The sequence below is a fragment of the Mesoplodon densirostris genome, chromosome 5, assembly GCF_025265405.1.
Source record: "Mesoplodon densirostris isolate mMesDen1 chromosome 5, mMesDen1 primary haplotype, whole genome shotgun sequence".
NCBI classification, from domain to species: Eukaryota; Metazoa; Chordata; class Mammalia; order Artiodactyla; family Ziphiidae; genus Mesoplodon; species Mesoplodon densirostris.
Genome location: NC_082665.1, coordinates 131,159,768 through 132,313,200, shown reverse-complemented (window position 1 = coordinate 132,313,200; position 1,153,433 = coordinate 131,159,768). Strand labels below are relative to the sequence as shown.

Here is a 1,153,433-nt window from a genome sequence, read left to right as displayed (position 1 = left end):
GAGCTACTGTATAGCACAGGGAACTCTACTCAATATTCTGTAATAACCTAAATGGGAAAAAAATCTGAAAAAGAATGGATATATGTATATGTATGGCTGAATCCCTTTGCTGTACACCTGAAACTAACACAACACTGTAAATCAACTATACTCCAATATAAAAGAATTAAATTAAAAATTAAAATAAACAAAAATTTTAAAAAAATATTAAGAAGAAGCCCTAACCCCTAGTACCTCAGAATATGACTATTTGGAATACAGCCTTTAAAAATGTGATTAGACTTCCGGGTAAGATGGCGGAAGAGTAAGACGCGGAGATCACCTTCCTCCCCACAGATACACCAGAAATACAGCTACACGTGGAACAACTCCTACAGAACACCTACTGAACGCTGGCAGAAGACCCCAGACCTCCCAAAAGGCAAGAAACTCCCCACATACCTGGGTAGAGCAAAGCGGAGAGATTCCCGCACAGAGGAGCGGTGCCGAGCGGCACTCACCAGCCCGAGAGGCTTGTCTGCTCCCCCGCCGGGGCGGGCGGCGCTGGAGCTGAGGCTCGGGCTTCGGTCAGAGCGCAGCGAGAGGACTGGGGCTGGCGGCGAGAACTCAGCCTGAAGGGGGCTAATGTGCCACAGCTAGCCGGGAGGGATTCCGGGAAAACTCTGGAGCTGCCGAAGAGGCAGGAGACTTTTTCTTCCCTCTTGGTTTCCTGGTGCGTGAGGAGAGGGGATTAAGAGCGCCGCGTAAAGGAGCTCCAGAGACGGGCGCGAGTCGCGGCTGAAAGCGCGGAGCCCAGAGACGGGTGTGGGACGCTGGGGCTGCTGCTGCCGCCGCCAAGAAGCCTGTGTGCGAGCGCAGGTCACTGTCCACACCGCCCTTCCGGGAGCCTGGGCAGCCCGCCACTGCCGGGGTCCCGGGATCCAGGGGCGGCTTCCCTGAGAGAACGCACGGCGCGCCTCGGGCTGGTGCAACGTCACGCCGACCTCTGCCGCGGCAGGCTCGCCCCGAACTCCGTGCCCCTCCCTCCCGCCGGGCCTGAGTGAGCCAGAGCCCCCGAAGAGGCTGCTCCTTTAACCCTGTCCTGTCTGAGAGAAGAACAGACGCCCTCCGGCGACCTACACACAGAGGCGGGGCCAAATCCAAAGCTGAGACCCAGGAGCTGTGAGAACAAAGAAGAGAAAGGGAAACCTCTCCCAGCAGCCTCAGAAGCAGCGGATTAAAGCTCCACAATCAAGTTGATGTACCCTGCATCTGTGGAATACATGAATAGACAACAAATCATCCCAAATTGAGGAGCCAGGAGTCAGTGCTGTGCCTCTGAGGTGGGAGAGCCAACTTCAGGACACTGGTCCACAAGAGACCTCCCAGCTCCACATAATATCAAACGGCGAAAATCTTCCAGAGATCTCCATCTCAACACCAGCACCCAGCTTCACTCAACGACCAGCAAGCTACAGTGCTGGACACCCTTTGCCAAACAACTAGCAAGACAGGAACACAACGCCACCCATTAGCAGAGAGACTGCCTCAAATCATAAAAAGTCCGCAAACACCCCAAAACACACCACCAGACGTGGACCTGCCCACCAGAAAGACAAGATCCAGCCTCATCCACCAGAACACAGGCAGTAGTCCCCTCCACCAAGAAGCCTACACAACCCACTAAACCAACCTTAGCCACTGGGGACAGACACCAAAAACAACGGGAACTACGAACCTGCAGCCTGCAAAAAGGAGACCCCAAACACAGTAACATAAGCAAAATGAGAAGACAGAAAAACACACAGCAGGAGAAGGAGCAAGATAAAAACCCACCAGACCTAAAAAATGAAGAGGTAATAGGCAGTCTACCTGAAAAAGAATTCAGAATAATGATGGTAAAGATGATCCAAAATCTTAGAAATAGAATAGACAAAATGCAAGAAACAGTTAACAAGGACCTAGAAGAACTAAAGATGAATCAAGCATCGATTAAAAACACAATAAATGAAATAAAAAATACTCTAGATGGGATCAATAGCAGAATAACTGAGGCAGAAGAACGGATAAGTGAGGTGGAAGATAAAATAGTGGAAATAACTGCTGCAGAGCAAAATAAAGAAAAAAGAATGAAAAGAACAGAGGACAGTCTCAGAGACCTCTGGGACAACATTAAACGCACCAACATTCGAATTATAGGGGTTCCAGAAGAAGAAGAGAAAAAGAAAGGGACTGAGAAAATATTTGAAGAGATTATAGTTGAAAACTTCCCTAATATGGGAAAGGAAATAGTTAATCAAGTCCAGGAGGCACAGAGAGTCCCATACAGAATAAATCCAAGGAGAAATACACCAAGACACATATTAATCAAACTGTCAAAAATTAAACACAAAGAAATCATATTAAAAGCAGCAAGGCAAAAACAACAAATAACACACAAGGGAATCCCCATCAGGATAACAGCTGATCTCTCAGCAGAAACTCTACAAGCCAGAAGGGAGTGGCAGGACATAATTAAAGTGATGAAGGAGAAAAACCTGCAACCAAGATTACTCTACCCAGCAAGGATCTCATTCAGATTTGATGGAGAAATTAAAACGTTTACAGACAAGCAAAAGCTGAGAGAGTTCAGCACCACCAAACCAGCTTTACAACAAATGCTAAAGGAACTTCTCTAGGCAAGAAACACAACAGAAGGAAAAGAACTACAATAACGAACCCAAAACAATTAAGAAAATGGGAATAGGAACATACATATCAATAATTACCTTAAATGTAAATGGACTCAATGCTCCCACCAAAAGACACAGACTGGCTGAATGGATACAAAAACAAGACCCATACATATGCTGTCTACAAGAGACCCACTTCAGACCTAGAGACACATACAGACTGAAAGTAAGGGGATGGAAAAAGATATTCCATGCAAATGGAAACCAAAAGAAAGCTGGAGTAGCAATTCTCATATCAGACAAAATAGACTTTAAAATAAAGACTACTAGAAGAGACAAAGAAGGACACTACATAATGATCAAGGGATCGATCCAAGAAGAAGATATAACAATTGTAAATATTTATGCACCAAACATAGGAGCACCCCAATACATAAGGGAAATATTAAGAGCCATAAAAGGAGAAATCGACAGTAACGCAATCATAGTAGGGGACTTTAACACCCCACTTTCACCAATGGACAGATCATCCAAAATGAAAATAAATAAGGAAACACAAGCTTTAAATGATACATTAAACAAGATGGACTTAATTGATATTTATAGGCAATTCCATCCAAAAACAACAGAATACACATTTTTCTCAAGTGCTCATGGAACATTCTCCAGGATAGGTCATATCTTGGGTCACAAATCAAGCCTTGGTAAATTTAAGAAAATTGAAAGTGTATCAAGTATCTTTTCCGACAACAATGCTATGAGACTAGATATCAATTACAGGAAAAGAGCTATAAAACATACAAACACATAGAGGCTAAACAATACACTACTTAATAACGAAGTGATCACTGAAGAAATCAAAGAGGAAATTAAAAAATACCTAGAAACAAATGACAATGGAGACACGACGACCCAAAACCTATGGGATGCAGCAAAAGCAGTTCTAAGAGGGAAGTTTATGGCAATACAATCCCACCTTAAGAAACAGGAAACATCTCGAATAAACAACCTAATCTTGCACCTAAAGCAATTAGAGAAAGAAGAACAAAAACATCCCAAAGTTAGCAGAAGGAAAGAAATCATAAAAATCATATCAGAAATAAATGAAAAAGAAATGAAGGAAACGATAGCAAAGATCAATAAAAGTAAAAGCTGGTTCTTTGAGAAGATAAACAAAATTGATAAACCATTAGCCAGACTCATCAAGAAAAAAAGGGAGAAGACTCAAATCAATAGAATTAGAAATGAAAAAGGAGAAGTAACAACTGACACTGCAGAAATACAAAAGATCATGAGAGATTACTACAAGGAACTCTATGCCAATAAAATGGACAACCTGGAAGAAATGGACAAATTCTTAGAAATGCACAACCTGCCAAGACTGAATCAGGAAGAAATAGAAAATATGAACAGACCAGTCACAAGCACTGAAATTGAAACTGTGATAAAAAATCTTCCAACAAACAAAAGCCCAGGACCAGATGGCTTCACAGGCGAATTCTATCAAGCATTTAGAGAAGAGCTAACACCTATCCTTCTGAAATTCTTCCAAAATATAGCAGAGGGAGGAACACTCCCAAACTCATTCTATGAGGCCACCATCACCTTGATACCAAAACCAGACAAGGATGTCACAAAGAAAGAAAACTACAGGCCAATATCACTGATGAACATAGATGCAAAAATCCTCAACAAAATACTAGCAAACAGAATCCAACAGCACATTAAAAGGATCATACACCATGATCAAGTGGGGTTTATTCCAGGAATGCAAGGATTCTTCAATATATGCAAATCAATCAACGTGATACACCATATTAACAAACTGAAGGAGAAAAACCATATGATCATCTCAATAGATGCAGAGAAAGCTTTTGACAAAATTCAACACCCATTTATGATAAAAACCCTGCAGAAAGTAGGCATAGAGGGAACTTTCCTCAACATAATAAAGGCCATATATGACAAACCCACAGCCAGCATCGTCCTCAATGGTGAAAAACTGAAACCATTTCCACTAAGATCTGGAACAAGACAAGGTTGCCCACTCTCACCACTCTTATTCAACATAGTTTTGGAAGTTTTAGCCACAGCAATCAGAGAAGAAAAGGAAATAAAAGGAATCCAAATGGGAAAAGAAGAAGTAAAGCTGTCACTGTTTGCAGATGACATGATACTATACATAGAGAATCCTAAAGATGCTACCAGAAAACTACTAGAGCTAATCAATGAATTTGGTAAAGTTGCAGGATACAAAATTAATGCACAGAAATCTCTGGCATTCCTATATACTAATGATGAAAAATCTGAAAGTGAAATCAAGGAAACACTCCCATTTACCATTGCAACAAAAAGAATAAAATATCTAGGAATAAACCTACCTAAGGAGACAAAAGACCTGTATGCAGAAAATTATAAGACACTGATGAAAGAAATTAAAGATGATACAAATAGATGGAGAGATGTACCATGTTCTTGGATTGGAAGAATCAATATTGTGAAAATGACTCTACTACCCAAAGCAATCTACAGATTCAATGCAATCCCTATCAAACTACCACTGGCATTTTTCACAGAACTAGAACAAAAAATTTCACAATTTGTATGGAAACACAAAAGACCCCGAATAGCCAAAGCAATCTTGAGAACGAAAAATGGAGCTGGAGGAATCAGGCTCCCTGACTTCAGACTATACTACAAAGCTACAGTAATCAAGACAGTATGGTACTGGCACAAAAACAGAAAGATAGATCAATGGAACAGGATAGAAAGCCCAGAGATAAACCCACGGACATATGGTCACCTTATCTTTGATAAAGGAGGCAGGAATGTACAGTGGAGAAAGGACAGTCTCTTCAATAAGTGGTGCTGGGAAAACTGGACAGGGACATGTAAAAGTATGAGATTAGATCACTCCCTAACACCATACACAAAAATAAGCTCAAAATGGATTTAAGACCTAAATGTAAGGCCAGACACTATCAAACTCCTAGAGGAAAACATAGGCAGAACACTCTATGACATAAATCACAGCAAGATCTTTTTTGACCCATTTCCTAGAGAAATGGAAATAAAGACAAAAATAAACACATGGGACCTAATGAAACTTCAAAGCTTTTGCACAGCAAAGGAAACCATAAACAAGACGAAAAGACAACCCTCAGAATGGGAGAAAATATTTGCAAATGAAGCAACTGACAAAGGATTAATCTCCAAAATTTATAAGCAGCTCATGCAGCTCAATAGCAAAAAAACAAACAACCCAATCCAAAAATGGGCAGAAGACCTAAATAGACATTTCTCCACAGAAGATATACAGACTGCCAACAAACACATGAAAGGATGCTCAACATCTTTACTCATTAGAGAAATGCAAATCAAAACTACAATGAGATATCATCTCACACCAGTCAGAATGGCCATCATCAAAAAATGTAGAAACAATAAATGCTGGAGAGGGTGTGGAAAAAAGGGAACACTCTTGCACTGCTGGTGGGAATGTGAATTGGTACAGCCACTATGGAGAACGGTATGGAGGTTCCTTAAAAAACTACAAATAGAACTACCATGTGACCCAGCAATCCCACTACTGGGCATATACCCTGAGAAAACCATAATTCAAAAAGAGACATGTACCAAAATGTTCATAGCAGCCCTATTTACAATAGCCCGGAGATGGAAACAACCTAAGTGTCCATCATCGGATGAATGGGTAAAGAAGATGTGGCACATATATACAATGGAATATTATTCAGCCATAAAAAGAAATGAAATTGAGCTATTTGTAATGAGGTGGATGGACCTAGAGTCTGTCATACAGAGTGAAGTAAGTCAGAAAGAGAAAGACAAATACTGTATGCTGACACATATATATGGAATTTAAGAAAAAAAAATGTCATGAAGAACATAGGGGTAAGACAGGAATAAAGACACAGACCTACGAGAGCATGGACTTGAGGATATGGGGAGGGGGAAGGGTAAGCTGTGACAAAGTGAAAGAGCGGCATGGACATATATACACTACCAAACGTAAGGTAGATAGCTAGTGGGAAGCAGCCGCATAGCACAGGGAGATCAGCTCGGTTCTTTGTGACCGCCTGGAGGGGTGGGATAGGGAGGGTGGGAAGGAGATGCAAAAGGGAGGGGATATGGGAACATATGTATATGTATAACTGATTAAATTTGTAAAATAAAATAAAATAAAAATCTAAAAAAATAAAAAATAAATAAATAAATAAATAAATAAAAAATAAAAATGTGATTAATGAAAATGAGGCTGTTAGGGTAGGCCCTAACCCACACCGCCTAGTGTCTTTACAAGCAGAGGATACTAGCATACACAGACACCAGGGATAAGTGCACACAGTGTGGGACCCTGTGAGCTCACAGGAGGAAGGCAGCCATCTGAAAGCCAAGGAGAGAGGCCTCAGGAGAAAGCAAATCTTGACCTTGGACTTCAATCCTCCAGAACTGTGAGAAAATAAATCTCTGTTGTTTAAGCCACCCAGTCTGCAGTGTTTTGTTATGGCAGCCCTAACAAACTAAGACAGCATGTTATTAGGTTAAAGAAAAAAACAGTAAAATGCAGAATGATATTATTCATTATTTATGGGTAATATGCTGAGGTATAAAAATGTATAGACAAAGATCTGGAAATATACACCAAAATAAAAAAAAAAAGATAACCACTGTTAAAACCGGAGAGTTGGTGGGGTACTGGGGATGGAGGTTAATGGGGAATTTCAGCTCATCTATAGGGAAAATGTATTCAAGATTCAATGTGAAATTAATATTTTTAAAAATCTATTTACTTCTTCTCTGGTATCGGCAGGACTTTGATTCTGCTGAGTTCTTATATTTGAAATCCAAGGCCTCTGCCCATGGTGTTGGCATGCAGTATAAAGAGAATCTCCCAGAGCTGAGTAACGTGTTTGGTTCTGGTCATGTTTTCTAGAAGTGAACCATGGTAGCCCAGGCTACCATGTACTTGGGGTACATGATCTGCAAAGCTGTGGGAGAGCCATTAGGGGCTGATGCCCATAGGGCTGTGGAATCCTGTTTATACAGATTACATGCTGAGTTGTCTGGGATCAAACCAGGAAATATAGGGAAGTGGTACCATAATGGAAAACAATATAAAAAAGAACATACATGTGTGGTGGCTGAGTCACTTTGCTGTACAGCAGAAATTAGCACAACACTGTAAATCAACTATACTACAGTTTTTAAAAAAAGAAATATAGAGAAGTGGCAAAGGGTTCAATGATCAGGAACGTGTTGTAATGCAGCTTACATTAGAGAGGGGAAAAGGGGGACTGCCCTGGTGGTCCAGTGGTTAGGACCTGGTGCTTTCACTGCCAGGGCCCTGGGTTCAATCCGTGGTTGGGGAACTAAGATCCCACAAGCTGCACAGAGCAGCCAAAAAAGTAAATGGGAGAGAGAGGGAAAGAAAGACCTTCAGCTGGAAATTAGAGTAATGATTTTGATATTAGGTCTTGGATTGCCCCAGGAGGGACACATTTTAAAACTGCACATGGAATTATTTCAGTCAAGACAGGGATGTAGAGAACAAGCCTTCTTGGGATGGGTTGTTCCCACAGAAGAGAAGTGGTCCCTGAAGGAAGAGATGTCCAGGATGTGGCATACGGAGATGTACCCTGAGATTTGGTGTCTATTACAGGAATAGCACAGATTTATAATTAGAGCAGCCAATGAATCACAAAGGACGTGGTAACATGGCAACCCTTAGAACAATGGGATGAGGAAATAGGTCACAGCTCTACCTGGCAGCGGGAAAATGTTATTTCTGAATCCAGCACCTGGGCCTGGTTAAGAGACGGTTACCCTGGAAAGAAAGGATTAGAGGTTGCAGGTTTACATCGTTTAGTGAGAGGAGTTTTAATAATAGAGGATATAGCTATTCCTGCGATAGTTGTGTATTAAGGCAGCAAAATAACATGAAAGAAAAATGAAGCAAGAAAAACAGACGGGGAAAAAATCACAAATTGGATCCTTTTCATAAGATAAAAATTTCAAAGAACACTTGTAAAAGGTGGGTTGATGTTATAAGGGTGAAATGTTGACCAGAAAGAGAATCTGGAATAGGGCATAAGCCTAGCTAAAACAAATGAGTTAAATGACTAAATTTGAAAGAAATTGTTGCTAAAGTGAGTCAGACCTGGTGGTAGAAGAGAGACAAAACAGGGGAAGAAAAAGAACATCATTTTCACCGTAAAACAATAACCCAATAAAGTTTAAGTGCTCCAGGTAGATTCCATTTCTAGCTGTCATTACGATAAGGATCCTCACCTTACGGAAACGGCATTATAATATATATATAAATATATATATATATAAAAAAAACAGAGTTTTTAGGTGCTGGACCACACAGTTCGCTTCCCTTTGGAGGAAGGTCTGGGAGGAGTTTACGCTACAAGGCAGAGAATGATGTTAAAATGGGAAGAGAGCCTGACCTGAGTGCAAAAATGTCCCCTTGCAGTGGGGCTGAGAAGATCTCCCAGTTTCTGCATACACTTTTCTTCTGCTGACTCTGGCTGTGAGACAGGCTGGGACCTGGGACCCTTTGCTGCAGGGCTTGTACCTGGACAAGCGTCTCCTCCAGCAACAAAACACAAAGAAACTATAAGGGACTAAAAATAACTGCGTGCACGCACAGTTGGGGCAAAATTATGGACAAGATACAAAAAACCCAACTGCCACTTCTGAAGAGCCGGGAGCAAAAGCAGGGAGTCAGGAGCAAAAGCAGGGCACTGCGCATGACCCCTGCATTCAGCACCACCAAAGGGCTGGGCAGACCATCTAAGGCACACCTCTGGCTCCACCCCCTGGACCCGCCCCTACCCTCACCTCATATAAGGAACCAGCTCGCCCCTCCTCCAGCAAGTGAGCAAGGGAAACTGTTACTTGTTCTCGCTCCCCTCTGCTGCAGCAGGGGCCCTCACCGGGGCCTTGCTTGAATTTCTTGTCTGGCCTCCTATCAATTTCTATTGACTGGGGAAGGCCAAGAACCCTGACCAGTAGAAGTTGGTGTCACAGTCAAGCCATGCGTCCTATGGTGATATACTCACACCGTATATGAGTTCTGTTCCAGGCTCAGTGCTTAGAAGAAAATCCTCAAAATGAAGAGCAAGGTCTGGAAAAGTCAGGTGTTCTTCAGTTGGTACCTGTAGCCTGGCTGGGATTACTCATTTCTGTCACCCGAGAGGTCTAGGGTGCCCAGAGTGGGGAGTGGATGGGAAAGTCAACAACCCTGCCCACACTTGTCCAGAGGGTGACTCCACCCATGTCTGCTCCTGGGAATGAGGGATCAAGAGTGTCCATCACAGCCCAACAAATATCACGTTCAAGTCTCTTCCATCTTAACCAAGCAAAATAAATCACTGCTGGCCTGGCAAGTACATCTGGTTGTACATTCCCAAAGGACAATGCCCAAATGCTGCAGGCACTCCAAGGGACCCTATTAGGGATCTAGCAACCATGGCTACAGAGATCACATCCAAGAGGGGCATTCATGCTGCTGCCTGGGCTGGAGCTGTTTCCGGTAGCTTAAGAGGGCAAACGCACAGCTTTCCAACTCAAACCATCACTCCATTGTCTCCACTTGGATCTTTCACTCTTCCCTGCTGTACCTTGCCTACTTACCAAAAGCCTCCACCCCTCACACCAGCATCTGGCACTGCCCATGTTAGATGATCCCTGTGAGAAAGCTTTGGAAGAAAATACTAGAGCCTTACAAACATCATGACTAGTTCCAGAAAGGATGTCAGCTGGAAGGTCTAGAGAGGAAAGCTGCCTTCTGCTTCCAGAATATGCTACAATGGTCTAATCCTTCAAGTCCTGTAACAAAGCAATCTTAAGAAAATTTCAACCCAGCTCCCACCTCACAGAATAGAAGGCCAGAACAGGAGAAGAGGTATTCATTCCACTCCAGATCCTGTAACTGTATCCAGTTCCTTGCACCATGCCACGAAGTACAGGCAGAGCAGAAACCCAGTATTATGTGAGGTTTCCATCCCAAACTCTCACCTCCACGTGCTGCTTCTTGCTCCTGGTGAATTTCTATGGCTCCCTAAACCCATCTCAGGCTTTCCTTGTTGGTTGGTGTGAAATAGGTTTGGATATTCTCTTCCAACTTTGACACTACACCACTCTCATAGACATGCTACACTGCACAGTTGCACAGACTGTGCACTGCCCAATGCCATAATGCCATTCATATTCACATGGTGCTCTTTCAATTGATACAGATTCTCTGGCTTCACGCACTCACAACTACCAATAAGAGGCACTCATACATTTTGCCTTGGTCCCATGAGAACTGTACGAACTGGGCTAGCCCCTACAAGGAGAAGGGGACCTAGTTCACAGACCTAGTTCACACAGGTACAGATCTGAGCCAATGAGAAAAAAGCAACCTATGGCTTGCAGGTTACAGTCAGTCTGGCTAGTTTTGAGATGTAGCTCGAGACCTAACTTCAGAACCAAAGATTTGAAAGCTGTGTTTGGATGGTTACTTCTCAAATATGGCCACATATTAACATTTTATTAACTCAGAAGCAGTACCAGTTTTTAATTTTGATTTTTTTTTGCTTCAGATCTTCTATCTTTTCAGGATTAAAATTTATGAATTCTGTTGAATTATGCCTTGTGACTCTACCTAGGTTTTTTTCTCTCTTTCCTTTCCTCCAAAACATTGCTCTTCTGAAGTAGGTGAGTAGCCATTAAGTCCATGTGTTTATGCTTTTAATTCACATGTGAATCATGTGAACAATATACAGGTTTGGGGGATGATTTTAATTTTATATACAGGTACCCCCCACTTTCTGAAACTTCCTGTTAAGCCACTTCTTTTACAAAAGACCTACATCAGTACAATAATGGCTTTTTGTCATAAAAACAAAAATTCTCTTCAGGTTTCTTTCAGGTACTGAAAACAGGTACTATATGCCATTTCAGCCTATGGTTTACAGAAGGTTTCACAGGAATGCTCTACTTTCGGATAGCGGGAGAAACCTGTAATTGACATCAAGAATAAACGAAAAGAGCGAGGTACAGAATGACACCTTATAAATTGACATTATAAAGTATCATTCTATACCTCGCTCTTTTCATTCAAAACCAAGTTTTTGAAATTTATAAGACTCATATCCTTCCCCAACTTTTTTTCCTCTTAATTATTTACACATTCTGGGTGTATATAGATATACATACTATATATTTTTTTCAGGCATATATATATCCTCTTCTCTTGGTCTAGTGTTTGTTTTTAAATTGTATATGGTATCCTTTGTTATACATGTTTTTAAAGTTTTAATCTAGTCAAATGGGTCAATATTTTCCTTCTGATTTTTTCATCTTAAGTCTGGTGAAAATATTATTCCCAACCCTGCACTCATAACCACATTCTCCTTTTTACCTCAAAAGTTTTACTTTTCGTATTTAGGAACCTTTGCCTTCATACAATTTATAGTATGTTCTGTTTTTTGCCAGGGGTGTGCAATGGCTTCTCTCTCACTGAAAAGTTCCCATTTATGCATGGATGTGTTTCTGGCTTCTGTGCTGTTTCTTTGATCTATTTCAGTGACACTTGACGAATATCACATTGTTTTAATTGCAAAATCTCTTTAAAAACCTTGATATTTGGCACATCAAAATGCCTATCAGTTTTTTCTTTAAAATTATGTAGGTTATTCTTGTCCTTTTATCCATCCATATGAATGACAAGAATTACTTGTCAAGTTCCATACACAAATATACACACACATACAATCTATTATAATTTTTACTGGAATTACTTTGAACTAACAGATAAACATAGACCCTTCCCCTCTATGAATATGTTGTTTTTCCATATATTTAGGACTTGTTTATGCCCTTGAATAAATTTCATAATTTTCTCCACGAAGATCTTGCCTGGTGTTGCTAAAAATATTCCTAGTTTTCTTGCTATTATGATTAGGGTCATTTAAAAATTCCACTATATTTCTAATTGATTATTCTTGGAATATTGGAAACTGTTGATTTTAAAATATTGATTTGGATCCAGAAAATTTGCTGAACTTTCTTAATAGCTTTAATACATTGTCAATACATCCTGCTAGATTTTCTAACTAAACAATTTTACCATCTGCACATCTGGCAATTTTCTCTCTTCCTTTCCAAACCTTACATTTCCAATTTCTTTTTCTTACTCTAATGCATTGTGTAGGACCACCAGGACACTAATTAATAATAGTAATGATAGAGGCATCTTTATTTTATTCCTAATTTAATGGAAATTAACCTAAATTTTCTGCATTAATTATGATGTTTTCATGTTTGAATTCTTGATAATCTTTTTTCAAGTAAAGGAAGTACTTTCTAGCTGCTAAGAAATTTTAATCATGAATATTTGTGAATTTTAGAAGCATCTTTGAAGATGATCTTTTTCTTTTTCCTCCTTCAGTGTATTATTGATGTGTGTAACATTAATGGAATTTCTACAGTTAAGCTATCGTCCATTCTTGGGATAAAATGTATTTGGTCAGGATGTCTTATATACTACTAGATTTAATTTACTGATATCTTATTTAGAATTTTTCATCTCTGAGTAAATCAGTGTATCTTTTTTTGTACACAGTCTGTCCAATTTTGGTATCAAGTTTATATGAGCTTAAAATTAGTTGGAAAGTTTTCTCTCTGGAACAATTTATATAAAAGGGGATTATTCTTGAAAGCTTGATGAAATAAAAACGTCTATGATTGGTACCATTAGGCAAAAGTGGAAGAAGGAGAGGATTTAGAGTCCAATTCAGTCTCCTTAACGGTTATTTGATTAATCTTTATTTCCTTTTGAGTCAATCTTGGCAATCTGTTTTTCTAAAAATTTACCTATTGCCTCAAAGTTATCAGAAATTTTGGCACAAAATGATTCAATATTACATATTTTCAAAATACAATTATCAGGACTTCCCTGGTGGTCCAGTGGTAAAGAATCCACCTTCCAATGCAGGGGACAAGGGTTCGTTCCCTGGTCAGGGAACTAAGATCCCACATGCCGCAGAGCAAATAAGCCTGCGCGCAACTACTGAGCTCGTGCACCTCAACTAGAAAGCCTACGTGCCACAAACTACAGAGCCCACGCACCCTGGAATCTGCATGCCACAACTCGAGAGAAGCCCAAGTGCTGCAACCATGAGCCCGCACACCACAACAAAAGATCCTGCATGCCTCAACGAAGATCCTGGGTGCTGCAACTAAGACCCAACACAGCCAAAAATAAACTTAAATAAATAAATTAAATTAATAATTTTTTAAAAAATTAAAAGAAATAAAATACAACTATCTTCTCTGTAGCTATGCTCCCTTTTTATTTCTGAAGTTATTTATTTACACTTTATCTCTTTCTATCAATTGCATGAATATTTCAAATATTCTGCTTTGAGTTTCTGTTAATCATCTCAATCATTTCTTTACCTATTTCCCACAAGTTTTGATATGTAATACTTTATTTGTATTTTATTCTAAACAGTTCAAATTTTCCATTGTAATTTTCTAAACACATAATTATTTACAAGTACAGTTTAGTGCTCAAAAACATGAATTTCTATTGTCTTTTTACTATTCATTTCTAATCTTATTACTTTGTGTTCAGAGAGCATGGTGTATATGATACAGATTCCTAGAGTGTCATAGAGACTTCCATTGTAGCCAATTTTTATAAATGTACCCTGTATATTTAAAAAGCATATATGTGCTGGGGATAGAAATCATATAACTCTATTAGCAGTTTGTTAAATCTGTTACTAAAAACCTTAAATATCCATCATAATTTTTTGCATCCATGACTCGTAAGTTTTAGAAATGGATGTGTTACAAACTTCCTCTGGGTAACAGATTTTAAACTTTCTCCTTGTAATTCCGTCAGTTGTTGCTTTATATATTTGGAGTTTATGTTGTTTAATGAATACAAATTCATAATGGCTTCTTCAGCTAATTGTGATCATTAGGTTATATCTCTATCATTATTAACAATTTTTGTGTTAAATTCTAACTTATATAGTATAAAAAATTGTTAAACTATTTCTAAGTAGTATTTGCCTACTATATAATTTTCCATCCATTTATTTTCAAACTTCGTGAATTAAGATATTACCTTAAGTATTTATGATAAAACTGGTCACATACACAAAAGTATAGAGCCTGAGATAACTAACCCCATTATGTCCATCACCCAGATTCTACTATTAATTAGCAAGATTTGCCACACTTGCTTCATCTATTCCTTTTTCTTTTTTGCTACAGTATTTTATAACAAATCCCACAACTCAGGTCATTTTACCCTTGCTTACTTCCAAGCCATCTCCAAAAATACAAACATTTTTTTACATACTTACCAGGCAGTTTGCACTTCTAATAAAACTAACACGAATTCCTTGGTATTATCTGATTCCAGTTTATATTCAATTTTCCCAATTAAACTTAAGATGACTTTTTATAATTGATTTCTTCAAATGAGGCTCTTAACAAGGTTTACGGAGTACATTTTGTTGTGCCTCTTTAATCTAGAGTAAACTTCCTTGTTTTTTCCATGCCTATCTTTCCCCAAGGCCTAAGGTCAGTTTTCCCATAGAGTGCCCCTCTATACTGTTTAACTAGTTTCTCTATCCCTATGTTTCCAATAAACTGCAAATGATTTTTAAGGCAACACTGCACTCAGGTTGAGCACTTTGGGGCAACATTTCTTCCTACATGAACATGACTTCATTAATTCACATAAGTATACTTTCATGTACCACTTTACCTCTAGAGCATATGTCTGCTCATCCCATTATAAATGATTTTGTTTCTGTCCTACCAACTTATTTCCTTTTGATTCTTCTACTAGTTAAGAGTTTATATATTCTATTTCTATCTTTTCAGGGACAACCCTTAATTTTTCAATATGCTCCTCTACATAAGCTTTAAATTAATCAATGTCTCTATTCTCTTTCCAAACAAGAGAATTAGAAAGCCGTAACCATCCATATTGCAGCCTAGAAGTTGAGTCTACTTTTTTTTCCAAATGTTTCTCCCAAATTAATGCTATTGTTTGTATAGCAATATTTATTTCATGTTACCAACCTGTTTACTGTCTTGTTCACCCTTGCTTTTTGCATCATATACCTTCTTCAGGGTTTAATTTCCTTCTTAGGAAAATACTTCCATTATTAGTTTTTGTCATTTTGTTTGCCTTATTTTGTTTTGATTCAGGAATGGTCTGTAAATTGTAATCTTGTCAATCTTTATATCTTTTTTTTTAACGTCTTTATTGGAGTAAAATTGCTCTACAATGGTGTGTTAGTTTCTGCTTTATAACAAAGTGAATCAACCACACATATACACATATCTCCATATCTCCTCCCTCTTGAATCCCCCTCCCACCCTCCCTATCCCACCCCTCTAAGGGGTCACAAAGCACCGAGCTAATCTCCCTGTGCTATGCAGCTGCTTCCCACTAGCTATCTATTTTATGTTTGGTAGTGTATATATGTCAATGCTGCTCTCTCACTTCATCCCAGCTTACACTTCCCCATCTCCATGTCGTCAAGTCCATTCTCTACATCTGCATCTTTTTCCTGTCCTGCCCCTAGGTTCTTCAGAACTTTTTTTTTCTTAGATTCCATATATGTGTTAGCATACAGTATCTGTCTTTCTCCTTTTGACTTACTTCACTCTGTATGACAGTCTCTAGGTCCATCCACCTCACTACAAATAACTCAATTTCATTTCTCTTTATGGCTGAGGAATATTCCATTGTATATATGTGCCACATCTTCTTTATCCATTCATCTGTCTGTGGACACTTAGGTTGCTTCCATGTCCTGGCTATTGTAAATAGAGCTGCAATGAACATTGTGGTACATGACTCTTTTTGAATTATGGTTTTTTCAGGGTGTATGCCCAGTAGTGGGATTGCTGGGTCATATGGTAGGTCTATTTTTAGTTTTTTAAGGAACCTCCATACTCTTCTCCATAGTGGCTGTATCAAGCTGCATTCCCACCAACAGTGCAAGAGGGTTCCCTTTTCTCCACACCCTCTCCGGCATTTATTGTTTGTAGATTTTTTGATGATGGTCATTCTGACTGACCAGTGTGAGGTGATACCTCATTGTAGCTTGGATTTGCATTTCTCTAATGATTAGCGATGTTGAGCATCCTTTCATGTGTTTGTTGACAATCTGTATATCTTCTTTGGAGAAATGTCTATTTAGGTCTTCTGCTCATTTTTGGATTGGGTTGTTTGGTTTCTTGATATTGAGCTGCATGAGCTGCTTGTAAATTTTGGAGATTAATCCTTTGTCAGTTGCTTCATTTGCAAATATTTTCGCCCATTCTGAGGGTTGTCTTTCGTTTTATTTATGGTTTCCTTTGCTGTGCAAAAGCTATTAAGTTTCATTAGGTCCCATTTGTTTATTTTTGTTTTTATTTCCATTTCTCTAGGAGGTGGGTCAAAAAGGATCTTGCTGGGTTTCCCTGGTGGTGCAGTGGTTGGGAGTCTGCCTGCCGATGCAGGAGACACAGGTTCGTGCCCTGGTCTGGGAGTATCCCACGTGCTGCGGAGTGGCTGGGCCTGTGAGCCATGGCCGCTGGGCCTGCGCATCCGGAGCCTGTGTTCCACAAAGGGAGAGGCCGCAGCAGTGAGAGGCCCATGTACCGCAAAAAAAAAAAAAAAAAAAAAAAAAAAAAAGGATCTTGCTGTGATTTATTTTTTATTTTTATTTTTTTTTTCCTTTTTGCGGTATGCGGGCCTCTCACTGCTGTGGCCTCTCCCGCTGCGGAGCACAGGCCCCGGACGCACAGGCCCAGCGGCCATGGCTCACGGGCCCAGCCGCTCCGCGGCATATGGGATCCTCCCAGACCGGGGCACGAACCCGTATCCCCTGCATCGGCAGGCGGACTCCCAACCACTGCGCCACCAGGGAGGCCCTCTTGCTGTGATTTATGTCATAGAGTGTTCTCCCTATGTTTTCCTCTAAGAGTTTGATACTGTCTGGCCTTACATTTAGGTCTTTAATCCATTTTGAGTTCATTTTTGTGTATGGTGTTAGGGAGTGTTCTAATTTCATTCTTATACTTGTAGCTTTCGAGTTTTCCCAGCACCACTTATTGATGAGGCTGTCTTTTCTCCATTGTGTATTCTTGCCTCCTTTATCAAAGATAAGGTGACCATATGTGCATGGGTTTATCTCTGGGCTTTATCCTGTTCCACTGATCTATATTTCTGTTTTTGTGCCAGTACCATATTGTCTTGATTACTGTAGCTTTGTAGTATAGTCTGAAGTCCAGGAGCCTGATTCCTCCAGCTCCATTTTTCTTTCTCAAGATTGCTTTGGCTATTTGGGGTCTTTTGTGTTTCAATACAAGTTAGTCTTTATAGTTTTAATGATAGTTTAGCTTAGTGTAGAGTTCTAGACACACATTATTCTCCTTTATAACTCAGAAGTTATTTTATGGTCTTACAGGTACATTTCTGATGATGAGTGGTTTGTTTTCAGGCTGATTATTGAGATTTCATAGGCAATCTGGCATCATGAAAGTTTTGTTCAATATTTCTCTCTTTGAAGTTTTCCTTTTTCATTATGATATATCTGGGTGTGAATTTTTTGTTTGTTTTTCCTATTCAAGAATTGTTATGATACTTTATTTTTTTAATTTTTATTTACATTATAGTTGATTTAGTGTTGTGTTCGTTTCAAGTGTACAGCAAAGTGATTCAGTTATACATATACATATATCCACTCTTTTTCAGATTCTTTTTCCATATAGGTTATTAAAGAATATTGAGCAGAGTTCCCTGTGCTATACAGTAGGTCCTTGTTGATCATCTATTTTACATAGATTAGTGTGTATATGTTAATCCCAAACTCCTAATTTATCCCTCCCCTCACTTTTCCCCTTTGGTAACCATGTTTGTTTTCTATATCTGTGAGTCTGTTTCTGTTTTGCAAATAAGTTCACTTGTATCATTTTTATTTTTTAGATTCTTTAATCTCAAGATTAAATTGAATCTTTCTCAGGTCTGAAAAGTTATCTCCATTAAGACTTCAAGTCTGGCCTCTCTAATATCCTTTCTGTTCTGTCCCGTGTGATTGTCCTGCTGGAGAGTCTCATGTTACTTCACTATCTCTATGCTCTCCTTCGTGTTTTCATTCCCTTCTTTCTCTGTGCTGTCTTCTGAGTGATTTCCAAGATACATCTTCTAATCCTATTTCATTTCTATATACCCTTCTACGTAAAATATACATGAAAGCTACTTCAAGGTGTATATTTAGCATGTCTAAAATGTTCTCTTTGTTCTTTCCCAAATTTTCTTTTTTGTTTTTTCATAATAGTCATTCTTTCTTTGGAATGCCTTCTTTATTGTTCTATAATTTACAATTATTGAGGTTTGAGTTTTGTGATCTAATTTTCTGATTCTCATAACTTTTAACTTTCAAACATGGAAGTAGAAGTTGATATCCAAGGGGTTCTCACATAACCTGGGTTGAGGAGTTTCCTTGTGTGTCAGCTTCATGTTTGTCTTTACCATTGCCTAAGGGTCTCCCCAATGTTTGATTATTTTATAAGTAAATCATTCAGCTAGGAGTTCTCATGCCACACAGAAAAAGCAAATAGGGATCCCTCATCCATCAATGGTGAAGGTTTCATGTCCCATGTCCCAGGCATTGGTTGGCATCCTAATTACTTCCTCAAGCTGGTAGCTGTACACCCCATTGGTCCCCATTTCACAGATGGAGCACTCTTGAGCAACTCCCAACTCAAATGCCCAATTCTAGTCCTTCACTTTGCTACGGGCCTTATCAAACTTCAGTGAGATCTTGGTATTTTTAAAGCATCCTTTCATCATTATTTACATCAAAACAAAAAAATACCATATTTAGCAACTGAGAATATAGGAAAAGGGAAAATTAAAGAATACAAGTAATATTGATGGGGAAAGCACAAGTTTTGACTTCATACTTTTCAAGGGTGAGCTGTATTCTTAGGAGTGGTTGCAGAAAACAGGGAGCTGCTGCCTCATGAAAGGCAAGGAGGGTGGGTAGACTGAGGAGCCAGGAGACCAATCTTTGGTTTGAGACTCTTTGGACCATGAGGTTTTACAAACTTGTTGGCTTCTCAGGGTTTCAGCTTTCTACCTGCCATTTCAGAAAGGTTCCCCCACAGCAACAACAAAACAGTAGAACAAAAAAACAGACATCCAGCTTCAGAGTCTACCATGAAGAAAGGTAAATTCCTACAGGAAAATGTGTAACATTAACACTACAATCTTTTTAAGTAATACGTCTTAGTACAACAAGAGAAGGTTTTTGGAAAATAAGACTATAAATAAAGCCATTAAAAAAATGGGATTGCTTTAGGCCCAGTCAGTCTGACCCTCGACTTTTGCTCCTGAAGTGTCACTTACCCAACTGAAACCAGTCTGAGAGGAAAACATCATTTTCTAGGCTTTGGGGGCTGGAGCATTCTGTAAATTAAGACTTTTCCAAGAGATATTACAATAGCACCATTTTTAAGCTGTGGTCTTTCTTGACCTGGTCATAGAGTAAAATATGGTCTAAGCCAGTTCTTGTTAGTCAGCCTCAAAGGATCATCTTCCCTTATACCTTCCTCTTGATATAAGACCACTCTCTCATGGGACAAGAGTAGATTTGAGATTTCAGAAGATACTTATTATTTGCAAGAAACAGCAGGTAAATTGTAAGCCTGTTTTATCTGAGCAAAAAAACACTAATCAGCTTCTAGACACCACAGAAGTGTCCACAGCCCAGGAATGTGTGAAGGCCAAAATACAATAAATGGTATGTCTTCTGCTGGGAAGCAACTAAGACTCATCTAAACCTATGAGATGATCTATATTAAGAACTGAATTTGGGATCACCTTCCTTTCCATAATTCAGCAAATGTACTAGTTAGCAAGGCAAAGCCTTCTAAGGTGAAACGTTTCATGTTTCTCACCACTCTGCCTCACTTCCAGCATATTAACAGGACATTTGAAGACGATTTTAAAGATAATAAGATACAATCTCTTTGGAAGAAAAGCAGGTTAGGGCTTCCAGCAAATACATGCTAAAGTTACTCACTGAAACCTGCATCTTGAAAGTATTTTCCTTCCTAAGGTATGCTGATCTTAAAAAGACTTTTCAGGAAAAGCTTCCTATTTTGGACAGGATCTAGCACTGAGGCTAGCTCTCATTTCTAATGGAAAAAAGGGATCCACCCTCTATATGCACACAGGGGAAAGTCATTCGTCTGCCAACTGAAGTATAAATTTGGCAAGGATGAATATAAATGCTGTGAAATTAACAACTTGGGTAGTCTTTAAATATTTTGACAATTACCCCTGTTGCCAGCTGGATTTTCACCTCCAGATGTTGTTACTTGACACTACCATCTGCCTTAAGTAATTTATTATTTTTCTGTGGCCAGGACAATTTTCCAGACGTTTCCTCCTCCTTAAAAGTTAGCAAGGGGGAGAGACTGTCAAGATGGCAGAGGAGTGAGACGTGAAGATCACCCTCCTCCCCACAAATACATCAAAAATACATCTACATGTGGAACAACTCCTACAGAACACCTACTGAAAGCTGGCAGAAGAACTCAGACCTCCCAAAAGGCAAGAAACTCCCCATGTACCTGGCTAGGGCAAAAAAAAAAAAAAAAAAAAGAAAAAACAGAGACAAAGGAATAGGGATAGGACCTGCCCCTCTGGGAGGAAGCTGTGAAGGAGGAAAGGTTTCCACACACTAGGAAGCCCCTTCGCGGGCGGAGACTGCAGGTGGCGGATGGGGGAAGCTTTGGAGCCACGGAGGAGAGGGCAGCAACCAGGGTCAAAGGGCAAAGCAAAGAGATTCGTGCAAAGAGGACCTGTGCCAACCAGCGCTCACCAGCCCGAGAGGCTTGTCTGCTCACCGCCAGGGTGGGTGGGGGCTGGGAGTTGAGGCTCAGGCTTCAGAGGTCAGATCTGAGGGAGAAAACAGGGGTGGGCTGCGTGAACATAGCCTGAAGGGGGCTAGTGTGCCACGGTTAGCAGGGAGGGAGTCCGGGATAAAGTCTGGACCTGCCTAAGAGGCAAGCGACCATTGTTTCAGAGTGTGCAAGGAGAGGAGATTCAGAGCACGCCTAAATGAGCTCCAGAGACAGGCACGAGCCGCGGCTATCAGCTCGGACCCCAGAGATGGGCATGAGACGCTAAGGCTGCTGCTGCCACCACCAAGAAGCCTGTGTGCAAGCACAGGTCACTATCCACACCTTCTCTCCCGGGAGCCCGTGCAGTCCACCACTGCCAGTGTCCAGTGATCCAGGGACAACTTCCCCAGGAGAACACATGGCACGCCTCAGGCTGGTGCAATGTCCTGCTGGCCTCTGCCACCACAGGCTTGCCCCGCATCTGTACCCCTCCCTCCCCCCGGCCTGAGTGAGCCAGAGTCCCCGAATCAGCAGCTCCTTTAACCCTGTCCTGTCTGGGCAGGGAACAGATGCCCTCAGGCGACCTACACGCAGAGGCAGGGCCAAATCCAAAGCTGAACACTGGGAGCTGTGCGAACAAAGAAGAGAAAGGGAAATCTCTCCCAGCAGCCTCAGGAGCAGCGGATTATATCTCCACAATGAACTTGATGTACACTGCATCTATGGAATACCGGAATAAACAACATATCATCCCAAAATTGAGGCGGTAGACTTTGGGAGCAACTGTAGACTTGGGGTTTGCTTTCTGCATCTAATGTTTTTGGTTTTATGTTTATCTTAGTCTAGTATTTGGAATTTATTATCAGTGGTATATTTGTTTATTGATTCAGTTGTTCTCTTCCTTTTATATATATTTTTTCTATTTTTGTCAGTGTATATTTGTATGCTTCTTTGTGTGATTTTGTCTGTATAGCTTTGCTTTTACCATTTGTCCTTCAGTTTTGTCTGTCCGTGTGCTTTTTTGTTTGTTTTTATTTGTTTTGTTTTCTTTTTTTGTTTTTTAGTACAGTTTGTAGCACTGGTTATCATTGGTGGATTTGTTTTTTGGTGTGGTTGCTCTCTTCTTTCCTTTTTTTCTTTTTTTTTCTTTTTTTAATTACTTTTTAATTTTTAATTTTTAATAATTTTTAATTTTCATTATTTTATTTTCTTCCTTCCTTCCTTCTCTCTCTCTCTCTCTCTCTCCCTCTCCCTCTCTCTCTCTCTCTCTTCTCTCTCTCTTCTCTCTCTCTCTTCTCTTCTCTCTCTCTCTCTCTTTCATTCCTTCTCCCTTTTCTTCTGAGCTGTGTGGCTGACAGGGTCTTGGTGCTCCGGCTGGGTGCCAGGCCTGTGCCTCTGAGGTGGGAGAACCGAGTTCAGGACACTGGACCACCAGAGAACTCCCGGCTCCACATAATATCAAACGGCGAAAGCTCTCCCAGAGATCTCCATCTCAGTGCTAAGACCCAGCTCCGCTCAACGGCCAGCAAGCTACAGTGCTGGACACCCCATGCCAAACAACTAGCAAGACAGGAACACAACCCCACCCATTAGCACAGAGGCTGCCTAAAATCATACTAAGTTCACAGACACTCCAAAACACACCACTGGATGTGGTCCTGCCCACCAGAAAGACAAGATCCAGTCTCATCCACCAGAACACAGGCACCAGTCCCCTGCACCAGGAAGCCTACACAACCCACTGAACTGAGCTTAGCGACAGGGGGCAGACACCAAAAACAATGGAACTACAAAACCCGCAGCCAGCGAAAAGGAGATCCCAAACACAGTAAGATAAGCAAAATGACAAGACAGAGAAACACAGAAGAGATGAAGGAGCAAGGTAAAAAACCCACCAGACCAAACAAATGAAGAGGAAATAGGCAGTCTACCTGAAAAAGAATTCAGAGTAATGATGGTACAGATGATCCAAAATCTGGGAAACAGAAGGGAGAAAATACAAGAAATGTTTAACCAGGACCTACAAGAACTAAAGAGCAAACAAACAATGATGAACAACACAATAAATGAAATTAAAAATTCTCTAGAAGGAATCAATAGCAGAATAACTGAGGCAGAAGAACGGATAAGTGACCTGGAAGATACAATAGTGGAAATAACTACCGCAGAGCAGAATAAAGAAAAAAGAATGAAAAGAATTGAGGACAGTCTCAGAGACATCTGGGACAACATTAAACAAACCAACATTCGAATTATAGGGGTTCCAAAAGAAGAAGAGAAAAAGAAAGGGACTGAGAAAATATCTGAACAGATTATAGTTACAAATTTCCCTAACTGGAAAAGGAAATAGTCAGTCAAGACCAAGGAGTGCAGAGAGTCCCATACAGGATAAATCCAAGGAGGAACACACCAAGACACATATTAATCAAACTATCAAAAATTAAATACAAAGAAAAAATATTAAAAGCAGCAAGGGAAAAACAACAAATAACACACAAGGGAATCACCATAAGGTTAACAGCTGCTCTTTCAGCAGAAACTCTGCAGCCAGAAGGGAGTAGCAGGACGTATTTAAAGTGATGAGAGGGAAAAACCAACAAGCAAGATTACTCTACCTGGCAAAGATCTCATTCAGATTCAATGGAGAAATTAAAACCTTTACAGACAAGCAAAAGATAAGAGAAATCAGCACCACCAAACCACCTTTACAACAAATGCTAAAGGAACTTCTCCAGGCAGGAAACACAAGAGAAGGAAAAGACCTACAATAACAAACCCAAAACAATTAAGAAAATGGGAATAGGAACATACATATTGATGACTACCTTAAATGTAAATGGACTAAATGCTCCCACCAAAAGAGATAGACTGGCTAAATGGATACAAAAACAAGACCTGTATATATGCAGTCTACAAGAGACCCACTTCAGACCTAGGGACACATACACACTGAAAGTGAGGGGATGGAAAAAGATATTCCATGCAAATGGAAATCAAAAGAAAGCTGGAGTAGCAATTCTTATATCAGACAAAATAGACTTTAAAATAAAGACTATTAAAAGACACAAAGAATGACAGTATGTAATGATCAAGGGATCAATCCAAGAAGAAGATATAAAAATTGCAAATATTTATGCACCCGACATAGGAGCACCTCAATACATAAGGCAAATGCTAACAGCCATAAAAGGGGAAATCGACAGCAACACAATCATAGCAGGGGACTTTAACACCCCACTTTCACCAATGGACAGATCATCCAAAATGAAAATAAATATGGAAACACAAGCTCTAAATGATAGATTAAATAAGATGGACTTAATTGATATTTTTAGGACATTCCATCCCAAAACAACAGAATACACTTTCTTCTCAAGTTCTCATGGAATATTCTCCAGGATAGATCATATATTGGGTCACTAATCAAGCCTTGGTAAATTTAAGAAGATTGAAATCGTATCAAATATCTTTTCTGACCACAACATAATGAGACTAATTATGAGATATCAATTACAGGAAAATAGCTGAAAAAATACAAACACATGTAGGCTAAACAATACACTACTAAATAACCAATAGATCACTGAAGAAATCAAAGAGAAAACAAAAACATAACTAGAAGCAAATGACAATGAAAACATGATGCCCCAAAACCTATAGGATGCACCAAAAGCATTTCTAAGAGGGAAGTTTATAGCAATACAATCCTACCTCAAGAAACGAGAAATATCTCAAATAAACAACTTAACCTTATACCTAAAGCAATTAGAGAAAGAAGAACCAAAAATTCCCAAAGTTAGCAGAAGGAAAGAAATCATAAAGATCAGATCAAAAATAAATGAAAAACAAATGAAGGAAACAACAGCAAAGATCAATAAAACTAAAAGTGGGTTCTTTGAGAAGATAAACCATTAGCCAGACTCTTCAAGAACAAAAGGGAGAAGACTCAAATCAACAAACTTAGAAATGAACAAGGAGAAGTAACACTGACACTGCAGAAATACAGAGGATCCTGAGAGATTACTACAAGCAACTCTATGCCAATAAAGTGGACAACCTGGAAGAAATGGACAAATGCTTAGAAAAGCACAACCTTCTGATCCTGAAACAGGAAGAAATAGAAAATACGAACAGACCAATCACAAGCACTGAAATTGAGACTGTGATTAAAAATCTTCCAACAAACAAATGTCCAGGACCAGATGGCTTCACAGGTGAATTCTATCAAACATTTAGAGAAGAACTAACACCTCTCCTTCTCAAACTCTTCCAATATATAGCAGAGGGAGGAACACTCCCAAACTCATTCTATGAGGCCACCATCACCCTGATACCAAAACCAGACAAAGATGTCACAAAGAAAGAAAACTACAGGCCAATATCACTGATGAACACAGATGCAAAAATCCTCAACAAAATACTAGCAAACAAAATCCAACAGCACATTAAAAGGATCATACACAATGATCAAGTGGGGTTTATCCCTGGAATGCAAGGATTCCTCAATACACACAAATCAGTCAATGTGATACACCATATTAACAAACTGAAGGAGAAAAACCATATGATCATCTCAAAAGATGCAGAAAAAGCTCTGACAAAATTCAACACTCATTTATGATAAAAACACTCCAGTAAGTAGGCATAGAGGGAACTTACCTCAACATAATAAAGGTCATATATGACAAACCCACAGGGAACATTTTTCTCAATGGTGAAAATCTGAAACTGTTTTCTCTAAGATCAGGAGCAAGACAAGGTTGTCCACTCTCACCATTATTATTCAACACAATTGTGTAAGTTTTAGCTACAGTAATAAGAGAAGTAAAAGAAATAAAAGGAATCCAAAGCAGAAAAGAAGAAGTAAAGTTGTCACTGTTCACAGATGACATGATACTATACACAGAGAATCCTAAAGATGCTACCAGAAAACTAGTAGAGCTAATCCATGAATTTGGTAAAGTAGCAGGATACAAAATTAATGCATAGAAATCTCTTGGATTCCTATACACTAAAGATGAAAAATATGAAAGAGAAATTAAGGAAAATATCCCATTTACCATTGCAACAAAAAGAATAAAATATCTAGGAATAAACCTACCTGAGGAGACAAAAGACCTGTATGCAGAAAACTATAAGACACTGATGAAAGAAATTAAAGATGATACAAACAGATGGAGAGATATACCATGTTCTTGCACTGGAAGAATCAACATTGTGAAAATGACTATACTACCCAAAGCAATCAGATTCAAGGCAATCCCTATCAAACTACCACTGGCATTTTTCACAGAACTAGAACCAAAAATTTCACAATTTGTATGGAAACACAAAAGACCCCGAAGAGCCAAGCAGTCTTGAGAAGGAAAAACAGAGCTGGAGGAATTAGGCTCCTGGACTTCAGACTATACTACAAAGCTACAGTAATCAAGACAGCATGGTACTGGCACAAAAACAGAAATACAGATCAATGGAACAGGATAGAAAGCCCAGAGATAAACCCATGCACATATGGTCACCTTATTTTCAATAAAGGAGGCAGGAATATACAATGGAGAAAAGACAGCCTCATCAATAAGTGGTGCTGGGAAAACTGGACAGCTACATGTAAAAGAATGAAATTAGAACACTCCCTAACACCATACACAAAAATAAACTCAAAATAGATTAAAGACCTAAATGTAAGGCCAGACACTATCAAACTCTTAGAGGAAAACATGGTCAGAACACTCTATAACATAAATCACAGCAAGATCCTTTTTAACCTTCCTCCAACAGAAATGGAAATAAAAACAAAAAAAACCAAATGGGACCTAATGAAACTTAAAAGCTTTTGCACAGCAAAGGATACCATAAACAAGACCAAAAGACAACCCTCAGAATGGGAGAAAATATTTGCAAATGAAGCAACTGACAAAGGATTAATCTCCAAAATTTACAAGCAACTCATGCAGCTCAATATCAAAAAACCAAACAACCCAATCCAAAAATGGGCAGAAGACCTAAATAGACATTTCTCCAAAGAAGATATACAGGTTGTCAACAAACACATGAAAGGATGCTCAACGTCACTAATCATTAGAGAAATACAAATCCAAACTATAATGAGGTATCACCTCACACCGGTCAGTCCTAATGGCCACCATCAAAAAAATCTACAAACAATAAATGCCGGAGAGGGTGTGGAGAAAAGGGAACCCTCTTGCACTGTTGGTGGGAATGCAGCTTGATACAGCCACTATGGAGAAGAGTATGGAGGTTCCTTAAAAAACTAAAAATAGACCTACCATATGACCCAGCAATCCCACTACTGGGCATATACCCTAAAAAAACCCCATAATTCAAAAAGAGTCATGTACAATGACTCTTTTTGAATTATGTTCATTGCAGCTCTAGTTACAATAGCCAGGACATGGAAGCAACCTAAGTGTCCATCGATAGATGAATGGATAAAGAAGGTGTGGCACATATATACAATGGAATATTACTCAGCCATAAAAATAAACAAAATTGAGTTACTTGTAGTGAGGTGGATGGGCATAGAGTCTGTCATACAGAGTGAGGTAAGTCAGAAAGAGAAAGTCAAATACTATATGTTAACACGTATATATGGAATCTAAAAGAAAAAAAGAATGGTTCTGAAAAACCTAGGGGCAGCACAAGAATAAAGATGCAGACGTAGAGAATGGACTTGAGGACATGGGGAAGGGCAAGGGTAACCTGGGATGAAGTGAGAGAGTGACATGGACATATATACACTACCAAATGTAGAATAGGTAGCTAGTGGGAAGCAGCCACATAGCACAGGGAGATTATCTCGGTGCTTTGTGACCACATAGAGGGGTGGGATAGGGAGGGTGAGAGGGAGACGCAAGAAGAAGGAGATATGGGGATATATGTATACGTAGAGTTGATTCACTTTGTTATAAAGCAGAAACTAACACACCATTGTAAAGCAATTATACTCCAATAAAGATGTTCAAAAAAAATGTTAGGGGGAAAAAAATGAATACAGCCAGGCCCCAAGAAGACTGCTGGCCCAAGCAGAAGTCTGACCTTTGAGAACACTGCTGCTTTATTTTCTTCCTTGTCTAATAAAAGAAGGGGCAGCCTGTCAATCGAAGATGCCATTCTGAGTTCCAAAGAGACAGAGGGAGGGTGTCTCTCACAGAACTCACAGTTTAGTGGGAGAAAGATGGACAACTAGCAAGCAAACAAATCATATTTGACAGTAAAAAGTGTTATGAAGGAAAGAACATAGAGCAATGAGACATGGTTATTAAGGGATGGAGGTGGATGGTTATTTTGGATATTTTAGATCAAGAAAATCCTCTGTTTTTTTATTGAAATGTAGTTGATTTACAATGTTGTGCTCATTACTACTGTACAGCAAAGTGATTCAGTTATACATATACATATTCTTTTTTTATATTCTTTTCCATTATGGTTCATCACAGGATATTGACTATAGTTCCCTGTGCTATGCAGTAGGACCTTGATGTTCATCTGTTCTATATATAAAAGCTTCCATCTGCTAACCTCAACCTCCCAGTCCATCCCTCCCAGGCCCCTCCACCTTGGCAACCACCAGTCTGTTCTCCATGTCTGTGAGTCTGTTTCTGTTTTGTAGATAGGTTCATGTCCTATTTTAGATTCCACATATAAACAATATCATATGGTATTTGTCTTTCTCTGACTTACTTCACTTAGTATGATCATCTCTAGTTGCATCCATGTTGCTGCTAGATCAAGAAAATCCTGTTATGGAAGGTGACATTTCAGATGAAAACTGAAAGATAAGTAGTAGCCAAACTACTTTGAACACTTAAGAATGTTTTTTACCTATTTCTTAATGGGCTTATATATTTGATAACACTAAGAATTTAAATATCACCCGTATCCCATGACCTACACACAAGGACATAATGAAGTTCAAGTTCTCCATTTTTCTGCTTCCATCTTTCTGGTCTCTCTGTTCCTGTGGCTAATTCCCGCTGCTGCACCAGAGAGAATCACTAGTAACAATCTGATTGATGATTTCATTACTGACCCTTTATCAGTATTCTTATATTCTTAATTCAAGTATGTGGATAATTTGCAAAGCCTCTGGAGTTCTCTCATTGCTCTTTTGCCCAGACATCATTTTACCTTGCCTGTGGAAAAACCAGTATGAGTCCCATTGGCTGTAAAACCCCTCAGTTCCCCTTTAACTGTGTGAGCGAACTACAAACACCGCATCACGACTCTTAGAACCACAGTAGAGGTGACAAATGATTGACCATGAGATACATGTCCAGCAGCCAACTAAAGATTTTACATACGTTATTTTTTTTAACTGAAGTATAGATGATTCACAATGTTGTGTTAATTTCTGCTGTACAGAAAAGTGATTCAGTTATACATACATACACTGTTTTTTATATTCTGTTCCATGATGGTTTATCACAGGATACTGAATGTAGTTCTCTGTGCTATACAGCAGGACTTTGTTGTTTATCCATCCTGTATATAACAGCTTCCATCTGCTAACCCCACCCTCCCATCCACTATCTTATCTCATCTTCACAACAACCCCACTCTAACATGTTCATGTAAATGTCCCCATTTTAGAAGTGAGGCCCAGAGATTAAATATATTCCCCAACACCACATAGGAAGTGGCGAGCAAAGGTTTATGTGCAGATCTGGCTGACTCCATCCCCTCCTCCAGATCAGTGGGTGGCAAATTACAGCCCAAACCAGCTCTCCACTTGTTTTTATATAGCCTACAAATTAAGAATGGATTTTATGTTTTTAAATAGTAGCAGAAGAAGAAAAAGAATAGTCTTTTAGGACACATAAAAATCACATACATTTCAAATTTCAGTGCCAATAAAGTTTTATTGGACCACAGACACACTTATTCATCATGTATTTTCTGGCTGTTTTCATACTACAACAGCAGATTGAGTAGCTGAAGTGGAGGCCAAATGGCCCACAAAAGCTAAAGTATTTACTATTGTCATTTAAGATAAAGTTTCCCAACCCCTCTCTGGGTAATCAAGCAACACACAGACAATAAATGAGTAACAGGCTGTATCATTCTATGTCTGATAAGCAAAACGGAGCTACTGCCATACTATGATAATAGAGGGTTTGATACATGAATCAAGGCTTACGAGAATGAGAAAGGAGACGGATAAGGGAAGATCTGGAGGGTATAGCCAGAGGATTAAGAAAACAGCCACTATGGGCTTCAATTTGAAGAACTGGAGGCGGTGGAGAGAATGGAGTTCATGGGGGTCTCTAAGGTACCACTACATCTGGATGCATGACCTCAGGCAGGAAGCAGGTGGAAAGGTCTGAAAAGCCGCCACATCCTTCAAGACAGTATCTCCTCAGAACCAAGGGTGAGAGCTTCTCCCTTATTCTTCTTTCCAAATCTCTGCAAGTTCCTCTCAGTGGTAAACTCTAATCCAGAACTCTAAAGAAAGAAGGATTTGGGGAAACATAGACCCAAGACATAGAAGGGTGTGGTGATTGTGTAGAGTTGAAAACAACCCAGCTCGTGAACCAAGCACTGCTTGACAATACCAGAGGTGATATTTCTCCAGTGGTGGCCAGTACCTACACAAAGCCTGCCACCTTGCTTATGCTGATGGAGATGGAGATGGAGTTGGGGGTCCTGGGATGCCTATGGGAGGTCAGGGTGCAACCCTCAGAAACCCATGTCCACTAGGTTTGCCTGCCTGGCCTTTCGCCATACCCCTTAACAATACCTATACTGCTTCTACTTTGAGATTGAGATCCAGGCTTGAAACTCAAACCAGTCAACTGGGGATTCAGTATTTTATCATCTTCATCATCATCTTCATTGCTGTTAAGTCACTTTCAACTGAAAAGTGCCTACTTCCTGCTTCGGATTGTGCTGGATACTTTATATACTTCACCTCCTTTAGTCCACACAATAACCCTTTCAGGCAGGGAGATTTAACGTCTTTTTACAGATGAGGAAACTAAAGTTTGAAATAGTGAAGGAACTTGCTCAACTTCACAGTGTAAATGGCTGAGCCAGGACATAGATCTCTGTTCTGTGTGACTCCCAACCCCAGCACACTGACCACGGTGCTGTCTACCAAAGCCAAGTCCTCTCAGACCCCTGCTTCTCGTACTATTACTTTTCTTCTGGGAGAACTTTGTTTGCTGGTAACCTAATTACCATCCTTGCATTCTCCCTCCCTCAAATGAGACCCTTGGAAAGTTCCAAATTTAACTAGATTTCACTAAACTTTCTTGATCATAATATTAACTGCTAATTTCATCCTAGACGGGGGTAGGATATATTGTCCTGGTTCTTTTCTGCAACCCTGCAGAGCATAATATCATTCAATCCATTTGCCCCACTAGAAGTTCTCAATGTACAGCTTGGTCCAAGGTGTTCCTAACTATGACAATAAAAAGCATTCTTAACAAGTAGCTTCCTCTCCTAACACAGTATAGGGTGAGTGTTCAAGTGTGCGCTCTGGCGTGTGATTACCTGTTTTAATCTAGGCTCTACCTCTTACCACCTATGCAGGACCTGACCTCTTGAGTCTCAGTTTTCTCATCTATAAACTAGAGATAGTAACCGTATCTACTCATAGCATGGTTGTGAGGATTAAATAAATTAAGACATACAAATAACTTGCTGCAATGCAGTACTTACTATAAGCACACACAGTTGGCTATGGTTATTGTGATTATTTTCATAAATCAAAGACATCAGAAAATCCTTGCTTTACAAAATGATACACAGTGAATTTTCTATCCAAGCAAGTCAACTTGAATGACTGTTTCTGGCATGATGAAACAGTTTCTCAGTATTATGAGGATAAAAATAATTAATAGTGGTTAGCCAATATGGCACCTTGTGATTCTGAAACAGCTTTCTCATTAATCATAAGCATGCAGAATCATTTTTTGTTCATGGACTAAATCTTCAGTTAATGGATTCTGAACAGGGGCTGTGTGAGAGCAGCCAGAAGGTATGTGAATTTGTGAAGAAGCAGGGAAGGGCTTGGAAAGCTGGTGTTCAATTGCCAAGGCCTGCAGGACCCCATGCAGCTGATCTGCATGCTAACTGCCTTGCCAGAAACTAGACTCTGCAGGGCAGACACAGCGTTAGTGATGGTATCCCTTTCCCCCTCGTCTGTCTTCATCTTATTTCCGTCATCAGATCTCTCTGTCACCAAAAAAGAAAACCACTCCACCCTGTATCCAAAATGAGCAAGAAATCTGGAAAGAGTGGGTCTTTTATGGAGTCTCCACAGCTGGAAAGCCATTGTCAAAATGACCCTTGGGATCCAGGCACATTAAATGGCTTTAAGCAAGACAGTGACATGCTCAGATTTGAACTATAGAAACATCCATCTGGAAGCATGGAAAAAGGGGATTGAAGAAAGACTAGCTTGAAAGCAGAGCATCTGTTACAATAATCCAGGGCACTGTTATGTTCAGGGGGCAGTGTTGTAAAATGGAGATAAATGGATAGATGTGAGAGACAGGAATTAGAACTAAAGACTGATTGGATAAGGGGCTGAGAGAAAAGGAGGATTCAAGGTTCACCCCCCAAGTTCCTGTCATAGTCTATTGGATCCTCTGGGCCTAGAGATAATTAGTAATTCAAATGATCATTTGATTAAATAGCCTCACACATCCAATTTATTAACACAATAGGTCAATATATTAACATTGAGACTATATTCCACCAGACACTGAAATCAATGAATCATTGACAGGGGGATTTGGGAAACAATCACTTAGTATCTACATGTGCTATGCCAGATAACAACAAGGATATAGAGATCAATAAGACATGTAACACAACATTTGCAAAGCAAAATTGGTAAGTATTACAATAAGGTAAAAAAATGACTATCAAAAGATAAGGGAACAGGAGATAAATTCCAACCTATCAGAATAAATAGTGACTTCAGAAAAAGTTGTGACCTTGAATGGTCCTTGAAGAATGAGCAGAATTTCAACAGGCACATATGTAGAAGAGACATTCCAGGTTGATGAAGTGGCTTCCCAAAACCTCACAGGTATGTGGATGTACTTGCCATATACAAGGAAGGCTGAGTATTTATTACATTTCTTCTCGCCTTTAACATTAGATTCACGATCAACAAAACAGGAGCTGGAAGTTAACACATTAAATGTATAGATCAAAGTGAGTTGAAATGCAACTCACTTTTACTAGATGAAGTAAAAAAAGAAAGGTGTATCATGATATCAAGGAAAGCCAAGTATGACAGAGGAAGCATATTGTGCAGGGGAGTGAAAGCAAGAGATACGTCTGGGAGCAAGAGTTTATACTCGATTTGGGGGACAATGGTGGGACATTCAAAAGTTTTTGAGAAAAAAATGATGCTATCAACTCTGCGTTTTAACATGAGATCTTCAGTGCAAAAAGTCCAGAAAAAGAAATAAAAGGCATAAGGATCAGAAAGGAAGAGGTAAAATTGTCTCTATTTGCAGATGGCATGCATTTTTATATAGCAATTCCTAAAGAATCAATAAAATTACTAGTAAAACTAATACCTGAATTGATCAATGCCACGACATACAAGGTTAACATTCAAATTATATATAGCATCGAAAATGGGAAAATGAAATTTCAAAAATTTTTTCTCTGCAATACCATCAAAAAACATAATATATTTAGGAATAAAGTTAACCAAAGACATGTAAGACCTCTATGCTGAAACTATGCAACATTGTAAACAGTGAGCTACATAACATGTTGATGGAATGGAAAAGTCAGTTGCCTCTGCCTTACAAGTAATCAATCTATGCATCCAATACAGCCCAAATCACAAGGCAGCAGCTTTTCTGTTGAAATTGACAAGTTGATTCTAAAATTTAGGTAGAACTGCAAATGACCTAGAATATCTAAAAACAATTTGAAAAGGAAAAACACTTATACTTACACTACCTGCCTTCCAGATTTATTCTGAAATTACAGTTTTCAAACTGTGTGGAACTGGCATCAAGATAGACAAATAGATTAATAAAACAGAATTGAAGGGCTGCCCCAGTGGGGCAGTGGTTGAGAGTCCGCCTGCCGATACAGGGGACACAGGTTCGTGCCCTGGTCTGGGAAGATCCTACATGCCACGGAGTGGCTGGGCCCGTGAGCCATGGCCGCTGAGCCTGCGTGTCCAGAGCCTGTGCTCCACAACGGGAGAGGCCACAACAGTGAGAGGTCCGCGTACCGCATTAAAAAAAAAAAAAAAACAGAATTGAGAGCCTAGACAAACCTCACAAGTATAGTCATTTAATTTTTGACAAGTGCACCTAATCAATCTAATGAAGGTAGGAAAATTTTCCCACAGCTAGATATCCATATGGAAAAAATAAACCTTAATCTCTACCTCACCCTATACTAAAAATTGACTCAGAATTGATCGTAAGTCTAAATGTAAAAGCTAAAACTATGAAAATTCTAGATTACATGGGAGAATATTTGCCTGGGGTAGATTAAGTTTTTTTAAGTAGGACACAGAAAACCAATAATGATCAACACCCCTTGCTATTTACCCAAAGAAATTAAAAACATATGTCCACACAAAAACCTGCACACAGTTGTTTAGAGCAGCTTTATTCAAAATTGCCAAAACTTGGAAGCAACAAAAATGCCCTTCCATAGGTGAATCACCTTCTCATTCAGTGAGTGGATAAATAAACAGTAGTACATCCATACAGTACTATTCAGAGCAAAAACAGAAATGAAGTATCAGGCCACAAAAAGACACAGGAAACTTAAATGCATATTAAATGTATATTACTAAGTGAAAGAAGTCAGTCTGTAAAAGCTACATACTGTATGATTCCAACTATATAACACTGTGGAGAAAGCAAAATTATGGAGAGAGTAGAAAGACGAGTGGTTGTCATGTTTGGGAGGGATGAAAAGGCAGAACTCGGGGGCCTTTTAGGGCAGTGGAACTATTCTGCATGATACTATAACGGTGAATACATGTTATTGTACGTTTATCAAAACCAACCAATGACACTAAAAGTAAACCCTAATGTAAACTATGGGCTTTAAGTGATAATGACATGTCAGTGTAGGTTCAGCGATTATAACAGATGTGCCAGCTGCTGATGGTCGGTGAGGCTCTGCCTGTGTGGGGAAAGGGATAGACAGAAACTCTACTTTCCCCTCAGTTTTGCTATGAATCTAAAACCTCTCTTAAAAAATGTAGCATGTAGCACAGTCCCTGCAAAATAAAAGCTCAGTAAATATATGGTTTATTTCATAAGATCATTAACAAAAAAGTCTTAGGTCAACGCCATGCAGTGTGCCCTTTTCTAAGCTTTTCATTAGAGATACCAAATATATTCTAGACTGTAAGGGGACGTGGGTAGGTTACCATATAAAGCATCATTATATTAATTTAAAGGCTGATAACTATGACAGTCAATATAATTTGGGAACTCTGGGATAAATTAACAGTGGGCAGGGTGTGGAGAGGGTCTTGAGGTGATACCCAGCTAGACCCGTCCTAGAGCAAGATCAGCTCTGACTCCTGAAAGAACCTGGTTAGCAATGAATGCCAGTTCCTTCTTTATCTTCAGGGACTAAGCCCTACGGCCTTCCCAGAATTTACAGACCTGGGACTATCTCAGTAGTTATTTCTTTGCCCAACCACCTAATAAAATATGTATATGTAAATATATACATAAGGTTTATTTTCAAGGTCAAGAGAGTAGGTCTGGTATGATTTCAAACTGCCCATTAATAAGTTAATTTCTATTTCTCCATCTTCTTCTGAATGCCTAGAAATCCCTTTACCTGACTGTGGGGGGAAAATGGGACTTTAACCCATTGAGTCAAAAGATATAAGATGCAAATACCTGTGTGAGGTCACTTTTTAGACAGAATATGTTTCACAGGGGGAAAAAATCCAAGAAACTTATCAACCAAAAGATTAGTTCTCAGATAATTTCCTGTTCTTGGGAAGAAACAAAAAATGAGCAGGAAGGTATCATAGTGGGTTCATTGGCACTTGACCTTCAGTGAAATTATATTGCATATCATGTTCAGAAATGATGCTGGTTATGTCTGGTTGTACCAGGAGTTGGGCGTCTGTATGCTTGACAACCTCCCCAAGGGATTCTGATGTTCACCAAAGTTACACAGTCACTACTCAGAGGGCTTTACCCTCCTAATAATTACCTCCAAGGAAACCTGGTTGTTTGGGTGAAATCTGGAAAACCATGTCTTATCTTAACAGTTGATACAAAAACTTCCTTCAAGAAGGAAAGTGTCTTTGTTTGCAACATGCCACTTGGAGAAGTAGGTGACACCTAAAGCTATGAATGTTTAAAAACAGGAAAAAACTGGTTTTGCTCCTGCCTGGAGGGGACAGAAGGGAGAGGGAGGGAGGGGGGAGGAGGAGGGGGAAAGCCAGCAGGTAACATTCTACTGGTAGCTGTGTTGCTGAGACATGTATCCCAATTCCAAATCCCCACGACCATTCCCACTCCCCAAGCCTCACTTAAGTCTACTGGGCACAGAAATTGCTTTGTGGAAAGAAGCTTTTGTGGAAATCAAGACAAGCACAGAGATCCGCGCCTGGGTCCACATGCAGAAAACAGGGAGGCACCTGTGGGATAGCACGCTGTCCAGAGAGAGGGTCACAGACGTTCAAAGTCAGGATTTTTACAGAGTGAAAGACCTGGAGATCTGCAGGAACCTTGTAGACTGCCATAGGATAAGCTATTTAAGAGCTGGACCAATCTCTCCTAGATCTGAAGGAGGAGGAACACTCTAGTTGATATCTAACAGCTACACATGTAAGCATCCTTGTCAACAGAAGCTAAGGAGCACTTTGAGAAATGCCTCAGCTTGAAGGATATGTGTTGAAGCTGGGTTTTGCCTGTGTACATTATTGATTTGGGGCCATAGGAAGGACAAACTACAAAAACATCCGTAATAACCATGCTGATTACTCCTCTGTGCAAAAATCTACTGCTTGTCTTTTTTACAAATGACATGAAGGAGATAAAGGCAGCTGCAAGGTATCAATTTATAGAATGAGATTCTAAAAAAAAAAAATGCTACAGTGGTGAAGATTGGCAGAATAACAAAGAAAGGGGGAGGGGAAAAAGCGCTTACTATTCCTTTAAGTTGAGCCCTTAGTCCCCCATTTGGACAGCCTTTAGGGAGAACTATTCTAAACTGATATGATGGGATTTCCCTGGTGGCACAGTGGATAAGACTCCAAGCTCCTGATGAGGGGGGGCCCTGCGTTTGATCCCTCATTGGGGAACTAGATCCCACATGCATGCCACAACTAAGGAGACCTCGAGCTGCAACTAAGGAGCCCACCTGCTGCAATGAAGACCCAGTGCAACCAAATAAATAAATGAATATTAAATAGATAAAATAAACTGACATGTTTTGTGACAGGCTGGGTCCACCAATCCCGATATAGGGCAAAGCCCCACTCCAAGTTCCTACCATGGGACATGACATCAGAGAATTCAGCTACTGCAGCTTTCCACAAAGGAAAACATGCAACAGTTATTGCAAAAGTTATAGATATTAAAATCAGTTGAATAATGGTTAGAAAATCCACTGATCAATCCACTTTAGTCAGCCTGTTTCAAGCTCTCCCAGTGTTTAATTATGTAAAAAACTTTGCTGTAGATCAATATTCCTTCTGATACTATACTAGATTTGGGAAAGAGCCAGGGTAAGTCAGTATTGAAAATGGACTAAAAAAAAATTAGTTATAAGTATGTGAGAAGATCTCTGCAAAAATTTCACCACCTACTTACAAGCCTATGTGAAAATCACTGTGTCCTTAAAATGTCCTATAATCCTCGGGTAGCATTTGCCATAAATTCTCCTCCCAGAAAATCTCTAGAAACAACAAAGGAACAAAAGACCTTATCACTGGCCTTTAGAAAAGATAAAATTGCAGCCTTGATTTTTACCACACAATCAGAGGTCTTTGTTCAAGGTCAGGCATTTCCTTCTGCACTTGATGTGTCTGCTGCAGATGAAACTGGCACCACAAAAGCAGGTGCCCCCAGAGCTCTGAGGTTTGTCTGCCAGGAAAAGAGGAAAAGGTGCTGAAGCTGCTGGGTTGTGTGACAGTCTCTGATTTCAAAACTGTCTGCAGTTTCTCAAAAGGAAGGACATAGGTAGAAAAAGAAAAGAATACTCTCCCAAACTATTAATGCCATCTGATTCATCATACCTTTGCCAGCGGAAGTGGTTTCTATGTATGTTTACACGTGCACTCAAATGGTATATCTGGCTCTGACATTATGAAAAATAAAGGCAACAGTCTGGTACCAGACTGACAGTCAGCGAACTACATGGGTGTTAGACCAGAAATGACGCCCTCACCAGCTTCTGTACCAAAATCCTCTATCTCCACTTTAACTAGTTTGAATAAATCATCACAACAAAGAAACTGATTTACATGAAAATAGAGTATTAGGCCATTTAACACCATGTATCTTGTGCCATTTGGTACTACCATGTATCTTGTGCATCTTTGTTGCAGTTTTCTGAGCAGAAGATTTATTAATGTTCTACCACCATCTTTTAATGTTCCAATTCTACTCCCTGCAATCACCTTGACCCTATTCATCAACTTGGAGTACAATTAGGACATCTTGGGTTCCTTCAAATGATCAGTCAAACCCTCACCTGCTTTATCAGGAAGTATACATTCCTTTCTTAGGTCCCCCATCACCATCCAGAATTGTCTTAGTACCCAAAGGGGAATGGTCCTCCTTACAGTGTCATGAACAAAAAAACAAAAAAAGAAAGAAAGGAAGGAAAAGAAATTCTATCAATCCACTAACCCCGGCACCAATGGTGGCTTCACATCCTCACCAACACTTGCTATTGTTCCATCTTTTTAAATTATAGCCATCTGAGTAGATGTGAAGCAGCATCTCATTTTTGTTTTCATTTGCATTTCTTTAATGATAAATGATGCTGAGCTCCTTTCATTGTGCTTAATGGCCTCTTCTAAATCTTCTTTACATAAATATCTATTTAAATCATTTGCCCAGATTTTAACTGGATTTTTTTGTCCTTTTATTTTTGAGTTGCAAGAGTTATTTATATATTTTGAAAGTTAGTCCCTCATAGATACATAATTTGCAGGTATTTTCTCCCATTCTGTGGATTATCTTTCCACTTTCTTGGTATTGTCCTTTGAAGCATAAATGTTTTTAATTATGGTGAAGTCAAACTTACAGATTTTTTGTTCTTTAGCTGCATGTATTTTTGATATCATATCTAAGAAACCATGGCCTAATCCAAGGATGCAAAGATTTTTACCTATGTTTTCTTCCACAATTTTTATAGTTTTACCTTTTACATTTAGGTCTTTGGTCCACTTTGAGCTAATTTTTGTGTATGATGTTTGCTAAGTGTCCAACTTCACTATTTTGCATGTCAATATTCAGTTATCATCATTTATTGCAAAGACTATTCTTTCCCCCACTGAATTGTCTTGGCACCACTGTCAAAAACCAAACAGTCATAAAATGTAAGGGTTTGCTTATGCACTCATAATTCTACTCAATTGATCTATACGTCTATCTTTATGCCAATACCACACAATCTTGATATTGTAGCTTTGCAGTAAGTTTTGAAAGTGGGAAGTGGGTGTCCTCCAACTTTATTGTTGTTCAAGAGTGTTTTGTCTAATCTGGGTCCCATGCATTTCCAGATGAATTTTATGGCCAGCTTACCCATTTCTGGAAAACAAAAAAAACGCAGCTATGATTTTAAAAGGGATTGCAATGGATGCATATTGAATCCATAGACCAATTCGGGGATTGTTCCATTTTAACCATATTAAATCTTTCAAACCATGAAATCGGGATGTATATTATTTCCATTTATTTAGGTTTATTTATTTATTCATGGCTGCGTTGGGTCTTCGTTGCTGTGCGCAGGCTTTCTCTAGTTGTGGCGAGCGGGGGCCACTCTTCGATGCGGTGCATGGGCTTGTCATTGCTGTCGCTCCTCTTCTTTTGGAGCACTGGCTCTAGGCACGTGGGCTTCGGTAGTTGTGGCATGTGGACTTGGTAGTTGTGGCTTGTGGGCTGTAGAGCACAGGCTCAGTAGTTGTGGTGCATGGGCTTAGTTGCTCCACGGCATGTGAGATCTTCCTGGACCAGGGATCAAATCGGTGTCCCCTGCATTGGCAGGTGGATTCTTCTTTTTTTGTTTTACAGAGATTTTATTTACTTATTTATTTTTAATTTTTGGCTGCATTGGGTCTTTGTTGCTGTGCATGGGTTTTCTCTAGTTGCAGCGAGCAGGGGCTACTCTTCATTGCAGTGCATGGACTTCTCATTGTGGTGGCTTCTCTTGTTGCGGAGCATGGGCTCTAGGCACACAGGCTTCAGTAGTTGTGGCACGTGGGCTTCAGTAGTTGTGGCTCACAGGCTCTAGAGCACAGGCTCAGTAGTTGTGGTGCACGGGCTTAGTTGCTCCATAGCATGTGGGATCTTCACAGACTAGGGCTCAAACCCATGTCCTCTGTATTGGCAGGCGGATTCTTAACCACTGCGCCATCAGGGAAGTCCCAACAGGCGGATTCTTAACCACTGCACCACCAGGGAAGTTCCGATTTAGGTAGTTTTAAATTTCTTTCAAAGATGTGTTGTTGTTTTTGGTGCACATGTCTTACAGTTATTTTATTAAATTTATTCCTAACTGGGTTTTTTTATATAAGGAATTATTTTTGTAATTATTGTTTGGGGTTGTTCGTTGCTATTGTATAGAAATATAACTGATTTTTGTATACTGATCATGTATTCTGCAACTTTGCTGTACTGTTTATTAGCTATAACAGTTTTTTTGTCTGTGAATTCCTAAGGATTTTCTATATGCAAAATCATGTCATCTGTGAATAGAGATAGTTTTAATTCTTCTTCTCTGATATGAATGGTTTTATTTCTTTTTCTTGCCCAACTGCCCCGGCCAGAACCTCCAGTACAATATTGAATAAAAGTGGTGAGAGTAGACATCCTTGCCTTCTTCCTAATCTTAGCAGAAAAGCTTTCAATCTTTCACGTTTAAGTATGATGTTAGCAGTGCGTTTTTCATAGGTGCACTTTATCAGTTGAGGATATTTCCTTCTACTAGTTGGTTGAATGTGTTTATCATAACATGGTGTTGGATTTTGTTAAATATTAATACTTTTTCTGTATCAATTGAGCAGCTCATTTTTTTTTTTTTTTTTTTTTTTTTTTGTGGTACGTGGGCCTCTCACTGTTGTGGCCTCTCCCACTGCGGAGCACAGGCTCCAGACGTGCAGGCTCAGCAGCCATGGCTCACGGGCCTAGCCGCTCCGCAGCATGTGGGATCTTCCCGGACCGGGGCACGAACCCGTGTTCCCTGCATCGGCAGGCGGACTCTCAACCGCTGCGCCACCAGGGAAGCCCAGCTCATATTATTTTTATCTTTATTAATTGGTGTGTTACATTGATTGATTTTTTATATCTTGAAACAAGCTTGCATTCCTGGAATAACCCACTTTGTCATGATGAATGATTCTTTTTATATCTTGTTGGATTTGGTTTTCTGGTACTTTGTTGAGGATTTTTGCTTCTAAATTTGTAATTTATATTCTTTCTATATTCATAATATAGTTTTTTTTTTTTGCTTGTGATGTCTTGGTCTGGTTTTGGTATAAAAGTAATAGTGACCTTGTGGAGATGATTTGGGAAATGTTCCCTCCCCTTCTATTTTTTGGAAGAGTCTGTGAAAGACAGGTGTTAATTCTTCTTTAAACATTTGGTAGAATTCTCTAGCAAATTCACCATGTAATCCTGACCTTTTCTTTGTGTGCAGTTTTTTGATTACTAATTCAATTTCTTTACTCATTATAGGCGCAAACAGTTTTTCTGCATAGTTTTTCTGTCTTCTTAAGTCAGTTTTGATAGATATGACTTTCCAGGAATTTGTCCATTTTATCTAGATTATCTAATTTTTTGGCATACAATTGTTCATAGTATTTACTTTTAGGCCTTTTTATTTCTGGGATGTTGCCTCTTTTACTCCTGACTTTACTAATTTGAATCTTCTCTCTTTTTTCTTTGTCAGTCTAGCTAAAGTTTTGACAATTGTGTTGATCTTTTCAAAGGATCAACTTTTGGTTTTCTCCATTGTATTTCTATTACCTATTTCATTTATTTTTTCTCTAATCTGTATTATTTCCTTTCTACTGCTTACTTTGGGTTTACTTTGCTCTTCTTTTTCTAGTTTCCTAAGGTAAAAGATCAGATTACTGATTTGAGATCTTTCTTCTTTATTTAATATAAACATTTACAGCTATAAATTTCTCTCTAAGCACCATTGTTAAGCTCTATCCCAAAACTTTTGGTATTTTGTGTTTTCATTTGCACTCATCTTATTTTCTAATTTCCTTTTGATTTCTTCTTTGATCCATTGGTTGTTTAGGAGTGTGTGTTTGACTTCCACATATTTGTGAATTTCCCAAATTTCCTTCTGCTACTGAGTTCGAATTTTATTCCACTGTGTTCAAAGGACATACACTGCATGACTTCAACCTCTTTAGATTTACTGAGTCATTATTTTTTATGATCCAACATACGGTCTATCCTAGAGAATGTTCCATATGCACTTGAGAAGGATGTGTATACTGCTATTGTTGAGTGCAGTGGTCTATTCATTTCTATTAGGACTAGTTGGTTTATTGTATTGTTCAAGCCTTCTATTTCCTTGTTAATCTTATGTCTAGTTGTTCTATCCATTATTGAAAATGGGATCTTGAATTTTCCAACTATTACTTTTAAATTGTCTATTTCTTCCTACAATTCTGTCAGTTTTTGTTTCATGTATTTTGGGGCTTTGTTGTTATGTGAATAATTGTTATCTTCTCTTGATGGATAGATCTTGTATCTTTTAAAATATGCTTCTTTTTCTCTAGTAACAATTTTTGTCTTAAAGTCTATTTTTTTCTAATAATAGCATGACTACCCTAGCTCTATTTTGCATATTGTTTGCATGATATACCTTTATCTATCCTTCTACTTTCAACCTATTTGTTTCTTTGAATATGAAGCATGTCTCTTGTAGACAGAATATAACGGATCATTTTTTTATCCATTCTGTCACACTCTGCCTTTTGATTGGAGTGTTTAATCCATTTATATTTAATGAAATTATTAATAAGGTGGAATTCATACCTGCTGTTTTGTTATTAGTTTTCTGTATGTATTATGACTGTTTTGTTCCTCTGTTCCTCTATTACTGTCTCATTTAGTGTTAAATAGATATTTTCTAGTGTACCATTTTAATACCCTTGATGTTTATTTTACAATATTTTTTTTAATATTTATTTATTTATTTGGTTGCGCTGGTCTTAGTTGCGGCACATGGGCTCCTTAGTTGTGGCATGCAAACTCTCAGTTGTAGCATACATGTGGGATCTAGTTCCCTGACTGGGAATTGAACCCTGGCCCCCTGCATTGGGAGCGTGGAGCCTTAACCACTGTGTCACCAGGGAAGTCCCTACAATATATTTTTAAAGTTATTTTCTTAGTGGTTGCTCCAGGGATTACAATTAATATTTTAAATAATAACAACCTAGTTCAGATCTCTCCTCACTACTAGTTTATTTAAAAAATATTCTACCTTTTCATCAAATTAAAGCATGCACAAAGTTAAATACCCCAAATATTAATGACCAAAAAAGCAGTAGTCTACTGCCCCACTTGACAGAGTGAACTACTTTCAACAGTTTATGTTTTGAGTTCTTCTAAAGATTGTCTCCACATTTTAAATAATACATTGATATCACTAAATCTTCATTTATCAAATCTAGATATCATTTCCTTACTGCAATGATAGATAAGGAGTTATTTTATTATTTGACCCCAAACCTCAAAAATGTTCATGCTTATGTCATTATTTTTTGTTTTTGTACTGGGTTACCTTTATAAGTTTAGCTCATTAATACAATATAGTTCTTTTTCCACCAACTAGAGCTAGAATCTCTTTACCCCCAACATTTGTAAGATATGGATCTTAGCAACCCTATCTTCCTTCCACATTTTCTCCCTCTTTCTTTTTCTCAACTACAATTAGGAATATTTTGACTTTTCCATTGTCAAGGTTGACAATATTTATATTCTTTCCTCAAAATTTATATTTTTGCACTTAGTCTATAGGTTAACTCTCAGTGTTGAAAACCAACAGACAATATTTCCATTACTATTACTCAATTGTTCATAGCATAGCTAGGTAGCAAACTAAGGTAAAATTTTCTTTCCTGAGATTGCAACATAATTATCTCTGTGCCACTTCAAGAGCAAAGCTCCTAGTGACAAGGTCAACCAAGTTTTCTGTCCTTCCTTCTCCCTCCCTCATGCCCTAATTGCTCAAACCCTGATACATTTCACTTTGCTGCTTATGTGACCACAACTTCCTTGTGCTGTTGAAAAGTCAATTTTGCCTTTCATCAAGATTCTGATGGACTTACCTGAACCATAAACCTCATAATAAGTTTTCAGTCAGTATTTATTGAAATTAAATTATTTGAATAACCAGCCTATCCCCACTAATAAATGAAATGCTAAAATATTGCTATTTTCCAGGGATTTTATATGTGACTACTGGCAAAAGAGAAAAATTATTCATTTTGTCCCTTTAGGATGAATTCCAACCCAGTTTTAGCCATACCAAATTTTCTCAAAATTTTTGTGAGCAATATTGGTATCATACCACCCAGCTTGGCTTCCAGAAATCACAATGACTTTGTGTACTCAATATTAACTAGCCAAAAGGGAAATAAATATTTTATTTTTCCATAATTGAACTAAAGTTTTCTATCTGTCAGGTTCTAAATAAAAAGTATCTGGCTTCATTTAAAGAATTAACCTGAGGTATTTGGTTCCCAAAGAGTGTGTACATAATGAAGAATTACAATAATCAAATTTAAGGGAAGAAAGAAGAACCCATGAGCAAAATGTTGACAGTGATAAAAAGTAATACCACTGAGAGAAATAAGCAGCCTTAATCATCAAGAGAATGAATGATTTCTAGCCTCCTAAGCCAAGCTTTATAAAGCCACTCACAGCCTTTCCCATTCAAATAGGTACCTCTGTCAGCCTCATGGAACATGGATTCTAATTTGGATCCTAATTTGGATCCTCAGACCTCTATGAAGACCTTCAGCAAATTGATTAAATTCTTATATTTGTTTAAAGAGTTTTAAGTTTGTAAAATTTCTGGGTAGAGGGTTTACAGATTTAATTAGACTTGTATAGGGTTCCAAGACCCACCCCCCCAAAATTGAGATCACAGTCACAGATTAAATAGTCTACTTGGATTTTGTGTGTTGACAGCCCAAGCCATAAGCACATATACCCAAGACTGCTTCCTTAGAAAACCTACTAATCCTGTCACAGCCACACATAACTTACCTGTCTTCTTCCTGACTTCTTAGTCAAGCTGCACACTGAACATCTCTCTTTCATTTTTCTTATTTCATGCCTACAAGAAATCATACAAGGCTTAAAGAAAATTACAAATGAAGCCTACACCTCCTAAACAGTGTTTTATAACCATCAGAGCCATTGGATAATAGCAAAACATCTGCCAAAAATTTCATTGAAAATTATTTTAAAAACATGGTAAGCCTCTGGTTCACTCTATGGGGGCCTGGAGAATGGAAAGTAGTAAGGGTCCTAGATTCCTTAGACACACGCATTCGAGACTGAGGACAGGAAAGTTCATGGACAGGCAGGGGCTGGCTCTCCAGGGAAGGTTCTGGGAACTAGTCTCTGGGGCAAAACGAGACATTCCCTCCGAGTGGCAGAAACTTGCTGCCGCCTGAAGAAAAAGTCACAATGTTTAGTGGCCCTCTTGGGATTTTAGAGGCACATCCACCACATTTTCGTGCACTTACCGAACCCATTTCCTGTTGACTCCAATGGCTGTCAACTTAAGTGAGGCTAAGGGCAAGTGGAGGTTCTCCAGCTGGTCCAGGCCATGTTGCAGGCAGCCCTAAACCTTGACTCATGATCTAGCAGATGCAATGGGACTTGATGGGCCTGTGACAGAGTATTACTCTGTGGGGACTTCTGTAACATTCGAGTGGCAACCTCTAGGGCTGGGGGACAAACATGCCCTTTTCAAGCTATTGTCCTTTTGAAAAACATCTCTTGGTTTGCTCTTGGGCCCAGTGAAGATTCAGTACCTCACCATGGGACACCCACTGATCATGTAACTTCTCCCTGTAACATTACACATTAAGTGTTGTCTAATCAGTGGCATTGCCATAAACTCAGGCATATTCAAACCGTAATCAAATGATTGATATACACTGATATACTGATAGAAATCAAATCTAGACACATTTATCTTTATAAATATTGAGAGAGAGAGAGAGAGAGAGAGAGAGGACCAACTGAGACAGATCTTACAGGCACTGACCTGACTGCGGGAGCAGTCTGCACTCGCTGAGGACTCACTCGGGCCTCCTCCTGCCACTTCTTCCTCAACCCTCGCTGACGGCCTCTGGGGAGTTTCCTCTAAGGAGGGAAAGACGTAAGCTTGATTACAGACAGTTCTTCACCACAGTGATGTTGGCAGCTAGAAGCGGACTGTGGAGAAACTCATCACCCTCCTTGTGGGTGACCATGAAAGGTGGTGGAGGGAGGTCCTCCCCATGGGTAGAAGACTGAACAGGGTAGTTTTCTTCCTCTCAGTAAGTTGTGGTAACAACCGCTAAACATGAGTCCTTTAAAGATTGTTTCTCACTCTCTGGAATGTTGGCTCTGGCTGAACAGAGCATGTAGCTTTGCTCTGCATGTTTCCTCAGTCTTATAACCAAAATGAAAGCACAGCCCCCATCTATGGCTTTGCATTCTTGTGTCAGAGGAAAAGAGACCATGGCAAAGCTCACAACGGCATCCTGATGGCTTATCTGAACATACTAGGTGTTGTGTCTGGTCACATTCCATTGGTCAAAATATGTCATATGGCAAAGCTTAACCTATCTTTACAGGAGTAACTTAGTCACTGACAATGAGTAGGCTATATAATCCTTTAATAGGAAGATGGTGTGAATAGCTATGGAAAATAGTATAATCTACCACAAGCAGTACATATCATTGTTCACTTTTACTGGAAAGACTGTTTAAGATATGGTTCAAAACCAATGATGGGGGAATCTAACCAAAAAAATGACACAAATGAACTTTTTTACAAAACAGAAACAGACTCACAGATCTCGAAATCAAACTTGGTTTTACCAAAGCGGAAATGTGGGGGGAAGTGATAAACTGGGAGATTGTGATTGATATACACACACTACTATATATAAAACAGATAACCAACAAGGACCTACTGTATAGCACAGGTAACTCTAGTCAATATTGTGTATTTGCTATATGGAAAAGAATCTGAAAAAGAATGGATATATATATATGTATAACTGATTCACTTCGCTATACAGCAGAAACTCACACAACATTGTAAATCAACTATACTCCAATAAAAATTATTTTTAAAAAAAAGACCAACTGATGGGGAGTGGCTGACAGTTTAGCTGCATCATGGATAGAAACATGGTACAAGAAGGCTTGAAGAGGAAGTATGTGTAGAGACTTCTTAAAGTGGGCCCAGGATAGGAAGATATTTATGTCCCATGTGACTCCTCACCAGAGAGTCCCACCATGGAGGAAACTCTTAATAATCAGATCTAGATATATGTCATACATCTAGTGTATGTCAATCAGCCTCTATCTTCAGCCAGTGAACTCATGAACTAAGCAACTCTGACAACAGGGACAGAGAAATAACCTCATGAAGACCAACTGGTCACTTTCTCTGATGAGTGCTCCAACTGCCAGCAGCAGCAGGAACCAACCCTAAGCTCAGGGATATAAAACCATTGCCTTGGATGGGGGCAAAGCAACCAGCTGGCTAGCTTGTAATAGGCTGATTGCTTTAGGTCCCTTCTATCAGGGTGAGGACTTTGATTTTTCCTCACTGGAATAATCGCTCTTTCTGGATCTGGATTTGCAGCAGCACACGGTGACAAGGCATCCTTACAAACTGTTCCCCCAGTCTCCCAGTCATCCTGGAACCTCATTCTACAGCCTTCCCACTGATTCTGTGGGCTGCAGAGTTTCCTTCCAATAAATCCTTTTCAGCTCACAGGCAGTTTCTTCTACTTGAAACGAATGATCGAGATGGAAAAAACAAAGTCCTTGGGATTTCTGCTCAGTCACTTTCCTTATGAAACAAAGCCCTAAATTCCCAACTTCTCAAAATCCTGCAGTTCCGACAACATGGATGAGACTGGAGGGCGTTATGCTAAGACAGAGAAAGACAAGTACTGTGTGACCTCACTTATATGTGGAATCTAAAAAAATCAGACTCATAGCAACAGAGAACACACTGGTGGTTGTCAGGGGCTGGTGGTGGGGAGCAGGGAAAATAGGTGAAGGTGGTCAAAGGGTACAAACTTCCAGTTATAAGATGAATGAGTTTTGGGGATGTAATATACAGCATGGTGGCTACAGTTAGCAATACTACATTGTATATTTGAAATCTGCTAAGAGAGTAGATTCTAAAAGTTCTCACCACAAAAAATACTTTGTAACTACGTGAAGTGATAGATATTTTAACTGACCTTTCTGTGATAATCATTTTGCAATATATACAGATGGCAAATCATTACATTGTACACCTTAAATTTATACAATGTTATAAGTCAATCATATCTCAGTAAAGCTGGATAAAAGTTCCCAACTTCTCCATAAATGAAGCAAGAAGTTTCCTCCTTTTTAGAATTATAGGCTTGGCACCCAAGCTATAATCAAATCAATCCAAGAGGAATTTCTTAGAGATTCAAGTTTAGGCTGTCTAGGCAAAACACAGCTAAGCTGAGTAACTCACCACTGAATTTGTTCAGTACAAGCAGCAAGGCTCTCATTCACTACATCAGATACTTCTTTTTCATAAAACCACTGTATATTTCTTGGATATTCTGTCATCTTTTCCATACTTCATTTTTTTCTGCATAAAAGAACTCAAATTAGGCAGTTCTATTTAAAATCTAGTAGTAATGGCTAGCATGTCTGTAAGTTTTCGCTGGCATCTTTACTAAAAAGATGCATCCAGCAGCTTCTCAGTGACCAAAATTAGGCAGAATTCAGGCAACTCCAAAGCAACCTCTTAGCACTTATCTGGGTCTCTTGAAAGTTTTTGGGTTTTTTTTAAGTCTTCATGTTACACACTCCTGCCTGCATCAAACTTCTACTAGCCTTGGTGTAATACCTTAGTCAAGATAGGCTAAACTCTGAAATCTTAGTGACTGACTTAATGCAACAAAGGCTCCTTTCATGTCTATTTCATTCATCTAATGTTTATATAAGGCAGCTCTATTCCATGCAGTGACATAGGAACCCAGTACGCTCACAATGGTGGTTCCATGATCTCAACCTATAACCTCCATAGCCCTTTGGCCTGAACAATTCACGTGTCCTCAGCCTAACTGCTAGCAAGCCTGGGGATGCAGAAGGAACACCAACTGCAGGTAGAAAAGAACCAGGTATTATTCATTTGTTCTAGCGTTCAAAAGCATTGTTTTCTTTACTAGCTAGTTCATGTTTGATACTTTGTATGCACCAGGGCTCTGAACTTGAGCTAGCCATAGGCCTTTCCTCAAGGAGATTACAATTCAGGAAAATGCAGATGGTAAGAAAAGAATCAAACAATTAAGAGCACTGTATATATGCCCATGTAGTGGGAAGCAGCCACATAGCACAGGGAGATCAGCTTGGTGCTTTGTGACCACCTGGAGGGGTGGGATGGGGAGGGTAGGAGGGAGGGAGACGCAGGAGGGAAGGGATGTGGGAACAGATGTATATGTATGACTGATTCACTTTGTTATAAAGCAGAAACTAATAAAAAACAATTAAGAGCATCATATAATAAGCATAGGACAGGGGTTACTGTTAAAGCACAGGGAAGGGGAAATCAGGATAAGATTTTTGGAAGAGGTGATTTTTGAGCTGAGTTTTTAAGGTTCTAGTTCAAACCAAGCAGATGATGGGAGGGAAAAGAACGTTCTAGGCAAAGAGATCAGAATGTCAGGACACCTGGAAAAACAGTAACAGCATGGCGATTTCAGAGAAGGTGGATCAGAGGATAGAAGAGGCAAAGTCACAGAAGTTGAATTGAAAGTACTTTCCCAAAGGATATTCATCAGAATCAAGTCCCCTGATTTGCTCCATGGCAAAAGGATTCGATGGTTAAGTGTGTAATATGTTGGGGGAAGTTAGCAGATTACATTCACATTTTAGCATATTGAAAGTTCTAAGAAACTCTATGGTATTGAGTTTGACTAGACTCTGAATAGATTTACCAAACTTAATATGAAATCCTATTAACAGCTCATAGCATAGGTAAGCTAGGGAACAGAGATGGAAAAAATCTGGAACTAAATGCTAGATAAATAGATAAGTTATAGATAAATGCTAAAGAACTTGAATTTTATCCAGAATGTTGTAAGGACAATGAAGGATTCTAAATAGAATAAAAATTTGAAAATGCTACTATGGCATGGTAATTCTGGCATGAAGTATTAGGGCCTGAACAGATTTTTTTAGAATTATGTCACTAGGACTGAATCTACTAGGACTGTTTGTTCAAAGTCAGGGTTTGCAATTTCTTTATCTCTGAAATACACACATTCCAAGCCCAAGATTCTGCACATAGCAGAGGCTCCATAAAATGAAGAATGATTCAATGAATTAAGTGGCTTTTGAAATGGTTCCCAATGATCTCTGCCCTCTTGGTCTTCATGCCTTTTGTATAATCCCCTCCCCTTAAGCATGGGCTAGACCTAATGACTTACTCCTAACAAATGGAATACAGTGTAGACTGCCATTCCATGGTTAGGCTACAGAAGACTGTGACTTCCACATTACTTTTCTTACTCTCTTGCTGGAATTCACTCTTGCCTTCTTGCTTGCTTGCTACCATTCTGTAAGATGTTCTGTGGATAGAGCCACATGGCAAGGAACTGCAAGAGACCAACAGCCAACAACTCATGAGGAACTAAAGCCTCAGTTTAATGAACCCCAGGAATGAAGTCCTACCAACAACCATGTGAGTGAGCTTGGAATTAGATTCTCCCCAGTCCAGCCTTGTGTGACTGTAGCCTTGGAAGACAGTCAGAGCCAAGGGTCTCAGCAAAATGTGATTCCTGACCTGTAGAAACTGGGAGATTATAAATGTGTACTTTTTAAGCTGCTAAGTTTTGGGGTAAGTTGTTATGAAGCAATAACTAGCAGAGTAAGTGAATAGATAAATCAATCAATAAATATATTTTTCTCCATTTTATGTCCTTGATATTTATCGTCTCCTTCCTGCCTCTTTGGTACTTGAATGACACAACAGCTGTGTGTTTGATGGTGCAATGCACCCCATCATTTTCACCTTTTCCTGTATTCTTGCCTCTTCCCATGTGACGTAGTCATTTTTCACATTAAAGAAGTAAAATACATTTTCCTATCTCTTGACATTGGGTTTAGCTACGTAATACTTTGGCTAACAGAATAAGGCAGAGTGCCAGTTACAAGCCTAGGTTTAAGAGGCCTTCAGTGTTTTCACTCACATTGTCTTGCAATTAGGCCACTGCTATGAGAAGAATTCGATCAAACTAGTCTGCTCATCCCCAGAAGAGGAGGAGAGATGTTGGGCTCAACACATGGTCAAGCCCAGTCTTGATCAGCCGACCCCCAGACTATCCATCGAATCATGAGCCAAATAGATGCTTAGTCATGTGTGCCTCTGACACCTTGTGATTTTGTTGTTGTTGTTGTTACATACTATGCTGACAGTTGACTGACAGAGCTGTGTTCAGGAAAGAGGGATGGGAAGCTTCCTGCTGAAGAACAGTCTGGTTAAGTAAACCCCAAGTCTAAACATTAGCTCAAGTAAAGAAAAAAGTACACAGATACATTTTTTCAGGCAATATGAAATAATTTGATCAATTTTCCTAAACTCTGAAATTTTTAGATGCTGTTATTAGTGCCTTGCTAACACCCTCAACAAGTTACGGTAGAGAAAGTGGATTCCAGTTTATCGCTTACCTTAATAAGTTATAGAAATATATGAAGCTATTTAAAAGAAAATCCTCTTCCTTCTCTCATACAAAATTACTTTTACTAGGGTTTCTATTGGTCTGGTTAGTATAAAATCAATAGGGAAAAAAAAAACTTTGCTTACTTCTCCCTTTCCCATTACCATGGCTTGTAACTTTGATGCTTTTGAGGAACTCATTGGCTCTTTGGGACCATAATTAGCTGGAGGCCATCAGTACAGGGTGACTCATCCTGTTAGCTAAGTTTTTTTTTTTTTCCATTAAATTTGTGATCACGGGGAGGAGAAAGGAGTCAGTTGATGGGAAATGTAGTCCATGAATGTTTTACATGTAATCTAAAAAAATTCAACCTCTGGTGGACTGAATTATGTCAGAACGAAAGACTCCTATTTGATCTTGATTGCCTTTAAGTCATTTGAAAGAAATTACCATGGTTTGCCTGTTACTATTTTTCTTTCCAATTTTTATCCCATTATGTTTGTTTTTTTTAACAGACCTGATGAAAGAGTATTTCTTATTCCTCAGCTCAAATTACCAAATCCTCTTCCTAAGACAGCTGAATCATTCTATAATATTTATACAGTAAACCAGAACTTTTCTGGGTGTTTGTACCCTGGCCAAATACATTATACATTTTTCAGATTTCTGTAGCACTGATAGAATGTTTTGAAATTCACAATATTGGGAAAAGTGTTTACCACTTAAACCATATGGCAAATTGAACCCGTTTTAACAAGGATGTTGGAATACTGCTCCTTTGAAATACCAGTCTAGGCTTTCATTGCTGTAATTATCCCTCAGCAGGAGGATGGTACAGATTTCCCAGCTGCACCAGCTGCATGGCTGTTGGGACGAAGAGCAGGGACAAACAGGAGCTCACGGGGTTTCTGGAATAAACAAAAGTGCAGCTCCAAGAAGGAGATGATCCAAAACCAGTGCAAATTTGAACAGAGACATAGCAAAATCAAACTAGACTAGATTTATCACTGAGAATAGGTAGAAATGGAATATGCTATTTGGGAGGGCAAATGCTGGTTGCCAGGATGGGACTTTACAAGAGTTACATCAAAGCAGGACACAGAAAAGCAAGAGTGTGAGCCAGACTCCAAGTGTGACAGAATAATATTGTGAAGAATTAGCTCCTGCATCTTGTATTCTTTATTCCCTTTAGGAGTGATCTTACCACCTCTTTCTTATTTCCCCCAGGAATAAAAGGTTCTCAAATTAGACAAGATAACAATACACCCAACGCTTTATCTTTAAATATTTAAAAACCAGTGCAAGTGCAAGACTAAAATGAATGTCATAGATGTGTTATCAGACAAAATGGGTCTGTGCCCCCAACTATTTGAGCTGAGGACTATAACAAGAGAGGAGAAAGTTAGATGTTGGTCCATCTTTCCCCAAGTCCTAGAGGTGGTAGAAGGGAAAGGTGATGAAGCCTTCTAGATGGATTTGAGGGATACCAGACCGAGAGACCTGTGCCTCACCTGTCCTTTCTGAAACATGGTGACTGGGCTGCCTTGATGATGTCCTTCATAAAACCACTGCATGGGATCAACACAGCAGGGATGGCTAGGAGGGGTGTCTGTGGGCAAGGTGGGTGCTAGGTGACAACCTTGACTTTTTCATGGTTGCCCACACAGGAGAACTTCTGGAATTTCCTTACGTCCTTGGAAATAGGAAATTAGAGCTAAGCAGGGGCTAGCAGAACACTCCCTCGTCCACCCCCTCAAAAAAAAAAAAAAACACAATATTCTAGGGTTTGGAATAAGAAAGAATCCAGGTGAGCTGTGCTGACCTGATAGCTAGAGGCCATGGAAGACTAGATACTTAAGTCCTCTACAGGATGATTGTTATTTCTTGGTGAGCACTTCATGGAAGCGGGTCAAGCCTGAGGACCAGACTGGCTCAGTTCTTAGTGGAGCAGGACACCAGCAGAAGAATGAGAGAGTTGTAGACTGAGGGAGAGAGATCTACTTCTACCAATGGCTCAGTGGCCTTAAACCTCATGGAGATACCGGCAAAGGCCAGCTCATTAAGGTCTAGTTAATGAGTTATAAATTTACTTATAAGCAGTAAAAAGCATTTGAAGGTATAACAATTTTTCCTTCTACAAATGATAGAAATCCAACTAATATTGACATAAACAGAAGTTTCTTATCCTCAAGATACAGAAGTCTAGAGGAAGACAATTCTGGACTGCGGTAACTCAAAGATGTCACCAAGCACCCAGTGTCCTTCTATCTTCCTGCTACTTTGTCCATGGCATGTGGCTTTTATTCCCATGAATGCAAAATAGGTGCAACACCTCCAGGCATCAAGCCTGCATCAATTCCAAGAAGGAAGGAGTGGAAGGCCAAAAAGACAAAAGAGTTTTCTCCTGGTAAGATGTTTCATTTTGTTTTATTTTTACAAACTGTCATTAATGGTGTATTTCCTTATATTTTTCTATTAAAAAACTGGAGAGGGCCTCCCTGGTGGCGCAAGTGGTTGAGAGTCCACCTGCCGATGCAGGGGATACGGGTTCGTGCCCCGGTCTGGGAGGATCCCATATGCCGCGGAGCGGCTGGGCCCGTGAGCCATGGCCGCTGAGCCTGCGCGTCCGGAGCCTGCGCGTCCGGAGCCTGTGCTCCGCAACGGGGGAGGCCACAACAGTGAGAGGCCCGCATACCGCAAAAAAAAAAAAAAAAAAAAAACTGGAGAAATGTTTTAATTTCTCTATTTTTCTTCTTATTTTTGACAGCTTTACTGAGGTATAACTTATAGACATTGAATTCACCCTTTTTGGCATACAATTCAATGAGGGTTAGAAAATTTACAGAATTGTGCACAATCCAATTTTAGAGCATTTCCATCACCCCAAAAGACTCCTCATGCCCATCTGCAATCACTCTCAATTCCCACCTCCAGCCCCAGGCAACCACTATCCATCTGTATAGATTTTCATTTTCTGGACATTTCATATAAATAAAGCCATATAATATGTGGTATTTTGTGCCTGGATTCTTTCTCTTGACAAAATATTTTGAGGTTCATTTATGTTGTAGCATGTATCACTAACCCATTCCTTTTTGATTGGTGAATAGCACTCCATTCTTTACAAATATCACATTTTATTTATCCATTCACCATTTGGTAGACTTTTGGATTATTCAGTATTGGGTTATTGTGAATAATGGTGTTATAAACATTCATGAACAAGTCTGTATATAGACATATTTTCATTTCTTTTTGTTTTGTTTTTGTTTGTTTGTTTGTTTGGGGGGGGGTTGTGGGCCTCTCACTGTTGTGGCCTCTCCCGCTGCGGAGCACAGGCTCCGGACACGCAGGCTCAGCGGCAATGGCTCACGGGCCCAGCCGCTCCGCGGCATGTGGGATCCTCCCGGACTGGGGCACGAACCCGCGTCCCCTGCATCGGCAGGCGGACTCTCAACCACTGCGCCACCAGGGAAGCCCACATTTTCATTTCTTTTATGTAGATTCCTAGGAGTGGAATAGTTGAGCATATGATAAATTTATGATAAACTGATTAAAGAAATTGCCTTAATATAGGTTAAAGAATAAAAGTGTTTAAAAAAACTATTGCTGGGCTTCCCTGGTGGCGCAGTGGTTGAGAGTCCGCCTGCCGATGCAGGGGACACGGGTTCGTGCCCCGGTCCGGGAAGATCCCACATGCAGCAGAGCGGCTGGGCCCGTGAGCCATGGCCGCTGAGCCTGCGTGTCCAGAGCCTGTGCTCCGCAACGGGAGAGGCCACAACAGTGAGAGGCCCACATACCGCAAAAAAAAAAAAACTATTGCTGCAGTAATTTGTTAATGAATACAGAATATAAAAAGAGCTAAATTGTGACATCAAAAACATAAAAGAGGGGGTAAGAGTAGAGGTACTGTATGCAATCAAAGTTAAGTTTACTAGCATATAACATAGTTATATCTATAAGATGTTTTATATAGGCTTCAGGATAACTACAAAGCAAAAACCTAGAGTAAACACACAAAACATAAAGAGAAGGGAATCAAAGGGCACCGCTATGGAAAATCATCAATTCACAAAGGAAGACAGAATGAGAAAAAAAAGGAAATATGGGAACCACAAGAGACCCAGAAAACAATTAATAAGATGCCATTAGTAATTCCTTACTTATCAATAATTACTTTAAATATAAATTAAATCCTCTAATCAAAAGGCAAAGAATGGATTTTTTTTAAAGACCTAGCTATATCCTGCCTACAAGAGACTCATTTCAGCTCCATGGAGGCACACAGGCTCAAAATGAAGAAACGGAAAAAAGATATTCTATGCAAGTGGAAACCAAAAGAAAGCAGAAGTAGCTATACTTATTATCAGACAAAACAGACTTTAACTCAAAAACTGTAACAAGAAATAAAATGTGCCATTATATGATGATAAAGGAGTCAATTCATCAAGAAAATATAACAATCACAAATTTATATGCACCCAACATATGAGCACCCAAATATTTTAAACAATTATTAAAAGATCTGCAGGAGAAAACAGATAATTCAATAATGAACAATTATATACCAATAAATTGGATAACCTAGAAGAAATGGATAAATGCCTAGAAACATCTAACCTACCAAGACTGAATCATGAATAAATAGAAAATCTGAAAAAAATCCCATGATTAAGGAGATTGAATTAGTAATCAAAAGTCTCCCCCCCCCAAAAAAAAAAGAGCCCAGGACCAAATAGCTTCACTGGTGAATTCTACCTAACATAGAAAGAAGAATGAATGCCTATCCTTCTTAAACTCTTCCCAAAAAAATTGAAGAGGAAGGAACACTTCCAAACTTACATTACAAGGTCAGCATTAATTACCCAGGTGAGAAAATGGTAGCCTGAACCCAGTAGATCCTGTGAGGATGGGGAGACGTCTAGGTGCCAGGGAAGACGACTTGGGCTTAATTAAGTCATACCGAGTGGAGAACGGGGGCGGGGGAGAAGCAGTCAAGTACTTAGTGTAATATTTCCTCTTCTGCTTTTCAGTGGGGCCCTAAATCAAAGAAAGAAATGTTTGTTATCAAACAGAATGACTAGAGAGAGAAAACATCATCTAAGGAACAGCATGCCGGGACTTCCCTGGTGGTGCAATGGTTAAGAATCCACCTGCCAATGCAGGGGACACAGGTTCGATCCCTGGTCCGAGAAGATCCCACATGCCGTGGAGTAACTAAGCCCACGTACCACAACTACTGAGCCCACGTGCCACAACTACTGAAGTCTTCATGCCTAGAGCCCATGCTCTGCAACAAGACAAGCCACTGCAATGAGAAGCCTGAGCACCGCAACGAAGAGTAGCCCCCTGCTGGCCGCAACTAGAGAAAGCCCGCGCACAGCAAAGAAGACCCAACACAACTAAAAATAAGTAAAATAAATAAAATTTTTTTAAAAAGGAACAGCATGCTATACATTTGAATTTTATTTATTGCCAAAACTGACCCATTTTTATTTTAGCTTCAGTCTGATTTTACACTGCTCTCTTGAGAGCACTGCAAGATGGAATAACTTGTGACATGAGTCTAACACCAATATCCAGTTTAATGAAGCGTTTTACTCTAAACGATACGCTGCGGGTGATATACTGAGGAGAGATGTTTTTCCAGAGCCATACAAACATGGCTTTTGGTTGATTAGCCCTGAAAGCTGTTCAAAATAAATTAATACCTAATAAAAGACAAAAAGCCAGATGCCAAGTTTAATAGGGAGTCACAAAGTGGCGTGACAACAGTGATACAAAGGAGCTGAGGGGCCTGTGAATTAAATGTTGCATTTGCTGACACAAGTTTTGTGCATTGTCAGGGCTGCAGACGCCTTCTTTATTGAGAGTAAGAATTTCCAAGGCTTATAATCACGAAACATGGTATTCCACAGAACTTCATGGAGTTCCAGCTTGAAAACCAAAGCTGGAAGCACAGTTTGCTGGATCTTTATAACTGCTTTCTCCAGTGGAAGTTTCAAATTCGTTCTGTAAGAAAAGAACGTCAGTTTCCCAAGCCCCTACTGAAACCTCATTCATTTCCAGAACAGAATAGTAACAGGACAGCATGACCTGGTGAATCTGTGTGTGGGGAAGCAGAATCAGCACATTGGAGGATGTGCAATTTGAGGGCACCTGGAAGGAAATGGGGGGAGGAGGACAAGATTCCCTCTCCAAGGAGACCCCACACCATGTGCCATTTGTCCCCAGAAAACAAAGAAGCAGAAGTGGGAGTGTGGCTAGTATACCAACCCCCATGATCAGGTGTGAGCAGACACTGCTCTTTGCTCACTTGCTTACTCTTCTATACAGTGACTTCTCAAACACTTAACTAATATCATTGACCTCATGAGCAGTGAGTTCTGCTGAGGGATGCAAGGACACCAAGAGTAATAATAAGGACCCCTTTCCTGAATCCAGGTGAGAATGACAGCAGTCTCCATTGAGAGCTCTCTCTGTAGGCATTTGGGGTATTTAGCTTATTTATTCCTCTCAACAACCCCTAAGTGTAGGTATTGCTATCATTATTAAAATGGCAGAGAAAATGAGGTTCAGAAAGGTCAAGGGATTGTATCCAAGTTCATGCATCTGAAAAAGTTGTTCAACCAGAATTTTATTTTCTTCTATTCTGACCCCAAATCCCTTGCTCTTAATGGTATAAAACATGGATAAAAGCAAGTATAATCAGGGTAGGCATGAGGATACTTATAATGATTTCTCTATACCCAACGTGGTTCTAAACGCTTTACTTGTTTTAATTTATTTAATCCCCACAGCCATGCCATAATATAGGTCTTAGTATTATCTTCATTTTAGGGTGGAGAAACTGAGCCACAGACCTTTACCAAAAGCCATACAGCCAATAAATGACAATGCTGGGACTTGAACCCAGGGAGACTGACTCCAAGGATCCGTGCTGTCTACACATCCTATCCTGGCACCCTCGAAGGGGAGCACAGATTCAAGGCTAGAAGAGGAGGGGATTTCTTGAGGCTGTAAAGCAGAATAATTTGTGGAAGAAATAAGTATTTGAGGGAAGATGACATTTTTGAACTGGATTTCAGAAAAGAGATAGACATGTAGAAGGAGAGTGAAGTCAGCTGGAAGAAATTCTACCTACATAGATTTCTCTCCACCACTGGGCCTTTATTCTTTATTCTCTATTTGCTGCATTGTTTCTTCATAGCATTTTGTGGGTTGTAATCACCTACTTATGTATTTCCTTTCTTCCTTACAGAAAGACCACGAGGGCGGGAGCTAGACACTCCGCATCACTGCATGCCCAGTGCCAGGCACACAGGAGACACCAAATCATCATCCATGAAAAGGAGGAAGAGGGAAGCAAATTAGAAAAGTTAGGAAATGGGTAAAGAGCCAATAATAAGTTCTGCAGGAATTCAGGAAATATGTCCAAAATTAGCAAGGATTGCTTCAGGTAGTAGGTGGAATTTGAGCCAAGCAAGAGTTTTTAAATGTATCTTATTGCATTGATCCTAAGACTTACATATCTTCAGATTTTAACATCTCTAAAATTGGAACCCACTTTTAATCAATGATGCATTTTAGCTTAATTGGCATCATTTCTTCTACCTTAGGAAATAAAATGGCAGGCCACTTGACACTTGATGGCACCTTAGATTTGATGAAATAAAGTACCAATGTAGAAATGACTTGTCTGACTCCCATAAACATCTGTTAGGAAATAAACGGTGAGACCAAGACTGACTATGGAGGGTCCTGGAAGCTGTCATATTCTAGACTTGATATGAGAAACTACAGGGAGCCATGGTGACTTTCTGAGAAAAGGAGTAACCTGAAACAATGCGTCACACATGCTCTGACCTTTGATGCATATTTTGCCCTTCTGGGTCTTGGTTTCTTCTTTAAGAAGATGAAAGGGGGGCTTCCCTGGTGGCGCAGTGGTTGAGAGTCTGCCTGCCGATGCAGGGGACACAGGTTCGTGCCCCGGTCTGGGAAGATCCCACATGCCGCGGAGCGGCTGGGCCCGTGAGCCACAACTACTGAGCCTGCGCGTCTGGAGCCTGTGCTCTGCAACAAGAGAGGCCACAACAGTGAGAGGCCTGCGCACTGCGATGAAGAGTGGCCCCAGCTCGCCGCAACTGGAGAAAGCCCTCGCATAGAAACGAAGACCCAACACAGCCAAAAATAAATAAATAAATAAATTTATTTTTTTAAAAAACAAAAAGAAGATGAAAGGGTAGATCAGGGTAGCTCTCAGGCCTCTGCGAGTTCTAAAACTTGGTGGTTACTCCAGGTATGAAGCAGCAGGGGCCCGTTGTGGGTGGCAGACAGGGATACAAACCCTGAAAGATGGGCACAAAAAGTATTTTGAAGGAAGAGCAATGTGTGCAAAGATGTGGAGGTTGGAGAAAGCATGGGACTGAGGCTAGAGCAGTGTGGCGGAAGATGAGGGCAACAGTGGAGAGGGGCAGAAGTGCCCGGGTGCCATAGTGACAAGTTTGGGCCTTATTCAAGGAACAATGGAGAATTAGGGAAGATTTCATAAGCAAGCAGAACTATTAGAATCAAATATACACTTAAGCAAAATGGTAGTTTTGTCTGATGTCGGAAGGATAAGCCCCAAATGAGACCCACCTACTATGGGGATCCAGAAAGGAAAATGAAAGAGGTCTAAATCAGAGTGATAACTATAGGGACAGAGAGAGCTGAACAGGTTTCAGGGCACTCAGAAGACAGAATTACCAAGATTTGCTTAGTGATTTAATAGTGAGAGAGAGAAAAATCACGTTAATCGTAGTTGTGTTAGTTTGGTAGGACTATGATAACCAAATACCACCAGCTGGGTGGCTTGAACAATAGAAACGTGTTTCCTCATAGTTCTGGAGGCTAGAAGTTCAAGATCCAGGTGTGAGCAGGTTTGGTTTCTTCTCTCTTTGGCTTGCAGCTGGCTGTATTCTCGCTGTGTCCTCACATGGTCTTTCCTCTGTGCCCACCATTCCTAGTGTTCCTGTGTGCCCTAATCTCCTCTTTTTATAAGGACACCAGGCAGACTGGATTAGGACACACCCTAACTACCACATTTTACCTTAATTACTTCTTTAAGGGTCCTATCTCCAAATACAGTCACAGTCTGAGGTTCTAGGGATCAGGGCTTCAATATGTTAATTTGGGGGACATGCAATTCAGCCCATCATAGTAGTAATAATAATAGTAATAGCTAATACATAGAGGGGCTGCTAATTCACTGTCTCACTTTCCACTAGGATGGACTTTCTCCATTTCTTTTTCCACCTCCCCTCTGCACTCCTAGCCCTCCTGCCCTTTCACTCATACACTGGGGCTCTGAATCCACCACCATCCTACTGGACACAAAATCATATGTCATGGCTCCCCTTCCTAGTTCTCCAGTCATTCATTACACCCGTGGCTCCCATTGCCCTCACGTGACCTCACCTTCCTTGATCAATGGAAATAAAGAAAACCTTCATCCTACCACCCTTCTAGCAGACATGGCATGCCCTGCCCTCAGCTCATGCCCATAGCCTCCTAGTGAAATCAAAACACCAGGGAAGTAATGCCCATCCCTAGGTGGGTTCTGCAGGTAGCAGACTCTGACTCTGGAGTTTAGTGTGCAGGATGTTTGTTAAGGAGTTCCCTTGGGATGAACACCGTGGAGAGAGGGAAAGAATTGGGAATGGGAAGAGGAAGGAGTCATTTACGATGCCAATGACAGCCTCAGCCAACCTATGGGGAGCCCTGGAGCTAAGTTAGAATTGTCCCAAGTTGAGCTTAAATGGCCAGTCCTGTATATGCCCACTGCAACCAGGCATTGGCTGTGGGCCACCACAGAAGGGCGTGACCTTGGCAAAGTGGCTCTCTGCAGCTGAGGCAAGTACTGAATGGGCTGGCGGTGGACGGGTGCCCACGGACAAACACCCAGAAGCTGGGCAGCAAGTCTTTCCCTAATGGGGACTCTGGGTCACACCTCGTGATGACCCCAGCAAGTAGCCTCAGCTGATGACTGAGCAGGGATGGAGAATAAATAATCCAGCTTCCTCACCTCACGAGATTGGGGCTGGCAGGGAGACAACCCCACAACAGGTTCTGCCCTGTCTCCCATGATCTCCCGAACTCAACAGCTGCCCAACACCACACCGTTTACTTGATCTCTTCCCTTCCCCTTCCAACTTCCCCCAGGCCCCACCTGTGCTTCTGAACTTGATCTCTTCCCTTCCCCTTCCCACTTCCCCCAGGCCCCACCTGTGCTTCTGAAATAAGCCATGTGCATTCACATCCTCATCACAGGATTGCTCCTGGGAGAACCAACCAAAAATATCCCCCAAAGCCTCTTTACTCATTTTCTCTACATGATAAAAATAGACCTTTTTTTTTAAGGAATGACCTATATCTCCAGGCCTCCCTTTTATTGCAATTTCCACTATTTTTCCCCACCAAGAAGTTATCTGAAGTAGTCGTGCATGACCTCGACACATGCTGATGCCTCAAGGTGCAGACTGTTCACAGAATGTGCTGATTCCTCCACCACAATGCTTACTGCTTATCAGAAGGACTCACCCGGTTAACAAGAAAACATCCTTAGCTCTTCTCTTTGACTTCATCAAAAGCAGGTTGGTGAAGCACATTCCTCTGTCATAAACCCAGAAGACAATAAAATCAATCTTCCCTGAATGGTTGTGTCTGGCACCTGCTGACAGCAACTCTCGGGCTGCTCGAGTGCCCACAGCTGTCCTCAGCAGCGTCCAGGGAGATGGTCCCCATACACCTTGGAGACACCTACTGTTGGCCAATTTGCATGTGCAGATGTGACTGGAGAATAACTCCTCATGGTAAGGGGTGACAGATGGGCTAGAGACCTCCAGAGGGCTTGGTTCTACACCAGGAGTGGTGGTTCCAGGTTGGGGAGGACAACACAAACACATTTAACCAAGAACAGCTAGCATTTCTTTACCTAAGAAAATTGTCCTAGTTGACAGATGTATGTAGTATAGGGAATGTTTGGTTTGGGTCTTCCGTACTTCCATTTAACCTGTGGTTCTTGACCATTTGGATCCATGTGAGTTGTTAAAAAAGAATGGAGAAACTTATGGTCACCTAAGGGGAAACATGGGGGGAAGTGATAAATTAAGAGTCTGGGATTAACGTACACACACTACTATACACAAAACAGATAACCAAGAAGGACCTACTGTAGAGCACAGGGAACTTAGTCAATATTCTATAATAACCTATATGGGAAAAGAACCTGAAAAAGAATGGATAGATGTATATGTATAACTGATTCACTTTGCTGTACACGTGAAACTAACACAACATTGTAAATCAACTATACTCCAATATAAAATAAAAATTAAATTAAAAAAGAGAAAGAAAGAACAGAGAAGAAAAAGGGAGAATCCCTAGATTTTAGACTCAAAAGCCATAGTCTACCTATTATAGGAAGGCTTCAAAGGACATAAGTTATTGTCCCGAGACAATGACTTGGGTGTAGGTTGTTTACTTAGGAGGTGATTCCAGGAAGCATAGCGGGAAGTGAAACCAAAAATGAGGGAAAGCCAGTAAACAGTGTGTCGATGAGCTGGTTACCACTGTGGGCAACCAGGGCTAAGACTTACGGGGGATCCTCTGAGAAACAGTGTGAAGCACCCCTCAGAACCTTCCCGCTGAGAGACAAGGAGGTTGCTGGCCAACAGCTGCCCACTAGGATGTTGATACTGTGTAATTCTTGTCTGCACCTGCACGGCCAAGCAAGCTCCCACGATACCAGACAAAGCCCTCAAGCAGAGAAACAACAAGAGACAAGCATCGGCACTTTAGGTGGGAACCCGCAGAGTGTGGGAAGGATCAATAGCTGCAGCTCAGGTGGGTGAGGGGATGAGAGAATACAGGGCAGGGTGCCAACAGTGCCTGCTGTAATATGCTCAAGGGGTGAAGAGAAGGCAACAAAGACAGAGGCAGAAGGCAAGTCAGGTCATGAGACACTATGTGACTTTTTGAGAACAGGCTCTGCCCTTTCTGCTCATTGTCCTCCACTGTTCACATCCAGCATGGGGAAGAATGTTTGAAACCCCCCATATACATTTTGAGATCTAAAGGCAGAAAGGACCCATGTTCAAATTTCTAGCAGGGCACTTGAAAGCAAGTGGAGGACTTCCCTGGTGGCCCAGGGGTTAGGACTCTACACTTTCACTGAGCAGGGCTGGGTTTGATCTCTGTTTGGGGAACTAAGATCCCACAAGCTGTGCAGCACAGCAAAAAAAAAAAAAAAAAAAGCAAGCAGGATCCATGAGTTCCCCCACAGCTTGCTAGCTTGGACCACTAACGCAAATATAAAGATGATGTCAGGGAGGGTGATCTCAGGAAACATAAAAATACAAGAAGGCTAGAGGAATGGATAAGAAGAGGCTCAAGGTCATGATGAGAAAGAAGCAGAGTTCGAGAACTGACAAAGTTAGTGGGAGTGTGAACATTTCAGCAGAACTCAGGGTGGAAGGACAGTGATTGTGGAGAAGAGTGCAGCTGAGACCAGGGCAGCAGATGCAACAAAACACAAGTTACCAAGAAAGTTCCAGATTCCCCCTTGAGAGCCACAACACATGTCAATCCCTGACATCCTAGATGCTTCTTCAGGGAGGGAAAACGTCCATAAGTTTGTTCTCTAAGTCTGTTGAGTCTGTCTCTGTTGTGTAAATAAGTTCATTTGTATCACTTTTTGTTTAGATTCCACATATAACTGAATTACTTTGCTGTATGCCTGAAACTAACACAACATAATTAATCAACTATGCTTCAATATAAAATAAAAAATTTTTAAATATATGGAAAAAATGTCCAAATTGTCTGAGGTTAAATCTAACATTTCTGTGTGATTTAGATTGGGTTTCCTCAAAATGAGAGCCTGGGACAAGTATTTGAGTGTAGGTGTCTGGAAGGTGATTCCAGAGAGCAGGAGGGGGAACTGGAAGAGGGAAACAGGGACGAAGGCAAAGCCAGGATACGGGGTGTTATAGAGGGATCCACCTGGCGGTAGGAACTCAGTTCCGTTGGAACATTTTGAGCGTCGTAGAGAATCACCCACCTGAAGGATGGAAGGCTGAGGCGTTTACCCAGTGGCTCCTGTTTCCCAGTGGTCAAGGGATGCTCTCTGTATTAGTCAGGCTCCCCCAGAAAAGCAGAACCAATAGGATGTGTGTGTGTGTGTGTGTGTGTGTGTGTGTGTGTGTGTGTGTGTGTACAGATTAATTATAAGGAATTGGCTCCCATGATTATAGAAGCTGACAAGTCCCGAGGTCTGCAGGGAAAGTCTGGAAGCTGGAGAACCAGGAGAGCTGATGGGGCTGGTCCAGCTCAAAGGAGGGCAGGCTCAAGGCCCAGGAAGAGCCATGTTTCAGTTCGAGTCTAAAGGCAGGAAAAAGACAATGTACCAGTTCATAGGCCATCAGGCAGGAAGAGTTCTCTCCTCCTCAGGGAGAGTCAGCCTTTTAGTTCTATTCAGACCTTCAACTGATTGGATAGGGCCCACCTACTTTATCCAGGGCAATCTACTTTGCTTAGTCTACCAACTTAAACATAAATCTCACCCCAAAACTCCCTCACAACCCGCCCCCTGAATAATGCAGAATATCTGGGCACCCTGCAGCCCAGTCAGGTTGACACATAAAATCAACCATCCCACCGAGGTGTTCATTCTTCTGCTCTTCCAAGTGAGTATCTGCCAACATTCGTGAGTTTAGAGGAACCCCTGGGCAAAAAAGCAAAGACTCAGCCCGTAGACCTCACCCAGAGGCTGACACAGAATGTGCACAGAGCCAAGGCTGAAACTGGAAGTGAGGCAAAGAGGTGCAATTGGGGCATAAGAGTATCTTATACATTAGGTTTTTCACAATGTGTTAAGACTGTTATTTTTACGCCATTGACAGAATAGAGATTTGAAAAAGAGATTCAGCTGAGGTATAAAAACATGGAGAAAGCTACATTTCCTGCACACCTGGTTTCTGTGGCGCAGGCTATTCCTACCCACTCATCACATATAAAAAATCCTAACAAGCTAAATTTAGTTAATCGAATCTTGGCAATCAATGGGTATTGCCCAATCACCTCATATCTCATGTGCCTTTAATTTATTTTTCCACATTAATTCATCCATTGAGCATTACTGAGCATATAAGTCGTTATGACAGTTGGGAGCACAAAAGGTGGAAAAGGTGAATTTTCTGCTAGTAGCTTCCCAATTACTTGCCTTCAGGGACAGAGGCTGATGTTGTGAATGCTGGCCGATGTGTGGGCTTATGACTTCAGACGTTATTTGGACTCTGTCTCTAGATGGAGATTGGGAAGGAAAACAGATAGGTTCCCCAAAGTTGGAAGTCACAGAAGCTCACATTTGAGTCATTTCCACTCAAAGGCAAACTGTCTGACCTCAAACTGTGACAGGCTGGACCTGGGCCCCTTTGCTGCAGGACTTGCACCTGGACAAGCATCTCCTCCAGCTATAGAATACAAAGAAACCATGAGGGACTAAAAATAGCTGCGTGCATGCACAGTTGGGGCAAATTATGGACAAGAAGATACAAAAAGACCAAAAACCCAACTGCCACTTCTGAAGAGCCAGGAGCAAAAGGAGGGTACTGCACATGCCCCCTGCACACGACACCACCAAAGGGGCGGGCAGACCACCTAAGGCACCCCTCCGACCTGACCCCTGGTCAAACCCCTACCCTCATCCCCATGTAAGGAACAAGCTCACCGCCCCCACCCCCATCCCGGGTAAGCGAGCAAGGGAACCTGTTGCTTGTTCTTACTCCCTTTGGCAGCCACTGGAGCCCCAATAAAGCCTTGCCTGGATTTCTTGTCTGGCCTGTGATCAACTTCTGTTGATTAAGGAGGCCAAGAACCCTGGTCCGTATCAGATTGTCTAAGCATCCCTACATCTAAATTTATAAAGATCAAAATATTTCTTTTCAATCCATAGCACTGACATTCTGTTTCTTTTTACTGTTTGGCAATAAAGGAGTCAAACTAAAAATCTGATTTCCTTTTTTTCTCCCCATTCACAAATAAATCAAAGTGAATGTCTCCAAAATGTTCTTCCTGCATTTCCTTCCTACTTGTTCCTTCTTATTCATGAACTTTCTTTTTCTCTCTAGTTTTTGCTCCTCTTGTTCTTTCCCAAAAGCCCAGAGTATAGGAGTGGAAAGCTTTGTGTGGAATGAGAGAGCAGGAAACATGCTCAATTTTTTTAAAAATGATTTCAGGAATTTCTCTTCCCCTTTCAAACCCTAAACCCCAAACAAGAGTGAACTCTGACAGCACCCCCAATTCACTCACTTGATCTAAGGAAATTCACAGTATGGTCCACACATCAGCAGTGGACTACAGGGGTTCTTCTCAGAGGTCACCCAATGATCAAAGCTGAAAGTTCTGGGGTTCTTACAGGTGAGTGATGCCCCATAGTGTAGTCCACAGACTTCATTATTTTTTCTAGCAACATGTTAATAATAGAAGTAATAATGGCCAGCATTTGTTGAGTATTTATTGTTGAATACGTGCTAGATACTCTAATAACTACTTCACATTAATTAGCTCATTCTTTTTAAAATTTTTATTCACATTTCCTCCTGTTGATTATTCTTTGAGGGGGTGGGACATGGAATTTTTACCGCATAGTTATGAATGAATTGTCTATTTTTTAATTAATTAATTTTTTATTGGAGTATAGTTGATTTACAATGTTGTGTTGGTTTCAGGAGTACAGCAAAGTGATTCAGTTATACATATACATATAATTATATGTATATGTTATATATATTTAACATATATATTATATATTTATATATATATATTCTTTTTCAGATTCTTTTCCCATAGAAGTTATTACAAAATACTGAGAATAGTTCCCTGTGCTATACAGTAGTTAACTCATTCTTCACACCCAACCTAGGGAATAGGTACTTTGTTCTCCCTACTTACAGGTGGGGAAGGAAGGGCACACAGAGGTACGGTATACTGCCCAAGGTCACCTATTCAGTAACCAACGGAACTAGTCGGAACCCAGGCCTTCAGGCTAGAATTCTGTGCCACCTGCCTCTTTGTGAGCTGAGGAGCAGGGTTGAACTTGGGCATTTACAAACAAAAATTAGCACTTGACTGAAGTTTACTAAGGACTCTCATTCACTGTTCTCATAGGCTGCTGTCTACCACGTGACATCACAAACCTCCTACTGAACAGAGCACAGGCAGTACCTGAGTTTCCTAAATTAGCTAAACCCAGTGCTCACTTCTCAGTGTCATGGTCTTGACCCATCAGTAGTATTTGACCAAGGCTTCCTCTTCAGTATACATTCTCTTCTTGGCTTCCAGAATACCAGGCTCTCTGAAAAGAGTATTGTCAGCCATTGCTTCATGGTCTCCTTGGCTGGTTCCCCCTTTTATAGGCCTAATAATTCTAGAAGGTACCAGGGTGCAGCATTTCTCCCTCCTTTCTTACCTATAACCACACAACCTCTTGGTTAGACAAGCCATTCTCACAACTTTAAATACTATCCATTTCCATGCCAATAACTCCCAAATGTAGAACTCTAGCCCAGCCTTCTCTCTCCTGAACTCCAAACTCTTATACCAACTGTCTAGTTTAATGTCTTCACTTATATACCTAACAGACACCAGAACCTTTTTTTTATTGAGGTGTAGTTGATTTTAAATGTTGTGTTACAGCAATATCTTTTTTGATCCACCTCCTAGAGTAATGGAAATAAAACCAAAAATAAACAAATGGGACCTAATGAAACTTAAAAGCTTTTGCACAGAAAAGGAAACCATAAACAAGACAAAAAGACAACACTCAGAATAGGAGAAAATATTTGCAAATGAATCAACGGACAAAGGATTAATCTCCAAAATATATAAACAGTTCATGCAGCTCAATATTAAAAAAACAAACAACCCAATACAAAAATGGGTAGAAGATCTAAATAGACATTCCTTCTAAGAAGACATAGAGATGGCCAAGACACACATGAAAAGCTGCTCAACATCACTAATTATTAGAGAAATGCAAATCAAAACTACAATGAGGTATCATCTCACACCAGTCAGAATGGGCATCATCAGAAAATCTACAAACAACAAATGCTGGAGAGGGTGTGGAGAAAAGGAACCCTCTTCCACTATTGGTGGGAATGTAAATTGATACAGTCACTATGGAGAACAGTATGGAGGTTCCTTAAAAAACTAAAAACAGAAGTACCATACAACCCAGAAATCCAACTACTGGGCATATACCCTGAGAAAACCATAATTCAAAAAGAGTCATGCACCACAATGTTCATTGCAGCTCTATTTACAATAGCCAGGTCATGGAAGCAACCTAAATGCCCATCAACAGACGAATGGATAAAGAAGATGTGGTACATATATACAATGGAATATTACTCAGCCATAAAAAGGAACGAAATTGAGTCATTTGTTGAGACGTGGATGGATCTAAAGACTGTCATACAGAGTGAAGTAAGTCAGAAAGAGGAAAACAAATATCGTATATTAATGCATGTATGTGGAACCTAGAAAAATGGTACAGATGAACCAGTTTGCAGGGCAGAAGTTGAGACACAGATGTAGAGAACAAACGTACGGACACCAAGCAGGGGAAAGCAGCGGGGAGGTGGAGATGGTGGTGTGCTGAATTGAGCGATTGGGATTGACATGTATACACTGATGTGTATAAAATTGATGACTAATAAGAACCTGCTGTATAAAAAAATAAATTAAATTAAATTAAAAATTTTTTTTAAATGTTGTGTTAGTTTCAGGTATACAGCAAAGTGATTCAGTTATACTTTTTTTTCAGATTCTTTTCCCTTATAGGTTATCACAAAATATTGAGTAGAGTTCCCTGTGCTATACAGTAGGTCCTTGTTGGTTATCTATTTTATACAGTATAGAGTAGTGTGTTTATATTAATCCCAAACTCTTAATTTATCCCTCCCCTGCTTTCCCCCTTTGGTAACCATAAGTTTGTTTTCTATGTCTGTGAGTCTGTTTCTGTTTTGTAAATAAGTTCATGTGTGTCATATTTTAGATTCCACATAGAAGTGACATCATATGGTATTTGTCTTTGTCTGACTTACTTCACTGAGTATGATAATCTCTAGGTCCATCCATGTTGCTGCAAATGGCATTATTTCGTTCTTTTTTATGGCTGAGTAATATTCCATTGTATATATATACCACACCTTCTTTATCCATTCATCTGTCCATTATTGATGGACATTTAGGTTGCTTCCATGTCTTGGCTATTGTGAATAGTGCTGCTGTGAACATTGGGGTGCATGTATCTTTTCAAATTATGGTTTTCTCCAGTTATATGCCCAGGAATGGGATTGCTGGATCATATGGTAGCTCCATTTTTAGTTTTTTAAGGAACCTCCATACTATTCTCTATGGGAGACACCTGAAACTTAACATGAACCAAACAGAACTCCTGATCTTTCCCCAAAACTCTGATCCTCATATCTTCAGATGATGAGAACTTCATCCTTCTACTTGTTCGGGCCAAAACCCTTGGTGTCACCCTGACTTTTCCCTTGCTTTCACCTGCTACATAAAGTCCATTAGGAAATCCTTTAGGCTCTACTTCAAAGCACACCCACTGTGTGACCGCTCCTTAACACTTCCACTGCTGGCACCCTAGCACGAGCCACCATCAGCCCTTGCCAGCATCACTGCAACAGACTCCTAACTGGATCCTTGCTTGCATTCCTGCCTTCCTACTATCTGTTCTCAACATAGTAGCCTGATTGTAAGTCACATCACAACACCTGCTCAAAACCCTTTGACAGCTTCCCAGCTCGCTCACCCCACCCTTCTGACATCATGTGTACCCTTTGCTCACTCTGCTCTGACCACACTGGCTGCCTTGCTTTCCCTCCACCGGGCACTCTCCTGCCTTCGAGATTTGCACTGGCTGATCCCCCTCCATAGATGGCTCTTCTGTTAGAAATCTTCTTGGCTAACTCACCTGCTTGAAGTCTATTCCTAAATGTCTCCTTGTCAATGAGGCTGGCTCTTATCTCCCTATGTTCAAAATTGTAACTGATCCCCTACACCTAACACTCCCAATCCTCTTTATTTGGATTTCCAGTTTTCTTCTTACATAGCAACTGTCACCTACAACTATGTAATAGAATTTACTTATTTATTGTTTATTATCTGAATCTCCCACTAAAATGTAAGCACCAAAAGGGCAAGAAATTTTTTTTATTCATAGGTATATTTCAAGAACTTTTTCTAGAAAAACTGAAGAATTTTTTCCTTAATTAATCCTCCAATGTTCAGAAAGTCCTCTTTCTTAAAATATGTGGGTTACCTTGGTCATGGTTTTCATTTATTACACTTCTTGCTTTGTATTTATCAGTTGCAGTTAGTTTAGCTACATCATTATGATTTAAATCATTTTTATTTGATTAACCTTACATGCCTCACAAAAAAATATATTCAGCAACAGCATATTTTGACCCATGGTCTACCAACAAAGACACTTTAAGAGCTTTGTATTGAGGCACAAATATGAATTGGCTAAACTTTGTGGCTAAAGCAGGTATGCACAAAATCCTCACAATTTTGCTTTTGTAGTGGGAGATATTTTATTAGTGATACACTGCCTATGAATTTGGGTTATTTAAATAATATATTACCAGGGTAAACATGGTAAAATTACTGTTATATTTCAGTTACAGGATACTAGTATGTAATAAAAAAATTATATGTATGTAGGTTTAAATTCCTCCCCTAAATTAAACATATTACTGTAATAGAAAGTAAATCACTACTTTTACTTTTGTTTCTCTCCAATTCTTTATTAGAAAGTCTTTTTCAAAAGAAGAGTGAGTCTACTAAATGGGCCTCTACAGTTTTTCCCCAGTCTACATTAGACACAGTCAAAAATGGGTAAGATTAACTGATCTTGGGGTGACTGAATGTCTTTAGAGGGTGTGTGATCAGGTGATTAAGAACTCAGTCTCCATAATCAGACACACTCATGTATGAATTCCCAGACCACCACCTGCTAGTTATGTGAACTGAGGCAAATGATGTAACATCTCAGCACCTCCATTTCCTCATCTGGAAAACGAGGATAATATTAGTACTTACCTCATAGAGTTACTGAAACTATTAGTTGAGATGGTAGAAGATAAGCACTTAGCACAGTACCTGGCACATAGTTTGTGCTCAACAAGTATTAGTTATTATTAAATTATTATTATTATTACTAACAGGATATTCGCAATGGAACCACAGCATTGACAATGAATCATACGACCAGAAGAGCTGGGATTCTGTACAGCTACAGAATCCAAGTTATACCTACAGGGGAAACCTACACGAAATATTAGTTTCTTGGGTTTTAAATGGGAAGATTTAAAAAAGCACAAGTTCATTTCAACATTTTTTCCCCAAAGTCAAAATTAATTTTGCTTTGAGCTTTGAAAATTCCTCCTTTAATTGTTTAAACATCTGTAATTGAGAGAGGAATGAGCCATATATGTAAGTTTATTTCCTCTAAAGACAAATAAAACATTGAGGGCACCAAAATCATTTGCTTGTACATAATATAAAGATCTAAATGGGGAAAATAAATCTTCAAAGGCATTACATGCATTCACTTCACCAGCCATCATGGCCTTAAAACACATATTAATTTCCTAAACTAACAGAAAGAAAAACTAGACCTCATCTATTCTGCCTTTAATTTTTTTTCTTACTTTTGAATAGGCTACAAGAATCAATGAACACTATAAAAATAATATAGACAGGTATTTCAAATTGAATATTTTTTATCAGTAAATAATGTAAAACTAATCTTGTGCTAACACCTCCCGTTTATTCTATTATAACCAAACGATGCCTGTGAGAACGACTTTCAGGTGAGGAGGCATTAGCACATGTCACAGGTAAAGGTAAGCCACTTTGACATTCTTCCCATCAAGAGGTGGAGCCTATGTCCTCTCCTTTTGAAAATGGATGGGGTCTAGGACAGTTTTCTCACAGGGAATACAGTAGAAACACTGCTCCCTTGTCTGAGCCCAGGTTGTATGTAAGATGCTGGCAGCCTCCACCTCCTTTCTCTTGGAACACTTTTGCAAAACCTGTTGGCTTTCAAACTCAGGTGCTCCCCGGATGAAATCTGAGACTGGACCCATACACGGAGGGCAAGGAGGGACCAAAGAAAGAGGCAGACCCTCCAGACTGGTAGGTGGCAGGTTTAATAAGCAGGGGAACTTACAAGGCTTGTCTTGGGTGGCCACAAGGTGAAAAGATCTCCTCACCGACCTGCCAAATCTTAAAAGTTTACACAGAGCCCTTAACTGTTTCAATCACGTATTCAGTCCAGATGGTCCCAACACCGCCTTACTCTCTCAAGGCTGTGTCCTTGAAACACCTTCCGCTGTAGGAATGGTGGGGTGGAGTGCATATTCCAAGGACAGGATGGGGGTGAGGAGCCTCCAATTGCCCAGGGTCAGCTGAAGCATCAACCAGTGGTCATGGCCTCTTGATGACCTCCCCCAACAGAAGCCAGGAACCATACAAGAGGTCCAGCACCCCTGAGACCACCATGCAGTGAGGAAGCTCGAGATAGGCTGATGGATAGTCCAGCAGGACAGAGAGACACACAGAAACCCACCTGCCTACAGCTACTCCAGCCACCCCAATGCAGGCACCAGATATATGCAAAGAAGCCTTCAGATGACTCCATCCTCAGCCAGCACTTGACTGCAGCCGTATGAGATACTAAGCAAGAACCACCATCTGAGCCCTTCAACCTCCAGATCCTGAGAACCTCAACAGCATGGCCTTCCATTTATTGATAGGTGTGCTTAACTGTAAACCGGGAAACAGGCTTTCTTTCTACTCCTGCTTTATGTGTTATTAGAGAGATGAACTTAAAATGGAGGTTCCAATTCTACAAGCTTTATTTCAGATTCTCAATCCAATGTGTTCTAGTTAGAAATTGATTCTATTACTTTCTTTAAAAATAATAATTGCCGGGGGACCTTCAAGATGGCAGAGGAGTAAGACATGGAGATCACCTTCCTCCCCACAAATACATCAGAAATACATCTACATATGGAACAACTCCTACAGAACACCTACTGAACGCTGGTAGAAGACCTCAGACCTCCCAAAAGGCAAGAAACTCCCCACGTACCTGGGTAGGGCAAAAAAAAAAAGAATAAACAGAGACAAAAGAATAGGGATGGGACCTGCACCAGTGGGAGGGAGCCGTGAAGGGGGAAATGTTTCCACACACTAGAAGCTCCTTCGCGGGCGGAGACTGCGGGTGGAGGAGGGGGGAAGCTTCGGAGCCGCAGAGGAGAGCGCAGCAACAGGGGTGTGGAGGGCAAAGCGGAGAGATTCCCGCACAAAAGATCGGTGCGGACCAGCACTCACCAGCCCAAGAGGCTTGTCTGCTCACCCGCTGGGGCGGGCGGGGGCTGGGAGCTGAGGCTCGGGCTTCGGAGGTCAGATTCCAGGGAGAGGACTGGGGTTGGCTGTGAGAACACAGCCTGAAGGGGGCTAGTGTGCCACAGCTAGCCGGGACGGAGTCCGGGAAAAAATGTGGACCTGCCTAAGAGGCAAGAGACCATTGTTTCGGGGTTTTCAAGGAGAGGGGATTCCTTCCCTCTCTGCCCACAGAAGGCAGAGCACCGCCTAAATGAGCTCCAGAGATGGGCACGAGCCACGGCTATCCCCTCGGACCCCAGAGATGGGAATGAAACACTAATGTGGCTGCTGCAGCCACCAAGAATCCTGTGTGCAAACACAGGTCACTGTGCACACCTCCCCTTCTGGAAGCCTGTGCAGTCCACCACTGCCAGGGTCCCGAGATCCAGGGACAACTTAGCTGGGAGAACACATGGCGTGCTTCAGGCTGGTGCAACGTCACATCGGCCTCTGCCGCCACAGGCTCGCCCCGCATTCCAAACCCCTCCCTCCCACTGGCCTGAGTGAGCCAGAGCCCCCTAATCAGCCGCTCTTTTAACCCCATCCTGTCTGGGCAGGAACAGATGCCCGAGGGCAACCTACCCACAGAGGCGGGGACAAAACCAAAGCTGAACCCCAGGAGCTGTGCAAACAAAGAGAAAGGGAAATTTCTCCGTGCAGCCTCAGGAGCACCGGATTAAATCCCCATGATAAACTTGATGTACACTGCATCTGTGGAATACCGAAATAGACAATGAATTATCCCAAAACTGAGGCCGTGGACTTTGGGAGCAACTGTCAAATTGGGGTCGGCTGTCTGCGACTGATTTGTTTCTGACTTTTATGTTTATCTCAGTATAGTTTTTAGCGCTGGTTATCACTGGTGGATTTGTTTATTGGTTTCATTGCTCTATTCTTTTTATTACTTTTTTTTCACTTTAATAATTAAAAAAAATTTTTCCTTCATTTTCTCTCCCTTTTCTTTTGAACCATGTGGCTGACAGCATCTTGGGGCTCCAACCTGGTGGCAGGCATGAGCCTCTGAGGTGGGAGAGCCGAGTTTAGGACGTTGGACCACCAGAGACCTCCCAACTCCATGTAATATCAATCAGTGAGAGCTCTCCCAGAGATCTCTGTCTCAATGCTAAGACACAGCTCCACCCAAAAGCCAGCAAGCTCCAGTGCTGGATGCCCCATGACAAACAACTAGCAAGACAGGAACACAACCACACCCATTAGCAGAGAGGCTGCCTAAAATCATACTAACTTCAAAGACACCTCAAAACACACGACCAGATGCTGCCCTGCCCACCAGAAAGACAAGACCCATCCCCACCCATCAGAACAGGCACCAGTCACCTCCACCAGGAAGCCTACACAAACCACTGAACCAAGCTCACCCACTGGGAGTAGACACCAAAAACAATGTGAACTATGAAACTTCAGCCAGCGAAAAGGAGACCACAAACACAGTAAGTTAAACAAAATAAGAAGACAGAGAAACACACAGCAGATAAAGGAACAAGGTAAAAACCAACCAGAGCAAACAAATGAAGAGGAAATAGGCAGTCTACCTGAAAAACAATTCAGAGTAATGATAGTAAACATGATCCAAAACCTTGGAAATAGAATGGAGAAAATACAAGAAATGTTTAACGGGGACCTACAAAAACTAAAGAGCAAACAAACAATGATGAACAACACAATAAATGAAATTAAAAATTCTCTAGAAGGAATCAATAGCAGAATAACTGTGCAGAAGAATAGATAAGTAACATGGAAGATAAAATAGTGGAAATAACTACCACAGAGCAGAATAAAGAAGAAAGAACGAAAAGAATTGAGGACAGTCTCAGAGACCTCAGGGACAGCATTAAATGCACTGACATTCGAATTATAGGGGTCCCAGAAGAAGAGGAGAAAAAGAAACGGTCTGAGAAAATGTTTGAAGAGACTATAGTTGAAAACTTCCCTAACATGGGAAAGGAAATAGTCAATCAAGTCCAGGAAGCACAGAAAGTCCCATACAGGATAAATCCAAGGAGAAACATGCCAAGACACGTATTAATCAAACTGTGAAAAATTAAATACAAAGAAAAAATATTAAAAGCAGCAAGGGAAAAGCAACAAAAAAATACAAGGGAATCCCCACAAGGTTAACAGCTGATCTGTCAGCAGAAACTCTGCAAGCCAGAAAGGAGTGGCAGGACATATTTAAAGCGATGAAAGGGAAAAAACTACAACCAAGATTACTCTACCCATCAAGGATCTCATTCAGATTCGATGGAGAAATTAAAACCTTTACAGAAAAGCAAAGTTAAGAGAATTCAGCACCACCAACCCAGCTTTACAACAAATGCTAATGGAACTTCTCTAGGCAGGAAACACAAGAGAAGGAGAACACCTGCAAGAACAAACACAAAACAATTAAGAAAATGGTAACAGGAACAGACAAATGGATAATTACCTTAAATGTAAATGGACTAAATGCTCCAACCAAAAGACACACTGGCTGAATGGATATGAAAACAAGACCCATACATATGCTGTCTACAAGAGACCCACTTCAGACCTAGGGACACATACAGACTGAAAGTGAGGGGATGGAAAAAGATATTCCATGCAAATGGAAACCAAAAGAAAGGTGGAGTACCAATTCTCGTATCAGACAAAATAGACTTCAAAATAAAGACTATTATAAGAGACAAAGAAGGACACTACATAATGATCAAGGGATCAATCCAAGAATATATAAAAATTGTAAATATTTGTGCACCCAGCATAGAAGCACCTTAATACATAAGGCAACGGCTAACAGCCATAAAAGGGGAAATCAACAGTAACACAACCATAGTAGGGGTCTTTAACACCCCACTTTCACCAACGGACAGAGAGGTCATACAATTGAAAATAAATAAGGAAACACAAGCTTTAAATGACACATTAAACAAGATGGACTTAATTGATATTCATAGGACATTCCATCCAAAAACAACAGAATACACTTTCTTCTCAAGTGCTTATCGAACATTCTCTAGGATAGACCATATCTTGGTTCACAAATCAAGCCTTGGTAAATTTAAGAAAATTGAAATCGTATCAAGTATCTCTTCTGACCACAATGCTATGAGACTAGATATCAAGTACAGGAAAAAAAACTGTAAAAAATACAAACACATGGAGGCTAAACAATACACTACTAAATAACCAAGAGTTCACTAAAGAAATCAAAGAGGAAGTCAAAAAACATCTAGAAAAAAATGACAATAAAAACATGAGAACCAGAAACCTATGGGATGCAGCAAAAGCAGTTCTAAGAGGGAATTTTATAGCAATACAATCCTATCTCAAGAAACTTAAGAAAAATCTCAAATAAACAACCTAACCTTATACCTAAAGCAATTACAGAAAGAAGAACAACAACAAAAAAAAAACCAAAGCTAGCCAAAGGAAAGAAATCATAAAGATCAGATCAGAAATAAATGAAAAAGAAATGAAGGAAACAATTGCAAAGATCAATAAAACTAAAAGCTGATTCTTTGAGAAGTTAAACAAAATTGATAAACCATTAGCCAGACTCATCAAGAAAAAAAGGGAGAAGACTCAAATCAACAGAATCAGAAATGAAAAAGGAGAAGTAACAACTGACACTGCAGAAATACAAAGGATCATGAGAGATTACTACAAGCAACTCTATGCCAATAAAATGGACAACCTGGAAGAAATGGACAAATTCTTAGAGAAGCACAACCTTCCAAGACTGAACCAGAAAGAAATAGAAAATATAAACAGACCAATCACAAGCACTGAAATTGAGACTGTGATTTAAAATCTTCCAACAAACAAAAGCCCAGGACCAGATGGCTTCACAGGCAACCTCTATCAAACATTTAGAGAAGAGCTAACACCTATCCTCAAACTCTTCCAGAATATAGCAGAGGGAGGAACTTTCCCAAACTCATTCTATGAGACCACCATCACCCTGACACCAAAATCAGACAAAGATGTCACAGAAAAAGAAAACTACAGGCCAGTATCACTGATGAACATAAATGCAAAGATCCTCTACAAAATACTAGCAAACAGAATCCAACAACACATTAAAAGGATCATACACCATGATCAAGTGGGGTTTATCCCAGGAAAGCAAGGATTCTTCAATATATGCAAATCAATCAACATGATACATGATATTAACAAACTGAAGGAGAAAAACCATATGATCATCAATAGATGCAGAAAAGGCTTCTGACAAAATTCAACACCTATATATGATAAAAACTCTCCAAAAAGTGGGAATAGAGGGAAGCTACTTCAACATTAAAAAGGCCATATATGACAAACCCACAGTCAACATCATTCTCAATGGTGAAAAACTGAAACCATTTCCTCTAAGACCAGGAATAAGACAAGGATGTCCACTCTCACCACTATTATTCAACATAGTTTTGGAAGCTTTAGCCACAGCAATCAGAGAAGAAAAAGAAATAAAAGGAACGCAAACTGGAAAAGAAGAAGTAAAACTGTCACTGTTTTCAGATTGGAAGAATCAACATTGTGAAAAGAACTATACTACCTAAATCAACCTACAGATTCAATGCAACCCCTATCAAACTACCAATGGCATTTTTCACAGAACTAGAACAAAAAATTTCACAATTTGTATGGAGACACAAAAGACCCCGAACAGTCAAAGCAATCTTGAGAAGAAAAACGGAACTGGAGGAATCAGGCTCCCTGACTTCAGACTATACTACAAAGCTACAGTAATCAAGGCAGTATGGTACTGGCACAAAAACAGAAACATAGACCGATGGAACAGGATAGAAAGCCCAGAGATAAACCCACACACATATGGTCACCTTATCTTTTACAAAGGAGGCAAGAATACACAATGGAGAAAAGACAGCCTCTTCAATAACTGGTGCTGGGAAAACTGGACAGCTACACGGAAAAGAATGAAATTAGAACACTCCCTAACACCATACACAAAAATAAACTCAAAATGGATTAAAGACCTGAATCTAAGGCCAGAAACTATCAAATTCTTAGAGGAAAACATAGGCAGAACACTCTATGACATACATCACAGCAAGATCCTTTTTGACCCACCTCCTAGAGCAATGGAAATAAAATCCAAAATAAACAAATGGGACCTAATGAAACTTAAAAGCTTCTGCACAGCAACGGAAACATAAACAAGACAAAAAGACAACTCTCAGAATAGGAGAAAATATTTGCAAACGAAGCAACTGACAAAGGATTAATCTCCAAAATACACAAGCAGCTCATGCAGCTCAATATCAAAAAAACAAACCCAATCCAAAAATGGGCAGAAGACCTAAATAGACATTTCTCCAAAGAAGATATACAGATTGCCAACAAATACATGAAAGGATGCTCAACACCACTAATCATTAGAGAAATGCAAATCAAAACGACAATGAGGTATCACCTCACACTGGTCAGTCCTAATGGCCACCATCAAAAAATCTACAAACAATAAATGCTGGAGAGGGTGTGAAGAAAAGGGAACTCTCTTGCACTGTTGGTGGGGATGTAAATTGATATAGCCACTATGGAGAACAGTATGGAGGTTCTTTAAAAAACTACAAATAGAACTACCTTAGGACCCAGCAATCCCACTACTGGACGCATACCCTGAGAAAACCATAATTCAAAAAGAGTCATGTACCACAATGTTCATTGCAGCACTGTTTACAATAGCCAGGACATGGAAGCAACCTAGGTGTCCACAGACAGATGAATGGATAAAGAAGATGTGGCACATATATACAATGGAATATTCCTCAGCCATAAAAAGAACTGAAACTGAGTTATTTGTAGTGAGTGGATGGACCTAGAGACTGTCATACAGAGTGAAGTAAGTCAGAACGAGAAAAACAAATACCAAATACCATCTGCTAACACATAAAAATGGAATCTAAAAACAAAAAAAGGTTCTGATGAACCTAGGGGCAGGACAGGAATAAAGACGCAGATGTAGAGAATGGATTTGAGGACATGGGGAGGGGGGAAGGGTAAGGTGGGACGAAGTGAGAGAGTGGCATGGACATATATACACTACCAAATGTAAAACAGATAGCTAGTAAAATAGATAGCTAGTGGGAAGCAGCCGCATAGCACAGAGAGATAAGCTCGGTGCTTTGTGACCACCTTGAGGGCTGTGATACGGAGGGTGGGAGGGAGACACAAGAGGGAGGGTAATGGGGATATATGTATACGTAAGGCTGATTCACTTTGTTATACAGCAGAAGCTAACACAGCATTGTAGAACAATTATACTCCACTAAAGACGTTAAAAATAATGTTTGCAATGATCTATTTTTTTTCACTACCCCCTAATTTTCTTTATGAAGAAATAGCTAAATCTTCCTAGAGCAGTTATATCTACCTATTTGTTCTTTAAAATATTTTAAAATGTGCTTTAATGTTATTATTAATGAGCAATGGATGACATCAAGCATTTTCTGAATGATGGACTCTCATCTGTGTATTTTCATATGCAAAATTCTGGAGGATGAAAATGAATATTGTCTGGAAGGCTGAGCGGATAATATACAGGAATGAGGGCTGTACCTCAGTAAAATGCTGATTTTTATTTAAAAAATGAAGTCTTCCAGGTTAAACACAGTTTCCTAGCTCAGTTCAAGTATTACTCATGGAGGAAGGTACTCATTTTCATAGCTTTAATTTAACTTTTTCAACACTGAAGTATGGAAGGACAATAGCCCCTACAGTCTATTTGTACTTTTTGCGTGGAGTGTTTTTAATTCACAGTCCATTTTCTTCATTCACTACATAAAGTAGGAACTTAATCTTTTCTCAAGCAGTAGCTCATTCAATCCTTCATTCAACAAACTGGGTACTACTTTGTCAGGCACCATGTTAGGTCCTAGTGACACCAACACTTGGTCACTACCTGGAGTTCATATTCTAGCAAAGAAGCAGGAATTACACCAATAGTAAGTGTATTAAGAGCTATAAAAGGGGAAACACAAGGTGCTATGCAAGCACATAGGAGAGGCATCTAACCAAGGGTAGAAGGTCTGAGACAGCTACCTGGGCATCCTACAATTTGATCCCAAGAAACAGCACCATCATGCCCCAGTTTTTGTACAATTTAAGGTATAAATCAGTGAAGTGGGAGAGGAGACAAAATCTCATATTTTATTGACAGAGCCTTAATTAGAGGATATAAGTTAGCATGAAAGCCAAAAGGACCTGAATTAAATACACAGCCAGGCCAGGTGGTATTGGAACAGGTTAAGCAAGAAGGACAGAGCTGAGCTAGACATGCCCGGTTATTATTTCCAATTTTACCAACCAGGCAAATCAGTCATAACAAAACAAACAATAACAACAACAAAAACAGCAGAGCAAAGGGTCAGAAGTGTCTCACCAGACCACTTGGAAGAAACCATCGTGAGTGTGTAAGAAGTAGGAGCCCATATTCACAAGAGAAAGCCATTACCTCTTTCTCTAACTGGTTTCTTCTTGACCTTCTGTTCTCTTTAACAACAAAAGAAAAATCACTACAACTCCTGACGGTTTCCACTAACAGCATAAATCCATCGCACAAACAGTTCTACATTTAATAAATACCTTTGATGTATAAAATGATCTTTTTGCTCATTTATCATATTGGACATTTTCCTTTATCACCATATGTTTCCCAAGTGCAAGGCTGAGTGTCTAAGCCATTCCACTTAAAATGCAACAGATTTATGTCATAAATTGAAAAGCTGCCAGCGAAAATTATGCTAATTTTTCTCTGTTCTACCTTCTGAAGAATATAAGAATATTTCCTTTTCTAAAAACTCAGGGAAAGAAAGATTAATGAAAATTAAGTATGAATATTCCCAGATATTTCACATTTTTATTTTCTGCCCTTACTCCAAACTCAATATTTCATTTTATCCATCTTCTAGATAAGTAAACTTTTAGTGCCAAAAATATGCCAGAAACTAAGGTGGTACTTGGTAGAGTGTATAATGAAATCATGCATGTGAAAGTATGTTATAAACTACAAAGATTCAAAAGGGTTACCATCTTGTAAAAGTGATAGAATCCCTTTCATAAATTCATGAGTGCATTCATATTTCAAAGAATTCACAAAATGGAAAATGCGGATGATTTTAATATTATTGTTCATGTCCAGAAACTTCCTGGATGTCAGCAGTAATTATTTTTTTAAATAAATGGGTAATGGTGGTGGGCTAAGTGAAGTGGAGATCAAAAGTTCCTTACACTCCAAGTAATACTGTCTCTTCCCAGCCTCTACCCTCCATCAGCTTGAGTGAAGATGTGGAGCTGAGCTTGTGTCCTTGGCAACACCTCTATCCTACCCTCGGCACCATCACCCCAACACTCACAGCCTCGCCACCACTATCTACCTTGGAGACTGTGAGCACCAATTCCATATGCCTCCAAATCAGGAAGGCCCATAGCCCTTTGTATCCCTCATCCCCATACAGTTCTGCACAATCCTTAATCTAACCTGTCTACCCCCGCCAACCCTTTTGTGGAACTCCTGATGCAGCATCAGCAAAATCCCCTTCTCCAGGTGTGTGCTGCTGGTGGGGAGAGCACAGTGCTGTGCACACTCAGGTCACAGGTGGGCCACCTGAGCTCCAGTCCCAGCTCCGCAACTTACAACCCCTGATCCTGAGCAAGACACCCTACCTGTCTATGCTCTAATTTCTCCATCTGTGAAATCAGGCTAAAGAGAGATTTTGTTCTGAGGACTAACTTAATATATAAAGCATCATGGAAGAGCTCCTGGCACACAGTAAGTGCTTTGTAAGTTCCAACCCCTCCCCCATCTTTCCTGCTCCCAGTGAGCCCTGGCTCTCCCTGAGACCCTGCTTTCCTTAAAGCTCTACCAAAGGTATCTTTCTCTCCATCCCCCTCATGCTAATGTGACCAAAGGTTGAATGAAGGTGCTTCTTGCTCCATGTTACCCCTTCTGAGCCATCAACCTTCCCGCCTCCCAACTACCCACTCCAACTCTGAGGTCCATGCATCAAACCACACTACCATCACCAGACACCAGATCACCTTGCTCACTCCTCTGAGGACTTCAACTCCTGCATCATTATTACTGTAGCTCTGCTGTTATCATACCTTTTGGTGATTTCAATGTCTTTGGGGATTACCCTTTCAACTCCCTTGCTTCTTACTTTCCTGCTCACTTCACCTTCAGTTTCTCCTTAGCTTTAACTCAACAACTTACTGCCTTGGTTATACCGTACACAGACCTTGCCATTGCCAATAAATCCATCCCCTTCCCATGGTCTCATCCTCTGACAATTGCCTCCTATCCCTCAGCTCACTCCCTTTGTTAGATAATTAGTCAGACATGAGTGGGTCCTGCCCCATCCTGGACGGGGTCACCTTTCCCTCCCCCACCTGGACACCGGTGACTGGAACACATCCAGAGAGCCTCCTTTTGTGGTTAAGGACCGCTAAGTTTTCAGCCCTATCAGGACCAAGCAAGATAAAACCACCAGCACAGGTTGGCACAGACATATGGAGACCTAAGAGATGACCCCAAATAACCCGGGGTTCATTATGCCCTATTTATAATAAATTAGCATCAGGGTTTTGCCTCCCCACCCCCGTGGGTTTCACTTGGGTGCTTATGGGTAAGCACCTGCACACTAGGAGAAAAGTGATATAACCTAAAGCTGTCAATCAACGGTCAAATGACACAGGACATGGGGAGCGAACACCACTCTAAAAAACCCAACCTGGCCCCATAGCGAGGCTGCTTCTGGTTCCCAGACATCCCACTCTCCTCCCTTCTCAAGAGTGTACTTTTGCTTTGCTTAATAAAACTCCTGCTGCTGGAAACTGCTCTATGTCTCTCGATTGAATTCTTTCCCTCGAGGGGACAAGAACCGAGGAATTGCCATTCCACCGGTGACACCTTCACTGCTCCTGACACCAACAGATTTGCCTTGAAAGTTCTCTCAGTGCATTGATCCTACGACCCATCCATTCACTAGCCTCACATCCAGACTTCCCTGCACAGTATTAACCTAAACACTACAGTCTGTTATTCCGTCTTTTCCTTCCATACAACTTCAACTCCTTTGTGCCTTTCCCCTTAATTTTACTCGCCTGGCAAAACCCAACCCTGGTGAAATCCAACTCTGCCCATTCTGTACATTCCTCCACACAGCTGAATATAGCTGGAGAAAACTTCAAAATCAGGCTGACATACCTCACTTTACATTCATAACCACTAACCTACGAAAGCACAAGTGGACCCAATAACCATATTCTCTTTCCCAACTCCTTTAACTCTCCTCCTCTATTCAATAACTATTTTATACCTTTCCTTACCTCAAACTTCCAACACCTCCTCTGTAATACTTATTCTCTGCTGGGAATGACCCTTCCTATTTCATAGGAAAACGGAAGTGATCAGAAGACATTTCCACCATCGATACCCTGGCCTTTTCAGTTTCCCCTTCAGATCCACCCTCCACCCTTCCCTCCTTTTCTGGGCCCAGGAGTCAGACCTCTCTGGACTGCACCAGCTTTACTGTCCTTGAGCACTGGTTGAGTCAGCCAATGAGAGAACCAGAGAATGGAGGTCAGGAAGGGGGGGCTGGACTTTATCCCCTGGACTCCCTCCCTTCTGGTCTATAGATTGGCAGTGACTGCATTTCTTTTGTAAGGTCCCAGCCCCCATCACATGGCTCTCCTCAAGTTACACACAGCGGGAGCTCCACTGGGTTCCAATAGCAGCCCTGCCCCTGGACTCTTCAAGCCTAGGGTGGTGACAGCTCCCGGCCATGACTCACATGAGGTGCTTCACCCATTAGCTCCCATTAGTTGCCCCAAAGTGTCCACTCCTCTGTAAGTAATGACTTTATTAACCTCTCCTAGGTGACCCCACCCAAGCATGCTGCCAGGTCCTCCTAATATACCCTCACCCTCCTCCATTTGTGCCCTTACTCTGTGCCAGCACTCCCACCCCCACCCCATAACCATGATGCACCATCTGGCTCTTTTCTAAGGCAAATCCCATCACTTGTCCCCAGATCCCCTCACCTATGAAAGAATATTCCTCCAACGATTAATCACTTTCACTTCTGTGCTATCATTTTTTTCTCTCTCTACTGGATCATATCTGTTAGCTTGCAAACATGCTAGAAGAGCTCCAATCAAAAATCTTCTATTTCTTCACATCATCCTCCAGCAGCTGCCCCATTTCTCTGTTCCACTTTAAAGCGAAAGCCCTCCAAACTGTGGTCTATTCTGTCTCCCATGCTTTTCTAACATTTCCTAAAATCCTCTCCAGATAACACTCCACTTAAAGTGCCTTCTCTAATACTTAACCAAAAAAGCCATTACTGAGGTTACTAATGACCTCCCCATAGGTAGTCCAATGGTCACTTCTCAGTCATCTCCTACATGACTCATCAGTAGCAACACACATGTGATGACTCCATTCTTCTTGGACCACTTTCTTCCCTTGTCTCCAGGGCAACACTTTCTCTTGGTTATTTGCTACCTCACTGACTACTCTTCTCCAATAGACTTTGCTGGCCGCCTGTCTAATGTTGGAATGCCTTAAGACTTAGTTCTCACAGGACTTCCCTGGTGGTAGGGTGGTTAAGATTCCTCAATTCCACAGCAGGGGGCCCAGGTTGAATTCCTGGTTAGGGAACTAAGATCCCACATGCTGTGTGGTGAAAGAAAGAGAAAGAGAGAGAGAGAGAAAGAAAGAGAGATAGAGGGGGGGGAGGAAGGGAGGGAGGGAGGGAGGGGGGAAAATAGATATAGTTCTCAGACCTCTACCTTTGTCTACTTCAGTGACTTCATCCCACCTCATGTCTTTAAATTTTATTTTTCTCTAGCCCAACCTCTCCTGCAAACTACAGGGTGCCTAATATACCTGTCTAGTCAATGAATTTGGAGGTATACTAGGCTCCTCAAATCTAGCTCATGCAAAATGAAATCACTAAATCCTCCCCACCCACCTTTCAAGCTCTTCCTCCTAGACTTCCCCATCTCAGTAAATGCAACTCCATTCTTCCATCTGTTCAGGCATCAGAGCCACCTTTGACTCCTCTCCTTTGGCACATCCTATACCTTATTCAAATCCCATGAACTACACCTTCAGAATGTATCCAAACTCTTGGCCTTTCTCACCATCTCTACATTTCTCCCCTCATCTAAGCCAACAGCATCTCGTCTGAAAACTGTTTTATACCCTCCTAACTGTTCCCCCTGCTCCACTGAGACTTCCCCTGGCACCCAATATAATAGACCAATTTCCCTGTTTCCCTTACTCAGCTGTATTTTCTCACAAGGTAGTTATCAACATCTAACATAATCTATATTCACACATTTATTTTCTATCACCTCTTAAACTCTAGGAGAGTAAGGATCTCTGTTTTCATTTATTGCTGTATTCCATTGCCTGAAAGAACATGTAATAGCCAATAGTCACTCAATGTATATTTGTCTAATGAATAGTTGAATAAGCATTGAAATAAGCCACAAATGATTTCATGATCTAAATGCATCATGTGACTATAATGGGAGACCCATGTGACTAGGATACCATAGCACGTGGGGCCATTGTTAATACTCATGTACTCCATGGGCAGACCTAAACCTTTGTAAAGTATCAACCAGTAAAGTCTTGTCTCTTTTCTTCATAGCTTAGTACTTGTTATTCCACAGTGAGCTTGGAAAACTAGTTCTTAAAGAAACTATACAATGTTTCTTAAGGAAAGAAAAAGAAAATCTGTTCCAGCTAGGATGAAGAGTGAGAACAGAGGCTAAAGCAGAAGGTGGAGGCCTGTTGGGAAAACAGGGCCATGCTGGAAAAACTGAAAGATAAACTTGGGTACAGGGAGACTGATTGTGAAATGATATTCATCAAGCGTTTATTAAATGCCTATTCCTTGCAAGACACTGGGCTGGATGCCAGCACTGAGGCACATATAAGCATGAATAAGGCAGGTTTCTGTCTCCAGGTATTTATAATCAAATATAGCAAATAAAACATATGCTTGAACAACTCTAATACAGGTAGAATATGAGGTGTCAGAAAGGAAGAGAAGGTGAGAAGAAAGAGGCTCCTGGGTGGTAGAGTGACTGATGGAAATAAAGCAGCAGGTGGAACCAAACACTACTCTAAAACTTTAAGCCTAAAGTTCCAGAAGAATTGTAATTACACAAACAGAAGTGAGGAAAATCCATCTGTCAAAGTTACAGGATTAGTTTGAAATGGCAGTGGGCCATTGGATAAGTCATCAGATAAGCCATCATCCAGGGGGTCCCAAACCTGGTTGTTCTTGGAACAGGATTGCCTAAGGAACTTCCAAAAAATACTAACTTCTAAGTCCTAGCCCATAACCACTGAATCAGAATCTCTAGAAGTGGAGCATATTAGTATGTGTGTATTTTGTGTCTATGTATGTGGATGTTTATGTGATAGGTGTGTGTGTGTGTGCACATGTGGATTTCTTAGGTCGTGATACAGATAGTCTGTAGACCATTATTTAGAACCACTGCTATTGACAGCTAAAAATATGAGTGAAAAGAAGATGTGGAATCATTGGAGAAGTTATAATTCTTTCACCAATGATGACCTAATTCATATACTGAGGACTGGCAGCTCTGAGAATGGAAGAAAATCTGGATTCACTGCTTCACAAGAGTAGAATTAGACTGACATTCAGGGGACAAAAGGAAGACACAATTAAGAATTCTGAAAACAGACTAAAAATACTTCTTAGGAGAAATTATGAGCTGTACCAATTCAATAAGCAAGAAAGTACTTCTTATGCATAATAAAATATGGAGTCAATTCCCAGGTATATCCAAGCCCACATGCATATTTTCCACTTTTTTGTGTTTTGAAACTCAGAGATGTAGTGTAGCAATTATTCATTTCCCTCTCCAAATATTTTTGAAAAAGAGAATTGCTATCTTAAAATAATGAACACTGAACGGTGCAGAACAGATGCAATGCCCAAAAAGACAGGTCTTGTTAATTAACTCAGTACTCATTAAAGATGAACAGCTCATGAAGCTAAAACATAATTGTGCTCTGGTTTAAAATGTATAATTAATATGGAAGAGAATATATTATTAAAATAAAATAATATGTTCATGCAATGTTTAGTCTGTGGCCTACTTGGGAAAATATAGTCTTAACTTTTACCATGATCAACCTCATTTTTTTATTCAAGCGTTTAACCAATATTTACATGGCAATTGTTATATAATAATAATTTATATATTCTTCTGAGCACATTACAAACTTTAATTTATTTCATGCTCTAAGCAAACACTGAGGTATAGACTGTCTACCTCAGAGAGGAGTCGGGGGCATTGTGAGCCTAAGAGGCTCGCCCAAGGACTACAACTAGAAAAGATTCAAACCCAGACCACCAATCTCCAGAATCCATGTTAAGACAAAGCAGTTGCCATAATATTAATTTTATTCATTTTGAAGAAATTTAATTTTTATCTGAAAATAGATATCAGAAGTTAGTTTGTAGTATTTCACCACTCTAGCTAATGAATATATTAAAATAAACAGATTTGGAAGATGAGCTGACTGAAATAGACAGAGTTATCCACAAATCTGATTTTCGAGTGTCTCTTATCTTGGGATGGGTTTCCCCAGAAGCAGATGCTAGGATGAGGCTGTGAGAGGGAGCAGCCTGTTTGGGAAGTGATCTCAGGAAGTGCTGGAAGGGAAGTGAGCCCATGAGGCAAGAAAGGGGAAGAAGGTAACACAGTGCATTTCTGAGCAGGTGACCTCCATGGATAACACTGACTCAGTGCCACTGGGATTCTGGGGAGCACTGTGGAACACACACTTCCAAGGCACCAGGGAGCTACCAGACATCAGAGCTCTTTTGAAAATATATTTGTATAGTCAAGTACAAAGTATCCCAGACATTATATAACATTAGTAAAATTTTATCAAGGTTGTAGCAAAGATAGATAGTGGTAAGGTGAATCCCCATAAAATTTTTCTGTGCACAGTTTTACATAGAGGAAAAACTGTGAGTAACATTTACAGTAAACCCCCTATGTATGAACCGTCAAGTTGCGAACTTTCAAAGATGCAATGTGCGTTCAACTGTCCAATCACGTAAGTTAGTTCACATGTCTGGTGTATACTGTCACGTGCATGCATCCTCTACAAGTGGTTGTGCTTTAGTGTACTTTACTGTACAGTACTGTATACAGTAGTACAGTATCTTTTTTTTCAAGCCCAGGATGTCTGGAAGCAAGCATAAAAGCAGCTGACACAGCTGGTACTGCTAAGAAGCACCAAGGAATAATGATTATGTTATTCATAGTACCTAGACTAACTCTGTTGGACTTATGAACAAATTGGACTTACGAACACGCTCTCACAACGGAACTCGTTTGCATGTCGGGGACTTACTATAAAACCCAGTTCTCTTGAGCTATGTGATCTAGGATAAGTGGCTTAACCTTTTTCAACCTATGCTATTACGTGGAAAATAGAAATAATAATATTTGCCTCACAAAGGTGTCAATAGATGCGTATTCTTTTTCTTTGAATTACTTATTTCTTTGAAAAATTCACCCTCCATTATTCCATGTGTCCATGAAGGAGCTGTCTACCATGATGACTGGTCACCCTCCAACAAAGACCAGCAGGTGACTCAAGCAGGGCCATCCAGAGTTTTTACTGAAGTTAAAATAATAATGACTCTGAAAAAGGAAATTCCTCATCCACTGCTTTTCTGAAATGACAGGATGAAGTTACAGACACGAGCGGCCTTCTTAGAAGACACATGGAGAGACCCTGCCTGCAAAGAAATCAAGAAACACCCCCAAAGAGGAGTATCAGCCTTTCTGAAGCATTCAGGGTTGTGTTTTCTAAGTGGTTCAAATGGGGATACAGGTGCTAAGAGGACCATGATCCTTCTCTTTCTTCTTCCTCTTCTTAGTCTTGCACCCGTTCAGCTGAAGCAGTCAGCAAACTCGGGCTCCCTTGGAACTGGCCACACCAGGGTCTGGAACTGAGTTAGAAGCAGATACACTCTCTCTTGCAATGCCTTCCTTATTCCATTTTCTCTACTATTGACCATCATGGCTTTTGTCCTATAGATTTGGTGTTAGGTCCCACAGCACTACTGGGATCTCAGGAAACAAAGTTAGTAAAGGGCAGATCCTGGATCCAAACTCACAACTTCTTAACCTAAGAGTCCTATTATTCCCATTATGCCCCAAGAATAGCAAAAATAATACAGAGAAAATAGTATGCAAACTTGAGGGTCTTCTTATAATTAAATGAATTGAGGACAGTCCCAGGGACTGTACTACACTTTGTATATGTAACACAATATTCTTAAGGAATTTAATAATAAATGCAATGTCTCAGTTGGAAACAGCAGCAATAATCTTTCAATAATTCATTGAGAAAAAAGTAGGTGGGAAGAAAATAAATTTGGTGTTAACACATTTAATGATGGCTCAAAATGGTAAAATTATGAAAGAAGCAGAAAAGTAGATACGTTGTTGTTCAAATGACTAATTTTTTGAGAGTGAAAGTCTTTATATGAGAATAAAGGGATTTTTGTTTGTTTTAGGATGGAATTTTTATTTTTGCCAAATAACTTCTAATGCAATTAGTAGTAAAATATGATAAAGACATATATGTACACCACATGTAATATTTTATACAGCACCAGTGAGTACCACAGAAATAAGTGTTGATATGAATAATTCATAAGAAGGAAATTACATATTACTTCAGTAACACTTATCTACAATTACTTTCAACCTCATTAAGGTGCCAAAACTCTTCAAAATGAACACAGAATAACAGTATAGCAGTGGCTGTATGACCAATGATAAAGGGATCAAAGAGAAAATAAGGAATCTGTGTCTTGGTCTAAGAAACACAAAACTCTTTAAGGGAGACATATGGCTTTGTTAACATTATTCAAGGCTGCCTCAGCTACATTCGAGTAACTATCATTTAAATGGGTGGTGATCACTGTGATCACAGTCCAGTCCACCTACTAAATAGCAGGCAGTGAGAATTCAGCCACAGAAAAAATTGGTCTGTCAAGTCAAAAACAAAGCCCAAGAAAGTCAGAGAATTTAGGTGCCATTAGCATCACCCATGCTGCATGAAGAAGACTGGACAATTACTAACTGAGATGTTGTATCACTGTTCAAATTTTATCCCATCAAACTCAGGATATGTAGTAACCAAGACCAGAGCTTTTAATCTCCCTTTAAAAATAAAAATAAGTAAGTAGCCCTGAAGCTATTTAATGCATGGAGTCACTTTCATAACAAGCAGCCAACAACCCATCCCACCAAAGATAAAGTAGGAAGAGCTGAGCACAAACAGCAGCATAGTTTGTGCATCCTAAAAGGTCATGCCCTTACGTGACATAGTGATGAAGGTATACCTAGATTTTATACCTATGGGCACATGGCATGAGTTGGATTGAGGGAAAAGAGCAAACCAGAGTTTCCTTTTCACCTGCCTTAGGTGGGTCTTTAGGATCATAGATTGGTGATGCGCTCCAAGTTGAATGCCTGACTTGGTACAGCATCATTCATTCCATGATTAATTAATTTCTGACAGAATGTTTATAAATGCTTGCCACACTTACCTAATTCTCCCTTAATCTGTAAGTTAGAAGATGTGAGAGAATGATTTCCTATATCATGGCATTACTCAGAGATTGCCAAGATGTCACCATACCATTGGTGCAAATGTAGTCGCAGTAATAATAATAAAATTCATTTTATTGGAACTTTCTACCACCCACATAACTCAGTATCCCACACCCCTGCAGAATTTCCTCTCAAGAGTGTCTCGTGGTTTCCAGGAGGCATCTTCACAGAAAGTTACCACTCATCTTCTTATGGAGCCCTTTATTAATGGAAACTGTCCATAAAGCCATCACACAGTGTTACTGTACCACATTATCCATGTTCTGAGTGGTCCTTCTATTAATACTCCCAGTGATGAAAAGCCATATAGCCCTGAACCAACTGGCAGAGAAGGGGTCAGTCTACAGGCTGAGGTGGTTGGTTCCAACTCCTAAGGTGAAATTGGTGCCACTACAAAACAGGAGCAAAGAGGACTATGTTTGGAACCCAGGTGATTCCCTAGGGTGGCCTTAGTATTCCCTTGACTAATGCTACTTCTCCTTCAGCAAGCAAATACAAACAGAACCACCAAGGGCTCAAATCCCTTGGATGGCCCACTAGGAAAGAACAGAGGCTAGCCAAGGTACTGGCAGAAGATTAGGAGAACAGGAATGGAGTACGGAGGATGGGAGCTATGATTATCAAATTAGATACCATGGTCAGATCCAGAAGATGTGGCGGCTATGTGTATATTAAGTACTTTCCCTGCTACCTTATATGAAAGTCATGGTTAATATTTTAGATTTTAGGTGGAAGGGCAGTTGAATTGACATTATCCTATGATAATATGTATCTGATAGGACTTTCTTTCCCCCCTGCATAGGAAACACATATTTTTTTTACTCAAAGAATAGTGATAGATGTTAGGGGCAAGAGCCAGAGTATTTATTTCCCTCTTGAATCTGCTCTTTACTCTTCTCCACCTTATCCTGTGCTGGATCAGGGGCAACTGTCATTAAAGCATTAATGGTATCTCTTGCCCTCGGGCTTCTCATTAAGTTTGACCAAGAGGAGTCAGTGACAGAAAATCAGAATGGAAGGGGAAGAGTAAGGTCAGGGTGTTTAATCTTCCAGCACTTATTCTGCTGGGTTGCTGTCACTTAGCTGCATTTTTTTCATCAAAATCAAAGCTCCTGGAGGCAGCCCCTTCCCACAGCATAGCTTTCACTCCAGGTCCAGCAACTGCTTCCACTCCTCACCCCCTTCAAGTGTAAGATTCAGCATTTTAACTACTGCTGGTCCTAGGATGCTGTGCCATCTTTTATTGGTTTCTATTTACCTTGTCCACTTCTTCGTAAACTTTCCCTTTATCTGATCATTACCCATTTGAGGAATGTACTTTTTTATTGTCAGGACTGAAACTGGTACAAAACCCAGTAACAAAAAAGAGCAAAACCCCTGAACAAGCAGACATGAAATATTCTCCAGGGGATACCATATGCTGTGCCATGAAACAAGTCGCAGTAAATTTCGAAGGATTGAAATTATATTAGGGTGTTCCCTCTCCATAACAGAATTAACTTAAAGGTCCACAATGGAAAGAAATCTCAGAAAACCCGTAACAGTTGAAAATTAAACAAAACGCTTCCAAATAATCCATGAGTCAAAGGAAAGTTTTGAGAATACCTTAAGCTGAATGAAAACAAAAACACAACATATCAAAATTTGTGGGAGTTAATATAGTGCTTTGAGGGGGAATTTATAACTTAAAGTACTTATCAAATAAAAATATCTCAATTAGTAACCTAATAGTCCACCTTAAACTAGAAATAGAAGAACAAACTAAACTAATGCAAGTAAAGAAAGGAAATAGTAATGATCAGTGGAAATCAATGAACTAGAAAACAAAACAACAGAGAAAATCAATGAGATTAAAAATGTGTTCTTTGAAAAGATCAAAAAGATTGGCAAACCCTTCTCAAAACTAACCATAGAGGATCTTAGTAGACTTATAAGTTAAAAATTGAATTAATAATTAAAACTATTCCCACAAAAAAAGCCCAGGGCCAGAAGTCTTTACTTGTGAATTCTATCAAATATGTAATGAAGAAATAATACCAATATTTCATAAACTCTTTCAGGAATTAAAGGAGGAGGAATCACTTCCAGCTCATCCTATGAAACCAACACCAGAGAAGATCTGGTGAGGGAATGTAAATTGGTACAACTGATATGGAGAACAGTATGGAGGTTCCTTAAAAAACTAAAAATAGAACTACAATATCATCTAGCAATCCTACTCCTGGGCATACATCTGGAGGAAAACATACTTAAAAAAGATATGCACCCCAATGTTTGTAAGAGCATTATTTACAATAGCTAAGACATGGAAACAACCTAAATGTCCACTGATAGATGAATGGATAAAGAAGATGTGGTATAATATACAATGGAATACTACTTGGCCATAAAAAAGAATGAAATAATGCCATTTGTGGCAACATGGATGGACCTAGAGATTATCATACTGAGTGAAGTAAATCAGACAGATAAAGACATATATCATATGATATCACTCATATATGGAATCTAATTAAAAATGATTTAAATGAACTTAGAAAACAGAAACAGACTCATAGATTTTGAAAACAATCTTATGGTTACCATAGGGGAAAGGTGAGAGGGAGGGATAAATTAGGAGGTTGGGATTAACATATACACACTACCGTATATAAAATAGATAACCAACAAGGTCCTACTGTATAGCACAGGGAACTCTGCTCAGTATTCTGTAATGACCTATAAGGGAAAAGGATCTGAAAAAGAATGAATATATGTATATGTATAACTGAATCACCTTGCTGGACACCTGAAACTCACACAACATTGTAAATCAACTACACTCCAATAAATTTTTTTAATATGCTAAGTAAAAGAAACCAGATGTGAAAATTACATATTGCATATGATTCCATTTTTATGAAATGTTCAGGAAATACCAATTTATAGGGACAGGAAGCAGATTAGTGGTTGCCTAGAGCTGGGAGTGGTCCCAAAGCTTGACTGCCAATGAACCCAGCAGAGTGTTTTCCAGTGATGGAAATGTCCCAAAGCTGTACTATAAGGATGATGTATTTACCAAAAATCATTGTACTGTACACTTATAATGGGTAATCTTTATTGTATGTCAATATGTCCCATGAAAAATGGGGGTAAATTCATGTGACAAGGTTTCAGTCTCTTTCTCATAGGTGGGTTGTGGAGATTCAGAATTTGCTTACACTCCAACTACAAAATTAATTTAAATGGTCAGGAGCATACCTTCAACATAATGGAGAAACAATTGGCAATTGCAATTAGGCAGCATGCTGATAAGACTTTATTCAACATGCTGATATTGGCATGTAAACTAGGTTGCCTACACCTAGGCAATGTCCTAGGTGTCCAATGTCCAAGGACACCTAATGTCCTTGGATGAACCAGGTATAACTGACAGCCTATTCGAAGCACTGCCTAGTTTTCTTCTTACCTGTAGAACAAGACAACCTAGAATAGCTTCCTTCCTTCCTGAAGTTGCCCTACTGAAAAGGTCACATTAGTTGGCATCTCCCTAATATATCTTACACAGTAACTTGCTGAAAATTACCCAGTTTTCTAAGTAATTTTCAGGCTTGTATGGAAGACTAAGATAAATGTGCATTTCCTTTCCTTTGAAACCCCAAGCAATTTGTCATGCACTTCTGCTTCAGAGTTATAAGAACATCTTCTTTTTGATGTATTCAGAGGTGCTCTTTCTTCATCAAATATACTACAGGTTACCTTGAAATGCATGCTCTTCTGTCCCTCCTCCCTGCTCCTATGGAACAAGGTGAGACCTGCCAGGACTATTCTTTCTCCTTGAAATCTTCAATCCACTTTTTTAAGCAATCCCCAAAGAATTTTATTTCCTGTTCTAGTTTTCTTTTCAGGATCCATGTATCAAGAGCTTAATAATGATGTGTGCCCTTTCTGTAAGTCTGCCCCACGTCACACATCGCACACAGTTAGAGGTAGGTCTGTGGGTTCTGCAACATGCAAGGCTCTGCAGGTTAACTCTGAGGGGTTATGAGGCCCAGCTCCGGCCCTGACAGTCATCATGACCTGATGGGGAAGACAAAATGCACATACAGAAAACCACAGAGAATCAAGTTTTTCAGCTGAGTGCCAGCAGTGGGAAGATGATCAGTGTCTTAAATGATTTCTTGAAAAGGATAACCAAAGACAAAGTTTTGAGTGGAAGTAATTTATTTGGGCAGCAACCCAGGAAGCATACCAGGTCAATAGGGAAGTGTGAGAAAAGGAAAGCATGATAAAAGCTTACCATCATGGGCAAGTGACTTGCTCCTTCCTGGTTGGGAACTCTGGGAGACATCACAAGTACCACCTCACATTGGTCACAATGGCCATCATCACAAAGTCTACAGACAATAAATGCTGGAGAGGGTGTGGAGAAAAGAAACCCTCCTACACTGTTGGTGAGAATGTAAATTGGTGCAGTCACTATGGAGAACAGTATGGAAGGTCCTTAAACCAAAAATAGAGCTACCGTATCATCCAGCAATCCCACTCCTGGGCATATATCCAGAGAAAACCATAATTTGAAAAGATACCTGCACCCCAATGTTTATTGCAGCACTGTATACAATAGCCAGGACATGGAAATAACCTAAATGTCCATCGATGGATGAATGGATAAAGAAGATGTGGTACATATATACACATACACACAATGGAATATTACTCAGCCATAAAATGAATGAAATAATGCCATTTGCAGCAACATGGATGGACCTAGAGATTGTCATACTGAGTGAAGTACGTCAGACACAGAAAGACAAATATCATATGATATCACTCATATGTGGAATCTAAAAAAAATGACACAAATAAACTTATTTACAAAACAGAAACAGATTTACAGACTTAGAAAACAAACTTATGGTTACCAAAGAGGAAAGGTGTCAGGGAGGGATAAATTAGGAATTTGGGATTAACATACACACACTACTATATATAAGATAGGTAACCAAGGAGGACCTACGGTATAGCACAAGGAACTCTACTCAATGCTCTGTAATAACCAGAATCTGAAAAAGAGTGGATATATGTATATGTATAACTGAAATCACTTAGCTGTACACCTAAAACTAACACAACCTTGTAAATCAACTATACCCCACTATAAAATAAAAATTAAATTTAAAAAAAAAGAACCAAGAAAAACAAAAACAAACTACGCAGGCAAAGTTGCCTCACTCATGCCCATCTGTCTTTGGCTGAGGAAGGCAGAAGGTGTTAATCCCACAGCACTTCCAGCCTTCCTTGCACGGGGGCAAGAGGAAGCCCTCGGTAGAGAGTCGAAGGTGCTGGCGGTAGGACGTCATCTGCAGGAACTGGGAAGGTGAATGCCAGGGGGTTACAGGCAGAGCAACCCTGAAGCAACCAGCAGAGACTTTGTGGGGAGTGGCTTTTCAAACCTTCTTAAAGAAGATACTGTGACTTGGTAGGGAAGAACAGAGTTCCCAAGAACATGCAAAGAAAAGGGCATGAGTGTGAACACGCCGAGAAGAGGGAAATGGGAGATGGTGACAGCATGGGTCCCGGGAAATGGCCTGTTCCATGGAGCTGTTATTTAAGGGGGAAGGCATCACTTTTATCCCAGGATCTTTGTATCTGCAGGTATTAATCATCTCATTGTACACAGATCTGATTAAACTCTCACTGGAAAATGAACAGCAGACAATGTGAGAAGTTAGAGGGAAATCCTAAATGAAACTCATGTGCTAGAAAGTAAAAACTTGAGCAAGGCTAACATTTAAAATTTTTCATTATACAGCAAAGGAATGAGCAACAATGGCCCTTAAGTCAAGTCAAATGTCTACAAAGTACAGGTACATAAAGCTTAATCCAAGGGTATATTTGCAGGGTGTCTCAGTGACTTCAGATTCTTCAAAGAATCACCTACGACATTTCTTTAAAAACACATATGTCTAAGCTAAATACCTGGATGTTTGGATTTAGAATCTCCTAAGTGTAGATCCTAAGTACCTGTATTTTAAGATCCACAGGTCATCCTAATACGCACCTTGGGTCATGAGCTGCTGGTGAACAGTCCTGTGTTTATGTAGTTGGACTGTGGAGAAAGGCTGGGGAAAGAGGGAGAAGACGGGAGTGCAAATAGAAATGACCTCTGGCCAGTAAATAAAACACTATAGAGGGAGAAAGAAAAGAGTGTGGCAACACTAAGAGAAAAGAAGTCCCCCAACCCACTCCCATGGTGCAACAAGGGAGCTTCGCACGTGACCTGCTGGCTCTCCAGAGCAGGCACGGCTTCCCAAAGACTAAGTAAACAGTCAAGTTAGAAATGCCCCATAGAGGGCTTCCCTGGTGGCCCAGTGGTTGAGAGTCCGCCTGCCAATGCAGGGAACATGGGTTCATGCCCCCGTCCGGGAAGATCCCACATGCCGCAGAGCGGCTAGGCCCATGAGCCGTGGCCATTGAGCCTGCGCGTCCGGAGCCTATGCTCCGCAACGGGAGAGGCCACAACAGTGAGAGGCCCACATACTGGAAAAAAAAAAAAATGCCCCATAGACATTTCCTCCCTAGGAAGTGGGCCCAACTACAGCCTGAGTGTTAACCACTCAGGCCACAGAGTAAGGAAGACTTAGTGGGAGCACATCCCATTTTTCCCTAAGTAAAGCAAACATGACCAGAAAGCAGCAACTTGGGAGCACACAGGATAGAGGATTAATCAGCTTTGTGTACCAGCCACTGATTGAATGTTGGGTACTGAGAGCTTTGTTGATTAACAGCTATCATTTATTTCATCCACTAATGTGCAAGTTGGGCACAACCCAGCAAGGACAACATGTCTCTGCTCAACATGGAATCATCTGAGACAGAGAATCTACTTCCCAGTTGCTTCACTCACAAGTGGCAAGTTGGTCTTGGCCATCAGCTGGGAGTTCAGCCAGAGCTACTGGCCTGGGGACCCAGTTCCTCTCCCTGTAGGCGTCTCCTGGGGGCTGCATGAGCTTCATTACAGCATGACAGCTGGGTTTCAAGAGTGAGTTTTCTAAGAGATTGGGAGCTGTAGTTGACAATCTTTAAGGCATGGGCCTGGAAGCTGCTCACTTCCACCATGTTCTATTGGTCAAGCAATTGGACTCTGGGTGATCAAATTAACTACTCCCAATTTGGGGCTAGTTCTCTAAAAGGGGGTGGTAGAATGTGACCTACCAAGGAAGAGGACAGGAGTGTCCTTTTTCTATCTTCCAAGGAATAGGAAGGATAATAGGAATGGAGTAGTAGCAAGAGAATCTGGAAGGTGGTTCCAGCAGAGGACTATCACATATTAAGTGACTGACAGCTGGGTGTAGGGTGAGAGAGAAGAAAGGACAGGCAGCCCAGCATAATTCGTTATGGGTAAGTTAGTCCCCCACTAGATGTGTGTCCAAGAGATGTGACTCCCAGGTACTGTACCACAGGGAGGGCTGAAAACTGGGGAAAGACAAAGATGATTGCTTGCCCATAAATTACCTCATATCCAAAAAGAGGGCCCAGACAGAGGAACTATAGGAAGAACAGAAGGAAGGAAGGAAGGGAGGGAGGGAGGGAGGGAGGAAGGAAGGGGAAAGAAAGAGAGAAAGAGAGAAAGAAAGAAAGAAAGAAGGAAGCGAGGGAGGGATGAAGAAAGAAAGAAGGGAGGGAGAGGGGGAGAGAGGGAAGAGAGAGACAGAGATAAATTTAAAATAAATTAAAAGTTCTAGGGAGTTCCATGGCAGTCCAGCAGTTAGGATTCAGGATTTTCACTGCCACGTCCTGGGTTCAATCCCTATCAGGGAACTAAGATCTCACAAGCTACACAGTGCAACCAAAAAAAAAAAAAAAAAAAAAAAAATTCTAAATTAAGATAAGATTAAGACAAATTCAGTCATAAAGTTTAAGAATAACCAGAAACATTTAACAAATTTAAAACTTCATGATTCTTAAGTCAAATTCAAAAAGAATACAGCACACTGTTCTGTAATTCACAGAATAACGTGTCAGTGGCCAATGTATCATTAAATTATTGACTAATTACTCTGTGCTTACAGCTCCCACTGTGATACAAAAGTGCCATTTATTTCACTTATTTCACATGAAATATAACTGACCTCAGTGAATTCCCATCACTCACACCTTTTTTTTGGAGGAACTACGTTTTTATTGATTCTGATTTTGTAGTGCTTTGAAGATGATAAATTGTTTGTAGAGCTAAAACATTTCCTACAGGCCTTATTATTTTTGTAATAACCAAATTACTCCCTATTTCACAGGCTTATTTGTATTCCTGCCTTTTCCCCTTTTTTCTGATTTATTAGCACAGATTGTACATATTTTCCCCTCCAAATACCATAACTCAGCACAATCAAGCTGAAAGAACTATGTTATCATCACTACCATCAGTCATACTCTCAGAACAAAACAAATTAAAATTGTTCCTGTTATAGATGCCATACAAGGAAGGGTAGCAAAGTACAGCAGTGTAACGCATGGAGACAGCCATTGAAGTCCTGTATGAGTCTGCCACCTGCTAGAGGGGCCTTGAGAAGTTACCTATCCCCTTGGAGCTTTATTCTCTTTATTGAACATTGGGGATTAATAATTCCTGTCTTACCTAGTCCACCATCTTGTCAGTAAAAAAATCACATAATTTTTACGAAGCATATTACTAAAGTTGTAACATCCCACAGGAAATTGTTGACATACATTTTAGAGTCTAACATGAAAAGAAAGGTGGTGTCTCTGGAGTTGGCTTTGTTGCTGAAACTCCTACAGTGGGGATAATGCTTGAGATTAAGAGTTGGACTCTGGAATCAGATAATCTGGGTTCAGATTTGAGCCCCTCCACTCACTAACATGGTATCTTATGGTAAATTTATTAATAAATGTTTTAAGTGTTTTGATAAATGTTTGATAAAAAGATTCTCTGAGACTCTGTGTCTTACCTGTGAAATTGAAACAATAATATCATATGGTCATGATGACTGAATAATAAAATATATGTAGTATTTTTCTATTTTCCCAAAGGTAAGAATAATGACAAGGGCAAATGGGTAATGTCAAGAGAATCTTGAAGATGCCTAGCACATAATAATTCTTCAATAATTGGTAGCAAATATTACTGCTGATAATTCATGTTATAACAAAAAATCTGTTCTTCTCCCTTCATTTCAGCCATGATCAAGTAAGACTTATTCCTGGGATGCAAGGATACTTCAACATATGTAAATCAATCAAAGTAATACATCACATTGAAAAAATGAAGGGTAGGAGTCCAGAGAACCAGTCAAGCAGCCACTGGTCCTCTCAATCTAGCACCACCTCCCTGAGGGACTCCTGGTGATGAAAATGCCAGGAAAGATTTAAAGACATTACCAGCCTTTTCAACCAAAACTCTACAGCAGCACCCCTACGTTGCCTACTGTGAGGACAGGGTAATTGAGCATTATTTGAAAATCAAAGGTCTGACTCAGGGTCAAACTGTGGTTCAGTATATGAAAACAGTAGAAGCTCTACCAACCTATGGAGTCCATTATTATGCAGTAAAGGATAAACAAGGACTTCCTTGGTGGCTTGGAATCAGCTATAAAGGAATTGGCCAGTATGATTTGCAAGATAAGGTGAAACCTCAGAAAGAGGCAAAACAGATCCGTGAAACTTGCACAAGCCTCTTAGATAGCCTCATCCACCAGAGGGCAGACAGCAGAAGCAAGAAGAACTACAATCCTGCAGCCTGTGGAACAAAAACCACATTCACAGAAAGACAAACAAGATGAAAAAGCAGAGGGCTATGTACCAGATGAAGGAACAAGAAAAAAAACCAGAAAAACAACTAACTGAAGTGGGGATACGCAACCTTCCAGAAAAAGAATTCAGAATAATGACAGTGAAGATGATCCAGGACCTCGGAAAAAGAATGGAGGCAAAGATTGAGAAGATGCAAGAAATGTTTAACAAAGATATAGAAGAATTAAAGAACAAACAAACAGAGATGAACAACACAATAACTGAAATGAAAACTACACTAGAAGGAGTCAATAGCAGAATAACTGAGGCAGAAGAACGGATAAGTGACCTGAAAGACTGAACGGTGGAACTCACTGCTGTGGAACAGAATAAAGAAAAAAGAATGAAAAGAAATGAAGACAGCCTAAGAGACCTCTGGGACAACATTAAACACAACAACATTCGCATTATAGGGGTCACAGGAGGAGAAGAGAGAGAGGAAGGACCAGAGAAAATATTTGAAGAGATTATAGTTGAAAACATGGGAAAGGAAATACCCACCCAAGTCCAGGAAGCACAGTGAGTCCCATACAGGATAAACCCAAGGAGAAACACACCAAGACACAGAGTAATCAAATTGGCAAAAATTAAAGACAAAGAAAAATTATTGACAGCAGCAAGGGAAAAACGACAAATAACATACAAGGGAACTCCCATAAGGTTAACAGCTGATTTCTCAGCAGAAACTCTACAAGGCCAGAAGGGAGTGGCATGATATACTTAAAGTGATGAAAGGGAAGAACCTACAACCAAGATTACTCTACCCGGCAAGGATCTCATTCAGATTCAATGGAGAAATCAAAAGCTTTAGAGACAAGCAAAAGCTAAGAGAATTCAGCACCACCAAACCAGCTCTACAGTAAGTGCTAAAGGAACTTCTCTAAGTAGAAAACACAAGAGAAGAAAAGAACCTACAAAAACAAACCCAAAACAATTAAGAAAATGGTCAAAGGAACATACATATCGATAATTACCTTAAATATGAATGGATTAAATGCTCCAACCAAAAGACACAGGCTTGCTGAATGGATACAGAAACAAGACCCATATATATGCTGTCTGCAAGAGACCCATTTCAGACCTAGGGACACATACAGATTGAAAGTGAGGGGATGGAAAAAGATATTCCATGCAAATGGAAATCAAAAGAAAGCTGGAGTAGCAATACTCATATCAGATAAAATAGACTTTAAAATGAAGAATGTTATAAGAAACAAGGGAGGACACTATATAAGGATCAATGGATCAATCCAAGAAGAAGATACAACAATTATAAATATATATGCACCCAACATAGGAGCACCTCAATACATAAGGCAACTGCTAACAGCTATAAAAGAGGAAACTGACAGTAACACAATAATAGTGGGGAACTTTAACACCTCACTTACACCAATGGACAGATCATCCAAAATGAAAATAAAGAAACAGAAGCTTTAAATGACACAATAGACCAGATAGATTTAATTGACGTTTATAGGACATTCCATCGAAAAACAGCAGATTACACTTTCTTCTCAAGTGTGTACGCAACATTCTCCAGGATAAATCACATCTTGGGTCACAAATCAAGCCTCAGTAAATTTAAGAAAATTGAAATCATATCGAGCATCTTTTCTGACCACAACGCTATGAGATTACAAATGAATTACAGGGGAAAAAACGTAAAAAAGACAAACACATGGAGGCTAAACAATACATTACTAAACAACCAAGAGATCACTGAAGAAACCAAAGAGGAAATGAAAAAATACCTAGAGATAAATGACAATGAAAACATGACAATCCAAAACCTATGGGATGCAGCAAAAGCCGTTCTAAGAGGGAAGTTTATAGCTATACAAGCCTACCTCAAGGAACAAGAAAATCTCAAATAAACAATCTAACCTTACACCTAAAGGAACTAGAGAAAGAAGAACAAACAAAACCCAAAGTTAGCAGAAGAAAAGAAATCATCAAGATCAGAGCAGACTTTGTGACCGCCTGGAGGGGTGGGATGGGGAGGGTGGGAGGGAGGGAGATGCATGAGGGAAGGGATGTGGGAACAGATGCATATGTATGACTGATTCACTTTGTTATAAAGCAGAAACTAAAAAAAAAAAAAAAAAAAAAAAAAAAAAAAAAAAGATCAGAGCAGAAATAAATGAAATAGAAACAAAGAAAACAATAGCAAAGATCAATAAAACTAAAAGCTGATTCTTTGAGAAGATAAACAAAATTGATAAACCATTAGCCAGACTAATCAAGAAAAAGAGGGAGAGGACTCAAATCAATAAAATTAGAAATGAAAAAGAAGTTACAGCAGACACCACAGAAATATAAAACATCCTAAGAGACTACTACAAGCAACTCTATGCCAATAAAATGGACAACCTGGAAGAAATGGACAAATTCTTAGCAAGGTATAACCTTCCAAGACTGAAACAGGAAGAATAGAAAATATGAACAGACCAATCACAAGGAATGAAATTGAAACTGTGTTTAAAAATCTTCCAACAGGGACTTCCGGGTAAGATGGCGGAAGAGTAAGACGCGGAGATCACCTTCCTCCCCACAGATACACCAGAAATACAGCTACACGTGGAACAACTCCTACAGAACACCTACTGAACGCTGGCAGAAGACCCCGGACCTCCCAAAAGGCAAGAAACTCCCCACATACCTGGGTAGGGCAAAGCAGAGAGATTCCTGCACAGAGGAGCGGTGCCGAGCGGCACTCACCAGCCCGAGAGGCTTGTCTGCTCCCCCGCCGGGGCGGGCGGCGCTGGAGCTGAGGCTCGGGCTTCGGTCAGAGCGCAGGGAGAGGACTGGGGCTGGTGGCGAGAACTCAGCCTGAAGGGGGCTAATGTGCCACAGCTAGCCGGGAGGGAGTCCGGGAAAACTCTGGAGCTGCCGAAGAGGCAGGAGACTTTTTCTTCCCTCTTGGTTTCCTGGTGCGCGAGGAGAGGGGATTAAGAGCGCCGAGTAAAGGAGCTCCAGAGACGGGCGCGAGTCGCGGCTGAAGCGCGGAGCCCAGAGACGGGCGTGGGACGCTGGGGCTGCTGCTGCCGCCGCCAAGAAGCCTGTGTGCGAGCGCAGGTCACTGTCCACACCGCCCTTCCGGGAGCCTGTGCAGCCTGCCACTGCCGGGGTCCCGGGATCCAGGGGCGGCTTCCCTGGGAGAACGCACGGCTCGCCTCGGGCTGGTGCAACGTCACGCCGAACTCTGCCGCTGCAGGCTCGCCCCGCACTCCGTGCCCCTCCCTCCCGCCCGGCCTGAGTGAGCCAGAGTCCCCGAAGAGGCTGCTCCTTTAACCCTGTCCTGTCTGAGCGAAGAACAGACGCCCTCCGGCGACCTACACGCAGAGGCGGGGCCAAATCCAAAGCTGAGACCCAGGAGCTGTGAGAACAAAGAAGAGAAAGGGAAACCTCTCCCAGCAGCCTCAGAAGCAGCGGATTAAAGCTCCACAATCAACTTCATGTACCCTGCATCTGTGGAATACATGAATAGACAACAAATCATCCCAAATTGAGGAGCCAGGAGTCAGTGCTGTGTCTCTGAGGTGGGAGAGCGAACTTCAGGACACTGGTCCACAAGAGACCTCCCAGCTCCACATAATATCAAACGGCGAAAATCTTCCAGAGATCTCCATCTCAACACCAGCACCCAGCTTCACTCAACGACCAGCAAGCTACAGTGCTGGACACCCTTTGCCAAACAACTAGCAAGACAGGAACACAACGCCACCCATTAGCAGAGAGACTGCCTCAAATCATAAAAAGTCCGCAAACACCCCAAAACACACCACCAGACGTGGACCTGCCCACCAGAAAGACAAGATCCAGCCTCATCCACCAGAACACAGGCAGTAGTCCCCTCCACCAGGAAGCCTACACAACCCACTAAACCAACCTTAGCCACTGGGGACAGACACCAAAAACAACGGGAACTACGAACCTGCAGCCTGCAAAAAGGAGACCCCAAACACAGTAACATAAGCAAAATGAGAAGACAGAAAAACACACAGCAGGAGAAGGAGCAAGATAAAAACCCACCAGACCTAACAAATGAAGAGGTAATAGGCAGTCTATCTGAAAAAGAATTCAGAATAATGATGGTAAAGATGATCCAAAATCTTGGAAATAGAATAGACAAAATGCAAGAAACAGTAAACAAGGACCTAGAAGAACTAAAGACGAATCAAGCATCGATTAAAAACACAATAAATGAAATAAAAAATACTCTAGATGGGATCAATAGCAGAATAACTGAGGCAGAAGAACGGATAAGTGAGGTGGAAGATAAAATAGTGGAAATAACTGCTGCACAGCAAAATAAAGAAAAAAGAATGAAAAGAACAGAGGACAGTCTCAGAGACCTCTGGGACAACATTAAACGCACCAACATTCGAATTATAGGGGTTCCAGAAGAAGAAGAGAAAAAGAAAGGGACTGAGAAAATATTTGAAGATATTATAGTTGAAAACTTCCCTAATATGGGAAAGGAAATAGTTAATCAAGTCCAGGAGGCACAGAGAGTCCCATACAGAATAAATCCAAGGAGAAATACACCAAGACACATATTAATCAAACTGTCAAAAATTAAACACAAAGAAATCATATTAAAAGCAGCAAGGCAAAAACAACAAATAACACACAAGGGAATCCCCATCAGGATAACAGCTGATCTCTCAGCAGAAACTCTACAAGCCAGAAGGGAGTGGCAGGACATACTTAAAGTGATGAAGGAGAAAAACCTGCAACCAAGATTACTCTACCCAGCAAGGATCTCATTCAGATTTGATGGAGAAATTAAAACCTTTACAGACAAGCAAAAGCTGAGAGAGTTCAGCACCACCAAACCAGCTTTACAACAAATGCTAAAGGAACTTCTCTAGGCAAGAAACACAACAGAAGGAAAAGAACTACAATAACGAAACCAAAACAATTGAGAAAATGGGAATAGGAACATACATATCAATAATTACCTTAAATGTAAATGGACTAAATGCTCCCACCAAAAGACACAGAGTGGCTGAATGGATACAAAAACAAGACCCATATATATGCTGTCTACAAGAGACCCACTTCAGACCTAGAGACACATACAGACTGAAAGTAAGGGGATGGAAAAAGATATTCCATGCAAATGGAAACCAAAAGAAAGCTGGAGTAGCAATTCTCATATCAGACAAAATAGACTTTAAAATAAAGACTACTAGAAGAGACAAAGAAGGACACTACATAATGATCAAGGGATCAATCCAAGAAGAAGATATAACAATTGTAAATATTTATGCACCCAACATAGGAGCACCTCAATACATAAGGGAAATATTAACAGCCATAAAAGGAGAAATCGACAGTAACACAATCATAGTAGGGGACTTTAACACCCCACTTTCACCAATGGACAGGTCATCCAAAATGAAAATAAATAAGGAAACACAAGCTTTAAATGATACATTAAACAAGATGGACTTAATTGATATTTATAGGACATTCCATCCAAAAACAACAGAATACACATTTTTCTCAAGTGCTCATGGAACATTCTCCAGGATAGATCATATCTTGGGTCACAAATCAAGCCTTGGTAAATTTAAGAAAATTGAAATTGTATCAAGTATCTTTTCCGACCACAATGCTATGAGACTAGACATCAATTACAGGAAAAGAGCTGTAAAACATACAAACACATGGAGGCTAAACAATACACTACTTAATAACGAAGTGATCACTGAAGAAATCAAAGAGGAAATTAAAAAATACCTAGAAACAAATGACAATGGAGACACGACGACCCAAAACCTATGGGATGCAGCAAAAGCAGTTCTAAGAGGGAAGTTTATGGCAATACAATCCCACCTTAAGAAACAGGAAACATCTCGAATAAACAACCTAACCTTGCACCTAAAGCAATTAGAGAAAGAAGAACAAAAACATCCCAAAGTTAGCAGAAGGAAAGAAATCATAAAAATCAGATCAGAAATAAATGAAAAAGAAATGAAGGAAACGATAGCAAAGATCAATAAAACTAAAAGCTGGTTCTTTGAGAAGATAAACAAAATTGATAAACCATTAGCCAGACTCATCAAGAAAAAAAGGGAGAAGACTCAAATCAATAGAATTAGAAATGAAAAAGGAGAAGTAACAACTGACACTGCAGAAATACAAAAGATCATGAGAGATTACTATAAGCAACTCTATGCCAATAAAATGGACAACCTGGAAGAAATGGACAAATTCTTAGAAATGCACAACCTGCCAAGACTGAATCAGGAAGAAATAGAAAATATGAACAGACCAATCACAAGCACTGAAATTGAAACTGTGATTAAAAATCTTCCAACAAACAAAAGCCCAGGACCAGATGGCTTCACAGGCGAATTCTATCAAGCATTTAGAGAAGAGCTAACACCTATCCTTCTCAAACTCTTCCAAAATATAGCAGAGGGAGGAACACTCCCAAACTCATTCTACGAGGCCACCATCACCTTGATACCAAAACCAGACAAGGATGTCACAAAGAAAGAAAACTACAGGCCAATATCACTGATGAACATAGATGCAAAAATCCTCAACAAAATACTAGCAACCAGAATCCAACAGCACATTAAAAGGATCATACACCATGATCAAGTGGGGTTTATTCCAGGAATGCAAGGATTCTTCAATATACGCAAATCAATCAATGTGATACACCATATTAACAAACTGAAGGAGAAAAACCATATGATCATCTCAATAGATGCAGAGAAAGCTTTTGACAAAATTCAACACCCATTTATGATAAAAACCCTGCAGAAAGTAGGCATAGAGGGAACTTTCCTCAACATAATAAAGGCCATATATGACAAACCCACAGCCAGCATCGTCCTCAATGGTGAAAAACTGAAACCATTTCCACTAAGATCAGGAACAAGACAAGGTTGCCCACTCTCACCACTCTTATTCAACATAGTTTTGGAAGTTTTAGCCACAGCAATCAGAGAAGAAAAGGAAATAAAAGGAATCCAAATGGGAAAAGAAGAAGTAAAGCTGTCACTGTTTGCAGATGACATGATACTATACATAGAGAATCCTAAAGATGCTACCAGAAAACTACTAGAGCTAATCAATGAATTTGGTAAAGTTGCAGGATACAAAATTAATGCACAGAAATCTCTGGCATTCCTATATACTAATGATGAAAAATCTGAAAGTGAAATCAAGGAAATACTCCCATTTACCATTGCAACAAAAAGAATAAAATATCTAGGAATAAACCTACCTAAGGAGACAAAAGACCTGTATGCAGAAAATTATAAGACACTGATGAAAGAAATTAAAGATGATACAAATAGATGGAGAGATGTACCATGTTCTTGGATTGGAAGAATCAACATTGTGAAAATGACTCTACTACCCAAGGCAATCTACAGATTCAATGCAATTCCTATCAAACTACCAATGGCATTTTTCACAGAATTAGAACAAAAAATTTCACAATTTGTATGGAAACACAAAAGACCCCGAATAGCCAAAGCAATCTTGAGAACGAAAAACGGAGCTGGAGGAATCAGGCTCCCTGACTTCAGACTATACTACAAAGCTACAGTAATCAAGACAGTATGGTACTGGCACAAAAACAGAAAGATAGATCAATGGAACAGGATAGAAAGCCCAGAGATAAACCCACGGACATATGGTCACCTTATCTTTGATAAAGGAGGCAGGAATGTACAGTGGAGAAAGGACAGTCTCTTCAATAAGTGGTGCTAGGAAAACTGGACAGGGACATGTAAAAGTATGAGATTAGATCACTCCCTAACACCATACACAAAAATTAGCTCAAAATGGATTAAAGACCTAAATGTAAGGCCAGACACTATCAAACTCCTAGAGGAAAACATAGGCAGAACACTCTATGACATAAATCACAGCAAGATCCTTTTTGACCCACCTCCTAGAGAAATGGAAATAAAGACAAAAATAAACACATGGGACCTAATGAAACTTAAAAGCTTTTGCACAGCAAAGGAAACCATAAACAAGACGAAAAGACAACCCTCAGAATGGGAAAAAATATTTGCAAATGAAGCAACTGACAAAGGATTAATCTCCAAAATTTATAAGCAGCTCATGCAGTTCAATAGCAAAAAAACAAACAACCCAATCCAAAAATGGGCAGAAGACCTAAATAGACATTTCTCCACAGAAGATATACAGACAGCCAACAAACACATGAAAGGATGCTCAACATCTTTACTCATTAGAGAAATGCAAATCAAAACTACAATGAGATATCATCTCACACCAGTCAGAATGGCCATCATCAAAAAATCTGGAAACAATAAATGCTGGAGAGGGTGTGGAAAAAAGGGAACACTCTTGCACTGCTGGTGGGAATGTGAATTGGTACAGCCACTATGGAGAACGGTATGGAGGTTCCTTAAAAAACTACAAATAGAACTACCATATGACCCAGCAATCCCACTACTGGGCATATACCCTGAGAAAACCATAATTCAAAAAGAGACATGTACCAAAATGTTCATAGCAGCCCTATTTACAATAGCCCGGAGATGGAAACAACCTAAGTGTCCATCATCGGATGAATGGATAAAGAAGATGTGGCACATATATACAATGGAATATTACTCAGCCATAAAAAGAAACGAAATTGAGCTATTTGTAATGAGGTGGATGGACCTAGAGTCTGTCATACAGAGTGAAGTAAGTCAGAAAGAGAAAGACAAATACTGTATGCTGACACATATATATGGAATTTAAGAAAAAAATGTCATGAAGAACATAGGGGTAAGACAGGAATAAAGACACAGACCTACTAGAGCATGGACTTGAGGATATGGGGAGGGGGAAGGGTAAGCTGTGACAAAGTGAAAGAGCGGCATGGACATATATACACTACCAAACGTAAGGTAGATAGCTAGTGGGAAGCAGCCGCATAGCACAGGGAGATCAGCTCGGTTCTTTGTGACCGCCTGGAGGGGTGGGATAGGGAGGGTGGGAGGGAGACGCAAAAGGGAGGGGATATGGGAACATATGTATATGTATAACTGATTAAATTTGTAAAATAAAAAAAAAAATAAATAAAAATAAAATAAAATAAAAAAATAAAAATCTTCCAACAAACAAAAGTCCAGGACCGGATGGTTTCACAGGTGAATTCTATCAAACATTTAGAGAAGAGCTAACACCCATCCTTCTCAAAGTCTTCCAAAAAATTGCAGAGGAAGGAACACTCCCAAACTCATTCTATGAGGCCACCATCACCCTGATACCAAAACCAGACAAGGATACTACAAAAAAAGAAAATTGCAGACCAATATCAATCATGAATATAGATGCAAAACTCCTCAACAAAATACTAGAAAACAGAATCCAACAACACATTAAAAGGATCATTGGGCCTCCCTGGTGGCGCAGTGGTTGAGAGTCCGCCTGCCGATGCAGGGGACGCGGGTTCGTGCCCCGATCCCGGAGGATCCCACGTGCCGCGGAGCGGCTGGGCCCGCGAGCCATGGCCGCGGGGCCTGTGTGTCCGGAGCCTGTGCTCCGCAACGGGAGAGGCCACAGCAGTGAGAGGCCCGCGTACAGCAAAAAAAAAAAAAAAAAAAAAAAAAAAAAAAAAAAAAAAAGGATCATACACCATGATCAAGTGGGATTTATACCAGGGATGCAAGGATTCTTCAATATATGCAAATCAATCAACGTGATACACCATATTAACAAATTGAAGAATAAAAACCATATGATCATCTCAATAGATGCAGAAAACGCTTTTGACAAAATTCAACACCCATTTATGATAAAAACTCTCCAGAAAGTGGGCATAGAGGGAACTTACCTCAACATAATAAAGGCCATATACGACAAATGCACAGCAAACATCATTCTCAATGGTGAAAAACTGAAAGCGTTTCCTCTAAGATCAGCAATAAGACAAGGATGTCCACTCTCGCCACTATCATTCAACATAGTTTTGGAAGTCCTAGCCACGGCAATCAGAGAAAAAAAAGAAATAAAACGAATACAAATTGGAAAAGAAGAAGTAAAACTGTCACTGTTTGCAGATGACATAATACTATACATAGAGAATCCTAAAGATGCCACCAGAAAACTACTTCAGCTAATCAATGAATTTGGTAAAGTTGCAGGATACAAAAGTAATGCACAGAAATCTCTTGCATTCCTATACACTAATGATGAAAAATCTGAAAGAGAAATTAAGGAAGCACTCCCATTTACCACTACAACAAAAAGAATAAAATACCCAGGAATAAACCTACCTAGGGAGACAGAAGACCTGTATTCAGAAAACTATAAGACACTGATGAAAGAAATTAAAGGTGATACCAACAGATGGAGAGATATGCCATGTTCTTGGATTGGAAGAATCAATATTGTGAAAATGTCTATACTACCCAAAGCAATCTACAGATTCAATGCAATCCCTATCGAATTACCAATGGTATTTTTTACAGAACTAGAACAAAAAAGTCTTAAAATTTGTTTGGAGACATAAAAGACACCGAATAGCCAAAGCAGTCTTGAGGGAAAAAAACGGAGCTGGAGGAATCAGACTCCCTGACTTCAGACTATACTACAAAACTACAGTAATCAAGACAATCTGGTACTGGCACCAAAACAGAAACACAGATCAATGGAACAAGATAGAAAGCCCAGAGGTAAATCCACGCACCTATGGTCAACTAATCTATGACAAAGGAGGCAAGGATATGCAATGGAGAAAAGACAGTCTCTTCAATAAGTGGTGCTGGGAAAATTGGACAGCTACATGTAAAAGAATGAAATCAGAACACTCCCTAACACCATACACAAAAATAAACTCAAAATGGATTAGAGACCTAAATGTAATACTGGACACTATAAAACTCTTAGAGGAAAACGTAGGGAGAACACTCTTTGACGTAAATCACAGCAAGATCTTTTTTGATCCACCTCCTAGAGTAATGGAAGTAAAAACAAAAATAAACAAATGGGACCTAATGAAACTTCAAAGCTTTTGCATAGCAAAGGAAACCATAAACAAGACAAAAAGACAACACTCAGAATGGGAGAAAATATTTGCAAACGAATCAACAGACAACAGATTAATCTCCAAAATATATAAACAGCTCATGCAGCTCAATATTAAAAAAAAAACCCAATCCAAAAATGGGCAGAAGACCTAAATAGACATTTCTCCAAAGAAGACATACAGATGGCCAAGAAGCACATGAAAAGCTGCTCAACATCACTAATTATTAGAGAAATGCAAATCAAAACTACAATGAGGTATCATCTCACACCAGTTAGAATGGGCATCATCAGAAAATCTACAAACAACAAATGCTGGAGAGGGTGTGGAGAAAAGGGGACCCTCTTGCACTGTTGGTGGGAATATAAATTGATACAGCCACTATGGAGAACAGTATGGAGGTTCCTTAAAAAATTAAAAATTGAATTACCATATGACCCAGCAATCCCACTACTGGGCATATACCTAGAGAAAACCATAATTCAAAAAGACACATGCACCTCAATGTTCATTGCAGCACTATTTACAATAGCCAGGTCATGGAAGCAACCTAAATGCCCATTGACAGACGAATGGATAAAGATGTGGTATATATACACAATGGAATATTACTCAGCCATAAAAAGGAACAAAATTGGGTCATTTGTTGAGACGTGGATGGATCTAGAGACTGTCATACAGAGTGAAGTTAAGTCAGAAAGAGAAAAACAAATATCGCATATTAACGCATGTATGTGGAACCTAGAAAAATGGTACAGATGAACCTGTTTGCAGGGCAGAAGTTGAGACACAGATGTAGAGAACAAACGTATGGACACCAAGCGGGGAAAGCTGCAGGGGGGTGGGCATGGTGGTGTGCTGAATTGGGCAATTGGGATTGACATGTATACACTGATGTGTATAAAATTGATTGACTAATAAGAACCTGCTGTATAAAAAATTTAAATTAAATTTAAAAAAAATAAAACCATATCCTCTATCTGGCTTGTGAGTACTAACACTATATTCATCAAGTGTAACTTTTTTTAAACGAAAAAATAAATTAAAAAAAAAATTAAATTAAAAAATGAAGGGTAAAAATCATACAATCATCTCAATGGATGCAGAAAAAAACATTTGACAAAATTCAATGTTCTTATATGTTAAAAAACTATCAACAAATTGGGTATAGAAGGAATATACTTCGACATAATAAAGACCATGTATGAGAAGCCCACAACTAACATTGTCCTCAATGGTGAAAAGCTGAAAGGTTTTCCTCTAAGATCATGCACACTCTTGCTACTTTAATTCAACATAGTATTGGAAGTCCTAGGCAGCACAATTAAGCAAGAAAAAGAAATAAAACACATCCAAACTGGAAAGAAGTTAAATTGTCTCTGTTTGCAGATGACATGATATTAAAACATGATATAGACATGATATAGAAACTCTAAAGGCTCCACAAAAAACTGTCACAACTACAAAATGAATTCAGTAAAATGGCAGGACACAAAACTAATACGTAAAAATCAGTTGCATTTATATAAACTAATAACAAACTATCAAAAAGAGAAATTAAGAAAATAATCCAATTTACAATAGCATCAAAAAAAAGTACTTAAGAATAAATTTAACCAAGGAGGTAAAAGATCTATACACTGAAAACTATAAAACACTGATGAAAGAAATTAAAGAAGACAAAAATAAATGGAAAGATATCAATGTTCATGGATTGAAAGAATTAATGTTGTTAAAACACCCATACTATTCAAAGCAATCTACACACTCAGTGCAATCCCTACCAAAATTCCAATGGCATTTTTCAAATAAATAGAAAAAAATCTTAAAATTCATATGGAACCACAAAACACCCTGAAGAGCCAAAGTAATCTTGAAAAAGAAGAACAAACCTGGAAGCATCATACTTCCTGATTACAAAGCTATATAGGCATACCTTGTTTTTTTGTGCTTTGCTTTATTGTGTTTCACAGATTGATTGTGTTTTTCACAAACTGAAAGTTTGGTGGCAACCCTGAACTGAGCGTATCTATTCAAGCGATTTTTCCAACAATATTTGCTCCCTTCATGTCTCTGTCACATTTTGGTAATTCTTGCAATATTTCAAACTTTTTCATTAATAATATATTTGTCATGGTGGTCTGTGATCAGTGACCTTTGACTTTACTACTGTAATTGTTTTGCCATGCCATGAACTGCACCCACATAAGACGGCAAACTTAATGGATAAACGTTATATGTGTTCTGACTACTCCACCCACCAGCCATTCCCTCATCTCTCTCTGTCTCCTCAGGCATCCCTATTCCCTGGGACACAACAATATTGAAATTAGGCCAGTTAATAATCCTACAATGGCTTTTAAGTGTTCAAATGAAAGGAAGAGTCACATATCTCTCACTTTAAATCAAAAGCTAGAAATAATTAAGTTTAGTGAGGAGATAGTCTGAAAGATAGGTCTCTTGTACCAAACAGCCAAATTGTAAATGCAAAGTAAAAGTGTTTGAAGGAAATTAAAAGTGCTACTCCAGTGAACATGAATAAGAAAGTGAAATAGCCTTATTGCTGAGGTGGAGTACATTTTAGTGGTCTGGATAGAAGATCAAACCAGCCACAACATTCCCTTAAACCAAAGCCTAATCCAGAGCAAGGACCTAACTCACTTCAACTCTTTGAAGACAAGGAAAGGTGTGGAAACTGTAGAAGAAAAGTTTGAAAGTAGCAGAGGTTGGTTCATGAGGTTTAGAGAAAGAAGCCATCTCTATAATATAAAAGTGCAAGGTGAAGCAGCAAGTGCTGATGTAGAATCTGCAGCAAGTTATCCAGAAGATCTAGCCAAGATAATTCATGAAGGTGGCTACACTAAAGAACAGATTGTTAATGTAGATATCATAGCCTTCTACTGGAAGCAGATGTCATCTAGGACTTTCATAGCTAGAGAGGAGAAATCAATGCCTGGCTTCAAAGTATCAAAGGAGAGGCTGACTCTCTTGTTAGGGGCTAATGCAGCTAGTGACTTTAAGTTGAAGCCAATGCTCATTTACCATCTGCAAGTCCAAGGGCCCTTAAGAGTGATGCTAAATCTACTCTGTGTTCTACAGATGCAACAACAAAGCCTGGATGACAGCACATCTGTTTACAACATGGTTTACTAAATATTTTAAGCCCATTACTGAGGCTACTGCTCAGAAAAAAAGATTCCTTTCAAAACTTGACTGCTCACTGACAATGCTGGTCTCGTAAGAGCTCTGAGGGAGATGTACAATGAAATTCATGTGGTTTTCATGCCTGCTAACACAACATCCATTCTGCAACCCATGATCAAGGAGTAATTTTGACTTTAAAGTCTTATTTAAGAAATACATTTCATAAGGCTATAGCTGCCATAGATAGTGATTCCTCTGGTAGATATGGACTAAGTCAATTGAAAACCTTCTGGAAAGATTCACTATTCTAGATGCTGTTAAGAACATTCATAATTCACAGGAAGAGGTCAGAATATCAACATTAACAGGAGTTTTGAAGAAGTTGATTCCAACCCTCATGGATGACTTTGAGGGGTTCAAAACTTCAGTGAAGGAAGTAATTGTAGATGTGGTGAAAACAGCAATCAAATTGGAATTAGAAGTGGGGCCCGAAGATGTGCCTGAATTGCTGCAATCTCATGATAAAATGTTAACAGATGAAGATTTACTTCTTACGGATGAGCAAAGGAAGTGGTTTCATGAGATGGAATCTACTCCTGGTGAAGATGCTGTGAAGATTGTTGAAATGACAACAAAGAATTTAGAATACTACATAAACTTAGTTGATAAAGCAGGGGCAAGATTTGAGAAGATTGACTCCAATTTTTAAACAAATTCTACTGTGGATAAAATGCTATCAAACAGCATTGCAGGCTACAGAGAAATTCCTGAAAGGAAGAGTCAATCAATGCAGCAAACTTCACTGCTGTCTTATTTTAAGAACTTGCCACGCCCACCCCCAACCTTCAGCAACCACGACCCTGGTCAGTCAGCAGCCATCAACAGGGAGGCGAGACCCTCCACCAGTAAAGAGGTTAGGACTCACTGAAGGCTCGGGTGATGGTTAGCATTTTTTAGCAATAAAGAATTTTTAATTAGGGTATATACATTTTTTGGACATAATGCTACGGCACACTTAATAGACCACAGTACAGTGTAAACATAGCTTTAATATGCACTAGAAAACCAAAAAACTCCTGTGAATTGCAATATTGTGATACTTGCTTTATTGTGTTGGTCTGGATCGGAACCCATAATACCTCCAAAGTATGACTTTAGTAATCAAAACAGTATGGAATTGGCACAAAAACAGACATAGATCAATGCAACAGAGTCAAGAGCCCAGAAATAAATCCATGCGTATGCGATCAATTAATTTTTTATAGAGGAGCCAAGAATACACAATGGGAAAAGAATAGTCTCTTCAATAAATGATGTTGGAGAAAACCGATTTCCAATGCAAAAGAATAAAATTGGACCTCTATGTTACACCATACACAAAAATCAACTCAAAATGCATTAAAGGCTTGAACATAAGATCTGAAACCATAAAATTCCTAGAAGAAAACATAGGGAAAAAAACTGCTTGACATTGGACTTGGCAATATTTTTTTTATTTGACACTAAAAGTGAAGGAATAAAAACAAAACTAAACCAGTAGGACTACATTAAACTTAAAAGCTTCTGCAAAGCAAACAGTAGCAAAATGAAAAGGTAATCTGTGGAACGGGAGAAAATATCTGCAAACCACATATCTGATAAGGAGTTAATATCTGAAATATTTAAGGAACTAGTATAATGCAATAGCAAAAAAACAAATAATTCAATTAAAAAATGGGCAAAAAATCTGAACAGACATTTTTCTGAAGAAGACATACAAAGGGCCAACAGGTACATAAAAAGATGCTCAACATCCTTATCATCAGGGAAATGCAAATCAAAACCACAGTGAGATTCACCTCACACCTGTCAGAATGGCTCTCATCAAAATGACAAGAAATAACAAGTGCTTGTGAGATGTGGAGAAAAGGGAACCCTTGTGCACTGTTGGTGGGAATGTAAATTGGTGCAGCCACTATGGAAAGCTGCACGGAGGATCCTCAAAAAATTAAAACTAGAACTACCGTATGATCCAGTAATCCCACTTCTGAGTTTATATCCAAAGGAAATAAAATCACTATCTTAAAAAAAATCTGCACTCCCCTGTTCATTGTGGTATTACTCACAATAACCAAGGTAGGCAAACAACCTAAGTGTCTGCTGATGGACGAATGAATAAAGAAAATGTAGTGTGTGTGTGTTTGTGGATGGATAGATAGATGATAGGTAAATAGATAGATAGATGATTGTATACTATATATATAATATGGAATATTATATATAATAGAATAATAAAGGATAGTAAATGCAATATATCTGTAGTGATAATCTCTAACGGATAAAATATATATATATGCGGAATATTATTCAGTCTTTAAGATGAAGGGAAACCTGCCATTTGTGATATGAATGAACTTGGAAGGTATTATGGTACGTGGAATAAACCAGACAGAGAAAAGCAAATACTACATGATGTCACTTACATTGTTATTGAACGCAAGTCCGTGTGCCCCACGCACAGTGAGGCCAAACAATACCAAAACGTCCGCGTTTGGAGCAGAGAAAGGTTTATTACAGGGCCATGCAAGGAGACGGCTGGCTCATGCCTTAAAAAACCCTGAACTCCCTGAAAGCTTTCAGCAAAGCCCTTTTACAGGAAAGGTGAGGGAGGGGCATGGTTAGTTGTTGCAAACTTCTTGGCGTCAGATCTTTTGTTCTTGAGGTCAGGTCACGGTCAGGTCACAACGTTCCTGCAAATCTCCACCAAAACAATGATTATTCTCTGCTCTGACGGAAAAGGCACCTTCACCCTCCGAGGCCCAGACCCTGGCTAAGAGGAGGGGGTCCCAGTCTGGCCAGTTACCCTGCCCGGGAGCATCTGTCCAGCAGCCAGTCTGGGTCCTCCCGCCAGTGCCCAGGCCGGGCTAAAGAGGCAGATCTCAGCTGGTGGCGCCCTCAGGGCCAGGTCCCCAGGGCCTGCCCAGCCGTCCTCACTGAGGGAGCTAGGCGCCCAGGACCCCGCCGGCCCTCAGGCCTTGCCTTTAAACTGGAGAGAATCATTTGTATCGGATTAACAGGAGTATCTGCTGTAGCAAACACCCATCAGGTGAATTCCCAGCTCACGACAACTGCCCTCCTGTGAGGACAGCCCCATCACAGAGGAGGACCTGAAGATGTGCAGTGTCCTGGCAACTTAACCCTGACCTCCGGCCACCTCCTAGTGGGGGAGACAACTGACCTAAACTGGACCCAGTTTTGAAACGAACGGAAAGACTGAAGCTGGTGGAAGCTGATACCTGAATGGCCGTGTCCGTACACGCCAGGTGCTGAGGCCTCCGTGGACCGAGGAACCCGCGGAGACCGCCGCCATCAGGTCACGGAGCGGGAGAGGTTCGCGCTGCTTCCAGGCCTGGGTCTGGCCAGCATGCGGCCGCAGCGAGGGCTCTGGGGCTCCGCGGGACACAGCCCACAGCCTGTCCCCGGGCCCCCAGCTCACCAGAAGGCCCGGAGAGAGGCTGCAGACGCCTCTCCGCACGTTCTCTGCCGCGAGACCCCCTGGGAGCCTGACTGTGACTGAAGCCCGGCCCCTAACCGCGCTCAGGGTCTCGCGATAACGGCTTTGGGCCCACCCAGCCACTAAAACAATACGTGGAATCTAAAAAAAAAAAAAAAAAGTTGAACTCATAGGAACAGGAAACAGAATGGTGATTGCCACGGGCTGGGGATTGGGAGAAAGAGGGAGAGATTGGTAAAATGGAACAAACGTTCAGTTACAAGATGAGTAAGGTCTGAGGATCTAATATAGAACATGGTGACCGTAGCCGATCATACTGAATTCCATCATTTAAATTTGCTGAGAACAGAACTTGTGTTCTCCCCAAAGAAATAAAGGAAATAGGTGAGGCAACGGATGTGTTAATTAATTAACTCAATGACGGGACTCCTTTCACAATGTATGCATGTATCAAATCGCCATTTTGTACACTTTAAATAGCTTACCATTTTTCTGTCAATTATACCTCAATAAACCTGAAAAAAAAGGAAGATGAAAAGAGCCACTTCACCGCGGGGGGGATATAACAATGATCAGCTTCACTAGTCATCAGGGTGAGTCATCTCACCACAATGGCATCCCAAAACATAACCATTATAATGGCTACAGTGAGAAAGCTAAACAATACCAAACGTTGACAAGAATATGGGACAATCAGGATTTTCATCCTCCGCTGGTGAGAGATAAATGGGTAGAACCACTTTCGGAAACCTGAAGTACTCGCTGCCTCCAAACCTGTGAGTACTCTATCACCGGGGACCATTACTCCCAAAAGATACCTGTATATATAGTTACCAAAAGATAGGTACAAAAATGTTCATAGCAGCACAATTTAAAGTGGGCAAAAACTGCAAAGTTCACAAATGCCGGTAAACAGTAAAATGGATACAGAAAACGTGGCATATTCCCCAAACTGGTTACTGTAGAGCAAGGAGACTGAACTAACTGCCACTGCATACGACAGCACGAATGAATTTCACAACTTAATGTTGAGGGAAATTCCAGAAACAAAAGGAAATACACAGTATAATTCCAATCCTATAAAGTTCAAAACTAGGCTCAAGTAGTCTACGGTGTTATAAACCAGTTAACTTGAAAGTGGATGGTGGCGAGAGCTGCCATGACATGGGCTTGGGGAGTGCTCCAGGGTTCAATTTCTCTATAATGAGTGGGTTCATATTCAGAAAAATCATCAAGCTGTACACATGGCTTGTGCACTTTTCTAAAAGTATGTTCCATTTCAATTACATTTGAAATAACAAATGAGGACATTTTAAGAGTTGGCTTTTTCAGGAAAGGTGATGAAATGAAGCTCTATCACAGAGGCGCCCATCTCTAATACCAACAAATTTAACAACAGGCAATAGAACCCAGACTCCTCCAAAAAATTCACCAGCAGAAATCCAAAAAAAAGGGGGGGGGGGTCACAATTTAATGTCACAAAATTCTAAAGGGGAAATAGCTGTGAGCTGAATTTGGAGAATAATCTGAATATACATCCTCAAGAGGTGGTGTGGTTGTCTAATAAAATTATCAGGAGACCAGAACTTGTTCCTATGTATGGTTCTTCCCATCTCCCAACCTGCAAACCCACAGAAAAGTGGTGGAGACACAGTTCCAAGCTCCAAAAATAAGTAAGTAGATGTGTGGTTTAAAAAAATAAAGTCAAAGACTCACAGACTTCAAAAACAAACTTATGGTTACCAAAGGGGAAAGGTGGGGGGAGGGATAAATTAGGAGTTTGGGATTAGCAGATACACACTACTATATATAAAATAAATAATCAACAAGGACCTACTGGGAAAAGAATCTGAAAAAGAATGGATATATGTATATGTATGACTGAATCCCTTTGCTGTACATCTGAAACCAAAACAACATTGTAAATCAACTATACTCTAATATAAAATAAAAATTAAATTAAAAAATAAAGTCAAGGGCTTCTCTGGTGGCGCAGTGGTTGAGAGTCTGCCTGCCGAGGCAGGGGACGCGGGTTCGTGCCCCGGTCCAGGAAGACCCCACATGCCGCGGAGCGGCTGGGCCTGTGAGCCATGGCCGCTGAGCCTGCACATCCGGAGCCTGTGCTCTGCAACGGGAGAGGCCACAACAGTGAGAGGCCTGCGTACCGCAAAATGAATAAATAAATAAATAAATAAATAAATAAATAAATAAATACAGTCAAGAAGAATTCATTAGTACTATATCTGAGTAAAGAGAAACTCTGGTCAGGGTTGCACACACTAAATAGGAGGTTGACAAATCATCAGAATCTTATCAACAACTAGAAACAGAAAAAAAGTAAAAGAGGAAAGAAGGAATGAAGATATGGAAAGAATGAAAAAGGGGGAGAGAGAGAGAGTGGAAGGAAGGAAAGGAGGGAGGGAGGAAAGAAAGGTATGGAGTTCCAAGTCCAGAACCCCTAGCTGATGCACAGTGCCTTTACCTGATATCCAGATGTGACACCTCTTGATCCAGAGACCCAGGTACTAAAAGGACAAATTTCTGTCCCTCCTCACACCCAACATACAGCAGTTGAACAAGAGCGAGACAATCATAATAAATATTTCATTCAGAAATAAACCCTTCTTTCTTTTAGAAAGGGGAAAAATGGGAGCACATGGCATTCTCCAGTCCATTGCAATCCAGAAATCCAACTGGGAAGGTGTGAGGGGTCAAGACCCTAGGGTGGGGAATATTCCTTCATCTGCCTCTGATTCCGTAACCTCTGGGTTGCTCACCTGTCCACCATTCTCCATGGAGCTTGGCTCAACCCTCTAGAAGGGCCATGCTTTTCAATTAAACTTCTTTATTATATCTGAAGAGGGCTTTGAAACAACAATTGAGGCCAAAGGATCTAGAGATTTGGGCAGTGAGCCAAATGGGTTATTAAACCTCTACCAAGTAGACATAAACACAGTTTAGTCAAATACCTTTGAGTGGATCCATTTGGCCAGAGTAAAAGTTTGTGCAGGGTAATGGTAGCAAAAGAAGGTTGTATGGAATCCTTCAATATGTCTCCCAACATCTAGAGAATAAAGTCCTCTGAGCCTAATAGCCAAGACCCTTCATAGTCCAGCACCAACCTGACTCTCCAGTCTTATTTCCCTTAATTTATTTTCATAGATTCTAGAGATGAGTCAAAATAAATAACCTGGTAAATTATTCAGAATCAATATGCTATTAAGAATGTCATCTCCAAGTTATGTGTGTATATTTCTTATTGAGACCTTAGTAACAATGCTAAATAATGAAGTGTCTTTAGAACATTTCTGTATTCTGAGCATTTCTGCATGTAAATGACACGAGGGTCTGAAGAAAGGATGTGGAGGGTTTTCTGCTCCAGATTAAGCAGGTAAAGTTCCATGGTCAGAGTATTTGGGAAGGATGCACTGTTTCTTTAGCAATGGTTCTCAAAAGATGGTGATTTGCGCCCTTGGAGATGTTTATTAATTCCTTGAGACATTTTTTGTTATCACCAATCAGGGGCTTGGGCCAAAACGTGGAAACAATCTAAATGTCCATCAACAGAGGAGTGGATACAGAAGATGTGGTGCATTATATACAATGGAATATTACTCAGACATAAAAAAGAATGAAATAATGCCATTTGCAGCAACATGGATGGACCTGGAGATTATCATACTAAGTGAAGTAAGTCAGAGAGAGAAAGACAAATACCATATGTTATCACTTTAATGTGGAATCTAAAATATGACACAAATGAACTTATCTACAAAACAGAAACAGACTCACAGGCATGGAGAACAGACTTGTGGTTGCCAAGAGGGGTGGGAGAGGGATGGAGTGGGAGCTTGGGGCTGGTATATGCAAACTATTACACTTAGAATGGATAAACAACAAGATCCTACTGTATAGCACAGGGAACTATATCCAATCTCCTGGGATAAACCATAATGGAAAAGAATATTAAAAAAAAAAAGTCTCTGTGTGTAAAACTGAGCCACTTTGCTATACAGCAGAGATTGGCACAACATTGAAAATCAACTAAACTTCAATTAAAAGAAAAATCAGTGGCTTGGTGGGGGAGTATGGAACAGGGGCTATTCATCTAATGGGTAGAGGCCAGAGATGCTGCTAAACCCACCACGTTCCAGTAAAGAATTTTCTGGCCCCAAACGTCAATAGTGCCACCGGTGATAAATCTTGCACTACAGTTTGATCTACAAGCCCAAGAACTGGTCCAAAAGAAAGATGGAGGGACTTCCCTGGTGGCACAGTGGTTAAGAATCCACCTGCCAATTCAGGGGACACGGGTTCGAACCCTGGTCCGGGAAGATCCCACATGCTGCGGAGCAACTAAGCCTGTGAGCCACAACTACTCAGCTTGTGCTCTAGAGCCCGCAAGCCACAACTACTGAGCCCGCGTGCCACAACTACTGAAGCTTGCGCACCTAGAGCCCGTGCACTGCAACAAAGAGTAGCCCCCGCTCGCTGCAACTAGAGAAAGCCCGCACGCAGCAATGAAGACCCAACGCAGCCAAAATAAATAAATAAATAAATTTTTAAAAAGGAAAGATGGAGAGAGAGAGTTAGGAGAAAACCCAGCTCTCATCACCAGAGTGGAGGAGGTGTGCTATTGGCAGACAGTCCAAAATATACCAAGGCAGGGTTGCACCTGCCTCTGTTTCTTCAGCCCCCCACACTCTACACACACTCCTCCCCATGTTTCCTCATAGGCTCTCCAGATCCTGAAGGGAGTGGTGCATGGCAGCCAGATGGCCTTGCCTCTCACCCTCTGCTTGTCCACTCGCTCTGTACTCACCAACTCAACGCAAATCAGCTGAATTACCATTGCTGTTTTCAGCAGCTTGAGGGCAGATAATCCTTGATGGAGCAGGGCATCCTTACTACAAAAAGAAAAAAAAAAAGAAAGAAGGAAAGAAAACACTTGAAAAATCTCCAAACTTGAAGTCCTTGGCGGTGGGTGTTTCCGTTTCCCGTCAGGGAGCCTGGACTTGGCCCGCAGGTGAAATGCAGCCGAGTGTGCCATCAAAATTACTAGGTCAGTTTTCAGCTTCTTCTTGCAAGGCTTTCTCCTCCTCCTCTCCCCTCCCTGCTGCGCCCTCAGCTGGTCTGGGCCAGCCACCTTCATTTCCAAGAATTGGCTTTCTCAGCCTAGGTCTCACAGACCAAAGCCCCTGGGATTGAACAAATTGCCCACCCACTTTGAAACAAAAATGCAGTCCTGCTCCTTTGATTTGGGCATCTGGAATTGGTGACACCTACAGTGTACAAGCACTGGACCACCTGGCGGAGAATGAAATTTTACCTGATGCCTGCTGGCATTCTGGGCTTCGTCCACTGACCCCATCAGGACGTGTCATTGGACCCCGGGAAGTGCTAAGTTTCATGCTGTACCCAGGGACATGGTTTTAGGCCTATGTCAGTGGAAAAGACATGATTTATCAGGTTTGGAAAAAAATCAAACAATAAAACTAAAAGTATACCCAAAGTATCAGGTTTAAGGAATCCAAAAGCCCTAGGGAAAAAACAGATGTTAGGAAAGATTCTTTTCAATAAAATCATCTCAGAACATGGCAGCTTTTAGATAAGAACATGGTATGAATAAAGACATCTACTATAGAAATTCTCATGGTTCTTCAACTACTTGTTTACATTTATCTTTCTTCCTTTAAACACCAATCTGTCCAAGAGATGGAGCTTATTTCATTCATCTTACATACTCACAATGCAGCAAAATGCATCACACCTGTTAGGTGCTTAATATATTGATTGATTCCTCAACCTTTTCTTACACACTTTTTTCCAAGATGACCCTCAAACATTCGCCCAAAGACACACGCCTCCCATTCCCTGACTGACCCCATGACCTTAGCTACTACTTACATCCAGTGCATATTACTAGTTAGCTCTTCCCCACCTGGATACTATCTCTTCATATCAGCTGACTACCACTCAGACAATCAGTTGGCTAGTATTACAAACTATGAGGGATTTGTGTCCTAATGAATGAAAAAAAAAAAAAGCCATTACTTTTTGAAGCCAGTATCTATGGTTATGGTCTCACTTATTGGTTGACATTGCAAGTTGCTGAATTCAACTCTTTCTACCATCATGTTCTACATATTACAGATACTTATAAATACTTGTTGGACAAATCCTGGCTTCACCCGCCCCATCATCACAGAAGGGAGTAGTTAATTAAGTGTATATTCATGTTCTATTTACACATCAAACTAGCACATGATGATTCCCATGCAAATTCTTCCCAAGGAGAAAAATAAGGAAAAATGGGGATAAATCATATTTTAAAAAATCATAACTGCACCATCCACAACAACCTCCCAAAAAATGGATGTTTCTGGACTATAGTAAAATAAATATTTGCTCCTAATTGAAGGGCTTAGGTGTAAATTTCTTACATTAAGAAAAAAAGAAAAAAAATCCTAACTTGACATGCAATCTGTCAGGGATGTGTTCTTGGGTAAATAAGGCTTCAGAGATTTTTGTTAGAAAAGAAAGATTGGCAAAGACTTATGGAGGTTATTTCAAAGACCTAGAAGCTGAAAGGATGGCATCGAATCAAGACAGGAAGGCACCCCAGGGGCTGAACCATTCAGGAAAGTGATGGAGCCTGGACAGAGCTGAGTAGGGAGAGAGAACAAAGGCAGATTCAGAGACAAGCAAGCCAGGGCACCATGTGTGACATCTACCAAGTGGGAACATTGGTGTGTGGTCCCCATAGTCATTCCACAAACACGGGGGCATTGTCACCAGGTTCTGCTTTCCACTCTTATATTAATTAGGACATGCATCTCCCTTTGTTTACTCCAAAAACATCTGGCACAAAGTCAAGCTTTAATAGAGTAGAATGTGATCATGACTTAGAAAACAAACCTTTTGGTGTAAACCTAAAGTTCTCAGAATGTAAGCAATTAGAAAATTGCTATTAGTAACCCACAGTGAAAGTTTTCAGACCTAAGTTTTAAAAGATATGTGATTGTAGTGAGAAAAATTATAGAAATGATAACATCATTTTCTTCACTTTATCTAATGGACATTTTTAAATGACTATATGGTGCTAAGTAACAAAGGGAAATGGAACCAGTGATCAATCAACTTATTGATTGTATCTTACACAATCAATGTCCAAATGATTACTGTCTTCAATTTTGCCCTTTGTAGCAGGTATCTCTGGAGGAAACTATGTGCCAACCATGTCTGGATGCTTTATGAGAGTAATTGATCTTCCTGGGAGAAATATTACCTTCTCTACTTTACAGCTGAAGAAAGGAAGATTCCGAGAAATTAAGAAGTTTCTCAAAATATGTGGCAGCACCAGGATTTGAACTCTGATTCTTCTAATTCCAATCTTCCGTGTCTAATACCAAGTCACTAGGTCCCAGACTTTGAAATTCCACAGAGCAATAAATTTTCAAAAATATTTTGAAGGTCAACATAAGATTGCCAACTCTTTATTTTTCTAAGTGAGGACATTAAACACACACACACACACCTGTCACCATCATTTCATAAAAGAACATTTTAACACCAAAAGAGTGAATAAACTCAGCTTTATAAATAACACATTATATTTCCTTACTATTATTACATTGCTTCAAGTGGGTAAATTTTAATCAGATGGTGAAAACTTCAGCTCAGCTCCGAACTTCCAAGGACCTGCATTTGGGAACTACTGCAGAAAATTAGGGAACCTCTTCAGGCAACAAAGTCCATCTGCCTGGAGTTGGATTGGATGCTAAAACCAATTGGGGCCCACTTTGTTTGACTTCCAGCCACCTACATGGATCAAGGTATTCAGGAGAATGTGGAAAAATGTAAATGTATGGAGGAGACTACATAGATAACTTCAACATGTATAGGGTACTTAGAGCCACTTTCAAGAGCAGATAATGCATTTGTTTGCCACTGTTCTCTAAAGACTGTTACTCTTCTGAAAGATATTTCTGTATTGTAAGTAAACATTCCTGAAGCTAGGGGTGAATTAAGACGCTCTTATGCCTTGCTTGGATTTAGGTATATACATTAAACTATGTAAATTTTGCACAAATTTTGCACTAGTTGAAAAGGCACATAATTTAGTAGACAACCCATATGGACAGATCTGAGTTCTCTGCCTGGTTCTTTCACTCACTCACCATGACTTCCAGCAAACCACTAAATGTTTCTTGGCCTCACTTTCTCACCAGGAAAAGGAGGGACTAAGAACATTGTTCCCCAAGCTTTCTTTCAGCTCCATGAAACTCCACTTGCCAACATCTGAGATAAGGGCTTGTTTATGAAGGACTATTTTATTCCTATTGCTTTTACTTTTCACTTTCCAATTATATTATCATTTTCCGAGTACCATACAAAAGTTGGAAAAATAGACACAAAGTATGAAGAAGAAAAAACAAATAATAATCCTACCACTCAGAAACAACAATGCTAACATATGGTTAATATTTTCCGAGTAAATTTTTACAAATTTATAAAATTTTGCATATAAAATTTTGTATCTGTTTTCTCTTGATATTATATAAAGAACTTTCCCAATTTAATTGAACAGTTGATTATAAGCAAACATTTAAAATCACTTAAACATTATTTTCCCAATGTAATCAAACATTTAGTGTTCTATACACTAATAATGAACTGTCAGAAAAGAAAGTAAAAATACAATCCTGTTTAAAATTGCATCAAAAAGAATAAAATAGCTAAGAATAAACTTAACCAAGAAGGTGAAAGATTTATCTCTGAAAAGTATTGATATAAAACATTGATGAAGGAAATTGGAGATGATACCAAAAAATGGAAAGATATCTCATGCTCTTCGATTGGAAGAATTAATATTTTTTAAATGGTCGTAAGTACCCAAAGCAATCTACAGATTTAATGCAATCCTTATCAAAACACACATGACATTTTTCACAGAACTAGAACAAATAATCCTAAAATCCATATGGAACCACAAAGACCCCAAATTGCCTCAGCAATCTTGAGGAGAAAAAAAAAAAACAAGCTGGAAGTATCACCAGACTTCAGACTCTACTACAAAGCTACAGTAACGAAAATAGCATGGTATTCACACACACACACACACACACACACACACACACACACACACACACAAGACATAGATCAATGGAACAGAATACAGAGGCCAGAAATAAGCCCATGTACTATGGTCAAGTAATGTATGACAAAGGAGGCAAGAATATACAATGGAGAAAAGACAGTCTCTTCAGTAAGTCGTGCTGGGAAAACTGGGCAGCTACATGTAAAAGAATGAAATTAGAACATTTCCTCACACCTTGTATGAAAATAAACTCAAAAGGGATTAAAGTCCTAAATGAAAGACCTGAAACCATAAAACTGCTAGAAGAGAAACACTCTTTGACAGAAGTCACAGCAATTTTTTTTGGATCTGTCTCCTAAGGCAAGAGAAATAAAAGCAAAAATAAACAAATGTGACCTATTTAAACTTAAAAGCTTTTTTACAGCAAAGGAAACCATCAGCAAAACAAAAAGACAACCTATGGAATGGTAGAAAATATTTGCAAATGATGCAATTGACGAAGGGTTAATATCCAAAATATACAAACAACTTATACAACTCAATATCAAAAAAAAAATCAAAAAGAAATGGGCAGAAGACCTGAATAGACATTTTTTCAAAGAAGATATAAAGATGACTAACAGGTGTATGAAAAGATGCTCATCACCTCTACTTATTAGATAATTGCAAATCAAAACAATGAGTGAGATATCACCTCACACCTGTAGAACGCTGTCATGAAAAAGTCTACAAAAAACAAATGTTGGGGCTTCCCTGGTGGCGCAGTGGTTGGGAGTCCGCCTGCCAATGCAGGGCATGCGGGTTCATGCCCCGGTCTGGGAGGATCCCAGGTGCTGTGGAGCGGCTAGGCCCATGAGCCATGGCTGCTGGGCCTGCGCGTCCGGAGCCTGTGTTCCACAGCAGGAGAGGCCACAGCAGTGAGAGGCCCGTGTACTGCAAAAAAAAAAAAAAAAGGAATCATGCACCCCAATGTTCATAGCAGCACTATCTACAATAGCCAGGACATGGAAGCAACTTAAATGTCCATCAACAGATGAATGGATAAAGAAGATGTGGTATATATATATATACAATGAAGTATTACTCATCCACAAAAAAAGAATGAAATAATGCCATTTGCAGCAACATGGATGGACCTAGAGATGATCAGACTAAACGAAGTAAGTCAGACAGAGAAAGACAAATATCATATGATATCACTTATATGTAGAATCTAAAATATGACACAAATGAACTTATTTACAAAACAGAAACAGAATCACAGACACAGAAAACAAACTTATGGTTACCAAAGGAGAAAGATAGTGGGGAGGAATAAATTAGGAGTTTGGACAGAAACAGACTCACAGGCTTAGAGAACAAACTTATGGCACCAGGGGGGAAGGGTAGAGGGAGGGAAAGAGTGAGAGTTTGGGATTGACATGTACACCTGCTATATTTAAAATAGGTAACCAACAAGGACCTACTGTAGAGCACAGGGAACTCTGCTCAATATTCTGTAATAACCTAAATGGGAAAAGAATTTGAAAAAGAATAGATGTATGTATATGTATAACTGAATCAATTTTGCTGTACACCTGCAACTAACACAGCATTGTAAATCAAGTATACACCAATATAAAATAAAAATTAAATTTTCAAAAGAAAAAGAAAAGTAAAGAAAAGAAATGGCACTCTGGCCATTTGAGATGAACACCATCAGGGGCAGCTCAGGGTCTGGAAGCAACAGATCTTTCCTGAGGAGGTGTTATCTGTCTCTGGATACAAATACAGCCTCCAAAAGGCAAACCTTACATTGCTTCACCCTCTCCACCTAGATGATAAGCATAATTTAGCACACCTCAACAGAAATAAGCCCACTGGAGATGGCATTCAGCAAGAAGGTGGGGGAGAGGGCTCCTGGTTCTACCCAGTCGGGGCACCAGACTTTTGATGTAATAATCACTGGGCAATGCGTCCATATGCCCCTATCTGGAAAGAGTCTTCAACATGGACTTCTGAGTAAAGTTTTAGTGTTAGCAATTTGTCAGGACTGATTTTTTTTTTTGATTCTCTAGGCCTAAAATGTGCACCTCTCTGTTGATTTATGTCATAAATGAATAGCAAGAATTTTATTGCAGCATTGGTACAAGCCAGACTCTGCTCATTGAAGCCAAGGAATCTGATGGGCAAAGTCCCCAAACTTATCTCGGCACAGCTGACCAGCCAAACAGTATGCAACTCTGTGGTAATCTGAACATTTTTGTTTTTGAAAGTGTATTATTCACAACAGTGTTTATCTAGCTTTTAATCTCTTGAATCTCAGATATCTTTTTTTAAGTAAGGAATATTTAGCAGTCCTGTTAAAAAATGGGAATGCTAGTCACTTTAGATCAAAAAAATATTAATTTTCATTAGTCATACTTTTCTGAAGGAAAAACATATAAATGCTGAAATGTCTTTAAATATCTGGAGACCACTTCTGCTTGAGTTTATCAAATTTTATGCTGAGTATTTTGAGTTTGGCTAGTGATGAGAAAGTGCCTCTTTCAGATAAAGCCAATAAAATCTGGGTGCTGGCACCCAATAAAGGAAAACACTTCCTCCAAACTTTTCAAATAAGAGAGGGCCTTGGTTATAGCTTTCACTTTCTGTGGTGAGAAAATAATTTTCTAAATAAGAGAAGAAATTTCAGGAAAGAAATTACTACATGAAATGTGTTTAGGGAGGTCCCTGGTGGTCAGTGGTTAGAATTCGGTGCTTTCACTGTCGTGGCCCGGGTTCAATCCCTGGTTGGTGAACTAAGATCCTGCCAGCCATCCTGCAGGCCAAAAAAAAAAAAAAAGGTTTAAACTGTTTTTTGAGTCAGTGTTAAAGACATTTTGGTGTCACGTATGGGCCAATGAGCACAACATTAAACGCTGAGTGAACAAGATCAAACGAAGCATTTCCATCTCTTACGTATGCCTTTCAGTTGTGTGGAAGCAAAGAAGACTTTGTGAAAAGTAATTCATTAAAGCCACACCATTTAAAATGATACATAAGATATAGCCTGTTTCCAATAAACTTTTCATAGACCTTGGCCATCCAACAACTGTGCCCCAAGACTAGCTCGGTCTTCCTCTGACCTGTCCTGTGTGCCCATCTTTCACAATATCCCAGGACACACAGAAGTCCTAGAAAAAGAGAGTGGAAGCCTAGATTTTGACCTCCTCAGCTGGATTAGTAGTTGATGACATTCCAAGAGCTTTGTACTATGAAAGCCACTAAATAATGTGAGTCCTGAAACATGTGCCTGTCATTGGGATCAGGTAACAACATTGAAAAAACATCCTTGCAGGGCTTCCCTGGTGGCACAGTGGCTAAGAATCTGCCTGCCAATGCAGGGGACACAGGTGCAAGCCCTGGTCTGGGAAGATCCCACATGCCATGGAGCAACTAAGCCTGTGCGTCACAAGTACTGAGCCTGCGCTCAAGAGCCCGCGAGCCACAACTGCTGAAGCCTGTGCACCTAGAGCCCGTGCTCCGTAGCAAGAGAAGCCACCATAATGAGAAGCCCACACACCACAACAAAGAGTAGCCCCCGCTCGCCGCAACTAGAGAAAGCCCTCGCACAGCAATGAAGACCCAACGCAGCCAAACAAAACAAAACAAAGCAAAACATCCTTGCACGCTGGAATCTTGCTCGCTGTTCTCATCTCTGCTCTGCTAATCATTATTATCCACGCTTGTCATTGTTTCCTAGACTCTAAATGATCAATACGACATCATGTGTATTGATGGGTTTATGAAACCCAAAATCAGTTAGCTTTTGCTGCATAACAAAGTATCCCAAAATTTAGTATTTTAAAATAACTCTTGGGAGTTCCCTGGTGGTCTAGTGGTTAGAATTCCGGGCTTTCACTGCCATGGACCGGGTTCAGTCCCTGGTCAGGGAACTGAGGTCCCACAAACTGTGCCGTGCAGCCAATGTATTATATTACCCTTTATTATGACTCATGAGTCTACAGTCATCTAGGTGATTCTACTGGCCTGGGCCAAGCCTGACTGGTCTTGGCTAACACATGTCTGAGACATTGCTTGGGAAACTGGGATGGCTCTGCTCTTGCCCACACAGCATCTATCCTCCACCTGGCTGTTCAGGCCTGCTCCCACAATGGCTGGCAGTGCCCCAAGAGAAAGAGGGAAGGCACACAGGGTCTCCTGGGGTCAGGCTCTTAACTCACACACAGTTACTTTGTTGCATTCTATTTGCCAAGGAAAGTCACAAGCACAGCCCAGGTTCAAGGTTTGGTAAAATGGATTTTGCCTATTTATGGGAGAAGCTGCCAAGTCTCCCATTGCAAAGGGAGAGGTCAGGAGTGCTGGCTATATTCGCAGTCTGCCACAGAAACCAGTAACTCTTCTAAGCAAAAAATGTTTCTCTGTGGGGAGTTTAATTTGGGGTGAGGGGAAGAATTCTTTCCAACACTAAAAGGTTGGTACAAATCTAAGCATATTCACCAGGTAAAGCAGCACGCAGTTGACCCAAATCACCAGTTTTCCCCTCTGAGCTCTGCTGCTAGACACTCCCACTCCATGAAACCATCTTTCAGTTCACACCCAGGAAGGAGAGTGTGGAGGACAGTGTTTACTGAAAAGTAATTTAGGCACAGCCTCTGGCCTGGAAGGCATCCACTGAACTGGAAGGTTCAGCAACTACAAAAATAAAATGCTTGATGGACAAATGAATGCTTGGCTCCTTCTCACAGAGGCAACTGGAGAGCAGAGGAACTGGCAGAAAAGGTCAGAAGAAGAACAAACTCACCAGAATCCTCGCCAAGTTTCCGCCAACTCCCAGGGAGACCAAAGGAGGAGGAAAGGGAAGACCCCTCGCAGAGGGAAGTAGCAGAGCCGTGAAAACCAAAGCAGAGAAGATGAGAAAACAAAGAGGCAACAGGAATCTGGAGGACCAAAAATAAAATGCCTCGAGTTTTAACAAGGTTCAAAAATACTAGTCTTTCTGGAAAATGAATCACTAGCAGGCGTGCCAGTTTCCCTGACGGCATGTCTGTGATGTTTGGAAAGACAGCAACAAACATAAACAGCCCCTTGATATTTAAAGGGTTTACTCCCAAGCTGTGGGTTATCCAGTTCCCTTGTTTTCCCTCTTTCCCATTTCCTTCAGCCTAGGGTACTTTGTCAGGTAAATGCAGATGTACAAAAACACCAATGGAAGAAGATAACAGGGAATAATAAAAATTATTGGCTACTGTAGAAGAGAAACTTTATAAATGTTAGCATCCTAACAACCCAGAGAGGAAGGCGTCATTATAACCCTTAGACAATTATTTTTTCACATCTTTATTGGAGTATAATTGATTTACAATGGTGTGTTCGTTTCTGCTATAACAAAGTGAATCAGCTGTACATGTGCATATATCCCCATATCCCCTCCCTCTTGCGTCTCCCTCCCACCCTCCCTATCCCACCCCTCTAGGTGGTCACAAAGCACCGAGCTGATCTCCCCGTGCTATGCAGCTGCTTCCCACTAGCTATCAGTTTTACATTTGGTAGTGTATATATGTCCATGCCACTCTCTCACTTCGTCCCAGCTTACCCTTCCCCCTCCCCGTGTCCTCAAGTCCATTCTCTACACCATTAGACAAATTTAAAACTGTAGGATTAGAACAGTAAACATGTCTTCAATGTGCCAGGTTCCCATCCACCTCAGCCTGACTCCAAAGCCCAGGCCCTTAACATGGTCCTTACAACACTGAGACCAAGTAAAGGCCTTGGTTTGTGTCAGGCAGCCAGGACCAGCGTGCTCAGCTGAGCTGCCAAGATGAAACCGTGTCCCGGGTTAATGACAGATTTCGGCTTGAATCAGTTCTGCCACCTTCTGGTCCAGGGCTCTCCCTCTCAACACACTCCTAAGGAGAGAAGTTCAATCAGTGAGTTTATTCATTTTTTCCAAAACTTGGTATGGAGTAGCTGCTATGTTCCAGATGTTGTGTGGAGAGTTCCTGGCCCTGGCGGAACTTACCACTCAGCTGTTGCAAGATAAATGCTCAGTTAGGAGGAAGCCTCAGCATAGGGCAAAGGAAAGTTTGAGGAGTCGATGATGCATGGTATTCCTCCTTTCTCCTCCTCTCTCGTTCTGTTCTTCCTTCCCTAGTCACCATTCGCAGGGCTTTAGAGCAGCAGTACTTCACCTGCATTCTTCAATGACTCATAAAGGACCGACTGAGCTCCCATTCCCCATGTGCGGGACTTTTTTCTATAATTAAAGGATTGGAAAAAACACTGAAAACAACAGCTCTGAAGCTTTGAAGTTCTGAGTACATTGACTATCATCATGGCAGCCTCTTCATCCCTCCAGCATGGTAAAACTGCCAGCAATTCTCTCCATAGGGTGCTTGCTGAAATATCCATTTTTTTTTAAGAACAAGTATTTAATAAAGGTGAAAACAGATATGAAGAAGTTAGAAAATGAAAAGTCAAGAGAAGCAGAAAAACACCAAAAGAGGAAACCATTAACAAAACTAAACAAAAATAAAAAGAAGAAAAACCAAATACACAAAATTAGCAATCACATGGGAGACATAATCATCAAAAGAAAGTGAATTTAAACAAATCCTAAGAGACTACATTGTACAACTCAATGCGAAATCTAGATAAATTAACATCTATCAATAGGTGAATGAACACATAAAATTATATATATTGCTTTCTTTTATATACATATTGCTTTCTTCATATATGGAGATGATCATATTATTAATTACATTAATGGACAGAAATATTTCCTTTTGCAGTAGTTTGGTGTCTTTTTTCCTTTAGCGTGACACTAAAATGTCTTAGAGGAAGTTAGGTTATGGTGATATCTCCAGAGAGCAAGGGCTGGGGTGCAGATGATTCTATGGGAAAAGAAAGCAGAATTGAGGGAGTGGGAAATGCAAGACAGGAGAGTGAGAAAAGACAGTAAGATGATGTGCTGGTTCCCCCTGTGGGCAGCCAGAGCTCATGACTGCTGAGGAGTCTGTGCGGAAATGTGTGGCCCACACGTCAGCCTTGTCTCACCAGAGGACAAACAGCCCAGGACCTTTGTACACTGACTCCCATCAGCCATGGGGCACTAATTCCCGCCCCCACTCCTGGACCATGTCTGTATGTGGCTGATCAGCGTTCTGTGGCTTCAAAGTAGAGACACAGATTCCGCCCCCTCCCTTGAGAAGGGATGCTGGTAACTCTGGAAATTCCTCCTGCAGCTGCATTTAAATCAGGTGAGCTAGCAGTATGTGGCACAGTGCATCCTAAGTATCTGCTAGAAGTAATGGTCCTGGTTTTGAAATAGAAATACTTGTAGATACTATTTGGTCCCTTGTAATTTACAAAGGGCTCTTCACATACACAACTTCATTTAGGTCTCACAGTAGCCATCCTATGAAATTGATGCTGTTATTATCACATTTTCCTCATGAAGTTCTGAGGATCAGAGACGTTGGCACCAGTAAGAATATCCCCTCTTACTGAGAGTTCTAGTAGGCTGCTTCCAGTTAGTATTGACTTGATCAGAACATCTTCACTTGAATAATCAATACACCCTATACCTTCTGACTTGGAAAGGCTAAATAAGATTGTTATTTTCAAATCAGTTCAAAACCACAAATGCCTGGCCTAATAATACTCCAGAGAACACCTGTCAACAACTTATATTTTTCTAATCCTCCAATACGTAAATCAAAACTACAGAGTCCAAGAAATAACAGGTTCCAGTTTATCTTAAAATAGTCCCTCACAATTTTTTTTTTCTGGATTAAACTAGCAACAATTTCCCTGGGACTAGAATTATAATGTTTAAAGGATTCTTGAGCTTAAATTACACATTTGAACCGTCTGACAACATTACATTATATGAGCCAGTGAAGTTCAAACACAGAGATAGAAAGGAATAAGGAGATATAAGACAAGTCAACCCCTTAATCACCACTAAAAGACAAACAAGAGAGAAAAGTTGAAAATCTGCTATTCGAAATAAGTGTGAGTTAACCTTAAACAGTTTTAGAAGGATTTTAGTTTTTAAAATTAGTTTGTTCTCCTTATGTTTATGTTTTGAGGACTTTTTGGTTTTAGACATATAATGACCATAAGCAAAATATTTTAAAAGAGCACTTAAAAATATGACATATTCAAAACTGAGACAAACCACTCCAAGGAGCAAATAGAAACTTACCATAATGTGCAGGACATCTGAGCACCTGTGGTTCTCTGCATACACACGCAGGCAGAGGATTCTGGGAATCTGGGTCCTGATGGAGAACAGGTTGGTGTGGGATCACTGCACTCTGGAAAGGAGGGGGAATAGATGCTGTCGCCCATCACCTGTGGCTGCTACTTATATGAGCCTCATGCCTAGAGAGGCAGATGAACACTCACGTCACCTGGCAACAAGATGCTGAGCCAAGCCAGCCCCATCATCCCTGAGGGACAAGAGCTGGGAACCACCAATAGGAGACATGGTTCTGGATCAGAGCCCCAGGGTGGTCAGGTGGATGAAACTTCAAAATGATTAAACAGGGAGAAGGAAGTCAGAGAAAAAGATAACAACCTTTAACACGAGATGAGCCTGCAAAATACCAAAATATATAAATAAAACTATGGCTAAGAGAGATAACGCATAAATCAGAATGTGAGTTGGTGCCAATCAAATTGTTTGGTAAGCTCAAAGAGATAAATAAGGGAATAATACTCATAGAAATAAACAAAAAATCCAAAACAGTTAACAGTAAAATAAGAATAGTTGATAGCACATAAAAATTAGTAGAATTAAACCTATAAGCATTGAAATTAAAACTCAATGAATAGACAAGATAAAGGTCTGTTTGGACCCAAAGAGAGAAAGGAATTAGTACCTTGGAAAGCAATCTAAAGAATTCACTCAGAATGCAGCACAGAGAGACAAAGAGATTTTAAAGATATCTACATCTATATGGATAGGGAGAGAGAAAAAGAGAAAGAAACAGAGAGAAGCTCAAGAAACATCTCATATTAGCGCCGTAAGAATAGAATAAAGGAGAAGGATGGCAGGGAAGTAATATTTTCAAAGATAACTGCTCAAATTTTCCAGAATTGACAAGAATAGAAACAATAATATGCCAATGGATTTTTTAAAGTTAGATAAAATGGATGATTTTTTAGAGCAGTGTAAAAATATCAAATTTGAATTAAGAAAAAAATGGAATTCTTGAATAAACAGCCATTAACAAAAGTGAATTAATCTTTTAAAATCTTTACCAAAATAGGACCCTGATTCCCCACAATTTTACAGGTACATTTACCTCATGTTCAAGGAATAAATTCTCTTATATAAAGTGATAAGTTAATGTAGAAACTATTATTAAGCTTTAGTAATTAAAACGGTGTGGTGTTCATGCAGGAATGGAAAAATGTATGAAACAGACACATCAATATATTGAAACAGAGATGTTCCTATAAATCAATAAAGGGCAGGCTAATTAATAAACGTTCTGGGACAATAACCATGGAAACAAATAGTTAACCATATGGGAAAAAATGCGACTCTTACCTTATGTCATACACAAAATACATTTCAGTTGCATTAAACATCAAAAAAGGGAAATGATTTTAACATTAAAACTTTCAGAAGGATATTTTTATAATTTCAGATAGAATATAAATCCCTGGGGATAAAATTAATTTAAAAATTCCAAGTTAAAACTTAAAGTGTCTATGTCTCAAGCAGCATCCTTTTAAAAAGTTAAAATTTGAGACACAGACTGGGAGAAGATAACATGGAACCAATAAAAGCTCAATATCCAGAATATCAAAGGAAGTCCTCCAAATCAATAAGAAAGAGACAAACCACCCAGGGGCAAAGAATATAAACAGACAATTTACAAAGAACCACATATTTGAAAGGATGCTCAGGCTCATGGATAGTGAAGGTAATACAAAGCAAAACATCGAGACCATCTCACACACATCAAACTAGCAGAAAGTGACATGTCTAGAAATACCAGGTGTTGGAGATCAAGAGGAAGACCAGGAATTCTCAAGCACACAGCTGGTAGAGGGGAAAATAGTGCAATGACTTGAAAAGTAATTTGGTAACATCTAGTAATACTGAAGATGTGATCACCCTTATCAAGCATCCCTACATAGAGGCATTGAAAATTTTGTACATATGTACAAGAAGAGAGAGAAGGATAGGAGTGTGTGTGTGTGTGTGCATGTGTACACATGTGTACATAGCCATTCATTGCATTACAACTTGAAATAGAAAAAAAATTTAAGACAGAAACAATCTAAATATTCATAATTGAAAAATGGACAAATAAGGCATTGTTTGGTAATAATATGGAACAGTGTAGAACAATCTAAGTGGATAAACAAGAGCTAAGAGTATTGTAATGTATAAATCTGGAAAACAAAGTTGAGAGAAAGAAATCTAGTTGTAGAATTACACATACAGTTCAACCTCATATATTTAAAAACAAATGAAATAGTGGTATTTGTAAGGAGACATATTTGTTTTGGGGATTTTGCTTGTTTGTTTGCTTGTTTTTGGCCACACTGCACAGTATGTGGGATCTTAGTTCCCTGATCAGGGATGAAATCTGTGCCCCCTGAAGTGGAGGTATGGAGTCCTAACCACCGGACCACCAGGGAATTCCCAGGAGACGTATATTTTTAATGAAGGTTGCACAAAAGCTAATGATGAACGTAAGAGTAGAGTGTATCTCTGGGGAGGGGAAGAGAGTGACAGGATTAAGGAGGGGTGCAACATGTATTAAAGAAAAAGAACTAAAGTAAATGTGGAAGATATTTACTAGAACTGAGTTGTTGATGCAAACCTCTTTGTTACGTAATTGTAAATATATTTGAATATTTTCTAATAAAAATATTTTTTCAATAATTCTTATCAGAAAACGCCAAAGGAAAGCTAATTGACTAAAAAGTCAGTTGGTTTGAAGAAAGCAGAACTCTTAAATTCACAAATAATAGCAATAAAAATGGCTAGGACTTTCGGGCCACGTGTCATTTTTTAAATAAAATTTGGTAATAAATTAATAGAGTCTGTCTTCAGTGAAAAATGCCTATGGATGACTCTCTGAGCATCAACTAGAAAATGCTGAGACAAGGCACAAAATGAGGTACTATTTTCTTAGAAATGTACTCAGTAAATTCGTGCAGCCAGCTATAAACACTGACAAGTATCATTACATAATTTCAAGGTTTTATTTTATATCTCTTTTATAGAAATCACTCTTTGTCCTTGAAAATGTGTTCCAACATCTGTGGAGCTACAGAAAGAACACCTAAGTGGCTGCTCAAAGCCTGAGCCTGGGATCTGCTGGGTGCCGGTCCGTGCCTTACCTGGTCCCATACAGGTACTGGGGCTCTTCAAACCCTGCCCAGCCCTGAGTCAATTGTAACCAAGTTTCCAGTGTATGACTAGTCTAAGAATCATCACCCCATGGACTCTAAGTTTCATCTTACGGCCCTAAACAACCTGGCTTTCCGGTCCAGTCCATGCTGTGTCCCTAAAGTTCAGCTGTTCCCTATACTGACCGTATATGGAAACCCCACCGGTGCCATGAACAAGAACATCACATGCGTGCTGCATCATTGGCTGTTTTCTAGCTTTACCCTCCTAACCATGGAGGGTCCCAGCCTTGCTCCAACTGTGACATTTCTGAGTCTTCACCCAACATTGACACTTCACAGGGAGGCTCCTCTAGGACTGGTTACTCCTCCCTGCATTCTGGTCCTTTCTGCCTTTGCCTGGTCCTCTGTTTCAGACACTTCCAATTGTCTTCAGTAAACTTTCCCTCCACGCTTTGGACACCCGACTCCAGTTCTTCCCATGCTCTAGCCTCTCACCAAGCAGTCCAGACTGTGGTGAGTTTGTAGGGTGCTGAGCAGAGGTGAACACCGAGGACCTTCCTGTCCACCAAAAATTAGGCCCGTGACCCGAGCCTCTGACCTATGACCAAGCTTCCATTCAGGTTTACTAATTTGCTCTCCAATTTCTCCTTCTGGAGTAAAAGCCCTGCCTTACAAAATGAATAATAATAACAATAGTTACTTATACCTGCCAAGGTTGAGTCAGGAAAACAGAAGCTACTCTGTGTATCCAGGAAGAAGTATTTTAATACAAGGATTTAGAGGTTTCCGTACCTGTTGGAAGAGCCCGGGGAGAGAGGGTTGGGAAGTCCCCACCAGCCGTCTTGGCCTGAGGCACTGATGTGGTTGATTCTTGGGGGCTCCCTGGGAAGCTCTGGGAAGCTCTCTGTCCATGTGTCCCACTGCAACTGCCTCTAAAGAATAGGGCCTCCTTCTCTTAGCTTCCAAATCTCACCCAGATCTGGACAGAGAAGGTGAGGGAAGGAAGTGCAGCCCAGCCTCTCCTCTGGCAGGCAGAGACCTCAAGGCGGGGAGTACTGATGTTTCTTTGACAGCAGACAAGCCAGCACACTAACCATTTACTGAAAGCTTGGAATGTACCAGGCAACTCGCTAAATTATATCATTTAATCCTCACAATAATTCTATGACATGGGCACTTTTTCCATGAGCAGAAAGAGAAACAAAACTCAGAACAGTGAAGGAATACATTCAAGGTTACATAGCTAAAAACACGGCTCAATTAAGATTTGAACCTAGGTCACCTGACTGCAAAATCCCATCACTTAACCACCATGCTATGTGGTCCCTGAACTCTTATCCTTTTGATTAGAACCCTTCAATGAACTAATCCTTGCTAGAACCCTCCACCCCTGCTTGAAGACAGATCCTGCACGTTCAGCCTCAGGCTGGGGTCTTATTTCCAGTTGGATAACCTTCCAGAAACAAGGTAGTTCCTCCCAGTTGATCCAGTTTTCCTGCTGCCTGAAGTTTTCTAGAACTAAGGCTCTCGAGGACCAAGACATGCATTGGCCACTTCCCTTTGACGGCTGAGATTCTCTCAAGGGCAACTTTATGTCAACACTAGTTCACTTAGACCTAGGCTGTCTCCTTCTGCCACTTCTTACCCTTTCCTACTGACCCAGCATCCTTCAAGCTCAAACCATACATGTGAAAATAGCAAGGCAATTCTGCACTATTCTTGTCTCTAACTGGAACTCCTGAACCCCCCACCACGTGTACTGAGAACACCCTTCCCAATTCGAGTTAACTAGACAACAGGCCTGCCATGGCACAAAATTTTCAGTAGCCATTATGGCCTACAGAATAACATAGACACTCCCAAAGCATGTAAGCCATTCCCAAAAGGCTCAAACCTACCTCTCTAGTCTCACAGACCATTATTTCCCTAAATATACCTTTCATCTTGTCAAAACTCCTCTAACTACCATTTCTCTAAAAGACCCTGCATGAACCTTTATTCCAGGTGTTCTTTCCACTTAGAATGTCCCGCGGCTGCTCTTTGCAGGGCCTGGCCTTCTCTCTCTCTCATGAGCATTCCCATTTTACTGTTTCTCCAGCCACACAGTTGTGCATAATGGCCACTTCACCTGAGTTTACTCTCCCTCCATCTGAAAGGCCAGACTAGAGGAAGCTAGAATCCTTTAGTTTCCAGTTTTTAGCTCAAGGAGACATTGCCTGGTTGACCCACTCTGTGGCAATCAGCAATGGTCCAGCAGGCAGGGATCCTATAGTGCAAACATGGTGCCAACGTTAGTAGAAAACTGGGTTCACCTCTTGGTGGGTGTTGAGCCAATAGACACAACCAAACCAAAGATCAGGAGAAGGAAGGATTTATTACTTGCAGCAAGTAAGGAGAATACTGGGGATCTCTCCCAAAGCAGTGTCTCCCCAGACAGCAAAATTGGGGAAGTTTTAAGCTATGGGAACATGCATATTCATGAAGGGGCTTGAGCAGAGGAGAATCTAGCATAGAGTTTAGTTGATTGAAGTCAGGAGGGTCAACATCATCACTCCATCCTTCAACTGGGTGGGGGCCTTAGTTCCTGCAGGACTCAAAGATATATAGATATAGATATAGATATAGATATATAGATATATAGATATATAGATATACTTTTTTTAACAAGAATGTTCACTTTTATATATATGTATATACACATTTATTTATTTAGGCTGCACCAGGTCTTAGTTGCGGCACGAGGGATCTTTTTAGATGCAGCATGCAGACCTCTTAGTTGCAGCATGTGGACTCTTAGTTGCAGCATGCAGGCTTCTTAGTGGCGGTATGTGAACTCTTAGTTGTGGCATGCATGTGGGATCTAGTTCCCTGACCAGGGATCTATCCCAGGCCCCCTGCATTGGGAGCATGGAGTCTTACCCACTGGACCACCAGGGAAGTCCCAAGACTCAAAGATATATTATTATGGATATCCCTTGAGGAGGAACTAGGACTCTGCTTTTATGCACTATTGTCTGACTGCCTTTTCTCTGTTCCTGCATTCTTTTGTTCCCTTAAGATTATTAATTACTGAGACTTGTTCAAGGGCAAGCATCACAAAATGGCTTAGGCCAAAATGGCTTCTCTTATGTCAAGAAAGCCATGCCTCATTCTCTCTTTCTCTGGAGACCCCCTTCCCTATCTGCTTACACCAGAACCTTGTGAGTTGAGAAGATGCCCCAGGAAGTGACTCTGATACTACTCCATTTATTTAGTTTAGAGAAAACAATAGCTGCCCTGGCTAAATACCTAAACACATCTCTCCAGTCTGCATGGTAGTTTCTGAATTTAACATTTTAATAAATTATGTAAAGAGTGAATGTTCAAAAAAAAAACCTAAACCTCACATTTGCAGATAAACACAGATCTTTGGAGTATAAGTAAGCCTAGGTGATAGGGATAAAATGCCAACAGATGGACTTCAATGAGTGTAAGTGAAACTGAACAGGATCTTGTGGGGCTCTCCTGGGTACAAAATCTTTCCTTGTCCCCCTTTTCCTGTTTCCAAGAAAAAGGCTTCAACCTCCTAGACATTCCCTGAGTTCCAAAAGGCAGATTCAAGCAGTTACAACTAATCAGGGAAGTGAGGGAATGCAGAAAGAAACAATAGTGCAGCCATGGGGCAGGGTCCTGGTTCCTCCTCAAGGAATGTACATAACAATGTCTTTGAGTTCTTCTACAGGAACTAAGGCCCCCACCCAGGATGGTAACTTCAGGCTGAGCACAAGATTCTTGCTGTCTCACTGAGAATGCATCAGAAGAATATCATGAACCCCATAACCCTCACCCCAAATTTTGCCTATAAAAATTTTCCCCTGAAAACCGTCAGGAAGTTTGGGTCTTCTGAGCATGATCCACCTGTTCTCCTTGCTTGGCCCTTCAATAAACCTTTCTCTGCTCCAAACTCTGACATTTCAGTTTGCTTGCCCTCAATGTGCATCAGGCACAGGGACTTGTGTTCAACAACATAAGGGGAAGGTAATAAACTCAGACAAAGTAAATCCAAAGTATCTAAATCCATTGATTCTAAGAAATCAAAGGAACATAATCTTGGATGCACTGAACAGAGTTTCCACTAGATAAAGACCCAAGATATTCCTATGACCTAAAAAATTATGGGAACTATTATTTATTGAATAATTTCTAAGTCTCAAGTATTATTTACTCATTTACTAATGCAACTGAAATAGAGAGAGAGAGAGGAGGAGGGGGAAATGTGAGAGGGAAGGAGGGGAGGAAGAGAAGCAATGGAAAGAGAAGGAAGGTAGGAAAGGAAGAAGGAAAAACACACTTGATCCATCACGAGTACCTCAGGAGGCAAATGTTATCAACATCAGGGAGCATTAAAACAGCTTAATGAAAAAACAGGGGGTAATAAATTGTTTAATACTACATAAAAGGGACTTCCCTGGTGGTCCAGTAGTTAAAACTCTGCTCTCCCAATGCAGGGGGCCCAGGTTCAATCCCTGATCCGGGAACTAGATCCTGCATGCTGCAACTAAGAGTCCGCATGCCACAATGAAGATCCTGAATGTGGCAGCAAAGATCCCATGTGCCACAACTAAGACCAGGCAGAAAGAAAGAAAGAAAGAAAGAAAGAAAAAGAATTTTTTAAAAAGTACTACTTAAAAGAATGAAGATGAAACAATAACCCATTTGGAACCAGAGTATGATACCAAAAAAAGGTAAACAAGTTTCTCTACCCACCTACATTTGTACCCAAAAAATGCTGCCCTGTTTACTGGCTAGGCCCTAAAATTTTCAACAGGAAAATTTTGGTCTCAGGTAAAATGAAAATCTTCAAACCCCAAAACAAAGAAATTGTTGAAGAAAAAAATTGATACATAATATTACAGAAAAATTAAAAGTGACTTGTAGGCAAATAATACCAAAAATACGGCTAAACTGGAAATCATACTTGTAAAATATATGACAATTACTAATTTTTTTTTTTTGGCCACACTGTGCAGCATGTGGGATCTTAGTTCCCTGACCAGGAATCAGACATGTGCCCCCAGCACTGGAAGCATGGAGTCTTAACCACTGGACCACAAGGGAAGTCCCAACAGTTACTATTCTTAATACCTCATACAATAAGAAGAGTAAAAGCCTCAACAGGAAAAGGGCACAACCAAAAGGGCACAACCAAAATTGGTACATATATATGAAACATAGCAGGACCCTATGGTTCTTCCCCTCCATGTCCTCAGCCTTTCTTTTGTCTGTGGAAAAACTTTAGCCCAGGAATAACTTTAATCAAAGAAGTGAGAAAATGCAGAAACAAAGGAAAACAGTCAAAGGAGACCAAATAATAATAGTTTAGTCATTAAGCAAAGTCAAGGACATTTAGTTCCTCCTCAAGGGCTATAGGTAATATTCTGAGCCCTCTCCTGTGAGCTGTCCTGTAGATACTAAAACCCCCATCAGGTGGAAGAAGTTAACGACATGATGACCAGGCTGTAGCCATGACATAAACCACAATTCTGAGAGCTGGCCACAAGGAAATGGGAACAAACTGACCCTGGAACTGAAGACTAACTGTACTTAAAACAATCAAGATGACACTGATCAGACCACCGCATGACTAATTTCAAGGTGACCGTCAGAGCTGTCTGCACTGTTTCTGCATGTAGCCCCCACCTCCGTCTATAAAAGTTCTTGCCCCCTGATTTTCAGTGGGGGGAGTAGGCCTTTGGACAGGAGTCTGCCCTCCTCCCCAGTTGCTGGTCTCCAGAATGAGGCAAACTTTCCTCTCCACCAACCTTGGCTCTTCATTGGCTTTTGAGTGGTGAGCTGCTGGACCCCACTTTTGGTAACATATACAATGGAATATTACCCAGCCATCAAAAAGAATGAAATAATGCCATGTGCAGCAACATGCATGGACCTAGAGATTACCATACCAAGTGAAGTAAGTCAGACAGAGAAAGACAAATACCATATGATAGCACTTATATGTGGAATCTAAAATATGATACAAATGAAATTATTTACAAAACAGAAAGAGACCCACAGGCATAGAAAACAAACTTATGGTTACAAAGGGGAAAAGTTGGAGAAGGGATAAATTAGGAGGTTGAGATTTTATATATCGTAGATACAAACTACGATATATAAAACAGATAAACAACAAGGTCCTACTGTATAGCACAGGGAACTATATTCAATATTTTGTAATAAACCATAATGAAAAAAAGAAAAAGGGCAAACGAGAAGAGAAGTGCATTGGACAAATAAACTTATGAAAAAATGTCAGTCTTTACTAGTAGCCCTGCTATTTGTCTATCCAATTGCAGCTTTTCTCTTTCTCTCTTTTTAATGACAATATCCAGGGTTGTGTATGTTATTGTGAAGTGTGCTTTCTTAAATATTGCAAATGAGTGTTTAGAATGTTACACATTTTCTATAACATAATTGGTCAATCATATCAAAAATTCAGACATCTGACTACCTTTGACCCAACACTTGCACTTCTAGGAATGTATTCTAAGACAAAAACTAGACCTCAAAGATTAAATGGCAATATGTTTATACAAAAGTATCTATAAAAACTGGAAATGACTAAATTTCCAAGGATAGCAACTGCTTAAAGAATGTTGATCCATCCACAGGTTAAAATTCTTTGCAACCACTAAAATGTATGCTAGAACAGAATAGTAATGTTCTGAATAATTAAGTGAAAAAGGCAAATTATGAGGTTGTCTAGACTTATTTATACAATATTAGATACAGAAACATTACATATATAACGTATATTATCTATAAATTATAGATATATAGATAATTTTTAAATATTCATCAGATATACACCAAAATATTTACAGTGGCTCTTTCTGGGTAGTAGGGCTACAGGAGATTTTTACTTTGTATATGTATGTTGTTCTCTATTTTTCACAGTTTCCATAATAAAGTTGCATTATTTTTATAGTCAAAACAATCATTTTTCAATCAAAGTGCAAATTCTTCAAAGAGGGAGGCACCAGTTCTGTCCATCTCATCTGTGTGAAGGATGGATTCAAACAGCTTTCAGTCCTGTCCGAGGAGGTCACAAAAATGGCAGCACATCTTGGATGGCTGCGAGTAAACTCTGTCTTCTCTACAAATTTGCGGAGCCTTTAAATATTCCTTCACAAAGCAAAACACAACAGTACATTTCTAATAAGAGTAATTTGCTTTTGATGATGATTTCCTACCAAAATAATCAAGATGTTATTCAGAATCTTCAAAAACAATAAAACAGACAATAACAACAGCATAAAACATACAATAAAAAGCATAAAACACAAAATCAAAACAAGATCATCTCATTAAGAACAAGGGATTCCTCTTACAAATGTCTAGGCTCTGGTGGTCCAGGGGTTAAGACTCCACGCTTCCACTGCAGGGGGCAGGGGTTGATCCCTGGTCGGGGAACTAAGATCCCATAAGCCACATGGCATGGCCAAGAAAAAAAAATGTCTAGGCTCTCATTGGAAGGAGCTTTCTTTAATAACAGTTTTGATTTGGGAGTGCCGACACCAAAGTGACCTTATTTTCCTCCCTTCGTCGTGCCTTCATGGTCATGTTTGGGTCCCTCTGACAGTGCTCAAGTTCTGTCTGCTGAGAAGAGTGTGATTGGTGGGTGAGGAAATGTCCTATCTGCACTGTTCAAAAGCAAGACAAAACAGACTATATGCTTATAATGTTTTAACTTATTTTTTTATTTTCTATAAACATAGCATAAATTGAGTTTAAGCAAGGCTGGCCTCTCTCTCTCTGCTTCTCTCTCCTTCCCAAATATTTCTCTCACTTCATGCCAAAGTGGCCAATGTACACCACTATCAAGTCATCCCGAGTCCTGAAAGCATTTGCCTTACCAAGAATCTTTCATTATTTACAAGCAAATACTCCCTAAGCCAAATTCAGCTCAGCTCTTGATTCAGTGCGGTCACCTGAGGGTAAGAAAGTGACCAGAAAGAATGAACCAAGTAGGGAACTGTGTACAAGGACATACATGCAGGAAAGAATATGGGAAGCAAAAGGCAAAGTGAAAGGATCATAAGTGCAAGCACTGCTAGTTATCCGTACATAGATGACAGATACAATCATTAAATCCCAGGGGGAAAAAATGATGTACTTTTTAAACCAAGGCAGCGTCCACTTTCTTCCATCCTTTAAGGAATAGAAAGCAAACTTCTCAGTCCTGAAATGAGCTACTTCCTCTTCTCACCACAAGATGGCGCTCTCTTTGGGCTCTCCAAGCTCAGTTTCCAAACTCAGAGCTGAAACAGTGGGGACCTTGCATTAGAAATCCCATCTATAAACCATGCTCTTCCGGTTCAATTCAGCTTTAAATAGAACTTGCAGCTAATAAAACATTAGACTTCTGTCCATTGAGAATCCTTCATTACTGATGCTGCACGTATCTGGGCAAAGTCACCTCTGAATTTCAGCATCCATTTGCAGCAACATGGATGCACCTAGAGATTATCATACTAAGTGATGTAAGTCAGAGAAAGACAAATACCATATGATATCACTTACATGTGGAATCTAAAATATGACACAAATGAACCTATCTATGAAACAGAACCAGAATCATGGACATAGAGAACAGACTGGTGGCTATCAAGGCGGAGGGAGTTGGGAGAGGGACGGAGTGGGAGTTTGGGTTTAGCAGATGCAAACTAGTATATATAAAATGGATACACAACAAGGTCCTACAGAGAACTATATTCAACATCCTGTGATAAACCATAATGGAAAAGAATATTTTTAAACAAGAATGTATATATAGGTATAAATGAATCACTTTGCTGTATGCAGAAATTAACACAACATTGTAAATCAACTCTACTTGAATTTTAAGAGCTATTGATAAATTTCAGCATCAACAGCCATCACTTTCTTTCCTCAAGCCAAGCTTTCTGCTGTCGGTATCCCTTTCCCTCTTTCTTGTTGTTTCTTGGATCTTGTTGTTTTCTTTTTACTTTATGACGAGAAAAGTGAGATGTCATGCTGTAGCAGATATGGAACTAGGGCACCAGAGCCATTCTTCAAGAACGGGCTGGGGCTTCCCTGGTGGCGCAGTGGTTGAGAGTCCGCCTGCCGATGCAGGGGACACGGGTTCGTGCCCCGGTCCGGGAAGATCCCACATGCCGCGGAGCGGCTGGGCTCGTGAGCCATGGCCGCTGAGCCTGCGCGTCCGGAGCCTGTGCTCCTCAACGGGAGAGGCCACAACAGTGAGAGGCCCGCGTACCGCAAAAAAAAAAAAAAAAAGAAGAAAGGGCTGGACGCCAGCTGTGGAGAATGCACTCCCCCGGTCAGGTGCAGCTGGCAGCCGCTCCACAGTCTTGGCTACAGAGAGCACCTCACTCAAGTCCATGCCTTCCCACAGCCCTACATCAGGTGACTGCGGGGGGGTGGGGGGCGGGAGCGGGTGGGATATGGAGACCCAGCCATTTCAACCCAGTGTAAGACAACAGGCAAGGCTTGTTCTACAGCCTCGCTGGCCTCCACTGCCTGGCAGCGCTTTCCTCTGGTTAACTCTGTTTCCTACCCCTTGCCTTAAACATGTACTGAACCCGATTAAGTAGCTTGTTTCGCAAACGACATCTCTGTGTCTACTTCCAGAGAACGCAACCGGCAGCAATGCAAAAATAAATTGCTCAGATCATCTGACAATGGTCGGCCATTAAATCATTTGGAATACTTAGCATTTGCTTTTGTACCCATCTGTACTTCAGATGCTTTCACTGAATTGCCATGTACTCACTTATTCAATAAATATTTGAATGGCTTCCACGAGCTGGGCACTGTGCTTAGCAGAGGATACATGAAAAATGTCTGGAATGTAGACCCAGTACTGGAGGTGAAGCAGCCCTCTTGGCAACCATGAAAATGAAAGCGACAGTCAAAGGGGGGCAGAAGAGAGAGGCAGAAATAGCCTCCATGGAGCAGCAACTACTGCCTGGGATTGCCTATCACTGGCCTTCTCACTGTGTGAGAAAAGTAACCTCTACTTGGGTTTTCTATTATCCCCTCAGTTGGCACTTACTGGTGCCTGATGAAAATACCAAGTCTCGGCCATTGTTTGTTAATTTATTGATTGACTAAACCAGCAAATGAATGGTAGGGTTTTTTTCTCTATTTTTTTATTGGAGTATAGTTGATTTACAGTGTTGTGTTAATTTCTGCTGTACAGCAAAGTGACTCAGTCATACACATATATACAGTCTTTTTTTATATTCTTTTCCTTTACGGTTTATCACAGGATACTGAATACAGTTCCCTGTGCTACATGGTAGGACCTTGTTGTTTATCCATTCTATATATAATAGTTTGCATCTACCAACCCCAAACTCCCAGTCCACCCCTTTTTCTCCCCCCTCCCACTTGGCAACCACAAGTCTGTTCTGTATGTCTGCGAGTCTGTTTCTGTTTCATAGATAGGTTCATTAGTGCCATATTTTAGATTCCACATATAAGTGACGTCATGTGGTATTTGTCTTTCTCTTTCTGACTTACTTCACTTAGTATGAGCATCTCTAATTGCATCCATGTGGCTGCAAATGGCATTATTTCATTTTTTACAGCTGAGTAATATTCCATTGTATACATGTACCACATCTTCTTTGTCTGAATGGTAGTTCTTCCTATTATTCTACCTCACGTTCCCTGGTCAGACCCAGAGAGCTAGCCAGCAGTAAGGAGTAAAGCCGTAAGAGGGGCCTGGCCCCTGCCTGCCCACCCCTTGACTCAAATCTGCTCACCTTATTCTTCCCTTTTTCATTTCAAAAGCATACTCATGTCATTCCTTTCTTGGTATTACAACATGAAAATTAACAACAAGCAAAGCATTTCTCCAGTAAGATCATCTTTGACACTTTTTCATTCTATATCTTATATTCGAAGGAGAGGAAAACTTGACACATAGGATGTGGGGCTGTATAAACATATAGCATACTTTTTAAATGCTTTGGTTTCAGAGGATCTGAGACAATAGTATGTCTATAATTATACCTCCACCATCAGTAAGCTTCAAATTACTATCTGTTCTCAAAGGTAGAGAAAATTTTTAAGTATTTTTTATGAAATTTCAGAAGTTGCTTATTCAGTAATTTGCTGTTTCATGGAGTCATACAGAATCTTGAGATTCTGTTTAACTGAAGGGAGGTTTTCAATCAACCTATTTGATTGGGATATAAGAAGACCACCAAGAAAAGCCTGACCACCAAGTAAATGGAGTGTCTTAGAGGTCCACAAACGCATTCCACCAAAATCACAAACCACTGATGGTAGGACACTCAATTCAGCTTATTTCCTATCAATTTCCTTCTTCCCAACAGTATTTCCTCTTAGTTCATATATGTGTGTGTGTGTGTGTGTGTGTGTGTGTGTGTGTTCGACAGACAGTCATTAAACATCAATTATGTACAAGCATCGTGCCAGGCACTAGATAGAAATACAGTAAGTCCGGGCCTCCCTGGTGGTGCAGTGGTTGAGAGTCCGCCTGCCGATGCAGGGGATACGGGTTCGTGCCCCGATCTGGGAGGATCCCATATGCCGCAGAGCGGCTGGGCCCGTGAGCCATGGCCGCTGGGCCTGTGCGTCTGGAGCCTGTGTTCCGCAACGGGAGAGGCCACAACAGTGAGAGGCCTGCATACCGCAAAAAAAAGAAAAAAAAAAAAAAGAAAGAAATACAGTAAGTCCCCTACATGCGAACCTTCAAGTTGCGAGCTTTCAAAGATGCGAACATGGAACATGGGTTCGCATATCCAACCACGTAAGTTAGTTCACTGTCTGGCGTACATTGTCATGTACATGCATACCCTACAAGTGGTTGTGCTTTTGTGTACTTTACTGTACAGCACTGTACAGAGTTCAGTAGTACAGTATCTTATTTCAAGCCCAGAATGTCCAGAAGCAAGCGCAAAAGCAGTGGTGATGTAGCTGGTACAGTACTACCCAGACATCACTGGATCGTTTTTTCAAGAGGGTGGATAGAATTGAATCTAGCAAGGAAGCAGATCCTGTGCCATCAGCGTCAGGCGTGAGTGACATTGCAGCTTGCCCTCCGTCCCCTATTGCTGACCATCCTTCAGCTCTGCCATCTCCCACCTCCCCTCTCTCCTCCAGTCAGTAACTCTTCCTGCTGTTCCCTCAATGACAGCCCCTGGATGCCAGCTGCTGTACTGCACTACTGTTCTCTGCAAGGTATTGCACTGTAAGATTAAAAATGTTTCCTTGGGCCTCCCTGGTGGCGCAAGTGGTTAAGAGTCCGCCTGCCGATGCAGGGGATACGGGTTCGTGCCCCGGTCTGGGAGGATCCCATATGCCGCGGAGCGGCTGGGCCCGTGAGCCATGGCCGCTGGGCCTGCGCATCCGGAGCCTGTGCTCCGCAACGAGAGAGGCCACAACAGTGAGAGGCCCACATACCGCAAAAAGAAAAAAAAATAAAAATAAAAAAATAAAAATAAAAATGTTTCCTTTATTTTTTGTGTTTGTTTTTTATGTATTATTGTGTGAAAAGTATTATAAACCTATTATGGTACAGTACAATATAGCCGATTGTGTTATTTGGGTACCTAGGCTAACTTTGTTGGACTTACGAACAAATTGGACTTACAAACACGCTCTTGGAACAGAACTCATTCATATGTAGGGGACTTACTCTAAGGCATGGTCTTGGAGCTCGAAAAAAGGATTCACAGGCAGACAGACATAGACACATAATAAAGCATATTAATAAACTATCAAGTGTCTAAAAGAGGTAAACATGGCAGCATGGGGAAATCACAGAAGAAGGAAACCCTACCTAGCGTGGAAGAACAGCTCAAGAAATATTTCTCAGAGAAAATGGCCTCTGAATCATCTCACGCAATGAGCAGAAGTTGTCTCTAACTACTGTAAAGATATTCAAATCCAACTGAAACCACTAGGTGGCGTCTCAGAGGGCTCTGAGGAGCTCCAGTTCTTTATGTCTCAGCACTGAAAGAATTCAGTGAGAGGCAAAGTGATAGATAAGAAGTGATTTATTAGGATAGGACGCTTGTGAGGCTTACAAGCATGTGGGCAAGAGGATGCTGCCCCAAGAACTTAGTGGGCTACACTTTTATAATCAAAGGAAAAGTGGGGAGTGGGAGGAGACCACCTGCTTCCTCATTCTTTTTTTTTTTTTTTATCTATTATTTTTTTTTTGGCTGTGTTGAGTCTTCGTTGCTGCATGCAGGCTTTCTCTAGTTGCAGTGAGCAGGGGCTACTCTTTTTTTTTTTTTTTTTAGGGGCTACTCTTTGTCGCGGTGCGTGGGCTTCTCATTGTGGTGGCTTCTCTTGTTGCGGAGCACGGGCTCTAGGTGCACGGGCTTCAGTAGTTGTGGCAGGCAGGCTCAGTAGTTGTGGCACATGGGCCTAGTTGCTCTGCGGCATGTGGGATCTTCCCGGACCAGGGCTCGAACCCGCGTCCCCTGCATCGGCAGGCGGGCTCTCAACCACTGCGCCACCAGGGAAGACCCCTGCTTCCTCATTCTTGAGTAGACGTCAGGCTTCCATCATGAGCTCCTCCTCCACGTCAGGCGGAAGTTTTCTTGTCCCTACACGATCAAGCTGGGACTGTCATGGCACAATGGAAATGAGCAAAATGCGGTAACACATGCTAAAAATGGTAAATCATCTCAGGTTTCAGTATAAAGTCACCTTTTCCTTATATTTGTGTTTTGAGCGTGTGCAGAGGAGCATGTCCTAGGAACCATTAAATTACTGAGCTCACTGGGCACGATGTGGGTCTCATGACACCATTGTTTTATTGTTTGGGGGCATGTCTTGTGCTTCTGTTGCGTGGTTTTGCTGTTAAGCAAGCCTGCTTGGTTTTGTGGTTAAGCAAACCTGCTGTCTTGAGTGATCATTAACTTACAGGGTCTCCCATACTTTTTCCTTTACTTACGATCCCTTAGTGGGATTAACTATTTAATCACCTACTTTGTCCCTTTACTCTGTTCCTATCACAACTTCTTCTCCGCACACCCACTTCTACCAGCCCAGGCCATCATTCATGTACCTGGATCATGGCAATAGCCTCCCAACAGTCTCCCTGCTGCAAACTACTGCTCTGATAGCAACCAGAGTGAGCCTCTTAAAAGGTAAATCAAAAGATGTCACCCGGGACTTCCCTGGTGGTGCAGTGGTTAAGAATCCACATGCCAATGCAGGGGACACGGGTTCATTCTCTGGTCCAGGAAGATACCACTTGCCACAGAGCAACTAAGCCCATGTGCCACAATTACTGAAGCCCATGCACCTAGAGCCCATGCTGTGCAACAAGAGAAGCCACCGCAATGAGGAGCCCACGCACCGCAATGAAGAGTAGCCCCCACTCACTGCAACTAGAGAAAGCCCATGTGCAGCAACGAAGACCCAACACAGACAATAATTAATTAATTAATTAATTAATTATTTTAAATGGATAAAAACCAAAAGATGTCACCCCTCTCATGGCTGTCCTACATTTTTAAAATAAGAGTCTTCATTACGTCTGTAAGAACCCATATGATCTGGTATCTGGGTCCTGCTGGATTTCACTTCTTCTTCTACTCTTCCCCTGGCTGACTGCTCTGCGTCTAGACTTGCACCCTTGACATTCCTCAAGCACAACAAGAAATCTACCGCAGGGCCTTTGTACTTGCTGTTCTCTCTGCCTAGAAGTGTTCTAATGGCTACTCACTTAATTTGGGTCTCTGCTCAAATGTCACCTCTTCCGAGGGGCTCTCCACAACAATACCATTGAAAATAGTACTCTCCCCTTATTTGGCTTCGTTTTCTTCCCCTAGCACTTGTCACTATCTGACATTACATGTATTTACCCACTTTCTAGCTCCCACCCTAGAACCTAAGTCCTATGAGAGTGAAATTTTATTTAAGTCACTGCTGTGTCTCCAGCACCTGCAGCAATTCCTACAAATAACAGGCACTCAGTAGACATCTGTTCCATAAATAAATCCATGCCATGTCCCCATGACCCAGAAGAAAGAAGAAATAAAAGCTTAGTGTGTGCAGAAGTTGTTTACATGGCAGGCCCTTGCTCTTCATTCCCCTTCTAATCGAGCTAAATAGGCTGTTCAAGTAACATCATAAAACCAAACAAAGAAAAGATCAGTTCCAAAGGGAGTACAAAGGGTGGGCAGGATTCCTTGTCTGAAAGCTTTGGAAATAGTATTGTTGAGAATCAGAGCCATGATACTAAAAGCCTTTTTAAATCCTTCAAGTTCTAAGTGACCGTAAGGCCCAAGTCCACTTGGAGACACATGTTCAGCCACCTCGGCATGATGCCATACTCTAAAGAAAGGATTTTTCCAATAGACAGATGTCCCTGGAGAAACTGCTCCACATCCTCGTAGGGAGAAGACCTGGCAATGCTTAAAATGACAACCCAGAGGCCCATCCTGTATTTAGGGGTTGGGGCCGGGGATGGGTTACATTTTATTTTTACATTTTTAAATTAGTTTCCTGCATTCAAACATTAGAATCCATACTTTCTATGATCTGTTGAAAATGTGAAAGATCTAGCAATACCTAATAGTCAGTGTGAGGCTAGTGACAGCTGCTCCTTCCAGACTGGGAAGCACTCAGACTGCCGCCCCGCTTCACATGACCCATGTATGAACTCAGGTGGGTTCTCTCATTTAGTTGACCTGTCTGGGCCACGTACTCATTTAAGTTCTGATTCCTGGCCTTAAATCTGATGGGTTACTTTCCCCAGAGTCAGGAAGACCATAAAAGGAACAGAAACACTGATAATGCCATGAAGAACCACCAACTTTTTAAATGAGGCGTCACTGTCGAAATGTAGAGCTGGAAGGGGCCTCAGGAATCCAACAGTGGCTTCCTTATTATAGGTGAGGGGCAGGTGGTCACACTTTGAACAGATCAAAGATTGCACCTCCCAATACCCAATATGGGTCTTATATGCCATCTACGGAGTGGCCATCAGAACATGTGTTCGCAGGTTAACAAACACTGCCATTGGTCAATGTCATGGCCATTCAGTGGCCCCCATCCCTAATGTTTTGAAAACATTTTAAAAATCTAAATATTAAGAAAAGGCAGCCTTTCTAACCATTTAAGGGCAATTGAGAAATATCTATTAAATAATATTCTCATGAGGCCAGGACAAGATTCGGAGAACTGAGTTGGCCTAAACCAAAGGTGAGGAAATTCTTTTGGTAAAAGAACAGAGAGTAAATATTTTAAGCTTTGTGAGCCATCAGGTCTCTACGGCAGCAACTCACCTCTGCTATTGTCTCAGGAAAGCAGCCCTAGGGGATATGTAAATAAATAGGCATTACTCTGTGCCAATAATACAGGCAGTACTGTGGACACTGAAAGTCAAATTTCACAACATTTTCATGTGTCATGAAATAATAACTTTCTTTGATTTTTTTTTTGGAACCACTTAAAATTGTAAAACACATTCTTAGCACACAAGACATAAATATGACAGGCAGACACAACATCATAAATCAAATCTGCGCCAATAAAATTTTTTTTAATTTTAATGTTTAATTAATTAATTAATTAAAATGATAGGTAGGATTTGGCCCTTGGGCCATGGTTTGCAGATCTCTGGCCTTGATGGTGAGGGGGGATAAAAAGAGCAGCCAACCTGCCTGTCCTGGTATCCCAAGGTTGCTTTCAGTTTGAATACAAGATCTCTGTCCCTAACTAGACCAGCCTGACTTTTTTGTTTTTAATTTCTCTTTTATTTTATATTGGAGTATAGTTGATTTACAATGTTGTGTGAGTTTCAGGTGTACAGCAAAGTGATTCAGTTATACATATACTTACATCCATTTTTTTTTAGATTCTTTCCCCATATAGGTTATTACAGAATATTGAGTAGAGTTCCCTGTGTTATACAGTAGGTCCCTGTTGATTATCTATTTTATATATAGTAGCATGTGTGTGTTAATCCCAAACTCCTAATTTATCCCTCCCTCCCCCCACCTTTCCCTTTTGGTAACCATAAGCTTGTTTTCAAAGTCTGTGAGTCTGTTTCTGCTTTGTAAATAAGTTCATTTGCATCATTTTTTTAGATTCCACATATAAATGATATTAGATGGCATTTGTCTTTCTCTGTCTGACTTACTTCATTTAGTATGATAATTTCTAGGTCCATCCATGTTGCTGCAAGTGTTATTATTTCATTCTTTTTCATGGCTGAGTACTATTCCACTGTATATATGTACCACATCTTCTTTATCCCTTCCTCTGTCGATGGACATTTAGGTTGCTTCCATGTCTTGGCTATTGTAAATAGTGCTGCTATGAACATAGGGGTGCATGTATCTTTTTGAATTAGTTTTGCCTGGATATATGCCCAGGAGTGGGATTGTTGGATCATATGGTAGTTCTGTTTTTAGTTTTTAAGGAACCTCCATACTGTTCTCCATAGTAGCTGCATCAATTTACATTCCCACCAACAGTATAGGAGGGTTCCCTTTTCTCCACATTAATTATTTGTAGACTTTTTGATGATGACCATTCTGACCAGTGTGAGGTCCTACAGCATTGTAGTTTTGATTTGCATTTCTCTAATAAGTTGCAATGTTGAGCATCTTATCATGTGCTTTTTCCAGCCCAATGTTCTTCTTTAATTTATTTATTTATTTATTTATTTTTGCCACACTGCACGGCTTGTGGGATCTTAGTTCCCTGATCAGAGATTGAACCCAGGCCCCAGCAGTGAAAAGAGTCCTGACCACTGGACCACCAGGGAATTCCCCAGCCTGACTTTTTAATGGCAGTATTTGAATTGTCCTACAGTTTATCTAGTTTATCTAGTTTACTCATATTCTCTTGTTTGATCTTTATCATGTTCTATGAGTTACACAGGGCAGGTATATACATATATATATGGCATTTCAAATGTGTTCATTTTCATACAGATTATAATCACAATAAAAGATGAAAAATTCACCCAAAAAATCAGAAACTCAGGAAAAAATATTTGATGTTTTTCTTTATATTGCTCTACTCTTTTTTCACATGCAAAATTTCACTGAATTGGCACCATATATTGATAAAACGGTAAATTCCAGTTTTTCACATAATGAGTCTACACATTATACTCCATTACTAAATAGGCCTCATGGTGAATGTTTAAGATTCTTTTGTACTTTATCGTTATTTACTTAACCTTTTCTCACTTGTTGGACATTTAGGAAGTTTCCAATGATTTACTATGATAAATAATGCTGTAATGAATGTCTTTTTCCACTTTACTTTTATAGGAGTATTTTCTTATGATATCCCCAGAAGTGAGATTACCAGATAAAAGGATAGTAACACTCTTTAATTATTCATAAACTTTGGAAATTTCTTTCAAAAAACTTTTACCGAAGCAGAACTTTTATTAGCATAGGGTTAAAACAGTGGGCCATGGAGAAGCCCAGTTCTGTCACTGACTCCTGTGTGACCTTGGGGAAAGTCTCTTATACTTTAAGCTTCAATTTCCCCATCTGTCAAAAGAGGGAAATAATCTATGCTCTCAGTGAGGATTAAAAGAGATAATCTATGTAAAGGTGACTCATAATAAGTAACTTCCCAATACTAGTGAAGATGGTGTAATGATGGTGACAGTGATGATAATGGTGATAATGAAGGTGATGATGATGGTGATGGTGATGATGATGATGATGATAATTCTGATGATAATGGTGATGATGATGGTGATAATGAAGGTGCTGATGATGCTGATGAGCTTCAGTTTATTTATGAAGAACTGAAGTTCAGACTTAAGTGTCTCACCCAATGCCACACAATTGGGGAATAGCACTTCAGACTCTAGCTCATGCCTTTTGCTGGTTCTTTTGGATGGCACCCAAGGATCTCCCACGATTTTGAATATATAAGTAGTTTTGATTTCTTGTTCACTCTCGGGGGCGTTTCATTTGCAGACTGACTTCTAAGTCCCAGATATCAGCCAATCTGTTCCTTCCGGAACTGAGGACCCTACTGGTCCATCTCTAATCTGCTACACAAATCCAGAGGTGAGGCTTTTTTTCCTTTTTATTTTTTAAATTAAACAAGTAACAAATGAGCATTATGTGGCATAACATTTGTGCCTTTACATCAGCCTAGTCACCAAACTTGCTGCAACAGTCCCTTCCCTTCTGACAGTATTTATTTGCTATTTAAAGTAGATGTCAACAATCCTAACTATGAGTTCATTTATATTCCTAACGCTTTATCGACATTTTGATATTTCAAGACATTTGACATTTGTACTCCTGAAACTGAGAATTAATATCCAAGAAGAGTTCATATGTGAAAAAAAATTATTACTTCCCCCTTTATTTATTCTTTTACAAAAATATCCCTAAGAAACTTCAAAATTGTAGAGTTAATAACAACATGAGAATGGTGACAAAAACTGTAATCTTTGTCTATATAGTATTCTGAATGAGATTCAAAGATGGAGTCTAGGAACTTCCTTGGCCGCTTCTGTCAGTGCTTAATCACTCATCCCAGGATGTTTTCTGTAAGTTTACTCATTGACACAGTTATGTTTCTCACTGTTGGTTGCACTTGATAACAACTTTGATTTAAAGTATTTGAGGGGGACTCCCCTGGTGGCGCAGTGGTTAAGAATCCTCCTGCCAATGCAAAGGACACGGGTTTAAGCCCTGGTCCCGGAAGATGCCACATGCCGCGGAGCAACTAAGCCTGTGCTTCACAACTACTGAGCCTGCGCTCTAGACCCCACGAGCCACAACTACTGAAGCCCGCGTGCCACGACTACTGGAGCCCGCATGCCTAGAGCCCTTGCTCTACTACAAGAGAAGCCACCGCAATGGGAAGCCCACACACTGCAACAAGGAGTAGCCCCCACTCGCCGCAACTAGAGAAAGCCCACACGCAGCAACAAAGACGCAACACAACCAAAAATAAATAAATAAATAAATAATAAAGTATTTGAGGGACTTCCCTCATGGCACAGTGGTTAAGACTCCATGCTCCCAATCCAGAGGGCCTGGGTTTGATCCCTGATCAGGGAACTAGATCCCACATGCATGTCACAACTAAGAGTTCACATGCCACAATTAATGAGCCCACATGCTGCAACCAAGGAGCCTTCAAGCTGCAACTAAGGAGCCCGCCTGCTGCAACTAAGACCCAGCACCACAAAATTAAAAAATAAATAAATATTTTTTAAAAAAATAAAGTATTTGAGGCAAATCTGGTTCTAGGAATTAATGACACTTGTAGTTATAGGTTGGGGGAAATTGGGAGTTTTAGAACAGATGTCAGCAAACTTTTTCTTTAAATAATCAGATGGGAAAGATTTTAGGTTTTGTAGGTCTCTGTCATAACTGGTCAACTCTTTTGTGATAGCACACAAGCAGCCATAGACAGTGTGTAAATGAATAGGTGTGGTTATGTTCTAACAAAATTTTATTTACCAAACCAGGTAGCAGGCCTGCAGGCCATAGTTCTCTGACTTCTGGTCTAGAAGTTGAGAGAACTTGCACTTCTAGATATCAGTGACACTAGAAGTATCTTGGCACTTTGTGGCACTTCTTCACACTTTAATGGCACATACTATTCTAGGTTTTGGTGTTTTCTGGCACTTTGTGGAGCCAACACTTGGTGAAGGCCTCTTGGGACTTGGTGGAACTTATGATTCTAGATCTTGATAGCACTTGAGGTTTCATGCTTGGTAATTCTTGTGGCTGTGAATATTGCTGGCATTTACATTTCTAGAAGGTGGTTATTTAATGGCATCAGTGGTCATTTGCCAATCCTAAACTCATAGCCTTGATAGTAAACTCTCAGAGAGTGTTCAGTGAATACATGACTCCTTCCTGGGTCTCCAAGGTGTGCTAAAAATATATCTCTATTATCATGCTAAGTGAAGTAAGTCAGACAGAGAAAGACAAATACCATATGATATCATTTACATGTGGAATCTAAAAAAATAATACAAATGAACTTATTTACAAAACAGAATAGACTCACAGACATAGAAAACAAACTTGTGGTTACCAAAGGGGAAAGGTCGGGGTGGGGGATAAATTAGGAGTTTGGGGTTAAGATATACACATTACTATATATAGAATAGATAATCAGCAAAGGACAGGGAACTCTACTCAATATTCTGTAATAACCTATATTGGAAAAGAATCTGAAAAAAATGGATACAGGTATATGTATAACTGAATCACTTTGCTGTACACCTGAAACTAACACAACATTGTAAATCAACTATACTCCAATATAAAATAAAAATTAAATTTAAAAAAATGTTAAGAGCCATCATAGCAAAATAAAATAAAAATTATGTCCCTAATATTTACAAATTTCTACACTCTATGCTTTTTATTCAATAAAAACTGGCTATTAAATTTGGAAAAAGTGACAGACTTTGGCCAACAGGTGGTTCTGGTTTTCATTAATTCATATTTGCAGTCATTGTGTCAGCAAATATTAATTTAGAATCTACCATGTATAGGGCACAGAACCTCCCCTAACTAATCTTTTTTTTTTTTGTGGTATGTGGGCCTCTCACTGCTGTGGCCTCTCCCGTTGCAGAGCACAGGCTCCGGACATGCAGGCTCAGCAGCCATGGCTCACGGGCCTAGCCGCTCCGCGGCATGTGGGATCTTCCCGGACCGGGGCACGAACCCGTGTCCCCTGCATCGGCAGGCCGACTCTCAACCACTGCGCCACCAGGGAAGCCCTAACTAATCATTTTGAATGTTGCATTCAGGTATCTGGGTTCATCAGCTTTATAAATACCTTTTACTGAAGCTTAGCATATCTCCCAAAGTACTATGGAGAAATTTCTGCATTCCCTAAGAAATGGGAATACTATTAGATACAGATCCTACTGGTCTCATTCTTAAACTTAAAAAATATATAATTGTTTCCCTCTTCAGCACAACTCTGAGAATGTGCTCCTCTGGGTTAGAAAACTCCAGTTTTACAAATAAAACATAATGAGAACCAAGTCAGGTCTACCTGTTGACTTAAGAAACTGATTAGAAATAAAACAAAAATATTATTTATGTTCCATGACTTTGTTTTTTAAAATAAAATAACTGAAGCCAAGGAGGCCACATTTCTATACAAGAAGGAATTTGCAAGCTAGTCTGAAAAGCCATATTAACTACCAATGCTTTGGCACCATCATGTGGCCGTTTAGATTTATCCACTAAAATCTAAAGTAAGTGCTGCCATAACCAATATGGCAACTCCACGCAGATCATAACCAATATCTGGAAATAGAGAAGAAACTCTTCAAAACAGTGTTTCAGTCCAACATGTTCTCTGGTTCTCTGACAGGGGACAAAAGATTATTATAATCAAATTATTATCTGAGGTATAATGGTAGCTTACCTGTTTTGAATCCAATTGTTGTCAAGCCTTGTGGAATTTACTGGCTAGATATCCCCTGCATCTTCTCTCTCCTGTCTTTTCCCACTGCCACCACCCGAGTCCAGGCCCTTCCATCTGTCCTCAGCAAATCTGTTTCCTAGGCTCCTGAAGCAATTTCCCACTCGAGTCCCTTCCTCTGTTCTCCACTTTGCTGCCACAGTGAAAACAAGACCGATCCTATCACTCCTAAACTCTACCTAAAACTCTTCAATAATGTCCCACTTCTCCCAAGAAAAATGTCCCAATTCTAACTCAGCCTTGCAGGGCACCCAGCTCTGTCCAACAGAGGAGCCTCCAGCCACTTGAAAGCTAGTTTGTGGAGATGAAATGTGCTGTGAGTGTAAAATACACCCCAGAATATGAAGACTTCAAACATAAAAAAGTATGTAAATTATCTCATTAATAATTTCAGAGTAAAATGATAATACTTTGGATATAATGGGTTAAATGCAGGATTTTTAATTTTTTTATTATTTTATGCAATTTTTTAAATTAATTAATTTATTTATTTTTGGCTGTGTTGGGTCTTCTTTCCTGCGTGCAGGCTTTCTCTAGTTGCGGCGAGCGGGGGCTACTCTTCATTGCGGTGCGCAGGCTTCTCATTGCAGTGGCTTCTCTTGTTGCGGAGCATGGGCTCTAGGCACGCGGGCTTCAGTAGTTCTGGCACACCAGCTCAATACTTGTGGCTCGTGGGCTCTAGAGCGCAGGCTCAGTAGTTGTGGCGCACGGGCTTAGTTGCTCCGTGGCATGTGGGACCTTACCGGTCCAGGGCCCGAACCCCTGTCCCCTGCATTGGCAGGCGGATTCCTAACCACTGCACCACCAGGGAAGTCCCTATTTTATACAGTTTTTAAAGGTTACTTTCCCTTTACAGTTATGACAAAATACTGGCTATGTTCCCCATGTTGTATAATACATCCTTGAGCTTACCTTACACCCAACAGTTTGTACCTCCCCCTAACCCCACTGGTAACCACTAGTTTGTTCTCTATATCTGTGAGTCTTCTTATGTTATCATACAGTATGTTATTAAACTTACTGTCACCTGTTTCTTTTTACTTTTATAAGGTGGACCTAGAACCTGGGAATATAGTGAAGCAAGCAAGAAAAGTGCCTTTCCCTGTGGCGTTTCTCCCAATCTCATAGGAGAAGTGGGAGGTAGACAACACAGAATATGAGACAGAACAGGTAAGGGGGTGACACGTGCTGAGGAGGGGGGTGGATAGGAAGAACCAGGACAGGTGGGTGAATTGGAGATAAGCAATTCTAGGCAAGGCCTCATTGAGTAGGTGATTTTTTTTTTTTCGGCACGCGGGCCTCTCACTGCTGTGGCCTCTCCTGTTGCGGAGCACAGGCTCCGGACGCGCAGGCTCAGCGGCCATGGCTCACGGGCCCAGCCGCTCCGCGGCATGTGGGATCTTCCCAGACCGGGGCACGAACCCGTGTCCCCTGCATCGGCAGGCGGACTCTCAACCACTGAGCCACCAGGGAAACCCGAGTAGGTGATTTTTGAGTCCTAAAGAAAGTGAGGGAAGCCACCCAGAAAAACCATTTGAGGCAGAGGAAATAGCAAGGGCGAAGGCTGTAAGGCGGCAGCAGCTCTCACTTATTTAAGAAGTCTCCAGAGGTCAGAGTGACTTAGCCCCAGTCAGCAAGAAGAGACAGGGGAAGTGAAGGTCAGGGAAATAACAAGACATCGCTGAGAGTCTTACAGGAGGTAGGAAAGACTTCAGCTGAGGAAGACAGGAAATTACCAGAGACCTTAAATAACAGACCAGCCCCAATGCTTTTCCTGACTCAAACTATGCATCCAACACTGCACACTTTCCCTTCGTTGTCTAAAAGCTCTTTCAGAAGTGACTGATTCCTGACATGTCGCCCCCAAGACCAGCTCCTCACCCAGGAGTCCTCATCTTACTAAATTACATCTACATACACCTATGTAGCACCTAAATAAAAGGAATTTACAGTAGAAGTCTTCTGGTGTTAGCCCCAATATGTAAAAAGATTGGAAGGCATCACTCCCTTCTTACAAAAAGAAAAAGCTGAACAAACTGAAAATCAGAAACTTTTCTTGGACCTGTCAGAGAACTGAGGTGGCAGGACAAGTAGCACCCTGAGATCCTGAGAGACAGGTGCATCCAGAGGGTCACAGCCAAGGTCAGCAGAAGCCACTGGAGTCATAAATTGGCAGCCACAGGTTCCACATGGTGGCTACAATTAGATTGAGAATTTGACTCCTAGGCACCTGTCAGGTGTCAATGGCTTTTATGAGTAAGAAATGGAAACCAAAAGTAAAACATTTACCCAAGCCATGAAACCTAAAAACAGGTTTTGTGTTTTTTTTAATTTTTTTTTTATTTTACAAATTTAATCAGTTATACATATACATATGTTCCCATATCCCCTCCCTTTTGCGTCTCCCTCCCACCCTCCCTATCCCACCCCTCCAGGCAGTCACAAAGAACCGAGCTGATCTCTCTGTGCTATGCGGCTGCTTCCCACTAGCTATCTACCTTACGTTTGGTAGTGTATATATGTCCATGCCGCTCTTTCACTTTGTCACAGCTTACCCTTCCCCCTCCCCATATCCTCAAGTCCATGCTCTAGTAGGTCTGTGTCTTTATTCCTGTCTTACTCCTAGGTTCTTGATGACATAAAAACAGGTTTTGATTATGCACATAAAAATGAAGAACTTCTGTACAATGAAAGGGAAGAAAAGCTTAAAAATAACTAGGAAACTGGAGGGAGTTATTTGCAGCATAGGTAACAAAAGGTCAATGTCCATAATAGATAAACAGCACCTACAAATCATTTTTTAAGTATGAGCAAGTTCTTGAAACATTGTTTCCAATGCAGGAAAACTGGACTACATTCACCATAGGCAGGGTATAGCCATTCCATAAGGTTCTATGCAACTGATAAAAAAGGACTGTTGTAACTCATCTTCTGTCTTAGAAAAAGCTCCATGATTTGTATTTAATTGACAAAAGCATGATAAATATTGAGAGTCTCATCTCAAGAAAAAGTATGTAATTTATTTATGTCTTCAAGACTTCTTTATGCCCAGAGAAAAACATAATTCAAAAAGACACATGCACCCCAATGTTCATAACAGCACTATTTACAATAGCTAGGACATGGAAGCAACTGAAATGTCCATCAACCGAAATGTCCATCAAATGTCCATCAAATATCCATCAATGGATAAAGAAGATGTGGTACATATATACAATGGAATAGTACTCAGCCATAAAAAAGAATGAAATTGGGTCACTTGTAGAGATGTGGATGGACCTAGAGAGTGTCATACAGAGTGAAGTAAGTCAGAAAGAGAAAAACAAATATCATATATTAACACATATATGTGGAATCTATAGATGATCTTATTTGCAAAGCAGAAATAGAGACACAGACATAGAGAACAAATGTATGGATACCAAGGGGTAAAGGTGGGGAGGTGGGAGGAATTGGGAGATTGGGATTGACATATATACACTATTGATACTATGTATAAAATAGATAACTAATGAGAATATACTGTATAGCACAGGGAACTGTACTCAATGCACTGTGGTGACCTAAATGGGAAGGAAATCCAAAAGAGAGGGAATGCATGTATATGTATAGCTGATTCACTTTGCTGTACAGTAGAAACTAACACAACATTGTAAAGCAACTATACTCCAATAAAAATTAATTAAAAAAAAAACTTTAGGGGCTTCCCTGGTGGTACAGTGGTTGAGAGTCCGCCTGCCGATGCAGGGGACACGAGTTCGTGCCCCGGTCCGGGAAGATCCCATATGCTGCAGAGCGGCTAGGCCCGTGAGCCATGGCCGCTGAGCCTGCACGTCCGGAGCCTGTGCTCCGCAATGGGAGAGGCCACAACAGTGAGAGGCCAGCGTACCGCAAAAAAAAAAAAAGAAAAAAAAAACTTTAAAAGAGAGAGGAAAAAGAAAAAAAAAGATTTCCTTATGGCTCCACAATGGAGTTTTACAGTTTTCTTCCAAAAGATTCTTTACATTTTTCATTAGATTTATTTCTGGATATTTTCTGTTTCATGATGCCAATATGAATGGAATATATTCTTCCATTATATTTCCTATATAAATTTCTATACAGCTCATATAAAACTTGTTCATGTTTTTACATAAGAAATCTGCTGATTTTCAGATATTAATTTATAATTGGACTCTGAATTATCTTATTGTTTCTAGTAGTTTAATAACTGTGCTTACCCATTCTATTCCTTATGTTTCCTCCTCTATACCCCAAGAGGAGCTGTTAAACATGACTGCAGTTCAGGGGAATTTTACTGCTAAACAGCTGGGAAAAGAGAATAGGGAACCATAAAATTACTCATATTTGAAAACAAAACGGATTTGCAAAATCAAGTTAAGTCAGTATGTGGTCCCTGAACGACGGTTCCTAAGTCTTTCTCAGTCTGGGCAGTGGTGATCACACACGCTTTAGGCAAGCAGCTCTTTCTCCAAATGAAACCTTGAGCAGGAAAAAGCCCAGTATCTAAAACTGAGCTTGTGTGATTGACACTGCGGCGGGAGGGGGAGGGCAGAGGCGGGGAGGGGCTGCAGCATCCTGGGTAAGAGAGGAAGCCTCCTCTGAACTCTGGCGACTTCGCAGAATAATACACTAAGCACTGACAGCCCCTACTACTCTCACTTCCCCTTCATCCCTGACGACTGCGCTCAAAATTCTTTTCTTCATTTGTCCCCTTCTCTCAAATTTATATGCCTCTTCTGCCATAAAAAAATTACTCTTTTTCAATGCATGGGGGCCCCAAGATAACTTCTGGACACAAATAAAGGGCATTTTCTCACAGTGTCAATGAAATGTTCCATGATCACCTGGAACATTCTGGGATTTGACTTGACTTCAAGGAACCAGAAAACAAAAAACTGTGTATGATGACTCTTTGCTTTAAAACTCATTTAACCGATTCTTGAGAATTCCCGCCTGTTGCCCTTAAAAACATAGCAAGTGAGTGATTAAGATTCCAGTGCTTCTGTTGATTTTCTGTCCTTATGACGGTTATCAGTTTAACAAAGTTCTGCATGCCCACAGCTGCTTGAGAGAACTTCTCCACAATCAGAAAAATCAAATCAAAACAAAACTGGAAAGGAAGCAAAAAACTTTTAAAATATTCTAGACCCAGGATAGGGCTTTAAACAGCAGGGCTTTCACCCAACACTGTGCCTGATGCTAATCATTCTTCACGTTCCATTTACCTGATGGGCAAACTGAGAGGTCTGCTGTCTGGCAAGTACTCACAAGCACCCACTGGGGGACTTGGTTCTTCCAGTCCCCTGCTCCACAGAGCTGGCAGCTGTGCTTTGAAGCTCCTCTCACCATCCTGGAACGCATCTGTGTGTGCTTGCATAAAATTCCATCTGGTGCTGTAAGCGTGATTTTAATTACAAGACTGAATTAGGCAAGTAGCTGAGAGAATGCATCAAAAGTTCTCCACATGATGAAACTGCACCTCCTGGCATTTTACTTTTTGATGAACCGATGAGGCTAAACTACACTGTTTGTGAGCAAAAGCCTTTCCACTGAAATCATGTCTTATGGTAGGAGGAGCTGTCATTAGCTGAGCCATCACACTGACCAGAAGGCTCTCCCCAAAGAAAACGCTGTTGTCTGCTAGAGGCTCTATAGAAAGTACAGTGTGGCACAGGGATTAAATGATTAACTTTGATAACTACTCTGCATAGGTGATATAAAGAGAATAAATACACAGTTGAGGAAAATCATAGGTGTCCAGATTTGATTCATAGTATTTAATTAGCTTAGCCAAGACTGAATTCACTATTTCCACTTCCATTTCTTACATGTTTACTGTGCTCCCATCTCCAGGCTTAGGTTGAATGCTTAGTTTTCTGTTTCAGTTAAAGTCTAGACGTATAAGCTTCAGGAGGCAATACCTCTCCTAATAGCCAAATGGTGCATGTAAGTTCTATTGGTGTCCATTTCTTTCTGTCCACAGAGCTCTCCCATTGATTCTGAACCTACTGCACATGGGTTTTACACATCAAGTACTGCTGATGAAAAGTCTGATATCATTCTGATTTTCTTTCCTCTGTAGGTAATTTGGTTTTTATCCTTCAGGATTTTCTTTTTATCTCGAGTGTGTCAAAGTTTCACTCCAAGGTGTTAATTTTTGTGACAGGTGTAAAGTCTGTGTCTAGGTTCACTCTTTTTTTTAATTTTAAAAGAAAAAGATTTTAATTGAATAAATTTGACATGTAACATTGTAAAAATTTAAGGTGTACAGTGTATTACTTTGATACATTTCAATATTGTAATATGACTGTTGTAGTGATGTTTATCAGTATTATATAGTTATAGTACAATATTATTGTCTACTTTCATTATATTGTATATTAGACCTTTATGGCTTATTTACTACTCGCTACAAGTTCATACCCTTAAACACCATCAGTCTTATCTCCCCAGCCCTCATCTCCTGAGAACCACAATTTTACACTCTGTTTTTTACTACTTTGACTTTTTTAGCCTCCACATATAAGTGATAGGTTTGTACAATAGGTTCATTTTTTGCTTCTGGCCTTCCAATTGCTCCAGCACCATCTGTTGAAAAGATTATCCTTTCTCTATTGAATTTCCTTTGATCCTTTGTCAAAAACCTGTGAGGGTCTATTTCTGAGCTCCTTAATTTGTGTCACTGATCTAAATCAACCTATGTATCTGTCACCAGTACCATGCTATCAGCATGTCCTGCAAGAAAGGTTTCCCAATATGCACTCCCAATAACACCGTTTTACCTTTTCTCCATATCCCCATCAATAATGAATGTTACGTCTTTAAAATTTTTTTCCAATCTACCAGACTCTTCTCCCATCCAAATCTTTACTTTTTCAAAATGCCTAGTATATTGTGTCATTTGTTTTATTTTTTTAATTTATTTTATTTTTTAATTTTATTTATTTTTGGCTGTGTCAGGCTTTAGCTGCAGCACGTGGGATCTTCACTGAGGCATGCAGGATATTTTATTGCAGCGTGCAGGATCTTTGTTGTGGCATGCGCGCTTCTCTCTAGTTGTGGTGTGCAGGTTTTCTCTTTCTAGTTGTGGTGCACAGGCTCCAGGGCATGTGGGCTCTGTAATTTGCAGCACATGGGCTCTCTAGTTGAGGCGCAAGAGCTCAGTAGTTGTGGCACATGGGCTTAGTTGTCCCACGGCATGTGGGAATCTTAGTTCCCTGACCAGGGATTGAACACACGTCCCCTGCATTGGAAGGCAGATTCTTTACCACTGGACCACCAGGGAAGTCCCTGTCATTTGTTTTAATGATTTGTCAATACTGTTTATATATTACAGATATTGACCTTTTGTTACCAATATTAGAAATAGTTCCCTTCAATTTCCTAGTTATCTTTTAACTTTGTTTCCCTTTTATTACATGAAAGTTCTTCATTTCAAACCAGTCTTTTAAGTTTCATGGCTTATGTGAATGTTTTACTTCTGGGTTTCATTTCTTACTTAGAAAACCATTTGACACCTGCCAGGTCCCTAGGAGTCAAATTCTCAGTCTAACTGTAGCAACCATGTGCAACCTGTGGTTCACATATTTTCATTTGAAATTTTTGCTCTCTCATATCATCATTCTAAACTTCTTAATGTTATCTAATATCCAACTGAGCTAATATATCAAATACCACCTCAAAAAATGTTTGTGTCTTACATGAAATATAAATAAAGTGGATAAAAATAAATGTACATTTCACTCAGGTATATACCCAGAAGGATTGAACCCAGGTCTTCAAATAGAAACTTGTATACAAATGTTCATACAGCCCTATTCACAAGAGCCAAAAGGAGGAAACAAGTCAAATGTCCATCAAATGATGAATGTATACTAGAGATGATCATACTAAGTGAAGTAACCCAGACAGAGAAAGACAAATATCATATGATATCACTTACATGTGGAATCTAAAAAAATGATACAAATGAACTTATTTACAAAACAGAAACAGACACAGAAAAAAAACTTATGGTTACCAAAGGGGAAAGGTGGGGTGGGGAGGGATGAATTATGAATTGAGGATTAACATACGCACACCACTATGTATAAAATAGGTAATCAACAAGGACCTACTGTATAGCACAGGGAACTCTACTCAATATTCTGTTATAACTTAAATGCGAAAAGAAGCTAGAAAAGAATGGATCTATGTATATGTATAACTGAACCACTTTGCTGTACACCTGAAACACACACAACATTGTAAATCAATTATACTCCAATATAAAATAAAAAATTAAATTAAAAAAATGACAAGATGTGGCATACCATACATTGGAGTAGTACTAGGAGTGAAATAGTGATACATAATGAACCTGGAAAATATTATACTATGTAAAAAGAAGCCAAACACAAAAGTTCTCATATCGTGTGACTCCATTTATATGAAATATCAAGAATAAGTAAATCCATAGAGACAGAAGCAAATTTGTGGTTGCCAGGGGCAGGGGGACGGGGGTGATAGAAATCAACTGTGTAATGAGTATGGGGTTTCCTTATGGGATGATGAAAATCTTTTGGAACTAGATAGAAGCAATGGCTGTACAACATTTGTGAAATACTAAATGAGTTGTACACTTTAAATAGTTAAGTTTACATTATGTAAATTTTACCTCAGTGTTTTTTTAAAAGTACAAATATATCAATAAATGTTTCTGTCTAAGGTGGGGATTTTCATCTCTACCCACTGCAAATGATTGTTATAATGCTGAGATGACACACTGTAAGTTAAAACATCGTATAACTACGTCAAGACCAAGTATATCACAATCATGATTATTTTCCTTTCTGGGACAGATTTTGCCTTCCTTTCAAAGCCTCTCAGCTGTGGCTCATCGTTTGTAAATCTGTTAAGATGACAAATTACTTGGTTTTGAGCACTGCTCTGCTTGAATTTTAATATTAGGAAGGTCAAGGTTGAAATTGTAGCCCATCTCTACCCCTTCTCCAGTGAGAAGCGGGCAGCTGATTTTCCTACCGACTGGATTACAAACTGTAGGGGCCACAGATACACAGGAAGGGAGAGCTGTGAGCCCTTCCCAAAGGTCAGAGTTCACTTCAGAGTTCCCACTGGAGAGTGTTGCTGTTTTATTTTCTCATTCAAAAATTAAACACTTTCTGGACTTTCCTCATGGCACAGTGGTTAGGAATCCACCCGCCAATGCAGGGGACATGGGTTTGAGCCCTGGTCTGGGAAGATCCCATATGCTGTGGAGCAACTAAGCCCGTGCGTCACAACTACTGACCCTATGTGCCACAACTACTGAAGCCCACATGCCTAGAGCCCATGCTCTGCAACAAGAGAAGCCACCACAATGAGAAGCTTGTGCACCGCAACGAAGAGTAGCCCCCTCTTGCCACAACTAGAGAAAGCCCACACACAGCAACGAAGACCCAACACAGCCAAAATAAATAAATAAAATAAATAAATTTATTTTAAAAGTTAAACATTTTCTGAGCACCTATTACGTGCCAGTCACTGTTTTAGGCACTTGGAATACTGTCACCAACAAACCAATCAAAGATACCAGCCCTTGTGGAGCTTGCCTTCTGTAGAGGGAGAGAGAAAAATAAATGGTAAACTTAACAAGGAAGGAAGTCTTTTACAGTGTGTCAGAAGGTGATGAAGTGCTATGGGGAAAAGGAAAGGAAAGGAGCATTAGGAGTGTAAGAGGGTGACATTTCTAACAGGTGATCAGGCTAAGTCTCTCTGGGAGAGTGACTTGTGAATAAAGACGTCAAGGAAGAGTAGACCTGTAGGCATGTAACACTCATCGTGGAAGAGTGCTTCCAGCAGAGCCCAAGTAAATGTCCTCAGACAACTACATTAAAACCTCAGCTAGGACCCTTCCCTGAGTTCCAAAGGGCAGGTTCAAACAGTTGCTGATCAGGGAAGGGAAGGGATGCAGAGACAAGGGTGGAGCAGCCAAGAAACAACAGTGCAGCCTTGGGGCAGGGTCCTGGTTCCCCCTCAAGGAATACACGTCATGATATCTTTGAGCTGTTTTGCAGATACTGGAATCCCCACCAAATGGGAGATGTTCCAGAGAGAAGGTTCAATAACCTCAAGAACCACAGATCACAAGACCACCTGACACCGGAAAATCTCTGCATTGAAGGAATCAATTGAAGGAATGTGGGTCCTGCACACACCCTGATCCTTATCAGCAACCCCACCCCTTGACTCTTGACTGTAAAACTCCTCACAAACTGCCCCTTCCCCAGGTAGGGACACACAGTTTTGAGGGCTTTAGCCCACTGTGGCCCCCTTTACCAGGCAAAGCAATAAATCTCTTTTCTACTTCATCACCCACCCTCAAAAAAAACCCTCAGCTAGGAGACCAGTGTGGTGGGAAAGGAGTGAGTGATGGGAGAGAAGACGTAAGTGAGATCAGAGAGGTAAAGGGGACACAGATCACATCAGGTCCCTGTAGGCAGTGGTGAAGACCTTGGTTCTTACACATGAGTGTGACAGGGGCCGTGGCAAGGCTCTGAGCAGGAGTCCTGACTGTGCCAAGCCTGATTTCTCACTGTCTCAGGTGGGTTTCCCTCAGTGACCCTGGCTCAGCATGTCACCTGAATAAGATGCTTCTAGTGCACATTGCAGAAACTTCTTAACCACATGTCTTCCTTTAGTCATTGCTGCAGTTACTAGTTCTATGCAGGCTTTGACCTCCTTTGTCCCTGGGAGGCTGGGTTGTACCCTGCCTTTAGCTGCACTGAGAACCTCTTGCTTTGTGCCCAGGGATTCCTTTGAGGCGAACCCAAGATGTCTTCCAAATCACCTGGAATTCATGCATTCTCGATCCAGATTACAGGGAAGCTAACATCAGTGAGACCACCCTTGACCATGGGGGACAGATGTTGATTAGTAAATGCTCTCCCCTTGCAATCTCCACCCCCTGCCCAAGAAAACAATTCCTGGATGCATTTCCTAAGGCTCCTCATGAAGTCTCACTGGATCCAACACAAGATGCCTCTAGCACTGGTCCAGCTCAACAATGCATCCTTGTACTGACTTACCTCCTTTCCTGCTTCATTCCTGCATCCTGCACCCTTGCTCCATGGGATCATATTTTTTAATAAACTGACTCTGCACAAACTGATATCTCAAGTTCCACTTTAGGAGAATCCAGCCTAAGACATCTCCCTCCACTTTCAAATCTTACTCCTCCAGCGTGGAGCCCCCTAGAACGTGATGCCTGCCTGGAATCTCGCTAACTGTCACACTCACCTGGTCTTGACTGACAGCCAGTTTTACCCTGGTTGCCTCTCAGGCCCTTTTAGCTCCCAGTCACCTTCCCCTCCCTCTTCATCTCCTCTGTTTCCCAGAGCTAGAGGCAGAAAATGAACCTGGAAAATAGGTGGCCAAGAGATTGTGAAAGTCCTTGGATGCCATGCCAAAAGTTGTAGGCAGAAGAGATCCACTGGGTGTTTTTAATCAGGGGAACAATGTGTTCATATTTGAGAAAAACAATTAAGGGCAGAGTATAGAAGGTAGATGAGAAGAAAAAAGTCTAGAGCCATGGCGATTAGGAACAAAGAAAGTGGAGGAATGCCCACTCTGATTATGGCCATTTTCTCCCCTAAACTGGTCGTATGCCAACAATGCTGGGCATAGCAGTAGAGCCAGGGCCCATGGGGAATGGTGGATGTGCTTCCTTGAGGTGCTCAGGGCTGGGTTGCTCTGAGTGGGGTTGGCATGGTAGGTGCAGTGGGAACATAAACAGATGGGGGCCCTGGTGATGTGAGGGTTGTGGTGGAAGGGATGCATCATGGGACTCATACTGGATGGGAAGGTAAAGAAATCAAGAGGCAGGACCCACACTCTGAAAGAATCAAGACAGTCAAAAAGGGACTTCCCTGGTGGCACAGTGGTTAAGAATCCTCCTGCCAATGCAGGGGACATGGGTTCGAGCCCTGGTCCAGGAAGATCCCACATGCCGCGGAGCAACTAAGTCCGTGCGCCACAACTACTGAGCCTGCAGTCTAGAGCCCACGAGCCACAACTACTGAGCCCATGCACCACAACTACTGAAGCCCATGTGCCTAGAGCCCATGCTCCACAACAAGAGAAGCCACCGCAGTGAGAAGCCCGTGCAGTGCAACAAAGAGTAGCCCTTGCTCATCGCAACTAGAGAAAGCTGGTGCACAGCAACAAGGACCCAGTGCAGCCAAAAAAAAGACAGTCAAAAAGAGATGCTTGTGAGAAGGAGCAAGGAGGTGGAACCCTAAAATGTCCATCTTGGGACTTCCCTGTTGGTCCAGTGGTTAGGACTCTGTGCTTCCCTGCAGGGGGCACGGGCTTGATCCCTGGTGGAGGAACTAAGATCCCACGTGTCACACAGTGCGGCCAAAAATGTAAAAATAAAATAAAATGTCCATCTCGCTCCTTCATTACATTTCTGAGTGGAAGGCTTGTTATGGAATCCATGGATGCTAAACATTCAAATGAGGTTTGGAGATTATCTGTGGATTTTAAAGATAATAGGCAAAGAAATTCAATCCTGCTTAACTTACAGGAACTAATGATCTCATTTCAAAGTCTAAAGCGAGACAGGACGAAAACTTTCTATTAGTTCAGCATAAATATTGCACAGGGCTAGAGAAAGAAAGCCAGATTCATGGCCCTAAATTTACTTAGGATAATGCTTACTGTGGTCAGAAACTAATCACACAGCATTGTAAGGGGTGACAAGACTCATAAAAATATAAGTAAATTAGCAATCTTTTTTTTTTTCTTTTTGCGGTATGCGGGCCTCTCACTGTTGTGGCCTCTCCCGTTGTGGAGCACAGGCTCCGGATGCGCAGGCCCAGCGGCCATGGCTCACGGGCCCAGCCGCTCCGCGGCACATGGGATCCTCCCAGACCGGGGCACGAACCCGTATCCCCTGCATCGGCAGGCGGACTCTCAACCACTGCGCCACCAGGGAGGCCCAATTAGCAATCTTTTAAGCCAACTTTAAAAGTAAATTCGATTCACAAATACGGCCATTTTTCCTTGTTCTTAGTAATTTAACTTTCCCATTTTCTTTCTGTAACTGAACAACCAATTAGTCATTATTCTTTTTACTATTGAAAATATTTTCATATATATGAAATTAGATAAATGCAAAAGGCCAAGATAGGAATGCAGTCTAGAAACTACCAAGGAGGTTTTTGCTTGTTTCTTTGTTTTGTTCTTTCACTTGCATCTAATTATAATGGATGGACATTATCACTTCAGCTGAACTGCATTTATTACCTTGAAAAAATTCCAGGAAAATATGTTAAGGCTTAAAAAACTACCAATTAATATATGTACTAATAAAAAATAAACAGCCAAATCCCACTGTATCAGTTGTTTGTTGCCACATTCATGCTGAGTACCAAACAACCACAATCCTCACTGGCATACAAAACCCAGCATTTAGTGTTCACATAGCTGTGGGCTTGCTGTGTGGTTCTGCTGATCTTGCTGGGTTCACTCAAGTTTCTGTGGGTTGGGTGGGTGGCTCTGATTTACTCAGAACTTTATTGAGTCAGCCTAACTGGGCCTGTTCTGCTTTCACTGTCCTTCTGGAACCAGCAGGCTAGCTAGGAATGTCCTATGGCAGTGGCCCAAGTTCAATTGCAAAATCACTTTTCAAGACTCTCCTTGCATCCCATTTCTAACACCTCATTGGCCAAAGCCAGCCATCTGAGCCCAGGGGTGATATTACACCCTGACCACAGTGGGAGAGAGCTGAAATGTTACATGGCAAAGGGCACAAATACGAGGAGGGGGAAATGCAGCCTGTGGCACAATCCACCATGCTCACTTCTAAGAATTTATCCAAGGAAAGGTTTTAAAAAGATAAAAACAAAATTATGTACAAGAATGTTTGCAACATACTGATTACTATATGGAAAAACTAGAAACATAAATACCCATGAATAGGGGCCTTTTTAAGCACATCATGATACAAGAAAATGAAAACTTATCAGCTATAAAAATTGAAGTAGACCCTTTTCTTCTTTAAATGGGAAGATGCCCACTACATATTATAGAGTAGGAAGGATAAAAACAACTTAGAGAATAGAATGACTGATATGAACCCATTCATGTAAAATGTGTACATATTTCCACGTTACACGCATGAGAAATATCTGAAACAATGTCATCTGTGGTTTTCTTGCAATTGTCGAGTTCTAGGTGCTTGTTTCTCTCTGTATCATTTGACTTTAAAAGTGTACAGGTATTATTTTCACAGAAGCAGTAACATGCTCAAAAGATAAGTAAATTACTCATCTTTAAAATTAAATATAGGGGAACAGAGGAATGGATAAAGAAGATGTGGTACATATATACAATGGAACACTACTCAGCCATAAAAAGAATGAATGTTTTCCATTTGGAACAACATGGATGGACCCGGAGGGTATTATGTTAAGTGAAATAAATCAGGCTGAGAAAGACAAATACTGTATGATATCACTTACATGTGGAATCTAAAAAATACAGCAAGCTAGTGAATATAACAAAAAAAGCCGACTCACAGATATAGAGAACAAACTAGTGGTTACCAACAGGGAGAGGGAAGCAGGAGGGGCAACATAGGGATAGAACAGTAAGAGGTACAAACTAGTATGTATAAAATAAGCTACAAGGATATATTGTACAACACAGGGAATGTAGTCAATAATTTATAATAACTATAAATGTAGTATAACCTTTAAAAATTGTGAATTACTATGTTGTATGCCTAAAACTTACATTATATTGTACATCAACTATACCTTGATTTTATTAAAAATTAAACATAGGAGAAAATAGACCTTTGCTCTTAATTTAATTCCTGACTCATTGTCAAGATTTATACTGGAAGTCCCAGTTTTTCTGCACAAGAAAAGAGTAACTACTCATTTTAAAACGTTTCATTTTTTTATTAAACTTAGGTGGGAAGTACAAAGGTGTTTGTTATGTTATGCTTTATACTTTTGTGTGTTTTATTTATTTCATAATAACTATTTTCAAAAATTTTTTAAACCAAACCTGTTTCACTACTCAGTGTACTTTGTTACAAATGCAATTTTTTTAACATTTTTATTGGAGTATAATTGCTTTACAATGTTGTTAGTTTCTGCTTTATAACAAAGTGAATCAGCTATATGTATACATATATCCTCATATCCCCTCCCTCTTGCATCTACAAATGCAATTTTATTAGTTCTGAGTCTCTTAATGTCCTATAAGGAAAATTTTCAAAGTTGAGACTATTTTTAATAATTTGCTCAAAGCCTCTAAGAAGTAATCATCATTTACTAAAGCTATCATTTATGGAACTCCTACTATATACAATGGACTCTATCAAGGGCCACTGAGGGTTTTTTTTAAGTACATGACAAAGAGTCTACTTTTAAAGAGCCAAAAGCTTCATATTTTGAAGAACAGTCCCTAAGTAGGATATGATACAAAGAATTTCTGCCTCTAAAATGATCTAGGGATGACTTTCCTGGCGGTCCAGTAGTTAACACTCTGCTTCCACTGCAGCGGGCATGGGTTCAGTTCCTGGTCAGGGAACTAAGATCCCACGTGCCATGCAGCATAGGCAAAAAAAAAAAAAAAAAAAAAAATTATCTAGGGAATTCCCTAGCAGTCCACTGGTTAGGACTCTGCACTCTCACTGACAAGGGCCTGGGTTCAGTCCTGGTCAGGGAACTAAAATCCCACAAGCCACGTGGCACGGCCAAAATAAATAAATAAAAATAAATAAAATAATCTAAATGTCAAAGCTAGATTTCATGGAGAAGATTTATCTCATCTATGAGACACTCATATTAATATAGGTGTTCTACGCCCATGCTTCTATTGGCTTGAAACTTTGCTCCAAAAACTATAGACAGTCAACAGCCAACTTTAAGCCCCAATTACAAGCATCTTGGCCACAGGATACCAAATGGAATATGTCTTAGAGAAAAAGAACAAAAACAGTGATATTGCTTAGCACAGCAATCCAAAGTTGGCCAGTGTCCCAAGGTGACTGTTCTCCAAGGCTACTTAAAGTAGTTTGTTGTCAAAAGAGAATGGTTTGCTATCAGAAGAGTCTAATGTACACACTTCGGTCTTGGCTTAGTATGACTGGGCACACAGATTCAGCTCTGACATTGTCAAATCACTGTCCTCTACTTTCTATCAAAAATGGGGATTCAGCTATCTCTATGTTAACATACACTGCAAGAGCTTTGCATCATTGCCAAGCGATATACTGCAGCCAGACTTCCCAGTGGAGGACTGAAATGGTGATACGTTCATTTTAGTTCTTCAATACCAACTACCTGCTAGAGGTAATATTTGTTTCTTTAAACTCTTGTAGTTTATTTTTCCTGTACAATTGCACTTATGTGTTGATTTACATTTAAAGCATTTTCATCTAGGCCCTGCCTTCCTTCACTGACTGTTTATCCCTTAAGGCAAGAACAGCACCTATTCATCACTGAAGCCCCAGAACACCTACTACACTGTTTGGTAAAGAGCAGACTCTCAATAAATGGATTTTTTAAAAATGAATAAATTCTAATTCTGTTGCTAATTCTGAGCTATAAAAATAAATCTGATGAGATAAGAGAACTGGACTTTCAGTACAGAGATATAGTAAACACTGCTGGCTATCAACTCCACATTCACTTTGCAATACTGTCCTCCGTTACAGCAAAACCTGCCTCCAGTGATGGAGACTAAAAATGCCATATACTCACTTTTCCTGACCTCCTTGCAATTAGGAATAAAAATGTAACCAACTTCTAGCCACACTGACACCTGGAGAAATCTTCGGAGAATTAATTCTTGGAAAGATGTACCCCCTAATTAAAGAGGGGGAGAAGGAAAGAATGTGAGAGAAAGAAGAGATAAGAGATGGAGAGGGAGGGAGGGAGAGAGAAGTAGACAAAGTCAAGGAAGAAAGAGGGAGGGGGAAAGAGAGAAACAGAGTGGAAGAGGTGGGCAGGAAACGAGGAAGGAAAAAGGAAGAGGGAGGAGGAGAGGGAGAAGGAGAGAGAGCTATCCTATCTCTCTCTTCCTGCTTTGGGTTGATTCTGTAATGGGAAGATGTGATGGTTGGAGCTGTTGCAATCATCTTGTGGCCTTGAGTGGAAGGTCAAGAGAATCAAAGAGACACAAGCCTAGCTCCTTGAACTAACCTGGAACCACTTGCTTCCAGTCTTCTGTTCATGTGAGATTGTTAATGGTCTTTTGTGTTTAAGCCTATATTAGCCAGGTACCCTGCCATATGTAGCCAAAAGCATCCTATCTGATATAGGAGACATAGGTTTAAGCCCCAGCTCTGCCACTTACTATCCGTATGACCTTAGAAAAACTTCTTAATATCTCTGATTCTCCATTTCTCTATCACTGCCTTCCTCACAGGAATGGTATAATGAGTGGCTATGAAAATTAATTTAATTACAGGTTGAAGCTATAGATACCCTCACACTTTGTCAATGATTGTTGACAGATCATGTCCTCAAATCCCAAAATCAACAGGTAAAGAAAAGCATACCAAAGAAACAAAATCACAATCTGCTGACGAACAGCAGCAATTAAATTTCTCATATCTCCACATTATATTCCTTCCAAAGAGAATTCCCAAAGACTCATTTTACCAACTCCAAGAATTAGGTTTTTTCATGCAACACAATACCATGATTTTAAATAATACGGATTTTAGTTTTCTTAAAATATATTGAAAGTGGGCCAAGGAACATTTTTATGGAATGTAGTTATCGCAAATATGGACTAATTACAGGACAAACCCAAGGGCTGTTTTTCTGTGCAGGTTACACACTAACTCACTGTGGGTAATGGTCCAGTCACTTAGAGCAGCACATAATTACTCAGCAGTTAGGACTTCCCTGGTGGTCCAGTGGTAAAGAATCACCTTCCAATGCAGGGGACACGGGTTCGATCCCTGGTCAGGGAACTAAGATCCTACATGCCACAGGGCAACTAAGCCCACTGCCACAACTACTGAGCTCATGTGCCTCAGCTAGAGCCCACGTGCTGCAAACTACAGAGTCCACACGCTCTGGAACCCGCACGCCACAACTACAGAGCCCACGTGCCCTGGAGCCTGCACACCACAACTAGAGAAGAGGAAACCTGCACACCACAACTAGAGAGAAGCCCACGCACCACAACGAAGAGCCCGCACACCACAGTGAAAGATCCCACAAGCTTCAACAAAGATCCCGAGTGCCACCACGAAGACCCTACACAGCCAAAAATAAATAAAATAAAAAAATAAATAATAAATAAATCTTTTTAAAAAATACACTCAAAAAAAATTGCTCAGCATTTACAGCTAAGTCTTTTCTATGCTTTTGCCAAATAAAACCATGAAAATACTATTAGACTGTAAGGCAAGCAAATGATTCAGAGAAAGCATAAGTGTTGTATGTACAGGTCACTTAGTGTCTGATTCAGAATGATTTTTGCTTTTAGTTGCACACATTTGTGTGGGAAAACTCCAGCCTGCTTAAGCTCTAGCAAGCAGAAGCACTGCTCAACCTGCCCTTCACGTAAGAGGCCTGAGCTTGAAGACGTCTTGCTAATGATAGTAGTCTGTAGGAACTACTATTTTGTCTGCTCCACATACACAATTTCCTCTCTCCTTTCTTCTAGTAACAAACTCTCCCCACCAGTCACAGGCTTGGGCATGTGACCCAAACAGGGTCGGTCAAGGGCAACACCCTCCAGACCCCAGTGATTGGTTCAGGGATGTGCACATACGGCCAATCAGAATCCTTCCCTGGGTTTACTGTATGAATGTTAGTAAAAGTCCATCTCCAATAAGAGAGAGTCAGCTGGCACATAGGAAGAACTAGTTTCATCGTTTGGGTGAGGCCTTTATCTTCTGCATATGGGCAGGTTGCCAATGGAAATGACTTCTGACGAAAATTCTCTGGTTAATTCAGACATGTGACTTAATTGCTCCTCCAAATAGTAGTCAGCAAAAAGTGGGTGGCAAAGTCAGCCGCCATGTGAACTCAGAAAACACTTGGCTTAGCTATACCACTGGACACAGTGATTAACACGAGAAGCAGAAACAGAGAGTAACTAAGAGTAAAGATTAACTGATCCAGAGAAGAGAAGAATCTAGAGCAGGACTATCCAACAGAAACTTCATGTAAGCCATGCATATAATTTTAAATCCTCTAGTAGCTATGTTTCCGAAAGTAAAAGGTAAAAATAATTTAAACAATTTCTTTTATTTTATATAGCCAAATCTTATTATTTCGACTTGCAATCGATATTTTTAAATTATTAGTGAGACATTTTGCTTTCTTTTTTTAGTAGTAAGTTTTGAAATCCTGTGTGTATTTTATACTTACAGCTCATCTCAATTCAGCCTAGCAGTATACTATGCGCTCAATAAACACATGTGACTGGTGGCTACCATATTGGATAGTGAAGCTCTAGAGAATAAGATATCCTAGTTTTTAACTTTTGCTGGCAGCTCCCTAATATCTCTTTGAGCTGGGAATCAGTGATTCCCCTAGATCCAAAGCTTCATTTACCAGCACAATATGTAGAAATTCCATCCTGGGTAATTTTTTTTGGTTTTTTGTGGATTTTTTGTTGGTTTGTTGGTTGGTTGGGTTGTTTTGTTTGTTTGTTTGTTTTTGGCTGCACTGTACAGCATGCAGGATCTTAGTTCCCCACCCAGGGGTCAAACCCGTGGCCCCTGCAGTGGAAGTGCAGATTTTTAAACACTGGACCACCAGGGAAGTCCCCATCCTGGGTATTTTCAATGGCAAATTCAAGATTCCATGTGGGTGTGGATACACCCAAGTATGTGAGCCGAGAATCTGAAACACCTCATGTGGACTACAACACCAGCTCAATGAAAATATGACCATGGATCACTTATCCTGTACTTGCACCCAGGTTGTTGAGCAACTCTCTTGGAGAAAAATTACATAACTCGGAGCATTGGTACCATTACGAATTCAAGGCTTTAAACCTCAGATAGAAACTCAGTTCTACCAAGAAATTCTGTCCCTGGTCAATCCCCTTTCCCACTGTCCTCCACAGCTATTTCACACCTTCACCATTTTCCTTAAGCCCCTTACCTCGGCATAGCCCCTTCTTCTGTCAATTTTCCATGCACAACTCTAACCTTCCTTCATAGAGAAATGAAGCCTCATGTAAGAATTCCATTTCCCTACACCTGTTTCCTCCTTCAAACTTCAGACTTCAGCCTTTATCCATCCTTTTCTGCCTCTTGTCTAACTCCTGTCACCTCCCACCTTCTTCCGGGCTCACTTCATCTAGTATACCACTTCTTGCACATTCAGCCTTTCTTCTCTACTTTCTCCTCTCTTCAGCATATAAACCTGTTCAAATTTCTACTGTACTGAAAATTATATACATCCAATTATTGCTATTGCTTGCTTTCTCTGCATCCTTTCAAAGCAATCTATCCTCCTTACTCCATGAAAACTGCCCTAAGATCATCAGATGCCTCTTCCTGGAAAACCCGAAAGAGTCTGTTCTGTCTTTGCTATTGTTTCTCAGCAGCATTTGACCGACTTGAACATGCTCTCTGTCTTGAAAATCTTTCCACCATTCACTCCATGACACAATCACTCTCCTGATTTCTTCCATTTCCGGCTACTCTCCACAATCTCTTTGCCGCTTTTATTCCCCCTTTGCCTATTATTTAAATATTGTTGTTCCTTAAGTTCCCATCGTCTACCTCCTTGGTTTTTCAAGTGTGGTCTGTGAAACAGTAGCATCGTCATTATCTGGAGCTTGATGAAAATTCAGAATCTTGGGCCTTGCCCCAGGGCTTCTGAATCAGAATCTGCATTTTAACAAGATTCCCAGGTGATTTATGTGATTTATGTGCACATTCAAGTTTGAGAAGTGCTGCTTTCCCCTGGTCTCTTTTTATTCTACACATTTCTCCATGAGTGATCTCATCCGCTCTTATGACTTTCATCACTACCCATATACCAATGACTCAAACGTGCATCTCCAGCCCGGCTCTCTTGTCTGAGCTCCTTGCATATCTATAAAATTGCCGACAGGAGACTTCCCTGGTGGTGCAGTGGTTAAGACTCCATGCTCCCAATGCAGGGGGCCCAGGTTCGATCCCTGGCCAGGGAACTAGATCCCACATGCATGCCGCAAGTAGGAGTTCACATGCCACAACTAAGGAGCCCACCTGCTGCAACTAAGGAGCCTGCGTGCTGCAACTAAGGAGCCCTAGAGCTGCAACTAAAAGAGCCTGCCTGCCACAACTAAGTAGCCGGCGAGCTGCAACTAAGGAGCCCTCGAGCTGCTACTAAAGGAGCCCACCTGCTACAACTTAGACCTGGTGCAACCAAATAAATAAATAAATAAATAAATATTTTTTAAAATTTAGTATGATCCCACAGACGAATCTGATCCCACGTGTTCAGATAAGGGGGAGATCATGAGAGAGGAGTAACCATAAAAGACCTCACCTTGGAGCTGGGGTTGAACTTGACCTGAGCCTATGAAAATGAGGAGGGCAGGGATTCAGATAAAGGAAAAGGGAAAGGACGTGTACAGCACATTTATCTTTTTTTTAATTTTTAAAAACATTTTTATTGGAGTATAGTTGCTTTACAACGTTGTGTTAGTTTCTACTGTACAGCAAAGTGAATTAGCTATATGTGTACATATATATCCCCTCTTTTTTGGATTTCCTTCCCATTTAGGTCACCACAGAGCATTGAGTAGAGTTCCCTGTGCTATACAGTAGGTTCTCATTAGTTATCTATTTTATACATAGTAGTGCGTATATGTCAATCCCAATCTCCCAATTCATCCCATCCCCCACTTTCCCCCTTGGTATCCATACATTTGTTCTCTACGTCTGTGTCTCTATTTCTGCTTTGCAAATAAGATCATCTATACAAATTTTTTCAGATTCCACATATATGCGTTAATATACGATATGTATCTTTATAATTGATATGTAAAGCTTTCTCCCAAGGCAGCCGTCTCCTGCCAGGGAATCTAAGGAAGAAGTAGTGGTTCGGTGTTTCTTCAGCTGGTGTGAGAATTCCCCCAGATCTCTTAGTCTCTATCCTCTTCAAATTTCTTTTCATTAATTGAACAGATGTTTACTGAGATCCTGCTATGTGTCAGGTACTGTTCTACATGCTGGAGATAAAGTAATGAAGAAAACGCAAAAATTGCTGCACTCACATTCTTGGTAGAAATCTTTTTTAAAATTCACTTTTTATTTATTTTTTTGGCTGCATTGGGGTCTTCATTTCTGTGCACGGGCTTTCTCTAGTTGCAGCAAGTGTGGGCTACTCTTCACGTGCTTCTCATGGTGGTGGCTTCTCTTGTTGCAGAGAACGGGCTCTAGGTGCGCAGGCTTCAGTAGTTGTGGCATGCGGGCTCAGTAGTTGCGGCTCGCAGGCTCTAGAGTGTAGGCTCAGTAGTTGTGGCACACGGGCTTGGTTGCTCCATGGTATGTGGGATCTTCCTGGACCAGGGCTTCAACCCGTGTCCCCTGCATTGGCAGGAGGATTCTTAACCACTGCACCACCAGGGAAATTCCTTGGTAGAAATATTTATTTTCTCCTCTTAATGAGTCATTTAAAAAGAGACTATCATGCAAATCGAGTCCTTTAGTGATGAAGCTCCAGGGCTCAGGAAGAATCCCAAGACATCACATGAAATACTTTAAGGCAAAGGCCTTCTGTTGGTGAAACTTATGAGTAAGTGTCAATAGGCAAAGAAGGCCTGGATCCTTTATGTTCCCACTGGCCCTACGGAGAGGCTTGCTGGGATGACCCCCTGGCAACCCGAAATGACTTATGCAGGTATTCAGTACTTATATATGCTAGACCCTGATATTACAAAGAGGAATAACATCTCTGTCCTCCAGTAGGGAGAGGAGGTGAAGTGTGAATGGAACAGTGCAAATCCACCACCACATCTGAGAAAATTTTCCCAAGTAGATTACTAGGTTACCATCAATGTAAATAAAAACAGTGTGAAACATCCTGTTGTATCTCTTATTTTGTATAGACTTCACTTGTGATACATTCCCCATTGCTAGGATAGACTGATTAAAACCAGCATTAGAGCCCAAAGACCAAAAAAATTAACTAGTGACACACGCCCACAAAAGTGAAGGTTAGTCTAAGTAGAGTTCAGTTATGAGCAGAAAAATACTGATAACAAAACACTAAACCACAGAAAATATACCGTGGAATTATCAATTAACTGCAAAAATGGAGTGTTTCTTTGACACTTTCATAAAGTGATATTTTCCTCAAATTCCAAAGATAATTGTAAAAGTTTGAACTGTAAGTCACCACATGTATCTTCACATTTCTCTTTTTATATTGTATTTTAGTGCCGATAAAATAAAATAGGGGAGAAAAAAGTAGAGCTTTGATATCAGGCCTCTTACCTTTTCATTTGATTTCAATCTCATATTTCTAGAAATACACAATAGTGCCAAATAGCTTTCTTTATCTTGGGTTGGTTTTTCTGTATATTAGCGGTCATTGTAAAATTATTGCACTCCTACATGGAGACTAAAATTCCAGACAACAGTTACTGACAAATTTCTCTACAGTTCACTGATTCCTCAAACAAAATGGGTTTTCTACACAGCTAAAATTAATTATCATTGTAACAGAAATCAGAATGCATCTGACAGCTGGAACAGAAAAGACAGTGTGCTTTGCTTTCCTTTTTTATCATATCAGTAATAACATTCTCCAAAACCAATTTGTATACTATAATCTTCCTAAAGAAATACCTACCCATGACACATACTTACTGTGCAAAAGTCAGTCACAAAAATCTCCTGAACGGGAGGGATGCAGGTTTGGGCAGTGACAGAAGGTATCAGGGAATGTTTTATCACCTCTTGCTTGCCCCAGGAATATGTAGGATCTGGGAAAGTGATGCTATGGTACCAGGCAGCCCAAGATGGGAAGTTTCAGGGTGTTTAAGTTAGTACTTCTGCCTAACAAGCCACCCAAAACTTGATGCCTCAAAACAGCAGCCATAACAGCAAGGTCCTATCGTAGAGAACAGGGAACTATATTCAGTATCTTATGATAAACCATAATGGAAAAGAATATTTAAAAAAGAATATATATATTATATATATGTATATATATATAAAATATATATATAACTGAATCACTTTGTTGTACAGCAGAAAGTAACACAACATTGTAAATCAACTATACTTCAATTAAAAAAAAACAGCATCCATGTATTATTGCCCACACATGTATGGGTCAGCCAGGCAGTGTTTTGATGTGAGCACACTCCAGTCTGCACGCAGCAGGCTGGTCAGCTGTGCACTGGGCTATCAGCAGTGGCTCCAGCAGAGACGCTCCTCCACATGGTCTTATCTTTCAGCCAGCTAGCCTGAGCTTGTTCTCATGCTGGTGGCAAGGAGAGAACAGAAGTGTGCAAAGCCCTTGATGACTGGGATTGGCCAAAGCAAGTCACCAGCCAGCCCAGAGCCAAGGGACAGGGAAATGGACTCAACCTCTTGATGAGAAGGTCTTCAACGTCACGTGGCAAAGGGCTAAAATACAAGGACAGAGAACTATTCAAGTGTCTTAGCAATAAGTCTAACATCCCTAGGAAACCCCTGGCTAGTCTCCTTAGGTGTTACATTTCTACCTGGAGAACTGTTCTTGCTGAGACTTTATCTTACTGTGACCCTGTCTTGCAGTCGCCATTACTCTCTAAGGGGCAAGTTGGAGGAGACAGGGTCAAAGGGGGAGAGGAAGACACTACCTGTGTCCACAGGGCTTTACTGTCTCTCGACTCCCACCAATAATACACCCAAACCCTTGCTCTGGCCTCTCAGTGGGAGCAGTAAGCTTCCCTGCCCCTCACCTGTGGGACAGCCACGTGCCTTGCTTTGGCTGATGACACGTGCCACCAGCAAAGATTTAAAATATGCTTATGCATTAAGCTTATGTTATTGCACTTGGGCCATTGCCATGAGAAAAACATACCCTGGGAAGACACTGCCCCTTCAGTACAGAGCAAACCAGCCCGGATACCCCAGAGTACATGAGCCAAAAATAAATGCTTGTAGTTGTATGCAACTGAAATTGACTGAATTCTTGATAAACTGAATTAAGAGTAGATGAAGTTGATTTACAATGTTGTGGCAGTCTCTGCTGTACAGCAAAGTGACTCAGTTATCCACATATACACATTCTTTTTTTTTATATTCTTTTCCATCATGGTTTATTCGAGGAAACTGGATTTAGTTCCCTGTGCTCTACAGTAGGACCTTGTTGTTTATCCATTTCTAAATGTAATAGTTTGCATCTACCACCTTCATGAAAAGATTAAACATTATTTAGTTAGTTAGTTAGTTAGTTACTTACTTACTTATTTATTTTTGGCTGCATTGGGTCTTCATTGCTGCGTGCAGGGGCTACTCTTCATTGCAGTGTGTGGGCTTATTGCAGTGGCTTCTCTTGTCGTGAAGCACGAGCTCTAAGCGCACAGGCTTCAGTAGTTGTGGCACGTGGGCTTCAGTAGTTGTGGCTGGCGGACTCCAGACTGCAGGCTCAGTAGCTGTGGCACACGGGCTTAGTTGCTCCGCCGCATGTGGGATCTTCCTGGACCAGGGCTTGAACCCGTGTCCCCTGCATTGGCAGGTGGATTCTTAACCACTGCGCCACCAGGGAAGTCCCAAGACTCACCATTATTAAATTTGCCTTTTTTGATTAAAAAAAAAGGAGTGGATGAAGAGGCAAGGAGGAGAACAGGAATTCTGAAGGCAGGAAACCAGCAAAGAGGTGATGGAATCATCATCTTTAATACAGATTTATTCAACACATGAATTTTCTGAGAGAAATCATGCAGAGTCGTTTTTACTCACTGAATGTTACAAGCATTAATCCAAGAGCATCTTTTCTATCTCTGTGTGTGTGTGTGTGTGTATGTGTACTTCTTGTTTAATGATAGGCACTGGTTGTAGCTAATCATTAAGACAAAACTTTGTATTATTTTTGTAAGCATAACAGGATACATTGGTGTTTGCTAAAGAAATGTCCCATATTCCCCGATCTGTGAAATGGAGATTAGCATGCTAAGATGCCTCAAAGGGTTTTGTTTTCTGGGATATTTTTTCCCCGAAGAATAATGGAAAAGATAACTGAAAAAATGTATGGAAATACAAAGCGGTATAAACACTAAATAAGAATTACTTGTGAGAATTGAAAAGAGAATTGCTTTGCCAAGAATCTTGAGCTAGATTATCGCTCCACTATTTGCGAGGAACAGCTAATGAGAATCCTCATTAAAATTTCTCGTTTTCTACCGACTGACTCTTTACCAGGTCGAAATTATTAGCTAATCCCTATCAAGCACTGTGAAACAGAAAGATATTCAAGGCAAGCAGCATCATTTCCTTTTGGGACACGGCTGACTAGGGTTGTCAGAAGTCACCTAGCCATGGCAGAAAGACATGGCACTTCCAGTTAGGGAGGAAAACAATCATCCCCCAGCAGATAAAGCTTCACAAGGGCACTAGAGCCTCTAGTTAGTTAGCTGGACGGCTAACTGATGTGCTGCTTGTGCTACTACCATTCCAGAAGACTTACTGCTGGTTTACACCCGCACACCAGTAATAATAACAATAATAACAGCCACTACTTATTGAGCAACAAGTATGTGTCAGGAACTTTATATAAATTAGCTTATCCTGACATCGATCATGTCCAGTTCTTTATATGTAATAGATCCAACACACATGTGCTTAATAAATGAATGAATGTTTATAAGTACTATTAGCTCCTTAACTCCTTCTTACAGATAGGAAACTTAAGTAACTTGGATGGTAAATGACAGAGCCACAATGTAAAAAAAAAAACCTTTTCTGAACCCAAAGCCTAGTCTCTTTCTATTACATCTCCAGTGTAGACACAAAGAACAGAATGGAAACGAACAGAATCCCTGCTCTTTAGACATTTCTGGTCTCAACCCGGTAGAGACGTTACCTGCCGCATCCCGAGTCGGGCTGACCGTCCTGCGAGGTGAGGTGGAGAGGTGTGGCCTAGATCACGTGACTTTCTCTACCCCTCTCTCCCATGCCTCTGAGGCTATGTTCTCCGGTTATCAGAGAAAGGTATCCTGGTGCTTCCAAGCAGAGTCCCCCGAGTAGGGCTCCCAGCTTCACCCCTGCCCGAGTTCTCCTCATTGTTCTACCGCCCCGCGAAAGTAATGACCTGCCCTTGTACCCCCTGTTCTATGAAGATGCCCTGTTCCTTGCTGCAGGAAAACACACGGGTAAGTCTGGGCTTCCAGGATCCCTTAATTTTCTTGTCCAATTTTCCTCTTATCTACCAAACAGAACACCACCACCCCTGACCCCCACCAGGTCCCACTCAGATCACCACGTGCCTCTCTGGTGTTTACTAGGGTATCCTGAGCATAAAGTTTGAAGCCACAAATCCCAGCTCTGCCATTTACTCACTGACTTTGAGACTGTCTCAGGATTATCTAAGCCTTCGTTTTCTCATCTATAAAGTGAGGACAAATCTAAACAGAAAAAAAAAAAAAGCACTTTAGAGCAGGTCTTTTATAGCTCACCAAAATTATCATTAATCCAGGTATTTCAGATAGAATATCATAACAAGTTGGGGTGAAGAAGAGTGAGTTTTTAAATTTTTATTGAGGTATAGTTGATTTACAATGTGTTAATTTCTTCTGTACAGCAAAGTGATTCAGTTATACATACACATATTCTTTTCCATTATGGTTTGTCACAGGATGTTGAACATAGTTCCCTGTGCTGTACAGTAGGACCTTGTTGTTTATCCATTCTCTATATAACAGTTTGCATCTGCTAATCCCAAACTCCCAATCCTTCCCTCCCCCAACCCTTCCCCTTTGGCAACCACAAGTCTGTTCCCTATCTATATCTGTGAGACTATATTTGTTTTGTAGATATGTTGATTTGTATCATATTTCAGATTTCACATATAAGTGATATCATATGATATTTGTCTTTCTCTTTCTGACTTACTTTGCTTAGTATGATAATCTCTAGGTCCATCCATGTTGCTGCAAATGGCATTATTTCATTCTTTTTGATGGCTGAGTAGTATTCCATTGTATATATGTACCACATAAGAAGAGTGATTTTATGTGAGGGATGTTCTCTATGACCAAAGACCGTAGCCCCTAGGGCCCTGCCTGATCCCCCTTCAACATTAGCCTTGAATCACAGCTCTGAAAAGAGGTAGACATAATGAAAGGTCAGAGGGCAAGGATTCTTGTTTGGTTCACTGGTATGTCCCAAGGACCTGGCACATAGTCAGTGCTCAGTAAATATCTGTTGAATGAATGAATGGAGAAATTGCCATAAATGACTAAACTTAGAGCAATTCCACCCACTGAGGAAGTAATCGACTTAGTGGTTTCAAGCAGTGATTTAGGTATCTGATGGATTTGAGTTCTAGTTCTTGATCTGCATCTTATTATGTGAGCTTGGCCAGGAGTTAAGTTTTCCCAGGCCTGAGTTTCATTATATGAAAATGGATATAATAATAACACCTATTTTCTTAAAGGTCGTTTGAAGGATTAAATGAGATAATACTGGAAAACATTTAACACAGTGTCTGGCACACAGACTAATTGCCAAGAGGAAGAAAAACAAAAAATTGGGTGAGGGGGTAGTCACGTGAGCCAGAGGCCTTTTGGCTCATGGGATGCATTTGTGTTCTGTTTACAGGGATAAGTGACAGAAATTCAGTCATTCATTCAGCAAGTATCAATATGTTTTAGGCACTTTCTCTGAGCCAGACACTGATGCAAGCACATGGGATGCTTCAGTGAACAAAACAAAGCACCCTACAGCTTCCCTGGTGGCGCAGTGGTTAAGAATCCGCCTGCCAATGCAGGGGGAATGGGTTTGAGTCCTGGTCTGGGAAGATCCCACATGCTGCAGAGCAACTAAGCCCATGAGCCACAACTACTGAGCCTGTGTGCCACAACTACTGAGCCTGTGCTCTAGAGCCCACGAGCCACAACAACTGAGCCTGTGTGCCACAGCTACTGAAGCCCACGTGCCTAGAGCCCGTGCTCCGCAACAAGAGAAACCATCGCAATGAGAAGCCCCTGCACTGCAATGAAGAGAAGCCCCCACTCGCCACAACTAGAGAAAGCCCGCACACAGCAACAAAGACCCAATACAGCCAAAAATAAATATAAATAAATAAATAAAATAAATCTGGGCTTCCCTGGTGGCGCAGTGGTTGAGAGTCTGCCTGCCGATGCAGGGGACACGGGTTCGTGCCCCGGTCCGGGAAGATCCACATGCCGCGGAGCGGATGGGCCCGTGAGCCATGGCCGCTGGGCCTGCGCGTCCGGAGCCTGTGCTCCGCAACGGGAGAGGCCACAGCAGTGAGAGGCCCGCGTACCGCAAAAAAATAAAAATAAAAATAAAAATAAATAAATAAATCTATAAGAAAAAAAAACCAAAGCACCCTACCATCAGGAAACTTCCCTTCTTGCAGGAAATAATATGTAAGTACCAGACAACTAAGTAAATTATCTGGTATGTTAGGCGGTGACTAATACGTTGGAAAATTAAGAAGTTGAGCAGGGTGAGTAGCAGTGTGGATCAGTAGTGTGGAAGTAGGAGGCAGAATGCATTTTTTTTTTAATGTTCTACTGGAGTATAGTATATGAATATTGAGCGAGGCAAGTCAGACAGATAAAGATCACATGACATCGCCTACGTGTGGAAGCTAAATCAGTGATACAAATGAACTTATCTACAAAACAGAAACAGACTCACAGACTTGGAGAACGAACTAGGGTTTCCAGGGGGGGAGCAGGGGGACGGGGGATACATTGGGAGATTGGGATCGACATGTATACACCACTATATTTAAAATGGATAAGCAACAAGGACCTATGGTATAGCACAGGGAACACTGTTCAATACTCAGAATGCAATATTTAAAAAGAGGGAGTAGGCTGGTGATTCTTGAGAAGGTGACATTTGAGCAAAGGCTTGAAGAAGGTGAGAGAATTGGTCGCGCATCTGGGAGAAGAGCGCTAACGGTAAAAAGAACAGCCAGTGCAGAGGCCCTATGAAGGGATATGACAGGTGCACGTAAAGAACTGCAAAGAGATAAGCAAGGCTGGAGCAGAGTTAGCAGAAGTGGTGTAGATTCTTTAGAAGCTTGTGAACCATTGCTTCTCACTGTGGAGAGGGGGAAGGGTAAGCTGGGACGAAGTGAGAGAGTGGCATGGACATATATACACTACCAAATGTAAAACAGATAGCTAGTGGGAAGCAGCCGCATAGCACAGGGAGATCAGCTCGGTGCTTTGTGACCACCTAGAGGGGAGGGATAGGGAGGGTGGGAGGGAGGGAGAGAGACACAAGAGGGAGGAGATATGGGGATATATGTATATGTATAACTGATTCACTTTGTTATAAAGCAGAAACTAACACACCATTGTAAAGCAATTATACTCCGATAAAGATGTTAAAAAAAAATTCAGCCTATCTGCTAACATCACAAAATGATAGTCATTGTGTACTGTGTCATGAAGGCACATACTACCCTTGAACAGTGCATGTTCTTGTAAACTTGGGTCAAGTCTCCAGTTCTAACCACCAACTGCTAGGCAATACAGAGGACAGAGGAGTATGTTAAATGATACCATAGACTTCAACCAGCAAAATACAGATGTGTGAAATGCTATAGGACAAATGATCTGTTTCTTTAACAGCTAAATTGCAAGGGGAAAAAAGAGAAAAGAGGACTGCCTCATTTAGATTAAAAACGACAATGTGTTTACCTCATTTGGTTCCTCATTTTTAATATATCCATATTTTTTAAATTTTATGAGATATCTGGGGAAATCTGAATACCAATTGGATATTTGATAATATTAATGCATTATTGTTAATGCATTAGGTGTGAAATTAGGTGTGAAAATTATTAGGTGTGAAAATGAATTCTGGTTATGTTTTTTAAAAAAGAAAGAGAGTCTGCTTGTCTTTCAGAGCAGGAATTGGTGAACATTTTCTGTAAAGGACCAGATAGTAAACATTTTAAGCTTGTGGACCATAAGTCTGTCACAACTACTCAACTCCACCATCGTAGCACAAAAGCGGTCACACACAATAAGTACATGAATGGGCATCGCTGGTGTTGAGAAAGAAAACTTTTCCTCTACTCTCTTAGGTTCAGATATTGGGGTCTGTGAATTAAACTGATTAAAAAACAGATTAGGAATACATGCACCCCTATGTTCATAGCAGCACTATTCACAGTAGCCAAGACATGGAAACAACCTAAAAGTCCATTGACAGATGAATGGTTAAAGAAGATGTAGTACATATACACAATGGAATACTACTCAGCCATAAAACAGAATGAAATAATGCCATCTGCAGCAACATGGATGGACTGAGAGATGATCTTACTAAGTGAAGTAAGTCAGACTGAGAAAGACAAATATCATATGATATCACTCATATGTGGAATCTAATGTTTTAAAAAATGAAACAAATGAAATTATTTCCAAAACAGAAACAGATTTACAGATATTGAAAACAAACTTATGGTTATCAAAGGGGAAAGGGGGAGGGATAAATCAGGACCTTGGGATGAACATACACACACTACTGTATATAAGGTAGATAACCAACAGTGACCCACTGTATAGCACAGGGAACTCTACTCAGTATTCTGTGATAACCTATATGAGAAAAGAAACTGAAAAAGAATGAATATATGTATATGTATAACTGATTCACTTTGCTGTACACCTGAAACTAACACAACATTGTAAGTCAACTATACTCCAATAAAATTAAAATTTAGAAATAAAAAAACAGATTAGGAAGAGAAAAGACAGATTTTTATTCATGCACATACACAAGAGTTCACAGAAAAACATGACTCCAAAAGGTGTCTTATCTTTATAATTTGGGACCTACAAATTATCTTAATAGGGGAAGTGGAGGGGAAGAAAGGACACTTATGGAAAAACAAATGCCTTTTAGGAAAGATAAGTGGGCCCTCAGGAGAATAGATGACAGGTATAGTTTTGTGACAATGTCTGGTTAGATGTGGTTCCAACTTCTCATATCTGTGATAAGAGTCAATCTTCCCTGGTTGAGCATTCCTGGGGAGTTTCATCACAACTGAGTTCTTCTAGGAGGATTTGCTCTTAGGCAGATAAAAGAGTTCAGGAAAAAAAGCCTATCCTCAAATGACTTCAGTTCAAAATAATTTTTATGCATCAATGGCATATTGTGGACCCCTTCACTGTGTTCCAATAAAACTTTATTCATAAAACAGTGTTTGGGACATAATTTGCTACCTTTATTTTAGAGATACATACTGGAAGATTTAAAAATGAAATAGAGTATGGATGAGATCTGTTTCAAAATAATCAAGTAAAAGTAGGGGAAGTGAATGGGCACTTAGGTAAAACAAGATTGCCCATTAATGGATAACTGCTAACGAATACATGGGGGGTTATTATGCCTCTCTCTATTATTAAAAGTTAAAAATTTTTCCATCAGAAAAAGTAAAAAAGTGAAAACAAAAAGGAAACAAAATAAAACACAATAATACTTAAGATTTTGAATTAACTGCTATTATTGAACACATTGTATTCCAGGCACCATGCTAACCACTTTACATTTATTAACTCACTTAATCTTCCCAGCAACCCTAAGAAGTAGGTAACCTTTATTATCCCCACTTTACAGATGAGAACCATGAGGCACAAGCAGGTTAAATGCATTGCTATGATCACAGAGCCCAGAAAAGCTCAGAACCAGTATCCAAACCCTCATAGGCTGGCTCCAGAGCCCATTCTCCCACAGTACTACACAAGTTACTTATTAGATGCTTGGTGATTTACAGATCTGGGAACTCTCAGTTCTCTGCTACAAAGACTCTTTCCTAGTTAATATGCTGCTCCAGTGATAGCTTTCTGGGGGAGTCACCTCCTGGGTCTTTGTATTCTACATTATTATTCATTTATCTTTCTCATCCACAATATAAAAACTAAGCTTAGTTATTAAAATAATCTAAATCCTTCTGTACTTAAATGCATTTTTTATCAACCTTCTCCCTCTTGCTTTAGTCCAAAATACAATAACAAGAAATCTCTTTGAGGAGAAAAAAGAGACCCAATGGCTTATATAAGACATGAGCATTTGAATCCTGTTAATCTCAAGTATACAATTTTAACCAGGCAGGCATAGATTCAGGTCAGGAGCCAGGATTTTTAACCATCACTGTGTACAAAGAATTTTACATCAGCAGTATTAGCATAATCTTTAAACAGACATCAAAAAACAAAACCAGCAGCGACAAGGAACCTTGAGAGGTCATCTGATCCCCCGCTGCTGCTAGGAAGGGGTGGGCCTGAGCCAGCCAAGAGCAGCAGCTTTCTCATCTTTCATCTCTTCAGAAGGAATGTCATAAGCTTCTTTGTTAATGTTTCTGTGCTTCACACTGCTTATTTTAGGGGAAAATCCTGAAGTCTGGATATGGTGCTTTTTACCTTGACAAAGCTTTTCTCCTATGTAATAATAGGTCACATGGATGATGCTATAATAATAATAAATCTACATAGATATAGAAATATGAAAATAATAATAAAATCCAAGCCAATTGAATTTTCTGGACTTAGCAACGAAGGTCCTAGAGAATCCATACATATGGAAAAGCCCGCACTCAGCTCTTAACAAAATAGCCGCTCTCTGTACAGAGGATACACTTAGTATTCTCTGTACAGTATTGATAACCTCATTTGAGGCTCAAAACCATTGCTGCATGGATAACATTATTGACTCTGAAACCGAGCAGTACACTGTGGGGTCCACCCGAGGACAAAGCCCCTGTGTATCACCTGTAAGGTCGGATCTTAACAAACGGCATCGCGAAACAGAGGAAAGCTTCAAGTGAGCTTTATTAGGGGGCGCTCCCGGGCGAGGTTCACTGGTCCAAGAGAAAGGGGCCAGAGAAGTCGCACCCGGGCGAGGGTTGGGGAAGATTTTATAGGGGAAGAAGGGAAAGGGGTGTGGTGAATCTGGGAGGGCGCAGGGTATTCCTTATTTGGTGGTCTCTTCGGGTATCGTGGCAATATCTGGTGCCGGTTCCATCAGTCTTGGGACCGCTAGTCCCGCCCCTCGAAAGGCGGGAAGGCTGGGCCGGGTGGAAGGTCCCCAGGTCAGTTCCTGGAACTGGGTGGTCTGGAAAGTCTCCAGGTCAGTTTCTGGAACTGGGTGGTCCAGACTGGTGGTCTGATGCAACCTGTGAATCTGATTGCGTTCCCCTGCCCCGGGCCAGTTGGCCTTACATCCCCATTTCTTGTTTGTGGAAAAAGGCTTTATTCTCCTAGGCCTTCCCTGAGTTCCGAAGAGAAGGCACATGCCCTCACTAATTAGGGAAGAGAGGGAATGAAGATACAAAGGAAAAGCAGTTGAATAAGAAAAGTAATGACAAGAGTACAGGGATGAAACAGTCCTAGTTCCTCCTCAAGAAATATACATAACAACCTGATGCATAGGTTGTTGAGTTGTTCTGCAGAAACTAAGACCCTCCTGCCACCCAGGTGGAGGATGGTAACTATAGGCTGAGCACAAGCACTAGACCCCAGGCTGGTTGGAATCAGAGGCTGATGACTGAGATTCCTGAAACGCCACCCTATTACCTCACCTCCAACCAATCAGAAGAAAGCCATGCACCCTGCAGCCTCCCCCTCAAAATGTTGCCTTTGAAAACTCTTCCCTGAAGACCATCAGGGAGCTTGGGTCTTCTGAGCACAGGAGTCACCCGTTCTCCTTGCTGGGTGCCCTGCAATAAATGTTGTACTTTCCTTCACCACAACCTGGTGTCAGTAAATTGGCTTTGCTGCAAGGTGGGCAAGTGGACCCAGGTTTGGTCCAGTAACAAGTCCATTTACAGATGAGAAAAAGGAGGCCCAGTGATAGTGATTTAAACCTAGGTCTACTGAGTCTACAGCTCCCACTCTTACCCCAACATCACTCTGGAAAGCAAGGAAATCTCAGGTGGCTTATTCACCACCAGCCCATCTTTAACAGAGCTTGGCTAGGGCGGAATTAAGCAGTGAAAGTGAAACCAAGTCCTCCTAAAGCCGAGTGCCCCTGCTGAGTTTACGATTAACCTCTCTTTGCAAAACTTTATTCCCTTTCTTGTCCCACCCTGGTCCCCTCAAGATTGAGGGAGATCAAAGAAAAGAGAAGATTGAAACTGAGGCCCCTGCAGGGCCCTCCCAGACACAGAAGCCTTCCCATACCCGCCATTTCTCATTTGTAGGAAAAAGGCTTCCATCTCCTGGGCCTTCCCTGAGTTCCAAAGAGCAGACTCAAGCAGTTAATAATCAGGACAGTAGAGTCACAGGACTCCTAGTTCCTCCTGAAGGGACATAGATAACAATATGGTGCATATCTGTGAGCTGTCCTGCAGAACTGTGACCCCGTCAGCCGCCCGAGGGGAGGATGGTGACTACAGGCTGACCACAAGCACATAGACCCCAGACTGGTTGGAACCAGAATGTTGAGATTCCAGAAATTTCACCTGTTACCTCACCACCAACCAATCAGAAGAAGGTTCATGAGCTGATCGTGCAACCTAGGACCCTCTCCCCTCACACTGTCTTTAAAAACCCTTGCCTGAAAGCCATCAGGGAGTTCGGGGTCTTTTGAGCATTAGCTGCCCGGTCCCCCTGTGTGGTGCCTGCAAATAAACCATTACTTTACTGCAAACACCCACTGTCAGAGTTTGGCTTTCTGCACCAGGGCATAAGAGCCCTTGCTTGGTAACAAAAGGATAAAGGAAATCCTCATGTGCTGTTTGCTAAAGTTAGGCCAGATCAAAATGGCAATACATGTGTCAGTTACTTTGAGGTTATAAAATGTTATTAGCCAGTGGTGAGGGGGTGTGGCAATGGGCTGACATATATTCTTCTGCTCTAATTTTTTTTTAATGAGCATATATCACATACTGATGGTATATGAAAAATATACCATCAGTATTTTTAACCAATAAATTAATAGGTCCTTCCCTTAAGATGATACTATGATGAATTTTTTTAATTATAAAGATACACTAATATTAAACCTGGAAAGAGTAGAATATATATACTTAGGGAAGGATCATTTTGATTTTCAAGTTGGGGTTTGGTTACCCATCTTTATATATTCTAATTTAATGTGTCAGTACCTGCAAAAACAAAACAGGTCCCATCTTTCCAAAGAAACAAAAGGAGATGTTCAGGAAACTGCATTATTCCTCCTCCCAATTCAGAACAAGGTCCAAAAGAGCTGGCTCTGCGCCTGCCTATAAGATTTCCCTTGGTAGAGCCTCAATCCTTGCTCTTTGGGCAGGTGGTATATTCATGAGGGTAAAAGTCCGCTCTTTAGAGTCAGAAGACACTCTTGAGTCCCCGCTGTGCCATTTTTTGACTGTGTGACTTCGGACCAGCTTTTTAACTTCACTAAATTTCAAATTCCTTATCCATAAAATGGGGACAATGATGTTACCTAAATTACATAGTTGTAACCGAGCAGGATCCAATGGGGCCTTCCCGGGACAGACCCTTCCCCCGTATCCTCTGCCTTAGCCCCTCTCTGAAGTACCTGGATAATAGTATGTGATGCACACTTCCTGAGTTGTTTCACAGATGTCAAAATCCCCCACCAAATGGAAGATGCCACCTACTTGACGACCTTGAGCCCACAGCCCCCAGGCCTACTGGAGCCTAAGGACTGATAATATTAACCCCTGTGATCCTGCCCTGTGACCTCACCATCAGCCAATCAGAGAATTGTGCACGAGCTGATCACATACCCTGCAACCTGCACCCCCCTCACCTGGTCTTTAAAAATACTTTGCTGAAACCCATCAGGGAGTTCAGGTGTTTTGAGCACTAGCTGCCCTGGACTCCTTGCTTGGTGTCCCTGCAATAAAAACTGCACTTTCTTTCACCACAACTAGGTGTCAGTAGATTGGCTTTACTGTGCACGGGCTAGTGGACCCAAGTTTGGTTCAGTAACATCGTGAGGATTAAATGCAAAAACGTTAAGAAAGGTAGTTGAAATATTGCCTGACATACTACATAAGCATTAGCTATTGCTATGATAATTATTGTTATTATTCCAGGACGGAAATCCAGCTTTCTAATTTTACACTGCAAAATTTCTAGACACCCCACGGGCACAGAAAGGCTAACTGGCTAAACACTTCAGAGAATGAGCTTCCTTGAAGACTTAAAGCAGGAGTCGCAAAACTACAGCCCATTGGCCAAATCTGTCTCCCACCTCCAGCGGCCCCTCCAGGTGGAATCCTGCGCGCTTGTCACTTGCCTAAGTATTGCTCATGGCTACCTTGCACTACTAGCTGCACGACTGAGAAGCCGCAACTGAGACCATGTGGCCCGTAAAGCCAAAAATATTAACTCTCCAGCCCTTTACAGAAAAAAAATGGCTGAACCCTGAGCTAAAGGCATTTTTGTTCAAAACAACATAAGTAGGCTTTTATAACTCACGGTACACTGCTTTTAAGCAATTCGAAAGAAACTACCAAGATAACCATGACCCTTCCTCCTTGGTTTCAAAGACCAAAGCTGAGCCTCTAGTAACTAGACAGAGAAAAGCACTGCAGCCCTCACTCATCACAGCCGTGAGGGCCATCCCCTGAACTTCCTCGAGACGGTAACGACAACCCTCTCGGTTTTCTATGACCATGAACGAGCTGGTCTTCCTCACCGTCTTCCTGAAACAGAGATATTTTCAGTCACTATTAGGACTAACATTCTGCTCTTTGTGTTGGTGTGTGTGCACACGTGTGCATGCCACACGCTTTGCTGGATTCTGGGAAGATGATTTTTGTTCCCAAGATCAATAAGATTTCTCTTCTCATAAAGTGTACATTCTAACAGAGGAATAAAAAGCCCGGAAAAAAAATATTTTTAAAATGACATCATTGGGTCTTCCCTGGTGGTCCAGTGGTTAAGATTCTGCATTCCCAATGCAGGGGGCCCGGGGTTCGATCCCTGGTCGGGGAGCTAAGACCCCCCCCCATACCGCAACTAGAGAAGCCCACGTGCCACAACGAAGAACCTGAGAGCCACAGTGAAGACCCAGCGCAGCCAACATAAATAAATAATTTTAAAAAGGACATCATTTCTGATAGTGATAGATGTAAAGAAACAAAACGGGGCTCTGGGATGGAGAGAGATTAGGAAGGAGAGAGGGGGCTCCTTTAGATTGAAGGCTCCCCCAAGAAGAGGCAGTTGTGCTGAGACCTGAATAACAGGAGCGAGCCAATTTGCACATAAATGAAAACGGACAAGAGAAGAGCAAAGACAGAGGCAGAAAGGAGCTTGGTATGTCTGAGGAAGAAAAAGAGCACAGTATGGCTTGAATGCAAGCACTCTGAGGTGGGACTGGAGGGGGGTCAGGGCCAGATCACATGCCCTGGTAAGGAGTTTGCCTTTCATCTACTGTGAAACGGGCAGCCATTGGAAGCTTTCCGGCAGAGAAGAGGCACGATCTCATTTACATCATAAAAAGATCAACTTGACAGCTACGACTAAAACTGTTGCAGGAAGGGGAACCCCTTCCAGGGCTCGAGAGCCGGCTCTTGTCTAACCCTCGGAAATGAATTGTCCGAGGAGACACACGTGCCGACAAAGCAAGAGGCTTGATTGAGAAGCGGCACCTGGGCGGAGAGCAGCGGGGTGAGGGAACCCAGGAGGACGGCTCTGCCGTGTGGCTCACAGTCCCGGGTTTTACGGTGATGGGTTAGTTTCCGGGTTGCCTCTGGCCAGTCATCTTGCTTGTGCCCATATATGGTATCACTCAGGGTCCTCCTGGGTGGTGCACGCATCTCTCAGCCAAGATGGATTCCAACGTGAGGGTTTCTGGGAGGTTGGCCAGACATATTATGGGCTGGCATCTCCTCCCTCCTGCCTTCAGCCCCCCATGAATTCTCCCAGTTGGTTTTCAGTGGCAGCACCACGTTCCTTATCGGGACCTCCTGTTGTGACACAACTCACGCAAGTGGTCATCATCATGCCCGGCCCAGGCGGGTGGTTTCAGTCAGCGGTTCCCTGACAAAATGAATGGTGCTCGGGAGGAAATGGGAAGTGGGCAGAGGAAGAGCAAAGAGTTGGCTCTCGCGGGAACTCGGGGAGATGGACAGCAGCAGTGAAGGTGGAGGGCAGCGCTGTGCAGGGGATATTTTGGGGATACAATCTGGTGGATTTTTGGAAGAAGGAGATGGGGGAAAGTGGGGAGGGCAGGAATCAAGTTGCCTCCCACTAGCCTTGTGGTCGGTGGAGCAATATTCTGAGATTCGCTCATTTGTTCATCCAACAAATGTTTATTGGGGACACACTTTGTGCAGGTACTGTTCTAGGTGCCAGGAACTATAGCAGAGAAATAAGCAACAGAAATCTCTACTCTGGGAACTTTCTGGTGGTCCAGTGGTTAGGACTCAGTGTTTTCACAGCTGGGGCCTCGGTTCAACACCTGGTTGGGGAACTAAGATCCCACAAGCCATGCCACATGGCCAAAAAAAAAAAAAAAATCCATACTCTGGTGGAATTTATATTCTAGCAAGAGATAGAAAATACAGAGGATTATGACAGAAGCAAAGAATTTGGGAAGGAAGACAAGGGGAATCATTTACCAAATCCTCTGATTCTGTCTCCTAAATATCCCTTGCAGTAGTTCAAGTTGAAAACAGGTGGCAGCCGCATGAAAGTCATATTCAGGGTGTTAAATTAATCAAACAGGAGGCTGTTAGACTGAGGTGGCCCCCACGTCCTGGCAGCCTAAGTCACCAAACCAACATCTAAGCCCGAAATGCCTCAAGGTTATTAAATTGAAACTAAGGACAACAAATCACAAACAGCCAACTAGGCTTTAAGCTGTAGCCAATCAATATGTCCTTGCTTTGCTTTGCTTCCTTTTCTCTACAAGTCGGTCCCTGAGCTCCTGCTGGTGAAGCCACCTAAACACTCACGGTTTGGCCCATTCGAATCAAAAAACGTTCAAATAAACTCTTAAAATGTTTACTATGCCTCAGTTTATCTTTCAACAAGTTCACTTGAAAGACAGTGGTGAGGGCAAATCTTCCCAATGGGCAGAGCTGCAGCAATGCATCTGGTCATCCACTTTGTACAGGAGAAATTGCCCAAGAAGTGAGAATACATCAATATTTCTGGACAGTGGCTAAAGATCTGGCCTTTAGTCAGGGGTCTGGAGAGAAAACAACTGGAAGACCAGAGATGAGACGGTCTGGAGTCGAGGCCTGCAGGCGAACACCCAGACACTCCATGGAGAGTACAGATTCTCGTATCACACATTCACAGCCACCAGAAAACACTCACATGGTAGAGGCACTGAACGACCACACAGACAAAACGACTCTGTCAGCTGACACTATCAGCCTTTGTCATTGGCCACCCAGAATGTACACAGAAGGCTTGTGAAAGAAGTCACAGTGGCAGAGACGAAGGCCACATATGGGCCCAACACTGCAGACCCCCACTTACCCAGATGGATCTAGCTACCGCTGCCTCTACACGTCCAACCACGCTCCAAAAGGAGGACCTGTGGTTCATCCTCGCAGGTGTAGATTCCAATTTCAGGTGTGGGTTTGCCCTTTCTGCCATCGAGCCTCAGCCGGCACCACTGTCTGCAGGTCCACAGGCATGGATTCCCTTCAACACAACTTCTGAGTGTTGGCTCAAAAACTCAGGAGCTTCCCGGGAGAAATCTGAACCTGGCCCCCACAAACGGAGGACAAGGAGGGACCAAAGAAAGAGGCAGGTAGGTGGCAGGTGTAATAAGCAAGGGAACTTACACAGGAGGCTTGTCTTGGGTGCCAGAAGAGGAGGAGACCTCTCCACCCACCAAATCTTAAAGTTTATACAGAGAACTTCACTGGGTTCAGTCATGTGTTCAGTCCAGATGGTCTCAACACCACACTGCTCTCTCAAGGCTGCGTCCTTGCAAACAACTCCCACCGCGGGAATGGTGGACGGAAGGTACATTTCAAGGACAGGCCAGGGGTTGTGGAGCCTCCGATTGCCCGGGGCCACTCCAGGGTCAACCAGTGGCCGCATCCTCTCAGTGACCTCCCCAGACACTCCAGTCCTCCCGGTTCCTTGGCTCCTACAGTCTCTCACGCCCCCCCAGCCCCTCCACAATGGCTCTGAGAGGTCCGCAAGCGGTTTCACTAGCATCGAGATGGCCTGTTTGGCAGCCGTCTTGGCTACACTGTAGCAACACCGGCACAGGCAAGAGAAAACACAGATCAACATAATGACTCCCAAAATAAGTAACAACTTTTCCCACCAAGAGCCCCATGATCCAAACCACTGATTCACTAAATGTCCCAGGCTGGGGACAGTGGATCACTCAGGGCGCTCGCTTGAGTCCCCATGTGCTTTAATAAAGAAGACACATTAACAGACCATCAGGTGTGAACACACAGCATTCTGTCTGGATCACACACGGGGGCCTCCTTGTGAGGCAGTGGTGATGTCCGAGGCCATTTTATTTTGGAGGACGGCTTTTCTCAAGAGACAGTTCAGGGTCCGGTAGGCGCAGGCTTTGCCAGCTATCATTTAAGGCTTGCTGGGTGAATGTGGTGAGGGCTTGTGTATGTGCTAGAATAACCTCCAGGCCAACGGAGGAACGAAGATGGCAGCCACATGACGGTACCAGTGGAAAAAGAGAACGGGCCCGCCTGGCCTCCAGGAGAGGGAGGTGGGCAGCTTTAGGACCGTGACCCAGCTGTGCTGGTCATACATGTTGGCCGGGCAGGCAGCAGTGTCAGGAGTGAGGGATGGACCGGGGGTGGGCTATGTCAAAGCAGCACCCCACCCTGCTCCCCTCTCTCAATGGTGCATGCTCCAATCCGGGCACAGCTGGCCGCAGGACAACGGGGTCCTGGTGGAGACCCCCTCCCACAGGGGCAGGGAGCAACTCTCCTCTCCTGGTGGGACGTCCCACTGCAAATTCCAGCACACGACGCCCGTCCCGGGCTTGAGGGGGCCGGGTGTTCTCAGCAGCACACCACGTTGATCCATGGTGTCAGGGCACTGCTACCCCCTGACACTTCCACACTTTATGGTGTTGAGGGTCTCGGCAGGGGGCCCCGGACTGGCACATGGGGCCACAGTCCCTACTGGTTGATCACTCAACTGTATAAAGTCTGGGACAGTGGCTTAGTCCACCCAGCCAAGGTGGTTTGACCTGTTTGTTAGTAATTTAATCTGCTGCTTGCAGGTTATAGGGGAGATGAACCCTCTATTCAACGTCATGTTCCTCCGCCTAGTCTTGCACAGCATGGCCCTTGAAAGGGGATCTCTGATCACTATTTGACGAGGGTATCAGTACAGGGCACTCAGCTTCTCTAATCACCTAAGGGTGGCAGCCCCTGGTTCGTGCAGCCACAGGGGAAAGCTTGGGTTAGGCCAGATGCAGTGTCCACAGGAACCAAGGCATATTTAGAACCCTCACTCGGAGGGAAGGGGCCAATACGATCAATTTGCCAACCCCTCGCTGGCAGGGAACTCCAGGGGGTGGCCCCAGACTACTCTGGTAGCTGCCCTGGGCACCGTTTAAAACACACAGGACACACTGTTGCTGCATGAACCAACTCACTGTATTTCAAGGGCAATCCAGGGTCTTGGCAATACGCCATCCCACCCTGGTGCTACGGTGGCTGCGCTTCCTATGCACCCCATCTACTGATGAATCTACTGAAGGGTCAGTTACCAGGGCTGGTACCTAAGCTAGGGCATCAGCCTCATGACCGCCAGGGCGTATCAGCGCCTCATGAGCCGGGAGGTGGAAGCCAGTGAGGACGGCCTCAGCCTCTTGCAGGTGAACTGAAATGTCTCTCCACACATCCTGCCCCAGCGAGGGTTTATTCATGAACATCCACCTCCCAACTCCCTGCTGTTCAAACCACAGGGTTAATCCCTTTAGATCAGCCCAACTGTCATGGCAAAGGGTTAACAGCCGAGGCTCAGGAGTGGTCACCAGCCAAATGCTGAGTTCAAACCCTTGGCTGCTGCAATTCATTCCTGTTACAAGATGAACAGATTCTTGTTGAACTTATGCAAATAACTATATTGCCATGAAAATAAGAATGCTCATTCTAAGACTTTCTGAATTCTGGAGGGGTCGGGTAGGGAGGAAAAGATGAACGTTTCCTCTTTGTTCACAATGGTATATGTTAGCAAATTGCTGATAGCTTAAGAGAAAATTGTTTTTCTTAAACCTGGAAAAACAAAACATAAAAGGATCAACAATGTTCCCAATAAAAAATCATAAAAATTATAGTCATCCTCATCAGTTTTTCCATTAGAGTTCTGCAAATTCTTACTCAGTTTAGTAGTATGATCTTAGTTATCAGAAAGCTATACTCTTCCACAAATCTTAAAGATGAAGCACTCTTACAGGAACACTTTTGCAAAAGCATCAGAGCATGACAAAAGTCTGTAAACGACAGAAGACTTTAAAATGGCCAAGGTTAAAGATCTGATGAGAGCTCATTATAATGCAATTGGCAAGGAAACTTGGTTGTTGCTGTGATATACATCCTTCTGATGACCTCCTCCGACACTGAGCAGGGACCTACTTCACAGCAAAGATGGGCTGTGGGCATAGGCCAATGACACGGGATCCCGGGGTTGTATGACACATCATACCATGCAGAAGCAGCCGGCCTCCTAGAAGGATGAACTGCCTTCCAAAGGCACCCGTGAATGACCAGCTGAGAGGCAGCCTCCTGAATGGGTGCGGTGCCATCCTCGGGATTGCAGTATGTGCTTAAATCAAAGACTACTGTACGGGGCTAAGTCCCCAGTAAGAACAACACACGGGTCCAGAAACAAAGCGGGGTGGGGAACAGGCGTGGCCCCACTTACCGTCACTCCCGGTGATCCAATCACAGTGAGGAAGTTCATGCTTCCCATCCTTGCCACTCTGGGCTCTGCAGCGTTAAAAGTTCTGATCTCCAGAGGGTATGCACACTCTTGCCAGGGGCCACAGCAAGTGTCTCTTCACAGTCAGGACACTTTGGCCTCCCTGTGCCCAGGGACCAGAAAGTCAGCATGCTGGCTGTGGAATCTGACCCTGACCAGCCAGGGGAGGTAGCATGTGTATGGAATCCCGGTGGTCCGCTTGGGTGCCTCCTGGTATCCGCTGGCTTCCTGATCCCAGTGCCTAGGACACAGCTCCAACTGCTGTCCGAAAAGAGTGTGGTATGATTGCCAAGGGCTCAGGCTTTCAGGACTAAAGGTTTCGAGCCACACCACCAGGGAAGCTGCCAAAGCCTGCCAAGATAATCACTGAGGGTGAGGGGAGTTTGGAAAGAACAGTGGCTTAGGGAGAGGAGGGGTACCAACCAGTATGCACCTGAAACCCATGCAGGATCAGGGGCTACTGCTTGTCCCACTAACTTCCCTCTTCTAAATTCTCCCTCAGAAAGAGAGGCCCACAGAACTCACGGAGGACCTGCCCCCTAAACTTGCTTGCAGCAGTAGATCACTGTGGTACAAGGGGTGCAGCACACTGGCCACGAAAAACGCACAGCTCAGGTCTCTGGCCGTGCCCTGGTAGCACTGCCGCCGACCACAGTGGGGGCACTAATGCAGGTCCACTCCTGAGGGTCCTGGAACTCCTTCAACATGAGAGTCTCGATCGATTTGGCCCGTCGGCCTGGCCAAAACTCTCTTAGAATGGGACTTCCATCTGAAACCTTTCTACCCCACCCCCTTTCGTCCCTGTCCCTGCTCCTGACGGGTGTCAGGCTCTCATCACGGTCGGAGGGGCTCCCTGCCTCCTCTCGCTCCCTCTCCCCTCATGCTTCACAGGCCTTCCCGCACCCCCCCCCCCCCGAAGACCTTCCTGCACAGGAAATCCTCTCCTGGTGTCTGCTTCTCAGGGGACCTGAGTTAAAACTAAAGCTAACTGTTATGACTTTTATTACCCTAAGTTGTCTACTTTTTTCCTTAAACGTAAAGACCCAGGGGGAGAGGAGGGTCTTTGGGTCCAAAAATAGTCATATCCTCTTGGCACTAGACCACAGAAAAACAGTCAAATTTCTACCAGTTCAATATTCTCAGTAACGTGTGTATATATAGATGTACACACGTCTATCTGTATACACCACATACACATATATACCCAGTTGAGCATAGAACAACGTGGGTATGGGGGGTGCTGACACCCCTTCCCTAGTGTGCAGTCAAAAACCTGTGTATAACTTTACAGTTGGCCCTCCGCATTGCTCGTTCTGCATCTGTGGATTCCACCAACCTGCGGATGGTGTAGTACTGTAGTATTTACTATCGAAAAAAATCCTTGCATAAGTGTACCCGTAATCCAGGTATCAGTTCAAACCCATGTTGTTCAAGGGTCAACCGTATATCCTTTATACAACTGTATCCTTGTATATTTGTGATTTTCAAAGGAAGGATTCTTCACTTCAGAAGCTATCAGTTTTAGAAAAAATTTTAAATCCTTGTCTTCCGTGCAAAAGGCAATACATATCCATCTAAAAAATAACAGTGAGATTAAGTAAAATGTTATAAAATAAGCCGAGTAGGGATTAGGGAAAGATTAAAAGCCAAGAGTATATCTATTAAAGAATTTTTAAAAATCAGTAATAAAAGAGGAAAGAATTACTGATACACTCAATAAGACGGATAAATCTCAAAAAAATTGAGAGAAAGAAGCCAGGAACCAAGGGGTATCCTGTATGACTCCACTTATATAAAACACTAGAAAAGGCAAATCTTATCTATAGTGGCAGAAAGCTCTTCTGCAGCTGGGGAGATTGACTGCAAAGGGGCACAAGGAAATTTCTGCAGCGATGGAAACGCTCTATGTTCTGATTGAGGTAGTACTTCCTCGAGTGTGTGTAACACCTTTATTAAAACTCAGTTAACCATACACTTGAAATGGGTGCAATTTACTGCATGTAAATTATGCCTCAGTAAAACTGACTAAAAAAAACAAACGTGATTTTCAACTTTAAAATAACCTTGGGTCAAAATATCCTTCTTCAGGGCCTCCCTGGTGGCGCAGTGGTTGAGAGTCCGCCTGCCGATGCAGGGGATACGGGTTCGTGCCCCGGTCTGGGAGGATCCCATATGCCGCGGAGCGGCTGGGCCTGTGAGCCGTGGCCGCTGGGCCTGAGCGTCCGGAGCCTGTGCTCCGCAGCGGGAGAGGCCACAACAGTGAGAGGCCCACATACCGCAAAAAAGAAAAAAAAAAAAAAAAAAATATCCTTCTTCATCCAGGCTACCACCTTTTCTTACCTGGATTTTGCTCTCCCCTTCTGATTGGATTCCCTTATAGGAATCCAGCTTTCCTCCAATCTGTTCTTTGCTCTACAGCCGGAGTCATGTTTCTAAAAGGAAATGTGATTATGTTACTCCCAACAACTCCCATTCTTCTTCACATGTATCAGTCAGGGTTCAATCAGAGATAGAGAACCGCTAAGAGAGATACAGATGTAGATACTTATTACAGGGGTCCGACCTACACAGTTACAAGAACCGGCTAAACAGTCTCTGTAGGGCTGTTAGGTCCACCTATTCTCTTCCGCGGCTGGAGACTCAAGTCCGCCGGGCAGGCGACTGGGAAGGGAAGATGGATGTAAAGTTCCAACAACCAGCTGGAACGCACAGCCACAAGAATGAACCTCACCCTGTCAGTTCTTGCTTCCTCTGACCTTGGCGTCACGGGGTGGAAGCTGGGCCGTTCGTGAAGCTAAACACATGTGGCCCAGGAGTCAGGGAGATTGAGGGAGGATCCAGGGGCGGGTGGAGCAGTTACAGGCTCATCCACCGCCTCACCTCAAGAAGTGAGCCAGCAAAGCCACAACACACATGAGCTACAAAAGGGTTGCTGCTTGAGGTCACCCTGCGTATCTCCTCCAAGACTCTCTCGTGGCCAGCCCTAACCAAAAAACATACGGTACAGCGGATTCTGGGAAATGCGGCTCAGCCTAGCCAACTTGACACATTACCAAACCATCGTTAACACACCAAACCTTAGGTGGCTTCCATTACCCTCACTGCCTTAACAGAACTTGTAAGGTTCTTTGTGACCTGATTTCCACCAGGTCTTCTGGCTTTATCTCCTACTCCCATCTCAGGCTATAAGTATTGAAATATTTACATTTGGTCCTGAGGTTTTCTCTAAATTTCCTAGCCGTTCCACACTATGCCTCCTGGCTGGAATACTCTTCCTTCCTTCCCCTGTAACCTGGCTGAGACCTTTTCACCCTTAGGAAGCCTTTCCTGACATATCACTTTACTGCTGGTGGCCAGCACAAAACCAGGTTCATAGCTGGCACCCAATAAATTTCAATTGAACAAACCATACGCCAATGAGAATTAAGACCGATTACCACTGAATGAACATGACTGGAGACTTACGCATATAGGGGATAAAGTGCTGCAGCAAAGGTAATACGAGCAGCCCATTAACACATGGGGAAGGCTGTTCCCTTCTCACTTTTGTCCCCCCCTCCCCAGGAAACAGGGGGAAATGTCTAGAGACATTTTTAGTTGTCACCACTGGGGAAGGAGGTGCTACCAGAATCTAGCGGGTAGAGACTAGGATGCTGTAAAGCATCCCACATTGTATAGGACAGCTTCCCTCTCCCCAACGAAGAATTACCCTGCACAAAACGTTAGCAGTGCCAAGGCTGAGAAACCCTGACAAAGGTAAAGCGTATCTGGATATTGATATATAAAAATATGCATTTACATAAACATATTATTTCTCAACTTAATGCAGTTTATAACAGGTAAAAAAATCAATATTTAATAACAAATGATTTGTCCTACATGCCAGCAATACAAAGTGTTGCATTTGTACCACCAAAACCAAAGGAATTGGTGAGTCCAATACATCTTTTCTCAGTTTTCCATTCCTGTGCCTTGAGTGGAACATAATTGAGATCAAATTCTGGTTCTGTACAGTCCAGGTTTAAAGTAGGTGGCAGTTTTCGATGATAACAAGCCAGGGAGGTAAAAGCTGCCTCAGCGGCCCCAGCAGCCCCCAGCAGGTGTCCCGTGGCTCCCTTGGTGGAGGAAACGGCAAGGGCGTGGGCGTGCTCTTTGAAAAGATGTTTGATGGCTTTGTTTTCAGCAGCGTCTCCCAACGGTGTAGAAGTAGCATGTGCGTTGATATAGGATATCTCCTCAGGCTGTACACCTGCATCTTTTATGGCAGCAGCCATACATCTAATAAAATGAGAAAAGCAACTGAACTTATAGGAACGACATCTAATTGTAGCAAGGTATTCATTGTCTGTATGGCTTACGAAAAAGAAATATCCAAGTACACTGGATGAAAAGAACCCTTTATGCTCTAATGACAGAACAGCATCTTGGATTACCGTGTGAGTTGGAATGCTGTCTGAATGGGAATAACAAGGCACCCCCAGTACCCTGGACTGACTCATCACCATGACATAAACATACAAACCTATGGATTTTACAATCTCTAATAAAATGTATTTCCATTTTATTTGAATTGTCCTTTCTTCCTTGAGGAAAAAGCCACATAGACTCAGGCCTAGAATAATTTCTCTTCTAGGAATTTCTTATCAGTGGGGTGTGTTATAGAGTTAAAACGTGGAGAAAAAAAATTATAACTATGCTTTAATGTTTTCTTTCATATTTAAATGTAAAACTTGGAATATGTCCCAATAATCTAAAAAATGTCTGTCCTATTACTTTAAGGCTCAAACACCCTTTCAAAAATTGTCTATTCAGGCTATGAGAATTCTAAATAAATGAAGAAATACAAAGCCAAACCCCAAGAGAAACAAATCCAAAAATAAAACACTTCTCTGGGAAAACCTCTGAAAATCTCATGGATGTTAACACCCTTTTTTTTAGTTGTTGACCTCTGGGCTGCATACATTTCCTTAAGAGGCAGCTCAGAGTATAATCTGAAGCGTGCTGGAAGGTTTCACCTAAACATAACTATTTCCTCATCTAGCTGACTACTAGGCTTGACATTTCCAGCACCAGCAACTACTCACTAAAACTCAGAAATATAATTCAGGGGTCGGTGAACTATGACCCTGGCCAGATGCTGTTTTTGTAAACACAGTTGGCCCCTGAACAAACTGGGGGTTAGGGGTGCTGACCCGTCGTCACACAGTGGAAAATGCCCCTATAACTTTACCGTTGGCCATCCATACCCCCAATTCCACATCCGCAGATTCAACCGACTGCAATTCCTGTAGCACTGTAGTATGTACTTAGCAAAAAAGATCCGTGTGTAAGTGGAACTGTGTAGTTCAAACCCGTGTTGCTCAAGGGTCAACTGTAGTTTCATCGGAACACACCCATGCATTTTCGTACTGTCCATGGCTACTCTCAGTTACAAAGCAGAGTCTGAGTAGCTGTGATAGAGACCCTCGTAGCTGGGATAATATTTTTGGCCCACAAAGCCAAAAATATTATTTGTTCCTTTACAGAAAAGGCTTGCCAACCCCTGGCTAATTTAACTGGTTAAAACATAATATGATCTAAGCAGGCTAACCTATGAACAAACATATTGACACATAATGTTAGTGTCAGAGGGGTCTTTTGTTTTGTGGGGTTTTTAACTTAACTCACTACCTCTTCCACAATAAAAGCAACTTGCTTTTCCAAGTGCGGTCCTCAGACCAGCAGCATCAGCACCACCTAGGAACTGGTCAGAAACGCAGCATCTCGAGCACCACCCTAGACTTACGGAGTCACAATCTGCGTTTTAATAAGGTCCCTGGGTGATTAGAAGTCGCAGCAGACCCCTACTGAAATGGAGCAGAGACCAGGTACACGTAGGACAAAGTGCTAACTGTACTGTCCAGGTCTGACGGAGGGCTGCAGAAGGGAGCTTCCTGACCCTGATGGCTGTTAAGCACAACTGAAGGGATGAAAATGTGGCAAAGTCACACACGGCCTTCTTCTCAACGTTACTGGCCTTCGCTAAAAATCCAGATTTTGTAAGGATATTCACATCTTTTCAAATATTTCAAACGTGGTAAAGCAAAGAATTCAAAAACACTAGTTAGTCTAAAATGGGAACACAACAGAGATACAGTACACCAAGGCCAGATACTACAGTTTCCCCTAAGTTGAGACTCCAATAAAGAGTCTTACCTGAAGAAATGTGAACAAACAACCAGTCTTTACCTTAAGGCACCTTCTCCTCCAGGATCAGGGGCGGTTATGTGACTGGCATCACCTGAGAGTCCGTAGCCCAAAATCTCCGCATAGATCCGAGCCCCTCTGTGAACAGCATGCTCGTGTTCTTCTAGCACCAGCACAGCTGCACCTTCTCCCATCACAAAACCATCTCTCTTGGGATGGAATGGCCGACATGCCGACTTCGGATCAGAGTTTGTGCTCAGAGCCCGGGCTCTGGAAAACGCAGCAAGCGACAAAGGGCTGATGCAGGAGTCGGCACCTCCAGTCACCATCACATCAGCATCGCCGTGGGCTATGAACCTCAGAGAGTCTCCCACAGCATGAGCTCCCGTGGTACAGGCTGTGGACACTGCATGATTGGGGCCCTTGAGTTTATAGCGAATGCTGACCTGGCCTGCGGCCATACTGACCAGAATCTTAGGGACAAAGAATGGGCTGACTTTACTGTAACCTTTCGTCTGAAACATCAAAGCGGTTTCAGAAATCACTTCAAGGGGAACCATTCCCATGCCAATTGCAACACCAGTAGCCGCTTGGTCAGCTTCTGACTGAGGATGCCAGCCGGAATCTTTCAAGGCTAACTCAGCAGCCCCAATGGCCATAACGGTGGGAGAAGACATGGACTTGATATCTGATTTGGGCACAAAGTTTTGTGCGTTGAATTGACCTTCATCACAACCTCTTGGCACATAAGCAGCAACACTGCAAGGGACACTCTTATACTCTTCACCGACCAGTGAAACGATTCCACTCTCTCCCTGGATAAGACGATCCCACACCAGCTGAGTGCCAACACCCAGAGGAGTCACTAAGCCAATGCCTGTAACGACAACCCGCCTACGCAATCTGGGTGTTGGCACAGTTCCGAAAAACCTTTCTCTTATCAATCGCTGGCACAACCTTGTGTGTATCAGATGAGGGCTTGTAACTTTTAGGAAACTTTGCAAGCCGTTTGACAGCATGGTTGAGACTCAGAAGGTCAGAGACGTTCCCGCAGCAGACCACGACACGCCCAGCAGGTATTGACTGTTGCTGAAATACCTTAAAGGCCTAAGAAACAACATCCAAGGTGGTTTTTCTTAGGTGCTTGGTATGAGCTGTTAAGGAGCGCAGGGAAAATAATGTTACATCACTTTTACTTATCAAACCACCTGTCTGGACTCAACCCTTTTTAGACTCTCAGTACCCTCAGACATTCCAAGACAAAGAGCCGAAAAGACGACTCATTCGATTCACAACAGAACTTCACAATGAAAAATATACAGGCACTCCTGGCCGGATATAGGCTACGGAAAGCATCCTTTTTTTTCAGGATTACCGAGGCCTTATTACAAAAAACAGCTCACATGTCGGTGGCACAAAACACACTTCAGGGCCTATTCTTTGGGGTGGCGGTGAGAGAACTTTTTCGATCAGGGTTTCGGGGACCGCGAAGGTCAAGGGCCGGGTAGGGGGCAAGGAAAGGGGGTGTGGCCAACTCCCCGCACCGCCCCAGACACCCGAGGAAAGCGTGGCGAGAGGAAAGGACACCTGACCCGGGTCCACCACACCCCTCTCCCCACGCAGCGCCGACCCGACCGGAGCTGGAGGGCGGAAGAAGAGGAGCGAGCAACCACTACCTGCACCCGGCCTCCGGCGGCCAGCGCACCGCAGTCCCACGCACGACGCGGGCGTGCGCAGGCGCACAGCACGTCCGCGCACGTCCGCGCACACCCACGTCCACACAGGCGCGCACGCGCCCAGCTGTCCGCGCACGTCCGCGCACACCCACGTCCTCACAGGCGCGCACGCGCTCCCGCGCACGCGCACGCCCGGCGTGCGCGCCCTCTGGGCCGGGCGCCCTTCCCCCGCGTCACCTTGGCGGAGGTCAGACGGTGAGGGGAGGGTGTGGGCGCCACCTCACCGACTCCAGCGTAACTTGGGAACGAGCACGTAACGAGGGGAGATAGCATTTTTGCGTATCAAAAAGGAATCTCTTTTTTTTTCTTTTGCTAATAATCCCAAATATTCCCCTGTTGTGGGAAGAGGGACTCCGTCATATTCGCCCGGAATGCTAGGGAAGAATTAAAGAAGTTACCGTATCCTTACAGTGATCTCTGTATCGCCCAGAGCTGTTTATAATAGCAAAGTAGGACTCACCGAAATGCCCAACAGCAGGAAATCAGTTGTCTATTTTGTGGTACATCTAACTAATGTGCAGCCATTTAAAATAATTTTATAAGTGAATATTTATTAATGTGGAAAGATGTTGATAATTTCTTAGAAGATCCAAGTTGTAACTGGTATTTTTCCTTTTTTTTTAAAGGGTTTTCTTGGGGGCGGGGTCTGGTCTGCAAGCAAGTATAATGATTGCGGTGTTTTTCCCTTATTTTATTTTTTAATTTTTAAAATTTTTTGGCCACTCCTTGTGGTGTGCAGGATCTTAGTTCCCCGACTAGGGATGGAACCCAGGCCCCATGCAGTGGAAGCCTGGAGTCCTAAACACTGGACCGCCAGGGGATTCCCTTTCCCCCTTATTTTTGCTTAGCTTTGTTTATCATCTCTATAGTATACAAACGATGCTTTTGTAATAATAAGGTTACTTTTACTTTTTAAAACTTATTTTCAGCTCTTGGGCGTTGCTCAAAATATCACAGCCAATGTCTAAGAATGGAGACAAGAATAGAATAGAGAAGAATGTAGACATTTATTTCTAAGTGTTTGAAAACTTCAATAACTTTTATTTGCTCAGAGCTCACTGTGAATCTATCAAGGGAAAAATAACATGAAAATATAAAAAAGCAAGAAATCAGCAAGGTAGTATTTGTTTAGATGACCATCTGTTGCTCACATGCTGACCCAGGTGTGTTTTGTGTCCTTCTTTCTTCTGTAGATAAAGGATTGACCATGTAACCTGCATCTGAACCTCTCAGCATATTTTTTTCTTTCTGGACAGTGTGCCTCTTGATGGCTTCCAAGTAGAGTGCTTTGTCTTCTTTCCCAGCTCTAGGGAAGAATTTGGGAGAAGCTTAGCTTTTCCTGGTTAGTACTGGATTTAAATGTGTCTGGAAATAGACTTTTTCTCAAGTAGTTCCCTAGTGCGACCTTGAGTCATCCTTGATCCAAGGCCTATTCAGTCACTTCTTAGGATGACCTTTCAGTGACGATAGAGTTACTTTAAGAGAAATTAGGGCTTCCCTGTTGGCGCAGTGGTTGAGAGTCCGCCTGCCGATGCAGGGGACACGGGTTCGTGCCCCGGTCCGGGAAGATCCCACATGCCGCAGAGCGGCTGGGCCCGTGAGCCATGGCCGCTGAGCCTGTATGTCCCTGTGCTCTGCAATGGGAGAGGCCACAACAGTGAGAGGCCCGCGTACCGCAAAAAAAAAAAAAAAGAGAGAGAAATTAAAACAAACGTGGTTATAAAATACAACTAAAAGTTAAGGAGTGAGAGGTACCCAAACTTGCTCTCTCCTCTCTTCATGGCTGTATAATATTTTAAAATCATAGTGTGAAAAGTCCTAAAATATTTTCTGAAGCCAAACTCATATGAAACACAGTTTTAACATGCTGTCCTTTTTTCTTTTGTAACATCACAAAATTATCTTGGATAAGAAGTGACAAGTCAATTAAAGTATTGTAGAGGGAATTGGCTGGCGGACCAGTGGTTAGGACTTCCCGCTTCCGCTGGTTGGGGAACTAAGATCCTGCGAGCTGTGCAGTGTGGCCAAAAAACAGAAAGAAATATTGTAGGAAAGTAAAGCCACCAAAAGTCTTTTCATTTTTATTTCTACCTCTGATCTTTCCTTTGGTCTGGAAAGGGGTGAGAGATTTTATGATATTCTAATAGCTATACTGTATGATTTAGTACCATATTCCTTGTTAAAATACCATGGTGTTTTAGCTAACGTACCAAAATCTTCAAAAAGGCTCCACTTGCCATAGCCTCTTGTTCAGACGTATGTTTACTTAAATTTTTTGTAATGTGATTCAAAACTATCTTTCCAGATATAGTTCGCATTCTCTATTAAAATAGATTTCCACCCACGATGGCTGTTCTCTTGCTCTCTGTACATACCCTGCCTGACCAGTGCCTGCTTCACCTACACCCTACTCACGTGACTGACCTTCCTACAGACTTGCCCCCAGCCCCAGCTGGTGACTGTTCTAATCTTTAGATCAGAACCTCTGTAACATGAGAGTTCATCAAAGAAGCAGTGAGGGGGGTGCCTCACTGCTGGTAACCGATGAGCCAACCTGACATCAATTCCCCTATAACTGGTAACCTCCCCCTCCCCCTGGAGCAAAGACTGTCGCTATGTCCTGCCCACTGTCTGCTGCAGACGGTGGGGTGTCACTCCACAACCTTGCTTCAGACATGTAAGATCCCCCATCCACTAAACCACTGGTATCTCTGTCACTGACTCTGGGCTCTTTCTTTTGTCTTGAAGCTGGGTAAGCCCAGGGCTTGCAGGCCTGCAGGGTGCAGCCCAACACCCAGCAAAAGTGATCTTATCACCTCTAGATTGACTTCAGCTTTTCTTTTTTCATCTCTGTATCTTTGCTTTGCTTTTCTTCAACATTCATTTTCTTCCTAAGCTGTGCTAGAAGCTGGTATATGAAAATGAATAGGGTATGGTTCTTGCTTTCAGGAAGTTCATAGTCTAAGGAAACAGCCATGGAGACAAATATGTGCAAACCACTGAAACAAGTGCTGTAATAGAAGAATATGACAGAATTATAATAATACAAAGGAGACAACTGGGTCAACACTACCTTCCAAAGTCAGGAAAGCCTTCAAAAAAGTTGACCTTTGAACTGCATCTTGAAAATGAGTACATGTTTGTCTAGTAACTTTGGTGGGAAAGGGCATCCTGACAGAGTAGAACAAAGGCCTGGATACCTGATATCTTCCACAAACTGCTAGTGGTAGCAATGTGGCCAGTGCTGGATGTGAGGTGTGGGACAAAGCAACAGTGAAAGCATGAGAGTGAAGCAGGGGCTAATCTGAAAAAGTCTTGGATGTTGTGCAGAAGACTTTGGATTTGATTCTGTAGGTCAGAAATGATATGCAGGCAGCCCAGGTCTAACATGGACTGCGACATTCTTTCATTGAATCTAAATTCCTCTAGGAAGGAAATGGTAAGCTCTCTCATTCCCTTCACTTGACTCTCTGCTACTTCTTTTGTCTTGAACAAAGCCACTTAGTACATTCAAGTTTCTTGCCTGACTCCTGACATCATTTGACAGTAGAGTGTGTTTTGCTGAAATCTGGCCTCTACACTGGTGCCAGATTAAATCTTGGAGACAGAGTTTTGGGTGAAGTAGAAAAAAATGGCTTTATTGCTTTGCCAGGCAAAGGGGGCCACAGTGGGCTCGTGCCCTCAAGACTGTGTGCCCCGCCCTGGAGGGGGTTGTGAGGAGTCTTACGGTGTTCAAGGAGCAGGGCGTGGTCAGCTCGTGGACATTCTTCTGATTGGTTGGTGGTGAGGTAATGGGGAGTCGGCATCGTCAACCTTCTGGTTCCAGCCGGTCTGAAGTCTACATGACTGTGGGCAGCAGACAGTTAACTTCCTCCACCTGGTGGGGTTTTCAGTATCTGCAAAACGGCTCAAAGGATGTGGCTCAGAATATTCTCTATAGTCCTGGAGGAACAGGTCCTTGACCTGTTAAACAGGTCATTAAACAGGTCCTTGACTCTGTTTAATGGCTAAAGTATTATTATTTTGTCTTGCTTGATTGTCTTCCTTTCTTTCTGCATTTTCTCACTTCTCTGATTATTCTTCAATTAAAGTTTTTCTACAGACAAAAGGCAGGTGTAGGATGTGGGTGGAGGTCTATTCTGGGCAGGCCTCCTAGGGTCCTGCTCAGTTACATGTGGGCAAGGGGTAGCCATAGAAGACGTTTCAGCAGAAGAATAACATGATCAGATGGGTGGTTTAGAAAGATCATCGTTGCAGCATGTGCAGGGGGATTGGGGAATGTGGGAGTGGACATGGGGAAGAGAGTTAAGACTGGTGAGGCTCTGCCGGGGGGATGAATTGGGGGCTTGGGATTGACATATGTACACTACTATGTATAAAATAGATAATAATAAGAACCTACTGTATAGCACAGGGGACTCAATGCTCTGTGGTGACCTAAACGGGAAGGAAATCCAAAAAAGAGGATATATGTATACATATGGCTGATTCACTTTGCTGTACAGCAGAAACTAACACAACATTGTAAAGCAACCATGTTGTAATAAATATTAAAAAAAAAAAAAAAAAAAGACTGGTGAAGCCCTGAACTAAGGCAGTGGCACGGAGGAGAGAGTGCTAGGATGCTGTCCTTAATTAAGTGTGTGTTGGGGGCATTTCCTCCCACAGCTGGGAAGTCCTCCCCTTCCTCATCTCATTAACCTCCCAATTTAAGGGTTTTCTTCAAATTCTTCTTCCATGAAACTGCAACCACAGTGGAATTTTCCTTCTTCTAAACTAATAGATCTCCAAATTTACCGTGCACCAAAATCACCTGAAGGGCTTACCACACACATTGCTGGGCCTCATCTTTAATGGTGGGGCTTGAGAATATCCTGACAGTTCCCTGGTGATGCTGATACTGCTGGTCTCACCAGTGCTCGAACTCAATGACTTACGAAGGCGGGGCCTGTGCTCATCTTCTCCCTTGCTTCACAGTGTGTGGCGCACGGTCCTTGGCTTCATAACTATTTGGTGAATGAATGAATTACGGAATGAATTAACAAACACATACCCTTATGCATATACCACTTTGTGCATTTCTTACCAAATGATTTTTTCACAGTAACTCTGTTTCATCAACTCAAGGGCTATCTGTATGTAAGGTATTATTATTCATTTTGTCCTTCCTACTTACTAGATTAAAAGTTTCTTATGTCATCCATCCCAGACTGCTTTGCATACAGCATGTGCTCAATAAATAGTAGTTGCTTAATTACTTAATACAGTCACACAGTAGTGAGCTACCACATCAATTCCTGAGAGGCTTCAACCCCTCTCCTTGCCAATAACCTTTATTGAGGTCAACATTTTCTTTCTTTCTTTTTTTTTTTTAAATTTATTTATTTATTTTTGGCTGAGTTGGGTCTTTGTTGCTGCGCGCAGGCTTTCTCTAGTGGCGGCGAGCGGGGGCTACTCTTCGTTGAGGTGTGCAGGCTTCTCATTGCGGTGGCTTCTCTTGTTGTGGAGCACGGGCTCTAGGCATGCTGACTTCAGTAGTTGTGGCTCACGGGCTCAGTAGTTGTGGCTTGCAGGCTCTAGAGTGCAGGCTCAGTTGTCGTGGCACACGGGCTTATTTGCTCCTCGGCATGTGGGATCTTCCCGGACCAGGGCTTGAACCCGTGTCTCCTGCATTGGCAGGTGGATTCTTAACCACTGAGCCACCAGGGAAGTCCCAACATTTTCTTTTTTATGACAAAACCTATCCTGGGGAAATTTCAGTGAGTTATAACTTTATTTCATTTAAGAATAGGGCCACCTTATGTCAACTCTAAAGATGATGTTCTTAACAAAGCTGGAATCCTAAAAAGAAATTCATTATCTTGAAGCAAAAAAAAAAAAATCAAGTGAATGAACAGGAAGTTCAAAGCTGATTTAATACTAGAACATCCTTTTATGTGTTTGGAGCAATGGTGGGTATAAAGATTGACTAGCATAAAACCTTTAACTTTTCTAAAGGAAACTGAAGAATCAAAATATTTTCAACTTAAGTGGAAGAAGCAGACAAGGAAAAGAATGAGTCAAGTCCCTTGTTATAATAAATTCCCTTAATAGCTTCATAGATGATGGTATCCGAGAGAGAGTAGTTACTCAGAGTAAAGAGTCATTGGGGGACTTCCCTGGTGGCGCAGTGCTTAAGAATCCACCTGCCGATGCAGGGGATACGGGTTTGAGCCCTGGTCAGGGAAGATCCCACGTGCCGCGGAGCAACAAAGCCTGTGCGCCACAACTACTGAGCCTGCGCTCTAGAGCCCGCGAGCCACGACTACTGAGCCCGCATGCCACAGCTACTGAAGCCCGCGCACCTAGAGCCCGTGCTCTGGAACAAGAGAAGCCACTGCAATGAGAAGCCGGTGCACCTCAATGAAGAGTAGCCCCCTCTCGCTGCAACTAAAAAGAAAGCCCACGCGCAGCAATGAAGTTCCAACGCACCCAAAATAAATAAATTAAAAAAAAAAAGTAATTGGGAAGGATTTAAATTTCAGGTGAATTAAAATAAACAATAATTTAGTGAATTACCATTGAAATGAGGATTTCTATGATTTTATGGACTGTACATTATTTTAACAGCATTAATTTTATGGCATTGGTTTTCACACTGTGGTTGCATGTCCCTCACAAAAGTACCTTAAAGCCATTATCTCCTCAAGGGGAAAGCTAAGTTGATAACATTCTATTCCTCCCCCACCACACAAGCACTCCTGCTTCAGTTCTAGAGCGCCTCCACTTTGGTGTTTTGTATATACTAGGTTTCCTCCTAAGGGTTTATTTAGAAAAAAAAAAGAAAAAAAAGTGTTCTGTAGCCTTAAAAAAAGTCATAAATACTAGATAGGATATGATAACCTTATACAATTATTATAAGAATAAATGAGTGTGCTGATGGAAAGAAGAAACTCAAGGGGAATACTGTTTGTGATAGAGACAGCTATTTACATCCCAGGCCTCCCACCTCCCATCCCACAATTCCCAGAGTTGTGGGTGGTGCCTGTCCAGCTAAGGACTACATTTCCCAGTCTCCCCCCCTTTTCATCTAGATGGGGCTTCATTTTCACTAATGATATAGTAGAGAAAACGCTGTTTGTCATTTCTGGGCCCATGTGGTTAAGAAGCAGGTATGCAGTCTTTTTGCCCAACCACTAACTAAATTCAGAAGTCTCTGTGGCCATATAGCAGTAGTTAGCAAACCACACGCTAAATCCAGAAGACTGCTTGTTTTTGTAAATAGTTTCATTGGACATACCCATACACATTCATTTTAAAGTACAGTTGACCCTTGAACAACACGGGTTTGAACCGCATGGGTCCACTTATATGCGGATTTTTTTTCAACAGTAAATGCTACAGTGCTATACGGTCCACTGTGAGTTGCAACCTCAGATTCAGAACCACAAATACAGTGGAACCTCAGATATACAGAGGAAGTTATACACAGAATTTGAATGCTTGGAGGGTTGGTGCCCACGTTGTTCAAGGACAAACTGTATTGCCTATGGAACTACAACTGCAAAGGCAAAGTTAAATAGTTGAACCAGAGACCCTATGGCCACAAACCCTTAAACATTTAATATTTGGCCCTTATAGAAAATGTTTGTTGACCTCTATTCTATGGGATGAAAGGAGCCTGGGGCCCTGAATCATTATCTGGAGGAAAGCTGCTCACTGACAAATGATACCTCTTGTATGAACAAGAAAGAAATTTCTCATGTTAAGTTACTGAAAATTTCAGTTACAGCAGCTAGCAACACACTATCAGTTAAACACACTATTCTTGGAAGCTGGTCCAAAAACCTACATATTTATTAAAAACTTCTCACATATATCTGGCAAGTGAATGGTAACTGGAGTGGGTGGTTATTGCTCAGGGTCTTGCTCAGAGACACTGGAAGAAAATTTCAAATTTAAAAAGCGAACTGAAGATAAAGCATCAAGAACATTCAAAGAAGCTACTTAGGCAAACAACTTTTAAAAATATATAGTGTCAAGAAAAACATTTGTTGAGGTTTGGAAAAGAAAGAAGGCATTGGTAAAGTACACTTTCAAGGTCATGGAGAGGTAGATGATGGATTAAAGAGGTTAGGATTCTTCTTTTTAAAGAGGTTAGGATTCTTCTTTTAAGAGGAATAAAGGACACTGATCACAGGATCTACCTGCAAAACAAAGTCACAAATTAATACATACACTTACTATATGGGATGCATAATTTTGCTGTCTTTCCTTTCCCCTCCATTCCATTCTACTTTGTCGTTATTGGATATGTGTTTTACTTTGGTCAGTAGAGTCCACATCCCACTATGTTGCAAACTGCAGTTTTGAAAAAAAGTTTACAGAGGCATCATATTCTTTGAGCTGGGACTTATGCAAGAGATTTTCAATCATTTATCTAATTCCAAAAAAAATCCATATAGGAGAAACCCAGCAGAGTTTATGTGTTTGGTTTTGAACGTGTTTTTCTGCTTCCCTCTGGGGTCTTTCATCCACATTTACTTAGGAAGGCCTGACCATCTGCGAGGAGGAAGCTGTAGAATAGTTTCATCTGGGGGCAAATGGGTGGTTGGAATATAGGGGGTTTCCCCACCGTCTGGCTGGAGCTATTGAGGCCGGCCCCGGGGCGCCGAGGAACCTGGGTTCCTGCGATGCACCAGCCAGCACCCCCAACCCCGGCGCGAAACCCCCGCCCCTCCACCCCACCCCGCGGCCCCGACCACCAGACACACATGGGCAAAGCCCCTCGGTCCGGACGACCAAGACCTACACCCCCGCCTGGTCGAGGGCCCCAGGCCCTGACAACCAGGCCCCTGTCGGCCCAAGCCCCCAACGGCCCCAAACAACCCGCAGCTCCTCCCAGACGAACCCCACCGGTCCCGGATACTAGTCCCCGCCCCCTGGAGACCAGCCCCCGCCCTCCCCTCCCGCCGAGTCCCCAGCCCAGGATATCAGACCCCGCCCCCTGGAAAACACCCCGTCTCCTGGAGACCAGCCCCCCCCGCCACGAGACCATCCCCCCACACCGCCCTGGAGACTAGCCCCCCCCCGGAGACCAGCCCCTTCCCCCTCGGCTGAGCCCCGCCCCTGGAGACCAGTCCCCACCCTCTCGGCCGGGCCCCGCCCCTGGAGACCAGCTCCCGCCCCCCGGCCGGCCGCAGAGCGCGGCGAGCTCACGCGCCTGCTCGGAGCGCACGCGGTGCGGGGGGAGCACGGCGGCGCGCTGGAGTATGGCGGCTGCGGCGCTGGGCAGTTCCTGTGGGTCCGCGTCCCCGGCAGTGGCCGAGCTCTGTCAGAACACCCCGGAGACCTTCCTGGAGGCCTCCAAGCTGCTGCTCACCTACGCGGACAACATCCTCAGGTGAGGGGACGCGGGCGGGACGCGTGCCAGCGGGCAGGGCGCGGCGCCCGCGCGGCCGGGTTTGGGGGCGCCTGGCCGGCCCCAGGGGCGCGGAGGCCGGGAGGGCCCCGGGCCTGGCTCCCGCTCGGTGGGGCGGCGTCGGGGAGCTGGGGCCGCCCGCCAGGGGCCTGGAGACCCGCCCGGCCCAGCCCCGCCGGAGCCGAGGGAGTCTCTGCACCTGTGACCTGACACCTGCTGTCGCGGAGCCCGGGGCGAGCCGGGTCCCGGGACGCACGGGGCGGAGGAGGGGAAGGCGCGCCCCCGACTCTGGCCTCGGTCGGGCGGTTGAACTGTCTTAAGTGTCAGGACAGGAGCGGCGACAGTGTTTCATCCCCACTGCGTGCGTTTTACCCACCAGGTGCATTCAGTTGCCATAGGGCTTCTCAGAAGTTTGCCACGGACAAGATGTTTTCTTCCCAGCGTTTTGTGAATATCCTAATACTAGAGCCTAACACTACCGTGGTGTTCGTGAGGATAACCTTGGCTAAGAGTACTTTGTTTCCTTTTCCTCTGAGCACACTTCTAGACCTCTAAGGAACCTTGCAGATTTGGGGAATTGGGAAGTAAGTTTGATTAGTCATTTTGAAGCATTACGTCCCTCCACTCTTAGATCAAATGATGTGGTGTCCTGAGGGACGGGATGTGTGGGGGAGGGAAAAGGAACCCCACGTGCCGCCGCCTTAGTGCTGTTAGCTCGTTTATCAGGGCGCCGTGATCATATAGGCTCTGCCCCCCGCTCCCCAGCCCCTGGTGCGCTTGCTTTTCTAAGGGGTGGATGTATTGGCCTGAAGTCTAAAAGGAGATCCTTCACAGTGTCAAGGTTATAGATTTCACGTGACCCAGTTTTGGAGACATTAGTTACAAGTGCGGTGTCTTAACCCATGGCAGTTTTAATATGGCTCATATAGGCAACATTAATGATTTAAAAAGTGAATTGAAAGAAGAACATATTGAGCCCTTGTTGTGCGCCAGATGCAGAGAGGGATGCAGCATGTGCACTGTGCACAGCTGCACAGTTGAGACCTATATGGGGGCCGCCTTCCTCCTCTGTGACACCCTCTCAGCTCACCTTCTCAGCCCTGGGAGGTCTGACAGCTCTTCAGAGCGCAAGGATGCCAGAGGATTCTGCACAGTGAACTCCGAGGCAGAGTTCTCCAGAGGCCGTCAGCTAGCACCTCCCATCTGGAAAGCCACCAAACTATTTAAACCCCATTCTTCCGAAAAGGGAGTTGCCTTTGTAATGAGGATTCACTTCTGTTTTCAATCTAGGGAAACCACAAATGCTGAGATCAAGGTGTTTTGAAGAAGGAAGTCCTTTGCATCATAATCATCATTTTGAGTGTTTACCAAACTCATAGAAGAAACCTGGCATGCTGTCAGTGTATCTTATAGTCTCTACTATGGCTTATGTTTCTTTTCTTAAAAAGTTTTTTTTTAATCCAAAAAGGGAATTAGGAGTCTGGAACTCATATAAGTGGAGATGGTATGAAAAGCTACCCATTTTAGTTTGTCTTAAGTAATAGTATTAGTTCCTGCCCTCATCCTTACAGTTCAAACTCGTTTGGTCTTCAGAGGGGGGAAAAAAACCCTCACCTTTTCTTCCTCTTCCAGGTCCAGTGATTTGCTTGCCTCTTAACAGAAAAGCCCCAGGCCTCTTCTTGATCCCTTAGCTACACTGCATTACAGACAGGCTAATCTAAGTTACTTGAGAATAGAGGAAACCATCGTTTCTTTTGCTGTTTTAGGAACTCCTTTAGCATGAGAGATAAGGGATGTTGTCTTGATATCCTTTGCTCCTACCTCAGGATCTGACATAGTATTTTATAGGGTGAGTGCTGAAATGAGAATTTCATTTGCAGTTTTTTTTATTGTTGTTGTTAAAAGCGGTATTTGTCACTATACACTGGTGAAAATAATACTTTGGGTTAAGTTTGAAATTTCTGCCTCAGATGATGTTTATCCTATTCTCCAACTAAGGCTTGTAAAGCTTATAATGAAATTATAGAATGAAGTATATACTAATTTGCATGCACAGTATACCATGGGTTTGAACCGTTTTTTTCAGTTCACTGACTTCTAGGTAAAAATCAGCTGTCCTCAGTATCTACCTTTCAAAAGTCTGCAGTAGTTTTCCTGGCATTCCATGTGGGTTCCCTAGAAAACTTGCTTCATTCATTCTTTAAAAAACAATATTTGATTTTACACTAATTTCCTTTGCAAACTGCACACAGTTACTGGTTGTGAACTGCACTGGGTGTGATTGGGAAGGGCCAAGAATGGAAAGTGGTTTCTTCCTTCAAAGAAAATAAATACGTCTGGGAGAAAGACAGAGGTATGGAAAATAGCCACAGCATAAAATCTAGAGAACAATTAATTCCAAGACAATGTTTAAGCACTTACGTGTTTATGTGAGGAGATAGCTGGATGACCTAGTGTGGAACAGTTCTGAGAACAAAGGTTTGGTAAGAGAACATATATTTGACCTGATAGGCAACAGAAAGTGATTGTAGTTTCTAGACTCAAAAGAGAAGCATAATGAGAGATTCACGTGGAATAATGATGCGAGAAGACACAAGGCATGGGTTTCATTTCTGAAGCTACTGCAGAGCATAAGCATAACTGTGGATGGAACAGAGAGAAGAATTGTAGTCAGAGACTGGCAGTCCTTGATGACTGAGTGCCAGGGGTAGAGCTGGTAACGGGAGGAGACAAAATACTGTACCTGAAATCACTTGAGATTTCTCATCTGGGTTATTACTGACACCTGGAGAAACTGAGCAAGGTTGTCAACTGAGGATGGGCAAGTTTATTGGCAGCTTGTATGGTGGAGAGTATTTGTAATCGAACCAGTGGGTTTAAGTCCCAGTCAACCATTTCCTAAGAATGTATGTAAACTGGGCTTCAGTCTCCTCATTTTTAAAAGGAACGAACAATACCTACATTATAAGATTGTTGCAAAAGATAGAAAGAAATAAAGAACATGGCACATGTGTTGTTTGTTAGTCTCATTCAGTTTTTCATGTTAAGCTAGGTTACGTGCAGGTTTCCATTCTTGTCAGCTGCAGAGAATGGTGGAATTAGAGCCAGAGATGCTTCCCAGATGTTCTAAAGGCAGAGAGATGTTTCTGAAATTTTTGCATGTAAGTCACACTAACAGATTTTCAGAAGGACTAGGAATAGTTTTTCAGATGACCTACAAACCAACTTTTGTCATCAGTAATAAAAATGCAAGATTATAGGATGCACTCATGTACTAAATTTCCATTTGTGAGAACTCTTTCTGGGATTATGCATTCTAAAGAGGAAGAGAGCTAGTGAATGCTCAGATACGTTTAATTCCTAGCATTTCTGAAATAGAAACATTTAAGCTTTCCTTTTCTGAGAAAAGGAATGCTGTGACTCAGTGGGAGGCTTATTATTAACATGTAAAATCTTAGAAATATGGTAGATGATGACTTTTGAGGTGCAAAGCGGGAGTTTTTCCTACTATTCAGTTGTAAATACACAGGTTATTTTTCTGTAAATGAAACAGTTTGTCCACCTGTGGGTAAGACAGCTAGGAAGGCACCAAAATGTGTTCAAGGTGATGGTTGAGTGAGGTTTAGGAAGTTTTGCTGCCCTTTCAAACCTCATTCATTCAACATCATCATCCAACAACCAGAAAAAGAAATCTCAAGCTAAGGTGCAAGATAATTGCTAACAAGCAAGATAAATAATAAAGTCGTAGAAATAGTTAATTGTCACCAGAGATAGGAAAAAAAAAATTGAAGAGTTGCAAGATAATTGCTAACAAGCAAGATAAATAATAAAGTCTTAGAAATAGTTGTTACCAGAGATAGGGGGAAAAAAATCGAAGTTATAGCAAAAAATATTTGAGAAAAGTCTGCAGAGAAAATTAAATTAGTGGAAGAAGAAGGTCAAAACTAAAGGTCCGTAGGGGTACTTCAGACGCTGCAGGATACTGAGAGTAGTAATGGGCTCGAGGAAAGTGGCCACTCCAGGCTGATGCTGTGAAGCGAGAGGTTCAGGAGTGTTTGTATGGCACTTCTCCAAGGGCAGAAAGTGGGAGCTGATGGATCCGAGGTCTGATGGCCCTGGGGCCAACTTCTGTAAGTCTTTGAGGGCTTCAGGGGCTGACTTTCACATCAGTCTGTGCTCAAGACTATGGCTGGTCTGCTCAACACATTCATTCATTCATTCATTCATTTATGGCTGCGTTGGGTCTTTGTTGCTGCGCGCGGGCTTTCTCTAGCTGCGGCGGGCAGGGGCTGCTCTTCATTGCGGTGCGCAGGCTTCTCATTGTGGTGGCTTCTCTTGTTGCGGAGCACGGGCTCTAGGCACGCGGGCTTCAGTAGTTGTGGCACATGGGCTTAGTAGTTGTGGCTCGTGGGCTCTGGAGCGCAGGCTCAGTAGTTGTGGTGCACGGGCTTAGTTGCTCTGCGACATGTGGGATCTTCCTGGACCAGGGCTCAAACCCGTGTCCCCTGCATTGGCAGGCGGATTCTTAACCACTGTGCCACCAAGGAAGTCCTGCTCAGCACATTTAAAAAGAAGAAGCTAGGATTTGGGTACCTGGATGTTATTGCCATTTTTCAAATTTTTTAAAATTAATTAATTTATTTTTGTCTGTGTTGGGTCTTCGTTTCTGTGCGAGGGCTTTCTCTAGCTGCGGCAAGCGGGGGCCACTCTTCATCGCGGTGCGCGGGCCTCTCACTGTCGCAGCCTCTTGTTGCAGAGCACAGGCTCCAGACGCGCAGGCTCAGTAGTTGTGGCTCATGGGCCCAGTTGCTCCGCGGCATGTGGGATCTTCCTGGACCAAGGCTCGAACCCTTGTCACCTGCATTGGCAGGTGGATTCTTAACCACTGTGCCACCAGGGAAGTCCTGCTCAGCACCTTTAAAAAGAGGAAGCTGGGATTTGGGTACCTGGATGTTATTGCCATTTTTCAAATTTTTATTTGCAATATACGTTGAGTGAGAAAAACACATAAATGATATGTGAGGTCCATAGAAGTTGTACAAAGATAGAACATTGTTTGTTAGAAACCAGAGAGGAAAATCTAAGCTATACAAAGCCTGTAGCAGAGAAGCTGCTTCGACCCTTTGAAACATGTCTCAAAATAATAAGCTATATCAGAACAGCTCATGTAAGTTTTATAAGAATTTTTTAGTGTGAAAAAGGGAAGAAAAATTAGAAAATTAAGCCCAGTGAAAGACTTTGATTATGTAGAAATCTGGAAACTCCTGGGAAAAAATAGACTAAGATAGCTCAAGCAGTTCTGCACCAGTGGGATATACCATCCTGGTGGTACTGATGTTTTTATTACCCTGTGGAACGTGTTGAGTGTGGTGAAAAGACGCCTCATTTACCTGTAACTAGCTTTGGTAAAGGTAGGATTGTTCACTGTTTAATGTTTAAGTGGTAAGAAAGAGCAGCACACTTATGATATAGTGTGGTATAGAAGCCAGGGATGTAAACATTTCACTGTGCCCAGGGCAGCCCTCACAGCAAAGGCCAAAGGTCAGTATTGCCAAGGTTTAGAAACCCTGATCTGATACACAGAATAAAAGAGTAAGGCATCTGTTTCTCTTTGTGTTTCTCAGTTACCTGTGATTTTCAATTACCTGCAGTAAAGAACAGTATTTTTAATTTCCAACCCTTTGTGTACCTATAACTTTTGTAAAATGCAATGAAAATTTCATGGCAGTGTCAAATTGCTGTAATAATTACTGAATACTTTCAATTTCTGTACTCCTCATGGATGAAAAGCAGTGTTTACAGATCAGCACCAATCTGGACATTTTAAGTAACACTGTTTTGGAGCTTTTGTCTCTGAATATTCTGTAATAAATTTGTGTAATTTTTGAAATTAAAAGAGATTTTAAAAAGTTTTGTGTAGTATTTATGACAGTTTGGCAACAGGAACTGCTTGATAGAAAACAAATGTGAAATTTGTTGAAACTTCCACAGTTAACAATCCCTGTTTTGGTTTTTATATCACCATATCTAGAGAACATGTGTAAGTTTAGGACAAAGGTGTTTGGTCATTTGCCAGCACTTGGCCACCCCATCATCCCAGACCTCAGGCTGATAGCCTCAGCACTGCTTCTGTGGACCCCTGAGACAGCCTCAGTCTTTCTTAATGCCATACTGATGGAAGCCACTACCATTTCAAGGGCGTCAGTATCAGATATGAAACCTACTTATCATCCTGAATTAAGTTCAGAAGGCCTTTTGAGTATAATACCTTGATTGTCTTTAACCTTTTATTTTCTTTCTCATTTTTTTTTTACAGCCTTTCTGATTTATCAACGTTATTACAAATCTCAAATAAAAGATTTTTCATGTGCTGGTCTCATCTCATGTGTACTATTCAAAATCTTAATCATGGTAAAAGAAATTCATATCTTCATTGTATTTTATTACCGTAGTTGCTGTGACAAAAATATATCTTTAGCTGAAACAGAAATTACAGTAAAAACAACCATTGGTCTAGGGAAGAAAGAAAAATCAAGTGACCGTAAAGGTATACCTAGGTTCATGTTTGTCAGAAGTAAAGTCTTTGAGGACCTGTGATTCATTTGTATATAGCTTCTTAGTTTCTTTTATTCATTCGTTTCACAAATATTTATTAACCACCATCTACATGTCCATCAGGCGCTATTCTCGATGGCTGAGATCCATCAGAAGAAAACAGGCAAAACTTTCTGCCCCTGTCTGGAACTTGCATGGAATTTCTTCTTAGCAACCTAAAAACTCATAAAGGTCTCTAGTTTTAACAGCACAGAAATAGAATGTCGCATGGGTTTCCCTTATGGCAGCATTGGTATTATCAGCTGTGAAGTTAAACAATAATGTTGCAGTAAGTGTGTACAAGATAAGAATCACAAAATCAGTGTCTTTCTAGACTGTGCATCCTCTTTCTTTAAAGCTGGGATCTCTACTACTTCGTAGGCATATAGCCAGTATAAAATGTGAAAAAGAATGCAAAAACATGGTGGAAAATGTAAATTGTTCTATATAATCAGACTTTTTTTTTTTTTAATCAGAAACCCTAATGATGAAAAATATAGATCTATCCGGATTGGAAACACAACTTTTTCTACTAGACTCTTGCCTGTCAGAGGAGCTGTTGAATGTTTATTTGAAATGGGCTTTGAAGAGGTAAGTATGTTCACGGTTTCTTCGCAGTTCATGTACAGAGCATTCATTAAGGTGTTGATAGATAATTTCTAATAAGAATATTTTTATTGATTGATTCATTTTGGAAAACTGTGGAACTAGTTATTTCTTCACTTACTCTACATTGAAAAGTCACAGTCCGTATGCTTTAAATTCACAGTAAAATATAACAGCTCTCCCACAGGGGGAATTCTTACAATCTCAGTCCTTTAGAATAGGGAGGTCAGACATGCAACCCAAGGACTAAATTGTGGTTCTCTTTAGACTTTTAGCAAAAACCTATGTGAGCAAGCATGAATTGCTGATGGGGGTCCAACCATCTGTGTCCAGTAAGAAATGAGAAGAGTAAAAACAGAAAAGTTGAGTTTAGTTGCCACACATAAGGGTTCCCTTCTGTGACAGGAGAAAAGAATCTCAGTGGGTTTTTTTGTTTTTAGGTCAAAAGAAAAGCTTGGTGTTTCCATGTTTTGGAATCTTGTGGCATAGTTTAATTTTATGACACAATGAAAGTAGCTTTCAAGATGATGAGTTTTCTTTATGCATATATGCTTAACCATTTCTAGTTTATGGAATACTGAGAGAAGTCCAGCCAGGTTCTAGAGGCCAAGCAGTCAGTAGCAGTCAACTGGCAAGACCGCAGCAGCTGTTAAGGAGATAGGCTGAGTTGCTCTGGGATGTGCTTCCCTCCCTGCCTCTCTGCTTCCCTCCCCTGATTCTGTTTCAGGCCTTGGGAATGTAGTGGTGAACTAGTTAGATAAGAGATCCCAGCTCACATGGAGCTTGCATTCCTGTAGGTTAGACAGACAGTGGATGTGAAAACAAAGATGAGCACAAAGAAGAAAATAAGGCATGGAAAGAACGTCATAAGCCCCTGTAGTGATGGGCAGCTGTGTAAGGACGGGCGCTCAGGGGAGGCCCCGAGGAGATCATGTTTGAGCTGGGGCCTGAGTGATGAGAAGCAGTTCAAGTACGTGAGGCGCTCAGGTGAGGGTTTTTCAGGCACAGAGATCCACACGTGAGGAGGATTTCTAGCAGGAGTAGCCTTGGCACAGAAGGTGGCCACAGAGGCAGGCCTGGGGTTTTGGGAACTGTGGTAAAGACTGGACTTTATGACGAGTGGGATGGGAAGCCACTGAAAGGTTTTAAGCAGGGAAGAGTATTTTTGAAGATTGCTCTAGCTGTTGTAAAGAGAATATTCTGGATGTTCTGGGTGGGGGCAAGGGGTGAAGCAGGGAGGCCAGTTATAAAGCTGATCACGTTAGTCTCAATGAGAAATGGTAGTGGTTTGTCTAGATTCTGAGAGGACAGGCCTCGTGTCTGTGTTGCTCCCTGTGTGCTGGCTGCTGGGAAAGGCGCAGAGCAGGTGGGCACCCAGTAGATATTTGTGGAATTAAAGACCGACAGCAGTGGAGATGGGGGAGTAGTGGGATCCAGGATTTCTTTTTGAAGCAGTCTGTGGAACTTGCCGATGAACTAGATGTGGAATGAAGGAAGGAATCAGGGTGACGTCTGGGTTTTGGTTTGAGCAACTGAGTGGATGGGAGTACCATTCATCGAGGTTGAAAAATCTTGGAGAGTAGCAGGTATCAGGGGAGAAAAAATGACCCGTCTTTTGGATAATTATAACTGATATACTGTTAAATATTCAAGCAGAGGTGTCAAACAAAGAGTTGGATATATGAGTCTTTGATGATTCAAAAGGAGAGGCCAGGGTGGAGGTATAAATGATGGTGTCATCTGCTTGTAGTTGCTCACAGACATCTGAACCTAAAGAATTAAAAACTATAGATGGGGAAAATTGAGAACATTGATGAATTTGTTCAAGGAAATGCAGATTTTTGAGAGTCAAATGACAGGAAAATTAAGTAAATGACAACTGGAGACTGTTGAAGTGTTTCAGTTTCTCATTGTTTCTCATTGTTGAAGTGGCACAGATTCAGTGGAATCGTATTTATCTTTCATTCAGCAAATACTTGAGTGCCAGGAGGGATGACCAACCTCTCTAGTTTGCCGGGGACTGTCCTGGTTTTAGCAGTGAAAGTCCAGCCCCGCAGAAAACCCCTCAGTCCCAGGCAAACTTGTAAGTTGGTCACGCCAGTGCCAGGTAACAAGCCAGATTGAGACTTGCAATCCCCTGAGCGCCCGTCCTTACACAGCTGCCCATCACTACAGGGGCTTATGACGTTCTTTCCATGCCTCATTTTCTTCTTTGTGCTCATCTTTGTTTTCACATCCACTGTCTGTCTAACCTACAGGAATGCAAGCTCCATGTGAGCTGGGATCTCTTATCTAACTAGTTCACCACTACATTCCCAAGGCCTGAAACAGAATCAGGGGAGGGAAGCAGAGAGGCAGGGAGGGAAGCACATCCCAGAGCAACTCAGCCTATCTCCTTAACAGCTGCTGCGGTCTTGCCAGTTGACTGCTACTGACTGCTTGGCCTCTAGAACCTGGCTGGACTTCTCTCAGTATTCCATAAACTAGAAATGGTATTTGATGCAAGTAGAGTCACAATTTCAGAAAAGATGATCATGCTTTAAGACTAATTTATACTTAGAGTTTCTGGCTGGCTTTGGACTTCACGCTGTAGGAAGTAAATGTTTTCTCAGTGTTAGCCAGCGGAGCTGAGACTGAACTCTACCACCAGAAAGAAACTTGGTGGGCTTTGAGATGAAGTAGGAAACCAAGACCTATCCTGAAATTTTCAGTTGTACATTAAAATCCTGGACACCTGTGTGCCCACTTGTCCCTGAAGCTGCATTCTTGTTTATGAAAATTCTGAGGAGGAGGTTGAGAAAGACTGGGATTCAGATGGTCGTGTGACCCATCAGGCTGGCTTAGTGGAGTAGTTCTTGCTGGGAGCTGCACCCACCCTCTGGGAGGATGGGGCATCGAGGGCCGTAGTTTTGGTTGTCTTGGTGACTGGAAGATGTCACCAGCATTTAGCGAGCAGGGACGGGGTTGACTCACATCTGGCAGTGAGAATTGTCTCAGCAAGAATGCGTTGAGAAACATAGATTTTGTTAAATACTAGAATCCTCGTTGGTTTCTTAAAATGTTATTGGGTCTAGTGCATTAAGCCTGTAGTTTTGTCCTTTTATGAAAATACAGTGCTGTCGATTAAACTTTTTCGTACACACACTTCAATCATAATCATACATTCTTTTAGGACTGGTCCTGAAAAGATGGAAGGAAGGGAGCAGCCTCTGTCTCACCGGGGCCCTCTCTGAGGTGTGGACCAAACAGATCCACGTGGCTGTCAGGCTCTCCCATCTCTGGCCACGGTGTCGTGTACTTTCCTCAGTGCTGCTCCACTCACAGTGTGAGATCAGAGGCCTCCATGCTTGGTTAGGAGTCTGGTTTCTCTTCCCAGAGCTCATCATAGATAGGAGGTGGTTCCTTTCTCCTGTTGGAAAATTCACTGTGTTCCAATTTGTGCCAATCATCGTGTATGTAATCATCACAACTGTAGAAATGCTCTTTGCTCAGCCCTTCAAGCTGTTTGTACAGGCTTGATCTCTGTTCAGTCTCAGGTGGAATCAGTTATAGCATAGCAATTAAGGTCATGCAGTTTGAACCCTTGCTCTGATGGTTGGTAGCGTCAGGCAGGTTATTTAACTTCTCTGAGCCTTCATATTTCCATATGAAAAGTGGAGATAAACCCAATACCTACCTTTCAAGGTGGTTGTAAGAATTCTTCAGATAATGTGGGTAAAGTGCTTTTTAGCACAGTACCTAGAAACACATAAATGCAGTAAATGGTAGTAGTCTTTTCTACAACTGTTTTGGGTAATACGTGGAGATTGCTGGCCTCTTCCAGCTTTTTCAAAAGGATTCACGTGGAATTGATTTTCACGTCGTGGTGGAGTAATGTCTTGGTCAGTTGATTCCTGTAGATCTGCCGTCACCAGGGAAATAAGGTCATTCTCAGTTGTGGAGTTGAATTTAAATGCTCACAATCTACAGGTTGGTCCACTGCATATTGTAACAACTGTGTTATCTCATTTGCAGTTGGTGGAATTACTGTTTTAACATTGTTGCTTCTCAACACCCTAAACCTTAATGGAATATATTTTCATTTCACTTTTTTGTTTGTTTTGTAATTTACTATTTTACATTGTGAGCTTTGTTGTAATGTTTATTGTACCTCAGAGCACTCTGATTATATTATGTGAATTCATTAAATCACTTCTTAAAGAATCAGATTTTTATTGTTTGATGGTTTGTTTTTGTTTGGACCACCTTTGTATTACTAAATAGCAATCCATAGTTTTGAATTGACCCTCAGGATGTAACTTTGGTTATCTTGGAAGAATTAGTGAACTCCATACACAGACTTCTAATCATGTAGCTATTCTTAAAGACTTGAGTTTAGAAGATTCAAAGGTTGTTATATAACTTCTTACTGGTTTTATGTGACCAGTGATCATTTTGAATGGCTGTATCTATAGTATGATTATTTCATAGGGAATTTCATGGAGAATAGTTGTATCATATACTATTGCAGAGCAGATAGGAATGTGCATTTTTGCATCTCTTAGGAGGTTTTCTGACTCATTACAGTATTTCTAAAAGATACAGTATTTTTCTGAAGGTCTTTTGAAACAATAAAACAGGCTAAACATTTTATGCTAACAAGGAGACATTTTCTTAATTTTCTGGTATACCTTTGCCTGTATTTTTTTTAAAAGTGCCAAAATGGTAAGAAAAGAGAAAGATTGTTAAAATATGATGTATTCTGTAGTATTGGCTCCATTTTATATATACTGTGTAAGAATGACTGGCAGTATAAAGCAAAGGTTAAAATTTTCTCTAATTTTATAAATTCCAGGGAGAAACCCATCTTATCTTTCCTAAAAAAGCTTCAGTGGAGCAGCTGCAAAAAATTCGTGACCTGATTGCCATAGAGAGAAGTAGCAGATTGGATGGATCAGATAAGAGCCACAAAGCAGAATTATCTCAGCAACTTGCAGCCAGCACCCAGCTTCCTACAGCACAGCCTTCCAGTCCTAATGGGTTAACCCAGCATCCAGGGAACAGTGAAGGACGGTCATCAAATCCACCGTCCGCTCCAATGGTAATGTTAGAATTAAACCTTCCTCGACTGCTCCTTTCGAAGTGTTGATATAGCAAAAGCTTGAAAATAGGACTTATTCCAGAATTTATGTTTCAGGCATTCTTGGTTCTTCTAGTTCTAATACGCTCAAATTTCCTGAGCTCTTTTAAAAAATTGTCACATCTGTAACAAAAGTGGGGAAATGGCAGTCTTTTATTTGGACTTTTAAATCGTAACTTGTGGCTTATTGTTTCTGAGGCAGCCAGGGTTTTATTTAATTTATCATTTGTAAATGTACCTGTTGCCGTGGCACTTAAATCAGTTGCACAGATTAGCGTATGTCTTTAACCTAGAAAAAGTAAAGGACTTGCTAGACAGATGTGTGGCCATCAAGTAAGATTTCCTCTATTGCTTTGACACTTCTGATGTAATACCTGCTGCTGTCTACCATGGAATTATTAATTCCAACAGCCTACCATTATCAGCACCTCAGTTCAATAAAAAATCGGCTTCTTTAGGCTTAAGGTAAATAATCATTAATTTACTGATAGTGGTGCTAGCATATACATATATACTTCTGAAGAACTTAAGTCAAATTACTGATGTCTTACAGGCATTCTTGGTATACTTAAATGACCTTATTTTATAGGAAATTATCCTGTTTACAAAAAAATCCCTTGTAATAAAGGTCCTTAAGCATTTTACTCCTAAATTTTCACTGTCAGAAAAATTTTCATGGCTTTTCTATAGTAATTTTATCAGTAGGCAGCTTAAACTCATGTCCTCTTTTAATTTTGGTGAAACACCTGGTTGCTCTCCTCCATACACTGGAACTCTACATCTAGAGTCAGTTGTTAAATCTACCCTTAATTTTCTCCAGCTGAATAATTGGAGAGCCTTTAACCTAACCTCCCTGGTAGTCAGATGATGGGCAGTCATTGCTTAGTGTAGGCTGGGAATACCCTAAGCTTGTCTTTAAAAAATAAAGAATTGAAGGTGGTAGGGGCTGGCAGAGGAAGAGAGAGTTACTGTCCTTTTGAATAATAATTCTTATTTATTTATTCATTCATTCATTCATTTGTTTATTGGCTGTGTTGGGTCTTCATTGCTGCACGTGGGCTTTCTCTAGTTGTGGAGAACGAGGGCTACTCTTTCTTGCAGTGCAGAGGCTTCTCATTGTGTTGGCTTCTCTTGTTGCGGAGCACAGGCTGTAGGTGCACGGGCTTCAGTAGTTGTGGCACGTGGGCTTAAGTAGTTGTGGCACGTGGGCTTAGTTGCTTTGCGGCATGTGGGATCTTCCCGGCCAGGGCTTGAACCCGTGTCCCCTGCATTGGCAGGCGGATTCTTAACCACTGTGCCACCAGGGAAGCCCCTGAATAATAATTCTTGATGAGTGGTTTCCCAGCTTTTTTTGTGGAGGGTTAACTCTTCTAAAACATATTCTTTTGTGCCTCAGTTGACTTAGGTTAACGTTTAAGTCTTTAAAATATTTCTCCTCTCATTAGCTTCAGAGCTAATGTTTGTTTATACCAATAATAAACACAGCTATTGTTTATGAATGCTTCCAAGAAACTGTTACTGGATACTATTGGATCAACTAGTAATGATATTAAGTGGCCGTGGGCATCAGATGAGAGTGTATGTGAAAGCTTAATAAACTGTAAAGGACTTAAAGGTTTGCTCTTGGTAACAGTAATTCTTTCTGTAAAGTATCTCAACTGCTTCATTCAGAACAAAGTTACCACAGAGTAACAGAAAAGTGGGACTACTTAACTCTATTGGGACAGAATAGTAACCCTAGCCAGTCCAGTCCTTAGGACACTGGTTTCCACTCTTTTTTGATTGTACATCTTACCAGTGGTAAAATGTTGAATGCATAACCCAGTAAGTGTCTATTTACTTACGAGTTACATACTTCTATGGGTATGTGTTAATGTACCTTATACAAGACTCATGTACAGGATTAAAGCATGTCATTACACCTCTGGGTAACAGGTCTTCATCAGTTTTGCAGTTAAGGCTGATACAGGGGCTTCCCTGATGGCACAGGGGTTAAGAATCGCCTGCCAGTGCAGGGGACACGGGTTCGAGCCCTGGTCCGGGAAGGTCCCACATGCCGCAGAGCAGCTAAGCCCGTGCGCCACAACTACTGAGCCTGCGCTATGGAGCCCATGAGCCACAACTACCGAGCCCGCGGTCCACAACTGCAGAAGCCCGCATGCCACAGCTACTGAAGCCCGTGCGCCTAGAGCCCGTGCTCCGCAACAAGAGAAGCCACCACAATGAGAAGCCTACACGCCACAACGAAGAGTAGTCCCCGCTCACCCCAACTAGAGAAAGCCCGCGTGCAGCAACGAAGACCCAACGCAGCCAAAAATAAATAAAATTTAAAAATAAAAAATAAATAAATTTATTTTAAAAAAGGCTGATACAGATAGAGAAGCATATTTAACCTTTCTTGGTTTTTAGCACCTTTTCTTATGAGTCTTCTAATTAAAGTGTTAGAATATACCTTTTAAGATTCCTTGCTTTATATTTTGTTGAATCTCAGTATTGCAGTTTAAAATGCACAGTACTAACCAGTCTTACAGAAAAGCATAATGCAGGAAACCATTTTATTTTACAAAATAGCTCTTTGCTGGACTAAGTAGAATTTTTTTTAGTGTTCTGGCTCAGAAAATCCACTCAGATTTTCTGAATTTTCTTTAACCTCTTTCCTCTTTAAAAAAAACTTTTTTTATTCCTAGCCTTGCAATTCAGTTATAGATTTTGTTTTAATTTTTTTTTAATTTATTTAATTTATTTATTTTTGGCTGCATTGGGTCTTCGTTGCTGCGCATGGGCTTTCTCTAGTTGTGGTGAGCGGGGCATGCTCTTCGTTGCAGTGCACGGGCTTCTAATTGTGGTGTCTTCTCATTGTGGAGCAGGGGCTCTAGGTGTGCGGGCCTCAGTAGTTGTGGCACGCAGGCTCAGTAGTTGTGGCTCGTGGGCTCTAGAGCACGGACTCAGTAGTTGTGGCGCACGGGCTTAGTTGATCCGCGGCATGTGGGATCTTCCCGGACCGGGGCACGAACCTGTGTCTCCTGCATTGGCAGGCGGATTCTTAACCACTACACCACCAGGGAAGCCCCTCAGTTATAGTTTGAGGTCTTTAATTACTTACCAGAAAGGGCCTGGATACTACACTAAAAACAAATTGTCATTGTCAAAATGAATTTAGAGTTTAGAAGAAAACAAACTTTCGCAAACACATATGCTCTTAGAAAGCTACTGTATATTAACTCTTACTTCTTGAGTCCCTGGGACAAAGTATCTTTTTCTGTGTTCCTTAAGGGAGTTGGGAGAAATTAGAATGAATCTTGTTTTTTATAGCCAACTCCTGGTTCCGTGGATCACTGAAGTACACATGTTTAAAAAGTATTTTGTTATTTAAGCTTTTATCACCATTAGTTGCTGTATTACAGAGTTTGACAATTATGTTCTCCTACCTTTCTCATTTTGAGTGGGGATACTAACTGAGAATTAAAAGGGACCAAGTAAAGCAGCAGGAGAGAGATTAACAAAGCATGTAACTGCATATAAACTAGACAAATCCTGAGCACTGTTGAGTGTCACAACTAATATATTTCTTTGGTTGAAACTGTATCAAGTAAAATTTGGAAATATAAGACAAGGTGATAGTCATTGATGTTGAAGTTGCCAGTAAGTTTTTCCCTTAAGATATGAAGTACTGGAATATACCGGTGTTCAATAAATGGTGATGTAGCCAGAAATTTATTTTGCTGCTTTTTCTGGATATTTTATGTAAATGAATGATACACTACATAGTCTTTTGCTTCTGGCTTCTTTTACTTTGTATGTTTTTGAGGTTTATCCATATTGCAGGATGTATTAGTATTTTTTCCTTTTTATTGCTGAATAGCATTCCATGGCGGACATTTGGGTTTGCCATGTTTGCCTGTTATGGACAATGCTGCTATGAATGTCCACATACCAGGCTTTGTGTGGGCAGATGTTTTTGTTTCTCTTGGGTAGGTTCCTAGAAGTGGAACCACTGGGTTGTATGACAAGTTTATGTTTATTGCTTTAAGAAATTGCAAGCTGTTTTCCAGAGCTGTTGCACCTCTTTACATTCTAACCAGCAGAGTGTGAAGGTTCCAATTTCTCAATATTCTCATTGATAATTGTTAATGTCTTTTTTATTATAGCCATTTTAGTCGATGTTATCTCATTGTGGCTTTAATTTGTATTTTCCTAATGACCAAACTGATTTCTTAAATTTGCTGGTTATACATGCTGAGTATTTAGTGTTCTTATATGAAATAACTTCCTGATAACCTTTTATATATTTTTATGCCCTTTGCCTTCCAAAAGCAGGTTCAAAACAGCAAAGACAGTTTTTCAAAGACTGAGCCTCAATGTTAGAAGCATTGTTTCCAATTTTGCAACTTTATCTAGGTTGAAAGCATGTGACTCTGATTTGCTTAAAATAAGTCTTTGGCAGTTATTGCACAGATAGTCTAAATGTATGCTTTTATTTGATATGTGACTGCTTTTAGAATGTGTATGAAGTTGTTGAGGACTTTGCATCAACACTTTTATCACTCTAGAAATTATTGCCCATTGTGTATATGACTATATATGTATCTGTTTAAAAGAATTATCATTTGAGATTATATTATTGAAATTATAAAAATAATATTAGATAATGATAAGTAACAAAATTAGTTGATTTTTTTTAAATGAAGATATGTTTTTTTAATTTTTTTAATTTAACTTTTATTTTATATAGGAGTATAGTTGATTTACAGTGTTGTGTTAGTTTCAGGTGTGTAGTGAAGTGGTTCAGTTATACGTATACATGTATCAATTCTTTTTTAGGTTCTTTTCCCATTTGGTTATTACAGAACATTGAGTAGAGTTCCCTGTGCTATACAGTAGGTCCTTGTTGATTACCTGTTTTATATATAGTAGTGTGTATATGTTAATCCCAAACTCCTAATTTATCCCTCTCCTAGACCTTTCCCCTTTGGTAACCATGTTTGTTTTTGAAGTCTGTGAGTCTTTCTGTTTTGTAAATAAGTTCATTTGTATCATCTTTTTAGATTCCACATAGAAGTGATATCATATGATATTTGTCTTTCTCTGTCTGACTTACTTGATCATCTCTAGGTCCATCCATGTTGCTGCAAATGGCATTATTTAATTCTTTATTGTGGCTGAGTGGTATTCCTGTGTGTGTGTGTGTGTGTGTGTGTGTGTTTGTGTATACATACACATCACATCTTTATTCATTCATCTGTCAGTGGATATATTGGTTGTTTCCATGTCCTGGGAATTGTAAACAGTGCTGCAATGAACATTGGGGTGCATTTATCTTTCGAGTTATGGTTCTCTCTGGATATATGTCCAGGATGTGGGATTGCTGGGTCATATGTTAGTTCTATTTTTAGTTTTTTAAGGAACCTCCATACTCTTCTCCATAGTAATTGTACCAATTTACATTCCCACCAACAGTGTAGAAGGGTTCTCTTTTCTCCACACCCTCTCCAGCATTTATTATTTGTATACTTTTTGATGATGGCCGTTCTGACCGGTGTGAGATGATACCTCGTTGTAGTTTTGATTTGCATTCCTCTAATAATCAGCGATGTTGGGCATCTTTCCATGTGCTTTTTGGCCATCCGTATGTCTTCTTTAGAGAACTGTCTATTTAGGGCTTCTGCACATTTTTTGATTGTGGTGTGGTTTTTTTGGTTTTTTCTTTTTGATATTGAGCTGCATGAGCTATTTGTGTATTTTGGAGACTAATCCCTTGTCAGCTGCTTCATTTGCAAATATTTTCTCCCATTCTGTGGGTTGTCTTTTAATTTTGATTATGGTTTTCTTTGCTGTGCAAAAGCTTTTAAGTTTAATTAGGTCTCATTTGGTTATTTTCTTTTTATTTTCATTACTCTAGGAGACAGATCCAAAAAGATATTTCTGCAATTTATATCAGACAATGTTCTGCCTATGTTTTCCTCTATGAGTTTTATAGTATCCGGTCTTACATTTAGGCCTTCAATCCATTTTAACATTACTTTTGTGTATGATGTTAAAGAATGTTGTAATTTCATTCTTTTACATGTAGCTGTCCAGTTTTCCCAGCACAACTTGTTGAAGAGGCTATCTTTCCTCCATTGTATATTCTTGCCTCCATTGTCATAGATTAATTGACCATAGGTGCATGGGTTTATTTCTGGGCTTTCTATCCTGTTGCATTGATCTATATTGTTTTTGTGCCAGTACTATACTGTTTTGATGACTGGAGCTTTGTAGTATAGTCTGAATTTAGGGAGCCTGATTCCTCCAGCTCTGTTTTTCTTTCTCAGTATTGCTTTGGCTATTCGGGGTCTTTGTGTCTCCATACAAATTTTAAGATTTTTTTTGTTCTAGTTCTATGAAAAATGCCATTGATAGTTTGATAGGGATTACATTGAATCTATAGATTGCCTTGGTTAGTATAGTCACTTTGACAATATTGACTTTCCAATCCAAGAACATAGTATATCTTTCCATCTGTTTGTGTCATCTTCAACTTCTTTCATCAGTATCTTATAGTTTTCTGAGTACAGGTCTTTTGCCTCCTTAGGTAAGTTTATTCCTAGGTATTTTATTCTTTTTGATGTGATGGTAAATGGGATTGTTTGTTTAATTGCTCTTTCTGATCTTTCACTGTTAGTGTATAGAAACAACAGATTTCTGTGTATTAACTTTGTATCGTGCAACTTTACTGAATTAATTGATGAGCTCTAGTAGTTTTCTGGTGGCATCTTTAGGATTTTCTATGTATACTATCTTGTCATCTTCAAACAGTGACAGCTTTACTTCTTCTTTTCCAATTTGGATTCCTTTTATTTCTTTTTTTTCTCTGACTGCTGTGGCTAGGACTTCCAAAACTATGTTAAATAATAGTGGCAAGAGTGGACATCCTTGTCTCGTTCCTGATCTTAGAGTAAATGCTTTCAGCCTTTCACTGTTAAGTATGATGTTAGTTGTAGCTTTGTCATATATGGCCTTTATTATGTTGAGGTAGTTTCCCTCTGTGCCCACTTTCTGGAGAGTTTTTATCATAAATGGGTGTTTAATTTTGTCAAAAGCTTTTTCTGCATCTATTGAGATGATCATATGGATCTTATTCTTCAATTTGTTGATATGGTATATCACACTGATTGGTTTGCAGATATTGAAGAATCCTTGCATTCCTGGGATAAATCACACTTGATCATGGTGTATGCTTCTTTTAATGTATTGTTGGATTTGGTTTGCTAGCATTTTGTTGAGAATTTTTGCATCTATGTTCATCAGAGATGCTGGCCTGTAATTTTAATTTTTCTGGTGGTGTCTTTGTCTGGTTTGGGTATCAGGGTGATTGTGGCCTCATAGAATGAGTTTGGCAGTGTTCCTTTGTCTGCAATTTTTTGGAATAGTTTCAGAAGGACAGGTGTTAACTCGTCTCTAAATGTTTGATAGAGTTCGCCTGTGAAGCCATCTGGTACTGGACTTTTGTTTGTTGGAAGATTTTTAATCACAGCTTCAATTTCAGTGCTTGTGATTGGTCTGTTCATATTTTCTATTTCTTCCTGGTTCAGTCTTGGAAGATTGTTCCTGTCTAAGAATTTGTCCATTTCTTCTAGGTTGTTCATTTTATTGGCATAGAGTTGCTTATAGTAGTCTCTTATGATCCTTTGTATTTCTGTGGTGTCAGTTGTAACTTCTTTTTCATTTCTAATTTTGTTGATTGAGCCCTTTCCCTTTTTTTCCTTCACCAGTCTGGCTAAAGGTTTATCGATTCTGTTTATCTTTTCAAAGAACCAGCTCTTACTTTCATTGACATTTTATGTTGTTTTCTTCATCTCTATTTCATTAATTTCTTCTCTGAACTTTATGATTTCTTTTCTTCTACTAACTTTGGGTTTTGTTCCTCTTTCTCTAGTTGCTTTAGGTGTAAGGTTCTTCTTTCTCTAGTTGCTTTAGGTGTAAGGTTAGGTTGTTTCTTTGAGATTTTTCTTGTTTCCTGAGGTAAGATTGTATTACTGTAAACTTCTCTCTTAGGACTGCTTTAGCCGAGTCCCATAGGTTTTGTATCGTCGTGTTTCATTTTCATTTGTCTCTAGTTATTTTTCAGTTTCCTCTTTGATTTCTTCATTGATCCATTGGTTGTTTAGTAACATTGTTTAGCTTCCATGTGTATGTGTTTTTTTAGTTTTTTTTCTTGTAGTTGATTTGTAATCTCATAGTGTTGTGGTCGGAAGAGATGCTTGATATGATTTCAGTTTTCTTAAATTTGCCGGGGTATGCTTTGTGACCCAGCGTGTGATCTATCCTGGAGAATGTTCCATGTGCATTTGAGAAGAATGTGTATTCTGCTGCTTTTGAATGGAATGCTCTATAAGTATCAATTAAGTCAGTTGGTCTAGTGTGTCACTTAAGGCCTGTGTTTCCTTATTTTTTGTCTGGATGGTCTGTCCATTGCTGTAAGAGGGGTGTTAAAGTCCCCCACTATTATTGTGTTACTGTTGATTTCTCCTTTTATGGCTGTTAGCATTTGCCTTATGTATTGAGGTGCTCTTCTGTTGGGTGCATATATATTTACTCGATTATTATGTAGTGTCCTTCCTTATCTCTTGCAACAGTCTTTATTTTAAAGTCTATTTTGTCTGATATGAGTATTGCTACTCCAGCTTTCTTTTGATTTCCATTTGCATGGAATATCTTTTTCCATCCCCTAACTTTCAGTCTGTATGTGTTCCTAGATCTGAAGTTGGGTCTCTTGTAGGCAGCATATATATGGGTTTTGGTTTTGTATGCATTCAACCAGTCTGTTTTTTGGTTGGAGCATTTAATGCATTTACATTTAAGGTAATTATCAATATGTATGTTCTTATTTCCATCTTGTCAATTGTTTTAGATTTGTTTTTGTAGGTTTTTTTTCTTCCCTTCCTCTTTTGTTCGCTTCTCTTGTGATTTGATGCCTGTCATTAGTGTTGTTTGGATTGCTTTTTCTTTTTTGTGTGTGTATCTTGTAGATTTTTAGTTTGCTGTTACCATGAGATTTTGATATAGCAGTCTATATACAAACAAGATTGTTTTAAGTCACTGGTCTTTTAATTTCCAATGCATTTCCAATATCCTACATGTGTACTCTCCTCTTCTCACATTTGCTGGTTTTGATATCATATTTGTGTGTGGATGATTTCCTACGTTTACTCTATGTTTGCCTTTAATGGTGAGCTTTCCCATATGTAATTTTCTTGATTCTAGTTGTGGTCTTTTCTTTTCTGCCTAGAGTAGTTTTTTAAAGATTTTTTGTAAAGCTGTTTTGGTGGTGCTGAATTCTCTTAGCTTTTGCTTATCTGTAAAGCTTTTGCTTTCTTCATCAAATCTAAATGAGAGGCTTGATGGGTAGGGTATTCTTGGTTGTAGGTTTTTCCCTTTCCTCACTTTAAATATATCATGCCATTTCCTTCTGGCCTGCAGAGTTTCTGCTGAAAAAAATCAGCTGATAACTTTATGGGGATTCCCTTGTATGTTATTTGTTGCTTTTTCCTTGTTGCTTGTAATATTTTTTCTTTGTCTTTATGAGTTTATCCTGTATGGAACTCTCTGCACTTCCTGGACTTGAGTGAGTGTTTCCTTTCTCATGTTAGGGAAGTTTTCAGCTATAATCTTTACAAATATTTTCTCAGGCTCTTTCTCTCTCTCTTCTCCTTCTGGGACCCCTATAATGTGAATGTAGCTGTGTTTAATGTTGTCCCAGAGGTCTCCAAGACTGTCTTCATTTCTTTTCATTCTTTTTTCTTTATTCTGTTCCACAGCAGTGATTTCCACCAATTTGTCTTCCATCTAACTTATTCGTTCTTTTGCCTCATTTATTCTGCTATTGATTCCTTTTAGTGTATTTTTCACTTCAATTATTGTATTATTCATCTCTGTTCTTTAAATCTTCTAGCTCTTTGTTAAATATTTCTTGTATCGTCTCAGTCTGTGCCTCCATTCTTTTTCCAAGATCTTGGGTCATCTTTACCATTACTCTGAATTCTTTTTCAGGCAGATTGTGTATTTGCACCTCACTTAGTTGTTCTTCTGGTGTTTTATCTTGTTCCTTCATCTAAAACATATTTCTCTGCCATTTCATTTTGTCTAACTTGCTGTGTTGGTGGTCTCTGTTTCTCAGGCTGCAGGACTGTAATTCTTCTTGGTTGTGGTGTCTGCCACCTGGTGGGTAAGGTTGGTCCAGGGGCTTGTGCAGGCTTCCTGGTGGGAGGGACTGGTGCCTGGCCACTGGTGGGTGGAGCTGGGTCTTGTCCCTCTGATGGGCAGGGCCGTGTCAAGGAGTGTGTTTAGAGGTGTCTGTGTGCTCAGGACGTCTTTAGGCAGCCTGTCTGCTCATGGGTGGGGCTGTATTCCCACCCTGCTGGTTGCTTGGACTGAGGTGTCCCAGCACTGGAGCCTACATGAGCCACAGCTGACCCCCGCCTCCCCAGGAGACCCTCCTAGACCCACAGGTAGGTCTGGCCCAGGCTGATATGATGTCACTGCTTTGCCCTGGGTCCCAGTGCACGTGAAGCCTTGTGTGTCCCCTCCAAGAGTAGAGCCTCTGTTTCCCCCAGTCCTGTGGAGCTCTTACTCAAACCCTGCTGGCCTTCAAAGCCAAATGCTCTGGGGGCTCCTCCTCCTGATGTGAGACCCCCAGGCTGGAGAGCCTGACATGGGGCTCAGAAGTCTCACTCCTGTGGGAGAACCTCTGCGAAATAATTATTTTCCAGTTTGTGGGTTGCCTACCTGGTGGGTGTGGGATTCAATTACACAGCAAAAGCGCCCCTCCTACCACCTCACTGTGGCTTCTTCTTTGTCTTTGGATGTAGAATATCTTTTTTGGTAGGTTCCAGTCTTTTTCGTCCATGGTTGTTCAGCAGTTAGTTGTGATTTTGGTGTTTTCCTGAGAGGAGATGATCTCAGGTCCTTCTGCTCCACCATCTTGTCTCCTCTCTGTTCTGTTTATAATTTTAAATTGACACCAATTCTGCTTGTTATATGCAAAGCTCTTCTCTAGTCTCCACATCAAAGTCAAATTTGTTCCATCTTGAAGATGTTAAAGAGTTAAGTCAGAATTACAGAAACGTCAAATGCAGACTTAAAACGGTAGGAGCCCACCATGAAGAGGACTCAGGTTCAGCCTCCTGGCCGCCCTGGCGTCTTCTTCCCCTGGCTGTGCACCTCTGAGTTAGTCGATTTTTAAACTATTTAAATCTCATAAGACAACTTCTTAGTCTGGATCTATATGCAGACTTTGTAAGAGAAGAAATTTCCTCCTTGTCTCCTTTGGACACAAGATTTAAATGTTCAATTTCTTGTTCGTGAACCATTCTTAAAAGTAACATATATTTACATACTTTCAACGGGCAATTATGACACATTTAAATTGGCATTCTTAATATCCTTTAGAAATGATGATGTGGTATATTTTGACATGAAGACAATTATTATGTGGTGAAAAAAGGTAAACTAAGAATTCCAAAATTAAACAACATATGTTGTGTGTATGTGTGTATTTCCATTTTGCTTATTAAAAACACACATGCATAAACATGTTAAATTTTAAAAGGTCTGGAAAGCTGTACACAGATATTTTAGCTATAATTTTCTCTGAGTGGTGAAATTATAGTGATTTCATATTATTTACACCATTCAGTATTTCCTGAAAACTTTCTGCAACATTTATTACTGTTACAAATAGAACAAAGCGGTTTTTATAAGAAATGTTTATTGAAGTCACAAGTTGATTAAAACTATTGTTAAAATTTATTAAACATAACGTTTATGTTAAGAAAACAGGTTCTAAATTTAAAAGCCATTGAAGCAAAGGGTTGTAAAAAGGTAGAAAGAGGGCTGGTGGGCTTGAGAAGCCTTGTCCTTTACTAAAGAAGTAAATTTGCTGATCCAGATTCCACTGCTTCTATCACTGCTTCTATTTTGTGTGATTTGACAAAAATACACATTGTACTTGTTTTCTTATAAAGAGTCTTAAATGTCTCACATTAGAAACCAAATAATTGGAATCCAGGTATGATCAATGAAGAAAAAAATCTTTTTTGCTCTAAAACAGATTTCACATTTTAAACTCCCATTTGTATTCCAAATAACTTTTAACTCTTAAGCAATTAACTGTTGCCTCATCTACATGGTTACCCAGCTGCTATAATGGCCATGCAATCAGCAAACTTTTATTTTTATGCATTAGTTTTTTTGACACTGTGCCAATGAGTATTTAAAGAAATAAGGCAAAGAAAATAAACTTTATTCTTCAAGATCGTTTGAGTGCCATTAAAAACCACAGTGAAGGAGGTAATTTCCAGAGTGAAAAATGAAAATAAAAATTCTTTGGATGAGTTCTTACCCTCTCAGTAAATGAAAATCTGTGTGTAAAAATAAATAAATAAATAAAAAACAACTGTAAGGGTCTCCTCTTTATAGGAATTCTTTCAAGTAAAAATGGAGACATCCTGTTTGCTCGTTTGTTTGTTTCTGTATCAATTCCGGTAAAAAGCACACTCCTTCCTGCTGTGGATGCCCTGGGTTTCCCACCTTCAGGTCTGCCCCATCTCTTCTGTCATCTGTTAGTAGAGTAAATGTGTCTGCACCTACTAAAGGCCAGCCCGTCCTCTGTACCTGTGTTCCTCTCCTCTGTTCACCGTGGGATCGCAGGTGGACTGTGCAGTCTTGACCTGTCCCTTTTCTTGGAGATTCTTCTCAGTGGCATTGAAACCTTGCTTTAGGCCAGTTTTCGTCTAAGGTTGGACCATTGGCATCAGAATAACCTGGACACACAGATTCCTGGGCAAACCCCAGACAGGCTGAGCCAGAAAGAGAGGGGGGAGCTTGGAAACATGCATTCTTCGCCAGCAGATGAATGTTTATGAACCTCTCATGTAACTCTTAGAAACAAGCCATCACACAAGTATCCCTGGATCGTGCATTCATGTATTTCTCACTTCCTCTTCACAGCAAGTTTCAGGGAGAATCCCAAGTACGCATCCCTGCATCTGTACTCCTCATGTACTTGTATTGCAGGTCTCCTCATTCTAACATGTGCCCCATCAGTAAAACATTTCTGAGCATGTCCTCTCAATGTGTATTTATTTGTTTATAAATTATATACATATACTAGTATGCTAGTGTACTCGATACATTATAAAACAATGTAAAGAGGAGCTAGAAAATAAATAACATTTTTAATTTAAAAAACGTATTAACACTATATCATTTCAAGAACATAGACATGTCTTATTTTAAATACTTTTGATCATTTTGTTTGTCAGATCTCAGTAGATTGTGATTTTGGTGGGGGGGACATTAAAATATGGCTGTTGAAGGGGCTCATACTAAAAAAATAGATGGGTTAGCCCTGCCATTTTCTTCTTGTAACACTCCACATGTGCTTACATTGTAAGTATTAGCCTCAGTGCCTAGAGGTCTTTGAAATCTTTTTTAAGCCAGGTTGAGGGTTAAATTAGTTAAAACCGCATAGTATAATCTGTAAGTCCGCTGAACCAAGCACATTTGAACTGCAGAAGTTTGTAGCATCGTGGGAGCAGAAGTAGGAGTGAGCGTGCCACTGTGAACCCCTCCATTTTGTGGGAGCTTCTTCCCTCAGGATGGCTTCTGTAGCCTGGGAGGGAGCCACCATTGATCCAAATATTAAATATTATAATAACTTAATTGCTTTACTTTTTGGACAAAAATAATAATATAAATAGAAGTTGTAATATTTTCTGTCCCTATCCCGGTGGACCACTTTGTACAGCTCCAGGTGCCTTTGGGGCACCTGGCCCACTTCGGGACACCACTTATACCACTGAGTCTCTTAAAACTTGTTTTCCTTATTAACACTTACAAATCTTATTACTAAGATCATCAGTGATCTCCATGCTGCTAAATTTAATGGACTTTTTTCAGTTCATTTTTATTTGACCATTCGTAGTTTTCAGCTCAGTTGACCAATTTCCTGGTTTTTCTCCTATTATAAGTAGTTCAACCATTGACCCAGTTGCTCATATGTGGGTCATTCCCACATATTTTTCTACTTTCCTAACTGCCCCCTGACCCCACGGTTCAGTCACTAGGATTTGTTGATTCTACTTCCTACGTGTGTTTCGTATTCATTCACCATTCTACCACCTCTGTCCCCACCCTGGTTTAAGCCTCCGCTCCCTCAGAGTTCGGCAGTGGTCCCCCAGTGAGTCTCCTGAGGCCTGCTTTCTCCCGCCTACAGCTGGCGTCAGACTCAGAGAACACAAATCTGATCATTTTACTCCCTTGCTTAGGTCTCTTTAATAGCTCCCCATTACAGTGGAAAGAGACAGGGAAGATCTAGATGCTTCCCCAGCCCAACTTCTTGCTCAGCTGTCTCGCTCCATCATTTCCCTTGGGTGTTCTGTGCTCCAGACATACTGACTTTCTCTCTGATCCTTCACAGCATGTTAAGTGTATCCCCCTGTGCAGACTCCCCAGCTACCTACACATTGCTCCCTGTGACAGGAATGCTCTTCTCCCTTGCCTGGTTACCAGCTGCTTCTCATCCTTCATGTTTTACTGCAAATATCATTTCTCCAGGGAATTCTAGTTGTACAGTTACACTGTCCTTTGTGTTTGCTTTATAACTCTTACCATACATATGAATAAACTGTCTAACCGTTATATCCCCCGTACCTAACAGGTAATAAAGGCTCCTTAAATATTTGACTAAATTAGCATCATTGTAGCAATATTTGTTTCTGTGTCCACAGACTCCCTACTCTGGGAGGATAATGTCCTTGTCTGGTTTGGTCTCCATTATTTTTCCATCATCTAACACATATGCACACACACATTTACACACAAACATTTGTCGACTTCATGTGAAGATTCTGTCGTTTCTTGTTTAATGCCTTCCCCTTCAGACTGTAAAGTTATGATGTCTGTTTTGTGCACCCATGCCCAGAGCTTGATACAGTGCCTGACATTACAGTAAGTATTTGGTAATGGTCTTTATTTTTAAAATTAATCTGTCTCTGCCTTTTAATAAACAGGTTAATCCATTCCTATTTACTGTAATTCTAATATGTTTGAACTTCTGACATCTTATTTTGTGTTGTCTGTGTCCTTCTTGTTTTTTTTTTCTTTTTCTATTTTTGTTTAGATTGATCAAGTTTTCTTCCATTATTTTCCCTCTAAAAATTAGGAAGTTAAGTATCCTCCTTTTAGTCTTCTAATTATTCTCTTTAAATTTCTTTTTTTTTTTTTTTTTTTTTTTTTGGCGTTACGCGGGCCTCTCACTGTTGTGGCCTCTCCCGTTGCGGAGCACAGGCTCCGGACGCGCAGACCCAGCGGCCATGGCTCACGGGCCCAGCCGCTCCGCGGCATGTGGGATCCTCCCGGACCGGGGCACGAACCCGTGTTCCCCGCATCGGCAGGTGGACTCTCAACCACTGCGCCACCAGGGAAGCCCTCTCTTTAAATTTCTAATGCAGGTTTTTACTTTATATTTTTCTGCCAACATCTTACAACAAGACAGGAACCTCAGAAAGGATTTACTCTTCTCCCTTCCCTGCCACCTTTCTTAGGAGATTTTGCTTTTCAATTATTATTATTTATTTATAACAATCGGAACTTAAGTTTAACTAGTTTGTTTGGTTTTTATTTAACTCGCTCCTGCTCTTTTATCCCAGGTTCTACTCCTTGGTGTTCTGTTTATTAACTTTGGCTATATTATATTTGGGGGGCAACAATAACTTTTCTAATAATTTTTTAAAATAGGATTTGGGAGTGATATATTTTCTGCATTGTTACATATCAGAAAATGTGTTTATTTTGCCCTTCTATGTAACTGGTTTGCCTGGGTATGCGTCGTATGTTCTCATTTTCCCTCAGTATTTCAGAGATTTTGCTCCGTTGTTTCCAGTGAGATGTCTGATGTCATTGAAGGCTTTAGTATTTTGTTTTTAATCCTTACTGTCATGAAATGTCACTGTTACATACCTGGTACAGTTTTTGTTTTTGTTTTCCCATTCACACTGGCTCCTTCTTCAACTCTCAGAAATTTTCCGTTATTTCTTGGAGAAGTTTTTTCTTCCATTTTTTTCTGCTCTACTTTCTAGACTTCCTGTTAGCTGGATTTGGGAAGTTTGGGGGTTTACCCTCAGTGTCTGTTTGTTCTTTTGTAGTGCAGCCGCAGAAACTGTCTCAATCTTCTCATTGATTGATCACTTAGCTGTGTTTGTTCTGCTGTTTGACCCACCATCTGTGCTTCATTTCAGTGTTTACATTTTTAATTTCCAAGATCCATAGTTTTCTTTCTCTGACTCCAGTATACTCTTGCATTTCTAAAGATAGACTTTTTTTTAGTCTTTTTCTGTATTTGCTGCCATTGCCACAGGGTTCCTTCTTCTGCTGTTGATTCTAGTGCATCTTCTCAACAGTACGGGTTGTTGTAGATTCACAGGGGTCTGAGAGTCCCTGCTAGCCTACCTGTGAATACCGCATGTGGTTTCAGCCACTGTGGGGAGGGGCAGGACATGCCGCCAGGTGGGCTTTGCCTGAGCAGCGCCTCTTCTGAGCCGGGGCACTCCTCCTTCCTTTTAGAAGTCTAAGCATCCGCCCTCACTGCTCAGAGACACACTTTTTTGTTGACAGTGGTGACCAAAATGTCTAGCTGTTCCTCCCGTGGAGCCCAGCAGCCTTCCTCACACTCCCTCCAAGGCCCCTTCCTGCTCTGCGGGCCCTCAGACTCCTCTCTCCTTGGGATGATTTTGAGAACTTTTTCTTCGTTTTTATAACCACTTTCTCTAGAGGGCATATTGCCACTGTTTCTTCCTTTAGTCCATTTGCATCTGCCTTTCCTCTCAGGAATTTCTCAAAATTCCTGATCCCTTGAGAGTAGTCCTCGTTAGCTAATGTGGTATAAAGTTTTTAAAAAGATGTCATTTACAGGGATTTGAAGTGGAAACGGCTGTCAGATGCATTGCTTAGAGTGCTGTCTTGTTCCAGGTGTGTGGTCAAGAGTTCAGCATATCCCTGCCTAAAGATTTACATCCTCAATGACATACTTTCAGATGAAAATACAGACATGTCTTAGCCTGTGATACAGCCATGGCTATCTCCTAATACTCATTTTGTAAAGGTTTTGGGTGTAACTATTATATTTCAATGAATCCATGCATTCTTTATCTATGAAATCATAGAACCCGTGTTTTTTTATTATGTTTAACATAGAACCAGTGTTATTATTTTTATAGCATATGGAGAAAAGCTAATTTCATTATTTTCTTTCTGTTAGGTTACTGGTGATTCAATCATTCTAAAAGCTCTTCAGTCCAACATTCAGCATGTACTGGTCTATGAGAACCTTGCTGTCCAGGAGAAAGTGCTGGCTTGCATTCCAGTCCAAGAACTAAAAAGGAGATCACAAGAAAAGTTATCTAGAGCTAGAAAATTGGATAAAGGTAGTGGCTTTACATAACCATTCATTGCTCAATATGCATCATGGCTAGATAAATGGGAACACTGAAATGGTGCCTTTTGCTGTTTATGTTGTAAATACGTAACCCAGTTCTATTTGGATTTTTAAGAAGTACAACAATAGTATAATTTTTTATTGCATACACCTCATGCACACTGGAATGTGTATTTGCAGTTTAATCATTTATATGTGATTTTTTTTTCAGATATAGTAGAACTTTAGTCCATGGAATGTATGATGGCATTATTAGAAGATTTTAATGTGAATCAGAGAAAAACCTTACTGAAAATTAATTCATGTGATTAGACCACTGACTCCCTTTAATAGACAGTTACTGATAAAGAGCGTGGATATAGAAGCCAGCTACCTGGGTATAAATTCAGCTCTGACTCTTACTGTGCATCACTGAGCAAGTAATTTAATCTCCATACCTCAGTTTCTTCATTTGAAAATAGGAATGATAATTTTAAGAGATAACTGAGATAGTACATGTAAATGGCTCAGAACAGGGCCTGCCACATTCATCAAGCAATAATTATTTGTTGTTTTCATTAATGGTCTTAGGATTTTAGTTGTTAAATTTTTCCAACTTCAGCATTTTTACTTTGATTTTTATGTAATTGGTTTTTATCTGTTAAGTCATTTCTTAATACTGTCCTTTCTAGGGGGTTCTGTAGTATTTTTTTTGGTGGTTGCCCTAGTTTACAATAAACATTTTTTTTCCAATTAAAAAAAATTTTATCTTATGTTGGAGTATAGTTGATTGATAATGTTGTGTTAGTTTCAGGTGTACAGCAAATTGATTTAGTTATACAGATACATATATCTATTCTTTTTCAGATTCTTTTCCCATGCAGCTTATTGTAGAGTATTGAGTAGAGTTCCCTGTGCTATACAGCAGGGCCTTGTTGTTTATCTATTTTATGTATAGTGGTGTGTGTACGTTAATCCCAGACTCCCCATTTACCCCTCCCCCTCCTTCAGAAGCATTATGCTGCTTCGTGCGTAGTGCGGATACGTTTCAACAGAAGTCTCAATTCTTCCTTCCCATCCCTTGAGACTCTGCTGTCATTCATTTCACTTACCCAGACACTGTAATCACTCAGTACATTGCTATTGTTATTATTTAAGCCGTTACTTTTTAGACTAAGTAAGAATGAGAAAAATAACAGATTTTATGTTACCTTCATTCTTCCCCTGATGCTCTTCCTGGATGCAGGCCGGAGTTTATGACCATCACTTTCTTCTTCCCAAATAACTTCTTTCACTGTTTCTTTCAGGGCAGGTATACTAGAGGTGAAGTCCCTCAGTTTTTCTCTGCCTCGGAAAGTCTTTATTTCTCCTTCACTGTTGAAGGATAATATCACTGGGATGTAGAATTCTAGGTTGGTGTGGGGGGGTTTTCTGTCAGTGACACTTTAAATTTCTGTTCACTTTGTTGCCTGCTTGTTTATGGGGAGAAGTCTACCATAATTTCTATCTTTATTCTTCTTTAGGTTTCTCCCACCTATGCCCCTCACCTCCCCCTCCATCCCCAGCTTCACTCAGGATTTTCTCTATGTTTTTAGTTCTCTTCAGTTTGCATATGATGTGCATATGTGTAGTTTTTTGGTACTTACCCTGGTTGGTGTTTTCTGAGCGTCCCAGATCTGTGGTTTGGTGCCTCATTAATTTTGGAACATTCTCGGCCATCATTACTTCAGATATCTCTTCTGCTCTTTTCTCTCTTTCTTTTCCTTCTGATATTCCAAAATAGGGTATCCTATTCTACCTTTATTTATCAACTGTTTCCCACCATTGTTAGATGTTCTGGTCCATTTTTTAAATTCTCCCACCATAATTGGATGTTCCAGGTGTTTTGTTCCTTTGTTTGTTTTTATTCTCGTTTTTCCTCTTTGATTTTCAGTTTGGGATGTTTCTATTGACCTGTCTTCAGGCTCAGTGATTGTTTCCTTGGCTGTGTCCAGTCTACTGATGAGCCCATGAAAGGCATTCTTTATCTCTGTTAGAGCATTTTTGGTTTCTAGCATTTTTTTTTTTTTTTTTTTTTTTTTTTGCGGTACGCGGGCCTCTCACCGCTGTGGCCTCTCCCATTGCGGAGCACAGGCTCCGGACGCGCAGGCCCAGCGGCCATGGCTCACCGGCCCAGCCGCTCCGCGGCACGCGGGATCCTCCCGGACCGGGGCACGAACCCGCGTCCCCCGCATCGGCAGGCGGACTCCCAACCACCGCGCCACCAGAGAAGCCCTCTAGCATTTTTTTAGAGTTTCCATCCTTCTGCTTACATTGTTCCTACATGTTGTCTACCTTTCTCATTAGCGCCCCAAACATGTTAATCATAGTAATTTTAACTTCCCTAATTCCAAATTTTTTGCCATATGTGAGTGGTTCTGATGCTTGCTTTATCTCTTCAGACTTTTTTCTTGCCTTCAGGTTTTTCCTTGCCTTTTAGCATACCTCATGATTTTTTGTTAAATGTTGGATACGATGTATTACATAATAGGAACTGAGGTGAACAGGCCTTTTGTGAAAGGTGTAAATGTCCATTTTACTAGGAATTGGACACCATTAACAACATTGTGTTTAATGTTTGCTGTAAGTGTCAGGGGCTTTGGGTTCCTCTGGTGTTCTTGGGGTCCCTCTGTTGTCTGTGGGTTTCCCTAAGGACCCCTCCTTAGCTCGAGTCTGCATCCTGCAGATGGTTTAGTTGTAATCATCCCCTATTGTTGTACCGGAGTCCTGTTGGTGTGGTGGTGAGGTGTGGGAGAGGAGCATTCTGTCATTTTAGGATTAAATCTCAGTGTTTTAGGTGGCCTTATGCTCGGGCCTGTGACCCACCCCCCATAGGTGAGACAGGAAGGCCAGAGGGGCCTAGAGTCAGGGAAGTGCCCTTTCCCCAAACTTATTTAAGCTACAGGTTTGTTGTGAGACCTTGAAACAGTTCTTCCTCTTCTTGAATTAACAGTTTTTTGTTTTTTTTCTATTTATAAAACAAGGATGCTTATCAGTATGTGGTCACGGAGGCTCTGTCCATTTCAAAGTACTGTGGTCCTGTACGTGATGCCTGACATACATGCCTATTTAGCAGGTACTTACTGTCATGTTGTGTGTGTGCTGAGCCCTGCAGAGGAGACGTAGTTAGCAATGTCCCTGCTGACGTTTGCCCTGGCATTTTTTTCCCTCTAATTATAAAAGTAATACCTGTTTTATGTAGAAAATTCAGAAAATAGGGGGAAGATAAGCCATCCATAATTTCATCACATCAGAATGCAGCTTCTAAGATTGTGTATACAGTTGACCCTTGAACAACACAGTTTGAACTGTGCGGGCCCACTTACACGCAGATTTTTTTTCTCTAAATACCTACTACAGTAGTACATGGTCCAAGGTTGGTTGAATCCGTGGATGTGGAACCGCAGAGGGCTGACTGTAAAGTTATACATGGATTTTCCACTGCGTGGGGGGGATCAGCACCCGTAACCCCTGCATTGATCAAGGGTCAACTATATCCTTTCACACTTGAAAATATAAGGGCAGTATAATGGCGTTTTAATGTACGTAGGAAAGAAGGAACACATCTTTTCTGGTAGAGGCATTGGCAACTGCAAAGCCTCCGTGGGTGGGAGTGAGCTTGGCATGTTTAAGGGATGGAAGGAGGGCGCATGGCGTAGCAGAAGGAGCAAGACAGAAAGCTGAGAGAGGCAAAGGGGGTACATGAGTTTCCTGTGCTGCTGTAGCAAATTACCACAAACTTGGCTCCTTGAAACAGCAGGAAGGTGCTGTCTCACAGCTCCGGAAGCCAGAAGTCCATAATCAGTATCCCTGGGCCGAAATCAGGGTGTGGGCAGCGCTGGAGGGGAGAAGCTCTCCCTGCCCCTGTCCGCTTCTGGGGGCTGCCTGCAGTCTGGTTTGTGGCCGCACCACTGCAATCCTGAAGACCAGCATCTTCACATCCAGCTCCTCCGCCGCTGCGTCACCTCCCCCTCTGTAAAGTGTCCCACTGCTTCCCTCTTGAAAGGACACATGTGATTGCATTTAGGGCCTCCATTTAGTACGTAGGATAATCCCCCTGTCTCAAAATCCTTAACTGCATCCTATCTGCAGGGACTTTTTTTTTTTTTTTTGCCTTCTTTGGTAGGATTCACGGGCTCCAGGGGTTAGAGTGTGGATATCTTTTGGGGAGCCATTTTTCGGCCTACCTCAGGGGCCAGCTGAAAGAACGAGAGTGGCAACTTTGGGTTGTATTCTGAATGAGATGGAAACCCATCGGAGGGTTTCAGTCGACTCAAGCTACCTTGCATTCTTAAAAAGATCACTGCTGTAGGGACTTGTTGGAGAAAGCAGGATGAGAGTGCTGTTTTTCTTAAAGTTCATCTTTAGTCCAGCATTCATGAATATCTCCTTGTTGAGAAACTTTCATGTTGTACGGGAAAAGCTGAACTCTCCCTGCCAGTCCGTCCTCCACCTCCTCTTCTGCAGGTAACAGCTATTATCCCATGATGTGTTCCTTTTCATATATTTTCCTGTGTATTTACACCCGTAAATAGTTATCTATAAAAATAAATAAAGTTGCATGGGTTTAATAAAGTGTATCATCTCTCATATATTCAGCTCCTTGGTGATTTTCATTTACTGACGTGTCTTGGAAGTCATTTTCCCTCAGAGTGCATGCTCTGTAGTGTGCATGCACTGTTATTTATCCAGTTGCCCACTGATGGACACCAAGATTTCCCTGTTCTGAAGGCTGCTGCAGTGAAGATCCTTGTAAAGCATGCCTGCCTACATGAAGGAATGTCTCACTGGGTTAGATATAAAAGTATCAAGGGTGTGTGATACTTTTATACTACAGTGGATCCCTGCCAAACAAATTGCCTTCCAATTTGTACCAGAAGTGTCTGGGAGTATTTGTTTCAACTTAATGAAATTATTGAACTTCTTTTATGGACTTTACTAATTTTTCTAATGGGTTCTGTTAATATTCTTACTGATTTATAGACATTCTTAATATATTCTGGATACTTTTCTTTGTTAGACTCATTACATTTTTCTCTCAGTATTCTTTAATTCAGTATACCTTGAAATTCAAAAGTTATAAATTTTAATATGAGAAAATTATTTTTTCCATTTTTGATTTTACAGTTGTGTTTTGTTTTCTACACCAAAGTCATAAACGTAAACTTCTACTGTTACTTTTATAATATTCCCTCTCTGTGTATAGTGTTTATATATATGTAGTAGAATGAATGTAGTAGGGATCTGATATTTGGATAGCTACTCATCCCAATACCATTTGTTGAACAACCCATCCTCTTAGAACGACTTTAAAGGCTAACTTTATTAAATACCGTGTATCACTTAGAAATCTGTCTTTCAGGACTCTTTGCTTTGTTTCATTCATCTCTTTGTCTATTCTTTATCAGTATCACAATATTTTAATTATTAGAATTTTGTAATGTGTTTTGATGTGCTGTAGACAAATTTATCTCATTTGTAGTCAAAATTGTGTTGACTATTTTGTGCCTTTCCCCTTTCACATGAATTTTGCAGTTAGCTTGTCAAAGTTTATGAAAAATTATTTTGTAATTTCAGTTGAGATTGCATTAAAGTACAGGTTAATTTGCGGAGAGTTAACAACTTTGAGTTTTCCCTTTCAAGAACATAATGTATTTTGGCCTTTTAATATTCTCTGTAGTTTTTTTTTTCTTCTATAGTTTTTTATTTTGAAACGTATCAAACATAAATACAAGAATAGCGTATAACAGATCAAAAACCTGTGCCCAGCATCAGACTTTATTAGATCTTAACATTATGCCATATATCTCCTTCATATATGTTTTATTATTTTTAATAATAAAATATTAAAGATAGGAATGAGAATCCCCATATATGTCCCCGAGATTGTTTTCTCCTCTCCTTCTTCCCAGAGATACCACTGTCTTGAATATGGTCGAGAGAGAGATCTTTTTATTTGATAAAGTGGATATAATAATATATGTCATGCTTACTTGCTAGGGTTGTTTTAGATAGATAGATAGATAGATAGAACACATGGTTGTGCTTTTATGTGTTTTGTGAATTATATTGAATGATGGTGAATTATATTGTACAGTTGAAGCACTAATAGAAAAGCTAATAGGATGATTTTTAAGGTGTCCAGAATTCTGTGATTTCTGCCTGTAATACTGTGATTGTTTCATATTTACTTGTGAATATATCTGATAACAAATATAATGCAGTCATTTAAAAATGTTTTTCAAGGGCTTCCCTGGTGGCACAGTGGTTGAGAGTCCACCTGCTGATGCAGGGGACGCGAGTTCGTGCCCCGGTCCGCGAGGATCCCACATGCCGCGGAGCGGCTGGGCCCGTGAGCCATGGCCGCTGAGCCTGCGCGTCCGGAGCCTGTGCTCCACAACAGGAGAGGCCGCAACAGTGAGAGGCCCACATATCGCAAAAAAAAAAAAAAAAAAAAAAATGTTTTTCAAAATCAGACTTACTTTGTTACCTTACAGGTGCTTCAGGATCAACTCCAAACTGTCAGTAGTTCCCTGAGAGGTGGTTGTATTCAGCATGGTGTCGGTCAGAGGATGCAGTAAAGTCCCACTGCTTTGAATGTGCAGTGGATTATGTCATTGTATTTCAGCCTGCTTCACAATACACTGACAATTCTATCCGCATCCTATTTGTGAAGACCTTTTAGGTCATCTTCTGTTTTCATATATTTCAGCTTCATATTTGAGGATAAAATGCACGTGGATGTTTTTAGTTTTTTCTGCTTTAAATCTTACTTGGTTCTGTTATAACTTCTCAGGTACTAATGTAAGCGAAGAGGACTTTCTTTTGCTGGAGCTTTTACACTGGTTTAAGGAAGAATTTTTTCACTGGGTGGATGACATTTTGTGCAGCAAATGTGGTGGCCAGACTAAGTCTAGAGGCGAATCATTGTTCCCCAGTGATGATGAGCGGAAGTGGGGTGCAAACAGAGTGGAAGATCATTACTGTGACGCCTGCCAGTTCAGCAATCGATTTCCAAGGTGAGCATCCCCTGGACAGTGAAGTCAGAATAATCTCTTATTGGGATGGTTAGAAGAGAATTTTATTAAATCAACTTTTAATCTTCATTTTAATTATTAGAAGTATATTCCTCTAGGACAGGGGTCAGCAAGCTATGGCTGACAGGCTCAATCCAGCCCACATCCTATTTTTGTAAATAAAGTTTTATTGGGACACATCCATGCTGCTTCAATAGCTTATGGTCTGTAACTGTTTTCATATTACAATGTCAAGAGTTGAATACTGGCAAGAGACCATATGGTCTGCACAGTCTAAAACATCTACTGTCTGGCTTTATATAGGAAATGTTTGTTGACTCTTGAATATAAAGTGAGTGCAGTCCTAGCAACTTAATGCTGTAAATCTTGTATTCTTATTCTTTTAATACATAAATTTTAACTTTCTGATAACTTTAATAATAAAACTGATAACACATAAAATACTGCTAAAACATTAGAATAATAGTGATCATTGTGATAGTAAATACAATGCTGTACTCAAAATCATCAGATGGAAATATGGAAGGTTGAAGTATAGTATAGGACTATCTTTTTTTTTTTTTTTTTTTTGGCTGTTCTGTGTGGCACATGGGATTTAGTTCCCCGACCAGGGATCGAACCTGCGCCCCCTGCAGTGGAAGCGCCGAGTCCTAACCACTGGACTGCCAGGGAAGTCCCCTCATCATATTTTATCTTGAATGACAGAAGTTTAATTAGGGGCCTCTGCTACCAACCTAACCTACCCTCATATCGCTAAATTTAAACTAAGGGAACTGGAACTTTTCTGTTCACTTTTTCCATCCTTTAATTTATAAGTCTCTTATCAGATGTTCTTAATTGACAATACTTGTAAAGTTTGGTTGTGTCATCAGGCAAGAAAAGATACCAAGTTTTTGAAATACCTGATTTTGGGGGCTTAGGGACTCAGTTCTGTCCTAATGAGGAATCAGTCCTGTGATATACAGAGTCTAAGATAAACAGAGTCCACTGTCCAATAATTATCTAAAATAAGCGCAGGTTATTTTTTCATTCAGCATATGTGTGCACAGGTACTTTGCAAAGATTTGAAGATAAAAGATGTCTGTGATTAAATCCTGTCCTCATAAAGTCTAAGCAGTTGGGTGTAGACTGATAGTGAGTGCACAGGGAGACAGAGGCTAACAAAGGTGTCTGTACCGAGCGTTGTCCTTTTCCCTCCTAACCATGTGCTTGTCTCTGGGTAGGGCTGGGAGGATGAACACTATTAGTTAGAGACCAAGCAGCCTTTCAAGTTGGCACAAGTGTGTTTAGAAGATGGAGGCGTAGGATGCTCTAATCCTGCTGGTGTTACTTCTTCACATTAACACGCAACTTCTTCCAGTAATTACATTACCTAAACCATAAATTCATTTAACTTAGCTCAAGCAAGAGCATCTGCTTGATTGAAGACAGACAGCTTGTCATTGCAGATACAGTTCATTCACAGCTGACATCGCTGCTCAGCTGGGCACTTTTCCTGAGTAGCTTTATTAGCTCAAAATCCTCAACACAATACGCAAATTTTGATGTTCTTCAGCTTTATGGTAATTTTATAACTGGAGTAACTTTTTAAAAGAATGTTGCCAACACATTTCAAAAAACAACTTGCAAATTAGCAAGCACCTCTAAGTAGTTAAGCAGAATTAAATTTCAATCCAAATGATTGTTAGAAAGAAGAATAGTATTTTAAGCAAAACTGAGTTCAACTAAGCTTTAAGATCTTTCTTGAGTTGTTTGTTAAAGTTGTTTACCTTTGAAGTACAATGAGCTAATTATACCACTTGTTAGAGTAACACTAATGCTTAATGCAGATTTCCTAGAGAATCTGCCTGTCCGGATCCTGCCTGTCCTTCAAGGCCCAGTTCAGGATCAAGCCCTCCTCCCCGACCCCTCCCCCATGACACTAATTCTGACCTGTTGTAGGGTTGGTATCACATTCTGCTGTGTATTTAAATGATTTGTGTTCTCTCCTTTCCTCTCTCAGGACTATAAGCTCCTTGAAGGCTGTACCACTGTTTAATCATTTTCCCCCCAGGATTCTAGCACAATGCCTCACATATTCTAGGCTCTTTAATTGTTATTTAAGAATATGAAGTTAAGGGCTTCCGTGGTGGCACAGTGGTTGAGAGTCCACCTGCTGATGCAGGGGACACGGGTTTGTGCCCCGGTCCGGGAAGATCCCACATGCCGCGGGGCGGCTGGGCCCGTGAGCCATGGCTGCTGAGCCTGCGCGTCCGGAGCCTGTGCTCCGCAACAGGAGAGGCCACAACAGTAAGAGGTCTGCGTATCGCCAAAAAAAAAAAAAAAAAAAAAATAGAATATGAAGTTAAGAAATATTACTGTTTAGCACAGAGGTAATGTAAATTCTTTAGAATGCTTGATTTCTATAATGAATCGAAGCTTTTTGTTGTTGTTATTTTAAACCAGGTATAATAATCCCGAGAAACTTCTGGAAACAAGATGTGGACGGTGCGGGGAGTGGGCCAATTGTTTCACACTGTGCTGCAGAGCCCTGGGCTTTGAAGCCCGCTACGTCTGGGATTACACAGGTGCGGACGCCGTGTGGGCAGAGGCCAGGGTGGTCTTGCTGACTTCAGGATGGGGTGTACAGTCCCGCCTTGTCAGTCTGTGTTTCCATTTGCCTTCTGTAAATAGCAGTAATCCCAGCCTCATGGGTTTTTTTTTTTTTTTTAATGGGGATCACAGGATTTTTTTTAGTACCCCTAGCATTTTGCCTAGTACTTTACACTCTAAACATTTTTTATTAACAATTTATCATGACATTTTAGTAGCGCTGTTTCTCTATGGATAAGAACATGTGTAATAATGTTCTGTAGAAATCTTCATTTTTGTAGAGATTAGTGTAAAAGATTTAGTAATCTTAATATACAATAAAATATAATAAAAGCCATGTGAGATTTATATTGTCCTTATTTAGTTATAACTTGTGTCACATGTTAAAAAGTTTTTCTTCTTAGATTTTTTTCACTTGTGTTTCTGTTATTTTCTTTTTCTTAGGATAAAATGAAACCTTCACTTAATAGTTATTGTTCTCTTACAGTCAAATAGAGACCATCAGTAACCAGACATCCTCTGTTAGACCTCTGCTGGCCTACAGTTCCCAAGTGGAATTAACTCCTTCACATTAGCAAACTGTGTGCATTAGTCCTGTGGTTTATGTGCTGTTGTTCAATGTGTTTGCCCTTTTCAGAGTTATAGCTCACATTATTTTTAATTAAGCCTAAAACTGACTGTATTAAAGGAGGTTTTCCAGAACAATTGCAAGAATTTCAGAGAGAGAGCGAGGGACTTCCTTGGCGGTCCAGTGGTTAAGACTCCATGCTTCCACTGCAGGGGGCACGGGTTCGGTCCCTGGTTGGGGAGCTAGGATCTCACATGCTGCATGGCACAGCCAGAAAATAAAAATAAAAAGTAAAAAAAAAAGTCATCAAGAATTGCCCCTATTAAAAAGAAGAGAAAGAGAAATTAAAGCAGGTGTTCTAGAGTCTTGTGTGCCACAAAATGCTCACTTGTTAATTAAAATTTAGAATCTTGCATATTATCATGTGGTTCTCATCTTATGCGTTTGTATATAGTTATTGGAAGTCTTGGTTTTATAAACTTAGCTTTTGTTTTTCTCCTGTCGCGTCTTCGTCTGTCACTTGCGTAGACCACGTCTGGACAGAAGTGTACTCCCCTTCTCAGCAGCGGTGGCTGCACTGTGACGCATGTGAAGACATCTGTGACAAGCCCCTCCTCTATGAGATCGGCTGGGGCAAGAAGCTGTCCTACATCATCGCATTTTCTAAAGATGAGGTAGGACGGAAGAGAAAAAAATGCGTTCTAAGAATAAAATTTTTTTTTCTTTTTTGACAGCCTTTGAAGGTATAATTGACATAAAATAAGCAGCACATGTTTAAAGTGTACAATTTAATAAGTGTTGTCATTTGTATATGCCTGAGAGATGACCTTTGCAGTCAAGGTGGTGAACACATCCATTATCCCGTGAGTTTCCGTTCTCGCTCCTTCTTGCCCCTCTCCAGGCAACCACAGATCTACTCTCTGAGACTATACACTAATGTGCATTTCCAGAGTTGTATGTAAACGGAATCATATATACTCTTTTTGATGGGGGGGTTTATTTTACTCATCGTAATTATTTTGAGGTTCCTCCATGTGTTTGCAAGTATCAATAATTTATTCTTTTTATTGCTGAGCAGTATTCCATCGTACGAATGTACCACGGTTTGTTTATCCATTTGCCTGTTGATGGACATTTGGGTACTTTGCAGTTTTTTACTATTTCAAATACAGCTGCACAAGTCTTTATATGGGCATATGCTTTCTTTTTTCTCTTTGGTAAATGCCTGCTAGTGGAATGACCGAATCGTATGGTAGGTGATTGTTTAACTTTTTAAAAAACTGGCTCAACTGTTTTCCAAAGCGATGATGCTGTTTTGCATTCTCATCAGCAATATGTGTGAATTCCCAGGTTCTCCATATTCTTGCTAACAGTATGGTCTGACTTTTCCATTTTAGCCCTTTTTAGTAGACCGAGCGGTGGTGTCGCATTGTGGTTTCATTTGCATTTCCCTGAGGACCAACACTGAGCATCTTTTTTATGGGCTTGTTTGTCATCCATTTCTCTTCTTTGCCCTTTCTTTTTTTAGTTGGGTTGTTCATTTTCTTATTCTTGAGTTTTGAGAGTTCTTCATATATTCTGAATACAAGTCCTTTTTCAGGTATGTGCTTTGCAAGGATTTTCTCCCTATCTGGCTTGTCTTTTTATTCTCTCAGTGACTTTTGAAGAGAAGAAATTGATGAAGTCCAGTTTATCAATTTGTTCTTTTGTGGACCTTGCTTTTTGATGTTATGTCTAAGAGATGTTTGCCTAGCCTGAGCCACAAGGATTTTCTCCTACATTTTCTTTTAGAAGTTTTATACTTTTAGTTTTACACTTGTGTCTGTGATCCATTTTGGGCTAATTTTTGTAGATAGTCCAAGGTGTGAATTGAAATTCATTATTTTGCATATGGATAATGAATTGTTCTAGCACCGTTTGTTGAAAAAGTTATCCTTTTCCACTGAATTGGCCTTGTACCTTTGTCAAAAATCAGTTCTATAATATATTTATATATAATTTATGTATTCAGTACAATAAAATGGAGTGTTTATTTGTTGAATTTTGTGAAATCGGCTTTGTAGATAAGTTATAAACAGCTAAATGTTCTGAAAATTTTATCTCCTAATCACAGTCTTTCTTGGAAGTGTACTGGTTAGAAAATGAACAAAAAGCATTTTCTCTTCGATTTTTTTTCCACAGGTTTTAAAATGTTAAACAAAGGACAGCATTTTAAAAATTCTATTTAAGAATTACATGCATTTTAGGTATTTAGCAAATTAATGTTGATGGTTGTAATCTTGTTGAATATTTGTGTCCTATAATTCGAGGTGGTTGATGTCACTTGGCGCTATTCTTGTAAACATGAAGAGGTAATCTCCAGAAGAACTGAAATTAAAGAAGAGTTACTTCGAGAAACTATTAATACACTTAATAAGCAGGTATGTGATGGGCATTTGTCATTTTTCAAAGGACATTTGAAATATTATATAATCAAGAATAGCCAATTTTTAACCCAGTGAAGTTCTTCTTCAAGTAGTAGCATTATTTTACAATGAAAAATATTTAAATTAAAATTTTTGAGGACTTGTTTTAAGTATTGTGAGGTGGGGTTTTTTTTGCCTTAAATTGTCACATCTCAAAGTTCAGTGAAACAAAGTTTCTATGTATATACTAGTTGACATAAAAAATATGTTGCCTTATTTTTTGAAGTCATTGTGTCTTGAATATAATTACCCACACACTTGTCCACATAGGGAAATTTCTGGAACAAGGCATGGGAAGTTGTTAACATAACAATGAGTATTTCTGGGAAGAGGACTTGGGGGTCCAAGAGGGAAATTTCAGCTTTGATTTTATACCCCTTTGGTAGTACTGAAATTTTTTTTTACTATATATATATGCATATTATTTTTCATGATTTAAAAAACAACGAATTTTGCTGTTGGCAGGCAATTAGAATAAGGCAGATCACCTTACAGTGGTTGAGATTCAGTGTTTCAACATGTTCACCTGTTTTGAGCTCGGCTCCTTGGGCCATTTGATGATTGGCAAATGCCTGGAAGGGAGAAGAGGCACAGTTCAGTTCACCTCAGTTTGTTTCTTCCCTTGAGGTCGGGCTACCTTGGTAGCTTTGTGTTGCATTCAGACAGGTGGGGGGGGAGGGGTGTGTGTGTGTGTTGTGTGTGTGTTGTGTGTTGTGCCCTGCTGTCCACACCTTTCTCAGCAGGGCACTTCGTCTGACTCAGGCTGTCACAGCCGGAAACAGAAGCTGCTGCCTCTGTTTTAAACTTAAGCCAGTAAAGGGCATGGGAAGTTGGATATGGGTGTTCAGTGATTTCTTAACATAAAATTTGTAAAAGTATTTTGTTTCCACAGTGTCCTTTCTATTTTCCAAAATTACATGTATGAAAACAAAGTTGGTTACTTCTTTCCAAGACCCTGTTAAAATACAAATGTCTTAATTATATTCATACTTAGAGATGGACCTCTGCATTCCCCTAATCGTTAATGATGTTTTTTTTAAACGTGCATTACAGAGGCAGATCTCTTTGTCAGAAAACAGAAGAAAAGAACTTCTCCAGAGGATCATTGTGGAGCTTGTTGAATTTATATCTCCCAAAAGCCCTAAGCCTGGAGAACTTGGAGGAAGGATATCTGGGTCATTGGCGTGGAGAGTAGCCCGAGGTGAAACGGGTCCAGAGGTATTTGCTTCATTACAGCCTGATAACCTTCTCACTTTACCACTTCCTGTCCTGTGCCCTTTACGTACAGAAAAACACGTTGGCCCCGACCTTTCAGTGAACTTTGCAGAGTAATTATTAAAAAATGTAAACATTTGAAGAGAACCAATAATTGATTGACGTAGTATAATTACATACAAGAGGTAGCAAAGCAATTAAAATGGGATTTTTCTGTTGTTACCTTATGTAAATTTCTAGGGCAGTTATGACTAAAGTACATAAAAACACATTAATTATAAGTGTACAGCTTAACAGATTTTCACAAATTGTGGTTCCCCATGTAACCACTAACCAGAATAAGAAGTTAGACTAGCAGGTGTCTGAACGACCTGAGTTCCCTTCCAGCCACTGCCTTTCACCCCTAAGAGTGACCTTTTTCCTGGTTTCTAATATCATGGACTAGTTTTGCCTGTTATTGTGCTTTATGTAAATGGAATCATACAGGATGTACTCTTTAGTGGACGATTTCTATCTCAACATTAGTGAGATTCATACTTGTTGCTGCGTGTTTATAGTACATTTATTTTCTCATTGTGGTATAATATTCCACTGTGTGAATATAGTATAATTTATCCACATCACTATTGGGTATTTGGGTTGTTTCTCGATTTTGGCTTAAAATTGTGCTGCTGTGCTATTTACAATAGCCAAGACATGGAGACAACCTAAGTGTCCATCAACAGATGAATGTATAAAGAAGATGTGGTACATACATACAATGGAATACTATTCAGCCATAAGAAAGAATGAAGTAATGCCATTTGCAGCAACATGGATGGACCTAGAAATTATCATACTAAGTGAAGTAAGTCAGACAAAGACAAATATTACATGATATCACTTGTATGTGGAATCTAAAACAAAATACAAATGAATCTATTTACAAAACAGAAGCAGACTCCACAGACATAGAAAACAGACTTATGGTTGCCCAAAGGGGAGAGGGGTGGGTTATAAATTAGGAGTATGGGATTAAGAGATGCACACTACCGTGTATAAAAGATATAAACAACAAGGGTTCACTGTAGAGCACAGAAAACTATATCCAGTATCTTGTAATAACCTGTAATGGAAAATAACCTGAAAAAAAAAATATAGAAATAACAGAACCACTTTGCTCTACAGTTGAAATTAACGCAATATTGTATATCAACTATACTTCAGGTTTTTAAAACTTATGCTGCTGTGAACATACACAGACATGTTTTCAGTGAATGTGTATGCGTTTCAGATGGGTGCCTACCCGGGAGCAGAATAGCTGGATCGCAGCGGTAGTGTGAGGATGTTCGGCTTTAGCGGATGCCGCTGAGCAGTTTCCCAGAGCATGTGTGCTGGTTTACACCCTCCCCAGCAGTAAATGAGGCTTTTCTATGGCTCTGCCTATAGTTGCCTGTCTGTCTTTTTCATGTTAGCATTTCTGGTGGTATATAGTAGTGATAGTATTATATTGTGATTTTATTATTTTTTTAATAAGAAATTACTTTTTTTTCCCTGGAAAACATAGTTTTTTTTAAATTTATTTATTTTTTATTGAAGTATAATTGATTTACAATGTTGTGTTTCAGGTGTACAGCAAAATGATTCAGTTATACGTACATATATATCCTTTTTTTTTTCCGATTTTAAATTTGCACTTTGGTGCTGAATGATGAATTTGAATGTCTGTTCTTTAAACTTTCGTTTATTCATTTATTTTTATTTCTGGCTGCGTCAGGTCTTCGGTTGCCGCATGCGGGATCTTTCTGTTGTGGTGCATGGGCTCTTCGTTGCAGCACATGGGCTTCTCTGGTTGTGGCGTGTGGTTTTTTTCTCTCTAGTTGCGGCGCGTGGGCTCCAGAGCACGTGGGCTCTGTAGTTTGCGGCACGCAGGCTCTCGTTGAAGTGTGCAGGCTCAGTAGTTGCGCGGCGCACGGGCTTAGTTGCCCCCGCGGCATGTGGGATCTTAGTTCCCCGACCAGGGACCAGACCCACATCCCCTGTGTTGGAAGGTAGATTCTTAACCACTGGGCCACCAGGGAAGTCCCATTCTTTAAACTTTTGGATATCCTCTTTTGTGAAGTCGCGTTCAGTGCTATGAAAACTTTATAAAGTGGGAAAAATAATAGAATCTGGGTAATTCAGCGGATGAAAGTGTTTATTTCTTATTACATACTTGCTTGCATCTGGTTTTGGCTAGAAAGTGTTGTTGCTCTGAGTACTGTTATATAGTCAAACTTATTTGAAGATATTATCACTTGATTAATCTCCCAAAATTAAATAAAGAACAATGGAAATGTAATTTCTAGAGTTAGGGGCTAGCATTAAAGCAGTGTGCTCTGTAATGGACATTAAGTACAGTAGACTGTCCTTTGCTCTTAGGGAGCTTAAAGTTGACTCACTAAAAGTATTTAATATAAACGTCTAAGAAGATAAGCAATGAAAAATGCTTAAAAGGAAAATAATCCATCACAGTAGCAGTATCAAACAGTCCCACACAAAGTTTTATATCTACTTTTTCTAAATTTGCCATTGTTACACCTCATTTCTCTAATAAAGGAATATGTCCCGAAGGGGAGAATTATCTGTAGTAAACTTTGTTTACTTTTAAATTTATCCCATCATCTTTGGCTGGCAGTTAGAAGTGTTGGTTCAGCCATAGAATTACAAGATCTAATTTCAACAAATAATTCAGATCACTGCTGATGCAGTGCAAGTTACAAGTCTAAATCTAAATGAAGCCAACTGAAAAGAGCTAATGTAATTCACAGCTGTGTTCAGTTTAAAATGGGGGTATTTAGGTCTTCGCTTCTTTTTCTTTTTGTGGATAAGTGTGCTTCCTCTTGCATGACATATACATTGATTAAACTTTAAAAATGTGAATTGGGTCCTATGCCCAGATTGTTTTCCCTGATGAACATTTTTTTGATTTCTCAGTTATTGGAGACCATATTAGGGCCGTGGATTTAAAAAATCATTTTCCTCTTTACAAATAGATGTTTGTTTTAAAAGTCAGTCCTAAAAAATTAGGGAACTGTATCTTGAAATCGGTTGGAAAAAGAAGGAAACATTGGTGATATTTTCATAAAGAGAAGTTTTGTCTTAATCTTATATTTTAAAGAATTATGAAATATGATATATTTAGTAACATATATTTTTCTTTTCCCTTTGGTAATTAGTTATCCTTGGTAAAATAGTAGACAATGGTACTTTAATATTTTAATTACATCTGCTTTATGTCAGCACTCTGAAATATCTTTGATAGAGAAGACTTGAGAAGTATTGTTACATGCTTGTTTTAAAGTGTAGTGTACTAATTCATAGTTAGAAAATCACCTTCTAAAAATAATAAACTACTTTTTTTTTTTTTTTACCTTATCCAGGTTCTGCTAGGGAATTATCTTCTTGTTTATACATTTATATAAATATTTTTCTCTTTCCTTCTCTAAGATGTTTTGTATTCTACTTATTGATCCTTGTACATTTGAAGTTTTTACATTGTGTACTACCTAGTTCCCAATGTTTAACAGGAAAGCATCACCTACTATCTTGATTGATTAGTAAATTGATTAGTTAGAAGCAAGACGTTGATACAGACTAGAGCAGTGGTTCTCAACAGTGGATGACTGCCTTCGAGGAGACATGTGTAATGTCCGGGGACATTTTGGGGGTTTCAGCTGTGAGGGGCAGTACCACTGGCATCTGGTGGGTGAGGGGCCAGGGATGCTGCCGAGCAACCTGCAGTGCACAGGGCAGCCCAGCCCCACACACCACACGCTGCTATGCTCACATCTGAGTGGGAGGGGACGTTGTGTCGGTGCCACAGACAGGCGCGGGACAAATACATCATCTTCCTCAAACCTGAGATTCAACCGGTGATTTCAGGCGACTGTTTTACATTAAAATAAACATTTATTTTGCAATAGAATGCAAAATTTGCCCGGAATTTTAAGGTGAAACGAGTTTTTGTAGCAATTTCACATGTGCGAAAGATTGTTTCCAGCTATACCTCCCAGGCACTGTCCTCTCTTCGGGCATCAGGAAAGGACCCTGGTGAAACGGCTTTAGGCTGAGGCCTGAAGGGTGAGAAAGAATCACGTAGCTGGAGAGTAGAAGGAACAGCATTCCAGACGGAGGGAACAGCATGTGTCATGGCCCTGTGGCAGGAAGCAGCTGGGCCTTTGTGAGGAACTAAAGAAGAAGTAACACGGTGGGGGTGAAGAGACCGCAGAGAAGGGTGCCGTGGGATCTGGTTGGAGAAGAAGCAGAGGACAAGCCATGTGGGCCCTGGTAGCCTTGGTAGAGGTGTGGCGTTCCTGTGCAGTGAGAGGTCAGTGGAGCCAGTTAAGCAGGAAGGTGAGGGACTTCCCTGGGGGCGTCCAGTGGTTGAGACTCTGCACTTCCACTGCAGGGGCCGTGTGTTCGATCCCTGCTGGGGGAACTAAGGTCCCCCATGCCACGTGGTGCAGCCAAAAAAAAAAGAAAGTGATGTGTCCCAATTTACATTTTTAACAATCACGTTGATGACTGTGTGGAGAAGTTAAGAGTTGAAAGCTGGGAAATCAGCTGTAGGAGAGGATTGCAGCATCCAATTAAGACATGGTGGTGGTGGAAATGAAGTCATGTTGACACAAAATCCGAAAAGTGTAAGTTAGCTACGGCTTATATTTCTTGTTTTCTGTCTAGTAATGTTTGGTGCTACGTCAGCATCATACTGTTCATATTTAATCTGTAAAATATTTTCCAGATTTTCCAGTGGCACCAGTTTTTCATTTTCAAGTTGAAGGAATCTCTTAACCACTATCCATAGCAGTACCTCTCTATGGATCTGTTTTCTATTATGTTGAAAAACTAATTCTGCTTTCTTTTTAAGAGTAAAGAAACCCTGTTCATCCCCTCTGAAAACGAGAAGATTTCTAAACAGCTCCACCTTTGCTATAATATAGTAAAAAATCATTATGTCCGCATTTCAAGTAATAACCAAACCATTTCTGGATGGGAGAATGGTGTGTGGAGAATGGAATCCATATTCAGAAAAGTTGAAACAGACTGGAACATGGTAACGTAATGCATGAAGCTGTTTAAAACTTCAGTCGTTGTTTAAACAAATATAGATTGGCTTCATTTTTCAGCTGTGCATAATGTGAAAACGGATATCAAAATTACTTTTAGTAATCCTTTAAGTTGTAAAAGAAGATCCTGCTCTCTGTTTAATGAAATGTCCATTTGAAATCTGTGTGTTTATATCAAGAAAGTATCCATTTTCATCAAAGAGGCCGAATTTAATTCTTTCATGGGGAAAAATAATCAAGTGTATGGCCAACTCATGTGACTAGTTTTTGCATGGATATGTAGAGTATACTGTTATCCACTTCCTTCATAGATGTGTACTGATTGCCTGCTACGGGCAAACTCTTAGGGACTGTAACCCATTTAGTCCAAAGTCCCAAGAGCTAACCATCTAACACACTTCTGTTTCATAAGAATGTGGATGATTGAGCAGCGATATTGGTTATTCTTCTCTGTTTCCTAAAAATAAAGGGAGAAATGGATGGTGGGAGTGTAGTAGTCTATTATACCAACTTGTACATTGTTGTTACTTGTTGTCTGGAATAAGAGGCTTTGCTTTTAGACTGCCCTCCCCCTTAGGCACACACCAAAAATAAGCTCAGAGCAACTCACATGACCTAAGTAGGTCTGACCATATTATTGATAGGTTTCACTGGAGTGAATGAGCTTATAGGCAGCTTTAACTTGCCACCTGAAGAGTGAGAAGCTGTTCACTTGTAAGACATAGTGAATAGATTTAGCAGGTGAGTCACAGATGAATAGCTGCTGGTGTTTATGAGCATCTACTACATGCTTATCACTGTACCAGCCATTAATCAGAGTACAGAGGACATACAAAGATAAGGTCCCTGCTTTCTTCCACCACCACCCCCCCCCTACCCCATAGGTTTTTGTTCTAAACTTACCTTGGTGCTTATTTTGACTATCTGTTTGTATTAAGCCAAGAATGATTTGTAGGCTCATTGAGATTGTAGATGGAGGAATTCTCTTCTTTAGTTAAGGAAGGGCATAAAATATAATACAAGATAAAATTTAAAACTTCAAGATATGTGTATCTGTAATTGACTCTTCTCGCTGATGAGAGAGGATGAGCTTCTTCTGGAAAACCATCCTTACCTGAAGAATTGCTCTGAACAGAAAGCAGGAGAGGACAGACATGGCGTTTACCCAAGGACTAGTGTGTGCTGAACTGGAGACAAGGCATGCCTCGCGCCCTGACCGCCGGCCTGGTGGAGAAGGCAGCACTGTGCCCAGGAGCAGGGTCAGTGTGTGCATGCTCCCGTCCTGTTCCCGCGTTTGCTCTTCGGCACACGCACCGAGCGCCTGCTGTACCCGGCACGGTTCTCACCGTGAGGACGCGCAGGTGAAGGTGCCACCGTGTCGGCCCTCACAGTCCAGGAAGAGTGAGCAGCCACGACGCAGGGCGCTGTAACAAGGACGCCAGCGCGTTGCCGTGGGGACTGCGGGAGGCTGGCAGAGCGCTATAGCGCGGGTGCCGCTGGGCCTGCGCGCGGAGAGCGGAGTAGATGCTCGCGAGACAGGGCCGGAGCGTGCAGGGCAGGGCTCGCTTCCAGACCTCTGAGTGGACGGTCGTGGCCGGAGCCGGGGTGTTGTGTGAGAAGGCTTTACATAAGGCAAGTGAGGTGTGAGGGCCATTAAGTATGAAACAGGAGCCTACTGAAGCAAAGTTTGTGCCTTCGTGTGCTTTTACTAGGGGCGCCATTTTTCAAAAAGCTGAACGAATCCATTTCCAGTTAAAATACTACTAAATGAAGAAGAATGCTGGAATTGTAACTGCGCTTGTAGAGACTAATCACTCCGAAGTCATATGTTGCCATTAAAACATGAATTTTTCGCCTAAATCAACCTCTGTCGTTCTGTTCGAGGACGCCCCCTGCTAAGGATTCTCTAACTCAGCTAAAACTAGAGGCTCATTCCACTCAGTAATCCCCACGCTGGAGTTACGGCAGGTCCCGTGCAGCCCGTCTGTGGGTGATTAGAACAGAGCCGTAAGCTCTCACAGTGGCAGCCTCCCGGGAGCACAGAGACTCTCTGAATTTTACTCCTTAGCAAAGACACTGTTCAGTGGTGTCTGGATTTGAAGGGAGCATAAAAAGCTCAATCAACAGTCTCCTTTTTGGGCCTCCCAGGTGGTGCAGTGGTTGAGAGTCCTCCTGCCGATGCAGGGGACACAGGTTCGTGCCCCGGTCCGGGAGGATCCCACATGCCGCGGAGCGGCTGGGCCCGTGAGCCATGGCCGCTGAGCCCGCACGTCCGGAGCCTGTGCTCCACAAAGGGAGAGGCCACAACAGTGAGAGGCCCGCGTACCGCAGAAAAAAAAAAAGTCTTCTTTTTAGGAGGCAAGTAATAACACCCTGATAAAAGTGATGTTAGTGGCTTCCTGACTAGTCTCCCAGCATTGCCCTGGTCCCTTCAAAGATGTTTTTCTGGCTACAGCATGGAGAACGTTTTCAGAACCCCGTTCGTTACTGAGTGCTCTCAGGGTGAGAAGCAGCTCCGGTCTCTTGAGTCTGGCCCTCGCCCTGCACCCCCAGGCTGCCCCCTGGCTCTCTGCATGCGCTGCCCTGCCCTGCCCCCCTCCTCGTGGAGCCTCGTTTCTTTCTTTTCTGTGGGACTAACTTATTCTTACCCTTAGGACCTGCGTAAGCCTCATTCCGTCCAGTCCTGGCCAGCTGGTTCCTTTTACCCTGTATTGACTCGTGGCATCATGCCGCTCCCCTTCCTGAAGTTTATTCTACGCACGTGGGTGAGAACAGATTGTCTCTCTCCTACCGGACTGTAAACATGGCCCGGGCAGAGACCTCGTCTTTTCCTACTCACTTCTGTGCTCTCAGTATTCACATGTCTAGCATAGTGCCTGATACGTAGCAAATGTTTAATAATAAAGACGGGTGGATGTGAGAACGAGCGCTTGAGTGTGTACGGCATAAATTCTGCGGCGCCGGAGGGCCACGTCGAGCACCGCAGGAGCTCTGTTCATTCAGACTGTGCCCCTTGGATGTTCCTCAGTACTTTGCAGTTTTGAGCAGTTTTGTCATTCTCAATGCCACTGGAGTCACGTTAGCCCTTTCGGGTGCACGGCGTAATGTCAGGAATTGACCCCCTCAGCCGTTCGGCAGCCATGCGCCCTGTCATACTCTGTGCTTGGCACTTAGGGCCTAGTGGTGAGTTACGAGGCGCACCCAAGGTGAGCTAGGCCTGTGTAGGAGGAAGACACGTGGGCCCGTGTATGACACACGAGGAAGAGCCGCTGCACCTCACGCCGGAGCCTTGCAGAAGAAGTGATATCCGAGGGGGCGGCAGAGGGGAGTTTCTCAGAGAGGGGCATGAGAAACAGTGTACACACGCACAGAAGCAAGAAACACCCGCACCTTCAGAGAAGAGGAAGCAGTCGGGAACACGGGGAGAACAGCGGGGAAGAAGGCCGGAGGGGTGAACGGTGGTCAGGCCCCAGGGACTTTGATGACCTTGCACTTATGCAATAGGAAACCTTGCAGGAGTTCAGGCAAAGGAGGACCATCATCACACTGGCCATCCAGAGGCTGCAGATGGAATAAGTAGGAAGCATAGTCTGGAAAGATGTAAATACAGTGGGAAGTGACAGTGTTCACGCTGGACCTCAGTTGAAGAATTGGAATAACCAAAAATAAGATTCATGAGCAAGAGCAGCTTACTAGCATTCAATTAGCATTTCTTGAAATACAGCTGCTCTGCTGGGGATCTGTAGGAATGACTGACTGCACCGTGAACTCAGAGTTCATCTCAGCAGCCGCAGCAGAATGAGAATTTTAAGTGTGTACTAAAGAGCAGCTTCAAACAGTGCAGTGCAAACTGAACCTCCAGGAAACCGTAACAGCCGGCTAACCAGCCTGGCATGTTTCTCATGTAATGAGAAAATCTTTAAGTGCAGATCTTCCCAAGAATGTGAAATACAGAAAGAAGCTGATGTGCAGGTTGTTCACAGTCTTGAGAGTAGTGGTCGCAGCCACAACCCTCAGGACCAGTCTCAGCAGGGTGCATGGCACGCAGTATAACTTAGATCTGAAGCCACAGATGCACTGGTCTCATTCCTCCCCACAGGTTGTATGTGATGTGCTTTCGTTGTCTACGGATGCCAGAGAGGGGCCAGGGTGGATCACATACAAATTTAAAAAGCCAACAGGCAAAACATTTGTTGAAGGTAAATCAAGAAGCTCGGAACGATCAACAGTTACAAAAATGCTTTTTTTCCCCTTTAGAGCAAACAGTTGCCTGTTGGAGAGGTTATAAAGTATTTTTTTTCTCCTAAATAAATTATAATTACTGGTTCTATTGGTTTTACACCTAGACAGGACCACAGTTGGAGGTTTATGTAAATCCTGATGTTTTGGTACATTTCAAAGTGCCAAACTGCGTATACATAGTATACTATGGAACTGGGTATACATAGTGTACTCAGTACCATAGTGACATCCTACAGTCTCTAAAAATGCTGAGTTAAATAAGTTGGTTAAAGTGCTACAGACAGAATATGTTGTGTCCAAAAGATGACATGGATTTTCAATATAAATAGGGTCTGCTTTATCTCCATATGCTGTTTCTTTAGCCTAAGAGGACTTTTATTTGCTCACAGTATGTTTAAAGGTTTATTTAAGCATCTAAGAATTCAATGATGAAGTCCACCGTATCCTTTAAAGTTTTAGAGTTGTAAAAACTGATGCCTTCAGGACTGAAAAATGTAAGTCTTAGAAAAAGCAATTTTCAGACATGTTCAACAGCCATTATAAGCCTTCTGTGACAGTTAAAAACAGTTCTAATTAGATTGTCTTCACTTTCTACTGTGATCAGGTATTACTTTTCCATGTGTACCTGTAAGACTTTTCTGTCATGTCTCAAAATTAGAAGCTTTAAGAAAGAAGAAGAAAAAAAAATTTTTGGCCCAGACTCACGTGATACAATTAAGGCAGTTCTTGGGGGTAAACTAGAACTTTGAAGTTAGCTTGACTTCAGCCTATCGTATTTTATATGCCCACACTTTTAGCGGGGGCATTTGAAGCCACTGAGCTCTGAAAACACACAAGACACACAAGACATGTATTGAGACATAAATATATTTGCCCCCTGTCTTTCAGTTTCTTCCCACCACCTTTCTTCCAGTGACCCCTCTGTCTGGCTCTTCTTTTCCAGGTAGCCCCACTTCCTAGCCTCTCCTTTGGAGGAGTAATTACATTATGGATAATCCCTAGGTGCCCAGGAGTTTAGTGTTGGTGAGACTAACAGCTCCCTGGCAGCTTTGCTGCAGCCCTGAGCCCAGGCTCTCCATGCACACAGCTCTCAGGGGAGCAAGCAGGAGGCACACACGCATCCGACGTGCTAGAGTGAGGTACCCGGAACCCGAGTGGGGCAGGCAACAGTGCAGACAGCTGGGATGGTTGTGCAGAACAGCAGCAGGTGCTTTGTGTGTTTCTGGTCTAAGGAGTTTTAAGTCATCTTCCTTGGAGAGTGAGTGTTTAACAGTTTCATTGTCTCCAGCTCACTGATTCTAAAAACTCAAATTAGCCAGCATATTTAACCTGGAAGAAAACTAGCTAGAGGTTGCCGAGTAGAATAGCATATCAATAGCATGCTAGCAGTGACTGACGTTTTACTTGATGGCTGAGAACTAGAATAGTAAGGAATTGGACATTTCCATGGCAGGTGTGTTTCATGTGGTGCTGCCAGCTGTTTGCCCCTGAGAAGTAGATTAGCTGTTTCTGAAAGAATGTATGTGTGCGCGCACAAGTTTCTAGTACTTAAATACTGTTTATTAAACCCCATAAATCCAGAGCCTGTGCCCCCAGAGCATTTATGATTTGGTTAAGTTAGATAATACAAGTATACCTGAAATAAAACAGTTACATTTGTGTCACGGAGTATTGGCAGTTCAAGGCGGGATGCACTTGTGGAGGACCATGAAAACTGCAAGTTTGGATGTCATGCAAGAGGCAGGTACTTGCTGTATGTTCTAGATCAGCAAAGGACAGGAGGCAGTGGGATGTTAAAAACGTTAATTAGGCAATTGCAGAAAGATGAGTGTAACGTCATGACCGAAGTGTAAGTGCAGTATCCATGAGGAAAGGGTTTTTTTTTTTTTTCCCAAGACTTATTTCGAAGAAATGCATGGATTATTGTGGGAGTTTGGACATTAGGGATAAATGAGTAAAGAGTCAGATTCTCAGGGGTTAAAGCCTGGGTGAGTGGGCCAGGGCTGTGGATGTTCAGTTTTCATGTCAGCACATTTGAAGAGTGTGGATGAAACTGTGAAGGGAGCTGGACTGGAGGCAGCGGTCGGTCTGGACGTCTTAGAGAGGACATTGACGGTGGTCACAGCATTGATGGTGAAGGCCTGGGGAGCATCTTGTTTAGAGAGGCTTCCGGGGAGCATGGACTTTTAGCCTTGTAAACCATTCCCATTGCTTAGCAATGACTGAGGTATTTGCTTGATTTAGAGGATATGGCCCATCTCATTCTAGGAAAGCTTATCTGAAAATCCAGGCTTAGAAAAGAAGATACATTAAGGAATAATTGCATTTAAAAAGACTCTTCATTTTCAGCAGGATTCATCATAAAGTTCATTTTAAATAGTTGGACTGGGGGCTTCCCTGGTGGTGAAGTGGTTAAGAATCCGCCTGCCAATGCAGGGGACACGGGTTCGAGCCCTGGTCCGGGAAGATCCCACATGCCGCAGAACAGCTAGGCCCGTGAGCCACAACTACTGAGCCTGTGCTTTAGAGCCTGCGAGCCACAACTACTGAGCCCATGTGCTGAAACTACTGAAGCCCGCGCGCCTAGAGCCCATGTTCCACAACAAGAAGCCACCACAGTGAGAAGCCCGCGCACCGCAACAAAGAGTGGCCCCTACTGGACGCAGCCACAGAAAACCCAGGAACAGCAACAAAGACCCAACGCAGCCAAAAATAAATAAACAAATAAATAAATGTAAAAATAAATAAATAAAAAATAAATAAATAGCTGGAGTTGGTAATTTAAAAGAGAATATGATTTACCAAAATTTTGGTTAGCATGCAGCCTTAGGGCTGTACTTATTGAGGCACCTGTATTCAAATAATACCTTTCATCCATAGCAAAAGATGCTATCGCAAAGATTGCTAATAAAATGAAAAATTGTTAGCAGTAAAACTCTTTTCAGTGGAGAAAAGTTATGTTTTAAATAACCATTTGTGCATAGTTCCTGTGGCAATAAGACTGTGACTATATGTGTTTTTCTACACTGTTTGATGATCTCTGACAGTTCCTTTTCTCCCACCTACTTTATAGGTGTATTTAACCCGAAAGGAAGGATCGTCTTATGCTTACATTTCCTGGAAGTTTGAATGTGGGTCAGTTGGCCTCAACGTAGATAGCATTTCCATTAGGACAAGTAGCCAGACCTTTGAGACAGGAGCAGTACAGTGGAAATTGAGATCTGATGCAGCACAAGTAGAGCTGGCGGGCGGTAAGCATTTGATGGGAGAAGTAATCGTGAAGTGTGTGTTCAGCACTCTGAAGAGTGATTGTGCTTATCTGAGACGTAGTTAAGAGTTTTCCTTAGCCTAGAGTTATTCATACTGTTGCAGTAAAAAAAAAAAAAAAAAAAAAAAATTTAAGTTAAAACCTGTAGTTTAACCTCATTATTAATAGTAGGGCTGATGTTTTTTATGGTGAAACACAAATGGAAGGAGAAAACATCGTTCCTTTTTTCAGAGGACACATTTCCTCCATAAAGAATAATTTGTATTTATTTTTTAAGGGTTGATTTTTATCTATAAGGCAGGTATGTCAAATGCATTCCAAAACTATCTCTTTATGTTCTTACCAAAAGCAAAGTGTTAATTTTTTTTTTTCCTCCAACAGATAAAATTCTTCGCTCCTATCATGATTTTTCTGGTGCCACTGAAGTTATTTTGGAAGCAGAATTAAGCAGAGGAGATGGTGTTGTTGCTTGGCAACACACCCAGCTGTTTAGACAAAGCTTAAATGACCCTGAAGAAAATTGTTTGGAGATAATTATAAAATTCAGTGACCTTTGAGAACCTGAACATTATAGAAAAGCTGGCAATAATCAAGGACATAGCATGTTCTGAAGTAGTCTATTGGTTCCATGCATGCTTAGATGGCAGTGGTCTACCCCCTGCTAGCATATTTCCTTGTTGGCTATCCATCGTGTTAACCCTCATGAAAATGTATCTTTTTACTGTGGACCCTAATGAAACCTTGAATTAAAAGCTTCCTTCCATATGTGACTGGTTTGGAGTGAAGTCTTATTACTGCCCCACTATGAGATTTTAACCTAAAAGCTGTAAGTATGGTTTTAAAAGTAAAATGAAGGTATTCGTGATTAAATGCTATTCGTGATTATGATGAAATCTTAAGCTAATAATAGTAATTTGACAGTTTCTGATCATTCTGGCATTAATTTCTCCATAAGTAATTGAAATAGATTTCCTAAGATTTTTTAATTTTTAATAAACGTGAAAGTGTAGTATTTCATAAGTTATAGAGCATGAAAATTTTTATGGTTGTAAATACATAGGCATTTAAGAAATAAAATGAATTATTTTGCGTTATATCTTTTTAGTGATTACTTTGGCTAAATAAAAATCATAAGTATGCTAAACATTGAAAACCGCTCGAATAGACAAGAATTATGAAAACGGTTAACACTGCATAAATTCAAAGATACACTATAAATCCATAATATGTGGGCACTTCTGAAAATGCTTTACTTTTGAGTTTACTTTTGAGTATTTTTATCTACCTCATTGAATAAAATGTTTATTCTTAACTTTGAAACTATGTAACTGGGATTATTCAGGGTGTATATACTGTATCAAGAGTTGTGTGTGTGTGTGTGTGTGTGTGTGTGTGTGTGTTCGTGTGTTCCATGTAACCTCTCCAGTTAAACTTAGTGAACATTTATGAAGTGTTTTGTGTGCACCGCAAGGGATGCAGTGACGAAGACGACCACGGCCCCGCTCCCTACATGCCTTTTGTCACTTTCTGCAGAGGGATTTCTCATCTCTCCCGGCCAGACATGCGTTGTGAAATATGTACTGGAATTCTGAAACAAAGGTCTCATGTTTTCTTTTTTATCGTAGTCCAACTCTGCTGAGGATCACCTTCTTGCTAAAAAGTTACACTTAAAGGTAGCTTGTGTGTCTAAATTTATTAATACGTCTCGAATATTAGAAAATTTTCTGGAATTCTGAAACTCTTAAGTTAATCATAGCATCGTAGAGTGGCCAAATACGTGAAATTGGACAGCCTTGTCTCCTACCTGTCTTGAAGTGTCTGGTTTTGTCACGGTGAGTATTTGGATGATAAGTGGGACAACACTCTTCATGAGAAAAACTGGAGCTTGACGAGCAGTCTTGTTAAAGATGGCAATAGAGATAAACTGAATGTACTTTATCTGTGAAAAGGAAACATTCTAATCTTTACTGTGGCTTTAAGCAGAAAGTTCAAATGTCCTGTATTTTTACAGAATTGAACTACTGAAGAGAAAAGCAGTTGCACACTTTTCTTAAATGTGTTCCTTGAGAGTTTCAACCTCAGGGTACCTGACACACGTTAATAGATATTTTATGATACAGACAAGTTTGGCAATAGTACAGAAGGTATGAGACAAAGCAGTTCTCAGTAATGTGTACGGCATAGTGAGTAAACCAGTAAGGCAAAAGTAACTGAGGCAGAGACGGGCTGATAGTACAAACCCCCTGAATAAACTGGCCCTCATATTAGCTGCCCTTTATAAAGCAGTCACCGGAGATCTTTTTTTGTTTTCTTTCCAGCTGAAAAATTGTAATTAATTTGCAGGGGTTTTCATTTATCTCGATCAAAACAAATTTCAGAATCCAAATATATGATACCAAAACTAGACCATTTATATTTTGTAAAAATTAATAATAAGCCTCTCTTAAAACCTTTACAAGATACAAATCTAAAATACAAATGCTTAGGGCAGTGGTTTCAAAAGTGTTCGTTATCTGTGAACCAGTGGCATCAGTATCACCTAGAAACTGTTAGAAATTTAAATTCTCAGTCCCCAGCTCAGACTTACTGGGTCAGAAACAAACCTCCGAGTGATCCTGGGGTCTTACTGTAAGAGCCCTCAGTCTGCAGTGACCCCAGGGTGAGCGCAAAGCGCTCAGGGGATACCTGCACCACGCTGCAGAACCACCGGCTGGTCGGTGAGCCTCTGCTGCCCTTGCTCACCGTCTAACAGGCTTTATACCTTGGCGTCCTGAGGAACTTTACAGACCGTCTGCTTTCTGTTGCAGTGTTGGTTTTTGTTTGTTTGTTTGTTTTGTGTTTGCGGTACACGGGCCTCTCACTGTTGTGGCTTCTCCCGTTGCGGAGCACAGGCTCCGGACGCACAGGCTCAGCGGCCATGGCTCACGGGCCCAGCCGCTCCACGGCATGTGGGATCCTCCTGGACCGGGGCACGAACCCGTGTCCCCTGCATCAGCAGGCGGACTCTCAACCACTGCCACCAGGGAAGCCTGCAGTGTTGTTTTTTTAAAGTAGGTCCTTTGCTGGAAATCACATTCTCAAGATGAACAAGAAGTTATGTTTTGATCACTTTAGAAGGAAAAGAAGTGCCTCGGATTAAGGGAGGGCTAGAGAACACGATGTCATGAATTTAGGGGTGGGGGGTTGTTAGAGATCATTTAATCCAGACTCCTCACTTTTCCTTGAGGAAGCTCTAGCCCGGAGAAGGGCCTGTCTAAACAATGTAGTGGATTAGTAACACAGGCAAGATTGACTTGTACACTCAGTGTTCCCTTCTACCGAGTTGCAGGGTTGTAACACAGGGTTGTAATTCTATAGAATTCTAGTCCTGTGTGTGGACTGCTGTTGTATTACATGTTTCATGAATACAGATACTTTGGTAGGAATGTTCAAGTTGAGGAGATACTAAAACTGATGTTAGAGCCAGTTATTTTTCTAACTATAGTTAAGCTTTCCTGGAGAGAAAATGTATTATAATTTGATAATAGATAACTATAGATATATATGCTTTGGTATTTTTTTTTCCTACAACACAATAAATTGTGTTTTGATTTTATAGTTCAAATACACTTTTAAAATTTATTGAAGGGGCTTCCCTGGTGGCGCAGTGGTTGAGAGTCCGCCTGCCGATGCAAGGGACACGGGTTCGTGCCCCGGTCCGGGAAGATCCCACATGCCGTGGTGTGGCTGGGCCCGTGAGCCATGGCCACTGAGCCTGCACGTCCGGAGCCTGTGCTCCGCAACGGGAGAGGCCACAACAGTGAGAGGTCCGCGTAACGCAAAAAAAAAAAAAAAAAAAAAAAATTATTGAAGTATAGTTGAGTTGCAATGTTGTGTTAATTACTGCTGTACAACAGTGACTCAGTTTTATATATTTATTTTTATATATATGTGTGTGTGTGTGCATATATATATATGCACACACATACACACACCTTCTTTTTCATATTCTTTTCCATTATGGTTTGTCACAGGATATTGAATATAGTTCCCTGTGCTGTACAGTAGGACTTTGTTGTTTATCCATCCTATATAGAATAGTTTGCATCTGCTAAACCCCAACTCCCAATCCATCCCTCTCCCACCCCCCCCTCCCCCTTGGCAACCACCAGTCTGTTCTCTATGTCTGTGAGTCTGTATTTGTTTCATAGATAGGTTCATTTCTGTCATATTTTAGATTCCACATATAAGTGGTATCATATGGTAAAGCAAATACCCTTTTTTTAAACATCTTTATTGGAGTATAATTGCATTACAATGGTGTGTTAGTTTCTGCTGTATAACAAAGTGAATCAGCTCTATGTATACATATATCCCCATATCTCCTCCCTCTTGCATCTCCCTCCCTCCCACCCTCCCTGTCCCCACCCCTCTAGGTGGTCACAAAGCACCAAGCTGATCTCCCTGTGCTATGCGGCTGCTTCCCACTAGCTGTCTATTTTACATTTGGGAGTGTATATATGGTCTGTCATACAGAGTGAAGTAAGCAAATACGCTTTTATAAGCTGCGATCAAGGTGGTATTCCTTCCTAAAGTACTCATGGGAAGAATAAGGGAAAACCACACAAGTCATGATTGGTTTTATTCCCCTTAGGATGTATTCAGTTACATCCTTTATATTGACCAAGCCAGTGCTTTATTTCTGATCAGAGATTTAGAATGGACCTACACTGTTAGTGGCCACCTTTTGAGTGTCTACTAGGTACCAGTGACTTCGGTGTCTCATTGGATCGAGGTGGCACTGTACAGTAGGTAGTATATCTTGTCCCCATTTTATAGCTGATGAAACAGAGCCTGAGAGTCAGGTACTTTAACACCGGACTGTCTAACAGCCGTTTCCCATTCATTACACCCCGACAAGTGAAAGCAGACTCAGAAGTTGAGACCTTGCTCTATTTCCTTAATTTTCTAAAGACTTGATCTGAGATCGACAAAATTGTAGCAGCAACTAGAAATCCATAAGTGAGCCATAAAGGGTCTCCAAAGAGCTAAAATAAACTCTAGCCACAAAAGCCCAAATTCTTTATTGTAAGAGGGCACTTTGGGTTGTCACTCAAAGTCTGTTATTTTCCAGTTTTAAATGTTTAGATTATTTTTGTTCAAAATTCAAACAAGACAGTATTACGAATTAAAAGTGCTGCCTTCACACCCCACTCCTCTTGTACCATTTTCAGAAGTAACCACCAAAAATTTTACATGTGTCTTTCCAGAGCTTTTCTGTAGATTTTGACATTCAGAGATATCTATGCACACACACAAAATCAGTATTCATGTATTGATATTTGGTTTTCTTTTTATGTAAATGGAAGAGTATTTTCTTCTTGTATTCTTAACAATGTGCCTTAGAAATCGTTCCATGGCCAGTCATAGATCTGCCACATTCTTTTTAACTGCTCCATAGTATTCCTTAATTTATGCATTCCCTAATTTACAGATATGTAGGTTTTCCCCCTTTTTCTTGTTATTGCAAATACTGCACTGAACTTCCTTGCACATATGTCCTTCACATAGAATACCTGCAAAGATATGTTGCATTTTAAACCTTACCACCCACCCACTGTCAAACTGCCCTCTAAATGAGGTACACCAGTTACACACCCCGCGGTGGTCTATCAGGGCACCCATTCCCTCCCATTCTCCCCCAAACTGAATGTGGCATTTGTGGTAACCAGCCTCCAATGAGCCTCACCTCCTGACTTCCACGTCTTTGTGTTGTCCCTTCCACACTAAATTAGAGCTGGCCTGTGCCCAGTAGAATATAAGTGACCGTGTGTGTGGTATGTCATGAAAAGCCTTGCTTTCCTGGACCGCTTGTTCCGGAGGAGGCCAGTGGCTGCGCCAGGAGGCCTCGAGCAGGTCTGGAGAGGAACCGACAGCAATAGAAGCCTGTCCTCCAGCCCCATCAAGCCTTCAATGACTGCACCCTCGTGAGACGGAGTCACGCAAGTTGGACCTGCCCAGCCAAACCACTACTGAATTCCTAGTGCACAGAAACCAGGAGAGCTAGTGAGTGGTTTGTTGATACAGCATGAGATTACTGTTTGGGACTGAATGTTGGTGTACCCTCCTCCCACTCCAATTCATATGCTGAAATTCTAACCTCCTCACCCATCCCTGCAGTGTGATCTGTGTGAGGGTGTTAGGAGGTAGGGCCTTTGGGAGATAATTAGGTCATGAGGGTGGAGCCTTCATGAATGGGATTTGTGCCTTTGGGTGGAGAGAAGAGAGCTTGCTTCCTCTCCGCTCTCCAGCTCTGAGAACCCAGGAAGAGGCCATCCTTAAGCCAGGAAGAGGGGAGGGCCTTCGCGGGGAGCCCAGCCTGATCTCGGGCTTAGAGCTTCCACAGCTGTGAGAAATATTTGTGGTTTAAGCCCCCTAGTCTATGTAATTTGTTACTGCAGCCCAAACTAGTACAGTTAATTAAAACAGCGTTGCTCTTTTTGCCGATCCGATGGATGAAAAATACCTAGTTTTAACTTCCATTTCCTTGATTAGTGTGAGATTAAAATTTATCATGTTCATTAGCCAGTTTGTTTCTTATCTGAATGTTCTATATATACAGTCATCCCTTGGTATCCACAGGTACCAAAATCCAAGGATGCTTAAGTCCCTTTTATAAAATGCCATGGTGGGCTTCCCTGGTGGCGCAGTGGTTGAGAGTCTGCCTGCCGATGCAGGGGACACGGGTTCGTGCCCCAGTGCGGGAAGATCCCACATGCCGTGGAGCGGCTGGGCCCGTGAGCCATGTCCGCTGAGCCTGCGCGTCCAGAGCCTGTGCTCCGCAACGGGAGAGGCCACAACAGTGAGAGGCCCGCGTACCGCAAAAAAAAAAAAAAAAGCCATGGTATTTGCACATAACCTGTGCATATCCTGTGTACTTTAAATCATCTCTAGACTGTTTATAATGACTAATACAATGTAAAAATGCTATGTAAACAGTTGCCAGTGTGAGGCAAATTCCAGCTTTGTTTTTGGTGGGGTTTTTTTTTGCTGTACGCGGGCCGCTCACTGTTGTGGCCTCTCCCGTTGCGGAGCACAGGCTCCGGACGCGCAGGCTCAGCGGCCATGGCTCACGTGCCCAGCCGCTCCGCGGCACGCGGGATCCTCCCGGACCGGGGCACAAACCCGTGTCCCTTGCATCGGCAGGCGGAATCTCAACCACTGCGCCACCAGGGAGGCCCCCAGCTTTGTTTTTTGGGACTTCCTGGGATTTTTTTTTTGAAGAAATGATTTTTATTTTTTTAATTTACTGCTTTTATTGAATGAAGGAGTCTTTAAATTCTGTAGTACTTTACAATTCTCAAAAGTCTCACATGGGGCTTCCCTGGTGGCGCAGTGGTTGAGAGTCCGCCTGCCGATGCAGGGGATACGGGTTCGTGCCCCGGTCTGGGAAGATCCCACATGCCGCGGAGAGGCTGGGCCCGTGAGCCATGGCCGCTGAGCCTGTGCGTCCGGAAAAAAAAAAAAAGTCTCACATGATTTCATACAATCCCATAATAACCCTTTTTTTAATCCCCTACCCCTTTATTGCCCCTCCCCCCTTCCCTCTCCCCACTGGTAACCAGTAGCTTTTCTCTGTATCTCTGTGAGCCTGCTTCTTTTTTTTGTTTTATACACTAGTTTGCTGTATTTTTTAGTTTCCACATATAAGTGATATCACACAGTATTTGTCTTTCTCTATTTCACTTAACATAATGCACTCCAATTCCATCCATGATACTGCAAATGGCATTATTTCACTCCTTTTTCTGGCGGAGTAATATTCCATTGTATATATGTGCCACATCTTTATCCATTCATCTGTCTATGGACACTTTGGTTGCTTCCATGTCTTGGCTATTGTAAATAGAGCTGCAATGAACACTGGAGTGCATGTCTCTTTTCAAGACAGTGTTGTTGTTTTCTTCACATACATACCCCGGAGTGGGATTGCTGGCTCATAGGGCACCTCTGTTTTTAGTTTTCTGAGGACCCTCCCTCCACACTTCCCCACAGTGGCTGCACCCGTTTACATTCCCACCTACAGTGAGGAGGGTTTTTCTGAATATTTTTGTTTCAGTTGTTTGTCACAGTTGTTTCAGTCCACAGCTGCGGAACCAGAGGGTACGAAGAGTGACTGTGTTTGCCTGTTGGGTGGGCTTTTTGTTTGATAATCACCTTTAATCCCTGACTGTTCCTGATCTCTTTCCTCCATATCGGTTTGTGCTTGTTTAATGCCTGGGACATTCTCTCTATCAAGATGCCTAATCATAACTTTCCCAGAGGTCTGTTCTGTTAAAGAATTATCTCCACTTTCTTCTGGATCATATCACATTGTTCATCTTGTTTTCTGTTCCATGTGGTTGGCTTTTTGTAAATGTTTGATGGACTGTATTTATGACTAAGGACTAAGCTGATAACTACCAGGTGGCAGGCCTAAGTTTCCTCACTCAGGGAGGCTGCTGATTGGCAGGCCTCTCCCTTGGTTGGGAGGCTGACTGCACAGCAGACCGTGTAAGTGGCGGGCATGGCCAGTCCCCAGCGAGCCTCACCCCATCCCTCCCTGCTCAGTATTCATTTGTTTCAGGGATTTTCTTTTCCCTTTATGATCTCATGGTTTATTCTATTTTTTTCTTTTTGAAAATATAAGCAGGAAAAACATTTCCCCCCCTTTCCATCACTTCAGACACTGTACCATGCTACAGATTCTGTTTTGCACCTCACCTTTTTCACTTGATATATTGTGGCACTCACTCTGTATTTTTTTTTATATTGGAGTATAGTTGATTTACAACGCTGTGTTAGTTGCAGGTGTACAGCAAAGTGATTTAGTTAGATATAGACATACATCTATTTTTCAGATTCTTTTCCCATATAGGTTATCACAGAATATTGAGTTCCCCGTGCTACACAGTAGGTCCTTGTTGATTACCTGTTTTATATATTGAGGCGTGTGTATGTTAATCCCATCTATGTGAGTATTTTAAAAGCTTCCTTATCCTTTCTACAAGTGCATAATATTTCTTTCAGTGCACGATAGCTCACGTTTTGGGCTGTCCCCAGTCTTATTCAACCAACAATTTAAATTATGTTACGTTTACCATAAAATCTGGATTTCAGCTTACATCGGAAAGTTAGGTGCTGTGACCACACTGCATGCACAATGGCAGCAGCTGCGCTTTCTTTAAGGCAGGACCTGTATCCCCATGATAAGGGCCGTAGGGACCATAAGCCCGCACCCCTGCCCAGCTCTGATGCTGAAGCCTAGGGTCAGTCAGTCACCTTTTGCTGTAATACTTGCACTACATTTTTTCTTAGAGAAATAATCCCCTGTTCCCATCTACCAAGACTGTAAAATCAAAGATAGACTACATGGATTGCATATGGTTTTATTTATTCATTAATTCACTTTTACCTATGGTCAGTTTACTCATAGAAGTTATCTGCCCGTGTGCGTGTTGAAGTTCGTGCCGGCCCTAAAAGAATGTACTATTTTATTTGTGCACATTTTACTCAAGTTTAAGGTAATTGCTTAATAGTACAAGTTGCTTAAAGCAAAGTAATTTGACACGTTGAAGTTTGTTGTCTTTGAATTTTCAGGAACTTAGGATCCATCAGGAAGTCAGCTAAGATGGTAGGAGTCATTTCTGATGTCAGATACAAAATGTAGGTGACTTACTTTTTATATCTTTTTTTAAAAATAAATTTATTTATTTTTGGCTGTGTTGGGTCTTTGTTGCTGTGCGCGGGCTTTCTCTAGTTGCAGTGAGCGGGGCTACTCTTCGTTGCGGTACGTGAGCTTCTCATTGGGGTGGCTTCTCGTTGCAGAGCACGGGCTCCAGGCGCGCGGGCTTCAGTAGTTGTGGCGCACGGGCTTAGTTGCTCCGAGGCATGTGGGATCTTCCTGGACCAGGGCTCGAACCCGTGTCCCCTGCATCGGCAGGCGGATTCTTAACCACTGCGCTACCAGGGAAGCCCAATTTTTATATCTTTATTTCTATAATCCCTCACTTCAGTCAGTGTTCTGTGAGACAAAGCTCAGTTCTCACGACTGTCTTTGACAAGAACCCTTGTACTGAATAATTTTCAGAATGCTTTATAAGTATCATCACGGCATTTGGAGGAACTAGCGCCACAGTGGCTGCCCCACTGTAGCACCCTCACCGTGTAAAGGATCATCGTGAGCATCCAGAGATATTTTCCAGGTATCCCACACTGTTACTTGTTAATACGTCAGTTTAAAAATATTTTTAAATACAGGGAAGTAGAAAGAATGATATAACAAAACCCAGTGTCCTCTCCACTCGAAAGTGAAATACATTAGCATTTGGTTTTTCTTGTTTTTTTTTAACATCTTTATTGGAGTATAATTGCTTCACAATGGTGTGCTAGTTTCTGCTGTATAACAAAGTGAATCAGGTATACGTATACATATAATCCTCATATCCCCTCCCTCTTGCGTCTCCCTCCCACCCTCCCTATCCCACCCCTCTAGGTGGTCACAAAGCACCGGGCTGATCTCCCTGTGCTATTAGCACTTGGTTTTATTTGCTTCATCGTCTAATGAACATCTGAACAGCACTTAATCAGTTGAAGGCCTTGTGGGTCCCCGCTACTCCCTTTCTCCCTTCCCCACAGGCGACTGGAATCAGGAATTTAGAGTTTATTTATTGCATGATTTTTAAACTTTTACTATATGCATATATTTGATAATATAAAATATTAATTGTAGAGTTTTAAATCTACATAAGTAGTATTGTAAATAGTACATAATGTTCACTAATTCGCTCTTTCAGTCATTTTCCACATCCATGTTGAAACATATAGATCTTAACTATCTTAAGTGCTGAATCCATTCCATCGTTTAATGGTATCACAATTTATTTCTCCCTTACTAACCTGATGGTTGTTTGTCTTGTTCTCCGTGTTTATTAGAAGCAGTACTTATAACCAGTTCTACCTGTTTCTCCTTGTGGGTAAGTGCAGTTTCTCTAGGATATATTCCTAGATATAGAGTTGCTGACTCACAGTCTATGTATATTTTCACATTTATTGCCAGTTTTTCTCCAAGATGTTTATGCCACCTTACAGTACTGTTGGCAGTTTATCCCAGTTCCTGCTTGTCTACATCCTGGCCTATACACAATATTGTTAAACTTTATAACAATATTCTTTTTTCTGAAGTATAGTTGATATACAATGTTGTGATAGTTTCGGGTGTACAGCAAAGTGATTCAGATATGTGTGTGTGTATACATTTATATATTCTTTTTCAGATTCTTTTCCATTATAGGTTATTAGAAGATATTGAATATAGTTCCTTGTGCTATACAGTAGGTTGTTGTTGTTTATTTTATATTATATATAGTAGTGTGTATCTGTTAATCCCAAACTCCTAATTTATCCCTCCCCCCTTTTCCCCTTTAGTAACAATGAGTTTGTTTTCTCTGTCTGTGAGTCTGTTTCTATTTTATAAATAAGTTCATTTGTATCATTTTTTTAGATTCCACATGTAAGTAATATCATATCATGTTTGTCTTTATCTTACTTAACTTCACTAGTATGATAATCTCTAGGTCCATCCATGTTGCTGCAAATGACATTATTTCATTCTTTTTTATGGCTGAGTAATATTCCATTGTGTATATGTACCACATATTCTTTATCTATTTCATCTGTTAATGGAAATTTAGGTTGATTCCATGTCTTGGCTATTGTAAATAGTGCTGCTATGAACACTGGGGTGCATGTATCATTTCAAATTAGAGTTTTTGTCTTTTTCAGATATATGCCCAGGAGTGGGATTGCTGGATAATATGGTAGCTCCATTTTTAGTTTTTTAAGGAACCTCCATATTGTTCTCCATAGTGACTTACATTCCCACCAGTTATAAACTTTAAAGTTATAAACTTTAAAAATACTTAAAAATACTTAAAAAGCATTCTGAAAATTATTCAGTTATAAACTTTATAACTTTTGCCATTATGATCTGTGTGAAATAGTATTTTGTTGCTTTACTTTGTATTTTTCTGATTACTGGTGAGTTGGAGTATCCTTTTACATTTATTGATCATTTGAGTTCCCTGCTCTGCAATTGCCTGTTTGGATATTTTGCCTCCTTTTCTATTGGATTCTTTTGTCCTTTTCTTACTGATTTTTAGTTCTTTATATACTGGGACAGTAATCTTTTGCCTGTTTTATATTTTTCTCCATATGTGTTCCATCTTTTAAGTATGTCAATGATCCTTTGCCAGACGGAAACAACACAACAAAGAACCATCTTCTCTAAGATCTGTTTAGGAAGATAACAACCTTTGACTTATACCATTTTATAAGCCCTAAAGCCAGTCTTACTAGGAAAAGAGCTTTGTGGGAAGAACAGGGACAAAGTTGTATCTGGTGGCAATTAAGAATGGTGTGTTAGATCCCTGGTGTTCTTGAAACATAACACTGAATGAAATTCCATGTGTGATGGCAGCATGCTTATAATTTGGAGAACGTTTAGGCTTAGAGAAAAATAAATGCTTGAAAATGAAGGCATTCTCATGCTAAATTCTTTGGTGGAAAGAAAACCTGTCATCTGAAATGTTAGTTATCCCTTGCAGATGTAAAAGACGAAAAAAAGCAAAGAAGGCCTTTGATCTTCACTGAATAAATATGGAGCCATCAAAGCTCTTGTACTTCTTGTAAACTTAAATTTGAAACAGATTAAATGCTAAGGCAGAATCATGGCAGGAAAACTTTGTTAAAGTGGATCATGAAGTAGTTGAATTTCAAAAAAAATTCATGGCTGAAGAAATGAGTGCTGTAATTTTAGTTGGATTCAAATCATCTCACAGGATAAGGAGTGTCAGGACCAAATGGTCATGCAATCAAGTCATGTACCTTTGCCACTAGGGAAAATTAAGGTATTTTCATTAATCAAATACTATATCCTGAAAATGCCAGGTGGCAGAGGAGCTGTCCAAAAGGCACAGTGCAAACCTAAGTACCACTTTTTCCTGTCCACATGAATGGGAATGGGCGTCTACACTGAAGTGTTGCCAGGTTGCAGTGCTGCCTGAGTTCCCAACGAGGGGCAGGTGCTGTCCCTCCTGCCCTCCTCCCACTGCTGTGTAGGGTGCTAATATCCAGTCCCACATCACCAGGAGCTACAGGGATGCCTTGCTAACAAGTAGGCCTGCGTATTAAACAATGACTACTTTTAAAATGTTTTCAGTAGGAGAATGGAAACAGTCTGCATTTGATTTCTCAGACTCTTCACAGCATAATTCATAAATCATGGTATTTTGGGGAAACTTTTCATTTTGATTTGTGAATACAAGTTGATTATTTTTCTTAGTTTGAATGCAGTGTTGTGTTTAAGCCTCATTTTCTGAAAAAAAAAGTATAATTTTGATTTCACTGAAGAAGGAATTGAATACAGATTAAATTATACTGTTTATGAAATAATTCCTACTTTAAACTATTTGTGATGTATTACAATGGGAATATATAAATGGAAACAGGAAGAAAAGAAGTGGCAATTTGCGTGTTTAATGTTTCTGCTATTTCCCTTTTGTAAGGGTGATGCCTCGCACAGAACATAGGATCTTTCAGGCAGTGTCCCCAGAGTGAGGGTTGTATCACACATCTGGGGGTGGTGTGTGGGGGGGGGCGTGTCACTTAAATACAGATTCCTGGGCCTCATGCAGGCGATATTCAGTCAAAATCCTGGGGTTAAGGCTAGAGAATTTGGTTTATTCACAAGTCCCTGACTCTTAAATGGACAAACATTTGAGATCTGCTGTTCTAACATAATGCTCTCATTTTTATGATGAGGAAATTGAAGGCCAGGGAGCTTAAGACATTGGTCCAAGGCCACACAGCAAGTTAGGAATTCTTTACCCACTGCCTAGTATTCGGAAGCCTCTAACTATTGCTAACCTGTCTCATTCTCATTTTTACCAAGATTTTACTAACGTGGAGTTATTTCATTTTGTTCTTTCCCTTGCATCATTATGTGCTAGCTGCTTTTTTTTTTAAATTTAATAGAAAAAAATTTTTCTTCTGGTTCTCTTCTCTCAATTCTTAGAGCAGACCAAGGTTACCTCCAAAGGGGGGGGGGGGAGAAAAGAGAGAGAAAGAAAAAAAAAATGGTGCTCTAGATTAACTGAGCCTACCTCTTTGCATCCTCTTTCACTTTGAACCCACTGCAGTTTCTTTTACCCCTCACCTTTGGTGAAAACACAAGATGGCAAGCCCCTTAATTCCAGGAACCATGTGCCATTTTATTCTGTCACCCTTACTATACATAGCACAGCACCCAGAAGGGGTATATTGTAAGAGGCAGCAAAGGATAAGCAGATAAACTCCAGAGTAGAAGAACCCCGAGTGGACTCCCTGCCTCTTTGGGAATTGCTACTCTACAGTTATAGTTATATATAGAAATATATAAATTTATAAATATATAAATGTGTCCTGGTGGTCTTGCCCCAGGACACATTGTCAACATTTTGCACCCCCTGTGCTGTGGATTCATGGAAGATCTGCTTCTCGGCTTTTCTTTCCCTGTGGGTAGTGGTCTCCATACATTCTCCCTTAGCCACCAGGACTCGCTCGCTCTCAAGCCACATTCTCGTTCCTTTTCTGATTGGATCTATCAGCATAATCCTAATTGGCTTCCTGTTACCCTAATCAGTCCAACAAGTGCTCATCTATCCAAATGGGTATTATTATTATTTAAATTAAAATCTGTGGTTGAAATAATCACTGGGACAGTCTGACAGCTAGTGGCACATACCATATCCTACAAATTTTTTTTTTTTTTTTGTCGTGGTCAATTCTTACCCATCTTTCAGTTCTCTTTTACCAAAGAGATCCTTTATCCAAGTTCCATTTTAAGTCTTCTTTCTAATTTCACTATTTCTCTTATAGAATTGAGCAGATCTCATAGTTTCCCTGACCAACCGAGACATAGCTGACTCCCAGAGCTGGACCTTATGCTGACACCTCAGAGATGCCCGAGTTCCTTTCCATGCAGCCATCCCACTGCCATCCTCAAACACAGCCGTCTCTACAGTGAGAACCTTCTTAGCCGCTGGGTATGAGCCATGTTGATGTTCGTGACATAGTTGATTCAGGCCTTCGATAAATATTACTGACAGCCTACTCTGTATTAGGAATTATTTGAGGTATGGGGACTACAGCAAAAAATAACACAGACAAAACTCTCTGGCTTCATGGCGTTTGTATTAGAGAGAGGGAGGTGATTTTTAAGCAAGATACACACACATATTTAGATAGCGATATGCAGAGAAATAGATACTTACTAAATTCCAAAGAAAAAGAATATTATTTTACCAGTCCACAATATTAGGCTGGTGAACCAAGAGTGACTTGCTTATAATGAACCTAACTGAGTGCCCAGCCTCCGAGCAGAATGACTGGCATGGCTTTACTGACTATCCGCACCTCTATCTGACAGATGGCGGTTACAGAGAGGACACGCTACCATCTCTCACTGTAAGGGTTGAATAACTTAGATTTTGCACAATTCCTTGAGCTGGCTGCAAACATCCCCCCACATCTGTGTGTCCTCAGGATAAGCCTGATGCACCTTTTCTCTGTACGGAAGACCTCACTCTCCCATCTGCTGTGTGAGTGATGTGAACTGCGGCTCCACATGTTGAAGGACCAGCCGTTGGCTGAGCGGTACAGGACCGAACATTGATTAGGAGAAACAGGGCAGCAACACAGTGCTTATCAGCACCTCTCCATCTTTTCTTGGACCAAATTTGCTTCTGTGCTTTGGCCTCACCAAGATCTTGTCAGCTCTAGTGCACCCACTTTATCACATAGTCGTATAGCTTTAACTAAGTTCCTCCTGAGTGTGTTATTGTGTGATACATAGAATTCCAACATTTCAAGAACGTGAGAATTGGAGATGTTTCCTATAAAGCAATGGCATTGACACTTGGATATAATAGGACTTGATGCATGCTAGTGGTCATTGTAATTGATCTCCCCTCTCCCTACAGGGCCAGGCCTGGCCAAACTGTGTCTTCTTCCAGAATTTTGGCCTTGGCCACTCCTGTTTAGATACCTTTCTCCTCATTCATGATTTTGCTTCATGTTTATCATCTTTTGTAAACTTGCAGTTATTTTCAAAAATGTAGCAAGAAAATCAGAGATGTTGAAGAAATTTAATAGAATGAAATTATATTTAATTAGCTAGAAAGCAATTAAAATTTGGAATTCTTTTCCCTATAACTTTTTCTTATTATACGTTCAAATGGAAAAAAATTAAAATACAGATAAGCAAAAACCAAAATTCGCCTGTAACCCCATTGCTCAGAGATAACCACTTTTTAGATTTTGGTATTTGTCTTTATATAAATAAGGATACATATTTTAAAGTTCATGTATCTGTTTTTTTTCAAAAACAGAATTTCACTATACATCATGTTTTATATTTTAAATGTTTGTGAATCATAATGTGCTTTTCTTTATTTTTTATAATTGCATAGTAATCAACTGTACAAAGGCTTTGTCATTTGAAGCACATCAATCTCTTGTTGGATTTTTAATGGTGTGATTAGTTTGTTGTTTGGTTTTGATTCTTGTCAGCTTTTTTAAGAGAAAGAGGTACATGAAAAGAAAAGGCAGCTCGTAGCAAAGATTTTCCCCCCAAAATCAAAATACCTACAACATGTCCCAAGATGATACAGATCAATCTAGTTTCCCAGACTTTTAGTAACATCTTAGTGATGTAACCAATTCATGGTGACCATTACAAGGCACTGAATCCCTCCCTTCCACCCTACATACCAAGTGCTAGAGTGGGACCTGAGGTGCCAGCACAGCCTTCAAGCAGCTGCTGAGCTCCTCAGCACAGGACTAATAGTTTTGGGGACACAATGTTTAAGCATGGGTTTTAAAAAGACATTTTTTATTTAGTCCTGTATAAATTAAATCAGCCAGGTTTTGTGACACATATGTCACTGGTACAGAGATGTTCTTTAAATTCGAATCTCAGATTTATTAACTATCTAAATATAGAACATCAAACATACCATTTCCTAGTCTTCTTGTTTCCCACTTACTTATCATGTACTTAAAAGACAAGATGCAATTTTATTGTTGATTCTCATGTAACATAAAGATGAACTGAACATCATAAGAATTATAAAGGACTTCCGTGATCTGTGGCAGATATATTTGGCATTGCTGGATGACAGTCATTTTGAAGAGGAAGTGAGATTAAAATAGAGACTGGGGAATTCCCTGGTGGTCCAGTGGTTAGGACTTGGCACATTTTCACTGCCGGCCCGGGTTCAATCCCTGGTCGGGGAACTAAGATCCTTCAAGCCATGGATTAATTAACTTAAAACATTTTTTTTTAAGACCATAAAAAATAAAATAAAATAAAAAAGAGGCTGATGGCTGAGTACAGGCCTGGTGGTCCTGGAGCTGTGGCCTGTCTACAGCAAAGCATAGACGTGGATACTCCCGTTCTTAGAGTTCTGAGGTCCACATTGAGCTGAATACACTGGCCTCTGTGAGCTGTTTTAAAGAGAACGGCAGGCTACGATTAATTCAGGTGTGGCCCCCAATCTCCTGACAAGCTGCCCACATGGGCCAAGTTTGAACCTATTGACTGTAAATTGATAAGATGTAGACAAGTTCTTTGTAGAAGAAAGTAAGATTTCAAAGATACAGCTCTTGTTCTCTCTGACCAGTATTCATTAACAGAAGGTAAATGTGGAAAAATGTAACTCACACATTACTTCTTTCAAAACTAATCACTGCATAAATTATGGTAGGCACCGCTGGGAAGAAAGTACACATACTTCGGATTCTTATAGTTAATCACATCCATGCAGCAGTCATTTAGATGAGCCACCATCATCTTAAACTGAAGGTATTCTGTCTCGACCCCAAATCCAACTCCTCATCTCCAGGTGATTCCCTTTCCCATCTTTCCTATTTCTGTCAATAATGCCACTTTATCACAAAACTTTATCAAGTCCTTCTTGTTGATCATTTTTAAGATGTTTAAAATATTTCTCTCTTCCACTCATTTGTTTCTAATCCCACAACAGGACTCAGGCCCTCATCCCTTCCTAATTGGTTTCTGTGCCTCTGGTCTCTCCCTTTTCTCTCCCTTTATCTTTCTAAAACATATCATCAGATCAATCCCCAGTTCAAAGTTGCCCTTGATTCCCCACAGATTTAATTCCTGACACATAGTAAGTTTTTAAGAAGTGTTGAAAGGGGACTTCCCTGGTGGTCCAGTGGTTAAGAATCCACCTTCCAATGCAGGCGTCGCAGGTTCAATCCCTGGTTGGGCAACTAAGATCCCACATGCCATGGGGCAACTAAGCCCACGCACCACAGTTACTGAGCCCACACACCACATGCCGTAACTGAGACCCCACGCAACCAAATAAAGAAATTCAAATAAATAAATAAATAATATTTAAAAAGCAAATAAATATAAATAAATAAAATTATATATATATTAAAAAAAAGAACTGTTGAAGGAACTCAATGATTGGTTTCCAAAATGTGAGGTTTCAGTTTTGTTTTAGCTTAAACATGTGATTCACTAAGCTTGAACTCGTAACTACGGAACTATACTTCTTTTAGGTTATTTTCACTCACAAATATTAAATGAGGCACTGTAAAACAATTGTTGACAGTGAAATAAACTAAGGCGATTAAAGCTTTAAGGACACTTCTATCTTGTGAAATAATTTGGAGTCACAATCTAACTTGCACTTCACTAAAACTTGGATCATTCACAATGTGTGTCTTAAGGTGAAGATACTGATTTTCATAATCCTCACTTGCAAATCATCCTCATTATTTTCTCCATCGCTGTGTATGCTCAACCCTTCTTCCCATTCTTTTATTTTTAGACCCGGCCAAACTGCCAATCATCTGTGAGCCGCTCATAAGCAAGACCATCACTAAACAGGACTGTAGGGTTAGGGGTTTTGGCTTCGGCATAAATGTTTGTAAATCAGCTGAATTCACTGAGCATGTGGAGTTGAATGATTTCACATGGAAGAGAAGTTTCATGTGAAATGCCCAGTGTTTGCATTTGGAGTGGAAGTGCTTCCTCGTCTTCCCCCCCCCCCATCTAGGATTTGCAAAAGTTGTGACGATTTAACTTTAAGCAAGGTTTAATAAGAACTTCAGATGAATCATAGAGCCCACCTCAAAATGATACATATAATCCAAGTTCACGGATTGAACAAAACCAATGAGTTGGTTGAAACAGTTCCTAGGGTGATTCTGGTGTATCGTCTCCCCTCAGTTACCCCAGTTCTTTAGCAGAGCTGGGTTTTAGAGCCCAAAATAACAACTGATAGGAGAGTGTGCTTTTTTCTCTCAGCTTAATTTTTATAAGTCCTCCTGAAAGATGCACAACTTGCTGATAAGTGCAGGTTATCATTTTCAGTCACTGCAATGAAATGAAATGAAAGTGAGTGATACAAGGTAGATAGATTAGCTAGGTCTACTCTGGCTGATACTGGATGAATCTGAATAATTAACTCCCGAATAATTGACTGTAATCTGCATATTTCTTTTGGTCATCGTGGGAAGGTCTTTTAGCTCCTTCGATTGCACACTGTACACCTTCTAATTGTAGGCTGAGTGTCAAGTTGCCGGTGTTCCAAGCAGACTGGGAAGAATGTGGGCAGTTCTCTCATGTTTCAGTTATTTAAAACCTGTATGACTCTTTTAAGCTGCGGTAGACTGTTCTTGCCAATAAGCTAAATTTAACTTTTCTCTCAATGTGCTGGAATGATGTTGCTACTATAAATTGCTATTGTGTAGATTGGAACTTCAGAGAGTCATTATATGTGCAAAGGGCTTCAAGCCAACTTCTACTGCATGTTTCTTGACATCTTGCCTGCAGCCAGTGTGGTAATACTAGAAGTTACTTATTCTTTAGTACAAGACAACACCTGTAGCAGAATCTGCAAAGACCCAACAGCTACCACAAAACAAGGTAGTCCCTGCTGAGGTGGAAATCAGCAAGAATACATGACATGAAACGTGAAAAATGCAGGGACTTTCTTTGTATGCCTGATGGTGGCCATTATTTTTTAAATCTTTTAAGGGTTATTTTAACATGGGGAGCATTGTTTCCTTCAGAGGGCTTTTTTAACGTTCATTTTAGTATTATCAAGGCTGTTTTCTTATTTGAATTAGAAAATGTCAAAAGAGTATATATTGTTGATTTGATTCAGTTTATACCAAACAATGAAGAGCCTTAAGTGTGGTAATTTGAGGCATATTTTGAAGACATTTTTGGAAAAAATACATATTACAAGGGTTTTTTTTCTTTTTTTGAAAAATGAATCAATGTTTCTGATATTCATAAATACAGATATTAGTTTACTGTTGACTTGGGTTCCATAAGTCTGTTTTGAACAGTTACTTGTCATAGTGGAAAGACCAAGGACTTTTAAATAAGCCAGACCTGGTTAAAACTTGGTTCTATTATTTCTTAGCTGGATAAAGTCCCTTAACCTTTCAGAGCCTCTTTTTATATGTGTGGTAAAGGAATAATATCTTCCCTACTGAGTTGTTATAAAGCTTAAAGGGAATATATATAAAATGCAAAGCATAGTACTTGAGACATAGTAAGTATTCAATTAATTACAGTAATAAACTAGCAGTAGTAGATGTATCTGCAGTTGTTGTCAGAACTTAGAATTAATAGCAGGAATGTAGGTTACTACTCACTTTAGGCATTAAAATGAGATTTTGTGGCACAGCCTAGAAATCCCATCTTATTTAAAAAGAAAGTGAATAAGATTTTCTTCTTAAAATAAGGTTCAATTCCCAAACACAAAGACATTCCAGACCAACGTTTAAAAATCTTATAATGAAATCAGCCTTTGGGGGAAGAACACATAGTTTTAACAAGCTAAAAAGCTTGTTGATTAGAAGAAAGCTTAGAAGAAAGCCACTGAAAATACTGGCAGTGTTTTCTGACCTGAAAATTTGATATCTGCCAGTATTTGAGAAGAAGCAAAACAGAGACAACTCTTTTTTTTTTTTTTTTTTTTGCCACACTGCAAGGCACGTGGGATCTTAGTTCCCAACCAGGGATGGAACCCATGCCCCCTGCAGTGGAAGCGTGGAGTCTTAACCACTGGACCACCAGGGAAGTCCCAGAACAGAGACAACTCTTACTCTTCAACTTTTCATGTGCCCAGAGCTTCAGAGTTCATAGATGAGATCATGGGGGTCACCTCAGAGGTCGGCCCAACTTGACAGATGAAGAAACTGAGGGTCAAGCACAATCACTTGCCTGAAGTCACACAACAAGTTAACAGCAAAATGGGAACTAGAATTAGTTCATTCCGTTTATGGAAACATTTGCGGAGTGTGTGCCAATAGTGGGCAGACAGCGATACATGCACCTTCCCCTGCCCCCTCCTCCCAACATCCCCACACAATGTAAGCCTTCCTCTCCAGGCTTTCAACTGTTCTCTCTGTTTGGACCAAGTAAGGCTCCCTCCCTATCTTCATCCATTTGCTGCTGTAACAAAATACCATAAACCAGGTGGCTTATAAACAACAGACAATTATTCCTCACCATCCTGGAGGCTGGAAGTCAGTGCAGCTGGGCCAGGTGAGGCGCCCTCTGGGCTGCAGGCATCTGGTGGTCCTCACGTGGGAGAGGGGCCACCGAGCTCTCTGGAGCCTCTTGTATAAGTGCACTAAGCCCATCCATGAGGGCTCCATCCTCGTGATTGAAGCACTTCCCAAAGGCCCCACCTACCAAAACCTTCACATCAGACATTAAGATTTCAACAAATTAATTGGGGAGGGGGGCACAAACAGACCATAGCACTCCCTCTACCAGTGCTCACATATCCCGGAAGGTCTTAGAACCAGAGAGATTTCTTGTTACAACAAGACAGAGAGGTGGTGTAAATTCCAGAGAGTCTGCATCACTCAAATTTGGGTATTGGTGTTATCAACTACATAATAGTTGACAACTGACCAACTGTCGGTTGGGTACCTCTTGAAGCACCAGAAGTTAATGTGTCTTATCTTCTACAATTCGGTAACATTCTATGATTATTGTTCTCTTTAAAAAGGCTTTCTTTGGGGGCTTCCCTGGCAGTCCAGTGGTTAGGACTTCGCCTTCCAATGCAGGGATTGTGGGTTCAATCCCTGGTCAGGGAGCTAGGATCCCCCATGCCTCATGGCCAAAAAACCCAAAACATAAAAAACAGAAGCAATATTGTAACAAATTCAATCAAGACTTTAAAAATGGTCCACATCAAAAAAAAAAAAAAAAACCTTTAAAAACAGTAAAAAGGCTTCTTAAGTGTTGTTGTTTTTTTTTTACTTTTTTACATTTTTTTTGAAGTGTAGTTGATTTACGAGTGTTTCAAACTTAAAACAAAACAAAAAACACACACAGGAAAAACCCTCATCCCAGTTTTGGAGAACTGCAGCACAAGGATGAAACAAACACAGACAAATATTCGGATAGATGTTTAGATTTCAAGAGCAGAACTATGGCTTTACTTTTTTGCCCCTTTTGTGGTGTTCCCAACATTTTAAAAATAGAATCCCTGATGAAATAAATTGAGGTGTTGAGGTTTTCAAGATTCAGATCACGAGTGAGTTTTATTACTTTTCTCCAAAGCATAATATATTACTGGGTTTCTCTTCCAATATCTAAACAGCTAATAGCTTTGTTGACCAGTGTTCTCTTGCCCAAAAAGGAAATTCTCATTAACTCAAGCACTTTGATTCAACCTCTACGCCATTTAAAGACTGGGGGTTGTGCTACAGTTAGTCTTATCCTAATGTCCTTTGTTAGCTTCATCAAACTTCTATGGATATGAATCTTAATAGATTTCAGTCCTGTTCTATTTTCCCATTCCTGCCTGTCCTGAGGGAGTCGTACAGTTGCTTAGTGTTGGTCTGGCATGCAGCTGGAAGAAGAATGTCAAGCTTATGGGAGTGTGGGAAGGGGCTCTCTGTTTGCTTCTGCCGCCAGAAACGTGTATCTTGCAACTCCTAGGTTTTGTGCAGGACATGATAGAAAAGGAACCACGCACCTTGGTGGATATACGGATCTGAAATAGCAGCGCCTAGAGTGTTGGCATTGCTGCACAGGAAATGGACAAGTTTTTTGGAAGGATGTCAATTGACAGGATCGAGGCTCCACAGCTAGTAAGTTCTTTGACTTCCTGTTCTCCAAGCCACTCACCCTGCTCATGGCTTTGCTTCCCTTCCCACCCAGCCTAGCCTCTGGGCTGACGCATTTCAGCTTCTGTCTCACGCACGCCACCAACCCTCATCCCTCGATGGTTCATTCCCCCAGCATCACCCGCGTGCGATTTGTCAGGTGGACCATCCTGCTCTACGGCCTCTTCCCACTTTGCACGCTCTTCCTGGGCCCATGCTCCGCGGCTTCACCTAGCCGCGTTTCGCAAACCTGTGCTGGTGTTTTGCAACCTTTTTTCTGCAGCCCAGATCTCCATCCCGAGTTCCAGGCCCATCTCCTCCCACTTAGTGGAGACACTCACTTAGATGTCCCAGGTGGAATTCACCTACTTCCCTCTCAAATCGGCATCCCCTTCGATGATTGTCAAGACCCTAGGATCCTTGGAGGGGGAAAAAGAAAGCGAAGAAACCAAAAGCCAGGAACCTGGAGTCCTTTGCTTCCTCCTCTCATCCAAAGCTAATGAGAGCCTAGTGCCTCGAAAGTCAGGCTGGCCTTGTTTCCTGCTCCTCAGGAGACTGAGGATCTAAGGCATTGTGTTGCAGAAGGTCAAGGCTTCAGGATGGGACATGTTGCTTTGTTTATGGCATCAGCAATGATGCCAGATATGGGCCTGGAATAAGAAGAGTTCTTTAGATAAATTATGACTGGGTGTGCTGTTGGCTTTATATGCACCGCAATATTGTAAACATTTCTGGAATAACCAGTTTCCCTGGGATATGCGCGCTCCTTCTAAATGTCTATGCACTGCCCACCCATCCTTCCGTGGGAGGAATTGCATTTAGAGCATTACCTCCATGTATGCCTTTTGAAAGAGGCCACAGAGAAGGCCGTGGATTTCCTCTGGGATTGATATAAAACCAACGGCTCATAGAATAGGAAAAAATCGTATGCCTCGGCCAGGAAAGGACTATAGGACTAGGAGTGATTAAACCTTACCTGCAGGGCTGAGCTGTTTGGGAAGGTTTGAGTTGAGGGGCAGGTGCCAGGGGCCATCTGGCCTCTCAAAAGAACATGATGCGTTGGTTTTTACTTGTTCAACCAAACAAAGATGGTCAAAAACTAAAGGTGTAGCTGTTGAGGTTTGGCTTTTCTGCAGGGATATGTTCAAGTAGAAAAAGCGAAGAGCCAGGAGAGAGCTCGTGTTCCTCTGAGCTGTGTCATCTGAACCAGGTCACTCTTGTCCAGGCTTCGGCTTCCTCTCCTGTTAAACAATGCTTTTTGTACTTCGTGTAAAGTCATCTTGGATCTCTAACAGAGCACTTAGGAAAGTCACGCTCTGTGGTAAATACGTTCCTACAACACAGGAAGACCGAATATCTTACTTTAAGACCTCTGTTATTTTGATTCTAAGACAATTCCTGTATTTCTTTTTTTAAAAAGCGATCCTTGGATTTGAAGGACTTTTATTACTTGTTGGATTTGAACAGTTAATTTTATTTTTCTAATTTTTAAATTTTCATTTATTTTTTTTAGAAAATGAGCAAAGACATATTATTGAAGATGATATACAGATGGCAAGCAAGCACCTGGATATTTGTTTGCCATTATTGAAAAGTTAATTTTAAAACTATGGTTACAGCATTATAGATTGTGAGCTCTTAGTCACCAGGACCCTTGATACAGAATAATGGTGTATTTGAAACTGGAGTGTTGTATTGGGGCGTGGGGGGTCTTTGAACCTCAAGAAGAGAAGGGGTTTTCAAGAGTCAGGATGGGGAAGGGTCTTTCACTGAGATGGAGAACAGGGAGGGTGGAGTCTGGGTGGCTGCAAATGAAGTCAGAACAAGCCACTCTTTGGCTTAAAACTCAAGTGGCTCCCGCTTCACTGGGTATAAATGTGGAGCCCTTCCCATTGCCTGCTGGGCCCTGCCCCCTCTGACCCTGCTGCTTCTCCAGACTCACCTCCTCCCTCCCTCCCTCCCTCTCACCCTGGCCTCCGCCTGCCCAGCTCTGGGACCCACCAGCACACTTCAGCCTCCAGGCCTGTGCACTTGCTTCCCCTCAGCCTGGAATTGTCCCTCCCCCCCCACCACCACCCCGGCTCATGGCCTCACTTTCTTCAGGTTTCTGCTCAACTGCCAGTTTATAAGAGGGACCTTTCCTGACCAAGACAAATTCAAGAACATACCTTGTCCCCCTCCCTTGGCTCCAGCCCCCTTTCTTTCCCTTACCTGCCTTTCTTTTTCTCATGCCCTTACCAATACCTGATGTCTGTTTGTTTGTTTATTGTCTGTCTGCCCTCCTCATGTGAACTTCAGATGCAGGGGAGAGGGTATGCTTAATTATCACGGTATCACCAGCACCTAGAATTGGCCCATGGTAGATGCTCAATGAACTGTTTTGGGGGTTTTTTTTGCATTTTATTTTATTTTATTTTTTAAATTAATTTTTATTGGAGTATAGTTGATTTACAATGTGTTAGTTTCAGGTGTACAGCAAAGTGAATCACTTATACATATACACAGATCCATTCTTTTTTAGATTCTATTCCCATATAGGGCGTTACAGAGTACTGAGTAGAGTTCCCTGTGCTATACAGTAGGTCCTTATTAGTTCTCTATTCTACATATAGTAGTGTGTATACATCAATCCCAATCTCCCAATTTACCCCTCCCCCCCTTTCCCCCAATAAACCATTATTGAATGAACAAAAGAAATGCGTCTGAGACTTGCAGAATTAGAGGTGTCTCGATTCCATCGAAGTGGAGCCACACACAAGCAGTTGAATACTGCAGGTTCAACAGAGAGGCCTGGCTGACAGACTGGGCATCATTGGCATCTGGCACAGCAGGTGGGGCTGCATTAAGGCAGTGAGGGATGAGACGACCGGAGAGCCGGGCCTGCATCCTGGGGACACCAGCCTTGAGGTGTGGATGGCGGGGAACAGACCTACGAAGGAGACTCAGAAGGAGTAGTGAGAGGGTAGAAAACAACCAGGGGGGAGTATCCCGGGGGCAAAGCACCGGGGGGCCCCTGAGACAAGGACATACTGTCAAATGCTGCAGAGTGAGCCCAGGTCCTTTAGGGCAGGGTCTCCGGCAGGGTGAAGGGAGAAGCCAGGTGGCAAAGAGCTGAGGACTGCATCAAGAATGAGAAGGTGAGGGTAGAAGCTGGCGGTGGAAGAACAGAGTTCGTTGTGGAGTACCAGAGGCCTCTGTAAAGGAAGACGGTGAGGGAGCGGACAGACCTGAGGCCACGGATGAGGACCTGTGGGGAAGCCACCTCGCCTGTGGTTGAGGAGAGAGCGACAGCCGAGGTGCAGAGGGGAGCCGAACGAAGCCCGATGGGATTTAGGGAGGGGGCGGGGGGAGCAGTGGAGGACTTCGTGCCTGAGGCCTGCTATCCCCCCGCCCACCAAATAATGAGGGGGAAGAGGTAATGCTATTGGCTGACAAGAGGGGAAAAGCAACGGATGGATTTCCAAAGACAATATCCAGTTTGGGAATGGCATGACATGGGTGCCCAGAGGCGGCCGAGGCCAATTGTGACGGGAGACCACGGCTCCTGAAGCAACCCAGGTGTTTTGCGTTTAGCTCGCCCATTTTCAGGTGCATGGGGAACACCTGGGGATCTTGCTAAGCCATGAATTCGGGCTCAGTGGGCAGAGGTCGGCAGCCCCACAAAGTCCCGGTGATACCGATGCTGCGGGTCTCTGTGTGGAAGGTGTTTGGGGATTTTCTAGGGCAGCACCCACTTGGCCCTGCGGGTAGAGCGAAGCCGCGGGAGCGCGGGGGGCAGGGCTCGGGTGTTGCCAGGTGGGCTCAATAGAAGGAAAAGGGGGAAGGGAAGATGAGTAGGTTGAAAAGCTTGGCTGACGCAGAGGGCTTCGGTCAGATGGCGCTGGAGGAGGATGCGAGCAAGATGGAAGGAGGCGTCTGAAGGGCAGGAGCGGCGGACTCAGAACGGAAGGTAAGTGCGCGCGGTCAGATGCGGGCAGCGGGCCCGGGGCAGACACGAACGCGGGCTCTGCGGGCTGGGATGTACTTGCAGCTCCCCAGCACTGGCATAACGTGAAATGTGGAAGGAAAAACACTACCCACGGCCAGTGTATAGTACTTTCTAAACACACTCAAGTTAAGCCCAGTGCCTTAAAATTCTTACCCTCTTTCTTTTAAATTAAACGTCTCCTTTTTTTCCTGTTATCTATGTTCTGGATTTTAAATTTCCACTGGGCAGAGATTTTACTTTGGGGTTAACATGTATACAGCCGTACATTACACAGGGAGCTTGGCTGGCCAACATATTGAGGGAATTTCCTGGCGGTCCAGTAGTTAGGACTCCATGCTTTCACTGTGGTGGCCGGGTTCAGTCCCTGGTGGGGGGACTAAGATCCCACAAGCCCCTGGGCATGGCCAAAAAATAAATAAATACATAAAGTTAAAAAAAAAAGTATTGAAACTTTTCTTGTGGGCAAGTACATGGACTTAAGTGATCCATGACTCTAGTCATTGTTTATCAGGAAAACCTGTTACCATCATCCTTCCATTATTTGTTATTTTTCTTTGGAGTGGGGCATCACCCACATTCTTAGAAACACAACCCTGTTCAGTAAAAGACTGAATTATGTGGTAAGCCCATATTCTAATAATTACACGGTCCAATCACACTGTTTTTTTAAAAAAAATTTTTGTTGAAGTATAGGTGATTTACAATGTTGAGTTAATTTCTGCTGTACAGCAAAGTGATTCAGTTACACACATATACACATTCTTTTTTTATATTCTTTTCCATTATGGTTTATCCCAGGAGATTGAATATAGTTCCCTGTGCTCTACAGTAGGACCTTGTTGTTTATCCATTCTATATATAATAGTTTACATCTGCTAATCCCAAACTCCCGCTTCACCCCTCCCCCAATCCCCTCCCCCTCCCCCTTGGCAACCACCAGTCTGTTCTCTATGTCTGAGTCTGCTTCTGTTTTGTAGATAAATTCACTTGTGTCATATTTTAGCTTCCACATATAAGTGATATCATATGGTATTTGTCTTTCTCTTTCTGACTTCACTTAATATGATCTCTGTCCATCCATGTTGCTACAAATGGCATTATTTCATTCTTTTTTATGGCTGAGTAACATTCCTTTTTTTTTTTTTTTTTTTTTTTTTTTTTTTTTTTTGCGGTATGCGGGCCTCTCATTGTTGTGGCCTCCCCCGTTGCGGAGCACAGGCTCCGGACGCGCAGGCTCCGGACGCGCAGGCTCAGCGGCCATGGCTCACGGGCCCAGCCGCTCCGCGGCATATGGGATCCTCCCAGACCGGGGCACGAACCCGTATCCCCTGCATCGGCAGGCGGACTCTCAACCACTTGCGCCACCAGGGAGGCCCCATTCCATTTTATATATGTACCACATTTCCTTTATCCATTCATCTGTTGATGGACATTTAGGTTGTTTCCATGTCTTGGCTATTGTGAATAGTGCTGCTGTGAACATAAGAGTGCGTGTATCTTTTTGAATTATAGTTTTGTCTGGATATATGTCCAGTAGTGGGATTGCTGGGTCATACGGTAGTTCTATTTTTAGTTTTCTGAGGAACCTCCGTACTGTTTTCCATAGCGGCTGCACCAACTTACATTCCCAATAATAATGTTTATATAACAATCATCTTTTATATTTGAAAGAATCATTATTAACAATCTTTAGGACATGGTGCTGCATGATGGGAATACAAAGAGGCCTGAGATAGGTCCCCTCCCCTTGGTTCTATTCAGAGACTAAGATACACGTGTGTAAAAGTCTTACAAACAACACCAGGCAGTATGTTTATTATGTACCAAAATGAAAAACATGAATTCGTACTAAAGGCACCTTGAAAGGAAAGGTAAGTCCAAGTAATTCAAAACAAAAAGCAGTTACAAGATGTTTCTGGCTTTAAGGTCAATTTGAAGGTATAATTTCCAATTAGCATTAATTCTCATTCTGCCTTGATTGCTAGATCTCTTTTTCAAAACCTGAAATCAATATTATTAGCAGTTGTTAGTTACCAACCAGCACTAAAACTGAACGATTTAATTACCGCTTTAAAATCATGTATCATGGGCTTCCCTGGTGATGCAGTTGTTGAGAGTCCGCCTGCCGATGCAGGGGACACGGGTTCGTGCCCCAGTCCAGGAAGATCCCACATACCACGGAGCGGCTAGGCCCGTGAGCCATGGCCGCTGAGCCTGTGCGTCTGGAGCCTGTGCTCCGCAACAGGAGAGGCCACAACAGCGAGAGGCCCGTGTACCGCAAAAAAAAAAAAAAAAAAAAAAAAGATGCTTACTGATCTACCAAACTGATTTTCTAATCTGAAACTTAACCAGTTTACTTACAGACCCATATCTCCTTGCTTAGATCACCAACTCTATCTATAGTACCTGCCACTATCCTTTCTAAAAAAAAAAAAAAAAATCATGTATCATAAACTATTTCAGGCATACAGAAAGGCACAGAGAATAATGTACAAAATAAATTCTCGCAAGTATGAAAGAATAGTTATCCCAGTAGGTACTCAGTAAATGTTTGCTGAATGAATAAATGACTCTCATTTATTGTGAAATGCCTTGTCTTCACATTTATAGTATACTTGGAGCCAAGGACAATGTTTTAAATTTGTCGTCTTTTCCATGGTGCCCATATAATGATGGTTATGTGGTTGGTGTTCACTGCTTGTAGATTGGTTGACTTTTTAGGCCTAGGCTTCCTTTGTTTGTAGCTGTCTTTAACCTTGAGCCCTAACTGGTAGCTTTTTTAACTCTAACCCAATATTTAGCTTAATTGAAATTAAGCTAAGTTGTAACACATTATTGATGAAGTACACCTGGAAAACTTTAAATTGAGAGAAGCTGAAAATCATTTAAGCTATAGCTTTTACTTAATTTTATTATTACATCCTAACATCTTTTATTACTACCTGCTATTTTTAATGTTCGAATTAAAAATAGGAACTTGTTTAACGCCCTGATTTTTAATTAGAGTAAGAATCACTCAAAAGCTGATATTGCAGAACGTTTAAGCACAGATTTCTCTTGTAAGGAAAAAAAAAAAGGACTCTGCTTCAATTTTCAGAGTACTCTTGTAACTACTACAGATTCCATAAAATCCCGGAAATTGTTCCTCTACTGCCATGTGCATTTATTTTCTGCTTCTTCCTCTGGTTCGCTGTTACAGCGTGGTTGGAAATGTCTGGGGTGCTTGTTGTATAGATTCCTGACTTTCATCTCAGTCCTTCTGTATTCCATCCAGGGCAGGGGGCAGCACGTTGACACCAGCATCTTTAAGGTTTCCATATGCTTCGTAAAGAAGCTAAACTTGGATAAATTGTTATTGCTGTTGTCTTAACTCTGGTTTTCTTGTTCAACTTTCCCTCTCACAATATCTTTAAATTTCTGTTCCTATTCTTCCCTTTTTGCTGATCCCTTCCATACCCTACCCCTGCTCCCACTCTGGCACCTCCCTCAAGGGTCTCTTCTGTCCTTCATGGCCCCCATAATCCGTCTGCCAGTACGGAAACTTTGGAGTAGCCCCTCTTACAGAATCACTAGCCCTCCTCATTTCAGTCTCAGGGGATGTAGTCACCAAAGGCAAATGGAAATCATTCTGTTTCAGGTGTGAGGTGCTGTAGATCAGTTCTACTCAAAAGAGCTTATTTATGAGATAAGAAACTTAGGCTTGTATAATCAATGCACAATTTCCTTTTGGGGAAAGTCTTGCTACAGTTTCATATTTTGGTGCAAGCTCCTCAACTGTTCATAGACTAACAACAAACAGTTCACAGAAGGCACAATCCCACTAACCACATTTTGAGTATCTGTGCTATAGATTATGTTGCGGGAAAAGCTTTATTGAGATATAATCATACATCATAAAATTCATTTAAGTACACAGAAAGTATACTTGGAGTTTGCAGCCTTTACCATAATCGATTTTTAGGACATTTTCATCACCTCAAAAAGAAACTCAATACTCTTTTAGTTATCGCCCACCAGCCCTTCCATCTCTCCTCCTCCCAGCTGATCACTAATCGAGTTTCTGTCACTATATATCAATACTTTCCTGTTCTGGATATTTCGTATAAGTGGAATCACGTAATATGTGATCTTTTGTGACTGGCTTCTTTCACTTAGGACAATATTTTTAAAGTTTATCCATGCTGTAGCATGTATTAGTACTTCATTCCTTTCATGATCGAATAACATTCCATTGCATAGATTTTTTTTGCTTTTTCATTTATCAATTGATGGACATATGGATAGTTTCTACCTTTTGGATGTTATAAATAATGCTGCTGTGAACATTCATATGCAAGCTTTTGTGTGAATATGTTTTCAGTTCTCTTGGGTATATAATTAGGGGTGGAATTGCTGAGTCAAATGGCAATGTTTAAATGTTGAGAAACTGTCAGATTGTTTTCCAAAAAGTGGCTCCCCTATTTTATGTTCCTATAGCTGAGTATGAGGATTCTGATTTCTCCACATTCTGCCAGCACTTATTATTATTTGACTTTTCTATTATAGCCATCCTACTGGGTGTGAAGTGGTATTGTGATTTTCGTTTGCATTTCCCTAATGACCAATGATGTTGAGTATCTTTACATGGTGCTCATTGGCTATTGTTTATGTTCTTTGGGAAAATGTCAATTCAGATTTTTTTTGCCCTTTCTAAAATTGGATTATCTTTTTTATTGGAATTATAAAAGTTCTTCATATATTCTGACAAGTTCCATATTAGATATGATTTGCAAATATTTTTTCCTATTCTGTGGCTTGTCTTTTCACTGTCTTATAGCACAAAAGTTGTTAATTTTGATGAAGCCTAATTTGTCTACGTTTTGTTGATGCTCATGCTTTTGGTGTTATATTTAAGAATTCATTCCAAATCCAAGGTCATGAAGATTTACCCCTATGTTTTTCTCTAATAATTTTATAGTTTTTACCCTTCCATGTAGGTCTTTGATCCATTTTTTAAAGTTAATTTTTCTACGTGGTGTAAAGTAAGGGTCCAACTTCAGTCTTGTGCATGTGGCTATCCAGTGTTCCAGTACCATTTGTTGACAAGACTATTCTTTCCCTACTAAATGATCTCGGTACCCTTGTTGAAAATCAATCAATTATAGATACAAGGATTTATTTCTGGACTGTCAACTCTATTCCACTGACCAATATGTTTAACTTTATGCCAGTTCCTCATTGTCTTCATTAGTGTCGCTTTGTAGTAAGTTTTGAAATTGGGATTCGGGGGCCTTCCAATTTTGTTCTTCTGTTTCAAGACCATTTTAGCTGTTCTAAGTCCCTTGAGTTTCATATGAATTTTAGGATCAGCTTGTCAGTTTCTACAAAGAAGCCAGCTGGGATTCTGCTAAGGATTGCATTGACTCTATAGATCAATTTGTAGATTATTGCTGTTTTAACAATATTGTCTTCTAATCCATGAACATGAGATGCCTTTCTGTTTATTTAGATCTTATTTGATTTCTTTCAGTAATGATTTGTAGTTTTCAGAGTCTAAGTTGGTACTTCTTTGGTTAAATTTATTCCAAAGTATTTTATGGAATTGTTGATTTCATTTTGGATCATTCATTTATAGTTCTTACTCATTAGGGACACATAGAGGAAAATTCAACTGTTGCAGTTGCAGGGAAAACTTGGCTGGTCTCCTGTGAGCCAGAATTTCCTAAAATGGATTCCTTGAGATTCTATGTGGGGGAAAAAAGTATTCTGTGTCAAATAATTTTGGAAGATGTTTCCTGTCTTAAAACTTCCTGATCTTTGTAAACATACAAAAGAATCTGGGAAGTCAGGCAGCACCTTAAATCTCACAGAAAGCAAAGCCTTTCATCTATTTTGAAGTACTTAATCCTGAATGATTTTCATGTCCTTCTTAAGATGTGATAAGGCACAGAATTTATGTGGCCAATGTCTTGAAAAACAAAGTTAAGTTATTTCATAATTTTGCCTAGAGTAGACATTATAATGGTTGGTCATAATATTATAAAATGCATTCTAAGTGCCAGTGAAAATATTTCTTTTTGAAAGCAACACTTAAATTCAGCCTGTAAAATACTGCCTTTTGTTGATTTTTTTCCTTGGATTAAGTATCCTAAATGTGTATATCAATACTGTATAATGGTAAGAGCAGTGTATTCAAGACTGGAGAAAGGGGCCTTGGGGAACTATTAGATGAATAAGCATACACAGTTTTAAGGTTAGGAAGGTAAGGTATAAAAAGACAATGTGGCCTTGGAAGTTGGACATGCTCATATTTGAATCTTAGCTCTGTGTGTGTTTTACTTGAGTGATAGTGAACATGTGTAATGGCCTCCCTGAATCTCAGTTTTATCACTTAAAAATGGTCTTGATAGCTATAACACTTTATAAATTGCATAGCATGGTACATACATAACTCAAATGTAAAATGGCTTTGTTCCCTAAAGTAGGAATATATAATATATATAAAATTCCATTTTACATATGTTTTACCTGTATCCTTCAGATTTGTGTCTGATTTGAAGGAACACTGGGGATTGAATTCTTGGACAAGTTTAGAGCCTTTCTTCAAGAGTGGACTCAAGAGCTTCCCTGGTGGCGCAGTGGTTGAGAGTCCGCCTGCTGATGCAGGGGACGGTCTGGGAGGATCCCACATGCCGCGGAGCGGCTGGGCCCATGAGCCATGGTGGCTGAGCCTGCGCGTCCGGAGCCTGTGCTCTGCAACGGGAGAGGCCACAACAGTGAGAGGCCCGCGTACCGAAAAAAAAAAAAAAAAAAAAAAAAAAGAGTGGACTCAAGCTGCAGACCAGCTTCGAATCAGGCAATTTATTTCCAGCGTTCCCCCCAACTCTTTTTTTCCATCTTCTTTCCCTATAACTCATTCCCTCCTTCTCTCTGGAATACTAGTCTGTCCTGACAAAACCAACTTTCTAGAAAAGTAATGTGTTAGGCTGTCTGAGCTCCTGTAACAAAATGCCAGAGACTGGGTGACTTATAAACAAGAAACATCTGTTTCTTACAGTTCTGGAAGCTGGTAAATCCAGGATAACGGCACTGCCAGATTTGGTGTTTAGTCAAGGCCCTCTTCTGGGTTGCTATGTCGTCACGTGGTCTAAGGGGCCAGGGAGCTCTGTGTCAGGCCTCCCCCCACCCCTTGTTAATTTCCTTTAACATCTAGTTTATTTCTGAGCAGCATCAATACACCTTGGCAATAACCACCCAATCTCATTGGGTTTGTACTTAGTCTTCCATAGTTTCAAATGCCTGATATACTGTACCAATGGAAGGTACAAGGAAATTTGTATATTTTCTTTTTATTAATAAACATATATTAATATTATGATTAGCTTTGTAGATTGTTCTCCCTGGTTTGTAATTTCCTCAAGGGCAAGGCCATGTCATATTCAGTTTGTCAGGCCTTTTTTGTTGTTGTTGTTGTAGTACGCAGGCCTCTCACTGTTGTGGCCTCTCCCGTTGCGGAGCACAGGCTCCAGACACGCAGGCTCAGTGGCCATGGCTCACGGGCCCAGCTGCTCCGCGGCATGTGGGATCTTCCCGGACCAGGGCACGAACCCGTGTCCCCTGCATCGGCAGGCGGACCCCCAACCACTGCGCCACCAGGGAAGCCTTGTCAGGCCTTTTTTAAAATAAGGGCATTAATCTCATTCCTGAGGGTGGGCCCTCAGGACTTAAAATCTCCCAAAGGCTCCACCTCCTAATACCATCACATTGGGCATTAGGATTTCAGTATTATATTCGGGGGGAGATATAAACATTCGAACAGCAGTATAATGTAAAGTAAAACTGAGTCAACAAGTTACCTGTAGCAGTGATATTTTGCCATTTTCCTGTCTTTAAATAGGGACTGAAAGGCATTGTTTCTAAGTAAATTTTGAAACTTTGTCATGAAGGGCAGTGAGAAGGTATGGAATTCTATTTTGAATAGATGATCCTTTCCTAATTCTTCTGGTTTTATTATGCCTGCTTGAGGATCAGTTCCATTACACCTCTTCTACTGGGTTCTATAATAAATCACCAACTTTCTGGGGAAGGAAAGCATCAACTTTGGGGTTCTGGTGCCTTTTTGGCTTTAGATCTGGTCCTAGGAAGTTGGTGTGGAGGAGGAAAGAGAATAGCTAGTTACAAGGAGACTGAATAGACAGATGGAAAATATCAACAGAATTCAGGCCCAACGATAAAGCATAACAGTGTGGGTGCTAGTCTTGGTTATTACAATCTCCAAAAGGATTTTTTGTACTGGAGATAACAATTCTCCAAACATAACTGTTGGCATGAAAATAGAATGACAGCAAGTTACTGGGGACTATGGCATTGTTTTCTGTTTTTTTAATTCTTGACTTTGCTACGATTTAAGTTTGTTAGCAAACGATTGTGTGACTTGTTTTAAGCTGATTAAAATTTAATGTAAAAAGTCACTCAAGGGGCGGAACAGGGGAACTTCAGAAATGAAAATAAATCAATTCAATAAAAATTCACCCAGTCCACGTAGAGGCCTTTAAGGGATAAGGGAAAGTCTAGATGGCTCTTCCTCGGTGGAAGTGGAATGAATGGTGAGTTCATTGAGGACCTCAACAGCCCTGAGCTCAGGTATCTCTCTGGTTGGGACTCACGGTTCAGCTCTGTTCAGTGGAAGAGGCTGGATCATGAGATTAAGTGAATCTATAGTTTTCCCAGGAGCATGACTTTTTCCCCCTATGGCCTTTGAAGAAGACATTCTAATAAGAGGAAAAGATAGCAAAATAATATTTTAACAGCAAAAGTCATTTTTAAAAAATTTTATTGGAGATAGTTGATTTACAATGTTTTGTTAGTTTTAGGTGTACAGCAAAGTGATTCAGTTTTACATATACATATATTCATTCTTTCCCAGATTCTTTTCTCATATGGGTTATCCCAGAATATTGAGTAGAGTTCCCTGTGCTATACAGTAGGTCGTTGTTGGTTATCTATCTTACATATAATAGTGTGTGTATGTTAATCCCAAGCTCCTGATTTATCCCTCCCCTCCATGCCACGTTTCCCCGTTGGTAACCATAAGTTTGCTTTTGATATCTGTAAGTCTGTTTCTGTTTTGTAAATAAGTTCATTTGTATCATTTTAAAAAATTAGATTCCACATATAAGTGATTTCATGATATTTGTCTCTGTCTTACTTAGTATGATAATCTCTAGGTCCATCCATGTTGCTGAAAATGGCATTATTTCATTCTTTTTATGGCTGAGTAATATTCCATTGTATATACATACCACATCTTTATCCATTCATCCATTGATGGACATTTAGGTTGCTTCCATGTCTTGGCTATTGTGAACAGTGCTGCAATGAACATCGGGGTGCATGTCTCTTTTCAAATTATGGTTTTCTCTGGATATATATCCAGGAGTGGGATTGCTGGATCATATGGTAGCTCTATTTTTAGTTTTTAAGGAACCTCCATACTGTTCTCCATAGTGGCTATATCCATTTACATTCCCACCAACAGTGCAAGAGGGTTCCCTTTCCTCCACACCCTCTCCAGCAGTTATTGGCAAAATGCACTTTTGACATTACCAAAACCAAGCACAAAATGGACTTAGTCACATGTCCCTCTCCTGTTAAACTAGATTATTTGATTTTTGAGCCCCACTGGTAAACAATGGATGTTCTCCTTCAGTGCTGCTGAAAGAAGCCTGGCTGTATTCATTCTTTCAAAAGCCAACAGTGTGGGCAAAGTATGTAATGTTTGGTATCGTTACAGAAAAAAAAAAAAAAAAAGCGTTCTCTAAAGCTGTGAAGGGGTAAATGCAACTCATTGGTCATATTTCTCAAATTACTCTTACGTTTGAATAATGGGAAGACTAAAAGAAATCATAGAAATATTTGGTTAGAAGGGAGTATCAAATCCAAATTCTTTATATTTTACAGATGAAGAAACTAGAAACCCAGAGAAATTATACTTTGAAACAAATGATTTAACCAACAAAACCTGTAAAGTTGAGGCCAGGGAATTAAAAACAGCTGTGAAAAACATCATTCGCAGTTAGCTCCTGGAGACCATTGAAGAAACAAGAAATGTAACATGAACGGGTGAAGATGGGTGATAGCCTAATTAAAAAGAAAGAATTGTGCAGCATGATCAGTTTCTGAGAGAAATTTATGACCAAGGTAATGGCAAAACATTTCAGACTTTTACTGTTCTGTATCTTCAGGTGCCCACAATCAGGTGAAGCAATCATTCGGTTGTTGTCCCAGACCCTCCGGAAAGGGTCAGCTCAGATGCTGTGGAAACTACTTCAGCAGCAGTAAAATAAGAAAGCAGTGAATTTATGGATGATGTTTAGGGAGGCAGATTTTAAAATAACAGCCCATAAGTGGTGGTTGCCTGGACTTAACTTAGAATCACTGAGAATTTTTTGTTCTTAGAACTATATTAACAGTCAGTCTTTATTCATCATAGTATTCTCCATCAGATGACTCATCAGGAGGAATATTCTCATTTTACAGGTATGAAAACTAAAGAGCAAAATAGAAGCAGAGAATCAGTAGCAACATATCCTCCGTTAAGCTTTCGAAGCCTTGGTTCATTGTTTAACCAGAGGTCCCAAAATCCCCAGTGAGGGGAAAATTTTAAGGCCAATACTGGGAAGGAGCCAATACTTGTTAATAAAGGGGCTCAGGGTTGTTGTTCCCCTCTTATTTTTCTAGCAGGGAAAGAATATGTTGTAGGCAAGTTAGTCTAATCTCTAAGACTTGGTGTCTGATTCTCTTTTCTGTTAAGATAACAGTAATAATACTAGAGCAAAGAGACTAGGAAACTCCAAATGGAATCAGGAGACTCCACTGCTTACAAAACCTCCATTGGTTTTTCCTTGGACTTTTTAGGAGCAAAGATAAAAATCCGTAACCTGACCCCACATGCTCTGCTTGATCTAACCTGGCCCTGGTTGTCTTCTCTCACGTCCTCAGCTACACTGCCTGAGGGTTCAACCCGTGTTGTTGAATGTTAATTCATACTCCGTCCTCAGAGCTCAATGTAGTTTTTAAGAAAGCCTCTTCCATCCCCTACCTTGTTATTATACATTCCCCCACCCACCCACGGATCACGGTTATTTAAGCAACTAGTTACTGAATGTCTTTCACTTGCCTTTCTAGAGGTGTGCTTTGTGCCTCTGGTTTACTCTTATATCTGTAGCACCTGGTGGCCCATCTGGCGCATAGGAGGTGCTTAAATATTTGTGGAAGGAATGAGATAACAGCTGATTGAAATACGTGGTACAGAGTTAGCACTCAATCAATATTAACAGCTAGATTAATTCTGAATTTGTTTTACTCTCCCTCTGTTGTTTGATCTGCCTTGTTTTTGATTGCTCAGGGTTACAAGACCCTGCCCAGCTCTGGGGCCGATCAGTGTGCTGCTGTATGCAGTAGGAGCTTCATACATGTCTATGCTCACTGCTGCTAATGAGAGGTCTAGGACCCTGCCCTTGAACCTGCTGCCAGTATAAACTAGGTTAGCTTTCAGGGCGCTTCATCATAGTTGGGTATGTTAACTGTGGTGATACTACATTAGCTATATGTTCTAAAAATTCATCAAGTCTTCTGTTTAAATGTTTATTACAGATGACTTGTTCTGCTAAGGACACCTTTAGAAAGCTGAAAAATTCTACCTCCTGATTCTGTCAGAAGAAGCTGAGATAGCTTTAATATTTATTTACTGTCAATAGGTAGTGATAGTCACTGTTCAGACAGTCTCTTTTTAGAGTGGCTTCTCAAACAACCTCTGGATAGTCAAATTACAGTGGTTAAAATCATGAACTCTGGAGACAAGAATAGAACTGGGTTCCTATCTCCCCTTTACTATTTATAACAGTGGGACCTCGGGCAGATCAACCTTCCTAGCCTAGGTCTTCTCAACCATAAAAAAGTGGTTTGTGATAAATAATACCAAGATGTTCAGCGAATCCCTTTCACGTTGTTGAAAATAACAACATAAATATCCTTCTCTACCAGTGATTCTCATTGGTGGTGTGAGGGAAGGAGTTTTGTCTCTCAGGAGACAATGTATCTGGAGATGATTTTTGTTGGTCACGCTGGGGGTGGGTTGGTGGAGGAGAGGCGGTTTGCTACTGGCCTCCAGTAGGCGGAGGGCAGGAATGCTGGTAATATCCCACAATGCATAGGATAGGTCTTTATTATTTTATTATTATTATTGTGTGTGTGTGTGTGTGTGTGTGTGTGTGTGGTGAAGGAAAGTGCAGCATTTATTGTAAGGCCATACAAGTAGTCCAGGACAGCTAGTGGTCAAAAAGCCCAAACTCTCTGATGAGTTTCAGCAAAGCATTTTTAAAGGCCAGGTGAGGGAGTGGTAATTGCAGAATATGTTATCAGCCTGTGTGCAGTTCTCTGATTGGCTGATGCTGAGGTCTCAGGGCAGTGTCCCCGGGGATAACATTATCAATCCTCAGCCTCCCATAGGCCTGGGGGCTACGTGCTCCTGGTCATCAAGTATCAATAGTTACCTTCTTCCATTTGCTGGGGGATTTTCACATTTGAAACAATTCAGGAAAAGTGCATCAGATGCGGTTATCCGGATACTTCAGAGAGGGGCTAAAGCAGAGGATACAGGGGAGGGGTCTGTCCCGGGAAGGCCCCAGCGGGTCCTGCTGGGTTACAGAAGGACTGTTGAAATCCGTGTCCCCCTGCCCACTCCAAAGTGAGGACAGCGCTGGAAGGGAGCTCATTATTAAAACCAGCATCAGGCTCCGTTTCTAGGGTGGAGTTGAAGCCGCACAACTCAGATGGGACTGGGAGTTCAACCCATTGTCTTTTAAAATCACACACCTGGTCTCAGGACTTAATGAAGCTCAGGTTCTTTGTGTCTCGTCACAGAAATAATTCAGTGGGACTAAGTAATAGGTAAGAAGTGGATTGATTGATTTATTGATGGCTGCGTTGAGTCTTCGTTGCTGCACACGGGCTTTCTCTAGTTGTGGCGAGCGGGGGCTGCTCTTCGTTGTGGTGCGCAGGCTTCCCATTGCAGTGGCTTCTCTTGTTCCAGAGCATGGGCTCTAGGCATGCGGCCTTCAGTAGTTGTGGCATGCGGGCTTCAATAGCTGTGGCTCACGGGCTCTAGAGCACAGGCTTAGTAGCTGTGGCTCATGGGCTTAGTTGCTCCGTGGCATGTGGGATCTTCCCGACCCAGGGCTCGAACCCGTGTCCCTTGCATTGGCAGGCAGATTCTTAACCACTGCGCCACCAGGGAAGTCCCCAGAAGTGGATTTATTTAGAGCGATACACACTCCATAGACAGAATGTGGCCCAGCTCAGAGAGTGAGAGCAGCCCCAGGGCATGGGGGCATCTGGGAAAGTGAGAGGGGCCCAAGGAGATATACACTCCACAGATGGAGTGTGGGCCATCTTGGAAGGCGAGAGGCGAGATAGGTCTTTAAAGAATCCTCCAGTCCAAAAAGTCCAGAGTGCCTGCTTATGGTGAAATGGTTGAATAATCACTGCTGTCGTTCAAAGAACGAGAGAGGTCTATGCACAGACGTAGAAGGATTTCCAGGAGACACTGAGTAAAGCAGCTCACAGGGATATATTTATAATATCTCATTTATTACCACCTCTCTGCTGTGTGCATGTGTGTGTTTCCACATACATACGAAAGATCTGGAAGAACACATACCAACGTGTTAATCACTGATATCTATGGGGAAAAGGCATGCTAAGGAGTGTCTGCATTTCTTACTGGACATACTTTTTACTGGTTTTTACAACCCAGAAGCTATTACCTTTATAATTCTGAAAATTCCTAACTCATACTGTTCCTGTAAGAATTAAAGTAAAATGTTAGTACAGTGCCAATATATAGTAAGTGCCAATAAATAATAGTTATAATTATTGTTATTAGGACAATGTTATATTTCTTTATTGAAAATCGAGGGACTTTAGGAAGTGAAGGTATGCAAGTAAATATGGTAATTAAAAGATTTCATTAATGATTTGCGGAGTTTCAGATGTGGCAGCATTCTTTATTTAATCACATAAGTTTCCTTTTGTGCTTATTGAAAGAACTGTTCAATCTTACATCATTTTTGGGGGGGACGGCACACATAAAAAGGGAAACACATATGAAATAAATTGGTAAGGGTATTCCTACCACTTCACATTCAGGATACAAATCTTCTAAATCAGTGATCAACTCAGGCATCAGTGAGCCTGTCTTTCCACACACCCTCACCCTTATTTCTATCAAGTGTTGGTGATACAACATTTTTAAAGTAAATTGTTTTTTTTTTCCTCATGGCGCAGCTTGTGGGATCTTAGTTCCCTGACCAAGGCACCCTCACCCTTGGCAGTGAAAACGTGGAGTCCTAACCACTGGACTGTCAGGGAATTCCCCAAAGTAAACTGTTCTATTAATGTAATTTAAATTTTTTTTTATTTATTTAATTTATTTTTGGCTGCGTTGGGTCTTCACTGCTGCACACAGGCTTTCTCTAGTTGCGGCGAGTGGGGGCTACTCTTCATTGCGGTGCACAGGCCTCATTGCGGTGGCTTCTCTTGTGGAGCACGGGCTCTAGGCACGTGGGCTTCAGTAGTTGTGGCACGCGGGTTCAGTAGTTGTGGCTCGTGGGCTGTAGAGTGCAGGTTCAGTTGTTGTGGCGCACGGGCTTAGTTGCTCCGCAGCATGTGGGATCTTCCCGGACCAGGGCTCGAACCCGTGTCCCCTGCATTGGCAGGTGGATTCTTAACCACTGCGCCACCAGGGAAGCCTAAAGTAAACTTTTTAATTAAAGCATAACGTTCATTTAGAAAAGTAATTCGACATGTACAGCTGATGAAGTTTCAACATGAACAGAATCATATATTCACCATCTAGTTCAAAAAATAGAAATTACCAGCACCCAGAATCCTCCCACAGGTAACCACATTCTGACTTCTACCATCATAGATTAGTGTTGCCTCTTGCTAAATTTTATATAAACGGAGTCATACAGTATATATTCTTTGCTGCTTGACTTCTTTAGCTTAACATTACATTTGTGAAACTCATTCCTGGTAGGTGGAGCAGTGATCACTCACTGTCATTGCTGGACGGTTTTCCATGGCGTGCAAATGTTACATCCGTCCCACCACTGATTGACTTGGGGATTGCTTCTGATTTGGGGCTACTATGAATAGTGTTGCTATGTACATTTTTGTGTGTGTCTTTTGGTTCATATAAGTATGCATTTCTCTTTGTATATACCCAGGAGTAGAATTTTTGTCTGAGTGATGGAATTATGGGGTCATTTTATTGTTTGCTTTGTATTTACACTTTCTAAACTTGTAAAACAAACATGTTATAATAACAGAACTAATATAAAAAGTAGCTGCATTTCCCAAAGTCTTTTCATTGAAACAAAAATTCAACAATGTTAATAGATATTCCTGCAAGTAGTTTCAAGGCTAAGTAAGTTTAACTTATTCACGGCAGCTTGCTCTGAGACAAAAAATGTTAATGTTATCTGATGAATCTCTTATGCTTGGGTACTACACAATAGTGTGCATGGTTTCAGGGATTTATAATTTCCAAAATCTCTGTTTATGCCTCAAGGAGCTAGTATACTGAGAAACATTATTTGCAAAATGCTGGAATGGGAGATGAAAAAAATGTAATATATAAAAATAGGTTACAAAAAGGCAAATAATTCTTAACATAGGTGGAGTGTCCAGAAACAAGTCTTCCCTGTATGACTGCACACTCAGAATTTTTAATGCTGCTTTAAGTATCTTTTACTATGAATTTGAAGCTCTCCAAAATGTGAATCCAAGAGTCCAATCCCTTGGTACTTCTGCATTCTCCCTGCTACTTTCTTAGCTATTGGAGTGTCTTCTATGATCATAACACTGGAATTATATTATATGGTTTAAAATCATGCACATGGAGAGATGTCCCTGGACCCACAGGGTCTTGGACCTCAGGTAGTCTTTGATCCTTTGGACTGACTCCAAAAAGCAACTTATTTTGTAACAAGGCAGGATAAAGCAGATTCAGGCTAGTGTCCAAGAGAAGTGTTAGTCAGTCCTACAAATTGTGGATGTTTGTCACCGTAGTTCAATGATAAAATGTAACAACCGAAGGGTTTTACCAAGGGCCAGATTTATTCACTAGTATTGCCAGCTTCCTAGCACATTGCGGAAGATGCTCCCCTGCCAAGTATGGCAGCCAACCTGGCACTCTGACAGAAGGGTGTGGTTTGGACAAAGAGAGGCTTGGGCTTGAATTTCAGTTCCACCACTTGTTCAGCTCTGTGGCTTTCTATGACAATTAATTTCCTTGGCTGTGAAATAGGAATGATAATACTTCCCTCTTAGGGTTGTTGAAAGTTAATTAAGCTGATATGTGTGCAAGTGCCTGCCCGGTACTGTACTAAACGGATAGCAGGGTTCTCGATAAATGGGGTTATTCCTTCTTCATAAAGTGAAGCATAAGCATTGGCTGGGCTACAGCTCATCGACTTCCATAGACAGAACGTGTTCACTTTCTCTGCTCAGTTTCACTCAGTTGGATGCCTTTGTTATCCCTCTTCTGGTCCCACCCCCAGTTCTTTTCCCTGGAACCATAATCTCTCCTCTTTCCCTCCTCATATCATCCTGCGTTTCATTCCTAAAGAAGAACAATGCTTTAGCTAATTCTTCATAATCTGTTAACGGATAAAGTTTAAGGTACTTTACCCTCTTTGGTATTCAACCAAAAACACTTGAAAAAATAAGACTTGAGGATCCTGGTCAAGTTTCAGCACCATCACGGTGATGGGGTGAGATGTTTTTCTTCGAGGAACTTTTTGATATGCCTCAAATTCATTCTTTGAGAACATATTTACTGAATACCTACTATGTGCCAGGCTTTTTAGGACTGTGTAGCACTAGGTAGTGTACCATTTACTGAACAGACCGGTCTTGTTCTTTTACTTTTCCCAAACAATGTTTAAATCAGAAATACATTCCTTAAAGAGTCAGCATCTTAGGCCTGCTTCTGGATATTTCCACATTCAAACAGCACTCTCGAAGTAAAGAAGAAAGCTATTAGACAAAGATATCAGTTACATAAGATATCTGGGCTAATCTGTGCTTAGCTGTTTTTAAGTAGGGAACGGTTTGCTTTTTGTTAATTGGCACACTAAAAGATGGAATATTTTCGAAGTTCTGATTTTGAATTATCACCTTGGGTAACCTACAGATATCTTTTTTGAAACCCCCGTAACTTGAAGGCTTTCCATCTCAGATTTTTCTGGTGTAGGTATTTCTCGTACTTCCAGCCCCATACCATCTGAGTTCCAAGCTCTTCTGAAATGCAAACAGGGGAGTTAGGAAAGCCACTTCTATCTTATTTCTTTAGGTCTGAATCTTATAAACTCACTGAGTCACTCGATCCAATGACTCTAAAGAGACGTCTAATACAACGTAGCCATATGCGTGCTAGGATCACATCACATTCTGTGGGTGAAGGTCAGGAGAATGACGGCATCTAATGCTCCCCCAAGATGGGGTTTGCTTAGAACAAAATGCTTCTTTGAAAGCCCAGACCTAGTGGTACACCCTTTCAAAGCCCAAGTACAGCATTGTTAACTATATGCCAATCATATGCTAATTATGCTTTCCATATTACATAATTTAGTAGAGTAATTGAGAGGCCTGGTCTATATCACCTAAAATAAGGGAAAATGTCCCTTCTATCTGTACAAGTAATTAGGGACATCACCAAGGATCAGCATAGCTTGCTTCGCCAAAACCAATCAAAATAAACTCCTCCAAATCAAAAAGGCAAACAAGATGAACTTGCTATAATTTATTATAGGTAGAAATTGAAGACCTTTAGCCTTTATCTGTCTTCTCAGTGGTGATAATACTCAGCAATGTGGTGGTCATTAATGTCTTCTGCCATCAATAAACACCTGTTACTTTTGGTGCTTAGGTATATATATATATATATATATATATATATATATATTTTTTTTTTTTTTTTTTTTTTTTTTTTTTTTTGCGGTACGCGGGCCTCTCACTGTTGTGGCCTCTCCCGTTGCGGAGCACAGGCTCTGGACGTGCAGGCTCAGCGGCCATGGCTGATGGGCCCAGCCGCTCCGCAGCATGTGGGATCTTCCTGGACCAGGGCATGAACCCGTGTCCCTTGCATCCGCAGGCGGACTCTCAACCACTGCGCCACCAGGGAAGCCCCTAGGTATATATATATATTTTAAATTTATTTATTTATTTATGGCTGCGTTGGGTCTTCGTTGCTGCACGGGCTTTCTCTAGTTGCGGTGAGCGGGGGCTGCTCTTCGCCGTGGTGCGCGGGCTTCTCATTGCGGTGGCTTCTCTTGTTGCGGAGCACCGGCTCTAGGTGCGCACACAGGCTCAGTAGTTGTGGTACATGGGCCTAGTCGCTCCGCGGCATGTGGGATCTTCCCGGAGCAGGGCTCGAGCCCGTGTCCCCTGCATTGACAGGCGGATTCTCAACCACTGCGCCACCAGGGAAGCTGGCCCCTAGGTATATTTTTAAAAGTAAAAATATACTTAGAAAATATTTGGAGCAATTAGTCTCAAAAAGCAGAGTTAATAATCTTATTATGATATTTACTATAGAAATGCTGAAACCCAAAAGGCTACGTTGATGGTAGCTTTCTTCCTTAACTTGAGCATATACTTCTAAAGAAATATTGATATAACAAAGTAAATTACATTGAAAACATTTAATAGTCATTATCTGGAAAACCATTTTTTGAGTTTACTGAATTTTTCTTCTTATTCTTTGCCTAGCAACCTTGTATATATTTATGATCCATAAAAGCTAACACAATAAGAGGAAGGGAGAGGTAAAATTGCAGACACTGAATCTTGAATTCAAATATTAACTTCATTAAATGCTCACTGGGTTAAAGATTAGCACCTCTCCCCTCACCTCCCAGCTGAACCTCAGTGTTGGAACAAGACATGATTTAAGTGGAAACTCTATTGAAACTTTGCCAGGTATCTAGAAGTATAGTTTTGAGTTTCTATCTTCTTAGTTAAATCAATCATTTATTGATTAAAATACCTGCTGTGGGCTTCCCTTGTGGCGCAGTGGTTGAGAGTCTGCCTGCCAATGCAGGGGACACGGGTTCGTGCCCCTGTCCGGGAAGATCCCACATGCCGCGGAGCGGCTGGGCCCGTGAGCCATGGCCGCTGAGCCTGCGCGTCCAGAGCCTGTGCTCCGCAACGGGTAGAGGCCACAACAGTGAGAGGTCCGCGTACCACACACACAAATAAACAAACCCTCCTGTGTTTAAGCACAATGAAAGGTGTGACACATCAGGTAAACTGTTTATTAAATAGCAAAGGGATGCATATAAATGGCTTTTTTACTGAAAAGCTTAGCTCAAAACTATACTGCACAAGGTGTAAACTCAAGGCAGAGACTACATCCTCATAACCTTCTTGAATTCTTAGGTCCTGAGTACCTAACACATAGCAGGCATTTAATATTTTTTTTGATTGCTGTAATAGGGAGACATAAGATCTAAGAATAAAAATTCTAAAGTAGTTAGGATAAATTCCCATGGAAGCTACTCAGAAAGCTTGATTAAATAAAGGCCTTTATTTTGACAGTTAATGGAACTGACTTTGATTTCTACAATTTTTCATTTTGGCTGGTGCCGGCCATGGGGTGGAAATTAAGTCTTTAAATGTAATAAATGCATGAATAAAGTAATATTACAAACGAGACAAACCTTGACATAGAAGCTTTTTTAAAATTGAAGTATAGTTGATTTCCAATGTTGTGTTAATTACTGCTGTACAGTGAAGTGGTTGTTATATATACATGCTTTTTTTCATATTCTTTCCCATTATGATTTATCACAGGATACTGAATACAGTTCTCTGTGCTATACAGTAGGACCTTGTTGTCTATCCATTCTATATATACAAGCTTACATCTGCTAACCCCAACCTCCTAATCCATCCCTTCCCCAACCTCCTCCCCCTTGGCAACCATCAGTCTGTTCTCTATGTCCATGAGTCCGCTTCCGTTTTGTAGACAGGTTCATTTGTATCATATTTTAGCTTCCACATATAAGTGATATTATATGGTATTTGTCTTTCTGACTTACTTCACTTAGTATGATAATCTCTAATTGCATCCATGTTGCTGCAAATGTCATTATTCCATTCTTTTTTTAATAGCTGAGTAATATTCCATTGTATATATGTAGCACATCGTTTTTTTTTTAATTTATTCATTTTTGGCTGCGTTGGGCCTTTTGTTGCTGCACGTGGGCTTTCTCTAGTTGCTGCGAGTGTAGGCTACTCTTTGTTGTGGTGCGCGGGCTTCTCATTGCAGTGACTTCTCTTGTGGAGCACGGGCTCTAGGCACGTGGGCTTCAGCAGTTGTGGCACGTGGGCTCTAGAGCGCAGGCCCAGTAGTTGTGGCACGCAGGCTTAGTTGCTCCGCTGCATGTGGGATCTTCTTGGACCAGGGATCGAACCTGTGTCCCCTGCATTGGCAGGCGGATTCTCAACCACTGTGCCACCAGGGAAGTCCCTGTACCACATCTTTATCTATTCATCTGTTGATGGACATCTAGGTTGTTTCCATGTTTTGGCTCTTGTAAATGGTGCTGCTCTGAACACAGGGGTACATTTATCTTTTTGAATTATAGTTTTGTCTGGCTACATGCTCAGGAGTGGGATTGCTGGATCATATGGTAATTGTATTTTTAGTTTTCTGAGGAACCTCCATACTGTTTTCCATAGTGGCTGTACCAACTTACATTCCCACCAACAGTGTAGAACGGCTCCCTTTTTTCCACATCTTCTCCAGCATTTATCTGTACAGTTTTTAATGATGGCCATTCTAACCGGTGTGAGGTGGTACCTCATTGTAGTTCTGATTTGCATTTCTCTAATAATTAGCAGTGTTGAGCATCTTTTCATGTGCTTATTGGCCATTTGTATTTCTTCTTTGGAGAAGTGTCTATTTAGGTCTTCTGCCCATTTTTCGATTGGGTTGTTTATTTATTTTTGTCGTTGTTGAGTTATATGAGCTGTTTGTGTATTTTGGAAATTAAGCCCTTGTTGGTCACATCTTTTGCAAATATTTTCTTCCATTCTGTAGGTTGTCTTTTCATTTTTGTTTGTTTGTTTTTGCTGTGCAAAAGTTTGTAAGTTTGATTAGGCCTCATTTGTTTATTTTCATTGGTATTTCTATTGCCTTGGGAGACTGACCTAAGAAAACATTGGTACGATTTATGTCAGAGAATGTTTTGCCTATGATCTCTCATAGAAGCTTTTTAATATGGCAATTATTGCATTTACTCTGTAAATGGAAGTTATTTGACAAAACCCCAGAAGGGAAAGCTGCACTGAAGTTCAACACAATCACTTTTATCATAAATATATGCTGCAGGAGGTGAAACAGGTCAACGTGTCTTCAGGAGCTGAGATGCTTGTGATCTATGTACATTTTCCCCTTCATGGCGAACCTCTGCTTTAAACTGTTGATCTGCATTTATATTCAACAGCTCCTTTATTTGTGATTCTTTTAGGTAAGTCAGTATTTTCATAAGAATAAATCAAGTTACGTTTACTAGAGGGTCTTCATGCTTAGAAGGCTAAAGACCTCAGTGCCTCATGTACAAGGCAAGTGAAAAGATGAACGTGAATTTCCATTAGTTAACCCATCTGACTTTTGAATATATGGTTTTATTCATTTGAAAATTTGAGACTGAAGAGCTTTGAAAACTGAAGTTTAAAAAAAAGAGATGGCTATATATTTTATAGCTTGGCTTCTATTTAACACATATATCTTTATTTTTTAAAAAAACCCTCAGAGCCCTTAAAATTATTTACCCCTTTTCAAACTTGTAGAATATATGTGTACTTTGAAGATGTAAAGACACAGTAAGTACAAGAGCAAAAATCCTCAATTTAAGGAGGAGCAAACAGAGGTCCGTGAAGTTAAATAACAAGGCAGGAATACTTAGCTGATCAGGTTCAGAGCCCAGATTAGACCGTAGTCTGTCTGATTTACAAGCTGGCACCTCAAGTTCAAGGTAAAGAAAGGCTTCACTGTTCTGAACTAAAGTCCCAAATATGCCAAAATTATATGGCCGCTAGAGAGCTAATTAAGAAAAACTATGTCTAAATTATTTCCATGTTTCAGAGTTCTCCTCCTCTTTGGATTCAGAAGTCAGTTGAAAGCTGTGACCCGAGACATTTTTGTTTTCCCTTGAGAGGAAATGCACAGTTGGAAGTTCACAAAAACACCTTTCTAAGAGGCAGCAATAAGGTTTTCATCTTTTTAAAAAGCTCTCTTGTCCCAACGATTTGGTGGCACTTCATGCCCTCAAGTACGCATGTTGGTGATAGTTGACTCCCTTTTAGCCTGTCTCACAAGCCAGGCTATCAGTGACTTGAAATCAGGGGCCCCGGCTTTATTTTGAGCCCACGGCAGAGCCTGGTACAGGGTGGCGGAGTGTGGCATGGATTTCCATCCAAAAGCAGGACAAAGTCAAGCCATCTTCCTCTGCCAGACCGTGCTGCGGCTGTGTGGGTAATTTTCTTCCTTAGAAAGCTTTGATGTGAATGACATGATTCCTTGGTGCGTGCACTGGGACATTAAAGAATTAAACGTACTCTTAGAGACAGAAGGCACAGTTCTGGACAGAAGAGAATGAAACGTGACAGTGACATGTCCTCATTGTTCAGAAAAGAGAGGTCAACAAAGAGTAGACTCGGAACCCTCGGCCCACCGGGCATTCTTTCCCGGGAACGTTCTCTGTGCGTCCCGTATCATTTAAGTTCTTTAAAAGCAGTTTTCTTGAAACACACCGGGTCTCTTTCGCGGTGAGGGGAGGAGATGGAGGAGGGGAGGCCTGAGCAGAGGATTCTTCCACAGCAGCGTCCATTCGCGGCCTCGGGAGGCCGGGGTCACGGGGCCCTCCTTGCACCAGTGATCTGCAACGTCCCGCCTGCGGTTTACAACCGCTCTTTAAAAATACTTTCCCTTTGGGACGGCGGCTCCCGGCTGCTTCCTGCCCCCTCCCCGCCCCCTCCCACGGCCCCGGGCGAGGAAGGGCCTGGGCTTCGCCCTCATGGCTAGAGTAAACGGCACGCTCGGGGGATTAAAATCGACCGAAGGCCAAGTCGACCTTTTCCCTTTGCCGCCGTCAAACGACCCTTGACTGCAGCCCCTGCTCTGCCCTCAAACGGAGAACCCTGAGACACACACGCAAACAAAAAACCCCCAAGTCTTCCCTTCGGTTGCTACCCGCAATGACGTTTCCCGCTCGGGTCCCGCCCCTCCGGGGGCTTGGGAATTTGGGATTGGCCGAGAGCTTGGCCGACGGGGCGCCGATTGGGCGCCACGGCGTGAGTGACAGCGGGGCGGCTGCCGCTCCCGCCCGCCCTTCCCCCGGCCTCCCCAGCCCTCCCCGGGGTGCGAGTGTGTGCGGTGTTATGCCGGACAGGAGGGAGGCGACCGCGGCCGCGGCGGCTCCGCTTATTGTCCCTCTCGGCGAGTGCATGTGAGGAAGTCGAGCTGCGGCGCGGCCGACACAAGCGGCTTAGGCGCTGGCGGCGGAAGCTCCCCGAGGGCGGCTTCCGCGGAGCCTGAGGAAGGACAGGGAGCCGCTGCGTCCCCGCCGCGTCCGGACGCCCGCGCTCGGGGCCTCGGCCGGCCCGGCGGGGAGGAAGCAGCGCCGCCGCCCACCGCCGGCCTCCGCGCTTCCTGCTCCGGCGCCGCCTCCTCAGCGGCCGCGCAGGCCCGGGCGCTGCGGCCGCGCGCCTCGAGTTTGAGGGCGGCGGGCGGCGAGGCCTCCTCGGCGGGCTCGGCCGGGCGTCCGCCCCAGGGTCGGCGATGGGGCACGGGGGGCGGCGCCGCTAGGAGCGCGGCGGGCGCGCGGTCGGTGCGGAGCGGCGGGGCCGGGCGGCCCGCGGGAGGCGGAGCGGCGGCCTCGGGCCGCGAGCGGAGAAGCGCGCCATGGCCAAGGCGGGCGGCGGTGGCGGCGGCAGCGGCGCGGGAGCCGGCGGCCTCGGGGCGCTGACCTGGGTGGTGAGTGGGGGCGGCGGGGCGGGGGTCCGGGCCGGGGCATTGTTCCCGGGCGGCGGTGGGGGCTCCGCCCGGCGCATCCTGTTGGGGGGTGGGAGAGGACGGGGAAATCCGGGCCCCCAGAGGCGCGCCCCGTCGGGGCGCCTGCCGGCGGAACCCCGAGCCCGCCCCTTTTCTTTCTTCTCCGCCTCGGCGGGGGCTCGGGCTGCGGGCGCGCAACGTGCACTTGAAACTTTGGGGGACAGACTGTGAGCAGGATGGGGGGCTCCCCCGCTTCATCTTTGCTGTTGCGCAGGCTTTGCAGGGCGGTGGGGCAGGAGATGGTGGGGATGGCAGTGGTGCGTGTGTGTCCGTGTGGGTCAGCGGTTGCTCCAAACGTGTCTTAAGAGAAGCCGGGAGAGAGGTGCGGGCCCGTGTGCGTGTGCTGTAAGTGCCCCCATGTGTGACGCTCTCACGTCTCAGGGAAGAATGGATTTGGTGAGGGATGCGGCTGCGGCCGTGTGCACTTCAGTGCCGAGGGTCTCGTTTGGTTGGAAGCGCGCTCGGGATGGCTCTTTCACAGCAGTGAATACCCTGTAGCTCGTACGTCTGTCACGGGGATTATTAAAAGCGCTTACCTGCGTCAGCTTCGCAGGCGAAATGGGCGGGGGGCTGCGTGGACATTGTCGCCGAGGTGACCCAAGTGATTTGTCCTGGAGTCAGAGCATTTCGGCGCTCGGTTCCTGCTGCTGGCAAGTAGTAGAGGGAAGACCTAGAGAGATCCGATTCCCACGGCGGATCGATAATTCACCCGCATTTCACTGGCTCAGCAGAGAGTTCAGACCAGGGTCACTTCCTACACACACACACACACACACACACACGCGCGCGCGCTTGCGCGCTTAGGGGACTTTGGATGCACCCTCTCTTTTCCAAAACACCCAAGGAGACTTTCATATGGGCAGTTTTATTAAGTTCTTCATTTTCTCTTTGTTTGGGTGAGGTTTAGGTGAGTTGTACCGCTAACAGGAAAATATTTTAACCATTTATGTTTGCATGCCGAGATGCTTTGCAGACTAACTTGCCAGACTGTCATTGTTGGATCTGTCCGAATTTTGTGTATTACTTCAATAATGTAGGAAGTATGAACAGATTAGAGCCAGGAGAGAGATAAACGTCAGATAGTAAGTTAGCCGTCCATGTGAACATGGGGTGGGGCGGGTGGGGGGGAGAAGGGGGAGGTTTGCATAAATGCAAAAGAAGGCCTTTACCCTCCTTACTAAAATCAAACAACTTCGGAAAATGGGAGTTAGCCAGATGGTTCTCATTCACGGTTTGGAAGTGTTGAGGCCTCATTTGTGTTTCCTCTAAGGACCTCTGATTCTCCGTAACGGTAAACATTTTGCTCCAAGATTGAATTGGTTAGCTTTAACATTTCAAAGCAATATTTCTGTTTACTGTTCCTTAACTTTGTAGGTAATGAAATGACCACTTTTTCTTTCAATCTCAATAGGAAAATTTCCTTTCATTTACAGAAGAAATTTCGTGAAACTTAGAGGGTGTCATTCAATATCAGAAAAATTCATTTGTAACTAAAATTGACTTACTGATTAAGTATTTTCTCACTGTAAACCTATATGGGAAATATAGTAAAATAAGAAATAAAAATCACTTAATCTTTTTTTTTTTTTTTTGCGGTACGCGGGCCTCTCACTGTTGTGGCCTCTCCCGTTGCGGAGTACAGGCTCCGGACATGCAGGCTCAGCGGCCATGGCTCACGGGCCCAGCCGCCCCGCGGCATGTGGGATCTTCCCGGACCGGGGCACAAACCCGTGTCCCCTGCATCGGCAGGCGGACTCTCAACCACTGCGCCACCAGGGAAGCCCACTTAATCTTTTATTTATAAATTATATCCTCTTGTTGAATTAGAAATTTATTAATAAGATAACCACTCCCTAAGTCCACTTTAAGATTTGATGCTTGCTTTAAATTTGTCAGGTTATATGAGCATCTTTATGTCCATATTTTACACCATTGACCATAGACCATAGTTTAATTTTATGGGGGGGCCAATATAGGGAGGTGGTTATGAGCATGGGCTTTGGTATCATATAGACGTAGATTCTGATCCTGCCTGACAGGTAATCACTGGGACTTTGCACAAAGGGACCTAATCTTTCTAAGCCTGTTTCTTCATCTGTAAGATAAGGTTGCATTGATAATTAAATGAGTAATATACATAGCACATTGCTGGGCTTAATAAATGTTTGTCTTTATCGGTGAAATTCAAGAAATACACACTGAGAAGAGTAAAGTTGCTTTTACATAAAATATCTTTGAGCCAGAGTGAAAGCAGATTATTCCTTTGCAAGAGTTCAGGAGTTTGTTTTGGAGGTCATCTATTTCTGAAGAGGGTTAATTTTGCCTGCTTTATTGAAACATGTTATATTGCTACTTGTTTGTGGGTAACAGGAAGAAGTAAAAATTGAATCAGTCCCTGCTATCTTTCTTCTTTTTAGGGGGTGGGGGTGGGTAATGCCATGTGTTGCTGGTAGTAACTTGTGTTGGGATGTGTGCTACAGGGTAGTGTTAACATTGTCACTGCACAGAAGTTTACATTTCTGAAACCACAAAGTGGTTTAAGATTATTAACTTCTCCTTATAATAGTGCATTGGGTTTGTGTTTGATTCGCAATATCTTAACAAGATACTTTAAAAAATTAAAAAGTGAGGGCTTCCCTGGTGGCGCAGTGGTTGGGGGTCCGCCTGCCGATGCAGGGGACACGGGTTGGTGCCCCGGTCCGGGAAGATCCCACATGCCGCGGAGCGGCTGGGCCCGTGAGCCATGGCCGCTGAGCCTGCGCGTCCGGAGCCTGTGCTCCGCAACGGGAGAGGCCACAACAGTGAGAGGCCCGCGTACCGCAAAAAAAAAAAAAAAAAAAAAAAGTGAAAAATATAAGTACTGTAGTAAAACTATTTTGAGTTAAAATTGACAACAGCTATGAAAGCTTCTCTGAAGCAAGCAGAATTTCTTGAATTAACTTTTAGTTTGTAAAGCTTTTTTAAAAAAATGTTTATTTATATATATTTATTATTTATTTATTTTGGCCGAGCCGGGTCTTCGTTGCGGCGCGTGGGATCTAGTTCCCTGACCAGTGATCTTTCCCAGCATCCCCCGCTGCACTGGGAACGCGGAGTCTTACCCACTGGACCACCGGGGAAGTCCCTGGTTTGTAAAGCTTTGATTTGTAGACCCTAATTATCTATTTCATTCAGTCAGTATTTTATCATGTTTAAGTGGTTGCAAAAAACAAATTTTGTTTTATTAGAATACAGTTAATCACTATGTGAATATTGACCTTTTCCTAGTACTACTCTAATTTAGTAGATTAAGGAAAAAAAAGAACTGTAATGGAAAATATTAAGTCTATAAAATTATGGTGGCCAGAATGGTATAAGGACACTCCTTCTATCATCAAGCTTCAGCAGTTACAGCTCACGGTCACCCACCTTTCCCCTCTCATTATCTTGAAGCAAAGCAAATCCAGTTTATCTGTAGATATTTCAGTATTCACCTCTAAAATGTAAGTTTCTTAAATATAAAACTACTATTGACATTGGAGTTTTTTAAAAGTAAAATTCAATGAAATATAAAACATACTTTGTTTTGACTGTGAATATTTCTAATTTAGGAAACGTGACTATATTTAAATATTATTTAAAGATTTGTATTAAAAACTTTGTTATAGTGGCTTATTGCAAGTCTAAACTGCTCAACCAGACTTTCAAGCCACTTCTTTTATAAACTATGTGCCAATTGAAATTTATTCCATATCGTCCTCATATTTAGATTTACCTGTTCACCTGTCCCCTGGGCATCATGTTTGTTTTTGTCACTTTGCATGCTTATCTTTCAACAGAAATGCCTCTTTCTCTTTACCAGTCTAAATCTTAATTACTCTTCAAGGCTAGCTCAGGGTCTCACCAAACGTTTATCCTCCAGTTTATACTCATCTTTTTCTGTCACCCTTATGGATCATAAAACATAAATATCTTTCCTTTTAATATAACTTTCATGTGTGATACTTTTGTTTTAACAATTAGATTATCAACTCCTGGAGTCAGAGACCATGTATCCTTTATAGTTTTTAACAAAGAGCTGGATACATAATCTAGCTTCAGTTATTGTTAACCAGTTAGATAATTGACATACTAACTTCCTCAAAATTCTTCTGTCATTCTTAGGACAAGTGGTTACATAACAATGTACTTTAGATACATTCTCAAGTAACTAATTGCAGTTACAATGAGAACAATTTTTAGAAACTGCTAACTTTTCTGAATAGAAGTGGGTGTGTCCATCAGTAGTTTCAGATATGTTTAATACTTGGGTGGTAGCAACAGTTGCATTTTACTAAGTACGTTAAAAAATAATAAACCTTTTGTGTTTTTAATAATCTTAATACAAATAGGACTCAGTTTTAAAGAAGAGGTGAGATCGGTTTAATTATTCCCATTTGCAGAGAAGGAAACAGGGGCTTACGGATTAGGTAACAAACTGTTAATCATGTGACTAAGGCAAAGGTGGGATTTAAACCAGGCCTATGTTCCTAACCATCGTTTACACATTCTCCTGGCTTAAAGACAGTAACAACCAAAACAATTTGTCTTTTATACCGTGATATCTTTCCACTAACCTTTCTTTTACTTTCACACAAAAAGCTACGGAGTACACTTCCCTTTAAGGGTGTATGTATTTTGAATAATGTTGTGTGATGCCTTTTAAGAGTATGGGCTACAAAATCACATCACCTGGTTTTGTAACTCAGCTTCTTCAATACTAGCTTTGTTAGCTTACATTCTTCAGACCTCAGTTTCCTTGCTGTAAAAAGAGAGTCATGGGGCTTCCCTGGTGGCGCAGTGGTTGGGAGTCCCCCTGCCGTTGCGGGGGACATGGGTTCGTGCCCCGGTCCGGGAAGATCCCACGTGCCGCGGAGCGGCTGGGCCCGTGAGCCATGGCCGCTGAGCCTGCGCGTCCGGAGCCTGTACTCCGCAACGGGAGAGGCCACAACAGTGAGAGGCCCGCGTACCGCAAAAAAAAAAAAAAAAAAAAAAAGAGAGTCATTAGTAATGGTGTCTACTTCATGGAGCTTTTATGAGGAATGAGAGTACTCATATAATTCCCACAGTGCTTTGCACATGGTATGGTAATCTCTTAGATGAGTGTACACACACACACTTGTCTTACCCATCTTCGTTTTTAAAAAATCAAGGAATCAGTATTTTCACTTCTTTTTAAAATTTTATTTATTTAATTAATTTATTTATGGCTGTGTTCGGTCTTTGTTTCTGCGCGAGGGCTTTCTGTAGTTGCGGCGAGCGGGGGCCACTCTTCATCGCGGTGCGCGGGCCTCTCACTGTCACGGCCTCTCCCGTTGTGGAGCACAGGCTCCGGACGCTCAGGCTCAGCGGCCATGGCTCACGGGCCCAGTTGCTCCGCGGCATGTGGGATCCTCCCAGACCAGGGCTCGAACCCGTGTCCCCTGCATTGATTGGCAGGCAGACTCTCAACCACTGCGCCACCAGGGAAGCCCCGCTCACTTCTTTTGTCTGAGAAAATTTTCTTATATTGCAAAATGATCACCACAATAGGTCTAGTTAACATTCATCACCATACATAGTTTCAAATATTTTTTCCTTGTGACAAAAACTTTAAAAATCAACTCTTAACAACTTTCAGATAGACAACATGGTATTATTAACTATAGTCACCTTATTGTACGTTACATCCCCAGGACTTACTTATTTTATAACTGGAAGTTTGTACCTTTGACCACCTTCACCTATCTCCCCGCTCCCCCCAACTTTGGCAACCACTGATTTGTTCTCTGTATCTATGAGTTTGGTTTTTTTGTTTTGTTTTGTTTTAGATTCCACATATAAGTAAGATCATACAGTATTTTTGTCTTTCTCTCTCTGACTTATTTCACTAAAATTATGCCCTTTAGATCTACCCATGTTGTCCCAAATGTCAAGATTTCATTCTTTTTTTATGGGTGAATAATATTCCATTGTATATAAACACCATATTTTCTTTATCCGTTCATCCATTGATGGACATTTATGTTACTTCCTTGTCTCAGCTGTTGTAAACAATGCTGCAGTGAACATGGGGATACACATATCTTTTCAAATTACTGTTTTCATTTTCTTCGTATAAATACCCAGGAATGGAGTTGCTGGATCACATGGTAGTTCTATTTTAAATTTTTTGTGGGACTTTCATACTATTTTAAATAGTGACTGCAGCAATTTATTTATTTATTTTAAGGAAAAAATTTTTAACCAGCTTTATTGAGATACAATTTATATACCATAAAATTCTCCTGTTTATAACATACATACAAGTCAGTAGTTTCTTTTTTTTTGATTTTTAAATTAAATTTTATTTTTTTATACAGCAGGTTCTTATTAGTCATCAGTTTTATACACATCAGTGTATACATGTCAATCCCAATCGCTCAGTTCATCACACCCCCACCTCCCCGTGGCTTTCCCCTCTCGTGTCCATATGTTTGTTCTCTACATCTGGATTGCACCAATTTACAGTCCCACCAATGTATACAAGGGTTCCTTTTCTCCACATTCTGCCAATACTTGTTATTTCGATAATGACCATTCTGACAGGTGTGAGGTGATATCTCATTTTGGTTTTGATTTGCATTTCCCTGAGATTAGTGATGGTGAGCACCTTTTCATATAGCTGTTGGCCATCTGTATGTCTTCTTTGGAAAAATGTCAATTTACATCCTCTGCCCATTTTTTAAATGAATTGGTGTTTTTTGGTGTGTGTGTGTGTGTGTGTGTGTGTTTTGCTATTGACTTGTATGAGTTCTTTATATATTTTGGGTATTACCCCTTATTAGGTATATGATTTACAAATATTTTCTCCCATTTGCTAGGTTACCTTTTGATTTTGTTGATGGTTTCCTTTGCTGTGCAGAGCTTTTTAGTTTGTTGTAGTCCCACTTGTTTGTTTTTGCTTTTGGGATCAAGTTAAAAAAAAATCGCAAAGACTGATGTCAAGGCATGTACTGCTTATGTTTTCTTCTAGGAGTTTTACAGTTTCAGGTCTTACATTCAAGTCTTTAATCATTTTGAGTTAATTTTTGTGTATGGTGTAAGATAGGGGTCCAGTTTCATTCTGTTGCATGTGGCTATCTAGTTTTCTCAACACCACTTATTGAAGAGATTGTCGTTTTCCCCTTGTATATTCTTGCATCCTTTGTCATAAAGTAATTGACCATATACGCATGGGTTTATTTCTGTGCTCTCTGTTCTGTTCCGTTGATCCATGTGTCTTCTTTAAATGATGTCGCCGCTCTGATTACTGTATTACTTTGTAATATAGTTTTTTTGTTGGTTTGTTTTGGCCATGCCATGCGGCATGTGGGATCTTAGTTCCCCTGTGTTGGGAGAATGGAGTATTAACCACTGGACCATCAGGGAAGTCCCTGTAATATAGTTTTAAATTATGCCTCCTGCTTTGTTCTTCTTTCTCAAGACTGCTTTGGCAATTCAGGGTCTTTTGTGGTTCCATATAAATTTTAACATTGTTCTATTTCTGTGAAAAATGTTGTTGGAATTTTGATAGGGATTGCATTGAATCTGCAGATTGCTTTGGGAAGTATGGACATTTTAGCAATATTCTTTTAATTCATGCATATAGAATTTTTTTCCATTTATTTTTGTCTTCGATTTCTTTAATCAATGTCTTATAGTTTTCAGTATACAGTTCTTTTACCTCCTTGGTTAAATTTATTCCTAGGTAGGGACTTCCCTTGTGGTCCAGTGGTTAAGACTCTATGCTCCTACTGCAGGGGGCACGGGTTCCATCCCTGTTCGGGGAGCTACCATGCTGCACCGTGTGGCCAAAAAAAAAAAAAAAAAAAAAAAAATTGTATTCCTAGGTATTTTAATTTTTATTGTTTTTGTTGCAATTGTAAGTAGGATTTTCTTAGTTTCTCTTTCTTATAGTTCATTGTTAGTTTACAGAAACACGACGGGTTTTCGTATATTGATTTTGTATTCTGCAACTTTACTAAATTTGTTTATTCTAATAGTTTTATGGTGGAGTCTTTAGGGTTTTCTCTACATAATATCATTTCCTCTGCAATTAGTGACAATTATACTTCTTTCTTTCTGATTTGGATGGTTTTTAGAGAAAGTATATTTTTTATTTTCACTATGGACATTTAAGCATTTCTTATGATATTAAGTATCCCTCATCTTCTACCTTTCTCCTTGTCCCTTGGTTTGGGAGGGCATTTCTGGAGGTACATTAATGGTGGGTAGATAACATGGCCCTCTCCGTGGTTATATGGGTGAAATGTGGCTGAAATGAATATCAAAGCATGGCAGCCTTGAGGGAGAAAAGAAGAGGAGATATTATAAAAGGGTAATGTGGAGTCTGAGACAGTCTTTACAGAAGATAGGAAAAGAGGCTTGTTGCTAAGCTTTTGCTGGTCACACTTTTGTTGGCTTGGTGATGGTGAGATTTCTGTGCCTGTTGTGTGGATGAGTGGCTCAGTTCCTTTTTTGCACCAACTGGCAAACCATCTCCTTTCCCCTCTTTGGCAGCAATTCATTCTACCACAGAAAAACAAACTATGGGCGATTGTCTCAAATTGCTGTATATCAGGTGACCACTCTGTGAATGGAAGAATCTTTTTACAGAATGATCTTGGTACATACTCTTTGTGAAATTAGGAGTTTGTTTTATTGGAATGTTTTTTTTCCTTTTCTGGTAGTTGAAGTATTCTTGATAAAGGTTGAGTCTTTGATAAATATTAAATCTATATTCTTTTATTAGAAGTTAGCAATATTGCAAAAAGTGCTATAAAATAGATTAATATTTTAAAATAGATTTAATGTATTATTTTGACATTTTTGTTATAATTTAAGAATTCTCAATAATGCATTGTTTAACATGGCAGCCAGCTTTTGAACTTTAGAAAAAGTCAGTTATGGCATCATCATATGTATAAATCACAAATGATAGAATTAAAATTTTTTTAGATATGTGGAGGATATTTATCTTAATATGGGTTTATTTTGCATTTTCATTGTCTTTAGTTTTATGTGGGGATGAAAATGTGCCCTGAGTGCTTAGATTCCGGTATAATTGGGTGCTGGCGTTATTTATTACTGTAAATAGTTTGGTGCTTTGTCTGCACAAAGACAATAAAATAAATTACAAATAAACTTAACTCATAAGATTTCAATTCTATCAGACCTTAATGGAAATTTATTCAGAATGCTCTTTGTAGTTGATTATTTTCAACGGCATACTGTTAATTTTTATTCAATGTGGAATACTTAGTGCAATTACTGTAGTACAAGATGCCGTATTACTATGAAGATACAAGATAAGAAAAGGTTAAATCTTTTTTTTTTTAATCAGAAGACCCCTTGTTTTCATCGTTGAAAATGAGCATAATTCTGTTAGCCTATAGGTATCAAATGTATATCACTCTCCTTTTCATCTGTGGTCTTGAGAGTACTTTTATAAATGTGTAGATATGAGTTTGCTGGACTGTTTTTATAGAAGCTGATTTCTTGATCTCTTTTGTGGATATTATCAGCAACACTGAACTGAATTTCTACTCAGAGTGACTTTCTTTTCAAGAGCTAGAGATAGTGGTAATAATAGCTGTGGTGAAGGTGATCAGTGAACTTTTCTCATTTAGTTTCTCTGTTCTCAGGCCAAGGATGTTTGTATTCACACCTGTTTGATCTAGGGATGGGGCCATCCCATTGAAGCAGGGGGAGTTGCCCTCTCTCCCCTTACCTTCATATTTTGAGTTTTAGTGGCCTGGACAATATTCAGGGGGACACTTTCTGCTAATAAACAGGAGCTGCAAGACCATTAATCCAGGCTTCTGTCAGAAAAGCTGACAGACCTCTCAGGGGAGACCCTTCTGTGTTTGCTGCCTTGAGTCAGTGCGCGGTGCAGGCTGCCCCTAGTTGAGAGTAGGAGCGTGCAGCACTCCCTGCCTTCTACGCTGCCAGGACTGCCGGCTTGTTTTGGTTTCACTGAACCTTTTTGCCTAGATTCTAGTGAGAAAGTTGGGACTGCAGAAGTAATAAGTGGGTACAAACAGTGTCTCTAAAAAAAGAAACCTTCAGTTTTATTCTAGCTTATGTTCTCATATACATGGATTAATAAGCTTTTAAAATAGTTTAATATATGTTCATTGTAGAAAGTTAGAAAATGTCTATCAGAAAAGAACATGAAAAATATTTCTACTTCTCACAATTTTTATTTATATTCTGTTGGGTAAACAGCATTTCATATTTTTTCCTATGTGTGTATGTATTGTGTGTAATTTTTTTCTGATGAAAATGGGCTCATATTTTTTATATCCTTTTGTAACTTTGTTCACTAAACAGTATAATTTTAATAACCTACTAATTTAAAAATACTTGATTATATATAATATATAAAAGTTATAGTAAGAGAAGTTTCTAATTAACACACCTATTTTTTGGTATAGCTAATTAAAAATATTTACTCAATTAAATATCCAGGTTTAAAGGTTTATATGAGGTTTTGGAAATTATTTAATATCATCATGGAGAGTTGATTTGAAATATCTACAGATCATCTATTTTATTATGGTGTTCTATAAACAGTGCATAGTCCTTAAGCTTTTCATTACTTTAAATAGAATGGTACCTTTTTTTCTTTCCTCAACACCTGTCATATGACATGTAGGAAGAAATCTTTTGGCATAAAATGTTTTAAGTATATTGTCACACTTATTTTTTAAGTATTTATGTATTATTATATTCCTGGAAAAGATTACAAATAGTAATCTGACAAAGCCGACTACATATTACATAGTCTTTGATTTTTGAGACATTATTCTAGCAAGAATGACAACTTTTTGAACTGGATAAGGATCTGGCAGGTGCAAACCAAACATTCCCTATTCTCATGTACCGATTTGGGCGGAAGAGATGGCGACTGGTTTTAAGAGGGTGTGGAAAAAGTTATAAATCCTCGAAAAAGGAGTGAGGTGGGGCTCTACCCTGTTTTCCATACCAGTGTGCCAATTTAGCTCAGTGTTAACTCGTCAGGGCTAAATGCAGAAGTCTCTGTTGGAGTCTAATCTTAAAAATGTTTTCTTTGTGGTGGGCTTTGTTTTGGAGGAGTAGCCTGGGATAGGAAAGCCTTTATTCGCATGGTTATTATAAGTTCCTGAGCTTTATGCCAAAATTGCAAAGTTCTAAGTTAATGGTGAGAGGTTACTGTTATCCACCTTTGAATGTATAGCATTTATCATCCTTAAGAACTTTCTTAAAGAATGAGATCTTGGTCATTATGATCGTTGTTCTAACTATTCTGAGGACCCATTTAAAAAAATCAGTTATGTTTTTATTATTAGATTTGTTTCTATAAATTATCTCATCTCAAAAAGCAAGGGACATGATTAGAAATTTGGAGACTATCTGGCATTTTAAAAATACAGTTCATTTTTCTGGCCAGCAGTTTCGTCATGTAATTAGCTTGACAGAAATAGAATGTGAAGACTTTATGAAACAGAATTTTCTTATGTCCAAAGCTATTTTTAATTGACTGAGCAGTGTTAATGGGTAACCTTATAAATGAAAGAATGTATAAGAAAATCTCTTTAATTTTATGTAAGATTTATGGCATTGTAAGATTGTAATTGATGTTTGAATTTCCATAGGTTTTATCTGTTAAAATTCTTGTCTTGCTTTAGACTACTCAGAAGTTATGTATTTTGATTTTTTTTTTTTGCGGTACGCGGGCCTCTCACAGTTGTGGCCTCTCCCGTTGCGGAGCACAGGCTCCGGACGCGCAGGCTCAGCGGCCATGGCTCACGGGCTCAGCGCTCCGCGGCATGTGGGATCTTCCCAGACCGGGGCACGGACCCGCGTTCCCTGCATCGGCAGGCGGACTCTCAACCACTGCGCCACCAGGGAAGACCTATTTTGATTTTTTAAACATGCATTTGACATGTTTTTGAAAATAATAACTTTAAAGATGATGGTATGGCTATGCCTAGGTCTTGAAGTGGTATGTTGCTTGTTCAAATGCACAAAATCTCTCTACCCCCCATTGTTTGTCTGCTGATTGTTTCATTTCTCCTAAAATTCAAATACCTATGAAAATATCTTGCTGTGTCTTATATTTGAGTTATTTTTGGGCTCTGAAAAAACGGCCATCATAATAACTTTGTCTTAGTGGGATGTCTTAGTTGTCAGCATTAGGGAATCCCAGAAGGAGAGAGATGTGTTCTCTCTGTTGCTATTAAGAAGACAGGGAAGTCTGCAGACCCTGGGAATTTTTGTTTGGGATCCTTATCTCTGTAGGAGTTAGAATTAGGATCACAACTTCTGCCTCCTTGGAATTAGCAGAGAAACTGGAATTATAGGGTGCCTCAGAAATGGGGCATTAGTGCTGGTATGTAAGGAATTATTGGCATGGCCTACAAAAGTGTGAAGTTTGAGATGTCATAAAACCATGCTTGGTTTTCTCAGCCCTGTCAGTATATGCTAACTACATAGGTTACTATTTTTGCCCACTCTTTACTATAGTCTTCAGTAGCTTAATGGCAAAGGCTTACATTTGGAAGTTTTGGGGAGCCCTGCAGCCAGCCAGGTTCAGTCGTCAACCTATAACCTGATGAGAATTCACATTCCTTGGAAAGTTTTGAAGACTACAAAAATTAACCTGATACCTTACAGAATTGCCAAATATTTCTTTCTTTTTCTTTTTTTTCACTGCAAATATTTATTTCCATTATGAGATCTATAGAGGCATAATACTGTTAAAATGAGAAGAGTTTCTGAACCATATACACTTTTTTTAAGCATCTTTATTGGAGTATAACTGCTTTACAATGGTGTGTTAGTTTCTGCTTTATAGCCAAGTGAATCAGCTATACATAAATGTATATCGCCATATCTCTTCCCTCTTGCGTCTCCCTCCCTCCCACCCTCCCTGTCCCACCCCTCCAGGTGGTCACAAAGCACCAAGCTGATCTCCCTGGGCTATGCAGCTGCTTCCTGCTAGCTGTTTTTCATTTGATAGTGTATATATGTACATGCCACTCTCTTACTTTGTCACAGCTTACCCTTCCCCCTCCCTGTGTCCTCAAGTCCATTCTCTAGTAGGTCTGCATCTTTATTCCTGTTCTGCCCCTAGGTTCTTCATGACCTTTTTTTTTTTTTAAGATTCCATATATATGTGTTAGCATATGGTATTTATTTTTCTCTTTCTGACTTACTTCACCCTGTATGACAGACTCTAGGTCCATCCACCTCACTACAAAGAACTCAGTTTCGTTTCTTTTTATGGCTGAGTAATATTCCATTGTATATATGTGCCACAGCTTCTTTATCCATTCATCTGTCGATGGACACTTAGGTTGCTTCCATGTCCTGGCTATTGTAAATAGAGCAGCAATGAACATTGTGGTGTATGACTGTTTTTGAATTATGGTTTTCTCAGGGTATATGCCCAGTAGTGGGATTGCTGGGTTGTATGGTAGCTCTATTTTTAGTTTTTTAAGGAATATCCATACTGTTCTCCATAGTGGCTGTATCCATCTACATTCCCACCAACAGTGCAAGAGGGTTCCTTTCCTCCACACCCTCTCCAGCATTTATTGTTTGTAGATTTTTTTTTTTTTTTTTTTTTTTTGCGGTACAAGGACCTCTTACTGTTGGGGCCTCTCCCGTTGCGGAGCACAGGCTCTGGACGTGCAGGCTCAGCGGCCATGGCTCATGGGCCTAGCTGCTCCACGGCATGTGGAACCTTTCCGGACCGGGGCACGAACCCATGTCCCCTGCGTTGGTATCAGGGTGATGGTGGCCTCGTAGAATGAGTTTGGGAGTGTACTTCCCTCTGCTATATTTTGGAAGAGTTTGAGAAGGATAGGTGTTAACTCTTCTCTAAATGTTTGATAGAATTTGCCTGTGAAGCCATCTGGTCCTGGGCTTTTGTTTGTTGGAAGATCTTTAATCACAGTTTCGATTTCATTGCTTGTGCTTGGTCTGTTTATGTTTTCTATTTCTTCCTGGTTCAGTCTCAGAAGGTTGTGCTTTTCTAAGAATTTGTCCATTTCTTCCACATTGTCCATTTTATTGGCATACAGTTGCTTGTAATCTCTCACGATCTTTTGTAGTTCTGCAGTGTCAGTTGTTACTTCTCCTTTTTCATTTCTAATTCTGTTGATTTGAGTCTTCTCCCTTTTTTTCTTGATGAGTCTGGCTAATGGTTTATCAATTTTATTTATCTTCTCAAAGAACCAGCTTTTAGTTTTATTGATCTTTGCTATCGTTTCCTTCATTTCTTTTTCATTTATTTCTGATCTGATCTTTATGATTTCTTTCCTTCTGCTAACTTTGGGGGTTTTTTGCTCTTCTTTTTCTAATTGCTTTAGGTGCAGGGTCAGGTTGTTTACTCGAGATATTTCTTGTTTCTTAAGGTGGGATTGTATTGCTATAAACTTCCCCCTTAGAACTGCTTTTGCTGCATCCCATAGGTTTTGGGTCATCGTGTGTTCATTGTCATTTGTTTCTAGGTATTTTTTTATTTCCCCTTTGATTTCTTCAGTGATCTCTTGGTTATTAAGTAGTGTATTGTTTAGCCTCCATTTGTTTCTATTTTTTACAAATTTTTTCCTGTAATTGATATCTAGTCTCATAGCATTGTGGTCGGAAAAGATACTTGATACGATTTCAATTTTCTTAAATTTACCAAGGCTTGATTTGTGACCCAAGATATGATCTATTCTGGAGAATTTTCCATGAGCACTTGAGAAGAAAGTGTATTCTGTTGTTTTTGGATGGAAAGTCCTATAAATATCATTTAACTCCATCTTGTTTAATGTATCATTTAAAGCTTCTGTTCCCTTATTTATTTTCATTTTGGATGATCTGATCTGTCCATTGGTGAAAGTGAGGTTAAAGTCCCCTACTATGATTGTATTACGGTCAATTTCCCCTTCTATGGCTGTTAGCATTTGCCTTATGTATTGAGGTGCTTCTATGTTGGGTGCATAAATATCTACAATTGTTATATTTTCTTGGATTGATCCATTGATCATTATGTAGTGTTCTTCTTTGTCTCTTGTAATAGTGTTTGTTTTAAAGACTATTTTGTCTGATATGACAATTGCTACTCCAGCTCTCTTTTGATTTCCATTTGCATGGAATATCTTTTTCCATCCCCTCACTTTCAGTCTGTGTGTGTCCCTAGGTCTGAAGTGGGTCTCTTGAAGACAGCATGTATATGGGTCTTGTTTTTGTATCCATTCAGCAGTCTATGTCTTTTGGTTGGAGCATTTAATCCATTTACTTTTAAGGTATTTTTCGATATGTATGTTCCTCTTACGATTTTCTTAATTGTTTTGGGTTTGTTATTGTAGGTCTTTTCCTTCTCTTGTGTTTCCTGCCTAGAGAAGTTCCTTTAGTATTTGTTGTAGAGTTGGTTTGGTGGTGCTGAATTCTCTTAGCTTTTGCTTGTCTGTAAAGCTTTTCATTTCTCCGTCGAACCTGAATGAGATCCTTGCTGGGTAGAGTGATCTTGGTTGAAGGTTTTTCCTTTTCATCACTTTAAATATGTCCTGCCACTCCCTTCAGGCTTGCAGTTTCTGCTGAAAGATCAGCTGTTAACCTTATGGGGATTCCCTTGTATGTTATTTGTTTTTTTCTTCCCTCGCTGCTTTTAATGTTTTTTCTTTGTATTTAATTTCTGGTAGTTTGATTAATATATGTCATGGCGTGTTTCTCCTTGGATTTATCCTGTATGGGACTCTCTGCATTTCTGGGAATTGAGTAACTATTTCTTTTCCCATATTAGGGTAGTTTTCAACTATAACCTCTTCAAATACTTTCTGTCCCTTTCTTTTTCTCTTCTTCTGGGATCCCTATAATTCGAATGTTGGTGCGTTGATTGTTGTCCCAGAGGTCTCCGAGACTGTCCTTAATTCTTTTCATTCTTTTTTCTTTATTCTGCTCTGCAGTAGTTATTTCCACTATTTTATCTTCCAGGTCACTTATCCGTTCTTCTGCCTCAGTTATTCTGCTGTTGGTTCCTTCTAGTGTAGTTTTCATTTCAGTTATTGTATTGTTCATCATTGTTTGTTTGCTCTTTTGTTCTTCTAGGTCCTTGTTAAATGTTTCTTGTATTTTCTCCCTTCTATTTCCAAGATTTTGGATCATCTTTACTATTATTATTCTGAATTCTTTTTCAGGTAGACTGCCTATTTCCTCTTCATTTGTTTGGTCTGGTGGGTTTTTATCTTGCTGCTTCATCTGCTGTGTGTTTCTCTGTCTTCTCACTTTGCTTAACATACTGTGTTTGGGATCTCCTCTTCGCAGGCTACAGGTTAGTAGTTTCCATTGTTTTTTGTGTCTGCCCCTAGTGTTTAAGGTTGGTTCAGTGGGTTGTGTAGGCTTCCTGGTGGAGAGGACTAGTACCTGTGTTCTGGTGGATGAGGGTGGATCTTGTCTTTCTGGTGGGCGGGTCCGCATCCGGTGGTGTGTTTGCGATGTCTGTGACCTTATTATGATTTTAGACAGCCTCTCTGCTAATGGGTGGTGTTGTTTTCCTGTCTTGCTAGTTGTTTGGCATAGGGTGTCCAGCATCGTAGCTTGCTGGTCATTGAGTAGAGCTGGGTCTTGGCATTGATATGGAGATCTCTGGGAGATTTTTGCCGTTTGATATTATGTGGAGCTGGGAGGTCTCTGGTGGACCAATGTCCTGAACTCGGCTCTCCCACCTCAGAGACAGAGGCCTGACACCTGGCCGGAGCACCAAGACCCTGTCATCCACACAGCTCAGAATAAAAGGGAGAAAAAAAGAAAGAAAAAAATAAAGTTATTAAAATAAAAAATAATTATTAAAAATAAAAAAATTTTAAAACTAATTAAAAAAAGAAAGAGAGCAACCAAACCAAAAAACAAATTCACCAATGATAACAAGCACTTAAAACTATACTAAAGGGCTTCCCTGGTGGCGCAGTGGTTGAGAGTCCGCCTGCCGATGCAGGGGACACGAGTTCGTGCCCCGGTCCGGGAAGATCCCACATGCCGTGGAGTGGCTAGGCCCGTGAGCCATGGCCGCTGAGTCTGCGTGTCCGGAGCCTGTGCCCCGCAATGGGAGAGGCCACAACAATGAGAGGCCCGTGTACCACAAAAAAAAAAAAAAAAAAAAAAAAAAAAACTATACTAAAAAAAACAGAAACAAAAAAACCAACAGACAGAACCCTAGGAAAAATGGTAAAAGCAGAGCTTATACAGACAAAATAACACACAGAAGCAGACACATACACACTCACAAGAAGAGAAAAAGAAAAAAAATATATTGTTGCTCCCAAAGTCCACCACCTCAATTTGGGATGATTCGTTGTCTATTCAGGTATTCCACAGATGCAGGGTAGATCAAGTTGATCGTGGAGATTTAATCTGCTGCTTCTGGGGCTGCTGGGAGAAATTTCCCTTTCTCTTCTTTTTTTGCACAGCTCCCGGGGTTCAGCTTTGGATTTGGCCCTGCCTCTGCGTGCAGGTCGCCTGAGGGCGGTCTCTTCTTCACCCAGACAGGACGGGGTTAAAGGAGCAGCTGATTCGAGGGCTCTGGCTCACTCTGGCCGGGGGGAGGGAGGGGTGCGGATGCGGGGCAAGCCTGTGGCCTCAGAGGCCGGCGTGACGTTGCACCAGCCTGAGGTGCACCATGCGTTCTCCCAGGGAAGTTGTCCCTGGATCACGGGACCCTGGCAGTGGCGGGTTGCACAGGCTCCCGGGAGGGGAGGTGTGGATAGTGACCTGTGCTTGCACACAGGCTTCTTGGTGGCGGTAGCAGCAGCCTTAGCATCCCATGCCCGTCTCTGGGGTCCGCGCTTATAGCCGTGGCTTGCGCCCGTCTCTGGAGCTTGTTTAGGCAGTGCTCGGAATCCCCTCTCCTCGCGCACCCCAGAACAATGGTCTCTTGCCTCTTGGGCAGGTCCAGACTTTTTCCCGGACTCCCTTCCGGCTAGCCATGGTGCACTAGCCCCCTTCAGGCTGTGTTCACGCCACCAACCCTATTCCTCTCCCTGCTATCCGACTGAAGCCCGAGCCTCAGCTCCCAGCCTCCGCCCACCCCAGCGGGTGAGCAGACGAGCCTCTTGGGCTGGTGAGTGCTGGTCGGCACCGATGCTCTGTGCGGGAATCTCTCAGCTTTGCCCTCCTCACCCCTGTTGCTGCGCTCTCCTCCACGGCTCCGAAGCTTACCCCTCCGCCACCCGCAGTCTCCGCCTGCGAAGGGGCTTCTAGTGTGTGGAAACCTTTCCTTCTTCACGGCTCCCTCCCACTGGTGTAGGTCCCATCCCTATCCTTTAGTCTGTGTTTATTCTTTTTTCTTTTGCCCTACCCAGGTACGTGGGGAGTTTCTCGCATTTTGGGAGGTCTGAGGTCTTCTGCCAGCGTTCAGTAGGTGTTCTGTAGGAGTTGTTCCACATGTAGATGTATTTCTGATGTATTTGTGGGGAGGAAGGTGATCTGCACGTCTTACTCTTCCGCCATCTTGAAGCTCTTCCAATATTTATTTTTTGATTGAATGGTTTTAGGCTGTTCTAGCTATTCTGGTGACTATGTATACCTACTTTTTTGGGCTCAGTCAAAACTGCAGTTTCACACTATATTATAAAAGGTACTAGATTTTCAGTAAATAGACCTGTGTTCTCTTTAGAACTTAAAAATCAGAGCCTGAAAGATAATTTTGTTGTTAAAGAGAAAACCTATGTTATGTGTCCATATACATTTTAGTTTACCCCTTGGTAGGTTATTTAAATTTGATTTTTTGGTTAATTTTAGACTCTTTTTGATCAGAACAATGCTGCAAAAAAAGAAGAGTCAGAAACTGCAAACAGAAACGATTCTTCAAAGAAGTTGTCTGTCGAGAGAGTGTATCAAAAAAAGACACAACTTGAACATATTCTCCTTCGTCCTGATACATACATTGGGTCGGTGGAGCCACTGACACAGGTAATTATTAAATTTTACTGAAATTAGATGTGTATCTACTTTCTAATAAAATTTTGTAAGTATATGCTCTGTGAGTACACAATTTCATGTCTCTGGTAATAATAGAAAGTAGGGAGAGAGATCTAAGAGGTAGAAATGTCTTAATTTTTCACTAGAAATTAAAAAAACTGGGAGCTAAAAACTATCTGAGAAGTATAGGGAAGTATAAAGTAAAAGGGTGCTATGTGAACTTTTTAAAAGTTCTGAAGTTCATGCTATGGTTTATTTTAAATTCTAGAATTTATATATATACATTGAATATTGTTTAATGCTTACTATGGACTTGGCTTACACATAGCAATTTTTTTCTAGCAGTTTTGTGAAGTAGGTACTATTATCTCCATTTTATAAATGAGGACACTGAAGTTTAAATAAATTTAAGTAACTTGCTCAGACCTCAACTAGTGAGAGCTGGGATTCAAAGCTAGGTGTCTTTGACTCCAAAATCATGCTGCATTCATACTGTTTACTCTGTGCTACTTATACTACAGAAAAATATCATGTGTGAAGTAAAAGTGTAAAGTAAACATAATTTTTTCCTATTTTATTTAAATACTGTTTCTAACAATTTTTGGTGCCTTATATTAAAGCTGACTTTATGTATGAGTAAGAATACAGACTTGATACAAAATGAACAATTTCTCAATTTTGAGGCTATTTAAATTGAAGATGAATACAGCGAGGTTGACTGCAGCTGAAACAGTATGTTTTTCTACTTTGAAGATCTAAGTATTTACAGACTAAATGACAAATATGGGTTTATGCTTTGTAGAATTGATGTTAAATATTTTTTATTCCATAAGTTCTTTGGAACTTTTCTCTCAATGCAGCTCATGTGGGTGTATGATGAAGATGTAGGAATGAATTGCAGAGAGGTTACCTTTGTGCCGGGTTTATACAAGATCTTTGATGAAATTTTGGGTGAGTACTTGCTTAAGATTTAATGCATCTGTTTCTATTGATATCATTATAATGTCCCTATATATGTAAAGCCAGACTTATAAATTTTAAAGGCGTATCTCTGGTTTTTATGCTGAGTATAAATGTTCTTCAGAAAATCTGTATTACCTGCTCTAATATGTTCTTATCTCTGGACATCAAGTCTTTGTGTTTCGGTTTGTTCATCTGTAAAATGCATGTGCTGTATTTGATCAGTAATCCCAGGGTTATTTTATGGTCCTGTATGTGCAGTCGTCTCGGGGCTGCTCACATCCCAGTCAACAGGGCAGGGCATGTTAAAAATATAGATTCCAGGGCCTGATTCTTGCAGATTCAGTCGAGACACATAAAAATGGGTTTTTCACCAACACATTAGGTGTTTCTATTGGACAACCAGGTTTAACAACCATTGTTCCAAATACCTCTGTCCTTTCCAAATCACATGATTAGTTAAATCACAGCGAAGTGTGGATACCTAATTGACTCCTAGGGTAGGCTTGCACTTTGGAAACGTTTTTAGCCAAGGATTCTCTATAGAGACTCGTCAGTGCCACTTGAGGTTTCCTACCAGGGTTGTTTGGGTCTCTTGAAGCTTCTTTTGGTCTTTGGGAAAAGGATAGGAGAGTAAAACTGGTTACTTACGTTTTGTACTTTTCACTCTTGTCTGCCAACTATCTGCCAGTTTTACTTTTTGGTTACACAGTGTTTATCAGGAACATATTCCTTCTGTGATTGAAGTTCAATTTGACAGCTAGCTAACCACTGAAGCTGTGGTTAATGTATGCAAGTATTATCAGTTATAGTTCATAGGATTTAAAATTTTGATTTCTGAGGATGCTAAAGAGTGCTTTTCTAACTCAAAAATAACTGGTTTCAGCTCAATCTGTCTATAAAATCACTAGTTTATTGAATGAAGGAGAGCAAGAGAAAGTAGTTATGTGTTGCTAAGATAAAATATAATTAAACCCGATATTTTACTTTTAGACCTGGATAGGGGTTTGTAAACTGCAGATGTTTGTTTCTACTTGTTTTTATATATCATAGAATCATCCCCCCCTTGTTTTGTGGTAGAAGACATAACCGTAATTTGGTGTGATATAAAATTTAAGAATATTATTTGGAAAATAAGATTTTGTATTAGAAGTTAGCAGTATTATTTTCATTAACTATTATCTCATGTAAATGTTTATATTAAGTAGTGATGCACATGTAGCTGTTTATGTATGTCCTTATATGTTTATTTATTATAACTTTTTATATATTTTATTACTTATCAAAATATTTAATTTTGTAGTTAATGCAGCTGACAATAAACAGAGGGATAAGAACATGACCTGTATTAAAGTTTCTATTGATCCGTAAGTATATTTCAAGCTTAATTTTTTATGCTAAAGTTGTTTTATTCAGATGTTCAACTTCGAACATTCCTCAAAGGAATAATGCATACAGTTAGTACTCTTGAGTTTCTTGTTGCTTGAGACCTTGTTATTTTTGCCTCTTTTGGCCAGAATGCTACCCTCTTATAGTTTCCTCTGTCATTCATGATCTTTTTCTCCAAAGTATTCAGTACTTCCTTATGGGAGCGCTTGGAGACCATTTTTCTCCCTCTTTGATGCTGTGGATACTGTTTTAGCTGCTAGAATAATCAATCTTTTCTTATTTTTGCTTTGGTACTCAAGGCTACAGGCTATTGTTAGTACTATTCCAGTTATATTATGGGTTAAATTTACCTTTTCATAACCAACATTGGACTTTTCCATTTATATCATTTGTAAATTGGGAACTGCTGGTATTATAGAATATATATACCAGGTGTTCAGCTGATAACTACAGTGATTTTTTTTTTTTGGAGGACTGAGGGGGGAGTGAAAATAATAAAGTATTTCTAACTTAAAACTTTATCCTGTTTTCACCAGTATGCTTTTGTGAGATATTACGTTACATTTATCCTTTATAATTAGTAATTTAGCATGATTTTACCATGAAAATTTTCTTTAACATGAAAATTTAATAACTCAGTTATAGCCTTACTGTCAGTAATCTAATTTTAAGGACATGGTTAAGATAAATGATATAATAAAAATATAATTTATATTTGGTTATACCGTGAAGTTGACTGTATCTTATATGAAAATATTACCACATAACTATACTGTTGAAGTTCTTGATTTTTCTTTTTCTTCCTTTCTTTTTTTATTTGTTTTTCATTTGCATCATTTCTATAACAAATAAATTCTTGAGAATCTGTATGATAAGATGCACAGCACACTTACAAGTTGCAACTTAGGCAGACATTTAAAAGGAAATTTTGGTTGCCAGGATTTCTTTTCTTCCATATTTAGGAAATTATCAGTTAAAAATGGTATCATTTATTATGTTTTAGGAGAGCTAGTAAGGAGTAGTAGATGTTGAATTTTTGATATCTTTAAGCTTTTTAAAAAATCGGAACTGAAAACTAAGGAAGAAGGCCTTTTCTTAAATACATTCGTGGTGAACATGGTTACGATATTTGGTTCTTTTATCTTAATTGTTTTGACCACATTGATCCAACAATGTGGACTTTAAAAAAAAAGATTAGATAGAACCTCATCATAACAAAGTGATGAAGAAGTGAGCTATAAAACAGCTCTGTAGACCAAATAATGACTCTTGGTGGCAGGCTTTACTTTAAGTTTATTACAGATTTGGGACAAAGTAATTCTATGTAACTAGTGCCTTTATTGCTCTCTTTCTAACTCCCTTTTCATTCAGCAGACATTTTTGTGTGACTATAAGAGTGTCATAGAATTATAACTAAATTTATTTGGTTCTTAATGGCAATCAGATAACAGTTTCTTTTTTCTTATTTATCTCTAAGTCATTTTAACTGCTTCTGCTGGAAAGTTCTTTTATTTCATATAAAATATGTATATAAAACAAAAATTCATAGTCGACTATTCCAAGGAAAAAAGGGTGAAGGTAGTATATTTTTCACCTCTCCTTTCCTATTTTACTTTGTTTATAAATTATTGATGAGACTCTTGAATCTTTCTCCTGCTTTTAATTAAAATATATATTTTATACACACACATATTTAAAATTGGCAACAGACAACCATTTTGGGACATGTTGCTGATCCTTATATTTTACTATTTATTTATATTTGTTAATTTTAACAATAACATTTTGACTTTTGTGAATATTCTCCCATAAAATCATTCCTTATGTTTTTCCTTTACTACATATATTACAGAATTCATGCTACTTTTATTAAAATAAATTTTATTTCAGAGATGCAATTTTTGCTTAAGTTAGATTTCTAAATTAAGAAGTCATTTAAAAGCAGAATTCAGATGGGGAAAAGTGCTATGAGGCTGTTTATTTTATTGACCCATTTTTCTCTGCTGTCCATTTTTTATATTCTTTGGGTTTCATTCTTTTTAACATTTTTGTATAGCAGATTTTATTTTTCTTTGTGCATGTGTGTACATGAACTCTTTGTGTAAAAGAGAGGTTAAATTTTGATAGCTAATAGGTTAAGTGTAGAGGATACACAGCACAGTTTAGCTCTTATTCCTCTTTTGATAATACTCTGTGACGTGGGAATAAAATTTAAGTAAACAGCCATGGTTGTAAAAAAACAAAAACAAAACAAAACAAAAAGTAGGAATAGATTAGCAAGGGGTGCCATGCAGAATTTGGACAGCAATTCTAGAAAGAGAATTTGAAGCAACTTCTTACAGGGGAGCTTCAAGCCCATTAAATAGTATAACATAATGGTTAGTTGTTATTGAAACAACTTATTTGTTGGCATCTATTTGATTAAAATCAAATAAACATGGAAAGCACATTAACCAGAGTTCTGTTTCTCTAGCTTACATATTCTTATTTATTCAGGGTTGAAACTTAAAGCTGTAGCTTTCAAAAAATAATACACACTCATACTGAAATATATGTACATATGTGTATACATTTTTTAAAAATCGCCTTCTGTATACTGTTTTGTATCTTTCAATTTTTATTTGACATACTGTGGGCAGCCTTCTTTATTAACCTATGTAGATCTACTTAATTCTTTTTAATGTTCCTAAGTATTTTATTATGTCAGTATGTCGTCATTGTTTAACTTCTTTCCAGCTAATGAATATGGGATGTTTTAGATTGTTTTCCAGGTTTCTCGTTAGCTTTAATTATTTCAAAACTTTATTTATAGCTTATTCAAGAACATCATTCTTTTTCTTAATACTTCTGTGAAGATTATTGATGGAGCAAAGGATATATAGAATTCTGAATCATTGTTTAGAGATTATGGAAATAAGTACCAGATCTAGGAAGTGAAATAGATTGAAATTTTGTAATAGGTGGCTTTGATAGAAAATTTCAGTTTCATACTCATACAGGCTTATAGAATGTACTTGATATCAAGCCTCATTTTTTTTTTTTTTTTTTTTTTGCTGTACGCGGGCCTCTCACTGCTGTGGCCTCTCCCGTTGCGGAGCACAGGCTCCGGACACACAGGCTCCGCGGCCATGGCTCGCGGGCCCAGCCGCTCCGCGGCATGTGGGATCCTCCGGGATCGGGGCACGAACCCTTGTCCCCTGCATCGGCAGGCGGACTCTCAACCACTGCGCCACCAGGGAAGCCCTCAAGCCTCATTTTTTGAAACTGTGATGAAGATAACGCATTTACAAAGTGCCTTATTTTAATTATAGTACTACATATACTAAGTAGGATGAAGAAATTTTAAGGGTTTTCTCATGAGTCTGTTGACTTTTTGTGTCATTCTGAGATGTTTAATATATGTAATTTTCTATTCGTTGTCTTTCTTCATTTCCTTCAGAATTCTTCTCTATAGTTTTAAACTCCATGAAGTGTCTTGTAAAAAAAAAAAAAAAAAAAAAAGGTGCTTAATAAGTTACAGGTTTTAAGCCCAAACTAGGAACTATTTGGGAGTCTAAAAAAGTAATGCAATACACGGCCCTTGTTTCTAAGGCCCACTATTTTGACATCTGCATTTAGGACACACAAGGTAAAGTACAGTAGCTAATTTGAAACCATTACATACTTAAATATTCAGCTGTGTATTCTGTAGAGAGTGTTTACCCACAAGTGAGCTAACCTAATTATGTCTTGAGATCTCCCGTAAATACTTTAGATTTTTTTGCAAGTTTCAATATAAGGAGGGTTGGGAAACATTGTTTTAGGCTGGGTAAAAGGCTTGTGGGAGAACTGAAGTCGTAAATTGATCCTTGAAGTTAAGGTAAAATTTGGCTAGACAAAGAGGGAAAAGGTAGTATAGGCAAGGGAAAGACCAATAAACAAAGAAATGGAAGAATTGGGAATGAACATGGACAAGTAATAAAACTGACCTGCAGGAAAATAGGATGCATGTTGCAGAATAGTGGTAGTTCAGTTTGACTCTAAGTAATGATATGGATAATGGGCCTGGGACATGCAATAGAAGACACTTAAACTACTGATGTGTCCTGGAGCAAACAGTAGTGTGAGAGCTGTGGTATCAGAATATAGTTAAGGGGAGTGGCTAGCTCTGTTTTTTAGCAGTGTTGCAGTAACAGTGTTTAAGGTGATGCTAATTTAGATTCCTATACTGGCACTTGGAATGAAGGAAGGTCAGATACTGCTGAAACGAATCTAATAGGACAAATTAATGTCTTGATGACTAAACGACTTTAGAGAATGATCAGGAGATATGAATAAAAATGATATCAAGGGGCTTCCCTGGTGGCGCAGTGGTTGAGAGTCCACCTGCCAATGTAGGGGACACGGGTTCGTGCCCCGGTCTGGGAGGATCCCACGTGCCGTGGAGCTGCTGGGCCTGTGAGCCATGGCCGCTGAGCCTGCGCGTCCGGAGCCTGTGCTCTGCGGCGGGAGAGGCCACAGCAGTGAGAGGCCCGTGCACCGCAAAAAAAAAAAAAAAAAAAAAAAAATGATATCAAAATTTGAGTCTCCGTGATTCGGAGAGTTGAACCTATATTGTAGAGCGAGGGAAAGAAGATGATGTGTTAAGTTATTTTTTAGTTTCTTTTTCTTAAACTTTTAAAAATTTAATTTCCTACAGGATCTTTGATTTTCATTTTGGCTTTTATAACAATTTTTTTTAGTTGTAATAACTACTTCTAGTAACTCTAGAGAGATTAAGCTATGTATATGTGAGTGAAACAGTGTGTCTAAGAATAATTGTGAATCATATTGGCAAATGGTAGCTTTTTAAGGTAATTCTCAGTGAAGCTGTGTTTCTTTGCACATTTGGCTAAATGGGTAAAGGCATCGTAATATATACTACCCTGAAGCAATAGGGTAGGCAAAATTTTCCATCAGGACTATGGCCTACGTCAAGTTGCTGTTAACTGTAGGCACCTCTACTCCATACCATTTAGGACTAAAATGGATGGTTTTGTGATTGAAAAACCTAAAATACCTAAAATAGGTAATACTTAACATATTTTAAAGCCATTAAAGTTAGTTTATAATAATGACTGCCACAATACAAACAACCCTCTAACATTTAGGGGGAGAATGGAGTACATTTCAGGCTGTTTTTCCTTTTCTCTCTGCCCTGCTTAGCAGTCAGGTAGGAAGTAAAAATGGCCATGTCCACTGGCCCTGCAGAGCCCGGGTTCACAAGTGGTTGACTGGCAGGGTGAAGCAGGAAGATCATGGCTAATATGTATGAAAAGAAAATGAAATTGATAGCTGGCTTCTTATAAAAGCTTCACTGCTTTTACTACTGAGAAGAGTTTCTTTTCCTGAGAAATTTTGCAATATTACCTGCAGATCTTAGTGATCCTAATTTGAGTTATGACTCAGGGATAAAAATGTGTGTCCTCAGCAAGTATTTTCTTGGAAGACGAGTGAGTGTCTCCCAATTGGTAATGGCTGGCAAACTCAGGTTTATTCTGGGTTACATTACTTTTGATGTAAAGTAATTGATATAGCTTATAATTATTTTAAGCTCTAAACTCTGCTTGTTTATTTACAGTGAATCTAACATTATAAGCATCTGGAATAATGGGAAAGGCATTCCGGTAGTAGAACACAAAGTAGAGAAAGTTTATGTTCCTGCATTAATTTTTGGACAGCTTTTAACATCCAGTAACTATGACGATGATGAGAAAAAAGTAACAGGTAAAGTCTGATTTAGGCTGATCAGAATTTTTATTGAAAAATACTGCCCTCTCTTACTATTTCTATATAAAATATTACAGAAAAGGAAATCTGTATAGTTTTATTATGAGAAAATCCTTTTCAGAATTAATATATAAAACACTATCATGTTTAATTGTTTTCTTGGTTATAGTCTGATAGAGACTTAACTCTCGTAGTATGCTGACTTCTGCTAGAACTCCTGGAGCTCCTAACCTGGCTAATGGTTTGGGTTTTGAATTAGAGTCCTGATGAAAATAAGATGTGTATGATTCCTGTTTATGTGAATTTGTTTTTACATAAGCACCATGTCTTTTGGTATCAATTAAATTGCTTTTAAACTGATTTCTTTAAGAGGGTCAAGACTGAAAGTCTAGACTCTATGAATAGAGTTGAAAGTGCTTTGACCAAAACCAGATGTTTTTCTACTTATTTACATTTCCTAAGTAGATTGATAATTTTTTTTCCAAAACCAAGGCTCTAGGAAGTTATATAGATTAAAATTTTGTAATACAGAAGTAACTTTGATAGAAAGCTCAGATTTCATACATAGACTTACTGAATTGTAGGAGATACAAAGCTTAATGTTTTTGAAGTTGTGATGAAGATAATCTACAAAATGCATATTTTAATTTTACTATATGTGCTAAATCTTAATTGTATTTTTCTTTAAATGAAAAATCTAAATATACTTTGCATTATCATCAATTGATTATTTAAGTAAGTGGAAACTGTTTTGCAACAGACCTTCTGTATGGTAGGTGAGTTAACAAAGTTTCTTTAAAATCATTTTCATTAAACCTTTCACATTTAATTGTTTTTACAGGTGGTCGCAATGGTTATGGTGCAAAACTTTGTAATATTTTCAGTACAAAGTTTACAGTAGAAACTGCTTGCAAAGAATACAAACATAGTTTTAAGCAGGTATGATAGAAATGTGCCTAATTCTTTTTTTTTTTTAAATAATCATGTTTGTTGCTTTGCCAAGATAATAGACCTTAGGTAAATTGCAATGATACCTATATAACTTTTTAAAAAGCATTAAGCAAGTAATCAGTAAAAAGACTTCAGAATGCCTGGGATATTTTACATAAAACTATCTTTCTCCTATTCCTTTAAAACAAATGCTTTACTTAATAGACTTTTCCTTTAACCTATTTAAGCAATAGGGAAAATGTCCTGACCCTCATAGGCAGATTGAAATACATCCGCTTAGCATGTTTGAAAAATTCCTTGTTGATTCATCAAATTTAAATTTCAAAATTTTATATTTCACTTTTGTAGACCTTTGAAAATAGTTTGAAATTTTACATAGGCTAAAATAATTTTGTCAGGAAAAGCATCATACCTTTTTATTTTTGTAAAATTCTGTATGGTCACGTTGAAGAATTTGAAAGATGTTTAACAATGTATAAAGTTGTGCAGTTTATTTTGTTTATTTTCAGCATGAGGTTATAATAGTAGTATTTAAAATTTTTTCATTTATAATAGAAGTTTTAAGAATTTGGTTTGTTGTGAAGCTGGAAAACATAGTTGTGGTAAATGAGTGTTATCTCATTAGTTGAGTCTTTATGTATTATCAAATATAGAAGCATTATAGAAACATTTGAATATTTTTTCTTTTAAAGACATGGATGAATAATATGATGAAGACTTCTGAAGCCAAAATTAAACATTTTGATGGTGAAGATTACACATGCATAACATTCCAACCAGATCTGTCCAAGTTTAAGATGGAGAAACTTGACAAGGACATTGTGGCTCTCATGACCAGAAGAGCTTACGATTTGGCTGGTTCATGCAAAGGAGTCAAGGTTATGTTTAATGGAAAGAAATTGCCTGTAAGTGTCTTCTAAAATAGTTAATGCTTTGTTAATTCGTAGACAGCTTATAGTTAGATCTTGCTTTTCAAATCTAATCTGTTAATCTCTTAACCAGTGTGTTTAGATGATTCACATTTAAAGTGATTATTGATACATTTGGATTAAAATTTACCATCTTGCTATTTATTCATTGTATTTGTTGTTTGTTTCTTATTTCCCTGTATCCTGCCTTCTCTGGTTTTAATTGAGCTTTTTTTTATGATTCCATTTTATCTCCTCTATTTACTTGTTATTATACCTGTTTTTAAAACATTTTTAATGGTTGCCCTAGGGTTTATAATACACATTTGTAAATGATTTGAGTCCACCTTCAAATAATTTATCACTTCATGTGTAGTGAAAGGACTTTACTTTTTCATGGAAAGGCATTTTATTTTAAATATAGAAGTGTGTACACGTCAATCTCAAACTCCCTAACTATCCCTCCCTCCACCTTTCCCCTGCCATTAGCCACAAGTTCGTTCTCTGTGAGTCTGTTTCTTTTTGTAAATATGTTCGTTTGTATCATTTTTTTAGATTCCACATATAAGTGATATCATATGATATTTGTCTTTCTCTGTCTGACTTCACTTTTATGATAATCTCTAGGGCCATCCACTTTGCTGCAAATGGCATTATTTCATTATTTCTTATGGCTGAGTAGTATTCTATTGTATACATGTACCACATCTTCTTTATCCATTCACCTGTCGATGGACTTGATTCCACGTCTTGCTGTTGTGAATAGTTCTGCTGTGAACATAGGGGTGTGTGTATCCCATGTGTAATGGAAGGACTTTATAACAGTACATCATACATTTCACTTTTACATGTGCTGTAAACAACAGAAGAAGAAAGAGAATGAGATGGAAGAAATATTTGAAAAAATGATGGCAGAAATGTTTCCACAACTAGTGATGTTGTTGTTAATGCTTTAAGCAGTCAGTTATCTTTTAGAGCAATTAAAAATACAATAAAGAATTATATTTTACCTTCATTTATTCCATTTCCAATGCTGTTAATTTCTTGGTATGGATCTAAGTTTTTGATCTTAATCATATTCCTTCTGCCTGGAGATTTTCCTTTAATATTTATTTTCTGTAGAATAGGTCTGCTGGCAATAGATTCCCTCAGTTTATGTTTGTCTGAGAGAGTCCTTCTTTTCCTTCACTCCAAAGGATACAGTTTCACTGAATGTAGAATTATGGGTTGATAGTTTAATTTTTTCAATACTTTAAAAATGTCACTCTGTTGTCTTCTTGCTTGCATGGTTTCTCCTGTAGTTCATATCCTTCTTCCTCTGTTGGTAAAGTGTTTGTTTTTCCTCCGGCTGCCTTGAAGATTTTCTGTTTGTCTTTGGTTTTTGAGTATGCTATGCTTAGGTATATATACGGTTTTCTTTGTTGTTGGTTGGTTGGTTTTTTTGGTGGTGTTTTTTGGTTTTCTTGGTACTTACTCTGTTTGGTGTTTTCTGAGCTTCTTGGATCTATTGTTTGGTGTCTGTCACTAATTTTGGAAAATTTTTGGCTGTTACTTCTTCAAATATTTCTTACATGCTTTTCTTTCTTTTCCTTTTGGTGTTTCAATTATGCATATATTGTAGGGTCCCAAGATCTTGGACGTTTTGCTCTGCTTTATTCACTCTGTTTTCTCTTTGTGTTTTAGTTTGTTTAATTTCTATTGCTGTATTTTCAAGTTCATTGATCTCTTTCCCCTACTGTTTCAACTCTTTTGCTGAGCCTGCCAAAGGCATTCTTCTTGTCTTCTACTGTGTTTGATTTCTAGGATTTCCAATTGATTCATTCTTAAAGCTTCTGTCTCCCTGCTGAAGTTGAATATTGTCTGCCTTTTCCACTAGAGATTAACAGATTAGCCATAGTTATTTTAAATGTCTTATCTGATAGTTAAAACATCCGTGACACGCCTAAGTCTGGTTCTGATGATTGCTTTGTGTTTTCAGACTGTTTTTTCTTGCCTTTTGGCATGCCTTGTAAGATTCTGCTGAAAGTCAGCTATGTTGTATAGGGTAGTAGATATGGAGTACCTAGGCTTTAGTGTGAGGGTTTATGTTAATCTGGACAGGGACTGGGCCGAGTTTGCAGTCTGTTGTTGCTATGGGCACCAGATACTTCAGATTGTTTTTTGTCCCTTCTTTTTGCTTTGGACCTTCCCTTGGAGCTGCCCCTCAAGGAGGGTCTGTCTCGTGTAGCTCTCCCAGCTGAGAACCACTGCCCGGTTGTAGGTTGTGGAGACGCCCATGTCTGACCAAGGCTCCGGCTTCAGAGCACACAGTGAGCCCGTGTCTCAGGGGTCTGGCATTCACAAGAGTGTCTGCCCCTCCGCTGGAGGTGGGGATTGTCCCTTCGTCCTCTGTTCTCTTGCCCTAGTTGCAGCAGGTAACCGCCAGTGTTCTCATTCAGTATCCTTTAGACTCCCTGCCCTGCAGAATAAGCCTTTTAAAAATGTAAACTTAAATGAGATGGGGGTGAGGTGGGGTAGCCTGGGGCAGAATTACTTCATCCCAGCTGCAGTGATACTTCACCACGGCTTTCCTGGCAGTGCCCTTCCCCCTGTGGATTAAGGTTTTTTTTTTTTGCTGTTGTTGTTTGTTTTTCTTTTGGATAAGGGAGATGGGTCTGGGGGTCTGGGTGGGATTCCCAGTGGCTGCTCTTCTCCCCCAGCTGGCCCCATGGGGGAACTTGTTCTAGATTCTCTCTGATCTGCCCTGTGAAAACCTGCTCTACGGTTCCTGGAAAAGAGTAGGAACCCTTTGACCACAGCCCTCAAGTTCTTCACACACTCACGCCAGTCCGCAGGTGTCCTGTAGCAGTTCGTCAGAAGCTCTGGCTTAAGGCTCCTATGGGCTTATGTAACCAAGTAGCTTCTGTCCCAGTTAAGCAAAAGGCTTAGGTTCTGTGTCTCCCTACAGACACCGGTCTCTCTTCAGACTTAGGATGGCCGCTGTCCTGTGATCTCAAGCTTTTGAAGATACATAAAAAATTTGTCACCTGACCAGCTGTTTTCTTGAAAGGGAGAAGAAAACTTCTCCTTCTTTGTCCTCTACATGTCAACTCAAACTGGAGGTCTACTTGGTCATTTTAAAAATTTAAACTTTTGGAAGATTTTATAATAATTTACCTGTCCAGCTGTCTCTTCATAACCTCTCTTTGTCAGGTACATACGGAAATGAATTCCTTTTTAAAGGGCAGAAATCAAGGAGTAGAATAAGGTTGGGATCTGCAGATTGAGAGGTGTTGTGGTGAGGGGAAATGAGAGTGTGAGTACCTGCTGGCATTCACCTAGTTCAGCTGCCAGTGGGAGAGAAAGTGTTTCTTGTCTTTGTTTTCTAAATTATTAGGTAAATGGATTTCGCAGTTATGTAGATCTTTATGTGAAAGACAAGTTGGATGAAACTGGAGTGGCCCTAAAAGTTATTCATGAACTTGCAAATGAAAGATGGGATGTTTGTCTCACACTGAGTGAAAAAGGATTCCAGCAAATCAGCTTTGTAAATAGCATTGCAACAACAAAAGTAAGTACACTAATTCTTTGTTTCCAAGTCAGTGGTAGAACAGTGCTTCATTAAAGACAATAAAATAAACAACAAAAACAAAAACCCAGATCTCCTTTTGTGAAATCAAAATTGACTTATGAAAAGAAAAGCTTATTTTCTATGAAATAGCTGTCTTACAGTTTAAACACCCATTGAGAAATAAGTTTATATGATTAGTGTTCATAATTGAATACATTTATATTTTATGACATTTAGAATGGTAACAAATTCCTTATTTTGTGTTCTCTGCGTTTTGAGTGTAAAAGAACAAATAATAGGGGATGAGTCTGTTTTGGTGTCAGATTGTGAAATGCGTTATCTGCCATTCTGAGGAGTTTGAACCCTTTTTCTGTAGGCTTTTAAATTTCCAAATCAAATGAAATTCTTCTCATCTATAAGCACTTATCCATTGACCATAGAAAAATATTAGGCACTACAAGTGTGTATTTTAGAATAAGCTAAAGCAGTGATCTGTCACTTTGTCACTCTTGTTCAAGTTTGAACTTACTTTTTTATTGTTTTCTATTTTTTTTATAATCTAGCATCACTTTCTCTAGTCAACAGAAATCTGTATCATATATGATTGCATTTTGTTATGTGTAACAGAAGCCTAGTATACAGTGGTTTGTAAACATGTAAAGGTCTTTTTCTTCCTTGTATGACTGGGGACTGGTGGTAGGCAGTGTTAGTCTGGTTCTGTGACTCCAGAGTGTCATCAGGGACCTATGCTCTTCCTGGCTTTCTCTTCTGCCACTCTTAGCATTTGGCTTTCGTTCTCATGCTGCACCCTTCCAAGTTATAGGGAGAGAGAATGAGTTTGGGCAAATGCATATGCCAACTAGAGCCTCTCCCCTTTGATCAAGAATGCAATAGTTTTGGGGCTTCCCTGGTGGCGCAGTGGTTGAGAGTCCGCCTGCCGACGCAGGGGACACGGGTTCGTGCCCCGGTCTGGGAGGATCTCACATGCCGCAGAGCGGCTGGGCCCGTGAGCCATGGCCGCTGAGCCTGCACGTCCGGAGCCTGTGCTCCTCAATGGGAGAGGCCACAACAGTGAGAAGCCTGCGTACTGCCAAAAAAAAAAAAAAAAAAGAATGCAATAGTTTTTCTGGAAGCCCCATCCAGTAGACCTCTGCTAGCATCTCTGGCTAGAACTGGGTCAAGTGGCTACCTCTAGCTGCAAGGGAGTCTAGATTGGTGAATATTTTTAATTGGGTATGTTGCCAGTTAAAAACAAACAAATTTGGGTTTGTCAGTAAGATAAAAGGGGAGAATGGATATTCATTGGACAGCTGTCAGTGGCTGCCACGGTCCCTAAGTGTCAGTCTTGTGAGTGCCACTGCCACCACTAGGCCAGTGTTCGTTCTCACTTTCATGTTTCTTTTTTTTTTTTTTTTTTTCGGTACGCGGGCCTCTCACTGTTGTGGCCTCTCCCGTTGCGGAGCACAGGCTCCGGACGCACAGTCTCAGCGTCCATGGCTCACGGGCCCGGCCGCTCCGCGGCATGTGGGATCTTCCTGGACCCGGGAACGAACCCATGTCCCCTGCATCGGCAGGCGGACTCTCAACCACTGCGCCACCAGGGAAGCCCTCCATGTTTCCTTTTATTCGATTGCTTTCACTTTGTATGGAGTCTTATGGAGTTGCTAATTGGCTCCATGGCCAAATAAGACTTTATTTTTTAAATCCCAACTCTGGCATTCTGAGACTCATCTTAACTCTTTGGAAAATAGGGTTAATAATATAGTCATGCTGAATTCACAAAGTTGTGGTGAAGATTAAACGCTCATTCTAGAAAAAAATGAATATGTAACTATTTTGCTACCTTAACTATAGAAGATTTTGGATTCTATTTTTTTTCCGTCTTTAGGGTGGACGGCATGTGGATTATGTAGTAGACCAAGTTGTTGGTAAACTGATTGAAGTAGTTAAGAAAAAGAACAAAGCTGGTGTGTCAGTGAAACCATTTCAAGTAAGTGATGTTTTATATATTCTGTTGAATTATTAAATAATATTAGTTCTGATATTGACCTTTTTTGATATGTTTTCAACAGGTAAAAAACCATATATGGGTTTTTATTAACTGCCTTATTGAAAATCCAAGTTTTGATTCTCAGACTAAGGAAAACATGACTTTGCAGCCCAAAAGTTTTGGATCCAAATGCCAACTGTCAGAAAAGTTTTTTAAAGCAGTGAGTAAAATCTGTATTATTTTTCAGTGTTTTTTGTTTTGTTTTGTTTTTTGCTTTTTTATTGAGAGTTGATTAAGTAGATTTCTTGATTTATTTATTCTAATTATTCTAAATCATTCTAATTATTTGGATTAGTTTCTTTTTTATATTAATTGTGGGTACAGGCATCCTTATACTAAAAACTAATATGCTTTGATTCTGAAAACTTCAAAGGGTAGATAGACACTGTTTCATAAAGCGATCGATTATTTTGCCAAGCATTAAAGTGGGGACTCATGTAACTAATTGTGTTTTTAGCTTCGCATTGTCCTTTATAAAGACAGATTTGCCTCTAAAAAGTGTACTGGTCCTTATAGGACTCCTGATTTCATCCTTTCTACTTATTTCAAATTCATATACTGATTTTTACGTTTATGTAGTTTTAAAAAAAAATTTTGGTAACATATGCATAACATAAAATTTACCATATTCTACATATTTTAAATTTTCATTTTACTTTGTGCATATTTATTTAGGCTGCCTTAACTTTCCTGAAACAAGGTGAGAGTATAAATAAATAATAAATCTTCTATTTATAACTGAGCCTTGTGGCTACTAATAATTTCTCATAGTCTCTTATGTATCAGCAAGATTTGCCTCAGTTCTCTTGTTCACCAGGACCATCAAACATATATTAAATGATCATATCTAAAGCGCCTTTAAATATGTTTGCCCTGGGAATGTAAAGATGAATAAATTACAGTCCCTCCTCTTTGTAAGTTTATAGTTTTTTGGAGTAGTATCATGTAATTGCAGTAGAAATAATATTTTTATCAAATTCTGGTATTGGAATTTCAAAGGTAGGGGTCTCACAAACATGTTTTTTAGGTTTTAGTTAAAGGCCTATAGAATAGTACTGTTGGGTCTAATCATAATGAATTCTGAATACAGATGACCTAGTGTTAATGATAGCCCAAATTTCTGCCCTCATTAACAGTTGTAATTTGATTTTAGATTTTACACATTTTCATTTTTGGCAGAGAAAGTTTAGATTTGACAACATAGTTCACTTCTTTTTATATCTGAAACATTCCAGAAAACTATTTCATACACCTAAAATCAAACTACCCAGGTTGATGAAAAATAAATAACTCCAACTTTTGTTTGGAGACGCTTTACTTTTTCTTGCGGGGAGGTTCGGGGGAGGTTTGACATCTTGTCACACGTTAATTCACTGCAGAATGACACATATGTAATGTTGAAATCCTCAGTACCAAATTTTTAAAAAATAAGGACTATTCATAAGGTTTGTTTTGTTTTGTTTTTGTTTTTTTGGCCACTTCATGAGGCACGTGGGATCTTAGTTCCCCAACCAGGGATTGAACCCATGCCCCCCTGCAGTGGAAGCACAGAGTCCCAACCACTGGACCACCAGGGAATTTCCCATAAGATCTTGAGTTTATCCTAATGTTTCCTTCATGGTAATATTTCTTTGTCATAGGGAATTCAAGATTCACATTTTTGTGTTGAGGGACATCAAAAATGTCAGTGTCTAAAATTTCCCAGGTAGTAAATTCATAGGTGGATCAGCTTTTACTGTGTTAATTTTCACAAAACTAACTTGTAACAAAAGCTATGTATATTTCTTATGTAGTTTATTGTAATAGAACTTTTTTCATATGTAGTAAAGTTGGCCTTTTTTTCATGTGTTTACATTTCAGTACAATAGGTCATTGTGAATAGCTGCCTGAGTGAGTTTTACTGTAGTTAGAATAATATTTACCAGCATATATCACAATTACTATCATCACTACTATTGTTTTGCCTTATAACTGCACAGATTCCAAGTATTACACTAGTTTTAGCTAAGTGTATAAACTTCTTGCTTGCTTGTATATTATTACTCTTTGATTTTTAGGCCTCTAACTGTGGCATTGTGGAAAGTATCCTGAACTGGGTGAAATTTAAGGCTCAGACACAGCTGAACAAGAAGTGTTCATCAGTAAAGTACAGTAAAATCAAAGGTATTCCCAAACTGGACGATGCTAACGATGCTGGTAAGGTTCAGATTTTTTTTTAGATTTTAAGTTTGTGTTTATTCAGTTAGAGACTGTTTTAACTTTCTACGTATAGAGCATAGGGTTCTAAGTTCAGAGTATGGTTTTACTTCACTAAAATTGCCATATGTACCACAGATTACTAATTTTGGGGGGCAGGAGTTCCATAAAATGCACTTAATTTTTAAGTTACCCTGAGCATGGTGTAAGATGCTCTTACAGCGCTCCGTGGTCACTGCGATCATCAGTCTCTCGGCTCCGCGCTCTCATGGGCGGACTCGAGAACTTTGGAATGTGTGTCCTCTGCCCCCAGGTGGCAGGCACTCCCTGGAGTGCACGCTGATACTGACGGAAGGGGACTCTGCTAAGTCGCTGGCCGTGTCCGGACTGGGCGTGATTGGGAGGGACAGGTACGGGGTCTTCCCCCTCAGGGGCAAGATCCTCAACGTGCGGGAGGCCTCTCACAAGCAGGTGCGTATCTGCGCCCGTGCCCGTGGCACGTGAGTGCCTTGCTAGCACTGTGAGCTTTATGCGTCCCTGCGACTCACCTTTGGTCTCTGGAGACACTCTAAAACACTTTCCATCCTTTTCATGTTTGCACAGATCATGGAGAATGCAGAAATAAACAATATCATTAAGATAGTTGGTCTACAATACAAGAAAAGTTATGATGATGCAGAATCGCTGAAAACCTTACGCTATGGGAAGATTATGATTATGACTGATCAGGTTGGTTTAAAAGTTGCCACATATTAGAATATATCTTTTTCAGAATGTCCTTTTGATATTTGTTTCATGAGATTTGTCCCAAGATAGTAGACGCGGAAGTGATTGTATTTACATCCAGGGGGAAGCTATTGTTTAATGGCACAGTTTGTGTGAAGCACATTCTACATTATCTAATTTATGGTAACCACCTCTTTGGTTAGGTATTTTAAAAATATTTTTAAATGCAACAAGTATGGGAAGAGTAGAACACACTGTAGTATTATGGGGTTGAAACCCACCTATCTATAAGCAGGAAGGAAATGGTGAAATTTACAAGAAAGATTAATCAATAGGATAATGGCTAATATTTGTATATGATGGCATATTTTGGGATGCACACAAAAAATTGGAGGACCTGAATGGTGAAATGGCAGTAATTAGGAAAGAAGTAGAAAATTGAAAAGGAAGAATTCCACATGCATCCAACTGCTTGTCTCTTACATCCTCTAATTGAAAGGATTTCTAGAGAAAATATTCAATGAGAAGCTGCTGTATAGTTTTAAGCAGAAATTTATCAGTTTTTATGTTAAGAGAAGACTTGTGAATACCTGTACTCCATGGATTTCTCCTTCCAGTGAAGTAGCATTATAACCCTGTTTCATTAATTTCCATCTTTAAATCATTCTTTTAGTGAAATCTGGGCAAACTATAAAAAAGATAATGGTAGCATATTTAATGACAGAAAGATTTAGTCTGTCACTTAGCTATATTCTTTATTTGAATTTTAAGAAAAAAATTCTTTACTGTGATCATCCAAAGAATGTTTTGTAAAGCACAGTTGTAAAATTTGAATGGAATTTTGCCTCATTGCTGCATTCATACATCTAAAAATTTGGTTTTGTAAGTAATTATATTTCATAAATTATTATAGCACTCTTTACTAACATTTATTTAGGATCAAGATGGTTCTCACATAAAAGGCCTGCTTATTAATTTCATCCATCACAATTGGCCATCACTTTTGAAGCACGGTTTTCTTGAAGAGTTCATTACTCCTATTGTAAAGGTACTATTTACATTAATATATTTTTATACTGTTGTCTTAAACAGTGGCAGAAAAACTAATTTTTTTATTATTATTATTCATTTAAGGCTAGCAAAAATAAGCAGGAACTTTCCTTCTATAGTATTCCTGAATTTGATGAGTGGAAGAAACATATAGAAAACCAGAAAGCCTGGAAAATAAAATATTACAAAGGTTTGTATTCTAAAACACTTAAATTTTGTGAAGTTACTAGTGACGTAAATTTATTTTTATGAGAGCATTGTAAAATATTTTGAAAGTTTGTCTCTTTTAGCTTTCAGAAACAGCTATGGCTGATTTTTAAAGAATTGTTAGGGAAAATTTTATGTAAGTAGAGAGAGTAGTATAATGGGCTTCCCATGTTCTTAAACAGTCACCGTTTTGCAGCCAGTCTTGTTTCATCTGAACTTCTGTCATTGCCACCCCATTAGTTTGAAATAACTTCCAGGCATTAATTACTTCTATACTACTTTAGTATGTATCTCTAAGAGAATTTTTTTTATTGTCCATAATACCATTATCATACCTTTCTTTAATAACCTTAAATATTCAATCCAGGTTAAAATTCTCCTGATTGTATTAAAAATGTTCATTTTTATAGTTTTTATTTTTTTTTTGAATCAGGATCCAAATAAGGCCCACACATTGCATTTGGTTGATAAGTCTATTTAATTTTAATATATTACTTCTCTTTTCATATTTTTTCTTGTAATTTATTTGTTCAAAAAGTTGGATTGGGGGGCTTCCCTGGTGGCGCAGTGGTTGGGAGTCCGCCTGCCGATGCAGGGGACGCGGGTTCGTGCCCCGGTCTGGGAGGATCCCACATGCCGCGGAGAGGCTGGGCCCGTGAGCCATGGCCGCTGGGCCTGCGCGTCCGGAGCCTGCGCTCCGCGGCGGGAGAGGCCACAGCGGTGAGAGGCCCGCGTACTGCAAAAAAAAAAAAAAAAAGTTGGATTGTTTGTCCTGTGTAATTTCCCATATTCTGGATATTGCTCATTATCCCTATATATATATATTTTCTTGTGGAGAGAACATTTTACGATCTTCTCTCTTAGCAATTTTCTTTAATTAATTAATTAATTAATTTGGTTGCCCCAGGTCTTAGTTGTGGCAGGTGGGCTACTTAGTTGTGACTTGCGGGCTCCTTGGTTGCGACTCCTGGGCTCCTTAGTTGTGGCTTGCTGGCTTCTTAGTTGTGGCTTGCCGGCTCCTTAGTTGTGGCATGTGGGCTCCTTAGTTGCAGCAGGTGGGCTCCTTAGTTGTGGCTCATGGGCTTCTTAGTTGCGGCATGTGAACTCTTAGTTGCAGCATGCATGTGGGATCTAGCTCCCTGACCAGGGATGGAATCTGGGCCCACTGCAATGGGAGCATGGAGTCTTATCCACTGTGCCACCAGGGAAGTCCCTCTCTCAGCAATTTTCAAGTATACAATATAGTGTTATTGACTATAGGCATTATGCTGTACATTAGATTCCCCAGAACTTACTCATCTTAAACCGAAAGTCTATACCCTTTGACTGACATCCCCCCATTTCTCTCTCCCCCCAGCCCCTGGCAACCACCGTTTTATGCTGTTACTATGAGTTTGACATAGATTTTTTTTTTTTTTAGATTCCACATATAAGTGAGGTCATACAGTATTTGTCTGTCTCTGTCTGGCTTGTTTCCACTTTTATTTTTAAAATTGTGCAGGGTTGGGTACCAGTACAGCTAAGGAAGCCAAGGAATATTTTGCTGATATGGAAAGGCACCGCATCTTATTTAGATATGCTGGTCCTGAAGATGATGCTGCCATTACCTTGGTAACAAAGTTCATTTAAAAAAATCTCTCCTAATATCCATTCCCTCTTTCTGCCATACTTTTCTTCCAATCCTGGTTTTCTGTGATAAGTCTCTTTAGAATTCTAAGCCCAGCCTAGTTAATCTTGGTGTCATTCCCCATCACCGCAGATTATGCCCTTTCATAATTCTTTAATTCAAACACCACTGTTCAAGTGTATTTTTGATAAAAGCATATTGGAAAAAAGTTAATTTCCCAGAAATTAATAATCAGTTATTTGCCTTTATAAATTTTAATTTTGTAATGAAATTATTTTTATTTTTAATGTATGAAATTGTTACCTGGAATCTTTCAGGCATTCAGTAAGAAGAAGATCGATGACAGAAAAGAATGGTTAACAAATTTTATGGAAGATCGGAGACAGCGTAGGTTACATGGCTTACCAGAGGTTAGTCATAAAGAGTGGTGATCTGGGGGAAGAAAGAGAAAAAGGCTAAAATTCATGCAGTAATGATGACATAATTGCTGTATAACTTTTCTCTTAGCAATTTTTATATGGTACAGCAACAAAGCATTTGACTTACAATGATTTCATCAACAAGGAATTGATTCTCTTCTCAAACTCAGACAATGAAAGATCTATACCATCTCTTGTTGATGGTAAGTAGCTTTTGTTTAACAATCTTTCATTTTTGTATGTCATTGAGTATATTTTAATTTCATGTACTTTAACCCATCCTTATAATGAACTTAAAAACTCTGAAGTTGCTCTCGAGATGTTTAGTAGTTCTGAAATTTTATATTCTTTATTTGAATCTTTCAAACCCTTTTTGAACTTTTAAAGAAAATTAACTTGCAAAATTTTAAAGCTTTTGCCCCAAGTTGTTGGAGACTTTTTAAAATAAAAAGTAAAAGGTGATTTTGATAAGTTCTAAAGTATTTATTGGAGACTGAATTTTAAAAACACCTTTATTCCTCAATACCCAAAACCTAATGCTTTTAACTTATTTAACTTGACAGAAAAGTTAAACTGTTACCCAGTACTTAGAGCAGATTTTAGTCTTCTATCTAGAGCATTTTGATTTTTATAACTTTCAGCAAATTAGTTGATCTTCATGTTCCTTGGTATTTCAGCTAATAGCAGATGGTTCTACTAATCCATGTAGTTCTAGCTTTAAGTTACATCCATTCTCTGATGTCTTCCCTAATAATTGCCGTCTAAATTGGTCTCAGATGCCTATAAACTTTTATGCCAATAATTGTATGCCTCTTATTTTACTTGTGTTAATTTTCCTCCTCAATTAGATTGTAAAATTCTCAAGGAAAGTGGCCATATTTTATCATCCTTTTGCTTCTGCCATGCTCTGGGCCCACGATGATGATGATGATAGCTAGCATATACTGAAAAGTTTATTACTGTGCTCATTGGCCTAGAGCAAGAAGAGTGCTCAGGAGGCAGAGTGCTTTGCTTGCATTGTCTCATGTAATCCTTATGATCAGCCTATTAGGAAGGTAATTATTTCTGTTACACTGGTGAGGACACTGAGACTTAATGGTTTAATAGGTTGTGGAAAGTCACGTGGCCAAGTTGAGAAGCGTATCCAGATTAGTGAGATTCTAAAGCCTGCATTCTTAACTACCAGAACACATCTCTTCTTTGTAAGAGCTTTCCTGATTTAGGATATTCTAATAAGTTTTCAGGCTCATTGATGGCTTGCTGGTACTTTAATCACAACTGGCATTTTGGGCACATGAGTGTTTGGGACTTCCTATGAAAGGAATTTGGTGCCACTGAGCAGTTCTTTAAGACCAGAGGGTGTCTTTCTATTGGTTCTTCACTTTGGAATAGATTGAGATGGTATAAAATATGTTAGTATGTACTCATTTTGTTACAGAATCTCAAGTAAACAATTCTACTTATTTTTCGGAAGCAAACTATATCTTTGCTTTTTTCTCTTGAATATATAAACATTGTTGTCACTAAAAGAAACATTACAACTATATCCCGAGCAATATTTTTAAAAGAGTGTTGTTGTTTTTAATAGGCTTTAAACCAGGCCAACGAAAAGTTTTATTTACCTGTTTCAAGAGGAATGATAAACGCGAAGTAAAAGTTGCACAGTTGGCTGGATCTGTTGCCGAAATGTCTGCTTATCATCATGGAGAAGTAAGCATGGAGATTGGAATTAATTGAGAACTATACTTATGGTCATGAAGGAGGATAGTAGAAGGATAATTCAGCATAATAAAGTGTTTTTTATAAGTTCTTTGGAAATGTAAAAGAGTTGAGAGTTTGGGTTTTAATAAAAATTAGGAAATCCATTTAGAAAATTTGGAATGTGAATGTTGTATTCTGTCTGTTTCTGTTCTGCAGCAAGCACTGATGATGACTATCGTGAACTTGGCTCAGAACTTTGTGGGGAGTAACAACATTAACTTGCTTCAGCCCATCGGTCAGTTTGGAACTCGGCTTCACGGGGGCAAAGATGCTGCAAGTCCTCGTTACATTTTCACAATGTTAAGGTAATCATTTGCTGATTTAATGGTATAAAGCTCTATTTGAAGTTTATTGGAACTAACTAAATGTGTAATAGAATTGTAACTACGGAGAGAGGGGATTGGGTATTATGTTGAGGGTGAATGTTCCAAATTATTTGATCACATATAGAATGAAATTTGTTGATCTCAGTTTTTATGAATTATTGGTGGAACCAGTCCTAATGAACGTAAGGATTTTTTCTGATCCAACTTTACTTTTTAGGCTGAAGATGGGTTTTGTGGTTTAGTCAGAATAAGAGGAAATCCTTAAGAGGTTACTTATCAATACTAAGAATTTAGGAAGGTAAATCAGTAAATAACTTAAGTAAAACAAGACTGTCTTATTCTGTCTTTGTGCCTGAGAGAAATATATTTGGTAATAAGGTTAGGTAAATTTTATTGTTAAATTTAAATTAAGCACATGTAACCAAAATTCTTAACAAATGCATTCTTTTTAAAAGATTTTTCGAAATGTAAAGTCTTTAATTATGTATGAAGTTTTATTTTCTAAAACCATGATATTGCTCCATGTCTTTCTTTTTCCTTTTATTAGCTCTTTAGCAAGACTGCTTTTCCCTGCTGTGGACGACAACCTGCTTAAATTCCTTTATGATGATAATCAACGCGTAGAGCCTGAGTGGTATATTCCCATAATCCCCATGGTTTTAATAAATGGTGCTGAGGGCATCGGCACAGGATGGGCTTGTAAACTACCCAACTATGATGCTAGGGAGATTGTGAACAACGTCAGACGGATGCTGGAAGGCTTGGATCCTCATCCCATGGTGATTACCTAGAACTTATTGCTTGTGTCATTTTAACAAATGATAATGTGTAAACTACAAAGGCCAATCATTTTAGGAAAGTAATGGAATCATTTTCATTTTAGAACGTATTGTAGACAGTAAGGACCCTATTAGTGTGTAACTTGTTGTGTGCTCACTGTAAAAGGTATAGAGTTTGGGGGACTTCCCTGGTGGCACAGTGGTTAAGAATCCTCCTGCCAATGCAGGGGACACGGGTTCGAGCCCTGGTCCGGGAAGATCCCACATGCCATGGAGCAGCTAAGCCTGTACACCACAACTACTGAGCCTGAGCTCTAGAGCCCACGAGCCACAGCTACTGAAGCCTGTGCACCTACAGCCCATGCTCCGCAACAAGAGAAGCCACCGCAATAAGACCACGCACCGCAACGAAGAGTAGCCCCCGCTCGCTGCAACTAGAGAAAGCCCGTACGCAGCAACAAAGACCCAACGCAGCAAGCAAGCAATAAATAAATAAATAAATAAATAAATAAATAAATAAGAAAGAAAAAGAAAGAAAGAAAGAAAAAAGATATAGAATTTGGAAAAAGCCTGGATATAAGGTTTATGGGAGAAACTGTTTATTAAAATTTTAAAGTACCCTGTAGTTCAGGCTTTCAAATGTCTTATATAGAGAATAACGTTTTTATGACACAGTTATATGCAACTTTATGTCATTGTTTTTAAACTACTAAGTCATATTAGAGTCATTAAGAAATGCTTAAAGACACCTTGTATATATTTTAATAATCCCCATATTTTTCATTTTTGCCCTTACCTTACATCATTCATCATGTTCAGTTCTTCCCCTAAACTCCCTCCAAGAAAAACCCTCAAAAAATTGTCTTACGCTCTTCTACATGATTTAAAATCATCTAGAAATTTCCCTTTATCATGATACAATTAAATACAAGAATATTTTTATTACAAAAATGATAGTGCTCATTGTAGAAAATATAAATAAGCAAAGAGGAAAAAATACTCCATTATATAGAAACAAACTTAATATTTTTAAGTATTTCTCTCCAAGTTTGATTTCATGTTTGTATTTTAAAAGAAAATTAGATTATGGGGATGATTTAACATCTTTTTTCTCCTAAATACTTTAAAGTACTTTAAAATATTTCTAACAAGTATCAAATTAATTTTAATGATTATAGCATTTTATTTCAGATACATTTAGAGAATTTATTGTCTCAGTGTATTTGATCAATACTTGTTTCATATATATATATATATCTTCTATATATGATACTGTGCTAGGTGGTAAGATAAAGAACCATGATCTCTGTCTTCAAAAAGTTAATCTGTTGTCAAGGCGAGACCTCTGGGCATGAAGTTTACAGTGACAAAAGATATTAATAGTTGCTCAGTGAGCAGAAGTGTCCTATGCTATATGCCTGATTTCTTAGTGATGATAACAAATAGGAATTTTAGAAGAGGGAGAGATCACTTGTAATTAGGCTGAGAAGGTTAAGTAAGATTTATATAGATGGATGGGGTGTGGAGAGCTGAATAACCTTCAGGCCTGGTGGATAGAGTGAGTGAAAGTGAGAATATTCAAGAGAAATGTGGAAGAAGAGTAGTGATCTGGAAGGCAAATCACCGGAGAAAAGTTAGAAGGTTAGCTTGGCTTGTAACGTAATGTCTGAGGAGTTTGGATTTGAAGGATTTTTAATCTAGGGGAGAAGGAAGGATGGAGGGGTAATAAGCTGGAAAAAAAAAGGCGATATTCTTGGAAGACCAGGAGAGGTGGTGCTGAGGTTTTGAGATTTTGGGGGCTGTTGAGAGTATATTAACAGAAGCCGTGAATTCAAAATTGAGTGATTATTTGGAGAGGGCCTATTGCCGAGGAGAGGAATTTAGTTTCCGTTGTGTGAACCTGTCGGTAGCAATAGGTCATTGACTAAGGGGCATTCAGAGGTGGCACTGTCACTCAAGTGAGAATTCGGGGCCTTTAGGTATTTTTATTTTTCTCTACAGCTTCCAAACTACAAAAACTTTAAAGGAACAATCCAAGAACTTGGTCAAAACCAATATGCAGTCAGTGGTGAAATATTTGTGGTGGATAGAAACACAGTGGAGATTACAGAGCTTCCCGTTAGAACTTGGACACAGGTTGGTATAAGACGTGAGCTGCCTGTGAGCTGCTTGTGGCAGTGGTGTTAGTCAACCCTTTCTGGTGAGAATATGATTGTTTGCCCTGTGTCTGTAGAATGTTTAAACATTCATGTATACACTTTTGACACATTCATTGGAATATTCCAATGGTAATTTAAAAGTTATCTAAATGTAGAATGACTTAGCTAGCTTTTAAAAAGACTTATCTTTGTTTACGTTGCAATGACTAGAATAGTATGTAACAAACAGTGTTTTGAACCCTTATAAATATGGTCAATAAACTCATGTCATTCAGTATTGGATCTAAAAGTACACGCGTCACCTCGTCAGTGCTAGTTGATGCCATACGCTTTGTACTCTCAGCCTCTTGTTGCCTTTTGAGTATGAGCAGATCAGAACGAGTACCTTGTATATCGTCTTTCTCCATTGAGATGCCTATGTATTGTCAACTATAGTGACTGGGCAGGAGATGATATAGATGAGGTTTCCCCACTGGAATCGAGAAGTTTTAAAGATTGCATGACTTGTAGAATAAGAACATGAATGTGTGTCATGAAAGAATTACTTATTTTTGAATCTTTTATAGGTATACAAAGAACAGGTTTTAGAACCTATGCTAAATGGAACAGATAAAACACCAGCATTAATTTCTGATTATAAAGAATACCATACTGATACAACTGTGAAATTTGTGGTGAAAATGACTGAAGAGAAACTAGCACAAGCAGAAGCTGCTGGATTGCACAAAGTTTTTAAACTTCAAACTACTCTTACTTGTAATTCCATGGTAATTGACTAGATTTACTATGAATGTAACCTTGCATTCTGTGACTTGGATTTTTGTAATTGGCTTCATGATGGGGAGTAGCTATAGTAAGTCTGAATGCGTTTCCCCCTGTATGTTTGCTAAAGAATCTAGAGGTACATTCCCTTTCCTCTAATGTTATCCTCTGCTCTTAACCCCAACCCTGCATCTGTGCATCTGGGCTTGAACACACAGAATACACATACCCTCACACACACTGGCTGGAAGTTCTGAGAGTGATTGTCACAGGGTCTCCTTCTGCCTCATGCCTGTCTCTATTAGCATTCTCGTTGTGGAGTTCTTATCTCCTCACGACTCTAATCTGCTTTATTAAACTTTAGATAATTGGGGAGGAAGATAAAAAGTGAACATGTATGATTACCCTGTTCCATTCCAAATTAGCTTTTTAGACTTGAGAAAGAATAAAAGAAAAAAATCCAGCAATAGCACAGTGACTGAGAAAAAGTGCCATAATCTGCCAAGCAAGGCTGATAGAAAAAGGAGAAAAAGATAGAGAAGAAGTAAAATTTCCCTCTAAATTGAAGTTTGAGTGAATTATAGCCCATTCATAAAAAACAACAGAGAGGCAAATGCATGTCCATTGAGTAATGAGAGAGAGAGAACTTTAATATTTAAAACTTACAGATAGAATATGCTTGTTTTTAGTTTGAAAAAAAATTTATTAGGTGGCTTTATAGCCATAGTTCATATAGTTTTAAGTAACCTGTTTTTTAAGGACCTATTTTTATCTTTCAAAATTATTCCAATTTTAAATATTTTCATAGTTTTGAGAATAGAATTTTATCAGTTTCTTGGAGCCACCAAAGGAATATTTACTTAATAATTTTGTTCTGGATTTTAGGGGTGGTGTGTATTCATATACGTGTATTATGGTTATTTTAAATACTGTAGCATACAAGTTAAAAATACCAACACAAATTTATATAATCTTCAAAAACTTTGTGTTTTGTTTAGGTACTCTTTGATCATATGGGATGTCTGAAGAAGTATGAAACTGTGCAAGACATTTTGAAAGAATTCTTTGATTTACGATTAAGCTATTATGGTTTACGTAAGGAGTGGCTTGTAGGAATGCTGGGAGCAGAATCTACAAAGCTTAATAATCAAGCCCGTTTCATTTTAGAGAAGATACAAGGGAAGATTACTATAGGTAAGATGCAACCTTTAAAAATTTGAACATTAGTTAAAATGGAAAAAAAAACTTTATTAATAGAAGACGTTTTTATCAGTAGAATATAAACAAATACAAATTGACTCTTTTCTTGATCCTAACTTTATTTTTCCCTCACATAGAGAATAGGTCAAAGAAAGATTTGATTCAAATGTTAGTCCAGAGAGGTTATGAATCTGACCCAGTGAAAGCCTGGAAAGAAGCACAAGAAAAGGTAATCATTTGCAGAACGAGACATTCAGAGAAGCTTTTGAAAGCAACTTCCAAAGCAAACAAAAACCCCAACCCCTAAATTTTGAATTTAGTACTGCTAAAGGTGCTGAGTAGTCTGTTTGGAGACTGAAGTCTTCTGTGTATCCACAAAACAGATAGGGTGCAGGAACTTGCAGTGCACACCCACTGCCAAGCACTTTGCCAGTGTGGCTCAGCCAGGGCCTGGAGAAATGATTCTGGTTGGAGAAGGTTGCTTAGTCTCCTCAGCCTTCTTTCTGAGCCTGCCGTTAAAGGACGGTGGTGGTGGTGGTTTTGTGAGGTTCATATCACTATCTGGGAACTACACTGGTAACACAGAAATAATTTCCCCCTGGGCAATTTGTGGCCACAATATGGAATCCACTCACCACTCACTTGATCTGGTTTTGGTGTACGCTGGGGAGACTAGAGACAGAGAATGGTCAATATTTATCAGTATTTATCGAGCACCAAGTATGTGCTCTGACCTATGCTTAGGTCTTTAGCTGGAGATCTTAAACCCTGGAACTTCAGATTAAGAGTCTGATGTTTTATTAAATTGTCCATTTTAGATCATAGAGTACTAATATTAATTCAGTAAATGGGATATTGAAACGTTGAGATTCTTCTCAAGAATAGCTTCTTGCTGTTGTGGACAATTTAAAAAAAATTGAAAAGGCAGTACAGCATTGTGATTGAGAACACATGTACAAAAGGAAGAAAGTTGGAAATGATTAATTTTCAGATACTTAATTAGAATATTTTATATATATGTAATACTGATAAAGTTCACATCTTTAAAAAATAGTTATGATTATGTGATGTAATTTGAACTGAAACTTTAAACTTCCCAACATTCATGAGTTCTCAACCATAATGTTTTTCATATTTTTCATCAAACTCCATTGAAATAGTGTTTTCATTTACATTAAGTTTTTTTTTTAAATTTTGAACTGTCAATAGATTGCCATATGTTAGAGTGAGTAAAATTAGAATAAATTACATATTTAGCAATTACATGTTAAGAGAATAGGTTTATTCATTGTTTGAGGAAAATTGGGTAGGACAAGTTGGGGGAGTATTCAAAATTAAGATGACTCAAGCATGTTGCGTTCCTTTCAATGTGTTTTGTTGCATTCTTAAACCCCAAATTATGGTTTATACACTACTTGCCCTTCTGTATCATTGTTGGTTTAAATTATATCTTAAAAAAAAAGAAAAGCTAGTAAGCTAATGAATTTAATGTTTAGTTTAAAAAAATAAAGGTGTTTAGGGTTTGAGAATGCCCTTCTGGCGGAAGTAGACTTCATGGGTAAAAGCTAGTGCTTGGCTTCAGTAATTTCATTGTTACCCTCAAAATGTTCCCAGCATCTTGGCCATGTGTTCACTTTGGGGGTTCAAGAAACAAAAGGAACTACTCTTAAAAGAGTGTCCTGTTGTGTAGAGTTGGAGAAGAGATAATTATAAAGCCGATAATTAGAAGATCAAAAACATGGTAGAATTGTCATTGGAACTTGAAAAGTTTCTTGGTTTTTGTTTTTTTTCCCTGAAAGTATCCTTAGTCATCTTCATAACAATGATAGATACACATATTCATGGAGCACTCATTAACAATACTTGGTGTGTCATCAAAACCTAGAGCAAATAGACTTCTGAAGTGTGGGTCTAAATAGGATTTTATGACACCCTAATAATATTTTAATAGTAGTGTAGCAACCTAAAATTCCATAGCAACACACTATTTCATGAAGAAATTTTAAAAACTGTAGACTGTATTAATTTGTCATAAATTATCTAGGTACTTAATAATCTATTATCAACCCAACAACAGCATTCTTTATTTGGCTAATGTTACTTAATTGAGTTTATACTTTTGTTTATGTAATGAAGCATCTTGCTTTGCAATTTTTATTTTTATTCCTTTACTTCTAAAATACACCTAACGTTTACTTTGTATATACACATTATTTTACTGAAAATTTTAAATTAAATTGTAAAGCTTTTTTTTTTTCTCTTTTGATTGCTAGAAGTGAACTTTTGTTTTATGGAGTATCATGGCTAACTCAGTCATTTTTAATTATCTGAGTGCCTTCAAAAATTGAGATGCAATTTTATTTAACAGCTGTTGTTATTTAAAAAATTTTAAAGATGTCACCTATAATAACTTCTATTAAATTAATTGGACTTTGAAATTTAATATTAGCATAAGATTTTTTATTGCAACTGCTCCTATGAAAGAAGGCCTTATAGATAAACTTTGAGAATAGCCCTTGTGACTGACTTACCAGCTGTTAAATGCTGGAGTGAGCTTCAGCTTAGTCCTTGAATGAATGTTCTTGCTTGAGGGAATCTTTATCAAGAATTCATCCATAGTGACTGTCTACCTTAGCATATTTATTATAACTGTAAAACATTCTTCATAAGTGATATTTATTTTAGGTTTCAGATTGTTCACTCACCAATATAAAGATCTGACAAGATGCATGATAAAACATTAGTTCTGCTCTATTAATTTTAAGATGTGACGTCTTCTCAAGCAGTTAATTTTTCACCAGATTCCTGGATAGAGGCTGAATATACCATTCCTTTTGATGATTTTATTGTGCATTTTTAGAAAATTTAAACTTTTTATAGGAAATATATTTTCATAGATAATCTCGCAGATAATCTAAAATAAACCCACCACCCTGAAGGTGTAGCTTTAAGAGTATAGCATTATGGAATTTTAAACTCAGTATTCAATAAAATTCAACATTGATTTGATATTATATAGGACTTTAATATAAAGTTTATTATTTTTTACAGGCAGCAGAAGAGGAAGAAACACAAAACCAGCATGATGATAGTTCCTCTGATTCAGGAACTCCTTCAGGCCCTGATTTTAATTATATTTTAAATATGTCTCTATGGTCTCTTACTAAAGAAAAAGTTGAAGAACTGATTAAACAGAGAGATGGAAAAGTATGAACTTCTGTGGGTTAAATAATTTGAAACTTTTAAGTGCTATCCATATCTTTATTTTTCTTTTCCAGAAATAAAGTTTTATTTAGCCTTTATGTATACATTTGAAAATTATACATTTAAAATTGAATGTTTGAATTCTACTACTTTTTTATTATAGGGGCGAGAGGTCAGTGATCTTAAAAGAAAATCTCCTTCAGATCTTTGGAAAGAAGATTTAGCAGCTTTTGTTGAAGAACTGGATGTAGGTTAAGTCTCCATTAAAATATATTTGGAAAAGTAATGTTTACGAAACAAGAATGAAAAGTTTTTAAATTAAATTATCTCAGGGTTTCCTTTAACTGTACAAAAGTTAATATGTTTATAAGCTGTAGAGGATTAAGCTTCTAGCTCTGTGAAACCATAAAGAAAAGTTATATCTGATGCAGATGAATAAAAGCTATGGAGTTGAAATTTAGAATAAATTAAATTCTAATACTCTCTGCTAGTTAAAATTTCTTAACTGACTTCAAATTAGCTTATTGATTCAATTTTAATGTTTTCCCCCAAAGAGGTAAGAGCAATATATATGATTAAATATAGGTACTTTGATTTTTAAAAAGTAGAATGATAGTCTCCTTAGACTTTTTTTTTTTTTTTTTTTTTTTTTGTGGTATGTGGGCCTCTCACTGTTGTGGCCTCTCCCGTTGCGGAGCACAGGCTCCGGATGTGCAGACTCAGCGGCCATGGCTCACGGGCCTAGCCGCTCCGCGGCATGTGGGATCTTCCCGGACCGGGGCACGAACCCGTGTCCCCTGCATCGGCAGGCAGACGCTCAACCACTGAGCCACCAGGGAAGCCCTCTCCTGAGACTTTTAATCAAGAAATTTTAATATTTTTTGTTATAGCTTAGTTTTCTCCAGGTAGAATTCCAATTTTAAAAATAAAAAAAATGTAGAGAAAGATGTAAATAAACTATAAACTTTTTCTAAAATTGCCTAATTTGTTTTTAAGCAATTAACTCACTTAAAATCTTAGAATTAAATTCACAGTAGCAGTATGATCATCTGATTTTGAGTAGCACAAGGTAAATTACTATTTATTATTACTCATATGATATTACTTATATTCATTACTTTTTAGTTGTTTCATTGATTTACTGTCCACATGTTCTAATTTTATTTTTATGGCCCAAGTCAGAATTCGAACTCTTAAGAATGAGTGTGGTGTATTAGTTGCCTAATAAAATTTCTGGAATTGTTTAGGTCCTATTGTTCTGGGTTCCCTTAATGATCTTTCAAGTGCCACAATATAATTATGCCTTGATTTATACTTTTCTGATATTGTTATGAGTTAGATTTTTAAAAAATTGCAGACCCTTTTTTTTTACTGCTGACTTACACATTTAAAAATTAATATCCATTAAAAATGAAGCAAACTAAAACAATAGTAAAGGATAGCTTCATATTTGTTAACAGAACTGCCTTTTTGTGTGATTTGCTGGGATTCTGATGATACCAGGTCATCAAAAGTCTTGATCCCATAATACATTGTAGGATCCTAGAATTGGAAGGGACCATATAGGTCATTTAGTTACTACCCCCTTGTATTGCAAATGAGAAGCTAGTTAGATAGAACTGGGACTATAGCCCAGGTCGTCTTTTTTTTTTTTTTTTAATATTTAATTATTTTATTTATTTATTTGGCTGTGTCGGGCCTTAGGTGTGGCACGCGGGCTTCTCTCTAGTTGTGGTGCATGGGCTCCAGAGCACACGGGCTCAGTAGTTGAGCGCGTGGGCTTAGTTTCCCCATGGCGTGTGGGATCTTAGTTTCCTGACCAGGGATCACACCCTTGTCCCCTGCATTGGAAGGTGGATTCTTAACCACTGGACCACCAGGGAAGTCCCCAGCCCAGGTCTTCTGACTTAGAATTATTTGGTTTTTCCTTAGATTATATCACCTGAAAGGAAACCTTTGTTCCTTACTGAATGAATAAAGTTAGATTTGACTTCTTATGCAGTAGTAACTCTCTTTTCTAATGAGTTGTTTATGCCCCCACCCTGTTCCCCATCATTAATCATTACACTCCAGAAAGTGGAAGTGCAAGAACGAGAAGATGTTATGGCTGGGATGGCTGGAAAAGCAATAAAAGGGAAAGTTGGCAAACCTAAGGTGAAGAAGCTTCAACTGGAAGAGACAATGCCCTCGCCTTTCGGGAGAAGAATAGTTCCTGAAATTACTGCCATGAAGGCAGATGCCAGTAAGAAGTTGCTGAAGAAGAAAAAGGTACATGTCTCTTGTTTTAGCTTGTTGGTGGACTCCACCTCCATAATGATGTATGTAGGTATTTTAATTTTACTGTGTACTTCAGTCATGCTTTATTTTTTGTTTCTAATATGTTTCACTGTGATTGGAAGTCACTTGTTCTGAGAGCAGTTGATCCATACATAGAATGAAGACATATTAGTCAAGGACCCACATATGTGTAAAGACCTACTCACTTGATTCCATTTCTAAAACGAGAGAGAGGAATACTCTACTCAGCATTCTAAACTAAAATCATGGAACAACACAACAAGAAGTTTATCAACTTTAAAATATAAACTTTAGTTCTATATCATGAGCAGTTAAGGAAGTCTTATGAAAAGAGTCTGTTTGGCTTTCAAAGTAAGCTGTCAACTTTTACTATTTATTTGTTTTTACCTTTAGTTAAAAAGTCATCAAACACCGCATGTATCATTGTCATTGATGAGAGTTAGAGGGGATTTAAAAGTGTGAGATCTGCCTACCCTCCAGCAGGATGGGAACAGTTAGCCAGAGGAAGGCAGTGTCGAGAAGGCTGCTCAGAGCCGAGCAGCAGGGGCCTGACGGTCTCAGGGAGAGTCTGATTTTTCTAGGCAGGTTGATTTAGAGCCCAGGGGATATATAGGTAGATGCATCCCACAGTCTAAGTAGAGCTTGGAAGGTGAGCCTGAGAGCGGTGGTCCATACAGAAGAGCTAAGAGTTGAAGCCTGGGGGCACTGTGCTACCAGGGAGATCCCTCTCTTCCACGGTTCTGATAAACGGAGGTCTCACAGGTTCCCCTGCACATAGAACTTGCTCTCTCTTTAGGAAAATGTTTCTCTCCTTTTCTGAGGGTTTTAGCCAGGATCCGTTTTCAGCACACTTCTCTTCACCTTTCATGGTCTCTCCAAGTGACCTTGTTTGTGCCCAGAGCTTTTATCACTTACACTGGTGACTCTTTAATCGATGTCCTGAAGCTGTAATGTTTCCAGGAGGGCCAGGCTAATACAGCCACCAGAACGCCCAACGCCCCGCAGACTCAGCATGCCTGCAGGGACCCATTATCTGGGTTTCAAAACTGCCCTCCCACCTCTGCGCCTGATCTCAGTTCCTGGCACTACCAGCTGTCACTAACATAGGCCGAAAACCTGGGAGTGTTCTCATTTAGTCTCTAACTCAGTCCTACTGACTGTCTATGAAAGTTCCAGATACCACCCTCTTATCTTGGTCCACACCGACACTGTCTTAGAATTTGGTATTTTCCCTGAGCTAATTTAAGGTGAGCCGTGTGGCTCCAGTGATCCTGTCTCTAGTCATCCAGTCACGACTTCTGCCTTCTTCACTTCAGTCCTCTCAGTCTTGTCTCTCACCACCAGAGTGATGTTTCCAAACAACGAGCCTGTTGTTATAGGTGATTCCTGGTGCACAGTGATTTAGCACCCGCACGCCTGCCTGCTTCCATCTGGCTGCCCATTCCCCTCACCTTTCATTGAGTCCTAGCAGACAGGAGTCTTTATCTTGTGCCTGGGGCACGCTTCCCTCCTTCCTTCTCCTCACCAGGCGAATCTACCTGATTCTTTAAAGCCCAGTCGGAAAGGCTCCCTTCTCCGTGGTGTCTGCTCTGACCCTGCCGTAGGCCTCCCTCCCTCTGTCTCAGGGTCAGGGGACTTCATTATGTACTGCCAGGCATTATAGGACATGGATTGCTTATTTTCATTCAGTAATCTGAAGATTTTTTTCTAGTATATAGAGACATGAGCTATGGGAATGTATTTTTTTCAGGTACCTTTTGGTATACTTAGCTATGAGTCTGAAAGTCCCTTTGATAATCAAAAGCTGCCTTCTTATTTTTCATAGTTGGTTTTAAGTAGCTGTCATCTCATAGAAGGTACTACAAGATTAGAGTGATAAGCAGTGTCATCTTCTACAGCTGCATGAGATAAAGTAAAGCAGGGTCTGATCAAAGTCATTTCTTAGGACCTCAGTAGAATCACACTTTATATTGTTTTTTTACTCATAAGAAAAAACGATCTCTTGGCTGGAAGTGTATCTCTAAAGTATATGGTGTTAATTTAACTTCTATTTTTACTTAATGGTTTGGTTTTCTTTTCAATGTGTAGGGTGATCTCGATACCACAGCAGTGAAAGTGGAATTTGATGAAGAATTCAGTGGAGCACAAGTAGAAGGTGCAGGAGAAGAGGCATTGATCCCGTCAGCTCCTATAAGTAAAGGTCCCAAACCCAAACGGGAGAAGAAGGAGCCTGGTGAGGAATTGTTAAGAGTTTTATTGTGTCAGAAAATCTGTATGTTCAGGATATTACTAGATTCTTTTGATTGTACTTTTTTTCTAGTAGTTGAAGTAATGTCTTCAGCTTTCACAAACATTTGTTATTTTATCATGAAGTTTTCATTACAATAGTTTTATTTTTACTAATGACGTTTGGATAAGTATGGATACATATCTTATTGTTGCTCATTTGTTTTTAGGTACCAGAGTGAGAAAAGCACCTACATCATCTGGTAAACCCAGCGCAAAGAAAGTGAAGAAACGGAATCCTTGGTCAGACGATGAATCCAAGTCAGAAAGTGACTTGGAAGAAACAGAACCTGTGGTTATTCCACGAGATTCTTTACTTAGGAGAGCGGCTGGTATTCTGAAATATTTTATATTTTATTATATATTATGGTTTGACAAAGTTAGTATTACTCATAAGTTGGTATTATTAGTATCATCAGTGTTTCTGAAGTACTAAACCATTAGTATTTCAGAAGTTATAGTTCATGAAGACAAAAAAACCTTTACAAAATGCTATTTTCTAGCAAAGTTGGACTGAATTTCTCTAAAGTGAATCATGTTTTCTTATTGATTTTTGTTACAAAGTTTGGGTTGTATTCCCTCCATAGTTGGAAGATGTTTGGTAAAAAAAAAAACATACCTTGGTGTAGTATACCAGCAGTGATGGATCCATAGAACTGCTATGTAGTGTTCTTTTCGTTTTCTACCCCTTGTATCATGAAGAATTTCCCCTACATTAGGAGTCTGGTTCCATATGCACACAGCATAATTTAGATAATTACAGTGTTAGAGTTAGGCTTGCAGAATCCCATTTTGCTAATATATATTGCTGTTAAGCATGTGATTTGATCCTTTCTGATTCATTAATTTGAAGTCTTCAAATAATTAAAAACTGATGTGTCCTATTTTATAGATTCTTCTCAAATTGTGTTAAGTCCTAATTTACATAAAATGAATAATAAAATATTATGATTGTTTTATCTCTGGGAGATACTTTTAAAATTATATCTCAGGCCTTCAGTCACTAAGTGATTGAATTTCTTTTCCTAATGTGCATAGGTTTTATAATAGAGGTGAATTAAAAAAAATTTTTTTTATTATAGTTGATTTACAATGTTGCAGTAGTTTAGAGGTGAATTTTTAACACAGTAACAAGTTACCTGAAAATTAATTTATTAAATGCTTTCAAATTGTATTTAGGCTTTTTCCATACATTAAAATGAAGTGTAAAATTGCATAGCATCCAAATGACTTTAAAACTTTATTCCATAGTATATGCTAGAAATTATAGTAAAACTTAACTTGCATTATACCAGTGTGCCTTTCTCCATAGTTGGTACCTTTTTATGCATTATATTATTTTGCTAATATATTGAGGTCTTATCTCTATTTATACTATTCATTTGAAAAATGACTGTTTCTGTTATTTCATAGTAAAACTACTGTGAAGAGAAGATAGGAGTTTTTATGGAAGTGGTTAAGAGAAAGTGCAGCACTTTCTAAAGACCTGTAAGAGTTGTCTTTCGTAATTGCAGAAATGGGAAATCTCATATTAGCAGTCACTTTCACAGTGGCCATAATGACTGCTTTCCTCACTGTTTTGAGTAAGATTTAAGCATGACAAGCAGCATCCTAGTGGCCTCATCAGCTTACCCTCTCCCGAGACATGCAGCATTGCCCCAGGGCCTCCAGGGAGTACAGGACAGATGTCAGCACCATCAGCGTAACTGAGGCAGAGTGGTCGACTTTTGTTCTCTAACGCTTGTCTTTTTCTTTTTTTTCTTGTATATTTTAAGAGACAGCTGGAATATATTTCAAGTGCATTGTTTGGAATAGTATTTCATGTTGATAAAGCTGGGTTTGAGTTTAACACTCACTCTTATTTTTGTCCTAGCTGAAAGGCCTAAGTACACATTTGATTTCTCAGAAGAGGAGGATGATGATGCCGATGATGACGATGACAATAATGATTTAGAGGAACTGAAGGTTAAAGCATCTCCCATAACAAATGATGGAGATGATGAATTTGTCCCTTCAGATGGCCTAGATAAAGATGAATACACGTTTTCACCAGGCAAATCCAAAGCTAGTCCAGAGTAAGTAACACAGCAACTGCTGTTCAGCTATATGGTGCAGCTAGGTGTCTGGGCAGCTGCAGCAATCTTATAGTAAGCTCCATCCTAGGTCAGGTCCTTCTCATGAAGTAATATATCTGCTTAATATTGCAGCTGTTTACATAACCGTTGCTATAGTTTAGAGCACGGATTGGCAGATTTTTTCCATAAAGGGCTGGATAGTAAATATTTTAGGCTTTGCAGGCCATATGGTCTCTGTTGCAACTACTCAGTGCTGCCCTTGTAGCAGGAAAGCAGCCATAAATGATATGTAAATGAACGAGCGTAGCTGTGTTCCAGTAAAATGTTGTTTACAAGATTAGGCAGCAGGCATACAGGACATAGCTTGACAACCCCTGGTTCAGAGAAGTTATTAAATCTTTAGAATTGAGAAGGTTTAATTTTCCTCCCTAGCTTTGGCCTTGATTTTTTTCTTGCCTCTGGTGAGTGTGAACACGTAATATGTAGGATGTGAAGTCTGTGAACTATTTCAGATTTTTAAGGAAGTATTTTAACCACAAGCAGTCAAGTATTAGAAGTCAGGTTATTGCCTCTTCTGATGGAGATTCTTTCTTCTTGGATTTTTGCCAATAATTTACTGATGTTAAATTCTGAAGAGGTTCTGTCAACCATAAAATTCAGTGATATTTTGAGTAACTTTAAAGTTTTGCTTTTCTGTTAAATCATTGGTTTGTCTGGTGTCTCTGTGTGTATGCATGCACACTTACGCTTATGAGAGAAGAAAGGAGTTTGGTTGCCCTGTCTTTAGCAAAGAGAAACAAATGAAAGAACTAAAATTTTGTTCTGTAATTATAATCCTGCAGTACATATTATATATGAATTGTCAAAGTTGAAACCAGATATTTACATTATATTGTTGTGTTTAATTTTTCTTTCTATTAGAAAGTCTTCCCATGACAAAGGTCAGGATTACGGGAATCTCTTCTCATTTCCTTCATACTCTCAGAAGTCAGAAGATGGTATGCTCATTTAGTCTTTTTGTTGGTTACTTACGTATTATTGCTATGGATTTTTTTTATGAGTAAAAAACCTACCTCCTTTTTACATTTTCCCCAATGTAATAAGGTTTATTTAGTTTTCCTGAGGTGATTCCCAACTGGTCAAAATCAGCATTATGGAAGCATTCAGGTGGAGAAGCAGATGCAAACGTGTGTGTGTGTGTGTAGTGGGGGGGAGTGTGTGTGTGTGTGTGTGTAGTGGGGGGGGGAGTGTGAGTGTTTTAAGGAGAGAAAAAAGTATAGACAGAGAAATTCTGGAAGGTCAAAATTTAATTTTCATGGCAATGTGAATGGATATATGACAGCTTTTTTTAAAGCTACAAATGTACCAATATGCAGATCTGTTTTACTGAACCCTAGACGCTGAAAGACTAGAACCTGCATAGAAGCACATTTAATCAATGTGCATACTTTTTTATTGCCTACATTTCTGTGTGGAATTTCTAAGGTCAGAACAACCTAGTTACATTTGAATTACTGTTTTCCATTTTTTAAATAGACACATACATGTAGATAGACAGATCTGGTACAGGTTCTATATGTATTGATAGATGTGCATTTTTGAAAGCATGGCAAAACAGCTATATAAAACTTTCACATCCAAGTTGCCATTTTAAGAGTCCCTGTTTTGGTTTGAGCGGGGGAAGGATGGAGGGAGGAATTGATTAATTGAGTGTAAAAGTAAACTGAAGGTAAGCCTACATGCCTTTTCAATTAACCTTTAATGACGTAAAGTTGATGAACATTATTACTGATATTCCTGAAATGGTTAATTAGATGTGTAGATGCTAAAATAATCACAGTGAGAACTTTTTAATGTCTCATTTTAAAAAGTCAGTATTTTTGAATTGGTCAGTTATGTTTTAAATGATTAGCCTTTGGGACTATTAGGAATTTTTATTACTGTATGCATTTCTATGTTGTTCTACAACAGAGTTAACTTTTTTGAAATATAACATTGTTATATTTTTTATTTTCTGCTGTTTGTATACTGTGGATTATATGACCACAAAATAGAAACTTACAAGATCTATTATCTAGCTAAAGAGATGTCATCAGTAAAAAGAATCAGTCTAACTACTAAGTGGTCCTTATAGAATCTCTTTACTGAAAAAAACCTGTAATTTTTAGATTCAGCTAAATTTGACAGTAATGAAGAAGATTCTGCTTCTGTCTTTTCACCATCATTTGGTCTGAAACAAACAGAAAAAGTTCCAAGTAAAACAGTAGCTGCTAAAAAGGGTATGTACTTATATTTGATTTTGTTAAGCAGCACATAAAACGTATAGAGATGGTTAAAGGAAATTTAATGTTATTTGAAACTATTTGCACTAGGACTTCAATAGAAAATAGGTATAAAGTATAAATGTGTGTATGAGGAAAATCCCTCTTGTTTTCTAACCATGTGAGGTAATTATTCAGATGTCTGTAAGACTTCATTTTAAAGCTGCTGCAATTATAAAATAATCCCATGCATTGATATGGAAAGACAGCTTTCTGGTAAAGCTGTGCTGGTTAGTTGTTGGGTTGTGAAGTAGGCTGAGAGTTTGTGCTGATAGCAGTTGGCCGCCTCAGCTGTGCAGGCCATGCCTTAACTCCTCCTGGGAGCCATTGCTCAGCTCAGCCTGGGCCTCTTGTTGTTTGTGAGTCATGCAGCTTTCTTTTCCGTAACCTTAGATTGTTTATGAATAAGTTGATTGGAGTTGATTCATGAATGTTACTGGTACTGAGGCACATACCTTGAAGGAGGTCAGTGTTAGTGCTTTGGGTTTAAAAGATAATCACCACTTACCCAGCAAGTAAATAAACAGTATGGAATGTCCCTTCAGGATCTTAGAAGCGCACAACAGACACCCACCATTGTAGACACGTGTCTACAACAGTAAAAGCCCCTGCTATTCTGAACACACTGGGGCGGTGGTGAGAAATTGGTTGGCCCTCCAGCCTCTAGCCCCGCCCTGGCCATGGTCTGTCTTTCTTTACTGAGGACTTTCTCTGATGCTGTGCCCGCCACCCTTTACCCGTGACTGAGGAAAGCTGGTCTGCACGTCTCTCAGGGTTCGTGCCCCTCAGGTTAGCTCGCTCGGGTTTCATGCCAGCTCTCCGCTTCCTCACGTGCTGAAGCTTCCAGAGTGACGACAGCTCAACACCCTCCCATTACCCGGCCCTCTCTTCACTGTCTCATTCTGCACTGTCTTCCTGTACCTCCCAAGCGGGCACTCCTAACTCGAGTCTTTGCGTTAGGATCAGGTGGGGTCTGCTTCTGGAGAACGCAAACTGAGACGGGCCCTGTAATTTCCCTTTAAGCATCTTTTTATCATCTTGATATGAGCATCTTACAACCCACCCTGAAAACTGGGGAGCCCTTTTCCTCTCTGAACATGTCAGCCCGTTTCCTTCATCAGGCTGTTCACCCCCATTGGACCTAACGAGTTAGCTTAGCATTAACTGAAAGGCCAGCATGCGCAGCCACTCCCGTCCTGTGGCTCCAGTCCCTTCACAGCAGACTGGCTCAGAGGACTCACCCGACCTACACCCGCCCAGTAGCGTTGCCAGTGCCACCTAACACTGCAGGCCTGGAAACGTCCCAGGAGAAAGGGTCGTCACTGCACCACCCCGCATGTGGAGCCCGCACTCCTGCTGGGGGCTGCCCCGTGGCTCTAGCGGTAGGAAAGCCCACAGAGCCTGCGGGCCTCTCCTGCTGTTCCAACAAGGGGCCTTACCTCGAGCGCCGTGTATTGGATCACGATCACGTTTTCCATAGAAGGAGCATGGGTGTTTTTCTTTAATAGAAAAGTGTGTGGTTAATTCAGTACATTTTTTTTCAAATTAGGTTTTACTAATCACACAAGGCTGATTTATCAATTTCCATAGACTGAAAATGAAGCAAGGTCTTTAAAAACAAAATTCATCAAAATAAAGGCCTTTGGATCTATTATCCACTTACCTAGAATTTTCATATTTCTTTTCACATAAAAGTACCAAGTCTGGATTTCAACCTCTGAATGAAGTGAAGTTTCTATTCATGGTATTTGAGGGTCCCATAATTTTTTTTTCTCTAAAACATTTTAAAAGCTAGAACTTAACGTGGTTATACTTGCATTATCATTAATATGTCTTTTTACTACTGCTTTTTAAAAGTTATTGCTTAATTCATTTTAATGGCCCTTGTTAATTTAAAATACCTCAGTTGAATTAACAAAAGGCAAATTATGCTAAAAAGCATTTTGTTGGGCTTCCCTGGTGGCTCAGTGGTTAAGAGTCCGCCTGCCGATGCAGGGGACACGGGTTTGTGCCCCGGTCTGGGAAGATCCCACATGCCGCGGAGCTGCTGGGCCCGTGAGCCATGGCCGCTGAGCCTGCACGTCCGGAGCCTGTGCTCCGCAGCGGGAGAAGCCACAGCAGTGAGAGGCCTGCGTACCGCAAAAAAAAAAAAAAAAAAAAAAAAAAAAAGCATTTTGTCACCTATGAGCAGTTGTTTGCCTTTACACTGGCACCAAATGGAAAGAAATCATTTTATTATTTAAAGCTACTCAATTTCATATCAGCAGTAAGAAATTCCATCGTTATAGGACTCACTCCAGCTTGAATCGTTGGTAAGAATATTACATTGATCTATGAAATGGAAATTTGCTTAATAGGAAAACCATCTTTAGATACAGCCCCTAAGCCCAAGAGAACTCCCAAACAGAAGAAAGTAGAGACTGTAAACTCTGACTCGGATTCCGAATTTGGCGTTCCAAAGAAGACAACAGCACCCAAAGGTGAGGATTATCTTTGTATAACCCTCTAGCATATTCCATGTGCCAAGTGTTTAGTCTCTTCTACTCACTGAATTTAGAGAGACTGGGTACCTATTTTATTTTAACTTCCTTCACTCCTCAGTAAGCAGTGTTCTAAGAATCAGTGCTGAATTAGAGTCCAAAGGAAATACAGCAATTTAGTCCACTTTGTTTATAAATCAAGAAACAGACTCAAAGAGGTCAAGTAAGTCAGCAACTTGCGTACCAAAGAATGGTTCAGAGACCCCCTGCAGCGGACTCCCTGGAAGTGGTTATAAAAGGCAGTGGGGGGGGGGGGTCCTCATTAAAGTGTGAGACTCCTTGGCTGAGGCCGGAGTGGGAACTCTTAGACCAGAGCCTTGTCCTCATCTGGGAGCTGAAACAGCTGTCCTCAGGGCCCCCGCAAGGGCACAGCACCAGTTCCTCTCCCTGCTGTCTTCTCTTTGCCTCCGGAATCTACGAAGTCCTTAAAGATGCTTAAAAAAATATGTAAGACATGATTTCTCTAAGGGTAGCTGTTCAGTCTCTCGTTCAACTGATAGATACTATCATCAACGTGTTTATTTCTTAAAGCGGTGGTTGGGATAAGGAGATACAGACCTACAGGGAACCGAAGGGGCAGAAAAGAAACATAGTGACTAGGGAGGTGGGTACTTAGGCTGTGCGTGGTTTGAAACCTTTGTAAATTCACTAGTACCATCTCATTGATTGATTCCATCAAGTATGATATTCCAAGACCATTTAGGCTATCTTTTCTTACTAGTACAATCCGTTAGTCATAGCTCTTTTAACTTTGAATTGCCGTTTACTTCCTTTTTCTCTTTCTCTGGCATCATTGTAGGATGGAGGATGTTTGGTGACCACTTACATGTTAACTTCTCCCCTGCTCCTCCGATGCTGAGCATGCGAGATTAGGTGGTTGAAAAAAAAATAGGCTGCATGGGGTGATTCTAGTCTGAGAAGGAATATGGATTTGACGGATGATCTCATGATTAATACTGGGGAATTTAGTTTAGGGCTGTTGTGCTACTTAAAGTGGGACATGCGGCTGGCTGTTGCTTCTGTGTGGCAGGAGAGTTACAGGAAGCATCCAGACCTCTACAATCTGTGCTAATAAGGAAGTATGTCTTGCTTTTCTAGTAATTCATGCTATATTTTTAGAAGTATTGGTCTGTGACAAATTAGAAACTTAATTTTTTTCATCGCATACAATTTAACAAATTCTCTTCTAAGACTTTTTTCAGGCCAAGTACCACCTGTGCAAAATGCCAAGGTTCCTTTTATGCATTAGGGGTTTGGTCATTAAAGTTTGTCACCAGCACTTTCCGACTAATTTAAATGTATTGGTGAAATACTCCTTAGTCCTGTCAACCCCAGAACTGAAATGGTGCTGACACGCTGTTTCTATATTAATTATAGTAAGAGATCAGGATTGCAGTACTAACTGGGCATGCCAAAGAAGTAAAAGTATAATGCTTTGACACTTTTTATATTGCACTTATTAACCTTGGGAGAAAAACCCCTTTGTATCATTTTAAGGTAAAGGCCGAGGGGCAAAGAAGAGGAAAGCATCTGGCTCTGAAAACGAAGGTGATTATAACCCTGGCAGGAAAACCTCTAGAACAACAAGCAAGGTAATTAGGAGCATCTTTTTAATAATGCACAGTTTTAAGAATGTTATGTAACTGGCTTAGTTCTCTTGTTACTGTAATGTAACAGATTTAAACCTAGCATCTCTTATCCACAGGGGGCTTGTATATGGTTAAAAAATTATCCACGTGTAAAATTTATATAAGCAGGACCACCTCTTGGATAAAGGGCGGCATAAATTAGCCTGCTTGAGTCTTCCACGGCCTGCAGTGGCAGAAGTTACATGCTACCCTAAAATATTACTTTCCAGGCCAAATAAAGGCTATTTCTTTTGAACTCAAATTTATTTGACCAGGACTGATTTGATTTTTAACTTGAATTCATTTGACTGTGGCTAATTTTCCCAATTCGTCTGACCCTTCTCCAGCAGTACAGTATCTCTTTAAGGTAAACTAATAACATCAAATACCACCCTTTTCTCTCTCTCCCCCTTCCTTTTAAAACTTAAAAAACACGAACAGATGACTTTAGCTCCGTGGTGCTCTCCACACCGAGGTTTTCCATCCAGTCATCTGCTGTGACTGTGGCCCATCCTGGCGACTCTCCTCTGCCTTTTATAGACGCTTACTGCCTGTACTACCTAGTGTCCATAAGTCTTATTTTCCTCTTATGAATTGATAGGTACTTACCAATAAGACAGCTTGAATTTTAACTCATCTGTTTGCATTGTGCAGATCTGCTGGATAACATAAGTTCAGACAGAAATAAGTAATGGTGGTATTATGAGATCACCAAGGTGGCAAATTATACTTAATCCTCCTCTTCCCTTCATGAAAATGATTAGGTAACTGGCTTCACACTTAAGTTAGCATTACAGTTCTGCTTTTAAAAGAACCACTGTTGCTAGTATTTCCCAAATATAAGTGAAGTGTAAGGAATAATAATTCTTTTTAACACTAGTCCTTTTTTCCCCTTAACTTTGGGGTTTTAAATCTCTTTTTTAAAAAAATGTCTAGAAACCGAAGAAAACATCTTTCGATCAGGATTCAGATGTGGACATCTTCCCATCAGACTTCACTTCTGAACCACCTTCTCTGCCACGGACTGGTCGGGCTAGGAAAGAAGTAAAATATTTTGCAGAGTCTGATGAAGAAGAAGATGTCGATTTTGCGATGTTTAATTAGGTGCCCACAGAGCACAGAAAACAATTTTCAGCAGATAACTTGTGTTGTCCCTTTTGTCTTTTCTGTCTCAGACTTTTGTACATCTGGCTTATTTTAATGTGATGATGTAATTGATGGTTTTTTATTATTGTGGTAGGCCTTTTAACATTTTGTTCTTACACATACAGTTTTATGCTCTTTTTTACTCATTGAAATGTCATGTACTTACTGTCTGATTGGCTTGTAGAATTGTTATAGACTGTTGTGCATTAGCACAGATTTTAACTGTCATGATTGATTGCAGACTACAGACCTGCTTTTTGAAATGAAATTTAAACATTAAAAATGGAACTGTGTTCTCCGTCTCTTTACTGAAGATGAACGTGCAGTAAAAGCTCTCATACACCTTTAAAATAAATATATTTTATTCTTTGCCAGGAGACTCCATGGAAAAAGGTAAACAGTATATGAACATAGAAAGAAGCATTGTTAAACAATTTCAATGTACAAACAGCCAGTGAAAGTACATCACAGACTTGCTAATATATCAAAAAAAAAATTCCACTAGTGCTTAAATGAGAACTAAGAAACTGACAGACACTTGGGTCTGTTAACCACTCCACCCCCAGCCTCCACTCTGTTCGTAGTGACTGAACCAGGCCAGAGGATGCAGATTCTCTGCCGGTGACTTTGGGAGGCAACGCAAATCCCCCCAGTATCAAGCAGGAATCAGGAAGGATACAGAGTTAGTTACACGGTGCAGGTGAGAGACCAGCCCGTCATTATCCCATGAAACCTCCCTAATGGCTTGTGAATAGGTAAACAAAAACTTTTATTAACACTGAAAAGTGTTTCTGCCTTGGAGGCTATCATTACTGTAAAAATGTATCTTTTTAAAAAAATTGTGTAGTTATGTCATTAAACAAGTAATAAACCACTTTTAATTTAAAGTGACATCCACAATTGAACAAATGACATTTGATACCTGAACTGGCAGTTTACACTGACACAGAATTCTCTTCTGCTAGTGCAGTGAATTTGTAGTATACTTCATTGGGCAACATGAAAGAAAAGATGCGGTCTGAGAGCATCCAGAGAGCAAGGACAAGCTTCTACACTAACCGAAGTAGGACACCTTTAGCCTTACCTTGCCACACTGTACGACAGTCCCGTTTCCTTACCTCCATGTCTTGATCTGCGAAGGCAAGACAGTTATCTTTTTGACCCTTTCTTAACTGGACACGTACAGTAGTAATCTGTTCCATAACCTTGGTGTCTTGGTTATTTGGAGTATACAAGACAAAAGGAAAGCACCAAACGTATAGGAGAGAAAGAACAGAGCCATACTTCTGTATGTACAGAGTCTTCAGAAACTTAACCAGGGGTAAATCATTCTGACTGGGTCTTTGCCATGCAATCTTGAGTGTTCACAGAGGAGACTAGCTTTTAACTGGTTTTCGGTTGCATGAAATGGCTGATTGATTTTTAGAATTTAAAAAGTTTGTACTTCTAGGTAAGTTAGACAGTGAGGGGTATATATTGATACATATGAAAACGTCTTGGTCCTTCTTGAGTTTGAATATATTTTCAGTCCAAAAACTAAGCAGCAGTAAAAATGTTTTTTCCTTGCATTTTAAATCCCAGGAGTGAAGGTACTGGGGAATGTTGGAAGTGGCTAGAAAGTGTCTTATTGCAGCAGTGGTGACTGACCAACACCGCTGTTCTCCACGGAGCTGGGCGAGGTGCTGGGACTGTGCTCTGCTGTGTTCCCACTCGAGCTTGGGGTCAAGGGTTCATGTCCTTCAGAATTCTCCAGCATTTCCTGAATGAGAGGGGGCATCGAGCCGGGAATTTCCATTTTCAAGGTAATTACACGTTCTGCACCTTTTCGAAAGAGATCAGAGAAATCTGGTAGAGATACGGAGTCAAGGTGATAACCAGAGATCAACTTTCATCTACTTTAACAAGGGTGGGTGAAAACCGTTACCAGGGCCTCCCAGAGGCTCTCCTAATTTGACACCATTAAAACATTTCCACTTCATCTGTAGACGAGCAGCAGAGATAGGACGACATACATAAATGTGACAACTCCACACCTCTGTCAGTTGTAGGAAACAGTATCAGTGTATATTTACTCGACAGATTTGCAAAGAGAAGCTCCTGGTAATCTTGAAGAGAGACAGTGAACGGAGAGAAGTTCCCCACAAGTGCAGGCAGGGATTTAAGAAACACACGTGTGGCGAACGGGATCACCCACTCGATGTAGCACTGCGCTGCCCAGAAGGGTGGCCGCTATGTACACGCAGTGTTTACACCTGCTAGGTTAACTCCTGAAGGAAAGGCGTGCCTCGGCCGCATCAGCCCCATCTCAAGGGCCTAAGAGCCACGTGTGGCTGGTGGCCACTGGACGATGCGGGTTACAGAACGTGTCCGCTCTGTTAGCACTGTCCAGCTAGGTACAGGGAGGGGCGGTATGAAGTTCCACAGCCTCGCGCATTTAAAATCAGAGACGGAGGGGATATGGAGATATTTGTATACGTAGAGCTGATTCACTTTGTTATACAGCAGCAACTAACACACCACTGTAAAGCAATTATACTCCAATAAAGATGTTAAAAAATAAAATCTGAGACGTCACAGTGACTGACAGTGGTCAAGACTGGTGACTTCTACACTTAATCCCAGGCTAGGCATGAACTCAGGGTCTCACTGACTCTTAGAAGGAGCTCAGGAATTGAAACTCCTTGTCAAACACGTTCGCTGTGCTTCTAGGCACTTCCTGACATGTCCAGTTTGTTCCCTGGCTCGCCAGGCCTTCAGGGAAGGACAGTGACAACAGCACGTCTGTTCCAGGGACGCTGCTGAGCCTTCTCGGTAGGAAAGCCCTGCTCTCACACTCAGCTGCCATGTGGCTCCAGGCACTTCTGTAATTGCTCCAGTTGCCATATTAACTGGAAATCACTAGGCAAAAAATAGTTACACCTCTCCGGAAGGCAAGAATCCCTTTGCTTAGAGGTGCAGAAGTTAAACCTGCCTACACACCGAGAGAACAACGGCTAGACTGGTGGAGAGAGATGCGTAACCAGTCACGGTCACCCTAAGCACTACTCATTTTTTCTTGAGGTTTGGGTGCTCAGGAAAAACTGGAATCAAGTTTACACAGACCAGAGCACGTATGGAAAGCTGGAACGAAATGTACAAAACGAGAAAATAAAATGCCGGTCATATAGTATGCTCTCTTGGAAACGGTTTTTCTAATCACTCACTTAGTCGTCTGAATTTTAAAGCTCTCCTAATCTACTGAGGTCACTCAGTAGGGTAAGACTTGAGGTTTTACTGTTTTTAAGGGCAGGTACTACTTAATTCCTTTTGATTCCAATGAGAAATGAATTCCAGAATAATAGCAAAAAGGCAGCTACTATCAAACACCCTCAATTAAAACACAGGGTTTTAAAAAGCAATACAATGTGGTCAGGACTGCAAGTCCACCTGGTGGGTGAGCGCAGCGTGGCGGACATACCTTTAGCACTGATGCTGCGGAGATCTGTGATTTTCATGAGGATCTTTGGAAACATGTGAGGCTTGCTGGGTCGTCTCTTTCTGATATAAATTTTTAGTGCTTCCAGCAATGGTTCTTGTAGCTTATCTACTTTTGTTGGTTCCTCAAGGTCCTGACGGTCTAGATTCCAGGAGTAAGGTATTAAACAATCAGCATCAGGACAGAAAGAGTTACGCATTTGCAGGCTGGAGTTTCTGCCCAGTTCCCCTCCCTCCTTGGTTCCACTATATCGTAACCTTATTAATTTGATGATTCAATCACATAAACATATCTGAAGATGTGTGCAACTGCCTTAAGTAGTGATACTTGAAAATGATTGTCCACATTTTGAAGGCTGGTTGCCTTTGTCCCCAGCAGAGAATTACTTCTCATGGCCAGGAGGTGTCACTACTGAACTGGATTAAAGGAAACCTTGAGCAGGATGGTTAAAAAGGCAAAAGGTCCATCAGCCCCCTACGTGATGCCAGTTAACCCGTTAACCACGCCTGATTCGGCCTCCCGTGAGCCAGGAGGGGTCACTACAAAGAAGAACCGTATTTCACCCCCGACCTCCCAAGGATGGTAGGGGGCCAACACGATGACTTGTCATCTCAGCCCCTGAAGAGCAAAGAGCACATGCAAGTTCCGTGGCTCATCCTAACAGTGTCCTGGGGCAACGTATGTGACGACAGTGTGATCCTACCTTTAAAAAAGCACCTGTGGTAACGGGAGAAATAGTATTTTGGGATTTCAGAGCTATTTTGGGATTTCAGAGCAGGAAAACCCCAAATGCCTTTATTTAACTTACATAAATATGGAAAAATGCAACAAACTCTAAGCATGCATGCCTGGCTTTATCCGCATGTCCTTTTCCATGCAAAATAACTCCAAAGTGGAGATGAGGAATTTCCCATAAATTACAAGTGTGAGTTGCTCTTCACGGACTCTCACGAGGGTTTTCTAGGTGGTGGTACCTCCACAGATCAAGCAGATGGCGCTGAGAAGGCCTGTCTCCGTGTCGTCCATCTCCAGAGGCAGAAGCTGGCTGGCGAAGGTGAACACGAGGTCGGTCAGGGGGCCGAACCCGGCGTTGTGCATCTGGGTTCGATTCAGGGTCAGGCCGTCCGAAAACGTCATGGTGTCTTGCTCTGGGGTATACCTGGTGCAGATTCTCAGAATCTGGAAGAAAACAACCACGTTTGCATCATCAAAGCGAGCCTGGCCCGGCGGCCTCCATCGGATCAGGGCAGGAAATCACAGGAAGATTTCCGAGGAGCTCTGGCTGCACATGAGTCTCTGCCCACCCCCCCCTTCAGGGGTGAACGTGTGTTCCAGCTCTTCCCTCAAAAGACCACAGAAGTCAAAACATGGCTAAAGTTCTTTAGGGGATAATAAATAGGACACAGAATTTGAGAATATCTGTTTATGCTAAAAGTAATTCATCTGACTCAAATAAACATTTACTGAGTACCTACTTATGTCCCAGGCACTGTGCCAGGTACTTATAAAAAGAGAAGATTCTTTTTTTTTTTTAAAGAGCTTACAGTCTACCAAAAAAGAAGGCCACTATTTACCACTTATTAAATGCCTGGTGTACATCAAGCATTACACGTGCTCTCCATTCAATCTTGTGAAGAACTCGGTGAGGTGAGTATGTTTCTTATTTTATAGATGAGGGGCCGGAGGCTCAGAAAGGCTAAGCCGGGTGCCCAGCGCCACACAGCTAAGACGTGGCTGACTGATGTATTCCAAGTGGGATTCCCACTGGGATGACCCGATCACGCAGCCCCAGACGACCGTGACCCACGGAGCAGGAGCGGAGCAAGCAAGGTGCCAGGGTGCCAGCAGAGGCGGAGCTTGGGCACAGCCGGCAGGAGGCCACGGGCAGGCCCATGGACAGGAGGTGGCCATCAGCTCAGCGCGGACGTCTGGTGGGCTTCTCTGGAAAAGCGGCCTGGGCCTCCTGCCACATCTGCCAGCCCCGCCCGACACGCCCTCGGTCTGTAACCCTGCGGCCCGTGGTCACCGCACCGCCTGCTCAACCCCCAGTGCCCGTCAGGGCTCTGCGCACCCGCGGCACTGTTCCGCCCATAGCCGCAGCGCTGCACCAGCCGGGCCTCCACACTGGACCCTCCCTCGGAGGAGGCCTCAGAGCTGCTGGACAAGTTCACCCCGCCTGGACCCAGCAGGCTGGGGGAGCTGAGAATTTCTCCCAGATGCTCATGTGACTGGGTGTGGTCCCCACGGCCGCCAGCCTAGAGGACACTGCCACCAGGGGGTCCGGGGACCTTCCTGTCCCATGGCGTGGCAGAGGGCCGGCCGGCCCCCTGAGAAAGCCCCGCCCGCTCTCCGTGATCCCACCAGGGCTCCCGAAAGAAGAACTTCTGCCGAATCTTGCATCGTCTCAGGGAAGTGCTGGGGGTTTGGGGCAAGGACGCTTCCAGCGGGGAAGCCCTTCCAATCTGATGGGCATTGTAGGTGCAGGAGCCTCACAGCCACTGGACCACAGCAACCAGGGAGGGGCCGGGCCGCTGCAGGCAAGGGCCTGATGCTCCGCACCATGGCTGTGTCCCCCCAGTCCCCAGGAAGACGCAGACAGGCAGGACTCCAGCGTGGACGCCCTGTGGAGGGAGGCCGTGGCGGCCCAGCTGATGAGAAGGTCTGCTGCTGCGCCTTCCCGGTCCGAAGACGTCTGAGAGCAGCAGACGGCTGTGAGCACGCCCCACCTAGTGCAGCAGCAGCTGATGCAGGGCGGATCGCCGACCACACGGGGCCCCCGCCTGGTGCTTCTAACCGCGACTTAACTTCTGTATCAACCCACGAGGCAGACGCTACTGTCACCCCATCCTACAGGCAGGGCACAGACCCCAGCAGCTTGTCCTGGGTCACGTGAGTCCCAGGAGGCATGGCTTGCTTCGGGCCTGTGCTCTCCACCTCTGCTCCCGGCAGCCAGCCTCGGGGCTCCTCAGGCCACCACCCAAGCCCAGGTGTCCCTCTCGGGGAGGTGACCGCTGGCCCTGCCGAGGGCCTTCTGCAGCTCCCAGCCTGGGCGGCTCTTCACAGGACCTACCTAGCTCGCAGTGGCGCGCGTCCAGTGGCCTGGAGAGAGAACATCGCACAGCCTTCACGTTCCACGGGAGGGGCTTGGGCGGACCCAGGGGCTGCGCTCAGGAGTTGCGTGCCCGGCGCGGAGCCCGTGGCAGCCCAGGCGTGAATGCGCGTGGTTATCAAAGCACCACAGAGACTCCTTCCCTGGAGGGGACCACCTGCACCTCTCGGACACTTGTCCAGGGACGCCCCCCGCCCCCGGGCTTAGCCGTTCCCTCTGGGTCCCTCTGGCCGACCTGTGGCCCTTCACCTTGGTGGCCAACATGGCCTGAAGCCACGCCAGCGTCAGAACAGCAGAGGGACCTGGACGTCGTCGGGCACAAGCCTTCACTCCCTCGGAGGCCCCGGAGCACACGTGTGACCACATGCGTGACGGTGCCGGCAGAGACTCCCAACCCCCAGCCCAAGATCCCTCAGCGCGTGGAGAGGCGCCAGGAGCATGGCCTTGGCGGGAGTCACCGCGTGCTCGGTGTTGGGGAGCTTGGAACCTCTACACACGCTTCCAGGTTGGATCAAACAGGCAGCAAGCCTCTGCAGTTCCGTGCACGAGTGCCGCGCCCGCCGGGGTGGAAGAGCTGGGTCTGGGGGCCGCCCATGGCTCCCCCGAAACCCAAGCCCAGATGGGAGCGCACGTGGCGCCCATTCCACGTGGTAGGGCTTTCCTCCTCACAAGCTGCAAAATACGTGGACTCTGATGAAGCAGTGAAACCCCGTCCTGTTGCCGTACAAAGTTCAAAGCCGAAAGTCCTTGCCCCTAGCCCTACAAAGTTCAAAGTCGAAACCAGGCATAAACGGGCGTACAGCGGGGAGGGCCTGGGGCTGGGCCAAGCCGCCCCGGGGACAAACCCCGGAGCTCCGGCTTGTCACACTAAAGGCAAACGCCAGCAGCCGCCGCCAAGCGCTGCTCCAGGAAAAATCGCCCTTCGTTTGAAAGGACCGGGGGTTTGGTCTGGGAGGTGGAGCACGTGGGCCCCACGAGATGCGTAAAAACAGGCCCAGCCAGGTCGACCCTCCAAAGGAGGGGCGTGGCAGACACACAGAGCCCGCTGATGGGCAAGGCTGACCCTCCTCAGGGCACGACGCCCCTCCCCCCCCCCCCCAGGGACGCCGAGGGTCGCCCACTGCCTGCCGGGGCCGCGGAGCATGGGGTGCAGCAGCCCCGTCCGCTTCTGTCCTTCCGCCTCTGCAGCCGGAGCCACTGCTCAGCACGGTCATCAGGGCGCCAGGGCCTCGCAGCCATCCCCCGGGCGTGTGGTCCTCTCCAGGCCCCGCACCGCCCCTTCTCCCCGCGGCCCCGCCCCCGCCCGCACCAAAGCCTGTGCGCGGGCTGCTCCCTCGCCTTTCACGCTTCTCCGCTGGCCTGCACGCAGGGGACTCTTCTATTCAGGGCTCAGCTCAACGTCACCTCGTCAGGGAGCAGGGAACACGTGTCCTAAAAACCATTACTTTGTATCAATCACTCCACCCCATTTTCTTCGCAATAGGAAACACACTGGCTTAAAAGTTGAGGCACAACACGCGTGGTGGTTTTAAAACACTCTCTGCTCCTACCCCCTCTGCGGAGCAAAGCTTCAGTCCCCTCCCCTGGAGACTGGAGAGGGGGCTGGACCAGCACCTGACCCGCAGGCAGGATGCAGGGCACTGAGGGCGCGGCACAAGGCCACCGGAGGCATGGCCTCCCGTGCCTGCTCTCCCCAACCTCCTGTCCTGGGGAGGCTGGCAGACGTGTCACCGGGACGTGCACGTAGGCCCCGGGGAAGTCCATGCGGCCAGGAGCCTGGCCCTCCGGTCAACAGTGGCACCAGCCTGCCGGGCAGGTGTGCTGAGCCCGCCCAGAAGCGGCCCATCTAGCCCCAGTCAGGCCTTCAGATGAGGCAGCCTGCCATGTCGTCACGGCAACCTCAGAAAGCCCCTGGCAGACCCACCCGGCTCGTGGCCAGCAGGGACTGTGTAACACTTATTGTTTTAAGCAGCTCAGTTTGGGGCAGCCTGCTACGTGGCAATAGGTCACTAACAATAACACAACATACTTGCTGTGGGGTCGTGTGCACAGCCTGGCGCACACACAGCTGGATGCATTCCCCAAGTGGGCGCGCCTGTGTGAGCACCACCAGATCACGGCTCCCACGGTTCTGGCGTCCACAGGCACCCTTGGCCTTTCCCGATGAACCCCCCTCCCCAAGAGGCACCATTATCTTGACTTCTGTTCCTATCAGTTAGTTCCGCCTGAATTTGAACTTTGGGTGAATGGACTCGCAGTCTAGTCTGGCTTCTGTTCCCTCCACGTGGCGGCTGGGAGATTCCCCGTGCTGGCTTGTGGGGCAGGCACCTTTTTCATTGCTGTGTGATATTCCACAACCGACCCCTTGCCCTGCTTTACCTTCTTCATAGCAGCTTTGCTCTCTGAGCTTACCCCCCAGGAGATGAGCTTCTAGGAGGACACTGCTCTTTATCTGTCCTGCCCCTTGCTGTTTCCTTGGCACCTAAGGCAGGGTGGTCCACACAGCAGGTGATGAATGAATACTTATCCAGTTATTAAGGAAATCCCCTGAAACGGGTTTACAAAATCCAGGGACTTCTAAATACTTCAGCAAAGGAGAAAACTCCAATTGCTCACCGATCTTGTTCTCTTTACTAATTGTGTTTGGCAATTTGGGGGCAGGTCCTCATCTAATTTGACTGTTTATCCTCCAGTGCTTGTGGGAATGTTGATGCGCCATAATGATAACAAATACACACACAGAGCTGTGCCTGGTCGTCTTCCCTGGCAGTATGTGAACGTGCAGTGATGACCACATGGGAACAAAGTGTCTCCCCAGGGGACGTGCCACCAGCCTGCCATTCCTGAGAAGGAAACCCACGTGCTGGGAGCACACGTCTCCACACTGTGCGGCTTCTGAGGTCACTGCTCAGGGAGCCACTGCTTAAATGTTACAGGAAGTATGCTGACTTAAATTTAATAATAAATACACTGCTAGAGCCCGGGTTCCTGGCCACTGGCTTGGCCCTGCAGCTCCCCGCCTGCCCACCGTGCCTGAGTAGTTACTTAAGAGTTGGCTGGAGATCCGGAGGAAGATGGCGGAAGAGTAAGACGCAGAGATCACCTTCCTCCCCACAGATACATCAGAAATTCATCTACACGTGGAACAACTCCTACAGAACACCTACTGAACGCTGACAGAAGACCTCAGACCCCCCAAAAGGCAAGAAACTCCCCACATACCTGGGTAGGGCAAAAGAAAAAAGAATAAACAGAGACAAAAGGATAGGGACGGGACCTGCACCAGTGGGAGGGAGCCGTGAAGGAGGAAAGGTTTCCACACACTACAAGCCCCTTCGCGAGCGGAGACTGCGGGTGACGGAGGGGGAAAGCTTCGGAGTAGCGGAGGAGAGCACAGCAACAGGGGTGTGGAGGGCAAAGCGGAGAGATTCCAGCACAGAGGATCGGTGCCCTCAGGCACACACCAGCCCGAGAGGCCAGTCTGCTCGGCCGCTGGGGCGGGCGGGGCTGGGAGCTGAGGCTCCGGTATCCGCTTTCAGTCGGAGCGCAGGGAGAGGACTGGGGCTGGCAGCAGGAAGAGAGCCTGAAGGGGTTAGTGCACCACGGCTAGCCCGGAGGGAGTCCGGGGAAAGGGCCTGGAGCTGCCGAAGAGGCAAGAGACTTTTGCTTCCCTTTTGTTTCCTGGTGCGCGAGGAGAGGGCATTAAGAGGGCTGCTTTGGGAAGCGCCGGAGACGGGTGCGAGCCGCGGCTGAAGGCGCGAACGCCGGAGACGGGCGTGGGACGCTGGGGCTGCTGCTGCCGCCTCCACAAGACCTGTGTGCGAGCGCGGGTCACTGTCCGCCCCGCCTTCCGGGGGGCCTGTGCACCCCACCACTGCCGGGGTCCCGAGACCCGGGGACGGCTTTCCCGGGAAAGCGCACGGAGCACCACGGGCTGCTGCAACGTCACGCCGGCCTCTGCCGCCGCAGGCCCGCCCCACACTGCGCGCCCCTCCCTCCCCTCTGCCTGAGTGAATCAGAGCCCCCGAATCAGCGGCTCCTTTAAACCCGTCCTGTCTGAGCGAAGAACGGACGCCCTCCGGCGACCTACGCGCAGAGGCGGGGCCAGGTCCAAGGCTGAGACCCGGGAGCTGTGAGAGCAGAGAAGAGACAGGGAAATCTCTCTGTGCAGCCTCGGAGGCAGCGGATTAAAGCTCCACGGTCCACTTGATGTGCCCTGCGTCTGTGGAGTGCATGAATGGACAGCGAATCATCCCAAATTGAGGAAGTGGACTTTGAGGACAAGATTTAAGACTTTCCCCACTTTTCCTCTTTTTACAACGAATTATCCCAAATTAAGGAGGTGGACTTTGAGAGCAAGATTTCAGACTTTTCCCCCTTTTCCTCTTTTTACAACGAATTATCCCAAATTGAGGAGGTGGACTTTGAGAGCAAGATTTTCGAATTTTTCCCCGTTCTCTTTTTGTGAATGTGTATGTGTATCCTTCTCTGTGAGATTTTCTCTGTATAGCTTTGCTTCCACCATAGGTCCCAGGGTGCTACCCGTCCATTTTTTTCTTCAATAATTACTTTTTTATTTTTAATAACGCTACTATATTTTATACTTTATTCTATTTTACTTCATCTTCTCTCTTTCTTTTTTTCCTACCTTTCCTTCCTCCCTCCCTCCCTCCTGTCTTTCCTTCCTCCCTCCCTCCCTCCTTTCTTTCTTTCCGTCCTTCCTCCCTCCCTCCCTCCCTCCTTTCTTTCTTCCTTCCTTCCTTTCTTTCCTTCTTCCTTTCTTTCTCTCTTTCTTTCTTCTACTAATTCTTGCTTTCTACTTTTTCTCCCTTTTATTCTGAGCTGGGTAGATGAAAGGCTCTTGGTGCTGCAGCCAGGAGTCAGTGCTGTGCCTCTGAGGTGGGAGAGCGAACTTCAGGACATGGGTCCACAAGAGACCTCCCAGCTCCACATAATATCAAATGGCAAAAATCTCGCAGAGATCATCTCAACACCAGCACCCAGCTTCAGTCAATGACCAGCAAACTACAGTGCTGGTCACCCTATGCCAAGCAACTAGCAACACAGGAACACAACCCCCCCCCCCATTAACAGAGAGGCTGCCTAAAAACATAATAAGGCCACAGGCACCCCAAAACACACCACCAGACGTGGACCTGTCCACCAGGAAGACAAGATCGAGCCTCAACCACCAGAACACAGGCTCTAGTCCCCCCCACCAGGAAGCTTACATAACCTACTGAAACAACCTTAGCCGCTGGGGACAGACACCAAAAACAACGGGAACTACGAATCTGCAGCCTGCAAAAAGGAGACCCCAAACACAGGAAGATAAGCAAAATGAGAAGACAGAAAAACACAGAGCAGGTGAAGGAGCAAGATAAAAACCTACCAGACCTAACAAATGAAGAGGTAATAGGCAGTCTACCTGAAAAAGAATTCAGAATAATGATAGTAAAGATGATCCAAGATTCAATTTCCATGATCCAAAATCTTGGAAATAAAATAGACAAAATGCAAGAAACAGTTAACAAGGACCTAGAAGAACTAAAGATGAATCAAGCATCAATTAAAAACACAATAAATGAAATGAAAAATACTCTAGATGGGATCAATAGCAGAATAACTGAGGCAGAAGAACGGATAAGTGAGGTGGAAGATAAAATAGTGGAAATAACTGCTGCAGAGCAGAATAAAGAAAAAAGAATGAAAAGAACTGAGGACAGTCTCAGAGACCTCTGGGACAACAATTAAACGCACCAACATTTGAATTATAGGGGTTCCAGAAGAAGAAAAGAAAAAGAAAGGGACTGAGAAAATATTTGAAGAGATTATAGTTGAAAACTTCTCTAATACGGGAAAGGAAATAGTTAATCAAGTCCAGGAGGCACAGAGAGTCCCATACAGAATAAATCCAAGGAGAAATACGTCAAGACACATTAATCAAACTGTCAAAAATTAAACACAAAGAAATCATATTAAAAGCAGCAAGGCAAAAACAACAAATAACACACAAGGGAATCCCCATCAGGTTAACAGCTGAGCTCTCAGCAGAAACTCTACAAGCCAGAAGGGAGTGGCAGGACATAGTTTAAGTGATGAAGGAGAAAAACCTGCAACCAAGATTACTCTACCCAGCAAGGATCTCATTCAGATTTGATGGAGAAATTAAAACCTTTACAGACAAGCAAAAGCTGAGAGAGTTCAGCACCACCAAACCAGCTTTACAACAAATGCTAAAGGAACTTCTCTAGGCAAGAAACACAACAGAAGGAAAAGACCTACAATAACGAACCCAAAACAATTAAGAAAATGGGAACAGGAACACACATATCAATAATTACCTTAAATGTAAATGGACTAAATGCTCCCAACAAAAGACACAGATTGGCTGAATGGATACAAAAACAAGACCCATATATATGCTGTCTACAAGAGACCCACTTCAGACCTAGAGACACATACAGATTGAAAGTAAGGGGACAGAAAAAGATATTCCATGCAAATGGAAATCAAAAGAAAGCTGGAGTAGCAATTCTTATATCAGACAAAATAGACTTTAAAATAAAGACTATTAGAAGAGACAAAGAAGGACACTACATAATGATCAAGGGATCGATCCAAGAAGAAGATATAACAATTGTAAATATTTATGCACCCAACATAGGAGCACCTCAATACATAAGGCAAATACTAACAGCCATAAAAGGAGAAATCGACAGTAACACACTCATAGTAGGGGACTTTAACACCCCACTTTCACCAATGGACAGATCATCCAAAATGAAAATAAATAAGGAAGCACAAGCTTTAAATGATACATTAAACAAGATGGACTTAATTGATATTTATAGGACATTCCATCCAAAAACAACAGAATACACATTTTTCTCAAGTGCTCATGGAATGTTCTCCAGGATACATCATATCTTGGGTCACAAATCAAGCCTTGGTAAATTTAAGAAAATTGAAATTGTATCAAGTATCTTTTCCGACCACAATGCTATGAGACTAGATATCAATTACAGGAAAAGATGTGTAAAAAATACAAACACATGAAGGCAAAACAATACACTACTTAATAATGAAGTGATCACTGAAGAAATCAAAGAGAAAATTTAAAAATACCTAGAAACAAATGACAACGGAGACACGACGACCCAAAACCTATGGGATGCAGCAAAAGCAGTTCTAAGGGGGAAGTTTATAGCAATACAATCCCACCTTAAGAAACAGGAAATATCTCGAGTAAACAACCTGACCCTGAACCTAAAGCAATTAGAGAAAGAGCAAAAAACCCCGAAAGTTAGCAGAAGGAAAGAAATCATAAAGATCAGATCAGAAATAAATGAAAAAGAAAAGAAGGAAATGATAGCAAAGATCAATAAAACTAAAAGCTGGTTCTTTGAGAAGATAAACAAAATTGATAAACCATTAGCCAGACTCATCAAGAAAAAAGGGAGAAGACTCAAATCAATAGAATTAGAAATGAAAAAGGAGAAGTAACAACTGACACTGCAGAAATACAAAAGATCATGAGAGATTACTACAAGCAACTCTATGCCAATAAAATGGACAACCTGGAAGAAATGGACAAATTCCTAGAAATGCACCCTGCCAAGACTGAATCAGGAAGAATTGGAAAATATGAATAGACCAATCACAAGCACTGAAATTGAAACTGTGATTAAAAATCTTTCAACAAAAGCCCAGGACCACATGGCTTCACAGGCCAATTCTATCAAACATTTAGAGAAGAGCTAACACCTATCCTTCTGAAACTCTTCCAAAATATAGCAGAGGGAGGAACACTCCCAAACTCATTCTACAAGGCCACCATCACCCTGATACCACAACCAGACAAAGATGTCACAAAAAAAGAAAACTACAGGCCAATATCACTGATGAACATAGATGCAAAAATCCTCAACAAAATACTAGCAAACAGAATCCAACAACACATTAAAAGGATCATACACCATGATCAAGTGGGGTTTATTCCAGGAATGCAAGGATTCTTCAGTATACGCAAATCAATCAACGTGATACACCATATTAACAAATTGAAGGAGAAAAACCATATGATCATCTCAATAGATGCAGAGAAAGCTTTTGACAAAATTCAACACCCATTTATGATAAAAACCCTGCAGAAAGTAGGCATAGAGGGAACTTTCCTCAACATAATAAAGGCCATATATGACAAAGCCACAGCCAGCATTGTCCTCAATAGTGAAAAACTGAAACCATTTCCACTAAGATCAGGAACAAGACAAGGTTGCCCACTCTCACCACTCTTATTCAACATAGTTTTGGAAGTTTTAGCCACAGCCATCAGAGAAGAAAAGGAAATAAAAGGAATCCAAATTGGAAAAGAAGAAGTAAAGCTGTCACTGTTTGCAGATGACATGATACTATACATAGAGAATCCTAAAGATGCTAGCAGAAAACTATTAGAGCTAATCAATGAATTTGGTAAAGTAGCAGGATACAAAATTAATGCACAGAAATCTCTGGCACTCCTATATACTAATGATGAGAAATCTGAAAGTGAAATCAAGAAAACACTCCCATTTACCACTGCAACAAAAAGAATAAAATATCTAGGGATAAACCTACTTAAGGAGACAAAAGACCTGTATTTAGAAAATTATAAGACACCGATGAAAGAAATTAAAGATGATACAAATAGATGGAGAGATATACCATGTTCTTTGATTGGAAGAATCAACATTGTGAAAATGACTCTACTACCCAAAGCAATCTACAGATTCAATGCAATCCCTATCAAACTACCACTGGCATTTTTCACAGAACCAGAACAAAAAATTTCACAATTTGTATGGAAACACAAAAGACCCCGAATAGCCAAAGCACTCTTGAGAACGGAAAATGGAGCTGGAGGAATCAGGCTCCCTGACTTCAGACTATACTACAAAGCTATAGTAATCAAGACAGTATGGTTCTGGCACAAAAACAGAAAGATAGATCAATGGAACAGGATAGAAAGCCCAGAGATAAACCCACGCACATATGGTCACCTTATCTTTGATAAAGGAGGCAGGAATGTACAGTGGAGAAAGGACAGCCTCTTCAATAAGTGGTGCTGGGAAAACTGGACAGGGACATGTAAAAGTATGAGATTAGATCACTCCCTAACACCATACACAAAAATAAGCTCAAAATGGATTAAAGACCCAAATGTAAGGCCAGAAACTATCAAACTCTTAGAGGAAAACATAGGCAGAACACTCTATGACATAAATCACAGCAAGATCCTTTTGGACCCACCTCCTAGAGAAATGGAAATAAAACCAAAAATAAACAAATGGGACCTAATGAAACTTCAAAGCTTTTGCACAGCAAAGGAAACCATAAACAAGACCAATAGACAACCCTCAGAATGGGAGAAAATATTTGCAAATGAAGCAACTGACAAAGGATTAATCTCCAAAATTTATAAGCAGCTCATGCAGCTCAATAGCAAAAAAACAAACAACCCAATCCAAAAATGGGCAGAAGACCTAAATAGGCATTTCTCCAAAGAAGATATACAGACTGCCAACAAACACATGAAAGAATGCTCAACATCATTAATCATTAGAGAAATGCAAATCAAAACTACAATGAGATATCATCTCACACCAGTCAGAATGGCCATCATCAAAAAATCTAGAAACAATAAATGCTGGAGAGGGTGTGGAGAAAAGGGAACACTCTTGCAGTGCTGGTGGGAATGTGAATTGGTACAGCCACTATGGAGAACAGTATGGAGGTTCCTTAAAAAACTACAAATAAACTTCCATATGACCCAGCAATCCCACTACTAGGCATATACTCTGAGAAAACCATAATTCAAAAAGAGACATGTACCAAAATGTTCATTGCAGCTCTATTCACAATAGCCCGGAGATGGAAACAAGTGAAGTGTCCATCATCGGATGAATGGATAAAGAAGATGTGGCACATATATACAATGGAATATTACTCAGCCATAAAAAGAAATGAAATTGAGCTATTTGTAATGAGGTGGATAGACCCAGAGTCTGTCATACAGAGTGAAGTAAGTCAGAAAGAGAAAGACAAATACCGTATGCTAACACATATATATGGAATTTAAGAAAAAAAAAGTCATGAAGATCCTAGGGGTAAAACAGGAATAAAGACACAGACCTACTTGAGAATGGACTTGAGGATATGGGGAGGGGGAAGGGTAAGCTGTGATAAAGTGAGAGAGTGGCATGGACATATATACACTACCAAATGTAAAATAGATAGCTAGTGGGAAGCAGCCGCATAGCACAGGGAGATCAGCTTGGTGCTTTGTGACCACCTGGAGGGGTGGGATAGGGAGGTTGGGAGGGAGACGCAAGAGGGAAGGGATATGGGAACAGATGTATATGTATAACTGATTCACTTTGTTATAAAGCAGAAACTAATAAAAAAATAAATAAACAAATAGAACCTAACTAAATTTAAAAGCTTTTGCACAGCAAAGGAAACCATAAACAAAACAAAAAAAACTCATTTTCTCCCACAGAATGGGAGAAAATATTTGCAATCAAAGTGACCAACAAGGGGTTAATCTGCAAAATATACAAACAGTGCATGCAGCTCAATATCAAAAAAACAACAACAGAATAAAAAAATGAGAAAACCTAAATAGATATTTCTTCAAAAAGACATACAGGTGGCCAAAAAGCACATGAAAAGATGCTCAACATCGCTAAGTATTAGAGAAATGCACATCAAATTACAATGAGGTATCACCTCACACCGGTAAGAATGGCCATCATCAAAAAGTCTACAAACTATAAATGCTGGAGAGGGTGTGGAGAAAAGGGAACCCTCCTACACTGTTGGTGGGAATGGAAACTGATACAGCCACTATGGAGAACAGTATGGAGGTTCCTTAAAAAACTACAAATAGAGCTGCCATATGATCCAGCAACCCCACTCCGAGGTATATATCCTCGGAAAACTATCGTTCTAAAAGATGCATGTGCCCCCGTGTTCACAGCAGCACCATTTACAATAGCCAACACATGCAAACAACCTAAATGTCCATCGACAGAGGAACAGATAAAGAAGATGTGGTATATACATACAACGGAATACTACTCAGCAGAAAAAGGAATGAAATAATGCCATTTGCAGCAACATGATGCACCTAGAGATTATAGACTATATTTACTAAATGAAGCAAGTCACACAGAGAAAGACAAATATCATATGATATCACTTATATATGGAATCTAAAAAAAATGATACAAATGAACCTATTTACAAAACAGAAACAAGACTCACAGACTTCAAAAACAAACTTATGGTTACCAAAGGGGAAAGGTGGGGGAAAGGATAAATTAGTAGGAGTTTGGGATTAACATATACACACTACTATATATAAAATAGATAATCAACAAGGACCTACTGTATAGCACAGGGAATTCTACTCAATATTCTGTAATGACCTATATGGGAAAAGAATCTGAGAAAGAGTGGATAGATGTATATGTATAACTGACTCACTTTGCTGGACACCTGAAACTAACACACAGTAAATCATCTGTACTCCAATATAAAATAAAAAATCAAAAAATAATTTAAGGGCTTCCCTGGTGGCACAGTGGTTGGGAGTCCGCCTGCCGATGCAGGGGACACGGGTTCCTGCCCCGTCCGGGAAGATCCCACATGCCGCGGGGCGGTGGGCCCATGAGCCATGGCCGCTGAGCCTGCACGTCCGGAGCCTGAGCTCCGCAACGGGAGAGGCCACAGCAGTGAGTGGCTCGCGTACCACACACACAAAAAATAATAAATAAATTTTAAAAAAATTTAATAATATATTTTAATTAACCTAACAGATCCAACCTACTGTTTTAAGAACATAAAGAATCATCAAGGAGATATTTCGTATTATTAAACACGAAGTCTGAAACCATGTACTTCCTTTAACACCACAGCACTCAGACCGGCTGCACTCCAGCACAGCTCCAGACAGCGGTGTGTGGGCGTCTGTGTACACACTTACACGTGCAGACACGCGTGTCCATGAACGTGCACAGAGACGCTCTGGGCTTAGCGGCGATGGCGGTGGTGGTGAGGAGGATGACGGCTACGGCACAGGAGCTCTTCCTGAGTGCCAGATACTGAGCCAAGTGCTTCCCGTGCACTAACCCCATCCACTGTCCCTTACTGGGGAGAAGCTACCGTCACACCCACCTCAGCGGGGCTGCTCGGAGGGGCAGAGCCGGGGTGTGAGCCCGCGAGTCCGGTCCCAGCACGCCCACCTCGCAGGGACGGCTCAGTGCCCCGAGGCTGGCAGGCTGTGGCTTTTCTCACAGGGGCCCTGGATCCTGCAACAGCACAGGCGGCTGGGCCTCCGAGAGCAGAGCTGGCCCCTCTCAGGCCGGGGTCCTGTCTCCACCCAGTCCCTGGGGGGACAGGTTCACGCAGGAACAGCCCTCCCTAGCGGGGCCCCAGAGCCACAGATGGTGCTGGAAGCCAGGCAGGGCAGTCACCGCCGCGGGGCCAGGAGCGAGGCGCGGGTGGATGGCGGAGGGGAAGGCGGGTGGACCCCTCGGGACTGTCAAGCAGACCCGCCCCCGCCCAGGCCTCCTCGGCCTGTCCTGCAGGAGACACAGCACAGGCGCTGGTGGCCACAGGGGCAGCACGTGGCCAGGCCTGGTGCCCCGGGACTCTCCTTCCTAGGGGCTGAGAACAGCTGCAGCCCATGTGTGCCCACCCTCGCGCCTCGCGGGCCCACTCCCGCCACACGCCAGTGGCTTCGCTGAGAAGCCGCCTCTACCGTCAGCCGGTTGATATCCACACTCAAGAGATGCTCTCTGACGTTGTGCCTTTTTCAGGATCTTGTGCCTTTGCTAGAAATTTTTGGACATGAACTTGTCTGGGGCCAAATAAGTATTCCTCCTGCCTGTCTCATCTGACTGGAGATCCTACCCTGCCCCCACTAGGGCTTCTCCCCTCTGCACGCCAACCCCACACTGCACCCCGAGAGGCCAGTGGGAGCAGTGGAAAGGTCTCCCGGCCCAGAGTCTGGACTCCACCCTGCGTGCCCTGCCGACCCCGTCCCTGCTTTCACTGCCGAGCCCCCCACCTGATCCATGCTCCACCAGGGCCACGTGAGCCTGCAAAAAAGGGCCTCCCCTGGTTGACTCGCATTCCTATCTTACACACGGGTACACTGAGGCCAGGAGGGGTCACAGAAAGCGGCTCCTGTCCTTCCCAAGTCCCCCGAGGGCAAAGGGAGGAGAGCTGCCAGGTTCCGAGTCAGCGTGAGACGCGGGGAGACGGCTGCTGGGCCCGGGTGGGGCCCTGACACCTGAGCACCTGCCGCTGTGGCAACAAGGCCCTCCCCACCCCAAGGACCTCAGAGCATCCTCTCACCCGTCCTTTCCCGATGGGCGGCAGGGGAGGGAATCACAAACGGCCGCCACCTGGCAACCAGACAAAAGGAGGACCAAGAAGCAGGCACAGGCCAAAGCCAGAGCGTCGGGAGGTCCCAGGCCCCGCAGTGGCCACGCGGCACAGGGTCAGGACCCCATGGTCGCGGTGCTGCCGCGTGGCAGCGTCCAGCGGCTCAGGTGAAACTGAGCTGAGCGCCTCGCGTTCGGCACTCGTGAGGACACACCGGCGCCCCGTTGTTCACTGCTCCCAGAACTCATCCCTACATCGTGACCCACAGGCAAGCTGCCCCTCACCCTGGGGGCCGGGCGGGCTCTTCCCCAGGCCCAGCCCCCGCTTGTGCTTCTAGGGCCTCAGAGCTGCAATGCCTCTCACGCCACTGGCGTGCGACCCAGCACTCAGGTGACTCACCTGGTCTGCAGCTCCTCCTGTAAAATGGGCTGGGTCTCCACCCACGGCCCACTCTGTCACGTGCAGCTCAGATGAGCTGAGGTTTGCAAACTTGACAGCGCGTGGGTATGTGACAGATTCTGTTTTTTTTGGCTTTTTTTGGCCGTGTGGCTTGCAGGATGTTAGCTCCCCGAGCAGGGATGGAACCCCGTGCCCCCTGCAGTGGAAGCGCAGAGTCCTAACCACTGGACCACCAGGGAAGTCCCGGTATGTGACAGATAAATGCTGCTCTGATGTTCCATTTTTTCTGAATGTTCCTAGGTCCATCCAAGACCCTCTGATTTCATGAGAAGAAAAGTATCATAGATACCCTTGTGACCCCCGGCCCCTGTAGGTCACAGAGTAACCGTTACCACTCCTCCTAAGATCCGGCTCCCGGTGAAAAGACACACAAACATTCACGCTTCCTGCACAACTGCCCCATCCTGAGCCCCCTCTCCTCCCGAGACGGACTGTGGGAGGCGTGTGTGCGTGTCTCTAACTACAGTTACTGTATTTGCTTTGCAGAACTGTTTACACCCAAAGCCATGAAAGACGTAATAAAAAGAAAAACCTATGCTTTTAAAGCACCTCAGAAGCTCATCTTACCTTCCCTACGTTCTGACGCATCCCTGGGGGCTGCCCCCCACCTCCTCCAGAGGCCCAGCACACACTTCCCCAGGCGGGACACACCCCTGCCACCTCTAGTGCTTCCCTGCCCGACGACACTGGCACGGGGGCCGAGGCCTGCAGAGGCCGGGCTGGGCCGGGCCTCACCCCTCCAGGGCCCTGGAGCCACAGTGTGGCACTGAAGGGCTTTGGGGCCCTTTCCCAGGCCACGCAGAGGGGCACCCACAGTGGGGAGAGAATACAAAGCTTCTGTCCAGCTCCGGGGACGCCTCTGGCCATCGGGCAGCAGAAGGAGAGGCTAGGGATCCAGAGCGCCTCAACCCCTCCCCACCGCCCACCCCGATGGCGGGCTCAGGCCACATACCAGGATGTCCAAACAGGCCGCCTTCAGCAGGGTGATTTGGTCTGCGATGGTCAAGCCGGTGAAACCTGGCAGACGTTTAGCAAACTCCACGATCTTAATAATGCACTTGGTAGCCAGTTCACTGAATTTGTCCCAGAGGCCCAGATCCAGTCGGACTCGATGGTCGGCACTGGAATTCTACGAAGGAGAGAAAACACCGTCAGGAGTAGTTGTGGGAAGCCAAGTGGAAGGCAGGGGACCGAACACGCTTCCCATCGACCCGTGCTGACAATTCACTCACCACAGGGAGGCCCCGGAAGGTGGGGGAGGGTTGACCTTGTAGGTTAGCGTCATTTTAAAAAAATGCTCAAAATCTTATCCCTGTGCCGCTGGATAATCAACTAACAGATGTGGGAACCTCTGTTCGGCGATCACTGCAGCTAGTAAATGAAGTGAACGGGAGGAGGAGCCACCACCTGTGACCTGGACGGACTAGCGGCTCCGCCGCCTCAGGAGAGCCGAGGCGAACCGTGGGGAGAGAGGCCCTTCCCGAGACGCAGCATCCAACCACGCCGGACCCACACCAGGAGTTTAGTGTTTAGTCTAAGTCGGTTTGAGTCTGGTTTCTATCACCTGCAACAGGAAGAATTCTAACTAACGTTCAGTCACAGCTTGAGATGGTTTAGGTGGGAGAGCTCCGCGTTCTCCACCCGTCACGACGTAGAGAAGGGGGCCCGCCTCCACGGCCACCAACGCCTCCCGCCCGGATTACTGCCACAGCTCCTCACGGGTCGCCCTCACTCTACACCCTGACCTTCGCACGGTCCGTTCTTTCACCAGAGGAAGAAAGGGATCCTTCAAAAACACAAGTCAGAGCAAGTCACTGCGCTGCTCAAAATCTGCAGTGATCTCTCACCTCACTCAGACGGAAAGGCCAAGTCCTCTCCACGGCCTGCAAGGCGGGTCCGCTCTCTCACGTCTCCCCCGGCTCCACAGGGCCCTGCTGTCCCCGGACCGGCGGGCACGCCCCTCCCCCCGGCCTGCTCTGCCCGCAGACACACCCCTCATTCCTTCCCGGCTGGGCAAACTTGAGCCCCCGCCCGACTACTCTGTGGCCTCCATACCTGCTCTGCGGTCCCAACCCTCAGCCCCCGACGCACACTCTCGTTTACTTCTTGCCTCACTGTCACTGCCGCGTCCTCAGCGTCCAGAACAGCGCCCCGTACACGGCAGGGGCTCAAAACGTTTGTTGAGTGAATGAGTGAGTGAATGAGGCCTCCATGAATCCACGCTCGTGTAGGATGTCTCAGGGCAACCACCACGCGAGGACGAGGCTGGTGCTTGGGCCCCTGACACCCGGGGACACATCCACGGAGTCTATAAAATGAGCTGTGTTTTTAAGGTTGGCGGGGAACCTGGAAAGGGAAGTTTGCATACGGGGTGGCACAGAGGCCCTAAAACAAGTGGAGGCTGGCCGCCCCACGGCGCTCCTGTGGGAAGGGCCAGCGTCCTGCCCGTGACTTCACCCCATCCGTCCCCAAGGACCTGAGGACACGGCGCACCTGGAGGAGCTTGAGCCCAAGCGTGTGGCCACTGGGTCCGTCGGCTCGCCTGGTTTGTGGGAAGATGACGCGGGAGGGGAGGGGCACAGAGGTGAGCGGACAGCAGGAAGTCATGTCACCGCAGCGCCCATCCACTGCCCGGCCCAGCACGTGTGAACGGGGCCTCCATCAGCCTCGTACGAGGAGGCTTCATGACACACCGGGCCTGCCACCCTTCTGTTAAAAGTAACGCACAGCCGTCTTAACGGCATGTGAATCTAACTCAGCACCATGCAAACCGAAGGGAAGAGGCAGTTGAGAAAACACAGAATAACCTGGCGTCTTATCGTTCCGGTTGCTGGACTCACACGGCATGAGCTTTAAAATGGCTTATACGCTATCCTCCAGCGCAGAAGGGCAGAGCTCGGCCCGTCCGGGGGGAGTGAAGGTGGTTAGGGGGGCCCTGGGCGGGGGCCGATCCCGAAACCAGGGGAGGGGGAGAAAGGGAAAGGCCCGGGCTGGGAGGGGCCTTGCCGACAGCTCAGGGGAGCGGAACCACAGCAGAGGGGCAGAGGCAGCCGCTGCCCCCCGGCCCCCCTGAGCAGCGGTGAAGCCCAACCCCACCATGAGATCCGGTTAAAGGGCCATTTTGGTCAAGCAAATGGACCCCTTCCCGCTGCCGTGTGCTTCTCTGCTGCTTCTCTGACTGGCGGTACTTTCAGAACGAGGCCCATGAATGGAGGTGGAATCACGGTGTCTTTAAGCCCATCTGGGGCAGCTGCAGGCACTACAGTGCTTCAGCCAGGGCTGCTTGTCCTCCTCCTCAGCCAAGGAGGAAACACAGAAAGTCTTAAAAGGAACGAGGAGCTAAGGTTCCCAGGGGTGGCTGGAATACCCGGGGGCCCGGGTCCAGAGTCTCTGCCCCACGACCGTCCTGAGAAGCTGATGTCCTTTCAAGCTCCACCTGTAGGATGCTCCCGGGGTCCACGGCCCACTTGTCCACTGGACATGCTTCTCGTGGAACAAGCCCTCCCCCGGGGCTCACTGGGAGCCAGGCCCTGTTCTAAGCGCTTTATGATGAACTTCCTCTAGTTCTCAGGACACCCTCACCTGGCAGCTGCGTCAGTACCCACCAGCCAGCGCAGAGGCAGCTCGTGCTGCGGCCCTGGGCCCACCCTCTCGGGGCACCACACGGCCTGAATGAACTTTGTCTCCGGAAGCCTGTCCCCTGGTGAGAAACCCCAGAGGCTGAAAGACGCTCGGCATTGCCAGGACGAGGACGTGATGCGTGGCCGGCGTCCACGGTCCACAGACACACACCAACTGCCAGCTGGGCATGTCCATCCGCAGGAGGACAACACACAGAGGCCCCAACACACACGCCACGTGGTACTGAGACCCGGACGCTTCTAACCATGTGGCAACCGCCCTGCCACTGAGCGGGAGACACAGGGACGGGGCAGGGGCGGGGCTCTGAGGGCCCCCAAGTGTTTCCTGGACGTCTGGCTAGAAGCGAGGGAGACGGTGCAGGACTTCCCTGAAGCTAATGTTTCAGGGGTGCTCCTGGACCCCTCCCCCCGCAAGATGCCTGGGCCAGGACAGGAGGCTGGAGGGGCCCCTCTGGACAGCCAGGTGGTCTCAGAATGCAGGGGCCTTGGTGGAGGGCAGGGTGTGGCCTGAGGGAACCAGCTGCAAGATGGAGGGTGTCCAGCGTTCCACATGCTAGATTCGGGGTGGCTTCGTGATCCTGTGGGTGGATTAAGGGCTCCTCACGTCTCCACAGCCCCACCTCCCGAGCCCTCGGAGGGCAGCCCGTGTCCCTCAGGGCCCGTGAGGGGGTGCACAGCTGCACACGGCGGGAAGCAGGAGCAGACAGCCCAGGCTGGGCCGCGCCCCCGGGAGACTGCCTTGCTGTCCCAGCCACACTTACGCTGCCAGGACTGGGCATGTGGCTCCAAAAAGTGACAAAGCATTCATACAGAGTCAGGAGGAGGAGACCTGTCCGTTCTGTATGTCTCTGGGCCAGAAACGGTACAGGGTGCACCGGTATGCTTCCCTCATCTACCCTCCCCAGCAGCCCCACGAGCGAGTCACAGCTCTGACTCCCGTTACACGGATGAGGAGTGGGGCTCCAACGACGACTCCAAGGTCACGGAACTCCCAAGCAGCACAGGCAAGACGTGAACCTGGGCCTAGGAAGCCCTAAAGCCTGGATGCTAGCGTCACGGTCGCCGAGGAAGCAGAGCATACACCCCCAGAGCTGGGCTGTGTACTCTCTGGAGAGTGCATCGTCCACAGCCCCACCCTGGTCCCCAGAGTCCCCCCTTGCCCCCTTGCTTTTCAGGAAGGTCAGTGGTCAGAAGCCTCGCCAAGGAGCCTGGCACTGAGCCTGCAGGTGAGCACCCTGTCCAGGCCCAGGCGTGGAGGGTGGGCGCTAGCTTCCTGCCCTCCCCTCCCGTTGCTGGGTCCTGACCAGGGTCCCAAATCAACCCTAATCAGGAAGAAAAAGGAGCTACTCTTTCAATGATCTGTAGGCTGGCAGCTAGCTGCCTTTCTAATTCTTCCCTGCCCACTTATTCCAAGGCCACCTGACAGGGAAGCCAGCTGGGCAAAGGCACCAAAGTCCCCTCGCAGTGGAAGCAGCTGCCCGTCGACAAGCTCCTTATGGAAAGCGCTCGCCCCGTGGCCAAAGTGCCTGCAAAGGACGCGTCATGGCGGCTGCTCTTCATTTACACCTGCGCCTACTTCCCGAAAGGACTGCGAGTTGCTTACAATAAAAACAGAGCTAGATCTGTGCACAGAGACAAGGGTTGGAGGAAGCAGCAGCGCCTGCAGGGCGTCAGGCCGCCCCGCGGTTAGGGATCGTCCCCTGGAGACGGGACGGGTACGGCCACTTTCCCTGCTGGATCCAAAGAGGCGCAGAAAGCCCCTGCAAAGCGCTTAGGACTAAGGGCCCTCACTGGGGACCGAGGGGGCAGGGAAGGGGCGCTGGTGGCTCTGGGGGAAGCCCCAGCCTGGGGCTGGGAGCAGACCCTGAGACTAGGATTCCAACGCGAGCAGCTTATGTGGGCAGAGGTCCTGGGAAGCACTGGGAGAGGAGTGGAAGGGCCGTGGGCACTGGGCTCCACCTTGTTGGAGAGCTTTGGAAGCCCTCGGGCCGGGGCTGCTCCCAGGAGTGTCGACCCCGCCCCCCTCTGCCCCCTGTGTGAAGCACGCTGCCCCACAGGCACAAAAAGCCTCGAGGCAGCATCGTGGGGCTGCAGAATGAGCCACGGGGATGCGGGATGCCGGATGCTGGCAGCGGCCCGACTGGCCTGGAAGCAGGTGAAATCAGACCTCGGGCACAAAGAGAATCCAGAAGGAGAGGCTCTCGGATTCCGCCAGGAGGCCTGGGGGAGAGTCCCTGGCTGTGCTGACCCGCAGAGGGACGACGGTCCCGAGGGGGCGCTTTGGTCCTAGGCCGCACCAGGGCGTGTGTACTTGTGTTTGCCCTGCCCTCCTCCAGACCAGAGTGGCGGCCACTTCACCTGGTGACCAGGTGAGGCAGAGTCTGGGGCACGGACGAGGCCACCCTGACACCCCAACCCGGGGAAGAGGGCCGGGGCCCCAGGGGGGCAGCAAATGACCCCACGGGTTGTCTCTCACCGCGGGACCTGGCTTACAAGTTTCCACCTCCAGGAAGCCCTCCCTGCTGGGACTGTTCTCTTTTACTCTGTCTTCTGGAGGGAAAGTTGATTTATCCCTGGGTAACAGCCCCGTCCTCCTAGCTAGACGCCTGGTGTCCCCCATCTCCACCTTGCCTTGTCACCCACCCTCCTGAGACACGGTGTGTCGTGTGGGGTTAGAAGAGCTGCCCCGGAGTCAGACTGCCCACGTCCAAGGACATCCGCTGGCTACGGGGCGTGGGGAAAGTGACTTATCCCTCTGTCATACGGGGTGCTGCACCCGCCTCGCGCTGGCTCCGTAAGGAGTAAAACAATTCACACAGCGAGAGAGAGAGTACGTAGCGCGGCCCCTGGTACGGAGGAAACGCTCAGCGAGTACTGGCTGTAATGATGACTATAACAACAATAAAGACTCCTGATCAAAAGTGTTGACTTCTCTCCACCACTTCGGACTGAAATTCAATAAGAGGCCGAGGGAAGTGAAGTAACGTGCACACGGTCGCACGGCTGGTTGGCGGCAGAGCAGGATTTAAACCACATTCATTTCTAGCACCCCTGCTCCTGACTCATGGCGTCACCCGCCACCCAGGTCTCCAGGCCTGCCTTCCCTCGCAGGCCGACCTCAAGGCTCCCAATGCGGCCCCGTCCTGCGTCTGCTCTGGGCTGGATGGCGCCCCTGCGCGCAAAGGGGACTCGTCCGCTGAGTCAACAGCAGGCCAGGTCAGCAGCTTCACAGACTGGCCAGCGTCTCTCCTTGTCCCTGACACCAGGGCCTGGGGGCCCAGAAAATCGCCCTGGGCCTCGCTACTAGAAGTACGCTCGTGGCCTTTGCTACTCAGAGTGTGGTTTGCAGACCAGCAGCACCTGGGAGCCTGTGAGCAATGGCCGCCCACACCTGCTGAACCAGAACCTGCATTTTAATAGCTGCCAGGTGCTTTGTAAGCTGGCGGAGGACTGGGGAGCAAGCTTTAGGTTCTTCTTCTCTGGGCAGCTCAGCCAGGGGACTTGCGGCTAAGTCCAGCGCCAGCTCTTTAGAAGCTGGTGCCACCCACTGTGCAGCCTCGGTGCCCCACTTGCTGTTCTTCGCCCCTGCCTGCATCATCATTTCACCTTTTTATCCCCATGACCTTAGCTACTATTCTTTTTCTAGCACGTCTCAATCAATCAAACCAGCAAACACTGCAATACTTGGATTTTTAAAAAGCGCGTCTACCAGCATCTTGGGCGGGCAACGTGAGCCACTGAAGAGGCCAGAACAACATTCTAGTTGCACTCACTCATTCAGTCGACAAATATTATTGAGCGCCACATGCTGGGAATACACGTCAGCACACAAAAACACTTGGAAAAGCCACTAAAAAAATTCAAGTACCGAAAGACATCTCCACCAGCACATCCAGACCAGCCGACAAGGCCTCCTGCCTTGTGACCTCACCTGTCCCCCACCCCCTTCTCTTCACTTCTCCCTCAGCGAGGCCATTCCCAGGGGAGCACAGGGAGCAGAGGGGGACCTCCCAGCTCGGTCCCCCTTCGCTTTCCCAGCCCCCCCTCCCCCAGACCTTCTGTGGAGCCAGACCCTGGGCGGGTGAGGCCCAGTCCCCCAGGCGGGCTCTTCCAGCTGGAGCGGGGCCCGTGAAAGGCTCAGCCCGGCTCTCCGTCCCCGCTGGGCTCTGCACTGGCGTCCGCCGCCGGGACTCCCGGCCGCCTCCCTAGCCCTCCTCGGCCCCTTCACGCGGCTGTGGGTCCCCGCGAGCAGCAGCGTCTCACTCACCCTGGCCCGGAGCCTCGCATGTGCCCAACCTGTGCGTCCTGACCGAGCAGGAGGAAATGCCCACCCTACTCAGCGGCTGCTGCAACCCCGGCCCGGAGGGCCGGCCGCGGCGTCTCCTTACTCTGCCCGGGCCTGCCAAGCTCGGGGCGGGGAGCGTGCGCACGTGCGTCTGCGTGCGCGTCTGCGTGCGAGTGCGCGCGAGTGCGCGGCGGGGCGGGGTGGGCGGGGCTTCTCACCGTGGTGTACTTGCCCAGCTGGCAGAGCGAGGGGAAGGTTTCCTGGTGGGCTTTCCTGATCTTCTCCGTGAGATCGTCCAGCTCGGCCGTCATTTCGTAGCTTTCCGTGCATTCCTGCTTCGAAGGCTCCTTCTTTTTCTTGTTTCTGTCATTCCTGACCGCTGCAGACAAGAGAGCAGACACACCAGGGTCACTCGTGGCGAGGGCTGCGCTACCCGATGCTGCCTGGGAAGGGATGGGGGTCGGCGGGAGGAGATCCGACCAGCACATCTCCCGAGGCGAGGGGGTGGCTGCCGGGGGACTTGTCTGTCTGCGCTGCAGCCGCCAGCCGGTTCCTAAGGAGAGCTCAGCTCACCCAGAGGGCCTAGAGCCTGTTTGTTCGGAGGGAACTTCCTATCTGGACTTGTTCCTGGAAGAATTTTTCCGGGCAGGTTCCCCGCAGTTCCAGAGGGGATGGCCTGAAAGGCGCTCCAGGGAAACCCCTTTTTCCTGGGAGACACGTCCCAGAATGGAGCCAGGGATTCCTAGCTGGGCCTTTTGGTTCATTTTTTTGCTTTTCAGTTTTCGGAATTAACTGGCACCTTTTTATTTTTATTTTTTGGGCCCAGCTTGTGGGATCTTAGTTCCCCCACCAGGGATCGAACCTGGGCCCTCAGCAGTGAGAGCACAGAGTCCTAATCACTGGACCGCCAGGGAATTCCCTTAACTGACACTTTCGAAGAAACTCATCTCCAAGGGGACAGGGTTTGGGGTGCTGTCCCTTCATGTTTTTCTGCTTTTTAAACTTTCTGTATTAGTCATACAGTCTTTTATTACTTACAGTTTTAAAAAGTAATAATCTATGCATCATGAGCCCTCAGCCTGGAAAGCTGTTCATTCATTCATCCTTTATCTGCCTGCAGCCCTCATCCCCACACTTTGTCTGGCCCTGGACCTCATGGGCATGGTATTGGCCTCCATGCTGGGTGGTCATCCCACAGCACAGCCTCTCAGATGACCCAGATTTGAGGGGCACTCAGAGCTCTGGCTCTGGCAAGGGTCTCCTGGGGAAGGAACCTGGGACCCAGGGAGGCTGACAGATAAAACTAGGTCATGCAATCCACACTGCCCGGGGACCCAGAGTTGCCAGGATGGACACTGCCTGCTGTGTCTGCCACCACCCTGACCTGGGAGTCTGTGCTGCAAACGACCCAGGGCATGATCTGATCCGCTCTAAGAGGATTCGGCCTGGTCCTTCCTGAGAGCCCCGGGCGATCTGAGAGCTGGCAGATTCCTGGGTCTGGGTCCACACCGTGAGGACCACAAGGCCGCCTGGGGCAGGAGCTGAGGGCAGAGTAAAAGCAAGGCACAGGCTCAGGGAGAGGAGAAAAGGTGAAAAGAAAGAGGTAGGGAGGGAGGGAAAAGGGAGTGGGGTGAGTGGTACTGAAAAACCCCATGGTCCGTATAAGCGCCTCACACCTGCAGTGGGGAGGGTATTTCTGAGTATCTTCAGCATCGTACTGGGAGCCGTGTCTACAGTGCCTCACTTCATCCCCTTCCCAGGTAGGCAATTTTAAACCCATTTTACAGACAAAGAAACAAAGCCTCAGAGAGGCTAAGGGATGTGCCCATGACTACACAGCTTACACGACCCTTCCTTGTGTCCACTTGCTTGTTTGTAACCAAGTGGACGCATTTGAGAAGAAAACCTGTGCAGGTGATTTTCTTCTCCAGGACTCTGAAATGACACTGTTCTTTGGCTCAGAACATTTCCAGGACTAGGACAAGTGCATAAAGACAGTTTGAGGTATCTCAGCCTCACAGGAAGGCTAGCTGTGTGCCCAAACCACTCCCGCAGATGCAGGACACAGGTGAGGGCAGCATGGTTTAAAGCAGGAAGAATGCAAAAGTAAGAAAAAAAAATCCCTTTTGAAATCACATCAAAAAAATTTAAAAAAAATGCTTAGGAATAAACCTGACCAAGGTGGTGAAAGACTTATATACTGAGAACTATAAACCATTAATAAAGGAAATTGAAGATGATTCAAAGAAATGGAAATATATCCCATGCTCTTGGATTGGAAGAATTAATATTGTTAAAATGGCCATACCACCCAAAGCAATCTACAGATTTAATGTGATCCCTATCAAATTACCCATGACCTTTTTCACAGAACTAGAATAATCCTAAAATTTATATGGAGCCACAGAAGACCCAGAATCGCCAATGCAGTCCTGAGGAAAAAGAACACAGCAGGAGGCATAACCCTCCCAGACTTCAGACAATACTACAAAGTTACATTAATCAAAACAGTGTGGTATTGGCACCAAAACAGATATATGGATCAATGGAACAGAATAGACAGCCTAGAAATAAACCCACACACCTATGGACAATTAATCTTCAACAAAGGAGGCACTTTGTTGTACAGTGTACAGTGGAGAAAAGACAGTCTCTTCAGCAAGTGGTGCTGGGAAAGTTGGACAGCCGCATGTAAATCAATGAAGTTGGAAGACACCCTCACACCATACACGAAAATAAATTCAAAATAGCTTAAAGGGGACTTCCTTGGTGGCACAGTGGTTAAGAATCCGTGTACCAATGCAGGGGACATGGATTCGAGCCCCGGTCCAGGAAGATCCCACAGGCCGCAGAGCAACTAAGCCCATGCACCACAACTACTGAAGCCTGTGTGCCTAGAGCCCGTGTTCCATAACAAGAGAAGCCACCGCAATGAGAAGCCTGCACACTGCAATGAAGAGTAGACCCCGCTCACTGTGACTAGAGAAAGCCTGCACACAGCAACGAAGATCCAATGCAGCCAAAAATAAATAAATAAAACATATATTGCAAAAAATAAAAAATGGCTTAAAGACTTAAACATAAGACAGGACATCATAAAACTCCTAGAAGAAAACATAGGCAAAATATTCTCTGACATAAACTAAACCAATGTTTTCTTAGTTCAGTCTTCCAAGGCAATAGAAATAAAAGCAAAAATAAACAAATGGGACCTAATCAGACTTATACATCATCAAAAAGTCTACAAATTACAAATGCTGGAGAGGGTGTGCAGAAAAGGGAACCCTCTAACGCTGTTGGCGGGAATGTAAAGTCGTACAGCCACCATGGAAAACAGGATGGAGGTTTCTCAAAAAACTAAAAATAGTGTTGCCATATGATCCAGCAATCCTACTCCTGGGAATATATTCGGAGAAAGCTAGTTCAAAAAGATACATGCACCCCTTTGTTCACAGACGCACTATTTACAATAGCCAAGACATGGAAGCAACCTAAATGTCCATCGACAGAGGAACGGATAAAGAAGATGTGGCACATATATACAATGGAATATTACTCAGCCATAAAAAGAATGAAATAATGCCATTTGCAGCAACATGGATGGACTTAGAGATTATCATACTGAGTGAAGTAAGTCAGAGAAAGACAAATACCATATGATATCACATATATGTGGAATCTAAAATATACCACAAATGAGCCTATCTACAAAACACAAGTGGACTCATGGACATAGAGAACAGACTGGTGGTTGCCAAGGGGAAGGAGGGGTGGGGGAGGGATGGATTGGGAGGTTGGGATTAGCAGATGCAAAGTATTATATACAGAATGGAAAAACAACAAGGTCCTACTGTATAGCACAGGGAACTATATTCAATATCCTGTGATAAAACATAATGGAAAAGAATATAAAAAAGAATATATATATATGAATCACTTTGCTGTACAGCAGAAAGTAACAACAGTGTAAATCAACTATACTTCAATAAGATAAATAAAAAAAAATAAAGTGGGGAGAATGCAGAGAACACGGTCAGCACAGGGGAGACAAGCCCAAGGCAGTGGGCATCTGCGTTCGACGGGGAGGCCACGGCCCGAGGCCTTGTGAGCACCGTGGCTCTGAGGGCAGGTTGCCAGCCCCCCTGCCCCCTCCTGGCCCTGCTGAGAACCCTCTCCTTCAGCTAACACTAAAGTCCTGTCTGAGCAAGATGGTCCTTCTGAAACAGAGTCCCGAGGAGAACAGTTTGGCAGGTCCTCACAAACTTAAGCATACGATCCATGCAAACCTGCACACAAAACGTTCAGAGCAGCGTGATTCCCAACAGCCCAGAAGTGGAAACAGTCCACGTGCCCATCCACTGATGAACAGAGGAACAAAACTGGTCTATCCAGACAGTGGAATATTATTGGCCACAAAAAGGAATGAAATTCAGATACATGTTACAACATGGATGAACCTTGAAAACATGTCAGTGAAAAAAGCAAGTCACAAAAGGCCACATATTGTATGGTTCTATTCTTATGAGATGTTCACGACAAGCTAATTCATAGATGGAAAGCAGGTCGGTGGTTGCCAAAGGCTGGGGTGGGAGTGAGGGGATGGAAAGTGACTCCGGTTGGGCCCAGGGTTCCTTCTGAGGAGATGAAAATATTCCAGAATTAGACAGTGGTAATGGCCGTACAACCGTGTGAATATATTACAAACCACTGGACTGTATACTTTAAAGGGATTAGTATTATGCTATGTGAATTGTATCTTAAAACAACAAGAACAACCACAAAAACTCAAAGCCCCAGTGGGAAGCCACACCAACACTTGGACCTGCTTTGACCACCATGGCACCTGGACCGCTTGACTCACCCGCGGCAGCAATGCTGCTCACCGATCTCTCAGCGAGGGCCAGCCCCTCCTTCGTGTAACTGAAGAATTCTTGCTCACTAAATTCCACAGTGAACCAGGAGTGGTGGGCATTATAATTCCATGTCTACACTCTAGAAACCCGAGGCCCAAGATCACTCTGTTTGAAACTCGTCAAGATTTCAGTGGAAGACATACAAAAGCAAAGACAGGGGGCACATACAGTACCTGCAGTCCGTCCCCAGCACGCCTAAGCATCATCCACTGCCACCCGGCCCACCCATGGCCCCCTGGAAAATTAAACTCAGAGGAGCAACCACAGCTCTAGAGGGTTATGCTCTGGGAGCTGCCACGACTGAGCATCTGCACCCAGGCAGAAAGCAGAGGTGAGGTGGGAAGGGGACCTCGGAGAGTGCCGCAGGGCACCGGGTCGGGGGCACTCCTCATTTGCAAAGCCAGAGCTCCATCTGTTGTGCTCTGGGGCCCAAGCTTGGGGCACTCTCAGCGGCTGACTGGTTGCCAGAGGCCTAGTGCATAACCTCAGGCTGCCTTCCAGACGGCTCCTGCCCTCCCAAAGCAAAATCCCCAGCCCCCAACTGTGTCCATCACCAAAGGATTCCTGGGACTATCGCAGACTCCTCAGCAACTGCAAATTGCAGCCACCCCGTGGGCGATAACACCCCAATTATGTAGAGGCTCCTAAGTTGATGGATGGATTCTCTAAACACTGGCTTCAGCATTTCGCTTTGCTCAATGGTTTTGAACTGCTGTGGAGCACAGATGTGGTATCTGGGCCAGGCGGGCGGACGGCTGCCAGAATGTCCAGAATAAGGGATGCCTTCTATATCCAGTCACTATTCTAAATGCTTTTTTATAAATAAACTCATTTAACCCTCATGAAGAACCTATGGGGTAGGTACCATTATCCCCATTGTACAGATGAGAACACTGAGTCACAAAATGGTTAAGAACCTGCCCAAGGTCACACAAACAGAAAGGATGGAGCCGGGATGGGACCCTGGCACATGGAGGCTTGATCACTGTACTACTCAGCATGGCAAAGGAAAGGCAGGGGTGAGCCTGGAGCTGAGACGGTGGGGCCAGGCCAAGCTCCTGGGTAGTGGCTCTGCTGCCTGCCTGCTGCGCTGCGGCATCCAGGTCAGAGAGGAGACCATCACAGGGCCCTCCCTGTGCCAGGGATGAAGCGGTGCAGGGCTGGGGAGGCGTCTCCGTCCTGTCTCGGGGGACTCATGTCAGCAGCTGCCAGGGCGGGGCAGGAGCTCGCCCCTGTGCGGGGCTCTAGTGCGGGGCAGGGGGGCCACTCACAGTTGCTGCAGGGTCCGGGGATCTGACCACTCCCCACCCCGGAGTTGCCGGCCCCTCTCACAGCCTCTCTCCTCGATGCATGGTGGGCTGGGTGGGAAGGGTGAGTCTCCTGTGAAGCTTCTGTGTGCTAGTCACACAGGAAGGAGGATGGAAGCCCTCCCACGTGGACGTGGGTGGACCTGTGGGCAGCACTGTGGGCCCGTGGCTGTAAGTGGCAATGATGCTTTCAGAGAAGGCGGCTGGTAGCGGCGGCACGTGAGCAGGTGCACCGCTTTGTCCGTTCAGTCACCAAATGCTTTGTGAGCCTCCACTCCGTGCCATCTGCCGTGGGGACGGAGTGGAGACCACACAGCTGGCTCCTGCTGCCTCGGGGCTCACTCAGGGTGGGAGACAGTCATGAATCATGTGATAGCAGTGACACTGAGAGGACTGTTGGCCTCACTCTCACTACAGATACGGAGACTCTAGTACTAGAGTGCTTTTCTGTTTTTTGTGGGTTCTTTGTTTTGTTTTGTTTTGGCTATGCCGCACGGCCTGCTGGATCTTACTTTCCCAACCAGGGATTGAACCCGTGCCATGGCTTTCACTCAGAGTGAAAGCTCTGAGTCCTAACCACTGGACCTCCAGGGAATTCCCTAAAGTGTTAATTATGATAAGACTGAAAAGGTTAATACAGCTTCCCAGCAGCTCTGGGCGCTCGGTGAAGCCATTTATTCATATTAGGTCATTCAGCGTTCACAGCCGCCTGACAAGGAAGTATCATTATTATGCCCATTTTGCACAAGAGAAAACGGAGGCACAGAAAAGTAAGTAACCTGCCCCCTCCTGTTAAGTGATGTGGCGTGAACTCTGAACTCAGAAAACCTGGCTCCGGGGCCCTCAGCCGTATCTGTCGCACTCATATGTGACGCCACGATGCGGTGAGTGTCGTGGAGGAGGCTGCAGGAGCACTGCGTGTGTGCATGTGTGTGTGCGTGTGTGTGCACGTGTGCGTGTGTGTGTGTGTTGTGTGTGTAGGGGGCAGCGGGTGGTCCAGGATCGGGAACTGATGCTGGAGAAAGGGGAGGGGGGATGGGGGAGGGATGGAGGGATGGGCTGGTAGGTGGGGAGCCCACGATGCTCTTCTCTGAAAGTCTGGGGTGGGCGGTGCTCAGCCCTGAAGGCCGCCTGCGATGTGTGAGGGGTGGTCTCTTCTCTCAGCCCGACTGCAACTGACTGGCACGTGTCCAGTCCTGCGACGTGCCTGGGGGTTTGACAACTGCTTTCAGGCACGGTGCATCCCTGGGAGGGCCGGTGGCGGGGGGGGGCAGGAGGAGGGCACCTACTGTCACCTCTGCATCAGCGCCCCATCACGGTGTAGGTGGGCAGTTACTCTTCCACATGGCCCTCCCCTCCTAGTCTGTGAGCATCAGGAAGGCAAGGGCCATATTTTACTTATGTCTGCGTCCCCAGGGCTTGATACATCGTCTGGCCCATGGTGAAGGGTGAGTATGTGGCAGATGCGGAGCTCTGTCGGCCATCAGGGCCTGGGTGCAGCAACGCAGAGCTCACCTGAGCCTCTTTCTTCCAGAAATTAAAGGTCTCATCATCAGCTCCAGGCCTGCAAGGGACTCATGGCCACTCTCGGCCCCAACAGTGCAGCCGATAAAGCGGGAGGCGTGCAAAGGCTCACGAGTGTAATTGACACACCTGGTAGAGCCCGGCCCCATATCTGCAAAGTGCTTCTTGGATGAAAGGTGCTTCAGAAGATATCAAGTATTCTCCTTGTGAGGGCTAAGTGCCACAAATCAGATATGGTGGCATAAAAGTCACATATTTATGATCCACTATCATATTGCAAATGAAATGAACGTAATAAAAGTGCCACTTATACAAATACCTCTGATGTACAGATCTCGACCTATGAATAAGAAAGCAGACACCCAAGCACTTTTTTTTGAATGTCTAATCATGAAAATAAATGAAGTCATGTTCATTTCAATGTGTGCGCTTGTGCACGTATCTGGAATACTGATTCCTATGCACACAATAAAAACGTAATGCAGGAAACATGCGGAATTCAGAAACTTCACTTGGATTCAGGAAGAGATGAAACAACGCTTCACGAGAAATTCTTTCACATCAAAAAAAAAAAAAAGGAAAGGAAAATACAATCAACAGTGATTTTGTCCATTAAAATTCTCTATAGTCAGTCTAGCAAAGGAAGCATAATGGTCTATTTATTCTCGTTTGAATATTAAAGTCTGGAATTCCTTCAACTTGACTTTTCACCTCCTTACTAACTGTAAGAATAATGGACCACAGTCGGTGATGAGAGCTATCGGCTTGCCGTGAGTAGGGGAGGGTCTCTAACTAACATACAGATGTAGTTTCATCTTAGTTTAAACATCATTTTCTGAACTAATTATACACGCGAACTTGAAGGCAGGTGGATCTGTAACTAGTAGAGAAATACTTTCCCATAATTTCAGGATTTGCGGTTGGGACTCAAGCAATTAACAGAGCAGGTCCCACTGTGACCTTGCGTGGGTTGGGGTGAGTGAAACAGTCCTAATGTCAGAATCCCCTGCGCGGTGGAGACTGCGTCTTTCTCCCCATTCAGCAATAGCCACGGAGGCGCTCGTAGAAATTTGAACAAATACAGAGGAAGGAGGTTAGTGAGTGAGGTTGCAGCTAAGTTTTCTCCACTGCTACCAAGACACATGCCTTCTGGACCAGGCTGAGGGCAGGGCACCCATGAGAGTCTGTTAAATGAATTCAGCCCCTGTGCTTGGACCTTGATTTTGGGGTTTTGAAATGGAGGTCAAAATAGCATCCTCCAGGGACTGCTCTAGTCTGCCACATGGCAGCCTATGTGCAGGGATTTCAGAGGGTGATGTGGGCCCAGCACAAACGCAAAGCGTAAGGAATGGCATGGCGCTCGTGGTGACGGAGCAAGGGAGCATACTTAGAATTCTTAGAGAATATTAAATATGCAAGTCTTGGGGGGAATAGTCTGGACACAGCATGCTGAGAGTTTAACCAGAATCGACCAGCCTAGCTCAGCCCTTACAGAAAATCCCCAAATATCAGAATGTACAAAGGCCAAATACTTCTTTTAGTTAAAGTGGTATATTCTACTAACAAAACTTTCCAAATGATTTTAAATACACTTTCCTCTCACTGGTTGCTTTTACTTATGGAGATGTGATCTCCTCTCGAGGGAACTGCGTTCCTTCTGTCGCATAATCCCAAACACTCTCCTCCTCTGTCGGGGCTGGCGGGGGCAGCCTGGTGCGGCCGCATTTATCTTCAGCAGGCCCAGGGTGGTGGGCATTCTTGCAGGGAGACTTGGAGTTTAGAGGCTCTGCTATAAGGAGCAAATCCTTTCCTTTGGAGAAGAGTCTTGGATGAACTATAGGAAATATCCTAAGTTTAACTCTGGAGACAAACACTCCTGCCTTATGCATAAAAGTAAGCACTTGGTCATGAGCAGTCAAGAAAGTGCAGGCGGCCTCTGGATGCCTTCCTCCACCCCCCCGTGGTCCTTCTCTGCTCATTGCCTCTGGCAGCAAGGGGCCCTGGCAAAGGATGGCTCTCACGAAATCTGTCCACTGGTGGTGGTGTTTCCCTGGCTCTGTCTGTGGCAGAGTCATCCAGCATGATCAGGGCTGAGATGAAGGACTTTACTGATGCTATAAAACTAGATGCTAAAAAATGGAAACTGAAGACACCGAGGCTGTGGTCCTTTGCCTTTCTGCTTTAATATTTATTTTATTTATTTATTTTATTTATTTGGTTGCAGCAGGTGTGCTTCTTAGTTGCGGCCGGCAGGCTCCTTAGTTGTGGCTCCCCGGCTCCTTAGTTGCGGCATGCATGTAGGATCTAGTTCCCTGACCAGGGATCGAACCCAGGCCCCCTGCATCGGGAGTGCAGAGCCTTAACCACTGTGCCACCAGGGAAGTCCCCCATTTGCTTTTTAATCAGGAGTAAACTCACACCCACTGCATGATCAACTCACCTCGTCTGTAAAAACCGCCGGCTTAGAAAAGGACAGTTCAGTCCCCACTGCCATAAACCATTTTCATGGGCAGGACATGCTTTATTATATAAGCTGAAGTTCGCTCTGCAGAGCTCAACCTGCCCTCGTGTGTAGGAGAGGCTGTTTAGCGGGTTTTTTTGACTCAGTAAAACTGCAGGCAGTCTGAGAGTCAGGAATCTAGAGTCTTAAAATAAGGGCCATGTATCCAGAGTGACATGACTGAGCAGAGGTGTTGGTATAACCCTTTAGATTCTTTTCATGAAGACAAAGACTTCATTCAAAGCAGTATCTGATGGTGAGGTGGGGCGGGGGGCTCCACATAACAAAAAGAAATTTCCCAGCAGACTGTTTCAGATGAGCCTGTATCCTGCTCTGTGTCACATACATTCTTCATAGTAAGTTACAGGCTGTCATATCTTAAACAACAATCTCCATCAAGATTTGTATGGAAACACAAAAGACTCCGAACAGTCAAAGCAATCTTGAGAAAGAAAAACGGAGCTGGTAGAATCAGACTCTGGGACTTCAGACTATACTACAAAGCTACAGTAATCAAGACAGTATGGTACTGGCACAAAAACAGAAATGTAGAACAATGGGACAGGATAGAAAGCCCAAAGATAAACCCAAGCACCTATGGTCACCTTATCTTTGATAAAGGAGGCAAGAGTATACAATAGAGAAAAGACAGCCCCTTCAATAAGTGGTGCTGGGAAAATTGGACAGCTACATGTAAAAGAATGAAATTAGAACACTCCTTAACACCATACACAAAAACAAACTCAAAATGGATTAAAGACCTAAATGAAAGGCTGGATACTATAAAATTCTAAGAGAAAAACATAGGCAGAACACTCTTTGACATAAATTGCAGCAAGATCTTTTTTGACCCATCTCCTAGAGTAATGAAAATAAAAACAAAAATAAACAAATGGGATCTATCTAATTAAACTTAAAAGCTTTTGCATAGCAAAGGAAATCATAAACAAAATAAAAAGACAACCCTCAGAATGGGAGAAAATATTTGCAAATGAAGCAACCAACAAGGGATTAATCTCCAACATATAAAAAATACTAACAGCTCATGCAGCTCAATATCAAAAACAAAACAAATAACCCAATCAAAAATGGGTGGAAGATCTGAATAGACATTTCTCCAAAGAAGACATACAAATGGCCAAAAAGCACACAAAAAGATGCTCAACATCACTAATTATTACAGAAATGCAAATCAAAACTACAATGAGGTATCACCTCACTTGGATCAGAATGGCCATCATCAAAAAAACTACAAACAGGGCTTCCCTGGTGGCGCAGTGGTTGAGAGTCTGCCTGCCGATGCAGGGGACACGGGTTCGTGCCCCGGTCCGGGAAGATACCACATGCCGCGGAGTGGCTGGGCCTGTGAGCCACGGCTGCTGAGCCTGCGTGTCCGGAGCCTGTGCTCCGCAACGGGAGAGGCCACAACAGTGAGAGGCCCATGTACCGAAACAAACAAACAAACAAACAAACAAACAAAACTACAAACAATAAATGCTGCAGAGGGTGTGGAGAAAAGGGAACCCTCCTACACTATTGGTGGGAATGTAAATTGGTGCAGCCACTATGGAGAACAGTATGGAGGTTCCTTTGAAAACTAAAAATAGAACTACCATATGATCCAGCAATCCTACTCAGGGGCATATACCCAGAGAAAACCATAACTGAAAAAAATACACGCACCCAATGTTCACTGCAGCACTATTTACAACAGCCAGGACACGGAAGCAACCTAAATGTCCACCCACAGAGGAATGGATAAAGAAGATGTGGTACATATATACAATGGAATAATACTCAGCCATAAAAAAGAATGAAATAATGCCACTTGCAGCAACATGGATGGACCTAGAGATTGAAATACTAAGTGAAGTAAGTCAGACACAGAAAGAAGAATATCATGATATCGCTTATATGTGCAATCTAAAAAAAGGGTACAGGGCCTCCCTGGTGGCGCAGTGGTTAAGAGTCCGCCTGCCGATGCAGGGGATACGGGTTCGTGCCCCGGTCTGGGAGGATCCCATATGCCGCGGAGCGGCTGGGCCCGTGAGCCATGGCCGCTGGGCCTGCGCATCCGGAGCCTGTGCTCCGCAACGGGAGAGGCCACAACAGTGAGAGGCCCACATACCGCAAAAAAAAAAAAAAAAAAAAAAAGAAAAAGGGTACAAATGAACTTATTTATAAAACAGAAACAGAGTCACAGATGTAGAAAACAAACTATGGTTACCAGGGGATAAGGGAGGGGGAGGGATAAATTGGGAGACTGGGATTGACATATACACATTACTATATATAAAATAGATAACTAATAAGGACCTACTGTACAGCACAGGGAACTCTACTCAATACTATGTAATGACCTATATGGGAATAGAATTTAAAAAGAGTGGATATATGTATATGTATAATGGATTCACTTTGCTGTAGAGCAGAAACTAACACAACACTGTAAATCAACTATACTCCAATAAAAAAAAAAAGATCAATTCTAGCAGCCAAAGTTTTCACTCCTATGGTCCTCTAAACCCAATTAATTTTCAGAAAATGAATTTCAGTTCTGGTTGGCATTCTCCTATTTTCCCTTTTAAAACATTTCTTAAAATAGAAATGAGGGGACTTCCCTGGTGGCGCAGTGGTTAAGAATCTGCCTGCCAATGCAGGGGAGACAGGTTCGAGCCCTGGTCTGGTAAGATCCCACATGCTGTTGAGCAACTAAGCCGGTGTGCCACAACTACTAAGCCTGCGCTCTAGAGCCTGAGAGCTACAACTACTGAGCCCACATGCCACAACTCCTGAAGCCCACACGCCTAGAGCCCGTGCTCTGCAACAAGAGAAGCCACCACAATGAGAAGCCCGTGCACTGCAATGAAGAGTAGCCCCCGCTCGCCACAACTAGAGAAAGCCCGCACACAGCAAAGAAGACCTAACGTGGCCAAAAATAAATAAATAAAACTAATTAATTAATTAATTTTAAAAAATAGAAATGAGGCACTTCGCTTGGAGAAAGTTCTGAGACACGGCCTCAGTGATTCCCCTGGGGACACAGGACCCCTTGACAAGCCCTCAGAACTGGGCAGCAGGAGTGCAGTGCCAGGAAGGGCTGCTCACCTAAAGATGCCCCAGTGTGGAGAGAGTGTGGAGAAAAGGGAACACTCTTGCACTGCTGGTGGGAATGTAAATTGGTGCAGCCACTATGGAGAACAGTATGGAGGTTCCTTAAAAAACTAAAAATAGAACTACCATATAACCCAGTAATCCTACTACTGGGCATATACCCTGAGAAAACCATAAATCAAAAACAGTCATGCACCACCATGTTCATTGCAGCTCTATTTACAATAGCCAGGACATGGAAGCAACCTAAGTGTCCACTGACAGATGAATGGATAAAGAAGATGTGGCACATATATACAATGGAATAGTACTCAGCCTGAAAAAGAACCGAAATTGAGTTCTTTGTAGTGAGGTGGATGGACCTAGAGTCTGTCATACAGAGTGAAGTAAGTCAGAAAGAGAAAAACAAATACCATATGCTAACACATATATATGGAATCCAAAAAAAAAAAAAAAAAGGTTCTGAAGAACCTAGGGGCAGGACAGGAATAAAGACGCAGATGTAGAGAATGGACTTGAGGACACGGGGAGGGGGAAGGGTAAGCTGGGACGAAGTGAGAGAGTGGCATGGACATATATACACTACCAGATGTAAAATAGATAGCCAGTGGGAAGCAGCTGCATAGCACAGGGAGATCAGCTCGGTGCTTTGTGACCACCCAGAGGGGTGGGATAGGGAGGGTGCGAGGGAGACGCAAGAGGGAGGGAATATGGGGATATATGTATGTGTATAGTTGATTCACTTTGTTGTACAGCAGAAACTAACACACCATTGTAAAGCAATTATACTCCGATAAAGATGTTAAAAAGAAATGATGCCCCAGTGCTCCACCTGTGGACGCCCTCTGCACTGTGATGCCCCAGCTCCTCCGTCCAAAGGTGGAGACTGCTCCTCAACCCCTGTATCTGGGCTGGCCTGTGATGCACTCTCACCCACAGAAACCAGTGGTAGTCATGTTGTGCCAGCCTAGGCCCAGAGAGGTCCTGTGCTGGTCCCTCTTAGAGCATCACCCCTGTGTGGGAACAAGCCCGGGCTAGCCTGCTGGAGGAGGAGAGACCAGCAGCCCAGCCAAGATGTTCCTAAATCAACCTAGAGCCAGCCTAGCCCTGAACCTGGGAGAGCACTCAGGCAAGATGGGCAGTGCTGCCACCCATGCTGCAGCTGACCACAGACTTGTGAGAGGGCCCAGTGAGCCCACAAGTTCCACCCTGCTGATCCATGGCTTTGTGAGCAATAATAAATGCTTACTGTTTCAAGCCACTGAGCTTTGGGGTGGTTTGTTACACAGCGATAGCTAACAGATACAGTCTGTGTAAAGGATGGGTTACACAGCAGTAGCACACGCCCACATGCTCTTTCACACATGATATATCCGAATCAGTGGTTGTGTTTATTCAGCAATTAAGGCAGAAAAGAAAACAATTTGTCATTCCTTCAAGGTTCAAAATCCTGCCCACATCTGTTACAACACACATAATTTTTTTTTCTCCCTAATTTCTAGTTTACTAGAAGTCAGCTAGGTTTTCGTATCTGCCTCTGCATTTAGTCTCTTGTAATATGTTCTTTTCATGGAATATATGAAAGAAAAGGGAGGTGTATTTTAATAGACTTAGCAAATAATTGTGGATATTCTTGATACTGCACTAAAACTTTACAAGATTGTAATTTCTTTTTTAAACAAATCATTTTTTATATTTTTAATTGAAGTATAGTTGATTTACAATGTTGTGTTAATTACTGCTATACAGCAAAGTGATTCAGTTATATATATATATTTTTTTCTTTTTTCTTTTTTTTTTTTCTTTTTGCGGTATGTGGGCCTCTCACTGTTGTGGCCTCTCCCGTTGCGGAGCACAGGCTCCGGATGCGCAGGCCCAGCGGCCATGGCTCACGGGCCCAGCCGCTCCGCGGCACATGGGATCCTCCCAGACCGGGGCACAAACCCGTATCCCCTGCATCGGCAGGCGGACTCTTAACCACTGCGCCACCAGGGAGGCCCTCTTTTTTCTTTTTTTAAATATTGTTTTCCATTATGGTTTATCCCAGGATACTGAATATAGTTCCCTGTGCTATACAGTAGGACCTTGTTGTTTATCCATCCTATATATAATAGTTTGCATCTGCTAATCCCAAGCTCCCAATCTATCCCTCCCCCACACCCCCTCCGCCCTGGCAGCCACAGGTCTGTTCTTCATGTCCATGATTCTGTTTCCATTTCATAGATAGGTTCATTTGTATCACATTTTAGATTCCACATATGTCATATGGTATTTGTCTTTCTCTTTCTGACTTACTTCACTTAGTATGATAATCTCTAGGTCCATCCATGTTGCTGCACATGGCATTATTTCATTCTTTTTTATGGCTGAGTAATATTCCATTATATATATGTACCACATCTTCTATATCCATTCCTCTGTTGATGGACACTTAGGTTGTTTCCATGGCTTGGCTATTGACAATGCACATAAAGTATGGAATTAATGAAGACCTATGTTCCCCACGGGTCTTAAATAACATGAAAGGTACCCTGGAAAAGTGGGATGACATTGGGGTAAAATTCCAAAGGCCCAAATTTCAGCCTATCATTTACTAACTGTGCAAACTCAAGGTGGTCTCTTAATGTTCCTGAGCCTCAGTTTCCCATCTGAAAAATGGAGAAATGAATTTTTCCATCATACACAGGATTTGTAATATATATTTAGACATGTAAATAAGTGCAACACAGTGTAATGGTACGAAACCAGTGGGAGTCCTATACCGATTTGCTTATTCACCAAACATTTATTGAGTCCTGTAGCTACTGAAGATTCTGAGTCAAATAAAGCATGGTTTCTCCCTCAATAAATAAAATGTACATGATAGGTAATGTAGATTCTAAGGGTTTGCTGTACATGGACTGCTTTGAAATGTGAAATGCTAAGACAGCAGTATAAGTAGACAGGAATAAAGTAAAGAAGGGAAAAAAGTAGAGGAAGGAGGGAGAAAATGGGGAGAAGAAAGAATTTTTATCCACGGCAAGATCAGTGCTCCACCTGGGGCTACATCACTAGTGATTAGGGGAAAATGGAGAGAGGTAAACCGGACAGCTGTTAAACGTTCAGTGGTTTCATTTCTTATGGCAGGACTTTCCACGTGAAGTTGGCTTAGCAAACAGACGTGAGCATGTTCACTTCCTTGGGATCCAGCTTTTTAGATACTGCTTGCCACACTTGATGAATCTTGTCTGAGAGACAGACAAATGGTCTGCGAGTCTGCCTGATGTTGGCCAAATACCATATTTAGGCTATTAATGTAGAGAAGCTCCTGCATATCGTCAAATACATTTTAGAAATCCACATCATTACAGAAATGGTCCACATGTGAATGTGTGGGTGCTGATTTTACATATTAGTTTAAATGAAAAACTCAGACTTTAAGGCCTTTAAACGGTTTATGTCAGCCTGCACTCCCCTCAGTGACTCTCACTGGGGTCCTGCAAACACTAAGGTTTCTAAGGGTTTTCAGAATCACAAAGGAAGTGCAGTGTTCAGTACTTTTGTTCTAAATGCATTTTGTTCTAAATGCTTTTGTTCTAAATGCATTCTATTAATTTTAACTTTTAGAGAATCAGCGGTCCGTATATAAGATATATGCTAGCCCACTATTGGGTATGATTAGTCAATTAACCATAACCTCCTTTCCTAATAATTACAGATAAATTTAAACTCACTGTTAGTGTTTTAAAGGCTGGCTTAGCCCTCAAGGTTATTTTTAAAGGAATTGTTATACTGGGTGTGAGGCTAACCATTTCAGTCTTCACGGCAGGCTGTTTTCTACATCCATCCATCTGTCCACCCTTCTGTCCATCCATCCATATGTCCCATCTTCCTCCACTGATCTGTCCATTGGCCTATCCATCCATTTGTCCATCTGTCTATTATTTCATCAATTTATCTGTCCATTCATCCATCCATTCATTTATTTCTCTATCTGTTCAAATAGTTATTGAGTACTTACACTGTACCTGACACTGTGATAGATGTTCAAGAAACAAGAGTGAAAGGGTATCATTTCAAAAGACTCACATTCTAGTAAAAGATACAGTCACCCAAACAAAAGTTATCATTCAGTGAGCTAGATGCCAGAAGAGAGACGTTTAAACAACAGGAATACAAAATCTAAGGAGTAGGTTTTAAGACGGTACTTAGTCCCACAGATGCAGGAGCTGACGACTCAGCGTGTGGGCGTCATGACAACCCCTCCAGGGAGGGTTCTGGAGCTGCGCGCCCCCCAGGAGTGTGAGTGAGGCTCAGTCACCTGGGTGTCCGGTGCACAGAGCCTCCAGAAGGGATGCTCAACAAATAGTCCACATGGACAGGACTTGGAGGGTTAGGGAGACAATCCAGATGAAGAGAACGGTGTGGACCAAGGCCTCGGGGTTGGACCCGACACAGCCGCGCGAGGAAGTTAGCTCTGCGACGGCCTTTAAAGGGTGGGAAGAACCTTCTTCATGTGGGGGACATGAGGACATCCTTCCAGGAATGACCACCTCATGTCTGTAGGAGAGCAGGACGGCTGGTGTGACCAGAGGGAAAACTGGAGACTGGGGACAGGTGGGGAGTGAAGACTGGTTAATACATGGAAAGAGAAAGAAGGTGGGATATGCAGGGGGGTGCTGGGAGGGAAATCGCAGGACCTGGTCATGGCTGGAGAAAGGGGAGAAGGGGACTCCTAGAGGTCACAGGGAGATTTGCACTGTGGCTCCGGGATGACGACGGTATGGCAGAGAGGAGAGAAGTAAGGTAGCTTGGATGGAATAGGGAATCGAGCACTGGGCAGGAAAACGATGAGCTTGGCTTAAGGGCAGGTGAGTGAGGAATCAGGCAGCCATCCCAGAGGCTGCAGAGGCTCAGGAATCAGAACCTCCCAGATGCCTGTCGGGGGGGTCAGGAGCCCGGACGAGCAGGGGAGGCTGAGAGAGGAGAGTAAGGCGGAGCCGGCACTGCTCTCTGGGTGTGGGCTGTCGCTGGCGGGAAGGGGGGCGGGAGGCTGTGACGGAGCAGAGGGACAGAGGGCAGGAAAGCTGGGGTGACACAGTCACAGTGACCAACGGAGACAAGGATTCGGAGAAGCAGCAGAAGCCTGGCCGAGTGTCCAATGGCGCCGAGAGTCAGAGAGAACGGACAGGGAGCAAAGTTCACGGTCTGGCGACTGAGGAAGTGGTGACTTTCAAGAGAACGTTTATAGCAGAGCAATATAGGATGGAAGCCCCGCCAGAGGGCGGGGAGGGTTAAGAGGCGGTCAGGGAAAGCCCTTCAAAACCCAACCCAGGGGGCTTCCCTGGTGGTGCCGTGGTTGAGAGTCCGCCTGCCGATGCAGGGGACACGGGTTCGTGCCCCGGTCCGGGAAGATCCCACATGCCGCGGAGCAGCTGGGCCCGTGAGCCATGGCCGCTGAGCCTGCGCGTCCGGAGCCTGTGCTCCGCAACGGGAGAGGCCGTCATAGTGAGAGGCCCGCGTACCGCAAAAACAAAAAACAAACAAACAAAAAAACCCAACCCAGGAAATAAACTTGGGTCCAGGCACTGGAAAACTTGTCTTTCTAGAATCAAACCTGTTAGAGACATCCGGGAAACCACCCCTGCCTACAAACAGAAAAAGGCTGCGTGGATTTCCCAGAGAGTCTGCAACTGTCCCTTGTCCCTTGTCCCTTGTCGAGGGCTCCCCGGAAGGCTAACACACTCACGCAGGAACTGTCTACGTGTAGACCCACGCAGGCGCAGGAGGAGGCTTCAGGTGGCCACAGGTGGGAAGCGGGGAGGGCTTTCCCGGCAGAAGACAGGGCAGGTGTGAAACCCTGCATGGAAGCAACAGGGCAGCTTTGAAGTTCCGCAGAGAATAGGGCCGGGGCTGAGTTCCAGGCTCAGGCTGGACCGCGGCTCCTGCGGCCGACGAACCTTGCCAAGGAGACTTGGGGTTTAGGTTCACCAGGGGCGCAGTGGCAGCAACAGGACCACAGCTGCCTTTTAGAAGGGCAGCTCTGTCCACGGGGAAGAAATGACTGGGTGGAGACATCACTCACGTGGTTGCCAGGAGTTCCCAGCGAGAGAAGAGGGGCCATGGGGAGGGCCCATGTGAGGGGTCCAGGGTGCCGGGCAGCGGGCAGGGCCGAGCTGCGCGATGGGGGAGGGCCTGTGCCCCCAGGGCACGGTGCAGCGTGCGGCGGGCAGCTGGCTCTCTGGGTCCTGGCCCAGGAAGCGTTGAGTGTGTGGAGACAGGCTCTCAGGGCAAGTCTGCTGATGGGAGCGGTGGCCGTGGGAGGGGACGGCGAGCCCCTTACCCCTCTGGGCTTCTTTCTTCCCCTTCCTGACGTCCGGGAATCAGCTGAATCTGAAGCACACGCAGCAATCTGGAACTCGACACATCCGGACTCCTGCTACTACTGACAGTTCCTGAGCCGTGACCACCAGCTCTGGGTGTCAGGCCCTGATCCAGGTACCGGGGATGCCACAGGGAACCAGAGTCCCCGAGTCCACGGGATAGTTGGGTGAGGGTGCAAGACCATGGTGAGGGGGCAAAGCGCACAGTGGGGAACTGACTCCACACGTGTACTGCAGGCCCCACCCTGCACGCCTTCCCGGGACGCGCCCGAATCAGGACCGGTCGACCCTGGGTGTCAGAAAGGCTCAGTGAGAAAATATCCACTGCTCCTTGCCCTTGGCTTTGAAATGCAAAGGTGGGAGAAATTCCAACCCAGTGTGAAAATTCCAACTCAAAATCTTCCGGTCACAGACCAGCTTCCCAAATCGGGGGCCGCGGCCTGTAAGCTGGTGTCTTCTCTTTAACAGGAACTATCACGGTCACAGCCAGCCCCATCCCATCTGGGAGGGAGGGTGTCTTCCCTGGGCTGCGTCAAGCGCTAGACATGCATTATCTGTCACCCTAACTGGAAGGAGATACTATGAGTCCCCAATCTGCACAGGAGGAAACAGAAGCTAAATGCCACGCAGCTGCCAGAACTCAAACCCGGTTCTAGCTCCAAACTACACGCTGCTCATCAAAGAATTCTCGAAAACGGCTTCCTTTAAAGAAAAGATTAGTGTTAATAACAAGAATGCAACGAGGACTATAATTAAGGAATTTTTCTCCTTGGCCTTGGCTTCCCTGAATGCCATCAAGGGGTGACTCGCAGGCCACACGTGTGATTAAAAGAAAATGTGAAAAATGAAACAGCAGAACTAACGCCCCCTGCCCGCCTCGTCCACCTCAGTGTGTGAAGTGGTGGCCGGAATCGTGGCCAGCTTCACCCTCCCCGAGTGAACAGTGTCTCAATACAAACAGATCAGCCCAAATTGTCTTCGTCTGGAAAGGACTGCTGAAATCCTACTGAGTTCACAAAAATCCTCCTCCTGGCCTACAACACTTTAATTCTCAGGTATTTATTTCTGCAGCGACTCATCTGGAAAAGAAAGCATCGTCACCATTCCCGGCACGGCTCAGAGCCACATACTCGATGTTTGACGCAAACAGAGAACTGAGTTTCTATCCCCGGGAAGTTTCAGCTAAGGAATCAAAAAAACCCACAACAAGCCCAGGAAGTACCACACACCGTTCCTGCCGCCCCACTCCGCTCCCCCTGCCCTCCCTTCTCTCTCCTCTAACCCACGCCCGACAGCGTGCTCTCCTCTCCTTTTCATAAAAAAGCCATCCAAGAATGCTTTCCGGGTACAGGCAGCAGCCTCGGGACCCGGGGGAGAGGAAAGCAGGGCCTGGAAGAGAAAGCGGTGCAGGGTCCCAACTCAGACGTCCAAGAAACATCAGAGGACATGCAGGGAAGTTGCGGCTGCCTGCGAGCAACCCTAAGGGTGATCTTGAACTTTAGAGCACGTCCTGAGCTCCCATTCTGTCGCGGGCACTGTTCTAGGTGCTGGGGAGGTAACAGTGTGTAAAGCGATGTCCCCGGCTTCTGGGAGTTTCTTTTCTTCTTGGGAAAGGTGGACAATGACCAAATCCATGTACAGTGTACCATCGGATAATGACAGTGTTATGAGAAAGGGCATGCGGGGGAGAGGAACAGCAGGCAGGGCACCGGGCACGCAGCAAGGTCTCTGTGATGGGGGGATTTTGGGGAGGGAGCTGGAAGCGGTGATGGAGCAGGTCCTCTAAAGAACTGGGGGCAGAAAGGATCGCATATATTGGGGCAAAAGAGCTTCTCCTAAATTAAAGACACAAGCTAGATGAGCTATGTGCTGACTCACTTGCAAAACGCCAGACAGTAAATATCGTAGATCTTGCAGGACTCAGTCTCTGTGGCCACCACTGTGCCATCACGGGGCAAAAGAGGCTCTGTGCACGGAAGGGCATGGTTGTGTTCCAACAGAACTTCACCAAAACAGGCTGTGTCTGGACTTGGCCCACAGGCTGTAGTCTGCAGACTCGTACTCTAAAAAATGTCCTTGATCTGTAAGAAGTTGTTTGTAGAGTAAATCCAAATTAGGGAAGAAAGTATTTTTTGGTTGTTTTTTTGGGTTTTTTTGGCCACGCTGCACGGCTTGCGGGATCCTGGCTCCCCAACCAGGGACTGAACCCGGGCCCTCGGCAGTGAAAGCGCCAGGTCCTAACCAGTGGACCTCCAGGGAATTCCCAGGAAGAAAGTCTTTTTAACAAAAAGGAATTGACTTAACACCCACTCTCCTGTGTTTGTTCTTCCCTCTTATTTCAGTGATCAGGCAACAGACTGGACATCAATTGTTTTTTCTGCCCAGCACCAAAGCCCTGCCCCCTCCAACAGATTTTCTTCCAGGGACTCCTCCACCCCCGCCCCTGACTGTGGCCTGCAGTATGTCCAGACCCTGGTGGAGAGCTAGAGGGTCTCCTAGAGCGCACGCAGAATAAAGGGCCGTCACCCCGAGAGCAGCGGGGGACAGTGGAGCAGAGGCAGGAGAGGGAAGGTGGCCGGGGAAAACCCTCCCCGTGGAAGGAACATCGGAGCGGATAGCACTGAACTAGGAGAACATTCCAGGCTTTGGGGAAGCGAGAACAAAGATCGTGGGGGCAGAAAGCCTCAGGGACTCGAGGTCGTGGTGTTCTGAGGTGTTGTAGGGATGTGATGGGAGTTCCGCTTCTCACAGGACATCTTAACAAAGCTTGGCCTGGAAACCCGCCAGGGTGTAGTGACATCCAACGACCATGCCTAGAAGTGCATTCAGCAGGCAGTGCCGCAAAGGCGGATGCAGACGTTTGTCCGGGGAGGGAGCACAGACACACGAGACGTGATAAACGTGGTGTATTCGCTGCTCCAGAATCTGGTGAAGTAACACCGCAGATGACTCTGGGGGGCGGGGGGGAAGAGGGGTTCTCCTTCCAAAGTCCTTATTCTTCCTTAACACATATGTATTCAAAGTTTCTCCAAAGTCATTGCATTCCCCGCTGCTTCTTTGGAAGGTGTCAAAAAGGGAGTCGCATTCTTCCATCTGTAAACATTTCCAGCTCCTTTTTTCCATAACTTTTTCTCACACCCTTGCTTCAGTTTAGAGGGGCGAGGTTCTGTCTCCTTCTTGCAGATTTTAGCAGGGAGAGAAGTCAAGGGTGAGAAGGGACCTGAAAACCTGTCAGCTGGACCACGCTGAGTGAGACGGTGACCCTCCTGTACTCAAAGCAGAGCCAGCCGCCCTGGAAACGTCCAGAACACGAGCAGGGGGGGTCACCCTGGCCTAAGCAGCCCTAACCAGCCACCGAGACGAGGATGCCCCCTCCTCCTTTCCACTGACGACCAGGTCCCTTCCAGCAGGGCCGGCAGCCCTCCCACCTAAGCCACGCCCCGACCCCAGACATTTCCACTGTCTTAAGACACATGTGGCGTAACTTTGCACACAGATGAGGTGGACCGGACCCTAAGCTGGAAAAGAATGCTGGACTCTAAAGTCATATTCTTTTTATTAATTCCACCGGATCCCCTGCCCGGCCTGTTCCCCCACTTACCCCGTCATCTTTTGACTGAGTTCAGGAAATTGTACAATGATTGGGCTGCTCCGGGAACTGCCATTTGTAATCACATGGACTTTTTGCTACCAGGCACCTTAACTGCACAGGGGCCCTTGGTCACCTATGATTGTCAGCTTGACCCTCTCGTCCCAGGGCTCTCGCTGGTAGCCACTTTATTTAAAAACAGGGAAAGGTCCGTAAGTTATAGCACTTTCTTAAGATGTGTCCGGACTTAAAAAAAATAGCAACAATTATGAAACGTGGTATTAAAAAGTGCCTCGAGCTAACTAACTTCAAAAAGAGAAATGCTGGTGAATGTGGACTGGGCTTCTCTTCCCTGAGAACGACAGCCGACTCCCAGATTTATAATGAGGAGACGGAGGGCCTGTTTGAACTTGAGGCAGCTGCATCCTGGGATCCCCACGAGGTCCCTCTGGAAGCCCATTGAAAGGACTCCCTACGCCTGGGAGCACCCCTAGCCTTCTTCTCACTCTTCACGTCTCCTGAGATCCGGGCCCAAGCCCTCCACCACCAAGTACGTACATCCAGGAGGCTCAAGTTCCCACCTCTGGCCCTGACTTCCCCTAAGCATCAGACGTGCACAGCGCACTGCCCACTAGACACCTCTCCACCCCTCACACTGATCCCCTCCTAAGAGGGGCCCCTCCAGCTGCCCTTACACGGCTCCTTCCCTTTGGTGCTGCCAGCTCAGCGACTGGACCCACCACCCATCCAGGGGCCCTCTCCCAGTGACAGAGGCAGGCCTGTCCTTCCCTCTCCCTCATCCTGTGTACCCGCCAAGGTCAGCTCTGTCTGCCTGCGTCCTCTCTGTGAATGATGTTTTGCAGACAACGGCTCATCTGCGAAAGGTAGGCAAACACACTATCATACAATAAAAAGTAAAGGAGAAATAGCACTGTTAGAGCTGAAACAGCCTGTCGGTTTCCGCAGAGGTCTCCTGACTCATTCTCTCTCGCTGGGTAAAACATTCAGTGAAGCGCTCAGGGGACCTTAGGTTCTCACTACGGCACATCATTGAAGGTCTCGCCTTTCACCCTCAGTACCCCGCTAAGACCCTGTCCCCAAAGCCTTCAATGATGATTTTTCTCATTAATTTTTCAGGCCATGACCTCCTCAACCCCCTAAGACAAACACACAGACAGACAGACACACACACACAACATACGCACATAGTCTCACGCCCTTTCCTGAGGCTCCAGGAAAGTGCAGGATGGTAAGCCAGCCGTTTTCAACCATGTACACAGCTTTTACTGCCAATGACCCTAACTGCAAAGGGGCCCTTGGTCTCTCAAACCACCTGATTTAAGCAGCAAGTGCTCCCAGACTAACCCCACCTTATTTGGGGTACTGTGAGAGAGGACCCCCTCCCTATGCCTGGAATATTTCTGAATATCAGGAAATGACTTTGAACATGTGTCCTGAGTGGAGGCCTAGGAGGTTTACAGCTGCAAAGGGACCTTAATGATCACCTAGAATCAGTCTCTGGAGCTCTTGCTTATGGCATAGGTCACAAGCGCTGGGGGAGAGCTGGGTTACATCTCGACTCTGGCTCAGGAGTTGTGTAAATCCGGGCAATTTCCCTGGCCTCTCTCAGTGTCACTTACCGTGACCAGTAAGGAATGGTGCTCATCTAACAGAGGCTATGAAAAGGTTCAGTGCTCGATTAATGGTAGCACACTTTGTGACTTTCCTTTTTGCTCATGGCCCCTCACACAGTTCAGAGCAATTATCTTCTCCCTACGGCTGAATTTCTCCACCCTCTGAATTTCCGGCGTGTTCCGTCATATCTCATAGTGGGACAGCTGGATTCCACATCATCCCTCTCAGCCAGCTTTGGATAATGTTCTGTTCTAGATGACTTCCCTCTGAAAATGAGGTGCGCAGAACAAAAAACAATCATGTTCCAAGATGTGCTCTGACCGGCCACAAACACAGAGAGCTCTGGTGGTCTTCCGGGATCTGATTCACCCAAGATCTCAGGAGGAAGGCGCGCCTGTGGCCTTCGCCCCTCCGCGCTGTCTGCCCAGCCCTCCTCCCCCTGCGTCCTCACGGCACTGCGTCCTCACGGCACTGCGTCCTCACGGCACTGCCTCAGGACCCTTCACCTCTGTGGAGGGCATCTCGTCTGGACCCGCCCGTCATCTGCTCTCTTGAGGATCTGCAGGAAGCCTCAGCCCTTCTGAAGTTCTCATTCTGCCAGGTTCACCTCCAGGACCAATTCTGGGGGCGGGGGGGAGCCTTCTGTCTAAGGTCTCTCCCTTTAGTTTAAACTTCTTGAAGCCTGACAGCCCCTGTGGCCTCCTCTGCCCTACCTGGGACCCCTCACAGAGAGCCCAGCATGAAAGGGGAGACCCCAGAGGTGCCACTGCTTGTTGGGTGGCCAGGTGTGACAGCACGTCACACACGCCAGACCATCCGACCAGACCCCAAGCCATAGCAGAGGGACCCACCATCCCTACCCAGATGACAACATGACTGCAGTTGGTTATAAGCCACAAATACAAAGAGCACAACTTATTCCTAAAGAAGTGAGTAGGCCTTAAAAAAAAAAAAAAAGAAACCAAAGGAAACATAGTCAGGTAAGTATTAGGCTCTAAATACAGAATCAAACCTCCTCCAAATTAGATACCCTGTGGCTCACCCTGAAACATCCATAATGTCAGCTGCTGCTTCAGTGGATATTGGAAAAATATTTAGAACTAAAGTATGGTATTTCTCCAGGGGGTGTATATCAAAAATGGAGAGAAAGCAGCAATCACTAGAGAAACTCAATAAATAACCTGGCTACCTGTCACTTTTCTCCAGGTGCACTAATAGCATACATTAGAAGGATTCAAATCTTGCTGTTTCCTCCCAAGAATTTTCTTTTTTTTTTTTTTTTTCCGGCTAAGTCTGGTGAAGTTCCATTCAGATCATGGGCAGGAAAAAAAATAACCTATATAATGCAGTCAGTGATTCAGAGTGTACCTCACATTTAAAGGAATGGGCTTCACAGATGTAGAAAACAAACTTATGGTTACCAAGGGGGAAAGCGGGGGAGGGATAAATTGGGAGACTGGGATTGACATACACACACTCTACTATATATAAGATAGATAACCAACAAGGACCTACTGTGTAGCACAGGGAACTCTACTCAATACTCTGTAATACTCTATATGGGAAAAGAGTCTAACGAAGAGTGGATATATGTATATGTATAACTGAATCACTTTGCTGTACACCTGAAACTAACACAACATTGTAAATCAACTATACTCCAATAAAAATGAATTTTAAAAAAAGATCCCATTTACAATAAAAAATGTTTTCCTATTAAATCAAAAAATAAAAAATAAAGGAATGGGCGTGCCTAAGACTTTCTCTCGGTGCTGCTTATAATCCAGGGAATCTGAATGCCAGTCTTCCTGTATTATTCATTCCATAATTGCTGGGTTTTATTAGAAACATGATCTATTATAACCTTGAATAGAGTACATTAAATGACATTAAAAATTAGATTATTCTGATTATCAGAGAAGTGAGAACTGTGCTAAACATTTGTAAGACTGATAGTCAATCAGGGTATCCATCTGAGTGTAATAAAAATCAATCTGGAGTCAGTGTGTTTAATTTTTTAAGCCTGACATTTTCCTCAGAGTTTCTTTCTAAAATGTCACCATCTTCTACGATGCTGATTGATTCTGTCTCTTGGGAGAAGCACTCACTCCAATTACTTCATCCACTGCACACAAAACAGAGTCCACCTTAAAAAAAAAGCTAAATGAATCGCAGCAAGGACAACATATTTCCAGGGGCGGGGCACAGATATATGTCACTCAAGCTAGAAAATCACCCATCTTCAACTCAGACAGATAAAATATGCTACTTAGATCACACATGGCTCTTTACTTTCTTCCAATGGAAATTAGGAATCTCCATATTGGGTTTTTATTTCACCTGAGAAAAAAGAGGAAAAGATTCTGGCTTATGTAAAAAACATGATTCTGCTCACATCTTTTCAGAGAAAGAAAGAAAAAAAGGTACAACCGTTAATTTACCCCTCCTTCCACCCTTCCCACAGTCCTTCTTTCTTTCCCTTCTCCCATCCACCCATCTCTTAACACATTGGTCCATCAATCGACAATTACTGAATTCCAACTGAGGTGGCCAGGAGACTGGCCAGCTGGGGACTCTTTCTCTCTTGAGGACATTCACATGGTACAAGGTGAGGATGAGGGCTACTGAGGTGACATCTAAGGGGAACTTCCTGAGCTGACCCGATATTCCGTACTGTGGAACGACTGTCCACTAACTCATCTTGGCCCCCGAGAATGGCGCACGTGAATACTGACTTTACGGAATATTGGTATTTTCCTGGCAATGGTAGGGGAAGGGGGAAGATGACATTTATTGAGCGTTTGCCATGACGCAGAACTTGACATCCATCACTCCCTAAGTCCTCAGGGGTGGGGGCCCCTCCGCTCCCGGGCCCTGGGTTTCCTGAGCAGGTGGCTGGGCAGTGACCCTCGGTTTTCTCCCCACGTCTCCTTCTTGTTTGCCCAGGAGGAGGGACCTGTCTTAGTGCGTCTTCGGAGCAGAAGCCCTTCTGGGCCTTCTCTGCCTCTGCCCGCCTGCCCACCTTGCTGCAGAAAAGGGCACCTGCCCTGCTCTCCACACCGTGGAAGCTCCCGGGGGGGTTCTGTCTGGGAGGAGGCCTTCGGGTATCAATGTTGCCCGGGACGCGGCAGGGAAGCTCATGTGATTCGGGGGTGAAGTTCAGGAAGCCATGAACCACCAAGGCTGCACACAGCAAGTTGCATCTTCCAATAAGCAAATGGCTCTAAAAATTAATTCATACCCATAGGAAAGGACATCACACTGCTATCAAAAAGCATCTCTTCAAAGACTATTTAATGACATGGTAAAATATTCACGACGGTAAACTTAACTAAAAAAAGAAAGTCAGAAAAACTGGAATACCCACATATTGAAAAAAGCAGAATGAAATAAATCAAAATATTCATAGGACTTGTATCTGGGACATGAGAGTCATTGTGATTTAGATCTTCTTTATAAATTCCAGTCCTTTCCACATCATCTGCAATGAGCTACTGTTGCCGCCATTACTTTTTAAAATGTAGTTGTTCTGTTTTTTCTTTTCAGAGGAAAGTAGCTTTTCCCTAACACTAAGAAGGTTCTCGGACTGTAAGGCGACTCTCAGAACATGTTACTGACATGGTGATCTTCTAATTCCTGCAGCTACTTGTCAACTGATTACTGCAAACTCCCATCACCAACAGCACTGCCTCACCACTCCCACCGGTCAGAGCGGTACCGTCTCTCACCTGGTTCCCTTCTGTGGCCTCCTGAGCTCTCTCTGCTTCTGCCCTGATGCCCGATAGTATAGTCTGAACAGAACAACCATCTTGGACCTATTAAAACCCAAGTATGTCCCCTTTCTGCCCGAACACTTGACAGCCTCCTATCAAACTTGGAGTGAGAGCAGAAGTCTGGACAAAGCCCCTGGGCCTCTCCGATTCCATCTCCTCTCTTATGCCTGCTTGTTTATGCCCCTCTTTTTTTTTTTTTTTTCTTTATTTCTTGGCCGTGCTGTGTAGCATGTGGAATGTTAGTTCCTTGACCAGGGATTGAACCCGCACCCCGTGCATCGGAAACACGGAGTCTAAACCACTGGACTGCCAGGAAAGTCCCTATTTATGCCCCTCTTGACAACTGGCTTCCTTCTTGGCCCTCAAACACACTGGGGAATGCCCCCACCTCAGGGCCTTTGCATGAGCTGTTCCCTCCGCCTGGACCCTCTCCTCCAGATACCCTGGCTGCTCTCTCCCTCACTTCCTTCCAGTCTTTATTGAAACGTCACGTTCTCACGAGGCCTGCACTGACTACTTCATCAAAAACTGCAGCCCTGATCTCCAACACTCCTAGTCCCTGTCCCAGTTCAGTCTCCTTTTTTTTTTTTTTTTTTTTTTGCGGTACACGGGCCTCTCACTGTTGTGGTCTCTCCCGTTGCGGAGCATAGGCTCCAGACGCGCAGGTTCAGCGGCCATGGCTCACGGGCCCAGCTGCTCTGCGGCATGTGGGATCTTCCCAGACCGGGGCACGAACCCATGTCCCCTGCATCGGCAGGCAGACTCTCAACCACTGTGCCACCAGGGAAGCCCCTTTATTTGTCTTTTAAATTATCTTTCTCTCCCCAAAGAATGTAAACTCCTGGAGGGCAGGGATTTTAGGAATTCTTCACATGCAATCACCACCACCCAGAACACTGCCGGGGCATCCAGGGCCTGGGACAAGTCTTTGTTGCTGATGAAGGTTCTGGAAGGGGGGCTGAGTGCTGGGCAGGGGTGACAGGCACTGCCCCTGGTAGGTGGGCTCACAGATACCTGTGTTGGAGCTGTGCTAGCGGTGAGGGGCACCTGTCCAATAAGAAAGCCCTGACCCCAGGGCCGCACTGCTTCCCCATTTTCACCAGCTACTCGGAACGATGCCAAATGTGCACAGGCCCAGGAGGCTGAGGGTGAGGCCATGTGAGCATCTGAGCACTGGCTGGGCCTGCGGAGAATCATGCATTCCAATCACAGGGTGTTAAACCCCCCTTAACCCAGTTCTCCTGCAGCATCTGCTTCGGGAGAGGACACAAGAGCAAACCATGGCAGGGAAGAGGCCTGGCCCTAGCAGAGGCCAAGCCTCTTGGGGCATCTTTAGAGGTGATGGGGACTAAGCAGACAAAAGAAGCTTCCCTTGGTGTTTAGGCGAGCCATCCCTGCATTCCTCCTTAAGAGCAAAGTGTGGAGGTATGTTCGCTGGGAGATGTACAGAGAATTAGAAGAATTCCCTAAACTCTCAGACCCTAGTTTTTGAAACCATCAGTTCAGGTGAATTGAATACAGCTATGACAACCGCAGATTCTGCCACAGGCTGCTGTTCAGTTTAGGACAAAAATCTAAATGTTGCAGAGAGAGGCCATAAAGAACGGCATTTGGCAATGCTCAGGCAAGGTAGCAGCCCCTTGGAGACACTGCCCGAAATGTATAATCACTGAAGCAGCAGTTTGGGGATGATCACATCAAACAAGTCAGGCAACTAACTTCCTCTGCTTCGCAAATTCTAGGTACGCGCTTATGCAGTTTACCAGGAGGGGGAGGGAGAAGCGGGGGAAGAGGGGGGAAGGGGGAGGGGAAGGGGGGGAGGGGAGAGCTCTTTGGTTTTCAACTAAACATCTCTGAGTGCGAACAGGAGCCTAAGGCACTAGACCAGGTAACCACTGGTTTTCAGCGAAGACAGCTGCTAAATTAGGTATTGGTCAACTAGTTTCCCAGAGTGTCCATACAATATGAGAATTTTAATAAAGAGAAAAATCTACATTCTTTTTTTTTAAAGCTACTTTCTTTTGAAAGAAAAAAAAAGGGTAGCTTTAAAAAAAAGCCACATAGGCTCACTGCACAGAATTTGAAAAATAATGAACTCTGCAAAGAAGAAAATACAAATTATAATTAACCCATGTCCCAGAAACAAGCCCTGTTAATATTTTATTTTTCTCTGCTCCTTTCATGCATTTATATACGTAGATATATTTTTTATTATAGATCATAGAATATCCAAATTTTCTAATCTTGTTTTTCATTTATATTTAACAGTGTGGATATTTCCCCACATCGTGAAAAAACTGCTTTCAATGGTGGCATAATGTTCCTGCCTATGGGTGTGAATTAATTTTTTATACCTATTTTTTAAGACATTTTAAGTTAATTAATTAATTAATTTGGTTGTGCCGGGTCTTAGTTGCGGCAGGCAGGCTCCTCAGTTGTGCCATGCATGTGGGATCTAGTTCCCTGACCAGGGTTCGGTCTTTCTGGTGGTGGCTTTCTGGGCAAACGGTCCACAAGGAGGCCTCCTTCCAGCCTCCCAGGGCCCCTCGGTTCCGGATCCTTTCCAAACCTGGTTCTCCAGCCTCCAGTCTATTCTGGGGGCCCCCAGTAGGTTTCTAATTAATTCCTCTTTGCTTAAGTTGGCCAAGTCGGTTTCTTGTAACCGAACAACCCTGACTGATGGATACCTGCAGAAAATTCTGGGGAGAAAAAAAGAAAACTGGGGAAATAGTCAAGGTGAAAGAGTTAGGGAAAAACAGGAGAGCCATTCTTAGCTGGTCTAAATGCAAACAGATCACGGGAGAGAAAAAAGAATTATAAAGAAAACTCCTGTTATTGCTAACGTGTCATCTCAGACCCCACGCTCACGGAATGCAGGCATCTGCTCATCCAGAACAGCATCACTATTCTCTCCATCGATGGTGACATTTGTTGTCTCTCTAAAGATTAAGTTTCCAGTCAACGGACAGATGGTCAAAATTTCCAAGATTACATATATTTTTTCTCGGCGCAGGAACAGAAATGTAATGATTTCAGCAGCATCTTTGTCCTCTCTGTCCTCCTGTTACGTCTCTGACCCCGTCTCCTCCCTGCCCCTGTCCCTGTGACTCACCCTGTTCCAGATGCACTGGCCTTTTTGCTGGTCCCTGACCACAACGGGGCCTCTGCACTTGCAGGTTCTCACACCTGGGACGCCCTTTCCGAAGATATCCGCAGGTGTTACTCTCCTCCCTACGCCACCTAAACCAGCAAACACTCCAACCCCCAGTGCCTGCTCGAGGTTCCCTTTTTCCTGTGCCTCTTTGATTTTCCTCACTAGCATTTCTCATTAATTTATTTAGCATAGACTTTATTTATCTATGTATTGTCTGCCTCCTCCCACTAGAAAGCCATCTCTCTGAGGGCAGGGATTTCTGTCTGGATGCCCAGTGCCTGGAAAGTTGTGTGACACACAGCAGGCAGCTAACAAATGCTCGTGGAATGAATAAACGGATGAATCTGGCTGAATCTGGATGAAAGGTCCCTTACGTGCTACCTTGCAGAGAGGCATCGGGTACCATCAGAAAAGCCCTGCTTTGGGACCTCCCTGGCGGTCCAGTGGTTAGGACCCCCCCACCACCACTCTCACTGCCGACGGCCCACTTTTGATCCCTGGTCAGGGAACTAAAATCCCAGAAGCTGCGCGGTGCAGCCTAATCATCATCATCATCAAAGAAAAGCCCTGCTTTGACTTCACAGGTGCACATCTGGGTCCAGCCCATGTCAAAAGCGAGTGTCTAACTTGGAAGCATGGAAGTTTCACCCTGTACCAGCTAAGACTCTCTTAGAGAAACATCTTCTATTTCTTTGGCCCCAACACAAAACCCCTTGTTCTGGCATTTTATGCCTCTGTATTCAGTGAATGTAGCTTAATGATTAAAGATTACCACTAACTAGTCGATGACCACGTATATCTTTGGCCATTAAAAATACCCTCAGTTCCTGTGGCAAAATGCTTTGTTCCACGGATTAAAGACCAAATCCTGGTAGCTTAAAGGAGAAGGCAGCAGGCTTCAACGACACTACAAAAAGGAAGATGGTGGCAGCAAAGCAGGCAGCCCAATGTCCCATCCACGTAATGAGTTTGAAAAAGGTTTTGTAGCCATTGTTTTTTTTTTTTTTTTTTTTTTTGCGGTACGCGGGCCTCTCACTGTTGTGGCCTCTCCCGTTGCGGAGCACAGGCTCTGGACGCACAGGCTCAGCGGCCATGGCTCACGGGCCTCCTAGCCGCTCTGGGGCATGTGGGATCTTCCCGGACCGGGGCACGAACCCGTGTCCCCTGCATCGGCAGGCGGACTCTCAACCACTGCGCCACCAGGGAAGCCCGTAGCCATTGTTTTAATAGTCTAAAAGTGAGATGGAAAACATGGCCTGCAAGCCACAACCCTCTTCTTTCACGCCCACGGCAGATGTCGCTAATGGATTATGGCTCTTTTTCTCACTGAACTGAACCTGAATACGGCCTCAGAATCCTTCTCAACCCAGTGACCCAAGCAGATCCCAGCAGCCACTGCCTACTGATCAGCCTTAGCATAGAAAATAAAACATCCTTGCCAGCTCTGACCTTGATGATAAAAGGCTTAAGTTATATTTCTTTCTTTTTCCCTCCCTCTCTTTCCTCTCTTCCTTTCTTTCTTCCTTCCTTCTTCAGATGATAATTTATTTGACAAACATGAGCTAAGTCAGAAACGAAAAGACTGGAGGAGAAACTGCCGCCTTCCCCCAAGCGGACGGCAGAGCCCTTGTCTGGTACCTGGTGCTGGACAAAGAGGGGCCCAGGCGTCTGTGGAGGAAGGGGCCAGACAACCATTCTGTGGCCTGCTTGTTTGTTCCACACTCTTCCTGTGACCCTTACTAGGGTCTCAGCTACTGTCCTTTGTGTGGTCCAGGAGACTGGGACAAATTAGATGAGTAGAGGAGATTTACAGAAGCATCATGGCCATAGTAAGAATAAGGGCTCAGATTTGGGGCCAATGAAATGGAAAGCAACTCCCTGAAGTTCCAGGGTCTCGGCCGTGTAAGGGGATATGTTGGTGATTCCAAGCTAAGCCTTCCTCCGTGACTGCCTCTGGGGTCCACCTGTTCACCTGTGAGGTCCAAATAGGACTTTTCCGCAAGGTGAGCTCTGGTCGAATGTGCCTCTAGACAGAGCTAGATGCGCTCATGCATCCACCACACATGTGCCAAGCACTGTTCCAGGCACCGCGGGGACAGCAGTGACCCAAAAGATGGAAACCTACGCCCCTGTGCATGCTTCCAGTTGTAGCGGGGTCAGCATGGAAGCTGGAAGCGTGGCCAGAGGGAGCAGGAGAGGACAGTGCGGATTCGCTGCACGAGGTGAGGGAAGACATCGCCATGAGGGGTGGTCGTGAGAGGTGGAAGTGGCCGAGAGGTGAGGAGAATGGGCAGGGACTCAGGACCAGTGGGGGCCAGATCCATGGATTTATTAACACAGGGCAGGGTCAGCAAACTGATTTCTGTAAAGAACCAGAGGGTAAATATTTCAGGGTTTGGGGCCACCTAGTCTCTGTGACAATGACTCAGGTCTGTGGTTGATTTGGGAAAACAGCCACAGACAATCAGCAGAAACAAATGGGTGCAGCTGTTCCAATAAAACTTAATGTATAAATCCAGGTGACCCGCTGGATTTGGCCCACTGGCTGCAGTTTGCTGACCTCTGAATCAGGTCATTCATCAACCTGGAAGAAGAGGTTTTTCTTCTGTCTGTAGGGTGGCTGGGGGAGAGGCCAGGATGCGAGGCGTCCGGAAGTGAGGGGGTCGTGAGTCAGGCATCTCCAGAGGAGGTGGGTTCTATGAGGAACTCAACTCCAGCCAACATATGAGGAGGGGTGATTTCTTTCTTCTCTCTTTAAACTTTTCTATTACTACTGCTCTTAATTGCAGACGTGCAGACGTGTTTATCATCACATGTGAACTGATCATGTGAATGACTCCCCCACTCCACTTCCATCCCGGCCCTCTGAGGCTACCCTCATACGATGTCTGCTGTGGTTCTAGGACACAGTGGCCACACCGTCAGAGGCTGGGATGTGGGGATAATCAGATGTGCCATCTGCACGGCATCTGCATGGTCACAAAGGTCACAGCAAAGAGACCTCCTTGATCAACACCTCTTACAGGGAAGGAGGATTAGGGACGCAGCTAAAACCAACGAAGCGTCCACCTGGGGAGCTCGCTGATAGCCTCCAATTCTCCAGTCCCCAGCTACCTGGGACCTGGTTAACTGGCTAACCTTACCCTGAGGTGTGGACCGGAGAGCTGGTGCCCAGACACTGAACCTCCAGAGCAAATTAACTGGGATGATGAAAAGCCTAAACTGCTTTCCTTCCACTGAGTATGATTTCTTCTGAAATAAATGACAGGATTAAAATCCTGAAGCAGCTAGGACAGAATTCCCCTGGTTGGCTGGATGGACGCTTGGTTGGATGGTGGGTGAAAGAAGGAATCAGTGAATGAATAAATTAGTGGGTCAATGTATAGAACAACTTCCCAAATGAAGGTGTTACATTAAAGAGACATAGCATTTTTATCTAGTACAAGAAAGCAATGAGATATGGCCACAAAATCAGTAATACGGTCTTAGTTGGCATGATAAGAGATACGGTGTGTGGACTGAGGGAGATGGTCATTTTTCTATATCCTGGACAGACCGCTTTTGGAGTGCCAGGATCATTTTTGGGGGACCCTGACTAAAGAATGCAGAGAGTGGAGGTGAGCAGGACAGGAAGACTGAGGGTGGGATTTGGAAGCCAGATCACACCAGGAAGAAGATTCAGAAGTAGCACAGTGCCTATGACCAAATCCTGGGACTTAGTAGGATGAAGGAGTAGACCTGAGGCCAACAGGTAAGACTTAGCGAGAGAGAGGTGGGCCTGACATGACGAAGGACTTTCTAACGGCCGCTGCTGACTCCCAAGCAGAATGCTGTCCGCCACGATGCATCCCTCCCACGGTAGACGGGCTGCCCACTGGGCAGGTCAATGCCAAGGGCTACACGGCCCCCTGGGGTCTCTTCCAAACCTTAAGCTTCTGTGCAGCTATGATCCTTCGATTGCTTTGGAAAACACAGGGAACTGGCCCATCTGTTGGGGTCTCAATGGTTTTCTGAATTAGGAGAACTCAGATGTTATCCAAGGGCATCTGTTCATAGATCATTCAAGGCTGATTGTCCACAGAGAGCCTTCCTTAAAAAAAAAAAAAAAACCTTAGGCAAGAATATCTGCAGCTGAGCTTGCTCTGTGGTTAGCAGAGTGGTGTCTTAGAGGACGGCTGACTTCAGGTAAGAAGCAGTAGATGGAGACACAGGCGACAGGCCAGGTGTCTTCACCTCTCTGAGCCTGGGTGTATCTACCTGTAAAATGGGGCTTAATATGTAATCCCTGTGTCCCTCACAGAACTGGGGACAGCATGAAATGGGCTGATGGATGCTGTAACAACAGTTTTTCCCAACCTATCTGTGGGAAAGGACCAGGATTTTTGTTTGTTTTGTCCACTTCTAATCCATAAGAGACAAATACTTGTATAAAATACAATACAGATGAATCACTAGAAAACTGAAAGGCTGCTTGGGTGTTACAGCAGTATCAAATTGCTCAGAGTTTCTCAATGTCTGTTCCTCACTTTTTAACTTTATTGAAGTAGAGTTGATTTACAATGTTGTGTTAATCTCTGCTGCACAGCAAAGTGATTCAGTTATACACATATATATACATTCCTTTTCATATTCTTTTCCATGATGGTTTATCCCAGGAGATTGAATGTAGTCCCCTGTGCTGTGCAGTCTGTTCCTCACTTCTGTTCATACCTACCTTTCCCATCTGGTTACAGTTCATCGGCCAGCTCTGGTACCCAGACCAGACTTTGAGTAACTCTAAAATGTTAAAAAGTATTATTCTAAAGCGGCATTACTGTAATGTGAAAACAGTAAAACATCACAATGATAACACGTCTAAAACCTTGATGAGAAGATAATGGTGTTTAGCAACCAAATGGATCCCTTTCTCTTTTGATAATCAGTTCGGGTTTGATGATCTTTACTGGGCCAGATGATGGGAATAATAAGGAAATTCTGCAATCAGGAAGGGGGTCTGGGGCCCCCCTTTCTGTCACGCACACTCCAGCCTTCCTGGACGTTGATGAGCGGCACTGCAATCTCACGTCACGTCCTTTCACGATCAAAGGGGCTGGATTCATTTAGTGTCTGACAAAACAGTTAAAAGGACAGACATTTTCTACCGGGAACCACCATTTCTAAAAAAAAAAAAAAAGAAGGGTTTTCGTTGTTGATTTTCAATCTAAGCGATTACCTGGAGGCCCCTGAAAACTGTCTGAGAACATGCCCCAGACACAAGGGACGTTGTTTCTATAAAGCACTGAGGCAACAGTTTGCACAGAGTTAACTCAATAAAACAACACTTTCTACTTGGATAAACTGACCTAGGTTCTCTGACTTCCATGCAGAAACAGAATTGGCGAGTTGTAATCTCGGGAGCCGTCCGTGAGAGCGAAGGGCTGGGAGACCAGGGTTGGGGGCAAGTCCCGCTCGAAGAACTGCAAGAGGGTTCCTTCTGATCATGGTTATGACTTTCATCCCCACTTCGTGATCTGAAAGGGTCTGTTTTAGGGTTTCAAGAAGGGCTTCGTAAGTCAAATGGCATCACCGTTCAAGCCTGGGCCAACAGAAGAGGCCCTCTTGATAAAAGAGCTCAGAAACAGGGACTTCCCTGGCAGTCCAGGAGTTAAGACTCTGAGCTTCAACAGAAAGGGGCACGGGTTTGATCCCTGTTCGGGGAACTAAGATCCTGCATGCCCTGTGGCCAAATAAATAAATAAATAAATGCAGAGGATGGGGAGTTATAGCTCAAAAAAAACCCCAAAGAGCCCAGAAACACACACTGGCCCACAGTCCTCTCATTCATGAGCATCTGCATGACATGGTAGCATGAGGTTAGGAATGAACAGTGCTACAGCCAAACAGCCCAAAAGAGCCTTGTGTCTACATCTGCAATACGGGATTATAACATCTGCCACGTAAAGGAATAAACTGTGAACATCGGATCAGTCCATGCATAGTACTGGGAATGCAGACTGTGATCAATAACCCACGTGTGTGCTCACACACACACACACCCACCCCCACCCCGCCACACACACACACACACACAGAGTTCCAGCCCACTCAGAGCCTCTGTAAGCACACGACCAAACTTGACCTTCAGGGGAAGCCAATCTCAGGGGAAGAACTACACACAGTTGAAATAATTTACAAGAACATACAGTCACATTACTCAATTAGCTTGGCATGAGTTTAAAGCACTCAATGGCCTTTCCAGATGCTTCTTGCTTTCAGCTGCTCTTCTGTTAATAGGCCTCTCTCCTTTCCACTAGGGCCAAGCCGCACACTCCACTCCCTCTGCCCCTGAGGGTTTGGGGTCTCTTCCTGACTTGGTTCCAGGCCACCCCTCCAACCTCCAATGGCAGCAGCCCCTCCCCAGCAGGCTGCAGAGGGTCCTGAGTCAGCGCTTCCCTCCGGGGGCTCCCTGGGGAAGCCCTTGAGGAGTTTTTCTCTTGATTCTGGGAATGTAGTCTCTTACTCAATTTTCTGAACTGGATCTGCCATCTTGTTCAGTACAACATGGGTTTATTTTCTTTCTCAATCTAAAATTTCACTGGAAAACTCCCCAACTTTCTTTTTCTGGGGCTTCTAAAGTTCTTGTTTCATGGTCATGCTCTTCCCCTCTCCCTCAGCGGCTCATAAAACTCGGACGGTAACTCCCCATTACCTCACAAACCTCACCCCTTACACCTCATCCACCAATCAGTTTCGGAGATACTACTTCCCGAAATACCCAGCCACATTTGTTCAGAACAGCAACACTTCAGCATTTTATTTTTCTTTGCAGTTTAGCTATACCAAACTAAATTCCCCATGCGCTGGGCCAGAGCCCAGAGATAAAAAAAACCTTTGATTATTTTTGTTTTGAAATCACAAATGTTATTAACTAGTTTTGCACTCGCCTTTGTGAGGAAGGGTTTGACTTGGAACATTTTTCCATCCTACAAACGTCTCAATTCCATTTTGTCTTTTACCCTGTCGGGGGCTTTGCTATAAACCCGCCGTGTGTTTGGAATGAACTGGCATCATCTAACTTCCACTGAAGCTCCCAGGTGGAAGAGACTGGACCTGCCAAGCCTTCCTGGGCATTTACACTTTGGAATTCCCTGTTCCCCGGCGATGTCGCAGGGCAGGTGTCAGGAGCTCTAGACCTGGATTCTGCAGCCACAGCTGCCGGCCTGCTTTTGTCCTGACCAGTTGTGTGACTGCAGCAAAGACAACCACTCTAAAATGAGATTAGATGCTTTTTCGTGCTCCCATCAACCCTAACACTTGGGTTAAACAGCAGGTAGGAGAAAAAGATAGCTTTGTGTCGTGAGTGGGGAGCGTGGATGCCCCGGGGCCCTGGGGTCCCTGTCAGCATTTTCAGGAGCCTTCTCCCTTGGTTGACACTGCTGGCCAGCTGCTCCGGCGCCTCTTTAAGGACTTCTATACATAACTCATTTCTTTTGCACAGCAACCTAGTGAGGTCAGAATTCCTATTCTCCCGTTTTACAGACAAGCACGCAGAGGCATGGAGAGCTTATCCGCCCAAGGTCACAGCCAGAGGTTGTCCTCACAGCAGACAATGGCGGCCTCTCTGCCATCATCCCAAGCTTCCAGAGCCACTTGGATGCTGGGCCGTTTCTTCCATGTTTTTGGCAAGCGTTCAGAAGATGGCTTAGGCTCCCGAGGAATGGTGCTGCATCCTGAAGGAGGGGTCTTTGCAGGACTAACTGGGCACCCCAGACCCCACCTAGAGACAGAAGCAGGAACCTCTTCACGTAAGGACTGTTTACAGAAAACAAAACACAAACCTGAACCATGGTTAACGTGTTTGTTTATAACATTTTCTTTGAAAAGAAATATGGTCTCTGACAAGAAAAAGTCTGCATCCAAGCAGGTGTGCTCAGCAAACATCGTGCCAAGGGGGCCCAGGAAAGCCACTGCTAAGGGTGTGTGCTGACACCCAGACACTGAGTGGAAGGGGAAAGTGTGGTGATCCCATAGGATCTGTGAAGCAGGGACCTTTCTCTGCTTTTACTTACAGTATAAAAACAAGTATAAGATCCTTAAAGAACTGAAAAGTTACCATATTATCCTGCAATCCCACCCCTGGGCATATATATATCCAGAGAAAACTCTAATTCAAAAAGATACATGTACCCCTACGTTCACTGCAGCACTATTTACAATAGCCAAGACATGGAAGCAACCTAAATGTCTATCCACAGAGGAATGGATGAAGAAGATGTGGTACATACATACAATGGAATATTACTCAGCCATAAAAAAGAATGAAATAATGCCATTTGCAGCAAGATGGATGGACCTAGAGATTATCATGCTAAGTGAAGTAACTCAGAGAAAGATAAATACCATATATCACGTGTATGTGGAATCTCAAAAAATAATACAAATGAACTTATTTTCAAAACAGAAATAGACTTACAGACATTGAAAACAAACCTATGGTTACCAAAAGGGAAAGGGGGAGGATAAACTAGGAGTTTGGGATTAACAGATACTCACTACTATATATAAAATAGATAAGCAACAAGGACCTGCTGTATAGCACAGGGAACTATATTCCATACCTTATAATAACCTATAATGAAATGAATATATATATAAATGAATCACTTTGTTGTACACCTGAAACACTGTAAATCAACTATACTTCAGTTAAGAAAAGAGAGAAAAAAACCCAAGTTTAAGAACCTGAGTACTCCTCAAATTTAGAAAGGGTAACTGAAGACCCATTATTAATAATAATAGTGCTATTGATAATAACTAACATTTATTGAGTTGATTACTTACAATGAACCAGGTACACAGAACCTAAGCGCTGCACATAGATTCCCATCCATCTTTCCTGACCTTCAAGGTAGGTATTATTGTACTCTAATTTTACAAATGCTCAAGGTTTCACAGCCAGCAAATGGGGAAGCTGGGTTTACACCTCATATGGAGTGAATCTTTCTTTTCTTTCTTTTTTTTTTTTTTGCGGTACACGGGCCTCTCACTGCTGTGGCCTCTCCCGTTGCGGAGCACAGGCTCCGGACGCGCAGGCTCAGCGGCCATGGCTCATGGGCCCCGCCGCTCCGCGGCATGTGGGACCTTCCCAGACCGGGGCACGAACCTGTGTCCCCTGCATCGGCAGGCGGACTCTCAACCACTGCGCCACCAGGGAAGCCTTGAATCTTTCTTTTTGATGATTGGTTATGAAAGGATAAACTGAACCCTTAATACTGTAAGAAGTTAGAGATGAGTTAATGAAACATAATCTGGGGATTTCTTCAGGTGGCACACAGCGAAAGCATTTATTAAATTTGGATACACGGGAGACACGAGGAAGGACTTAAGTTTGATTCCATGGAGGAATTCTGAGAAGCCCCAGAAGAGCATGGAGGACTCAGCAGAGTCAGTGTCACCACCATGAGAGAGGAAGCCAGGGTTTAATTTGAGATCAATTCAGAAGAGGTAAAGTGTTAGAAAGGAAGGCATTTAATTTTGCCCAGGAGTTCATATTTCTTTAAATTGTGCTCTCAATTATATAACTTAATAACTTTCAAATTAGACAGTTCCTGCTTTTAACTCAGACTTTGTAACTGGTGTTCTTATTCCTTTAGCACTGTCTACTAGAGTCCTACAGGTTACTTTTTGCTCCTTCTATCAGATCATTTTATGATTTCTGCTAATGAGTGAGCAGAATCAAACCAACAAAGGAGAAACCTAGATATATCATTTGCAAAGGAAGTACTTGCTTTATTTGCTGGCATATAAAATGCAATCTCCCCTCCCCCTGCTTACCAATAAAATATATCCAAACATTACCCTGTATTCCATGTCCTTCTTTTTTAATAAAAATTTTTATTTATTTATTTATTTATTTATAGCCGCGTTGGGTCTTCGTTGCTACGTGCCGGCTTTCTCTAGTTGCGGTGAGTGGGGGTTACTCTTCATTGTGGTGCACAGGCTTCTCATTGCGGTAGCTTCTCTTGTTGCAGAGCATGGGCTCTAGGCATGCAGGCTTCAGTAGTTGTGGCACACAGGCTCAGCAGTTGTGGCTCGTGGGCTCTAGAGTGCAGCTCAGTAGTTGTGGCACATGGGCTTAGCTGCTCCGCGGCATGTGGGATCTTCCCAGGCCAGGGCTTGAACCCGTGTCCCCTGCATTGGCAGGTGGATTCTTAACCACTGCCCCACCAGGGAAGCCCTCCATGTCCTTCTACTTCTCATGGAAAACCAAAAGCACAAGATGTAAAATAAGAAACTATTCTATCCTCTCGTGAAATAACAAGCCACAAGCCAGGCAGCGTATTAGGCATTAAGTTTGGCCCATTATCTTAATCTTTTAGATTTACTTTACTATTATAATCTTTCCATTATTTCCTGATACCAATATATTATTTACTTTATCTGTGGGGATTTCTTATTCAAGGTTAGTAAAACAACTATGTATCCAGAACTTGATACATCTTATTGAGTTGTGGTCTAGAGCATATTATGTTTATGTAAACACAATAATGTTCCCCCCTAGAAAACCACATTATAATTATGTTCAATACGTCAATATTTATAAAAATAGATAAAGCTTTTTGTTAGTGTACACTGACGTGGGCTTTGCAATGAATACATTAGATTTAAAAGTGGAGGTAGCCTCTGTAGCATTTTTAGCAAGTGTTATTCTTTCATAAAGAATCTCTTTTGATTCCTCAATACCTGTCAACTCATTAGCTGCACTGAAGGGAACCCTGGCTGTGTATGAAAGGAAATCTGGCGGGACCTCAGTACTGCCTGCCACCTGGTGTCAGCATGCTGAAATTGCAAGCACAGGACTCAGGCAGGTTCAGCACTAGACATGGAGAGGCGGGCCTTGAGAGTGAACTTTAAATGTCCTGGAGAGCAAAGCTTCTCTTTGCAAAACACTTCATCACATTCCCTGGGAGGAATTCCCTCATCTTGTGGCTCAGTGCCTGGGCCACTTGCCACCAAGAATGAAGGTAAATTCTCACTTTGGAGACAGTTATAGGAAGCCTCTTAGGGCTCCAGCCATTTGGACCATGTTCTTAATTATCTGAGAGCTGGATCTTAGCCCAAGAGCATCTACTAACCAAATCAGTTGCTTAAGTGTATTCACATAGTATATGGCAGATTTCAAACACACATTGCTCTTGGGAGGCAATGTGCTACACACATAAAATAAACTGTCACCAGAGAAACTACCACAAGCCTCTAAATGCTCTCTCCTCTTTCACTTTAGGGAAACAGTATCATAAATAGAGGACATTTCTTTTAAAATAAAAAATACTCCTTGTTTTTGAATGGCTCCTCTTTCCTTGTTACCCACCGCACCCCTGCCTCTGCTGTTAATAACCATCTGACCTGACATTTAAGCAGGAAAAAAATGAAGCCACATGATTTAAAAAGCATGTGTTGATGACTTACCATGTTTAAGCACTGCTGAATAAATGTATATTGAAAACATATTTCAAGTGAGAAGCCATAATAAGGGGGTTGGAGATATTCAATATTACTCCATTAATTCATAGCACACCAAAATTATGGAATATGTAGACTTTCTAGATGTAAATTACAGTCCATGCCTTGGTGAGAGCCCTTTGCTGCTCTCCCCCCAAACAGCATTACACTCTTCAGGCAAATTGACACAGAATAGAATAAATTATGTCGAAAGCTATATAGAACCATTATTTCAGCCTTAAACACTTCATTAAAACAAAACAGCTCAACATCTCCCCTCCCCACTCCTACCTTCCAGCCTGTGTGGAAACGAATTTAAGTCCAAAGATCCCAAACAATGTAGCTTTCTACATTTTTCTGGGTGGGAAGATTATTTTTACCAACAACACTAAATGCAGATTTTGCTCCAGTCCTTCCGGCAAGACCCTGAGGGAAAGGACACTGAGCTCTCCTCTGCTCTCTCGAATTCCTACCTGGCAGAAGATTCCTGACATACAATTTTTATATTTTGTAGGTCAAGAAAGTGGTTTTCTATTTTTCTTTGTGTCTGTACCTTTTTCTTCTTCTTATAAAAATCTATCAAAGTCGAAAACAGAAAGTTGAGTGAGTCTGGTTGAAGTAGGGATGGATGGGGACTGTCCTGCAAGGAGCCTTGGGGTTTCTCTGTAGAATCCTTTAGAAAACATGTTGGAAAGTTCCTGAACTATCACTAAAGGACCAGTACCATGGTCCTTAGTTACTCAGTACCATGACTTCACTACATTCAGATTTCCAGAAACCAACGCAAGTTATAACCGACAACTGTTGGTGCCCCATGTATGTATATGTACCCCCTTGGCCTTGACTTTTTCAGTGTATTCTGACCCAACCTCCACTGCCAACACTTGCATCTCTCTGAATGACGGCTTTCCTTGGCCCCGGAGTGCGCGTGTACACAGGTCCTGGGAATTAAGTTCCCCCAAGGGCAACCCTCACCCGAAGACTAACACTTGTCGGGGGAGGACTCTGAGGTTCATGTTTTCTAGTCCCCAGCATGGATTCCATTGGCACACAGAGCAGCTACCTTGATGACACGCTCTTATTGCTGTATTTCTCTTCCCTATCTCCCTCCACTTCCCGCCGGTGTTTCCAGAGATTATCCAAAAAAACAAAAACACTGTATGCACTCAAATCAGGGTCTGCTTCTCGTGCGACGCGTGTCAGGGTCTGTGCACAAACGAAGACAACAGTCCACCTGATGAGATCCTGAAAACAGGAGGAAGCATTTGCTGTCATTCTGTTAAACTGCAGTGGAGAATTTTATTTGTTCTTTGCCCTGTGTGGTAGGAAGAATCATGCTCCTGACCCACCTCCCCAAAATGTCTACATGCTAATCCCCAGAATGTGTGAATATGTTAAATTACACGGGGGAATTCAGGCTGCTAATCAACGGACCTTCAAACACTGAAACTAGCCTGGATTATCCAGGTGGACCAATGTGATCACCAGGGTCCTTTAAATGAGGAAGAGGGGCAGAAGAGCTAGAATCACAGGGACGACATGAGAAAGACGTGACCAACCACTGCTGGCTCTGAAGGAAGAAAAGGGCCAGGAGTCAAGGAATGCAGGCAGCCTCTCGGAGCTGGAAACAACTGGGAAGTGTATTCTCTCGCAGAGACTGCAGAAGGAGAAAGCCCTGCCAAGCACCCTGACTGGAGCCCAGCGAGACCCATTTCAGACATGGAGCCTCCAGGGCATGTTCTGAGGGAACTTCATCCCCACTGCCTTTCTCCCCATTACTCGTTGTCCTACAGAATCAGAGGATGCCTGTACCTCAACAAAACTGCACAAATCTTTGCTGAACTTCTATGAAGTACCAGACCACGTGTTGGAACGTAGGCCGCTTCCAGCCCAGGGTGATACAGAGCAGCCCACAGATGAGCACAGTTCAGCAAAGCCAGCATGTGGAAGAGGAGGACAGGCAGCAGGGGCCGTGAGCCCAGGACGGGGTGGGCGGGGGCAGGCAGGGGGCAGGGCACGAAGCACCGTCGTCCCGCGGAAGGTCTGCCGCTCACCCGAGGAGAATGGCAAGCCACTGCGGGGTTTTAAAAACTGCTTTTTTCAGTAGATTGAGTAGCTAAGAAAGGAAACGAATTACATATAAAGTATGAAGAAATCACAATATAATAAACACACCTGTGTGCCTACTGTACACTTTTTTTAACAAGTGGTTTTCAATTGAGCTATAGCTTATATACTCCAAAATTCACCGTTTTTTTTTTACATGAATGACTACACATTTTTACACAAACGCATAGTCATGTAAACACCATCTAAGATCAAGATATAGAATAGTTCCACCGTCCTCCCCCCAAATTTCCATCACATAATTCTAAGCTCAAGGACACCCTGGGAGCCTCTTGGGTGACCCCTCCATTCTGTTCCCACCTCCTCATCCTTCAGAAATAACCCTACTCTACATTGTGTGTTTATCATTTCCTTGGTTTCTTTTTAAATTTTACCACATTTCCATCCATAACGAAAAGGTTGTTTTGGCTTGCATGTTTTGAAATGTATATAAATGAAAACGTTCATATATTTTTGGTGACTTAATCTTATGTGAGGATAAAACCTGAGATGCATCTGTATTCTCAACTAGACAATTTCATTGTCGTTATTTATGTGTTCTACTGTTGTTGAAATCTGAATTGTTTCCAGCATTTTGCTATTATTTTCTACTGACGTACAGCTGATTGACAATATCATGTTAGTTTCAGGTGTACAGCAAAGTGATTCAGTTTTCTATCTATATCTATATCTATATATATATACACACACACGTACATACATATCTTCTTCAGATTCTCTTCCCTTATAGGTTATTACAAGATATTGAGTGTAATTCCCTGTGCTACACAGTAGGACCTTGTTGTTTATGTATTTTATATATAGTAGTATGTGTATGTTAACCCCAAACTCTAAATTTATTCCTCCCCGCCCATTTTGCTATTTTGAATAGCATTGCTAAGAACATTCTTGTACACATTTTTGTAGTAGGAAACATATACATACACACACTAGGTATTTACATACATACAGAGAGAGAGAGAGAATTGTTACTGGGTCTCAGATATCCCAATATCCTTAATCTGTGATTAAGCAGATGCCACTTAACCAAATAATCCTAAATTCATTTTTAAATGTGTTGCAGCCAGTCCCCCTCCTGTGAATAATATTCCAATTACTTCTCATCTCATCATCCTGTGGCACCATTTTCAGCAGGAGAGTCATGAGTGACTTGTGTTTTGGCTTCAGAAAGACCACGGTGACCAAGAGACAACACAACAGAACGACGCGGCTGACAAACGTGAAGGACAGAAAACTCTACGGTGAAGAGATTAGATCATAGCTAATGAGGGGCGTCTTCATGTGTCCATTTTAAGAAGAAAGCCTACCTTCCAAGAGTTGCTGGCGCCCTTTGGGAGGGGTTGGGCCAGGTTATTCTACGTGGCAGGACCCCCGCCTCCCCAGCAGGGGGAGATGAAGGCCCAGAGGTGAGGGGCGCTCACAGGAGGAGGACAGGAAGAGACAGGTCTGTCTGATGGACTGGGGTGGCCAGGGTGGAACCATGGGGCAGGGAGCCAGCCCGCCCCTCCCCCAGTCCTTCTCCAGACAGAACTAAGCTGGAAGGAGCCTGCCTTGCAGTCCAGTCCCCACCTCACCCCAAGCTGACTCCGGGACCCAGGCATGGCCCCCTAGACCTCGGGGTGTCAGTGGACCAGTTCGAAGCAATCTGAACAACACCCTGAGCCCCATGTCGGCCAGGCCCTTCCTCCAGGACCTCCATGCCTCGCTCAGGCCCAACCCCTCCTTTCTCCACATCCAGCAGCCTCTTTACTTTCTTCTTTCCTGGTGCCAACGCCCCGGATGTGACCGATTAGTCAAACATCACTGTTTATTTGTTTAATTTTTAGAATTTGCAATAAGCTCAGCAGCTCATTCTTTTTTTAAAAATTAATTAATTAATTTATTTATTTTTGGCTGCGTTGGGTCTTCGTTGCTGCACGCACTTCTCATTGCAGTGGCTTCTCTTGTTGCGGAGCACGGGGTCTAGGCGCTCAGCAGTTGTGGCTCGTGGGCTCTAGAGCACAGGCTCAGTAGTTGTGGCGCACGGGCTTAGTTGCTCCACGGCATGTGGGATCTTCCTGGACCAGGACTCGAACCCGTGTCCCCTGCATTGGCAGGCGGATTCTTAACCACTGCGCCACCAGGGAAGCCCCCAAACTTCAGTGTTTGGCAAGCGTTTTCCTGAGGCTTCTGGCTCAGCCCGTGGGCATCTCCTCTGCAGGCCTCCCGCCTGGCTTGGTGAGGGGACTTGGAGCTGCAGCTGTGGCAGCGTGCACGAGGCTTTGAATGGGGAAGACGGAGGGAAGGAAACAAAAGCGAGAAATCTGGGGGGAAAGGCTTTTCTCCTGAGGTTTATGGAGTGAACTGGTTGTTTTTCCTCTGAAGTTCTATGGAGGCCAAGCTAATGACCTGCAGTTAATGTTTACTCCCTCAAGGAGCAATCATCACCTTTTGGTTTGTTCAAGGAATGCCAAGAACATCTAGCTACCTTCAAAAAAGCTCCCCTTGCCTTGAGACATAAGGGTAATGAGACAGGCTGGGACCTGGGACCTGGGCCCCTTTGCTGCAGGGCTTGCACCTGGACAAACATCTCCTCCAGCTACAGAATACAAAGAAACCATGAGGGACTAAAAGTAACTGCGTGCATGCACAGTGGGGGCAAAACTACAGACAACAAGATACAAAAAGACCAAAGAGCCTAACTGCCACCTCTGAAGAGCCTGGAGCAAAAGCAGGGTGTCAGGAGCAAAAGCAGGGCACTGAGCATGCCTCCCGCACTCAGCACCACCAAAGGGGGTGGGCAGACCACCTAAGCCACACCTCTGGCCTGAGCCCTGGACACACCCCTCCCCTCACCCCATATAAGGAACCAGCTCGCCTTCCCCGCCAACTTGGGGAGTGAGCAAGGGAACTTGGTACTTGTTCTCGCTCCCCTCTGCTGCAGTAGGGGCCCCAATAAAGCCTTGCCTGAATTTCTTGTCTGGCCTCTGATCAGTTTCTATTGATTAAGGAGGCCAAGAACCCTGGCTGGCAACAGGGTTGTCCTTTCTTCCACTTACCCTGCGCTTGCAAGGTTCTGGACTAAATGCTTCCTGTACAAGCTAACCCTCTCACTACACACCCCTGAGGTCGCCTTAGCTTCACGTTGTACTTAAGGAAACTCCAGTCCACAGACAGCCTGGAGTTGGAATGGAGCCCACGGCTGACCTCCATCCTAAAGGGAACTGGCTTATTTGAAACACACTGATTTTTCACTACTGTTTTCAGTGCTTCTCAATCAAAGTCTTCCCAGCTAGTCTTTCTGGGAGCACATCAAGTCGCAGCCAAGGGTCCACCACTGGGTTTACACAGGCAGGTGCCTCCCAGGGAATCTCCAGAGCCTTTGCCTCACTGAGGAATGATGCTCGAATAGTGAGTGTTTAGAGCTGAGGTGCAAAACTGTGGCCACTACCTTACCACAGAAACCCAGAATTTGGAGGGCTGGCTGGTTGGAACGTTCTCAACTGCACATCTGCATCTGGGAGGAAATCATGCCTGCCACTGACCCACTGTGACCTCAAGCAAGTGACCTGTCTTCTCTAAGCTTTAGGTTCCAAATCCATCTGTACAGGGGGCTGGGTGGTGTCACCCTCATAGGGCAGTCCTGAGGACTAACTGAAGTATCATATGAGAACATCAGCACACTGCCTGGCCCAGTGCAAGCCTCCACACCTTGCTCCCAGGTTATTACACACACAGGACCACCACCAGTTGCCTGCTTAACCACAAACAGGGTTTTCTGATAAGATCATTGATAGATGATGCAATTCCTTCACCAGCAGAACTCCATCACTAAAAGCATGAGTGAGGAATCATAGGAAACTAGGGACCCACCTGAGGAAGAACATTTCTAGGAACCAGCTTAGATATCACCCTGTTAAAGATTGAGATTGGTCTGCCAGAGCTGTACTGAAGGCCAGAGAATTAGCATTCCATCCATCTATCCCCCGCTCCATGCTTCCACCCACGCCCTCACCTATCCATCCATCCGTCCATCCATCCATCCATCCATCCATCTGTCCATCCACTCCCCCCATCCTTCCACCCATCTACTCATCCAGCCAGCCAGCCATCCTTCCACCCATCTAGTTCATCTAACATTCCCCATGTGCCTTTTATGGGCTGTCATGTTGGTTCTATACCCAATTTATTTATCAAAACCCACACACTTCTCTTTATTTTCAAATTTTATTTTTCACTTTTATCTCCACTGTCACCATCTCATTCCAAATCATCCTCTCACCTATGCTTAGCTAGTCTCCTCACTTTCCTTCCCAGCCCCTCCTCACCCAGTTCCCACACAGGAGACCAAGCAGTCGATATTTTAAAACCAGAAATGTGACCATGTCATTCCATGTGGATCACTTACCAGGGGGGCCTCAGGACACTGAGAACGAAATCAAACTCCCTCAGGTGGGCTACAAGAGCCTGCCAATCTGGCCCCTGGCTTCCTCTCAGATGGCATGCTGGACCACTCCTCCCCTTAATCGCTATGCCCAGCCCCAGCGGTCATCTGGGTTCCCAGAAGACAGACTTATTCCAGCCTCAAGACCTTCACCCACGCTGTTCCCACAGTCTGTACCACCCCCCATCCTGCCCGCCATATGCACGGTCAGCTCCTTCTCAGACTTCACACCTCCTCACTGAGGTCTTCTCTCATCATCCAATTCTAAGGCCCTTCTCCTACTTATTTTCTATCATAGCTTGATTTTCAACTATATATATGCATTTTGGGCTACCTAGTTTCATGTCTACCTGACCCGTAGACTGAAAGCTCTAAGAGCATGGACCATGACTGTGTTTCGTTTACCACTCAACTCTCAGCAGGTGGCACAGAGCCTGGCACCTGCCGCTCCTCTGCCTGGAACAGTCCTGCCCTGACATCCACCTGCCTCACTTTCTTACTTCCTTTATATCCCTGCCCAAACGTTCTCTTGCCACACAGACGTTCCCTGACTGTCCTTTATCAAATAACCCCCGCCAGCCACATAACCCTCTGCTTTACGTCTTTCTTTACATTTCAAGTGCTCGGCAGCCATATGTATCACACAACACAGTTCTAAGCAGTGGGGACCACCCGGCACATTCCGTCAGCCTGCTAATCACTTCCTTCTGTCTACCCTCTCCCCGCCTCCACCAAAGAATGCTCCATGACGTCAGGGACTGTCCTCAGTGTGGACACTCGGTGCCTGAAACCGCATCTGGCAGATGGGAGGCACGCAATAAATACTTGTTGTTGAAAGACCAAATGGTAAATATCAGGAAATACGTGAATAATTGAGTGAGCTCATGAAGGCACGAACCAGAAACTGTACTTACTGAGGGGTCTATGAAGGCAGTGAAGGTAAAATTCCCGACCTCAAGGAGCTTGCTACTGAGGACACAGGACAGGGCAGCCTGGTGACACTTAGCCTCCAATCTGCATCCTCTCTCCACCTCCACGCCAGCTCTCTGCCCTTTCTGTCCTCTGCCTCGCACCTCAAAATGAAACGAGGCTTTAATTGTGTTTATCTTGTTTTTGCCTTCAAGCTAATATTGGGCATTTTGTTCCAAGGCGAACAGGATAACCCAGCATCCTGGGAATTTTATTCTCACGATAGAAAGATCTTTGAGTGGTTTTTTCCCCTCCTTTGTTCCCCCATCCATTTAACACTGCAAGTACGTGTGTAAAATAGTGTAGTGCTTTGTCAGAACCCTTTATCAAGTTGTGATATGAACTGAAAATTAAAAAACCTTCCACATCAAGTATAATTTCCGATTGTATTCCCAGAGCCATAAAAGCAAACCTTTTCAAAATGGAGAGAGAGACAGAGAGAGAAAAGCCTTCTTTTGAAGGTATTTGTTAGTCTGTGGGTTTAATCTTTACTTTTATGAGATGAAAAAGGCTTGTACTACATTCCTTAGGAGACTCATCTTTATCCCAACCAAGATGGAAAAGATGGTGGAAATAGCGTGGCTGCTGGTACGTTTCAAATCTAACCCTAATTCCTACAGGAAAAAAGTTCTGATTAAATTATCCTTTGATCTTCTTTTTCGGGCCAACACCTTGACTAAAGAGACCTTAAAACTACGAATGCATTTTACCTTTTGTGCAACCTGCTTTTTCAAGGAGCTCGTTTAAAATGAGCGTTTATGCTGGGTACCGTGGTAACAGAAGTAGGTCACCCGGCTTTGGTTGTGCACCTGACTCCAGCAGAAAAGTCAGGCGAGCATCCCACCTCACACCCCACCTCACACTCGCCCGAAAGCAGTGTTCGCATCAGCCGCGCAGTGAGAAGAGAAAGGCAGCAGTTTAGCTCTGACTGCAAGATGCTTCTCAGATGCCTCAAAAGACTTCCCTTGACTTTTTAAACACATTCCCTCCTAGCTGCAATGAACGACGTCTTCTGTATTGAGGGCACAGCAGCGAAACCCCACAGAATATTAAATGCGCACCAGCCTAAGGCACTGCCGGTAGGATGGAACGCTAGAACTCTTTAAGAGGCAGGTTTCAAACTGTACATTTTATGGGAATTGGAATAAGACATTTTCTTCCCCCCTAACTGCTACTGCTAAAAACGGCTCATTTTAAAAATTATGCAGTGTTATTAATAGGTCCTGTACAAAAGAAAAAGAGTTTGTGAAAATCACTGCAGAAGTTTTAGTGTTATTCTTTCCCCCTTTTCATTCTGAAAGTGAGTGAGGGCTGATGCTCTATTCAAATAGGGAAGTGATAGGTCAGCTGTTTTCTCATCATTTTCAAAAAGCACTTGTTAAGCATTTTTTGAGGGCACTACATACTATGCATGGGGTAGACATGGCCCCTGACTTCTAGAAGCTCCTCATCTGTAGTTTGTTCAGCTCAACTGGTGAAAATGCTCTCCCAAGAGAAGGATGCTATGGTAATAAGGGCCCTCCCCTCAGAATCAGGACACCCGGGTTCTACTTCTGGCACAACCATGATAAGCCATTGACACTGGACAAGTCATTTCAGTTGTACAAATCTTATATTCCTGAGTCATTAAACAGGAGCTTTCCGTCTCTCCCTTACTGTTTCACATGACACTTGCCAAGATCCAACTACCTGAAGGTGATTCCTTGTGTTATAAAAGGATCACTCACTTTAGAATAATAAGTACCCCACACTTCATTTAAACAGCGATTATCCCACTCTACATCTGGGGAAAAAAAGTCTTCCTATGTATAAGGACTTATCCTGCAAGAGGCCAGAAATCAAGAAATCAAGTAGAAACAAGGACAGAGAATGATGCCCTTATGCAGACGTTCCCTCAACTTCTCATTCCCTCAACCACTCACCGATGTGCCAGGTGCCCTGTCCCCACTGGGGGCTTGTTTGCCCCCGTTCTCTCTGTTTCTCCCCTCCCACCTACAGTCTAGGGACGGGTAGGGATGGAGCAAGTACACATCTCATGGATTTTAAAATCTACACGTTCATGCTAGATCCCTAGACATTGAGGAGGGCACAATTACAGCTTCACTTCTCTCATTTCCCACGCCAAGCGGATAGCTCCTTCTCTGGACCACTTCCGCTTGAAAGAGATAATGCTTCTGATATGTCTGCAGAACCTACTGGAAACTATTCTCAATACATTCAGGTACATGTTTATTGTGATAGCCCTGTGTTACGTACTGGATTTTTCAGCAAAGCTGTCAGCAACTGAAACATTTCCTTGTCTTAAATATGAGCTCTGGTGAACATGAGAACTTTCTAGACACCACCATAAAAATGTAGAACATGTGAACCGGATTCTGACCACGTGTCCATGGGTTCCTAACCCAGGGCTTACTGGGGCTGTGCCCTGGATGGGAACTTGGAGACCAACCAGCTTGGGTCCCCTGCTCTATGGACAGAGGTGGAGCCCAGAATCTAGGGCCATAACCCATAATACCCGACGCATCTCAGAGTCCCCTACAGGCGTGGGTGACAGGGGCAGGACAGGGGCGCCTCAGGAATGAAAACGCTGGGGTGGGGTCTCTGGGAGGACTGCAGACCTCTCACTTCCCCAGGGCTGCCTTTCCAGATGGGAATTCTGTGCCACGGCTGATGCTGGGCCAGACCCTCCCAGTGTCCTCCACCTTCGCTCCTGCCCCAAAGCACCCACACACCTTCTTCTCTCCTCCCTCTGCCAAGTTTGACGGGAGCCAACACTTACTTCCTCAAAAGTATCAAAAAGTGATTTAAAATGCCACCTTTCCCTGGGAACTCCTATACGCATGGGACTATAAAGAAAACCTTACAGTGAAGTGAAGAACCCTTTACATGTAAGGATGGGAAGTCAGTGAAGAGCAGTCTTTGCTTGGGACTTGGGGTGTAGGGATGGGTGTGCAGTGCACCCACTCACAGATGTGCTGGGTGCCCTGTCCCCACCAGGGGCTTGTTTGCCCCCGTTCTCTCTGCTTCTCCCCTCCCACCTACAGTCTAGGGACGGGTAGGGATGGAGCAAGTACACATCTCATGGATTTTTAAATCTACACGTTCATGCTAGATCCCTAGACATTGAGGAGGGCACAATTACAGCTTCACTTCTCTCATTTCCCACACCAAGCAGATAGCTCCTTCTCTGGACCACTTCTGCTTGAAGTATTTTGTATGGCGTATTTTCTTAGACAAGGTAATTAACCTCTTTGTGTCTAGGGAGTCCATCTCTCCAACGATGAGACGCTTTCAGAACACGCCATGATAGGAACGTTCAAAGACCCCCCCCAGAAAGGTGACACACAAAGAAATCGCAGAGAGAAAAAGTCAATCCCGGCACGTCATTAAACCACTTTAACAACTGTCTGTCTACTTCATTAGGAGCCGAGCACAGTCCGAATGAGGCTTCACTGTAATTGTGTCCTGGAAGTAAATATGATTTTCCATGACAAGGTCTTGCCGACTCTAATGAAAGGCACGTTACAAGCCTCTTGTCTCAGCTCGTGGGATGCCTGGAAGGGATGCTACTAATCGCTGCTTCCACGCCCGTGTTTGGCGGATGTGTGACACCTAGAGAGGGCAGGTGAGCTGCGCAGGTCCCCCACCTAGTGAGGAGCGTGGCTGGCCCCTAGGTCTTACCTATGGGATTCTGGGTGTGTTAACAGATGGCTATTACACTCGACCAGGGAACCCAGAGGCAGGCCTGCTGCGTGGCTCTCTTCTCCATTCATTCATGAATTACAGTCCAGCGGAACCAAAGCCCCCGTGGCTCTCATTTCTTGTTTTTTTTTTCCCTCAAACATCCTAGAAACTGTCAGAGGCACCAGGCATAGTGGAGAAGCAGCATCAGCTCCCTGCAGCAGCAAAGTGCACGTGCAGATCCACCCCTGACGCACAAAGCTCGGTGATGAGTCTGCAGGTGAGGGAGGTTTGGTGCACCCCTGGGTTTGTATAATTCGATTCCAGGAGGAAACTCTGAGGAAGATGGTTGTATCTTTCAGAGGAGCAAAGTCTGAAAGCGAAGTAGGTCGGGGAAGTTCTTCTGAGACAGGAATACACACAGAGGTCATTTCTCCGCAGGAGGCGGGCTGTGCGTTGTGCAGATGGGGTGTCGTGGGAGATGTGGATTCCAGGAGAAAAGTAATGCCCTGTCCCCTGATGTGGAGAGTCCCAGACAAAGGTTCTTCTGCGGCCTTGGGCCAGTAAAATTAACCACACTTACATCTTCTGCTTCTGAAGCATTTTGATTTGTCAAGGCACTTTCACAGTTTTTTTGTACTCCCGATATTTTGGTCTCACAAACTCTCTTAGACGTGAAAAGGATGGGAATGAATATCTTCATATTACGAGATACAAAAATAGATGCAGTGGTCTTCTTCTGCCTTGGGTGCATCTTTAAAATGGTCCAGGACAGCACGCTAGTTTATTGACCTGTATTTGTTTTAAGTTCCCCTTTGGTGGTTTATCAATGGTGAAGGGTAGTAAGTTTGTCTTGAGTTGATATAAATGTTAAAGCATTTCACTCTTTATAACATATGAGGTTTAATACAACATATGACCATTCAGACAAAGAGCAGTAATCCCAGGATGCTACCCGTTCCAGCTTTGGAGCCACTACTCACAACCATTTTCTCTCTCTTCTTCTAGAACTGCTTTCAGAGCCAATTCCTAGACAAGAAAATCAAGCTCATTCATTATTCACAGTCACTACTTCTTTTGGATAATTCTCTTTTAGATAAAGAAGAGTTATCAGTTAGATGCTAACGTTCTCATCTGTGTGTGCTTAAAAAAATTACACAACTTTATAGTCAGCTGCATTTCTATCCAGGACAAAACCCTTGTATTTTTCCTGTGCCTAACATGAAAGGATTTTCGGGGTGCTGCTGGGAGAGGAGTTGTTTATGAATTTTCAGTCTGAAGTTGAAATTAGATGTGGTCCTTATTGAATTATAAAGACATGATTGTAAGGCACATAACCGCTGAGTAGCTTACACGAATTGGATAGAAAGGAAGGTGCAGTTACAAATAGCACATATGTTTGGCATGGAACTAAACTCTCATGACTAGTGTTTGAATTAAAATAGAAAACGTAGGAAGAGTGAATGGATTATGGCAGGGGCTGGCAAACTCCTTCCATAAAGGGCCAGACAGTATGTACTTTAGGCTTCATGGGCTACATGGTCTCCGTCGCAACTACTCAACTCTGCTGTTACAGCAAGGAAGAAGCCATAGATGATATGTAAATGAATATATGTGGCTGTGTTCCAATAAAACTTTATTGATAAAAACAGGCAGCCGGCCAGATTCGACTCACAGGCTTAAGTTTGCTGACCCCTAGGTTTGTGGTCTATTAAACTGAGGGAAATATGAATGTAATCCTTAGATATCAAGATGTCTAAATGTCCAGGAATGGGTTTATTTCTCCCTGGGGAAAGAGACAAATGCAAAACTGTATTCGCATCTACATCTATCTTCTCAACCATTTCCACCTAAAGCATTGTCAATACCCAATGTTACTCTGCTTGAAGTATTAGACAATTAGGAAAACGGAAGTTCTACCTCGGTCAAAGAATTAACCTCTTCTTTTTTTTCAAAGAAAAAAGCCTTTCTTCTAAAATAGATAACTAACAAGGACCTACGGTATAGCACAGGGAACTCTGCTCAGTATTTTGTTAATAACCGAAATGGGAAAAGAATTTGAAAAAGAATAGATACATGTATAACTGAATCACTTAGCTGTACACCTGAAACTAACACAACATTGTTAATCAATTATGCTCTGATGTAAAATAAGAATTTAAAAAACAAGCTTTTCTTCTTTTCCTATCACATGACTAACAAATGTACACTGACATCACACAATAAAATAAAAATACAGATAAGTTCAAACAAGAATATAACAATAGCTTTTTAACATTTTGAGCAATATCTTCCAAACTTTGTTTTAACAACTATGAGATCAAAATGTGCATAATTTTGTCTTATATTTTATAACTTAACAACAGATTGGGACTTCCCTGGTGGCACAGTGTTTAAGAATCTGCCTGCCAATGCAGGGGACACGGGTTCAAGCCCTGGTCTGGGAAGATCCCACATGCTGCAGAGCAGCTAAGCCTGTGCGCCACAAGTACTGAGCCTGTGCTCTAGAGCCTGCGAACCACAACTACAGAGCCCATGTGCCACAACTACTGAAGCCCGCGTGCCTAGAGCCCGTGCTCCATAAGAGAAGCCACCACAATGAGAAGCCCGTGCACCACAACGAAGACCCAATGCAGCCAAGAATAATAAATAAATAAATTTTAAAAATTAAAAAAACAACAACAGATTGAGCTTTTGCTAAATTAAAAAGCAATGTAATATCATTAGTGATCATGAAAATGCAAACTAAAACCACAATGAGATATCACTTCATACCCAATAGATGTCTAAAATTAAAAAGACTGAAATATCAAGGTTTGGTAAGAATACATCGCTGATGGAGTGTGAAATTGTAGGTAAAACCACCTTGGAAAACTGGCCACTTTTTACAAAATTAAACACATGTATCCTTATGACCCACTAATTCTACTCTTGAGTATTTACCTAACAGAAGTAAGTGTCTATGTCCCCCACAAAGCATGTACAAGGATGGCTCATGGCAGTTTTATTCATAGTAGCCCCAAACTCGAAGCAACCCAAATACCCATTAAGGTGAGAACTGCCAATCTAGCAAATGGAATCCCATTCAGCAAAATAAGGAGCAAATAACCAACACATGCACCAACATGAAAAAATCCTGCAAACATAATGATGAATGAAGGACACCAGACACGAAGAGTGCAGACTGTATGATTCCACGCATAGGAAGTTCAACAAGCAAAACTCACCTCCGGTGACAGACGTCAGAACAGTTACGTTAAGTGTAACCAGCACCCACATCAAGATACGCAATGTTCCAACCCCAGAAAGTCCACACAGTCCCTTTCTAGTATCTTGACTTGGAAGGTGGCTAGAAGGATGTTTACCTTTATCAAAACTTATTACATAGTACGTAAGATCTGTACCATTAAGATATGTATATTATACCTTAATAAAGAGAAAAACATTCTAAAATATAGTTGATTTTCGCCTGAGAAAGGGAAGTCAAACAAAACTGAGGAGACATCCAGAAAGGCAGGATTTGAAGGAGAGAGTTTTAAATGATAAAATCTGACAGGGAACGAGGGGACGAGCTGACCCTTGCTTTGTGTTTTGTGTGACAGTCTTTATCTTGCTCCCTTCAATTTCGTGTCCAGTAATTTCTTTTGGGGTCTAGGGTCATAAAGATTGCCTTGCTCTTCTATGCCCTTTTGATTCCAATTTGGAAAACAGATGAGCTTTAACTACATGGAGGGATGTCCCAAGGAAAAACAATGAAAAATGTCAAGGACATCCTAAATGACACCTCCCAGGACCCTCTTTAGAAGAACCCCTGGGAGACATTCATCTCCAACATCACTATCTGGAAAACCTGAGATTCTGCTGAACAATGAGGCTGTTTTCATCTCGTGGATGCCGAGGACCTTGCCACTGACTGCATCCCTTTATTGCTCCACTAGGGTCACTAGAACTAGGGTCACCAGAACCCTTGTCTAGGCTGCACGCACCTCACTGCACTAATCTGACTCCAAGGTTTCCCCTATTTTCCCTTAAGTCAGTCTGCGTAGCATTTAAAAAATCCTGTCATTTAGGGCTTCCCTGGTGGCGCAGTGGTTAGAGTCCGCCTGCTGATGCAGGGGACATGGGTTCGTGCCCCGGTCCGGGAGGATCCCACATGCCGCGGAGCGGCTGGGCCCGTGAGCCATGGCCGCTGGGCCTGCGCGTCCGGAGCCTGTGCTCCGCAACGGGAGAGGCCACAACAGTGAGAGGCCCGCGTACCGCAAAAAAAAAAAAAAAAAAAAAAAAAAAAAAAAATTCCTGTCATTAAAAAAAATTGATATATAATTCACATACTATAAAACTAACCTTTTAAAGTGTGTGAGTCGGGCCTCCCTGGTGGCGCGGTGGTTGAGAGTCCGCCTGCCGATGCAGGGGATATGGGTTCGTGCCCAGGTCTGGGAGGATCCCATATGCCGCGGAGCGGCTGGGCCCGTGAGCCGTGGCCGCTGGGCCTGTGCCTCCGGAGCCTGTTCTCCGCAACGGGAGAGGCCGCGGCAGTGAGAGGCCCGCGTACCGCAAAAAAAAAAAAATAATAATAAATAAATAAATAAATAAATAACGTGTGTGAGTCAGTGATTTTTGATACATCCACAAAGCTGTAATACTACAAACCCTAAAAAGAAACCCATTAGCCCCCACTTCCCATTCCCCCATCGCTCCAGCCTCTGGCCACTCCTCATATACCTTCTGTCTCTATGTTTCAATTTTTAATTTAAAAATTTTTTAAAAATTCAAGTATAATTGATTTACAGTGTTATGTTATAATAGTTTCAGATGTACAGCAAGTGATTCAGTTATACAAATATCTATTCTTTCCTCCTGTCTCTATGGATTTCCTATTCTGGACATTTTACCTAGGTGAATTCATACGTTATGTAGCCTTTGTGTCTGGCTTCTTTCACTTAGCATAATATTTCCAAGGGCCATCCATGTTGTACCGTGTGTCAGTACTTCATTGCATTTAACATTCCTGATTAACATTCCATTGTATGGAGAGACCACAGTTTTTTTGTCTCTTCATCAATTGGCAGACATTTGGGTTGTTTTCACTTTGGGGCTTTTATGAATAATGCTGCAATGAACATTTCTGTCGAGTCTTTGCGGGGCACATGTTTTCATTTTACCCAAGTACATATCTGGAATAGAAATGATGGGTGACACAGTAATTCTACGTTTAATTTTTTGGGAACTGCCAAACTATTTTCCGAAGTGGCTGCGTCATTTTACAGTCCCACCAGCCATGTGTAAAGGTTCAAATTTCTGCATATCTTTGACAGCACTTGTTACTGTTTATCGTTTTGATGTGGGTGTGAAGTGGTAACTCACTGATTTTGATTTGCATTTCCCAGATGACTAATAAACATACTGAGTGTCATTTTGTGTGCTTATTGGCCATTTGTGTATCTTCTTTGGTGAAACGTCTATTCAAATCCACTGTCCTCTTTTCAATTACGTTGTCTTTTTACTGTTGAGTTGTAATCTTTTTTTTTTTTTTTTTTTTTTTTTTTTTTTATGGTACGCGGGCCTCTCACTGTTGTGGCCTCTCCCATTGTGGAGCACAGGCTCCGGACGCACAGGCTCAGCGGCCATGGCTCACGGGCCCAGCCGCTCCATGGCATGTGGGATCTTCCCAGACTGGGGCACGAACCTGTGTCCCCTGCATCAGCAGGCGGACCCCCAACCACTGCGCCACCAGGGAAGCCCGTAATCTTTTTTTTTAACAATACTTTTGTAAACTCCCTTGCATTCTTCGAAGATGGCATTGAGAGAGAAGTATATATCTATAAAAAGGGTTGGGGCGACTTAAAACTTCCATTAGTTTTGATATGTGATATTCCATATCCTAAATCAAATTTTTAATATGCCAACATACTAGACCACAAAGTCTATCTCTTTATGTTTAAATTTCAGAAGCTGAATTAATTCTTCATATTCTGCCAACTGGTATTAGGACAGGATTTGCCATTTTTACTATTTTCTCTTCTGTCATTAATATATATTAAACATTTAAAAAAATAATAAAAAGGACAAGGAAATTAAGATGGGCTTTCTGTAAATCCAGAACTTTTTCTTTAAATGTGAACAGCCTCACAGAGAAACTACTCTGGTGGCCATAAAAAAACCTGTAGGTTGTCTATTCTACCAGCCACACCTTCTTGTTAACTCCTGTAAACCAATGTCAATCTGATCACCTACGCATTTAAAGTGACATTTGCCTTTAGTGGATGAATCAAAATGAAAAGACATCTTTTGATTTTTTTTTTATTACGGAAAAAAGGGATAGCAAGGGTTCATAAATCATATTTGGATTACATTACATTCCTGAGAGGAATTTACTGGACACTACTGATAATTTAACATTAAAAAAATAACAATTCTTCTTAAGCTGTTTATTATCTGATGGCTGAAATAGTTTTCCAAAACACAACAAGCTGTAAATGGATCCATGGGCTATTAATTTGCAGTGCATAGCACCAAAGGGAAAAGCTGGTTAGCTGGGTTGATGAGATTAGAGGTGTTACATAACCATCCTCAGAGGACTGAGAGTAAATCAGGGATAACATCCCACCTCTGGTGCTCCAGAAGTGTTCAGAGCTGCAAGTGAAAAAGGTCCCAAATCGGAGGAAAAGGCAAAGGCAGAGAGGCCTACACAACTCCTGAAGAAACGTTAGTGTCTTATAGGGCGGAGGATTCTTCTTCTCCTTCTTGTTTTTTATTTCATCTTGGAGTTGATTTATAATGTTGTGTTAGTTTCAGGTGTACAGATAAGTGATTCAGTTATACATATACATATATCCATTCTTTTTCTGATTCTTTCCCCATATAGGTTAATACAGAATATCGAGCAGAGTTCCCTGTGCTATACAGTAGGTCCTTGTTGGTTATCTATTTTATATTTATTATTGTGTATATGTTAATCCCAAATTCCTCATTTATCCCTCCCCCTACCACGTTTCCCCTTTGGTAACCATAAGTTTGTTTTTGAAATCTGTGAGTCTGTTTCTGTTTTGTAAATAAGTTCATTTACGTCATTTTTACAAAATTAGATTCCACGTGAGTGATATCATATGATATTTGTCTTTCTCTGACTTACTTCACTCAGTATGATAGTCTCTAGGTCCATTCATGTTGCTGTAAATGTCATGATTTCATTCTTTTTATGGCTGAGTAATATTCCATTGTGTATATGTACTGATACCACATCTTCTTTATCCACTCCTCTGTCGATGGACACGTAGGTTGCTTCTAAGAAGAGGACGTAACACTTCTCATCTGCGATAATGTCTCTAGGCACAGGAAGGATTGGCCATCCAGGGCCCTCTCCAACCCTACTTCCCCATTTCAGTCTTTTTTTCTTTGTGATGGAGGTAAAACATACACGTACAGCTATGTACACACCCAATCAATGTTTAGGACATCGAGCATCCGCAAGAGTCCTGGGGTAACCACCACTATCATCTCTAGCACCTGGATTAATTTGGTTCATTTAAAATCTTTATCCAAATGGAATTATCCAGAATATTCTCTTTTATTCTGAGTTCTTTTATTCAATATTGTGTCCGTGAGACTCACCCATGCTGTCTCATTTACTAGTAATTAGTTCCTTTTTTTATTGCTATGCATCTTCCATTATTTGAATAGGTCACAATTTATTTACACATTCTACTGCTGATGAACACAGGGGCTGTTTCCAGCTTGGGGCACTCATGCATGAAGCCGCTGTGAACATTCGTATGTGTATTTTGGGAGGCTGTGCACTCACTTCTCCTGAGGCTCTTCCCAGGAGTGGGATCCCTGGGTCACACCAGTATGTTTACCATTAGTAGATACTGACAAACAGTTTTCCAAACTTTGGCTTGACTTTTACTTCCACCAGCCCCGTATGAGAGTTCAGCTGCTTCACATCTTGCCAATACTTGGTATTGTTAATCCTTTTTATTTATTTATTTTTATTATTACTATTGGAGTATAGTTGATTTACAACGTTGTGTTCATTTCAGGTGTACAGCAAAGTGACTCAGTTACACATATACATATATCCACTCTTTTTTTTAGATTCTTTTCCCATAGAGGTCATTACAGAGTACTGAGTAGAGTTCCCTGTGCTATACAGTAAGTCCTTATTATTATCTATTTTATATATAGTGATGTGTATATGTCAGTCCCAATCTCCCAATTTATCTCTCCCCCACTCTTACCCCCCGGTAACCATAAGTTCATTTTCTACATCTGTCACTCTATTTCTGTTATGTAAATAAGTTCATTTGTACCATTTTTTACATTCCACATATATGCGATATATGATATTTGTCTTTCTCTGTCCAGCTTACTTCACTCAGTATGACAATCTCTAGGTCCATCCATGTTGCTGCAAATGGCACTATTTCATTCTTTTGTTTTGTTTTGTTTTGTTTTTGCGGTACGCGGGCCTCTCACCGCTGCGGCCTTTCCCGTTGCAGAGCACAGGCTCCGGACGCGCAGGCTCAGCGGCCATGGCTCACGGGCCCAGCCGCTCCGCGGCACGTGGGATCCTCCCGGACCGGGGCACGAACCCGTGTCCCCTGCATCGGCAGGCGGACTCCCAACCACTGCGCCACCAGGGAAGCCCTATTTCATTCTTTTGAATGGCTGAATAGTATTCCATTGTATATATGTACCACATCTTCTTTATCCATTCATCTGTCGATGGATATTTAAGTTGCTTCCATGTCTTGGCTACACTGCAATGAATGGTGCTGCAAGTGTTGCAATGAACAGTGGAGTGCAAGCCTTCCTGGTGGAGTAAAGCACCACTGCTCAATTTGATGGACATAAAATTCTATTATTCGGGAACACAGAGCCACAAAAAATGCACTGTTTGCAAAAACACACTGGAGTTTGCGTTCTGTAGCCCCGGATCCTGTCATCAACCTGGGGACATGGGTAAGGCCATCTCCAAGTGCTGCCTCAGGCCCAGGAGACAGGAGGAGGTCCTGATGCCCCCTTCCTGGGGGCAGGAGTACACTCGGAGCTGCGTATTTTCACATTTCTGAAAGCTCAAAGTCCAAGGGTGCCACAGACAAGTTTCCATTCAAAGTTGCTCTGGCGCTTTGTCCCCCCACTTCCAGGACACAGAGTGGGAATCCTTCAAGCATTACAGTTTGCACTTGATTCTCTGCCTGTCCTCATTAAATCCCGGAGTTGACAGTGTTTACTAGAAGCAACTTTTTTAAAAAAATTTATTTATTTAATTTATTTATTTTTGGCTGCGTTGGGTCTTCGTTGCTGCACGCGGGCTTTCTCTAGTTGCGGCGAATGGGGACTACTCTTCGTTGTGGCGCGTGGGCTTCTCACTGCGGTGGCTTCTCTTGTTGCGGAGCACGGGCTCTAGGTGCGTGGGCTTCAGTAGTTGTGGCTCGTGGGCTCAGTAGTTGTGGCTCGCGGGCTCAGCAGTTATGGCTCACGGGTTCTAGAGCACAGGCTCAGTAGTTGTGGCGCACAGGCTTAGTTGCTCCGCGGCATGTGGGATCTTCCCGGGCCAGGGCTTGAACCCATGTCCCCTGCATTGGCAGGCGAACTCTTAAACCACTGCGCCACCAGGGAAGTCCTAGAAGCAACTTTTATCTTTCCTTTGGAAGCACTGTATCATGACTGCCTTCTGAGTGTGTCTATTTTGAAACACCAGTGAAATTCCTCTGTTCTATTTTAGGATTTAAACTATGTTGCTGAATCAAAATACTGTTTATAAGTCTGACCCCGCAATGTTGTTGAACACCTCCACAAGAAACAAGCCAAGAAAGGGGGGACTTGCATCCTCCAACGTCAAAGCAGGACATTTCTGTCCTACAATCATTTTGAAAATAAAACAATCAGAATTTTTTTTTTAAACATGGAGGTACATTATATTGGTGAAGTCAAGTGTTAGAACAGTCAAGTGTGAATGTGGGGCAAAGACATCCCTTCTCTGAGGAAACAGAGTGCCCTCTCCTTGGTGCCGGCACTAAAAAGACACCTGTCTCTATCAATCCAGTCAATCAGATCAAAGCAACTCTTTGTTTTCCAGTATTAAAGGGAGAAATAACCTAACTGTGATAGTTAATACTCTGTGATGGCAGACTGGTTGAAGTGCTCAATCCCACTCCAGGAAGAGCAAATTCCAGACTGAACTGTGTGCGTGGATTTATGGAGCAATTTAGATGGCCACCCTCCAGAGAATTGCTGTCACGGGGAGAGGACACTTAAAGGGCCACTCTCATCACCCAGAACACGGGGGCTGCAGGCGAATCTCGGGTTGCTATTTTCACAGAGACATTTGTTTCCAAACAAAGGGCTCTCTGCTGGCTATTTTAGAAGTACTTGCATATTTACTCAGCCAGCTCTCTGCACTGGGGATTGTCTTTGGGCACTGAGGTTGTACCATCAATATCTATTTAAAGCAGAGTGAAAAATAGCTCCAGATGAAAACATTGGATATTTCCAGCCTAGAATGTGAGACGCTTCCTTTTCTTACAGGGCTGAGATCTGGTTTCTCCCTCTCTTTCTCTCTCTCTCTGAAATTGCCACCTGTCTCACAATCTTTGCTGTGTCTTAGTTTAATTAGTGCTGTTTTCCTTTTAGCGGTACATAAAATTATAGTGCACCTTAACAAATTATAGATCGGATGAAATATGGTGTCTAGGTGTGTACAGTTTTGAGAGAAAGCAAATCTTCTCTGTTAGGACCTATTTACAAACCCTATCTGGTTGCATCTACCGCGGAACATACGATATCAAGACTTCGTGTCATGCAAGGGGCCAGTAGGCTAGTATTTATGGGGTGCGAATTAGAGGAGGGGGCAAAACAAAATGGGAAACCAGGCTCAATATATCTGTATATTGATTCAAATTTCTAGCTCTTGGGAAGATCAAAGTTCCTGATTCAGAATCTCCACTTCTCAGGTACCCTTTGCTTCTAATCCATTCCAGAACTAGCTATTAAATACAAGGCATTAAGTTGAGGACCCAAATAAGAATAAGACTCTGTGCCTGTCCTCAGGATGCTCCCAGCCCGTGTAGGGAACACCTGTTGTTCTCTCTTTCCTCCCCTCTCTCTCTCTCTCTCTCTCTCTCTCTCTCTCTCACACACACACACACACACACACCTACCTCCTGAACTCAAAACAAGTTTGACATTGAAAGTCACCCAACAGAGGTGCTGCCAGCATGTCACACTGTGGGGAGGTGAGAATGCCCCCCACCTGCCCCTGCTGTTGGAGGAGCATAGGGGTACACTTAGGAGGGAGGTGGGTTAGCACAGAGGGGGAGGAAGGCGGGGACAGTACCACCCAGGCAGCTCACGTGGGGGTCTTTGGGGAGCAGGACAAGAGGCCAGCACGGGGCAGGCGGGCAGGCTGAGTGGCTGTGTGTACGGTGTCGCCCACGCCGATTCACATGGAGCTGATTCTGCAGGTGGCAAAGGGCCGTGGCTCCTGGCAAAGGATCACCGGGCTTGGTGCCAGCGCTCTGCTTTATGGGGGCCGGCTCTGAGCAGCAAGGACAGATGTCGCATTGAAGGGTGCCCCTTGCTCTGAGTAAATGAACCGCTGGGCTGGGAGGAGTGTCAGCTGTCCTGTACAGACACTGAGGGCCGTACTGATGATCACACGGGCTGCTCTCCGGGGGCCGGGCTGGGTCATTACCGTAGCAGGGTGGGAGTACCAAGGGCCAACACTTAGCTGAGGAATGTCTTTAGTCCTGGCCACAGATTAATCCATTTGTCCTCACAGTAGCCATCTGAGGGAGGTGCTGTGATGGTCTCTGTGTTACAGACCGGGAAGCGCAGGCACAGAGACGTGAGATAACCTGCCCGAGATGGCACAGAGCTAAGCAAGGGCTGGGCTGAGGCTCCAACCACAGCTGCCCCTCGGGCCAGTTCTCCCGCCACGAGGCTGCTCTTCAGAGGCAGGGACGCGAGTAAACTGCCCTGGAGGCCTCCCTGGCGTCTCCCGCTGCCCCTCCAGGTGGTCTGGATGCTTGAAATCCCACCGCCGGGATCCACCCATTACCGACCCCTCCTTGCACCAGGACAGGACGAACCCAAGGATGCAAGTAAAGCAGGGCCCATACCCTCCACTCAGCAGGGGAGCAGCTCGGGGTGGGGAGAGGGCTGGACAGAGGCAGGTCAGGGGGATCCAGACCAACTAGCAAGGCCCAGGGCCCTGGAGGGGCCAAAGCTGCCCAGATGCTGTTCTGTTCCTGTCGAGGTGCAAGAACACTTGACCAGCTGACACAGAAAACCACCGTTTCTCCAACTTCAGTCCACGCCTACCTTCACGGTTTTTCATGTGCTCACAGGCCAGTACCCTCTGATGATGTCTGCCTAAATTAATTTTTGGTTAGATAAATTTTAGAGAACTTGATTTTACTACTACACAGGGGAAACTAGTAGCATTGGCCATAAATAAATAGGAGGTAAGAGTAAAACACAGACGGCATTTTCAGGTCAACTGCCTCTGTTTGTAAATAAAGTTTCACTAAATAAAGTTTTACTGGAACAAAGCCATGCTCCTTCATAAAACTTCCACGCTGCAATCAGGGCAACTGATACCCAGTGGCCTGCAGAGCCTAAAATATGTCCGATCTGGACACTTAAGAAAATTCACACACCTCTGAAATAAATACAACTTCTCACTAGGGACAGTTGCCTGTCCTCTCTATTAAAAACAGTGGGGGGCTTCCCTGGTGGCGCAGTGGTTGAGAGTCTGCCTGCCAATGCAGGGGACACGAGTTCGTGCCCCGGTCCGGGAAGATCCCACATGTCGCCGAGCGGCTGGGCCCGTGAGCCATGGCCGCTGAGCCTGCACGTCCGGAGCCTGTGCACTGCAACGGGAGAGGCCACAACAATGAGAGGCCCGTGTGCCGCAGAAAAAAAAAAAAAACAACAACAGTGGGGAGCAAAGGTTCATGAGGTATTAACTAAGGGTGTACCAGCAACAAACTCGGATTTTCTCCCTGGCAATAAAAAGACTGTATGCATATTGACTGAAAAGGGAATAACGTTACCACCGTATGATTTGATATTATTCAGCTCTCCCTAAATTATGTTTCACACCACTGTGGGCAGAGTTTACACCAGGGGAAATACTGTATTAAACCAGTACATACATCAAATCAAATCGTATATGTAAACGATAGAATATGTGCCTTGGGAACAAAGATGGGTGAAGATACAGAAAACTTTGTAACATTAAATGTACGTAAGAACTTTACTGTTAGAGAAGCGAAGTGAAGCTTGAAAAGATCCAGGGGCTGGAACTGGGCCCGTGGGCTGCAGCCAGCACCGTGACTTAGGCAGGGATCAGCCTCTCTGAATCTCAGGAACACTGGGGATCAGAATACTATTCCTGCCCCGCCCAGCACACGGGATGACCCTCAGTCTTGGGAGACCCTGATGTTGGTAAAGCACTTTGTGCTCGTATCACCCACATGGCTGACGGCAAAGGCAGTGCCAGGGTAGAGGCCGAAAGGTGGTAAGATTTGGTTGGGAGAAAGGAGATGATGGATCCAGGGGAAAGGCAGGCCACAGAGTCCCAAACAGAGGATTTGGAGAGGGACGTCCCTGGCGGTCCAGTGGTTAAGACTTCGCCTTCCAATGTAGGGGGTGCGGGTTTGATCCCTGATCGGGGAGCTAAGAACCCACATGCCTCGTGGTGTCCAAAAACCCAAAACATAAAACAGAAGCAATATTGTAACAAATTCAATGAAGACTTTAAAAATGGTGCACATCAAAAAAATCTTAAAAAAAGAATGCAGAGAGATGGAAGGTGCCATGTGGGCAAAAAAAGGAGGATGCTGGGAGGAAGGGGGCTTTGCCTCGGGGGCAATTTGGCTTGGGTTCAGCACCTCCCCAGAGACCGCAAGGCCTCACCTTGAGCTGACGATGCAGGAAGGCATCCTTTCTAACACCCTAGTTCAGCTTTCCCCATGGAGTAGGGTTCCATGACGCCAGGATCCTGTCCCGTTCTCTGATTACACATCCCAGCATCTCCGGGCAGATGAGCCACCTGCCTCGAAGTTTACAGTAGCCAGGGAAGGCAGATATTTATTTTAGAAGCTATGTCTGCAAGCTTTCTCCTTAATGCTGTGACATAATATTCGGGGCCGTACATCTAAACCGCAGCATCATAAACAATTCAACACGAACAGAGCCTCCGCCCTTCACCTGCCTCTTGAAGGAGGACCAAGGCGGTAGTTATTAAAATAACAACCAGCTGTGGCAGCGACAGCAGAGAACAGAGCCTGTGTCAACAGCAGAGGAAGAACCCGAGAGAACAGGGGTCCTTTATGTAGAACCGACCATGTGCCAGGCACGGTCCGAGGCACGAGACCCGCCAGCAAGGCTGCCCACACTGGGGCTCAGCTCGGGCCCTGCAGCAAAAGCACGCGTCCTGCCCAAGACGAGACAGCTCGAGAGCAGGGCCGGATTCGAACCCAGCTCAGCCTCCCTTCAAAGCCCTTTGTTCCTTCCTTCCTCTGCTCTGTCCTGCTGCGTAATGGAAATGTCTCCTTTTTCTAAGGTGAGAACGTGCCCAGTGTCCCCCTTCCAGGCTGTGGGGAGATGATGTGTTCGTAAAGCTGCAGGAATCTGAATACTTCCTTTGCAGCCTGAGTTCTAAGGGGCTGCAAGCCCCACAGCGGCGCGGACATCACCGCCTGCAGGTGCCCAAAGGCAATCTGTTGTTGGTGGGGTTTTTGTTTTTGTTTTAATCTCTTGGACAGATGCGGGAAAACACAAACATGTGGTCAGTGGAATGGGACAGCAGATTTTTATTTTCCAGCTTCCATGGCGCTTTTAGGTATAAAAATATAAAGTTTCTAGTCTTTCATTTAATTCGGGGCTGAGGGGGAGGGGCTTTTGGGGGATTTGTGTGCGGCGGGGAGGAGGCAGGGTTAATGCTGCATCTCTGCTGAACAGAGCAAAAGGATCACAGTGAGCCTCAGAAACACAGTAATGGGCTACGACGTGGGAACAAATGAAGAAATAAACTGAAATGAGAAAGACATTACGTGACCTGATGATGATTTTCATGTAATTTGCCAAGTACACAAGGCAACCGACAATATGAATCTCCTCGTTATTAAGCCAGTAAAATCCAGCCATAGAACCAACGAGCACATCAATATAATTTGTGCACCAAGAAAAGTGATTTTAACTGAGGTTAAGTGCCTTTAATCCAAAAGGTTTGTTTTAATGTACGTTTAACACTAAAGGGGAAATGAGAGAAACAGAGAACAACAAAAGCCTCTCGTGGAAATATCTAAGTGTCCGTACAAAGCACATTTATGGCAGCCAACCCACCCATGGGGACATTCACATCTAAAGTATAAATCGGAATTTAGAGACTTTATAAAAAGCTGTTTTTAAGCTCAATATGCCCCAAATGAGAAGTTGTCAATGAGTGCTTAGGGACTCTTAAATTCAGAGATTATTCAATTGCTCTATTCTATAAAAACACTTATGAAACTGTCATAGTAAAAAAAAAATGCTGTGAAATAAACCCCGAACAGCATTCTCACACAAAATCAAAGACGTGTTTTGCCTGCCCCTCAGAGGCGTGGACTACATAAATATAAGCTCCAAGAGAATGTAAAAGAGGGTCCTTTGTAAATTAAAAGCCAGCGATTGTGAGAAAGGAAAGAAGAAATAGAAGGGGGTGACAGCCTCAGTACCTTCCCTAACATCTTTTGTTACAGGCACGGGTGGAGGGCGCCCAACCTGAAGGCCAGAGGCTCACGGAACCTGGCATAGGTTAGAGGCACCAGGGACCACAATTCCCCCTTCATCACAGCTCACGAGTCTTGGTTCAGGCTAGTTCTCATCTCCCACTCTCCTCCCCCAAGTCCAGCCTGTCCCTGTACCTCTGCCTTCTGTCTGTGAGCAACTTCACTGACAATGAGACAGGCTGGGACCTGGGACCTGGGACCTGGGACCTTTTGCTGCAGTGCTTGCACCTGGACAAACTCTGCTCCAGCAACAAAATACAAAGAAATTATAAGGGACTAAAAATAGCTGTGTGCATGCACAGCTGGGGCAAAATTATACACAAGATACAAAAAGACCGAAAACCCAGCTGCCACTTCTGAAGAGCCTGGAGTGAGAGCAGGGCACTGCGCATGCCCCCTGCACTCAGCATCACCAAAGGGGGTGGGCAAACCACCTAAGCCACACCTCTGGCCCTGCCCCTGGCCCTGCCCCTACCCTCACCCCATATAAGGAACCAGCTCGCCCCCCACTCAGGGGGCAAGTGAGCTTGTTCTCGCTTGTTCTCACTCCCCTCTGCTGCAGCAGGGGCCCCAATAAAGCCTTGTCTGGATTTCTTGTCTGGCCTCTAGTAAATTTCTACTGATTGAGGAGGCCAAGAACCTTAGTCAGTATCACCAAGGTTTGGCAAAAGGGAGCTGCAATCCCACGGCCACCCCTTGTCCATCTCAGCCTCTCCACCTTCACTGGGCCTTTCGTGCACAGTCACACAGGATGCCTGCTCAGCTGAACAGTCTGCCCAGCAAACACACTAGAAGGTCTGACGTCTTCCAGGAGAGGCAACTGGCAAGAGGCAGCTGACTGATGAAACACTGTTGTCTAAACAGGATGAAAAGCATCAATTCTCACATCACGCCCAGGCTGTCAGTCAACAGTAATGCTCCTCGCATCCAGGTAGAAAACACAGCCCCAGGGAAGGTGCATAACTTGTTCTGGGCCCAGAGCAGAGAAGTGAGTGAGTGACAGCTGAATAGCTATACCAAGAAAGGCTCTGTGGCTGACAACTTTTCACGATGTAAAGCTAGGGAGATGCTGGGTTTGGTCATCTCTTAATACAGCCACATCACTATGTATTTGAGAAATACAAATCAAAACTACAGGGCTTCCCTGGTGGCGCAGTGGTTGAGAGTCCGCCTGCCGATGCAGGGGACATGGGTTCGTGCCCCAGTGCGGGAAGATCCCACATGCCGTGGAGTGGCTGGGCCCGTAAGCCATGGCCGCAGAGCCTGCGCGTCTGGAGCCTGTGCTCCGCAACGGGAGAGGCCACAACAGTGAGAGGCCCGTGTACCGCAAAACAAACAAACAAACAAACAAACAAACTACAATGAAGTATCTCACCTCCCACCAGTCAGAATGGCCACCATCACAAAGTCTACAAACAGTAAATGCTGGAGAGGGTGTGAAGAAAAGGGAACCCTTGTAAACTGTTGGTGGGAATGTAAATTGGTGCAGCCACTATGGAGAGCAGCACGGAGGTTCCTTAAAAAACTGAAAATAGAGCTACCATATGATCCAGCAATCCCACTGCTGGGCATATACCCAGATAAAACTACAATTCGAAAATATACATGCACCCCAATGTTCACTGCAGCACTGTTTACAGCAGCCAAGACATGGAAGCAACCTAAATGTCCATCCACAGAGGAATGGATAAAGAAGATGTGGTACATATATACACTGGAATATTACTCAGCTATAAAAAAGAATGAAATAATGCCATTTGCAGTGACATGGAAGGACCTAGGGATTATCATACTGAGTGAAGTCAGTCAGACAGAGAAAGACAAATACCACCCATCCCTTATAATGTGGAATCTAAAAAACGGTACAAATGAACTTATTTACATAACAGAAATAGAGTGACAGATGTAGAAAATAAACTTATGGTTACGGGGGGGTGGGGTAAGCCTTGGGGGAGGGATAAATTGGGAGACTGGGACTGACATATACACACTACTATATATAAAATAGATAACTAATAAGGACCTACTGTATAGCACAGGGAACCAATACTCCACTCTGTAATGGCCCATATGGGAAAAGAGTCTTAAAAAGAGTGGACATGTGTATATGTATAGCTGAGTCACTTTGCTGTACACCTGAAACTCACACAACATGGTAAATCAATCACTCTCCAATAAAAAATAAATAAGTAAACAAACCACTTGGCCACTCTGACTTCGCTGAGGAAACCATCATACTAGCTTCTCGGCCTACATGGTAAGGAAGACAGGATGCTTGCCGTTCAGGAGTTTATAATCAAGCCACGGAGCCTCGTGCTATAAGCTTGTGGTTCCTGGACGTATGTCCAGAGCCCCACAGGAGCGCAGGGGGAAGAGTGCCTAACTCTGCGGGAGTGTGGGGTGGGGTCCGAGGGCGGCTTCCAAGAGCAAATGGCATCTCAGCAGGCTCCTGCAGTTGCTCGGACAAACGAGTGGAAACCCAGCCCCAGGGCACAGCCTTTGCCAGAGCGTGCAGGTGTGAGGCATGCAGGTGTGAGGCTCACGGGTCCTCAGGCTCCAGGGCAGCTGGAAGCTGGGTGACAGTCCGTCGGAGGAAAGCTGGGGACGGTGGGCGGGGGCGAGCTGGGGGTGAGGTCACCACTGGGGGAGCCCCTGCAAGCCTCGGGCCAAACCCAGCCCTACACCTGCTTTTGTAAATAAAGATGTACTGGGACACAGCCAGATCCTCTTTGTCCATGTATTTTCTATTGCTGCGTTTGTGCTACCATGGCAGAGTTAAGGAACTGAGACAGAGATCATACAGTCCACAAAGCCGAAACATTTTCTATTTGACCCTTTTTTAAAAGTCTGAGGATCGCTGGCTGAAAGACTTGAACTATCGCTGGGATTTCCGTAACTGACTCAAATGCGTGTGGTCAGCTCCTGTGGTCTCCAAGCAGCGTGGTCTCACCCGGCTCCCTCCCCATCACGGACATAAGCTTGTCTGCATAGCTCACTGACAATCCCAAATTTTGTGTCTTCATTTACTGTTGATCCTTTTTTCCTTGTTCCTACTTTAGGGCTTTGCTGCACACTTTCCTTGCCTGACACGGTTACAAGCCTCCCACCCGCCAGCAGAAGCTCATCACTCAACTTGGGAGTCGTGTTACTTCCTTTGCTTCCTCCCCAAGTTCTTCATAAATTTTTGTACTGCTTTTAGAATGCAGCTGAAAATCGATTTTTCCCCCTTACTGTTACCACTTTCAAATTCCGTGGTCTGACAAAGAGCTATTCCTCCACAAAAAAGGTTCCCCTACTGTACAAAGCCCTTGGAAAATATAAGGCATACCCACCAGCATTTATAGAACAGAAAAATGAAGAAATAATCATGCTTTGCTGACGGGACATACAATAAAGGATTTCTTTTACAGGTACATCCCCTTATACTTTTAAAACCAAATGTGATCTATGAAAATTAAATTTGCACATGATTTTCCAGGGCGTACATCTCTAATATGTAGCAAGGAGTGTAATTATTGTTTTATTAACCACTGTCCAAAAAACCCAGAGTTTTCAAGGCTGCTTTTTATGGCATGCAGTATACATTGCTCCCTGGGCCCAGATCCCAGGGCTGCGCCTTACCAACCGGGTTCGCTTGAGGAAGTTAACCTCCCTGTGCCTCCGCTTCCACATCTTGCTGGAAAGGAGGGAGAGAGGAATTATAACTAACCTACCTTGCAGGGTTGTTATGAGGATCAAATGGTATGAAGTATTACAAGAGGCTAATGCAGTGCCTGGCCCATAGAAAACACTGCGTCTATGTTAGCTGCTACCATGGGATGATTCTCAGGTTTCTTTCTTTCTTTTCCCCCGCGGCATAAAGAATAAGAACGTACTGGGAACAGCGCTATGAGACGATATTTCGTGGGGAACATGAAGTCGTTTCTGCCTCCTGACTTTCTGGTTTCCCACTGAGAAACACTTCTTCCACACCCTTGGCTCTTGTGCTTTGGGTGGGTCCGGGGCTGGGCACACGATCCAAAACTAGCCAATCACCGTATTTAGCCCCTAACACCCCAAAGTCCTGCATTCACAGAGGATCTGAGGCTTTCTCTTTCTGCCGGGTAGGCTATTGGTTGGCCATCTTTATTAGCCATTTGGAAAATCTTTCCAGAAACAAAACCAACACAGCAAAAAACACCCCAAAAAACAAAAACCCAGCCCTGAGAAATGAAGAGGAACGATGAGAATGCCCCTAAAACAAATGTGAGCCTTTGGATCCAGTCGTGTAATCCAGTTACATGTGTTGATTTTTTAGCTTATGTCAAGGTTGGAGCTGGGTTTTCTGTCCCTTGCATCCAAAGGGTTCTGATACATACTCGTGAAGTGACATGACCTCTGGCCCCAGTGGAATGCAAACCTTGCTAATCTTGGTGCTGCAAAGGAAGCATGGCAAGCAGAGGTGGCAGACATGAACTGTAAGCTTGGTTCTGTCTTTAGCCAGTTGGGGATTTGCTGGGAAAAGTGTTTCATCTTTCTGGGTCCTGGTGTACTCGTATGTCAAAGGAGAGAGGTGAGTGAAAATCAATCTCTAAGATCCGTTTTCAGCTCCACCATCCTATGAGTCTCTGTTATTCCCGGGTTTGTTTCAGTGGTGGGTACTGTGGTATAATTGATGAGTGATTCTCATATTTTCCTGCTTCCTTCTGTTTCAACTTTAAAATTTTTCTATTAGACTCTCAGTCACTATACTCCAAGTGTATATTTCTTCCCCTTCAATTTCCTTCTGAAGAAAATATATTTATTTTTGTTTACTTGGGCATAATGATCCCATTTTCTTCCCATTTCTATATTTTTAAATCTAATTAAGGTGATAAGTTCCTTGAGGGTTGAAACTAGAGTTCTCCTGTGGGTGTAAACATTATTTTTTTTAATTGGCAACCAACCTTCCAGTTTTTACAGAGAAGCAGGATATGGGTTTTAAGTAATGTAAGCAGGAAATGGGTCTCCAGCCCACACAAAATAAATGCAAAAGTACTGATTTACCCTGAGTCCACATCTGGCTTACTCATTTATAATTTTAGCCTGAACTGAAATTCTCCCACAGAACTGCAGTGTAACATCCACATCTACAGAATGTCAGACCAAAAATGGGGAGTTAGGGGGATCATCCTGTGAGTCTCGCTTATACATATAAATAATTTGCCTATTTCAGGGCAATATCATGCTTTTCTCATTAGTGCTAGGGTTTGGGGACTGAGCTAAGTAAAGATTAGCTTCAAAGCTTCACATTCATTGATTTTTTAAAAAAGGTTTTTAAAATAACATTTATTTCTTCAAAGTTAACATGTGCATAATAGGAAACCAAAAAACACAAGAAGCAAAAAACAAAGTCATCCGTAATCCCGAGCAGTTTACCATTTGATGTGTCCTTCTAGGTCTCGTTTCTGTATTTACACAACTAAGCATCCATTTTTATGTAATTAAGATCATACAGTTAGGTATCATGCTTTTTCACACACCATGAATATTTACCATTCTGTCTTTCCACTCTTCCATCCACAGAGCCTGCTCTGTTCTGCAGCTGACCTCCCTTGGGGCTGGAGAACACTTGCATCTCCTTGTTCACATGCGTCAGAAGGCAGGACACTTCTGCCCCAATATTCTAAGCATGAGTTTTTTGTTTTAGTAATTTTATTTTGATACAATTTCAAATTTGCTCAGAAGTTGCAAGAATAGTACAAGGAACTCCTTCACTGTGTATCCCTTCACTCAGATTCATAAGTCTTAATATCCTGCCACATTTTCTTCCTCTCTTTCATTCTCTCTCTCTCTCTCTCTACACACACACACACACACACACAGCCCTTTTGGACCATGGAGAGTTAGTGGCATATATCAAGAATAAGAACATTCACTTATGTAACAATAGCACAATGATCAAAGTCAGGACACTCAAAGTTGATTGAATGTGATATTCTAATTGACAACCTATGTTCAAATTTCAATAACTGTCCCAATAATGCCCTTTATAGGTAGCTTTCCTCCACTGCAGGGTCATCAGGATCATGCCTTGCACTTAGCTGTCATGTCTTAGTCTGTCTGTCTTTCATAATCTTGGCAATTTTGAATTTCAGTTTAGTTTAGTTTTTTTAATTGGGTTACTTCCTTTCTTATCATTGAATTTTCAGAGGTTTTCCATATTCTACGTATAAGTCCTTAGCAGATACGTGATTTGTGAGTATTTTCTCCTCGTCTGTGGCTTGGCTTGTCATTAATTTCACAGTGTCATTTGAACAGCAGATATTTCCTGATTTTGATGAAGTCTGATTTACCATTTTTTTCCTTTTATGGGTCACAAGCATGAGACTTGAACCCATTCTCACTGGACCAGCCTAGGTTACATGTTCGCCATGAACCAATGACTGTGGCTGGGGCAGGTTATACTGACTGGCTGAGTCAAATGAATGGATCCAACCCTGATGTCTTCCCTGAGGAGTAGAAACCCAAGACGTAGAAAAGCCTATGTAAACTCTGGGCAGAGTTAGGAAAGGTGAGGGGCAGGAAAGACACTGGCAGGCCACCAAGAAACGTCCCAAGTCAGAGCTCCCAGCAGAGCTCCCGTCGCCAGCTGTGCACTCTCAGGGAAGCCTTGGCCGGCTCCAGGGGCCTCGCTCCTATGGCCACATGTCCCAGTTCCAAAATCCAAGAGCTTCTAACTGACATAAAGCCTTCAAACCCCGCTGTCGGACTGTGGTTTTTCATCCCACTCTCGTAGGGGTCAGTGGGCGTGGCTTAGCATCTCCAGGGCCCCTCAGAGCGCCCCGCCCAGTGCCCCACTCAGATGCTCAAGTGTCGGGACGCAGGGGGGGCAGGTGGGCAGCGATTCCACCGAGCGCCCAACCAGGCACACATCCCTGCATCTTTCTTACACCTGCCTGAGCCCGGCCACGCGCCTGGCATGTTCTTGTTCCCTTCGTGATTTTTTGGTGCTGTATGTACTCTGCCTGTATATGTACTCTGCATGTATAATTCAAAGACCCACAAGCAGATGATTATGGACCACTCATTTTTAATCTATTCAAATGTTCTCTTCTGAATTAATCAAGTGTGTAATTGTTTGGAGGAGTGGGGCTGAATCGAGTTTGGAAAAATGCCAACGTGCCAAGTTTCTAAATGTTTCTTTGCCAGCAAACGTTTTACACTCCCTCCCCTCTGAAAAAGGGTCCATTATCACCACATGCCTCTCGCCTCATTCTATTCTCATCAACACAGGCAAAGCTCTTCATTCCTACTGTCGAGATGGGGAAACAGAGTCTCTATGTGGCTCTAGGACCAGTTACCAGTGGCTCAGAGACACAGAGCTGGTTAGTAACCTCTCTGGAATACAAGCCTGCTGTCCACGGCACCCAGCGCCTGCCTCTTCACCAACTGCCACTCAAATTGTACCTGAAAACCCCCACAGTTGTTCTATTTCCATGTCATCTCTGTTGACACCTACCCCTGGCAAACTATCATTCATGTCACGCCTGAATTCCACACGGTGACGTCCTCCATGACTTGATTTTGGAGGCTGAGCAACCATATTTGTAGATAAGGCAAAGAGAAAACAGACTGTTGAGACTCCACTTACATTCTTTGGACATCCCCACTTCAAAGCACTTCTGGAGTCGACAGTACTGGCATCGATTCCTGGTGACTTTATTAATAACACAGCTCTTATCTCGGTGACAAGTGTAAATCATGTTCTTCTGAATGCTTCTGCGGAAAAACCCCTGCAAGCAACCAAGGAGATGAGAAAATTAAGCAACACTACTGAGCTTCACGAGAAATCAAAGCCAACCTTATCAATGCATTGACTGTTCGTTCTGAGTAATGAAGTGACGGCAGCAGAAAAGTTAACTTATTTAAGCCTTAAAATCCTTGTGAAATACGAATAGTCAGTTCTCGCCCTTTGCTGCAAACCAGAAAGTCCCTTTTAATCAAAACGGGACCGTTATTATCTTGCTGAAAGAAAATGAATACCAAGAATTCACTTGGAAAACATAATGCAGACTTGGGTTCACTCCAAACAGGCTTAACTTCCTAAGTGGCTCCCTTGCTGGCCAGAACGATATCAGGTGAGTCCACTGTCAAGAAAGCCAATAGAAGAAGCATTCCACTTGCACAAGAAATTATACGCTTCGTGAAAGAATAAGGTCTTTCCAAAGGAGTCTTCTCCAAATGCTCTTACATATTTAGCTCTCGTGATAATATTTAAAACACGATTTAATTTGCGAAGTGTTTAGAAAAATATTATCCAAGATTGGAAACAAGGCAGAAAAATGATTGTCTGCTCACTTAATGGCATGTGAGAGCTGTGATGTCCAATATGGTAGCTACGAATCACGTGTGGCTATTTAAATCAAAATTAATGAAAATTAAATAAAATTAGTATGCTAATCTCCAGGTCCATCCATGTTGCTGCAAATGGCATTATTTCATTCTTTAATGGCTAATATTGCACTGTATGTATGTACCATATCGTCTTTATCCATTCACCTGTGGCTGGACATTTAGGTTGCTTCCATGTCTTGGCTACTATAAACAGTGCTGCAATGAACACTGGGGTGCACGTATCCTTTCAAACCATGTTTTTCTCCAGATATACGCCCAGGAGTGGGATTGCTGGATCATATGGCAGCTCTATTTTTAGGTTTTTTTTTTTTTTCAGGAACCTCCATACTGTTCTCCATAGTGGCTGCACCAATTTACATTCCCACCAACAGTGCAGGAGGGTTCCCTTTTCTCCACACCCTCTGCAGCATTTACTATTGGTAGACTTTTTGATGATGGCCATTCTGATCTATGTGAGGTGATACCTCATTGTAGTTTGATTTGCATTTCTCTAATAACTAGTGATGTTGAGCATCTTTTCATGGGCCTCTTTGCCCACTGTATGTCTTCTTTGGAGAAATGTCTATGTAGGTCTTCTGCCCACTTTTTCTTTCTTTCTTTTTTTTTTTAACATCTTTATTGGAGTATAATTGCTTTACAATGGTGCCCACTTTTTGACTGGGTTGTTTTTTTTTTTTTTTTGATATTGACCTTCATGAGCTGCTTGTAAACTCTGGAGATTAATCCCTTCAAGTGCTCAACAGCCACACATGTGCAGGGGCTACCACACTGGGCAGCACATGTACAGAATATTTCCATCATTGCAGGAAGTTACCTAGGGCAATGCGTACGCCACACTGACTGCCAAACTTACCCGAGTCATCTAACGGTCTCGGGAAATGTAACTTCCTTTGACTTACTGTTTATTACTGACTGAACCTTGACTCTGTAAAGATTGCAGAAGACTGGTAACTTATAAATCATATGTGCCTAGTATAGGTGCAAAGATTCCTGCCTGGTTGAAATATAACCAAAGATTATTGTTTTATTGCCTTGTAGAACATTAAGCAGTTGGGTCTAACTTTGCCACCTTATTCCAGCCTTCTTTTTTCCAATCACTCTATCTGTCTTGTCTGCCTACCTCCCTCCCTACCTATTTTTTTCATATCCTTCTTTGAACCAGCTTTGTCATCTGACTGTTTCCCTCATTAATGAGTGAAATAAGTCTTCAACATGTGCTTACTGCATATTTGAATAAGTATTTTTTTTTAACTTTTGGAAAGTTATATTTTGACTGAAGAAGCAATTTATCCTGATTTTTTTGGAAACACTGATGAAACAAATCACACTTCAGGCTCCATGAGCACAGGGTCTCCCCCCAGCTTCTCCTCTCTGTGTACCCATCTCCCCACACAGCTTTGCAGAGAACGAAAAATTAAGTGGCGCTTGTTAAGACAGAGATGATAGAAGAGTGAGTGACGGGTAAACCTGCTGTCTTTTCTAATCGCCCAACAAAAACCTCTACGCTGCTAGGGGTATCACGAGCAAGGAGTTACACCGCATCAATTGTGATGTGACTTTTACCTCCGTTAGTAACAATTCTCTTGAATGTGGGAAGCACACCATCCACTGTGTTGAACAGCAAACAAGACGTGCCATCTGACTTCAACTTTCCCTGTAGTACATTAACACCCCAGGAGCCAGAACTAAAGACCTTCAAAGCTAAAGCACATCAGCAAAGGAAGCTCACGTAACACACATTGCTTAGGATATTTACGTGGGCACCCTAGGATTTTAACATCTAAAAAAACATATTTTTACTGGCATCGTTCGACTGTAAACGCCTGGAAATCTTGTTTAAGGTTGCAACTCCTCTCACATCCCAGACACACACATTTTCCAAGAAAACGTAGTTTATTTTTGTACCTCTGGAGCTACAAATATGCTCAGAATCTAAAATAACAGGTTATAAATACTCTGAAGCTCTAAGAGAATCTGTGCACTGTGGTCACCTCAAACATATTTTTTCCTGCAAAGAATACCTACAGGACACTCTCGGCTGCCAGATGTACAAACTCAATTGACAGAAACTTCACTGCTCTCCCGTCAAGTTACACTGACACATGGAAGATCCGGTCTTTTTGCAGGTGTGAAGCAAGTGAGGTATGGACCAAGGTGACCTCCTCCACTTATTACAAACTGAATAATCAGTTCAGCAAATTCTTAGTGAGTGAGCACAAAGGAGCGGAAACCCATCTCCTGACACCCGGAGGAAAGACGAAGAGAGAATTAAGAACTTTATATGTCACTAATTATGCAGTCAGCGTGGTTCAGGAGCAATGACAGCAGAAACTAAATAGGACTTCTCGGTTTTCCCAATCAGAGCTTGGGCTGGATTTCAGGAGGAGGTCTAAGTTTCAGTAAATCATTTCCACCAGGGTAGAATACTTGCTGACTAAAATGTATGCTGTGAGGTATTTTTATTCATGGGCTGGGTAAACAGAAATGCCCTCTGAGGCCAAAGAGAGGTTTGCATTGTCCAAACCCCTTTCCTCCACAGTAGATACTGTGAACCGTTCTGTAAACCTCGTTTCCACTGCTTGGAGGACCTCGTGTGTGCGTGCGTGCGTGCGGCACCATAGCCCGTGTCACCAAAATTTTATCTACTTAATGTTTTATTTAGGTTGATTCTTCTTTATTTTTTTTTAAAGATTTGTTTTGATGTGGACCATTTTTTAAAAGTCTTTATTGAATCTGTTAACAATACTGCTTCAGTTTTATGTTTTGGTTTTTTGGCCCCGAGGCATGTGGGATCCTAGCTCCCCAACCAGGGATCAAACCTGCACCCCCTACAATGGAAGGCAAAGTCCCAACCACTGGACTGCCAGGGAAGTCCCTCTTCCTTTATTTTTATTTATTTATTATTATTATTTTTTTGCGGTACTTGGGCCTCTCACTGCTGTGGCCTCTCGCGTTGCGGAGCACAGGCTCCGGACGCGCAGGCTCAGTGGCCATGGCTCACGGGCCCAGCTGCTCCGTGGCATGTGGGATCTTCCCGGATCGGGGCACGAACCCATGTCCCCTGCATCGGCAGGTGGACTCTCAACCACTGCGCCACCAGGGAAGCCCCCTCTTCCTTTATCTTTAACATTATTTAAAATGGAAACCTTTAACCTCTGGCTCAATTTGAATACCAGCACCAACTGTCAATATGAGAAGGCATTCATAAAATAAATAAAATGAAGTCGAACAAAACAATAATCAGATGCGATTTCACTCTCGCTGGATCCTGCTTCTGCTAACCCTCACTCCTGGGTGAAAGGGAATGGAGCAAGACCTAGCTACAGATCAGCACTGACTTGAGGCTTCTCTCTCTTTTTTTTTTTTTTTTGAAGCTTCTCTTGAGGAATTCAGAGAAAATAAACATGTTTCTCACTATGTGATTCAATGAGGTTTAATGCCATGAATCTGTCCCACCTAAAGTTGGGAGCCTCATAATTTGGGAATCAAAACTGTATCCCAAAGTTGTTACATGTAAAATGAGCTTTAGACGTACTGAGTTCAAACAGAAACAGACTCACAGACTTTGAAAATAAACTTCTGGTTACCAAAGGGGAAAGAGGGGAGGGAGGGGTAAATCGGGAGTTTGGGATTAACATATACACACCACTATATATAAAATAGATAACCAACAAGGACCTACTGTATAGCACAGGGAACGCTACTCAATATTCCATAATAACCTACATGGGAACAGAATCTGAAAAAGAATGGATGTATGTATATGTATAACTGAATCACTGCGCTGTATACCTGAAACTAACTCCAATATAAAATAAAAATTAAGTTAAAAAAATTTTTAAGTGGAAAAAAAAAAAGTTTTCCATCAAAGCAAAGTACCGAGTTCAAGTGTGATAGTTCTTGCAGCCAGGAGATGGGTAGAGACACATCTGCAGGAGGAAAGACTGAAAAGCTGAGCAAGTACAGATGAAGGATTTGGTCCTCTTTGGAGGAGCAGCCCCACGGCAGAGAGGGGGCAGGAGGGTGCAGTGGGAGAGTCCTGGCAGGGAAGGAGAGGGGCAGGCTTGGAGAGTCACAGCCTCAGGGCTAGGCGCACTCACGCACTATCTCCTGAGGGAGGGGCTGGAGGCTTACTTCCAAGACCCTTCCCAGCTGTACCTTTCTGGACTCCAAGTGTGTCCTCGCGCCAGGGAGTGACAAGTTGGGATGGCTTGAGAGTGAGGATGAGGGGGCTTCTGTGGGCAAAGAAAATGGCCAAGGAGGAGGTTTGAAGACGAAGGAAGGAGAGACCGTCCACCTGCAGGGGTGACAACTGCGATTTCTTCAGACTCACAGACACAGCGATCAGGCTGGCGGTTGCCAAGGGGGAGGGGGTTGGGGGAGGGATGGAGTGGGAGGCTGGGGATTAGCAGATGGAAGCTATTATGTATGGACTGGATAAAAAACAAGGTCCTACTGTACAGCACCGGGAGCTGTATTCAATATCCTGGGATAAACCATCATGGAAAGGAATATGAAAAAGAATGTATATATGTGTATAACTGAATCACTTTGCTGTACCGCAGAAATTAACACACAACGTTGTAAATCAACTCTACTTCAATAAAAAAATTAAAAAAAAACCCTGCGATTTGTTGGGACTAGCCTGGGGCTTAAAAGACACCAACAAGAGGGCTTTCAGATGGTGTCACCTTTATCTTGGAGCGGAGACCTCACCACACCTCTGTGGGGACCTGGGGCAGGTATCTGTGACCGGATGGAGGCTGGAGTGTCAATCCTGGCTCATGGTTGCTGGTCATCAGGAAGTCTGAGGGCCTGGTTTTCTGACACCAAGCCTAGGGTTGCTGGTGCCACGAGTTTCCTCTTTCACTTTCCAGAAACATCCTTTTTTCCCAGTAAACACAGAAAACTTCTAACAGGTTTTGAAGATGTTATGTCACCTCACCCAGGAAGCCTCCTCTGACTGATCCAAGCACACATGAATGCTTCCTCTTCTAGACAACATTGGGCTTTTGCTTTTCCTTCTACATCACACCTATCTGAGTATGATAGTTAAAATATTAATCAATAGTACCATCTACTTCAGAGGTTACATGGCCATCGTGGGGGAAGTCCAGTCTGTGGCCAGCAGTCACAGCCTCAGGAGTTCCATGGGCTTCAGAGATTTCCACCACTGGGTGTCACAGAAGCACCACCAAGTGTGACATCTTTCTTGCTGGGATTCCAGCCTCCCTGACAGGGGACAAGGAAGGGCTTGGGGGACGGCTCCACAGAACTAGGGTGGACAAGATGGGGACTCCACGGTGACTTCATGTGTCTTCCCTGGACTCACCACAGTGGACTTGGGTTCAAGGAGACAAAGACTGAAGGCAATGGTTAGTCAACAACTGGTAGGAACACAGTTCAATATTTCAGCACCTGGTACAAATGGATTGGTACAAATCAACTGCATATCCCCAGGACCGGGACAGAACCTGACACATGGCAGATATCCAACAAACAGCTGTCGACTGAACGAACGAACAATGGACATCCTCAGCTATAAACAGAGCCAGAGCGATAGTCCTGGATGAGCTACACCTTGATTCCACAAAATATTCCTCAGTGATAATGTATTGCTTGAGGATGATATATGTGTACTTCGGGAAGGAAGCATCCAGATTTCCCTGAGGTTAGAAGAAGACCCACTGATCTGAGTTGTAATCAGGTTAGTCAATCAGGACTTCTGTTGGTTAGCCATGATTTGTGTTGGTTAATCTGTTAATTAACTTTTGTTGGTTAACTGCTAACTTGGTGAAACCTGCCTTCTGCTGCCTAATCATGGCTTCTGCAGCTTAAGCGTGACTTCTATTGTTGGAGATCGCCAAAGCAAGTGACACAATTAATGCTCTAACTACCTAGATCAAGAAGCTAGACCTGCATCACAAACTGGGTCGAGTGTTTTCTAACTACGGATTTTTCAACCTCTCTTACCTCACAGACTCTTCTACTCTTGCTATCAAAGAACTGGGGTCCAGCCAAAAAGAAAAAAAAAATAGTCACTTGGTGGAGAAGGCCACATAGGCCTTACAGCCATTTGCGAAACATTTGCTTCACATCATAGCAATAACCATGGAATGCCCACATCCTGCTCAGATTTCTTCTGTCTCCCCTTGGGGATATGAGGTGCCATTGTTCTAACTAACGTACTATCTATGGGACAGAAACAATCCTAAATCAGAAGGAACGGTATGTCTCTTGTAAACCTAAATATCCTCCTATACCTAACTACTTACAATTCGTAATTCCCTTGATGGACTAGTCAGATGTCCCAAATCTAAACAGGACATGGAGAAAAGTGACTCATCTCACTCCTTCTTCATATTTTGATATGACATTAAGTTGGGCCTCCTTCTCTCCTCTCATACTCTCAAATCATTGCTCCGATTCTCATCATTTTTTCTCCCATTCATGGGCCCTGTTTCACCTTCTAGTTTTCAGATATCATCACATATAATATCTTTCACCCTCTCCCAAAGGGGGTGATTTTTTGGTTGGTTCAGATAGTGGGCTAGTGGTTAAGAATTAGGCTTTAAAATATTTTTGTGAAAAATAATTGCCTGGGGACTTCCCTGGCGGTCCAGTGGTTAAGACTCTGTGCTTCCACTGCAGGGGGCACAGGTCTGATCCCTGGTCAGGGAACCAAGATCCTTCAAGCCACACGGCAAAAAAAAAAAAAAAAAAAAAAAAAAAAAAAATTGCCTGTAGTTTGTGTATTATGTATAATTATATATAATATCTTGCCTTACAGAAATGGAGTGGGGCTGAGATTTTTTAAATTCATTTTTATTGGAGTATAGTTGATTTACAATGTTGTGTTAGTTTCAGGTGTACAGCAAAGTGAATCAGTTATACATATACATATATCCACTCTTTTTTAGATTCCTTTCCCATATAGGTTATTACAGAGTATTGAGTAGAGTTCCCTGTGCTATACAGTAGGTCCTTATTAGTTATCTATTTTATATATAGTAGTATGTATATGTCAATCCCAATCTCCCAATTTATCTCTCCCACTGGTAACCTTAAGTTTGTTTTCTATATCTGTGACTCTATTTGTTTTGTAAGTAAGTTCATTTGTATCCTTTTTTTAGATTCCACATATAAATATCGTATGATATTTGTCTTTCTCTGTCTGACTTATTTCACTTAGTATGATAATCTCTAGGTCCATCCAAGTGGCTACAAATGGCATTATTTCGTTCTTTTTTATGGCTGAGTACTATTCCACTGTATATATGTACCACATTTTCTTTATCCATTCATCTGTCAATGGACATTTTGGTCGCTTCCATGTCTTGGCTATTGTAAATAGTGCTGCTATGAACATAGGGGTGCATGTATCTTTTTGAATTATGGTTTTCTCTGGATATATGCCCAGGAGTGGGATTGCTGGATCATATGGTAGCTCTATTTTTAGTTTTTTAAGGAACCTTCATACTGTTCTCCTTAGTGGCTATACCAACTTACACCCCACCCACAGTGTAGGAGGGTTCCCTAATTGGTAAGGTAGGAATACACTGTTTCGGGCTCTGATTTTGCCCCCTAGGTGATATTTACATCATACTGTATGCTGCTGGCACCTACTGAACAGAGGCTGGAGATGGTGTTAGATATCCTACAATGCAGAGCAATTCCCCTGCTGTAGACTGAATGTATCCCCCGAAATTCCTACATTGAAGCCTGTTGCCCAATGTGATGGTATGAAGAGGTGGGGCCGTTGGGAAGCACTTGGGCTATGAGGGTGGAGCCCTTATAAAAGAGACCCCAGAGGCTAGCTTGGCCCTTCCTCCCCCATGTGAAGGTAAAGGGAAAAGACAGATGTCCAGGAAGCAGGCCTTCACAAAACTCTGAATCTGCCAAGTGCCTTGATCTTGGACTTCACAGCCTCCTGAACTGTGAGAAATAAATGTCTGTTGCTTATTAAAAAAAAAAAAAAAAAAAAGAATAGGCTGTAGCTCGGGTACACGTGGATTTAAACACTGACTCGGCCACTTAACTATGTGATATTGAGCAAGTTACACTAAGGCCTCAGTTTCCTTATCCGTAAAATGGGGATAATAAAGTACCTACTTCATAGGATCACTCAGTGCACTCAATCAGGGAACACATATAAAGTGTCAGCACAATGACCAGCACATAGCAAGGGCCCCATGAATGGCAGCTTTAGTTACTGGCAAAACATCTTTTTCCAAAGCTTTCTTCTGGACAATTTCCAATATACATTTTGTGTTTAAAATAAAGATTCCCAACTAGGACAGAACACTGTTCTGAATCTCTGAACAACATGGGCTATTGTGGGCAGACAACCTCATGATTCCAAAGACTCATTCATATATTGATCCATTCACTCAATGCCAATTAACCGGGGTGGGCTCTCCCGGGGCGTACAAAGATGGATAAGGCCTGGTCCTGCCCCTCCTCAATCTACCAGGAGCATTAAGTCAAGTGAACCCAGCAGTGTGGAAGCAGAGAGTGAAAAAGGGCCCAGTACAGTGCCTGGCACATAGTAGGCACACGGCAGTTATTTACTGAGTGAAGGCCGTAGGTATTCAAAGGAGTCAGAAAGGAGTCAACACGTGATCCCAGCGCTAACGAAGGGGTAGGATTTGAACAGCAAGACAACCAACAAGGACCTACCGTAGAGCACAGGGAACTCTACTCAATACTCTGTGATAACCTATATGAGAAAAGAATCTGGAAAAGATGGATATATGTGTATGTATAACTGAATCACTGTGCTGTACATCTGAAACACAACACTGTAAATCAATTATACTCCAATAAAATTAAAAGAAAATATTTCCCCCCAAAGAGCATCATGGGTGAGCAGAGGCTGGGGTTAGAAAGGACAGGGAATGGCCAGTGGTCAGGGCCGGTAGAGTCGTGAGTGATGGATGTGTGTGTGACACAGTTGGGACCGTGGCTGACGTGCAGACGGGGGAAGATGAAGAAGGCCACGCCAGGCGCTTGCTGGGAAAGTACTCGCTCTCCTGTGCAGGAGAGGACTCGGGTCGGAGGTAGACTCTGCCCAGATGGTTCAGGAAGCTGTGCATCACTGATTTCATCGTGCATTAATTGCATGCATACTGAAGCAGACAGTGAACTCTGGGTATCAACACAGATCCCTAAAACCCAGAGCCTGCCCTCAGGCCTGAGCAGGAATGGAGCCCAAGAATCCTTGATTTCTGAAATGACAGTGCAACTGTCAAACTAAAGTTGCTTTTGAGAATTCACACCATGGTGTTTTGGATGGAAGTTGCTTTGCTGCCTTAGAGCCATTTACGGGCTGAACAAGTTCAGAAACCATCAAGATCCTTTGAAGAAAGGCACTAAGTAAAAACTTTTTTCCTTTTTAAAAAAAGGCAACTTGGCCCTTTATTTGTCATAAAAAGCATCGGGTCAGGAGAAATTCACCCCAAAACTAGTGTGGGAAGCACATCTGTTTGCACTGGGCTTTTGCAGAGCTAATTTCTATCCCACGCAAAGTTCAAAAGGGTAATTTCTCCTTCCTGAGTGAGAGAAGAGAGAGAAAAGTGAGGAGTGTTACTTAGTCGTTTTTCCTCGATCATTAAGAAGACTATATCTCAACCCCATCTCAATCAAAGAGTAATACGCAGATGGCCACCCCAGGGAGGCATGCCCCGGGCCAGCCAGGCCGGCACGGCGAGGTCCTGGCCAGGCCAGCGCAGAGCTGCAATTCCCATTTCCAGCCAGAAGCAGAGATGCTGCCAGTAGGAGGAGGTGAGTGTGGAATAATCCCATCACAGCAACTTTGGGAAACACGGCTTTCAGACCAGGAAACACGTTGCCTTAAACAAACAAAAAACACCCTCCCGAGTGAGTGGAAGTCTATGCGTGACAACGTCTGAAAAGTTATTAATAGCCAGATTTGGGGGAAGAAAGAGAAAAGTGAAGACCTTTTCACCCCACTGAAAGACAATGGTGAGAGGGAGAAAGTAAAAAAACAGCTCACTATTTTGATGACAGAGAGCTTCCTCCCCAGCAAGGAGGGTGGGCATGCATGTGACATGGTGAACACTGGACAGTAGAGCCGGGGGGGCCACTCTGAGCCACGAAAGGAAAACAACGTAAGATTCCTACTCCAAACTAGAAAGTCAAGTTGTCCCAAAGGGTAGAGGCTTAGAGTTATTTTTTGTTAAAAGAAAAATAAAATCCCCGCCAGGGGAAGGTCCCACTTTTGGAAATTTAGTAAAGATGAATGGGTGACAGTGGTGAAGGTGGACAGCGCCAAGGTCTGATAGCCTCGGCTTCTATAAGGTCCCTTATTCCCCAGCGCCTCTCGCCTGCTCCCTGGGAAAGGGTCCCTTCTGTCCTTCCACGTGACCATGCGTTTCAGCCCTAACTCTCTCCTTTCAACGCCCTGGGACTGGAAGTTTCCTGAGCACATTTACTCCTGCCCAGGTTAGAAAGGCGAGCCTTTATTTTGGGAGATGCCTAGAAATATGGTTCATCTCTAAAGAAGGCGAAGACTACAGATTTAGCAAAAATATCATCTCTGTGGGAATGAGTCTTTCCAGAAGAGGGTGATTAAGGTCTTTTCCTGGACTTTGTCAGGTGAACCCCTGAGGGCTCAACCCCTGTTAGACCCAGAGGCCAATGCTCTCAATCCTTCTAATCCCCAGTTAATTAAAACTCCCCGGGAATACCAAGGCAAAGGCAGCCCGTGTTCTGAACTGTGAACCTGAACTCACAACACCAGAGATCAAGGTTTAAATCTCCAAAGTCTTCCATGTCCCAGGAAGGGCACGGGGCCACTGCTTTCAGTCCACAGTGTTCTTTATTTTAGAGGAACATGATCTGGGGAAGAAATGCCACCAGGTAATATAAACTGGGAACCAACAAATAAGAAGAGATTAATTGGTACAAATGTCTTAATTTAGGTAAAAAACTGGCTTTTTATATTTCCGAAACATGACCTTGGATAAAATAAGAGTTTTTGAAAGTGCCCAGCTATCATATAGCTCTGATTATTATAACCCCATTCTGACTGGTAGGCAGCCGATCAATCAGGTTTGGGGGCCAATAATCACAAACAAAATTTGGGAGGAGAGAGTTTCACAAGGCAAGTAAACACTACCGGTTAAACTGGCTGTTTTTCAAAAAGTGAAGGGATCTGCTCTGGGCTGGCTTCCCAAGCATGTGGCCTGGGTAGTCACACAGAGCCCGGTTCTAAAAGGGTACTAGGTTTACTGCCCTGCTGTCGTTGTCTTGAAATTCTGAATCATTGTTGAACAAGAGGTGAGAGTTTTCGTTTTGTACTGGGTCCTGAAAATGAAGCAGCCAGCTCTGGTTCCAGAATACCATCTCCAGCAAAGGCTTCCAACCTTCTTCCTCCGTGAGGACCTGGAAGTCTTAGGTAGCCTCTCTTTTCCTCTGGCTGACCTGAAGGCTAGCTGTAAGATTGCTGGTCAGACAGAATTAAGCAAGTCCACCACCATCACACTTAGTCTCCCCAGGATCTCCTCGGGATGTTCTGAGCAATTCGATGGTTCCAGAAAGAGCCAGAAGGGAAAACCATTCGGGACGTATTTGATGTTTTACAATGGGCTTTATTTCCCACTTGGATAAGGGACTTTGGAGGGCGCTGGGAGGAGTAGGAAGAATACCAAGAACTTTTCCATAATTGGATAAAATTTCCTTCCAAATAGCACATATATTTAGGTGCAATCTCAGGAGGGAATCCAGAAGCTCAGCCATATGTGTCCTAGATGTTTCTCACTCCCCCTTGGGAGCCACCAAAATAAAGAGTAAAGTAGAAAGAAGGTGAGGAATATGAGGTCAAACAGTTAATCTGTTACCCAAAGAATTTCTGTATAGCAGGATAAATATCACAAATATAGTATCTTGGGGACCACCTCCCCGCTTCTCAAGAATCTGAGTTGAGACAGGGTAGAAAGAAAGTCTGAAGGAGAGAAAAAAACCCTCTAAAATGGACGATTTCACTGGGCTCCACATAGCTTTCTTTAAATCTGGTTTTGAGAATTTACATTAAACCAACCAAAGACATCTGTTTTCTAGATTACTTGGGTCAGTTATTTTGTGCCCTTCCACCATGAAACCCATAGTTACCGATTTATCATCAGGATTACTCTAAATATAACAGGGCAAGAAGCCAATGCATTTTAAGTTTTTTAATTCTCAATTCTTTCACTGAGAAAAATGCACCAAAATAGCTCCTCTGCTACAGCCTGGGAGTTAGCAGACTCCAGCTGCTTTGCACATTAATTTCTAAATCTCATCTGGACTCAAATTCAAGATCTTCATCTGTACTGAAGACGGGGGGAAAGGTAAGCAGAAGGAGACCGAGCCAAAACACGCTCAAATATATTTAAGCTCTTCGCAGAGGAGGATGAATTTTTGAAATCACTTTTAGAAGTCTGGTGTGCAGCATGTCACCATCGACAAAGCCAGGACTCGCTCCTCCACGACATGCTGGCTGGTGACAATGTACATCTCCCAGCAACTCTGGGTATCACCTAATTCAAAGGCCTTTCACAGACGCCAGTAATTAGAATGTACTGGTTTTGTTCTGTGATGCGAAGAGGTACCTAAATTAGAAAAGAAAACAGATGCTGGACCAAAATTTCTTGTACTTTTTCCAAGTTAATTTAATTTTCAGGGCCATTCAGGGATCTTCTACTGGAATTTTTCTCACTTATTTTGTATGTGGTTATGTCCTGAATCTGACGTGAAAAGGAAGAAATCATAGAGGACGTGGAAGCAGGAGAAGGGAAGTCGGTCAGGCCTTCACATGTAAGTCATCAAGAGTCTGATAACTGTTAAAATAACGGGCATTTATTGGCTGTAGCCTTCTGCTTCTCTTCACCACAGACGCTGCTCTGACAGAGCAATGATCTCACTAACAGGGTGGGGAGAAGATACTGCTTAAGCTCCAGCTCTCAAAATGGATTCTGTCCTTATATAGAAAAGCCATGGTGACTCTAGGCTGAGGCCTGATACACACCTCGTCGCAAATCCACCCTCTCAACTCTGAGCTCCTCAATGAAACGGTCTGGAGCCCTCCTGCCCCCAAGTTGCCTGTGTCCTTTGTCCAGGCCTCCACACCTAGACCATCCTCTTTCTCCTCCAAGCCTTCACTCATGCTGTTCCCTATGACTCAGAAGTCCTTTCCCTGCCTTGCCCTTTAGTTCATGATACAGCCCCCGAGAGGGTCAGGCACCTATGAATCCCCTACTACACAGCAGCACACCCTATGGCAACACTCACTCCACAGTACTGCAGTGATGGATCTTCATGTCTTTCTTCCTCAAAACAGAATCCTTTGTAGGCAGTACCTTAATTATCTTTGTGATGGAGCATAAGCAACTTTTCTAATTAAAAAATAATGTGGTGCACCCAATGTTCATAGCAGATCTATTTACAATAGCCAGGACATGGAAACAACCTAAATGTCCATCGACAGATGAATGGATTGAGAAGATGTGGCACATGTATACAATGGAATATTACTCAGCCATAAAAAGAATGAAATAATGCCATTGGCAGCAACTCGGATGCAACTAGAGATTATCATACTAGGTAAAGTAAGTCAGACAGAGAAAAGCAAAGACCATATGATATCACTTATATGTGGAATCTAAAATATGTCACACAAATTAACTTATCTGTGAAAAAGAAACAGACCCACAGACATAGAGAACAGACTTGTGGCTGCCAAGGGAGAGGGGAGATGGGGGAGGGATGGAGTGGGAGTTTGGCATTAGTAGATGCAAACTGCTATGTAAAGGATGGATAAACAACAAGGTCCTACTGTAGAGCACAGGGAACTACACCCAATATCCTGGGATAAACCACAATGGAAAAGAATATAAAAAAGAAGGCATATATATATATATATATGTATAACTGAGTCACTATGGTGTACAGCAGAAATTAGCACAACATTGTAAATCAACTCTACTTCAATAAAAAAATAACATGGTGCAAGTTATTTTGCTTTTTATGTATCATATGGCGATTCCACGTAGAAGGAAAGGGAGGAAAAGAAAGATCAGCATGGAAACTTAAATTCAATAAATATAACAACCGTCAAAATTTTTTAAGCATAAGGAAAAGGAAAAAGGATGTTATATTTTCAACAGTGAAACTCCAGGATCATAAATTCAGACAGCAATACCAACTTCACGATTTATCCCAACCTCCTTTCCTTCTTATTCCAAATTAGTAAGAAAGCAGCTCAAATTTCATCCCCAGCTCCTCTTTCTTGATCTTTAAAATTAAAGTTGCAATATTTTGTCAGCAGGTGCCAAGATCTGAAATTGAGCAGGTCCCCAGTGCAAGAGGTAAAGGTCTCTTAAACGGCACAAACTTGCCTGCAATCAGCACATAACGGCTCCCACCCAAGCACCCCACGTTGTAAAAGCATGCTTCTGAAGCGGCTGCTCTCGGAGCCCTAACTTGTGTGCGTTCTGTGCCTATCTGATGAGGGGAATTCGGCAAAACACACACGATTCACTTTTTAAGTGTTACTTCTCTGCTTTTCTGTCTCATCCCTGACCTGAGTTGACAAATGGAGGAGCAGCCTTCTGACTACACGGGGGAGAAGGGGAATATCAGTCCCGGTCAGAAAAGAGGTAGCTGCCAATTAGTTCATCTTGTTCTCCAGTTTTCAATTAAAGGCAGCTAATGGATGTAGGGGGACACATTTTATTTTTTCCTGACAGAGCCCTTATTTTTAAACTCTTAGCTTCATTTTCCAAAATTGCTGGCTTTAGACTGAAGAAACACACAGCTTGAGTGGAAAGCTGTATGTTCTCCTATATCCTGTATCAAAATGACATTTTTCTCCTCAGTGGCTACTTTCCGCTTGGCCTCCCAATGCTCTGCTGTCTGGGGCGGGCTTGTGGCGCGGTCTCTGCCCCAGGGGATGGGTGTTGGGTGCCACGCTCCCCGCCAGCGAGGCATCCCTGGGAGCTCTGGGGTGCTTCACCCAACTCTGCTCTCTTTGGACAATCATTCGGTGGAATTTCATTTACCCCTCCAATTTTTTCCAGGAGGACAAAGAAGATAACTTGGATGGGTGTGTTAATTTGGAACTCATCTGAAAGAACTCTAGTCTCTCTTAAGCAGCTGCCTCTATACGGAATTTGGGAATTATTTTCCTTAGATCTAACAGGACTGAGCATTCCCTTGGCCACGGCTGGCCTTCTTCCCTGGAACACACACGTTCTCAGGATTGATATTTTTATCCAGAGTTTTCTCAAATGAATAATTAGGAGATGTATGCAGGCAGGAGTAGGAAAAAGAGCTGGGCCCCCATAAATCATGACCAACTGACCTGTAACCACAGAAGGACTGAATGACTTTTTGTTAACAGTTTAGCAGTTCTGTGTCTGCGGGACTGCACTGTCGCTAGACTTCAGGGATTTGTGGGGCAGTGGGAGTTAGAGCTATGGGAGAAGTCCTTCAGGATTGGACCAGCCACCCCTCAGGGCTGGAAAAGCTGCTGTGAATCACGTGATCCTGGTAATTTGACATTTAACATGTCTATGGGGGCAAGACGATAAGACGTTATATAGTAATTCCTGTTTCTTTTTGTTTTATTTTTAAATTTTTTACTTTATTTTATTTTTATTTATTTGGCTGCAACGGGTCTTAGTTGTGGCACATGGGATCTTTTTGCTGAGGCATGCAGGCTTCTCTAGTTGTGGCACACAGGCTCCCATGCGGGCTCAGTAGTTGCGGTGCACGGCTTAGTGCCCCGTGGCATGTGGGATCTTAGTTCCCTGACCAGGGATCAAACCCACATCCCTTGCACTGGAAGGCAGATTCTTAACCACTGGACCACCAGGGAAGTCCACCTATTTGTTTTAATATCACCTGAAGTTTGCTTGGTTCACCCAAAGCTTCGAGAGGCACATTAGGACTGAGCATTACACCTCGGTGGGCATTAGACCGGACCTTGTGAAAACACCAGCCAATGGCACAAAAGTGGCGCTTTCATCCTGCCAGAAAAATGGAGAGGACTTTCAGGAGCCCCTCAGAAGGAGATTGTGAATTAATCTGTAATTTCAGGTTTCCAAGTGGCTTTTACAAGTTTGCTTACCCGAAGCATTTCAGAGCGTCACCTCTTTTAGTTTTTATCCGCACGATGTTCCACAAACATCCCGACCTGAATCATGGCCCCTCATCTTGTTATCTTAATGGGGGGAGGACAGAGTGTCCTGCCGCCCTTCCTCATTAGGTGTCCTCATTTACACACTGAGGAAAAAAGTGCCGAACGTGAATTATTTAAAATCTATTGTATCAGCGTGTGTTCTGTAAGCATTCACTACCGGCAAAGCAGACCGATTATTTTTCACTTTTAATTGTGCTGATACCTCATCTGCTCGGCTGAAAGTGGAGAGTGGTAGGTGACACCGTCTCTCATGCCGAGGACCAGAGAGGCAATGAGGTCTATCACTTAAAGCCAAGATAACCCACTTAGTGGATGTATGTTTAACATACGTTTAACACGCTGCTAAGGATGGGCAACGTGGAGTAGCTCTTTTCGTCTGTAATGTGTCTGTGACCGTGTCGGACATGAATGAGAGCAGGACAGAGCCTGGTTCCTTAAAGAAGCTCTCGGCTGAGGGAACAGTGACATGTCACCAACCACACACAGGCAGCCATCACATGTGAGTGAGAAGGGGCCTGCCCATTCCCCCACCTCCTCCACCAAATCTCAGGTGTGACCTAAAATGAGAAGCATCAGATGAGATCATTGCTAGGTAGGCTTGAAGACCTTGTCCTAACCTGAAGAAAACAGTTAGAGCAACGAAAATATATTTAGATAACACACTTACAAATCTGTGACAGGAACCTGATTGAAGTAAGACTGCACACAGGATGCAAGGATTTATTACTAGACATTCAAAATGAGCCCTAATCCCTCTCCTCCCTTTCGACCCCCAAGACCGTCATCAGGAAATGCCCACGGGTACTGGATACGTCGGTATGTGGTCAAAAAGTGTCTCACCGTTATCTGAATTTAACATATCTCTTCCAAACACAGCAACTCAGGAATTTGTTTGGGCGAATCCAGAGATAATGACTATAGAAACATTCCGATGTTGTTTATTAAGTGAAAGACTTGTTACAACTCTTGTGTATCCTCAGCACCCCATCCAGTGCCTGACCTGGCTTCTGGGAAACATTTGCTCATCTGGATGGATGCAGGGTTGCATGGGGGGCAATGACTCAGTTTGCCAAACTGACAGCAGCCGGGACCTAGGACCCTTTGCTGCAGTGCTTGCACCTGGACAAACGTCTCCTTGAGAAACAAAATACAAAGAAACCATAATGGACTAAAAATAACTGCGTGCATGCACAGTGGGGGCAAATTATGGACAACAAGATACAAAAAGACCAAAAGCCCAAATGCCACTTCTGAAGAGCTGGGAGCAAAAGCAGGGCACTGCGCATGCCCCCTGCACACAACACCATCAAAGGGTGGGCAGACCACCTAAGCCACACCTCTGGCCCCACCCCCAGACACACCCCAACCCTCACCCCATATAAGGAACCAGCTCGACGCCCTTGGGGAGTGAGCAAGGGAACCTGTTGCTTGTTCTCACTCCCCTCTGCTGCAGCAGGGGCCCCAATAAAGCCTTGCCTGAATTTCTTGTCTGGCCTCTAGTCAACTTCTACTGATTAAGGAGGCCAAGAACCCTGGGAGGTAACAAAACGACCTCTGCCGGAGCAGAGGGATGGCTGAGAGAAAAAGCACCAGGAGGCAGGCTATGAGGAGTTTCCACTCTGCCTCTCACTGACTTTGGGACCCGAGCAAACTGCTGAGCGAGTCTTGCGGTTCCACTTCACACATCTGAAATCATCTCTATGCGTCTTCCACCGCCGATGTTTGAGATTTCCAGGAGTCTGAATGAGGAAACACAGGTCCGAGAGTCCCCCTGTATGAGCTCAGGTCCATGCCTTTTGTGGGATAGGCCTGGTTTGGTAAGATGCAAAAACATGAAGAGATCCAGCATCTCCCAGACATGGGTCTTTTTCGCACTAAGTCAATATCCAGCAAAAAAGACAACTCCCAGAAAGCTAACCAAGTCCACAGTAAGATGCAAAAATGAGCTGCAGCATGTGCGATGCTGGTGAGTTTCGTGTCCGTACTGTCAAAAAGAACCACTTCGCTGAAAGCCCAAAGTCGGTCCCACACGGTTCATACCCTCCAAACCCACCACTCCAATCCGGTGGGAGCTTCAGAATGCGCTCTTGCCTTTCCCATTCCCAGCAGTTATCCCTGGAATCTCGACAGCCCGTCATCACCTCGAGTCAGCATGCCAGGGGAGCAGAGAGGCCAGGAATGTTTTACCTCTGCCCCGAAAGGGACCAGGAGAGGGAGAGGCTCCTGCCTTCCTTTCCATCTGTTTTCTCCAATAAAAGGGAAAAAATAAATGGAAATGAAAAGTAGACAATTTAAAAAAATCACATTTAACTTCCTTTTGCTTATGTCTGTAAGATGATTTTTTGGCCTGGCAGGAGATTCCAGATGGGCCGTACAATGACTATAATTTAATACAAAACACCCGAGTTCAAAGAAACACATTTTTCCAAGTCAGAAAGTGGGTTGTCTCCCGTGTAATGCAAAACACCGGTACAAGTCATTGCATTTCTTCTCTTATTGCACATTCACCCTTCAACCTAATATCAGTCCAGCCAGACCCGAAGCCATCCAACCAGAAACTGTCGCTCTCCGAGATGGGCCGGCACCGGTGCACGCTCGCCGAAGGGCCAGAGACCGCTCACGACGCGGTATGTTTTCCTCCGGGCTCTCAGGATTTATACCACCAATTAAGGGCATAATGAGTGCCCCAAGTTGACCTCCTGGGAGCAAGAATTAATTAAGCACAGTATTTCTTAGTAAAGAATGACATTTCCCCGAACGAGTAATACAAGGGAACCATATTTCCTGATATTACTGTGCTTCCATGTACCATCCTGAACTGTTAACAAAAATAGAATGATCCGGGAACATGGCTTAATTTATGTTTTTAATTTGGTAATAAAAGAAAACAATCTTTACTTTTATCCTTATTTGGGGGGCAAAGAGAATGTTTTGAGCATATTGCATATATGTAAAGCACAAAATTATTTACATTAGTAATATAATGTCACTTCTTTTAATTACCAACATCAAGACAAAAGAAGGAAACTGGGGCTCACATTTAGAATCTCCAGCGTTCAAAAATGAAGAGCTGTGTTTTTAAACTATTTGCTTCCTAAAGTTCTTATGGTTTCATAAATTCTGTAACCGAGGTTTTTTTTTTAAAAAACAAGGTTAAGGCTTTATTTTGGAAACTACCCCTTAGATAGTCTAATCTAGGGGTTGGCAGAGTCCTTCCGTAAAGGGCCAGATATAAACTTTTTAGGCTGTGAACCATACAGTGTCTGCTACAAAAACTCAGGCCAGCCATGGCTGACTGAAAGCAGCACAAACAATTCATCAATGAGCCAGCACGGCTGTGTTCCGAGAAAACTTTATTCATGAACACTGAATCTGAATTTCATATCATTTTCATGTGTCATAAAATATTCTTTTACAATTTTTTTCAAATGCAAAAGCTATTCTTAGCTCTCAGCTGTACCAAAACAGGCAGTGGACCAGCTTTAGCCTGTGGCCTGTAGTTTGACAACCTCTGGTCTAAAAGTAACGTCTATTTTAAAGTAATCAGTGAGGTCTGAGAAAATGCAATCTCTGTCTCTCTCTCACACAGACGCACACGAATAGACAGTCACACGCAAATCCACCTAATTATCAACACCAGGGTCTCTGAAACCACTGATGTGGTCCAGGGAAAATATGGCTTCAAGCATGTGTCTTTAGTGCTATGAACCATACGTGAAAAATATCTCAGCCTTGAAACATTACGAGGGTGGTAGGCAAAAGAGACCTCCTTCCTCCCGTCCTTTCTCATAAAGAAAATTCCCACCCTAAGTTAAAAATCATGCCCTCTACTCCTTGAAGGAGTTAATGGAGCTAGCAGGAATCTGGAAATCCCTACAGCCTACTTGACAATTAATGTATTTAACTCTAAAGAGCAGGGGCTTTTTAATTTAGCCCATCAGTCACTAACAGAACATTTTGGTTGAAAACATTAGGATTTCCAAATAACTTTATGGCTCTGTAAATTGCCAACATACCATCTGCAATTGAATTAACATTTATAACCAAACTGAAATAATAAATAAAGCAAATTATGCTGCAAATATTTGTGAGTGCCCAATATGCACTTGAGAATGATAATTAGCATTTTATAATCACGCTTCATTTTCTTTATCCAACTCCCTGTCACATTAATGATAAAATATTTTAAACTGTGCTCTATCAGCAAATGGCAGTACAATCTCTAGATTAGCCACTAACTAACATGGAGAATGAGAACAGTTTGTGTTGCTGACATGATGCATCCAGAGAAGTTTTACTGGTAATCACATCCTCCAGTCTCCCTGGCCCTTATCTCTGGGTTTGGGGTTTTTTTTTCCCATACTGCCAAAACAAGCCTCAGAAAGGCAATGCTTCCTTTGCACCATCCGAACCTCTATGAGAGCTGAAGCCACACTCTTTTGCTACGAGAAAAGAAAGAAATAGGCTTTAAAAATTTATTATGCTCCTCTGATCTAGAAAACTGAAAGGGGTCTAGAGGTCAAGAAGCTTTAAGTCACTCAAATGGAATAACTCTGGTCCTCAGATAATTCTTTCTGAAGTTCTTTCTCATTATGATCTGACATCCTCAGCTGTGGTATGTGCAATTTTTTTCCTAGCTTCAAATAAAAATGAACTTCATTAAATACATCAGTAAAGACTGGATATATATGCATATTTTTTTTCTCAACTAGACTTTCCACCAATTAGTAAAATTTCCCCAAAGTTTCCCATTACCTTCCTTCAAAGTCACTTCTTTAAAATAACTGTATCCAGATACTTTCTTGACTCTTTTCTGCCTTGTGCCCCTCCCCCATCTGCACTTGGCATTTCAGGGTTTTCTCATACAGTTTCTGGCTTTGTGTGTAGCTCCCACACCTCTTTGGCCCAGTGCTGTCCTATCTACCACCGAAGCCACTGGCTGCATGTGGCTACCAAGCACTTGAAATGCGGCTGGTCCAAACTGAGATTGTTCTAAGTGTTAAAGTAACTTCAAGTTTGGAAGACTTAAGTATGAAAAATAATGTAAAGTCTTTCAATGGTTCTTTTGAAATGATAATATTTTGGATACGGAGTTAGACAGCATATATTCTTGAAATTAACTTCACTTGCTTCTTTCTACTTTTTGAAAACATGGCTACCAGGACACTTTACGAGACACATCTAGCTCGAATTGTGGCCAGCACCATATTCTTATCGGATGGCGCTTGTCTAGTATTGGGTTGGCCAAAAGGTTCATTCAGTTTTTTCCATAAGATGGCTCTAGTACCACTTAGTTGTCTTTAACTTCATTCAAAACAATTTTGTTAGACTGTATGTGACAGCTGTCATATCAGCGTGCATTTTAAAAACAACTTATCAAAATTGGTGAATTTTTGTGTAGCCATTTTGATATTGAAGATGGAAGAAAAAAAGCAAGTTTTTTGGCATATTATGATTTATTATTTCAAGAAAGTAAAAACGCAACTGAAATGCACAGAAAGATTTATGCAGTGTATGGAAAAGGTGCTGTGACTGATCGAATGTGTCAAAAGTGGTTTGTGAAGTTTCGTGCTGGAGATTTCTTGCTGGACGATGCTCCATGGTCAGGCAGACCAGTTGAAATCAATAGCAATAAAATCGAGACATTAATTGAGAAGAATCAATGTTATACCACGCGGGAGATAGTCGACATACTCAAAATATCCAAATCAAGAGGTGAAAATCATTTGCACCCGCTTGGTTATGTTAATCGCTTTGATGTTTGGGTTCCACCTAAGCTAAGTGAAAAAACGTTCTTGACCATACTTCCACATGGGATTCTCTACTGAAACATAATGAAAACATTCCGTATTTAAAACAAATTGTGGGGACTTCCCTGGTGGCACAGTGGTTAAGAATCCACCTGCCAATGCAAGGGACATGGGTTTGATCCCTGGTCCGGGAAGATCACATGGTGCGGAACAACTAAGCCTGTGCGCCACAACTACTGAGCCGGCGTGCCACAATTACTGAAGTCCATGCACCTAGAGCCCGTGCTCCACAGCAAGAGAAGCCACCATAGTGAGAAGCCTGTGCATCACAACGAAGAGTAGCCCCCGCTTGCTGCAACTAGAGAAAGCCCGTGCGCAGCAATGAAGACCCAAAACAGCCAAAAATAAAATTAATTAATTAAAAAAATAATAATAAAACAAACTGTGACGGGCGATGAAAAGTGGATACTGTACAATAATGTGGAAAGGAAGGGATCGTGGGGCAAGTGAAATGAACCACGACCAACCACACCAAAGGCCAGTCTTCATCCAAAGAAGGTGATGTTGAGTATATGGTGGGATTGGAAGGGAGTCCTCTATTATGAGCTCCTTCCGGAAAACCAACTGATTAGTTCCAACAAGTACTGCTCCCAATTAGACCAACTGAAAGCAGCACTCAACGAAAAGCGTCCCGAATTAGTCAACAGAAAACGCATAATCTTCCATCAGGATAACGCAAGACCGCATGTTTCTTTGATGACCAGGCAAAAACTGATACAGCTTGGCTGGGAAGTTCTGATTCATCCTTCATATTCACCAGACATTGCACCTTCAGATTTCCATTGATTTCAGTCTTTACAAAATTCTCTTAATGGAAAAAATTTCAATTCCCCGGAAGACTGTAAAAGGCACCTGGAACAGTTCTTTGCTCAAAAAGATAAAAAGTTTTGGGAAGATGGAATTATGAAGTTGCCTGAAAAATGGCAGAAGGTAGTGGAACAAAAGGGTGAATACTTTGCTCAATAAAGTTCTTGGTGAAAATGAAAAATGTGTCTTTTATTCTTACTTAAAAAAACCAAAGGCACTTTTTGGCCAGCCCAATAAGTCCTGAATACAATGATGCCTGGGATTTTTGGTTGAGTACATGCTCTGTGATTGACCAAAATGATTATTATTAAAAGACTGTATCAAGTAAAGCTTTTGATCTAATCAATCCTGCAGGAGGCCCATCAGGCAACTCCAGACATTTCAAAGAGCAGTAAACCTGGCCTTGTGCCGTGCATAATCATATTTCTATTGAGATAAAGGTTTGATGAGCCACACATTCATGTGGAGATAGAGGGCAAGTGGAAATGATTCTGTGAGTTGTAGGGCTCAGCCTCCCCATTGGACCAAGTCCTACAGGGAGCACGAGGGCTTGGGAGCCTTAGCGTAGAGTCAGTCTAGTGGTTGTGGGCTTGGGTCTTTTTGCTGAGTGGCCTGGGTTCAAGTCCCATCTCTGCCTGATAGTAACTGTGTGGTTCATCTTGGACAAGTCACAACCTCTCTGTGCCATGTTTTCTTATCTTACAATGGGGATAGTAATGTTTTCTATCTCAGGGGGTTGCTAGGAAAATGAATGAGCTACTATGTGTTAAGAGCCTAAAACAGCATGAATGCTTAAAAACATTAGCTGCTATTATTATTATATATATATCTTTAAATTTATTTATTTATTTATTTATTTATTTAGGCTGCTTTGGGTCTTCGTTGCTGCACGCAGGCTTTCTCTAGTTGCGGTGAGCGGGGGCTACTCTTCGTTGCGGTGCACGGGCTTCTCGTTGCGGTGGCTACTCTTGTTGTGGACCACGGGCTCCAGGGGTACAGGCATCAGTAGTTGTGGCTTGCGGGCTCTAAAGCACAGGCTCAGTAGTTGTGGCTCGCGGGCTCTAGAGCTCAGGCTCAGTAGTTGTGGCGCACGGGCTTAGTTGCTCCGCAGCATGTGGGATCCTTCCGGGCCAGGGATCGAACCCGTGTCACCTGCGCAGGTGGATTCTTAACCACTGCGCCACCAGGGGAGCCCATAGCTGCTATTATTATTATTTCACAACGCAACTGGAAGTGGCAAAAGGTGCAAGTGAAGCCGAAACAAAAAGTGAGGCGAGGCCACGAAAGAAAGTAAGTTGGATGTGGGTGGAGAGATGCAGAAAAAAGCCTGCGAGGTACCACAGGTACGATGAGGTGAGGATGAGAGCAACATTGCCCTGCTAGGATCTTTACAGGAACTAGGCCTGTCCCTGGCCAATAGGCTTCAACAGGGACCATGGCTCACAGGCTGCATCCACCTAACCAAGGGAACTATCTGATAATTTTAACAGCTTATGGATTTTCCCTTCCAGTTATAAAAGGAAAGGACAGTTATAAAAGTAGGTTTCTTGACTAGCTTTTCTTTTCCTCTGCTAAAGTTTTTCATGATTTTTTGTTTGTTTGTTTGTTTTTTGTGGTACACGGGCCTCTCACTGTTGTGGCCTCTCCCGTTGCGGAGCACAGGCTCCGGACGCGCAGGCTCAGCGGCCATGGCTCACGGGCACACCGGCTCCACGGCATGTGGCATCTTCCCGGACCGGGGCACGAGCGCGTGTCCCCTGCATCGGCAGGCGGACTCTCAACCACTGCGCCACCAGGGAGGCCCTTTCATGATATTTTTAACTGCAGAGAAGACATTCAAAAACCTGAATTCTTTCTTTCTCATCCATTGTATCTTCTTAGCATCTAAAGCAGAACTTGCAAACTACTCATCTGTACGCTGAACTGAGCCAACAGATATGTTTATTTTGGCTCAGTGGTGGCCAGCACAGTCGTTTAAAAACTTTCACATTCGTTGCCAACATTTAAAAAGTGGGAGATTTCAATTACAAAAGAAATTGATTTGATGTTTCTGCCTAATATTTTCTTGCCTAATCCTCGCCTGGTCTGAGCGTGTTTTTCAGTAGCGAAATGTCAGGAGAACCAGAAAAGACCTTGAAAAAGCCACAGTCCTCAAGGAATAGAGAGTCACTTGAAGTACTAGAAAACCAGGCAATGCTGGTCCCCCATTCCCATAGGGCAGTGACTCTCGAAATGTGGTCCCTGGACCAGCACCCTACATGACCCAGGAGTGTGTTAGAAATGCAGACTCTCAGGGCCACCCAGACCACCTGAACCTGAGACTCTGAGGGCAGGTCTCAGCGATCTATGGATTAACAAGCCGTCCGGTCCATGCTACAGCTCGAACACCATTGATACAGGGGAGCAATCAATGAGAAGACAGCTGCTGTCCCCCCCCCAACTCTCTATTGTCCCAAATTAGCCTGCATCATTCACTTCCTTGCCTCCTCATAAGGCATCCAAATTCTCAACTCCAATAGCAAAACGAACTCCAGTAAGAAAAAGTACATACAATTTCTTAATGGGGTTAATTTTTGCAGAAAATGATCTGGCATCCTTTTACCCTAAACTCAATGAAACAGAGTGGAATACGTAGTGACTTTTACCTCTAGAATGATATGAAACATGACCAAAAAGCATCCTTGCCTCTCAAGGAATATGAATCAGAAAATATTCAAGATGAAAGTCAGTGACCTCAACTCCCATTTGGATCTAACCTGGCTCATGTCACTGGTGGAGAATCAGAGGTAAAGAGAAAGTGAAGCAAGCTGGGGCCTCACCTGCAAAGAGAGCCGTGGTGAGGGTTAGCTGAGTTAAAATATGTGTCCAGGGGCTTCCCTGGTGGCGCAGTGGTTGGGAGTCCGCCTGCCGATGCAGGGGATACGGGTTCGTGCCCCGGTCTGGGAAGATCCCACATGCCGCGGAGAGGCTGGGCCCGTGAGCCATGGCCGCTGGGCCTGTGCGTCCGGAGCCTGTGCTCCGCAATGGGGGAGGCCACAACAGTGAGAGGCCCGCGTACAGCAAAAAAAAAAAAAAAAAAAAAAAAAAAATATGTGTCCAGCACAGGGTGAATGCTTTTCTCACTAAAGAAACACAGGGTACACATGACAGTGTACGTTTCTCAAATAATCCTAACACTCAGATGTTATTTTCCTTTTTCTACAAAAGAGGAACCTGCAAATTGGGTGATATGACTCCCAGGCCAGAGGAAATCACTAGCTCAGGCTGAGGGGATGCAGGAACCACAGGACTGCAATATTCCATCTCACCAAGACTGAGCTTGCTGTGAAGTATACAAATCTCTCTTTTCCAAAGAATACAACCAACCATTTGCGATTCAGGAATATGGTCAGTATGTGGGCCTTTAAAGTTCTTTACCAGCTCCCTGGTCGCTGCACTGCTGGTAATGCATGAAGGGGGTAGGGAGAGGAAGTCAGATCAGTCTATGTCACTTCCATGTGGCTTCTTTAAAATGTCCAGCAGTGCAGGGGTGGAAACATACAGTGCAATTAACACAGCCTGTGAATTCTGCAGTCAGGGATAGTCCAGCCTCCTTTACAGAGATAGCTCAGGCTTGGTAGGTGGTAACCCCATGAAGCCAAGTAAGGGACCTGCAGATTTCCAAGATCTCACAATTCTGCTTCACAGTTAAAAGCCATCAGAAACAGTTTAGCATTCTACAGATCTCCTTAAAATCCATGACATCTGATACTTTAAAAAGTCACTGTGAGTACTCAGTTACTTATAAGGATTCAAACAAAATTCAGCATATTTCACAGTTTTGTGTTTAAATTTGAAATAGGAACAAATTTAATCTATCGGGAAATATGAAAAAGGAAAATAAAAACTATGGTCAGAGAGGGGCATGGGTTGCATAAGACTATGCACAGCAAAGTTGAGATTTTTAAAAGCAGCCATTTAAAATAAAGTAAAACACCTCTCATCTCATGATACGGTATACCACCCTAAAACCAGTGAACACACCATGATGGACACGCCGAGTAATTTTTAAGTAAATACCCCTGCATATTTTCTCACTGCCCTTCCCTTGACATGCTGTACTTTATAAAAATTCATGTCCAAGTTCAAAGAGAAAAAAAAAAAAGAAGAAGAAGAAGAAGAAAGACAGACAGCATTTTTTAAACAGCCCAGCCTTGGAAATATGTACAGAATTTATGCATGTTTCAAGCGCTCCTTCTCCTTTGCCAGAGGGTGTAATTAAAGGCCCATAGACAACTTCCAAACTGAGGCCAAGAGAATTTCAGCCGAAGTCAATGGGAGTTCAGCACCCTGACCATGCACAGGCATAGCACGCCCAGCGAGGAATAAATAACTCTCTTGGCAGGGAACTCGGGAAGCACAGGGACGAGAACATCTCACATTAGAGCCCACATTTATAAAAGCAAAATTCATTCAGTCGCCTAGAATCAATAAGATAATAATCGTACGACTTGACACAGCCCGAGAGGGCAGGGCGGTGAGCAGGCAGCCTGTTTCTAGGAAGCTGGCGAGGCTGGGTCTCACTTGGACCTTCTGGATTTACTTTTGTCCCCTCTCTGTTGACCCAGGCATTATGTACACCCTAAGTGTACATCATTCTTCTTAGTTACCTGTGAAGTAAGAACCCACTCACAGCAGCTTCAAGGTGGGTGGCAGCCAAACACCAACCTGCCGTTGAGCTCAGGGGGTGCATGCCCTGAAGTGCAAGACTGGTGATGGACCCCACGGGGCCCTAGTCTCTCTGGGGTCCCCCTTTTCAAAGTCAGCCATGAGTCTTCCTAGTGCATAAAGAGGCATCCTTTTCCTACAACAGGCTCCTAAGAACAAGCCACCCACTTCACCTGGCTTCTTCAACCGGAGAGAGAGCCATCTAACTGTGGTTCAGACCAGACCCCAGGTTGCAGCAGGCTGGATTTCCCCAGGATGGCCACAGGGGATTACCTTCATCCCAGATGCTCTTCTCAACTGACCTGGGCTCTACCGCCACGAGAGGAGGGTGTTATGTCCCGTCCCCTGAATCTCGGTGGGTTTGTGACTGCTATAACCAGAAGAATTTGACAGAAGGGACACTTGGGACTTCCAAGAGTAGGAATAAAAGGCCGCTGGGCTTCCCCCTTGTCTTCGGGACCTGAGCCACCATGTAATACGTCTGACTACTCTGAGATCACCGTCTTGTGAGGAAGCTCAAGCCACACTGAGAAGCTCCGTGTCAGGGCCCTGGGCCAGAGCCCCGGCCGAGGTCCTAGGCAACAAGCAGCACCAACCACCAGATGTAAAACTGAAGCTGCCTTCAAAGGGTTCCAAATCCCAGACCTCAGGCACTGAAGACGCTGTCTTCTCAGTGGAGGCCCAGACAAGCCATCCCCACCCTGTCCTGGCTACATTCCTGACTCACAAAGTCTGTGAGCAAAACAAGAAATTTCGTTTTATGCCTCTCACATGTGCGATGGCTTGCTGTGTAGCACTGGTAACTGGAACATACTGTTTGGATGATTAAGGGTCACTTTAACCCTATGCAATTTTTACTGCATGCACTTATTTTAGAAATTAAACCCTAAGGAAGAAGGGATTCTCCCCTCTCTGTCTTACCTACACAATAAATGTGTTCTATAAAGGAAGGAGATACTGTATTCATAAATCCTCACTGTGGTATGCCCCATACTTGTTAGTAATTACAGGATTTTTCATAATGAAAGGAAGGCATCTGTTATCTCACTGGTGTATATGACGAATGGGAAATGACCAATATTTGAAATTCAAAACCAGTTCAACGCGAGGCTAAGAAGCGACCTTAATAATTGATAAGAAAACAGTCACCCTTGGCAGACACGAACACACCATCTATCTCATGGGGTGGGAATCTGAGCCCAAGCGTTGATCTTACATCATCTGTTCCAGGCCAGGAGCAGGGTGGGAGAGGGTGGCAAAGCACAGACAGCAGGACAGTGGGGTGGACACCCCTGCACGGTCTTGAGCGCTCAGGGGAGAACGCTCTTCCCGAAAATGAAGACGCAACGGGTGAGGGTACCTCCTGAAACGGTCACTCTTCCTTTCCTGTCTGCTAGGACACACTCAGTCAGCATCACCCGAAACCTCTGTTCTGCCCTGTGCCCCTTCGGTCCAAGTTATTACAGGGCAGGGGCTAACACAACCACGGGGCACAACTGTGCTCTAAGCCTGGTTGGTTTTTCTTTCCCGCTTCCAATTTTGTTTATTATAGAATCATTCAACGAACATCTACAGAGTGCCTGCATCGTGCCAAGCTCTGTCGTAGGCACTGGAAATACACAAGAGGACAAGACTTACAAAGTCCCTGTCTCAGGGTATTTATACAGTAATGGAAGAGAAGACCAGTGAATAAGTGGACAATGAATGAAATAATCTCAAATAGTAGTAAGTGCTACAGAGGGAGCTCTGTTCCACTACAGCAACCCTGGCATGTCAGGATGGCTGCCACTGCTTCAACTCAACCAAGACTCAACAGACCACACGGAAGGCATGACGATTCCACAGAAAAGGGACAGCTGTAGGCCCAGGACTGGGTCTCTCATATAAAGACAGGGAGAGCATCTGCCTTTCAATGTGGGGAGTTTCCCAGAGAGGCAGGGGAGCTTACTGAAAAATAAAATGACAGATATGGTATAAGCAAATGCAGTCCAGAGAGAGGCAACTTTGGGTGAGACATAAATTTGTTCCTAAATCTGTCCTGGGAAGTATGCTTAAGGGACTTGGAAACATTTTTGGCAGAGAAGAATGGCATTAAAAAAATAGAAGGCACAGACAAGATGGAGTGTTTTTACCCAAGGGGTTTTACACAAACCCCTTCCCAAGGGCCCAGTAGTGTGTGATACGGATGGGCAGGGAACGCATCCTCCACTGCGTGGGAACACAGCCAGACATACCAACCATATGTATGAGGCAACCACACTGAGAACCACACAACTACGGAAAAGAAACGGTGGTGGCAGTTCTCAAAGCTGAGGGGTGAACACTAGCGATGCTACCAACACTGCTCACCCTCCTTCTCCTGGACACATAACAGGGCTGCATTTCCTTCCACTGGATTTGGGAGGGCCATAAGACAGAGGACCTTTGTGATGGGACAAGACAGGCGGTCTGCATCCCAGCAGGGCCTCAGAACCACATCTACCCACAACGCTTCCTGCTCCCAGGAGGCTTGAAGAAAAAGAAACAAGTGTTACAAACATAGGAAGTTTCACAAATGTACCTAAATCATTTTTTTCTATTTTATTTACATTATTTTTATATGTCCTTGTAGGAATTTCAGCTTTAATATTTTACAGTAAGTTGCTAGGGGCTTCCCTGGTGGCACAGTGGTTAAGAATCTGCCTGACAATGCAGGGGATACAGGTTCGAGACCTGGTCCGGGAAGACTCCATATGCCGCAGAGCAACTAGGCCCGTGCTCCACAACTACTGAGCCTGCGCTCTAGAGCTCGCGAGCCACAACTACTGAGCCCGCGTGCTGCGGCTACTGAATCCTGTGCACCTAGAGCCCGTGCTCTGCAACAAGAGAAGCCACCACAATGAGAAGCCCGTGCATCACAACAAAGAGTAGTCCCCACTCGCCGCAACTAGAGAAAGCCCGTGTGCAGCAACGAAGACTCAACGCAGCCAAAAAAATTAATAATTAAAAATATTTAAAAATAAATACGTAAAACAAAATAAGTTGCTAAAATACATAAACATCACTCTCCTTTAGTTTCTACCTGTGTTACGGGGGCGTGGCTAAAGTAACTGACAGTGGCCCACCCACCTGGGCGTAACATAGGCACAGGTGAGCTCCCCGGAGGTCACCATCCTCATCTCTCCTCCAATGCTCTTATTTCTAATAGTGTGCACTGTAGAGAACAGGAATACTATTTCTTTCTTTCTTCTTTTTTTCTGGCTGTGCCACGTGGCTTGCAGGATCTCAGTTCCCCAACCAGGGATCAAACCCGGGCCCCCTGCAGTGGAAGCGCAGAGTCCTAACCACTGGACCGCCAGGGAAGTCCCAGGAATACTATTTCTGCGGCCCAGGGCTCATAAAGAATAAGATGGATGGGACAGAATCAAAGAGTAAAGGGATGCTGACCTAGATTTACTAATTAAAACATTCTCTTTTGGGTTTCTTAAACCACCGGGTCCATGATATTAACCCTGTGCAAACATCCCATACGTGGTGTAGTGAAAGAAATAACTTCATTATTTGGGTTTAAAACCAAATATATCTAGTGGTGACAATTAGACCCTTTTAGGCTTTGATATAATTCACAATTTTGTGCAGAATCCTACCTGCCACAAATATTTACAGAAATAAGTTCTATATCTGTATGTATAATATATACATGAGGCTCAAATTTTTGGTCAACAGGCAAGAATTAGCACCAAATACTCATTTAAACAGAACATATTTCCCACCTAACTCTTAAAGCAGGAAATAATTTAAGACCAAAATACAAATGGATGAGGAATTTTACATTTGATTCCATTTTGGGGCAAATAACCAGAATTAGTGGAATCGATTTCTAACACCCTCTCCCATAATTTCTGGCATTGGACTAATAACTGTCATAGTTTTTCTGTCACAGTTCAATTCAACAAACGTACTAAGAGCTATTCAAGCATTTTAGCATAGTGTTTTTGATGAGATCGTAAACATGATATATTGTGCATTCAAGTGGAATAGAAGCCATCAAAAGACATCTCATGGAGTACTGGGTCTATACATTTTCTAACTTAGGGGACCAACCAGTTGAAGGAGCATCTAACACAGCAGGACATGCCTGTGGAAACCAATAAATATCAAAAAAAAAAAAAATGCCCTCCTCAAAATTCTATTATTCTGAGACGAATTCTTTATGTTAATGAGGAGTAATGTAAACAAGGGCAGCAGCCTTCAAAAGTATTTCTTGGCTGAAAGTGTGCCCACACGCCAAAGTCCCCAGATGCAGCAGAGCTTGTCTACAGTCTGAGTACAAAATACAGAAGTGAGATCCACGCTGAAATTCTCATTTCCCTAAGGAGCAGTCAGATGATCCCTGCTGGGTTTGACTAATCAGGATAATTTTCATGATTTGGGGACTTTCCAGCCCGTATGAATGGTGGTGTTGTGTACTGAGAATGCTGCTATTTTCAGATTCAAAAGCACAGAGGAGAACTCAGGTTGTTTGATCATTCTAGTTTCTCCAAATTTGTTTAACCATGAAAATCCTTTATAAAACCAAAGTTTTCTCCCCCTCACTGACCTACCTCACATTTTTCCAGCGCTCATTATTTTAAGGCTCACAGACCCTGAGAAGTACATTTTACATGCTCCAGTTCAGAGCTGCAGCCGATATAAAGGATTATTATTATTTTTTTCTAGGCACAGAAAAAGCCTCCATGGAAGCAGAACTGAGAGGGTCACTGAAGATTTTGCTTTTCTTTACTGGAATATTTACTCTGCATATCCACTGATCTCTGTTATAAATGGAGCATTACATGAAATCCCGAGAGGGAGGAGGGGGCCCACATTAATACCCAAGGGCTGTCTCAGCAACACCTGAGAACAAGCTAATAAGTTAAATTTACTGTATGTGCCTTCTCACATTTTGACACTAGTGAATAGGAAGCAGACACCCTGGCAGACAGGCCACCTTGACTGTACTGAGAAGTCGGACGACAAGCTCTATAAAAACAGTTCCACCTTGTACACTTATGCAGCCTGCACTTTGCTGCTTTTCAAATAAAACAAAACCAACCCAAACAAAAATGCCCCAGGCGACAGTGCCGGCCACAGAACTGGTGCCAGAAATCCGGGCAGGACGTTGCTAGCAAAGGAATGTCATCTTTTCAATATGGGACAAGGAACAAGGCTCTAATGGGGCAGGGCTGCCAGAACCCAGCCTTTCCCCTGCACCCCAGACAATGCGAGCATTGTGCGGGCAGGAGATGCACGCCGATTTTTATCCCCCTTTCTAGATATTTTTCAGGGATGAGTTCTAGGGTCCAGAAAACACAACTTTCCCCCATTCTGGCATTGCTTATCCATTGGACATATCTAGCCACCCTTCTGAAGCGGAAAAATACTGAACCAAAAAAAAAAAAAAAAAAAAAAAAAAGACACAGCTCATAAAAGGCACAAGAGAAATTCCAATCCCAAGGAAACTATTATGATGAAAGAAACTCAGAAACAAGGAAATGGCTAGAGAGATGTGTGATTTCCGTGCTGCGAGCATTGTGTTGTGCTCGTATAACTCTTGTGCTTAAGGACGCATGTTTTGGGTACAACACGAAAACAGAAAACTATCTCACACGGTGCTCCACAGAAGGGCTAGCAATCTTCCAAAGCTGGAGGGAGAAGTGGCTTTGTTGCCTTCATGGGAGCCGTGTGTCCATCTCCAGCCGTCTGCTTGCCGAAGGGGTTTTCTGGGGTCATTCTGGCCTCATGTGATTTCTGCCTTGTGGGCTGACACTCCAGTCGAACCCCTGATAAAGGCCTCCCTCTACTGGGGAAGGCCTTCCCGGTCTCTCAAAATGTCAAAACCGAACATACTAGGGAATGAAGATGTTTAGGATCATAGACTTGAAAAGATAGTTTGATGAGATTCAGGGAAAATTACGGGAACAATTGTATAATGAGCCCTTGCTGGTTTCCACAGTAACCGTGTCAGGATCAGCAACAGATTCCAAATCAAGGACGTGAATGGTAGATTGGTGCGTTTTTCTCACCTGTGAAATGGAAGTTAAAAAAAACCTCTTCCACCTACTTCCCTAATTTTTATGAGGATCAAATAAAACACCTAAGGCAGGAACGCTCAGCTCTCCACTAAATTCACTATTGCTTTCCCATCGCTAACCATTGGTCTGTCCCCAAGCTCATGGCTAGACTCCATCTCCTGCAGCTGGCTTGGTGCTGCGACTGGGTCCTGACAGTGCTCTGTGCGCCCCCCAGCACTGGCTTTCCCCTGCCCTCCCCTGTGCTCTCCTTCCCAGTCTGCCAGCAGGAATCAGATGCAGCTAAGGGCCTAGTGGATGCTAGGCAGCAGCCTGCCTTCCTACTCACTGTGTGCAAGAGAGGAGGGACCAGCCGGGGACACAGGCCTTGAACGGTTACCTGACGAAGAAATTCTGTACCAAACATGGCACATTTTGGAGGGCTTTTTCCTAACTGCAGCAAAGCTCAGCTGAATTGAATTCCATAAAGTGAAAGTGCTTTAGAAACACTTAGAGGCAGTATAAGTGTGAGGTATTTTTCCTGTTTCTGTAATTTTATACAGGTCTGCAGGTGAGGAGAGAGGCAACCATACAGAGAGGGCAGACAAGGGATGCATAGCCTTGGCCTCGGGAAGAGCAATACAGGGGCTGGCAAAACAGAAGCGCCCTTGTTACCAAAGGGGATAGGTGGAGAGGGGATAAAATAGGAGTTGGGGATTAACATACACACACTACGATACATAGATAACCAGCAAGGACCTGCTATAGAGCACAGGGAACTCTGCTCAGTATTCTGTAATAATTTATATGGGAAAAGAATCTGAAAAAGAATAGATACTTGTATATGTATAACTGAATGACTTTGCTGTACACCTGAAACTAACACAACATTGTAAATCAACTATACCCCAATATAAAATAAAAATTCAATTAAAAAACAAAACAAAACAGGAGTGCCCTTGCCAGGTGATTCCACTCCTCATGACTTCTTTCCAAGACTTCAACCAGGAGAAGGAAATACAGAATTGAAATCTCCCTATTTAACCTCTCCAGTAAAGGCTTAGGGAGACGGCAGAAACACTTATCTCCCCAAAGTAACTAAATCATAACTTATGATGGTGTAAAATCTATTTAAACAGAAATGATTTTCTGTCATAATTTCTATCACTCTCAGGAAACCCCAAGCCATATACTTTTATTTCTCTGAGAAAAATACATTCTTGTTTTTCTTTGGTGAAATTGTAATACATTGTCACAATTCATTTTTAGATGATGGTCTCTAGGAATTTTGTAAAAGTAACTTATTTCGCGCCCCCCAAACCCTGGTGGCTCCACACTTGCTTTAAGTCAGAAACATTGTTGACTTTTTGCTAATTTTTCTCACTGACCAAAACTCCTTGAAACATACACTTGGGACATCATTGGGAGTAAGCCATTTTCAAGTCAACAGGTTAATTATGAATATCGGAGCTTGTTTCTCTACTGTACGACAAAGGGAGAAAGCTGTACCAAAAATTACAGACTTGAGGCTTGTTTAAAAAAAAACAGCAAATGAGAGTGTTCTAGATATTTTTAAACAACAAGCAGGCAAAGTAATTTAAACAAGCATTTATGAACTTGTAACTCTTAAAAAATTTATAAACCACGTAAAGCCACCAAATTAAATAAACTATTCTCACTCAGCCAACATGGGGAAAAAAATATACGACTGCAGGAGAATTCAGAATTCACCCTCCACTTCCTGTTTATTCCTATATCAGAAGGAAAAAAAAGACAGATTTTTCCTGCTTTTTCAATCCAAAATGATTTCTCAAGTTAGAACAACATTTGTCCAGCAGCAGAAGTGTTTTCTCCTTCTGTAGGAACTAAAACTAGAAATAGCCAGACTGTCATTTCAGCTGTCTTGATGTTTCTAGATATGAAGGTAGATTGTACATGCTGAGATTCTTATTTTTTTTAAAGCACTAACAGCCCACGGTATTTTTGAGTATATCGATCTAGTTGATAATCCTTAAGAGTTCGCTTCAAGACGGTATCAAAAAGAACATATCATTTGCAGTGAAGGGCTAACCTTGAGGCGAAAAGCAGAAATTACTAAGGAAATGAGCTGGATTTTGGCCACCCAAGGCCTTGTCCTGTTCACAAATTTCATTAAAATGTTCATGAATATATAATCACAAACCCTATATATTTAGATGCAATTCATTATATAATTAGATAGAATACATAAAATTATACCACTATGTGCATTACCATAGAATTAAATCTGATTTATTACATGTCACTTATTACTATATTAATTACTATAGACTTAGATCTAATTTATGATTAAAAACACTTATTCAGGCCCTACTATGCACAGAGCACTATGCTAGGCATTGGTAATAAAGCTCAGACAAGAGACCAGCCCCAGTCTTCCTGCAGTTTACAGTGTGACAGAGGAGGCTGGGAGCAAACAAACAGCTCCGTAATAATACGTTAATCACACGACTCAGCCATAAAAAAGAACGAAATAATGCCATTTGCAGTGACCTGGATGGACCTAGAGACTGTCATACTGAGTGAAGTAAGTCAGAGAAAGACAAGTATCATATGATATCGATTATATGTGGAACCTAAAAAAAATGATACAAGTGAACTTATTTACAAAACATAAACAGAGGGGCTTCCCTGGTGGTGCAGTGGTTGAGAGTCCGCCTGCCAATGCAGGGGACACGGGTTCGAGCCCTGGTCCAGGAGGATCCCACATTGCCGCGGAGGGGCTGGGCCCGTGAGCCATGGCCACTGAGCCTGTGTGTCTGGAGCCTGTGCTCTGCAACGGGAGAGGCCGCGACAGTGAGAGGCCTGCGCACTGCGATGAAGAGTGGCCCCCACTCGCCACAACTAGTGAAAGCCCTCGCGCAGAAACGAAGACCCAACACAGCCAAAAATAAATAAGTTTATTAAAGAAAACAAAAAAACAAAACAGAAACAGAGTCAGAGATGTAGAAAACAAACTTACAGTCACCAAGGAGCAAGGGAGGGGAGGGGTAAATTGGGAGACTGGGACTGACATATACACACTACTATGTATAAAATAGATAACTAACAAGGACCTACCGTACAGCACAGGGAACCCTACTCAGTACTCTGTAATGGCCTCTATGGGGAAAGAATCTAAAAAAGAGCAGATATGTGTATATGTATAACTGATTCACTTTGCTGAACAGCAGAAACTAACACAACATTGTAAATCAACCATACTCCAATAAAAATTAATTAAAATATAAGTTAACTACAGCTGGGTTAAGTGCTACAAAGGAGAACAACAGAACACGTGAAAGAGAAGGCCTAATGAGGGTGCCAAAGAAGGCTGCTCTGAGGAAACACAGCAGCGAGCCCTTCTGAGCATCTCTCATGCCCGCTGATCCCCAGATGCCTACACAGGGCTGTGCAAAACCAACCTTAAGAGAAGGGATAAGTTTCCACATTTCCATGCAATTCTTCACGGACTATCCCAAGTTCCCTTGTTTTCAGATTAGTCTTTAATGTTTTCCTGGAACACTCCTCTCCCCTGCCTCATCTGGAAAATGCTCACACATCCATAAAACCACCTCTTCTGTAAAGCCTTCCCTGGAAGTGTCAGAGGGATGCAAGTCTCCTTCTCTGCACCCGTCACGGCACATGCACTGTCTTCTCCTTGCCCGTACATACACTCATCCTCTCACTCAGTAAATATCTACTATGTACCTATTATTTAACAGGCACTGTTCCATGTACTTTCTAAACACTGGGACACAACACTGGGAACAAAATACATAAAAACTTTTAATTTCTGTACCTAGAGCTTGTCTCATTGAAGGTGTTTAGTAAGTGTCTGATCAATGAGAGAATAAATAAGTTCTCCATTGTTGGCCAGTTTTATAAAGGAGGACAGTTCTTTGGGCCTATGAGGGGACCTACTCTTTTTGGTTCAAGGACTGAAATAATGAACTTGATGGCAGGTTTCATAATTCAGCTTTAGCTACTGCAGCATGCAGACAGGGTCCTGTTTTTGTCACTGTCTTTAGTGTGTTCTATTGTTCTTGGGACTGGATCTTGCGGCAAACCCTTAAGCAGAGGCAACTGTGAAGGGCGGGCAGGGCCCAGCATGGTCTCCAAACAGAGCATCATGTTCATGTTTATGGATGCTGATTAAAAACAAAAAAACAATGTCATCTTAAATGGCCTCGGTCAAATAAAATCACCGAGCACGTTTATAGTATTTAATAGGAGTTCTAAAATTAAGTGCAGACATCCATCTTCCTGATTGCAAAACTCTTTGTACTGAGCATACTACTTGCTGTCTGCCAGGAAAAAAACCCCAAACCAGCCCAGCGGCCGAATGCTGTCCTGGAGATGAGAGCCTCCTTCTTCAGAGGCAAGGAAAACAAAGGCGGATAAGAAAATGGATGAAATGAGCCCTGAGGGACTGAGGGGGCTGGTGGAGTTTACACTCTTCAAGGCTGCTTTAAATAGCAGGCTACCAGCGTGACCACGATCAAGCATCCCTCTGTGCCTCATGGGCTCCCCACGTGGGCTGGGCGCTGGCTCAGAGATGGGAAGTTTCCACCCACCAAGGGCAAAGCGGAGAGAACAAGGACTCAGCACCATTTGGGAGTGTGCCCATGGGTGGAGCCCGCGTGTTAACTGTCCCTCCTTGGGAAAGACTGCCTTCCAAGCTGTTCCTTCTTTTACTTATTGGTGTAAAATGTCATTTCTTTTATGAAATGATCAAGACGATAGGGTTGTTTCTCTTTTGAAGTACACTCCCACCTGTTTTTGTTTTTCATCTGTTGCCCCATGAAACCCCCAAACTGGAACACAACACACCACTGCTTCCTACCCACTGTTTCAGTGTGGCTGAAGCAGGGAGGAATTTTCCAAACAGACTAGGATTGAAATCCAGCTGTGTGACCTTGGCCAAGTTCCTTAACCTCTCTGAACCTCAGTTTTCTCATGTTTTAAGTGGTGGTCAGAAAGCCTAACCCCCTGGAGGGCTGTTGTGAGAATTAAATGAAATATGAGTATAAAATGTCCCCATGCCTGGTACAGAGGAGGTATCCAACAAAAGCAGTGTTTTCCTCCCCACCCCCACTCACCCCGGACTTGTAAACACCAGGGACTCCCACGCCACACAAGCTATTCCTAACAAGAAATCAGTGCACTTACTGGATTCACTGTTGTAGTGTTTGCATTTGGTGTAGGACAGGGTTCAAACTTGTGGATTTGCTTTAGTTTCACAGATTTGTTGAAGCCCAGAGAAGTTAATGGACACAACAAAGAAGGGAAGAAACGGCCCTAGAATCCAAGTTCAGTTTCTGACCTAAAATACCCCATTACACAGCCGGCTCCTTCGGAGCCATGAGCTCTCTCCTGCCTCCCTATCAAATCAGGTTCCCCTCCGTTATTCTTTACCAGACCATCCTATTCATTTTCTTCCAACTCTAAATTGTTTGCCTGTCTTCTGCCCTTGTTCCAGAAGGAACCTGTCTGTCACATCCACTGCTGTATCTCTGGTGCCCAGCACTGTGGCCCTAGAATACAGTTTTTGGAAGAGAATTCTGCACAAAACCAGGGCATAACACAAGAAGGCATGTCATCAAATGTCAGCTCTGGCATCCTCACCCTTTTGTAGGGTGATTCTGACACTTTTCCCCGTAAGAGGTGGCGTTCACTTCTCTATCCACTGAATCCAGGCTTAGCCACGCTGGGCCAATGGGACATTAGCAAATGTGATGCAACCAGAGGTTTGCACACTGGTGCTTGTCCTGTCTTACTGATGGGAACCTGCCCACCACCACATGAACAAATGCAGGCTGGGTTCACGGCTGAGGAGCCGCAACATGGGGAGAGGGTCCAGCCATCCTGTCAAGGCCCTGGTCATGTGTGTGAGGCCATCCTAGGCCCACCTGGCCCAAGCCAAGCCAGCCCAGACAAGAAGCTCTGTGCAGAATTGTAACAAATTTGTTACAATTGCCATTTGTTTTAAGTCAACAAGCATTAGAGCTTTTTGTTAGGCAGGAAAAGCTAACTGATATGGAAGATCATAAAATACATCCCACAAACCCCTCCAGAGTAAGGTGCCAGGTGTTTCCGGAAGTAGCTCACGTATAAGGAAATTGCTAACCTCTGGCTTTGGATGACAAGGAGGTGGGAGCTGAGCAGGAATGAGAGTTGGAGGGACAACTGAGAAGGAGGGTGGTCCTGAAGCTGTTGCCATGGAGCCCGGGCAGGCAGGGATGGCGAGCAGCCGTCCTAGGCCCACCGTCCACCAGAAACAGCTGCTGCCACCTTTGGCGTGAATGCTTTGGGCCATCAGCTTCTGAGTTTTAGAAACTAAAAACAGGACATATCACCATGTACTTTTGCAGAGGTCAGGAAACTAGGCCCAAGGGCCAAACATGGTCCACTGCTTGTTTTTATAAATAAAGTTTTATTGGAACATAGCCATGCCTATTCATTTACATATTGTCTATGGCTCCTTTCATGCAGCAATGGCAGAGTTGAGTAGCTGTAACAGTAACCATATGGCCTTTGAAGCCTCAACTATTTACTGTCTGGCTCTTTACAGAATCAAGTTGTAACAACTCCTGTACTAGGTAATCAGGGGAGGTTCCACGCAATGTCTGGGTCTTAACCTGAGCCTTGAAGGAAAGAGGCAGTGTTGATTTGGGCACAAAGCAATAGGGAATTGCTGAAAGAACATTACAAGAAGGAATACTGAGATTATAACCAGTGTTACATGACTGTGTGCAAAAGTAATTATAATAAGTTCATGACAGTACAAACAATAACTAAGCAGATATACCACTTACTATGTGCCAAGTATATGCTCTATAGTAACTCATTTTATCCTCACAACAATATTAGATGGTAGGTGGTATTATTATCTCCATTTTTCCAACTGAGAAAAGAGAGCGACACAGAGAATGAAAGATGCTTGCCCAAGGTCACAAAACCAGCAAGTAGCCTAGCTAGGATTCAAATCCTGGTATTCTCACTCTAGATTCCATACTCTTTGAAAGCTACAAAAATGGAAATGTAAATAGGATAAAGGCCAAAACTGTGCATAAATTCTAGCTATGAGCAAGGAGATTGTCTCTTAAAGACACCTGAAAATCAGCTTTATTACTTTATATCATTAAACCTTCTTAGCTAACTACACCATGTGTTCATTTTATGTACCCTTTGTCCCCTATAAAAATTTGCCATTTGTCCTGTTTAGCTGGAAATCCCCTAGCAGGACAGCACTATGGTACAGCTAGTGGTTATGATGCCATGGTGATGCTGTGTCAACACAGCAGCCACTGGCCATTCCCAGAGGTAGCCCACAACCCATTCATTAAATTCTGAGGCTGATACTGCAGCTTGGTCCCTAGGGAGATAGAACATTCTCTTCCCCAAACAATAGTCAATACGGTCATTCTGGTCAGGACAGGCGGAAGCTACTGTGGATACTCCTTTTTAAAGATGTAAATTGGGTTCTGTTTGGGAATCCTACTTTACAGCAGGGGCTCCCAGCCCAGAGAAGTGATCTTTGATCTCCAGCCAAAGGATGGGCCAGCCCTTATAGGTCAACTGGGGGCCCATGGTGTATCTGCTGGTAGCCCAAAATGGTATCATGCCTGGGGCCCATTATAAACAACCAAACTAAAGATAGGCAGAATTCCTGAAGAGAAGTTGTTTCTTGATTTGTTACCTCATAATCACAGGGAGAGAGTTCTAACAGATAGTCTTCAATAATACTAACTCCTTACAGACTAACAGAGCTTACATTGATATACCTCTTTTAGAGGGCATCCTGGCACTTTGTTTAAGCCTTAAAAATGTACAGAGCCATTGGCTTAGAAATTCCACTTCTACTAATTTATCCTAAGTAAATTATCAGAGATAAACATAAAGGCTATTTATTAAAGCATTATTTATAGTAGAGAAACACTGAGAACACCTCAATTGTACAACAGGGGATTCATGAAATATATTATGATATAACCATAAACCACAACATTAATGGCATAGCCATAAAAACTATGCAGTTGTTTAAATTTTGGTCATGAAAGATTATTAAATTTAAAAAGAAAGTTAAAACCAGTATACAACATAAAATTCTATCCTTGTAAAAAAACACCAAAAATAACAATATGCACATACTAATAGAAAAACAGGTTTAACAGGGGTTTTTCTCCCAGGCTAGAACTATGGTTATTTTAATGTTCTATTTTTTTATACAATAAATTCTGCATTGTGTTGGTAATTATTAAAATGATAACAAAATTTATATTTAATTTTTTTAAAGTTATATATTTTTTCCTTTGGCTGTCACATTATACTTTTGTTTTCTCATGTTTTCCAGTTCTATGAATTTTGTCACGTTTTCCCAGCAAGCCAAAATGCAGACCAGTCTTTCTCAAGAACCAGGGGGAAAGCCAGTCCACGTTTTCAGAGACCCACCCATAGTTCAAAAACCCTTTAGTTGGAACAACTGGTTGGCAGGCTCATCTGACTTTACTGGGCTTATAGTTCTTTATTAAAAAGGTACACCCCAATAGGACTCTGAACAGCTTTACCAAGTTCATCAAAGTTGCTTGTGCTGCTCCGAGTTTTGTTTTTGTTGGGGTTTTTCCTAAAAAGAGACAGAATCCCACATTAAAACAAGAGGTCAGGGAATTAGCTGACTAAGAGGTGATTAAAACAGTTTGTACTTTACAGAGTGTGAAACTGCTTAATATGTAGGTAGGGCTTAGGATCTGGCACGAGAAGACACGCTGGATAATTTCTTTTCCCAGGACATAAAAGGAGCAGGTAAACTGAGTTATAACATCCCTCATTAAGGTTTCTGGTCATGAGATGACAAAGTTTTTTGAAATAAAGGAGTGTCTTTTCATTTAACTTCCAAATGAGCACTAGAAAATCATTTATTTATAGATTGCACAACAAATGGATGGAGTGAACTGGGATTCTGCTGAAACCTTCCCAGATCTCAGGATAAATTTAAGTAGGTTCAGCGAGGGGTTACCAATAATAAAGCACTAATTAGATGCACAGATGCTTTGCTTTTTATCCAGCTGCCAACCGGTTGCCGTGTTCTCTTCCTTGACCACCATATCTGAGGCTACTGGAAGAAGGGGCATTCCTTTCAAACCAACACAACCCCGGAGGAAGAGGTATTCCTAAGGCTGTGTGAACTTCTCGAAACCGGCCTCACCCTGTAAACAAATTCATGTGTATTCAAATGATTCGAAATGGAAGGAAACCTCGCATAATTTCTTTGAGGGGCTGACACTCAGGCGGTTCTTCAAGCTGTATCTTTCAGGACTCAGGATGTGCCAGGCTGTGTGTGAGGTGCAGCTGGGGTCCCGGGTCCCAGGTCCTGGTCCACTCTGTGTTCCCAGGCCATCAGACGTGCTGGGCGGGAGACCGAATGCAAAAACGGCCCCAGCTGTCCTCCCCCTGTGTTCCCGCCTCTTGGGACTTCGTAGCTCCTCCTGCTAAGAAGCTGACTTTATGTTCTCGCCTGTTGAGTACGGACTGGCCTTCTGACCTGCTTTGGAATGTGTCAGAAGCAAGAGTGTGTCCCTTCCGAGCCTCCGGAGGACTTGTGTAGCCCGACTCTCTCTTTTGGAACCCTGCCTGCAAATAACTGGGGCCAGCCCGACAGGATGAGAGGCCCCCCACCAACCTGCAGCACCCTCAGAAGCAGAGCCCACCAGCTAACCTGCGGCGGACCTGGCCCGTGTGGAGCATGGCTAGGACCACACGAAACCCCCAGAGGAATCTGGCCGAGAGCACCGGCCCATGAGTTGTAAGCCAGATTAACAGTTGTGGTTTCAACAACAAGGACCTCCTGTACAGCACAGGGAACTCTGCTCAATATGATGTAACCACCTAAATGGAAAAAGAATCTGAGAAAGAATAGATGTGTGTTTACATATAACTGAACCACTTTGCTGTACACCTGCAACGAACACGATGTTGTGAATCAACTGTACTCCGATATAAAATAAAAAGTTAAAAAAAATAAAATAAAAAGGCTGTGGTTTCAAGCCATTCCTTTTGAGGACTAGCTCCTGACCCATGCACACAGTAAGTGCTAACTCTGCCCAGCTAAATACAAATTGCCTTGGAGCAGCTGGGGGCGGGGAAGGAGGCTGTAATGCTCCAACGTGTCTGCAGTGATCAATGCATCATGCAGTTTTGATGCATAAACAGCACACCTGGAAAAAAAACCCAAAAAAACAGCACACCTGAACTGCCATCGGCAGGAACAGAGAGAAGCCGTGTTATTTAGGGAAGGGCTGGCTCAAGACAGCCACAGATCCTTTGAAAGACTGTCTGTGGATGAGTTGGATTTGCCTGTGAAGTCATTCTTTGTTTCTTTTCTCTCTTTAAAAAAAATAAGAAGCTCTTTCACTTAATTAAGCCTGTTGGACTCGATTACGATCGTCTAGTTTGATTCAAAGCAGCCACATAGACTCTCTGACACATGTTCAGCCTCCACGACTCTGCAGGCTGGAATTTTAAATCCAGCTCCCCTGAATTTATGACGCACGCACACACAGTAGCAAGTCCCCACAGGCTGAAAATCAAACTGTAATTCAAAGGCCACAGGGCTGAGGAAACAGCCAGAAGATAAATCCCCATTTCAACCTTGGATTCTCTGCAAGTTGATTCAGGGGATTGTCAGTCATATTTAAAAATGAAATAAAACTACAAAGACACCAGATGGCATGTTCTAAAGAGAAATAGGGGATGCTTTTCAGGACGCCTTCAAAAGGCTCTTGCGACCTGAAAAGAACTGTTACGGGTTATTTTAAGGGCCCTGGAACATTTGGCTCCCATCAGACATTTGCAGAAGTTTCTGAACTAACTAACTAGCTCTAAGGAAGAAACAAAACCATCACACACAACCCAGAGCACCACACCGATTGGAGGTGACGTGACAAGATATCAAAGCAGCCCAGTCCTGGAGCTGGGCACTCACCTTACACCCCTCGCAGGCGCTGACCCCATAGTGGTACCCCGATGACTTGTCCTGGCAGACGAAGCAGGGCTTGTACACCCGAGGGGGAGGAAGTGGAGACGGAGGGCTCGGGACCAGTTCCTCGGAGCTGGTGCTCTGTGTTTCAATCGCTGCGGTGGAGATGGGAAGGGGGAGGAAAAAGAGAAAGCGTATTTCAGTTCGTTGCTTTTTCACCAGTGAGTTCATAGGCCTCTGCCCCCAATTCAGCAATAACATAGCAAGGATAGGCCCACAAAAAGAGCTGCCAGTGTAGGCACTGCAGGGCGACCCTGACTCTAACGTGGTATTGACAGTTTACAAAGCAATCCCGTATGCCTCTCTCGTTTGCAGAGCACCGTGGCACCGTGAGGGAGATGATTTTATCACCATTTTACCCTCAAGAGAAACAGAAACTCAAGGAGTGCAGTGACTTGTCCAAGACCAGCTGGGCAGTGGTAAAGCCAAGACACAAAGTCAGACGTTCACTGCACACCCAGAGCTCTTTCGACTCTTGTTCCCCCCCAGCTTCCAGTTCCATTAGAGTCTCTGAAATGACCTGCTTGACCTCTGTCTCTCACTTAACCAAAAGGAACTTTCCTTAGGACAAAGGAAGAAAATGCCCAAAGCAGCCATTCAACAAGGCCACGGAAAGGGCCGTCAGCACGCGGCCAGAGCTGAGCTTCACTAACAGCAGTGGAGGCGAGACCTTTGCTACTCAGAGCCCCCCTTGGACCAGGAGCGCCAGCACCACGTCAGAGCTTATTAGAAAACGCGGTATCAGGCCCCAGCTCAAGTCCAAGGAGTCAGATCTACATCTTAACCAAACCCCCAGGTGACTGAATGTACACTTAATGTTTGAAAAGCACTGCATTACATTAATGATGGCACAGCCTGACGCTGCTCTTCATTCTAGACTTACAGATACGCGAACCCCCATCTCATTATTTAACCACCCAAAATCCAAGAGGAATAGGAATTGATAGAACTTAAGATCCAGGTATTCTCCCATCCCTACTCTCCAGATTTATGCTCAATGTCAAAGCAAGACCTGGCCCTATTCCTGTAACAGGCAAAACTGCCCATAAAGGATGAGGAAGTGGGGAAGGGAGGGGCTGAAAGCGGTCAAATAATGTTCCAGAATCTTCCAACCTCCAATCACTTTACAATACACAGTATATTTCCCAGAGTATAAAATTTCCAGTTGTTCCACCGTTCACCATCTCCCAGATTAGCTACTCTACCCACTGGATTGTTCGATAGCCAAACTTTCAGCGAGTCAGCTCTACCCTGTACACATACTGTCAATCCATCCTTGTCTGAGACCTTGCTGCCAGGCCAGCCCAGAAACCCGGCAGCATCTCTCACCTCAGTTACTGTAGAAGGTCCTGCACTGGCCCCCCGGTGCCCAGCCTTCCGGCCTAGGGTCCCCTCTGCACATGCACAGTCAGATAACTGCTCCAAAGTTAAAATCGCTCTCCCTTACCTGCCCAGAGCCCTCACACGCTCCAGCAGTCACCGATGAGAGCAAAGTCAGGCTCCTTGCTGTGCCCCGCACGGCTCTTCAGGATATGGGCCTTCGGTAACATCACTGAATTCAATGACTCTCCTCATTTATTGACTTCTAAACGCTTGGTTTCTGTTCCATCTCTTGAACAGGCCAAGCTCTCGTACCAACTTACGGGTATTGTGCTGACCATTCTCCCTACCTGGAAATTCTCAGACCTTCACACGTCTAGTCCCTTTTCTCTCTTAGATCTTAGAGCAAATGTCACCTCCTCACGGGTGACTTTTCTAAATAAAAGGCCCCTTCCCATTTCTGGTCACTATATCTCATTTTATTTTATTTTCTATAATACCCTAACTAGTGTCTAAATTTAGAAAGTCTGTTTGTGTACAATTTTATATTCTACCTGTGCTACTCCCCCCCAAGTATGGGTCTTGTAAAACCAAGGAACTCAGATGAATTGTTTACAACTCTGTTCCAGGCCTAGAAGAGGCGGTGACACATAGTAGGTGGAGAATCAATAAATATTTGTTGAATTAATACATGAGCTTTTCCCCTTTTCCTTATTTGTCTTCATTCTAAGCCCTAAGTGCCCTTCTAAGTTGTTAAATGGTAAAATTAGAAACCAACTAGCTTTCACATACTCATTGGCTTCCTTTAAAATTAATTAATTATCCCTTTGGAATAGAATCAACTATAATTATTATTGTCATAATTCAGAAGAATCTTGGAATGAATTCATTAAAGTTGGGCAGGTCTAGTAGATAAATCTAGTACTGTCTTGACTGGGTAGCTCAGCACAATTGTGGCAAGGGCTGTACAGGAAGGTGGGCATCGAAGATGTCACGAGAGCTCATCAGATCAGCTATCAAGCTACAAAAGCAAAAGCATGCCTCCCCCTAAACCAATCAGCTTCACTGAAAGCAAATGAGTCTTAATGGCATCGACAAGAAAGCAGTACAAAACAATACATTGCTCTTTGTTAAAAATCTAAGAAAACAATATAAAATAAGCTACAAGGATACAACACGGGGAATAGAAACAATATTTTATAATAACTATAAATGGAGTAGAACCTTTAAAAATTGTAAAGCACTATATTGTCACCTGTACCTTATATAATATTGTACATCAACTATATTGCAATAAAAAAATCTAAGATGCTGCTACTGCTGTTGTGACTATTGTTATTACTGGGTGTCACTGATCCTGAGTCACCATAGATTATAAAATGCATGTTATTCTATGTATCATTAAGAAAGACAAAAAAGTACTGCCAATTAAATAATGACCCATCAATGCTTGTGAGACACAGCCTGATTTCAGAGATGTTAAAAAATTAAATGCTTCTGGAGCCCTGAAAAAAAAAAAAACTAAGAAAACACACGCAGAATTACTCACAATCCTTTCATCCAGAGAAAATTACTGTTATCTTGGCATCTACCCTTCAAAACATTTTACTATGCGTATAAATGTTTTTGGTCGGTTTGTTTACCTTAAAAAGTGGAATTATACTGTAGACTCTGGGACTTTGTTTAACTTACTGTGTCATGAGTTTGTTTCCTTGTCAATAAATATTTTTCCCGCAAAACATTCCATTATGATGAATATCTTTGTAGCTAATCTCAGCACATCTCTGACTATTTCCTTAGGCTAAGTTCTCAGAAGTGGAATTATTAGTTCAAAAGTTATGGCTATTTAAGAATACGTTGTGAGTTCTAGAAAGGCTGTGTCAATTTACGCTCCTAATATCAGCACAAGTGAGTTCTCCCCTAAACGCCTCCCAGAACTTTCTGATTGGTTTTATTTGTGTGCCTCTACTTCCCCCCTAGGGACCGAGCTGTGCTGTCACCACAAGGAGCAATCCCGCATTGTGTGCAATGTGGGGAGAGTGTATTTTCATGTTCTACTGGCTCGTGTAGAACAGCTAATCTGGCTTGTCTAGGAAGGTTGTAAATAGAATTCTGTTAGGTCTGGATTCAGCTGTCAGAGCTATGCCCTGAATTTCAAACGTGGGTGGTAATTTCCAAAATATGCAGCTTCAAATCCATGTACTGAGGGGGTCCAGCATCTCCCCCTCCCAAAGAGAGGAAACTGAACTGCAGGCAATCTAATCCCCGAGAAACTGAGGCAAAACACATGCAAGCGGGGAGACCTCAGAATTGAAAGCCTTTTTCTATAGATGAGAGTCACTTATAACCAAGGAGTGAATCAGAAAACTTTCCCTCAACAGGTGTACGGATGAAAATGTTCTATTTGGAAGCAATCAATAGCGAGGGCTCTGGACTTTTATTAAGGCTGTGGTTATTTCACTAGTAGTGTTTTCCCATATTTGTACAATGGATGTTGGTATGTTCAATCTTTTTTTTTCTTATAAACTTATTTATTTATTTATTTGTTTTGGCTGCGTTGGGTCTTCATTGCTGCGTGCGGGCTTTCTCTAGTTGCGGCGAGCGGGGGCTACTCTTTGTTGTGGTGCGCGGGCTTCTCATTGCGGTGTCTTCTCTTGTTGCAGAGAAGGTGCACGCAGGCTTCAGTAGTTGTGGCATGCGGGCTCAGTAGTTGTGGTGCGCAGGCTCTAGCGCGCAGGCTCAGTAGTTGTGGCACACGGGATTAGTTGCTCCACGGCATGTGGGATCTTCCCGGACCAGGGCTCAGTGTCCCCTGCATTGGCAGGTGGATTCTTAACCACTGCGCCACCAGGGAAGCCCGGTGTGTTAAAACATTTAATTCCCGGGCCTCCCTGGTGGCTCAGTGGTTGAGAGTCCGCCTGCCGATGCAGGGGATACGGGTTCGTGCCCCGGTCTGGGAGGATCCCATATGCCGCGGAGCGGCTGGGCCCGTGAGCCATGGCCGCTGGGCCTGCGCATCCGGAGCCTGCGCATCCGGAGCCTGTGCTCCGCAACGGGAGAGGCCACAACAGTGAGAGGCCCGCATACCACAAAAAGAAAAAAAAAAAAACATTTAATTCCCTGACTATAACATACCAAGTGTGTGTTACACGCTATGGACAGTACGTGGTATACTCCCTTAGCCTTATCAAGTTTGGCCTAATAGAGAGTAAACCAACAATTAGAATATAATACACTGGTTCTCAAACTTGGCTGTATGTTAGAACTACCTGGGGAGCTTTTTTTTTTTTTTTTTTTTTTGCAGTACGCGGGCCTCTCACTGTTGTGGCCTCTCCCGTGGCGGAGCACAGGCTCCGGACACGCAGGCTCAGCGGCCATGGCTCACAGGCCCAGCTGCTCTGCGGCATGCGGGATCCTCCCGGACCAGGGCATGAACCCACGTCCCCTGCATCGGCAGGCGGACTCTCAATCACTGCGCCACCAGGGAAGCCCCCTGGGGAGCTTTTAAACATCCTAATGCTTAGATTGTATCTTAGACCTATTATGGCAGAATGCCTGGGAGTGGGAGCCAGGCATCAGTGTTTTTAAAAACGTATTCCCAGGTGAATCCAAATTGCAGCAGTTTGGGAAACACGGATATGATAAGATTTGACAGAGAGGGCTATAAGCCTTATTCAGCTCAGAGAAATCAAGGGAGGCTTCCCAGAGGAGGTGACCAGGCTGTGTTTTGAAGGATGAATTGATTCCGTCTATTGTGGTTTGTAACACGAATCCTACAAATGCCACATGTGCATCCCAGACAAACATATATAGAAAAGACTTATATATGACAAGAAATAATCATCTTTGGAAAAATTTTCCCATTGGTGGTAAAGCATTAACTATTTGACTATATATATTCAAATATCCCCTCAAAATAGATCATCGTTGGTCCTTCATTTCCTCTGTGTGGCCCGTGACGCTGAGAACAATGCAAAGCAAACAAGAAAAATCTCCGTGGTACCGTCAGATTGCCAAAGCTAGCTTTAAGCAAACATGCCAACACAAGTTCTAGGATTACAACCAGGATATGGCATCAGTAGAAAAGCAGATTTGAACTTCAATGCAACCTCTGGCCTTTTTGGTAATGTAGCAAAAACATACTTTGGCCAAGTTTATTAGTGCTCCTCTTGCCCTTTGGTGCCCCCGTTACTGCCTCCCCAAAGACAGTGGGAAACAAGGCAGGGGGATAGCCCAGGGCCCCCTTCGCGAGTCAGTTCTGGCAATAAAGACAGCTACAGAGTGCCTGCCGTTGGTCTGCTCGCTGTCGTCCTGCTTAAATCAATAATCTATTAGTCCCTTTAAATGAGAGTTAGATTCATCAAATACCCTTGAGAGACGTCAAACATTTTGTGCCTTATTCCAGGCAAGCACAATCAGTCTATGGAATGATGAATTTTTTGCTCAAAAACCCTGCAGGCCCAGCAGACAACGTGTCCTGTATTAGCTCATTCAGCGATCTCAGGCAGGCCAAGAAAGCAGTTTTTAGACTTCCCAGGGGGGAAAAGAGGCTTGTGTCATTTAAGAAAACAACCGCACTCCAGCCATCCTGTCGTGATTTCAGTTCAGGGAAAAGCAGTCTTTGAGGACGAATTCAGATCTGCTTTTTGCCTCCTGCATTTATTTATTTCCTTGCTTACTTATTGTCTTATTGAGTTTTGTTTAGTGACTGCATCCCCAACAAGCAGCAACCTCCAAGGTGGCATCCAAACTGCTAACCAGATGCGCTGCCTTGTTTGTCAGGGAATGGCCAAGACAGGAACTTCTGTTGCCCGGGCGAGATAGATGTTCGGCTCCATGGGTTCCTGCCCAGAGGAGAGTCAGCACCAGAAGCGCTGAGGGGGCTTCTCTGGGCTGCCCACTGGCCAAAGGAGACACCGATCCAAAACCTGCACTGACAGAAGCTTCCAGCCCACATTTTAAACCTCTCCAACCCCGCAACTCAAAGGTGGCTGTCACTAGGGCACCCAAAGCTAGAATCACCTTCCTTGCCGAAAAATTCATTACAGGTCTTGTTTGCCTTTAAACTAATGCTCCTCAAAGTGTGGTCCAGACCAGCAACCAGCAGCAGAATTCCGGGGTAGGGAGGAAGCCATTTGCTTTAAATTAGTGGTTTTCAGACTATCTATGGTAAAGGACCTTTTTTTTTTCTCTTCTCATAGATTAATAAAATCAATAAAAACAAATCACTAAGACACTCAAAATGAATCTCCAGAAAAAAGGAACTAAGAAAAAGATGCTCAAAACACAAGCTACAACTTAAGGAGGGAAAAAAAAGGATCTTATAGACGTAAAATTCCTCTGCCAAATTTCTGTACAAGTTTCTAAGCATTGGCTCTCACGGCTGCCCTATCTCCTCGAGTACTGGCAGTGGGCCGCAGAGCAACTGGCCGGGGCCGCAGCTGGCACTCTGAGAAGCACTGCTCTGAAGGACTCTATAAACTCGAAGGCTGTTTGCAGACAAAACAAAAGCAAACCAGAGGAACTCTCCACCAACCGAGACACCGCACAAAAGCAGAATACCGGCACTCCCAAGTGACACAGCCTTCTTAAACACTGCCACAACTCTGGGGGGTTAATTCACTCCCAAAATAAAAGCAAAATAATAATAATAATAATAATGTTGCCTGTTAAGAAGACTTGGCACTTGCAAATTAACTCACCTGAGAAAACACAGTATAAATGTTCTTGTTGTTACAACACACCTGAGTGTCACTTAAACACACGGAAAGCCTCTAACAATAGCGCCCTTCACAATTCCTAACATGCTTGGCATTTTTCTAAAGGTTAGATTAAGTAGCAGATAACATTTTTAAGAGAAGGCCCAGTATACTATGTTTTTCTTTGTGAGAACTAATTTATGGCGGGCTAAGCCATGCTGACAGACTTCAGGATTTTAGAGGCGGTCAGGCAGGCATCCTGCATAATGAAAGCCCTGCCTTTTCGCTAGAACTTTCGATGATTAAGACAGCATTTTAATGCACTCTCTGGGTAAAAGAGCCTTAAAAGAAAAAGGAGTTGTAAAGCAAAAGGCATTTCCTGCACGGCCCCGGGGGAATTTTGAGCCCTGAGCTCCGGGACCCGGTGGGAGGGAGTAATTTCAGCTAATTAACGGAGACTAGCAAAGTGTTGCATTTGGTCACAACATTTAGTTGGGTTTCATTTTTGTTGGCACGGAGGAGAGCCGGTCTGGATTTCCCCCCCACTCTTTCTGAGGATTCACTGCAGGATCGCAAGGCCCACAGCTCTCATACGTTAGGGAGAAAGTCAAAGGAAACGCCAAAGTTCAACCAAAGTACAAGTAATTAGAACCAGATTCTCCGCTGCGGGCGTGTGCGCATGCGCGCGCGCGCGCACGTGGACCTTTATTGAAATATCATTTACATGCCTCCAACCATGAGCGTGGGACTAGGGACCTCCGTACTGCCGCTCATTTAATTTTCCAGTCTCCTCCAGTCTCCTCCAGTGTGTGTGTGTGTGCGTGTGTGTGCGTGTGTGTGTGTTTTGCGGGGCGGGGGGGGAATCTTGCTTTTAATCATCTTTCAGGAGAAGCGGTTTGTTTCCACACACAGGGGATTTTGCAAATCTGTGAATCGCATTTTGAAATTAGGTAATTGCCAAACAAGAAAAACTCTGCTTTGAAATGGTCTTGACTCACTCTGCTGCTGGCTTTGTTATTACTGAGAAGCTCCAAGATTAGTCCCGGGTCTGGGGGAGGGGAGGAAAACTGCGTGGCGGGCTCTGGCAGTCTTGACTCAGTAACCTGCCCGTGACCCTGAAGGAGTGTGTGTTTGCCCGGGTCACCCGGGATCCTGGCCGAGGGCTGGGGCCAGGTTATGAGAATCCCTGCTGACCACACATGCAACAGGTGCTGAGGACAGGCAGGGGACAAAAGAAGGGCCAGGAAGACTGCTTTTTAAGTCCTTCAAGAAAGCCTTGCTTTCCAAAGTGCGGTCCCGGGCTCGCACCATCAGCACCACCTGGGAACCGGGTCAAACGCAGGCTCCCACTCCCCTCCACTCTCCACCCCCCAGAAATGCCCGCCGAATCCCAACAGGCATCTTAACAAAATCCCCAGATAATTCCCATGCACACTAGCAACATTCGAGACACCTTGACATAAAAATGTCTTGTTGCTCCCCTAACCTCCCCGGAACCCCAATCTGCTGAGTCAGTTTGGCACCGTTGACTCTGTCGGCCTCCCCACTTTGCTCAGGTCCTCACTAAATGCGCTCCTTGTTGAGCACTTAATACCTTAAGAGCTCCAGGCTGCGCGGTGTTTACGCTCCCCAGAAGCCTGCGTCCGCTCCCATGGAATTTCGGCAGTGGATTTTAGTTGGCAGAAGGGGTCAGGGTTGCACCGGAAGAGCTGAACTAACAGCAGCTACCATTTACTGAGCACTTACTAACTGCCCAGGACTGCGCCAAAGGCTTAGTATTGACACCGTGAACTCACTGACTCTTCCCCAGAACCGAAGGGGACAGCGGGGCTGGGGAACCCCGCACCTTAGAACTGGAAAATTTAAACAACACACTACTCGCAGCCTTTGAGAAAGAGATTTATTTATGTTTTAACTGGGGTGGCGTTGTTTTACAATGTCGTGTTAGTTTCCACTGTTCCAGCGAAGTGGAGTTCCCTGTGCTATACAGCAGGTTCTTATTAGTGGTCTATTTTATTAAAAGAGATTTAAATTGCTGAATATATATTACTTTTACTTCACTCAAACCCACAGCTTTTTAACTTCTCATCTTCCACCTCCTTAGGAAGTAAATCACTGGGGGTGGTCCGGTCGGGCCTATTTACTCATATTTGAGAACTGCAGGATTGTGTATCTCCCTTTCTTTTCATTCACGGTTATAATTTTCCAAACACTGATTTGATTCAAGACATGGTTAAATTTGACAAGATAGTTTGGGCCTTCAAAAGAGAGACAGGGAGGCTGAGGACCCACTAATCACTCTGTATTGCAGCTACACCTGTCTGGGCTCTCGGCCAGCAGCAGAAATTATTCCTGAGACCGACTTTTACCATAGGAAGTGCTGTCATATTTTCCTAAGGGACAATGACACGTTCAACACCTACATTTCATTTTTATAATATGCTTTCTTGCTCCAAGGAACATGGTCGAAAATTATGTCATAGGTTGTTTTAGGTGACGTTTGTAACAGACGATGCTTTAGATCACAATTTTCTAGGACATACTAAGATAGCTTATGACAGGTTCAAATAAATTCTCCCTTAAAATCACTTAATGGGCTGACACATCTAACTACTTATTAATGATGTGAACTGAGAGGCATCCGAAATGGAAGGCGTTAAGTGAACAAATGCTGTAACCCGCCTCAGGAGTCGCGTGCAGATGAAGCTAATTACACCGCAATACCAAGGTCCCTGATGAGCTTATCTCCACACCAAATGATTCAGTCCCATATTCCACTTCCAATCAGGATTTCCAAAATTCTTAAAAAGCAATTATTGCACTAACAAATGACATTCTATTATCTGTTCAAATTTCCTGCACCTATAGTGGATTAAAACAGGAGCACTAAAATGTTTATCATTTCAGATACACAATTCTTTGCTTATATACTGTAAATATATTTGAAAATCACATTGGTACCAGTCCTTACAGAAACCAGGGGGGATACTGTGGTGGAATATTTTTAAAAGATGATGAAATTACTCTTTGTCACATGGGAATTTTTGCCATTCTTCTGAGATCTGAGAAAGTTCAAGGGTAAAGACACCAGAATGTAACCTCTTTCGCAACAAAGTAATGTTCTACTTACTCAGTTATACTTTGCTGCAAAGAAGTGTTTTTTGTTTTATTTGATTGATATTTTACAGGTAGACACTCACACTAGTGGCCTCAAAAAGTTCTGAAACCAATTTAATCCTCATTGTGTGAGTTTCCTTTGTTCCTAAAAAGAACTAAAATGCCCTGAACCTGCAGAAAACTGTGTGAGGAAGTGATGGGACGGCATGGGCTTTTCTCCAGATGGACCTGGATTTGAATCCCTCTTCTGACACTTACTATGTTAGTGACCATAGAGTTTTCGTTCCTTCTCTGAGTCCTAGTGTCTCCTAGGACAATGCAGACGATCCTAGAATTCCTGTTGGTGAACGAGAGACATTGTTTGCAACTTGCCTGGCACACGATGTTTCGTAAGTGATGGTCAACCCAGAACCCCCATCCTCCCACATTTCCCTTCCACCTTCCTTAATCTTGGACAGTGGCTCTTAACCAACACTGATTTTGCCCCCCAAGAGACATCTGGCAATGTCTGGAGAGATTCTAGCTGTCGTAACTGGGGGCGACTACTGACATTTAGTGGGTAGAGGCCAACGATGCTACTAAACATCCCACAGTGTACCCCAATGTTCACTGCAAGCACTATTCACAGTAGCCAGGACATGGAAGCAACCTAAATGTCCATCAACAGATGAATGGATAAAGAAGATGTGGTACATATATACAATGGAATACTACTCAGCCATAAAAAGGGACGAACTTGGGTCATTTGTAGAGACGTGGATGCATCTAGAGACTGTCATACAGAGTGAAGTAAGTTAGAGAAAGAGAAATTTTGTATGACATACATGTGAAATCTAAAAAACTGGTACAAATGAACCTATTTACAAAACAGAGAGAGAGTCACAGATGTAGAAAACAAACTTATGGTTACCGAGAGGGAAAGGGCTGGAGGGATAAACTGGGAGACTGGGATTGACATATACACACTACTATATATAAGACAGATAATTAATAAGGACCTACTGAATAGCACAGGGAACTCTACTCAATACTCTATAATGACCTATACGGGAAAAGAGTCTAAAAAAAATGGATATATGGGGACTTCCCTGGCGGTCCAGTGGTTGGGACTTTGCCTTCCCATGCAGGGGGTGTGGGTTCAATCCCTGGTTGGGGAGCTAAGATCCCACATGCCTCGCAGCCAAAAAACCAAAACACAAAACAGAAGCAATATTGTAACAAATTCAATAAAGACTTTAAAAATGGAAAAAAAAACCAAGAATGGCTATATGTATAACTGATTCATTTTGCTGTACACCTGAAATTACCACATTGTAAATCAACTATACACCAATAAAAATTAAAAAATAAAACAAAATAATATAAAATAAACAACAAGGTTGTCCTGTATAGCACAGGGAACTATATTCAATATCCTGTAATAAACCATAATGGAAAAGAATATGGTAAAGAACAGATATATGTGTATGTAAAACTGATTCACTTTGCTGTACACCTGAAACTAACAACACTGTAAATCAACTATACGCCAATAAAAATTAAGCAAAAACAAACAAAAAACATCCCACAGTGCACAGGACAGCTCCCTCCCCCTCCCCAGACAACAACGATGAACTGTCTGGCCCAAATTAGAAACAGTGCTGAGGTTGAAAAACCCTGCTCTAGGGTAAGGACACTACTTGTGAGAAGACTTTAGGACAAAAAAACAACTTCTTGGAGCATGGGAGACAGAGGCGGGAGCTCAGTGCCTGACGCTGTCTCTTACTACGGTCACTTCACCTTCCTGAGCCTCAGTTTCCTAACCTGAGAAATCGGGATGACAAGTGTGTGTACCACACTGCAGGGTTTACACACTATAAACGACACAACTCTATATTCGAGGACTTGTTTGTTATTTGGGAACAGGTGGGTGAGCCATATCTTGATGTGACTAATGCCTTAGAAGATGATGGGAAATTCTATAGAGTCAAGTCAAACAAAAACAATAGGACAAGGACTTCCCTGGCGGCACAGTGGTTAAGAATCCGCCTGCCCATGCAGGGGACATGGGTTCGAGCTCTGGTCGGGGAAGATCCCACATGCCGTGGAGCAACTAAGCCCGTGAGCCACAACTACTAAGCCTGCGCTCTAGAGCCCACGAGCCACAACTACTGAAGCCCGTGTGCCTAGAGCCCGTGCTCCGCAACAAGAGAAGCCACCGCAATGAGAAGCCCGCACACCGCAACAAAGAGCAGCCCCCGCCCACCGCAACTAGAGAAAGCCTGTGTGCAGCAACGAAGACCCAACGCAGCCAAAAATAAATTAAATAAATTAATTAATTTAAGAAAAAAGAAGAATACGACAACAGTATTAACAGCGACAATCACGGGGCATCTACCGTGGGCTAGCTGCCACCCCCATTCTGTTCTAAGCATTTGACATATATTAATTCATTTGACCCCCATAACAGCCCTATGAGAGACCTTGTCTTAGTATCGCTAAAAAATACTTCCAGGCAAGAAACTGGAGGCACAGGCTGGTGAGGGAACTGGCTCGAGGCCATCCAGAGGGGAGCAGATAAGCAGGAATTGGCAGGCACGTGGTCTTGGGCTCAAGAGAATGGGTGTGACCCCGGGGATGACATCCTGTCTTGTGATCCTGCACAACTTCTCTGGCAAGAAGCTGGTAGAGTCCCTGGCAGCAAGTCTGAGAAAGTACAGACCACGTCAAGCAGACCCACGCAGTCATCCTGTCATAAGGAGCAAAAGTAAAACTGGAAAACTAAAAAGGAAAGAAGCTAAAGGGACAGAAAGAATGCCCTTTCTTCTTTCCAGTCAAAGCAATAAAGTAGGAAAGTCCCCAGAGGCAAACGCAGGAATGAGGAGGCACACACCCCTGGTCCACGAAGCCCTCCCGCACCTTCCCTGCCGAGAAAGCAGCCCCAGCGGGCCGGGCGGCAGCAGCTCAGACCAGGTTCCAAGGGCCTCTGGCGGCGGCCCAAGGGTGTGTAACTCCACGCTGTCAGGCGGTGTGGGTAACTCAGGCCACATGTGGCCCGCCCCACCGCCAGCTTCGGGGCTTTGCTGGGCGGCGAGAGGAGGGCTCGGGTCCCCCTCCCCGGGCTGCTTCTCCAGCTTTCACCAGTGGGCCACTTACACTCCCTCAACTAGAATGGATCTGGCACAAGAACGCAACCCGAAGTTGTGCGCTGGCTCTTCTGTCCCGGTCTGCAGGGTTGGGATGCCTCAGGAAGACCTGGATCACTCCCTCCCAAGAGGACCAGGGTATGGGGGGCAACCAGAAGCATCCCCACCGAACCTTCTGGTGGACTAACATGACAACTGCGTTAGTGCTGGAGATGAGCATCACACACCAGCTCAAAAGGACCCACTGGGGATATTTTAGTGCAAAAGATTCTTAATTGTCTACATGGAATTGTTCAGATTATAGACAGAAATGCTCTAACACGGTGGATTTTTTTTCTTCCTTCATAACAGTGATTTCTCACTATTTCCTGATGCGAGAAGGATGACAGTGTCAAAGTGCTTTCATTTTAGTTCTTAAAAAAGAAACTGCTAAACAAACTGATGGTTACCAAAGGGTGAAACGCTGGTGGGAGGGATAAATCAGGAGCTTGGGATGAACACACCCACACGACTATACATAAAATAGATAACCAACAAGGGCCTACTGTATAGCACAGGGAACTATATTCAATACCCTGTAATAACCTAAATGGGAAAAGAATCTAAAAAAGAGTGGATAGGTGTACATGAATAACTGATTCACTTTGCTGTACACCTGAAATGAACACATTGTAAATCAACTATACTCCAATAAAATAAAAAACAAACAAACAAACAAAACAAAATAAAACACCCTCACAGAAACACTCAGGATAATGTTTGACCAAATGTCCGGGCACCCCATGGCTCAGGCAAGTTGATACATAAAATTCACCATTACAAGTTTCTCTTTGGGGGGATGAAAGTGTTCTGAAATTAGATAGTGGTAGTGGTCGCACAACTCTGTGAATATACTAAAATCCACTAAATTGTACACTTCATAAGGGTGGACTGAATGATATATAAATTAAATCTCAATAAAGCTGTTTAAAGATAAAAAATTTAAAAAAAAGAAATTGCTAAGGAAAACTTGAAAAAATAATTCAAAGACATTTTTATCACCTGTGAGCAGGCCCCAAGGCTCAGTTCTTTTTGGATATTCCTTCCTTCAGGGAACTTCCCATCTTTAAAGACAAGCTGAAGCATGTGGTTGGAAGTGTGAACTCTGGGGCCTGCCTGCCTGGGTTCAAATCCTAACTCTCCTACCTACTAGCTGTGTGGCTCTGGGCAAGTTACTTAGTGTCTCTGAGTGTCCATTTCTCCCTGTACAAAATGACAGCCTAGCCGGCGTTGGATCATCGTGAGCATTAAATGATGAATCACTGTAAAGCACTGGGCCCAATGCCTGTCGCACAGGAGGCACAAGCAGAGTCACCACCATCACAGGATCAGGGGTCAGGCCTGTGCTGACGAACCTCGACACGATTCACCTCCCATTCACCTCTTAAGCAGCAGTCTTGAGTCTTGATTTCTGACCTTTGCTTCCATTTTCCCTCTGCAAACACTTGTCCCTCCTGCTAAGATTCCCCCACAAGCGAATGTGAGCACTTTGTGTCCGCTCTGCTCCCGCGCACTCCCACTCAGCTGTCACGTCCCTCCCAGCCTCTGCGCATCACCCGAAGGACCACCACAGCCCTCTCCTCGTGGCCCATCCCCAATCCATGTGCACAGACCCCTCAGAAACAGCTTCTTGAAACTCGGCCTTCCCACGGCGCTCTCCCCTTTGGGAGCCTTCCACAGCTGCTGGAACCCAAAGTCGCAAACCTTTGCATGGACCAATGTGGGGCCGGGTGGATGGGGCCAGGATTATCAGCCAGCAACATCCAACTGCTGACATGTATTTATTGAGCACCTGGCAAGGCCAGACACCGTGCTAAATGCTGGGTTAAAAAGAAGTTAGAAGACACCATTCTTCGCCCACACAAACTGACAACTAAAAATACCAGACAGTAAAGATGGTCCCAGCTGGAGGCTGGGATCCGATGGTGCCCGAGGCTGCCACGACCGGGCATGTCACGAGCACACAAAGGCTTCGGCTGACTTGCCTTTAAATACTCAGTGCGTAAAAGTACACAACAGGTGCCTAATAAATGTTGGTTGAAAAATGAGTGAAAGAATGAAATCTGCATAGACATCCTTGCATAGTTATCCTAGGCATTATCAAATACATGATGACCATTTCAGCCAATTCAGCAGATCTGCCAACAGCACACATTACCTGGTGGTGGAGGATTCCAGGTGTGTTTTCGTCCCATTCCCTCACTTGCTCCTTCAGGGCAAAAGTGTGAAGAGCAGGGATTATCATTATCCAATTTTTACTCTCCATTATTTATAGGAGGAAACTGAAGCTTAGAGAAGTTAAAGGACTTGGCCAAGGTCATAGAGTTTGGAAAGAGCTTGATCCAGAACTGGCCTCCTGAATCCACCTACATTATTATAACCGAGAAACAAAGCACTCATTTCTATTTGAAGCCGTCCTACTGATTTTTTAACGTTTTAAGACAAGATCAGCAAACTCTTTCTGTAAAGGACTAGACAGTAAGTATTTTAGGCTTTGTGAGCCATATGGTCTCTGTCACAGCCACTCAATTCTGCTGCGGTAGGGGGAGCAGCTACAGACAAGACATAAATGAGTGGGCGTGGCATGTTCCAATAAAACTTTATTTACAAAAAAACAGGCTGCAGACCAGATATGGCTCAGTTTCCTGACCCCTATTTTAAGATAAAGGAAATTAAAACTATTCCTTCTTAGAGTAACTGTACATGTACTATAAAATCCATGCTTTTCTTTGCTTCTAGGGTAAAGACAGAATATGATAGCCATATGTTACAGAGATGAGGGAAATAGTTTCTGGATGCTAAGCACTACAGTGTATACAGTATTTATATACACTATAAACGTGTAAGGTCTACACATTTCCCTCAAAACTAACCTCATGTACACATTTTTATTAGTTAGGGAGGTTAATATGTCTATAGTAAATACATTTTAAAATTCCTTCCTACATATTCCGTCTATTGGGATTATTTATCATGCCCTGTTCCCTGGCCTAGAGCCAGGGAGAATATGGGAGTTTTAATACCTTTAATCCATTACATGGATTTTTTTAGAGTTCCATAAGACAAAATAAAAAGCACTCTCATGGTCATATGTGCAATAAACCTGATATGACACTTAATATTTCATGTCCCATTTTATTTTTCACTTGCGATGCGTTCCAGCTCTCAACGTGCAAAATGACATCATTTCAGCCATCTTTTTGCTCCATTTTTTTGTTGTTGTTGTTTAAAGAACTCCTGACAATTCATAGACAAGAAATCTCCCTGTGGACTTTGAGGGGTGATGATTATTGCTTCCTGACATCCTGAATATATTGAAATGCGTTTGCTGAAACATGCCACCCAGTTTATGGCACTGTGAATTGATTAGGCCACGTTAACCTTGTATCGAAAAAGAAGTGTGCATGTATTTCTAGTTAGCATGTAGTTGGTTTCCAAAGATGGCTTGCCCAGTGACCCACACCTCCAGGGAGCCACACCATTGTGTAGGCCCTTCCCCTTCAACCTGGGCTGCTACTGGGATTGCTTTTTGATCAAAAGGACGTAGCAAAAATAACACTGTGACACACGGGACTAGATCCTAAGAGGCCTTGCAGCTTCCATCTGGGTTTCTTGGAATGCTCATTCTGGGGGAAGCCATGTGAAGAGTTCAGGGACCACCATCCTGTAAGGAAGCCCATGTCACAAGAGGAGGCCGTGGAGAGAGAGAGGTCCATGCAGCCTCCAGCTGCTCCAGAAACCTCAGCCGAGGAGCTGGACATGGAACACAGGAGCCATGGTGAACATCGGCCTCGTCTGGCCCTAAGAGGAGTTCAGCCCTGGAACCATCTGACTGCAGCCACATGAAAGAGTCCAAGTGAGACAGAAACTGGAAAGTGAATAATAAATTGTGTTTGAAGCCACTAAGTTTTGGGTGGCTCTGCTTCATAGCAATACATAACTGAAGTTAATTCTATAGCTATCGTTAACTGAAGATGATTTCTCTGGAGCCATGAAGAACCCGTGGGAAGAGTCCACCCTGACTCTTTTAGAACCTGGGAGACAGTAATTTGACATCACATTCACGGTCCAAGCTCTGCATGCATTCCTGCCAGTTACAAGAGCAATGGAGTAATTCCATCTAAAAATAAGTAACTAGGGAATTCCCTGGCGGTCCAGTGGTTAGGACTTGGCCCTCTACTGCTGGGGCCCTGGGTTCCCTGGTCGGGGAACTAAGATCCCGCAAGCCGTGCAGCATGGCCAAAAAAAAAAAAAAAAAAATTAACTAAGAAATTCTGGATAAAAAGGAGCATGAGAGTTGCTCAGCTATGAATTCAAAGACTGTGATGATTAAGATATATTATAACAGAATAAGGCTCTTAAAAAATTAAAAAGTCTCCTATAATGCAATGGGTCTTTTTTCTTCAAATTGCTTATAAAACTCATTCATATTTCCCCGAACCCACCTGCCTGTCACCTGTACATGCCCTCTTTTATTTTGAGATGCAGATGTCTGCTTATTGGGTCGTTGTGTTTTTATTTGTTCCTCCAGAGGACGGATTGAATTCTCCTCCCCTTACTGGACACTGCGATTCAAAATAATAGCAACAACCCTGCAAGTAATGGGCCAGAATACTCACTTGATACCCACTAAAGGAGGGTTTAGATCACTAGCTCTCAGTTACCTTTCAAGAAACATCTGTTTCACATGAGCCCGTTTAAAGTGCATACATCTGTAAATAATAAGCCTGTGTGTGCACATAATTTAATGAATTAGGACATAAAAAGGAATTGAACAGTAGGGGCACAGCAATTAGAGTAAATGCCCATTTTGTTAAAAATGTATCGTTTCCAGCTTTCACTTGGAAACCCTTTTATTATACTGCGGGTTCTGGGGCTTCCAACCTCCTCATTCCCCCTCCCTGCAAGGAACATGGGAGTTTACTTTGAAGAGTTGGCAGAAGGAAGGAAACCCACGTCACACAAAGCTGAGAGGGGGACTTTGACCCGCTTTCTCCTACTCCACCGATCTGGGCGCCTGAACTGCTCTGTGTCTGGGGATTCTCATCTGTAAAATGGAGCAATAACAGTGCCTTTCTCTTCAGGTTGCTGCGACAATGAGGTGACAGAATTCATTTTATGCACTTGGTACAATATGCAGATAATATGCACTTAATAAATATTAATTATGATGATGGCGGTTGTTTCATTTTAATAAGAATCAGTCACAACTTGAAACTATTCAGGAGGGAAAAAAACCTTGGTTCAAAACTTTCTTTTGACTGAATAGACTTGTGGTTGCCAAGGGGGAGGAGGGGTGGGGGAGGGAAGGATCGGGAGTTTGGGATTAGCAGATGCAAAGTATTACATAGAGAATGGATAAACAACAAGGTCCTACTGCACAGCACAGGGAACTATATTCAGTATCCTGTGATAAACCATAATGGCAAAGAATATGAAAAAGAATACATATATGTATAACTGAGTCACTCTGCTGTACACCAGAAAGTAACACAACATTGTAAATCAACTATACTGCAATAAAATAAATTTTTTTAAAAAGTTTCTCTTGATTGTTAATTTGGTCCTATTTCTATTTAATTTCTTCACCCCATTTCTAGGGATGGACAAAAAAAAGAAGGAAGGGAGGAGTGGCAATGTGAACGGGAAGTACCATCAGAGATTCTATTCCAAGGATATCAAAGCGAGTGCCAGAAGCCCAAGGAAATACCACGTTCTCATATTTTCAGGCCAATTTTTCAGCTGACACGTTTGTAAGGGCTTGCCATCACGGCCAGCGTGGGCCTCCCAAGTTCTAACCACTCCCTCCAGTTCACTTCAGGTGTTTTGAGCGACCCCCAAATATACAGATAAGCAAAAGCAGAGACCACTTGAGATGTTCTGAATTTCAAGTTCTTGTTCACTGAACTATACTCAGATATCTCCTGAGCACCTACTGTGCCCCCGGCACTGGGTTACTAAGCAGAGAACACATATACGAGCAGAAGGTGCTCGGGGGAGAGAAAGCATGGCATTTTCTAGAACGCACACTGAGGCTTCCACAGAGTATGGTCCGTTCCTCTTTGCCTCCCTGCAGTTTAAAATGTTTAAGTAGAGTTGAAAGTAGCTGGAAAAGGTTGGAAGATACTCTATATCCATTTGAAAACCACGCAGGTGTGGAGCACAGGACTAGAATTTGTATTCTCCCACAATAGGACTGCTGCAAGAAACAGACCTCAAGTTCAGCCCACTGGGATTCTGGGAAAATCCTGGTTGAGCTCTGCAAAATAAGTGTTAGCAAAATAAGTGCTAAGTATTTGGCAAGCCCCAGGAAAAAGGGTTCCACCCAGAAGGAAAACAAGTTAAACAATGACTGAAATCACAACCCTCCAGTATTCTGTTTACATTCTCCTGCAGTCTATTTACCGTCTACATAAAGAGATAATTAGAGCTTCTGAACAGCAGTAGGAGAGAATAATAGAGGCTAAAGGAAAAGGGAAATAAAGAGAATGCACAAATATTGAAAAAATATTAATAGCTGGGTACACAGAGCTGTGTTGTTCAATGCCGTAGTCACTAGCCACATGTGGCTATTGAAAGTTAAATGAACTAGAATTAAATAGAATAAAAAATTCAGTTCCTCAGACATACTGGCCACATTTCAGGTGCTCAACAGGTCCACATGACCAGCCATCACCGTACTGGACAACACAGAATTACAGATGGTTGCCGTCCTTGCAGAAAGTTCTACTGTAGAGTGCCGGTATCTGGGACCTTAAGGGGTGGTGTGCTTGAACACCTATATCCATTGACTCCACCATGATTAACTGAGTCCTGACCAGGTATTTACTAGCTGTACTAATACCATACGACCATATTGGGAAGACAGAGGTAAAGGACACCGTATCTGACCTCAAAAGACTTACCAGGTTAGTAAGGGAACCCAATCAATAAAACAAAATGAAACAACACACACTAAAAAGGAGAAATGAGAAGAAACACAGAAGACAAACCTGGTAACTTTAATGGTCAATATGGTAGTAAGTATCCAAGGGTTCCCTGTAAAGTTCTTTCAACTTTCCTGCATTTAAAAAGTTTTTCATAGTAAAGTATTGGGGGAAAATTATTTACTGAGTATTAGGTCTCAGGTACTTTAAAGAAACTCTCTTATGTAAGTCTATGGCAAGTTTGCAAGGTAAGTGTTATGGACCAATGGTACAGATGGAAACCACCGAGGCAACAGCAAAGGCAGCGCATGAAGAGGGCCAGCTCCACTGTACCACGCTATACACATAGGAGCGCATGGAGCATCCACCTGGAACCCACTACATGACCCGTAGATAGTCACTGCAGTTAGCCCATCTGTCTCCTCAAAATCCATAATTCAACAACTAGATTTCAAACAAAAGAAACAGGTAGAACACGGTATGTAAAAATCCCAAGTACAGAACAATATATTGCACTTAAAATAGCAGTCACCCCTTCATATCTTTGGGGCATTGGTTTCAGGATCCCCATGAACAACAAAATCTCTGGATGCTCAAGTCCCTTATAAAAAATGGCGTACTATTTGCATATAACCTACACATCCACCATATACGTTAAATCATCTCTAGATGACTTACAATGCCTAATACAATGTAGGCGCTATGTAAATAGTTGCAAATACAATGTAAATACTGTATAAATAGTTGCCAGCTGTGCAGCAAATTCAAGTTTTGCTTTTTGGAACTTTCTGGAATTTTTTTTCTGAATATTTTCCATCTGAGATTGGTCAAATCCGCAGATGTGGAACCTGTGGATATGAAGAGCAAACTGTGTTTGGAACCACTGAACTAAGAGCATTATGTGAGAGGCTAGTCATCATCATTTGATCCATGTAAACTTCATTAAATAGTCAGTTTTCATAGGCTTGGGACCCTCTAAACAAACTACGTGGCAAATACCAAAATATCAATTTTTCAGTGTCTCCTGGAAACTTTTCTTTTCTCTTTTTTTTTCCTTCCTGTTTTTCCAGTAATGGAAGACGCAACAGTGCTAGCTGACTAGGAGGTACCACTACTGGTGCCCGCCTCCGGACGAGAGTTCTGAGTGAACCAGAAGAACAAGAAAACCTTCTTTCTCATCTCTCACCTCCCTGCAATTCCTCAGCAAACACAAGACTGATCCCGACCTGCCTTCTGTGAGCTGTAGAGGGACCAGGCCAGCGCAGACACTAACAACAAACAGGATGGAAAACAAAAGAGTAAACAGCCTCCTGGTTTCTTCCACAATTTAAAAGGCTGTGGCTTCTATGAGAGAAATAATGTCATCAGAGGAAATTCTGTGGGACAGTTCTTCACCCCTCTCTCTCTTTCCCACCTTTTCCCAAAAGCAAAGCACTCCAAAGTCCCTTCTTGGTATTACTGGGGCATAAATACCTTCCAGGAAGTCTTCACTCGGCTGTCAGGTGACAGGGTCAAACTGCTGTCAAACTCACCTTCTCTGAGCCTCAAGGTCCTCTTCCGTAAAAAGAGGCAAATCATACCTGCCTCACAGGATTGCTTGTGATAAGGATATAGGTGCAGTCATTAGAGCAGAATCTTGTTAAAAATTTAACCAGCCCAGAAAGCAAACTAAACACTCCACCACAGCTCTTTAAGTTGGTCTCTACAGAAGACAATCATTTCTTTCGTGTTCTAGGGCATGGTTGTGATGACTGCTTGTGTGGACCAAAGACGGCTGCGTGTTTTTGGTCCCTCCCCATGGACAGGTAGCCATATTGAAGGCGAGCTGGCCCATGCCGCTCCCCCAACAGCAGGTGGTGACAGTGACCGCACTCCAGCACACGCAGCTACCTCAGGTGACAGCCCGGCTGAGCTCTCTGCCACCAAGCAACATCCACTGCCAGCCCTGGGCGCCAGCAGTGACAGACTTCCAGCCCATTTCAGCCCTGGAAGCTGCAGCCTCATCTGACATCATGCGGAGAAGATCTGCTCAGCTGAGCCCAGTCCACCCACAAAATAATGAGATAATAAGTTGTTAGGCCACTACGTTTGGGGGCAGTTTGTTACACAGCAAGGTGTCACAAAAACAATCATAAAGAAGTGATACAACAGCCAAGACATGGAAGCAACCTAAATGTCCATCAACAAACAAATGGATAAAGAAAATGTGGTACATGTATACACAATGGAATATTACTCAGCCATAAAAAAGAAATAATGCAGCAACATGGATGGACCTAGAGATTATCATACTAAGTGAAGTTAAGTCAGAAAGAGAAAGACAAATACCATATGATACCACTTGTATGTGGAATCTAAGTTTTAAAAAATGACATAAATGAACTTATTTACAAATCAGAAACAGATTCACAGATTTCAAAAACAAACTTATGGTTACCAAAGGGAAAATGTGGTGGGGAGGGATAAATTAGGAGCTTGGGATTAACATATGCACACTACTGTATAACATAGGTAACCAGCAAGGACCTACTGTATAGCACACGGAACTCTATTCAATATTCTGTAATAACCTATATGGAAAAAGAATCTGAAAAAGAATGGATATGTGTATATGTATAACTGAATCACTTAGCTGTACACCTGAAACTAAGACAACACTGTAAATCAACTATACTCCAATAAAATTTTTAACTGATTTTAAAAAATATATAATCTAATAAACCTAACCCCCAAAGAACATTATTTAACAGACACTCGAAACATCCATATAAGTCGTCAAGAAGCAAGTTCAGAAGGTATGCACTTATTCCACTGCGTAGTTTAAAACTCCGCATCGTAAACTGCACTTAGAATGGACCTCTGCAGCTACCCCCAGAAAAACTTCTTTCCTGCTCCGTATGACAAAAATGCATAACCTACGTGATCCTCCTCTTATGCACCAGCTCTGGTTCTCAGTGGGTTTTAGTTCTTTCTGTAATCAAACTCAGGTTCAAAGTCCTGAGGAGATTGTGTTTGTGTTACAGGGGGCTGTGTCACAGTGACATGTGTATACAGGCGTCTCCCGTACATTTTGAGTCCAGAGAGCAGGGACCACATGGGCTTCATCTTGGTGTGTCCGTCCCATCCCCCCCTCCCGCCAACCCCTGAACACATCAGGGAGCCTGGCACACCGCAGACATCCAAGAGCCGTTTGTTGAACAGGACTCTGCAAGATGGAATCCATCAGTGAGTAATCGAAATGTACTGGCCCCTGACAGCATCTCTGGGCAAAGTGTACCGTGACCACCTGGAAGGTGACAACGCTCAGGTGTAAAAGCCAATTATTTGTTCCAAATGGATGCCACTGCATCAGGACCACAGTGCTATCCCACTGTGACAAACAGGAAGGATGGTCCCCCGGGTGATGAGCCACAGTCAGAGGAACCATTTCACAGAGGAAAGAGATGCCAACTCGGCAAACACGGTCTCTGTTAGTGAAGGCATGCAAGCCGCAGTGTCACGCTGAAACCAGAGAAGCTCTACTCGGGGACCTCTGTGTGTTTTCAGGGCAGAGTAGAATCCTCATTTACATTAGCTATTATATTACAAATCCTGCAATGTCCCATGTCATGGCCGTAGACATCGATCCCGTGTCAAGGCAGGCTATTTCTCAGCCCATGGGCAGCACGAGGACCACAGATGGAGAGATGCTCGCAGGGTGATGCATGTGTGTGAGCGGGCAGAGAGGCCGCCGTAAAACTCCCGGAGTGACAACTCCACAGCCTCTGGGCTGAGGGCAAGGAACTCACTACCCCTACCTCTCTAGAGCGCTCTCCTTGTACAGGTGGCAGGATAACCTCCGTAAGCCCATTTAGGACTTGTGCCGCTAGAAACCCAACACGGGTTTCTGGAAGCTCTGGCCCAGGAAGCAGAAAGCCAGCCTTCATCTGCATCCTCCGACTTTCTCAGCGAATCCAAACCCGTTCATCCTGTCTCTAGCTCCTATTGTTTCCTCTGATAAGCAGGGCCCCAGTGAACAATTAAAGCTTTCAATAAATAATCTCTAAGCACATTCATTTGATTGACTGTTATTTGATACAGCAGTTAGTTTCAATGGGGCAGTTAATATTGATCACATAAAGTACTCCAGACAAACATGAAACAGTTCCAGAACTCCATGGATTATTACCCTTTATCTGCCAGTCATCCGGGTTACTTGTAATGGTCACGGAATTTAAAATCAATAATAACAATTAGTGTTCTGTACACCAAAACAGATGAATCATGTGAAATGGGTTTTCATATAAGATCAAAGGTAAAGTGCGCCTATCACGTGGGAGAAGGCTCTCTGAGTTTCCAGGACACACTTGGCAAGGTACTTTCAGGCAAGTCTTCAACACAGCCAGCAAGATAGAAAGAACGGTATTTAGGAGATGTGATCATAAAAATGCACGTGAAACCCGACTGTCTTAATCCAAAAAGATGAAGGGTAAAAGATAAAAGTGATCAAAATGAATGCTAACAAACGTAGTAAAATTAGTGGGACTGGCAATTTACTTCCTCTGAGATACGCTTCTAGCTACCTTTTCCCGCTTCAGATTCACAGGCAATAATCGTGATTTTTTGAAATAAAATGGCAACAACGGTATTTTAGCTCCACAGCACCACTACTGTAATGTCTGGATAATTAAAATGCAAAGCAACAGAGAAATGCTTCATCATTAAACTGTAACCATCGCACTATGTGAAATCATCCATCCCAAAGACTTGTCTTTCATCAATTATTTGTTATTTATCTGATGTAAATATAAGGACTAATTAAAATGTATGCCTTTTTACACAGCTTCTTGTCATTAAAGCCAATGAAAGCATTCTGAGGACCATAATGAAATAATTATGTTTGCCTTTAAGAATTCTCTTCAACAACACATGGCAGTACTGAGCTAAATTAAAACATCAGGAACTAAATTTTGCTTGCCTCCATTTCCATTTTAGTTAATTATACCCCCAAGGTTTCCAATAGGCCAGACCCTAAAAAATCTTTTGAAGCTGAAACAGCCTTCAGATCATCAGCCTTTTTATAATCATGAACTCTGATGATAAGACAAAGGTACCGTAGCCTCCAAAGCTTTAATATTTTTGAGAAGAGGTATTTATTACTGAGGTCTTCGTTTGCTCTGAAAATTAGGGAAGTATTAGGATAAATGTGATCCAAAGCTTCGTTTTCAGGTTAGCTGATACACTCATCTTATCTGGTCTTATCTGCATCATTTCTACCACAGTATTTTGAATTTAGCTATTTTTTTTCCTGATTTGATAACATTTAATCAGTGGCGAAGAGTAATTGATTAATATCAACAACAAAAACAAACATTTCACTATATCTGAGTCGAATCAGGAGAATAACTCCTTATTCAATACTCAAACTTAAAAAAACAAAACAAAGAGCAATCTTTAAGAGTAGACTGTGAAGCCATGAACTTGAAAAAATAAAATAGGACCCTTTCATTAGGATTTCTCCTTCTCCAGACCTCAAACTGGTGACACTTGTAAAGGCAAGAAATAGTAAAAAAAAAAAAAAAATTTTTTTTTAAATCTGAGTTTAAGAGAAAAGGAAGAAGGAAAGAGGAAAGGAAAAACTGCCAGGCGGTTTCAGGTCTGGTGGCAAATGCAGTGGCTTTCACCTGCTGTCAGATGATGCCAGTGGGGTGGGAACGCGGTGTTTAGAAAAGTAAACAGGAGTCCCAGGGATTAACTCTGACAATGTGAATTCCGCCCATCTGGTTCTGTGTGGAGAGTCAGCAGGGTTCACGGGGGATGATATTTGACTGCCGGATAGACTGTCTTCTGAGACATCAGAGGGAAACTGTTGACAGCTGCGAAACAAGGATCTAATACATGACAACCTAAAATTGCAATTGTAATCTCAGAATCTGCTTTTATTAAAACCACACCCAAGTCAGTCTTTGTTCCGTTTAGAGAAATTTCCTTTCGGGAATGAGGGACATTGTCACCCACGATCAGCCTTGTTAAAATCAGCTCCCCCCGGGCCCCGTCCCAGCTCGCTTCATCAGCTGCCGGGGAGCCTGTGCTCTGAGAGAGGAAACGCTCAGCAAGGCTGGGTCACCTCCTGACGTCAGTTCCTGTTATCCTGCCTTATCGTGCTGGGGACCAGGAGTCTTATCTTACTGAATGGCCCCCCTTTCAGCTCCCCATCCTGCAAGGCCAGAGAAAAAGCAAGTCAGCGGTTCCACTGCCTGTCTGAATTCCCATCTAAGAAGCTCTGAAAGCTCCAGATAAATAATAGAATACTTGTAGGCTCACCCTCTACGGCTGCCTAGGTGGAGAGAACTTTTGCAACTTTATTTTTTATTCATCGGAAGGGGTTTGGGGGCTGGGCTGGGACGGGACGGGAATCATGCCTCTCAGTGATGAAGCAAGGAGGCGGGAAGAAAAAGAGGAGCATTCAGGGCGACATATTGAGTGATTAGATTGTGTTATTAGATCTTACGGATGGGCAGGTTATCTCATCTCCTATTTAACAAGAGGTGCTTGGGCCAAGCCACTTACAGACAGGATACTGATAAATCTGAAACTGGAGTTAACTCTCCTCTCTCTATCACCTCTAGCTCTAACTTTTTATGAAGAAGCTGGCCAAGAACTGATACAGATTTGTTCACAGTGATTCAACGTATAATTCCACCCCTCCCCCGCTCCCAATACACACACACACACACACACACACACACACACACACACACACACACACACGCTGGCATCAGAGCCACGGTCATAATACTTAAATCCATATCGCAAGGGACGCCTTCTATTTACAGATCTACATTTTGCCACAAAAGGAATTCGTGTTCAGAAGAATGACCCAGAAGCACAAGGCGATCTTCAGTCATAACAGAAAAATTAAGCTGTGAGTGCTCCAGTTATACTGACCATCAAGTCCAAACAAAGGCTTTCTGTGCCACTCCTGGGTGCAAGGGGCAACCCTAGGAGATGTCATAATATTGAAATATCTGGCATATTTCAGTGGCTTATGTGGGAGTTGTGGCAGTATATTTGAAAGTGGGTTATTCTAGAAAATCTGAGATGTATGATTGCCATAACTACCCTGTAATTTGAAAGGCAAGATTCTACATTAATATCTTTTGGAAAGGTTTTTAGCCCAGATTTTTCTGATTAACCTTCATCAAAAAACTCCCATTTCCGAAATAATCTAGTTAATTGATAGTTAACTGAATTTATATTAGAACATTTAAAGTATAAAAATGTCATTTAGGGAGAAATTTATTGGCACTTACATGTAACTCAAACTCTATAGAAGATTCTTTTTAAGATGTTCTAAAATGAACAGTGCATTCACTGTTTCGTAAGTCCTGTTCGACTCGAAGAGTTTTCTATTTTGCAACTTGGTTTTACATCTTCCATCTACCTTGCAGAGAGTAACTTTCTAGTTAAAAAATTCCCAGCCTTTAAAAAAATTTTTTTCGATCTTAAAGATTCTAAATTCCTTGACAGCAGAATTTATAATCTTCATCATTTATCACGTATTTCCCTTCTGAGATTATCTATGCATTACATTTCACAAGAATGTAGAAAGGAGAAAACGGTGAGGTTTTCTTTCTTTTTTTAGCTATCTCTGGGGCTTAACATGTTGAAGGGAAATTATAAGCACCTGATTTCCAGAAGAACTTTCTTTTATGCTTTAAAGCAAAGTTCGTGACAATACCGACTGGTTATATATGGTCAGAGCCAGGCTTCCAAAAATGAGAAGAAAACTTCTGGTTCAGGTCAGCGAACCTATCAGAAATTGCGCTGCTGGTCATTTATCTACTAAGAGAAGAAAGGCCTAGTTCCGATGCGAGGGCTTTGCATTTGGGCTGGGAAATCAAATGCTACCAAGAGTTTCCACATCCATTCCACAGCCTAAGCTTAAGGGACACATGACTACCTCTCCTAGCATTCTGATCTATTTTTTGGGGTGTCTATCCTTTTCTGGTGATAAAATTTAAACTTCTGCATTTTTTTCTTGTAAGTTGCACATCAGTGCTTCCCTACCCAAAGTGCCGAGTTACCTGGATACTAAAAAAATTTTAGTAATTATTTTTTCCTACGGGGAAGGAAAACTTTGTGAATCTTCCACTTGTTTTCAAACGGCCCTATCCTGCACTCTCTGAGATTTAAGTAGAATTCCCTTTTCTCTTCTCCTTTCTGATGGTGTTAGTTACCACTGTCATGTGGCTGAGAAGCAGAAAATTATGTCCTACTTTAGAAAAACAATTGAGCCTTTTCACTGAAATATTTATTCAAAACCCCATTCAGTTCATACGGTGGCTGTCAGCCTTTATTTAGTCTCTCTTTCAGAGGGTATCTTTGATTTTGCCACTTTGACCCCAATTTATATCTCACTAGGAGAGGATTTAGATACTGTTTAATACTTAAAATTCAGGTCCCAGTGCTTTGGAAAGGAGACATCTTTCCTTCCTAAATCATAACATCGATACTGTTTGTTTTTAAAAACAGATTATTTCTCCACGTTAGAAAAGAAAAACTGTTTTTCCTTTTTTCTTTTGATGTGTTATGAGCAGGGTGAAGACAGGGAAAAGGGCCAAGAAGTTGTCACTCTCATCATTTCACCGAAAGCAACTACTATATTTAGACCACAAATATTAGGCTTTATCTTATGCTCACTGAGCAATTAATGCTGAAAACATCTGGAGCAGCCTAAACCCAAGGTAATCCACGAGGCACCTGAACAGAGACTTAGTGACTCTGACACCTCCAGGGGCCGTCTTAAATCATATTATTTACACCATGTTCCCTTAGTAACTCGCTACTCCCGACTTCGAATTTTTAGAGGCAATTCACAGGCCCTATTTCAACCGACAGCTGGTTGGCATATCATTTTTCTGTCTTAAAATTAAAAGGGAAAATAAAGAGAATATTCTAACACCTTTCAAAGAATGCTTCTGGTGTGTTGTACACTCAAAGGGTTTACTCCAATTCCTACACACACACACAGACACACACCCACTATAAAAAAGTAAGTAGGATCTCAAAGCAGAAAATAGTTTTGGTTAGAATTTAGTACTATTTTTTTCCCTTCTGGCCCACTGTTTCCTCTGTGTTAAGAGCACAAACAGATCTGCTTCTTGTCAAAACAGTCATTGAGTAAAATGGAAAAGGCTGTGGTTTTTATGTTTGTACTTATACAAACAGGGCCCTAATATGCTTTAACTTCAAAAGCCCTAACTGGCTGTGCCACCCTGAGCCAAACACCGCGTGGCAGAGCTGTGTCAGAACTTTTATATATGCTTAAAAGCTTAAACCACTTGAACAACTAACCTGACCTGTCCTAAAGCGGTTTGTGCGACTCCGCAGGGGCCTAAGCGATATTTACACACTATTCATTTAACCTGGAGTCCGGGGGTGGGATCCAAACCCTTGTGAAATTGACCACAGTGAGCACTAATTGCCCTGCTTACAAAAATAAGACACTGAAATTTCTGAAATCTCTTTGTCATTTGCCTTTATTTACTTTGTCTAATGCAAGCTTCTTTGATTAGCTGAACTTTGCTGTTATCAACACTTCTTGCTTATCAGCTGGCCCTAGGTGAATGACACATTCACCACTAGCCTCTCCCCAGATAAGGCAAATCCCTTGTTTAACTTGTTCAAGAACAAACAAAGTTCCCCCCCAAACTTCTGCAACCTAATAGGCACTTTTGGAGAGTTAATTACAAAAGGAAGAACGTCTACTTGTAAAACCTCTACTAGGTCTAATAGCTTGACGCTAGGGTCCTGAGCATTCTGTTTTCCTTTGTTAAAAAACGTTTCATTAAAACTTTCTCTCACAAGAAAAGTTTGAGGGAGCCCTAGTTCCCTAAGATTCCAGATGAAATTGTTCATACTGTTCTAATTGCTACGGAGAGGAGGAGGGTCTAAAAGATCTGTTAGTGGGTTGGAAAATTATTTTCTAACAGTTTCTTTGAGCTCTCCAGAGAGAAAAGAGGCGGCAGGAAAGAAAGAGCATTTGAGGAGCAGCTGAAACTGAGGGCGCCTTCGGAAAGTGTTCTGTTTACCCTGGTTATGGCTCTACGGAATACTAAGTCAGACAGCTAGACTGTTGGCATCAGATGGTTATTGACTTTTCAGCTACAAACCTGTTGATTTCCTAGACCCCTGAAGCAAGACTTTATTCTTAAGAAAAAGTTTCAGAAGAGGACGATTTAAATCTTGTCATTGTCCCCTCTCTCTCCTTTTTCTTCCCTCTCTTTAGATAAGCCATCATGTTATTAGGAAAACTCAATTTCTTCCAGTTAAACTTTGACCTCTTTGAAAACAAAGATTTAAAATGTCATTTTCAGGCTAATGCTCCAATGAATTGTCAAATAAAGTACTAAAAACATTTTGATAGATAGCTGAGCCATTTATCTAAATCACTGTCAGGGCAGCGATGCGTCCAGCAGGCTCCCACTACAGCCACCTGAAGGTGGGATTTTCTGGGACTGCTGGTCATTTCTCAAGCCTGCAGCCAGGCTACTGTTGGCCAGTGCGTGCCTCGGCACCCTCTCAGAATCAGATAACCAAACAGTCAATATTTTTTTGAAAAACTGGGCTACCCCACTTATGTTTCCTTTCCTTTAACCAACATCCAGGTTCCCGGCTGAACTGCAAGATATGGAAATAATGGATGGCTCAGCCCAAGGGGTGTTCATTGCCAGTAGTTTTCTAGCAAAACAGCAACTTCTTAGAGCAACAAAGTGACTCGGAAAGGTGGCAGCAGGGTCAACGCTAAGAAATATTGCCTTTTCCTCCGCAAGGAAAACATCGGCGGCGGCAGCTTTAACTGGTCGTTTATGAACGTCAGGAGCAGCAGCAACCTTAATTAGGCTAAATTCCTTGCAAGGAAGATGTCATAGTTTAATTACTTTAGACTGTTGAAACACACAAGGGGGAATATACCTAGAACTAGTAGCTAATCCAAAGAACAGCAAAGTTAAATTCCCCTCTGCATATATCTTAGTAAAAACTGTACCAACGTTGTCAAATGGACTCACTTGAAGAATGTTTCAAAGTCCTGTGGTCACTCTACTTTTTCCCCCCTCCACGCACATTTTCTAAAACTGTTTTCAAGGGACTGTAGGGTCGGTAAGGAGAGAAGCAGGGGTCGGCAGGGGTTGTTTGGGAAGAAAACATCTAACAGGAAATTTTCAGCAGAGGGAATCAATATGCACACCAGCATAGCACACCCTTTCAGCATTAAATCATTAAATCCTTTGTCTGGCTACCAGTGCAATTTGTTTCCAATGTCTTCATTGCATGCAAGCGAGACAATTCATATTTTTTTTCTTGGTAGAAGAAGGGAAAAAATAAACCTACATTGCGCAGTGTGCCGATGCTGCCATTCGGTTTGGGTCAATCCACTGAAGCATGCTTTGAGAGCTTTCTCCTGGAGCATGCAGGAAGACGGGCTCGCAGTGTAGAAATCCAGGATTTGCCCAGGACTCACTGACAGGACATCCATACAGTCAAACATGATCTCCCCTGCACCGAATGTCTGCAAAAGTGCTTATCCTCTAGGTGTGGAGGCAAATGGCATAGAAAAGTCCACCCAACTCCATCAAACTCTGCCCCCTTTTTGGCACGTAGGCTGTTGGTCTTTTTCCCAGCCTCGAATCATGAATTATGACAGACAAGCCAGCTAAAAGCCTGTAATTGATCCAAATGATCATTTACCATTTTCCAGGCTTGCTCGGCCAATCCAGCCGGGGCGGGGGGTTCCCAGAAAGAGCCCAAGTTCTCCTTCTAGGCAGACGCCTGCAAAAAGCCTTCGGAATGCGGTGCTGATCCTACCCGGACGGTGCCCAGACCAGCCCTGCCCGGCTCGCGCGCGTCCTCGGCATCCCCGTCCTCAGGCGGCTCGCGCGGGGACTCTGGTCCCCCCTTTGGCAAAGAATAGACCCTCCTGGCTCTGAACAGCTCACTTCCTACTACTTCTGTCACACAGAATGAAAGATTGAATTGCCTAATATATGCGAATGAACTTTCGGTGAACCCTTCCCGGGCTGCTAACCTTCAAATGACCCAGCGAGTCTGACATCACCAGCTCCCAAGATTCTCACAGAGCCGAGCACTCCCAGCAGCCCCGCCGCGCGGGCGGCCCGCGGCCCGGGCGCGCGCACCTCCCGCCCCGCGCCTCCGCTCCGAGCGCGCGGGGCCCGGGGCGCCCGGAGCCACAGGGAGGAGGAGTGCGCGCGGTCCGGAGCCGCCGGGAGGAGCGCGCAGGGCCGGGACGCCGCTCGCCAGCTCCCGCCCTTTGCGCCCCAGTTCGCGGGGCTTCGCTCGGCCGCGCGCCCCCTCGCCCGCCCCCGGCCCAGCCTTTACATTCCTCCGTGCTCCTGTCTGTTAAATGCCTTGTAACGTGTGTGTTTTTCCAGTCCTGCAAAAGCACAGCAAGCCCTAAACCGGAGCACGGAGAAGAGCCGCCCCTGGGGAAGCCTGGGGTCCAGAAACTTTCCATTTGATAGTCTTTTTCTGTCTGTCCCTCTTGCAGGCCGAAGGGACTGCGTTGGCTCGGGAGTTAAAAAAAAAAAAAAAAAAAATCCAGCTTTCTGGATTCATTTACTTCTTAAAATTCTCCGAAGTCTACACGCAGCCTACGAAGGAGTCGAGAATTATCGGTAGTTCCTCCTGCCCCAGACACACACAATCACACAGATATGCAGGACCTCATAATATAATACAGTGGTCAACAGTGTGGATGTGGAAGTCAAACTGAACTAGATTCCAACCCACTGAGCAGCTATGGGATCTGGGACAAGTACCTAACCTCCCCCAAGCCTCAGTTTCCTCATCTGAAAAATGGGAGCATGCTACTGGTCACCTCAACCGATTGCTGTGAGGACAAAAAGAAACAGTGCTTGCATGGCACTCAGCACACACCCTAGACCGGTTAGCTGTGACTCATCCTCTTATTTTTAACTGGGGAAACAGAAGCCCAGGGAGGCTCAGAATCATGGCTAGAACCCAGCTCCCTGGAATCGCAGCCCAACGTGGAAATAACTTTTCTGTTGCGGACGAGCGCGGTTGAGCCCTCTCATCACATCCCCACCCCACCCCACCCCCACATAACTAACACAGATTTGAGAACTGGTTAAGTGTGAAAGTTCTGTATTTCCAAGGGCCACTTTTCACCCATACTAGCCCCTGTTCAAACTTGGCTATTTATTAGAAGACAGTAATTTTAAGGAAAAGGGACTAATTTTTTGTACCTCTCACACTGAAGCTTTTCAGCCATCCCTGAGAAGGACAGCTGCAGAGTTTACAAATCAACCCAGGCAGAAAGCTGTGAACGGGAGAGCCAATCCACCCTGCAGCCATTTTGCACCACTTGCTTAAAGGATGCAACTGCAATGTACATCAAAGAAAGGAAGCTCCGGGGGAGGGATTAAAACACGTTAAGTCCTCCACCGCCCCTCCACCGTTGACTAATAATTCTCCCACAAAGCAAGGAGGGCGAGTGGGCGGGCAGGGGGGGGATGGCTTCCTTGCCCCTCACAGGGAAGGGCGCGCTGCAGTCTCCTTTCTGTGAATGGGCTGGAATGTGTCCTGGCATCCAAGCCTTCTAAAAGCCTGTCGGGCACTTGCCCCGTGCTGCTGGGCTAGCAGAGTTGCTAAGTGGCACTCACGGTGTAACATGAAAAGTATGCATGGCACACACTTACCAAGTCAAAGACTCTTTCAGGAAGGTGTAGGCAAACAATTTTCAGCCCAGCAAGCTCAGTAGTTCTTGCGATTGCAAAGTCCAGGGCGATAAAGGGGTAAGCTTTTGCTGAAACTATGTGTTTGTTATTCTCGCTCTCTCTCTCTCTTTTATATGGTCATCATTTTGTAACAGAGCTTTATTATAAGAAATCCTTTAACTACAAAGAAAACACACATTTTAAACAAGGAGCGCAGAGGAATTTACAAAACATTTAACACTCTGTCATTAAGATAGTTGTAAAGATACACAAAGCACCACATTGCCAATTGCTGCGTGGTCCGTGGGACTTATAGCTCCAAATGCTTATTTAAGGTCCTTGGAATGCCTTGGAAACTGGGCTTGTTTTGTACAGGATCATGGAGGTGGGTGAAAAGTTCTTTGACGAGGGAGAGGAGGGAGCTATATTTAAAGTACAGCAGGAGGAACTAAGAGATGAGAAACATGGCACCGTGGCCAGGTGTGTGTATGGGTTACCCATGGCACTTACTTGCTCACTCAGCATCTTTCCAAAGGGTAGGGTGCACTGGTCACAAGGAAGTGGACATGCGGAGGGGGTCCCCCAAATTCTGTTTACTCTCAGTTCTTATGGGGGACAATGGCTCCCAAATTTCTTTCCTCAATACTCTGTCACGGCACAAAAACAATAACAGAGAGGTGTGTGTGTGTTTGTGTGTGTGTGTGTCTTTGTGTGGTAGGGGTTCAGAGATTGGTGTTTTCTTTCTTTGCACAAGAAAATTTTACATTTCTATTCACCTAGGAACACAGTTCTCTTAACTGTAGAGAAATAAACTTGAGCCTTGAAATGAAGGATCAGGGCTTAAATCCTCGTGAGTGGAACGTTATGGGTGTCTTACGGTGCGACAGTACTCACTAGTCAGTTCATCATTTCTCATCATGAATCGATTACGTGGATAGCAACTATTAGGGTTATTATTTAATCCAAGTGTTAACTTACAAAGCAGCCCCCAAATTTAGCCACACGTTTCTTATTCCTTCATCAGTAAATCTAATTCTTATACTTCTTGAAAACTTGATTCTTCATCTACCTTCTTCATCTTAAAAAAACATAAGGGAAAAATACACAAAGAAGCCCCAGTTCCTTAATACATATCCATGCACCATAAAGATTAATGAACAGGTAGAAGGTGAAAAATGGCCTAGTTAATTTGTGGATAATGAAGTTTAAATTATCGACACCTATTTTAAACATTAATTAAACAATTTGGAACAACCGTTTCCCAAATCTCCTCTTAGTAAGGCATAAAATAACATTCTGATATGTGTCATTGCCCCTGTTTTCTTTATGCTTGATCAATGATAAAAGGAACTCTAATAAAAGTATTTCCAACCACAAACAAACAAAAAAGCAAAAGTTTGAGCCCCAAATTCATTTTGTTTCAGAGTAACTGTGTATTTGTCAGTGTGACACAGCACATTTGAAACCCATAATCATAAAACAAAAATTTATAGCCAGGGTTCAGGGTCTACATCTGTTTCTCTGGTTTCTGTACAGCAATTACCCACTGGACAATCCAGAAAGAAACACCATGAATCATGCTCTGCAGACATGTTTGAACTGGAGAGTTTGGTGAAGAAAGAGCAGGCGTCTCTGTGCACCAGCACTGCACCCGGCCGTGTTCAAAACTGATCACATGCCTCGTGATGTCTAAATAAAAAGATTCTCACAGGCGCTGACATCCATTCCAGGCACAAGTTACGCAAAGCGCTGGCCAGATGGAGGTGGGGCGGAGAGCGGCGGACACGGATTGTATTTTAAGAAGACACACCTGTCTCTTACATGGTTTTGGTTTTGTTTATTTTTATTTATTTACTTTTACTTTTTTTTTTTTTATACTGTTAGTCTCACGTAAACCCCTCTTGCCACACTTCTGCGGAAAAAGCAAACGGCAGCACTGAGGGGAGCGTGGGTTTCGGCAGGGCAGCCGGGGCGGGGGTGTGTAGCCGGCACAGGGCAAGGGCTGAGCTGCTCCGGGGGCTACTGCACCCCCTGGCTCAGCCGCTTCCCGCGCTGGGAGCAGGGGAAGTCCTAACACTGATCAACAGCAGAAAGCGCCCTGGCCTGGCCGTCTGAACCCCGGCTCCGGGGCCGGGACTGGTGGTGTCCGTGATTCTCAGGCCCACAGGCAGCAAGCTGCATCCCAGACGTGAGCCCGCATCCCCGCAGACACGGGGTCTTCTCAGAGCCCAGGAAACATGTGTTCTTCCTCAGAAACGTCTCTCCACCTCCAGGGCTGGCCGCTGCGTCCTTCCTTCCCTTGGCTCCTTCTTCTGTAGCTTCCTGCTTTTCCCAGTTTCCTGGACGAAGTCTTCCCACGCGTTACTTGCGGACAATGTCCCCAGGACGGGGCCACCGCCCCCCTCCCTTTCCAGGCCCGAGTGGCCTCCTGGGCAATTCCCCGCGTTTGCTGTGCGTGGCTCCTGCCCCCGGGTTCCTGCCGGTCCCAACTGGAGACCAAACTCCTGCCCCACCCGAGCGCCCCCGACCCCCGCAGTGCCAGCAACGGGCTCCAGCGGGTCCTCAGCCCCCCGGCCACCCCTGCTGGCACCAGCTCGTGTGCGGGAGCCGGGAGGCCTACCTGTGGCTATTTCCTCTTGTTTATTTTTTTCCCCGTTTTAATTTAGATTTTTTAAAAAGTAGAGCATGTTCATAAACACTTAGAGTCCAAGAGATTAAAAAGTGAAAAAGTAATGTGTAAACTCTCCATGTGTTCACTCCTAAAATGCTGAGCCCTGTGCCAGGTGCCGGGCATATATCCCTGTATCCCTGTGCCAGGCATATATCCCTGTATCTTCTGGGGGGATTGTTTGTTGCTTTTATACAAATGTAATCAAATAATGCATACTGTTCTGCGACATTTTTCTATTTAGTAATAAATAGTACATACAGAACTATCTCATTAAAAAACAATAAATAGCTCAATTAAAAAAAAAAAACCGAAAACCCCACAACCCATTAAACAATGGGCGGAAGACCTGAATAGAGATATTTTTCCGAAGAAGACATACAGATGGCAAACGGGCACATACAAAGGTCCTCAATTATTACAGACATGCAAAGCAAAATCACAATATCACCTCACACCTCTCAGAATGGCTATCATCAAAAAGACAACAAATAACAAATGTTGTCAAGGATGTGGAGAGAAGGGGACCTCCGTACACTGTTGGTGGGAACGTAAATTGGTACAGCCACTGTGGAAAACAGTATGGTGTTTCCTCAGAAAACAAAAAGGAGAAATCTGGATGATCCAGCAATTTCACTCCAGAGTGTATACCCAGAAAAAACGAAAACGCTGCTTTGAAAAGATGCATACACCCCAATGTTCATAGCAGCATTATTTGCAATAGCCAAGACATGGAAGCAACCCAAGTGTCCATCACCAGATAAATGGATAAAGAAGATGTGGTACATATATACAATGGAATATTAATCAGCCATAAAAAAGAATTTAATTCTGCCATTTGCAACAACTTGGGTGGCCCTAGAGAGTATTATGCTTAGTGAAATAAGTCAGACAAAGACAAATACTCTATGTTATCACTTATATGTGCAATCTAAAAAAATAAAACAAATGAATCAATGTAACAAAACAGAAACAGATTCACAAATATAGACAACAAACTAGTGGTTACCCGAGGGGAGAGGAATAGGGAAGGGGCAAACAAGGGGTAGGAGATTAAGAGATACAAACTACTATGTATAAAATAGATGAGCAACAAGGGTATATCATACAGCAAAGGGATAAATAGCCATTATTTTGTAATAACTTTTAGTGGAGTATAATCTATAAAAATGCTGAATCACTATGCTGTAAACCTGAAACTACTATAATATTGTAAGTCAACTACACTTCAATTAAGCAACATCAACAACTGAACAGTATTCCTTTACACGAATGCAGTATAATTCATTTAACGGTGCTCAGCTAGTGGACATTTAGGTTGTTTTCAGTTTTCCAGTGTTTCAAGAAACGCTGTGGGTATGTGTTCCAGTGTAGCAGTGTTGCCAGGTCAAAGATGATGTGCATTTTAAAATTTGATGGCCACACAAAACAGTACTCCAAAATAGTTATGCTAATATATATTCCCCTTTTGTTCTATAATGAAAGTCAATAAGCATTTTTCTGTGTAGGGCCATAGGAACTGTTCTAGGCTTTGCAGGCTATACCGTTCCTGTTGTAACTGCTCAGCTCTGCCGCTGTAATATAAAGGAGCCGTAGACCACATGTAAATGAATGGACATGTGTGTACTTAATAAATGTTTATTTACAGAAACCAGCAGTGGACTGGGTTAACCCATGTTCTGCAGTTTGTCCAGCACTGTTCTAAACCAATATATAATGATTTCACCAAATTCTACATTGCCTTGTCTCTCTGCTATAAAACCTAGCCATATACATTTGGGTTTTCTTAACACTTTAATTTTCCTTCCCGTTTAAAACCTTCACCCAATTTCAACTTGTATAACCACACAAAAAATAATATGGCTCTTTTCTTACATTACTTCATCCAGAGCCATCTTTTTTTCTCTCTTGGCTTATCATTTCCCACTTTCCTACTCATTTTCTTCACTTCCTTCTGTAAGGAGTGTGGGATGGCATGTCTCCTTGAAATGAGCACAGATGCCCCTGTACTTCTGTTTTTTTATTTTTTTCCACCACTGAACGCCGGGTGGCATGCGGGATCTTAGTTCCCTGACCAGATATGGAACCCGTGTCCCCTGTAGTGGAAACGCAGAGTCGTAACCACTGGACCGCCAGGGAAGTCCCCGAACACTGCTTTTTTTTTTGGTATGTGGGCCTCTCACTGTTGTGGCCTCTCCCGTTGCGGAGCACAGGCTCCGGATGCGCAGGCTCAGCGGCCGTGGCTCACGGGCCCAGCCGCTCCGCGGCATGTGGGATCCTCCCGGACCGGGGCACGAACCCGCGTCCCCTGCATCGGCAGGCGGACTCTCAACCGCTGCGCCACTAGGGAAGCCCCCGAACCCTGCTTTAAAGTCAGTTCTTTCCATCAACTCCCACTTCCCCTAACAGAGGATGGCAAGTATTTGGGAGATGGAAAACGTCACAATGACTCCTGAAAATACATGCCAAGGGCACCAGCATGCTACAACCCTTCTGTATTATACTCTGCCTGAACTATTTGCTCTGTCTCATCTCCGTACGTCTTCCAACGAGCTAAGGGTAGATGTGCCACCCAGCTGGCAGGGCGCTTCGAAGAACTGTGATACTCTTTCAGGGGCGGAAAGAAGCACAAAGGATTCTAAGAGTGCTTTGTAATTATGTCATGTTAATAGTATTAATAAAGGCTAATGTCTAGAGCTGAGATGTCTTCCTGAAGCCTCGTTCAGCACTAAATGTTTTTAGATCATCTGTATGACCAGAGGCTATTAGGTGGCTCTTAAACCGTGCTGTTTAAATTAGCTAAAATTCCATACAATTAAAAACTTAGTTGCTCCGTCATACTGGCCACATTTCAAGTGCTTGAAAGCCACATGCGGCTAGTGGCTATCATGTCAACAGGACAGCACAGATATAGAACATTTTCGTCACTGCAGAAAGTTCTATTGGACCAGAGTTCTTAAAAGGTGAGCTGAGTGATCGGAGAGGCAGTGTAGCCTGGTGGGTGGGGCCGTGGAGTCTGGACATGGACTGAGTTTCAACTCCAGCTTCACCTCTTACCAGCTGTGTGACCCTGGTCCTGTGTTACTTAACCCCTACCCGCCTCAATTCCCTCACCTGTAAATGCAGATATTAATGGCTCCTACCTTAAAGGACTGTGTAAAGATCGAACGAGGTAATACAAGTAAAAAGCACTTAGAGCATTGCCTGGGATATAATACGTACTTTTAAAAATGTTAGTGGAATATCTGTAAGGAGAAAGTGACGTCAGCAACACAGAGCTCCAACACGACTCAACTACCTCTGGTACCAGGTACAGAGACACTTCTGTCAAGGCAGTAATTTTCAACCAGGATGCACAGTTCAGGCTGTGAGGTCCAGGCATATGCAATTAGGGCAAGTTCCCCAGGAGATTTTGCTATAGGTGCCTGGTTTAAGTTCCACAGCGCTGAAGCACTATTACATATATTATATTTCTAAAAAGGATGGTGTCTTTTATTTTACAAAGCAGACACTGAGTCAGAATGGCAATGAAATATTTGACAAGTCCTACCCTGATGCTCCTTGTGGAAGGCAGAAAGTAGCTCACATGGCATGCTGATTTCTGCAAAGTGGTATTCAGCCTCAGGAACGTAAGGCCAATTATGGATAATTAAATGGCAAGGATATTGCACAAAATGGAAGACGGGCACTATTTATCTATCTTCTCTTCCCGTCCATTCATCCATGCATCCGTCTATCCATCCTATCCACCTACTCACTCTTCTACTTCACCCATCCACCCACCTATCCATTACCCATCTACCAATCCATCTACCCTTCTAGTTATACAGCCACCACGTGGTCCATCTACCCATCTATTTACCCATCTACCCATCATCCACCCAGGATCCAACTACCGGAGGTGATGGAGGGAGTGTGGCTTTTTGGCAGCAATATCCAGAGTAGCGAGAGGGATACAAGTAAAGCTTCTCAGATTGTACATGCGTCTTTCTCTCGAATCCTTGAAAAGGACTTCTCGGTGACGTGTGCTGGGAGAAATAAGGTCAAAGGCACTGGCCACTGCTGATTTCTGTTAAACAGGTCTGGCAAATCAGGTCATGGGTGGGGAGCCCTCAGACCTGACACTGATCTCTGAGAACATCACAGGATTTGAAATGCTAATGAAGCCAAGTTCGATTAGCAACACAATAGTTTCTGACTCAAAGGCCCCAAAGGAATTTCCATCTGATTCTACAGGGAAAGGGAATGTAAAACAGAGCAAATGCATCAGAGAGGCCATTGGCAAGGGACTGGAGTATAAATTCATCCTGGTGTGTGACGGAGAAAAAGGCAAATAAAAAGCTCAATGCGACTGGGTGGGAATCGAGGGTAAGATACAGCCACCTAGAAATCTCTGAGAAATTTCTGCTGGAGAAACAATAAGTATATATGTACATTACACACACACACAATAAGAAAAAACAGACTTCCGGGTAAGATGGCGGAAGAGTAAGACGTGGAGATCACCTTCCTCCCCACGGATACACCAGAAATACAGCTACACGTGGAACAACTCCTACAGAACACCTACTGAACGCTGGCAGAAGACCCCAGACCTCCCAAAAGGCAAGAAACTCCCCACAATACTTGGGTAGGGCAAAGCGGAGAGATTCCCGCACAGAGGATCGGTGCCGAGCGGCACTCACCAGCCCGAGAGGCTTGTCTGCTCGCCCGCCAGGGCGGGCGGCGCTGGAAGCTGAGGCTCGGGCTTCGGTCAGAGCGCAGGGAGAGGACTGGGGCTCGCGGCAAGAACTCAGCCTGAAGGGGGCTAGTGTGCCACAGCTAGCCGGGAGGGAGTCCGGGAAAACTCTGGAGCGGCCGAAGAGGCAAGAGACTTTTTCTTCCCTCTTGGTTTCCTGGTGCGCGAGGAGAGGGGATTAAGAGCGCTGCTTAAAGGGGCTCCACAGACGGGCGCGAGTCGCGGCTGAAAGCGCGGAGCCCAGTGACGGGCGTGGGACGCTGGGGCTGCTGCTGCCGCCGCCAAGGAGCCTGAGTGCGAGCGCAGGTCATTGTCCGCACCGCCCTTCCAGGAGCCTGTGCAGCCCGCCACTGCGGGGTCGCGGGATCCAGGGGCGGCTTCCCTGGGAGAACGCACGGCGCGCCTTGGGCTGGTACAACGTCACGCCGACCTCTGCCGCTGCAGGCTCGCCCCGCACTCCGTGCCCCTCCCTCCCGCCCGGCCTGAGTGAGCCAGAGTCCCCGAAGAGGCTGCTCCTTTAACCCTGTCCTGTCTGAGCGAAGAACAGACGCCCTCTGGCGACCTACGCGCAGAGGCGGGGCCAAATCCAAAGCTGAGACCCAGGAGCTGTGAGAACAAAGAAGAGAAAGGGAAACCTCTCCCAGCAGCCTCAGAAGCAGTGGATTAAAGCTCCACAATCAACTTGATGTACCCTGCATCTGTGGAATACATGAATAGACAACAAATCATCCCAAATTGAGGAGCCAGGAGTCAGTGCTGTGCCTCTGAGGTGGGAGAGCCAACTTCAGGACACTGGTCCAACAAGAGACCTCCCAGCTCCACATAATATCAAACGGCGAAAATCTTCCAGAGATCTCCATCTCAACACCAGCACCCAGCTTCACTCAACGACCAGCAAGCTACAGTGCTGGACACCCTATGCCAAACAACTAGCAAGACAGGAACACAACGCCACCCATTAGCAGAGAGGTGACCTAAAATCATAAAAAGTCCGCAGACACCCCAAAACACACCACCAGACGTGGACCTGCCCACCAGAAAGACAAGATCCAGCCTCATCCACGAGAACACAGGCACTAGTCCCCTCCACCAGGAAGCCTACACAACCCACTAAACCAACCTTAGCCACTGGGGACAGACACCAAAAACAACGGGAACCACGAACCTGCAGCCTGCTAAAAGGAGACCCCAAACACAGTAACATAAGCAAAATGAGAAGACAGAAAAACACACAGCAGGTGAAGGAGCAAGATAAAAACCCACCAGACCTAACAAATGAAGAGAAATAGGCAGTCTACCTGAAAAAGAATTCAGAATAATGATGGTAAAGATGATCCAAGATTCTATTTCCAAGATCCAAAATCTTGGAAATAGAATAGACAAAATGCAAGAAACAGTTAACAAGGACCTAGAAGAACTAAAGATGAATCAAGCATCGATTAAAAATACAATACATGAAATAAAAAATACTCTAGATGGGATCAATAGCAGAATAACTGAGGCAGAAGAACGGATAAGTGAGGTGGAAGATAAAATAGTGGAAATAACTGCTGCAGAGCAAAATAAAGAAAAAAGAATGAAAAGAACAGAGGACAGTCTCAGAGACCTCTGGGACAACATTAAACGCACCAACATTCGAATTATAGGGGTTCCAGAAGAAGAAGAGAAAAAGAAAGGGACTGAGAAAATATTTGAAGAGATTATAGTTGAAAACTTCCCTAATATGGGAAAGGAAATAGTTAATCAAGTCCAGGAGGCACAGAGAGTCCCATACAGAATAAATCCAAGGAGAAATACACCAAGACACATATTAATCAAACTGTCAAAAATTAAACACAAAGAAATCATATTAAAAGCAGCAAGGCAAAAACAACAAATAACACACAAGGGAATCCCCATCAGGATAACAGCTGATCTCTCAGCAGAAACTCTACAAGCCAGAAGGGAGTGGCAGGACATAATTAAAGTGATGAAGGAGAAAAACCTGCAACCAAGATTACTCTACCCAGCAAGGATCTCATTCAGATTTGATGGAGAAATTAAAACGTTTACAGACAAGCAAAAGCTGAGAGAGTTCAGCACCACCAAACCAGCTTTACAACAAATGCTAAAGGAACTTCCCTAGGCAAGAAACACAACAGAAGGAAATGACCTACAATAATGAACCCAAAACAATTAAGAAAATGGGAATAGGAACATACATATCGATAATTACCTTAAATGTAAATGGACTAAATGCTCCCACCAAAAGACACAGATTGGCTGAATGGATACAAAAACAAGACCCATATATATGCTGTCTACAAGAGACCCACTTCAGACCTAGAGACACATACAGACTGAAAGTAAGGGGATGGAAAAAGATATTCCATGCAAATGGAAACCAAAAGAAAGCTGGAGTAGCAATTCTCATATCAGACAAAATAGACTTTAAAATAAAGACTACTAGAAGAGACAAAGAAGGACACTACATAATGATCAAGGGATCGATCCAAGAAGAAGATATAACAATTGTAAATATTTATGCACCAAACATAGGAGCACCTCAATACATAAGGCAAATACTAACAGCCATAAAAGGAGAAATCGACAGTAACACACTCATAGTAGGGGACTATAACACCCCACTTTCACCAATGGACAGATCATCCAAAATGAAAATAAATAAGGAAACACAAGCTTTAAATGATACATTAAACAAGATGGACTTAGTTGATATTTATAGGACATTCCATCCAAAAACAACAGAATACACATTTTTCTCAAGTGCTCATGGAACATTCTCCAGGATAGATCATATCTTGGGTCACAAATCAAGCCTTGGTAAATTTAAGAAAATTGAAATTGTATCAAGTATCTTTTCCGACCACAATGCTATGAGACTAGATATCAATTACAGGAAAAGAGCTGTAAAAAATACAAACACATGGAGGCTAAACAATACACTACTTAATAACGAAGTGATCACTGAAGAAATCAAAGAGGAAATAAAAAAATACCTAGAAACAAATGACAATGCAGACACGACGACCCAAAACCTATGGGATGCAGCAAAAGCAGTTCTAAGGGGGAAGTTTATAGCAATACAATCCCACCTTAAGAAACAGGAAACATCTCGAATAAACAACCTAACCTTGCACCTAAAGCAATTAGAGAAAGAAGAACAAAAACATCCCAAAGTTAGCAGAAGGAAAGAAATCATAAAGATCAGATCAGAAATAAATGAAAAAGAAATGAAGGAAATGATAGCAAAGATCAATAAAACTAAAAGCTGGTTCTTTGAGAAGATAAACAAAATTGATAAACCATTAGCCAGACTCATCAAGTAAAAAAGGGAGAAGACTCGAATCAATAGAATTAGATATGAAAAAGGAGAAGTAACAAGTGACACTGCAGAAATACAAAAGATCATGAGAGATTACTATAAGCAACTCTATGCCAATAAAATGGACAACCTGGAAGAAATGGACAAATTCTTAGAAATGCACAACCTGCCAAGACTGAATCAGGAAGAAATAGAAAATATGAACAGACCAACCACAAGCACTGAAATTGAAACTGTGATAACAAATTTTCCAACAAACAAAAGCCCAGGACCACATGGCTTCATAGGCGAATTCTATCAAGCATTTAGAGAAGAGCTAACACCTATCCTTCTCAAACTCTTCCAAAATATAGCAGAGGGAGGAACACTCCCAAACTCATTCTACGAGGCCACCATCACCTTGATACCAAAACCAGACAAGGATGTCACAAAGAAAGAAAATTACAGGCCAATATCACTGATGAACATAGATGCAAAAATCCTGAACAAAATACTAGCAAACAGAATCCAACAGCATATTAAAAGGATCATACACCATGATCAAGTGGGGTTTATTCCAGGAATGCAAGGATTCTTCAATATACGCAAATCAATCAACGTGATACACCATATTAACAAATTGAAGGAGAAGAACCATATGATCATCTCAATAGATGCAGAGAAAGCTTTCGACAAAATTCAACACCCATTTATGATAAAAACCCTGCAGAAAGTAGGCATGGTGGGAACTTTCCTCAACATAATAAAGGCCTTATATGACAAAGCCACAGCCAGCATCATCCTCAATGGTGAAAAACTGAAACCATTTCCACTAAGATCAGGAACAAGACAAGGTTGCCCACTCTCACCACTCTTATTCAACCTAGTTTTGGAAGTTTTAGCCACAGCAATCAGAGAAGAAAAGGAAATAAAAGGAATCCAAATCGGGAAAGGAGAAGTAAAGCTGTCACTGTTTGCAGATGACATGATACTATACATAGAGAATCCTAAAGATGCTACCAGAAAACTACTAGAGCTAATCAATGAATTTGGTAAAGCAGCAGGATACAAAATTAATGCACAGAAATCTCTGTCATTCCTCTATACTAATGATGAAAAATCTGAAAGTGAAATCAAGGAAACACTCCCATTTACCACTGCAACAAAAAGAATAAAATATCTAGGAATAAACCTACCTAAGGAGACAAAAGACCTGTATGCAGAAAATTATAAGACACTGATGAAAGAAATTAAAGATGATACAAATAGATGGAGAGATGTACCATGTTCTTGGATTGGAAGAATCAACATTGTGAAAATGACTCTACTACCCAAAGCAATCTACAGATTCAATGCAATCCCTATCAAACTACCACTGGCATTTTTCACAGAACTAGAACAAAAAATTTCACAATTTGTATGGAAACACAAAAGACCCCGAATAGCCAAAGCAATCTTGAGAACGAAAAATGGAGCTGGAGGAATCAGGCTCCCTGACTTCAGACTATACTACAAAGCTACAGTAATCAAGACAGTATGGTACTGGCACAAAAACAGAAAGATAGGTCAATGGAACAGGATAGAAAGCCCAGAGATAAACCCACGCACATATGGTCACCTTATCTTTGATAAAGGAGGCAGGAATGTACAGTGGAGAAAGGACAGTCTCTTCAATAAGTGGTGCTGGGAAAACTGGATAGGGACATGTAAAAGTATCAGGTTAGATCACTCCCTAACACCATACACAAAAATAAGCTCAAAATGGATTAAAGACCTAAATGTAAGCCAGACACTATCAAACTCTTAGAGGAAAACATAGGCAGAACACTCTATGACATAAATCACAGCAAGATCCTTTTGGACCCACCTCCTAGAGAAATGGAAATAAAGAGAAAAATAAACACATGGGACCTAATGAAACTTAAAAGCTTTTGCACAGCAAAGGAAACCATAAACAAGGCCAAAAGACAACCCTCAGAATGGGAGAAAATATTTGCAAATGAAGCAACTGACAAAGGATTAATCTCCAAAATTTATAAGCAGCTCATACAGCTCAATAACAAAAAAACAAACAACCCAATCCAAAAATAGGCAGAAGACCTAAATAGACATTTCTCCACAGAATATATACAGACTGCCAACAAACACATGAAAGGATGCTCAACATCTTTACTCATTAGAGAAATGCAAATCAAAACTACAATGAGATATCATCTCACACCAGTCAGAATGGCCATCATCAAAAAATCTAGAAACAATAAATGCTGGAGAGGGTGTGGAAAAAAGGGAACACTCTTGCACTGCTGGTGGGAATGTGAATTGGTACAGCCACTATGGAGAACGGTATGGAGGTTCCTTAAAGAACTACAAATAGAACTACCATATGACCCAGCAATCCCACTACTGGTCATATACCCTGAGAAAACCATAATTCAAAAAGAGTCATGTACCAAAATGTTCATAGCAGCCCTATTTACAATAGCCCGGAGATGGAAACAACCTAAGTGTCCATCATCGGATGAATGGATAAAGGTGTGGCACATATATACAATGGAATATTACTCAGCCATAAAAAGAAATGAAATTGAGCTATTTGTAATGAGGTGGATGGACCTAGAGTCTGTCATACAGAGTGAAGTAAGTCAGAAAGAGAAAGACAAATACTGTATGCTGACACATATATATGGAATTTAAGAAAAAAAAATGTCATGAAGAACATAGGGGTAAGACAGGAATAAAGACACAGACCTACTAGAGAATGGACTTGAGGATATGGGGAGGGGGAAGGGTAAGCTGTGACAAAGTGAAAGAGCGGCATGGACATATATACACTACCAAACGTAAGGTAGATAGCTAGTGGGAAGCAGCCGCATAGCACAGGGAGATCAGCTCCGTGCTTTGTGACTGCCTGGAGGAGTGGGATAGGGAGGGCGGGAGGGAGACGCAAAAGGGAGGGGATATGGGAACATATATATATGTATAACTGATTAAATTTGTTGTAAAGCAAAGAAAAAAAAGTAAAAAAAAAAAAAGAAAAAAGAAAAAACAAATATTTTTGATGAAAAAACCATTTTTTCTCTCCTTTCAAACTATAGGGTATAAAGCCACCCCCCTCAACCAAGGGCTTTGAAAAGTTCTGTGTGAGAGGCTATATGGTGGCGTCCAAAATCAGTTTTTGACATTTTATTATTGTGTGGTTTTTGTTTTGAGTTAGAGATGCTTCAAAAGAAATTAGCTGGGATTTTTCAGAAGACAAGAGTTCCAAAATTTAACAGATAAGCATGGGAATGCAAAACGGGAAAGGACAGACAGAAATAATATGAAATATCTCCCCTCTCTGTTTAAGCAAAATACAATAATAAAATGTAAGATCACTGTGGTGATTCCCAAAGCATGGCAATTCCAGGGCTTCACGCTGGAGGCTACGTAATGAAAATTTCTGGGATTGGGGTAATCAGGGACTTTGCACACTGAAGTGTCAGACCCTCTGATCGGATGGGACATTCTACTTGGTAAACACCAAGTCACAGGCCTTTAGAGGATTAGGTGTTAAGTTTCTAGGAGTGCAAATGGTAAAGCTCTGAGCCTGGAGTGAGGTTTGTGCTCTGTATGTAGTGGCTGTATGGCTTTGGTAATCTCACACTCCTTTTTTAATTAGAAAAATTTTTAATTCAAGTATAGTCGCTTTACAATGTTGTATTTGTGTGTGTGTGTGTGTGTGTGTGTGTATGTGTGTGCTTATTTATTTATTTATTTCACTGCGCTAAATAATAGCTGCAGTCTTAGTTGCAGCATGCGGGATCTTCGCTGCCGTGTGCGAGATCTTTGCTGCAGCACGTGGAATCTTTTAGTTGCGGCATGCAGGCTCTTAGTTGTGACATGCGGGATGTAGTTCCCTGATCAGGGAACGAACCTGGGCCCCCTGCATTGGGAGCTCTGAGTCTTAACCGCTGGACCACCAGCGAAGTACCTACAATGTTGTGTTAATTTCTGCTGTACAGCAAAATTATTCAGTTATACATATACATACATTCTTTCTTTAAATATTCTTTTCCATATGGTCTATCATAGGATGTTGAATATAGTTTCCTGTGCTATACAGTAGGACCTTGTTGTTTATCCATTCTATATATAACAGTTTGCATCTGCTAATCCCAACCTCCCACTCCATCCCCTCCCCCAGCCCCCTCCCCCTTGGCAACCACCAGTCTATTCTCTATGTCCTTCACACTCCTTCTGAGCCTTACTTCACATAAATGAAGTAAGTCTTCACATAAATGAAGATAATATCTACTTCCAATCATAGTGTTTACTTCAAGGGAAGATAATGTTGAAGAATTAAATGAAATAATGCATGAGAAAGATTTTTCTAAATCTCTAAAGTATTATGTAATGTTAGGCATTACTATTTATACATTAGGTAAAAATAGACAGAAAATTTTTTCACCTCCTTGTATAAATTCTGTGGCGAACTGCTAACTCCAGCCTCCCTCTTAATTCACAGTTCCCTTTTAAAATCCACATTAATAGATTTTTAGCTGAGCACATGGCTCCCCAGATAGAGAGGATGTTTCCCAGACTCCTGTGCAGCTAGGTGTGGCTATGTGATCATGTTCTCATCAGCAAAACGTGCTGTGTGCAAGTTCCATGTCACTTCCTGAAAAAGTACTCTCCCGCCTTCCACTGTCTATCTTCTCCCTTTCCTGCCAGCTAAAATGCTGTGGGACCCAGCCCAGACCGCAGGGAAGAGGGCAGCCGCCCAGGGATGGCAAAACCTTGCGATGGAGGGACCCTGAATCCCTGGATGTCCACCTGCAGCACAACTACCCAGCCAGCCTAGACCACTTATCTCTAGACAATCACATGAGGGAAATTAACTTCTATCTTATTTATGCCATCATAGTTCGGGTTTAGTCTATATGCTAATTACTCAAATCTCCTTTGCCATGTTTAAAACTATAAATTAGAAAAATGATTATCTTGGTATCCCTCCTGTGAGGTCTCCCTTACGTTAAAGATCTGCTTTTCTTTCCTACTTGGACCAGGGTCTGCTTTCCTTTCTTGCTGAGGACAGGCCAGTGGCAGGGGACACAGCGGACGTCCACTCCCACCCATGTTGCAGCTTCAGTCTTTCACTTGTTTTTCTGTGTGGCAAAGACACAATATGACAAAGCTCTGCAGAAACCCTTACTTCTAATTTTGAAAATCACCGGCCACTTCCTAGGAAAGGCTTCCATTCAGGCTTAGGTGGGCTCTAGCCATGGGGGCTGCACCCACATCCCTCAAAGCCCTATACCTTTCATGCAGGTAAAGTAATTGATGGCAAATCTGGAGGGGTGAGGTCAGGCTAGTGTAACAAAACTGAATTAGGAGACCAGAGAGCTAACTTCCCACTAACAGCTTGTGAGAACTTGTCTGGTCTAAGGGGTAACACAAGGAGGCTGTCTGACTCAAAGTGGCAAATACACGGCTGAGGTGCCCCGTGTGGGCCCACGACAGAATGACTAATGAGTCCCTCTGAGAGACGCAGGTAAGACTGCCCAACACCATACTAGCCCAGATGCTGGCAGACTTCAAGGGCCAAATCCAGCCCACCAGTAAAATAAAGTTGTATTGGAGCACAGCACTCTCATATTTGTTTACATATTACTGTGGCTGCTTTCAGCCAATGACAGAGCTGAGTGACTGCAACAGAAACAGTATGTCCCACAAAGCTGAAAGTATGTATGATCTGGACCTTGAAAGAAAAGACTCACTGACTTCTGCTGTGCACATTCACCACCAATTCATTTGAATTGACTTTGAAGATGATATCTACCAGCAATCCTGGAACTGGGTAATATCAAGGGTTTCTTCAAGATCTAAAATTCTCAATTCAAATACCCCCAGGACCCTCTGCAGCTATTTATTTATTTATTTATTTATTTTTTTGCGGTACGCAGGCCTCTCACTGTTGTGGCCTCTCCCGTTGCGGAGCACAGGCTCCGGATGCGCAGGCTCAGCGGCCATGGCTCACGGGCCCAGCCGCTCCGCGGCATGTGGGATCTTCCTGGACCGGGGCATGAACCCGTGTCCCCTGAATTGGCAGGCGGACTCTCAACCACTGCGCCACCAGGGACGCCCCATCTGCAGCTATTTTTTAAGCATGCCAAATACACTACTTCAGCATCTTTGAGTTTATTTTTGCTCTGCCTGGATACTCTTTGCTTGGATATCAATAAGACTTATTCCATCCCTTTCTTCAGGTCTTTATGACTATATTGCCTTAACTGAGGCACTAATGATCCTATTTAAAATAGGGCTCTAGGTCCTGTCCATCACTGTCTGTTCCTTGACACTAAATTTTAAAATTTATGGACGTTATTACTACCTGGCATACATTTATTCTTTATTGTATGTCTACTATAATAGAAAGTAATCTTCTTGAGGGCAGCCATTCTATTCAGTTCACTGTAATGACCCCAGTAATAAGAACGGTACATGACACATAATAATGCTTCAATAAATATTCGTTGAATGAATGAAAAAAAAGCACTTCTTGGAAGATACTGCTGTGTACAACTTGGGAGAAATTTAGAAGAGGCAGAAACCATGATCTACTGTCTCAAAGCAATCTGAATGGCCTCACTGTAAGTAAAATAAAGTTACGACTAATTATTAAAAGAATCAAAACTACAACGAGATATCACTTCACACCAGTCAGAATGGCCATCATCAAAAAATCTACAAACAATAAATGCTGGAGAGGCTGTGGAGAAAAGGGAACCCTCCTACACTGTTGGTGGGAATGTAAATTGATACAGGGTACAATATGATATGGAGTACAGTATGGAGGTTCCTTAAAAAACTAAAAATAGAACTACCATATGAACCAGCAATCCAACTCCTAGGAATATATCCAGAGAAAAATATGGTTTGAAAGGATACATGCACCCCAGTGTTCATTGCAGCACTGTTTACAATAGCCAAGACATGGCAGAATACACTTTCTTCTCAAGTGCTCACATGACGCAGCTCCACAGCTGGGCCACTGAGTTCGTACACACGGCCACATCCATGGGCACCGCCATCTTGCCTTCTCCACTGCCCCGGACTCTTGGCTTGCCTTCTCCACCACCCCAGGATAGATCATATCTTGGGTTACAAATCAAGCCTTGGTAAATTTAAGAAAATTGAAATTGTATCAAGTATCTTTTCCGACCACAACACTAAACAATACGCTACTAAATAACCAAGAGATCACTGAAGAAATCAAAGAGGAAATAAAAAAATATGTAGAAACAAATGACAATGAAAACACGAAGACCCAAAACCTATGGGATGCAGCAAAAGCAGTTCTAAGAGGGAAGTTTATTGCAATACAATCCTACCTCAAGAAAAATCTCAAATAAACAACCTAAGCTTACACTTAAAGGGAAAGAGGAACAAAAAACCCCCGAAGTTAGCAGAATGAATGAAACCATAAAGATGAGATCAGAAATAAATGAAAAAGAAATGAAGGAAACATCTGCAAAGATCAATAAAACTAAAAGCTGGTTCTTTGAGAAGGTAAACAAAATTGATAAACCATTAGCCAGACTCATCAAGAAAAAAAGGGAGAAGACTCAGATTCAAGAAAATCATAAATGAAAAAGAAGTAATAACTGACACTGCAGAAATACAAAGGATCATGAGTGATTACTACAAACAACTCTATGCTAATAAAATGGACAACCTGGAAGAAATGGACAAATGCTTAGAAAAGCACAACCTTCAAAGACTGAACCAGGAAGAAATAGAAAATATACACAGACCAATCACAAGCACTGAAATTGAAACTGTGATTAAAAATCTTCCAACAAACAAAAGCCCAGAACCACATGCTTCACAGGCGAATTCTATCAAACACTTAGAAAAGAGCTAACACCTATCCTTCTCAAACTCTTCCAAAATATAACAGAGGGAGGAACACTACCAAACTCATTCTACGAGGCCACCATCACCCTGATACCAAAACCAGACAAAGATGTCACAAAAAAAGAAAACAACAGACCAATATCACTGATGAGCATAGATGCAAACATCCTCAACAAAGTACAAGCAAACAGAATCCAACAGCACATTAAAACGATAATACACCATGTTCAAGTGGGGTTTATCCCAGGAATGCAAGGATTCTTCAATAAATGAAAATCAATCAATGTCATACACCATATTAACAAATTGAGGATAAAAAGCATATGATAATCTCAATAGACGCAGAAAAAACTGTCAACAAAATTCAACACCAATTTATGATAAAAACTCTCCAGAAAGTAGTCATAGAGGGAACGTACCTCAACATAATAAAGGCCATATATGACAAACCCACAGCCAACATCGTTCTCAGTGGTGAAAACTGAAACCATTTCCTCTAAGATCAGGAACAAGCAAGGGCACCCACTCTCACCAATACTATTCAACATAGTTTTGGAAGTTTTAGCCACAGCAATCAGAGAAGAAAAAGAAATAAAAGAAATCCAAATCAGAAAAGAATAAGTAAAATTGTCACTGTTTGCAGATGACATGATATCATACTTAGAGAATCCTAAAGATGCTACCAGAAAACTACTAGAGCTAATCAACGAATTTGGTAGAGTAGCAGGATACAAAATTAATTCACAGAAATCTCTTGCATTCCTATACGCTAATGATGAACAATCTGAAAGAGAAATTAAGGAAACAGTCCCATTTACCACTGAAACAAAAAGAATAAAATACCTAGGAATAAACCTGCCTAAGGAAACAAAAGACCTGTATGTAGAAAACTATAAGACACTGATGAAAGAAATTAAAGGTGATACAGAGGGAGAAATATACCATGTTTTTGGATTGGAAGAATCAACATTGGGAAAATGACTATACTACCTTTTTGTATGGAAACACAAAAGAGCCCAAATAGCCAAAGCAATGTCTAGAAAGAAAAACAGAGCTGGAGGAATCAGGCTCCTGGACTTCAGACTATACTACAAAGCTACAGTAATCAACACAGTATGGTAGTGGCACAAAAACAGAAATATAGTTCAATGGAACAGGGTAGAAAGCCCAGAGATAAACCCACGCACATATAGTCACCTTATCTTTGATAAAGGAGGCAAGAATATACAGTGGAGAAAAGACAGCCTCTTCAATAAGTGGTGCTGGGAAAACTGGACAGCTACATGGAAAAGAATGAAACTAGAACACTCCCTAACACCATACACAAAAATAAACTCAAAATGGATCAAAGACCTAAATGTAAGGCCCGACACTATAAAACACTTAGAGGAAAACATAGGCAGAACACTCTATGACATAAATCACAGCAAGATACTTTTTGACCCACCTCCTAGTTAAATGGGAATAAAAATGAAAATAAAAGCTTTTGCACAGCAAAGGAAGCTATAAACAAGACGAAAAGACAACCCTCAGACTGGGAGAAAGTATTTGCAAACAAAGCAAGTGGCAAAGGATTAATCTCCAAAATACACAAGCAGCTCATGCAGCTCAATACCAAAAAAACAAACAACCCAATCCAAAAATGGGCAAAAGACCTAAACAGACATTTCTGCAAAGAAGATATACAGATTGCCAACAAACACATGAAAGAATGCTCAACATCACTAATCAATAGAGAAATGCAAATCAAAACTACATTGAGGTATCACCTCACAGCAGTCAGAATGGCCAACATCAGAAAACCTGTAAACAATAAATGCTGCAGAGGGTGTAGAGAAAAGGGAACCCTCCTGCACTGTTGGCGAGAATGTAAATTGGTACAGCCACTATGGAGAACAGTATGGAGGTTCCTTAAAAAACTAAAAATAGAACTACCATATGACCCAGCAATCCCACTGCTGGGCATATACCCTGAGAAAACTATAATTCAAAAATAGTCATGTACCACAGTGTTCATTGCTGCTCTATTTACAATAGCCAGGACATGCAAGCAACCTAAGTGACCATCGACAGATGAATGGATAAAGAAGATGTGGCACATATATACAATGCAATATTACTCAGCCATACAAAGAAACGAAATTGAGTTATTTGTAGTGAGGTGGATGGACCTAGAGACTGTCATACAGAGTGAAGTAAGTCAGAAAGAGAAAAACAAATACTGTATGCTAACACATGTATATGGAATCTAAAAAAAAAAAAAGTTCTGAAGAACCTAGGGACAGGACAGGAATAAAGAGGCAGACATAGAGAACGGACTTGAGGACACGGGGTGGGGGAAGGGTAAGCTGGGACAAAGTGAGAGAGTGGCACTGACCTATATACACTACCAAATGTAAAATAGATAGCTAGTGGGAAGCAGCCGCATAGCACAGGGCAATCAGCTCGGTGCTTTGTGACCACCTAGAGGCGTGGGATAGGGCGGGTGGGTGGGAGCCGCAAGAGCGAGGGGATATGGGGATATATGTTTACGTATAGCTGATTCATTTTGTTATACAGCAGGAACTAACACACCATTGTAAAGCAATTATACTCCAATAAAGATGTTAAAAATATAACAGATAACCAACAAGGAACTACTGTATAGTACAGGGAACTCTGCTCAGTATTCTGTAATAACCTAAATGGGAAAATAATTTGAAAAAGAATAGATACATGTGTATGTACAACTTAATCACTTTGCTGTACACGTGAAACTAACACAACACTGTTATTCAACTGTGCTCCAATGTAAAATAAATAAAATAAAATAAAAACATCATTTTAAATGTGAAATCTATGGCATTAGCCTTGTACTTTTAATTTACTGATAAAACGTTGAACCTATACGCAGACCAGGAGAAAGGACAGTCTCTCCGAAATACAGCACTGGAACAATTAGATATCCACTGAAAAAAGCAAACGAACAAAAAACAGTGATCCATAGTTCACAGCATACACAAAACTTAACTCAACATGGGCCATGGGCCTAAATGTAAAACATAATGCTGTAAACTTTTAGACGAATAAAATAGGAGATCTTGTGACCTTGGGTTGTGCACGGGTTCTTTTTAGATGTGACACCAAAGTATGACACATAAAAATATGAACTGATAATTTAGATTTCATCACAATTAAAAACTTCTTTCCTTTGAAAGACTCTGCTAAAAGAAAATGAATAGGTATCCAGAATACATAAAGAAGTTTCAAAATTCAATAATAACAAAGCAAGCACCCCATCCTCACCCCTAGTGGGTAAATTATTTGAATAGAAATGTCATCAAAGACAAAATATCTTGGCAAACAAACACATGAAAAGATGCACAACATCACTAGATATTAGGGAAGTGCAAATTAAAACCACAATGAGCTACCATGACACACCTACAAAAACCTCTAAAAAAAAAAAAAAAAAAACAAACCCCAAAACCTGCAACCAAATGTTGCTGTGGCCGTGGAGAAACTGGAACTCTCATACGCTACTACTAGAAGTGCAAGACCATACAACCACTTTGAAAAGAGTTTGGAAATTTCTTGAAAAGTTAAACATGTACCTTTCAAATCATCTAGCCACTGTACTCCTAGGTATTTACTCATTTAATTTAAGAGACATTAAAGCGTATTTTTACTCAACAACATGAATGTTCATAGCAGCTTTATTTGTAATAGCCAAAAATTGAAAATAATCCAACTCGTCACCAACGGGTGAATTGATGAACTCTGGTGTATCCATACAGTTGAAAGCTCTTGGCAATGAAAAGGAATGAACTACCGATACATGACATGACATAAATGAACGTCATAATAAGTATGCTGAGTGAAAGAAGACAGACGCAAACTGGCATTTAATGTATGGTTCCATTTATGTAAGGATATTCTAGGAAATGCAAACTGATATATGGTAGGGGAAGCAGATCCCTTGTTGCCTGAAGACAAGGTCTGGAGGAATAGGGAGGGGCAAGAGGACAAGAGTAGAAAAGCACATGGAGAAATACTTCTGGGGTGCTGGTAGGCATGTTCACTATTATTATTATTATTATTATTATTATTATTATTATTATTGAGATATAATTGACATACAACTATATATCAGTTTCAGGGATACAACATAATGATGCTTCAATATTTGTATATATTGCAAAATGATCACTATAGTAAGTCTAGTTAATATTCATCATCATACATAGTTACAGATTCGTTTTTTCTTGTGGTGAGAACTTCTAAATTTTGCTCTCTTAGAAACTCAAATGTGCAATGCAGTATTATCAGCTATTGTCACCAAGCTGTACATTACATTCCCAGGACTTATTTATTTTATAACTGGAAGGTTGTACCTTTTGAGGACCTTCACTCATTTTGCTGGCACCTCACCCCCTCAGTGCCACCCCCTGCCCCCGCCACTGGAAACCACCAATCTGTTCTCTGTATCTATGAGTTCAGTTTTTTCATTTTTTTTTTTGATTCCACATATAAGTGAGATCGTATGGTATTTGTTTTTTTCTGTCTGACTTGTGTCACTTAGCATGATGCCCTCAATGTCCATCCATGTTGTCACAAATGGCAAGATTTCCTTCTTGTTTATGGCTAAATAATAAATATATATCACATGTAAAAAACCAATTCATCCATTGATGGACACTTAGATTGTTTTCATTTCTTAGCTATTGTAAATAATTCTGCATTGAACATGGGGATGCAGATATCTTTTCAAGTCAGTGTTTTCATTTTCTTTGAATAATTACTAACAAGTGGGATTTCTGGATCACGTGGTAGTTCTCTTTTTAATTTTCTGAGGAACTTCTATACTGTTTTCCATAGCGGATGCACCAATTTACATTCCCACCAACAGTGCATAAGGATTCCCTTTTCTCCTCATCCTCACCAACACTTGTTATTTCTTATCTTTTTGATGACAGCTATTCTAACAGGTGTGAGGTGGTATCTCATTGTGGTTTTGATTTGTATTTCTCTGATGATTAGTGATGTTGAGCACTTTTTCATGTACCTGTTGGCCGTCTGTCTGTATGTCGTCTTTGGAAAAATGTTTATTCAGATCCTCCACCCATTTATCAATCAGATTTTTTTTTTTTTTTTGCTGTTGGGTTATATGTCTTCTGTACATATTTTGGATATTATCCCCTTATCAGATTTGTGACTTGCAAATATATTCTCCCATTCCATAGGCTGCCTTTTCATTTTGTTAATGGTTTCCTTTGCTATGTATATTATTTTGATTGTGGTGATGATTTCACAGGTGTATACATATGTCAAAACTTATCCAATTTTACACTTTAAATATGTGCAGTTTAATGTATGTCAATCACACCTCAATAGAGCTGTCCTAGAAAACAGTATTTAATAAAATATCTAGCACTCAGTATAGTACAGGCACTGACCCTTGAGGAGAAATGCTGGCCATGTCAGTATGTGACAGCTGAATACGAACCAGCCTCGGTTGCAAAGGTGCTCAACTGGTTTTCCGGGAATGAAATTTAAGACCACGATGTAATAATAGCACTGCATACCTACTAACATGGCTAAAATTAAAACAATCAAACAAGGAATGATACAAAGGGTGTGCAAAGATGTGGAGAAATCTGACTTTTCACACATTGCCAATGGAAATCAAAATTTGTACAACTATCTTGGAAAACCATTTGCCAATATCGACTGAAATCTGATATACTTCAACCTCTAGTACATGGGGATTGCATTCCTACGTATGTACCCAGTAGAGATGGGGATCTACCCAATAGAGATGGGAATGTACCCAGTAGAGATGCATACATATGTTCATATAAAAGACATGTAAAAAATGGCCATAGCAGCACTAATCATAACAGCCCCAAACGGAAAACTAACCAAACATCCATCAGTAGCAGAAGGAATAAATAAAATATGACATATTCGACCATTACATACTATTAGGCAATGTGAGAGAATGAACTTTAACTACAGGCAACGACGTGGATGAATGCCACAATCATAATATTGAGTGAAAGAAGCCAGAAACACGCAAAAAAGTACAATTCCATGATTCTATTTTTAAAAAGTTCAAAAACAGACCTAATTGATCTATGCTGTTACGACTTAGGATGCCTGCTACCCTTGGGTCAGGATCAGAGACTAGAAGGAGGCAGAAAGGGGTTTTGCTGTTCTGTTTCTTGATCTGTGTGCTGGCGACATGTGTATGGTCAGTTGTAAAAGAATTCCAAACTGTATCCTTACGATTTTCCCACTTTACTGCTATGTGTATTTCAATAAAGTGTTTACTTAAAAATAAAGTGTGGATGGGACAGGTGACTGACAGATTTTTTTTTTTTTTAACTCTCCTCAATTGGTCCTTGGATTGAAAAAGTTTGAGAACAGCTACTCTGGTAAACAATCTTGAGAAGGTGAGGTGCTCTCACCACAAGCATGTCAAGCACTTGGAGGGAAAGGGAGGCGGGGAGCCGGGGAGTCACTACAGAACCAGTCTTGAATATTTAACTCTAAGTACAAGGAGCATCTTGATGAAACCTCATGTCAGCATCTACATAATCAGGTCTCTTATTTCATACCAACATCTAATGAAGAAACACCAAAGCCTTAATATATCAGGATATAACTTTTTATATGTATATACCGCTATTTTATTTCAATCACACAAAGTTAGCGTGTAGGAAATTTAAATGAAACAGTACGGTAAGAATAGTGGAGAACCAAAAAGTCTAAAAAGGAAGTATACCTAAAGCACGAGAATTCAATATTCATTAGTGTTTCATCTTCAGTTTTGACTGACACTTGATGCTTTCAAATTTTGAAACGAACTCTGAGATCATGATGAGGATTCTGAAGAGATTTCAGCACCAGCACTAAGGTTTGTACCTTCAGTTGGTTTGCAATTGACTTGTTAGCCATTTACATAGTGTATAGTACAGATTTGTCACAGGTTGGATCACAGCGTTGAAGGAAAGAAATACCTTCCTATCTGCATGTAATTTTTATCTTTTAAATAAATATCTAAGAAATTAAACACAGGAGAAAGAAAGGAATGAGGGACAGAGGACAAAAGAAAAATGAAATATCCATTTTCCTCTAGATAACAGTTTGCTATCAATTTCCCACCAAGAAGCACCTTGACCGCAATGTAATAGTAGAAGCCAAGAGTGATTAGATAACTTTCAGACTCATTTCCAGGAGGGCCCAGCTCTGTGATGCCCCGTGAGGACTGTCCCTCATGCCTCCCATAATTCCTGGATGACAGACAATTGTTTAAGCCAAATGGTGATTCCATTTGCAGTTGGCCATTTCCCCAAAGTCAGCTGCTTCCACACTGTCCTCACCCAGTTCCTAACCTCCCGCTGCACTGCCCCTGCTGGCAAGGAGTTTTTCCTGTACTATCTCTCTTCCTCAGAGTCCCCTGCTGTCTCTCCAGCTGTCCCTGCATCTTTTGGATTTGCTTAGAGTTTGGGTCTCTTGGCATCTCCTCTCTGGATGCCCAGGGATCACCGTCCTTTCAGCCAATCAATTCTCCTTTTTGATAGTAGCTCATCAAGACAAAGGGGTACAGGCCAGGCTCTGAAGGACATTCCTTGGCCTTGATGTAGAGTACTGGTTCCTATCTAGGGCAGTACTATTCCTAGGTTGCTTTGTGAGTCTTTAGGAGATATTTTGGTTGCCTCTTTGACTGAGGGCACTCCTGGCATTTAGTGGGTGGTGCTAGAGATGTCAGTGGTTCTGCACAAAGAAGCACTACCCATGTCCCATGTGACTTTAGAAGGCAGGTAATCCACGCAGGTACATAACCTGAACCTAGAAACAAATTCCTTCTTATACAAACACACAAACTATTTTTTGCATGGTTTTAAGTATGCACTGGACCTTTCAAGATGCAATTACCTTGTGGGTTGAGGGAAGAGTGTATTTTACATTGTGCAGAACTTTACAAAGAGTTGTTCATCATTTCAGAACATTACACTAATTCACTGAAACCTCACCTCTATCCATCTGCATTGTAGCTGCTGCTTTCTCTGTGGTTCTAAATAAAGGTATGAACATTAGGCTACCTTATCTTGTCTTCTAGTGGAGACATGACCAAACATTTATATATTAAAATATATATTCATCTATTATAAATAACTTTCATTTCATTTTTCCTTTATATTATCATTGGGATATTATGCTGACTTTTTTTAAAGGTATTGTACAGGTAGATTATATCACCTATGAAATTCATTTCAGAATGGAATAGGATGTTTTCTAAAATATTTAGTATATAATGGAGATACGGAGTTTCAAAGGGCTGGGATCCACTGATTTACAGAAACAGCTCCAATTTCTCTGAAAATTTTTCAAATGCTTTTGTAAGGTCTTGTTTTCTTATGCCAAATATAAGCTGACCTTTGCCCAGTGGTGTGCTGGTAAGTATTTAACAACTGGCTCTCTGTGGGGGAGAAGCCCTGATTCACAGTATTTGCTGATTTCCACCATGTAAATACTCTGATCATGGCCAAGTTCAAGAATCATCTAACATGACATCACTGGACTGAGGGTTGGGTAGAGATACCAAATATGAGCTCCTGTAACTTATACAAGTAAGGGGACCTGAAGACCCCTAGGTCATCAATTTTCTGCTTAGACACCACCCCATTTTTTTCTAGGTTTTGTCTACCAGGGCTCAGGGATCATAAAGTAAATTAAGCGAAGACTAAATAAATGAAAAAAGTCACAACTTTGTACGAGTAACATAGATACTACAAGGCTCAGATTCAAAGGGAATGCAGATAGGCATGAATGAAAGAGTTCTCTATGTAGTCAGCTGATGTCAGTTAAAATTCCAGGATAAAAAGAACTGCCTTGTTCAGATGAGGACTAGAGGACACTGCAATACGTTTCTCGTGTTTATTCTGCCCCTGGCTTTAGAGAAAACTCTAGAGACAGATTTGTGAAACTGTTTCAGGGCAACACCTGGGAAAGGACCATTTGGTCAGCCAGCCAGTGGAAATCCACGGACAGGAGTCTGGCCCTACTTGGTGGTATCTTAGCTTCTTGTGAGTGCTTGAGTGATAGGGTAACTCACGCTCAGCTCTTCTGTTACCATTTACAGGACTGGGGGATCCACACGGCGTGTCTGGCCAGAGTACAAGAGGAATGAATGGTGGGTGAAGTATCAACTAAGAGAAAGGATGAAATTAAGAACTGGATTGGTGTAAATGATGCTCAAACATGAAAAAGGGATCAAGATCCAATGGGAGGGACTTTCCCGGTGGCACAGTAGTTAAGAATCCACCTGCTAATGCAGGGGACACGGGTTTGAGCCCTGGTCCGGGAAGATCCCACATGCCGTGGAGCAACTAAGCTCACACGCCGCAACTACTGAGCCCGTGCACCTAGAGCCCGTGCTCTGCAACAAGAGAAGCCACCGCAACGAGAAGCCCTCACACCGCAACAAAGAGTAGCCCCTGCTTGTCGCAACGAGAGAAAGCCCACACACAGCAATGAAGACCCAATGCAGCCATAAATAAATAAATAAATAAACAAACAAATATATATATATATATATATATATATATATATATATATATATATATCTCCAGTGGGAAACTGTCTGATGTCAATACACATGTGTCTGATTTTGAATTTGTCCAGGACCAAAATTAGCCATGATTTCCTTCTTTTTTTTTCTTCTTGTTTCTGACCATGCTGCGCGGCTTGCGGGATCTTGGTTCCCTGACCAGGGCTTGAACCTGGCCCTCCGCAGTGAAAGCACCAAGACCTAACCACTGGACCGCCAGGGAAGTCCCCAAATTAGCCATATGTTCATTGTTTCTGCAACTCCCCAATAAAGAACACCGAAGAATTCCTGGGATTTGAAAATAACGCCTTATTGTAAAAAAAAGGCATTAAAGTACCTGCTATACCCATGGGGATATTAACAGTGAAATTTCTGGAGAGCAGACGTCAGGGGATTGTTCAGCTGGCTTGGATGGACCCCAGGTTCTACTGGCTACTTTAAATTTTGCATATTATTGATATTAGAGGGGATACCACCAGAGTCCTTTGTAATGATGAAAGCTAAATTTTGTACAGTTTGCCCTCTGCATCCTTTAGTGCTTTCAGATCTTCAGAAATTTCAAGCATAGTCCCACATCTGGAGATTCCAACGACCAGTGTTACTCTGGGACTTCGCATTCCCTGTGAATCCCGAATATTCATGCTGTTCAGAGAAGATCCTTGTACTCCATGGCACTGCAGAGTTCACACAATTTTGAATAAAGTCTCGAGTTTATGATGAATGTGTTCCAGACACGCGAAAGTTTACGGTGACTGTCAACCAAGAAAATGTGCAATCCCAGCAGATAATGGCATATGGCGTGTGATCTGATGGGGGGAAAGCAGGTTCCGAGCAGATGCTTAATGACAAAAGCAAAGTCAGTTGTACGGTCTCTTGGGAAAACAACCAGAAAATAAAGGTGAAAGAATTTTTCTGGTGTGTCAGTAGAAGAAATTCACGAGCTATACATTTTCTTCTGGTGTTGAGGACCGAGGGACAGAGAGCTCATGGCAGTGGGCTGAGGCCACGGTGGTCAGAGGGTCAGACAGAATCACCAAGGACCTGCTGCACTGGGACTCGCGTTCTCGAGCATGTAATAGCATAGCCGTTGCTGTTGTTGTTGTTATGTTTTATACGCGTGGTGGCATTTGCTTTGCTTGGTGCCTGGGGCCAGGCAAATCATCCCTTAGGGCTTCCCTGGTGGCGCAGTGGTTGAGAGTCCGCCTGCCGATACAGGGGACATGGGTTCGTGCCCCGGTCCGGGAGGATCCCACATGCCGCGGAGCGGCTGGGCCCATGAGCCATGGCAGCGGAGCCTGCGCGTCCGGAGCCTGTGCTCCGCAACGCGAGAGGCCACAACAGTGAGAGGCCCGCGTACAGCAAAAAAAAAAAAAAAAAAAAAAAAAAAAAAAATCATCCCTTAACCATTCTTTCATGGAAAAGAACTTCTGGTAGCACTGGAGACACTGCAGGAGTCATAACTTCCTGACTGGTGTCTGGAGTGAGCACCGATTGCTTCACACCCATTAGGTCAGGTGTGACTGAGGAATCAAGAAGTGAGTGAGGGAGCGTGTCCTGCGCAGTTGATGAAAGATGACACGCGTTATATTTGCGTCTCAGGTTGGGTTCCCACGGAAACAGATACTGAGAGAAGGTTTTGAGCGCATGTAGTGTATATGGGGCATCTCAGGAAGCAGCGGCCACAGGTGGGGAAGTGAGATGGTGAAGGGCCAGACAGTTACAGGCTGTGTCACTGAGAAGCCGCTGTGGGCAGGTGAAGTTCTGTCCTGCTGGGGGTCTTGGAGGGGGGGGAGTGTAGAACACACTTGAGAGTTAGTTATCCTACCAAAAGAGCAAGAAGGCTAGAGGATTTATCCACCAACTTCCCACTGGCCCTTGTTGAGGGCTGTTTAGTTTTCTGACACTTCCAGCTTGCACGGCCCGAGAGCTGAGAATGCTCTGCTGGCCAGGAAACATGCCTGCAGGCAGAGAACTGCAGGTACTTAGGTAAGCAGCCTCTGGTTTGTGCAGAGAGGAGCGTGAAGGAGATGAACGGGGCTTGACAGTCTCCTGCCAGCGTGTGTGCTTCTGTGTGTGTGTGTGCGTGTGTGCACGCACAGATATACAAAAAGATGGACCTTGGAGAATGGAACTAATAAGATAGGCATGAAAAAGGGTGAGGTCTCAGCCAGCTGGTGGAATAGTGCTCAAAGGTACAGAAAGAGGAAATGCAAAGTAGAGTCAGGGATGATAACAATTATTATGCCTTTAACTGAGAACATACTATGGTCACAGAGGCATCTTGGATCCATTATAAACTGCCTCTCCAGCAACGTTCAAGTTAAGTGTCACTGTTCTCATATTATAGACGAGTTTCACTTAACAAGTCTCAAATGCCAGTGAGTAATTTTCATTTGAATCCACGTCTGTTTTACTCAGAAGACTGTACTCTTCGGACTCCTACACTGCCTGGTATGTCCACCTGTTGATCTGTAGTGAGAAAGTTAGGTTCTGTTGAGGAACACTGCAGATATTGGACTACAGGCAGCAGGGAATCACTGAAGGCATTTTATTTAAGGAGCACAAGCCGGCACACGCCGCGGCTGTCAACACTAGCCTGGAAAGATCGCGGTGGAGGCCGTGGCTAGGGAACTGTCAGAAAAGGTGGCTGGCAGAAAGAGGAAAGAAGATAGTTGTGAAAGACAGTGTTTACTTGAGAAAAAGGGGAGGAGTCGCTCCCCAGTGAAGACAGAAAGAGGGCAGCACAGGTTACTGGGAGGTGTGAAAACAAGGGTGGAGGGGGACGATGAGCTGCCATCAGGGTGCCCTGGCGTGAGTGCCAGCTAGCCCAGCCCTTGTCACCCTGAAGCGGGCAACGCAAAGTCATGGAGAGAAAGGGTCTGACGTCACGGTCATGGCTAGGGCCTCTGTCACCCTGCTGCTCATTGCTGTGGCTGATCTGGCTGCAAGGCAGATGATCCTGTCTTGAGCCATCCCTGTTACGGGCTGAATTGTGTTCTCCCCAAATTCATGTGTTGGAGTCTCAGCCCACAGGGCCCCAGAATGTGACCAGATTGGGAGGTAAGGTCTTTAGAGAGGTGACTGAGGTTGTTGAAATCACGTTGTTAGGGCGAAGCCCTGACCCAACATGCCCACTATCTCACTAAGAGGCAGACACCCCGGGGGGCATGCATGCACAGAGGGGTGACCATGTGAGAGGGTGGCTGAGTGCAAGTCAAGGAGAGAGGCCTCGGAGGAATGCAGCCCTGAGGGCACCTTGATCCAGGACTTCCAGCCTCTGCACTGTGAGACGATAAATGACTGTTGTTTAAGCCAGCCAGTCCATGGTATTTTGTTATGGCAGCCCTCGCAGACCAGCACAGTCCCCGATGAAGGCTTTGTGCTTCCTCAGAACACGTGCCTTCCCACAGAGAGGAGGACAGCTCTTCCAACGCACAGCTATCTCTTTAGTGGGACTTCCAAAGAAGGGTTTAAGCATGTCTGGCAGGTGGTCATGTGCCTCTGTGACCTGAGTGTGGCCAGGCCTGGATAGGGGAGGGTGCCTGAGCGTGCTGGTGAAGGTTAGAGTGGTGGGAATAGACGGCAGTCCTATGAAAAAGGAGGGAGGACCAAAGACACTACCCCTCATGGTCAGGTGGTGGGAGCCGAGCAAAGAAGGAAGAGCAGGAGTGCTCCTCAGGAGAGTGACCATGGCATCATCACTACTAATGCTGCCGCCAAACAGGCTCCAAAGGTTCCCCTGGTTTATGCCATTCCTCTGCACAGTCTACCCCTTTCTCATCAACACCAAGGGCTGGCTCTTATCTCACATCTGCTATGAAACCTCCCGTGACCAACAGAACAGATGATGCTTTCTCATCTCTCCGTGACGGAAATACATCTGTGCTCTACAGTACTGAAGGCATTAGGGCACACGTGGATATGCAGTACTGGACATGCAGCTGGTGCGACTGAAGAACAGAAAACTTAATTCCATTTTAATGTAAATAGCCACATGCTGCTAGCGGCTAACATTACCTGGTGCTCACTGTGCCCGTCCTGCATTTCACACGTGCCTCCGTTCTCCATCCACGTAGTTAGCCAGGTGACAGCAGGGGTTCCCTCTTAAGTAACTTTGTACCCCCACATCACCAAGCCCAGCGCCTGATACACAGAGATTCTTATAACACGTTTGTGAGCACACCACTATGGTGGCCATTCTGTCTCAGATGATCCGTCTAGTAGATTACTTGTCAATCCTGTGGCTCAAAAGGAAAATCTTTTAATGACTTTCATGAGTTCCACCAAGTGCCAGGTCTCCGCTCCACTTTCTGGGGAACGAAAGATGGCTAAAACATAGCCTTGGCCTCTAAGGGCTCAGGGCTCGTGGAGAGGGCAGAGAAGCAAGTCTAGACTCACCTCTCAGACGGGCAAATGCCACTTAGGCAGGCCTGTAGTCTACCTTGTGGGATTCAGGCCTGTCCTCCCTGTACTTTTTTCTCAGGTCCTACAGAATCAATTTTCTTTCCCACAGACTGAAAACATATGGAATAAAGGTGGGCAGGGCATGAGACCTTTTAGGATCCCTGACAAAATGCAGTGAGTGAATTATGTTTTTTGAGAAGCCATCACCAGCTGGAAGGTATAAGAGGAGTGCGGGATGGTCTTCCAGGTCAGAAACTTTGAAAAACTTTACTTGTTTCATGTAACTGAAACTGTCACAACGACGACCTACCATCAAAGAGGGTCTTTCTCTGCAGGCAATGCTTGAAATACAGAGGCCACGCCTAGCTGATCACGTTCCTTTCCCCGTCCCATCTCCACCTCCGACTCTGGGGACCTTGCCCATAGTAGGTGCTCAGAAAGTACCTGCTGGAGAATGAACAGGAGAGCCTGTTGAGGAATATCTATGCTTCCTCTCTCTACACGGGGCCAATTCTCCAGTCCCTAGAACCCTATCCTTCCAAAAAATGGGGGATAGTAAGGAAGCAGGTCTTCCTTTGGTCTAACAGGCAGTAACTGTTGGAAAAAAACAGTCCTCCAGGGATTGAAAGGGGGTAAGCGTTAGCAAGTCAGCTTTCTACCAGGCAGCGCGTTTCTGCTGGCTACACAGAGCTCCAGGCCAGCTAAGCTAACCCTGCAGGGATGTTAGACGGAGTATAGCCACCACCTTGTGAATGTGGAGGGAAGCCCAGCGGGCTGTGCGGGCTCTGCTCATCAGTGAGGGGAGCCCCCGCAGAGAATGAAGTAGTAAGGGACTGGCCAGGAGAGTGTCAGACACCCAGAGACGCCAATGACATGTTGACACATCTCACTCCTCCCTGCTTTCCTCAAATCAGAATCAAGCAGTACGAGCGTGAGCAGTTTCCAGGTTGGGTTTACACAGTTCAAGGGCTCTTCCTGCCTTATCAGCAGCCTCTGACAGGCTCCAGGTGGGTGCTGTCCAGGAAAAAAACCCAGAAACCCTGAAATATTCAGTACAGTGTTATTAGGGAGGCTTTGCCCTTCAACTACAAGCTTCTGGGGAAAAAATATCTAGTGTTTTTTTTTTTTGTTTTTTTAAGAAAAAGGATTCACAGCTTGTAAAACTTGGCATCTTAAAAAAAAAAAATAAAGATGATGACTGACTTCATAAACGAAAAAGAAATGGAAATAAAAGTGCTAAATACCAGCACTCAAATGTCAAAGACGACAAGATTTTCCAGGAAAATATCAGTGATCAAAAAAAGTTATTAGGATGGCAGTATTGTTTGAGACATAGTCTCTCCTTATTTCAGAGCAGATTAAAAAGAAATAATAAAATCACAGAGCTGATGTTTTTATTTTTGTTCTGGTTCTAAAGTTAAGCCAGGGTAACTTTATCCTAGCCTGATCTGCCTAGGTTTACTCTGGTTTAAAGGCAAAGTTGAGGTCAAGTTGAACAACAGTGTCTCATTCTCCAGCCTCAATCACATGTACTCAATGAAGCTTCTCATGGTTTTACTTCTAAACCGTGAACAAATCAAGTGTTGAAAGAAATTGGCTTTGAGTAATTGGGTTTTATCCAACTTGGGATTCAAATTATGTTCTTTAAACTACTGTGATGTCTTCCACCTATTTTGGAAAATTCATGGTCTTTTTTTGTCTATAAAATTCCTTTGTCCCATTCTCTCTCTTCTCTCCTTCTGGGAATCCAAATATATATGTTAAAACTTTTTAATATGTGTCCTATGTCTCTTTTCTGTATTTTCCACCCAACGAAGTCTTCTCCCTGCTTCAGTCTGAATGCTTTTCCCTGACCTATCTGACAGGTCACTTATCCTCTCTTCAGAAGCATCCAAGCTGCTATTAAACTTACCTAATGAGATCTTCATTTTTAAAAAAAATTTTATTGGAGTATAGCTGATTTACAATGTTGTAGATCTTCATTTCAGTCCGTATATTTTTCATTACAGAATTTCCATTTGATTCTTTAAAAATTTTTTTAAATTTAAATATTTGTTTATTTTAAATTTTATTGGGGTATAGTTACAATGTGTTAGTGTCTGCTGTACAGCAAGGTGAATCAGCCATACGTATACATATATCCCCTCCTTTTTTTGATTTCCTTACCATTTAGGTCACCGCAGAGCATTGAGTAGAGTTTCCTGTGCTATACTGATTCTTTTTTAATAGGGTCTAGTTTCCTGGTGAAATTCTCCATCCTACCATTTATTTCTTGAATGTACTAATGACATTTATTTAAAAAATAAAGATTGTACTTACCTTTAGAGATAAGTGTAGTATCTGGATCACCTACAGGTCTGTTTCTATTATCTGTTTATTCTTGGTCCTATTTCTTAGTTTCTTACTTTTTTATTAAGTTTTGATGGAATGAAGAATGTTGTGTATGAAAATTTTAGAGGCTCTGGATGATGTTATCTTCCTTTAGCAAGTCAACCCTCTCTGAAGGTAAAAGGTAAATCTCAACATCTAGAGCAGGGGTAGCTAACCTCAGTCTAAGCAAGGGCTCAGTTGACCTGAGAGAAAGCTTTACCTTTCTCAGGCTGGGTCTACCTTGAGTTCACCCATCCCTAGGGTGTTGCTTCCTAGAGGTCCCAAGAAGAGCTTTGTTTATGAGAGCCTCTCCCCAGAATTCTCTTTTTTGCCTTTCCAGCACCATGAGAGTCTAAAACCCTCACTCTGTTTGTCTTTTTTTAATTAATTAATTAATTAATTAATTAATTAATTAATTTTGGGCTGCGTTGGGTCTTCGTTGCTGCGCGTGGGCTTTCTGTAGTTGCGGCGAGAGGGGGCTACTCTTCGTTGCGGTGCACAGGCTTCTCACTGCGGTGGCTTCTCTTGTTGCAGAGCACGGGCTCTAGGTGCGTGGGCTTCAGTAGTTGTGGCGTGTGGGCTCTAGAGCACAGTCTCAGTAGTTGTGGCACACGGGCTTAGTTGCTCGGTGGCAATGTGGGATCTTCCCGGACCAGGGCTCGAACCCGTGTCCCCTCATTGACAGGTGGATTCTTAACCACTGCGCCACTAGGGAAGCCCCTCACTCTGCTTTTTAGCAGCTTTTCCTTTGCTTGACTTCTTAACCTTTGCCTTATTCAATTAAGAATGAAAAACTTACTGAGGGGGAAAGAGCATGGGGCCTTCCTTTCTCAGAGGGCCTGGCCCCTCAAGCCTTGGCAGACCTCTGATGCCTTCAAACAGCTTTTTATTTTCATTTTCTCTGGCTTTTCTATGGGTTCTTCCTGGGATCATTGGTCTGCTAAAAGCTGCTTTTCCAGAGCCAGGAGTAGAAGTGTGGAATAACTGTGGTCTTTGCAAAAGCAAAATCCCAGAGTCAGAAAACTATCAAGAACTCAGCTGGGAAAATTCCTTCCATGTGCCAGAAAGTGTACTTGTACTGCTGTTTTTACATGAATAAGATAATATCCTGACCCTGGGGGCATTCACATCCTATCAGGCTTCTTCTAAGGTGAACTTGATTCCATTCCATTTCCCCTCCTCTTTTTTTGCTGTTAGTATTTTAGCGCAAGACCCCCAATAAACATTGGCTAAAAGACTCAGGCAAATATTAAGATCGTCTTTCTCTGAGACCTCACGCTACTTATCAGCACCTCACGGAGCAGAGTGACGTGTCACAAGGCCTGAGGCGGTTAACGCACTGGGCCCTGCCCCCTCCCAGCACCAGACTGGGAGCTCCCTTGAAGAGAAGAACTAGGTCTGCTACTTACGCCAGAACCTCCAAGTCACCCAACATGTATTTCTGGCTTACTTTTTTTCACTATAATCACTCAGTGGGCAAATTCCCATACTTCCAGTGTGTTTTGGTTTTTTTGTTTTGTTTTTGGCTGTGCCACTTGGCTTGTGGGATCCTAGTTCCCGGACCAGGGATCAAACCCGGGCCCTGCAGTGAAAGCACTGAATCCTAACCACTGAACCACCAGGGAATTCCCACTTCCAGTGTGTTTTGTATGGGAAAGAATGGGGTAAGGCGGTGACCCTGTTTATAGCAAGGGGAGGAGTGCTGAGACTGTGTCTCTGGGAGCTGGTTCTTCTTGTCTGTGCAGCATCAGTAATGATTCCAGCCCACAGTGATAATGAGTAGCATTTATAAATTGTTTCCCAGTATGCCTGGAATTATTCTAAGCATATTACACGTATTATCTCATTAAATCTTTAGAACAATCCTAAGAGGTAGGTTTTATTATTGCCCCCATTTCACAAATAAAGAAACAGAGGCAGAGAGTGGCTAAGTTATAAAACCCAACCCTAATGCTCTCGTCTCTGGAAACAGCAGCTGAGACCGTAAATCGAGACCCTATGCATGGTGGTGGACCCTCATCCTAATCTGAGTAATTCCTGGTGATGGACCCTAGCCGGTGGTGGAGAGTTGGTGGGAGACTTGCTGATTATATACAACAGTCTCTGCCTGAGAGACACACCTTGCCATTTTCTTCTGGTTCCATCTACCATTTTTTTCGTCTCATTTCTAGTTTGTTTTACTCTATCAGTCAGGACTGAGTGCAGTCAGAGCAGCTACACTGGCTTAACCAGCCAGGGGCCTCTGTTTTTCCTGGAACAAGTGGTCTGGAGGTGGGTTCCTTATAGTCAGGTTCCTTATGGTGGTTGCCTAATGTGCTGAGGATTCAGGCTCTTTCTGTGTGTTGATTCTGTTAATTAAATTTGTAACTTTCATCCTCATGCTTGCAAGCTGGTTACTGCCTCATCAGCACTGTGTGTATTTCAGGCAGGAAGAAGAAGGATAAAGGGGATCAGATATAGAGTAAAACTAACAATTCTCTTCCCACTTAAATAGCTTTCCCAACCCTCCTACACTGCTGGTGGGAATATAAATTGGTGCAGCCACTGTGGAGAACAGTATGAAGGTTCCTCAGAAAACTAAAAATAGAGCTACCATATGACCCAGCAATTCCACTCCTGGGTATATACCCAGACAAAACTATAATTTGAAAAGATACATGCACCCCAATGTTCATAGCAGCACTATGTACAATAGCCAAGACACGGAAGCAACCTAAATGTCCATCCACAGAGGAATGGATAAAGAAGATGTGGTACCTATATACAATCGAATACTATTCAGCCATAAAAAAGAACGAAATAATGCCACTTGCAGCAACATGGATGGAACTAGAGATTATCATCTGAGTGAAGTAAGTCATAAAGAGAAAGACAAATATCATATGATATCACTTATATGTGGAATCTAAAATATGACACAAATGAACTTATCTATCAAACAGAAACAGACTCACAGACAGAGAACATACTTGTGGTTGCCAAGGGGGATGGGGCATTGGGGGAGGGATGGAGTGGGAGGTTGGGATTAGCAGATGCAAGCTATTATATATAGAATGGATAAACAACAAGGTCCTACTGTATAGCACAGGGAACTTGAACCAATCTCTTGGGATAAACCATAATTGAAAAGAATACAAAAAAGGAATGTATGTATGTGTATAACTGAGTCACCGTGCTATACAGCAGAGATTGGCCCAACTCCATCAATCAACTATATTTCAATTAAACAAACAGACAAACAAACAAGTAAATAAATAGCTTTCTCAGAAGCCCTATCCAGGGATTCTCTATACATCCAGCTGGCCAGGACTCTGTCACACCATCACCCCTAGTGTAAGGAGTCCGGAAGATGGGTACATTGCTACACTGAAGAACATCAAGATTCTTTCAGTAAGGAAGAAAGAACCATAGCAACCTACAGTGCCTGCCATAGTTATTAAAGTTTTAACTGAGGTCAGAGGAGGGCACTTCATCGAGGACCAGCAAGCCCGGGAGGCTAGATTTCTCAGTGAGCATCACAGTGATGTGCGGAAGCTTGAGTAAGAGATCAGCATCCTTCTGGGTCAGAGCCCTGGTCCCACCTTCCTGTAAGTGATCACCTGTTGCACAACCGTGACGGTGTAATGAGAAGAGCACTGAACTTAGAGGCAGAAGAACACCCTGCTTTTGCCACATATACTCTGGGAGACCTTGGGCAACATATTTCCACAGTCCTTATCAGGAAAATAGTCCTACCCACTCCACAGAATTGGAAAGATCAAAATAACAAATGTGGAAAAGTTTTGTAATCTACTGACTTGCTCATTTTACTTGTCTCTTATGGCTTTTAAAAATTAGAAATGGAGAAGTCTAAATAGAAACTAGCTAATTATTTCCATAAACTTTTAAAAGTCCATCTAAAATTACATAGGTATATACACTTATAGCATTTTAACATTTTGTATATATAAAGTGTATGTTGACGTAGATAATTTTATCACATTATAGCCTGCACATACACATATGTATGCAGCTGTTTGTTAATGAAATTTTGTGATATCCTTATAATGGAATGTGGCAGAATTTATAAAGTTCAGTATTAGTACTCAAGCTTCTAGACCCCACTGGGTTGCTTAATCTACTTCTTGGGTTTATTCTATACTGGGAGGGAAAGAGGGCTTGGAATTATCAGTGTATCTCAACATTAAAACTGTCATCTCTCCCACTGGAAATATGAGAACAGTGCTGTGTTTTCTAAGATATATGCCAGCAATATTTCAAAATATGATTAACAGTGCCAATACCTTGTGAAGTTGGGCACATCTTTCCCCGTTTGGTCTTAGTGATGCCGTCTATCTTTGTGAAAGCTGATGTATTAAATAGCTTTTTAAAAGCCTTTTTGTGGCCGTTATCTCCCCTCAGTATAAGACTGTAACTTTCATGGATCATAATGGGAGTTATGCTAGAGCATCTGGGGGTTATGTGGCTTCTGTAGTTAATGGTGATGGACCAGGCTGGAAGCCACGGCCTGAAGTTCAGGACCCCGTCTCAATTATTTAAGCTCTCATGGTGGGGTGGATGGAAGGTGCCTTTCAGCTGGCCCCCCAAATTTGGAGCTTTTCTACCTTTTATTTTGGCAGAAACCAGTGCATGGACACATGAATTAAGTGAGATGGAATGACAACAAATTTCATATAAAATTGTACGATATCAAAAATCCAACATTAGGAGAACTTTCACCCCAAAGTTTTATTTTGATATAATCTTGAATTTCAGTTAAAGAGAATATGAAAGTTATAACCTTCAATAAACAACGAGGTCCTACTGTATCGCACAGGGAACTATATTCAGTATCCTGTGATAAACCATAATGAAAAAGAATATTAGAAAAGAATATCTGTATATGTATATAATGGAGTCACTCTGCTGTACAGCAGAGATTGGCCCAACACTATAAGTCAACTATCCTTCAATTTAAAAAAAAGAAAGCTATAACTTTCAGTTAAATGTTATATACATCAGCCCTTGAGAACTAGACAGGAAATATATTTTTCCTAATAGAAAAAAAAGCCTGCTTATTTTAAAAAATCACACAAATTTTGAGCTGGAAAAGATCTATGTAATGGACTCACTTTATAGATGAGGAAAATGAGGCCCCCTGAGGTTAAACTGTTTACCCAAAGTCGGTTAATTCTAATCCCTGACCATGGATACAGAAAACATTAAGATAATGTGACACTTGATTGCTGAACAAATATATATGCTTCTTTGGAACAGAAGGGATGCTCAATAAATACTTTTAAAATAAATTCAATATTCGAGAGCTTAAGTATTAAGAATGGAGCTAACCTAATATAAAAGTTATCAAATTTATTCATGTTTTACTGTACTAGGAAAAGTCAAACTCATATATTCAAGGAGGCTTGGTGGGACGTCCACCAGCCCATAATAAGAACTGAATAAACATTTGTTGACTGAAGGAAGCTTGTTAAAGTTGATCATACATGGAATGAAATGAAATACCCCAAAAGAGTAATTTTTTTTTTTTTTTTTTTTTTTTTTTTTGCGGTATGTGGGCCTCTCACTGCTGTGCTCTGGACGTGCAGGCTCAGCGGCCATGGCTCACGGGCCAAGCCGCTCCACAGCATGTGGGATCTTCCCAGACCGGGGCACGAACCCGTGTCCCCTGCATCGGCAGGCGGACTCTCAACCACTGCGCCACCAGGGAAGCCAAAAGAGTAATTTTTAAGCTATCTTATTTCTTCCTTTGATGATGACTTTTACTATTCTGAACCCCAACCTTGATACAAATGATAGGATATGCCCTTGGTTATTCTGTCTGGAGTAGATTTCCACTACGTGTTTAAAAGCCTGCGCTAGTTTCTGAAGAGGAAAAATGAATGTGTCTGCTAATAGTCACACAGGTGCGCTGGCACGTTTACACCCCCAGGTTGTCTTTCCCCGATAACACAGCCCTGGGCCTGGCCTTAGCCTTCGAACACTTCTCTCACCAGCCTCACTTGACCTCGTCAGCCACAACCAGCTCAAGTCTCTATGTATTTCCTTAATGCCTATCCTGGCACCTTTGGTCTTGCTTTCCTACCCGCTTCAGTCCTCTCCCGCACCTGATCTGCCTTCGTGCAAGACTCAGGTCCTACTGTACAGCATAGAGAACTATGTTCACTATCCTACAATAAACCGTAATGGAAAAGAATACAAAAAAAGCATGTAATATGTGTATAATTGAATCACTTTGCTGTACAGCAGAAATTAACACAATGTTGTAAATCAACTCTACTTCAATAAAAATATATATGCTGATAAAAATTCAAGTGTACACTTTAAATGGGTGAATTGTTTGGTATGTGAATTATATCGCCATAAAGATTTTATTTTAAGAGGAAAAAAAAGACTCAAATATTTATCATCTTCTCTTTTAGACGTTACAACCTACCTAAGACTCTTCTCTCTGGGTCCCCGTGCAACCCAAGCATCACTAGTATTGATGAAGTTAATGCAAATGTTGGGACCCATAGAATGGAGGCCACCCTTGCAGCCCGGCCCACATCACGAATCTAAACCGAAGTCCCCCTGTACTTACAGGAAACACCTGCCAAGCAATGCTAACATACACCAGTGACAATCCAATCCTCCAACTCAGCTTTAGCTGGCCCACCTTATCCTAGAAGACAGGACCTGCCAGCCTTACAGGGGAGTCCCTGACCTCCTGGTTCCCACCTTGCCTCTTCCAACTCCTACAAAACTCATTTGTGCCCCGGAACCCTGCGGAAGGGTGCTCCACTGTTTGTGAGGCTCTGTCCTGCCCCTTCCATGGACTGTTTTCCTTTGAACAAACTTGTTACTAAACTGTATTATTTTTGTCACTTGACACTATTATTTCAATTATTTCTATAGGCACCATTTTTTTTCCCATTAGATTGTGAATTCTGAGAGGGCAGACACCCTGCATTCTATTTATTTGTGTGTCCACAGCAAGGAAGCCCCCCTGAAAACAGAGTGGGTGGACAGTAAATATTTGTAACATGAATGAATGAAAACTGTCCCCCACCAAAGACCCGACACCCAGTCCTCTGCACTGGTCCTCTCCTCTAGGTGCATGCAGAGCACGGGCTAGCAGCCATCATCACAACACGCCGCAGCTGATTCTATTACTGGCATCCTTTTACTGAAGGGCAAACTGAGCCTTAGGAGATGTTTAGTGACTTTCTCCAAGTCACACAGCAAGGCCCAATGGCTGTGCTGTGGAACAACTAGGGGAAGAAACGTGAAACAAGTGGTAGAAGCCACAGCGGTAACAAAAACAATCCAAGCCAAGGATATCACGGAAGAAGCCACAGAACAGAAGATCCAAGTGTGTTACCATGTAAAACAGGGAAAGCAGGGCAGCCAGACTTGATCCGTCGCCCAGTCAACTCTGAACGCTGGGATTTCGTCAGGAAGATGTCTGGATGGAGAATTTCTGCCACCAACCCAGGAACCTTTCCTGGGGCCCTCCACGGGGACGGGCATCCTTCTGCTAGCCCGAGTCCGGCATGCTGCTGCACTCTGAGCGCCGCCTGCCACGCTCCCCACATTCTACCAAGCTACTTTCATGCTCTTCCCTTTCCTTTCTTCTTGCAACCGGCAAGATGTTTCTGTCCCCCAGTTTATTCAGAAACATTATGTGTTTCTATTCAGTGAAACAAATCAGTGGCATTTTCTACCACTAAATCAAAAAAATCTTTCTCCTCCTCCAACTTCAAAGACAAACCTGCTAATACCCAAAACACTTTCTAGATTTTTTTTTAATGCCTAGAAATTCACATGACAAAGGAAATAGGAAAAAACGCTCCCCACCTATCTCCTGCGTTTGTGAAGATTTACAGCTCCATCATTGTTTATGTTGAGTTCTATTCCTTTTTGTCAGCTGGCTTCCTTTGTACAGTTTAACTACTTTCTCATCATGCCAAGCTCTCCGTGAATTGTCACAATGGTTAATGGGATATTCTGTGTCAAATACTATTTAATTTTAAGGCATTTCTGTCTGCTAACACATTACCAACTGCAAATTTCATTTTGCCAAGGCAAAAAACAATTTATTTGTTTTATGTTCAAAATGGTTTTTCAAGTAAAATCTGATGGTACCCTTATCAAGCACTCTTATCTTTCATTAAACTAATGCTTTCAGACATAATTAAGAAGGGGCTAGAAAACTAAGTATACTGTAATACGCTGACATTAAAGAAGGCATATCAAAATAAATTTGCAATTGTATCATTACATCAATCTCTACCCTGACTGCAGTAGTATTATAGCCATAATTAATTAGCTATAATACAAATTACTAATAAATCTTTAGAAATTAAGTGCCTAATTTTTCAAAACCATATGTCTTTGTAAGTTGACTATTTAGAATTTAGAGGCTTTTTAATTAGGAAGAAATTTATGCAATGCTGTATGTAATAACCAGGAATCAGCTTTTCTGCAATACTTTTGAATATCAGCAAAAAATTAAATCTTGGGAAAACAGTCTGGGTTAATTATAGTATTTCACTGTCAAAAATCAACATAGAGGTAAAATTTAGAGGTTAATGTGGCCTTTCCATTCCTTTAACTTCCACCTAGCCTTATGTTCTCAGTGCTGGAATCATTAACCGAATCCAAAAATCAATGAGAGGGGGAAATCTCCCCCATGATTTATGTCTCTAAGAAAGTTTTCATTTTATCCAGTAGTTTCAGCAAAACTCATCAATCCAGGTTAAACATTTAACACTCTCTCTCTCTCTTTTTTTTCCTATTCCCTAAGGATAAAGCAAGGCTATTTCTGAGCCTGGCCATCATTTTGGGTAAGTGATTATTTTGACATAAGACACAAAAGCTGCTTTGTCAGGAGGGTGGGGACATCACTGGGGTCTAACAAAGGCATTGCTGAAGTGCGACCTCATTATGTGTGTGGGCAAGAGACCCAGGGGCCAGGAAGAAGCCCCAGTGGTGAGCCCCTGCTCCCCCAGGGACTGCTGCAGGCAGACGTCAAAGCCAAAGCCCTCCTGTGGCCAGGAGGTTGTCTGGGAGGTGCCCGGGGCCACATCTGGTTCCCCCCGCCTACACTGGCCTGGAGGGAGATGCCTAGAGACACAACAGCGAGAGGGGAATCCTATAAAAACCAGATGATCGCCTATACAATCCAGAGACCAATTCTTTTTTCCTCCTTGCTTCACCTCCTCCCACTGTAGCTCTCTGAGCACAGCCCAGCCGAGATGTGTTTTGCATCCGTAGGTGCCATGGGAATGAGGCCAACCAGAGGGAAATGCAATTTTGCTCATCGAAGAACTTTTCCTTATGTCGTCCTTTTGAATTCACCTTCCTCGATAAAGAGTTGGGTCCTGAGTTCTCCCAAAGCCAGTGTCCCCTTGTCGGCCCAGGAAACAGAATTATTCTTCCCCACCAGCTCCAAAAGGAGGGAAGCCACCGTTTTCTCCCGTTGGGGTTCCGTGGTATATCCCCAAGCCGCTTCATCTGAAGGTCTTCTGGAAAATCTATTGCAGCTCCTGAGCACGTGACTCAAGGGTGTCAATCACTCACAGACGCATTTGTGCTCAGGCAGAACTGGTCCCTGATTGTCACTCGAACGAGAAAGGAAGAGCAACGACAGCATCTCTGTTCACTGTTGCCGGCAGATAACAAACTCGAGATGAAGCCACATTTAACCGGGGAAAAACTGCTTACGCCTACAGAATGAAATCTCAGGCTTTGACAGCTGCTAGGGAAGTAAATGACAATCATTTTATTCTGGGGAAATGCAACACAACACATCTTGCACAATGAGACGGAGTTGGCGGCCTGAGGGCGGAGACATCCCAAGTGGTGCGTGTTCAGAAGAGTCCCGTAGGAGGAGAATTGGGGGCAAGTGGCCTGACAATGGTCCCCTCATCAAAGCAGGGCTCCGTGTGAGCTCACGTGGAAGGTACAGCCCCTGAAAGGGAACTGGAGAAAGTGGCTCTGAATTTTCAATTCAGCAGGCGAATACCACACAGGGACTCCAAGGGAGCCTCGTGTGAAAGGCCTTCGCCCGAATCCAGGAGACAGACCTTCATCTCATGTCTGGAGGCTTCTCACAACCTCCTAACTGGTTTCTTGACTTCACTCTCCACCCGCGGCCAGAAAAGAAGCCTTCTCAAAGGCTGCTATACCCTACAGTCCATCAGGGGTCCCCACCTGCCATCAGAAGCCCTACCGCTTTAGGCTGATCTACAAGGCCTTCCACGCTGGCCCTTGTTCACGTCCCACACGCATTTCTCCAGGCCTTGCAGAGGCTCTTCCATCTTTGGTCCCTCTTCTGGCCAACTCCCGCTCATCCTTTAGGTGTCAGCTGAGCTGTTTCCTGCCCCCAAATCCTTCTCTAACCCTCTGAACTGGGTTGGTGACTGTCCTCTCTGTGCTCCTTCGTGGCTCTGGGATAGCTTTATCAGACTCCATTCCCTCTTCACGTTTTGTCTCTGGAGTTTTCAAGGTTGCAGAAACTTGAATCAACTTAAGCTGAACAGGAAATTCGCTGGACCCTGGATTAGCTCACGAAACTGAAGGAAATGCTGAACAACCAAGCTCAAGGACAGCAGAATTAGGGTCCCTCCCAGACCCCCAGATTCTACATTAGGGCCTTGAACACTGGTCTTGGTTTGCCCCTATGTTTCTTTTTTTTTCTTTAAAATATTTATTTATTTGGCTGCGCTGGGTCTCAGTTGCGGCACATGGGATCTTCATTGCCGAGTGCGGGATCTTTTAGTTGCGGCATAAGGGACCTAGTTCCCCGACCAGGGATCGCCCCCAGGCCCCCTGCACTGGGAGCATGGAGTCTTAACCGCTGGTCCACCAGGGAAGTCCCCGTCTCTATGTTTTTGCTCCCTGCCTCCGTCTGTCTCAGTCTCTCTCTCTCTCCTCTTTTCTGTCGATGATCTGTTGTCCTTTGCCAGAAGGGGCTTAAGCTTGCATTTTCCCCGGTTCTAATGTGAAAGGTCTGCAGCAAGAATTCTGGTTGCTCCTTCCTGGGTTACCTGCTTGCCCCAAGACCACTAATGATGGCTCTGGCTTAGGGAGGCTGTATTATAGGAAGATGGCAATCCCATCCAGATCCCATATCAAGCTCTTGGGTGGAGGGAAGAGCCTGGCACAGGACAGAAGGAGGGGAAGGGCGGGCTCCAACACATGGATCATCTCTTGTTGCAAAACCCACAAGCACAAAATCTCAGTGGGAAAGGTCAATAAGTATTTATTTTTTGTGCCACTGCAGGTTGGCTGGAGGTTGACCAACGTAGTGCTGACGGCTCTGCTTTGCACTGCAGGTCAGGGTGAGCCAGGTTCCTTGTGGTGGCTTAAATTCAGGCCTGCTCTGTCGACGTGCCTCATTCTGGTGCCCAGGCTGACGGGGCAGTTCTTCTTAGGGCAGTGACAGGGGTGCAGAGGGGAATGGAAGTCCTTGGTGGATCTCAGGGCCCAGGCTTGGAAGTGGCACACTGAATTCTAGACAGTTCTGTCTGGCTGAGCGCCAAGTCCAGGGCTGGGGATGGGCACCTAGCCTCTGGTGGGAAGCATGGCAAAGTCACAAGGCAAAGGGCAGGGATATGGGGTGGGGGGTGAGGACGGAGAGTCCAGGGATCCCAGTGATTCCCCCTCCTTGTGTCCTGTGCCATGCCCTTCCTTCCACCCAAAGAGCCCAATGATTTTTCAAAGGAAGGGTGAGGTCATTTCCTAAAGAAGGAAGAGGTGCTAAGTGGATAAAACCAGTCACGCCTACACATTCTCCTGGTCATGCTGTGCCTTTCGTGGGGGCAGGAGTCGTGGCTTATTGACCTGTTCCTAACTCAGTGCTTGGCAGGCAGAAGGCAGTTGAAAATGACTGGTTGAACTGGACAGAAGTGATTTGGGGGTTACAGAGAGGACAGACACCCGAACCATTTCCTGTAAAACTCAAAATCTTGCTAGGGAGGCGCAAGTTCATGTGAGTAACTGGCACAAAACACAGAGAAGTATGTGCTCCTTCGGTTCAGACAACGTGCTCTGGGCGTGATGGGGAGGAAGAGGTGAAGTCCAGCTACATATGCCCAGGATGCGTCCCCGGAACAGGTGGGATTCAGGGACAGCTTTAAAGGGGACGGAAGCAGCTTTGTGGCCTGCCAGGTGCTGGCCTGGCAGCAAGGCCGAGGGCTGTCGCCTGTTTCCCACTGAGCACACCTGCAGGGGATGCGGCACCCCTGTGGTTTCCCGCATGAGGCTGATTAACCCTCAGAGTTATCCAGCTAGAAGCCCGCAGAGCCCGATTTGGACACAGGAAACTCGCCTGTCACCTTTTCATTGTCTGTGTCTGTGTCTGACACTTTGTACGGCGGCTCCATAAGTGTGAACCAATGAGTAGGTATTTGGAGCCTGGCTCTCTTTCTTCAAATCTTTGGCAAAGGGAGAAGTCAGGACAAGGCACAAAGGGACCAGTCTGTGTCTGCTGTAGGAGGAGAGAGGGCACATCCCAGAAATGCCCAGGATTTATGTGTGGCCAGGGCAGCGTGTGTATGGGGTTCCTGGCAAACCCCAAGGCTGAGAAGGTACATAGCAGACAAGCACAGGGGTAAGGGTGCGTGCCTTATTCCGCCTACAAGTATCCCTTAGGGCCATGGATACCATAGATGACCTCCTAGGTAAAAGTTTATGATGTATAAGGCAACACAGGTTGTACATGCTATGCACTATGTAATAATTCGGATCGAGCTCACTGCACACGTTTTTTTTACTATCATCAGATGCAGGAAAGAGGTGCACTTAATTGGGAAAACAATTTATTTCTTATTCCCTTTTCATCTTTCTGAATGAAAAGAATTTGGCTAGCTGGTCTTCTCTCCTTAAGAGCATAGAGAAGACTGCACTGTCAGGAACTGCTCTTTTCTGGAGAGGACGCCGACAGGTGACATCACGTGCAACGTGCTGGTGTGAGCACAGCACGCACCAGCTCCCTCCTGCCACTGCGAGCTCCCGGCTGACAAGGGAACAGCCTCAGGTGAAGAGCCTCAGGTCAGCCTCATTCTGGAGAAAGGGGAGCCCATCCTGGGGGTGGCTGTGATTACAGAGCCCGGGGTCTGAGGCTTCAAAGAAGAGAGACAGCTGAGGCGCAGGTCCCTGCCCCAATTTCTAACACCCTGTCATCAAACAACTGTGTAGGACCCTCATCACCTACGCTTTTTCACTTCTACAGGCAGGAGTTGAGGCAGTTCATAATTCTTCACACAAGGCTCTGCCCACACAGAGGACAAATCTCTCATTGTTGGGCCATCCGCTGACTCTCACCCCACCCAGTTGGTTCATAGGAAATAACAACAATAAATAAAGCTTGAGTTCAGAGAGGGAGCCCCTGTGCTGACTTTTCAGAAAACAATCAGACAACTTAACAAGTGCCGGGAGGTGATGGGGGCTCTGCTGGGGGCTACACAGACCTCAAGACAGACATGCTGCATATTCGGGGTAAACGTAGATTTTGTTGTTTGTTTACAGAGGTTGAGGGGACAGAAGTTAAATGATATTTTGGTTGCTGTTGTTCCGTTTTTTTTCAGTGATTTATAAGGTATTTTATTTTATTTTATTTTTTAGGTGCTCATTAGTTATCTACTTTAGACATAGTGGTGTGTACATGTCAGTCCAAATCTCCCAATTCATCCCTCCCCCTCGATAACCAGAAGATTGTTTTCTACATCTGTGACTCTGTTTCTGCTTTGCAAATAAGTTCATCTGTACCATTAAATAATATTTTTGGAGAATCTATCCTAACAGCCAACTAAAAAATGACCTTAGAAACCTGTGAGGTCTAATATGGTAGCCACTGCTACAGGTGACTTTTAAAATTTATATTGATAAAAATGAAATGAAATTAAACATTTAGTTCCTCCTCTACCATACTGGGTGGTATAGACACAAGCATTTCCCTAAGCACAGAGGTGGCTGGGACTATGGGACTGCGCTGCTATAAGCTAATGGTCGTCATCCTCTCTTGCGTGGGCGAGCCCTGGGTTCTACCAAGTTGATGTCTGGGAAAATTATTGGAGAGCAGCAGCGGCTATCAGCACAGGGGCCACTGAATCCAGTAAGCAAATTGCCTTTTCATTTCTTAGGTTCAGAAAGGGGCTTCCTGCTGAGAACTCATGTCCTCTCCAAGCAGAAGACCCGCCGTCCATCCCAGGTCGTGGGCTGCAGAGAGAAACCACGTGGTGAAGGAGCAAATGCCTGGCTTGGGGTCAGAGGACCTGGGCTCTCACCTCAGCTCTAGGCCTAGTTCTGCACCTTTCGTTCTTACAGCCTCTCTGAACCCAAGCTTCTGCATCAATGAACTGAAGATAACCAACGTGGCTGGTTAAGTGAATATAAAGGTGTAACCTCCTCCCTAAACACAGACATTTGTATTGGGTGGGCCAAACACTTTGTTCTGTAGCATCGTACAGAAAATCCCGAACGAACTTTTTGGCCAGCCCAGTACTTGCATGGAGACTGCATCAGTAGCACGTCTTCGGGAATGACGGCTCTAAGGTCACAGTGTGGACAGTGAGGTTTCTACCGCAGTGCTCTCTGTCCGGTTCCTCTATGAGGACTCCTAGGAAGTCCGCCTTGGGGGAGGCTGTGGCCTCTGAGCTACCGTCTCTTTGGGATGTCACCAGCGTCAGCGGTCAGCTGTGATTTCTTTTTGCAATCAACAAGAGAGGTGTGCCCAACCCTCACCCACATTTGATAGAGTCTCACAGGTGCAGGCGGGTCACCCGGGCCTGACAGGACAGAGCAATGCACATGGGTCATACTATGGACAGGGCTGCATAGTCCATATCCCTAAAACACACCTTCTCCAACCACCAAGGAGCTCCAGAAGGAAACCATCGTGATTTGCCTTAAAGTATCAACTTCATAAGGTCCCAAACATACCCCAAAGAGGACAACTTAGAAACATTAAGTAGAGGTCACGGTATGTGTACTGCCAGGTGACTTGATTGTTTTGAGAGGTGAAGGGCACTGGTATTTAAGACTGAGAGAAGAGGCTGGAGCTGCAGTAGAAAATCTGCTGGACTCAGCGGTCGCTAACTAAAACACCCAACGAATGGAAGATGTTGGCATTCTTCATTCCACAGGAATGAGGCCAGCTTAGAGGAGCACGGCCCCGCACACACCCTGATCCTTATCAGCAAGCCCGTCCTTGAACCACGGCTATAAAACTCCTCACCAAATCCTCCCGGGTCGGGACACACAGTTTTTCAGGGCAGGAGCCCACTGTGTCCTCCTTTGCCTGGCAAAGCAGTAAAGCTATTCTTTTCTACTTCACATACACACACAAAAAGGTCTGGACTAACTAGTCTTGCTTACCTGTAACAGTGAAGGACATCTCTTTGTTTTGATCCATCCTCACCTACTATACTCTCTTGGATTCCTACTCTTCGGACCAAAAGAAATAAGCAATTCACCACTGTGGGCCAATGGAAGAGGCGATGCTAATGTTCCTTAGGTAGAATATTGTTACCTTGCACCCACAGCTTGCTCCCTGCCCAAGCTGCTCCAAAGAGCATGGCCATGTAGCACACAGAGGCTCACCATGTTGCTGGTGGTAGTGGTGGTGGGGTGAGGTGGGTACAGCTCTATTTTGTATTCTGGACACACCTTTGGAGTAAAGAGAATATGCACCATAGGGCCGTGGTTCTCATGCAAACTTTAGCATCACCAGAATCACTTGAAGGGCTTGTTAAAACTTGAATTGCCTGGCCTCACTCTCAGAGGTTCTGATTCAGTTGGCTGGGGGTGGGTCAGAGGTCAGGCTTGAGAATCTGCCTTTCTGACAGGTTCCTAGATGCTGCTGCTGGTCCAAAGGCTTAAATTTTGACAATCACTACTTTCAAGCCTTCTCAAACTTGAACACAGATGGACAGATGGACACATGCAAGAGGAGGTGTATTTCCCAAAATGCATATTTTCTTGTGCCTGATACCAACTCAAGTGACTTAGGCAAATCATAATAGTTAATACATAGCTTTACTGTGTTACAGGCACAATTTTAAGTGCTAAATGTATTAACTCATTTAATTCTCATGAAAATATTATAAGAGGGGTAGTATATGATCGTCTGTGTTTGGCAAATGTACCCCAGAGAAGTAACTTTCCTAAGGTTACACAGCTAAAGCTGGAAGTAGAGTTGGGGTCTGAACACAGGAATTTTGGCACCAGAGGCTGCGACCCCTATTCACAATGCCTCTTCCTCCCACCCCCTTTCTTTCTCAATTTTGTCCTTGTCCTGGGCAAATGACAACAGTCCTTTAAGAGGGCACTTGGGAGCATCCCTGAATGCAATCCTAACAGGCTCAAGACTGTCAGAGGGTAGCCTTGGTCAAGTTTATTTTTATACCTCGTAACTGCAACAGAGCACAGCTTCTCATTTGCAGATACCCTGCCTGACATTTTGGGAGTATCCTGGATTCAATAATTATTCTACAAGTGATGTAGAATGACTTCACGAATAGAAAAATGGAAACCTGAGTGAAGGAAGGTAAATAATAAACAGGAAAGAGAAAATAATAAAGCAAGAGGAAGAAGGGTGAAAACCAGATGGAAAGGTCGAGGTAGATCAAACGTGGGAAATCGGGATTCTACAGGAGGAACAGTCCTGAGAATTAAACATACATGATAGAAAAGTTGGAGTGTGCAGCCGTCACACTGAGAAAATAGAAATTTAAAAGCTCAGAGTAAATCCGGTAAAGGCGAGAGAACACAGGAAACAAGGAGGCCGGGGGATTAGGAGGGGGAGGAGACAAGCGATGCCATAAATTGGGTTTCGAACTCCTGTTATAATTGGGCATTTATGCTATGTCAACATTCTTCTTTATCCGTAGCATATTTTGCAACCTTTTAAATACAGGAAACGCCATTTGATTTTGTCCCAACTCTGGCCACTCAAGTCCTGGTTGCTTGTTTATCTTTTCTTTTGCAAAAGAAGTTTCACTAAAGGTTGGCATATGGGATAAATCTTTTAGAGGAAAGAGAGGGGAAAATAATTCAACAGGAAGGAAGGATTCATTATGACAGGGTCCAGGTCAGGGAAATGGCCACATAGCTGCATTCCTAAGAGCAAAGGCCTACGAGAAACTAAACCTGCATGAAGGCTGTTTGCTCTGCCCTGGGATCGAGTTGGGGTCACTCCAGAGGCCAGTCTCAGAGCCTGAGACTCTGAACGTTCTGTTTTAGATTAGAGCCGGGTTCACCCAAGGGGTACAGTGCGGGGAAGAACACGGCTGAGGTCAGCTCTCGTCTGAGGGCCTGAGTCCTGCATGGGAGCATCCCCACTCCAGAGCCTCTCCGGAAGGTGGTTGTTCCATTACTTGGGCAAAGGATGGGGGGCGGGGAGGGAAGTTGACTTTTATTCACCTTTTCCCCACAACAGTCAGATACTTCTCTTTACATTTCTCTTTTGCTGTCATAGGAAACTCTTGAATTTTAAAATGGAATGCTTGCAAAATTTATCTTTCCTCCAAAACTAGTTGCTATCCAGTTCCGCATAATTTTCCAGCCACGCAGCTTACGAAGTCACTTGTCCTGCAAAGCCTTTCCGCATCTGCCCTCAGGGGAGCCATCTCCCTCCGCCCTCGGCCCCTTCCATCCTGGACGAGAGTTATCTGTGATGCCATAGTACTATACTTCCTTGAATCCAAGACACCTCTGAGTGTAAGAACCAGGCATCGTTATTTCATGTGCCACTAAGAAAAAAGAATCTGCCAATTCATGCTGCATCACTGGTTGTGAGATGTATCTCCAATCCAGAGATGTTACCACGTCAAATAAAAACTTAGAGTCCATGTAATGTGGCATCGCCTCTGCAGGATGGTAAGCTCTTTGCTAGTAGGGCTGCGCCTCAGACCCTTTTCTCTTAGTTCATCCCCAAGGCAGAGGATAGCTTTTTGTATTTCCCAAGCTAGCTTGCTAACAATTTTGATTGAACTGAGAGAGAGGGAGAGAGGGAGAGGAGAGAGAGTTTGATCATGAATATCTGCATAGCTAGCATTTGTATGCTATACTATAAAATTTGCATACCCATTTCGTCCTTAAGTTTTCCCAAGAAATTCAGGAACCGCAGAAACTGAATGCTCCTGTCTGACATGCGACCAGCCTGAGGCTCAGGGATGTGATCTGATACACACACGGTCAAGTCACCAGTAGGAGTGGAAACTAGGTCTGAGTCTAGCTTTTGCTTTCCATGCTCAGAAAATAGTGGAAAGTACAGAGATTCCTCACTTCCCATCACGGGTCCTGAGGAAAACCCTGCCTTCGATTAGAGAACGAGGGCCGTTTCTGTGTCCCCGTGTGCTCTGGCAAGAGGCGCCTTATTTTATCTCCGTGGCAGGTACCTGTCAATGCGCGGTGCTGGGAGCTGCTGGTAGGGAGTTTGTACACACCGTAACTGTCTAAACAGACCGTTAAGTGGCAGTGAAGTAACACAGGGGAGCGACAGGTCAGTAAATCCCCAACAACTTGTGCTGCCTGTGAGGGGCAAGCGGTGCTGAGGGTTGTGTTTTCACAAAGTCAATTTTACAAGTGATCTTAAATAATTACAGAAGATGCCATCATAGAGCGGATATTCTACATTCATGAAATAGCCTCAGCATTCATCTCATTGATCACTTTTATTTGATAGTACCTGTGGATTTTATTCTCCCAAGCAGCTATCTTCTCTGATAGCTTCTTTATGAGATGCTGAAATGCTACTTTATGAGGAACCAAGACACACATTCTTATCAGTGTTTTACAGACTAAAGACCCTGAAGTTACCTATTAGCAGAGTCTTCATGATGCTCAACCTTATATGCATTTTCCTTTAATTCTCTAATGGCAAGAACTTAAAATATTTGGGGGATCGATAAATCAGGGGAGGGGGTAGGTACCATACATACTAATCACAGAAGTTGGAGGAAAAATAAAAACTGTCTACAATGGGTTTATGACAACAGCAGAGAACGTTTAGATAAATGTGGGTTTTCCCTTTAACTTTCTAGTCTTCTGGGTGATGCTTATTTTTCCTTTATAAAGTTTAAATACAATGGGTCTTTTGCTGACATCAACCACCATTTACAAAATGCATTGCAGGTCTGGGGAAGATGGCGGAAGAGTAATACGCAGAGATCACCTTCCTCCCCACAGATACACCAGAAATACAGCTACACGTGGAACAACTCCTACAGAACACCTACTGAACGCTGGCAGAAGACCCCAGACCTCCCAAAAGGCAAGAAACTCCCCACGTACCTGGGTAGGGCAAAGCGGAGATATTCCCGCACAGAGGATCGGTGCCAACCGGCACTCACCAGCCCGAGAGGCTTGTCTGCTCGCCCGCCCGGGCGGGCGGCGCTGGAAGCTGAGGCTCGGGCTTCAGTCGGAGCGCAGGGAGAGGACTGGGGCTGGTGGCGTGAACACAGCCCGAAGGGGGCTAGTGTGCCACAGCTAGCCGGGAGGGAGTCCGGGAAAAAGTCGGGACCTGCCGAAGAGGCAAAAGACTTTTTCTTCCCTCTTGGTTTCCTGGTGCGCGAGGAGAGGGGATTAAGAGCGCTGCTTAAAGGAGCTCCAGAGACGGCCGCGAGACACGGCTAAAAGCACGGACCCCACAGACGGGCGTGGGACGCTGGGGCTGCTGCTGCCGCCGCCAAGAGGGCTGTGTGCGAGCGCAGGTCACGGTCCATGCCCCCCTTCCGGGGAGCCTGTGCAGCCCGTCACTGCCGGAGTCCCGGGATGCAGGGACGGCTTCCCTGGGAGAACGCACAGCGCGCCTCGGGCTGCTGCAACGTCACGCCGGCCTCTGCCGCCGCACGCTCGCCCCGCCTCCGTGCCCCTCCCTCCTCCCCGGCCTGAGTGAGCCAGAGTCCCCAAAGCGGCTGCTCCTTTAACCCTGTCCTGTCTGAGCGAAGAACAGACGCCCTCCGGCGACCTACACGGAGAGACGGGGCCAAATCCAAAGCGGAGACCCAGGAGCTGTGAGAACAAAGAAGAGAAAGGGAAATCTCTCCCAGCAACCTCAGAAGCAGCGGATTAAAGCTCCACAATCAAGTTGATGTACCCTGCATCTGTGGAATACTTGAATAGACAACGAATCATCCCAAATTGAGGAGCCAGAAGTCAGTACTGTGCCTCTGAGGTGGGAGAGCGAACTTCAGGACACTGGTCCACAAGAGACCTCCCAGCTCCACATAATATCAAACGGCGAAAATCTCCCAGAGATCTCCATCTCAACACCAGCACCCAGCTTCACTCAACGACCAGCAAGCTACAGTGCTGGACACCCTATGCCAAACAACTAGCAAGACAGGAACACAATGCCACCCATTAGCAGAGAGGCTGCCTAAAATCATAAAAAGTCCACAGACACCCCAAAACACACCACCAGACGTGGACCTGCCCACCAGAAAGACAAGATCCAGCCTCATCCACCAGAACACAGGCAGTAGTCCCCTCCACCAAGAAGCCTACACAACCCACTAAACCAACCTTAGCCACTGGGGACAGACACCAAAGACAACGGGAACTACGAACCTGCAGCCTGCAAAAAGGAGACCCCAAACACAGTAAGGTAAGCAAAATGAGAAGACAGAAAAACACACAGCAGGAGAAGGAGCAAGATAAAAACCCACCAGACCTAACAAATGAAGAGGAAATAGGCAGTCTACCTGAAAAAGAATTCAGAATGATAGTAAAGATGATCCAAAATCTTGGAAGTAGAATAGACAAAATGCAAGAAACAGTTAACAAGGACCTAGAAGAACTAAAGATGAATCAAGCAATGATTAAAAACACAATAAATGAAATGAAAAATACTCTAGATGGGATCAATAGCAGAATAACTGAGGCAGAAGAATGGATAAGTGAGATGGAAGATAAAAGAGTGGAAATAACTACTGCAGAGCAGAAGAAAGAAAAAAGAATGAAAAGAACAGAGGACAGTCTCAGAGACCTCTGGGACAACATTAAACGCACCAACCTTCGAATTATACGGGTTCCAGAAGAAGAAGAGAAAAAGAAAGGGACTGAGAAAATATTTTAAGAGATTATAGTTGAAAACTTCCCTAATATAGGAAAGGAAATAGTCAGTCAAGTCCAGGAGGCACAGAGAGTCCCATACAGGATAAATGCAAGGAGAAATATGCCAAGACACATATTAATCAAACTGTCAAAAATTAAGTACAAAGAAAACATATTAAAAGCAGCAAGGGAAAAGCAACAATTAATGTACAAGGGAATCCCCATAAGGTTAACAGCTGATCTTTCAGCAGAAACTCTGCAAGCCAGAAGGGACTGGCAGGAGATAATTAAAGTGATGAAGGAGAAAAACCTGCAACCAAGATTACTCTACCCAGCAAGGATCTCATTCAGGTTCAGTGGAGAAATTAAAACCTTTACAGACAAGCAAAAGCCGAAGGAATTCAGCACCACCAAACCAGCTTTACAACAAATGCTAAAGGAACTTCTCTAGGCAAGAAACACAACAGAAGGAAAAGACCTACAATAACGAACCCAAAACAATTAAGAAAATGGGAATAGGAACATACATATCGAAAATTACCTTAAATGTAAATGGACTAAATGCTCCCAACAAAAGACACAGATTGGCTGAATGGATACAAAAATAAGACCCATATATATGCTGTCTACAAGAGACCCACTTCAGACCTAGAGACACATACAGATTGAAAGTAAGGGGATGGAAAAAGATATTCCATGCAAATGGAAACCAAAAGAAAGCTGGAGTAGCAATTCTCATATCAGACAAAATAGACTTTAAAATAAAGACTACTAGAGGAGACAAAGAAGGACACTACATAATGATCAAGGGATAGATCCAAGAAGAAGATATAACAATTGTAAATATTTATGCACCCAACATAGGAGCACCTCAATACATAAAGCAAATACTAACAGCCATAAAAGGGGAAATAGACAGTAACACACTCATAGTAGGGGAATTTAACACCCCACTTTCACCAATGGACAGATCATCCAAAATGAAAATAAATAAGGAAACACAAGCTTTAAATGATACATTAAACAAGATGGACTTAATTGATATTTATAGGACATTCCATCCAAAAACAACAGAATACACATTTTTCTCAAGTGCTCATGGAACATTCTCCAGGACAGATCATATCTTGGGTCACAAATCAAGCCTTGGTAAATTTAAGAAAATTGAAATTGTATCAAGTATCTTTTCCGACCATAATGCTATGAGACTAGATATCAATTACAGGAAAAGAGCTGTAAAACATACAAACACATGGAGGCTAAACAATACACTACTTAATAACGAAGTGATCACTGAAGAAATCAAAGAGGAAATAAAAAAATACCTAGAAACAAATGACAATGCAGACACGACGACCCAAAACCTATGGGATGCAGCAAAAGCAGTTCTAAGGGGGAAGTTTATAGCAATACACTCCCACCTTAAGAAACAGGAAACATCTCGAGTAAACAACCTGACCCTGCACCTAAAGCAATTAGAGAAAGAAGAACAAAAACACCCCAAAGTTAGCAGAAGGAAAGAAATCATAAAAATTAGATCAGAAATAAATGAAAAAGAAATGACGGAAACGATAGCAAAGATCAATAAAACTAAAAGCTGGTTCTTTGAGAAGATAAACAAAATTGATAAACCATTAGCCAGATTCATCAAGAAAAAAAGGGAGAAGACTCAAATCAATAGAATTAGAAATGAAAAAGGAGAAGTAACTGACACTGCAGAAATACAGAAGATCGTGAGAGATTACTATAAGCAACTCTATGCCAATAAAATGGACAACCTGGAAGAAATGGACAAATTCTTAGAAATGCACAACCTGCCAAGACTGAATCAGGAAGAAACAGAAAATATGAACAGACCAATCACAAGCACTGAAATTGAAACTGTGATTAAAAATCTTCCAACAAACAAAAGCCCAGGACCAGATGGCTTCACAGGCAAATTCTATCAAACATTTAGAGAAGAGCTAACACCTATCCTTCTCAAACTCTTCCAAAATACAGCAGAGGGAGGAACACTCCCAAACTCATTCTACGAAGCCACCATCAACTTGATACCAAAACCAGGCAAGGATGTCACAAAGAAAGAAAACTACAGGCCAATACCACTGATGAACATAGATGCAAAAATCCTCAACAAAATACTAGCAAACAGAATCCAACAGCACATTAAAAGGATCATACACCATGATCAAGTGGGGTTTATTCCAGGAATGCAAGAATTCTTCAATATACGCAAATCAATCAACGTGATACACCATATTAACAAATTGAAGGAGAAAAACCATATGATCATCTCAATAGATGCAGAGAAAGCTTTCAACAAAATTCAACACCCATTTATGATAAAAACCCTGCAGAAAGTAGGCATGGTGGGAACTTTCCTCAACATAATAAAGGCCATATATGACAAAGCCACAGCCAACATCATCCTCAATGGTGAAAAACTGAAACCATTTCCACTAAGATCAGGAACAAGACAAGGTTGCCCACTCTCACCACTCTTACTCAACCTAGTTTTGGAAGTTTTAGCCACAGCAATCAGAGAAGAAAAGGAAATAAAAGGAATCCAAATCGGAAAAGAAGAAATAAAGCTGTCACTGTTTGCAGATGACATGATACTATACATAGAGAATCCTAAAGATGCTACCAGAAAACTACTAGAGCTAATCAATGAATTTGGTAAAGTAGCAGGATACAAAATTAATGCACAGAAATCTCTGGCATTCCTATGTACTAATGATGAAAAATCTGAAAGTGAAATCAAGAAAACACTCCCATTTACCATTGCAACAAAAAGAATAAAATATGTAGGAATAAACCTACCTAAGGAGAGAAAAGACCTGTATTTAGAAAATTATAAGACACTGCTGAATGAAATTAAAGATGATACAAATAGATGAAGAGATATACCATGTTCTTGGATTGGAAGAATCAACCTTGTGAAAATGACTGTACTACCCAAAGCAATCTACAGATTCAATGCAATCCCTATCAAACTACCACTGGCATTTTTCACAGAACTAGAACAAAAAATCTCACAATTTGTATGGAAACACAAAAGACCCCGAATAGCCAAAGCAATCTTGAGAGCGAAAAAATGGAGCTGGAGGAATCAGGCTCCCTGACTTCAGACTATACTACAAAGCTACAGTAATCAAGACAGTATGGTACTGGCACAAAAACAGAAAGATAGGTCAATGGAACAGGATAGAAAGCCCAGAGATAAACCCACGCACATATGGTCACCTTATCTTTGATAAAGGAGGCAGGAATGTACAGTGGAGAAAGGACAGTCTCTTCAATAAGTGGTTCTGGGAAAACTGGACAGGGACATGTAAAAGTATGAGATTAGACCACTCCCTAACACCATATACAAAAATAAGCTCAAAATGGATTAAAGACCTAAATATAAGGCCAGACACTATCAAACTCTCAGAGGAAAACATAGGCAGAACACTCTATGACATAAATCACAGCAAGATCCTTTTGGACCCACCTCCTAGAGTAATGGAAATAAAGACAAAAATAAACACATGGGACCTAATGAAACTTAAAAGCTTTTGCACAGCAAAGGAAACTGTAAACAAGACCAAAAGACAATCCTTAGAATGGGAGAAAATATTTGCAAATGAAGCAACTGACAAAGGATTAATCTCCAAAATTTGTAAGTAGCTCATGCAGCTCAATAACAAAAAAACAAACAACCCAATCCAAAAATGGGCAGAAGACCTAAATCGACATTTCTCCAAAGAAGATATACAGACTGCCAACAAACACATGAAAGGATGCTCAACATCTTTAATTATTAGATGAATGCAAATCAAAACTACAATGAGATATCATCTCACACCAGTCAGAATGGCCATCATCAAAAAATCTAGAAACAGGGGGCTTCCCTGGTGGTGCAGTGGTTGAGAGTCCGCCTGCCGATGCAGGGGACACGGGTTCGTGCCCCGGTCTGGGAAGATCCCACATGCCGCAGAGCGGCTGGGCCCGTGAGCCATGGCCGTTAAGCCTGCGCGTCCGGAGCCTGTGCTCTGCAACGGGAGAGGCCACAACAGTGAGAGGCCCACATACAGCAAAAAAAAAAAAAAAAAATCTAGAAACAATAAATGCTGGAGAGGGTGTGGAAAAAAGGGAACACTCTTGCACTGCTGGTGGGAATGTGAATTGGTACAGCCACTATGGAGAACGGTATGGAGGTTCCTTAAAAAACTACAAATAGAACTACCATATGACCCAGCAATCCCACTACTGGGCATATACCCTGAGAAAACCATAATTCAAAAAGAGTCATGTACCAAAATGTTCATAGCAGCCCTATTTACAATAGCCCGGAGATGGAAACAACCTAAGTGTCCATCATCGGATGAATGGGTAAAGAAGATATGGCACATATATACAATGGAATATTACTCAGCCATAAAAAGAAACAAAATTGAGCTATTTGTTATGAGGTGGATGGACCTAGAGTCTGTCATACAGAGTGAAGTAAGTCAGAAAGAGAAAGACAAATACTGTATGCTGACACATATATATGGAATTTAAGAAAAAAATGTCATGAAAAACATAGGGGTAAGACAGGAATAAAGACACAGACCTACTAGAGAATGGACTTGAGGATATGGGGAGGGGGAAGGGTAAGCTGTGACAAAGCGAAAGAGAGGCATGGACATATATACACTACCAAACGTAAGGTAGATAGCTAGTGGGAAGCAGCCACATAGCACAGGGAGATCAGGTGCTTTGTGACCGCATGGAGGGGTGGGATAGGGGGGGTGGGAGGGAGACACAAGAGGGAGGGGATATGGGAACATATGTATATGTATAACTGATTCATTTTATTATAAAGCAGAAACTAACACACCATTGTTAAGCAATTTAAAAAAAAGTAAAAAAAAAAAAAATGCATTGCAGGGGTCCACTGGGGACAGGTTTTCTTTAGGGACTCACAGTCCAGAGGCATTGGGTGGCTTCCGTCAGGTAGAGGGAGCCTCTCTGGCTTGTGAGAAAGATGCTGTAAAGCCACATTTGCCCTGGGACGCCGCAGGTCCCATCTGTTCCCTCAAGTGCCTACATAAACGAAGTTTCTGCAAGCCATCTGCAAAGGGCCCTCGTGCGTGCATACCGGCGTCTTGCGTTAATGCAACGTGGTGATTTTGCAACTTCCAATAAGGTTCCTTTTAATTGTCAGGATCAAATGCTTTGCAGCTGTCTCTCTTTTGCAAAGTTGAAAACATAGCTTTGATGGTGGACGCGATGAAGTCTCATGTTCTGTTTTCTCACCTGAACTAGTCCCTACATCTAGTATGTGCTTAACTTTTAAACTGTGACTAGGAAGAGGTGGTGGGAAAAAATATACAAATCTCAGATTAAAAAGTGGGTTCTGGCTATTGCTCGGCTATCAAAGAGCCATGTGACTGAATCCCCAGACCTCTTTTTCCCCTTTTGTAAAATGGGTATGTTGATTACGTGACTCAAAGGTCCCTACCGGTTCTAAAATGTGGGTTATATATATATATATATATATATATATATATTTTTTTTTTTTTTTTTTTTCTTTCTGTACACGGGCCTCTCACTGTTGTGGCCCCTCGTTGCGGGGCACAGGCTCTGGACGCGCAGGCTCAGCGGCCATGGCTCACGGGCCCAGCCGCTCCGCGGCATGTGGGATCTTCCTGGACCGGGGCATGAACCCGTGTCCCCTGCATCGGCAGGCGGACTCTCAACCACTGCGCCACCAGGGAAGCCCCTGGGTTCTATATTTTAACCATATTCCTCTCATAGCTAATTCTAACCTTGTTTGAATTTTCTTATCTAGGGAATGACACAATTTGGAAATTATGTCCCCTTTCTTTTCCTTTACAATCCCAACTAAAGTTTTATATAAACCAGCCGAGTTTCAGTTATCATTAATCACCGATTTTAATGAAACCACATACTATAAAAGATGACTTAATTAACTCTGGCTGGTAATTTTTTTTTTTTTCTTTTTTTTTTTTTTTTTGCTGTACGCGGGCCTCTCACTGCTGTGGCCTCTCCCGTTGCGGAGCACAGGCTCCGGACACACAGGCTCCGCGGCCATGGCTCGCGGGCCCAGCCGCTCCGCGGCATGTGGGATCTTCCGGGATCGGGGCACGAACCCGTGTCCCCTGCATCGGCAGGCGGACTCTCAACCACTGCGCCACCAGGGAAGCCCTGGCTGGTAATTTTTATCTGCTTAAGAAACCTTATTTCCTATTACCATACTTTAAGTAAAAATTAAAAAGCAATTTATCTTAAGAGATATCTGACCCACACAGTGCCATCCACATGCCTTGTATGTAAGAACGCTTCTATTCTGTTAGGATTGTTGATACCACCTCCACATAGGCCTATCTGCACGTTTCTCCCTCTGTCTGACTTGCAGAGGACAAAAGCAGTGCACAGCTCTGAACACTGTTTTGTCCAGTCCCCTTTTCGATATGGTTGGTGTTTAGTCTGACAAGAAAAGCAAAGAAAGGACAACTAGACAAAGTCCAGGAATACCTGTTCTTTGAGTGCTGATAAGCTCAATTGCGTGGGGCATGTCTGAGCAGAATCTGTCATTAACACAATGTACTATTTGTCCAAACATCTGCAGGTCACATAATTTCTGAGCAAAAGCAAAACCAAGATGGGTTATTAATCACTTACTCAGTATTTCTCAAGCAACACTGAAAAAAAAAAAGAGCTAACATAATGGATTGAAAGAAGATTACACAGAAGAAAAACAAGGCATTTTTCATTATTGTGAAATGAGCCCACCCAGGTACCACGTGGTATAGTTGGTGAGCTCTGGGGGCCATGAGAAGTTGGAAACAGGACGAGTGCCTAACGAAGGACACCCTGGTAGCTCTCATTTCCTCCAGAAGGAAATGGAAATTCAGATGTGCATGTCTTCAATATTTGTGCTGGAATTGCTTCCACCAGGGGTGTGGGAACCCACATGGATGCAATGAGCCAGACAGTCCTTGGGACACCTGACAGCATCAGACACAGGTAGACCTGGGGAGAAAAATCCGAGCATCCATTAATGCCAAGTGAAAAGAGAGCATGTGGGTTCTTGGCCATCCACAGCTGTCGAGGTGATGGGGAATTGCATAGGTAGGTGCACTTTTACACATCTGTCGGCAAAAGCCTGTTTCCAAATTAAAAAATCCACTACTCAGGAACAGCAGGTGTATTGTTGACCCTCCCAGGAGGACTTCAGTTTCAGGGCAAGGCATGGATTACAAGGTGACATAAAGACGTGGTTGTAGATTCCACAGCGAAAAAAAATCATACAAGTGAGCTTATTTACAAAACAGAAACAGACTCACAGACTTAGAAAACAAACTTATGATTACCAACGGGGAAACGTGCGTGGAGGGATAAACTGGGAGTTTGGGATTGACATATACACACTACTGTATATAAAATAGACCTACTAACCAACAAGGACCTACTATTTAGCACAGGGAACTCTACTAAATAGTCTGTAATAACCTAAATGGGAAAAGGATTTGAAAAAGAATAGATTATGTATAACTGAATCACTTTGCTGTACACCTGAAACTAACATGACATTGTAAATCAACTGTATCCCAATATAAAATAAAAATTTTAAAAAAGACGTGGTTGTATCTGGGGCCATAAAGGCTGGTAATTACTCACAGAGGCAAAAATTTCTTTTTCTTCAGTATTCTCCACACTAACAAAAGCTAACTTTTTTTTTTTTTTTTTTGCGGTATGTGGGCCTCTCACTGTTGTAGCCTCTCCCGTTTGCGGAGCACAGGCTCCGGACGCGTAGGCCCAGCGGCCATGGCTCACGGGCCCAGCTGCTCCGTGGCATGTGGGATCTTCCCGGACCGGGGCACGAACCCATGTCCCCTGCATTGGCAGGTGGACTCTCAACCACTGCGCCACTAGGGAAGCGCAAAAGATAACATTTTGAGACAAACTGGAATTGTGTCGTATAGGACTATATGTAGCCCACAAACATTCGAGGAGTCCCTGCCCTGTGTTACACACCAGACACTTTTCTGAGTGGTTGACACAAGCCTGAAGGGAGGGAGGGAGGTTGTTTTGTGGTGGGTAGAGGAATGGTTAAGATCTCCAAAGTGAGATGAGAAAAATGCTATTTGATGTGGCTGATTCTACACAAGTAAATCATAATAGCTCGTCTAGGAGGTTTTCTTAAACAGTGCAATACGTTAGATCTGCAAAAAAATAAATGCGGGGTTTTAAGGGCTTTACATGGAGTAACTCATTTGATCCTCCTTAATTCTGGAGAGGCAGATGTAACATATGCCCATTTCATAGATGAGAACTTGACCCACGGGGAGTTTCTGTAATGTCCTTCAAGGCCACATAGCTAGTAAGTGGTTGGTGGAAACTTGAATCCTGGGAATCTAACTTTGGAGTCCATGCTTTTAATCATTCTCCCTCAAAAAAATGGTATGGCTAAATGACTGAGGCTGATCACAAACAGAACCTCAATTTTGATTGTGGTACATGTGTCCCAGCATACATGTGTATGTTCACACAGAGTCAGAGAGTTTAGAGGTAGGTATAAGGGATTGTAGAGATTCTTAGATTCTCTCACCCAATAGGTGGTGATCATCTGTTAACTGATGGATAACAAAATGTAGGCCCCCAAAGGATCCAAGTTTGCACCCAACAAATGTGTTCATTATTTAACTCAAAAGTGTAAAATGGTACTTCCTGAACCTCAACAATTAGTCGTAAGAGCCAAAGGGCCCAAGAAACTGACCACCTTGCTTGACTCGACAATCACCGTATAACTGCGGAGCTTCCGAGTGAGGTGGTAACCACTGGTATGAAAACAGGGCATTGGTACAGGAAATCTCACAGTTGAGGATGGATGGCTGTGATGTTGCCTACAACACCCATGGTTCTCTAGACAGAAAACAGATTATCATTAGGAGGTAATTTAACTCCAATGACAGGGTGGTGGAAATACATCATTATCATGGAGAAGGCGCTGGTTCACCTACTATGCGTAGGGTCCTATATTTACTGCCTTGTTTGAAGCTAATGATTTTTCAGAGGTGGAATATGCTGATGGAGGGGCATTTTCCAGGCTTTATTTTCTCCTTGGCAGATACCCTGTAATGGCTTTGGTGCCTAGCACTTTGGAGTAATGATTTTTCATTGCTTTTTGACAACCTGGTTTATTTCTCTGTGCTTTAAGTTTTCAGGAAAGTCTATTCCCAGCCTGCAAGATCATCAGCGCTTCCTGCGCTAAATAAAAAGTATGGGTTTCAGAAAAGATACCAGGAAAAAGAAGAAACATAAAATAATCTTTGGGTCTTCCCTGTGGACTTTTTTTTTTTTTTGCAGTACGCAGGCCTCTCACTGTTGTGGCCTCTCCCGTTGCGGAGCACAGGCTCCGGACGCACAGGCTCAGCGGCCATGGCTCATGGGCCCAGCCGCTCTGCGGCATATGGGATCTTCCCGGACCGGGGCACGAACCCGTGTCCCCTGCATCGGCAGGCGGACTCCCAACCGCTGCGCCACCAGGGAAGCCCCTTCCCTGTGGACTTTTTCTGGGTGTGGTTCTGTAGTTCTTTTCTAGGCAAAGTCAAGGTTAGAAGTGCCGGGTGTAGCTAAATTTCTGCTAAAGTCATTCATACCTGAAGAGAGACACCTCGGGCAGTCTGAGGAGAGAACATACCTGTTAGGCTGGACCCATTCATTCCAGACAGGGGGTCTGTGGGGATGGCCTCCAGTTGCCCCTATGCGCCTTCTCCCCACTCTTCATGCCCCAGGAGGCTATATCTGCTCTGGCTTCTAGTTGGAGAACAATTAGCAGATGGAAGGGGCGCCCCCAGTTCCCTCCCCGTTGGGGCAGCAGGTTGGGGGCTTTGTGAGGGAGGCCCCAGCTCCTGTGGAGCGGCCTCTGCTGTCAGCTCCATGGCAGCAGCTGCCTCCTTCCCCTCCCCTTTTCCCCCCTCCCGCTTCGGTCTGGGAACGAGAAGGAAGCCCTGTTCTTCCTTAGCGCCAGGATGTTTCTGCCACTCTTCACCCTACTCACACCTTCAGATTCTCCTCAACTAGCCAAACTCTTTCCTGCTGGGAACTTAACCTGATGCAAAGTCCTGTCCTGGGACCACTGGTCCTGAGACCTGCCCGCCCTGTGCCCAGGCCTCAGACCTCCCTTCCCGTTTGCCCTGTACCTTGGTGCACAGGGTGTGCGCGGCACCGTGGACGGGTCTTCGTGTGTGACTGTGCTCTCCAGGAGCCGACCAGGTCCCCAGCCCTCCTCCTCCAACCATGCACCCCGCCCAGACCCCTGCTGGGGCCTCGGAAGGCTAAGGGGGATTCCCATTTGAACTGAACTTCGTTCACCAGTGGCTCAAAATTTCAAAACATACCTGAGGACTTAATGTGATCACAAGTCTGCTTTACGCTTTTTGTAATTTAATATATCACGGTTTCCCAACCACGTACTCTATCCAGTCAGGTATTGCCCTGGCTTCTCATCTGTGAGCTCATTCTTTTCCTGTCTGTCCACTGCCCGGGGCAGCATGTCAAGCCATGACAAAGGAAAATGGTTCCCTAGTCTGGACATGGTTCCAGTCACGGACGGGTATCAGCACAAAGTTAGAAAGGATGGTGAGAGTTTTCGTGGTCCACTCCCTGCCCTGGGAGAAGAAGAGGGTCCATAGTCCCCTTGTTCCATTACCAGAAGAGAACAAGACCCAGAATGCAGATCTTGGATTTTTTTTTTTTTTACATAAGTATAGTTGCTGTACAACATTATATAAGTTACTAGAGTACAATATAGTGATTCACAATTTTTAAAGGTTATGCTCCATTTACAGTTATTATAAAATATTGGCTACATTCCCTGTGTTGTACAATATATCCTTGTAGCTTATTTTATATCTAATAGTTTGTACCCTGTCCCTATATTGCCCCTCCCCGCTTCCCTCTCCCCACTGGTAACCACTAGTGTGTTCTCTGTATCTGTGAGTCTGCTTCTTTTTTGTTATATTCACTAGTTTGTTGTATTTTTTAGATTCCACATATACGTGATATCATACAGCATTTGTCTTTTTCTGTCTGACTTATTTCACTTAGCATAATCCTCTCCAAATCCAACCATGTTGCTGCAAATGGCAAAATTTTGTTCTTTTTAATGGCTGAGTAGTATTCCATTTTATATCTATCTATCTATCTATCTAAAATGTCTTCTTTATCCATTCATCTGTTGATGGACACTTAGGTTGCTTCCATATCTTGGCAATTGTAAATAATGCTGCTATGAGCATTGGGGTGCATGTATCTTTTCTAATTAGTGTTTTTGTTTTCTTTGGATATATGCCCAGGAGTGGGGTTGTTGGGTCATATGGTTGCTCTATTTTTAGTTTTGTAAAGAGCCTCCATACCGTTCTCCATAGTGGCTACACCAATTAACACTCCCACCAACCGTGTAGGAGGGCTCCCTTTTCTCCACACCCTGTCCAGCACTTGCTATTTGTGTTCTTTTTGATGACAGCCATTCTGACAGGTGCAGGTGATATCTCCTGTGGTTTTGATTTGTACCAAAATGCAGATCTTAAGATCATGAAGCAATTAGTTAAGTGCTTTAGAACACTGGGCACCTGGCCTGCAGACTGGACTTTCTAGCTAGAAGTGATTAGAGGAGAGAAAACATTTGTATCTCTCAACACTAATAAGATGGTTTATTCTGACCTCTGGGAGCTGCTTTTCATTCCTTGTCTTTCCAGCACAACAAAAGCAAGGTCTTTCCTGTGTCTTCTCATGTCCTTCACTGTTTTTCTGGGCCCTCCTCATTCACCGGGCCCTCTTTCTTGGTTTCTTCTGTTGACGTCTCCTCTGACAGAACTCCCAGCGTGTGGACCCCAAGCTCAGACCTGGGGCCCCTTTGCTCTCTGCTCTCCTATTCTCTCTCCTCTGTCCCTCCGTCCATCCTTCCCTCCCTCAGAAATCTCATCTTGACCAAGCTTTCAAAAACAGCTGCATGTCAACGATTCAAAAACTGTACCTCTAGCCTGACCGCTCTCCTGGGCTCCAGACCGTCGCGCTGAAAGCCTGCTTGACCTCTTTCCTCCACGGATGTCTCTAGAGATTTCAACAAACACACCACCTCAGAACGTGTGCCCTTCCTCCTCGCTCTGCCCTCCCCCCAACCTTGCTGCTGCATCCTCCCCCGTGTCAGTAAGAGACGTCATGAATTACCAGTTGCTCAGGCCACTAACCTTCTTTGATTCTTCTCTTTCTCTTACATCCACACGTCTAACCCATCAGTAAATCCTGTGATTCCACCCCCAACACATATTCCAAATTCACTCATGTCTGTCTCTCTGCAACGAGAGACCACCATGTCCTCTTGCCTGGAGCACAGCACAGCCCCCTAACTGGCCTCTTGCCTTCCACTATTACCTCTCCTACCAAAAACTCTCCTCATAGTAGGCATAGAGTGCTTTATTTAACCCAGTTGTTCTCATCTGGGGGTGCTTTTGTACCCCAGAGGATGTGTGGCAATGTCTGTAGATACTGTTGGTTGTCACAGCTGGGGAGAGTGGCTCTAGCCAGGAATGCTGGTAAACCTCTTCCTATGCACAGGGCACCCCGTCCACCCCAAACAAAGAACTGTCTGGCCCCAAATGCCAACAGTGCTGAGGCTGAGAAACCCTGATATAAATGGACATCAGACCCTGCCATGCATCCTCAAGAATGGTATTTGTTCTAGGACCAACATTTGTTCCAAAAACACTTAATGAACACCTCCCATAGGACAGGCACTCTCCTCACCTCTGACTATTTGCCATCTTTTCTGTACTGGTTTGCTTGCAGATTCATTCATTTGTGCATTATTTCAATAGGCAGCATGTCAGAAACCATGGAAGGGGCTTTGGTCTCAACAATGACAGAGAAATGTCTCTAGTCCTTGAGACACCCTTGGACCTGACTTGCCAATATCACTGTCCAAGGAATCAAATATGATCGTTTCCTTCTCTATGCTTTGCCCCATCAGCATTCTGGTGGGCTGGATGATGTCCCCCCAGACCCACTCCCTCCTCTGTAAAGGATTTGTCCATATCCTAACCCTGAGAACCTGTGAATGTGACCTTATTTGGAAAAAGGGGCTTTACAGATACCATCAAGTGAAAGATCTCCAGAAGAAATCATCCTGGATTAGCCACGTGGGCCCTAAATCCAGTGACTTAGTGTCCTTATAAGAGACACGTAGGGGCCTCCCTGGTGGCGCAAGTGGTTGAGAGTCCGCCTGCCGATGCAGGGGATACGGGTTCGTGCCCCGGTCTGGGAGGATCCCATATGCCGCGGAGCGGCTGGGCCCGTGAGCCATGGCCGCTGAGCCTGCGCGTCCGGAGCCTGTGCGTCCGGAGCCTGTGCTCCGCGACGGGGGAGGCCACAACAGTGAGAGGCCCGCATACCGCAAAAAAAAAAAAAAAAGAGACACGTAGGGGAGAGGCATGCACAGAAGAGAAGCAGCCTGGGAAGATGGGGGCAGAGGTGGGAATCAGGCAGCTACAAGCCACGGAATGCCTGGAGCCATCAAAAGCTGGAAGACGCAAGGAAGGGCTCTCCTCTGGGCCCCCAGAGGGACCACGACCCTGCTGGCCTTCAGAACTGCAAGAGAATACATTTCTGTTGCTTTAAGCCAGCAAGTTTGGGGTAATATATTATGGTAGCCACCAGAAACTAACACAAGTGCCTCCACCATACACAGCTGATTCCTCCACCTGTCACTTGGGGACCTCCTGGCATTGGCCTCTGCCTGCTTTCCTGTCTCTTCTCCGGGTTCTGTAAGTGCTTTCTACACGCCAGGCTTTTCCCACCACACAAGCCGTGCCTGAGTCAAATGGGATTATTTACATTCTCTAAAAACTCACCTTTAATGCTTCAGCTGCTCCTTTAGTCTGCCCTGTTCCTCCAGCTACTTCCCATCCTAGTGAAGCCAGATAACTCCCACTCATATTTCAAGGCCTGCTTCCTATTTCCCTGGTTTCTCATCTTAAGGCATGTCTGCTGGCACCTTACTGCGCTGTGGTGCCAATTAGTCCCTTATGGAACTGCCATAGCTTGGAGTACGTATCTTTATTGTAACGCTAATTTTTGTGCTACTGTATTTTGATGATGGACTTGTATTAACGAATTTTAATTATAAAGCACTTCATGAATACAGTTGCATTTAAAAAGAGCACTGTTGAGGGACTTCCCTGGTGGTGCAATGGTTAAGAATCCGCCTGCCAATGCAGGGAACAGAGGTTCGGTCGCTGGTCCAGGAAGATCCCACGTGCTGCAGAGCAACTAAGCCACAGCTACTGAGCCTGCGCTCTAGAGCCCGTGAGCCATAACTATGAGCCCACGCACTGCAACTACTGAAGCCTGAGCACCACAACTACTGAGACTGCATGCTGCAACTACTGAAGCCTGCATGCCTAGAGCCCATGCTCCACAACAAGAGAAGCCACCACAATGAGAAGCCTGTGCACTGCAACCAAGAGTAGCCCCCGCTCACTGCAACTAGAGAAAGCCCGTGCAGCAACAAAGACCCAACACAGCCAAAATTAAAAAAAAGAGCACTGTCGATGAAGCTAAAGTGTCCCTTTGGCCACTCCTGACAGTGGCTATAAAGCAGATTGCTGGAGTGGTCACCCATTTTTAATTTTAGCGAATACTGCCAAGTGTTCCTTCCCCACAGGACTGGAATGGGAGTGCCTGCTTTATGGTTTTGAGCTGAGCTATCCATGGAATGGAAGCATCGTGAGGACCAGCACCTTGTCTGTTCTTGTTTTATGCCCAGCTCCCTAGAATAGCTCCTGGAGCACAGCAGGCATTCAACAAACATTTGTAGAATGGATGACAATTTCTCCGTTTTAGTAGAATGCAAGCTTCTCTGGGCAGGATTAGTGGCTAGTTCCTTCTTGTACGCCCAGTGCCTACAAGGGTCTCATAGAAAACAAGTGCTCGAAAATTCTTTATTGTTGAGTTAGTGAAAATATATTCTCAGCACGATACCTCTGTATCCTGCTTTTCAGTTCTCTGAGATTACCTTCTAGGTGCTAAGTAGCTAAAAACTGGAAACTATGTTCCCCACCTACTCCCCTGCCCAACTGAAAATGATTATAATCAGCGATTTCACACATCCAGTATTTAAATATATAATTATTTGTTCTCTTAAGAGCACAAAATCAAACGCATGATGTGGCTCAGCCATGCCTGTGGACAGTTGGTGGTACAGTGGAGAATTACTCAACGAGGTCCAGGTGATCTGTTACAATTTACAGGTGAGACCTAGAGGCCAGAAAAGGGACAGGAGCAATGGGCCCTCCTGACAGACCCCTGGGCTGGCACCACGTACCATTAGGCAGATTTCATTTAACATGTGATGAACACACCTGCTGCTTGCAATTAGAAAGAGATAATGAACTCATCTATCAGGGCCAGGTCTGTTTGTCAGCAGCTCAGGCAACAGGAGTGGCTTGTGATGATGTGGGTTTCCAGTGAAAACACATACAACTCCTTATAAGTGCATTGCCACCTCTTGCATTTGTGTGGAGATATTTTTTTGGTCTTGAGCTGTGTGAAAGAGAGTGTGTATATATCTAAACAGTGTATTACAATGAACATCTTTGATGGTGTCTGTTTGCATATAAGTGCTGTATACATCCTAATTATGTCACATATGAATGATAAATACTAAACTTTTTCTCAAATAAGGTGGTAGAGCTACTTATTACCAAGTTTGTTGCCAAATGCACTGTTTAAAGAATTCTTTAGTTTCTCTAAAATGCGAGAGAAAAATTCTCAACTACTAGTCTAGAAGTTCCCAGATCTTCACATTTCAGATGATTAAAAGAGCAAACCAGTAAACAAATTTAGGGTCTGCTATAGCTTGCCAACTTTTCGTTTTTGCCAAGGAAGGACATTCAGAAAGAAAAACAACTATTATTTACTGCAATCACTTCATAAAAGGAAAGATTTTTATGGCCCCCATGCCCCCCTGAAGTCAGAAGATTATTCTCAGAATAAAGGGAAGCCTTTCAGCTTGAAGAAAGCAGATTTATAAAAAAATTTAGGTTTACAAAAAGATTTCCTTACATTTTCTCATTTCACAGAGGAGCACTGAAAACTTGATTGCCTACCAGCTCCAGTGCCAGAAGCAGTGCTCGGAAACCACCTTTCCAGCCTGGCTGCTTCAACACTCCCTTGATTCTTCTGGAATTTTCCTATGAAATCCACGAAAGTCACAGTTCGGCTGGGCAAGCAGGTTGACGCAATTCCACCAGCGTTTACTAAGGGCCTACTATGTGCTCAGCCCTGAGGGAGGTGCTTTGCCAAAGGATACAAAAGTGGAAATGCTGCCCTGTAAGTAAATGTGCACTCATGGGGAGGGGTTTCTGGCAAAAACCAGAACATAGGAGAAAAATTCTTAAGACAAAATGTGACTGAAGCCATTATGCTGGGTGTCAAAGGAGATTGCTCAAATGCTACCACAGCTGGAACTTCCTTCTAAAATAATCCTCTCTGCCAATGTTGAAAACCCAATTTTCAAGTCAATATTAATAAGCATGTCTGTCTTTTGCTTTTCCTGTTGGTTATTCCAACTTGAGGAAATGCTGTAGAGTCTTTTTAGAGCTCTAGTTTCACATCTTTAGATTGACAGGAAGATCACGATGGAGATATACACAATGGAATATTACTCAGCCATAAAAAAGAATGAAATAATGTCATGTGCAGCAACATGGATGGGCCTAGAGATTATCATACTAAGTGAAGTAAGTCAGACAGAGGAAGACAGATACCATATGATATTGCTTATATGTGGAATCTAAAGTGTGACACAAATGAACTTATCTACAAAACAGAAACAGACTCACAGACATAAGAGAACAGACTTGTGGTTGCCAAGGGGAAGGGGGGTTGGGGAGGGAAGGACTGGGGGTTTGTGATTAGCAGATGCAAGCTATTACATATGGAATGGATAAACAACAAGGTCCTACTGTATAGCACAGGGAACTATATTCAATATCCTGTGACAAACCATATTGGAAAAGAATATGAAAAAGAATGCATATATAAGTATAACAATCACTTTGCTGTACAGAAGAAATTAACACAACATTGTAAGTCAAACTATACTTCAATAAAATTTAAAAAAAGATAATGATGGAGCATGAACTCTTGGCATAAAGAAGGTTTGAGACAGATTTGCTTATATAAGGGTCCACCTCTCCTTCCTCTCTCTCAATCTTAAAATGACATTCCGTCTGTTGCTATAATCCTGAGGCTTCCGCTGTAGAAAAACAAAAATGGATAAGTTTGGGCCTCACTATATGTTCACCACTCTGGGAATGATTTGCTTATCTCATGCCGTAAAGTATAGCCCATGAACTATTCCAAATGCATGGATAAAATTGAGCAAATGCTCTCACCCAAGACACTTGAAATAACCTATTTTCTCTGCCCCACAGAGTTCATTTGCAGTCACAGACGGCCAACATGTGTAGACAACATAATAACGCTTCTTTTTTAAAATTGAAGTACAGTTGATTTACAGTGTGTTAGTTTCAGGTGTAAAGTGATTCATTTATATATACACATATATATGTACATATATATGTGTATATATATATATTCTTTTCCACAATATATATATTCTTTTCCATAATAACTCGATGTAGATGAATAAAAACAAGTCCCCCTCACAAAGGTAAACTTTTGCAGCATGGCTGACAGGTGTTTAGAAACCATGAGTCATAAATAATTTGTGCTCTGTAAATTATTTCATTTCTATTTAGTTGTCCAGCTCATGCCTAACCTCACTCCATTTTCAAAGATCTGATTCCATCAGTTTTCTAGGAATCTGAGTGCTTTCTAAATTCTACGGCTCCTCAAAACACAGGTTGTTTCTGTTAATCTGATCATTTGTTTTACATAATTAGAATTCAGTTGCCTTTTTGCGCAGGCGCTGAATAAATGGTGAATCTTGCTGTGTCTCACACCTAAGGGGAAAAAGTTAGTGGTATGCAATCTGTCCTACGGTCTCCATGAGGATGCTTACATTTCTAGGAGTGTGGTGTTTAAAAGAAATGGCCACAATATTCTTTGACGCCTTCCCATACAGCAGTGGTCCTCTGTCCCCTCTCCTTGAACAGAGGCTCGGTGTGATTAAAGCATATGGCAGGGAACTTCCCTGGCGGTCCAGCAGTTGAGACTCCATGCTTCCACTGCAGGGGGTGCAGGTTTGAGCCCTGGTTGGGGAACTAGGATGCTACATGCCCCAGGGTGTGGCCAAAAAAAAATAATAATAAAGCATAGGGCAGAAGTGTTGCAATGTGGTTTCCAAGGTAGGTCATACAAAGCTATGCTGCTTCTACCTTGTTCAGTTTTGTTGGAGTCGCCACATAACAAATTTGATTACCCTGAGGTCTCCATGCTGCAAGGAAGCCCAAATCTCACAACCCCAGCCCAGGTGTCACATGTGTAAGTGAGTAATCCTCCGTGTGATTTCAACCCCCAGCCTTCAGTTTACTCCTCATCTTCAGATATTTTCAACAAGATGCTAGGCATCGTGGAGCCAGGTCAGCCATTGCTGTTGTGCCCTGCCCATACTCTCAACTCAGACTCTATGAGCAGAATAAATGGAGGCTTTACGCCACTAAGTTTTGGGGTGGTTTGTTACACAGCAGTTGTAACTAAAACATAGAATGTGTTTTCAATTTGGGGAGACTGCTAACTTGGATGGCTAATTACCCTCTTTAAGGTACCGAGGGCACTCTTGTCAAGGAACTAGGAGCTCAGATGGCCTCATTTTATGTGTTCGCACATTCAGAGCATTTTTTTTAGGGCCTTTGAGTAATGAGAAACTTCTTCTAGATATCTATCCCCCAGATAACAATCAAAACAAAGCATGAATCAAGGGCCACAGCAGAGTACTAAGCTCCAGCAAAGAAGAAGTTGGGATGCTTTGTTGCAGGGAAGGAGGGAGGATCAAGGAAACAACAACAACAACAAAAAGCAACCCCCCCCAAACAAAGCATGAGACGGACAATATCATTGAAAACATAGTTCTCACTGAATCAAATGACAACGTTAATAATCAGATAGTAGGAGAATGATGCAACTGAGACGGTCTCAGAAGTGTTAATATAAATTGGATAAACTACAGTAGTTTTAATAGGGGCATGGATGCATTTTAATTAGCATAATGATGAAGTACTCACCTATCTTTTACAATAGGAGGGAGGCTTATAAAAGTCTTTAGAAAATTCTATTAGTTTCTCTTGTTTAAAGGCAAATGAAGACAGAAGTACATTGTGCAAAGTTTCACAATGAATGGGAGGTGAACATAGGGCAAAATTACCAGGCACAGCTCCTCACGGCTCCCCATCCTCTCCTCATCAAACAGAAACAACCCTTCTCTGGAGTTCTGGGCCCTACACATTACAGCCCCGTACTTATCTCCTGTTACTCTGCTGCTTCATTATACACTCAAGACGAATGATTCTTGGTGAGCCTCTGACACGAGCACACATTCCTGCCTCTGAGCCTTTGTCTATGCGATTCTTTCTGCCTAAGACACAGCTCCTTGATCTTGGTTTCTTGGATGGGTCTCAAGGTGTGTGCGAGATTCCCGGAAGTGAATGCAGGATTTTGTGTAAATTTGCATATGCGCGTCATTCTGGGAAGAGGTCCATAGCATTCACCAGACTTACAGAGAGGGTTGTGAGTCAAGGTTGTTTAAAAACTACTCACTCTTTCCCTTTTTTCAGAATAACCCTCATTTCCCTATGAATCCGCTTATTTGCTTATTGGCAAATGTTTACTGAGTGCCCACTACCTGCCAGGCACTGTTTCAGGCACTTGGGATGCAGCAGTGAACAAAACAAACAGGGATGGTACCTTCTTGGAACTTCTGGGAACTGTACTATTCTAGCAGAAGGATAGAGACAATAAATCACATAATAAAGAAAAACTGGATATATAAATCATACAGTATGCTAGAAGATCGGTTCTAAGGAAAAATTAGAACCTGTAAGGAGAATCAGAAGTGCTAGTGGGGAGAAACTCAATTTTCAATAAAATGGTCAGATAGGCCCTGTTAGGAAGATGACACTTGAGCAAATTGTTGAAGATGGTGAAGGAGTGATCCATGTGGGTATCTGAGAGAAAAGCATTCCAGACTGGGGGGAAAGCCAGTGCAAAGGCCCTGAGGTGGGAGTCTGACTTGCAGGTAAGAGGAGCAGCGAGGGGGCCCGTATGGCAGAAGCAAAGTCACAGAAGGAGAGAGTAGTGGGAGATGAAGCTCAGAGGCTTTGCCAATCGTGTGGGACTTTGAGAGACGTGGGAGCAGAGGAGAATTCTGAGGAATGAATGATGGAGTCTGATCTGTACTGTGTTGAGAAAAAGCTGTATGGTATGGAGAGGAGGGAGTCAAGGACAAAAGCCAGGGGGCTGCGTTGACCATCTAAGTGAAAAGCAGTGATGGAGCAGGTGACAGGAGTGGGGAGGTTGTCTGATTCTGGGTGTATCTAAGGCAGAGTTGATAGGACTTCCTCACAAGGACGATGCTGAGATCTGTGCCCTGGACGACTGGAAGGGTGGTTCCATCCACCAAGATGGGGAAGGCTGGAGGGATGGAGGTGTTGGGGGCAAGCTGGGAATTCAGCTTTGGATACACTGATTTGGATTCTAAGTGAAGCCATCTAGTTGGCAGCTGCATGAGTCACGGGCTCCAGGGAAAGGTTCAGCTGGGGATAAACGTTTGGGAGCCATCAATTTCAGATATTCAGGAGAGCTATCCCCAACAGCCTTCATCCCTTCTCTGATCCCCAAAAACATTTTGCTGTACTTCCCTAGTGAAAATTTTTACATCTTTCATAGTACTATAGTTTTCTGCCTACTTTCCTCATTCTCTTTACTGGACAATAAAGTTCCCCAATTGTATCCTATCCAACTCTGTATCTCTTGTTTTGCCTCCCAAAATATTGGTTTAAGCTCCTCATCATTAGGCCTTCATATTTCAATTGCTATGACCTGTAGATGAATTGAATGTAATAATTTTGATTTCTTTTCTCATTACTCATCAACATTTGCCATCAAATCCAGGCTGTTTTTATCTTCTCTTTAACGTAAATCATATCCAACCATTTTTTTCTTTAAAATAGGTTATTTTTAAAACAGACAGTTGAAAAGATGCTAATCATCAGGGAAATGCAAATCAAAACCACAATGAGGTACCACCTCACACCTGTCAGGATGGCCATCACTGAAAAGACAAGAAATAAGTATTGGTGACGATGCGGAGAAAAGGGAATCCTCGTGCTGGTGGGGTGTAGATTGGTGCAGCCATTATGGAGAACAGTATGGAAATTCCTCAAAAAATTAAAATGAGAACTACCATCTGACCCAGATTTCCACTCCTGGGTATTTACCCGAAGCAAACAAAGCCACCAAATTGAAAAGATGTACCCCTATGTTTAGTGCTGCATTATTTATAATAACTAAGATATGGAAACAACCTAAGTGCCCATCAATGGAGGAATGCATAAAGAAGATGTGGTACATATACCCAGTGGAATACTACTGACCCATAAAAAAGAATGAAATCTTTTGCCATTTGTAACAATATGGATAGAACTTGAGGGAATTATGCTAAGTGAAATAAGTCAGAAAAAGACAAATAGTGTACAATTTCACTTACATATGGAATCTAAAAACAAATCTAAAAAATGAACAAACAAACCAAAACAAAACAAAAATCATAGATGCAAAGAACAGAATGGTGGTTGCCAGAGGGGAAGAGGGAGGAAAGTGGGTGAAATGGGTAAAGGGGGTCAAAAGGTACAAACTTACATTTATAAAATAGAAAAGCCATGGGGATGTAACGTACAGCACGGTGACTATAGTCGATAATATTGTAGCGCATACTTGAAAGCTGCCAAGAGGGTAAGTCCTGAAAGCTAACTTTATATGGTGACAGAGGGTAACTAGACTTATTGTGGTGATCATTTCACGACGTACATCAATATAGAATCATGATGTACACCTGAAGCCAATATAATGTTATATGTCAATTAAACCTCAATAAAAAACCCCACTATGCATACTTACTGTAAACAAAGCAGAAAAAAATGTCAAAATGTAAACTTTAAGAAATTCTCCTTGTGTAGTTTCCCTGAAAATTAGCTTTCGTTCTCTGCTTTCACTTAGCTGGGTGCAATTACTAAGCTCTGTGGGTCTCAAGTTTCTCATCCGAAAGATAAAGAAACTGGGTTAGACAATTCTAAAATTCTTCAAATACTTCTTTTTGAAAAACTCAGAGTGGCTCTGTTCAATCACTAACATTTCTGGAGACACACCATTTATTCTGCTTAAAACTAGATGTGATCAGAATAAATATCAGGGAGAAATAAATGTTGCAGTCAGTAATCTTTACTACAACTCCTTTCTATTAACTTGCAAATAGAGAATGTATTTTTCTAAAATAAAAGGACATTTCCAAGAATGATATTGACCATTTTCTATGTAAGGATTGATTAAAAAGTCTTTTTCTGAGTTCCTGCTTACCATTTTTTCCCAATTAATAATAGCTAAGTCTACTATAGATGCATCCCATAAAAAAGAGACCTAATCACAATGCAAACAAAATCACTCTCTGTGTTCTGGCGCAAGAGTATTTCATGAGCTTCTAGGACACAATTTGCATGACTGAACTGAAATCTTGTGATTCTTACATTAGAACTATGTTATCTAATTATGAGGGTGAAAAGTATTGTGTCCACAGTATCTTGCTTTCTTTTTTGTTCAAGTTATTTTTAATCAGAAGCATTATAGTGACATACAAATGGCTCTTCTCAAAAATGACTTGCGGATGCTGCCTGTGGAATCATGATACTTAAAAGAACAAGGTCAGATCGGAGTGGAAGTCCACCGCAGGTGGCGGCAGGGCAAACAAACAAGCAAAACCCCCTCCAGCCAGAGAAACGCCTGTCAAGACGAGGCTAAGTGGCTCTGATTGAATTGACTCAGTGTGTGACAAAGGGGTTAAAACACAGAGATTCCTTCAGAGTATCTCAGATCTGAAAGCCCTTGGAGCACGGGGAGGCCAGCCAAGGAAAACCTTGCCCTCAGAAGAGATGGATGGAAAAGATTAAAAAAACCCAAAACCCAAAAAGCAAAGCAACAAACACTTGCCACCGCCAACTGGTTCAATGGTGATAATCGGCTTCTCAGGTTTGACCCTGGTTGGATGTATCCATGCAAACGCCAATATTACTCTCCATAATCAGATTTACTTTAAGAATACGTATGTTACAATTTGTCCATGTCAGGCAGTCTTCTAAGAACTTTGCAAATAACTCATTTTCCTGTAAACCCTGGGAGGTTCGCACCTCTACTCTAGGTGAGGATGGTAGACATCCTAAAATTTGCCCAAAGTTGTGTAACTCCTAAGTGGCAGAGCTGGGGTTCAAACCCAGACATTTGGAATCCAGAATGTGTGCTCATGGTCACCGTGCTATGTTGCAAGGAAATGGAAAAAAGACATGGCAGATGAATTTATATGATTCAACAACTCCTACTTTTCCCATTTCATGAAACTTTAGGGAGCATCCTTTGTCCTGCCACAGCTGAGTAGCAGCAAAGCACAGGCTGTTCTTTAAGTATTAAAAAAGTATTTTAAGCACCTGCACCCTTGCCTAAGTGTGTGCAACTCTGTTACCAATAAATCAAACCCAACCACGGCAAAACAAACTACCTTGGCCATCTAACTTGGAATAGGCAGCTGGGAAGCATAGTTGAGTTTACACTGAGCATCTCAAAGACAGGCACTGAGGGGAAACCAGCGAGTTTAGTTTCCAGGTTTACAGCACAAGGTGAGAACTAAAAATCTGGTCCTGCTTGTACCCCGGGAAGATTTTCCATGGCTTATGATGGTTCCTTTTCTCCTTTGTACAAAATGACATAAAATAAAAATTAGTGGCTTACACTCCCAGGTCCAAGAGGATGTTGATATAAGTTTTGGAAGCGAGAAGCACAGACCACCCCCAGGAGGAAATTCCAGAGAGGAAAAACATACTGTCAGGGTACACATGATTGTAACCTGATTTAGCATCCTTTAAAACCACAGTCTCCTCCAGGATTTTCCTGATTACTGTCTTCAGAAGCGTGAAACAGTTACACGGGATTTTCCTGATTAATGAATGCAAAAGCATGAGAAAGTTCCATGAGTCACACCATAGACTTGTCTAATTTGAAGTCTGCTGCCAGGCAGTTTGGAGGGTTACATATTTATTACTGCTACATAGCAGTTCTGGGAAAAGTAAAATATGTTAGTCATAAGAAAGCACATTCTTTAAGTGGGCTAGAGTCTTTCAATCAAGTGTTCTTAACCTTTTTTTTTTTTTTTTGGTGGTGGAAGTGGGAAGGATCATGGATCCCTTTGAGAGTATTTGAGAGTCTGAGGAAAGCTGGGGATTATGAGCACACCCCAAGAAAATGCCTGGGCATATTGTCATACTATACTGTGCTTTATTTCACGGGGTTCATAAACCTCTGAACTCCCTGTAGTTAGAAACCATGTTATACATTAGGGTCCCAATGGAATTCCCTAGACAGCTTAAGATGCTAGAATAGAACTGCTTGGGGGCTGGGCTTACTGCTGCAACTGGGTCAAGACCAATGTGCTTAACTCTGGAAGCCCTCTGTTCTCCCTAAAGCCACCTGGGACACGAAGCAGGGAAACAAACACCCAGCTACGGTTAAGAGTTATCAGACAGGCAAGGAATAATCTGAAGTTTGGTTTCAGTTACTTTTTTTTTTTCACAAATACCACTGAATCTACTTGGGGTAAGACAAAAAAATCTCAGCAGTTGTTTTTCTCCAGAGAATATCAATCTTACAGTTAAGTTTAATGAGTTAAGAGGAAATCAGTTTCCAGTGAAAACTAACTGGAATCAGATAAAACAGGACAAATAGAAAATAAGACCTTCACAGGAATTCCCATTGATAGGGCTGACATGGGAAACAAATCATCATCATACATTCACTCATGCATGATTTATTTGTGAATTAATTTAAGCAAGTTTCCATTGAGACTCTGTGATGTGGCAGATTCCATGGTATGGGGATACTCCACTGATTCAACAGATCCTGTCCAGCAGTGACAATAAAGTGCTGTGGGAGCTCAGAGCTGTGGGTACCAACACCATCTTCACGGATCAGTGAAAGAGATGGGCGAGCCCAGGAGCTAACTGTGAACACCACAGGTGAGGCTGTGTGATGACGGTGAGGATGATGATGAACCACCTCCAAAGGGCAGCAGCAGCCTTCCTTTAAAAGCCGTTTTCTATTGCTAATTCCTAGAGAAATGAAAATCAAAACTACAAAGAGGTAACTCCTCACTCTGGGCAGAATGGCCATCCTCAAAAAGTCTATAAATAACAAATGCTGCAGAGGGTGTGGAGAATAGGGAACGCTCTTACACTGTTGGTAGGAATGTAAGTTGGTAAAATTACTATGGAGAACAGTATGGAGTTTCCTCAGAAAACTAAAAACAGAACTACTGGGACTTCCCTGGTGGTCCAGGGGCGAAAACTCTATGATAAACTAAGAGTTGACATGCAGCAACTAAGATCCCGCATGCTGCAACTAAGACCTGGCACAGCCAAATAAATAAATAAATATTTTAAAAAAGAAAACTTAAAATAGAACTACCATATGACCCAGCAATCCCACTCCTGGGTATATAACTGGACAAAACTCTAATTCAAAAAGATACATGCACCCCTATGTTCACTGCAGCACTATTCACAATAGCCAAGACATGGAAACAACCTAAATGTCCAATGACAGATGAATGGATAAAGAAGATGTGATACATATGTACAACAGAATACCACTCAGCCATAAAAAAGAACAAAATAATGCCATGGGCAGCAACATGGATGGACCTAGAGATTATCATACTAAATGAAGTAAGCCAGAAAGAGAAGACGAATACTATATGATATCACTTATATGTGGAATCTAAAATATGACACAAATGAACCTATCTATGAAACAGACACAGAATCATGGACATCGAAAACAGACTGGTGGTGGCCAAGGGGGAGGGGGTTGGGGGAGGGATGGACTGGGAGTTTGGGATTAGCAGATGCAAACTATGATACAGAGAACGGATAAACAACAAGGTCCTACTGTATAGCACAGGGAACTATATTCAATATCCTATGATAAACCATAATGGAGGGGCGGGGCGGCGCCGTCTGGCTCGGTTGGGCCGGGGCGGGAGCGCGGCGCGGGACGGCAGGGCCCGCGGGCTGCCGACGGCGGCCTAGGTGGCCGGCAGAGTACTTAGGATTTCACGTATTTTTGCTGAACTTATTAAAAAAAGGCGCTTGGGATGATGGATTAACAAGAACATTGAAATTCTGTGAAAAGTTTCAAATTGGAGCATACTGAATTTTCACCCTAGTCCAGCAGCTCTGCTGCTCACTTAAATACAGATGAATGAAGACCCCATTCGGGAAGACACCTGGCCAGCGGTCCAGAGCTGATGCAGGCCATGCTGGTGTATCTGCAAGCATGATGAAGAAACGGACATCCCACAAAAAACATCGGAGCAGTGTGGGGCCGAGCAAACCCGTTTCCCAGCCCCGGCGGAACATCGTAGGCTGCAGGATTCAGCATGGGTGGAAAGAGGGGAATGGCCCCATCACCCAGTGGAAAGGAACCGTTCTGGACCAGGTGCCTGTAAATCCTTCTTTGTATCTTATAAAATACGATGGATTTGACTGTGTTTATGGACTAGAACTTAATAAAGATGAAAGAGTTTCTGCGCTTGAAGTCCTCCCTGATAGAGTTGCAACATCTCGAATCAGTGATGCACACCTAGCTGACACAATGATTGGCAAAGCAGTGGAGCACATGTTTGAGACCGAGGATGGCTCTAAAGACGAGTGGAGGGGAATGGTCTTAGCACGCGCCCCTATAATGAACACATGGTTTTACATCACCTATGAAAAAGATCCTGTCTTGTACATGTACCAGCTCTTAGATGATTATAAAGAAGGCGACCTTCGCATTATGCCCGATTCTAATGATTCACCTCCAGCAGAAAGGGAACCAGGAGAAGTTGTGGACAGCCTGGTAGGCAAACAAGTGGAATATGCCAAAGAAGATGGCTCTAAAAGGACTGGCATGGTCATTCATCAAGTAGAAGCCAAACCGTCTTGTCTATTTCATCAAGTTTGATGATGATTTCCATATTTATGTCTACGATTTGGTGAAAACATCCTAGATGTCATCACGAACTTTGCCAAATTTGTGGAACTCTTAAATGTATAATTTGTAGACATAAAGACTTGATTGCTTTCCAGTTTAATGAAAGCTTAAATGTCCCTGCGAACCCACAATCTCTGCCAGCAGAACTGGTTTTGTTCTGAATAGTACAGATTTATGTGAACACAAAGCATTTTGTGTAAGGAACTCCTTCCTCTTAAAAGAAGTCTGTCTGTTTGGAAGGGAGTTACAGGCAAGTCTGGTAAAAGTTAAGCTAGTATCATAGTCATTTAAAACTGTAGTAGATCTTATCCACTTTCCCCTTCACGCTTAACACTGTTATTCTGCTGCCACAATGCAAGCATAGTTTGGTATTTTTGTTATTGCCTTTTTTTGAGATATATATGTATCTATATCTACCTACCTATCTATATCTGTGTGTATACATATATAATGTATATATACATACACATAGATCTGTGTGCACACGCGTGCGTGCACACACACGCACACACACACACACACACACTTCGTGGGCAGTCCTTTCTTTGTGGGTTGGAGTGGGGGTTACATAATTTTCTCCAGTTTAACAGGAGTGCTGACCCAAGCCATTTGTATTTAGTGTATTCAGTGTATTACTGCTGTTTATTTAAAATTAAATTTGGGCACAGGAAGCACATCGGGACATTCAGCTTGTTTTGAAAGTCAAGTTCAGAGCACCATTTCAGTCTGGAGGCTTTAAACTGTAAATTCAAATATGAATCACCTGTGAACATTTAATGACCCACATTACAATTTTACAAAACAGTTAGAAATCTGGGTAAAAGGCTGCCTTTAATTCTAAGCTTTGTACATTATTTGTTTACATTTTTTATCATAAATACTTCTTTTTAAGCAAAGCCCAGGTACTTGGTCCACATAGTGTAATGCAGGTGTATTTTGGATGGCACATTTGGTCCATTATTTGTACAAATTAGTAATCTGGAATTTTAGTACACGGATTTAAAAGGCAACAGTATATCAGCGGTTTATGTGTATTTGGTAAGTTCCTGGAAGAACATAGTGCTTTTGTATTAGAAATGTAAGTTTAAGAATGACGTTGTTGCCTTTTAACAAGTTCTCTGGGATACCTTTATTTTTATTACTGTTATTACTGATATATGATTATGGTCAGAAGGCTTTTCCCCCTCGGCTTTTCCCCTCAAAGAATGTCTAGACAAATAACAGCTTAAATTCCTGACACCTCTTGTGGTGCTGAATGTTCTTACTCATGGTATGTTGTTGATGTGGATTCATTCCATTTGGTGGATCCTACCACATCAGGGTCAGTCACCTGCACTGGCTTGTGGGTGTGACTGATAGCAGCCCTTAGCCATTGAATCCTTTCCTGCGAGGTTGTTTTAACTAAAACAGAACTGCAAAAGTGGTTCATTTAGCAGCAAAACATCAGCCTATCACTTTGTTTTGGATGATCCCTGGCAGTTTGAAAGCTAGGAGAAAGATGATTTGTGAAACCAGTCTTGTGGAGATCGAAAATCTTACCTCTGATTTGGGCAGAAAGCTTAAATGCATATGAATCTCAGTCAAACACCAGGTCTGTGTGACGTCTGTCATGGCTGTTCTTGATGTTAAGAGATTCTGTAGTTTCAAGGCTGCGCTCTGCATGGTTTGTGTGATGCCCATTTTCGCCTTCAGGAGGGCTGTGCCTCGTTATACTGGTGGGTGGTAACCTTGCGCACCAGGTAAATACAGCACCCCAGTTCTCTCCAGCGTGCCCAGTACCTCACCGAGGGCAGCCAGGGGTGAGCTTCTCCATGCAGTGGGTACCCAGGTCTTAGATGTTCCTCCTGTGCTTGAAACAAGTGTCATGCTACAGATCTGTCATCTGTTCTCCTGGAGGCTCTTGTAAGAGTTCCTGCATGTGAGTCTCAAGGTTGAGCCAGGCTCCCTGTGCCCAAGTGGACACGTGTGGCCCAGAGAGTGAGTTGTCCAGCGTGCACTGCATGAACAGGACACAGTGACTTCAGACTGAAAAACAAAGTCCTTTGGAGGTACCCTGAGGGTTGGGTCAGTTGAGTTGAAACATTTCTGGCATTACTTAATGACTTGCATTGTGGTTTTTCTGCAAGTACCTTTAGCAACTTTTAATACCACATGATCTCTCTAGATGAATGTGACGTGATTTATTATCATCATTATTTTAATCATTGTTCCATTTATTGCCTTTAGGGTTGAAGGAAGGGGAAGGGGTCTTTTTGTTGTTGTTTTTTCCTTTTCTTTTTTTTCCCCATTCTTTTTTCTTTTGGTGGCTTAAACCACGCTTCCTGATGCCATGACTAACTGCTCCCCAGCCGAGTATTTCAGGCTTCGTCTAGGCTCATGTTTCAGATCTGCATGCATTGCTTGCATTTTCCTGGTATCGGAATGTTGGTTCCTTGTTCTAGGAATACAACATTTAATTTCCAAAATTATCATGGGACTTGTGACAACACAAGACATGAATCTCTGTATAAAATGTATTGGCCTTTCTCATTGACCTGCTATAGTATTATTGTGTCGTGTGTGTGTGCGTGCGTGATGTCTGGCTGCCATGTAAAGCTTCAAAGGAAAACCTTAAAAGCAGACCATCCTTTTTTGCATGCTCTATTCTAAGTAGAATGTTCAATGTAACTAACTAAAATTGCATGTTAAATATATTTAGGTTTTTTGTTTTCTATCTTTGTTTTTATTTGTTTTCAGTTTCTGTATATTTGCTTAACTGTGCTGTTTCAGTGATTGTAGGATAAAGATGCACTGGTGAAGCAAATGTAGTGCCAACAGAAGGTGATTTTCCAGTTGTGTATGTCATGCAGCATTTGAAGGGACTGTGCATTCTTAAAACAATCACAGTTGCTTCTAAACCAGATTTCATTTCTATTATTGTTTTACGTGCCAAACCCTGAAGTGCATTGGGCTTGAATCTCTGAACGCTGTGGACCCATTAGAAGACTGTTTTGATTGTCACAAATTGTAGTGCCTGAAGACATTCTTGAAGCTGATTGTCTTAAAAAAAAAAAAAAAAAAAAAAAAAGACAGTTCTCCAAAGACAAAACAGGAATTATTGTAACAGAAAATAATTATGGTCAAAATGTCTGTGGTTCCTTGGAAATGCTGCGCTCTTTGTATTTTCCACCATTAGTGCAGTTCGAACGAATGTGTATAGTTCAGAGGTCTTCGTGTTCGCATTTTAATATTAGGTAAATGACCTCATCTTTCAAGCTTGAATTCATTTTTAATTTTAATTTTATTTTATACAGTGTGTAGACAGTTCCCTGTTCTCTGCATTTAGAAGTATAAACAATATAAATCTGTTCATTCTGTAAGTAATTTTTATAATTATGATGTAACTCTATCCTATCCTTAAAACATTTAAAATAAACCCTTTATGTGCAAAAAAAAAAAAAAAAAAACCATAATGGAAAAGAATATATTAAAAAAAGAATGTATATATAGGTATAACTGAATCAGTTTCCTGTAAAGCAGTAATTAACACAACATTGTAAAGCAATTGTATTTCAATTAAAAATAAACCTGTGCTCTAACTGCCTTGTGTTACATGGTAAGTGCTCAGTTAGCTCTGTGCTGAGTAGATGAAAGCTTTTGCTTCTCACTTGGTTGCTCAGTGACTCCATAACAGGCAGGGTGGTCATGATCAGTCCTATTATGAAGATGGAAAAAACTCAGTCTTAAAAAACGTAAGCAAATGTCCAAAGCTAGCACAGTTCATACCTGCAGCTTCGTGTCTAGAATCCAGGACTTTTCAGCTCTCAGTCCAGGATTCTTCCCACTATAGCCCAACAGGGAGGTGAGTGATTTTTATAGACTCCTGAGATGGATGCAGTACATCGCAGAAGACGAGAGTCTGTAAAGCTAGACTTAGTCCTGTTCAGAGCTGCCTGATAATTTTGTCCTGCTGACATTAAATGGGCCGGATTTGAGAGGAATGAGCAGTAAGCTAAATAGTGACTGAACTGGAATCAGGTGGAAGAGAGGAAATGACAGTAAAGGAAAACATTAAGTTCCTTAGAAACTGGGACAGGTTAAACCTGCGGAAATCAGACGCGAGCAAAGCTACAGACATACTTGCTTGCCACAGGTGAGGTGAAAAGATAAATAACAGGTGGTTTTAATCCAGTAGAGTTCCGTTATCAAGGCTTCAAGGCCATTGTCAAATTCAAGACAGTCTGGGGTTGTTTTCTTCTAGTTTTGGAGAGTCCAGGACACGTTCACATCAGGAAAGATGGATATTCAGATGGAGAGAGAGAGAAAGGAAGCTGGGATGATTCCCAAGGGGATAGGGGCTCAAATTCTCTTATGTTGAGGTCCTGCCATGCCCATGGCCTTGCCTTGGTTTGCTTTTAGGAGCTCATCTGGATCACTTCATTGCCAAATTCCAGATTTACAAACTCAAGGCTGTTTTTCAGTAAGTGGTGTGGGGTGGTGTTTGCATACTCCACAGGACATGAATTGTCTCTTATTTGATTTGAAACACACATTGTATTCTAGGAACTGTAGGCCCAGGCTCTGAAATCCCTCGGAAAAGTCTAATCGAGCTCTAGCAGGTCTGAAGAACTTGGTTAAGGTCATCAGAGAAACAACTCTCCCATTAGTGCTTTTGAAGAACATCGCAGCCAGATGCCCTCTTTTTGCAGCCAGACTGGGCTGAGGCCCCCGTGGAGAGAGTCATCACACTCTGGTGATACAAGCAGAGATGGGAATGGGGCTGAGGGTGGTGGCTGGAACGAGGGTAAACAAAAACTCATGGAGGAAAACAGCCAGGACTCAGTCCAAGAGAAACATTCACGATGCTTTCTCAAAGCAATTTCTTAACCTTATTTGAAAGGACACAGATGCCTCTGGGCTGGGAGAAAGGCTGCAAAGCACAGCACTGAGGACCACTTCATGCAGGCAGGTGCACAAAGCCAGGAGGAAAGGATTCAGACGAAGATCCTTAATGGGTAAGGACTAGCCTGGGCATCCAGATGAGAGGCCCCCCAAACGACAGATCTAGGTGACCTGTAACCAAATCCGATGCAAGCATATAAAATTCATTAAGGAAATCGGATCTGTTTTTCTGTGATCGATAAACAATCAAAAGAGCAAATGGACAGGAGGGTGAGTACAAACGAGGATTCTAACCTATAACGCCAAGTTTTCAAGGCGATGCTATAGGAAAAAAGCAAAGAGAAAAAAATATAGATTGGTAGAAAGCAAAAAAAAAGGAGAGAAAGAAAAGAAGAAAGGAAGACAGCAAGCCCCTCCCTACATTGCAATGAGAAGCAGAACAGAATGAAAAGCTCTCTGGTTAAGCCTCTTTTTAGGAATGAATAGCTCATGCTCACTAACCAGTTTTAGCAAGGGTGAGGCTATCTGAGGTGTAATTGGAAATAATCTAGCATTGCACCGGAAGCCGTTCCTTAAAACTAAGGCATTCAATAAAGCCAGGTTCATGTTTCTCCCACTTCTGTATTTGGAAACAGGAGCACAAAGCCTAATTGGCCAAATAAAGGAGCTGGAGGCTCCACAGAAAACCCTCTAAGCCCATGATTGATGTCCACTGACACCTTGGGACAATGACACCATGGGAACCGGCAGAGGAGACACAGCATCCGTGACAAGGGGGTGCCCTGCCCAGGGCCTGCAGAGGAGACCCCAACGCAGTCACAGCCCTACATCAGGACAACGTACTTTCGAGTTGCCACATCTGCCTCAGAGGCGTATTCTCAAGCTTGACATTTCTGTTTTCATTCCTTCAATAACTATCTTTGCAGAGCCTGTGTGCCAGGCACTGCTGTTGGTGCTGAGCGTGCAGCAGAGAGCACAGGAACTGAGGGCCTTCCCCTGGGCATTTTACATTTGGTGAACATTTACATTGTGGGGAGACAGGCAATAACCATAGACACAACACCTAACACAGTGTTAGGCGGTGGTGAGTGCTCAGAAGGAGAAAAAGAGCAGAGTAAGGGGAGAGCATAACCAGAGGAACTTTTCAGCAGGAAGTTAAACAGAGACCCCAGTATGGAGGTCCTTAAAAAACTAAAAATACAGGTGCCATATGATCCAGCAATCCCAGTCCTGGGCATATATCCAGAGAAAACCATAATTTGAAAGGATACATGCACCCCAATGTTCACTGCAGCACTATTTACAATAGCCAGGACCTGGAAGCAACCTACGTGTCCATCGACAGATGAATGGATAAAGAAGATGTGGTCCATATATATGATGGAATATTACTCAGCCATGAGAAAGAATGAAATAATGCCATTTGCAGCAACACGGATGGACCTAGTGATTACCATACTAAGTGAAGTCAGACAGAGAAAGACAAATATCATATGATATCACTTATATGTGGAATCTAAAAAAAAATGGTACAAATGAACTTATTTACAAAACAGGAAAAGACTCACAGACATAGGAAACAAACTTATAGTTACCAAAGGGGAAAGGGACAGGGAGGGATAAACTGGGAATTTGGGATTAACATATACACACTACTATGTATAAGATAGATAACCAACAAGGACCTACTGTATGGCACAGGGACCTCTACTTAATATTCTATAATAACCTAAATGGGAAAAGAATTTGAAAAAGAATAGATACATGTATAGGTATAGCTTAATTACTTTGCTATACACCTGAAACTAACACAACATTTTTAATCAACTATATCCAATATAAAATAAAACAAAAAAAACAGAGATGCCCTGCAACAGATACACGTCCTCGTCCTCTGAAAATTCTCTGTTAGATACAGTCAAAGCCATTTTTGCATGTTTGGGAGGCTCTGATGTCCGTCCTGAGATGGACTCAGAACCCAACTGATCGGCCTGACTGGTGTGGAGGCAAGGTGCTCTCAAGCAGTATGGACTGTGACTGTGGTGGACTCTGGTTGTGGTGGCCCCAATGCCCCACATGTCCTGGGGTTTACGCCCTGTATAGACTGTCCTCTTGAGTGTGGCCTGGCCTGGCAGCTCCTTTTTTTTTTGCGGTACGCGGGCCTCTCACTGTTGTGGCCTCTCCTGTTGTGGAGCACAGGCTCCGGACGCGCAGGCCCAGCGGCCATGGCTCACGGGCCCAGCCGCTCCGCGGCATGTGGGATCTTCCCGGACCGGGGCACAAACCCGTGTCCCCTGCATCAGCAGGCGGACTCTCAACCCCTGCGCCACCAGGGAAGCCCTGGCAGCTCCTTTTAACCTGAGTCCTTAAGAAGGCCTGGTAGTTTCTGCTTTTGCACCCTGGGCCCTATTCTGAACCCAACCTGCTGTGAGAAGTCCAAGCTAGTCTTATGGGGAGACCCATAGAGGAAAATACAGGCCCCAGGAGAGGTGGGTAGATCCTCCTGCCCGAGTTGAGCCACCCTAGGTGACCCTGCATGCAGGAGGGCAAGCTGCTCTGAGGCAGGAGATAGACGGGCCCCAGGCTGAGCAGCTGAAGTCTGTCCCTTGTGGACAGATACTCCAAGATAAGACAATGACAGGAGCAAAGAGAAGCTGAGACCTGCTTGGATAGAAGATAAAAAGACCACATATTTCTAATTCTCGAGGTCAAGGAGACCTTCCTGACTACACATGTGCAGAAAGGCTCCTGGGAGGTCAAAAGGGAGGGGGTGCCACCCCATAGTAGGTGATGTCAACCTTCCCATAGTCCTTTGCGCTAGAATCCATCTGGGCTAAAAGATGCACATGCATGTCGGGGAGGGTCCTAGGGTCGGTCAGGGGTGGAAAAAGAAGTGAGATAATTGGCCAAAGTCAACAAAGACCCGAAAGAGCTGCCCTGCATACATGATTAAATCACCGCTTTACTGGGCTCCTCCTCGTTAGGGAGGGTGCCCACACCTTTTCTCTCCGGGTGTGCGTCTCTGCCTTCCTTCTATCTTAACTAAACAGTTTCTCTCTGTGCTCTCCCACCTGTTGTGCTGTGTCTCTAATAATAAACTTTGTACCTGTTTTTCCAGTTTTTGCCTCCTTGAAACATTCTTGCTTTCAAATGGGGCAAGAGCTGGGGCAACTTTTCTTCTAGCCTCTAGCCCTTGCTGGTCTAGTGGTTAGGATTCCTGGTCTTCACCCAGGCTACTCAGGTTCAATTCCTGGGCAGGTAACTAAGATCCTGCTTCAGAACAATTCACTGCCGTCTCCCTCAGATCAGCTCCACCCAGAGCTGCACACACTGCAGAAACAGGAGCAAAGAAATAGAACGGCTGATGTTTTAACTCACTACATTTAGTGGATAGTTTTATTATTCAGCAGTAGTTAACCAAAACACTGACATTCAATTTCAGGTACTAACATAATAACTTTTTATGCACAATTTTGGCTTGGAAAATTTGGGGTGGGGTTTAGACTTTTTTTGTTTTGGTTTTGGTTTTGCTGTCTTTGCCTTTGATTTTAAAATACCTCCTCATTTGAGGACATAAATTACTGGATCTCATATAGGGGAAAAATATGTTCTGACTTAAAGCTTAAAAATAGAGATGTCTGCTATTTGGAAGACAAGAATAAGTTTCTGCTGACCTATTCATCTCACGAGGGCCAAACTTCCGTCCTGCCATAATTCTGTAGGTAGGAAGCTGAACTAGAGTTGACCTCAGTTAGCATTTCCCAACTCAAGTGACAATACCCCACCCTGGAATTCCTGACAACACTATCAAGCTCAGACAGCAGCCAGTTTCTGGCTATCCTCGGAAAGTGCTGGCAACAAAGTCTTGTCCAAACAGGGGACAAATCTGCCTAGCTTTATGCAAAGGAAAAGGAAAAGCAAAGCAATTAATTCACCCTGGGGAAACATGCTGAGGCCATGCTTTTACCGGGTGCTGCAAAATGTCCTTCCCCTGTTCTCTGGTCCCTTCCACCTCGATCACGGGGGAAGGGCAGCGGATGCTGAGGAGTGGGTGGGAGGCCATTTAGGACACGAACGGGTGCTATAAACCAGGATATAGTGGGAACATCACTTCTGGACGGCATTGATCTTAACTACATTTGTGTCACATACATCAAAGGTCACGAGAGGATACAACCCAAGGGGTCATCAAGATGATCTATTGCAGAGGTTCTCAAAGTGTGGTCCTAAGACCAGTAGCATCAGCAACACTGGGGAACTTGTTAGAAATACACTGGGGAACTTCTTAGAAATGCAAAGTCTTGGGCCCCACCCAAGACTGACTGAATCAGAGATTCTGGGAGGGGGCCCAGTATTTAACAAGCCTGCCAGGTGCTTTTTGATGCACACTCAGGTACTGAAATTCTGGAAATAAACCCTTAACACTTCTACTTATATTTGTTGTAATTTAAAAAGGAGAAACATGAAACGTTATTTTTTTTTCTATATATATATTTTTTATTTTACAAATTTAATCAGTTATACATATACATATGTTCCCATATCCCCTCCCTTTTTTTTTTTTTTTTTTTTTTTTTTTTTTTCGTATAAATCTTTCACCTTTTATTGAGTAATTTGGCATTTTTTTTTTTTTTTTTTTTTTTATTTTTTTTATTTTACAAATTTAATCAGTTATACATATACATATGTTCCCATATCCCCTCCCTTTTGCGTCTCCCTCCCACCCTCCCTATCCCACCCCTCCAGGCGGTCACAAAGAACCGAGCTGATCTCCCTGTGCTATGCGGCTGCTTCCCACTAGCTATCTACCTTACGTTTGGTAGTGTATATATGTCCATGCCGCTCTTTCACTTTGTCACAGCTTACCCTTCCCCCTCCCCATATCCTCAAGTCCATGCTCTAGTAGGTCTGTGTCTTTATTCCTGTCTTACCCCTATGTTCTTCATGACATTTTTTTTCTTAAATTCCATATATATGTGTCAGCATACAGTATTTGTCTTTCTCTTTCTGACTTACTTCACTCTGTATGACAGACTCTAGGTCCATCCACCTCATTACAAATAGCTCAATTTCATTTCTTTTTATGGCTGAGTAATATTCCATTGTATATATGTGCCACATCTTCTTTACCCATTCATCCGATGATGGACACTTAGGTTGTTTCCATCTCCGGGCTATTGTAAATAGGGCTGCTATGAACATTTTGGTACATGTCTCTTTTTGAATTATGGTTTTCTCAGGGTATATGCCCAGTAGTGGGATTGCTGGGTCATATGGTAGTTCTATTTGTAGTTTTTTAAGGAACCTCCATACCGTTCTCCATAGTGGCTGTACCAACTCACATTCCCACCAGCAGTGCAAGAGTGTTCCCTTTTTTCCACACCCTCTCCAGCATTTATTGTTTCTAGATTTTTTGATGATGGCCATTCTGACTGGTGTGAGATGATATCTCATTGTAGTTTTGATTTGCATTTCTCTAATGAGTAAAGATGTTGAGCATCCTTTCATGTGTTTGTTGGCAGTCTGTATATCTTCTGTGGAGAAATGTCTATTTAGGTCTTCTGCCCATTTTTGGATTGGGTTGTTTGTTTTTTTGCTATTGAGCTGCATGAGCTGCTTATAAATTTTGGAGATTAATCCTTTGTCAGTTGCTTCATTTGCAAATATTTTCTCCCATTCTGAGGGTTGTCTTTTCGTCTTGTTTATGGTTTCCTTTGCTGTGCAAAAGCTTAGAAGTTTCATTAGGTCCCATGTGTTTATTTTTGTCTTTATTTCCATTTCTCTAGGAGGTGGGTCAAAAAAGATCTTGCTGTGATTTATGTCATAGAGTGTTCTGCCTATGTTTTCCTCTAGGAGTTTGATAGTGTCTGGCCTTACATTTAGGTCTTTAATCCATTTTGAGCTTATTTTTGTGTATGGTGTTAGGGAGTGATCTAATCTCATACTTTTACATGTCCCTGTCCAGTTTTCCCAGCACCACTTATTGAAGAGACTGTCCTTTCTCCACTGTACATTCCTGCCTCCTTTATCAAAGATAAGGTGACCATATGTCCGTGGGTTTATCTCTGGGCTTTCTATCCTGTTCCATTGATCTATATTTCTGTTTTTGTGCCAGTACCATACTGTCTGGATTACTGTAGCTTTGTAGTATAGTCTGAAGTCAGGGAGCCTGATTCCTCCAGCTCCATTTTTCGTTCTCAAGATTGCTTTGGCTATTCGGGGTCTTTTGTGTTTCCATACAAATTGTGAAATTTTTTGTTCTAGTTCTGTGAAAAATGCCATTGGTAGTTTGATAGGGATTGCATTGAATCTGTAGATTGCTTTGGGTAGTAGAGTCATTTTCACAATGTTGATTCTTCCAATCCAAGAACATGGTACATCTCTCCATCTATTTGTATCATCTTTAATTTCTTTCATCAGTGTCTTATAATTTTCTGCATACAGGTCTTTTGTCTCCTTAGGTAGGTTTATTCCTAGATATTTTATTCTTTTTGTTGCAATGGTAAATGGGAGTGTTTCCTTGATTTCACTTTCAGATTTTTCATCATTAGTATATAGGAATGCCAGAGATTTCTGTGCATTTATTTTGTATCCTGCAACTTTACCAAATTCATTGATTAGCTCTAGTAGTTTTCTGGTAACATCTTTAGGATTCTCTATGTATAGTATCATGTCATCTGCAAACAGTGACAGCTTTACTTCTTCTTTTCCCATTTGGATTCCTTTTATTTCCTTTTCTTCTCTGATTGCTGTGGCTAAAACTTCCAAAACTATGTTGAATAAGATTGGTGAGAGTGGGCAACCTTGTCTTGTTCCTGATCTTAGTGGAAATGGTTTCAGTTTTTCACCATTGAGGACGATGCTGGCTGTGGGTTTGTCATATATGGCCTTTATTATGTTGAGGAAAGTTCCCTCTATGCCTACTTTCTGCAGGGTTTTTATCATAAATGGGTGTTGAATTTTGTTGAAAGCTTTCTCTGCATCTATTGAGATGATCATATGGTTTTTCTCCTTCAGTTTGTTAATGTGGTGTATCACGTTGATTGATTTGCGTATATTGAAGAATCCTTGCATTCCTGGAATAAACCCCACTTGATCATGGTGTATGATCCTTTTAATGTGCTGTTGGATTCTGTTTGCTAGTATTTTGTTGAGGATTTTTGCATCTATGTTCATCAGTGATATTGGCCTGTAGTTTTCTTTCTTTGTGACATCCTTGTCTGGTTTTGGTATCAAGGTGATGGTGGCCTCATAGAATGAGTTTGGGAGTGTTCCTCCCTCTGCTATATTTTGGAAGAGTTTCAGAAGGATAGGTGTTAGCTCTTCTCTAAATGCTTGATAGAATTCCCCTGTGAAGCCATCTGGTCCTGGGCTTTTGTTTGTTGGAAGATTTTTAATCACAGTTTCAATTTCAGTGCTTGTGATTGGTCTGTTCATATTTTCTGTTTCTTCCTGATTCAGTCTTGGCAGGTTGTGCATTTCTAAGAATTTGTCCATTTCTTCCAGGTTGTCCATTTTATTGGCATAGAGTTGCTTATAGTAATCTCTCATGATCTTTTGTATTTCTGCAGTGTCAGTTGTTACTTCTCCTTTTTCATTTCTAATTCTATTGATTTGAGTCTTCTCCCTTTTCTTCTTGATGAGTCTGGCTAATGGTTTATCAATTTTGTTTATCTTCTCAAAGAACCAGCTTTTAGTTTTATTGATCTTTGCTATCGTTTCCTTCCTTTCTTTTTCATTTATTTCTGATCTGATTTTTATGATTTCTTTCCTTCTGCTAACTTTGGGATGTTTTTGTTCTTCTTTCTCTAATTGCTTTAGGTGCAAGGTTAGGTTGTTTATTCGAGATGTTTCCTGTTTCTTAAGGTGGGATTGTATTGCCATAAACTTCCCTCTTAGAACTGCTTTTGCTGCATCCCATAGGTTTTGGGTCGTCGTGTCTCCATTGTCATTTGTTTCTAGGTATTTTTTAATTTCCTCTTTGATTTCTTCAGTGATCACTTCGTTATTAAGTAGTGTATTGTTTAGCCTCCATGTGTTTGTATGTTTTACAGCTCTTTTCCTGTAATTGATATCTAGTCTCATAGCATTGTGGTCGGAAAAGATACTTGATACAATTTCAATTTTCTTAAATTTACCAAGGCTTGATTTGTGACCCAAGATATGATCTATCCTGGAGAATGTTCCATGAGCACTTGAGAAAAATGTGTATTCTGTTGTTTTTGGATAGAATGTCCTATAAATATCAATTAAGTCCATCTTGTTTAATGTATCATTTAAAGCTTGTATTTCCTTATTTATTTTCATTTTGGATGACCTGTCCATTGGTGAAAGTGGGTTGTTAAAGTCCCCTACTATGATCGTGTTACTGTCGATTTCTCCTTTTATGGCTGTTAATATTTCCCTTATGTATTGGGGTGCTCCTATGTTTGGTGCATAAATATTTACAATTGTTATATCTTCTTCTTGGATCGATCCCTTGATCATTATGTAGTGTCCTTCTTTGTCTCTTCTAGTAGTCTTTATTTTAAAGTCTATTTTGTCTGATATGAGAATTGCTACTCCAGCTTTCTTTTGGTTTCCATTTGCATGGAATATCTTTTTCCATCCCCTTACTTTCAGTCTGTATGTGTCTCTAGGTCTGAAGTGGGTGTCTTGTAGACAGCATATATATGGGTCTTGTTTTTGTATCCATTCAGCCAATCTGTGTCTTTTGGTGGGAGCATTTAGTCCATTTACATTTAAGGTAATTATTGATATGTATGTTCCTATTCCCATTTTCTTAATTGTTTTGGGTTCGTTATTGTAGTTCTTGTCCTTCTGTTGTGTTTCTTGCCTAGAGAAGTTCCTTTAGCATTTGTTGTAAAGCTGGTTTGGTGGTGCTGAATTCTCTCAGCTTTTGCTTGTCTGTAAACGTTTTAATTTCTCCATCAAATCTGAATGAGATCCTTGTTGGGTAGAGTAATCTTGGTTGCAGGTTTTTCTCCTTCATCACTTTAATTATGTCCTGCCACTCCCTTCTGGCTTGTAGAGTTTCTGCTGAGAGATCAGCTGTTATCCTGATCGGGATTCCCTTGTGTGTTATTTGTTGTTTTTGCCTTGCTGCTTTTAATATGATTTCTTTGTGTTTAATTTTTGACAGTTTGATTAATATGTGTCTTGGTGTATTTCTCCTTGGATTTATTCTGTATGGGACTCTCTGTGCCTCCTGGACTTGATTAACTATTCCTTTCCCATATTAGGGAAGTTTTCAACTATAATCTCTTCAAATATTTTCTCAGTCCCTTTCTTTTTCTCTTCTTCTTCTGGAACCCCTATAATTCGAATGTTGGTGCGTTTAATGTTGTCCCAGAGGTCTCTGAGACTGTCCTCTGTTCTTTTCATTCTTTTTTCTTTATTTTGCTCTGCAGCAGTTATTTCCACTATTTTATCTTCCACCTCACTTATCCGTTCTTCTGCCTCAGTTATTCTGCTATTGATCCCATCTAGAGTATTTTTTATTTCATTTATTGTGTTTTTAATCGATGCTTGATTCATCTTTAGTTCTTCTAGGTCCTTGTTAACTGTTTCTTGCATTTTGTCTATTCTATTTCCAAGATTTTGGATCATCTTTACCATCATTATTCTGAATTCTTTTTCAGGTAGACTGCCTATTACCTCTTCATTTGTTAGGTCTGGTGGGTTTTTATCTTGCTCCTTCTCCTGCTGTGTGTTTTTCTGTCTTCTCATTTTGCTTATGTTACTGTGTTTGGGGTCTCCTTTTTGCAGGCTGCAGGTTCGTAGTTCCCGTTGTTTTTGGTGTCTGTCCCCAGTGGCTAAGGTTGGTTTAGTGGGTTGTGTAGGCTTCCTGGTGGAGGGGACTACTGCCTGTGTTCTGGTGGATGAGGCTGGATCTTGTCTTTCTGGTGGGCAGGTCCACGTCTGGTGGTGTGTTTTGGGGTGTCTGCGGACTTTTTATGATTTTAGGCCACCTCTCTGCTAATGGGTGGCGTTGTGTTCCTGTCTTGCTAGTTGTTTGGCATAGGGTGTCCAGCACTGTAGCTTGCTGGTCGTTGAGTGAAGCTGGGTGCTGGTGTTGAGATGGAGATCTCTGGAAGATTTTCGCCGTTTGATATTATGTGGAGCTGGGAGGTCTCTTGTGGACCAGTGTCCTGAAGTTGGCTCTCCCACCTCAGAGGCACAGCACTGACTCCTGGCTCCTTAATTTGGGATGATTTGTTGTCTATTCATGTATTCCACAGATGCAGGGTACATCAAGTTGATTGTGGAGCTTTAATCCGCTGCTTCTGAGGCTGCTGGGAGAGGTTTCCCTTTCTCTTCTTTGTTCTCACAGCTCCTGGGTCTCAGCCTTGGGTTTGGCCCCACCTCTGCGTGCAGGTCGCTGGAGGGCGTCTGTTCTTCGCTCAGACAGGACAGGGTTAAAGGAGCAGCCTCCCCGGGGGCTCCGGCCCACTCAGGCCCGGCGGGAGGGAGGGGCACGGAGTGCGGGGCGAGCCCGCAGCCGCAGAGGCCGGCGTGACGTTGCAGCAGCCCGAGGTGCGCCGTGCGTTCTCTCAGGGAAGCCACCCCTGGATCCCGGGACCCCGGCAGTGGCAGGCTGCACAGGCTCCCGGAAGGGCGGTGTGGACAGTGACCTGCGCTCGCACACAGGCTTCTTGGCGGTGGCAGCAGCAGCCCCAGCGTCCCACGCCCGTCTCTGGGCTCCGCGCTTTCAGCCGCGACTCGCGCCCGTCTCTGGAGCTCCTTTACGCGGCGCTCTTAATCCCCTCTCCTCGGGCACCAGGAAACCAAGAGGGAAGAAAAAGTCTCCTGCCTCTTCGGCAGCTCCAGAGTTTTCCCGGACTCCCTCCCGGCTAGCTGTGGCACACCAGCCCCCCCCAGGCCGAGCTCCCGCCGCCAGCCCCAGTCCCCGCGCCGCGCTCCGACCGAAGCCCGAGCCCCAGCTCCAGCGCCGCCCCCCACGGCGGGGGAGCAGACAAGCCTCTCGGGCTGGCGAGCGCCGCTCGGCACCGCTCCTCCGTGCGGGAATCTCTCCGCTTTGCCCCACCCAGGTATGTGGGGAGTTTCTTGCCTTTTGGGAGGTCTGGGGTCTTCTGCCAGTGTTCAGTAGGTGTTCTGTAGGAGTTGTTCCACGTGTAGCTGTATTTCTGGTGTATCTGTGGGGAGGAAGGTGATCTCCGCGTCTTACTCTTCCGCCATCTTACCCGGAAGTCCCATGAAACGTTATTAACATTTACATGCAACCGACTCTTCTGTTCTCATTTGATTCTTATCTTGTGTCATTCGGGATAAGACACTTTCCACACCCAAAGGATTTGAGATTATTATCATTACTCCTTCATTCACTTTCAGTCTATTTAAAAATATTACTCTTATGCCCAATGGCAGATTTACAAATTATATTACCTAGTTTTAATTTCACGAACCTGTTTCAAATGGCCAAGTGGCTTAAAGGATTCCTGCAAAGAAACTGCCAAGCTGAAGCAAATAAGAAAACGGGCAGAGGTCACACTCTCATGATCTGCTCACACTTTTATGAGCCATGACATTGTCCCCACTATAAATATTGTTGAAAATAATATCTTGCTGAGTACCCAAATAAAATTTTATTTAATATAATGAAGTTTAAAATATTTAAGATGTTGTTTGGCTTACCTAATGTCATTCCTTAAAATATCTATTTTATATGGTCTGAGAATATAAAAATATATTAGCACAGAAGTACATTTGTATACATCCTGTGCATATCTCGGGGACTCAGTCTAAAATACCTTTTATTGATAGGATACACTGATATACTCTACTGCGCTCTTTTAAATAGAATTCTTCATAGCAGGTGTACAGGTATGCACAATAAATTCTGAAGGTAGTATAGGCAAGTTATGTTTCTTATCCAGGGTAAGTGGAAGATATCAAATAGAATAGAAACAGTTTGGGAGAACGTGCTATCATTTATCTTGGATTAAACTCTCTGCGGTTTGACTGCCTTGAGAAATGTCCAAATCAAGAACAATTATAGATTTTTCTCACGCCACATACATGATGAAACATTGAACAAATACTTCTTTTAGACTATTCAGAGGCTTAGAAAGGAAGAAAATTGTGTATTTAGTCGTTGCCAAACAAGTAAGGTGGGAATACAGTATGATGTGTAGAAGAAAAATAAAGAGAACCAAGACTAGCACTAAAAAAAACAAACAAAACAGTTTTGGGAATGGTGACACATGGGTACCTGTGTCTGGTATATAAATATGGAATACCCCAAATGGTTAAACTTGACAGGATTAATGCCATAAAGTTAGCAGAAATTGCTCCACAGACACAGTCACACTTGGGATTTCGTGTATTTTTTATATATAAGATGTGATTTTTATCTATTTCAAATCAGTACTAAATCAACCAACCCCATTTCACAGATGAGGAAACTGAGGCTTACCTAGTTACATAAATATATCAAAAATCTAAGGGAAAGATTTAAACTCTGGAGCACCTGTTGGATCCCATAACCTATTGCTATCAGGTGACTGACGGCCTACGTGTGGCTTTTTAGCTTACGAAGCCTGTGAAGGTGGTGATGGGAGATACAGGTGGGCTGAACAAGATTGGATCCAGCTTGGAGATTTGTGTTCATCACAGAGCTTGCAGGAATTCTCAGAAGACAGGGCCTCAAAGAATCTGGACTAGTTGACAGTACGTCCAGAGAAGGTAGAACGTTCCTGAGAAGGGTTTCCTCTGCTATCACCAGTGATATCACCTGGTTGATGGGATTTGCCATGTGTTTTGCAGGCAGTGAATGAACTCGTGTGAATGACTGGAGTAGTCATTGTATAATTTTTTCACAGCATCGCACAGATTCCCTTCTTCACGAATTACAAATCTTGGGATGGTGTGGATTAAATGGGCTTTCAGGCCTTTCGCTGATTTTTCGCTTATGTCTAACCCTGAAGTTTCCATTATTACCACATCTTTTCACTGCTTTTGGGTGGCTAACTTAGATTCCCTTGTCACTGTGCCTGGAAAAATTAGTTTCACCAAAGTGAATTTCATGAAAAAGTAATAATAAATGATATAGAGAAAATAAAACATTTAAAAATCTAAGTGTACCTAAAGACAGTACTCTTTGTGACCTATCATTGATGATTTTCTTAAAACATTCTTTTATTTGTTTATTTATTTATTTATTTGGCTGCATCGGGACTTAGTTGCGATACGTGGGGTCTTCACCGCGTCATGTGGGATCTTTGGTTGGGGTGTGTGGGCTTCTTTCTGGTTGTGGCACGCGGGCTCTAGAGCATGTAGGCTTAGTTGTCCCATGGTGTGTGGGATCTTAGTTCCCCGACGAGGGATCAAACCTGTGTCCCCTGCATTGGAAGGTGGATTCTTAACCACTGGACCACCAGGGAAGTCCCTTCTTAGAACATTCTTATCAAGTATCATTTTCAAGTGGGTGGCAGGGACTGCCTTCAGGTGGGGTACCCTGTAGATCAGGAGAGATGGCCAGCTCACAGGCTCCAGAGTGCCACCCAGTCTGGAGGCACATGCATTTTCCACTTATACTATTAAGGGTGCATCCCACAGCTCACCCGCTCAGAACGTTCCTGCCCATGCTTTCAACTCCTGGTACCTGGTACCTGGTAATATCAACAGCTCCTAATTGCATGAACCTGGCCCTGGCTATATGCAATGATCCTTCTTGTTAGGTTCTGTATCTGGGTGGCTGAGCCCTGCAGGAGGAGAATCCTGTAGATTCATGGTGTCCGTTTCAGAGCCTGCTAATCCGGTATGTTTTCCTGGCTCAGCGGCTTCTCCATTCTCAACCACCACAATTATAAACCTTCTTTCCTGTCCTCAAACCTATATTCTCAATGCTTCCTTTTCAGTATACTCATGATAGCTTGTATTGACCAATGTGGAAGATTAATAACTAACAGCTCTCTTACCAACTTGACTAGAGCCTCGTGTGGGCTGAGCCGGCATCAGTGTTGTTCACATAGACTCCCCCAGAGGGTTTCACCTGGGGCAGCTGCTCTAAAATGCATTTGAATATTTACTGCTCAGGAGAGATGAGTGGCTGCTTTCAAACCTTGACCCTTGGGCCCTGTCCCCCTCCAAATACCAGTGAGCCTTGGAGGGGGTCTCAAACAGCCTTGTCCAAACAGCTGTGTCAAAACATCCTGTGTTGATGGAGCTGTAGTCAGTCCCTTCGAGCTTCCTGATTAACTGGTGAGGAACAACTGGGGCACAGTCTGCAGTGCCTACGGAGGTGGTAAGTGGTGTCCATGTTGACCTTGGGATGAAGTCTCTAAGGGCAAAACTGCCAGAGACTGGTGAGCTTCTCTGAGACGTACAGGAAACGGGAAGTGAAAATTAAAGGCAATAAATTCAATAAAAATGCTAATTCATTTAGCCATCAATTTTTAATCATTTGACCATCTAATTAATGAATCAATTAGTTCTGTTTGGATTGTGGCTCCTTCCTGAAAGCATTTGGGGCTGATGACAATAAAAGACACAAATAAAGGGGTTTCCCTGGTGGCGCAGTGGTTGAGAGTGCGCCTGCCGATGCAGGGCACATGGGTTCATGCCCCGGTCTGGGAGGATCTCACATGCCGCGGAGCGGCTGGGCCCGTGAGCCATGGCCGCTGGGCCTGCGCGTCCAGAGCCTGTGCTCCGCAACGGGAGAGGCCACAACAGTGAGAGGCCCACATACCACACACACACACACACACACACACAAAAAGACACAAATAAAATAACCCTAAAAGTTACGAAAATTCAGAAGAAATGTTGGCTTTCTCTCCACTCCCTGTCTCAAGAAAATCCAGGCAACCAGGAGAGGATGTTGCCCTTAGGAATATTCTAATATGACACAGATTAAAGAAATTACAAAAGGAATTTAGAGACATGGTCAGATGAAAAAATAAATGGAAAAGGTATTGAAGTTTGATTCGAATAAGGGACCAGGCTGAAAGGCCCCATGGTGAGAGGCCTCAGGTGTCGTTGCTTTCGCCGCCCCTGACCAGACACTCCCCAACTAAACCAGCAGCTGACCACAGTTGCAAAAATGAACTCTACTGAGGTGGGTCAACTCCGGATCAGAAGAATCACGACTCAGAGCCCACTCCAAAGGGCAGGCTTGTAGAGTCACGAGCTGGTTAAATGATGGTTAGTTCTGGAGAAGCTCCTTACACCTCAAAAGCTGATTGATATACCCTGACTTTGAACAACACAGTTTGAGCTACATGGGTCCACTTTACACGGATTTTTTTCACTTAACACATACTCCAGATCTGCAGTTGGTTGAGTCCCTGGATGAGGATGGGTAGATTTGGAGCAGGGCGGGCTGTAAAGTTATATGTGGATTTTCAACTGTGCAGGGGTTGGCACCCCTAACCCCCAGCATTGCTCGAAGGTCAACTATATTTCATTTCATACATAATCACCTCTTGAGAAACAAATACTTGTTTGCTCCAATCTGCAGCTTTGCCGCATGGAAAAATCTTTTTAAGCTTTTCCTGAGCCCGTTCCAATTTCGTCCTTGATGAATTTTGTGCAGCTCAACCCTATCGGCTATTGGATGTAATATCCATAGGGGTAAAATAGAGTACCACGAATTTCTGCTCAGCAACCTCTGTTGCTTTTTTCACTACAAAACCGAAACAAAGAAATACTCCAGAGGTTAATAAATTGGACTCCTAAAGATCTAGACAGACAACTTTGGTGAGTTGTGTTTGTTTAGGTCTTTTAAGCTTCTGGGGGTACTAATACTATTGAGTTTGGGTTGAGAAATTTTTTTTCTCTTTAGAAGCTTGAGTCAGGGGCAAACCTAGCAAATCAACACCCACAGACATTTTCTACAAGGTGGTAAGTCAAACAATCCAACTTCAGTATGTCTGCTCTCCCACGGTAAGATGGTCTCTGTAAACCAAATGAACAAGCATAAAGGGAAAAAGAAAGAAAATGCTTAAGAACACAAATGTATATTTTAACTTACAAACACAAGCATGCCAAATACTTTTCAGAAAGCATGCATGAGAATGACAAACAATTCACGCTTAAGCCCTAAAAGCTTTCCACTCTCTCTGGCTCCAACATATATATAAGAGGTTTAAATGAACAAGAAAAACATGTTGGGATTAGGATTTGATTCCAAAGAGCTCTTATATCATATAGAATGACCAGGAGTTACACTAGCTTCAAAAGACACACCAAACAAAAACTGATTTTTATCAAATAGCATTAATACTTTATGGACCAAAGTTGTTTTCACAAAGTATTTACATAATGAGGAGCTTGCCAAGCTGTGTAAATGTTTATGGCGTTAGGGTTCCCCATCTTGACGCTTTCAAATTCAGTCAAAGGAAAAACCATGTGTTTGTTTATTTGAACTTAAAAATTTGTAACTAGATATCAAACCGCACATTTCTGAAACACAAATGGTGGGCCCAGTTCTGACTCAGTTAACTACTTTGACAGTGATGGTCAGACACCCCAAGCTGGGGTGCTGGCAGAGGCATTTTGATAAGTTACTTCATTTCTTTGTTAATTGAGCCAATCACGTGTAAGTCTCAATGATATAAACATTACTCAGAAATGAATTGTTCTGGACTTGTTAATGTGAAAACGTGCCCAAGATGCTCAGAACCTGACTGAAATGAATAAACATAACTGTTTTTTCACAAAGTACCAAGTCTTTTCATATGTTATTTCACTCTTCTTGAAATAATTCAAAAGTTCTTTACCAACTTGAGCTTCTAGCTTATTTCCAACATGATTTTATGAAAGAAGAAATGAAGGGTTTAATTACCCCATTACCTCTGAGGCAATCAGTTTAGAAAAGTGATCCAAGTGACAGAGGAAGTTTCTGGAATATAATACCAGGCTCCTGATTCTTAGCTTTAGGCTGAGAAGTTTTAAACTTTGCTAGCATGCTGTCTTTGGTCTCCACGCTAAACCACACATTTAGGGACTGTCATGGCAGGCATAAAACCCAAGCTTTCCTCTCATAACTGCTGTTTTTCTGTCTGCTTGAGTATCCCATTTCACAAAATGCCTTCTTCTGTCCTTTGAATCCTTTCTTCCTGTATGCTCCCTTTATTTTGCTCTTTACAAACCTTATGATGTAAAACAGCAGTTCGCAAACTTTGCCATGAGTGAGAAAATGATTGGGTAATCATCATCGCATGATTTTTTCCCCTGGAACTTTTTTTGGGTTGCATCATTCAATAGGTTTTTTTTTTAATTTTTAAAATTTAATTTATTTTTCATACAGCAGGTTCTTATTAGTCATCCATTTTATACACATCAGTGTATGCATGTCAATCCCAATCTCCCAATTCATCACACCACCACCTCCACCCCCTGCTGCTTTCCCCCCTTGGTGTCCATGTGTTTGTTTTCTACATCTGTGTCTCAATTTCTGCCCTGCAAACTGGTTCATCTGTACCATTTTTCTACATTCCACATATATGCGTTAATATACGATATTTGTTTTTCTCTTTCTGACTTACTTGACTCTGTATGACAGTCTCTAGATCCATCCACGTCTCTACAAATGACCCGATTTCATTCCTTTTACTGGCTGAGTAGTATTCCATTGTATATATGTAGCACATCTTCTTTAGCCATTCATCTGTTGATGGGCATTTAGGTTGCTTCCATGACCTGGCTATTGTAAATAGTGCTGCAATGAACACTGGGGTGCATGTGTCTTTTTGAATTATGGTTTTCTCTGGGTATACGCCCAGTAGTGGGATTGCTGGATCATATGGTAATTCTATTTTTAGCTTTTTAAGGAAACTTCATACTGTTCTCCATAGTGGCTGTATCAATTTACATTCCCACAAACATGCAAGAGGGTTCCCTTTGCTCCACACCCTCTCCAGCATTTGTTGTTTGTAGATTTTCTGATGATGCCATTTCTAACTGGTGTGAGGTGATAACTCATTGTAGTTTTTTTTTTTTTGCAGTACATGGGCCTCTTACTGTTGTGGCCTCTCCCGTTGCAGAGCACAGGCTCCGGACGCGCAGGCTAAGCGGCCATGGCTCACGGGCCTAGACGCTCTGCAGCATGTGGGATCTTCCCAGACCGGGGCACGAACCCATGTCCCCTGCATCGGCAGGCGGACTCTCAACCACTGCGCCACCGGGGAAGCACCCTCATTGTAGTTTTGATTTACATTTCTCTAGTAATTAGTGATGTTGAGCAGCTTTTCATGTGCTTCTTGGCCATCTGTATGTCTTCTTTGGAGAAATGTCTATTTAGGTCTTCTGCCCATTTTTGGATTGGGTTGTTTTTTTAATATTGAGCTGCATGAGCTGTTTATATATTTTGGAGATTAATCCTTTGTCCGTTGATGTGTTTGAAAATATTTTCTCCCATTTTGAGGGTTGTCTTTTCGTCTTCTTCATGGTTTCTTTTGCTATGCAGAAGCTTTTAAGTTTCATTAGGTTCCATTTGTTTATTTTTGTTTTTATTTCCATTACTCTAGGAGGTGGATAAAAAAAGATGTTGCTGTGATTTATGTCAAAGAGTGTTCTGCCTATGTTTTCCTCTAAGAGTTTTATAGTGTCCAGTTTTACATTTAGGTCTCTAATCCATTCTGAGTTTATTTTTGAGTATGGTGTTAGGGAGTGTTCTAATTTCATTCTTTTACATGCAGCTATCCAGTTTTCCCAGCACCACTTATAGAAGAGACTGTCTTTTCTCCATTGTATATCATTGCCTCCTTTGTCATAGATTAGTTGACCATAGGTGCATGGGTTTATCTCTGGACTTTCTACCTTGTTCCATTGATCTATATTTCTGTTTTTGTGCCAGTATCATATTGTCTTGATTACTGTAGCTTTGTAGTATAGTCTGAAGTCAGGGAGTCTGATTCCTCCAGCTCTGCTTTTTCCCTCATGACTGCTTTGGCTATTCGGGGTCTTCATACAAATTTTAAGATTCTTTGTTCTAGTTCCATAAAAACTGACATTGGTAATTTGATAGGGATTGCATTGAATCTGTAGATTGCTTTGGGTAGTATAGGCATTTTCACAATATTGATTCTTCCAATCCAAGAACATGGCATACCTCTCCATCTGTTGGTATCATATTTAATTTCTTTCATTAGTGTCTTACAGCTTTCTGCATAGAGGTCTTTTGTCTCCCTAGGTAGGTTTATTCCTAGGTATTTTATTCTATTTGTTGCAATGGTAAATGGGAGTGCTTCCTTAATTTCTCTTTCAGATTTTTCATCATTAGTGTATAGGAATGCAAGAGATTTCTGTGCATTAATGTTGTATCCTGCTACTTTACCAAATTCATTGATTAGCTCTAGTAGTTTTCTGGTGGCATCCTTAGGATTCTCTATGTATAGTATCAGGTCATCTGCAAACAGTGACAGTTTTACTTCTTCTTTTCCAATTTGTATTCCTTTTATTTCTTTTTCTCCTCTGATTGCTATGGCTAGGACTTCCAAAACTATGTTGAATAACAGTGGTGAGAGTGGACATCCTTGTCTTGTTGCTGATCTTAGAGGAAATGCTTTCAGTTTTTCACCACTGAGAATGATGTTTGCTATGGGTTTGTCATATATGGCCTTTATTATGTTGAGGTAGTTTCCCTCTATGCCCACTTTCTGGAACGTTTTCACCATAAATTGTGTTGAATTTTGTCAAAAGCTTTGTCTGCATCTATTGAGATGATCATATGGTTTTTATTCTTCAATTTGTTAATATGGTGTATCACATTGATTGATTTGCATATATTGAAGAATCCTTGCATCCCTGGTATAAATCCCACTTGATCATTGTGTTTGATCCTTTTAATGTGTTGTTGGATTCTGTTTGCCAGTATCTTTGTTGAGGATTTTTGCATCTATATTCATCAGTGATATCATTCTGTAGTTTTCCTTTTTTGGAGTTTCTTTGTCTGGTTTTGGTATCAGGGTGATGGTGGCCTCATAGAATGATTTTGGGAGTGTTCCTTCCTCTGTAATTTTTTGGAATAGTTTGAGAAGGAGCGGTGTTAGCTCTTCTCTAAATGTGCAATAAAATTCACCTGTGAAGCCATCTGGTCCTGGACTTTTGTTTGCTGGAAGATTTTTAATCACAGTTTCAATTTCATTACTTGTGATTGGTCTGTTCATATTTCCTATTTCTTCCTGGTTCAGTCTTGGAAGGTTATACCTTTCTAAGAATTTGTCCATTTCTTCCAGGTTGTCCATTTTATTGGCACAGAGTTGCTTGTAGTAGTCTCTTAGGATGCTTTGTATTTCTGCGGTGTCTGTTGTAACTTCTCCTTTTTCATTTCTAATTTTATTGATATGAGTCCTATCCTATTTTTCTTGATGAGTCTGGCTAATGGTTTATCAATTTTGTTTATCTTCTCAAAGAACAGCTTTTAGTTTTATTGATCTTTGCTATTGTTTTCTTTGTTTCTCTTTCATTTATTTCTGCTCTGATCTTTATGATTTCATTCCTTCTGCTAACTTTGGTTTTTGTTTGTTCTTCTTTCTCTAGTTCCTTTAGGTGTAAGGTTAGATTGTTTATTTGAGATTTTCCCTGTTTCTTGATATAGACTTGTATTGCTATAAACTTCCCTCTTAGAACTGCTTTTGCCACAACCCATAGGTTTTTAATCATCATGTTTTCATTGTCATTTGCCTCTAGGTATTTTTTGATTTCCTCTTTGATTTGTTCAGTGATCTCTTGGTTATATCGTAATGTATTGTTTAGCCTCCATGTGTTTCTGTTTTTTATGTTTTTTTCCCTGTAATTGATTTCTAATCTCATAGTGTTGTGGTCAGAAAAGATGCTTCATATGATTTCAATTATCTTAAATTTACTGAGGCTTGATTTGTGACCCAAGATGTGATCTATGATGGAGAATATTCCGTGTGCACTTGAGAAGAAAGTTTAATCTGCTGTTTTTGGATGGAATGTCCTATAAATATCAATTAAATCTATCTGGTCTATTGTGCCATTTAAACCTTGTGTTTCCTTATTAATTTTCTGTTTGGATGATCTGTCCATTGGTGTAAGTGAGGTGTTAAAGTCCCTCACTATTATTGTGTTACTGTCAATTTCCTCTTTTACAGATGTTAGCAGTTGCTTTATGTATTGAGGTGCCCCTATGTTGGGTGCATATATGTTTATAATTGTTATATCTTCTTCTTGGATTGATCCCTTGATCATTATGTAGTGTCCTGTCTTGTCTCTTATAACATTCTTTATTTTAAAGTCTATTTTATCTGATATGAGTATTTCTACTCCAGCTTTATTTTGATTTCCATTGGCATGGAATATCTTTTTCCATCCCCTCACTTTCAGTCTGTATGTGTCCCTAGGTCTGAAGTGGGTCTCTTGTAGACAGCATATATATGGGTCTTGTTTTTGTATCTATTCAGCAAGCCTGTGTCTTTTGGTTGGAGCATTTAATCCATTCACGTTTAAGGTAATTATCGATATGTATGTTCCTATGACCATTTTCTTAATTGTTTTGAGTTTGTTTTTGTAGGTCCTTTTCTTCTCTTATGTTTCACACTCAGAGAAGTTCCTTTAGTATTTTTTGTAGAGCTGGTTTGGTGGTGCTGAATTCGCTTAGCTTTTGCTTGTCTGTAAAGCTTTTGACTTCTCCATCAAATCTGAATGAGATCCTTGCCGGGTAGAGTAATCTTGGTTGTAGGTTCTTCCCTTTCATCACTTTAAGTATATCATGCCACTCCCTTCTGGCTTGTAGAGTTTCTGCTGAGAAGTCAGCTGTTAACCTTATGGGAGTTCCCTTGTATGTTATTTGTCATTTTTCCCTTGCTGCTTTCAATAATTTTTCTTTGTCTTTAATTTTGCCACGTTGATTACTATGTGTCTTGGCGTGTTTTTCCTCAGGTTTACCCTGTATAGGACTCTCTGAACTTCCTGGACTTGGGTGGCTATTGCCTTTCCCATGTTAGGGAATTTTTCAACTATAATCTCTTCAAATATATTCTCAGCTCCTTACTCTCTCTCTTCTCCTTCTGGGACCCTTATCATGCGAATGTTCTTGCATTTAATATTGTCCCAGAGGTCTCTTGGGCTGTCTTCATTTCTTTTCATTCTTTTTTCTTTATTCTGTTCTGCAGCAGTGAATTCCACCATTCTGTCTTCCAGGTCACTTATCCATTCTTATGCCTCAGTTATTCTGCTATTGATTCCTTCTAGTGTAGTTTTCATTTCAGTTAATGTATTTTTCATCTCTGTTTGTTTGTTCTTTAATTCTTCTAGATCTTTGTTAAACATTTCTTGCAACTTCTCGATCTTTGCCTCCATTCTTTATCTGAGGTCCTGGATCATCTTCACTATCAGTATTCTGAACTCTTTCTGGAAGGTTGTCTATCTCCACTTCATTTAGTTATTTTTCTGGGGTTTTATCTTGTTCCTTCATCTGGAACATAGCCCTCTGCCTTTTCATCTTCTCTAGCTTTCTGTGAATGTGGTTTTTGTTCCACAGGCAGCAGGATTGTACTTCTTCTTGCTTCTTCTCTAAATAGGGTTTTGAAGAGTAGCAAAATGTCTCGGGAAGACACAGCACACACTGGCATATCAAAGGCAGTGACTGTTTAACCCAGTATTTCCTAAGCTACTTATTTAAAGAACTGGGTTTGGACTTCCCTGGTGGTGCAGTGGTTAAGAATCTACCTGCCAATGCCAGGGACACGGGTTTGAGCCCTGGTCTGGGAAGATGCCACAGAGCAACTAATCCTGTGCGCCACAACTACTGAGCCTGTGCTCGAGAGCCCATGAGCCACAACTACTGAGCTTGCATGCCACAACAAGTGAAGCGCGTGCGCCTAGAGCCTATGCTCTGCAACAAAAGAAGCCACCATAATAAGAAGCCTGCACACCACAATGAAGAGTAGCCCCCACTCACCACAACTAAAGAAAGTCTGCACAGCAGCGAAGACCCAATGCAGGCAAAAATAAATAAATAAATAAAATAAAGCCATAAAAAAAAGCTATAAAGAGCAGGGTTCTTGTTATACATCTGAAACTAAAGGAGTACTGTAATTAATTATACTTTAATAAAAAATATAGAATTGGGTGTGGGAAAATTTCTTTTTCAAAATTCAAGATATTCTTTTCTTGAATAAAGCTTTTTTCTTTTCTTCAGAATTTTCCCTGATTCAGAGTTTTGTCTTCTATTCAAACTATAGGAACTACTGCTTGAGATGAAAAAGCAGAGATGAGAGGAAAAAATGAGATTAACCTCCTCCTCCAGACTTTCATTACTTCTCTCTTTCTTTCACAATTATGTAATTTAGAGACCAAAAAAGAGAAAAACTATAAGTGTGCAATTGTGAAAACATTGACTGAGAATGTCCTATAGGCATGGCACTCTGCTGGGACCAGAGAAACTGACAGCAAGAGGGCATGGGTCTCAAGGAGACCTTGAAGATGGCGGAGGGGGTAAGACGTGGAGATCACCGTCCTCCCCACAAATACATCAGAAATACATCTACATGTGGAACTACCACTACAGAACACCTACTGAACGCTGGCAGAAGATCTCAGAACTCTCAAAAGGTAAGGAACTCCCCACATACCTGGGTAGGGCAAAAGAAAAAAGAAAAAACAGAGACAAAAGAATAGGGACGGGGGTTTCCCTGGTGGCACAGTGGTTGAGAGTCCGCCTGTTGATGTAGGGGACACGGGTTCATGCCCCGGTCCGGGAAGATACCACATGCTGCGGAGCGGCTGGGCCCATGAGCCATGGCCGCTGAGCCTGCGCATCCGGAGCCTGTGCTCCTCAATGGGAGAGGCCACAACAGTGAGAGGCCCGCATACCGCAAAAAAAAAAAAACCCAAAAAACAACAGGGACGGTACCTGAACCTCAGGGAGGGAGCTGTGAAGGAGGAAAAGTTTCCACACACTAGGAAGCCCCTTCACTGTGGAGATGGCGGGTTGGCAGGGGGCGAAGCTTCAGAGCCACGGAGGAGAGCACAGCAACGGGGGTGCAGAGGGCAAAGTGGAGAGATTCCCACACAGAGGATCGGTGCCGACCAGCACTCACCAGCCTGAGAGGCTTGTCTGCTCACCCGGTGGGGCGGGTGGGGGCTAGAAGCTAAGGCCTGATCAGGCTTTGGAGGTCAGACCCCAGGGAGAGGATACGGGTTGGCTGAGTGAACACAGCCCAAAGGGGGCTAGCGCGCCACAGCTAGCCGGGAGGGAGTCCTGGAAAAAGTCTGGACCTGCCCAAGAGGCAAGAGACCATTGTTTCGGGGTGCGCGAGTAGAGGGGATTCAGAGCACCGCCTAAATGAGCTCCAGAGACGGGTGTGAGCCGCGGCTAACTGCGCGGACCCAGGAGACGGGCATGAGATGCTAAGCCTGCTACTGTAGCCACCAAGAAGCCTCTGTGCAAGCACAGGTCAATAACCACACCTCCCCTCCTGGGAGCCTCTGCAGCCCGCCACTGCCCCAGGGTCCTGTGATCCAGGGACAACTTCCCCGGGAGAATGCACGGTGCGCCTCAGGCTGTTGCAACGTCATGCCAGCCTCTTCGGCCACAGGCTCACCCCACACACCGTACCCCTCCTTCCCCCAGGCCTGAGTGAGCCAGAGCCCCCAAATCAGCTGCTCCTTTAACCCCATCCTGTCTGAGCAGGGAACAGACGCCCTCAGGCGACCTACACGCAGAGGCGGGGCCAAATCCAAAGCTGAACCCCAGGAGCTGTGCGAACAAAGAAGAGAAAGGGAAATCTCTCCCAGCAGCCTCAGGAGCAACGGATTAAATCTCCACAGTCAACTCGATGTACCCTGCATCTGTGGAATACCTGAAAAGACAACGAATCATCTCAAATTGAGGTGGTGGGTCTTTGGGAGCAACTGTACACTTGGGGTTTGCTTTCTGCATCTAATTTGTTTCTGGTTTTATGTTTATCTTAGTTTAGTATTTATAGAGTTTATTATCATTGGTAGATTTATTTACTGATTTGGTTGCTCACTTCCTTTTTTTAAAATATATAGATATATATTTTCTTTCTTTTTTCTCTTCCTCTGAGTGTGTATGTGTATGCTTCTTTGTGTGATTTTGTCTGTATAGCTTTGTTTTTACCATTTGTCGTAGGGTTTGGTCTGTCCTTTTTTTTTAATGTATAGTTTTTAGCACTTGTTATCACTGGTGGATTTGTTTTTTGGTTTAGTTGCTCTCTTCTTTCTTTTTTTTTCTTTTCTTTTTATTACTTTAAAAATTTTTTAAATTTTTAATAATTGAAAAAATTTTTTTATTTTAATAACTTTATCTGCTTCCTTCCTTCCTTCCTTCCTTCCCTCCTTCCTTCCTTTTTTCTTTCTTTTTTTTTCTCCCTTTTCTTCTGAGTGGTGTGGCTGACAGGGTCTTGGTGCTCCAGCCAGTTGTCAGGCCTGTGCTTCTGACGTGGAAGAACTGAGTTCAGGATATCGGTCCACCAGAGACCTCCCAGTCCCACATAATATCAAACTGTGAAAGCTCTCCCAGAGATCTCCATCTCAATGCTAAGACCCAGCTCCAGTCAACGACCAGCAAACTCCAGTGTTGGACACCCCATGCCAAACAACTATCAAGACAGAAACACAAGCCCACCCATTAGCAGAGAGGCTGCCTAAAATCATAATAAGGTCACAGACACCCCAAAACACACCAGCAGACGCAGTCCTGTCCACCAGAAAGACAAGATCCACCGGAACACGGGCACCAGTCCCCTCCACCAGGAAGCCTACACAACCCACTGAACCAACCTTACCCACTGGGGGTAGACACCAAAAACAATGGGAACTACGAACCTGCAGCCTGAGAAAAGGAGACCCCAAACACAGTAAGTTAAGCAAAAGGAGAAGACAGAGAAACACACAGCAGATGAAGGAGCAAGGTAAAAACCCAACAGACCAAACAAATGAAGAGGAAATAGGCAGTCTACCTGAAAAAGAATTCAGAGCAATGGTAGTAAAGATGATCCAAAATCTTGGAAAGAGAATGGAGAAAAGTATAAGAAACTTTTAACATGGACCTAGAAAAACTAAAGAGCAAACAAACAATGATGAATAACACAATAAGAGAAATTAAAAATTCTCTAGAAGGAATCAATGGTGGAATAACTGAGGCAGAAGAATGGATAAGTGACCTGGAAGATAAAATAATGGAAATAACTACCTCAGAGCAGAATAAAGAAAAAAGAATGAAAAGAATTAAGGACAGTCTCAGAAACCTCTGGGACAACATTAAACGCACCAACATTCAAATTATAGGGGTTCCAGAAGAAGAAAAGAAAGGAGAAGGGACCTAGAAAATATCTGAAGAGATTATAGTTGAAAACTTCCCTAATATGGGAAAGGAAATCGTTAATCAGGTCCAGGAAGTGCAGAGAGTCCCATACAGGTTAAATCTCAGGAGAAACACATGAAGACACATATTAATCAAAGTATCAAAAATTAAATACAAGGAAAAAATATTAAAAGCAGCAAGGGAAAAGCAACAATTAATGTACAAGGGAATCCCCATAAGGTTAACAGCTGATCTTTCAGCAGAAACTCTACAAGCAAGAAGGGAGTGGCAGGACATACTTAAAGTCATGAAAGGGAAAAACCTACAACCAAAATTACTCTACCCAGCAAGGATCTCATTCATATTTGATGAAGAAATTAAAACCTTTACAGACAAGCAAAAGCTAAGAGAATTCAACACCACCAAACCAGCTCTACAACAAATGCTAAAGGAACTTCTCTAGGCAGGAAACACAAGATAAGGAAAAGACCTATGATAACAAACCCAAAACAGTTAAGAAAATCATAATAGGAACATACATATGGATAATTACTTTAAATGTAAGTGGATTAAATGCTCCAAACAAAAGACCCAGACTGGCTGAATGGATACAAAAACAAGACTCATATATAGTGTCTACATGAGACCCACTTCAGACCTAGGGACACATACAGACTAAAAGTGAGGGGATGGAAAAATATTCATGCAAACTGAAATCAAAAGAAAGCTGGTGTAGCAATTCTCATATCAGACAAAATAGACTTTAAAATAAAGACTATTACAAGAGACAAAGAAGGGTACTACATAATGATCAAGGGATCAATTCAAGAAGAAGATATAGCAATTGTAAATATTTATGCACCCAACATAGGAGCATGTCAATACATAAGGCAAATGCTAACAGCCATAAAAGGGGAAACTGAGAGTAACACAATAATAGTAGGGGACTTTAACACCCCACTTTCATAAATGGACAGATCATCCAAAATAAAAATAAGTAAGAAAACACAAGCTTTAAATGATACATTAAACAAGATGGACTTAATTGATATTTATAGGACATTCCATCTAAAAACAACAGAATACACTTTCTTCTCAAGTGCTCATGGAACATTCTCCAAGATAGATTATATCTTGGGTCACAAATCAAGCCTTGGTAAATTTAGGAAAATTGAAATTGTATCAAGTATCTTTTCCGGCCACAACGCTATGAGACTAGATATCAATTACAGGAAAACATCTGTTAAAAAATACAAACACATGGAGGCTAAACAATACACTACTAATTAAACAAGAGGTCACTGAAGAAATCAAAGAGGAAATCAAAAATACCTAGAAACAAATGACAATGAAAACACGATGACCCAAAAGATATGGGATGCAGTAAAAGCAGTTCTAAGAGGGAAGTTTATAGCAATACAATCCTACCTCAAGAAACAAGGAACATCTCAAATAAACAACCTAACCTAAAGCATTAGAGAAAGAAAAACAAAAAAATCCCCAAAGTTAGCAGAAGGAAAGAAATCATAAAGATCAGATCAGAAATAAATGAAGAAGAAATGAAGGAAACATTTGCAAAGATGAATAAAACTAAAAGCTGGTTCTTTGAGAAGATAAACAAAATTGATAAACCATTAGCCAGACTCATCAAGAAAAAAAGGGGGAAGACTCCAATCAATAGAATTAGAAATGAAAAAGGAGAAGTAACAACTGACACTGCAGAAATACAAAAGATCGTGAGAGATTACTACAAGCAATTCTATGCCAATAAAATGGACAACCTGAAGAAAGGGACAAATTCTTAGAAAGGTATAACCTTCCAAGACTGAACCAGGAAGAAACAGAAAATATGAACAGACCAGTCAGAAGCACTGAAATTGAAACTGTGATTAAAAGTCTTCCAAGGAACAAAACCCAAGACCAGATAGCTTCACAGGTGAATTCTATCAAACATTTAGAGAAGAGCTAACACCTACCCTTCTCAAACTGTTCCAAAAGATAGCAGAGGGAGGAACACTCCCAAACTCATTCTATGACGCCACCATCACCCTGATACCAAAACCAGAAAAAGATGTCACAAAGAAAGAAAACTACAGGCCAATATCACTGATGAACATAGATGCAAAATTCCTCAACAAAATACTAGCAAACAGAATCCAACAGCACATTAAAAGGATCATACACCATGATCAAGTGGGGTTTATCCCAGGTACGCAAGGATTCTTCAGTATATGCAAATCAATCAATGTGATATATCATATTAACAAATTGAAGGAGCAAATCCATATTATCATCTCAATAGATGCAGAAAAAGCTTTCAACAAAATTCAACACCCATTTATGATAAAAAACACTCCAGAAAGTAGGCATAGAGGGAACTTACCTCAACATAATAAAGGCCATATATGACAAACCCACAGGCAACATCGTTCTCAGTGGTGAAAAACTGAAATCATTTCCTCTAAGATGAGGAACAAGACAATGTTGCCCACTCACCACTATTATTCAACATAGTTTTAGAAGTTTTAGCCACAGAAATCAGAGAAGAAAAAGAAATAAAAGGAATCCAAATCAGTAAAGAAGAAGTAAAGCTGTCACTGTTTGCAGATGACATGATACTATACATAGAGAATCCTAAAGATGGTACCAGAAAACTACTAGAGCTAATCCATGAATTTGGTAAAGTAGCAGGATACAAAATTAATGCACAGAAATCTCTTGCATTCTTATACACTAACGATGAAAAATCTGAAAGAGAAATTAAGGAAACACTCCCATTTACCACTGCAACAAAAAGAATAAAATACCTAGGAATAAACCTACCTAAGGAAACAAAAGACCTGTATGCAGAAAACTATAAGACACTGATGAAAGAAATTAAAGGTGATACAAACAGGAGGAGAGATACACCATGTTCTTGGATTGGAAGAATCAACATTGTGAAAATGACTATACAACCCAAAGGAATCTACAGATTCAATGCAATCCCTATCAAACTACCACTGGCATTTTTCACAGAACTAGAACAAAAAATTTCACAATTTGTATGGAATCACAAGAGACCCTGAATAGCCAAAGCAATCTTGAGAACGAAAAACGGAGCTGGAGGAATCAGGCTCCCTGACTTCAGGCTATACTACAAAGCTACAGTAATCAAGGCAGTATGTTACTGGCACAAAAACAGAAAGATAGATCAATGGAACAGGATAGAAAGCCCACAGATAAACCCATGTACATATGGTCACCTTATCTTTGATAAAGGAGGCACGAATACACAATGAAGAAAAGACAGTCTTTTCAGTAAGTGGTGCTGGGAAAACTGGACAGCTACATGTAAAAGAATGAAATTAGAACAATCCCTAACACCATACACAAAAATAAACTCAGAATGGATTAGAGACCTAAATGTAAAACCGGACACTATAAAACTCTTAGAGGAAAACATAGGCAGAATACTGTATGACATAAATCACGGCACATTCCTTTTTGACCCACCTCCTAGAGAAATGGAACTAAAAACAAAAATAAACAAATGGGACCTAATGAAACTTAAAAGCTTTTGCACAGCAAAGGAAACCATAAAGAAGATGAAAAGAGAACCCTCAGAATGGGAGAAAATGTTTGCAAATGAAGCAACTGACAGAGGATTAATCTCCAAGATTTACAAGCAGCTCACGCAGCTCAATACCAAAAAAACAAACAACCCACTCCAAAAATGGGCAGAAGACCTAAATTGACATTTCTCCAAAGAAGATATACAGATTGCCAATAAACACATGAAGGAATGCTCAACATCACTAATCATTAGAGAAATGTAAATCAAAACTACAATGAGGTATCACCTCACACCAGTCAGAATGGCCATCATCAAAAAATCGACAAACAATAAATGCTGGAGAGGGTGTGGAGAAAAGGGAACACTCTTGCACTGTTGGTGGGAATGTAAACTGATACAGCCACTATGGAGAACAATATGGAGGTTCCTTAAAAAACTAAAAATAGAACTACCATATGACCCCGCAATCCCACTACTGGCATATACTCTGAGAAAACCAGAATTCAAAGTGTCAGGTACCACAGAGTTCATTGCAGCTCTATTTACAACAGCCAGGACCTGGAAGCAACCTAAGTGTCCATCGACAGATGAATGGATTAAGAAGATGTGGCACATATATACAATGGAATATTACTCCACCATAAAAAGAAATGAAATTGAGTTATTTGTAGTGAGGTGGATGGAACTACAGTCTGTCATACAGAGAGAAATAAGTCAGAAAGAGAAAAACAAATACCATATGCTAACACATATATATTGTGTCTAAAAAAAGGGGGAAAAATGGTTCTGAAGAATCTAAGGGCAGGACAGGAATAAAGACGCAGATGTAGAGAATGGACTTGAGGACACGGGGAGGGGGAAGGGTAAGCTGGGACGAAGTGAGAGAGTGGCATGGACATATATACACTACCAAACGTAAGGTAGATAGACAGTGGGAAGCAGCCGCATAGCACAGGGAGATCAACTCGGTGCCTTGTGACCACCTAGAGGGGTGGGATAGGGAGAGTGGGAGGGAGATGCAAGAGGGAGGGGATATGGGGACATATGTGTATGTACAGCTGATTCACTTTGTTATATAGCAGCAACTAACACACCACTGTAGAGCAATTATACTCCAATAAAGATGTTAAAGAAAAGGGGGGACATGGGCCGCATCTTCAAGATCCTCGGAGTGTAGTGGGGAAAACTAGACAAGCAGAAGGAGGTAGATGTACACATTTTGTAGGACAGCCGCTCTATGCTATAGTCTTTCCCTCCACGCAGAACCTTTCAATCTGCACCTGAAATTCTCATCTTCTAACCAGTCACTCCCTCCGCCAGCCCCTGCCGCCACAGAGAGCAAAATGTAAATGGCAAGTCAGCCAGGTACACTTTGTGTCACGAGTATTTGGTTTCTCTCTTTAACCATGAGCCCTCTTTTGTGGCACTCTCTGCAACGTGGACGGGACTCCCCATTAATCTTTCAGTGCCACAGACTCACCACGTCAGATTCTTTTATTTACTTGGTGTTTTAGATGAGACGTAAGCCCAGGTCCCTGCAGTGGAAGAGTGGAGTCCTAACCACTGGGCCACAAGGGAAGTCCACCCCTCCACACACCGTTTTTGTTTTTGTTTTTGTTTTGTGGTATGCGGGCCTCTCACTGCTGTGGCCTCTCCCATTGTGGAGCACAGGCTCCGGACGCACAGGCTCAGTGGCCATGGCTCACGGGCCCAGCCGCTCCGCGGCATGTGGGATCTTCTAGGACCAGGGCACGAACCCCTGTCCCCTGCATCGGCAGGCGGACTCTCAACCACTGTGCCACCAGGGAGGCCTGTCCATTTTAAATATAGCGGTTTATACATGTCAATCCCAAACTCCCAATCTATCCCTCCCCCTCCCCTTCTCCCCTGGTAACCCTAAGTTTGTTCTCTAAGTTATGACCTTTTTCTACTCACTGTTTCACCAACTGCAGGGTGCCCTGAGGTCTGGAAGCATAGATGGTACTATTCCACTTTTCCACCAATCGAAGATGACCTAGAGGACCTCATGAACATTCAACCTCTGCATCCAGACTCTATGGCACCCTGTGTACTGCTTCCTTTCTTCTGGCCTCTGCACAGCCCGGCCTTGAGGGCCTGCTATGTGTGGGGCTGTCTTAGATGCTACAGTAGGACTATGATAAGCAAAGAACTGTGCTCTCTGAGAACTCCCTCTCCTGCTCCCCCAGGAGCGGTACAGGCAACCCTTCAGTGTGCAACCAGGTACTTTCTGCTGCTCAAGTGTCCCTTCAAATGAAAACAGATTGAGAAGCAAAGGCAATGCCCATCTGGTTCATAATTCAGCACCTATGATGGTGAAGGGAGAATATCCGCAGGTTAACTGATGGTACTCTGGTAGCAAATGATGAATGACAATGATTCTGCACTCACTCAGACAACCTGTAGCTGAAGTGGCCATTCCACTAAGGCTCCATTCTTCCTAATTATTTGCTGAATCAATTAAAACTTGGTTTTCATTTGCTTCAAGCTCTGTTGATGGCTTCCCCAAAGGGAGATCTCTCCTCAAATCCTCTGCCTGGCTTTTGATCTACTTCCTTCTTGGCCCGTCTCCCCAAGACAGAGCTTGCCCCTAAAATCTCTCTTGTCTATCACCTGTCTGGCCAAATCAACTGCCAAGGACAGCAAAACTGAATGGAGGCAAAGTATTTCTTTCCTGCTTTGTGGAGCCAGATACTTTGAGTGAAAAAAAAGGTACCCTGTGCTTTCTAAGTCATGTTTTGCTTGATCAGAACCACACAATGATTCACATGTCCAGGCTGCTTATAAAATAAAACCAGAGGCATAAATACTGATAACAACATGCATTTCTATTTTTTTTTCCTGCGAAAGAGAGCTTGATGGTGGTAGCTCATTCCTCGTGTACTGAAAGTGGACTTGAGATTTTAAAGTAAATGGGGCTCAGAATGGAGGGATGGTTAAATCTCGAACTCAGGTAATCGGGAGATTAAACTATTATCCTGTGGAGGTAAAAGTAACTCACCAGGAGAGCCCCCTAAAGGGAAAAAGTTCACTAGAACAGTGCAATGGGGTAAATACAGTAGGACCCAAAGTCTCCCTTTCCTTCCATGGGCCCTTCAGGTGCCTCTGGGGTCAGCCTGGCATCGAGACTGAGGAGGATGGCTCCACCCTCCCTCTTCTTCAGAGGAAGGAAAATGGTAGCAGGTCTCTGCATTTAATATCAAAGACCTTTGCCCCGAGTGCTCCCTCTCACTTTAAGCATCCATTACCCATGGTTAGTGCACTGAAGGTCTTTTTCATGTGCCCATGAGGGGCTTTAAACCCACTCAGGCCCTCCACATGCCTTAAGCTTGCGGTCATCTCCACGGTGGGGCGCTTAATAGTTTATTTCTGATAAATTGTCTAAGTCATAGCGCAGAAACCGTGGCCAGAGTTATGTAAGACTCAAGCAATGTTATGTGGAGACTGCCGAGGACAAAGTTCTTTTCCAGAAGATGAGCAGGTTGCCAAGCATTGCGGTATATGTTATTAGTTGGATGCAGTCCTCGGACCTTCTCTGGCAATGGAATACGGTTGACTCATATATCCCAGCTGATGCAGCCGTGCAGGAGCCAGGGGACATCCCTGTGCCCTCGTGGGCGTACGTGTTAAAACCAGAACACCCTTTCTTTGGAAATTCTCGCAAATTAGGCAAAGGGTGTGAGGCTTGTTTTAGTAAGAGCAAGGCAATGGAAGTAGATTCTGGGGGACTTCTGCTTTAGGATGTTTCTAAACAGCTTAATATTTTCACCTTATGTGAGTTCCATCTCTGTTATGAAGTAAAGGACATAGACCTTTCAAATGCAAGTTTCATTGCTCTTACGGTCTCAGGCAGCCTGATATTTAAATATTTGTCATATGGAAGGTAAGGGCGCTGCTACTCAGAATGGACCTGTTCCAGGAGGCTCCCTGCTGTGTCAGGCAATGACTGTTGGGTGGTGATTTTGGGAAGAGCTGGTGAAGGGGTTCTGGTGGAGCAACCCAGGTGACCCTGGTGCTGCGGAAGGCTCAGGATAGTGGACCCTTGAACAACACTGCTCGGGTCCACTTATACATGGAGTTTTTTCAAACAGTAAATACTACAGAACTATGTGATCTGCAGTTGGCTGAATCCACAGATGTGGAATTGTAGATACAGAGGGCCAACTGTAAGTTAGATGTGGATTTCCGACTGCACAGGGCCAGGGCCCCTAAGCCCCTGCATTGTTCAATGGTCAACTGCATTTCACCATTTTAATACCCAGTATAGCTGTATTGGTGCAAACTGCTGAATATCAGCCTTACTTTCATGAATAAAATTAGATGAATGAATAGATAAATGACTTATCCTCAAGGAAGAATCAGGTCCTCCTGAGTTCTCCAGAAATCTACAGAACATTCGAAGGGTGAACTCAGTCTTTTCCTGGGAACTTTCCTATGGATAAGAGGCTGCTGAAGAACCGAACAGGCTGGCCACTGCCTTTTGGCCAAATGTCAAAGTAACTGGAGAAGGTAAATGATTCCCGCCACGGCTATCAATAATTGACAGCAGGTAATTTGGGACACTGATTCCCCAGCCGCCTTTCTACAAAGGTGGCAAGGAGAATGTCTCTCTGTTTCTCTTCACCCATTCAATTTAGACACTAGCCCACCTCCAAATAATGCCACACATTCCAATCACGAAAAACAAACAGTGTGGCAATAGCCAGGGGCCCTCAGCCCAGAGCATCCCTTTGGTAAACACAGCCTCCAGCTGCCATCTCCAGCTCAGCTCTTCCAGGGGACACCTGCTGCAAAGAAGGAAGGCTGAACCTCAAAGTTGGGTGGGTTTAGAAATTATGGGTTATATCACCTCTGGGACCCAAATGTAGCACCTGGGCCCCAGAAAACTTTTATTCTGTGTGTGTGTGTGTATGCACGCTCAGTAATGGTGATTTCATTCTAAAGCCAATGATTCAATGAAAGACAGAGCATTAATTATTTGTAGAGGTAACTTACAATTGTTAGATGTAATTTTCTGGAGCTTTCAATTTATTATCTCTAGGTAAACTCGATTAAACTAAATTTATTCATTTATTTATTCAACCAGTATTCATTGTCTCTATTCTGCTTCATCTACTTTTTTTAGGCTCCAAGGATGTAGAAGGGAAGAGAGTAAACAAGAAATCTATACTCGTGGAAGTCACCTTCTAGGGAAAAAAGCCAGATAAGTAAATAAACAAGTAAATATTTGTCTTACAATTTCAGGGACTAGTAAGTACTCAAAAGAAAAATTCAGCAGGATAAGTGGTGGGTGGGTGGTCAGGGAAGGCCTTTGTAAGGAGATGACCTCTGAACAAGTGAGGGGAGAGACCTCTAAATATTTGAAAGAAGACCATTCCAGGCAGAGAGGACCATCAAAGCAAAAGCCTTGAGGTGGAATGATCCTGGTGTGTTCAAGTCACATCAAGATGCCCAGGGAGAAGATATTTGCAAACAATGCTACTGACAAGGGATTAATCTCCAAAATTTATAAACAGCTCATGTAGCTCAATATCAAGAAAACAAACAACCCAATCAAAAATGGACAGAAGACCTAAATAGACATTTCTCCAGAGAAGAAATACAGATGGCCAAGAGTCACATAAAAAGATGCTTAACATCACTAATTATTAGAGAAATACAAATCAAAGCTACAATGAGGGATCACCTCACACCAGTCAGAATGGCCATCATCAAAAAAATCTACAAACAATAAAAGCTGGAGGGGGTGCGGAGAAAAGGGAACCCTCCTACACTGTTGGTGGGAATGTAAATTAGTACAGCTACTATGGAGAGCAGTATGCAGGTTCCTTAGAAAACTAAAAATAGAGCTACCATGTGACCCAGCAATCCCACTCCTGGGCATATTCCCTGAGAAAACGATAATTAGAAAAGATGCATGCACCCCAATGTTCATTGAAGCACTATTTACAATAGCCAAGACGTGGAAGCAACCTAAATGTCCATCAACAGATGAATGGATAAAGAAGATGTGGTACATATACACAATGGAATATTACTCAGCCATAAAAAAGAAAGAAATAATGCCATTTGCAGCAACATGGATGGATCTAGAGATTATCATACTAAGTGAAGTCAGACAGAGAAAGACAAATATCATATGATAGCACTTATATGCTGAATCTAAAAAAATGGTACAAATGAACTTATTTACAAAACAGAAACAGACTCACAGACTTAGAAAACAAACTTATGGTTACCAAAAGGGAAAGGTGGTGGTAGGGGGGATAAACTGGGAGTTTGGGATTGACACACACAACACTACTATATTTAAAATAGATAACCAACAAGGACCTACTATGTAGCACAAGGAAGTCTACAGAATATTCTGTAATAACCTAAATGGGAAAAGAATTTGAAAAGGGATGGATATATATAACTGAATCACTTTGCTGTACACCTGAAACTAACACAACATTGTAAATCAACTATACTCCAATATAAAATAAAAAATTTTTTTTAAAAAAAGGATGCTGAACGTCTGGAGTGGCCTGAATGAGGGTGCAAGTGTAGGAGAGAAGACCAATGTCACTCTTGATAAGTCTCAGTCTTCTGGCAGGCAGATGGAAAGGACTTTTCAAATCAATGCTCTAAGTTCCCTCCGAAGAACAGAATCCTTCCTAAAATAGCTCCAGTGGTGGGGATGAGGACGCTGAATTGTACGGTCATGTTCCTAAGACAAAAACTTTATTATTGTTGGTCCCTGGCATGGTTTCCCATGTGATTCTATAGCAAACGTGTTCTAATTTTTCCATTTTTTGTGGGGGAGAGGAGGGGCAGGATGGTGGTTTAGTGGCTGACATACCTAGACTAAGGCTGAATACAAAACAGGACAAAATGTGCATTTCTAATTCCTGCCTTTTCTGATTTAACACATGGCCCCAGAGCTCTCTCTTCACACACTCTAACCATTCAGTGATACCCTGCTCCAACTCACCGGCACCTGATGGAGTTTCTCTAGTAGAACTTAGTTTCCACGAGGACAGGGGGTTATTCATGGCACCCATGGTGGTTCGCAGATAGTCGCTGAACACCTGGACACACTCCGCCCAGGTTCATCTCTTCCTTGTCATTGCTGTCTCCTCCGTTAAGCCTCACAGGGCAGGGTACCAGTCTGAGAGGAGCACCCCGGGGTGCTCTGGTCTCCCCATCATGCCCCCTCATCCGGAACATAATGTGCAAAGGGCCATTCCATGGGAGCCCCCATCCACCTGGTTCAGGTAATAGCACTAAACTTAGGAACGGTTCAGAGGACTTCTGGGTGATGAGAGAGGGGGCCGTGTTTGTCCAAATGCTTCCTGTCGTTGCAGAGGATTTGTTCTAAGGATCCTAAACTGGTGGTAGCCTCACACCCGCTCTGTCCTCAAAGCTGGGATATTTATAAGCACTTGACATCAGGAGAGAGCTGGGCACTAGTGGCGGGAGGCTGGGCCCTGTCTGTGCTGCAGGGCTTTGCACCTGGACAAACGTCTCCTCAGCAACAAAATACAAAGAAACTGTAAGTGACTAGAAATAGCTGCGTGCACGCACAGTTGGCGCAAATTATGGACAACAAGGTACCAAAAGACCAAATACCCAACCGCCACTTCTCAGGAATCGGGAGCAAAAGCAGGGTGTCAGGAGCAAAAGCAGGGCACTGCGCATGCCCCCTGCACACACCACCACCTAAGGGCTGGGCAGACCACTTAAGCCATCCCTGTGGCCTGACCCCTGGACCTGCCCCTACCCTCACCCCATATAAGGAACCAGCTCACAGCCCCCCTTCAGGGAGCAAGCAAGGGAACCTGTTGGTTGTTCTCTCTCCCCTCTGCTGCAGCAGGGGACCCAATAAAGCCTTGCCTGGATTTCTTGTCTGGCCTCCAGTCAATTTCTATTGATTAAGGATGTCAAGAACTCTGGTTGGTAACAGTGTTACAGAGGGGTCTAACAGCTGGTTCCTTCCTACAAGAGGTTCAAAATCTACTGAGGAAAATGCTAATAATAAGATACCATTAAACTAAATTCTAAATGAATAAAATAAATTTCATTACCAAAGTGCACTGAATGCTAAAAGCATCTAACATGGTATTGGAAAATAAGTACTCAAATGTTCTTGAGTACTTATAAATAAATTTGTGTTATTTATCTTGAGGTTATTACTACTTATTTTTAAATCATATATTTTTTTTTCTCATGATAAAATAATAGACTTCTTAAATAAAAACAAGAAGAAGAGAGGAGTAAGGAAGGAAATGAAAACTATTCATAATCTTTGAATCCAGAAAGACCTCTCTTAATATTTTGGTTTATTTCCTTCCAGCTGTGTTTTTTTTCCGTCTTCTTACATAGATAAGATCATATGGAATACATAATTTTATTTCCTATTTTCCTCTTAAAATCAAAGCATGTTCTGCATGTTTTAAAACTCTCTGGTTATTGGCGAAATAATAATCATTTAATAAATGGTTTATTAACTAGGCTGAAATTTTATGTATGCCCTATTACTACATACTCCAACAAAATTTCTGTATTTGGATGCTTCACACTGTCTACTGTGCTTTGCTTTGGTCTGTTCCCTGGTCGTATAGGTGACAAATTATCATTTCAAGAAAAGAATATAGCAGAGAACATACAGATAAGGACTTCAGAGGCAGAAGCTCAGTATTTACTTGTCTGCCCTTGCAAAAAGTGACCATGCGGGATTCTGGCTGTCTGACTGGGCTCTCTGTTCTCCAGCAGGGTTCCCTCAGGAAGTAAACTGTCAGTGGCCTTTGGGTTGACAGCCAGAAGATAGGCGATGCTGTCAGCAGTTACGCTGGAGCAGAAACCTTAAGAGGTGACTGTACTGATGGAATCCGTGGAGCCTAGGGAAGGGAATGAAGTGCCAAACCTGGCCTGACGTGCAGAATGCAGGAGACAGAAGCCAAGCAAACACACGTCCACTCGCTGGGCTTGGGAAGTCTGTCAAATGGTGGATCGCTTTTGCATAGCTTTTCCATGCATAATCAGAGCCCTGTAACTAAATGAAACTAACAATTATTTTTATAAGGAAATTATTTTTTAAAAATCCATGGCTTTGCTTCCTAAGCATTTTGGACACCTTGTTAGCACATCCACTAACTATTTCATGATGTGTATGTTATTAGCTAAAATACAGTGGTAATTGCTGCTTATTGAGCATTGAGTATGTGCTAGCACTGAAATCCTCTATATGCATCCACTCACTTAATCCTCCCAACAAACCAACAATATTCTTCCATCACCATTTCCATGTTACAGATGAGGAAACAGAGGCACAAGAGGTTGCCCAGAGTCAGCCACCCAGGTGGGTGGAGAGTGGACCTTGAGCCCCTCCCCTTCACTACTCCAGTGCCCTATCTTTCTCCATCCCTAAGTAACCCCACAAGGCACATGGTTGTGCCTTATCTTCACATCTGCCACGACTCACGCTAATTTGGAAAAAGAAGGTGACCAACAAATAACGTGGGCTTGAATTGAATCAAACCATGTTGGGTATCCTTATTTTTGTTTCCTTTTAATTTCTTTGTCAAAGTAACATACATCATTAAGAAAAATAAAATAGTGACAAAAGAAATGTAACAATTAAACATCCCTCCCCACTGCATGCCCCCAACTCCCACCTCTTTTTCTCTTCCTCCCTCCCTCCCTCCCTCCCTTCCTTCCTTCCTTCCCTCCCCTCCCCTCCCCTCCCTTCTTTCCTTCCTTCTTTTATTTTTGGCTGCGTCAGGTCTTAGTTGCAGTAGGCAGGAACTTCCTTGCGGCATGTGGGATCCTCTGCTGTGGCGCTTGGTCTCCTCCTTGTGGGGCACGGGCTTCTCTCTAGTTGTGGCACGCGGGCTCCAGAGTACATGAGCTCTGTAGTTGTGGCCCGTGGGCTCCTTAGTTGCGGCCCATGTGCTCAGTAGTTGCAGCGCACGGGTTTAGTTGCCCTGGGGCATGTGGGATCTTAATTCCCAGACCAGGAATCGAACCTGTGTCCCCTACATTGGGAGGCGTATTCTTAACCACTGGACCACCAGGGAAGTCCCCCATCTCTTTCTTTTACATCTCCTTTAGCAATTTATTCTGATCTCCAGATTGCCAAATTTCTTATATAGGTATTTCTCAGTATATTAATTTTATACTATGTATATAGATATCCTTTATGAGACATGAGGATCTAGCTTTTACAGCATTCTCCTTCTCACCCCACTTAAGAATATATATTTCTAATGATATACTAGGAATACCTATAATTCCTAATAAAGTTCTTGTTAAATCATCAATGTATTAAGTACTGTCTATTATTTACTGCAGAGCCAAGTAGTGTACTCTAATTATTTTTCATTTCTTATACAAATGACCTCATAATTGCATCTTTTATTAAATTTGCTTAGTTTTCCATATATCTATCTTTAATTTTCTTTCAACCATTATACGTTCCAATGGTCAAGTTGGCCAGATAATACACCAATTCCTTCACCCTCCCACCACCCTGGAGAACACCTTCCCAGAATGCTTCATTCTCTTGCTTTAATCTGAACTCCTTTCCCTCTAGGCTAATGGCACAGTTTGTCATCTGGGACTTTACCTTTCCCATAATCTGGATATTGCTTTACATTTCTGATTTTCTGTCTTGGATCCTCTATTTTATGGATCCTTTCTACTTCAGAGTTAATTGCCTCATTTGGCTAAAGCCAAACCTCGAGGATCAGGTTAGGAAATCGTGCAGGGAAGAGGAATATTCTGAGACCCCACATATCTGAAGATGCTTTATTCTGTGCTCACACTGGATTAAAAATTTAGGCAGGTGTAAAATTCTAGGTTGAAAACCTTTTCCTCTTAGAATTGTAAAAATACTGCTTTTATGTTTCTCTCTCTTCTTTTTTTTTTTTTTTTTTGCTGTACGCGGGCCTCTCACTGCTGTGGCCTCTCCCGTTGCGGAGCACAGGCTCCGGACACACAGGCTCCGCGGCCATAGCTCGCGGGCCCAGCTGCTCCGTGGCATGTGGGATCTTCCGGGATCGGGGCACGAACCCATGTCCCCTGCATCGGCAGGCGGACTCTCAACCACTGCGCCACCAGGGAAGCCCTCTCTCTCTTCTAATTGTGGCTATTAAAAAGTCTGATGTCTTTTTGGTTCCTGTTACTTTGAGTATGACTTGCTCCCCTTTTTGGAATGCTTTCTGAGTCTTTATCTGTTATTGAAATATCCCAGTAGTGTTCCTTGGTGTGTATATTTTTATTTACTGATTTTTCTTTTTTATAAATTTAATTAATTAATTAATTAATTTTTGGCTATATTGGGTCTTTGTTGCTCCATGCGGGCTTTCTCTAGTTGTGGCAAGCAGGGGCTACTCTTCATTGGGCTTCTCATTGTGGTGGCTTCTCTTGTTGCGGAGCACAGGCTCTAGGCGCGCGGGCTTCCGCAGTTGTGGCTCGTAGGCTCAGTAGTTGTGGTGCACGGGCTTAGTTGCTCCGAGGCATGTGGGATCTTCCCGGACCAGGGCTTGAACCCGTGTCCCCTGCATTGGCAGGCAGATTCTTAACCACTGCGCCACCAGGGAAGCCCTTTACTGATTTTTCAATTACTGTACCTAAGCATCTGTTGTGCCCCTTTCTTTCTGGAACTCTATGTCCTTCAGATCTTGGAAACTGTCCTTTATATTTTATTCTGTATTTTTCAAAATTTCCTTCCATCCATTTTGTCTTTTCTCTCTTTCCAGAATTACTGGTAGTCAAATGTTAAACCTTCTGTGTTGATCTAAATCTTTTTTTTCTCCCTCTTATTTTACATTCCCTTTGTCTTTTATTCTACATTTTGGGAAAGTTTTTTGATATTCTCATTTAGTTACCTATTAAATATTTTCATTTCTATAAAAAGATGTTAATTGTGACTTTTCAGATTGTCTCAGAGTATCAGGAGAGGCTCCTGAGGCTGACAACAAAACTTACAGACCTACTAAGGAGATGCTAAAAGAAGATGAAACCACAAATGGAACTAGGCTGTTGGAAAACAGTTGGACTTGTTAGGCTGAAGTCAGGAAATCATTTTTTTTTAATACCATAGTCTGTCTGTCAACCATATTATTTTGAATATTTTCTTCCTGCCCTTGAAAGAAACTTGGGTCACTTCCAGGTATTAAAAATAGTTTCAATTAGACAATTGTCTCAAGAGACAATTGGGGACATCTTGCTTGTCTAGGGGTCCCTTCCAGGGTGATGCAATTTCTGCTCCTTTCCATAGATTCCACACATGACCCATGGGAAGCACAAAGATTTGTTCCATCACCAGTGGTATGCAGTGGGCTTTCACCACAGTCCTTTCTCCTTGTTCTCCTGCTGGGGCCGTTAGGTACCAACCATTTTGTTCCCCTGAATTTTACGGAGACATATGGCAACGTTTTTCAGTGTTTTTTCAAAAGTGAATTTCCTTTCCCTAGGGGGAAGTGAGCAATGAAGAACGCACTGGTACCTCTCTCTAAAGAAGCTCTCACTACTGCTCTCCCTCCATAAATCTCATTCTCTCATATATGCTTAAGATGCATGACAACAAGGGATGCAAATCCATCTCATGTTCTCTTATGTGGACCAAACAGGTTATCTGCAGTCTGCTCATCTTGGATCTACTTAAAAATGAGACAGCAAGAAAATCTGCATTTAGCCTCTTGCTTCACTCTAGAAATTTTATTTTTATTTCCAAGAGTTCTTTTTGTTTATTCTCTTCAGTTTCCTGATCTTTATTAACATACAGTATCTTCAAATTTATCTGAGACCACAAATTAGTAATTTTCTTCCATTTCCTTTATTATCTCTGTTTTCTTTAGGTTCCTCTTTTGTTTGTTTACTTTTGCTTTGTTTATTATTTTACACCAGAAGCATCCTTCCTATGCTTGGGAATTCTTGATAATCTGCTGTCATTTAAGAGTTAGGGACTAGTGTCTGAGTGGTGTTTTAGAAGGGAGACAAACTTATGGTTAAGTTTATCACATTTAACTGAAAGGTCTCTTGGGCCTTGGGATCATCAATTAACTGTAATTTTTAAATCTTATCACCACATTAATCCATTTTAGGGTCATGCCTTGTGTCTTTTTCTGCAGTTCTTCTTTGTGTGGGCCTGGAGGTCCAGCATCAAAACGTGTGACCCTTCATTATCCAGGATAGTGGGTGTTCTGAAGTTTCCAAGCTAGATCCTTCCAGTAATGGGCAAAAGATTTTATTTCAAAATGCATGAAATACAGTATATCAGCCAAAGTTATAGCATCTACTTTCCCCATGTATTCCACACATACACACATAGCCATAGTTCTTATTTGGGGGGATACTACAAAAACCTTGGGTATTTACATTGAGTAGATGACTATTATACCTTATGGCCACTCCTAGATTACTTATGTTGAACACACATGTTGGGACACAAATGGACTAATACATCTGTTGGCTAAAAGTGGCACAGTTTTTAGAGTCACACCGTGGTAGATGCAACCCCCTCCCCCACCAACCCATGGGTCCTATGCCATTCTGTCCACTGTGAGTCTGTTTCCCCTCACCTTGGATCTGGGTTGGCCCTGTGACTTGCTCTGAGGAACAGAAGGTGGTGACAGGGACACTGTGCGGCTGCCAGGTTGTGTAGCTGCTGCCCTGCCAAGAGAGGCCGCACAAGGGGTACCGAGATCCCCAGCCCACAGACGTGGAAGTGAGGTCCTCCTGGGTCTTGCAACCCTAGTCACGTGCAGGCGACCACACTCGAAGCAGAGAGGAGCTGTGCCTGCCGAGTCCCGCCTGAATGTCTGACCCACAGGATCACGAACAATCCAATGGTTCGTGTTTTAAGTCACCGCATTTGGGGGCGGTTATGCAGCACTGGATTAGTGTGCCTTTAGAAGAACCATTCAGGGACTCAACTCATACAGTATTTGGGTGTCTGTACTTCTAGACACTTGTCAAGGGGTGGAGTCCACAGCTTTCACCTGATTCTTATAAAAGTCTTTGTCTCCGAAATGACCAAGAACCACTGATTTACGGGTCATTCAAAGTTAAACACAGTGTCAACACAGCTTTCAGTTTTTGTTTATAAAAATAATACATGCTTGTACTTTTATAAAAATAAGATGAGAAAATTAAGTAAAAGATTGTCCTAAAGGCATGGCAAAAATTTTGGTGTGTACCTCCCAGGGCACATAAATATTAAGAATCTAGCTGGAGAAATTAAAATGGTATACGTATGTTTATATATGTGTATCTTTAGGTGTACATTTATATTCATATATGAATGAATCACTTTGCTCAGTAAGAAAATCAGACCTTTGAAATATGTATTGGGAATATCTTATACTGGTTTGTTGTTTGTCCTTTGACTTTTGAGGAGAGCTTAGTTTTGTTTTCCGTCAGATATAACAATATCTTACACTATAAGATATTCTGCCTTTCATGTCACTCCTAGAAAGGTCATCCCTTCTTTAGCATAAAATACACACAGGATTTCTTTTACAACCTTTCCCCCCCACCATTGTAATCATTTATCCCTCTATGGGTTCTCACAATTATTTAAAATTTTTGGTGGAAGAAGTGAAGTAGGAAGCCTGCTTTATTTTCTTCCCATCATTTATTAAACTGCACACCTTTCCACCACTGATGTGAAGGCCACCTCATCTGCTGACTTTCCCTGTGTACTTGGGACGACCTCTCCACGAAATGCTGCGCCACCCATCTTGCTACTTCTACATCAGTAGCTCTGTTTTCATCACTGTTGCTTATGATGCATTTCATTATATGGAAAGGAAATCCTCTCTTCTTTGTCTCTTTTTACAAACATCTTTTTCCCTGATTACTATCTTTTAATTTTTCAAGATGAACTTAAGAATCACATCAAGTTAGCCTCCATCTTCTGACCGCCTGCCTTCACAAACTCCCCAGACATCTTTTTTAGTTTGGAAGTCGTACCATTGAACTCATAGGTCATTCTGCAGAGAAGTTACGACTTTATAACACTGAGTTCTCCTACCCAAGAACAAGGTATCTTTGTAGTTATTCAAGAAGCACAGTGGCTAATGGCAGATTTAAGATTTTTTCTTTACTTGTCTCTGTTGAGTTTATCTCTAGATATTTTAACTTTTTTTGGTCAAAAAGATAGTATACAATACAAATATTCAGTTACCTCTGGGTTAGAGGAGGCAGATACATTACTGCGGTGTGCAAGTACACCCATGACTTTCCTCCATATGTTTCAAAGTCATTTTAGTCAAGTTCTCAAAGTCTCAATGTGACACAGAACTTCAGATACGGCATCGGTCCTGTTCAGCTCAGGGATAATTGCCCTTGATCAACTCAGTGGTTTCCCAATTCACCCTGGTTCACCGTGTCCAACACGGGAAGGTCTGCCTGTTAAATTGAGGCTGATTTCCACAAAGATACCAACACTTAGAAAAACAGGGCTCCCAGAGAGAAACCCTAAGATCCTTTGATGGGCTTATACAGCTTATAATTTGAAGGAGGATACAGAGGAAAAACACTTTTAAATATCAGTGTTAAAAAAAGAATATATATATATATTTTTAACACTGATATTTAAAAATATTTAAATAGTATATATATATATACTATTTTATATATATATATATATATATATATATATATATATATATATATATATATATATCAGTGTTGGTGGGTGCCTCAAAATTTCCCAGGTACAAGTCTCTGTTCTGTAAATCAAAGTGTTTTGAAGGAATTAAGTGATGAACATTGAGGCTTTACCTGGGATTTCACTAGATGCTTCAAGATTGAAAGAAGAAACAGTTAGATGAATTCACTGGGAAAGAAGCCAAATAATATCTCTGGTATAAATATGTATATAAATCCTTGGTTTCAGAAAAAGCCCGTTTTTTAGCACTTTTTTGAGAGACATGTTAACATCATTAAGTCTACCTGTGGATCCACATAAATGGAAGCCTGGATTCTGAATATTACTTTGGTGTTAGACGTAAGACGTAAGAATTTAGAAGTCAGGTAGCTATTTGACATGCTGAAGAATTTAAAACACAAGTATACGGGGGTAGCACAGTATGGGGAAGTGGCAGAAGGAGAACGATAATGGGGGGCGGTTAGTGAACTGGTAATGGAGTCACAGCAAAAGGCCTCTCAGTGGCCGAGGCCCTGGTAGGCTTCTGTCATCATGATACGGTGGGGATCAGTTCCCAAAGATGATCAGATAGGGATTCAAACTGAAGCTGGTGTGAGAGCATAATGCAGAGAAAACAAGCACGTGTGGGGCAGTGGTAATGTCTTATGAACCATTTATATTTACTACAATATTTTGAGGGAAAATAGTGAAGTCGTGAAGAAAAAACAAGATGGTGCGTGGGCGTCTCACTGCAGTGGCTTCTCTTGTTGCGAGGCATGGGTTCTAGAGCACGGGCTCAGGAGTTGTGGCTCGCAGGCTCTACAGCGCAGGCTCAGTAGTTGTGGCGCACGGGCTTAGTTGCTCCATGGTATGTGGGATCTTCCTGGGCCATGGATCGAACCCGTGTCCCCTGCATTGGCAGGCGGGCTCTTAACCACGGCACCATCAGGGAAGCCCGCCCTAATATTCTTTATGAAAACATCCTGACCATCTTTGATGACTGCATAGAATTTATTGTGGAAAGGAATCCTAAAATTTAGGGGCTGGTGGTGGGCAGTTTGTAGAGGTCAGGGAACCTTTGAGGGGGTCAGTGCCCCTTGCCTTGGTCTCTCCCAGATTGATGTATCAAGAGATCCAAAAGCAACATACCCATTAGCAAAAAGATGGTCCTTATCACTTTCATTTTTAGTTGCTGATTACGGGGAACATATCCACACTGTTCCAGATATAGCCTGATATACAACAAGCCTTTGACCTCCCAAATTAAGTCAGGATATCAAGATATCTCTAGTGACTTTCTGCAGTGAATACTTCCAAGCTGTGTCACCTTTTCAAAACAATAATAATTAAAAAAAATGGCCCGAGAGTATATCCTGAATAAATAAATGTCTGAAATGAGCACAGTGCAGATTCTACCGTCAACATCATTTTTCTGTTCTGGAATGTAAACCTCCTCCCCTCCATGAACACAATGTTCACTTGGTCGTCATATTACTTTCTCATCAGGACCCACCCCTCTTCAGGCGGCGGTGAAACCTGCTGTTGAGGAGAAGGAAATCAAAACTGCCACGTATGCATGGCGTGATGTTGAACTGGGTTCTTGGGACTGTAAGGAAAAGGCCCCCAGTCACCGGCTTGGGTGGAACATGACCACTCCTCAGTTTTGGTTGGTCAATGAGCTTGTCTGGGCTGAGGGCTGGAAAACGGGTGTAGACTCAGAACATGGAGAGGGGAAATAGGGTGATGGGTTAATGAGAGTCCCACACATGATGCAGCAGCTGGGTTCAGAAGCCTCAGGTTCACTCACCTCTGAGGACAGCATGACCCTCCACAAGAGAAAAATGAGTTATCCTCCCCATGAATGAGATGGATGCTACCAAGAGAATTCCACGAGGAGTTAGTGATTAGGTGGGAATTGCCTATGTCATCAAACCATATCTCAGGAGGACCATGGGGCTGTGATGGCCGCGATCACAGGACTGCAGGGGTGAGAGGGTCAGAAAATACTCACGTCAAGTCCCTTATCCCTCCTGTCCTCCCCACCCCTTTTTGGAAGACAGAACTGCAGCATCAGTTTAAACCTGTCATCTGTCATAGAAGAATTTCCTTTCATCTCCCAGGCCCAAGAACACAAATGTATCGATCCAATAGATCACTGGAAACCATCTTTCATATTGTAGTTAATAAAAATTAACAGCTAAATCAGATTTTTTTTTTAGAAATGTTTGTGGTATTTATTCTCCATCTTCTTTTTCTATACTTAAAAAAATTTTTTTAAATTGAAGTATAGTTGATTTACAATGCTGGGCCAATCTCTGCTATACAGCAAACTGACTCAGTTATACCCATATATACATTCTATTTTTTTACATCTTCTTAATTCTACCTTGTTATTCAGTAATCAAACACAGACACGGAGTTCGAGGGAAAGACACATCACGAGTTACTATGAGTGCTGGGCCCTGTGAGTGTTAAAATGAAATGTTGGTGAATGGACACAGAGAGGAAACGACATCAAGGATATTGCCCGAGGACAATGCTGAAAAATCAAAACCTTCCTGAAATTCCCGTGTCTAGTAGGTCATGAGAGTCTCAAGGTGATAATGTTTAAACGTGGGGGCCACTTACAATCCTGCTAGGTGCTGTTAAGAGTCGCCGCGTGCTTGGGTGGAAATCATCCTTTCAGGAAGACCAGAGAACTCTGCATTTTCTCCTAAAGAGCCTCTTCTTTAATAAGCACTTGAGCAGACCCCTGTCATTGTTCTAGATAATGGATTACCTATACATACATTTTCAAGTGTAATGACACTCTTGCTTATTAAAGACCTCTCAGCTGAAGGGGCAGAATATTATGAACTGGCCGAGCCATTCATTTTCCTGAATATGTTATTCAGTATTTTATGCTAAACCAGCAATACACCATCCATTTCAGTACAATGATCCTTATGTTCAATAAAACTGAAGTGTCACGTCATAAATCATTAGAGTCATTTATTTTACATTAGACACATTAGCCCCTATATTCCATAATCTATTACAATAAGGTGGATTTAAATGTACCCCAAGGAACTGCAATAATAACTCGAGAACCAAATATGGCAATTTATGGATAAAATATGCTTAACCTAAAACTGCAGCAGCTATTGTGATGGCTGTGAACTCTGAATGGAATCGAGTGCTGATGGGGACTGAACTCAGCTGCACAGAAAGAGGGAAAAGAGAGGGAAAGAAATGGCAGACTTTCCTCACATTTTCTGTTCATTAGTTTTAAAAATGCATAAGATTGATAATGACACAATCAGCGAGAGAGACAAACTTTGCTGTGGGAAGGTACTCAAACAAAACCTTTTCTCAGTGACACGTGTTCAAGATCTCCAGGTGGCCATTTAACGGGGTGTCTGCTGCTTCCCACATTGTGGTGCCTGAAAAACCTTATCAATTCAGACTTCCCTTAATTATTCATTTGTGAAAAGGCAGACAGAGGTTGGGTGGTGTGGAGAAAAAGGTGTGCACATGTAATTAATAATGTGAAAGAAGTGCCAGGAGAATGTTTTCATACCAGAGGACCATCTAAAACCATCCTGAAATTTTGTAGGAGGCATCCTATTACTCATAACTGAGAGGATGAATACACATTCTTATCAATGAATGAAAAGAGGTTTCCCCACTGATCTTTTTTAGGTAATATTTTATTAGCCTATTCCATTTTTCCTGTAGGTACCTAAAAGCAATGCAATTGTGTTCTGCAGTTCAGATTCTTCACTCATTTGGTGTTCCTCCACTTAGTCATAAATAGTGAGGTCTTGTTGCTAATTTCAGGCAATGGACTCCTAGCCCTGCTATTGACACTCCTGGACACGTCTCTTGGCAAACTCAAGTCTTCGATCATGAAAATGAGACTGGATTTTTATATTACCTGAAATTAAGTCCTTGCTGTGTTAAATATAAGATAGCATGGCCCAGAATTGCCAAGGTCAGTTCTTTTTTTTTTTTTTATTTTTGCTGTATGCGGGCCTCTCACTGTTGTGGCCTCCCCCGTTGCGGAGCACAGGCTCCGGACGCGCAGGCCCAGCGTCCATGGCTCACGGGCCCAGCCACTCCGCGGCATATGGGATCCTCCCAGACCGGGGCACGAACCCGTATCCCCTGCATTGGCAGGCGGACTCTCAACCACTGCGCCACCAGGGAGGCCCCCAAGGTCAGTTCTTCCTCAGCAAGTTGGAGATCAGATCAAATTTTCCCTTGGAGGTCAGTCACCTGTCTTTCCACCCAACCTCCTTCTCTTCCTCACTGTCTCCCTCCCTCTTTTCCATCATCCAAGCATCCAAGCATCCACTCACCAATCAATGATCCAGCAACTCTGTGTCGGACACGAGGTGAGCACTAAGGATGCAACAAAGGACCGGACAGAGCAGCTATCCTTGTAACAAGATAGGTTCAATGATTATGTTATTCTTTTACCTATGCAAATATGCTGTGTTTTTGTGTTTTTGACACCATTTCTAATAATCAAATACTTATGGTTAGTTTTGCATTTTCTCTTAGTCAACATACACGGAATTGTAAGTTGACACACAAGGAAGATTCTGAGGGGAAAGGGAGGACCTTGTTTAACCGAATCCCTTGCTGTGAATTATTTATTCTCACATTTCTTCATCTGTACAATGACGGGGTAAACAGGTAGTTTCTAGGATCCCTTCTCAAATTCTAGGATTAGAATACTTTTTGCTGTCCCTTATCTTAACCTGTCCCATTTATGAAAATGTCTCCAATATAAAAAAAAATGACAAAATCTAGAAGTACAAAATGTCACCATTGTCAAATTTGTTAGTCCTCTGCAATGCCATTTATACTTTTTGGTCTTTTCTTTTTACTATTCACACGAACAAATTTGCTATTCTCTCCTCAACTTGCAGTCCAGTTTATGCTCTTAAAGTTATTACAATCTGACTATGGTGCTGACCCCAAGTTTGTTGTCACTACTATTCTAATCCTCTTTTGGTCTCAGCACCATCCCGGTTTTACTACTCTATTGATAGAGCTGAATTATATATTATTTCCCCCAGGCATGTTTTTCCAAATGAAATAAAATTTCATTTTCTGTTCCTAGTTCTAATCCCACTAGATTCTTTGGCATTTTTATAACTTGGTCCTATTACCTGTATTGTATAAGGTACTTCAAGGGAGTTCTGGATGATGCTCGCCCATATTTAAGGCTTTCTCTTAATAGAATATGCCACCTTTCATATATTTGCAATTGTGGAGAAAAATGACACTCTGTGTCTCTCAGTAAGTAGATAGACTAGAAATTATATAAATATATAAAACAGATATATGGATATAATGGCCCTCAGATTCACCTGTGGGCTCAGCCTGCTGCCACACATAAAAAGTTTACTGAAGACAATAGGGATCTATTTATACAATATCTTTAGGCTAAATTCAGAAACATATAAAAATTTCTAAGCTTATTTTTTTTTAAGCAGAACAAGAGTATGGATCAGAGTCCAGTTAGAAAAACAACCCCATTCTAGGTGATCCAGTAGAATGAATTTAATACAGTAAATAGTCACACATGTTCTGTTAGAGCTGGAAATTGAAAGGGATGCTGATAGAAATTAACACAGGCAGGAAGCTGGAGGGAGAAAGGGAAGAAGTGGGGTGAACAAAAGCCAGGAGCCCCCCAACCCCCAACCCTTGCCAGCGCCTCCTTTTGACCAGGCCAGGCTGGAGGAAGTGGATTGAGAGGGAAGTTAGTGAGGCCTAGGCTGAAGGGCCTCTCACCATGAAGACCCCTTACAAGGCCCTAGCGACTTGTGTACAAGGGTCCTATGTAGGCAATTTGAAAAATACGCTATTTGAACTCATGGCTATCACTGCTGTTCTCTTTGAATTCTCTATGCACACCCCATCTCACATTTCCTCTCGAATTTGTCATTCAAATGGCCTGGGGCATCTTTAGGGGCTGGCTAGGGGAAGGTGATTTAGTTGGTGTCTAGTGGGGTGTATGTCTGTGGTTCACATTTATTTCTGAGATAAATGAACAGGGAGTCTGGTTGCTGTCATAGGATTGAGGGTTGCTAGCACCACTTAGTATGGAGACATCCTGCAGACATCAGACTGTCCCACGCCCCTGAGAATTTTCCACATCTTACATGCATTTTAAATGTCCCATCAGACATTCAGATAGGGGAAAAAGGTTTTACCTGGTGTCAGAATAGCCTGCAGTAAAACACGACTGTCCGCTGTGCCATTTCACCTGGCTATCACCTCAGATGCCTTAACATGAGGACATGATAACAAACCATTTGGTTGCAACATAAGAAACTTAAACTACCTTAAAAATCTCACAGCTCTACCATGAAAGCAACCTGATAGAGGCTTGCCCACAATTGACAATGATCCTAAAATTTTACATAACTGCATTAATAATGAGTTGATAATGGAAACTATTCTAAATTGTCAATAATAAAAAAGTGAATTCCAGTCAGCATACTGAGGAAAGACTGAATGATATTTCTGCTTTTCTCTATAGAAAATTATTGTCATAGGAAGAGAAAATCCAAGAGTATAAAGTCAAAAATTCTAGGAAAAAAGTAGGAGAGAGACATCTGCCACAGTTCAAGAAAAATATAATTTTGTTTCCAGCTTTTTATTTTTTATTTGTTCTTTTATTTTCTCATTGTAAGTAAAATTTTTAAGATCTGTAATTTGTTGTGATTTTTTCTCATTAAATATTCCCTTTTTTACATAATTTTGTTTCTATAATTTTGAATTATTTTTTATAAAAGAGGGCCCCCAAAGTGCATGAACTTTACAAACCTGCTGACACAGGAGCTTGGGAAGTGTATTTTATGGTGGTTGCCCTGTACAGCATAGAGTAGACGAGGGGAAGGATGGGAAGGGAGCCGAGACCCAATAGGCAAAAGACAAGCACTGAAGGAACTTAAGGAGCTCACGGTTCCTCTGGGAAGGCCAGAGAACAGGGCTTGGGAGTTAGGCAACCAGCGATGATGGCTCACTCCATGCAGGGGATGGAGGGAGCCCAGACGTGTCCTATACTGGTTCACATCGCCAACCCACTGATGCTGGGTGTTGAATGGTACCACTGACGCACCTGCCATGGCTGTTTCCACAGATGCAATGTAGCTCTTGCAAGATGCACCATGCATGTGTATGTTCCTGTGGGTCACTAGCTCTCAGATCTAAGTCTGGTTCATCTGCATCTGACTGGAGGAGCCAGGGACACCCAGTGCTGCCCTAGGTGCTAGGGGAAACATGTGAATCTCCTTATACCCATAAGACGGGAACTTACAAGGAAAGAAAGAATGTTGAAAGAAAAAAAAAATCCCAAATAACCAATGTTCATAGCAGCACTATTTACAATAGCCAGGACAGGGAAGCAACCTAAATATTCACTGATGGAGGGATGGATAAAGAAGATGTGGTATGTACATACACTGGAATATTACTCAGCCATAAAAAGAACAAAATAGGGCTTCCCTGGTGTTGCAGTGGTTGAGAGTCCGCCTGCCGATGCAGGGGACCTGGGTTCGTGCCCCAGTCTGGGAAGATCCCACATGCCACGGAGCGGCTGTGCCTGTGAGCCATGGCTGCTGGGCCTGCACGTCCAGAGCCTGTGCTCTGCAACGGGAGGGGCCACAGCAGTGGGAGGCCCGCATACCACAAAAAAAAAGAGAACAAAATAATGCCATTTGCAGCAACATGGATGAATCTAGAGATTATCATACTAAGTGAAGCAAGTCAGAAAGAGAAAGACAAATATATGATATCATTTCTATCTAAAAAAAGGTACAAATGAACTTATTTACAAAACAAAAATAGACTCACAGACATTGAAAACAAACTTATGGTTACCAAAGCAGAAAGGGGGGAGGATAAATTAGGAGTTTGACATTAACAGATACACAACACTATATCTAAAATAGATAACCAACAAGCACCTACTATATGGCACAGGGAACTATATTAAATATCTTATAATAAACCATAATGGAAAAGAATGTGAAAAAGAATATATATATATTTTGCTCACTTTGAATTTGAATCACTTTGCTATACACCTAAAACATTGTAAATCAACTATACTTCAGTGTAAAAAAAAAAGAAAAAAAATTAAAGAAAGAAAAAATAACAAAAAAATCCCAAATACTCACTATAGTGCCACCATTATCATCCCTATTTTATAGAATGGAAATAGAAGTGGAAACCTTGAGAGTGAAAGTAGACTGCCATGTTCACATAGCCAGAAATTGATAAGAGCCAGGAGGCACAAGTTCAAATGCCTGCAGAGGGGCTTCCCTGGTGGTGCAGTGATTGAGAGTCCGCCTGCCGATGCAGGGGACCCGGGTTCGTGCCCCAGTCCGGGAAGATCCCACATGCCGCGGAGCGGCTGGGCCCGTGAGCCATGGCCACTGAGCCTGCGGGTCCGGAGCCTGTGCTTTGCAACGGGAGAGGCCACAACAGTGAGAGGCCTGCGTACAGAAATAAATAAAAAGAAAAAAGAAAACAAAATGCCTGCAGAATCCAATGAATGGTGCAGATGAGTACAAGAAAAATAACAGCATGGATGTGAGGGGAATATCAACTGACCCCTGGTCTTCAGGGCTGGGGACGACAGGGAATGGTGAGGACTGTGGCAAACTAGAGCACTCATATCTATTAAAGAGGGACACTGCTCCTAAGCTCCTGCTGGTTGTGGCCGTGTGGGACCAGACAGTGGAACCAGACATGCTGATTTTAAGAGAGATGAGACATCTAGATTTCACTGTGAATTGTCCTGAATTTTACATCTTGTTAAAAACTGAAAAAACTTTGTCAACATTGTTTGGGTCATAATTGTGCAAGGTCATCTTCTAGTAGATTATGATCTCTATTTGCAATTTCTGCTCCAAAGTGAGCCCTTGCCTACTAAACTATTTACATTGCCACACCTCCTCTCTTAAGTGGATTGCATTTTATGAATCCACTGTTAACTCCCAGGTTTTGCTTTTCCTCCATACTTGACCAGACCAGAGTTAGGACTGAGTTTCTAAAGGCCTGACTTTACTGTTCATTAGCTGTGTCATCTTGAGGGAATCCTCTAACTTCTCATCTGTCAAATGAACACCAAAAAAAAAAAAAAAAAAAAAAAAAAATCCACTCTGCCTACCCCCCAGGGTTGCTGGGGGAATCAAATAAAATACTGGATCTGGACATGTTTTGAAAACTATCAAGATCTACAGAAAAGTCAGTGCATTATTTTTAATGATAACCTTAACTTTCCGAAAGGTACTTAGCCCAAATCCCACCTTTCCATTTATAGAATCACACACTAATTTTCCTTCCGTCTCTGACTCTCCCCCACCCTCCTTGGCATTTCAAAATGACTGCTTTGGATTCAGTGAGTTCATTAACCGCTTCCCCACATACCACAGGAAACAACTCACCCGCTCCCCAAATAACTTCCATTTGGAACACAGGATTTCTGTTTTCACCCATCTTCTTACTTTTTTCTTTTTAACTGAGTACCACACTAAGGAGCTTGGGTCTCATGTGAATTTTTCTGTGGGGACCTGAAACTCACTTACTTGAACAAGGAGGTGGAAACACCCAGGAGGTCAGCTGAGAGGCAAAGAGGGGTGGCTGCAGTGTGTCTCCACAGCCCCCACTGTCATTCCCTGCTTTTTTTGAGAGTTTGTGTCATGAGCCTGAACTGTCTATGTACCATATGTGCCCTGGGGAAAGCCATTCTCACTGAAAGCCTAAATAAACCCATCACTTAGATGAAGGATGGAGCCCATTTGGCAACTGTGTTCCTTTCCATATTTCCCTTCTCCAAATGTCTTTTTTTTCTTTTTTCATGGAATGGCATTTTATTTTAAATATAGCAGTGTGTACATGTCAATCCCAAACTCCTAGTCTATCCCTCCCACCCCCAGCCTTACCCCCTGGTAACCATAAGTTTGTTCTCTAAATCTATGTGTCTGTTTCGGTTTTGTAAATAAGTTCATGTGTATCGTTTTTTTTTAGATTCCACATATAAGTGATATCATGATATTTGTCTTTCTCTGTCTGACTTACTCGTCTTAGTATGACAATCTCTAGGTCCATCCATGTTGTTGCAAATGGCATTATTTCGTTCCTTTTTCTGGCTGAGTAATATTCCATTGTATATATGTACCACATCTTCTTTATTCATTACTCTGTCGATGGAAATTTAGGTTGTTTCCATGTCTTGGCTATTGTAAATAGAGCTGCTATGAACATTGGGGTGCATGTATCTTTTTGAATTATGGTTTTCTCTGGATATATGCCCAGGAGTGGGATTACTGGGTCATATGGTAGCTCTATTTTTAGTTTTGTAAGGAACCTGCATACTGTTCTCCCTAGTGGCTGCACCAATTTCCATTCCCACCAACATGTCTTGTTATAGCGTGAGGACAGGCTTAAGCTCCCCGCTGCCTCCCCATGGAAGCCTTCAAATGACCCATTTACACTGGTGTGGAGAAACTGCCATCAACACAAGGGATGTCCAGGGAGGAACATCTGTATTTTGAAAGTTTGATAGCTATTGTTAATTAGATGAAAACTAAACCAACGGAGAATCTGTGACAAAAGGAGAAGTCCCAGATAGGCAAAGCTCTTTTTGTTAGCTATGGGAGAACTTTTTGACTGAAAAGAAAATGAAGACATTCTTTACTACACATCTAGACAGTATGGATGGCTGGTATTCTGTCTTTCAAAGTTCTACCAGTGGGCTCCTCTGGTCACTGTCCGCACAGTGCTGGTCAGAATCTCCTCCTCACTCCCGCTCTCTGTTCTTACCAGGGGGGCCCCATCCTGCTTCCACAGGACACCACACTCGCTGTCCTCGCCTTCCCTAAGGGGGCTCTCCCTGTCTGATAGATCGCTCTCTGATGCCCTCCACCTACCTGGAGTCTACAATCCTTCCAGGCTGGACAGAACTCCCATGCTCTCCATGAAGCCCTCCTTGGTCACCCTCATCCCCACCACCTCTCCCTTTCCCCTGACTCTGAAACACAATTTAGTACAGTATGTCATGCCCTGGTGCCTACCTACCACTTTTTTTTTTTTTTTTGCAGTCACTGTCATAATTCCCTTCAGGGGGCTATTTAAAAAAAAACACACACACACAAAAGCCAGGTACATAACCAACATTTTTTTCCCACCCTGGAGTAGTCTTTCAGAGGGCAGGGATGAAACCATGCGACTGATTGCACCCTGAAATGAGGCATTCAAACACTTCTGGGACCTACCTGACTCTCAAAGAATAACTGGTTAAATACCAGTGTGAAACAAATTAAAGGGGTTTAAAAAGAAACAGAAGTTAAAAGAAAAATGATATAATATGTATTAGCTATAATAGAAATATTACTTATCTTTATTAAAAGTTTACTAACACTACTCTGGGCATTTTGAACATTTTACCTATATTTTCTCATTTAATTCCCACAACTCTCCAATGAATCAGTCAGTATTATTATAACCATTTAAAGAATGCCTACCTGCCACTCTTATCCGTCTACTTGAATGTGAAGTTCAGGGCCATTGTGCAAGCTTCTCCTCTAAGCTCCAGAGCTTCTAGACCAAGGCAGTGCTTGGCACAAAATAGAAACTCAGTAAAAAATTGATTTACCTGCAAATTCTGGCCTTGGGGATTTCAGCACAAAATGTAATTTGCTGCATCTCCAGGCTTCTGGAGTGTAAGAGCTTCAGAGGAAAAACATTCAAGCAGACACAGGTGCTCAGCAATGTAACACTGCCTTGGCAAGTGGTGAGGATCCTGTTTCTGGAAGTATGCAGGTAGAGGCTGGACAACCATTGGTTATGAATGGCATGGGATGGAATTAAGCATGCATGTAAAGGGGTAAAGGAAAGAGAGGCTCAGACGAGTAGAGCAGTCACAGCCTGAAGTCATACAGCAGGTACGTGGCGACACGAGCACTTGAACCCTGGCACGCCGACACCCAGCCTGGATGATCTCTAACGTAGTCATGGACAATCACACATCTAAAGACACTCATCCTGAATGTGTTACCTTCTGTCTGCCACACTGTATTTGGAAGAGTCCAGGTGTGAGGTGGCCATTACATTAAATGTTAAACCCTTTATTTCCACAAGGGTAGAGATTTTTGTTTTGTTCACTGTGACAGCCCAAGTGCTTTCACACAGTAGCGACTAAACAAAGAGTTACCTGATGTTGAATGAATGAGTGTCCAGAAAATGTGAATCTAAGTCAGATAGGCCAGGCTATGTTGTAAAAACAACCCCCAAATCTCAGCCACTTACAGAAACAAAGGAATATTTTTCACGCAGTCTCCATGTCCACCCTGACTTAGCAGGGGATCTGCTCTCGGCCACCATATTCTGAGACCCAGACTCATACGATGGCCACAGTCTTGAATGCTGCTGAACACCATGCCAGAGAGAGAGAGAGAGAGAGAGAGAGAAACTGAGAGAGAGAGAAACAAAGAGAGAGGAGAGAGATCCAGCGTTTTGAACTGGCAGTTACATGCTTGGTCTGGAAGTGATGCATATCATTTTCACGCTTGTGATTCATTGGCCAGGTTTCATCATATGGTATGCTCAGCCACAGAAAGCCAGCATGGGCAATCCTATCATGTTACCAAAAGGTGGGGAGTCTTTGCTTTTAGCCAGTTTCTTTCCATTGGAGGTGGATAAAGTAGGTGGGAGAAGAGTCAGTAGTTTGGAAGAAGCCATGTTTCACATGGATGGATGAAGGGAGAAAGGATTAGAGACCTTTGTTTTATTCCTTCCCAGTTAAGAAGCAACTATCAGATGTTAAGGGATCGGGTTCCCTTGTAAAATCAGAGACACAGTTCAGGCAGGTATGGTGGCGGGGGTAGGTCAGTGGAAAAAGGACAAAGGTAGGAAAAAGAGCAAGATAACTTTCTATATATCTGAAAAGGGGTTTTAGTTGATGCTATGGACTGAATGTTTGCATCCCCCCAAAATTCACAGGGTACAGCCCTAACTCCCAATGTGATGGTATTTAGAAGCGGGGCCTTTGGGAGATGATCAGGTTTAGATGAAGCCATGAGGGTTGGATTAGTGTTCTTATATGAAGAGACAGAGAGACCTCTCTCTTCACATGCACACAACCCAGGAGAGGAACTGCAAGCATACGGTGAGAAGGTGGCCGTCTACAAACCAGGAAGCGGGCTCTCACAGGAGCCAAATATGCCGGCACCTTGGTCTTACAATTCCTAGCCTCCAGAACCATGAGAAACACAGGTCTACTGTTTGAACCACCCGGCCTATGGTATTTTGTCGTAGCAGCCAGAGCTGACTGAGACAGTGGATTTCATGCATGGTCAGACTCAACAGTGAGATGTGGTCTCCCCAAAGACAAATTCAATTTTAGCTTACAAAAACAGAAATATTAATTCTAGAATGATGGAGGTGATGGCTCTGTGTAACTCCACATTGGTGGAACCACAACCTGGAATATTGCCTTAGTACCTGGTGACGGATTAAGGCATCCAGGGGAGTGTGACTGGATGGGTAAAGGCCTCAGGACTCAAACATAAAAGGAACCAGGAAAGTAAACTGGAAAATCTAACTTGAAGAAGAAAACACTCAGGGAGAAAATAACAGTTTTTAATACCTGAATGATCACTGCATTGAGGAGGGTTCATACTTGTTTGTATGCCTGCAAAGCATACAGACATACAAATGGAAAGAACCAACAAGGAGATAGATTTTTACTTGATTCAAGGAAGAGTTCCTAATAGAACTATCAAAATACAGAATGGCATGTTTGGGGATTTAATAGTTGTCCCAGTACTGGAATATGTTATCGACGGTAATCAAACATCAGTCAGATGGGAAGTAGGACAAGGTGATTTGTAAGATTCCACCTCACTCGAAAGGCCATGATTTTAAATTCATGATTTAACCTACTCTTATGTTCGCGTTCATAGTGAAGCTTTGAGAAGCAGCTCTATCTACTCTTGGACATCATAACATAGGAGAAGATTTTAGAGAAACACAGCTCTATAGGCCAGGGATTAGCACATTTTTTCAAAGAAGGACCAGATAGCAAATACTTCAGGCTCTGCTGGCCATGCATTCTGAATGGCAACTACTCAACTCTGCTATTGCAGAACCATAGACAATATGTAAACACACAGATGTGGTTGTGTTCCAATAAGACTTTATTTACAAAAGCAGGTGTCAGGTTAAGATTTGGTTGTGGATCTTGTCAACCCCTGCTGTGGACGCTAAGCAGAATTCCGGTTAGAGGAGCTGCTTATTCAAGAAATCTACACTGAGTGTATCATCCTCCTTCTAGGAATAAAGACTGAAAAGTTAGAGAATGAGCTCATCTTTGTCCAAAGACAAGGAAACCCCAATAGTCCCTGGCTTAGCAAGAGGTAGAGTGAGCTCTGAAAAAGGCATACAAGTTTGTGATAATGGTTTGAAAACATGGAAGAATAGAGAAAAAGGACATGGGTCTTTAGGAAAGATGTTTTTGCTTGACTTTCCAATCTAACTAACTCATGGCACATTGCAAGAAAATAGAAGTGCAACCAGAGGTGCTGTGGAGGCTTTGGTGTGTTGGCCCAGGAACTTCTGAGATCAGCAGTAACTATGCAACAAAATCAGGACTACACCAGGAACTTCTGTGGCTCTGTTGTTGTTCTTAACAACAAATAGGTACCATTGATGTTTTCTGGACCACGGTGAGACCAGACATAGGTCTCTGACCCTCAAAGAACGTGAAGGAACGTGTCTTATCACGGGGCAGCTTGACATGCCGCCCTGAATGACTTGGACGATGAAAATGGTCCATCCATGGTCCTTACCCAGGGTGAGGCCAAGCCAGGCAGACGATTAACATAGACACACGGTTTTTGATCTGAACTAACAAAAGTGTTCAACCCACCCCACTCAGCATGCATAAGCAAGCATTATTCTAATGGTATGCAAATTGTAGAAACGGCAGACATTCTTTCCAACTCTGTTTTCATTAAAGATTCAGCTTCTTTTTTTTTCCCACAGAATAATAGTAAATGACATGCGAACTTCATATGAACTATGGGTCATGAAAGGATTTAGTATTGGCATTTTTAATCTAAAAAGTCTGGTGCCAGAAAATCAATATGTTTCAGTTGCAGCATTCGAATGCAATTTTCCTCACGTAACAGGGTTTCTTTCTTCCCTTCTTTCTTCTTCTTAGTCTTTTTTTTTTTTTTGAAGAATGAATAATTCCTGTTTTTTCTATGAAACAAGCTGCTGTATTATAAGGTAGTGACATCAATAACACATTACATGTAAACAGAAAATGAACAAAAAATCATTCAAGGCCCTTTTGAAACTGGAGCGCTTTTCATCAGCGCTATTACAGGTTCCATTCACATTATCGGGTTGAACCATCCTGCATAACCGAGGTGCTGACAAGTCCTGATTACCCAATAACTCCTGGATCCCTTTCAGGCAGGTTCACACAGAGGACAGGGGTACCAGGCCTTGCTGGGGGGCCGCCGGCCTGCCATGGAGACCTGATCAAGAAACCCAACGCCAGCTCACTCACTCCCCCCTGCCAAAAATGGGCACGGCCCCTCCTGGGGTGTAACGGCTTTTCCTTCCCTGTGTTCTCCATGGTTTCAGATGACAACTGTATGATACATCGGGGAGGGCCAGCTAAACCTCCTAAACCCTTCCCCCCAGGTGCGACCAGGCTCCAGGTAGGGTACCCACGTGTCACTCACAAAGCAGAATCAACAGAAGAGCTTGGGCCCTCGGGACAAGACGGGGACCCGGTGGGTTAATCGCCTGAACTGCGTGACTGTTTCAGACAGCCGGCCACCTGCCTTCCTCTCCTGACTCTGCAGTGACCCTGCTCCCGGGATGCCTCAGACCCTTCCCCATCCCTGTTGTTCACACCACTGGGGGACATTTTCCTCTTTCTGAGGGAACGCTGGTCGAAGCCCAAGCTCTTTGTGCTACTCAACAAACAGGACTGTTCCCTCCTTATGGGGCAGGGAGTGTGGTGGACACTTCTGGCCGGCGGTGGCTACGGTGAAAGCCAGTGGCCCACCGGCCTGCCTGACGTCAGCAGCCCAGGGCACTCCTTCCAAAGACGCAGAGCCTCTGGGAGGGCAGGACCACGGTGCCTCTTCTCCAGATGACTTTTCAACCTTTGCCTAGAATCTGCAGCCCATGGCTTGTGGTGCAGCTGGGCAGCTAAGCTAACCTAAAGCAGCCTTTAAACAAGCAAGCTGAGGTTTTGCCTTTTGGGTGGTATATCACCATATATTTGACGTAATCTGTGGCTTGGGAGAGATCATATTTTTAAAACAAATTTCTTGGCTCCCAACTTGGCTCTGGGGCATTGCTGTCTGAAGGATTGGGCTTGCCTAATTAATTCAGGCTCCAGTTTTTTCTCTTTCCCCTTCCTTAAAATCTTTCCACCTACAAAGTCACACATTGATGCATTTGCAAATGTAAGAAAACAAATAGTGTCGGGTTCCTTACGGAAATATTTGAAATTACAATGAGGGTTTGACAGCGTGGATTGCAGCACATCTTAGTACATGGCCTATGTCTAGCGGCAGGGGAGGTGGTCCAGAGGCTGGTATGGGTTCAAATCCTAGCTCATGGCTTACTGCCGGTGTACTTGGGGAAAGTCTCCCGACCTCTTTGTGCCTCTGTTTCTTACCAGGTAAAACATGTAAAAGGCTTAGAGCAGTGCCTTGTGTAAACACTTGTTCAATGCCAGCTGTTATTATTAATATGGAAAGTCAAACTCTGTGAAGAAAGTTATAATCGCTCATGTGTCTTAGAAGATCTTGGCGAATTTTCAGTTTCATCCTAAGGGTGGTGGGAGCCATTGAAGGACCTTGAATAGGGGAGGGACGTGCCTGGAATTACAGTCTAAAAGGATCACTCTGGAAGCCAGTCTGTAAGGGCAGAAGTGGAAGAAGGAAGACTTATTGGGTGATTATTACAATAACCAAGGTGGCGTCAAATGGTGCCTTGTACTTGTGCGGGTGGTAAGCAGTGGGGAGATTCTGGAGGACTTTCGAGATGGAGCCCACAGGTGCAAATCAAAACCACAATGAGGCATCACCTCACACTGGTCAGAATGGCCATCATCAAAAAGCCTACAAATAATAAATGCTGGCGAAAATGTGGAGAAAAGGGGCCCATCGTACATTGCTGGGGGGGAATGTAAAATGGTGCAGCCACTGTGGAAAACAGTATGGAGTTTCCCCCAAAACTAAAAATAGAACTACCGTATGATTCTGCAATCCCTCTTCTGGGTATATATTTTAAGAAAACAAAAACACTAATTTGAAAAGATACATGCACCCCAATGTTCACAGCAGCACTATCTACAACTGCCAAGATATGGAAACAACCTAAGTGTCCATCAATAGATGAATGGATAAAGAAGATGTGGTACATGTATACAATGGAATATTACTCAGACATACAAAAGAATGAAATTCTGCCATTTGCAGAAACATGGATGGACCTAGAGGTTGTTATGCTTAGTGTAATAAATTAAAAACAAATACTGTATGTTATCACTTACATGTGGAAACTAAAAAATAAAATGAATGAATATAACAAAACAGAAACAGGCTAACAGATATAGAGAACAAACTGGTGGTACCAGTGGGGAGAAGGAAGAGGGGAGGGGAAGATAGGGGTAGGAGATTAAGAGGTACAAACTACTATGTATAAAATAAATAATCTACAAGGATATATTATTGTACCATACAGGGAATATAGCCAATATTTTATAATAACTATAAATGGAGTATCATCTATACAAATATCGAATCACTATGTTGTACACCTGAAACTAATATATTATAAATCAACTATACTTCAATAAAAAAAATATATATATATATCTTAAAACAATCAAAATAAACTTAAAGCAGTAGTTCTCAAACTCTGCTGCACATTAGAATCACCCCAGGAGATTTTAATGATTCTGACACCCAGGCCTCACCCCAGATCAATTAAGTCAGAATCTCAGGGGAAAGGACCCAGGTATCACCAGTTTTTAAAGCTCCCTGGCAATTCCAGTGTGCAGCCAATACTGTGAACCAGTGCTTGGAGCAAACTTGCATCTCATTCAAGGCTTACGTTCTAATACCCAAGGCAAAAATTGTGAGTAGAAAAAGTTACTCTTGATAAATCCTTTAACTGCCCATGAAGTAGAGCGTAAGTGGCTTTGTGCCCGTAGCCCTGAATGGTTATTGGATATTAAGTGTAGATGCTTAGTGCACCCAGAAATGTAGATCGCATAGTAAAGGGTACATGTGCATAAGAGAGTTTTGCTATATAAATTACATAACCAAAAGCACACACTGAGTTTCATTCAGGTTATTAAAATGCACAGAAAGATGAGTTTCACTATCCACATGTGGAGTTAAAGTAGTGTTCATATGAGTGATCAATCTTTAAATTTTGGATGGCCCACTGCTAATTTTAAGATCTGAGAGTTTTCATACCATACCTCTGGCAGTATTTTTACAACTTTCCTGATGTTCACAAAAGGAAGTGGCCTCTTATATGATGCACAGATCATGGCTGAACCTAGAAGCCAGGTGTCTAGACTCGCAGTGTATTACCAGGCAGGTAGTCAAGCCTCCCAAATCCCCACTGCACCTGACTTCTCCGCCTCACTTTCACTGCTTCCTAGCAAAGCTGTCTTACCCAATTCTGCGGGTCTCTTCTTCCCCTGACATTCAATGTTCGTTCCATTCCCACAGCTTTGCGCAAGCATTTTCTCCTGCCTTGAATGTCCTTTAAATCCTCTCCACTTGCCCATGACCCCAAAGCTACCCGCCTCTGTGCTCCATCCGTCGTAACTACGGTGCTCTAGTATTGCTCCCTCAGACCCCCAGGATGATTTCTTTCTTCCTTACTCAGCTTGGTGCTCACATTCACTCTTCTGGATGTTTTCTTTGACCTTGATCCATTCCAGCTGGTCAGTCCATCTTTGGAATAATCTTTGACTCTTTTCTTCCTTTATTCCCAATATCTAATTCTTCCACAAGGCCTATGGGCTCCATCTTTTGTTTCTTTTAAATTGAAGTATAGTAGATTTACAATATTATATTAGTTTCAGGTGTACAACATAGTGATTCAATATTTTTATAGATTATACTCCATTTATAGTTATTCTAATATATTGGCTATATTCCCTGTGCTGTACAATACAATAAATAGCTTATTTATTTTATACCTAATAGTTCGTACCGCTTAATCCCATACCCCTATCTTGCCCCTCCCCCATTCCCTCTCCCCACTGGTAACCCACTAGTTTGTTCTCTGTATCTGTGAGTCTATTTCTGTTTTGTTATATTCATTCATCTTACTTTTAAGATTTCACATATAAGTGATAACATACAGTATTTGTCTTCTCTGTCTGACTTATTTTACTAAGCATAGTACTACCCTTGAGGTCTATCCATGTTGCTACAAATGGCAGAATTTCATTCTTTTTTATGGCTGAGTAGTATTCCATTGTCTATATGTACCACATCATCTTTATCCATTCATCTGTTGATGAGCACTTAGGTCGCTTCCATATCTTGGCAACTGTAAATAATGAGGCTGTGAACTTTGGGGTACATGTGTCATTTTAAACTAGTGTTTTTGTCTTCTTTAGGTACCTATGAGTGAAACTGCTGGATCATATAGTATTTCTATTCTTAGTTTTTTGAGGAACCTCCATACTGTTTTCCACAGTGGCTGCACCAATTTACATTCCCACCAACAGTGTATGAGGGTTCCCTTCTCTCTACATCCCCACCAACGTTTGTTCTTTGTTGTCTTTTTGAAGATAGCTGTTCTGACAGGTGTGAGGTGATATCTCACTATGGTTTTGATTTGCATTTCCCTGATGATTAGTGACATTGAGGATCTTTTCATGTGCCCGTTGGCCATCTATATGTCTTCTTTGGAAAAATGTCTATTCAGAAATTCTGCCCAATCAGGTTTTTTTTTTCCTTTTTTTTTATATTGAGTTGTATGAGGTGTTTATATATTTTGGATATTAACTCCTTATCAGTCATAGCATTTGCAACCATTTTTCTCCTATTCAGTAGGTTGTCTTTTTGTTTTGTTGGTGGTTTCCTTTTCTGTGCAGAAGATTTTAAGTTTAGCTAGGTCCCATTTGTTTATTTTTGCTTTTATTTCCTTTGCTTTAGATGACAGATCCAAAAGAATACTGCTAAGAAGCATATTTTATTTTTAAGGTTAGCAAAGGAAAGGTATGCATGTACCCATATTACTGTGGTCAAGGGGGTTAAATGTGTCTTCTGTCAGGTCTCCAGGTGCCTGTGGGGGAGGTGGGGTGGACCTAGGAGGAACTACCATGTTTCCAGTTTTCTGGAACTTTGGAGCTGCTCTGTGTTTTTTTCCATACCAGGTACCCACAAGCCTCAGGACTGTCTTGGCTATGGCCTGGCAGTATTCACAAGCCTTGGTAAACCAGTGGGCCACCCATGGTTATAATTCATCCTTGAATCCTGGACACTGCAGTCTGTAATTAAGAAACAAACCAAGACCAAACAAAACAAAATAAAAACATTCTGCCAGACTGGCAGTGGCTCTATGGGGCTCAAAAGTAGCTCTACTGAAATTCTGCCAGTGATTGTGGTAAGTTGTTATTGTATCTGAGTTTCACAAAGAGGGAAACCTGAGCATCTAAATAACCGTTTATCACGGGGAGAGAGATGATGAACACCATCTTCTGTACTTGATGAGGTTTCAGCCGTGTGGTGGGCGCCTGTGGTGTCTGCCCAGCTGACGTCATGGGGGATGAGAGAGAAAACCAGAAGTCAGACAGGACTCGGGCTTCCCTGGGGGCTCTTACTCATCAGAGCCGTTGGTTTACTTACTCTTTGGGCTAGCACAAAAATTAACTGAAGCTCAGCTTTGCTATCATTGTCAATGATCATGTTTTAGCTCAGTTGTAGTCATTACTGAACCCAGAGGCCTGTGACAAAGTTAGTCAGCAAGGTTCACGTTTTTTTTTTTTAATTGATTGAGCTATAGTTGATTTGCAATGTCGTGCTTAATTTCTGCTGTACAGCAAAATGACTCAGTTATACATATATACGTTCTTTTTCATATTTTTTCCATTATGGTTTATCACAGGATATTGAACATAGTTCCCTGAGCTATACAGTAGGACCTTGTTGTTTATCCATCATAAATATAATAGTTTGCATCTGCTAATCCCAACCTCCCACTCCATCCCTGCCCGCCAACCCCCTCCTCCTTGGCAACCACAAGCCTGTTCTCTGGGTCTGTGAGTCTGTTTCTGCTTTGTAGATAAGTTCATTTGTGTCATACTTTAGATTCCCCATGTAAGTGATATCATATGGTATTTGTCTTTCTCTGTCTCACTTACTTCACGTAGTATGATAATCTCCAGGTCCAACCATGTTGCTGCAAACGGCATTATTTCATTCTTTTTAATGGCTGAGTAATAAGAGCACTTTGAAGAATCAGATTAAAGGGGGTTGGCAAACTCACGAGGATAAAAATCAGTGTTCGTTTTCTTTGCTTCTTGAGCCACCATCTCTCTGAGCTCGGTTTTTCTCATGTGCAAATGCAGATACTGATAGCTCCCCAAATTGTTTTTTTTGTTTTTTTGCTTTTTTGCTGTACACGGGCCTCTCACTGTTGTGGCCTCTCCCGTTGTGGAGCACAGGCTCTGGACGTGCAGGCTCAGCGGCCATGGCTCACGGGCCCAGCCGCTCTGTGGCATGTGGGATCTTCCCAGACTGGGGCACGAACCCACGTCCCCTGCATCGACAGGTGGACTCTCAACCACTGCGCCACCAGGGAAGCCCTCCCCAAGTTGTTTTGAGTGAACAAGGCTCCGGGGGCTGGACCGCTGTGTGTGCCAGGGGGCTGTATGTGGAAGGGACCACGGAGCCCCTGGGAAAGAACACAGGCTCTGATGGGCGTGGAGGTTGGAGCCATCCTGAGGAGGGCATCCAGCTGCTCTTCAGATTATCTTCCAGGCCAGCCTCCTAGAACCTGAGGCTGGAGGATGCAAACAAATGCTTAACAAGCTTTTCTCTCTCTCACATACACACACGTTCTGTGACTGGAGAACAGTACACCTTAGACCCAAACCACTCAAGTGAGGGGTGAGAGGAATTGTTCTCACGGGACCTAGTGTAACCTCTGCCCAGCTTTGGTGAGGACTCACTTTTTTGTTCTAACAGTTTAATTGAGATATAATTCACATAACGTAAAGTTCACCCTTTTAAGGTATACCATTCAGTGGTTGTGAGTATATTTACAAGGGTGTGCAACCATCACAATTATCTAATTTGGGAACTTTTTCATCATCCCCCAAAGAAAACTCAGTAACTCCCCATTTTGCCCTGTCACAGCCCCTGGCAACCACGCATCTACTTTTTGTCATATCTGTTTATTTTGGACACTTCATCTAAATAGGATCATATAATATGTGGCTTCTCTCACTTAATGTTTTCGAGGTTCATCTATGTTGTAGCATGTGTCAGCAATTTATTTTTTATGGCAGAATAATATTCCATTTTATGTTTATCCATTCATCCACATTCATTTTTCCATTTGCAAGTGATAAACATTTGGGTTGTTTCTAAATTTTGGCTATGATGAATAACGCTGCATAAACTTTCATGTTCAAGCTTTTGTGTGAACACATTTTCAGTTCTCTTGGCTACGTCGTTGTAACCTTTTGAGAACTGCCAGACTATTTTCCAAAGCTGTTGCACTATCTAAAATTCCCACTGCAAGGGCTTCCCTGGTGGCGCAGTGGTTAAGAATCCACCTGCCAATGCAGGTGACATGGGTTCGAGTCCTGGTCTGGGAAGATCCCACATGCCACAGAGCAACTAAGCCCGTGCACCACAACTAACGAGCCTGTGCTCTAGAGCCCGCGAGCCACAGCTACTGAGCCTGCATGCCACAACTACCGAAGCCCATGCGCCTAGAGCCTGTGCTCCGCAACAAGAGAAGCCACCGCAATGAGAAGCCTGCACACCACAGTGAAGAGTAGCCCCCACTCGCCACAACTAGAGAAAGCGTGCACGCAGCAACGAAGACCCAACACAGCCATAAGTAAATACATAAATAAATTTATTTAAAAAAATAACGTAAAATAAAATTCCCACTGCCATGTGCAAGGGTCTCAGTGTCTGCACATCTTTGCTTACCCTTGTTATTGTTGACTTTTTGCTTTTAGCCATCTTAGTGACCATGAAGTACGATCTCACTGTGATTATGACTCACATTTATTCAGCTTGGCTTTTGAGTGAACTTCATCTGAGAACTCATGTCCTAAAAAATTCATGGCCACTATTTCTTTTCTTTTTCATGCTTTCTATTTTCTCTTTTTGTGCCATTTATTAGATGGATGTTGGAAGTTATGGATCTGTCCTCAGGTTTCTTAACCTTTTTTTTTTAAATACTTCCTATCTCATTATTTATCTTCTAGCTCAGGGATTTATTCTGCACTTGAGTCCAGTATGCTGTTCAGCTTAGCTGTTGAGTCTTTAACACTGTCCCCACTGTCAATGGCTTCAGCCACAGTGGAGGCGGTACCAGTGTCAGGCTAGAGAAGGTATCTCTGGCACAGGTGCTAGCACCATGGGCATCAGCCCTGCGATCATGGAGGTGGAGAAACACCTTCCAGAGGCCCCAGAAACAGCAGAGGGCTCAGCCATGATCTAAGAGGGCCAAGCAGAAGAGAAGGAAAATGACCCACATGGGCAAAGTTGGTGAGTACATGTGAGACACCCACAGGAGATGCCAGGAAACTTATGTGTGTGAAGCTGGGGACTCCTGAAAAAAGTTGGCATTAAAGGGGAGGACTAGAAAGAATCCTATAAAGGAGATTGACATCAGGGAAATTTTGGCAGGTGGAGCTTAAGGAAATCTGAGGATTAAATGAGATGATGTACACAAAAATTTCCTAACATATACCAAAGGGGAAATGGGGGGTTGGGATAAATGAGGAGTTTGGGATTAACAGATACACACACTACTGTATATAAAACAGGTAACCAACAAGGACCTACTGTACAGCACAGGGAGTTCTACTCAGTATTTCATAATAACCTGTAAGGGAATAGAATCTGAAAAAAAGATATAGATGCATAACTGAATCACTGTGCTGTGCACCTGAAACTAACACAACACTGTAAATCAGCTATACATACTCCAATTAACAAAAACTGCCTCACACAGAGTCAGTCATGTAAAAGGCCCTCCTATGTTCCCTGAATATGTATCTGAAAATACAAAGAATGGCTAGCTTGGTCTTCATGCCCCAGTCTCTGTACCAGCCACCAAGGGGATGTCCTGACAACACTCACAGGTGGGGGGCTTCCCCGAGAATCATTATGTTCCCTCCATTTTCAGCCTTTATGATCCCATTACAGAAAGCTTTGCCTCCCTTGATTCTTCCAGAGAGCCGCCCTCCACCTATGGGGTCCCTGCAGGATGGTTGCACCATAAGACCTCGTCCCCTTGGCTTCCTGAATGAGCCCGGAGGACATCAGACTGGACAGTCATATTCCTCCTCCTAGAATCTGGAGGGAATGATCCTGAGACTCAGTCATTCTGCTAACAGTGAGAGCAGGAGGCCACATGGGGTGAGGAGGTTGCGTGTGCACAGGACAGCGTCCTGCACCCTGTGGAAAGCAGTGCCGCCAGGCCCACATCAGCCTCCTGCCACCGCAAAAGCGCCGTCCAGAAGTTTACAGCATCTTAATCCTTTTCCACATGGAGGAGCACATGTCTGTGCTGAACAAATGATCACGCAAGAACATGATCATGTAGAAAGTAGTGTCATCTTTTGTCCCACAAGAGTGTTTATCAGATACACCGCGGAAGCTCTAAGGGAAGCACTTGACTTCACGCACCATCTTCTCCTCAACCACGTTCTCACTGGGGCAGAAACTATGACACTATGAAGTCTGCTGAAATGAACAGAGTTTGGTGTTGAAATCGAAGCAAATGAACTAAATATCGATTTGACGCACATTTAATGCCATGCATAGTTGTAATTATGTTGCACGGCAATTAGACACAGAGGCAAAAACTCTTCATGGGGATTCATACAATTATTACGACTTTTCCACAGTCAGTTGTAGTGGGGGAGGGGGGCGAATGATTCTCAAAAAGGAGAGAGAAAGGAATTAATATTTCCTAGTCGTGAACTTGCTAAGCAAAATCTCTTAACCTGATTTTTGTGCCACCGACCCTTCAGTTGGCTTTGAGGCTTGTGAACCCCTTCTCAGAATAGGGTTTCATAAGATAAACTATATAATATTACAAAAGAAACCAGTTTTATTAAAAGACAGTTAAATATACATTTTAAAATTTATGATAGAGTAATAGACATTCCTCTTTATTAACTCATTAAATAACATATTAGTGGTAGGTCTTAACAACTAGCATAACTTTGAAATAGTGATGAGCATGAGTAATATTTGGAGATACTGCAACAATTTAAATGTGATATAAGAAGAGTCACAGGTGCCGCCAGTACTATTATGGTTGGTTCCCTCCATTCAGAATCCTAAATTTCAGTTAGGAGTGAGTGATAATGAAGATACAACTTTTTTTTTTCCCTATCAACGCTGACGGATCCTCTGAATCTATGTTAAGAAGGCTGTCCTGAGGGGAGAGATCAAAAGCAATTAACCATCAGGACTTCCCTGGCAGTCCAATGGTTAAGACTCTGCACTTCCACTGCAGGGAGTGCAGGTTCAATCCCTGGCCGGGGAAGTAGGATCTCACATGCCCAACAACAACAACAACAAAAAATCGTACATTAAAGAAAACAACCATCACTCTCCAGGAAATGTTCCCTAAATGTTAATTATTTGTTGTACAAACAAAAGCTGCGTGAATAATAACAAGTGTTTTCCTGTTACCTAAAACTGAACTAATACACTGATTGTGTTAGAGTAAGTCACTTAATGCCATCCTCCAGGAAACAGTTTTAATAACTGCACAAGTCAATGATATCCCCAACGTGAACGGTGCTGCCCTTGTGCAGTGCACGTCAGCACAGCCAGACAGGGCAGCCTTGCCATGAGGCCCTGCATGGCTGCAATATTAGTTCTTGCTCAGATGCTCCAGTTCCCTCTTGGCATTTGGAATCAGGACTGACCTCTTCCGTCTGAGTAAATCCCTGTTTATTTGGATGATCTGGGGAGGGTTGAAGAGGTCTCCGACCTCCTGAATCAGGTTGTCCATAGCGGTTATTGGAAAGCCCAATGGAATTCTCCAGTTTTCACCCCCGAGCCCTCCCAGGCAAGCTGGGAAGTTCTGCTCCTTCTTGGAATCTGCAGACCCCATGCATCCAGCCTCCTGGGCCACCCAAGTCCAAGACAGGTGAGGACTGTGGATATTCCCAATGCGGTGTCACACCTGGGACAGGAAATTAGAGACCAGCCTAAACTCACCACTGCCCAAATCACTGGCCTGAGACTTGATTCTCAAACACAGACACACGAGTTGTTGAGTTAAGAGAACATGGGAACAGCCCTTGCTGGTTCTTTATCACTGTGTCTAAGCCTAGTTCTTAAGCATACACTAGAGGAAAAGACATGGTAGCAACTCTCAATACAATTATATGAATGTTTACATAATCAAAATAGCTCTTCTGTAAGCTGGACAAATAAATACTACTGCCGCTTCAGTCTGACCCTCTGCTTTGAAGACAGCACGCGGGCTTAGCTGTCCTCTGTCCTACGTTACAAAAGAAAAGCCCCTTTCTCTGGAATATCTGAATCATCCACTGGCAGTTTCTCAAGGAAAACAGAGTAAATTAAAAATTAATGTTTCTCATATGTATGTATACACAACACAGAAGTGAATGCTTGCCTCACCAGGCATTAAAAACAGTCAAACCCATCCATCATTACAAAATACCGCTAAAAAAGTAGATATGCCAGGACAACATCAAAAAATTCTGAAAACAATCTCCTGGATAAAGATAGATGTCCTTGTCTAATTAATCCCATGCGTGAGATTAGACTGAAGGACGAGGAAAAAAGAAACTGGATCAACTCTTGCTTTTAACAGGGGACAAGACAAAAGGAAAGAAGTAATACTTTATGGTCCTGATATCTTAGGAAAGGGAAAAAAAAAACAAAACCTCACGAAGATCTGCTTTTTCCTGCCCATGATTATCTTCTCCTCATGAATTAGGGTTCTGATAAAAGCTGCTTCAGATTACAAGAAAACAAACAAACCATGATGCTTATGAGTTCATATTACATTACATCTCTGTAGAGAAGGCAGGAAAGCCTTTGACCAGTCTAAATCCAAAATAAAATTAAAAGTAAACTGTAAGTTGGGAAAAAGAAAAGCGGCTTTTGGATTCTCTGTTTTTTCCAACTCCGTGATCTTGGGGATGGGGACGGGGACGGGGAGGTTGCTGGGTTACGTGCACTGATTACAAATTCCTTTCCTTGTCTAGGGTACCACATTTCAGGTATTGGTCTGATTATCCTGCTGGTGGGAAAGCTAGACCTTAATTCCCCTACTGTATCCTAAACCAGTTATTATTTTTAACCATTTGAGAATATGAAGAAAGCAATGAATTCTCTCGTAAGAAAGATGTACCCAGGCACATACAATCATGCCACCCAACACACAGGGGCATGGGTGTCCTACAGTGTCTATCCTCACAAGTCTCAGAAGTCCAGAGAAGTCAGATGAAGGGCCTGGGTCTTTAGCTGATTTTACTGGCCACTTAACTCTTTCTGTAGATCCCAGACACTTGGGAAAGGAGAGCCCTATACCAAACGCAAAGTCTCTGGGAACCATCTGGGTCCACGGGCCTTAGGACCTCCTTCCATGATATTCCAAGAACTATCTCCTTGTCTGTGTGAAACATCCTCTCCAGATTATGTGGGAAGTAAAGCACTGCTGCGGATGGCATACTGAAGAGATGGCTGCTTCACTTAACCAATCGTACGGATTCAGGCCAGAAAACAAGAGTCACAGGACTTCCAAATTACAACCGGTAACAATGACATGGACCAGTTCATGGGTCAGGCTGGAGATCCACCCTGAGACTCATTGAATTAAATAGTAAAACAATCTGGACAGGGAATCAGTTGATACTCCCAGGTAGAGTAAGGTTTTTTTTTCCCCCAGTGACCCAGATCATTCTTATCCTTCTCTTCCTTGAATAATTTACTAAACCTTTACCACCAAATAATTAAAATAAATGAACTAAGAATTTTGGATATTTACTACCTGCCAGGTACCATGTTAAGCACTTTCACATACAAACTCATTTTAATGTCATATCAATGTCAAGAAGGAAGTACCGTTAAAATCAGAATTTTATAGATGATGACACGGAGGCACAGGGACATAATTTACCTGAGGCCCCAAAGCTAGAAAATGGTGAAGATATTTGCCATCCACCTTTTCTCATGGATATGGTGATCTCAGTTTTCCTTTAAGCGGTAGCTTCCAGCAAAACCCGCACAGGGAACTCTACTCAATATTTTATAATAACCTATAAGGGAAAAGAATCTGAAAAGGAATATATATGTGTGTATACATATACATAAATACATATATATATATACACACGCATATATACACATACACATATATATATAACTGAATCACTTTGCTGTATACTTGAAACTCACATGATATTGTAAATCAACTATACTCCAATAAAAACAAGTGCTAGGTCAAAAAATATAGCCATGGACATTTACTGAATTGGTCAACAAGACAATCTTTTGAGAACCCCCTAGTGTGTGAGGCAAAGCTCCCCTTCCTCTGGCTCCTCCACACACGCCTCCACCTCCTGATACTTCTGAACCCTCCGGTGGTTGCTGGGGGTGGTGGGGAGGAGGGTCATGGAAGCTGTTCTCGGCATAGCCCTTTCTGCTTCTGATGATCTGCCTCACATGTAGGTTGGATCCAACATCAGCACTGGTACCTTAGTCAACATGGAGGCAGAAAAAGTCCCATTTTACTATCTTACCATAGCAATAAAGGTGGGCCACTGAGACGTCAGAACTTTAGGCAGGGCCTGAGAAAATTATCAGTTACAACTTAGGAGAACACAGCCCTGCGTCATTAGCCAGATCAAACTGAAAAATGCTGTGAGATTGGGGCTCTTCTTAATCTTACTTTACAATGAAAGAAGTGAGGAACAGAGAAGTTAAATCACCCAACATCACACAGCAGGTACAGTCAGAATTTGAATCCAAGGGCTTCACAGCTCTGGTTCTTAACCACTACACTACCCACGCTGCCTCTAGCATAAGAGAGCTTCATGGTAAATGGTAACATATAGATCTACTGCTTAGGGTTATATATGGTTCTTTTGGGAAAATGAACAGATTAAGAATGTCTTCGGAGGAAAACGCATAGAAATACTTTCTGGTGTACCATGAAGTTATAGCACACGACTGATCACGAAGCACTGGGCTAACAGGGCCTTGGTTACCGACCTCTATGCCATGGAACCCTGTAATAAAGAGCAGAGCAGGGGGAGGGGGAAATGAATCTGGGAGATAATCTGCAAAGCTTATGAATTTTTCTTCTCTTTTTACAGAAGCAGGAGGGGAAAAGACTGGGAAAGGTGGAATACATTGCCAACTGGCTTCCAGGAAGTTTCTGCCAGCAGGGGCAGGCGTGGGGAGAACCCTCTGCCTTAGGTGCTTCTCCTGGTGACAGAACCTCCTCTGGGGTTTGGCTCTCACCATCCGCCCCAGTCCCAAGGCTTTGAAGCACCCCCCATTGTCCCTTTAGCCCCCTGTGGAAGCTGACATCTGGGTTGCCCAGCTCCAAGGTTCCTCTTTCGGCTCTTCTATCAGCGGTACAACCAATTCCCTACATTAAATTCCTTCTGTGAGAAATAACTGGAATGGTGTTTGTTTGTCCTTACTGGATGCTGACCAATGGACATCTGGAATGAATTCAAGACTCACACTTGCCTAAGGTCACACAGTAAGTACTGAAGTTAAGTTCTTGTGGTCCAAATGTCTCTCTACAAAACCTAAACCTTTCCCATTAGAAATGTTCCTCCTCAGTGAGGACCCAAAGTTTAAAGTTTCATTCTTAGCCAATGACAAAATAACCGAAATATATTAAAAAAAATCTTAGGACTTCCCTGGTGGCACAGTGGTTAAGAATCCGCCTGCCAATGCAGGGGATGTGGGTTCGAGCCCTGGTCTGGGAAGATCCCACATGCCATGGAGCAACAAAGCCCGCATGCCACAACTACTAAAGCCCATGTGCCTAGAGCCCATGCTCTGCAACAAGAGAAGCCACTGAAATAAGAAGTCCATGCACCACAAGAGCAGTCCTCGCTCGCCACAGCTAGAGAAAGCCCGGGCCCAGCAATGAAGACCCAACGCAGCCAAAAATATATAAATAAATAAATGTATTAAAAATAAGAATTGGAATTTTAAAAAATCTTAATCTTCAGTTTTTTATTTTATTTTCTTTACATTGAAATTATTTTTATTAGTTTGTTTTGCCTTTTAAATATATTCATTATTGTACAGAAATGTAAAATTTTTATGTACTCAAACTTATCAATATTTGCCTTTACAGTTTCTGTATTTCATGGCGTGCTTACAGTTTTTTAATTCTACTGACTCTTTTGGCAAGTTCCAATTTGCTCATGAAATTCTTACAGATGCAGGGCTCTTTCCTGGCAAACAGGCTGCATTTTCCTTGATGAATTCTTCGGTGAGTATCTCCTTACCGCCTCTGAATTTATTGTTGCTTGACACTCATATTGTCACCAAAGGTGAGGAGACTTATTGCAGGGAACGAAGTCCTTCAAATAAATGATTGGGGTCAGGATGGAGTCCTGATTAGCCACTTCTGGTTGTGACACATGTGAAACTGGGCCCCAGGGTTCTCTGCTTGAATTGCAAAAATGCAACTAGTTTGTGGCCCTGTGAGACCGACAAGGGTAGTGGGGAGAACCAGTTCTTCATTTTGGTGGCAGGGAACAGACGGGATAAGGACACACACACACACACACATACAGCTTCTTAAGCCAGAACTCCTGAGTCTGAGATGTTTCCATCATATACAAATAGGATTGTGAACAGGGATGGACACACCAGGTGATGATGGTTTTAGACAAATGGGATGAGTTATTGCCATAGACACACACAAGCTGTTGTCCATCTCTGGATTTTCTTAATGGAGTTACTCCAGCCCTGGGAAATAATTTTCTTTTTGTCCAGAGTTCTGCAAAGTGTTATCTAAACTTGGAAAATGTCTTGTTGTGTGTTGGTTAATGTGCATTCCTCCTGTAGACACCAGTATCCATACCATGACATTAACTACAACAGAAACATTAAAAATGTTAATAGCAACTAACCTTTGAGGGCTTATGATAGGCCAGGCTCTATTTCCAGTGGTTTATTATAACACACTGATCCTCTTAACAGCTTGATGAAGGAGGTACTGTTGTAACTTTATCTTACGATGAGGAAACTGAGCATGAGGAGGTAAAGTCACTTGCCCAAAGGGACAGAACCAGTGAGGGCAGAGCTGGGGTTTGAACCCTGACAGGTTGGTGCCTTTGCCCACAAGTCTGACTGCATACTCACTCTCCAAGATGTGTCTCAACTTGGACATAGGCGTATGCTGGAAAATCACGCATGCACCATCTGACCTGGCCGTGACCACACAGCGAGGGTCATTAATACCTTTTGGTCCCATGTGACAAGGAGGCCAACTCCCTTTACTGACCGTCTGGGACCTTTTTCTGTTCTTGAGGGAGCCTCTCACACACTGTGCTTATTTTGTGTTACATTTTGGGGGGCCCTTCAGTTTCACGGACCCTGAAGGCATTTTCAGGCTAATGCTAAGGCAAAAGTTATTTCTAAGTGACCAGCCCTGAATAGCGAGGACCACTTTTTCTCATAACCCAGTCCTACCACTAAAATAAAGGGCACGTTTAAACAAGCACACTTTGAAACCAACCCTTCATCCCCCTCCTGCCAGTGGGGACAGCTGACCATATCAAAGGGAAAGGAGTGCCTGAAGAGTCTGGTTTCTGAAGACTTCAGTTTCTGAGGATTTGCGAAGGCTAAGGAGGGAGGGATTAATCTAAATCTTCTCCTGCCCAACTCCATCTGTGATGTGAAGCTCGACAGAGCAATGCCAGCTCCCTCTTATTTTAGAAGGACTTTTTCGTCTCATAATCTACTGTATAAAACTACAAAGGTCTGTGTCTACAGGCTTTTCCCCATCTCCTTTCCCTCCCTCAAAGGAAGACAGGGCCTGGTGTTTGGCTCCCCCCTTAAGAGAAAATGTTCGTGGACGTGGTGACGTGACCCAGCCCACACAGGGGAGGGCTTAGTGTGTCGCCACTTTGCCTTTACACTCTGGACATTGGGAAGGACTGGCTGAAGGCGGGCGTTCCTTGGATCCATTTCCAAATCCCATTTTGGTGGGATGGGGGTGTGAGAGGGTCAACTCACCAGCTGGTGGCCCTTCCCCAGCTACACAAAGAGGGGTGAGGAGCATCCCTTGTAGCCTTATTAATTAGCCAAATTCCCTCTTAGGGATGAGAGACCAACGTCCCTCCTCAGCAATCCCTGAAGCAGAGTATTTTGCAAGCAAAGAGTGGGGAGTCTGAGAAATAATTAGTCTCTATCAAGGTTTGCCAAACAATGGGAGGAAGGCTTACCCTCCTCTTCCCACGTATTAGAAACGAAGTCGTATTAAATTGGTAACATTTTAATGAGAGGAACCCCGTAAGAGGAGGAAATTTAAAGTCCCAGGTTAAAGATTAATATTCCAAGTTCAGAACAAAAGGATGCTCTTTTGTGGTTCTGTGCTTATACCTCTGAATGTAAACATTGTTCTGAGAGCCATTTTTTCTTTGCCAGATCTTTAAAGGGTAATAAATTAGCCTGTGGACAGCCATACAAGCTGCTACTAGATGTGAATGGGAATGTGTCTGAAGAAAAGGCTGACTTTCAATCAAAGTCTATTGAAAGAATGGTTGGATTTTCTAAAGAAGCATGTTGTGCCTATTAAGCAACTTACAAAAGGGGCCATTTCCTTGATTTATGTTTGGTTGCTATAGAGATCCTGCAGCCCAGACTGGCAGGTGAAGCTCCCCTCCGACAATCTCAGAGGTTTTTCTTAGTTACCCTCGGAGGCCAAACACAGCACTGGGTAAAAGGCAGGGTGCAAACAAGCTGTGTGTGTTAAAAAAAAAAAAATCAAACATCTGGCTCAAGCATTTTCACACATCTCTCTGAAATGATGACTTACATGCAAGACTCGGGGCAAGCATTCTTATAGCCCTTATAAACATGAGTACAAAGAAAAGTTCATTGTCCTATTTGGGACCATTAATGGCTGGCTTCTATAAGTGCAGCTCATTGCTTAAATTTTTTGCAGAAGGCACCGCGTTCAAAGTTGGCACTCTATCTTCGAGGATGGCTGTGCCTTCATGGTCCCATGGGAGAGACATAGGTGTGTCTCAGTGTGTCTTTGTGCATATCTGTGTTGAGCAGGTGGATTAGCATCACTGCATGTTAATTCTGGAGGGATCTTAAGGATCATCTTGCCTCGCCTCTCTGTTTCTCAGAGGGGGAAAGGAAGGGATTTGCCCAGCGCGACTCGGGTGGTCTGTGCCAGAGCAGAGCTGTCTCTGCCAATACTCGTGCTATCATTCCCCTACCTTGTGAGTGGGCCATAGAAAATTCCGGGGTCAGAGGTGGGGAGAGGGCTTGTATATTGATGATGGGGTAATTTCACATGTCATTCTCAAGGAAAACATTATCCCTGGGTCAAAGACAGTCCACAATTTATGTTCTGGGGGAGAGGGAGAGAAGAGGGCTGGTGAGGGGAGAAACAGAGGGGTGAGCAGGAAGCTAAGGACACGCTTCACTGTCAACAGCCCTTATACAGGGAACGACGTCTGAGAAAGAGGTCAACGCAGCCCGAGAGGCTGGTATCAACTGATGACGCACCATCTCTTCAAGGAGGCAGAAGGCATGGGTGGGGGCACTTCTGACCCTGAACCTAAACCATGTGCCCACTTGGAGCCTCCTGGATCAGGGGAGCTCCTTGTAAAGCCTTCTGAGTGTCTGGGGAACACCATGAAGGAACCTTCCTCCCTGGTCTTGGGGTGTGCGGTCTGTGTCCTTTAACACGTGTATTAGTCAGCTCAGGCTGCTAACAAAATGCCACAGACTGGACGCCTTCAACAGCAGTCTGGAGGCTGGGAGTCCAAGATCGAGGTGTTGGGGCATCATTTCTTCTAAGCCCCATCTCCTTGGCCCATTGATGGCCGTCTTCTCTGGGTTCCTCGACATGGTCTTCTCCCCGTGCGTGTGTGTCCTAATCTCATAAAGGACACCGGTCAGATTGGAGTAGGGCCCACCCTGATGACTTTATTCAGCCTTGATGATCCCTTTAAAGGCTCTCTCTCCAAAGACAGTCCCATGGCTAGGTACTAGGGTATCTGACTTCAACATCTGAGTCTTGGGCAGACACAATCCAGCCCATAACTCACAGTTACAAGAGATTTCTATTGGAAGAATCCAACCCTTCACCAGCCTGAAGAAGAAGGATGCATTCTGCAGAAGGCTGTCCTCAATCCCCCAAACCCAGGCCCCAGAGGGAATTTCCACAGGCCCTACCAGTACCTGCCAGAGCCTGTTCCTGATTTCCAGTAAAGCCAGGATTTCTTCACAGCTCAGAGCTGTGGTGACATCCTTTCAGCCACTAGGAATTCCTGGTAGTCTCGTTCCCCACAAGGTCTTGGAGTCTTTTGGCTAAGAACTGTTTGCTAGTGGTTGAAAAATGAATCCTTTGGTTCCATTCCAAAAATAATTTATGGCTTATTCCCTTGCTCTCCCATACTTCCAAGAAACTGAAGGGAATGGCCCAGAGGAAAAAAAAAAAAAAAGAAATCCTGTTCCTCCCTCCTACTCCTTTATTATGCTACAAACATTTGTTAATAGAGCAATTATCTTTTGAGCTGTAAAGGCTAAGTAAGTCTGAGGAAGAGCGGGTGAAGGAGAGGTGTAATTCTTCAAGCTTAATGAAATCAAGTGAGATTATTTCAAGTGGATGTGAGTTATGGCGGACAGAATCCTTTTTTGCTGAAGTTTAGTAAATAACGACATAACATTCTGTTGATCTAAACCTCCTTGCAGCTCAGTTTTGTCAGACTACATACACGAATACACAATAAAGACATCTGTGGACAACTGTGGCCTTTTAGAAAGGTAACTCTTTGTGGTTGAGAGGCGGCTGGTGGTCATGGGAACATGGATACGTCGTCTCTTTGATAATCCGTAGTTTATGAAGCTGTCTTCATCAAGCGTTTGCCAAGAGTCCACACTGTGCCCAGTACTTCTGTTTTTCTGGCCGTACCACATGGCATGCGGGATCTTAGTTCCCCAACCAGGGATCACACCCGGGCCCCCTGCAGTGGAAGCACAGCGTCCTAACCACTGGGCTGCCAGGGAAGTCCCATGCCTGGTACTTTATACACTTATCTTATTTCAACCTCCCAGTATCCGTGTGAGAAAAGTCTTCTTTACCATTTTTGGCGAATGAGGAAGGAGGGTCAGACACACTAAGGAACATGACTAGGATTCCACAGCATGTGGGAGGTAGAGCTAGTATTTGAATTCAGCTTCGGCTCTAAACCTGGTCTCTAACCTACTACCAGGCACATCTGAACAGGCTTCTCTGCTGGTCCAGGCATCTACATGTACTTGGACACCATGAAACACGGCCTCAGTGGTGGAACATTATAACTGAGTTAACATCACCTTTGGCTCACAGGATTATTATTCTAGAAGTTCAGGCCTCCAAATATAGGTGAAGTACAAGGAATGAGGAATAATAGAGGGTTCTGGTCCTCTGCCTGGTGGAAAATGACCATCGAATGGGAACTTGCATCAAAGAGAGAGTTAAGGAGAAGAGGACAGGTGGGGTAAAGATCAATGCCTCAAATCTCTACAGGGACCACTGAAAGCAGAAATTTAATCTTTAGGAGAAAAAGCACAGCTCCAAAGCGGGACAAGTTCTCTGTAAAGATGGCAGCTCTGGGATGAGTGTCTTTCACTGCCTCTGGTGTAGGGAGCGCTGCCGATGGTCAGGAACGGAAGCATTTCCAGGGGACAAAGGCAGTCTGTGACCAGGTCATCATTCACCAAATGGACACCACGTGGGGTGCAGTCCCTCACACACGCAAACTGGCCCTCATCACCTCCTGAGCTCGTGGGTTATTTGAATGGACAGAAATGGGATTTGATGTCAAGTGGCCGCAAAAATATGGAGAATACTTTACACCAAAGACTTGAACTAAAGAAAATAGCACATTGACTGTGTCCTCTCTGCTTCTATTAGCTTAGAAAGTCTTCCACTCATTCCCACTGCCAGCCTGACATGATTAGGTAGAGAAGTACTCATCAGCTGCTCTATAGTCTGCATTGGAACTCAGTTCCGAAGTCTCTCTAGATCGTGTATCTTGCTGCTAGTTATTTATTTTTACATTCCAGACATCTACGCTGTTCCCCTCCTTTCTCTCTAAGCTGAAGCTACAGTAAAAACATAATTGACTGTTAGGTGCAGTATTGCCTGTAAACCACATGGATGATTCCCCGTAATTGCTTTATATATCTGCAGCTTGAATTTCTTTGACAATGTTTTACTATATTTTGCCACTTACTTTTAACGTTAAATTTGATACTCTTAGCTAGATAAACACACTATTTAATCTTTATTGAATATAAATTTTTATTTTTAAAAGTCACGAGCTTTGTGGATAATTTAATAGTGAAAAATTTCTTCCCTTCCCCCCTTTTCGTACACATTGAATGAATAAACCTGTGATCCTACATGCACTGCCTGAATGTTTGGGATCACAGTTGATCTGCTTTTATTGAGCTCTAGGTGAAGATGGCTGAGAACAAGTGGAAGAGAAATGGCTCCTCCAGAACTACAATCATTTCTCACAATGTCTATTTGCATCCTTCCTGAATTTAGTTTTCAAAATAAACTGAAGAGTGAAAAATATGAAATAAAGTAGACATTCTATTTATGTAGAAAACTCTGTGATTTACAAACTGTTTTCTGTGCATTTCATTAGCTGACAAAGGGGAAGACCTTTAAAAATTTTTGAACTCATATCAAAGGAGCTGGAATTTTCAGTGACTCCTGGTATCGGGGAAGGCTGCTCGCCTGATACTAAGGGAGGCTGAGGGGTCTATCTGTGTGTGGACCAGGATGGATGAAGGCATTTCCCATCCACATTTCCCCCTTCTGCCCTGCTAACGACCTCAGCCCTGGCCTGAGGGACAAACATCCCTTAGAATGAGGGGTTATTTAGCTTTGATATGAGTGCAGCCTTGGGAATCTCTGTAGAGAAACTGCTTATTCCAAAAATTTGGCTTCTTTCTTTTTTTCTTATAAGTGGAAACATAGGAAGAAATGTGGTTTGGAATACAGAGTACATGGAAAAAACAAAGCCATGCCAGGAATGAGCTTTGGGTGGAGCAAGGAGGATGGATTTCACGTTGGTTGGAAGAGAAGAATGCCAGGATCTATAGGAGAGCACCTTGGGCGCTTAACTCTGCTCAAGGTGATGTGCAGTTCTGCCCAAGATGTGAGACCTGCGTCACTGTTAGGAAGTGACTGAATTTACGAGGCACACAAATAGAAATGGGAAAACAGTCACCCAGCGAGAAATGAATGACCTCTTCCAGTGCTCTGAGTCCAGCCAGTAGAAAGTCTTCATAGTTGCAATGTGTCTTTACCTCTCTGATCTCTCCTCAACAAAGAGAGAAAGTATCACAAGTGATAGGGTTTTTTTCCTGTGTTGCCATGAAATATAAAGTTTCTTATAAAACAAATGCATTTAAATAAAAACGTAGGTTTATTTAAAGAGACATATTGAAAGAGTAATACTATAGGTGCCACTTAGCATGAGTGACTAATCTCTTGGAGTCTTGATTTACTCCCCTGTGAAATGTGAAAATGCTAACCTTGTAGCATTGTTCTGAACATGAGAAAGAGCTCTGTCCATCCTTAGGTGCCATTAAAATGTTCAAATGGCTGGTTAGGTGTGGGTGAAGATTCAGCAAATGTGGCGAAACCAAGAATCACAGAGAAAAATCACCGGGGAGTTGCATCTGGAGGGTGAAAGGGAGACAGTGAGGAGGTGGGGCTTTAAGCTTAGGTACTGGGGACGCCTGAAGCTTCTGAACAGGGCACGCTATGACGAAAGAGGTGGTTGAAGAAAGTCAATCCGGCAATGCGGCAGAGGACACACTGGGGCAGAAAGAGGCTGGGGAGGAGGAGAAACATGAAACTGTTACTGAAAAAATGCTAGCGGGCTGGCAGTAGAGAGGGAATAGAGAATCCAGTGCTGTATTCCAAAGAGATTGCCAGAGAAGGGTCAGGAGTTAGCAATGAACCGAACGGGGTTGGGCAGCTGGAGAAGGGTGCTTGGTTGAGACAGAGGGGTTAGAGGAACCAAAATAGGGAGGGCAGAAAAAGTGGGTTTTAAAAATATTTTTGAGCCTGTGTGTGCATTTGTGTGTGCACAGGGTGTGTGCACAGGAGTACACTCATGTGCATCTGTGTGGACATCAATGTTACAGAGCTTGCCTGAGCGTGTGCAGATGTATCTGTATGTGTGCATCAGTGATACACAGGGATGGACACAGAAGAAAGAGGAAGACTAGTCTCAAGCTCAGTTGTCTAAGATGGAATTTGGCATCCATAATCTTTCTCCTTTCTTTGGCTCTGCCGTTGACTTTGACTTTGGGCAAGTTGTCACCCTCTCTAAGCTTTGAGGCATCATCTGCAAGAGGGAGGTAGACATGAAACTTCCTCTGCATCACCTCCAAAATTCATCACTCACCCTATCTACCTCACCTGAGACATCTCTCTCAAAATGTTCCACAGCTCTCAGCCACCACCCTGGTGTCAGGCACCATCCTCTCTCCCCTGGGTGACTGCAAGTGCATCTTACCTAGTCTCCCAGGATCAACTCAGCTTCCCCTCCAGCTGGCTGTCCACACTGTAGCCAGAGTGACATTTCCAAAGTGCCCATCTGACCACGTCACCACCAAGCGCCCTCTTGAAATGGCTTCTATCGTGTTTCCTACAACCCCCTACAGAGCCTGGTCCCCACTGACATGTCCTAACTTTCCTCCTCGCTCTGGAGGGCATCAAACGACAGGCCTTCCCAGCACATGGCCTCCGTCTGTCCTCTTCCCTCTGGCGGGAACACTTCTCCTTGCCCCATTCACCTAGTTAACCCATCCTTTAGTCTTTGCCATGTCACTTCCCCAGGGAAGCCGGCCCTGACCACACGCTTTATTGGGAGAAAGCTTTGTCGCCCTGGGAGACAGCTCAGGTTTTAATGATACCTTCATGGCTGTGGTCCTTGAGGGCCTGCTGCTCACACCTGTTAACCCGGCAACTCCGTGCCCCTGACCCAGTACCTGGAGATGCTCCAGTGGATGCCCGAGGGAAAAAAGGAGTGAATACACAAATGAAGACAGGAGTACATGGGTCCTGGGGCACCGATCTCACAGAGATGCTCTAAGGACATCTCTTAGGAAAAGTAATTTGTATTCCAACACGTGCCAAGGTTTGATTTATAATTCTGAATATTCCCGAACTGCCCACCCAAATGGTTTTACTAAGCATTTGAAACCCTCCTTTCACCTTCCAGGGATCTACAGAGTGCTGAGTACCCATATTTTAGAATTCTGCTGCCCTTATTATATCATCTACTGCTGTGTAAAAAACTACTCATAGCTTAATGGTGCAAAGCAACAATGTTTATAATCTTGTGGTTTCTTTTGGTCAGGAATCTGGGCACAGCTTAGCTGGGTGCTTTACTTCAGGGCCTCTTACTGGCTGCAACCAAGGCATTGACTGGGTTATAGCCGTCTTAGGCCCGACTGGGGAAAGATCCACCTTCAAGGCCATGCCTAGTTTTTCAGAATTCAGTTCCTCGAGAGATGTTAGACGGAGGCCTTCAGTTCCTAGAGGGAAACTGGATGAAGTCCACCCTCAGTTTGTTGCCATGTAGGCCCTCCCAACATGGCGACTTGCTTTGTCAAAACAAGCATGATGCTGAGGAAGAAGGGAGAGAGAGAGATGGCCAGCAAGAGAGAGGGAAGTCACGCCTTTTATAACCTCATCATGGAAATGACATCCCATCCATTTTGCCATATGTCGTTTAGAAGCAAGTCACCGGGACCATGGTGCACACACAAAAGGAAGGGATTAAAGATGGGAGTGAATACCAGGAGGTGGGGATCATCAAGAGTCATTTTAGGGCTACCTGCCCCACTCATGCAAATGCCCAAAGGATACGGTTACTTAGCAACCAGACCGTGATCCTGTCCGACTGGACCCTAACCCAGTGCACACACTGGGCCCTCAGAAATGCTTGTGTTTGCTCCCGATGATGGAATAATCCTGCTCAGAACAGCAGCCCCGCAGCAGATGACCTTATTGATCTACAGCGGAAAATTTCTCTGTTTCTTCACAAGGTGTGTCAGGGAGAGAAACAGTCAGTTTGACCCAGCAAGGTCACGCTTACTCCATTTCCATTAAATAAATATTCACAGACTCCGGTGGGCCACCTCTAAGGTGTCAGGTATTACACTTTAATTTCAGCAATTATGTGGCCTCCCGTCACACTGATGTGACACCAGTGTTGAGATACAGAGGGACCAAAGAATTTGTACTTGGGGTCAAGCCCAAAATAGAAGGAAGTCACTTAATGTTCTTCAAGCTAAGTGGACTCGGTACTAATAACAAAGAACCTGCCACAGAAAAGGTAGTGCTTTGAGTCGCTATTCTCAGGTTCTGATTGGTTTCTATAAGCCTAACTCTGCTTTCTGCTCTGGTCCAACACTGGCAAAAGTTAGGGTCGCTGCCATAATTCTAGGAGAAGGCAAAGCCTCCCTGGGGATTGAAACTCCTGATTTGGGTCTTATTAGCACCATGCTGTGAGTTGCCAACAGAGATGATATGCAGTGAAGCAAGGGCTTCATATTCTTTGTTTTTTTAAAAAAATCTTTATTGGAGTATAATTGCTTGACAATGGTGTGTTAGTTTCTGCTTTATAACAAAGTGAATCAGCTATACATGTACATATATCCCCTTATCTCCTCCCTCTTGCGTGTCCCTCCCAGCCTCCTTATCCCACCCCTCTAGGTGGTCACAAAGCACCAAGCTGATCTCCCTGTGCTATGCGGCTGCTTCCCACTAGCTATCTAGTAGGAAGCTATCTATTTTACGTTTGATAGTGTATATATGTCCATGCCACTCTCCCACTTTGTCACAGCTTACCCTTCCCCCTCCCCATATCCTCAAGTCCATTCTCTAGTAGGTCTGTGTCTTTATTCCCGTCTTACCCCTAGGTTCTTCATGACCTTTTTTTTCCCCCTTAGATTCCATATAAATGTGTTAGCATACGGTATTTGTTTTTCTCTTTCTGACTTACTTCACTCTGTATGACAGACTCTAGATCCATCCATCTCACTACAAATATCTCAATTTCATTTTTTATGGCTGAGTAATATTCCATTGTATATATGTGCCACACCTTCTTTATCCATTCATCCGATGATGGACACTTAGGTTGCTTCCACGTACTGGCTATTGTAAATAGAGCTACGAAGAACATTTTGGTACATGACTCTTTTTGAATTATGGTTTTCTCAGGGTATATGCCCAGTAGTGGGATTGCTGGGTCATATGGTAGTTCTATTTGTAGTTTTTTAAAGAACCTCCATACTGTTCTCCATAGCAGCTGTACCAATTCACATTCCCACCAGCAGTGCAAGAGTGTTCCCTTTTCTCCACACCCTCTCCAGCATTTATTGTTTCTAGATTTCTTGATGATGGCCATTCTGACTGGTGTGAGATGATATTTCATTGTAGTTTTGATTTTCATTTCTCTAATGATTAATGATGTTGAGCATTCTTCCATGTGTTTGTTGGCAATCTGTATATCTTCTTTGGCGAAATGTCTATTTAGGTCTTCTGCCCATTTTTGGATTGGGTTGTTTGTTTTTTTGTTATTGAGCTGCATGAGCTTCTTGTAAATCTTGGAGATTAATCCTTTGTCAGTTGCTTCATTTGCAAATATTTTCTCCCATTCTGAGGGTTGTCTTTTGGTCTTGTTTATGGTTTCCTTTGCTATGCAAAAGCTTTTAAGTTTCATTAGGTCCCATTTGTTTATTTTTGTTTTTATTTCCATTACTCTAGGAGGTGGGTCAAAAAAGGTCTTGCTGTGATTTATGTCAGAGTGTTCTGCCTACGTTTTCCTCTAAGAGTTTTATAGTGTCTAGCCTTACATTTAGGTCTTTAATCCATTCTGAGTTTATTTTTGTTTATGGCGTTAGGGAGTGTTCTAATTTCATTCTTTTACATGTAGCTCTCCAGTTTTCCCAGCACCACTTACTGAAGAGGCTGCCTTTTCTCCATTGTATATTCTTGCCTGCTTTATCAAAAATAAGGTGACCATATGTGCGTGGGTTTATCTCTGGGCTTTCTATCCTGGTCCATTGATTTATATTTCTGTTTTTGTGCCAGTACCATCCTGTCTGGATTACTGTAGCTTTGGAGTATAGCCTGAAGTCCAGGAGCCTGATTCCTCTAGCTCTGTTTTTCTTTCTCAAGATTGCTTTGGCTATTTGGGGTCTTTTGTGTTTCCATACAAATTGTGAGATTTTTTCTTCTAGTTCTGTGAAAAATGCCATTGGTATAGTTTGATAGTGATTGCATTGAATTTGTAGATTGCTTTGGGTAGTAGAGTCATTTTCACAATGTTGATTCTTCCAATCCAAGAACATGGCATATCTCTCCATCTGTTTGCATCATCTTTAATTTCTTTCATCAGTGTCTTATAGTTTTCTGCATACAGATCTTTTGTCTCCTTAGGTAGGTTTATTCCTAGGTATTTTATTCTTTTTGTTGCAGTGGTAAATGGGAGTGTTTCCTTAATTCCTCTTTCAGATTTTTCATCATTAGTGTATAGGAATGCAAGAGATTTCTGTGCATTAATTTTGTATCCTGATACTTTATCAGAATCATTGATTAGCTCTAGTGGTTTTCTGGTAGCATCTTTAGGATTTTCTGTGTATCGTATCATGTCATCTGCAAACAGTGACAGCTTTACTTCTTCTTTTCCGATTGGATTCCTTTTATTTCTTTTTCTTCTCTGATTGCTGTGGCTAAAACTTCCAAAACTATGTTGAATAATAGTGGTGAGAGTGGAAAACCTTGTCTTGTTCCTGATTTTAAAGGAAATGGTTTCAGTTTTTCACCATTGAGAATGATGTTGGCTGTGGGTTTGTCATATATGGCCTTTATTATGTTGAGGTAAGTTCCCTCTATGCCTACTTTCTGGAGGGTTTTTATCATAAATCGGTGTTGAATTTTGTCGTAAGTTTTTCCTGCATCTATTGAGATGATCATATGGTTTTTCCCCTTCAATTTATTAATATGGTTTATCGTGTTGATTGATTCACATATATTGAAGAATCCTTATATTCCTGGGATAAACCGCACTTGAACATGGTGTATGATCCCTTTAACGTGCTGTTGGATTCTGTTTGCTAGTATTTTGTTGAGGACTTTTGCATCTATGTTCATCAGTGATATTGGCCTGTAGTTTTCTTTCTTTGTGTCATCCTTGTCTGGTTTTGGTATCAGGGTGATGGTGGCCTCGTAGAATGAGTTTGGGAGTGTTCCTCCCTCTGCTATATTTTGGGAGAGTTTGAGAAGGATAGGTGTTAGCTCTTCTCTAAATGTTTGATAGAATTCGCCTGTGAAGCCATGTGGTCCTGGGCTTTTTGTTTGTTGGAAGATTTTTCATCACAGTCTCAGTTTCAGTGCTTGTGATTGGTGTGTTTGTATTTTCTATTTCTTCCTGGTTCATTCTCCGAAGGCTGTGCTTTTCTAAGAATTTGTCCATTTCTTCCAGGTTGTCCATTTTATTGGCATACAGGAAGCAAGGGCTTCTGAATGAAGAGATGTTCAGGGTAAGCCTGGCTCCGAGATGTACTTGTTGTGAGACCTACAGCAAACCATGCAGCCCTGAGCCTCAGGCTGCCCATCCAAGAGGGAGCACAGTGGTCTCCTCCATGTGCCCTTAAGGTCCTATGGCAGATAGTTGGGTTGGCTTCCGAAGGCTCCATTACACCTCCTTCTACGTGAAGACATTGAAAATGTAAATACTACATTTGCCAGATTGTCTTCCTAGGGGTTTGAAGGAGAAAGGGAAGCAGAGGCCATCCTCCCATGGCAGGAAAGGCTGTCAAGGAAGCTCCCAAAGATGTGCATGGTGTGGTGCGGTGGCGAGCCCTCCCAGCCCTATATCAGCAACAGCTTGCTGAGCTGTGGACTGCAGCTACTGTGGTGTGACACCTGCCCCCCAAGCTCAGGCAGCACCCTGGCTCCCTCTCCACCAGCTCTTCCAGCCAGGCTACAGGCACCTAACTCACTCACCAAATATTCCATCTATATTCCAGCGACTGATGAAGGCCCTTGGGGCTCATCAGTGTTCAAGAGACATAGAATCCTATCTGTGGATATTACAGTGTAAAGGGAATTAGAAATGCTGTAAGTAAGAGCGAGTAAGAATTTTAAATCTGGCAGCTGGGGTAAACATCATTGAAAAGGTGGCATTTGAGGAAATAAATGAATGAAGAGGGAGCTGTCCATGTGGTAGCTGATGGAAGAACATTCTAGACAGAAAGTATTGTCACCACAAAGGCCTCTTGGGTGAGCGTGTGAGTGGGGAATTCAAGGAGGAGGGAGGAGTCCAGTGTGGCTGACGCTGGCCAAGGAGGAAGAGGGTAGAAGGAGATGAAGCCATATCTGGAACTTAATTCCCTACATTAAATCCCTTTCTGCTTGAAACAACTAGAAATGACCTCTCTTTCCTCTCTGACAGTGAACAAAGCAGATCCTTTGCACAATTTTATTCTAACCTTTATGCAATCGCATTGAAATTATATTTGCACCCACCCTGAAGCTGTGGCCTCATGATCTTTGTATTCCAAGCACTAGCCCAGGGCCTTACAGGGCGGGCACTTTACATAGAATATTGAACACAATGCAAGCACAGCTATTTCCAAACCACTGCCTCTTCCAAACAGGAGGCCTCTCTGTGGGAAGACGTAGCCTCCAATATGGCTGGATGTGTGGGGGAATAAAGGGATACATTTAGTATTCTAATGAAGTAATTATAAAAGTAAGTAATTATTGAAATAGCCACATCAACTGCTAGTCATTAAAGTCCTCCAAAACAGAGCTGGCATGATGGCTTAGGCTATTAGAAACCTTGGCAACCACCCAATGCTTACAATAGCTTGTCATTAATTGATCTCACCTCTTATCTGCTATTGTTAGCCCAGTGCCATCATTTGTTTGGCCTACAGATCCTATTGCCCCTTCCTTTTGATTGTATTTGTTACTGTACCCTCTCTATCTCTTTCAATTAAGCACAGGTTAAGTGGTTCACCCGCAAGAGAAGAGGAGATAATGGTACCAATCAAAGTAATCTCTTTAATTTGCTAAATGGATTACAGGGAAACCCCAGCCAAAGTGAAGTCATAGCTAGTGGCCTTCCCTTGAACTACACACAAAGAGTATCTAATTATTAACCCACCATAAGCCAAACTTGATTGAGGAATAAATGTCTACAAAGGTAGCAGGTATAAGCAGTTTTCAACAGAAGAGATGGCTCTCTGTGACTATACTGTTTCCAGGGTGAGACATCCCCACTGGCTCCTTTCCTGTTTCTCACTCGCCTTACCATTGCAACGCACAGCCTCACACACCGAGCAAAGTACTGCCCAGCACTCCAGTCAACAGAGTGGATTTATAATCTCTTTGAGGACATGCTCTGGCTAGAATTCATTTTTCTTATTTGTATATAAATGCAAATGCAGCTTCATAGGCGTGATGGCTCTGGCTTTTGCTGACTCTGAAAACAATATATATTTAAGAGGAGACAAGTTTATCCCTAAGCTGGTAAGTAATCTTCCTTCTTTTTTGTGACCCTGCTTGTTCTCTCTGTTACACAACACACACACACACACACACACACGCACGCACACACACATACCCACACACAACTCTGAGACCCCGGGTGGGACAGAGTATAGAAAGATCCCACACCACTAGGATTCTTGGCTTTGCACATGTCCTTGGTTTGTTAAGCAAGCAGGCAATTAGGCAAAGAATGTTAAATCTGGTCATCTCCCAGTACAAGAAGAACAAAGGGTAACAGCAAGAATAAAATGGAAGGTGAAAAAATACAAAATAAAACTCTCAAAGATCGGAGCACCCAAATTGTGGTTTGAAAAGTTCAATAAATGTTGATGTAACCTCTTTGTCTTCAAGCCATCCAGCTTTCCACAGAGTCCTAACCACTGGACCACCAGGGAATTCCCGAATTGTCTACTTTAAATGAGGTAATTTTAAACATTACATTATTATTTACATTATTTTAATTCAATGACCAAAAAATTTATAAGATAAATTAATTAAAATACTTATGGAAAAAAAGACGTCCAGCTTTCCAGGGTCATTGTTTTTTTCAATATCAACTAAAATGACTTGACCCCCAAAAGCCCATGTTCTGCAGTGTCTTGTGACCTTCCCAACATTCCCAAGTGTTCCTGAGGAGGCTTACGTCCAGGTTACTTCCACTCAGCTCCTGCTCTTGACTCAGCTCTCAACCTTCTCTTCCTGTCTTGCCTTCTGGGGCGCTTGACCTCCCTCTTGTCTTCCCTCTTTAGACCAAAGACCGACCTAACTCCTCTTCCTCCGTTTCCTAAAGAACCACTGACACAGGATGTGTAATCTGATTTTACTGGAGTTCTGGGCAAAATCGTCCAGAGGGGTATGCCTGGTGGTAAATGTTAGCTATCACAAGCAGTCCACCATCCTCACCGCAGAGAATGGATCACTAGCCATATTTCCTTCTGGGCTCTGGCTACCCACCGTCTTTTTCAGAGCCACACTAATCTCTCCCATCTCCTCCCTTCTGGTCCCAACCTTCCTCTCAAGTTGCCAGGAAAAAATGCTTGTTCCATAGCTCAATAATAATCTGTCTCTTCTCTACATTTGCTCTGGGATCTATCTTGGCAGAGACAAAAGCTTCCTTAGGGTCTTGTCTCCAACAAGAATGCCTTTCAGGGACTTCCCTGCTGGCGCAGTGGATAAGAATCTGCCTGCCAATGCAGGGGACACGGGTTCAAGCCCTGGTTGGGGAAGATCCCACATGCCGCAGAGCAACTAAGCCTGTGCGCCACAACTACTGAGCCTGCGCTCTAGAGCCCACGAACCACAACTACTGAAGCCCACGTACCTAGAGCCTGTGCTCCACAGGAAGAGAAGCCACCGCAATGAGAGGCCTGTGCACCACAACAAGGAGTAGCCCCAGCTCGCTGCAACTAGAGAAAGACTGCACGTAGCAACGAAGACCCAACGCAGCCATAAATAAATAAAATTAAATCTTTAAAAAATCAAAAAGAATGCCTTTCATTCTCTACAAGCAATTCTGAGCTCCTAGAGCAAACTGTTTAAGCTGCAACTGGCCTGGAAAGAAAGCACCTTTAGCACCCACTCTGTTTAAGATGCAGGAGTGGGTGCAGAAGAGAAACGGCACGGGATGAGGGGCGCCCTCTGCTTTTAGGGTGTGTATAGTATAGCAGGGGAGGTGAGTACGCACCCAAGAGGCATGTGGTGAGTGGGAGGAAGTTGGAAGGCAGGAGATCCAGGTGTGGTTCCCCTACTTGATTATTTTGCACACATGGACAGGACAGGCAACCTTCCTGAGTTTTAGGTAAAACAGGGATACAAACATTCCCTTCCCTGCCTCATTCCCAGGGTGGCTGTGAGGATACAAGGGACTGCTGTGTGTAGAAGGGTAATGGAAATCCTAAAGCCTGGTACGAGGGCAAAGCATTGCTGGGATCACCGTGTGAGAAGGAACACATAGTAACTGGCCACAAGTGCACCTCCTCACTGGTGAGCCACCTTTTGGGTTCAAATGTTAAAAGCTGGTGTCATGCTCGGCGGGTCTAAAAGAAACTAAACACTAAAAAAATCCAGGACCATCCCAATGAAACCATAGCCACATACCCCAGAGTCCTCCTAAATCTACAAAAACATTCTTAACTCTCACACGTGGTCCCCTTTAGTGCTTCTGATTGAGCAGAATGTCACGGCCCCAACTCTGTTCTCACATATGATTGTAAGGCCAAGTTCACATAGAATCTGGTAAATATGTAAATTTCCTTTGTGGCTGGCCTGATATTTTTCTCTCTCTCTTTCCCCTTACTCTGAGTAAGCTATATGCTGGTTTCCACCTGTTTATATGACCTGCTCAGTATTTCTTTGATAGAGGGTATTATGACCTAGTGGAGTTTCAGCTGTGGTGGAAATAAAATCTACATATCAACAGACATTCGGCAGTGCCCCAAGTAGAGACACTGGCGTACCCATGTATGTTGGCCTAGAGTTGAGAACTGCTCCTGCAAACCCTATGTAATATATGGGTTTGGAGAGTGGTTAGAGAATGCTACAAGAAAGATGTTGGACTTTTCGATGGGTTCAACAAAAACGGTACACTAGGGTCTCCCTCAAAGTGGTAACTCTTATATTTGCATCACATTTAAAGTTTGCAAAAGGTTCACATACATTATCTCATTTAATTGTTACAATAAACCTGTGAGGCTGATATCACTCATTTCATTTCCTAGCTCTAGTGAAACAGATGCCTGGAAAGGTAACCCCACAGAAATGTGTTCACATGTGCCTCCAAAGGCATGTACAAGATGGGTAATAGCTACAATGTTCACAATGGCCCCAGAGCAGATACAACCTAAATGTCCATCCTCAGGATGAAGAAACACACACGAGTGTAACACTGTATCCTCACAACAATGAGAACAAACCAACTGGGACCCGCTGCACAAAAGGATGAGTCTCTCAAACATCCTGTGTGTGAAAGATGGCAGACACAAGAGAGAAAATACTGCATGTTTCCATTTGTGCAAATTTCAAAAGCCAGCTGTCAGAAGTCAGAGAGTGGATATGCTTGGGGGGACAGTGGTGACGGAGCAGGAGAATGGAGGGATCTTTGGAGGCACGAGACATGTTCTGTTTCTTGACCTAGGTTCCGGTTACCTGTGTGTTCACTTCCGAGGTCAACCCCGGTTCACAGACTTTTGTTATTTGAGAGCCACTGCTCTTTGGAATCTGTAGAAAAAACAGCTGGGCAGGAGCTCTCCCTGTAGTTTCTGATCCACAGATTTCATGCATATCTTTTCCCTTTATTTCTCCTGCAAGCGAGAAGCTTAACTTAATCATGACCCACTGGGGCTCTCTGAGTGAGCGGAGTAGGGTGGCTTTTGGGTGGCTGAGAAAGTCCTGGACCCCATGCCCCAGGCTGCTCTCCTAGGTGGACCAGCCGGTTCCAGTCTGCCCACCCTCCACCTACACTGGCCTCCACAGCACAGTCACAGCCAATTCTCTGTTACCTGCCTGAATTCTTCCTCACCGGCTCCACCTTAAACTATGCCTTGCAGCTTTGAGCCTCTGCTCTGCTCTTTGAACAAACAGGTATTCAGCTAACTTCTGGAAACTACCTGGTAACACATGGATATAGGCTTTGCTGTTGTTATTATTATTGGTCTTGAATAGTAATACCCTTTATCTACTCTTTCAACTATGCAAATATTCATTCATTTATCCATCCATTCATTTTTTCCCTCTCTTCTCTTTTTCTGTCTAACTCAACCAGAAAAGATGACCAGTGCTGGATCTAGGACATAAGTTTCCAGTTTATGAAATGTCTATTATACAAACTGCAGTCAAGATATACTGTACTGGTCAAGTTCTCTTGATCCCCAGACCTGTCAACCAGTCATATGCGGAACAGAGACTGGTGTGAGAAAACTGGGTATTCATGTAGCCACTGGGCTTACTACCAAGGACCCCGCTCTCTTCCAGGTATCTGCAAATGGATTTTCAGCTGGCTTTGTTTTCCCTAGGCCTTTCCCATGCTAGGTGTTCAGCCCATCATTTCTATGATCACTCTTTGAAATTAGATGGCCAATATCTTCTTTTGCCCCAAACTTTATGAGTAGCAGTTCATGGTCTGGGGATTACTTTGACTGGTTCCACAGTTATTAATAGAGGGAAAATGAGGTGTGGAATGAGTCTAGTGAAATTCCCTCTATTATATTTCACTTCATTTGGTTTTGTATATTCCCATTCCACAGATTACCAATTTATTTATCGAGTTTTTATGAGGTACATGTATTTTAGGGCTTTTACATGAATTATTGAATCTTTACATCAACCCCATGATGTAAATTTCCTATTACCACTTCACTTTACAAAAGAGGAAACTGAATGACCTAGGGATGCCCTCGTTTCATATGAGACCCTCTATGTGGCTGTGACTTTGCTGCCTCTTTTAGGATAATTTCATTCAATCAAACAAACATGATGATGCTAGTCCCTGAGCTTGGCACTGGAGATTCAGCCATGAACAAAGTGGGCTTAATCACTGTCCTCCTGGGGCTTTGAAGCAACAGGGCATTAAAAACATTGAACACACACGATCCTGAGGGTGGTACACATTATCAAAGGCAGCAGAGCATAGCATCCTCCTGTGGCTGACAGCATAAGGGGGGAGCTTCTGGATGTTATAGGCAGTGAGCCAGGTGCTAAAAAATCCAGAACTGAATGAGTTAGCGCTCTGAACTCTTAAGGGTGGGGCATGGAGGGCCTGTGAGCACAATGGTTGAGAAGGTGCAGGACCCCTGAGGGCAGTGAAGGAGCACAGGAGAGCACAGGGCCAGGGGAGGCTTTAGGTCTTATTTTAAAAAAAACACTCCTAAGCTTCTAAGCTAAAGCTGCCCCGCTAATTATCCTAAGATGGCACATGGGTTGAGTATCGGCTCACACCTTCTCTGCCCTGCCTGCCCTGCCATGGTCAGTGTGGGTGCAGGACACTTCCTCACCCCCTTGCCATCGGGCTTGCTCACTGACTTGCTTTGGCCAATGGAAAGTGGGGAGAGCTGACAGTATGCCCGCCCCAAGCCTTGGCCTTAAGACGCCTTAAGTGTTTCCTCTCGTCCCCTCTGTACTTCTGCTCCCACCGTGGGAAGAATGGATAAAGACGCAGCTGCTGGCCAATGAGGAGCAAAGAGGAACCCACCCTGCACCCTGAGCCGAGCCCCAAGCCCACCATGCCCTTCAAGACCCTGCAGAGCCTGGCCCACTGCAGAAAATATCCTACTGTTATAGACCACTGAGACTTCACAGCATTACTATAGCAAATACACACCAGGATTGGCTTAGGTCCCATTTTCAGACAGCCAGGCTCCAGAAATTTGTCCTTGCTTCCCCATTGTCGTAGCGTCCCTGTCTCACCCTGTATAAAGGGGCAGTCCCCCACTGGCAAGTCACTCTTTACTTTTCCTTAAAGCACAGAGAACCATTTTACACACGATGCGTTTATTTACTTCCTGTCTCTTCCCCTGCTGATATTACTTTGTAGGGTGAGTAACTGAGCAACTAGGTTAGAGTGGTCCCCAGCCACGGCGGCACGCTGGGATCGCCTGGAGTTGAACAAGCCCCCTTTCACCCCCCAAACTAAAGCCTGAATCCCAGTAAGATCCTGGTCAAACTGATCTGTGGAGAGGTCTTTAGGCTTTTAAAAAACTGCCCAGAAGATTCTCACGTGCAGCAAAGGTTGAGAACCACTGAGCAACGGGGTGCAGGGGCTGAGGTCAGAGATGGCTTTCTAAAGGCAGTGCCTGATCTGAGTCCTCCAAGGTGAGCTGGATAAGCCTGGTGAAGGGGGTGGGAAGGCGCAGAACTGCCCTGTCCAGTAGGGCAGCCTATAGCCATCAGCCATGCGAGCACTTGAAATGGGTCTAGTCCAAACTAAGGTGTCTTACAGTGCAAAATACACACTGGATTTTGAAGACTTAGTCTGAAAAAGGGAATGTAAACAATTTCATTCATGATTTGTATATTGGCTACATGTTGAAAAAGTACTTTGAACATGCTGGTTTAAATAAAACATATTGTTGACATGAATTTCTCCTGCTTCTTACTTTTTTTAACGTGGTGATGAGAAAGTTTAATGATGGCTCAGGGTATGTGTCTAGCGGGCAGCTCTGGGCTGTGGGGTTTTTCAGGCCAACAAAATGTGACCAAAGAGTGAGAGACATCCGGGGGGGCAGGGAGGGTTAGCCTGAGCACACGGCTTGCTAGGGCTCACAGGGTTGGGGAGGTAGGGTGGAGGATTCACTGAGGGTGGCACAGAGGCAGGAAAGCCATGCTTAGGGCTGCAGCCATCTCCCAGAGGTGCTTGAAAAGGATCTTTCTTAAAGCAGGACGTTCAGTGGAAGATTATACGAGGAGACGGGCAGATACTAAGGAAGTGAAATATTTGTAATAGGCGAGTCAAGAGCCGGCTGGCAACCGCTTTCCTATTCTGAGGCACTTACAGGTTGATTCATGGGCAATTTGAAGCCATGAGCAGTTACAGTGATGAAACATATAGCCTGAATGATCACCCACCCCTTATATTTGCCAGTGAGCACGTACTCCCCCCTCTGCCTGCCGTCACACACACTGTCACCTTGAAAGGTGCTATCCCATCACTGTCTCTGATGGGATGAGCTGGGAGATGTCACTTCTAACAGCCCATGAGAGATGGGGCCATTCAAAGATGTATTAGGCAGCCTCTAAGAAGCCAGCCTGCTTTGGTGAAAAGCAAGAGGGAAGAAACTCAAGTCATAACCAGATCAGAATGTCATGTAAATATACCTTTCACCTCAGTGCCCATTAGGTGATGATTTTAAAGGCTAGTTGTGGAAACTTCTGGAGAAGGAAATGAAATGACTGCACAAATGAGGACCAGGAAAGACTTGGGACAAAAAAAAGAAACATTAGCTTGTCATGCACAATAGCTGAGGACAGCCAGAGTCCCTTGTTAGATGTCCAAACATCAGTGATGATTCTGTACTTGATACAACACGTGGGTCCACATAGAAGCCACTGAACCCTCGGCTGGACTTTACACAGTGGATAGTAATGTTCTGTGTTGGTGGCCCGTCCTTCTAGTACACGGAGACAGCGGGGGCTATCTGGGTAAGCTTGGGGCTATCGGAGGCTTGTATAGCATCAGCTTACAGTGGATATAAAATGCATAGGAATTAACTGCGATGTCAAAAGAGAAAAGATTTCTCCCCATAATTTAATATGAGGAGTTCTATTTGATCACATTAGTAGGAACTGGTATTTCCTAGACTGATAGAAGCTGGATGTGAAGTAGACCATCCCTCTCACTGAACAGGGGAAGATCCTGAGGCCCAGGCAGACAGAGACTCATCCAAGGTCCACAGCCAGTCAGAAGGAGGGCTGGAAACTGAACCTGGGTTCCTGTGTCCCTGTTTAGTGCTACCTGTGGCTGACCCAGGGGCTGAGATGCCTTGGACTAAAGCTACTTGAGGTGCTAGGAACAGGTCTTAGGGCCGTGGTTCTCAGCCCCGGGTGCATAGTTCATTATCTGGAGGAATTTTTAAAGAATCCTGGCTGCAAATCAGAGTAATTAAGGCTCTCTGAGGATGGGACCTAGGCATGTGCATTTTTAGAAGCTCTCCAGGTGATTCCAGTCTGTAGTTGAGAATTGCTGCCTAGCAGAGTATTTGAGTGATCTTGGAGAAAACCCAGTTTTCAAAGGCAGGGCATCACCTGCTGGAGACGACTGCCATGCCCAACAGAGGCCTCTGTTATAGAGGAGGAGGAGATCAAATTAGCAATATTATCTTGACCTCAAGACTTTTTTGTTAATAGACACTGGTGAGTTGCAAAATCACCTTACTGGTGCCCAGAGAAGGAGGTTGGGGCACACCTACGAGCCCTGACTGGCTGATGCCAACTTTGTTTCAGTTGGTGCAATGGTGAATTCTCCCACCAGGCCCTCCGTGGGACCAGATGGCACGCAGCCCAAGATGAACAAGTCTTTAAAGCAAAGCATAGAAGAGTCCATAGAACTTTCTGCAAAGATGCAGTGTTCTCTGCACTAAGATGCTGCTACCAGCCACACATGGCTACAGTGTAGTCGAAATGTTTCAAGTATAACTAAGAAACTGAATTTTAACTCTTATTTCACTTTATTTTATATTTCAATTTAAATAGACACACACGGCTAGTGACCACTATTGGACAATGAAAAGAAGGTCTCAGAACTGTCCCAACCAGGTAGATGACAGAAATTTTGTAGAGGACAAAGATAAATATTTTAACTTTAAACTGTGCTGTTGCTGATTCATGCTATACATGTCATTAGCTTGCTTAGCAAGATTGGACATTAAAAAAAATACCTTAGCAGACAGTGGTTTGTGACAATAAAGGCACAGGTAACACTGATTTTTTTAAAAGTGATTTGTGAATTTGGTTTTCCTTTATAAGCAAGATTTACTGAACTGTATGAGAAAACTCCTGCCTCAGCGTGTTAAAGTACATGATGAGAATGAGTTTGAGGCATAGCAAGGGTGTCAGAGCAACTGCCTTGCTCTCAAATGCTTGAAAGAATCATATCATAGATGGAGCTATTGTTTCATCTAATGACAACCTTTCTGTGGCAACTCTTCCGAAAGCAAGTTATTTGAATGCCAATATCAACTTATTCTCCCAGAAACACAAAAAGCACCAAATCTCCTAATGCAGAGGCAGACCTTTGGCCAAGGAACATGACTAAACTTTTCTGATCACATCTTTCAGTTCAGGAAACAGACACTCTTTTAGGCCATGCATTTGAGATGAGATTCTTGGGATGTTGGTACCTTAGCCTATATGACATTCCAACAGTGAGTTGTTTTGGTTAGCACTTTCATTTTCATGGACAAAAAATATCATGCCCATAGAAATGCAAACCCCTGCCACCTCTATCCTGATATTTTATCTTATTCGTAAATGCTTGACAGTTTTTCTTGATTTACCCTAATGAATATGGAGGGATCATAAACTTAATTCATAGTCCTTCATCCTTGGGGATTGCAGTATCTCTACCAACTTCACTTGACAAATTGTAAAACAGGTTATGAGAGACCTCTGGTTCTTTGCCTGCCCGGGTATGAGCATTACTTCTACTTCACTGACAAGTAGAGGAAAAGAAGATCTGGTCAAAGGCTGGGCTGATTTAGAGGAGAGAGCATGGGAGAATGTACCTGAAGGCTGAGGACCTGATGCCAAACTTGCCAGTAATGTAACCTTGGGTACTATGCCACTTAATTTTCCTGAGATCCACTTTTCTTATCTGCATAATAGGGATAAGAACAATATTACCTCAAGGGGGTCTGTGAGGACATCACAAGGTGATGCATGTTTATATGTTTCGTAAACTGAGAGTGTTATGCAGGTATGAATTATCAGGGAGTGATAGCATGGCCCGTTCTTTCCCAGCAAGACCTGCATGTAACTTGGTTTTGTGATGGACATTTTGGCTTGTTTCTGCCTTTTGGCTATTGTAAATAATGCTGCTATGAACATGTGTGAACTAATGTCTGTTGGAGTCCCTGCTTTCAATTCCTTGGGTTTATACTCAGAAGTGGAATGGCCAGATCATATGGTAATTGTATTTTTAATTTTTTGAGGAGCTGACACATTGTTTTCCACAGTGGCTGCACCATTTAACATTCCCACCAGCCATGCACAAAGATTCCAATTTCTCTACCTCCTCACAAACACTTATTCTCTGTTCTTTGTTTGTTTTTGAATAATAGCCATTCTAATGGGTATGAATGGGTGTCTCACTTGGTTTTGATTTGCATTTCCCTAATGATTGGTGATGTTGAACATACTTTCATATACTTATTTCCATTTGCATATTTTCTTTGCAGAAATTTTTATTCAAGTCCTTTGCCCATTTAAACATGACATGCTTTTTTTTTTTTTTTTTTTGGCGGTACGCGGGCCTCCCACCACTGCGGCCTCTCCCGCCGCGGAGCACAGGCCCCGGACACGCAGGCCCAGCGGCCATGGCCCACGGGCCCAGCCGCTCCGCGGCATGTGGGATCCTCCCAGACCGGGGTACGAACCGGGGTCCCCTGCATCGGCAGGCGGACTCTCAACCACTGCGCCACCAGGGAAGCCCTAAACATGACATTCTTAATGTCAATGAGAGTATATCTATTTTGTTAAAAAATGTTTTAAGATCTAACAACAAAGTCATAATGTCCTTAAAAGTCACTGTTAAATGACTCCACATTGTTATTTATAATCACTATTATTTTAATAACTTATCATTCTTGCTTCTATTTAATTTAAAATGATTGAATACTAGTCCTGTTCTAGGCACGGTGCACATGTATTGACTTACTGGATCTTCACACCTACTCTACAAAGCAAGTCTTGTTAGTATTACCATTTTAAAGCTGGGGAAACTGAGGCTTAAAGGAGCTAACTAGCTTGCCAAAGGCCATGCAGCTATTAAGTGAAAGAAGTGGGATTTGAAGCGAGGCAGTCAGGTGCAAATTCTTTGTTCTCACCACAATGTGTTACTGCCTCTCAGTGATGGCTGCTGGTCAATGATCCACTGACCTTACAGGACTTCCATGTTAGAGGAACAATAAATAACAGGTTATTGCTCGTGGTCTTTCATTTCAGAATACTTAAGGAGATTCATGGACTCATTTCTATGACTATTCTGTGTTCTTCTGAAATGATCCAGCAATATGACTATAGTTTGCTATTATTTAATAGCTCAAAGATGAGATGTATTTTGGAACATACCTGAAAAAATATATTCCATAACACCATACTGTCTTGGCTTGACAATTTATTTGAGGGACCAAGGTAAGTCATAATTACTTTTGGCATTCAGCATCCTTACATACTGGAGGAGAAAATTTGCATTTCACCCATTTATTCTACAAATCTTTATGGAGGGCCCCTCATGTGCATGGTACTATTCCAGATTCCAGGTATACAAACAGACAAAGCTTTGCTCTAACTGGTGGTGAGGCAGGTATGATGGGCAGGGAACATGCAATTGCATAAAAACTTCAATATCAAGTAATGCTGGGGACCAGGAAGAATAATAAAGCAGGTAAGAGGATGAGGGGCTCTAAGGTGTGAAGAGGGTCTGACATTTTAGACAGGGCTGTCAGGGAAGGCTTCTATGATAAGATGACATTTGAGAGAGAGCAGAATGACACAAGAAAATGAACAATTGGTAGAGAGCATCTCAGACAAAGGGAACAACCAGTGCAAAGGCTCTGAGGCAAGAACATCCTTGGAATTTGTGTACCACAACGAGGAAGGAAAGGTGGGTGGAACAGAATGAACGGGGGGGCTAAAATTCATTAACTCTGCTGTTTCTTGAATTCTTCATGGTAACACTGGAGTTTATCAAATGGCAGTGACCCAGCTGGGGACCAGAGCTGAAATATACCACATCTAAGATCTGAGCTGGGAAAATGACATGGAAATGACAGATTTGCTTTTGAAGAGCAAATAGCACTGGATTATTTTTCCATTTCCTGGAGGACCGTGAATCAGAAATGTCTGAACAAAGAAGAATTCCCCAGTGGGTAAGGCACTTCCTAGGGCATTGACATGCACATGTAAATACTAATCGGGACATTAAGATTCATTTCTTCTACATCAAATGATGAACTCTTCAATGCTGGATACGTTTGCTCTTTCTAAAAACCAATGATGGTCACCAAATCCTCTCTAATGGAGAAGGGGAAAAGAAGTCCATAAACGTTAAAAGATTAAAAGAGGATGATTGGACTTCCCTGGTGGCACCATGGTTAAGAATCCACCTGCCAATGCAGGGGACACAGCCTCGACCCCTGGTCCGGGAAGATCCCACATTCCGCGGAGCAACTAAGCCCGTGTGCCACAACTAGTGAGCCTGCACTCTAGAGCCCACGAGCCACAACTACTGAGCCTGTGTGCCTAGAGCCGGTGCTCTGCAACAAGAGGAGCCACCACAATGAGAAGCCTGTGCACCACAATGAAGAGTAGTCCTGCTCACCACAACTAGAGAAAACCTGCGTGCAGCAATGAAGACCCAATGCAGCCAAAAATAAATACAATTCTAAAATACATAAATAAAATAAAATAAAAGAGGATGATTCATGTGCGAGAGCTCATCTGTGTACAGATTTTTTTATTGTAAAATTTTTTTAAAAATTTTACCATTCAATAATATGCTCCAAGAAATTTGACATTAGAATCACAGATAATTGAGGAAAAATATAACCTTTCTAGAATTTGAGAAAAACCTTGAGACATTATCAAAATTAAGAAAATATATTCGTTTCAGCATTATGTGTATACATTTGTCAATTTTCCATATTAGATTTCTATAGTTAATTCTGAATATCTCAATCCATAAACACTGGAAAATGAGAGTACTTAATTCCATGCCATTATTACATATAAAGGTCTGATTTTTAATATATATTTAACCAGATACTGGAATAACCACAAATTATATAGCCCTTCAGTTCTTACAAAATGAACTCTCACCCAGATAACTCCTAAATGTGAATAACAGTATTTCAGAATAATACTCAAACACTAAAAATCTCTTTTCAAAAGGAGTCTGTCACATTTTCTACAGAATAAAAATAACCTCAGTCATATGTGGAAAAGGTAAGGGTTCTGTAGGATTCCAGCCTCCAAACTCCACTGTCAAGGATGGCATTTTATTCCTAACAACAAAAAGAAACTGAACAAGAGATGATAAAATGGGGCTTCCCTGGTGGCGCAGTAGTTGAGAGTCCGCCTGCCGATGCAGGGGACACAGGTTCGTGCCCCGGTCCGGGGGGATCCCACGTGCCGCGGAGCGGCTGGGTCCATGAGCCATGGCTGCTGAGCCTGCGCGTCCGGACCCTGTGCTCCGCAACAGGAGAGGCCACAGCAGTGAGAGGCCCGCGTACCGCAAAAAAAGAAAAAAGAAAGAGGCGGTAAAATGAAGACAGATCAAAGAAGTAGGTAGGAGAGTTAGGAAATAGTTATATACACACGACTATATATAAAATAGATAACTAATAAGGACCTACTGTGTAGCACAGGGAACTCTACTCAATACTCTGTAATAACCTATATGAGAAAAGAATCTAAAAAAAGAGTGGATAGATGCACATGTATAACTGATACACTTTGCTGTATATCTGAAACTAACGCAACATTGTAAATCAACTATACTCCAATAAAAATCAAAAAAAGAAAATGCTCACATTCTCAAAAAAGAAAAAAATAAAAATAAAAACAATGAAATCACCTGTGTAGAGAATTGGGAGCGGCAGTGGGAGGTGGAGGAGGGGACTCGCTAGAGGCCAGGGTGGGCCGCACGGCCGCCGTTTGATCTCTAAAGAGAGGCCTTCAGCCTCAACAGTTAGAAGGCTGGGCTGCCACAGTTTCCCTACAATGCCTAATATACCATAGCTGCTCAAAATTAATATGATGTACTCTATAAATAAAGTAAGAGGAAAATGCAGGTGCTTAATCAATACTGAATCAAGGTCAAATCAGTCCTCTATCTTGAGGTGGGAGAATGGGAGAATACCGGTTTCTAACATAATTATATGGTTTTTGTAATGCTTAAATTTATAAAAATTAATAAACATGTTAGTTTTCCATTATAAAATAACACTTACATTGGATTGCTAGAATAAAGCAATATATAATTTTGCTAAGTTCATCGTGAATACGTTATTCATTCAGCACTCGCAGACTTTTTGAGGATGCCAGCCACAGAGGACCAAGAGGAAGACTGAGTCCACAAGGCATCATTCGAGCTTTGGCAAGAAGTCATGCCTTAGCCGTTCTCCCTCATGAGAAATAGGATAGTGGCTCTTGCCCACCATGGTTATAGCGTGGAGGAAAAACAGCTTCCCTTTGCCCCTGAGGGTTCTCGGAGGCATCCTGGGATGACGCTGTCCCCTTAAAGTCCTTCACGCTTTCTCCTCCACTTCCTCAGATTCTAAATCCATCAGGTTACTGTTTAGCAAGAGCTTTGAATTCAGTGAAAAATATCATCAGCTTTGTAAACAAGCTGTTGGCCACAAAACAGAATCACCCTCCAAAACAATTGTACCCAAGCTAACAAATACATATGACTAGTTTGCTCTGCCACTAACTGAACTGCTGAAGTAAGTGAGGGGGTTGCTGAAAACTTACGAAGTCCGTTGCCCTTGCACAAAACAAGCTCCTGATACCCCTTGCCTTTGATGGCGTCTATTTCTTTCCAGGGGTCTAATAAGGGTGTCAGAGCAAATGCCTTCAAGGGCTCCCCCCCCAGAACTGCAGAGAAGACACAGAATTTCTGACTGAGAGGAGGCGACAGCATGTCCCCCCGAGGCAGCATGAAAGGCAGATGCTGTGAGCAACCGCAGATTTAATGTACTCCTTCCTTCCGTCTCTCCTCCCGGGCACACTGGCCTTCCCCTGGGACTGACTCTCATCAAACTGACAAAATGATCATGTGTGGACTCACAGTTAGGCCCCAGGATTTTCCCACAGACCAAGGTGGCTTTGAAAGATAATCCATGGCTCGTTTTTACACTTGAGGCCCATAGCGTATAAGTCTTAGAAGTTGCCTGGCTGAAAAATCTCAGATGGAGCTAATTCACTGAATGTTTTCCTTAAACCCATGAGGCTAAAGGCTATTGGGTTTCATGAGAAATAAACAAAAATTTCGAATTAACTACAGCGACCTCCCATTTATGTAGACTGACCACAGAAGGGATTGTTTGGGTTGGCAGAATAAAGGGGATCACTCAGTGTTACTGTATGTTAAGCTGGCTGACATCACGCAAGCTATTTAATGTCTCATGCCTCAGTTTCCACATTCATGAAATGGGCAGTAGAAATTGTACCTACATCAGAAGACTGTTGTAAAAATGAAATGAATTAACACATGAAAAGCACTAAGAGCAATGGCTAACTTATAATAACAATAAAGTAAATGACAGTATAGCGATAAGAGTAATGCAATTTATATTCTTAACATCACATATTGGTTGACCAGTTTTCATAGAAATGGAATTATTGATATGAATAACTGTAATTCCTGGGCACAGGTTGATCCCTCTTCTGTGCTGATCCTTAAAGGGAATTTAGGTTATCCCTAGGTATTCAAATGATCAAAAATGTTTACTGAGGGTCTGTTATTTGTTCTTAATATAGGGATTCAAAACTGAATAGATGCTAAAGAAGGTCAAAGTTAAGTCAGGGAAACTGACAAATATACAACTGCTACAGCAATATATAAATGTATCAAATTAAAATGTTGTACCTTAAATTTACACAATGTTATATGTCAGTTATATCTCAATCAAAAAAACCCCACAGAATGCTATGATGGTATTTACCACGTGGAATGACAGAGTTCTCTGGGAACATAGAAATGGGCATTGTGGTAGGCAGAATAACAGCCTGTCCAAAGATGTCCATGTTCTCACCCCCAGAACCTATAAATATGTTACATATATGTCAAAGAGGAATTAAGGCTGTTAAACAGCTGACATTAAAATAGGGAGATTATTTTGAAATTTCTGAGTGGGTCCAAAGTAAACAGAAGGTCCTTAAAAGTGGGAGAGGGAAGCAGCAGAGTAAGTCAGAGGGATGTGATGGGAGGAGAAGTCAACCAGCCATCGCTAGATTTGAAGCTGAAGGGAGGGACCACGAGCCAAGGAATGCAGCTGCCGTGTAGCACCTGAAAAAGGCAAGGAAACAGATGCTCCCCGAAGCCTACAGAGAGGGATGAGCCCTGCTGAAGGTTTGACTTTAGTCCGTGAGACCCGTATCAGACTTCAGATCTACTGAGCTGTGAGAGAATAAATCTGTATTGTTTACAACACTACATTTGTGGTACTTTGTTGGAAAACTGATACAGAGGTAGGATCCAACTTTTACGTGGGAAGAGAGAGGGGTGATAGAGATGGGAAGTTTCTGGGAGGGGTCATAGCTGAGCTGAACGTCAGAGGATGACCAGTGGACACCTGTAGTGAGGGGACTTTGGGCACTTTGGATGAAGACTAGTTTCACTGATCCAGTGAACAAAGCTTGAGGAGTGGAATGTTTGAAAATGAGTCTGGATAGACATTGTGGCTTCCGTAATAGGGAGTCATCATATTTAGCCTATGAGAGAAAGGGCCTCGGAGGGGCTTTAATCCAGGGAATGATAGGGTCATTTTTGTGTTTTGGAAAATTACTGGGGTAGCAAGGTTGAGGAGGGTAGGCCAAGAAAGAAGAGACCACATATGAGGTCCAAGTGAGGTAGTGGAGTCAGAATTAAGGCAGTGGGGAGTAAGAAGAGAAGGAAAGTACCAATTTGGGAAATATTGGCCAGAAAAATGGTTTGGAAGTGAGGCATGAGGATGAAGATGGAATCCAGAACCACCTCTGCATTTCTAGCTTGGGTGACAGGAGGTCAAGGCGCCCTCACATGACAGAGGAGGAGGAGAAGTTGATTTAGAGGGAAGACGATGAGTTTCTTTTTGAATGATCTGGGGTCACCAGATGGAGACACATAGTGGACAGCCACATGGGTACCTCTGGAACCTATGCGGGCCTGGACTGCTGAGATGGGTTTGACATCTGGAAACGGGAGTTGCCATCAGCATGTGGGGGATAATTTGAATAGTAAGATTGGATGACATCACTCATGAATGAGAAGAACAGTGGGCTGTGGATAGGGGACCAGAGCATGTAAGAGGTCCATGAAAAAGATGGAGGAGTAATGAGCAGGAAACAGCCTGGAGAACTAGCGTGAGTGGTGTCCCAGGAGCCAAGGGAATAGAGAGTTTCACGAAAGGAAGGTGACATAGAGTCAAACGGAGCAGGGTTTAGGAAGGTAATAACTGGATGGTGATGACGGTGGTGGTCATCATCATCATCATCATCAAACTATAAGGACAAGAGAAACCAGCACTTCTTGAGCATTCACTTTGAGCCAAGTGCAATGATTTTATTTAACCAATACATATAGAGCACAAATTCCTACCAGAAACTACTCTAAGTGCTTTGTAAGTTTTAACTCATTTCATTCCTATAACAATCCTATGAGGTAGACACTATTACTAGTCCCATTTTACAGATAAAGAAATAGTAACAGAGGTTAACTTGCCCCAAATTACTCAGTTAAGTGATGACTCTCTAGAGGCTATGGCCACCCCATGCGACTTGTGGGATCTTAGTTCCCCAACTAGGGATTGAACCTGGGCCACAGCAGTGGAAGTGCCGAGTCCTAACCCCTGGACCACTAGGGAATTCCCTAGAGGCCAGGTTCTTATCACTAAGCTCTGCTGTCTCCATCTCCCTTGATTTTCAAGGACACATAAGCCAGTGAGTAGGTTCCGCCATCATCCTAATTGAAGAGATCAGGCAATCAAGGATTAGCAAGGTTTACCAACTTGCTCAAGGTCAGCCAGCCTCGGAGGTGGGCCTGGACAGGTGAGATCAGGCTGAATGAATGGGCACCAGTAACTTGAAGGAGAAGCTCCAGATGACATCTCTCACAAGATGTAAGCTCCCCTTTCCTCTGGCTGGCAGATGAGGTGAAGGGCTGCTCCAATCCAATCAAGCATTAAGCTGGGTTGGGCATAGGTAGCCATTTTTAAGACTTGGTTCCATTCTGGTTTGTTCTTACCCCTTGGGTGTGGCCTCTTGACTTCTGCTTGAGAGCCTGGCAAGTCTCTGTCTCCTGCAGGATCGTGGGAGACCCTGCCCCATCCTTTGGAGGTCTGCTACTCTTTTCTCCTACTGAAAGGAGTGTGAACAAATCCCAACACTGAACTTTTTGGTCTGTTCAGTTTCTGTATAAATGGTAGGCCAATAACTGGGACAAATCTCCTTTAAATTAGGAATTCTTTATTGGCTTAAAACAGAACACAGAGGTTCCAAAAACATATCTATGACATGCACCCCAATGTTCATAGCAGCACTATTCACAATAGCCAAGACATGGAAGGAACCTAAATGTCCATCGACAGATGAATGGATAAAGATGTGGCACACACATACAATGGAATAGTACTCAGCTGTCAAAAAGAATGAAATAATGCCATTTTCAGCAACATAGATGCAACCAGAGATTATCATACTAAGTGAAGTAAGTCAGACAAAGATAAATATCATATGATGTCACTCATATGTGGAATCTAAAATATGACACAGATGAACTTATCTATGGAACAGAAACACACTCACAGACATAGAGAACAGACTTGTGGCTGCCAAGAAGATGGGGAGGTGGAGGAGGGATGGACTGGGAGTTTGGGGTTAGCAGATGCAAACTGTTGTGTAAAGGATGGATAAACAGCAAGGTCCTACTGTACAGCACAGAGAATGATATTCAATATCCTATGATAAACCGTAATGGAAAAGAATATTAAAAAAAGAATGTGTATATATATGTGAATAACTGAATTACTTTGCTGCACAGCAGTAATTAACACAACATTGTAAATCAACTCTACTTCAATTAAAAAATAAAAATATAAAAATAAAAGCCCCTGAAACACAGATTTATGTATTTCTTATTCTACACAAAATACTGCAGCTTTCTTCTCTGTGAACCGAGACTTGCAAAACTCTGGTGTTCTTGCATTTGCTGTCTTCTGCCCAGGCTTGTAAGAATGCAGCTGGGGTCCCCTATCCCAGGGAACTCTGACCACTGGGTATCAGAGGCTGATCTCAGTCAGTACAAACAACAAACAAAGCTGAGACTCAGCTGGGCCTGTGCCCAAGAAAACCAGCCACACACGAACTCACACCATGGGTGAAGGAGAAAGGGGAAAGAGTTCCAGAAACAAACCTAAGAGAGAAGAAGGCAGGCTGAGAAGCTGGCTCCACACTGACTGGCTCCCACATGGATGTGTGAGAGACAAAGCCTGAGAAAGAAAAGCTTCCCTCCACTTGCCCAGGAGAGGAGCCCCCATCTCCTGACTTGGCTGGAAAACAATGACAAAGGCTAAGAGGTCTGACTCTACTGAGAAAGGAGACAGACAGCTTTGATTCATGCATAAAATAAAAATAGGTTTTACTTAGAAAGAAAAAAATCAGAACTGCTTTGCTATCTTCTGTATTCCTTGTATGGAGAAGTCATCCTGACTGAAGCATTTACTGGAAGACTCATGGGTCAGTTAAGATAACAACAGATGCCATAACAGGTAAACCTGAAACCTCAGTGGCTCCACATGGAGTGGGGGAGCGTGTATACAAATGAGGAATAGACTGAATGAGCTTCCGGAGCAGACAGCTGACGTGTGCTTTGGTGGAAAGGTTGAGTTTTCCAGACTGAGAAGCTAGGGTGGTAGTAGGGGTAGCATGAGACACGGCTTGGGGGTGGTGGTGGACTATAATTACTGTAAGGGACTGGGGGATGGGGGGGCTACGAGATTTAGGAAGGAATGAGGGCTTGGGAAAGAGGGAAGGAAGAGGGACAGATGAATAGAAGCGGGCAGGAAGGGTCTGGGACGAGGTGGAGGAAGCAAGCCCATGCTTGGGGCCAGAGCCTTCAGTTTAAGCATCTCTAATGAGCAGACCTCCTGAGGAAGCCAGTTTCCTATCTGGACAACTTGAGATGCCATCAAGGTCTTCTCAGTACAAACCTGCCTCACTTTGGTTCCTACCCTTCTGCCCTGGTTCTACTCTCCTAGACATGTAGGTCAAGCATAATCCCCTTTCCACAGGTCAGCCCTTCCAGAACCTCAAGTCAGTTTTCATAGGTCTCCACGAGGGTCTCCCCTTCTCCAGGATAAAAGCCCTCTTCATATGTGTTTTCCTGTGAGGATGGTTTTAACCACCTTTTCATTGTCATCACAGTCCCCTATGCAGGACATATTCCAGCTGGTCAACTTTTCCCTTGAAATGTGGTCCCCAGACAGAACAGGCTCTTCCAAGTGTGGTTCACCGGCCCAACCTTTGATCTGCTCTGGAGCATCAAATGATGTTACCAACCAGACATACCACATGGCTGAGTCACGCTCAACTTCCTGTCAGCCACTACCAGTGCCGCTGCTAAGCTCATTCTCTAGCCCACTTAGGGCAGATGTTTTTTGAATGTGAGTGTATAATCTTCCTTTGATCAATTTACATTTCCCTTGGTAAGATTTGGTCCGTTTTTCCAGGCTGTCAAGAGCTTTTGGAATTCTTTTATAATGTCTTGGACAATTATTATAAGCATGAAGCCAAAGCCCTCCTCTAAGTTCTTGATCATGGTGTATAACAGACAAAGCTAAGATAGAACTCCATAAATTGCCACCCAAGACCTCTCAAAAATAGGCTGTGTCACTCTTTATTTTCATTCTTGATATTCTTATCTTTCCCCACATTTTAACGTCTTCTGTTTTAATATCTGGGTTCATCAGAAAACTCCATAGGCGGCCAAATTAGTTTCTTCAGTTTCCTTTCTCTTTTCTGCTCCACTGATGACATGGTCAGAATTTTATTTCTGACCCCCTCCTGTCCTTTTTGAGAATACTGTCCTTTGAGTTGTTGTTCATAAATTTTAATTAACGTTTGCTCAAATATTTAAAGATTCTGAAGTCATGGTTATATGTCTGATCATGAGCTACTTCCCAGTACAATGTTTGGGTTTTTTTCTGTATAAATTTTAAGAAAACATGGACCACACCCCCTTGATGGGATATACCTCTTTAATCAATTTCTTCTTAATTCCTTTCATTCCTCCTTAATAATTAGACAAGTTTTACTCACTGTTTTTGCTCTTGCATTCGAGGAGATTATGTCAATAAGAGTGGAACTACAAAGTGAGATGGATTTTCTACACTGAGGGACCAATACGAGAAAAGACAGGTAAGTAAAGATAACAGCATGTTCTGCAGATTGTTCATGTATGTATGTTTCGTTCACATCTCCCACGTAGACTGGCATTTCTTTGATGGCAGGAAGGGACCACATCTTTTCTATAGAATATTGGTTCTTCTGCTTCTATCACAGTGGAGTGGCAAGTACCCAAGTATCCACGAATAATTTTTAATAATTAACAATGATATCTACACAGTTTGATGTTTAAATGCATACATACTTTCACCCACTGGTTGAAGCAATTAAAGTCCTGGAGATGAGTCCAATGTGTAACAGCATTCCTCACAGAAATATTTATAGACATACATTTACATGATAGATCAAAAGATAGTCACAAATAAATCAGAGTTTAGAAGGAAAAATTCACCTTTAGGAAATCTCACTGAAAAGTCAGTAAATCTTGTGAAATGAATGTTATAAATGAATTTAGAAACACACAGTGGCCTTTACTTGTCCAGCAGACCAAAGGTATAAAATAATCATTTAAAATTTATTTGTGCCAATAGTTATATATTTAAAAGACCAGGTTCCAGTTGTCTTTGGACTTTAGCAGCTCAACTGATAAATAAATAAAATTGTGTTGCATAAACTACTCTAATATATATAAAATCTATCTGCAACCAGAATTTATAATTACAGTTTTTTCACCCATATTATCAGCTCTGTGAGAGCCCTAAATGGTGAGTACTGACTCTTATTCATCAAGATAAAATACTAGCTTTTATTTTTTCACTTACAAGGTGCATAATGATTAAGGATTCTGGTTGCCAAAGGTGAAATGCTGCTTCAAACTCACAGTTCAATTGTTTGGTGAATTTGTAATTGCACCCTTTCTGAGGGATGAGGAAGGCAGAGGAGGAAACTCACAAAAGCGACACAAAGTAGATAATAACAGGGTCCCATGAAGAATCCATAATGATGTTTAAGGTATGAGGGAAAGAAATTGTTTTAGTCACAAAGAATGATCTCTGATCACCCACTGCTAGCTACCACAGAGAGGGCTGTAGATCTTAGGATGCACACTGTGTTCTGATAACAAGTTAAATATCCAGGTCCTGATCCCCAGAGAAAATTCATATTTTTCTTGATGCACTGTGGCTGCGAAGTTATTTGAGAAAACTCACCAGGCTTTCACTGGGTGCCCATGTCTGGTGATAGGAATGCGAGGCTGTTATCCAAAGCGAAGTCCGAATGTAAAACGGCCAGCAAACTTGACCTCTTGACCAATATTGAGGGCAGCCCCTGGTCAGACCAACAGAGAACTAGAAGTGTGCTAGTATTTGCTGAGAATGTACTAGGTATCAGGCGTGGTGTTGGATGTTCCTAAAGTTCCACGTCAACCACTTCAGTGGTGACTAACATGTCCAGTTTACAAACGAGAGTGCCAAGCGTGACAGAAACATGCAAACTGCCCAAGGCCACAAAGTCCGTTAGTGGCAGAGCCTAGAATCTCTCCAAACACCATCACACTACACTGTCTTCTGCTTCCTTCCATCTCCCTTTTTTTTTAAAGATTTAATTTTTTTGATTTATTTTTTATTTTGGCTGCACCAGGTCTTAGCTGCGGAACGCGGGATCTTTGTTGTGGCATGTGGACTCATAGTTGTGGCGCGCATATGGGATCTAGTTCCCCGACCAGGGATCGAACCCGGGCCCCCTGCATTGGGAGCGTGGAATCTTACCCACTGGACCAGCAGGGAAGTCCTCCCTTTTTTGTATTCTCCCTCTCTTCACCCAGCCACCCAGTGGCTAAGCCACTTGCCCATCCAGCACCCTCCCACCCGCCCCCGCAAGACCTTGCCTTGAAGGAAAGCATTTTAAGCACATTTTCAATGCCCCTCTTTCAGGTGATGCATTTCAGGAAAGCTGTTAGTGAAGGAGGATACAGCTGGCTGCTAAGGTTGGTGCTCAAGGATGGCGTTATTCCAGTGTGATTATCCTCAATCAGTTTCTCAGCATTTTTGTAAAAGCAGAAGTAGGATGTCATTAGTTCATTCAGAGATGATCAGGCTGTAGGTGACTGACTAATATTCATCAAACTTTCAAAAATCAAAAAACTATTACTAACATAGAGGCCCATTTACTAACATAAGACACCTATGTCCTGAGTTGTTAATCTTGTTCTCCGTGGAACTGCTTCTCAGTATAGGGTACCAGAGATATCAAAGAGGAGAGGAAGTACTCCTGAAGTCTATCATCCAGGCTGTAGAAAGGTGTGATGAACTACCTTCATTCCACAATAAGTATGTATCTTTTTATTTATTAAAGTAGAGTTGATTTACAATATTCTGTTAGTTTCAGGTGTACAGCAAAGTGATTCAGTTATATACATATGTATACACACACATATTCTTTTTCATGTTCTCTTCCATTATAGGTTATTACAAGATATAGTTCCTTGTGCTATACAGTAGGTCCTTGTTGATTATCTATTCTATATATAGTAGTGTGTATCTGCTAATCCCAAACCCCTAATTTATCCCTCCCCCCACTTCCTCCTTTGGTAACCATAAGTTTGTTTTCTATGTCTGTGAGTCTATTTCTTTTTTGAAAATAAGTTCACTTGTATCATTTTTTTAGATTCCACATATAAGTGATATCATGTGATATTTGTCTTTCTCTGTCTGACTTACTTCACTTAGTATGATAATCTCTAGGTCCATCCATGTTGCTGCAAATGGCATTATTTCATTCTTTTTTATGGCTGAGTAGTGTTCCATTGTGTGTGTGTGTGTGTGTGTGTGTGTGTGTGTGTGTGTATCTCACATCTTCTTTATCCATTCCTCTGTCGATGGACATTTAGGTTGCTTCTATGTCTTGGGTGTTATAAATAGTGCTGCTATGAACATAGGTGTGTATGTATCTTTTCAAATTACGGTTTCCTCTGGATATCTGTCCAGGAGTGGGATTGCTGGATCATATGGTAACTCTATTTTTAGATTTTTAAGGAATCTCTGTACTGTTCTCCACAGTGGCTGCAACAATTTACATTCCCACCAACAGTGTAGGAGGGTTCCCTTTTCTCCACACCTCTCCAGCTTACTAAGGGCACACCTTTGATGACCTGTACCAGGTACACACATCTCTCTCCTTTGGATAATGATCAGAAAACCCTGACAAATTTTTAATATCATACTCCATCTTGCTGTGAGTCATTATATGTCTCATGATGATATGGCAACCAACGGAACGAGTTGATAACTGATTTCAGAGCACTTTACCTTAGAATATGTTATCCTAGCATATATCGCTAGTGGGAATGTAAAATTGTGCAGCTGTTTTAGGAAAGTTTGTCCCTCAAAAAGTGAAACACAGAGCTATGATATGACCCAACAATTCTAATCCTAGGTTAGAATCCCAAAAGAGCTGAAAATAAGTGTCCACACAAAAACCTGTACATGAATATTTATAGCAGCTTTATTCATAATAGCCAGCAAATGGAAACAATCCAAATATCCATCAACTGAAGAATGGATACACAAAACTTTGTATCTGTACAATGGAATATTATTTGGTCATTATATGGAATGAAGTACTGATACATGCTACCACATGAATGAACCTTGAATACATTACTGTAAGTAAAAAAAAAAAAAACGAGTCACAAAAGATGACATGTTGTAGCCCATCAATATGAACAGGTAAATCCATAGAGATAGAAAGTAGAATAGTGATTGCCAGGGACTGAGGGGAGGTGCAATGCAGAGCGACTGCTAATGGTTATGGGGTTTCTTTTTGGGGTGATAAAAATGTTCTGGAATTAGGTATAGGTGATGGTTGTACAACTCTGTGGATATACTAAAACACACTGTAGAGTAGACTTTAAAATGTATGATATGTGAATTATATCTCAATAAAGCTGTTATTTTATTTCACTTATTTTTTTAATTTATTTTTTAAATCTTTATTTATTTATTTTTTGGCCATGCCACGTGGCTTGCAGGATCTTGGGATCTTAGTTCCCCAACCAGGGATCGAACCTGCACCCTTAGCAGTGAAAGTGCGGAGTCCTAACCACTGGACCACCAGGGAATTCCCAAAGCTGTGAATTTAAAAAGAGTTTATCTGAGTTACTGACCAAAAGCTTATACATCACTATATTTTTGGAGTATAATTTTTAAACAAAGATTACCAGCCTATGTAAAACAAAGAACTGTTTAGAGTATAGTCTTTCATCCACTGTACTATAGGAAAATGCCATTTGGTATTTGAAATGTTGAAGTGAAAAGAGGAAAATAAGTGGCAAAAGGGAAAAGAAACAGGATATTTATTAAAATAATATTCTGGTTACTTTAAAATCATTTTATAATGCTGTTTAGGGAAGCTACCCTGAGAGATTATCTAATAAATGACATCAAATTATTATGAAATTTTAGTTCTTTAGTAACCAAATTCTCTAAATGGATTGCTCAAAGTATACTGAATATTGTTTGATGCAAAGTCGTTCTGTTGTGAGGTATTAATTCAGGAAAGCTTTTAACTGTTAAAGGAAATCTTTTCAGATAAAAAGAGAATTTTATTAAATGGAAAGATGGCAATTATGATAATAGCATGAGATATTCTCTTTCGAGCGATACCAAAAGTACAGAAAAATATCACGTGTGGGAAGTGCACAGTCTGATTAGCTCAATACTGGAAGGCTTACAGCTTGTGTTTAGAGGAGTGCTTAGGTAGAGAAATAGAAGGATAAGAGAGCAGACAATTATCAGATAAATGTTATCTCTGAGGTTTTAAATGAAAATTATAATACTAAAAAAGTATATTAACCATAAGGATTGATAGAAGGTTTTCTAGATAAATAATAACAATATCTAAATTAAAAAGTGGTCCTAGCACTTTTTATAAAATACACTGAATGAGGACGAACTCCGTTCTTCCTTATACCCTCTACCAAATACTAAATTCCACATGAAATGCTACTTCATGGAAACAGCAGCAAAAGGATGCTGATGGAATAGTCGGCATTTATTTTCTCTATTACACTCATATATTAATATTAATAGTTTGTGGCACCAGCTCTTCCATGTTGATTAAAGTGCACAGTGAGGGGAAAACGATCCTCTTCTCCCTCCTTCCCTCCTCCTCCTTCTCTTTCTTTCCTCCTTCCTTCCCTCCTTCACTGGCTCTTAAGCTCCATCCTTTCCTTCCGTTATCTTTTGTTAGTAACATAATGGCCATTTAGATACTGTTCATGGCTTTTGCTTCAAGGGTTCAGGAGTTTTTAGAAGAAGAAAGAACGTGGAATAAATATTTGGCCAGAGACATGTAAAGCAAGCAATTATCCATCTGTTATTTTGAGGTAACAATAAACAGTATATCATTGTCTTTGAAATTATCTGGAGCTTAAACACTGTTGAGTAACATAAAGTGGGGTATCCACCTGGTCACCACATCTATCGTTTTTATTTACTGCTTAATTCTATTTTTCCTTGGCACAATTAATGCTTGTTGAATGAATGTAGCAAGGCATATAGCTACATACATAAGGCAATCCTTTATACAATGAGATTACCACATCATGAATAAAAATCAGAAATGAATATTTCTGAGGACTACACAAAGAGGATATCTAGAAAGTCCAAAGAAGATAGAGTAAAAAACTAAGATCCCCTGAAAAGTTCACATGGACTCTTTTCTCAGGCTACTTATACCTGAAGTTCAGGATCCTATAAGGCACCTAGAGATGTTTGATTCATGACCCCAGAGTTGATGTTAATGTGAAAAACAGAGGTGATGAATGTCTCTTGTGTCTGGATAAGTATCGGATCACTTTTTGGCATTGTTTATTCACAGATACAAGTACTGTGGGGAAAATAATGAGATTTCTATTTACATTTTAATGCACAAATTAAAAAGTGAATAATAGTCAAAGAAGGGTTTTTGTAACAAAACATTTCCACCTCGTGTATACCTGTGTGTTTCTTCACTCTGCCCTACTGTCTTGTAACCTTACTCAAGAGCTATAATAAGTAATAGAAAAGTGGCTGACCACATGAAACAGCAGACTTGCTTATTACATCTATGGAAAGTTTTGTCTGTGATTTAAGTGAGTAAAAAGCATGATGAATATTACAGACACAGAGGAAAAAGGCAGTTGAACTTCAATCACAATGAAGAGTGAATACCCTTCAGCTTTGCTGGGACACTGAAAACATATCCAACCTCTTTTGGTGAGGAGAAAGATGCTGCTTTTGTAGTTCAGAATCCTAACTCACCTCAAACGTCTCTAAACTTTTGAATCGACTGTCATTGTAAGCCCAATTTCCAGAACCTTCTCTGGTCTTCTGAGTAAAATCTTGCTTGTAATATTTGATGGTGAGATTGTGCAGTACTCACCAAGACACAGCTAGTCTGCTTGAGACTCTGTCTCTACATATCGTAACAAGAGAGTGCAGACAGAACACAGCAACTATCTGAGGGCCTGAAAAGTAAACACTCTGCAAGCAGAGCATGAGGAAAGCTGAGACTTGAAGAATGACCACTGAATCTACTGGTGTGGGACCAACAGCCTGAGCTGCAAAGCTGTGCAATAGGCGCGAGGAGTGAATATGGAGAGAAACCCTATTGCTGACCAGAAAAAGGGGCTCCTGTGAGCTAGAAGTTACAGGGAGAATACCTGGAGCTTTTTTCTCCTCACCCAGGACTGCTCTGTGGACAGTGCCAGCCATGAAGCCGTGCTGATGTGATGAAGATGTAACAGTGGCCACAGTGGCATGGGTACACAAGACTCCAAGAAGAAAAACTGCGTCTCTGGCCAAAGGCACCAGAGAAAGAGGCCCCTGAGGTCCAAAGTGTGCGGGAGGAATTCCTGTAATTTTTTTCCTCCCTCTTTTCTCCTGTTGATTTACCCCAAGGGCAGATGCAGTCACTCAGAAATGTGGAAGATTTTATGAGGAGAAACCCATCTTTCTGGCCAGAGGAACCAAGAAAACGGGTCCCTCTGGAACCAGAGAGTGTGGGAAAATCCCAGGGAAGAGAAGACTGAGAAGGAGGTCTTCTAATTCTACATTATAAACAGATACAAGTGCCAGGCTCACCCCCAAGCCATGCAGACATGGAACAGGTGGAAATAACAGGTTAAGAACATGCTATTTCCAAATATGGCCCCTTGGTGTGTTGACTATTTTAGGCTGAAGGAATTTGAGAATTGGCAAATGGAGGAAGGACTCTCTGATCTCCCCTTTCTTCCCTGAAGCAGGTCACAGAAATAGAAAGTGCTGGAAGGACTCTCTGACCTCTCCCTTCTGCCCTGAAGCAGGTCATAACACCCTCTTGTGAGAGGTGCCTGCTCTGTATCTGAAGGAACACAGCACCTTTATCTCTGGAGATGGAGGGGTGCAGAGAACAGTCCAAGTGAACAGGCCTTGGTAAGTTTCTCCAGTTTACTGTGCTTAGACCAACGCTTTTGTCCTGTCATGCTTTCCCCTGACTTTCCACTTTTCATCAAACCTACTATAAAAAGACTCAGATTTAACCATTTCCTCAGGTATTACTTTTCTTATGAAGGTTCCTGTGTCATGTAAAACTTATATTAAATAAATTTTTATGCTTATCTCTTGTTAATCTGTCTTTGGTCAGTTCAATTATCAGGGGCCCAGCCAGAGAATCAAGGATGTTCATAGGAAAAAGAATTTTTTCTTTCCTTATGCACAAAAGAAATAGTAAAGATAGGAGCAGAATAGGATGAAATTGAAAACAGAAAATCTATAGAGGAAATTAATAAAGACAAAAGCTAATTCTTAGTAAAGAATAATAAAAGTAGTAAGTATCTAGTCAGACTAAGCAACAAAAAGAGAGAAGAAACACTAATTACCAATATTAAGAATGAAAGAGGGGATATCACTATGGATCCTAAAGATGCGAAACTGAGGTGAAATGCACCGATTATTTATTTATTTATTTATTTTCCAGTACACAGGCCTCTCACTGTTGTGGCCTCTCCTGTTGTGGAGCACAGGCTCCGGACATGCAGGCTCAGTGGTCATGGCTCACGGGCCCAGCCACTCCGCGGCATGTGGGATCTTCCCTGACCGGGGCACGAACCCGTGTCCCCTGCGTTGGCAGGTGGACTCTCAACCACTGCGCCACCAGGGAAGCCCTGCACCGATTCTTTTAAAGACAGATTATAGAAACTTGGGACTTCCCTGGGGGCATGGTAGTTAAGAATCTGCCTGCCAATGCAGGGGATATGGGTTCGAGCCCTGGTCCAGGAAGATCCCACATGCTGTGGAGCAACTAAGCCCGTGTGCCACAACTATTAAGCCCGTGTGCTGCGACTACTGAAACCTGCAAGCCTAGAGCCCATGCTCCACAACAAGAGAAGCCATCGCATGAGAAGACTGTGCATCGCAACAAAGAGTAGCCCCCACTCGCCTCAACTAGAGAAAGCCCGCGCGCAGCAACGAAGACCCAATGCAGCCAAAATAAATAAATAAGTAAATAAATAATTAAACAACAACAGAAAAGAAGAAATATATAAGCTGGATAGCCTATAGATATTAAAGAAATTGTATTTGTAATATAAAAACCTTCCAACAAAGAAAATTCCAAACCCAGATGGTTTCTCTGGTGAATTCTAACAAATATCTAAGAAAGAAATAGTAGAAGTTTTACACAGTCTCTTCCAGAAAATAGAAGAGGAAGTAATATTTTACAACTCATACTATAAAACCAGAATCACCCAGATAGCAAAACCAGACAAAGACATTACAAGAAAACTACAGACTGATAACCCTATGAACAGACCTCAAAATCCTCAACAAAATATTAACAAATTGGATATAGAACAATATAAAAAGAATAATACATCACAACAAAGTGGGGTTTATCCTGGCGGAACAAGGCTGGCTCAACTTTCAAAATCAATCTAGGACTTTCCTGGTGGTCCAGTGGCTAGGACTCTGTGCTTCCACTGTGGGGGCGCACAGGTTTGATCCCTAATTGGGGAGGTTCCACATGCCTCAAGGAGTGGTCAAAAAGAAAAAGAAAAAAAACCCAACAATCTAATCATGGTATTAACAGGTTAAAGCAGAAACATGTGATCCTCTAAATAGATACAGAAAAATCACTTGACAAAATTCAACAACCATTCATAAAGAAACCTCTCAGCAAATCAGGAATAAAAATAATGCCCTTACCCTGATAAAGGGTATCTAAAAAACTTACAGCTTACATTAAATTTTAGGATGAAAGATTTAATGCTTTCATCCTAATATTGGGACTGGGACAAGTATGTCTGTCTTCACTATTCTCATTCAACATTGCTCTGGAAGTCCTAGTCAGTGTGGTAAAGCAAGTAAAAGAAATAAAAGGCATACAGATTAGAAGGGAAGAAATAAAACTGTCTCTATTCACATAAGAGATGACTGCCTACATGAAAAATCCTACAGAATTTATAAACATGCACATACACACACACACCTTCTAGAACTAATAAGTGATATTAGCAAGATCATAGGATACCAGGTCAATACACACAAAAATCAATTGTATTCCTATATTTGGGAATCAAAATTTTATGAAGTACCATTTATGATAGCATCAATAAATACTTAGACATAAATCTTAAAAATACTGGCAGGATGTGTATGCTGAAATTATGAGACACTGGTCAAAAAAATTCAAAGAAAACCTAAATAAATGAAGAGATATACTATGTTCATGGATGAAAAGACTTGATATTGTTAAGATGTCAGTTCTTCCCAAATAGACCTACAGGTTCAATGGAATCACACTGAGCATCATCTTGTAGACACCAAGAAGCTGATTCTAACATTTATTTGGAAACGTCAAAGGAACTAAAATTGCCAAAACAAATTTTTGAAAAAGAACAAAATTGGAGCAACCATACTATCCAATTTTGAGACTTATGATAAAGCTACAGAAATAAACACAGTGTGATATTGGTAAAAGGATAAGCACATAGACTGGTGGAAGGGAATAGAGTCCAGAAGTAGAGCCACACAATATGGTCAATTAATTTTTAACAAAGGTGGTTAAATGAAGAATTGACAGTCTTTACAACAAATGGCCCATGGGAAATTTGATACCTATATGCAAAAGAAAAATAAATCTCAAACAATAACTCATAGATCTAAATGGTAAACATATAGCTGTATGACTTTTAGAAGAAAATATAGAAGAAAATCTTGGCAACTTTTGTTGGGAAATGAGATCTTGGATATGATACCAAAAGAAAAAAAATGGATAAATTGGACTTCATCAAAATTAAGAAGTTTTTCTCTGTGAAAGACAGTGTTAAGAGAAAGAAAAGACCAGTCACAGACTGGAAGAAAATATTTGCAAATCATATCTCCAACAAAGGCCTTATAAGCAGAATATATAAAGAACTCTTAAAATTCAACAATAAGAGAGCAAGCAACCCAATTTAAAAATGCACAAAGAAGTTGAAATGATCCTTCAATAAGATATATGGATGATAAGTAAATGCGAGAAAAGATGCTCAACTTCACTTGTCATTCGGGAAATGCAAATTTAGACCACACATCATACTGTTACACACTAGAATGGCTAATGTTAATTAAAAAAAAAGACATTACCAGGGGCTGATAAAATGTAGGACAACTAGAACTCTCACACATTGATAGCTATTGTTATAGCTTTGACTTCTCAGAGGAATAACGTAAAAGGTCTCAGGGCACTGATTGCTTTCTAAGTGTTGCTTGCCTGACAGGAAAATTAAAGCTCTACAAGGATTTTTGGGTTTGACTTCAGATGAGCTGGAAGAGACTTGGTATTGGAAAAGACCTTGCCTATGGTGATTTTAAACTAGAAGGACCTACGTGGTCATAAGTTAAATAAGCTAACTTTAAAGAAGGTGGGAATTCTTCTATTTCCTGAGAAAAGCAGGCACTGCTTTGCTCTCCTGTATATTTATGAACAGTCTTTTAGTTACATATGCTATAAGTACTGAGTTCTTACTTTCAAATGTCTCTCTGGAATGACCCTTAAAATGTTAACAGCAAATTGTTAGTTTTTTCTTGGATACTGGGTGTTAAATATTTGTTTAAGGAGGGGGTATTGCTAGAAGCTGAGAGCCAAACAAACTTATAAGGTGGCTTCCATATTTGTATAAGATTTTCTTATTTTCATAAGAGTTTAGATACAAGAGTTTTAGGGACAGCATAGTTATTGTTCAGTTCCTTGATTACCTACTGCTGCATAACAGAAAAAAAATGAATCTTAGAGAAGACAGCTAGATCTGTGTGGTGTAATATGGTAGCTCTATGTGGCTATTTAAATTTAAAATTAAATAAAAGTTAAAATTCAATTTTTTATCACATTAATGATAAGATAATCTGTAATGATAATTATTGTTAGAAGCTAACCACGAGGCAAATATAATTTAACTGAGGAATTTAACTTTTCTTTGAAATTGTCTACTCCAGGTTTGAATAACTACTTATGTTAGTGAATAGGGCATTATTTTGACTTCTTCCTATCAATCTGTCTCCCTGAGATTTGGGGATTAGTGGGAGAAGGGGAAAGCATCCCATTTGTAGTTATAATTCCATGGAATGGGAAGGAGAGGTGTACCAATATCTCACTTCCTTTCTATGTATTTGTGTGTTCCCACTATGTGAAAAGGCATAAGGTGTGCTGGGTTTTGGGAAAAAATAAATTGCTATAAGCTTACTGTTCTTGATAATTACAAAATCACTCTTCTCCAAATACTTATTAAGAAATTAAAGCATTTTAAACAGAGTGTTTGTATATAAGAGAAAATGGCATTAGAGATGTAGAAGAGAGAAGGGGATAGTACCTGGTGTTCCTAAGCTAACACTTCAGGATAAGCATACTTTATTCATGATCTGTATTTCTTTGGTGTCACTAGGCACCATCATTCATAATATACTCAAGATCCTTCCCCACTCCAGAAATACGGTTTATAATACAAGCCTTTGATGATCTGAAAAACTATAGTCCACTTCATTACAGACTATACTTAAAGAGAGGATGAACTTCAGTTGGGGTGACCTGTCACACCCAACTCATCCATTACATCTCTTGTCACAACTGTTTACTTTTTCACACTGTGCTGGAGCCATTAAGAAGGAACACTAGGTAGGACTGGCTACATGCTGTTCTCCTCTTGACCTGCCAGAGAATTAATCTTGAATGCTCAATTTAATGCTTTCTAACAATGACTGCTGGGGGGAAAAAAACGTCTGTTGCATTTTTTTTTTAATGCACACATTTAAAACACAGAACTTAATTTCACTGACATATACATCTATCACTTTATCTTTGATAGGAAAATAGTAACTAAAGGTCCACACATATCTTTACCATTATACAGTATAGCCAGCGATTACTGGGATAGGATGCTTGCTTACATATTAAGGTGGACATGTATCTGTAAAAGACACCAATTTGTAGACAGTCATTGCAAATGATGGTAATTTATGGAGAATTATAATTTTCTACCGATTTGAGATTTGAGAGATGAATTTACAACTTTATTACATTTATCAAAATCAATTTAGGAGTCTTTGCATTTTATACACTTTTAAGAAGTCACATGAGGACTTCCCTGGTGGTGCAGTGGTTAAGAATCTGCCTGCCAATGCAGGGGACATGGGTTCGAGCCCTGGTCTGGGAAGATCCTGCAGGCCGCAGAGCAACTAAGCCCATGTGCCACAACTACTGAGCCTGCTTTCTAGAGCCCGTGAGCCACACTACTGAGCCCACGTGCCACAACTACTGAAGCCCGTGCACCTAGAGCCCGAGCTCCACAACAAGAGAAGCCACGACAATGAGAAGTGAGAAGCCGGTGCACCACAGTGAAGAGTAGCCCCTGCTCTCCGCAACTAGAGAAAGCTCGCACGTAGCAACGAAGACCCAATGCAGACAAAAATAAATACATAAATAAATTTTAAAAAAAGAAGCCACGTGAAACTCATACAGAAAAAGTGAGGTAAAGTTCTGCGTGTCCTTTTTCCTGAAATTCATGGAAACAAAAAAAAAGGAATAAAAAAATTGGGCTTTCCTGGTGGCACAGTGGTTGAGAATCTGCCTGCTAATGCAGGGGACACGGGTTCGAGCTCTGGGCTGGGAGGATCCCACGTGCCGCGGAGCAACTAGGCCCGTGAGCCACAACTACTGAGCCTGCGCGTCTGGAGCCTGTGCTCCGCAACAAGAGAGGCCGCGATAGTGAGAGGCCCGCGCACTGCGATGAAGAGTGGGCCCCGCTTGCCACAGCTAGAGAAAGCCCTCGCACAGAAACGAAGACCCAACACAGCAAAAATAAATAAATTAATAAACTCCTACCCCCAACATGAAAAAAAAAATTGGGTACAAAAATAGAGCTCATAATTAAATTAGAAAACAATTACAGCCACAAATCACAGACTATGAAGACAGTTTGCCTAAGACAATGACATTTGTTCCAAATTAAGTAAAAAATTAAGCCAACAGATCCTTGCAAAATTCTCTAGCAGGGCACACATATTTTGAAGATGAGTTAGTGGGTAACAGTACCTCCCCTAGAGGAGTGAGGACTGGCATAGTGGACAGGGTATCAAGGACAAAGAAACCTCCTTGCAAACTTCCGTCTCTTTGCAACGCTGAGATATCAATACTTACTGGAGATGAGGTGAACATAGAAGAAATGAGGAAAAATGGAGAGAGACAAATTGCAATTTGGTGAGGAAACTTCACTATGAATTGCCCTAATGTCTGCCTCAGTGATCTGCTCTCACAGAAGAGAAATATTCTTCCATCGCAGAAGGTGCATTAGTGAGAGAGTGTTCTTGCTAGTCTCAACCCACTCCCTTACACGCATGCTTTTACTTACACCAGTGGTGAGCGCACAGTCACACCCAGATGACTGGTACCCAACAAGGAACCAACACGGGGCATCTGTATGTGGATACCATGACACTCCCGTCTCCCCCACAAAAAGGCCAAGAAGGTATATAAGAAGCAATCAATACATTTCATGGCTTTGGAAACAAGGAAGACTATGAATAGTCCTCTATACTCTTAAGAAAAATGGAAGGATCCTTGGAATCTTTGGCAGGAGGGGAGAATATCAAAGGAGCAATACGAGAGATGAAAGAAGAGATAAGATAATTAAAGAGATGAAAGGTAATCTGGCCAAGTTTAGGAAAGAAACCTAAACCATTACTAAATAAAAGGAAACCACATCAGAAAGAACCAGAAGTAGAATGGATACTGCTAAAAATAGAGGCAATCACATGGAGGATAAGCATAAGAAAATAACATACAGGTGACCCCTGAACAGTGTAGGGGTGAGGGGCACCAACCCCCTGTGCAGTCAAAAATTTGCATGTGACTTTTGACTCCCTCAAAACTTAATTACTAATAGCTTACTGTTGACTGGAAGCCTTACCAATAACATAAACAATTGAGGGCTTCCCTGGTGGCGCAGTGGTTAGGAATCTGCCTGCCAATGCAGGGGACACAGTCCAGGAAGATCCCACATGCCATGAAGCAACTAAGCCCGAGAGCCACAACTACTGAACCCGCATGCCACAACTACTGAAGCCCGTGTACCTAGAGCCTGTGCTCTGCAACAAGAGAAGCCACTGCAATGAGAAGCTCGTGCACCGCAATGAAGAGTAGCCCCCGCTCGCCGCAACTAGAGAAAGCCCACGCACAGCAATGAAGACCCAACGCAGCCAAAAATAAATAAATAAAATAAATTTTAAAAAAATTAAAAAAAACATAAACAGCTGATTAACACATATTTTGTATGTTATATGTATTATATACTGTATTCCTATAATAAATTAAGCTAGAGAAAAGTAAATGTCATTAAGAAAATCGTAAGGAAGAGAAAATACATTCACAATAGTGTATTTACTGATACCTTAAGTATAAGTCATCTGTTTATAAGATGAATCATCTGTCTGTCATTATCTACATCAATATTGTCTTACATGATACAAAATATTACTAACACTAAACATCAAAAATGAAAAGATAATGTGAAAAAGAAATTCATATTATTTATAGGTGTACTGATTCATACATTAACAAAGAAGCAGCAATATGATTGCTTTATGGTAGTTTAGTGTAATCCATACATTTGCTTCATGATAGCCTAGTCTGTACACTAATGAATGAATCATTATAAAATTTTTATGGCATACAGTATTACAGTCATATTCATAATACAGTATTGGAAACATTGCTAAATTTAAAAAACCCACTTCCTTGTGATGATAGGTTGATACACAGTTTCTCCAATTACAAGAGAGAGGCATACTGCACAGTACTATAATTCTTTCAAAGCAAAGTTATAAAACAGCAAGAAAACAAACACATTATTAATGTTATATTAAATATCACTCACCTTGTACCTGTGTAAGGATAGGCTATTCAATACAAGCCTTGAACACGATGTTCTATACGAACACTCCTTGCACTACAGTTAATAGATTTCACACGAAGACACTTACACACCTACCCAACAGATAAGTTGATTTCCTGTAGGGCAGGATGGTTATTCATTAAGTGGAAGTGGATCACCGTAAAGGCCTTCCTCCTTGTGTTCACGCTGAGAAGGCTGAGGAGGAGATGGGAGAGGAGGGTTGGTCTTGCAGTCTCAGGGGTGGCAGAGACAGAAAAGGTGAAGGAAGTGAAGGGGAAGCAGGAGAGCAAGCACACTTGGTGATCTTTCCAGAAAGACACTGTCATTTGTCTGACTTTTTGCTTTTTCATTTCTCTAAAAATGTTTCTACATGGTACCAATCCTAATGCCACCGTTTGCTTTAGTTTCAGTGCTCATATTACAGAAGGGTCCATGTCAGAAGCAGTCTTGGAACAATCGAAACCCTTCTGCTGGACTGTCTGATGTCATTTCGTCTTCTGGCACTGATCTGGAGGCAGAATTAGAGGCGCTGTATTTGGGGGCAAGCAGACCATTTTGACGCCTTCAGTAGCAAACTCATGGGGTTCTGGGTGGCCAGGGGCATTGTCCAATATCAAAAGAACTTTAAAATGCAGTCAGTTACTGGCAAGGTACTTCTGACTTCAGGGACAAAGCAGCGATGGAACTTATCCAGAAAAAGAGTTCTTGTTGTCTAGACCTTCTTGTTGTACAACCAAAAGACTGGCAGCTGCTGTTTATCTTTTCCCTTCAAGGCTCGGGGGTCAGCAGCTTTATAGATAAGGGCAGTCCTGATCATAAATCCACCTGCATTTGTGCAGAACAAGAGAGTTAGCCCATCCCTCCAGGCTTAAATCCTGGTGCTTGCTTCTCTTCCTTACTACTGAATATCCTTTGTGGCTTTTTTTTTTTTTTTTTTTTGGTAAATCTGCATTAAAAAACCTGTTCAGACAGATATCCTTTGTCCTCAGTGATTTTCTTAATGGCATCTGGGAACTTGTCTGCTACCTCTTGGTGAGCAGAAGCTGCTTCTCCTGTTATCTTGACATTTTTAAAGCCAAACCTCTTTCTAAAATTGTCAAACCATCCTATGCTGGCTTTCAACTCTCCAGCTTTAGATCCTTTACCTTCCTTTTGCTTTTGGTTGTCATATAATGACTCTGCTTGTTCTCGAAATCATATTAGAGTCTATAGTTATGACTTTCTTATGGCAATCCACACCCACATAAAAGTTGCATTTTCAGTATGAGATCAAAAAGTATTTCACAAGAAGTGCAAGGTTTTCGCGTCTGCTGGTGTATCTGTGGTGATGGCTTCACAAATTTCCTCTTCTTTTTTTAGTGGTTCTTACACTGGATTCATTTATCTTGAAATGGTGGCAACCACAGCTACAGACCTCAATCTACAACACACATCAAGCAATTCAACATTTTCTTGTCATGTTATGACTTTTCTCTGCTTCTTGGGAGCACTTCCAGCATCACTAGTGGCACTTGGTGGGTCCCATGGTGTTATTTAAGGTTTACAGTATTGCACTAAACACGATAAAAAAAAATATGGGAGGACCACAAGAGATCACTTTCTACTTTGATAAATGTAGTCTCCTGGTGAGATGAACTGCTCACATGCAGAGGTGAGCATCACATGGATACTGGCAGCACTGAGCTCACCACAATAGCAACAGGAGGTGGCTCTGAAGTTACTACAGCAGTACAAGATGTACTACAGTTAATTTTATGCAGAGTCATGATTTGATTTAATACTGCATTTTTACATTTGTTTACATTTCTCTTGACTGTGAATGGGGCCATGAAAGTATGTGCATACATTTGATAAATTTTAACATTTTTATGATAGATTTGTGTATATTTTATGGTAACAGATAATAAAAAAGACTAGTATCTACATATATTTTATGAATTAATGACATACCTAACTTTTTCTTAATTTTTTGCTACTTCTAGGCTACATGGTTGGTCTGTGAGTTTTTTTCAAATTGTGGCAAATCTCCAAAAAATGTTTCATCTTATTTATTGAAAAAAATCACATATAAGTGGAGCCAGGCAGTTCAAATCTGTGTTGTCCAAGGGTCAACTCTAAATGAAAAGGAAAACTAAAAATCCATGAAAGTTATTTTAGGTATGGAACAGTAGAATATCCTTAAAATAGAGAACTGAACGAATGAGCAACCAATAAAACAAACAAAAGAAAACTCTCAAAGACATAACAGAAGAAAAATTTCCCATGAGAAAGGAAGTTCTAGACCCAATAGCACAGCAAATTTTTATAAAAATAATTATAGAATAATCAGTAACATTATATGTTCTGGTGAGGTTTTTGAACTGTAAGGATAGAGAGGAAACATGAGAGTGTTGAGACAAAGTATTCAATCACCTGTAAGACATAAAAATCAGGCTAGCCTCAGACTTCTCCATAGCAACACATGCTCTCAGAAGGCACAGAAGCAATGTCTACTGAGTTTTAAAAGAAAAACACAACTAATACACTTATCCTAGATTTCAGTCACTTTTAAAGACAAAGAAAGTCATTCTAAACAAAAGTGAACTATTGGAAGAATCTAGTTGATAATAGAATGTCGTCCATCAAGAAATGAGTGAAGAGGATGTGCAACTCAGGGAGAGGAAACTACAAAATGACGGGATGGTCCATGAGAACGGATGCCGTGTGAATTAAGAAGAAAGTTAATGATAAATCACTATGGAAATTAGGATTACTGAGAGAATGCAAATGCTACAAATGTTTACAATGCGAATCTATATAATACAGTAAACAAAATGTGACTGTGGTGGGTATGGGCAGAAATATAAGTGAGCCACTTTCATAATTTATCTTCCATGCAGGATTCAAAGGTGACTTCATGAGGTTATTTCCATATAACAGCTTGGGGGATACAGTTGGACCCTGAACATAATTTACAGTCAGTCCTCCGTATCTGCGGTTCCCCCGAATGCAGAGATTCAAACAACTGCAGTCCGTGCTGTGCTGTAGTATTTGCTATTGAAAACTATCCACCTGTAAGTGGACCTGAGCAGTTCAAACTCGAGTTGTTGAAAGGTCAACTGTATTTGCATTATGTGAAGTGAGAAAAATAGTCACAGAAGTATATATGTAGTATGATCCTAATTGTGAACTTTGTGGGGTGGGGAGTAGGGCTGGCAAGAAAAGGAACCTTTGATTTACCCTTATGAACAGTAGGAAACTTCTGCAGTGCTTTTATAATTAATATCAAATAAATCCCTGTTTTGAATGGATAAATGTTATAGCTTCCATGCTTAGTCAAATTGTCATGCTGACAATTTGAGTTATTTTACTGCATAACTTACTCTTCTGAAAACATTTCTTCTGTTTTAATTCAAGGTAAAATACTCAGATTTGTATTTATTTCTCTCAAGTCTTAAATTTTTAAATATAGTTTCAGCACACATATAGAGCTGACCAGTGAGCTCATGAACCTATCCAATGACCATCTTTTTAAAACTGCACACATGCTCTCTCAGTTCTGTGACTCTCTTTAAGCAATATCTTTACAGTGTCCAAACATCAGCTTCTGGAATAAAAACTAAAGCTTGAAAAAGTAAGTAGACTAATTGGGCTCGTCAAGGAAAGCAAAACACCTAATCAAATCAGTCAACAATAATCACGCTTAGGTTGAATGTGGGCTATCATATATAGGTCTCCCACAGTGTGACGTGGTCTGACTCATGAGAAAAATCATGGCGTTAAGTCTTCCTGAGGTGCAATTATGGATAACGCTCCAAAGCCCCTGCACTCGGCCTTCCTGAACCTGTCACATCCTGACCAGTTTCGACTGTGTCTCATTGTGTTTGATTTACAGAGCAGTCTGATAGGCAGGGGCATGGAGCTTGGGGTAACCTGCCAGAGAAGTGAAGGGAGACACTTTTTTTGATTGAGTTCCACTAGCAATTCAGACAGCAGCCAACCTGCTTGGAGACAAGCTGAATGCCAAATCCAATTCACATCCCTCAGCAGATGTTGTCCTTGTTCACCTGTCATAGATATACTCTAGATGATATTAAAACATAAGGATTGGCAGGTTTTCAGGTTTTCTTCTGAGAAGATAAGAAAACTGTGTAAAGATCTCCATAAAATGATTGGGAAATTCAACATAAAGATGATTGTAAGTTCCCTTTCAAAAGAGATTGACCCTAGTACTTTTTTTCCTAGGAGAAATATTGTAACAGATTATTTGGGGGGAAAAACTAAATTACCCTGAAGTCAGAGCAACTTCACTGCTATTTAAAAGTCATTATGATCTAGTGCCATTGTTTGTTTAATAAAGGCTCTTGTACTACCAACTAAAATAAACTTTGATAATGTAATAGAAGTGCCTAACTTTTATAGAGTGAACATGAACTTTAATTGAAGATATTTGTAACTCTACTGATTACTTAAGTGAACAAGGAAAACATGCAACATTAAAAAAAATCTGGACTTCCCTGATGGCGCAGTGGTTGAGAATCTGCCTGCCAATGCAGGGGTCATGGGTTTGAGCCCTGGTTTGGGAAGATCCCACATGCCAAGGAACAACTAAGCCCCTGCGCCACAACTACTGAGCCTGTGCTCTGGAGCCCGCAAGCCACAACTACTGATCCCCTGCGCCACAACTACAGAGCCTGTGCCCTAGAGCCTGTGAGCCACAACTACTGAGTCTGCGTCCCACAACTACTGAAGCCCACGCGCCTAGAGCCCACGCTCTGCAACAAGAGAAGCCACCGCAATGAGAAGCCCACGCACCGAAACAAAGAGTAGCCCCCACTCACCGCAACTAGAGAAAACCCACGCACAGCAACGAAGACCCAATGCAGCCAAAATAAATAAATAAACAAATAAAAATAAAAACTAAAAATAAAATGTAAAAAAAGTCTGATGGCAATACTTTTAGAAAAGTGAAGCTCCTCCCCTTACGTATAAAGTTGAGTGTTCCTGTGGGCAGTTTGCCTAAAAAGGCTACTGTTGTCTTTATTGATTAAGTTATCTTACAAACATTTAAACTACCAGGGACTTAAAAATTACTTTTATTATGTATTTCCTGGTTTTATGGGTAATAAACACATCTTTATTTGGAAGATGACCAAAGAACTTTGAGACACAAAAATCTGTGACGGGTGCTAGGCTGTTCAAATCTTGCTTTTCTTTTTTAAAATTTCAATCAAAAATACCATCACACTATTGAAGCAAATTAAAATAACCTACTGATTAGAAATGACTATTTGAAAATTTTGGTGTGGTTGTCTCCATCACGTGTGTGTGTGTGTCTATGTTTATATCATCTGTGTCAAGTTGTCCTGTTGCAAATTCTTTCTTATTTTTAATTGAACATTTTAAAGTTCCAGGTAATGTGTTTTTTAAAGTCAAATCATGACTTTCTGTAGTATCAATATCCCATTTTGAGAGATTTCAATGTTTTTTTTATGGCATATTATTGGAAATTTAAGGATTCCAGAAAGCATGGGGACTTAAATGATGCTGTGTTCCATCTATTTGGTGTTGAAATATAACCAAGTTATTTGGCTTCCTGATGTGTATCTCCCTTTGGAAGCATTATGTCCTTCCAAAGTGAACCCAGGGAGAATTCACCCTGCTATTTCCTTTTTCACATATTTCCTTTGCAGCTCCAGGAATTACCTTCATCTTGTTACCCTACTGAAATGCTTTTCATATAGGATCCATCTCAAAAGCCACCTTCTCTTGAAGTCTTCCTTAATTCCCTCCCCACATTGAGATCCTCTGTTCTTCCCTTTGCCCTATCAGAGTATTTACTCATTCAAGTGTTATAGCACTTAATCACTTCACAAGCATTTGATAAATAATTTTTGCATTAGTGGATGGATGGATAGATGGAGCAAGCCAGAGTTTTATCTAGTGGCAAGGGGACGTCTAAAGTGCTGGTTCAGGTATCACTTTGCTGGATTTATAAAACAACACAATTCTGCTGTATCTTAATGGTTCATTAGATCTATAAAATTCAGGATATTGCAGAGGCCTGCATCTGAACGTTTTTTATCTGCTGAATCCAAATCCATGTGAATGTCAAAGTTTATAGATAGGGTATGTGACAAGAGCCAAAATTAACCTATTATGATTTCAGATGAACATTCTACCTGACAACCTAATTTCTGGAATATTTAGTGATTTCACATAGAGAGTACACCTTAAAGACCAAATAAAGGTTTGATTTAAGGCATATAATTAATAGATTTTGCCATCTGCTGAGATGTCCGGTCGAGTTGAGGTTCCATTTGCTCCAGTATAGAACTTCGCCTTCTTTTATTTGTTTTTCTTGCTTTGACATGGATTCTAATTCAAGCTATGTAGCTTCTCCTTGTGAAAGTTATTTTTTCCTTGACATGCTCCAAAATACCACTCAATATAATAGAGACTGCACACTCTCAATTCTCCTGAGTAAATTTTTTTTTTAGGATAGGTTTTATTTTTATTTTCTTTTTTTCTGGCTGCGCTGCACAGCATGCAGGATCTTAGTTCCCCGACCAGGGATGGAACCCGTGCCCCCTGCAGTGGGAGTGCAGAGCCTTAACCACTGGACCAGGGAAGTCCCTCTCCTGAGTAAAGTTTGATTATGAACAGGTAAGCAAACTAAAAGATCTCCCTTTTGCTTTCAGTTCAGTTCTGCCAACTAACTGCTTGCTGACTGGGATTAACAGGCTATTAACACATTTATCTTCAATTGCACAACACATCCACCAAATGTGTGAACTGGGGCAACTCATTTTAGAGAGTCAGTTTCCTCCTCTTTTCAAACGAGGACATTAGGCTCAACCATCTTTAAGTGTTAACATTCTGTGGTGCTCTGTTTCTAAGTGTATCGTTCCTTGGTTAGACTTTTATATGTTTAGAAAAACTCTTAGAAGTGAAGGTAGTACATGATTCAGAAAATTACTAAATATTTAGAAATATTTTTAGGGCAAATAAAAGGACAGGGCATAGCAAATGTCCTGAGTTGATTATCCCAAAGTTGAGAGTTCAGGATAAAATACATAGGATACCAAAGGGTTTCAAAATGCACAGGTGATTGAGCTAAAAATGAGTCCATAAGGAACCTGAAATATGTCCAGAGCATCCCATCCAGTCACTTTACAAGCACTTCTATGGTAAGTGCTCAGTGTGTAGTAATGAATGTAATTTTCCCCGTTTAGTCTGACTGCTCCTGATCTTGAGGGACTGCTCTCTTCACGTGACTGCTGTAGGTGGATGATGAGCATCTATTAATGTCTTCACTTACTTACTTAACAATGACTTATTAAGCACCTAGGAAAAGCAGGCACTGGGCTAGATCCTGCAGATATGATATAATGGTGAGCTGGAGAACAGGATTCTATCACTTAGCTTGCAAGCTCGCCCTGGTAAAGTACTAAAGGATTTATTGAAATAGAAGGCATTGGCTCTCTATTCTATCAAGAATACACATTGCCACCTCTATGCTTCTTATTAAATTCAAATGGGTATTCTTTCTAGCAACTGTTCTTAATATCCTTTAAGCTTTTTTCTTATGAAAATAAATCCAAATGAAATACTACTCAGCAATAAAAATGAACAAAACACGAATACATACAATAACATAGAGGTGGAATAAAAGAAGTCAAACACAAAAGACAACATGTATATTTGATTTATATGGATTTCTAGAAAAGGCAACTTAAAAGTGACAGAAAGGAGACGAGTGGTTGCCTAAGGGGGTTGTCGGGAGAGGAGACCCACTGCACAGGAGCCTGAGGGACTTTTCAGCATGATAAAACTCTTCAGTGTCTTGATTGTGATCATAGTCACATGATTATTTACAGTTACCAAAATTCATCTCAATGTATGCTTACAAAGGGTAAATTTTATTGCTTGCAAATTATACCTCCATAAAGCTAAAAAAATCATAAATTATTACCCACCTCTTTAAAAACTGTTCAGAGGAGAGAAGTGATTTTAGAGGGAAATAGTAGAAAGAAATGGTCCCATTCATTCCCACAGATTCTATTCCCAAAGAAAATTATATACCTGTACCACATCAGCTTTGCTTTTCACAGAAAATGCCTTAAATGGATATGTTTTAATTACAATATATCCTTGACTTTATCAAAGGATGAGAATAAGAAATCACTATGAAGAATTTTCAGTGATATTACCATTAAAGGCAAAGTCGATTAAATTCTTTAAGGTTCCTTAGATATATACATCCAAAGTAAAAATTCTTAAAATTTAATATGAGAAAGAAAATTTCCAAACAAAATAGTTTTCATTCTTTCAATCCATCATCCCATTTTGGTTGTCCTGCCAGTAAGCTCAGAGATAAATATAATACTCAAATGCACCAGCTATGTTAGTCTTGATTTCTTTTTTTTTTTTTTTTTTTTTTTTGGTAGAGAATCTTGTACTTTCTTTTTGGAGGTTTGATTGGCATTGTGTAAATTTCAGGTGAACAACATATTGGTTTGATGGATTTATACTGCAGTGTGGTTGCCCGTATAGCAATAGTCAACACCTCTACTGCATCACATAATCATCATTTCTTCTAGTGGTGAGAACAATTAAGATCTAGTCTCTTAGCAGGTTGAATGTTTATAATACAGTTTGTTCTCTGTAATGTCTGTACTGAGTATTAGATCTTCAGGACTTATTTATCTACTAGTTGCAAAACGTTGATTTTTAGGATCATTATCTCCTATCTTCTTTTTATTGGAGTGGCATTACTGAATGACTCTTTAAAAAAAACATATCCACTTTACAATCATGAAGGGTATGAATCATATAGTATAGAAATCCAGAAGTGCTTTGATAATGTCAGCTATGAAACTAAATTTTCTCTAAGTGTGATTCCGGAAAAAACCAAGTGGATCAATCACACACCCAAAGGAATGAAAGTTAGATATTTCTGGACCAGCTAAAGGACTCCGTGTTAGTCAGAAAGGAAAAATGAGAACAGTCTGGGGACAGATGAGCACTGATTTGGATAACTTAAAAGTAGCTAAACTTCAAAGAGTAAGAAGGGTAGGGGGAATCCGTTACACAGAGCTTCTTGGACCCTGGGTTGTAGTCAGCCCACATCTGCCCCTGGATGCTTTCTGCATTGGATAGGCCTGCTTCTGTAGTAACACTTTACTAGTGGGATTCACCCTGTTGATGAATTACACTAATGCATCATTAGAATGACAGGTCACACTGGTGATGTATTGCCAAGTAACTTAATGAGAGCAATAGCTCATTCTGATTATGCTCCCATGAAAGGAGGGCCCTGTCTTCAGAAGGAATCATCCACAAGTCGATTCTACTTAATTACAGGATACAACATAAACTAATAGCAATGTCAAGATGTTCTTTGGCACCAAGTTTTTGGCACTGATCAAAATATAATTTATGGCTCTACTCTGTATACTTGGAAACATTCACACAGTCTCAAAATGAGAAACGAGACACCCTGGAATCTACTTGGTTTTGAGGCTGGAAAAACGAATTTCTACTGTAGATCTCTCAAGAGGTGCCTGAAAGATACAGATTTGAGTGCTTTTGTCAATCAAGTTGTCCCGGAGGAGGCTGCGTTTGGTTCAAAAGAGTTGGGGGAGGCAGAAGAAGTACTATGATTTCCCTTTAATGGCTGGCAGAAACTTTTTATTACACAAATTGCATCTTCACAATGACAGATTACTTTCATAGGGACTAGACCTAACAATAAACCCACCGATGTCTTAGGCTTGTGTGGAATTTTGATAGCACCAGTATCAGCCTAAGAAAGCAATGGAAACATGCTGATAAAGTAGAAGAGGAGGATTATTTATTAAACTTCTAATAATAATCATTACCACTTCTTACCTGCCTACTTTGTGTCAGGTAAGCTACTAGACCTTACAGCAACGAAGCTCACATTATCATCCCTGTTTTACAGATAAGGAGACTGAGGGCCTGAGAGACTGAGGGCCTCAGAGTTTATACAACTCACCTAAGGTCTAGTAAATGGATGGCTCAGAATCTGACTGGCTCTGAACCATCCACTGTACAAAACTTCAGTCCCTGTGAAGACACTGTTTGGGGCCAGAGAAGATGAGCTGCTCATCAAGAGTTGGAAATAGTTTTTAAGACAAAGACCATAATACTTCTGATTCTAGATCATACATATTAAGTGGAAAACTGACACAGTAAAGACCAATTAGAAGAGGCCTGGAAATGGGTGAGCTAAAGACTGGCTACTGGCTTTTACTGTTTGACTGAATAGAAGTAGACTTAAGAAAGTATATCTTTTTTTTCGAATATTTGAGAAAGTCACCTGGAAGAGGGAGCTGGCAATATGTCCTCTGTTCTCGCAGCTCTAAGGAACAGGGATGAGTAGGAGAGTTTACAGGGAGGCAGATTTCAGTTCAGGTTAAAGAAGGACTTTGTAACTATCAGATCTATCAGAGGGGAACCAGGCTGCTACCAAAGTATCAACCTCCCCCAAACCCAAAGAGCTCAGAACAAATGGGCAGGGCCTGGGAGGTTATTGTGAATTAGGGATGCAGTAGAAGAGATTTCCCTTTTCAGTACATGTTCTGACAAGCTAAATATTAAGGAAATTTGTAACCCTGGTGATAAAATAGGTCATCAATTCCTTATATAAAACCACTGGGGCTGGATGTGTTTGAATTCAGAATTTTTCAGAGTTTAGAAAGACAATTTAGTGTATATACAATTTGTATACAGTGCAGGATCCCCAGCATTGTCTGGGGCTGCACTCCATAGCCAAATGCGTAAATATTTCTGCTTTTGCTTTAAAATTCCACTTAACAGTCAAAAGACTCTAAATAGCCTTACATCAGTTCAGATCAGATTATGCTCGAGTTTTAGGTAAGATTTTGCTGTCAAATGAGTTATGAAAAATGTTTTTAGACTCTGGAAATTTGGGGGTTTGGAATTGCAGATATGGGGTCGAACTGCAATAACTGCTGTGTATTGATTGCCATCTGTATGGCAGGTAACGTACCTCTAAGAATAGAGCAACTCTGCAAGTTGGATTTGGTGGACTCATATTTTGCAAACGGAGAAACTAAGGATCAGCTCTACCAAGTGACCTTACTAAGGCCACCCAATAAATACAAAGCTTGGAAATAAACTCCTGTCTATGTGACTAGAAAACAAGGCTGAAGGATGCAGCCTCTAAGACTTCATAGGTTTATAGAGCAAACTTTCCTCCTCATCTTGAACCCAAGTATATATTTGAATTTGGTAATAATCTATTCATTTTTCCATTTCCTCTATCACATCTGAGGTCCAGATATTGCTAAAGGATTCAGGCGAAAAGTTAAAAAGCTATTAACACAACTCCCAGGTAGGGTGATTTCTGGATATACAAATACAGACATGGCAGGCATATGTGTGCACCTCACATGATATAACAATGCTAGGAAAACACAGGAGTGAAACCCTAAGGATATTTTTCCACACACTCAAAGTGTGGACCGAGCACTGGAAAGGTGGCTTTTATTTCACAATATTCTAAAATAGCTTTGAGCAAGACTGAGTCACAAAGAATTAATCAGTTTTATGTGCAGCAACAACACTTTAAATGAGGCACTTTGATAACAAAGATTATAGTTTCCTAAAAAAGCATTTGGTAATGATCTATGAAGCCTATTTTAAGTAAGGTATACTGCAAGGACAAAAAGGATTCTCATACTGGGAAAACCATGTAAATAGGGTGTTTGTCCTGACTGCTAGGAAGCTTAGGAAATTTTAATGTTAGTAGTTCCTTCTAATTCCTCTTGCCTTGTTATCTGGTTGCTGTTCATGCATCCTTGTTTGTTTGATTCTATTATATCTGTGTCTTGTATCATATAGATACTTCAAAAATGTTGGGGGGAAGTGGAGCATAAATTACAACAAAAAAAGAGTAGATTTGCAAAGCCATTGAGTGTTTGTGTATGTGTGTGTGTGTGTGTGAAGCGGAAAAACAAAACCTAAAGAAAGACACCCTCTTGCATTAGTCATTGCTTTACACTCTTGCAAGCGCTATTTTTTCACCTCACTTGACTTACATCAGTGATCCCATTAGGTAGCCAAGACATGAATGACCATCTCCATTTAACAGATGACTGCCTGTGGGGCTTCCCTGGTGGCGCAGTGGTTAAGAATCCACCTGCCAATGCAGGGGACACGGGTTTGAGCCCTGGTCCGGGAAGATCTCACATGCCACGGAGCAACTAAGCCCGTGCGTGAGTGAGCCACAACTACTGAAGCCCGCGTGCCTAGAGCCCGTGCTCCACAACAAGAGAAGCCACCGCAATGAGAAGCCCGCGCACCACAAGAGTAGCCCCCACTCGCCGCAACTAGAGAAAGCCTGCACGCAGCAATGAAGACCCAACACAGCCAAAAATAAATAAATTAATTTAAAAAAAGAGAGAGATGAGTGTCCACTATCCCATAGGGAATAAATAGTGGAGTTAGCTTTGGAACCTGGGCCTCGTAACCTCAAGATGAGTTAGTTCTCTTCCTCGTGTATAGTGCTTTCTTCAAAAGAACCACAACACTGATCAAAAGACTTTTGATAACTGTTAGACAGTGGTTAGAAATACAGCAGCTCAGCTACTACAAAATGAATTCTTATACACAGAAGACAACTGTCTATTGGTTGGTGTCTGTCGAAGCATGCAGTTTGGGAGATACAGCTGCCAAACTGACTGGTCGAGACAGTGACAGTGAAGGAGTCCAAAGGCGGTTCAAGTACAGTATTTAATCAATGGCTGCACACGAGAGTTTTACAAAACGTGTTAAATGGTGGGTTTCTTCTTATGTAAGATGATACAGATACCTTCTTGAAGATAATCCTATATCCCTACTCAAAACTGTCTACAGAAAAAAAATGAATTCAAATCAACACACTTTTCTCAAATGTCTTCCTCTGAGCATACTAACCATCGTTTTAAGATGAGGTATGTGTGCCGCATTATGTAGATTTACTTCTACTTTTGATCCTAGATTAGTTTTTTCCATTTCATGGATCACTCTTGACTCTCTTTGCAGGAGTCTAAAGACTGTGGATGAGCTGGCAGGGTGAGCGTGTAAGAGTCTGCATTCCAAAACCATTCAGGAGTACAGCCTTTGACAAACTGAACGGGACTTCCTGAAGCCTTGAAGTTGTGGATCATGATCTGACTCAACTGTCCAGAAAATATCATTTTTGAAAACAAAAACATGCTTTATTTGAAGATTCTGATAAAATGGGTTTTGGGTGTGGGAGGTGGGGAGGGCAGAGTGCAGCTGGCTGGCAAGTGTGAGCAGAAAACAACAACAAAGCAACAAACCCCTGCAGATCCTTGTCTGGGCACCAAGGGATGCATTAGGTTCTGTACAGTAAATTGTTGATTTTATACCCCAAACAACACATTAGTGTTACTTCAAAGTGTAAAGACAAAATGGCTCAGGCCCAACAACTCAGAGCTGTGAAATGCTTGTTCTCCAACTTTGTGCCTGGACTCTCTCTTCTTTTTCTTATGGTAGTAGCTGAATATGACAAGTAGGTAGCTTGAGACTTCCTCACTCTTTACATGATGCATGGATACACATTGATTTTTTAACCTGGAGACAATAGTTTTATCAATTTTCTTTCAGGAGAGAAGATTGTTAAAAGTTGATTTTAATAGGAAATGTCAGACATAAACATACTGTATTATTTTAGTATGTATAAATCATTCTTCCACTTGACTATAAGCGCCTTGAGACTGTTTTATTCCCTACAACCAGGGGCCCAGTGCTTGACACATTGTAGATGCTGAAAAAGTACTTAGAGTTGAATGAATAGGGTTGGCTTAGGGCTGGCTGAAAGGGAAAGTGATAGGATGCAAGTGCTTGCATCAGCTGGAAGTTCAAGTGCAGAGGCCAGGAGCTTCCCACAAGGGGAGCAAGGAGTGCATGAAGGTAGGAACTCATGTTTCCCTGAAATAAGTGAAGGCCCGGGGTGCGGTGGCAGAAAGCCCATTGGGTGAGGAGTGAGGGCAGTGGAGTGGTAGTTCTGCTCTAGCAGCTCAGCGACCCTGAGTCACCTCTCTGAGCTCAGTTTTCTATTTTATAAAATGGGAGTAGAAGTATGTCCCCAGCCCTCCTCGGGGTCAGAGGCAAGTGACACTTGACCATTTCTGCATAGACATAGTCAAACCCTACAGTGATGTCAGGCCTTCACAACAACTTCCTACTTCTTTTATGAACAAACAGCTAAGTGTTGATAAAGTTTTATTTATTTTTAAAGAAAACTTTATTTTATATTGGAGCATAGTTGACTAACAATGTGGTGTTGGATAAAGTTTCACGTCAGTGTGGCAGAGTTCCTACAGGTGGATAGAGAGCACCCAGCCTGGGTAAACCACTGGTCGGGATTTACCTAGCAGCATCTGGTTTCAGCTACAGCTTTCCTGAAGAGAATTTCTTTTTCTTTGAAAATAAATGGCAATTTTTAAGCTGTCTGAGCTACACAAGTGAAAAGGAACAATTTGGGGGAAATGTAGAACAGCACACTGGGTAATTACAGGAGCCTTGACGGGTAACTGAAAAGCAACGTGAGAGGAGGTGTGTGTGTGTGTGTGTGTGTGTGTGTGTGTGTGTGTGTGTGTGTGTGTGTGTGTGTGTGTGTGTGTGTGTGTGTGTGTTGGGTGAGGGCGCAGAGCTCACAACTGTCACAGCGTTTCTGAAATGAAGCCAGAGAAAACTGCCCTCCCTGGAAGTTGGAGTCCTTCCAACTAGATAAAAGTGTGGGTGCCTGTTTTCTTCCTGGGAGGCCCACAGTGCTGTAGCTAAGACCATCCTTTTCAAAAGCTGGAGAAGCTGGTTGGTGTGTTTAAAAAAAAAACACAGTTAAGTTTCCTCATAAAACAAACATAGGGACTTCCCTGGTGGTCTAGTGGGTGAGATTCTGCGCTCCCAGTGCAGGGGGCCCAAGTTCGATCCCTGGTCGGGGAACTAGATCCCGCGTGCATCTCACGACTAGGATTCCATATGCCACAACTAAGACCTGGTGCAGCCAAATAAATAAATAAATACTTAGAAAAAAGAGAAAACAAACAGAATGAAAATACATTTTATTGAATGGCGATAATGAAAAGTTCCTTTAGAAGACAAAAAAGAGTAGTGGGGAAAAAAAATAACTACATGCACTAATGGGCCTGAACCTTTGAACAACTTGTAGCCAGGAAAACATTCTCCTAACAGCGATTATAAATCAGAACTATGATAGATTGAAACAAACCAAATATGTTTATATTCATGAGTTACTAATGATTTAAGACATTAACTGGCCAGTTTTTGGAAGAATGCTAGGCATCTTCTTCTTTATTTTGAACACTGGTAAATAAAATGAAATACCTAAGCATTTATCCTGCTTTTCTTCTATAAACTGTACCACCAGACAACCAAATAATAGAAAAGAGGAAGGTTCTTTGTATAGAAATATTTCAACAAATAAATGAAGAAAGAATGAAAGAATTAGAATATCACCATTCACTCCTAATGGACTAAGGATGTAGGTACTGAGAATCAGTGGCTATTTCCAAGACAAAAAGAGAGAAAATGAGATAGAACGTATTAACATCTCCTGATGAAGAACACATCACCACCTAAGAAGACGTCTTCTCCCAAACAATCACATCTGAATGTGATTAAGCCTCTGGAGTCAACAGCCAGTTTGCTGGAAACACAGAGGCCAAACTCAGACGTGAAAGCACATGGTGGGGTGCAAAAAAGGTGAACACAGGCTGAGGCAAACTCCACAAGAGATGACCTGGTTTTTCCAACAAATAAGTAGCAATGGAGTAAGACAAAATGAAGGAACAGAATTATAGAGGAAAAGAGATCTAAATGATATTAAAAAAGATAAAATCAGTCAATGATAACTCTGGTGTTTGGGTGAGAAAACTATAAAGAAAAGTAAAAAGTTGATTACCATGAAAGTCGGGGTAGTGGTTCCTCCTGTGGGTAGGGGAGAGGGTTGTGTTTGGGAAGAGACAGGTGGAGGGCTCCCAGGGCACTTCGCAAAGTCTAGCTCCTTCCATGGCTGGTGGCTACAAGGTGTCCTCCTTTATTAACTAAGCTACGCATTTGTGTTACTTTCACAATAACAGGCTTTTATATAACTGTGTTATGTGAATATGTGTGTATCTGTGTGTATGGGTGTATGTGTGTGTAACTGTGTGCACGTGTATGTATGTGTGCATATGTGTATATGTAGGTATGTGTGTGTTGTAACATGTATGTGTACATGTGTATGCGTGTGTATGTATGCATGTGTCTATGTGTGTGTGTGTATGCACTGTGTGTGCACGTGGGCATGTGTCTATGTGTACATATGTGTGTGTGTATGGTTGCTCCTCTCCGACTTGCTTCAAGCATGTATTCCCATGTGGTGGTTTAGGGCTCTGAGATCTGGAAGAGTCCCTGTCTCTGAGGGACTCAGAGTGAAATGCACTTCTGGGGAGAATTCCTTTAAAAACCTGGCTTATTGAAAACAAAAATTCTAAGTTCTGTCCTCTTTATAAATTTTGAATTACAGTTCGGTTTGACAAATACTAGAGTCTCAGACCAAAGTATGTCGGGAATTACTTTCTTAAATCATAGAGCCACTCCATTTGCACAACAGTCCAGGGAATAGTTCTGGTTCTGCCGACTCGGAAACCCAGGCAGCCTGTCCTGTCTCCACCTTCATATCCTGCTGGCCTCTCTTCACTCTGAGTTTCCTTCCCAGAGCCTGGAGGCCAGAGGTCATGTGATGGACCAGTGACCAGGAAAGGCTGGCTTCAAATCACAGGACCAAGAAAGCCCCCTCCTTTGTAGTAGCCTTCAACATGCCCTGTCTCTCCTCCCTCCTCTCCTCCGCTGCTCCAGTGGACCAGGTGTCCAATTACGCTACTAAATTTTCTTCTCCATTTATCTCTTCGTGAAAGTGCTGTATGTAGAACAGTTTGTAGGTTGTCCATCTCTTTCACATACATGCATTTATTTTCATGCTTTCTTTAAAAATTACATTTTCAATTTAGATTTAACTGCTTAGTCTACAAAGGCATTTAATCTCAATCTGTGGTTTTCAACCTTGGCTGCAGAAATGTTTCAAATATACTGCGGCTGGGCCTTCATCCTGAATGAAACCAAACAGACACTCAGGTATTAAAGCCTGGGCCCCAGGTGATTCTGTGTGTGACTGGGATTGAGACTCACTGGCTGGGTCGTTACAAGTTTAGGTGAAATCAATCAGCTGCACTTGATAGGTGTTTTTCTTTGCAGATTTCCCATTCAGTATTTACTGTACGTATGCTCTGACCACCATCCTCTCCTTCCCCAGACACGCCTATTGTAGTGTGTGTGGTTTACATGCATCCCCGGGAGGGATCTCTGCTAACCCTCCCTGAAGTAAGAGCAGGTAATGAAAGGGAACTGATGAAAGTCAGAGCTCCACTACCTGCTGACTACCTGGCACTGGGAAGTGACCTCTTAGCCTCTCTTGGCCTCTGTTTTGCATATAGAAAATAGGAAGAACAATGTGATCCTTTGAAAGTTACTGTGCAGATAAGAAACACACAGAGATTGAGGAAGAACCTGGCCTCTAGTCAGAGCACAAAACCTAGGGCTCTGACTCTCATCGTTGCCTCGGGAGCCATGTGACTCGTGCCAGACCCACGGAGGCTCTGAAGCCCTTTCAGCTGCATTTTGTGACACCCGTCCACATGCTCAGGAATCTTACAGTTGGGATATGTCTTCTGCAGTCCCATCATTCAGTGTGAAAGACACATGACTTACCTACACGAATATTTGTATCACATACTTATATTTAAATTCATGTCTACTTATATATTACTTTAAATGGGGAAAAAAATAAAAACCACTGAACTCCATCACCTCAGTCTCAGTCTCCCTGTGTGTGGCTGACGTACATATTATCTCACCTGTCCTCTTCCGACTTAGCAAGGCCCCTCCTGGCGGGAAACGCTTCAGCGCAGCCCATTTGCACCTTGCCGTAATCCCTGGGGGAGCCCTCCTTTCACCTGGCCAGGACTCTGCCCTGAAGTCAACAAGAGCTCTGCCAGTACAGAGGGAGGGAGAGCCAAAAAGCCAAGGGTAGGTCCCCAATCAGGCAGCTTCCCCCACGAGTCACGGCCCGTGCCTTCAGGCTCGAGTTCCGAACTTCTGAACGTCTGTTATGCTGGGACAACCCACACTTGACATTTGACTTCAAGTTCTTCTATTCTGACTATGAAATTATAATGGAAATATTGCAACTTCAGAGAAATACATGAAACACTCTGTATGCATAGTTTTGGTGAGTTGGCTCCGCTGGATTAGTCAGCAGCCATGATGTTTACTAGTATTTCTATGGTCTGATAAGCCAACAGTCTAGAAATATATCACAGAAGTTATTAATTTATCCACCAAAAGAATGAATGAATCATGCAGGGCAATGGGGGGGATGCAAAAAGGACTTTTTCAAAAAGAGAAGTTTATCAATATCAGGGTGGAGACTCGAAAAATGATACAGACGTTATCAAAGGTGTCCTCCCTCTCCATTTCAAACAGAAGTCTGACATTCTTGGCGAGTCAAGGACTACACAGCTGAGATAATCGCAGCCACTCTGCCGTGGTCCAGCACTGCTCCTGTGCTGACGAGACCCTGGTCCAACATCACATTCTTATGGGTCATGCCAGCGTTCATCACAGTCACCACCCGCATGCCTGCCTTTAGCAGGGCCTGCTTTTAACTCATTGTTCAAAAACTGCTGTGCAGGACTTCCCTGGTGGTCCAGTGGTTAGGACTCCGCACTTCCACAGCAGGGGGCGCAGGTTTGATCCCTGGTCGGGGAACCAATATCCCACATGTCACGCTGCACGGCCAAAAGAAAAAAACAAAACAAAACAAAAACCCAAAACAAAAAACTGCTGGAGCTTCGGGAAACTGTTTGGTAGAAAATATTGAAGCCAAGCGTCCTCAGACCCTGTAACCCACGCCCAGTGGGAATGTGCAAATATGGTCCCCAAAACACACGCATCAGGGAGCTCACAGCTGCCATGTTTGCAATAGTCCCAAATTGGAGACTACCCAAAGGCCCATCGACCCTAGAATGGATCAATAAAATGTGGTGTATATTTATACAATGGAATATTGCACGGAAATGAAAAAGAACCAACAGAAGCTCCACGGGACAATACGGATGACCCCACAAACATATGTATTTTTTAAATTTATTTTTATTTATTTATTTATTTTGGCTGTGCCAGGTCTCCGTTGCCGCATGTGGAATCTTCATTGTGGCATGCGGGATCTTTTGTTTTTTTTGTGTGTGTGTGGCATGCAGACTTCTTAGTTGCAGCATGCATGTGGGGTCTAGTTCCCCGACCAGGGATCGAACCCAGCCCCCCTGCATTGGGAGCAGGGAGTCTTACCCACTGGACCACCAGGGAAGTCCCCCCACAAACATATTGAGTAGAGGCAGCCAGACACGAAGAATCCAGACTGTGGGATGTAGCAGGCAGAGTGCAAGAACAGCCCCACAAACGTACGCCAGGGGAAATCAGGACAGTGTGACCCTTGCAGGGCAGTGATGGCAGCAGGAAGGAGAAAGGATGGGGTATGGGTCTCTGGTTCTCACCTGGGTTCTGTGAATTCACTAAACTGTCTACTTAGAAGATAGATAATTTTCTGTGTGAGTATCATGCTTCCATAAGAAGTTAAAAATAAAAAGCTGTGGTGAGCAAGGAAAAATAAAGCAAAGCATTCAATTTAAATTAAGACTACGTGAACTCTGGGGAAAGCTGGAGAGGTTCGCTTTGCAGCCAAGAACAAGAGGATTAGCTGTTATGATGCTCGGGGATGTCCCTTCCTTCCTTCCTGTGCCCTAGTTTGGGTTCCCCAGTAAATAATCTCTTGTAATTAAGACTTTACATAGCTCTGCCTGGAGTTTCCTTAGTTAAATGGCTTTGGTGTTGCAGTTCATGTGGATATGGGCTTCAGAGGTCTTCAATATGCTTTTTCTTCCGTATTCATAAAAAAGTGGGAAATAAAATAATTGGCATGTTCATGGAAATAGCATCAGATTAACATGTGATTCGATAGATGATATGAAGATTTAGTAACATCATGTTCTGGAGAGCACACTGTTTCACGTTTAACAAGATACTCATTTCTTTAGAAATGAAATCAGCATCTCGAAGAGACTTCTGCATGCCCATGTTCACTGCAGCACTATTCACAACAGGTGAGTTATGGAAACAACCTAAATGTCCATATAGACAGATGAATGAATTTTAAAAGGCGGTATATATAAACAGTGGAATATTATTCAGCCATAAAGAAGAAGAAAATCCCGCCATTTCTAACAACATGGATGAGGCTGGAGGATGTTATGGTAAGTGAAATAGGCCAGACACAGAAAGACGAACACCATGTGATTCACTTATATGTACAATCTAAGGCAGCAGAACTCATAAAAGCAGAGAGTAGAATAGTGGTTGCCAGGGGCTGGGGGTGGGGGCAATGGGGAGATGTTGGTCAAAGGGTACAAAGGATCAGTTAGGCAAAATGAATACAGTTTGTGAATCTAATGTACAGCATGGTGACAAGCCTTAACAATATTAGGTTGTATACTTGAGATTTTCTAAAAAGATAGATTTTAAGTCAAATCTCACCCCCCCCACACACACACTGGTAACTATGTAGGTGGTGAATAAGTCATTTAGCTTGATTGTAATCTTTTCACAAAGAATATGAGAACACATCAAGTTGTACATCATAAATATATAAAATTTATGTCAAAGATAACACAAGAAAATTGTTTGAAAATACACATCCATTTATATACCATAGGAAGTGTTAAACAATAAGTTGTCAGAATTATTGATGCTCAATTAAGCATAAATGGTCTATATTATTGAATTAATTTTTGCATTGTGCTTACTTACTTAGGTAATGTATCCATTTTCCTTTCAGTTTTATTCTCAAAATATGAGAATAAGAAATGGGAGTTCAGATAAACTCTTTAACTTCAGTCCATTATTGGTCTTTTGTCCACTAGCGTTTCACAATCTCATTTCAACTTATTAGAAGAACATGGCAATACTCATTCCCCATCCCCCAATTAAATAGAAATACTTGACAAAACACACTGAAATTTAGGTAGCACAATATACCTCTTTTTCTTCAGATAGACCTTATGCTCCTGGCAAAAGGGAGCTGAACCAGTGTTTGCTTTAGTGATTCTGCTTCACCAATGAGAATATTTTATGGGGGAAATAGGTAGTATACACAAGAATGAGAGAGAGAGAAAAAAAAGAGAAAGAAAATATACCTTGTATATACCTTGTAATTGTTTAAATCCTGGGTCTGCAAATTATGGACTCTGGGGCAAATCTGGCCACCACCTGTTTTTATAAATAAAGTTTTTTTGGAACATAGCCATGCTCACTCATTTATGGATTGTTTACGACCACTTCTGTGCTACAACAGCAGAGCTGAATAGTTGCAGCAGAGACTATATGATACCTAAAGCCAAAAATATTTTCTATCTGGCCCTTCACAGAAAAAGTTTGCCAACCCCTGGTTTAAACGACAAAATTTACATTTACATTTCAGATTTCAGATTTGAACCACGGGGAAATGAACCAGGCAGATATTCTATCCCTTGATGCTTGAGTTCTCATGCTATCTTTCCCTATGTTATTGATCATTATTAAAAATTTCCACTAGACCACAATGGCTTCTATAATATATTGCAAAGTATACTACATTCAGTGCAGTGTGCCTTCCACTGCTTTTGACATGAATCACCAAGGCACTGTGATGATATATGTTCAGAGAACCTTCCTTGTCAAGTTTTTGTAGAAATGGCTCAAATTTATGCTAACCAAGAAGAAGGTTTATAAAAATTCCTCCCCTCTGCTCAGTACTCACTCTGTTGTCAAGGCAGCTTCAGGATCCTGTCCTGTTTCATGTTCCATGCTAAAATAAAATAATATAGTCTAGTGCCTTGAACATGTCTTGGTCCTTGGTAATAGGGCCATAACCTCAGGACCAATAAAATCAATTGATTTGATGAATAAGACTAACATTTGCTGAGTGTTAGCTATGTCCCAGGCCTAGCTCTGAGTGTTTTTCATTTATTTTTTTATTTTTTATTTATTTATTTTTTTCCCATAATTTTATCATCATTTTATATGATGTCTTTGTTTATTTATTTATTTTTGGCTGTGTTGGGTCTTCGTTTCTGTGCGAGGGCTTTCTCTAGTTGTGGCGAGCGGGGGCCACTCTTCATCGCGGTGTGCGGTCCTCTCACTATCGCGGCCTCTTTTGTTGCGGAGCGCAGGCTCCAGACGCGCAGGCTCAGCAATTTTGGCTCACGGGCCCAGTCGCTCCGCGGCATGCGGGATCTTCCCAGACCGGGGCACGAACCCGTGTCCCCTGCATCGGCAGGCAGACTCTCAACCGCTGCACCACCAGGGAAGCCCTGCTTTTCATTTATTAACTAAATTAATCCTTACAACTATGTCAGAGAGGTAATGTTACCTCCACTTTGACAAGATGAGGAAACTAGTGCAAAAAGGTAATTTACCCAAAATTACACAACTGGGATCTGTACCAGAAACTGAATTCATATTGATATTTTAAAACAGTATGTTTAAAAACAATAGTATGTATTGAGTGGTCTTTTATGGGATAGATTTAGTGCAAGAGTCTGCAAACTTTTTTTATAAAGGGCCAGATAGTAAATATTTTTGGCTTTGTGAGTCAGACAAGGTCTTTTTGCAACTTCTGACCTTGTAGTAAGAAAGCATGACTGCTTTTGTAGACAATATGTAAGCAAGTGGGCATGGCTGTGTTCCAATGAAATCTTGTTTACAAAAGCAGGCTGCAGACTAGATTTTGTCCAGAGCTGTAATTTGCCAACCCTTGGTCTAGACAAACCTACTAACCTTCAAATGGTATTATTCTGTGTACCTATCACTGTGTGGGTGTGTTGGATGGGAATGAGGAAAGGTGTGAACATAACTCTCTCTAGAATCAACTACTGACACACAAAACTTATCTGCCAGCTAGGATCTAATTCTTTTATGATCCAGCCCAAACTGATAACCTGAGAAGTTATGGAGCCTATTCTGAAACCTCATCTCTAGAAAGTAGAACCAGGGACTTCCCTGGTGGTGCAGTGGTTAAGAATCCGCCTGCCAATGCAGGGGACACGGGTTCAAGCCCTGGTCCGGGAAGATCCCACATGCCACGGAGCAACTAAGCCTGCACACTGCAACTACTGAGCCTGCGCTCTAGAGCCTGTGAGCCACAACTACTGAGCCCGTGTGCCACAACTACTGAAGCCCGCATGCCTACAGCTCATGCTCTGCAACAAGAGAAGCCTGTGCACCGCAACGAAGAGTAGTCCCCGCTCGCCACAACCAGAGAAAGCCCATGCGCAGCAACGAAGACCCAACGCAACCAAAAATAAAAAAATAATAAAGAAATTTATAGAAAGTAGAACCAGCCCTGGAGGAACATGCTGGGAAAAGATACCCGAGAGAGCCCGTGGGTTAATTTCAAGAACATGTGGACTATGATGATATGTCATAAATGCGATTATCAAATTTACCTTATTTATTACAGTTTCTGGATTTTAACTTTGAAATCAAACTGGACTGTGGGAAGATGGCAGACGAAAACTTCCTGGCAGTATTTCTGGTCACACCATAGGGCCCAAAATACATTCTGAAGACAAACTCACCGTCTTCCAACACAGGGGAGGGAGAGGCTGTTTTCAGTTTGTTTTGAACAGGGCGGCACTGTAAATCTGAGAACTCAGTTGTTTTTAGATTTCCAGTGGGATGTGAGTGGGAACAGGAGAGCCAGGGCTGGAGGTGGGAAGTAAGGTCCCAGGTCCACTCTGCACCACTGTGCATGCTGCTCCGAGCAGAAGGGGCCTGAGCTAAGGGGGCATAGAGGGGCTGAAATGCACTCTCCAAACCGTGCAGCCCCGGATCCGCCTGCCTCCAGGGTCTTTTCTTTCCCAGTTCTCGCCCAGGCACCCCATGGTTTATCCACAGTCCTGTAAAGAACTGAATTTGGCAAATCTCTGGGTTAATTGCGACTGCACAGACATGAAGCGTGGTCTCATCCTAGCCCACGCGACGACGGGTCCTCATCACATCTATATACATGCCTGTTAGGGATCGACTTCCAAGTGTCTTCCACACCCACCCACGGCATGACTGTGCGGCTAAGAAGGCACTCATGCTTCCAAACAGAGGTTAAATGAAGTGATGGTAAGGCCGGAAACACCAGACGGAGGAGTCAACAACTTCCTCTGGGGCCAGAGATCGTGGCGTAACCAGCCTGTGTCTGCTGCCTGCAGGTGGAGCTCCAGCTGAAGCTGAGTATACACTGAACTGGTCTGTGGACACACATATTTGTGGCCACTTGTCACAATGACAGTGAGAATAGGTGAAACGTCCTCAGCCTCCTGTTTCCCTTTTAACTGAAAGCCTCTTCTCACTACAGGGAGCTATGATTCATGTTTGTTTTCAAACATTAGACTGAACCCAGGGCACTACACTGCTTACGCATTGTGCGTGCAGGCACTTTAGCAAGTGAAGAGCTTCTCCTTAAGAGGAAAGACCTTTTCATGAACTCCAAGGACAATAAAGTAGTTGGGGGTTTCCCGGGAGAATGACTGGCCCTGCGTCCCGGTCATCTTCTCTTGCTGGTTAAGAGAAGGTACAAGCTAAGTGGCTTGGGGCATTTGCAGCCAAATCTGAAGGGCTCTGTGTGATCCCACGGTTTTGTTTGAGAAAGGAAATACACTGCTTCTGTAAAACAAATGAGGAAAAGAATACAAAAATGTCCAGTCAGAGAGCTAGGTCAAATGCATGGCGCAGTGGAGCATTTTGTCTCTTTTCTAAGAAAAAAGAAGAACAAAGCAATTAAAAAGAATGAGAGGGAATAACGTATTTCCAAGACAGAATGGTACTGTATAGACAGCAAAGGAAACCAACAAAATGAAAAGGCAATCTAGGGATGGGAGAAAATATTTGCAAATCATGTATCTGATAAGGGGCTAACATCCAAAATATATAAAGAACTCATGCAACTAAAAAAAATTCAATTAAAAAGAGTGTAGAGTATCTGAATAGTCCACAGAAGACCTACAGATGGCCAACAGGCACATGAAAAGATGCTCAACATCACTAATCATCAGAGAAATGCAAATCAAACCCACAATGAGATAGCACTTCACACCCATCAGAATGGCCATCATCAAAAAGACAAAGAACAAATGCTGGAGAGGGTGTGGAGAAAAGGGAACCCTCCTGCACTGTTGGTGGGAATGTAGATTGGGGCAGCCACTATGGAGAACAGTGAGGAGGTTCCTCAAAAAACAAAACAAAACAAAAAAAAACCATCATATTATCTAGCAATTCCACTCCTGGGTATTTATCCAAAGGAAACAAAATCACTTACTTGAAAAGATATCTACACCCCCATGTTCACTGCAGCATTATTTACAACAGCCAAGACATGGAAACAATCTGTGTCCATCAATGGATGAATGGATAAAGATGTGGTACATATATAAAGTGGAATATGACTCAGTCATAGAAAAGAAGGAAATCCTGCCATTTGCAAAAACATGGATGGAACTTGAGGGTATTATGCTAAGTGAAATAAATCAAATACTGTGTGATTTCACTTGTATGTGGAATCTAAAATAACCAAAAAACCAAAAACCCCAATTCACAGAAACAGAAAACAGAATGATAGTTGCCAGAGGCAGGGGGTGGGTGAAATGGGTGAATAGGTGTAGTCAAAAGATACAAACTTCTAGTTATAAACAAGTCCTGGGGAAATAATGTATAGCATGGTGACTATCAAAAAAAAGACAAAATGGTGCAGATATTTAGGACAAGACTACATCATAGATTGGGGGGTGGTAGTGCTCATAAGGTGGGCATTATGTGTTTAATTTTTAAATGTAGAAAAGAAATGCAAAGTGAGAGCAAATGACTTGCCGGAAAAATCAACAGTAGAAATCTAACTAAATCACTGGAATAAAGCTGAGCAATCAGTATTTAACTGCCAATATGTGAATGAGCCTTTTGATGAATCCTGATCTCCAAAGGAAATTTATTCTGATATTCTGATAATTCAGAATTTCAGATTAGTTGGAGCTTTCTCCTAATCTAAAATTAGCTTCCTCTAATAGAAACACAAATCTTTAGATCCTTAGGGTCTAATTCAAAACTATAAAACACGCATGCTCTCCCTATGAAGAATTTGGATTGCATTCATTCATTTATTCAAGAAATACTAACTGAGCACCCCGAAGCTGTTCTCAGGGCTTGGAGTGCCTCAGGGAATACAGCAGATGAAAATCCTTACTCTTTTAGACTTTCCATTCTAGTAAAGAAGGAGAGACAAAATAAATAAGTAAATGATTTAATATATTAAAAGGTTTACGTAGCATAGAAAAAATGAAGCAGGAGGAAAAAAGGAATATTACCATTTTTATTTATTTTTGTTTTGTAATTTGACTAGTTATTACTTGTCAAAAATGAATAGTTGCTTTTTTATGTGTTTGATATGTGCTTTGCCTAGTATTATGCAGAATATGTAAGAAGAACATGGAACCAGGAAAGAGGAGAGAGGACATGTGAACACATGTCTCAGATCTGCTGTGTTTCCTTGGGCAAAGCACTCGACCCCTCACAATCTCAAGTGCCTCATCTGTAGGATAAGGGCATTGAACTCGATAATTTATTTCTAAGGCGCCTTCTCTTCTTAACCTCATGATTCTGTGATTCATGATTCTGTGATTCTAAGAATGAAAGCTTACTGTATTCAGAGAGTAGTCAACAACCATGAAAAGAAAGGTGTTGGGGGCAAATCCTTTTCCTGAAATTCACTAATCCAGTTTAACTTGGTCAAGTAGCTTTTCCTGCAGGAACTGTCCATGACACACACCTAGGACTGACTACTGCAAAGTCACTAAACATTGATTCCAGCACTCAGGGTCAGTCTAGGTAAGTGGTAAATGTGGGTGAGGAAAAGTAAAGCCAGGGTATAGGGACTCTCCTGGAAGCTATCAGGCATGACTGGGCATCCACAGCACAGGGGCACTGTGGCAGTGTTCAACCTAACATAGCTTTTTCAGGAAGAATAATTGAGGTAGTTCTAGGGTACCTCCAATCTATAATGAATCCCAGCATAATTTTTGCATGTCTCACTGAGCTATTGTGTGGCACCCAAACACTATTCATTTCCTTTCCTTTAAATGGTTTCTTTTTTTAAATTTTATTTATTTTTATTTATTTGGCTGTGTCAGGTCTTAGTTGTGGCACTTGGGATCTTCGTTTTGGCATGCAGGCTCTTCGTTGCGGTGTGCGGGCTTCTCTGTAGTTGTGGTGCTTGGGCTCCAGAGTGTTCGGGCTCAGTAGTGGCGGCCCATGGGGTTAGTTGCCCTGCAGCATGTGGGATCTTAGTTCCCTGACCAGGGATCGAACTGACATCCCCTGCTTTGGAAGGTGGATTCGTAACCACTGGACCATCAGAGAAGTCCCCTAAATGGTTTCTTAAGCACACAGGAAGCTTAGAAAGACAAGTTATCTGCAGTGGATAGATGAAAACGAACTTAGGAGCCCTGAGCTGGAACTATATCCCCAGGCAAATGAGCCCATTATTCCCTGACCAACCGGCAAAATCTTCAATGTAAAGCATCAGCGATTTATACACTTTTTATCTGAAGCTTAAAATGTGACCTGAATAATTTAGGTGTAAAAATTTGAGTAAGCGATAGAGACTTCCTCTTCAGAATTAGAAATTTCACACGAAGAAGGCTTAAAATATCAACTTAATAAGGAAGGGACACCAGCTATCTAAATTCTAGAGGGAGGTCTTATACTGACTACATGGGCAAACAGACCCAGGGATGGAGGGTGTCCAAGATGGAATATTTCCAGGGCTGGTAAATTGATGTTGGGCAAACATTTAGCTATAATATTGGGATTTATAGTATAGATATTTAGGCAATGAGATATGCTAGAAAAGGCACCCGAGGGTAGGTAGTATCTATCCTGCTTTAAAAATATTTCTGGTGAGTTGACTGTCCATTCCATCTTACAGGGAAATGGCATTGTGATTATTTCTCTGATGATCAAAAGGCTAGGTGGCCACGAATTAGTATCCACTGTAGCAGATGCTGTCACTGGGGGAGACCAGCCCGTATCTCCCGGGCACTGATCTTTTCAGAGCATCCTAACTGCCAGTACTTGCATCTCTTTTCGAGAGGGCTTTCTTTGGCCAACTGAGCCCACTCTCACTGTGGTGTGACAGCAGAAAGTACTAGAAATTAGCATCCTTCCTGAAGAACCTCAGTCAGTGGGTTGCTAGATAAATAACCAAGCTGTTTGCCCCTTGGGTGGGGTAACTACAGTTCAGTGCAGGTTCTACACTGTCTCCCTTTGGGACCAAGTGTCAGTTGCTCACATGGTAATTTGTGTGATGCTATACACTGTATCGCTTCCTTCTCTTATGTGTCTTACTCCCCACTCCCTCAATTTCCAGCACCTCCTAATAAAACAATTTGCACTCAATTCTTTGTCGTGTCTGTTTCTAAGGGAACCCAAACTGAGAAAATGATAGATGCATCTGGAATGCTTATCTTTTTTCTGGTCTGTAATAGCTCCCCTTGAGTGATACAGTAACAGTAAGGCATAAGCCTGTCCCACTTGAAAGTCAGGCACTGAGTAGAAAATTTCATCATTTTATATATAGATACAAGAGATTCTGAAAATTTGAAATTCTGTCAGTGGTACACCTGATAACCTACTCTACAGCTAGAGGCTGACCATGATGACGAATTTTTAAATGACTTGAAGCGAACAAGAAAACAATGCAAATACAACCACAGAGTTCCCCAAGAGCCTTGTCTGCATTAGTTCACTAACCAAACAATTAATTTAAAAGAGCCACGAATACCGATTCTAGGAAATTAACAGATCTTATATAATTGAGAGATATATAGCTTTGGGCATTTTATGGAAGTTGTGTACATTTTGATACTATATCACTACCAATGTTTTATCAGAACATTATGGTTTTTCCTTCAAATATGTTTATATTCATAAAATTTCCACATGTAATTTTATGTTATTTTTACTTTATTTTTAAAGTTTTTCCCATTATACAAAGATATCAACAATATTATTGTGCTGCACATTTCACCCCCATGACTCATTCACTTTGTAACTGGAAGTTTGTACCCCTTCATCTCCCTCACCTATCTCACTTGTAGTCCAAACCCCTTCCCCTCTGGCAACCACCTGTTTGTTCTCTGTATCTATCAGTCTGTTTGTGTTTTGTCATGTTTGTTCATTTGTTTTGTTTTTTAGATTACACATATAAGTGAAATCATATGGTATTTGTATTCTCTGACTTATTTCGCTTAGCATAATACCCTCTAGGTCCATCCATGTTGTCACAAATGGCAAGATTTCATTCTTTTTTTATAGCTGAGTAATACTCTATTGTGGGTATATATATATACATACACATCTTCTTTATCCATTCATCTATTGATGAACACACCAGCTGCTTCTTTATTTTGGCAGCATTATTGTAAATAATGTAAATAATGCTACAATGAAAACAGGGGTGCATCTATCTTTTCAAATCTAGTGTTTTCATTTTCTTCACAAAAATACCCAGAAGTGGAATTGCTGGATAATATGGTAGCTCTATTTTTAGTTTTTTGAGGGACATCCATAATATTTTTTTGTGTACCTATTTACATAGCCACCAGCAGTGCATGAGGGCTCATTTTTCTCCACATCCTTGCCAATACTTTTATTTGGTGTTTTTTTGATGACAGCTATTCTGATGGGTGTGATGTGATAACTCACATGGTTTTGATTTGCATTTCCCTGATGATTAGCGATGTTGACCATTTTTTTCATACGTCTGTTGGCCATCTGTATGACTTCATTGGAAAAATGTCTATTCAGGTTCTCTTCCCATTTTTTTAACCAGGTTGTTTTTTTGATATTGAGTTGTATGAGTTCTTTGTAAATTTTTGGTATTAATCTCTTATCAGATATATCATTTGCAAATATCTTCTCCCATTCAGTAGGCAGCCTTTTCATTTTGTTGATGATTTCCTGTGCTGCGCAAAAGCTTTTTAGTTTATCTAGCCCCATTTGTTCATTTTTGCTTCTGTTCCCTTTGCCTGAGGAGACATATCCAAAAATACATTGCTAAGAGCAATGTCAAAAAGCATACTGCCTGTGTTCTTCTAGAAGTTTTATGGTTTCAGGTCTTACATTTAAGTTTTTAATCCATTGTTAGATTATTTTTGTAAATGGTGTGACAAAGTAGTCCAGATTGATTTTTTGCATGTATCTGTCAAGTTTTCCTAACACCATTTATTGAAGAAGCTGTCTTTTCCCCACTGTATATTCTTGCCTCTTTTGTCATAGAATAACTGACCATATGAATGTGGGTTTATTTGTGAGCTCTCTATTCTGTTCCATTGATCTGTATATCTGTTTTCAGTAAAGGACCATACTGTTTTGATTATTGCAGCTTTGTTTGTTTGAAATCAGGGAGCATGATACTTCCAGCTTTGTCCTTCTTTCTCAAGACTGATTTGGCTATTTGGGGTCTTTTGTGTTTCCATACAAATTTTAGAATTATTTGTTCTAGTTCTGTGAAAAATGCCATTGGTATTTTAATAGGAATTGCATTGAATATGTGGATTGCATTAGCCAGTATGGTCATTTAAACAATATTAATTCTTTCAGTCCATGAACACAGTATATCTTTCCATCTGTTTGTGTCATGTACAATTTCTTTCATCAGTGTCTTATAGTTTTCTGAGTACAGGTCTTCTACTTCCTTAGTTAGATTTATTCTTAGCTATTTTGTTCTTTTTAATGAGCTGGTAAATGGGACTGTTTTCTTAATTTCTCTTTCTGATAGTTCATTGTTAATGTATAGAAATGCAAGACTTCTGTATGTTAATTTTGTATCCTGCAACTTTACTAAATTCACTGATGAGCTGTAGTAGTTTTTTTGGTGGTGTTTCTAGGATTTTCTATTTATAGTACCATGTCACCTGCAAACAGTGATGGTTTTACTTATTTCTCTCCAATTCAGATTCCTATTTTTTCTTGTCTGATTACTACGGATAGGGCTTCCAATACTCTGTTGAATAAAAGTGGTGAGAGTGCACATCCTTCTCTTGTTTCTGATCTTAGAAGAAATGCTTTCAGTTTTTCACCATTGAACATGTTAGCTGTGGGCTTCTCCTATATGGTCTTTATTATGTTGCGATATGTTCCCTCTATACTCACTTTTTTGGGAGCTTTTAATCATAAAGGGATGTTGAGTTTTGTCAAACATTTTTTCTGCATCTATTGAGATGATCATATGATTTTTATTCTCCAGTTTGTTAAAGTGGTGTATCACACTGATTAATTTGTGGGTACTGAAGCATCCTTTCATCAGTAGGGTAAATCCCACTTGATTATGGTGCATGAACCTTTTAATGTACTGTTGAAATCAGTCAGCTAATATGTTGCTGAGAATTTTTGCATGTATGTTCATCAGGGATGTTGGCCTGTAATTTTCCTTTTTTTGTGGTGGGTTTGTCTTGTTTTGATATCAGGGTTATGCTAACCTTGTAGAATGAGTTTGGCAGCATTTCTTTCTCTTTAGTTTTTTGGAAAAGTTTGAAAAGACTAGGGGTTGACTCTTCCTTAAATATTTGTAGAATTTTATCTGTGAAGCTGTTTGGTGCTGGACTTTTGTTGGGAGTTTTTTTTTTTTAATCGCTGATTTAATTTCATTACTGGAAATCATCTGTCCTATTATCTGTTTCTTCCTGATTCAACCTTGAGAGACTGTACATTTCTAGGAATTATCAATTTCTTCTAGCTTGTCCATTTTATTGGTGTACAATTGTTCATAGTTATATCTTACAATCCTTTGTATTGCTGTGTTCTTGGTTGTAACTTTTCTTTTTTCATGTCTGATTTCATTTATTTGGGCCTTCTCTCCCCCTGTTTTTGGTAATGACCCTGGCTAAGGATTTATCAACTTTATCTTTTCAAAGAACCAGCTCTTAGTTTCATTGACCTTTTCTATTGTTTATTTAGTCTCTATATCATTTATTTCTGCTCTAATCTTTATGATTTCTTTTCCTTCTACTAACTTTGGGTTTTGTTTTGTTTTGTTTCGTTTTGCTCCTTTGGATGTAAGTTTATGTTATTCATTTGAGGTTTTTCTTGCTTCCTGAGGTAAGCTTGAATCACAGTAAACTTCCCTTTCAGAACAGTTTTTTCTGGGTCTCATAGATTTTGGATCATTGTGTTTCCATTTTCATTTGTCTCCAGGTATTTTTTTTAATTTCCTCTTTAATTTCTTCAATGATCCATTGGCTGTTTTTAATTTCTTCAGTGATCAATTGGTTGTTTAGTAGCATGTTGTTTAGCCTCCATGTGGTTGTGTTTTTTGCAGTTTTTTTTTTTGTAGTTGATTTCTTGTCTCATAGCATTGTAGTCAGAAAAGATGCTTGATATGATTTCCATCTCTTAAATTTACTGAGACTTGTTTTGTGGCCTGGTGTGTGATCTATCCTGGAGAATGTTCCATGTGCCACTTGAAAAGAATCTGTATTCTGTTGCATTAGGATGGAATGTTCTATATGTATCTATTAAGTTCATACGGTCTAATATGTTGTTTAATACCTGTGTTTCCTTATTGACTTTCTGTCTGGATGCCCACTGACGTAAGTGGGGTTTAAAGTCCCCTACTATTATGGTGTTGCTGTCAATTTCTCTCTCTCTATGTTTGTTAATATTTGCTTTATGTATTTAGGTGCTCCTATGTTGGGTGCATACATATTTACAATTGTTCTATCTTCATCTTGGATTGACCTCTTTATCATTATGTATTGTCTTTCTTTGTTTCTTGTTACAGTCTTTATTTTAAAATCTATTTTGCCTGGTATAAGTTTGTTACCCCAGCTTTCTTTTGATTTCCATTTGCATGGAATACCTTTTTCCATCCCCTCACTTTTACTGTCTTTGTCTTTAGATGTGAAGTGAGTCTCCTGTAGGCAGCATATATATGCGTTTTGTTTTTTAATCCATTCAGCCACTCTATGCATTCTGAGTGGAGCATTTAGTTCATTTACATTTAAAGTAACTATTGATAGGTGTGTATTTATTGTCATTTTGTCAACTGTTTTCTTGTTTTTGTAGTTCTTTTTATTCCTTTCTTCTTCTTTTGCTCTCTTCCCTTGTGATTTGATCACTATCTTAGTGTTCTTTTTAAATTATTTTCTTTTTAGGTTTTTTATATTATAAAAAATAAAAAACTTTTATATTATTGGTTTTTGGTTTGTGGTTACCATGAGGTTTATATATAGCAATCTATATATACACATGATTATTTTAAGTTGATGTTATCTTAAGCTCAAAAGCATTCTAACAATTCTGCATTTTTACACCATCCCCCAACTGCTGTTTTTAAAATCATATTTTACATCATTTTGTTTTTGTATCCCTTAACTACTTATGGTGGATATAGATGATTTTACTACTTTTGTCTTTTCACCTTCCTACTAGCTTTATAAGTGTTTGATCTACTACCTCTACTGTATATTTTCCTTTCTCAATGAGATTTTTTTCTTTCATAATTTTCATATTTCTAGCTGTGGCCTTTTCTTTTCTGCTTGCAGAAGTTCCTTTAACATTTCTTGTAAAGCCAGTTTAGTGGTGCTGAACTCTTAACTTTTGCTTGTAAAACTCTTTATCTCTCCTTCAATGCTGAATCATAGCCTTGCTGGGTAAAGTATTCTTGGTGTAGAATACTTTTAGCATGTTGAACATAAAATATCATTTCCCTTCTGGCCTCCAAAGTTTCTGCTGAAAAGTCAGCTGATAATCTTAATAAGGGAGTTACCTTGTATATAACTAATTGCTTTCCATTTGCTGCTTTTAATATTCTCTCTTTAAGTTTTGCCCTTTTAATTACAGTGTGCCTTGGTCCTCTTTGGGTTGATCCTTACTGGGACTCTTTGTGTTTCATGGACCTGGATGTCTGTTTCATTTCCCAGGTTAGGGGTGTTTTCAATTATTATTTCTTTAAATAAATTACCTGCCCCTTTTCTCTCTCTCTTCTCCTGGGACCCCTATAACATGAATGTAAGTATTCTTGATGTTGTCTCCGACTGTCCTCACTTTTAAAAATTCTTTTTTCTTTTTTCTGTTCAGTGTGGGTGATTTCCACTACTCTGTCTTCCAGTTTGCTAATGTGTTCTTCTGTATCTCTAATCTACTGTTGCTTCCCTCTAGTATACTTTTCATTTGTTATTATATTCTTCAACTCTGTTTGGTTCTTCTTTATATTTTCTAACTCTTTTGTAAACTCCTCACTGTTTTCATCCATTCTTCTCCCTAGTTTCTTGAGTTATCTCTATGATCACTAACTTTAAATATTTATTGGGTAGATTGCTTATCTCCACTTTGCTTAGTTCTTCTTCTCGGGTTTTATTTTCTTCCTTAATTTGGAACATATACCTCTGCTGCCTCATTTTACCTAATTCTCTGTCTTTTCCCTGTTTTTATTTCTATGTATTAGGTAGGTTGGTTACATTTTTCAATACTGGAGAAGTGGCCTTTTGTAGAGGATGGGGCCCAGCAGTGTACTCCCTTCTTGTCACCTGAGCTATATGCTCTGGGGGTGTCCCCCAACATGGGCTGTGTGGGTCCTTTTGTTGTGGTGGGGCTGACTACTGTGGGCATGCTAGTATGCAGGGCCGTCCCTTAGCCTGTTTGGTTGCCAGGCCCTGCCTTGTGCGGAGGCTACTGGCTGCTGGTGGGTAAGATCTTGTCCTGGGTCTGGTGGCAACCTACTGGTGGTTGGGGCCATGTCACAAGGTAGCTGGCTGGGGAGCTGGGGGGTTATAGTGTATGGGTTTTCCCACTGGTGGGTGGGGCTTGGTCCCAGGGTGGCTGGCTGTTTGGTTTTGAGTGTCCTGGGGCTGATGTTGACTGGCTGGTAGGGGGGTAAGTCTCCATTTACAGGTTAGAGGGAGGATTCCAAAATGAAGCTCACCAGTACCAGTGTCCTTGTGCAGTAGAAGGTGCTCCCCAAAATGCCTGCCTTCAGGATCTGTGTCCCCAGCAGGAGTCCCTGTTGCCTCTTGCCTCTCTGGGAGACTCTCCAAGATCAGCAAGTGGGTCTGACCCAGGCTCCTTTCAAATTTATGCCTCTGTGCTGGGACTCAGCATGTAGGATTTTGCATGTGCCCTTTTACACTGGAGTCTGTATCCCACAGTCCTCCAGCTCTCTTGTATGCAAGGCCCACTGACCTTCAAAGCCAGACAGTCTAGTGTCTCATCTTCTCACAGTGCAGGACCCCAGCACTGGGGAGCCGATTTGGGGCTCAGACCCCTTGCTCCTCAGAGAGAATCTCTGAAATTGTAATTATCCTCTTTTTTTTTTTGCTAGTCTTCAGGTGTTCTCAAGAGCTGCTCTGTAAATAGTTGTAATTTTGACTGTGCCCATGGAGGAAGGTGAGCTCAGGGTCTTCCTACTCCACCATCTTGGCTGCTCCTCCTACTTGTAATTTTCATTTAGATTTAACACCCATTTTTTTCATCCTGGGAATGAAGCTATAATTTTATAGTAAGTCAATTGTATAATACACATCCCACTAAACTGAAACTCACTATGAAATTAAATCTTTAATGCACCCTTGTTCTATAAAAAGCATTTTAAACTCACTGATTCTGATAACGTGCTAAGAAAATGTCTGGGAATTGGGTAAAGATGGAGAGAGCAGTAATAGAAATGAGATTTGATGGATTTATCTGGGATAAATTCAGAAACTAAATATGATATTAAGGATAACCAAGCTAATGCCACAACTACTTTCTTTTTTCTTTTCTTTTTTTTTTTTTTGCGTTACGTGGGCCTCTCACTGCTGTGGCATCTCCCGTTGCAGAGCACAGGCTCTGGATGCGCAGGCTCAGCAGCCATGGCTCACGGGCCCAGCCGCTCCAAGTCATGTGGGATCTTCCCGGACCGGAGCACGAACCCGCGTCCCCTGCATCGGCAGGCGGACTCCCAACCACTGCACCACCAGGGAAGCCCCACAACTACTTTTTTTAAATGTTTAAATCATATTAAGAAATATTACTTTAGCGTGTTACTACTGAAACCCAGCTAACCAAATCCAGTGACATTGATACCTATTCCCATAGCCCATGAATAACTATAATGAAGCTTTTTACCAATTACTGTGTCAGAAATTGAGCATATAAGACCCTGTATACTTTTAAGTGATCTGATTTCAAGAATAAGGCCTGTGTTGGTGAGGAATTAGCAGACTCCAAAGAAATAAATATCTGCAGGTGAATCTGTGGAAAAGAAATTCCCATATCAAGAGCTACAGGGAGAACATTCAACAGTTTATATGACTTGATTTCATGGGAACCACAGAGACTTTTGTATCAAGAAATATCCCTCATCTTCCAAATATTGACTGATGTTAAACACGTTCTTTTAGAGTCACATTTTAATCTTTCTGTTTAAAATTTCTGTTCTGTTAAAATAAAATATCCACGGGAGGTGTAAGATACTAAGCTATATTAATCATTTGCCTTTTACTATAAATTAGTTTCCTTTTCCACCACACCTTTGCTGAGAATGAAATGCTGACAAGCAATTATAATTGAGTTAATTGAAACATACAAAAGCACAATCAGTTCGTGGTTTGATGGAATGGAGCAGTGATTTCTAAACTTTCTAGGGTCTTAATGTTTTAATGTTTCTATCTTTTTACTCAGGAGCAAACAGATTTATTTTTGCTTTGAAGTTAAAATTTAAAAGACTTCTTACTATACTGGAACAATCTTTGAAGAACACTCAAGGGAAATTGGTTTCCATTCTATGAGAAATTTTCTTTGGATTAGGAAGAATGTAAAATCAAGGGTTTGGGAGAAGTTGGGATCAGTGGAAAATAGAGACATACAACTAAGCCAAAAGGGTCACGGTCAAAAGGGGGTTAATGGAACAAGTGCTGTAATGTTTTCCCATTACTTAAAATGTGAGGTACCACATGAGGCCCCCATTCCTGTAATTCAAAGTTTTCTGTTGCATATTTATTCAGGTAAATGGCAAATGAAGCTTTCCACTTTATCACTTTCTTTGCTAACATGGCCTGAAGCAATATTTATTAAAAGGCTTTTTCTGGACTTCCGGGTAAGATGGCGGAAGAGTAAGACGCGGAGATCACCTTCCTCCCCAAAGATACACCAGAAATACAGCTACACGTGGAACAACTCCTACAGAACACCTACTGAACGCTGGCAGAAGACCCCAGACCTCCCAAAAGGCAAGAAACTCCCCACATACCTGGGTAGGGCAAAGCAGAGAGATTCCCGCACAGAGGAGCGGTGCCGAGCGGCACTCACCAGCCCGAGAGGCTTGTCTGCTCCCCCGCCGGGGCGCGCAGCCCTGGAGCTGAGGCTCGGGCTTCCGTCAGAGCGCAGGGAGAGGACTGGGGCTGGCGGCGAGAACTCAGCCTGAACGGGGCTAATGTGCCACAGCTAGCCGGGAGGGAGTCCGGGAAAACTCTGGAGCTGCCAAAGAGGCAGGAGACTTTTTCTTCCCTCTTGGTTTCCTGGTGCGCGAGGAGAGGGGATTAAGAGCGCCGCGTAAAGCAGCTCCAGAGACGGGGGCGAGTCGCGGCTGAAAGCGCGGAGCCCAGAGACGGGCGTGGGATGCTGGGGCTGCTGCTGCCGCCGCCAAGAAGCCTGTGTGCGAGCGCAGGTCACTGTCCACACCGCCCTTCCGGGAGCCTGTGCAGCCTGCCACTGCCGGGGTCCCGGGATCCAGGGGCGGCTTCCCTGGGAGAACGCACGGCGCGCCTCGGGCTGGTGCAACGTCACGCCGACCTCTGCCGCTGCAGGCTCGCCCCGCACTCCGTGCCCCTCCCTCCCGCCCGGCCTGAGTGAGCCAGAGTCCCCGAAGAGGCTGCTCCTTTAACCCTGTCCTGTCTGAGCGAAGAACAGACGCCCTCCGGCGACCTACACGCAGAGGCGGGGCCAAATCCAAAGCTGAGACCGAGGAGCTGTGAGAACAAAGAAGAGAAAGGGAAACCTCTCCCAGCAGCCTCAGAAGCAGCGGATTAAAGCTCCACAATCAACTTGATGTACCCTGCATCTGTGGAATACATGAATAGACAACAAATCATCCCAAATTGAGGAGCCAGGAGTCAGTGCTGTGCCTCTGAGGTGGGAGAGCCAACTTCAGGACACTGGTCCACAAGAGACCTCCCAGCTCCACATAATATCAAACGGCGAAAATCTTCCAGAGATCTCCATCTCAACACCAGCACCCAGCTTCACTCAACGACCAGCAAGCTACAGTGCTGGACACCCTATGCCAAACAACTAGCAAGACAGGAACACAACGCCACCCATTAGCAGAGAGGCTGCCTCAAATCATAAAAAGTTCGCAAACACCCCAAAACACACCACCAGACGTGGACCTGCCCACCAGAAAGACAAGATCCAGCCTCATCCACCAGAACACAGGCAGTAGTCCCCTCCACCAAGAAGCCTACACAACCCACTAAACCAACCTTAGCCACTGGGGACAGACACCAAAAACAACGGGAACTACGAACCTGCAGCCTGCAAAAAGGAGACCCCAAACACAGTAACATAAGCAAAATGAGAAGACAGAAAAACACACAGCAGGAGAAGGAGCAAGATAAAAACCCACCAGACCTAACAAATGAAGAGGTAATAGGCAGTCTATCTGAAAAAGAATTCAGAATAATGATAGTAAAGATGATCCAAGATTCTATTTCCAAGATCCAAAATCTTGGAAATAGAATAGACAAAATGCAAGAAACAGTTAACAAGGACCTAGAAGAACTAAAGACGAATCAAGCATCGATTAAAAACACAATACATGAAATAAAAAATACTCTAGATGGGATCAATAGCAGAATAACTGAGGCAGAAGAACGGATAAGTGAGGTGGAAGATAAAATAGTGGAAATAACTGCTGCACAGCAAAATAAAGAAAAAAGAATTAAAAGAACAGAGGACAGTCTCAGAGACCTCTGGGACAACATTAAACGCACCAACATTCGAATTATAGGGGTTCCAGAAGAAGAAGAGAAAAAGAAAGGGACTGAGAAAATATTTGAAGAGATTATAGTTGAAAACTTCCCTAATATGGGAAAGGAAATAGTTAATCAAGTCCAGGAGGCACAGGGAGTCCCATACAGAATAAATCCAAGGAGAAATACACCAAGACACATATTAATCAAACTGTCAAAAATTAAACACAAAGAAATCATATTAAAAGCAGCAAGGCAAAAACAACAAATAACACACAAGGGAATCCCCATCAGGATAACAGCTGATCTCTCAGCAGAAACTCTACAAGCCAGAAGGGAGTGGCAGGACATACTTAAAGTGATGAAGGAGAAAAACCTGCAACCAAGATTACTCTACCCAGCAAGGATCTCATTCAGATTTGATGGAGAAATTAAAACCTTTACAGACAAGCAAAAGCTGAGAGAGTTCAGCACCACCAAACCTGCTTTACAACAAATGCTAAAAGAACTTCTCTAGGCAAGAAACACAACAGAAGGAAAAGAACTACAATAACGAACCCAAAACAATTAAGAAAATGGGAATAGGAACATACATATCAATAATTACCTTAAATGTAAATGGACTAAATGCTCCCACCAAAAGACACAGACTGGCTGAATGGATACAAAAACAAGACCCATATATATGCTGTCTACAAGAGACCCACTTCAGACCTAGAGACACATAGAGACTGAAAGTAAGGGGATGGAAAAAGACATTCCATGCAAATGGAAACCAAAAGAAAGCTGGAGTAGCAATTCTCATATCAGACAAAATAGACTTTAAAATAAAGACTACTAGAAGAGACAAAGAAGGACACTACATAATGATCAAGGGATCAATCCAAGAAGAAGATATAACAATTGTAAATATTTATGCACCAAACATAGGAGCACCTCAATACATACGGGAAATATTAACAGCCATAAAAGGAGAAATCGACAGTAACACAATCATAGTAGGGGACTTTAACACCCCACTTTCACCAATGGACAGGTCATCCAAAATGAAAATAAATAAGGAAACACAAGCTTTAAATGATACATTAAACAAGATGGACTTAATTGATATTTATAGGACATTCCATCCAAAAACAACAGAATACACATTTTTCTCAAGTGCTCATGGAACATTCTCCAGGATAGATCATATCTTGGGTCACAAATCAAGCCTTGGTAAATTTAAGAAAATTGAAATTGTATCAAGTATCTTTTCTGACCACAATGCTATGAGACTAGATATCAATTACAGGAAAAGATCTGTAAAAAATACAAACACATGGAGGCTAAACAATACACTACTTAATAACGAAGTGATCACTGAAGAAATCAAAGAGGAAATTAAAAAATACCTAGAAACAAATGACAATGGAGACACGACGACCCAAAACCTATGGGATGCAGCAAAAGCAGTTCTAAGAGGGAAGTTTATGGCAATACAATCCCACCTTAAGAAACAGGAAATATCTCGAATAAACAACCTAACCTTGCACCTAAAGCAATTAGAGAAAGAAGAACAAAAACATCCCAAAGTTAGCAGAAGGAAAGAAATCATAAAAATCAGATCAGAAATAAATGAAAAAGAAATGAAGGAAATGATAGCAAAGATCAATAAAACTAAAAGCTGGTTCTTTGAGAAGATAAACAAAATTGATAAACCATTAGCCAGACTCATCAAGAAAAAAAGGGAGAAGACTCAAATCAATAGAATTAGAAATGAAAAAGGAGAAGTAACAACTGACACTGCAGAAATACAAAAGATCATGAGAGATTACTATAAGCAACTCTATGCCAATAAAATGGACAACCTGGAAGAAATGGACAAATTCTTAGAAATGCACAACCTGCCAAGACTGAATCAGGAAGAAATAGAAAATATGAACAGACCAATCACAAGCACTGAAATTGAAACTGTGATTAAAAATCTTCCAACAAAGAAAAGCCCAGGACCAGATGGCTTCACAGGCGAATTCTATCAAGCATTTAGAGAAGAGCTAACACCTATCCTTCTGAAACTCTTCCAAAATATAGCAGAGGGAGGAACACTCCCAAACTCATTCTACGAGGCCACCATCACCTTGATACCAAAACCAGACAAGGATGTCACAAAGAAAGAAAACTACAGGCCAATATCACTGATGAACATAGATGCAAAAATCCTCAACAAAATACTAGCAAACAGGATTCAACAGCACATTAAAAGGATCATACACCATGATCAAGTGGGGTTTATTCCAGGAATGCAAGGATTCTTCAATATACGCAAATCAATCAATGTGATACACCATATTAACAAACTGAAGGAGAAAAACCATATGATCATCTCAATAGATGCAGAGAAAGCTTTTGACAAAATTCAACACCCATTTATGATAAAAACCCTGCAGAAAGTAGGCATAGAGGGAACTTTCCTCAACATAATAAAGGCCATATATGACAAACCCACAGCCAGCATCGTCCTCAATGGTGAAAAACTGAAACCATTTCCACTAAGATCAGGAACAAGACAAGGTTGTCCACTCTCACCACTCTTATTCAACATAGTTTTGGAAGTTTTAGCCACAGCAATCAGAGAAGAAAAGGAAATAAAAGGAATCCAAATGGGAAAAGAAGAAGTAAAGCTGTCACTGTTTGCAGATGACATGATACTATACATAGAGAATCCTAAAGATGCTACCAGAAAACTACTAGAGCTAATCAATGAATTTGGTAAAGTTGCAGGATACAAAATTAATGCACAGAAATCTCTGGCATTCCTATATACTAATGATGAAAAATCTGAAAGTGAAATCAAGGAAACACTCCCATTTACCATTGCAACAAAAAGAATAAAATATCTAGGAATAAACCTACCTAAGGAGACAAAAGACCTGTATGCAGAAAATTATAAGACACTGATGAAAGAAATTAAAGATGATACAAATAGATGGAGAGATGTACCATGTTCTTGGATTGGAAGAATCAACATTGTGAAAATGACTCTACTATCCAAAGCAATCTACAGATTCAATGCAATACCTATCAAACTACCAATGGCATTTTTCACAGAACTAGAACAAAAAATTTCACAATTTGTATGGAAACACAAAAGACCCCGAATAGCCAAAGCAATCTTGAGAATGAAAAACGGAGCTGGAGGAATCAGGCTCCCTGACTTCAGACTATACTACAAAGCTACAGTAATCAAGACAGTATGGTACTGGCACAAAAACAGAAAGATAGATCAATGGAACAGGATAGAAAGCCCAGAGATAAACCCACGGACATATGGTCACCTTATCTTTGATAAAGGAGGCAGGAATGTACAGTGGAGAAAGGACAGTCTCTTCAATAAGTGGTGCTGGGAAAACTGGACAGGGACATGTAAAAGTATGAGATTAGATCACTCCCTAACACCATACACAAAAATTAGCTCAAAATGGATTAAAGACCTAAATGTAAGGCCAGACACTATCAAACTCCTAGAGGAAAACATAGGCAGAACACTCTATGACATAAATCACAGCAAGATCCTTTTTGACCCACCTCCTAGAGAGATGGAAGTGAAGACAAAAATAAACACATGGGACCTAATGAAACTTCAAAGCTTTTGCACAGCAAAGGAAACCATAAACAAGACGAAAAGACAACCCTCAGAATGGGAGAAAATATTTGCAAATGAAGCAAGTGACAAAGGATTAATCTCCAAAATTTATAAGCAGCTCATGCAGCTCAATAGCAAAAAACCAAACAACCCAATCCAAAAATGGGCAGAAGACCTAAATAGACATTTCTCCACAGAAGATATACAGACAGCCAACAAACACATGAAAGGATGCTCAACATCTTTACTCATTAGAGAAATGCAAATCAAAACTACAATGAGATATCATCTCACACCAGTCAGAATGGCCATCATCAAAAAATCTAGAAACAATAAATGCTGGAGAGGGTGTGGAAAAAAGGGAACACTCTTGCACTGCTGGTGGGAATGTGATTTGGTACAGCCACTATGGAGAACGGTATGGAGGTTCCTTAAAAAACTACAAATAGAACTACCATATGACCCAGCAATCCCACTACTGGGCATATACCCTGAGAAAACCATAATTCAAAAAGAGACATGTACCAAAATGTTCATAGCAGCCCTATTTACAATAGCCCGGAGATGGAAACAACCTAAGTGTCCATCATCGGATGAATGGATAAAGAAGATGTGGCACATATATACAATGGAATATTACTCAGCCATAAAAAGAAATGAAATTGAGCTATTTGTAATGAGGTGGATGGACCTAGAGTCTGTCATACAGAGTGAAGTAAGTCAGAAAGAGAAAGACAAATACTATATGCTGACACATATATATGGAATTTAAGAAAAAAATGTCATCAAGAATATAGGGGTAAGACAGGAATAAAGACACAGACCTACTAGAGCATGGACTTGAGGATATGGGGAGGGGGAAGGGTAAGCTGTGACAAAGTGAAAGAGCGGCATGGACATATATACACTACCAAACGTAAGGTAGATAGCTAGTGGGAAGCAGCCGCATAGCACAGGGAGATCAGCTCGGTTCTTTGTGACCGCCTGGAGGGGTGGGATAGGGAGGGTGGGAGGGAGACGCAAAAGGGAGGGGATATGGGAACATATGTATATGTATAACTGATTAAATTTGTAAAATAAAAAAAAAAAACTAAAAACAAACAAACAAACAAAAAAAACAAAAACAAAAAAAAAAAGAAGCCAAATAGGAACTTAAATTGTGCATACGGTAATATTTTTATATTATCTGTGAGCAAAAATATTCATGGAAAAATACTGAAAGGAAACACAACCAAATGTTAGCCATTTTTGCCTTCATGGGGCAAGGATGTTGTCTTTATTCATCTTTCTCTCTTCCCATATTTTGTATCCTCCAAAACAAGCACATATTTTATAATTTAAAATAACAATAACTTCATTTAACCTGGGATAAAATTAAAATTGAAATGCCTAAAGCAAAAAAAAAATAAAATAAAATAAAAGGCTTTTTCTGGAAGGTAAGTTTCATGAGAAACTGTCTCTTTGTTTCATTCACAGATGTATATTCTAAGTACCTAGAAGAGTGCCTGGCACACAGTAGGTGCTCAATAAGTGTTTGTGTACAATGCACCAGGCACCCAGTCAATTACGTACTCTCCACGTTCACTAAGACCAGGTCTGGAGACACGTGTGTTTCTCAGTGGCGGCTACCGGCATTTTGAGCAGAATGTGTGTGTGTGTGTGTGTGTGTGTGTGTGTGTGTGTGTGTGTGTGTGTGTGTGTGTTACAGGATTGTCCGGTGCAATACAGATGTTGAACATCCTTGGCTGGTCCCCATTAGTTGCCAGTGGCAGCCCTCAGTTACAAACGATAAACCAAAAAATTCCTACATATTTCCAAATGCTTTCTGGGGAAGAGTTCTACCCCTTAGTTGAGAACCACTGATAAGAAAATAGATGGGTAGGGACTTCTCTGGTGGTCCAGTGGATAAGACTCCACGCTCCCAATGCAGGGGCCCTGGGTTTGATCCCTGGTCAGGGAACTAAATCCCACATGCATGCTGCAACTAAGAGTTAGCATGTTGCAGCTAAAAAAAAAAAAAAAAATCCCCCCATGCCACAACTAAAGATCCCACATGCTGCAAGAAAGATCCTGAGTGATGCAACTAAGACCTGGTGAGACCAAATAAATAAATAAATATTTTTAAAAAATAGATTGGTAAAGAGAGTTACTAAATATTAAATTACTAAAAAGCATAATAGGTTTTTTTTAAAAAGTATTAATTCTTACTACAGGCATATGAAAAGTTCACTTTTAGTGTCTATGTGGTATTTTATTGAGCAGATATATCTTATTTTCAATTATTTCTCTTTCATTAATCAGGGAAAATATTTACATTATTTTCAGACTTTTGAAGCTCACATTCCTTTTGGCCTAACTTTGCCTAGAAGTGTTACATTCATTGAATAGAACACAGTTTCAATGATTTCTTGTGAGAAGTAAATTTTCATTAGTAATTATACCCTTTAGTCTACCTCTAAATATAATACAGATTAACCATGGAGTAACCCTCTTCCTTACCTTCAAAAAAGGGCAAAATTGGACTGAGACTGGTTGTCAGTGAAGAACTTCTGCACATCATTTCATTCTTGAAAATTTATCCAAAGAAAGTAATTTTTTTTAAATGGGGAAAAAAATTCCTTGGATGTAAAAGTTGTTTATTATTTTCTGCACTGGTAGAAAAAATAAAAACCACCTACATGCATATGATGATTTACCTCTACTTTTAAAATATTACACAGAAATTAAAAGGATAATTATGAAGGACACATTATAATAGTAAAAGAAAAAAATTCTTGTAGAAAGAATTTTAAGTGCTTTATGTAACATAAAATGAACTGAAAGAAAACAATAAACTGAAGAAAGTAGAGTTGGATGAGAGAAAGAAACCATGATGCAGGAAGAGAGGTATGTTTGGAAAATGTTCATTGTAAATCCTGTATTTCAAGCAGAGTACAAAGGTACTCTAAGCCTTCCAGGATCCAGTGCAAAAAAGGGAGATGTGATCATCAAATGAGTCTCCATGGCCGTAAGATAAAAAAACTTTTTTTTTCTCACTAAGAACATTATTTGGGCTGTAAAAATCAGAAAACATATTTCCCTGGGATGGCTCATAAAGGAACACTGTGGAATAGAGCAAGCGCTATCCTCAGCAACACCCAACAGAGCAACAAACAACACCATCCTTTTGTAAAGAAAACCAGAGAACATAATTAAAAATCGTTTTTGCAACACAACAACAAAACAACAAACAACCCAATGGAAAAAATGGGCAGAAGACCTAAATAGACATTTCTCCAAAGAAGACATACAGACGGCCAATAGACATATGCAAAGATGCTCAACATCACTAATTACTAGAGAAACTAGAGAAAAGCAAATCAAAACTACAGTGAGGTATATCACCTCACATCGGTTAGAATGGGCATCATTAAAATATCTACAAATAACAAATGCTGGAGAGGGTGTGGAGAAAAGGGAACCCTCCTGCACTGTTGGTGGGAGTGTAAGTTGGTGCAGCCACTATGGAGAACAGTATGGAGGTTCCTCAGAAAACTAAAAATAGAACTAACATATGATCCAGCAATCCCATTCCTGGGCATATATCCAGACAAAACTATAATTCAAAAAGATACGTGCACCCCCTACATTCATAGCAGCACTACTCACAATAGCCAGGACATGGGAACAACCTAAATGTCCTTTGACAGATGAATGAATAAAGAAGATGTGGTATATACATACAATGGAATATCACTCAGCCATAAAAAGAAGGAAATAACGCCATTTGCAGCAACATGGATGCAACTAGAGATTATCATACCAAGTGAAGTAAGTCAGAAAGAGAAAGACAAATACCTTACGACATCACTATATGTGGAATTGAAAATATGACACAAATGAAACTATCTACAAAACAGAAACAGATTCACAGACATAGAGAACAGACTGGTGGTTGCCAAGGGGCAGGGGGTTTGGGCAGGGATGGAGTGGGAGGTTGGGATTAGCACATGTAAGCTTTTATATAGAGAATCGATAAACACCAAGGCCCTACTGTACAGCACAGGGAACTATATTCAATATCTGGAAAAGAATATGAAAAAGAATGTATATATATGTGTAACTGAATCACTTTGCTGTACAGCAGTAATTAACACAACATTGTAAATCAACTATACTTCAATAAAAGAATTGATTTTACTTTATAATTATATAAAATTATGTATGCATATGGGCTAAGACCAAAATAAAAGTGAGGAAAATAACTATAGTTTAATTTTCTAGAGTTATAGTTAGATAAATTACATTCTGATACATTCTGATGTCTCAATACTGGGACATTTATGAACTATTTCTATTCTATAAATGCATTCATTAAAGTAAATTGCAGTCTATTGTATCTAATAATAAACATGAGAAAAATAATCTAAGTCATAATGGCTAATATCTAACTATATTTATTGTAAAACTAGTCCCTGAAAACATAGCTTACTCCATAAAATCATTGACCAATAGTTTTTAAACAATCACATTGATTTCTACCAATCAAAATCTTTTAAAAAGGTGGCATGAAATCTGGAGAATAATTAGCTTATAAGGAGCCCCAAGAGGCTACAGTGCTTCACTTGTTTGGTCTATAAGTTATTTTACTATGAGAGGTTATTCAGTTGTACTTAAAGCATCATAAGAAAACCTTTTCTAATTTGTGTTCTGACATTTACCAAGCCATTGGGCAAAGATACTACCTTTATGTTCCATAAGTTCCAAAGATGAAGAATTATGTAAATATTAGATTTGGAGCATTCAAAGTTCACCGTCATTCCTGCTCTTCCAGAATAACTGCTGTGACTCTGTAGTGTGTCAACACTCAATCTCATTCCCTAAGAGACTCCACATTCTCCCCCCACCTTCTTTTTCTCCACATCCCCTCCCTTCCTTGCCTGCTTTACATTAAAGGAAAACCTATACATCAGCAAATTCACAGGATTCCTTGACCATGCAATCAGAGGCAACATGGGAAACTTTTGCCCCAAAGATTTAATTTGTCATCAAAGTGCACTACTGTGCCTTGTTACCCTGGATTTTAAATATTTTAATCTCCACTGAGAGACTGTAATTTAGGAACACAGAATTCCTGGTTCAGGAGGTATGGTTTCAAGTCCTTGCAGAGATGGTATAAACTTAGTTAAAGTGTCTTCCCAATGCAAGTTACTTAGTTACTGCTCAGCTTTAGTTACTGTAACATGATCCAGCAAAGTGGTTTAAAAGCTCAGTATGGATCTTTTCTTTAATTCCCCCATGAGCTTTGGAATAAAAATTCATAGTCATCCATTTTTGGATTCTTTCCTTCATTCAACAAAATCAGGAAGAATCCCCCTGGTAAAAGGCATCATCCAAGTGAAGTTGGCAGCAATGTAGGTCTTACCCTCAACAAGCTGACAATTTCATGGGAGGGAATAAATGTTTAAAGCACTGACCACATTATAAGGGTAAACAACCAAAATTCTTCATTAGAGACATAAAACTCATGTGGTGAGAGTCCAGAGGAAGTAAAGATGAATTCTGAGGGGAATTTTCATTGAAAAGAGGAGAGTATTATCCCACAAGCAATGTCTGGGTATTTATTACCATGTTGGCACCAGCACTGTGAGTGACAGAGTCTATATGAGAAGTAAGACTGTCTGGCGCTTTTCAAATTCTCCCCTCTGACTCATTCACAGGACTAAAATGCCCCTTTAACTCATGAGAGAGACGTAAAAGTTATGCTACGGTATCAAATACACGCCCACAACCTCCCAGTAACCTAACACTTACAGAATTCGTCTTGTCTACCGTAAGCTTGGATGTGGGGAGAGAAAGAAGAGGGGGGTAGATGGACAAGGACCCCAACACAAGCCCACGCAAACCAACCAGTTGTCTCCAGGGAATTAAATGATCTGACTCAATGTATCACATGTTTCTGAACCGGATGTTTGTTTGTTTGTTTGATGGCACATCTGGCAACATCGTAAAAACTCCAAGTCCCAAGTGATTAGGCAGGAATCACTTCTGTAAATTATTTATAACTATTACTGATGTGAGCTCATTCTGAGCAGCGAGTGACAGAAGTAGCCAAGGACAAAGGGAAAAAAAAAGGCCTGGGGTGGGGATAAGGTCCTTTTCACTTTGAGATGCTTCTCAGGAAGGGCTATCATTTATCATCTGAGGCTAGAAAATGGCCGTCATTAACAGATTGGAATTAATTAAGCATACTTCAAGGAATCACCCGGCAGTCTCTTTTTCATTTGCCTGTTAAAGAAACGCATTCCATAGTTGAGCAGTTGAAGCTTTCCGTGAAAAAATGTGGCACACTCTGACCTCAGAGAGAACTTGCCAGTTAAACATCTCCTGCTGTGCTATGTAATGCAAGACCCATAATAAGATTAGGAAACACTTCATATTTCTCGCCCCCCAAAAAAACCACCACCACTGACATTTTGTAGCAAATATCAGTACCTTGATGACCACACAAAAGAAGGCAATATCATTTGGAAACATAAAGCATCTCCTCCCATTGTGTTTTTGTTGAATGTGTGGGTCTGGGGGATGGTATTGGAAGGGGAGGGCAAGGGGGTGTGGGAGTATATGTATTGATTATCCCTTCCTTGATCCAAAGAAAATTAATCCAACCGAGGGAAACACAGCCATAAATCCATTTGCTTCTGCTGAGGTAGTTTTTCTTCCATGAAGAAGAGTCTTAGTTCTAGATACTATTATTTCCCATTTCCACTTTTTCTTTACGTTTTTCATACTCCTCCTCTTCCCCCAACCCCTTGCCTCCCTATCAATCAACTGACCTACAATGAGGGAGAAACTGAGCCTGATTGAGGCTCCATGCAATGGACCTTCCATGCAAGCTTCCGTTCAGTCCTCACGCTGGCTCTACTTCCTGGCAGATAAGATGGACAGAGCCATGCCAAGAGAACAGTGAGAGGAGAGGGGATTTAGCCAAGAGTTACACAGCTGGCTCCCAGTGGAGGTTTTTCTGGCTCCAAAGTCTACACTTTTAACTATGCTGCTCTACATTTTTCTATAACCTGGTGCCTGTTGGCACTGACTCAAAATTAGTCCGTGAGGGAAAATCCTGTTCCTTTGGCTCCTTGGGTCTTTGTCAGGAGAGTATAACCTCAAATTCATGGCTTCTCAAGGCTTACAAAAATCCTTGGCAGAAGAAAATACTTTTTATGGAGAATTGCCTGAAGGCTATGAAGACCATTTTTTTTTATCTTGACACGCTAATATTTATTTTTGGATTAAGTTCAGATTGAGAGAGATCTATATGTACCTGGAGACTTTTCTTGGGACCCTCGCAGGGACCCGCTTTCGCAGACTGAACTTTGGAATGATTAATTTGGCCTGCACTGAGGGATGTTATTAAAAACACAAACACACATAAACAGTCAGATTTACTGTCTCGTTGGCGTGAGCTGCCGGTACAGTTGTGCGTGTTCTCTGGGTGGCTGGGTAACTTCATGTTACAAACCTATCAGCCATGTGACTGTGTGGACAGTCTTCTTGGAACAGGCTTTTAGGTCATCTGGGCAACATTTATTATCTGCATTGTAGGATGCACTTTAATGCACTGGCCTCAAATTGGTTTCAACCCATTTCCCTCATACTTATTTTCTCTTTCCCCAAATGTACTCCTTTACGATTCTAAAAAGTGGTGTGTATGCTTTTTTGTAAGTTATAAAATTTATCTTCCTCAATGAAACAGGACATACGTAAATAAATTAATTAAAAATACCTCATATTTGCTGTTGAAAAAATAAGATAACATTTATAGTTTCTCACATAGGTGATAATTATGATTTTATAAGATTCTATAAGACAGCAAGGCTGATAACAATTACAATATATCTGGAGTCTACCTCTTTGGAAATTCTACCCCTGCTGAGTTAGGAGCTTAAATGAAAAGTTACTATTTCAAAATGCAAATGTCCCTGTGAAGGATTAATTCCTTGGAAATGGAATCAGGCATGAATATCTTTAATGTGATACTCAGCTCTGGGAGGAAAAGGATGGTAATTTAGGTGGGAGATTTGTTTCAGTTGAGTACAACTGAAGTAGCTCAATAGAAGGTCTCCTTTCTTTTATTTTAATTAATTCCACAAGTTGTCATTTAATGCATTCATTCACACAACCAGCATTTAGTGGGTACTTACTATGTGTCAAGGACTTAGCAGTGAGGATATGACAGTAAGCGAGACAGTCCTGACCCTGAATAAAGTTAAAGAAAACATCACAGATAATCCCATGACCAGCAGTAAATACTATAAATATGCTCCCTAGACTTTGTCCTGAACTCACATAGATACCTCCATGCATATACAATATATACCTGTTAAAAAGTAGAATATTAAGTATTAATATTTAAAACAATTCTAGTAAGTCTGTAACTTGTCTTCCCAATTGAACATTTTCATGTCAATATATTAATTTCTCCATCAACATTTAAAAGGGCTGCTTATTATTTTTATTCTCTCTCTATTTTTTTTTTTTTTTTTGCGGTATGCGGGCCTCTCACTGTTGTGGCCTCCCCCGTTGCGGAGCACAGGCTCCGGACGCGCAGGCTCCGGACGCGCAGGCTCAGCGGCCATGGCTCACGGGCCCAGCCGCTCCGCGGCATATGGGATCCTCCAAGACCGGGGCACGAACCCGTATCCCCTGCATCGGCAGGCGGACTCTCAACCACTTGCACCACCAGGGAGGCCCTCTCTCTATATTTTAATGTCACTTTTTATTAGCCATGAAGATTGCACCAGTTTTTTTTTAATTATAAACAAGTCTGTGCTAATATCTGTGTTCTCCCAAGCACACTGAAACATTTACTTCTTGTGAATAAATTCACAGCAGCAAAAACGCAAAGCCATTGGTATGAATATTTTAAGGCCCTTGTCATTTACTGCAAAATTATTCCATAGAAAAGATATATCAGTTTTCATTCTCACCATCAAGGCTGTATATAAGTATTCATTTCTCTATAGCCTGAGTAAGAAAGGGAATCTTTCTTTTAAATCTTTGCCTTCTCATAACAAGAAATAAAATCTTAATTTGCATTTCTTTAAAAATTTGCATTCATACAATTACTTTGCAGACTGAAAACTTAAAAATATTACTATTGGCCATTTGCCTTTTTTGGTAACATGAACATGTGAATTTTCTGCTCAAGGCTATTGCCATTTTTCTTCACTTTTCCTTTCTCCTGTCTGTTTCTAACACATGAAGGATATAGTCATAGCTTTTATCTTTTTAATGTACATTTAATAACTACAAAAATACATGTAACATATATATATATTGTATAAAGCATATTAGTAAAATGAGTATTTAGGAATTGGAACTCTATCACTTCAGTTGCATCCACCACATGGTCCTTGCCTACCCCGTCCACTTGCCTATCACATTTAACACTAGGAGAAATCTGTTATCTTGAATTTGGTCTTTATTATTCTCTTGATTTCTTAATGTACAGTTTTAGTTTTTCTAAACAATGTTTCTTTTAGATTTATAAAAATGTTAGCATCCTATATGTAGCCTTGAAGAATTTGCTTTTTTACTTAATATTATGTTTCTACGATCTATCCGTGTTGTTGCCTATAACTTCATTTTCATTGATGAAAACTACTGAATTAGTGAAATATGCATTTGTTTGCTCGTAGATATTTGTATGGTATCCAATTTTTACAATTTATGAACAGTGCTACAATGACCATTCTTAAACATGAATCCTGGTGTTTCTGTTAAAGAGCTTCTCTAGGATAGTACCTAGAGACAAATTGCTTGGTCATAGGAAATCTGAATATTACATTTTATAGGATAGCACTAAGCCATTTTCAAGATAATTACACTAATTTAGACTCTCACCAGCAACATATCTCAGAGTATCTGTTGATCGACATTCTACCTAACACTTGGTATTATCATCACACTTCTTAATTTTTGCAACTTAAAGGATATAAAATCACCTTGCAAGAGATGGTCTTGATTTGCATTTTCTTAATTACCAATGTGAGATTTATATGGGTCATCTGAATTATTTTTTTAGTAAAACTGAAGTTTACTGACTATGCCTGGTTTGGATTATTTGTCCTTTTCTTTCAATGTACAAGGTCTTTCCATATTCTTTGTATATTCTGTCTCTGCTGGTTGTGTTTGCAACTGGAGTGCTGGATCCCCAGCAACAAGCCTTGTCTTTTCCATTCCTCCACAGCACTTCTCTGTTTGCCCACTTCTGGACACACTTCTCTGTTTTCCATTCTCAAGAAAATTGTGACAGGTGCTAAAGAGATGTTAACCTTTGCAGCCGTGTTTATTTAATGTATATTTACTTAAACCTACCAGGGAAATTCAGAATCGAACAAGACAATATTAATAGTGGCACATGCATACTTTGTTACTTGGCTTTGATTCTGGAATAAGACTTCTTGTGAAGAAGAAATGAAAGACAAATACTGGAATTGCCTCTAGGAGGTCAGGGCAGGGGTCAGGGGCGGTGTGAAGTCCCTTCATGTCTCAAAGATTGCCATCAGAACCCAAGGAAATCCCTGTTTTGTCAAATATTCCATCAAGCCATTCTGATAAAAGAGGTTTACTAAGTATGGGAAGGGTAACTTCCTTTTTAAGCATGTGGTCATCATGACATGCTATACTTGTGTAAAATGTCAAGATTAATTTTTTTCTTTAGGTATCTTATGTTGGATTGGTCAACTTCATAACCATTAAGCAAGTAACATTAGAGTAACTTGGTATTAATAGAAGCAAAACCATCATGGTTGAGAAATGTACATTATTATCAACATCACAGAAATTAAATCAAGCATTATTAGAGATTGTTTATAGACACAGAGTGACCTGCAGAGCCTGCAGCCCCTGGAAGAGAGGAGGGCTCAGCCTTCAACCTCAGATGCACATGCCTTTCTCAGATGTGAACTCTTTGTGATAAATACACATTACTCCGCAGGCCATGGTTACCCATGAGAAAGAGTCCTTTCCCATACCCAAACTCAAGACCACCTCCTGGAGAATTCTGAAATTTAAAGGAAAATCTTGGCAAGGTATAAACTCTGTGAAGTGAAAAGTTCCATATGCCTAATATAGATTGTAAAGAATATGGAAAAGTACATGTGTATGTAAAAACAGCCTTTGCATTTAGGAAGCAATTCTTAGAATGACAGTTGATGACATGACAGTCTTGTGACAACAAAGGATTTTGCTTATAAGAGGACAGATTCTGATTGCAAAGCACAGGTAAGGATAATGACTGTTATTATTTACTGAGTTTTTACTGTTCTAGCACTGTTATAAGTAGTTTACATGTATCAGTTGATGACAATCTCATCATATTCCTTTGAAGGAACTGTTACTATCCTGATTTTACAGACCAGGAAGCTGAAACACAGGTTAAAAACCCTGTTCAAGGACACAGATGGGGTCTGGAAATAACAAACTCTCTAGCTCCGTTTCTACTACTCTCCCGTACCATGCCCCCAGTTATCTGCATTAATACCATTTTTAGTTCAACAAGATGAACCTTTCCTAATCCGTAGTTTCGTCTTCGACTGTTGCCCCTACAGGTAAGGGGAAGTCTCTGAACAGTACACAGTGTGACATGCGATTCACCACAAAGTAATGGCTACATAACTTACTGCTGTCATCAGTACCCACAGGGCACTGTCCTTGTCCCCAAAATACCCAGCTTAGGGGCATTGGGCAAAAATCTTAACATTAAATTAACAGGATGCATTCTCATTGGAAAGTGGTCATTCCCATCAAACAGTACAATGGCTTTATTTAGATTTTGGTAACAAACTGAAACAAAAAATCCTCTATATGTACAGATTTTCATATTATTAAATTTGACTCATCTTATGACACAAAAAGACAGAGACCCAGGTACCCACTTCACTGAAGGCAAAGTTTACCAGGGAAGAGTTTTGTGAGGTTTGGAAGCCTTAAGTAAAGCTTACACGTGATGTAGCTTTAGGTGGTCTCAAAACAATGTAGAAAGGTTTTTGGCTACAAGAAACTAAAAAAATCTCAGATGTGGAGAACGAAGAGAGGTAGCTGTACAGAGGACAGAACTAATTGTATGACAAAACTAGCTCCAAGGATAAAAAAGGAGTGTATTATTGAAGGAAGGGTGCCAGGGGCTGGATGGGAAGTCACTAAAATTTTCCTGTTCAAAGAGGGAGAAGCCACTAAGAATTCCAGAAGTTTAGGGCCTCCCTGGTGGCGCAGTGGTTAAGAGTCCGCCTGCCGATGCAGGGGATACGGGTTCGTGCCCCGGTCTGGGAGGATCCCATATGCCGCGGAGCGGCTGGGCCCGTGAGCCATGGCCGCTGGGCCTGCGCATCCGGAGCCTGTGCTCCGCAACGGGAGAGGCCACAACAGTGAGAGGCCCACATACCGCAAAAAGAAAGAAAAAACAAAAAAAAAAAAAAAAAAAGAATTCCAGAAGTTTAGAGAAAGTCAATTAGATTTACAGCTCACAAATCCTGAAGAGAGACTGCCAGATAGCCAACAAAGTGATGTTCAAGATAATAAAGAACCAATCACGATAATGATAAGATCACTGCTATCAGTAGCCTCCCAATGACTGCAACTTGAAATATGATCTTGAAATAAGAATGACTTTTCTGGAGACTCTCACAGACTCCAATATGACCATGATGGGCAGAGTTTTGAGGGAAAGGCTTTAAAAGTAAGAGCAAAATGAATATTAAGGAAGACTCATGGGGGTTATAAAAGAGGATGCAGGTTTGGCATCCGACGAAAAGACCAAAAGAGAGCAAAAAGGCATAGAGAGAAATTCATTGAAAACACTGTGCCTCAAGACCATGGACTTGTAGCTGCCAGAATCAAGAGAGATTGGCTATGAAGGGAAAAAAAAATACTTGCCTAAAATAGTATTCATTAGTTCAAGTCAATGGAGCCATATAATGCAGGAAAAGAAAGTCATTGTGAGGATAAAATTATGAGAAAATAGTTGAGTTACTAGATATTTTTAGAGGGGGGGAATCAAAAGCATAGTTTTTCCTTCATCAGTGGTAGGAAGGCACAGTTAGGGTTCCCAGTAGTTTCCTACGGCTGCTATAACAAAGCGCCATAAACAGTTCTAGAGGCTAGAAGTCCAAAATCAAGGTGCCAGCGGGGTTGCTTCCTTCTGAAGGCTGTAAGGGAGAATCTCTTCCATGCCTTCCTCTGAGCTTCTGGTGGTTTATTGGCAATATATATATTTTTTTAATTGAAAAAAACGGTGAGTCAATTTTGTTGCTTAGTAGGTTTCAGTTCTGGTTTCTTTATATCCTGGGCTTTGTAATAAGAGGAAAATATAAAGTGTCCTTGGGGTCTAGAGAGACTTACACAGATGTTTATTTTTATTTATTAATTTTTAAAATAAATTTATTTATTTTATTAATTTATTTTTGGCTGCGTTGGGTTTTCGTTACTGCACGCACGGGCTTTCCCTAGTTGCGGCGAGTGGGGGCTGCTCTTCATTGTGGTGCGCGGGCTTCTCATTGCGGTGGCTTCTCTTGTTGCGGAGCACGGGCTCTAGGCACGCGGGCTTCAGTAGTTGGGGCTCAGTAGTTGTGGCTCGTGGGCTCTAGAGCACAGGCCCAGTAGTTGTGGTGCACGGGCTTAGATGCTCTGTGGCATGTGGGATCTTCCTGGACCAGGGCTTAAACCCATGTCCCTTGCATTGGCAGGTGGATTCTTAACCACTGCGCCACCAGGGAAGTCCCTACACAGGTGTTTAGATCACTTCTAATAAACGTAATTTTGCAAAATTCTGAGGGGTAATAAGTTTCAGTTGATAGAATCCAACTGTTACAATAAAAAAAGACCATAATGAACTTAAAAGTGGGCTTTCTTTGTTTATTTAGCAGTTCTATCTTCCCTTTTATTGAAAAATATATAATTAGTCAATGAAAACTATATGGGATAAAAATCTATGTAAAGAAATAGGAATAAATGTTATTTTCTGAGAATAGAAACAGAGATTACCTTGTACAAGTTTGTGAGTTGGCCACATTTGACACACTCAAATCCACTATTATGCTGTCTCTCCAGATGATCCACTCATATATCTAAAAAATATCTGGGTGGCTATATTTTAGTCATGCAGCACGGTAGAAAGAACAAAACATTCTCTTGTACATGTGGAATTTATAATCCAAAGAGAAAGCTAACCTTTCAAGAAATAGCCACATTTCAACTGTAAAGTTAGAACTGTGACTGTTTTAAAAAGGTAAGCTCCATAAGGTGCTAGGTTATGGTATGGAAATTTGATTTCTTCATGGAGACAGAAGAAGGAAAATGGAAGGAATGTGCTATTGGGGCTGAAATGTAAGGGCATTTTACATTTTGGAGTTCCTTATCTTGTGCCAGCATAACTCCAAAATTCCCAAACTTCTCCCTGTATCTTTGTCTCTGTGTCCACATTTCCCCTCATTGTAGGACACTGTCATGTTGGATTAGGATCCACCCTAATGACCTCATTTAAACTCCATCATCTGAGAAGATCTTATTTCTAAGTAAAGTTACATTCAATTCATAGATCCTGGGGGTTAGGAGTTCAACAGCTTTTGGGGAGATACAATTCAACCCCTAAGAGTCCCATAAGTCTTTCCTGGTAAATCCTAAAATGATGTCTCATTGGAGGTAGAATCTGACAGGACACACAAATGAGAACCAATTGCTCGGATGGGTTTACCCAGAAAACCATCAGAGAGACTCAGAAGTGCCGACTGCAATACCTAACACACGTGTGTTAAGTAAATACTGGAAGAGTGAATTCATGAATAACAGTACATTTGAATCCCTTTTGTACACCCTGGGGACTCTGGTTACACATCAGGAAACGGAGACAAAGGCTGGATGTTCCCTTGTCAACCCCACACACCATCCAAGATGGAAACTTAAAACACCTTCCTTCTTTCCCTGGGTCTTCCACATATGGCTTTTCCCAGTGCCATGCCACTGTCCCATGCCTGGTACAATCACTGGATTTGGTTTTGCAAACCTTTCCCTGTCCATTGCACTAATAAATTTCCTCCCTCTCCTCTCAACAGCTAGAACATTTACTTTCTAAGCAGTTTATCTGACATTGTCAGTTATTTTTCACTGATTCATTCATGGATTCATCCATCCATCCATTCATTCTGGTAATATTCAACATTTTGGATGTAACGCTTATTTTAGCAACATATTTTATAACACCTGCTTTACAATATCAAAATGAAAATCATAGATAATACAGCCCACCTACACATGTAGTTTGAAAGAAGATAATATAATGCCCTGATTGCAATATCAAGGCTGAATTCAAAGAAAATCATTTATAATAAAATAATAGTTATTTCAATGTGTAAATAAATGCTCAGGCATAAAGAAGTGGTAAGATGCTTGTCCCTCTGTGCAGAATTGCAATGAATGTTTTAACTACAAATGCAGGTTGTTAAAAATGTGTGGTACTGATGACCCAAATACCAAGAATAACACTGTCATCAGTGACACGATTTCCTGAAAAGTTGAAGACTCTTAGAAACATTCCTAAAACACCAAAGATGAACCTATTCTTGATTTACACAGCAATTATAGCCCTAAGTAAGATACAATAAAAGCATACAATATTTTGCATTTATATTTGAAGTGGAATTACAGTTTAGCTTCAGTTAATCATAATTTATTTTGGGGGGGGGTTTGATATGACTGGTGGGCCACTCAGAAGTCATGAGGCTATCAGGGAATTCTTTATGATTGCAACGACTGCACACGGCCCATACCCCAAGCCCTTGCCCACCAAACGCTTACAGTGCTTATATCCAGAAGCACATCCACAAATTTCTAAAATCCTCTACCAGCAAGAACCATTGATTCGGTCATTCCGCAGACCTTAAATGAGTTTCCACTATGTGCCAGGCATTCAGGTTAACAGTTGCACAGAGGAAGTAAAGCTATGAAAACAACTAAAGACAGCAGAATAGGACATGTATCATAAAAAAAAAAAAGTATGCACAGTAGGCGCATGGGTGGGAAGGGATGTTACAAGCTTTAAAAATTCAAGGTCTTCGAGGGCAAAGAGCAATCAGAGTTTTAGATCTAAATGATTTTCGGTGATTATGACTACCCAGAAGGAGTGCAAGATACAGTGTTCTAAAAATCTCTGCATCACCTTGATATCCACTGCTAACATGGGGTATGAAAATGAGACTGGCTTTGGTCAGAGCAAGAGGAGTTCAAACCCAGTCCTACAGTTTTGGTCGGAGCAAACTTACGAAAGTTGGTTACCTTAATCTTTGTTTCTTTTCTTTTCCATTTGGCAGACAGAGGTAATATATGCAGCACACTAAATAAATGGCAGCTACTTTTAACACTTACTCTTACAGCAAAGTGAAAAAACAAGCGAGCTGACAGTACCACCTGGCTGGTACCATCGTCTGGTCTGGTGGTCTCAAACTCTTGGAGGTGGTCTGCAGCTCAATGACACAGTTAATTATAGTCTCTCTCTGTCTTTTTCCTACCTCTCTCTCTTTCCCTACTTCCTTGCCTCCATCCCTCCCTCCCTCTCTCTCTCTCTCTCTCCCTCCTTTCCTCCCCCTCTTTCCCACTTAAAATACCAAGAATCATTCAAATGTCAGAGGGAACCAAAGCAGAAAAACAGAGAAGCAAAGACAAAAGAGGGAGTTGTATCACTTTAATGACATAGCATAAATCATCAGAGCTTCTGTGGGACCACCCGAACTCCATCCTGAAGATGGCTCAGAGGGCAGCCGCCTGGTGGCAATTCTACCTGTCCTCGTGTCCATCTACATGGATGTGTATGGAGGTTAGTCTCCCATCACTCAAGGTCATCTGAATGGGTTTATCATCATTAGAAGCAAAATAACCCATCTGAAATGTGTAGGAGTTGTAGACTGATGAATTCATCAAGACAGAAATGTGGAACCCATGAAAGGTCTCACATCTCACGGCCAACTCAGCCAACTCAGAGCTGCTGTCATTCCAGTTTTCAGAGGTTCAATTTTCATGAGGTCAAAGATGTTCTTTTTAAATGTCTCCATTTAATTTATTTAACAAATCTAAACTCTAAAGCATCTCTTTCTTTTCTCCATTCTTGGTCTTTTTTGGTATATATTCTTCCAAACATGCTCTCCTTAGGAATAATCATAGGAAGAAACTTAGAGGAAAATTCAGTCCTGTTTTTATGATCACCTCCGTGGACTGAAAGCCTATTTTTCTATTCAAAAACACACTTCTTTTTTTTTAGATTCCATATATATGTGTTAGTATACGGTATTTGTTTATCTCTTTTTGACTTATTTCACTCTGTATGACAGACTCTAGGTCCATCCACCTCACTACAAATAACTCAATTTCATTTCTTTTTATGGCTGAGTAATAGTCAATTGTATATATGTGCCACATCTGGTTCTGATGAACCTAGTGGCAGGACAGGAATAAAGACGCAGATGTAGAGAATGGACTTGAGGACACGGGGAGGGGGAAGGGTAAGCTGGGACGAAGTGAGAGAGTGGCATGGACATATATACACTACCAAATGTAAAACTGATAGCTAGTGGGAAGCAGCCGCATAGCACAGGGAGATCAACTCGGTGCTTTGTGACCACCTAGAGGGGTGGGATAGGGAGGGTGGGAAGGAGACGCAAGAGGGAGGGGATATGGGATATATGTATGCATGTAGCTGATTCACTTTGTTATACAGCAGAAACTAACACAGTATTGTAAAGCAATTATACTCCAATAAAGATATAAAACAAAAACAAAAACAAAAAACAAAAACTACTTTCGAAAAAAAAAAACCCCACACTTCTAGAGTTATGATTCTCCTTTGGGCACTGTAGTTAATTTGATGAACTTGAACAATAATCTTTTTGTTTCTAATTCATGTTCACATATGCCTGATCCCCTTGGGGTAAAGTTCAACCAACAGAATGAACCCAGCTCCTCATTAGAACTATTCAGAGGATTACATGTTGTACTCAATCAAAGTCTGGGGAAATTGTACAGACGTTGAGATGACACAGAGATTTCTTTATTATTGGGGAAAAGAGGTACTTCACTGAAGTAATCAGTACCTCTGCCACTTTAAGAAACGGTCTCTTAATATAATACACACATGGCCCTGGGCCTATGCAAGACACTAAAACTGTTCAATGATGCTAAAAGCTTGAACTCTATTTCTAAAACATTCAGGTAAAGGCTTTTGACATCTCTAAGCCTCAGAACTTTAGAGAAACCAAATGACCAAAGGCAGATGAAATGGGCTAAACTGTTTTAATTGAGTTTACTCAAATCCCTAACAAGTTTCTTTTAGTCCATTTTACCTTGTTTTTATTTGGCTTAAAAATCGGATACATACATATGGACCATACTATTATGTTTGACATTCACTAAATACCAGCAATATATTAAGTCCCAGACATATTAAAAGTAGATGTGATTCCTGTCCAATGGGGTCATTGTGTTTGTTTAAGGACAAATGTAACTCACAGTAGAAAGAAGATAAGACTACAGCGCATAGGATGATGGATAATACAAATTAATGGGTTGTTTTAGTTATCATTAATCTGCATGCATTTAAAACAGGATGAACACCTCCGGGCCCATTTTCCTTCACACGCAATAAGAAATTCCAATCTGGCCACACACCCTGCTTTAGACAAGCTGTGTAAACAAGGCTTCTCTTACTCTAAGACAAGATATAGAAATAAGACCCATTTTATGCCCTGTCATTGGTAATTCTGAGATTCACAGTCTGTCTCTCTAGAAGGTTGGGGTTTTCTTAAGCAAATACCCAATTTTGTGATTTTGACAGCACTTTCTGATCAGTAAAGAAGCAGGGGAAAGAACTCTCATTTTAAGGTGCCGGCGTTAAATGGCAATCATTTTGAGAGAGGCTCCGAAGCCAAAACTCTTAATATTTTCCAGCTTACAACAACCTATAAAAAAGCACATGTGCAGCCATAAGACAGAACAAGCAGCCGTGAAAGGAGCATAAGGAGAGACAGGCGGACAGTGGTCCAACTTTCACAGTGAGCTCTGGAACATTAAATTTTGGGTGTTCCCTGGCACAGAGCATCAGGCGTCCTTCCTGTCGTGTTTGCCGGAGGTGATGAGCTTGCTGTCCACAGGAGACAGATGAATGGAAACACTGCAGTAACTGCCTGTCTATGGGGTCCACCCTCAACACCCCCTGATGAAAAATGATAGCTGCTCCCACAGTAGCTGGTAAAACCAGAGAGGTTGTGAGGTCCTATAAATGTCTTACATCTCCAAGGACTCCATGAACCACCGTGGGAAAGACACCCACAGTGCAGCTGGGGGATTATCTGAGGGGTTGAGTTGGCCCCCTTGCCCAACACATCGGGAAGGACACGCACTCTGGGATCCCAAGACCTGAGCTTGGGATTTGGCTCCAAATTAACTAGCTGCTTAAGCTCTTCACTTTCTCTAAGCCTCATGGGTAATTTTTCTTATTACTTATTTTAACTCTCTCTTTTATGTATTTCCTCATTTCTAAGCTTATAGAGACTCCATGATGTAAGAATTAAGTCATAATGCAAAGACAAGGGCATCCCACATGGAAGATGCTTCAAGTTCACCTCTCTCCTGCAAATATTTTTCTCCTTTCAGTTAGAAGGTTCTGGAGAACAGAATTTCTGAGACGTGGCCACAGTGGAATTCCCTCTGAGTTGTGCGTGGTCGCAAACGGTCATACCAATAGCCAAGTACTCCTTGCTGCAGGAGAGGAGGATCCACCACTGGCACAAACCAAGGAAAGATGGGCCGTCTGCCTGCAAATGGCGTGGAGACCAGGAGAAAATCTGAGCTATAACATAGAGAATCATTGCTTGCTAGAGTTGAAAGGGCCCTCGAGATGCCTTGATTTCACCCCTTTGTAATACTGCCCTTCTTTCTAATTTATACCCCAACTTTATCCTGAAAAGATTTGAATATGATTGTTATCAAAGACTTTTTTTTTTTTTTTTTGCGGTACCCGGGCCTCTCACCGCTGTGGCCTCTCCCGTTGTGGAGCACAGGCTCCGGACGCGCAGGCTCAGCGACCATGGCTCACGGGCCCAGCCGCTCTGCGGCATGTGGGATCTTCCTGGACCGGGGCACGAACCCGGGTCCCCTGCATCGGCAGGCGGACTCTCAACCACTGCGCCACCAGGGAAGCCCCAAAGACTATTTTTTAAATAAAAATATTTTCTAGTTTATGGAAGAGAAATTCAGGGAGGTTGAGTGACTGTAAACAAGACGTCGGGTCAAGGACTGTCTCCCACGGGGATGTGTGTGCTGCAGGAAGACAGGGTTCCCGTTCTGGTCTAGGAACTGACCAGGGTCTGGCTGCCCAGGGAGTCTGAAGTGGAGGGAAGAAGAGTAAGGAGCAGGTGTAACATCAGAAGCCGCTATGGAAATTGTCCTCACTTGCTTTTGAGGTAGAAGGTTCCGGAGCCTATAAATAATATGGTGCTGAAAGAACCTCGTTATGAAGCAGGAGGATTTCTCTTCTGGTTGAGCTGCAGAGTCAAGGTATGTACAGATTATGAAAGAAACGTCAGCAGATCCCATCACCCAGCGACAAGACCCCATTGATGGAGTCATCACCACCATGTTTGTTCCCTTTGGATCCCCATGGTACCCAGCTTTCCACCCAAGCATGTGTTTTGCTAGTTGTCAAGATGATGAAATTCGGCTACCTCTCTAACTAACCGAATAAAACTTCAAGTTTAATTTTAGCAAGAGAAAATCTGTATGTAACTTTTAGGACCCGACCTTTGTTTCCCAGTCTTTCTAAACCACAGGCTTTAACCAAGACAACTCCCTCTTGGAGGGCCAACTAAAAGACCACATAGTAACAGTGGCTTCTTTTAATGATCTTCTTTCATGTGCTTTTTCTCTGTAGTAAGAAATAATTAAACAAGGTATTAGCCAGAGTATGAAGTCAGCCAACTTTGGAATTTTCAGCCTGAACTTTCTGTACTTTGTCCTTTTTCTGCCCCTTCTCCAGACACCCTCCAGTAATATCTTCCAAGGTGTAGTTACTCAACACGCTCTCACCAAAGCCCTCAGAAAAAAAACCCCAGTAATTAATTATTTACCCTCTTTTTTTGAACTGCATACACTCTCCTTCTACAGGTTGAATTATATGAAATTGCCAATACTGACCAGTTTTGATCTTGAAAAATAGCAGTTGCGTGACGGGTCAACTTAGTAGTGATGGTATCTTGTACTTTACCAGTAATTGTGAAATGAAAAGAACAGCCTTGTGTTTATAGGTGACCTTTGGTACAATCTAGCCCAGCTCCTCCAGGGTCAAAGGAATAAGAAGAGCTAACATTGCCTGTTATCGAGACAGAGCCTGATAAGATTTGGGATGATTTGATTCCTGTCCCAATGCTCTTATCTCCATAATAGGAGTCAGCAAACTTCTGCTGCAAAGAACAAGATAGCAGATATTTTAGGATTTGTGGGCTATATGCTCTATCATTGTAGCATGAAAGGAACTATAGACAGTACGTAAACAAATGAGTGTGGCTGAGTTCCAATAAAACTTTATTTACAGAAACAGGTGGTGGGCTGGCTTTGCCCTGCAGGCTGTAGTTTGCCAAGCACTGCTCTATAGAATTCTTAGAATTCTAAAAATATCTGCAAACAGATGGGTGAGGGATTTGTATACTGAGAGCCTGATCAAGTGTTCAGGGATGCTCATCCAGCATAAAGATCTCACCCGCCCTTCCATTTACTATGCTCTGCATTCTCCTTTAAATCAGTAGCCAAAAATGCCCAAAGTTGCTGGGATTTGCTGGCGGGCATCTAGGGGTTGCAGCCACCTAAGAATTTTCAACCTGCAAGATTAGATCACCCAGGTTGGGACTAATACTCATGTCTTAACTCCTTGGCTACATCTACAAAATATACTTCCAATTTGAGGCTAGAAAAATGTTAGAATGTGCTGTCCTTTAGGTTGGCTGAGCTATAGAATTAGCTCTTGGGGGAAATTTTAATAGCTTTAACAATCATTTAGTCAGGCCCATTCATGTGTTAGTTGACAGTAACCTCATTATATCATTTGCATGTTGGGTGAATAGGGTTTGAATTGGCACATGGGTCAACAAGATAGTTTGAATACAGGTTTTTTTTTTCATCTCTCCTGATAGCCAAGAAGCTATGTTGGCTACATCTACTTTCGATTTCAACTTGAGAAGCATGGGAAAATGTTATTAAGCAATTTAAAAGACTTTGTTGGTCACATGCTCAGGCCAGAAATGCAAAACACAGAAGGGAAGAATTATAATGAGGTCATTCCAAGAAAAAAAACAAATCACTAAATATCAGCCATGATAATACTGTGATTGCAATCAACATCCCAGAAGAGAGACTCTGTCCATCTGTTTGTTCATCCCATCCACTCATCCGTCCATCTATCCAAATACCCAGGCATCCAGAAATCCATCTCCTACTAATTTTGAAGGCATTATACCAAGAGCTGAGGGATCCCAGTTAGGAGAGCAAGCTCTCTGCTCCCAGTGAGCTAAGGAGGCAGGAGGAAGGAGAAGTTAAGGAGCAAAAACCACAATACAGAAAAGTGAAGGGAGTAATTTAAACGACAAGCTTCTAAGACCAAGCCAATATTTGGAGGAACACCTAAAAAAGGAGCAAAATGCGAAATAATCAGCAGGAAGAACTCTGAAGAGCTCGTGCCAAGTTATGAACCTGAAAGAACTTAGAGAAGATGCTGGGACTTCCCTGGTGGCGCAGTGGTTAAGAATCCGCCTGCCAATGCAGGGGACACGGGTTTGAGCCCAGGTCTGGGAAGATACCACATGCCGCAGAGCAACTAAGCCCGTGCGCCACAACTACTGAGCCTGCACTCTACAGCCTGTGAGCCACAGCTACTGAGCCCATGTGCCGCAAATACTGAGGCTGCATGCTGCAACTATGGAAGCCCGCGCACCTAGAGCTTGTGCTCTGCAACAAGAAAAGCCACCGCAATAAGACCACGCACTGCAACAAAGAGAAGAGTAGCCCTCGCTCGCCGCAACTAGAGAAAGCCCCCACGCAGCAACGAAGACCCAATGCAGCCAAAAATAAAAATTAATTAATTAATTAATTAAAAATAAAAAAAGATGCTGCAGATGCCTTGATGCAGCATCCACATTCCTTTTACCTTCCGATGCCAAACCAGGAAACCTGTTTCTAAAAGATGGAAGAGCGTGCTGGCTACCACAGCCTGTCCTTAAATAGGCAGAACTATTTTTTTTAAAAAATCCCATAATATGTGTGCTTTCTATGAATGAGTCATATTGGTCTTGAAGAATTCTAACTCGAAATACTTTTATCTTATAGTGCCCAATATTTTAGAGAAGACTGGAGGTAGAAATGGCTGAAGAAGCCAAAAGTGTTCAAGGACATTTAAAAAGCTTATGTGGTATGAATTGGTAGCAAAGATCCCTGGGAAGCTGAAAACAATTACAGATTCTATCTGTATCGAGGAAATGCGTAAGAGATTCAAAAGAAGACCTCAAAACCAAAATCAATGTTAAATTCAGGATTATCATCAGTGATTTTTATAGTAACATCTAATTCATTGCTCATGTTATTTATCAAGTGGACAATTTCTTCAGGTGTATTGGTCACACCTGCTGATTAATATTTGTGTTTACATTTTATCTAATAGAACAAATTACCAATGTGGTTTTGAACGGACCAAATTCTCAAATTCACCATTTATGTGGTTTCAAATTACCTTTCTGCTGATAGAACCAAAGGTACAGTTCTAGACCAAGAGAAACTGGCACCCAGCAAAATGAGAACTCACCCAGGATATGAACCATTGTGTTCTCTCAGGTCCATTAAGCCAATCAAGCAAGAGAAAAGAGAGAAAATTCAAATGGTACTCACTTGCAGGTGATGGGGTGCTACATCCACTTGGCGGAGGATGGCTGTGGAGGCCATGCGGGGGAGGCAAGGAAAGTCCGCCAATGACCGGTGGGAAGAGTAATGGGTAGGGTGCGGCTGGATAGTGAGTCATGTGCCCGTTCACCGCTGGGACGTGACATGCGTGGCTACTGGTGGTCATGTTTTGGGCTTCACAGAATGGAAGGTGCTCTGGGGCAGGAACACATCACTCCAGGCCTTGCACCAAGGTGGGGTAGGTCAGTTCAGAGAGAGAGTGGAGTCTGAGCTGTGTTCTGGGCCAAAGGCAAGAAGGCTCATCAGATGCCCTTGCTTCTTCCCAGCCTGGTTTTTCCACCTCTCATTTTACTGTGCTGATGACAGGAGGGGTGGCTTTTTTGTTCAGCTTCTCAGTTGAAGGCTGGGAAATGCTATCACTTTAAAAGTCCAGAGCTGCTAATCCTGTAAGAAAAAAATATACACACATATATCTCACAGGACAAAAAATATTTTCTTCTTTATCAAGTTATTATCTGAAAAATCTCTAATATTAATCTGGGACTCCTAATTCCCAGTTGTTCCCCTACACTCACTACCTTAATTTTCTTAAATTCTCACATTCTAATATAGAATAAAACTTCTACACAATTTCAAAATAACCCTGTCTGATTAAGTAACACCCCTCCCCCAACCTTGTCATTCGCCGTATTCCTCCCCCACTTCACTTTTCTCCAGGCACTTAACTCCATCCATTACACATGGGAGTGTTTGTTTATTTCCATCTCCCCCAGTAGAATGTGCTCACCAGGAGGGCACAGCTTTTCTCTGTTTTGTAAACAGCTATGTTTTAAGCTCCTATAAGAGTACCTAACAGGCAATAGAATCTCAATAAATACTTGTTGAATGAATGAATGAATGAATGAAATTTGCTTCTTGCTTATTTTATTTTATTTTATTTTATTTTTTTAAATGATGATCTTTGTTTATTTATTTATTTATTTTGCTGTACACGGGCCTCTCACTGTTGTGGCCTCTCCCGCTGCGGAGCACAGGCTCCAGACGCGCAGGCTCAGCAGCCATGGCTCACGGGCCCAGCCGCTCCGCAGCATGTGGGACCTTCCCGGACCGGGGCATGAACCCGTGTCCCCTGCATCGGCAGGCGGACTCTCAACCACTGCGCCACCAGGGAAGCCCTTCTTGCTTATGTTAGAGAAATTTATTATTTAATGTTGTCCTAACCTATGTGCTTACAAGACTTTGGACTTTCCAACTTCGGATTTTATGCAGCTGTTTGGAATGACCCACTCAACAAGATAAATATAATTGTGAGGGAAAATTATAACCTAATGAAAGGTAGGGAAGAGACACAGCCGTCAAAGATCAGTGAAATACTTTATATCAGCTCCTTACTGTCAAACAGTATACCCCCTTCTTGTAAGAGCACCATCCATCCTTTGGTCTCCATTCAATCATCCATACATCCATCAACTCCTAATGTGCCATTATGTCCAGGTGCTGGAGGTATACAGTGTGGGACAATGCTACCGTGGTTCCTGCCCTCATGAAGTTTCTAGCTTTAACAGCTCCTAACTGAGGTCATATTGTTAAGGAAGGTTCAATTGCCCTGTTGCCCAGGAAGGACATTCCAGGGATACTCAGCACTTAGAATTCCTTGACACTGAAATAGATTCTAGGGTAGGCTGTCAGTGGACCAATATTCACTAAAATTCCCAAACTCTGGTGCTCACTGAATGGCAAGCCCTGAATGTCAACCCATGTGGCATGAAACAAGAACAACATCTCGAGGCCAGCACAGAGTGGTGGTTAAGAGCACGATACCAGAGCCAGACCGCCTAGGGGCAAATCATGTTTCCGCTCCCTTGGGCAATTATCTTACCCCTCAATAGTTTTTATCGTAAAATGGGGATAATAGTAGAATTTATTTCAGAGGGGTGTTGTGAGGATTAAATGAGATAATGAGATAATACCAAGAGAAGAACAGTGCCTGGTACAGAGTAAATACCAGGTAAATAGTAAACATTAGGCAAGTTTGCCATTACTGTATGTGTCGCCCCATCAAATGATACGTTTCTGAAAACCCAGCTTGCTGGAATGAAATAGTGGCTTTGGGGACAGGACAGGGAGGAGACCACATCACAGTAGTCCTGGGAAAAGAACATTAGGGCTAAAACATTTGTCATGGAAATAAAGGAGTAAAGGGAGGATGTGGGTGAAGCTGAGGACAAAGTCTCATTAAGGCTTACTGACTTCTCAGTTTGGTTTCTGCAAACCCGAAAATGTTCTGATCAATAATAACTTCCACTTATTTGTTTACCATGTGTCAGTCACTTCACTTGTGAGCTCTAAGTTCTAGCCCATAGAACAGCCCTAGGAGGCAGTTGTTACGATCCGTATTTTCCAGGTAAGAAAACTAAGTCTCAGTGAGTTTAGGTGACTTACTCCTAATGTCACAGGATCAGCCTGTGGCTAAGACAGAATCTGCACTGAGATCTGGCTGGTTCTACCATCTCTGCTCTTTCTCCTCGGCCATGCTGTGCTTACATATACTGAGTGCCTGCGTTGTTCTAACTGTCCCTACAGAACAAAAAGTCCATGTGCAGTTGTGATGGGAGCGGTTGTCCTCACTCAGATGACATTCTCCCCTTGATGCCTGGAGTGTTCATATTAAACCTGAACATCGTCAACAGGGAGACCGTGTGGTCCCAGGCTCCCCTGGACTCCCCTGAGTCTTGCAAAGGAGACTGCATTCCCGGCTGACTTATATCACACACTGAACTCCAAAAGTGATGTCCCTCAAAGTATCAATGTCCTTTTCAGACTCAAAAGGCAACTTGTTTCTCTGATGAAAAGAAAGTAAATGGGGCCTCCCTGGTGGCGCAAGTGGTTGAGAGTCCGCCTGCCGGTGCAGGGGATACGGGTTCGTGCCCCGGTCTGGGAGGATCCCATATACCGCGGAGCGGCTGGGCCCGTGAGCCATGGCCGCTGGGCCTGCGCATCCGGAGCCTGTGCTCCGCAACGGGAGAGGCCACAACAGTGAGAGGCCCACATACCGCAAAAAGAAAAAAAAAAAAAAAAAAGAAAGTAAATGGACTATGAGAGGTGAATGTTTTCAGTGCTTTCTCTTCTAAAAATCACAGACCATCTAATATGCTGAACACTTTATTTTGTAGTTTGTAGTAAATTAATTAGAAAATAAACAACGGCATTGAGTATTTGCTGTGTTTCCACTCAATTTGATTTTTAAATCACACAAAGCCCAGCATTGTTATAAATGGTCTTTTCTATTTCCATTAGACAAACTACCTCATTAACTGGTGAAGCTGACAGTTCAGCAAACCTGCCCCTCCAGGGCACAATTCTTAGATTTTTAAAGCTGTTTGTTTGTTTTACCAACCAGGGACTATTTCTATCCTTAATAACCCTTCATTTCTCTTTGCTTTCAAACACCACAGATTTTCGGTATCCTGTCTCTCTGGTTGAAAAAGGTCAGGTATTATGCCTAACATCTTAAAAAATAAAAATAAAAAAATAAAAACCTACTTATCCTGATACTAGGCAAGAAGAAAAAAGATCAATGTGCCAGGAAAATCCTGTTATGTTGGTGGAAAATTGTCTGAACAGTCACTGGGCCTGTGTTCACATATGTGACTGATTAAGGCTATTCCTGGAAGCAGAGAATTTCCTTTGTTTCAAGCTTTTAGGAAAAAGATGGTCACTGGTATTAGCAGTGCTTTTTTTCTTCACGCCTGATTTGAGTCTGGGCTCATTTGGGGTTTTTTTTCACACCACCTGAGGCAAAGCAAACAGGAGCTGTGGTGGCAGAGGGGAAGGAAGTGGGGACTGCATCAGGGGGTCTTGGATCTAAAACCCATGAGATTCCCTGAGTGTCAGTTTCATCATCTGTGAAAGGGGTCAAGAGAAGAGAAGTAGGTTCTAAATCATGTTTCTTAAATTGTGTTGTACAGAAAACAAATGTTTTACATGAAGACATTAAATGAAACATAAAAGGTGAAAATGATATTTTAGAGGAGAAAATTAAAAAGACAGGACTTCAGATAACTGTCTGCATCACTGACGTTGTTATGCAATAATCCGTCTCTGATAAATAGTGGAATGGCAGGAGGTATCATGAAAGGTCTACCCACCAGCCACCGGGATGACACGTGTCAGGGAGGGCCAGGGGTCCTGGGGACAGTTAATCTTTATGTCTGTATTTGTGAGATCTTATTATTAATACAACACACTATATTTGCTTTGGTGTAATTTGTTACTATTTGTGTTCAGCTAAAAAGTTTTTTAAAAATTACATTTTAATCATTGCTTGTCACACAATTTACTGGAGGTTGCTTTTGTATGTATTTAAGCTTAAATTTGCATGCAAGCTTCCAAGCTTATATTTCTAAACATTTAAAAGTTATTTATAAACATGATACTTATATATGATTTTTAAAAGTCAGATAGTTCTTCTAGACCAGTGGTTCTCAAAGCACAATCCCTAAACCAGCACATCAGCATCACTCAGAAACTTACTGGAAATGCAGATTTTCCAGGCCCCACCCAAGATCTACAGAGTCAGAAAGTCTGAGGTGCTATCTGTATCCTAACAAGCCCTCCAGATGATTCTGATGCAGCTAAAATCTGAAAACCACTGCTCTAGACATGAGGTTGGCCAATTTCTTGTGTAAAGAAAGTAAATATTTTAGATTGCAGGCCATACAGTCTCTGTCACAACTACTCAGCTCTGCTTTTGTACTGACTTCTTGTGGCACAAAAGCAGCCACAGACAATCCATAAACAAATGGGCGTGGCTGTGTTCCAATAAATCTTTATTTACCAAACAGGCAGCCGGCTGAATCTGGCCCATGGGCCACAGCTTGCTGACCCCTGCTTTAGATTAATAAAGAGAAAGAGCAGCCCATTTTCTCCATCCTTAAACTCCCGTCCATAGCAGCAACTGCTCAAAACTATTTTGGCTGGGCTTTTTTCTGTTACTTACATTTCTAGATAATGTACTTAGACTATTTTTTTTTGTAATTTTGTAAAATTTTCTTTATTATCTATTGGTTTCTACAATACATATGATTTTGCTCTCTTAGGCTATTGCCCACATATACAAAACTCTCCCTCCTCTCTTACTCTTAAAATAATTTCATCACAGTTCTAAAAGTGAAAATTATTTACATTAGTATGACTAGATTATATTCTTACAGCTGAGCCACATAATCTACTATACTTACAGTACTTTCCTTATAAAATTTTTTGTTTTTCCTGGAGTTAATAATTGCTTTGTTTATATAATTTGATTACTTTTCTTTGTATCTATGAATTCTTTCCCAATTCTTGGACAATTTTGTCAGACATGTCATATGACATATGGGTTCCACTGTTGGAGACATTTCTCCTGTTCCAGGGCTGACTGGCTGCTTTCCTAGCCTCAGACATTGATATAACTAGGACTTTCTATTATCACTTTCCTATTTTTTTTTTGGAACACCTATTTCTTAGAGCTTGTGTCTTCCTCTTTCTTGGTTTACTTCTTCATCTGGGTGGCTTTTGCCCCAAGATATTTCTGAGAAATAGTGCATGAGAGGAAAATGTTTTCAGTCTTTGCATGTATTAAAATATTTTGATGCTATACTTCACATTTATTTGATAGTTTGGCTAGGTATAAAATTGTGCACTGGAAATAACCTTTTAAATTAGAGCATTAAGTATGTTGCACTAGTTTTCAAGCTTTTTCAATTGCTTTGGAAATTTCTAATACTCTCCTGATTTCAGATCTTTTATATGTGACATATTTCCTTTTTAGAAGCCTTTATAATCTTCTTTTTATCCTCCAAGGATCTTTTTTCCTACATTGTGCTAGGCACTTGGTAGAGGTCTTCAATCTAATGATCCATGTTCTTCTGTTAGGGAAAAATTTATTTTATGCTTCCTTTAATAATATCTTCCTTGACATATTTTTTTCCTCTCCATTTGGAAGTCTTATTATTTAGACAGTGGGCCTTCTGAATTAATCCTCTAATTTTCTTTTCTTTCATATTCTACTTCTTCATCCACTTGTTCTACTTTCTGCAAGATATCCTCACTGTAGAATTCCAACTGTTCTATTGAATTTTATATTTATACTACCATATTTTTAACATCCAAGAATTTTTCCTGTTTTTTCTTCTTTATACATTCTGGGATTTTTTGTCATGAATGTCTTATCTTTTCTGCGTACCTTTTACATTACTAAGAATAGTTTTTATTGTCTTATCCTGCTCTCTACATCAACTGTGTTTCTTTTCACTTTTTCCCGTAGTGTTATTTTTTTTAATACAACATGCATTTCTCAGTTGTATTGTCTGCCCAATTCTAGCACTGTCCATTTATATCTAAAGGGAAAACTTATTGCAAGGTCCATTTTCATAAGCAAACATGTCAAATGGGTGAGTTTCATGAAAAAGTGATCAAACTGGGACATTTCTTTGTGGGACTTCCCAAATGTTACATTTATAGGCTTTTTATTTGGGGCTTGAAAGGTTGCAAAATGTGCCACTTCAAAATATGATTGTAGGAGTTCAGGGCATGCCACCCCAAAATAAGCTGCTTTGGTATATTGATTACTTTGAGTTGCAGACACTAGAAAAACAGTAAAATCAGGAGAGGCTTTCGCTGAACCCTCCTTATCTGCCTAAAGACAGATCCTTCAAAAGGAAAATGAATGTCACAGATCCCCCTCCCTGGGAGTTTCATCAGCCATCGAGGATTGACTCTTATCACAGGAGAGGAGAGAGGAGTCAATACCACACCCAGACAGACTTTGTCACAGACTATCATACCTGCCATTATTCTGCTAAAGGCTCATTCATCGTTCTTAAAAGTCATTTATTGTCTCATATGAGGCACCCCTCCCCTTTTCCCTATTAAGATGGTGTTTAGTCCTGAATTCTAAGCCACCTCAGAGCGTTACTCAATTTTTCCTCTGGCTATCTCCCGTGAGGTATACATGTTAATAAACTTTTGTTGGTTTTCTCTTGTTAATCTGTCATTTATTACAGGGGTCTCAGCCAAGAACTCAGAAGGGTAGAGGAAAAAGTATTTTTCCTCCCCTAGAGGCTCTATGGTAACTTCTTCGAGAGATGGAGAGGAAAGGAAAAGCCTTACTAAAAAGCCACCTGGTAGTTGCATGGAGAAAAGAAGCCAGGGCTGCTGATGGGCTTACTATTAAATATAGTAAATATATTTAAATAGTTAAATATATGGTCTTTCACTTCTTCCTCCTGTTTTCAGCCTAACAGCACCTCTCCACTCCACATTAATGCCTGGTATCCAGAACACAGTAACCTCTCTAGTTCTATTTTCTTCAAAGAATAGACTTACCTTTCCTACCAAGATTAGGTTAAAGTAATCACCAGGATGTAAAAGGCAGAGGAGCAGATTTAACTGCCCCTTGTTCAGAAGGTCAATCTATCTTTGTATTCACTCATCACTTTCATCTTTCCAGGTATCTGGTGCCTCTACGCTCTGGGACTGTCCAAAAACCTACAGTTTGTATCTCCTTGCTGCTTCTTTGCATCTCCTTCTTTAGGCACTTAGCAGTCTGCTTTCTATCCTTTGCTAATTTATTCACTACTGCCTATCTACTTTCCATCTTCAAAAAACTTGCTGCCATTTCTTGTCTGCAGTTAGCATCACTCGTGTTCTTGCTCACTTTAATGGCTTATACTTTTTAATATCCCTGACTATCATTTTAGTAAAGATTTGGGAAAGAGTAGGGACAAAGGCATGTTGTTAGTATATTACAGTTCACTAGAAATTCACTAAATCAGAAACAAAGCAGCTGTGTTCAAATAAGTTTGGGAAAGTTTGAATGGACGATTCTTACCCTTTTCAGCTTGAAATTCCTTCTATGAAAAGGGGGTTAAAGAACAATCAAAGATAAAAGGGTTCACTCAAGACCCCAGCTGAGATAAGGTTAATTCAATGTCTAAACTGTTACTCCTATATGGCAAGAGAAAGTCAGAAATGGTCTCAATCTGAAATTGAACAAAAGAAGTGAAATTTGACCTGCCATCATGGACATGCCCTGGGACTATGTCAAATGCCTTCTACTAATAAATAAATAAAATGAAGATGGGATTTGACCTGCCTTAGCCATGCACCTACAGGCACATTGGATAATTAAAAATGCTAGTTAATGTATTGATGACTTGATACATGCTTTCTTGATGACTCCAAGTTGGAGACGGAACTCTTGGCAGAGTCCACCTTAAAACACAGAAGCCAAACACTTTCATGTGGTGAGAAGTGTTAATGTTACATAGTAATGCCTTCAAGTGTAATCGATGCAACAAAACAGACAAGATTTTTGGAGAAAACATTGTATCCATTTCCTCCTACTGAAATTTAATGGCACCATGGCTGATGTGGCTAACATAAAAAAAATATAGACAGACGTGAACAAAAGATGGATTTTAAATTTCTTGTAATGGAGAACAGAAAACTCTCCTGTATTTCTTTAGCTGATTTAGAATTTCTTGTGGGGGAAATGTTTGCTTTGACAGACACCACATGCATATGGCTTCTTTTCCTAGTGTATTTTAGCTCAAACCTCCCTGTTTATTTAAAACATTGGTTCCGGGTAATGCCCCTTAAAATTTCTCAAATGCATTCAGCCATGTACCTGTTTTCAGCAAAAATGCTAAACTCAGCACAAATCCTGTGAATTGCTTTTGCTGCTGTTTTGATAGAAAAGAAACATGGCTGTAAAGAAGTCAGTTTTACATGCGTGGTAGTTTTGTAGCCTTTCTGATATCTGCCATCTTCAGCATAAATATTACTGATGAAATTATGTTCAGCTTAAATCAAAGGGAAGCCACAATGAGTAACTTGAATTTGGCCAAAAGAGATTATTTCTTACCTCCTTTTGATTTAATTTGGGAATGAAAGAGATACACCAGAGTCATTTAGAGGGAACAGTGCAGTCAGAGGAGTCCCTTAGAACACCAAGTGAGCAGAGAGTGAAATCTGAATCCCTGTCTGCATCAGGAGGTGGTCGTTTGGCATGCTGAATATCCATTTTTAAAAGCATATACAAAATGTCCCTGTATTCCCTTTTAGGGCACGTTTATAAGATCCCATCTGCTCAAGAAATATGACTTTCAGAAAATAAGCAGAAATGTACATATGTTAGAATGTATAAAACTCTAAGATTTTAATCTCATAAATTATGGGAACAGTAGTATAAATATGGATTTTAGGGTGTCAACACTCAACCCAAAGTTGTTACCTATGCTAGCCTTGTACACACTTCCTAAGAGAGAGCTTTCACCTCAGGTCTTTTCACATAGATTCCAAAACATAAGGTAAAAGTATGTATAGGCCCAAATGTGGTGCCATTGCTCGTTTTTGAGAAAACTGGCAGCAGGCTACTCCTTGTACAGTGGTTTCCATGCTTTGTCTCATGGAATTCTGCCAAAGCAAGCAGAATGACTGGACTAGCATTTGGTTCTCAAGGGAGAGTCAGCCATAGATTCTCAAGGGACAGTGAGCTGTCTACAGGCTGCTTAGCAGCCTATGAGGCGACCTAGAAGTAGTCTGTCTTTACACTGGAGGGTGACTCACCTGTCCCATTAGAGTATTAGTATTGATTTATTTTGAATGTTCAACACACCAAGAATGACACCGAGAGAAGACTGGCACAGAAATGGAAAGACACACAGGAAAATAAGTTGGCAGAAATCATGAGGTTAGAGAAACCACAAGTCAGAAAGAAACATGAGGCAGAGAAGAACACAAAACCAAAATATTGGTTAAAAAAAACAGAGATAAAATGAGTTATAATAGCTGTAACTGTGCTTCTAAAGTTATCTTTTAAAAAACTGAACTAGAGTTGACTTACAATATTACATTACTTTCAGATGTATAGCACCGTAATTTGATATTTTTATAGACTAGACTCCATACAAAGTTATGATAAAATATTGACCACATTCCCTCTGTTCTACATTACATCCTTGTAACTTATTTATTTTTATACCTAGTAGTTTGTACCTTTTAATCCCCTTTATCTATTTTGCCGCTCTCTGCAACCCTCTCCCCTCCGGTAACCACTAGTTTGTTCTCTGTATCTTTCAGTCTGTTTCCGTTTTGTTATATTTGTTCATTTGTTTTATTTCTTAGAGTCCATATATAAGTGAAAACATACAGTATTTGTCCTTCTTTGTCTGCCTTATTTCACTAAACATAATATCCTCCAGGTCAATCCATGTTGTTGCAAATGGCAAAATTTCATTATTTTTTATGGCTGAGTAATTCCATTGTAGATATATCACATCTTCTTTATCCATTCTTGTGTTGATGGATACTTTGGTAGCTTCAATATCTTGGCTATTGTAAATAATACTGCTATGAACACTGGGGTACGTGAATCTTTTCAAATTAGTGTTTTCGTTTTCTTTGAATAAATACCAGGAGTGGAACTGATGGGTCATATGATAGTTCTATTTTTAATTTTTTGAGGAACCTCCACACCCTCTGCCATAGTGGCTGCACCAATTTACATCCCCACCAACAGTGTATGAGGGTTCGTTTTCTCCTCACCAACACTTATTATTTCTTATCTTTTTGATGATAGCCATTCTTATAGGTGCGAGGTGATATATCATTGTGGTTTTGATTTGCATTTCCCTGATGATTAGTGATTTTGAGCATCTTTTCATGGGCCTGTTGATTATCTGTATGTTTCCTTTGGGAAAATGCCTATTCAGGTCCTCTGCCTATTTTTTAATAATATTGTTTGTTTCTTGCTATTCAGTTCTTTATATATTTGGTTATCAACCCCTGATTTGCAAAAATATTCTTCATTCAGTAGATTGACTTTTCATTTTTGTTGATGGTTTCCTTTGCTGTGAAAAATCTTAAGGGCCTCCCTGGTGGCGCAAGTGGTTGAGAGTCCGCCTGCCGATGCAGGGGATACGGGTTCGTGCCCCGGTCTGGGAGGATCCCATATGCCGCGGAGCGGCTGGGCCCGTGAGCCATGGCCGCTGAGCCTGCGCGTCCGGAGCCTGCGCGTCCGGAGCCTGTGCTCCGCAACGGGGGAGGCCACAACAGTGAGAGGCCCGCATACCGCAAAAAAAAAAAAAAAAAAAAAAAAAAAAAAAAAATCTTTTAAGTTTGATCAGGTCCCACTTGTTTATTTTTACTTTTGTTTCCTTTGCCTGAGGAGACATATCCAAAAAAAAAAAAAAATAGTGCTAAGACCAATATCAAAGAGAGTACCGTCTATGTTTTCTTCTAGGCATTTTATGGTTTCAGTATTACATACAGGTCTTTAATCCATCTAGAGTTTATTTTTGTATATGGTGTGAGAAAATGTTCTAGTTTTATTCTTTTACATGTAGCTGTCCAGTTTTCCCAACACCACTTATTGAACAGACTGTCTTTTCTCCATTGTATATTCTTGCCTCCTTAACCTTGTAGATTAGTTGACCATATGCATGGGGGGTTATTCCTGGGCTCTCTATTCTGTTCCATTGATCCATGTGTCTGTTTTTGTGCCAGTACATTCTGTTTTCATTACTGTAGTTGTAGTATAGTCTGAGGTCAGGGAGTATGATACGTCCAACTTTGTTCTTTTTTCTCAAGATTGCTTTGGGTATTCAGGGTTTTTGTGGTTCTGAACAAATTTTAGAATTATTTCTTCAGCATACCTCAACATAATAAATGCCACATATGACAAATTCACAGCAAATATCATGTCAATGGTGAAAAGCTGAAACCTTTTCTTCTAAAATCAGGGACAAGGATGCCCAGTCTTGCTACTTCTATTCAACATAGTATTGGAAAATCCTAGCCACAGCAATTAGGCAAGAAAAAAAAAATAAAAGGCATCCAAATTAGAAGGGAAGAAGTAAAGCTATGTGCAGATGACATGATACTACATGTAGAAAACTCTAAAGACTCCATCAGAAAAATTAATAGAATAAATGAATTCAGCAAAGTTTCAGGATACAAGATGAATATACAGAAATCTGTTGCATTCCTATATACTAATAATGAACTGTTAGAAACAGAAATTAAGAAAACAATCTCATTTACAATTGAATCAAAAAGAATAAAATACTTGGAATAAATTTAACCAAGGAGGAGAAAGACCTATACTCTGAAAACCACAGGACACTGATGAAGGAAATCGAAGATGATACAAATAAATGGAAAGATATCCCATGCTGATGGATTGGAAGAATTAATATTGTTAAAATGTCCATACTACCCAAAGCAGTATACAGATTTAATGCAATTCCTATTAAAATAGTCATGACATTTTTCACAGAAATAAGGTTATCTTTAGTGTTAAGAACAGCATTCCAATTTTTGTGAGTCCTGAGTCTTTAACTGTTTCACTGTTTTGTATTTTTGTTCACTCTTTCATACAACAAAAACTCAAATTGTATATCTTGATCTTAGACCCCAGAAGAATCTTACTAGCCTAGTACTTAACTCTTCCCTTTCTGAAAGATGTGACCAGTCTTCAGCTGACTGTGATAATTGACTATTGATATAATGTCAACTTGCATGTTGAGATTAAGATGGATATAATGTTACCAAGTAGGATTTCATGAATGGCACAGTGCTGGAAAAGTGCTAAAGTAAGAGACACCTTTGAGGTCCTTGGACCCTTGCTGTTTATAATAATATGGAGATTTTAAATAAAGGCGTAGTTACCCTGCCATAATCATACTCAGTCTGTTTGCATATACATTGTCATACGAAAATAAATTCATTGCATATTTATTCTTTCAGAAAACACCTGAAAATTCATATAACAGAGATAATAATAGAGTCCCCAAAGTAGTGAATGTAAATAATATGTATTTAATATTTATTAATATTTAAATATTGTAACATGCTTATAACTTTTAGGGGTTTATCTACTGTAGAAAGTGAGGCCTAGCTGTAAATGTATTCTTAACAAATTTACAAAATCAAGACAACAAAAGAGCAAGAATTTTTAAGACACATTGAATTATTTGGGTTGCCTAAAAAATGAAATGGTCACATGGTTTCCACCTTAATAAGGAATGGAGACTGTCAGAGCTGCTACAGGACATCTGGACACTGTACACAGGAGTTACCAGTGTCCACTCTACATCTGCTCAGGTTCTGGCACTAAGGTTGGCCTCCAGTCTTAGATGAAGCAGGTTAAGGCACCTTTGGTGATTCTTGTGATGGCAAGCAGGGTCTTGAATGAATCTTGCAGTTCAATTGCCACTGGGCTACAGGAGGTAAGCCCTCATTCTCGTCAGTTTCTCAGTTAAGACAGGATCCCTGTCACTGATCAACTCCCCCTCAACTCCCCAGCACCCTCTGGCTGAGGTCCAGATTCTCTACCTAGCTCATGCCAACTGCCCCCTCCTCAATGGCTGGATCTTGTCCCCTTGCGTCTGCGTGCTAGCATTGTGCTCATGTCAATAAGGACAGACAATGTGAAACTATCACTGCATAACCATGATCTAGCTCTGTCTGCAGTCACTGTAGCTTGGTCCATACTCCATTCACACTGGATCCTCTTGGAGAAGGATCAGTGCCCATTTTTGGACACAGTTGTCATGCTGTTAGCTTCCTTGAGAAAGCTCCATGGCTAGATAAGTTACCACAGCTCAGGTCTTATCCTGTCCAATGTTCTTTTCATTTCAGGCTACCTTTACCTCTTGAGGTCAAAAGAAACATCACAGCTATATTCAGTAGAATAGAGCTTTCCAGTTAGTTTTCTAAAAATGGGTTAGAAATATGCCTGTGTCTTTGATTCTCCTCAGGCTCTGGTGGCTTGGCAGGGCCTGATGGTGGGGGAGGTGGAACAGAGCCCCTGACTCAATGCATTCATCCATTAGCAGACTCCTTTGCTTGCTACCATGGGCCATGTAAATGTTATTATTATTATTTTTTTTTTTGATTTACTGAAGTACAGTTGATTTACAATGTTGTGCCAATTTCTGCTGTACAACAAAGTGACTCAGTTATCTACATAGAGACATTCTTCTTTCTTATATGCTTTTCCATTATGGTTAACCCAAGGATATCAAATATAGCTCCCTGTGCTACACAGTAGGACCTTGTTGTTTATCCGTTCTATATATATTAGTTTGCATCTGCTAATCCCAAACTCCCAGTCCATCCCTCTCCCTCCCCGCTTCCTCCCTGGCAACCACCAGTCTGATCTCTATGTCTGTGAATCTGTTTCCATTTTGTAGATAGCTTCATTTGTGTCATATTTTAAATTCCACACATAAGTGATATCATATGGCATTTCTCTCTTTCTGACTTACTTCACTTAGTATGATAATCTCTAGTTGCATCCATGTTGCTTCAAATGGCATTATTTCATTCTTCTTTATGGCTGAGTAGTTTTCCATTGTATATATATATATATATTGTATGTATATACTGTATATATGTACCACATCTTCTTTATCCATTCTTCTGTCACTGGACATTTAGATTGTTTCCATGTCTTGGCTATTGTAAATAGTGCTGCAATGAACATTGGGGTGCATGTATCATGTTTGAATCATGGTTTTCTCAGGGTATATGCCCAGGAGTGGGATCGCTGGGTCATGTGGTAGTACTATTTTTAGTTTTCTGAGGAACCTCGTACTGTTCTCCATAGTAATCGTACCAACTTACATTCCCACCAACAGTGTAGGAGGGTTCCGTTTTCTCCACATCCTCTCCAGCATTTGTTATTTATAGACTTTTAAATGATGGTCATTCTGACCGGTGTGAGGTGGTACCTCATTGTAGTTCTGATTTGCATTTCTCTAATAATTAGTGATGTTTAGCATCTTTTCATGTGCCTTTTGTCCATCTGTACGTCTTCTTGGAGAAATGTCTATTTAGGTCTTCTGCCCATGTTTTGATTGGGTTATTTTTGTTGTTGTTATTGAGCTGTATGAGCTGTTTGTATATTTTAGAGATTAAGCCCTTGCCTGTTGCATCATTTGCAAATATTTTCTCCCATTCCATAGGTTGTCTTTTCATTTTTTTATGGCTTCCTTTGCTGTACAAAAGCTTGTAAGTTTGATTAGCTTCCATTTGTTTATTTTTGTTTTTATTTCTATCATGCAAATGTTATCAACCCATGTGTAGCATAATGTGGAAAAAAGTTGGGAAGCACCATATTAGACTCATGATACTTCAGAGAAAAGAACAGACCAAATAAACAAATATTTACATTTTTATAGGTGTGGAAGAATGCTTAATTTCTTTAGATTTGATTCGACTCTAAATCCCTATACTTCCTGATATTAGGGAATTCAGTCTATTGTTGTTAGGGTTTTCTCCCTCTTCCCGGGTTATACAATGTACCTGGGATATCATGCAATCAAAATTTTGGGGGTGGGTTATGAGAATAACAATAACAAGTGTTGTTGAGGATGTGTAGAAATTGGAACCCTTCAACACTTCTGGCAAGAACATCAACTGGTACAGCCACTTTGGAAAGCAGTTTGACAGTTCCTCAAAATGCCAAGCAGAGCTAACATATGACCTGGGAATTCCACTCCTGGGAGAGAACTGAAGAGAGAACTGAAAATATATGTCTAAGTAAAAATTTGTGCCCAAATATTTATAGCAGCATTGTTCACAACAGCCAAAAAGTGGAAACAATCCAAGACTCTATCAACTGATGAATGGATAAACAATAAGTGGCCTGTCCATACAATGGAATATTTTTTGGTCATAAAAAGGAATGAAGTACTGATACATGCTACAACACAGAGGAATCTAGAAAATATTGTGCTAAGGGGAAGAAGTCAGACATAAAAGGCTACGTATTATAAAATTTCATTTATATGAAATGTCCAGAATATGCAAATCCTTAGACAGAGAGTGGATTAGTGGTTGTCAGGGGCTGGGAGAAGGAGGACTAGGGAATAACTCTTAAAGGGCATGATGTTTCTTTTTAAAGAGATGAAAATGTTCTGGAATTAGATAGTGATGGTGGTGAAGCAACTTTGTGAATATATCAAGAACCACTGAATTGTACAACTTAATAGGGTTCATATGTTTTGTGAATTACATCTTGATAATTAAAAAAGAGAAATAGGTACATAAACCAACCAACCAATCAACAAACCAACCAAACAACCAATGGCGGTAGACTCAGTCTACACAGGTTCTGCTGATCTATGCTCAAGGTCCGAGCCTAGGTTGACCTGTATGTCTGGCTTTCTTGGCCTCTGTCCCTGAACACAGGGTCTAGCCTCCCCATGGCACCCTGTAGCCATTTCTCTTGGAAGGACTCTCACCTCCAGGCGTCTTTGTTAGGATCAAGTCTGAGTCTTGAGCACTCATAGGCCTTGGACTCTTGTCCTCTACTCATATTTAGAGAACTTCCTTCTCTTCTTTGCTTCCCATGCATTTCCTTAAATTCTTAAATTCAGTACTTTTAATATTCTTATCTATTTTTATTCCCTCCCTTGGAAGGGACTTTGTCAATAAACTTGTATTTGCTACTTAAAATATTCAACCTTTTGAAAAAAAGAAGTAACCAAGATACTTATACACACGAAACTAGCTCCGCAAAGAGGCATGCACAAGAACATGTACTGAGAAAAGTGGAATGGGGAGAAGGATGGAAGAGAATGAGGAGAGTTTGACATTTTTGAGCTGGGGGACCACGAAGGAAGTCTGGAGAAGAAGGAGGGTCACTGATTTACAGCCTTGTGTTACCATGAAGAGGATATTACCTTAGTCAGTTTGGGCTGCTGAAACAATATACCATATTCTGGTAGCTAATGGACAATAGAAATTTATTTCTCACAGTTCTGGAGGTCTGGAAAGTCTAAGAGCAAGGTGCCAGCCTTGATCAACAGTCCTGTCCTGGGGAGGGCCCTCATCTTCCTGGTTCATAGACTGTGCCTTCTTGCAGTATCCTCACAGGGTGGATGCAGCAAGCTACATCTCTGGGGTCTCTGTTATAAGGGTGCTAATCCCACCCATGAGGGCTCTGCCCTCTCATCCTGATCACCTCCCAAAGGCTCCACCTCCTAATGCCATTACTTCAGGGGTTAGAATTTCAACATGTGGATTTGAGGGGAATACAACCATTCAGACCATAGAAGGCATGGACTTAGACCTCTGTAGAATGACTGCATTGGGCTATCTATGGTGGACTGAATAATGGCCCCCAAAGGTATCTATGTCCTAATCCCTTGAACCTGGGAATAGTATCTTATAGGGCAAAAGGGATTTTGTGGATGTAATTAAAAGAAAGGATCTTGATACATGCACCCCTATGTTCACAGCAGCACTATTCACAATAGCCAATACATGGAAGCAACCTAAATGTCCATCGACAGATGAATGGATAAAGAAGATGTGGTACAAGTATACAATGGAATATTACTCAGCCATAAAGAGAACAAAATAATGCCATTTAAAGCAACATGGATGGACCTAGCGAAGTAAGAGAGAAAAAGACAAACATAATATGATAGCCCTTATATGTGGAATCTAAAATACGACACAAGTAAACATATCTATGAAACAGAAACAGAATCACAGATCTAGAGAACAGACTTGTGGTTGCCAAGAGGGAGGGGTGGGGGAGGGATGGATTGGGAGTTTGGGATTAGCAGATGCAAACTATTATATAGAGAATGGATAAACAACAAGGTCCTACTGTACAGCACAGGGAACTATATTCACTATCCTGTAATAAACCATAATGGAAAAGATTATGAAAAAGAATATATATACAACTGAGTCACTTCACTGTACAGAAGAAATTTAACACATTGTAAATCAACTATAATTCAATAAAACTTAAAAAAATAATAAATTAAGAAAAAGTAAGGACCTTGAAATGAGAAGATTATCCTGGATTATCTGGTAGCCTAATGTAATCATAGGGTTCCTTACAGGAGGAAGGCAATGGGAGATTTAACTACAGAAGCGGAGAAGGGATGATATGATGATTGAAGAAGAGTCTGGAGCGACTTGCTGAGAAGCTGGAAGGAGTCAAAAGCCAAGGAATACAGGTGGCCACTAGAAGCTGAAAAAGGCAAGGAAATGGATTCTTTCCTCAGAGCCTCCAGAGGGAACTAACCCTGTTGACACCTTGATTTTAGCCCAGTGAGACTGATTTCAGACTTGTAAGCCCCAGAGCTGTAAGAAAATAAATTTGTGTGTGTCATTTTTTTTTTAATTAGTTAGTTTATTTTTGGCTGCATTGGGTCTGTTGCTGTGCGTGGGCTTCCTCTAATTGCACCGAGCGGGGGCTACTCTGCGTTGTGGTGCGTGGGCTTCTCATGGCGATGGCTTCTCTTGCTGCAGAGCATGGGCTCTAGGCACACGGGCTTCAGTAGTTGTGGCATGCGGGCTATAGTAGTTGTGGTGGGCGGGCTCAGTAGTTGTGGCTCGCGGGCTCTAGAGCGCAGGCTCAGTAGTTGTGGTGCATGGGCTTAGTTGCTCCGTGGCATATAGGATCTTCCAGGACCAGGGCTTGAACCCGTGTCCCCTGCATTGGCAGACACGTTCTTAACCACTGTGCCACCAGAGAAGCCCCTGTGTGGTTTTATAACCACAACGTTTGTGGTCAATTGTTATAGTGACAATAGGAAACTAATATACCAGTCCACTCTGAGCCTGAAAGTATCTGGTCAAGAACACAAACCACAAACACTGATATATTTCTTATCCTGGAGCCAGTAACCAGTTTATCAGTTTTGTCAAAATAGAATTTTCCCCGGGGAGGAAAAAGCCAATGTGTGGTGTTGGTCCAGGAGAGAAACTTGAAGATGCTCACCACTGGCTACTAAAATGCCCTATACCAGGGAAGCAGAGATGATGCCCAGCCATGCCAGTTCTAGAGAAGATGGGGGCTCTAGAAGAGGTCAAGGGTCAGAGTAAGCCAAGAGAAGAGGCAAAGGGACTGCCCTGGCGGTCCAATGGTTAGGACCCCACGCTTCCACTGCAGGGGGCATAGGTTTGATCCCTGGTCGGGGAACTAAGATCCCGTAAGCCACACAGTGTGGTAACCCGCCCCCCACCCCCACCCCCAACAACAAAAAAAAACACACAAAAGAAGAGGTAAGAGTGTCGTATGTTTTTTAAGAACGTACAACCACTCCCGAACACTGTTTAAAATGATTGACTCTTATGCCTTGCCATGTCATGTAAAAATCGTGTGTGGTCACTTATTTATCTGCAGCCTCAGAGCATCTTGGAAAATGGCCAGAGTCTGGAAGTATGTGATAGAGCTATTTAACCTGAAATGGACAGAATGGAGGCAGGTAAAGGAAGGAGTCAGAGGATTCATGTGTGCTTGTGTGTGTCTCTCGAGAGCATCCGGAACAAAAATAGTAAATTTCAGTGTTTTATTTTGAAATTTTTTTTTAGTTTCCCTTTTTAGTAAGAATTTCCATGACTAACTTAATTACCTTATCTATGGTTCTCAAGAGACTTGGGAATAGAAGAAAGAAAAGGTGGCAACCTATTTCTTGCAAATAAAGACATATCTGAAATATCTCCTTTTATTCTTTTTGAGAGAGAAAAAACAAGATAGTACCTAAAAGAAAAATGAAACATTTAAACTCCCTTGAAGATTAAAGTTTGGTCTTCCACATTAGGAAATGGCTTATTTCCTTTTTAAATCATCCCAAGGCTTTCTTCTCCCAAAGGTTGGCAGTTTTGTTGCACGGCCTCCAATCCCATCACAGGACCCGGCCTCTGCCTCTCCATCTACTTGTCAGAAAAACCCATAAGAGAGGCTTGGCAGACAAAAACCAACAAGTCTTGAAACTGCTTCGCTACTGTCATCTGAATGGAATCATGTATGCAACGTGGATAAAATGGAAAACCAGTAGAAGAAATCTACAAGAACGTGCCTCCAAGAGCACTTTTCCTCTGAGGCAGTTATAGTAAGTTATTCAGCAACTTATTCAGATTATGCTGCTATTCTATATCTGTGAGTCTCCTCCTGTTTTGGAAATAAGTTTATTTGTACTTCTTTTTTTTAGATTCCACATATAAGCGATATCATCTGATATCTGTCTTTCTCTGTCTGGCTTACTTATTACTATGACAATCTCTAGGCCCATCCATGTTGCTGCAAATGGCATTATTTCATTCCTTTTTATGGCTGAGTACTATTCCATTGTATATATGTACCACATCTTTTTTATCCATTCATCTGTAGATAGACATTTAAGTTGCTTCCATGTCTTGGCTATTGTAAATAGTGCTGCAGTGGATATTGGGGTGCATGTATAATCTTGAATTACAGTTTTCTCCTGATATATGCCCAGGAGTGGGACTGCAGGATCATGTGGTAGCTCTATTTTTATTTTTTTAAGGAACCTCCATAGTGTTTTCCACAATGGTTGTACCAATTTACATTCCCACCAACAGTGTAGGAGGGTTCCCTTTTCTCCATACCCTCTCCAGCATTTATTGTTTGTAGATTTTTGATGATGGCCATTCTGACTGGTGTGAGGTGATACCTCATTGTAGTTTTGATTTGCATTTCTCTAATAATTAGTTATGTTGAACATCTTTTCATGTGCCTTTGGGCCATCTGTATGTCTTCTTTGGAGAAATGTCTAAAGAGACTCACAGACATAGAAAACACACTTATGGTTACCAAAGGGGAAAGAGGGGTGGGGAGAGGGATAAATTAGGAGGTTGGGATTAACACAGACACACTACCGTATGTAAAATATATAACCAACAAGGTCCTACTGTATAGCACAGGGAACTATACTCAATATTTTGTAATAACCTATAAGGGAAGAGAATCTGAAGAAGAATGGATATATATACATCTCTCTCTCTCTCTCTATATATATATATATATACACACACACAAACACACACACACACACATATATATATCTGTACACTTGAAACTAACACGATATTGTAAATCAACTATACTTCAATTAAAAAAAAAAGGATTATGCTGCTATTATTCAAGATACTTTTGGAATGCCTTTTTGGGAGAGAACACCCCTAGAGTTAACATGGCAGAGACATTGCTATGTTCTTGCCAAACCCCATTTCCTTTTCCTTCTAGTCCCACAACCAGACAATATTTCCTAACATCCCGTGCAATTCAGTGCAGGCGTGAGACTGAGCTCTGGCTATGCAGTGGGGGTGGACATAACGTGTGCCGCCTCTGGGCCTGGTCCCCAAACCTCCTTCTTGTTCTCTTCTCTCACCTGCTGGCTGCATGGAGGGTCCAGTAAGAACTCTGACAGCCTAGGAGAGAACAGAGCCACCACATGGCAGGAGCCTGGGTCCCGGACCTATTGACCTGCATCTGATTGTGACATCAGTAAGAAATAAAATGGTACTATATTAAGGCACTGACCTTGGGAATTTCTTTTGAAATTATATTTTTAAAGCAAATCTATCCCAAGGGTGAAGAGTGGTCACCTTCCTAAGTAAACTAATGCTTGCTACAGAGGCAATTAAAATGAAGAATTCCAAAGACACTGTGATCACTTGTAGCACCGCTGGAGTAGGTCTACAGCTTCTCCAAGGATCATCTTTGAAACCAGCAGCGCTCATTTGAATACAGAACAGAGTTTACAAGGCATTGTAACATAGTAAGAATTTGAGCCATGGGATTATTATAAAAGAATGTTTTAAAACCATTACCACTTTAATAATCACAGCATTCTAATAATCGAAGCATGACTGTTTTATGTATGGTACAAAGTGATGGTATGATCTCCAGGTGAAATCATAGTAGCCTAGTCCTCAGGACAGAGTTAGGAGAAGGGAAGTTTGTAAGAAAATATAGCAGTATTATCTTGCTAGTTGGCTGGTAATGCAAGAGCTGTAATGATTCTTAGCTGCTTATGTATTGGGGGAGGAAATTATGTTTAAAGTATTTAATTTCAGTTGAACAAAAATCGCGCGATGGGGGTAAAATGCCATTTATCAATTGTTACATTCTTTCAAAATCAAGATATCCACATTTTGGAAAATTTTTAAATTCAGAATGTGTCAAATTACAGACATTGTAGATCAACAAGTTCTGGCATGTGTGATTAAAACTGGGAGGTGTACTGCTTTGTGAATTCATACCTTGCAAATAAACAGGTGAATCTTAATCTAGGAAACAAGTGATGAAAAAGCTATTGTATGAGGCAAAGGGTGAGGTCTCAAAGTCACTGAGTCTCAGTTTCCTGATTTACAAAATGGCAACAATAACAGTACTCAGCTCACAAATTTGTAACACGGAATAAATGAGTCAATGCACATAAAGTTCTTAAAACTGTGCCTGGCATCTAGGAAACACTAGTTATTCTTAATAGTGTTGAGACCATGAAAATGCCTGATAGCTTTAAGCATATTTGATTGATTAAGCCAGAACAGAGCAAAATACACTTTTTCCTCACTATTTATTTATTTATTTATTTGTTTGTTTGTTTATTTATTTATTTTAAACATCTTTATCGGAGTATAATTGTTTTACAATGGTGTGTTAGTTTCTGCATTATAACAAAGTGAATCAGTTATACATATACATATGTTCCCATATCTCTTCCCTCTTGCATCTCCCTCCCTCCCACCCTCCCTATCCCACCCCCTCATTTATTTTTATCCAATCTTTTCTTCTATGTTATTTCTCCATCTATCTATTTATATCAGATGTGTGTTTAAATACATAAATGTACATATACACATTCTGTTTTAAAAGTCAAGTTTCTTAAAAGTCAGTTTAGGAAATTTCTTAAGGAAATGACAAATGTATGAAAATGGTCATTATTTCCTACTGACTGACTTTACAAGTGCCTGCCACATTCTTAACCATTGTGTCCGTCCAGCTGCCTGTGAGAGACAGCACCTCTTTTACCCCTGTTCTCCTAAGACTCTTTCTGTTTTTCCATTGCTTAAACTCTATTTTCAGGAGGAAAAAAAAAATTCAGCCTAAAAATTCCTCTGGGCCAAAACACAGCCTTGGGCATTATGCTAAGAGGGACTTGAAAAATCTGGCTGCGGCATTTTTTGAATCTGTTTGTAGGAATGAGAGCATCTCCATTTAGACTCTGTGTGTATTTCTATAACTGTTTAATTCTCTCTTCATGAACAAGCCCTTTAAAATCAAAATGAAAAATTAAGTGAAAACTCCAAATGCCTTTTTTTTTCCAGTTGGTGCAAGAATCTGTGCAATTGAGGGAGTCTCTTAAAAGGAAGGGAAATTAACAGCGAGAAAGCTCTCATTGGTGATGTGAATGAATGGCCACATTTCCATGACATTTTACTGCATCCACTCAAACAGATGGGATTCCAGGGCTAACTGGCCTCCGTTGAGATGAATGAGATTCCACAACTATTAGCACACTGGCATAGCAATGGGCCGGATTCGGTTGCAGAGGCATTCTTACAGAAACAAAGAAGAGCACAAAGCTATCCTGTCTCCAGTGCCCATCAATACAGACCCATTTGTTATGGAATCCCATTCATTCAAGCTCAAGCTACATTCAATATCATATGACCCTCTTCAGGCACCACATGGAAATCCTGAGGATTGGATCAGCTATTAACCACTACTGATGCTGATGTGGCTGGTTTGGCTACAGAAGACCAAACAGCACTCCTGCAAGTGGTGATGGAAGTCAAAAAAAGCACCAGGCAAAAAAATCAAACACGTAGAGAAAAAGCAGACTCACGGATAAGCAAATGCACTAAGGCCTCCTGTGTTGGCAAAGGTCAGCCAAGACACTGAAATTCAATGAAGGGGGTTTTAAGTTAAGGAAAACAGGCAAGCACCAGGGAAGCTGTCATGTAAAAAGGCTGGGGACCCAAGCCCCCTTTCCTATAGAAAGGAGCCAGCACGGGGCATGCCTTGCAGATGGACTGGGCTAGCACACAGCCTGCAGAGCACATCTGGCACACAGGTGTATGGCCCTGGATTCAAAAGTCAGCCATCAACAGTCATGTGCAAAGAGTCCTATTGCTATTTGGGGTGGAAAGTGAGAGAAATTAGAGCTGAAAAATCATTATGCTTTTCCAAAAAAAAAAAAAAAAAGCGTATGGGTCCCTGCCAAAACACTCTTCCTCTAGCAGATTATACTTTTAATCCACCTACTTAATTAACTACCTCCTCAGTGGACCAAATGATATTAGTGAATGAGTTAGAGTAATATTGCCACTGGAGCGGCCATTTAATTCTGGCAACTCTAAAGCAAATTATTTCATAAATGGATAGTTTATTCAATTCCCTTCAGTTCCAATTCAATTCTGAGCCCCTTCTATGACCAAAGCACTGAGCTAGACCTGTAGGGGAACAGAGTGAGGGAGGAACAATCCCTGCCCACAATCTAAATGGGGAATGGTGACCGGTAAGTGAATTATAGCAATAGAATGCAAACCAAGCACATGCGTGCAGCATGGGCATGGGGATGGGAGGGAAGAAACTGGTCAGAGAAGGGGGGGTTACTTTCATGGGTAGGAAAGCAGAAAAGACTTGATGGAGCAGAGACCATGGATGATGAATATGAAAGATACAAGAAGGAATTGGGCAGATAGAGATGAGGGGATGACAGATGTATTTGGGGAGTATAGAGAGAACACAGTGATGTAAATCTAAACTAGAAGATGGCAATGAGAATGGGTAGAAGGGGAGTGACTGCGAGAAAGAGATAATTTAACAAGTGACTGGATGAATTGGGCAAGTTTCATGACTGACTGCTTATGTGATAGGTCCTACAGTGGATGCTAGGACATGAAAAGAAAAGACATACTCAGGCCACACATAGCCCCAAAGTAGCTCACAGCCTAGTGGGGGAAAAGACCACCCATAAGGGTTTGTTCCATCCTCTGACAGAGTCATGTGCCTCATATTATGAGAGCACAGAGATGGGCGCCTAAAGCAACCCAGGGCTGGTGGGGGAAGGGTGAGAACTGAGCTTCCCTCTGCACAGAAGAGGGAAAATGCCGGGTATCAGTCAGGGCATCGTGTCCCATGAGGCAGGAAAGGAAGGAACTAGATAGAGAAGCCCCTGAACACACTGTTATGGAGACTGGACTGTTCTCCTAAGGGTAATGGCCAGTGAGTCTTTAGTAGGTTTGAAGAAGGGGAGTGACATTATCAGACTTGCGTTGTACAAAGGGCACCTTGACAGCTGTGTGGAGAATGAGAATGGATTGATGGCAAAGACTGAAGGCTGGACAACTGGACAAGAGACAATGGCCATGGTCGCCCTGAGACATGGTCCATGGCCTTGGTAAACCCAAAGGATATTAATGGGGTATAACATAGATAGAATAAGACCTGGACTGGACACTGGGCATTAAAGCAGAGTAAAGAATCAAGTTCCACTCCAGAATTCTGGTTTTAGAAACTAAGCAAATGATGGTGCCCTGCATCAAGATGGGGACAGAGAAGGAGCAACAGGTTTCCATGAGAAGGAATGCAGCTTTGGATGAGTTAATCTGAAGTGTCTATGGTGCATACCAGCTGAGATGTTCATGAGCACAAACTGATGTTAAAACAAGTCACAACCCTACAGAAAACGGAATAAAACAAGGTACCTCTAATTGTGCACCCCAACATGGCTGGCTCCTTACAAATCAGTATGATCATAGAACAGAGCTATTTAGAATGAATGTAATAAAAGGGAAAGGTATACAAAGATAAACCCTCCAACGCAAAAGGCCTGTAGTGTGGATTCTCTACGTTCTTTTACTTATCTCTTTAGAGACACGGTCTCCAGAAGGCTCAGTGAATGTCAACAGGCTCTGGGCTCTAATTTGCCGAGCTCTCTGATTTGTAAGCACTTAGTGAGTAACTGCTATGTGCAACGTACAACATGGGGTGAAATGAGGAATCTCAAAACAGACACAGCCTTGTCCCTGTTGTCCCAGACATTATCCATGTGGTTGATGTGACACAGATATGCATGACCAGAACACACAATAAAACCTGCCTGGTGATGAACAATGAACAAAGTGAACAGTAGATGACAATACTGAGCTGATCTTATTCAATTTTTGGTATTTTTTTCATTGTGGACTTTTTGCATTAATTTTGATTTTTTGGCCATGCCATGTGGCTTGTGAGATCTTAATTCCCCAACAAGATATCGAACCTTGGGCCCTTGGCAGTGAAAGCGAGGAGTCCTAACCACTGAACAGCCATGGAATACACAATTTTGATTTTTTAAAGAAAGATTTTGCATTAAAATATTAGCCTGATTGCTGCACTTTCTGGTGCCCCCTTAGACTGTGTGTCCCAGGTGAGCACCCTACTTGCCCCATCCCAATCCTGGCTCAGGAAAAGTTATCCATAATTCAGACGAAGCAGACAAACAGCCAGGAGTCATCAAGGCCAAATCGTGACCTCCCCCTTCCTAAATTACTCTAGTCTCTGAATTCTTCTTCATCCCTCTCATGAACAGAGCTGCCTCCTCAAAACAATTTAACTGACAGGTATGCGTAGAGCTTTCCTTTTGGGCAAATCCTCTATAGTGAATCACCAGGAGAAAGATGGTATCATTAATTAGCTCAGATTTTACATTTTGCTTTTTTATGGGTAGTCTCCAATTTAACCTAAGTATGTATTTTGATTTCTATCAAAACTATTTCTTCCCTCCGACCCCCAACAGGTCTGTGTATTTTAGAACCCAACCAAAATATTTTGAGCCGACGAAGAAAATCGGAGTCTGCTGATCCCTCCACTGGACCCAAGCTCCCCTGGGGAGAAGAATCCTTTCCAGCAGGTGCCCTGCTGTCTTCTCAGTGCCGAGGTCTGTGTGGTCAGACCGTAGTTGGTACTTAATACACGCTTACCCAAGTGTTGAGAAATAGAAGATTCTTAACAACTACATTTACCAAAACAAGTTAGAAGATATTCACATTGCTTAATTACAGCCATATATGTGTTCTCATTACTGTTTTATATCAGCCCAATGCCCACAGAAATTCAAAGCATGACTCTCCAACCCTAACCTCATTGAACTGTCACCTTCTGACCATTTCTTTGGTAAAGGCAGAAGCTGTACAAATGGATTTGAGTCAGGGTACTTTATACTCAGTGAAGAAATCACCTCTGTGTGTTCTCACTAGGGAATGAAATTTTGAGCCACCTTTTGGAGGACAGACTGCTCATTAGTGATATTTCCTTTTTGAACCGTTATCTATTTTTTATTGGAGTGTAGTTGATTTACAATGTCGTGTTAGTTTCCGATGCACAGCAAAGTGATTCAGTAATATATACTTTTTGGATCCTTTTCTCTTATAGGTTATTACAAAATATTGAGTAGAGTTCCCTGTACTGTACAGTAGGACCTTGTTGGTGATCTGTTTTAGATACAGTAGTGTGTTTATGCTAATCCCAATATTAGTGATATTTTGATGGCTAACCTGACTTGGAAATGTCTCGTTAAGGGTCTGGGAATGATGTGCACAAAACCAGACGTGTCTCTGCTTGTGCCTCTGTGTATGCAGAACTGCTGAGCACGTTTCCTGGAGAAAGATAACTCAGGATGCCTCTCCCTTACTGAACACTCACACTCACACCCACCCATGACTATTATTTGGGTGGTCTGGATCATGATGCAGAACAAGTGATGAATTCCATGAAAGCAGGAATGAATGGTACCTATCCATAGATTAAAAACTCTTCTGTACTTTTCCCCTGAGGATTTTCGCTCCTCCTCTTGCCTCAAATGGCTTGCCCACATATTTTTAGAGGCTCTAGATATTCTTGGGAAGTGTCATCCAGCTAGTGAACCCATCAGACCTTATTCAGTTTATGAATTCTTATGAGCACATAGATCAAAACGTTACTGCCCTAAGTAACATTTTAAATGATTTTAATGTGCTCCCATAGAAAGTTAGCTGCCAAGACTCAGATCTGTGGACTCCAGAATACAGGGACTATACAGAATCTTTTAATATTACAAGTAGTTTTAATGCACCAGCCTGGTTGGTATTACTGCGTGTGCACATGCCTGTGTGTGTATACGTATTACATATTATATACATAATTATAAAATGAAAAATACATATATAATTTCATGGAATATTGTATTTGTTTCCTTCTCTAGGTATAGCAGTTAATCCTGTCTAATAAATTGTAATTTACTTCTCACTTTTAGTTCCATAGAAATAAAAGAAAAAGCCAATAATTATTTTCCCCTCTGTTGTTTTATCTTCACAACAAAATATCTTTGTACATAAGAGGAACAAAATGTACCAATTTCTAATGTACTTCATAGCATAATATTTTGGACCAACTTAAAAATATGTTAACCAGGTTTACTGCATGAAAAATGTAAGATCTTTAGCTAAATTATCCTAAAATAAAAAGGCAAGTGAGTTGAAAGCACAGCAGTTCAAAAAACCAACTCTATAGATATCCACATGTCTAGAGAGTATTTAAACTATTTCACTTTATAAAATTCAATGGGGAATGTGATTTCTGGTGTTCTGGCTTATAGAATCACTTGGGAATGAATAATTCATAGGCTTTTTACCCAGTCTCAAGTGTAAATCAGTCAAATATAGCAACATGATATTCATGCTGAATTTCTAAGTACTTAAAAACATTTAGATGGAAACTTCTTTTCAAGAGAGCAGGAGGAAGAATGTCACTTTCCCTCTGCTCACTGTGCTCAGGCATATTTGCACTACGTCGTCCTTTAAGAAAATCTATACAAAGGGATTTAATGAAACACTAAACCAGTTAGGTTGCAGAAGTGAAGAAAAGAAAAGCAACAGAAAACTTTCTCACTGTTATGTTTTCTGTATTAACATACTGATGTGAAACTAAACAGAAAAAGCAATCTAATAACAAACATTCCTTTGAGACATGCTCAGGGAGCAAAAGGACATCCACTTATTGTTCCGCCCATCCGATTGGTCCATATATGGCAATAAAGGTACAATAGACGGAAACAGGAAACAGACTGGCACATCTGTAGTATCTTATTAGCAGTTAATGGATATCTGAGAAGAACACGCATATAAAGCTGAATGGTCTGGACCAATCTCCGAAGCAATTACTCTTAATTAGTGGGTTCTGTTTATAGATTCAACTTAGTGTACCCTTATGTATCAAAGAGATGAAAGCAGCTGCAGAAAGAGAAATGAGGCTCTTAAAGGAAAAGTATTGCAAGATGTTGGAGGATTTCTTTTTGGTGAAGTGAAACCATTTTTTTCCCTTCTCTGACTGGCAGCAGGGGGCTTACTCCTTTGTAACTGATTAAAGAAAAGGTAGGAAAAAATTTCCAAACCTGGCTAGCTGTTAAAGGTAGTCTTGTCATTTGCCTTAGGGAAATGTAAAGAAAACTGGTCAAAACAAAATAATTGTGCCAGACAAAAATACTCCCTCAAACTGTAACTTTAAACATTTCCAGGAGGTGCCATCCTCCACCTTCAACCAAATCAACGCTCTAGAGATGCAGCACCTGCACTTGGTGTTCGCCAAATTGGAAGCAGTGGGGCAAAATGGGTGATGTGACCAGCTGTATCTCCATAAGAGGGAAAACACAAAATGGTTTTTCCAGGCCAATCTAGTCAATAGAGATCCGAGTATATTCACCGAGCCTCTGAGCCAATCGCCCACTGTCTGTAAATGGAAAAATATCATGTAGCTCAGTTCCCCACCCAATATATACCATATACTGGCCTTTCCAACAAAAAAGGAAATTCCTTTTGGGTAGTAGATGTTGCATTTGTACAATCCTTTTCCCATGTAAACAGTTCTATGGCTATCTTTCTTAGAGAGAGCCATCACTGGGGTCCTGCCTCTGGTGTGACTCTTAAACTACTAGAAGGCTTGATTCTTTAAGCATTTCGGATTGGTTTTGCAACACACTGGTCTACTCGCTTGAAAGTCAGAGAGGTTCTTTCCTGTCTTGTGAAATTCTGTTTTAAAAGATCATTGTGAATGGACAGTTAGTGCACTAATGTTTAACCTGTGACCATTCTCTCAAATGACTGTACTCTGTGCATACCTAAGAAAGCTGGGCTGGGTTTCTTCAGAGGGTAAAGGAAGGAACTTCTTACTTGTCTGGGGCTTACCACAATTCAGGATAGGCATGATTTCTGTGCATTTGCCTTTCTGAGTGTCCAGGCGTTTGTACATGAGCCCCTCCCCGCCTAAGGCAAGAGAAACTAAAGGACTGGCCTTTTCCACTGTCTTCACATGCAAAGCACAGGCCGAACGGAGCCTCCAAGGCTCTGGCTACCACGAAGGGCTCCAGGAGTCCGTGCTGGAAGACAGTGCTGCAAACATATGGGCTGCTCTCCCCGGGGAGGCCTCTCTTCTTCCAGAAACCTGCTCCAGACTTGCTCTTCTGTCTGTCGGATGAACCCACCTCTGTTTTACTGTGTTATGCATTCCATTTTTTTAGGTCTGAAATTTAAGATTCTTGGCGAATGGTTCTGATGTCATGAATACGGGCAATGTTGTTAAAATTTCATTAAGTTTATAAGCAGCATTCTTTTTTTAATGTATGTATGTATGTACCTATAGTTGATTTACAATGTTGTGTTAGTTTCAGGTGTACATCAAAGAATATACATACATATCTACATATGTGCATATATTCTTTTTCAGATTCTTTTCCCATATAGGTTATTACAAGATATTGAATATGATTTCCTATGCTATGTAGTAAGTCCTTTCCTTGTTGTTTATCTATTTTATGTATGGTAGTGTGTATCTGTTAATCCCAAATTCCTAATTTATTCCAAACCCCCTTCCCCTTTGGTAACCATAAATTTGTTTTCTATGTCTGTGAGTCTATTTCTGTTTTGTAAATAATTTCACTGCATCATTTTTTTAGATTTCACATATAAGTGATACCATATGGTATTTGTCTTTCTTTGTCTGGCTTACTTCGCTTAGTATGATAATCTCTAGGCCCATCCCTGTTGCTGCAAATGGAATTATTTCATTCTTTTTTATGGCTGAGTAGTATTCCTCCATCGTATGTATCTACCACATCTTCTTTATCCATTCCTCTGTCGATGGACACTTAGGTTGCTTCCATGTCCTGGCTATTGTGAATAGTGCTGCTATGAACATTGGGGTGCATGTCTCTTTTTGAATTAGAGTTTTCATATTTTCCAGATATATGCCCAGGAGTGAGACTGCTGGGTCATATAGTAGCTCCATTTTTAATTCTTTAAGGAACCGCCATACTGTTCTCTATAGTGTAGCCTTGTGTTTTTTACGTACTCTTTCAAGGTGAATGACAGAGTCGCAGGCAAAGAATGGCGTACACAAATGGAGAGAGGCATGTTGCACTGTGTGTGCATTCATTCATGGTCAGACTGTATGGGCCGCAGGCATGGGAGGCGAGTAGGACACAGCAGCAGTCAGTGTTAAGCACTACGCAGTGACTGTCACCCTCCTTCTGAGTCCGTGCTCCAGCAGCGACATGAAACGGGGTCTCGAACATGAGAGTCTTCAGCTGGCCCCTCTCCCAGAGAGTTCTCATGCTGTGTGTGTGAGCGCCACCTGCTTAAGCAGGTAACTGAAATGGCCCAGAGAAGCGACCTGTCCACAGTCACATTTTCTGATAAAACTGTGATCAGCATATGCGCTCTCTAGTATACACTACATACCATTCTCTAGGTTATACATTCACATGCATGCATTACTGCTCAGGACTGTAGAGGCCAAATCACATGTGAATGGTTCTCCATATGGGTAATTTAATGTTCTAGGCTATTTCTGACAATACCCAAATGTCAATAGAGGCATTTTTCACAGATTTCAGAACCCATTCGTAATGGAAGAGTCACCATAATGCCACTATATATAATTCCTACAGACCAAATCACCCTCCCCACACCCCCATCTCCTTTCTCGCTCCCAAATGTCTACAGGTGGTAATTAATTTTTCTTTCCCACTCAGGGTGTTATTTCTGGATGAAGTTCAGAGAAAGGTAATGAGATGGCCATGTAGCTAGGTGGTTTTTGGTCCATTTGCATAACATATCAGAATAAAACTATTCTTTATTCCTAGCTTGTGTCTTTCTACTGCTCAGCAGCTGTGAAGATAGACCAGACACAGGGAGAAATGTTCAAAGTGAGCTAAGATGATGGACATATAATGCAAAAGGAAGCAGCTCCCAGGCCCTTACTTTCAGAGGCTGAGCTGTGCAAGGGTAGACATCCAAGCTGCAGCTTTAAAAACGGAAAGGGGAAATTTAGCAACTACTTACTAGGTTAAAGGATCTGTGGTTGGCATTCTTTCATACAATAATTTAGTTCAGTCCTTTCAGTAACACTGAGAGCCAATGAATTATTGTCCATACTTTACACATGAGGAAACAGACACAAAGATATTACATAATACGCTCAAGTCTGCAAAGGTAGAAGGTTTTAAGCAGGGTCTGAACTCGCGTTTTCCACTGTACCAGCTGCTTCCATTAAAGAACAGCCATAGTTATTAGTTAGTAATTACGATCATTCAGTAACTACAGGAATGGTCCTTGCAAGTCGAACAAAAAGAAGATCCAGTACAATTAGGAGATCAGAAAATAAGAGTAGATGAATATGGGTATGTTGAATTACAAGAAGATAAGAACTAAGTGGATGTTTGAGGAGTTTATATGGAGGAGATAATAAATATTATCCACTATTACACTGTGATAAAACTAATGAATAGCAGTTAAAGCATTACCAGGATGCTTCAAAAATTATGAGGAATAAGAAAGTTATGTTATATTGAGTTAAATAAATATGAATGATACAAAAAAAAAAAAAAAAGAGAGAGAGACAAAAAGAAGATCCAGGACAGAGAGCCATGAAAATCTTGGAAGAGCCACCCCTTCTGACCCAGCCTCACTGGGATCTACCGATCCAATGATTTTGTAACATACCAAGATTATCATTTGTAAGAGCATTTAAAAACTGTTTGCGTCAAGTAGCTACCATGTTAGTTGACAATTACGTTTTCTTTTAAAATTTCTGCCCATGATTAATAGAAGCAACCCTGCCTCTGACCAGTAGATAGAACAGTGTGTGCTTTTTTAAAAAACTTGTCAGAAAAGGGCCTTCCTGGCTTGCTGGCTCATTCATGATATAAGATGAATGTAAGATGATGTAAGAAGGCTCACATCACTTTATTAGGGCGTTCATGTCTCTTAACCATCACATACTCTGTTACAGAGAAAAATGTAACTTACATAACCGCAGTTAGGAATTCTTTTGGCTGCATGTAACAGAATTTCTGAGTGGCTTAAGCAGTGAAGGTATTTGAGTGTGTCACGTAAACAGCGAACCAGAAAAGGAGCATAGGTCAAAGAAATCACCAAAGAGCTCTGTCCCCTATCTTCTCTCCACCTCCACTGATGTGCTGGCTTGGTCAGTGCACAAGGAAGGGTGGGAGGGTGGGAAGGGGCATGTATACATTTTGCCAGGATAACGAGAGCTCTCTCAGAAGGACTCTTCAGATTTCTGCTCAGGTCTCAGTGGCCAGAGCTGTCACCTGTCCAGCCCATGCTGGAGGGTCAGCTGGGAAAGTGAGAAGATTTTCTAGTCTCTTTGGTGGAAGTCAATAGGGGAGAAGAGGGTTGACATGGCTGTTGGCATTCAGCAGCACCTGCCTCACTAATGTAGTGACTGTGAAAAAGGATTTTGTTTCAGACTATTAATACTACATTATTTTGGTACCAGATATTGACATACATATTAGCTGCTTTATTTCTATTGTACAAGAATTTTCAAAGCCAGTTTGAGTCTCATACCTATACTCCTCCCTTTACTATTTGTTTTTAGATTTGGGATGAGAGGCAAGAAATAACCAGACAGCGCTAATTTCAAACAAACACTATTTTCCAAAGACTTCCTTTGCCCTCATAGGATGCCTGGGTATTCCTCCCACAAGTTTACAGTTATGTCACTTATAAACAAATGTCAGGTCTTGTATAATTTCTATGTATCCTCTATACACAAGAAAAAAAAATGTTAAGACTTTTTGGCCCTAAACTATCTCCTCACTTGGTGCAGAACTATTTTTCTTTAAATTTTAATTTATTTATTTACTTACTTAAAAAATTTTTTTGGCCGTGCCACATGGCATTCCAGATCTTAGTTCCCTGACCAGGGATCAAACCCTTGCCCCCTGCAGTGGAAGTGTGGAGTCTTAACCACTGGACTGCCAGGGAAGTCCCCAGAACTATTTTTCTTTAGTATAAAACTGGGACTCTTACTCTGGAAATGAGACATACCACTTCAACTCAATCATCCAGGAAAATCCATGTCACATGGTGGCCGTACCCTCTAGACTGGAACAAACCTCAAAATTCGACTCTGGAAGTAACTCCTTTGGCCGATATGTGGCTTCCCCAGCAATATGGCCATGGCCCATTAGAACGATGGGCTGCCCTGACTCGGATCTCCTAGTCTAGGTGTTGGGAAGAAGCTGCAGATCAAGTAATACTTAATAGAAGGAATAGAAAAGGGAGGGTGAGTTTCCCAAACTTGTCTAAAGATAAGAATCATTTGGTGAGCTGGTTAAAAATATAGATTCCTGGGCCTGAAGCCAGAATCGAATCATTATTTGCAGGCACAGGTCTAGAAATCTGCTTTCTTTTTTCTAACAAGTGCTCCCCAGTGAATTTTATCATTGGAGGTCCTCATCCTGGCTGCTCAGTAGAACCATCTGGAGAGCTTGTATAAAACACCAATGGTCGGAGCCTCACCCTCGACCAGAATAACAGAGCATACAGCCCAGCATTTGCTTTTTTAAACATCTATGGCAACTCTGCTGTGCAGATCTGACAAAGGCACGGGCTTTGGCGTGGAAACCCGTATGTAAGTGTGGCAGCTTAGAGAAAGACTTGATTCAGTCAAAGGCATTACTTCAGGGCTCAAACTATGGCCTACAGGCCACATCCTGTCTGCTTTGTAAATAAGGTTTTATTGGAACACAGCCATACCAGTTTTTTACCTATCTTCTGTGGCTGCCCTCTGCCCTACCTATCACAGCAGAGCTGAACAGCTGTAACAGAGATCACTATGGCCCACGAGCCCCATATATTCACTCTCTGTCTCTTTACCAATCTCTACTCACCAAACATTTGGATCAAGGGCAGTTAAAAAATTATAATCATAACACTAAGCTTGGATTATACATAAGATATGGTTCTGAGTGTCCTGCATCTACTACCTCTATTCTCACTTTACCAATAAGGAAACTGAAGATCTGAGAGGTTGAGAAACGTATCTAAGGTCATAGCACTAACAAAGGATGAGGCCAGGATTTGAATGCAGGCTGTCTGACTCCAGGACCTCAGGATGTCCCCTTTTAATTTAATTAGTATGTCTCTTAGACATGACTTTTGTGACAAGATATAGGAAGAGCAATGGCGAGTCATGAAGACAGATGTCTGAACAATCTAAGCCACCCCTGTCTGTTCCCTTGAACCTCATGTCCACTGGAGCAGTCAGCCTGGAAAGGATTCCCTCTTTCATCAAACTTGAAAAATGATGAGTGCTGAACTGTACAATTTCTTTTTCTTTTTGCAATGTACCATGTTCAATATGACTAACTCTTTAAGCTGGAGTCCTGAGCATCACTCAAGGCTCCCAGACATATGGCACGATGATCACTTCCTTGGCTGCATTAAGCCTCACACCCTTAATTTGTCCCATGATATATTCAATATGTTCCTAGTTTTCCACAGGGTCATCAGGATAATAGTTTGCTGTTAAAGATTGGACATTCCTCTGGAATCCCCATTTGTGGCTGCTTGTCAGAGCATCAGTGAAGCAGTTGGAAGAGAAGAACATGTAGCCATTAAATGCTGAGGAACAAATACCAGGCAGTGGCTGGTGAGACAAAAATACCCATTTTATTGTCAATGTTTTGCTTTACAGGGAGCCAATAAGGCAATGGAAACATGTACATTATATGCTGAGATAACCCAGCCCCACAAAGTCCTCTGGAGGGGGTGGAGCTTCTGGATCACCTGCACTGACAACAGAGTCCTCACCATCTCAGGTGCAAGGACAAAGCCACAAAAGGGCTCTGTGTTTCTCCAATTACTTTGTCCCAAATTTTATAGCCCTGAAGTTAGGCACACTGTATGCCAAAGTGCTCATGAGGCAAGTTACATGAAGGGTGAGCAGCGTGCTGAGTCATATTACCCACCCAGGTCCCTCCACTGGCTTTATTTATTGTTCGCTGACCTGCAAAGCCTTGAGAGGCCTGGCCACGCACTCATACTGGCCATATCTTATACTAGTTTTATTGTTACCAGTTCTTAGCAGACATTGAGAATACAAGGCCAACAACGATGTTATTCCCCAGTGGGAGAGCCAAGGGAGGTCCACCTAATGTTCCCATCACTTAAGACAGACTGTTTAGCCTCTGGAACTATGTCAGATTATTTGAAGAGTGTTCAGTGCAGTCAGTGAAACTTTTTTTTTGTTCTTGAATCACCGCTTTTTCTTTTTGAACGTTTAATGCCGCTCTGATCTGAATTCTTTAACCAGGGAAATTTGGTCTCTGGTTCATGCTGACCCTCTCCTCCTCACTCCCCACTCCACACTTTGGGAGCAGCCTTCCTTGTAATGCCCACCCCCAGCCCCACTCTAGAACCTCTTCCACAGGGCTCCTCTCTCTCAAGATTCCAGGAAAGGACTGTTGGCCTGTCTTCACCTACACATTCCCAGAGAGAGGCCATTGCTCATCTGAATGGTTTCCAAGTGAGGTCACAAATGTGATTATAAGCAAGAACCTAAGGCTTTAGAGCTGCTGTTACAACCTAGAAAGTGCAGATTTGAAGAATGGAGGCTGGGGAGAAAGGGAGGTATATATCCTAGCACCACAGAGCCTCAGAAAGACAAAGATGCAAACAGAGGATGCTCCCTCTTCTAAGGATACATTCAAATCTTGCTCTATATCTGGCAGACTCCCTTTCCCAATCAAATGGAAAAACAAAACTGGGCCACTGGATGCTTAAACTCATAGAGTTCCAAGGGCCGGGGCAGCCTTCATCCCAGGCAGTCTAGTCCCAAAACATGCAAGGGCAGCACCGAGTTATCCTGCTTCTAGCTCTGAAAGTGGAATAGCTCTGGGTCGCTCAGTTTCAGGGTTATAATGGAGGGACGATAAAGACCTACTGAGGCTAAAAAGGCATTCTGTGGGCAGCCCTGTGTTAAGGAGGAGGGCCAGGGAGCACAGTCCCTGGTGAGGATGGCGGAGTGCCCAGGTCACCTGACTCTAACCTGAGCTTCTGTGACACACGTGTGCGAGCCGACTCCTGGAGGCTGCGTTATGATGGATACAGATCAGATTAGGTGTCCCTGATCTAAGTCTGAAGACTAGGACAAACAAAATTACACAGCTTGGCTAAGTTGCATACAAGAGGGGTCTTATCAATGTTAGAGAAAAAAAAGGCACACAAATGGTCGGTCTCATTGGGATTTACACAGGAAATCCCCAGCACCTCCTCTGCCCTCCTCACCCCTCACTGTCACCTCCTTCACTTTGCCTCAATGCTGCAGCTACTCTCTAAATTACAGCACCAAGACACTGCTAGGCGTGCAGACTTCAGAATGGCAAGATGAGCACGGAACTCACGAGCAAGAGACGATTTACCTCTTATCAGTGAATACTCCAGGCTAACTTCTGTTCAGGACAAATGGTCCTCAGCTAAAAGCTCAACTTACCTGCCTGCACCAGGATTCAACTCCTCTTTCAGAAACTGTCCAGAAGATTTGTATCACTGGCATGATATTTTTAAAAAAATCATTATATTTCATGTCAGTATCATTATCTCTGAGGTGTATCCACCCCTATAGCAAAGACCTAGACACAGAGATAGTTCTTGTTTTGTCTACTAATCGTCTACAATTGTCTATACAATTCTGCAGCGGCCCCATTTTCTCCCTCGTCTTGACCGCCGGGTCCGAGTTAAGGCACAAACCAGCCAGCTATGGACTGCAGCCCGTTCGCTGGCTCTCATGCTTTGCTCGCGGTTCTGTAGGCTTTCTGTGAGGCAGCCTTCCCTCCTCAGAAAGCAGACACATCATCTGTCTGTTAACCACAAATGATCTTTCCCCAAAGCTGATGATGATGGCAAATGACCATGTACTCAAACATGCCATTGATGGGCTTTAAAAAAAATATTTAATGGCGCAGTGGTTAAGAGTCTGCCTGCCGATGCAGGGGACACGGGTTCGTGCCCCAGTCCGGGAGGATCCCGCATGCCGCGGAGCGGATGGGCCCGTGAGCCATGGCGCTGAGCCTGCACGTCCGGAGCCTGTGCTCCGCAACGGGAGATGCCGTGGAGTGAGAGGCCCGCGTACCGCAAAAAAAATCCCCAAAAAACCCAAAAAAGTTATCCAGGAAAAGACAAATATCTTTTGAGAACATACATCAGTTTCCTGGTACTAAGGATTTTAAACTACAGTGTTTCTGAACCCTCTCTCTTTTTTTTTTTTTTTAAATTTATTTATTCTTTTTTTTGGCTGCTTTGGGTCTTTGTTGCTGCGTGCTGGCTTTCTCTAGTTGAGGCAAGCGGGGGCTACTCTTCACTGTGGTGTGCGGGCTTATCACTACGGTGGCTTCTCCTGTTGCGGAGCACGGGCTCTAGGCGCACGGGCTTCAGTAGTTGTGGCACACAGGCTTAGCTGCTCCGCGGCATATGGGATCTTCCCGGACCAGGGCTTAAACCTGCTTCCCCTGCATTGGCAGGCGGATTCTTAACCACTGTGCTACCAGGGAAGCCCCTGAACCCTCTCTTTAAGAACCATATCTTATAGAGGATCAAATGATAAAAGACATGTTTTTTGAGTATAGAATTCTTATCAGTTAGTAATTCTAATGCTAATTTAGTCAAGTTAAGGTTGAAACTAATGGTTCCTTTTTTTGCTTATATGTGGCCTCAGTTAAAAAATAGTAATCTATGTAGAAACATTACCTGTGTTGACAATTTTTCAACAGATAATTGATAACTATAATAATACAAAACGATCTTGAACATCTACCTCAATTTTCTTTTCTCAGAAACTAATATTGTTTTCCAATGTCCCTTCATACTTAAGTCTATGAAGAATGAGGACTCACATTGCTAACTAGAACACTGGGCTTAAAGTTTAAGTAGAAACAGTAAGAAGTAATGCACATTGAATCTTTATCCATTTTGCTTCATCCTGTGCACCTTGGTACAACAGGTACTGGACGGGACTGAGTGAGTAACCCTGTTTGAACCAATGATCAACCTAGAAACCAGAAGAATTTTCCTTTTTAAAAAAAATCTTAGTTATGGTGCTGCTTTTAAATGGATGTATCATAGCCTGGGGGCCAGACAGAAGCAGCTAACTTTTAGTAATTTCTTCACGGACGCGTCTGCTTTCATCTCTGCACAAGCGTAATTCGAGTATCCCCAACAGTCTCTAGTCACCTCCTGACTCTTAGCCACGCCAGATGTTGGGGAATTGCTTGAAAGGCAGGCTTGTGGCTCCCTGAAGACTGGAATTCCCTCTAACCCTAAGGTCTCTCATCTGAAGTCAAAACAAATCCTTCTTGACTCGTTCTGCCAATCTTTTATCTCTTGGTTGCCTGACCATGCCTCTCCTGACTGAGATCTCAAATTTGATCTTAAGTGAAAAGGATGTTTTGAGTACCTTTACTCCTATGTAGACAATGGCTATTTCAGAGAGCTCTAGTCTTTCAAAAGCAGATGCTTCTTTTAAACTCAACGAACCCTTGCCTTCGGATCTTACAAAATGGTTCTGCCTCTCAGTCATAGCTGAGAGCTGAAAAGACAGGGGTAATTGGGAATGAGGAGGGAGGCCTCTTTGGTCAACATTCTTTAAAAAATGCCAGTGGGACCTTAACTTGAGCACATGGCTTCTTATTACACAGTCATTTAAATGGCAATAAACAAAGCTGCAGCTAAGAGGCACTCACAGGTTTGGTAAATCTTGCTCTAAGGTATTAATTTCTGCTGGAAATATGGAATCTCAGTAAAACGCAACAAGAATGTGTTTACAATTTATAAAGCTCTTCAAACTTCAACATCCACATGGAAAACAAGAAAATTTTCTACTGAAACTGAACTTTGTTTTCTTCATCTCTGACCAAACTGATTTCACTGCTTTTTTTTTTCTGTAAGTCACTGCAAAATACTGATAAACAAAAACCAAATCTCAAACCCTACAGTATATATGACCCATTATTCCTGAATTTCAACATTACCAAGCTTTTTAAAGGTACAGAGAAGGGGACAGAAATCATGTTCTTTATTGAAATCCCATTTCACTGTTGAAACAGGAAACACATCTTAAAATATCAAACTTTATCCTATGTGAGAAATGAGAAATTATAGGCATTCCAGCTGCATTCAAAATTCCTTAAATTTTAAGTTCTTAAAGTTTGTTTTCTTTGGCTGTATAATCTCATTCTTATAAATACTACTCAGTCATAGTGAAATATTCTTTTAAATGACAGAAACATTTAGTGCTAGCCTAGGCTAAATAATAGGGCTTTTGGTCTATAGTAAAAGGCCTAAGATTAATGTACCTTCATCTGAAAGCAATGTTTGAGCACCTCAGTGATTACAGAGTTTGACATCCATCTGCTGTTCCTTGCTTAACACTTTTTTTTCCTTTATCAACACTTTAGGTGGAATGAAATTGCTGACTCTTTTGTGATCTTGATAAATCTGCTTGGTATTCATTACCATTAACAAAGTCTGCCCAACCTAACTTACCCAAAGTATATCTCTCTACCTCCCCATTGAACTATCTACTAAAGATACCACCCACCACTCCCCCAGTATTCCCTGAACCCAAATTCGTAGCCCATGAAGCCCTCTCTCTTCATCTCAAACACTCCCCACCCTTCAGTACTGAAATCCTGTTCTGAAATCACATCTATTAAACAATCATCTCTTCCCAGGTCAGGTCACTGGCCATCATATGTACTATTAATTGGAGGTAGGAGACATATACTATAGCCAGCCTTATGCTGGTTATTCTACTGTGGTCTTCTATGCCCATTTCAATCGCTGTCAATTAATTAGTCATGTGTTATATTTTCATGCAGTAATCTAATAATCTAGAAAGCTAGCTATTTATGAAACAAACCAATCCAACATGCTCTACGGGTTATGTTTCCCAATATATAATCGATGCCCTAATTAAGGTTAAACACCAAGCAAAGTTTTCACAATAAGTCATAAACCCATTCAAAGAGGGACCACATATGAATTTTTATATGACCATCTCTTAATTGAAAACTAAGGAAATTTAATTTTTTATAAAAGTGTGAAAAAAGACAACAGCTTATACACGTGTCCCAGCCCTAGCTTTTGGAAAGTATTAATTCTGCAGTTCAACCAGCCCCTATAGTCAACAGAGCCTCCAATAAGCCTTTTGGATAAAGCTTCCTGTCACAACACATACAGTGACATTCTCTGGAGTTTGCCCTAAATTGAGCTTTTCTGTTCAGTAAATAGCCTGAGACTGATATGTCCTTATAGTTCTTCTAACTTTTTAAAATTTTATTTCATTTTTATTTGTGCTTCATACATACTCTGTCTCAAAAAAATGACATAATACAGTACTTCCTTTAAAAAAAAGTCTTTGCTCTCCTTTTTCTATCATTTAGCTATATCATCCCACTGACATCAATGTAATCTGGCTTTCCTGGCTGTCTTATTTCATGCACAGTTGTTTAGGTGAAAGTGGCAATGTGGCTCAGCCTATCCTCAAATTGTTAACATCACCAAAAATCATTTGTAGCACAGGCTGATATTTCTCATTCTAGGCTTTTCCTACTTACCTCTGGTTTTTCACCTAGTGGATGGATATTTACTTTCCTTAAAACTCAGATGTCTGGATAGGTGGGATTATTTCTGTGATTCCGAAGAAAACAGAAATGACATGAAGAAGGATGTTTCAGAACTGAGCTGTTCAATATGGTAGCCACTAACCATAAGTATCTATTTAAATTAAAATTAATTAAAATTAAAAATTCAGTTCTCCAGTTGCACTAGCTATATTTTGATTGCTCAGTAGCTATACATAGCTAGCAGCTACTATATCAGATGGTGCAAAAATCATTTACATCATGACAGTTTTGCTAGACAATGCTGCTTTAGAGGATGAGGAGAATCATGTTTCCAGGCCTATAAAACTTAGACTATTAATAGGAAAAAAAATGATGGGCTCTGAAGGACATTTATCATGCTTGTCCCAAATTTTCACTACCTTATTTTTAAGCCATGGCATCCTAAAGTAGAGTTTAATCTTCATATAGTAACTTTAAAGTTCATAGGGTGAAAATCCACTTGTGGGGAAAAAAATCTGTGTAACAGTAAGCAAGCTTCAGATGTGATAGTGGTTTTATAATTCAGACTCAGGGAGAGGTGGTGATGGTTCAGGCTAAATCCATCCCTAGCTACACTCTAATTCTTCTATAATGGATACGATGACTATAAGAAAGCATAAATCCAGTAAAAAGAAATCACTCAATACTAATTGAATGTGGATCCATAGCCTTTTTTTCCCCCCTAAAGTAGAAAATTCTGTTATCAGAAAGAACAGAGAATCAACTTTTCAAGGAAATAAAATATTTTAGTTGACAGAGAGTAACCACATATATGGTCACATTATCATACAAGCTAATACCTCTGAGGGATTACCAGGTGCCTGCACTTTACATGTATCAGCTCATTTGATTTTTAAACGAACCTGTTAGGAAGGTACTTGGATTATCCTTGAAGATCAGAGGGACAGAAAAGCTAACCCAGGAAGTAACCCAGGTGACAGCTCATAAGTAGCCAAACCTGTACTTAAACCAGGCAGGCTGACTCTAGAATCTGTGTCTTCACCATTTACCTACTACGGCCCATATATCACAGATGAACTTTTGCATTTTTGACCAGTTAAAAAATTTCATAATATACAGTTCTAAACTCTACTAAGTGTCATTTAATAATTCTTCACTGGCTCAGAAAAGAATTCAGATACTACCAGATCTCCTGATTTTCACTCTGAGCAAGAGTTTTCACTAAGCAGCACTGGTGACCAAAGAGGTTTGGTAAACCAAAAGTTAGGCAATTGGTTTCCTCCTCCACCTCTGGAAGTAGACAGAAAATATGAAAACAAAGACTAAAAAGCAGGATTGACAGGAATTGCTGCAAGAAAGGAATGTTCTCTTAAATGATGGCAAAACATCTTTTTTTTTTTTTCCTAGCAAAAACAGTACTCCCCAGGAAATCTCAGTTTTTGTTTTTGTTCAACCAGGACTGTAATATTTAATTAACTTCACAGCTGGATCAACATATTGATGACATTTTATATTCATTTTTCTTAAATGTTTCAGTGGAAATGATCTCCCCACCAGCCCTTCCCTCCCCTCGTTCCTCCCAATTATCTCTTTCTCTCTCTCACACACATACACTTTTTTTCATCAGTGCTAATCAGCTTTTTATTTGGAAATGTGTGTGTGCATGTGTACCTTTGTCAAAAAAACTCTTTATCATATCTTCATGATGGCTTTCTTTGAATCCTTAAAAAGGCTGCTGTGCAGAAAAAAATAAAAATGAAAAACTATAAATTATAGTTTTCTGTAACTACACTGTTATAAGTTATAGTTAGCATAGTCACAGAAAACAAGATCTTAAAAATGGGTCTAAGTGAAAAAAGAAAGGCAGACTTTTATACTTAGAGTGAACTTTTTTGGATAACTTAAAAGACATGATGGAGACCTGGAATTTATTCTCAGGTCTGCCTTTAAAGCAAGGAGGCAGTAAACTAGATGTCACTGGTCCTAAACCACATACTTTTCCCCTTTTCATTATTTCTGCTTATAATTCCCATCCTCAAGGTGCTGCTGTGATGTTGCTATCATTGTCTGTGTTACCTCAGAACTTGCAGAGTGAGTACCAGAAGCCTGGAAAAAAATCCGGACAGAAACAGTGTAGCACCGTTTGAGATATGCTCTGTTGCCATTGTTTTTTTGTTTTTGTTTTTTTTAATCTCATGGTGGGCAAAGCCAGGAGCCCTGGTGCTTATTAGCAGAGGGCTTCTTCTAGGTATACACTGTTTTACTTTTTAAAAATTACAGGCCAGTATCACTGATGAACATAGATATAAAAATCTTCAACAAAATACTACCAAACAGAATCCAACAATACATGAAAAAGATCATACACCATGATCAAGTGGAATTTATTCCAGGGATGCAAGGAGTTTTCAATGACTGCAAATGAATCAATGTGATACACCACATTAACAAATTGAAGAATAGATACCATATGATCATCTCAGTAGATGCAGAAAAAGCTTTTGTTAAAATTTAACATCGATTTATGATAACAACTTTCTAGAAAGTGGGCCTAGAGAGAACAAACCTCAACATAATACAGGCCATATATGACAAACCCACAGCCAACATCATACTCATCGGTGAAAACTGGAAAGCATTTCCTCTAAGATCAGGAACAAGACAAGGATGTCCACTCTCACCAATTTTACTCAACATAGTTTTGGCAGTCCTAGCCACAACAGTCAGAGAAGAAAAAGAAATAAAAAGAATCCAAATTGGAAAAGAAGAAGTAAATCTGTCACTGTTTGCAGTTGACATGATACTATACATAGAAAATGCTAAAGAAGCTACCAGAGAACTACTAGAGCTCATAAATGAATCTGGTAAAGTTGCAGTATCCAAAATTAATATACAAAAATCTGTTGCATTTATATACAATAACAAGTATCAGAAAGAGAAATTAAGGAAACAATCCCATTTACCATAGCATCAAAAAGGATAAAATACCTAAGAATAAACCTACGTAAAGAGGCAAACGACATGTACACCAAAAACTATAAGACACTGATGAAAGAAACTGAAGATGACAAAAACAGATGGAAAGATATATCATATTCTTGGATTGGAAGAAGCAGTATTGTTAAAATGACCACACTACCCAAGGCAATTTACAAGTTGAAGGCAACCTACAGGTTCAATGTAATCCCTATCAAAATACCAATGATATTTTTCACAGAACTAGAACAAATAATTTTAAAATTTGTATGGAAACCCCAAAGACCCCGAATAGCCAAAACAATCTTGAGAAAGAAGAATGGAGCTGGAGGAATCAGGCTCCCGGACTTCAGACTATACTACAAAGCTACAGTTATCAAAACAGTATGGTACTGGCACAAAAACAAACACACAGATCAATGGAACAGGATAGAGAGCCCCCCAAAACCCCCCCCACACTTGTCTTCAATTAACCTATGACAAAGGAAGCAAGAATATACAATGGAGAAAAGACAGTCTCTTCAGTAAGTGGTGTTGGAAAAACTGCACAGCTACATGTAAAAGAATGAAATTAGAACATTCTCTAACACCATAAACAAAAATAAACTCAAAATGAATTAAAGACCTAAATGTAAGATTGGACACTATAAAACTCCTAGAAGAAAACACAGGGAAGACACTCTTTGACATAAATCACAGCAATATTTTTTTGCATCTGGCTCCTAGAATAATGGGAATAAAAGCAAAAATAAACAAATGGGACCTAATTAAACTTGAAAGCTTTTGCACAACAAAGGAAACCATCAACAATATGAAAAGACAACCTACTGAATGGGAGAAAATATTTGCAAATGATGTGACCTATAGGATTAACAGTACCATCGTTATTGATGCTCATGGGGAGACAAATGGTGATTCTGAGCTGAAAAGTGATTGAGAAAAGTCTGACTCTAAGAGTGGAGACATTCAGAAACATTTTAACCAATTTACTTCACTTATCCTTTCCGTTTTACATGTGGTTAAGAGTGATAAATGATAAGAATCTATGTCTAAATTAAGTCTAAAATAACTCTTTCAGTAAGTTAAAAACAAAAATTCTAAGTGATAAGCAAGCATAGTGCCACAGTTTAATTGCCAGTGTTTTTTCTTTCTTAGCGGTACATAAAATAATGGTGTGTCTTTCTGTGACGCCATATTAGATTTGATGAAATAACATAACATGGTGGTTTAGAACACCAGTCAGACAAAAGCTGGAATAACTAAGTACTCAGCCTCCTACTTCTTATTACCTATGAGTCCTTGGATGAATTTCTTTACATCTCTGATTTCTAATTTAATCATCTTTTATCTCAGGATATAAAAGTTCTTAGCAAGTATTTTTGCAAGGATTAAATGGGATAATGCAGAGAAAGCACCTTAGCACAATGCCTCGCACATAATAAAGACTCCATAAATGGCAGCCCCTGCTATTATTATGTGTTAATATGGGCAAGTCACATGATTCTTGGATGATGAGTTTTCTTAACTGTCAAGTTGAGTCTAAAATTTCCTGTCTGATCACTTAGGGCTGCTGTGATGTTCAAATGCAATTATATTATGAAAACACAAAATGGTAAACTGCTATACAGATATGCTATTATTGTTTGTAATTATAGTAGCAATTGGTGCTATTAAACAACAAGAATACTGTCTCCCATGGTTAAGAGTACCTTGGTACAGATGGATTTACCACTTGGGTTCAAGCAGAGGTTGACAGAAGAAAAAGAGTGAAACCTTTTCCGGGGAGTGGAAAAAGAGAACCTGTGTTGGGCCATCTTTAAGATGCCTTCCACAGGCAGGATTTTTTGAAATTGAGAATCAATAAGGTTTAATGTGTTGAGGTAGTGTAATAAGTCGGGATGGAGGATGGTGTCAAACTGAGGAATGTGTAGCATAGACATCCCTCGGTGTCTGCAGGGGATCAGTTCCAGCACTGCTGGGGACACTGAATCCCTGAAGCGCAAGACTCTTACATGAAATGACGTACTACTTGCATACAACCTACACATCCTCTGTACACTTTAAATCATCTCTAGATTACTTATAGTACCTAATACAATGTAAGTAGTATGTCAATAGTTGCTGGTACAATTCAAATTCAAGTTTTGCTTTTTGGAAATTTCTGGAATTTTTTCCCCTGAATACTTTGGATCTGTGGTTGGTGGAACCCCTAGATGCAGAACTCAAGATGCCAACTGTACTTGACTCTTGGTGGGGCCCCAGCCTTTAGACCCCCCTGCTTTTCACTTTCTTGGCTTCAATCCCTCCTCTTCTCCAACCTCATCATCTTTTCACCCTAATCCTGCTTCCTATGCTTTCTCCCAGGAGCCCACAGTTCCCTCTGACTTTCTTTGTCCCCAATATATCTAGTGCTGGCAATGGTGAGAAACTTCTCAGCTCAATATTTTGTTTCCTTTAATTTTGGGGAGGGTGTGGGAGTAGGAAGGGGGAAGAAGTGCTGATTTTGGCACCAATTCTCAAATTAGAATTGTAAATGTTCTGGGACCTCGTATTCTCTCCCACTGGCTATCCTGGCAAATGGCTCTACCCTCTGTCCCCCTTGAAATGTTTCTTCTGGTGAATCGGATCCATCATAGACTTGTGATTCCTGAAATCTAAAGCCTTTACAAATATATTCTTTTCCTTAGCAGATGAGGAACTTTGAAAAATTATAGCACGCCAGACGGGTTTAAACAATTCATCTGGTATGTTGAAGCTAATTAGACAGGCAACATAAACACTGCCATGATAAAAATGTACAGAAAAGGCATTTCACAAACAATATGACTATAAAATCCTACATCTGATCAAAAATGTTTAAAAAGGAACAGGTCTGTGCCAAGATTTTTTTCCCAAGGTCTATTATTTTGAGTGTGATATCTGTAGAAGGAGCCAAGTCACTGAAGAGCATGATGTTAAAGAATGAAGGACTCAAGCTAAACACAAAATGATTAGGAGCCCAGGGGGAAGGCATGGCTCTTGTTATCCTTGGCACTAAGCTTGTGAATCTTTCTTGAAACTTGGCTGTTTCTGTAGGCACCTCACCTTGCATCAATTTGCAGTCTAATTTCTGTGCTTGTCCTAAGACCTCAACTGACTTTCCCTTCAGGCTTGCTTTGCAGAAGACAAACTCCATTGAGTTCACATAAATCAATGGAGAGGTTTGAAAGAATTAATGCTAAATATCTCCAAGTCTGTTGGGACACATTGTTACGGTATACGAAGTAGAAGCAGGGATGGGCAATTTGTTCATTCAAAATTTCCAGGTCGAGCAGATTCTGCATGCAAAGATGGGATTGGGAGGGACCACAAGATGAGTGAGACAGGCCTCTGGCCTCTTAGAATTACTGCAAGAAAGTCAAGACATTTATAACAGTAACTAAAATACGTGACAACGTTCAGTGTTGATTTTGAACAGAAAAAGCAAATGTCCTGCTTACTTTTTTTTAAAATACACTAAGGCTTAATAGGAGATTTAATACCTGGGCAGCAAGAGTGAGACAGAAAAAAATGTAGTGAGGTAGGCAGGAAGGAAAATATTAATAAACGCAAGGTGGTATATCACAACATTCTCAGTCTTGCTAGAAAAGTCACGCAGGAACACAGCATCTTAGAACAACTCCTTAGCCTCTGACTGTCAAGGTTATTCACAGAGGTTGTTCTTTTACCCAACAGAGCACATTTTCTAATAGGAGTTCAGCTAAAATTGTTCCAGCAAAGCTGCGTGTTGCAGGCGTGTTTTAGCCGGGCTTCGGCAGGTTCTGCTGGAGGGAGAGCATTCCAAGACAGTGCAAGCACTCCCAAAGACTGGAGCTGCTGTGGAAGTGCTGCTTTACTCATCCCCACCCCTCCACATGAGGACAGAATGGACCAGATGCTCAGCCGGCCTGCCGTGGGCCTGTTAGTCATATGCTGCAGTTATATCCTGGACACAAAGAATGTTTTTGCCTACAGATTCCCATAGGAGGTTGGTCAAGTCTCAACAAGGTCTTTACCTGGGTCTTCCCGCAGATGTTTTAAGCTGGGTTTTCAAATCCAAAGATTTGCTTATGTGGACTGGAGAGGGTTCAGTGGAGGAAAGGCCACATAAAGGAGAGACTCTGAGATAAAACCATGTAAAGATAGATTTTTAATGGGCAGGAAATATTGCTAAACAATTTCTAATCACTTTCTTCCTCTATCACTATGCACCAAAAGACTGTGTAATTAACACAAAAAATGATGATAAATGATGACTACAACATTTAAGAAAATAGCAAATCCAAACAAATGTAAAAAGGTACTTTGACTTAAAATTTTTTTCTTTTAATCAATCTCCTAAAATTTGAAAATAATTAATAATAGTCATTAATTCAGTCATCTAAGAAGTACTTACTAAATACCAGCTATATGCTAAAGTTTAGTCTTAGCTCTGGTCTTTTATTTACAATTAAATATTTTCTGGCCTATAATCTGGACAAACTGAAGGGTTAAAGTAAGAGTAAATTTAAATACAAAGACCAGGACTACTGAATCTACTTCACCAGGGGCTTGAGATCAGTTCTTTTAATACAAATAGAACCTACATAATCTCATTCTAAATGTGCCTGTTACATATTTATATTCCAGACTTTGTTTTAAACAAATGAAAGATCAGGAATCCTTAAACCGTTTCTCTATGAAAAGACACACTCTACTGATGTATTAAAATATATACGGAGGATGATTTTTTTTAAAAAATCTACTTTTGTGCAAAAACTCAAAAATTGAAATCAGAGGTTCTAATATTTACACACAGGAAAATAAATTGATTTAAAATGTGGAAGAATCGGTATAATCCTTTTCCACTAAACTTGTCTGCTGCTTTAATAGTTTACTACCTACAACTAATAAAACAGCCAGAAATAGGTCTAGTACAATACTAAAAGGAGGGAAAAAAAGATTTACAAAAAGGCCAAACCAATTCACTGGATTTATATGATGAGTTAAACACTATCTTTTGCAAATATTGCCTCTTCCTCATTAGAACCTGTGTTGGACCTTCTTACCCTCTTTGCCATGTCTTTTAATTTCTGTTTTGTATTCTATCATTTTGTCTTCTCAGCTAGTTATATAATTTCTTTATATCTGGCTTCTCATTAACTAATTCTTTCAGCAGGTTCTAATTTGCAGGTTCTTCTCTTTAACTTTTTTTCAGCAGGTTACCTCATCTGTTGAAGTTTTATTTTTAATTATTAAAATCTTTAATTTGACATTTTTTCCTAAATCTCTCTTAAAATTTCCTCAAGCCTCTTATTCTGTTTTCAGTGATTGACCTAGAATTCTCCGAGCACATTTAGTTGCTTTCAATGACAGGACTGTTCTGGGTGTCTGGTTCACCAGGGCCTGCTTCCTGACATAAATCCAGGACTGCCATCTGTAGCCCATTCCATGTAAAATTATACCCTGAATTGGTGCTCCTGGAAACCATTTACATAGATAAAATGTAAACGGTCATGCCATCTACATGGGTTGCCAAACAAAGGTTGGGATTGTGTAGTCCCCAGAAATATAAGCCTAGGTACTTTACATAAATTATTTGAAAATCTCATCACAACAGATTTCTATTTTCATGTAACAGGTGAGAATAAGGAGGCTCGGAAAGGTTTGGGCACTTTCTCAGAGTCACATGACTAAGAAGCACGGAACCAAGATTTGAAAGCGGACTCAGTGGACTCCAAAGCGCACTTTCTTTGCACCATCCAGGAGTGGACGTAAGGGGAGGGATGAAACACCAAAGTTTGCCAGGGCAATTCATCCGGCCCCAGGACCCTGGCCAACCCAGCCTTAGTTGACCATTTAGCAAATGTTTACTCTGGGTCCCCAGACAGCAGGCCTAGAGCTCTGTCAGCACAAATACATTATCTAGAGTGGAGAACCTTCATTAGGAGTGCTGTTCTTATGTAAATTTTCCCAAATGGTGCCTTTTTTCAACTCATTTGAGTTTCTGGAAATAAAAGTTAATGATGTTACTAAAACTCAGCATAGAAATGAACTACTCTTTATTAAAAAAATATTTTTAAGCTTTTAAATTATATGTGGTAATTTCTGTCTCTCCTAGAACATGAGAGAAAGGTAATTTCTAATAGTACTCAGTACCAAACTGAAAAATGTGGAACTTTTTAATCAAAGGTTTTGGGATTCTTTTCCTTCTTTCCTTCCTTCCTTCCTCCCTTTCTCCTTCTTTCTTTCTTTCCTTCCTTCCTTCTCTGTTCTTTCTTTTTCTCTCTTCCTTCCTCCCTCCCTCCCTTTTTCTTTCTTTCTTTCTTTCTTCTTGGCTCCTTTCTTTCTTTGCCCTCCAGTCCCACCCACCGTCCCTCCCTCCCTTCTCCCTCCCTTCCCTTCCTTCTTTCCTTCCTTCCTCCCTCCCTTCTTTCCTTCCTTCCTTCCTCCTTTCCTTCCTTCCTCCTTCCCTTCCTCTCACCCTTCCTCTCTCCCTTCCTTCCTCCTCCCTCCCTCCTTCTCCTCCTCCCTCCCTCCTTTCCTTCTTTCCTTCCTTTCTTCCTCCTTTCCTTCCTTCCTCCCTCCTTCCCTTCCTTCCTCTCACCCTTCCTCCCTTCCCCTCTCCCTTCCTTCCTTCCTCTCTCCCTTCCTCCCTCCTTTCTTTGTCTTCCTCCTTCACTTTACTCCACCCCCCTCACCACCGCCCCAACCACCTGTGAAATGCCAGACCCTCGAGGAGCTTATATTCTAGTGTGTTGTTGTGAAGCCAGAAGATAAACAAGTAACAGATACAAAAAAACTTACTTTCAGAGGGTGAAAAAAATAAAGCAGGCTGATAAAATATAGAAGAATGGGGCACGGATGATTTAATAAATAGGGTCTTGAGGTTCTGCCACTCCCAGGAGGCGACCCAAAGGATGAGCAGCCACCAGCACCAGCCCAGCACCCTGGGAATAGCCTTTCAGTCGGAGACACATGCCAGTGCAAAGCTCAGAGGTAGGAAGTCGGCTGGTCTGTGGTGTGCAAAGAGCAAACAGAAGGGCTGGAGCGAGGCTCCCTGGGGAGAGGGGCCTGGAAGAGGAGAGTGAGGCCCGTGGGGTCAGATCAGGTAGCTCTTGTCTGCCGTGGTCATGGGTTGGGCTTTATTCTGAGCACAGGGAAAGCTACTGGAGGATTTGAAGCAAGGAGGCATGTCGTTTGATGTCTACTCTTGGACAATCACTTAGCAGCTGTCGGGCAAGAGGAGAAGCAGGGCGGTGAGTTTGGGGACTCTTAAGAGCCGGGGCAAGAGGCACTGAAGGATCCGATGGGGCTGGTGTGGTGGAGATGGAGAGCACAGGATGGACACGGGGTGTCTGTGATGGTACAGGTGACAGGATTGTGGATGTGCTGAAAGTGTGAGCGAAGGACACGCCACTGACAAGGACTCAGGGTTTGCCTCACCTTTTAAGCGGCATTTAGGACGAATTCTCAGATGAAAGAAGCAATTGCTGAGTAGCTCAGCTGAGAGATCTCGAAAGTTACCCAAAAACCAGTCAGATTATAAACACAAAGCTATGTTCCAATGACTGATGAGGGAGTCTACTGTTCAGGAGATGCAACTTATCGCTTAGAGCCTTGCTACTTAAAGTGTGGTCTGGGACAGCAGCACTGAATTACCTGGTTAGAAACCCCCAGTCTCCATCCCCACTCCAGACCCGCTGAGTCAGAGTCTGCTCTGTAACCGGATCCCCAGGGGGCTGGTGTCCATACAAAGGCTGGAGATGCAGTGGCTCAGAGAGGTTCTGGCTGATTGGAGGCTGCTACCGAGCAGGACCCCCTGGGGCCCTCCAGGGACAGACCCCTCCCCCATATCCTCTGCTTTAGCTCATCTCTGAAGTACCTGGATAACAGTATTAAAACTGAGCTGTACCCTGTGGGCTCCTAGGCACAATAGCCTTTCTGCGTCCCCCATTTCTTTGATTACAGCAATAGGCTTCATTCAGCCTCCGTGACCTTCCCTGAGATCCAACGGGCAGGTTCAAACAGTTGCTGATCAGGGAAGGCAGGGGATGCAGAGACAAGGGAGGAGCAGTCAAGACACAATGGTGCAGCCCTGGGGCAGGGCCTTGGTTCCCCATCAAGGGGTACACGTAACAATATCTTTGAGCTGTTGGCAGACACTGAAACCCCCACTAGGTGGGAGAAGTTAAAGTCATGCTGCCCACAAGCATGTAGACCCCAGACCAGTTGGAACCGGATGGTTGATGATGCTGACTCCTGCTTACCTCCCCGCCAACCAATCTGAAGAATGTCCACTAGCTGATCACACCCTCCTTGAACCATTGTTATAAAACTCCTCACTAACCCCTCCAGGTTGGGACGCACAGTTTTGAAGGTGCTGTGGCCCTCTTTGCCTGGCAAAACAACAGAGCTATTCTTTTCCACTTCACCCAAACCTCTGTCTCCGAGATTTAATTTGCTGTCCATGTACAGAGGCTGGATTCAGCATCAGTATCTGATACACAATTCCTGAGTTGTTTTACCGATGCTAAAACCCTGACCAAACATTCACTAACTACTTGATGACCTTGAGCATACAGCCCCCTGGAACCTGAGGATTGATTTTTTTTTTCTTTGATGTGGACTTTTTTTTTTTAAAGTCTTCATTGAATTTGTTACAATATTGCTTCTGTTATGTTTTTTTTTTGTTTTTTGGCCATGAGCCATGTGGGATCTTAGCTCCCTGACCAGGGATGGAACCTGCACCCCCTGCATTGGAAGGTGGAGTCTTAACCACTGGACCGCCAGGGAAGTCCCAAGAACCCGAGGATTGATAATGTTGGCACCTGTGACATCGCCTGTTACCTCACCATTAACCAATCAGAGAATTGTGCATGAGCTGCTTACATACCCTGTGACACACCCCTCCCTCACCTGGCCTTTAGAAATGCTTTGCTGAAACAGGTTTGGGCTTTTTAAGCACTAGCTGCCTGGACTCCTAGCTTGGCATCTGCAATAAATGCTGCACTTTCCTTCACCACAATCCGGTGTCAGTAGAGCGGCTTTATTGTGCTCGGATGATCAGACCCAGGTTTGGTTCAGTAACAAGGCCACTCCTTTATGTTAAGAAATAAACAAAGGCCCCGTGCTTATTTGGTATTAGCAACCTTAAAAAGTAGAAATTGCATGACCTGGTACAACAACCAAAAATACCAAAATAAAACATAAAACCAGCTCCAATAAGCTTATTTCAAATCCCCCTACTTACCAGATTTCTTCCCCTTTGCAATGGTCTTATTTTTTCATCATTTTAGTGATTACACACATGAGAATGGAAATCTGCACAAATGTGGTTAGCAGACTTCAGGGCCTTGTGGTCAGGAATACTGCTCTCCAGTGATACTTTAAAGGAAACATTACTTTCTTCAATTATAAATAGGGGTCACAGCAATTTCTGTGCAGACCCCTAAATGTTTTATGATGTTTCTAATGAAAAAAAGGCAAAGAAGCCAATGCTGCAATATATCATATACACAAGAGCAGCAAAACATTATAATAAAAATCTATGTAGTCAACTACATTTTCAACCGGCAGTGAATCTACTGAGAATGCAACCATTTATATATAGCTCATTTCTTCCTTGAGTTCAGGGGAACCTCGCTGAAATGCACTTCCCTCAAAATCTGGGTTTCCTTCCTGGAGATGTCACCTAGAAACTGAATGTGAAAGCCATCTGTTTAAAAATGAAATCAAGATGTTTTCCAGAAGTGGTGCTGGTATTTCTGTACTGGCTTGCACAGAAGTTATTAATCAGAGTTTAGAGAGAATCAAAGTTCAATTCAAGTCAACAAGTATTTATTGAACACTCATAACACTTAGGCGCTTTTGAATTATGTGCATATAGAGCTACTGAAAGTTGCTGATTGAGAAGTTTCCACCTTGACAATTTCAAAGACAAAAGGAGAGACATTCCTTAAAACTTAAAACGCTCACAACTATGGAGATTTACTCCCTCTTTGGAGTATTAAATTTATTGTATCGCCTTTCCCCCCTTTTAAAAAATATGCAAGTCTAGTGATACTGCCTAAATGAGCCCCCTCAGAAGATCTTTCCTGCCCACCCAATTGAATGTGGACTTTCCCTCTCATATAACCTAGTTCTTTCCTTTCATAGCACTAGTACATGCTCTAATTTTTTGTGTGTAGCTTTCTCTTCACTCTGTCTTCCCATTAGATCACTTCTCATGAGGACAGGAGCTGGTCTGATTTGCTCTCCAATGAATATAAGCGGCTAGAGGAACACCCTTTCAGGACAACAATAAATATTTGTTGAATGAATGCATGAGTGTTAACAAACTCAAAATCTCTTCTCTGCTCCACGGATTACCTCCTGCTCATTTCATATGCACTGATTAAAACACATCTTTCTTTAAGTTTCCGATTCATCTGCCTATTCACTTACAATACTATGTGTGCTGGGTAGAGTATATCTGTCTAGAAGAGAATAAATATTGGGTGGGCCAAAAAGTGCCTGCTGTTTTTTAAGTAAAAATAAAAGACACGTTTTTCATTTTCACTGAGAACTTTATTGAACAGTGTATTCCCCCTTCTGTTCCACTACCTTCTGCCACTTTCCAGGCAACTTCATAATTCCATCTTCCCAAAACTTTTTATCTTTTTGAGCACAGAACTGGAGTTCCAGGTGCCTGTTATAGTCTTCCAGGGAACTGAAATTTTTTCCATTAAGAGAATTTTGTAAAGACTGAAATAAATGGAAATCCAAAGGTGCAATGTCTGGTGAATACGGTGGATGAATCAGAAATTCCCAGCCAAGCTGTAACAGTGTTTGCCTGGTCATCAAAAAAACATGTGGTCTTGCATTATCCTGATGGAAAATTATGCATTTTCTGTTGACTAATTCGGGATGCTTTTCATCAAGTGCTGCTTTCACTTGGTCTAATTGGGAGCAGTACTTGTTGGAATTAATCTTTTGGTTTTTCAGAAGGAGCTCATAACAGAGGACTCCCTTCCAATCCCATCATATACACAACATCACTTTCTCTGGATGAAGACTGGCCTTTGGTGTGGTTCTTGGTGGTTCATTTCGCTTGCCCCATGATCTCTTCCATTCCACCTTATTGTATGGTATCCACTTTTGTTGGATACCATACCAACAAATTTGTATCACAAGTAGTTTTAAAAACGGAACGTTTTCATTACGTTTCAGGAGAGAATCACATGTGGAAATATGGTCAAGAAGGTTTTTTTCACTTAACTTATGTGGAACCCAAACATCAAAGTGATTCACATAACCAAGCTGGTGCAAACGATTTTCAAAGCTTGATTTTGATATTTTGAGTATGTAGGCTATCTCCCATATGGTATAACACTGATTATTCTCAATTATTGTTTCAATTTGATGGCTATCAACTTCAACCGGTCTACCTGACCGTGGAGCATCGTCCAACAAGAAATCTCCAGCATGAAACTTTGCAAACCACTTTTGACACATTTGATCAGATACAGCACCTTCTCCATATACTGCACAAATCTTTTGGTGCGTTTCAGTTGCGTTTTTACCTTTCTTGAAATAATATAGCATAATATGCCAAAAATGTTGCTTTTTTCTTCCATCTTCAATATTAAAATGACTACATAAAAATTCACCAATTTTGATAAGTCTTTTTTAAATACATGCTGATATGATGGCTGTGACATATAATCTAACAAAATTGTTTTGAATGACGTTAAAGACAACTAAGTGCTACTACAGCTATCTTAGGGAAAAAACTGAATGAATCTTTTGGCCAACCCAGTATGTTCTTTTGAGGGCTCTGATTCTAAATCTCAGCTGTCTTAATCATCCAACAGTCACGGATACTGGAACCTTTTTATTGCTTTATTTAATTTCTGATTTTTCTCACTTAAATCTACATGTGGAAGCCAGTTGTAAGCGACATGAACTTACTCAAGGATTTTCATCATTAACTAAAAGCTAAATAGTCAAGTCCAATGTGTAAGTTATTAGTGCCAAAATTCCCATTAAAACTATTTGTCATTTACTATATTATCCAAATGAATGACAGATTTCAAAGAAGACATCCAAAAAGATCAAGCTACTTAGAAAAAACGTAAGGAACGTAGACACAGGTAACCTAGTGGAATGTCCCCAGTTTGTACCTGTATAACAGGACCACTGCAGCTGGGCTGACCACAAACAGGAGGTAGATGAAGCTGAGGGGCCACAAATAAGGAACATCAATCAAGTGGAAAGAGAAAGTAAACACCTCAACCTAAACTTGTCTCCAGGCCAAAACCTCAAAGCTGCATTTTGGTGCACATGCTTACCGGGTTCACAGGGAACAAGGCAGAGGACTAGGGAGAAATATTTAGAAAAAATTCTGAAATAGTCAATTAGGCTTCCAAGGTGGGCAGAAATCTACTACTGTCGATTTGGAACCCCAGATCTAGTATGGCTGCAAAGGTTTTGAAGAGGGACACAAATGTGCATTCCATTCCTAGTATAGGATCAAATATCTATTAATTTGCTAAATGTACTTTTTCTTTATAAAAGTAATAAAGATCATTAGAGAAAATTTGGGAAGTAGAGAAACAAAGGGCACCACACACAATCGCTAATACCACCAGAGGTCATAGATTAACTGATAATGGTAAAATTGGGGCAGAAAATAGTTTGTCTTTTATTCACCAGTTTCATATACTTGCCTGCCAAGATTACTGGAAGAAGCTTAGTGTAATGATTTCAAAAGGGGGGTGGGGTGGGCACTGAATGCATTCAGGATAAAAAGGGAAGCTTAATTATAGTTGCTTATATTCCCCAGCTTTTCACAAATTTTACTGCTGAACAGTCAAGAGGTCTGGGACTGGGGCTCATTCGCTTGCTCAAGTCTTGTCTGTCGTGGAGACTGTAATGGCCTTGGTTCTGAACATTCATCGCACTCCTCCCTGACTGAGTTCCGGTTACCCATTTTGAGGAGTTTACCCCCCCTCAAGGGGATGTACAGTTGGATTATTCAAGTTATCCCTGGTACTGATTGGTTCAGGACTGAGATGTCTGGCCAAGAAGACATGAGAAGATATTTGCTATCAGCTTTTTGGAAAGTTCTGGAGAAAGCCCCAGGAAGCACACCTCACACACAGCCCTGTAAAGAAGCAAACTTAAAACTAAGTCAATATCATGGATGGTAGAGGAGAGAGATGAAAAAACAAATCCTGGATGATATGGTTGAACAGAGAATTTACAAACACTGAGCCTATCGTAAGAGGAGTGGGTTAAAAGAGCCAGAACAGCAGTGGGTGTTGGCTTGCTCTTTGCTACTTTTTATGAGATATTACAAGAAAGAGATGAGCAGAGAGGAGTTGCTGGTTTGCAAGCAGAGACAGGAAGGAATAAAGGTAGTCCAGCAGCTGGATGCTGGCTGGGCTCACATGACCAAGAAGGGGTCCCTCCCCAGCCTGACATTTCAAGTGGTCTCAACAGAGCCACCATTCATGTGAAAGAGACATGGTACAGCAAGGAAATAAAGACATAAGGAAGTAGAGCAGTGTGTCTGTGTGTCGTGTCATGAGACGTGATGGAACTCAAATGGGTGAAAAGCCTGCTATGATTCCAAGGAAATTATGTTGCCAAAGAAACCACAGGACTAGTCTTCAAAAAAGCCTGTGATGATTCAAGCCCTGAACGGACTCTCAGTTCCCCCAAAGTGATGCCAGCAGAAACTGGGTTGTGAAACAGATGTCCCAACATCTACCTCAGATAATACAACAGAGGATAACAGCCAGCTAAGAAATGACCTGTCAGTGGATGGAGCCAGAAGCCACAGAAGATAGTGGGCAAGAGAGTTTTTTTACATAGAAAGCAGAAACAGCCTCCCACTGCCAGGTCAAAGAGCATTCCAAAGTGCTCGTGCAGGAGGGTTCTATTTTTGCTACTGACCAATTCTTTCTCTAAAAGGCAGTTTTTAAATGCAGTTATACTGTCCTTCAGGTACCATCGTGGTTGTATGAATGCGTTGTGTGTGCGTTTTGGGGGGCTGGTATAAATAACTTGTCTTTTAGTACACAGATGCCCAGACCAGGAGGAACCAATTCCAGACCTAATGGAAATAACTGAGCATCAGGAGAGATCCTGGATTTGACCCTGAAGCAGTAACAGGTTGCGTACTTCTGGTTTCTTCCCTTGGGAAAGAGGGGAGCATTCTCTAAGTGGCTAGGGGGTGGACAGTACAGAGACTTGGCTGTTCACCAAATTCTTTCTCTCCTCCTCTGGAGCTGCCTGGGCCGTGATCTGCTAGCTACGTTACACTTCCTAGCCACAGGTGCCAGTACTTTTGACCATTTAACTAAGATCTTGCTGATAGAACATGAGGAAAGTGATAAGAGTACCAGGGAGGGTGCTTGGAGAGACAGGCTTACCTCTCTCATGCTCTCCTTTCTCCTGCCGTAAGCATGAGCACGGACACACCTGTGCTTGCGGGTTAAAGCTGGCAATTAAAGCTAGCTTTACCTTGAACCGTGCATCTGCACGCAAGAAAGCCCCAGGGCAGAGGCTCCCAAATTTCCTCATCTTTTCACAGTGCCCTTTGGCCAAAAGAAATACCTGATGATTCCATTTCAAAGCAGTTAGGTTCAAAAAAGTTACATATGTCCTAATGGTAGTCTAGTAGTTGTTTGAAAAAATAATACATATAAAGTTGAGAGAGAAATATTCTTACATAACTATCATTGCTTACTAATGAGATTTGTGCATCTGTTGAGCTTTGTACAACTTCTCAAACTCCAACTTTATTTCCTATGCAATGTTGATTTGGGCACAATATTTGTTTTTAAAAATCACAAGTTCTGAAAAACCAGCTTCACAAAGATATGATGTTTAAGATCTGATGTTGAAAGTGATCTATCTTATTTGCTTGTTGGGTTAGTTTGTTGCAACAATTAGCATTACCCTAACTAGTATTAACTGAACTCTTGGATGTCCTTCAAAGAAACGTAAGAAACTGTCACGCTGAGTTAGAACAAGGTATGGGTTTCCCTGGCTCAGTAGTGCCTTGCTTAAGGCTGAACTGAAACGTAGGAGGAAGAACATGGAAGAACCCGACCAGTACTCTCGGGACATAACCCGCCAATGAGCACGAGGAAGCCCCCAGCCAAATAGCCTCCAAGTAACTCTACTGCTGTCATCCCTGGTCTTCTCAAACAATAATTCTCGAATGTTCAATAGATAAATCTTGAAGAAAGAGTAGGAAATGAATACGTATAAATTATTTTGACTAGCTTATTCATTAATTCAGAAAGTATTTACTAAGCACTTACTATGTATACATTACTGCCAGATATTAAAATAAATAAAACATATACAGCATCACTCCACGTGAACTATATTCTTTGCAAACTATTCTTAGGATAAGCAAATCCACATTACTTATTCCTTTGACAGACTGGATTCTGACGCCTTGCTAAGCCAAAAATCAAATGTCCACTGTTCGCAACATCACTCCCTGAGAAAAAAATATTAAGTGTGCTCAGACATTTTTCTTTTCTTTTTTTTTTTAATTTTTTTTTTTTTATTAGTTTCTGCTTTATAACAAAGTGAATCAGTCATACATATACATCTGTTCCCACATCCCTTCCCTCATGCATCTCCCTCCCTCCCACCCTCCCCATCCAACCCCTCCAGGCGGTCACAAAGCACCGAACTGATCTCCCTGTGCTCTGCGGCTGCTTCCCACTATCTATCTACCTTACATTTGGTAGTGTATATATGTCCATGCCTCTCTTTCGCTTTGTCACAGCTTACCCTTCCCACTCCCCATATCCTCAAGTCCATTCTCAAGTAGGTCTGTGTCTTTATTCCCATTTTACCCCTAGGTTCTTCATGACATTTTTTTTTAAATTCCATATATATGTGTTAGCATACAGTATTTGTCTTTCTCTTTCTGACTTACTTCACTCTGTATGACAGACTTTAGGTCTATCCACCTCATTACAAATAGCTCAGTTTCGTGTCTTTTATGGCTGAGTAATATTCCATTGTATATATTGCCACATCTTCTTTATCCATTCATCCGATGATGGACACTTAGGTTGTTTCCAGCTCCGGGCTATTGTGAATAGAGCTGCAATGAACATTTTGGTACATGTCTCTTTTTGAATTATGGTTTTCTCAGGGTATATGCCTAGTAGTGGGATTGCTGGGTCATATGGTAGTTCTATTTTTAGTTTTTTAAGGAACCTCCATACTGTTCTCCATAGTGGCTGTACCAATTCACATTCCCACCAGCAGTGCAAGAGGGTTCCCTTTTCTCCACACCCTCTCCAGCATTTACTGTTTCTAGATTTCTTGATGATGGCCATTCTGACTGGTGTGAGATGATATCTCATTGTAGTTTTGATTTGCATTTCTCTAATGATTAATGATGTTGAGCATTCTTTCATGTGTTTGTTGGCAGTCTGTATATCTTCTTTGGAGAAATGCCTATTTAAGTCTTCTGCCCATTTTTGGATTGGGTTGTTTGTTTTTTTGCTATTGAGCTGCATGAGCTGTTTATAAATTTTGGAGATTAATCCTTTGTCAGTTGCTTCATTTGCAAATATTTTCTCCCATTCGGAGGGTTGTCTTTTGGTCTTGTTTATGGTTTCCTTTGCTGTGCAAAAGCTTTGAAGTTTCATTAGGTCCCATTTGTTTATCTTTGTTTTTATTTCCATTTCTCTAGGAGGTGGGTCCAAAAGGATCTTGCTGTGATTTATGTCATAGAGTGTTCTGCCTATGTTTTCCTCTAAGAGTTTGATAGTTTCTGGCCTTACATTTAGGTCTTTAATCCATTTTGAGCTTATTTTTGTGTATGGTGTTAGGGAATGATCTAATCTCATACTTTTACATGTCCCTGTCCAGTTTTCCCAGCACCACTTATTGAAGAGGCTGTCCTTCCTCCACTGTACATTCCTGCCTCCTTTATCAAAGATAAGGTGACCGTATGTGCATGGGTTTATCTGTGGGCTTTCTATCCTGTTCCATTGATCTATCTTTCTGTTTTTATGCCAGTACCACACTGTCTTGATTACTGTAGCTTTGTAGTATAGTCTGAAGTCAGGGAGCCTGATTCCTCCAGCTCCATTTTTCGTTCTCAAGATTGCTTTGGCTATTCAGGGTCTTTTGTTTTTCCAAACAAATTTTGAAATTTTTTGTTCTAGTTCTGTGAAAAATGCCAGTGGTAGTTTGATAGGGATTGCATTGAATCTGTAGATTGCTTTGGGTAGTAGAGTCATTTTCACAATATTGATTCTTCCAATCCAGGAGCATGGTATATCTCTCCATCTATTTGTATCATCTGTAATTTCTTTCATCAGTGTCTTATAATTTTCTGCATACAGGTCTTTTGTCTCCTTAGGTAGGTTTATTCCTAGATATTTTATTCTTTATGTTGCAATGGTAAATGGGAGTTTTTTCTTGATTTCATTTTCAGATTTTTCATATTAGTGTACAGGAATGCCAGAGATTTCTGTGCATTAATTTTGTATCCTGCTACTTTACCAAATTCATTGATTAGCTCTAGTAGTTTTCTGGTAGCATCTTTAGGATTCTCTATGTATAGTATCATGTCATCTGCAAACAGTGACAGCTTTACTTCTTCTTTTCCAATTTGGATTCCTTTTATTTCCTTTTCTTCTCTGATTGCTGTGGCTAAAACTTCCAAAACTAGGTTGAATAAGAGTGGTGAGAGTGGGCAGCCTTGTCTTGTTCCTGATCTTAGTGGAAATGGTTTCAGTTTTTCACCATTGAGGACAATGTTGGTTGTGGGTTTGTCATATATGGCCTTTATTATGTTGAGGAAAGTTCCCTCTATGCCTACTTTCTGCAGGGTTTTTATCATAAATGGGTGTTGAATTTTGTCGAAAGCTTTCTCTGCATCTATTGAGATGATCATATGGTTTTTCTCCTTCAACTTGTTAATATGGTGTATCACATTGATTGATTTGCGTATATTGAAGAATCCTTGCATTCCTGGAATAAACCCCACTTGATCATGGTGTATGATCCTTTTATTGTGCTGTTGGATTCTGTTTGCTAGTATTTTGTTGAGGATTTTTGCATCTATGTTCATCAGTGATATTGGCCTGTAGTTTTCTTTCTTTGTGACATCCTTGCCTGGTTTTGGTATCAAGGTGATGGTGGCCTCGTAGAATGAGTTTGGGAGTGTTCCTTCCTCTGATATTGTTTGGAAGAGTTTGAGAAGGATGGGTGTTAGCTCTTCTCTAAATGCTTGATAGAATTCGCCTGTGAAGCCATCTGGTCCTGGGCTTTTGTTTGTTGGAAGATTTTTAATCACAGTTTCCATTTCAGTGCTTGTGATTGGTCTATTCATATTTTCTATTTCTTCCTGATTCAGTCTTGGCAGGTTGTGCATTTCTAAGAATTCGTCCATTTCTTCCAGGTTGTCCATTTTATTGGCATAGAGTTGCTTGTAGTAATCTCTCATGATCTTTTGTATTTCTGCAGTGTCAGTTGTTACTTCTTTTTCATTTCTAATTCTATTAGACATTTTTCTTATGGATCATATTCACTGTCTATCTCGACTGGGTAGTTTATACATCAACTAGCTGTGTTCTCTTTTAAAGTTGAGTCAAAGGAGCTATTCTTTAAATAACTTAAATACGGACCTTGCTCTTCTGAGAGCTGAACCAAGATCTTCCTTGCTTCCCTGATTTACTCCTGGGAGTTTTCAGCCCTCTTTTGCCTCCTGTCTTTAGCAAGCTGAAATCATTAGCTGTTATCCCAACACGCCATGCCTGAAAGTTCTCCCTTCTGCACTTGGGAACTCTGCCCTGTCCTTCAAGACCCAAGTCGAATATTACCTTTTCCGTGCAGCCTTCCACACCACCTCTGAGTAGTAATGATCCCTCCCTCCTTCAAGCTCTCCCAGCACTTTATCCACAAGCACATGAATTTATATACACACACTTCTGTTACAGTACTTTTCAAATTACATAATCATTTTTGGTTGGTGAGTTTATTTAGATTAGGGGTTGGTCAACTTTTTCTGCAAAGGGCCTCATAGTAAAAGTTTTAGGCTTTGTGGCCTATAGGATCTCTGTTGCAACCACTGAATTCTGTCATTGCCAAGGGAAAGTGGCCAAGACAACACGGAAATGATGGGTGTGGCTAGGTTTCAGTGAAACTTCTGCTGTAGGCCAGACATGGTCAAAGGGAAATCTAACTCTTCAAGACAAGAAGTCCCATATTGCTTATGAAGTTTCCTAGGTCATTTATCTTCATGGAATATGCATGGAATATGCTCCCTGGCCATTTCCCAAAATTCTGTGGGGCTACCTGAACAACAGGGTTCATTTTTGACTAGAAATTTTTGGCCAGGGCTTTCGTTTACAATATATAGCTCACATCCAATAGGATGTGAGTAAACCAGATGTTCAAGACATCACACTCAGCTGGGCACACAGTTGTGTTTTATTTGACCTCTAATGTCAACCCATGTAATGTCTTATATTTCATTGGTTGTTGATCTTTTTTTTTTTTTTTTGCGGTACGCAGGCCTCTCACTGTTGTGGCCTCTCCCGTTGCGGGGCACAGGCTCCGGACGTGCAGGCTCAGCGGCCATGGCTCACGGGCCTAGCCACTCCACGGCATGTGGGATCTTCCCAGACCGAGGCACAAACCCATGTCTCCTGCATTGGCAGGGGGACTCTCAACCACTGCGCCACCAGGGAAGCCCGGTTGTTGATCTTTTAAAATAGAGATCTTAAAAATTTTAAAAGACCGCGTTTCCTACTTTTCATGACAAACTGGAAGCCATGGCCCTATTCCATCTACCTTCCACCATGGTGACAGTCAGTTGGATGTGAATAGTAGCAGCCTTTTTTTTTTTTTTAATTGGGGTATAGTTGCTTTACAATGTTGTGTTAGTTTCTGCTGTACAACGAAGTGAATCAGCTACATGTATACATATATCCCCTCCCTCTTGGACCTCCCTCTCACCCCCGCCCCCATCCCATCCCACCCATCTGCGTCACCACAGAGCACCAAGCTGAGCTCCCTGCACTACACAGCAGGTTCCCACTAGCTATCTATTTTACACATGGTAGTGCATATATGTCAGTCCCAATCTCGCAGTTCATCCCACCCCCACCCCGACCCCCGTGTCCACACGTTTGTTCTCTACGTCTGCGTCTCTATTCCTGCCCTGCCAATAGGTGCATCTGTACCATTTTCTAGATTCCACATACATGCGTTGATATACGATATTTGTTTTTCTCTTTAGCTGCCTTTAAAGGAGCAAGTAACCTCCAGTTTTCCCTAGTCACCACTACTCTCTATTGCTCTCAGAGTCTGAGGGTCATTACCATTTATCATCTGCCCAGCCTCTTTCTTTTACTACCTGTCTGGTTCCTGTTGTCATCTGAGTTTGCAACTCTTAATATAGGTATTAAGAATTCCTGGGTGATTTGAGACCACAAGTTTTCACTTTTCTTGCACCCATCAGGTTTTACTCCTTTCCTGCACACCCAAGGTAGGCATACCAATTTCTCTGATGAATCAATTTTATAACTGCATACCTTGAAGTTGGGAGGGAGGGACATGAAATTCTCTGCTTACTCTGTACTAATCAAACCATCACTTCTCCTTTCCTCCTGTCCTGGTTCGACATTTTGATTGTCCACAGTCTCACAGGTTATATCTCATTTATCTAATTAGATCCTTCTTTTTTAAAATGCAAATGCTCATTTATTTTTCAGTGATAAAATACAAGAACCAGCTAATAAGTATCTTGAGCTCTAGTTGAGAGTCTCTCTGAATGTTCATAGTAGCCACTTGCTAACCTGAATGAATAAGCAGGTCTTCAAATATGAAGGTAAGTCCCTTGTTATTAGCAGCAGAGCATGTGCCCTTGTGATGGCTGCATCACTCGTGGAGCTGGGCTGAGTTATACCTATTTGTCTGGTCTGCCTTGTGTCCTGCAGCCTGCATTTGTGATATGGATGCATTGGGTCAGTGCACCTAGCTCAACTAAGACTAGTAATAGCAGCCAATGCTTATTGAGCACTGTGTGTACCCAAGACTATCCTAAGATCTCTTACATATATTATTCTGTTTAATCCTCCCAAGACACCTATGGAGTATACACTATTATTATATTCATTTTATAGCTGAGGAAACTGCGATACAAACAGGTAGTTTGCCAAGGTCAAATGGAGGATCACGAATTTGAACTCAGGAAATGAGATTTCAAATCATGTTCTCCTGACCACTGAGGCCCCCAGGGCCCCCTCCCTCACTCTTGGTAGATGACCATACAGCAGAACCAAGCCTCTTGTCCAAACAAGTTTAAACCCAAGGTATTGCCAGAGGTCTACTAATTTGGCTATCATACTTCAATCTAATTGTAATAATGCTGCATTCCAGAATTACCCATATTCTTGTTTAGTAATGAAAAAAATAATGCAGATTTACTGTTCCTAGGCTTAAAGAACCTGGGATGTTGGTAACAATTTTAATGGAAACTTAAAAAAAATTGCATTATAGTTTTTCAGCCTACACTGGGAATGACACTGCTCAAGCTTGATATTCTCTAGATACTCTATTTGCTGAAGTTTTTATTTTTTATGACCAAAGTGGGCATTTGGCTACAGCTGCTTTAAAATTTTTCTGAGATAAAGATTAAAGTTGTACCTTAAAACAGGGAACTCTGGGACCTCCATTTCCCATCTGTCTGTGTTATAATGGACTCAAAATGACTTTCTGGGGAGGATCTTGGGTTGCCTGGGACTACTCCTATGAATTATTGCTAAGCAAAACCAGGTACGCTTCTGCTGAGGCACAGCTCATTCTTAAACACCCTGACTTCACAGGAGGGTATTAATTCTACCCCAAGCTTGGCTGAAAATGTACATGGCTTTGCACTTCCTGATACAACAGAGCAGCTGTCCTCCATGTACTTTTCCAGGAATATAACTTTAACCTCATTATTAATCCTGCAATATCTTTTTAAAACTTGGCTGAGAGAAGGTGTATGTATGGAGGATTTTCCCAAAGCTATGCCTACACCTCAGAAACAGTGAAGAAATTAGGTTCTTTCCTATTTTGACATACAAAAAAAATATGCAGCATGTATGTATATCCACTCTTTAAAAAAAAAAAAAAAAAAAAAAACAGTTCAGGGACTTCACAAACACAAGGTAAGAAAAAGATAGTCCACATTCCATCCCAGGTGGATGGCAGACCATCAGAAACTGACAGTCGACCACAAAAGGCCGAATCTGTTGGAAACACTCTCTTCTTTCACAGAGTTGACTTTCAATTACTTTTGTGACAACAGATGCTGTGGTCTGTACTGAGGGACTGTACAGGGAAGAGCTGACGAAGGTTATCCGATAAGGATGTTGTTCTTGACACTATATCGTGTCACTCTAGAAAGACGTATTGGAGAAATTTCTCTTTGGTCTCAACAGCAGGCAGGATGGGACTTCTCCAAGCAACTGGCTGCATTTAACTGATGAACTCCACAGATCACGTTTGCTTCCTCTACTGGCTTCTGAAAGGCTTGGTGTCAAACGTGTGGTCCTTCTCTCCAAAGGAGGTCACCTGACTCTGTCTCAATCCTCCATGATCATTTGTGCTTTCCTTCATCTATTTATTTTCTCTTGTTATACTGAACAGATTTTAGTAACATATAGTAGTAAGATTTTTGACAAAGCATGGTAGAAATAAGCAGTTATTTTCTTTGGTGTTTTTCCCCCTGGTGACTGGTTCCGCTATGATCCTGTCACCACAGCTAAAACCCTGAAAGCCATCCTTGACTCCTCCTTCTTCCTCAGGCCCACACCTGACTCTGCTTCAGATTCATCCACTTATACCTCCACTGTCACTACCTCAGTCAAGGCCAACAGCGTCTCTCTTCTGGGCCACCCCAGTAACTGAACTGGTCTTCCTCTCTCATGTCTAATTCATTCCCTTATCCAACCTATCCTCTAAGCATCAGCCATGCTGGAAACCCTAGTTTGGCTTCCCTTTGGCCTTGGGATATGGTCCAGACTCTCTAGAAGACTTTTCAAGTCCCTGGAAAACCTGGAATGAGCACTTTTGATCTGACCCATGGACCATCTCCTACTTCCTCAAAAGTACGGTTCCCCCTCTCTCTGTCTTTTGGACATTTGCACGCACCGTTTCCTCTGCCTGGGATGCTCCTATTCTATACCCCTGGCTCTCTTTTATTCACCTCTCAGTTTAAATGTTCCTTTTTGGGGGGGCAGGCTTTCCTGGCATCTTAGATTGGGTTACACATTCCTGTTATAAGCCTATAGAAGCAGTTATTATTTGGGAAGTACAGATTATGGTATTTGATCAGAGTTACTGATTGGATTGTCTGTTTTCCCTGCTACACAACAGGACAGGGATGTATTTTTGCTCACTGCTCCAGCCCTAGTGCCTGGAACAATATAGAAATGTAATAAACATCAATTGAATGACTGAATGAGATAAATCATGATCATATCATCACTCATAAAGCACCAGAAATAGGAACAGCTGATAGAAGATTCCTGGCTAGTGTATCTTTAGTGGACCCACAAATTTAATGAAACAACCTGCAAGGTGGCTCTTATTTTTATGTAAAAATGTCATTACATTTGCTTGTTCCTTTTCTATAGTCTAATATTTTCAACCTTAAAATAGAGAAGAATTCACACAAGCCATATCATTCCTGGGTTGATTCCTTATTTGGTTGCCATAAATCACCCAGGTAATGCAGCAATAAAAGACGAAGTTAATCTTCAGAGATCTTTCCACTTGTCAAGGAAGACTCTGTTACCTAGACTTAAAGGGAGGCTATGGTTGTCTGCTTGAAAGAAAACAGAGAAGAGGGATGATTACCATGTAATTTAGAGATTTCATGTACTTGCCAAAATCACTGTCACCTCATTCCCCTTGCAAAGCCAATGCAATGCAACTGACTCATGACAACGATGGTTTCTACCTTTTTGGTGAAAATAAGTTGTGCTGTTACCTTTTCCACACATACTACAAGGCAAGACAATATAATATCACAGACTCCTATTCTTGGGCTGAAAGTATGCAAGTAGACCTAGATCTAGGATGGACCAGCAGACACTTGGCTTCACTTCCTTTATTTCATGCATTCTTGACTCCTGCTCATTCATAAATTCTAATGAGATATTCCTATCCAATGCATATGAGGATCATGCAGGTTACAGCTTTCATGAAATTCAGACAAAATGATTACTCCTACTTCTGCTAAAACAAATATTTTAACTCAACAATGCCTATAGAGCATTTCCAACCAGTTAAAACTCTCAGTTCCAGTTAACTCTTGAACAAGGCAGGATTGGGGCACTGACCCTCCATGCAGTTGAAAACACTCATGTAATTTATAGTCAGCCCTCCATACTCAAGGTTCCTCCATATATGTGGTTCGACATTTGCAGATTCAACCAACTGTGAACCACATAGGACTAGTATTTACTACTGAAAAAATTCTACGTGTGTCGGGCTTCCCTGGTGGCGCAGTGGTTGGGAATCCGCCTGCCGATGCAGGGGACATGGATTCATGCCCCGGTCCAGAAGATCCCATGTGTCGCAGAGCTGCTGGGCCCGTGAGCCATGGCCGCTGAGCCTGCGCGTCTGAAGCCTGTGCTCCGCAACAGGAGAGGTCACAACAGTGAGAGGCCCGCGTGCCGCAAAAAAAAAAAAAAAAATTCCACGTGTAAGTAGACCCACATTATTTCAATCCCATGTTGTTCAAGTGTCTACCGTACTTGCGAATGGAGAGGGGACTTCTGAGTTGCTATGATACTCAATTTCTCAGACTCAGCTATATCTCAGGCCCTGGGTTCTGTGAGATGCTCTGTGCTCTTATACAGTGACTTCTGTTATCTGCAACCAAGGGAATCTGAACAAGTAGAGCAAGCCCACTCGGTCAAGTTCAATCACATGGGTGGTCTGAGGTACAGACTGTTACAGAGAAAGGAAAGGGAAACCTTCTTGAAATGACCTCTGTGGGAGAGAAGCAAGTCACCCTTTAAAGACAAATGCAAACTATCTTCCAAAATGAAAAACTGAAGAATATAAGCATAATTAGAAATGCTGACTTCTTCTGCACATAGATTCAGCTCAGTTAAGTAATCATCTTTACACATACACATGCATCCACACTCACCAAGGTATTCTCTTCCCCTTTCTCACTACTTTTATAGACTTAAAATGCCATGAACAGTAAAGCACAATTTATGTATTAGTAAAAAAAAAAAAAAAAAAAGTACTGCCAATTAAATTGTAGTACAAGGCTTTCTTACCCTTTATTTTTAATTTTCTACTTCTTGAAATGGCCTCTTTTAGATTTAGGTAAACAGATTTTTAGCACTTCTCATTTTTATGCATAAAAAGGGAAATCTGAGATAAATATATTAAGGTATTCCTAAAACATCTTTATATTCAGAGTCCAACCCTGTCAAATCACTTTTCCATTCAGTCTTTGATAACTATGCTTTTTTTAAAAAAGAGAAGCATTTCTTTAAAAAGTGCTTCACCATTGTCTCTAAGCTGCCAGCTGTCATTTGGAAAGTTCTCACACTAGAGCTTTCTTGATCTTACCAGAAGGTGTCAAAAGAACATGGTCAGACAATAACCTAATCCTCCTTCCTCAAATAGCCCTTAAATGTCTGTTTTAAATGTCAAGAAGTTATGGCTGTCTAGCCATGCAACTAGAAATAACAACCATGCCCACGCGTGCAAAGAACAGCAATTAGGTCATGGGTGCTGCCAGCAGTGACTGCAAGATGCCATAAACCATAAGCAGCATCCTGATTTTAGAGATAAGAAAATGTGTGTGTGTTGGGGGGAAGTGTACCTTAGAATCAATGAAATACAATGGATACTCACTCCAAAATATAAAGTAAAATCCCTGTAAGACAGGCTTGATCATTTTTACTTCTGTGAAAACAAGTATTTTAACTCAAGGATACTTTAGAGCACTTTCAAACTAGTTAAAACTCTCCCTTACTTGCAATTAGAGTAGTTTAGTGGTAGAATAATCAACCCAAAGCAACACTATTGCAGCTGGTTGGTTTGGGCACATGGTTCTTCTTTAGTAAAAGGAATTTTACTGCAAGCTGTCCTGATCCAGAGGAGGCAGAACTTTCATGAAGGGTTATATTTCCCATTTCTCTTACTCCATAGAGATGGAATGGGTAGACTATAGTAGATGTGAAACATACCTGGCTTAAACACATCATTGGTTTACCTCCCCTCCCCCACCCTTCCTTACAAAGAATGATGATACAAGCTGCATTCAGTGAAATAACAGAGAAACAAACTAAATAGTTGTGTAGGCTGACAAAATATTTTTAATACACCATCTGTAAATCTCTCAAACTTTTTGGGTTAAGCCACAAGCTCTTTCATGCATAAAGTCTGGGGATGATACAGAAAATTTCCAGGGGAACAGGATAGACTTTACTATCCTGAGAGGTCCCCTGCCTTCCAAGGAAGATAGGGTGTTACCAGTGCAACCAAACTTCCCTGTTCTCCACTCAGGGCCCTTTCTTCCTGCCTCGGTGGCCACCACTTGTTGCTGGGGATTTTTGTGGCCAGTGTTCCACTTATTACCCTTCAATTCAAGATTCTTTCCTAAATCTATTGTCTGCATCCCAGCTGGGTGGCAAGACTGTCTGTGAAACCCTGGACCAGCCTCTAGCCGAAAAGTTTCCAAAGACCTGAAACTAGCACTTGGTGGAGATTATCAGAATTTGATGAAGCTAATACACTGGAGAATTAAGTAGCAGCTTGATTATTAGCAGGAAGTTGTATAGAAAAGAATAATAATGCAAGTTATTCTCTTTCTACTAAATAAAGCAATTATCTTTTTTCTTAGGCCTTGTCTTTGGAAGAGGACTTTATTCTTCAAGTAAGAAAACAAACAAGCCAAAAATATTTCCACTGCACATTTATTGTTAAATTAAGAAAGGCTTGGTCTTAGGGTTGTCAAAATAAACAGGATATGAACATTTAGACTTGTAGGAAATTTACAGTGATGCTGAAATGTACTGTACCCAGTGGTAATTTAATTTCCTTATCAGTCTTTCCCAAGAGAAACTGGGAACAAAATGTGCCTAAGCCCAAGAAGAAATCCTGAAGAGACTGCAGGAAAGAAGCTAATTGCAACCATGAGTACCAGACTGAGCCAGTTCAGATAATACAAATATAAAGGGGCAAAAACAGGGAATTCTCAGTGAGAAAGAGGAAGAAGAAGAAAAAGAACAGAACAAAAATAAACCAGAATGGCAGATCACTTTATGATGTGATGTGTTTTAAAATCAATGGCAGGTCAGAACAAAACCACATGAAAAAAATCTGGCTCTCAGTGGTGCTGAAGATCTATCAAGAACAGCACAACAAATAGATATTTACTAGATAAAAAGAAAAATATTTCAATATTCAGAAAAAATTTGAGGATGTATCTAAGAGGGAACCCAGAAGACTTTACAGTCGCCATAAATTTTATACTGTTAGGCTAACATGACTCTGCATAAAAATAATATATTGAATATTAATTTCCCATACATCAGGGTTAGAAAAACCAATATTTTTATAGGAAAATGTTATTTTTAATACCATATAATACAGTTAGGAAAACTAGTGTATAATGCAAGGAAATGGCTCTCTTTAATTTTTATATCAAATTTTAAATGAAGGGTCAAGTTATAAGGTTTTGAGAGTTCTTTTTTAGTGTTGTAGCATAAGTGTTCTCGTGGATTGTGTTTTAAAACAGGATGGTTACTTGATGCTGATGTTGGGAATCTATAAATATCATTAAAATGCTTTTAGGCCAATATGTCTTCTACATTAGTGACCCTCAAGTTTTCCCATGCATACAAATCACCTGAGGATCATGTAATGCAGAGTCTGACTCAGTAGGTCTAAACCGAGGACCGAGAATCTGCATCTTAACGAGTTTCTAAGCGCTGCTGTGGACCATGAGTTGAGCAGCAAGACTCCCCACGTGACCTCTGTTTCTGGTGGGGTCTTTCACTCATGATACTTGGACTGGAAGGATGATCAACTTCTAGTTCAGAACAATCTCTGGTCTTAATTATGGATTTTGCTTTAAGAGAACCTATGTCCAAGTAACTGTTAATGTCTATAAGAGCCTGCTCTCTCTTTTATTTAAAGTCATCATTATAATGAAAAAACTGAACAGCTGCCTAATATCTGTGTAGTTGTAGGTTAGGTTATAAATGAAAATACAGACTCCTGTCCTGAGTAGTCTACAGCACAACAACATTGTATGGGTGTGAATGTGACATTCCAAAGCAAAACAGCAACACCAAAGCAGATGCATATCTTCAAATCACATCTAAATCAAAGGTTTAACCTGTTTTCAAAGTGAAAGAAAAATAAATATGAAATTTGATGGAAACTGAGATAATTTAGCTTAGGAAATTTAAATTGTAAATTTATAGAGCTGTCAGTTTTCTTTTGGACAATTCCTATGAAAGGGCACAACACGTCAGAAATTATGAAAAAAAGCAGTTTTCCAGGCTGCAGGGGAGAGAGCACTTCTATGAGCACAATAACAAACAGGGCTGCCAGTGTCAAGAGCATTCTTGGCCATTAAAACAGATACTGATGCATAGTGGTCAGGGAAATGCAATGAAAACTACAAGGAGATATCATCTCACACCTGTTAGAATGGCAATTATCAAAAAAAAAAAGTGTTGGAAAGGATGTAGAGCAAAGGGAACCCTTTTACACGGTTGGTGGGAATGTAAGCTGGTATAGGCATTATGGAAAACAGTACAGAGGTGCCCCCACCAAAAGAAAAACCCCACCAGAAATGGAACTACCATATGATCCAGCAGTCCTTCTGAGTATATATTCAAAGGAGATGAAATCAATACCTTGAACGGGTATCTGCACTCTTATCTTCATTGGCATTATTCACAATAGTTAATAAGATATGGAGGGCCTCTCTGGTGGCGCAGTGGCTAAGAATCCACCTGCCAATGCAGGGGACATGGGTCTGAGCCCTGGTCTGGGAAGATCCCACATGCCGTGGAGCAACTAAGCCCGTGCGCCACAACTACTGAGCCTGCACTCTAGAGCCTGTGAGCCACAACTACTGAGCCCACGTGCAACAACTACTGAAGCCTGCGTGCCAGAGCCCGTGCTCTGCAACAACAGAAGCCACAGCAATAAGGCCACGCACCACAACGAAGAGTAGTCCCCGCTCGCCGTAACTCTTAGAGAAAAGCCCATGTGCAGCAATGAAGACCCAGTGCAGCCAAAAATGAATAAAATAAATTAATTTTAAAAAGATATGGAAACAACTTAAGTGTCCATTGAATGATGAACAGATAAAGAAATCGTGGTGTATATATATATATATATATATATATATATATATAAAATATAAAATGGAATATTATTCAGCCTTAAAAAAGGAGATCCTGCCTTTTGCCACATCATGGATGAACCTAGAGGACATTATGCTAAGTGAAATTAGCCACACACAGAGGAACAGACACTGTATGGTATTACTTACATGTGGAATCTGAAAGTGTTGACTACATAGAGGCAGAGGGTGGAGTGGTAGTTTTCAGGGGCAGGGAAGGGGTGGAGATGGAGAGATGTTGATAAAAGGGCACAAAGTGATAGCTCTGTAGGACAAATGAGCCCAGAGATCTAACCTGCAGCAAGATGACTCCAGGTAATAACACTGTATTGAACACTAGAAATTTGATAAGAATAGATTTCAGGTGCTCTCACCATATACAAACACAGCTATGTGAGGAGATGAGATTGTTAATTAGCTTGACTGTAATAATCATTTTACTATGTATGTGCATATCATACAATCACGTAGTACACCTTAAATATACACAATCTTTATTTTTTTTAAAAAGGGGGTGGGGAACTTAAGAATAGCTGCCAGTCATTAACAAGTAAAATTAAATATACTTGTGACTCTCAAATATAATTGAAGCACTTCCTAGATTTATGCAACTAACTTTTCCTTCAAAAGCTTTATAAAAAATATATCTCAGTGAATGAAATCAAAACAGTATTAGGATTGATTACTTGCATCTGAGAAAACAAGATGCATTTGTTAGGAATTCTAGAGTTCCTTGCTGCCATGGCCCTACAAGCATTTAACTGGTATGAAAATAATCCTGCCAAGCTTTAGAAAGACCCCAGGGTCTGGAAAGAGCCAAGATGTTAGAAATATCTCCCCATTCCCACTGTGCTTTCTGTCAAACTCATAAAAATGTACATAATCCCTGCACATTTGTAAAAGTGCACTGTATTTACGTCAAAGCAAACTGGAATGTGGAGCTTTCTGTGTCTTTCACACAATGCAGCCCATTGTTCTCTGAGAAAAAAAAGGATGAGATATTTTGATGCCTGGGGCAAGGCTGAGATTATTCAATTTGAGTTGGGGAATTAAGAACAGATTCTTACTACTAATGCTTGATCAGTTTAAACTGTTACAATACACCAAATACTCCTTCTTCCTGAGATTTTGAAATTTAATATCTTTTAAAATGGGAAAAGCCAAAAATTATTTCTCTTTAGAATAAGATATAATTATAGCTGCAGTTACATGACTAAGCCAATTTATTGGATTACCTTTCCCTTTCACCATGTCAACTGGCACTTTATTCTCTTGTTAGAAAAAGTCTTAATATTTAAAAAAAATTTGCTCTAAATGAAGCAATTGGCGCTTTTAAAACATTTCGAAAAGGTAGCTGTAGTATAGAGAATTAAAATATCTGCATTTGAGTCCTTGGCTCTTTCACTTTCTAACTGTGATTTCAAGCATCTCAGAGGTTGAGTCTCTTCTTTTGTAAAGCTTCTCAGAGACATGAAAGAAGGATATCTCATCCTTCCTAAGGATTATCCTAAGATAACACATATGCATGCCCTTTGGAAACTCTAGAATGCCATGGTAGTTTTATGTTATTTTAGGTAGTGGCAGCAGCAACCATAAAGTAAGACAAGTTGACATATATTTAGCCTCAACATGGTAAGCTGTCAATTTATGAGCATAGCCACCCCCATATCCTGTTTTTAGGGGTTTGTTTCTGGGACCACTCCTGGCATGAATTTCTGAATCAGTCAGGAGACAGAAACAGTATCAGACAGGATTTAGTGTCAAGAATTGTTAACCAGATATTGGAGACCTGAAAAGGCAAAAAGGGAATACAAGTATTATACGGCAATAAATTGCAGGAAGCACCTCTTAGTCAGAGGCTGGGGAAACAAAGAGAAGAGGCTGGAACTGTCACAGTTTAAGGCTCAAAGGAGGGATCAGACCTCTGAGAGGACTCCACCCAGCGCATGCTGGGGACTCTGAAACTGGTTCTGGGACTGTTGGAAAAACTACAAACTGGAATCAAGGTAAGCCATCGAAGGAAACTGTCACTGCCTGGGTGAAGGGGCGCGGATGCGGAAGGGCTCACAAGGAAGGGAAGCAAACCTGCTCCTTTTTCCTTGTCCTACCTCCCAGTGACCCTCTAGCATCTCTGTTGGAGGTGAACAGGGATCCAGCTGGATGCGACGAAATGTGGTTGCACTGTACCAGGGCAGCATCACAAGCAGAGAGTAGAAGTGTACACTTGACCCTGAGAAACCACATCTTAGTAACCAGCATATCCAGATTTAAGACATTTTGCTTTTTGGGAGAATGTTTCCAAAGACATTTTAATTTTAGTATTTTTGGTCTGGGCATGCATTCACCAGTTAAGCACAGTTCCTACCATTCCCCGTTATCACATTTGAGTCTGATCCCCCAGATCACAATTCCAAGTGCCACTGATTCTTCTAAAGATGCTGTGGAACATGCTCCGAATATTATATTCCCCTCAGGAAATAAAGCCAAGAAACACAAAAACTCATCCTTTATGAGGTGTTACGACTCAAAGGATGCAAAGTTTGGGAGGAGTAACATCTTCAATCATATCCATACTCAAAGGAAATATCATCAGCATTAGGATATTACTAATATACTCATATGTTTGTTTACATAGTATAAATTGCTATACTATTTTAATAATATCATATATTTTTAGGTTACTGTACCTACCAGCTGAATGCTTATCATAATGGCAAACACTGAGTGAGATGATTCACATATCTTACATCACTGATAATTTGCTATCTTCCAGAGCCATTATTATGAAATGCCAACTTCAAAAGATTAAGCATCATAGCCAAGATTCTACCATTGGTGTGTCCATGCAGGGCTAGAATTTGGTCTAGATGACTCCAAAGCCCAAAATCTTTGCTCTGGATCTCCCCGTTTCCATATAAAGATTAATTTTGTATGGAGGGGCACACTTGGAAACTGGCAGAGAATATTTGCATAAGTAAAAAGATACAAAAATACTGCTGCCATGGTGAGGCTAATTTTTAAGTGATATCAGTTTTAGCAAAGTAAGTTTAAAATGTAGCTTTATTGGGAATTCCCTGGATGTCCAGTGGTTAGGACTCTATGCTTTCACTGCTGAGGGTGCAGGTTCGATCCCTGGTTGGGGAACTAAGATCCCGCAAGCTGCGCAGCGCAGCCATAATAACTAACTAACAGGGGCTTCCCTGGTGGCGCAGTGGTTGAGAGTCCGCCTGCCAATGCAGGGCACGTGGGTTCGTGCCCCAGTCCGGGAAGATCCCACATGCCGCGGAGCGGCTGGGCCCGTGAGCCATGGCCACTGAGCCTGCACGTCCAGAGCCTGTGCTCCGCAACGGGAGAGGCCACAACAGTGAGAGGGCCACGTAACGCAAAAAAAAAAAAAAAGAAAAAAAAGAAAAAAATAACTAACTAACCAACTAAATAAATATAAAATGTAGCTTTATTGTAAAAAAATTTAAAGTCAACTCACACATAGTTTTAATTTTAAAACCCTGTACAATTTGAACATTGTAAAAACTACAGAGAAGAAAAAAATGGCTACAGAACTGGCAAAATGAATGTCACAAAATCTCTATACAAAAAAATATTGAGCAGAGACTGGCATCCATCCATCAAAATCCATTGTCTCTCTCTCTCTTCCTAGGCACTGAATTAGACTACATTACCCAGGCACCCTTGCAGGTAGGTCTGGCCCCATGACTGAGTCCTAGCCAATAGGATTGAGAGTGGGGGCTGTGTGGTCCTTTCTGATCTGGCCCATAAAACCTCCCACCATCATGCCTTCATCTCTTCCCTTTCTCTCTGGGTGGATGCAGATGACATCGGGACTCTAGGAAATGGAAAAAACTCAAGTTGGAGGATGCCTGGATAGGTAAATCACCTCATGGTGACCTCCACCCCTCTTCTGGGCTTTTCTGTATGTGAAAAATAAACTTCTGCTATGACTGAACCATTTTATGTTTGCATGTGTTTGTTTCCACTGCTTAATTTATTCTTAATGAATATACACATGGTTTTTAAGAATTAGACTAACAACAATACTAAAAATAATGCTGATAGCTCATACTTATTAAGCTCTTACCGAAGTGCTAGGTTTATGAAAGACCTTGTCAGGCCTTCACTCAGAACCTCTCCATACTTTGCACATGGCATAGAGGATCCCATTTAGGTGTTCTTACAGTTCAGATTAGACTGAAGAAGAAAACTAGAATAAAAAGATTTATCTGTAAATAAGATCCCTGATAGAAGCAAGAACTGACAGCAAAGGAAGAGGCAGAAGGAACATGCAAACCATGTAAGAAAAAATGCAACCTGGGACCATGTGGTGTAGGGCCGTAACTCCACCAATCCGTAAAGCCTTTGAGGAAATCACAGTATGATTGCTCCTTTCACTAGCTGATGTTTACAATGATGACTAAGTTATCAAAAAGTTAAGCCACATTCCCTAAGTCCTGCTTAAGAAAGCAGAAGTGTGTTACAATATGCCTGGGAATATTTTCCAACTGACACGGTCCACATTGAAAAAAAGAAAAAAGAAAAAATCTTGGGACCTCCCTGGTGGCGCAGTCGTTAAGAATCTGCCTGTCAATGCAGGGGACATGGGTTCGAGCCCTGGTCTGGGAAGATCCCACATGCTGTGGAGCAACTAAGCCCATGCGCCACAACTACTAAGGCTGTGCCCTAGAGCCCGCGAGCCACAACTACTGAGCCCACATGCCATAGCTACTGAAGCCCGTGTGCCTAGAGCCCGTGCTCAACAAGAGAAGCCACTGCAATGAGAAGCCCACACACTACAACAAAGAGTAGCCCCCCCTTGTCTTAACTAGAGAAAGCCTGAGTGCAGCAACAGAAACACAACAGAGCCAAAAATAAATAAATAAATAAATATTTTAAAAAACAAAACAAAAAAACCCCCTGGTATCTAAGGGATGTGCTTTAGTTAGCTGGAAAATATGCTTATGGAACAGCAAATTTCTAAATGGTGGTACATAACTATGCATTTATTTATCTGAGAAACCATCCTTTGAAACATCACAACTCTAAATCCTGATGGGAACTCAGATGGGGTTAGATCTGACACAATGCAGCCTATCAGGAACAGTCTCTTTTACTGCATTCCCAGGTCATGGCAACAACCTGTTCTGATGTGAGTCAGTCTCACACCTTGTTGGTTATCTTTCCACTGCTGTCTTTCTGGGGCATCTAGTGTGAACCATGTAACTCAGCTGTGCGGCTTTCCTGCTGGGATTAGTAATAGCTGTACCACCAAATATTACTGTGCAATTGACCTAAGGGTTCCATTTAGATTACTTTGGATTTCTATACTTGGGAAATGCATGCTTTAATTTTCCTCTTAGGTTAAAATTCATAATGGAAAAGAAGATGTCTGTTCATGATACTGACTTATACAGTGGGTATGATTTGCTTTATAATAGCAGTGCTTGTACCACCAAATGTACCTTTATGAATTAGGGCATCCAGCCTAAGGAAAAAAATAGGCTGACGAGTATTAATAAAAACATTGGGAGTGGGAAACAATCCCAACTGTAAGGCGGATAATAGAAGCTGCTTTCTCTACCTATGAGGGGAATTTCAGGAGAGTGGAGATTTGGTGATCGTGCTCTTTCAATCCTCCCCTCCAAATGCATGGAGGCCTATAAACAGCCGAATCCATTATTCACAAGATAAAGGCCAAGCAAGGAACCTAGACCATTATATCAGAAGCAGTGCAGTCTTACTCGGCAAAACATATGACTGATATCCTTTACGGCACCACAAATCTTTTGTTTTGCTGTGTTTTTTTTTGCACATGGATATACTGAACAACTGTCATTTCTTTTTATACCTGTTATGAATTTTTAAAAAGTGCTATCAAAGCACTTGTTTTACCATCTTTTTCTTTTTTCTTCTCTTTTACAGTAGGTCTCAGAGAAGCCTGAGGGCACATCCTAAAGCTCATTAGGTAGGAGAGGAATAACGTCCAGCCACACATTGATTCTCTGTAGGGACTCAAGATATTTGTATGTGGTGTAAACTGCAGGGAGCCAAAATAAAAATTCCCTAACACTAAAAAGAATAAAATTGTGAAAATATTTTACCTCTAGAGTTAAAATGCTTAAATTAGACTTTTCCTTCAACAAGAGTTTTTAAAATATTTTAACTTTTTGTTTAACCACAGAAAAGTGCACAAATTGTAAGTGTGAGGCTCACTGAATTTTTACCAAACACATGTGTGACCAGCATTCAGATTAAGAAATAGAACTTGACCCACAAATAGAAGCTCACTCTCAGTCTTTCCCTCCACCACCCCCTGCCAGGGAAATTACTGGGGTATTGAAGATGAACTCTGCATCTGTGTATCTACACACTGGAAGCCGACAATATGGTATTACAAGATATAAGATTCATCCATATTGTTGCACACAGTTTTAACTCTGTTTATTCTCACTGATGTACGACATCCCATTGTTGTGTCTCCATTCTGATATTGATAGACCTTTGGGTATTTTCCAGTTCTCAGCTATTGGGAATAATAGTAGCACCAGCTTGCTGCACCCGTGTTTTGGTGAACATATGCTACTGCTTTTTTTTTTTCTGTGGTACGCGGGCCTCTCACTGTTGTGGCCTCTCCCACTGCGGAGCACAGGCTCCAGACGCGCAGGCCCAGCAGCCATGGCTCACTGGCCCAGCTGCTCTGCGGCATGTGGGATCCTCCCGGACCAGGGCAGAAACCTGCGTCCCCTGCATTGGCAGGTGGACTCCCAACCACTGCGCCACCAGGGAAGCCCTGCTACTGCTTTTTATCAGGCTTTCACTGAAGCATACAACCAATGGGTCGTAAGATATGAGCATGTTCAGATTTATCAGATACTAACGGCTTTCCAAAGTGGCTGCACCAACTTATACTTCTACCAGCAATGTATGGGAGTTCTGGTTGCTCCGAATAGTCACAAAAACTTGGTAATATCTGTGTTTTCCATTTTAGCCATCCAGGTGGTTGTGTGGTATATTCATGCTATGACGTTAATTCGCATTTTCCTGCTGACTAATGATGTTAAACAGAATGAGACTTTTTGACACATTTTAAAATAAATGTGTATTGTACAGAATCCTGAGACAGTAAGGGATCTCAAAGACGGTCCATCCAAGGATAGCAAATGCGTAGCACATCTGCCCCCACTGACCCCCTGCCTGTATCTCTGGAGGAGAACACTGCAAACTGATCACTGGACCTGGATTCAGCCTCAGAATCTTTCCCAATACAATTCCTTACATAGTCATTTCCAAGCAAACAGAATAAACTAACCAGAGGAATCTTATTGACCAGATGAAACTTATCAAAAGTAGAGAGGTAGGAATAGTGGAAAAGGCTAAGGGAGACTGCCCTGGGTTTAAGTTTCAGAACTGCCATTCACCGTAGCAGAAAAGAAGGTCCCCGTTCATGATACTGACTTTATAAAGTGGTTTGTTTGGCTTTATAGTAGCAAAGTTTGTATAGCGGCAATATTCAATTCATTGAATTGAGTGACACTGGCAAGTTAATTCATCTCTAGAAAGTGTTACTGTGAGGATTAACTAAAAAATATTTGCATTATTTGCAGTTCTATTTTCCTTCCCTTTTTTTAAGGACAGCTTTCTTTCTCCTGGGGACAAATCTTTTACTACTTCTGCTAATCTATCTGCTCTTGAACTAATATGCTTCTTACAAGCCTGCTGAAGATGGCAGAATTTTAGGCCGACTATGAGTCATTAAGAGAGCAAGGTCTGGATAAAGAAGATGTGGTACATATATACAATGGAATATTACTCAGCCATAAAAAGAATGAAATAATGCCATTTGCGGCAACATGGATGCAACTAGAGATTATCATACTAAGTGAAGTCAGTCAGGAAGAGAAAGACAAATACTATATGATGTCCCTACATGAGGAATCTAAAATATGACACAAATGAACATTCCTAGGAAACAGAAACAGACTCAAAGACATAGAAAACAGACTGGTGGTTGCCAAGGGGGAGGAGGGGTGGGTAGGGATGGAGTGAGAGTTTGGAGTTAGTAGATGCAAACTAGTATATATAGAATGGATAAATAACAAAGTCCTACTGTATAGCACAGGGAACTATATCCAGTCTCCTGGGATAAACCATAATGGAAAAGAATGTAAAAAAGAATGTATATATGTGTATAACTGAGTCACTTCACTGTACAGCAGAAATTAGCACAACATTGTAAATCAACTATACTGCAATAAAAAAAAAAGAGAGAGATAGCAAGGTCCTTCTCAACTTTTGTCTAAAGCAAGATACTTACATTTGGGCCATTTAAGTCATCATCTAAAACCATGAAAAACGAGGTGGCGGGTGTTCAGTGATGGAATTATGAGAAGGATCTAGGTCGTGTCCCCAACACTTGCGATGGTGCATATCACCTCTGGCATTTTGTGAAGTATTCATTCACTCACACCACTCTTAGCAGATCTCCTGAAACTGTTTCATGATCAACAATGATGTCAACCATTGTCCAAGATGGGGCAAAGTGCTCCGGCCCAGAGAAAACTACAGAAACAATCAGACTCTCTTGGCAGCTCCTTTTAGCTACCTTTGCATGGTTCCAAAGCCCTCAGCCTGCCCTCACAGGCAGGTGGAGGATTCTCCCTCTCTGCTGGGCCAAACTGGGCTGGGAGTGGTACTAATTCATGTCATCTATGTATGCTATCTTTCAAAATCCACAACATTTTGAATTCTGAAATAACTCTGTCCCCAGGAGTGTTGGATAAAGGAACTGGACCAGGGTTGCAACAGGTCTTGTTCTCAAACTCCTGTCCTCTGAGTGTTTGCCCTTTAACCTGAATTATTTTAAAGAGAGACAAATCAAAACAGAGAGACACAGGCTTTCACCTAACAGAGAACCAAAATATAAACATTTGAAAGTACCCAGGGTGGAAGAAGACATGGGGGAGCAGGGACCCCCACACACGACTGGTGGGAATGTATATTGGTACAAACTTTTTGAGAAGTTATTTGCAATTTTCCTAGAGAATTTAAAATGCATGTACACTTTGATCCAGCAATCCTACTGCAAAGTATCCTGTGGAAAGAGTCAAAACAGTATGCCAAGGACATGCCATATTGAATATAATAGAAAAATATAAAATAAAGGTTTATCAATAAAAGACTGGTTACATAAATTTTGGTATAACCACACAAAATAATACAATGCAGCCTTTAAGAAAGTGGAAATGAGGTAGACCTATATGTAACAATATGGAAAGACAAATATTTAAGTGAAACAAGTAATTTGCAGAAGAACATATATAACACGAGAAGTATATGAAATTATATATAATATGGTTTTTATAATTTCTAAGGATATGCTTATATTCTAGATAAGAAAAATTTTCCTTACACATATTTTTATGGAAAATGACAGGCGGTGATGATTGGGGATGAGAACAAAGGAAGAAGGCTTTCACCTTTCATTGTATATATTTTTACCTTTTTTTCTTTCCCACGTGCATGTTCTGCTCTTATTACTGGTCCTCAGGAAGCCTGTGGGGTCTTCACAGGCTCAGTTACAGTACAAGTCACTGAGCATCTTTCCTAAGACTGAAAGTGCCATGAAGGGAAGCCTCCAGGCACCAAAGACCCCCACGACTTTCTGGTTAAACTTGACCTCCACTGACCCTTACATATAGACACAAGACCTACAGTAATATAAACTCCCCAAATGACATCATGGAATTCTAGAGCTGACTTTCTGCAAAATAAAGCCAATAATCACCTCTAACTACCTTTTCAATGTGTCCTATGTGAGCCATGTTAACTGTATTTTTGCCTTTGTGATCCGACTGCATGGTCTGTGCTTCAGCTCTGGTGCTCAGAGCCAACGGGAGTCTGTGATGGGTGAGCGACACTGAATCTCAACCCAGGGGTAATGACCCCAGGTCTCCCACTTCCCATTTCCCCACTTCACCCAGCATGTGAGAGCTGGCTTACATCTTGGTATAGGATGACCTGTGTGCTGTCCTGCCCAGCACTTCCTGAGTGGTGACCAGGATCTCCTTGTTTGATGGAACAGTAATCACAGGATGAGAATTTCTATGGACCCCTTCAAATCCACTTGAAAGATCTACCTCTGCTCTAAACTTATCTGGTATTGCAATAGGATTAGAAGGACGACAGGAAAGAGCAGAGTCACCTTTCATTGTCAGGCCATACACACCAAGTTTAACACTACTCATTCTGCCCAGTAGAAACGTATAAAATAATATGGTTGGTCAAACTACCAGTGGATAGATGTATCCTTAAGAATCAGATGTCTGGTTACCCTACAGGCTTTATTATTTTGAGTTAAATCTTCTCCGCTTTTCCTAAACCATTTATTTTCCAATATGAAAAAAAAAAATCTAAGTACACCCCGTCGTTCGGCTAAATCTTATACACAGAATACTCTTCTCCCTGATCTTTGCAAGGCAGGCTGCTTCTTGCTGTCTCGATCACAGCATAAAGGCACCTAGATTGGTTCCTCTAATGAAGCACCGTCACATGTAAATTTCCTGTATATTCCTCATCATCATTTCTTTCCTTTACTTGCTATTTATTCAAGTATTGTTGGTTTATTCCCCATTCCCCAGTATGTAAAAACAGAAATGTTGTCTGTTTTGATTATCAGTATATTCTCTGGCACATGGTAAGTATTTGGTAACCACTGGATTAAAAAATGAGTGAATGGGGGCTTCCCTGGTGGCGCAGTGGTTGAGAGTCTGCCTGCCGATGCAGGGGACGCGGGTTCGTGCCCCGGTCCGGGAAGATCCCACGTGCCGCGGAGCAGCTGGGCCCATGAGCCATGGCCGCTGAGCCTGCGTGTCCGGAGCCTGTGCTCCGCAATGGGAGAGGCCACAACAGCGAGAGGCCCGCGTACCGCTAAAAAAAAAAAAAAAGAGTGAATGAATGAGCACTTTCTGTCACCTTTCATCCCCTAAAAGGGTAGCCAGATGCTTTGTTGGTGAAAAAGGCAAAGCAGATATCCGTTTTGTGTAGTAGGCAAAAGGCCAGTGAAACCAGGAAATAATTTTTTAAACTGAATAAAGCATGGAGGTTAAAAGAGACAAGGTGGTCCATAACGAAAAGTGTTTCCTAATAGCCTCCAAGGTCTTCCCAAAGCTTTCCTGCGCATCGGAGTCAGGGGACTACACTTGCAAACAGAGTAGAGGTACTCCAAGCTCTCCAGAAGTACTTCTGAGATGCACCATGTTCAAATCTGTTCACGAGTACTGAGCACTGGAGAACTGAAGTAAAGACAGCAAACGCCCAAATGTAGGACTCTGATGTCCTTCCACAGACAGACTCACACAAATAAAATCTTTACACAAATGTTTAGACATCATCTACTGCATAATGAAAGCTTATTTTTCTTTTTAATTATTAAAGCACTCTTGAGAAAGAGGAAAACTGACAGTAATGGAAACATGTTAATAGTACAATAATATCTAAGAAGAGATAATCTGATTCAATGATATATATGCATCTTAATCTTGGTATTTTTCAGATGAACCTTTCCCCTGATAAGTTTTTCTTTTCTTTCTAAGACATTATAAACAAATGCTTCACTCAGCCCATTCATATTCTGTTAGATTAATATTTTTCCTTTGAAAGCGTGTCCTGGCAATCTAGCCCTCCTCTTTACCCAACGCCACGTGACAAACCTATTGTCTGCAGTAGGTCTATGTCTCCCCTGAAACAAGGCTGCACAGGCAACACTGACCTTGGCCAAGGGTGCAGAAAATCTGAGCAGGGCAGGGGCAATTTTCCTTGGGGTCCCTGACAACTGAACTTTTTTTTTTTTTTTTTTTTTAAGCCAAGGGGTTTGAGGAGTGGCCACCTGTTGTGCTACTATCTTTCTTTTTACGCCCACTGGCTCATGTCACGATGACTACTTAATCAGTTCACCTGCAGAGTCATCCTTGCATGCCTCCTCTGTGCGAGACACACAGCCAAGCACTGAGGTTGCAATGGTGAATGGACCTCAGCTCCTGCTTACATGGAGCTGACATTCTAGTTACTCAAAGTAGGGGTGTCACAGGTTTGTAGCTTCTGAAATATCTTAGAGGAAAACATTTTAAAAAATTCCTCAAACAGTAAGTCTAATAAAATGAGGAAGGTTTATAATTTAAGTTGGATGCAGGGGTAGGCCGTTGGTGTTGAGGAGGAGGATAAAAATTAAAAATTAAAAAAGGAGGCATTAATGGATTCATTAAAAATAGACTTATCCAGGTTAACAACAACAAAAATAATAAATGCATGCTAAATGTACAGCTCAGTGGTCAGCAAACTTTTTTCCATCAAGAGCAAGAGAGAAATTTTTTCAACTTTGTAGATCAGATAGTCTCTGTTGTAATTTTCCATGTGGCACCAAATCAGCCATGGACGATACATGTCCATGGCTGTGTCCCAATAAAACTTTATTCATGACACCAGTTGGCAGGCTGGATTTGGCACACAGGCATAGTTTGCCAACCCTGACCAGTGCTCATCTTTTCCCAGCAATCCTTTATGATGAAGAAACTGAACGTCTCCTGGGTGAAATCCTTTGCCCAACACAGACAGGTAGGATTGCTCTAACTCATTCTGCATTCCTCATTTCATCTAGTTGGTAGCTAGGACAAACATGGAGAAAAACCAGCTTGGGGGAAATTGAGTGATGGAGATGTCTGACTTAGAAGATAAGTCCTATGATTTGGGTGACTTGCTGTGATTAAAAGAAGTTGATCGGGGCCTCCCTGGTGGCGCAAGTGGTTGAGAGTCCGCCTGCCGATGCAGGGGATACGGGTTCGTGCCCCGATCTGGGAGGATCCCATATGCCGCGGAGCGGCTGGGCCCGTGAGCCATGGCCGCTGGGCCTGCGCATCCGGAGCCTGTGCTCCGCAACGGGAGAGGCCACAACAGTGAGAGGCCCGCCTACCGCAAAAAAGAAAAAAAAAAAAAAAAAAAAAAAAGAAGTTGATCGGGGAGAGCTGGAGTAGTTATGGAAATCCTCCTGGAGAAGGTGGGCTGGAAGGATTTCTGCCTTGGAATTCCCACCCTCTCTTCCCCTACCTGCCTCACCTGCCTGTAAATACCTATCACTGCTCAGGTCTCACCTCCCGCTTCCCTTGGTTCGGGAAGCCTCCCCAGAGCCCTCAGGTACACTCAGGTGCTCCCTCTGCAGGGCTCCCGCTGCCCGTGGTGAAAGCCCACAGCACCATGCATGCACTTTTCTGCATGTGTATTATACTTCATTAAAAGGAAAACTAACAGACAAAAATCGGCAGTACTTCCATGGTACCATGGACCGGTTATTTCCACATCTGAATCTCCAAAGAGCTGTGAGCAACCCAAACACAGGGAGTGCCATTTCACCTCTTTGTCTGCAGTTAGCCCAGGGCTGGCACGCAGTGTGCGCTCAGCACTCATGAGCTCATGAGTAGGGTGAGATGTGGAGGAGCAGGGGTGGGGAAAATACACTCCCTAGAGGGAGATCATCTATGACCCAAACTTGAGCGTGAAGCTGCGGCTGAAACGGGGGCACCATGAGGAGGTGAGCACAGCGGGAGTGGGGTTTGGCTTGGGGGGGGTCCCCAGGAGTGTGCTGTCACTTTATTGGTGGCACTGCCCTCCACTCAATAACTTGTCATGCAGAGTTGGAAATTATTTTTGACTGCAGATATTTTCACATGCAGTTTTAGTGAAACTGATTCCCCTGTTGAAGTTGTACTACTATCTTACAAAAACATTCATGTAACACCCTGCATATTTTCGTGTTATTCTCTTTTTTAGTACCTGGGGATACGCTTGGGCTAGGTTTCTATTTTAACCTATCTTCTTCTTGTCCTTTCATTTGTAGCTTCTCCTTCAGTTTCTCTGCCTTAAATTGTGGAGGGTGGCCTTTGGTGGATCTCCATAAAGTCTCAGTATGTTGTCTATTAAGCCATGTATTGTCTTGTTCTAGGTGGTCTTTGACTAATGGTACAAATATGGAAACATGATGGACAGAATCTTCACGGCATTGTCACTAATTGTTTGCTCTTTGTCTGCCTTTCAAATCACTTGCACCCTTTTCACTAAATCACTCCAAAGGATTGGAAGAAACAACTCCCAGAGCAAGGTTACTAAAATGTGCTGTGATGCGGCTGTCATTCTGGGCTGCTAGTAATAAAGGCTTGTCTGTGTCTCCTTATCCAGTCCCAGAGGCTGGGCAAGACTTTATCTCAGAGGTTTCAGGTAACTTGAAATAAAGCATCATTTCATATCCCATATCACTTCTTAGCTGATGAAACTGTAACCAAGCCATTTTCCTACTGAGGGGTCTATTTTCTCCTGCCAACATCTTTTCTATGAATAGATAAGTCTTCCCAGGATCCTCAGCTGCCAGTTGATTAAGAGGCAGGGTCCACCCCCGGATTAATCATCTTGAGATACTAGGAGGTGAAACACCCACCCAGCCAGGTAAAAGCAGCTAAGCTGCCCTTTTCCTCACCCCCTCTTCCTCTTTTCCTCAGCATTTTCACTACATTGTTAGACATAGGTTCCTCATGACATGATGGAAACAGAAAAAGTCAAATGATGTCCAAGTCAAAATTCAAAGTCAGTTTTTGGTTGAAAATGGTACAACTAAAAATAAATAATTCACTAAAACGTAGGGGCATATTTTGCATATATTATAAAGGATCTTAGTATTGGTGACTAATGACTAATGTCAAACAGCTGGATTGTTTGAATCTGTACAGTAAATTTAGATATGATTTCCCCTATTCTTCCAATGGCATCCAGCCTTGCATGAATATTTCCACTCCCTCCTCCCCTCCTGGGGCTTCAAAGGAGTCCTCAGTTTAAACAATCACATCCCATTAACACCTCTCTCACCCCAACATGCTGGACTCTTAATTCTTTCACAAACCATTGTCCTAAGGACCAGTAAAACCTAACCCAAGCAGCTACTGAGCGAAGTCCAGAGGGAAATACTTGAAAAATATGTCGAAAATCAGCCACACTGAATGAACATGCAACAAAGGGCATTAGGGAAATTGGCTAATACACTGAATTACTTAAAATGATAATGTTGAAGAAAATAACTGCAGTAGTAGGGAAATTATGCCAATTAAGTATCCCAGTTATGGGGGCCTCCCTGGTGGCGCAAGTGGTTGAGAGTCCGCCTGCCGATGCAGGGGATACGGGTTCGTGCCCCGGTCTGGGAGGATCCCATATGCCGCGGAGCGGCTGGGCCCGTGAGCCATGGCCGCTGAGCCTGCGCGTCCGGAGCCTGTGCTCCACAACGGGGGAGGCCACAACAGTGAGAGGCCCGCATACCGCAAAAAAAAAAAAAAAAAGAAATAGAAAAAAAAAAAGTATCCCAGTTATGGGACAGAGGCAGGGGAGAAGTCCCTTTGCTGCCGTGACCCAGCCCTTCCCTTCTCAGGCAGTGAGTGCCTGCTTTCTGCCATCATCACGGAACTTCTGGGAAGATGTAGATTTCAACTGCTCTGAGATTTTTGCCCGTTAAGACGACATCACCACTGACTTCAAAGCACAGGAAGGAAGGACCACAAACGACTGAAGCGAAGTCAGATGACAGTACTCACTGCTTTCATTTTTCTCCAGAGGACAATTTCTTCCTTTTCCTTTTTTGCTTTTTGATGGTGCAGTACTCTGGCCACCCGCAGAAAGATTCCAAAATCCTCCCTCAGTTTTTATTCCTGCAGTTGGCAACCTACACTACCTGGAAATCCATCTTTAATACAAATCTGAATGCTTTGTACTGTCATTTGGGGTTAAATATATTTCCCCCTGAGCTCTGGCCTCAGTAAAAATAGCAGACAGCTGGTCACCATGCTCCACACTATAAACCTGTTGGGAGGAAGTATGGCCAAGGGGGTTGGCTTGCATCAAAACTACTTGGAAAGCTTGTTATAACACAGATTTTTGGATTCCACCCTCAGAGTTTCTGATATACATATCTGGTATGGAATATATATCTTATAGTAGATACCTACTATCTCAAAAGCTAGGACAGTGGTTTCCAAACTCTACTACATCCCAGAATCACCTAAAGAGCTTTGAAAATTCCAATGCATTTTATACCAGGTAAAGTACAATGTCTATGCAGGCACCCATATTTTTCTAAGCCAGGCATCAGTACCTTTCAGAGCTCTCCAGGAGACTGCAATATACAGTCAAGTTTGGGATAAGGCCTGGAGACAAAGAGAAGGACCGGAGGCCGGAAGAGGGAGGAAGAGCAGCCCTTGATCGTGGGATGATCCCTCTGTTTCCCTAGTCTGTCTTTTCTCATCTGTCCAACGACACGACTAGCTCTTTACTTTCTTCTCAAGCATCAGTAGCAGGAAAAATACATCAAACAAGTAAAATAGTTTTGAAACTTAGGAAGCAAAGGAGGTGGTGCTGTCAGGGTAAGATGCAGAGGCTTTGCCGTCAGGGAGACCTGGGTCAGCATACTGAGTCTCACCAGCTCTGTGACCAAGTTAATTTAACTGTTCTGTGTTGCATTTCCCTCCTTTGTAAAAAGAGAACGACATTATCTTGCTCATGGGGTTCCTCCAGAGCAATCTTGCTCTTTGCCCAGGTTGAAATGGGTGCTCCAGAAATGACTGTTATTTGATTGGTATATATACTACACATGCCGTTATCCCTAAATATGCAAAAGGCAGACTCTTGGGAAGAATTTCAAACAGAGGTTAGTGAGATAAACAGTGGAAGGTCTGTAAAACAGCATCCAATAGACAGCCCATAAGCAGATAATAGACAATTGTGGGCATGTGGTTTAAGTAACTCAGTGGCTGGGTCTTAAGGCATCAGGTCCTCAGGATTACAGATCTCCATTGTCCTTTCCTCCTGCTTCTGGAAGACCCACTTACCAGCAGGTTTGCTCTCTGACACTCCATGTACCGGTGGTTAGCCTGAACTTGGGGGTACTTTCAGATTTTGCATCTGGCATTTTATTTCATGTATGTAAGTTTTTCTCCTGGGCTAGACTGCAAGTCCTTGAATTTCATGAGTTCATGTTTTCCTAGAGCACCCATGAGCTCACAATTCTGGGTGCTTAATAGTCATCAATGTCTCTTCTAATTTACCCTTCATACGGCTTCCAGAGTAATCTTTCAAAAATCCAAATGTCATCTCTCTACTTAAGAGTCTTCCAAGTTTTCCCACTGTTCAAAGGGTCCAGCTTACCCTTCTTAGCCAGTTCATAAGGTTCTTTGTGATCTGGCCTCTGCTGACTTTCCCCCAACACCTTGTAAGAGGAAATAGCCAGGGCTTTGGTGTCATGGAGATTTGGGCTTGAAATCCAGCCAGCCTCCAAAAGGCTATGCATCTGCCAAAGAGTTCCATAATCTCCCTAACCTCAGTTTCTTTATCTGCAAAATGGGAAAATACTAACTCCTTTCAGGTTTGTTGTAAGACTAGAATTAATAAATGTGAAATGCCTGGCGTATGACAGACATTTTTAAGAAGTATGAACTGCATTTCCTGATCCTCGTACACGTGCAGCCCCTGCCCCAGGAACCAGGAGCTCCCTCAAACACTTGATGCTACATCATGCCTCTTTACCTTTGAACAGGTAGCTTCCTACCTCATCAGCTCGGAAACCTCTCCCCCTTCAAGACTCAGATGAACAAGGTCACTTCTGTGGTGGCTCCATGACCCACAGCTGCAAAGCCGCTCCCTCCCCTGGGTGCCATCTTGGTACGAAGCTCTGTTTAACCCACTTTGTCGCAATTAACGGTTTCTACGCCTATCTTTCAAACCAGGTAGAGGGTACTGTAAAGATCAGGGACAGTCCACAGTTATTTAGCATAGCATGTGACTTGCGTGGAATGGGTGACCGTGTCAGCTAAATGTCCCCCTCCTCACTGTCTGTCCCGTGATCTGTGTGGGTTGACACATAATCTGCTCCACTGTAGTTCACAGAGGTGTCCTGCACCTTTGCCACCCCCAGCCCAGGTGCACTGACATCCCAGGGGTGCCTTCCAGGATTAAAGAATCGCAGGCCCCCTGATGACTGGCTGCATCACAGACCGCACTGTAACCAGCCGCTCGGGTGATGCGGACGCACACTGGAGTCTGAGAAGAGCTGCCCTAAACATACGTGCACCCCACTAGAGACACACGGTAGCCACTGGGCAAGAACGAGAGTGAGGGGAATGACGCAGCACACGTTAGCAAGCAGGAGGGCAGCGCTCTGAAGACGCCGCAGTCCCAGCATAATGCCGGTCACAGGAAGAGTCCCAGATTTCAGTGTGGAATGATATATATATGTAATACATATAACACTGTGATGATGAATTCCAAGAGCCGTGTTCACAGGAGTTCCTGAGGAGTATCACTCCTTACTTTGACCAATAAAAATTAAAGTCAGCAACAACAAGAGAACAATCCCAACCCAGATACTTGTATAAAAGGAGAAAAACCAGAGCTCTGAGTAGTGCTGGATCACATAAGGAAACATGAAACAACTCAAAGCTAACCTTCTAGTGGAGAAGGAAGCCAAATCGTGTAGACGAAAACGCCCACTATGAGCAGGAGGATTCTCACTCACCACCCACATCAGAGCAAGGGAAACCGCGACAGTGCGCTGATCCTGGGTCAGTGCCACCGCGAGTGACACTGTGCTCTCAGTGAGGATGGGTGCCAGCTAGACGAACACAGTGAGTGGAATACTGTCACTTTAAACCCCCTTTCTGCCTCACCTCTGTTATGCTCTGGGGACTGTCTCAGTCGTTCTGAGCTGTAGGCTCAGTCCCCGTGCCCTACCTCCTAAATTAACCTTAGAGACTGAGCACAGGCACAAGGAAAAACGACCTTTGCATCAAACAACTTCCCTCAAACCTAGAACTCACGTTCAGGTGACATTACTGTCTGGGAATCCATCCAGTGAAAAACATGTCCTGATAACCAAGAGCAATTACATAGCAGGACCACAAACTTCTCAGAGGCATGTTTTTGACATTCACAAAACTTCTGCACAATTGTAAATGTTGTCTTGCATTCTTTTCTGGAAAAATAAAAGGAGGAAGCCTGTAATCTAAGTCAAAGATTCCAATTTCCAGGTAACAGCCTGCTCTTAGTGGCGCACGGTGGGCTACAGAGCACAGAGGTTGCATCTCTTCCCAGGACATGGGGAAAGGTGGGATTAGAAACATCGAAATAAAAGTGAGACAAATAGTTTTTACTTCAATTTTCTCTAAATTCTGGAGGAATGCCTGATTACAAATTAGCAGCATAGAGACACTTCATTTGTGAACAGTCTTTTTTTTTAAAGATCTTGGGCAAACAAACAAAAATTCCTATATGAAACAAGGAGAAAAAGGCATTTGGAGTACTTGCTTTGTGATCCTGTTCTCAAAAGAGCTCAGACATCACCATAGCTTGCAACCTTTTCGGTTGGATACTTTTTTCCCCACCACTTAACAGAGGGGAAAGATTTTGTGAACATTTTAAAGCAACCGACAGGACCGCCTCCTCTTCCCTAAGTGCCTAGTCAGCAGATTCCTGGAGAGTGGCTGTAAAAGCACTTGTTTCTACTTTTCCCCAATCTCGGAAAGATGCCTCTTAAGCTACAGTGAGAAAGAACATAGCCATTCAATTATCCAAATACCAGAAGTCTATAAAAGAACATCGCGCTGCAATTGGTTTCTTAATTTGAGTGAAACAGCATGTCCAAACATATCCCCAGATCCTGAAAATAAATCTCCACACAACATCTTCTGATTCAACCACGTTGTACGACACATTTTTATCAATTCTGACATAACTTGTAGAAAATGCAGACCATACCAATATGATCACAGTATCACAAAGGGAAAAATAAACCCCCAATTAAACCTTTTTACACGGCTTTTTACATGCTACTGAGAGTAGCAACAACAGATTCTATTTTCTTGCCTTTTTTTGTACAGATGTTCAGATTTCAATTTCCAGGATGCCTTTAAATGTATTCAACTGTTTTAATGTGACACGTGCCTTTTAGTGCCCACTTTCCAAATATTCCAGTCATCCTTAGCTACGGGCATTCTGTCTACGACCGCTCAGAGAATACACAGGGGAAAAAACCTAACCAAACTAAAAACAACTAACAGATAATTGTGAAGTCTATAAAATTTATATCTACCCCATATGAAGCAGATGGTGGGTTCTGTAGTAGGCATAAAGCTACAGCTGTCCAGTGTAAGGTTTGGTTTGGTAGCAGCTATTTCCTAGAAAAGAATGGCTCTTCACAGTTTCCGTGCACTTTTCCTGCTCTCTAAGGACTTACCTGTGCTTGGAAAGAGGGCCGGAGCTTGAGAATTCATTTTCCTAAGGCAACCATAAAACCCATGGACACACCGAGTTCAGCTTCCAACCTTTGCCATCAGGAGACCACGCACCCTCAAAGCTCACAAAGCATCCGGGAAGCACCATGCACGTTCAATGCTCTGTACATCTTGAAAAAAACTACCTCTCACTCACTTGCGTGGATCTCTTTATTGCAGTTGACATGGGCTTGCCCAGGGGACCGACTTGTTGTTCCACAAAGATCCTTAAATAGGCACTACTGATGAAACATTTAATCCAAGCCTTGGGATCAAATGGCTGCTACTGCTAGGGACAGTAGTAGAAAAATCTATTCCCCAATTAAATAATTGCACGCAAAGCTATGACTGTTAATTATGTCCTTTAACCCAGTTCAGCTTTTCTGGAACACAGCCAACAGGCTTCATATTTTATTTTAATAATATGTATGTAGTACTTTCGAGATCATGGATTATTTTAGACATTTCTTGAGGGAACTCATCTCTTTCCCCTACATGAAAAATGGAGTGTGAGTTTGAACAAGAGATGCTTGTTACACCATAGAGCAATTATTCTTTTAAGTGCATATTGGTTGTTTCTGAAATCCTTCTCTGCTTATGGTTAAAATGTTATACTTTGTTATACTTTATTTGGGGGGCATTTCTGTTTCCTTAGTACCATGAATATTTTATTTTGGCCTAATTTAAACTGTTTATACAGGAAGTGAGAGGAGATTCATCAACTCTATATTAAGGAGCTGTGCCCCAAAAGTCCAACAAAAAATCTTGTTCCCCAAGGCAAAAACATCCACATTATATGAGAGCATCAGACAATAGGAAGGTGGTTGAATGGAAAATGTCCAGAATGATACGTTGTTCTGAAGTTTTAACTTCTTAAGAACACAGGGGATTGTAAGTAAAGTGACAGGGGATTTTTTTTTTTTAAGGGAGGGAAGTTACATATTGAACATAGGTAGTGAAATAGTTCTTAAACTTAGAATACTTGTACATACAAATGAACTTCTTTACAAAACAGAAATAGCGTCACAGATGTAGAAAACGAACTTATGGTTACCAGGGGGAAGGGCAGGGGAGGGATAAATTGGGAGATTGGAATTGACATATACACACTACTATGTATAAAATAGATAACCAGTAAGGACCTACTGTACAGCACAGGGAACTCTACTCAATACTCTGTAATGACCTGTATGGGAACAGAATCTAAAAAAAGAGTGGATATATGTATACGTATAACTAATTCACTTTGCTGTACAGCAGAGAGTAACACAATATTGTAAATCAACTATACTCCAATAAAATTTTTTTAAAAATTAAAGAAAAAAAGAACACTTGTACAAAACAAGTAAATGTTGGCTTTGAAATGCAGAGCTATTAGAACAAAGAACAAATATCAGCAATTTGGGGAGGCTTAAAATATCCTCTATTAGAATCTTTCCTCAAATACTTACTTTTTCCCAAGAAAAAACTAAAAAACACTGCCATGCATGCTTCTCATCTCTATAGGGGGTTTATTTTGAATGAAGTTCTTTCTGATAAGCTAGCGCAGAATTTGTTTCTCATCCCTTTCAAGGAAATGGATTTTTAATCCTTCAAAGTTGCCCTATGTCTGTGTTTATTTTGTGCTTTCATTCAGGTTAACTATGGATTTTAATTACTGCTTCCTGCCATTTGGTTAATGAATATGTTTCTGATAAGTCACATCGGTAGACCTGGACTGAAGTTACATCCCACATCTGGTCAATGATACGGGATTCTTCTCCAAGACCCAACGATTCTCGTGTCATTGAATCGGGACTCTGAGTCCCAAGGTACCAACATCTGGGAACTGTCTTTCTCCTCATGTCAAAGAATTCTGATTTAACAAGGAATACAATCTATGAAAAGCATTATTTCCATTTTTACTTTATCATCATTCACATGGGAACTATTTATCAGTTCAAACCCCTTTAAAGAGGAGGAAATGAATTGAAAATGTTCTTGGTTTCTCTTCCAAGGAGAGGGTTGCTATTGCTGAGTATCACTGAGATAAAACAATGCAAAATAAAACAAGTAACTTCAAATAATGCCTACATCAATAGGTACATGAAAAAATGAACCACGATGTGCTTGCCTCAGACCATTTTAACTTCCACTTCAATGGTAAGAGCTGTTTACTTAGTAAATAGAGTGAATTGATATTAAGCAGTATTTCAGCATAGCTCTTATCATAATTTGGGATATTTTTGTAGGATATGATCCAGTTCCCATCAGTGCTTACAATTCTCTTTGATTTTCTTTGTTACTTCCTTTATTTTTCCCTGAAGGATCAACATTCTCAATCACTAAAATATTTTGTGTAAATAAACCACCTAAAATTTACTGTATCTAGTGATGAATTACTCTAATATTGGCATTATAATTCACTTGCAAAAATGTGTATGTAATTGTTTTTCTGAGTAGGCTATTGAAGTATCATGAAATATCTTTAGCTAGCAAGGTAATTTTTATGGAGAAAAACCAAAATAAACTAAAAATAAATTATAAAGTCTGATATCTTCACAATGAATATGAAAGAAAAGAAAACTGGCTCATGCTACTCTTTCCAACCCTTGAGAAGAATCTCGAATTACTTTCAGAAACCTAGTATCAATTTTTTTGCACCCTAAAGAAATGTGCAACTTAGAAAGTTTCACTGATTCTTTTCGAATTAGTAAAACCTAAAGGGTGAGGAGGGAACATGGCCTTAAATTCAGCATGTACTAGAATGACAGGTACCCCAAGCTATATTGTGATGAGGCTGCCAAAAACAAACAAAAAATCTGTATCTTTTCCCCTTTTTCATTATTAGTAAAAAGACTGTGCCATTTAAAATGAGCTTTCAACTGCTCCCCAGTCAACAACTGAGCAACTTGTCAGAGACTCTGAAGAGGCTTTTCAATATTAATAATTTGAAATATTAATATCAAATTTCACTTTCAGAGTAGCGAGTATATCTGGTTCACCAGCTAGCTTGGTTTTTTTTTATAAATGTCCCACAGTGAATACCTCAGCTTTAACGTCTGTTCTTTTGATAAGCCATCTTGAGGTGGTCTGACTTCTGTTTTCTTTACTTTCACAAACACGCTCCTCACCATGATGAATGGCCTCCCATTGGGTATATGGAAAATTTCCCAGCCCTGTTCCCTTGAGAATGCTCCACTACATGGATTTCTGGGCAAAGCTAGATTAAAAGAGGAGGAGCATGAGCTATGATCCCTCTACCCCACAGCCATCAATTATTTGCAGCTATAAATCAAAGTTTTCAGCCCAAACAAAGACCCGTGTGGCAAGCAAACAAGGGCGTTCACGGCAAATTGTTTTGAAGCCGAATAAAACTCTTGACAGAAAACAATGGGGTTGGCAAAGCCACTGTCAATATCACTCTAAAGTTTAGCTGATTTATGAAGAATTAGACATGGTGCATCAAGTCACTGGAGGATTGATTGAGAAACAGCAAGGAGAAGTGTGAATACACTTCTATACACTATACACTGATATAAAACCAGAGGAAGCTCCTCCTTGATCACAGAAGGTTTAGCCAAATAATGCATTTATCCATACGAATTTGACCCCCTGCCTGAGATCCCTACTGTGAAATCTTTAATTATCAAACATGCTCTCCCTTTCTCCCCCCCTACTTATTTTTGGTTTTTGTGGAAGCAAAATTATCGGATTTTACAACCTTCCTGTGAAGCACGGTTCCGGGCTCATACCTTCCTTTCTGTTTTGAACCTACACTTGGAAGAATGTAATTTCAGTAGTTTCATACACTGTTTACATGTCCCACATAAAAATATGTCTTAAATGGAGAAACAGAAAAATATTGACTTTTGTGAAAACAAATAGAAATACCATCAGGAGGCAAAGCTAGCTCAGAAGGCATGAAATTAAATAAATAAAGGTCTCATATTCTAGGTGTGATTTTTTTCTTTTTTTTTTTTTTTTAATCCTTGAGGTCTAACATTTGTCAAGAGCTTTCTCTTTTAGAGCCAGAAATTGCCCACACGTGGAAGGCATGTATGTACTTAGGTGAGAGAATGAATAATAAATCTAATAACAATCACCATTACTAGTGTAACATTTATTGAGCATTTACTATGTGCCAGGTATTCTTCAAAGCAATGTATGTGCGTTACCTCATTTATTCTCGAGAGCAAAGCTATGAAATATTTACTATGATCCTCTCCATTTTATGGAAGAAGACTCTGGTGCATCAAGAGGCCAGCTGGTCTGAGGTTGCATGGTTAGGACGTTACACAGGTAAGACGTGGAGGGTCCTGGCTTTGAACCCAGGAAGTATGACTTCTTTAGTGTATGACCTTAGCCACTACACCTAAACTCACATTTGGGAGAAAAAATAAAAAAAAAAACATGTCTTCCTTATATTACTCAAAATTGTTTCAAAATCTTCATATGGTAACAATTTTCCTGAAGACAGATGTCTTACTTGCCCCACTCATCTGCTTACCTTACCAAGTCATGAGCATCAACTCAAATGTTAGAGTACACAAATATGGAAAGGAACTCTTCTAAAATGGATGGAACGTCTAAAGTTATCATGCCCACTATCGCTTTGTTTAATAACAAAACTGCTCTTTCCTGTGGATCACCCATTCCATGTTCTTCTGCTAGGAGCTGGACAAATGGTGGGTATCATTCAGGTCTAAGCAGAATCCATCACTCCCACAGCTAGAGTGTAATGTGAGTGGGTACGATGTGGGCCATTTCTGTGTCTAGACCATTAAGAGGTGAGTGACCCTCTGTTACATTCTCTTCTCTTCCACCAAGAGCCCTGGCTGTGGCAAACCTGTCATGACCATGCTTCTTAATCAAGGGTGCAGGGGATGGCAAAGCCACAGGACAGCAGGAGCCCAAGTCCCTGAATCATTTATATGGAGAAGAGCTGCCTGAACACCCACAGTAGGTTGTTTTATAAATAGGAAATAAACTTTTGTACGTTTAAGTGTTACAGATTTTGGTCTATTTGTTACAGCAGTTTAGCTTACCCTGATTCATGCAATAAAAATGCAAATTCAGCTACTTTCAGTTTAGATGATTTCATTAGACTAGTCAAAGCAAAGAGCACGAGAAGGAGCTTGGAACAAATCAGGACAATTGTGAGGGGTCTGGGGCAGGAACAAGCAAGACAGAAAGAAGATGACGAAGCCAAGAGTTCCTAATTTCATCATTTGGGAGGAAGTGGGCCCTGACCAAGACTAAGAAATTAGATTCTTTAAATTGAGAGTGTTTATCTTCAGTTTTGTGTTCAGGAAAGAATAAAGGAAATGAACTATTGGGTCAGACAAAAAGTTCCTTTGGGAATGAACTTTTGGGTTTCTTAATGAACTTTCTTATGGAAAAACTCAAACTGACTTCTTGGCCGACCCAATGAATAGGTAAAAGGCGTAAAGAAAATTTAGCAGGGGTCAGAAAAGAGACTTGAACAAGGAAAATCTATGGGAATGAAGAAGGGAAGGAGAGAAGACAGAAATGTGAAAGCAGTAAAATGAACAACAAAACCCCCAATAATCCCCCCAAACATACCCCTTACCAAAATCTGGAACATCCTTGAAGAATGATTTATTCAGAATCTTCCCATTCTGTGACACGATGGATAAAAGTAGATTCATCATTAAAAAATAATAAAATTTGAAACCAAGTTAACCTGAGAATAATTATCTCATGCTCCTCAGTAGGATGCCTGATCATTCTGTTTTCTATGGCTTTTGCTACATTTTTAAAAGAAATTCTGCTTCACTTTCACACGAACAGATGACACTGTTGCTTGCCAAAGAATAAATTCCAAGTGATAAAATAATCCAGTATGTTTGAACTTCAGGTGGCACATCTATAGTGATCACCTCTTGGTATTCTGCTTTTGGAATGATGCATGACTTAGGATATCTTCAAAATAATGGATTCTATTAATCTGTAGTTTATTCAACTAAAAGCACTGGAAGTTCTGCCTTGTAATTTTACATGGAAAGAATATTACACAAACAATTTCTTGTTTGTCATGATTCTTGCATAAAAATGTACTTTAGCATTCAGTGAAGTGGTGGAAAAAATGGAAATATTTAGGAGATTACATTGATTTATGGTGGGGTCTATGCAAGTTGGCAAATGCTCTTTTTAAAAAAGTACTCAAAATTGACTTTAAAATCTAATTAAAATTTTAGATTAAAATAAATATACATATTAAAAATAGAGATAAAATTCAAAGAGCTGGAAAGAAATGTTTAAAAAACCCAAACAGATGGAACATAAAAAGGAGGGAAATACAAGAGCAATATAATTAAAAACAGAGGAAATAATAGCAAAAATGTCCCTTTGCATTTTCTGATGAATCCTAAAAGAACAGCTTACACATCTCTTTTAAATAGTATTTAATAAACCCCTCCCCAAATGCCAATAATTTTCTAGTCATTAAAAAAATCTGAAATAGTTTGTTCTCTATAGGAAAATTAATTATTGAATCATTAGCCAAATGCTATTTTCATCCAGAGGGTGTAACTCACTGAGGTCTGGTGGAGAATAGCTACTGACAGTGGGGAGATAAATAAAGCTTCCGAAGGTAACACAGCACTGGAAGACATTTCAGTTCTACTCAAAGTGGATAGACTTTGTGGACTATCCAGAAAATTCAGGTGACACTTTATAAATGTTATACCTTAGAAGCATGGCAACTCTAGGCCTACAATCAGAGATACTTTAGAATTTTCCCCAAAAAACCTAAGACCAACCCAAGACTCTAGCTACTTAAAAGCCAACTAAAACAAAACTCAGACATCTTGAAAGAATGATAATTTAACCCAGACAGCCAACAACACAGAATTTACCACATCTAGCATACATTCAGTAATTAATAGACAATAAAAGAAGCAGGAAAAAAAATAACCATGAGAGATAAAATATAGAAACCCAGACATGACACAGACATTAGAATTAGCAAATAAGAATTTTAGAAGTTATTATGGGGGCTTCCCTGGTGGCGCAGTGGTTGAAAGTCCGCCTGCCGATGCAGGGAACATGGGTTCGTGCCCCGGTCCGGGAAGATCCCACATGCTGTGGAGCGACTAGGTCCATGAGCCATGGCTGCTGAGCCTGCACGTCCGGAGCCTGTGCTCCACAACGGGAGAGGCCACAATGGTGAGAGGCCTGCGTACCGCAAAAAAAAAAAAAAAGAAAGAAAAAAAAAAAAATAATGGTTGGAAACTTCCCTAACCCGAGGAAGGAAACAGACACCCAGGTACAGGAAGCCATAAAGATCCAAATTAGATAATCCAAAGAGACCCACAACAGTACAGATTATAATTAAATAGTCATAAGTTAAAGACAAAGAGGGAACCTTAAAGGAAGCAAAAGAAAAGCAACTTGCTACTTACAATGGAACCCCAATAAGACTATAAGCAGATTTTTCAGCAGAAACTGTGCAGGCCAGAAGGAAGTGGCACAGTATTTTCAAAGTGATGAAAGAAAAAAACTGCCAATCAAGAATATTCTACTCAGCGAAGTTGTCCTTCAGAATTCAAGGAGAGATAAGAAGTTTTCCAGATAAGCAAAAGCTGAAGGAGTTCAGCACCACTAGACTGGCCTCACAACAAATGTTAAAGGGACTTGGTAAGCTGAAACAAAACGGCACTAACTAGTAAAAGAAAAACATCTGAAAGTATAAATCTCATGGGTAAAAGTATATATACAGTGTATACAACATATATGGTTGAATTCAGAATAATTTAATGTTCTAATGGTGATAGGTAATCACTTATAAATCTAGTATTTAAAGTTAAAAGACAAAAGTAGTAAAAATAACTATAAGTATCATATTTTAATGGATACACAAGACAAAAAAAATTGTGACATCAAAAACGTAAAACATGGAAGGGCAGGATAAAAATGCAGAGCTTTAATATGTTTGAACTTAAGTTGTTATTAACTTAAAACAGACTGTTATAAATATAAGATGTTTCATGTAAGCCTTATGGTAACCACAAAGCAAACCTATAGGAGATACACAAACGAGAAAGAGAAAGAAATTTAAGCATACCACCAAGAAAGTCATTAAATCACAAAAAAAATCAAGGAAAAGAAAAGAAAGGATCAAAGGAATTACAAAGCAGACAGAAAAAACAATTAACAAAATGGCAGTAAGTCCATAGCAATCAATAATTACTGTACATGTTAAATGGACTAAATTCTCCAATCAAAAGACAGAGTGGCTGAGTATATTAAACAAACAAACAAACAATCAAACAAAAAACCCCAAGACCTAACTATATACTGCCTACAAGAGACTCACTTCAGCTTTAAGGAAACACAGACTGAAAGTAACAGGATAGAAATACTCCACATAAATGGAAAACAAAAGAAAGCTGGGGCAGCAATACTTGTATCAGACAAAATAGACTTTAAGACAAAGACTGTAATACAAGACAAAGAAGGTAATTAGGTAATGATAATGGGGTCAATCCAACAAGAGAATATAACATTTGTAAATATTTATGAGCGCAATATAGGAACACCTAAATAAATAGAGCAAATATTAACAGATCTAAAGGGAAAAATAGATAGCAATATAATAATCGTAGAGGATCTCAATAGCCTACTTTTAATAATGGATAGGTCATATAGACAAAAAATAAGGGAACACTAGACTTAAATGACACATTAAGCCAGATGGACTTAACAGACATTTATAGAACATTCCATTCAAAAGCAACAGAATATACATTCTTCTCAAGCATGCATGGAATTTTGTCCAAGGGAGATCACATTTTAGGCCACGAGACAAGTCTAAATAAATTTAAGAAGACTAAAATCATATCAAGCATCTTTTCCAACCACAATAACATGAAACTAGAAATCCACAATAAGAAGACAACTGGAAAATTCACAAATATGTGGACATGAAACAACATGATACTGAGTAATCAATGCATCAAAGAAGAAATAAAAATTTTCAAAATATTTTGAGACAAATAAAAGTGGAAATACAACATACCAAAACTTACAAGATGCAGCAAAATCAGTTCTATGAGGGAAAGCATAGCGATAAATACCTACATTAAGAAACAAGAAGGATCTGAAACAACTTAACTTTATACCTCAAGGAACTCGAAAAGAAGCACAAAGTAAGTCCAAAGTTAGTCTAAAGAAGGAAATAACAAGTATCAGAACAGAAATAAATGAAACAGAGACTAGGATGACAATGAAAAATGCCAATAGAACAAACAGCTAGTTTTCTGAAAAGATAAATAAAACAGACAAACCTTCAGCTAGACTCACCATGCACAACAGAGAGAGGACTCAAAATCAGAAATGAAAGAAATGTTACAACTGGTACCACAGAAATACAAAGGATCAGAAAAGACTTCTAGGAACAATTATATGCCAAGAAAGATCTAAAAGACTAGGAAAAGCAGAGATCTGGTGCCCTTGGTTACCAAGAGTCCACTTACAGTTCCCATCACGCTGGACCAAATTTTTCTTGGAAATTCCACCCTCGGACCTCTGTCTCATGGGAAGCACTGTGGTTCATAAGGTAACTAAGGTAACTCCATGTTTGTCAAAGCAGATTGAGAATCTCTTGTTCTTCTACATGTAATTGATTTGAATAAAGACTTCAGTGGCTAAGTAGGTTTGGAGAATACTTTGCTTTATTTTAAAAAAACGCCTTAAAAGTTTTAATTTATTGCAAGACCTCCTCAAAATCCTTAATATGCAATTGTTCAGCATGACTCTTCAGAATGGGACTACACTGAGAAAACTTTTTAAACCTATTTGAGCATGGAGTCATTTATTCACTGAAAATCTCAGCAATAAGGAGTTCCATGGAACACACATTTTGGGAATCTCAGGACAGAGTAAAGTCTGGTGATCACTTGAATGCTCAAGAAAAGAAAACTACATGTGGGCAAATCCATGTCTAAAATAGCTACAGACCTCTAGTAATTGTCATTTTATATATATATATATATATATATATATATATATAGCCATTATATATACACATATAAATTGATTATATATATATAAAATGTGTAAGGCATGTGTAATGTATATATAATGTATAATGCATATATATCATGTATACTACTTGAATGTTCAATTTATGAGCTTGCTAATTTAACTGAGGACTTAAATCCTTAAATAGACTGATTCATCCTAACAAAGTTTGTTGAGAACACAAAGCAATAACTATATCTGAATTAATTTTTAAAAATTGAGTTTGATGATCAGATGCTTTGAGTTTTCCAGTACCTTCTTTCTCACATCTAAAGGCACAGTCAAATAAACAATTTGTTAGTCTACAAACCAAAGTTTCAGGAGAGGTAATTTATCAATTTGTTGATTGCTCATGGTTATCAGTCAGCAGACGGGCCTGAAATTATTATTTTGCATACCAGCTCTTCAACAGGAAGCTCCCATATTCATACTTTCCCTCCCCTGCCAAATCATTCCAAAACAGCATGCTGATATAATATCATATCAGGGGACCTGCAACAAATGTCAGTCATTTGCTTTTCCAGTTTTTATCTGAGGACAATTCTCTCACTAAATGATCTTCACCCTCCATCCCGATCCTCTCTATGGATAATAAGAGGGTTCTTAGCAATTAGCAGAGTTCCAGTAAAAATATTTTTCCCTAGCTATAATGCAGTATGGCTAAGAGAAATCGGGGCACACATTTTTCTATCTACTTTAATAAGTGCACATCCAAGTAAGGACATGCAGGATACCTGCTCAGGCATGCCCCGGGCTCAGCATCGATCTTCCTGCTGCTTTACCACTTCCAGACTGACAGCTAAATTACTGCACAGAAAAGGTTTCTATGGGCTGTAACCATAACGCTGCTGCTGAAACTCATTTGTTGGCTAAAGGATAAACAGAGATCGAAGGACAATTTTCATTAACAGAGAAAGATGGGATATATACAGGAGAGGAGAGCTGGATCTGCATGGGAGAGCAAGCTTAGTGACTTCAGAGAAAACGCGAGGAGACACACTCTAATTGAGTTGTAATTTTCTTGTCAAGTGGCAGGCACCAGCTGAATTCTTGGAAGAACCCCACATCTGCAGCTGAGACTGTCTTACATGCTTTCTGTGCCCAACGGTTAAGAATGAAGGAAATTTTTTACCTGTAAATAGGACTGCAATTAGAGCAATGAAGAGAGGAAGTCAACAGTGTTTCTGAATGGAATGGACATATTCTTTTCATGAAAATGAACCTTCTTTGCTGAAGCATCATCAAGCGATAGGATTGAAAACTAAGACTGAGAAATATGGGGAAAAACAACCCATGTTTAGTGAACTATTTGGCAAATATGTACAAGCCACTGCACTCCATATATATAAGACAGGATCCTGAATTCAATGATCCTATAGCTTAAATTAAGCAGAGGAAAGACATTCAAATATATACTAGGTTACAAGCATCTACTTCATCTCCAACTGTCAGTATACATAATAGCTCCTTAACATATATTTATTGAATAAATTACTGAAAAATTATTTCTTATTTAAGAGGGAAGTAGTAACAGCCATAAGAAAGTTACAGATATGAGTAGTGGGCTTCCAAGGGTGAAGTTTACTTCTGGCTGGAAGGGTCAAAGATGACATTATGGAGAGGTGGCATGCGATTCGGGCATTAACATTTATAAATGTTTGGAGGTTCAGAATGACACTGAGGAATAACAAAGAACAGTATGACCAGACAAATGGAGAATTCTTAGGTTGAACAGGAAATAGCAGTGGTATTCTTTTTTTTTTTTTTTTTTTGCGGTACACGGGCCTCTCACTGTTGTGGCCTCTCCCGTTGCAGAGCACAGGCTCTGGACGCGCAGGCTCAGCGGCCATGGCTCACGGGCCCAGCCACTCCGCAGCATGTGGGATCTTCCCGGACCGGGGCACGAACCCATGTCCCCTGCATTGGCAGGCAGACTCTCAACCACTGCGCCACCAGGGAAGCCCGCAGTGGTATTCTTAATAGTCAGCAGCTACTGTCCAGGCTGAAATGAACACACTCTTAGTATTCTGATTTTCAGTATCTGATGGGAAAGCAAATGCTGTGTGTAGCTACCTCTGCAACTACAAACCAAGTCAGGTCACATTATGACTCAGTAAATGGTTGCAGACCAAGATATTCCTTTTCAAAATGTCAGAAAAACCCTCATAGAGAGGGTTGTATTAGCAATTTCCCATTATGACAAATTATGAATTGAAAATACACATTTTTATTTGATCCCTGGGTTTAGGCTGTAACTGGCATTAGCTACACTAGTAATTTAATCCTAGACTCTACTCAGTGCCTGACATAGTGCCTGGCACATAGTAGGTATGTGAGAAATATTTGTTGAATGAATATCAATAGTCAAGATATTGTCATGTACTGAGGAATAGATTATTCTACAGAATAGGTTTCCTTTATCATTTCTAGTTTCATTCTCAACTTAAAACTTGAAAATCCAAACACTCCATGAATGATAAGAATGTCTAATTCACGGTGTAGTTGATGATTAAAAAAATCACAATTGTTTCCCACTTTTACTCCATATATTGAAATCATGGTTTCTAACTTGCCAAGGTCACTTACAGGCATCCTTATTTTAGGTTGTTTTCAGCATCTACTGTTCCCCTTGGATTTTCACTTACAGGAATCACACTCACATTATTTACTGCAAAGTAAATTGCTTCATGGTCTTCCAAAGTACTTTGATGAAGTATCCACAGAAAGGGGGTCCAAGGGTCAGATGAGTTTGCAAAATGCTTCATACCCTGAGCCTACTCTTGAAGGTTCACTCTGTAAGTAAAACACTTAAGTTTCTCAGAAGCCCTGTAGTAAAGAAGCCCAATGAACTCTGGTTTAACCTAGTGTTTTTCTAACTGTTATGACCATGGAGGCTATTCTGAATGGCTTTCTCTCTTTCAGAACTAGTTAGTGTTCTGAGGTGCAACCTTGGGACAAGATCCTAAGGTAGAGATTACAAGCTTCTGAGCCCACGGTATTTTTTCCTTGAGTGACGGCACACACTAGGAGAGAGGAGAGATGTCAGCACACCCGGCAACACTGGGGCCCTGGTCTCTCCTAGCATCAGTCCCCCCCACCCCTTTTCAGTGGGCATAGATTCTCTGATTCATTATGGCGCTGGCATTCCCATATTACTCCCAGACCATTTCAGACATGTACGTCACTTGCCTGGTCCCTGTAGGTATTTGATTTTGGAATCCTTGCCCTGGGGAATCTTAATCGTTCAGTTGTTCCTACTACGCTTAGAAGAAAAAGGAATGCCAGTATTCAAAGGCCAAAAAAAAGAAAAGAGAGAAAAGTCAGTATAAGATGAATCCCCTTTTAAGCTACTAGTAGTAATTGCTATGTCTGTTGAACTTCAAGGAAGCAATAAGAAGGAGCATATGTCAGCATCTTGGCCTCCAAATGGTATTTGTCCCATTTTCTGCATCTGCAAATCTATAATCCTCAAAGTAATACAGGAATCTTGGGATGTTACAAAACACCACTACAAAGTGTTTCACTTGTGCTCCGTAGAAATGGAGCCTTACTTCTGAATGTGATCATTTCTTATTTCATTTCAGATCTTTTTAGGCTCACACTCCAACGACTGGCTGCTCTACTGGGGTCCATGGAGTTCTGGACTGAACTCTCACATTTACCAACAAATAGCACTGGGTCTATACAGCAAGCAGATTGCCTTCCAAAGGAAGCTCTTGGCTCTCCAGAATGGGTCCTTATTTCCCCTTTTCAAAAACATCCTGCTTACTCTTTTGTGGTGATATGCTAAACTGCCCAACGTGTGATTAAAAGTGTCTTAGTTACTGAAAATAATTTATTTTTTCTAAATTTTAAAAGGGAACATATTTTAGTTTGCAAATTTTTGAGGCCATGGTGGGGGACATGTTGGGGAAGATGCAAAAACCACAAGGGGCATTTGGTACATAACCATGATACAGCCTTCTAGCAGGGAAGACCAACACAGAAACAAGACTTCTGCAAGAGGAGAGCATCAACAGGGCAAAGTGAGAGACTGCCTGTTCTGTCTGTGCTCTACTTGTGCTCTCCAAGTAGTATATGCCACTCATACCACAATTTCCTTAACAAGAGTAGATTCCAAAAGCATTTGAGACATCAATCTGAGAAAGTGGTTTTTTGGTTTCTTTTTGTTTTTACCAAAATGTCCCACATATACTTTCTTTTTCATTACCTCAGGCTATAAAGTATATTTCGGCAATGCCTGTCCCTAGACTGTAAAATCAGGGTTTGTCTTCTGTAAATATTTTCCAATTTGCAACTTTTGCCTTTTTAATCATGTCAAATGTCAGCATCTCATAACTCGTTACTGTCATCCTTCTAAGTGAGCTGTCACCAAAAAGGATGTAACCTCAGGGTCTGGACAGGAAGTGAAAGAATTAAGGTTGTAGAGAAGGAGCTTCCTGTTTGTGTTTTCCTCCTCTGGCTGAAGGAGTTTGAAGCAGGAATGCCGCAAACACAAACCACCCACTCGGGGCAGACATGCATTTGGCTTAGTAAGTGTTGGTTTGGGTGTGGAGGGAAAGGCATAATGCTGGACCTTCTAGCATGTCTCTTTCAGCAAAATCCCACATCAGTGTATCTGAAGTAGCAAGATATATATTTTTAATTTTATAGCCAAAATATATTGTTTTTGACTACCAAAAGCCAGTAACAACCTCTGTTTTCCCTGACTTGATTCAGGCTTTGGGTTTGAACTGCCTGCTAACTACGGTCAACCATTCATTCTACGAATATTTAATGAGCCTCTCCTAATGGGCTGGCTACTCTTTTGTGTACTAGAGAAACAGAAGTGACCAGGTAAAAATTCTAGCTTGCATGGAGCTTATTTTCGAATGGTCATAACTCCTACATTTTATTTTTATTTATTTTTAAACTTCTTTTTAATTTACTAATTTTTGGCTGTGTTGGGTCTTGGTTGCTGTGTGTGGGCTTTCTCTAGTTGCAGCAAGTGGGAGCTACTCTTTGTTGCATTGCGCGGGCTTCTCATTGTAGTGGCTTCTCTTGTTGCGGAGCATGGGCTCTAAGCACGTGGGCTTCAGTAGTTGTGGCATGCAGGCTCAGTAGTTGTGGCTCGCAGGCTCTAGAGTACAGGCTCAGTAGCTGTGGCGCACGGGCTTCTTTGCTCCGTGGCAAGTGTGATCTTCCTGGACCAGGGCTCAAACCCATGTCCCCTGCATTGGCAGGCATACTCTTAACCACTGTGCCACGCGGGAAGCCCAATTCCTACATTTTAGTGACTCCACTTTGTACTTGTCAGTGGCAGTCAAGACTTGGAGGAAACATGGTGGACTGAGACTGGTGAATGTCAGCAGCCCACGGCAAGGGAAGATCTTTAGAAAAATTTATTCTAGCTACGTTCTGACTGCCAACAGCCCCTGGTGCTTGCATCTTCCCCAGACTATAGCAACGAGGCAATGGAGACAAGAGTTCTAGTGCGTTGGACATTCGAAAGTACGAGACAACCATAGAGTTCCTTGCTGGTGCCAGAGAAGAAACAAGTCAGGCCCCCAGGGACTCAAAGAACAAACCTTTCCCTCCATAGGAAGGGGCTTGATCTGTGCCCTTGTGCTTATCACACAGGACTGCAGTGAGGGTTAAATGAGGGTATAGTACTCAGAATTGTGCCCAGCAAATATTTTTGTGTTACTAGTATTATTAATCACTGTGTCCTCACTGTGTCCTCTTGTCCTGTATATTGTAAGTCCTAAACATTTTATACAATTATGTCTCTATCTAAAATATCTTTAATAATGTGATACTGTTGTATCCAGGTACCTCGAGGTACCTGGAGGTTGAGTCTTATTCTGATAATCTTATGTAACTCAAACAGCATCTACTGTCTTTAATACTAAGGGTTTCTAGCTAAGTGTGTACTGAATTGAATTAGAAATGTCTTTAGGGCCTCCCTGGTGGTGCAGTAGTTAAGAATCCACCTGCCATGGGGACACGAGTTCAATCCCTGGTCCAGCAAGATCCCACATGCCGCGGAGCAACTAAGCCCGTGTGCCACAACTACTGAGCCTGTGCTCTAGAGCCCGCGAGCCACAACTACTGAGCTCACGCACCACAACTACTGAAGCCCGTGTGCCTAGAACCTGTGCTCCGCAACAAGAGAAGCCACTGCAATCAGAAGCCTGCGCACTGCAATGAAGAGTAGCCCCCGCTCCCCGCACTAGAGAAAGCCCACGTGCAGCAACGAAGACCCAACGCAGCCAAAAATAAATATATTAAAGAAAAGAAAAGAAAAGAAAAGAAATGTCTTTAGGTCTATTCAGTTAAGACTTCAAACAAACATCTCCCGGAGTCACTGTTATGGGTTAAATTGTGTCCCCCTGCCCCCTCAAAAAAAAAAAAAAGAAGATATATTGAAGTCTTAATTTCTGAATATGACCTTATTTGGAAATAGGGTTACCGCAGATATAATTAGTTAAGATCACAGTGGAATAGGATGGGCCCCTAATCCATATGCCTGGTGTCTTGTAAGAAGACAGCCATGTGGAGACAGAGAGACACAGGGAGGAGACCAGGTGATGGTCAAGGCAGAGACTAGACTTAGGGAGCTGCAAGCTGAGGAACGCCAAAGATTGCTGGCAAGTGACCGGAAGCTAGGAAGATACAAGGGAGGATTCTACCCTCCAGGGTTCAGCCTAGCCCTGCTGACACCCTGATTTCAGATGTCTGGCCTCCAGAACTGTGAGCTGATAAATATACATTGCTTGAAGCCACCCAGCTTGTGAAACTTTGTTACAGCAGCCCCAGGAGACTAGGGTCTCCTCCCTGAGTCATTCGTACCGGTAGTTGTGCGGCCTGGGCTTCCTCACCACAAGACGCACGGTTTATTTTGTGGCTCAACATTTATACATAGAATATGTGTCACTAACAGGTCAAAACAGACTCAGTTGTCCTAGGAGAATGATGCCTTATTCATCTAAGTTTCCCTCCTTACACCTTTTCCCCAATAGTTCAGATGTTCTTGAAGTCTGCCAGATAAAACACTCTGACAGCATACACTTAGGAAGCCACAGGGAACAGATCCAGGGTGTCAGAGAACAATCCCACGGAGATTTAGAATGCCCTCGGCATTTATGTCCAGGGAGGAGACTTGGGGAGATTTTCAAGGCAGATTTTAGAAGTGAGATTACCCCAAGAAGTTTCCAGGGTTCTCTTGGTGCCTAAGAACTCTATTCAATATAAAATCATTCCTTGCTTGGGTGGAAAGATGCAGCATAAAAATTTGGTGCAATATATGCCAGTTAATTCAACAACATGTCAAACTGTCTAAGAAAGTCCTTAGAAAAGGTTTACCTTTTGTGTCACCAGGGAACTGAGTGATAGGAAGGAAAGCTCATGAAGAGGAGATTTTCTCTAACTTCTGCCTACAGTGAATAAATCAATGGTATTCTCAAGTCCCCTCAATATCAATGAGTTTATCTGGTAAGCAGGCAAGTATTTACAGATGCTGAAAAAAAATCTCCAGTTTTTCTTTTTTCTCCCCTTCCCATTCCAGCCTAATTTCTTGTTTCCTTTCTGTCTTTCCACCATTTCTTTCCTTCTTCCTTCCCCTTCTTGTTCTTCTGCTAGTCTTTGCATGGTAATAGGAGGAAAGGTTTGTCTGACAGCTGCTATCTCCTACCTCTTAGCTTCTAAATGCTATGATGAGTGTGGAGTCTTCACTTCATTTATTTATTTTTTTAAGATTTAGTCTCCCTGCCCTGAACTGGGCTTAGGGTAATTGTGTGTCTGCTTGAGGGCTGAATGCAATCTCTAGCCTTTTTCATAAAGTTTATGGCCCTGGTGCCCCTTTACAAGTCTCCTGTGGCTGATTGATGGGCTCATTTCTGATACTAACTATAAAGGATTGGCCATCCCGGAGATAAGCCGCTCCTCCCCCAAGCATCTCAAGAGGGAAGGGCGGCCGCCTTACAGAGGAGTCCTCCGTTATGGATGGCGCTTCTCGCCTCAATCAGATTCATTCTTCAGCGGCCCAGGCACTGCCCTGCACTGAGGGACGGCCCCACAGGACACACAAGCTCAGCCAGGTCCTTTCATTAATGGGCATCATCACTGGCAGGATGGAGAACGCAGTAGCTAGCACCCCATCTCCCCATCTCCTAACTTGTGTTCATTCTCTTTTGGCGTCATTTGCCCAGAGGTCAGACTCACAGCGTATTGATCATTCAGTAATTCAAGCCTTTTTATTCAATCAAAGTTTTCCTCAGAGTTTACCCTTTAATATTTGTTCTTAGGTTTCATGTCAATCTGTTTTTTTCTCCTTAAGCTATCTTTCAAACATCTCTTCATGGGGCAAATGTGGTGATGAGCAATTCTTCCCAACTTCTACAACTTGTAGTTTCTGGGTCAAAATGACACTTGAATACTCAGTGAAAGGCAAAAATGGGAGAGAGGATGGCTGGTGGCGGGGGGGTGGGGGTGGGTGGGAGGGGAGGGGAAGAGAGGTTGAAAAGCAGGGTGGGGGAGGAGAGACGGAGGGGGAGGGCTGGGGAGGGAGGCGGGAGGGAGGAGAGGAGGAGGGATTTTAGGAAGGCTAACACCTAAATCTTAACTGGAGACTTAATTTCCTGGAGGAAGGGGAGTCAATTTGTCACTTGCCAAAAACCAAGACATGAGAGATATCACAGAAGAGCAGATGGAGATCACCTGGCAGCCTATCAGGTGCAGTGAGCAAGGGGAAAGGAGGAATCAAAGACCAGCGCAAGCAGAGGAGGAGAAGCAGGTTGGCGAAAAAAGCATTATCCATCATTCAAATATTCACTGAACACTTTACAGGGTAGGTATGACACTATGACCCCGGTTATCAGAGCTAAGACAGTCAATGCACATAAGGAACCCACACTTTAAGTAATGAACTGGGCTTCCCTGGTGGCGCAGAGGTTAAGAATCCACCTGCCAATGCAAGGGACATGGGTTCGAGCCCTGGTCCGGGAAGATTCCACATGCCGTAGAGCAACTAAGCCCATGCGCCACAACGACTGAGCCTGCACCTAGAGCCCGTGCTCCACAACAAGAGAAGCCACCGCAATGAGAAGCCCGCGCACCACAACGAAGAGTAGTCCCCGCTCGCCGCAACTAAAGAAAGCCCGCACACTGCAACGAAGACCCAACGCAGTCAAAAATAAATAAATAAATTTATAAAAAAGAAAGAAAACATCAGACCTGTAACCAAATAATTACATTCAATGTTATAATGTGATAAAAGGCATTTAGAGATGTTACCAACACCTCTATATCCAGCCCTGTCTGGTTTCTTTCTTACATCACGTCACAAAACAGCAAAAACAAAACAACAACAAAAAACAAAGAACAAAAAAGTCAATGTCACCAATAACATCTGTGTTGTTAAACCCAATGAGTATCTTTCAGACCTTATTGTAACAAATACTATTTGACCCAATGGACCACTTCCTCCATCTTGAAACACTCTCTTCTTGGGTCTACTGCATGCCACATTCTTTGGTTTTCCAACTACATCTCTGTTCCTTTTTAATCTCTTTTGCAACATCATCTCCTCTTGCCAACCATAAAATGTGGCAACTTCTCCAAGGTTTGGTCCTATGCTTACTTCCCTTCTTTGTACTCTCCTAGGCAATACCATTCACCCTCTGCCTTCAGTTACCTTCAGGATGCCAAGAACACTCAAATGATTGTTCCAGGCAGAATTCTCGCTCTACAACCCAAGTGGAAAGCTTGCCTCTCCCAGGTGCCCGTGTAGAGTTAGCTGCACCCTTGCTGGGCATTTCCTCGGTAAGTCTGTGTCTGTCTGTATCTGCCAGTGAGGACCTGTGCATTATTCAGCTGTGTGCGTTCAGTGTTTGACAAGGTGTCTGGCACATGGTTTGGGTTCACAGTTTGTTCAGATGGAACTGACTGGAATTAGGGCAGGGCTTGGGGGCAGAAGGCATGGCACCATTCCACATACTGGGGTGCTGCTGGGTCATTCTGCCTTGGCAGATGAGCTAAGATAGCTCACTACGGGAACAGCTTTTCAGACAATAATCTCTTAATTATAATCTCTTAAAAGGAGGACAAAATGTATACATGGGATTTAACATGGTTGATTTTTATTTTATTTTTTCTGTTATTTTTGTATTATCAGAGTTTTCTGCAATGTATATATACTACTTTTATAATTGGTTTTTATAATTTTTTTTTTTTTGGCTGCACCACACGGCATGTGGGATCTTAGTTTCCTGACCAGGGACTGACCCTGTGCCCCCTATAGTGGAAGCACAGAGTCTTAATCACTGGACCCCCCCAGAGAAGTCCCAATTGGGGATTTTTAACAATTTCTTTTGAGGTCTGCTCTATGTATTGATAGGGCAAAAGAGAGAAAAGTATGTGTGTGTGATACACACACACAGAGTCAGGGTAGTGAAATGAAAAAGAGGAATGTGAATTACTAGCAGAAATTCTAGGAGTTGGAATCCAAGGAGTTAGAACACATTTTTCTTCAATAAAAGTATTGCCCAAATTCTTCAATAAGCGGTTGCCCAAACTGCCTTTGTTTCTAAGTGACTTTTAGGGAGAAATAGGACAAAGAGAAATTATTTACTCAAATGGCCTGTCACTCCTGATTTTCAAGAATTAAACACAAAAAAGTATTTTTAGATAATAAATTTGATAGTAACATATGTTCTCCTGCATTCTAACTCAGACTACAATCTTTGATGAGTAGACACTGACATCCTAGTCAAGCCATTCAAGCCATCAAAATAAGCAACCCCTTATGAAAATGAAAATTGAATATTACATTGGAGAAATTGAAAGCATGTTTTATCAAAGGCAATTTGTCTGTTACCTGACAGCCTTGGAAAACAACAGGAAAATTACATCTCACATTAAAATGAAAAGGCAGCAGCTTCTTTAAACATTACAGTAATAAGGGAACCTTGGGTCATTTAAAAAAAAACCCTGTTTATTCTATATGCTGGCACTGTCTGACTTCTTCTCTCTTGTGTTCCCCTAGGGGGTGGGGTGGGAAGGGCATATTTCTGCATTAGTTAATGGATCATAGAAGAAAGGAGTACCACTTTCTTCCTTTAAAAAAATTCTTCCCTTATTGCTAAAAAAAAAAAAAAAAGTGATTCTACGAAGCAGTCTCAAGGGCCATCAAAGTGGTAAAGCCATCAGGTGTGTCAGGAAAAAAAGAGTGATTCTACGAAGCAATCTCAAGGGCCATCAAAGTGGTGAAGCCATCAGGTATGTCAGGCAACAGGCAGAGCAGGGCAGGGCAGAGTCAGTGGTTCCCATGCCTTCCAGCCCTGCGTCAGCCCTCTGACGTTATTCCTCGTGTGTTTGGCCCGTGTGAGCTGGATTCGTGTAGGGAATTTACACCCTAGATTCTTGGATATGCTACCAAGTATTACCTAACTACACATTTATTTGCGGAACTTTTTAGCCTCTGCCCACTGTGATAAGGAAAGCAGCCATGAATTCTGGTCATGCTTTGGGTGGAACAATCATGCTCACGTCTATATCTTGGTTATGTTTGTTAAATCACCAGGAGTATAACGGAAAAATTAGTCCAATATGTGGCACATCTAGTGAAAGTACTTCTATAATGCTTGAATCAGGTTAACACTATCAGTACTACTCGTAGCCAGTGCTGCTTGTGTACTGCAAAGATTTGCTTATTTTACTGCAGCAGTTTAACATCATTTTCTGAATATTAAAATATATTCAGTTTTCTTTTTAAATGGACCATCTAGAGGAAAAGCATAGTTAATATTAACCCAACAACTAGTTCTTTAACGCCAATATTTCAGAGAGCTCAAGTTTCACTAAAGCACTCTATGATGTAGAAATAAATTTTATGCAAACAGAATGAATCTTAGATTCTCTGCAAGGGTTTTAATAACTAAAATAATAGAAAAAAAGACTTCACAATAACATAGGAGTGACTCCAGAAACTGAAAAAAAAGGGTAGTTCTAGAATAATGCCTAAAGTCAAGTGTACTTAACCAATTTATGCTTTTCTTATGTTCTTCAACTAAATGAACCTCACTGATTATGACATTTGACCACTACCTCTAACTCAGAGCTTCAGTGGGTGAAACATTTCACTTCTGAGTTCTGGGAAGACTGATCCACATGTAAGTGGTCTGCAGTTCAATTCGTGGACCTGCAAGTGCAGTGGAGTAGAGAGATGCAGAGCTCTGACACTTTCCGTTATGTGGTCTCAGAAACTCAGTTTCCTAAAATATAATTTGGGAAAACAACGCTTTCTTCTAGTACAAGAAATCCTAATATATAAAGGTGTTAGTTCCCTTCCTAAGTGCTTCACATACATTTTAGGTTAGCACTGGGTAAAGTAATCTCCTTTCATAGATGCTGTATGTTTCCTCTATTGGAACAATTAGCTACATGAGTCACAAACGTCCCTTGATGATACTACAAGAACATTTCAGTGAGCACTAAAAGCAGGACCCTTTTTTTGGATAGATAGCCTACAACTATATGTGAAAAAAAAAACTAAAAATAATGCCATTTTTGATTGCTGATGTCATGGGCATTGGCAAGAATATTGAAGCTGTACATCAAAAAGATATTTTGGGGATAAGTCAGCAAAAGAATAAAGCAGAGCTCTGGAGCTGTCGTGAAATTGAGAGATCTCTTTTGTATCAAAGTATATTTATGAGATAATATTTCAACAGAAATGGAGAAAAAATGGAAATCCACTGCCATTATATTACTATTGTGTTGAAATGGCAATCTTATAATGAAATCTAAAATTCCAGCTCTCATATCCTAAAGTGGATGCCTGCTTGCTTTAATCTTGGTTATCGTTATATCGCTAAAGCAATCATTGAAATTAGTTTTGGCATTTACAAAAAGGCAAGATGGGTCTACTCTTCCCTCCGGCCTTTTCATAATCCCCTCCCTCTAGCTCGATGATGCCCTTGACAACAAAAGTTCAAGAACACCCAACTGCAACCAGACATTTCGTAATCACAGTTTTCGCTAATTGAGTCTTACCAAGTCACATAGGAGTTGTTAATTCTGGTTCAGCTCACCCAGACCACACCCTCTGAGACCTCTCAGGCACGTGAAGTAAAAAGATTTATTTACCAGTGCTTCTTTTATCTTGAAACTGAGCCTGAATGTGACCCTGTGCAAGGCCCCAACCTCACAGGGTCTATGCTTCTTTACTTGCACAACAAGTGTCTTCAACTAGTACACAGTCTATAGATCCCTTTGAGCGCCAATATCTTATGTCTGCTATAGTCTTTAAGTTGTTTCTTAAACTTCTGTTATTCAGATTCCACTGGCATGAATTTTGCCTTGTTGGCAAGCAACTTTCATTCTTCATGTATTAGTTTTATTTAGGTCAGCACACTTTTTTTGTTGTTTGTTTTTTACCTGAATAAATATGTTTAAGATGGACAAGTTATAACAGTCCTATAAGTGATACATCAGCTTCACTTACCACAAATATAAGGTAAACTGTAAAAATAAAAAGGATTGGGGAAAAAACCCAGTGCAATTGAGTCCTGGTTAGATGCTGTGGTCTAAGGATAGCTGTAAGTCTCAGGACTGATCTCTTTGTTAAAAACAGCTACAGAAGATGGAATATCACCACATAGCCGTTCTTGCCAAGAGAATCAAAAGTTTTGGAGGAGACGTGAAAGGAGAATAAAATACTTTCTTCACTATAAGATTTAATATGACTTAAATCATCACTGGTACCACCACTAATGTAGATCCCATTGCTGGGATAACTTCTGTGACTATTAAAAGGCTGTGTTACATGTCAGACTCAACTGCCAGATCAGGTTGGACAAATTCTTCAGTTGTCAAAATATCTTGACTATATTCACATACTTATTCTCAAAAATGAACACTATATCAACTTGAATCACTTAACTTTTTTCCCTAAGTTGTATGCCATAGTCATTATTAGCAATACTTAATTAGTATAAAATACTTTGCTCTCCAGAATATAAACTGCAACAATAAATTAACAGAATTATTCCAGTTTACATTTAAATTTGGACAAAAAGAGCTAGCTCTGAGTTAAGAAAAAGCAACAACAGAAACACAAAACAGAAGAATGTTGTGTTCAATTTTAAAATATTCAGTTGAATGAAACTACCCCAGCAGAGAAAAAAAACAAATTTATCATGTCATAAAAAATACGTTAAATTGGAAATGAATTAGAAAAAGAAATACAGTTATTTGGAATGGCTATAGGAATTCTGTTTTAAAGTAACCAATTGAACTTACCCAGTCGGTTCACTTGAAGATAAATTAAAATGTGATTATAATATGAGAAATTTATAGTTAAGTAGCATTACATTAATTCATTATTTTTTCCTAGTACACTTTAATATGTTTTTCTTTCCTATTCTTTGTACATACTTATCTTCCCAATAAAAAATAATGAATAATGAAGGAAGTGATGGGTAAATGAAATTTTATTTTCACTATAATTAGATTTCCCCTCTCAGAAATCGTCCATCTTCTTAAATCACTGTGAATTAAACTATAAGTGTTTCCTTTATTGCAAAATTCCATGCAAAGCATGCTAATCCTTTCTCAGGAAATCTCAGGATCATTCTGGTATAGTTGTGTTTACCCAAACTTTGCCAACAGTTTGAGAACCTGATTTTTAAGAGGATCTACACAAGTCTTGGACTTGCGGAGATACCAGTAAATATGGGCAATTCTTCCTTGCCCAAGTGCTTCTTCACCTACATGAGTACCAAAATTCTGCATTAACCCCCATCCTGAGGGGAAGAGAATTTTCTCATGTACTAACCACTGAATTACATAGATTATTTCATTTAGTTTTCAGAGTAACCCTGCAGTCTGGGTATTAGTACCCACACTTTACTCAAGAGGCCAGTAAGCCTACATGCCTCACCCAAGGCCACATCTAATAATGGAAACTCAAGCTCAGTTCCCTTCCTCTCTATACCTAGGGCATTCGTCATGCTTCCTCCTCAGACATCATGGTTTTCCAAAATCACTCTTCTTCTTTCTGTATTTCAGGAGTTAGAAAACTATAACCTGTAGCACAAATGTTCCCTGCTGCTTGTCTTTACAAAGTTTTATTGGAATACACACCCACGTGTTTACATATTGTCTGTGGCTGCTTTTTTTTTTTTTTTTTTTTTTTTTTGCAGTACTTGGGCCTCTCACTGGTGTGGCCTCTCCCGTTGTGGAGCACAGGCTCCAGACGTGCAGGCTCAGTGGCCATGGCTCACGGGCCCAGCCGCTCCGCAGCGTGTGGGATCTTGCCAGAGCGGGGCACGAACCCATGTCCCCTGCATCGGCAGGTGGACTCTCAACCACTGCGCCACCAGGGAAGCCCAGTCTGTGGCTGCTTTTTTGACACAACAGCAAAGCTGAGTAGCTGGGACAGAGGCTGTGGGTCCACAGAGCCTAAAATGTTTATTATTTGGCCCTTTCCAGAAAAGGAAAGCTACACGTTAGCTGAGAGAAAATAAGACTATCTGTACAAGATGTATGTAAAAGAACAATTTGCAGAAAGATTTATATATATATATATATATATATATATATATATATATATATATATATATATAGTATGACACTGTTTTTGGAAAAAAGTTAACATTTGCTTCTATGTATACATATAAATACTTGCAAAGTTCATATGCCAAACTGTGGTTATATCTGAGGCATCAGATTATATAGGGAAACTTTCATGATATTTTAAATATTTAAATTATTTCAATATCTGCTTATTTGAATTTCTTTATTTCTTCTTTCTTTACTCACCAGGTGTGGGTCCTCAGGCAGTTCCCTTCATCTCTGCAGGGCTCTATTTTATCTGTAAAATGAGGAGCTGCGTTAGGCAATCTTTCAAATTCCTTATAATTCTAACCCCCCCGCCGCTGTATTTAATGCAGCCGCCCAATTTCCTAGGATCATTTAATTTTGATAACTACCAATCATAGGGAAAGATGTTTGCAGGGGAAGCCTATAATTTAAAATTTTGCATTTGTCATTTTTATTAGAAGTAACCTTCACAGACAACTCACTCTTCTCAGACCATTTCACTAGAATCTCTTTCATGAGAATAGTCACAGGAATTCTAAGATACCACCGTATTTACAACTCAGTCTAAAATTAATTTCTCATCAGAGAGCATAGTCAACTGTGATTCTTGGGGACAAAGGTTCTCTACCCTGATTTCAAGTTTGTTTTCTCTAAACATGATCTTTTTTGGTTCCCATTCTATGACTAATGTTTGCATTTGTAATTTGTTGACTTGCTTTTGTAAAGAACATGACACTGAACTTCTGTCTTCAGAATGCTCATATCCTAGAAGTTCCCATTTCCTCTAAATTTGATTTTGTTTTTAGTTTTATTTTAAAAGCAACATTACAAATCTTGAAACATCATTAAATACATATTCCAATTTTACATCAAATATAAAGTATAGAACACATTTTTGTAGTCATTTTGTGACGAAATTACGAAAGTTAAAATCAAAACAAGTACCCAGTAAAAGTGACCTATGGAGAGGATGGACACAGTCCCAGCTAGTGGAGGTGTACATCAGTATGATTTTCTGTGGGAATATTTTCAGTCATATATCCAAAGCATCAGGAGTTTAGCCAAGAAATTTCACTTTTATGAGTGTGCCCTAAGCAAATAATTAAAAATAAGGAAAAGGTAGGCATCCCACTATTTATAAAAATGAAGAACTAGGAAACAAATGTATGTAAACAGTGGCTTGCTTAAGGCAACTGAGATGCAACAATGTTATTAAGTACTATGCAGCCATTAAAATTATAATATAAAAACAATGTATAAAAGATCATGGGGAGGGCCTCCCTGGTGGCGCAGTGGTTGAGAGTCCGCCTGCCGATGCAGGGGATATGGGTTCGTGCCCCGGTCTGGGAGGATCCCATATGCCGCGGAGCGGCTGGGCCCGTGGGCCATGGCCGCTGGGCCTGCGCGTCCGGAGCCTGTGCTCCGCAACGGGAGAGGCCACAGCAGTGAGAGGCCCGCATACCGCAAAAAGAAAAAAAAAAAAAAAAAAAAAAAAAAAGATCATGGGGAAATGTTGGTCCTAAAAAGTATAAAATGGCTGTAAAATAATGCATATAATAGGATTCCATTTCTTGTGTAAATGTATATGTGTAAAGATTTTTATGTATGTCAGAAAGCAACTGGGAGGATTCCAGCCAAAATGTCGATACTGGCTACCACTTGGTGAAAGAATTATAGTAAATTTTTGGATCTTTCGGTAAATTTGCAATCTTTCTGCATTGACCACATACTATATTATCATAAGAATTATTTAGGGGAAGCAAATTATAGTTATAAACATAACTTTAAAGTCTCTAGATTATGTCTACCCATATGATCAGAACTTTATGGAATCAATCATTTCAATGATTCAGGAAGCATATCATTTAAACTGAATCTAAGTAAACAATTTTTTGTGTTTTTTTTTTCGGTACGCGGGCCTCTCACTGTTGTGGCCTCTCCCGTTGCGGAGCACAGGCTCCAGACGCGCAGGGTCAGTGGCCAGGCTCATGGGCCCAACCACTCCGCGGCATGTGGGATCTTCCCGGACCAGGGCATGAACCCATGTCCCCTGCATCGGCAGGTGGACTCCCAACCACTGTGCCACCAGGGAAGCACAACGGTTTTTATCTAATGCACAATCACTGATTTTTAAAATTTGTATTAAAGAAACTTAAAATTAGGATAATGAGCAAGAAAGAGGAGAATAAGATCATCAGATCATCCACCCCTTCACTCCCCTCTCATTCTCTTTCTTAGGGTAGTAGGTCATTCATTTCTGAGCTCTTTTTAAAATAACTTGTGATATTGTACTTATTTGCTTTTAACTTGGTTTTGATGCACCTGCGATTCAACTGTAAGCTCCATGAGGGCAGGAGTCATATCTTTTCACTTCATTTAGCACAGATCTCATTAAATACTTCAGCAAGACTAGGTAAAAGAACAAAACAACTAAAGCTTTGTAACATCTTAAAATCAAAAGTCATTAGATTGGTTGGGCAGTTCCTGTAATCTCTAATGGCCCAAGTTTGGCAAAATGTTCCCCGCAATTAACCTCTTGGAAATTACAGAATCCAACCGCATGAAAGCAGAGTGTACTGTATCAACCTCCAGTGTATTTATGGACACCAAGACCATCAATCTGGATGATCTAGGGAAAGTTAATCTTCTTTACCTGCACTGCCCATTATTTAATTTTATGCCTTTAAAAGATTACATCTGATAAATCAGCCATAATCAAAACTTTGAACTCCAAATATAATTAACCAGAGGCACCCCAGTACCATTTAGGTGAAAGTCAAAGCGCAGAAAGTTCACACTGAGAATGTTGCAATCTGAGTGGAATGGAAGTGCATGATTAGACATTGGTCAGCCATGTCTAGAGAGGAGAGTCTAATTCAGGAAATATTACGCGTGCGTGTGTGTGTGTATATAAAATGCTAATTGTGCAGAACTCTGTCTTTACATCACCTGTAAAGACAGGCTTCCAAAGCAAATTAATAGTGTAAGCAACACGTTTTTCAAACAATTCTGTGTGAATCTTTTTTTTCTAAGCAATAATTCAATTTCATGGAGAGCTTTTCTAAAGGACTTTATTTGTCAAGCTCTAAATACACTGCCTTTAGTAAAAATATTCTATTTCTTTAAAACTAATTGATGGCTGAGCTTTCTCCATTGGTTGGGCTAGTCTTCCTCCAGTAGGTCGGAATGAATAAAAGTTTATCATCTCCTTAAAATATAAAAGCAAGCACAAATATAATTTAAAGGCCAAGAAACTGAAACAAAAGAAGTTCTTCTCATTTTTCCTTTGAAGCTGCTCTCAATACCATAGGATCCATGAATGAGGAAGCCTTTCCTACATCAAGGGTTCAAAACAAAAATCGAAGGGGAAAGTTACTCAATTATCTCGTAAATTCAGTCAGTGAGGAAAGCCAACCTAGATTAATTGAGGCTCGATTTTAAGTACCGATTTTTGCTTATGATGTTTCTAAGAGATTAGGGATTTAAAATTCAGTCTCTAGAGTAAGCATTTTTGTTTTAAATTATAAGTTATAAAATAATTAGGAGATCAAAACCCAACTCCCATTCTCAAATGTAATTTGAAAAATTATGGAGACAACCACAAGTCACTTAACAATGGAATATCTTACTTTAAGTCATAATCAGTACACAAGAGTGCTTATTGCAAAAGATCCCTAAAATGTCTCTTCCCTACTGGTTTATAACTGCCAGTGGGACTGGTTTACATGTTGAAGGCAACAAGCATGGAAGTTTCCGGCAGAAAGTCTTATAAAGCTTAAATGTAGCAGTGGGACCATTCCGACTCAGCCCATAAGCTTCAAGGTTAGAAGCTAACGTTTCAATGATCTACCTGATCATCGGTGGTGAATCACTGCGGAAACTGCAACAATGTCCTGGTATTTGGGCTAATGGTGGGGAGTGCCACCATGAAATACTGCTTCATGGAGAGCTAACAATGAAGGCTCATATACTAACGGTATGGTTACTTCAAGGCTTAGCAATTTGTTCTACATTCAATCAATTTACATGGACTAGCTGGTTATTAGTTATTAAGGAGATTTTCCCCTCAGGATTCTGAGTAGGGTCAAAGGAAGAACTGCACTGAGAGGGTATTTTATTTTGTATGTAAAGACAAATTACACTATATTTTGTTGAATAATTGAAAGAATTCTATCCTCTTAAAATGCTGATGGCAAAACACTGAGCCAAAAGAAGGGTTTAATTATCTTCCCTGAGATGCACACAAGTATTAAACAAGTCAACAGGTATTAGACATATACTAAAAATTCCATCACAATATAACCTGATACTACAAATGGCATTATTTCATTCTTTTTTATGGCTGAGTAAGCAACATGGATGGACCTACAGATTGTCATACTGAGTGAAGTTAAGTCAGACACAGAAGGACAAATATCGTATATTACTTATATGTGGAATCTAAAAAAATGGTACTAATGAACTTATCTACAAAACAGAAATAGAGTCATAGATGTATTGATAGTAAACAATCTTATTGGTACCAGGGGAGAAGGGGGGAGATAAATTAGGAGATTGGGATTGACATATACACACTACTATACATAAAATAGATAACTAATACACACTACTATATATAAAATAGATAACTAATAAGGACCTACTGTATAGCACAGGGAACTCTTCTCAGTACTCTGTAATGACCCATATGGGAAAAGAATCTTAAAAAAGAGTGGACACAGGTGTATGTATAACTGATTCACTTTGCTGTACACCTGAAACTAATACAACATTGTAAATCAACTATACTCCAATAAAATTTTTTTAAAAACACCCTGCTACTAAGAGCATCTATTGCTCTGAGACAGAGTCCCAACTTTTAAACAGGTGGCAAGAATCTAGTAGGTTCAACCTTCTTCTCCCTTTATACCTGCTTTCTATATTCTGGAAAGTTTTCTATCAATGTCCAAACCATATTTTTACACATATTAAGGTCCTTTATTTTAGACATTCGGTATTGCAAACTGGTGAGCTACAGGTCAAACTGTGCACACAGATACGTTTTTGAGCCAGTACTCTTTAAGGTTGAATTTCAGTGCTTTTAGATGGGTCTATCTCTTTGGCTTCTCAGAGGCTCCCCTCTCCCCCATTGCCTATACCAGCTGTTTGGAAGCTTTCTCACACTGACAGTACCTACCCCACCTCTCATGATTTGTTTTCCTATCTTAGGAGAGTGCCTAGCATGTGTCAGTCCTCCGCCACCAGCCTGTTGCCAGCAAGAAATTAATCTCTTGGCCCCTTTGAAACCTCTTCCTGCACATTGGGCTCTGAATCAAGAAAACTGCCAAGAGTTGGGCATGTTTCCCAGGATGATGATATTATTTACTGTCACCATGGACTGGTAAAATTAAACTTTCTTCCTATAGCATTTAATGATAATCATGGAATACTGGACATAGCACTGTCCACACCCTCCTAGATCCCTTTGGGAGCTTTGCACACACCAGCTCCCCAGCTGTGTTCATTCCAAACGGCCAGCACCTGTGACTCTTTGTGGTCTGATCATCAGATACAGGAGTAATAAATATGGTGCCATGACTCCAGGGTACATCCTACATTAGTTCCAGAACTCCCCAGCAGGACAGGACCTAAGTTACTCTCCAGCGTACTTTTCTTGATACGACCCCTTTGTTAGTCTCCTTCTCTTTCCTGTCCTACCCCTCCCCAGCTCTTCCTCTTAATTTCCCCCAATCTTCACCATAAGCTCTGCTTCTGGGAAATCTACTTAAGATAGCTCATTTCCTAAATGGGAAAGGACTCTTCTAGAGACCCCGTAGTGTTCCCATAAAACAAGGTGACTCGAGTTGGAACTTCTGTGAGTTACAATCTCTGTACTATCTCTGCACATGCAATGCACTTTGAATTCTCAAGGGCCCTCAGTACATAAATCAGTTACCACAAGGATGCTTGAGGCTGACAGCAGAATCATCCATCAAATGCATGCCTGGTACTTGCAACAGGTACTTCCAGGACATGCTAAATTTGCAATAATGTGCAAAAATTCCTGTTGCTGTCAAGGAACTATGGGACACCTTACCAGTTCCTCTCTCTCTCTTTTTTTTTAATTTACCAAATGACAGGATTAATTTACAAACTGAAATCTCAAACCTCAATATGGTTGTGAATTTTAACTTTGGAATCATATTTCTGAAACGCTGACTTTTAATTTGTTACTCTTGAGAATTGCTTTTTGGCAAAAGCAGAATGAATAAGCGTTAACGATGTAGCCTCGGGTTCAGAAACGGGTGTTATGATTTTCTAATACATGAAGTATTTAAAGGCTGATGAGACAGTACATTATATCTACATGGTAATTTAGTTCAGAAGTTCACAATTATTTTATTTTCAATATTAATTGCTTTTGTCTCTCAATAAATGACTCTGTAGGAAGTGGAATTCAATTTCATTCATTTTCAATAATCGAGATTGCTTTGAACCAGCTCAATAACTCTCACTCCTCTTGGCCTCCGATGTATTGCTGGTGGTAGCACATAAATAATCTCAGTTTTCTTTTTAGATTCCTAAGCAGAGCTGGCTTTTGGCAAAAGAGCTAAGGAGACACGGCTAGCTGTCCACGCCCCAGCCCTTTGCTTTATGGCCTGTTCAGCATCCACAGTCCCCCTGCTTCTCAGCTTCTCCTACTGTGGTCACCCCTGCCCCCTCTCTCCCACCAAGGGCAAGTGGTAGGAGAAAGTGATTCACACACCTGGGATCTTGAGCCCCTTGCCTTTGCTCATCCTGTGCCTCTGCCCGAGGTGGCCTCTGCCTATACATCCAAATGCACCAAGAAGTGAGCTGGTGGGTCAAATCAAAGACCGCCATCTCCGCAGAGCCCCTGCAGCTCTGCCTGGGGTAGGAGGGAACATGTGGCCCCCAGGGCTCTTCTGCACACCTCCCACCCTCCTTCAGCTCCCCCACTGGCTTACAGGTTTTCACCCGCCTCTCTCCTCCACTAGACAACTGGCTTCTCAAGGTCACAAAGAACAAACCATTTATCTACATATTTCATGTAACGCTTAGCTATGCTCCTTGATCCAAAAACGTCTGAATTCAGAGAAAGACAAATATCACATGATATCGCTTATATGTGGGATTAAAAAAATGATACAAATGAACTTATTTACAAAACAGAAATAGACTCACAGACCTAGAGAACGAATTTATGGTTACCAGAGGGGAAGGTTTGCGGGGGAGGGATAGACTGGGAGTTGGGGATTAACATACACACACCACTATATGTAATATAGATAACCAACAAGGACCTACTGTATAACACAGGAAACTCTGCTCAATATTCTGTAATAACCTAAATGGGAACAGAATATGAAAAAGAATAGACACATGTGTATGTAGAACTGAATCACTTTGCTGTACATGAACTAACATAACATTGTTAATCAACTATATGCTGATATAAAATAAAAATTAAAGAATGTATATATATGTATAACTGAATCACTTTGCTGTACAGCAGAAATTAATACAACATTGTAAATCAGCTCTACTTCAATTTAAAAAATTAAAATTGGGGAAAAAATAAAGTTTTAACTTGTATTAAAAAAAAAGTCTAAATGAATAAATAAACCAATGGATGAATTAATGAGCAGTGGGTTAAGAGAGGCTTTGTGTTTTAGCTCCATGAAACTACTTTAGTTTCTCCAGCACAAGTTTCACTAACTCACCTCAGAGCCTTTGTTTATCCACAGATCCCAGCCTTGATCGGGCTGTACTGGTTCTGTGTCCCTGTGGACCCCCATCCAGCCCCTATTAAACTGAGGACCCCTCAAGGGCAAGGACAGTGGCGTCCACGCCCAAAGTAGGAGCTCAACCATATCTGTGGGATGAACGGGGTCATGGTGCTCTGTGGCTCCATTAGGTTTCCTTTCCAAAATTTATACTTCAAAAGATTCCAGGCAGGGTGTTTCATGAACAAGAGCAAAACAAAAACACAGTAAGAGCCACACCACTTTTATTGGACTCGCTACATGCCAGACACTATTCTAAGCACTTTACGAATATTAACTCATCGAGTTCCCACAACCCTTTGTGATGGGTGCTGTTACCACCCCACTTTATCCATGAGGAGAAAAACACCAGGAAATGAAGCGACTTACCTGAATTTATTGACAGTCTCCCTTATAAAAGCCTGGTAATGGTGTCAGAACATTAAAAGGGACAGCTGATGTTGAGACAGAGGCATCATCACAGCGTAAACCAACAAATGGCTTCCCCTGTTGATAAAGTTTTAAACTGGGGGGGAGGGGTCAGTTGAGTTAAACAGGGGACTTAGTGATTTCCTAATTTTCATTGCAGATCCTCTCTTTTGGCCCTGATGCTCTTTTCTTATCCACATTTCCAGTATTCTCTTGGACATTTTCCTATGGTTTGATAACTCAAACTCATTATGTCCACAAACAACTCATTCCTCTCCAGTTTCTGCTTCTAATCACTTCTCCAGTTCTGTGAATGGAATTATCATTAATCTAGTTATCCAGATTTGAATCACTGACCTTTTGCCCCTTTTGCTCTCCTCTTCCAACTGTCCTAGAGTGTGTTTTTCATTCCTTTCCTCACAGTTGTCCCATCCTTCCACACCCACTGTCCGTAAGCAGTTTTAGCTTTTTCCTTCTTCTTACCCCTGAAATCACAGCATCCCACCTTCTTGCCCTACCTTTATATCCATCCTGTTCTAAGATATTTTGCCTACAGCCACCTGATTATTCTTCCTAGAGAGCAGCTCTACCCTAGCACCTTACTCCAAGGTTTGTAGTAGATCTCCTGCTCTACTGAAGCCCACACGAGTTCTTCTACCTGGCAGTCAAGGTTGTTGGTGGTTGGTGGAGACACCTAACACTCATTCTCCACACCACATTTCCATAGAAGAAATTTCACTTCTGGTCCCTCCTTCAAGAGAAATCAGTGTCAGAGAGAACATTCATTTCTGCCCAGTCTGGTAAGACTGAGGTAAAGATCGTTGTGTACCCATGATGTAGTCGAGCTTTGGCTGATTTCTGTTATAAGACATCCCCGGTCCCCTCTCTTCCACAGACTCCACCCTTAGGTCTAGAGGCTTGTGGTTGTCGACAGGCTCTGTAGACAAATACATGCAAAATTTAGAAAGCCTAAGTTCTTGTTCCAAACTACATCCACCGTGCTAACTTTATTGTCAATTCTGCTGGTAATTTAATTTGTGTCTGACTCCTGTTTCTTTCTGTCTAAATGTTCAGAACGCATAGGTGAAGGAATATGGCTAATGCCTCAAAAACCTCAATAAAAGTCCTCTATAACTTGGCATTAATTTATCTCAAGTCTCTTAACCAACTTTCAAAATGTTGACATGAAGTTTCTTGCCCAAGTTCACTATGGGTTGTCCTCCAAGTGCACCTAGCCCTCCCATGCCCTTATGTCATTGTGCATTCTTCCTCTTCAGAGAACACATTTCTCACCATTTTTTTTTTTTGCCTGAAAAATTCTGTTTCAGGGCCCTTTTAAGATGTTACCTCCTCCAAGATAAAAGTAGTTTCTCATCTGCATGAACTCTTAGCTCACTCATGTTCTCTTCCATGAGTTAGTTCACCTTGACTTATTTTAGTTGTACTTTTGTCTCACTGACTTTTCTTAACTGTAACTTCTTTGAACTATCTGTTGTCTGATAACACAGAATTGCTAATGAATAGTCGTATCCTCAAAAATCAATTGAATTGAATATGGGGTCTTATTTTTAAACAGGTAAGTGACAGAACAAAGCTCTATTAGCAATAAATTTTCTTCCTGTACAAATTCAAAGATGTATGACCTGATATTTGCAAATACCCTTATCCTCCTCTCATGTTTCTCATATTTTTAAGTACTTAAGATTCAAAGAGGGTAGACTCTACTTTGATTTTTAGGTACAAAGCATCTTTAGACAGTTCTTCAAAAGTATTTGCAAGCTTCCTTGTATCACTTCCTTATAAACCTCAGGCCAAGACCTGTCTTCTTGCTGCAAAATCTCCCTCTCTCCTACATTTACAAATAGAATGCTCACAATGACAATTGTGAGCATTCTCCTCCTCTGTACATGTACTTTATCTGTGCTTCTTAATATCCCTGACAAGTAGTTGAAACTCTGCTCTATTTCAACACCTGCTTTTCCTCTGTGATGATTAAACATTTTCACTTAAAATTCCACTTCTGCCTTTTCTATGGTCCCACCTAGATAGGCCTGTTCTACCTATGTTAAACACAGCATATCAAAGATACACATTTACCTCTACTTCCTCCCTAAAGGCATAAATCCACAAAGTTAAAGAGAATGGGAGAGGAGATGACAGCAGATGAAAGATATCAACAAAATTTTAGTATCTGGAAAGCATACGGAAAACTTCACAGACAAGAGAGAATTAAAACAGTAAATTGGGGCTTCCCTGGTGGTGCAGTGGTTGAGAGTCCGCCTGCTGATGCAGGGGACACGGGTTCGTGCCCCGGTCCGGGAAGATCCCACATGCCGCGGAGCGGCTGGGCCCGTGAGCCATGGCCGCTGAGCCTGCGCATCCGGAGCCTGTGCTCCGCAATGGGAGAGGCCACAACAGTGAGGGGCCCGCGTACCGCAAAAAAAAAAACAAAACAACAACAACAACAACAAAAAACCCCAGTAAATTGTAGCTTGAGTCAAAGAGGAGTGGATGGTCAGAAAGAACCAAGCCAGTTTATATGACAAAAGGAAAGGTTATCATAGAATATGGCATTTTTGTCTAACAGCAATGTTTATACAATCATATGCATAATATTGAATATTGGCTGAATTAAAATTGTGCTAGAGCTATGTTGGAAAATGGGGATGGGAACTGAGTACATGAGTATAATATGAAAGAGTAAAAATTTGATCTTCTATAATTGGATGTCAGTAAATCATTTCTACGATTGAATAATCACAAACAGTGTGAAAAAGTAGATTAGAAACATTAGAATAGAATAAAAGAAAACTGCTGAAAAGTTGAAAACAGTTGCCCCAAGGGAGCAGGAATCATTGCTGGAAAATGGTGCAGCAGGGCATTGCTGCTTTGTCATAAGCCACGTAGAACTATTTGACTTCTCAAACTGAACACAGGTTAATACTTTCCCTCTAAAAAGAGACCTCTTCACTCAAGTGTAACAGGACATAATTTTAATATTTCTGAAATCATGAGCCTTCTGAGAAGTAAAGCTTCATTTAAAAAGTATCAGCTCAAAGGACAAATAACAAGTGCTGGAGAGTGTGTGGAGAAAGGGAGAACACTGTTGGTGGGAATGTAAATTGGTGCAGCCACTGTGGAAAATGATATGGAGGTTCCTCAGAAAACTAAAAATAGAATTACTGTATGATCCAGCAATCCCAGTCTTGGGCATATACCCCGACAAAACTGTAATACAAAACGTTACATGCACCCCTGTGTTCATTACAGCACTGTTCACAATAGCCAAGACCTGGAAGCAACCTAAATGTCCATTGACAGATGAATGAATAAACAAGATGTGGTACATATATACAATGGAATACTACTCAGCCATGAAAAAGAATGAAATAATGCCATTTGTAGCAACATGGATGGACCTATAGATTATCATACTAAGCAAAGTAAGTCACAAAAGAGAAAGACAAATACCCTATGATATCACTTACATGTGAAATCTAAAATATGACACAAATGAACTTATCTATGAAACAGAAACAGACTCACAGATGTAGGGAACAGACTTGTGGTTGCCAAGGGGGAGGGGGGGTGGCAGAGGGAAGGATTGGAAGTTTGGGATTAGCAGATGCAAACTAGTATATATAGGAGGGATAAACAACAAGGCCCTACTGTATAGCACAGGGAACTACATTCAGTATCCCATGATAAACCATAATGGAAAAGAATACGAAAAAGAATACATTATATATATATAACTGAATCATTTTGCTGTACACCAGAAACTAACACAACATTGTAAATCAGCTATACACTTCAATAAAATTAAAAAAAATATATTAGCTCAAGGGTCTCAACTTTAGGATTGATCCTTTTGTAAAATATTGACCGTTTCAGATAACTTTGGTCGTACGGTAATGAAATGTATCTTGTGTGCTCGAATAAGGCTAACCCTGTGGTGGTGAACATGCCTCCTGCTGGACCCTTTCCCCAGCCAGTCTGGAGTGGATTGGGACAGAGCTTTCCAGGTTTGATTCTTGCACAGCCAATTCATCATACCATCTGTGTGTTGTCACATGAAACTCCATGAGTCGAGAAACTTGACACACTTATATAAGCCTGGCATATGCTTTTCCATCTTTCTGAAATTCCCTTCCTCATCCGCTTAGAAAACTCTTAATTATCCTTAAAAATCCAGAGTAAATATTCTTTCTTCCATGAAGCTTTCCTTCCCCAAACAGTTAAGGATCCTCTTCCTGTCTGCTTGATTCTATTACTTACCATGTCACTCACAACCAGTTACCTCTCTACAGTCTTCCGTTTATTAGACTTTGAGGTCTTTGGGAGAGGGAACTGTATCTTATTTATTCACAGTGCCAAAAATATTTATCAAATGAACAGATTCAGGAACTTAGGCAGCTCCTATCAAATACCTGAAATGTTCATTAATTCTACAGGAAATCACTGAGAGCCCCACCATCCGCTTATATCTAAAAGTCCAGGGCTTCCCTGGTGGCGCAGTGGTTGAGAGTCCGCCTGCCGATGCAGGGGACGCGGGTTCGTGTCCCGGTCTGGGAAGATCCCATGTGCCGTGGAGCGGCTGGGCCCGTGAGCCATGGCCGCTGAGCCTGCACGTCCGGAGCCTGTGCTCCGCAACGGGAGAGGCCACAACAGTGAGAGGCCCACGTAACGCAAAAAATAAATAAATAAATAAAAAATAAATAAAAGTCCAACCAACGTGAAGAAGCTGAGCTAAAATCCCATGCTTTAATTCTCAACACTACATAAGAGGCATTTTGCGCAGACAGATGTCACAGAACTACATGTTCAAAGTATGCCCTCTTGCCTTTATGAACCTCAAAGCCTGTCCCAGAAAGTCTGCCAACTTTTTCACGACAAGCATCTCAATCAGAAAAAGAATGGCCAGAATGACGGAAATTAGCAAGGAAAAATTGCTAGTCTAGATCATACATATTCCAAAGTCAATGCTGAAATTCTTGAAACTCTAAATCAATATTTGGTGGACCTCTGACAATTCTCAGTCAAATCACATGAATGCTAAAGTCAGTAGCGGAAGAGGACAAAATTTGTCTAGAACTGGTAGAGAAAACTGTTTCTGATGAGCCTCAGCCTGCCCTTCCGAACCTGGCTCCTTTCTCCCAGTTCCTGGGATGTCAGTCCTTCCACAGGCACCTCTGAAGAGTCCCACTGCTTATTCTGAGCTACTTCAACCTGGCCTGATCCACAAGACTTCTCCAAATCAGCTGAAAACTATGCCTGGTTTCATTTCTGTACCAGGGACAGTTATATCACTGCTGAACTAAAGAGAGATGCGACCTTAATTTCTTTCTCTGCAGATAAATCTTTTTCATCCCCTAAAACTATAAAAGCATCGCTGTATAGAGCAAAACAATCAGATAAAGAGTAAAGAAATCTGAGAGCAAGTGTCTTTCGCCAGAGAATCCACTAGTTTTCTGCTACCATACAGATTAATCAACACATGCAGAATGTCTCAGAAATTGAGATACAGTTATAAACATTTTTTTAACCTTAGTGAATATATACAAGCAAAACTTGGACAATGAAATAAGCCCTTGAACATCATAATACATTCCTTCAAAATATCAACATTCTGCTTTTACTGACATACATTAACATGGGAAAGCTGGATGCATTTATTTGGGATATCATATGTTGTGGGGGTAGAGCTGCTTTGTACAAACTATTCTGCAAGGCGGAGACATTTAGTTGAACCATGTAGGAAATACAGATTGGTAATCTGAATGGCCCAAATCACCGAGTTAACAATTTTTCAATCCAGTGTTTTTCACTGTGTAGGTAAGATTTATACAAAGTGAAGAGATGAAATGAGCAATAATCCTACTAATCTATGCTAGCAGGACAACCTGCATAATTCACTACAGAAATGCTGGTAGGCAGCAGCACGGTGCAGTGGGAAGAGCAGGTGTTGGAGCCCAAAGGACCTAGGTTCAAATTCTTTGAGCCTCTCAGTTTATTTCTCTGCAGAAATAGGGAAAACACAAGGGCCACTGTACTGACGGACTGGAAGAAAGCCCCCAGCGTAGGCTTAATAAATGGTCATGATTATTCAAAATATGCCATGGTCCTTCATCCTATTCTACCCATGGACATACGGCCTCAAGTTACCATGAAACACCGTTTTCCTTAATGATTATGGCATCCTATCTAGTAGGTGTGGAGTCTGGGTGAATATTTTAAACACTCCCTTTTCTTCCTCCACCAGGATCTTTTACATAAACATTTTTTTTAATAAACTCCCCACCCCTAGCCTTTCCTTATGGATTGTGCCCCCGACCTAATTACATAAGTACCTGATGGGCTGGAACGCTTCCAAAAGGGCCTCTTAGGAAAAACAATCTGAAGGGTTTTCTTCCCCTTCTTCTGTAATTACATAATTACTCAGCTGACTAATATGAGTCACCGTGTGCCATTCTAATCTCCCAGGCACAAAATAGTTTTATTATTTTCCTTGGAACTACCTAATTACCCAACGGATAGCAGTATCTCCAGGGCTCTTTTCAGTAAGTAATCTGTAAAACTCAAGGCTGAAATTCCTCCAGAAGTCTTTGAAAATGGAGGAGAACTTAGATTAAGACTATCATTCACCGCATGAGACACTGGAGTTCTCGGGGACCAGGGTGGTCAGATGATGCACCAAAAATAATTCTGGAAAAAACAACTGTCCAGACTGGGCATGGGATAAGTTAATGAGGCAGATTCTCCCTGCCGGGTTTTAGGAAATAAGTGTTTCTGAGACAGAACAGCAGTGACTGAGAGCAGTTAAAAAAAGAATTTAGCAAGCATTCCCGATACACGTGTACCTATTAATAAACTATATGCAACTGCTATGGCTGATCCATATATTAACTATTAGCGAAGCTTAATATTTTGATACAGCCTAAATAATAGAAATTATGATATTTTTCCATATTCCAAAGGAATGTTAGTGTACCCTATTTTGGAAAATGCTGCCGTCTAGAATACCAAAGTCTCCAATATGTTCTAGAATTGGTTTATGATTGGCTTGTAGTCAGTCTCTATTCACTTAGGGAATAGATTAGTAGACTGCCTATATTAATTTTTTTTTCTCCTTTTTAAAAAGGAATGTGAAAAAAAAAAAACCCATGCAAGCCTGTGAGCACATCAGCCTATCCCAGGATATTTCCTAGGAGAGGCCCAGAAACCAACAGGCATAAGAATCTTCCCTCGGCTTCCCTGGTGGCGCAGTGGTTGAGAGTCTGCCTGCTGATGCAGGGGACACGGGTTCGTGCCCCGGTCTGGGAAGATCCCACATGCCGCGGAGCGGCTGGGCCCGTGAGCCATGGCCGCTGAGCCTGCGCGTCCGGAGCCTGTGCTTCGCAACGGGAGAGGCCACAACAGTGAGAGGCCCGCGTACAGCACACACACACAAAAAAGAATCTTCCCTCTATGTGGTTCCTGACCTTCTTCTTCCCCTAATCTCCCACCCAACCCCAGGAGTGGTGGATTTATGACAGCCTCTTTCGGGTCTAGAGTTTAAATGGTCGCACAGACTACATGATTTAGAAAGCTAATATGTTGGCCTATGCCTTGGGTAAGATAGATTTTCAATAACTAGAAACATGTATTTATCCAAGCTATTGAACAGCTAGGTCTAATCAGTATTAACTCTGATCAAGACATTTTCCAATGTACCATAAAATACTGTCATGTTCATAATTCAACTGTATCTAGAACTGTCCTCTATAGTTCATATCATTAAAACATTTTTAAAAAAAGGCTACAAAAATGTTATTTTAGGACTAATAGAAATATTGAACCTAAAGAACTTCTGAAGCTTCACAAATGCAGCTGAACCTAGTCACAAGCTTGTAATTTACTGAAGTAATTATTGATTCAAGTCCATGACAATGAATTTTATATTCCAGAGATTCACAGTTCCCATTTCTTAAAAGTGTCACAGGTGTTAGAAAAAAAATAAATTTAAAAAACTGTTCAGTCAAGTCTGATTCTTCTGGTAGATAAACCAAATCACACAGTGTAGTAGAAATAGCTACACTGAAGTCGTTTTGACAGTTGAACACAAACAGAGGCCCCAAACAATGCACACACAGAAACAGTACACTTCCCTGGGGGAGGAAGCTCTGGCCTTGAATGTCTAGAAGGGGCCAGCAGGCTGTGCATTGACTTAAACCTCTCAGATAACACACCTCACTTTCTCTTTGGGAAAGGCCTCCTCATCAACATCCCCTGCCCCATCCTGGACCCCAATCTTCCTCAACTCTGTTAACTACAGGAGACAAGAAAAGGAAGCTTCCTGACATATCTATAAATGTACATCTCACTCTCTCTTCCCAGATTGGAGGTTTAAGACTGTCCTTTTTTCAGCCATCATTTGGGAAAGTTGCTTTTGCAAGAAGGCGCTATACCTGTGCTTATCCTAGCTTTTAGACCAGTGATTTCCTAGAAACAGACCTGACATCTTTCTTCCTCTCTTCTCAGACCTCTTGGTACCACCAAACTAGACTTAAAGAGTTTTGAACCTTGTCATTGGGTATAGTCCATTCTACAACTAGAATAAAAATGCTTGAGAGACTTTGATTATCAAGTTGATGACTCCCCTTCAAGCTGTGAATGTGGATGGAAACTCTTAATTTTTTAAAAAGACATGGGAAAGCCTGAGAGGTCTGCAGAGCTTCAGCCCCCAGTTGGGATGGCTTGCGCTCCAAGTCCTGACACACACACACATGGTTTCTATTAAAACCATCGAGAAGTACTTCTGTACAGCATCAAGCACACGTTTCCTCAGCGAGCCACAAAATAAAGTGCTATTAATTCTCACCAATATTCACAAAATGATTGCCTTTTATTGCATATGTCTAACCTCCTGACACGGTCTCGAGGTTTCCTATACTTTTCTGACCCGTGGGCGAACCTCTTTGCATCTTAGGGAGCATGGTGGGGGGTCATAAAAACGTTCAAGGCTGCCTCAGTTATAAAGTCTAATCTGCTATGCAGAGAGAAATCGTACGGATGTAATTATAAGTAGTCTTTTTTTTTTTAAAAAAAAGGAAAGATCTGCAAGCCTGCTTTTCCTTCCCTCTTGCTGAACTTCATGGTAGGAATAAGCTTTCTTTCTGTAGAAAGGCATTCCTTTTGAATCTATAAATATATCACTAGAAATTTTCCTTTTTTTCTCTTCTTTCTACCTCCTTCCCTCTTTCTCTTTCCCTTCCTTCCTTTTCTCCCTTCCTTTCTCTTTCTCTCTCTCTTCCTCTCTCTCTTTCTCTCTTTCTCTCTCTCTCTTTCCCTCCCTCCCTCCCTTCCTTCCTTCCTCTATTTCTTTCTTTTCACTTCCAAGTTCTGTTGAAAGTGGTTTTCTTTTCTAAAGTTATTTGAAAAAAAACACATTACATTTTACATCTACTCTGACCATTCTCAAGTTACAAGCCTCTGAAGTGTGCTTGGCCTGTTGCTGGGTGTATTTATTACCATTAATAAATGAGTCACTGGCATAAGAATGCAAATTTTATGTGGCCTATGTATAAATGAGCCTGTTAAGAATGACAAGATACACATTTTATGTGACTGCTAAATAATTATGCCATGGAAATACAGCTTGTGAATTCAACATTAAAGCAAGCAATGGATTTGAATAATGTTAGAATGAGTATTAATCAAAACATGGTTTTAGTGAGTTAAGGTCATAAAAAGAGGACAAAGAAAATGTCTGGGTTTTAGGAAGAGACTGTGGAAGCTTAAGCTTACCATGACGACCTTTGATGGCCACTCCCATACCTTCACATCATTATAGTATGAAGACACATCCGATTCACAGAACTGCTCTTATGTTTTCAACAGTTCTGTCTGTGAGGATGGGTATTGGATGAGGGCTCCTGAAACTGTCTATAGAGGGCAGCAAAACTTGACATCAGAGTTGAGAAAATGGCATCAGATAACAGGGACATGACGGAGCAGGAAACAGACACAATCTTGGGGCTCACCTTCAGAGGGGGATAGCACAGTCAATACAGTGCATTGTGGTGTTATAATCATAGTGGGTAGTGTTTGAAACCAGAGCTTTTTAAAGTGACACTTCCATGTCAAGCTGTCTCATCCAATCAGAAATCTGGATGTTAATTTAATGTCATTTCTCTAGCCTGACTATTGAGCAGCAGCTTCGGATAACAAGGGTGGGCTCAGATCAACGGGCAGAGGGGAGAGTCCAGAGCAGACACTAAGGCATCCTGCAAAGCAAAGCATGATGCAGCCAAAAATTCTCAGGTATTGGAACGCTGTTACTAATCTAGAATATTTGAGTGAAACAGTAGTTACTTAGTCTTGGTCTGAAAACAGTTTCAGAACTTAACCTAAATCCCTAAATATTATAGTATCAGATATCTTTAATTAGTAGATCTTTTGGTAAACATGTAGGGCTTGGGAGGGTTTCTTCGGCCATGCAATGTTTTAAAAATATTAGAAATCACTGCCAAAGCTTTAAAAAAATCAGATTTTCCATAAACAACTATATATCCAGTTTCTTTTTCTTTGAAGAATGGGAAGGTCTGGCAATATTCCCATCTTAGCCTCACTCAGCAGGGACACAGCAGCTTTCAGCTTCTCTCTAGAATGGGAAACGTGCCACCCACTTTACCATAGTCTCTTCCATTCCTGATGTCTTCACACCTTAGGGGATGTGGGAGGCAGACCTCACTGACTTTAGACACCTTGCCTTTGGAGGCAGCTGCTTTATAAATTTCAAGTTTTAACTGCATCACTAATTTAGACAATTCACGCTTTTCCGCATTTTGCCCTCCTTTGTTCCATGGATGCTATATTATTACCTCTACTTTACTCAGCTCCTTTATTCATTAATTCCTGCATTTCTGTGGCAGTTCCAACTCCACCCTCAACTATTTATACATTTATTATTTCAATAGATACTTACCTATTATTTTATACTGATTGGGGATCGTGGGTGAGCAAACAGATGTATAAGGCACAATCGCTGTTCTAAAAGGCACAATCCATAATCTAAAAGAGGAGTTCAGAGTGGAGAGTAGCAGGGATTTAAAACACTATTAGCTGTGCACTGGTGGTGAGAATGTAAACTGGTGCAGCCACTGTGGAGAACAGTATGGAGGGTCCTCAGAAAACTGAAAATAGAGCTACCATATGATCCAGCAATCCCACTGCTGGGCATATACCCAGACAAAACTATAATTCGAAAAGATACATTCATCCCTATGTTCACAGCAGCATCAGTAACAAAAGCCAAGACACAGAAACAACCTAAATGTCCATCGACATAAAGAAGATGTGGGGTGTGTGTGTGTGTGTGTCTGTGTGTCTGTGTGTCTGTGTGTGTATATATATTTATATGTATACCTGAGTCACTTTGCTGTACAGAAGAAATTAACACAACAATGTAAATCAACTATACTTCAATAATATTTAAAAAAAAACATTCTTAGCTGGAGAGTCATGTGGAAAACCATAATTTTTTTTTTTTTTTTCGGTAGGCCGGCCTCTCACTGTTGTGGCCTCTCCCATTGCGGAGCACAGGCTCCGGATGCGCAGGCTCAGCGGCCATGGCTCATGGGCCCAGCCACTCCGTGGCATGTGGGATCTTCCCAGACTGGGGCATGAACCCACGTCCCCTGCATCGGCAGGTGGACTCTCAACCACTGTGCCACCAGGGAAGCCCGAAAACCATAAATTTTCATCTTCTACATTTTGTAGGAGGACTAGGGCAAGACCTTTTATTTGTCCTGTGTTTTCCCTCTCAACTATGTTCTCCGTATTCTTCTTTAAGGATATGGGGCAAGGTATTTGAGCTAGGGGGGCAAAGAAAAGAATATGTATTTGAGAGCCAGACCCATGGGTCTTCCCCTGCACACTTTTCAAATGCAAGCTCTTAAGGATGGTGTCAAAGAATTTAAATATGTAAACGCTAAATGGTGATCTTGAAAAAAACTTGTAGAGAAGATGAATCAGTAGAAACATCAATCCAGCATAGAATGTTAGAGCTGGAAGAGATACTGTATTTTATAGGTGGGGAACTTAGGACTGGGTAAGTGACATACCTCAGGCCTTGGAGACAATTAGTAACAGCCAGATCTCAATCTCAGATTTAAATATCCCCAGATATTTTTTGTTTTTAATTATCTAATGGTAATACAGACCATCCAATTATCTCACTGCTCACCACCCTCATGCTTTGACTTCTTTTATTAAATAAATTCAACAGACAGGTATTGAGTTCATTCTCTATGCCAAGCACTGTTCTGGGTGCTGGTGATACAGAATGAACCAAACAGCCAAAGGTTCCAGCTCTCCTGGAGCTCACATTCCAATCTTGAGTTGTCTCTGAACCCAATCCAGGCTTATAGCACACTAGGCAGACCTTAGAGCCCTAGCCCATTTACCTCCTAGGACTACTGGAACCAACCAGTGATACAACGACCACAAAAATGCTGTGTAACGTCAGAGGGTTCTATAAACTTTTGTTGCAAATTCTAACACTTCAGTGACGGATTCAGCCTGTTTGGCCAGTCATGATGTAAGAGAAACCATAGTAATTGATTCCATCCTCCTATAAACCACACAATATCGCCTACTGGCTTCACCTTAACCCAAACCTGGTACAAATCTGTTGAAAGAATGGTGAGTCCACTGACTCTATAAAAAAGGTCATGCAGAGAACTGAATATCATGTCTCAATTGCATCCTATAGAACATCCAAACTGAATTATTTGCTTTCCCAAAGAGCTTCACTTTTTTCCACTTCATTTTGTTTCTGTTGACAGAATTTTTTCCACTGCTTCCGCAACATTTCAGACCAGAAAATAAAAATGTACATGCAGCCCACATTTCCGTAAGTGCCCCTGGCCTGGCCAGCAGGGCTCACCTTCAGGACATCAGGGGAAGTACCATTAAATGGACTTTCTCTAGTTAACATCTTTCTCTTTTCTGAGCCAAGTAAAACCCTTCCGTGAGGAGCTGTCTCTCCTTGGCTTTCTATCCCAATCTATAGACTGTTTGTTTGTCTACCATCCAACTAAAAATGCTATATAATTAAGTAGTCCAGCAGCCACATCTAATTTTCTGCAAAAACTCTGCAATGATTCTCCACTTCCACTTTTCTCCAAAGACAGCCAGCCCTGTGTCCATTCTTGACACTTCTTCAGACTGGGGAACTTCTAACAGGGACAAGACTCAAGAAGCTAAAGTCACCTACAGCCCAAAGTTCTGTCTCCAAATTAACCATAAAGACAGAAGCCAAGAATTCAGCTTCTTATCCTTTAGATCTCAGCTTTCACCCCCAAACGGTCTCCTAGCTTTCCACAGCACCCAGTAATACACAAAACAATTGTAACAGCATAATCCACTGTGGGCTTAGTTAATTAATGTCCATTTCCACCTAGAACACATCCAGATTCATATTTGTCTCCTCGTGGTCATGTTCGCCAACATGCGATATAATTCCTTCCACACTGGAGGCACTTTATACGTATTTGTTGAATTAAAAGAATTAACAAATTAGAGGCAATTAGTAACAGCCAGATCTCAATCTCAGATTTAAATATCCCCAGATTTTTAAATTTTAAAACATCTAATAGTAATACAGACTGATAATCTGTATTGCCCACCACCTTCATCCTTTAAGTTATTTTATTACACAAATTCAACAGATACGTATTGAGTTCTTTCTCTATGCCAAGCACTGAACATCATTTGAACTGCAAAATCTCTCTGACCAGGCTCACACAGAACAACATATTTTTCATCAACAGAATAAAAAGGCTTTGCTGGTCTCCCCATCGTCTTATTGAATTCACAGCCCATTTTCCATTGAGGTTTGGTCTCAACTCCAACCATTCCTGCTACTACAACAGGACTCAACACTCTCAGTGTCTCACTTCTTCCCTGCCTCCCCCCAATTGGTCTTACATGCATCCCTTTAATCAAGGGCAGAGTGCATGAAATTTGATAGGCCAGCACATGAGCTTTATTTTGATGTATTTTTGTCAAGCCTGTACAGACAAGTGGAAAGAGAATTGAAACAGAAGCTGGGAAACACTGCCCGAAATGATGTCAGCAGATAACTTACAGAGTTTACCTTCCTCCTAGTTTTAAACCTTGCAGGCAAAGTAGCCACTCTTTGTCTGCAGATCAAATCCCAAGCCTGAAATCAGGGAAAAAAGGCAAAGCAAATCCCTAATAGAACATTTTTCATCCTACGGTCTCAGAGATTAGATTTCTTTCTATTTTTACGTAAAACAACAAAGGTTTATGCCTCCCTGCCTTTCCAAATCATACCCGGAGGTTAGCAATATGGCTCCAGTCGGTAGCTAATAAATCTCAAATAATGTATCGATAACTCTTCATGCTTTTTTCTATTGTTCTTAAAACATAAGAACTGTCTCATTATGTTAAGAATAAAAGGACAAGTTTCCACACTTAAATGCCAAGCAAGGAAAGAAATCCCTGGGAAGCTAATAATGAAACAAAGGTGGTTTTCTTCAGCAGAACTGTGTGCACTAAATTGCTCTTTTATGTGATTTTTAGGGCAATTTGCCACTTTCTTGGCACCATTTCATCACTTTCCTTCAGCAACAAAAAGAAAAAGGAGGGCCACAATGACCTATATATTATAGCTCTAACAATGCACGGGCCCGGCCTCTTCCAGCGCGTGAGTCTCATTTAATAATGGAGATTTCATTTTCTTATCTAAGCTGGAGAAACTGGAGGGTACATTCTCATTACCCCAAGGATTTTACTGTTCCTCCCAGTTTGTCCATCAGAGAATTTTCATCTTTCAATGTTGTGAACAGCAATTTTCCATTGCTTCATTGTATATGATGACCTATGTGTCATACACAGTGTATCCATTGCATTCATTGTGCTATATATGATGATGTATAGGTTATACACAGCTCCATTTGATACAGAGCATGTAACAAATTCCCTCATAAAAATGGGGAAACTGGGGCCCAGAGGTAGGATGTGACTTGCCTTCACCCATGCAGACCATCAGGGCTACAGGATTCAACAGGTCTTAAGGTGGATTATGCAGTCGAGAGCTTAGTGAAATTGGAGAGGTTTATAACCAATCTAAGCCTCATTTTTCCCATGTCTAAATGGGAAAATACCTACCTGGCTGGGCTGTTCCTTCCCATCTCCAGGGGTTTGCAATGAAAATCCCCCCACCCCCTTCCTGGAATGTTATTCCTCTTCCCTCCTTGGACTTGCTTTCCCCTTACTGCCTTGTGTCAAATTTCACATCTCCCCAGGAAGCCCTTGCAGATCCTGCCGACTCCCTCAGGTCCACAAGCACTCAGGACACCCTGTACTTACTTCTCCGTTATAATTTAGTCACACTGGTAATTAAATGATGTGTGGGGAATTTGCTATGCAGTCTTTCTGCTCCACTAGATTATCAGCTCCATGAAGGCAGCAAGTCAGCCTCCATCTCTGGTCGCTCTCACATACTCTGTCGCCTACCTCATAGTAGGTGTTCTTATTATGTACTAGTAAGTATTTGCTAAACGAAAATCAAAACACATATTCCACAAATGAAAGTCAATGTTCATGTTTCTTCTCAGCCCTTCTGGTGGCTGAGCCAAGAGACACATACGTAGCTTTTTGCACCTCTCCCAGGTCAGTCCATTCCTATTCCTCTCTTTAAAAATGGCTTAGTCCATGGTTTCTGTGTATTGATAGCAGCTTCCTGATGTCTGACGTTTTATCTCTCGTTTCGTGTGAACAAAACAATTGAGGAAAAGTCAGTTCTGTGTTTAGCTCTTTTGGCAAAACAAACGTCCCTCTTCCCTTCTCCCCCCACCCAGCATTTGCCCTGAATTTGACTTCACCACAGTCTACACTTAGAACAACAGCTAAACCTTCTTTGAAACTTTATTCACCATGGCCAACAGGAAAAAAAAAAAAAAAAGAGCTGGTGAAATTCCTTTAAAACGCGCTTTAATCTAGCTGGAATGCCATAAATTGCTTCCAGATGTGCACGATACAAAAGTCAATCAAAGCTATTTATACTGACACTCTACAGTCCAAACAATCTGAAGCCAAATGCCATGTCTCCGCTTCAACAAAGCTATAAATGTCAGTTTTGTTGAATTTGGAGAGGTGTTGAAGAGTTCATGCAAGTTTGAGTTCTTGACTCTTTTAGAGCCAGCAGTAATTTTGAAAGGCGGGGAAATAAAACCATGACACACACAGACTTTTGTAAATCCCCAACTTCTCGGAGCATACACGACACCTCTCATATATAACCTTGAAAGTCCCACAGGTTTGAAGACAATACTCAGTTTTCTAAGACAGAGAAATGTAGCTCTTGGACAAGACACCAAAGACCCCAAAGAATCTGGCCAGATACCCTCAACCCAGCCTGAACACAAACAAGCACACTTGGAAGTCAGCTGGCTGCGTGACATGTAGTGATGCCTTTTTGACATCCTTGTGATCCTGACGTTCTCCAAAGCAGCCTCCACACAAAGACAGTTCATGTTGTTGGTACCACATGCAGGTACAGGTGTGAGCACAGCACCTGAGGTCCAGGTGGCCAGCTGGGGGATTTGTGACATAGAAATGTTTGCTGTCTCTCTCCATATGAAATGTGATTCCAGGCTTTCTGCCTTATTCAGCCTCAAAACCTCAGTGTCTGGTGCACAGTAGGCTCCCAATAAATAATGCTGAAGGAATGCATACTTAAAGGAAAAGAAAACCTATGAGTCTAGTCATTTCTTTTCAGGGATATACTTAATATTGGTGAATTCAGAATAGAAACTCCTGATATTTACACAGTAGATGGAGACAGCTTGGGCTTTGGGGCCATAGACTTGGGGCTTCAAATTCTACCCTGTGGACCGAGAAGTGGTGTGACTCTGTACATGTTTCCTAAGGTCTCTGGACCTCAGTTCCCTCCACGGAGTGGGGTGGTCAGGAAGTCAATCTCCTGCAGTCCTGCAAGGATGCTGTTCTCCTTCTACACCAGGCCTCCTCTGGAGCTCACTCCTTTCTTTTGTCCCCATGGCTGGCATTTACAGTGTTTGAAAAACAAAAGGAGAGAGAAACAACTCCAAATTGGAACCAGAAATAATGGAGAATCCAAAAGTGAACCCTAGTCAATTCTCATCCAGATTGGCATAGCACCTGGATAGAACTACATGAGCTTTCCCACAGTTCCACCTCCTACGAAGGGCCGTGGGAAGCACCACGTTACAGCATTTGCTGCCCTCTGAGCAGTTCCTGAAAGATAACCACCCTTGGCGGATGCAGGCACTGAGGCTCTGGGTGAGATCCAGCCACTGCCTGTCTCTGTAAATATGTCCTATTAGAGCATGCCACACCCATTCCTTTACCTACTGTCTGGCTACTTTCACACTACAGAACAGAGCTGAGTTGTCACAACAGAGACCGTAGGACCTACAAAGCTGAAATTAAACTGTTTACTATCTGGCTCTTTTCTGCTGACTCTATGAACCTGAGCTCTGAAGCTGGATTCCATTTTCCGGTACCCAGATGATGGCACATCCCTTCCTTAGATTCAACTCAGGGAAGGCCCTTAACAACCTTAATCTCAGTTCTTCATCCATAAGATGGAAATAATAGCTACCCTGTATGGCTGAAAGAATTAGATAATGATTAGGTGTTGAAGCATTTAGCACAGTGCCTGGCACCTAAGAGTTAAATTAGCTGTAGCAGCTTCATCAGTATCACCTATTGATATTTCTTGATTTCCAAGGCATATCATATCACACGTGAGATAGTATATGGTAAAGGAAAAGGAGAGCAGCCTTTGTGTGGGAACAATTCAGAGGGGTGGGGGCCATGGCCATAGGAAAGCTCCTTGTCTAAAAGGGGCAGTGGCCCCTGAGATCCAGCAACACATGTCACCTAGGAGTGTCAGACCATGTTTTCCAGGTTTTCAGAATTTCTTTTTTTTTTTTTAAAGGAATGGAACTTTTTAAAAATTTTTTAATTTTTTAAAATTTTTGGCTGTGTTGTGTCTTCATCGCTGCACGCGGGCTTTCTCTAGTTGCGGTGAACAGGGGCTACTCTTCGTTTTTGTGCGTGGGCTTCTCATTGCAGTGGCTTCTCTTGTTGCAGAGCACGGGCTCTAGGCACATGGGCTTCAGTAGTTGTGGCTCGCGGGCTCAGTAGTTGTGGCTCGCAGGCTCTAGAGCGCAGGCTCAGTAGCTGTGGCGCACAGGCTTAGTTGCTCCACGGCATGTGGGATCTTCCTGGACCAGGGATCGAACCCATGTCCCCTGCATTGGCAGGTGGATTCTTAACCACTGCACCACCAGGGAAGTCCTGGTTTTCAGAATTTCTAAGAGACACTGGAGATTGAGATACTTATGCAAAATCTCCCATTTTTAAATGCTGTTAACTAATTTAAAATGTTTAAAATCACTCTGTAAGCCTAAAACAACACCAGTAGTCTTGTTTTTGATGTTTGTCTCCGTAAAAGAGAGAGGAGGAAGAGCAAAGAGGAAGGACCTTTGTGCCTGGCGTGGAAGACAGCCTATGTGCGTGTTGGAGCTGACCTGGAATACCTTTGTTCTGCCCTTAAAAACTATTTTGGTTGAAGGCTTGCTCTTAGCACATCTACTTTTGTGATATCAAACAAAAATTTGCATCCGTCTTCCTCTACCTAGAGAAACCACAGTCCATACACTTCCTGCCCACACCCATTCAAGGATTTATTTTACAACTACTATGTGAAAGACACTGCATTTTTAAGCTAAGTTGCAGAACATCCTTCGAACCACAATGTTCTGGTCCTCCTGACACACACCTAAGAGATCTGAGATACATCCCAGCATCCACTTTTGGCCCCCATGGTGAACAAGCAGAGGCTGAGAAACACCCTCAGTTCAATACGCATTCTGCTGGGGTGACTGCATCTCACAGCCTCAGAACAACTTGAAGGTTTTAACAATCCTTAATCTGGAGACATAGATTTTACCAATATTTAAATTGTCTACTCTTCACTATCTTACGAGATGAGGGCTGGGAGAGACCCCCATGTACTTTTCCGGAACATACGTTTTTCAGTGATGTCAGATAGAAGGCTTAAGCTAACAAATAGTGCTTGTGGTGCTTTGCATTGCGCCAACTTGGCTAAGCTGAAATTTGTTTCCCAGACGCCCCTTCTCTGAATGGGTCAAGAGTGATCCGCCTGAGGTCTGGAGGCAGTGGTCATTACTGTCTCGTGTCCTTGTGTCTAGGGGCAGTTCTGACTTGTTCTTACTCCTGTCCATGTCCAGCTCTTCTTGACCGCTGACCTGGCTGTCCAGTGATCCTCAGGCTCCTGGCTGGTGCCGGGCCGTGCACCCACAAGTGGTGGCTGTGTAGATGCAGCCTCCCTCAGAACACTCCCCAACCCCCATTCTCTTTGCAGCCCCATTTTGGGGGCTGGAGGTGCCTGTGTCTCAGATTTACTGACTGGTGACTTCTCTGATTCTCCCTTTCAGACTTTGACTCCCCAGTTCCTCCCACAGTTGGGTAAGGTCTGACTCCTACGATGAATTCCTTATCCCAAGACTCAGGGTACCCTGCTTCCCTGACAGAACCCAGACTGATACAGGTATCATTTACTACGGATGTGTGATTGCTATTTTGTCTCGACCCCACTGCCTATAGGTCCGTAGGGGACCAGGACACTGGAACTCCTTTCTTAAAGCTCCAGAGCCTCCTGATAATATCCACTCAATCAATACTGACAAAATAAAATACAGAGGAACATTCACAGGATCGACACCATCAAACTATCTATTTGAAAAACAGAAGCACAAGTTTTATTAGTAGCAAAAGCCTAGGTGAATGCCTGGCAACCAGAAGACATTTAATAATTATTTGAGTATGAAGAGAAAGATGACTTAAGCTGAGTGACTTTTCAATTCAACTTCACAGGTTTCACTGAGTGCCTATGGGTTGCAAAATGCTGTATTCATTGCACGAGGTAATACAGTCGCCTACGATTGATCACTGACTTGTTTTCTTTTGTATGATTGTAAACAATGTGACCACAACACAACCTTGCCCTTTTATCTGTGAGAAGGTTTGTAGGATAAACGCGCAGAAGCTGTGAGAAGTTGTTAGAACAAAGGGTGGGTTCGGCTGTGGTTCCTGCCCCTGGCACCCCGCCTGCCTGGCCTTGCTGAAGTGCCCTCCACCTACCATCTCTGTTCTACCAATCGATACTACCACCAACAGTGTATAGATGTGCCTGTTTCCCACACATCCCGACCACTGCGATACACAATCAAGCTGTTCCCCCTCTGCCGATCTGATCGGGGAACAACGGCATCACAGTGTTGTTTCAAGTGAATACTGCTCTTGAATTTGAGTAGTGTCTGGAGTTCTCACCTCTGCTTCCTTTCAGCTCCACATAATCCATCAATAAACCAGTCTCACCCTGGGATGGATTAACTTCATAGGCAATAAGGGATCCTCAGCATTTATGGAGCACTTCAGCTAATGACTGGAACTGGCTTCGAGGGGGGAAAAATAAGTGTTGCAGCTAATTATCCTAGCCCACAGGGACATTAGCTTTTACTGTCTTTGTTTTACCATTCTTGCATCAGGTGAGTGGAAGGTGTGGACAGGCAGGCTCTATCATGTAGACTTTGGGTTAATGAAGATAAATAAGAAAGCTCACTGATTGTGGCTGTCTTTACAATGTAGTTTCAATGGTGGCTACTGTTGCCAACACTGGCTGGTGTTGGTAGCAGAGAAAAACAATTAGTGAATTTGTTAATTATGGCCTTATTAATAGTTTTCTTGGGAAAAAATAATTTTGGCTTAATTGATACTCTGCCTTGATTACAGGGTTAGTAAATGGGTGTGGATGTTTAGGGGGAAAAATCCTTCTAATGGCTTTAATCAGGACAAAATCTTCAAGGAATAATAAAATATTAACTATAACAATAGAATGTTAAGAAAAGTACAATTTATTAATTCTCTTACTGTATCTTTCCTGATAGAGATACTATTCATTCCAGCCTTAGGTTTCTTGGTTTATTTTCATTTTTTATTTTATTTTATTTTTTTTTTCGGTACACGGGCCTCTCACCGCCGCCGCCTCTCCCGCTGCGCAGCACAGGCTCTGGACGCGCAGGCTCAGCAGCCATGGCGCACGGGCCCAGCCGCTCCGTGGCATGTGGGATCCTCCCGGACCGGGGCACGAACCTGCGCACAAACCGATCCCCCGCATCGGCAGGCGGACTCTCAACCACTGCACCACCAGGGAAGCCCTCTTGGTTTATTTTTAGTGTCTGAGCACTGACATTAATTCCCTAAAACTGGAATGAGACCTTGGAACAAGTATATAAAGACATGGAATTATTTACAACTGCCCTTTTCAGTTGTTCTTACTTCATACAGAGAGAAGATAAAAAGTTGGATGTTCTCAGGTATGGCTGATGCAAACAAGTCTGTCCAGGGGTGGTTTCCTTCCAGGGCTCGACCCCAAGTGTTTGCTACACAGTGAAGCCAGGTGGGAGAGAACCCCTTAGCTAAGAGAAAGCTGGGGATCAACAGGGCAGGGATGCCCATGAACCTGTTCAGTTTCCACTGTGTTCTCTTTGCCCTCATACCTTCTCCCTACCTTCTGCTCCCCACCCCAAGGTTCCTCCTCCAGATAACAGCAAAATGTCTCTACTATGGGCGGGGGGGAAGGACAGGGAGGATCATAACATCCCTTTTCATTAAAACAACCATCTCTCTTCCCTTGGGAATCTGTTGGAAAAGCCTACGGGCTGGGAAGGGGACAACAAAACTAGCTTAGGACCTGCCCCATGTGTCTCGGTTTCATTAGAGTTTCAGTTCGAGGACAGAGCTGCAGTGTACCCAGCGGCTCCCCACGTCGGGGGGAGAAGCAATTCTAGCCCCCAGAGCACATCTGGCAACGCCTGGACACATTTTGGTTGTCCCAGCTTGGTGGGAGAGGGTGCGACTGGCACCTAGTGAGTAGAGGTCAGCAACACTGGTAAACATCCTGTAGCACAGAGGACTGCCACCCACAACAGAAATTATCATGTCCAGTTCAATAGTGCTGAATCAAGAAACCCTAAGTAGTGCATCAGAACAAAGGTTTCATAGTCCTACAATGGAAGTAGACTGGGAAAAGCCTCCAGAATATAAAATCTCGGGATGAGAGTACTCAGAGACTGATTTTTTTGCTGTATGTCCCTGCTGAAGGGGGAAGAGGGTATTTTTGTTTGTTTGTTGTTTTAAGTTAACCAACATATATGTGAGTACCTAAAATGCACGGAGGACAAACTAGAAAAAAATACCCCAGGGCCTTTGCTCCTGAAGAACTTAACTTTAGGGTTACAGGGACCAGACAGACATATTTGACAAACTCAAGGGAGCTCTAGAATATGACACAGTGAAAACCAGCTCCTCAGATGGGAATGATTCCTCCACAGCTTTTTCAGGAAGCTGTAGGGCTTCCTCAAAGTCATGGGATGAAATACCAAATGTTCTCTTAGACATTCCAAGTGCAGAAAGCTGAATTTTCTAGGCCCCAGTTTATTTATTTTAATAATGCTCAGGAGGAGGCATAAGATAATACAAATTATAAATGTTTACTTAATTAAACCTCAATACTGTTTTCCTCCCTCAAAAATTTATTAAACGTATTTGACTTTATTGTGATTAAAAGGCCACAGCTATCAAGTTTTTAACCAAAGCCAAATCTGTGGAAGAATATGGAATTAAGTATCGTCCAACACTTTTTTATTGATTATAAATTTCAGAATCACGTTCCCAACCTAGCTTAATGGGCATAGAAAAAGGCAGAAGAGATTACTCTAGGGTGATGATTTAGAAAATAATACAAAGTAATCTTCGGCTAGCATTGCTGGCTTTAATGTGTGTATGGGCTGAATATAAAGTACAAGTTGAACAATGCAATATTCTTCCTCTCCCTGATCTTTCTCAATCTCACACAGGCTCGAGCAGAAGATAATAATTATTTTCCAGTAACGTAATAATAGAAAAGGTATTGACCAGCAATACAATCTACTTGATCACCCCATATGGCTCCATTCTTAGTGCTGAAAGCTCAATTTGATGGCATGAGATAGCTGTCCCTCAGAGGAATAAGGGGCTTTCTAGCTGCACCATAACTGAAGGATGTGATTGGTCTTGCCTGACACCATATTCTATGCGTCCCCAAATTCAGAAGCCCTGTCTCACACATCATCAAGCAGATATTTTCGCTCTGGTATGGTTCCTGGACCTGGCGTTCTACAGCAGCAAAATGCAACTAAAGGATTTCTGCCTTCTACTCTGTCCCATGTTAATTTCCTTTTCCCATTTGGCTGAAATAGTAGCAGGGCCCTTACTGCCCACTCCTGAGATGAAGAGCAGCACTGCTGTGCCACGAGGGACTTAACACTGGTTTATGGACCCAGAGCTCTCTAAGGGTTATCTTTAACATACAAGGTGTCCTGGAGTGCTAAATGGTGCTTTGGGGTGTCGAGGAAGTGGTTGAGAAATGGGTCAGAATCACATAGAGAAAAGGAAACTCCCCACTGGCCATACATTTTTAAAAGCTAAGAAGGCTCACCAGTGAAGACCAAGGAAAAGGCTCTCCTGGGCCATTTATCCATAAATGGAAGCTGGAAATACTTTCCACTTGGAATTTATCCCCAGGTCACAAGTTTTGAGGCAGTTATGCAAATCAGAGTTGGGCCAAACTCAAGACCAATTCATTTAATTTATTTCTTACCCTTGGAGTTTTTTTTTTTTTTTTTTTTTTTTTGCCAGAGGCTCTTGCTTTCTAAGAAAAGGAAACACACAGTCCTTTGACTTTTGGGTTCCTCAGCACCGACCTAAGGTTTTATAAGGGTGGGAGGGATATTAGGGGGAAAGTCATGGAGGACAGACTCAGCTTTCAGACTGCGAGCGGGTCTTCGCCAAGACGGCCTGCTCTTCTGTAAAATGCCCTCTTTATAAGAATAGAATCGGCCAGTGCCCAAACCAGCTCCATCTGATGAAAAAGGTCCTAAAGTGAAGTGAAGTCCTAAAGTAGACGACCCTACACGGCAGCTAGGATTTTGCCAGGAAACCTGTCCAAGGATGTGCCTTTCTATCCTTTAGGGAATAAGAAATACCCGCAACCCTGGGATGGTGGTGAGAACAGGTCTGGGCCTCTCTGTGCCAGCGACAGGCAGGGGCTAGAGCTGGGAGAGGCACAGTCGGGCAGGTGGAGTGGGGGAGCGCTCAGCTCTGCCGGGTGAACAGCTCTCCTCTTAAACCAGCTTCCCTCTCTCCCAACGGCCCGCCATTCTAACACACCCGACCACAGAAGCGTGCTTTCTCACTGCTCCTCCCTCCTCTTCTGAATCCACTGTGTCTCCCAAACTGATGGCCTACCAGGCTAATGTCTTCCTCTCCCCAGTCTCGGTGGAGCCACCCCAGTCCATTATTTTAAATTACACCTTGGCAATAACGCTCCCTCTTGCTGAGCCCCATATCCCAAGCTCTTAACGGAACAGGTCTGAGAGAGGCCCAGGAATTTGCATTTCTAGCAAGTTCCCAAGTGATGCTGATGCTGCTAGTTCAGGGACCTCACCTTAAGAATCACTGCCCTAAAGAGATGAAGCTGGTGATGAACAAAGGGGAAAAAGCCTGACTCCCTGGAGCGTGCTATAGCATAGCATCCCATCAATGAGCCTGCGTCAGAGGCACTTGGAAAGGCCAGATGCCATCCTCAGAGACCCTCGTTCATTAGGTCTGAGGGAAGGCCTGGGAATTTGCATTTCTAACAGTTTCCAGGTGATGCTGATGCTGCCGGCCCAGAGATCACACCTGGAGAACCACTGGGGTGAGGATCCCATCTCAAAATGAAGTAAGTGAGGTTGATCGACATACTGTAAGGTTATTATTTTCATTTCAAGTCAACATATAGTTATTTATAAGACAGTTCTGAAATGGTTATGAAGGCACATTTGCAGGAGAGTTTGAAAAATTCATGAGCCAATGAGGATGTCTTTTTTTCAGAGAGCATCTTAAATGCACAACCCCCCCACCCCCGGTTTTCTTTAAAAGGATTTTTTCAAGAGTACAGCAACGAGGCACCCTGCTGTGATATAGTCAAAACATAAAGTGTATACTGAGGCTTAACTACTGAACTGAAAGTAAAACCCTTCTGAGGTTGCTTGCGTTTCTGATACAGTTCACATACCTGATCTTCTAAGCCAGACGCACTTTTTTTTTTTTTTTTTTTGCGGTACACGGGCCTCTCACTGTTGTGACCTCTCCTGCTGCGGAGCACAGGGTCCGGACGCACAGGCTCAGCAGCCATGGCTCACGGGCCTAGCCGCTTCGTGGCATGTGGGATCTTCCCGGACTGGGGCACGAACCCGTGGCCCCTGCATCAACAGGCGGACTCTCAACCACTGTGCCACCAGGGAAGCCCCAGACGCACTTTTAAATGGGTTACTTGTAATTGCCTCTGAGGGTCATAAGGAAATAAAAGAAGTCTTTGAAAAACATCTTTTTGATAACAATCTGGCTAATTATTAGAGACAATAGAATTATGTCCTTTCTTTCCATTAAATGTATCTTCTGGGGTGATCGTATCATACGTTAAGGGACAGACACACACGTGACCTTTGGATTTTTTTTTTTTTTTTTGGCTTGTAGAGACATAGACATGGATTTGGCGATTATATAGTGATAGGATCCCATAATTTTAGAGTTGAGAGGCTCCTGAGAAGTCGTCCAGAGGGGGCTGTATTTTAGAGAGGGGAAACTGAAGCTCAGAGAGGCGCCCCCCCCCCCATCAACAGGCTTGTTTGGGTAGGATTAGGGTAGGAATTCCAGTCACTGGACCCCCAGCTGGCTCTTCCATCATCCTCACTAATTTATTGCCCACCTAACCTAGCTCTCCCTTCAAACTCTTTCCAAACTCATTCATTCATTTTGGATTTTTCCTGCTTATTTCCACCCATATCCTGTCAGTCATCGTGTCCAGTAGATTCTCCCTTTATAATTTCGACGAAGCTGTCCTACTTTCCCATTCCTGATTATAGAATTCTACTTAAGAGCTACATAACTCAGTGGTGTGATGGAGCTGGTTGGTATTGGCTCTTGAGACCCAGTGTTAAATTTTCAGCAATTTGGCTGGCGAATTGTTAAACATGCACAGCCTTTAGTAAGGATGAAATTACATAAACTTACAAAAAGCAAATGATATCAACAGCAAAGATAACAAAAGACTAAACCCTCATCTTGTACTCATTATTTTATTACATTGACTATTATTTATGGTCTGGAGGTTATTCATGTCTACTGGATGCAGATGGTGGCACTGCTATGGAATGATGCACTTTTATCCATATTGGCCCAAGTCTGTGTTCAGTGACATCATGTTGGTAACCTGAAATCAGCCATGATGGGGATATTTACACCACAGAAATTGGCAAATGCTGCAAGTAAGGATTTTCCTCCCTAGAGAGATGTTTGTTAAAAATTTTTGAGCGCACCACTTGTGTGCTGAATTGTGCTCCCTTCATGCCCCAAACTGAAGCCCTAATTCCCAGAACCTCAGAAAGTGACTGTATTTGGAAATAGGCCTTTAAAGAGGTGATTCAGAATTTTTAAAAAGTCATATTTGTGGGTCCTAATCAATCTGACTGGTGTTCTTATAAGAGGAAATCTGGATGTATAAAAGGACACCAGGGGCATGCACACACACATGAAAAAAACCATGTGAGGACACAGCAAGAAGGTGGCCATCTGCAAGCCAAGATAAGGAGCCTCAGAATAAACCAAATCTACCAACACCTAGATCTTGCACTTCTAGCCTCTCAGACTGTGAGAAATTTTCTATTTAACCCACATAGTCTGGCATTTGTTATGGTCACCTGAGCAAACTAATACAGCACTGCATTTAGACCTGCTCACACACAGGGCCTTAACTTGAACCCTTGACTTCTAGGTTTTATAATTCCCTTTCCCTCATATTTCACAACTTGATGCAAAAGTTCAGGTATCTCAGAAGGTCCAAAGATTTAAAGAAATTTATCATGGAGGGGGGAATGGGGATGGTTATCCAGAATAACTTAAAATTCACTTTGTGCTGTTCTTCTATTTCATGTAACTTGCACATCGGTTCTGACAACACACACTATCATTCTCAATAGTTTGAAATTGCAAACTATTAGGCTGAACTACAGGAAACTGCTGATTTGACCATTTCTTAAGCTATAAACATAGCAATGTCCTATGGTTCAATTTCATAGAATTTGACTATGTAGCTTGGGAACTGCCTTCAGATTTTTTATTTTTAAACCAGGATTTGTACTATTCACAGACAAATACTGTTTGTTCCACCGAGTGTTTATCTGCAATTTGAATTAACTCCCAACATTTAAAAACTGAGCAAGTGCCCTAAGAACTTTGAGATTCTGGGCTCCTGCTTGTATGGATGGTCAGGCAGAACTGCACCTGTGTCCCTCCTGGCAACTAGTCCCTCAAAGAGTAGCATTTTCTCTAGATTGTTCCAGACCCTTGCACAAGCATGTTGCTATTTGTGACACCTGCCTGGTCTCAGGCACATCTGTTCGGGTAACTATGAAACATACAGTTCCTGCTCTAACTTTCTACTTCCTTGGCCGGCTCACATCTCATCAACCAGTCGAATACATACAAAGTGAGATAACAGATCATCTGGAGTCAAGAGTGAAGCCCAGCAAGGCAGGCTCCCTGGTCTCAGCACAGTCCTCTAGGGCTAAGTTTGACATGATACAAACATGCCTTCATATTTGTGCGCAAGTCAAAAGGAGAAGGGCTCTGACACCCTAAACCAATTGGTACCAAAGTTATTAACGAAGCAATGTGCTGACAACCCGCATGAGTATTTGCTATCATCTGAATACAATTAAATGGCACTTAAAGTTCATCTTGGAAATGCCATATAAATGAAAATGTCAAAATTACTTTATTTCAGAAGGACAACCTCAAAGGAGGGATAGCAAGTCTTTATTCATACGATGCTTAAAACTTTTATTGGCAGATAGGGTTTTCTCTAACCAATTTTTAGTTTCTTTAATTTCAAGATTCCATTTAATTTCTTATCTTGATGCAGCTGAAATCACTGTCTAATGGCTTTTTAGCCTGTTAGGTTACTTCTGATATTTAAGGCCTATTTTAGTTTGCTTTATTGATAAGAAAAGAGGCCTAAGAGAATTTTCTTACCTGCAAAGAAGATAAATAAAAACTGATCACAAAGCACAATTTGTTGCTTAATTAATGTTTATGATAGTCTCTATAATTACTCTCAAATGGTATTACTTTTAATCATGTCCGTTTATATGGATCAAAAAGTACAACACAATGTATTCCCAGAGTCTCAAAGTTAGGACAATTCACACTCAGAACTATTTCCAAAGTATTCTCTACTAGTTTTTTTGACTAATAGTCAGTAAATATTAACAACTAAATTGTTGCATTTTGGCTGTATCCACTAAATCACACAAACATTTCAATAACTAATAAAAAAAAAAGGACTATCTAGTTTGCTCAGGGTTACAATGAAAAATCTACAAAAATCTTATAGATTTCTATTTGTTTTAATCATCTCAATTTTCTAATTTGAGAGTAAGGGTTTTGACTGTTAGGAGGGCTCATTGGAGAGCATGTTATTATGGTTGATTAATTATGAAAGATTCAGACATTAGAGCTTAATAGTCCTTAAGGATTATCTAAGGCCAATTCCTTCACTTACAGACATAGAAACCAATGTCTAGAGAGAGGTAGTGAATTGTTCACATGAGTTCATGGTAAACTTCAGTCCATGATAACGCCACACTCACATACGAGCACACACACACACACACAGTCACACTCATGTCTCCTCCATCCCCCATCCACATCCACAGAGATTTCTGCACATTACTTTTTAATTTACCCTAAATTAATTTCTCCAGATGATTACGTTGCCATGTTAATGACAGTTTAGATAGCTAGTCTAACCTATGGAGGCTTCACTAGAGAAACTCACATGAACTTCTGCTCTATTCTTTCACAGTTGTATTGCATATAAACATCAATGTACCACATTTTTATATTTCATACTCTCAGGACTAATCACGGTGGCAAAAATCCATCCCAAGTCCCTAGTAATAGTGATCCAGAGCCTGTAAACCCAGATTCTAGTTTGATTGGAACCCAAGAAGGATAAGCTCCCTTTGTCACAAAGCCATGTCACCTACATTTCCTTTATGTGGGAGGAAACCTTGGCTGCAGTCGGTATATTCTGTGATCGCCCATAAACACACACTGGGCTATGAGCCCCAGGCCTTCATTTAATCAATAAAAAGGAAAAGCCAGCTTTCATCTCAGCTTCAGTAAATGAAGAAAAGACAAGAGAGCCCATCATTTTAATGATGTTAGTCAATCAGTCTACTCAAGTGCTTGGAAATTACAAAATAGGTTTCTTGATTAACCAGACCAGTACTAAGCTTGTGGCCAGAATTTCCTCACATTACTATGGAGTGTAACCTGTGGTTTTGGGGGAGAGGTTACATATCCCAAAAGGTCTGAAGGTTGTCATGAAAATTAGGCCTACTATGGGCTCCTAGACCCAGACAAAGCACAAAGCCACAGAAAGAAGCCTCTTTCCTGGAGACCTGGAGCTCTCCTCTTGGGCAACAAAGTAGCCCGCTCTGCAGGTCCAATTCCCTCCCTCTACCCATCCAGCCCCTCTAATTTGTTTTCCATGAAGCAGCTAGACTGATCTGAGCAAATGTGATCATCTCCTCTGTTTAGAGTCTTATGAGGACTTTCTGTTGCCTCGAGTATTAACGATAAACCTCCGAGGTTCTGCTCCATCAGGTACCCCTGACACAGCCATCCTCACCTCACCTGACTGCCTGTTCCTTGTGCTCCAGCCACACCTGCTCCCTTCCCCAGCTCTTCCTGACCACGCCACCTCCTGCCACCGGATCTCTGCACAGTGCTGTTCCCTTTCCATGGAAATTCCATGGCATTTCCATGGAATGCTATCTGTTCCCCTCCTCCCCTAGTTAACCACAGTGCATCATTTCAAGCCTCAGCTCAATTGTCAGTTCTTCAGGGGAGCTGTTCCTGCCCTCCTTTTTTAGAAATGCAATCAAAACGACAAGGTGATACCACTGACAGTACTAAGAGCTAGTAAGGATAAGGAAGAACTGGAACTCTTGTACACTGTGGTTAGAAATGCAACATGGATGGACCTAGAGATGGCCATACTGAGTGAAGGAAGTCGGACAAAGACAGATATATGGTATCACTTATATATGAAACTTATATATGAAACCTAAAAAATGATACAAATGAACTTATTTAGAAATAGAGTCACAGATGAGGAAAACAAGCTTAGGATTACCAAGGGGGAAAGGGAGGGTAGGGATAAATTTGGAGATTGGGATTGATATATACACACTACTATATATAAAACAGATAATAAGGACCTACGACAGCACAGGGAACTCTACTGAGTACTCTGTAATGACCTCTATGGAACAGAATCTAAAAGAGAGGGGATACATGTACATGTATAACTGATTCACTTTGCTGTACAGCGGAAACTAACACAATGTTGTAAGGCAACTATACTCCAATACAAATGAATTTTTAAAAAACATTCTAAAATTTTAACAAAAGAAAGGCAGAATTGTACAGCCACTTTGGAAAATAGTTTGGCACCTCTACTACTGATGAACATATACACCCTTTGATCCCATAATTCCATCCCTGCCAATCTCATATGCCCACCAAAAATGTGTACATATTTTCATTAGAAGACATGGACTAGAAAGTCCATAGTAGTGCTATTCTTGACAGACAAAACATAGAAATGGTTCCCTTTGCTCACTAATAGCAGAAGGGATAAATAGAAGGGTACACATAGAATGGGATACTATATGACTTATACACAACTATATAGATGAATCTCACAAATGTAATGTTAAGTAAAGTAAGTTGGTACAAGAAACCCACAAAAAGAACAATTGATTCCTTTTATATAAAGTTCAGAAACAGAAGAAATATGTCATGTTTCACAGGTCAGGATATCGGTCACCCTTGCGGTGAGTGGTGACAAACGGGGGCAAGAGAGGCTTTTGAGATGCTGGTTATATTCTATTTCTTTGTGAAAATTCACTGAGCTGAACATCTATGATTTGTTCATTTTTCTGCATGTATAATACACATTGATAAAAAATATCAAAAAGTCTCCATTTAGGTTCTGGAAATAACAAATACTCATTCTTTGTAGCACCTGTCTCTCAAAATTTTACCCGATTTGTGTCATTACTTGATCAATGCCTCTGTCGTCCTCTCAAGTCTTGACTGAAGTTCCAGAGTTTTTAATAATCATTACTCTCCAGCACCTCACTCATTATTTATCAAATATTTGACAAATTAAAAAGGACAAATGCAGAAATGCCCATTTTCACAAACCAATGTCAATCTCTGATTATTTGATTATACAATCCTGCTTCAGTAATCTGAAGGATGGACCTGGGCAGCCCAGGACCTGGGCACCAGCACTCAGTTTGTAAGACCAGCATCTATTGGGCTGAGGCAGGGAGTGACTGGTCTCTGTCTGGTTGACCATTGTTCCTCTGAAACTTAGCACAGTATTTGGAACATGACAGGTTCTCAGACTTTTGTGCTTGTTTTTGTTGAGCGAATGGAAGATTGAATGCACATTAAATTGGATTTAGTATCTTTCCAGTGTACAATACCCTCAAGTGAACAAAAAAACAAGATGAATCTATCTGTTTTACTTCTCTCATCCTGGTTGCAATAACCTAAATGTATATACTCATTTCTAAACTGTTAAGATCACAGCCCTGCCAGACTCCACTTCCCACTTCTCCTTGCCTCTTGGGTCCAGATACCATAGCATCTGGTTGTTCTGGTGAGTTTACAGCTTATCAGGTTAAGTTCTTAGCTCACTTACAGGAAGCCATCTTAGGGACTTCCCTGGTGACTCAGTGGTTAAGACTCTGTGCTCCCAATGCAGGGGGCCCAGGTTCGATCCCTGGTCAGGGAACTAGATCCCACATGCATGCTGCAACTAAGAGTTCGCATGCCACAACTAAGGAGCCTGCCTGCCTCAACTAAGACCCAGTGCAACCAAATAAATAAATATTAAAAAAAAAGAAAAAAAGAAGACATCTTAGGGCACTTTTGGAGGAATCGGTAATAAACTATGGCTTCCAAATGACAAGATTATAAATAAGTTGATTTGCTACTTTTCCAGTCTAGAAAAACTCTTGACTGACTTGAACATAGAAACTTTTAGGGAAGGTGATTAAGTGATTAAATATAGATTGAGGATATTTAATTTCTTACTTTAGGATGTAAAATTATATTACACTAGTAATATATTACTTTCAGAAATACTACTCACTGTTTCAAACGATGTTACTAAAACTCCACATGCATCTTTTAAATCTGTCTTCACCGTCAAGAGAACCATAGTTTCATCTTCTAAGAATTTTCCAGAGTATCATTTTATTTCCATTTGGGATGCTGACTTTTTGAGTCCATGTAAAATGATGCCACTGGAAAATTTAGGTCAAGCCTTAAGCACTCATTTGTACAACCTTGGGATTCATTACTTATTTATTCATCCTATAAGTGTTTGTGATCTCCACAACATAGGAACTTGCTCTGTTGCTTTTGAAAGGGATCTTCAAAAGCCTTTCAGCTAATGAAATACAACCCCATGTTAAATTTGTCTCTTTTTAAAAGAACGATCCTTTTCATGTGACCCCTATAGGTACTCAAAACCAGCAATGATGGAGGATACATTTCTGCAAGGAGGATTCTTGGTTGTTCAAAGTAAAGGGACTGTGACACTGTCCCCTACATGAGATGCTTTACAGAGACTCGAGTATAATTCCTACCTTTTATTCTGAGGGCTTGCTTTGAGTAAAATTTCCATCCTCTATTCAGTCATGTATGACTGAATGAACCTCCATGCCCTGTGGAGGTTGGAAAAGGTGGTCCGTTCCCCAGGGTTTAGGGGATGAGAGTTGGGCTGAGAGATGGGAAGACAGCTCCTTTGAGGCAGCTTGCTCAGGATCTACAGTGACCTGGAGTCTCTTTAATCTCCAAGTCCTAATTCTGAGTTCTGCCCTGCTGCCTGTGAAGCACGGAAGACTTCACAAGTCAGAGCCAAACTGCAGCCCAAACCATTTGTCATGGGCCGGCCTGGGCTGCCTTCCAAACTCTCCTTGAGTCATTCTCCTTGAGTACCTTGCTGGGTATCTTCCTAAAAAGCAAGGGAATAATCATGCTGTGTCTCAGCCTCCTCCGCCCCGCCCCCTCCCCTGCAGCAAAAGGGAATGGAAATGAACACCCTACCTGTCTATCTTTTGAGCTAGTTACAAGGCTTGGTTATTGTCTCTGCTTCCCTCTCAGAGACACAGATAAAAAGCTCTGATATTCACATTCACCACACATTAAGTATTAATGCAAATTAGGCTTTCTGAACCTTGAGCTGCAAAGAATTATTTTTAGAAGCTTATAAACCTATGAAGAAAAAAGTGATGGGGATTTGGCATCACTGGCATCCTCCTATATCCAAACTGGATTTTGTGTGCCAGTCACTAGCCAGCGCATCCACAACTGCATGGCTTCCTTCCCTCTGTACTGCCCTTTGTGCACTACAGCACATTCTGTTTTCCTTCTTTCTTTTGGGCTTCTCTAACAATCATGCTGACTTTTTTGCCTTATTTTTATTTCTTGAATTTCTATTACACCTCAAATACAGTTCTAAATCTGATTCAACATTTTTAGGGCATTTTAAAAAATAACAATTACTCAACAATACTAGGCATAAAATTCTCTCTGTTCAGTACAGGGCAGTGGATGCTACCGTGAAATGTTCAAATGAGGTGTGACACGGGAACTCCACGGCTGTAATGAAAAGGTGATTTCCCAAGAGTCATCTCTTAGTTGAAGGCATTTAATTTTCAGAGTAGCTCGGTATTTGAACAAGTTCTGTTTTTCCTTCTTTTCATGGTTTCAACAGGCTGTACTTTTATGCCAGTAATCAATGCGAACATGTTTAATTTTGAAGTCTTTAGGTTTTTTAATGGGTTTGTGCATCAACCCCTGAGCTAGGATGGTAAGGGGAAAATGGCTGAAATGCAAGAGTTTAAAAATATGTGCTCTCACTTCTAGCACTGGTGAAAGTCTCTTACAACATCAATCACCAAGAAAACTTGCTATATTTGGACAATTTAATGGGGGTAGAACTCAAGAGCTGGAAGGAATCACAGGGTTTTACCTATTAGCAAACTTCTGCTTGGGCAGGACAGGTGCTTACCCAAGGTGAGAGAGTCATGACTCAAAGCCAGACATTCCAAAATTTCTGACTTCACTTACAATGGCTTTTCTAACTACATGGAATAACATCATCTTAACTTTTTAAATGAATGTGATTTGCTCATATGTCCTAGCTTTCAAGATAAAGGAGTGAATGTCTTCACAATTGCCTATCATTAGTGATGGGCTTCAAAGACAGAACCAGTGTGATAAAGGGGGTACCCTTCAATTATTAGGACTTTGAGGTATATTGTCAGGATATTAAAATTCTTGACGATTTTCTAAAATAATCTTTCTAAACTGACTTGTCTTTCTTCCCAGCAACTCCATATTTGATTCCAGCCTATGATAACCAGTTCAACAACTGGAATTCCAGGATGGCAGAAACCAGAATGGGAAGAATTACTATACTCAATTTTGTGTAACAATGCACTTACCTACCTCTGATGGCCTGCAGGTTCAGGAAATATGATTTGACTGTACTTGCTTTGCTCTGTGCACAATATATTTGTTCTACTAAAATACATCTGTGCTTGCAATAACTAAGTCATCCATCCAGTCAGGCACTGGAGAACAGATTTTCTAAAACTTCAAATCTACCTACATACTAAGGGTTGAGACTATTCTGTGTGATCTTTCATTTAAAAAGGAAATGACTGGCCCTGATTTGGAGGCAGTAAGTTTAGTAGTACTTATCAAAAGTGCCTCTTATTCTACCTTAACAGAAAAAGAATTACAGTTCACACAGTATTAACAAGCTGTCTTCCTGTTTCTATCTAACCTCCTGTCACATAGATAGTCATCTTTCAACAGAAAGGTATTTGATCAATCAAAGAGCTGAACTCAAGCTAGTTATTAGGTACACTGCTTTCTTAGAATATTATATGAAAAGTGCTCCAGATAAGTCAATGCTCTAGGGGAACCCTGACCTTCAGATTCCTTTAAAATTTTATATTTGAATTAATGTTGATGGTAGATTTATCAAAATGGCAGAATTTTTCTTTCCTTTCTTTTCCCCTAATGAATGACTTGTTTAAACTTTGGGAAGACATAGCCTGGGTTATGTGGGGTCTATGTGGAAAGAAGATCGTTTATTAACAGTCAGAAGAGAAATTAATCACAACTGAAGTTAACTCTCATCTTAGAGATTTGGGAGCTTAGACCCTGAAAGGGGAAAAAAAAAACCCAGTCAACTGGTAAACAACAGGGCCAGCATCTAAACATGGACATGGTAAACTGTATTTTCCAATGAAGGTGGCAACAATAACCATCATCCTATGTGCTCTTCTGCAGTGTGACCCTGCCACTCTCCAGCAAGCCATGGAGTCTAGCTCTCCTCTCCCTGAACCTGGCTAGCATTAGTGACTCAGCTGTAAACAAAATAATGCAGTGAAAGTGATGCTACATGGCTCCTAAGGCTAGGTCAGAAAAGCCTTGCAACCTCTGCCTTGGTCTTTTGAAATGGAAACACTTTCTCAGAACCCAGAGATGTTAGAGGATATAATGAGATAATATAGTAAAACACTAGTGTCTGGCTAGCCATTATCAGTATTTATTACATGTAAATGCCACCAAGGAGAGTGGAGGTGGCAAGAATAGTTCTAATGAGGAAATTTAGGATATAGACAAGATGTCAAAAGGGAGACAGAGTTCAAGAAAGGGAGGCGGAGAAGGAGGAGGAGGAGGAGGGAGAGGGAAGAGACGGGAGAGGAAAGGAAAAGGGGGAGGGAAAGTCTGGGGCACAAATATTAACACTATAGATGAGACTTAAGGATTACTAAACTAGGCCCCACTCAAGAGAGAGTAGAGAGAGTAACTTACTGAAGACACTTGCTATGGAAACTGATCACAAAGTGAAAACAACACACAACCCAATGTGGAAAAAATAAATCATACGGAGTACCAGGTTAATCTATTTGAACCAAAGAGTTGTACTAGGACAAAAACGCCCCCTGATCATGATCTAAGATAACATTCACCTTTATTCCAGCCTTCCCAATTGTTTAGACAGCCTGTGGAACTTCCCATCTCTCAGGATGGTGTAGGAGCAGCAGAGAGACTTCCTTGTATCTAAGAATAGCACAGAGGTAGCAGAGAGAGCTACCGGATCTTGAGCACACTGAGGATGGGGAGGGGAATGATTTAGCACCGAGCAATGTGCATCAGTGGCTGAGGTCCAGATGGAATGAATGATGAACATCTCAGAGGATGTAAGTGTAGGCAAACGATGCTGGAACCCATCCTTGATTCCTGGGCACTATGTCCCTGAGGCTTGGCATGCTCTGAAGAAAAGAAACGCTATACAGACCATATTAAATTTCTGCCAGTCCAGTGGAATGGGATTGGAGGGAGCATCACAGTAGCAATTAATTAAAAGTCCCCCGAAATAAACTTGTATTTTCAGCACACTAAGTCTATGGTCAAATGACTGTGCTCAGTACACTAACTTTTTTCTGAGCCCAACCTTGTAGAATAAATGATGGGTTTTATTGATGTTCTAATTAGACTATTTCATGACAGGTGATTGAAAACTTCAAGCCTGCCATCTGTGAATGTTCTAAACCAACGGTTCTTGACCTGTGATGATTCCTCTCTCCCTCCTTGCCCCAGCAGAAATTGGTTAATGTCCAAAGATATTATTGGCTGTTATAATGGCGGGGGGAGGGTGCTACTGGCACCTAGTGGGTCAAGGGTCAGAGATGTTGCTAAACCTGCTACAATCCTCAGGGCAGCCTCCTACAACAAAGAATCATCCAGCCTAAAGTGTCAACACCACTGAGGTTGAGAAACCCTGCACTAACCCTAATGCCCCAATAGCAACCCTTGGACATGAAAATGCAAGAGAGACTTACGTGCACAAGTAAAAACAGCCAAGCAATAGCTTCATCCCAGACTCCTGCTTCATTTCTTTCATATTCAAATTTGTAAGTACACTGTGCTCTACATATTATTCAACAATACTAGCATTGCCAAAAATTGTTACAAACTACAAGTAGGTGACTCCCATCTCATCTAGACTGAATTTGCCCTTGTTCAGCTCCAAATACTTCTCCACTTATTCGTTCAGCCAACACATAGCAAACTTCTATTTTTCTAGCAAAGATCCGAAGATTTTATGAGATCATTGAAGAAATGAATACATTCTGAACTTTGGTAGAATGCCTTTCTATAAACAGAGTTAAGGCAATATCTGAAAGAACAATCCATTGGGGCCACTTGAGCTGTGGTGGGAGAGCCAACATGGTATGGCTGGGTTTACTTATGGGGAGTCAGAGAGCCTTAGGCTTGTCAACATTTACAATATTTACAATCTGCTATTTGTTATCACTCTCTCTATGTGCCGGTCCACTGACGTCCTGAAATGCCTCACAGTTCATATTCATGTACATTTAGTCTACAAGCATGAAGTCTATTTCATCTATGACCAGAAAGAGAAAACACCTCCCTCCTTGGAATAACCAACAGTGTACAGAGGAATAAATGGCTTCTAAAAATTTTAGACTGCATCAAGAGGGAACCAGGCTCATTTTGTTGGCAATGTCTAAAGATGAGAGTAGATGAATTCTTCATATTAGTGGGATTATCGACAGATCTTATTAAGAAATTTTCCATATGCCTGGTTCAGGGAGAAAAGAAAAAACTCTTAGACAAATGAGGGATGGTGTCAACCAGCCCTTACGCTCTGAAGACAAAAAGATTCAGTTTATTTCACAGTTGCTCTAACAAGTTGTAAAGAAAGTATTCTCTCCCCATGAAAGATTCAGTTTTTGGAAAGTACAAAGTATTTCTCACACCTCTCCTTGAAACACACTGTAATGATAAGAAATTTAGAATGAACTTAAAAATATATGAATATTAAATTCCTTGTGTTTAACAGATTCCAACCTATAAGCATTTTTCATTCCCTCCTGTGCTTTTTGATTTAATGTAAGTTATTTTGATCAGTATTAATGGGTATTTTTGAGATAAAGTCCCATCTTCATATGTATGCTTTTTTTCCTTTTTTTCAGAACTGCAATTCTTCAGCATGCTATGTATAGGAAGCCATCTGCTTATATATACACATGCAAAGCCAGATTTTTCAAGACAACAGAACACAAAATGTGGAAAGGTCCTGATTATAAGCACTTCAAATCTGTTTGTATATAAACAAAACTCTCCCTGAATGTGTCACACTCATAAGGAAATGTAAAACGGAAGTAGAAATGGCCTTCTTCTTTAGGTACTACATAAATACATGTGGAAACAGTTGTATAGACAAAGTTAGGCAAATATAACCAAAGTAGATGGGGGGGGTGAACATATAAGGGTTTTGTCTGCATAATTATTCCTATAATAATATCCTGATTTCCCACATAGACCCTACTCCCATTCAGTATGTTTCAGGTAGGGTTAATCTCATCCCCCTATTCTATGAATGTATAGAAGAATATTCTAGCCTAGTCAAAAACCTAAAATGTGCTGGTGGTTGTGGGGGGGTGTTAAATATAGAGTTTTAGAATGTGTTCAAACTTAAAATGTTATCAACATAAAATACACTGTTATAAATATACATTGTTATATGTAAGTTTCATGGCAACCACAAAGCAAAAACCTATAGTAGATACACAAAAGAAAAAGAGAAATGTAATCTAAACATAATAAAGCCATCAAACCACAAAGGAAGACACAAAGAGAAAAAAGCAACAGAGAGGAAGTACAAAACAACCCGAAAACAATTAAAATAGCAATAAGTATAACTATCAATAATTACTTACATGCAAACAAGCTAATTTCTCCAATGGAAAGACTCAGTGACTGAATGGATTAAAAAGCAAGACCCATCTATACACTGACTACACGAGATTCTCTTCAGATGTAAGGATACACACAGACTGAAAGTGAGGGGATGAAAAAAGATGTTCTATGCAAATGAAAACTGAAAGAAAGCTGAGTTAGCAATACTCATATCAGACAAAATAGACTTTAAAACAAAGATTGTATTAAAAGACAAAGTAGGGTATTACATAATGATAAAGGGATCAATCCAACATAGGAGCACCTAAATATATAAAGCAAATACTAACAGACCTAAAGGGAGAGACAGAGAGCAATTCAATAATAGTAGGAAATTTAATACCTCACTTACCTCAATGGATAAATCATTCAGAAGAAAATTAACAGGGAAGCCTCTGCCATAAAGGACATATTATACCAGATGAACTGGTTTTATATATATATATAAACTGGTTTAAAAAAAAATATATATATATAACATTCTATCCAAAAGGATCAGAAGACACATTCTTCTTAAGTGCACATGCAGCATTCTCCAGGATAGATCATATGTTAGGCCATAATTCAAGTCTTAATAAATTTAAAGAGATTGAAATCATATCAATCTTTTCCTACAGAAATGGCCTGAAACTAGAAATAATTACAAGAAGGAAACTAGGAAAAACACAAACATGTGGAGATTAAACAACATGCTAAGAACAACCAATGGGTCAATGAAGAAATCAAAAAATATCTTGAGACAAACAAAAACCGAAACACAACATACTAAAATGTATGGGATGCAGCAAAAGCAGTTCTAAGAGGGAAGTTAAGAGCAACACAGACCTATCTCAAGAAACAAGAAAAATCTCAAGCAAACAATCTAACTTTACACCTAAAGGAACTAGAAAGAGAAAACCAAATGAAACCCAAAGTTAGTATAAGGAAGGAAATAAGAGAGATCAAAACAGAAATAAATGAAATAGAGACTAAAGAGACTAGAGAAGATCAAGGGAACTAAGATCTGATTCTTTGACAAGATAAATGAAATTGACAAAACTTTAACTAGAGTCATCAAGAAAACAAGAGAGGGCTCAAATAACTAAAACCACAAATGAAAAAGGAGCAGTCACAACTGCTACCACAGGAATACAAAGGATCCTAAGAGACTACTATGAACAATTATACACTGACAAATTAGACAACCTAGAAGAAATGGATAAATGCCAAGAAACATACAAACTTCAAAGACTGAATCATGAAGAAAAGAAAACCTGAATAGATCAATTACTAGTAAGAAGATTCAATCAGTAATCAAAAACCTAACAAAAGGAAAATCCAGGAACAAATGGTTTCACCGATGAATTCTACCAAACATTCAAAGAAGAATTACTGACAATCCTTCTCAAACTCCTCCCAAAAAATGAAGTTAAGAGAATGCTTCCAAACTCATTTTATAAGGCCAGCATTACCCCCATGCCAAAAGCAGACAAGGGAGCTACAAGAAAACTACAAGCCAATTACATCATATCCCTGATGAACATAGATGCAAAACTGCTCAACAAAATGTTAGCAAATGGAATTCAGCGATGCATTAAAATGATCATATACCATGACCAAGTGGAATTTATTCCAGGGATGCAAGGATGATTTAACATCTGCAAATCAATCAACACAATACACCACATTAACAAAATTCAGAATAAAAATTGTAGGATCTCAACAGATGCAAAAAAAGCATTTGATAAAATTCAGCATCCATTTATGACAAAAGCTCTCAGAAAAGTAAATATACAGGGAACATACCTCAATATAATAAAGGCCATATATGGCAAGCCCACAGCTAACATCATACTCAGAGGAAAAGCTTTCAGCTTTTCACCATTAAGATCGGAAGAAGACAAGGATATCCCTCTTCCCACTTTTGTTCAATATAGCATTGGAAGTCCTAGTCACAGCAATAAGGCAAGAAAAAGAAATAGAAGCAATCCAAATCAGATAGGAAAAAGTAAAACTATCCTTGTTTGAGGATGACATGATTTTATATATAGAAAACCCTAAAGACTCCACCCCAAAATAATAAAGCTAATAAACAAATTCAGTAAGGTTGCAGGATACAAAAACCAATACACAAAAATCTGTTGCATTCAATAAACAACTATAAGAAAGAGAAATTAAGAAAACACTCTCATTTATAATTGCATCAAAAAGAATAAAATGCCTAGGAATAAGTTTTTCCAAAGAGGTGAAAGACCACTACACTGAAAACTATAAAATATTGCTGAAAGAAACTGAAGACACAAATAAATGGAAAGATATTCTGTGTTTATAGACTAGAAGAATTGTTAAAATGTCTATGCTGCCCAAAGCAATCTGCAGATTCAGTGCAATCCTTAACAAAATTACAATGGCACATTTCACATAAATAGAACTAACAATATTAAAATTTGCATGGAATCACAGAAGACCCTGAAGAGCCAAAGCAATCTTGAGAAAGAACAGAGCTGGAGGCATCACTCTCTGATTTCAAACTATGTTACAAAGCTATAGTAATCAAAACATTATGGTATTGGCATAAAACAGACACAGATCAATGGAACAGAACACATTTATAGTCAATTAATCTACAACAAAGGGGGCAAGAATATATGACGGGGAAAGGAGAGTCTCTTCAATGAACGCTGCTGGGAAAACTGGACAGCCACATGCAAAAGACTGAAACTAGAACGAATCTTACACCATACACAAAAATTAACTCAAAATGGATTAAAGATTTGAATGTAAGATTTGAAACCATAGAAGTCCTATAAGAAAATATAGGCAGGGCTTCCCTGTTGGTGCAGGGGTTAAGAATCCACCTGCCAATGCAGGGGACATGGGTTCAAGCCCTGGTCTGGGAAGATCCCACATGCCGTGGAGCAACAACTACTGTGGCCCATGTGCCACAACTACTGAGCCAGCACTCTAGAGTCCATGAGCCACAACTACTGAAGCCCGCACGCCTAGAGCCCATGCTCCACAAGAGGAGACACCGCAACGAGAAGCCCATGTACTGCAATGAAGAGTAGCCCCCGCTCATCGCAACTAGAGAAAGCCCACGTGCAGCAACAAAGACCCAATGCAGCCATAAATAATAAATAAATTTTAAAAAAAGGAAAATATAGGCAGTCAATTTCTTGATATTGGTCTTGGCAATGAATTTTTGGATCTGACTCCAAAAGCAAAGGCAGCAAAAGCAAAAATAAACAAATGAGACTATATTAAACTAAAAAGTTTCTGCGTAACAATAGAATTCATCAACAAAGTGAAAAGGCAACCTACTGAATGTGAGAAAATATTTGCAAATCAAACATCCGATAAGGGGTTGATATAAAACTATATAAAGAACTCATACAACTCAACAGCAAGGAAATGATCAAATTAAAAATGGGCAGAGGACTTGAACAGGCAGTTTTTCCAAAGAAGACATAGAGATGGCCAACAGACACATGAAAAGATGCTCAATATCACTAATCATCAGGGAAATGCAAATCAAAACCACAGTGAGATATTACATCATACCTGTTACAATGGCTATTATCAAAAGATAAGAAATAAGTGTTGGCAAGGATGTGGAGAAAAGGGATCCTTGTGCAGTGTTGGTAGGGATGTAAATTGCTGCAGCCACTATGGAGAACAGTATGGAGGTTCCTCAAAAAATTAAAAATAGAACTACCATATGACCCAGCAATCCACTTCTGGGTATTTATCTGAAGAAAATGAAAACATTAATTCGAAAAGATGCATGCACCCTATGTTCATTGCAACATTATTTACAATAGTCAAGATATGAAAACAACATAAGTGACGTACTTCACCTATACGTGGAATCTTAAAAAACAAAAAACAAAAACAAACAAAAATGCCAAGCTCACAGATACAGAGAACAGGTTGGTGGTTGCCAGAGGTGGGGGCTGTGGGAGACTAAAGGTACAAACTTCCACTTATAACATAAATCAATCATGCAGATGAGACATATAGCATGGTGATCATAGTTAATAATATTGCAGTGAATATCTGAAAGTTGCTAAGAATGTCAATCTTGAAAGTTCTCCCTATACAAAAACAAAAATAAAGTTTGAAACTGTGTTTGGTGATGATGGTAACTAGACTTACTGTGGAGATTGTTTCACAGTGTACACAAATATGGAATCATTATACTGTACACTTGAAACTAACATGTTATGTCAATTATACCTCAATAAAAATTTTTAATAAAAAGTAAAAAGACTCTTCCAACTTCTATTACTGAATAACAAACTACCCTGCAACTTAGTGGCTTAAAATGATAACTATTTTATTACTTGCAAGTCTGTGGATGAGGAATGTGGGCGGGGCTCACTGGGGTTGGACCATCTCCACTCCATGTGGCATTGGCTGGACTTACTCATTCAGCTGCATGCTAGCATCTGGGCTTAACTGGACACTCTGATAACTGGGCACCTGGTGCCAGCTGTCAGCTGGAGGAACTCAGTTCTCTTCCCTGAAACTGTTCAGTTAGCATTCCCACTTCCTCCAGGGCCTCTCCTTCTAGGTGGCCACTCTTTCCACAAGGATAGCCTTAATTTCCTGACATGAAGATCCAAAGAAGAAAATAACATAGCACAGGGAGATCAGCTCGGTGCTTTGTGACCACCTAGAGGGGTGGGATAGGGAGGGTGGGAGGGAGAGAGATTCAAGAGGAAAGAGATATGGGGTCATATGTATATGTATAACTGATTCACTTTGTTAAAAAGCAGAAACTAACACACCACTGTAAAGCAATTATACTCTAATAAAGATGTTAAAAGAAAAAAAAAAGAAAATGAATAAAAGCAGAAGCTTCCATGACTCTTGAGAACTGGGCCCAAAACTGGCACAGCAAAACTCTGGCACATTCTGTTGGTCCAAAAAATAAAACAACTCGCCCTGTCTCCAGGAGTGGGGAAAGAGATCCCATCTCTTGATGAGGGAAGAGACATTTTGTCATATTGTTATAGAATGTTACATTGCCAAAGAGCATTAGAATCGGAAGACATCTTTGGGGGGTTGCGGAATATGGCCTATGAAGAGCTAAGCTACACAGCAACCAGGAAGAAAGTGTTCTGTTTCTGCTCAAAGTGATAATGGCAGAAAATATATGTCTATTCCATCTATCACATGAGTAGGGACCTGCCTGAGAATGGAGAGAACCCATAGCTGAGAGAGGCAGAATGTTCGACAAAGTCCTGACAATATTATTTACATACCTGAACAAGACCATTCCTGAATATAACACTGTCCTGGACCTTCTAGTTTTTAGAGTCAAAAAATTCTTTTCTGTCAGTTTTAGTTGTGTTGTCACACTACAAGTGGAAACAATCCTGAATGACACGAATGGCTGTCTGTGCAGAGAGGAGGAATCAGCTCAGCTCCCCCACCTGAACCCTGGGGCTCTGGGTAAGAGAGAAAGCTGTCTGACCAGCACTTGGTCCCTCTTTTTTGCAGCCCTTACTTCTCCATCAGCACCATTCAGCAAGGCCATCTTCAGGCTCTAGGTTGTACAGTGCTTGATTCTCCTACTAGAACTGGATGAGTGTTTGCTGACCCAGTGGCTGACTCTGATCTTGTCATGAGATGAGGGTGAATGTGATTAAGGGCCCAAGTCAGAGATCAGGGCTCACGAAGCAGCCCCAAGCACGATGGTCTTCATGGCAGGGCAAGGACAGACACAGGAAAACTAATCACAAAAGTCAAAAGATGAGATGGTCAGGGATAGTGAGGAAAAGAGAACACATTAGGACAATGGCTCAGAATGAATTCAGTGAAACCAAAGCAGGTTCTAGAGACCTATGTAATGGCAGCAGACATTGCCCAGGGGTGTGCCAACTAGGTGAAAGGAACTGCATAGGACAGAATGACTATTTCATCTGGGCCATTTCAGGGAGACAAAAGTGGTTCTCACATTGACCTAAGGATCTGAGATAGTTCTGAGATTGTTAAGCAGAATTAAACTCTGCTCTTCATGTCGAAGCTTTTCTTAAACCCTGACTTGATTCTTGATCTAATGTAACCACTTGGTCATTTCCTCAAGGAAACTCTGTTTGCAACATGCTGCCTGAGTCTATGTTGACTCAAGTGGACTAGGACTTGAGCAGAACTAATCAGGTTTGCAATAATAGAAGGGTCTGAGCAGATGACACAGTTTACTGAGACCCCTTACACACCCACTTGTGCTTCCTCCATACACACCAATTATTTTATGTATTTAGTCCACTTAGGGTATGACCTAAGGAAGACATAAAGGAGATTCATAAAACAAATAATAATAGTAGCTATTGTTATTACTTTGGAATACTAACTACGTACCAGAAGCTATACCAACCAGTTTGATCTATGGAAATGACCTTCTCATTATCACCATTTTTCAGGAGTGCCCATCATATCGTTCATGTACATTTTTGTTCATTCCAAAATTGGAATAATCAAATTATTTTGACAAGAAAGCAAGGGTCGCGGGCCTCCCTGGTGGCGCGGTGGTTGAGAGTCCGCCTGCCGATGCAGGGGATGCGGGTTCGTGCCCCGATCTGGGAGGATCCCATGTGCCGCGGAGCGGCTGGGCCCGTGAGCCATGGCCGCTGGGCCTGCGCGTCCGGAGCCTGTGCTCCGCGGCGGGAGAGGCCACAGCAGTGAGAGGCCCGCATACCGCAAAAAAAGGAAAAAAAAAAAAAAAAAAAAAAAAAAAGAAAGCAAGGGTCGCAATACTCGTATCAGACAAAATAGACTTCAGAACAAAAGCTATAAAGAAAGATAAAGAAGGACACTATATAATGATAAAAGGATCAATACAAGAAAACGATTTTTCACTTGTCAACATATATGCACCCAAAATGGGAGCACCCAAATACATAAAACAAATACTAACGGACATAAACAGAGAAATTGACAGGAATACAATAATGGAACATTTTAACACCCCACTGACATCAAGGGATGTCTTTTTCAAGACAGAAAACCAATAAGGCAAGAGATCCTAAATGATACAACAGAACAGTTAGACTTAATTGATACCTTTAGGATATTACATCCAAAAAAAAGCAGAAAACATTCTTTTCAAGTGCCCATGGAACATTCTCTAGGATTGACCATATACTAGGGCACAAAATAAGCCTCAACAAATTTAAGATGATAGAAATTATTTCAAGCATCTTTTCTGACCACAATGGCATGAAACTAGAAATAAACCACAGAAAAAGAAACAAGAAAAAAACAATTACATGGAGACTAAATAATATGCTATTAAAAAACCAATGGGTCAACAATGAAATCAAAGAAGAAATTAATCAATTATTCCATTTCAAGAGCATGGTCTTCATACATCTCTTTATTTGTATAGATTACTTCTCCCCTAGAAATAAGATAAAGCATCTCATTTTTCCTAAACCTAAGGGAAAAGAAATCTAAATCACCTCAAACAACATTTAGAAGCTCATTCATTAGAAAGTCAAAATATGCCAACCTGTGGAAGCAACGATACAGGACGTTTTCCTCTTCAGGCCTTTTATGTGTGATAAGACAGTTAAAATTGAAATCCATATATCATGCAAGTTTCTAACATGTGGGTGAGAGTAGCTAACAGTCCTATGCAATGCTGAGCCCTCCATACATGGCATGTCTGAAGCTGGCTATCTAAATTCATGTGGAGCTTGTTAAAAATATTCATTCTGCTGCCCTTCTCCAGACCTTCTGAATCAAAACATCTGGGTGTGGGACCAAGAAATAGCTTTTTAAACACTTCCCAGGTGACTCAGCTTGTCAGCTAGATTTGTGAACTGCTTTCTTATCCATAAGAAACTGCTTTAAAAATCAAAGTAGATTTCCTACATATTAATAATCTTTTAGGATGCTAATATCAGCTTGGAATATTTAACATATGTGTCAGGACATTTTTGAAGTGCCTTCGATTTCCTGTCAGTGTTTAGCTGGGCTGATATAATCCAGAGCCATGAGACATGCAGACGTTTACTCTGCCCGAGCTGAAAACTAAATGAAGCTTAATTACTACTTTCTCCACTGATATTAAATTTATATGGTATATTGGAATTGTCTGTCACTATTTCTCAGTGCGAGAATTCCAAGGCAGCTTGGGTGAGGTCTGTGCTCCCTGCTCTATTAGCGTTGTAGCTTCCTGTGTCCTTTGCTTGGAACGAATGACTTTCTCTCACCCCAAAATGATGAGGAGGTCCACCATTCTCTAGGTACTGGATCAAGACTCCACTCTCTGACCAACTCCATGCCTTAGTGATTATGTTATTAATTTGAATTCATACACTTACTTATATTTTGCCTTAGATAGAATCTGATTCCTAGCTGTGGGGCTGGTCTTCAAGGTGGATTATAAAGTCCACAAAGGACACATTCATTTCTTTTCTTTTTAAAAAATATTTATTTATTTATTATTTACTTGGCTGCACCAGGTCTTGTTACGGCATGTGGGATCTTCGTTGCGCGTGTGGGATCTTTAGTTGCAGCATGCAGGATCTAGTTTCCCGACCAGGGATTGAACCAGGGTCCCCTGCATTGGGAGCGCAGAGTCCTAACCACTGGACCACCAGTGAAGTCCCCACACCTGTTTCTTTGACATTGTTTTCAGGCTTGAAGCACTACCGCAGAATAGGTAGTGGATGGATGAATGAAAGAATGACCTGGATCGTAAAACACAACTGGATTTTCAGTAAGCTGCTACAATTTCATTGGTCAGTCTAAGGCCAAGTCAAGAAAGTTGTACACTTGACCTCTTTGAGCCTGTTTCCTCATCACAAAATGGAAAAAAAAGATGAAGGACAAGATAATTTCTAAGGCCCCTTCTAGTCTAATATTGACAAAATGGATGTAAAACCAGAAGGAGAAATACCCCAACGTTTCGCTTCACAGTTAAAAATGTTCAAGTCCATGTCAATTTTTTAAAATGTCAGTGGTACATATAGACGGACCAGTCCCTAACCTCCTTCAGCTTTTGGTCAAGCATCACCTTCTCAGTGGGATCTTCTCTGACTACCACATTTAGAACTATAGCCTCTCACCAACTTTCCCCTTTCCTTCCTCATTTGCTCCATAGCAATATCCCATCTGATCCTTTATAATTTGTTTCTTGTGCTTATTGCTTCTTTCCCTTCACTAGGATGTATGGACATACAGGCAGGGATTTCTGTCTGACTTACTTCTGTACCCCTAGCACCTAGGCAGGCGCATTACAGGTGTTCAATAGACACTTGTTGAATGAAAGACTCAACAAAAAGTAACAGAACAGACATAAATTAACTTGATTCAATGCAAGAAACAAAAAGAGTCACAATTCTAAACAGGTGTCATGTACACTGGGCATTGAGGGGGACATGGAAACAGTACAAAGCCTTGCTCTTGATGTCACACGCTAAGCAAAAGAGAAATCTGGAAAGTGAGATGGTTAGGAAGACCATAAATAACATGAGGCCGGATTGCAAATATATCAAGCAGAACCACATGCAGTACTTTGTGTGAGTTTAAAGGAAGGAGTGATTTAATCCTGACCAGAGAAGGATCAGGGAACGTTCGTGAAGAACTGTGACTCTGGGCAAACCACAAAACCTCCTGAGCATCCTTTTGCTCTTCCAGAAGAACAAAACATGGCAAACTTTCTCACAGGGATACTGTGAGGGTTCAATGAACATGCCCACCTCAGGGAAACCAGATGGAAGATGCTCCAGTGTGAGCTGAATCCCTATAATAATTTGTTGCTCTGAAAACAAAGGTGCCAAACAAAGTGGTGGACAAAGATTTAAAATGGTGGTGATATTATGTTACATAAAAAAAAGTCTGCATGCAAAGCAAAACATCACACTTCCCAAAGCTGAGATACTTATATATCAGGTTCACTGGATATTATAATTATACAGATCGAGGTTTTTTAAAAAAAATCTTGTGCAAACACATCTATAAAACTGACTGTCACAGCAATTCTTTAACATCAGATTTAAGTAATCTAAAAAATTCTTATTATTTGTGTTAGTTTAAACAGGGCAGAAAAAGGAAAGTTTAAATTTGTGGAAGGCTTGGAACCACTGTGGGAGAGGCTGTGATTTAAGACCGGGAATCTGATGGAGTAAGATTGTAAAACTCATCAGATGTGAGTCTTAAGGTTTTCCTTGGTTCCTCTGTCCTTTGGCCCTCAGTATTGGAACCATATCTTCCAAGAGGAAGAAAGGGGTGAGTAACCTAGGAAAACCTCTACCTGAGTTGAGGTTATAAAGCACAATCTGCCAAGGGGTCATGGCCTGGCCCTTTGGACTGGCAGAAGGTAAGAGGGGCTACTTGAATCAGACAGCCTGGCTTTTTAAAAATAAGAAACAGCTTTGACGTCAGTGCTGTCCCTGAACTGAACTGCTTAAAGGTTCAGATTGGGTTCAGTTAAATTATCCCTTCCTTCCTGCTTGTCCCCCTTCCACTGCTTCCCCTAACCCTGACAGCATGGTCACGCCACTCTGACCTTCCCAGACAGAGCACAGCCAATGAGCCTATTTATCACCACCCTTCTAAGACTTCTGGAACGAGGCTTATCCCAACTCACAGTGCCAGAGCTGGCAAGGGAGAGTGAGGAAAGGTCAGCGGCAGTGGGGCCGGAGCTGGGGCCCCTTGGGGACTCGAGCAGTGGAGGGCCTAACAGTTCTAATGAACCCATGAAAAGTGTGAGTGGAGACATTTCTCCTGCCAATCAGGAGACTCCTATTCCTAAGGGGATGCTTGAAGCTAGGGATCTGAAAATAACTCTCTGAAGTTAGAGCTGCTTCCTAGAGCCACAGTGTTTGCATTTTTACGCTGATAATTACTTACTTTTGTTTGTGAGGAGGATTGCAGCGTAAGAGGAGAGAGACTTAAGGTCACAATGGTTTTGAGTAGGATTGTGGATGTTGCATGAATGGAATATTTTCAATGTGAAAAGATGAAATATATGATTATTTTAAAAGAGAAAAGTGCTCCATGAACTCAGTCACAAAAGCACAGACCCAGGTATCTATGCTTATAGGTAAGTATCTTCTGTCAGTCTTTCCACTCTGTACCCCCATAGCCATGGTCTTTTTCTTAGAGTCACAGAACTTTAGAGCTATAATTCTGTAGTTAGACAAATACACCCAGACTTAAGTGATTTGCTCAAGGTCACTGCCCGATTGTGGCAAAGCCTACATTTCATCTCCTGATCCTAGCATCAGGGACTTCTTAACAGTCACATTGCTTCTCTGGGCAAGTAGATTTCATTTCATTGCTTTTAACTCTGAAACAAATTCAGGATTACTAGAAATATTAGATCTTCAGAAATTAAAAAACACAATTAAGAGGATAGTACTTGTTACAATTAGGATTCAACAGTAATATTATCTTTTACTAGTAAAACTTCAATATAATGAAAACCTGAACTTGATAAATAAAATTTGAAAAGCATGTAAAGCAGGAATGTCATTGTTCACATGACCAAACTATTTACCACTGGATACACTCAACTGGGAGTGTCTGTACCAAATGCCTTGAGGGTCGGGCTGCTGGTGCCTGTGTGAATCAGACAGGGTTAAAGAGATAGAGAGGACTGCTTTTGGAAGTGGTAGACTTACAAGGTATTAGAGAAGTACCACAGCAGCCAGGACCTGAAGAACGAAGAAGGACCCGCACCAAGGCCAGCCCAATATTCTGCACCAATTTCCCCCTCAAGGTATCTGAAGACTCTTAAAGCAGTACCCTTGAGGAGCTGCAAAGATAAGAAGAAGGCAGCTACCCACAGATACAACCTGAGGAGTGCTTTCCCTATCTCACAAGACTGAACCAGAGTTCAGAGCTGCCAAGACAGCTAGGACCTGAGAGACCAAGCTCCTGCAGCAAGGCAGGCAAAAGGAACCTGTGGTGATACATCTCAGGGTGGTGGTGATCTGTGGAGGAGGAACCAGAGAGGGTCAGGGAGGCTTAAGGTGGCCTTCTACCGCAAAGTAACAAAGTTATAGGTCATGATACGGTTCATTACAAGCCCTGAGATTTTGTACAGTCTGCCCAAAGGCATTCAAATTTACACTTCCTAAAAATTCTGTACTAGTCGAACAAAATTTAATGAGCCATATTTCAGCCTGTAGGCCAAGGTATCTGTGTTTAGATGACCTCTTACAAGAGCTACAAATAAAAGTTTCTATGTATGATGTTTCAAGATTCAACTAAAATGAGATGACAGGGCATTTTATATGTCAAAAGGCCCAGCAGTGAATTACTCACATCTGGGGTGGCTTTGGGTGGTGTGCAAATTTGGGGGATGGAAGGCAGAGTATAAAGGATTCTCCAAGGAAGTAAAAACCAGACAGATGAGGGTTTGCTGTGCAATTCTCTTGACTTTTTCTGTGTTTGAAATTTTTCATAATAAAAATGTTGGGAAAAGAATAATTCACTGCCGACAAGGGATGAAACATCAAACTAACAATGCTATCATTTAAGAGAAAGGTTTAACTCAATCAGGGATGTGTGCAGTGATGTTACTAAAAAAGCATGGTTTAAATTTTTCTAGTAATTGTTCTCTCTTGAAGCTACTTATTAAATTTACCTTGCACTTGCCTAGAACACTCTTCATAACAGAAATGGGCTCTAATTCCACCTCTGACTCGTACTTGCTAAGTGGCCATGGGCAAGAAACTGAAGAAGGGACTTCCCTGGTGGCGCAGTGGTTAAGAATGCGCCTGCTAACGCAGGGGACACAGGTTCGAGCCCTGGTCCGGGAAGATCCCACATGGAGTGGAGCAAATAAGCCCGTGTGCCACAACTACTGAGCCTGTACTCTAGAGCCCATGAGCCACAACTATTGAGGCTGCGTGCCACAGCTACTGAAGCCCGCGCACCTAGAGCCCGTGCTGCACAAGAGAAGCCACCGCAATGAGAAGCCTGCGCACCGCAATGAAGAGTAGCCCCTGCTCTCTGAAACTAGAGAAAGCCCAGGCGCAGCAACAAAGACCCAACACAGTCAAAAATAAATAAATCAAATAAATAAATTTTTTAAAAAAAGAAAAAGACAGTGGGTTTGAGTCCCCTCCTAGTCAGGATCGTGGGTTCAAGTCCCAAATCTCACGTGTGGGTGGGTCAGAAGGAGTGTGGTTTCAGAGGGACTGCCACTTTCCTGTTCTAGGAATAAGGAAGCCAGCGTGGCTACAGTATATGAGAAAGGGGAAAAGAGTGGGAGGTGAAGTCAGGGAGGTGGTAATGGGCCTTCCAAACCTTGACTTTTATGCTGAAAGAAATGGGAAACCATTGAAAAGTTTTCAACAGAGAAATGATACAATCAGATTTACATATTTCAGAAGGCTGCTCTGACTGCTAGGTAGAGAACAGACCACAGGGAGCATAGTGGCCAGCCCCCAAAGTGGCCCCAGTGTTCCTCTCCTCAAGTACACACAGCCAGCCCCTCCATATCCACGGGTACCACATCTGTGGATTCAACCAACCATGGATCAAATTGGTCCAGGGAGATGGAACGCCAAGGGTACTATGCCATTTTTTATGCGAGACTTGAACATCTGTGGACTTTGGTATGGGGAGCAGGTGCTGGAACCCATTCCCCCAGTGGATACTCAGGGACAACTGTATAATCCCCTCCCACAATGAAGTGGGCTGACCCATGTAAACAACAGGATATTGCAGAGGTGATGGCGTGTGACTTCCAAGGCTAGGTCATAAAAGACACGGTGGTTTTCCATCTTCTTCTCTTCTGGATCACTTGCTCTGGGAAAACCAGCTACCATCTTGCGAGGATACTTAGCCCTTCAGAGAGGCTCATGTAGCCAGGGAACTTTCTCAGCCAGCACTAACTTGAGTAAGTCGCCTTGGAAGCCAATCCTCCAGCTCCAGATAAGCCTTACGGTCCTGGTCTACAACTTGACTGTGACCTCATGACAGTCCCTGGGGCAGAGCCACCAGCTTAGCTGCTCCCAAATTCCTGACCCGCAGAGAGAGTGAGATGACAAATGTTTGTTTCAAAGCACTAAGTCTGGGGGTTATTTGTTAAACAGTAACAGATAACCGATACAGGCAATGGTGGAAACAGGGAGGGCAAGGATGCAAGCAGGGAGATCGTAGACTATTTCAGTGATGCAAGTGACCCACTGTTCTGAACGAACTGGTAGCAGTAGAGGCGGGGAGAAGTGGTTTGATGCTGAACATGTTAGGAAAGTAGGGCCAACAGAATTTGCTTAGAGATTTGATATGGGGTATGAGAAAAAAGGAAAGGAATCATGGATGACTCCAGGATTTTCACCTGATTGATTAGCAGAGTGGAATTTCCATTGGCTGAATAGGGAAAACTGCCAAAAAGAACAGGAGTGGAGAATGAGAATTCAAAATAATCAAGCATACAGAATTGCTCCATCACTGTTCGAAGAGTCCTAGTGATAGAGTTATATTTTATAAAACTCTACAAATATGACTTGAATAGTTGATTTTCACATCTAATAAATATCATAAAACTGCAACTTAAACTACTTCAACTTTTCAGTTGTCTCAGTCCTTACACATCAAATTTGAGAAAGGCTCACTACTGGGAGTGAGTGGAGGCTGGACCATGGCATGGGGATCTAATGACAATGCTATGTTTTCACTAAATTCCACTATACTTTTCTGTTTTGGGGAATACAGAAAGAATGTATTTCCAGGGTCTCAAGGTATTAGGTTGGGGTATGTGACTGCATTCTGGCCAATAAGATATGGCTGTGAAGGATGTAGTCATACATGGCCCTGAACTTAGAACCATCATGTGCCAGCTTCATGCTCTCTCTTCCCTTACTGCTGTGATGTGTTGAAACGGTAGCATCTTAAGACAGAGGAAGCTGGGATCCCTGAAGCTCCATGTGGAGGAATGTGCATTAGACCTTGTGTGAGACAGAGGACTTTTTATAGGCTCAGCTACTGAGAGTTGGGGTTTATCTGTCATCACAGCAAAACATATCCTGTGCTACCAGGCATGACTGTCAGGCTCTGATGAGGCCCATCTGATTTCTCAGATTAATTTTGTGGCCCAAAGGTAGCCTGAAGCTGCTGCCATATGCTCTATAAACTGTACAGTTACAGGAGTACAGATCCCATGAGTGAAAATGGAAGGTAGCTTTCATGAGCCTTTTCTTTGGCTTTTATCCATCTATCCTTCCTTATCTCTCCCCAGACAAGGAGAGGATCCTTACTCCTTCAACCCATAAACTTTGTTTAAAAAATACCCTTATTCTAGCACAGATCATATTTTCGTATAACTAATTATGAGTCCCTTAAAGGTAGGATTTTGTCTTCATTTTCTGCTTCTGTGAGTGCCTAATACACAGAGAGTACCAAATAAATTGGTGGACATTTTAATGAGTATTTGTATTTCTATCCATTAAACCATTTAGCTGTACTATTTCTGTCATAATATATGAAATATCTATGGAACTGACAAAAACGTATACCAGTGCTAATGTATAACTGACAAAAGTAGAGACAAGAGGGAAGACCATCTCATCATTACCAGTGTTATTTTTGATTTCACAATAGACTTCATTCTGTAACTTTAGTGCCACAACAATAACCTGCCTTTGATCTCAGGTATGCCCTGATACGCTGAGCCTTCCCTGCCAAGCTGGTCTGACTATATCTCATGTCTGTTCTGCTTTTCCTTCCTGTAATTATTCCTAATGAACTTCATTTCAATAGCATGTTTTTATTGTTCATGTACTAGAAGAACAATTCAAGCAGAGCTAGAAAACAATAAGGAACGATGCTAAGCAAAGGCTGTGAGGGGTGAGATGGAGGATGGCCATCAGACCATTATAGAGAGGTCAGAATGGCTGAATATCCAACAGCTGAAAAGTCAACTTTACACCAATTCAGAGAATATTGCAAAGCCAGTAAGTCTATGGACAAGGGTCTTTTACTGCTTTAAAGTGATCACAGTATAATCATAAGGAATACTTCTATAACATTAACAGTTACCAGATACTTTCCTAAGCATTTTATATATATACATGCAATACGTATTTGTGTGTGTGTGTGTGTGTGTATATATATATATATATCTGAATATATGTTCAACTGATTTTCCCAACAGCTGTGGGATAGACATTCTCATTATTCCCATATTATAGATGAAACTGAGGCATTAAGAGGTTAGTTACTTGTCCAACGGTGAGGCGATACACTGTGGAACCAGTGTGCAAAACAAAAACACAGAATACATGCTCTCAATCTCTCTGTTTATCTATGTATTATACACACATAGTCTAATTTTGTCTCTAATGTGTATATATGATATATGCATACATATGTATATGTACAGATATTTTATGTATGCACATATGTACATATTTACATTTATAAATATTTGCAAATATATATGTAGCATAGAAAAAGCTGATGAGAAACACGCCAAAATATTAAACTTTCACCTTTTTTATATTTTAAAAAATATCTGGGACTTCCCTGGTGGTGCAGTGGTTAAGAATCCACGTGCCAATGCAGGGGACACGGGTTTGAGCCCTGGGCCGGGAAGATCCCACATGCTGCAGAGCAACTAAGCCCGTGCGCCACAACTACTGAACCTGCGCTCTAGAGCCCGCGAACCACAACTACTGAGCTGGTGTGCCACAACTACTGAAGCCTGCACACCTAGAAACTGTGCTCCGCAACAAGAGAAGCCATCACGATGAGAAGCCTGTGTACCACAATGAAGAGCAGCCCCCACTCGAGACAGCTAGAGAAAGCCCATGTGCAGCAACTAAGACCCAACACAGCCAAAATTTAATTAATTAATTAATTAATTATTTTAAAAGAGTTTTTGTTCATTAAAAAAAGAGTGACACTGGTTTAAAATAGAGAATATTTCTCCTCTTCCATGTTTTTTTAAAAAACAAAAAGATTCTACTTTCTGTAGTAAGCTTTATAATCTAAAAAATAAAGTTAAAAATAAATAAATAAATAATAAATAATATTGATTTTTAACCTAACAATAAAAAGATGGATGCATACTAGACCTAGTGAATTCCACTCTAAACAGCAGCCCGGTCTGAACAACACCCAGTGTGTGGCTGCATGATGCTCATTAGTTGATTCCTTCCTTCCTTCCTTCACGAGCACCTCCTTTGTATCAGGTACCGTTCTAAGCACACAGGGACATTTGTAAACATTTCATGATGGGAAGGTTCAGTTTCACAGTGAGATGCAAATTATCCCGCCTGGCCACAATTACTGTCAGGAGAAGGCACCTGATAAACGTTGGGTTGAAGGCTGAGATGCATGAAGCAGAGTCTACATTTCAACTTGAGAAGCCAGTAAGTCTATGGTTTACTGCCAGAAGCCAGAGACTTGTAAGCCATAGACTTGTAAGCACTTCTATGCTTACAAGCCAGAAGTTAAACCAAAATTCCCTCCCTAAATCCACCACCCATGAATCTCATGTACGGATGGTAGTCACAGGGTCCAGGGAACACACTTTCATGATCAAAAGAGCTACGAGTAAGAAGGGGATTTGAGATAGGAAAGAAATTGTTCAGATTAGTTGCGTCTACCACAAATGAGACGGAGCAATACTTATCAACGTTCCTCAGGCCACACATTCTGAATTGATTTCTCTTCTTACCAGTTGCCAAGAGAGCTGGGATCTACGTAAGTGGAGACATGAGCCTAAGAGCTGATCTTTCTACTTAATTCTGGGGATTTGGACCTTCTGTCCATCACGGAGGTGTTTGCCATCATCAGTGTGTGAAGAAGCCCTCTCCCACCACTCTTATTTCTTTTCCACCTGAAGGAGAGGGGACAGTTGAGAATAAAGGCCAAAATATCCACATTACTCTTCTGCTGAGTGGTTTGAGGGCATATCAAAATTTCTTATGAAAGACATTGGTTCCTTTGAACAAATGAGAAGCTACGTGGAATGTCTTCACATCCATGAAACATGGCCACTGCTAAAAAGTTCTAGTGGTTGGCAACTGCTTTCCTTTAGAAATAAAAGCCACAGTTGGTTTTGTATTATGTGCTTCGATTAGAAACATTTTATAACTTGCCTTTGTTTATTTTCAGCAGTGTTAGTAGAAAAACTGTCATCTACTTACGATGATGAATGTGACCCTTATTCACCTCCTTCTCTCCCCATTCTCACAAAGTTTTAAAGCACTGTTACTGAAAATTTAGAAATTGTTTGCAAACACACTTTGTTTGGGGGAGCTCATTTCAAAATCAAGTCTCCCAGCTTCTATGTGAAAACTAATATAATTGAAACAACTGCTCTTCTCTTTAAAAGAAATTTAATTTTTCTAAATACTTTCAATAAACAAATACATATACAGTTGACCTTTGAACAATGCAGGGGATAGGGCTGTTGACCCTCCCCTCACTGGAAAATCTGTGTACACTTTATAGTCAGCGCTCTGTATCCACGCTTCCCCCATATCTGAGGTTCCCCCATATCTGAGGTATCCGTGGTTAGGAATCCATGAATTTAACCAACCAGGAATGATGTAGCACTGTAGCATTTACTATTAAAAAAATCTGCATATAAGTGGACCTGTGCAGTTCAAACCCATGTTGTCCAGGGGTCAACTGTATATAAAATCTATAGCCTTGGTGTACAATTTATATCTAGCATTTATGAGAATAGAATTTTGCATTCCCACCAGCAATGAAAGAGTTCCTGTTATCCCTCATCCTCATCAGCATCTAGTATTATTAGTGTTTTGAATTTTCAACATTCTAATAGGTGTGCAGTAGTATCGCATCATTGTTATAATTTGCATTTCCTGATGACATGGAATGTGCAGCATTTTTTCATATGCTTATTTGCCATCTGTGTATATTCTTTGGTGAATTGTCTGTTAAGGTCTTTAGCCAATTTTTAACTGAGTTGTTTGTTTTCTTATTGTTGAGTTTCAAGTGTTCTTTTTATATTTTGAGTAACAATCCTTTATCAGATGTCTCTTTTGAAAATATTTTCTCCCAGTCTGTGGCTTTTCATTTGTTTGATTATTTCACCCAGAGCGTAAGTTTTTAATAAAATCCAGGGGTACAAAATAAATTACATCCGCCAGTTGAAAAACAAAAAGATTTTTTAAAAAGCCAGGGGAAATTTGATTTTAAAAATCAGTCTTGCAGGTCAAGAGAGAACTTAAGGTTTCTGTAAGAGAAAAAACCCTAAGCCAGGTAAAAGAAACTGCAAAAAAGGAGGATTTCTCTCTTTAAATAATTAAGAAATGAGCCAAAATCATCATGGCCAATAATTAAGTGAATACATAAACATATCTGGGTAGTTCCCATGGTATTGATGGACCTGACTTTTTCTTACTTTCCCCTGAATTTGCAAAGTCTATAAAATAATGTGTTATTTTTATTTAGGTTACATGGGGCTGGTCTAAAATTTATATCCCAGAAATAAGTAAAGCACCAGTACCTTAAATTCATGAAACTATCAGACTCCCTAAGTCATTGCACCCATGTGAAAGTAGAAATTTTGTAGTTGACATCTGTTGTTTTGACTTCTCAGCATCCTGTCTCTCTTCTGGAAATATAATACCTTTTTCCTTGTATAAATTGCCCATCTGTCACTCTAGTGTTTGAAGCCTGATCTCCATTGCCACTGAACTGGGTGCATGACCCTGACTAGCCATGTGGCCATTTCCCCTAGCCAAAGACCTCAGGAGTGAGTTCAAGATTCAAGCCTAACAGAGCTAGTCAAATATCTTCTTGGATCAATGTGCCTGTTGGGGAAGAAGGGTCCGTCTCCCTCTCTTTTTCTTGCTTTCAAGGCTCTAAAGAAGTAATCCTGGTGCTCTCTGGGGCCACCTTTGCTACTTGTGAGGAGAATCTCCCTGAAATTAAAATTCACACAACAGACCCAAGAGATGGAGTGACAAAGAGGCATACTGCCGTGACTGAAGCCCATCTACCTCTTCTAGAGCTTAACCTAGGAGCTAAGAAAGTCCTTTGTGCTTCAGTAAGTCTAAACTGTATCATGAGTGCATACAACCGAAAGAGTCTTGAGTACTAGCAACCTTGTCTTGCCATTTTCTTGTTGGTCCTTAATTTGCATACTGCAATCCAAGAAACACCCGTGTTTCTTTCTCCTCTGCCTATATCTGACCATTTGATGTAATCAACTACTGACTTTAAACAACTTTAAGCAGACATGTACAGAAGTACACACCTGTAGATTTTGATGCCTTAGCTGGACCTGCCTCACAGCACCATGCTCATGGGATGGGGGTTACAGGCAATTAGAAGCTTCCTTCACTGCAGTCCTAAAAGTCACTTGAAGAATTCTCCAACTTGACAACGCACACCAGCAGAAGCTGATGGCTCCTGGGAATAGATGACTTATACAGAAGTATAGGGCAGAACAGGCTTTGGAAGACATTTATGCATGCTACATATGGTAAATTTGTATAGCATGGCTGGCTGTATACCGGAGGTTATACAATCACACAAGATATCTTTAATTGCACATCATGTGATGAACATTCACCAAATACATAAGAGGACTTATATCTCTAATATAGTATACCATTCTAAATCAAATTAGAGGCTGTTTATCAATACAACAGAAAAAGAGGAAATAAAGAAACTTGTCAGGTAGGAAAGCATATGGTACACTTGAGTTTGTCTGACAAAGATTCCATTCCTCCTGGAATAGTTAGGGCTCTGGGGCTATATACAAGTTTTGGTCAGAATTCAACGTGGTTCCAAACCAAAATCCTATCAGCGATTTCTTGGATGCTTGTCAAATTAATTTGAAACTCATATAGAAGAGTTAAGTATCAAGAAAAAGTAAGAAAACTTTGAATTAGAGTTAACAGAGATATGGCTAACACAATATTGTAAATCAACTATATTTCATTAAAAAAGTTAATAGTGGGGCCTCCCTGGTGGCGCAAGTGGTTGAGAGTCCGCCTGCCGATGCAGGGGATACGGGTTCGTGCCCCGGTCTGGGAGGATCCCATATGCCGCGGAGCGGCTGGGCCCGTGAGCCATGGCCGCTGAGCCTGCGCGTCCGGAGCCTGCGCGTCCGGAGCCTGTGCTCCGCAATGGGGGAGGCCACAACAGTGAGAGGCCCGCATACCGCAAAAAAAAAAAAAAAAAAAAAAAAAAAAAAAAAAAAAAAAAAAAAAAAAAAAAAAAAAAAAAAGTTAATAGTGAAGTGGCACTAAACTGAACAAAGACTAAGATGCAATGTAAGATCGATAATACTTAAGACAAAGTGGTACTAGTATAAAGCTAGACAAATAAGATGAAATGGAGCAAAACATAGGGGGCAGAAAAGTCCTACTGTATGTATTTAAACTTGGCTTATGTTTGCATAAAGAGAGCAAATCAGATTCCTCTCTGATATCATACTTGAAATTTCCAATAGATTAAAAATAACTGGGGCTTCCCTGGTGGCGCAGTGGTTGAGAGTCTGCCTGCCGATGCAGGGGACACGGGTTCGTGCCCCGGTCCGGGAGGATCCCACATGCTGTGGAGCGGCTGGGCCCGTGAGCCATGGCCGCTGAGCCTGCGCGTCCGGAGCCTGTGCTCCGCAACGGGAGAGGCTACAACAGTGAGAGGCCCGCATACCGCAAAAAAAAAAAAAAAAACAAACTATGAAAACAAAAGTTCAAAATTTTAGAGTATAACTAAGTACATTTACTACGTTGGATTAAGTAAGATTTTTAAAAACAAGATATTAAAAATTCAACTATATTGAAATACAAAACTTGTATATGACAATAAGCAACATAATAGAAGTTGGAAATCGAACTGTGGACTGGGCAGCTATATTTGCTTTGCATATAATTCATAAAGAGTTAATATTGAACACAATAGTAAAATAATGCTTAAATAGAAAAAGAACAAATAATAAAAGTAAGTCATAGATTGGATAACCCGAATGGTTAATAAATATATGAAATGATGTTCAACCACACTGATAATCAGAAAAATATCTATTAAACATCAAGGAGAGATGATATTTCAAACCCATCATCAGGTAACCATTAAAATATCTTGCAGTATCAAGAATTGGTGAGGATGTAAGGAACTGGAAACTCTAATAGTGGTAGGAGAATAGTGATACTACAGTGTTGGAGAGCAAATTCTAATTGAGTAGCTGAGTGTCTCCCTATGACACAACCATTCATGCTTACAAGTATTTACCTGGGAGGAACTCTAGATCCAGGGCTATTGTTTAGCTGGCAAATCTGACACAGCATCTACTCTTGTTGTTCAGTATCCCATTCTGATGGGCTGGCAGCACTCATGCTGCACAGATTGTTAAATATTTTGACTATCACTATTATATAGCAGTTAAACTGATTGATAAGATCTACATCTAACAATAATTTGATATTATTAAGTATATAACAAAACTTTAAAAAACCAAGTTGTAAAAGGCAAGTATATTGTGATAGTATTAAGGTAAAACGTCCAAAGAGAAAGACCAAAACTACATATTGTTTAAGGAAACAAGCCATATATGACCACAGTACAAATGCATTAACAGATGAGCTAGAAGTATACTCGCACACTTCAGGAATGTGACTACCTGCTTGTGGAGCAAAGGAAGGAGATGGGATCGAACAAATCTTCAAGTGCACATGGAATGTTTAACGTTTTCAATGAACATTTATTAAGACTTATAGAAAGGAACATGGTATTAAATTTTTCTTCGTATTTTCTAGTATATTTGAAAGATTTTATAATTAAAAAAATATGGTTAACTATAAAAAAAAAAAAAGATGAGGCCTGAGCAACCTTGCATTTTTTACCTTGACTGAAAGAGAGAGATCTACTTCAGGGCCTCAATGTCTATAACCAGTCACACTCCTGAGCTCAAAGGATGGCTGATTTTATTTTATTTTATTTTATTTTATTTGTTTATTTTTTACAATTTTTTTTTTTTTTTTTTGCGGTACGCGGGCCTCTCACTGCTGTGGCCTCTCCTGTTGCGGAGCACAGGCTCCGGACGCGCAGGTTCAGTGGCCATGGCTCACAGGCCCATCCGCTCCGCGGCATGTGGGATCCTCCCGGACCGGGGCACGAACCCATGTCCCCTGAATCGGCAGGCGGACTCTCAACCACTGTGCCACCAGGGAAGCCCTTATTTTATTTTTTAAATTTATTTTACTCAAGTCGAGTTGTTTTACAATGTTGTGTTAATTTCTGCTGTACAGCAAAGTGATTCAGTTATATATATATATTCAACACACACACACACACACACACACACACACACACACACACACACACACACATATATATAAAGACACACACATTCTTTTTAGATTCTTTCCCATGATGGTTTATCACAGGATATTGAATAAAGTTCCCTGTGCTACACGGTGGGACCTTGTTGTTTATCCATTCTGTATATAATAGTTTGCATCTGCTAATAAGGATGACTGATTTTAAATTCAATCATCCCAAATGGTAAACCAGTAGAATCATATTAATCACAGTCTGAAAATATAGCAACAGATAATATTTACATGGTAACCATGGACAATACCATGACATGAGTGATCCAGAAATCAGTATCACATTTGAAATATCTTGGTTAAAGGTTTTCTACGGAACAATTACAACCAGCATCTCAACCAAGTTCATTCCAAAACAGAGACAAGTTCTCTAATATTTACTGTAAAATGTTCCAATTACAACTAAGAGTGATAATTAGGGGGGGAATGGAGCAAAAGTTATTAAAAGGAGAGAAGTCAGGGCTATGTTTTTTTGTTGGTGTTATTTGTATTTTGTTTTGGTTTTATGTGTGTGTTTATGTGTGCCCGCGTGTGTGTGTGTGTGACCTTTGGGTCTGGATGTGTTTGGGGGGCAGGGGAGCCCAGACTGGGGGCCGGAAGAGAGCCGTGTGGCTAAAATTCAAATCTATTACCTTACTTTCAACTTACCCATTTAAAAGTATGTGAAGTCAAATTTGAAAATTCTTTCTCATTTTCCACCAGACCTAAATAATCTCTCTCTATATTTTTCTCTCAAAACCTGGTCTTTAGCTCTGCAGAACATTTCCTCAGGAGGGCTATAAGTCTCTTGTCTTAAAAATGGAATATATTTCTTATGTGGCCCCAAGGCAAGTGACTACTATGATGGTTTTGCATCAGAGAAACCCTCTCCTCCTTTCTCTGACTCCCCTGCAGTGTGTATTTAAGACAAGGATTCCATGTGCCCCTCCAAGATCATCATTTTTCACACTGCATTATTTCTCCTTCTGAAACCCTGTCTTCCTTGCTGGTCTCCTTTTCACAGCCACTAAATCACTTTTCTGTTACACTTCCATCCTCTTCACCTTCCGAAATGCTTTAGTTGGGGTGAGTCTTTACCTTGAAATGTTTTAATAAAAAACGAGGGAGGGAGACTAAAGGAACAGAGATTGATTTTGAGATACAGGTGGCAGCACAACAGAAAGAGCAGATTGCTAAGGGTTATTTTTTGAGTAAGTACTTCTGAATTTTATGCTATGAATATATATTCCACTCATTGTCCAAGATTTAGTCAAGCAACTCCCTGAAGGCTAATAAGAATTATAGCACTAGAAGCTGGGGGGTTATATTAGAATTTTCTTGGGAGAGAGACGTTTTGTTTTCAAACCTGCATTTTTCTGAATGAGTATCCGATTTCTGAAAATGGAAAGATGACCCCCACTGAATTCTGAATGTTCTAGAGTCATGAGATTTTGATAGGCTACTTTTGGTTTCTTCAGCCAGACTAAAGCATAAAGCCCCACAGAGAGGTGAAACTGTTGAGGTGTGCATTTCCACTCTTTGGGCAAAGGGGCAGAAGTTCACAGCACAGCTCTCAGGAGGTACCAGGAGAGGACTGCCATGTGACTCACCATGCTGATTTCCAGTGAAGTTTCAGCACTGCTTAGCTTCTCTGAAATAACATCTGTTATTTGAACCATAAAACACACACACTGCAATCTTCCAGAAATTAACTACACATTGTTTTTACTCTCTTGTTTAATGATCTTTATGAATCAATTAGAACAAAAAATAGCATTATGCAAGCAGAATCCAGAGAAGACAAATTAAATTTCAGTGACACAACATGAACTACTATTAATATTTCTTTAACTAAAACCACAAAAAACCATTTGGACATTAATCCCAAAGTAATCAACAAACAGTCAAGACTCATTTTGGAAAAAAGTAAAACTCTGACAAGAATGAACTGCAGAACTGGAATTTTTTCAATATTTCAAAAATAATTTTTATATTCTAGATCTTTGATTTTATCTGCATGGTAAATATTTTCTCTTGAAGTTGAGGAGGTAGAAGTTGCCCATATGGTTAGTTATACTGAATAATTTCACATACACACAATATATTTGGCATTTTTACTACACTGGAAATATTTATTAGAATTGAACATGCTCTGTATAATTTTAAAGTTCTACCCAACACGAGGCAGGAACACCCAGACATTCAATAAATATTTCCTGCGTCAATGAACTGCACAGTGTTCAGAATCAAACAATTTATAGGCTAGCACTTAAAATCAGCTTGTCACCACTATAGGTGATCTTACCCAGGGTTCTTAGAATTATATTTCAATAGTCCAAGACTGGGGAGAAAAGTGTGCTCGTATTTAATCCCATGAATATTGTATGGTATATTTAACATGGACACAGATGAGCGCTAAGTCTCTGTTGTTAGCCTATTATTTTCCTCTTTGCATCTGCCCTGTCCCTTCCGCTAGTGTGTGGCTGCGTCTGCAGCAACTGCCATGCGTGGAGGCTCCTGGCTGCCAGTGTGGCAGCAGGCACCGGCCCCAGCGCTGTGACTTAGCTATTTAATGAACACAGCTTCTGTAGCTACTGTGTGAAGTACAAAAGGGGAGAACTGCCCTGAAAAAGGCATGGCTTGTAAAATGGAAGAAAAATGAACAAAATTTCTGGAAACAAAAGGCCCACACCTCCCCCTTCTCCCAAAGGCAAACATTAACTCTTTATGTTTTGCCAATCTAGAGGTTCAAACCAAAGGGTCCTTGCCATGTATTGTGTATTTTTTGAATCATGATCCTTGTTTAGTTTTTTTCCCATGCGTAAAATGTATAAGGTAAAATTGCTCTGCATAAAATTACCCAAACTAAGCAAAGGTTTGTCTGCTTTTGTTTATCCCTTTAGATTTAATAGAGAAGTCACATCAACTGTCTCCTTAGCATAACACAAACACAGTATTGTTCAGTTGGGAAATATTCTCATCAGAAATAACCATGAGCAAAATGCGATGGCAGTGATGGAAACAGTGTAGCCCAGTTGTGTTTTGTTGCAATCTCAATGCCCCATTAAATTCCATGGTGAGGAAGGCCAATTCTTAGGATCTGTTACAACATACAATAATCTGTAATAATCAACATCAACTACTAAATTAGAATGTGAGCAAGTGGAAGACATATTAACTGCTAATATTTTTGGGGAAAAAAACAAAAACAGAAAACAAACAAACAAAAATCCTCACCATTTCCACACTAGCAGTGTTAGTGATTAACTGGATAGGACCATCTACAATGTAATGGAGAAGAAAGAATCAAGTATGTATTTAAGGCATTTACAGAATCAGTGAACAAGATGACTCTGTGAGTTCAGAAAGTCAAACTCTCCACTTCACATATGAGAACACGTGCCCAGGTGGTTGGCAGAAAAGTTCAGATTAGAACAGGTTATAGGTTATTCTTTGTGAACTCACATTTGACTGAGCTGAAGATGTTAGGTGAATTTTTTAAAACCCACTCCCCCCGACATATATTATTTTCTTTCCCTTCTCCCATATTTTCCTTGTAATATTCCCAGGACCTAATACAATGAGTCTCACTACTATGTACTAAATAAATATTGGCTGAATGAATAAATGAACAAATGAGTGAATGATCACACTTCTATACTATATATAATTGTTTTATGCTTGTTTCCAGGTGGTTATTGCTTCATATTTACTAACATTTCCACCTGTTCTTTGCTACTTTGGTTACTTTTACACTGCAACGAACACCTTCATTTGTCTGGTTTATTTCTTCCCTTTTGCTTGGCTTAGCTTAAATTTTCAGGAAAGAATTACCAGATCAATAGGAATGCACATTGTAATGACTCTGGATTATACAGCTAAATTACTTTCCCAAATAATTTTATTAATCTATAACGATACTAACAGAGTAGTAGCGGAATGGTTCCATCACAACCTAAATTCATTTTCATGAGAATCATGAAAAATGAAAACCAAGTAAAAATTAATTGGAAATTACTTGTGCTTTTCATTTGGTTTATTTTATTGCACTGGCTATTTCTACATGTCTTTTTTTTCTGTAATTGCATTTATCCTGTTTTGAGTTATATTTCATGTTCCTTAGTATCTTATGTGAAGACTTAGGTGAAGACCACCCCCCTCCCCATATTTTATAAGATAATCACACTCTTCCACACATTAGGCTTTAGCCATGAGGCTGAGGTCATGGAGGAGAAGCAGGACAGACTGAAGGTACACTTTCTTTTAAACATTTATAAAATATCCTGAAGTGAGATTCGTACAAAATATAACCTATCTACAAACATAAGTTTAAAAATCAATAATAGTTCTCTAACAGTAAGACAAAGGATAAACAAAAGGAAAGCAAATGATAAGGATGTAATATGCATTTTCATACGGAAGTGTCAGATACAATTCCACTAGAAGGCATAACAAGGTTGGCAGATGTGTACATCGATATGCAATATCATCTGGAAGGTGACAGCTACAAATTCTGATGAGCACCTGCGTGTTTACTGGCAACTGAAATGCCAGCAGGGGCATTACTATTGGTGATGTGTGCAAATTTACAAACAAAGAAAACTTCTTTCAATTTGTTTGCTTGTTACATTCTTGGACAATTCAGTAGCGATTCTTAACGTATCTGTGTGTATAAGTGTAAGAAAGAGTTATAATATAGGCTCAGATAATTTTAAACAGGCTTCTTATGATAATTTCTGGAAGAACATTTGAAGGCCATGCAGACACAGGATGTATATGTGGCTAGATGAGGCTCTCATGCTTTGAAGGATGTTCAGCATCCCTGGACTAAATGCTCTGGAGTCCCCCAAACATTATGATGCCCAAACCACAAAATACCCCAACACATTTCTAACCACTCCCACCCCTGGGATGGTATAACTACTATTAAGAGCCACTGACAGAGAAGCTGGGGCTGGACAGAGGGAGGGAGTTTTTAAAAGAACAACTACTACTACAACTCCAGGGAATTACGGGAAGAGGAGAAAAGGGTTAAGACATTTTGTGTTCTGAGCTCTCTTCTATTCTTTTTTGCCCAGAGGAGAAAGTATTACATAAACAGAAAGGAAAACGAAGACAGAGGGAACCAGTGGACCCAGGACCATGAAAGGAGGTGTGCTCCCAGACCACCCCATCCCAATCCCACCTGGACAAAGACAGCCCCAAAGCTAATGAGCAGCTCAGGTGGGTGGGCAGAAAGACAACCTGAGTTGAGCTTTCCTAAGCAGCCTGGGTTCCTCTGTAGCTTAGAAGAGAGCCTGAGAGGGGATGTACAGATGGGGCAAGAGAAGAATTAGGCTGGAAGAAAGGATCATCAGGAGAACAAAGTGGCCCTGTGTACCTGAGTGTACAGAGTCCTGGCTCATCTCAGGGAGGTTATAAAACTGGGGAAAGCAGAGGTTGAACCGAGTCCGCAGAAAGAGCAGCTGGGCTCTGACCTAGCTGAGAGAGCACCTAGGCCACCAGGCCCACCAGCTATAGATGTCATCTGGTCTCACATGCCAGCAGGGCATGCAGTGAGTAGGCAGACATGAGACACCCCTGCAAGAGAGGCTGGCTCGGGCCAGAGAACAGCATGGGGATGATGAAGGTACAGCCAAGATTCCCTACTGCTCCCCAGTGTCTTAAGGTCACATTGGCCAAACTGCTCTCCAGACAATCGGATACCATGTCAGAGAATTCAGGAGCAAAAGGACAAAAATACAAGATCACTGAACATTCGTAACTAAAGAGCTTCAGTTTGTTACCCCTCCTTCACAAAAACCCTCAAAATTTAAATTATTGCACTGGACTAAGACAAAATTGCTGAACAGAACCAAACTAAGTATTTAAATCCCCCAGGATTTAACTAAGCATTAAATCCTGTAGGACAGGGGGACATAAGATCAAATCATAGAAAAATTAAACATACACATTCTCTTTGTACATCTCAGTGTAACATGAGCAAACTTCCATCTCATTAAATCATCTAGTTAGAATTTAATTCAGGGCTTCCCCTGTGGGCAGTGGTTAAGAATCCGCCTGCCAATGCTGGGGACACGGGTTCGAGCCCTGGTCCCGGAAGATCCCACATGCTGAGGAGCAACTAAGCCCATGTGCCACAACGACTGAGTCTGCGCTCTAGAGCCCACGAGCCACAACTACTGAACCTGCGCGCTTAGAGCCTGTGCTCCGCAACTAGAGAAGCCACCGCGATGAGAAGCCCCTGCACCACAACGAAGAGTAGGCCCCCGCTCGCCGCAACTAGTGGAAGCCCACGTGCAGCAACAAAGACCTAATGCAGCCAAAATTTTTTTAAATAAATAAATAAATTTATTTATTAAAAAAAATAATTTAATTCAATAATTAATCACTAGAAGGTAAGCTCCATGAAGGCACGGATTTTACCTGATATTTTCTCTGTTGGGTCCCCAACACCAAGAACAAAGCCTGGCATGTAGAAGGTGCTCCAAAAATTATTGAATAAATATTAATTTTAATAATAACAATACTAATAATTATAATAATAGCAATGCATATTTATTAAGCAATTAACATGAAGGGTATAGAATTGGAATAATCAACCCATGCCACCTCTCACCATGAAAGCCACATTTTTAACCTCAGTAGTTCAACTGATATTCATCAGATTCTAACCCCAAATCCTTAAGCTATTCCCTGTGAATGAAGTACAAACGCATCCTTAATTCATTTAAGAAGTTTACTTCAATTCAAATGATTAATTAAAATTAAATAAAATTTAAGATTTACTTCCTCAGTCACACTAGCCCCACGTGAAGTGGCCATCCAATGCCATATGTGACTGGTGGCTCCCATGGTGGGCAGTGAGCTCCAGAAGATAGACAAACATTATAGACCATTTCCATCACCACAAAAAGCTCTATGAGACAGTGCTGACTAGAGTGTAGTCGCTTCTAGCCGCCTCTAAGGACCCCTCCAAAGCTTCCTCCTCTTCAAAATATGGATGGTTGAGAGAAAGTGTTCCTCTTACATCTTTCAGTGCCTGAGAAAAGCTGGCTGATAGATACTTATTTGCAATTTCTTATGTGTTTCTCTCTATAGGAAGACTTAGGGATATCGTATAGTTGTTTATGTGTATATGAACTTGCAGAAATCAGGAGCCTAATGACACCATAGACAGTCATATTGGGAGGGAACATCATTATTTAATGGGATGATGAAAGTGACAGTGACTAAAATAAGGAGATTTCTTCATCTTTCCTTCAGAGTCTGTGCTGAGTCAGGTCAGGTCACAGAACTGGGCACAGGATGGGATATGAAAAACAAATGCATGGAACAGCCACTGTGCTAAACTCCTACTCCACATGTGGGCTTCTCTTCAAAGGCAGGAGTTCTCAAAGTTAATATTTTTTCACAGTATTGAAAAATGCGTCAATGCTTGACATGAAATCACGAAATTTTTTGATCCTCTGCATATAGAATTTATGGGATAAAGTAATGTATTCTGTACCCCCCAAAACCAAACTGTACCAAGCCCAATTGATGCTGTTTTTAAAAGTTCATTAAAAGTCAGAAGATTAATATCCTTATTTCCCCACTTGTGGAAGCCACTGCCCAGATCTGATGTACAATGCAACCTCCCTAGATAGGTATGTGTTACCAATTTTACAAAGACAGCTTTCTAAAACTGCACTTAAAAAATATTTTTAATTTAGGTTTTGGCACTTAAAGAGTAAGCTTAATTATGTATGAATATCACTTACAAGAAAAACTCCACTGTATCAGATGCATAAGAATTATTAAATCAGTATATTTCTGATTTAAAACACAAATGTTATTCTAAATCTATTATTAGAGTTATATGTGTCAAAAGCTAAGGATCACTATCATCCCAAACAAGATTTAGCTTCTCACCTTTTTGTTTTCAAATAAAGGCAGGCTAGAGTTCAAACAATAAGCAAAAAAATAAAGGTTAAGTGACTAAACTCCTAACTTCAGTTTCCTCATCTGTTGAAGTAGAGTAATAATTGTATTCCCCTCACAGATTTGTTGTGAAAAATAAATGACATCATGCATGAAGATGACTGGCGTGGTACCTAGCATATCACAAGTTCTCAGCAGATGTCAGAAGTGGTGTCATTTATATGATCTCATCTGTTAGGTTCTGCTGTCATCTTGGAAATGACACCCTTTTCACTGGGTACCACCAGATACTAGAGTCCAGGGGGCACTAGAGCCAAGGGTACAGAGAGCGCCCAGGTGGAGAACTGGTGAACAACAGAAGGTATCCCACTGAACTGAATCTCACATTGATGGGGACATCACAGCTGTGGGCTGCCAGAACAAGAGCATCAGAAGCCAAAGAAACACACTTGGTGTCAGAGGCGTGGGTTCAAATCCCAGCTTAGACTGATGAGTTACATAAAGCAAAATTCAAGCAAATTCCTCAGATGCTCTGAGCCTCAGTTTCCTCCTGAATCACTTAGTTTAATGAGTGCTCAGCTCACAGGATTTTTAATAAGATTGGATCACCATCTTTAAGAAAGTAGCCATCAGTTAGGTGAAAGAAGGGCAGTTCTCATACATGTCTATGAAAAGGGAGGTGCTCGCTAGAGAAAATGGTTTGGGCATCCAGTGGAAAGTAATTCAGCTTACACTAAACTCACAAAGCTCCTGAAAAGTGTTCCTATACTGACTTGGAAATAGAGTAGGTGAAATGGCAGTCTTGATGGAACCATCTGAAATACAGGCTTGTGAACCAGAACTGCTCCATGACAAAGTATTTATAAGCAATGAGGAAAATACAGACTACGTTTCACACAACAGTCTGTTTTTCTACCACAAAGAACTATCCTTTAAGTCCTCTCTACTCTAGTACTAAAATGAAATGCCTTTCTTACAGGTGTTAAAGTAGATGGTGACAAAGAAGCTGTGCATGTGTTTTTAAAAGATTTTACTAGAATTTATTTTAATCAGAAACTGTGTTGCCTCAACGCTTTTATTTAAATTTACTGGTCTGTGAAATTCAGAAGACCAGTTTTGTACGATGAAAATCTGACTTCTCAGGGAGATACTGTGATCGATGTCATCACTACTGTGTATCAAAATGACAGCAGCAGAAGCACGTTGGCTGTTCCATATCACCCCTCACAGAAAACATGAGAAACAGCTCTATGGGGTAGGTACTTTTCAGCATGCTCTTTTTATAGACGAGAAATTGATGATACAAGGGAAATAAACATGCAAAAATGTGACACCCATTTTTATATCTGTATAATATTTGTATGTATAAAAATACAGGACTTCCCTGGTGGCGCAGTGGTTAAGAATCTGCCTACCAATGCAGGGGACATGGGTTCCATCCCTGGTCTGGGAAGATCCCACATGCCACGGAGCAACTAAGACCGTGCACCACAACTACTGAGCCTGCACGCTAGAGCCCGCGAGCAACAACTACTGAGCCCACATGCTGCAACTACTGAAGCCCGCGCACACCTAGAGCCTGTGCTCCGCAACGAGAAACCACCGCAATGAGAAGCTCGCGCACCGCAACGAAGAGTAGCCCTTGCTCGCCGCAACTAAAGAAAGCCCACGTGCAGCAACGAAGACCCAATGCAGCCAAAAATCAATAAATTAATTAATTAAAAAGAAAATACATAGATTGACACAACTTCAAAAGACTTATTTATCATTTATTATTTTCTCTATTATTCAAAATGAATATTGTATTGAAATTACAAACCACTTTTTCTCTCCTTGTGCCTAAACAGGTAATTTATTGATTATAGGAAGCCTTATTTTTTTTAAAAAAGTGGCCAAATATATTTAAAGTAACCGCAAACCTGCTTTGGCCAGTTGTTCAATAGTAATTGTGAGGCAGAACTTAAAATGTGCTTGCACGCTGGCGCCTGCCCTCTCTTGCTGTTCTTAGAAGCCCATGTGAATAAGCCCAGGCTTAGCCTGTGGAACGATGGAAAATACGTCACCCATGCCCAAGCCAACAGCCAGCCAATCTCCGGATACATGAGTGAGGCCCTAGCCAGCCCTGTAAACCACACCCCACCAGTCAGTTAATCATAGAAGGAGGCAGCCCATCTAAAATCAGCCAAATTCAACCCAGCCCAGAAAAACTTGTCCAGCAGAATCATGAGCTAAATGAACAGTTGTCAGTCGAAGTTACTACGTTCTAAGGTGGTTTATTATATGGCAAAATTAACAGATTCTTTACCCCCAAAAGGAACGTATGTTATTTTTGTCACAAGAAACATGAGAACTGAAGTCTTAGAGAAAGAATTAAGATCTTTTACCCAGTCATTACCAGGAACATTGCTTCAGGGAACCCTTTTAATCTGATTTATGTGGTTAGTATATAAAGACAACTAGTCAAATTGGATAATGTGGCAGATGGTATCGGATTTATGCATATCTATGGAGCACATGTTTAACTGTCTACTTTGCTGTCCATCTTTTTGTCTCTCAAATAGATGATTACTTATAATAATTGTGATACTTTAAATGGCTGACACTCTAAACCCAGCTTCTTCCTTTGGATGCACTAAGAAAAAAAACCAAACCAAACAAAAAAAGCCACCAAAGCTCCAAAGAGCTATTCTAATTGTTTTACAGTTTCATTAGAAAACATCCTGTCTGTTATGCTTGCTTCCGGAAATTCTAATGATAATAGTGTTTGTTGCTACTGCTTAATTCCCCCTCAGGGTGTCTGCCTTTTACAGTTACAATTACAACTGGAAAGTCGTTCAACCACATGTTCACATCAATTTACCCATTAATTTATTTGACCTGTTAATCCATTAGTTACTCTCCCGGTAATCCATTAAACTGCTTAAAATAATATTTGCAGTCTCTAGTGTGGGATGCCTTTGGGTCAAAGATGATGAACTCAAATTATTAATGATGATGCTATTTTATTCATTTTGGAAACTTTGATAGCGCTATAAAGCATACTGTGAATGCCTTCTTAATTACATGACTGCAGAGGAGAACATAAAGGCCAGTGATAGGGCAATAACTCATTCCGAGGCTCCTACTATCACTCAGCCGGTTCATTCTGTACCCAGGAAAATATGCTGAAAGACACGCGTAAGTGGAGGAAACCGTATACTTGGTGCAATCAGAGATAAATGGGAAGGGACCAGATTTTGCCCTTAAAAGATGACGGTGTGAGTTGAGGAGACAAATTTACAAAGCAACTCCTTACAATTCAGAGCAAGAAGGAAATCAAATACTGTTCTAGCAACTCACTATAGGAAACACAGGGGCTTGAGCAGACCCAGGAAGCACTGAGGGATGATCCAACCTCTAATCCAAGGTCTTACGATCAGACCTTACAGGATAGAGACAGATACTTTAAGGGAATGAATCCAGCCAAGGGAAAGAAAAGTAGATGGGCATGGTGGCAACCGTGACCAACTACAGGGTTTATATCCTGTCAATTGTGGCAGCCACCACGTAGTTCTGTCCACTGCTACAGAGGATCACGAGCTGAATCACCAGATCTTCTGACTTTTCAAGATAATGTGGAAATCCATAACTATACGCAAAATCATTTGCTTCTGAAGTATTGCAACTAACTCAATTTTTTTAAACTACACAAAGCAAATAAACCACATCAGTGGATTTACTCTTGAAGATAGGCAGTTGGTTTGTCACTTTCATGACAAAAAGCATTCATGAGCAAAGTGTGGAAGAATGAAAAAGTACAGTGAGTTCAGGGAAGAGTGTGGGTCAAAACAGTTGAAGGGTGCAGGGTGTGATTAATTAATGGAACAAGCATCTGAGCTATATTAACACATTAAGGCCATGTGAGAAATATTTTCAACATTAATAACCAAAACAGTAAAAGCTGAGTTTGAATTTTGTTGTTATTGTTCTTTAAAGTGTAGCTCTAACTTTAAGCATCCCTGGTCTGTTAAGCATCTGCCCAATATCTTTCCTGCTCTGCTTTTTGTTAGACTTCAGAGAGAGGAGAGGCGACGAACGTAAACCAAGGTCAGACGCAGAGGATGGTAAAGTGACCCCTGACATTCCTGTTCTTAATCAGACCAAGGAGTGTGCTAAGAAAAACACACACTGAGGTGTGGAAACCATAACATATCACCAGGGAAATGAGAGAGCAGGGTTGGTTAGAAATGCAAGCCACCTGCTGATACTGTACCCTCGATAGTAAGAGACACATGAATAGAAATCCCTGAGTCTTAAACTAACGCCCACCTCCTTTTTTGTCATTTTCCAAAACTGTTTCTCCTAAGGGTTCGGTGTCCCCCCTCTACCTCGCCACCTCAGTCACCTTCAATCTCACTCCTGGGTGACCTAACACAGTCTCTCCTCCTTCTGATGTCCCCCAATTTGATTAAAGACGTATGTCCGTTCTCTGCAATGAATTATTAAAAATGTCATAGGTCAACGCCAAAGAACAATGCTTGAATGACATTACAAGATAACAAAGAAAGCATTGAAAGGCAGAGGTATCACTTTAGCTGTATTTTTCACCTCTCTGAGTAAGTTTCCCAACTCACCCACCGTAATAAAGCCAAGCAGCCCTAAGTGTCTTTCAGTGCTAAGCCGGGCAGTTTTTGGTCACACAGAACTAAAACGTGCACTAAGGAGGCAACACTAATACCACCTTGCTTTCCCTCAGGGCTCTGCAACTACCGAGTTAACTTCACAGTTATCTTCCTTAATCTTCACAAGAGGATTATAAGGTGATATTATTATTGGTGGGGGGAGAGTGAGGAAGCCTCAACTCAGCTGCCCTGACAACTCCAATAAAAGTGACAGAACCAGGTAACTGTCACAGTAACAAAAGGATGTGCTGAGGTTTTACTATGTAGCAGGCACCTTCTCAGCATTTGACATGTATTATTTCAATTACTCCTTATGACCCAGTGAGGCAGGGACTAAATGGTCCTCTTTTTCACAGTTGACACAACTGAGGTACAGAGAAGTAAAGTAACTAATCAAGGTCATCCAGTGACCTTTGGGGTGGTGGTGGAATTCAAGTGAACCATTTGGCCCAAAGCCCACCCACCCCGTGGCCATAAAATATTGCCTCTCCACAAGGCCAACTCTAGTTTCCTGATTCCAGATCTACTACCCTTTTAATTCTGCCCCAATTGTTTCACTCACAAACCTGAAAGACAAAACCTACTATTTTTTTCCATAGATTAAGAGAGGATAGGTCATTAGCCTTCCTCAAAATGACTCCAGTGAAAATATTTCTGGCTCCAAACATTATGAAATTGTGTTATGCTTTGGCATGACCACTCTGCTCTAGGATTTGGGATTTCTATATTTATTTTTTATTCTCCTGGGCATCCCAAAGAATGCAAATACCTGACAAAAATACATTCAATAAACGAAAGTGGAAAAACGAGGGGAGCACACTTATTGGTGTTATGAGACCTGAACCCTCACTGGAGCTGAGTCTAGTCATTATGGCCATGAGAGGTCGAGCAGCCAACATGGAAAGGAGAATAATTCATTATATGAGACACAGTTTCTATAAATCAGAACTTAATTCCAGTTCTGTCCTTAGAATCAAAGGGCTGCGCCTTCACAAATACCTTTCCTTGGTAATATTTCCTATCACTACAAACAGCTCAGAAGTGAGACCAGTACAAATGAGCACCTACCTATGTGCTGTTAGCAAGGAAACTGCTCACCACTTCCCCACTAGACCAAGGGTGCCCGAAGTACTGCTGTTACAGAACTCTCTTGAACACCAAGGGAGGGCATTACCTTTGAGGACTTACAGTGACAATGTGCAGGCTACGTGGCAGAGAGAAGATTGTTAGGGTGCCCCTCTACACATCCCCACATTTGCACTGAAGAATTCACCAGATTAGCCAGTGATCACTCTCAACTTCAACAGCTTGTGGGCACCATCTCGTGGGGAGGGCATATCCAAGCACCAACATATCCACATGCACCGACGTATCCGCACACCATCTACAGCTCCTCTCTTTCACGTGTTCAGAATACTCTGAGCCAGCCCTTACCAGTCTTGGGTGTGCTTTCAGAATCTAAAGTTTTCTAAATGTTAAAAAGGACTAGAATGTAAAATGAGGATCGAGAGCAGTGGTCTGATAAAAGAGTTTCTCTGGCAGCCAGGTACCGAAAGGAAGATTCAAGAACAGTTGCAAGAGATAAATAATAACGTTATTCCAAAGCTAATGTTTCATGTGACATATGCAGAAAAAAAAGGCTATTTCTCTTAATGACATTTAGCAATGAACAGTCTCTTGATTCTCTTTGATTTGTAAATTTCTTTAAAATATCAATCACTCTAGGCACAGCCTTTATCTAACCAAATAAGCAGAAAACATTCCCACAATTCTAACCTTACTTTTTTTACAAACGAAGGAGGCCTGATTGTACCCTATACAATATATGCAGGGGGAAAAAAATCAACGTTTTGTAGTTGAGTAGAAACTCAATTTGAAAGGACTTTGGTGATAAAAGTGGGAGAAAAAGCAAAAAGGAAAAAGGAAGATGTTATTAAAGAAATTTTCCTGGTCCCTTTTGCTCTGTTCAGGCATCATTTGTCAGGTATGGAAGCCCTCTGCTGGTCAAGATTGTATACAAGGCCCTTTACCAGAACTCTGGAAAAGACTTTTTAAAGAGAAAGTAAAGATTTTTTTTTTTTTCTCCAAAACTGCAGTTGCACTTGTCTGTGAAATATCTTTTAAAGATTAATTAAATATTGACTGAGCCTCAATAAGTTGCTTTGTGAAAAGAAGAGAGTCGTTTATTCCAGGCTCCTACTGTTGCCAGGGGCATTTCTGTAACAGACTGTGAACCACACCCTGGTGGGGAGCACACCCGCACACGGACTAGCTCCTCTCCTTTGGTGTTAGGAAGTGTTTCTCATCCTTGGGATTCGTAACTTTGGCCAGGTTTCTTGATTCTCCAAGGCAACTATATTTTCCAGGATTTGGAGGGTTTCGTTCTAAAAGTTATTCTGCTTCCTGAATTTGGTTCATTAAGCAAATAATAGTCACAGTGTAATGGAAAATAATCTCATTCTGAGAGGAGGCTAAAGTCAGGCTAAAGCAGGCACGAGAAGGCAAATGAGATCAAGAAGCCATGAGCGTGACAACACGGAGGGGGAGCCATTAGGCCCTAATGCTTTGGATACAGCACAGCTGACCAAGGACAAAAATAGATGAGTTCCCAGTGCTTTGCCCCTGTGAGAGCCTCCTTAATTAATTCACTGGCGTTTATATTAACGTGCTTCTTTGCTTGATGTTGCAAAGGAACTTGCCTAGAGCTCACTCCATTTCAAACAGCCAAGGGGTCACGGAGAGAGCCACCAGGCCCTGTGGAACAATACACAACTTCCCTCTATTAAAGAAAAAAAAAACCAAAAACAATGGAAAAAACAAAATTTAAGGTACTTAGAAGAGAAACTCACAGGGTGTTAAAATGTATGGTTCATTAGTAGGCACAAACTAGTGATGCAGAACAAAAAAGAATAGATGGTGAAGGTTGTAGAGCTCGGCAGCCAGGCTGAGGGGGTGAAATTATAACTGCACGTTATTTAACCTTCTGTGAATCAGTTTCTCATCCGGAAATGGGGATGACAACAGAATGCACTTTACAAAGCAGCTGTGAGAATTAATGAGTTAACACAAGTAAAGGGCTCAGAAGAGTACCTGATACACAATAGTGATCATTTATATCAGGTAGTACCATCAAAGGCAGTGGTTTTTAACCAGGGGTGATTTTGTCCCCAGCAGATACTGGGCAACATCTAGAGGCATTTTTTTTTTTTTTTTTTTTTTTTTTTTGCTGTACGCGGGCCTCTCACTGCTGTGGCCTCTCCCGTTGCGGAGCGCAGGTTCCGGACGCGCAGGCTCAGCGGCCATGGCTCACGGGCCCAGCCGCTCCGCGGCATGTGGGATCTTCCGGGATCGGGGCACGAACCCGTGTCCCCTACATCGGCAGGCGGACTCTCAACCACTGCACCACCAGGGAAGCCCTAGAGGCATTTTTGATTGTCGTGACTGGGGGTGCCACTGGAGTCTAGAGGGCAGAGGCCAGGAATGTTGTTAAATATCCTACAACGCACAGGACAGCCCCCCAACAATAAACAGTTATCTGGCCCCAAATGTCAGTGGTGCCAAGGTCAGGAAACCCTGACCTAGGGATGTATTTTAAAAGACTACAGATGAAATAATGCCATTTGCAGCAACATGGATGGACCTAGAGATTATCATACTAAGTGAAGTATGTCAGGCAGAGAAAGACAGATAACTGTATAATGTCACTTATATGTGGACTCTAAAAAATAATGTAAATGAACTTATTAACAAAACAGAAATACTCACAGATATAGAAAACAAACTATGGTTACCAAAGGGGAAGGGAGAGGGAGGGATAAAGTTGGAATTGGGGATTAACATGTACAGACTACTATATATAAAACAGATGAACAAGGACCTACTGTATAGCCTAGGTAACTATATTCAATATCTTGTAATAACCTATAATGGAAAAGAATCTGAAAAAGAATAGATATATACATATATGTATAACTGAATCACTTTGCTGTATACCTGAAATGTTGTAAATCAACTATACATCAATAAAAAACTAAAAATTTTAAAAAAAAGACTCTACGTGGAACACAAACCCATTATAGGTCTCTCTCTCCCAAACACATACACTTAACTTTTAGAAAACCAAACACTTTGTTTTTGTAGACACTGTTAAGTGCATGGTGTTCTGAAGCCTAGATCAGGTAACTCTTAACTTGATAGAGACGGTTGTGTGTTTTGCTGGTGGCCAAACGGCCTCTGGGAGCGCCAGTTTCCTGACCACCCCCCTCATCCGTGCTCTGTGGCGGTCCCTCCTTTCCCACTCTCTGAGACACCTGGGGAGCATCATCGGGACTCTGTGCCCCCACCCCTCTTCTCCTAGTGTGGCAAGCTGCACAGAATCCTTCCCTCCAAATGACCTGAAAATCTCAGATGATTTGTCCCACAGAAATGATGAGTTATTACCTTTATTAGTAGAGGGCTGCTTGACCTAAAAAAATTAATTCCACTTTTACAAACTCTCTCAGATACAGAAAATGTCCAATTGTAATGTGATTTATCAGTTTCATCATCAGTTAATACCCACAAAGCTGAGCGATGAAGCCATGAGTCCTGTTAGGATGATTTCAGCGAGAACGTGAATATGTTACTTCCAAGTTATTCATGGCACAATATTTGCACAATGTTTGTTTTTGGTCCGGAAAAAGAGGGGAAAATTAGAGCTGTTGTATAACTATCCTAGCAGGGTGGCTCGCACAGTAGATGCTCAATAAATATTTATTTAACAGCAAACCTCGGCTCCTACTTACCATTAAAATTTATAACAGCAAAGCAGCTTTTAAACATGGAATACTGCTTCACAGTCTTCAAAAATGCTTCCTCAGTTCCCTCCCCATTTAATAGTTTTAACAAGACATATTTCATTGAAAACACGAGAGAAGCTAAGTCCTACCCCCCTTCCTTCCCCCTCCAGGGTCCACTGCTTGCTACTGTCAAGATTCCAGAACCCACTTTCCCATTTTGCCTTTTCTGCTCAGCGTTCCAATCCCACCAACATATTTTATGTTGATGTCAAGAAGACTCCTCCTATAATCATATTTTATTCCACGGTTTAATAAAAAATAAAAAATAGAGTCAGATTGATAAGAATTTTATACCATTAGCCTCCAAATATGTAGAAACAAGAAGTGTTATGTGACACACCAAAGTGAAAAAAAAATTCAAAGCTCTAATGCTCAACAGGAAGTTGCAATTTTCTATTCTTTTCTACAGTCTATGGTTATAGCTACAGTGTCAAAAATCATTTCATCCGGGCCTCCCTGGTGGCGCAGTGGTTGAGAGTCCGCCTGCCGATGCAGGGGATACGGGTTCGTGCCCCGGTCTGGGAGGATCCCATATGCCGCGGAGCGGCTGGGCCCGTGAGCCATGGCCGCTGAGCCTGCGCCTCCGGAGCCTGTGCTCCGCAATGGGAGAGGCCACAACAGTGAGAGGCCCGCATACCGCAAAAAAAAAAAAAAAAAAAAAAAAATCATTTCATCCACAGCATTTTATTTTGGGTCTGTTTCAATAAAGAACAAGAAGTTGCATATTCAAATTTAGTGTCCCCAAAAGGCAGCCACAATTTTCTGTCTCGCCCCCTCTGACTTGCTCTGCACCTGAGCCCAGTATGCGTATAAAAAGTGTGTGGGGTCACATCACGTGCGCACACACACACACACACACACACTCTCTCTCTCTCTCCCTCTCTCTGACGGGATGTCTAGTCAATTGAAAAGAAAGAATGGAGCTAGCTCTTCAAAGATTGGGAGAAAACCTTCTCAGTGGAATATTTTGTGTGTGGAAGTCAAACTGTTTTTCCCAGGAACACCTCTCAACATTTACGAAAGCCACTGTGATGCATAACTTACCCTAGCAGATTGTACTAACACTGATAGATTCCTAGAACAGATCAATTTCATAAGAGGCATCTCAATAACAATTCGAAGGCAACCTTCAGGTGCTCACAGATTGGTGTGCTAAAAATTCCAGTTTAAGTATTAAATGAGTTTTTCCCCTCAAAATAGGAAGCCCTAATGCCATTGTAACTACCAGGAGGTACTCAGGTGCAGAACAACCTTAAAGGGAAAAACGGTGGATAATGAATTAGAGAAAACAGTCTCTATGTGCTCAGTATCTCCTTTCTCTTGCTGTGAGCCATGGATCACTCAGTGTGGGAACCACTGCTTTTGAGGTTCTGCCACTATCTAGGGACCTACGGGCAGACTATTACCCAAACACCAAATCCAATTATCAACTGCCTGATCTTGGATAAGTGTCCTAACTTCTCTGAACATCCATTTTTTAACTGTAAAAGTAAAGATAATAATGTTGATTTTATAGGGTTTTGTGGGGATGAAATAGACAAATACAAATAAAGGGCTTGGAACATAATGGTGCCTTCTCCTCTCTGCCTTGGTCCCTTGTTCCTTGCTTCTCACCTCCCTTTTTCTGATAAGCATAAACCAAAGAGCTCACTGTCAAATTATTCTCTGTTTTTCTTTTTAATCCCAGCCACATTTTTGACTTAAAATACTCCTAGAAAAGACATGAAAAATCTTCATTGCAAACTGCAGTGTAAGTCCAAGGAAGTGACTATATGAGGTTCATGGCGGAAAGACCTTATCCCACTGGGCATTAAGAAACATGTTACTAACAAATCTCAATTTTATGAACTCAGGACTCTGTAAATTCTCTTAACTTAAACACATGCTTGGTGTCTTTGCACACTGGCAGTCTCCATGAGGTTTACCCCTCATTGTGTCATGCAAATAACCCTGAGTATGGACATTCTAGAAGAAACACCAGGAAAACTTCCAACCAATGGAAGAAAGAAAAAGAAGAAAACCTAAAGGGAGCAGCATGCATTTTTAAAAATCAGGGTGTAGAGAATTTTAATGACTGTTTTTTGTTTAATTAAATTGCCTTTATGGTCACTTTGGTAGACATCTGGGAACCAAATAACTAATTAAGAACAGAAAGAGCAGTTTTCTCTTTGCCTTTACTAGAGCGTATATAAGGAGAATGAGTTGTGAGTAAATTATTAATTCTCAGGTTGACTGAGTGCTGCCTGATGGCTGAGGAAACCTTCTAACTTTTGTCCACTTGTAACTGGACCCTCCCCCAGATTGCTGATTGAACTTCAGATGGGCACCTGACGCAAGAGTGCCAACCCATTGAGGGCCACGGCCCTGAGCTATGCTAGCAGAAGAGCATGACAGCTTCCTGGCACTGCCTTGGGTCAAGAACTGTCCTCTGCTTCATACTCCCTGAGTCTGCAATGCACAGTGGCTCTTATTCTGGAGTCCCTGTCTCCCTAACTTCCCCACACATACTCCTGTGATTAACTACCCTTTATCTGAGATACCTTGAGTGGCTTTCCTTTTCATACAACCAGATACAAACTGAAGCAGTGACTGTAAAGATTTCAGAGGATGAACAGCCAAAGCAATCCTGAGAAAGATAAGTGGAGCTGGAGGAATTGGGCTCCCTGGCTCCAGACTATACTACAAAGCTACAGTAATCAAAACAGTATGGTACTGGCACAAAAACAGAAATATAGATCAATGGAACAGGATAGAAAGCCCAGAAATAAACCCATGAACCTATGGTCAATTAATCTATGACAAAGAAGGCAAGAATATACAATGAAGAATAGATAGTCTCTTCAATAAATGGTGCTGGGAAAACTGACAGCTACATGTCAAAGAATGAAATTAGAACATTCTCTAATATCACACACAAAAATAAACTCAAAATGGATCAAAGAGCTAAATGTAAGGCCAGACACTATAAAACTCTTAAAAGAAAACACAGGCAGAACACTCCATGACATAAATCAAACCAATATCTTTTTTGGATCCACCTCCTAAAAGTAATGAAAATAAAAACAAGAATAAACAAATGGGACCTAATTAAACTTAAAAATTTTTGCACAGCAAAGGAAACCATAAACAAAACAAAAAGACAACCCACAGAATGTGAGAAAATATTTGCAAATGAAGCAACTGACAAGGGATTAGTCTCCAAAATATACAAACAGCTCATGCAGCTCTACGTCAAAAACACAAACGACCCAATCAAAAAATGGGCAGAAGATCTAAATAGACATTTCTCCAAAGAAGATATACAGATAGCCAAAAAGCACATGAAAAGATGCTCAACATCACTAATTATCAGAGACATGCAAATCAAAACTACAATGAGGTATCACCTCACACCAGTCAGAATGGCCATCCTCAAAAGGTCTACAAACAATAAATGATGGAGAGGGTGTGGAGAAAAGGGAACCCTCCTTCACTGCTGGTAGGAATGTAAATCGGTATGGCCACTATGGAGAACAGTATGGAGGTTCCTTACAAAATTAAAAATAGAGCTACCATACGATCCAGCATCCCAGTCCTGGGCATATATCTGGAGAAAACCATGGTTTCATAGGATACATGCACCCTGATGTTCACTGCAGCATTGTTTACGATAGCCAAGACATGGAAGCAACCTAAATGTCCATCGACAGATGACTGGACAAAGACGATGTGGTACATATATACAATGGAATATTAGCCATTAAAAAAATGAAATAATGCCATTTGCAGTAACAGGGATGGACCTAGAGATTACCATACTAATTGAAGTAAGTCAGAGAAAGGAAAATATGATATGATATTACTCATATGCAGAATCTAATTTTTTTAAAAATGATATAAATGAACTTATTTACATCAAATTTATGGTTACCAAAGGGGAAATCTGGTGGGGGTGGGAAGAGGGATAAACTAGGAGTTGGGATTAACATACACATATTACTGTATATAAAATAGATAAGCAAGAAGGACCTACTGTAAAGCACAGGGAACTCTACTCAATATTCTGTAATAACCTATATGGGAAAAGCATCTCAAAAAGAATGAATACATATATATGTATAACAATCACTTTGTTGTACACCTGAAACTAACATGACATTGTAAATCAACCATAACAAAATTTTAAAAAAGAAAATTTAATTTAAAAAAAGATTTTGGGGGAAAACAGACCTAACAGAATCATCCAGAGAGTAAATTTTTAAATTATATTAAATTCTAGAATGAACCAAATATGGAATTATTTTGATAGATTATTCTTTCTGCAGGACATAGAAGGAAAAACTATAACTCTGTGAACTCCAAGCACTTAATTAACCTGATCAAAAAATAATTTTTATCTTATGTTTCATTTGACTCAAGAATCACTTTATTATTAAAAGCCAAATTTCTCTGTTGTTAAGAGCTAAAAGCATTATGTATAACATTCTCATCCTCTGAAAGGCTAAATGTACAACACTTTCTGGACCCGTATTAAGTGTCAAACCCTGTCCTAAACACTGTAAGTAGAGAGGAAAGGATAATTCTGCCCTTCCAGTTATTTCCCTTTTAATGTAAGATAAAGACATGCATACAGACTATCATATTTCTGAAAAAATTTGAATGTCTTGACAGATGTATGGAAGCACAGAGGGGGCAAGCAATCTGGCACAGAAGGGGCGTGGGCTGGGGGTCCTTAGAGGAACACTTCATGGAGGAGGTGATAAATATTGTTGGCCTGGGAATGAAGGGCATGTCCAGCCATGGAAAGTGTCACGGGAAAATAGGGGAAATAGTTTGGGGTAGGTGGAGCAGGATTCCACGAGAGTGGAAAAAATCTAATGAAGATGAAGAGTCTTCTCTGACATTTACAGGGATCTCAAATTTATCCTGGGGTGTGAACACGGAAAGGATGAAGGATTTGTTTGAGATCATTCTTATGCCGGTGGTATGGAAGGTGGTTGGAAGGAGCCAAGCCAGGTTTAGGCATTTCCCTATAATTGTAACCAGGTAAGAAATAACTGAACCCAGAGTGAGGCAGTGGAAGCAGAAATTATGAAGACGACACAGATGAGGCATTTAGACGATAGAACAGGCAGTATTTGGTGACATTAAATATACAGGTGCACGAGAAGATTACATTTAATATGATTCCCACATTTCTGTCTTTGGCAACTGAGTGAAAGATGGTACTATTTTCTTTCTGCCAGACAAGCAGCCACAGGAGCAGATGCGCACACAGGGAGGAGAGGAAGGAAGAGCTTAGCTCTGGTTCAGCCCTGTTCAGTTTCGCTTCCTAAGAGAGTGGTTTTGGGCAAACCAGTCACATTGCAAAGAAATGTTGATTATTAATAACGTTTCTGGTAAAGAAAAAACACTGAGTCTCAAGAGCAGGGTTAAGGTTGAATTATCCAAATTGTCTTTGGAGATCAGCACATTAGTTTATACATGCTTTAACTTGTCCATACCAAAGGCTTTACCTTGATTTCACTTTGCCCATGTGATGGGTGAATGAGCTGGGCTAAGTCCAATAAAACTGATGGGCAAATTGCTAACACAAAGCAATGGAGACTAAACACAAAGAACTCCTAAGGGGATATAAACTTTTGGTGAGCATGTGAGAAGAATACAGCTTAGTTTAGAGCCAGAAAACTAGAGCAATGGTCTTACATCTCCATGTACGAAATGAGGCCAAATTTGAATAAATTATCTGGAAAATTCTAACAATTAGCAAACAGTTTTGCTTGAAAGCTCCAAATAATCAAGGTGTGAGGTGTGCCTGTAGCCTCATAATATCTGGATAACAATTCTGTTTCCTCTTATCCTGTGAGTGATCATAGCTTTCCTCAGAACCAAACTTTTCTCTTCTTCTTCACAGTTATGGTGTGTACACACTGGACCTTCCTCTTGGCCATTTGTTGACTCTCCAGTAGAATGCTGGTGCCAATTGGAAGAACATTTGAGGCGTTCTCTCTGGTTCCACAGGCTGACAATTTTGATGGGCCTGTTTTCAGCCAAAGATTCCTCAGTAATATTAATAAAACAATCAGTTTTGTTAAAACTGGAAGCAGCTCTGGTTTTAGACCTCTTAAGGAGGAGCAAATAACATGTTTCTTTGGGTTTCCAGGGCGTTGAGTCCCTTTCCTATTGTCATAGGGAAGACTAATTCTGACTCCATATTGGATCTGTTTCTTTTATCTCAGCATCTGTAGTCTACTGCTTTTGCTTCCGGTTAAGAATGCTGCGTAGAACCTGAAATATACAGGAGAGCCCCTTCTCAAGGCTCTGACCTTTAAGGCAATAACACTTTTCCATTCATATAGAGATAAAAAGTTGCAGAACAGAGAATAACTCGTCTTGTTGCAGGTTTACAGGAACGTCGTGACCTGACCTACGTGGACAGCTGAAGAACAAAGGATTCCTGCACCAAGAAGTTGGTAACAACCAACCACACCCCTCCCTCACCTGGCCTTTAAAATGCTTTCCTGAAACCCTTTGGGGAGTTCAGGATTTTGGGGGGCATGAGCCACCTGTTTCCTTGCTTTGTCCTGCAGTTAACCTTTTTCTGTTCCAAACTCCGACATTTCAGTTTGTTTGGTCTCACTGTGTGTCGGACACACAAACTTGTGTTCAGTAACACTATGATTCAGGGTCCCCTAGAACACAAGCCAACACTTCCCAAAGGTGCTGTGCTCTACGTAGGAGGTAGCGTGGGCTTCCATGCTGGTTTCTGTAGTGCTCTGGCCAGACCCCACTTTAGGAGGGGCACTCACCACCCCTGCTGCCTGAAGTGCTGTCTGCTGTCGGCTTGGCTGAGGCATCTCTGGAGATCTCTCTCAGCAGAAGAGAGACACCTGTTCACGTGTCAGTCCTCCTCCACAGGGGCAGCCAGCATCTAACGGCCTATTGGTGTGGAGGATGAAGATCCAGCCCCTTGGCCTCAGTTCTGGGTAAGCCAAGAGAACCACCCCAATGGCAGAGCTCCTCGAGGGTTTGGCTGAGAACCACATCTGCTGTTGCAACTGTACTGAATTCCTTCTCCTATCTGATCCAGCTTTCCTTATTCTGTCAGAGGTACAGATCCCAAGGGCACTTTGCAATAAGCTTCCGGTGTGTAAATATCCAGCTGATAGCCTGTTTCCTGGGGAAGAAGACTAAGTCCACTTCCTAAATTGTTGTATGACCTGTAACCATGATCAGTCACTGTAATGTTAAGAAGAGTCAGCAGATCAGCCTTCATCAGAATTGAGACCAAGTTACAGATATTTTCACGCATGTGGCATCAGTTAATAATTTTTGACAAACAGTTGTCCTGTCTGTGTGTTCTTCCCTGGGTACAGTTGCAATCCAAGAATTATAGCTGGGATTACAAAATGGGAAGCAAACAGCTTGGGGCCAGGTTTTCAGATTCTGGTTTCAGAGCTAGGTGGAATTCGTTTGCAGTTGGTTTTCACCTTGTTGAAAACCAGCCTCAGGAACTCCAGACCATTAAGACATGAGTGCTAACTCTTCTTACTCTTCTTCATAAGAAGGTGGTTAAAAAGAAGGTTCAGTCACAAATCCAAAACACCAGCAGTTACTATTTGAGTGCCTTCTGTATATCAAGCCCTTTACATTTTTTTCCATTTAATCAGGAAAACAGACTTACAATAAAAATATTATCTCCATTTGACAAATGATAAAGTTGAGATCCAAAGATGTTTCTAATTATTATCTTCATCATCCTTCCTCTTCCCTCATCCTCTTCAGAAGAAGTATGTCTCTCTCTTTTATCCTAAAAATATTTCCTTTTGCCACTTCCCCCAGACTCAGAGAAGGGCCCCAAATTCTGCTCCATTAGCAGTAACAGCTCTCTCTCCTTTCTTTCTCACGTGGCCTTTCTGTAATGGGGTGGACTGGAAAAGTCACTTGATAACATGTCAGCATCCCCAGGTTCTAGATTCTTGGAGTTGTCATACTTATAAAACTTTGAGCAAATCACAGCCTCTCTGCACACTGCGAAATGAAGGAATTGAATTTGTTCCCTGATTTTCTAAAGCTGCCCCAAGGAGCACATCTTTTTTTTTTTTTTTTTTTTTTCTTTTTTTTGTGGTATGTGGGCCTCTCACTGTTGTGGCCTCTCCCGTTGCGGAGCACAGGCTCCGGATGCGCAGGCCCAGCGGCCATGGCTCACGGGCCCAGCCGCTCCGCGGCATATGGGATCCTCCCAGACCGGGGCACGAACCCGTATCCCCTGCATCGGCAGGCGGACTCTTAACCACTTGCGCCACCAGGGAGGCCCAAGGAGCACATCTTGACTTCTGATTTCTTCGTGATTTCCTGTGGCTTCTAGCACAATTTAGGACTCCGTTGCTGTTTAACGGCCCATAAAATGGGGTCTGATTTTTCAGGCTGTCAGAGGTTACACTGCAGAGGAAATAATAGCTCTGAGCCCACGTTTGAACCTATTTATTCTTCAGAGTCCTTTCTGGAATCCAGACCAGTGGGCACGTGCCATATTTTAAGATGAGTTTTCAAGGTCCCATCTCATTATCATTTTATAAAATGTGTAGATATATCTGCTGAAATTGCCCATTGTCATTTTAAGAATCAAGAGAACTCAATGTGTTAGAATACTTGGAATTAGAAAAATACACAGAGGTGCCCATAAAAAGAGTAGGGACAGAAAGCAGTGAGGCAGGAAAGTCAGGGGTACATGGAGATGGGAACAAGAGATGGGGGGAGGTTGATAAGAAGAAAGAAGGAAAGGGAGAAACAAAGAAGTATAAAGTAAGGAAGAAGAGGGATGTCCCTGTGCTTCAGTGGTTAAGACGTCGCTCCCAATGTAGGTGATGTGGGTTTGATCCCTAGTCCAGGAACTAAGATGCTGCATGCCACACGGCACAAAAAAAAAAAAAAAAAAAAGGAAGAAGAAAAAGGGGAAAAAATCTGGTCTGAGTACAAAAAAGGACAAAACCACCTATGAAGCCCTAATTTAGTGTAAAATAAAGAAACCTGAGTGGTCAGCTGTCTACGTCCTTCCCCCAGCACTGGTAGTGCCTTTAACCTCTGAAGAAAGTTAATCTCCTCGACAAGAAGTCAAGCAAGAATCGAATGGGCGGAACACATCACATATGTGATAATAGGAAAAAACCTTTGGAAGAGGAGTGGAATGCACAGAGTGGGAGTAAAGCAAAGTGAGTTCTATGTTTGATTTTGACAGAAGAATTGTTTCTGAAAAAAAAAATCTGTCATTTCCTAGGCACAAAGCCCTCTTCTGACATATGAGATCATTTATCTACTATCTCTTCAGTGCCTATCTATCATCTACCTATCCATCATCTAGTTATCTCTATGGCAACGATCACCACTGCACGGAGGTGTTTTGACACCCCAGAACCTAGCTTCCAGAGCAAGGATCTGTCACCTGAGGTGAACACATTGCAAAGGAAGTGTTCTGGGGTCCTTTCTTAAGTGCACTGGCGTTTCCAAGGTAGCGTTTCCGAAGAATGTATTGCTTAGCATTGTAAAGTGAGGTCCTGGCTCTTCAAAGCAATTGTTACTAAGATGTTTCCATTTATTTTAGAAAATAAATCAGGAATAGATTGTTTCTGCAGGTTTGGCTTCCTCATTTTCTCTCTCTCTCTTTTTTCTCTTTTGAATACGCATTCCTTCTTCCACCGTGCCTGCTGGCAAACTTCCAAGGATTTTTATCAAATGTTCTGGGGAGTGAATTACTCATTTTAGGTTATTTAAATGAAAGAGATGCATAATACCACTTCACATTCAAATTTCATGAAACCCTCCCCATGACCTCTTTTATCCACATGCATCCATATGCTCTCAAACCCCAGCTCACCCTTTCTATAAGCCTCTCCCTGGAAGGGACTACACCTAAAATGGAGTCCACTGGACACTAAACAATCAAAAAGATTTTTTTTCTGGCCACAATTCATAGTTTCAATATTATATATTCTTTCATAATTAATGTGCATTGTAAGCTATGTCTCTAAATTACACAGCTTCTGATGCAAAAAAAAAAAAAACAGTTTTACTACATGCCTTTGTTACCTTTTAACATAACCTAATGAGTTGCATAAACAATTTAGAGAAATTGAGGACTGGGTTTAATGTCTTTGTAATGAACCCATCAGGAAGAGAGGGAAGCAAGAGGGCAAAAGGGAGACAATGGGAGAGAGACCGGCTTCAAAAGCAGAAGCAGTCTTCCATAGCCATGCATTGGTTTAATTAATGTTTATTGAGCACCTACTGTGCCAGGCACTGAGCTAGAGGCTAAGGGAGAGCCAAGCCCGCACCATCTTGCCCTTATGGGACTTAGAGAGGAAGCCATTTGAACTCAAAGAGTGAAGTTAGGACTGGGTGGTAGTGGAGGAGAGATGCATTTTGGAAAAAGAAAGCCTAGAAAAGCATTTGAAAGAGGTTCAAAGACAAGTTTAAAAATCTCAGGAAATGGGTGTGCATTTAATTCTGTAAACTTGGGGGAAAACTCATCCAGTTAATATATAATGAAAATATTATTTACAGTACATTTCCCTAATCACTGTTTAAACCACTGAAAGAAGCAAATGCTACTTTTTAAAAAGGAAGGTTATGGACAAGGCTGAATTAGCTGTTTCTGTCTAGGTAAACAGATGATAAAATATTTTGATAATCACCCCTAAATACACGGTCAACTGCAATGCATTGCCTACAACAAAAGTGTATCACCATGTTTCCCATATTTCAAATTTATTCTCTACAGGAAACCCCACTTGGCTTTATCTCTAAGGTTAAATGAGAAATTGTTGGGCTTCCCTGGTGGCGCAGTGGTTGAGAGTCCGCCTGCCGATGCAGCGGACACGGGTTCATGCCCCGGTCCGGGAGGATCCCACATGCCGCAGAGCAGCTGGGCCCGTGAGCCATGGCCGCTGAGCCTGCACGTCCGGAGCCTGTGCTCCGCAACGGGAGAGGCCACAACAGTCAGAGGCCCGTATACCACACACACAAAAAAAGAAATTGTTTGCCCTGAATATTTTCATGAATATGAATGAGAGGAGGGAATGCCCTAAGGAAGAGCATCTCTCCTCTTGCATCTTCTGCTTCTTTGGGGGATCACTGGCATTTGTTTCCTATTGACTAGATGATTTTGTTCTCTCAAACATCCACAGACAAGTGCTTTGGGTCAGGTTGAAGTCAGATGTCCCAGAGTGAGTGGACCAGAGATGGGCCTCTAGTAGGGGATCGTGAGACAGTATTGATCCTGGGCTTCCCTGGTGGCATAGTAGTTAAGAATCCGCCTGCCAATGCAGGGGACACGGGTTCGAGCCCTGGTCCGGGAAGATCCCACATGCCGCGGAGCAGCTAAGCCCATGTGCCACAGCTACTGAGCCTGCACGCCTAGAGCCTGCGAGCCGCAACTACTGAGCCCGTGTGCCACAACTACTGAGCCCACGCACCTAGAGTCCATGCTCCGCAACAAGAGAAGCCACCACAAGGAGAAGCCCACGCACCACAACAAAGAGTAGCCTCCACTCGCTGCAACTAGAGAAAACCCATGCACAGCAACGAAGACCCAATGCAGTCAAAAATAAAAACAAATAAATAAATTTATGAAAAAAAAAAGAAAGTATTGATCCCATTTAGTGTGGGGTTCATTTTCTATCTTGGGTGTCTAATGACTCCTAAGCCTTGCACTGACGGCCACATCTCTGGCCATCGCCCCCTCAGCCTTTTGTGCTCTGGATGCCCTAACTCCTGCCCAGTCCCCCAGGGCACAATGTTTTCCCCCTTCTGCCTGGATCCTGCTTTCTGTTGCTCCTCCTAAAGGTTTGGCCAACACCATACACTTGAGGCTGGGCAGTGACACATCAGGAGACCACTGAGTGGTAGAGCAAACACATAACCCCACCCTTGGACAAGATTCTCTCCATGCCTTTCACATGGTTCCTCCAACTGTCTAAACTCTGTCATGACACTGTCACCTTAGAAGTCACTGAAAAGGTGCTGCTTTCAAAACATTTGCTCTGGAGAGAAAAACTACCTGGTATATCTACTAGCTAGGCTCTGCTCTCCATCCCCATGTCCTTTGGGTCCCCCACTCCTGCAGCTGGGCTTGGTGTCACTCCACACAGGTGCACAGCCTCTCAAACACTCAGTACACTGTGCTGAGGCTGTTGGAACCTTCCAGGAGACTAGGAGTTCTCAAACTTGAGTGCATATCAAAATCACCTGGAAGATCTGTTCAGCTTCCTGGGTCTCTTCCCCATGGATTGATTCAGGATGGGGACAGGGTAGGGCACGAGCATTTGCATTTCTAACAAGTTTCCAGGTGATGCTGATGCTGATGCTGCCGTTCCCGGGACCACACTTGAAAACCACTGTGCTTTCCTTGTATCAATTGAGCTTGGTGTGCTCGAGCTCTCCTTTATATAACACAATATCTTTTCTTTTTTTTCCTTTTGCCTAATTGCCTACTCTTTTCAATTTATATTTTCCTTTTTCTGTTTCTTCCTCTCCTGCCTATGCCTTGGGTCTTCCAGTAACCCTGCTGGGCTTGGTTTAGCTCTGCACACAGCAAACAGGAAAACAACAGTTCCCATCTCTGGCTCCATTATGTTCACCTCTAAAGTATCAGATGTAGTTGCACATTCTCCCAGGCAAACTTATCTGTGATATTTCCAGTGTATTTCATGGACCAGAATAAACTGGCATATTTGAGCAAAGCTGTGTTCTGGCTCTATTAAAGTATAAAAACTGGCATGAAAATCAGGTCTCATGTAAACAGGAGGTTATTATTACTTAGAATCCTATAATGTGCCCATCATATGGATCTCTAGCACATTTGCAAACCAATTTTTACATAATTATGTGAAGAACATGTATTTTATATGAAATGTTGAAATTAAATACAAAATAGAGCATTTTGAAATGGCTGTAATGTTTTAAATGAAGAAATGAAACTGTTTCGAGACATATGCAGGAGAGAAAATTTATAGACAGCAGTTTTTAAGAGGCTCTATTAATTCCAAAGAAAACACAGGATGGAAATGAAATATGCAAAGAATAAAATAAGAGGTCTCCCATAAAGATCAGTCTATGTGATTCAAGTGGCTAGGCTGCCTCCTAACCCTGTGAATTTTACAATGTGATGCTCACCCATATGAGCATTTCAAGGGCACAATACTTTTGTTACACACTGTTGCGACTGCAGTAACCTTCCCTTCCCTCTGCTCTCTAATCTCCAGAGGCTCCCAAAGGGAGGAGGATATGGCTGGCTGGTGAATCTTGTCCCTACACCTGTGCCAACCAAGCCTGGTATTTTCTAACCAGTTACTGGATATTGGTGGAAAAATTAAAGGTACAAATCAAATTCATCTTGTATCCATTCCATTCAGAAAGCATGCAATTTAAAATCCAGCTTTTGGAATTGCAGAGTACTTTATTCCATCCCAGAGACTCTAGTGTAATGTCCTACACAAAGGTTATTTCCAGCAATGCTTACAAAGATCTAAATAAATTTTAGATCAAATGGAAAGACTCAAAAAGCATATATTCTCATTTTAAAATTTAATAGTAATATTTTGTTTTTAATTTTTTCACATAACACGTCTCTTTACATAAGCATAAACGTATGTGAAATTGTTTTACAAACTTTAAATTGCTATTATATTAGTTATTTCGACAATTTGCCTTTCATCCAATTTGATCCTCAGTTGTACTGTGCACCTTCTTCTGAATAGGTGAGCTGGAGGTCCACCTATTTGCACAATCTGTTCTGGGGGAGAAAGAGAATTATATTTTCCCCATATCCTAGAGGGAGTTCTTTGGGTGTGTTCTATGACACCTCCCTTCAGTGGTGCCTTCTGCAGCCTGACTTTGGGAGAATGAGGTCAATAGCAGCTCCAGTGGGAGTTGCTCCGTTGCTGCGACATTGAGAGCTATGGATCTGAGACCAGGTGGAGAAAATGCAGGGAAGCTTCCCAAAGTTTGTAGGTGGCTGATGACATGGGCCAAGTGGTACCTGAGGCTGGGAAGGTCCCAATCCTTTAGCAGGATCAGGGTGTATCTCTTGACCCTGTTCTACAAACTGAGGACAACTAAGAGTATTTTCCAACTGGGAACAGGTAAAGGAGGTGATCATAGGGGTTATATGGATGGAACATGAAATAGCACTGAGTCACAGCACGAGAGTACTTTTTCCTCTTAAATTTCTTTCAGCCTTCATTAAGCAAATAGAAAAGAAGCCCTAGAGGTTTCCTAGCCTAAGACAAAGGGACTCAATGGAAAGGATGGGAATAAACAAACATCTTTTCAGCTGCTTCTCATCTACATTCCCTGTGGTTGACTTTCCACATCCTGCTGACAAAGAATGCAATGCTCCCAGCTAAAGACAGAGGAGCTAGGATTTGAACCCAGAATTCTGGTGTTATCTGCATTTATTTCTCCATCTCCCTCTGATTCCCCTTCTGCCCGGACTTTCCATCACGGTAGACAGAGATGTCTGCTTCTATAACTGGTGCTACTCCAATGGGTACATGGAGATTAAGTCCTGGGGATGCCAACGCTTCCTTCTCAAAGACCTTTTCAATCATCTCTAATAATCTGCGCACAATTCCTCAGGCCAGCTGGCCCTAGAGATGAGCATTGAGTCATGATCTAAAAGAAGCACAGGGTCTGATTTGGACTACGGTAAATGCATCTACAAGGGGGTACTCGTCATTCTACATGGAGTAGGTTTGCAGTCCGGTGGCTGGAGACCAGCATATAAAGATATTGCGGTGGCCCAATGTGCCAAGGGAATGTCTTTTCACTTCTTGGCAAAAGAGGATCACCAAGAATAAGATTCTGGAAATACACAGGTTCAAAGAAGCCACATTTCTTCGGTGCAATAGGAATTGAGTACATAAGACACCCATAGAAAACCAAATGGGGTAGGAAATCTTCTTCAGGAACTGTTGCTTATGTCAAGACTAAACAGTTGGGCTCCAGGAGATGCTAGTCAACCATCCCCCACAAACTTCCACTACCACCACTTATGTTTCACAGATATAAGCATGCGCGCGCACGCGCGCGCGTGAACACACACACACTATCCTGATCTAGTTTCAGTTTTATCCCTGGGAATCATATGATGCCCAAAGGCTGATGTAGGCACTCACCCCTCAAAGAGTATACAGATTCCTTTGAAAGGGAAAAAAACAAAATAAAAAAACAACAAAAAATATTATGGCTCCCTCCCCAGTCCTGACAGATTCAGTTTATTATTACATAAATATGCATAAACATGAAATTATAACTCCTTATGTCTGAAGTGCTCTATAGCCATAAACAAAATAAGGTTATAAAGAAAAACAAGTATGTAAGATTATAAAAGAAATTAATAAATCACTTCTCTTCAATATAATGGCTCGTATTAGTTTACTGAAACCATATTACTGTTCCCCATGTGAATGTGGTCTGACTGGAAGGGCACAGCTTCTACGGTGTTGTCACATCACCACTGCTTTGTGCTCTGTAGAAATTGATTTTTTTTCACTCTAGTTCTCTATTTAAACCACTGCACAACCCTTAATGTTACAGACACTTCATTGGCACAAACACATTATTATCTCCATATTTAGTCTGTCTCTGTTGCTCCCTGAATAGTCCTACAATTAAAGTAATACTAGTTGAAAAAGCACTAACTTGATACTAAATACCATCACAATATGGTCATCCAGATGATCAAGAATACACTCAGATCCATTCTACTTAGATTACCACTGCAATAAAAACACACAGAACACAGAACATCTCACTCAAGGAAATTCACCAGCCCTCAAGAATATACTCAGAGATGCAGATTTGAGAACAATGAACTTAGCTCAGAGATGTCTAAAAGACAGAATCCATACCCTACAGACAGACACAGGGTCAGACATTTCTAGATTCAAATTCCACCTCTATCACTTTTATTTTTGTGATTTTTAGGCAAGCTGTTTATTCTTTCTTAGCCTCAGTTTCCTCATCTGCAAAGCCACAAGAGCAGCCCTTCTAAGAACACAACAGTATGGATAAAATGAGATGATGCTGGTCTAATATTTAATACGGTTAAGTCCTCAATAATGTTAGCTATTTCTACGATTTCAGCAACACTCATTCAGCAAATATTTGTTGCGTATCAAGCACTGGACTTTATGCTGGGGGCTCAGAAAGAAAAGGCAGAGTTTACATCCTCAAGGGGATCAAAGTCTGTGTAAAGCACATGAGAAGACAGGACAGTGGGACGTAAGTGCCACACGCTAAAGAAATGCTCTAAATATACTTATTGACTGGGGATTGGTTGTCAATCAGCTGCTTTCTTGCCAATTTTAAACAGCAATACAGTCCAATCTCGAGAAGTCTGTGAGGGAAAGACACAAGGATATAAGTGAGGTTTACCACGGGTCCTGAAGAAGGTAATCATTGACACGTTTGGAACTTTATTATTTCCAGGAAAAGAGAGTGAGCTGGAGTCCCACCCTGACACGATTTAGGGTCCCAAAGCTCCCCAAACCTCTGCAAGCAACACATGCCATGGCACGAGCTTCCTCAATTGTTACACACAAGGAGAAAATGTGTCTCGATTTTGTAGTTCACTTTTGCTTTGAACCAGAACCATTCTTTTTCTCTTTCACTTTTATTTTGAAAATTAAAACTCAGGAATGTTGGATACTGAAATGAAATATCCTTCTAGAAAGTCTCCAGCTTTGGTGCCATAATAATCTCAGCAACGGGCCCCAGTGAATGCTAAGTTTTCAAACTCACAGCAAGACTGCAGATTCTGATCTTTGATATTCTGTCATTCCACTCTGCTTATTCAGAAAATGGATCCATCTGTAGGTACAAAATGCAGTTTTCAGGAAAATGGCACCTCAAAATATTCGGACACAATGTTCCCTCAGCAGTCCTTATCGTTAAGACAAAGAAAGACCATGAAGAGCCAAGCAGACCTGTTGACATCTGCTCAAAACCTGCACCTGCATTTCCTTGTCTCTCCTAGCATTAACTCAAGCTAGAATTCATTTAGATAATTCCTTAAGCTCAAAACGCTTAGCATGTCACATTTCCACCAAGCCTCATTTATATAATTAGCGCTAACATATGGCCCACAATCAACATCGGAGATCTGGAATCATTTTTAGCATGCCGTTAGACCTGAAGGGGTATGGATTCAATATGGAGGGAAGGGAATTAGGCATGCAAATTCCATTTGCGATAACAAGAGCGTAGCAATGGAAATGTACCCCCAAAAGGTACGGCTGCTAATCACATAGCAAGTAGAAAGAATTACATTCTTAATAACCTTCACCAAGTGCAATAAAAGGAAATAGAAGTTTGTTTTATGGGATGCTTTTGGTTACTATTGCTCCCCCTAAACTCAGAAGTATTTTACAAACCAGTGCTACCAACTAAGATCACCGCAACAGAATTCTCCCATGCAGAGTCAGCTTACAGTATCTGAATCAAGACATCCTCTTGGCATCATTCACTAAGAGTTCATAGCCAACACTGTATGATCTACAGCGATCACTCTTTCCCTGGACTGCACTCAATGGTCTTCCTATTCACGTTTCACTGAATTCTTGTTCCAAAACTTGGTAGCTCAAGTCTACTCTTATTTCTTTAATTTTTTTAGTAGTTAAAAAGCTCTGAGATGATGGCGGATACAAGAAAAAGTATGGCTAATTGATGTAGCCAGGCTCTAGAGGCTTCATAAAGCAAAAATTGAATCCATAAGTTAACAGAGAAAGTATTTCCCTAAACCAACACACCTCATTTTTTCTCATAAATCAATATCACTATGCTCTTGATAATAATACTCACCTACACACGCCAGGCAATATAGTGCAACAAATGTAATACCACTTGATCCTCACAAAACCCCTCAAGTTGAAATGATCTTGATTTCACAGATAGGTAAACCGAGGTCGCCTGATCTCAGGTCCCTCAAATCTTAATGGCAGAGAAATACACAGCTTGTGTTTTTAATGACTATGCTATTCTGCTACCAAGTTCTTAATTCCTTGTATACCTTTGAATTCTCTATCTTTCAGCCTCTATGGTTAACTAGCCATCAAGTCTTGTTGACTCTTAACACCATAATTACTCAGATCTGTCTGTTCATCCCAAGTTACCTCATTAGATTAGGGCCTCATTATCTTAAATACAAATTAGAGTAAATAAACACTAAGATCCATTTCAACTTTAAGGTTTGATGCATCTATTTGTTGCTTTCTAGATGGTATCTTCCCAACACTTGATAAACAGAGCTACAGAACTGTGTGGTTTATTATTATTTCTCAGTACCTCATGCAATAGTGGCCCCCAGGAGGTGTTAAAATGGATGAATATCTAGATGAACCAGGAATTATGAAACCTGGGTTCAATCTCATTTTTACCACAAAACAGCTATGTGAGCTTGAATAAATCACTTAACTCTTCCAAACTTAAATGAAAACATCTGTAAAATGAGGCTATAGGACCAAAAAAATCTAAGAAATCTTCCACATCAATATGACCAAATCATTCCTGTAGTACAGAATCTCTGTCTTCCCTTTGGGAAAAAAGTTTATAACCTTCAGCCTGGGATCCTGACTAGCCACACTTTCTTCCCATGGGAATGTCTGATGATACACAAAGAACCACAAATGCAAAACCTGGAATTACCCCAAAGGTTTGGGCCTCCCAACCCTGTAAACTGGGCAGTTACTTTAGGTAAATGTCAGTCTTAGCTTTGAAAAGAGTTGGAAGCTAGATTCAAGATTTTCACATGCTGGTCTAGGAATGAAGTATTTGACAGTCCACGGGAAAATGAGGCAAAGATAAAAACAATATAGTAAAATTTCCATCAGGCCATATTTATTGAGTGTAAAGGAACTTCTTTTGTTCTATGATTCTTCATTTTTGCATTAAAATCACTGAAGAAATAGAGGATTTTTGAAAATATCCTTTGACATAATAAACAATTTGGCAATCCAAAGTTAGTCCAATATCTCCAGAATGCCCAGGAAGGCTCCATTTCCCCTAATAATCACTTATTCTAGTTTTGTTTATGATGACTTCCCCATATAGGGTACCATATAGGATACTGTATGCTTCACTTATGACTATTCTTTTCTCTCTTTCAGGGTCTACTAGTTCAGAAGTGAAACCCCTTTAAATTCATCTCCATTCTAAAGTATCAGCAATAAATAAATTATATATATATATATATATATATATATATATATTTTGCGGTACGCAGGCCTCTCACTGTTGTGGCCTCTCCTGTTGCGGAGCACAGGCTCCAGACGCGCAGGCTCAGGGGCCATGGCCCACGGGCCCAGCCGCTCCACGGCATGTGGGATCTTCCCAGACCAGGGCATGAACCCATGTCCCCTGCATCAGCAGGCAGACTCTCAACCACTGCGCCACCAGGGAAGCCCTTTATATATATATATATTTTTTTTTTTTTTTTTTTTTTAAACAAGGTGTTAGTAAAAGAAGGGGATTCCATTATAGCATGGGATGATAAACAACTTAAAATTTAATGTTGCCTGGCTTTGTTCTTAAAAGTCCTTTGGGCAACTCCATCTCAGATAATTCTTCACTGTCCTTCTCTACCTGGTTCCCAGTCCACATTTTCTCTCTAAATTCCTACATTTCTCACAAAGAACATATCAGATGAGGAAACTTAAATGCTCCAAGAGGTTGACTAACTTGCTAGAGTTGACGAAGTCAGTAAGGGACAGAATCAGACCCCAAAGCCAGAGCCTCGTAACTGCAGAGCCCATGCTGTCCCTGGGTCCCATCACTGTCGAGTGGCAGAATGAAATCCTGGGTCCGTGCCTTTCCCCCAGTATGTGGTAAGTTAGATTGGCTGCTTAAACTGGGAACGCACATAGGCAGGAACTCAGTTGGGTCCAGCTAGAGGAGGGTGCCCTGCAGGATACTGCCATAGAGAAGCAAGACAAGGAAAAAAAAAACATAGGAAAGGAATTGGATGGAAAAGAAATCTGAGTTCTTACTTAGCCAGGCAGTTCACATGAATGATTATTTTGAAAACTAAAATCCTTCTGATCCTCTTATCCCATTGTAAAATATAACAGAAAATGGGATTAATTGAGATCTTTAAACAAAAGACACAGCTCCTCCTTTTCCACACTGCATCTCCTCTCCACACTGTCAACATCACAGACCTGGATCTTAGTCCTGAGAGTTTTTTTGAGCCAACGTAGCCATTCCCACCCACAGATCTGCTCCCATTATTTCCATGGCTGAACATAAGGGACTATTTGGTATGAAATTGTCAAATGAAACTCCTTTGTACTATGAAAACATGAACTCACACACTACAGCTTTGACTGTAGACACAGACCACTGCCACCATTTAAAAGGAGACGTGTCTGTCTACATTACTGCCAATGATGACTTTTCTTTTCTCCCAAAGTCAGCCAGAGAGTGTTTCAGAGCTCACTTTAACTCTTATACTGCCATCCCCAAAGTTCATTTACATAATAAACTTAAAGTGGGCTTAAATGAGTGAGACAAACTGTTTTGATGAGAATCATAAAATTTATCTAAAATGAGTGCCATTTGCTTATAAGTTAAAGCATGGCACAAACTGTTACTGGTGGGTATAGACTGCACTGTGTTTAACATTCTTCTGTACATGTGTGCATGTATGTTAGTATCATACTCAAACCACGTGTTCATGTATGATTACATAAAGGCATTTGTGTGATAATAATGTGCTAACAAATTAACTTCCAGGATTAGAAGAATGGGAACCCAGAGTTAACTTTGTTGGTTGTGCAAATAGGCTCATCAGCTATGATGGTTTCCATGGAAGAATTTAAATTCTAAAAATCATTACCAGAACAGTTAATCTGAAACCAAAAAGTGCTGCATATAGGCTTGAAAACCAGAAACAGTGTTCATCAAAATTGGACCCTAATGAAACTCTTTTTGATAAGAATATTTAGGAAGAATTTACCTTTTCTCTGGCCTGATAAATATTTCCTATGTCAAAAGAAAAAAAAGCCTGGCTTTATCGTAATTTAAAAGGACGATTTAAGGCAGTCTGCATTTGTCACCCCTGTAAAACTACAGAACGGTTTGGCAGTTTTTCAACAAGCTAAACATAAAATTAACATATGATCCAGCAATTCCATTTCGAGGTATATACCCAAAAGGATGGAAAGCAGGGACTCAGACACTTGTACAATGGTGGTCACTGCAGCATTATTTACAGTAGCCAAATGTCCATCAACAGATAAATGGATAAACAAAATGTGATAGATACACACAATGGAATATTATGCAGCCTTAAAAAGCAATGTAATTCTGATACATAGTACAACATGAGTGAGCCTTGAAAACATTATGCTTAGTGTAATAAGCAGACATAGAAGGAAAAATATTGTGTGATTCCACTTGTATGCAGTACCTAGAACAGGCAAACTCATAGAGAAAGAAAAGTAGAATGTAGGTTACCTGGGGCTGGGGAAAGATGAATGGGGAATTATTATATAATTGGCACAGAATTTGTTTGGGATGATAGAAAAGTTCTGGAAATGGACAGGGGTGATGGTTGCACAATATTGTGAACTCACTTTATGTTATCAGTTGTACATCTAAAAATGGTTAAAATAGTAAATTTTATGTTATGTGTATTTTATCACAATAAATATATATATATATATATTAGTCTTTCTGGGTTCAGAGTTATTAAAGCTTAGGATCACAAGACAGTGAGTGATTCTGCCTGTAAATTATTACTTTTTTTTAAATTGGAGAGAAACAGAATATCTACTGGGCTGAAAATAAAAAATAAATCTATGGAGGAATGAAAAGGCGAGCTGTTCCCTAAAATCCAATCATGGAACACTGAAGTCCTAGGGATCTAAAAGGACAATATACCATTCTTTAACAAATTCCATAGGGCAATGAAGACTCTAGGGCTATAGCAGAAATTTGAAAAGGAGAGGGAAGGTGGATTGTAGACATAAAAGTGACAGTGTGATGCTTCTGAACTATAAAAAGGTAAATTTCATATGGTCCCAATTAAACCTGGGAGGGTGCCTTGCCTCTCTTCCTACCCTCACCTTAATATTGGCCCAGCCAAGGTTGATCTGATCACCTCTCAAGCCGTCTACCTCTCCCTCCAAAACAGCACCTCTACCTGCACATAATGAATGGTGTGCATGTGTGGGTGTGAGGGGAAAGGTGGGAGGGAGGAGGTTAGTTCTGTCTACATAGGGGCCAGGCAGTAATGTAACAGATCCCGCTGATCACCAGTAAGTATGCTCACCCTTGTCACCTATGGTCACCTCAAGGTTTAGTTTGGAGATTACAGATGCAGTGTTGCCACTCTTCTGATTTTCCCAAAAGAAGCCAGAAATCTGGACTGGGATTGAAATCTGTTAATTTTTTAAATGTTGGCTCAATTTTTTAAAACACTGTGCATGCCAAATAAAACATCTGTAGACCCAACTCCCTCCACCCAGCTGCCAGTATATATCCCTCTGCTGTACACAGATGACCCAACTACAGTGAGCAATTGCCTGAATAAATGTTTTGATGCAGCCCCCAAGCAGATTTAGAGTTTCCTTTCTACATGAAACCACAGAGGAATGAGAGTCTTTCCCATCCTCCACATTACCCCTGCCCTCCCTCCCCCCACCTTCCCTTCTTCATTCCCTTTAGCTGATACGGGTCCTAGGATTTGCCTTGGGATCTTGGAATGGAAACAAGTTCCATATCATTCAGGGCATACGTGCATTTGGGTGGCGAGGGGTTGCTGGCAAAGTGAGGTAAGGATGGAAAACCAGATAAAGAGGGATAGGGTCTCCACTCACCCTTGGAGTGAGGGCAAGTTCTGGCATTTGGCTAGGCTCTTTGGGTAAGAGTTATTCGTGTTAATAGGCCCTCTTCAGCTTACTGCACTGCACACAGAAGCAAATTCACATCCATATATTGAATCAAATTGAGTGGCCACTAGTTGTTTCTGGCAGAGAATGGAGAATTGTTATGGAGAAAGATAAAAGGACAAAAATAAAGAAAGGAAGGAAGACAGGAGTTTATTTTTCATTTCCAAATGATATATCTGTTTTACTAGTTATTAAAAACCAGGCATGCCTCAAATGAGACAATTACTTTTCGAAATGATATCCTTAAATTATGCAAAAAGATGAACCTTACATTCTTTTATGGACAATAGTCAAGAAAGATTTATTTTTACTTTTCATGACAGCTTCAACAGTCATAGAAGACTAGCACTGAAGATTTACCCAGACTCCTTGTAGATATTTAACCCAGGGATGGCCTCTTCCCTTGGAATTTTGGCAAAGAACACCCTACACACTCCAGAGCATTTAATTAACTGGAGACCATTCTCAAGTACACTTAATTATAGGTCAGTATTCTGACTATATAAATCATGGAAAAGGAAAGGAAATGACACAAAAGCCCTAGACTAATATAATTTATAGCTATCTGAACAAACACAAGGAAAGAATGGTACTGTGCTATAATTAAAGATTAGGTTAGTGCCAAAAATCATAATTTTCTTCCTGGCTTTAAAAGCAAATGTCATGTTAATGATAGTTAACTTCTGATTACGCAGGGATGATTATATATAGTTTGTGGATTATCTATGCCCTCATTTTCTTTCCATCTTCCTCATGTTGCTTTATTGCTAATTAATCCCTCTATCAGAATTCTGATTAAGGAAAGGAAGAGAAGTAGAAAATCAAATTAGTCATTTGGGCTGATCGTTAGCTGCCTCGGATAAGAGTCTTGGTTAAGCTGACGTGAAAAAAATGCCTTTCTGGACTTGTTCTTGATAGTACTTCCTGACTTTTTAACTAAGATTATCTGAAGTTGAGCATCCTGAGAAAGTTAAATATTATGTTGTAGATTATAGTCTTTTGAGATTATTTTATTGTGTGACCTGAGGTCCCAACACATAAAATTAAGAAAACGTCTTCACTCAGTATATTAATTTATAAAACAAACACAATCTCAAGAATAATTCTGTACCCCAATCACCATCACACATCTCAAAATTATGATGCTAAATAAGAAGCATTTAGACCTATGCCATATCCGGTACAAGCGTGGACAGGGTGATACAATTCAGAAATGAAAAATTCAGAAGAGTGATTCTAGAATATGATTTTGAGACCTAAGAGGATTTTTTTTTAGATGGTACATTTTGGCTCTTTAGAAACCACACTGTTCCCAAACAGTTAAGCTCCAGAAGACGTCCAGATCCTCTCAAATAGTTATTCAATTGGTGTATTCCCCTAAAATATGAACAAAATTCACCTACTCTGTGCCAATTCATCAGTGATGAAATCAAGAAGATTAACACCGAGCAGAAACAATGAGACTGTCAATGGGCCTGCAGTGAAAATCAGCCAGCAGACGCAGACGGCCCTGCATCGCAGCTCAGTCAGTATTATGCCATATCAGTGTCGTCACATAAGAAAGTAAAAACAATCCAGTTTCTGAATCTAGACAAGTTCCGCTCATCCCGCCAGGCCTGCCTGAGGACACCCACCCATCTCCCATCCTCAGTCATCTGACCCTAGCAAATGGCAGCGCAGTCCAATTCCTGAGGATTATGAAAAATCAGCACAAACCTGGTCGTTTTCCAATATCTGCCTATAGAGTTAGAGGTGCAGATATTTCCACACATTGACAACAGATCTTTAAAAGTCAACTCACTTCTGTGAAATCAGAGGAGACTGGAGTTGCAGGTTGTGGCGATTAAAATTAAAAAGGCACAGAGCTTGGACAGGGTCAGTTCCAGGCTTTCATACTGCCTTAGGTTTTGTTTTGGGTTTTTGTTTTTCTTTAAGGCATGGTAATTTTGTTTGTTTGCTTTGGAGGTCGTACACCTATGGCTTTCCAGAGAGGGAAAGGAATGAAGTGCGGTTTTCTCTTGGTAACTATTGGAGCTCAGTGGGATGTATACATATAGCATGACAAAATGCCTTTGTTCTATACCTAAATGTAACAAAGCAATCTGACTTCTGCTTAAAACCTGCAACAGGGTATGAAAGTGCCTTATGGATTAAATTAGCCAGCTACAGCCCATTACTGAGCTTTGGGAAGAAAATGACAAACATTAATAAACTTCCACCTTTCAAAAACACCTACCTCTGGAAAACATAAGTTAATGCAGTCACAGTCCAAAAGGGATGGAAACCAATATTATAATACCACATGATATGGTCTGTTAAACACTTCAAGTCTTTAGGGTGCTTTTCGGAACTGCAAAATATTTCTGTCATCTCCCCACTGTAATTTGGAACTCCAAAATACCATTAAGTTTTAAATGTACCAATTTGCTTTATGCTGCTTGATAAATCTTATTTGTCATTCACAGACTCTAAATTCATTTTATACCTTATGATAGCTCACTTAAAAACTTTTTCCAGTGCAGCAAATTCCTCAATGATATTTGGTCCTAACAATACAGGAATACAGCCAGGCATTTTCTTCTTTGACATTAAAAGGGATATAATTATTTATGGTAGGAAAATTATTTATATTTTGATTATGGAAGCAACCAAAGAACTTACTAAAACTCAGTATAGCTATAGCCTAAGACGTGTGAAATTATTAGTTTCATGCATTAGACTACAAAAGGACAGAAGTTTCTATTAACAGAGACGTCCGGCTTATTCAACCACAGTTTATAACCCAAGACCAAATCCAACTTAATAAAAGTAAGAAATTCAGAGTGTACGGTATATTCCCTTAGCAGACATGTAAGTAAGAAAGACAAAAGCACTTTAAATCTTCAAAGTCATCTAAACAATACGTTAAAAAGAGCTATTCTTACCAGAAAGGTCTTCCAGATTATCTCTGGGTTACGTTGATTCAGGCTGAGATGTGCGGGTAACTTTTCCACCCCTCAGCCAGAATGGTAGGCGAGCAGTCATCAGACTGACAACCATTAATGCATGGCATCTGATTTTTCACACCGGAGAGAGCCACAATGGAATGGCTTTGCCTTTTCCCTGCTCTGGCTAGCTAAGACCAAGGACACAGCTGACTTTCACAAGTCATGATGAACACAAAAAAGCAGACAATACCTTTTGGCAAAATAACAATTGAAATCGCTCCATTATTTATCATTATGTCCTTCAAAGGGAACTTACTTCACTGAGAAGCCGGGAAGTCTCTTAACAAGACAAAAACATTGTCCTCTGAAGGTTCCAAGGATACTGAAAAAGTTTTCTAGTCTCTTCTTTAGAATGTATGTAGTTTATTACCTTATTGGAAAATACAAAGAAATATAAATGGATATATACATGTTTATGTGTACTTCAGTTTAGAACAGCAACATTTTATTTTTTAATGTTTTATCTGATGCTTTCTTACTAGATTATGTCTTTATATGCTACAAAACAAAAATAAAGGGATTGTGAAAAAAGTGGTCATAAACCTATTTATGGATATTTTTATTTTTTCAAATAAATTGTTTTAAAATGTGTTAAACTGGCCATTGTATAAGTAAGGCTTCTCGTCTTCTAGAGCTTTCGTGTCTCTGAGTGTTCTAGAACCATCCTGCTCTTGACAAGCTCGGCTATGGATACACACGCTAGGTGTGGTCCCAATTCGCTCTAACCACCAGTCCACACTGCTGCTCCTGGCTGGAAGAGGTAAAAACTCTACTCAAAGACAAGACTATGAAAGGACAGTGTCACTAAGAAACTAACAAGACTACCAAGATTGAATACTCAATTTTATTTAAACTAGCTTCTGAAAAATCCCTTATCAGTGTTCAAAACAACATTTAGGGAATTTTTTTTTAAAGCTTAGAAAAACCATGTAAAACATGTAAAATATTCTTTCCTAATACATTCATATTTTAAACATTCATTACTTTCATGAAGATATGTAAAGAAAATCTGAAGTGAAATACTATTGTTATTGGTCTTCCTCAACCGAAAGTCAAGAATTCTACTTTAAGAGACTGAAAAGATGTATGTATTTTACCCTTGCTTTGTAAAAAATAGATTCATATACAGGGAAATAACCTTAAATTGTTTATCTCTTTAATTATGCACCTTCTTTCCTCCTAAAAATTATTTTTCCCTTATTTATGACGTTACGGCTTCACATTGAAAAGTAACAAATCTGAATCATACTTCATTTAAATTTTCTGAAAGAAGATAGATTTCTTCACCTCTAGTTCTCTCATTTAAGGATGTTTTTATCAGTAAAGGATGTTTTTATCAGTAAACAAATTATATAGGCTTCCCCTCTTCCATAATGATTAATTACTTTCTCTGAGCAGGGATAGAAACAAAAGTGGAAGAAAGATCAGCACCTCTATGAGTTCTGTCAGCCAGTGGTAGTTTTCCCAACTGCAGTAGCAATTAATTATAATTCGATCCTGCTAAATGTTTCTTGTTTCATTAGTAAATAATATTTTTCTGGTCACATATCAAAACCTCCAACAGTCTCTCTGAATAACTTGCTGAAGACAATACTATTTGTCCCCATATAATTTTTTTTAATTACTAAAAATAACAAAGTAGATCAATCTGATAAACTCAGCCCAGGATAAACATATAGAAGGCTTTGAGGTTGCTGGAAAATTACAACAGAGATATTCAACATACAGATATATCTATGAATATGTATAAAAAATGTGTGCATATGTATATACTTAGAACACATTAAAATGCACGTTTAATGAGCTCTTTAGAGGTGCTAGTGAATATGAACTTAATGGCAATTAAAATGATAAAAGAAAACATATATGAGCACCTTCAACAATTCTAGCAGGTAGGAGTCACTACACAATGAGGCAAATGCATGGGTCAGTGCTGGGGCTTCTGTGCCCTCATTGTGGTGCTGAGGCATTGGGAGTGGGAGAGAGGCTGGTCCAATTTTAGAATTGTGACTTTGAGACCTGCTGGGAGTCACTGCCTTCCTTCCCTTTTTCTCTGCTTGTCCTATGGATCAAGAAGTGCACTTAATCCCCCTGGGTGAGGGCCACACCCTAAGGTGCATCACTTCTTTCTCATCAGAGCATATGGTACATGGAATAGGTAAAAAAAATAAAAACAATAAATTTTTCTTTCAAGCAGCCTCCAAAACTTGGGAATTTTTTGTTTATCGTGGAAATCAAAGGTATCCAAAGATATAACTTGGCATTTAGTTGGAATCGCCTCAATTTTTCTACCCAGTAGTTTTGTGGAAGGAGATATAAATTTAGAAACGTAAGTCCAGGGACCAACAGAATGGTAATTGCTCTCCAAACAACTAATAGGAAGACAGTGCCAGACTGGACATTCTCTGGCCTCATGATAGCAAAAAGTGCCTAACTGAGTCAACAAATTCTTAATGAGCCCCTGCTATTTGCCAGAGGGCTGCCCTGTACTGTTGTGCCAGTGTGCACTGCCCAAATCCTGGGGTCACCATTTACACTGTAGACTATAGGAATACCATAGGCAGATGTGTGTGAGAGTGCCTACAAAGGCACATGAGAAGCCTACAGGAGCTGTTCAGTGCATGCTTCTGTGACCACACCCATCAGTCCTTTGCACCAGATGTGGTGCTAGACCCTGGATTATGTATACAAATTAGACAACTCCCTGCAAACTTCATAGAACAGATGACATTTAATCTGGTCTTGACAGATTTGTAGAACTGGGGTTGGGCAAAGGGAAGTCAAGATCACTGAAGTATAAAATCAAACAGCCTAGTCAGGACATTGGGATATTTTACACTTCTTGTATTCTAGCCATAAGGGAAGTGCAGATAAATAAGGTGGAAAATAAAGAAGGTCAAATTAAGAGAAGTCTTAAGTGACATGCCAAGAAGTGTAAGGTTCTTCCTTATGTGGTTAGAAGGTGGGGGAATTTTCATGCAGGAAAGAAGAGGAATAATTGGGTCTATGCTCAAAAATATATCCTAAGAATCAGTGGTTCTCCCCAAATTATTTTCAGTTCAATGAAGCACAGTCGAGTGGTTAAAAGCATGGACTGTGGAGCTGGACTGTCTGGGTTAGACTCCCAACTCCTCTAACCTACAAGTTGTGTGATCTTGAGCAAATTACTTAACTTGTTGGTATTTCTTCACCTTTATGGGGATGCATATCTCACAGAATTGACTTAAGGATTAAGTAGTTAATATGTGCAGAGCATTTAGAATAATGTCTGGCAGAGAGTAGGCAGTGTATAAGCATGTGATGGATAAATAAGTATTAACTGGACTCTTATCATGTACCATGCTTTGGATACCAGACACTGGGGATGTAAGGATGAAAAAGACAAAGAACCACCTGCTCTGACGGAATTTACAGCAAAGCAACGTTCAATGCCCCATCGAATGGCTTTCACTGGTCTCCTTTAATGGTTGTGAATTAAAATTACTTCTGTTTGGGGAATTTTGTTGAGAATTTTAAGACAGTAAGTACAACCATATTTTGCAATTCCAGCAGGACTCATAGACACAAAGTTAATGGTGGTAAAGCTTCTGCCCCTCAATGCATCCCACCCTCCTTTCATTCAGAACCATCAAAGGGTAAGACCCCCAAGCACAAAACCCTGACAGGAAAACTCTGTGCACTCTGCCTAAATGCAGACAACTGTTGTGTTGTAATTGTACTTTATACTTGCTCATGTCATTAACTGTGAGTTTTTTTAATATCTTTATTGGAGTATAATTGCTTTACAATGTTGTGTTAGTTTCTGCTGTATAACAAAGTGAATCAGCTATGTGTATACATATATCCCCATATCCCCTCCCTCTTGCATCCCCCTCCCACCCTCCCTATCCCACCCCTCTAGGTGGTCACAAAGCACTGAGCTGATCTCCCTGTGCTGTGCAGCTACTTTCCACTAGCTATCTATTTGACATTTGGTAGTGTATATATGTCCATGCCACTCTCTCACTTCATCCCAGCTTACCCTTCCCCCTCCCCGTGTGCTCAAGTCCATTCTCTATGTCTGTGTCCTTATTCCTGTCCTGCCCCTAGGTTCTTCAGAACCTTTTTTTTTTTTAGATTCCATGTATATGTGTTAGCATACAGTAAGTCTTTCTGACTTACTTCACTCTGTGTAACAGACTCTAGGTCCATCCACCTCACTACAAATAATTCAATTTCGTTTCTTTTTATGGCTGAGTAATATTTTATTGTATATATGTGTCACATCTTCTTTACCCATTCATCTGTTGTTGGACACTAAGTTGCTTTCATGCCCTGGGTATTGTAAATAGTGCTGCAAAGAACATTGTGGTGCATGTCTCTTTTTGAATTATGGTTTTCTCAGGGTATATGCCCAGTAGTGGGATTGCTGGGTCATATGGTAGCTCTATTTTTAGTTTTTTAAGGAACCTCCATACTGTTCTCCATAGTGGCTGTATCATTTACATTCCCACCAACAGTGCACGAGGGTTCCCTTTTCTCCACACCCTCTCTAGCATTTATTGTTTGTAAAGATCCTTTTGACCCACCTCCTAGAGAAGTGGAAATAAAAACAAAAATAAACAAATGGGACCTAATGAAACTTAAAAGCTTCTGCACAGCAAAGGAAACTATAAACAAGACGAAAAGACAACCCTCAGAATGAGAGAAAATATTTGCAAATGAAGCAACTGACAAAGGATTAATCTCCAAAATATACAAGCAGTTCATGCAGCTCAATATTAATTGTGTTTTAATAGACCCGTTTCTGTTTTCAGTGTGTTAAAATGTTCTTTGGCAGTATGACCCATAAAAAAGAAAAAAAATTGTTGCTGTTTTTTTCATTCAAATCAAAATATTCTGTATCAAAGTAGACTCCAGAATGCTGTCAATATCCCTTTTAAAATATACCTAGACTTATAACCTATTGAGCTATCATACTGTGCTAGATTATTATTCACAGTGAGAAATGAAAAAAGGTGAGAAAAACCACAGTAAAATAGGTAGAGTGAGATATACATTATTCTTCAAAATTATTAAGAAACATTCTTCATAGTTACTCCTTCATACTTATTAAGAAAATGTTTCTTAAGGAGTCAATCCAAAGAAGAAGCATTGACCCCTGTAGCAGCACTGCCCAAGCATTACAGGTAGGCCATACTGATTACGTTAATATGGCTATCAGGTAGAGTTCGGAAGTTCTGGTTTGTCTAGAAGTGCTAAGGAGTGGAGCTGATAGAATAAAAAGAGAGAAAGGAGGGAGAATTTAGCAATCTAGCTGCTAGAAATGAGCCATAAATTACTGTGTTTTTTTAACCCTACATCTTCAGAATCTAGCATGGTGTTTACAATTATGTAAGGGGATTCAACAATTATTTGTGTAGTGAATGAATAATGACCAGTGTTTTTTTAGCTTTTTGGTCTAAAATCACGTCTTCAAACAGCAGAATAAAACTGCTCTTCTTTGCTCTTTTGTAAGTGATAGTTCCAAACCATCATATTATAAACTACAGCTCAGGACATTTTTCCCCTTAAAATGCATTTTTATTGAATATCATCAGTCACTTTTCTGCTTACTCTCAAGAGCATGGTGAGATCTTCCTATAATTTATCCATAAGAATAGCTAGTGCAATGTGCAAACGCAGAGATTTCACTGTGCACTCTAACTTCCAAATCATTTATTAAAATATTAAGTAATGCTAGTACTCAGGTTCATCTGTTAAGAGATTCCATTAGTAACCTGTTGTTCTCACTCTGTCTTCTCTTGGAATATTTGAAAATACTTTCTATTTATAAATGTGTTTGTTAATTAAATTCAGTATCTTATTTTCAAAGAATATTGTAAATTTGACATAATAGTAGGTGGGAAAATATTCATATCATTGCTTTTACACCATGTTTTTTCTAAAGCCCTTTTTCTAAACAAAATAGGCATTTCACTGTTTACAATAAAGACTAGGAGAAAACATGATCAATATACTAATAGTGTGGTCATTTCTGGGTAGTAAGATTCTTTTTTCTGTTTCAAGGTTTGCTGTATTAAAAAACAACCCAGTTTCTAGGAATTACTAATGCAAAATAAAGATGATTTGTTATACCAGATTATTTAGAAGCACTACATGTGTTCTATGAAATAAGAAGAGAGAACCTCTAAATGGAAGAAGAGTGCTCTTAAAATTGGGGGGAGTTTGAGTGAGAATTTGGTGGCTGAGAATGTGAATTAACCCCAAGTATCTATCTGGGGAGGAACAGTTAGATCTCACCTGGCTCTAAAAACCACTAGAAAGGGACTTCCCTGGTGGTGCAGTAGTTAAGAATGTGCCTGCCAATGCAGGGGACACGGGTTCGAGCCCTGGTCCGGGAAGATCCCACATGCCACGGAGCAACTAGGCCCATGCGCCACAACTACTGAGCCTGCACTCCAGAACCCACAAGCCACAACTACTGAGCTGGCATGCCACAACTACTGAAGCCCGCGTGCGTAGAGCCCATGCTCCAGCAACAAGAGAAGCCACCACAATGAGAAGCCCGTGCACCACAACGAAGAGTAGCCCCTGCTCACCGCAAATAGAGAAAGCCTGCGCACAGCAACCAAGACCCAAAGCAGCCAAAAATTAATTAATTTTTTTAAAAAGACCACGAAAAGCATCAGCAGACAGTGAGATAAGTTTCTTTCTCAGCAAAAAATATTAACACTGAAAAACCAGAACCCCAAAACAAGAACTTTCAGTGATTGAGTCTAAATTAAAAAACGATTAAGACTATGGGAAGAGAAGGATCACTTGGCTGAAAGAAAAATCCTTTAAAATTGAAGAAATTCTTTTAAGTATAAAAAAATTTCAAGAGTTAAGGACTATCTGTTGCCCTCAGGTCTTTCCATCTTTATATTCAATGATATAATGAAAGCTGTTAAAGTGTAGTTACTAAATACATGTTTGTACCAAAGTTTAACCCATGTATTACACTCTTGATATGTAATAGATGGACTATACTTTGGGTACAAAAAGCATTTGCTCTTTTGAACCCTGTCCACTAAGACCAGGGATACTTTTGTAACGGGTTAATTAACCCCTTCATTTATAACACTGTATAAGCAATGCTTTCCAAGCCACAGGTTCCTTTGCACGTTTCTGAGTTTTGACCATAGTCTTCAGCTCATATCAGAACTACCACAGACACTCAAGTATTTAAGACATGATAAATAAGCAGATGTTACACAGAGTTTTCAACTCAATACATCCCCAACCAAAGACAAAGATCATGGCCACTGTATCCCATTGCTGTGCAGAAGCCACATGGGCTGCCTCATGTAAAAACAGGTCCACTACATGCAATTCTTTTACTATCCTTTTAGGAACAATGGAGTACATAGCTTACTTGGGGATTCAGAACTGGGGAACTCAGAACAAGTTAAGTGATTCCTATATAACAGTAAGTAAATGTAATGATAGCTAAGCTCCTTCATGAAAATTTCCAGGTTTCATTTTTTTCCTATACAGATCCAAGAGTCTAGTTAAATATCAGAGTCATTGAATGAAGTATTTGATTTGATAATATAAGGACAAAAACGGCTCTACGAGAGAAACGTAATTTGAGGATGAGGGCGGTTAGGATAACAACATCACTGGATCAATCTATCCTGCTGGTATAGTAACGGGAGGATGACAGAAGTGCTTTCTTCTCATCTTTAGGGGTCTTGTGTGACTCTGTAAATTAATGGAATCAACCTTCAATGGTTCCTGTTTGGAAGTTCAGCTGAATTATGGCAAGAAAACATTAAGACTGGCCCTTTCACTTCATTTCTTAAGCCAAGCACATTTGGCTTGAGAATAGGGTAGTGATGGGAGTATCATATTAAGCCTCATTTGGGTAATTTATCCTGATCTAACAATAAACTATTTGAACAGGATAATTTGTTCTTACAGCAGCCTAGAACAGAGCATCCAGGGGCTTTGGTTTTCAAAAGCATGCTATATACTTACTTACGCTTGCCCTGTTGTCTTCCCCATCCTGATAGATCCAAAAACAAAGTCCTTATTTTTACCACAAAAATTGCTCTTAATCTCTCTTTCCTTAGCAATCCCATTGCTCTGTCAGGCTCAAACACTTTAAAGCCATCATTAACTCATCCTTCTTGTCCTGGTGACTTGCTTAGCTTTCCAGTGATATTTTAGCACCATCCATGGACAATTGTTCCTTTTCTCAGTTCAGGTATATTTGTGGGTCAGTATTCTCTCTCCAGTTGAACCTGTATTTGCAGGCAAGGACTGTGGCATTTATACTTAAAGCACCACAGAACTGAGCTATGAGCTGCTGGTAAACAGTGCTTTGGTTCCTACCACTTAGGGTAAACCATACCCCCCCCCCCAATGGGTTTCAATTTCATATGTTCTTCACTGCAATCTGGCTCCACAATACTATCAGCCTCCTCTTCTCCTAATTCCTAATACCCTAATGTCCTACTGCTTTTGCTTCATTCTCTTTGTTCAAAGACTCAACATTATCGGGATCCTATAGTACATGAAATGCCAGGACGTGTCTTCCCATTAACAACCCGCTGCATTCCCAAAAGAGTAGAGGGGGCTTTCAAAACTATATACCATCATGAGATTTTTTCTAAAAGGCGATATTGAAAACAAATATGGCAGAAAATTAACAAGTTGTAAACCTAGTTATGAGTAAGTGGAGTCCGCCATGTTTTCTGTGCTTTTATATGACTATTAGCATTTTATGATAAAAAAATAGATTGAAAATGAATAAGTGAGAATAATATATTCTTGCATTTACCAAGTATTTGAATGCCTTGGGTATGCCAGGGAGAGTGTAAGGTTGTAGGGATAGAATTTTTGTTTCATTAATTAATGCATCTCAGAGGGCTGGGGAAAGAAAGGTGAAAATAACAAGATTAGACCCTTGTTACTAGGTACTTGTCTGTGCAAAAAGGATATTGGGGCAGGGGTGTAGGGGAGGGTGCTAGTGTTCAGCCCAGGAACAGGTGAGAAGGGATTGCATTGTCTGGAGAGAATTTTTAAATATTTTTAAAATACCAAAAAAATGCTTGTCTGCATTTTATTATTTCCGAGCTTCAGCGATTCTAAACAATTTCAGTGATAAGATATTCCTTGCCACTGTCTCTTCTCCTCAGTACATTGCTAGTCTGTGCAATTCAAGGCCACAGTTCTTTTCTAAATACTCAGAAAGCCGTATCTGAGGCACCTGAATCAAGGAGTAGTGTCCACAACCATGGATCTGACACAGGGAGTATTCACTTCCACCAGCACTTTGCACACTATTAACTCCTTTATTCTTTACCTCATTCCTGGGTAAGGAACTTACTCTGCAAGAAGTTAAGACCCTGGCCTGAATCACACCCAGCTGCTAGTGCAAGGTTCTTAACCCAGGCCCTGTAGATCATTTCCTATAAAGCACAATGCTGCTATGTTCCTCCCAAAACATGGACATATTCAAATGCACTAGTATGAGATCTTTGACAACACAGGGTTGTTACGTGGCTTTATATGTTGACGGAGCAAAAATATCCAGACGTGTGCTGCCCAGTACAGAATCCACCAGCCACATTGTCTCAAATGAAAATTAAATGAAATTAAAAATTCACTTCCTCAGTGACACTGGTCCCATTTCTCGCGTTCAGTTGCCATATATGGCCGGCGTACTGGACAGTGCAGACAGAGGTCATTTCTGTTACCACAGAAAGTTCTACTGGACTCTCCTGTTCTAGAGTCTAAGGCTTTCTCAACCATGTTTCTTCAGCAGAGCCAAAGGACGCAGAAATCCAACTCAATAACTATTTTCACAATGTTCTCAAAGACGTTACAAGGTCACTACTATTCTAGATGCAGGGGATGTCTTAGGACATTGGGGCTTAGTTCTTTCTAGGACTCCTGTTGAAAAGGGCTGATTCTAAACTCCTACAAAAATGAAGAGGGGCTTAGTTCTTTCTAGGACTCCTGTTGAAAAGGGCTGATTCTAAACTCCTACAAAAATGAAGAGCTTATGACTAGAAGACTGTGATTATTGGATACTGACAGTTGGAGTCCAGACCCAGCTGAGTCACCAGATTTTACCCTTGAACAAGCCATACAGCCTCAGTGGGCTTCAGTTGTTATTATGTAAAATGATACAACTTGGCATTTGATTTCTAAGATCTCATTCTGTTGAAATTTTTAAAAATCTACAAACACAGAAACCACCCTCCTCACCTCTTCCTACTCCAAATGGACTGTAAGTGCTCTTAAGAAAAATTAAACATTCACCACAACCTACGAACAGGAATATCTTAGGTATTTCCTCACACTCTGCCAGATTTTTAAGCTTTGTCAGCTACTAAACTCTAGGACTGTTCAGTCCCCTTTGTTTTCTCAAGACTTCTCAATAATTCCATGTGATTCAGCCAACTGTCTTCAGGATTAAACAGTCTCCTTTAAGGTGATTCTTACACCTTACCCTAAGCGAAGGGTCTTTAAGGTTACTGCTAAGTCTACTAGGGTTTATTCTTGATACCTTTGCCCAATATTTCAGAAAGCAAATTGTCAGAGCTGAGACTTTGCCTCTACATGCTGCAGATTCAAAATAGAAAAGGAAGAAGGAAGAAAAAAATGAATGCCTATATAAGGTTTTAAAATAACGATTCTATAATTATTGGTAGATCTCAATGGATTTAGTACATCACTAATTATACTGCATTACTGTCAAATGAATTCTTTTAGCATGATTAATGTTATTATGCCAAATCCCAAATTAATTCACAATGAGTATCTTAGAGTCTCAGCAATGCTTTAAAAGGAGGGAAAAAAGATGACAAATTAAGCTGGGCCATTATAGTGAAATAGATAGAGGTCCGCTATCTAAGCACTTCAAATATATCGCTAGATGAACCTATATATTTATGAAGCACCTTTCTGATCTTAGTTCAGTTTTGCAGTAGATTTCCCAGCTGGGAAAATAACGTGCTAAATGAATAGCTCAAATACTCAGCGTCTTGACCTTTTACCCTTGTCTGAACATTTCTATTGTTTGTGTGTCTTTTCTTGCAACCTGCCACAAAGAACCCAAGAACAAACAAGAAATATAGTCTCTTTGTCAGTTGAATTTTTAATTTATAATTACTCAGTTATTTTTCTGATACATTTAGCCTTGTCCAGTTGTCCCAGGATTTGGGTGTCCCTAGTCAAGCTGACCAGGGAGACCCTGAGGGTTTACACCCTGAGACAGCAGCCCCCCACCCCCTCTCAGGAGGAGATTCTCAGCGCAGCTGGAAGCAGCTGGCTGCAGCATTGAGCATTTAATCTTTCTCTTCTGAAGGAAAGGCTCTGTATTTCAAATGTGACCCACCTTCTTTACATCCTTTCCCAACATCCATGAGGTAGCCTAGTGCACCTAGATCTATTCTCTTCGATCTAAAGAGAATAGATCGAAGGTAGGCACCTTGCCTGTATGTCTGGGCACTCCCAAGCCGTGTGTAACTCTGGACAAAATACTTCTGTCAGACTCAGTTTCCTCGTCTATGAAATGGGAATAATAAATACCTCCTATAAATACCAACAGCACAGGATTGTTGTGAAAATTGAAGGGTTTAATAATGCCTGGCACAGTACCTAGAAAAGTATACGTGTTTGATTATACAAGTTAGCTTTCACTGTTATCTGTTCCCTGCAGAGGAAGGCCACGGTTAGCAGCAAAAACCCAGTATTGCCAACACCATCAGCAGTCACTTCCCCTAAAATCAAGTATTACGTTAAGCACTTAGCAAACTATTCAGTTAACCATGTAGATGTTCATTTCCTAGGCTTAACCAGACAGCAATGGCAGAACCAGGATTTGAACCAAGGTGGTTGAACTCCAGTGCCTACAAGCTCATTTATAAAACATTAATGAAGAAGGCGGTATCTTCACTTTCTATGAGGAAATGGCACCTTAGCAAAATTACCTTGCCTTAGCTCATGGGACCATGGCATGCAGAACTAGGGATTCAACTGCATTTCCTGACCCTAGGGATACATACCATATGATAACAGACCTATGAGGAAAGCAGCAATGCCAGCCAGGTAACAGAGGACTGCATCCAATCTGAAATCTCCAAGTCAGCAAATGCATCAATTGATACCAGACCCAGGGCATCTGAAATGCATCATTTCTTACAACTGTTGTCTAAGAATTGCTACACTGGGTCACTAATTGCAGAGTTATCCCACACAAATTAATACCATTCCTGCTATTTTTACTTCTTGGTCTAGGTTCAGAAATATTTCAGTAAGTCTCAGCATCAGAAAAAGTCAAGGGCTCGTTAACACCAAACCCATAAACCATAATAGCCCATGCTTAAATTCCTTTTGAAAATATGTACGGTAGTGTTCTTACTGAGATCAGGGTGGGAAAGTGTGAGGAGGAATTGGGGATGGGGGCAGTGGCGGGCATCGCTGAAGACAGGACAGTTCTTTGGAGAAAGGTGATACAGTCTGCACTAGATTATATGGAAGGGTGGTGAAGAGGGGATGATTAGCATCAGGGATTTGAACAAGATCTGCACAGAGGAAAAAGGTTGAGCTTAAGACCAAAGTAGGAAACTCATTGGTAAACACAGGCATGTGGTCGTCAGGACTAGAAATGCTGTGTTGACATAAGGTCACCTAAATGCTGGTCTCAGGAATGCCTCATGTTCATCTAACAAAGGCAGTAAGTGCTCCAGAGTATGGAGCTGGGCTGAACTCATATGAGGTTGGAAAAATAGAGTAAAGGGTGGTATGGACTTCAGGGAGCAGAGGGATGCAGACAAGTTCAATACACTGGGGGAACCGACATTTTTCCCATTGGCTTTTCACTGGCTGTAGAATAAAAGTATGTAGCACAAAGCTGGACATGCAACAGAATTTCAGTATCTGTATTTGGGATGAAATAATGAACCCAAAGAACTGATAGGTTCATGGGCTACAAATTGCCAGGACTGCTCAATGTTTTAAAAATTGTGAATTATCTTCCAGCATTTATCTGTTGAGAGACTTTACAAAGAAACCTGGATTTACCATCTCTTTTGAAAACCAGAGCAATCTGGCAACACCGGCAGCACTTAGCTGGAGCTGAGTAGTAACCGCTCCCTTAGAAAACAGGCAGGTGCCCCTTGACCTGTTTCCACCTGCTTGGGTTTGGAGGCATCTGTCCTAGCACACCCTGACCTAAAGGCACGGCTGTAATAGTGGGAATTATAGACCGCAGGAGGGAAAGTGATGCCATAGAAGGCTTAAGAGAGCTACTTGGGAGTGAAAGAAACTTTGAGTTGCCACTCAAACCACATCACCTAAGCAGGAGTAACTGTCTCACTCTGCTCCTGTTGGGGATGTGCTATAAATGCAGCCCCCAATTAAAAGATGATTGGCAAAGGTGAGCAAGACTGATGGGGATTGATAAACGCTGAGCCACAGGCAGAGAGCAGGCTGTCTGGGGGAGTTTATGACCCATGGAGTTGAAGACAGAATGGACACAGGTTGTGGCATAAACAGAAATAGAATTCAACACAATGGATTGGACAGAAAATGGAATTGGAAGTCAGGAAAGAAGAGTTCCCTTCCAGTGCATCTGCCAACAAGGGTTGTGACCTTGCCCACGGCTGCATCGTCCTCTCCTTAGCTCTTGACTTAATTTCATAAGGACATGGAAACTAACAGCTGAAGCTGAAATATTTGAGAGACCTGGAAAATCAGAGTGACAATGGCTATGGGGAATATTGACATTTTTTTTAACATTTTTATTGGAGTATAATTGCTTTACAATGGTGTGTTAGTTTCTGCTTTATAACAAAGTGTATCAGTTATACATATACATATATTCCCATGTCTCCTCCCTCCTGCGTCTCCCTCCCACCTTCCCTGTCCCACCTCTCTAGGTGGACACAAAACACCGAGCTGATCTCCCTGTGCTATGAGGCTGCTTCCCACTAGCTATCTATTTTACATTTGGTAGTGTATATATGTCCATATATACACTACCACTCTCTCATTTTGTCCCAGCTTACCCTTCCCCCTCCCCGTGTTGATTCCAAGTTTTCCAATTTTAAATCTCTGATTATCCTTCCTGAGCTGGTTGTAAGGCTCTCTATTATATATGCAGGAAATTTTTGCTCCACAAATTAATAGGATTAATACAATTTCTTTTGGACTGTGACCTTAATCTGGGGTGGGAGGGACTGTTTAAGGATCTCAGCACATTCTTCTTTTTTTTTTTTTTTTTTTTTTTTTGCTGTACGCGGGCCTCTCACTGCTGTGGCCTCTCCCGTTGCGGAGCACAGGCTCCGGACACACAGGCTCCGCGGCCATGGCTCGCGGGCCCAGCCGCTCCGCGGCATGTGGGATCCTCCGGGATCGGGGCACGAACCCGCGTCCCCTGCATCGGCAGGCGGACTCTCAACCACTGCGCCACCAGGGAGGCCCTCAGCACATTCTTGATTTGTATGTAAATGGTGCTGCTAATTGCCAAATTGAAAGAAGCCCCAGAAGGACCTCTTCATGGAAACACTTGGTTAACAGCTACTTTACATTGTTAGTGCTCTTGAAAAGTAATAAAATTGCTTTTTATTTTCCAATAATCTTAAATTCAGTCTCTTCACTGTGTATGACTGGCATTCACCCAACTTCTGTAAACAGAAATTTAATTCTTATCTTCTCTTCAACACCCACCAACCCCCAGCAAACTTGAATAATACCCAATTTTTCTCAGTTGAGGATTAGCCCTCAAATGATGTAAACCAAAAATTACATTACAAAAATAAGCCTGTATGTGTCTAACAAAGTCATCACAAAATGCAAGTATGAAAACCCACCCATTTTACTTCGTAGGCAAAGACTGCAGACCCTCCTTGAACTATGCTAGATTTCTCTTCTTGCATCAAAGCGGATCAGAGTTCATCAACACCACAGGAAGCCGCAAATGAGGAGGAACGGGAAGGTGCTCGTTAGCGCTCTGGAAAGTCTGATGAGAAGAAATTAAAGGCACCACAGCCAAGAGGGAGATAGAGTAAAATTAGAAGTCAGATAAGGAACTAGAAAAGCATATACCATTCAGGCTCTTTCAGGAAGGATATCAACAAAACCCAGTACGCATCTTGGGAGCAAATACTTCCATCCAAGATTAAGATCTCTGAGCCAAAAAGAAACAGTGAAAATCTAGCCAATTCCCCTACATCATCATCATCATGGTAATAAGGGTTGACATTTAAGCTCTCAGTGTGCTAAGTGCTGTGCTAAAGTTCTGTTTATCTCATTTGATTTTCGTATCGTTAGTAAGAAGTAGATACTACCATTATTCCTGTATTACAGAGGAGTAAAGTAAGTCATAGGGAGGTTAACTTCTAGAAGTTACACAGTAAGGATGGAGGGAATCATATACCAGATTCCATGCTCATAGCCACAAAACTCTACCATCATATCACTGTAGAGAGAACCCCGTTTTTTGAGTTCCGCCAGTCTTTATGTTTCCCAGCTATTTGTAATAAATGTGAGATACTAACATATCATTCCTGTTTTAAGTGTACAATTCAGTGATTTTCAGTGAATTTACAGACATGTGCAACCACAGCCATAATCCAGCTTTAGAACATTTTCATCACCCCAAAAACAGCCTTCTTGTCATTGGCAGTCCACACCCTGTTTCTTCCTAGGCAGTCATTTACCTATTTTCTGTCTCTATGGATTTGCCTTTTCTGGACGTTTCATACAAATGGAAACGTAGAGTATGAGATCTTTTGGTAACTGGACTCACTCATTTAGCAAAATGCTTAGGAGATTCAAGCAGGTCACGGCACGTATTCGTAGTTTGATCCTTTTTACTGTTGAGTTACATTCCATTGTATGAATAAACCACATTTTGTTTAGCCCTTCACCAATTGGACGTTTGGATTATTTCCAGTTTTTACGACTATGAAAAATGGAACTCTGAGCATCCCCTTTTAAGTCTTTACAATCATATTTCATTTTATTGTGCTTCACTTTACTGCACTTTACAGATACTGTGCTCTTCATACATTGAGGGTTTGTGGCAACCCTGTGACCAACAAGTCTATTGGCGCCATTTTTTCCAACAGCATTTGCTCATTTCGTGTCTCTGTGTCACATTTTGTAACTCTCGCAATATTTCAAACCTTTTCATTATTATTACATTTGTTATAGTGATCTATGATCAGTGATCTCTGAAGTTACTATTGTATTTGTTTTGGGGCGCCATGAAACGCACCCATATAAAATGGCAAACTTAATTGATAAATGTGTGTGTTTGACTGCTCCACTGACAGGCTAGTCCCCCATATCTCTCCCTCTCCTGGGGCATCCCTATTCCCTGAGATACAATAATTTTGAAATTAGGCCTAATCCTACAATGGCCTCTAAGTGTTCAAGTGAAAGGAAGAGTTATACATCTCTCACTTTCAATCAAAAGATAGAAAGGACTAAGGCATGTCAAAAGCTGAGATAGGCTGAAAGCTAGGCCTCTTGCACCAAACAGTTAGCCAAGCTGTGAATGCAAAGGAAAACTTCTCCAAGGGAAATTAGAAGTGCTACTCCAGTCAACATGAATGGTAAGAAAGTGAAATAGCCTTATTGCTGGGCTGAGAGAGATGAGGAAGCTGTAGAAGAAAAGTTTTAAGCAGAGCTTGGTTCATAACTTTTAAAGAAACCATCTCCGTAACATAAAGGTACAAGGTGAAGCAGCAAGTGCTGGTGTAGAAGCTGCAGCAAGTTATCCAGAAGACCTAAGATCATTCATGAAGGTGGCTACACTAAACAAAAGATTTTCAATGTAGAGGAAACAGCCTTATATTAGAAGTAGATGGGGGCTTCCCTGGTGGCACGGTGGTTGGGAGTCCGCCTGCCGATGCAGGGGACACGGGTTTGTGCCCCGGTCTGGGAAGATCCCACATGCCGTGGAGCGGCTAGGCCCATGAGCCATGGCCGCTGAGCTTGCACGTCCGGAGCCTGTGCTCCGCAACGGGAGAGGCCACAACAGTGAGAGGCCCGCGTACCGCAAAAAAAAATAATAAAGTAATTTGTGCCCACTAAAGGACCAGAGTTTACAGATATAGGTAACCCCATCTTCTGAAAGTTTGCAACATGCCATTTCGCTTTTAAGACCTACATTAGTATGAGAAGGCTTTTTTTTTTTTTTTTTGCGGTACGTGGGCCTCTCACTGTTGTGGCCTCTCCCATTGCGGAGCACAGGCTCCGGACGTGCAGGCTCAGTGCCCATGGCTCACGGGCCCAGCCGCGCGCAGGCTCAGCAGCCACGGCTCACGGGCCCAGCCGCTCCGTGGCATGTGGGATCCTCCCAGACCGGGGCACGAACCCGTGTCCCCTGCATCAGCAGGCGAACTCTCAACCACTGCGCCATCAGGGAAGCCTGAGATGGCTTTTTTTGGTAAACACTAAAATCCTCTTCAGGTTCTTTCAGTTAGGAAAGACATTTACTAATGTAGGCCTTTTGTAAATGAAGTGGTGTACTGCAAACTTTCAGAGAGCAGGGGAAACCTGTAATTTCATGTGCCTCTCCCCCCAAGACTTTATTATGAAAATTTTCAAAATACAGAGAAGTTGGAAAGATTGTACAGTGAATACCCATAGATCAGTTAGATTCTATAACTGTTAACATTTGATGTGTTTACTTTATCACATATCTATTTATCCATCCATCATCTTACTTTTTGATGCATTTCAAAATAAATTGAAATGTATATTATTAAAGTTTAAAATTGTTTTCAATTCTTTATTTTATTTTTAAGGCAAGTATATAGTGAAATGCACAAATTTTAGGTATACCATTTGAAAAATTTACGAACTGTTTCTCACTTTTTGAAAAATTCGCATACTGTTTTAGCCCAAATACTATCAAGATATAAAATATATTTATCATCCCCCCAATTCTTCTCATGTCCCTTCCCAGTCAATTGCCCCCAACTCCAACAGCCATTGTTTTGATTTCCTTTATCGTAAATTAGTTCTGTCTCTCCTTCCACTTCATAAAAACTTCATACAAATGGAATTAGATAGTAGGTACTCTTGTGTAATGCTTCTTTTACTCAGCAAAGTATTTCTGAGATTCACGTACGCTGCTGCTAAGTGTTCCATTGAATGGATGTACTGAAGGTTGTTTATGCAGTCTCCTGTGGATGGACACTGGGACTGTTTCCATTTTGCAGCAGCACAACAAACTTGCTATGTATCTTCTTGTACAATTTTTTTTTTTTGCACAGCAAACACTTAGGAATGAGACTGATGAGTCATAAAATAAATGTGTATTTAATTTTATGAGAAAGTGCAAGACTTTTTTCCAAAGCGGTTTTGTACCATTTTACACTCCCACCAGCAACATGGGAGATCTCCCATTAATTGTTCCACATTGCCACCAACATACTTTCTGGGAAACACCACTCTCCAGGAGTGAATACTACTCCCTAGAACATCAGACATCATGGGTGTCACAGAAGATGAAAGAATAGTTCTACAATATTTCTAGAGGGAGTGAGCAATTTAGCCAGTCCACGCTTCCATTTTGCAAACAGGAGACCAAGACCGCCGCAGGTGTCTAAGGGACACAAAGATTCAGCAGAAAAAGCCCTGGAGTAAAACATCACTGATCAAGAGACACAAGACTATGTTGGTCTTCACCTCCTACTGCTTTTCTGTGGGGCCTTAGGAAAATCAAGGTTAGAAGAGAAACAAGACTGGTGGTCCCTATGAGTCTTTCCAACTTTCCCTTTTGTCTTCTTTGGCTCTGTGACTGAGTGGAGGAGAATGTCACACTTCCCTGCAAATCATGAAGGCAGCTCTCTCTCTTCACTGTGTCCTACTGCTTTTTGTGAAAGCACCTTCTTTTTTCTCTCTCTCTCCCTTCCTCCCTCCCTCCCTCCTTCCCTCCCTTCCTTCCTTCCTTCCTTCCTCAGACGTAAACACCTGTGCTCTCTTCACAAGGAAATAAACGGATAGGGACAGGCTGGGTTTTTTTCCATCAATTCTCCATGTCCACTAGCCAACAAACCTCCTTCAAGCTCTGAATGCTCTCTACTCCTGCAGTGGTTGACACTCTGCTTCCTCTGCACAAAGCTGTCCTCTCCTTGCCCCTCCTCCAAGCCTGCTTCCTTCAGCCTCAACCTGGAGGCACTAGGGCTTCCTTTTCCAGCTTGGTGATCAAGCACTTCATTTCTTGACTTCAGAAATCCCATTCCTTCTCCTGGAGGATATCTCTACAGATTGATCATTCAATTTAATGCTTTACCTCTTCACCTGCATTTGTACAGACCCAGAGTCAACTGATGATATTTCCAGAAGAATACTGTCTGGTGAGTCACCAAGGCTGAGAAAGTCACCTCATCTCACATGTCAGTTGGAGCAGATCCAAAGTCACACGTCACACAGACAGTGCTGCATGGCAAATACATACGTAATGCCTGAAGATGTTTTTCCTTTTCTGAGAAGTTCAAGAAGCTCCTTCATTACAGATGGCCAATAGGCACATGAAAAGATGCTCAACATCGCTAATTATTAGAGAAATGCAAATCAAAACTACAATGAGGTACCACTTCACACCAGTCACAATGGCCATCATCAAAAAGTCTACAAATAACAAGTGCTGGAGAGGGTGTGGAGAAAAGGGAATCCTCTTACACTGTTGGTGGGAATGAAAGTTGGTGCAACCACTGTGGAAAACAGTATGGAGGTTCCTCAGAAAAATAAAAATAGAATTACCATATGATCCAGCAATCCTACTCCTGGGCATATATGACAAAACTATAATTCAAAAAATACATGCACCCCCATGTTCATAGCAGCACTATTCACAATAGCCAAGACATGGAAACAATCTAAATGTCCGTTGACAGATGAATAGATAAAGAAGATGTGGTACATACATACAATGGAATACTACTCAGCCATAAAAAAGAATGAAATGCCATTTTCAGCAACATGGATGTAGCTAGAGATTATCATACTAAGTGAAGTCAGAAAGAAAAAGACAAATACCATATGATATCACTTATATATGGAATCTAAAATATGACACAAATGAACCTATCTATAAAACAGAAACAGACTCATGGACATAGAGAACAGACTGGTGGTTGCCAAGGGGAAGGGGGTTGGGGGAGGGTTACAGTGGGAGTTTGGGCTTGGTAGATGCAAACTAGTATATATAGAATAGATACACAACAAGGTCCTACTGTATAGCACAGGGAATTATATTCAATATCCTGTGATAAACCACAATGGAAAAGAATATTAAAACAAGAATATAAATATATATATAGTGTATATATATATATATATATATATATGTATATAAAACTGAGTCACTTTGCAGTGCAGCAGAAATTAACACAGCATTGTAAATCAACTATACTTCAATAAACAAAAAATATTGGAAAAAAAAGCTCTTTCATGAAAAAAAAAGTTGGGGCATTTATTCTCCAGTCAGAAACTTCTCCAATGGATCAGGCATGATTTCCCAGCAATTGAGGAATGTGGCCTTTGGTCTAGAGCTGTCCTGCCCAATATGGCAGTCACCAGTCACATGTGCTACAAAGATGTGCTCTAAGTGTAAAATTCACACTCATGTTACAGAGAGTACAGCAATGCTAAAATATGCTGATTATTTTAAAACATTTTTTGCACATTGAAATATTTTTGGATGTACTAAAATTAAATTGTTAAAATTTCTCCTGTGTCTTTACCTTTCTCAATGTGACTATCAGAAAACTTAAAATCCCATATTTGACATGAATCACATTTCCATCGGACAGCATGGATCTAGGGCATTTTAAACTAAGGTCTTCCTTTCCCAACAGTTTGTTCTTATTCACTTCACCTTGAACATTTCTCATCTAAAGTCAACAGAATAAGTGCTTCAGAAATGTTTCTTACAGAAAGGTTTTTTTTTCCCTCCACTAAGCACACAGTTTTAAACAATCACTTCTATCTTTCAATTTTTCTATCTGATTTTTAAAGCCAAACAGTATGGATCTCCATGTGCTACACATGGTAGCTGGGTCTCCTGTGCAAAGCCAAGGGGCTACATCCACTTTCAAAGGCAGGACAAGTGTCAGAGAAACAGATCACAGAGAAGCGTATTTGTAACATGCATGTGGTTCGGACCTGCTAATAGCATCTCTGTTGGGACTGAGATGTCCACACCCACCTGACCACTGTATTCTAAACATAATCAGCCTAAGATGTCATATGTGCCATATCCAGAGGCCTCCTTTTATGAGCAGGTGAGGCCCATCTGAGAAGGAGTAATGCATGTCTTGCCTCCATAATCCTGGAGCATCCCCTCCCACCTTGAAAAGCTTTGAAGCTTCAGAGTGGCAACACTGCAGGAATCCAAGACCTCTCCCCGCCCTATCGCTGAGATGCCACAGGAAAGCCCTGGAGAGGGTTACTGCTCAGGAGGTGTGCACGTGTCTGGATCCTCCCTGTGCTACTAAGGGATGCTGCTTCATTTACACATTCCCTGCCTCTGATCCTTGAGCGGTAACACGCTGGGGCACACAGAGGGAGGGGTGGTGGAGGACTTGGAAGGATAGCATCTCTGATCCCTCTCTCTCTAACGCTGCGGAACTAGTGTCCTGCACTACACAATCCCATGTGTTGTTGGCACTGTCTCCGCCACACCCATCTTCTCCCTGTGGCTGTAGCTACCTTCCACGTCTGAATGACTTGTACGTATTTCCACTGCAGAGAAATAGACAAGCTGGCTTTACAAAGAGCTTTACAGAGCTGGTTTGATTTCCAAAACAAATTATTCTATTGCTAAGACACAGTGAGTAAACCCAGACTGTTAGTGGGTAGTGAGGAAGTACTGTGTTAGACTGGACATGCAATGTTCTCTTATATTACTTCTAGGCTTATTTATAAATTTATAACTATTGACCCGACCATTAAAATGGATACTTCTCAAAAAAAAGTTGAAAATACGGGACCATAAAGACCAATGTCCATGACGAGCTAATGAACAAACCCAGATTGTGAATCATCCTACTTTAAAGCATGTGATTGTATTTTGATGGAAGGAATTCCCGGCATATTATTGTCCACTAGTTATGACAGACATAGGGACATAGGTAGAAAGCTACAATACTTTCTGTAAATAATACTTCCTAATATATTATTTCATTTAATTTCTTTTTTTGTTATCGTTTTGGCTCTTGGATTTTCATTCAGTCTGGCAATCATTGTCTTACTGGTTGGGGAGATCAGTTGGGTTTGAGATTTATTGCTGTTATGATTATTCTCAGGGCACCATACTCTTTAAATTTCTGTAGTGATAACCTGTGTTTAGGGTTGGGTTTGTTTTTCAGAGCACTGCCTGTTTGCCTTTTTTTAAAAAAATATCTGTATTGGAGTATAATTGCTTTACAATGGTATATTAGTTTCTGCTTTATAACAAAGTGAATCAGCTATACATATACATACATCCCCATACCTCCTCCCTCTTGCGTCTCCCTCCCACCCTCCCTATCCCGCCCCTCTAGGTGGACACAAAGCACCAAGCTGATCTCCCTGTGCTATGTGGCTGCTTCCCACTAGCTATCTATTTGACATTTTGGTAGTGTATAAATGTCCACGCCACTCTCTCATTTCGTCCCAGCTTACCCTTCCCCCTCCCCGTGTCCTCAAGTCCATTCTCTACATCTGCATCTTTATTCCTGTCCTGCCCCTAGGTTCTTCAGAACCATTTTTTTTTTAGATTCCATATATGTGTTAGCATGCGGTATTTGTTTTTCTCTTTCTGACTTACTTCACTCTGTATGACAGACTCTAGGTCCACCCACCTCATTTAATTTCAACCTTGCTGTTCTAGAAAGAAATTAATGCATAAATTCTTTCTACAAGAATATTTTTCACTCTTCCCATGCGTTAAGAGACAGGTGTTAACTATATTTCTGTATTCAGTAGTATAGGTGATCTCTGACTTAAGAAAAAAAGACTTCTTACATTTGCTGTGTCCCTACAGAGTTTTCTGTAAATTGAAGTAAAAGCCAGAGGAAAAAACCCTCTGTTAAGCAAAGAATAACTACCTTAAATATGTACTGTCACTTCAGATACTCATGGGTCAAGCTTTCTTGAAAGAAGAAAGACCTACCTGTATGGGATCATTTTCCTATCTTCCAATCTCTTGCTGGAGTTGAGAAATTTAATGAACTACTCTTTGAAAACATGGTTCTCTTGGGGGCGAGAGGTAGAAAAACATCACCAAAATCATCATTAGATTCAAGTTCTTTCTAACAACCAAATCTATTGGGTAGTTATTGAAAATACTCATAGAATACTAATTTTAGAAAGGGTGTCAGATGCAACTTAGTTTAATCATATAGAAAGATTTTCTCTTCCTGAGAGAAGTGGTGGCTTCTTCTATTTAAATACTCCCAGTGATAGACCTCATTGCCCTGTGCCCTGGTTCTATTTTTATCTGTTTCTATAATTATTAAAAGATTCTCTCTGTTAACCTGAACTGTGTCTTTCTATAACTCCGTTTCCATCCTCCCTACAGGGCCACCCATAGTAAGCCTCATTCATCTTATCACCTGACAAATATCATGTTTAAAGACACCAAATATTAACTGCCACTTGCTGAGATTTTACTGTGTACTGGGCACCATATTAAGTATTTACATGTATTATGAATTTACTCTTCATAGCAATACAAAGAAATAGGTGCATGAATCCTTCTATAGGGGAACAAATGGAGCAATGGCAAGGTTCCCTAGCCCATCGGAGACAACCTAGATAGTGGGAGAGTGGTGCGTGATGCCAACACCCACACTCTGGACACCCAAAGACACACATTTTAACCTGAATTGGTACATGTATAGATCCTCTACTGCCATCCATGGAGGAAGCATAGGATCCAGGTTTATTCAAATTTTTGCAGTGTTAAGATGATACTACTTTACAGAAAAAAACAAAAAATAAAAATTGAGTAACTCTCTGACATTAGGTAACACTTATGCTTGATCCCACTCCGTGGAACTATTCTTCCTAGCCTCTTTCTCCAAATATGCATCAGAAATTGGTTGTTTCTAGTGTTTTCTTTCAGACATATCAGCTCATTCAAGGGTTGGCGTTCTGAAAGTAATTCTCAGAAGTTTGTACCACTCCTTTTTACGCTACCTCGGTGAAAAGTTCCTCTCTATATTTTGTACAAGTTATTTTCTTTTACAATCGAATAAGCTGCACAGTCCCAACCACGTCACTTACTGAGAGGTCTGTTCATGTATTTCTTAAGAATTCTAATTCTCTTACACAGTATATTACAGCTGTGAACAAAGCCAAATAAATTTCCTCCAAGAGAAAATATAGTTTTATCCTAGAGATACTTTTAATTATTAAGCAGTCCATTCAATTCATCATTAGGGCCCATAATGAAAGGCAATAAGGCAATTTAGAAGGAATGAAGCAGAGGTGCTATAAAATAAAATATAAAGTCATAACATTTATCACAGCTTGAAGGAAAGAAATTTATTCTGCTGGAAGCAATAATTTTAGATGTAAAACTTAAGCTGTTAAAGAACTTATGTCCACCCTGTGGTAGATAGAAACTGGCTAGCTGTTCACAAAATGCAGTTCCTTTCCTTTTGGACACTGTTGGACTATATTCCTTGTGGTTAAAAGTAGCCAGATGAGTGAGTTCTGGCCAATGGAATGGAGCAGCTATTTGGGGGTCTGCACATAACATCCTTCCTTTTAACTGTCCAGTCTTTTCTGCTTCTGGTTAGCTGTGATGGAGATGACCCCCAGGCCAGTCTGAGACCCATACATCGAAAATTGTAAGGCTACAAAACAGAAGGAAATGGAGGCTTTAAATTCAAACTTGGAGAAGAGCTGCCAGATCAGGAGGACTTCAAGGTAGACTCTTAGGTGAGTGAAAAATAAAGCTCCCTTACATAAGATTTGAGGGGTCCAAGTTGTATCTGTCACAGCAGCTAGCATTATTTGAACTAACACAGCTCCCCTTAATAAGCACAGATATCCATGGGTCCTGAGAAATCACAAAGCTTAATATATTTACTCTATATTTTATTAATTAATTAATAACTTTATTGGAGTATAATTGCCTTACAAGGGTGTGTTACTTTCTGCTTTATAACAAAGTGAATCAGCTATACATATACATATATCCCCATGTCTCTTCCCTCTTGTGTCTCCCTCCCACCCTCCCTATCCCACCCCTCTAGGTGGTCACAAAGCACCGAGCTGATCTCTCCGTGCTATGCGGCTGCTTCCCACTAGCTATCTATTTTACACTTGGTAGTGTATATATGTCCATGCCATTCTCTCACCTCATCCCAGCCCACCCCTCCCCCTCCCCGTGTCCTCAAGTCCACTCTCCACGTCTGTGTCTTTATTCCTGTCCTGCCCCTAGGTTCTTCAGAACCTTTTTTTTTTTTTAGGTTCCATATATATGTGTTAGCATACGGTATTTGTTTTTCTCTTTCTGACGTACTTCACTCTGTATGACAGACTCTAGGTCCATCCACCTCACTACAAGTAACACAATTTCGTTCCTTTTTGTGGCTGAGTAATATTCCATTGTATATATGTGCCATATCTTCTTTATCCATTCATCTGTTGGTGGACACTTAGGTTGCTTCCATGTCCTGGCTATTGTAAATAGAGCTGCAATGAACATTGTGGTACATGACTCTTTGAATTATAGTTTTCTCAGGGTATACGCACAGTAGTGGGATTGCTGGGTTGTATGGTAGTTCTATTTCTAGTTTTTTAAGGAACCTCCATACTGTTCTCCATACTGCCTGTATCAATTTACATTTCCACCAACAGTGCAAGAGGGTTCCCTTTTCTCCACACCCTCTCCAGCATTTATTGTTTGTAGATTTTTTGATGATGGCCATTCTGATTGGTGTGAGGTGATACCTCACTGTAGTTTTGATTTGCATTCCTCTAATGATTGGTGATGTTGAGCATCCTTTCATCTGTTTGTTGGCAATCTGCATATCTTCTTTGGAGAAATGTCTATTTAGGTCTTCTGCCCATTATGGATTGGGTTGTTCATTTTCTTGATATTGAGTTGCATGAGTTACTTGTATATTTTGGACATTAATCCTTTGTCAGTTGCTTCATTTGCAAATATTTTCTCCCATTCTGAGGGTTGTCTTTTTGTATTGGTTAAGGTTTCCTTTGCTGTGCAAAAGATTTTAAGTGTCATTAGGTCCCATTTGTTTATTTTTGTTTTTATTTCCATTTATCCAGGATGTGGGTCAAAAAGGATCTTGCTGTGATTTATGTCATAGAACCTTCTGCCTATGTTTTCCTCTAAGAGTTTTATAGTGTCTGGCATTACATTTAGATCTTTAATCCATTTTTTTTTTTTTTTTTTTTTGGTGGTACGCGGGCCTCTCACTGTTTTGGCCTCTCCCGTTGTGGAGCACAGGCTCCGGACACGCAGGCTCAGCAGCCATGGCTCATGGGCCCAGTCGCTCCATGGCATGTGGGATCTTCCCTGACTGGGGCACGAACCCGTGTCCCCTGCATCGGCAGGCAGACTCTCAACCACTGCGCCACCAGGGAAGCCCGATCTTTAATCCATTTTGAGTTTATTTTTGTGGATGGTGTTAGGTTTCATTCTTTTACATGTAGCTGTCCAGTTTTCCCAGCACCACTTATTGCAGAGGCAGTCTTTTCTCCACTGCATGTTCTTGCCTTCTTTATCAAAGATAAGGTGATCATATGTGCGTGGGTTTATCTCTGGGCTTTCCATCCTGTTCCACTGATCTATGTTTCTGTTTTTGTGCCAGTACCATACTGTCTTCATTATTGTAGCTTGTAATATAGTCTGAAGTCAGGGAGCCTGATTCCTCCAGCTCTGTTTTTCATTCTCAAGATTGTTTTGGCTATTCGGGCCTTTTGTGTTTCCCTACAGATTGTGAAATATTTTGTTCTAGTTCTGTGAAAAATGCCATTGGTAGTTTGATAGGGATTGCACTGAATCTTTAGATTGCTTTGGGTAGTACAGTCATTTTCACAATGTTGATTCTTCTAATCCAAGAACATGGTATATCTCTCCATCTATTTGTATCATCTTTAATTTCTTTCATCAGTGTCTTATAGTTTTCTGCATACAGGTCTTTTGTCTCCTTAGGTAGGTTTATTCCTAGATATTTTATTCTTTTTGTTGCAATGCTAAATGGGAATGTTTTCTTAATTTCACTTTCAGATTTTTCATAATTAGGGTATAGGAATGCAAGAGATTTCGGTGCATTAATTTTGTATCCTGCTACTTTACCAAATTCATTGATTAGGTATGATAGTTTTCTGGTAGCATCTTTAGGATTCTCTTAATATCATGTCATCTGCAAACAGTGACAGCTTTACTTCTTCTTTTCCACTTTGGATTCCTTTTATTTCCTTTTCTTCTCTTATTGCTATGGCTAAAACTTCCAAAACTGTGTTGAATAATAGTGGTGAGAGTGGGCAACCTTGTCTTGTTCCTGATCTTAGTGGAAATGGTTTCAATTTTTCACCATTGAGAATGATGCTGGCTGTGGGTTTGTCATATATAGCCTTTATTATGTTGAGGAAAGTTCCCTCTATGCCTACTTTCTGGAGGGTTTTTATCATAAATTGGTGTTGAATTTTGTCAAAAGCTTTCTCTGCATCTATTGAGAGGATCATGTGGTTTTTCTCCTTCAGTTTGTTAATATGGTGTATCACACTGATTGATTTGCGTATATTGAAGAATCCTTGCATCCCTGGGATAAATCCCACTTGATCATGGTGTATGATCCTTTTGATGTGCTGCTGGATCCTGTTTGCTAGTATTTTGTTGAGGATTTTTGTATCTATGTTCATCAGTGATATTGGCCTGTAGTTTTCTTTCTTTGTGACATCCTTGTCTGGTTTTGGTATCAAGGTGATGGTGGCCTTGGAGAATGAATTTGGGGGTGTTCCTCCCTCTGCTATATTTTGGAAGAGTTTGAGAAGGATAGGTCTTAGCTCTTCCCTAAATGTTTGGTAGAATTCACCTGTGAAGCCATGTGGTCCTGGGCTGTTGTTTGTTGGAAGATTTTTAATCACAGTTTCAATTTCAGTGCTTGTGATTGCTCTGTTTATATTTTCTACTTCTTCCTGGTTCAGTCTCAGACGGTTGTGCTTTTCTAAGAATTTGTCCATTTCTTCCAGGTTGTCCATTTTATTGGCATACAGTTGTTTGTAGTAATCTCTCATGATCCTTTGTATTTCTGCCATGTCAGTTGTTACTTCTCCTTTTTCATTTCTAATTCTGTTTGAGTCTTTTCCCTTTTTTTCTTGAAGAATAACCAAGAGATCACTGAAGAAATCAAAGAGGAAATCAAAAAATACACAGAAACAAATGACAATGAAAACATGACGACCCAAAACCTATGGGATGCAGCAAAAGCAGTTCTAAGAGGGAAATTTATAGCAATACAATCGTACCTCAAGAAACAAGAAAAAATCTCAAATAAACAACCTAACCTTACACCTAAAGCAATTAGAGAAAGAACAAAAAAAAACCCCAAAGTTAGCAGAAGGAAAGAAATCATGAAAATCAGATTAGAAATAAATGAAAAAGAAATGAAGACACAATATCAAAGATCAATAAAACTAAAAGCTGGTGTTTTGAGAAGATAAACAAAATTGATAAACCATTACTCTATATTTTATATTTACCATTACATGTCATCTGGTTATACTAGTGTTTATTTATCTTTGAATGAGTTTTTGCTAAGGAGTTTCATTATTAGATGGGGTAAAAAGAGTGAAACCTTAATGTTAGAAGGACTAGGCCTGAGTGAGAAAACTATAAAACTTACTTGAAAGCCTTTGAAGGTAAGGTAGAATGGCCAACAATTTAACTTTTTCCCAGCATCCTCCTCCCCAGTTTCTAGGCTTAGGTAGAACAATATTTAAAATAAGAAATTCAATATTTAGCTTTCCAAAAAATGAAAACGACATGAAAAAGTAAAACAGGAAGCGTTACAGAGTAAGACCGCCCTAGGTTCCTATCCTTTGCTAAAAATGCAGCTAGGAAGACCGAGATTTACATTTGCTGTGAGAATTAAATAAAACATTCAAGCACCTAGTACATAGTAGCTTTTCCATAATCCCTGCCTAGAATAATTGAAAGCTGACATTCTTCTTTACTTTTTAGACATATTTCAGGGAAAATATGTTGAAGTTAGACACTTGGTAGAGAATACACACACAGACACATATACACACATGAATATTAACAGTTACTCAGCAAGTATAGGCATCTATGCAAACATGCAATATATACATAATTAAAGTCCTTATGCCCTGGAAAATCACATATTAAAAGTCAGAGGTGATAGAACAAAAATAGGTCAGGGCAGACCATTCTAAATATATGCACCTTGTGATCGGAGTACAAACAAAATAACAAGCCTAATAAAAATTCTGGCACAGTGGAAAGATATGATGAATCCTTAGTAAATAAAACTACAGTATATAAAAGAATTTTAATTTACAAACAAACAAAAAGGGTGGGGTAGCTTGATGGAAGTAAGTTAAGAGAAGGTTAAAACTGAGTCTTCTTCCTGCATTTTGCAGCAACATGGATGGACCCAGAGATTATCACACTAAGCAAAGTAAGTCAGAAAGGGAAAGTGACACAAATGAACATATCTATGAAACAGAAACAGAATCACAAACATAGAGAATAGACTGGTGGTTGCCAAGGGGGAAGAGGGTGGGGAAGGGAAAGATTGGGAATTTGGGATTAGCTGATGCAAACTATTTTATATAGGATGGATAAACAACAAGGTCCTACACTATAGCACCGGGAAATATATTCAATATCCTGTGACAAACCTTAATGGAAAAGAATATGAAAAAGAGTATATATATATATATGTATAACTGAGTCATTTTGCTGTACAGAAGAAATTAACACAACATTGTAAATCAAACATACTTCAATAAAATCTTTTAAAAATTGAGTCTTGGAGACAAGGTAAAAATGCCAAAAGATGAAGACTAGCATAATAAGTGCTTTCCAGACAGAACATGTAGGTACACCAAGTCAGGAAAACACATGTAGAAATGGGCCAATGCACACAATCACATTCCCTCATAGCTTACTGCATTCAGCTGTGTTAGTAAACTTTAGTATGTTAAACATTAATGTGCCAGGAAAAACCAATATGACCGCCATGTTTTTTTCTTTTTTACTATTCTTTTATTGAAGTATCGTTAATTTACAATGTTGTGTTAGTTTCAAGTATACAGCAAAGTGGTTCAGATATATATGTGTGTGTGTATGTATATATATATATATATATATATATATATATATATATATATATATATATATATATATATATACACACACGTTCTTTTTCAGATTCTTTTCCACTATAGGTTATTGTAAGGTGTTTAGTATAGTTCACTGTACTATACAGTACATCCTTGTTGTTTACCTATTTTATATATAGTAGTGTGCATATGTTAATCCCAAACTCCTAATTTATCTCCCCCCCCACACCATGATCGCCATGTTTTGACATCACTCTCCTATTTACCAACTGTGTATGTGTCAATGTGTATTACAGAAACATGTATTACAGCAGAATAGAGTAGGGGATCAACGAATATTTGTTGAATGAATAAATGGATAAATAAGTGCCTAACAGTTCTATGGGGGAAAAGACAGGCAAGTAGTAAGAATATGGAGTATAAAATTTGTAGCATAAATCCTGACTTGGGTCCAAGTCGACAACTTATTGGCATTTAACCTCTTGAAGACTTGGTTTCTTCCTCCTTAAACAGTCCATCATGATAATAACTTCCCAGGGTTATCTTGAAGAGTAAGAAGGATTTCTTCAAGAGTAAACACGCTTTGATGTGTTTAATGGACTATACAAATGATTAGTTACCACTATCACCAATAGCGTGCTTCTCTGTTGAAGTGCTCAGCAAATGAACACTTCGTGGAAATCTGAGGATTTGGCTAGATCACGATGGGGAGTTGCACATGGACAGTTGAGGGATCTGAGAGAGCAGAGTGTGGGTCGAGGTTACAGAAGATGGAAATAAAATAGATTCACGTTTTACCCAAACAACAGCGAGTCAACTAGATTGATAGGTTACTGCTGATAGGTTTTTGCTGACAGCTCCTAGGACTAGAAACGTAAGATGGAGCTAGTCTACTAAGAGGCAGTACACATCAATGCATTTCCTTCTTAATTTTTTCCCTATATCTTCTCTACAATGTGAATTAACTTTCATGTTAGCCAAAAAACACAGAACTCGCTATTTCTCAAGAATTACAGAATTTTAGAGTTAGAAAAGGCTTCGTGTCTATATAGTCAATTTATCCTCCTCCCACTAAGGTCTTTGATTTGACCTTATTTCTGCTCCTCAAGAAAGCATTTCCAAACCAAAGCAGCTAAATTCTGTTCATTATGTTGAACTAAGCTGCACACACATATTGGTCTTATCAAAGAGAAGATCCAAATTGTTAGGGTTCTTGCTTCATTGATTTTCCTTGACTGAAGCCGTGCATGTATTGGCTTTCAATGTGCAGAGCATATGGTGACTGCAGTCTCTTCTACTATAGATTTTACTGCTACATATTTTAAAGAAAAGAGGTGTTTGCAAAAAAAAAGTAACATTAATATATATAGCTACTGTATGTTACACAGAGGTTATCTTTAACTTTAGACAATTTTTTAAAGGAAGAATTTAAGGGAGCAAACACCATAAATATCAATCACTGATGATAAAAATCCAAGTATACTTGACCAAATACCTGGACAAGAATCAGTACTTCATCTCCAAGCTGACCATCAGGCAAAGACTTGGAATATGCTGTAATACTGCACAGGACTTATGCACAGTCCTAGGTTCAGAAAAGAATCCCATTCAATTCCCAAGCTTTTCTGGGATGCTGATAAAGACACAAGACCTTCTTCCCCAGTGACCCCCATAAACCACAGTCAGGTTTAGAACTGCACAGAGACCAATTCCAAAGGGAGTTCCTTGGATCACTCATCTCTAAGGTTTAGAATTACAGAGGGATGATTTCCAGGGGGTGTTCTTGGACTACCTGTCCCCAAGACAGTCGCAGAGAAGATTATTTCATTGTAAGATGATTTTGGAAAACACTGCTTACTGGATTCCTCTACCGGCAATGTGCAAAGTTCATTTGCATATAAAAGGCATGAAGAAGAGTTGCTGAAAACAAATATGTTTAGCTTTATTTCAGACAGTGTTTAACCAGATATTTACCCAAAGAAACTTTCTTTTCAGATACAGTTTCTCTGCCCCAGCAAAGCACTTTGGGAAAAATGTGTTCAAAGCCTCTGTTTATTTAGGAAAGAAGCAAATTTCTTAAGCTGACTCTATACATCATCCTGTATCCTTACTACTCACATTCCTCTATTCCTCTAGTCACAGCTATCATGCTTCTGCTCAGCTCTTCTTGCCCGTTCTACTAAATCCACGGAATGTTTTTGACTCAGTTTGACTTTTTAGCACACTCAGCAACATGCAGCAGATATACCTATTGCTTCCTTTCCAAAACTTTTGTTTTCTTGGCCTCTCCCTATATCCCTTTATCTCTTTCCTCTCAGTCTTCTTATAGCCAAGTCTCTTTTCTAGTCTGGTACCACCAGGAGTGGGCCCTAGACCAGTAGCATCAGCATCGCAACCTCGGGGATTTTCAGAAATGCAGAATCTCAGCCCTTACTGCAGACCCTACTGCATCAGATCTCTTCACTGGAGCCTTGGAAACTTGTTAACAGCCCTCCAGGTGATTCTGATACTAGTTTGAGAACTTTTAATCTACCCCTCATTCTGGTTCTTCTGGGGCTTGCCAATGGTCCTTTTCTCCTGGATTCAAATACCATCAACACACCAGTGCCTAGTATAACACTTACTGTATGGTGGGTGCTCCATAAATATTGGGTGATTAAATGAACATATAATTCCAGTCTACATCTCTAGCCAGCCCTGAATACTCTGACCAGATACCTACATTTGATGGTCTTTTGGCTTCTCAAATTCACCATGTACAAAACTGCCCTCTTTTTCTTCCTTCCCTTAACCCGACCCAATAATAATAATTAACACTAAATGTTATTTCTATGCTCCAAGCTTCTTGTGAATTGTCTCACTTAGTCCTGTCAACACTACCTGTGAGGTGTATATGGTTAGTGCAGCATTACAGGTAAGGAGTCTTGAAGATCAAAGAGTTAACCTCGCCAAGATCACAAGGTTATAAAGGCTGGAACCCCCATACACACTCAGGTATCTTTGATCCAACAACCTGAACTGTAATGTCTTCAATGGCATGCCTTAATCTGGTTATTTGTTATACTATTTTCACCAAAAATCTGTAACACATTCTCAATTTTCCTTCTGCCTGTATCTTTTACATCCAGTCAATCCAAACACTAGTACTCATTCATTCTCCAAACCCACTTTCGTAATTGTACCCCCAAACTCCAGTATCTCTCCCTGGAGTCTGACAAAATCCTCTCTACTGGATACCCACCCCTGGCACCGCTGCCCAGCTACTAGCCATGGCAAGATTTGTAACACACAAATAGGGCTACAATACCCCCTCCTTTATCTCGTCTCTGCAGGACACTCATCAACTTATCACTGCGCATAAAATTGGGTCCAAACTCCATCTCCTGAGTTTCAAGGCCCCCCTTTTTCTGTTCCTCTTCATCAATTACCACTTTCTTCCAACTCTACCCATTGGCTACAGTGACCTTTTTTCAATTCTTTGAATACAGTGGTTTCCAGAACTTTGTACTTATTCTTTACTACCATCCCTCCCTCCCTCTACCTGGCTATTCTTATACTCAGGTACCCATGACCTCCTCCCTGCCTAGATTAGATCCTCATTCGATAGGCTGTCTCCACACTCATTTCTTCAGTCTAATTTTTGTTGAGATGTGTGTATTCTCTGAGGGGGGCTGGGGGCTTCCTTCTATATCCCAGGGCTCAGCTCAATCACTTAAGCCTGGTTAAGTGAAGACAAAAAGTCATCAGAGCATTCACTGTCTTGTCCAGTGCAGACAAGGAAACCAACAATTAAAACACCGGGCCTTAAGTGCTTTGATAAGTGAAATACAACTATGGTAAAATAGTCCTGAGTGCATTTGTAACAGAAAACCTGACTCAGTGGTATGAATAGATGTTGATCAATAGATGTTAATCAGTTGCCTGATGCCACGGCTCAGTGATGCTTTCCAAGGACCTAGGCTCTAGCAAGGTCTACAATTTACCATCCTTGTGGTGCAGGACTGTTCCTTGTTCTTGTTGTCTCATGCAAGATGACTGCTGCTTCTCCAGCTTTCAAGTGGGAGGAAGGAAAGAAGGGCAAAGGACAAAACACTTGCCAGCCCAAACTCTTTTTTTCTTTTTAAAGGGAGAAAGGAAGGCATGTCCAAAAGCACCACTCTAGTAATCTCCCCCAGTGTTGCACTGGCCAGAACCATGTCACCTGGGCATCCCCAAAGAGCAGGGGGCTGTGGTCAGAGGTGAGTCAGCCTGTCACTGCTGGGTACCATCACCGCAATCACCAGAGCAGAAAGATGAGCAGAGTGAGAACAGATGTGCTCAGAGGCATAAAGTAAGCAGAGAGTTTTTCAGACTGTGCTAAACCCAGCCTTAGACAATGAGAAAAACAAGAAGAAATACAATTGGATTTATGTTTTAGAAAGCTTATTTTCACTACAATTCTAATCACATCCGAAACTACCAAATCAGGAACTTCCAAGGGCCCAGGGTAGGAAGAGATAGCTTTTCACGCTATCATCTGTGAAATGAGTAAATCACAGGGTCACCGTTCTCTAAGTTAGCACTGTGGTAGAAGCTTCGGTTAAATTAAAAAAAAAAAAAAAAAAGAATGAGAGAAGTAAAGGGAAATATGGCTTAAGAAAATTAACTGTAGCCAAGAAAGAATGAGCCATGACTATAAAAGTACAAAAAACAAACTGGAGCAGGGTACCTGCTGCGTGCCAGACATCTTCACATACTGTGGCAGCCACAGATTCACCTCACAACCTCCAGCAACGGGGACAGTTCCGGTGCCAGGACTCCACAGCTGTGTGGAGATTTTCTTAAGACAGCCTGGAGGTACCGCTTCCCCAGCCTTGTTCCCTCCATCCTTCCCTGGTCTCTGGCCCTCTTTGTTTTCCCAGGCTCCCTCCCCACCGTCTCTCACAGGCTTTTTCCCCAATGACATCCTTGCACGTTTAATCTCATCTTGGTGTCTGCTTCTCAGAGGGCTCAGAAGAACACACGTTACATCATTTAGTCCTCAGTCCTAGAAGGTCAATGCCACCTTTTGTACTTCAGGGACGAGGAAGGTTAAAGAACTTGCTCAACCATAGGCCCCCGTTTAGTTAGTTAGCACCAGAGTAAAGTGTCCAACTATTTTATGACAGTAAGTCCCTACATACGAACCTTCAAGTTGTGAACTTTCAAAGATGTGAACGTGGGTTCGCATGTCCAATCATGTAAGTTAGTTCCTGTCTGTCATACACTGTCGTGTGTGCAACCTCTACAAGTGGTTGTGCTTTTGTGTACTTTACTGTACAGTACTGTACAGAGTACAGTAGTACAGTATGTTTATTTTAAGCCCAGGATGTCTGGAAACAAGTGTAAAAGCAGCAGTGATGTAGCTGGTACTGCTAAGAAGTGCCAACTGTTGTACTGCACTACTGTACTTTTCAAGGTACTGTACTATAAGATTAAAAATGTTTCCTTTATTTTTTGAATTTGTTTTTTATGTATTATTTGTGTGAAAAGTATTATAAACCTATTACAGTACAGTACTATATAGCCGATTGTGTTAGTTGGGTACCTAGGCTAACTTTGTTGGATTTACGGACAAATTGGACTTACGAACTCATTCCTAGGTAGTGGACTTGCAGTATTTTTTTTGAATTAACATTTGATTTTTCTCCACCTTAAGGAAAAAGACAGATTCCACGAGACACACACGGAAACAGATGTCAGCTTCACAATCAGACTGCAATTGTGACCTGCGGATAAATGACAGAGTGGTAGCATTCCTTCAGAAACACTCTTCTCACTTTCAGGACCTGTAACTTTGGTACCAGAGAGACTATAAAACGTGACATCTCCCGAAAACTATTTTACATTGTAGCAGTTAAATGTCTGTTTTTTGCAATTAAGTTGAAATCGCCTTTTAAAATGCACGGTTCCTCTGTGTTACCAGACACAAAATATACATGTTTCTCAAAATATGCTCCCTTTACTGTCCCTGACCTGAAAATTCACCAGAAAACATGATTTATTCCACTTGAAGATCAAGGCCCTGAACAGAGATTTACTGGAGAATTCTGCCATCTTAAGAGTTGCATTGTTAACATTTTATTAGTATATTGACTTTTTTTTTCAAGTGTTTGTCATTATTGGTAATTTTCATGGTTACTTTAATCTATGCCATTTTAAAAAGTCACTCTGGGTCCAGTTTCCCCTTTATTTTTCTGTTTTATAAGCAAAGGCATCTTGGCTTGGAGAAGGACCAGGAGAATTTGAGCCTTTGCCTCCAGTCTGGGGCTCAGTCCCAGGGCAAATCCCTCCAGTCAATCAGGGCTTTCCTGGGCCTTGGTGGCCCCTTCTGAAAAGCCTGATCACATCACCTGTCCTGGACGTCGGAAGGATTTTGAACAAAGATGAAGCATATACAACTGACCCTGGAACAATGTGGGGATTAAGGAGCCAACCCCCCGCCCCACCCCGCAGTTGAAAATCTGCCTATAACTTTACAGTTATACTATATGTCAAATCATCTGAACGCTTTTAGACATATGTATCATTTACACAAAACACTGAGTATTTTAGAGAAGCTCTTTGTCATCGGACCTGGACTACTGCATTCCTGCAACCCGGTTCACATAGAAATTTGTCTTTTTTTTTGCGGTACGTGGGCCTCTCACTGTTGTGGCCTCTTCCGTTGCAGAGCACAGGCTCCGGACGCACAGGCTCAGTGGCCACAGCTCACGGGCCCAGCCGCTCCGCGGCATGTGGGATCTTCCCGGACCGGGGCACAAACCCGTGTCCCCTGCATCGGCAGGTGGACTCTCAACCACTGTGCCACCAGGGAAGCCCAGAATTTTGTCTTAATATATTTTTATGTTTGTGGTCTCATGCTACTTCTCCACCACAGTGCATTTTAATTTTATTTCCTGTGGTCTACAGGCTATCCTACTGTGAAAAACAAAAATTCTTTTGGGTTGAATTATCATTACAGTTATTATTGTATTTTTGAAATTAAACATTAAAAACTCTTGGTAATTCCCTGGCCTCCCTGGTGGCGCAAGTGGTTGAGAGTCCGCCTGCCGATGCAGGGGATACGGGTTCGTGCCCTGGTCTGGGAGGATCCCATATGCCGCGGAGCGGCTGGGCCCGTGAGCCATGGCCGCTGGGCCTGCGCGTCCGGAGCCTGTGCTCCGCAGCGGGAGAGGCCACAGCAGTGAGAGGCCCACATACCGCAAAAAGAAAAAAAAAAAAAAAACTCTTGGTAATTCCCTGGCAGTCCAGTGGTTAGAATGCTGTGCTTCCACTGCAGGGGGCTGGGGTTCAATCCCTGGTCAGGGAACTAAGATCCTGAAAGCCGTAAGGCCAAAAAAAAAAAAATTCTTATAGCTATTATACATAAGGAGAAACTGTATTAAAAATTTATTTTAGGGCTTCCCTGGTGGCGCAGTGGTTGAGAGTCCGCCTGCCGATGCAGGGCACACGGGTTCATGCCCCAGTCTGGGAAGATCCCACATGCCGCGGAGCAGCTGGGCCCGTGAGCCATGGCCGCTGAGCCTGCGCACCCGGAGCCTGTGCTCCGTAACGGGAGAGGACACAACAGTGAGAGGCTCGCGTACTGCAAAAAAAAAAAAAAAATTTATTTTAGTGAGATGGAGCTTTAAGCCTTTTAGTCAACTTTGGAAGCATCTCAGATGGTTTTTCTAAGACTTATCAAATGACTATGAATTATGCCTCTTACTCTTTTGCTCAGGGATACCTCATTTTTCTCAACATACTTTGAAAGATTTGGAAAAATCAAGTATTAACTTAAAAACACCCTTCCCAATATAAAGATGATAAAATACTTTGATCTTATCAAGTGCTTTGTATTTGTGCTAACCAACCTTTAAACTACAGATTTAGTGCTTGTAATTTATGTAAAATGGCTACCATATAACTAGAATGGCAAAGTCACTGTCAAACCAATCAGCCAGATGAGACTGACTTACTTTATCATTTTTCGTTTCAAATAAACATGGTAAGAAACATTCCTGATGTGACCAGAACCCTATTTCTGAGAGAGAGGCGGATGGGCGGGGAGTTAAGCCATCTCCGACAAGTCAGGAGATGAAAAGGGGAGGTTGCGGAACAGTCTCTTCATTTTCATTTGACTCTACAATATATTTAAATTCAGAAGTTCTCGACACAAACCCATTTATCCATTTCTATCATCTCAGATTGTCCTCAACAGGATATGACTGAATCTCAAAGCTCTACCAATGAGCGCGGGCAGGATTCTGGAGGGTCCAATGTGTTCCTTTCTTTTGTAAAGTGGAAAAAGTTGGGGAAGAACTGGTTTCAACTAAGGATGGATGTGAGGTTGGAAACAATTCCCTGGAAACTCACACTTTTGCTCCATTCATTTACTTTCTCCAGAGGGTTTACAGGTTAGGTAGAGAGGCACACCCCACACATAAAACCTAACAAAGGGACTTCCCTGGTGGTCCAGTGGGTAAGACTCTGCCCTCCCAATGTAGGGGGTCCGGGTTCAATCCCTGGTCGGGGAACTAGATCCCACATGCATGCCGCAACTAAGAAGCCTGCATGCCACAACAAAGATCCCAAGTGCCACAAGTGAGACCCATCACAGCCTAAATTAAAAAAAAAAAAAAGTCTAACAGAAAGAAGGAGATGTGTTTTGGAAGCAGTGTTCATCATCTCTGGGGACCGACTGGTAAATCCGATCAAATTCTAGATCTGCTACTTCCCAGCTGTAGGAACTTGGACGAGGTGTGTAACCTTCTTGAATCTCAGGAACGGCATCAATCTCATATGGACAGTTAAGGGGTTACATGAAGATATATGTATAAACACTTAGTACCTGGTAAATGCTCAACAAAATATCAGCAAGGCACATATAAACACCTAATGACTATATAGTTTAAAAGTGCTTCCAAACAAGTGAAAACTTGGAGAGGAATTGCTCCCTCCCACTACCAATCAGAAGAGGTTCCCCAAAGGAAGGTGACCTGGGCATCATCAGAAGACTTAGGACAAGAGAGAGGAGCTGACAGACATGCTGGGCAAGTATTTGAAATCTCTTATGTATGGTCTTAAGAATTGGTTAACACAGGCTTTGGTGACATTGTGCTTATTTTTATTTTTATTATTATTATTATTTTTTTTTACGGTACGCGGGCCTCTCACTGCTGTGGCGTCTCCCGTTGTGGAGCACAGGCTCCGGATGCGCAGGCTCAGCGGCCATGGTTCACGGGCCCAGCCACTCCGCGGCATGTGGGATCTTCCTGGACCGGGGCACGAACCCGTGTCCCCTGCATCAGCAGGCGGACTCTCAACCACTGAGCCACCAGGGAAGCCCTATTATTATTTTTTAAATCCCCATAACTTTGGATTTTGTTCTCTTCTCATTCTGTTCTCTTTCTTTCAGATAAGGGCCCCATGATAATGCCCACTACTTCCCAATCCTTTTTATTTGCTTTCAAGATACTTTTTTTTTTTTTTGGCTGCACTGCATGGCATATGAGATCTTAGTTCCCCAACCAGGGATCCAACCCGCACCCCTTGCACTGGAAGGGCAAAGTCTTAACCACTGGACTATGATGGAAGTCCCCTGAAGATATTCTTAATTTCATTGGTTTCTGTCTACCCATCATGCTCCTGGACTCAACTGAATAACCCATCACACACGAGCAATCCTAGTCCCCAGCATACCAGGAAAGGGCACAGCCTTTGAGACTGTTCTGTGGATGACATGTACAATCATGGTGCGATCCTGTTCTTTCCTTTTTCATGCCATCTGCCATCAATTCACACCAAGATTTTTACCAATTTACACTGAGTCTTATCCCTAAGATATTTAACAGAACATAAATTCCTACTGGTAGAGGGAAGAAAGTAAAAGATAAGATGAATATTTTAAGTCTTGGATTATGGAGAAACCTATCATATTTTAGTCTTCCAATATTGGATCAATGAACCTTGTACACATGTATTCCAAATTATGTAAATGGGTTATTATTTTAAAACTCAAGAGTGATTTGTTTTGCATTCTTTCTGTTATCAGCATTCACCCTTTCCCTATAATTTTATTACACCATCACTTTCACAGTATGGCTGTTCAAACTGCAAGTGCTACTTTGCTCAAATTAGACCCACTTAGCAACATTTTTAAGAACTAAAATTATGCTGAAATGCATTTACATCAGCCCTCTCATCTCATCTTTAGAGAAACAGGCAAACAACTCTATTGTACCAGTTTTCAAAAAATATTTCTTAAAGCAAGCTTTGGCAAATTAGATAATTATTAAGCAAAACAATATGGGGCTCAACATGATGCATTAACAGTTTCTAATGTTATTGAACTGAACGACAAGAGAGGCACTTTGTTCTTACTTACTTGGCAGACAATTATTCTTTGCTCCAGCAATACTTCATGTGCATACTTCCAAGGAAGACTCATGAATGCAAAGGTTCATTAAGGGAATGAGAGAATCAATTGTAAAATGGAAAAGGCCGGGTGAGGTCATATTTCAAAGAGATGAATATGGTACACTCCATTATGTTGTAATCAGCCCCTCTCTTTCATTCCACAAACTGTCATAGTTAATCCTAATTTTTAAAAAAGGAAAAACAATTCTTGCAGCCTTTGGACCACCTTCATCCAAAAGCCAGGGAAGGAGTCTCACATGCTGCAGGCAATTTCCATTCAGCACCGTCCTTGGAGTCCACCAAACCAATGTTCGTAACCATTTTTCTCCTTAATAAGAAAAACATTCAAATGCTACTATTATTGCTGCCCTGGCAAGCCACACTTAACAGATGGTACTTGCCCTGTACATGACACTTACAACATCAATCAAGACTGAATTTTATCTCAATTTATTATGTTTGCTGTCCAAATGAAAAAATGCTTATATCGTAAAAATGTCTTGCAATATAAATGTGCTAATGATGTAATCACAGGTTTCAGGCAAAAAAAAAAAAATCCTGATTTGGGTTAAACATTTGCCCATCCTTCCTCCTAAATTTTTCATTGAGGTTAAACATAACAAAATAATGGAACCATTAAGAGGTAATGTTGGTACAAAGCAGAAGTCACATGTTAAATATTTTATATCTTTATGAGGGAGCTTTATTATATTTTCCTTCTTTAAGAAGAGAGTTGATATTTCCAAATGATCTGCGATAAATGACTTTAATTTCACTTTCATTTAAGCTTCATCTGCAAATTTTTTTTACCCCTTGAAACAACCATTCATCAGGGAGCAACACTACCCAGGCTATTAGTCTGGAATTTATCCTCGGCCACAGCTGTTGGCTGGCAGAAGCTCCTCTGGGTCCTACTCAGATCCCACTGGGCTTCTGTCTCCAAGTAAGGGGAGAGGAAGATGTCAAGAGATGCTTTTCAACAATGGCAAAGAAAATCAGGCAATGTTCTGCCTCTCACATGACTGACCAGTGACTGGATCTTTCGACAAACAGCCCAGCAGGTTTCTCAAGAGGCTGGAAGGTCTCGGAAATAAAGTACCTATTCTAGGCTGCAAAATCTTCAGTGGTTCTCAAACCTAAGCATCTGGAAAGCTTGCTACTCTTTCCATTCCAGAAGGTAAGGCCAGCTTCATGGTCACGGGAACTTTCGGCACAGGGCCTCCTGCTTGGTTTAAAGCTCTTCTGTTTTTGTCTTGAAATTTTAAATAATTTTTGAACTAAGGGCTCCACATTTTCATTTTTCAATGAGTCCTACAAATTAAGTCCTGGTCCTCACAGAAGTTCACAGGTACAGCAGAAATGACATTTCTAACAAGATCCAGGTGATGCTGATGCTGCTGGTCTGGGGACTATACTTTGAGAACTACTGCTAGAAGTCAGATTGCTAAATATTTGATTTTCCAAGCCATCTCAAGAAAGAGATGGTCATGAAACATAATTCTGGCCAATGAATTGTGAATAGAATTCTACTAAGGAGGGCCTCCCTTCCTGCACCCACATAACCCTTCCAAAAAATAGATTCTCCACTGTTCCCCATCCTTCCTGCCTGGAATGCAGTGGTAGGGCCTGGCAGCACAGCAGCCACTTTGCAACAAGAGTTAAAGCTGAACATGTTGGAGCAGATTTCTACCCTAGGGAAAGGAGGAATTCCTAGGAAATAGAGCTGACCAGAAAAAGAAATCTGTGTACTACAATTATTATGTAAAACACAAATGTGTAAAAAAGTACTCATCCCAAACCTTACCAAAACAAAACACTGTCAACAACTGTGCATTGTGCCTTCTGATATTTTCGTTCTATACAAAGGGTTATTTTTGGACATTGCTGTGATCATACTGTATAATCCTACTGTATATTAGATTTTGTATCTTAATGTAATCATAGAAATAGTAATTACCAAGGCTACTGTCTAATTGTACTTATCATTCTCATGATAAAAATGCTCTGAAATTGTTTGTGCTTCACCGTTTGCAAGGCTATTTCACAAGCACTTTCTCACTTGCTGACAACAGTCCTATGAGTTGGGCATGAGAGGGAGCAAGGCCCCAGTGCAGTGATGAAACATCAGAGCTACAGAAACATCCAAGGGTGCCCAGCCCACCAGCTAAGAGAGTAGGCACCCAAACTCTGGGCTTGACTCCTAACTCCATACCTGTCCACTCCAAAGGGAAAAATAATCTCTTTTCAAGGTCATACAACACCAAATAAGCCATGAGGTCTAAAGTCTTTACTTCCTCTATTTGTCCAATGAAGGAAGTTGTACTAGCTTTTCACTTCCCCTTAATTCTAAGAGATGTCTCTGGGAAAATAAAGAGGTTCCATAATGAGTATGTGCTGGAAGTCTGAATTCTACAAATTTCTTCTTGGCAGTTCACAATGCAAATTATAAAGTAAAGGTTCTTAAAAGCCCTGTAGTTATTTTCTTTTTAAGTTTTGTTTAAACCAAAATTCGTCAAAGTTATGTGACCACAGAAGACTTTCTTCAAGGAAAAAACTCATCAGAATTTCTCAGCACTTGGTGTCCTATGGAACCTGTTGTGGTATTTTCTGGATAGAAGACCCTTCTGGTTTTAAGATTTTATTGAGTACAAGAAATGGAAGACGCAGAAAAGGAATGACCACATCAAGTTATCAAGTATTAATTTTGTACCCAAAACATTTTATCGAAATAAATATAATTTATAGTTTTAAAATATAGTTTTATATTTTTAATATACTTTTATAGTGTATAATTATGGCCTTTGTAAGGATTAAGAAACTTGGTCACTCAATGTCATGAAATTTTTATGAAAATAAAAGTGGGGTATTAAATCCTGGAGCACTCTTCCCCTTTACAAAAGCATAATTCCAGACAAAAGAAATTTCTTTTGAAAAACGCCATGATCAAGAACTACACATGTTACCCAAAATTAATAGCCTTAACTTGAGTTGCAGAAATCACCCTGAGCATTTTACTCCGTATATTTATTTTACTATTAGGTTTTTCAACGAAGTTCACTTTTGTCCCATTTAATTGAGTTAAACAGTTATGCCTAAGGTTAGAAATTATGAAATTATGGATACGAACAACTACCCCAAATGGCAATGCCCTGCTTTATGAAGGAGGAAAGATAGGGCATGATGCTGGCTTTACACGTTTATTTAATTAGCAGCAGTCTAATTTAGACATAAGTGTCAGAGACAGACATCAGGGATGCCAAATCAGACAGTCTCTGACTCCCAGCCATTTTCCACGAGCTCAACTTACAGACAACGGCTTCCCATTCAGACAAATTGAGACGTGTTATTTTCCTCGAAGCCAGTGGTTGGATGTGAAGGGTTAACTTCTGGGTGAGTTCAATGTGTGCATTATTTTTCTGGGTCAGTTTCTATAACAGCTCAAATTCTGGCAGGAGACATATCTAAAATAGAGGTTATCTTTCCACTCTAGGAGTAAGTTTTGCCCCATTTTAAATTCATCAGTCAATCAAAGTCTAGGTTATTCTAGCAAGCTTTGGAGAAACACTGAGATAAGCAAGAGGGAGGGTATGGACTATACTCTTTAAAGTCCTTTTTTATTATAATAAAATGTGCATAGGGGCTTCCCTGGTGGCGCAGTGGTTGAGAGTCCGCCTGCTGATGCAGGGGACAAGGGTTCATGCCCCGGTCCAGGAAGATCCCACATGCTGCGGAGCGGCTGGGCCCGTGAGCCATGGCCACTGAGCCTGCACATCTGGAGCCTGTGCTCTGCAACGGGAGAGGCCACAGCAGTGAGAGGCCCACGTACCGCCAAAAAAAAAAAGTGCATAACAAAATTTATAACTTTAATGATTTTAAGTGTACACTTCAGTGACCTTAAGCACATTCACCATGCTGTACAACCATCATTACCACCCATGTGCAGAACTTTATCATCCTAAACTGAAATTCTACCCATTAAATTATAACTCCCCACTTGTCCCTCCCCTCAGCCCTGGCAACCACTATTCTACTCTGTCTCTGTGAATCTGACTGTCCTAGGTACCTCATATAAGTAGAATCATACAATATTTTTCCTATTGAGTCTGGCTTATTTCACTTAGCATAATGTTCTCAAGGTACATACATCCACGTTGTAGCATGTTACAGAATTTCATTCCCAAATAAGGCTGAATAATATTCCATTGTATTTATATGACACATTTTGTTCAGCCATTCATCCATTCATGGATATTTTAATCGTTTTCACCTTTTGGCCACTGTAAATATTGCTCTTATGAACAAATATCTGTTTGAATCCCTGATTTCACTTATTTAGGGCATATACCTAGGAGCTGAAATGCTGGGTCACATGTTCATTCTACATTTAAATTTTTTGCTGAACTACTAGGCTGGCTTCCACTGCAGATGCACAATTTTATATTCCCATCAGCAACGAACAAGGATACTAGTTTCTCTGCATTCTCACCAACACCTGTATTTTACAATAGTCATCCTAAAGGCTTCACTGTTTCCTTTAAAAGACCCAATTGTAGGGAGCAAATGGGAGAGAGATAATTGGTATATGGAAAAAGAAAAAGATGTAAATTTCCATTAATCCATAAGTGCATTTTAAACATTAACACTTAGATAAATAAGCCTTTTTTTAATCTGTAGCACTGGTTCTCAAAGTGTGGTCTGTGGATGCATGTTCTAGGACTCCACCCCAGACCTAGTAAATCAGAAACCTTGGGGGTAGAACCCAGCAGTCTGTTTATATGAGCCATCCAGGTGATTCTGATGTGCAAAAGCTTAAGAACCACTAATCTAGAGCTCAGGATTACTAAGAAGCAGCTTGTAAAAAATGCAATCCGGGCTTCCCTGGTGGTGCAGTGGTTGAGAGTCCGCCTGACGATGCAGGGGACACGGGCTCGTGCCCCGGGCTGGGAAGATCCCACATGCCACGGAGCGGCTGGGCCCGGGAGCCATGGCTGCTGAGCCTGCGCGTCCAGAGCCTGTGCTCTGCAATGGGAGAGGCCACAACAGTGAGAGGCCCCCATACCGCAAAAAAAAAAAAAAAAAAAAAAAAAAATGCAATCTAAGTCTAACTGGGAGCTGCCTATAATCTAAATAGACTGATAAAATCAATTTTTACTCTACCTATTTAATGAATTAGCTGTGTAATATTAGTCCACAAGATTCTGAGCCTCAGTTCCTTTATCATAAATCATTGAGTATATGATCCAGCAATCCTACTCCTGGGCATATATCCAGACAAAACTGTAATTCAAAAAGATACATGCACCCCTATGTTCATAGCAGCACTATTCACAATAGCCAAGACATGGAAACAACCTAAATGTCCATGGACAGATGAACAGATAAACAAGATGTGGTACATATATACAATGGAAAATTACTCAGCCATAAAAAAGAATGAAATAATGTCATTTGCAGCAACATGGATGCAACCAGAGATTATCATACTAAGTGAAGTAAGTCAGAAATAAAAATACAAATACCGTATGATATCACTTATATGTGCAATCTAAAATATGACACAAATAACCTTATCTATGAAAGAGAAACAGACTCACAGACACAGAGACCAGACTTGTGGTTGCCAAGGGGGACAGGGGTGGGGGAGGGATGGATTTGGAGTTTGTGATTAGCAGATGCAAACTATTATATATAGAATGGATAACAACAAGGTCCTACTGTATAGCACAGGGAACTATATTCACTATCCTGTGATAAACCACAATGAAAAAGAATACCAAAAAAAAGGTATATATCAATATATGGATAACTGCATCACTTTGCTGTACAGCAGAAATTAATACAACATTGTAAATCAACTATACTTCAATAAAATAATTTTTTAATTAAAAAAATAAATGGTTCAGTAAATCAAATAATTATTTGCATTCACAACATGGCTAACTGTTTGGTGCAAGAGGCCTAGCTTTCAGCCTGTCTCAGCTTTTGACATGCCTTCCTCACACTAAGCGTAATCATTTCTAGCTTCTGATTTAAAGTGAGAATTACACAACTCTTCCTTTCACTTGGACACTTAGAGGTCACTGTAAGGTTATTAATTGGCCTAATTTCAATATGGTTGTGTCTCAGGGAACAAGGAGGCCCCAGGGGAGGAAGAGAGATGGGAGAATGGCCCATCGGTGGAGCAATCAGAACACACAGAACATACGACTAAGTTAGCTGTCTTACATGGGTACAGTTTGTGGCACCTCAAAACAATTACAATAGTAACATCAAAGATCATTCATCAGAGATCACTATAACAAATACAATAATAATGGAAAGGTTTGAAATATCACAAGAATTATCAAAATGTGACAGAGAGACACGAAGTGAGCAAATGTTATTGGAAAAACTGTGCTGATAGACTCAGTGTTTCCACAAACCTTCAATTTGTGAAAAATACAATATCTGCAAAGTGCAATTAAGCAAGGTATACCTGTACGTCTCACTGGCAGAAGGAAAAGCATCTCTATATATGTTCTTCAGCTCAGTTTAAATGACAGTCCTTTGAGAAGCTTCACCAACTCTCCTCTTTATCCCACACACTTAGCTCAAACCTCTCCTATAATTTGTACCATTTTGTTTTGTTCTCATTGGCTACTGGTCTCCATAATGGCAAGTACTACATCTTCCTTATTTTTGTTTCTCTAGCATCTAACACACTCTTAATATATTGTGGTTACTCTACAAATATGCTAAATAATTGACTTCTCTTTCTTTTTGATATAATTTTATCATTGCTAAACAAAAGCAGACTGACTAGCTAAGTCGCAGAACTTTCTGAATAATTATCACCGAAAAGCACAGGCTTACATTTAGTAGATTAAAACTACCTTTGTTCTTGCCCTTTTGAAGTCACTGGTTTATTTGAAAAGCAAATGAAAGTGTTATAAACATTCTTCCTAGAAAATGCACATGGCTACATGCATAAAAGCAATTTTTTGTACGCAGGTATTTTTATTACATTAGGGGAAGACATTTGGGGTAAAAAGGCCTATTGTATTCATCTCTGTCTTATAATACCTTGCACAGAGTGGGTGGTCAAAAAATTAAAGCTATGAATAACTTCTTCAACGGTTAGGTGAATACCAGGCAATCCATTCTAAACATTCCTTTTATTCCTCTATTTTGAGATTGTGTTTACTTAACAAATCTGGGCAACCATACGTAAATGTTGTTCTTCCTGAAACAAAACTTTCCCAGGGACCACCCCAATGTTTGTCAAGGTTAAGACAGCAAATGAATTAACATGATTCAGGTGCACATTAATCCCATGTGATTGGTGAGAAACCTTTGTAAAGTTGTCAGTAAGCAGGTGTCCCACTACTGGAGCTCAAATGCTCCCCCCTTAGGCAGATATGGAAGGGAATCTGGCTTGATAACTAAATGTCACCCTGGTGCTGTACGTGTGTGGTACAGGAAACAGACAAAACTCTGTTGAATCAAGCTACTCTGAATGTGGCCCCTCTGCAGACTCAGAGAACAGCATCCTGAATGAAAAGCAGTCATCACAAGATCACTGACAACATGGTATCTGGAGAGTTTCCAATCTCTAACATCTGACTACATATCATGTTAGATCATCGACTGAATTTAACATCATGCTTTGGATGTGCATCTTTTATATTTCTTTAATGGAATATATTACACATGAATCCATGCTGGAAAAAAAATACAGAGGTAACTACTGTCCCTTGCCTTTTACAGATAAGAAAGCACTTTCAGCAATTTTCTCTCTAAATCTTTGGCAAAGTCATAATCCCTTGATTTGTGGGGTCACCGATTCTTTTGAGAAGGCAATGAATGTGTTTTGGTTATTCTCCCTGGAAAATGCTTACTGAAAAACTCACGAAAAACACACATTTTGCCTACTGGCTTATGTTGCAAAGTTTAATTCAAAGTATAACTTGAAAAAAATGCAGAGAACATATCTTAAATCTCAATTAACCTAGCCTCCTCTGTCAGTCCCCTCCATTTGGTTGGTTGAGGGAAACAGTTGACCAGTTTACACCACCAATTGGAGTAAGCTTTAACCAGTCCCTAGGGATCGTAGTCAGCTCCACTTTATAACAATATACCATCTCTCAGAGCGTCCTCAGTCTTCCACCTCCAGCCTATTTTCTCCCTAGGATAGCATCAGGTGCAAGATTAGGGAAGGCCATCCACATTCCTCTTTTTTCCTAAGATGACATTCAAGTGAATTGGAGAAGGTATGTCACCTTCTACCTATCTCAGTGTGATGAGTCAGGCTCCTTGGGGACCATGTCCTAGTCCACCTGGCTACTTCTAGCCCTGGAACATCCCCTGCTGATGTGCAGGGGATGGCTTAACCCACCACCTGTCTCCCCACAAGTTCTTACTCCCTCAGAGGTCTAGCTGGGCAGCCACTGGGCCTGGACCAATCTTCTCAGAAGGTCTCTACCCCCACATGCTAATGATGCCCTCTGACAAGCTCTCAGCCACCATCTCACCCACTTCTATGGGTGCATCTCCAGAATCAAGGGTGACTCAGGAAACCTGAGCCCTAGAGGTGTGCACCCAGCTGTGAGCAGCCTGGGAGGTGGCGCTCCCCTCCATCCCCTGTAGGTCAACAGGTAGAAGCTCTGGCTCTGTCTTTACTTCTTCTCTACTCACCTATTCTAGAATGTTTGACTGTTTTTTCCACATTTCTCATAGGCCAGAAAATGGTTAGACTTTTCTTTAATACCCCTGTATCTGTTCCTGTTGCCTGACTTTTTTTCACTATTAAAGCTAATGTTTAATTAGCCATAAAGAGAAATTCTGATAAAGGCAAATGATCATTAGCATTAACTATATGCTTACGGGAATGGGGATGGGTAAGGAGTGGGTAATATTTACTGGATGTTTACCATATGCTGAAAAATGCATATGAAGCATTTAAAATAATATCTCATAATACCCACAACTAACCCATAAGGGAGGTGATATTATTATTCTCACCGGGGAGATAGGAAAACTGAAGCACAACCAGGCTAAGTACCTCGCCCAAGACCACTCGGCCAGCAAGTGGACAGACGAGATTCAAGTGCAGGCCGTCTAAGCTCCAGAACCCAGTGTTAACAGATACATACCACAGACCACCTCTAGCATGACTGAAACATAGCCTTGCTTTGAGGACAGTCAAAATCAAAGATACAAACATGTGCAGATAGAGACTTCAAAGGTAAAATGTCATGCAATATCATCGAAAATTAAAATGTACAGTCCTTGGTAGGGTTACTTTTTTTCATTCAGTACTTCATTTGCTTAAAATCAAATTTTATGGGCTATATTGGTCACAACTTTGCCAACAGATTCAAATGCACTGAGTTTTTCCATGTTCATTTTAACCTTGGTGCTACTTTACTCACAAGGGTTAAGCCATAGTTTACCAAGGCTGCTGATAGGCCTCCATCCCAAAACCCCCTTGTTATCCCCATTTTACAGATGAAGGAATGGAGGCTCAGCAGGGTTCAGTAATGTGTCCAAGGTCACACAGCTGGTAAGTGAACCCGAACTCAAGCTACATCTGTCAGACTCCAGAGCCCCCAGCATCTGTCATGCAATAGTGCAGAGGCGTGTGGAAGCACCTACACAAACAACCGAACTTTTCTTCAATAACAAGAGCAACTCTGCCCAGCAACTGATACCCAGGTGTGGTGCATACACAACATAGCCTCCAGGGTAATCTGGACCACGCCCCCATGAGGGGATCACATAGCTGCATCGTTGGGGATCAGAGAATGAAACTCGCCTGTGTCTGCCTCTGGCTGGCCTTCTTGAAGAACTGGACACCTAAGGACAGGTCTGTGGACAAGAGGGAGCCATGCAGTCTTGCCCACTGTCTCACCAGTAGAGCTGACCGCTTGACCCTGGTACAAAGCAAAAGCGGCCGCACCAGGGCTTTCTCCCCTCCTCGCCAATCTCCAGGGGTCAACAGCAGCATTTTCCATCGTCACTTTCCATTTGGTCAAGGAAAGTGGCCAGCCCCGTGAGCCAAGAGGCAAGACTGTGAAAAGCCCTGGATAACGAGGACCACTGACAAATCGATCTGAGTTCAGGAACAGGCACCGGGGATGCCCAAGTGTGAAACAGTCCCAGAGCAGGTACTTGACTGGTGACTTGACCTCTTGCAGTCAGCACTGGCTTCTCTGAAGTGGGCTGAGGGGTCCTGCAAGCCGCTTGCGAGACTAGGAACCCCGTTACTGCTCCATCCCCCTCCGCTAGTGAGGCGAATCCTGGGTGATTCTCTATCGACCTCGACCAAGGTCCCAGGGGCTCTCCTCCTGGTATCAGCACAGAACACCAGCCACCCTGGTGATCTGGAGAGTACCCCATGGGGACCTCTCGTACTTTTAGCCCTCACCTGGTGGGAAGTCCGAAAACTCCTCCTTTTTGGTTGAAAGGAGGAAAGAGAAGATCCTGCCACTCCCTAAAGGACCAGAGAAGTCAAGAACTAACGTGGCTAAGCTGCTCTGGCCCGGAGGCATCCCCTCCAATCTCCTGTGGAATATTCTGATGGAGGAGGGACTATCTAAAGCATGGGTCACTACAAATTCAAGGGGGACCCCCAGTTATATGAGTCTAAGCCCATTGGACGCCTCCTTTTTGAGTCTTTTGAGGAATTCATTAACAGTTTGGTGCTGGTTCCAAATTTCCAGAACCAGATATCTTATTTGGCTCATATCTTTTGGCATCTGTGTGCCAACAAATCACTCCAACTACCCCCTCAGTAGTTGGAAACAAATCCCTACACCCTGAAAACAGAACGTCTAAGGCACTGGAAACCAAACGTCCACCATACTCATTAGGGTGCATCCGGCAGAACTGGAAGTTTCTAGGGTATTGCTCCCTGACCCCCAAACATGTAATCTTCCTGTGTAACACAGCCTGGCCCTGGGAGATGGGGAAAGTTGGCCCATCAATGGGTCTCTAAGTTATGTTGCTTCGGATTGCCCTGCTCCACATGCAGTAGCCCCAAGGGGTAAGTGAAAAGTCCAGTGCGTTTGAAGTCGTGGATGGTAAACCCATTCCCCAAGCCCGAGAGAAGGGACACCTTAGCCCCCTTGAAATGGAACAACTCAAGAGTGCCCTCCAGGTGGGAGAAACCATGAGAGCCCTCACGGAATATGGTGACCAGCTGCCACCTGCATCCACCCACCTGGCTCTCCCCCCTCTTTGGGCCAGGAGACCAGGTGAACCTAAAAAACTGGAAAATGGCAGCCACAAGGTCAGCTCACTGCTGTGTGTGACCGACGCCACCTGGTGACCCTAACCATCCATCCCTGAAGCTGCAGGGGTCACTCCGTGGGGACAGCACACTCGAGGGAAGAGGCCCCAGAGCCCCAACTTCCAGAGATGCAAACTTGGGCAATGGCCCCCTGGACCATTCGTGTGAACCCCTCTCTGACCTGATGCTTCTCTTCCAAAAAACCACCAAAACGTGACTGGCAACATTCAGGCCGCGGCAGTGAGCCTCGGCGTCAGGGCACCCTTCCCCGCAGGCAAAAGATACGTTCAGTTTTAGGAGAAATCTGACATGTGGCCATGACCCTTGCTAACACTGGGTCCATGCATCCTAAATTATCTGGTGTCCTTTGTCTCTAAAAGTTCAGACAAATGGTGGGCACTCAGGGACACGAGCAGTCAATGCCGAGGCCTGGAGACCGTCAAGCACATCTAAAGGCAGCTGGAGGCAAGTTCCGCTCCTGTCCCCGCGGTAAGAACACCAAAATCAGCGGGAACCAGTTCGGAAGACGGACCTTCGACCCTCAAGAATGAGGAGCCAGACGAAAGTCACAGGAGGGATTTTTCACCGGCAAACCCACTAGCGATTCCAGGGGCATGTGGGTAATACAGTAAAGTCTCACCTTCTTTTTCCCTTGGTGCTTGGTTTGCTTTCACTTGCTCACAGGAGGTCGCGTGCAGAGGCCTCACCCCCGGCCCTTCAGACCAGCGTTCCCAGCGCGAAACAGCCGTGCCGACACCTCAGCTCGGGACCGTGCGCAGAAGCCTCGCAGCACACTCAACTCAAGATGGCGGCGGCGGGCTGCGTGCAGAGACGCTGCGCCAGCCTCGCGACGCCCCACGAGAACTCCGTCCCCCTCTCCCCACTGACGAGATCCCTGGAAAGCAGCCCCGCCCACGGCCTATCAGAGAGAGCCTGTGCTCCAGAGCGCGTTTCCCACCTCTGCATGCTCTGAGCAAAGGATAAAGCTTTCCCTTGCTTCTGGAAGAAACGAAAGTGGGTCTTGAGTTTCCTGGAATTCCCCTTCCGTAACCGTGAGAGAGTAAGCTAAGGAACTTCAATATCAGCCACGGTCAGGGACTTGACAGGGAGAAACGTGAGCAGGCGGAGGCTCAGCACCAACTGGGAAGAGGGAAGGGACTTGACAAGGGAGAAACGTGAGCAGGCGGAGGCTCAGCACCAACTGGGAAGAGGGAAGGGACTTGACAAGGGAGAAACGTGAGCAGGCGGAGGCTCAGCACCAAC

At 41.8% G+C, this 1,153,433-nt stretch overlaps 5 protein-coding genes across 13 annotated transcripts; 3 read left to right on the top strand and 2 right to left on the bottom strand.

Annotated features, from left to right (window-relative positions):
* Window positions 1-211,260: 211,260 nt before the first annotated feature.
* On the bottom strand, window positions 211,261-215,399 carry OXSM (3-oxoacyl-ACP synthase, mitochondrial). Of its 3 annotated transcripts, none has more exons than XM_060100182.1 (3): window positions 215,289-215,399; window positions 213,658-214,769; window positions 211,261-211,707 (listed from the first exon to the last, which is right to left on the bottom strand). In XM_060100182.1, exons 2-3 carry the CDS (start codon window positions 214,632-214,634, stop codon window positions 211,305-211,307), a joined length of 1,380 nt encoding a protein of 459 aa, XP_059956165.1. In that variant the 5' UTR covers window positions 214,635-214,769; window positions 215,289-215,399; the 3' UTR covers window positions 211,261-211,304. The 3 variants fall into 3 exon arrangements, with proteins under 3 accessions (XP_059956165.1, XP_059956164.1, XP_059956166.1); XM_060100181.1 differs by having other exon boundaries at window positions 215,292-215,399; XM_060100183.1 differs by having other exon boundaries at window positions 213,658-214,722; window positions 215,292-215,399.
* Window positions 215,400-224,534: 9,135 nt separating this feature from the next.
* NGLY1 (N-glycanase 1) lies at window positions 224,535-281,916 on the top strand. Of its 3 annotated transcripts, XM_060100178.1 has the most exons (12): window positions 224,535-224,733; window positions 231,822-231,936; window positions 236,786-237,031; window positions 254,367-254,532; window positions 261,358-261,580; window positions 264,044-264,165; window positions 265,287-265,432; window positions 267,068-267,178; window positions 268,277-268,441; window positions 273,330-273,515; window positions 280,844-281,021; window positions 281,420-281,916. In XM_060100178.1, exons 1-12 carry the CDS (start codon window positions 224,603-224,605, stop codon window positions 281,593-281,595), a joined length of 1,965 nt encoding a protein of 654 aa, XP_059956161.1. In that variant the 5' UTR covers window positions 224,535-224,602; the 3' UTR covers window positions 281,596-281,916. The 3 variants fall into 3 exon arrangements, with proteins under 3 accessions (XP_059956161.1, XP_059956162.1, XP_059956163.1); XM_060100179.1 differs by lacking the exon at window positions 273,330-273,515; XM_060100180.1 differs by lacking the exon at window positions 280,844-281,021 and having other exon boundaries at window positions 281,420-281,580.
* Window positions 281,917-332,227: 50,311 nt separating this feature from the next.
* TOP2B (DNA topoisomerase II beta) lies at window positions 332,228-397,947 on the top strand. 3 transcript variants are annotated; one of them, XM_060099506.1, is made up of 36 exons: window positions 332,228-332,346; window positions 351,214-351,384; window positions 352,254-352,344; window positions 353,657-353,720; window positions 359,342-359,487; window positions 360,332-360,429; window positions 361,134-361,346; window positions 364,726-364,899; window positions 366,788-366,889; window positions 366,972-367,109; window positions 369,007-369,145; window positions 369,459-369,616; window positions 369,749-369,874; window positions 370,809-370,919; window positions 371,006-371,111; window positions 372,630-372,739; window positions 373,073-373,165; window positions 373,263-373,377; window positions 374,763-374,884; window positions 375,092-375,240; window positions 375,809-376,040; window positions 378,042-378,176; window positions 378,766-378,966; window positions 379,960-380,155; window positions 380,299-380,390; window positions 383,213-383,368; window positions 383,529-383,612; window positions 385,439-385,633; window positions 387,752-387,896; window positions 388,120-388,281; window positions 389,823-390,024; window positions 390,946-391,022; window positions 392,193-392,303; window positions 394,718-394,825; window positions 396,383-396,477; window positions 397,450-397,947. In XM_060099506.1, the coding sequence occupies exons 1-36, from the start codon at window positions 332,275-332,277 to the stop codon at window positions 397,615-397,617; spliced, it is 4,857 nt and encodes a 1,618-aa protein (XP_059955489.1). In that variant the 5' UTR covers window positions 332,228-332,274; the 3' UTR covers window positions 397,618-397,947. The 3 variants fall into 3 exon arrangements, with proteins under 3 accessions (XP_059955489.1, XP_059955488.1, XP_059955487.1); XM_060099505.1 differs by having other exon boundaries at window positions 332,229-332,346; window positions 351,229-351,384; window positions 394,703-394,825; XM_060099504.1 differs by having other exon boundaries at window positions 332,229-332,346; window positions 394,703-394,825.
* Window positions 397,948-399,283: 1,336 nt separating this feature from the next.
* Window positions 399,284-866,253, bottom strand: RARB (retinoic acid receptor beta). 3 transcript variants are annotated; one of them, XM_060099507.1, is made up of 8 exons: window positions 866,076-866,253; window positions 549,326-549,474; window positions 504,006-504,147; window positions 426,281-426,441; window positions 419,089-419,265; window positions 402,109-402,313; window positions 401,117-401,275; window positions 399,284-399,480 (listed from the first exon to the last, which is right to left on the bottom strand). In XM_060099507.1, the coding sequence occupies exons 1-8, from the start codon at window positions 866,251-866,253 to the stop codon at window positions 399,284-399,286; spliced, it is 1,368 nt and encodes a 455-aa protein (XP_059955490.1). The 3 variants fall into 3 exon arrangements, with proteins under 3 accessions (XP_059955490.1, XP_059955491.1, XP_059955492.1); XM_060099508.1 differs by lacking the exon at window positions 866,076-866,253 and adding an exon at window positions 580,979-581,135; XM_060099509.1 differs by lacking the exon at window positions 866,076-866,253 and adding an exon at window positions 580,979-581,135 and having other exon boundaries at window positions 402,109-402,175.
* LOC132490826 (spindlin-1-like) lies at window positions 665,641-670,064 on the top strand. The gene has a single exon (XM_060099510.1). It carries the CDS (start codon window positions 665,891-665,893, stop codon window positions 666,632-666,634), a length of 744 nt encoding a protein of 247 aa, XP_059955493.1. The 5' UTR covers window positions 665,641-665,890; the 3' UTR covers window positions 666,635-670,064.
* Window positions 866,254-1,153,433: the final 287,180 nt, after the last annotated feature.

Excerpts from the sequence above, each read along its gene's own strand:
- OXSM (XM_060100182.1), bottom strand. The coding sequence starts at position 214,634 with ATGCTGTCAAACGGCTTGCAAAGTTTCCTAAAAGTTACAAGCCCTCAT. Across the intron at positions 211,708-213,657 it reads GGAGGAGAAGGTGCCTTAAG|ATGTATGGCTGCTGCCATAA; the intron begins GTAAAGACTGGT and ends TCATTTTATTAG.
- TOP2B (XM_060099504.1), top strand. The coding sequence starts at position 332,275 with ATGGCCAAGGCGGGCGGCGGTGGCGGCGGCAGCGGCGCGGGAGCCGGC. Across the intron at positions 352,345-353,656 it reads GATCTTTGATGAAATTTTGG|TTAATGCAGCTGACAATAAA; the intron begins GTGAGTACTTGC and ends TTAATTTTGTAG. Across the intron at positions 388,282-389,822 it reads TTTACTTAGGAGAGCGGCTG|CTGAAAGGCCTAAGTACACA; the intron begins GTATTCTGAAAT and ends TTTTTGTCCTAG.
- LOC132490826 (XM_060099510.1), top strand. The coding sequence starts at position 665,891 with ATGAAGACCCCATTCGGGAAGACACCTGGCCAGCGGTCCAGAGCTGAT.
- RARB (XM_060099507.1), bottom strand. The coding sequence starts at position 866,253 with ATGACCACCAGTAGCCACGCATGTCACGTCCCAGCGGTGAACGGGCAC. Across the intron at positions 419,266-426,280 it reads AGCTGGGCAAGTACACCACG|AATTCCAGTGCCGACCATCG; the intron begins GTGAGAAGCCCC and ends TCTCCTTCGTAG. Across the intron at positions 399,481-401,116 it reads CCGCAGCATCAGTGCTAAAG|GTGCAGAACGTGTAATTACC; the intron begins GTATGTCCGCCA and ends TCTTTCGAAAAG.
- NGLY1 (XM_060100178.1), top strand. The coding sequence starts at position 224,603 with ATGGCGGCTGCGGCGCTGGGCAGTTCCTGTGGGTCCGCGTCCCCGGCA. Across the intron at positions 224,734-231,821 it reads TACGCGGACAACATCCTCAG|AAACCCTAATGATGAAAAAT; the intron begins GTGAGGGGACGC and ends TTTTTTAATCAG. Across the intron at positions 231,937-236,785 it reads TTGAAATGGGCTTTGAAGAG|GGAGAAACCCATCTTATCTT; the intron begins GTAAGTATGTTC and ends TATAAATTCCAG.